This window comes from Camelus dromedarius, chromosome 12 (assembly GCF_036321535.1).
Source record: "Camelus dromedarius isolate mCamDro1 chromosome 12, mCamDro1.pat, whole genome shotgun sequence".
In the NCBI taxonomy this organism is placed as follows: Eukaryota; Metazoa; Chordata; class Mammalia; order Artiodactyla; family Camelidae; genus Camelus; species Camelus dromedarius.
Window position 1 is genome coordinate 61,965,440 of NC_087447.1, and position 988,803 is coordinate 62,954,242.

The 988,803-nt window shown below is 41.5% G+C and overlaps 2 protein-coding genes, 5 non-coding genes and 2 pseudogenes across 12 annotated transcripts; 4 read left to right on the top strand and 5 right to left on the bottom strand.

The window, feature by feature from the left end:
• The first annotated feature begins 240,767 nt into the window (after nt 1-240,767).
• Nucleotides 240,768-240,840, top strand: TRNAD-AUC (transfer RNA aspartic acid (anticodon AUC)). The gene has a single exon. It is a non-coding gene; the product is annotated as a tRNA-Asp (tRNA).
• Nucleotides 240,841-290,116: 49,276 nt separating this feature from the next.
• FAT3 (FAT atypical cadherin 3) lies at nt 290,117-904,036 on the top strand. Of its 6 annotated transcripts, XM_064492803.1 has the most exons (29): nt 291,805-292,077; nt 296,088-296,162; nt 419,284-422,592; nt 569,960-570,274; nt 725,759-725,820; nt 776,177-776,491; nt 778,735-778,945; nt 787,611-787,750; nt 803,630-803,905; nt 806,330-806,540; nt 811,287-815,360; nt 820,135-820,331; nt 821,354-821,507; nt 823,809-824,042; nt 845,721-846,110; nt 848,789-849,003; nt 850,135-850,272; nt 851,325-851,468; nt 854,474-854,671; nt 857,690-858,488; nt 869,491-869,625; nt 871,483-871,640; nt 878,826-879,294; nt 891,073-891,226; nt 893,128-893,783; nt 897,366-897,479; nt 899,543-899,602; nt 900,377-900,412; nt 901,041-904,036. In XM_064492803.1, exons 3-29 carry the CDS (start codon nt 419,301-419,303, stop codon nt 901,664-901,666), a joined length of 13,773 nt encoding a protein of 4,590 aa, XP_064348873.1. In that variant the 5' UTR covers nt 291,805-292,077; nt 296,088-296,162; nt 419,284-419,300; the 3' UTR covers nt 901,667-904,036. The 6 variants fall into 6 exon arrangements, with proteins under 6 accessions (XP_031316397.2, XP_064348872.1, XP_031316398.2 ...); XM_031460537.2 differs by lacking the exons at nt 291,805-292,077; nt 296,088-296,162 and adding an exon at nt 290,117-290,579; XM_064492802.1 differs by lacking the exons at nt 291,805-292,077; nt 296,088-296,162 and adding an exon at nt 290,736-291,168.
• On the bottom strand, nt 482,784-482,886 carry LOC116155545 (U6 spliceosomal RNA). The gene has a single exon (XR_004139429.1). It is a non-coding gene; the product is annotated as a U6 spliceosomal RNA (small nuclear RNA).
• On the bottom strand, nt 485,397-485,469 carry TRNAN-AUU (transfer RNA asparagine (anticodon AUU)). Its single transcript has one exon. It is a non-coding gene; the product is annotated as a tRNA-Asn (tRNA).
• On the bottom strand, nt 594,593-614,743 carry LOC116155434 (U6 snRNA-associated Sm-like protein LSm3; annotated as a pseudogene).
• Nucleotides 650,995-651,949, bottom strand: LOC135322560 (cytochrome c1, heme protein, mitochondrial-like; annotated as a pseudogene).
• TRNAA-UGC (transfer RNA alanine (anticodon UGC)) lies at nt 802,863-802,937 on the top strand. The gene has a single exon. It is a non-coding gene; the product is annotated as a tRNA-Ala (tRNA).
• Nucleotides 904,037-954,396: 50,360 nt separating the features above from the next.
• On the top strand, nt 954,397-972,399 carry MTNR1B (melatonin receptor 1B). Its single transcript, XM_031460539.2, has 3 exons — nt 954,397-954,619; nt 968,838-970,131; nt 971,842-972,399. The coding sequence occupies exons 1-2, from the start codon at nt 954,397-954,399 to the stop codon at nt 969,707-969,709; spliced, it is 1,095 nt and encodes a 364-aa protein (XP_031316399.2). The 3' UTR covers nt 969,710-970,131; nt 971,842-972,399.
• A 1,360-nt stretch (nt 972,400-973,759) lies between these two features.
• TRNAA-CGC (transfer RNA alanine (anticodon CGC)) lies at nt 973,760-973,832 on the bottom strand. Its single transcript has one exon. It is a non-coding gene; the product is annotated as a tRNA-Ala (tRNA).
• Between the last annotated feature and the right edge of the window lie 14,971 nt (nt 973,833-988,803).

Consider the following 988,803-nt stretch of genomic DNA (forward strand, 5'->3'; position numbering starts at 1 on the left):
AGCATCTGTTCATGTTAGAAAGAGAAAAACAAAATTCACTTACATGTGGAATCTAAAAAAATGAGAAAATGAACTTATTTGCAAAACAGAAACAGATTCACAGAAATAGATAACAAACTTATGGTTACCAAAGGGGAAAGGTGGGGGAAGGATATATTAGGAGTCTGGGATTAACAGATACAAAGTACTATATACAGAATAGATAAACAACAAGGTCCTCTGTATAGTACAGGGAACTATATTCAGTATCTTGGAATAGCCTATAATTAAAAGAATGTGTCTGTGTGTACACACACACACACACACACACACACACACCTGAATCACTATGCTCTATACCAGAAAATAACATTGTAAATTAACTATACTTCAATAAAAATTTTAAAAACAGTGATAGATTCAGCCACAAAGTGCCAAGGACTAATGACTCACATGTTCACAGTTTTGCCTCTTCTGGTCCCCATCTCTTTGGTTCGCCTTTTCCCTCAGTTGGGACCACTTAATTCTCACACACACACTCAGACCTGCTCCAGTTCCTAAGAGCATCCTGCTTTCCTGCCAGAGGGATGTAAACACTCCTCTCCTAACGAGGGGTTGAGGGAGGGAAGGAAAATAAATCATTCACAAATCCACCCATCCATCTATTCATGCCAGCATTCAGTAAACAAGTATCATGTGCCAGGCTCTGAGATAAGCACTTGAGACATGAAGACAAATGCTAAAATACTACTACTACTAACGATACATGGCCCACGCTCGCAAGGTGCTCACCACATGGCGAAGGAGACAGAAATACAAACAGACCCGGGCCACGCAGCACGATGACTGCAATGCAAGTGGCAGGAGAGAGCCACGGCGGACAGATGCTTGAACTGTGTCTGTGTCATAAAGAAAAAGATGCAGCTGACTAATCAGTCCCCATCTCGAGTGCTAGTTCTTGTTCCTGAGCTCTGACTTGTTAATAGGCTCTTGGCACCCCTGTGCCTCTGAAACAGCAGTCCTACTTGGCCCCAGTCAATGCATCTCCCAGAGAATGGAGTCTCTTCCTCATGTTCAATCCGATGATTAGAGCTCACACCATGCTAGTATGCTGCCCTGATGTTTTGACCCCTGCCTGCATTCTGAGACTGCCTCCCCAGCTGACCCGTCACAAGGCTGCAGAACTCACATCCAAGTTCTGCAGCTTTGTCGGAGTTACCCTGGAATAAGCACACATGCTCTCCTGCCAGAATAGAATTTCTATCAGTACCTAGAGTCGTCTCCTCCCTCCTCACCACCACCTCCAACTGCACCTTAAAAGCTTTTCCAGGTGACCCTTATGCACTCTGAAGTCTGAGGACCGCCTATAAAGAAGGTAAGGGTCATGCTGACTGAGAGCTGGGAAACAAAGGCTCTGTAGGATTCTTTCCTATAACTCTTCTTTCCCTATCTGGTGATAGAAAGCATTCAGGATCAATAATTGCTGAGTATTTGCTATATACCTGACACCGTGGGGAACACTGTGGGGGATAATGGTGGGGTGACTGCACAGCTCGAGGGACTCCCTGCCATCACGTCTGTGACTCATACCCTGAAACAGCCCTTCCCAGTTCTCAGAGTGTGAGGAGCAGCAGACATGGAGGGGGTGGCTGTCTCCAACGTCCCATGGCTCAGAAAAGTTGCTATTTTTGCAGAGGTCCCAGTATTTATGGCCATAAAATTAAATAAATATCAATAGTCAGGCAGGTTCCTTTACTCTCTTAACTCTCTGGGATTCTCACAGCGTCTTAGAAAAGACCTATATAAAACATAATTATACTTAAAAAAAACTTGCAAGGACAGTTGTGATAAGAGCTAAAAATAAAAAGTATCTACTGTATGCCAGACCTTGCACTACCTACAAATCCCAAGGAAAGGTGAATTAGACACAGTTTCTGCCCTAAGTAACTCACAGCAGAGAAAGAAAACACAATATAAAATTTGCCCTAAAATATACATTATAAAATGCACTATGTTCAAGAGATTGAGGCTACTTGAGATGGTGTGTGGAAGATTTTGCAGATGCCTGGAATCCAACCTTAAAAAAAATCAGTCCCACAATTTATATATTATTGAGGTAGACTCATAGACACCTAGTCACCTCCACCTCCACAGCAGATTAGCAACGTTTTTCAAGAAAAGTATATTTCAAGAGCTTCACACATCTGCTGGAAAGGAGATGAGTATGTAGCTGGATTGACCGGTGCTATCATGATGCTGAGCTTCATGCTAAGATTCTTACACACTGTGTTGCACCTAATTCTCACAACTGATCTGTAATGTTGGCATTATTATTATCCCTAGTTCTCAGATGAAGAAACTGAGTTTCAGAGACTTAATTGCCAGATCAATGCCAGGCAGTGACACAGCTGGGATTTGGACGTAGGTCTCTCTCACTCCAGAGTCCCAAATCTCTTCCACCATGTTTGGCCATCTTGAGTAACCTTCTTCTTTCCATCTCAGCTTGGTCTTTTCTTTTGTTTAGTTGAGTAGCTTTCAGGGGAGGAGTTTTTCTGGATCCTTTATGTTCACTTACTTGCACTTACTGCCAGGAGCTCTGCTGGGGATACTGATGAAAGCAAAACCTCCATCCTAGAGGAAGGCAATCTTTTATATCACCTCCCACCACTTCATGCTTAGAAAACATACTATTAATTATCAGGTGTTCCAGAGTCTTTCTTTCATAAAACTAAATAAAACCCAGAGGGAAAACCTACTTATACCAGGTACCAGGGGCACAGGCTCAATAATGGCCTTTGATCTCAAGGGGTCCACAGTCTAGCCTTGGAGGAACAGGATATTAAGCAAACAGAATCATTCATTTAATGACAGAAATGGATGGAGGTGTTGTGCAAAGTCAGGTGAGAGGCAGGAGCTGGAGAGGGCTTCTTGGAAGTAGGGGCACCTGTGTGGGATTCAGAAGGATGAGTAGAAACAGGGTATGGGGCGGGGGGGGGGGAGGTTGGAGAGACATCCAAGTCAGAAAGACAGCCATGTGTGAAGGCCTTGAAGGGAGAGTCTATTCCTAAAACAGATGGAGAAATACAGCTAGATTTTCATTTATTTTCCCAACACATTATACAAGCACAGAGCACAGGGTTAAGAATGCTGGTTCTGTCCATCAGTAGATGAATGGATAAAGAAGATATGGTGTGTGTGTGTGTGTGTGTGTGTGTGTGTGTGTGTATACACAATGGAACACTACTCGGTCATAAAAGAATAAAATAATGCCATTTGCAGCAACATAGATGGACCTGGAGATTGCCATACTAAACAAAGTAAGCCAGAAAGAGAAAGAAAAATACCATATGATATCACTTATATGTGGAATCTGAAAAAATGAGACAAATGAACTTATTTACAAAACAGAAACAGACTCACAGACATAGACAACAAACTTATGGTTACCACGGGGGAAAGGGGAGGGTGGAAGGATAAACTGGGAGTTTAGGACTTGCAGACACACAGTACTATATCTAAAATAGATAAACAATAAAGTCCTACTGTAAAGCACAGGCAACTATATTCAATACCTTGCAAAAGCTTATAATGGGAAAGAATATATATGTATAATTGAATGCTGTGCACCAGAAACTAAGACAACATTGTAAGTTGATTATACTTCAATTAAAAAAAAAGAAGGGGAAAAGAGAACATTGGCTCTAGCATTAGGCAGATGTGATTTCCAACTTGGCACTCGCCAAACCTCAATTCCCCCACCTATAAAATGGGGGTAACAGCGACTGCGAGGAAGGAATGAACCACGCACGGCCACAGAGCCTAGCCATGGTAAGCATCAGTCTCGTTGTTACTGGCACTTCTGTAGTTCACGGCGACAGAGGAGACCATTACCATCCGATTAGAGGCTTATATCATACATTGTTTCAAGTCATAAAATACTATTGCAGAATCCCCCCATAGTCTCAGAGGGAGGATATGGATCGGTGCTGTTTATGGTATGAGAGCCATAATTCTCCTGTGATCGAGCCAGACACATCCATGAACACCACGTACAGGGGAAGGCAGTAACTGACATTTGGTTTTGCTTTGTTTGCTGAAAATGGTAATGGCCTCAGCGTCCTTCCTTCCTCTAGTGAGCCTAAGCAGGACCAAAACAGAATTTATTCCACTGTACTGCCAACACTTCATTTCCCTGGAATAATTCTCTGGGTAGATCCCTGGTTGTCTCTTACTTGTCAGTCCTTTCCCAGTGCTGCTGAGAAGATCTTAGTGGAGAGATGCTGAATCAATATTGAAGCTTTATGTGGGCCCTGGAAAAGCCCTGAATACACAGCTGGGGCCCAAAGCTGCCTTGAATGCAGGCACCGTCCCACTGAGTTAGCTCCTGACATGGAAGTGAGGTCTGAGCTGCAAAGGCTACTTCCCTATGGTTTGCCGAGGTCTCCAAAGGGGCCCAAGATGCCTGGCATTCAGAGGTTATAAAATGTCTGTCTCATGTCTGCCACCACCACCGTTGTAAAATGTCTGTCTCATGTCTGCCACCACCACCACACCCCATGGAAACCAAAGTTGCCCTCTCACTCACTGGCTCTGAAGTGGGCATCAGTGGGCCTGAGTTCTGCTCTTCACTCTATTGTGTGACCTTAAGCAAATTATTGACTTCTTTGGTCCCAGTTTTCTTTCCTGAAAATGGACTGATGCAGCTAGTGAGTCTCCAAAGTGACTTCTAGTTCAGTGCTATTTCAAAAACCCAGCAGGCTCTCATTCAGTATTTTCACAGGAGTGCGTCATTCATTCAGTCCATCATTCATACATCCCACAAATGTTTATTGCACACTTAGTCATATCAGGCACTCTGGTGTAGGTACTATTGAACGCAAAATCAATTCATGGTCTTTACCTCTCTTGCTGTCTCATACAGGATACAGACACCAACCCAAATATGTAATTGCAAAAGTTATGAATTAATCAAAGGCAAGGGGGCAGTGAGAGACAGCTCCCCTCTGCCTTTCTTAAAACAGAGCAGGTTTGGAGGCTTGCAGAGTGTTGGGCACTTACTGTAAGGGCTCACAAAGGTGAAGTGGGATATGTTTAGATAAGAGGGGCCTGCAGGGAGTCATTGAGCTACTAAGGCGATCTGAAACAGGGCCACATAAAGAATGAAGGATGCAGAGCCAGGAAAGAGAAGATTGTTGGAAAGGAGTAGAAATTTACCCAAGGAAAAAGTGTTCTTCAAATAAGTGAAGGAATGTCATGTGGAAGAATGGTTTAACTTGTTCTAGATGGTCTCATGAGATAAAATTATGACCAGTGATTAGAAGTTGGAGGGAAATAGATTTTTTGGCTCGAAATAAGAAATCTCAGAAACTAAACACCCAACACAATAGGCTGCTAAAAGAGGGCAGTCAGTGCCCTGTCACTTCATGTGCTGAAACCACCGCGGCTAGAAGGATGACAGTACTTTAACTGCAGTGAGTATCTAGACAAAGGATTAGCAGTCGATGTGATCAATGAGTGACTGACTAAAGGAATGACTGTATTCTAGACCCAGAACATATATGAGACCTTTGCCTGTGGGGCTGGAAAAATTATCTAAAAAATTTCTCTCATTCCGAGAATCTAGAATTCTGTAGATCTATGAATCTGATTGAAGTGTGCTGGCTGAAGAGTGATTTCAGGAACACAAAGGAGGTTCCCATCATAAAAGATCTTGTCATCTGCTTGAAATTGCAAAAGACCTCAATTTCTCAATCTATAAAATGGGAATAATAATATTTATACCTTAAGGTATATATACATTTTTAGTGATTAAAAGAGATAATAGGTATGAAGTATTGTGGGCTTAAGTAACTTAATTCATGCAAAACATTTAGAATTGTACCCGGAGGACATTCAATGGTATCTTTGGGTAATAGGATTTGTTCCTTTTATATTCTGAAGCCTTCTTAGGTGAACAGCACATTAACATGATGTTTATAGAAACCCTAGGGGAGAAAGTTGTTCAGGGAGGGTGCAAAAGCTAGAATTCTTGAATCGACTGAACTATTGGAACACATCCAGACAAGAGAAGTGTCCATACATCAGACTCAAATGAAAATTTCAGGAACTTGGGCTTGGACAAGAAGAAATAGGAAAGAAAAAATCAAGGTAGTTCATCAAAGCAATCTTCAAATTTCAGACCATGTGTGGACTGACTCAACTAAACAAATAAACACATTCCTTGACTGTGCCTCAAAAATGGCTGTCAAATCTTGCTCTCCTCTCTACTTACAGGGCCACCATCACCAGGACAGAGAGAAATAGCATGGGTTAAAGTGCTGAAGCAGGTGCCAGAGAGAGAAGGCAGGGTCAAAACTAAAGGCAGAATCTGGGGGGATTTCCTGAGGGCTTAGAGTGTGTGTAACTGCAGATCTGTGTTGCTCCCTGTGGAAGGAAAAGGGAAGGGTGTTAAGCTGGTTCTAACTATTATAAAATCTTCTGTTTGGTGCCCCTTGTCTGCTTCAGCCTGTTCTGCCTGCTGCTAAGCAGAATGGTCTTGTAGGAAAACAAAGCTGATCATGTCTGCTCAGCAACTTCAGTGAGCTCACCATGGTGATGAGATACAGGACAGATGCCTTAGCTTGGGCCATATGGGTCCACCTCCTGGGCTTCAGCTCCTCCCCTTTATCTGTGTATCATCTCCTGTCACATGAGGCTTTCCACCATCCCCAGGGCTGTCAGATCCTTTCTGGTCTCCCTATCTTTACATGCCCTATACTCTCCACCCCACCCAGAACCATGCTCCTGTGCCACAGGAACATGCCCCACCCAAAACTTTCTTCCTCTTGATCTTCTTTCCTTAAGTTCTCACTATACCACCTAGAAAGGCTTTTCTCCAATAGCCCCAGCACCTGAGCCCAACTCCCCTCCTCAACTAGGGTTCTGTTTTTTCCTAGAGTACTTTTCCTCACATTTGAGAGTTTTTAGAGTGAAGTCATTCCTCCAATAGATAGGGGACAGCTACAAAGACAAGGGATTGTTCGTTATATCCCAAACGCCTAGTAAGCGCCTGGCATGTAGTAAGTATGCTATAAATATTTGTTAAACAAATGGCTGATCACACATTCAGCTCAAACTCCTTGGAAGCGAGACTCTTTATAAAGAAATCATAGCCTGCATATAGGCTATAATTCACAACCTTACTTTTATTGGCCCCTACCCGGTTCTCGCTCTACCTCTGTATGTTCTTTATACCTTTGTACATTAATTTGAGGCCCACTAGATGCTTATTCATCTCTTTTGATTTAATTTCTCCCTCTTAGATCTGCTGTGCGTGGACATCTCAGCTCCAGAGCCTACGTTCACAAGCATCTGCTGGATGGCTTTACTGCTCAGATGCCTTCAACATGCTAATGGATAATGTTTCAGAAGCCGGCTCGATTAAGTCGCATCATTTGCTCACACTCAACGGGACTGAGACGTGTCCAACAATAACAGCTCCCATTACATTAAAATATAGATTAAAACACATAAAAGTAAAATCAACTTCATTTAGACTGAATAAAATTTAATGCCTCTCTCAAGAGTGCAAACTCTTTTCAAAGGTGGACACTTTCAGAAAGAGCTTCCCTGACAAGAAAATGTCCCTCTGGAGGTTTGTTGTTGGGAGACTGGATCCATTAGTGGCTTTGTTCTCATCATCGCATGATTGAATGTGCTTAAACTGACAGCTTTATTTCTGGATGTTTCCAAAGGGCACCAGCATTTCCACCAAGGGAGGAAAAGGCACAGACATCCTCATCCTGAAACAGCGCTTGCGTCCTGAGAGCTCCGTGTCTTAACTGCAAGTTCATGTTAATGGGAGAAGCAGGACAGGCAAGTGGGTGTCGGTGTGGAAGAAAGGGGTGCTTGTACACCCTTCAGCCCAAACTCACTCTCACCTAATTGAGAAGCGGAGCTGTGTCTGGCTCTCCTAAGCACACAGCCCGGATGAGCTCACATGTGGATTCCCTATTAACTGGTGCTGCCTGTGATTTTCGTGATTTAAGAGAGGAGCCAACTATGTTTTTTACCACATTACTAGCCATGAAACGGATGAAGTGCTGCGATCTTTTCCAGGACTCGCTGCACTTCCCACCAGACTGTTGATGGGCAGCCTGGCTCGACTTGGTGGGATGCAAACAGGGTCTCTCCCCCATGCATGGTGAGTGTCGCATGGCCAGCTGCAAATGAGTGAAGCTTGTGTGAGTTTGTTTTATTTCCTTAAAGATGTGGACATCTGTGTATACTTGTGTGTGTGTGTGCGCACGTGTGTGTGTGTATGTATATGACTGTATACACGCACGTACACACATGCACTTGTGTGCACCTGCATATCTTTATCAGTGACAGCAAAGTCAAGCGTATTTCCAAACAGCTGTATCATGCTTCCTGAGCATATCTGGGAATTGGGAATACACTGTAGCATCATCTTTTGGAGATTACGATTAGAATTACACTGGAGCATCACTTTTGGGGGCTGGGATTGGGATTACATTGTAGCATCATCTTTTTGACCACAGCCTGGGTCTAATCAGGAGAAGCACTCAGACATTTAACATCCACAGACAACTCAGCTAGCTTACCATGCTTGTTGCTATAAACCCTGAATGCAGAGAGGTGGGCTCCGAGCCCAGCTCCTTGTATTTCTTGAACTTGGAGTTCCACGTAATGTGAAAGGTCGGGCTGAAGGCTCTAGAGAAAGGCAGGTGTATTGGTTTACTAGGGCTACCACAACAAAATACTACAGATAGAGAGGCATAAACACCGGAAATTTATTTTCTCACAGCTCTGATGGCTAGAAGGTCAAGATCAAGGTGTCAGTAGGCTTGGTGACTCTTGAGGCCTCTCGTGGCCCTAAAGATGGCCATCTTTTCACTGTGTCTTCAATGGCCTTTTCTCTCTGGATGTCCCTGCTTCTTCTTATAAGAACACCAGTCATATGGGACTGTAGGACCTCACCTTAAAGGTCTCATTTTAACTCTCTTTGGAGATCTCATCTCCAAATATGGTTACATGCTGAGGTACTGAGGGGTGGGACTTCTACATACAGATTTTGAGAAGACATAGTTCAACCAGTAACAGCAGGGTTTTTCAGTGGATATCACTACAATATCACCATTAAGGTTTTATTTGGGGCTGTTGACTTCTAGAAGCTCTGCATTTTGACAGTGAGAAGCTTATCTAAGTCATTCTACAGAGACCCAGTTTACAGCAACAGTCTCTGTCTCTTGTTCATGAACAAAGCAAAACAAAAGACCAGATCTGAAACTTAATTCACTGTACATTTCATATGGGGAAGATGCCAAGTGGCATCTTTTCTCATGAGACCATTTGGAGAGCATTGCATGTGACTAAAATAATAATTCAAGAAGAAATGCAGGTCGTCCCTAATCTAAAATCGGAGAAGCTCTCAGAGCTGCATTTTTTCTCACACACTGAGATTTCTTCATGTGTTATTTTGTCTGCTTCTTTACTCTCAACTCATCTGTGGAACTCTAGAAGATAAAATTTAAAAAAAATCCTTCTGCCCTTTGCCCAAGTTTCCCTCAGACATTCAAGGTGAGATAGAAATATAATTCTTAAATAAGTTACAAAAGAATTATTGGAATACTTCCTCACAATGAGACCCTTTCCGCCTCTGGGCTGCCTCAGTCATAATCATATTATATTATTATTGTTATAAAAATAAATGGGAAGCTGCTACTGTTGAATTGTGGGCATTTTGCTCAGAGCTTTATATTTATTATCCCAATTAATTCTAACAACAGCCCTATGCAATATGTACTATCATTAGTCTCATCAAGAAGATGAGAAAATTCAAGTTCTATTCATGGCCAAATTCTTGCCTAGTTTTCTGCTTGGTCCTCTATCTGTTCAACTCCTGATGGGCCAACCAGTCAGTCCTCCATCCCACTTGATTAGGTAGTTCTGGTGCTGAATCTCAACATGGTCTAGGTCTGGTTCACTCAGAATCTGACTCCACTAACCCAGTCAAGCCCAAATTCCAGGCTTGTCCTCTGGGCTGGCATCTTGTTAACCTTCCCCATCTTCATACTTAGGGATGTCTGAAGGCTTAAGACTTATGAGGGTCATTTTTAACAGCCCTGCACTAACTGCGTTCACAAGGAATCTTAGTAAATCAAGATATTTTTCACCATATATGTGAAAAATTGGAAACATTTTGCTATTAAGAAATGAAAAAGAGATGACTGATTAAATTGTATGTATTTCTTTTTTTTCCAAAAGCATCCAATTGGACTTATCCAAACGGAGTAAATTCTCACATCAATGCCCCAGTTAAAAAACAGAATAGAATCTCCTATGGGGCAGAATATCATCAGTAAAATAGAGACATGATCTATTATCTTAAGAGGCCACCAGGGCCTTTTTTGGTCAAAAGGAAATGTAGTTGGTATCCAAACCCTCAACAACTCTGATACTGTCATTCTTTGAAGATACCACCACTCTGCTGTCCAACCAGACCTAGACAGTTCCTACTGAGCACTAAGATCACTCTTTCAGGACAACTTGGTTGACACTTTGAACTCCTGTTTGTTTATTTCCTTTTTTGTTATTTTATTCATTTTTCCTTCTAACAGAAGTGATGCCACACTCATTCTGTATCCATCGCCTTGAACTGGGATAGTGAGGCTCTCTTAATTACATGAATATATGCAGAGGGGCTCATTATTGACCCAAATGCCCTACTTCCTAGTCTCACTGTCCAGTATATTAAAAAAAAAAAGTAGCTGAAAAAAATACATGGGAATTCATCGGATCATTGAGTAAATTCCAAAGCTGGAAGACTGTGTATGTAAATTGGCCATATTCAGTACCTTCATCTCAATGTTGACCAAAGTTGCCGGAGGAGAATAAATAAGAATTGTAAATAAATAGGTATTTATTAAAACAGTGGGAGGAGGAAGATAGCATAACATTTCTGTCAAGTAGGAACACTGTTCAGAAATTAAATATAGTGGTGTGTAACTTTACACAGACTTATACAAATGACTTAACTATATGTAATACAACAAGGTTTAGGCAAGCTCAGCCAACACCAGGTGCACGGCACATGGGAGAATATTCCATATTATGAGTAAATTCCAGCACATGCCTCCACTGGAAGAAGTAAAAATGCAGGCATCCTTATTAATAGAATTACTTTATGCCTCACATCAAAATATATATCTTGTTTTGCATTATCCCAGAGCTGACAGTCCTGGCATGCATATTTTTTCTCATTCAATGACAAGAGAATATAGATTCCCACATCTCTGAAATGTCCACTCACTCAGAGTTCAATTACTGGAATGCATTCGTCAGTACTCCAGTGGCTATGAATTAATGCTGAGCACCACAAACGAATATGTTTTGGGTCCAGAACATGCTGCTGCTGGAGTCTTTCTCTGCACACATAGCAGGGAGAGGAAAAGACTAGAAGGAAGCAGGCTAGAATTTCAGCTGATCAGAAATATCCCCACACTAGAAAAACAACACACGGACTATGTCAGAGACTCTTTACCAGGTGCTTCTGTTAATTTATTTAGTCCTTGCAACAACCCAAAGGAAGAGGAGTTATTGTTGCACCATGTTACAGACCAAGAAACCAAGGCACAGAGAGAACCAGTAACTGACCAGGGTTACCTCTAATGGCTGGTGGAGCTGGGGCTGAGCCAGGACAATCCAGCTTGCACACCCAGCTCCCACCCTGGAAAAATGGACACTGCACACTCACTCCTCATCTACTGGGGAGTGCTGTGCTAAGCAGGACATGAGAGAACCATTCTCACAGCAGAACACCTGAGCCATGTTCCCAAATCGATCACTAACTAAATGCAGGACCCTGGGAAATGCCTTTTCAGCTCTCTGGCAAGCAGTGTTGTGAGAGCACATAGTAGGTGTGAAACATACCTGAACCGCTTTAAACACTATGAAGATACTAGAGGGTCATGCTTGTTAGTGTTGTTTATAAAAGTATGGAGTGATGGGGAACATTTCACTCTGTATTTCCCAAACTTCATTTATTTATATAGCATTGTTTACTTTTAATAATATATACCTAACATTTCCCATAAGTTAGTGTCTTATATTTAATTACCTACTCAAGACCCACTATGTGGAAAAATCATCTAATCATCATTAAAATACACAATAAGTAAATTAAAAGCAGTTATCTGCATACCACCTAAAATCATCTCACACAGCACCAGGAATGGAAAAAAAAAAAAAAAAGATCTTCCTGAGAGTTTACCTAAGTGGAAAATTTCTTACTTCCTTTCTTTATTTATATTTCCTTTCTTTTCACCTTCTTTTTTCTCTTTCCTTCACAAATCCTTCGTAAGTGCATACTCTGTGTCAAGCAGTATTCTAGAAAGCTACAGAGAATACAAAGTTCCTATTTCCATAATGCTTTCTTCCCACCACAAAAGTTAGCATTAAGTATAACGTCAGGGGCTCTACAAAGAATAGACTCGCGTAAAGAGGCAGAGAGTGAAGTGGGTGTGGGGAGACGGTCTCTCTTCCCTCCAGACCCACTCTGAACCTTTTCCACATGCTTCGTCCTGCCAACGGAAGAGCTCTGGCAGGAGACGGGAGAGAAGAAGAGGGCCATGGGATTTTTTATTCCCCACTCGCTCTTTGTAGGTTCTTCGGGTTGGGGACCGGGCCTTGGCACTGTCCACTCAACCCTCTCTTTTCATTTTGGTCCCTAGGACCCTGACTGTAAGGAGAATGGAAGGCAATCTCAGACAGGATGGCCAGAAAAGTCCTCTCTGACATTTTTCCCTTGGAGCAAAGAGCATTAAAAGACAGAAAATAAGATGAACACCAACTTTTGGTAACCCACAATTCAAATCAGATTTTTTTTTTCCTTCAGAATCCCTTGGATACAAAAACCAGAGAAGAGCCATCAGGGACCCAAGACAGACAGCTGGACTCTGTGGATAAAAAGCAAAAAGAGGGACACTGGAGATGATAGAGACAGGAGAAGCAGCTCAGGGTGGAGGAAGAATGCAGAAAATGACGGAGCTGCTTCCAAACAGAAGTGCCACCGTCTTGGTGGCCCATGGCTGAATCCTCAACTCCCAAATGTATGAAGACCAAGGATTCCCAGGATCCAACGATCTGGTTTATCTGCACATAGGGTTACCATTTTGTTTCTCTCACATGAAGCTGTATTCTTATTTTCAGTTTTCTAAGAAATGCTACTTGAAACTAAAAAAAAAGTAGTTTAAATATTTTTGAGCTAAATATATTCTCCTTTTAATTCTCTTTGTTTTAGTTTCTCTTATTGCTGAATTTTTTATGGCTCGAAGAATGTAATGAATTCAACATGGTTGCTTAAAGAGACACTTTCCAGGTCCTTCAAGGCAGACTGTAGACATTTACTTGAAATTGGGTTAGGGAATAGAACCTCAAGGAAATAATTTTTTAAATTTGATATTAATTCATCTAGATTGTTTTACTTCTCTGAAAAGCACATACTAATGTTCTTAACCAGTGTGAAATATTTGTAGCATCTGGTATTTCTGGAATATCTTTTCCCCCCACAACTCTGTTTAGACAAGCACAAATTGGAGTTCAGCCTCCCAGTGTATTCCTCTGAAAATGTGCTCTTTTGGCAAGATTTTTTTTTTAAGCCTTGTGGACTTTACCCAAAGCATAGTAAATTGAACTTTCTACAATGAGAGAAAAATATATTTTTTTTTCATATGACTGTTAACAGAAACTTGCCTTTCAGGGAGCTCTTCACTCTAAAATTGGTCCTCACTCATTGACAAATCTTCTGTGGTTTATCTGAAATTTTAAAGTGTATGTTTTGCTGAATTTTGATATGGCTAGGGCTCTTTATTTTCCTTAAATAACTGCTTTGAAAGAATGACCAGCAATTTAAAAACGAGTATGTATTATTTCAGAACTTTCCAACATATGACTCATGGGCTGACGGTTGCCACTCGCCTGCTTTTGGCTAGGATGAACATGACCTCCTGAAAATCTCCAGAAATGTTTATACATGCTACGTTAACTGTGGGCTTTTCTGAGGATTGACTGGAAATTAAATAATTTATGCTTTTTTCCTTTTTAGTTTGGATTCCTATAAGTTAAAGCAAAAATAGAAATTGCATTTTTAGAGTAAACTAGAGTTTCCTTTAAGAAATGTACAACCACAAAAAAACATTTTGCCACATGTCACAACAAATAAAATATTGTTCACAAACCTGCCAGTGTTTCTCTGCGCAGTTGATATTTATTTGAGAGTTTTCCTTCAACTTAGTAATCATAGAAAATGTGTGTTTGTTTAGCTCAGACTTTGGAGCTGGAAGGGGCCTCAAAAATTATTTGCGTAAACTCTTCAGTTTATTAACAAAAATACCGTACAAAACTTGAAAAGAGAAGTGAGTCAGCCAAAAATGGCATAATCTCTTTTGAATTTATAGAGAGAGACCCAAAAGCCTCTCCCTGCCCTCCTTGGAGCTTTGTTGAGGATAACTGAGTTGGGTCAGGACAAGGAGAATCACTGGCAGGACCGGGGAGACTCTCAGAATCTCAACCTGGCACTTCAATACATAAGTCAGTGTGTGGTTTGCCCTCTACCAGGGTTTCCATACAGCTGTATTGAATGGTCATGGCACAAGAGTGTTCACCCACAGTGACAGACAGGGTGTGAAGCTTAACATCCCCATTCCCCGCTCCCTAAGCCATGCTCTGTGGCACAGAGACATGTTCAACCATGCATTGTAGACACCAAGCATGCACCCTAGCTCACCTACAGAAGTCATACGAGCTGCTGGAGTCTTGGATAGTCTACCATTTGGAATGTCTTTGGGGAAATCCACTTTTCAATTGAATAGCTGGGCTAAATGACCTTCATTAACAAAAACATTGACTTTTCCACTTATAGGAGTGAGGAGAATGTCTATCCCTCCTCCTTTATGCCAATTCTTCATAAAATTTCTAAAGGAAGATTTGGCCAGTTGGCAGGATGCACAAGGTCCTCCAATGCCATTATAAATAGTAACCCTTGAATTTATAACCAGGGGCCATTTTTCATATTCCAGGAACGATCAGTTCTATGAGATACATATACTGCGGCATTTTCTTAAAGACGGCACTTTTACGAATCCATGCCCTTGGATATGTTTTAATGCTTCAGTTGTGTTTTGACATTTTCATGTCTTCATTAGTGAATTCCTGCAAATCTCTTCTCCTTGAAACCACTGCCTGCCCTCACCAGCTCTCTCAGAGAGCCATTTGCTCACTGAAGGATTAGGGCAATTTTTATGACTCCCAACAATAAAATAATGTGATGTCTTTCTTTGCCTGAACTATGAGGGCATCCATTATTCTTATGTATCCTCCCATCATGTTGAAAATTCAAGTTGGCTTAATTTAATGCAATCCACTGAATCACAGAACGTTAACCCTGGAGCAAGAAATGTCTACAAAGCACCAACCAAACAGGCAGGACAGGTTGCTTTCCTCTGTGGCACTGGGTACATTACCAATTGTTCCTTCCTCTCCCTTCTGCTGAGGACTGTGTCTGCTGAATAACAGAATGAATGTATAAAATAATTACTTAAAAAAAAACCCAATTGTACCTTCAAGAGCCCCAGGATAAAACTGTTCTGTGAGTCCTTGATCCAATAAAACACAGCAGGGCCACAGGAAAGACTAGGAAGAATTCTGAGAGCCACATTCAGGTTGATCCCAAGCTCCTAAACCCCACATCTGGCTGCATACTGTTTCTGCAACTGACTAGGGAACCCTGGGAGTCTCCACTGTGAACACCTATCGCTAGTCCTAAGTATCCAAAACTCACTCCTTTTCATCTACCATTCTGCCCTTTCCCCATGATCTAACAAGCTTCATGAGTGGTCATTAACACCTGATCTCAACCTCGCCTTCCTCTATTTTCCTCCCTATCGAGGTCTCCAAGATCCTCACAGTCCAGGTTCTATTTATGATATATTGGATGAAAAATACATTCATGAGCAAAAGCACAGATCTCAAGTAGGTGAGTGAGGATGTTGGTAAGTCATGAGGTAGGGGAGAAGAAAATAATATGACAAAATTAACTCCAGGTTACCTTCGAGCATCCCTTGAACATCTTCTCTAAAACAGCAGTGAGATCCTGTAACACCTGAATTCCAATGCACTTCTTGACCACAGCTACTGAAGTCGTCTGCAAGTATCAAGTGCCCTGTGGACCTGAGGGAGCTGGTGCAGTGCCCACACCTGTCACCAGAAGCAGTGGAGGCTTTCTGAGGGGCTACCCGGCTCAACCAATTTTATTAATGATCGTGATGACTACTTAGTCTTAATTCCCCCCACACATATGTAAGACTTCTAAGGACATCTGTGGGGAAACAATTTCACAATGTTCTTTGGTAATCCCTTCCTCTAGTCATGTATCCAATGGAGTCAGGGAGCTTTTCCACATGTCTGAGATAAACCCACCCGCGGCAAGCTCAGCCCTGTCCAGAGATTCTATCCAGAGTGGAAATAAAGACCACATGTGCCCCTGTACTCCTTCACTTTCCCTCTCCCACATCAACTTAATAATCTGACTTATTATTCTGTTACTTTCACGGGCGTGTTGGGGCCTCCGAGCAAGCCTAAATAATTAATCACCCTTCTTCCTACTACCTGAGTTCTGGACAAACTGAGAAATGAGTGAAAGATGGCAGTTAAATATCCCTTAATGGCTAATAATGGCTGACGTAGAAGATGGAAGGTAGTATGAGAGCTCAGGCTTCCAAATACAGACCTCAGAATAAATCAGACTTGCTTCTCTCTACATCCCTCCTCCAAATCCCAGGCCCACGCAAGTCAGATTTGCAGGCCCAGGGGGCGATGAAGAAGCCCGGACCTCTGGGCACTTGTGCCCTAGAGGAGTTGATGAGCTGAGCTTTCTTCTCTCAGACTTCCTAATCAGATTAGGCACTGGTCCTCCCCAGGGCGCTGAGTGAATAAAGGGGTGGAGAACAGCCAGAAGTATTTAGGGAAAATCCCTTCTAATGTAAACCAGAGGCTGGAAGAGGCAACCTTTACTTAAAAATTGGCCGATGCTACAGACAGAAACTGAATCTCTCCCCAACTTTAAATGCTCAGCTAGAGTGACTGGGCTATTATTTTTTTTGGTCTACTTAGCCATTCCAGGAGCAGTTCCTGCCATTTCTGGGATGGGTGCAACCATGGGTTTTATTCCTCCTTCAATAATATTTACTTCTGAACATTCCCTGTGAATTATACAGTTTGGTCAACCAAACTGGGCTGGCCAAACCTCCGACAGGAGCCACTGCAAGAACTGCCCAGAGACTATTCACTTTTTAAGTTGATCCAGTCATGGCTCAGTCTTGTCCTTCTGGCTCATGGTACAGAACCCTGTTCAGACTGAGCAGTTAACTCGTCCAGAGCCATGCTGTTGCCTGAATTGCTACAGTGGCACTAATCTCACTCCTCAGTTTAGACAGCCAGTACATGGTGTCCTTCTGGGAACACCTCTCACCTCCACTGTCTTCCATGAAGCCCAACTGGATAGATGGTTGGGTCTTAGTGTTAAGTCCGTGGGAGTAAGGCAGTGTAAGGAAAAGTTAGACTGCTATCCTGATCGACAGGACAACTATAAGTGTGTCGTTAGCACAGCTTTTTGTGTTAACTACATTATGCATTTTCTAAGGGCAGGGAGGGATATTACCTTACTTCTCCACAGTTTCCTTAATGTGCCTTGAATGTTTCTTACAAGGGAAAGGACACGGTGTATACTGGAAGGAACATGCGCTTCAGGGTTAGGGGTGGGGTTCAGCTCTCTCAGTAGTTTAGGTGCCCCCCTCCACCTCTCTGAGCTTCAGCCTTCCCATCTGTAAGATGAACACATGATAATTACCCCCATGTGTTTATGGTGAGGATTGAATGAGTTTACTTATGCAAAGTACTTACCATACTACCTGGCACAGATGTTGATTAAACTAAATACATTCTATGATGACAATCTACCAAACAACAGAAAAAAGTAGCCTTCAGATTCACACTTTTGGTGTTTTATGAGCAAAAATTTTGACCAAGGAGCTTACCCTTCAAAGAAATGTAACTCTAAATGTCTGAGTTATAATTCATTCTGTGCCCCTGTTCTCTAGTCTTGACCTTTGTTTGATGGCACTAGCCTAGAATTGTCCTAATTTACATGAAATAGATGCCATGTCAAGGTGAGATTTCTAGGATAGAATGAGAGTGAACAGAACTGATAAAATTGTGTATCTTAAGAACCTACATGAGACAAGTGCTCACATCCACCCAATTAAACAGTCCAAGTTGTAATTTGAACCCATATCTGTCTGTTTCCCAAGCCCTCTACTTCTCACTGAACCATTCACCAGGCTGATTAGTAGGTGTCTGTTAAATAAACAAATATAGAGGAGAACGCCTAAGTTAATGATAAGTCTAAGCACTGAATGATAAGCTCTGACTTCAGTGATTTTTCTCTAGGTGGTAATTAAGGGGAGGTATTGGGAAAGTAGACTGACTACAAATTAATTTTACTTTTCCTATTTCTATCTCCTCAATATTTATTCCAACATTCTCATTCTCAACTGATCTCCCTGTCTCAACACTAGTACCCTCCCAGTCCATCTGAGTACTGCGTAATACCTGCTGTATTTTGATACACAGTAAGTGCTATGGAATTACTTGTAGAATAAAAATCTATCTATTGCTGTGGCCAAAATATTAAAAACTAAAACACTGCCTTTGATTTCTCCTTACAACACCTTGATGTATCTTCATTGCTTTTAGGTTGTTGAAACTCAAACGTATGACATACAAGAGGTTTCCTGATCTGGACTCTGTTTCTCTCTGTACCCTCATCTGTAATCATACCCTGTATGTTCAAGTCATACTGAGCTGTTTGCATATCCCCAAACAGATTCTTCCTAGACATCTTTGCACATGCCTATCCCTGGAATACTCTTCCTACATTCTCATTGTTTCTTGTTCATTTATTTTTCAGTTCTTTATACAGAAGAAAGCTTTCTCTGAACTCTCCTAAGATAAGACTATGTGTCTTCTTTGAGCTTCTTTGTTAACCTCTCTGATGGTATTTATCTACCTCCATCTTTATCTACCTATCTCCATTTAACTCGAAGTATTTTGAGAGCAGTTATTCTTTGTATCATATTGATTTTTGTATCTTGGGGTCTAGCATTAATGATTCGTTAAATGAACAAATAAATCAAGCAATCAATGAGCAGGGTCACAGGCATGAATACGAAAATGGTTGGGGTAAATTGGGGGGACAGTTTATGTGCATTAGAGTCCATGGTCCTGAAAGAATTGACGTTGGTAGTGCCCCTAAAGTCAATATCATTTCACACATGCATCTCCTAGGGAACTTTTAGACCATCTCTGTCAACAAGCAGTGAAATCAGCCAGTATGGAAATGAAACGTGTTTGTTGAATTAAATTTGAATTGAACATTTCTAAGTCATGGTCTTTATATTCAAACAGACAGATCACTTTACATCTAAACAATAAACTGGTAAAGATTATCTAGAAAGACATTCATTCTATAAAAATCAAGTGCTTGCTGTGTGCCGACAGAGTAGTAATCAATGAGGTTATAAAGGTGAATAACACTCACTAAAACCCCTTTGGGTCTCAGTTCCCTCACCCTAAAATGAAGATTTTAAAAGTACCTATCTCACAGAATTGTTGTGAGAATGAAATGAATTAATTCATATAATTACTTAGTGTAATGGCTGGCTCCTAGTAAGCACACAATAAACGTGAGGTGATGATGAAGATGATGGTGATGAAGATGATAATGATGAAGATGATGGTGAAATGATGGTAAAGACAATGATGAAGATGATGATGAAGGTGATGGTGACAAAGATGATGATGGTGATGAAGATGATGATGACGACAGTGATGATCAAGACACCACATGGAGCTTACAGTCACATAGAAACAAAACTGAATTACTGCTATACAGTGTGAAAAGGACCATAGAAGAGGAATCAAAGAGACAACTGTATAATGAAGAGAGGAATCAGCTCTGCCTAGGGGCTGCAAAAGATGGTGGAAACCATCATAAAAGCTTTAAGAAAGAAGAGAGAGAATTAGTAGGAGATTGCAGGCAGTTGAAAACCTTGTCTTAAGGCTCTTAAGGATCTCAATCCTGTTTTTAATTCCTCCTATGATTAAAAAGTATCCTTTCCATAAAGGAAGGTCTTAACAACTGGGCAACCTCATCAGGAGAAAACAAATAGAGAGGTACAGAAAATGCCTCCTTCCTCACTAAGGCTTATTTGTCTATGCCAGTTTTTCAGAAAAGAATTTTAAACTATTTCAATAAAATATGTTAATTAGGTTGCAGTCTGGATATATTTTAAATTTTAATTTTTTTAATGGCTCACCTATCAAAGGAGGATTATCTATCTAATTATTTTCATGGCACCTATCACAGGTACCTTCCTGCTTTGACAAATGCATTCACTTTCAGGCAAAACATATGTGCCAAGAAAATTACAGTGTCTGTCAAGTGTGGAGGAATCCAGAGTACATGCTTTGCTATGAAAATCACCGAACGTGGCGTTCTAAGATTGTGGCTACTGTCCTGGGCTGGAATTGTAGATCCTTATGGAAATTTTTTTTGAAAGGGCTCTTTTAACCTAGTATTCACTGGTATTAAAAATCCAATGAATACTCAGCCAAAGACGGCTCCTCACTTCATTTTGTTCTCTGTTTTTCTCCAAATGTAAGGATTATTATAACAATATTCATATCCCAGGAATGGTCTTTCTGCTGCTAAGACAAAAACTTATTACATCTTCAACAAACATGGAAAGTGTTACAATCTAAATAGGCTCCCTTTCCAGGTGTACAACTGCCCAAGAACTAGGCTTGTGATGTTATGTAGGTCTTGATTAGACTTTAGAATATTCACCTTTCATCTGGGTCTCCTCACCGTCTAAAGTTTGCTCTATCCCTTTTCCTCTTTTTTATTTTTATGATGCCAAGTCATTATACATCAACAGCCGATAAACTAGCCAGAGATTAATACCAATGGCAATGATATAACAACAGCAGACATAAAAAATACAGCAGGAATCCACCATAAACAGGCAAAACTGAGCTCCAAAGAGTGCCTCACTATTCAGTTCATAAAAGGCAGAATGCTGTCAACTCAGCCACAGGAGGACAATCAAACTGGCTTTCCTGGACAGGCACTGCAACTCATTGATCAACTCTGTCACTTCAGACAGAGTTAGCAAAGGGAAATAGATCTCTCTCCTTCTACTCTGGCAATAGGAAACCGGGGGAGGCAGGGAAAGAGAAGGGAGGAGGGCATGATGTGTAGATGTTAAGGCAAGCGGCCAGGCTTGGAGAAGACGGTAGGGAAATCTCAGATGAACTTGTGCTGGGATATTCAGCATAATCCATCACTCATCACATGGAACTACGCAGCGCTCTTAAAGCCTGTTTTGTAGGTGACTAAGTGATGCAGCTTAGTGATCATGAAAGTGAGGACCATATTTTTAAGTTGATAATCAAGTATAAAATATGTATTTACAGGAAGACTGGAAAACTTCCTGAAATAGGATTGTTTCAGAAAATCTAGATACTATGGTTGGCAAACCCATGAGATAACCAAATTTTCCAGTCAAGTAGATTATAGTATGTATATACTTGGCTGATTGTAGATGTTGATTTATTTCATTCATGGATCTATTTAATTTCTACACACACACACATACACACACACACACACACACACACACACACACAAAGCCTTTTTCTAGGTGCTGAGATTTGGGCTTCATATAAAAGTATACAGAAAGTGTAGCCATATAGAGATGACCAATCTGTTTTGAGATCAGTTCATGCAAGAAGCTTGAGCAGACTCTTGAAAGACAAGGCATTTAGGCTGGATCTTAAAGGGTAAGTGAGATTTCGACAGGCAAAGTAGAAGAACAGGATGTTTCAGAAGAAACACCATAAAGAATGGGACAGTGGTGTAAAAGTGCAGTCAAGTAAGAGTAGACCAGTAAGGATGGAACACTGGTATGTGGAAGGTAAAAACAGAAAAGTAAAGAGTGAGTACCAGGTTAGGACTTTGGAACTTACCCAACAAGCAGTGGACACAGTTGAAAGTTTGTGCAAGAGGACATGAGATGTTTTGCAACGGTAAGTATACATCAGTGTGAAGGGTCAGTTACAGGAGAGAGACTGAGGGCGGTAAGTGAGAAGTTCCTTAGTAACTTCTAAGTCTCACTTAGGTTACTGTAATATCACTGATAGACTAAAAGACAAAATAAACTGAATTAGTTATCCACTGGATATTGCATTTGAGGGAGAAGAAAGTTTTAGATCTATGTATCCCAAACTTTGATGTGCTTCTGAGTCATCTGTCTTATTAAAATGGAGATTCTGATTCAGTAGACCTAGGTGGAGACTAAGGTTGTATACTTCTAACAAACCACTGACCCATGAATCATATTTTGAGCAGCAAGATTGGGGACCAGTCCAGGTGTACCATCCTTGTGAGGCTAGCTGTATGATGTTTCATTACATGTAATAGGCTTGGATCAGGGGAAGATACTGAACTCCATTACTAGAAACATTTAGTTTGAGGCACTCCAGCCAAAAGTTAGAAATTGGATTATTGTTTTAGAAGTGAGGCTAAAGCTTGACCTAAAGAGTTGGAAATCACTAGACGAGAAGAAAAAGGCAAAAACTGAGTAGATAAGATTTCACAGGGAGAAAGAAAAAATGGTGGGAAAAGGGTTAAAAACAGTATATCATGGGAGATCTGGAAAACAAAGTGAATTACTTATGGATGGAACTAATGCATGTGCCCATATTCATGAAGAAAATGGGGGAGAAAAAAGGAGAAAGAACCATAACAAAAATTGAGTGGGGACAGTCAAGAAGACAAAGATAAGTAGGTCACAGAAGACAAAAGGACGGAAGCCTCCTGCTGATCAGGGGATGTTCAGGAATGCCACCTGTCACTGAGGGTTTGCATGGTCTCCCAGGACGTTGTAGTGGATGATGGGTGTGCCACCCAGACCCCGTCTCGATGGAAGCACTCATCCTCCCAGCGCCTAGGAGTGTTGGCTGTGCTGACTCTCAGCGAAGCCCTTTTCCAGGAATTACCTTCCTCAGAAAACAGCAGCCTCATCCAGGTTTATCGTTGCTCTCCAGAGGCAGCCCAAGTACTATCTATCACTGGTCCATGTGGGGGTTGTCTGACCCCCTGACTCAAAGCAGAACTCCTCTGATGGGGCCCCCAGCTCACGAGAACCCCCACAAGGATCAGCTGAGCTCCCTGTTGAAATGGCGTAACAGTTCAGCTCCTCCTTCTGTCCAATCCTGCCTCCTTTACCTGCTCACAGGTGCTGTGTCTGAGAGCGCTCCCCAGGAAAGTTTCATCTCACAGTCTGTTTCCCAGGAACCTGACCTAAGACAGATGTGGAGTGTATTCCTAGAGATTAAATTGCAAAGATCATTCAGATTCGAGGCTACACGTCCCTAGACCCTTTTCTGAACTGAGATCTCACTGGTCCACCTCACCTGCCCTTTACATATCTGCTTCTGAAATCGTACCATTAGGTGCTGCCACACCATCTGTGCAGAAGAGCTTGGCAAATCTGGAGGGGCGTCTGCTACAGTAAGGGCACATTCCCAGCTGTTGGGTCACATCTTCCACGTCTCTCATTCCCCCCTCGCCCTCACCCCAACTCCTTATTTTTCAGAGAGCTGCTTATGGCACAAGGTCCCTCTTTCCTTATTTCTCCTACCCACCTGCTGCTGCAGAGAACTGCTGTTATCTTATGTATTCTTTAAAATTGGAAGGACATGACGCCCACTAATTAAATCTGCAGATCAAGCTGAAATGGAAGGCATAACAATACCACTAAGGACAGGCAAGTAAGGAAAAGGGGTTGCAGAGCTTAGAAATATGGGCAGGAAATTGCCAAATGAGCCTCCGCATGGAGCCCTGAAAGCTAATACAGCTGGAGGAAAGGAACCTGAAACACAGCTATTTCAATTTCCAGGGAGAAACCTGGAAAGCAACAAGTCCAGCAAGAAAAAGAAAAAAAATTCAAAAAGCACAGGAAGGCAGTATTAGACACTTCAACAAAAGCTTATGGTGCAGGGAAGCAGAATGAAAAACAGGGTGCATTTCTTGGCTGTATTTTAAGTTGCATAGCCACACATGGCTGCAAGGTGATCCCTTTGTGGAGCTACCATGGGGTAAACTGAGTTGGGTTTTCAGGTGCTTGGGTAATAGAGCGAAACAGACAGACAAGGGGTGGGGGAAAATTGGAAGCCAGGGACAGAAACAATCCATGGATGGGAGTGTTTGAATTACAAGAAAGGGAGATGGGATTGCTGCTGGTAATCTCATCCGGTGCTGAGAGAGTGAGGATGAAGACGGGCATCGGAACGACGTCTGCTCTAAGGAGGAGATGCCTGGGCTGGGGTCCTGCTTGTCAACAGGGGACTGAGCCTGGGGAAGGGAAAGGCAGTCTTGAAAAAGTTGACAAGTACTTCCAAATGGGCAGCAACCATGGCACGGTCATCCAAAGGGAACTGCAAAAGCAGCATTGTTGCTGACGTAGACTAGACTACACACACAGGCCTTTGGAAGGTGGGTCTGAACCGGAGACCGGCTTCGCTATTCTGACAAGGTTGCATCATCAGTCCAGGTGCAGAGTCAGTTCAGATAACATCTGGTCTATTTTCACATTTTTTGTTTGTTTGCTTGCTCTTCCTTTTTTTTTTTTTAAATGAAGTGCAGTCGATTTACAATGTTGCATTAGTTTCTTCCTTATTTGTAACTGATTCAGGAAAAACGGTTTAACAAGTAGAATGTGTTTTGAAGCTGAGTTGATGTTTCCCTAGCCTGTAAACTCCTAGAGGGCTGGGACCTTGTCTTGTTCATCTCAGAATCCCAGGTGTCTAGTACAACAGATAGGCTTATTTAGTGTTTTCTTAACTAAGGAATGATGGAAGACAGGGAAAAAATATATTCTTGCAGTGAAGTTTCAGGCCACATTTTTGGCAGTCTGGAGGCTCAGTGCTTCCAAGACTCTTTGGGAACTTTTCCTGAAGGGTTTGTATTCCAGAAAGAGATTTGTGCTTCTCTGCCTGTCCTGGGCTCAGCGTATCTTTTATCAGGGAGAGAGAAACCCTCAGCATGGGGTTGGGCAGGCTCCCACAATGAAAAATTAGATAGCTTCTTTCTTTCCAAAGTCCAAGTGAGAAGCGGAAGAAGATTAATTTACAAACAAATGTTCAGATGCTTTATACTTGAGTGGTTAAGAGCATGGACTGAAGAGCCAGACAGCCAGATTTCACATTCTGGTCCCACTACTTCCTAATTAGGTCAATCTTTTGGCAAGTTACCTAACCTCACTGTGTTTCAGTTTCTTCATTTGTAAAACAAGGATAATCATCGTTCCTGATGAATGAGGTTGCTGTGAGGATTAAATGAAGTAGCCCATGAAAAGCATTTAGAGGGATGCTGATCAGTAAACCTCTCTGCGCTGGGTGTTTGTGTGTGTGCCTGTGTGTGCTGAGCCCATGCATGGGTTAGGCTCTCCTAATACCCTGGGGAGACGGTGGTAAGCCAGACAGGTAGGTATGAGATCCTCACTTCCCTTTAGAGAGTTAAACACTAAGCAAGGAAGTGAGGACATCAACACAGTAATTTCAGATGCAGATGAGTTCCGTGAAAAAAATAAAGTGACCTGATGTGGTAGAGAATGACTAAGGGAAGACCAGGATGGAGACACTGCATTAGAGTGGCTGTAGAAAGACCCTGGTAAAGTCAGGGCTGCTGTCTGAATGACCAGAAGGAGCCAACCATGGGAAAGTCTGGACCAGAGGGAACATGGGCAGATGTTGCCTTCAGGTGAAGCAAGCTTGTCATGTTCCAGGAAGGCAGAGTGACAAAGACTGGATGACAGGAGAAAGCAGAGATAGGTGAACTCTAAGACGTAAGCAGGGCCAGATCATGAAGAGCTTTGTTGCCCAAAGTAATAACTTAGGGGTTTGTTTCAATGCAATGGGAAAGCCACTGGAGACTTCTGAGCAGAAAGTGACATGATCTCGTTTCAAATTTTTCAAGGATCATTCTGGCTTCTATGTAGAGTGGACTATCTGCTTCAAGAGAAGAAGCAGAGGCACCAGGTAGAGGCTATTGGCTATTGCAGAATCCAGATGAGTTAATACCACTTAGGTCAAGGGTATAGCATTAGAAATGGAAAAAAAATGTGACGAGTTTAAATTACATTTTAGAGTAGAACTAACTAGACTTCCTGATGGATTTGGATACGGGGAAGTTGAAAATAGAAGAAATGGTTAACATCTTTAGTGTCCAGCACTTGATTAAGGCCTGAAAGGAAAAAAAAAAGTTTGGAAACACCAATTAAATGTAGTGCCTGCCTTTAAATGGCTTCCAAGCTACATTTTTGTCCGGATCCTGGTAGGAAACGGTTCCCTAGGCACTTATGAAGGGATCATCTATAGGGGTGTGAGCAAAAGGAAAGGAACCAGTAAGACGGGGAGAAATGAGTAACCAGCAAGGGTGAGACGTGAGAAGCCACCACCACATCTGTGTTTGCAAAGGCTGGGGGGGGGGGGAATGGTGTTAACAAGACTAGTGAAACCTGGAGCCCTGGAGCCTGGGAGCAGGGCCATCTGGCAGGAGGTGCAGTCCTAGAGGAACAAGTCGCTCCCACAAGATGTGGCCCAGCGCACAAGGGAAATGGAAGTAGGGAGTAAATACTTTGACTTCTCTCCTCTCACATGCCAATATATGACTACTGCCGTCCATAACCCCACTGAAATCTAGGCAGCAGAGGAGCCGGTGTGATGATCTGAAGTGGTGGTCTCGCCAGGACACAGAGGAGGATAAAGAAGAGCACAGGAGAGAACTGATATGTTAACAGCATAGAGCGAAAGGAAAATGAAAGCACACAAACATGCAAAATTGTTAAAGAAGAAAGAAAATGTAGTTTGGAACAAGTCTAATACCAACTTCAGGGTTTTCATACAGCCTCAGCCCAGAGTCAATATCCAATTCAAATTCTTTCCTGCAAAGGACCCAAGGATGCAACCGTTCTTCTCAATGTAGCCACTATCAACTCTATTCCTTTTTTCCCCTCAAGGATGGAGAGGGGAACCACACTTATAGGAGGTGATTTCATACCTTTGTTGCCTCTGAAGCAAAATATACACCTCTTCTTTGTTTTAAGAGTTTGATCACCAATGACTATTAAGAAATATATAGACGATGACACACAATGACTAGCATGGGGACATTCTAAAACTCATGCTTCTAACTGCCATGGCTGTGGTGCCTGAATCTCTCTGAGACTATAAATTACATGGAAGACCCACCCACATCTGTCTTCTGCTTTCGTTTTCTCCTTCCAATTCAACATAAAATCAGCTAAGCAGCCCGCCTCCCTTCCAGCATAGACAACACATAACTCCATGTTTCAATCAAACAATTTGACAAAAAACAACCACCTCTCCTGACCAAAAAGCTCCAGAAACCTCTTCCATACAACTGCTGATGGGAGTAAGTTTTCATGAGTCTCTCAGGGTCCTTATTCCTCTGCCAGGTATCACTGCCCATTCAAACCCACATTTCACCCGGCTGGCTGCCTAATCCAAACATCTGTGCAGGTGCAGATCCCAGCCTCAGAGGAGTTCCCGGGTTCCCATGGAATGTGATTTGCCCATCATCTTCCAGCCTGCCTCCACTTTGCTTTCTTATCATATCGGAAGCTTGGGACGCCTGTGTGCACAATAAATCAGTGGCATTTTAAGCTTTCCCTGTGGCTTCAATTACTGTGCATCCTGGTGAAGCTCGCTGCGCTGATCACGTTTATGACTTAACCTAAATTCTTAATGCTCCATCTCAGTGCAAAGAAATGAGATTTTTTATGAAAATGTAACTCTTAGCTTAGCCCACCAGACAACTGCCGATATTCCATGAAGTCCTATTAGAGTCTAACGCCTTGACTGTAAACCCAGTGAAGGCACAGATCACGTCTGCCTTGGATGTTACTGTATTCCCTGGAGACTATCAGCATACCTGGTATACAGTTAGTACTTAATAAGTACCTGATGAATACTGAGTAGCGAACTGTTTTGCAAATGGCATTTTCTAAGTGCCACTCTGGCCTGTACCACCCTAAGCATACACAAACACATACACATGCACTCTCTCTTTCTCCATATTCATATATATAAGATGTTCTCCATGCTACTTAAAGCCATGCTTAGCTTAAGGTGCCAAGAGAGTTTTCAGTGTAAGAAAGCAGAGAACATTTCTTTAGCAGGACAAGACAAGACATCTTTCCTTGGCAATGGTCCCGGGAATGGTACAGCCCCCATCTCTCCCTACCTCTGTCTCCGCCAATCTAGGGAGGCTGTGTACTGAGAGCCCTTGCCTCTTTGCTTCATCTCCACATTAAAGAGAGAAATTCAGTTCAATCTCTTCTTTCACTAGTAACCTTTGTTTCAATAGAGTAAGGCTTCTCCTGTCAAGGAATTTCTATTGACCATGCCAGACAAAGCATCTGTATGCCTTTATTCTAATCTTCCTCCCCAATTAAGCCTTTCCTGTATTTCTTCCTTAACCAAACACCAAGGGTCATTTTGTATTTCTTCTAACTACCCCCACCTCTAGCCCCATCTTCACCTCACACGTGGAACATAGGGCCCCTCTATGCTGAATACTTTTTTGCCTTGTTTAATTGCATGCTTGTTTCGTAACTAGACTATAAACATCTTGAGGAAATACCTTGCTTTTTCATCTCTTATATTCCCTCACATATATGCTGTCTGCAATCAGAAATACAGTCTTCCCTTTGGTCCCAGAGCTGCTGTTTCCTTCCAGCTTTGATCTGTCAAAGTAAACATTATTTGGGAGAAAAAAATCTAAAAATAGAAAAAAGCCCAAGATACTCAAGTTAAGCCCATGAAAGTAAAATGGTCTCTGAGAAGTACCCTTTCAGAGCTCCAGGTTAAATGCTACTTGAATCCTAGGAACTAGAAATCCTCTGAGAGTTCTTCCCCAACTCCCTCAGCATGACACATCTTGGCCCCACACGTTTGGTTTTGCAAAAGCAGCACAGTGCCTGTCCTCCAGCAGTACAAGCATGGCAGGGTAGTGGATGGGCGGAGATGGCAAAGATATAGTAACAGCTTTCTTATATGGTAGGCCATGGATACACCATTGTACATATCGGGTTGTGAAGAAGGCGTTTGGTACTATTTAGGGACAAAAGAAAGAAAGAGGGAGGAAGGGAGGAAGAATAGAGAAGACAGCCCTTACAGTTCTATGTGGCTTACCATCTATAAGAGTAATACATATCCACTCTTACAGCTGACCTTCACCATACTGCTGTGCAGTAGGCTGGTTAGTTACCATCTCCCATTTCACAGATGAGAACACTGAGGAGCCATACTTTCATTACTTGCCTGAGGTCACCTGGCTATAATGGTAGAGCCAAGTCTCAAGCCCAGGCCTCCTGACTTCTAGATCCAAAACTTCCACACAAGCTTCAAAACTTGGGAAAGATTTGAGGAAGCAAATGAGATTTCTCTAAAAAATCCTCTTTCCCAAGTGCTGCAAGTGGGCACGGAGAGGAGGGATCATAGAAATGGTCCTCCAGGGAAAAGGAGACAAAGTGACTTCTTCTCATGAATTCCAAGGTCAGGCCTCTGAGAGCCACATGTAGCTTTGCAGTGCCACTGAAAACCACAAGCATTTCCACCCAATTGCTTCCAAATGTCACCTGCACTGGGACTACTCTTGAGAAACAAAAGCTGCCCAGGAGCAATGGAAATATGTTCTGCCAGCAGCACCGGCTAAAGGAAAGAAGCCTTATTTTATCCCAGATCTCAGCAGCAGAGGCCACCAACCACTCTTTTATCTAGAATGCCCTGGTGCCGACACTTACCACTTCTATAAAGCAATTGGTAATTTATGCAGTTCCCGTATGTAAGATCTTAAAGAATTTCCAAGGGAAAACCTGGACATTTCCAGGCTTTGCTACTTAGGAATATAAATTATTTACTTGTTTGCCTTTGATATGTTGTTATTATATCTTGTTACCAACAATTGGGATTTCCTGGAAGAGAAACTTGTACATCTTTCCTATGAAGATACATTTTAATAAAGCATAAAAATTTTCAACCCTCAATTATTTATAGTTGTACAGGGAATACTTAAGATTCTATTCACCAGAAAGCAGCTATGCAGAGATTTATGCATGGACCGTGTTGCCCCGGGGCTTAGCACATCCAGGCTTCAGATTTGCATAGCCAGAGAGGTTGCTAGGTCTGAGACTTTAACCCTCTTCAAATCGTCTAAAATTTCTAGCATTTAAACGTAGTTGTCATGTGTACGGATCTGAGATGAAGATGACAAAATTCTGTATGGTGTCAGAAGAATGCTATTCACCAAAGACAAAACAACTGGCAGTTTCTTGGACAGAATTCACATTAATTCAGGTGATACAAAGTTAAAAGAAGAAGAAAACACAGGAAGAGACTTTAAGTTTAAAGCACTGGAGAGAAATTGGTAGAGGTTTGGGAGCTTGACTAGGACACCTTAAATTAATATTTAAACTGATTTCTGAATACCAACTAGCCAAGGAGAGAATGTACCATAATTCAAAAGTCTAAGGATGCAGAGTGATCTGGGATTTGAAATAGGCTATCTTGTGATTCTTCTGCCTTCACTCACTCACTTGTGAGCATCAGATGGAGAAGAAACAGGATAAATAAGTACTTGGGCATAGGAAAGCATACAAGTGTGCCCAAAAGTAAACTGTTACATTCGGGTGGAAAAGCTGAGTATCTTGAGGGAGGTGTGGAGTCCAGGCTGGACAGCTGGGGACTGGATTCGGGATCCCCAGGCCACCTTCAGGTTGAATGCTTTCCTAGAAGGACTAGCAGAACTCAGAAAAGTTGCCCAACTCTGGATTTCAGTTTATTACAAAAAAGGGTCCAGAGTAAGATCAGCAAAGGTAACCAGCGCACAGGGTGGAGTCCAGGAGAGCAAAACACAAACTTCCAGTTGTCCTCTCCCAGTGGAGTCCCAGGGAGAGCACTCAATTCCCCCAGCAGCAGCGTCTGACAGCAGGTAGGAGTACCACCACTAGGAGAGCTCACTCAAGCCTCCATGTCCATGGCTTTTACTGGAGGACATCACAGAGGCCGGGAGTGTCTGTCTGACTGACTCAGTCTGCAGCCCCTCCAGGAGTCAAACTGATACAGCATGACCCAAGGTACCCATCACAAATCATACTGTTAGCACAGACTATCTGTCCTGTCCCAAGGTCCCCAGGTATCCAAAAACAATCTTGTCAGGCAGGGTATTCCCAAGGCTTACAGGTTGTCTCCCAGACACTGTGAAGGGTCAGTACCTTATTTAGAATGTACAGCATTTGAGCACCTCTGGGCTGCCTATTTAACCCTTTACCATGCAGGGACGAAACCATGGAGGGCTTCAGGGGAAGCCTTGATCGGCAGAGAGGGAATAAACACCTTAATCCAGCAGCAGAGTTTACAAGGGTTAGAGGAGAAAAAGGAGGAAACTAGGGGACCAATTCCAAATTAGTAGTACTCATCCAAGTAAGATAAATGGTCCCCAAAAAGCATGAGGACGAAGGAACATTTTTAAGCAGGGGAATTATAGGATGAGATCTAGGTAAAGTTCAGTCGGGCAGCAGTGAGTAGAACTGCACTAAATTATCACAGACAGGAAAGCCTCAGTCTCGACAGAAAGACTCCTCAGCCAAGAACGCACGCACACTCCCACCACAGCCCATTACCCACGTGCAGAAATGATCCCAGTACCTGGAGAGCGCCTGTAATAGCTGAGCTCTTGGAATGATTTCTAACTCTACGCGTCTAAAATGATCTTCTACTAAAAATAAATGTTGGGGTAATATAATAATATAAAACTCACTAAATTTTTTTTTCTTTTTTTTTCCTATTTGGCCCTTCTCCCCACTCCAGCCAGTCAGGTTCTCTGTGCTCCAGGAATTAGGAAATGGATATGATAGTCCCAGAAAGAGAGAGAGGCAGTGTTGGTGGAGAGGGAAGAGTTCCTCCTTTTAGTTTTACGCATTAAAAGCTTAGGCATTTGGGAAAATATAAAGAACATACAGCTAAGATGACAAACTAGGCCAAAAAAATTGTAGGAACAAGTCAGCCGCCCCAGCCTTGACTCTCAAGGATATTCTGTTGAAAGGAGAAGGAAGGCAGGGATGAAAGGGCAGTCACAGGGATGATTTTGTGTGTCCCAAAGGGAGGATTCCAGGATGAGCTGTGGCAGGTGGCCTGTGCTGCAGAGAATCGGGCCCCCTATCCCGGGCTGACCTTCAGGGAGGAAGCCTGACTCTGGAGGAGAAATCACTCTGGATACCGAGACAGGGCTTGATAGACAGGACCTTAGAGGTCCTCACAGACCCTGAGCATGGTGCAGGGGAACGACGTGCAGGCCCCTCAACAATGGCTGAAATGTGGCACAGCCAGCGACTAGGCCGGAAGGCCCGTGCGGATGGAAACCAGGGACGTCTCCAGGGACTCTTTAATGGACTTCTGACCCAGCCCTCGTTGGAACGATTAGGGTCTTAGAGAGGATGCCTGCATTATCCCATGACAAAGAGGACCCAATGGGACCCAACCTTCTAATGTTTTGTTACAAAATAAATTTCCCTGGGATGTCATGAAATACAGGGAAAATTTTGTAGTGTGATTCCCAAATTAACTGAAATTAATCTTTCATCACCCGCCAGGAGAGTGGCACATAAAAAAAAAAAAAGGTCAAGCTGTAGGAAAAAGTTAAGCTATACTTCCCGCACATGATGTGGGTCTAGATCTATACCAGTTATGAGATTTTCTTATATCATGTAGGGAGTGTCTCAGCTAGCACCTCATGTCTCCTACTGGCCTGTGTCACATTGTATATAATAATTATTTATGCATCTATCTCACTGAGATGAACTTCCTAAGAGAAGAAGTGACATCTTACTGTCTTTATGTCTCCCATAGTGCCTACTGCCACAGTTATTGGGCACTCAAATGTCTTAGTATAAATTTGATAAATGAATAAATGTTATCTTAGAAAAACGGCAAGTATGGGAAACTGAAGTTGGTAAAAACAAACCACAATGCTACCCATTTTGCAAAAAGTTATACAATCAGGTTCTTGCCAAAATACCAGTCAGAATTTTTTAATGCAATATGACAGGTTTGGTTGGTGGACTGTATGAGTCAATGAGCTGTTCTAGATTTGTGTGCATGCGGTCAGGGAGCCAGTGACAAAGGAGGAATTTTTGTTTTTATGATGGGGGAGATACATGCTAGGAAGAAAAGGCCCTGTTTCCACTAGAGTGTATGGAAAATATCCTCTAGGCTGCCAGGAATCTCACTTTCGTCTCACCTTTCTCTCTTATATATGTTAGCCTCTCACAGTTTTCTAGTATGAAAGATTTCACGCACACACACACACACCCCAGTATTAAGACAGGAGCCTTACAGAACACACATTCATCAAAGAAGAAACATGGCAGAGGCCAAAGAAAGAAAATTAATGACCCAAATTTATAAAAACAAAGCAATGTTCATCCTACTTCTGAGAAGCAACTCTGATGTCATGGATATAACGCAATGCTTCTTTGCCATTTTGCAGATTGCTAAAAGGCAAATGTATCCTTCCAAAGTTAAATATTACACTTTTTCCCCTTTGAGTCTATATTTAACTTTAATTTCTGATCAAACTAACTGCTTGTGGAATGACAGAAATTCATTAACATGTGAAAAGCGTTTCTTTGGGTGGCATGTACCTGGATGGAAGAGGGAAAAAATAGAACCTCCGCATGAAAACCACAGGCTCAGGTTCATGGTGAGTTCTCTGTGCCTGTCACGGAGGTCTGTGATTTATTAATATATGCAAAACGCCTCCATAATTTGTTAGATGGATATTTAGCTGAAAAGATTAAATACTGCCACTGAGTGCCATTTAAGGAATGATCAAACCGGTTCTGATCGAGTAAGAATTGATGTGTGCACTTTGCGGAATTTTAAACAAAGTTTAAATCAGCCTTTTTCATCTCCCTCCTGCGACACAGTTTAAACACATCCTGAAGCTGTCCTTCCATGGCCACACACAGAGGTCCCTGTGAAGAGACGTGGATTCTCTCACCATTTCCCAAACCCTCTGGGCTCCAGAACCCTGTTTCAGAGATGGTTTCTCCAGAACAAGAAAAGGTGTATTGTAAAGTGCATCATCGTGACATTAGAGCATTGGAATTGACATGAAAGATGAGTTTGTTCAACCTCTTATCCGATACTGAAATACTTTCTTGGTTATCGTTGCCAAGTATCAAGTAGTTTCTGTTGTTGGGGCTCAGGGTGGGACCCCAAAATATGCCACTATAGCATATTGATTATGTCAAATTAAAGTTACTTAAGAAATGGTCAACACAAAAGGGATACCCTGACCCTCCTTTCTGTCTCCTTGAAAGCACGAAGTAACTCTCTCCTGTGAAAGCCACACTCCCTGCATCTGGAGGTAGAGAGATACCCTCATCGCCAAGATGGGGATTTGGGGCTGAAAAGGCTGTATGAACAAACCTGTTCCTTCCCTTAATTTACTACCCCAGGATCAGATTCTGTTCAAATTCCTCACTAATTCAGCACCCAAAATCTGAGTTTCTTTGTTCTGTTAATTCATCACAAATGTAGTTTGTTGGTCTAAAAAGTACAAAATCTGCCTCCTTTGGCCACTTCTTGGATCCACTTCTATAAGACCGCTGTACACATGAATTAAAATTTGTTTATTTTTCTCTTGTTAATTTGTCTGGTGTCAATTTTATTACCAGTCCAACCACAGGAACTCAAAAGGGGGAATTTCCCCCTTCTTGACACTGCCTGTGGATCACCTATCAGCTGAATAAGGAGTCTCTTCCACCTTTCGTAAGGGACCACTTTTCCTAACACCTAAGTTATGACACAAACATTCACTTTGCAGATTGCTACACTTGGGGAAATCAGCATCTGAATTTTACAGCAACAGCAACATTGGTATTCATTTAGTGCTTTCAGTGTGTCAGGCTCAATGCTTTTACAAATCCAAAATTAGGTACAAAGTCGGTATTTCTGTTAGAATGCAAAAAGAAACCACACACACACACACACACACACACACAAATCTACCAGTTTTGAAAAATCTACGAGTATCAAGGATATGAGAAAAATCCAGAAAACAGTATTTTTTTTAAATACTTTCATAACACATCTCCATAATACCTTTCTTTTTCTTTTTTTTTTTTTTGGCTGCATGCTCTTTGATCACTTATTCAAGTGACAATAATTTGGTAATACCAGTTTTGATGGTGACAATAGAGTGATAATTTAGTCATTCCTCTGGCACAGTTGATTCAAAGTTGTTTTTATTATTTATAAATTAGGAAACCTTTTTTACAGCTTCACAACTCATCAATGGCAATGTCAGCAAAATTTGTAGAATTGCTGTCACATTTGAGAAAACCTGGCTCCAGTTCCTTTAACGTCCAAGTGGTAAGATTCCAGTCTAACTTCTGTCTTCATACATTTCAAACACTGCTTCTTCTCCACAACCTACAAAAGTGGTGGAACCTTGCATATATATTGCTCAAGTCCTTCCCAGGGCAAGGTCTTAGAAGGAACTCTTGTAAATTAGCTTAATTAGCTTCAGTGTAAATTCACACTGCCTAGGATGTAGATGCTACATTTGATAACTCTACCCATGTTTCAGATGAGAAAAGTCAGGTTTAGCAAAGTTAAATATTTCATAAAGTCAGGATGTTAACCTGGGAAAACCCAGAGACTGCCTAAGCTCTGTGATGTTGTCCCTCAAAGAAAACCACTCGTAGTTTTCCAAAAACTCAAGCTCTCAGGTAACTTTGCAGCCATCCTTGCATTCTATTCCCCGCATCGCTCCCTGCTCCCCTAGCTTCTCCAACACATACACACACACACTCACACCAGACACGCACACAGACATGCACACATGCACAAGCAAATGCACACATGCATATGCACATACGTTTCGTCACCTAGAAAACTCTCCTAGCTATTTTTTCAAGTCTCAGCTTAAACATTTCCTGCACATTGATGATTTTCTTTTTTAAGCTATTAGAAATAAATATGGAATTGTATCTCATGCTTTTTCTGCATCTATTCAGATATTTATAAGATATGTGTCTTTTATTTAATTAATAAAATGTCTTAATTTGTTTTGATCCCTCCCAGGTTTATTGAGATGTAATTGACATAAAGTACTAAAGAAGTTTAAGCTGTACAGCATAATGATTTGACTTACATATATCATGAAATTATTTAAATTGATTGGTTTTTAAATGTCACCAACCTTGCTTTCCTGGAATAATTTCAAATTAGTCTTGAGGAATTTTTTTTTTTTTTATGTATAGCTGGACTCAGCATGCTAATACTTTGTTTAAAATTTTTACATCTATGTTTGCGAGACTGGCCTGTTACTTTTCTTTCTTATTGTGGCTTTGATTTGGCTATTGCTAAGGGTCTGAATGCTTGCGTCCCACAGCATTTATATGTTGAAAACCTAATGCCCAATGTAACACACCCAATCTGATATTAGTGCCTAATGCCCAGTGTGCTGTTACTGGGCAGGGCCTTTGGAGATGATTAGGTCATGAGAGATGAATGAGATTAATGCATTTACAAAAGAGACTCCAGTGAGTTCCCTTGCTCCCGATGAGCAGGTGAGAATGAAGGTAAAATTCCGTGATGGAGAAGAGGACCCTCAACCAACCATGCTGACATCCTGATCTCAATTTCAGTCTCCAGAAGGGTGAGAAATACATTTCTGTTGTTTATAAGCAATCCAGTTTGTCTCATTACAGCAGCTGAAACAGACAAAGACAGGTTTCAAAAGTATGCCAGCCTCCTAAAGCCAGGGGGGATGTTTCATTTTTTTCTACTCTTTGGAAAATTTTGTGTAAAATTAGCATTATTTCTTCCCTAAATGTTTGATAGAATTCACCAAGTGAACGACTGTGGACCTGGATTTTTGGGTGGAAAGATTTTAATTGTAAATTCGAGTTCTTTGAGCATTCTTAAGACTATTCAAGTTCTCTGTTTCTTCCTTTATCAACTTATAAAGCTATGCCTTCCTAGTAATTTATTCATTTTATCTACTTTTTACAAAATATGACATAATTTGTTCATAATAACTTCTTACTATGTAAATCTATAGTGATGTCTTTAATTACAGATATTGATTTTTTAGGGGCCTTTTCTTTATTTTGGGGTAGTCTCACCAAGAATTTACCAATTTTATGATTCTTTTCAAAGTATCAACCTCTGGTTTGCTAATCTTCATTATTATATGTTTTTTTCTGTTTATTCATCTTTACCCTTATTTTCGTATCTGCCTTTCTTCTTACCGTTATCTCCTATTCTTTTCCTTAAAATATTTTCCTGATATAGTATGCCCATCTTATTTTTAACTGTCCCACATCAGCTGCCATTGATGATGTCATTTCATTTAGGGCTTATTTAGTGTTAACAGCATGTGTTTGGATTTTGGGGGGCTTACAGCATTCTGTTGTTATTGAAGTGTAGCTGACTTACAACACTGTGAGATAGATAGATAGATAGATAGATAGATATATATATATATATATATATATATATATATATATATATAACAGTATTCTAAACATTATCCTGATTTTTATTTTTTCCTGAAGTATATCCTTTAGTGGGCTCTTTTGGTGAAGTTCATCGAATGATATATTTTCTTAATCATTTGTGTCTGCAAATATCTTTATTTCATCCTTTATTCTTTGGTTGTGCATGGAATCCAGATTGACAGTAATTTTTCCATCAGCCTGTGATGATATCACCCCCTGGTCTTCAAGCATCTGTTCTGCTATTGGAATTCAGGTCTCAGCTTCATTGTCATTGCTTTGTTACTTAACAGCTTTTTCTCTTCAATTGCTTAAACTATATTCTCTTTGTTTTGGTGTTCTACAGTTTCACTCCCTTGTTTTATTTATTTATTCCCTTCAGACTTTTATGGTTACGAATAGAAATATAGATAAAAAATTGAAAGATACATCAGACAAAAATTATGTATTAGTAATAACCACTGTATCTAAAGTCCTATGTTATTAGTCATAAAAATTAGGAGGTGGGTAGTGGAATGGTGACAAGAATATGATGCATTGACTTCCTCATTTTTATAGAGAAAAGTTAAATAGACCAGACCAATGCTTTTCAAAGTGTTCTGACTATAACCCCCAATAACATGCATCACAAACACATGTATCTTTTTTATCCAACATCTTAATATATTTGATTGTGAGGTAAAATGAGTTTTTTATGTGAGCCACAGCTAAAAAGACTTGAAATACACTGCACTAAACTGGTTCTTGATTTTTATATTTAAAATATGTTGGTTCAAGTGTTACTTTATAAACACACATTGAAGTAGAATTTTTTACACAGAGCCACAGTCTAAAATAAGTATTTAAGTAGAAGAAATGTATTAACAAGGACTCACACAAAAAAATGGAAATCATAAATCAAAATATAAAAATAAAACAACAGGTTAAACACCTTAACTATAAGACAAATAATCTGAAACTAGGTCCAAACAACCTGTTCATGTGCTGTTAATAACAATAACAAAAATCAACAAAAGTTTATAATGATAAGGTCTGGTAAAGACATATTAGAAAAACAAACAGAAAAATATGATTTAATATATCAAAATCAGTGCTACTAGAATTCCAGAGAAAATTCAGTTAAAAGGGGAAAAGATATTTTGTATAAAAAGTACAATTCAATGAGAAACTGATAAAACTTTTATAACATATATGATTAGTAAGAACTTTTTAATACTTGTATGTATCATTTGTATGAGATGCTTTCATAAATTAATATTGTGCTAGTTATCTATTGCTGCATAAATTCTTCTAAAACTTAGCAGCCTAAGCAACAAACTTTTATTATCTCAGTTTCCGTGGGTTAGGAATTCAGGAGCAGGTTAGCTGGGTGGCTCTGGCTCAAGGCCTCTCATGAGGTTGCAGGCAAGATGTTGGCTGGGGCTGCTGTCATGTGATGCCTTAACTGAAACTAAGAATTCACTTCTGAGATGGCTCATTCACATAGTTAACAGGAGGCCTCAGTCCCTTGCCATGAGAGCCTCTCTGGAGGGCTGCTTGAGTGTCCTCACAACATGGCAGCTGGCTGCCCCTAGAGAGAATGCTCTAAGACAGAGAGTGAGGCATAAGACCATGTTTCATAACCCAGCCTTGGAGTTCATATACAATCACTTCTACCATACCCTATCAATCACATAGAAAACCCCCGAAACAACGTAAAGTAGACTACATAAAGACATGGCTATTTGAAAGCAGGAATTATTGGAGCTCAACTTGGAGGCTAGCTACCACCTGTTTAAAACAAACAATGCCCAACATGCACAAAGGCTATAAATTTCAAATCACAAAGTAAAGCACACAAAAATTAAATAAACTTAAAAAAAAACCTCACTAATAATTTTTAAAAGAAAATACTATAAATAGTATCTGCCAGATTGTAAAAAAAAAAAAAAAAAAAAGTCTGAAAAGCCAAGTGTTGATGATAATTAGGAGCAATAGAACCCTTAAATTTCTGCTGGGAGTATAAATAATTTTGGTCACAATGGAAACCAGCATTATCTGGTAAAGTTCTGAATATTGTGACATCCAGCAATAACACCTCATAAAATTGCTTGCTTTACCCTAGAGAATTTCTTGCATATATACACCAGAAGACATGTCCAAGAAAGTTTTTAACCACACAATTTGTAATAGCAAAATAAAAAATAAACTAGAAAGAAGATAATTGGCATTTGTTTTGTTATCTCTCTGTTGAGTGGTGATTAAATTTTTCTTTTTCTAGTTCTTTATTTCTCAAATTTTATACTATGAGTTATTCAGTAGCAAAAATTCCAATGGCTGAAACAATATGAGTCTAGAAATAAGGTGTCTGAGAGGAAGAGAGAGCAGGAAATAAATTATTAATATCAACAATTTCAGATATGACACAGACAATGTTATCCTTTAGCTTTCTGATCACATGTTGAAACATAAGAAAAAAGGACCAGGTTTAAATCCAACTTAACATTGCTTTGGTGGCTACAGTGACTTCCCACAAGTGTCAGTTCTGGGTAATAAGAGGGCACAACTGAAATGCACTTTTGTGTTGACCTTGGGCCTAACGATAGGGTCAGTACTAAATAATGCAGCCTTTCCCAGAAGGCAGAGTATTTCCATATCCTATGGTTCTCAGGAGCTGCTTTCACTCAGACTTCCTGGAATCTAGAATACACACAGCCTTTATTCCAAAAATAGTTTTCAGTAGCTTCCTCCTTTCTCAGCAACCTCACTTTCTCTCACACACTCTCTGCCCAATGCCATCTTTCCCTTGCCAGGGGCCCAAGGAGACTCAGCCGGCACAGTCCTCCTGCTCTGACTGTCTCTGGACTGCTCATCCCTAACGCTCTTGGCACAGACCCACTAGCTCAAGAGCTCCAGCAGGCCTTGGGCGTGGCTTGGCATTGGAGCATGCCAGGCTCGGGTCCTCTCGCAGTCCCCACAGCCCTCCTCTGAGACAGGGGCTGCTTCTCCCTTTTGAAGAACAATGGACCTTGGTGTAGTGAACCTTGAAAGTTAACTTCCCTATAGTTTCTCTAGGGATGTAAATCTCATTGTGGATAGGTTCTTCAAAATAAATCAGCTTGGAGTCTAACACGAGAAATAAACTACCAAGCTCACAATTACAGTCCACTGTGGTGATCATTTAAAATAATACCTAACACTTCTACAGCATACGTCCCAGTCATTGTTATAAGGGCTCTACATGGGACATTAGTTCAGTAAAACTACACAAAAGTAGCCCATTTTATAGATGAGACACCTGAGGCAGAGAAAGGCCTAACTTCTGAGCCTTGGCCCTTACAAGCTGCTCGGTATTGCCATGAAGGCTGTGGAGGCACAGAGAAGGCACACTGACTAAAGTCAGAAGCTGGGAAGAAGAAAATGCAAGCAACGGAATCTGGACAGCATCATTCACCCCATAAAGCACCAGGGTTCATTCAGCTCTTCTGACTGGCTGGAAAGAAGCCCCTCCCTTCTCCCTCATCATCAGTGTCACTCCCCACTGATGCACTCTCAAAGAAAACAATCTTCCCTCAGATAAAAAGGCTGTTCTTATATCACAAAGGTGGGATAACCTGGTATGCCCTCCAAATTAGCCCTCCCATTGCCCATTTACAGAAAAATTGTGTGTTGGGTTTGGGGGACCTCTCAACACTAGGGAACCTACATGATAACAGCTCAAAAGCCTGTCTCAACACATCCTTTCTTTGTGCCTGGACTCAGCTCTCTCTCCATCTTGAACATTACCTATGAGGTTAACAACACGATATCAACAAGGACATCAGTAAACACCTTCTTCACTTATTGAGCACTTACTGTATGCCAAGTACCAAGCACTTTACATGAAGGATATCTATAAGTCCTCAAAACAATACAATAAAGAGGGCTTGGTTATTACAATCTTAGATGAAGAGTTTAAATATGAGAATAAACAATTTGCTTAAAATCACAAAGAGAGGAACTGGCAGACTTTCTATGTAGTATGAGTCCCATATCCAAAGCCTTTGCTCATAACTATTTAACACATTCCCTTCCTTTTCCCCTTCTGCCAACTCCATCACTCCTTGTTTGAGAATGTCATGCCTGGGGCCAGCCTCCAGCTCCAAAGAAGACCATCACTCTTGCATACAGGAACCCTGTGAGCCTCCCAGCAGCCAATTCTGATAAACTCAAATCCCAAATGAAGGCACAAATATATTTTGTGCAAATTGACTCCCTGGCATATCCCAAGTAGATGGTTACACTAATTTCACAATTTTTTGGTGGCTTTTCACATGGAGTTACCCCAGTTTTGGGGGTAAACAAATCATTCAAACGACCAAATAAATAGCTCAAAGGAAAAGAGTTAAATACACCTTCAGACACTGGTAATGGAAACGTGCGTAGCTCTGGATGTCTCTAAACCATGTCCCAAGGGCTTAGCACCAGTCTCTTCTAGTTCTACCTGTGGCCTTCAGGCCTGTGTTCCAGGAAGGCTGAGGTGTTCCCCACTCACCTCCAAAAGTGGGCATTTTCTATCTTCCCTAAGTTTTTCTTGCCGTGCCCTCTATCGGCAGTGTCTTTCTGCCTTTTCAGACATCTGTCTGCCTGAGCCAACTGATTTTTTAAAGCCCAGTTTCAATTCATCCTTCTCTATGGTGCCTATTCCAACCCATTTTGGAAATGATTGCTTTCTATTTCACATACCCATTGCATTCTGTTTAAGCTTTTTTTTACCCCTATAACACTGTGACATGGATACTGGTTTAGAGTTATTTACAAATATGCCTGTCTTAATGGATCTTAAGCTCCTTATATAAATTTCTATATATGTGTGTATGCATATATATATATACATATATATATGTATATGTATATATATATGTGTATAGATATATATATGCGTGTGTGTGTATGTGTGTGTGTGTATATATATATATATATATATGTATATATATATATACATGATTGTACCCCAGGACCTTCTCCTTCTACAGTTTGTAGCACACAGTAGAGGCTTAAAATAGATTTGCTGAACAAGAGAAGAGTGAATGAGTGAAATTTTCCCCCTAGTGACCCTTATTCAGGTTAAGAATATAAATCTTGCCTAAGGAATTGGCTAAAAGACCAAAAATTTTATCTGAAGTACACATTAAAAAATGCATATACACACACAAGGAGGGAGGGAGGGAAAGAGGGAAAGAGAAAGAGAAAAAGACAGAAAGAAAGAAGAGAGAGAGAAATACACCTATATGCTTTTTGATCAGATAATAATAACTAATAGCATATCCCAGGCACTGTTCTAAATACTCACCCATATTTAATCCTTACAAAACCCTAAAAGATAGATACTATTAATATGCATGTTGTACAGATGAGAAAACTGAGGTGCAAATAGGTTAGTAATTTTTTTCAAGACTTCAAAGCTAGGAAACTGTAGAATGAGTTGAAACCTGCATGTTATAGCCATTGTTAATCCCTAGAACACTAAATGTACAAGCCTTTAGCTAATGCACTAATGAACATAAGAGAAATACCAATTACAGTACATTTGATTTCTCATTCTTGTCACAGGACGCCTGCTAAAGGCCCTTGGCTCTCTTATTATTCTGTCACCTATCATCACCCAAAATGAAACATGATAAAGAGTTATTACAATACTATAACAGAGAAAAGTAACAGCAGAGCTGATAAAGAAGACACTTCAAGACACCTTTAGGTAAAACAGACTTGTGGGCTGGCCTCAGAGCCTACCATGTTTGAGTCAGCTTCACCGGAGTATGACTGAACTTAATCAATGGATGCAGATATTTGTTTAAAAGGAACAAATCTCTTTTTTTTCCAGGTTGAAAGGAGTTTTAAAAAAATTATCAGGCTTTCCTTTTGGATATTTTTAGAAATGTTACTTTTTAGGCCAGAAAAACCTGATTATTTAGGTCATGACCTCAGCTCCCTAGACAGAACTAGAAAATTTTAATTAAATGCTAAATTCAGAACAAAAGAATTATGAAGGTCCAATTCCATCAGTACTTATGAGAAGTCTCTTTTATTTTCCTGCATCTTTCTCTGGGTCCTTCTTTATCACTGTCACACACAATAGCCCTCAGACTTCCTTTCCACGTTTCGAGCTGAGGGACATTCTGCTCTAGGCACATTATGAATACACTGTGCAAAACAGGTTCTTATTTTACCACTGGCAGCCTGTTTCAAAGATGGTCCCCAGTGATCTCTGCCTCACAGTATTCTTGCTCTTGAGTAGTCATTCTCCTACACATTGAAAAGGGCTGATTTTGTAAATGTTAGAACACCATGGAAATGTGAAGAGTGTGACTTCTAAGGCTAGGTCATCAAAGACATTGTGGCTAGCATCTTCTTTCTTTTGAATCACTTCCTCTGGCAGAAGCCAGCTGCCATGTTGTGAGAACACTCAGGCAGCCCTCTGGAGAGGCCCAATTGGCAAGGAACTGAGGCCTCCTGCCAACAGCCAGTAAAGGAACTAAAGCCTTGTGCCAGTGGCCATGTGAGTGAACCATCTTGGAACTGGATTTTCCAGCCTTTGTCAAGTCTTCAGATGCCTGCAACCCTGGCCAACAGCATAACTGTAATCTCATTAAAGACCCAAACCAGAATTCTCCAGATAAGCTGTTCCTGAATTCCTGATCTACAGAAATTGTACAATATTAAATGTTCACAGTTTTAAGCCACTGAATTTTGAGATACTTTGTTACCCAGCAATAGATAACTAATATACAACTTCAAAATTGATGGTTGATTTTACCAATGCCTTTTTACCCATTATCACTTTTTGTCTTCTCAAGAAGTCTTGCTGAAAGTACTATTACAGTAGATTAAGGCTAAAAGTAATCGTATAGCTATTAAGTGCTTGAATTGTCCTCGAACCCAGATCTGTCTGCTTCTAAAGTTCAGTTTCTTAACCATTACACTGAAGTATCCAAGACTTTATTTTTGTTAAATCACCGAAGGAACTCTGCCAGAACAGATGCTTAGAAGTCTAGCTATTGGTCAACAAGGGTCTCCCGTACCAGGAAATAAAACCTCTCAGGCAGAGTGTTCAGTGTTTCAAAAGATCGCTTTTGTTTTTAACTAGCTTATTAAGTACTGTAAAAAAAAAAAAAAAAAAGTACTTAAAACAGCCAAAATAAAATTCACATGGTCTTGTTATGAGGTGAGTTAGCCAATAAACTTTTCTCTTGATAGTCATGACAGGGCTGCTATTTGAGGAAGTCATTATTCCAATACTTTACATTAAACTGGACTAGATTTATGAGTTGACATTTGGCTGCCAATAGGAGGGTTCTTTTCATCCCCATATTTTCTCTTATTTAAGCAAAAAGCAATACCAACTAGTAATTTGCACAAGCAATGTACAATCATCCCAGGTGAGAGAGACAGAGAATTATCTGGCAAAATAGAAAGATTGCCAAAAAGGATAACTTTGGTTTTGCATTTCTAGCTCACTGCCATCTGTGGATCGGGTTGAGAAGTCCCGGGAGGGGCTGGCTAATGGAGGAGCAATTTGTCACAAAGAGAGATGAGACAAAGGTGGTTTTAAAATAGTAAAAATCATGAGTAGCCCTTTTAATTTAAAAAAAAAATCTCTTTACATATGTCTTCTTTCAGGATTTGTAAAATTCTATAAGGAATTATGGCAATGTCAAAGATGATGACAATGTCAACTATAACTATCTCTATTTTACAGATGAGGAAATTGAGGCTCAGAGAAATCAGTCAACCACTCAAAAGTCATACTGCTCATAATAGGACCTGGAATTCAAATCCCAGGCTTGATTTCACACCCAGTGCTCTTTCCTGAACCTGACTCATGGATCAGACATCTTTGTACTTGCCACTCAGGGGGCACGCTGCCTTGCTGAGAGTAGACTCTCAATGTATCTTATTTAGTGCCACTGAAAATGGACTGGAGCTTATAGTGCGAATAGAGGAGGAAGGGGAACATGGGTTTTCAGGGGGGCAATCCTACTGCTTGCTTTATTTCTCTTTTCCTTCTGTGAATATCAAGCGAGCCACCAAAAGATGAGAAGCCAATGAAGTGTCTCTGAACTAGATTGCAGAATGATATCCCAAATGGAGACATTTTCTCCTCTACCTTGTTTCATTTTCCCTCCTTACAAATGGTGTGACTGTTTTCTGGAGACTTTTATGAATTCACTGAATCTTGTCTTCTAGGCATGATGGTCATCTGGATGCCCTTCCCCCCTCACTTCCTCGTACATCATCATTTGAATAATCAAAGTGAACTGTGGGGCTGTGGCAGCGTGGATTTGCACAGAATCCCTGGCTGGGTCTTTCCTTCTGACCATTCTCCTTTCAGTGCAGCATGCCGTAGGTAATAAACAGCTCACAAAAGTGGTTACTTCCACTCGATTCAACGATACCCAGGCTTATTAATTAAAGCCAGATTCCCAGATAATCTCACGATACCTGTGTGAGGTGTAGGTGAGAATTTTTTGAGGTAAATAGCAATTTCAGTGTAAGTGTGAGTCCCTGACTTTTCTCTGCTCCTCCGTCCCCCATCCTTTCCCCACCTCCCCCTCTCTCCCCAGAAGCAGCACAGACCTTGTAAAGCCTCGCTGCAAACTATACAACCATCCCATTCAGGGGGCTTGCCCTGTGCTTTTCTTGATCTTGTCAATCTGTTTACCTTGAGTAAAGGCTTTATGAAGAGTTAATAAACACTAACACCGTGTTCCTTTCGTTGAAAAGTAACATCTGAGTCTAAACACAGTGGCAGTCTCAGTTTTGTTTGTGTGAGTGTGTGTGTTGTGTTTCTTTGTGATGGCACCAAGGTTTGCATCTGTTTCATTCATAAGGTTACTTGGAGAGAGAGAGTTGTCTTTTTATGTTTTGTATTACTTTAGAAGGTAATATTGAAGTGCATGCTTTTTCTAAAAAAGAAAAAAAAATCACACTCTGAAAGAGATCTCTGATTTACATGACTTTGTGTGGGTGGAACCATAGGCTGATGAAGAAAAGGAAAAATCAAATCACATTTCCATGAAAATACAAGCTGGACTGAGTTGCTTAGCCTCACAGTTTCAACTTTATTTCTTATTGATCAGTGTGCTTTCGTTTTCGTTCTTTTTTTCTTTCTCCTTTTTTTTTTTTAACTCCTGGTAGCTTATTCACATGAAAATCAAATTATGCCTTTTCTCCAAGGGATTTAGAGTTTTAGAAGTATGTGTTCAAACTATTAATATCCAAAGGACTCGTGGTGACTCCACAACGGGCAGTTCTGTTGTAAATTATACTCTCCCTGTAAAAACATAGTCTTCAGCTACAAAGTACAATGGATGTGATTTCCGAGTGTGCGTCTAAAATGATTTAAATGCTTCCTAATATATAACTGAACTGAAATGAGTACACCTAAAATACTGCAAGCATATTCACTAATTACAGTAACCTTTACCCTTCTATTGTTAACTAGAACCCCATTTTGAAATTTGGCCTGAATTTTCCTTAGCTGATTATAGTCATTATAGCTTATCACTGAGGTGTGGTATGCCGGAATCCCATAAGCGCATACGAACCATACGGCCCTGATTTTCTCAAAGAAGGCCAGCCTCCCTTAGTATTTTGTACGTGTTTATACAGCCGTTATGAGAGCACAGTATTATTTTGAAATTGACAAACAGTTACTTGTTAACTATAGAACGAAAACAAGACTCTAATAAATGTGTTTTGTTTGCAGACACTGGAGTACATCCTGTCCTGATGGTAATGAATGTCAGATTATCACCACTAAAGTTAACTGGCATTTGTTAATTGCATCAAATGATGTTATAACTATGAAATATTCTCCCACCAAAAGTGGTATTTTCTTGTATTTCCATTGTGTGTCAACAAATATTCTTCCTTCCCAGGGTGACTGTGGGGTTTAAATGAGGTAGGGTGCACAAAGGCTCTAAGTAGAGTTCTTAACACATAGCAAAGAACAAACTAATAAAAATTATTATAATGGCAGCGTGTCTACTTACCAATTTACAAGTGGTCTAATCATTAACAAATAGTTAAATATGGACATTTCAATTTTATTTCATAAACAGCATCACTTCAAGTATCACACGATCTACCACAGAACTAGGAAAAGGTAGTATCTGACTCATGGAGTGGGTATCCAAAATACAAACTTAGAGGTCACTTTCTTAGTATAGAACACTGTATCTCTCTCCCTCACACACATACACATCCTCCTGAAAATGGTCGTTCCTAACTTCCTGTAAATGCCCAGCTATCCTCAGAAGAAAATGTGAAGAGCCTACAATCAGGGCCTGGTCAGGGGGCTCAAAACTATAGATTCTCCTCTGCTAATTCATGTTTCCTACCTGCTCAGTCTACAGCTCAGCTGACATAGCCCAGCCAGCAATGCTGTCTCCTCTACCCTAAGTTTCATCAGAACGCAAGAAGGTAGCTTGGGGTAATTTCCTACTGTCCTTGAATATGATAGTCTTCAGAGGCAGCCCTAACTTCTAATTGTAGTTCTTACACTAGCCTGATGTGACTTGGGCCAACTATTTAAACCACGGGGGCCTCTGTCATCTCACTCATAAATGGTAATAATATTTTAAAGGTTATTGTGAGAGTTAAAAGCAGCTTATTTTAAAATGTGCCCTAGTTCCAGGTATAGTAAATTACATTCTTTTTTTTTTTTTTTTTTAACCTGCAATGGCTTTGTTGTCTGTCAAATTGAGTAAGCTAAACTACACTCTCCAGAATCCCCCTTTCAGTGTGTTTCCAGATATGGTGAGCTACAAGAGAGACTTGTTCAGGAGAGTCAGAGAATGGAAGGTAGCAGCCATCGTGTAACATAATACATCCCTTCTCCCAGTAGTTTGATCAGATTCTTGGTGCTGTTGTTAGAGCAGGCAGGGAGCTAGATATGAGCAGAGAAAGGAGCGCTTGAGTCAAATGGCAGGAAACCACACATCTTGTGAACAATGCAGGTCCTTGGATGGACAGAGAAAAGCAGAAACCCCCAGACTGTAAGAAACCACATATTTTTCGGTTGACAAGTATCCTGGAGGTAGACAAAAAAGGTGGGATAAGGCAGGAATCTCCAGTGTCAGAATGTAACCTTTTATGCCCTCATCTGAATGCAACCGTTTGCTTATTATGCCCTCATTACAATAAAATTAGCCTTGCAGATAAGAAGTACCCATCGTGCACCGATGCCATGACATTTCCAATTGAGACTAAATAAAGACAAAAATCTCTCCTCTCCTGGTTCCCCAGGAGAAGATAGTGGAGTTGGGATGAAAATCAGGACATACGACCCAAAAGCCCTCCCTCCTTAAAGAATATTCCTCCCATTCATTTTTACACCCCATATAACCAGTTTGCCAAAGAAACTCTGCACAGCTGCTCACCTGAGTCTGCCTGCTCTCCCTTGAGATCATCCTATCACTTAATAAATCCTCACTTTACTGTCTTGATCTCCACATCTTGTCTCTGAATTCTTTCTGTGACGAGTTAGAACCTACTCTATGGTAACACTGCTGTGAATATATTTTAGTGATGTGATTAAAGTCCCTAATCAGCTGGCTTTAAATTAGACAGATTATCCTAGTGGACCTCACTGAAACAGTTGGAAGCCATTTAAAATAGTGTATTGCTCCCAGAGAGACAGACAGACAAAAAGACAGCTCCTACCAGTGGATAAAAAACTCAGTTTATATCTCTAGGGTTTTAGACTACTCATGATCTACCCTTCCTGATTGTTCTACAGACTTCAAACTTGCTTAGTCAATCCTCAAAATTGATTACATAAAACAGTGTATTGTTACATAGATGATAGATAGATAGATAGATAGATAGATAGATAGACAGACAGACAGATAGATAGATAGAGATACATACATACATACATACATACATACATGATAGATTCACTGTATATCTATATATAGATGTATGGGTTCTGTGTGTGTATATGTGTACACACTACTGGTTCTGCTTCTCTGGTTGAGCTTTGACTGATACAATAGCTAATTTGATGACTTTCTTTTTAATTTTATTTAGATCCTTTTCATATTTATTTAGATCCTGTTCCTGGAACACATGGGCAATGCTGAATAAAATAAAAAGCAACAGATTTAGATTTAAGACGACAGAATGTCCCAAGCCCACCCCTGTTTATCAGTATGTAAACATGGCCAATAATTCAATCTCCCATGTGCAAATATGAGTGAAATTGTCACTGTATTGTCTACTGCATAATATTCAGCAAATGTTACATCCCTTACCTTCTCTCCTTCTAGCTCACAAAATTTAAGACGAATAAAAAGAAATAAGGCATGCACTCTATTTTATTAATTTAAGAAATAACTTTTTAGAACTTATTCTGTACCAAGCTCTGTTAAAGTAACTTACAAACATTAACTCAGTTAATCCAGATCGCAGTCCTATAAAGGAGATAATATAATCACTTCCATTTTTAAAGATGAAAAAACTGAGCAAAGAGATCAGGTAACTTGCCTAAGGCCACACACGTGATAGATTTGAACCCAGGATGTCTGATTCAAGCTGATGTTTTAAGCCATTATCCTGTACTATGTATGCAAAAACAACATGAAATTTATAGAAATATGAATGCAATACAAATTTAAAATATTAAACTATTCATTTGCTAAGGCTACTATAACAAAATGCCATAGACTGACTGGGTAGCTTAAACAACAGAAACTTATTTTATCAGTTTTGGAAGCTAGAAATTCAAGATCTAGGTGCCAGCAGGTTCAGTTTCTCCTGAGGCCTCTGTCCTTGACTTGCAGATGTCCACCATCTCACTGTGTCTTTGCCTGGTCATTTCTCTGAGCGTGAGCACTCCAGTGTCTCTCTTGCGTTGCCCAATTTTCTGTTCTTATAAAGTCACCAGTCAGATTGAATTAAAGCCTGTGCTAACAGTGCCATTTTAAATTAATCGCCCCTTTAAAGGCTGTATCTCCAAACAGTCACATTCTGAAGCAATGAGAGTTAAATCTTCAACATATGAATTTTGGGGGAACACAATCCAGCCCATAACAATTCCTGCCGCTAGTACAGCCTCACTGCTCTAACAGCAACCTGCCAACACTAGGCATCGAGTAACTCTACTGTGAGAGCTCGAGTGAATGAGCAGAGAAATGTGGAACAGCTCATCCTGAACTGTGCTAGGACCTCTGATCATTCTTCTACGTTCTGAATTCTGGAAAATCACAGAGCATTTTATTATTTCCTACCTACTTAATTTCGTATCTTGTTAGGGAGGATTTAGGAAACTGATTATTCGTTTATTTGGCTTTACATTCTGCTGTGTTACTACCCAAAGTGCATTTTAATCCAAAGAAAATGGGCTCTGTGCCAACCCACAAGTTTCAAAGTTGTCTTAAGAGAAATCAGCGCCTTGAGGACCCTGAAAATTTTTCTCATAAGAAAGGGAGAAGTAAGGCAAAGAATAACTAAGAAGAAAGAGCACCCAGAGGGTTTTTTAAAATGTCTTTGAAGCCAGGACAATAGATTGGGGATATTCAGGGTAAGTTACAATTTCAATAACTAGAAGACTGTCCACATTTATAACTGCTTTAAAGAAAGGAGACTTTCCTCCAGCTTAGAGTTTCCAAGCCTTGTATTCAAAGGAAGGCACTAGCTAAATTCAGGAAAGGATCCTCTGTTTTGTAGATGAGCAGCACAAATGTGAGGACTGTTTTCTCCAAAATTCTAAGAGTTGTTTTGCTTAACATACAAAAGAGAAAACCTGAAGGATTATTTAAGTGCCTTTATGAAGCAGGAGAAGCTTCCATTTACTGAGCATCTCCTATGTGCTAATTGAAAAAGCTAATGTTTACTGCACATTTAATATTTTCCAGACCCCATGTTTTTCACGGGTCTGCTCATTCATCAGCACAAGAAGCTTATAAAGTAGGCGCTATTAAAAGTCTCATCCTATGGATGAGGAAAGGATTTTAGAGAAGTAACATATCTTGACCAGAGTATAATCAGGACTGGAGCCCATGGAGTTCACCTAACTCTAGAACCGCAGGACTTAAAGACCGTAGGACACATATCACCGTTTTCCTGCTTGACCCCCTCGACAACAGTGGGATGTACAAGTGTTACCCTATCACACCAATGAAGAAACTAAAACCAGGAAAGGCTTTATAAGCATTTGGATTAGGTCACACAGCTAGTAAATCACAGAGCCAGAAAGGAATTCCAGGTTTCCGTAACCCCAAAATCCTTTTCCAAGAACACCACACTGCCTTTCTTTATGGTTCTCTCAGGATGGGTGATAGAGGAAAATCACAGGAATATTAAAACATTATTTCATTCTTTGGCTAAGAACACACTGTACCCTAAATAAAAGGGTATTTCTGACTAGAATATTTATAAAGGTTAATGAGAAACAAAATGAACTGAAAACCAGCAGGGAAATATTCCCAGCTATAAATACCAATCTTATACATTTCTAATTATATGAGAAAATATGCCAAGCAGAAAGTAAAAAAAAAAATGTTTTTATCAGGTGCAGGTGAGTCGGCTGAGCAACATTTTTACCTTTTTCTATCTCTATGTTGGGGGTTAATGCCGACTGAACGCTGGCAACAGCACTCTACTCAATCAAATGTTGAATTACGATGTAGGCACTGAAAAGGGAAAGTGAGGACTGGACTACTACAGTGAGGAACTTCTACAAAATCAAAGAAGAGAATCTGTGGTTTCTCCCATCTTTCACCATGGAAATTATAAGGGTGTTTTATATTTTTATCAGAAGGTGGGAAAGGAGTAAAAAGCAATAGAGTGGGTTGTGCCTTTTCTTAATGGAAGTAGACTATTGCAAAGCTGACAGCATACATTTGGAAAGGTCTCCTTTTCCCCAAGTATTCATGATTCATAAGGCAGAGGCCCCAGTGGCATCTTTGAGCATCAGCTTGGGCAGCCTTGATGATCTCAGTGGCAGCAAAACTCTAAGTTCGGGGAAGGACCAGAGCCAGAGAACAGTGTTGATTAAAAATGAGTAGAGAATCCAGAGCAAATCCGCTTGGCCCAGGAGAAATCTCTCAACAAGTTCCAAAATTATATCATACCTGCCAGTTCATCAATCTGTTAACCTAGCTTTTACTAAAGCCAGTTCTCTCTTATACTAACAAGGAAAATGAAAACCAGAGGGGGTCAGATAACAACTTACCTTAGGTCACAGAGCTGGCACCTAACAGGATTCCTTGTCCATCAGACTAATGGCATCTTCTTCGCTGGCCTTATCCACCCTATTTTATTACAGTTCCCTCCTTACCAGACCCAAGGAGGTTTCAGTGTCCAAAAACACCTAAAAACACGGACATCCAATGTCATCATCTTTTCCCCTTCGCTTCCCCATTTCAGTTAATGTTACCAATTTTTCTTTCCAAGTCACTCAGGATCAAAACCAGTCATGTTAAACTCCTCTCTTTATCAAATCCCACTAATTTTGCTTCCACAATATCTCCAGAAGGACACTGTCACCTACCTCTCAATTAAACTGTAACAACGGCTTCCTAATCTCTCCCCTTTCTTCTAGTCACACTGCATTCTAATTCATCCTTTCTCAAGTCTATCCTCATACCACATCCAAATGAAGCTTCCTACCATGCCATCATGTCACTCCCCTACTCAGAAACCTCTTCTCACAAGCTGTCCCAAGTGATTTCTACTGTATCCTACTTCTTTTCAAACATATATCAGAGTCCATGAATATACTCCACAGCATACAAGTTGTGTGTGATCCTTTTAAATTCCTTAGCTTTTGTTTGTAACTTTTAGGTGGCACATTTTATTTCTCTTAATTTTCTTATCTCCCACTGGACTCTATAATTTTTCAAAGAACAGATACCACATTGCTTTTTCCCATCTTTTATAATTGCCAAGTAGCTAATCCAGAAATGTTCATTTCAGCTTGGCCCAACCTAATCAAATAGACTGGAATTAAAGTGTCAAGGCCTGCCTGGAGCTAAACCCTCAAGTCTAAGTGAAATAAAACAAATCCATAAGAACAGTAAGATACTATACATTACGGTGCCTCTATTAACTCCTAGGCACTGAGTTAGATGCTTAGGAAGAAGCAGGAGAGACTATACATAAATAAGTCCTTCTCTCAGCAGCATCCACTCTAAGAAGAAATAAGTGAAAAGATGACTGTTGGACAAGGTAGAAATGATAACTCACACTGGAGGAAAGAAAACTAAGATGGGCCAGAAGAGAGAGACAAATCAATGTCTTGGGACGGGCAATCTGACTTCCTTTAAGCCAGCTCCCTGGTGACCAGATGGTCTTATTATTTTTTAAGGACCTGGGAATAATCAGTACCAGATTTCTATCTGATATTCTCCTGTGATGAAGTACACACAGCCTATAACTTCTCTATTTGTTTCCTTCATGTGTACAGTATAAAACTGGCATCCCCACTATCATTCTGAGTAACATGCCTTTTTCACATGAGCTCTTGCAAAAGAAGTCACAGGTTTAGGGGGAGAAATAGTTTTCTAATGCAGGGAATTTCATCCTTAACTGCTTAATACAGTGAGAGCTTGTGGGAGAGGGGTAAGAAAGGAAGTACACTGCAAAAGCTACGGTATTGCAAGTAATTCAAATAGCTGTGTTAAAATGGAAATCACATAAATATTAGACTTGCGCTTTTCCGCGTAAAAGCTCTGCAGACCAAACTGCCAACAGGAATGAATTTTAATGACTAGTTTATAACCTCTGAGTTGCTTGAAAATCTAGCACAGTTGTAGTCAAAATGTAATACTATTATAGCATCACTGCAATTAACAATTCTGCAGGGAACATTCCCTGCTGAAAAATTTAAGTTTGCCTCACATTGGGAAATGAAGCTATTTCTGATCACCGAAGATGGAGTGGGTCTAATTTATTGATCTGTAAATGTTACCAAAATATCTGAGCCCCCAATATTGAATCACATTACTAAACAATTCAGTCCCTCCGTGGGATAAATGTAAATACCAACATAAAAACTGGCATTTATGCTGGTTTACAGTTTCCCATTTTTATGAATGCAGTCATTGCTTTTTAAATCACTTGGATCTGGAAAGCAGAGTAGGAAAACATTACAGACCCAAAATGCAGGTGCCAATAGCCATGTTAGGTCACAGAATGGCTGCTTTGTGGCCGAGAACACCTTCACTTTCCACGCTCTAATGTGTTGCTGTGAACTCCCTCGGCAGCACCTCCGTTAAAAAGTATGGTTTGGGCAGCGGTGTGCTTATTAGTAGGAGAGCAACTCCTGATACTATGAAGACTTATAAAGACTTAGTCATGACCGCTCACAGCTTTCACTAAGATCAAAAGCTCCATCTCATAAACCCTTGGACAACAGGGAGTGAAAAGGAAATGGCATTTAAATCCATCCCTCCAAATATCCTTTTCCTTTTCAGAGATCATGAAATCAGTGCTTCATATAATATCAAAACTAAATCTATCCCTTAGACCCAGGGCTCACATGCACAGAGGTAACATACAGAGCTGAACTCCCCAATTCCCACCATTCAGATTACCCCTCGGTTACAGAAGCATGTCTTCAAAAAGTCTCTCTTACAATTTTATGTTCCCTGGTGAGTCACCCTTCTCTCCATTAACATATTTTAATTTCCATTGGCTTCTCAGTGACTGTCTTACAAGAGAGGAGGGTTCTCAGAGAGTGGCCACAGAATAGGTACATTTTGTTCCAGGACAAAGAGGAAGAAGAAACGAGATGGAACATGGCATGGGGGCAGGCCCAGAAAAAGGGCAGTCAAAGATCAAGTTCAAGGGCAGATCAAAGTTCCAGGGTAGTCAAAGTTCAAGACTGACTTAACAATGTCAGTCTTGAACGTGGGGGATTGCCCAAGGAAAGGTGATTTCCACAGGAAGATGGGGTACCCAAACCAAATGTCTCCAATTTATAATATTGCCTAGAGGCCACCCTGCTAACAAGAGTAAGATTTACACAGAATATTATATGCACATATAGTAAAAAACAAAAAACAAAAAACAAACAAACAAAAAAACACATGCCCCAATTAAAACATCTGGCATTGTTCCTGGAAGCCAGTGTTGGGAAGGGCAATCTGCCATGAACCCTGAGCCCTGCACCACTTGCTGGATGTCCCCAGAATGCAAAGGCTAAATGCTGTCTACCCAGTCATTTCTGAGAGTTGTATGTGCAGTAAACAGTCTTGGAAGATGAAGGAATGACTCCCACTGGGACTAAACAAGTCCTTGTTTATTGTTCTACAAACAGTGAGTTCCCCAAATTTGGTGTTTCTTGGCTGCAATGAAACCTGACCATAACTCCAGCGTCTGTGTGGCCCTCAGCACATTGCCTCTATGAGACACCGTGTCGGGGATGAGGGGTGGTGAGGAGAACTGACACAGTTGCTGATGCTTATGATGCTTGCTGTACCATGAGCAATAACATGTCTCTTGTCTCTAATCCAGGAGCTTGTGTCTTCTCAGCACCCCTGGGACAGACTAAGCCATCAGCTAACAAGTAGGGTTAAATCCCAGACCTGACACTTTGGGAATTATTCAATAAAAGTAGCCATTATTATAATAAAAAGTATGCCTTCAACAACTCTACCAGAAACTACAATATGGAAGAACTAGGGATGTATTCCAAGATTTGAAATTACGGGTGAGGTTTTTAAAATACAGTCATGGCTCTATAGTAAAGTACAATTCAATCAAGCCATCGATGACTACAGATCATTCTTTCCTCTGGTCAGTCTAAAAGTACAAAATCAGGTTGCCTTGTAGAGTTAGCTTCATGTGTAGTCCTTATACAATTCAAGACTCTCTATTTCTCTAAAATTTTGCTTACGTAGGATTTTTTGCCTTTCCTACAAATAAAAATAAGAATAACAAACACTACTATGGCTCCCAATACTGTTCTAAGCAACTTATGTAAATATTAATACTTCAACCCATACAGTAGCTTTATGAAGTAGGTACTATTACCCTGCTTTACAGACAGAGAAACTGAAGCACAAAGAGGTTAAATAACTTATTCTAAGTACCCAGTTTGTAAATGGCAGATCAGGAATTTGAACTCAGGTTGTATACTCCAAAGACTGTGCCCTTGACCAGTTCATTGTAAGTTTTCCTAGAAAATAATGATTAATTAGGGGTTGAAAAAGAGGAAAACTAACGCTTTGAACCCCTCTTGTTGCCAGATGTTTTTGCAAAATGATTTCATATAATCTCCTTGCAGGGAAAATATTATCATCATTTTTACAGGTAAGGCAACTGAGGCTCAGGAAAGAGACATAATTTTGCTAAGATCACACAAGTAGGCTGTTGGAGAAACCAGAATTTGAATTGAGGTTTGACTGATTCCAACACTATGTTCTTTTTATCATTTTTCTTTCATCCTAATAGGTGCCTTTTTTTTTTAACTCTATACTTTAGTATCATACGGTTAGCACTGGACTGGATTCGATGACTAATCTCTACTAAATATCTAAATTAAATGGGGATCATTTAAAATGACAGAATAGGGAAGCTTGAAGAGACTCCTGAGCAATTTCATCTCCCTTTTTGAGGCAATTATGGCCCAGAAAGGAAGTTGTTCTGCCCAAGTTTATAGGGGGACTTAAAGGTCAGGCTGAGGCTGGGTCACTGGACCGGCATTTCTATACTTTTGCGAACCTGTAAAATTCTTTACCCACAAAAGTCTACACTCATAATAAAATAATCTCTCAAAATCTCAAAACAATGTCTTTTTTCCTTAACTTTTTTTAAAGTTTTCAAATCTGAAAAAAAAAAATAAAAAGCTTCGGGTAAGTATGGTCCTCAACTATCTGATGTTTAGGTGCACCAGCTGCTAACATCACCTGTGTGCTCACTTGCTTTTGCTTTATGGATGTGTATACAAGTGTGTGTGTACACCTATGTGTGTGTACATGCATGGGTGCATACACACACATGCATGTGCATGTGCGGTCGATTCACATTACTCCGGATGGCTAAGTTCTACAAAGTCACCGCCAACACTGAATACTGAACCATTGCTCCACGGGAAAACACAGGATTAGGTTCCTGTGAGCCCCTGGTAGTGATATTTCCATCAGCCAATCAATACATAACCTTATTTCATGTGTGTTTCTGTTTAAAGACACCTTATTTAATGTTCTTGCTAATTCAGTAACAGTGAAATAACAGCCAACAGCACTGTAACTCGTGCCTAAAGGGAGTTTATCGAACACAAGCATTTTCTCCAAAAGGCATATCATAGCCTGGCATTTAGAACATTAGACAGCACGCCAGTACTGTGCTGGGGGGCCATTTTAAATAGGGAAATCACCAACCAAAAGCACGAAAAACTACCTCTAAGTAGACCGCAAAAAAGACACTTGTTTACGATGTGAGAAATGAAAAAGTAAAGCAGAGAGATGCCTTGTTTGAGGTCAGCTGGGAGCACGCATGTCAGGCAACTTAAAGTTTTCGTCCCTCTGCACCTGACTTCTTCGAATAACCATGAAAGCACTGCGAGTATTGATCTGAGAGTTACAAATAAATGACCCGGCAGACGAATTTTCAAATACAGAATCCGTGAATAATGAGGCCTGGTTGTGGATATTTAAATTGAACCACTTAAGTAGCAAACCTCATGACATTTCACATGAAATTCGTCAAAGCTGGTGAATTCTGAGTACTCTGGAACTGAAGCAAAAGTAAGATCAACACACAAAAACATTTTGGAAATTTTTACAGCCCTGCATTCACCATCCTCCCATTTTGGGGAATCATACCCATCCTTTTTAGGCCGTCCTGATCTACCTAAACTGCAGCACATCATTCTCAAGTTCATGATCATCCTGATGGGTAAGGCCAACTGTAGAGCATCATCTCAGATACTCTTGGAATTACTGATAAAACAGTTGTGTCTCAATTATCTCTACACACATGTAGCAGAGTTATCCATCTGTCTATCTGTCAATGACCTTTTTATGTCAACTAGGGGTTTCAGCGTCTGATATACAGTATTTCCCTGAGCTAGTCCCCAGAGACCATGGACCTGACCTTTCTCCCAAATGCTCTATAGCGTGTTGCAAACATTGCAGCAATGCTGGGAGTCTGCAGTGAAGCAGAAAACAGGCACACTCTGTGCCTCAGCCTTGTGTTTCTATTTATTCTAAGCTGCCTCTGGGAACACATGTCTCAGAAGCTGCAGCCAAAAGCAGGCACAAAAATATCAACTTTAGCTTCTAATCAAGGCCATTCTTTCATTTATCAAGGACCATGCATCATCCCTGGTCTCCCCAGGTCTCTGTATTTCCTCCAGCCATCACGGTTGGGAATCAAGGATGCTGATGAATGGATGGGAATCAAATAAGGAGACGAAGCCCTGATCTTGAACTAGTAAAACACGTATTACTAAGAGAGAAAAAAAGAACTTTGGGGTTCTAGATGATCTGGGTTTGCTGTCAACTGTAACAAGAGTCTCGTCATTCTTATGTGCCATGCACTTGGTTTAGCTGGTTTGGAGGAAATTTCTAAGAGCCACTTGCACCATCAATAAAAGCTAATTTTCCCCAAAGACTTAAAGGAGAAAAACTTCCAATGAACCAACTAGCTGCCACCTCCTCCAGCCACATCTCCTGCAGTTCTCCCATCACACTCGTAGATGTGGACACACTGCAGTCCCCTTTACTTCAGGGGTCCTGACAGCCCTGAGCCCTCACACAAGCTGTTCTGTGGACTGCAAAGTCCTTCCTCTTTGTCCATCAACTGGCTACATCCGATTCCTCTTTCCAGTCCTGGTTCCCCTACCACTTTCTCATGAAAGACCTCTGAACTATTCCCCAGAATGATTTAACTTCCTCCCCCTGATGTTCAGTATTCCACGCCCCTGTGCTTCCCTCCGTCATAGCATCCTTCCCTCTATGTTCAATCACTTGCAATTCTGTCCCCCACACAAGACTCTGAGCTTTCTGACGCCTGACAAAGATTGTCCTGTATCTTGTCTGTCATTTCATCTTCTGTGGCTCACACAGTCCCTAGTAGGGTAAGAGTTTGAGGAATATTTGTTGCATAAAAGATTGAATAAAGAAATGAGTGAATTCGAATTTTTACTTGTTCTAATTAGAAGTACCATTTATCCCGTTGACATGCCTAACCCTTATTTTATACATTTGGAATTTCTATAATTAATTCATAAATGTGGTTTTCTTTAAATGCTTCTGTATTTTCCCTGTCTTCTTAGTTTTCCTCAGGACCCCTATTCAGGAAAGGGACTAGATATTAATTGAAGCCAATTTATTTTTAATTATCTGCCAAGTGCAACTTTTCCACAGTGTCACAATCCCCTTGTAGGGGAGAGATGCTGCTACAAGCACAGACCCTGAGGCGCACAGGAAAAAGGAGTTGGGGAACAGCTGCTAAGTAATTCGCGCAACCTCATCGCTCCTCGGCTGACTTGAAGGACAGAGTTCCATGCTGACTTCTCCTCCCAGGAGGTCCCATATGAATTCTCCATCCTCTGAGCATCTGAGTGCACGTGTGTCTCTTGGGGGAAGCTGACACAGGTCATAATGAATCAGTTTGAGTGAGTGAGGTCTGGGTCTCGTCAGTCGGCTTCAGCCACATTTCATCTTTTTGTGTCGCACATGAAAGCGACACCAGGCTAATTTTTTTTCCAAAGGAATGAAATGCTTTTAAACCATTCTGAACAAAAAGGTCTCACCAGGCTCCAAAGCGCTCAAACATTCAGCTCATTCTTTCATAATCTGTAATTAAACCCAAGACCTAGTTGGAATGACAGAGAATGAATTTGCACATGCTCAGCAGCATTAGCATGGGAAGAGTAAACAGGTAAATTGGATACAGCAAACTCAGCTTCTCAAGGTGAATAAACATCTGGAATGATTTTTTCAGGCCAAGCATTTGGAACCAAGGGCAGTTTAAAAAAAAAAAAACCAAGAACAACAACCCTCTGGTGACATTTGCCTGGTTTCTTGAAACTCTGAGGTGAGAATTAGATAGACTAAATAAAAATAATATTAAAAAATAAGTAAATTAGATTCAGCCAATAGCTTCTCCACCCTAGCTTACTCCATATATATTTTCACAGGGTTGGTTTCAATAAATAATTGATGATAGTCATCATCCACTAAAACTAACATTTATTCGGTGGCTTCCAAGTGTCTGGCACTACGCAAGGGAACTATAAATGCTGTCTCATGTGATCCTTAAAATAACTCTACAAAGTAGGTGTTGTTATTATTCTTATTTTACAAATGAAGAAACAAGCTCAGAAGGTAATTGACTTGCCTCTGATTAAAATCATCTGTATTGCTGTCATAACTTGCATGTAGTTTATCAATTCAGGTGGCAGATCATCGTATGATTTCTGAGGACAGGAAGAGAGTCTTTCGCAATAGGTAGACACTGAAATGAAGAGAGAACTGCCGGGAGATGCCGACACCTGAATGCATTAACATAGTAAGCTCACCCCTTCCCAAGCATCCACCAACACCTATCAACTACTCTTTCCTTGCCACCAGCTACATCTCCAGCTGAGTTCTAACTGCTGATAAAACACCTCTACTTGCATGTTTGCCCACTGCCTGGAGTCAGACATCCTCAATCAGGTGACCTTATATGTTATTGGAACCTCAAAGAGATCTTTGTACCCAAAAAAGTTAAGAAAAATTTTGTTTGCATTTTTCATCATCCACATCACTTAGCTGTTCTCTTTTTCATATCTGTCCACTTGTATTCTCTTTTAGACTGTAAATTCCTTAAGAGCAGAGACCATTTCTTTTGCTTTTTCACCATAGGCTATGAATTGCTTTGTGAAAGAAAAGCATTGTGTCTGTATCACAAGTACCTGGTAAATAGCAGGTGTTTTAGAAATGTTTGTGAATGAAGGCCTAAAAGAATGAATGCCACATCTCCTAACACAACAGTGTTCAACTACCTCCAGATGTTCTCTGAATATTCTAGATTGGACCTGGGATTTTTGAAAAGAATCACTAAGAAGTCAGCTTCTAAATTCCTAACATACCCCTGAGATATAGAAATACCTCATCATGTTTTGTGAAATTTGTCTACTACAGTTTAGCTTTGACATTTTGCCATGCTAGAAGTAATGCATTCACTTAATTTCCTGTTTCTAGAGCTCACACGGAAGCATCTTTGATACACTACTGATGGTTGCGTATTTGTCCCTCTCCCATCCTGCAGTGAAAGACCTTGGATGCAGAAGTGTGTAAACGAGGGATCTACAGTGATCACTCACCAAGGCCACCGGAAGAACAACCTGGAGGCGCAGCCCTAGAAGAAAGTCATCTTATCATGCAAGGCAGGTGGAACCAGGACTGCCTCACATTTATCTGGATCTGTTCCACTCTCTCACTGACAGGTTAAAATAATAATAATAATAACAATAATAATAATAATAATGTGGTTTTTCATTCTTATGTACATGTTCAATGGAAGACCAATTATCAGGCTTGCCCTTACAGCACCTTAAAGAGTTCTGGGCATCCATTAGCTTTGTTTTCAATATGGATGATGAACTGAATGGAATCGGGTTCCTTCACATTAGCAGTGTAGCTCTGTGCTAAGTACCCCATCCAGGGTTTTGAATTCTGCTCTCTCTTCACAGAGAACATTCAAGGCAGTGAACTCGTTTTAGTAGCAATTCTTTAAAAATGGTGTCTGTATGTTAACAAGTAGAGAGAATGGCTGAGTTTTGCTAAACACTTTTTCTCCTAACAATAGGAGCTGCTCTATTTTAGGTATCTAATATTAACATTCATTGAACACCAACAGTGAGCTGGAAACTATTGCACAGAGACAGGCTCTCCTCAGTTGCTGCACTATATTGGTCAACAATGGAATCATTAAGCAAGCGGCAGACTTGAAAACTGAATTATATAAAAAGACATAGACCTGGTTAAGCCTGGAAATACTGTAAAGGGGAAGCAAGCTGTCTAGCATCAAAATGCGCATGTTTGAGCACTGAACCTACACCTGGGAACCTCCTGAGATTGTTGTCTTTCTTTTCATCTGATTTTCAGCATCTGGTACTGGCTTTGTAGGGATCAGATGCCTCAATGCAATGTATGTTTATTGATGATGAACTCAAGTCTTGCCTATTATTTCAGACTGGCAACAAAAAACAACTATCATTACCATTAATGAACTTTGCGTTATACATATTCATATGTGTGTGTGTGTGTGTGTATTTTAAACCTGTCAACCCTCATTTGAGCTATGGATTATTACAGATGAGGAATCTGAGGTCCATTAAAAAGAGGTTACTTGCAGGGGAATCACACAAAAGCAGAAATGGAAATTCAAATTGGGTCTTATAAGTCCAAATCCTATCCAGTTTCTCCAACTTTAAGGAGTCTCAAGAAGCATATATTTGATTTGAGCTCTTGTATGAGCAAGTCACTGATCCTGTTGTTAGGAACAAAAAAGCATAAAATTGGGTAATAAATAATGGCTCCTTGCAGGAACCACAGAATTTAGTAGGAGTAGTAAGAGAAATTAGGCATGATTATAAATGTCCATGACACAAGGTAGTGTGGAATAAATGACACAAGAGCTATCCAAACCCGGCATCACGTGCATTCAGAAGAAGAAGGAGGTGCTTGGTAAAGGCTTCCCAGAGAAGGTGCTGGATAAACTGAACCATGTTCAGTAAATGCATAGACAAACAAGATGGGAATATAAAACAAATAAAGTAACAGAAATCTCAGAATAACGGAAATACTTTGCCAGCTACTGTGAAGAGATGTAAAAAAAAATGCATAAGGTGTAATCTCTGTGCTCAAGGACCTTACAATTAAACTGAGTAGAAAAGAACCTCACATTCAAAATAACTGAAGAACAATCTAGGGCATCACGCATAGTAATTGAATGTTGAAATGTGTGGCACAGGTAATAGAATACTGATGGTGCTCAGCGAACAAGCTTTGCAGGTCTTAAGTCAAGTTTGTCCACGAAGAGAAAAGGAATGAAGCAAATATTGCCAAAGGCAAAGAGAAGTGAGCATGAGAATAAGGACTGAAATGCTTTGGGGATTATTTGTTTGAATATTTATTGAGTTTCAGCATACTCAATGCACACAGGGCTAGGTATTCATTTAGAAGTCTCAGAGACAGTCATAAAAGTATGACTGAAGGGAAAAACAGCTAGGAAACCATGGTGACTGCTAGGGCTAGAAAAAGGAGCCCACACGTTCGAGCTGAACGGGGAAGCCCTGACGAGGAGGGAGAGGTCTACCACTAGCGGTGTGGCCTTGGGTAACTCATTTTATTTCTGGTTCTCAGTTTTATCATCTCTCAAATGGAGCTAATAACACCTCCCTTGCCTTGGTCACAAGTGTGTAATGAGACTAGCATGAGGCTTGCTGATTTCATCAATCGAGTGGCAAAAAACTTGAAGCACTGCCTACGTCGCAAACACAATGCCAAACACTGGGTGAAAATGCAGAGATGATAAAACACTACAATGCATGTGCACACAGTCTAGCCAGGTATTCCAATGCACCCAGTTATTTACCCAATCTTGTTTGAAAATCTACTAAATTCCAGATATCATGCTTTTCACTAGGGATCCTACGTCAAAAGAGACAAAGTTAGAAGAACACGTTAGTGTAAATCTTCATGACCTTGAATTGGCAATGATTTCTTAAATACAGCACCTAAAGTACAAGCATGGGATATGACAAAAAGTACAAGATAAATAAAGTGAACTTCTTCAAAGTTTAAAACTTTTGTTTTTCAAAGAATTCTATCATAAAATATGACAACCCAAAGAATGGAAGAAAATATTTGCAAATCATATATCTGATAAGTCCTAATATTCAAATACCTAATGAACTATTACAACTCAACAGTAAAATGACAAATGACTCAATTAAAAATGAGCAAAGAATTTGAATAGACATTTCTCCATAGAAGATATACAAATAGCCAATAGCATATGAAAAGATTCTCCACATTATTAGTCATTAAGGAAATGCGAATCAAACTTCAATGAGATACCACTTCATAACCACTAGGATAACTATAATCAAAAAGATGGACAGTAAAAATTATTGGCAAGTATGTGGAGAAATTAGAGCTATCATATTTGATGGTGGGAATACAAAATGATGCAGTCATTTTCGAAAAAATTTGGACAGTTCCTCAAAACATTAAACATAGGGTTATCATATGACCCAGCAGTACCATTTCTGAGCATATACCCAATAGAATTGAAAACGCATATTTACATGAAAACATGTACTCAAATGGTTCTTAGTAGCTTAGTACTTAGAACTAACTTAGTACTCTTAGTACTCAAATGTTCATAATAGTCAACAAGTGGGGAGAAAAATGCCTGCCAATCGATGAATAGATAAACAAAGCATGGATTATTATTTAGCCATTAAGAGGAATGAAGTACTTGATACATGGATGAACCTTGAAAATATTATGCTAAATAACAAAAGACTGTTACAAAGGGCTACTTATTGTGATTCCATTTATACGAAATATCCAGTATAGTCAAATCCACAGACACAGACTGTAGATGAGTTGTTGCCAGGGGCTGGAAGGAGGAAGAGGATGTGAAGGGACTATTAATAGACATAAGTTTCTGTTTGGGTGGCGAAAATGTTATGGAATTATACAGTAGTGAGGGCTGCATAACCTTGTGAACATGTTAAAAGCCACAAAAGTGTACATTTTAAAAGAATAAATTTTGTGGTATATAAATTATATCTCAATTTTTTTTACAAAGGCAGAATTCCTTCCAATCAAGGATTTTACAATATGGTGGGAAAGAAAAAGAGAAAAATCACTTATAGGGCAAACCAAACATATTCACTATTCTCTATAACAAGCATTGGTGAGTTGTTTCACACATAGAGAGAGATATGAAATGACAGTTAATATTTCTATATACCAGGTATTGTTCTAAGAATTTCACAGGGTAGCAGCTCATTTAATCCTCATGATAGGTATAATTACATCTCCGTTTTTCAGATAAGGAAACTAAGGCTCAGAGTGGTAAAGAAATTTGCTGAAAGTTATAGAACACGTAAACAACAGAGCTACGACTTAAACCCAAGAAGTCAGGCTATGGCATTTGTATTCTTAACCATGAGGCAATACCATTTCTATAGAAAATACAAGGTACAGAACACATGTAAAAATTATTATCAATAAGTCTTAGCCCATGGGAACATTGAATCTTTGAGTTAAAATTTATCTAGTTCCTCCTCCTAGTTCATGCCTGAAGTCCCTATACAATGCCTGCCCAAATTATATTGTACCCAGCCTATACTGTATGCATCACGAAGAGGAAACATTGATCCAGGCCATTTATTCCATCTTTAAATGGCCATGGCTATTTTGAAAGTTTCTCTTTGCATTAAGATTATATGATTCTTAGAGGAAGAAGCTCTTTGTTGGTCAGGTTGCCTAGAAGCAGAGGCCAAGATGGAGATTTAGCTAGATGTGATTAACAAAGTGCCCTTAAGGATGGAGGGAAGAGAATGGGATAAAAAAAAATTGGGAAGTTGTCCCAGTCAAGTACATGCTTGGTCCTATACATAGGGGCAAGGCTCTCCAGAACATAAACCTAAGCACAAAGTTGCTGCCTTGAAGTATCATCTGTCGTGAGCCACAGTGGTGGGGAAGGACACATTACCTTGGTGGGAATGGGGCAGGTGCAAGCCATTAGCAGCTCACACAGCAGCTAGGGGTACTGTGCACAGGCCTCGTACAGGGGATCTAGTGGATATCACAGCACCCCCCACCTTCCCACAGTGCCTAGCGAAGAGGCTGAGGGCAAGGGTACAGAGTAGAGCCAGTTTTAAAACCTAAATTTACTCTTAAGACTCTGTTGTTTACCACCCACCAGCTATGTGACTGAAGCCAAGTCACTTTTCATCATCTAAACCTGGTTCTTTACCTGTCAAATGGACACAATAATACAGGCAGAGCTTAGTGATAATACAGGTTTGGTTTCAGACAACTGCAATAAAAAGATTATAGTAATTAAGTGAATCACACAAATTTTTTGGTTTTCCAATGCATATAAAATTTATTTACACTATACTGTAATCTATTAAGTGTAATATATCGAGATAAACAATGTGCATAACTTAATTAGGTAATACTTTCTTGTTAAAAAACACTAACCATCACCTGAGCCTTCAGCAAGTTGTAATCTTTTTGCTGGTGGAAGGTCTTGCCTCAGCGTTGATGGCTGCTGACTGATCAGGGAGGTGGTTGCTAAGTTTGGGTTGACTGTGGCCATTTCTTAAAATAAGACAACAGTGGAGTTTGCCACATTCATTGACTCTCCTTTTCAAGAATGATTTCTCTATAGCATGTGATGCTGTTTGAATGCCCATTACTCACACGGAACTTCTTCCAAAATTGGAGTCAATCCTCTCAAAACCTGCTGCTGCTTTAGCAACTAAGTTTATGTAATATTCTCAGTTCTTCGTTGTCATTTCAACAGTCTTCACGACATCTTTTTTACTAAAGTAGTCGATTTACAATGCTGTGTTAATTTCTGGTGTACAGCATAGTGATTCAGTTGTACATATATATTCCTTTTCATATTCTTTTCCATTGTAGGTTATTACAAGTTATTGAATGTAGTTCCCTGTGCTATACTGTAGGACCTTGTTGTTAATCTATGTTACATATAGTAGTGTGTATCTGCTAATCCTGATCTTAACAGCATCTTCACCAGGAGTAGATTCTATCCCAAGAAACCACTTTCTTTGCTCATCCATTAAAGTTTTATCATGAGATTGCAGCAATTCAGTCACATCTTCAAGCTCCACTTCTAATCTTAGGTCTCTTGCTGTTTCCACCACATCTGCAGTTACTTCCTCCACTGAAGTCTCCAACCCCTCAAAGTCGCCCAGGAGGATTGTAATTAACTTCTTCCAAATGGCTGCTAATTTTGATATTTTGACCTTCTCCCATGAATCACGAATGTTCTTAGTGGCATCTAGAATGGTGAATCCCTTTCAGAAGATTTTCAATTGACTGTGCCTAGATCCACCAGAGGAATCACAATCTGTGGCAGTTATGGCCTTATGAAATGTCCTTCTTAAATAATGGTTTGAAAGTCGAAATTATCTCTTGATCCATGGGCTGCAGAAAGGATGCTGTGTTAGCAGGCATGAAACCAACATGAATATCACTGTACATCTTCATCAGAGCTCTCGGGTGACCAGGCACATTGTCATGAGTAGTGATATTTTTAAAGTAATCTTTTTTTTCTGAGTAGTAGTTCTTGAGAGTGGGCTTAAAATATTCAGTAAATCACGCTGTAAACAGATAGCCTGTCGTCCATGCCTTGTTCCATTTATAGAGCACAGGCAGAATAGATTTAGCATAATTCTTTAACGCTCCAGGATGTTCAGAATGGTAAAAATGAACATTGGCTTCAACTTCAAGTCACCAGCTGCATTAGCCCCTAATAGCAGAGTCACAGTTCTATGAATGTTTGAAACCAGGCATTGACTTCTCCTTTCTAGCTATGAGAGTCCCACACAGCATCTTCTCCCCATATAAGGCTGTTTTGTCTACATTGAAAATCTGAAGTTTAGTGAAGTCACCTCCATTCATTATGTTAGCTAGATCTTCCGGATAACTTGCTGCAGTTCTACATCAGCACTTGCTGCTTCACTTTGCCCTTCTATGTTGTAGAGATGACTTATTTTCTTAAACCTCGTGAGACAATTTCTGCTAGCTTCAAATTTTCTTCTGCAGCTTCCTCATCTCTCTTGGCTTTCATGGAAGTGAACAGAGTTAGGGCCTTGCTCCGGATTAAGCTTTGGCTTAAAGGAATGCTGTGGTTGGTTTGATCTTCTAGCCAGACCACTAAAACTTCCTCCATACCAGCAATAAGGCTGTTTTGCTTTCTTATCACTTGTGTGTTCAGTAGAGTAGTACTTGTAATTTCCTTGAAGAAGTTTTCATTTTCACTCACAATTTGGCTGTTTGGCACAAGAGGCCTAGTTTCAGCCTTTCTCAGCATTCAGTATAGCATTCAGTATGCCTTCCTCACTAAGTTTAATTATTTCTAGCTTTTGATTTAAAGTGAGAGACATGTGACTCTTCTTTTCACTTGAAGACTTAGAGGCCATTGTGGGGTTAGTAGCTGATCTAATTTCAAAAGCGTTGTGTCTCAGTGAACAGGGAGGCCCAAGGAGAGGGAAAGAAATGGGGGGATGGCTGGTTGGTCAGTGGAACAGTCAAAACATACAATATATTTATTGATGAACTTCACTATCTTATATGGACACCATCCTTGGTGCCCTAAAACAATAGTAACATCAAAGATCACTGATCACAGATCACCATAACAAATTGAATAATAATGAAAAAGTTTTAAATGTTGAGAGAATTACCAAAATGTGACACAGAGATACGAAGTGAACAGATGCTATTGGGAAAATGGTGATTAACTTGCCCCAGACAGGGCTGACACAAGCCTTCAATTTGTAATAAATGTAGTATCTGCAAAGTGCAATAAAGCGAAGCATAATAAAACTAGGTATGCCTGTACCAACTTCACAGAGGTGTAATGATAATGAAGAGACATGGCAAACAAAATGCATTTAGCACTATGCTTAGCACATAATTAACGTGCAAGCAACTATTATCACGGCAAGTACATATATCAAATACTTGTTGATAGGAAGTTTTGCCTATTTTCTTCCAAAGCGAAGTGGAAAAAGTTGAATTACTTGTTTCACCCACCCCCAATTTCAAACCTTAAAATTTCCAGCCCCTAGAATAGAACATCTTAGCACTGTCTCACCATAGTTTCAATTTGCACAGTGAAAATTTGAATTTTATCCTCTAGTCCTCCTCCTATTCACTGAAGACATCCCCTCCAGAGGAACAGTCTTTCTTTCAGCTCTGCCTTTTTGTCTTCTCTGAATTAAGTTCTTACTCTGGGCTATCATAAATCCGTCGGCATCTGATGTTTTCCTTTGTGCCAGTGAATACCAAAGCCTGACTATGAATCCGGGTCCTGCTGTAATGATTTCAAATGGATTCCAGTTTCCGGGGTTATTCTTGTTACAGGTCTCTCTTTTTTTCTTTTTTTTTTTTTTTAAAGAATCTGGTATTTGTCAAGAAAAGATCTGTGGTTCAACTGCCAAAATTCAAGGGCAAGTATCTGATAGAAAGCAGGGATGGGTCTGCTGACTGCCAGACTGGCAACTCCATCAATGACCGTGGAATTGGAAAGACTGAAACTGGACCATGAGCTGGGTAAAAAACAGATGCTGTATCACGACCAATACAGAGCACTCTGAAGAAAGCCTTCTCATCTACCAAGGGTAGAGCGGTCCATCCCAACCAGGAAGCAGCTGTGTTGTGCGCAGCATTGAGGGTACACGTTTCATTCATAAAGCTGCACTCTACAGAGATGATCTCTTGCAAGAAAGTCTTTCTGCCAAAACATGCTCTGGCACACCAAGGCATTTTTGGTGTGAATCAACTTGCCATCTTACTATCTTGTCATCCCCAGCATCTCTCCACTACATACATGTGCCAAGGCATACATTCTTCTCCAGTGTTCTTCCTACAGAAACCAGTCATGTTCTTTTACTCATGCATTCATTCATTCAGTTACCCATTAAGTGAATATTCATTGAGTGCTTAACAGGTAGTAGGGATGCCAAGGTGAATTTGGCTGCAGGATAAAGGAAACCAAAGGTAGGTGACTGAGTTTAACCCTTGCACACTGCAAACTCTGCTTCACTCTTGTGATGTATGACAATTTAAAAGGGAAATTCTGGAGAAAACGTTCCTTACTTCAAATACTAAATCCATAACGGTGGAAAGGTAGACACTGTTGCATCAAGAGACCACTGGGGACCCTCCTGATCCTTCTCAAATCATGCCACAAAAGCAGCTGGCTATTCAGCTAGAGAAAAGCTGGGCTTGCCTCTGCTCACACAATGTGGAAAGCAGCTTCAAATCCCAGTACCTTGAAAGAACACTTGATAGTTCCCATCTACATCCAAGTCACCCTGGGCAATCAGTGTTCTATGACTCCATTTTCCACTCTGTGAAATGGGGATGTTGTCTCACGCAAGACTGGCAGGCACCCAGGGAGCAGAACACACTGCTATTTGCGTATCTCATGGATTCCTTTCACACTGTTAGTTTTCTCTTGTAGGTTTGAAATACCCAGCTAATAATAATAAGATGGGATGCGACCATGAAAACTCCCTAATTGAGCAAGATTCATTTTGCAAAATCACCACAGAGCATCTGAATCACTGCCTAGCAGAGCAGAACAACATCTGGCAAACAAGTGGTGATATATTATAATGTTTTTAGCACCATATGGCAATATGTCCTCAAAGTCACCTGCAGATTGAAATGAAAACCCATTTGATAACTACCTCAGGAGAATGGGAGTCGAGGAATCAAGGGGTGCACTGGAATAATACTGTATGGTCACCAAAAGGATGCACTATTAAATATTAAAGTAAATATTGAAGTAGCAACACATTACTAAGATGCTAAGAATAGTAAGTTGTCCAAAGCCTTTAATTGCCATAAAATGTCACAAACCAAAGACTCATCTATTAAACCAAAGATAGTATTATCCAAGCCTAATTAAAAGTGATTAATAGTTATTGCAGTAGGCCTTAATTAGGATCCTTGCCTTTTAATTTGAGAAATGAAATCAAGAAGCTGGTGTCAAACAGAACCTTAAGTATTAGGTGAGGTTTTTTTTTTTCCTTCTCTTTATTAGTGAAATTGATTTAGCCAAGCTAACATTTTCTTTCCTTCTGATAATGAACTACCTTGCCCACTCTGTGGGATGGAGAAAACAGCTTGAAGGATCGGAGGGATCTCTCTGCCCCAGCTTTTCCCCAACCCTTTCCCCTGGGTGCTGCTATCTTCCCAGTCACAGTTCTGTTCCTCCCTCACTGTACCTATGTTACACTACACCACATCAGCCTAGGGGTTCGAGGGGCGGAGGGACAGAGGGAAAAGAGGCACAAAGCCATCACTAAATAGTAGTTTGCTGCCTCCTACCCCAGCATCCCCAAATTTCTCCTTGAAGTTCCCCCAGCCCCAGAGAGGTAACAGCCATGTCACTTCTCAAGTTCAGCACCCTGCCTTCCACCATTTTCCTCCCCAGCTCTTTTGAATCTCTGAAGTGAAGCTGCCATAGGACTAACCTGTGTCCATGACAATGGTGCCGCTGCATCACATCGTTTTCCTTGTTTCAAATGTGGTGTGTGTGACTGGTGGCTCTGACTACCGGGTGCCATGTTCAGTGGGCTCCAGTGGCCTTCATCCTTAAGTGTCCCACCTGTCTGTCCCATGGGCTGCAACACTGTGCTACCTGGTGCTCCTCGTGCACCTCGTGAATTCTCTCTTCTAATTTTCACCCACTGTATTTTGTCATGTCCCTCCCTAGGTCTCAAACACGACTCCATGGCGCTGTATTACCACCAGGAGATACAACTGCCAATTACCTCTGCACCTCGACCCTGGCCTACTGCCCTGAGACCAAGCATAAAAATAATGATAATAATAAAAGTAATAATAATAGTCATAATTTATTGAACTTGTGATAGTTGCCAGGCATTCTTTTAAGTACTTTAAATACATTACATTGATCATTATCTCAATCACTTAGAGAAACTGCACAGGTTATCAGGGTCAAGATGCAATTCCAGGTCTGACTCCAGAGTCTGTCCTCTTATCCACTGCACATACTGCTTTTCACACCTCAAGACTTTCTTCCTGTACAACTTCTTCTTTTCCAGCTAGTTCTTTAGGCACTCATAGAAATATATTTCAGGCACCAAAATATGGCAAGACATACATGACTGAATTCTGGTTAAGCAGCACAGCTTAGTTTCTCCGGCTGAGGCCCTCACAACAATGGGAATGATGATTTCATTTGTGTGTTTCTTTATACTTTATCATCTTATCGCATTTGCTCCTAACTCCAACTCTCTACTCTGGCTTATTCCTCCTTCCTAGAATGCTCCCTGTTCCACTGCAGACCCCAAATCCAAATCCCTCTTGCCATGAGTGAGGATCTTCTACTGTGTGAGGTTCCCCAACTCTACTTTTCAGGATGTTGTGTACACCCCTCAGGTAGTAATTCCAATTTTGGGGTCATTGCAGTTATTTGAATAGTTTTCTTATCATAGTCACCATTCTAGATTGTAAATTCCCTTAGTGGAAGATGACTTGGTCTTACCCCCGTCATACCTTGCAGCACATAAGAGAGTGCTCCATTCCCACAGAGGGCACTTATTAGCCATTTGTGGAATTAAAATAACCTTAATTTTTGCCCCTCTATTAACAAACTATATTTATGAGCAACTACTATCCACTTCTTTTCCACTTGCGAGTCTCCATATTTCCCCAGAAACAAGGGCATTTTGAAGTCATTCTAAGCTTTTAATTTGATCTTTCTTTAATGGAGTTTGCCTCCCAGTTGGTTCAATATATTCTCTAGCAGCGTATTTCCTTATGGATTTATAGACTTGAAAACCTTTTTTTTCCTACCTTAGAAATCTCCTGGATTATTTATTGGAGCTGATTCATATCTAGTGTATTTACATTGTTTTCTTATCAAAAGAGAATATCCTATTACATTACAGCCAAAATATCTCAGTTTTCCTCCAGCTCCAAGTGATTTATGGTATATAATATATATTGGGGGAAATTAAAGTTTTTTTTATAGATCAAACAAATACACTGGGCATGGCTCTTTCATAAGTCTTGCATGTGAGAATTTTTCCTGGTGAGTTCTGGCTTTCTGTGCCATGTGCAGTAGCAGCAGACTGTGGTTCATAGCCAGGGTTACTGAGGTAACTAATGGCAGATTCCAGCGCATACACTGTTTCACCGATGTCTCCATTTACTTATTCAGAGCTCTTGGCTTGCTAATACATCAAAAGAGTTTAGAGAAAAACTACATGGAGAAAAGCACAGCCTTTCAAAATCATATTGCCCGAGTATTTGTCTTTCTTTAATACTTTTGGCTTTTATTTACAAGTTAATTCATGCACATAGTAAATTACTGACACCAAAGGTGTACAAAGAAACACATGCTCTCCTCCCACCTAGTTCCCAGTCCAGTCCTCTAGAGAGCACCACTTGGTAGTGTCCTTTGCACATTCTAGACTAGGGGTTCTTAAGGAGAATGCAGAGGAATTACAATCACACTCAATAACAGTCAGTCAACAGTCTGCCCTGCGCATCTAACAGGCTTCCATCACTACGCTGGGTGCTGCGACGGCCCCTCCCAGCTTCACCAGGATTACAGCCATAGGCAGTGTAGCAAGCAGGGCTTCCATATGCACGGCAATCAGTGCTACAACTGTAGAAGTGCCAGGTGCTCCGGGAAACTGCAGACTCCCCAGAGGTGGTAAAAACCTTTATGAGGGCTGCAGTAGCGAGAATTTTGTCTGGCATAGAGAAAGAAAATAGTGATCTCTGAGACTAACCTGTGCCAGGCCAGGACATGTGAGAGAAGGCATGGCAAGTCTGACAAACTGAAACATGGTCACTTTGGTTTGAAGGAAGATGGGCCAACCAAGAGCCTAGGAAGGAAAAAGGCCACTCAGTGGCCACTGACGACTTTCCCACCGTGCCTGCTAGCATATTGTAAAAAGAATACTACGTATAAAATAATTTTAAAACCTAACTTTAAATGCTGGCTGATTACCTGAACACTTCAGTTGCCTCCTGTGTAAAGGAAGAGAAATCAAAGCCACCTCATAGGATTATTAAGAGAAATAAAGTCAATTATCTAAAGATGCCTATCATTTCCTCCAGGTATATGCCCAGGAGTGGGATTGCTGGATCATATGATAAGTCTGTTCTTAGTTTTTAAAGAATCTCCATATTGTTTTCCATAGTGGTTGCATCGAACTACATTCCTACCAACAGTATAGGAGGGTTCTCTTTTCTGCACACCCTCTCCAGCATTTATTGTTTATGGACTGATGGCCATAAACTGATGGCCATTCTGACCAGTGTGGAAAATTCTAATTTGAAAAGATATATGCACTCTCAATGTTCACAGCAGCACTATTTACAATAGCCAAGACATAGAAGCAACTTAAATGTCCATTGACAGATGACTGGATAAAGAAGTTGTGGTATATGTGTAAACACACATGCGCGCGCGCACATACACACACACATGCACACAATGGAATACTACTCAGCTATAAAAACACATAAAATAGTGCCATTTGCAGCAACATGGATGGACCTGGAGCTTGTCATATTAAGTGAAGTAACCCAGAAATAGAAAGAAAAATTCCATATGGTATCACTTATATGTGGAATCTTAAAAAATGGCACAAATGAACTTATTTACAAAACAGAATCAGACTCATGGTTACCAGGGGGAAAGGGGGTGGGGTAAAATAAACTGGGAGTTCAAGATTTGCAGATACTAACTACTGTATATAAAATAGGTAAACAACAAATTTCTACCATATAGCACAAGGAACTATACTCAATACCTTGTAATAGTATGAAAAGTATACACACACACACACACACACACACACACACACGTATAACTGAATCACTATGCTGTACACCAGAAATTAACATAGTATAAATAGACTACACTGCTATAAAAATAAAGATGCCTAGCAGAGTGCCAAGCAAATGCAAATAATAGAACACAACAAATGTCAAAAGCGAAAGAAAAAGTGTAATTATTCTAGGCCACTGGAATTTCTTCTGTACATCTTCAACTGGCCAAGACTCAGATGCAAGGTTCTAAAACCAAATCAAGAGGGAGAATGGTCCTCCCCACCCCACATCATGGGAAATCCCAGAGACCACATTCTCCTATCTCCCAGCCTGGTCGCACTTTGAAGACTGTGCCACTCAGAAGAATTTCCAAAGCATATTGTAAGTCAACACATCACCTGCCTCCTAAGACCTGATATTCCCTAAGATATTACTAATTGAACAAAAGAATACACTATTATACTTGCATGGTGGAAAATGTCTCTCTCACTTGGGAAGCAAATTCAGATCTTAGTCATTTATGTGAATCTCCTGCTTTTCAGGGTCAAGTTGTAAAACTAGCAAAGGAGTTACTTTTTGAAATTCTTGCTTACTTGCTTGCTTTTATAGCCATGGTTAAATTGAAGTCCTGGCAGAAAGGTTATATTAAAATGGGTCACCCTCAGAGTGACAGAGCACTCAGTCTTTGAATGGTGGTCCTTGGTTTGGCATCTTTACTGAGAATTTCTTTGCAGCAACTGGCATTGTGCAGAAGACTGAAGAATCATGTAGTTGTGTGTTTTCATCCCCTAATTACTATTTAATTTGCACTTCAGTGCTTACAAAACGAGTGTGAAAAATGAAAATTGAGTAATAATTAGAGGCTAAGAGACATAATTGTGTGATTTCTGACATCCAGCACGAAGTTTCAATAGTAAGGGCAAATTAACTACGACAGTTCAGGCAGCTGACCCACTTTGGGCCGATGGCTGGAGAACTTGAAATGCCAGGAGCCGTAGTTTTGAAAGAGTTGAAGAGATCAGACTTGACATGGGAATATATGAACTTATTGTCCAATCCATAGTCTTTCACTAGTAGAACTATGTAATTCCTTTCAAGGATTCTGTAGGCATTGTCCAGGCACACCAAGGAAAACACAGTCCTCTGTCTAACACAGTGTAGGATCCCCAACAGGCTAAAAGTCACTTAGTCATCAATCTTGGCCATGCTACAAATATGATCCATTTATTCATCCATCCATTCAATTTATAAGCAATTCTTGAGTACCTACTAACAAAATCTAGACCTTGGAGATTCCAAGATAAATAAGAAATAATCCCTGGCATCAAGTGTACCAAGTACAAGAGAAAATAATAATCATTATAGAAAATCATTTTGTTCTATAGAGCACGGGAGGGTTAAAAATTGATCTGCTCTCCATGTCAAATACTCTAGATATCTTATTGGTAGAGATATAAAACAAAACACGTAATTACATATGCCAACTCCTACAATAAATGTGTGGTTACTGTCACTGTGACTCCTCTAATTCAAAAATCAAGACCATTTCCCACCTAAATTGACCAACAGAAAAGAAACAGCTGATTGAGGTGGATTAAGTGTTTAATGATTGTTACAGGTTCAACAACAGATTGGATCTGAACTAGTCAAGGAAAAAACTGTATTTATTCTTTAGGAGAAAGTGTTTGGTGCTTAGGATCCAATATTCTACTATAGAGAATTGCTTCAACTGCAGTTCTTTTGATCTTTTGAGGAGCTCAAGGTTGCGTCCTCTGTACATATGGCCATTGCTGTGGGAGGAGGCTGCTGATTTTCAAAAGCTAAGATGAAAGGAGGTGAAGAGAGAGGACCTGTGCTGGATAAACACAGAGTTATTTGGGGAAAAAAAAAACAGTATGACCATAATGAATGTCATCACTTACTACTGAGCCCACTAACCTTTGGTCTTTCCTTGGAATCAGAAAAGTGTCTCTGACCACCAGTCCAAGTCATAGTCTGGTGAAACCCTAAATTATACTCTGTATAGCAGCACATCTTCCCTTAGATTAACAAGAGGGAAAAATCAATTGTTTCTTTCTGATTTATTTCTGCTTAATTTTCAGGGCACAGTTTGGATTCTAAACACCCCTTTGAAGCTCTTTAAGGGTCTCTTAAAGCTCTTTTTCCTACTTTGAATCAGAATATATCTTTTCCCAGGATGGAAGGAAAACTCCCACTTCAAAGATTTGAAGATTTAAATCTGACCCTCTTTCTAAAGGACAGCCTGGTTATAGGGATCTATCCATGATATGCATTAACCACGTGTAACTCATGAAGTAATCTAGAGATTTGAAGTTGTAAAAATTGTTTTCATTACCCTTTGTTACATCATTCTTTTGCACTTAATCTCCCAAGGTGATACTCAGATATTACTAAGTGTTTATTTTATGTATGTATGTACACAGATGCGTGGTCAGGGACACACAGACAAAAGAGACTGCAGAACAAAATATCCCTTGCGTGCAAAAACCACAGTGGAATTAGAAAAGTGAAATATACAGATGTGATGTGTGAAAGGATTAAAGACATCAGTGGCATATAGCCTTTTAACAGGAAGGTACCTTAGAGATTATACAGATCCCTCATTTTTAAAATAAAAGAATTTAAACCAAGGGAGGCAAAAAAATCAATATTTTGCCCAGGGCCACACATTTAGTTCATAACAGAGTAAAACTAGAGCAAGGGCTTCTGAATCTTTTCCCGGGATACTCTACCCTGCATTGTACTATATACTTAAAGAATAGTGATGGTTGGGGGATGATATGTTTCAAAGCTACCTCTAAAGTAACACACAAGGCTAAAAACCACACCCTAGCAATAAAGAAATTCAAAGAGAAGATCATTATTGATGATGCGGATAATAAAGCAAGATTATACAAAGAGATTATCTTTGAGATTAACCTTAAGAAAGCTATAAAATGTGTGCTAGTAAAATAGAGGGAGAGGAGTATTCTAGATAAGAACAGTTCAATTTCATTCAGCACACATTTTATCGAGTGCTTCTCATATGCCACGTAACATGCTGCAAGCTGCAAATACACAGTCAATTAAGACAAGATCTCTGCCTTCAAATAATCTAGCAAGTAAACACACGGTGGCTCAAAACTGTTGAGGGAAGGTGAGATGCAAGACTATTCAGGCTATTCTGGAAATACACGATGGGAAGAGGTAAATCAGATGGAGAATCAGAGAAGACATCACAGAGACAGTAATATCTGAACTAGGTTTTGAAGGACAAGTTGTCTTTAGCTGGACAGACAGTAAGAAGGGGATTCCAGGCAGAGGGGACACAAAGTGCACAAAGACACAACAAAAAAAAAAAAGCCACACATTATTGCAGAACTCCAAGAACCTCTGTATGACCAGAGCCAAGGGTCTGTGTGGAGTGGCCAGGAGGGGGGCAGAAGAGGGACCACAAATGTGGTGATCCACAACAGTGGAAGGGATGAGCTCCAGGAGCCAATCATCATTTGTTTGCAAATTTTTATCTACAAATTCTTCAGTGTCCTCAAATTCTTAGATGAGTCCAAGAACTAGAAAGGGTTAATACCAGTGGGGAAAGAGAAAGGTGGGGCCAGATCAGGATGAGATTTGTGCACTCCCATGCTTGGTTTGAACTGAATTCTGAAAAGTGTGAGAGTTACTGAAGCATTCACAGTGAGGAAATGGCATGATCGGATTTGTGTTTTAGAAGCATCAGCTTGGCAGAGCGTGGAAGATAAATTGGCAGGAAAACAGACAGGAAAAAGGGAATCTAATCTATAAACTGACAATAATCCAAGTTATCAGAGATTTAGACCCAAAGGAAAACAGTGGCAACACTACAGATTCAGGAGATAGACACTACAGGACTTGATGGCTAAGCAAACGTGGAGGATGAGAACGGATGAGGGAAAAGGAAAAGATGGCATCTTGTCTAACTTCCAATGGGAGGGTGGTGTTGTCATTAATTGTGAAATGAGAAGAACCTGTCAGCCTCTAGATGAGAGATGATGGCTCAGGAGTAGATGGGATCTTCCAAGGACCATGCTGAGTGAGATGAGAGCTCAGCGAGGTGCTCTTATGGAACTGGCTTTAAGAGACAGGGTGGAGGCTGTAAAGGGAATTAAAAAAATTTCTGGGAGGAAAACCAGAAACAAAATATAGAAAACATTATAGGGAGGAATGAGCAAAATGCGATGTGTAAAGGAATATTGTGAGAATAGCTTAGCTGGGGCAGAGTCCAGGTAAGGGATTTATAACAGTTCTTCATAAGGTTGAAGGAGAATTTGGAAGCCTGGATGAGGAGTTTGTGTTTGAGAAAGAGAGCATCGTGGTGCTAGTGAGTCCCTCAGTTTGGGGGTGATTTCTTTTTTCATTTTATTTATTTTTTTATTGAAGTATAGTCAGTTTACAATGTTGTGTAAATTTCTGATGTACAGCATAATGTTCTAGTCATACATACACATATATGTATTCTTTTCCAATCAATTTTATTAGCAGCAGTGATAATGTCTTTTTCTCATGCACTATACTATTTCTGAAGTTTTTTCATATTCATTAATATTCTTGTTTGGTACTCATCATCTCTTTGAGGGAGATAAGGCAGGACTAATTATCTCTACTTTACAGATAAGGAAACCAACTCCCACAAAAGGCTGAATGATTAGACCTCACTTACATAGCAATTAACAGCACAGCTAGGACTGGAATCCTGATTTCTTGTTCCTCCATCAAGGACTCTTTCTAATTTGCAATCCTGCCCAAGCTCAGGCCCTCTGAAGTTCAGTAGAATGTATGTGACTGGCTAGGGCCCCATGGAGAGGCACCTCCTCTCTGCCACTCTTCTGACTCTTCCACGGTGGTCAGAATTATGGGAGCCATAATCCCAGCTTGGCCTCTTTAGAGAAACCCAATGGAACCTCCAGCCTAACTCTGTGCTCCCCTCCAGCTGCTCTGGATGCCCTCCAGAAGGGTTGAGTTAGCAGCCACTGCTGCTGGTTTTCATATCCTGCCTTAGGAATAGCGAACAGCCACTAGACTAGACATGTGGTGATCAGGTCTGTTTTAGAGATCACTTCAGGCCGACTCACTATTCTGCCTAGTCCAATTAATAAGGTGAAAACAAAGCTCACAGCCCTGCCATGTGGCCACACTCTAAAGTCAAGTCAACCCCTTTCAATCAAATGAGCACCCCTGGTCAGAAAAGTTGATAGGTGAGGGACTGAGGGAAAGTTGTTACATGCGTGGAAATCGGTTCCTGCCACTATAAAAGAAAAGTACGTAACTTTTTTCAATTGTCAGAACTTTTGGAAGGAATCCAGATCTGTATACAGTCAAGTGTATGTATCTGGAGCTAAAGGCCCTGAACTGTGCCTTTTGTATGTTCAAACTACAATGAAGCAAGTCAAAACCCAGCCAAGAACACTCCAATGTTCTGGTTTCTACTGTGTATGATTCAAGGCCTGATATATCTGGAGACCCAAATAGAGTCCATTCCTGAATCTTCAATTAAAACTTTTAATGGCTTAAAAATATATGCACCAAATTACAGGTCAATTTAAAAAATAACCAATAAAATATAACCAAAGATTTATCTGTGAAAGTAAATGAAAAATATACAAATAATACCAGCTGGAGATGAAGCAATATTAATCTATGTCCTGCCTAACCAGAACTGGTCAGATAAAGAAAAGCTAGAATGTGGACAGTAGTCCCACTGAACGGGAAACATACAGCTCTTCTCTGAGACCTAGGAACTAGCAGGGGATTGACAGCCAGAGCAACAGGTGAGGCCTGAGTACAAGAAAATATAGGGAAGGGTCTGGTAGGAAAGTGAGGCTCATGCAGGTGTATTAGGAGTCCATTGGAACAGGGTAGCTGACATCTTCGCGTTTCTCAAAAGTCAAGGGTAACTGCTACCTATGGCCTTGGTTTCACTACGTTCCTGAAACAAACTTAACTAGAAAAACAGCATTTTAGAAGTATCAACCCTACAGCCAGGGGCGTCAGAAAGTAATCCTGCAGTTATAAACTCGCTGCTATGTGTCAGTCTGCCAGACAGTAAAACTAGAGCACACAATTGCTAATTCACAGCACTGACCAATTATTGCTGGATTGTCCTAGTGTATGTAACTGGGCTTCTAATTCAATTTCCTATTTCTGATTCCAGCTGTTATGGAGTAGGGGTCTGGAAACTATGGCCCCTGAGCTAAATCCTGTCCTCAACCGATCGTTGTAAATAGGGTTTTATAAGAGCCCAGTCACATCCATTTGCTTAGGTATTGCCTATGGCTGCTTCTGAGCTGTGATGAGAGTTAAACAGTTGTGATAAAGACCGTATGACCTGCAAAAATATAAAATATGTATTACCTGGCACTTTGCAGAAAGTTTGCCAGCCCCTGCTGTACTGACTAAAACTCTGTCCTAAATCCCAGAACACAGCATAAATGACCTAACACAGCAGGGATTGCTCTTAGATGCATTCCCCACCGGGAGCTGGTCCCGTTTCCTATCCCTGCAGCCTCTCTCTAGGTGACAGCACTAGATGAATAGATTGCTGAAGTCAGGTCTTAGATTTCATCCCTCTTAGAGAGCAAGTCTTGCCCAAACCAAGCTAGAATATACCACAAAGCATAGACTGAGCCTTCCCATATCCACAGCCCACCCAAGAAAGGCCCCTGGTGCTGCAAGATGCTGACAGGTATGGACTATACCAGTGAGGCCCTCTGTCTTTTAGTTCAGTTCAGCCTGTGAGGAGTACCTATAGGAGATCAAAGCAAGGGCTGAAGATGAGATGAGGGTATTTATTTTCCTGCTCTTACCAGTAGCCCTGGAATTTGGTTATGTCCCATAACCAAAGGTTCCAGATTCTGTTGAACAGTCTTCTCACTTAGAGTTTTTTGTCTTCAGTTTCTGCTGTACCCTGATAGCTTCGGGGCTAGAGATGGAAACAGCCCCCACTATTACTAGCTCTGTGAACTGCTTTTTCCCTTGTTATTGCCCTATAGTAGGCCCATATTTTTAACCAATAGTCTCTTTTAAAATCTTACCCAATTTTAAATAATTTATTTTAGGATGCCATTTTAAGGTGCTAATTGTGGGTTGCCATTTATCTCCCATTGGAATCCTAACTGGTGCAGTAACTGGGATCAGAATCCCATGAAACAGAGCCGAAATATGGTATTTTGAGATTGGATTGCTTACGTAATTGAGGATCACATAGGCAACATCCAGTTGTGGGAAAATGGGACTTGAGTAATTCATAATACTGGTGGCAATAAAATTACTCAAATTATCTGAAGTGGCAGCATGGAATGAAACGTAAGCAGAGGGAAACTTGGGGTATCAAGTGGCCTGTAACGCTTAGTGCTATGGTGATTACAGAGATTACGGAGTCACCTGTCTTCCTCTTATGGGCCTAGAGAACCAAAAGAATAGAGAGAGTAAGAAATGAAAAGCTATACAATTAAGAACACAGGGAAGAAAATAATAAAGCCTAATGGCAACATAGCAGGTATTCCCTCATCTCCTATATGTGGTCACAGAGCAGCTACTACTGATCCAGGGCCTAACTGTAAAAGATGCAAAAAAGCATTTCAATTTTGAGCTGAACTCCAACAAATCTCTTATACATTAGTTGAGAAAAAGTACAACCCAAAGGCTAAGAACTCTGAACTCCTAAATCTGCTTGAATTCATTTTATTAAGAAAAGAGACTCCCTCCCCCCATATCTTGAAGGACCCAGTTTCTTCTGCATAAAAGTTGTTCAATGATGAAAGCTGGGACAGTGTCTCACCAACCGAGGTCAATTTTTCTAAGGGCCCCTACACAGCATCCTTTATTACCTTCAGGTCCATATTTAAGGGCTAAATTTCAATAGAGTCCAGACTGAGCAATACCTGGCCTTCTCTGAGGTAAGATAGCCCATAAACAAAAATTTACAGAACCATGTCATTCTGTATCACTATAAGCCTGGAATTTATGGGAGTGGATACTAAGTTCATTAAATGACAGACAAATTAAAGTCATGATTAGCCCCAATTTACTGAGGTGTATTTATTCACCTAATGTTGGCTCAAAGGTATAGGACTGGCATTTGTTAACTTCTAGGTGGTCTACAATTAATGAGAACAAAATGCTAGAACTTTCCTGCTATATTGTAGAGGACAATGAATGCATTAATCACACTTTTTATTGTTCATATTTTTGATGCTTTGACATCTTAGAGCCTTGCAGAACCCAGGACCTATTGCCCTTCAAAAGGTTAAGTGATTCCTAGAAATAGCAAAAAAAAAAAAAAAAAAAAGTCATCAAGCATACCTTTGATATGCAAATAAACCAAGACAGAGGACCCCAACCACCTTCTTTAATCAAACTCTAATACACCCAATATTCCCCCTGCAGAAAATCACCTCAGACATAGGTACCTGATAACTGGGAACCACCCCAATAGTCCAGAGCCTGCAGAAAGTATGCAAACTCTCCAAGCCTAAGCTTACTCAGCATACTTACCCTACCCTGTTTATTTCTTCCCTCAAAAAGTACAATGAAGGCTCTGGATCAGGTTTTCCCTTTGCTCCTTCTGCCTCCTGACTGACCCAAGTGCTTCCTCATATGGTCCTACATGACATGGCATGCCCCATTCTCTTGGGAGCTGTGAATAACAACCCTTCTTTCAAAGCAGTTATCTTATGTCTGTCATCTTTTCATACTTGATTAAAGCAAAATCCCAGCTATATTTTAGAATAAACACTGAAGACTTAAGGAAAAAAGAGCAATGGAATGAATCAATTTTGTGCTCATCTACCCCTCAAACTACATTTCACTGGAAAATTGAAAAGATGCTTCTTTCCTTTTATGAAAAACATTATTGGTGGTAGGGGAGGGAGACTGCCAGTTTTCCTGAAGAGCTCCGTGGAGTGGTCCTCCGTAGACTGGAGATAATGGTGGAGACGGCTACATTGGATGGTCTCTGACTTCAAATGGAATAATGGATGCTAGCAACACTTAACTCTCAGAACAAAGGTGCATGTAATTGCCACAATAAGACACAGAGAACTGATCATCAGAGTGTTTTGACCTGTAGGGATCTATGGCAATAGTTAATTGATCACAAGTTTCCTAGAGATAAAGTAGTTAAGCAACCACTAAGATACAGCTTGACACATGGAAGTCCAGTGGACAAAAGTCTAATTTAAGCATCAGTAGTAAGGATGCATAGCTTATATAGCACAATTTCAGATCTAACCCAGTTTATACACCTGGGTCTATTCAACTAAGGGAAACCTGGCTACTTTATTCAAGAGATGTGCAATTACAGGTGTGCTTTTAAATGTAAAATTTTTAGTGAATAAATCAACACAGCCTTTGGAATTTCTGCACTTAGAAGTTGTACAGAATGAGCCAAATCACTTTTCTAGATAATATTCCTTCTAATGTATGAAGCTGGTCATCAGATCTTTTGCTGGTTACTCCTTCAACATTTCTTTTCTTTTACTTTTTCACAATCTAATTTCAAACTCCTCAACATCTTAGTCACTCTCCTCTAGGCACACTCTAAGATGCCAAGGTCCTTGGTAAATAAAAAAAAAAATTCATTCAACAAACATTTACTGATTACATACTACATGTCAGGCATTACATACTACATTTCTAGGCTCAGGTAAAAGCATAGGAAATTAAATGGATGGAGTCCTTTAACCTTGTGAATCTTATATTCTAGTGGGTAAGAGAAAGGGAGAGAGAGAGACAGTGAGAGTAAAAGAGACTGAAATATGAATGTATGTATCTTAGGGTAGATTCCTAAACGCAAAATTATTGGGTCAATCAGCAGGTTTTAAGTCTTTCAATACATTTTGCCGAACCGTCTTCCAGAATTTTTCCCAATTTCATTCTCCACCAACAACGTATGTGATTTGTAATATCCCACAACCCCAGCCTCCTACTTATCATTTTTAAATATCTCCAATTTAGTTGATGAATAATTATATCACGTTTTAGTTTGAAACTTATATTACCCGTGAGCCTAAACATTTTTGCATTTTTCATTATCTGCTTTTTTTATATCCTTTGCCCATTATTCTGAAAGTATTTTCTTTAGGTCAAATGCTTGTAAATACCCTGACACGTAATAAGGATATTAACTTTTTCTCTCTCCTATACGTTAAAAATAGTTTACCATCACTTCACAATTTTCTTAATGATATATTTTTGTCAAAAAGTTGCTTTTGAGCTTTAGTTCTTTAGTAGTCGAATCTTTCCATCATTTTCTTAATGCTTTCTGATTCTGGCTTTGATATAGTTCTTGGAAAATTCTTTTTCTTTGTCATATAAATCTTCATCTATAATGATATCTGGTCCTTCTGTGAATTTGAAAACTTAACAACATTTAGGTATCCATCATTTATTTTGGTGACTGGAGTAAGCTACGGATCTTCACTGTTTTCCCTTAGAAAAAATCCAGGCATATCACTGACATTGTATCTTCATTCGTTTTTAAATATCATTGATCCTTCTACCTATCATTCCATCTGAACAGATCACAGATAAATTCGTATTTTTTTTTAAAAGCATGAAGAACTGCCCATTCTAGGCTCTCATTCCTCAACAGCTTTCTTGGATAGTGGCTGCTTCTGTTAGAGAAAGCACAGCTCTCCAATTTTCCAAGTCCTTCTCTCACTGTGCACATCTACTTACCATTCTGACTCCATAGAGGCATACGAGTTTGGAATTCTGTCCTAGGATATTCTCCTAATACTTAAGACTGGGAACTCTATTAAATATCCACTTGGGCTCTTAACGAATGGTACACAAGATAGGTAAGTTTTACAGAGGAAACCAAACAAACAAAAAATAAAGTAAAACTGATTTGTACCCAGTGCTGATACCTGAGCATCAGAAGGACATCAGGGAAATGACGGACATGGCTAATGAAAGGGAAGGGGTGGACAAAAACAAGGATACCAAAAGCAAACTATGTAATATTATTTTTCCAGGAGCAGGGCATGAAGGTGGTAAATAAAAAGCTCAAATGCCTGGGAGGCAAGTACTACTGGACTGTGTCAGGGACCAGTGATAAAACTTATGTGAGTCACAGACCAGAAAATTCACAGATGTCTGGTCTTTGTTAGAGTGGGACCAGTGGACAAGAATGAGATTGCTAACAAAAAACTTGAGAGAGTGCTCAATCTTTATAAAATCTTATTTTTTAAAAAGTAGAAAAGAAAAATACAGGAAAAAGCCATGTTGGGGTCTTTGGAGGTCTGAAATTAGGGTAAAAAGATGGCTCTGTTATTTATCATCCATGTGACCAGGGGCAAATTACTTGTCTCATCTCTATAGGATAACTGGAAAATAATTCCAACGCAGATAAATAAGTATTATAAATTACATGAGCTAATCTAACACTGCACACTGTACATACAGCAAACATCAGATTCCTTCCTTTTGATCCTAACCCTAAAATAGATATCATGATATTTTCCTTTAGAAAATAGCTGGAACTAATTTTGAACTTACTTTCTCCTCCCCTAAGAACAAGTTCACTCTGAGCCTCTCAGAAATCAAATGACTGGCACATCCTGCACCACCTCAGGTGAGTAGTTTGGCATAGCCTCCAACCCCCTTGGTAGGGCACCAACACAACTCGCCGACAGAGGTTAGTTTATAAACATAAATCACTGTTATGCCTCCAGTTCCCTAGGTTTAAAAGCCCAAGAAGTTTCACGGTAACTGGCCCACATTTGTCACCCATATTTTGCAAGTTACCAAGGCCTGTGTTGCCCACATTGTCCCCTCTCTCTACCTCATTCCCAGATGAGTGCAGGCCTTCATGATCTTTTGTCTTGACTGTGGCTTCACACTCAGGCTCCTCGATCGACCTTTCTAAAGCATTGGTCAATAATGTCACTCTGCTGTTCAGTTTCCTCCTTGGCAAAATGGGGATAATATCAGTACCTACCTCATGGGGATTTTGTAAGGATTCATTGGGATAATATACATAAATATAATATATAAAGGTAATATATAAATGATACATCATATAATTATATGTTATATAAAATAAATATAATATATAGGTCATATATAAATATATATTATATAAAGGTAATATATAAGTAAATAATTATATATTATGTTACATAATATGTAAAGGTAATATATATTAACATATAACATAAAAGGATAATATATAATGGTTCTTAAAATAGTGCCTAGTTAGAACTCACGAGCTATGGACTCTCATATTTGTTGTGATTTGTATCATTATCATCATTGTCGTCATCATCATTATTGTTACTATAAAGCAAAGAGTAAAATAATGTAGTCTGCTATTTAAGGACCCCAAGGGCTAGTCTCAGCCTCTCTTCTCCCTTAGGAAACCCGAGGCAGGGACCTGCTTCCACACCCACTCCTGGGACTAGCATTTGATAGAGATATGCAGAGAAGTTTCCGGCACCTGGGGACACTGTTATCACAAGGGCTATTGGGAAAATCCTATGGAGAACTTACATTTGCTGTGACTCTGCAGGCTATGATCTAGGGTACAGGCTTGCATAAGGCAGCAAGAGTCAGTTTAAGGCCCCCACAGGCCACCTGGCTAAACAACATGGCTGCCAAGGCAGCAACGCCATGAAGTATACCATGAAGTAGCTTAGCTAAACTCTTGACACATTGTGAGCACACTTAATGTTTGGAAGCATAAATTCCTTACATTCAGGAATGGTGGGTCAAAGGCTGTATACATTTTAAAGCTTTTTCCTTAGCAGCCCTAGTGTCCACCAGAAGGGCTGTACCAATTCACACACCTGCCCAAGACAGCTGAGAACACCTGCTTCTTCGTTCCTTTGGCAAGACTGGACATCACTGGTTTTTAAATCTTTGCCAATTTGACAGGTAAATACAGCCTTCGTGTTTAGTTTGCATTTCTTTGATTACCTGTGGCTAAATATTTCTTCCTTTGTTTATTGGCCATTTACAATTTTTTTGTGAATTAAATGGATTCTATTCTTGGTGATACATGGCTGTAGTTCAACCCGGAATATTTTCTGGTGAAGTCTCTGACAGTGGAGACGTGCGGGTTTCCATCTCCATATTCTCATCCACATTCTCAGTGCTTTAGCACTGGCTTTCAGACTTGCAGAGTCTACTCATTCTAATCTCTCTTTTCATCAGCCATCGCTTCTGGCTCCTGTCTTTACACATCCCTAGCAGTTGCATTGTATTTACCTTCTTTGCATCTTACTTGTAATTTTCTGTGGGCTCAAATAAATAAATTGGAGAAAAATTGAAAAATATTCAAACTGGTTAGAACTTTGCCAAATAAGATGTAAAGTTAACTTGGAACTTTGCTCTGAGCGTTCATTTAACTGCTCAGAGAAGTCTGTGTTCTATTTCTGGGTTTGACTGTGCTACAGAGAATGGATCTTCCCCAGTAAATTCACCTGAATAACTAAGAATCTGTTGCATGGGCACTTTATTTACTGTGTTCATTTCAATGGGAGCCATCAGAGCTCTTGAGGACCACAGGACTCTGGGAAGTTTTGAGTCAACGATTGTTGGAAAACAGACCCAATTTGAACCAAGAAGTCTTGGGAATCCCCTGAGAGCTAGTCCATGACAACCATCTGGCCAAAACAGGGGAAATCAAAATAAGTCCTCTCTGCCTTCATTATGGTCCCAGATTAGCAAAGATGAGAAACCTTGCCTTCTCAGGAGGACTTACCACTTAACCAAATTTAGTCACTGACTTTCAGACACCTTCAGTGCATAAATAGGCTAAGACAGATTGTTGCTAGAGTTTCCGAAAAAGAAGGCCAGATAAACTGTAACAAATTCGAAAATGAGCCAAAATAATTAATAGAAACTGTTTCATTGCTGTCTTGTTTCTCTTCCTAATTAACATTTATGCACACACATTCCAGAGACATTGCTGTTTACTTAAGAATACAATATAGCAATATCGTTGGCTACAGTTTTTTTGGCAATAGAAATTCATTGAGTAGCCTAAAATTGACAGATTAATACCCTGGTAATTAAATGTCCTAAATAAGAGGAGCTATGTCTCTCTTCTTAAAAAAGAAACAAAATGATTACAGTAATAACTATATAGGTGGAGAAGCACCGAAGATCCTAAAATGGCAAGAGGAGTTTGGGGGATCAAAAGTGTACCAAGTTTCTCTCTTCAAAGAGCTGTCACAGGGTAAAGAATTAGATCACAGACTAATTCTAGGGGATGGGGCAGGTGTCTGTAGAAAGGCAAAAGTCTTTTGCAGAAGGCAGCATTTGTGTTAGTAGTAAATGCTGGATGTCTTTACAATGTTTTGACAGCTCTACACTGATAAATCACAACCAGTGCAGCCCCCAGTTGGGAAGTTTCATTTACACCAATGAGTCCTGTGAGCCCGACCCGGAAGCTGGCCAGTTTGAATGTGGTGGCTGAGAATCCAGAAGAACCAGGAGCGCCCCCTGGAGCTCAGTACCCCTAATTACAGCACAGTTAAGCTGCCCCTGAGCTCCTCAATGCCATGCCTAGCCACAGGCATGGGGAATCTAGTTGTGGTTGACAGCGAGGGTCCTAAAGTCACCCTAACTCTCCCCCAAGCATATAACCTTCCTAGCTTTCCACTGGCAGGCTAGATTTGGCTGCAATCCTGAACCAAATTCCAGCATTTTTATTTAACATTTGTATAAAACTTACTACCTTCCAAGTGCTTTGCAATCATTGATTAGTTATTAGCCAGCTCATGACGGATGAGTGTGCAGTTCCTAAATTATACTCTGCACCAAATGAATCAGTATATATCTCTCTCCCTCTGCCCCTTCTCCAGCCTTTTTATCCCTCCCTCCACTCTCCATTTCTCTCTATTTCTCTCTCTCTCTCCTTTCCTCTCTCCCCACCCCTCCTACTCTCCCCTCCTCAGATCCACTCTAATCAATACAGTCACGGTCTCACTCCATCCCGGCAAAGCTGGGGCTATCAGAGCTCTGACCACCTCCCTTCAGCTGCTCCCTGATGCTGCACAGTAAAGTCCCTTTTCATCACCATGTCTGTCAGTCACACTAAATCGGTGAATCATTTTTCTTGTCAGAGGTTTCAGCTTGGCCTCTTCTGCCCTCGCAGACTCTGATAGTTGGGAACAAATAGCACTCTAACCGCCTGTTTATTAATAAAACATTTGCCTCCCCTAACGCAAGCAGTAAGTAATCTGAAGTGACATTGCCGTTATGTTCACTGTTATTTTTTCAGTACCGCTGAGAAATGCATATGTTTATCTCTGTTTTAGGAAGCCCAAATTTACACCCTCAGTTTTTTGTTAAAGACACAGGTCTCCCCTTTGCAGTTTGCCTGCCTTTCTCAACTGCCAATTTGGGTTTGTGCTGTGTCTATAGGTACCAGTCACTAGGGAGACTTGAGGCAAGCCAAAGAGAGACATTGGGCATTTTGAAATCCTGCCAAAGGCACTGAACCATCTTTTGCTCCCTGTTCAAAGGGGATTCCTTAATCGTATAAAGATGCCAAATCCTAGTCAAGGTATTATTTTGTTCTGTACCCTGATGACCCTTGATCTAATTGTACTCTTTGCCTAAAAATAGATTTAGTACCGATTACAGTTGTTTGTAGCAGTATCCAGGGAGCCTACTGGCTCCAACCCCATCCTCAAGTCTCAGCATTCAGACTGGTCTTCCCAGCGGGTGAGGCAGCCCGCCTTTGTTCAACCATCACCTCTGGGGTTCCGACGCCACCTTCCCACCCAGCGAAGCTTAATACCAGAAGCGATTCTTTCTTTCACCGAATTGTCAGACTTTCATTTTTCCCTCTTGTGCTAGATTAACACCAACAGTTTAATTCAGGGAAGCATTCCTGCAGTATTCCCACAGACTCCAATTAATGTGCATCCATAAGGGGCTTATTTTCTGGCATTCTGACTAATTGCTTATACTCAGTCTCCATGTGAACGGGGGTTGGGGGGACTTTTCATAAGGAAAACTTCATCAGTGCTTTCCATTTGAATTTTTTAGCCTACTTGAAGTTTCTAAATGTTCTTTTCCCAGGATTCCAGACCAAAGGGATCATCCTTAAAGCAGAGATCAGCTGCATCCATAATATTCCCATAATACATGCGTTAGCAATGCTATCAACTAATTAGCCAGGGCTGTACAGCAAGAACACATCTTGTTGCTTCAACTGCACCCCCTGTAAGCATCTCTTACTCCTCTGGGAAAACTGATTAACCTTTATCCTCCAATTTAAGAGTCTGGAATGATGTTACAAACAATTACCTCTGGAATCAATCATCATTAGTCCATTTGTGTGCCGTGAAATAACACCTCCAAATTCTGGTATTTTAGCATTTATTAACTTGTCCAAAAATATCTATTGAATGCTCACCATTTGTCAGGAATGGATCAGATGCTGGAAATATCACAACACCTATGAAGCAAGGCTTGTATGTGATCTAGAGCAATAGATTTATGGAAACAGAACCAAAAGGAAGGGTGGTAGGTAGCATGATGCCCCTCAGATGTTTATGTCCTAACCCCAGGAACTTGTTAATATGTATGTTGCATGGCAAAGGTCATGGCCACTGCACATGTGCTTAAGTTGAGAAGTCTGAGATGCAGAGATTCTCCTAGGCCCAATCCTCTTACATAGATCCTTAAAATCTGAGAACTTTTCCCAGCTGTGGAGAGAAAGAGATGTGATCATGGAAGCCGAGGTGGGGGAGATTCCATATTGCTAGTTTTGAAGACAGAAAAAGAAGGCCACAGGTCAAGGAACCCAAGTGGCCTCTCAAAGCTGGAAAAGGCAAGGAAGCCAATTCTCCCTTAGAGACCAGGAAGGAAAGACACTCGGTGGACACCCTGGTTTTAGCCCGGTGGGACCAGGTTGGATTTCTGACCTATAGTTGTGTAAGATAATAAATGTTGTCATTTTAAGCCACTACGTTTGTGTGATTTGTTATGAGAGCCCTGGAAGCTCAAACAGGATTGTGTTAAAGTACGACTGTGCCACTCGTTAGTCACGTGATTTGAGCCATTTACTTTTCCTTCTCAGGGCCTCATTTCTTTATATGTAAACTGAAGATAAGAATACCTACTTTATAGGCTAGTAATGAAAAAAAAAAACCTAATAAGATGAAGTTGATGAAGCCTCTGGCATTATGCCCAAAGGCAATGGGTATTCAGTGAATAGTTGCTGAATATACTGTTGACACACAACTCTGAAAGTCATCTTGACCAAGTTATCAAAGGGTTTAATATAACATCCTGCTGAGTTCTTAGTCTTAAGAACCCCACCAAGTCCAGGTAAGCAGCAGAGATGTGAAGCTGCTACACCGAAGGGAGAAGAGGACCCTACCATGAGTCCAACACTTCAACATCCTGCCTGATTAAATCGTATTGTAGCTTTCCTCCTTTTACAGAGGGTTTTAGGGTGTTCTTCTGCCTGTGCCAGGAGCACGACTGCCCATCAGAGCTTACAGTTCATCTTCAGCTGTATCCCTGAGCACTCAGGATACTTAAAGTATACGTCTGGTTACATTGTAGTTGATGGTTTCTCTCCATTCACATTAATTCTAACCAACCATGGAGATGCAGTTGAGGAAACATCCCAGAGAATCCCATAGTAAAGACAGAGCTCTAGGCTCTTAGTAACATGTATGAGATCTGCTCACATAGCTAGAGCAGAGATCTGGCGACATCAGAGTTTAAGCATGCCCCCAGACTACAGGCTTCCAAATACCCAGAGAGCTTTTGAGCAGGCAGAGGCGTTCAAGGTCACTGAGTTTAACCTCCCATAAAAGAGGAGGGAGGTTCGTAGTTGTTCAGAGGAGACTACGGAGGCTCTAAAGGGGGCAAGACAGTGGCAAGATTACCAGGGACTTCTTCATGTGTAATTTGAAGGTTAATAGCTTAAACCTCAGGAAGTTCATAACTGGCAGGTACTGATGAAAGTGAAACTTACTAGAGTCATGCCAAATGGTATTATAAGGAGTAAGAAGTAGGACATTTAAACAGAAGATATATTAGAGATAATGCAGAAAAAGATTTCTGAATGGTTAAGGGAATCAGACCAGATGACATCTAAGATAACCTCCAGAGCTAAAATGTTATGTTATCCTTAATATTCTTCAGCCATTGGAGGCTCTATACCTAGAAGAAAGCCTATAAATTAACATAGCAGTGTAAACTGACTATGCTTCAATTAAAAAAAAAGTTTAACGTACTGAGATATTTTCTTAAGAAACAATATGGAACTTCACGTAGTCTTTGTAATTCTCTGTTGGTTTAATGTCAAATCCTAGAAGTTAAAGGTGGCTAACTTCCCAATGCTTTAGTGCATACAAGAATGCTAACACAAATATTTATTTCAAGCTCTGTTGGCAAGGAAGGAAAATAATCAATATTGGCCAAATAAAGCAGTACATACTTGCTGGAGAAATACCATTAACAGAAGCTAGAAGATAGACTGATTTGGGAATAGAGAACAGTTTTTGCTTTTTAAAAGTGATATTAATGTGCAGCTCAAATGTTTCAAGTATGTACCTTCTCTTTAGATAAAATATCTTTACAAACTGTCTTCTATGAGCTTCACAAAAAAGCTGCTCTGAAATCTCCTCTCCCAACAGTCCGTACTCCCCATGTAGAAATAATAGTCCTGTCCTTCCTTTTCTGCAGTCTCTTCCTCCCACTCCAAACTTCTTGTCAATTTCCCAATCTGGAAAATAATTTTTCCTAGTGGCAAGCTATTACAAATCTTTATGACCTTGCTTAAAATACTCCATATCCAAGATGAATATAAGATATATTATCTATATTTTATAACTGAATTATTCTTCTTAATTCTTTCTATAAATGTCAAAAATGTTCATTCAAAACAGCCTATAAATGAATCATATTTAGCAAATGTATAAGTCAACTTCCAAAAATAAGAGCTTCCACTGGCTTCCTGGCTGGTAATTAGACCCTTGTATATGTTCACAGTTTTGTCAATGATAGCCAGGGCACCATTTCCAGAAAAATGTCCCTGTGTTCTTTAAATCCAGATCTTCTCCCCTCCTTGATGGGCCATCATTGATTGCCTTCGCTGCCAACAACCTCTGCGGGCTCATTGCTTTCATGTGCACAGCTGTCCCTGCTGGTTACCATAGCTGAGATCACCACTGTAGTCTCAGGAGAGCCAGTGTAGCTATTCCTTTCTTATATTGTTCCAAGTATAGAAGATGTCCTTCCCCTTAATATCTCACAAAATTAAAAAAAAGATCATTCTATTACTCTTGACGAGTGTTACTAGATGGTTCAGGGATAATGGAAGGGCAACAAGCAAGACACAGAATGATTTACAACAAACTGAGGGAACCCAGACAACTGCCAATGTTCCTTTAAGGGCCACCTCCCTGCGCAACCTTGGTTGCCTCCCCGTAACCATGGCCAGAAAGGCTCCGGTCATCCCTATGACTCTGTCTCTAGACCAGAGACAAACTGTCTCTCAGCCCCAAGGAAAGAAAAAAAAAAAAACCTTTTCTCTTAATTCATCACAAAGTCTGTGTCCTCCGTCCTCTTTTCCACGCTAAAATTCACTTCCTTCTAGGATGATTAACATAGTTTGGTCCCTGGGAACCCTAAAGACAGTCATACAATAATACCAAATCTGTTCATTTAACAAGGTATTTGATATTATGCTTTAAATAATAAGGCTTAATAGGGGTCAGGCAGGAAGGTGCCCTAATATCAATCCAGGGTTTTTCACTCGCTTCTCATTACTGATTCAAACACTTTGGGCCTCGGATGTCATTCATATCACACAGGGTCATTGTGATGAATGAGTAAAGATCTGGGTGTGACACGAATTATCCTGAGTGTATGACGAAAAGGAGGGAGAAATCGTGTTGGGTTTCACAGTTCTGCCAATAAATGTATTTCTTTTAATAGTATTAAGAGAAATGCCAAATGATATAAAAGTATTCTCTTTCTACAATTCCATTTACAAGTACGGTTTTCATGCTAAAACTTTAAAGTACAGATTCAGAAATTACATGCATTGTTAGATCAACACAAATGACCAAAGTACAAGATAAACTTTTTTGGTCATAAGACTGAATAAGCTGGCTTCTAAAATCCAGCACATCTTTAAAGTCATTATTCAGTAGCATATATCAGAGGCAGAATGGAAAAGGGGAAAGGCAGTTAATATTTGATGACAGTCAAGGGTGAACATTTTTACACAGGCTACCTCATTTAATCATGACAAACACACCAAAAGGTGGGCAATGCTATTCCCATTTAATGAGTAAGAAAGATGAGATTCATAAGGAATATGCAACCTGAGTGATGTCGTGCAGCTAGTAAGCAGAAAAGTTGGGAATTTTATTCAGTTTCTTCCTGGGTACAGGGCCTGTGTTCTATCTTTAAAAATGGCTTAACAAAACCCTAGTAAGATGTGAACTTCAAATGAGATCTACAGCAGAGAGTAAAGAATTTAGACTTTTGCAAAATAAACCATTTTTGTTTTCCTTTAAGAGATGATCATTGCCAAGTTAGCCAGATAACTTAGGCCTCCACATGACTTGGTCAATATAAGACAGCTCTCTGGCTCCGACTACCCAAAGGGTGGTGAAGGCTCTCTCCTTAAGATAAGATGCAAAAATAATGTTTAATTGTTTGATAAATAAACTCTGATGAAAACTGAATCTTACTTCCAGGTTTCCTCACAGTTAAGTGAGTAGAATTTATAAAGAATTACAAATACCATACACTTGCTAGGAAGTCCAACCTTGGCTCATAAATCCTGCAAGGTCCATGTGGGACACATGAATGATATTTTTGATTTGAATTTTACAAGTGAGGAGTCTGTGGTTGAAAGACATTATATAGCTTGCAAGCAAGGATGCCAAGAATCAAATCCACATTTATCTGATTCCACGTTCAATGCACTTTCCAACATTTCCTACAGTATCAGAAATTTCAGGCACCATTTAAAATTTGGTATGACGGAGAACAGGAGCTGTGTAAATGTGTATCTGAGAGAAGAATTTAGTTGTGAAGCTGAATGATCAGTGGAGCAGCAGTGAGTCAATGTACCATAAATAATTTTTTCCAGGAACATTTCAGGACAGGAAGGTTTCCTGGTGTGTCAGCTGACGGACCCCTAGGGTCATTTTTCTCCTAGGAATGGGAGAAAATTCCAAAATGGATAGTATGTTAAGAAACCAGAGGCAAAAGAATTATCTTAAAATATGAAAAAAATATAAAATTAGAAACTCAAAACTTTTGGTTTTTAATGCCCCTTTGCAAAGAGACTTTGTGGGCAAATATACACAGTATTATAATATGAAATGATAAATACTAAATTCAAAAAGAGCAACATTCTTTCTAAATTTCCAAAAGGAACAGACCAACAACAACAAATAGATGTACTGTGCTATGAAAGTCATATTGAAAGTCAACTGCATAGTCAAGAATTGCTTGATTTAACATTCTAAAATAAACAGACATTTTTCTTTTTTCAGGCATTACTCTTCGAGGTCTGATTTAGAGAATTAAGTAGATGGATACTTCAAGTAACTTGTCAAAAAGAAGAACATTTTACAGTTGATTTGGAAAGTGATTTAGATGTTTTAAAATGTCTTTAGCTATATCCTTGATCTAATGGTAAAGGTAGACTAGAGTATATAAAGCAAAGAGAAAAAAAGCGAGTTCTATACCAGAGTGTATCCAGTGATTAACATTAAAGACAAATCAAAAGCAAAAATAAATATATATCATGAAGAAAAGCACTAAAGGGAACAAGCAAGAGGGGATAAGAGAGGGATTATTTAGTTCATACAGATTGTCAGTTCAAAAAGTTTAGTACAACATTTCTCTTTTCTCTTTTATTTTTTTTCCTTAACCATTCACAGTGAACAAAATAAAATAAATTTTCCAGTTAAAGGTGACAACACAGGCTGTCCACTCCCTGGTTTGATACTGACAGAGATGTGAAAATCTCCATCACAGAGTGGAGATGATTGTGTAATCTGGGAATAACAGAAAAAAGAATCTGAATTGGAAACAAAATTCATACCAACTATAAAAAAAATTCAGTCAGTCAATCACAGATACGTTCAAGCACTGATTGTGTGCTTTAGACCCACATCTTCAAACTAACGTGGAATTTTCTACCTTGCAACGCAAGGCTCACATATAACAAAGTGGCATGTACAGTGAATTTTAATAAAGCTTATGTATATTCCTATCATCAAAAATAGTACTCAGTTGAAGGATTCCTCCTTCCTGCTATGTTGGATTAATGGGTACTGGATTTACCTCCCTGCTATAAACAAACAAAAATAAAATATCTAAGGCTACTATTTTCAGGCACTGGATAGTAGGCAACACAGTATTTCAGTTCTTGAGAGAGGGCGAAGAAAAGGAGGTAAGCTCTGTGATTTACACTGCTCTCTGCCTTGGTATGTATTTTCCAACCACAGCTTGGAGAATTAGAACCCAAGCATAGCTCAGAGCTGAGGAGGCAAAGGTCCAAGTGCAGGGCTCCAGAAGCACCTGGAATTGTAACACAGATCAGGAGACAGGAGCAAGCTGTACAGTAGGAGGCAACAGAACACCACAGGTGGCTGAACAAGGGAGGGGGTTGTCTACAGATCCCTGGATGCGACCTAGCTTGTGCATGTTCAGTGTTAAGACTCTATGGTCTATCAGAGCGGCTGCTACAAGGCTGACAGTGGTATGGAGATTTTTTTCAGAATGATATGAAATACTGGCCCAGTGAGAGTGAAAAGACGTTGTTAATACTCTAAGCATGCAGCTGAAACGCCAGAATAAGCTACATCTCAGGAGTTTCTTAAGAACCAAGTCTTAGTGTAAAGCTACTCCAGACACACCCTTACAAACACTAAACAAGTTTCAATAAGATGAGGGGAACCTTCCAATAATCGATTGCCTGTCAGAACAAGCAAGACTCAATGTTCTTTTATAGAAAACAACATCACCGAAATCTATGATATATAATCCACAATGTCCAGCCTATAATGTAATAAAATTCTATGCATGCAAAGATTCAGGAAAAATATGATCCATGACCAAGAAAACTATCAGTCAAAGGGAAATGACCTAGCATTACAACTGGCAGACAGACTTTAAAGCAGCTGTTAAATAGGTGGACGGGTTTAAACAAAAATAGGTCTTAATAAGTGACATAATGGAAAATTTCATCCAAGAAATGGAAATTACTTTTTTTAAGATGAATAGAAATACTAACTCTGAAAATTACAACTTCTGAAATTTAAAAATAGGCTCCACTTGGCTTTAATAAAACATTGGAAATAGCAGTAGGAAGAGTCAATAAACTTTAAGACATTCATAGAAATTAATCACTCATTGAAAAACAGAGAATCAGGGTAGAAAAAAATAAGGCCTCACTGACCTGTGGGAAGACATTAAGAAATTTAATATATGTGTAAATAGAGTACCATAATAAGAGGAAAGAGAAAATGGGGCAGAAAAAAAAATTAATGGAGTTGTGACCAAATTTTTCCCAAATTTGGTGAAAAATATCAATGTTCAGACCCCAAAAGTTTGTCTAACTTCCAATAGGATAAATAAAAATAAAACCAAACTTATTCACATCACAATCATACTGCTGAAAATCAAAGATAAAGAGAAAAATCTCAGAAGCCCCCAGAAGAAAATGGTACATTATATACAAAAGAAAGAACAGTGATAACTGACTTCTCATTGGAAACAATGGAGGTCAGAAGACAAAGGAATGTCCATGTTTAACTGGAACTGGAATTTGGGGAAGGGGAGAGGGAATAGAGGGAGGACTGTCCACCCACAATTATATGTCCAGCGAACATATCCCACAAACTGAGAACAAAATAAATTCATTTTTACATGAATGAAAGCTGAAGAATATGTTAGCAACGTATCATAAGAAATGCTAAAGGAATTTAATTTTTCAGGCTGAAAGAAAATGCTACAGGATGGGAACTGATCTACATAAAGGAAAGAGGAGCTCAGGAAAAAGTAATCTGTGCCTAAATAAAAAAGAATAACATTTTTCTTATTTTAATTTCTTTAAAAGGAAAATGATGGTTTGAAATAAAAATAATAGCATTGAAATACCTACCTAGAATCTACAAAGAATTAAAATATATGGAAACTACAGCCCAAAGAACAGAGCAAATGAAATTAAACTATTACAAGATTTACATTTATACATTTGTGAAATATGATTTTTAAAGAGTGCCATGTAATATATTTCAATATAATTTCTAAGAAGACTATAATAATGTAAGATTTCATGTTGTAATCCCTAGAGAAACTAATTCAACATGAATGTAAAAAGCTAGAAACAATCCAAATATCCTTTCACAGGTGAAGAGAGAAACTATATAATTGAATGCTAGCTAGAAATTAAAAATAAATGAATTTCTGGTACACAAAGCAAACGGATAAATTTCACAGACATTGTTTTGACCCAAAGAAGCCAAACACATACTCTGTCAAGTCTGTGGTGATAGAAATCAGATCTGTGTTTCCTTGGGGCAGAGGGTGTAGTTCAACTCTAAAGGGACACAAGTGAGTATTATAGAATATTGTAAGAGTGATGTTTTCATGAGTTTATAGTTTCACGTAGTTTATTTATCAGAACTGATTGAACTGTGTACCTAAAATCTCTGCACTTCATTATATGTAAATTGTTTTTCAATAAAATCACTTTAAAAAATAATACCTTTTAAATGTAGAGGAATCTAAAAGAACCATAAAGGAAAAGGAAAAATTTCTCATAATGCCATCACCCACCAGTCATGATTTAAACTTTGGTGTGTATATATTTTTTGCACTATTTCTTTCCACAAATTTTTCACGCTATAAAAAACATTTCATGGCCTTCTTTTCTTCTTAAACTTTAACAGTGATAAAAGTGTTTCATGTCAGTAAGTGTTCTATTCTTATATTTTTTAAATGATTGCATAGTATAAATGTAGCTGGATTAAAGGTTTACAGAGATGTACAAAAATATTGAATATCACAATGAATGTCAAAAAGACTTATCTTCCATTGCAAATCTCTTTGCATTGTTGAGCTCTCATTCCCACTGAGGATTAAACATTAAATTTGCCAAGTGAAAGTATCCCTGTTGTCCTGTTTAAGAAACTCCCTTAAGGGTAATTTCTCTGTTTCTCAGAGTTTCTCTCCACCTTTCTTGGAATCTTCTACCCAAGATGATGTCTCAGTAAAATGACGGTCTTTTCACAGTATGACACGAGGGGCATCTGGGCCTCATTATGTCATTTGGGGTCCTTATTGTATTCAGTAGAGTGCATCTCAGCCAGAGTGGTCACTGGTTGCCCTTTGTCAGTGTCAGCTTGGAATGACTGGTACCATTTGGCCTTTTGGGAGCCATGCTATTACCTACTACAGTCTTCATGCTACAATGGTGACTGTAGACCTTGTCCTTAGCTCCACTCTCAACCACGTCATTATTTCCTTCTAGCCCTGAATCCCAAATGCTTGAATTCCATTGGTCCTCTTAGCATTTCTGAATCTTGCTTAGAGATCCTGAGAATTCGTAGCTATGAATTCTATGCTGGAGTGTTCAAGACCCTGAAATTTCTGCAGGCCTATATGCCCCAGCACCTCCCATGACCACTATTGTTTTATCATTCAGATAGATTGCTGGAAGAGGACTGTGTTGAACTGGGAATGCTTCTGAGAAGCTTGCGTCCTCCCCAGACTATGCCTAGAGATTTAGGGCACCAGCCCTAATGTTCTTTGAATTCTCTAGATCTCAAATCTTTCTTTCTCCACCACAAGAACTTAAGTGCAAAGAGGAAGCAATTATTTATTTATTTATTTATTTTTTTACCTTACCTCCTTCTGTCTCTTGGTTTTATCTTGCCCATTCACAGTTTAGGAAGGAATTTTCCCTTTAAAAAGCAGCAAAAATCTTCTTTATATCACATGCTCCTCTTGGTTATTCTTTGATTTTCTCTAGGCATTGGTTCTTCACATATAAAATCCTACCTATCTGACTTGAAAGTCTGGCTACTAGTTTTAAAGTGGAATTGTTTGAAACTCAAAGCAATGATGTCTGACGTCTCTATTTCCTTTCCTGGGACATACATGCTCAACCTGAAGGCCTAATAGTAATGGCAGAAGGGCAGGGGCAGAAACAACCAAGAAAAGGAAATGCATTCGGCCCGCGTCAAACAGCCTCTTGTTTCCACAGGATTTCACTGCATGAATGTGCCAAAATGTGTCTAATCTATTTCCTGCTGTTGAACATTCAGGTTACTACTCACTTTTTTCATTATTGTTTTTCTTAAATTCATAAAGGGAATTCTAAGAAGACTAGAGAATGGGGCTTACAGAGAGGGAAGACAAAGATTTGGGTAGAAGAAAAAGCCCATGTCCCTGCTCAGCCCCCTTTCTCCTCCAGATGACCTGCTGACCTTACTGGTGGAGCCTGTCTGCGGCACAATGACGATTTCAGGGTAGAAATGGGCTCATCCGGATTCCGTCATAACCACCTTTAATGAGCGCATCAGGCAGTGTGCCCCATGGGTAAGCCCACCTCCTCAGATACAGAGACAGAAATGTCTTGGCAGCTTTAGTCAGTAGTTTTCTACCTGGGGGAAAATGGATGTTATCCATGATGACTTCCTATTTTTAATCAACCAAATGTCAGGCATGGAACCAACAGACATCTTAGAAGGCATTTCAATCAGTTACCCTTTTATGGAAAACCTAATTTCTGTTGAACACACACTTCCTCTCAACACCACACCTAAGCCATCATCCAGTCCTCCAAGCTCTACTTCCAAACTCCTTCTCCAGCCTTGCCCACTGCTCTTCCTCCCCAGTTCCATTATGCTAATGTCAATCACATCCATTTCTTCCCTGAACTTTTGCAAAACCCAATAATAGTTTTTTTTTCTTACTCCCTGCAACCTTCCACATAGTGGCCAATCATCTTTTAAAATATAAAGTAGATGGCACCCCTCTTATGCGCAGACCTGTTGTACTCTGAGAAAAATCCAATCAGCTCACCACCTATAAGGCGGTAGGTGACCTGGCTCCTGCCTGTCTTACCTCATCTCATGTTCTCTTGGCACATACTAACCCCAAGCAAAGTAGGGTTCCTTCTGTTCCTTGAACAAGCCAGGCTCTTTCCTGCTTTGGGGACTTTATACTTACTTTCCCCTCTGCCTAGAAAACTCTTTTCTATGTTATCAATGTAGTAGATTCCTCCCTATCCTCAACCACACATCACCTCCTTGGAAATGCTTTTCCTCACCAATCGAATTAAAGACTTCTCATGAAGCTCTCTGTCTCATTACCCTCACACTGATCACCATCTGAGGTTATTCCTGTTGATTTTATTGTTTATTTATTGTTTTACATCTGTTTCCAGCAGAGATTTTTAGGGTATCCAAGGAAATAAACTTCGACTTGTTTACTCCTGTATCCCTAATGCTTATCTAGAACCTGACATATGAAGATACTTAATAAACATATGTTAACAAATGAACTTATTTACAAAACAGCAATGGACTCACAGACATAGAAAACAAATTTATGGTTACTGAAGGGGAAAGGGTGGCAAAAGGATAAATTAGGAGTATGGGATTAGCAGATACAAACTACTATATATAAGTAGATAAACAACAAGGATTTACCATATAGCACAGGGAACCATATTCAATAGCTTGTAATAACTTATAATAAAAAGAATATGGAAAAGAATATATATATAAATGTATAACTGAATCACTATGCCACATACAGAAACTAACACAAGATTGTAAATCAACAATACTTTAATAAAAATATAAAATACAATAAATAAGTGTGTGCTACATGAATATATGAATCACCTTGCTGTGAATTTCAACTGCCATGATGCTCACAGTAGATCCCTGACCAGCAGCATACCATTGCCTGGGAACATTCTGGTACAACCCAGCCATTTTTTTTTTCACAAGCCCTCCAATCACAAATGACCTTTTTCTATCATTCCCTGTTTTACAGATGGAGAAACAAAGAAAGGTTGAGCACTTTGCCCAAGTTAATAAATGAGAGATCTAGGTGTTGACTCTAAAGTCCTAGTCCTGAACCACGCTTCCCTAGGGGTGCAAGGAATTTAAATGCCAATAGAATAAAGTTTTGCCTTCAGGGTCAGTACAATGAGTCATATATTTGAATCAGTAATTGTATAACTGTGTGCACAAATGGCTAGTATGTGAGTTATGTATAAGATTCAAGGGAACATGGAGGCAAGATGCCAGCCTTCTGCCTGGAGTGAGAAGGGATAGCTTCTAAGCCAAGTTCCATTTCAGGTGTGCCTTGCATAGTACGTGAGAATGAGCTAAGACAGAAAGGAACAGCATGGGTGAATTTAGCTTCCTGGAAGTGGTGTTCGGAGTCAATGGGTGAGGGTGACGGAATACATTTGAAAGATGAAGGGAGTAGCCAGGCCCTGAATGGTCCTAATCGATATTAGTCAGTGTGGACTACCACACAAAATGTCACAAACTGGGTGACTAAAACAACAGAATTTTTTTCCTCACAGTTCTGGGAGCTGGAAGTCCAGGATTAGGGTGCAGCGTCACCCCTGAAGCATTCTGTGGTGGCTCTGCCCTCTGAAATTAAGAAGGAAACGCCCTTGCCACATGAGCCTTTGGTGGAAGTGGCAGCCTTGATGATGTCTGAATCAGCTTTGGAGTCCCTCCTCCCTTTCCTTGAAAAGCAGTGCATGCTCACCGTGGAACGGCCCTGTGGTCTATCCTGTGCAATCCAGGAAGTCTGACAGGTTTCCTTCATTCTGCCCTGCTTTCTCTGTACCCTCAATTCCATACCGGCAGTGTCTCTGCTGGTATATTTCCCCTTTTATTTCTGGCTCTGCTAAGATGGCTGACTAACGTCATGAGCAACCTCTTCATGGAGCAATTATCCAGCCACACCCCTGTTCTCTCCAGAACAAGCTTCTTCAGTTTTTCACAACATGGAGAGGCTGATAATTCTGCAAGTCTTTCAATTCTAGTCCTTTTTTGCTAAACAATTCCTTCTTCAGTTCATCTCTCTCCTCTCACATTTTACTACAAGCAGGCAGGAGAAGTCAAGCTGCCCCTTCAACACTTTGCTTAGAAATCTCCTCAGCTAAATACTAGATTTCATTGCTTGCAAGCTCTACCTTCCACAAAATACCAGAACACAATTCAACCAAGTTCTTTGCCACTTTATAATGAGAATTGCTTTTCCTCTACTTTCTAATGATCTATTCCACATTTCTGTCTGAGATCTCTCCATAATGGCCTTTAATAATCCATATTTATACAAACATTCTGTTCACAGCAAACTAGGCTTTTTCTAGCCTATATCTCAAAACTCCTCCAGCCTCTACCCATCACCTGGCCCCAAAGCCCTTTCTACATTTTCAGTTATTTGTCATAGCAGCCCTCACTTCTTGATACCAAAATCTGTATTAGTCTGCCAGGGCTGTCACAACAAAATATACCACAGGCTGGGTGGCTGAACTGAAATTCATTTCTTACAGTCCAGAAGCTGGGATGTCTAAGATCAAAGTGCGAGCAAAGTAGGTTTCATTTTGAGAGAGCTCTGGTGTCTCTTCTAATAAGGATACCAGTTTTACTAGATGAGGGTCCAACCCTTATGTCCTCATTTGATTTTAATTATCTCCTAAACATCCTATATCCAAATGTAGTCACACTGAGGGTTAGGGCTTCAACATATGGATTGTGGAGGAGACACTTTGGTCTACAGCATCTTGGCAAAGTGTCTGCCTTTTATCCTAAGGAATATAGGGAACTGTTGAAATGTTTTAATAAAAGGATAATGACCAACAATTCTCTTCCTTTTCCTTCCCTCCAAGGACGTAACATTTACCTATTTTAAAGAAGGGTTTAGTATAATGCTAAAAATGATAAGTCAACAATGCAATGAAGGGCACTTTTATCTAACCTTAGTGTGAAGTAAAATTCGCTCCGCAGCACCTGTCAGTGGCACTTCAGTCACCGGATTCTGCTCTGGCTCCTCTATTAATTTTTTATTGTGCCCTACTCCTAATTGGGATTTGTGTGGTGTCTGGGCCTTAAGCTTGAATTAAATATCATTTCACAAAAACTGACAACTGATGATAAAGGGAAAGGTACCATTCTAAATTACCTGGCACTTGTGCGGTAAGGCAGACACTGGGGGTGACTTTTCCAAGTGAGTTGGGTACGAGATTCAAAATTTTTGCCTTGTAGCCATGGAGTGATATTTTGAAATGCGTATGCATAAAGAATTACATGTCATTTGCAAATAATTTGACAGATATTTAAGTTTGCATAGTTAGCAAAACCTTTAAGTGCTTACTCCTAGTTTTTAATATTCTGTCTATGTAAGAAGCATCTCATTTGCGTAAGTTGTATGCTCTCCAAATTAAAGAAATATCACACTAACCAGAAAATGGCTTGCAAAGAATCTGGAAAAAGTCTATACACACAAAGGTTTTTAATATCAGCTCTTTCATACTTAACATTGTGTTCTTCATAGATCACAGATCTCTTTGATGTGCCATGATTGTGGGCCTATGCAAGATGAGAAAACGAATCACATCATTGGATAGGAGTATGCACATCTAATTTATGGAGATTCAATTTGGTTGCAAAGAGAAAGTGATGAAAGACATTAATGAGCTTTAGTAGTCAGGACTGCATTGCAAGCTGGAACACAACCCTGCAACTACCTAAAAATTAAACCAAGTAACTTCTACATGCTGTAAAATGTGGAGTTCATCAAGGGCCATTCTCTCCTAAGAAGTTCTTAGGTTCATACTAAGTTTCAATGAAAGCAGGCTCCCAAACTGAGTAGCACGAATTTAGAATCAGTTTGCACGTGGACCTTCTTGGGAATTTGCTGTGGGTAATTGCTAGTGTCCTGCATTGTTTTCCATGCTTTCTACACAACCTGGTACGTTGAGCAAATATAGACTCACTTAAAGACATTGTATACGCAAATTGCTAATTTTCAAATGTTTGCACATAACTAAGTGGGGATATACCAACTGAAAACAATTTTCTTTCCCTCTCTAAAGTTAAAATCAATGTAGTATTGGTTTAAAGAATTTTTTAAAAACCTGCTGAGACAGGCCTGAAAAACTCTGACCCAGGGCAGGAAATAAGGATACTACAAGCTGAAGAACAAACAGGTCTGCCTTTGGTTTCCTATCGGGTCTTTTCATCAGTCCTACAGCCTTATTTTTTTCTATCACCTTATCTTATTTTTTTCTATCACCTTATCTTATTTTTTTCTATCACCTTATCTTATTTTTTTCTGTCTCCATAAGTTTCTGAGAATAAGAGCCACAATATTCACATTATGAGTTAAAACTGAGTGAGAACTTGCTGTGTCAGACTCGGTCGTAAGCTCATTGAGTCCTTAACCCTAAGAAGTTGATGTTTATATTATGGTATTTAACTGAATCTGAGATACGACCTTAGATTAGGTGCCTCTACTGGACCCAGTTGCATTCTTCATCAGATTCACTCAGTCCCACATGCCTTCCAAGCCTAGGCTGCTTGTCCTGCTCTCAGCTTCAGTGACATCTCCAGCAGTCCCCTGGTTATAAAGACATGGCTCTGCAGGCCTAGGACGGCAGGCAGGCTAGAGAGTGGTCAGCCCTCCAACATGCGAATGCCCAGCTATGGCCTGGCCTCCATTGCATCCACTGGGGTAGGGGCCTCCCCAGCTCCAGTACTCAGGTCCAGTCCACCCAGACCCTTGCAGGATCTTTCCTCCCCAGTAGAGAGGTCAAAGAACATAACCTGGAAGTGGGAACAATTAAACCAAACTCTGACCAACGAGAGACAGGAGAGGTTATGGAAACTGTTCACCATTCCCCCATTTACATCAAAACGTTCTGAGATGCAGTGGTTCCATATGGCTTTCCTAGACATTCTTTCTGACCTAGAACTGGCTGGGTTTCTTGTGAAGCTGTGATCAGCTTGGTAAGGCATCCCCCATGTTTGGGGCTTCTCTCTGTTGCTGACTCACTTCCTTCTATCACTCTTTGGGGCTGCAATCTCCACCTCTCACCCTCGCCCTCCCCATAAACAAGCATTCATGTAAGATGTTGACTTCAGGCACTGTTTTCTAGGATACTGTAGTGAACAGAGCTGGAATATGTGGACATGTCATTCATTATAAGGTATATTCTGAGTTCAGAGATATTAACATGTGCTAATTATTTCACAGCTAATGCCAGGCACTGTTCTGAGCACCTTACATATAATTACTTGTTTTACTTCTCTTAGATTCCCTTTGAGGGAGGCACCATTATCCTATTTTATAGGTGAGGTAACTAATGCTCAGACAGTTTATGTAACTTTCCCAAGATCACAGAGTAAGAAATTGATGGAGCCAGATGGGAGCCCAGTTCTTCCTGATGCCAAAGCACAGGCTGTTAGGCTCTGTACTACCCTTTCTACACCTGCCTTTTTCCTCCACAAAGCCTCACTGGCCTTTCTCTATGAGAGAGCTTCAGTGTCTAGTCACTGGGGTCCTCACTTATTTTAAAGATGTATTAAAAAAAAGTACTGATATTGAGCTCATATTTCTCATCTTAAAGTCCCATATCTTTGAAAAACCTTTTCTCACGACTTCATTACACACAAACTTTCCCTTCTTAGCATTTTCAGTAATCACCACATATGGTTACATATTGTCCTTTAAAAGAGAGAAGAGATTTTAAATTCATCAAATGGCTACTAGATATCAGATACTGTGTGGGCATATAGACAATCATTACATGAATTCTAACAAAAATCTTATTTGGCATATGCTACTATTCCATTTCCAGATGAAGGAATTGGACTTTGGAGAGGTTAATAACTTGCTGGAGTCAGAGAGTTAATAAACACCAGCAACTTGGAATGGTCAGTATATCACTTTATCACTCTTCCTTTTTCCTTCCAGGGTATTAAAAACTAGGTTTTATACTTTTCTATATTCACCATCATAGTGTCTAGTGTGAAAACATACAACAAATAAGAGTGACAAATGAATTCACCGTCAGTATGTCATACAATACAGTAGTGAAGGGGGAAGAAACATTTTACTGCAATGGTGATTATCCTATTCACATATTTTTCTGAGGCTTTATTTCTTTAATTATCTAAATCTTGACTTCTATGGTCAGTTTTCTTGAATAAACAGAAATCAGCAGCTAACTACTTCATGATCTTTTACCCTCTTATGGAAAATTTGCCCAGAATTCTTAAACCTGGTGATATTATCCAGTCTTTCAGACTCTGGAGAACAATTTCTACATTTATTATTGCAAGTATACACACAAGAAAGGACCCAACAAAGAATAACTTGCCAGTAATTCATTATCATAACCAGTCTATGATGTCAGGGTACAGCTGACCAATGAATTACCTAGATTTTTTTAAATCAAATCAGAATTTGGGTTCTCAGCTTTTGAAATCCTGCCACTAATTCCTTAAGACAGACAAGGGCACGACATCAACCATTTTCAGACCCTTTGGTCTTGGCCACATACACAAAACCCTAAATCTACTTTACTCGCCAGCTGGCATTCAGATGTGTGTGCAACGCTGGTGGGCTTACATTAAGTTTCTGTTACAGAAATTGATCTGTTCTTACCCAGACTAAGGTGACTTCTTTACTTCTAATCAGTAGAGAAGTGGAAATTACTTACCCCAGAAAAGATTAATCTGCTTTTTGGTTCTTTCATTTTTGTTAGCCATTATGTCATTTCTATCCCAGTCAGTGACACACAGCGCTCTGGAATGAGACGTCTCAGAAATGAAACCCTGGAGTCCGCAGGCCTGTCTCCCACCAAACCAGCAACCCTCCCAACACTCCAGAAAAATCCAGGGAGGTAGGCTGCATAAACTGGGGAAAAGAGAATAGTAGGATAAGAATAATAGTTTTTTTTTTAAGATACTAGATTTATATCTCGAATAATGTGATATTTAACTTAGTCTCCTTAGCCAAAAATAGCATGACCTTATTTTTCTTGCCCATTACAAGTCCAAATCTAATTTATCATCTGCTAGCAAGACTCCAAGGTTTTTTTCACCATCAGTGCTTTCCAGGTTTTTCTAACCCATTTAATATCTGTATCTCACGTTATTTTGCCCTGGGTATATCAGGTTGCGTTTACCAGAAACTGAATCTTATTCTATCAGTTCCTACTCCTATTACTGACGTTTTCAGATTCTTTCATATGACTTTCCCAGATAGCGCCCCCACTGCATGTCTGCTCAAAGCCTCTGTCTTTTCTGATACACTGCAATAAGCCTGATGAACAGTGACACCGTATAATAGTAAGGATAATAGTCATTCAGCCTCCACACAGGCACCAAAATAATTCAGGTCTCTGCGCACACATCACACATACAGAAATCCATGCCAAGCTACTTCCTTCTGAAGGTATGCATGGGTATGCACCCTGGAGTGAATTCTCTGCCAAACCATGGGGATTATCAGAAATTGCAGTGTTCAGTAACAATCACTGACCTTGCAGACACATTAGACTGAAAAAATAAAATGACTTTATTATAAATTACCAAATCCTGAAATGAAATATTCTACAAGCCTTCCAACTCAGGTCTGAAGTATCAGTCCCAGTTGTAAGCTTGGGCACAAATAAGCATTAGCTTAAATATTTTCTTCCCAGCTCAAGGCAAACATTAACCATATAACCCAATATGAACCAGATGATATAGTGGCTACAGTAATCTGCAAGCTTAACAGAATGATTCAGGTGATCTGAAAGGCTCCCTGAATGCCCTGAACATACCGACTGATGCTGACTCTTCCATTTGTACAAATGTACATGTCTACTGTGAGTTGATTAATTTTCTAGTTATGATATTAAGTACAGCACATTTCATGAATAGTAGGTAGCTTGATGGATGGAGACTAAATACCAGCATTTAGGCAAAAAAGAACACCATTGGGATTCCAGAAATCTGGGATACATTCCCACCCCTGACATGAACCTACTATCTTGCTGGTCAAGTTAACACTTCTCTGGGCTATATTTTCACCAGTAACTACAAAGAGGGGCCAGATTATCATAAAAAACAGACAAGAGTGTGGCATCCTACAATGTATTTTCAATCTGCTGCTTTCCACAGCAAAACTCAGTAATACTGGATAATTAACTTATCATATACAGGACCAATGAGAAGCAAAAGTAATTGCAGAAATGTGGATCTATTATCCTTTTAAAAAGCTTTTTGGCTTTATTAATTAATCATATTTTATAATGATAAATAATATTAATCTTACAACCAAAGTGTGATGAGCCCTTATTACATAGAAATAAACCTTGAGTTTGAAATATTTCCACTAGGGAAACTTTTCAGGTAAAACTCTTACTAAAGTTGCTCTTACAGGGGGCACGTTCAACAGGAACCAAATGTGTGTCTGGTATATTTCAGTTAATGACAACAAAAATACTCTAATTATACTATCTGTGAGTTAAATAAAACAAAATCAATTAACCTATATGATTCACATGATATCCTCCAGCTCTAATATATTATACTAACAATTATAACCCTTCATGTTTCAAATTAAGCCATCGCATAGTCCCTTAAGAGAATAAACACTAAAAAAAAGAGAATATTTGGTAGAGAGACACAAAAACATCCTGCTGTTGTTCTAGATCGTCCAAATAGACTCAGTGGAGGCAGGTCAACTCAGACGTGATTCACAAGAACAGAGGAGGTCCAGGTCTTCCCATGCCTGTAACTGATCCAGGTCACTGGTTGGGAAGCTTTATGGTGGAGGATTTTCAGGCCCCCAACACTGATTACAGCACTTCTTTCCCGTCAATAAACTTCTCATTCTGCAGCCTTAAAGACCTAACCTAGATCATAATGATTAGAGAAGACTCTGCCGCTCTCAGTGCTCCCTGGTTTGTGTTGGGCTTGCCTTGAGTCTGTTTAGGGACGGGCGTGAGATGGGTTATGAGAAGTCCTGTGTGAAGTTTCAGCTCGCTTCCCAATTTCATCATTAAAAAATAAAGAAGAAATAATCAGAATTTTTAAGTCTATTACTTTTTTTCTTTAATAGATTTTATTTTTTAGAACTGCTTCAGGTTCACAGCAATGGAGCAGAAGGTAAAGAGAGTTCCCATATACCCACTGCCCCCACACATGCACAGCCTCCCCCGTAATCAACATGCCCCACCAGAGTGGTACCTTTGTTACAACTGGTAAGACTACATTGACACTTCATTCATCCAGAGTCCACAGGGTTCCCTCTTGCTGCTGTATGTGCTATGGGTTTGGACAAATGTATAATGACGTGTATCCACCATTATAATTTCATAGAGTAGTTTCACTGTCCTGTGCTGCAATGTTCATCCCTTCTTGCCCCCAAACCTTAGTAAGTACTGATCTTTTTGCTGTCTCCATAGTTTTGCCTTTTCCAGAATGGCATATAGCTGGAATCATACAGAATGGAGGCTTTTTGATTTACTTCTAATACTTAGTAATATACATTTAAGTTTCTTCCGTGTCTTGTCATGGCTTGATAGTTCATTTCTTCTTAGTATGGAATAATACACCACTGTCTGGATGTACCACAATTTATTTATCCACTCACCTACTAAAGGACATCTTCGTTGCTTCCAAGACTTGGCAACTAAGAATAAAGTTGCTATAAACATCTGTGTGCAGGGTTCTGTGTAAACATCACCAATTGCCCTTTTATAGCTAAGAAGTGGAAGGCTCAGAGATGGTAAATGACTTGTGTAAGGTCACCTGTGTCATAGACAGCAGGAGAAGAATCTGTACTGACATCTGACTCCAGACCTCTACTCAGTCAAATAACCACGTAAGAGGAGCTGTAATCTCCTCTTAGCTGTGTGATAATGGGCAAAAGAACAACAAATACTTTATAATACTCACCTACTTGCTTCCTGCAGGGCTTATTCCAAAACTTAACATGAAGAGTAGATTCTGAACTAAATCCAAACACCAGTCCAGAAGACTATCCTAAAAAATGTATGGGGCCCAAGTGTAGCAGAAACTGCTTGGATTAACACTGAGAGTCCCTGCACTGAAATTCCAGATCCATCAGATACTACTTTAATACTCTGAGCCCCTCAGTTTGCTCATCTGCAAAATGGGAATATTGTGAAAAGCACTGGGCATATGATTGGTCTTAAGTAGAATTTAACTTCATTCCATCCTGCATTTTTATCCAGATAGAATCTGCACAAGATGAAATTTGATGGGCTAATAATAGATTTTAACAGTAGTTCTCATCCTTGGCCACACATTAGAATCGCCGAGGGAGATTTTAAAAATTACTAATACCCAACATCAGAGATTCAGGGTGTGGGCTGGGCATGGGGGGTTTTAAAAAGTTCTCCAGGCAATTCCAAGTTGTAGCCAATGTTAAGACTGTAATATGTTAAAAGCTACTATCAATGAGCACTTATGGGTGTTACCTAAGCATTGCCATGTTGTTAAGCATTTAATCCTCTCCACTCTGCATGGCAAGCACTATTATTTCACTCCTGAAGAAATTGAGACTCAGAGAGATATGTAATTTTCCGGAGTCATACAGCTGTAGAATGGGATTGGAGAGATTTGAATTTGAATCTCTTGTCTTTTAAGCTCAAACTGGTAGCCAACCAGTTAATGCTGGGAAGGCACAAGGTCCACAGGTCATTTTTAATACATCATAGGGCACTTGCTTGCTCTTCTCTGAGTCACATTCGGTACTGTTTCTCTGACCTGTTAGCACTGCATTCACACTACAGTGTCAACAGTCATCCCATTTTGTTCCTAAAAGGAACTATGCCAGATAACAGAGATCAAAATCCCAGGGCAGCTAAAAGCTGGAGGCGGCAAAATTCTGAGCTACTTCACTGGCAGAGCCCCAAACAGAGCAGATTTCCTCCGACTCTTCTCAGACGCCACTTGCTCATCATCTTTGCCCACTAACCCATTCCTCCTTCAACATGTCACCAAAGGGATCAATGGGAAATCACCCCTTGGAATCACTCAATGTCATGCCACATGTACTTGGCAGGAGGGAGGGCAGAATGCATAAATTGGTGGCAAATGAGGTTGAATGACAGTCACCTTGTCAGAGAGATCAGAACCAGGAGGCAACTAATTAATGGCCAAATCTGGCAAGAGATGAGGGTAGAAGACATTTCCTGGCAGTATGCGATAGGTCTCCTTATTTCCATCAACCTGCCACTAAGCATCTAAGTTTCCTCTGGGTTCACTCTAGCTCCTGTTCGTTGTCTAAAACAGATACGGACAGGGGCAAATTTTTAAGGATTCAGCCACATTCAGAAAACCTTCTCTTTGAGCCTCCCCTTGGAAGGTTCTATCTGAATGTCTGTGTCATCAGTCTCCATCATAAGACTAAATTAAAAACTTGCTAAGAGACAAAGGGCTACGGCGACATCAGAAACCTCGGAGCAGCCAGGCAGGAGACTAAGCCCAGGCTTCCCTCTCGTTACCATGTGAATCCATCCCTGGAGGGAGGAGGAAGACCTGGATCCTTCAGACTAGTGAGTCCTTTGTCCTTCATCCTTCGGAAGACTGATCTTCCTTAGCAACTTTTATTGGGGATGGGAGTGTGATTTAGCGAAACCACCTCTACCTTTGTCACCAGGAAATGGCGGTGTGCGTTCCAGCTGACTATTTGTTAGTCCTGTGGGCTTGGGCAAGTCACTTAAACTTCCTGAGCCTCAGCTTCTTCATATCAATTGAAGATAAAATAGCTTCCTTACAGAGCTATGGGCAGGAGCAAATGGACTAACGTGTAAGAAGGTACTTGTAAAGCCGTTACCGTCGCAAAGATGAGTTGGCTATCTCCTGTTGTTACAGTGAATCATTACCTGTAGTTAAATTAAAAGTCTCTGCTGCTAGTCACCCTGGAGCCGGCAACACAGAGATGCCCCACTGAGAAGCAGCCGTGACACAAATCAATGCTGACTATTTAAAGCACCTACCCTAGTGACTTTGGCTTTAGGGCTCTGTTTGAAAGCACTATATGTTTTCTCACACATATGCCATGTCTCTCTGGGTCTGAAGTCCCATGGGCTTTTCACTTCTACTCAGTTTCAGCCACTCCAGAGAATGGCTCTTTGAGTTGCTCCCTGGGACTCCTCCAGAAATAAATCTTGCATTGTGCTACAAACTTTTTTAAAATTTGCATCATATAATTCCAACATACTATCAAAAAATGGTAAAAATTCATCCAGCCATCTCTTACATACTGTGGCAGTTGAAGATATCATAAAATTAATTTTAATTAATTTCAGTCAATTTGATGAACTTTGATTATCTAAACTGTGTCCAACATTGTGATACGAATTGAGCTAGGAATACAAGATACAATTTTCTTCCTCAGGGGTTCCCAACATAGTGGGGGGACACACACAAAGGGATAATTTTTGCACCATGGTATATTCTACATTGTTTGTTCAGGAAGCTATGGGATCATTCAGGTGAATAGAAGACATTGGGACAGTCAAGGAGCCGGCCTGAATTAATAAGGTTTTTTTTTGTATATATTTTTTATTGAAGTATAGTCAGTTTACAATGTTGTGTCAATTTCTGTGAATAAGTTTTGACTGAACTATTTTTGAATGCTAGAGTGAATCTAGTACAAAAAGTTAGGTACATCTAGAGTCTGGGGAAGTGATCTCTTTACACAATTTCACGCATTTCCTTGCAACTTTATTCATTCACTTAGTAAGTAATGCCAGGAACCATGCTAAGAATTAAAGATAAAGTGAAATGCAACATCTTCCTTGCCCTGGTAGGGATTACTGTCAAAGGATAGAGTCAAACATGTGGTGTGATAACTGAAATACAGTGTGATAAGTGAAATAATAGGGAAATATACGAAAGGCATAGGTGACCCAAAGAATTTTAAGAACAGGTCCAGTTTGACTGATCAGGAAATGTTTCCCTAAGGAACAGACATTCGATTTGATTCTCAGAGGTCAGGGGTCTGGGGTAAAGGATGGGGCACAAGGGACTCTTAAGTGCAAGGAACAGAAGCAAAGTCCCATAGCATTTCCCAGAAAATTAGAACCCACAATCCAACAGGGAAAGTTCTTTCATTCACTTTATACTTGTGAAGCCTGCTCTGCTTCTCCAGTCTGTGACAGTAGGTTCTTCCACAAAGCCCAGAAAAACGTGGCAAGCACTACATGTGAGATGGGTCCCTGCTTTGACCTGGTCAGTCACGTGCCTACGTAACTCTCTTTCTCCTTCTAAGCCTCAATGTGACTAATGACCCATGAGACATCTCTGACTTCTAAAGTGCTTAAAAAAATAGGTCAGAAAATTAAGCCCAGAGATAACTAAGTACACAGACAGTTAGTGACAGAAAGACTAGAATTCAAGCTTCCTGACCCGTAAACCAATAATCTCTTCACCGTTCTGAAGTGACCAAATTGGAGTACAAATATTCTGCTGGATACTCTCTGTTCCCCTTCATCCATCCTGCTCCACTCTGCTCTCTCCAGGGAGGCTGATTTCTATCAACCAGGCTCCCCTGATGCCAAGCTTCTGATTGGGTTCAATGGGCATCACAGAAAATGGATCAGAAGTTGAAAGGAGGCAGTGGCCAGGGTATTTACACCTTTGGCTTCTTTCCTGTTGGAATATTCCTCTACCTGATGCCACAGCACTCACCAAGTGGCTCTGCCACCTGGCTATAGCTGGAGCTGCAGCTACAGCCCAAGTGCTGGTAACCACCCTCTCCCCTGACGGTTCTGACCTAGTGAGGCTAATGGTTCCATAGCACAAAGGTGTCTATATTCCTCTCTTGTGGTTGTCCCAATATTACCATGGAATCGGGTGGCTTAACACAACAGAAATGTACTCTCTCTCAGTTTGAGAAGCCAGAGTCTGTCCAAAATCAAAGTGCCAGCAGGCTCTCGTGGAAATCCATTTTTTTGCCTTTTTGAGCTTTTGGTGGCTGTCCACATTCCTTGGCTTATGGCCCCACCCTTCCAATCTCTACCTCCATCTTCACATTGCCTCCTCCTCTTCTGTCTTATTTCCTTTTGTCTCTTTCTTGCAAGGACACTTGTGAAGGCATTTAGGGCCCAAATGAATAATCGTAGATAATTTCCTCATCTCAATATCCTTAACATAATCACATCCATTAGTTATACAGTAATATTCACTCTTCTGCTATGTAAGGCAATACTCACAGTTGCAGAGATTAGGATGTGGACATATAGTTTGGGGAGGCTACCATTCAACCCACTGCAGTAGCTCACTATTCTATGTTGGTTTCCCTTAACCCTGTGTGTCCTCATTTTAAATAGTGCCTTCATTGGACTTTCCTCAATTACTCTTCTTTTCTGTATCATCTTTTCCATCGGATCTACTACAAATGCCTTTTGGTTATTCTTGCAGCATACATGAGGGTACTGGTACAGGAAGCCACAAGACAAAAACAGTACATCAATTTTACTTAACTGCAAACAATTTAAAACATTACTTTTCCATTGTAAGAAAGAATGGAAATAATGCTCTACTCTACGGAGTAGAATGTGAGATTCACATGAATTTTTCAGACAAAACATATGATTTGAAGAATGTTTATTACCCACTGAAGGTCATTTCAGATTCACTCCCTGATTCTTTCATGCAGCCACTGGGATGCATTGAGCCCTCACTGCTGTAAGATGAAAGAGTTTTAGAATATTAACTGCCCTGCAATAGCTTGAATTCATCTTCTGTTTTCATTGATTAGCCTCCGGGCTTGAAGGATATTATTCATGAAAAGCAGAGGTTTTGTGCTGCTCTGACCCTATTCCTTTGGGAGCTCTGACTCTCATTTTACCTCTTTCTCCGGTTTACTGGCTGTGCGGTGGTAAGATGATCAGGTAGTGGGATGGCATCATGTTGGTCAGGTTAATGAGATTTGCAGTTTTGGACCAAGCCTACGCCTTCATTAGGGGAACTCTAGATAAGTTCTCCTTCTAATATTATAGTCAGATCTCTGGTCTCCAGTAGCGGCTCTGGGTGACAAGTGGAAGAAATTATAACGCAGCGGACTAGTGACAAACAAATGGTGTATCTCGGCAAAACCTGGCAAATCTATGTCAACAAAGCAAGACAAAAGAATCACGGACAGTGTGTTAGAACACTACCTCAGAGAAGCCTAGGGCCTAGTTTCATTATTCTTGACTCGTCTCTTTTCATCATTTTCACATGCAATTCATCAGCAAATCCTGCTACATCTACGTACAAAAATATACCCAGAATCCAGCCACTTCTCACTGACACCCTGAGCTGCAGCCATCCTGGCTGACTGCAGAGCCTCCTAACAAAACTCACGCTCCGCCCTGCCTTAACATAGCCTATTGTCAACACAGGTCTTCTTGTAATACATGGGTCAGATCCTATCATTCTGCTGATGAAAATCTCCCAAAGGCTTTGTGTATCACCCCCTAGTACATGCCGAAAACCCTTACAATGGCTTGCAAGGACTTCGGTCAGCGTTTCTCAGTGGGGGCATAAAGCAATGAAGCAGTTCTTTTGTAAAATTCTCCAGGGTGTTTTTGCTGTCACCCTGAGTGGCACTCTCCTCCACCCAAATGCGCAGGGCAGGGCTACCAGATGTTCTTCAATGCATGGGCGGCCCACCCAGTAAGAATCTCCTTGTCTCCTGTACGGCTTCTGGAGTTCTCTCTAGACATGATACATCACTTCCCCTGGAACTTGGTCAAGAATCATTCTTTTCACAAAGTCATGCCACTAATGACAATGTCACTCATGATATCTGAGTCACCATTAGATCACATCTGTATAAATCTACACTTTCATGTCATACCCAAGGATGTCCTGTTTTTGTTTATGGATGTTTACTGATATCCTGACTAATGGGGAAACACTGGACCAGTTCATTATATCTTCTGGTGTAACTGTACACTGTATATAAATTTCTTTTATATTTTACTATTAGGGAATTAAATAAGTTTTTTGAAATTATGTTTCTAAGTAGTTCATATTATCTATGAATTTAATTTCAGGAAAGAACAAGAGGCATTACAAAACATTTGCTATGGTATGAGCCTTTGGGTCTGACAAGTGTCCTTTACATGGTCTGGCCTGTGTCACCTTTGAGGCCTTCAAGGCTAAATCACCTTTATCCCAACAGCCTCATTGCCTAGCAATCCAAGCATGGTCTCAACCTCAGGGCCTTTGCACTAGCTTCTCCTTCTCCATGAAATGCTCTCCCCTCAGATCTACATGGCTCTGCATCTGAGTTACTTCAGATCTCTGCACAAATGTCACCAGAGCAGTAAGGACTTCCCTGACCACCCTTTATAAAAGAGCAACTCCTCATTCCTGGTGTTTCTCCCTGAACCTAACTTACCTCTCCAAGGCACTTTATCATCCAGCTGATGGCCTCTATGGTTTACTTGTAAATGTATCTTCTTATTATCTTTCTTTGCCAGTTGGAATGCAAGCTTCCACAGGGCAAGGACTTTCATTCCATCAAGGCTCAGACCAGTGCTAGGTAAATAATAAACACTCAATACATGTTTGTTGAGCAAATAAATGGCCCTTCTTTTAATTTAAAATGCTAATGTAAAACTTAAAACTTTTAATTTTTAGAAGTCCTTTTTTTGTTTGCTAAATGGTCTTTTTTTGGTATTATCTTATTCTTGTTTCATGAATACAATATATTTTTATGACTCTTCAAAGATATTAATGGTAATTTTTATTTGTTTTTTAATTCTATCACTCCAAATGTCCCTCTCATTTTCCATCTGTCCAGTTATTTATTTACTATCTCAATCTCCTTGTTTCACGTTAAAGGCTTCCTCAAATGTCAATGACTCTTGCTAGTCTACATTTTTCGAGGTCAAACACAAAAATGCTGACTGGAGGTCCTGAGGGGAGGGGGGAGGCAAGGTCTGTCAACCAATGTGTGATGATGACAAGTGGTCAGCTACCCTTCTCAATGAGTATGGCCAAAAGTTGGCACCTGCTAGTATTTTCTCTGTGGTGGTGCCAGTTTTCCAGGGACAGTTCCTCTCAACTCTTTCCTGAGAGTTATCAGCCTGGCTGCTAAGCTCTGGAATGCAGTCCTACTCAACAAGAAGACTTGTATTTAGTCCATCTTGCTGCCTCAGCTCCCCATTTCTCCACATCCGCCATTCCCTCTAGCTTCTCTGGTTCCATTCTACCAGAGTCACTAGCTTATTCTGGATAGAGAGTGAACAACTGTAGATGTACTGGCTCCTTAAAGACTTCAAGCAAATCCCCCATTGTCAGTAAGTCCTCCTTCAACTCCCTCACACACTTACATAGCCCATACTTTATCCATAACTTATGCTTGGTGCCTCCAGGTCCAGGGCCTTACTAACGTCTATGAGGTAGATCAGGAGTTTCTCATTGATGCCACAGCCTGTAGGCATTTAACTTTAATTTTCCTCTGTGCCATGGATTCACTCACCATTCTTCCATTTGTCACAGAGTCTCACTGAAGATGGTGTTTTTTAGTTTTAGTTCTCCTTGTTTTGGGGGTGATTTACAAGTAGAGAAAAAAGCGGAAAGGTCTATATTCCACCACTTTGAAATCATTTCTCATCTACAGTGCTTTATAGTGACACAAAAGGTTTTCTTGTTTGTTTTAATTTTTATTTAATCAAATCTCTATCTTCCCAAGTTTCTTCACTTGATCTAATAATTTTTCAGTATCCAACAGATAGCAATGATTAGACACTATGGTAGCAGCAGCAAGCCAGATGGACATGAGCTCTGCTCTCCTGTAACTTACAGTTACACATGGAGGATGTTAAGAAAGGAAATGTTCAGAATGCTGTGTAATCCCACCAAAAAAGGTATTTAACATTATATGAAGTATAAGAAGTGGAGGTTAAGCTGACTTAAATCAGGTTTAGGGATTGGGGAAGAGGGTAAGTGTGGAGAGGAGAAACAGACCATCCAGACAAAGTAATAGCAAAGTCAAGTCCAGCAGGCAGAAGAGAGTACAGCATATACAAGGAACCGAGAGAAATAACTAGAAAAGGAGCAGAGAGGGAGGTGGGAGAATGATGCTGGATAAGAATGGAAAATGAGGTAGAGAACAGAGAGTCTCTCAAGGTGTATTAAAAATTTTAGTCTGTGAACAAAAAGAAACCATCTCTCTAATCATAGAGCAAATATTTGGACATATGTGTGGTATATGTATGTATTTAATATTTGTGTATTTAATATTTAAGTCTTAATCTACAGGGATTATATTATTACATAGGATTTGGAAAGGAGATCTATGTTGATTTTATTTTCCAAATAGCCAACTTCCCAACACAATTTAACACTGAGTTCATTGTTTCTTTATTAATTTGTGACGCCTCCTTTATCATATATGAAGTTGTAGAAACTAAAGTTGCCTCTGTCTTGTCAATTCTATTTCATCATCTATCCAACTATTCTTTCACCAATATCACAAGGCTTGAATTGTTTTGGCTTTACAATATCTCTTCTTGTTGACAGAGCAAGTCCCCCTTAATTACTCTCTCATACAGCCTGGAATTGATTTAGAAAAGCCTAATTTGGAAAAAAATGTGAATGTTCATCTTATCACTAGAAAACCTTGAATCTAAATATAAGTGAAATTCTGTCAAAATCTATTCTATTACAGAAAATATAGGGACCAATACACTTTGGGAACTATCTCAGGTTTATCTAATAACAATAATAGCAAACACGTAACATCAGATAGTGTATCCTGTCCCCTTGTTGCTTGGCAACCCTTCATATGGTCCCAGTCGACTCCATCCACAAAGACAAGTACTATAATTATTCCCATTTTGCAGTTGAATAAACCAAGGTTTAGATAGATTAATTTATCTACTTACGGTCACCTGGTCAAGAAGAGATAGAGATGGATGATTTTTTTAAACATTTATTGAATATGCAACAACTATTAGTTGCCCTTACTCTACCTTCCATACCAATCTGTACAAACTTCTACCACGGCCCTGAGAGCACTCTCTTGTAATTGTATTGTCCATTTCTCCTGCCACATGTGAGAGGACAGGCCACTTCCAATTCATGTCTGTGCCCCACGGCCATACACAGGGTCACCAGTGTCAGTGGAATAAGTAAGCTCTGGTTGATCACACTAACTGTTTACCTTTGCTTAAACTGTATGGGAAGACTGAGAAAGTGGGAATGGAAGTCAAGAGCAGGTGTAATGGACGGCAAGTGCAAACAAAAGTTAGTATCTTCCACACAGTTTTACCATATGTAAGATTGATGGAACAAACACCAGCAATTCTGACCTCAGCCCCATATCCACATTATCTGATGAAAGTTAAGGAATAACATTAGACCCAGAAATAGAAGCTTCTTGTGGCCAGTACAGATGTGTCCCTAAGGGCCAAACCCTAGGAGCAAAAGGAGACCATGTGGGACAGCCCTGCTCCAACCAGTACCGGGAACGTTCTGTGATTGGCAGCTACTGACTTGGAGTTTATCTAAGTTTAAATCCTGGGTAACTATACACCCTTCATGAACTAGCTGGTGCCTTACACAGCTGTGACCCACCGTGAAAAAGGAACATATTATCTTCAGCTTAAATGTGTTGGTTTTATTCGTTTCAGTGGCCCTTTCTAAAGTTTCCATCACCTAGCAATCAATGACACTTTATCCTCTCCTCAGGGCCCATAACTGCCTTATTAAAACCAGTTATGAGTTTTAATATCCCAAGAAATCTCTATCAGCTCAATAAATGTTAAAGAGGAAACCCAAAGCTGACAGCGTATTTATTTATTTCTAAGAACAGTTCAGACCAGAAAAGCAACCTCTCAAGCTTTCTTCTGGAAGAGATCTCAATCTCTCATGTTACAAAGAAATGGGTGGACTCTTTATTACGTATTAAAAATGTACTGAGCATTTAGTAGGGTGCCAGTTAATGTATGATGGGTAATAAGGGATACGAAATGAAAACACACAAATCCTTCAGTTATAATGTGATTATAATTTTTTTAAAGGAATCAAATTTTGTAAGAGAACAGAGGAAGAAAAGATTCATACGGATTTGGTTGGAAGGAAGGAAGATTCATTCACAGAGACCTTCTGTGAGGTGTGTATAAAGGATGGCTAAAAGTTTGGTGGGCAGACATGAGGGGGAAATATGTGTTGAATATGTGGTTGAAACAGTGTTGAAGCACTAGCTTAACATAATAGCTAATTTTTATTGAAGAGATTCCATGTGCCATCCATCTATTGTATTAAGGGCTTTATATTATCTCATTCAACCCTCAAACCACCCTGTATGAAAAATACTTTGATTCATTTAATAAATGCCTTTGAATACATCCCATGGGCCATGTATTCTCATTATTGATATCACTGGTGGAGATGAAGAAGTTGAGCTCAGAGACTCTGTAGAGCTGGGATTTGAACCCACAAAATCCCTAGTCTGCCAGCAGAACACTGTATAACCTCCGCTGGTGAAGTGTTCTAGAGGTGGGCAGTCCAGCACAAGACCCAACAGCCACACGTGACCAATGAGCACTTGAGATCGGAAGTTTGTCTGAACTGAAATGTACCACAAGTGTAAAATACATAAGAGATGTTAAAGACGTTGTATTTTTTAAAATGTGATGCATCTCTAATAGTTTCTTATATCATTTACATATTAGCATCATAATAATTTGGGTGTACGAGTTTAAGTAAATATATTATTAAAATTAATGTCATCTGTTTTTCTATTTTTATTTCAATTAATGTGGCCACTAGAAAATGACAAATAACAAATGTGGCTGACATGATAGTCTTACGGGACTGCTCCAGAGATTACAAAGATTAGTACAGAGATGCCCTCAGGGTGACAGCACCACAATCTAGCGGGGAGATGGGTCTGTGTCCAAAACAGTACAATGCAAGGCATGTGGTAATTGCCAAAGGAAAACGCACAAATATGTACAATTACTTAACAGTTCACAGCAACCGGAAGTGTCTTCTGACTAGGATAATTGGATATCTCTATTGGATTGGTTACAACTGAATTTTCACAAAATTCCAAATCTGAGTATTTTTCTCTAATGCACAGGCTATCAGGGAAATACAAAGAGGTCGTGAAGCCCTAAGGAAAACCTCTAATTACGATTTCTGATGGCTTAATCAGCTACCAACGTAGGAAGTGAGAATAAAATGATTTAACAAACTTCATGGCGACTCTGGAACCCAATTAGTCCGGAATTGCTCGTAAGTAGCATATTTCGTTCACTTAGTCAATATGGCATAAGTGCCTTCCTAAGGTTGAGACCACGACAGGTATTAGATTACACTAATGGTTAACTTCCCAGGTCCCTTACAGAAGATAATGTTAGGCAAAGAACTGACCAAAAGGTAAACAATTGGGTGTAAGAGGGGAAAGCAAGGGTTCTAGAAAATCCACAAATTAGTAAGCAGCCTCTGAATAAAGAGAATTAATTCTATCAACATAGCTCCATTGGGATGCCACTGGTTTTTCATTTTGATTAATTTAAGGGATCTGAATCTAATTTATGAGCCAGCAGGATGTTTTGAAAAATAAACAAAGCTGCCTGCAATTTGAATTTCTCCTGGCTTTGTCCAGTTCGAATTTCACATTTACCTAATTTTCTCGATTGTTATGGACTACTTACTCCTTGACAACTCAAAGAACCAGATGTGCTTCAAACCGGGAGGCCAAATTCTTCTCCTGAGAATTCTCCTCCACGGGAATTCCTATAAAAAGTGCTATAAAAAGTGAATCTTCCTGGCAGCATTTTGAAGGCGAGCTCTTTGCTCTGCACGGCATCAAGTTACCTGGAGACCGTTCAGCATTTAGGGTTCCGGAGCTGTAACTTTCAAAAGTAAATGTGATACAAGCAAGACTACTTGAGACAGGAGAACATATTGAGATGTCATTGTAATTACAGAGGACGCAGACGGGGCCAGCAAGCCCGGACGCTGTGCGCGCAGGGGTGGTTTGCTGCAAGCCAGTTCTCTCTCTCCTCAACTCCCAGAGGCACAGCCCAAAATAGAGACAAACCAAAATGGTGTGAGCACCTTTCTGGAACTATAAACACTGACACCAAATCTCCATTGTGTGAGCCAGCTTTGAGTCTCTCCTATATACCAGACATGATACTGACTTCAGTTCTTATTAGAAATTATTTGTTCCTGTTTTAAAACTTAGGAAACTGCACTACAGAGTGATTAGCAACTAGAATCAAAAGCAGAAGAGTTGAGTTACTTCCAGAGGGACAAGGATTCAAAGACAGACTTATCTGAACCCAAGTACGTTCCCTAGAAATTCCACGACATAATTTCTACTACAATAGATTTTAATGTACAGATGCATCCTCTCGATTCTGAAAAGTATTTGATATAATTGGGCAAATCAAGACATAATTGTTACCCAGATTTTCTCATCCGTAAAATGGGTTCACAGTAACAGTCCTACTATAACAGCTGGTTGTTGAGCAGTCATATGTTTCTTTGTATGTTTTATTTTCTCTAATTATTTCCCACTGCAGTCCACAGAGAATCTGAATTGGCTTGACAAATTACCTAACTGCTCTAGGCTTCCATTTTCTCCATCTATAAATGGGGATAATAACACCAGCCCTGTGCTGACACCGGGTTGCCGGAATGAAATAATGGATCTGAAAACACTATTTATCGCTAGGCACTGCACCAATATGACTTTGCAAGTAGGCATTGCAGCTGAAGATGAGTTTAAGAGTCAAGAGTGTTATTCTATTTTTTCTCTTCACTCATGAGAGGGTATATATAGTAAGACAAATTAAAACACCCCATTCCTTTGTTTCTAACTTTCCGTTACCCCAAAACCTGGGATGTGCTTCTTTTAATCAGTTCATTGTGTTCCTAGTGCTCATAGCTTCAAGAGTCCAAGGAAAGATGGGAGCAGACTTCATTTCAGAACCTGCTACTCAGAAGAACATTTTGGGAGAGAGGAGTGAATACTGAGTGGTCAGCTAGGGGATACTTCATAGCAATCCCCAAGGTATCATTATCTGGACAGCTCCATCCTGTGAATAAGGTCAGAGAGTAAAGTGAAGCCCTCACAGGTAAATATTGAGCCAGGTGTTAAAACACCACCAGACACCGTATATAAATAGCAGCCGCTGGAAAGAATGTGGAGACCTCATCACCTGGCAACAGCTCCGATTAAGGGTTCCTCAAGAGAGATGGTGGGAGAAGGAGGGAGAAGGAAAATCAAACATCCATTGTGTGTGGCCAGGCCTCCATGTCTGCACACATTAAATTTTCCTCAAAAATGCAACAGATTACTTAGGGGCTGTTAGAAAGACCAGGGAAATGAATGGTGTGGTTCTTCCAGAACAGGAAGTGGGAATGGAGTCAGTCTAGACTCTTTTCTGCAATTCTGATCTTCCTATGATTGTCTGATGGTTCAGAGATGTCACCCGGGGAATTTTGTACTGACATGGCTCAGACTTTTATTTTGCAAAGTTTGTGCCAGCACCATACATATAGAAGAGAAGAGGAAGAAACTGGCACTTACTGAATATCAAGCATGTCCCGTGTCACGTGCTAAGTGGTTAGTTCCCATTGTCTCATTACACTCTCACAGGAGCTCCAAAACTACTCCCAATGTACTGAGCAGGAAACTGAGACTCAGAATGACGTCAGGTTATATAACTAGTAATTGATCAAATCAGGATTTAAATTCAGGTACCTGTTATTCCAAAATCTATACTCTTTCTACTTTATCACAATCCAACACTGTCTCAGCAGTAGTTTATTCCTAAATGAACTTTCCCCATTTCCACTCTTCCACCATGAAGCAGAGGATACTCCAATGAGACTCAGCTAGTTCAAATCCAATTAAGCCACAAACTCTGCTCCCTAAAAATTTTCCTTAGCGTTCCTCAAGTCTCTATTTAGTTTATTTTTTGTACCCAAATAGAATTTGAAGTGCAAGTTCTTATACATAAGCTTTGTGTGGACACAGATTAGTGCATGAAAGGGTTACAGAAAGCAAATGGTCCAAATCCTCTAATTTTACAGACTAGAAAACTGAGTCACTGAAGGGTTAAGAGCACCTGTTTAAGGACACACAGTTAGTAGTAAGGACAGTAACAGCCCAGGCCTGTGTCTGTCTCAGGGTATGCTGAGATTGTGGGTCCTCTAATCCACGAGCCATAGAAACAAATAGGAATGAGTGTGTGTGTGTGTGTGTGCGTGTGTTCCCAGTTATCTGGATTAAAACGTATCTTTGCTTGCTTTATGATCTTGAAAAATCTTATTCACCCCCTTGAAACTTTGGTTTTCTTATCTATAAAATGGAAATGTTAATCTCTTACCTTAGTTTTTGAGAATTTGATGAAGCGACATGGGTAAAATACCTAGTACAACCTGACACATAGTAGCTATGTCATAAAAATTAAACTTTCCCCCATACTTTTGACATATTTGAGAAAAGAACACAAAGGAGTAACAGCCCTGTTGCAGCATTTTGGGTTTCTTTCTCCTTTTTCTTTTTCCAGCACAGTTAAATTTTAGAACTGCGAATCAAACTTGATTGAAACAAGACTCAAGACATTAGTCTTGTAAACAAAAAAAGACAACCCAGTCACTACTCTAGCATGAAAATATCCACACAAAAACAGCCACAGTTATCACATAATTTATTCCTGGTGTCATCTGCCCATCAGCACCACGTTCCTGTCTGCTGCCCTAACTGTGCTCATCTCATACTCACAAGGCCAAGTTGTCCTCCGATCCAGTGATTGCCATTCTTCTGCCAGCAGCCTGGCCTCACATTCCATCTCATCTTTCTTACAACAAATTATACACAATATTATACCATATTCCCCGACTTTGGAAGACTTCCTAAAATTGGGTATATACTCAGTTATAGCAAAATTTAAAGTGCATTAATTAAAATGCAAATGTACCCTTATGATAGCAACCTGATTCATGGCTATGACCAGCCTGCTACAGGGCTCAGTCTGCTGCTGGGCTCCAAACAGATCAGAACTCTAAGTCTGCAGGTTCCTGCTCTTCCGCCCCACAATCTTCAATTCTGTCTGAGCCCCGCGTACTCGGGCTACAATCTAGGAAATGCACCCCTTTCTCATTTCCTACTTCCCTCCGAAGTGAGTAAGAATTTGTTGAATGATAAATCAGCCCTCCAAGAATGAAGCCTTTTTAGGACACATGTTAGGAATTAAGATTCAAGATTTGTTTTTTGATTATATGTGCTGTGTCTCTCATTTAGTACTGTCTTCTTCAATCAGAATCACTGCACTTGAATCATAGAGAGTGGCCACTTTCCATTCTAGGACATTAGCTCAAATCTGTCAGTGCTGATAATGACAGACAATTGTCTCCATCTGGGTGTGCTCTGTTGGTTTTAACTGAGTGTATACTGAACAAATATCCATTGTCAGTAAACTAACTCTGCTAGCTCTTTCTGGCATTTTCAGCAGGGAGAATGAAGACCAAAAAGGAAGAAGAGAGAGAGAGAGAGAGAGAGAGAGAGGGAGGAGAGATGACATGAAGCAAGGAAGGAAGGAAGGAAGCAAGAGGGAGGAAGGAAGAAAGAATTCCACATGCCAAGATCCACAAAATGCTGAGTGTCATCTGGAAGGCCAGTAGAAACAAAATGGAAGCCATGACCCCACATTTTTTATACAGGTGACTACAGGTCCCTTCACAGAGACTCTGCACCACCTGTGCCCACCCTCTTGGGGCCACTAGAGTCAATCCACAGAAGCTCCTGTCCAGTCACTGTGACTCCTCTAATCCTACATCTTAGTTCTAATTATTTGGCTTCGATTTCCCCCAGTGATGCAGCCTCATCCTTGCCTTCTAGTGCTAGAATTTGGATTCACATCACTTTCCACGGTTAAGGTTAAATTCCTGCTTCTGCCTTGATAATCACTCAGTACACCTATTTCTCTAGAACCAAATTGGGTTATTATAAATTAAACATCATGTGACCTAAACCTTCATATTTTATTTTAATCTTCACAAAAGCCACTTACATAGTATAATCCCCATATTATAGATAAGGAAACTGAGGCTTAGAAGGGTAACTGACCCAAGGTCATGCAGTAGTAAGGAGGGAATGAATTTGACATAGTTTTTCACTCCCAAACACTAAATGCCTCCCTTATCCCTGCCATGTAGGCATCATAATCTAACAGTGCATGGAGACAATAAAATGAATACAGTGGAACATGACACAAGCATGTTACATTAGCAGGGGAAGAAGCAATTCATTCTTCCTCGCTAAACTGTAAAAGGCTTTCTTTTCTTTTCTTTTCTTTACTCTTTTTTTGGGGGGAGGGTAATTAGGCTTATTTATTTATTTTTTAAGGAGGTACTGGGGATTGAACTCAGGACCTCATGCATGCTAAGCATGCACTCTACCACTTGAGCTATACCCTCCCTGCTAAGTTATTTTTTTAATTTTATTTATTTTGGAGGGGGGTAATTAGGTCTATTTACTTATTTTTAGAGAAGATACTGGGGATTGAACCAGGACCTCATGCATGCTATGCATGCACTCTACCACTCAAGCTATACCCTCCCCCCTATTCTCATGATGAGTCTAGAAAGAAGAGGAGGAGGAAACGGGAGGATGAGCCTTTGGAAAATGGAAATGCACAAATGGCCACTACACCTATGGCTGGGATCAACATGCTTGATAGAAATGTGGCAATGGAAGAAGCTACAAGGTTATCAGAGACCAATTCAAGAAGAATTTGAAGGCAAACCAACAAGTTACAACATTGTTCTGGTGCAAGGATAACTGTCAATAAAAATTACCTTTGTTCCCAGTTTGGAGAATGAGTGAGAGCAAAGAAAAACCAGCAGAGAGGCTATATATATATATAGTCCAGATTGATATGAAGGAGCCCAGTCCAGGTATGTTGTGGAGGTGGGAGAGGCAATTCGGAGGAAGTTTCAAGTTCTATAATTGGTGGGCAATTGGGTTATGAGGATTGAGAGGAAAGGATGAGTTAAAGATTAGACTTTAGGTGATAGTTCCAGAAATCTTACTGTCTTCATATCAAGCGATTCATCTTGAAGTATTAAAAAGTAAAATTAGAACAATGTGAGAAAGTTCTAAACTGCATAGCACACTTATAAAATGTGTAAGATCATGAGCAAGTAGTCTAAAAGAGTGCTTCTCAAATTTTAATGTGTATACAAATCACTTTGGAGTTTTATTAAAATGTGGATTCTGGTTGAGTAGGTCTGTTGTAAAGTCCAAGAACCTGCCTTTCTAACCAAGTCCCAGGGATGCTGAGGTTGGTCCACAGACCACACTTTGAGTAGCAAGGTTGTAAAATACAAAAGGAGACTTTCAAGACACTGTTTATTGTTTAGATGGCCATTATTTATTATTAAATATAGATCAATAAGGAAAACTGGCCATGGAAGTTTTGGCGGTGTGAGGGTAGAGGGGATAGAATATGCCTTATCTTTTGCAAGTGCTCCATGAAAGTCCCCCACACCTTCCACAAAGGGTCTTAGTGCTGCTTGTGGAGGCCAAGTGGACCGTGGATGTCTTGGCAGCTCTTCCTGGGAGGTCTTTTCAATATATGAGATGGAAAGAATGAGCCACAAGTTAACTGCAGAGTTACCTCCATCATAGCCAAGAACATTCACCTTCTATGGAGTAAATGTTCCCTTGGCTTCCTCCTTTGCCAAGACTTAAGACTCATGCTGGAGATGGAGCTGAAAACATTTCGCAATCAGCTCCCTTAAAGGTTGTTGAAAATACAAGCCAAGGATCTTTGTCCAAAAGTAAATAATTATTGTCTGGCAAGTGTTTAGAAAAGTGGACGGAATGATACATAAATCCTATTCTCTCCTTACCAACAACTACCTGCCTGCTTTAACTTGCAGGTGTGTTGTTGTAGCTTTTTTCTGTTTTAATCTAGCTTCATAATGAAAGTATTCAACAAGATTACATTTTAAGAAATGTATGCTAACTTCCACCCTTTAAATACACTGCAATTTCTGTAACATTAAAGACTCCAAGCTTTGAAAGGAAATTTAAAAGTCAGCTGAGACTACCAGTGATTCTACACTGATTTCCAACTAAATGATCAACTACTCTCTACTTGAATAGCTCCAGTGTCAGGCAGCTCACTACCCACTCAGAAATTTCAGCTAATTTCCTGGCAGCTCTGTTGCAAAATTCTAACCTAGGTCATCCCAAGCTGGCTTCATGACTCTTTTAATTTATTAGTCCTAGTCCTAGTCTGTGGAGTTACAAAGAAAAATGTAAGCTTTCTTTCAAATAATAGTTCTTCAAATGTTGAGCTACCATGGGCTGCTAGAATGCTCAGTTGCCCAGGTCATAAATTCTTAGTTCTTTGGTCTGTTCCTTATCTAAAATAAATCCAAATCTCTTTATCTGATTACATGTACTTTAGAATTAGTCCAGTTTTCCTCTTAAACTGTGGTGTTCTTAATCAAAGGGAAAACTCCAAATGGGACTCTGAATAGTTTAGATCAAAATGTTCCTGTTACACCCTTTATACTAGTTATTTTTTCCACCTTAATGCATCTTACAATCTCAATAATGAGGCAGGAAGAGTAAAGGAATGTGGATCTTGTGAAAGAAGGATTTGATATCACTAATCTTAGTTTCAACTCTTATTAGCTATGGGAACCACAGATTTCACCTCTCTGAACTTAAATTCTCAACTTATAAAATGGCAAAAGGCAACCTTTAAAATTAAAAATGAATATGGAATTTACAGACAAATGTTTGAAAAGTCCCTGATAATTCTTGGCACATAGTAGACATTCAATACACTATAACTGTTATTATAAATTTTCGTTATTTTTGTGAGGCATGTCAGTGGTTAATCTATTCCATTTAAAATCACCATAAAATCCTTAAATACTTTTATATATCACATTTCACCAGTACAATTATTTTATTGTGAAACCAGTGGCATAAATTCACCTTTTCCTATTTACTTTTATTTGTTTCACATGTTCACTATTATTTCAGTCACTTGAATTCTTTATGAATAACAATTCTAGAATCAAGTATTTTAACTACCCTTCTCAACTCTGAACCATATAAATTCTAGTCAGCAGGACATTATTTAAAATACCATATTTGAAAAGTATGTCATTGTTTAAATGTTTTCCAAAAAAATTAAGAAAAAAAGTATGCCATTGTTTAAAATGTTTTACAAAAAAAGTAAGAACTTGTTTAACAAAATACGACATTGCTTAAAATGTAGAAAAACAAAAACTGCACACACACACACACACACACACACACACACACACAGGGTTGAACAAAGAGTCTTATGCCTCTAAGAAATACCACCATTCAGAGAAATGTTGACCCTTTGAATCAAGCCCTTGGACTTCCTGTGAATTACTCTGTCTATACTAAATCATCCTCTTACTGTTCACCTATTCACCTGTTCAAAGATGTCACAGGGGACTCCAACATCATGTGTAAATTTAAACATGTACTGTACATACCTAACCCATCAAAGAAGGACTTGATTCTATTATGGATGATTTATTCTTGGTGAACTCATGAAGTTTAATAATCATCATTGCTCCCTTTTCTAAATGCTTACAATATCTATACTTTTTAAATATTATTTTTAGAGCAGATTTAGGTTCACGGAAAAATTAAGAAGAAAGCACAAATATTTCCCATGTACCCTCTACCCTCACACATGAATAGCTTCCCTCACTGTAAAGATCCCCTATCAAATATTTAAACAATTACATACATTTGTTTCAAAGGAGGAACCTATATTGACATCTCATTATCACCCAGAGTTCATAGTTTCCTTTAGCGTTCACTCTTGGTGGTATATATTCCACAGATTTGGGTAAACATATAATGACATGAATTCATTATTACGGTATCATACAGAGTATTTTCACCGTCTTAAAAACCTTCCATATTGCACCTATTCATCCCTTTCCTCTCCCAAGCCCTTGTCAACCACTAATCAAACTTACACTGTCTTCATAGATTTGCCTTTCCTGGAATGTCATACACTTGGAATTTAACAGGATGTAGCCTTTCAGATTGGCTTCTTTTACTTAGTAATATGCATTTAAGTTTCCTCCATGTCTTTTCATGTCTTGATAGCTCATTATTTTTAGCACTGAGTAATATTCCATTGTCTGGGTGTATCACACTTTATTTATCCATTCACCCAAATCATTCATTATTAATAATCTCTTCTCAGTTCTTGACCAGAAAAAAAAAAAAGTCTCTCTGTCATCAGTATGAAACTGAGAGGGTGAAAAAGAATTATATCACATAACTTTGAATGTCTGGTTAAAACAGGAGAGTACCTTTCTAACATATGTAACAAGAAAAAACTATTCCAGGAAGATGTCCCATTTAAAAGTTTGGGAACAAAATAAAAACATGAGAATGTCTTGGAGATTTTAAATTAAAGATAGCCTACTAAAGACTCAGAATTCTTATAAGAACATTTTTCTGAGTTTGTTGAAATTGGAAGTCCCTCAAAAAATCTGGTCACAAAATTCTTATTCTTAGGTCACACATGGAAACATCTTAAAGTTCTTCAAATCTAATTATTTTTACATATTGAGGAATAAACCTCCCTCATACAATAAAAAGTAATCATTTTAAGTATAGAGTTTGATTAGTTATGACAAATATATACACTCATGTGTAAGTACCACCATAAGAAAGAAAGAGAATATTTCTATTACCTAAAAAAGCTTTTCATGCCCCTTTAATGTTAATCCCTAACGACCTACAACTCCAGGCAACCACTGATTTGATTTCCCTTTTCTAGAATTTCATGTAAATGAAATCATACAGTATATAATCTTTTGCCTCTGGTGTCTTACACTCAGCATAATGTTTTCAAGATTCATTCACAATTTTATATGTATTGATAGTTCATTCCTTCATTTACTGCTGTATAGTATTCCATTATGTGTTATATCAGAATTTGTTTATCCATTCACCTCTTGATAAGGATTTGTTTTGTTTTCAGTTTGTAATTATTATTAATAAAGCTGCTATGTCCACTTATATATAAGACTTTGCAGAGACAGAGGCCTTCACTTTCTTGAGTAAATATGTATGAGTAGAATTACTGAGCCATATATTAGGTGTGTTTAACTTTATAAGAAACTCAAATTGTTTTCCAAAGTGGGTTGAACCATTTTATACTCCTTTACATTTTACACCCATGAATGTTCAAGTTGTTCCACATCTTTAACAACAGTTGATATGGACAGTCTTTTTAGTTTTTTGTAATTTTAGAGTTACATGTTATTCAAATTCTAAATATTTTGAGTATTTTCATGCATTGCTCTATTATTGATTCCTAATTTAATTCTATATTGGTGAGAAAGCAGATGTTGAAATTCAGGACTTTTTAATTAATTGAGACTTGTTGTATGGATTAGCATATAGTCTATCTTGGTGACTATTCCTTACATAATTGCCAAGGATGTGTATTCTGTTCAAGTTGGGGGAGAACTATAAGAGTCAAATACAGTTGATGAATAGTTCAAGTCTTATACATTCTTCCTGATTTTCTCTCTACTTTTTATTTATCAATTATTGGGAGAGGACTTTGAAATCTTTAAATATGTTGGCTTTAATTTATTTCATTTTTCAGCTCTTTCAATTTTTGCATCATGCATTTTGAAGTTCTATTACTAGGTGCATTGAAATTTGTTAGGTTTTCATAAAGATTTAACCTCTTGATCACTAGCAAAACTCCCTCATTCTCATGAGTAATATTTTCGATTTTGGAGAACACTTGGCCTGGTGGTAACATAGCTATTTCTACTTTCTGTTGACTCATGTTTGCATTAATTTACTTTTAACTTATCTTGGGATTCATATTTAATTGGATGGTTTTCTTTATTCCAGTCTGTTAATCTCTGTTTGCTTAGAGAATATATACTTATGCTTAGAGAATATATAGTTAATGTAATGCTTAGAGAATATATACTTAATGTAATTATCAATATAGTTGATTTCAATCTATAATACTGTTATTTGTTTTCCATTATCTCATCTATTTTTTTTAAATTTTCTGCCTTATTTTGGATTAAGTGAATTTTTAAATTCCATTTTATCAATGCTACTAGTTTATTAGCCATATGTCTTTTCTTTAAGCAGATGTTCTAGGGCTTACTTCCTAAACTTACCAAATACTCTGCCACTTCACATATAATATAAAGATATTCATTTCTCCCCTTCTGTTGTGTTACTGTTGCCGTATAATTTATTTCTACTTAAGTTATAAACCCTATGATATATGATTATATTTGCAGTAAACTATTTTTAAAGCAATGAATATCCCTAATACTTACCATTTCTACTTTCTTTTTTTTTTCTATAGATATACACTTCCATCTGGTATTGTTTTCCATCTGTCTGAAGAACTTCCTTTCATATTTTTAAAGCTACAGGTCTGCCAGCAATGGATTCTCTCAGGTTTGTTTGTCTGAAAAAGTTTTCATTTTGCCTTCACTTTTGAAATATCGTTTCATTGGATAAAGATTTTCTAGGGTTTTTTTTTTTTCCTTCAATCACTTTAAAAATGTCTTTCTGTCGTATTCTAGCTCCCCTGGTTTTGAATAGAGAGTCTGAAGACATTTTTATCTTTTTTTTTTTCCTTTACGTAATTTGTCTTTGTTTGCTTCTCTGGAGTATATCCTGCTTGTGATGCACTGAAATTCATAATTTGTGTACAGAAAACCATAAAAGTTTTCTTCAAATACAAAAAACTGTTAAACTAGTCTAATATTTCTTTCCTGCTTCCCTTTTCCTTGGATTTCAATTACACACTGGCAAAGTTAAATTCCCTGATACTGTCCACCAGTTTACTGGTGCTCTTACATTTTTTTCATTCTTTTTTCTCTCGATACTGCATTGTGTATGTTTTCTATTGGAATGATTTCCAGTTCAGCAATCTTTTCTTCAGTAGAATCTAACCTTCTATTAAATTCATCCAGTAAACTTTTATTTCACAACTCAGCAAGACACCATGCTCTGTCTGACTTCTCCCTCTCTACACCATGGCCCACAGACTGCCTCCAGGTAGAAAGCCAAAGCAATCGTAGGATACACCTCAGGTGTTCCCCTTCTCTCAGGAGTCAGCCTGCACAGCCTCTTTCTGGTCCAGTGTCTGAACATAATTGTTTCATGAATTTTGCACAGTGTGCTAGCTGTTCACAGTGGCATGGCAATTCCCGTATCACTTTTTCCTTTAATAGCGTGCAGCAAAAACCTCATCCTGCCTAATTTGGGGAAATGCTAGAGAATTTATACAGATACTTTAGACTTGTTTTTATATTTCTGAGTCATTACTTTCCAATAATTTATTAAGAGAATGATTGTTAATTCATAGCAATTTTTAAAATGAGGAGTCTCTTACTCAAATTGATACTTAATAGCCAGAAGACAAATTGCATGCATATTATTTGAGAAGGAAAAATCTTAAATTAAGTCAGAATATTCAAACTACAGTTGATATGGGACACATGATGAGTAACACAACATTGTGTTTAATTTATCAGAAAATTTTACTTGTATATTAAAGAAATGGTTCTTGCCTACTTTCCCAATTAAAACATTAAAATCAGGCATGAAAAAGATCATCCAATATTAAAAGCAAAGTGTGTATCATCTTTTGCAAACCTCACATTTTATAGCTTTAGAAGGGAGAGTTGGAGAAGTAACTTTTTCATTCTTCCAAGGCAACACTGCCTAGTATTGGAAGAGCTGATGTTACTGACTCCCAGTTCCATGTGTCATATTCTTGCTGTTCCCTCCTCCCTCAGAGTTCAGAGTGTAATGAAATATCATACAGTGCTGTGAAACTAATCAATATAAACAAATAAGATGTTATCTTTTGAAAAATTAGAACTATTTTTCAATTATCCTCATGCACTATTATCTATAAACTGTTAATTAAGTAAATAGTAGATTAAATTCTACTGCATATCATCCATATAATTATTGCTTTTATAAAAATTGAGAAGCCAAATAATGGTGCAAAAGAGCTACATCTTTCTTTTTCTTTTTTTAACATTTTTTATTGATTTATAATAATTCTACAATGTTGTGTCAAATTCCAGTGTAGAGCACAATTTTTCAGTTATACATGAACATATATATATTCATTGTCACATTTTATTCTCTGTGAGCTACCACAAGATCCTATATATATTTCCCTGTGCTATACAGTATAATCTTGTTTATCTATTCTACAGATATGTCTCTCTGAAATCAATTATTTTACCTGTCCAATCTTTAGCCTGCAGAATATTATATAGAGAAAAAATCTTAAAAAATAATTACTATTTGATCCCATGAAAATTTTGTAAAGAATTACATTCTTTATCAAGAATCTTAAGTCCTTATGAAATAGCTGATCCCTCCAAGAAGTCTCTTAAGGTTTTATTTTTACGTTTAAGCAAAGAAGTCATCTAAGTTGTCTATGTAGTTGAACTGAGTTTTTGGCAAGCTTGGGTTAGATTAAATGATGACCTGAATGAAGTTCAAACAATCCAGAGTTAGCGATCATAAAAGAAGTTTGTAATTCCCTTCATTTATTATTAACACTGTATTACCTCACTTGCTTGAAAAATGGACCTTGAATTCAGAGAAAGGAGGTGTCCTGGTAAGTGAAAGTTAAAATGTGACCCAAAGCTTTTGAACCCCAAACAGCTGCCCACTGGCTTTATCAATGCTATTTCTCTGTTTCATTCCAGTCCAAATTTACGTTGAAATACACATTTGAGACAAAACACGTTAGTTCAACTGAGTTACCAGTTGGAAAAAGCAGAGTGTTAAACTCTAAGGAAATGAGTTACCACGTATACATTTTACTAGGCAGATAATTATTGAGTACCTACCACACTCTAGACATTGTGCTAGGAAATACATTAATGCACCAAGCCATGGTGATAATTAGCAATCTGAATTATCTTGTCCTTTTGTCTACTTAGTTGTTGGCTGCTTCCTCCACTCTTTACCATCAGCAAACACTGGAATGGAAACTCCAGTAACACTCCATGTTCATCATTGAACACTTGTTCATCATTGTATCACTAGCTACTAGATGGGTTCCTGCCATATAGTAGCCACTCAGGCAATATTTGTTGATTGATTGAAAGAATGACACTTCATACCCTCATGAGAGTCTGATGTTAGGGAGATGGTTGGGAAAGTTGATAACAAAAGATGCAGTTCCAATGAGGAAGTGATTGGAAAATTTCAGAATGTTTTTACTGTGATCTATCAGTATTTTATGATCCTGAATCTTCTGGTTTTTCAGGTCAGCATTAAAAAAAAAGAATTATTTATTTATACATTACTAACAGTATATATTTTAGAGGTTTTCCATATTTATTTCTTTCACCTCATCCTCGTAGCAAAAAAATCAGAAAAACAGATATTAGAATCTCAGAATCTAATTAGAAGGGGAAGGGGAAAATCTAGTGCTATTTGGATGGCACAAGGCTCTTGGGCAATCTTCGATCTTATTCTGAGTACACCTTGAGGCCAAATCACCAGTGTGCTCCTCTTCCAAAAAAAAAAATCCAAATTCAAAGAATTGGTGAATAAACATAGAAAACAAATTTATGGTTACCAAGGGAAAAGACGGTGGAGAGGGATACATTGGGAGTTCGGGATCTGCAGATATAAACTACCATATATAAAATAGATAAAAAAATTAGGTCATACTGTACAGCATAGGGAACTATATTTAATATCTTGCAACAATCCCTATTGAAAAAGAATATGAAAAGGAATATATATGTACAACTGAATCACTATGCTGTACACAAGAAATTAATACAGCATTGTAAATCAACTATACTTCAATTTAAAAATAAGAGAATTGCTGAATAATATAGATAATTTGGGGAGATATTATAGGGTATTTCTTAAGAAGTCAAAAGAGAAATTTACACCACGCAGCAGAACTCCATCACCATTACCACTTAATACCTCTTCTTTCTCCCAAAGTACTCCCTCATCCAAGATACCATCTCCCTGACTGCACTCTTTTTCTCCCCTTCTTCGCTCTCTAGAATACCTGCCCTCTATTGCACCAAGCCATTCATTTCTCATCCACAATTTGCATGCCCCACTGAACAAAGCAGAAGTCACAAACATACATCAGTGTTCCCTGAGTATGCCCTTGGGGGCTTCCCAGTCACCCAGCCTCACAAGCATACACAGTGTGCACTTGGGCCAGAGTCTATGCATCTGGTTTTATATTTCTTTCTCTAAACAACATTGTGACATAATAAATATTATCTTTTTAGCTAAGGAAACTGAAGCTCAAACAGCATAGGTAACTTAGCCAAAATGGTACAACTGGCAAACAGCTGTAGAAATTCAAAATGAGATGCGCCTATCTCCCAATCTTATGCTATTTACTAGGTTCTGTATGTTTACTAATAGTAGATACTCAGTTAAATGCTTGCCCATGTGACGCATTGGGCCATGCACTTCACATATCATGTAATTTAGTCCTCACTGTGACCCAACCATGAGTAACGTTATCATCCCCATTTTACAAATGAGAAATCTAGGGGTCAGCAAAAATAAGGCACTTGCCTATGGTCATAGAGCAAGAAAATAGTAGAGGCAAGACAGAATCAGATCCATCTGGCTCCTTCCTCTAACACCTTCCACCCCATCACACCACTGAAAGGGAGCATATTGATGCCCCAACCCAACACTCTATATGGCTATAACAAGTCCCTTGGGAGGCATTAATAAAAGATGATTTTCTAGTTTCTCTTTAAACATTTTCAGTGACAGGGTGCTCACTACTCCATGATCTGGATCATGCCCAGGTTGGATACTCTGGTAATAAGAGATTTATTTGTTTTGAATCAAAGGCTGCCCTTCTTTAAACTTACCCTATGGCTTCTACTGTTCTGTCCTAAAAAGAAACAATTTTCTCTGGCTCCCTTACACAGCATAACTCTTCAAGTATTTTAATCATTTTCAACAGTGTAGAGTACACTTATTACACTCAATGCAGTGAGTTAGATGCTCAGACTGTAACAATGAAAACACAGTCACTGCCTCTTATAGCTTACTGGTTAGGAGAGAAGCTCATAAAATAAATTATACAAACTGATACATAACTAAAAATGTCATCAGTAACACTGAGGAAAAATATAAGAGAGTATTGGAAATATATTTCAAGGGGCTTTGGTCTGAATTGGGTTGAGATGGGTATTCTGGAAGGATTCTCTGAAAATGGGCTATTTTTAAAATAAGCAGGAGGTAACAAGACAAAATACGTAAGACAGTATCAGTGAAGATTTAGTAAAGAGAAAAAACAGTATGTGCAAGCCTTTGAGGCTGGAGGAAGCACAGGCCTTCCAGCAATGATAGGAAGGCCACTGAGGCTGAACCAAAGAGCAACTGAAAGGCTCAGTAAAGATCAAGTGGGAGAAAAACACAGGTTCCAGTTCATATGTGAAAGTCCACACATACCACGGTAATAAAAATTTTGATCTTCGGTAGCAGTAAGTACACTTAGCACACAAATCTAGGTTTCTAATATCATTCTCTAAAAAAAAGAGGAAACAGGGCTCCTTGGAGAAAGGAGTGGGATAGGAAATATACAAGGTGAACCTACAGAATAATGTAGTGTCTGAAAGTAAGAAAGCGCTCAAAAATACAAAACAAATTAAAAAATGATGGATGTACACCAGAAATTGACACAATATTGTAAACTGAGTGTACTTCATTTTTCTAAAAAAATGGAGCTGTCAAAGGGACACAGCAGCTAAGAGAGCTTCCAGAGGCCAAAGCTGGAAGAGTCTGAGCAGAACCATAATTAAGTGTCAAGGATTATAACACAAAGTATAAGATAAATATTCATGAGTCGAAGATGATATAAATGAATAATTCAATAAATAAATAAATAATTAAGAGACAGTAGACAAATCTCTGTACAGAAGAATTCCAAGGAACTTACATAGATGCTCTGCCTTCAAGGAGGAAGATCATAATTTCCAGTCCTTAAGAGTGAGCTGCCCACAAAGACTTCCTTCCAAAGAGTTCAGTACAGAAAGAGGGAAAGAAGAGGAACTTTAGAGACAGAAAGCTGGCAAACACCGCCCTCAGCTAGGTGAGCCACGTCGACACTGACAGAGATAAGTCAGGGTCAGCATGTGCCTTTGGGATGAAGTGATGAGAATGGCACTTGACTTCCATGATCTTCCTTGCAAAAACACATACTCCCACTCCAGTCATGAAAATAAAAGATCAGACAAATCCCAACAGAGGGACATTTTACAAAATACCTGAACAGCAGTGTCTTAAAAATGTGAGGGTCATTAAAAACAAAGGAAGTTAGAGAAACTGTCACAACCAAGAGGAACTTAAGGAGACAGGATAAGTAACAGTCATGTGAAATCTTACACAGAATCCTGGAGCAGAAAAAAAATGGCATAAGGGACAAAGGAAAACTGAATAAAGCGTGGACTTTAGTTAATAATAACACATCAGGACAGGTTCATTAATTGTGATAAATTTGTTATACTAATATAAGACATTAATATTAGGGGAAATTTCATGTGGGGTATATGGGTATAGTACTCTGTACTTTCTTTCCAACATTTCTGAAAATTTAAAACAATTAAAAATAAAATGTTTTCAAAAGAAAGAAAGGAAAAAATGGCCCATATCTGAAGTCACAGGCCATGTCTTAAGAATATTTCCACCAGCTCACTCTGCAATAGAAGATACCCATTTGTTTCTCTGTTTTGCTATCCCCTTGAGCAACCTCATCATCCCTGTAAATGATCCACTGAAGGCATCCTGGTCTCACAGTTCATAAACTTGCTGAACTTCAGAGATCTCCCCCTCTGCTTCTGGCTGGCCACTTACACATGGTCCTATCAGACAGGAAATACCTGCTTTAAATACCCCCAACCTCCTGTTCTCCTATTTGTTCTACTCCCTGAACCCAACCTTTGGGTTCCCTGTGATCCCAATGTATCAACTCTCTTTCTTACACTGTGCCTTTCAAGAGCTTGCCTGGGCCCCAGAACCCACAATTTTTGCATAAGTTTAGCATCACCCTAGATTCTCTCATGCCCTTTGCATTCAGCAACTGCTGCTCCCCCAGACCCCCAGGCAGCTGATCTTCCAGTCCTGCTCCCAGAATGCTCAGGGCTGTGGGCAAAAATCAAAGTACTGAGTAGACTGGCCCCAGAATAACAATATTCTGTCCTGGTTGGACTTCTAATGGAGTTCACTGATCCCTTTTCTTTTCCCTAAGCGCTCTTGTCCCAAGTGTTCTCAACAGCCTTCCAGGACTTTGTCCACCCAGTTTGAGTGCCTAGCTTACACCCTCCCTACTTCATTTCCTAAAGGAGAATTGCCTCCTGTCTGAGAAGATCATGCCCATCCAACTCTAACCTCTTTAGCTTCCTCTACCCTACCCTGGCAGGAACACCCTTTCCTACTCTCATCCTTCCCACCTCCTCAGCCTCACCTGACAGCACATTCCCCTCTCTCCACCATCTTCTCATCTTTCCTAAAGGAAAAACTGTCAGAGATCTTTACTGCTCTGCCCCTAACCACTGTTTAAAACCTCTCTCATTTCCTGAAGGGGGCCTGTCTCCTCAGTTGTCATTCTCTCTCTTCCTGTCTCATGATGTCATTGTCTTCTTCCCTGTTCACTTCTTCTCCTTGGCTTTCAAATGTCTCCCCAACCTACAAACAAGCTTTGCTTAACTGTACTTCTGATTGCCAGACAATGACACTGCATTCATTAATCATCTGTAAATGATTCTGTTTGATAGGCATTTTTTTTCCAAAATGTTAGCTGAAGGAAAGAAAAAAATATGATAATAAAATGCAATACTGGCAGTAAAAACCTGGGCATGACTAGTAAGGATGCTGTTTAGCTCCATCTCAGTCATGTTCTATGGTTCTCTAATTCATCTGCCATTCTTCTGTGTTTCCAGAGCTTCTGGATACGGATTCTGTGACAGAGCTTACCTTATCCTGTCTTCTGTTTCACTAGATTGTTGACGTGCCTAAAATGTTTTGAAGGAAGATTTCACATTTTATTTATCTCTAACATAGTGTTTTGTGAACCATAGCTATTAATTATTATTAAAAAGAATAAGTAGAGAACTGGCTTTTTTTTCCAGGCTCACTATTAATGTTAGTTCTTAAAAATAATTTTAATACTCTATTCCTAAAAGCATTTGAAGTTGCTATTTTCCTTGTTAAGAAGTACAAAGAAAGAGGGTGGTATATAGCTCAGTGGCAGAGAGTGTCCTTAGCATGTATGAGGTCCTGGGTTCAATCCCCAGCACCTCAAAAAAAAAAAAAAAAGGGGGGAGAAGTACAAAGAAAGAAAAATGAGGAACACAGCCTGAGGACCTAGATGATATGGAAAATCACACCTGCCATTCATTTGATATAGATTCTACATGCTGCCAAGGTAGGTCCTTGAGAGCAGAGTCCCATTTTGATGTATGCTTTGTATGGTGCCTAGGTCAATGGAAATCCATGGTGAATAAATTGAGGGTGGAAGCAATGTGACTGATGGATACAGCAAGGAACTCGAGTCCTAGCATCTATTTTCAGCTCTAGAATCACAGAGATAGCCTTTGGCCTCTAAAATGAGGTTCTGAAAGTTAAATTTTTCAGCCTTGGGATCAGAAATAATACCTGCACATCTAGCTGGTTTCAAAAAGGTTTTGCTTAATATAATAGCCACAAAAGAAGAAAGTATTGCTCTTTCCTGAGCAGAATAAATCAATAGCCCAGCATTCCAGAGAGGTCTGCATTAAAATGACAAAAACACATTCTACTCATTCTCCTAGGTTCTTTCCTTCCAAATAACTGTATTTGTAGTCCTCTTTAATTAGAGCTACTGGGTTTTCATAGTTGCTTAATTGAACTCGGGAAATATCAATTCTGTGATGCCTCTAGGAACGTGATTCCAATTATAGGGCCAATCTGTCAGTAAAAGTGAAGAGGCCAAAACATTTTAAAGGCAGAGTTACAGAGAACAAAGAATGAATATAATAAGTAGGAGGGAAACTTAGTAATTAGTCTTGCTATTAGTTAAGTCTCATAAAAGCTGCTCATAGACTTTGACTTTAAAATCTTGAAGGCAAGGCATGGGTTTGTAATTCAGCACTCTGAGCTCAGATGGCTCAAGCAGCTATTAGGGACATTGTCTCCTTTAGGGATGACACCATCCCGAAGTGTCAGCATGGCCTCTGCTGTGACAGATCCAGCACCAGCAGCAGCTGGATCAACTATAGTGAGAGGGAGCCCACAGTTTTGAGCTTCTGTGTGTTCTCCTTCTGTGCTACCATGACTCTTCTGTCATTGATCTACTCTGCATTCTGGGTGGCTGAGGACAGAAACTGGCTGGCATTATGTGGATGTCATCTACTTACCTGGTTTTTCAATGTTTCTTCTGTGATATATGTTCTTTGTATTAGTTACTCACTATTGTATAACAAATTACTCCCCAGATTAAGCAATTTAAAACAATACATGTGATTATTTCAGCTTCTGTAGGTTAGGTATCTGGGCACTGCTTCTATGGCTCCTCTGCTTCAAGTATCTCGCAAAACTGCAATGAGGTTTCTACCAGGGCTAGTATCCCTTCTCATCTGAAGGCTAAACTGGGGAAGGATCTGCTTCCAAGCTCAAGTGGTTGTTGGCAGGGTTCAGTTCCTTGCAGGCTGTTAGAGTGAGGGCCTCAGTTCTTTGCTGGCTATTGATCAGAGACTGCCTTCAAGCTCTTGCCACATGGGCCTCCTAACTATGGTGGTTTGCTTCTCCAAAGCCAGCAAGAGAGATAGAGACAGAAGCAGGGAGGAGAGAGTCTGCTAGAAAGACAGGAAAAATTGCCTTATGAAACAAAACCTGGAAGTAACATTGCATCATCTTTGCCACAAGATATTGGCTAGTTATAGGAGGTAAGTCAGCCCATGGTAAAGAGGAGGGGATTACACAGGGTGTGGACAACAGGAGACAAAGATTATTAGGACCATCTTAGCATCTGCCTGCCATAATGTCTGATGGGTATTGTCATGAGACACAGAAATTCACGCATTTTATGCCCTCTCCCATAGGTCTATCTACTTGCCTCTTCCTCAGGCTTGCTTTGCTCTTTTATCTTCTAGTATTGCTCCTTCCTGACTTCTAAACAACCAGCTGAGCCATTTGCCACTTCCCAGGAGTATGTGTATCATTATCCTTACCTCTGACCACCCTCCACAGAAAGCTGAAGATGAATTATCTCTGCCCACTAGGAAAATTTCCCTTCACCAAATTTTTCATCTCTGAGTTGGGACAGAACAATTTCTTTTCAGCTCATATTAACATATTAGGTAAGATAACTTATTCATGAACAAGGCTCAGGTTTTGTTTGGGGCTTTTTGATTTTTGTTTGTCTTAGTTTTAAAAGTACATTTATTGCTTTACTCTTGATTGCAAATAATGTCAATTACATGGAAAATAAGCCTAATACAAAGACGTTATTACTTCTAGAGATAATTACATCTGCTTATACATGCATGCAAATATATAAATACACATTCATATATGCAAATATGAAAATACACATACATACATTTCACATACATACTATTGGATCTGGTGTGTGATTTGGCTGCTGCTGCTATTTCATGGACAGGTAGAAGACACATATTCCCAGGACCAGAGACAAAGAACTTTACTACTCATAGCACAGCAAGCAGCATAAGCATCAAAATCTTCATATCAGTTCCCCTTGTCCCCAAGTCCTATGGGGATAATGTGTAAAGCCCAGAGTTTTAACTTTTCCATCAGGCCATAGAGAGCATGCCACCAGGCTATAGATGTGAGCTGATGGAGAGATGTCAGTGCAACAGGTGCAGGTAATTTGGGATTCTGGGCTACCTGTCCAGGTAAATGACCATGCCTTCCTGGCCTGCCGAAGTCTGATCCCTAATTCTCATCTCCATCACATAACGGATGGCTACTTTACCTTCCCAAACTTATGACTTGTTTGATCTGACAATATTCTCAACAGGCAGCTCCAGCTACATGGTCACTCAATGTCCCATGGTCAAGCACTTTGTCTCTATTAAGACCCAACAGCACAGCAGGAACTGCCTTTTGAGCAGTGATTAGCTCTTGCTGTGGATAACATGTCCTTGCTCTAGAACACAGCAGCATGTGCTATGACTTCCCACTCAGGCCTTGGAGAGATCCCACTCAGCTTTCTCATCTAAGTCGATACCTTCAGCATCTTGGACCTACCAGTTCTTGTGGTCCAAAAGGCAGAATTGCACTTAACCTGTTATAAAGCCATCTCTTGCTCTCTGGGTCTGATTCAAAATTTGCAGCCTTCTGAGTCATTTTATAAATAGATCGGAACAATATTTTAAAGTATGGCACATGTTCTTTCTAAAATAAAAACAACAACAACAACAAACAAACCCAAGACCACTAAAGTAATCTCCATTTCACTTCAAAACTCTTGTTCTTTATGCTTATAAATCCATTCCATATAGATCACCTGAAACCAAATTAAATCATTTTTAAAAAGATCTTTTTTAAAGTATGCCTACAACATACTTATTCTCCATATCAATGTTTTTCCTAAGCTGTATGTAACTGATCAAAGACCACCTCAGTAAAGCTTATGAAAGGGACCTTTGGTGTAATCAAACCTGACTCCACTCGTGAAACAGGATTCCTTTCTGTAACATCACTAAGTGGATATCTATCCATTGTTCCACTGTTCCAAGTGTTGGAGAATTCGTTTATTCCATTTGCAAAAAGTCCTCAGCAAAGCAAAATCTGAATCTAATCAAGTGCAATAAAAATGTTAGACCACATATTTTCATGTCATAAAGCACTATTGCATGATAAAATGAGACTAAAGAAATATTTAGGAAACGTCTGGGCGATAGTATTGTTTCTGAGCATGAAAATTTTGCCTTCCTTTCGTCATTACTAATATACGATCTAATGATTTCCCAACGAGAAAACATCCTGGGCTAGCAGACAGCTGGGGGACAGGTGAACGAGCCTGCAAAGACTTCAGTCTCTGTTGTGGCCTGTCTTGCATTTTGATGAGCTGGTGGGAGACAATATGAGCAACTGGAAAAAACAGAGTGTAGAGTTTAAAAACCATCTGGCTTCAAATCTCAGTTACACAACTTGTTCCAGGTCTCACTAGATATGTGAAGTTCAAGTAGAAGCGTAAGCTCTCCGAGTCTCTGTTTTCCTCATCTGGAAACTGAGAATAGTAATAACTACTTTGCAGAATTGTTAAGAGAAGCAGACGATTCAGATTAAGCTGATACAGGCAAATGTTCTTTATAAATAACAAGGTGCTACACAAATACAGGTATCATTAAGCCCTCCAGTACTTAAAGTGCATGAGTGAATGTAAAATAAGCTGGAGATGAGAGAGAAACTAAAAGCAAAGCAAGATACAAGAGGAATGAACAAAAAAGGGAATGAAAAAGGGAAAACACACACTGGGAGAGGAGAAAAATCTCTTCTGCCCCCTGCATTTATTACGAGTAACTTCTTTATATCCAACATTGTGCTACATGTTACCATTTTACATAGTAATAAGAAAGCAGGAGAAAAGATGATCCTGACTTCAGCAAGTATTTCCTATTACAGTTTAGAAGCAGAAGAGCCGGATTTATCATTTACTTGACTTCTTTGTGGTTTTGATTAAAGATATGGCCAATGTGAGCCTCATTTTCCCATCTGTAAAATGGGAATGATAAATCTCTCTCTCCCCAGATTGTTGATGAGAAATGATTGAAAAAGCATCTGGGAAAATATACTACGAACATGAGAGCTATCAGTGTGGTTCTGTTCACAAGTACAGATGGGCTGGTACAAATATTGAAAGGATAGCAATTTGATATTTGAAGCACGAGTCGGGGAGCAGCAGTGTAATAATCAGGATGAAGAATCTTTGGGAAACCATATTTATTTTCCTATAGAAATTACAATGAAGACTTTAGCTCAAGGAGAGAGAGTAAGATTCGATGCCATCAGGCTACGTTCCAGAGTTTCAGATTCTTCATACACGCTTGGAACTCATCATCTCTGTTTGACAGATAGGGCCATAAACCTGCAATAGGACAGTCAAACGTAATTAAAGACTAAACGACTGTTCTGTAATGAGAAACCAGTTTTCCTTTTTTAACTGCAACAGCCTCGAGTGTCACAGTCTGGCTCAATGAGACGAACAGAGGAATACAATTCAGGGAGAGAAACAGTGACTTAAATATCAGCTTTACCACTCTTCGTGGTTCTTTGGGCGTCTAATTGTTCGAACAGAGTTTCCCTCCCTGAATGGGTGATAACTGCAGATTCATAGTATTTGGACTCAGATTTGTTTGTCTGCTTGTTTGTTGTGTTTTCTGCATAGCAAGTTCCCTTTTTCTGGGAAGAGCACTCCTATTTCCTTTGGTAGAATGGGCTCTTTAACTCCGTGCAGTCTTGGTGGATCCTAAATAAAGATATTATTTCTCTCTTGAAGGGAAGGCTAGGGAATTCATGAATCAAGTTTGGCCACTATGACCTTGAGCATAAAGACAAAGGGCTTGAACAGGTGACTGGAGCTGACTCATCCTTAGTGTTAACTGATGAGAATGGGGTTAACTCATGCTACCTGATTTCCCAAGAGCTCCCTTGTTTCCAAACCCTTCCCACTATTCTTCCTCAAATGCTCCTTTGGTTCTGTGAGTCAATCTGTATGCTTTCATGAAGCAACCTTTGTTTAAATTAGACAGAACCAAAACCTAACGAACACCCCAAGACAACCAAAGTTGGGAAATGCAATGACATCCCAACCTTGCAATATTGTAATCATTTCAGTCAACTACAAGACTTGTGGGGACAAGCGTTATTCAGATGTATTTGCCCATTGTGCAGTTAACATAGGAGACGATGTGTAAGTAAATCTACCTGTCCTTACAAGGCACAAACCCCAGGTGTCGTTCAGTTTTACATAGGAAAGAGGAACCCTTAGTGGTATCTAGACCTGCCACGAGTAGAAGTTTTGATGTAGTCCAGTTTATTTTGTTATTGTTTTATTGCTGGTGCTTTTGATGCTACATCCAAGAAATCACTGCCAAATGCAATGTCATGAAGTTTTGCCCCTGTTTTCTTCTAGGAGTTTTGTAGTTTTAGGTCTTACATTTAGGTCTTACTGTGAATTAGTATTTTTATGTGATGTAAGTTCACAAATAGAAATTTAAACATCATTATTACCCTAGATATTCTGGCATCACTGACTGGAATTTCTAATAAAGGTGGTATATTGAGTCAGGATCCCTAAGAAGAAGAGGAGATGGGCAATTTCAGATAGTCCTTCAGGCAGTGTAAGGAAAACTGTGGTTTGGTAACGTGTGGTTTTAGTACCTTCCCGCATCCTTTATAACAGCCCTCTCTGCCCTTCCAGTGCTCAAGATCGATCCTCCTCCAGGTCCTTCAAGATCCTACTCTCTTTAGACTTCAACCAAACCACCACCAAGGAAAGTGCTGGGAAAACAGCTAGCCTTTGTGGAGCACCTGAAAAAGTTTGCTCACATCTGCTAAAGAAAGGCTCCATCTGCCCCATTCCTCAATTCCCATATGAGGAATTCAAAGACTAAACACCTTTCAAATCCAGTTATTCTTTCAGTCATTTATTCACTTATTCTTGTGTTTTCATCAGTAACTCTTGAGTACCAACTATGCGGCACACACCATGCTAAGATCTAGAAACATGAATCTCCAGCGTGGGAGGTAGAGATAATACAAGTGATTCATTAAATAATTCCAAAGAAATCACTGAGGATGGTAGGTTCCCAATTTGATATTTGGGAGCAAAGAAATCTTTGGCCAGGAAATCTTGGATTCATACCTCACAGGATCCAATGTTTGAGGTCAGCCCACATTCTGCTGAGATCTTTTATAATAGATATAATCAGATTTGAAGCCATAGTATTTGGAATTTTGATCTGATGAGAGACTAGACGGTATAAGAATAAGCAGGAGGAACGATACCACACTGTCCCTGGGGGGATCTAGCGACAAGTCAGTGCTAGCTCATTCTCACTAACTCTTTCTCATCAAAAGATGACTGCCCATTAAAATCCAATAAAAACAAATATGGAAGTCCATTTCTTTGCTAACTCCAAACAGAGCCACAGATGCAACTTGCATGGATGGCTAATAAAAAGCTGATTTTTCCAAGATTATGCTACTTTGACTTTGTCCACACACTTTTCAGTTGCAGTCTCAGGCACGGTAAGAATATATCCTTATCCCCCTATTTTGAAGCAGATGTAAATATATGATGTAGAACGCATATGGTTTCATGCAGATTTTTACCTGAGATAGAGGATGAAAATTGCCCTTTACAGAGGTTTTATTTGTTTTAATTGAGATTTGTTTTTGTTCTTATTCTTTTTTTTTTTTTTTTTTTGGTGGGGGGGGTTTGGCTTTGGTTTTGCTTTTGGTTTGGGTTTTCTGAGGATGAGGGTTTTTCCCTCAGGAATCTCACAGTCCGACTCCAGGAGGTGGCATCTTCCAGCAGTTCCCATAGAACCCAACTGTCAACTTAGAAAGGACAAAAAATTAAAACTGTACCAGATGACTCCTTTTTGTCAGAAAATGAGCTATACCTTAAGCCTAACTGCTCTGTAAGTCCACTGAGAAGGGGGAGGTAAAAGGTCTGGGATGAAAGGTTTCTTACAGACAATGAAAAGATCTCTAAACTGAATCAACAGGACAAACACACCCAAACCCCTTGTTTTCTGACACGAACAGATACTTCAGATGCACAATAGCTTGTATTCATGAGATGTCCAGCCATTGAAAGCTTTCTTCAGACTTTTTGAAATATCCCCCTAATGAGAAATTAAAGCTAAAAGAGTGATGGTATCAGAGAGATTTTTCCCCCTACTTTTAGATGGAGAAACAAAATCCCTGAATACTCTTTTGTGACTGGACTTACTGACTATTTCTGGAGGCTTGGAGGAATTATTTTCTGTGGCCATTTAGAAGACTCAGTTTAGGTGGGAAAGGTTCAGACCTGTCAGCTAACCCATCCTCCCTCGGGGAGAATTCATAAGAAAGAAGAGTTTGAACACTGATAGGCAGCACTTAGGAAGGGCTATTCATCTCAGCTCAGAGGTCACTTTACCTGGACAATATCCTATTTTCATTTATTGAGCAACTGCACTCCGCTAGGCACCTGATGAAGCATTGACCCAACTGAGATCTCAGCTCCTAAATTATAAAAAGGGAGGCAGAAAGCAAAGGCAGAGAAAGATGAGATGCAAATTCAGTGGACCTAATCGTGCAGGAATTCTGGGTGAGCCAAGGAGAACCGGGCTTCTGTCAGCTTCCTGAAGAAGCAAGAGGTATAGACAACCCAGTGTGGAAATCCAGCAACTCAAAATTCAGATGACGTTTCTTCCAACTGGGTAAGCTGGCTCCCAGGCAGCAGCATGATGGGTGGTAACCTACCAGATTAAAACTCAAATTTCATGGATGCTTTCAGAATACATTTAAGATTCTGAGGCCTCTTGTCTTAGAATCAGTGGTATGACTTAGTGTCTGGGGCCTGCTTTGTGACCAGCAGAGATTCTGACTGTCTCATTAATCATCGTGTCCCCAGACCTGGCACAGTGCCTGAAACACAGTAGACTATGAATAAACATGTGATGAATGAAGGAAAGAGAAAAGGAAAATAAAATAAAGTAAGCCCCAAATTATTATTAACATGTGCTGCAGATCACTTATTTCTATTTAATTAAGGTTCTAGTTGTTTCTTCCTGTTTTGACTTTCCATTTTGTCCAATTTGATAGACCAAAAGTTCCAATGTTAAGAGTTTTTTTCTCTGTTTGGATTTTTAGATTAAAGCTGAGGGGAGACACCATGAACGTGTTATTTTTGTCTCTCCTGCCATTAGCCTCCAGCAAGACTTCGGCTTTCTCTTTATTCCTTTACCCACATTATCTTCTCTCTCTGCCTCAAGGATGGGTGGGCCCACATTTCCGGGGGGGGGGGAACCTTATTTAGGAGCAGAGCGATCAGCCTTTATTGGGCACGCACCTCCATAGGCCAAAGCAGGAACAGAACACAAGGGATGCTCTGGCTGTCTCTTCTTCCCCTGCTTCTGCACTCTGGGGACTCCCCACTCACAAAACTCAAAGGAAGTAAGGCAGGTACCAGAGCCTGCTTCCCTCTTTCTCATTCCATATATCCTACCCTTCTCTTCCCTGCTCCACTTTTTTCATGCTGTCTTTACTTCTTTCTCATTCTTCCTCCTGGCCAGATTGAGTCTATCTGTCCTCCTATCCTCAGACACTCCTCTTCTCCCAGTAGGTGAGGGGGCACAGGCTGCTCCTTTCAAGATCTCTGTTGCTTACAATCCCTAAGTTGCTCAGCCCATTCAGGGCTAAGCATGGCTGAATTAGGTAGTTATCCTCAAGATGAACTTTAGATTCTCTCAAACCTCTTCACACAAACACACACACACACAAATCTCTGCCCATCGGGCTACCATATCAGGAGCGTGTCAGGAGCGTGCTTTCCTCCCATTCAGATCAATTTTCCATCATTCCTGCCCTGAAGCAGCAGTGTGGAAGATCATTACAGAAAGGTCCATGCTATCTGGGATGCAAAGATGAATCACTTAACAGATGGGTTCATTGTCAGTCAGTACACTATAGCAACGAATAGCATGGACTACGGTATCAGACTGCCTGTGTCTGAAATCTTAGGTCTTTATGTAATTAGCAAGAAGACTTTTGCATGTTCCTTCTCTCTGTTGAGAAACTGAGTAGTTCCACCATCTGCAAAATGGAGATAACTGTAATACCTATCCCAGAGTGTTGTGACTATTAAATTAGCATAGATAGATGCATTACTGGTAGATGGAGATAGATGACAGCTAGCTAGATAACTAAAAAAAAAAAAAGCAGTCCTTAACATGAGGAAGTTGGCGGGGTGCTCACAGCCATGACATGTTATTCTCCTTTTGACAAAAAACATCTCACTGGATACCAACCTCAGACCAAGTTACTCAGAGACCATGATAAAGACAAGGCAGAGCCATTTCACAATTTTGTCTAAGAACAGACAAAAACAAGGTCACTGTGCTGCCCATAAAATGTTAAACACCGCCCACCTTGGCTAACATGAGTAACTGCTTCTTCTCTACCAAGAACAGCTTTATTCTGGTTCCAATCTCCCCTCTCTATAGATAAGATTGAATGAGCTACTTGATCATAAAATTGCCCGTGCTTTTTGACAGCATCCAATTTAGAAGGAATTCCTGCTTTCTTAGACCTTCGCCCAAAATCCCTCAATTAGATCCTAAATCCTTTATTAAGTACTTTGTAACACCCTATTATTGAGACGCCCCACAGAGCCCTTCTCTTGTTCTCCTTGGTTCTCCCTCTGGGTGACTAATAATAAACTCGACCTGCTCAACTCCTGGGGTTCATGTGGTTTTTGGCTGAAGGGCACTGATGCTAGAGAGATTAGAGAGAGATGAGAGAGAGAGGAAAGAATAGTGCCTACTGGCACATAGTAAACGTTTGAAAAGTCTTTCCTCTCATTATTATTATACACACCTTGGGAGTCTTAAGTACAGGACAGGGAAATCATGTGAGACATAAGAACTGAGAAGAAAATCCAGAAGGTCAGACCTATCAATCAGATAATAAAACTAAAGTATGTGTCTCTGACAGAAAGTCAGTCCAGAAACAATGAGATAACTGGTCCTGAAGAGCTCATAGGGACGTGAGGTCAGTAAACAAGGCATATATATTAAAACGGTTAACACAACGTCTGGCACATACAAAGCATGCAAAAACACAGCTATTTTTTTTATCATCTTCATCAAATGCTCAGGAAGTCACCTGCCAGTAAGATGTTTGCTCTGTTTGTACACTGTGAGTCTAAGATGGACAAGCACACTTCTACTCTGAAATGGCACATGACAAAGCACTGGGAGGTTCTACTTTCAAACTCTTGGCTTTCTTGCCTGTAACTGGAAAGCACAAATATGTTTTAACACGGTCATCAAATCGCTATCATTTGGCACTCTGTGGCACGGCCCCACGACAGTCATTTGCAGTGTAAATTCAAGTCACATCGCAGCAATTTTGCTATCACTCTTACCGTAAAGTCACCTTGCAGGTTTCCTCTACGAGGCTGTGATTATTTTTCAACTTTACCGTTGAGCTGATTTGTTTTCCATTTGCTTATTGATGAATTTTGCTGTTAACCATTACTGTTTGTTCAGTAGCTAGTAGCAAGCCCAGGGACTCTGCACATGGCAAACCTTACAAGCTGGCGAGGAGAACAGGTAAAACTAATGCGGATCTAGCTCACATTGTTCATTCTGCAACCTGTGTTCCAGGCACTTATCGATTTATCCCACTGGTCAAAAGAGCACGCTTACAACAAAGTCATGGAGAGTGAAAAGCAGCATATCTGTGTCCATTATTTATTCATCCCCAAGTCATGTGGATGAAAAATACTAACCATTTGCACCAGAAGAGCAATCTTTTATGATAATCATGCCATTGCTTTCTTTACTGCTCACCTTCATGCAGTGCTACCTGCAGCAAACACAGGGGAGTCTGGTAATTCATCCTTAGTGACTCTTCTCCCAGAGCATAGGTGTGGGCATCAGAGCACGCAGTGTTAGGCTTCAGATGGTCGTCTTGTCACAGCCAAATATATGCACGGTGAAAATCAGTTCAAGCAAGTTGCCAGGGTTTTTAAAGTTTATGTATCATTCTAATGTGACATAACCATAGGGAAGAAATAATCAAAATAGAAAAAAAATAGTAAAATTTCTATTGTCTTCCATCTCTCCCCAAAAAGGCTCACTGTTAATAGATTAATGTATTTTAAGGCTTTTTTAAAATGTCCCGGGCATGTTCTATACATACACATATATATGTGTGTGGTATGTGTGCATATGTAGGTAGTTGTATTCATGTCATACATACTATTATAAGAAAAAAATTTTCTCCATCTAGCATATCCTGGTCATATCTTCCAATTGTTACCAGACACATGGGGAATATCCTTGCTCTATCCACATTTAAAACAAAAATTTTTGCTCTTTCTCAGTATGTTTATTCTTCTTATAGCATAAATAATGCAATCAAATTTTACTGTACCCCTTTACCATTACATTATGTTCCCCAAACACAGGTCATTTTGGTTCTTTTAAAAGTAAATATCATTCTCATATCAGTAATATAGCTTGTTTCTTAAAAAGTATTATTTAACAACATTGGGGGGTGGGTCATCCACATAATTTTCCTAATAGCAGTGGCAGCTGCAATACTGTAATTTTGCACTTCTCTGTGCCACTGTTTAAAGGTGGTGCATGTCAACTAACTCTCTGCATGGGTAGCCACTCCCAAGACCCCAGAGCTCCTGTGACAGTCATGTGGAGAATCACTTGTACCAGTAAGAGGGAGATGGCAGTGGGAGGTGACGCCCACAGAACAGGGGAGAGTGTGAGGAAGAAGGTATAACCAAAGAATAATTTCTCAAAAAGACATCCATCAACCCCAAGGAGCATGGTAGCTTGTTACACAGGTTCCCATGGCTGGAAAGGATTAAAAAAGTTTCTGTATAATGAGGAGGCAATTAGAGTGAGTTTAAAGTAGCCTTGTTATTTATGATGGAGCAAGGTCAACGTGATTAAATCTCTTCCATTATTTATAAGTTTGTATGTAATTACTATAAATTCTAGGTGTTTTGTATGTTATAATAGAACTCATGGTAATGTTATTTTAGGTCCTTGTGATGCGTGCATCTGTTTCCCCGCAAATTTCAGTCCTTAAACCAAAAACGACACAGTGTGCTCTGACAACAATCAAGAGAAAGAGGACAATAATTTCTGGCACAAGGAAATTTTTTGAAAAGAGCATAGGATGATGAAAAGCATAGTACTTTTATTCCCTAGCTTTTGCTTATGGAAAATAATTTTAAAAAGCAGTTTGTATCACACTCTCGGCTTGAATCTTTTTTTGAAACATCTCTTTTGGTGGCCACTTATAATTAAACACACAGCCCCTATGATTAATGGAATGTTTGTGGTTAAATGAGTCAATTGTTAAATCAGCTATAGCCCTGAAATGTAGGAATGAACAATGAGGAAGTGCTGGCCTCTAAATTTGCATGACTAACATTTCCACTTTGATGGGGGAGTGAGCATATAGCATCTGTTTCAGACACATGAAAATTCAATTAAACTATCAGCTATCAGAATTACCGTGGAGCAAATATCAACATAGGAAACCATGACCTAATTATATTATGAATTTTAAACCGGAGATAAAAGCTACATTCCAAGTTAGTCACGTTGACTGACTCATTTTCCAAAATGCTAAGAAATATTTTTTAAATAAGATATTCTCTGGAAATAAAGGCAAAGGAGAATCTTCTCTTATTTATTACTAGTTTTTGTCAGATCCTTCTAGAAAACAATTTAATGACAGCTCAGAATATAAGTTTTAGTAAAAAGAAGATGAGACATTGGAATAAGAGACAGAAGGTGACTTGGGAAGATAAGGCAGAAGTTTCTACAGTTCTGCCCTAGGAAATAAGCAGGAAGTTGAATCTAAAATTTCATAGCCTTGTAACTCTATTCCACTTTCTGTCTGGTGACCAAAGAAAGGAGGTATGCTATGTGAGTGGAGGGACAGAGCCAGGTCAAACAGCAGGTTCTGCCATGATGGAATCTACCTAGGCAGAGCTTACGCTAGACAGCCTGCGGGAAGCCAAGCCACCATGTGGGGAGCTTCTCCCATTGGAACTGGGCTAAAGATGTTAAAAAGAGGTCATCTGCCACTCTTCCTACTTAAATTAAACACGTAGTCACGGTCACAGAGGCATGTAGCAACACTGGGAGGTGGAAGATAGAGCCCAGAAGGCTGCTGCCATCCTTACAGAATATGCCCAGTTGGACCTCACTTCCCAAGTCTCAGGCATGGTGTCCTCTCATCCTACCTGTCCCATAGGACTTATGAATTCTATCTTTTTTGATGCTCAAAACTGATTAGTCTCTTCCTAAGCAAATGACTACAACAGTTAACCGAGGACAAAATGTTTTAAGGAGTAACAAGTCTCAACCAGAAGTGAGTCCTCATGAGTCTGTTCAGTATTTATTCAGCAACAAGATCACAAGTCTCACTGTTGTACATACTCATTTCACACACCCAATATTCCAGCCATACTGCACACATTACATTACTCAAGTGCATACGTACCTTTATACCTCCAAGCCTTTTGTTCATGGTGGCTGCTGGTCCTGTTTCCACATGTGCCACCACATCTCTTGTCCACCTGGCCAACTCTTAGTCTTGCTTTAAGATCTAGTTCAAATGTCTAACAGCAGATTGTTACCTCCTCTATACTCTCATAGCATGTTCACATACAAGCTCTATCCCAGCTCTTAACATATTGTGTTCTGACTTATATATGAATCCTATCCTCTTTTGATAATGAACTTGATGTCAAAAAAGACCTAGATACAAAGATTAATCAGAGACTGTAATTTGGTTCTCAACAGAAGTATCTTTAACTGCTCTGTTCTTTCGTTAGAGTAGGAGTAACTGGGGGAAGGAAAAGGACTTATTTCTAGGTCCTTGCCGAGATCCTTTTCTTGAGAATGAGTAGACCAAGCTCCCTTTCTAGTGTGGAATGGGAGTGAGTAACAGGATAGTCCACTAAACAGACTAGACACACCAGGGGGAGAAATGACAGTTAATACTCACAGAGGTACTCATGGGCTTAATTTACTTCTAAGAGCTCTATACAGTAGAAATAAGGACTGCAGACTAATTTGAGACCATTCGCTATGGGCAGATAATAGCTGTAAGAGATAGGGATTCATACCTACAATAATAATCTAAGGATGAAGCCCCAGTCCTGGGTCAAATAGAATCTGTAAACTTTGTGATCATAGCACAAAGGACTGGCTAATAAAAAAGTGCGCTATTTCAAAACTGCTGCAACACCTAATGAAAACTCAGAGCATTTTTCCAATCTTATAATAGTCCATAATGTCCTCGCTAAGCCCAATTAGCAAAGACAAGACTTTGATTTAATGCATAAGGCATTAAAGGAGCTGAACTGACAGAACAAAGCAGTTACCAGATTTCAATGGAAATAGACTAAGGAAACTGAGATACCTACCATCTTCATGAAGACACTTGATATTTTTTCTGCCTATATGTTCACAGCAAATGTCATTTAAAATAAAATCCTTGTAACCAGCAAACCTGTAGGTGGGTTGTAGTATTCTTAGCAATCATTAAAACCCATATGCTTTCTCACTGCTACTCACATACATTGTATTTTTGTTATAAGGGAATTTTTTTCATTGAAAAAAATGACTGGGGGTAGGTATAGCTCCATGGTAGAGCGCATGCTTAGCACAGGGTCCTGGGTTCAATCCTCAGTACCCGCCCCTTCAAAAAAAGAAAAAAGAAGAAAAAAAGAGAGTGACTCTAGTTCCATAGAATTCTGAATACATAAAAACTCAGAAAAGACCCATTCAGAATTGGGTCAAAATTCTTTTAAATATATGATATATGGACTATAGAAAGAGGTCCACATTCTCAATCTACAATTCCTTTTCTCCCAATCTCTCTTTAACCCACTCCACTCAGAATCTTGCTCTGTCCTCTATTCTTCTCAAAGTCACCAGTGACCGCCACATTGCTAACCTAATGGTCATTTCTCAGTCTTCATCTTATGGATCTACCAACAGTATTAACATTAAGCACAGATGACCACTTGCTCCTCCTAGATATACCTTCTTCACTTGGCTTCCTGGATGCCACTCTTACCTGGTGCTCCTTCTCTCTGGCTCGTCTCTCCTTCTCATTCTCTTTTGCTGGCTCCTCCTCTTCCCCCACCTTTAACATCAGATTGCCTCCAGCCCCATCCTTGCTTCCCTCCCCTTCTCCATCCGCACTCACTCCCTGGGTGACTTTACTTTAGTCTCAGAGATTAAAGTACCATTTGCACGCTTATGAGTCTCCAACATGTACAAACACTGTGCTCATGGCATATATTTCCTTCCCCAAGTCCAGACTCATCTATTCCCTGCCTACTCAACATCTCCACCTGCATGTATCTTAACATGACTGCAGCTGAATTTCTGATCTTCTCCCCAAAATCTATTTTATCTTCCCTTCTTTCTCTCCGTGGTAAGTAATGCCATCTGTCCATTTGCTCAGGCCAGAACTTACAGGCATCTTTGACGGATTTCTTTTTCTGACACCCACATTCAGTTAATAAGCCAATCCCTTTGGCTCCAATTTCCAAATATTAATCCAGAGAACCAACTATTCCTGAAATATCTATGGGTAAAAACACACAGTTCGCTATACTGAAATGTCACTTAAGCATCACTGCACACCCATTCTCACGTGGATTTCTGTGCCACATAACAAACCTATTAAGTAATCTGCATCTGCCATCTGAAATTGTTTTTGAGTTTCTTCTCTGAACAAACTAAACAGAACAAAATTAAGTTTTGGTTTAATTTCTGCTTTATTTTTTTCCAAAAATCTTTCTCCACAGATGCTAATGTCTCACAGTTAGTTCATTATTAGAAAGTGACTATTTTTTCCCAGAAGAGCATAATACTATTCAGTTGGCACTGCAGACAACGTATTAATACAATTTAAGGTATGTGAGTATAATCAAAGACGTAACATTTTTAGCTTAGTGTGCTCACATGGTAATTAGTAAGAAAGAAATCATTCCTTTGTTACCATCTCTTAATACGTACATACTTATCTTTCCTCTCTTTCTTGTTTCCTGCTTTCTCTGTGTGTATAAAACACATTTTACACTAGACAGGGGTAGAACATTGAAAACAATTTCTAGTGGCACATTTGCCTCCATGTTCTATAGAAAAAGAATGAAAGAATCTAGCAACATCCTTCATTTGTTGTGTCCACTAATACATTTAACAAATATATACAATATGCCAGACATTTTGCTAGGGACAGATGATTCAACAGTGGTCAAGACAGACGTAGTCTCTGTCCCTCCGTATGAGTTAGAGTCTAGGGACAGTTATGAACAAAGAAATTGGCTATTAAACTACAATGTTAAACCTGCCAAGATGGCTGAGGAACAGAGCATCATTAGAAACACTAAATTCAGGATGTCAGCAAGGGCCTCTTAGAGAAAGCAACTTGCAAGGTATGATCTGAAGGATGAGTAGGAAGAGCCAGCTTGCTGAAGAAAAGAGATTGGTGTTGTAAGGATAAAAAAATGTCATATGCAAAGACCCAGTGATGAAGGAATATCTAAAAAGTCTTAGAACTCAACACATTCAAAGAGGAAGGGAGCAGTGAGAAAATGACACTGAAGAGGTAAACTGGAGCCAGATCTAAGGGGTGGCAGAGAAACTTCAATTTATAGTAAAGGCAGCACAGGACAGTTCAGGCTGCTATAACAAAAATGATATAGACATAAACTGATGGCTTAAACCACATTTACTTCCCACAGTTCTAAAGGCTGGAAACAGATTTGGTGCTTGGTGAAGGCCCATTTCCTGTTTCAAAAATGACCATCTTCTCGCTGTAACCTCACATGGCAGAAGGAGTGAAGGAGCTCTCTGAAGGTCCCTTTTATAAGGGCACTAATCCCATTCATGATGTCTCCACCCTCATGCCCTCATCACCTCCCAGAGGCTCCAGTTCCAAACACCATCACATTGGGGTTAGGATTTCAACATATGAATGCAGGGCGGGATGGGGCTGGGAAAAACTTTCAGTCTATGGCAGAAACGTTAAGTTTGAAAGTGACAATCAAATGTATGTTTCAGAAAGAACACTCTGGTTGTATTATGGAAAAGACACTAACAGAGGGGCAAGTTCAGAAGCAGGAGAACAGTCAGGCAACAGCTGACATAATCTTGGAGAGCAGCGATAGTGATCTGAACCAAAAAAATGAGAGCAGGAATAAAGACAACAACTGTATTTGACTGTGTGCCAAATAAAATTTTGGCTGCACAAGGGATTTTAAATTCTAACACATTCACTTAACAGTACTTGTTGATCATCTTTTACAAAGAATTCAAACTATCACCTGAAAACTAGACCCAAAGAAATTAATTAAATGAATTAAGGTCACATTAGATAATTATTAACATAATTATGTCTAATATAGGTTGTCCAGTCCAGCATTTATTTCAATGTTTTACATGTAAAACATTACATGTTCCAGTTATCGCAATAAAATGAATTGATGTCCAACTACCTAAAATGCTACAAAAGTAAGGTTATGAACTACAGTGTTCAAAATGAGCTTAATTCCAATCCTTAAAATTCACATTTTAGAAATGTAATTTGGTTGAGCACCTTCCCCAAGTCCTTTTCAATTAGTCTGTATAGACCATTGTATCTCCAACCGAGAAGAAACTAATACTGTTTGCCAGAGACCGCCTCCAGCCATTCCAGTCAATTGTTAGAGCCATGAGCAGGGAAACTTATCATACACATTAACCTGCTGCCTTTGAATGGAAGGTTACTGGAAATAATGACTAGGAGTATCAAAATCATGAATGAAATATGGGAATCAGGATTGCACATTATAAAGTTCTCTTATCAAGTCTGCAGACCAAATGTGCTCTCAAAGGTGGTTCTCCCACCTTGGGTGACATAGATGAATGATGATGCTGATTAAAAAAAGGAGAGGAGAGCAGATTAGCACCTTGGGATGAATTCTGTTGGTACTGTTATCAGTTGGATCCAAATAAAACGTGTTACTTTTCCTGTGTTTTCTCAGAGTTCAGCTGTGAAAATGGAGGTGTCTCTTGGAGAAGAAGATAAGAAAAAAGTGCAGACAAAATAGGTCCTTTCAAGAGATAAAAGTATGGTAAGAGCAAAAGAAAACATTTTGATTAAAATCAAATTCTTCTCAGAACTATCATATATTCTTAGTTTGCTTAGAAAGAGTGAGGCATGGAAACTATGGGGTACTTCGTTGGGATATTATGTGGTGGGTGGAGGAAAAAATGGACTATTGACCTATAAAAGGTGGGAGTGGTGTTGAGTTTAAAATATAGAATATATGTTGACACTCCTGGGTTGAATTATCTAGGTAAGCCTTGATGAAGCTGTAAACATTTTCCAGTTCTGCGAAGTCTCTCCAAATTCAGTCATAATTTAAAAGCTAGAGAAACTAGCAATTTCAGCCAGGCTCCAAGTCTTACCCAAAAAGTTCAAAGTAAGGGGACACTGACCCTTGACCTTTGCTGAGTACCTCTCGTGGGTTTCATACACCAGAAGGTTTGCTTCAGATCAACCTGAGCTTCAGAGTAACTCAGACAGTCCCTGGTGCTTCAGCAAGTATCTGAGTCAATTTGTATTTACAGAGGAAGCAAAAATTCACTAATTCTTTGTTTTGAAAGTGGGATTATTCATCTTCGAATTGGTATCTTTGTATTTAGTGAAGAAAAGAATCAGGTGGGTAGAATCATCATATGCATAAGATAAGGAGGAAGAATTTTTTTTTATTTCTTTAGGGAACTAAGTGCTTGTAAGCACTTCAAAATCATCCATTTGTACATTCACATATGAATATCAGAGTGGTCTCAGTCAACCAAGGAGACTGTCCAGCCTTACTCCTCATTAGACTAACAGTAGACAGTAAAAGACTTGCTCCTTCTGACAGCTACATCAAAGGTTATAGATTAAGAAAATACAAGTCCTAGCTCCTCTTTTTAATCCAGCAGGAATTTATTTCATCCTTTTAGGAGTCTTATTATATTTTCACCTATAGCTTATCATTCAGCTATCTCATTTAATTTTACAACAACCCTAAGAAAAAGGGTTTACTTATTCTCAGGCTAGGAAACCAGATAGCTTCATCTGGGAACTTATTCATTCAACAACTATTTACCTATCTGATTTGTGGGAGTTCACACAGTGAATCATTGGTGGCACTAGACTTGTTGCCAGATCTGGTTTTGGAAGTTTTGGAGTCAGACAGACTCGTGTTAGAATCCCCGTCGTTTACTAACTCTGTGAATTGAGCACGTTTCCTAAATTCTTTGAAACTCAGTTTAATTATGTATAAAATGGATCTAATAATAAGACCCCACCACATATCTGGTGAGAAAAAAAGTGAAAGTGATTTTAGTAGTGACCTTCAGTGGGGATTCTACATGCCTTTCTCTTACTGCCTCACAGAGGAAGGAGAACACGAGTTAGGGCAGGTTTTACAACTTTTTTTTTGCACTGAGCCACTGAGTGCAGTTACTTAGTGGAATTAAATGATCCTTGTTCTTAGTTTGACCTCATTCTCTTTTTTTATTTTTTCCATGGTATCTGAGTGGGAGGAATACCCAGGGTTTATTAGCTTTTGTTCTTATTCATCCGTCTTTCTCTTCCTCCATTGCTCCTTCTTCTCTCTCTCTCCATCCATCTCTCTCTCTCCCTATCTCTCCATCTCTCTCCCCACCACCCCTGCTCAATGCTCCTGAATGCAAGGCAGGGGTGAGGGGATGGGCCTGGACCAGTTCAGCTCTACATACTAGAGAAGCCAACTCTCTCACCTGTCTCTAGCACCCCTTGCCGCCTCTGCCTAATTTGTTTCAGACGGCCTCTTCTCCCAGTAATAAGAAAGACAGAAAATTCTAGCTTGGGTTTGGGGAAGTAGCAAGAATAGGTCTTACTGTTTTCTTCCTGAGCAATTTAATCCTAAATAGCCTAGGAAAAATCAGCCTTCCTTATGGTCCAGCTTAACTTACTGGACCAAAGTCCTGAGTAATAGAGGGCTGTGTGGCCTGCTAGACTTCTTTGTGCATAGACCTCTCCCAGAGACCTCACACTGAGAAAGCAAGGCTAGACCAAGACTGAAGTCATGTAATCCTTAGTGTTTCACCAAGACCACCATAATTATTTCTTCTTATTATTTTAATGTCTGTTATCATTACGAATCAACTGTTTGCCCTTATTTTTAACTTCTATGAGGTGGGGGAAAACTCAGTAGCTTAGCTTACAATTTTAGTGACTGCTGCCACTTATACAGTCAGTGTTGCATAAAATCAAATTAATTTTAAATCCCTCTTTCTTATTACCAAATAATATGCTATGTAGAACATATCAAGGAAGCATTTTCTCTGTATAATTTAATGTCATTGGAAATAATAATCTTGTATTTTCATAATATATATTCAGACTTTTCACTAATTTACACAGACCTTTCCCCTAGTTAATCCTAAACAGTGTTGTATTGACCCTTGGGCTTTCCTTAACCTATACTCATTTTAATCTCAGCCTCAGTTTTTTTATCCCTAAAATAGGAATAATAAAACAACGCTTATTTCCCAGCACTTAGCATTCACTAAACTTAAAAAATTCTAGGTTTGAATAAGATGCTTTACAATAAGGGTTTAACGTAATTGAATGAAACAGGAAGAAAGAGTGGCACATGCAGGCATCGAGTAAACAAAATAATGCAGACATTTCAGTTAAAATCATCTGCTCATTAAAGAAACTCTGCTGACACAAGCTCTGTTTCAATTGTGGCAAACTTGATTTTATAATCAAGTATAGCCTTATGGGTTTTCCCAGAAAGCTGCAGGATTTCATAATATAACTTTCAGCTGTATAATCAAATGGCTATAACCCAAGACCATCAAGCAGTTTGAAATGGCATTCTTAATACCAAGTCTCTCTAAATTATTATTTTTTAATAAGATAACAGCTCTGGAAATGAAAGGAACTCAGGAGATAAGATCTAACTTGATGGTGAAGAGCTTAAACTGTCATCATAAAGATAAAGTCATTGAGGTGCTTGGCACATAGCAGTAGGGTTCCGAGACTGAGACATCCTTTAATTTAACCAGCATTTATTAAGTGCCTACAACATGGCAGGCCAGAACTGAGCTAGAGATACAAGAACAAATCTCCTGTGACTCCAGCCCTCAAGGATTCCCAGTCTGGTGGACAGAGTTAGATGTGTACAACACACTGGGATAGGGATAACCATTCATTCTCTACAGTTCACGAGGATATTTATACCTCTAGTCAAATATTTCCAAATGTGCTTTCCTGTGTAGCAAAAGAAATGATGTGAAACTGACTCATTGCCTGAGGTTTGGGGAGCTAACATTTATTTCGTTTATCTCATTTTTTAACATTTTATTTCGCTTTTTCCCCCTCTTTTTTATTGAAGTATAGTCAGTTTATAAGGTGTTGATTTCTGGTGTACAGCATAATGTTTCAGTTATACATATGTGTATTACTTTTCGTACTCTTTTCCATTATAAGTTATTACAAGATAAAGAATATTAGCTCCCTGTGCTGTACAGTAGGACCTTGTTGTTTACCTATTTTATATATAGTAGTTAATGACTGCAAATCTCAAAAGCCCAATTTATCCCTCCACCTTCCCTTTCCCCCTTGATAGCCATAAACTTATTTATAAAACAGAAATAGACTCAGAGACGTAGAAAATAAGCTCATCGTTTATCTCATTTAATCCTTCCCACTGACCTAAGAGGCAGTTGCCACCCGCTTTTATTGAGGATGTTATCGAATCTCTGTGGCTAAGGGATTGTCCTTCATTGCTGGCTAATACATGGCATATCTAAGATGCGTACTCAGACAGGTCTGATTTCTGTCGCACCACGTGGCTTAATAAGGATGTGAATATCCAACTGTGTCTGAACAGTATCTAAGCTTCTGGAAAGGGGAGCACTGACTCCTGCTTCAGAGGCTAGACATGGAAAGGTGATCAAATCGTCTGCAGCAGAAAAGACAGCCAAGTGATTCTGAGTGACTCAGTTACTTAGTAGAGGATCCTGCAATAGGAGGTGTATGAAAGAAATTGGCTTAAAACATGTGTGTACTGATTTGTTATCCCTCTCTGCCCAGGATGTTGTAACACACTAGAGTAACTCTAATGGTGCAAAGAAGTGGACCAATATAAAACCCTGTATGCCGAAGACTGTCCACCATATGAGTCACAACAGATAAAAGGTGGTGAAACACTGCATCTCAACTGATAGCCCCAGATACAAGCCTGGGTATATGCTCAGCACCTAACACAGTGTCTTTACAAAACAGAATCTCAAAGCTTGTTAAAGAAATGAATGAATGATTAAATGAATACATGAAAGGTAGCAACATACAAAACTCCATCTACCTCAATGCAAACTACAAGCCAGGTCTTTCTTTGTCAGTCTGATGATCTGAGGCCAGAGAGTGGAACTGAGAGTGAGCCCTGGCCTCTGATGGAGACACTCTTATTTACCTCCTGGGGACATCCACAGTCTTCTGGGTGAATTCAGTGTCTTCCTGTAATTTCCCTAGGGCTCAGCTGTAGCACCTGTTCAAAGGACAGCCTTGATGCCTGCCTCAGAATTTAAATGCCCAGTGGAGCTCGCTCTGCAAGCTCCTCTGGGTTTCATTACAAGGAGTCACTGCTTTCTCTCAACACACATCTAGTCGACAGATCAGCTGGATGAATCGATGATGTAGTGCATTAGTGCAGTGATTTGGAACCTCCACCAGCACACATTGTCTCTCATCAGTTTCTGTGAATCAATCTAATTACCATGGTGAAGGACTCATCATAACACTCACTCAAAGTAAAAGAGTTGGGGTGCAGAGGGGGGGAGCTGGCAGGCAGGGTGTGTATGTGCGGGGAGAAGTGTGTGGGCATTGGGGAGTGTGTGCCAGTCTCTACAGGGTTAAGAGAGGTAAAAATATAAAGATAAACATGTCAGGAAGGTAGTGTGATAGGGGAAGAGCATGGACCTTGGTGACCAATAAACTTAACTTTAAATCCTACCTCTAACATTTAGTCTGTCATGTGACCTCGGGCACATTACTTCACTTCTGGGTTTAAGTGAACTGACCAGTGAAACAGAACAATTGTGTGTACCTTCACGGGTTATGGTAAGATTTCATTGAGAGAACTATGCAGATCAAACGGCAAAGTACTTGGCCTATAGCTGGCACCTAATAAACATTACTGTCTTTTCTTTTTTCTCCCCTTCTGAAGGGGGAAACATCCCTTGCCAGTATGCTCCTTAATTTTGGAGCCTTCTCCTCATTCATCCAAAGCCATTCTTGCCATTATATAGTCATCAAGAACTACATTAACAACCCAAACAAGCAGGGAGACTTCTCTGGCTAGCAATTGAAAACATCACCATCCTGTCTTGATTGTATCTGAGATACAGACAAAGCCCCTACCATAAAGCAATGCCATTATCATTCAAGTGGTCAAATACCTTTGTGTGAAATTGATCGTGACAGTGCAGCTTCTGTGGATGGAGAACCAACTATGGAGATAGGATTTCATAGTAACTGGGAATACCAATATAAAATTTCACTCCACTACCTTCTAACTATATATGACACTGGGGAATTTATTATATCTCTTTAAGCTTTGGTTCAAATATCTGGACTATGGGAATAGTGGCAGTATCTATATTGCAGGGCAGTTGTGAAGGTTAAGTGAGACATTTATGTAAGACAGCAGTTAGAGTAATACCCGGCCTACAGTAAGCGCCCAACATGTGTCAATTCGTATTGTTATATATCTGATGTTATAAAGACTTTTTTTATATTGAAGTAGAGTTGATTTACAATATTGTGTTAGTCTCTGGTATACAGCAATGTGATTCAATGTGATATATATATATACACACATACATACTCTTTTTGACATTCTTTTCCATTATGGTTTATTATGGAGACTTTTCTAATTGAATCCTTTCAGCTCAGTGCAGTTGAGGCAACTGAAGTTCAGAGAACTGAAGGAATTGTCCTAGGTTCCCATGCTCTCCTGATTTCTTTATTGATTGTGCCTCCCTTCCAAAGGAATTTCTTCAAATCTGCCTGGAGCAGGCAGGCCCCTACAGGGTGGAAAGAAAGCTAGACTAGGAGCTGTGAAAGAAAGTTGTGAGAGGAAGTTTAAGCAGTGGTACTCCACTTATCAGCTGCATAAAGGGGTAATTCACTTCCCCACTCTGTAAATGAGAAGGTTTGACAAGGTGTTGGCTCAGGTCCCTCCGGGCTCTGACACATGGATGCCGTGTGACAGGCTAGGAGGCTTAGAGCAGCATGTGCATCTCATGAGACCTCACTGGGCCTGGCTGACAGTGATGACATTACTGGGATCGTCACCCTGCTTCCTTCGCTTTTCCACCCACAAGGATGGCCCTGTCATCCCTCTTCCCACAGGGAAGGGAATCAGGTTCTCTTTATCATTCAACTTCCTCATCTGGAAAAGCATATTTCCAAGCACCAATCATCTTTCCATATGTACAAACCATAACTCATTTCCTCTTTTTGTCCCTTCGATTTGTCATCTTCAGTCTGGGGTTGTCACAAGATAGACTTCCTCAGATATTTTCAGGCCATATCCACTAAAAATTATCACAAAAGCCAAGGATGTAAATAATGAAATCATAAATATTATATTGAATCCTAATTCTAAGGGCAGACTTGGGTTGCACTGATTCTGGGGAGGGGTTTCCACTTTTATACTGAAATAACATGTGTAAAGATAGTATTAGATAAATTCTGTTTAAATTAAAATGTTGATAATTCCATCACACTGCTACATCTATGTCTACTGCCTTGCAATATTTGATATGTACTGATGTCTCACTATGTGTCAGGTACTGGGCTAAGATCTTTATGGGACCTATCTAATTTAATTCTTTTTTTTAAATTTATTCTTGCTGCTTTTTGGCTTTTTGGGGTGGAAGGTAATTGGGTTATGTATGTATGTATGTATGTATGTACGCATTTATCTAATTATTTATTTTAGTGGAGGTACTGGGGATTGAACCCAGGACCTCGTGCATGCTAAGCACATGCTCTACTATTGATCATACCCCTCGCCTCTAATTTAATCCTTTAGAGCACCCTGAGGATTCTAGAACCAGAATTAATTCCATTTTACAAATGGAAAAACCCAGGCTTAGAATGGTTAAGAAAAAAAATCCCCAAGATCATACAGAGATAAGTTGGACCAAGTTTAGAACTCAGATCTGTCAGACTCTGAAGGCAAGGTCTGCATGGTATTCATATCTTTATATAGTTTCAACGACAGTGGACATCACCTTCTGCTCTTTCTGCTTAACACTTTGGTAAACATTTTCTGAAATCACTTGACATAGTATTTCAAAATAAAAGTAATAATCAACAGCAACTTTGCCAGGCACTGAATTAAGTACATTAGCATCACTTTTTTATTTGACTTTCAAAATCATCCTATAAGGTAAGGAATCACGAACATCTCCATTTTACCAACAAGGGAACAAGTTCAGGCAGGTTGAACAACTTGCCACGGTCCAGAGCCGAGACCTGGCAGAGCTATATTTTAATCTCAGATCTGCCTGAATGCAGAGCCCAAGCAATACACTGAGTAACATCCTGATAAACTAAAACACTCTCAATTTTCTAAAAAGTGCAGAGACAACAAGAAGTAGCAGGACTCCCTTTAGAACCAGTATTTCTTTCTATTTTCACCTGTCATTACTCAGGGACTCTGAGCTTTCAATAAAAGCCCAGGACCTCTGCAAAACTACAGATGAGACTGTAAGCAGCTCTGGTTGGAAAGGGGCTTGCAATGAAACCACCCACAGCACTGCTACAAACAGTGGCCACAATGACCATCCACATGGAAGCGTCTGGAAGGCACAGCAATCTGTGATTCAATGACATTATCTAACACAGGCCAGCAGCTGCCCCATGAATTTCCATGTGATCCTTCCACATGTACCAGTTCTCTCCATTGGCAGAGATGGCTTTCCAATCATTTTCACTAGCAGTTTGATAGAAGAAAAAGTCGACAGACATATCACCTCACACCTGTCAGAACGGCTATCATTGAAAAGAACATAAAATAAGAAATGTTGGTGAGGATGTGGAGAAAAGGGAACCCTCATATGTGGATGGTGGGAATATAAATTAGTGCAACCACTGTGGAAAACAGTGTGGAAGGTTCTCAAAAAACAAAAAATAGAACTGTATGACCCAGCAATTCTGCTCCTGTGTATATATCTGAAAGAAAAAAGAGAGAACACTTAATTTGAAAGGATACTTGCAACTCGATGTTCATGGCAGAACTATTTATAATGGCCAAGACATGGAAGCAACTTCAGTGTCCATCAACAAATAAATGGATAAAAAGGATGTTGTCTATATATATATACAACGGAATACTACTCAGCCATTAAAAGAATGAAAAATTTTTCCATTTGCAATAACATGGATGGACTTGGAGGCCATTTTGCTAAGTGAAATAAGTCAGACAGAGAAAGGCAAATACTGCATGATATCACTTATATGCGGAATCTAAAAAATAAAACAAATTAGTGAATATAACAAAAAGGAAACAGACTCACTGACATAGAGAACGAACTAGTAGATAAAAAAGAAGTCATCAAACACCCATTGGTAGAGTCTTGAGCTCCACAGTCAATGTTTGTGAAAGAGAAAGAGAAACTCATGATGTTATAGAGATAGTCTTCAGTATCTGCCACACCACTTTCTAGTTGTATCATTTCACCCCTTAACTATCAGGTTAGTCCTCTACAAATCAGGGCAATAATGAGCCTCTCAAAACTCTGTAGGGATTAATTGAGATAACCTACCCAAGACAGCTGGAAGATTCTTTGCCTGTAATACACAGAGAATACAAATTCTGGGCCTTCCTGCAATACTTACCATTCCTCATGGAAGATATTCTAGTCCAAAAGAGCACAAGAGCTGACTCACAGCCTTGAAAGCTACAGAGCTATCTAGTGGTGTTAGCCTGTCTCTACAATGTTATTGCAAGAAGCATGGCCATATTCTTTGTAAAATCACTGGTTTAGGGGACAGTATTGCTCACAGTGGTAGAGTGCATGCCTAGCATGCACAGGGTCCTGCATTCAATACCCAGTACCCGCACTTAAAAAAAAAAAAGGAAACAAAAATTTTTTAAAAAAATCATCAGTTTAGGGTCTCTTGTCCAGTTCCTACTAATTTTCTTGTGCAGACGATAAAACTTAACAGAAGGAAGCTCAGTAGAGCCGAGGCTTCAGAGAGCAAAAGCTGAAAGGCAAAATCCTCAGTTGAATTCGCTTACACACAGATTATGCTTAAACACTGGTCATTACACAGGCCTAGATGAGCTTTCCAGATGTGCACATTTGGGAGACCAATTCTGTGTGTGAAAAGACTGCAGTGAAGTGTGTTTTCACTGATGATGGATGATCTCTCCGCCCATGGAATATTTTTCGGGGAAGATAGGGACGAGCGTGTCTGGGCACCACTGGGCTAATCCCCAGTTTTCAGGCACACATGAGGCTCCTGTTCTGGCTAAGGCAAGACCCTCATCCATCAAGGATGGGAAATCTGTGCTCTTTGATACTTGAAGATACTTCCAAGGCTTGGAATGCAGACCTGATTAGTGGCATGCTAGAATTCTGCATTAGACACTAGTGTTCCCTCTCCTTATGCAGACTCTGACTCATTCAAGGAAAAAAACCACTACTTTTTATCTCCTCTGCTACTTTTTATCCCACCAATAAAACTGGAGTTGTAATAGTGATACACGTGTCTAATTATAGCAAGGGCGAGGATTATGTAGTACAGTTCAGCCAGGTTGGTGAAAGCACTTTTCAAAATATAATCCAGCCATCCTCTCAAGCTTTTTCCACTTTCATAAGCCAATTCCTGAATGCTAAAATCATTTTAACAGGCACAGAGCATGGTGCATTCATAAATGATCAAAGGGTGTGCTTTTTCTAATGTCCCTTTGGCCTCCATAAAGAAACTGATGAGCATTCCATTAACCACAACTCATGAAGTCATTTTTTTTTTTAACTTGAAATAGATTTTCCCCATCTCATGCTGGAGGTGGGTCACTAGGATTGCTTAGTTTATGCACTTGAAAACTGAATCCTTAAAGAACAAGGGTGAGATGGATTATTTATGAACATGCGTAAATTATGTAGTGATTTCATTGAGATTTTTGGGACACATATAAGGAAGGACGTCCCCTGCGGTGACCACATCTCATTTTATCCATCCATTTCATATTTTCCCCTACTTCAGAGACTTCCAATATTGTCAAGTTCACTTTGAAACAACAGCTCATTTTGAAATGTAATTTAGAAATATACTTATTACATGTTTCTGTGTAGCACAAAGTACTGTTTTATAAAAAAAAGAAAGGAATCAAGAGGACAGGCACAAACAAAAATGAAATTGCACCTAAGAGTCACCATCCATTCACACTAAGATGAGTGGGGCATTAACAATACCAAAAATATATCTATAATATGGAAAAACAATGTAAAAAATTAGAAAACAATAACCATGAAAGCAACATGTGGCTTCATTCTTCTCTGTTCTTTAATACACTCTCCCATCTTCCACAAAGATTAGAGGCAAGTGTTAACAGTTCTACTTTATTCGTAAAACATTAAGGGACATAAAGTCATGTGTCTTATCAATCCTACTTAAATGAATCACTTGCAAATCAGCACCAGAAATCGGCAAAAAATGTATCATTTTCATCTTAGCTACAGAATTGGAAGATATGAATGGGCTGTGACCCCTTTTTTTATCAGTGGTCTAAGAGACATATCCACATAAACAAAGGAACATTCTAAAATGTATCTGTATGGTTAAACTTTATACTTCCATATGTATATAAGTACTCGATCACACAAAGAATATCTCAACAGATGATACAGCAAAGATATGGGCATAAAATTTGTATCACAAATTTTAGAAAAAACTTTAATGTTTAATAATAAAGGATTATATCCATTCAATAAGATACTAAACAGAAATTTTAGCATAGCATTAGAGGGAAATCTTTACTGACATGGAAAAATGTTTTTCTTATACTGCTAAGAGAGAAATAAAACAGACCTCAAAACAGTGCTTAAATTGTGGTATTTTTATAAAGAAAAACTATGGAAAACCCTGGCAGACCATACATCAAATCTTAACAGTAGTTACTTTGGTGGTAGAATTGTAGCTGATTTTTGTTTTCTTTCTCTGTAAATTTTCTTGCTTTCTAGTATTACCATACTGAGCTTTCCTATAGTTGTAATTAGCGAAAAATTGTGAACCATCTTTTTTAAGTAAAAATTAAAAATACTTTATAAAGACTCCACACTCAATAGTATTTATTAAATTAATATATGGATTCTGAGGACTCTGTTCTAGAAATATAAAATTTTGCAACAGGTTAAATACATACTTTGATATCTCGATCATCAAGTTAAGAACAGAAAGATTAGCATCTAAAAATACCTCCTCTCAAAAATGTTCTCTTAGAACTGTCTACCCAAGCAATAGAAATAAAAGCAAGAATAAACAAATGGGACCTAATGAAAATTACAAGCTTCTGCACAGCAAAGGAAATCATAAGTAAAACAAAATGACAACCTACGGAATGGGAGAAAATTTTTGCAAATGAAACCAACAAAGGCTTGATCTCCAGAATATATAAGCAGTTCACATGATTTAATAAGAAAAAAACAAACAACCCAATCCAAAAATGGGCAGAAGACCTAAACAAGCAATTCTCCAAGGAAGAATTGCAAATGATCAACAGGCATATGAAAAAATTCTCAATATCACTAATTATCAGAGAAATACAAATCAAAACTATGATGAGGTATCACCTCACACCAGTCAGGATGGCCATCATTCAAAAGTCCACAAATGACAAATGCTGGAGAGGCTGTGGAGAAAAGGGAACCCTCCTACACTGCTAGTGGGAATGCAGTTTGGTGCAGCCACTGTGGAAAACAGTATGGAGATTCCTCAAAAGACTAGGAATTGACTTACCATATGACCCAGGAATCCCGCTCCTGGGCATATATCCAGAAGGGACCCTACTTCAAAATGACACCTGCACCCCAATGTTCATAGCAGCACTATTTACAATAGCCAAGACATGGAAACAGCCTAAATGTCCATCAACAGATGACTGGATAAAGAAGATGTGGTATATTTATACAGTGGAATACTATTCAGCCATAAAAACTGACAACATAACACCATTTGCAGCAACATGGATGCTCCTGGAGAATGTCATTCTAAGTGAAGTAAGCCAGAAAGAGAAAGAAAAATACCATATGAGATCGCTCATATGTGGAACCTAAAAAACAAAACAAAACAAACAAACAAATAAAAAACAAAAAAAACACAAAACAGAAACAGACTCATAGACACAGAATACAAACTTGTGGTTGCCAGGGGGACGGGGGGGTGGGAAGGGACTGGGATTTCAAAATGTAGAATAGATAAACAAGATTGTACTGTGTAGCACAGGGAAATATATACAGGATCTTGTGGTGGCTCACAGTGAAAGAGAATGTGACAATGAATGTATGTATGTTCATGTATAACTGAAAAATTGTGCTCTACACTGGAATTTGACAACATTGTAAAATCACTATAACTCAATAAAAAAAAAGTTTATATTTAAAAAAATACCAACAAAACAAAAAAATAAAATAAAAAAATAAAAATACCTCCTAATTTTCAAAATACACATAGAATCTAACATGAAGAAAATTTAATGGGGATTTATCTATGGTTCTATAACTTAAAACAGTTGGGTTCTGAAACATATGAGGAGATACAGCATAAGGTTTTGAAATTATTATCAATGTTTAAACTGAATCAGGAGTTCAGTTTAACCCAACCAATATTTATGGAATGCACAACATATGCCAGGCGCTCTGCTGAGTGAAAGGAAAACAACGATGAATGAGATATAGTCCTTGAAACTCAAAGTCCAAGGTGGGAGGCTGTGGGTGATGCAGGAAAGCACAGGACACTATGCTAAATCAGAGAATAAATAGCCAAATAATTCTAAGGATTGAGAAACAATGAAGATCCCTTGAAGGACATGATATTGGTAGGAATGTAATTTGGTGCAGTTACTATGGAAAACAGTCGGGAGATTCCTTAAAAACTAAAAACAGACTTATCATATGATCCAGCAAGCCTACTCCTGGGCATATATCCAAAGGGAACTCTAATTTGAAAAGATACATGCACCCCAATGTTTATAGCAGCACTATTTACAATAGCCAGGACATAGAAACAACCTAAATGTCCATCAACAGATGACTGGATAAAGAAGCTACAATAAATAGAATATTACTCAGCCACAGAAAATAATGAAATAATGCCGTTTGTAACAACATGGATAGACCTAGAAATTATTATACTAAATGAAGTAAGTCAGACAGGGAAAGACAAACATCACATGACATCCCTAATATGTGGAAGCTTAAAAAATGAGACAAATGAACTTATTTAAAAAATAGAAACAGACTCACACATATAGAAATTCTGGCCAGAGTATGTGGTTCAGTTATACCACTAGCTGAGCTAAGAATAACAGTAATAATAGCACACATTTCTTGAGATGTAAATATTTGCAGGGTCCTATATTAAACATGTTCACAGATCGACTCACTTAACCCTCACAAGAAGCCTAGGAGCCAGAGAGTGACACTGAGAAGTTAGAAGATACTGAATATAGGAATGTGAGGAGGCTGATGTCAGAGGAGCAGATCCTGAAATCAGTTTAAATACGCTGAATTCAGAGTAAATGTGGGAATTCCAGATGGATATTCATCATCAGGAAGGAGGTGGAGTCTTGAGAGGAGAAGTCAGGGGCAAAGATTTAGATTTGAGAATAATTCGTATGTAAGAATTATTTTCGAATCATGCTCAAGTTGTTGCTAATTAAGGCAAAATAAGCAGTGTGAAGAAAGGTGGATTACAGACAGAGCTTGGCGGGGGGTCGGGGCATCAACACAAGAGAGAAGCAGAGGAGTATTTTTGACATTGTAATGAAAGAGCTGGGGAGAAGGGAGAGAGAAGTTACCCCAAAAGCCAAGATCAAAAGAGTGCTAAGATTAGTACCAAGTGCCAATGGTGGCAAGAGGTCCAATAAGGTAAGGACCGAAATAACGCCCATTAAATTTGACAACATGAAGTCACTGTTGACTGCATTGTCAGTTCAATTAAGGATGAAAACCACACTGTTGATGACTGAGGATTCAAAAGGAAAGGAGGATGTGAAACTAAAAAGTATACAGAGACTCACATTGCTAAGATGCTTGATTAAGGAACCAGGAGTGGGATAAACTAGTAGAGATAGGTTAGTAGTAGTCAGGTTAAAGACACAGAGAGCAGCGGTTCGCTGGTTTGTTTCACTAAATGAGCAGAAAACTGAGAAGGTTATTGTTAGAGAGAAGGAGCTATTTTTTTATGCATAGGGTGGAAGCCAAAATGAGGTAATAATTTTAATAGACTTTATTTTTTAGAGCAGTTTGTTTCACAGCAATATTGAACAGAAGTACCCAGATTTCTCATATCCTCTCTGCCCCCAAGGTATACAAACCCTCACCCACTATCAAAATCCCAAACTGGAATGATTCATTTATTACAGTTGATGGCCCTACCCTGACACATTATCACCCAAAGTCTACAGTTACATTGGGGTTCACTCTTGTGTATTCTATAGGTTTTGACAAATGTTTAAGGATAGTATCCACCATCATAGTATCATGCCCAGTAATTTCATTCCCCTAAAAATCCTCTGTGCCTGCCAATTCATCACTGCCTCCCCTATAACTCCAGGTAACCATTGATGCTTTCACTTTCTCCACAGATTTCTCTTTTCCAGAATGTCATACAGTTGGATAGAGTATGCAAGCCTTTGCAGTTTCATTCTTTTGCTTAATAACATGCATTTAAGGTTCTTCTATTTCTTCTATATTTTTCATGGTTTGATAACTCATTTTTTTGGTGATGAATAATAGCCTGGATGTACCACAGTTTAATTATCCAGGTTGCTTCCAAATTTGGGCAATTATGACTAAAGCTACTATTGACATTCATGCACAGATTTTTGTGTGGATGTAAGTTTTTAACTTATTTGAATCGAGGAGTGCTCTTAGTGAATCATATGGTAAGAATATGTTTAGTTTCATAGGAAACTGCCAAACTGTCTTCTAAAGTAGTTGTACCATTTTGCTTTCCCACCAGCAATTAATAAGAGCTTCTAGGAAACACATTTTAGTGCAGTTCAGTGGCTTTAATTACATCCACAATGTTGTACAATCATCACCAACTATATTTACTTCCATTTTTTTTTTCACTTTATCACCCCAAATAGAACACTCTGTACTCATTAAGCAATAACTTTCCATTTCCCCTTCCCCCATTCCCTGGTAAATTCTAATTTACTTAATCTCTCTATGAATTTGCTTATTCTAGATATTTTATATCTAGAAATATACATATAACGTGTGTCTTTCTGTGACTAGCTTATTTTGCTTAGCATAATGTTTTTAAGTATCACTCATGCTGCATCATGTATCAGAACTTCATTCCGTTTTATGGCTGAATAATATTCTATTATACGTATATACTATATTTAGTTTGTCCATTCATCTGTTGATGGACACTTGGATTTTTTTCCACCTTTTCACTATTATGAATAATGCTGCAATGAACATTCCTGTGCAAGTATGTTTGAGTCCCAATTTTCCATTTTTCTGAGTATATACCTGGGAGTGGAATTGCTTGGTCACATGGTAATTCTACATTTAACTATCTGAGGACCCACAAAACTGTGTTCCATTGAGGCTGGAACATTTTACATTCCCACAAGGTGACTGAATTTTGAAATACAAGCAGGAATTATGCAGGTAAAGAGTGAGTGGGAGGACATTCATTGTAGATATAGATTTCAGTATAAAGCCACAAAGGTGAAAGAAAGTATGGAAATTCTTGCAAACACATAGAGTTCAATATAGACAATCACCACCAGGCACCATTTAAAGAATGGCTGTAGAGAAAGGCAACAAGCTTTCACAAACAGTTTTCTTACTAATGAGCTTAAATTCATTCCTCAGAGTAATAAGATATTTTCAAAGATGTATGCTTTAGAAGTATTATTTTTTCAATTTTGTAGAGATTAAATCGGAGGAAAATCTGGCATGTAGACAGGTAGACCTTTGTGAATATTTAGTGCAAAATCCAGAGTTGGTTAATGAAGCTTGATCTAAAGTGGTAAAGATGACCTAAAGTGGAAATGAAGATGGAAAGAAATGGATGTACTGGTTAACATTATACAAAATGAACAAAGGAAGAGAGAAAGATGAAATGGCCAACACAGTTCCTAAACATTCGGTAGTAGCCTTCATTAAGAGAAGGGAAACAAGATAAAGAGAAAAGCTGGAGGAGGAGTTAGACCAAGAACCAAGTATTGGTTCCTATATGAGGAGTTCCCATGCCTGCGTGTCATCTTATTGGAGATTTCCAATGAGAGCTATGCACAGCTAGGTTTTTAAAACTTTATGGAAGAAAGATACTGGAAGCCATCACAGTAGAGTAAGGTTAATTACTGTTGGTGAATCTATTACTAGGCTTTTAAATGGAAGAACCAGAATTCAGAGACAGATGGATTTGATTCCAAACGTTATATTCTTTCTTCCAAGCACTCTGGCTCCTAGTCATGCTATCATGACCAAGAGTATCTTTCAGCCTGATTAAGTCACTTAAGGATCATACATAAAAGGGAAACAAGAAAAGAAGACCTCAGTCAGAATCCTGGGGGACATCAATATTTAAGGCTCAGTAGAGAAAAGGAAGTACAGAAAAGATGACAAGGAAAATCAGGAAGAGATGCCTTCACAGTCACTGAGAGCTTAGGACTGCAGCATGAATTGTTGCCACAGAAGGTAGTACCATAAGGACTGAGAAGTCTCCACTGGATGGAGTAAACTGGAAACCATGGTGACATGGGAAGGGCCTTTCCCATGGGATGAAATGCAGATTGCCTGAGGCTGAAGAATAAGTATGTGAGAAAGAAAAGACCACTTAAAAGTGAAGGGAAAGGTAAAAGCTAAGAGATAGAAAATTAGTGCTCTGAGGTGAAGGAAGGACTTTCTTATGACTTTGTTCTATACTCATGGAAGGACATGAGTATTTTTTAGGCTAAGAGAAAAGAAGTGGCAGAGCTTGAAGAAACAGGACAGAGGAATAATTGAGTATCGGGGGAATAAGGTACCAAGGCACAGGTGGTGGATCAGCCTCTACCTCTTGGAGCCACCGCTCATTTAGCAAGATGAGAAAGAGATAAAGAAAGAGGAGGGGGCACATAAGACTCTTTCCCCATTTTACAAGTTAATTACCTCTAAATGCTACATGGATTACACTACACTCACCAGACCCTGTGGGCTTAAAAACTATTTTAAAAGAAAAGAGAAGAGACCTTAGCATTATATTTTTAAAGGCTTTAACGTGTTTAAATAAATTTGTTAAATTAGTCCCCCAACCACGGCATGTTATTTTAATTGCTAATAGTCTGAGGAAAGAATCAAGAAGTCAACAAGTCAACATATTGACTCTTTCATGAACCCTGCTGATCCTTATAAAACAGACATTTTTCTGAGGCCAAAACAATTATTAAAATCATAAATATGTATTGCTACATCAAGTCAAACAATTGGAAACTGCAAACTCATTAAGAATATTTTAATCATTGCATTACTTCCGTGGTATGGTTGTATATAAATAAATTTAATTGTCCTACAATTGAAGTAAAACATTTGAAAAGACACTTTTTTTTGGTGTCTTCTTTCCCCAAGGCAATATCTGAACTTGACTGAAGCTGGGGTACTTCCTATGGGAGAAACCTTTCAACAACGAAACAGGATATGGAAAGGCATATGGATCTGGTGACATTTTCATTTAATTATTGAGATGACTGTACAAACAAGTGTTGGGAATAACAAGTCTAAATCCAGGTTGCTGTAAACAGAGAAATGAAAAAATCTCACCCATAGATGATACAGCTCATACATGATGCTGAAAGCGGCCTTCTCAGAATTCACAATTAAACTGGTTAATGAAGATTCACTTACAGAAGACTCACGGGCCTCCAGGAAAGGGGCAGAAAATATACTCACGCATCCAAATTGCATCAGCAACCAAGGAAATGGATGGAGTCTGACAGACATCGCCCCTCTCTCCATCTCTCCCCTCCCTCCTCACTGCCCCACTCCGGGCTGCTTATCAGTCTGGCTTTCCAGCCTCAGCCATAGGGAAAAGGAGCAGCTTTCCAAAATGACAAGTAAATATTCACCCCAGAGGTTCAGGGTTTATTTAGCTCGGCATGGTGTGGCCTGATGTTGGACCACTGGCCTTCAGTCTGGTGTGACAAGAGTTCAGAGTTGGTGGGCAGCAGAGATACTGTGAACGAGGCTTTCCGTCACATTGACCAGAGAAACAAGCTAGATGACTCTCTTTGGTGAACCCAAAGGTGTCACTGCCACAAATCAGCAGAACTCTCAGTCCTTGCGGAGCCGGAGCCAGACATTCATTCACAGGAGACAAGTGGTTAATATTTCATTGTGCACATTGCAAACCTAGATGAAGGCTGTTTGCCCTCATTTATTTAAAAAAAAAATCCATTCTTTTCAGCAGCCCAAGGACCATTTAACAAATATGCATATCTTTAATCTGCTTTTTATAGACTTAGAAAATAAATCCTATGCACACTAAGAACATATTTGGCCATTCTACTGATCATGCCTATGATTTGTAAGCCAAAAGAAACACAAAGGCTAACCTAACTTCTGCCCACATTAGAGAAATTTCTTTTGCATAGAAAAATACGTTCAAGAATTAAGGATCACTGCTTGCTAGGGCGGAAAAAAAAAAACTGGTGAAGTAGGATTTTAGCTTCAAAAGTGGAAAAGAAGAGTGCCTGTGTCAGGTGGGGAGCAAAGGAACGATTTTTATTCCGTGGTCAAAGTCACTGGAGTGCCTTATGGTAAAGATGGCGGCTCTGCCTGTAAGACGATTTTAGGACCAATTTTAGTAGAAGGCTGGGCCCCTCTGCCCACTCTCTCCCAGGGCTATCTCACCCTCACTCCTACCATCAGAGGATGCTCACTGGTCAACCTTAGACAACTGGGCCAACAAGTGCTCATCGCTTCTGAGGCAGGTCACAATCACCATCTGTCCATCATTTTTTAGATCACCCAAGAAAATCCAGAGAAAACCTGAACTGTGCTTAACATTGGTTCATTCATTCAATCAGCCAGTCAGCAGACAAGCAGTCCGTGAGTATTTACCAAATACTTATGAGCTTGGTGCTTTGCTGAGAAGTGGTGAGAAAAATGGACACAACTGCCTCACTGATGGACACACAGTATAGTGGAATCAACAGGTACTAAACTAATAATCTCAATAAAATAATCCAGGGGCTTTGGGTGCTCAAGGCTGTGGGCTCTGCTTTAACCTGGGATGAGGTGGATGTGAGGGGTGTCAGTGCACATAGCTCTGCAAACACTAAATTTGAACTGAGATGTCAACAATGAACAGGAGGGGACTAGGATGAGTGTCCCAGGCAGAGGAAAGCAAATATGAAAAAGCCTTGAGACTGGAGGGAACATGAGACGGTCAAGGAACTGACCCTCGTAACCAGAGAGCAGAATATTTCTAATGAACAAACAATGGATGAGTGAACACCTAGGTGAATAGGTGTCTGGTTACACAACCATCCAGCATTCCAGCCATGCATGTAAGCCACACAAGGATACTCAATAAAATCCCACTTGTTTATTGCTTTTGGTTTCTCCCAACTTTTCATTCTAAAATTCAAGTTTAATAACACAAATGAAAAAAATAGAAGGGAAAAAAACCCCCAGAACCATCCTCTCCAATATCTTCAAACAGATCCAAACCTTCTTGAAGTGCTGCCTTCACAGTACAGGAGAAAAGTGCACCACTTTGTTAGGAAGTTCTAGACACATAAACTTGTTTAGTCTATACAACAGCCCTACAAGGGAGCTATTAGTATTTCCATTTTTCAGAAAAGGATTAGAAAAACTTAGCTATCTCCCCAAAGTCCTGCAACCTGGATCCTATCTAAGTCTGCGCTTTGAACTTTAGATCAGTGGTTCTCAGCCAGGGACAATTTTTCCCCCAGGGAAATATCAGATGCTATCTGGGGACACCTCTGGATGTCACAGTTGGAAGGGAACTATTGACATAGAGCGAGTAGAGGCCAGAGATACTTACAAACATCCTACAATGCTTAGGACATCCTCTTACAACAAAGGTTTATCAGGCCCCAAATACCAATAGCTGAAATTGAAAAACTCCACTTCACGTCAGTCTGCCTTTGAAAAATATATACTATTTTACATATCTATTGAAGCACTTATCAACATAGCCTGTGGGGAATTGTGAAACCACTGAATGGTGGTTTGATGCCAGACCTCTTACTCTCTCCAGGGAAAAATACAGTACACGGCACAAAGTAGACGCTCACTTATCACGTGTGCTTATTGCTATTGAAATTAGGTAGTGCAAACGCGATAAAAAGAATCAGTGACTTCCCAGTGGAGGAAAAATATGGGAAATAATTTCAAGGTTGAGTGGCACGCAGTAGCTCAAGGCTTTGTCTCATGCTCTGGCATAGGTCCTTTCTCAATATAATCGGACTGCCTATAAATGTTTATGAGGGGGACCCTGCCAAGGCAGGAGGAAGAGAGCCAGGATGGTGAGATTTAATATCCTCAAAATGTGATAGATTTAAAAAAAAAAATACAACTCTAGGACAACATGCTCTCCAGGGCAGAATAAACTTCATCCACACTGGAGATTAAAAAGACATTATGCATCTCTGTAAAATGGTGCAGCCACTTCAAAAACCAGTTTGTTAGTTTCTCAAAAAGTTAAACATAGAGTTATCATGTGACCCAGTAATTCCACTTCTTGGTATGTATTCAAGAGAATCGAAAACTTATGTCCACACAGATACCTGTAGCTAAGTGTCCAAAGCAGCACTATTCAAGTAGAAGGAAAAACACAGACTTCCATCAAATGATAAACAGATTTAAAATATGTATCAACAAAATGAAATATTTTTCAGCCATATAAAGGGAAAATGTACCATATATGCTACAAAATTGATGAACTTTGAAAACCTTATGCTAATTGAAAAATTCAGAAACAAAAGGCTATGTACTGTATGATCCCATTTATATGAAATGTCCAGAATAGGTAAATCCACAAGGAAAGTGGATTCACGGTTGCTGGTGGCAGACAAAATGAGGACTGACTGAAAAAGGGTATCTGTTCTTTTGGGTGTGATGTAAAGGTTCTAAAATTAGGTACTGATGATCGTTGAACAACTTAGAAAATACACCAAAATTCACTGAATTGTACATCTTAAAAGGGTGAATTTTGTTGTATATGAATTAAAGCTCATTAAAGCCATTATTTTTTCAAAAGACATTTATAAAGTGCTTTACTTTCTTCAGTGATGGGACCCACTAACTTTCTTATTCACATTATTTTTGATACTGTATCTTAAAAGCATTATTGTTTATCTTTGACTAGGTAATTGAATGATTACAATTTCATTTAGTTTTCATGAAAGTGACTTTGCCTCAGCCTTAGATTACAATTCCTTGCAGACTTCTCTCACTGCTGTTTACAGAATTAAGTATTCATTGGCTTTCTCTAGAGTCCACATCTTTGGTGATATTACTCGTTAAGAATTGGCCTGGGGATGGCACAGGATCAGATAAGACAGAAGATAAGGCCAAAACAGGAGCACCTTATGTTATCTGATCGAATATCTTTACATTTTGCGTGTAATTTTTCACCTACAATAAGAGTGCCTGTTTGCTTTTCTTGTGACATCAGTGCTCAAATCCTTTCAGGATTAAGAGGAAAATTGTATTTTGAGAAAAGGCACATCTTCTCCAAATTTCAAGCCAACTCTAATCTCTTGATGTTTCCATCTTGGTTTTCATTAACTCCACCAGTGGGGAGAGCTTTGCAGATTAAAATTTAAAGGACATTAGGATCCTTCCAACCTTTACTCTTTCTCAAGGACCAGAGTCCTCTTCATTCTCCACCTCACATCTTTGTCAGCTGGAACCTACCAGAAAGGGAAAAAAAGACTCTTTGACTTTCCCCAAAGTCCATTCCCAAGCCCAGAATGTTTGGTCCTTTTACCCATTCAGCAGAAAAGGAAAGACTAGCATAGAGAAGATAAGTGGATTTTGAGATTCTAAGTGACTTCCATAGCTAAAATAATGACCATACGTAGACATCTCGGGCAGTGGATTTTGCAGACCCTTGGGGAGCTCCAGGACATCACCTGCAGCTCCGGAGTCCTTATCACACCTGTGGGCTCAGTGATGTCTTGGAGATGTAGGGGCTCATGGGATTTGTGGTCATCTTTTCATGAAAATACAGAATCTTAGAGTTGAGAGAAAACTAAACATGAAGCTCCATTTCTCTCCTCCAAAAGTAATGACCATTTGCACACCACCATTCATGAGAAGCTCACTACATGGAAAATCATGACTTGAATTTTATTCCCTATTTCAGGATTAAAGCAACCAAAATGTAGAGTGTGTTTTGGTCTAGATTTTAATGGTAGTTTTATCTCTTATCAACTGTGTCATTAACATTATTATTGCTCTTATCCCCCATTCTCCCTTTCCATCATTATCTCCATCCTCCCTCTGAGCAAAGCATCAGGGACTAGATAGAAGAGACAGAAAGGGTGTGTTTGTTAGACTCTCTCATCACTTCAAGTCCGGAACTGATGTGCCCAAAGAACAGAGCAGAGCAGCTGATTAGCAAACACTAAAGAGCACTGTGCATCTGTGAGAAAAGCAAGCAGGGAGCTTGCTCCCATCTAAATGTATCCAAGAAAGAGAAGGCACCAGACTGTGATAGTTTGAGTGCCACTATTCAGAAGCTGGAATGCAATCTAGCCATTGCCCTTGAGAAACAGGCCTTAGGGCTTTAAGTGGATCTGATGCAGAGAGGACTTGAGAACACGGAGGAGGCCTCGAGCTATGATACCAACATAGAGTGCTGCGTTTCAAGATTTCATTCAGATTTTGGGAGATGGAGATTGTTTCTTCAATAATATATTATACTACATGGTACTAAAGCAGTCAAGTGGAGAAAAAGGAAAGAGAAATCAATCTCATTTTTTACTAAGAAACTATAATACCCCAGGCCCAGTGCCAGACACATCACTATTTAGTTCTCACAAAGGCAATAACTAAACCTACAGGGTGGAACTGAATCCTGGGCGTTGAGCCCAAACCCGAGAATCTGCTTAGTTACTGAAGTGCTCTCCAGTGCTCATCACCTCCAGAGGGACCAGTCAGGCCAACTGGTGTCAGCCACCCATAGCTCTCTCAAGGTTTCTGATTTTAAAGCCCGTTGCAAGCAAAACGACTTAGGTAAGCAACCTAACAAGAGCCCTCATTCTGAGATGAAGAAATCCAAGAGCAATTCCTTCCACTTGCTTATAGCACTGGAACGAAGCCCAGATCCCCCACATGAGCCACTTCTTGAATCCGGCAAAATGAGCACCGCGTTGAGAGTCACCTTTCTGTCCTTGAGACACTCTGTACTTTCTACGTAATTCAGCTGACATTTATGGAGACCTACTATGTGTCAGGCACTGTGATACAAATAGGCCATTTAATGACAAAAAAAAATGAGTCTGCCTCTTAAGGAATTCATACACTGAAGCAAGGTAGGAACATACAGCTAGCTGTGTATGTTGACAGGTTGCTGAGTGCTGTCATGGAATGAAATGAGGTGGTGTAGGGATGGATGAGATTAATTCTGTTGAAGTGGTCCAGAAAGGCTTCCCAGATCTGGCTAGTAAAAAGGCCAAAGATTTGAAAGCTGTGTCAGACATTCCATACGGAGAAAATAGCACAAGAAAGGCACGAAAGGACATAACATGTTTGGGGAATCACATGGATGACCTGATTATAAAGGGCACGTCATACTAAAATGTTTAGACTTGATTCATCAGGGAATGAAAACCAAACAAAGTTCTTGGGCAGTGTCTTCACATGATCAACACTATATTCAAAGAAGGGTAATGAGCTGGGAGAACCAGGAAAGGCTTAACAGACAAGGTGACATTTCAGTTGGGTCTTGAATACTACTTCAGAAAATAAGAATACTCATCAAAGGGAAGGCAAAGACCTTTCCTTCAAAAATAACTAAAGACACAAAGGCCCAGGGCACATTGTAACAACATCCCAGAATCTGGCTTATCCAGAAATTAGACAGTACAAATAATAAAAATGTTTAGAAGTAGATCATGCTACACCTTGAAAACAGAAACAAAGTTTTTTATTTAGAATTTCTCAAGAGATGCTGAGAAGCTATCAAGTTTTGGCTTGGATTTTGTTAATTCAGGTTGTGCTTAATGAGACTGAAACTGACAGCCAGAGAGAGGAGAGTTTAGAGATCAATGCAATATTATAATAAGAATAGCTAACTTTTCTTGAGCACATAACTACCTTTATTTCATTCAACCTTCACCTGTGAGGTCAAAGCTTATTTTATCTGAGTTGAGTAAACAGCATTTGAAAGATTAAATAATTTTTATTCCAGCTCATAGCTAGCAAATAGCAGAGCTGAGACACAATCCCGTTCCATCTGAAATTGTATCTCCAGTGCTGAGGATAGCTCCTGACGAATGGTAAGACTATAATATAAAAAATGCTTGAACTACTTTGTTGAACTATCTTAACACCAATGCCTAGATTCAATACCATCTATTCAAAAGAGTATTTTCCTGATATTTTCAGATCAAAAGTGATATAATTTCCTGCACCCCAAATTCTATGGATTATATTCATTTGGGAGCATGTCTGCTCCAGGCTTTGGGGGGAAGTGAGGAAATGCATCTCATTCATCTGGGTATTTCTCACAAGATGTCCAGCACAGCTTCTGCCACAGAGAGGAGGCTTGATAAATATAGGATGAACGACTGGATGAATAAATGAGTAATGTTTTCTAAGTGGCCTCTTCTCCATTTCAGCATAAGTAAATTTCAATGACTTTTCATGAAACACCCAAGGCATATAATTGACTCAGCATTCTCAGTCAGATAATTCCTCCCATTTTCTTTTCTGATGAGAAACTTTTATTGGCTGTGACTTAATTTAATCATTGCATTCATATTCTTTTTACGGAAGCCCAGGGGCTCTAAGGTGGTGGGTTCTGTTTAATTAAATTCAGTCAAATAATAATGATCTTTAATTTCCTAAAACCAAGATCATTGAGCATATGAGAGGCATTATTTAATGTACTTTTATAAGGTTCTTATTTCTGTGTTAACAGAAACATGGATGGACAAGGTATTCTCACTGTGACATTTAGTGGAACTGGAACATCTTCTTACTTAAAAATAACTCTCACACCAGCCCGTCCCACTCTCCAAAATTTCACAATCAATATTTCATTCCTTTGGGTCCACAAAGAATCCCTTTTTAAAAGCAAATAATCCATGGCAAGGAAAGTAAAACATCAGGTGATTCATTGCATCTCTTTCATATGCAGGGGAAAGGCAAATCAACATTTACTGAGCAACATCTACACTCTACACATTGTATTGGGCATTTTACACTCATTATTTCATTAATATTCACAAGTCTGTGAGGTATATCTTTATTTACAGATGAGAAACACCAAAACCCAAGAGATAAGTAATAGGACAAAATCACACAGGAAACAGCAGAGTTTAGTTTCTCTGATTCAGTTGCTCTTTCTACTTTTTCATGTAACTTCATCTTTGAGAGAATGGAGTTGTGAAAATAGAAGGTGTATGTAACACTGGAATATGAGAATGACATGGCGCACAAAAGTGTGGGTCAGGGGTTGTGATGGGAGACTCTGAACTGCCAGTGGGCAACTGGCAGGATTAAAGGGATTCTTAGAGAATGGGGCATGGATACAGGACTCACTGGCCATAGACTGCTCTACTGCAGCTGATGTTATAGGATGGCTGATGGAGAGTTAATTTTTACACATGCAATAGATCATAAATTGGAAAAAATACATATGGTAAGATACTATTTTCTTTTCATTTATCTTTTGTTTTTAAAACCATACATGGAGAGATTTTTCCAAAAATGTTAACATGTTTGGACATCCTCCATTATGAAGGAAGTGTTTACAGGGAAAAACTTGAGAGATCTACAGTATGGACTGCAAAGACATAATTGAAAGCTCTCCAGCCATGTGAAGAATTCACCATGCTCTTGACTTGACTCAGAATCATGATCCTCTTAACTTGTTTCTGAAAGATGTGTGACATTTGGTCTGAGTCTTACAGAGCAAACATGCCCCCCAAAAGACTGGCCTGGGTAGAGCTCACATGATGTGATAGCTCTGTGTTCAACTTTAAAGCCCTTTGAGAGATGAGTTAAATCAGCCTGCATTTCTGCCAATTGCAATTTCTTGGCGGCTTTTAACCTTTAATTTTAGACAAAGTCACTTAGGGAAAATCTGTGACTTTGTATTTTTCAGTGTAAATTAATTCTTCACTCTCAATTTTTATGCTCACCAATAATTGTTGTAGGAGCTTTTGGGAGGGAGGGATCATTAAGAAACTAGTGAAATCAGCAAATTTAAAAGAAAAGGAGAACCTAGTTAAAACAAAGTATAATTTCATCCTTGACTTACGTTTTACATCTGAATGGACTGCCTCAACCCCAGTCCTCCTACAACTTACCCCGCTGAGTGGGAGAGGGCTCTGCTGAAACACATACATCTTTTTGTGCCAAATGCACTGTGAGTTGTTGCTTATAGAGACACCACAGAATCAATATAGCAGGGCACCCCAGTGCACTGTATTATTGTTAACATCCTGCTGGTGAGAATTCAGACTTCCATTTAATTATGTTCTTCTTTAAAATGTCTGCTGCACCTGCAGCTGACTTGATCAGTATTAGCTATTTGACTAGTGTCAGGGACATTTATGAACAATGAAAACTTTAGAAAAAATGTCAGCAGAGAAGCATAGATCATAAATCACAAGATGATAATATCTCACATGAAAAAAAAAAAAAGGCTCTAAGAAAACAGCCCTGGTGATGTAAATATTGAGTTTACCAGCAATGCCATTTCCCTGTGGGGGCCGAACAATAGGCCATTTCTTAAATGGCAAAAGGGATGAGCTCTCCTCTTTATCTGTATTCACTTTTCCTTTTATTTCATGCCTGGGAAAGAGAAATGCCAAAGGAGAAGCTTAAAACAGATTAGACCGTGAGTACTGTATATAGCCTATTACATCATAACTGTCTTTGAAAACTCTCAAACAGCTGACCTGTTTATATTACAAGACAGGGTCAATTTCCATTCTAGCGACTCTTTTGATGTTTGTGAATACTAATGCTCTCCCCAGAATGCTGGCTTTAGAATAACAGCAATTGAACCATTCAGCCTTCTCTGATGCAATCTTTCTGCAGCTAGATAGGATTCTATACATGGATTTCATTGAGCCACACAGCTTGGCACGATCAAAAGCTTTGCTGGAGCCGTCAGTAAATGATGTTCTGAAGAATAGAGTCACGTTAATGCCTACCATTTCTACTTTAGTCACTGAGGCTATATGTACAAGTGTGTATGTGTATGTACGTATGTAACACAAAGCCACAGTTTTGCTTCCGTTGGAACTCAGAATGCTTAAACATCAAAATGAAACAACAGGGTCATTTTCACGGTAAATGTCTGATAAAACAAGAAAGGACTTGACATCCATATGGAATACTAACAAAACCTGAGGCTTTGCCATAAGCAAAGCACAGGTTTGACTTCCATTTCCACATCTTTCCAACTACAGGAACTCAATCACTTTACTTGACCTAGAGGCCTTTCTGCCTTATTTCTAAAGTGGGGATAACATCATCAATCTCACAAAGTTATAAGACAGAATAAATTTACATATAACAACAACAATAATAATAATTAACATTAATTGGGAAATGATTAAGTGCCAACTCTTTACATGCATTGTCTCAAACCAATCCTCACAATAGCCTTGCGAAGTACACAGCATATTTATTCCATTCTACATATAAAGAATCTAAGACTTATAAATAAGACTTTTAGGAATGAGTAAAAGTTCTTTATTACATACCAATTACCTTAAGACAAATTGAATGAGCAAGTCAGTTTTCTACTTAAACAGTTTCAAGCTAGTGTATATTTTTAATGGAAATATAGTCCCCATCAACATTTTATCTTTGAATACTGGCAATAGAAGAGAGCTTAAATTCTGTGCACTCCAACACCGCATTCCCCAAAGTAGGAATTCAGACATCGGCATCACTGTCACCATGATGGTCACCACCTTTAGCCCAAGGAGCCCCACTCTGCATACCAGCCTGTCCATGTTTGGACAACTCCTTGTTACAAAGAATTTTAACCTGCTTCCCTTTATAGTCTACCCATGGGTCCTGTCGACTGAAAAAAATGCAACAACCTAAAAAGCTGAGAGTTATGTTTCATTTGGTGGGCTTTCTGAGGACTCAAGACTGGGAGGCAGCCTCTCCGATCACTCTAAGAGACTGTTCCACCTAGGCAAGGGAGAAGCCACGATATATAGGAGTTTTTGTAACAAAGACCAGGTACTCGGAACTTCAAAAGATTACTGTTAATTAAAGAAAACCAGGTATCTCAAATTAAGGAATTTAGCACTTTTCTGTGTATGGGAAGGTGCAAAGGTCTGGGCTCACTGAAATCATTCCTTTGGATATGCAGCTAGCTGTCTAGCACCAGTATCCTGTTCTTCCACATCCCAAATTCCCTCAGGATGCACCTCTGTGGGTGGCAGCAGAGGCTAGGCTGCCTGCCTGTCTTCATTCGGAGTTCCCTCCACTCACTGTTGAGGGTGGCAGTAGTGGCTGATGACTTGCTAGCTACAGCATCCTTTCTTTACTGATATGGCTGGCAATATTTTTCATTCACAGCCTTCTGGAGGTAAACATTTACCCTTCAAACACTGAAAAACAGTTTTCTTATTTCCTCTGAGCCATCATCAGGCTGAGCATCACCAGCTCCTCAATGCTTTCTCTTACAACAGTGTCTTCACAATCCTAAAATGTGCTCTGGATTGTCAATATCCCACTGAAAATACAGTAACCAAATTCTAGTCTCAAAATAAACTACATTCTCTATGCACTTTAATTTATAAAGGAAAGATATCAATTCACCTTATCTGCCACAATCTATGTAGAAAATCAGATTCTGAGTATTCTTCCCTCCCTAACTCAGCCTACTATTGAAGGCTTCACGGCTAACTTCTTCTTCCACTTGCACTAGAGAAGCTCTGCTACTCAGAGGGAGGCAAATTATGAATTATTTACATTTTATTTAAATACCTTTCTGGAGTTTAATCTTCTTCAGCCAGCTGGGTACCAAATGCTTGATAGCTTCAGTGATGTACTGGCAGGTGAATCAAGCACAGTCTTCCAATGGAAATACTGACTCTAAAAGCTTAATGACTGAAATTATAATTTGCTACCTTTAGGGCAGAAAGGGGACTTGAATTAAAGACATTTCTTCTGCAAAGTAGGGGATTTTTTTTTTTTTATGGCAATGGTCCCAGGGTTCAAATTGATTAAAATGTTATGGTGTTTTTTCTTCCACTTTGATATAGTGCAAGAAGGTTCTAGCTGTATTGTTATCTGGCCAGATTACTTTGGACACCGCTGTGTGTCAATTCCTCATCTGTGAAATGGGTATAATACTTATATAACCAAGCACGCTCTGATGATTAAACAAAATATTGTATATGACAGCACAAATGTTTGAGCATAATACCACTGGAAAGGAGAAGGAGCCATGAGGTGGGAGAAAGAGGTGGCAAGAGGAAGAGGAAGAAATTAACACTCAGGAAAGGGAAAGCCAGATCTTTTCTTTGGGAAAAGTCATATAGTTAATTTCTTACTTAACAAGGAATTGTATTTGTAGAGTTGATTTGCTTTCACCTACACCTCTCATTGAACCTCAGAACAGTCCTGTGATGTATGTAAGTCAAGAGCCATTGTTACCACTCTTGACACATGAGGAAAGAGAGACTGAGAGAGGCTGGTACCAAACCTCCAAGATGACTCTACCCAATAAGACAAAGTCGGACTAAGGAAGCTTTCTGACTTCAGAAAGAGTCAATGCTGCAGAGCAGAAAGAGAAGTTCAGTCTACAGAGCTGGTCACATACCAGCTGTGTGTCCTGAGATAAGTTGCTTGCTAACTTTGTCTATTTTCCATAATATACTGATAATTACTATCTTTTCTAGTCAGGGTACTCCAGAGAAATACAACCAACAATATAACACAGCAGTGTGTGTGTGTGTGTGTGTGTGTGTGTGTGTGTGTGTGTGTGTGTTCCTTCACTGCCAAGAAACCTCAGTTTTGCTCTAAAATTGTTCAACTGATTGGCTGAGGTCCCCTCACACTGTCAAGGAAAATCTCCTCTACTTAAGTAAACGGATCCTAGATGTTCATCACGTCGACAATATACCTTCACAGCAACATCAGACTAGTATTTGACCCAACAGCCAGGCCCCATGTTCTAGCCAAGCTGACATGTAAAACTGACTATCATGCTACCTCACAGGGTTTTTAGTAAGCTTTAAAAGAAAAGCTATGTATCTGGTTCACAGTGGTGAGTTCTGGAGATCAGCCCAGGACTATTTGGAAATCAAGTGAGTGCTTAACTCGGGCTTAGGCTATCCGGACAGAACTCCCAAAAGAAGACGTGCTTTACCTGGTCTGCTCACCTCTCCCCAGTGTCCAGTTAGGAATGAATCCCGGTGTCTGAGGCCTGAAGCTTCTACAATTTGGGTGTCCTGATTTAATAAAAAGCACTCAAAATTAGGTATAAAAAAGAATATCTACAATGAGGAAAAATCTGAATTGTTACAAATTTAAAGCAAGTGAGAAATTACACACACTTGGGTCAACAGAGAAGCATAACTTCATTGTTGTTTTGTATTTACTTATTAAAGAATGGAGACAAATCAAATTAAAAGTTAATGAAATATGAAAGGAAAGCAAACAAGATAAGCCCTGAAATCAATAGAAACTGTTTTGACATGGAGAGGAAAACTGTAAAAATAATTTTGTCACATCATACCCAAGGCACTAATTTATTAAGAGGATGAGATGAATTTTGAAGAGCATTAATAAATAGACTTCAGGGTTGTTGGATAACCCAGTTAATGAAGAGGAACGAGTCATATGAAAACATGGGCAAAAGATTTTAATTTCTTCCTGACTTGATGCTTAAATAATAAAACTATTGCATTAGTTTTCTGGATTTTGTAACGCCAGAGCTATTTGTTGGCTTTTAATCATTTGTGTTTAAAACTGTATACACTGCATTTTTGAGAATTCTCCTGACAGGAGACGACTTCTCTTTTTTTTTTTTTTTAACTTGAACAACAATTTGAAATTTATTAATTAATCAAATTTATGAACTTATCTATTTACAAAAGAACATGTTTTAAAATGAAGCAACTAAATAGTTACACCTTCTAAGTTGTTTTTAGTTCTTTGTTTAAATTCCTGCCACCACAAATCCTCTCTAGAATGCAATGGAGTATAAAATAGTTTCATGTATATCCATATCTATAGCCAGATTGGTATCTATTTGAATAAATAAATTTGCTTCATGTATGTATTCTTCATTACCTGAAAAAAAGTCAGACTAACAGAGTATTATCCAAATATTAGATCCAGAGATATGAAGATGGAAAGATGTCTACCACATGTGACCTGCAAACACGATGCAGATCACAAAGCAGTCTATGCAATATGACTTTATTTACTAATAAGATCTTTTTTATTGAAGTATAGCCAGTTTACAATGTTTTGTCAATTTCTGGTTTACAGTATAATGTTGACTTCTCTTTTAATAAGGTATCATTGAGAATGGAATCCTCAGTTTACAATTTTATGTCTTATGTTTAGAAGAATTTTCCACGGACTAGTTCCTGGCTCCACGCACGTTAAACCTTGTTTTTCTTCCACTACCCAGGTACTTTCAGTGGTAGGTGCTGGCTGTAGAGGGTGTGCTCTGCTCACAAGACAGCTTCTAGTTCTGAACATTTGTTTCATGACACTGGTTGAGTCATAACAACCAGCAGCAGGTGTATTCCTGGAAACTGTTCTCACACCAGCATGACTAGCAATAACTTAACTCTACAGAGAATTAACTGATCCACATTCATATGACCCACTAAAGTCCAACCGAGAGTATCCTCAACTCAGCCTCCACTTTGCAGATACCGTAAATGTCATGAGGCCTCCAATACTCCCTGGAGGAGAAGAACAATGGAGGGGAAGCCTGAGGGGAAAGAAACAAGGATCATATGGAGGAAGAATGTTGCCTGCCAAATCTGTAAACAAAGGACATTGCAGTCTTCAAGCCATCAACCACTACAGCCTCTCCCATCAGTAAGCCCTGATGTAAACAAACAGGCTACTCACCACCAAGCCTTCAGCCACTGCAGACACCCCAACGGTGTACCCTGAGGGGACTCAGGATGGGAAAGCACAGGATACTGGCCCTACATAGTTAAGGTGCACATCAAAGAAATAATTTCAAGAACCCAGACTCTTGCGTCTTTCCATATATAGAAAAGTTCATTAAATTCATTAACTTGAGATGTCTGGTTTTCTTTAATTAACAGTAATATTTTGATGTTCCAGCTATGTGGTTATTGTTACAAAAACTCCCACATATCCTGGCTCCTCTCTTACCTCTTTGGGGCCATCCCTCAGAGCTATCTGAGATGCTTAGGTCCTCAAAAAGTTGCCCAAATAAAAAATAGTTTTCAACTTTTAGGTTGTGCACATTTTTTCAGTCAATAGTTTCAAATGTTTTCAGTTAAAATACCTTACTTTTGCAAATTTACTACATATATACACATATAAATGTACACACACACACACAAATGCTTTTTTCCAAAGAGAGAAGAGCTTTCAAAAAGTGTATGGCATCTCCGTGCCACGTGGTTCTTTTTTGTGTACTTGTAAGCCTCCCCTCCAAACTGGGCTTTAAGCTGCATGATGTCAGGGACTGGTTTTGCTTTCTTTTTACCCCTTGCAATTAGATCAGTTTGGGAAACCAGTCGGCACTCAATAAATATTTTATTTATTAACAAAATGCTTAAATTTAAAATGAAAGAGAACACCTTTAAAACAACGGCCACGACAGCCTTGTAATCAAAGCGCCTGGGGCTCCACAGGTGTTCCAGTTTTCAGAGCTGCAAACAAACTGTTAGCGCAGGCAGATAGCTAGATACGAGCAGAGAAAGGGGGACAGACCAAATGGGAGAAACTGGGCAGAAAGGAAGGGCACAGGCCAAATACAGGAAACCACACATCATATTAGCACCAGGTGTCCCTGGGCAGAGAAAGAAAAGCAGGAACCTCTGGGCTGACAAGTGGTCACATCTTTTGGCGTGATGAGTGGCCTGGAGGCTGACAAAGAAAGGTGGGAAAAGGCAGGAATCTCCAGTGTCTGAATGGAACCTCTTGCTCATTATGCCCTTATTACAATAAAATGAGCCTTGCAGATGAGAAGTGCCCACCATGCACCAACGCCATGACACTTTCAATCCAGACTAAATAAGGACAAAAATCCCTTCTCCCTTCAGAAAGGTGGAGTTGGGATGAAAATCAGGGAATACGACCCCAGACTTTTCCCTCCCCAACGAATATTCCGCCCATTCATTTTTACACCCTATGTAACCAACCTGCCAAAGAAACTCAAGGCTGCAGCTCACCTGAGCCTGCCCATCTCCCCTTGAGAATGTACTATCCATCCCTTAATAAATTCCCACTTTACTTTCTTAACCTCTGTATCTCGTCTCTGAATTCTTTATGTGACCAGACAAGAACCTGGGTGCTGGTTACATCTATCGGCAAAAAACTACCTCCAAAATTAGCAGCTTAAAGCACCAACAATTATTTATTTTCACTCACCCAGTTTCCATGAGCCAGGAATCTGGTGCAGATCAGCTGTGTGGTTCTGTTGACTCATGAGTTTGCAGTCAGTGATGGTGGCTGGGGCTGGGATCATCTCAAAGTCTCTCACATGTCCGGTGCCTGGACTGGAAGATTCCAGTAGCTGGGGCTGAAATAGCTGCAGCAACTGGGACATCTCTCTCTCTCTCTGTCTCTCTGCACATAATCTCTCCAGCAGGCAGCTTCTGGGGAACTGGACTTCGTAACGTTAGCTCAGGCTCTCAAGATGCACGTCCCAAGAGGGAGAGCCAGAATGGAGCTATTCTGCCTTTTATGAACCAGTCTTGGAAAACATGTAGCATCACTTCCGCTGTGTTCTATTTATTGGTTGAGGCAGTTATTAAGTCCACCCTCAGTTTTAAGGAGTAGGAACATAGACACTACCTCCTCATGGAGGTACACCAATGCTACGCTGTAAGTCTATCATCTGGGGTGAGATACACATTAGTGTGGCTATCTTACTATAGAAAACAGAGGTTTCTGAATGTATGAGCATTTTAAAATAATATAGAAGTTTTATGCTCTTACACAGTCTCCACCGCCAGCGGAGTCTTCTAGAGGCTGCTTCTGAGCAGCTCTGGGTCTTCCTCCGGGGCAGGCTGGACCCTCGCTGCCGCCTGGAGGGAGGGGTGAGGTGGTGGATTTTCTTTCTTTGCACCCCTTGCCCGAGGACTTCCGGAGCTCACAGACCGACTTTGGGCACTGCAGGTCCCGGGCCAGGTTCACAAGCAGGTTGTGGGAGATAGGGTCCACCAGACTGAAGAAGGCGACGTTACCGCAGATGTCTGTGAAGAGTGGCCCCGCGAGGCCCAGGTCCCAGTGCAGAAGGCGCAGCGTCCTGGGAGCCAGCGGGCCGCTCGCGGAGCGTGGCTGACATCTCGCGGAGCCTGCGCCAGGCGCTCATAGGGCGCCGCAGTCTCCCCTACTCCCGCCCCCCGCGCCCCGAGTCTGCTTCCGGTTCCGCCCGCCGCGCATCCAGTCACCCGCCCCCATGGCGGCCAGGCGGAGGGTGTCCAGTTTGTCTGGCTTATAAGCCACCCAGCTTCTCCTACAGTTATAGCAGCCTGAAGTATGACAAGCCTTATATTCTGTTTCACCCTCTCAGGATATGACAGGCACACTTTATGAACCTCCTCAGACTCCTGGACTCCTGGCTGCTTTGTCCTCACTTGGTACCTCCATAGCCAAGGTAACTGCACATCTGGACGGTTCTGCTTCCGCAGGCTGACTAGCCTCTTTCCTACAGTTGTGTTACTGGACAGTAGGTTCTTGTCTCATCACAGAGAGAATTCAGAGACTAGACATGGACGTCAAGAAAGTAAAGTGAGGACTTACTAAGTGATAATGCGCTCTCGAGGAGAAGGGCCAGACTTAGGTGAGTAGCTGTGCCGAGTTTCTCTCAAGCTGGGTTATAGAGGGTGTAAAAATGAATGGGCAGAGTATTTATTGGGGAGGGAGGTGTTTTGGGTCGTATTCCCTGATTTTCATCCCAGCTCCACCTTCCCAAGAGAAGGAGGGATTTTTGTCCTTACTTAGTCTAGATTGGAGGTGTCATGGTGTCTGTATGATGGGTACTTTTAATCTGGAAGACTAAATTTGTTATAATTAGGGCATAATGAGCAAAAAGTTACATTCAGAGGCCAGAGACTCCTGCCTTTTCCCTCCTTTCTTTGTCAGCATCCAGGACACTTACTACCCCAAAATGTGTAGTTTCTTATCAGTCTAGAGGTTCCTGTTTTTCTTTATCTGCCCAAGGACTCCCATTGTTTACAAGATGTATGGTTTCCTGCCATTTGGCCCGTGCCCCCTTTCTCTGCTCATATCTAGCTATCTGCTGGCTCTCACAGTTGCTAACTCCTCTTACCACTTTTACTTCCACACTCCGATACGCTGCCGTTCAACAGGATATGGGATCTGACTTTCTGAGCAGCTGCCAAAATTAATTCCCCGTGGGACAAATTGTGACCGACTGCAGGCCGGATACAACAGATAAATTCCCTCTCCCCTACTCTCACTGATGGCCAGTCTGGAAGCATAGTTTTGTTCATCTGGAGACATCCTGCAAGGCCAAACTGGTGCACCTGCCAAGTGGCTGGCTGTGTCTGTGTAGATCATGCCAGGGTGGCTGGCATACTACTGCATCCTGTAACTTTATTTAATTTCCCTTTCTTACCTGCTAAACTTTCTTTTTCACTTTCAATGCCCTGGGGAGGCATCTCCCAAATAAAACAAACACCAGCAATTAATCCTTTACTCAGGTTCTGGATTTTAGAGAACCTAGGCTAAGACCTAAACCATTCATATTATCATCAATTTTCCTCATCTTAAACTAAAATTCTAGTTCTCCAACGTCTCACAGCTTCATGAAAAAGTTAGGATTGGAAATAAGGATTTTTTTTTCTCAACTCCAAAGCCCACCTTTCTTCTCCTTCTCCACCGTGCTGTTTTCTCAGTATAGGACATAGGAAAGCTGGAAAACAGGGTTGTAGCCCTAACATTACCAGTGGATTAAATAAACACTGAAAGTTAAGTAATATAATAACAATACTAAAAATTACTAAATAATAATAATAGCTAACATTTGTTGAGTCCTTACCATGTGCCAGGCTCTGTTCAAAGTAATTTATATGTAATTTCTTTAATTATGTAAATTCCCTTATGATTTAAATGGTATCACCATCACTAATTTACAGATGAGAAAACTGAGCCACAAAAGATTTACTTCCAAAGGTTCCTCAGGGACAAAGTGGTAGAATCTTTACCTATTTCCTTGTCTCTTGAATGTAGGTATACCTCCTCCCATGCCTACTTCACAGCATTCTTGTAAAGATTGATAATGACACAGAATGCACAGAAAAGTGCAAATATGAAGTACCTTTACTATTCCACCTGTCTTTATGATAAATGGAGTGAAAACTAGACCAATTCACATGCAACACCAGAAAGTAGGTCCTAAAGAATGAGCCTCCAGCAAAGACAGCCTCTACCAACTAAAGCCATATCCCCAGGAAGGCCAGATGTCCATGCATGTCTGTTTTCATAGAGGAGGAAAGGTCCACTGCCCTTCTTCCCACCTTCAGCTCTCACACACTTGGACAGCAGAACTCATGAGCCTTCTGTTTCTTCTCTGAGTTCAGCATACCCATCTCCTGCTGATTTCTCCTTATTCTAAAGATTACACTATATCAATTAAGGTCATTTGAAAGAATGACAAATCACCCTCAATCCCACCACGACAGGAAACTAGCTAATCTCATAGGCCTGATTTCTCTTTCAGTCTTTTGTGCATGATTTTTTTTTTAACATAGTAACTATATGTTGGGGTTGGGGGAGTAGCTTTATTGTACTTGATATCATAGGATACATTTTTTAACATATTTCTAGATAATCACTGTTGCCAAGATTGAGCAGTTACTAGAATTTCATCATTAAATATAGTCAGTTTTCACTGTGAACCTGGCAATAGACAAATCAAGGCAATGGGCAATCCGTTTACCAATTCCTTTCCTAACTCCCCCTAATCTGACTTTACCATTATCCTGTTTTCTCAACATTGCAAGTTAATCACTGCCTAATCAATCTCACCCTAATTTCTGTGCGAGCAGGGACCATATCTGTCTTATTTCGTCTTACTCATCTATGCTTTCACAAATCAACTAAAAGTGTTTAACCCAAAAGATTGCTTCCATAAACCTCAGAAACCACTCAGAATCCCATTACACCATGTATTACATGAAATTTCCCTATCAGGTGCATCATCCACAGGTACACAGTACAATACATGATTCACATTAAAAATAAACATTGTGGGCTGATTATACAAGGAAAGAAATTAACTTGAAGTCACTGCTTAATTGTATCTCCAAGCCCATGATTTGGCTTTGGTGGCAGTTAGCTATAGTTTTCCTTCTAAAAATTGAAAATGTAGCATTCAATTCACGTGTAGGTTGTTAAGCTCTCTGAGAGCAGAGACTGTTTCTTTACTCTAAAATCTACTTTATCCGATATTAGAACCTCTCCTGCTTTTATTTTTTATCAGTTTGCATGGTGTAACTTTCTCCATTTCTCCATTCTTTCACTTTCAACCTACCGATGTTGCTATGTTTAAAGTGAACTTCTTGTAGATGGCATATTGTTAGATCTTGTTTTTTATCCACTCTGGCAATTTTTGTTGTTTAATTTAACTACTTTACACTATTTATGGTCACTATTGATATGACAGGGCTTAAGTCTTTATGTTGGTTTGTTTCTTTTGTCTGTTTCCTCTGTTCCTCATTACTGTTTTCTTTTTCTGCCTTCCTCTGGGTTATTCAGACATTTTTTGCATTACACTTTGATTTATTTTTAGCATTTTTGAGTATATAATTTTGTTTAGTTTTCTTAGTGGTTGTTCAAGGTATTTCAATACACATTTGTAATTTATTGTAGTCTGCGATAGTGGTATTGATGTTTTACCACTTCAAATAGAGTGTAGAAGTCTGTTTCCACATAGGTCTCTTTACATTTCCTACTTTTTAAATATAATTGCCTAAAGTATTTCCTCTACATACATTGAAAACCACAACAGATGTTTATAATTTTTGCTTCAATCATCAAATATTATTTAAGAAATTCTCATGAGAAGTAGGATAGTCTTATATTTTGTCTATTTGTACTCATTCCAATGTTCTTTTTTTCTTTCTGAGATTCTGAGCTTTCTTCTGCTATCGTTTTTCTCTTCAGAGAATTTTCTTTAACCATTCTTCAAAGAGAGGTTTTCTAGCAACAAATTCGCTGTTTTTCTTCATCTGAAAATGTCTTTTTTCCCCTTTATTCCTGAAGAATATTTGCACTGAACATAGAACTCACGTGTGAGGATTCTTTTCTATCAGTCCTGGAAGAATATTACACCACTTACTAATGGCCATCATGGTTCCAGATAAGAAATCAACTGTCATTCTAATTGGTGTTCCTCTAAAAAGTAATGTATCATTTCTTTATGATTGTTTTCACTTTTTTTCTTTAGTTTCAGATATGTTTTAATTATGATGTGCCTTTACATGTATCTTCTTTGGGTCTATCCTGTTTGGAGTTTGCTCACCTTCTTCAATCTGTAGGTTTTTGTGTCTTGACAAACTCAGGAAATTTTCAGCTTTATTTCTTTAAATACCTCTTTTGTACCACTCTTTCCTCTCCTGTGGATCTCCAATGATATGCATATTAGCAGTTACTGTCTCACAGGTCCCTGAGACTGTTAATTTCTTTTGTTCGGTCTATTTTCTCTCTTATATTCAGAATAAGTAAATTCTATTGATCTATCTTCAGCTACACTGATTCTACCCCTGTTATCTCCATTTTACTTTCTGAGCCCATCCAGGGAGGTTTCTTTTCTTTTTTTCAATTATTGTATATTTACTTAGATTCTTTTTTGTATCATTCATTTCTTTGCTGAGATTTTTCTGATTTTTATTCTGTTCCAAGATCATTGTTGAGTCATCTTTATGATAGCTGCTTTAAAATTCTTGTCAGATAATATCGGTGTTAGTTTCTGTTGAATGTCTTTTCTCATTCATGTTGTGGTTGTCTTGATTATTGATATGACAAGTGTTTTTTAATTGTATCCTGAATATATTAGATATTATAGTACGAGAATCTGGATCTTATTTAATGTTTTTCTTTTTTTAGTTGTTGGTCCTTCTGTTGAGGTTTAGCACAAGTGCCAGAAAGGGCCTATGAATACCATCCAGCAAAAGAGGAGCATTGACTCACACTGCCCATTGCAGATTGGTGGAGAAGACATTCAACTCCCCTCTCTGTTCCACTGACCCCTTTCCTTCAAACATGAGGCACCAATGGTCACACTGCTTTGTTGTCTTTAAGGAGTAAAGATTAGGTCCTGACCCTGGGCACTGCTGCCACCGAGTAGGGGACAAGCAGAGGGCTGACTCATAACACTTTGTTGCTGAAGAGCGGAAGTGGAGGCTTAGCCTCCCTATGGGGCCCACTAACATGGGCTGGTGGGTGGGAGAGAATAAAGAACTTACTACTCCCAACTTGCACCAGCTTGTCAGCCTCGCTGATACTAGATAGGGGTGGAGGCTCAGCTCACCAGTGGATGACAATGACACTAACCTGGTGGGGCAATCAAGTGCTGCCAGTCTGCTGGGCGGGAGATGGAAGACCAGCTGCCCACTCAGCCCATCGACATCATCTGGTGGAGAAGTTGGAGTATTGCCACCTGCTTCTGCAGGGAATGTAAGAGTAGGTCCCTACTCCACCCAGCTGACATCAGCCAGTGGCAAATTGGTGCACAACATCTGCTTCCACAGGGCAAGGGCTGAGGTGGTGGAGTGAAAGATCAGCTTCTCACTGGCCAGCTGAAATGCGGGCAGGTGTGATATGATTTTTCTGTTGGTGTCTGACTGGACTAGGGCAGATATTGCCACAAAGGTTTCCTGTTGTTTTAGGCTATTCTCTCTCTAGTCCTTTGGTAAAAGGGAATGGTTTTCTTGGAAAATTTTGTCTGTGCCTTTTGGTGTTTCTGGCATGGAGGCTTCTGCAAAACCCTGTTGAGAATATATTGGAGGCAATAAAGAAACCCAGGGAACTTACCACTATGCTGTCCTTCAAGTTCCAATGTCCCTAACTCACCTTCTTCTTTCCATCTCTCAGAGTCTTCCTGGCCTCTTTTGCTGTGTAATGACCAGGGTTTTCTAAGTTGTCAGAGGGAGGACCTGGAAGGAATGGGGTTATTTCATCTTGACAGAACCCTAAGGACTATTCCCTGTTCTGCAAGTTTCTGGCACACAGTAGACATTTCAATATTTAGTCTATGAATGAATGAGTCACTAATACAGAGATGAATATAGTACAATCCCTCCCTGAAGTAGTTCCATCTGGAGTCTCTCAGTCCTGAGTTCACGTTTTAGATATGCCACTTAGCAGCTTGGGCGAGGTCTTGAAGATTTGTTATCTCTAAATGGATATTCTAATTATTCCTGTTGGGAATAATTGGTCCCCCCAATTCTGATGTTTCCTTTCCATGACCAAGTGGTTCTATTAACATGTCAATCTTGGCCTCTCTGCCCAGCATCTTTCACTCTGTTCCAGGCAAATGGGGTGACACACCTGATTGGTGAGTTTGGAAGGAGGCACTGAGCATGTATTCTGAACTTCTGAATTGTTCAAATTTACCCACACAGGTACCAGCCGCACTGGATGGAAGCACATCTTCCCTGGAGGATCAGAGAGGAATTCATGTGTCTGTTGGGCATCTTACTTCCAAGGAGAGAAGGTAAGGGTAGACTCTACATGCCCAGTGTCGTGAAAGTAAGTAATAAACTTCTGTTTCTCCTATTTCACTGTAAGCTTCTTGTAACTAGCAAAGAAAAATCCAATAAATACTTCTTGAGCCCTGACCAAGGGCCAGATATTATGCCATTAAACAAAGATGAATGACTTACAGTGTCTGCCCTCAAGTAGCACATTGTCTACTTAAGGAATTGGAAATAAAAATAGCAACACACAAATAACCTTTTAGGTGCTGTAACAGAAATATAAAAAGTATAGTGAATTGAACAAAAATGTGGGATACATGTCAGGTTTCACAAACATTACTTAGTTCAATATAATGCCTGAATAAAAGCCCTTAGAAGTTAATCATAGTAGTAATCACAATAGTATTGATGAACACATACTGGACACTTACCATGATAAAGTGCTGAGCACTTTACAGGTATTATCTAGTTAATTATCACAGTAAACCTTGAAAGTTTGTACTTTCCTACTGTCATTTTATGATAGAAGAAACTAAACCTTAAAAGGGTGACTAGATTTCTCAGGATCATACAGGCAGTTAAAGATGCATCCACCTACCTCAGAGACTATAATTCTAATCACTAGGCAACACTGCACTGTGCAAATAAAGAAATTCAGGCTTAGTTTTATTTATTTTTGCATCCCTAGCATTTTGCCGCATGCATGGCAAATACCAAGCACTCCATAGCTACTATGGGATAAAATAAAAGTAAGAGAGAAGAAAGGAAGGGGTGGGAGAAAAGAGGCTCTTTGACTGAGAAAAAAATCATTAACTAGAAAAGCAGAATGATATATTCATGTGGCAGTGGTAGGACTGCTGTCACCAGGAAGCAGACACTGAAGAATAAAGATACTTGTAAATATCTAGAGTTCTGATTTATCTCAGCTGGAACAGACTGAATACAGAGCTGCATTCACTCCTGGATATTTCTTTAGTCTGTAAATAATATTGGTGTGATGATGTTCAGAAGCTACGCAGAGAAACCCCTCCTAGGTTACTTATCTCACAACACCCAAGCTTCTGAGACCAGGTCAACATCACAAGGCAGGGGCTTTCCACTCCAGCTGACTTTTGCCATGGAGTAAGAACAACATAGACACTTGTAAGAGGAATGACCAAAGAGTTGGAAAGTAGAAACAATAGTCAAATTTTGATTGTCATTTTAAAAAATATATTTTAGGACCCAGGATCAAGATAGTGGAGTAGGAAGACCCTGAACTCACCTCTTCCCATGGGCACACCAAAATTACAACTACTTACAGAGAATCTGTCTATCTAGGATAATAACTTGAAGACTAGCAAAAAAGATTTCCCACAGCTAAAGATACAAAGAAGTATCAATGAGATAAGTAGAAAGAACAGAGCTGCAGTCTATTCAGGATCCACACACCCAGGTTGGTGACCCACAAACATGCGGAATATCACAGCTGCAGAGGTCCTTCCCAGTAGCACAGTATGAGACCCACCTGGGGCTCACCAGCCTAGGATCTTGCACCAGGAAGATGAGCCCCCAGAAAGTCAGGCTCTGAAAACCAGTGGGGCTTATATTTGGGAAAGCTAAAGTGCTATAAGAAAAAGAGACTCCACTCTTCAAGTGGAAAAATATCACATGCCCAGAGTCCCAGCACAAAAAGCATTAGTTTGAAAGGTGCCTGGGTCAAACCCACTTGGAGATGTTGGAGAGCCTCCTGGAAAGGCAGGAGGCATCTGGGACTCCCTCTGGGGGCTAAGATGCTGGCAGCAGCTATTTTGGAGATCTTGTTCTACCATGCTGACACCAGCACTGGTGAGTGCCATTTTGGAATTCTCCCTCTAGATTATTAGCACAGGGGGTCTGCCCTGACCACCAGTGGGCCTCCCCTGACCACCAATGGGCTGTAGCTACCAAACACCACTAGGCAGCACAGCCAGTGAGGCAGGGAGCTAGCTCCTCTGACGGTGGACATGCAGTGGCCATGTGCAGCCAGAATGCACAACCAGTCTCACAGGGAGCAAAACTAACCCACCAGTGGGCCCATGGCAGCCACATGCAGCCGGGCTGTACTGCCAGCCAGGAGAGAAAGCAGCCCCACCTGCCAGTGCACCCATAGTAGTCTACCTGCCAAAACACACACAGCCCCCCCCAGCCCACACAGGAGACACCCCTGGAGTGTCTAGCTCTAGTGGCCAGAGGAGAGCATGCTGCTGGGCTCCATTAGATATCTCCTACATAGGCTACTTCTCCAGAACCAGGAGACAGACCTACATAATGCATAGAAATTAGCAAAGAAAATTAGGCAAAATAAGGAGACAAGAGGAATGTGTCCCAAACAAAGGAACAGGCAAAACCTTAAAAAAAAAAAAAAACTAAATGAAATGTAAATAAGCAATCTAGCTGATAAAGAATTCAGGGTAATGATCATAAAGATGCTCACCTACCACAGGAAAAGAATGGATGAACACAGTGAGAACTTGAACAAAGAGTTAGAAAATATTAAAAAAAAAACAATTAGAGAAAAAGAATAGAATAACTGAAATAAAAAAAATGCAATAGAGGGAATCAATAGTAAATTAGATGATGCAGAAAAACAAGTCAACAATTTTGAAGAGAGGGTACTGAAAATCAACCACACTGAACAGAAAAAAAGGAAAAAGAATTTTTAAAAATGAGGACAGTTTAAAAGATCTCTGGGACAATATCAAGTGTACTAACATTAACAGTATAAGGGTTGCAGAAGGAGAAGAGAGAGAGAAGGGGTACAGAAATTATTTGAGGAAAATATAACTGAAAGCTTCACTAACTGGAGAAGGAAATAGACATCCAGGTCCAGGAAACAGAGAGAGTCCCAAACAAGATGAACCCAAAGAGGTCCATAACAAGAAAGATTACAATTACACTGTCAAAGATTAAAAATAAAGAGTCTTAAAAGCAGCAAGAGAGAAACTACTAGTTATGAACAAGGGAAATACCATAAGGTTATTAGCTGACTTTTCAGCATAAACTTGTGGGCCAGTAGAGAGTGGCACCATATATTAAAATGCTAAAAGAAAAAACAAAATGCATGAATATTTTACCTGTCAGGGTTATCATTCAGAATTGAAGGAGAGATAAAGTGTTTTACAGACAAGCAAAAGTTGAAAGAGTTCATCATCACTAAATTGGCCTTATAAAAAAAATGTTAAGGGGACTTCTATAAGTAGAAAAGAAAAGGCCACAACTAGAAATAAAATTATAAAAGGAAAAACCTTACTAGTAAAGGTAAACATAGTAAAGGTAGTGAATCATTCACTTCTAAAGCTAGTAGGAAAGCTAAAAGAACAAAATAGTAATCTTTATTTCTACAATAAGTAGTTAAATGATACACTAAATAAAAAGATGTAAAATATGGTAGGGGGAGTAAAAATATAGGGCTATTAGAAAGTGTTTGTTTAAGAGATCATCATCTTAAAAAAATAAACAGTTATACATAAACATCATCAAACAAACCAAAACCAATAATAGATACATAAAAATTAAACAGAAATGAATCCAAACATAACACTAAAGCTAGTCAACAAGAGAAGAGAGCGAGCAAGAGAAGAAGGAACAAAAATCTACAGAAGCAGGCAGCATCACCCTGACTCCAAAACCGGACAAAGGCATTAGGAAAGAAAAGAAAATTACAGGCCAATATTGTTGATGAATATAGGTGTAAAAATCCTTAACAAAATAGTAGCAAACAGAATTTAACACTACATTAAAAGAATCATACATCATGATCAAGTGGGATTTGTGTAAGGGATGCAAGCATGGTTCAGTATCCACAAATCAGTTAATGTGATACAACACATTAACAAACTGAAGAATAAAAATCATGTGATTGTCTCAATAGAAGCAGAAAAAGCTTTTGCCAAAATTCAACATCCATTTACAATGATAACTCTCAACAGAGTGGGTACAGAGGGATCATACTTCCAGATGATAAAGGCCATATATGCAAGTCCACAGCCAACATCATACTCAATAGTAAAAAGCTGAAAGCATTTCCTCCAAGATCAGGAACAAGACAAGGAATGTTCACTCTCACCACTTTTATTCAAAATAATATTAAGCAGTCCAAGCAAAAACAATCAGATAGAAAGAAAGAAAGAGAAATCCAAATTGGAAAGGAAGAAGTAAAATTGTAAAAAATGTAGCAATATTTTGGTTATTTTTCATAATCTCCCTCTAGCATACGCTGTGTAAGGTTATTGTGATTTGTGCCTGTCTGATGTTCTGCATATATACACTTTGGGCAAAGGTGTGGGCTTTTGTAAAATTTTATTCATTTCTGCATGCCTACTTCCTTGCATAATGAGGATCTAAAATGACACTGAAAAGTTCTCAGTGACTGAGAAATTGATAAGTACTCTTTAAATCTTCCATGTTTCCTCCTGCTAACAGATCTCAAGTATTTAGAGATTGAGTGTTTTAGTCAGAAGAGAAACTGGTACCAGCTCCTCCCACCCCAGTTCATCCTATCTTCTCTGTTGACTTCATCTCCTTCAAAGAAGGAGGGTGGGCTACCTGTCTTCTAAAACTGTGCTTTCTAGTACCCTAGATTCTAGTCAAAATTGTCTATTTAAATTTAAACTAGTTAACATTAAAGTAAAACTTCAATGCCTTATTCCCACTTGCCACATTTCCAGTGATAGTGGGCCCCTATACTGGACAGCACAGATGAAGAACATTTCCATCCTCGCAGGAAGTGCTCTTGAACAGTGCTGTTTGAGAGTCCTCCTTCTGCCCTTACCTCTTAAGGTAATGATTTCCTCTGGAGTCTGATTCAAGCTTCCCTCCGAATGCATCTGTATTTTAAAATGCACAAACAGGACTACTGCAATTTTTCAAAATAATCTGGAGGCAGGCACGGGGCTGGTAGGAAATGTCTGGACTATTGTAGCAGGCGAGGACTGATGAAAGTGTCTGGAGAGTGGCTGTGCTCCACATGAGAATCAGCTTTCTGGGACCTGTGTTATTGGAGCAATTACATGTCCAGGGTTAGATGATTTGCATTCTGATGGGGTTGAGGGGTCAGGTCAAAGCACAGTGCATCTCTCCATTCTTCTTCTAGGATATGAGGGATTGTGTGTGAATCATTTATATACTGCCCATAAATATTCATGGAAGATAATGTATGTGTACAGATGTATGTATAAATTTATTCTAGGCGTATGGGTAAAATTCATCTCCATTAGATTCAAAAGACCTAATGTTTGCCATCCTAGAACAACTGTTACACAAGGAGAAATCACTTTGAAGAAAGGGGAGCAGGGTGGGGAGGCTGCCTTTGCTGAGGGAGAGCAGGGAGGGGTCGGTGCTTGTGAGCAATACCTTTCCCCAGCCCCATCCTGCGACTGCTGCTGTAGAGATTTATTGCTGTGACATTGTGAATCTGGCTGGGAACTCCATCGGGGTCTGTCTGATTGTCAGGCTGCTCCCTCCCACCCATCCCCATTGTGAAAATACACCACAGCACGTCGTTTTATTCACCCATTTAAATATTGGTGTAATGGAAAAAACATCTTTGTTGAAATGGGTTGTTTTCAGTATGCTTTTATCTGTCTCAAATTGAAACCTTGCTTCATTATTATTAATTTTTTGAATGCTTACTATATGCAAGTTCACTATATCCATTAGCTTATTTGATCATGACAATACCCTATGAGGGCAGTACCAGTAATAGACCCATTTTAGAGGTGAGGTTATTGAAGCTGAGATGAGTTATAGATACAAACTTAAGGCTACAGGGTTGGGGGGAGGCGAGAAGGGAGGGATAAATTGGGAGTTCAGGATTTGTAGATACTAACTACTATATATAAAATAGGTAAACAGCAAGGCCCTACTGTAGAGCACAGGGAACTCTATTCAATAGGTTGTAATGGCCTATAATGGATAAGAATATATGTGTGTGTGTGTGTGTGTGTGTGTGTGTGTGTGTGTGTGTGTGTGTGTGTGTGAATCACTATGCTATATACCAGAAGTTAACACAACATTGTAAATCGACTATACTTCATTTAAAAAAAAAGATCTTTCCCTAGATCACACAGCAGGTAAGTTTTAAGAATCTGATTCAATGTGAAATGCATCATTTCAAAGAAGCTGAAGGAGTGGGTGAATTAGGATGGAGAGAAGAGGCTCTGCTGTTGTATATCTTAGTGATTTATGTTTGCAACAGAATTGCCCTGTCTAGGGACACTTGCCTAATGTGGAAAGGCCATTCCTGCCTTAAACTTGACGCTCAGTAGTGTGCATGCCTGCTGTGTTATTTCCCTGTGGACATGTTCATTTTCCAACTAGTCTTCCTTCTCTGCTCTAAAACCACGACTGCATAGTAGCAGAGCAGGACACTAGGTGTTTAGATTGGTGAATTCCCTGTGCGTGTCCCTTAATTTCCTCAGCTTTCATTTCCACATCCCTGGAAAGAGGCACTGACAGATACCCAGACAGAGCAACCAAGAACAGGACCATCTCTGGTTTCAGATAAGATTATTCACAAAGACAAAAGCCTGGAACATTTAACAAATGCAAGTGCAAGCAGCCAGTTCAGCCTACCAGGGGCAGGGAAAATAGATTGCGGTGTCAACTTAATCAATGGTTCATCGCTGTACTTTTTCAGTGCTTGAACCTTATTAGGATTGAGGCTGCATTGCTCGGCTGAAAATCAATCTGGAATTTTTCAAACGGCTGCAGAATGCAGAAATAAAATTGCAAATAATTTGATGGATTTTCCACATGCCTTGGGAAAATCCACACAGAGCTAAGTGGGGCTGGGACAGGGTTGTGCCTCTGGCTGGGGCTCAGGGTCAAGAAAAGAGGATGAGGAGGACAGTGACATGGACGGTGCAGTTTCAAATCCAGGGCGAAATGAATGAACTTGCGTTGGAGGTCAGTTTTGAAGAGGCGGGAACTGAACACAGCGGTTTGAGAAGTAGGCTCTCTCATACAGAAGCTAACTTCAGGCTGAGGTTGGAATAACAGAGCCTATACAGGAATCATTGTGTTTCTCTTTGAGACTCAACCTAGTGTTTAGAAGTGGCTTCAGGGATGATATGGATTACCAAGACAAAGGGAGAGATGAGAAGGGACACTGACAAATAAGCAGACCTAAAGAAGGGGTGAAATGGAGCTTTGAAGAACGTGACCAGGTAACAGCATACCTGTGTCTGGCCTCAGTTAAGTTGTGGCTGAATACACGATAGCATACTTCTCAATGCAGACATTAGGAGAAGAGTTTTTAAAGTTTTTAGATACAGGGAATCCCAATATGGCTAATAGGCTCATGGATATTAAAAGAAGAAGAAGAAGAAATGTTTGCATTGTTGTTAAGAATATAGACTTACAAATCAGTAAGATCTTAGTTAACTCCTGACTCTGCCTTTAGTATGAGACTGGACATGAAGCATTCAACCTCCTTAACTCTCTCTCAGTTTGACAGCTTTAACAATACTAACACTTCCCATCTCTCAGGCTTGTTGAGAAGATAAGATGAAATAATTAAATAACTAGCAGCTTGATTGGTATGTAATTCATCATCCAAAAGGTAGAAGCTGCTACTCTTATTGTGAGGAAAAGAAACATAGGATTTTGGACTAGGTCATTTGTTCTGGGTTGAATTGTGTCCCTCCAAAATATATGTTGAAGTCCTAACCCCTGATCTCTGTGAATGTGCTCTTACTTGGAAATAGAGTCTTTGTGGATGTAATCAGGTGAACGTGAAGTCGTTAGGGTGGGCCCTAATCCAGTATAACTGGAGAATTTATAAGAAGAGAAGAAACACACAGATAACATGCACAGGAAGAAAATGATACAGAGACACACCCACAGAGGATGACCATGTGAAACTGGAGGCAGAGACTAGAGCTGTGAAGTCCCTGGGGATGCCAGAAGCTGAAAGAGGCAAGAAGGATCATCCCATAGTGGCTTCAGAGGGAGCATAGATCAGCTAACACCTTGATTTCAGACTTCGGGACTCAGAATTATGGGAGAGTAAGTTTCTATAATTTTAAGCCACCTACTCTGTGGTACTTTGTTACAGCAGCCGCAAGAAACTAATAGTCATGATTCTTACCTAAGTAGAGGCTCTCCATTTAGCTAGCACTTTCTTAACTGTCAGTCTTTAAAAAAAAAAAAATATATATATATATATAGAAGTATATTCAGTTTACAATGTTATGTTAATTTCTGGTGTACAGCATGTTTCAGTCATACAGGAACATATATATATATATATATATATATTCATTTTCATATTCTTTTCACTGTAAGTTACTACAAGATATTTACTATAGTTCCCTGTGCTATACAGTATAAACTTGTTGTTTTATCTGTTTTGTATATATTAGTATCTGCAAATCTCGAACTCCCAGTTTATCCCTTCCCACCCCTATCCCCCCTGGTAACGATAAGTTTTTTTCTATGTCTGTGAGTCTGTTTTTATTTTGTGAATAAGTTCATTTATCTTTCTTTTTTTTTTAGATTCCACATATCAGTGATATATATGGTATTTTTCTTTCTCTTTCTGGCTTACTTCACTTAGAATGATATTCTTCAGGTCCATCCATGTTGCTGCAAATGGCATTATTTTATTCTTTTTTACAGCTGAGCAGTATTCCATTACACACACACACACACACACACACACACACACACACATACATGTATATATTATATACCACAACTTCTTTATCCAATCTCTGTTGATGGACATTTAGGTTGCTTCCAAGTCTTGGCTATTGTAAATAGTGCTGATATGAACATTGGGGTGCATGTATCTTTTTGAATTAAGATTCCCTCTGGATATATGCCCAGGAGTGGGATTGCTGGATGATATGGTAGCTTTATTTTTAGTCTTTTGAGTAATCTCCATACTGTATACCATAATGGCTGCACCAAACTACATTTCCATCAACAGTGTAGGAGTGCTCCCTTTTCTCCACACCCTCTCCAGTATTTATCTTTTGTGAACTTTTGAATGATGACCTTTTTAACTGTGAGTCTTAACCAACTAGAGATGCTTTGTTTCACTAGGAAAGTTCCCAGAAATCCAGAAAGACTGCAAAGTTTTGAACATTGCAATTTTGTGAAGACTTTGATTTTCAGCATAGTGTTAAAAATATTGTTTAGTATTTTGTATTAGTCAGCTTAGGCTGCCAGAAAGAATAACACAGATTGGGTGGCTTAAAAAAACAGAATGTATTTTCTGACATTTCTGGAGACTGGAAGTCAGAGATTAGGGTTCCACAACGGTTGGGTCCTGGTGAAGACTCTAGGACTTGCAGATGTCTGGCTTCTTGTCTTCACAGGGCTTTTTCTTAGTGGAGAGAGAAAGAGAGAGAGAGAGAGAGAGAGAGAGAGAGAATGCTAGCTCTGTGGTCTCATCATACCAGGGCCCGTCCTCATGACCTTATCTCATCCTGATTGCCTTCAAAAGGTCCCATCTCCAAATACTATCACATTAGGGATTAGGGCTTCAATTTAGAAATTGGATGGGGGAGCATAAATCTTCAGTTCATAGCACATATATTAAACCAACAAGCTACACATTATTCACTTTCTCCTTGAGTATATATTTAGATCAGGTTAATGTGGTTCAAATAACTTTTGGGGGGCGGGGACAGGATGTGCCCAGTGATTAGTAACACATGGCTTCTGCCATCACGTATCTTGCAGACTGATGGAAGAGACACATTATTAACAGGACAGTACAGTGTAACATGGTAAGGGCATTGCTGGAGGTGAGCCTGAGGTGGGGCACCAGAAGATGTTCAGGGAAATCTTCCTTCAGGAGAACCCCGAGTCAGTGGGAAAGCTATGTCTCATTCGTTTTCGTCCATGAGAGAGACTAAGTTTCGACAGCTATAGTGTGTATTTGATAAATTCTTATTGAAGAAATTGATTAATGAATAAATGAAGCATGCTGCCACTAACAAGAACATCCAAATTCCTTATCATGGCCAAGGATTCTCTATGTTGGAACATTGTAATAAAAGTCTAAAATGTAAGTTGAGGTATTGTAAAGGAAAAAGCATTGAATTAGGAATTTAAAGAAAGGATTCTAGTCTGAACTGCCTTTAACTAGCCCTAGGACCTTGGGTAAGAGACTGAGGAAGAAGATATTTAAGGGCAGGGGTTGTCCAGCCCCTCTCAGGTCTAAAACTATAATTCTGGGATTCCCTCCTTGGATTTCGTGTAAGGGACGTTATTAGTAACATCTGGAGTGCTAAAAGGAACTCATTACTCTCTGTAAGGTAGTAAGCTCTGAAAAAGGGCCCAGTAATCCAAATAATAGCTGTGAAATGAACATTTGTTGAATTGAAGAAGTAAGTGTGTAATACAGTTCTAGTGGATTTCATTGATTCAGAAGTATTTATTCAACTACTACTAAATTTCAGGCTAGGGCCTCAAAATGATATATTATCTCAATAAGTATATATGTGTGTGTGTGTGTATACATATATATATATATATATATGTATACACACACATTTATATAAATTTTTAAACAGTAAAATCTGTTTCTTCCAAGCAACTTTCTAAAAGGCTTTTTAAACTTTTCAACCTAAGTGCTCTGTTGCCATAATCTCCTGTTAGTGATGCTCTGTGGAAAGAAATTCCCTCTAATGCTTTTAGTGCTTGGCTCTTATATCTGAACCATGTGGTTATTGCAGTTGACAAAAGTCAAAAATAGCCTTATAAAATGCAGCCTCTTTTATTCCCCTTAGAATTTGTAAAGTATTAATAAAGGTTATACTTCACTTCTTGTTTGAGGGGAAGTATATTTTGTAATTCTTCCTGAATTCAAGTCCATCCCTGTGTCATTCCAGGTCCCTTCCCCAGCCTTTCCTACATCCTAAACAAAGAATGGGGTTTCAGTTTATAAAGGAAATGTCAGTCCAAGCCTTGCCTCCTCTCTGCCCTAGCCTTAGTTTCCAAGGAATCGTAGACTGTTAGCCATAGAATAACCACAGGGCTGATTTAATCTAGCTCCTTCATTTTGCAAATAAAGAAGCAGGCTTAGAGGAATTAAGTGATTTACTCAAGGTCATTCAGCTAACTTCCAGTGCGGGTGAGACTGTCTTCTGACTTTAAGTTCACAGTCTGTCCACTAACCAACATAGCCCAATTGCCCATACCTTGGCTCAGAAACATGGACATTCTGAGATCTCCCTCATGCACCCAACTGGGTCATATATGTTTAGATCAGGGGCCAGCAGACCTTTTCTATAAACAGCCAGATAGCGAATCCTTAGGCTTTAAGGTCCATGTGGTCTCTATGGCAATTGCACAACTCTCCTTGTAGTATAAAAACATCCATAGGCAATATGTTAATAAATAAGTGTGCCTGTGTTCCAATAAAACTTTATTTACAAAATCAGATGGTGATCTGGATTTGACTAGTGGGCTGTCGTTTGCCAAGCCCTGGTCTAGATCTGATTTCACTGCTCTCGCTGCTAGGAGCCCTCTTCCTCTGGTTGTCAGGGTTGAAAATGAAAGAAACCATCTTTCTTCCCTCACTATAACAACAAGAGCTTATGAATTTTATACATTCATTCAACAGAAATCTATTGAATATTCACTTTATTGAAAAAGAACAAGGGGTAAAATATGCTGTAATAATAATAGTATGCTATGATATCTATGGAGCACTTGCTACATCCCGGTTAGCAGGCAAAGTACTTTTGTATATATGCTTCTCACTGTCCTTACGAAGTCTTATTACACAGCCAAGGAAAATAAGGACAAGCAGGAGTAGGAAAGTCGTCCAAGCTAGAAAGTTCTAGAAGTGAGATGTAGCTCCAGATATGCATGGCTCTTCTCACTGTCAGCTGCTGGCTTCCTGAGACCGTGGGGCATCTGGTCTCTTGTTAAAAAGGAAGTGTAGCTTTAGTTCTGGGTCCTGTTGCCTTCCATTGGTACCAGGGACCCTTCTGTCAGTCCCTTCACCTCTGCTTTCTTGTTTGACAATAACGTGTGTCCACATAGACAGCTGTGAATGATGTGAGTTATTGAATAAAAAAAAAAAACAGGAAATTACACTGATAGATTTAGTCTAGGTTTCCAAACAAGGTTAAAAGCCAACTTAAAGGCTTGAAGATAGACAGATGATAGATAGATAAGGATACAGATCTCAGTCCTTCAGTCTCTCCATGCATGTCACTGGCCCATTCTGTTCAGCATGGTGCTAGGCACTGCTGCTCACACAAACGATTTTGGAGCCCTGAGGTTGAGGGCTGACTCTTCAGCTACTTAGCTAAGAGAACTTGAGCCAACACCTCACACTGTGGTCCTTACATTGCCTTTTAAAAAAATAAAAGAGCTTTATTTAACACTCACCAAGTCTCCTTCTGGCTCTGATAGTCTAGTTAATGAGTCTGCAAGGCAGTAATGTGCCACATGAGCATCCCTCCTAGGGTTTGCAAGTTCTTTAAAGAACGACCCCTGCTCCATTAGGTTCATGAGAAGGACATTTCTAGGGATTGGAATTTAACTAGGAGCACCTGACTCTGAAGGAAAGACGTGCAACTGCATGGTATGATTACACATATGCCCATGTTAACCCAGCACTATAAAGAAATGGTTAAGAGTCCAGGCTTGGGTGTCAAACAATCCTGGGATCCCATCTTGATTTTACCACTTGTTAACTGCATGGCCTCCTACAAGGAGAGGGTGAAAGTAGACTCGACAGCAGGTAGGGAGAGAAAAAAAGGTGAAGACATTGGGAGTTCTGTGGAATAATAAATCAAAACACTGACAACCATGGCAGAGATATCAGATCCCAATAAATTAAAAAGATAATGCATTGAATAGGAAGGCAGTGAGCTCCTTGTCCAGTGAAAAATTGAAATAGCTGCTAGACAATTACCTTATTTTTATTATCACATAACATGCTAACCTCTAGAATATATTGTTAAATAATAAAAAAGGAAGGTAGAGGAAAGTATACCTAGTAAACTAACATTTATCTAAGAAAGGGGGTTACAAATAAATATACATATATAATTTTTTAAATGGAAAGTTAAATCAAAAATAATTTTTTCAAAGTTATCATTTGAGGGTAAGAATAGGATGGAAGCATCAAGGATAAAAGCTAGACTTCTCAAAATGCACCTTGTTTGGGTGATTTAACTTTGTAATCACATCATCACTTTACACAGTAATTAAACATTTTAAATTAAAAGCAGTTTTTAACACACAAAAGCAAAATTAAACAAATGAACCTAACTGCATATTGACTTAGCTGCGTAGTATACGGAGAAACTCATTCAAGTGATTTAAAGACAGTAGTTTTACAATAACTTTTGAAAAGTAAAAAAAGGGAATTCAGATCCCAGATAAGGGTATGGCAGAAAGCCTCCAAGATTCCTTCTGATTCTGAAATTCTGTGACCCTAGGAAATGTGAAATGGGTTTGTTTACCTGTCCTCTGTCAAGTGTAAAAGAGCCCGAAGATCCTTCGGGTTAAGTAAGCTCCTACGCTCTTGGAGTATCACAAAGAGCACTTAGCACAGCTCTTCAGCGTTCCCAAAGGGCATGTTCTTCCTTCCTTAGAACCTAGACTGCCCCTCAGGTCATTTATCTGCTCAGCATATGTGCAGCGAACTTGAACTCACTTTTTTTTTTTTTTTTTTTTTTTTTTTTTGAGGTAAGATAGATTTCCTGAGAGCTGCCCAGGTGAAACCATGGAGTTTCCACTTCCATGTTCCCTACTTTCATGGTCACAATCCCCCTTAGTTCCCAACATTAGGATTGTGACTGATCATACCTGGTATCTGGATCTCTGTGTAGGCCAGGCCAGGACTGAGGGGGTCATTCCTGAATGTGATGGAGAGAAGCATCTCTGCTGGAGCCAAGTGTGATGAGGTAAAGCAGGATGCAGTGTCAGCAGTAAAAGCCCACAAGATGATGTCCACTCCACCAGGTACATCTCTGTATCTGACGTTTTTAGCTGCTTTGAGAGGCTTAGCAATAAATTGCCCAAGAATGTCTGTGACCAGGCTTTTGGCATGTCTTCATTAAAGTCAACTATGTAAACTCTATTTTTGAGCTTTCTCGTTCCTCCCTGTAGATCATCCAACTAGACATATACCCAGAATTCTCTAGGGAGGCTCTGGTGCTCACCTCTAATTATCATATCCTCTGACTTACATCTAAGATTTCTTTTTACATGATTCCTGACAGATTAGAGCTGGAAGGGCAATCATAATAAAAGCACCAAAATAACTGTAGTGCATGTTGTCTTTTAATAGTCAACACCATCCCTGCATTTCTAAGCCCTCCTCTCCTGCAAGGACTGAAAGAACATACTATTTTTAATATTATTCTTCTCCAAGAGTTATACTTCACCAGTGAGGTACTTGGCCAAGATTTATAAAACATAAAAGGAAAAGAAAGTCATTATTTTCAGCTATGTGCAGGCATGTGGGCATTGAGAGATAGAGCGTTTTTCCAGAAACCTCCTGGCCAACACCTGATAGTCACCCACTTCCATGAGGCTGGCAGCTGAGACCACAGGTAGAGGCTTCTCTGTGATTCTTAAACATCAGTGTGTTCTGAAATTCAGCAGTGGCCTTCCAGATCTTCTTGCCCCAGGTCCTTCCAGGTTGTGAAAGCCTCACTTTGCGTCAAATTTCCTGCTTAAAATTCCTAAAGTGGTTTTCGTTCTCCTGACAGATCTGCATGGTGGGCTGTAATAACTAACTCACAAAAATAACTCCCATTCGTGAGTTCAGGCACCCTTCTAGATGTTCTATGAGTATGTTCTTGTTTGTTCTTCATAAACTATTAGTCCGACTTCTTAGATGAGGAAATTGGGAACAGTGATCTTAAATAACTTTCAGCAGGTCATATAGAAACTGAGTGGAAGAGCTGACTGGATGCAAAAGGTTTCTGAATCTGAGTGAGCTTATAGGAATGAGCCATCCATTGGAGAGGGTACTTGAAAGAAGTCCAGGCAGGCAGATAGGACACAGGATCCAGAAAAGTATAGTGTAGTGATAGGATGGTCCAGGAAGGGATATTATGTCCAGTTTCAGAGGAGGTAAAGTGGGAGATTCAGATAGACAAGGCAGTTTGCATCAGTATGGTCTGGTGACATGAAGCAGGACACCACTCTTGAAATAGTATTCAGATCCAGGACTGTAGATCCTGGCAAGGCTCATCTAAACAGGTCTGTCTTGAGGGAACTTAAGTACCAGGCAGGATAGCAAAGCAGGAACTCAAGGATGAGCAATAAGACAGTGATTTGAAGTGGTCAGAGCAGAACAATTCCCAATGGAAGGTAAGAAACCCTCAAAATGTGAAATGTGATGACATGCCTTAGCAGATTCTTACCTGGCTACCCTTGAACTATCCTGGAATTAACCCAGGATAGTTCTCAAAGACTAGTGAAAAAATAACCTGAGAGATGTGTATCAAGGGACCTCAATTTGAGAGTTTGTAAAAGTGAAAAAAGACAGACTTGGAAAATTTATCATTACCATATGATGCCTTATTTTTCCCCTTATATTTTAGCACAAAGTTTCCCCATTCTTTTGTACAAACAACCATGGCTACAAAAGAACTAAGGAGTGAAAGCTACAGGGTGTGTTAGGTAGGGTTCCTTAAAAATGTATTCAAGTGATTTAATCAAGAAGCATTCTCAAGATAAGGGGGGTGAGTGACATAGGACAAGGCAAGGGGGAGAAAACCAAATGGTGTCATCTAGAGATTAGCTTCATTCTGATGTCACAGGGAATTTCTGGAGAACAAATTGCACCATAAAATTAGTTTCACCTTGAGACATATAAATATCACTGTATCAGTGAGTCCTTTGTCCCAAAAGTGGGAAGGAGGGATAGTTTCCAAAATAAGGTGCTCCTTTTTAGTCTAGGGCAACTCTTTAAGAGGACAGCTGTGAACTGTTGTCAGCCAACACTCTCACGAGGTGGGTTATGAGCGCACTGGTTGATTAAAAATATGTGGGCGAGGCACCAACAGCATCCACTACCGTCCACCCCTTGCATCACTTATTCATGGGTTTCTTACCTTAAGTTTACTCCCTCTGAGAGCAGCTTCTCAGAATTCTCACTGGTCTCAGTTTCCTCGAGAACTTACAAGAGGATGGTTATTTGGGATGAACTACATCCCCTGCAGCTGCTGCTGAGGCATAACTGACCCTCATCACCCCTAACTTCTCATATCCATCTTTGAGTTCCCTCTCCTTGGGCCAGCACGTCTACTAGTCCTGGTGGCTTGTCTGATATGATGTCACAAACTCTTGACCCTAGAGAGTCTGAAGCCTTGGTTGCTATGTTATTACTAGACCACAGTTGCTCTGTTTGTCCATTTGAAACTACAAATGGGGGTGAAAGTACCAAGAGTTGCCTAAATGCATTTTCTCTATGTTAGACATATTTTTTCCTTGTCTTCATTATGTATGAGCAATCCTACCACTTCATAATCATCAGGGATCTCTACCTCCACCACTGTGGTGCCTCCTTCAACTGGCTGATGGTCGGCTGGCTTGAGGATCCCAAAGTGACCAGACGGCAGCCATAGCTTTAGATTAGCAGTACTCTTACTCTACCTACTGGTGGAAGCATCGCTTTCTGGAATCTAAAGCCTCTAAACCCACAGAGCCTAAATTTGTAGAAAAGGGTAGCAAAAATTGCATAAATAGGTTATAGGGAATCAAACTGAATGGTGCCGTTTCCACTTCCACACCTTGGTTCTCAGAGCCATGTATTCTACCTATTGGGGCTATAATGTACAATGCTTAATAGTTTAAGGTGAATAATGTTAGCACTCCATCTTTGCATGGTATCTTCTCAAACTAGTGCTTCAGCTGTGGCAACAAGAGTTTATTTTCCTTGCTCTGTTAGGCCATAAGCTTCTGGATGGGATGATATGGGGTAAGACCAGTGGATTCCATAGCCATGTGCTCCCAACCCCATCTTCTTTGCTGTAAAGTGGATCCAAGCAATGTTATATGGGATTTCAGTTGGTAGATCAGATACCTTGTGAGGTCTTGGCTAGTCGTACTGTCTAAGGCAGTGCAGAGAAGCAAAAGCAATCCCCATAACTAGATTACATGTCAAGCCCAGTAAACATGAATTACTGGCCTGTCCAAGATGAAAGAGGTCCAATCCATCAACTTGCCACTTGTTGGTCGCTTTTAAGGATGACACAGTCTCAGGGGCTCTGTTGCTGGCAGGTTGGTTATTCAGCAGGGGTAATGGCTAGATGCCTCTTGGTGAGCCCATGCAGAGCCTCCATCTCTGCCATCATGGCTGATCTGTTTACTGGGGTAGAGACTGGTTTACATCTACTGGCTGTGTTAGCTTGTCCACTTGAAAGTTTCATCCTTTTCTACCATGGGTGTTCTCTGAGGGGCAATGACATGTGATACAAGATCCTGACACATTTCCCTCACTTTCTTGGGACTATCCATATGGTTGTTTCCTAGGACTCTGTCCCCAGGTGTCCATCTTGCTCTTTCCAGAGTTCATCTCTGACCAACAAACTAAGCTATTCACTACTGCCCAGAGGTCTATGTATACCCTGGCTCCAAACTGTTTGTCTCTTCACACAAAATTGATAACCAGGTTCAAAGCCCAACACTCTGTCCATTGTCCCTGTGGGACAATAGTACTCTTGCACGTGTAGGCAATAGAAAGCAACTGGGAGGTCTGTCTAACTTTTCGGTGACATTTCAAGATTTTCATGTGTTTTCTCTCTGTCTCTGTGTGCATGTATCTGTTTATCTCTTTCGCTGCCTCTCTCTCTCTCCTTTTCCCTCTCTCTTTTTTCTTTCAAATATGATACATTGGAAGGATTTCCATGCACCAGTGTCTTTTAGGGGTATTCCTGAGTAAGGCTATAGTGAAGCAGTAATCACTGTACGGCTTGTTCTTAACATATACAAAGCCAACCACTCATGAACTGAACTCGGGCTTTTTCTTCCTTCATCAGCTGGCCCTGTGGAACCCTGATCACGAGGGCCTAGGTGTGAGCTGAGGAAAAGGTGACAGTGTAAGAAGTGACTTTTGGGTCTGGGCCTCCTGCTCTGTAGCTGACTTGCTCCCCACTCGGCCTTCTTAAGCCTGATCCTAGATGTACCGCTTCTTTGCAATGATGAATTGCTGGTGAAATTTCTCATCCTTATGCCTTGGTGGGTTTGACAGAACACATCACTTGATTGATAGTTCTGGACAAACTGTCAGTTTTGATAACCTGGAGTCAGAGGATCAATTTAAGTCAGGGTCCAGAAGCGTATCGGGAGAGGTTTTAGAATGGTATTTAGCATTCTGCAGCAGATGTAAGGCCTTGCTCCAGAACCACAAGATTCTGCTCTGTGGTTCTCCTTTTGGGTCTTACCAGAGACTCCACATGATGTTTTTCTCATCTCCATCCCCAGTCAAAGCTAGATGCCTTCTGCATCACCTGATAAATGGGTTGTAGCAGTGTTCCCATGTGTGGGACAGACTGGCTCCAAAATCTAAGAGTGCTATCAAGTGTTGTACTTCTTTCTTAGAAGGAGCAAGGTGAAATAATTTGTCCTTTACATTAAAAGAGAAGTCCTAGCACATCCCAGACCACATTGGGTCCCTAAATCTCCAATGTGGCAGGCCTTGAATCTTCGTAAGATTTATTACTGATCTCTTGTAGTGCATGTGTCTTTCCAAGGCATCCGAAGTACTTGCCACTTAATGTTTATCAGGTCAAATAACATGATGTCATCAATCTTGTAGGCTAATGTGGTGTTCTCAATTGTCCAGACAGTCGAGGCCCCTTTAGAATATATTATGACAGAGAACATGAGAGTTCACAGCTCTGTCACTAGACCACAAATGCGTATTGTTCTTTATCTCTTGTGAACGTGCACTGCTCTTAATCACACTTCTTGATGGGAATGGAAAATTAATTAATTAATAGCACCATTCCATGTACCTAAGTCTCTGTTAGTCAGCTCTAGTTAAACCAGCACATCAGTGTATAGTTGTATTTGGTAATGTTTGGGTGAGCCACTGTCATCCACCACAGTCCATTTGAATTTTGCAGGGTCCAGACTGATGAAGTAAATAGGGATATGATAGGGACCACTGATCCTGAGGGTGACATTACTTGCTGACATTACAGAATGTGTTCTTATTCTCATCTGCTCGATGGACAGTTTAGGGAGTTTCAGTTTGGCCTGTTTTACTATACAGAAGTAGAAACCAATGTAAAGGTTCTGTTCTTTGCCACGTATGTCTGTTACAAGCACACACTTGGGGAACAGGATCACGACCCCTGTAGTAACCCATCCCTTTGCCATATGTATTTTGACTCTGACCATAGTGAAAGGAAGTTCAGATTTGGGAAGAAAATTACAAGGAGAACAAGGAGGAGTGACCTCAGAGGACAAAAAAGTCCTACCGTATAGATAATATATTTCTCTGGAATCCAGTAAACCTCAGCTCCATGTCAACAGCTCAGGGAAAGAGGCAAAGGCACAGAGTACCTGTTACTCACAGAGCACCCTCACTTCACAATTCAGCGATGAGCATGGGCCTGACCTGCAGGGCATGCCCTTATGTGATTTTTATTATGACAGCATTGATTCACTCTATTGGGTAGACTCATAGAAGGGATTTTTATAGTGTATCTAAATGACTTCCTCATTTTACCAATTAACAAGCTGAAACCCGGAGCAGAGAAGTGTCTTGCTTGAGAGTGGCAGAGGTGAACCCAGCCTTAGATAATATTATGCAGAAGAGAAAGCAAAGATTCTCAAACCAGGTTGCCTGAGGCCACATCCTGACTCTGCCACTTACTTGCTGACCTGAAGTGAGTGAGGTAACCTCACAGTTTACTCACATGTAAAATAGGGATAATGTTATTGTGAACATAATGAGTTGGTGCTTGGAATTACTTAGCACAGGTCTGGTATATGGTGAAGGCTCAGTTAATGCTAATTCTATTATTGTCATCTGAACAAAAGCCACCTGACTCCAAATCTAGGGTTTTGTTCAATAAAAAGCGCAAGGTTCAAAGTCTGACTCTTTCGCCTACTAGATGGGGCACTTCGGACATGTGAGTTAATTTTTTTATCTGGAAGGTGAAGATGATGGTACCTACCTCATGGAATTGTGTGAGGATACAACAAAATAATGAGTGCATCATCCCACCTTCCACAACCCTTTCCTTAAAGGTCTTTGGTTTAGAACTTTATATTGTAACAGAAGAGGGTCAGTGGTGGAGAACTCACAGAAAATTAATGATATTATTTCAATACTGTGTATACACTTCTATCTATAGCATCTTCATTATCTTTAGTCCCAAACTGTCTACTATTAGCCCCATTGTACAGATGAGGAAAAGACAGTCAGGAAGATTGGGGACTTACTCAAGTCTGCAACGCTAACACACGTTAGAGTCAGGAGTCCCGGCTTAGAGTCAGGAGTCCCAGCAAGGTGCCAAGAAGCAGAGAACTGCTCTGCTCCTCCACACTCAGGCAGTGGGGAGCTACAGGTGGATGAAAAGGGGTGAGAGCTGTTATGTATTTATTGGGTGCTCCTGTATCCATACCTTACTGATGTTAACACATTTAGGAAGACATGACATCCTGTGAGCCTGGAAATCAGCTCAAGAAAGACAGTACTGTGTCTCATCGTTACGTCTTTCAATTCACCACTGTTTGATTTTTTTTTCTTTAAATTCTAAGGTAAACAACACTGGTGAAGGGGCTTCCAGGTCCGCTCACACAGGTGTTTACTCAGACACCATTCCTCAGACAGTTGCATGAAGTGAACTTCGAGTTGAGGAATGAACAGCCAAAATCAATTGCAGTTGCTGATTCCATATGGGTTATCTGTACAAATATCAAAATGCCTTCGATGAATTTAGAATTCCTTTCAAAAAGAGTGGGTCCGAAATTCACTGGCTGTCAGTCCAGAAGCCATAAGCTGAAAGCACCAACACCCACCCACACAGATCTGGCTGTGGACAATTTGAGCATCAAAAATCAACTTATCCGAGCTATGGAAATGTTGCTAACTTAGCCATTGCTTAAAGAAATCACAGTTGTTACAACTGTGATGGTTGGGCTGACATTCTCCTACTGAGCTCCTTTCATATCTGTGTTTACAGATTGCCAATATAGCATTGTAAAAGGCCAAAAATAAATACATCTACCCAGATCATTGGTGATTATTTTAGCTACACACATCCACATAACTTACTCATGACCATATTAATAGTAATTAGTACCTGCATGCTATTTTTCCAAAGGACATTAGAATGTCTCATTTTATTCTCAGAATTCTGGGAAGTGGGCTTGAATTATTATTCCCAATTTATAGACAAGGAAGTGAGAATGCAGAGAAATTCCCCAAGACTACACAGCTGAAAATTCAAACGTATCTAAGGTAGTCCTGAGTGATTTTACCTAAAAGCTAACCACAAGGCTAAGAAGCTAGATGTCAATGTTTAAACCTCAGTTTGCTCATCTGTAAAATTGGGAAATAAGAGTACCTAAATTGTAATACTGTAAGAACTAAATGAAATCATTAATATAAATCACATAGAATCATACCTGGTGTGTTGTAAAGACTCACTACATTTTAAATATATTATTACTATTTCATAGACATAGCAATGGACTAAAAAAGCACCAAGGTTCAATCTTGACCTAATACTTTCTAGCTGCATGAGTTTGGGTGTCTAAATAGAATATGTTAACTGAGATTAGGTTATTCTTACCCTATGAACCTCACAGGATGCATGACATAATGTAAGTGGAAATGCTTTGAAATCTGAAAAGTGCTATGAAAATATCAGAAGTTATTATGTTGGTGTAATACAAACTTTTTATTCTAGAAATAATCCTAGTTAACATAACATTGACCCCGTGTGTGCATACCAGACACAGTTTGCTCAGTGCTTTACATGCTGACTGCCATGTCATTCTCACTGTCCCCAGGGGTGGGGATTAATATCCCCATCCTATGGATGAACAAGCCAAGTCTCCAAGCAATGAGGTAATTTGCCCAAAGTCACTCAACTAATAAATGTTGGATGGAATGGAACCCAAAAGGAAATCCAGAGTTTGAGCTTAAGCTCTTGAGCACTACACTGTAAAGATGAGTTAGTAAATTTTATAACGGTGAAGAAGGGCCAAAAATAAATAGCATAGCATACATTTTTTTTAAATGCAAGGCTCATTTATTACATATGAATGAAACTGAGTAGATGGGCCTTGCCTGGCCTTGAATGCGTTATCAGAAAATAATAAGCTGCATTGAGCTAATCGTTTTGTCATCCTTATGTGTGAACACTGCCCCCATCTTGAGGTTTTACTGGGGAAGTCCAAAGTGATTTCTGATCAAACTACCTAAGTATTTGCATCTCTTGCAACTAGAACCCACCACTAGGAGAAAAAAAACCAAAGTGAGCACAAGAAACCTTCTAAAGACGGTTACCCCTCCTCACCCCAGAGTATTCTAGGGGAGGAAATTAAAATGCCATTTCAATGGAAAAATTTTTTGAATTTTTAATCTTGGGTATTTCAATCTGTTTTTCTGGAACTTGGCAGTGTTACAAATTTATTGGCATCTTTTTTAAGGAAAATACCGTGGGAAGTCCTATTGGATTTATTTTTACATAGCCATGCCCCTCCTGACCCTATTTAGAAGAGGCCAGTCTTGGGAGATACTTATTTTTTGTCACTTAAAAACAAATCAGAATAATTTTGCTTCCATTTTCCAAAAAACAAGTTTTTCAGTGCATTTTAATAAGGCTCAAACTGTCTCCCTGTGTGTCTTCCCTCAAGTTACCCATTTTTAATTGTTTTTGGCTCTTGGCATCTGGACGCCATGGAAAGGAACTGTGGTTCTGTTCTGCCAGTCTCTCCCACCCCTTCCTTGTAGGCTCCCTGAAATAGGCTTAGCAGCCATCTGTGTCTCCGTGTGGAGGCAGGCTGAATGTCAGCCCTCCCGTGGGCTCCACACAGAAGACCTACCGGTCTCACACCCAGTCAGCTGTGCCCTTGCCTCGCTGTCTTTTCCTATTAATATTGCAGCACTTGGGTTGCATGGGCTTGGGGAGCCTTTTGTCTCAGTAGGGAGGAGAAGACTAGCTCCATAAGGAGCCTTTTCCCCTGCAGACGGTTGAGATCTAGTGTTTATATCTGACGAAGGAGCACAGACTCCATGACCTGTTTTGGGGTAGGCGAGAGGGACTCGGTGTCTAAAACTTTGAGAGAGGCAGACGAGCAAAGTACAGGTTGGGCTGAATGTGGAGGGAAGGGTAGAGATGGTAGAGAAAGAGGCTAGGGGAAAGAAGTTTGAGAAAGAAGGAAGCACTTGAGGAAAGAAGAAAGCAGAAGAGAGCATAGGTCCTGTCCTTAGTGTTGAGGTTGCCATGATGATCTACCGGAGAAGGGAGGGATTGAGGAGGAGAGAGATGGAAGGAGGAGGAGAGAAATAAAGGTATCTGTGATGCTTACCATGTACCAAGTGTGTGTTTGGGGCTTTGATATCTGCTCTCATTTGATCTTTACCATAATCCTATATGGTAGGTGGAAAGAAAGTTAAGCTCAGAGTGATTTTGAAAGTTACCCAAATTTCAAAGCCAGTAATGCTCACAGGCCATTACATCATCAAGCAAGTATTCACTGAGCATCTTTTAAGAGGTGCCACATGTGGTGCCAGTTGTCCCAGTAAGTGATGTACAGTCTCCACTCTCCAGAACCCCAGAATAAATTATAACAGATTTGTTTGATAATAGGTGGGATGCTGGCTTCAGGCTGACATGGCAAGGCTAACAATCTGGAAAAGTCTATATACACTACAAAGAGGCTATACACTACAGCTACACATCACAACTCACATTAAGAATAAGAGTTCATTCTGGCTTGGCCAGAATGGCTTGCAACTCTTTAGACTATTAGTAGAAGTTGCTTGGATGGAGGGTTCATGTGTTACTCACTTTTCCCTCAAACTGAGGGATGTTCCTGAGGTGAATGTTTCCCACATATAGTAAGGTCAGTCTTGAGAAGACCTAGGACAGACATCAAAAAGATGGTGAGCTAGAAGATCCCAATGCTTGTCTCCCTCACAAAACAACAAAATCATTAAATAAACAACTATAAACTGATGAAAATAGCTGTGGGAAGGCTCTAGACTATGACACAGAAGCTGTAGAAATTCCACTGAGCTCAGAAACTGAGGATGGCTGCATAGAAAAGCATAGGAAAGATTTTATCAGTTTTACCCACCCCTGATCCAGAGCAGCTTGGCACCAAGAGGGATCCCCTCAGAGAGATTCCCTCCAGGGAAAAGGAGAGCAGGAGAACTGAGCGAGCCTCATCACGCCAGGGACGTTTGTAGCCTTTGCTAGTGAGGACTCCGTGAACACTGAACCCAAAGTGTGGAGCAGTCCAGAGATACCCCACCTCTGCATCTCCTCCCTGGGGCTGGATCTGTACCCCAGGGAAATGAGTAAGGGGCTCACAAATAAGCAGCAAAAAGGGAAATGGAAGGCGAGTTGAGAAGAGCACTGTCTAAGACATGGCTGTCATCCCCTGAAAGAAGTTTCAGTGGAGACCTGATATATTCCCTTTGGAGAGCCTGTTTCTATTAGAAAGCAGGGAATTTCTCTCCAGAGAGATTTACTGAGCACTTCCCATGTGCTTGTCATGAATCCTCAGTGTTGTATAGTATGATTTGCAAGCAGAAGACGGAAGTTTGGACCTTTCTGCCCTAAATTGCGTGGTGTCCTTAATGGGCATAAACTTATCATCTATAATCCAAAAATGCAGACTTGCAGGTATCGAAGGGCTTTAATCATGGCTTAAGTATCCATTCAACAATTACCTTTTTCAACCTCAAGCCCTGTATACTTACCTGGAGTTCAGCAGAAAGCAAGTTGGATTTTTTTCCTGCCTCTGACCTTAAGTGAAGATTTTGCAATTCAAACTCTGATGACAATTTAGTTGTTAGCATGGATGAGATAATGGATTCCTCCTCTCCTACTGCTCTATTGATGGAAGAAGAATACAGCTAACACCCAGAGCTTGCAGGAAGAAGACAAGAAGATGATGCAAGTCAATTTTATATCTCCCCCAGCTCTAAAGACACATTCAATCCCCAGCGTTGTCCATTCTGCCTGGTGCTGAGATTGTGGAGATGAATAAGACACATCCCCTGCCTTTGAAGGGCTGGACAAAATCCAAAGATAATAGAGAAATATGTAGTACCAGCAAACATCAATCTAAAATTATGTGAATCCATCCCCATTTCTCTTCCATCCTAAGAGAATTGCTCATTAGTGTTTACTCTCAGCAATACTGTGACAAAGATTCCTCATTCTCACTTTGTGATACCTCCTTCCTTCTCCACAGCCAGGGCTATTAGTGTATTTTAAAATCTCATTTCCTTAAATGAGCTTTTCAAGCTGACAATGCAAGAGCAAGAATAAGCCCCAGAACAATCCTAGCCTACCTTGAGACCCAACTCCATAAATAAACCTGGTTTCTAGGGCACCTCAGAATCAGAGAGTTTTCTGAGCATGTGCAGATCCTTCTCTTTTTGTTAGTTTCTGGACACACTTAGCTTCAAGGTAGACTTACACACGTGGGTGTTTCACTGCAATGAGGTGTGTCGACATCATTAGAAGGAAGGATGAGTCTGTTGCCTAGTGAGTAGAATTCTTTCAGGGAGAAACATGAGCCAACATTTGTCAAAACCGGAACATGAAGGGTCCTTCATCCCACAAACATTGTGGAGTTCTGTTAGTAACACTGGGGTGTGCCAGGGGCTGCCCCCGCTTCAGAATTCAGGCATACATAGTAGTGCTGCTCAGAGTATTGGCAACTGCATAAGTTTCCCAGGGCTGCTGTAACAAAGTACCACATCCTTAACACAAGTTTAAACAATAGAAATTGATTATCTCAAAGTTCTGGAGGCCAGAAGTCCACAATCAAAGTGTCAGCAGACTTAGTTCTTAGGGTTTGTGAAGGAGAAAGTCCATGCCTCTCACCTGCCTTCTGGTAGCCTCAAACATCCCTTGGTTTGTAGACAGCATTCTCCTGCATCTTCATATTGTCTTCCCTCTATACATGTCTGTTTCTGTCCAACTTTCCCCCTTCTTATAAGTACACGTCTTATCTGATTAGGACCCACCCTAATGACTTCATCTTCACTTGGTCATCTAGATCATCTGCAAAGAACCTATTTCCAAATAAGATCACATTCACAGATGTGAGAGGTTAGGACTTCAACACTTTTTGGAGGGACACAGTTCTACCCATAACAACCATTGAGAACTGGCAACGAAAACCCCTCTGAGATTGCCCTCAGCTCAAGAGAGCCACCTGTCCCAGTCATGTTCCTCCCATGACTGATCAATGAAGGGAGTATAAGGGCTGGGATCCCCTGCCCCAATTCAGGACAATTTGCAGAGTTATCCCAGATCCAGAATACCCTGTAGTATTGGCAGAGATCTCTGCCCAGACCTTCTTCCTTCCCTTCCCCCTACAGGCAGTAAACTGGAAAACATACCCCAATAAACTTCCTGCTTGCACAGCCCAATTGGAGTTCACTTCCCATACCCCTTGTAGCAGGGCTTCTCTGAGCCTGCCCAGTGTCAGATGCTGGGGAATCAAAGGCAACAATATGTTCCTACCCTCCAAGATTTTCTTCCATATCAGAAGATGTTATAAGGTGTAGAAAGACTTACCTCAAACATAGCCTGCCTCTGGGACCTTCGCTCTCTGTTTTATGATTTGTCTCTCTTACCTGCTCCATTCCCAAATCTCAGCCAATGATAATACTGTTCTTCTCCTCCTGAATTGAGCTTCTGGAAGGAAAAAGAGGAGCGATTGTTTATTAGGTAGGATTGTCAGCTAGACATTTTGCCTCTGTGGTCATATTTAATTCTCCCAACAACCCTACCACCTTTGTATTACAAATGGAGAAACTGGAATTCTCAGAGAACCGGAAAGGGCTCAGCTCATTTGGCTTATAGCAGATCCAACAAGGAAGCAAAGCCAGGGGCTACTACTTTCAAAGCCTGTGCTCAGACTTAACATTATGCAGGCCAGTAAGTTTAAGAACAAACAAAAATTTGGCAAACAGAAATAGAGATAGCAACTTTGGATTCTTCCAAAAACATCAAAAAATGTTTCCTATTATCACCATTTTGTAAGAAAAGGGACATCTCAACACAGAAAACGTTGCAAAGATTGAATCTCAACATAGAAGATCAGCACTTATCATTGAATGAATTTAACTTCATGGAAAATACGTTACATTTCCCTTCATTTTTTTTTTTTTCATTTTGCCAAAGATTGGTGAAAATTTTGTCAAGGGTTGGTACAGATCTTGGAGAAAAAAAGAAAAAGCTTGGCAATCACTTCCAATAGATCCAGATTTTATTCCCACTAAAATAAATGACCTCTTTAGGTTTTTCAGCAAAATGTTTTGAGTGTTTCAGAAGATGTATCTCAGTTAGCTTTGATGTGATCAAACATAACTGGGAACTACGTAGGAATGTTACATTTGAAGAAACAAAGTGAAAGCAAACAGAAATCATATTTTATATCTTGGCTATTTTTTCCTCTAAGTCTCAGATCTCTCTCCGAACTCAAGAGCTGGCAAGGAGCCAGGTTCCAATCAGAAGCTGTGGCTCTGGCCCTCTCCATTCACCTTTGAATGCTAAAGTCAAATCCAACCATTTTTATTCTGCCATCCATTACCTCTGGCAGGGAACAAGAGTTCAAATTCACATGCTAATAACTGAAAGCTTGTAAATTGCCAGCTCAGGGTTTGAAATAGATGCGCTCTATAATGTTTGCTGCACATGCGTTCTCATTATTGGGGGAAAGTCTGATAAACTGCAACGGCAAAAACACATCTTGTGCAACGACCTTTCATCCAGAGGGCTCTCACAGCCCATCAGAGATGGTGTCAGGAGCAGCCACCCACTCGCAAAGTGCATTTACCTCAGGGGCAAAAACCCCGGTGTCTGAGGTTTTAGCTGTGCAGAGAGCACACTGCAGCAGTACACGAGACAAAGCTCTAATTCCCTGAGTATTACAGGTTTAGAACTGACGTGAGGTATTTCGTTTGAAGAACAGAAGTATTTTAAGAAGGCTGAGTGCAATTTTGAAGTGGCAATCATTCCTTACAGGCAGCTTCTCAGAGTGGCAAGGATGAAACCTCAGGAGTTCATCAGAGCTAACTCTGATTCCCAGCTCCACTGTGTATCCAGGTGGGTGACCACGAAATACAGCCCAGTTCCTCTTTGTGAAAGCAGAGGTGATAATGGTGCCTCCCCACAAGCTCCCCAATGGTGCTGTAAAAATTGAACAAAAGGCTGCACCCAATAAATGATAGCAATTGCTATTATTTCATCTGTAAAATGGGGATAGCATGACTCTCAAAGTGTTGTGAGAATGGAAGTTATAACAAGGAGCACTTAGGGAGGAGTTACTGTGTGCTGGGAAGTATGCTCATTACTTTATCTCACTGAATCCTCGCAGTAAACACATCATTATACAGATGAAGAAACTGAGTCTCTGAGAGAGAGAACTCATCCAAGGTCACTATGCAGTTAATAAGGGACAGACAGTATCCAAATTTGTAGTGTTTAATTGTATAGTTGGGACCAAAAAACTGGTTTTTAGTTGATCTCTGTAGAGAACGACTTGGAAAGCCCATCTCATCTCCCTCCACCTATTTCATCTCTGGCAAATGCTTCTGAATGGACTCAAAGTGCAAGTTAACAGTGTTGTTTTTAATTTACCCTCTGCCAGAAAAACTCCTTTAGTTCCATTCAATGCATCAAACCATTGTGGAGCTCCTGCAGAGTGCAAACACTGTTCTAGGCACTGCAGGCATACACATATTTTCAAGATGTGGGTCCAGTCCTGTCCTGTAATAAGACCACAATCACAGCTAATGATCAAACAAGGTGAGACTGTGATAAGCATTATAAAAGAAGTATTAGCAATATTTTATGGATTTAAAAGACAAAGTCATTAATTCTGCTTGGAAGGAAAAGGCAGTCCACAGAGAGGAAAGGGCATTCGAGTGAGCCTCAGAGACAGCACCCTTTCTAAGCCATCCTTAACTGGTGTCATTGCTTTGGGCCAAGCCATGCCCTCCTCTAACACACAAACACTGGAAAGGAAGGTAATACATCTCTTACGCAGCCATTTTTTAGATCATTTCCAGCCATGTTTGACAGACTCTGAGAATGTCAGCACATGGAGCTGTCAGAGCAAAGAGACAGTAGGATGTGAAGGAAACAGGAAGTAGCACGTGAGCGAGAGGCACAGAGGATAAGCTTCAACTACTTGACCCACATGCGGGACTATTAGCATGAAGCAAGTTGACTGGCAAGAGCACAAAGGCTGGACCTAAAGGAATGGGCAGAAATGTCAGAGGCAGGAGCATATCTAGTTACGTGACAGGCCATTTCCAAACAGCGTGTAAGTTTTTGATTTAAGTCAGTTTACAAGAGATTAACTAGAGTCTTGATTTCTGCACAAGGTGCCAGAGGCTAGGGCAATGGATTTTTTGGCATCTTCTGAGCTCTTTGCTTCTTATTGCGTAAAGACTGCTTTCTAATAAATTCACTTCGATTCATATCCAAAATGTAACCAACATATAAAGAGGAAGGAAGATAGCTTTTTATTTAAAACTCCGCCTGAAGCTATAATGATGTCATAGAAAATATATGAGTTTGGAAGCCGGAAAAATATGGGAATCTGTTTTCTAAAGATTTCACAAATTCCTAGCTGTCTGACCTTTTACCAGCTCCAGTTTCTCATCTGTAAAATGGGAATTATATTGTCCACCTAGTAGAGTTGATGTAACATAACAGGCAGCACTAGAAGATAAGTCACCTGAGGGCAGCGACTCATTTTTTTTCATCTCCTGCACCTCCTGTGCCTAGAAGATTGCTTAGCATTTATCGAATGAAGAAATGAATGCATCAATCAACAATAATATTCACTCAAAGCCACTATGTGCTAGGTATTATTCTAGTCACTGGATTCCTGTAACTAATAAATAAGATCAAATCCACAAAGTGTTAAGTGCTACGTAAGGGCTATTTCTCTTTACAACATCTCAAACATGAACAGTGGATAAGGCGAGAGAGAATCAGTCCAAGCACAGCTAACTGCCTCTACCCTCTCGCTGGCGTTCTGACTTGATCTGAAGGAAACACTCTCATCCCAGTCCCTTCCATTTGATTTCACCAGCTGCCGTCCCTTTATCAACAGCCAACAATTTTTAGATCTTCCTGACTCAAGCCTTACCAAGCTTGCAAATCAAAGTCAGCCTTCCTCAAAGCAAATGCTAAACGTCTTTTCCATAAAAGGCTCACCCTGGAAATAGCACTGATTTTCTGCCAACGCATATTTTGAGCAGACATATATTTTAATCTCCTGAGGTACGTCTTTAAATCTCCAGTGTCCATGAAAGCATCCAGCAGTGTTTTGCCCACAGTAGGTGCTCAATGAGTGGAGTGTTTATCAATAGACAGGACAGAGGAAGAGGAGCATAAAAAGAGAAGGGGGAGATGATAAAGAAGGAAAGGCAGCCAGGAAGGCTGTTACGCTTGCTCTGTGTCGATCTGGTCTATTTCAGCACTCCTCAGGGCAGTGAATTTTGAACATCAGTGCACAGAAGAATCAGTTAGGGAATATGTTAAAATGCAGATTCCTGAACCCCTCCCGAAGATTCTTACGCAGTAGAGCCCTCAGAAGATGCATTTTAACAAATCTCCCCAGACACTTCTGATGCAAGTAGCCTAGTGATGCTCTGTTCAGAAACACTGCCCTACAGAAGATGGGATGAAGACTGCTCCATGGAAAGCAAGCAGTTCAGAAGAAGACTAGCCACAGGTTGAACTCAAAAACATTAGGAATAAGGAAAGGAGTGGTGATTTTCTTTGAAATCTTCCCACTGTAAAGAACAGAGTTAAAACATATTATTATTACCATGCTACACTCTTGCTAAACATTCTGAATAGTTCCCCACTGTCAGGAAGATAATTTTAGCAAGGCACTCCATAATCTGGTTCCCACTTACTTTACCAACTTGATCTCTTTCTTCATGCAACAACCCTTCATGCCAAGCAGAAGGTATATTATATAAACCTCATCTCTACATCTGTGGTGGAAGATAAAAATGTGTCAAATAATTTTCACCACTTGGAGTGATCTAACACTTATAATTTCTTCAAATCTCAGTGCTGATAGCATCCCAACCTTCTGAAAGTTTCCTGCAAGGCTGCTTTCTAAGCCCTTCCAAGCTTGGTGTCCCCACTTCTCCCAGGCAAAGTCTTAAGGCCTCCTGGCTATCAACTATACTTCAATTTTTAAAAGTAGGGGAAAAAAGAAATAAGCCCAAGATAACTTAAAAAAAAAAAAAAAAAAGACCTCTCGGCAAGTCTGTGTTCCTAAAAGTCTTCAAATAAATTATCTTTTGCTGCCCAAGTTGAGAACATTAATTGTTGACTTGAATCAAAGAACCCTAACTCATAGACATTCTTCCCTTTAGCCTTTATTTTCCCTACCTTTCACTGGGCACTTCCCGTATACTGCCTTATCCCATTAATTTTTCCCCAACCAAATGCAAGCTCTTTTGCTACAGACTGTGTCATAATTCTTTATGTGTCCCTCTGAAGGCCTAGGGTAGGTCTTGAATAAAACAGCTGTGGTGTGGTTGGGTAATTGGCTACTCCCAGAGGTTCAAAGTCACCTTTCTGGCTTCAGCATAAAGTGTTCCTAACACCCTGACATCAAACTAGTTCTGGAATTTTCCAAACCATTTAGAACTTCTTTGCAAAAGCAATCTAAACTGGGATGGACAGGAAGCGGTCCCGTCTGTAACGTTTCTGGTGCTAAGGTTTAACAAAGATTGCAGCCCTGTGAACATCAGCTTAAAAACAAAAACAAAATTCCTCTAGGGTCACTTGATTTCTGAAATTCATCAAGAAATATCTTGGACTGCAGAATGCATCAGAGCACTAGTGAGTCCCACACTGTAATTACAGAAAGCAGTTCTCTCTGTTTAGGGTGTTATAGGGTGGGCTTTGAGTCGCCCTCTCGGCAGCTCACCAGACTCCATTCCCTTGCCGCTTTCTTTCTAATTATCCAAAATACCTACTTTTCTGTACCAAGACTGCTTTTCATGAGTGAAAGAACATTGACAAATCAAATAAATTTACTGTGAATACTGCCTTTCTCATTTCCACATGGAAAACACAAAAAAAAAACCACACCATACAACAAAAATACTGTTCATTTGCCCTTTGCAGTATCATATTCGTTAGACAGTAATTTATATGTAACTTCATATATACTGAAAAAGTACCTATTCCTTAAAATTAACTGATATTTGGGGAGGAAATGATAAGAGGATTTAAGTATAAGCAGTTGTTTTGGGATCCTGCCCACGAAGCTGAAAGCTACGACCTCTGTTTGCAGAGACCCAGGGACACATAGGGCAGGTGCACAAGTAGTCATTCATGTACTCAGCCCTGGAAAATGCTAGCAACCAATTTTTAGTATTTTTCAATGTAAGAATGATCTTTCCTCCCACTTCTACTCACTTTGTCCTTTAGTGCCTAGGAACTGGAAAGAACAGGGTGTATATATGCAAATCCTGATAACCTTCAAGATTGGACTTAATTTTTTGACAAGAAAAATTGTGCTCAAGCCTGAAGCCATCTCAGGGATATTTTCTACATTCAGGTGACATTTCTCCTGTGATAACCTAAGAAATTCAGCCTGGGGTTACATGAAGAATAAACAAATTATCTTCTGAAGATCAGACAGTGAGTGACACAATTTCGACTTTATATGAAGTCTGTCTCCATCAAGAATTCCTTTAGACAACCAGGCACTACATTCAGAGCTCTTATTCTCTCCAACACAATTGAAAGTGTCACATGCACAAGAAAGCCAAAGTTTTTTTTTAATTCTAAGAAAACAATGTGACAGTGTCTCGCCTTCAACTTCTTCAGCTGAATCCCTCACTGCTTATTACTATTATTATTGATAATAAGCATTTCTGTGCCACTGAAATCTTCACAGGGTTCCTTGCAGTCATTCTCCCTGCAAGCTGCTTTTCAACCCCTGCATGAGGTGAACCAGTTATACCCTGATTTTATCAGCAGTAAAACAAAGACCTCAAGTAAATAAGTCACCTGCTCCTTCTGAAATTCTTTTACTTAACAGAAATCAGAATTCGTACTTTTTATCACACAACAACATTCTGAAACACTATGTGGATAAAAACACGCAAAAAAGAAATCCCGCCAATTACTGGGATAATGCTTTTTCTGCAGATATACTCAAAGGTAGTCCAGTGAGTCGACTTTATTTTCTCTGCCATCGTATCAAAGGAAACAAATATTAACCTTGTACTCAGCCTTAATTTAACCTGCTCCAAGCAACTGCCAAAAACTTCCTTGGAAATGCTGGGTCTTGTTCTAAGAATTATGATATCTGAAGTCAGGTGTGACAGAAACCTTGTTTTACTAAGAGCAAGGGAGCATTTTAGCTATGAAACTAACTGTCCTGCCAATTTATCACCAAAATACAGCCACCAGCCGCAAATGGCAAGTCAGCAATACATAAGGTGCAATTGTCAAACTAGGATATTTGTCAATTACATATTTCTAATATAGTCCTCAATGCTAAGAGCAGAACTACTGGGTTTTTGTTCCCTCTTCCATATATCAGCTCTTGGTTCTTTTAAACATTAAATTTTGAAAGAGAGAGGAAAAAAAGGAAGCAATCTTTGTTTTGGATATTTCCTGCAAAGATGGTGAACACCCTCCTCCAGCAAGATTGTGTTAAGCTCCTAGCATAGTTTAAGGCTTACAGATAGTGATGAATAGTTGATAGATAATTAAAATTAAGATGAAAAAGACAATGAACCCCTCCTCTGACAGGCATCTGGCTGATGTAAGTGAGATAGGCATTTATTCTTCTTGCCCTCTAAGTGGTTATTTCTAGTTGGAATCACAGAAGGAATAGTGTACCCAATTGAGTTATTTACAGACAGTCTACTTCTGTTGTCTCTAATTTACCTGTCTTTTTCAAACAATGTGAGCAGTGTATCAAGTATATGTTAAAAAGGGGGAAAGAGGTTCATTATTTGAAGCTGGGAGTAAAGAGGTGAGTTGTACCACCTCCATGGTTGCCATGTTTCTAGTCCTCTCACCAGCAGAGAAGATCAGGGCCACCGATGGCCACATCGCACAACTCCAGGAAACCCTCCAGTGGTCAGCACTGGGAATTGGTCCTTCCTGGAAGCTTGGCACGTGCTGACCCTATAAACCCTCCCTCTCACGCATGGGACCCTCAGTGTAGGTAGAGCTTAATGCAGATGCAGCTGTGATGACACCTTCTGGACTAGAGTTCAACTGTGCTTTCTGGCTTTTCCTGCCCTGGGGAGAAATAGAGATGTAGTATTGGGTCTCAAGGGACCATTTGAATGAATGTGGTGACAACTGTGGATGTCAGTCCCAGGCTGTGGCAAGGGCTTAGAGCTTCATAGAGTGCTCATTTATACTTCCTTCTCACCTCTTGGCTTAACTGGTACCCCTGCCCAAAGGCTATGTCCTCAGACTTGGGGGCTTTCTTTCCCCTTACTGTTGTCTCCTCTGAAACCTAGAGCAAAGGGTTGGTGTCTTACTACTACTGGCTCAGCTATTCTGTCTTAACTAGTGAACAGTAGTAAGCTAAAACATTGTTCTGACTGGGTCATGCTGACCAATATGGATAAATCTGGGTGACTATTTTGTTCTATTCATTTTTTGTATATATATTTTTCTTGAAGTATAGTCAGTTTACAATGTTGTGTCAATTTCTGGTGTACAGCATAATGTTTCAGTCATACATATATTCGTTTTCATATTATTTTTCACCATAAATTACTAAAACATATTGAATATAGTTCCCTGTGCTATACACTATAAACTTGTTGTTTATCTGTTGTATAGATATTAGTTGGTATCTGAAAATCTCAAACTCCCAAAGTATCCCTTCCCACTCCCTTCCCTCCCCACCGGTAACCATAAGTTTGTTTTTCTGTCTGTGAGTCTTCTGTTTCGTAAATAAGTTTGTCTTTTTTTTTTTTTTCAGATTCCACATATAAGTGATATCATATGGTGTTTTTCTTTCTCTTTCTGGCTTACTTCACTTGGAATGACAATCTCCAGGTCCATCCATATTGCTGCAAATGGCATTATTTTATTATTTTTTATAGCTGAGTAGTATTCCATTGTATATATATAACATACCTTCTCTATCCAATCATCTGTTAATGAACATTTAGATTGTTTCCATGTTTTGACTATTGTATATAGTGCTGCTATGAACATTAGGGTGCCTGTATGTTTTTGAATTAAGGTTCCCTCTGGATATATACCCAGGAGTGGGATTGCTGGATCATATAGTGAGTCTATTTTTAGTCTTTTGAAGAATCTCCATACTGTTTTCCATAACAGCTGCACCAAACTACATTTCCACCAGCAGTGTAGGAGGGTCCCCTTTTCTCCACACCCTCTCTAGTATTATCATTTGTGGGCTTTTGAATGATGGCCATTCTGACTGGTGTGAGGTGATACCTCATTGTAGTTTGATTTGTATTTCTGTGATAATTAACAATATTGAGCATTTTTTTTATGTGCCTGTTGGCCATTTGTATGTCTTCATTGGAGAATTGCTTGTTTAGATCTTCTGCCCATGTTTGGATTGGGTTGTTTGTTTTTTTCTTATTAAGTTGTATGAGCTGTTTATATATTCTGGAAATTAAGCCCTTGTCAGTCTCATCTTTTGCAAATATTTTTTCCCATTCCATAGATTGTCTTTTTGTTTTGGTTATGGTTTCCTTTGCTATGCAAAAGCTTATAAGTTTAATTAGGTCCTATTTGTTTATTTTTGCTCTTATTTCTATTGCCTGGGTAGACTGCCCTAGGAGAACATTGCTAAGATTTATGTCAGAGAATGTTTTGCCTATGTTTTCTTCTAAAAGGTTTATAGTGTCTTGTTTTATATTAAAGTCTTTAAGCCATTTTGAGTTTATTTTTGTATTTAGTGTGAGGGAGTATTCTAACTTCATTGATTTGCAAGCAGCTGTCCAGTTATCCCAACACCATTTGCTGAAGAGACTCTTTTTACTCCATTGTTATGTTCTTGTGCTCCTTTGCCCAAAAAATTGGCCAAAAGTTTGTGGGCTTATTTCTGGGCCCTTTTGTCTGTTCCATTGATCCATATATCTATTTTTGTGTTTTGTGCCAATTCCATGCTGTTTTGATTACTGTAGCTCTGTAGTATTGTCTGAAGTCTGGGAAGATTATTCTTCCAGCTTTGTTCTTTTTCTTCAGTATTGCTTTGGCAATTCTGGGTCTTTTGTGATTCCATACAAATTTTAGGATTATTTGTTCTAGTTATGTGAAAAATATCCTGGGTAATTGTCCTGGATCACTATTCATTTTAAGTCAAGTACACTCACTATCTGAATACTAAATACAGTTGTTATGACTTCTGTTACTCTTTGTTTCCAAGGGAAGAGCATAAGAATACCTTATAAGAAAATTCCTAGTATGCAGGCTGATAACCTGCATTGCTTTTTGTCATTCCCCAAGTTGAAATATTTCCAAACAGAACTTTAAAGACACCTAAGATGAATTTAGATAACATTATACAGAAAACATTTGTTTATTCAATAAATAATGCACACTTTTGTAAGTGCCAGAGAATAATGCTGAACAAGAGAGCCACAAGCCACTACTCTCAAGGAGATAATAGTTCGTCCCCAGATTCTTAAAAGGACTAAATGATTTTGCCAACCTGAATTCTTTCTACAAGGAAAACCCACCTCAACCAGTGTTAATCCCATAGTAGGAGATCAGCAGTGATAAATTGATGATGTAGAACAATCAGTCCCTCGTGAAACTGACTCTGTAATCCGGAAATGCCACTATTTAATTGTGGCCTAAATAAAGAAATACATAAAGAAAGAAATACATAGAGAAAGGAAGGGAGGGAGGTGGGAGGGAGGGAAGGAAGGAAGGAAGGAAGGAAGAAAGAAAGAAAGAAAGAATATTTTTCCTTCCCTTCTCACAAAAATGACACTGTCTCAGCCTGTAGGCTACAAGGCACACACAGGCACCTTCCTGAAAGTGTCAAAATGCACTGCTCAGTGCACTGAGGATGCCAGTGCTGACATTTATTTTGCCTGTTCTTTCAGTGTAGCATTACAGCCCCACAAACAAGAAGAAACAAAGAAGTCTAGGTTACATCACAGACACACATAAGCCTCAGCAACTGATCATCTATGTACTACATTAATCCCAGAACTGGAAGTTAGTTAAAAACTGGGGGCCTCCACTGGGCTCAACAGTGCAGGGCCTCAACAGTCTCAGGTCCCAGATGTTTCAGACTCAGATGTCTATGAAGGCTTAAGATATTTATCAATAAGTTATGACCTTATGTAGTGGAAATTTACTTAGTCCTTCCATAGGACTCCAGGAGCTGAAGTTGGTTGAGGCCCAACTGTCCAGTTAAAATTAGCTAGGGTGGACCTCTTTCTCTGGCTAAATACTCAGTATACCATTCTCTCTGGTACTTTTAGGACTCAATTGGAATTTATCAAACCCCATCCCATCCCTGAGCCCCATGAACACATGCACACATACACACACGCATACTTTTCTTCATATGAAAAAAATTTAATTACCCTTAAATGCCCAGACTAAATATCCATTTCCTGTGTCAGTGCCCTAGAGCAGGGCTCCCATAGCACACTGTTCATGATCTGATTTTGGAATTGAATGCACTATGTTGTAGGATATGTATTTACATCCAGGTTCCCCAACTACCCAATGGATTCCTCAAGGATGGGGATTGAAACCTATTTATATTTTATCCACAAAGCCTCACAGGGTGTTAGAACACAGTAAGTGCTTAATAAATACTGAATTAATAAAAACATTGTTGAATGGATCAAACCCACCCCATCCTAGATGATTCCATAACCCTACTGCCACAAGGGTTACCTGTCAGAACAGCTATTTTCAAGTAAAGCCCTTTGGATCTAAGGTTAATCCTTGGGGAGGAGGGTATAGCTCAGTGGTAGAGCACATCTTTATCATGCATGAGGTCCTGGGTTCAATCCCTAGTACCTCCACTGAAAAATAACAGAATAAAATAAAAAATAAAGTTAATCCTTAGAAGGATACTCAGAACTTATAGTCCTCTGTGAGGTATAGAGATGTTAGCAGAAGTCATTCTTTTTTTGAGCTACAGCTGAAATTATATAAATATTAATAGATATTCCAAGAAGCTCTGGAGGTTTGGGGAAAAAATACATGGATTTCAAGGAAAAGAAATATTCCATCTCTGTCATAACCTCAGGTACCAAGACCTGACTCTTCTTAATGAAGTGTTAATGAAATGTCAGCACAAACCAGACTGCTGCTGATTTGCATACTTCTTGGTTAATAGTGTTAAAATAGGATTGTGTGGATGTTAAGTCCTGTTTATGTTATAGAGCTACAATGGCTGTTAAGACTATTGATTCATTTTTGGAGACTGCATCCAGAGCAGTTTAGTAAATTAAAAGAGGATTTATTTGATTACTCTGGAGTGGCTACAATTCTAATTTTCAAACAGAACACATTTCTTTGTTGTATGCAGAAAATAAAAAGATGGAAAGTGTGAACTTTTACAGATAACCTCTTGTTCCTGAAAATTTGAAGATCTGTGTACTATATAGGAAGGGTCAATAATCACTGGGCTCAAAGTCACTAAACTCAACCATTCACTCCTGACAAAGAAGTACTGGAAGCAAGGCATAGTGCCAGTGACCAACTGCATCACTGTTTTTTTGGAATATAGACTAAGTACCTTCTAAAATATGCTCCATCAGCAAAGTAGCTTAAGAATAAATACAAATATGCAGATATGTATGTATATTAATATATAGAAATATATATGAGTAAGACATAAACGTATTTAATGTGTGAATATTTATATATAGTATATAAATCCATATTGTATTATAATGTATTCATTATTGATAATGTACAAGTATATAAATATTCATTTATTACATTAAAATGTTAAATTATATATTATACATATGTAAATATTTGTAATGTACAAGTATTTAATATATACATATATAAAACAACGTACAATGATGTTCTCTTGGCAAGTTCAAACTCTATACTGATGGTAAATACAAATTATACGCATTTAATTCCTCACCTATTAGTATTACACCCACACGTTCACTTGGGACTTATCTACTCAACAGTCACAAAACTGCACTTATCATCTTCTTTATGCTCTTGCTGTAGCCCTCTCCCTGTTCGTGTCAACATCTACCCATTGAGCTGGCAAAAGTCACCCTCATGTCTACCTTTCTCTCTCATCCCCACATTACAATGAATTAGTAATTCCAGTCTGACCTCCTAAATGTTTCCCAGAAGACATCCTTTTGTTCTATTCCTACAACTACTTCCTGGTTTAAAACCTTTATCATTACTCTTCTGGACCACCTCCTTATGGTCACTATATTCTCCCTAGAATTCATCCTCCAGCCAGTCACCACCATGGCTTATCTAAAATCCTAATATATTTCCTTAGCTTAAAACCTGCAGTAACTCCCCATTACTTATACTATAGGTTCAAGTGATAAAGAAGTGACCCTGCTAACCTTTCAGTCTCATCTCCAATAACTCCATGTCCTGCTTTTTACATTCCCAAACACCTAAATCGTTTTACTCCTTTACGTAGAACATGATGATCTTTGTTTGTTTTGTTTGGGGAATTTTTTTAAACCTCTCGGGTTTACCCAGTATTTTTTCCTCACCTTAGTCTTCAAGATTTTTAAGACTCAGATACCACCTTCTCTACTCTCTCATGTCTCAAGATGCAGTAAGTTCCTCTTCCATGTGTTCATTTATACTGATACAGAGTAAAACGTGTTATTATTCTTGCTACTTTCTCCTTGCTTTCTTATTTCCTTCCTTATTTTATTTTTTTGTTTGTTTTTGTCTTTTCATTACTAGACAATGCACTCCATGAAGGCTTAAACTATTTTTTTAATCCCCCAAACCTAACACATTGCCTGGGAAATAGTTATTGAATGAATGAATGAAGACATTGTTGTTCACTTTAACTTCTCTTAAAAAGAAATTTGTTCAATCCTCAGGCAGAAGTATCTGAGCTAAAGTTCTTTGACCTAGTCTTGCCTCATTCTTTTCTGCGCTGTTAACTTATTTTACCAATCCCCATAATTCAACGTTCCCCTCCCCTCTGTGTATGGTTTTTAAAACTAATTCCAGAAATGAACAATTTCAGGAGAGTCTCTGTTACCTCTATTTCTATAGCTCCAGACATGATTATACTTAATTTTCGAATGGATATGTCTGTGCAATGCAAGAACCTAAGGGTCAGGGGTCCAACACACATGTGGTGGAATGTGGAATTGCCTGCTCTAATTTTCTGTCTCTGCTCAATTATGGAAGAAGAAGAGCAGAAAACACATTCTTGGCTTCTTGATTTTCCTCATATAACCTCCAAGTTTAATACTACCTGAGAAATCTCCCCCACTGAGCAGAAATAATTGCCTCTACATTACTTCTTGTATTATGTTAATGTATGAGGAGCTAAAACACAACAATGAAGAGGATATAATCATGATTCAAGGGGTTTGTAGATTCGTGAAAAAATTAAGACAAGAAACCAGACAATGAAAATTCAGTTATGGAAAAATGTTACAATGCCCAACGGAGAGTTATTTTTGAATGAAGTTCCAAAGGATGGAGCTGAAGTGTAGGAAAACTGCCAGCCTCCCCTGAAGCAGCACCCCCACCACTTAAATGCTGCATTCTGCCTTGTGCCCAATACAGGGAACGCCCACCAGTGTCCTGGCAGTGATCGCAGGTATGCTTCAGCTCTTCAACCATAAAACAAAATAAGCTGGGTGCTGGTACTTCCTTCACAGGATTACCTGTTGTAAAAGGGTATTTCGTGCTTGAGATAGAATTTTGCAAATGGGAGGCACACTCTCAAATTCCTAAATGTACCAATGTAGAAGAGTGTCAGCTCAGTACTTAGCTCAGCTAAGTACTGAGCTGAACAATAGCTCCCCTCTCTAGAAAAGAGCAGGCTCACCTTCTTAAAACATGTTAACTTACTAGTGTTGACAGTTAACAAAACCCTGTAACCTTGAAGCTGGAGCTGAGATGCTATTGATGGGGACAGGAAATTTAGTAAACATTTATGTGTTTATGAATTTATTTATTTGATTGAGGTTTAAGCAGAAACCACTGCTTGTCAGGTAATGTGCTAGGACGTGGGGAGACACTTACCCTCAAAAGACTTACCATTACAAGAATTCAAGTAACCTGTAATTACAATAGTATGTTCTAGGTGCACAGGATACCGCAGAAAGGTGGGATGTGCAGTTAACCCAAGCCTGAGGGATCATGGAAAGCTTCTTGGTCAAGGCAATCTCTACAGTCAATCTTGAAGGAATCAGAAGAGTATTTAGGGACTCTACCTTGCATTTGCCCTTGATTAACTCAGACTTCCACTGCACATCTCTGTGCCTTTTGTACTGCAGGGGTCCTGGTAATCTTCTCCCGAGATAGATGGAGATGTGTTGCAGAGGCACAGAGCAGGAGTAGATGTAGTTAGTCACCTGTGTGCTTCAGTCTTGCTAAATGAACACCAGTCCTGGCTAAAGTGTTCACAGAGTAGGTAAAAATATGCAAATGATTCTTTCATGCAAGTTTATTAATGAAGATATTCTTCTAAGACCATAAGCCTATTCTCTAAACTTCTGAGGCATGAAAGTTGTTGTTTCACCCCTGGAATCTGCATCTGCTTGTGCCTGATTGAGTGAAACTGGAACAAGGAAGAATAAAATCCCTTCTCAATAACTTGACTTATTGGTTCTGGAATGGAGAGTTGTTGGAATGAAGATATTTCATGTCTTTCTATAGGAGGCTTTTAATATTTTTTATTTGCTTCCTTTTATTGGTTTTTAATCACAGCTTAAAAATCAGACATACACATCTATAAATATCTCACTAAACAGCTGTCATTGTTCCCAGTACAAAATCTTTTTTATGTTACCTACTGAGCCAATATATTTATGAACATATTCTTTTTGTGATCAACCCTTAAACTGAGACTTAGCGTTAATCAAAAAATTTCAAATATGATGCATATCAAAGTATTTTTTGATTACCCCCAAGGAAATAGTATTGGGGTACAAACTAGCTCCATATTTCACTTTGAGTATTTCAGAATGTGGAGTTTATTTTTTGTAATAAGAAAAAAACAATGAAGTTGGAGGCAATAACTGCCAAATATTAATTCTGTAATGAGACCCAAGATAACATGATATATTTCCCATGCCTGGGAAATTTTCTCTTATAAGACATATAATGATAAAGAAACACTTCATTAACTAGGAGTCCAGGTGCAACACTGGATTGAAAATTAAATTCATGTGTTACTGCCATAATCCCCCTCTGCTGTGGGTATCAGAGGTGTAACATATGGAAGCAGCAACATCATCAGTAAAAGAATCTTACAAATAAGTGAGCAGATATTGTACAAACATGACTTTAATCTCTCAAACTAATGCCACCTACACTGACATAATTCCCCTTGGAAAGCAAATATGTGAATGAGGTGGCTGCCTTTAAACTTCTAAAGCACATTCTGTCCTCCAGATCTTGGAATTATGGCCTCTTAAGAGAAGAATCATAAAGATACATGGAAATATTTGTAAGAGCAACATATATCATGTGAAGTAGATTTTTTAAAAACCAGGTCTACTCTACATGATGGGGCAGAATGATATGTTATACTGACATCAGGACAATTAGCTAAGTATGAGAAATCTCATCTGTGGAAACATACTTCCAAAGCAGGATTTTAGCACATGAAACACAATTATTGAGATTTTGATATGAAGTGGATTGAACCAGAAGGAATGGCAGAAGCAAGAAGCTAAAGTAGAATCATGATCAGTTTGAGGGGCAGGAGTATAGCTCAGTGGTAGAGAACATGCTTAATATGCATGAGGTCCTGGTTCAATCCCCAGCACCTCCATTTAAAAAAAAAAAAAAGAATCTTGATCAGGTTGTTTTCCTAGCTTAGGCAGTGCCTTCTACTATAAACAACTCTGGCCCAGGAAATCAGAGAAGGAAAGTTCTAGTAACACCTGTGCTTCTGACTGCAGCCTTAGGTAGACACTTTCCTGCAATATAAAGATGATACTTGTCCTTGGTGCATTCATTGTAAGGCACAGAACTTGAGGAATGCAAACCCTTGAGAAAAGTCAGAGCTCTTCTGTAAGGGAAACAGCAGCCTTACCTATAAATACTCCCAAGCCTTTACTGAAATGGGCTGGTCCTCTGACTTGGCAAAAATGTAAGTAAATCTCTTAATTTTCATAACATTATGGTAACTCTGCCTCCCTCGTGTCTGGTGTCTAAAGCATATAGCTTTCACATTAGCTGATAGTGTGAAATAGCTGCATCATGGGTAGTTGTTCAGTCAGGAATTGCCTGTGAGCCAGCACCTGCCAAGTGCTGGCTTAAGGCATGTCATATTTGAAAAAGCCAGTGTCATGGGCATGCTAAAGACCCTTTCTCCTAGATTCTCCAAGCTTGCTGCATTTTAAGTTGCATCATCAAGAATGTACTTGGACCAAATTATCTCAGTTCTCCATGGAAATGCCTTCACAGATTGATGATATAAGGTTTTGCCCTGAGCCTGTATAATAGGGTCAGTATGAAAGTTGTCTCATCAGTATTTCTGTTATTTTTGTAAAGCTGGAGCTAGGCAGGGTCTACTTTAATTGTAAATATCAGCTTTTAAAAGACTCACAGAAATTCACCTTATTTAACTTAATTTCAAGGAAAGGTTTGTTTCTTGCTTATAAATGTGTATGCTTTCTTTTTTCTGTAGTGAACATTAGGTAACTAATGAAGTTTCTTTTTAGATTTTAGGAAACTGCACTAAATCCGTACATACCTTAGAAATTAACTCACTTTAGGTTTGCGGCACTGTCTTTTTTTGGTGTTTTTTCTGTTTTGTTTTTAGATAGCGTTTCTTCTGTTCTAATCATCAACTATCCATATTACATGATGTTTAACTTGGTTGGAAGCTGTTTTTTGTTTTGGGTTTTTTTTTAAATTTTGGAGGCATATAGCTGATAGTAAGTAGAAAAATAACCAAAACTCACTAAATATTTACTTTGTTCCAGGGAGTTCATATTTATAACCATAGGAGTTATTCAATATTAACACTGTACTCTGTTTTAAGGATGAGGTTCAGGTATGTCAAATAACGTAATCAATGTTACAAAGTTAGTAAGAATCAGGGTCAGTATGTGAACCCAGATGTTTTTCTGTTTTTGTCCAAACAACATGCTCATGTTTGTGACTCAACTATGTATCTATTAAACATTCATTTTTATAATAAGCTTATTTTGAGCTTGATTATTAAGTTAATTAGTGAATTATATACCTGTTCCCCTTTGCAGGATTGTTGTGAAATAAAATTAAAAACATGAAAGTGCTTTGAAAGAATTTGAAAATGTAGTACAAATATGAGGTGTTTTATTACCTGTTACCGCTTTATACTGATCACTATAAGGTTTGAATGAGTATATTAAAATCTCATGGTTGTATGTGAGTATGTAATTCTAAATCTTAAGTGCTCTGTTATTCACTTATTAATACTCAACAATGATTTTTAATCAACTGGAAAGCTGAAAAGGGCCTCAGTAAACATCCCTCAGACGTAAAGTATTTTACTGAAGTTCATCAACAAATGACATTCTAAATTAAACTTCAGCTCATAAAATTCCTATTCTGATAAAGAAATTATTCTTATACCAAATGTATAGCCCCTTCCTGCAAGCCACGTGAAACCATCCATTTGAAAATCCTACAGTGATCCTCTGACCTACAGACAGGAATTTCAGAGAAGAGAGATAGAGAAGCTGTATCTTTCCTAGGTCCTGAGAAACAGCCTCAGACTTTATGAAATGATCCGCTGTCTCTACACACCGAGAGGAACAGTCCCTTCATTGCTCATCCCAGCCCAAATCCTCAGCCAATATTAAAATGCAGCCTCATCATGCTTGATCCTGTTTCATTAATGTTTCTCTCTTTCTTCTCATCCCAGCTATTTCTCCTTCCAGAAAAATGACTTTTACTATTTCAACTCTTGATACTAATTATATTTTTCATTTTGCATGTTAGCCCTACCACTTCATCTATTTTGTCAGTAAGAAAAAAATTTAAAACATATTGCCCTAGAAACCATGAATATTTTTTCTGGTTTTTGCAGTACCGCAAAATGAAGACATCCCTATAATGGAAAGGTTTTGGTGCTGCTTCATTATTAAGAAGGTAAACAACTCAGGAGGTAGATTGCAGGACTGGGTGCTATTTAAACACAGCTTAATTCTTTCTGAGCTTAATTCTTTCCATAGGACATTTAGCAAACTGTAGACAAAATGTTTTCTCTTTCTTATTCTTAATATAATGAATTGCAACAAATCCTCACCAAATTCTTGCCTATATTTTATCATCACTGGTGGTTGGGGTGAGTATTTTTATATTCCCAGAGGTCCTTGGACATTGGCTATATCATGCCTCATATAGTGATAAACGTCATGGCAGCTTTTGGAGCTCTATAAAATATTATAAATGCAGATGAAATAATATTAATCTGTGACCCTTGAACTTAGGGCAACAAAGACAGTTATGAGTAATAACTGTCACTCTATTAGAGAAGTGGTAGAAGGAAAAGTTGCAGTTGCAGAGATGATGAGCCCCATCCGTCTCTGAGAGGAGCATCTCTAATCCAAAAGACTAAGTGAGAAGGAACTGGCTATTGGGCAATGTTGGCACATCAGTCTGGGAAACTTAACGGCTCCCTTGAAGCCAATGCAAACACAGAAAAAGTAGCAGAAAAATAAAGAAGCATGTGAGTATACTTGTCAGTTTCCCTTGTCAGGAAGCAAAGCCTGAGGAGGAGATTTGGATGCAGTCTATAAGGGAGAGAAGGAAGCAGAATAGAAAATGAGAGAGAACCAAGCAAGGACATGGGAGTCACATGGAGCCTAGGGTTGGCCTCATGTGTTGGGAGTAAGTGAGACTCTAGAAAGAGTCAGCAGGCTTCATAGTCTCTCTTGCAACTTCTCGACTCTGCCACTGTAGCATATAAGCAGCCAAAGACAATAAAAATTGAGCCTGGCTTCGTTCCAATAAAATTTTATTTGTAAAGTCAGGGGGTCAAATTATTTAGCCCAGGGGCCATGGTTTGCTGAGACCGTCTCTAGAGTATAAATTACATTACAGAGTTGGTGCCTTCTCTCCACTCCAGAGGCAAGGAGTTTGGCCTTTTGGACCCTGTATCTGTCACTCATCAGCTGTGGATCTGGGGTCGGGTGGTGGCTAACCTCCAAGACAAAGTGTTTTCCATCAGCTAGGACAATAGTTCTCAAACTTCACTGTGAATCAGAATCACATGGAATTCTATGAACACAGATCATTGGGTACCACACCTAGAGTGTCTGATTCTGTATATCTGAAGTGGAACCTGAGAATTTGCATCTTAAGAAGTTTCCACATTAACACTGCTTTGGGGTATACACTTTTTGAGATCACTGAGCTCTGACAGTTCTCTGGAGAAGGGACTACAGTGAGCTCTTTGCAGCCAGCACTCATGACAGCTAGAGGCCTGATGTATGGCCTGCTGAAAGGTGTCTCAGTAGGTCTTCAATAGCACCCAGTACAATACTTCAGTGTTTGCAGCATGGAAAGATACAGACTTTTTTTTTTTAATTGAAGTATAGTCAATTTACAATCTTGTGTTAATTTCTGGTGTCCAGCATAATGATTCAGGTATACATATAGATAAAGAATATATATGTATGTACTTATCTATTCTTTCACGTTATGATCTCTTCCTCTTCTTCTTCCTCGCCCCACCTTCCTAACTTCATTTTTCTCCTCTTCATTATTCTTTTCTTCTTCTTTTCTTTTTATTGAAGTATAGTCAGTTTACAATGTTGTGTCAGTTTTCTGGTGTACAGCATAATGTTTCAGTCATATATATAATACAGATACTCCTTTTCTTATTCTTTTTCATTGTGGGTTACTACAAGATATTAAATATAGTTTCCTGTGCTATACAGTAGAAACTTGTTGCTTATCTACTTTATATATAGTAGTTAGTATCTGCAAATCCTGAACTCCCAATTTATCCCTTCCCACTACCTTTCTCCCCTGGTAACTGTATGGTTTTTTTCTAGGTCTGTAAGTCTGTCTCTGTTTTGTAAGTAAGTTCATTGGTGTCCTTTTTCTTTTTTTTCAGATTCCACATGTGATATCATATGGTATTTTTCTTTCTCTTCCTGGCTTACTTGTTACGATGATCTCCAGGTCCATTCATGTTGCTGCAAATGTCATTATTTTATTCTTTTCCATAGCTGAATAGTATTCCATTGTATATATACACCACAACTTCTTTGACCAATCATCTGTCGATAGACATTTAGACATACCTAGGAATGGGATTGCTGGATCATAGGGTAGGTCTATTATTAGTTTTTTAAGGATTGTCCATACTGTTTTCCATAATGGCTGCACCAAACTACATTCCCACCAACAGTGTAGGAGGGTTCTCTTTTCTCCACACCTTCTCCAGCATTTACCATTTGTGGACTTTTAATGATGGCCATTCTGACCAGTGAGAGGTGATACCTCATTGTAGATTAGATTTGCATTTCTCTGGTAATTAGCAATATTGAGCGTTTTTCATGTGTCTATTGGCTATTTGTATGTGTTCATTGGAGAAATGTTTGTTTAGGTCTTCTGCCCATCTTGGACAGATATTGTAAAATATACCTTTGGATAAGGAAATGTTTATTCATGCCACATTCTCTTTCTGATGATGCTTCTCATTCTTGAACTGTCCTTGCCTATCTTATTTAGACCCAGCTGTTCCTTCACACTGAGTTACATCCTTCTGAATATCTATATTTATTTATATGTTTTGTACCATGTGTTTATTGATGCAGTCACTGGTACTGGTTGGATACTAATTTTTGTTAAATTCTAGTCTCCTTGGGAGCACAAACCATGTTTCCTCTTAATTTTAAAAATATAAAGGGAAGAGAATTCTATGTACTTCATAGCTGCTTTGAATCAATATTTCCCTAGGGAAAATAAAACTCATATCGTATAGAAAATGAGAGTTTCTTTATTTAGTTCCTCCCATAACTTCTCTCTTTCTTTACCTATATTTATGTTAAAAATATATTCCCATACAGTTAACATTGCCAGCATAAACATTGAGTCTCTCACTAAATTTGTCCTTATACGTGTTATGGCCCAACTGTTAGTGCCTTCCCATGAGCACTCTAATTCTTGCTCAAAGAATCATTACAAGGAACCCAAAGCAGAAAGTAAAATCTTAATTTGTAATGTATGAAGCCAGTTCTCTGAGGTGCCTACAGTTTAAGGGAGGGGGAAAGGATACCTGTGTCCTAAGCTGTTTATCTAAATCTTGACTTTATCTTTCTTAATATCCTTGAAGACTAAGCAAGAAATGTGGCTTGGAGTTGTGACTAGTTAGCTACTTAAACTAGTTTCTATGGTGAAATTAAGTCTACCTAAAGGGTAATGATTGGTGGAGTTATTTCAACCTCAAGTATTCAGATAACAATACACATATGTGTGCACACACACACACACACAGACACACCCTCCCCAACGCACACAGTAGGCCAAGGAGTATACACTTAGGATGCTGGCTCAATTAGCCAGAGCTAGAGATGAGGGATTGAGGGCCTGAATAAAATGAGGGATATTATATTCTATAGATCAACACAATGCAAGCTACAGTAGCAAGCCTAAGCCAAAGTATTTTAGGAAACACTAAAAGACAAAAATCAAGAAAATAAAGTAATAACATCAAGACCGGAGAGCAAGAGCTGAATCGTAAGCCACAGGTCAATCCACGATCCATATAGAAAAACAGAAGGAATTAGAACTCAAGAGATCAGAAAGAAAGGAAGGATAGACAGAGGTGATGACCAAAAAAAGAGGACAAATATAAGTGATGTGTGTAGCTTTTCTTTACTGTTCAGAAGGAGTGGAGGCATAAGTTAAAAATCAAGAGCATTATTTTGTAAGGTTGAACATTAGTATACATATCTGACAATCCAGGAGCACCCCTTGTAGATGTTCCAGCTAGAGAAATTAGGAAAGCAGACTAACAGGTATGACTAAGAGTGTTCAAAGCAATGTTGTTTATAAAAATCCATTACTAGAAACAACTCAAATGCCTATTTACAGGAGAATGATAAATTAGGGCATATATGCATAGTAGAATATTATACTTCCTGTTATAAATGAACTGCAGCTACATGCAATAACATAAATGAGTCTTAAAAATACAATGCTGAAGAAAATAAGCCATATAAATCCTGCCTTCTCTAAAGCTATGGAAAGTGGCAAGAGACTATGGTTCCCATCCTAATAACAACAACAACCAGGTAATACACAAAATCATAACTTTTCTTGAGCCCATTAGGGAGCTGAGGTCATAAGGCATCTGTAAGAACTGAATTTCAAAACAAGGCAAGCCCCTCTAAAGAGAGACAAGACATGGAAATTATTTTACCTGTACCAGAGAACAAGAGAAACAGGCAGCCACTCCAGAAGAAGGTAAGAAATCAGCTAAGTTTTTAATGAATTCCTAAAGGCCAAATGTGGGCCAGCATACAAGTTTGGAATAACTAAGAGCCCAGACATAGGGTAGTTCTTACGCACACAGCAGCTCTTCTCCGGGGGCCCCAATAATGCTCTCAAGAAAGGTTGGGACAGGACAGGAGACCAGAGAGATCTGCCTTCAGTGGTGTAGCTATACAGGAGAACAGCTTCTGCTTGGAGTCAGGTAGAAACCATGACCCACTTCCCTGGATCCATCTCTCACCAAAAACAAAAGGCACTTGGGGAAGTGGGGAGAACCCCTAGCCTCGAAGGTCACTGGGGAAGAGATAGTAGCACAACCCATCAGCCTCTGGAGGAGGAGTATGACACTCCCCTTCCAGCCATCAGAAAACTTCTTGGGGAAGGGCAGAAACAACCATGTCTTCCCTAGGAGGGAGAAAGGAAAGTCTCTATGCCCCAGGGTCATGCATCAACACAGATTAGAAGTCTGCTATCTTTGGGGACGATCAGGAAACCCTCTGACTAGGACCTGCCACAAAGACAAGGCAGAGTTTGGTTGTCATGAGTGGAACTGATGGAAACACTGAGAATGCCCTTTACCCAAGGACCAGGGGCATAGGTGCTAACTAAAATTGAGATGACTTTTTTCTCATTTTTAATAATGTTAAAAGAAAATATGCCATCTAAAGCATAAAACAGTAACAATGTACTAGATGGTTTATCACATATGAGAATAAAATGTATGACAACATTCGTGCAAAGGATAGGAGAGAAAAAATGGAAATATTGTGTCACAAGGCTCACACAGTCCATATAAGGTGATCTAATATAATGTGAAGATAGACTATAATAAGTTAAAGACATATGTTGTCAACCTTAAAGCAATCACCAAAATATTATAAAGGAGATGTAACTAGAAAAACCAAATGGGGGTGAAATAGAATCCAAAAATACTCCATTCATCCAAAAGAAGTTAAGAAAAGCAGCAAAAAGGAATGAAGAACAAATCAGATAAACAGAAAGTAAGGTGGTATATTTAGATCAAACCATACCAAAATTATATAAAATGTAAATTGTCTGAATGCTGTAATTATACAAACTATAATTCTCAGAAACATAAGTACAATATGATAGCATTTTCACAAGCTTCAAAAATGAACAAAACTAGGCAATATGCTTCTTAAAGATGTCAGTCTATAGATGTACATGACTATTTAAAATATGAATGATAAAATTCACAATAGAGATCATTTCTAGATAGAGAAAAGAGCACAGCAGCCCCAGTGATTCTGTGAAATTCTGGTTCTTGAGTTTGGTGCTGAGTGTACACTGGATTACTCTGTTTTTATATATATGCATTACTTACATTCTGTCAGATATGTTAAATAAAATCCTTACAAAAAGAAGATTGTATAAACTATAGAAAAATACCTCAACATAAGCTAGACTGATTTTCAAAAAGCAAAAGGAGAAAGGGCATCCAGAACTATACTGAAGTGAGAGATTCCATAAAAATTCAGTTCTGCAAAAAATTTCTTGAACATATATTCCATGTGCAATATCCTGTGGATATCAAAATATAAATCAGACAGCCCTCCTGACTTTGGATAGCTTACAGCAGAGTGGAGGAGTTCGCTGTCAAATCTGTATCTGAAAATAATACACTGTGTGAATATGCTTTAAAATAACTGAATGGGGCACAACAAGGGAGTCAGTGGAGGGACATAAGAGACAAGATTGGTCATGTGTTGATAACTTTTGAAGCTTTGTGATGGGAGTGAGATGTTCATTATACTATTTTTCCATATCTGTAAAAGTTTCAAGTTTCTCCTAGTAAGAAGTGGGTTTTTTTTTGTTTTATTTACAGAAATTATCTGATTCAGTACTTTTAAATAAGAAATCAGATGAGGACTTGGTGAGCATTCTAATCAACAGAGAAAAAACTGGATTATAATTTCATTAGTCCAAAGTTCGTGACAAGCTAGAACAAAGAGCTAACTTAAAAAAGAAAACTGCACACTAGAGATGCAAGAAAAAGAAGGCATACACATTAGAAAGACATAAAACTGTCCCTACTTGCCAAAGACATAATTATCTAAATAGAAAATCTCAAAGATGCTTCAAAAAGCTATTAAAACTAATTAGTGAGGATCAAGGTTGAAGAATACAATGTCATATAAAAATTAATCATTTTTCTATTTATCAGCAATGAATAATCAGAAATTTAGATTTTTGGAAGTAACATTTTCAATAGCACCAAAAATATAATATTGTGTACAGATATTACAAAGTAAGTACAGGCTCTATGTGCTAAAACTATAAAATACTGATGAATGAAATCAGAGAGGGTCTAAATAAATAGAGTGTGATAATAGCTCAAAGACTGGAAAATTCAAAAGTGCAAAGCTGGAAGCTTCACATTACCTGATTTCCAAACTTAATATAAAACTGTAAAAGTTAAGACAGTCTGATGTTGGAGAGGGGAAATACATACAAATAAATGGAGCAGAACAGAAAGTCCAGAAATAGACACACACATATAGCATCCATTAATTTTTTATGAAGGTGCAAAGGTGATTCAATAGAGAAAGGAAAGTCAGTTCAACAAATGGTGCTGAGACACTTAGGTAATAATGAGGAAATTTTTTCCTTAAATGAACCTCAATTCAAACCTCTGTACAAAAATTAACTCAAAATAGAGCATAAATTAAATGTAAAGCCTAAAGCACTAAAACTTCTGAAAGAAAATGTTAAAAAAAATTGTTGTTCTTGAGTTAAACAGTGATTTCTTAGATACCTAACCCAAACCACAATCCATAAATAAAATACTTGATAAATTGAACTTCTTCAAAATTATGAACATCTACTCTTTGAAAGACAATGTCAGAATGAAAAGACTAGCCATATAAAGGAGAAAATATTTGCAAATCATGTTTCTAATAAAGAATTTATATCCAGATTATATATAGAACTCTCAAAATACAATAATAAAACAAGCAGCTTAAAATGAGGGATATACTTGAATAGACACTTCATCAAAGAAGATTTAAATATTGCAACTAAGTACATGAAAAAAATGCTCAGCATTAACAGTCGCTAGAGAAGTGCAAATTAAAACCACAATAAGATAAAATTATATACCTATTAGAATCAAATCTAATTTTAAAAAATCTGACAACATCAAGTGCTGATGAAGATTCAGATAACTGGAACTTTTATATATTGCTAAGAGGAATGCAAAATAGTACACTTTTGGGAAATATTTTGACAGTTCTTTATAAAGTTCAACATGCTCTTACCGTATAATTTAGAAATCCCACTACCAGATACTTACTCAAGTGAATTAATACCTATGCTTAAACAAAAATATGTGCACAAATGTTCAGAGAGTCTTTATCTGTATCTGCCAGAATGTAAAAACAGCTCAAGTATCTCTCAACTGGGGAATGGATAAACCTAATGCTACTATATCCATACAGTGGAATACTACTCAGCAGGAAAAAGAAACAAACACTTGATATGCACAATATAACTGCATCTCCAATGCATTCTACTAATGAAAGAATCCGTAGTCAAAGGCCTACATATTGTATGATTTCATTGAAATGACATTCCTGCAAAGGCAAAATTATAGGAACAGAAAACAGATCAGTGGTTGCCAGACATGAGAGTAGGAGACTGGTTGACTACAAAACTGCACTGGGGAATATTTTGCAGCAATAAAACTGTTCTTTATCTTGATTGTGGTAATAGTTACACAGCTGTATAAATAACTCATAGAACTGTACAGTTAAAAAAAAAAACAAATTTTACTGTATGCAAAATATACCAACATTTTAAAATGGAAAATATCCCCCTCCCAAAGTAGAATATGAATAACTATAAAAATATTTTATTTGGTTCACAAAATACATAAATACTAAATGAGGATGATATGATTCAATACGCACTCATGTAGAAGAAGTATGAGAAATAATTGTAAATTCAATATGAATAAACTCTTGGGCACGATTGACCAAAAAGTCAGCTCATTCTTAATAGATACACAGAATTCAAAAACAGGCAGGGAGTAGTCCCTGTTATTTTGTACTGCTGAGGTCACCTCTGGGGCAGTAATTTTGATCTGGGGCCAGGACGTAGGAGGGATATGAACCATGTACTACAGCCTACAATTAGAATCACTTTTTCCAGCCCGTGTGAATTCACCATCACTGAAAGTGTCCAGAGAACCCCAAGATCAATTTTGAAGTGACTTAATAAGTCAGGACTTCAGCATTTTTTTTTTCTCCTGCTAAATTATCAATAAAGCACCTGCTCTGGGCCAAGAACTGTATAGCAGTATTATAGTGAGTAGGTACTTGTGTTCCCAGCCTAAGAAAGACCTGGCTGAAATTATACAATGAAGCATTCTTTTCTCCGAACTACAAAACATATAGTTGGGAAAGTAGAAATACAGAGAGGAATACTTCCTGACTTATTTTACTTAATTATATCCAGGAAACCCTCAGGTAGCCATGATCATGAGAAATTAGCCAAATTCTAATTGACTGCCTATGCCTAGAAGTCAGTTCTGTTGTTTTGTTTTTGTATCTGGGATACTAAATCTGGACATCCTCAGCATGGGGTTCTTGTTACCTTGTTAAACCTCTCTCCAATTAGTATCTGAAATGACTTGAGTGCAAAGACCAGAGACAATCAGTTCATCACACACCTCTGTTTTTACTGAACATCATAGGCCCTCGATGGTTTATAAGACACAAACCTGATAATGGCCTGTCCTATAGCTTTGGCATTCTGTGTGGGAGCTGTTTGCACTCTGTGACACATTTGTCATATTGGATGTTATATGTTTTATTTATCAGGCCATGACTTTCCTTCTGCATAGGTGCACACTCTCCTTAAGTAATTCCTTAGTCACTTGCAGTTCACTCACTCATTTATTGACTAATTGCCTCACCAGCATTTACCAAGTGTCCACTGTGTATCACTCAACTTGCTAGGTGTTAAGAGGTACAAAAATGATTATTTATAATTATTTCACTACAATTTAATTTCATTTGATTTTTATAGCTCTCTCTGACCAAAGGAAACCATTGTTGATTTCTTTCTCAAGTGAGTAGCTTTCATTCGTGTAATTAATACATGTGCACTCACTGTACATAGACACACACACACACACACACGCCTGCGACTAAAATGGCTTGATCCTAATTTTTTGTCAAAAAATACCTTTATTTAAAACTGCCTCCTTCGTGAAGGTTTCTAATTCTCTTAGCTCAGAATGACCTCTCCCTCTAGTATTTCTCAAATGTATTTTACCATTTGTCTTTTAGTTTATACCACATCTCTTACTGAATTTCTTTGTGTGAACTTTTTGAAGGTTTTTATTTTATTCAGTGTCAAGATAATGTGAGTGTAAGATATAAGCATATAATAATGATGCAAAAGTCATACAGAGAGTCCTTGTGGAAGGCAACAGTCTCTGCCCCTCCTTATTTTGCTAGACCCATCCCCCCAAAAAACTGTCCCAAACCCTAAGAGTAATTGCTTTTTAACATTTGTATACTAGCATTTCTGGATATTAACTATTTCACTTTTTGAGTTATAAACTTGAGGCACTATATCTTGGTTCCTACCATGAAGGAATGTGTTTCAACTTAAATACCTTGTTTTCCATACTCTTAGCCCCTCGTAACTTTTTTGATTTTTGCTAATTTGTTTCATCAGCTTTGGAAAGTATACCTTGACTCTCAGTTATGTACAGTGAAGATATTAGTGCTCCTACCTGTAATTCCACCTCTCCTCCCTTCGAAGGAGAATGTGTCTACTATCAGATCAAATCAATTCTCTACTCTTTTACCCCAGTTATTGTTAATTTATGTAATACCTTTTATTTCCTTCATATTTGGACCACTACGACTGCCCTCAAAATAGCTTGGCTGGGAATGGAATACTAGATTTAAAATAGTTTTCCCTTAGAATAGTATTTAAGGCATCTTTCTGTTGTCATTTGTCTGCCAGTGTTGTTGAAGAGAATTTCTGCTAATTTGTCTCATTCCTTTATAGGTACCTGTTGTGTTTTTTTTTTTTTCCTTTCCAGAAGCTTTAAAGTCCTTTTCTTTTCCCTTGATATTTTGAAATTTCATGATGGTTTACCTAAGAAGATCCCCATAAGAACAGACAGCTGATGTGTGTAACCTGGGGAGTTCCCCCAGGTGAAACCTGAAACTGGCCCCTGAACACAGAGGGCAAGGAGAGACCAAAGAAAGAGGCAGATCACTCCAGATTAGTGGGTAGCAAGTTTGATAAGCAAGGGAACTTACATACAAGGCTTGTCTTGAGCAGCAACAAGACGTGTAGATTTCCCCATCACCCACCAGAATCTTTAAAGTTTATAGAGAGGCTTTAACTGGGTTCAGTCATGTACACTGTCCAGATGGTCTCAGCACCTAGCTAATTGCTGTCTCAAGACTGACTCCTTGAAATGACTCCAGCGATGGGGACAGTGGGCAGAGCATACATTCCAAGGACAGGGGAGGGGATGAGGAGCCTCCGGTTGCCTGAGTCCAGCCCTCCAGTCAACCTGCGATCATGGCTTCTCAATGACCTCTTCCAACAGTGGCCCACTCAAGTTAGTAAAAGTGTTGAGGAGGATTTAATATGGAGGATATTTACAAAGGAGTTGGGGGAGGGAGGTGCAGGAGAAGCACAAGGGATAAGGTCATGATTATCAATGACTCGGGATTAGTCATTGCAGAACTGTTACCACTCCTAAGCTCAAAGGACAGGGAAAGATGGGATGGCCGGGGGGGTCACATACAGAAGACCATCCTGATGGCAGCAGTGACATGTGTTTGAGGGACACAGTCAGCCTGAAGAGACTCCACAGAGAGGGACCCACTGGTAAACACCTTGAGCCCACTCTTCTGCTCCCTCCCATCTCTAACTAGGACTCACATTGGCCAAACCCACTCAAAGGCCCCAGGACTCGGGACCAGATGATAGCATGTTAGAATGTGGTAAATGGCGGAGAGCGAGTAGAGAAAGACAAAGGGCAGCCAGCTCACCGAGTAAGATGCTTTCCTTTTCACTTGCTCTGTACTGAGTGGGCTCTTTCAGTCAGAAGTCTCATCCTAACTGCACTTCGGGAAGTTTTGTTCTGTTTCTTTTACAGCGTCCTCTTCTCCTAATTTTCGCCCCTTGCTTTCTGAACTCTTCATTTTCTCTTTCTGCTGCACTTCACTTTTTGTTATCTTCAAATCATGGACTTCTTGACCACAGAATCTGCAGATTTCTTACTTTTTGTTTCCCACAGCACCTAGCCCAGTGGCTTGAACATGAATGTCGTAAGAAAATGAGTTCTAAGTTGAATTAAGTCTAAAAATTTTTCAAAAATGTTTACTCTAAGTGTTGGTTGCTGTATGATGTTTAAATCATGAGAACTTAGAAGAGAAAGGCTTTCAGTAGCATTTACTTTTCTTTTACTGACTGCAGTTTTGCTTTGATACTCACACTCATACAGAAAGAACTCCGAAGGATTTTAAGTTTTTGAATAAAGATGAGGAAGGAATGTATATTCTATTTTGACTTAAAATGTACAAAACATTAATCATTTAGCTCTTTAATAAAGAAATATTAGACAGTAATGGCCAACAAATTATTGGATTTACATTTAATTTTTAATACCCTGGAATTTTAAAAAAGATTTTACTGGTATTCTGTGTTACAATTTAAGTAACATGATGCAATTCATGGCACATACTTTATCATTACTTGTTGTTGTTGTTGTTGTTGTTGTTAAAATCTTCATTTTCTCAATGCCAAGAGATGTTTAGACAGCAATCAAGTTTTGTTTTGTTTTGTTTTATCAGAGGAAAGTGGACCATATAAATGCTCACACTCCTTAGCAGTAGGGAGACCAACTCTAAGCCAAAGTTTGCATTCTAACTCTATCACCCACCAGGTGATTGAATTTAGGATCAATACCTCTGAACCTCACTTTTCTCACCTGCAAAACCACACCTTAGATTATTACTATAATTAATTGACATAATTCTGAAAATACCTTGCTGAGTATCAGTCACCACTTCAGGAAGGCAATTCCCTATTGGGGAAGACTTGAGATAAACACTGACCTGAGTACATAAAATAATAACAGTTATTGGTTATTAAGGGTTAGCTCTGTGTCAAGCCCAGTGAGAAACACTTTATAAACAGGAACTCTTTTAATTCTCAAATCACCCTATGAATTAAGTATTACTGTCCGTACAGGATACATAAGGAAACCAAGGCTGAGAGAGGCTAAGCAGCTTTTCCAAGGACATAGCACTATGATACTATGTGTGGTTTCCCAAATACCTATATAATTAATCACATGTATTGGATGTCCTGCTGAAGTTCCCCATAAAGAACATTTTAAGATGTTGGTAGAGGGAAGACGTTGGATTCGTGGGACCCAAATGACAATCACAATCAAGGTTCTGGAGCTCATAGTACACAGGTCAGGTTAGAAGCACTGGTAACCAAAGAGTAACTCAATCTGGTCTACTCATATTTGTGGCACCGCATTGTAAAAGCGCTCTTATTTTTAGAAAAGAAACTGAGAGTATCTTTGCAAGTTATTCAGAAGTCTTATAACTCAGATCATCTAAGATATAACTTCAATATGAGCTAAATCACTAATAAGGAGGGTTTTTTTTACTTTTATGACATTATTTAACCCCTAGCCTCTTTTGTGGTTTAAGCAAAAGCCAATCTTAATAAGTAGGAAAAATTACATGCATGAAACTTATAAGCTTCCAATCATTGTATGCCAATAACCAGCGAGTCCTTGCAGAATTTCATAACATTGTGTATTTCCCATGGTTCTTTATGATTTGACAGAAACTTAATTTTTTCTTCTTTCTTCTCTCTAGTAGTTTCCAAGGCTCTTTTGTTTCTTGTATATCTTGTTGCCTCTAAGATGTATCCTTTAATTTGCTGTCAGATGATTTAAATTTATTTTTTATGTTAGTCACCAGAAAAGAAAGTAAGTAGAGAGATAAACCTCATCTTACCACAGTTTGAAGTACTGAATATGTTTAAATTGAAACAAACTAACAAACACCCTGAATCCTTGACCCTCCACTGCCAAGCAGTCCCCAATCCCTGAAGCCTGTCCGCCCCTCCTCTCCTCTCTGAACTGTGAATGGCTCCATCCACCTAGTTACTCAAACCCCTCCATCAAGTCACTTCCACATCCTGTCAATGGCAACACCAGAGGACATCTCAGATAACTCAACTTCCTTCTAGCATCCCAGAAACCACCCTGATCCAAATCACTAGCATATTCCCAACCTCCAGAGTGATCCCTTCACTTAGGTTCTTGCTCTCATCCTAGTCATTCTCCAAATAACAGCCACAGAGAGCTTTAAAAGATGTGAACTGCATTCCATTGCACTCCTATTAAAAACCTTCAAAGACTTCCCATTACACTGAGAATAAATAAAATCTAATCTTCTTAAAATGGTCTACAAAACCCTACATGGTCTTGTCTCTTCTATTCCTCCCAATCATATGCTGAACTTTCCACTTAGCTCTTATCCCAATTTCTAAGTATTTGTGTGTTTGGTGTAGTGTTTCTCTCCCCAACTAGACTCTTAGTTGCAGGAAGGGGGACCATAACAGTTTTATGCATCATTCATCGTTTGTCTGTACCAAAGCACCTGGCACATAGGTTCTCCATAAACTTTTGTTAAATGAATAAATGAGCTTAAGTAAAACTTACTGTAATCAGCAGGAAATATTCTGTATCATACACAGTCAGCAAAATGGAAATTACAAACACAATGGGGAAATGTATACATTATGTGGGGATAGCAAAATAGGAGCTGTTATATAAAAGAGTTGCACGTAACATTTACAATATGACTAACATAATATTTACAGTATATATAGGTTGTAGATATACAGAACATTTACAGTACAGCTGGGACAATTAGACCATAGAGTTGACTACGTACTTTTAAAAACCAATCCTGATTATAAAGAGAAGAAGACTTATTTGAAAAGTTATAAGCAGGATCTGACTTCTAGGGTGGAAAGTATTTTGCCTTTGGAGCAGATGATTGCTTTGTCTGTAAGGGAATGTTCTGGTGGACATTTTGGTGGACCTTTTAGTTACACAGAGTGAAGCAGAAGTCCTTCATTGAAATGGGAAAATACGTGGAGCTTAACTGCTCTGGGTTGCAGTGATTTTGTCTTCAATGCAGGCAGAAGTGCAGCGCCGTAGATTTTGTAGTTTTTGTTTCCTTTTTGAAAAACGTGCTGAGCCTCCCATTCCCTCCTTCTCCTTGGGTAGCAGTGATGGAGACAGTCTTTGAAAGAGCCTGGAATTTGAACTCTGTGTAGAAGCATGGGTTAGGGGATAATGCACTGAAGCCAGCTCATGATGGCTCCTAAGACTCAATTGTTAAATTTCAGGAATTTTGTGAGTTCATTGTTAAATGCAGATATTATTAAAAATTCATTATATAGTCTTAAAACTAAGTAAATTTTATGAAAAATAAAGTCAACAAAAACTCATCACTTCCTAATTTATTTTATTTTACTCTGACCCTTGGTCTTGAAGTTACTTATGTCCCCTGTATCTGTATAGTGGAAATATTGTGTCATGGAATGCTACTGCACAGCTCTCTCCAACTCCATGTTTGATGGCATCATGTTTGATGGCACCATGTTGACAGCATGAAGTCAGCCATGGTGGCTACATTTACACCACAGAAATCAGCAACTTCTACAAAATAAGGCTTGATTTATTGTTTTTTTGACTTTCTAGACAAAGTGATCCAGAAAATATTTTAAAAATTTAGACTAAACTTTAAATTATGTCATGTCTATAGCCATTCCATTGTGAATAACACAAAACATTTATGAGAAAGGAATGATTGAAGCTCAGGCATTGCTTTCATTGTTTCCTTTTTGCTATCTTCCTTAATATAAACCAAAATATCAACCAACATTTATGTCAGAAGTGTACTTGTCAATTGCAACCACATGTTGTCTATGGCACAAAAGTTCTGCAAAAATCAATGAAATAATTCTGTGAGAATCAATTGCTGTATGGAATTTGCTGTAAAATGCATATTTTAATATTATTGCAAATTGTGTATACATCCTTCATATCAGTAAAATTAATAATAAACTTATGTACATCTGTATGCATACATTTTTTTTTCCAGAGAGCAGTTGCTAAAGCAGCATATCACTGCATCTGGGCCACTTCTGTAGCAGAAGGGAATTTGAGGAACACTAAGCTTTCTTTGGGATACAGAGAAAATTTTGGGAAGGGAAACCTAAAAACAGACTGCTCTTCCTGCAGTATGATTGGATGAGAACTCCAGCTGTTGGTATTTGGGAACTAAAAATGAGAGTAATTCCTAAAATGTGAACTGTCAGTTACACTTATGTAAGATATTTACACATGTAGACAAGGACTAGGGAGTGATAACTGTCATAAAATAGAGAGTGGTGGATTTATGAGCCACTCTTTTTTCCTTTATATTAAAGATTCTTCATTATCTTGGAAATATATAGAACATAAAAACACATGATTTTAAAGAGAAGCAGTTGACTCAGAGATAAGAAGTATGCACATTGAGAAGGTTTTAAGTCTAGCTCTCAACTTGTAACCACATGGGTTAAATAGTTTGGCCTTACTGATTCTGTTTCTCATTTCCAAGGAGTGAAATAGTAACCTGCCTCACCAGGTACCCATGAGGAATAAGCAGTTTAGTAGCTTGTCACCATAGTTTCTTAAAAAGAGTGATAGATGGAGCAAAGGACATTCTGCATTATAAAAATACTAAAGATAAGGCTAAACTATACTTGAATATATTACACTTCTGGGTGGTCAGCTTTATCCTTTATCAAATTAGATGTTTTGAAATATCTGTAATCTGCCTTTGGACCTTCCTTCATTAATTCTCCTAGGTGTCATCTCTGCTGTTAACCAGGAAGGCTAAGAAATACATCCTAATGAGAGGATTAATTATAGAAAAGTGCTTCCTAACTTGGCAACCTTATAAATTAAATGCTTTGCCCTCTATAGGCACAGAGATGCAAAGTTGTTCTTTTTACAAGGCCAAGAGTAACAACCAAAATTTCCAGAAGTGCCACCAGGTGATGTGGGTCCTCAGACTGCCCCTGAATCTCTCCAATTATAACGACACAATTTTTTGTATACACACAATACACAATTTTATTTTTCATAAAATAAATCGATGATAATCTTTAAAGATAATTGCTGTGCTAAGGTGAAGATAGTGTCAAATTGACATTTCCTATAGGTAAAAGAAGGTTGCAATTCGTCAGAGAGAATGTTATTTCTTTAATAAGCAGCCTTTTACCCTCTCGTGTTTTTTTTTACCTCTAATTGGTGTCAAAATGAGATCGATATCCCATCCTTCCCTCTTGTGAGGACTCGTGAGGATTACGTGATATATGCAGGGCTTAGTACAGGCGCACAATACATGATATAGACATGTAGCTATTTTTTAAATTATTTTTGTTGTTGTTATTATATACATGAAAATGTAATGTCAGCTCTGTACCTACTCAGAGGTGTATTCCCAAGGTACATTTTCACTATCTCATCTCTCCCTGTTAGGCCATCTCCCTGAGCCATGCTCACTTCTCTTACTTCTTCCTTGTTGCTTCATCCAGATTACTCCAGGATTCTCTGGCCCCCTTATAGAAATTAGAGACAGGTATTCAACCCACGAGAGGTATCCAGGTAGCAGATCTCCTTCGATTTTGTGCAGTAAGATTTTTGTAGAGTCCCAAAAATAGATTGTGATGGTTTCTCAGGCTCCTATCTCATCGTCATGTTATTCCAGAGAATTTACTTTTCCTTTTTGTTTCTTTATTCGTGCTTCTTAATCCTAAACACACAATATTATTTTTTTCTTGGTGTATTTTTTAAACAAATGGTCAGTTGTTTTAGAATGATGGCATTAAAGAAATGGGAAAAACCTGAATATTTAGGAGGTCAAAGCTCTCATATAAGTTGTGTCTAATCTTACAAAGCTTCCATTCTGCATCTCGCCCGTCTCTTCACCACTTTACATCATTTACACTCGAGTGATGAGCTGTTTTTATCTGTCTACCCTTCCAGCCATAGGAGTGGTCAAGTGACGTAGCCTGGTCAGTGTATCTCATCGCTCTGGTCACTGTCATGGTCTGAGGGTGGACATGAGAAAGGTCACCCTCTCGTGTATAGGATCACGAGCAGTGAGGACAGTTCAAGTCTAGAGTCATCTTCATCACCAAGTGGAGAAAGCCTTTCCAGGGAATTCAGTAGCTTCTAATTAAACACAGTAATTAGCTTTTGTTGCATTCATAGGATATACTAGGCACTGTGCCTGGTACTTGAAACATACTATCTTATTCACTCTTTGTAATAATTTTTTTGAGGTGTGATTGTTTTCCCACTTGTGGATGAGAAATTTGAGGCTCAGAGAAGTTTGGTAACTTGCCCTTTGGGCCACATCATCAGTACTTGGCAGAGAAGGGATGAAAAGAACTATTTCCATCACACCACATGAAGATAAATCATCTCCATGGAAGTGAACATTGTCCAGTGGCTCCATCAACCTCCTTTCCCCCAACAGAAAAGATGGGTGTTCTGCAGTAAGAGCAGAGGTGGCTGGGGAGAGGCCAGGTCTAGGCCTGTCGCTACCTGGAAGAGATACACTACTACTCTGAAATGTGCCTACGGCATGGGTGTGATGAGAGGTGACACAGCCTTATTACTAGACTATGTCACCAGATACACACACAGGGGAAAGAGAGCCTGGATGTCGCAGATAAGGATTTAAAGCAAATTCACGGTGGTGAGTATTCCCTGTGTTTTTGGGCCTGTGCCCTCTGGAAGCTGCTGATTCAGACAGAGGTCAAGACAGTTGTGGGAATATAAACAAAAACAATAACGCAAGGAAACTGTGAGCGATGCTGTGATTGAGTTTCAACACGCTGTGGAGTGTCCCATGAAGCTGAGAAGAACTCGGCTCCTACTCTTCTGATTTCTAATGTCACTCTCCTGAGTTCATTTCTCTTGCCCTAGAATGACTGATTTTTTCAACAGACAGTTATAAAGCATTCTTCCCTCTAAAAAGACACATGCACACACACACACTCAGCTCTGTTTCTCCTGTCTTTTGTTCCCCTTTCTTTTCTTGGTAATAGAAATTCTTCCCAGACGTTGCTTTGTCTAAGATTCCACTTCATGGGCTCCCCTGCCTTCCTCAGAGCCTTGCAAAAGACACACAAATGGAATAAGCAACTAGAAACTTTTGCCGGATCCCCAGCCCCAGCCCTCAGGCAAACCCTAAGTGTGGTGGCAGTTTATGCCAGAGTTTTCCTTCCAAAGAGAAGGGAGAGAGCCATTTCCCCCCACCCCTCCCCAGTTCAGAGTGCTGCTTTTCTTATTCTGCCTTCTGTTTGTTGTGACACATTTTTATATTCTTTTTTAAATTCTCCCACTGTATTCTTTCCTGTTTACCCTTTAAATGTGAACATGTGTTTCTAAATACTTCTAAGAATATCTTCATATTTCTATTTCTTTCCCCCAAAACTTGAGGATCTTAGTATGTTTTATGTTTTAACTATTCATTGAAGATTTCTCAGCTCACCACTACTCACCTTCCTTATTTTAGCTACGTAGAGTTTTTGTTTCTATGTAACAAACTACAAAACCAAATTAGTTGTATCAAAATTTATAAATTTTCCAGTATTTATCAATTTCCATGCTTATCAGTTTTTCTTGGTTTTCATTTATTCCTTCAAATCTCCTTTCCTTCTTTCTGGAGTATCTTTTAGATGAGAGTTGGAGGGTAATAAACTCAAGTCTTTTTATGTCTGAACATAATCTCTTTTTTGCTGTTATTCTTACATGGGAGTTTATCTGGGTATGTAAACGAGGGTAGATAGTTATCTTCCTTTAGAACTCCAAGTTAATGTTCTGTTAGACTTCTGGCAAACAATTCAGCTTATGAAAAGTCTGATTTCAGTTTAGTTACTGTTCCCTTTAGGTAATCTGTCTTCTCTCTCTGAAAGGTTTAAAGATATTGTCTTCCTCCTTAAGGTTGTGCCTTATGCGTATTTTAATTTTTATTCATCCTTGTCATCATTCAAAGTATACTTCTAAACTGAGGGCTCTGATCATTTTTTCTGTTACAGAAAATTTCTACCCATCGTGTCTTCAAATAAAGCCTGTAAGGCCCCCCTCCAGGGGCCCCTCTCCTCCCTGGCTCCATCACACGGTGCGAATCTGTAACCTGCAGTTACAGAGCAAAGATTCATTTTCTTCCATTCTCTCTGGTCCCTTTTTCTGAAACTTCTATGACACGTATTTTGGAGTCTCCCAGTCTCTCTTCTATACCCCTTATGTGTTTTCTTTTGTTCATGTATAATTGTTATGAATACCGTACATACAAAAGAACATTACAGTGCGTGGAGAAGGGATTCTTTATTGGTATTCATGAGTTAAATAATCTGCTTGAGAAATAAGACCTTTAAAAGTCCTGTTGTAGCCTTTCCCAGTTGTATTTCCCTCCTACACAAGAAGTAACCAGTAGTTTGAACTTTGTGCATATGAGACCTTTGTTTTTCTTTATAGTTTTACTGCAGATGTGTGTACCCCTAAAGTAGTATAGTTATACACATTTCAAAACTACATATAAATGATGTACCCTATGTATTTGTCTGTAGCTTGCTTTTTTTCACTTAACAATTATTTGTGACATGTATTCACACTGATGAGTGTATCCTTAGTTCATTAGTTCTCACTGCTTTATAATATTTCATTATATAAATACATCACAATTAATCCATTTTCCCATCAGCGTACATTTGGCTCATGTGCTATTGCAAATAATGCTGCTGTAAGTATTACTGTAATACTATATATGTCTATGTATAATAGCACTGTGTTATTCACCTAGTGAACAAGTATAGGAGTTTCTCCTATGCATATACCTTAGAACTACCAGATTCACACCAGAAGTGGATGAGAATTCCAGTGATCTGTATCAAAACCCACACTTGGTATCATACGCCATTTTAATTTTTGCTAATGTTCTGGGTGTGAAATAATATATTTTGCATTTCTCTAATTACTAATGAGGTTGACGTCTTTTCATATGATGTTGTAATAAACTCACAGGTTTATTCTTCTGTGAAATGGCTTTTCATGTCTTTTGCCCATATTTCTGTCGCGTTGCTGAAGTTTCCTTATTGGTTTATAAGGCTTCTTTATACATTCTCAATTTTAGACCTTCTTGGATTTGTTGCAAGTACTTTCTCCCAGTTCTTGATTTGTCTTTTTGCTTTTTGACTGCTGTCTTTTGAATTTTAAAAATAAGTTTTAAACTCTGATCTTTTCTTTTTGACTCATGTTGCTGGCTACTCTCTCCTACTTAATGTTGAACAGAATACATGAAAGTACGATCTCTTCCTCATTCCATATTTTAAAAAGATTGCCCATAATATTGTACCATAAACTATGATATTTGCTGTAAATTTTTTATAGCCACTTATTTTGTTTTATTTCTACCTTGTTTTAAAAATATCTTCCTGAGCTTTTTCATAGGGATATTTATTCATTTGTTTCTTTAAAAATCATAAACATAACTATTATATAATGTATATTAAAATTATTCTGCTACTTTTGTTTATGCTGTTTATTATTTTAGTTTATTTATTCCTCATCCATTTGCAGACTTGTGGGATTTCCTGGTTAATAGTTCCTTTTATACAAAATGCACTTTGGAGTCTTGGATTTTGACATTGTGAATTTATCTGGGTAGAGAGGTGTCTGTTACTCTCCCCATCTCTTTCTCCCTCTCCTTCTAGTCCCTTTCCTGTTGTGGGGTTATCTTTTCATGTTAAACAGAGATTGATCTCAACCACTCTGGTCATAGAATTTTCATAGCAATTTCTTTCTGATTTTCAATTAAGGAAATTGAGTTTCTGTGTGCTGAAAATATACCTAGGACTAATATAGTCTAAACTGTAGTGAAAACTTATTTAATATGAAACTACATGTAAGTTTTTAAAGCACTTTTATGTTTTTCAGGTATACTAATTTAAATTTGGAATTTTATATTCACCGGACATAAGAGTTGCTTTGGACAAATATCTCAGCTTTTACAAGTTCTGTAATATTAATCACATTTTTTAAAAAGTACCCCTTCCTTCTTCTCTCTCTCCCCCTCTTCTCACCCCACTTTGTCCAACTTTTGAATTTGCTTTCACACAACCTTTTGCAGAAATGGTAGCCAACTTGGCTCAGTTCTTGGTCCTGAGGCTGGGACTGTGTCCTCCAGCTCCCACAGCTCTGCAGCTACATATGGACCCCAGCCTAGAGAGCAGTTGACAATATATTTTCCACATCATTTCAGCAGTGGGAGAGGCACCCCTACCCCAGGTTTCAAGCAGTAAGGCTGGCTCAGATCCCCCAGCCTCTTTGAGAGGCACTTTCAGCCCAGCTGTGCTGCATAAACTGACTCCAGTTGACTCTGCCTAATTTGTGAATAGGAGGCTGGCAGGACCACCCCTCCCCAAAGCCTTGCTCCCTACTTTGCATTTATATTTCATTTCTGCTCCACGGAGATACATCGTGTCTTATTTTAAAACACAAAAATCTCTTTAAAAATTTCTCATTATACTTTTTTTTCTACCTGGGTGAGAGGATGGTATTTAACTGCACAATTGACAACATTATCTGAACAGAAGTTCTCTTATCTTTGTATTCCTAGTAATGAGCACAGCTTGTCCACAAACAATTGATGAATCAATGCCGGCTCCGTTCAAGGAGAAAAGAATGCCTACCTTACAGGATTGTCTTGAGGCTTAAAGTAGTCGGGTCTGACTCTTGTCTTTAGTTTTTTAATTTTTCAGCTAGTTTTATACCATGTGAGTTAGTACCCTGAAGAATGTCTGATTGTTAGACAGGAGTTTGTGGGAGGAAGAAGATTGCAGAAAACCCTCTTAATCTGAGCTGGCTTCTGCCTGAGGGCAGATTTTTGGGAGCAGAGTCAAGCGACTTGATAATTGGAAGGGAGGCGTGAACACCAACCAGGTTTACGAAGGAAGCCACTTGGCTGTGGGATGGGAGATGGCAGTGTGGGCAGAGTAAAGTCAGAGCTTCTGGGCTAGAATAAAATGAGATGCACTGTGTAGAAGAATTCAAGAAAGTGTAACCCTAAACTTGTAATGTGGGGTTTAGCAACCAGGAGACTCACCCTGCCTGTGGTCTGGTCTCCCCATACACAAAGCAGGAGAAATCCGTTCCGTGCTTCCCACCACCCGCAGCACTTGTTAAAGGTTGGCTAAGAGTATTAGTGGAACGCTTTCTCCTTCCTGGAGGAAAAGGGCAGCACTGTGGAGGTACATTAATTTTTAAGTGTTTTTATATTAATGTTATTAGTGAAAGCTTCAAAATATTATTTTTATGAACCCTTCTGATTTAGAGGTGTTTATTAGACATGCTGTACAATTCTGTTATTTAGATTGCTTTTCTTTAATTTTATTTTTCTCTTATGTCATTTAAAGAATTTAATAGGAGACCTTGGTTAGGAAAGGCACTGAAACTCACGTTCTCTTTCTTACACACAGTAAAACTTAGACCTCTAGGGGTAAATATATTCTGGATATATTTGTACTCACCAGAGAGCAAAGCAGGGTCCCTGCTCACTCTTTGAGTCTGAGAAGAGTCCCCAGTGAGGAGGTGCCTTTGGGGTGGCCCTTCTGAGTAGGGGCTGACCCCAGGCTATAAGGACAGCTGAGCACCTGGCCATCTCTGGCAACCTGTTGCTGAATCTGTATTTGGCTGCCAGAAAGTCTCTTCTAATAAATAAAAAGAAATGAACCCATGAAGGAACCAGATGCTATGGAAATAATTTTGCTCAGTTTGAAAATGGTTTTCATGAAGTGCAATTTTCAAGAACAAAAATTTGCCTCTGAACAGGCTTTAGTAATGGAAATTGAAACAGTTCTAAAGAAAGGAAGGTTGGTGTGTTTGAATACTCATAGAAAGATGTATTTCCTAATGTGAGGTGACAGGTATGAAATGAGACCACAAAATTATTGGCATTTATAAATCTGTTATTTATATTCTTTCCTGAATCCAGGTAACATACTGTGATTTTTATCCAATGGTTAAAAACTCATGAACCCTGGTGAAATTTAACCAAGAATTATCATCCATATATTATTACAAAAAGGGACCCCTTTTATTGCTTGTGTTAAGGTCTGTCCATTTTAATTTTAACCTTGATTTCTGTAAGTTTTTCATCTATAAAACTGTATAAAGGGTTGAGCTTGACATAAATTCTACAGAATTGTAGGGTTTGGCCAATTTTTTTTTTTTTTTGGCCTTTAATCACTTTTACATTTTTTTACTGTGATTACCGCAGGATAAACTAGTGTGATGTGAAGATCAGAATGTTCTAATTGCTTGCTTTTGTCTCAGAAGAGGCAGCATTCTTGTTCTGGGTTGAATTATTAATTGATTAGGCCTAAAGCAGGGAAGCTGGCGTTTAAAAACACCTTCTAATGCTCCGATCTCTTTCAGATAGTGTGTATCATTTGATCTTTACAACAGCTTTATGAAGCAGAAAGCATCATCATCTCCATTTTTATAAGTGAGGAAACAAAGCCTCAGAGAGGTCAAAGAACTTGCTCGAGGTCACACTGTAGACACGTGGTACAAGGGAAATTCCAACCCCAGTCTTCCTGACTTCAAGACCCTGGTAGTTCCACATTCCTCCGCAAGATCTTTGTTCTCTAATATGGGGCTCCAAGAAGCATGTTTACACGGAGGGTTTCAACTTTCTTCATTGTTTTCTCTTCACTTATAAACTTCCAACAATAATAGATGCTAAGTGTATCAACTGGGATCGGAAGTGCACTTTTACTAACACCTTTGCTATGGGGAGAATTGGACTCTCTCTTGAGAAAGAGCTTAAGTCACCACCCTTTTTCTTCCTTTCTGTTCACATCTCCAGCCCCATGGAATGCCCTCTCCCCACAGACACCAGTGCCCTCTGGCCACCTCTCAAGCCTTTAACCCCAAAGGAAAGCCTCATTTGTAACATCTGGGGTCAGTCAGCAAGTATGTATCAAAGACCTTAATTAGCCAGAAACTCTAGAAGTGGAAGATGTAGGGAGAGATGAATAATACACAGATCCTGCCCTCCAGGGAGATGAATGCATCCACATAGGTAATGAACTACAGTAGGACAAATACCACAGGACAGTTGTAGAGCAAGAGAAGAAAGAACACAGCAGAGTGAGAAATGAACTAGCCCTGTGGTACTTGAATCAGGCTTCTCATAGAAGGTGAGCTTTCTGTTGGGTTTTGAAAGTTGAATAGGAAGCTGAATAGTTGAGGAAGAGAAAGAGGAGAATTCCAAAAGAGTGGAATTGTATATCTAAGGGCAGAAATGAACACACGGGTATGGCAGTGGCTATATGTGATTGAAGGAGCCAGTAAGAAGACTGGGGGAGTCCATTGGTTTCCTGGAGCTGCCCTAAGAAAGGACCAAACACTGGGTGGCTTAAAACAACAGAAATGTATTGTCTCACAGTTCTGGAGGCTGAAAGTCTGAAATCAAGGTGTTTCCAGGTCCTCACTCTCTCTGGCAGTGTTCTAGCTTCTGGTGGTTGCTGAAAACTCTCGTTGTTCCTTAGCTTATTGATGCCTCAGTCCATCCCTTGGCCATCTTCTCCCTTGTGTCTTCACATTGTCTTTTTTCTCTCTCTGTGTCTGCCTCAGTGTTCAAATTTCCCCTTTTCACAAGAACGTCAGTCATATTGGGTTAAGGTCCACCCTGATGATCTCATTTGAACTCAGTTGCTACTGTAAAGACCTTATTTCTAAATAAGTTTACATTCTGAGGCACTGGGGGCTAGAACTTCAACCTATCTTTTTGTGGGGAGGAGGGCTGAATTTAACCTATAACAGAGTTAAGGCTGAAATGGTTGGTTGGGAACTATTGTGAACAATCATTCATTCACAGACATTACCGATCACATAACAAGTGCCAAACACGCTGGAGAAAAAATGATTCCTGCTCACATGATCCTCAGTGTTTTCTGAGCTATGACCCAATGAATTTAGGATGGAAGGGTGGATAGAAGGTACATTGTATCACTCAGCTACTGCTCTGTAATTAATCACTCCAAACTTGGTGGCTTAAAATAACAATCATTAATTACTGATCATGCCTCTGTGGGTCAGTTGGGGGATAGCTGATCTAGCCTGTGCTTCTCCAAGGAGGCTCTGCTTCAAATATCTCTCATCTTGGATCAGTGGGCCAGTTGGGGCATGTTGTTATCATGACAATGACAGAGGAGAAGGAGGGCAATTGGAAATAAGCAAGGGCTGCCTTTTCTGTTCATGCATCATTATTCAAAGTAAGATTTATAGCCCAGTTCAAAGGTTAGAGGGAACAACTGTAAAGTCACGTGACAAGGAGAGAAAATATAGAAAGGGTAAACAACTGGGGGCAATCTTCCATAGGGACTTTGCAGTCAAATGGGACCTTGCAGTCAAATAGGCCTGAGGTTATATGTGATAGACAGACAGACAAACAGATAGATAGGTGATAGACAGACAGATTTAGAAATACATAAAAACAATTATTTTGGTAATACATAGTCCCTTGGCTCTCTTTAGAGTAGGCAATAGCTTGCTCCTATAGTCTCTGAAGTTAGACTCTCATTTTTCGACCTCTTGTCCTCTTAATCTGGTCTTAATTTGTTGTCAAAGATGGAAAAATCTGATACTCAATATAAAATGGTTAAGTCTTGATAATGGTATAATATAATGTCTTCCCAGGAAGACACTGAGGGACTCTGCCTAATCTGGTGGTGGACATTGCTTAGTCTATCACAATGAGGTAATAATGGAATTTCAGGCATCTGCAAAGGACTTGGGGATTAGGCACAATCTTCCCACTAGCCTACATAGGTAACCACCTATTTTACCGATATGTAAAGCAACTATGATGGTAAAGGCCCAGAAAAATCTCTGTACCTATTTCTCCTTATCAATCATCACCAATTGAGGGTGATGCTTAAGGGCTGTCAGGATGCCTTGTAGAAACGTAGATTAAATCCAGACTCTGGGACCATATCCACCTATGTACTTTGACAGCATCTTTATGCTGTCAGTACTCACTCAGTGCTTTTCCCCCATCAGTACTGTCATTAATACCATCCTCCCACTGGTAAATGTGTCGTCCACCTCACTGCCATGGCAGCTCCCACAGACCCAACCTAAGTGTGAAGCCATCTCTGGGCTCCTATTGGCAACCAAATTACAGCATAAACCATATCAACTCTTGATCTGTGGAGAAAAAAATAAAAAAAAGTGGGATGCCACAGTGCTTCCTCAGTCAGAAACACACATTTTTTTAAATTGAAGTATAGTTGATTTACAATGTTGTGTTAGTTTCAGGTATATAGCAAAGTGATTCAGATATATATATAGATATATATATATATGTATATATATACACACACACACATATGTGTCTGTGAGTCTATTTCTGGTTTGTAAATAAGTTCATTTGTATGGTTTTTTTTTTTAGATTCCACATATAAATGATGGAGAAAAAATCTTAAAAGAAGGAATAAATGATCCTTTGGGCTCACTTCCAATAATCAGATTTTTTTCCTCTAATTTTAAAAGTAGAGCATGGTCACACACAATAGGGAAAACTATAAAAAAGACTAAACTAATGAATAAATAATCAGCCCTAATACCAAGAGATAACCACAGTCCGCATGTTAAGTGTTTTTCTTTCGTATCATTCTTACAGATACATAAATACATATTTTACATAAAATTAGCACACAGAGAATAGATGGCTTACTTTTTATTCATCTTTAATATTGTGGGCATTAACCCAGGTCATTTTCACTACATATTCTTGAAGAACGTGATTTTTCTGCTTTTAGGGTAGTTCAACAAGTAGAATGGTATCTTTTCATGTCTACATTTCTCATTGTCACATTTGGTATCCATGAGTCAAAAAATAAAGACCTCATTTGAAGCATTGTCATTGCTGAGATACTGACCTTCCATTCTTAATATTAGTTATAAACTGAGTCCCCCAGAAAACAGAACCCGTGACAGATGGAACAGAAGGAAGAGGCTTTATCCCATGCACTCATCTCCCATGGGACAAAGATTCAGTCCACAGAGCATTAATTCTGCACTTTGGGGTTGCGCATGCATGGACCCCAGGTGAATCCTTGGTCATCAGCCTGAGGTGAGGCATGGTCAGCTGGGCTGCATGAAGTCCTGGGAGCTGGTGCTGAATGGAACAGAGACAGGCAGATGGAAAGTGGTACAAAAGAGTTGTCTGATATGGTGCCTTGTCCACTCTGCGTCTGCGACTTTATGGCTACTTAAAACACGAAACAAGACCAAAAAACAGTAAATGTTATTTAAAAGAACTACTAATTTGACAGTCTCACACTGTTAGGAGGCCAGGCGAGGTGTGAGGGGAGAAAACCCGGGGAGGAGGTTGCTGTGTTATGTCCTAGCAGGACAGTCACAGCCCCCTGCCACTCCTTCAGAATCCTCCTAAAAATAACTGCTCTGGAATGCCTTTCATTATTTATTCCTCCTGAACGAGCACCGTTTGCTTGCTTCTCCCTTGGCATTTTTGTGCTCTCTTCATTCTGCAGTCATGACAATACTGTAGGATGGATTCTCAGTTTAACAAGGTAGAAATTCCTAAGTATGACAGTTTAGCCTTTTCTAAAAATGCATGTCCTCAAAACTGTGTGGTAATCTAAAATAGAATTTTAGAGCTAGGAGCGCTTCATTTCAATACATAAATAATATCAAATCCCCATTCTGTAAATAGCAACATTTCAGGCAGTTCAGTGGACATGGAGATTAATTGGATATGGCAGTGGGGCTGAGAAGAAGGTAGCACAAGTATATAAGTGTTCTGTCCATCAGACACGCTCAATCACCCTCTCGTTCACAACAAGTATGGATAGACATACACAACAATCAGATACGGTCCTTTATTTCAAAGATTTTACAGTTGAAAAAAGAGCATTTTCTACCTTTGTTACAAGCTCGAAGTGCACTTTTCTGTATATATAAACTAGTTAGATGTTTGTAATAACCCTGAGGAATGAAGGTTAAACCTCGGGGCTCTGGGCTAAGAGAGATGTAGTTTCAGCTTTGGTTTTTCCACTAGTGGCAGTGGGGTTGACATGGGGACGGGCATTCCAAGCCTCAACTCACTCATGTATAAAAGAAGAATAAGGATAATACACACCTCATCCGGTCGCTGTGAGAATAAGCTAAGATAAGATATGTAAAGCACTTAGTGCATTACCAATCACACAGTAATTCAGTGAATGTTGCCTGTTTTTATATTGTTCTGATTTCACGGTGAATTGAAATGCATTGTTCACGTTCATATGCCACAGCCACGACTAGAACCCTTGTTTTCTGCCTCCCAGTCTAGTGGTAATTCCTTTGAGGTATAACCATGAGGAATACAGACTTTCCCAGACTTTTAGCCCTAACATCCAGCACATTCCTCATGTAACAGAGAGTCAGTAAATACTGTTGAATAACTCACTGGCAGCCGACTCCAAGTCAAATTATAGAGTTGCTAATGCAGAATAAAAATAAAATGTGTTTCAGTGCTTTGCTTGGCATTGCTTTGGAGGATATTAAATATATCAAACATAGTTTGTTCTTTTGGTCCACCAGCTGGCGAGAGAAACTGTAGGTGCTCAGATCATGGGCAGATCCTTTAAGGATACATTCTGCTTTAGCAGAGTTGGCCCGACCACAGAGCTGTTGAGACAATTCCAGTTCTCATCCTCTTGTCTGATGGAAAGCAGGAGCTGATGGGACAGGCTGAGAGAAGGAAATGCTTTTGGCATTGGGTTGAGGAGAGGCCTGTGGCAGACTCCATGGCCCAGGCATCCAGAGTGGGGTGGATCACTGGAGTCAGGCTCAGTGGGTCTGTGACAAGCATGGTAAACCCATGCAGGTGTGAACATTATTGAAGTCCAGCCAAATGGGAACAAAAGGATAGAGGCTTCTTTAAGAAAGAGCCAGTGGTGTGGAATTCATATTCTGAAATGTTTACCTGGCTTTGTTCTCTGGCAACCAATGGTTCTGGAAGAGTATCTTGTTAGAATATTTCTATTTCATTACCTGACTACAACTACTGTGAACTTTCTCTCTCTCTTTTTTTTTTTTTTTTTGTATATATATTTTTTATTGAAATATAATCAGTTTACAATGTTGTGTCAATTTCTGGTGTACAGCACAATGCTTCAGTTATACATGAACACACATATACTCGTTTCCATATTCTTTTTCACCATAGGTTACTACAGGATATTGAATATAGTTCCTTGTGCTATACAATATGAACTTGTTGTTTATCTATTTTATATATGTTAGTATCTGCACATCTTGAGCTCCCAATTTAACCCTTCCTATCCCCTTCCCCACCTGGTAACTAACCATAAGTTTGTTTTCTATGTGAGTCTGTTTCTGTTTCTGTTTTTTAAATAAGTTTGTCTTTTTTTGGATTCCATGTATAAGTGCTATCATATGGTATTTTTCCTTCTCTCTCAGGCTTACTTCACTTAGAATGACAATCTCCAGGTCCATCCATATTGTTGCAAATGGCATTATTTTATTCTTTTTTATGGCTGAGTAGTATTCCATTGTAAAAATATACCACAACGTCTTTATCCAACCATCTGTTGATGGACATTTAGGTTGTTTCCATGTCTTGGCTACTTTAAATAGTGCTGCTGTGAACATTGGGGTGCGTGTGTCTTTTTGAATTAAGGTTCCCTCTGGATACATGCCCAGGAGTGGGACTGCTGGATCATATGGTAGTCTATTTTTAGTTTTTTAAAGAATCTCCATATTGTTTTCCATAACGGCTGCACCAAACTGCATTCCCACCAGCAGTGTAGGAGGGTTCCCTTTCCTCAACACCCTCTCCAGCATTTATTGTTTGTGGAGTTTTTAATGATGGCCATACCATGAACTTTCTAGTTACCATTTATCAAGTACCTACTGTACCCCATGGACTGTATATGCATTACCTTATTCCATCCTCCCAGTTGCCCTACAGCAATGGAGAACTGGAGCTCAGGGTAGGGGATCTGTTCATGTTTCTCACCACTATATCCTCAGCGCCTGGCAGAGCAGGTTCTCAGGAGTTTGTGCTAAATGTCTGAAGAAGATAGAGGTTATTATCCAAACTGGAAACTCAGAAGGGTTTAGTGATTTGCACAAGCTAGGAAATGAAGGGCCTAAGACTGGAACCCAGATCCATCAAATCCCAAACGCCACCCTCTGGACCACTGCCCTCCTTACTCTCATTGGTTTATCTATCTCCAAGCTCTTCCCTTTTCAAAGCAGAGCACACAACACCAGCATTAGTGTCCTAAAACACGATCTTCATCTTACCATTTTCAACGACAGTTCTCAGTGTCTCTCAGCTGCCTTAAGGTGACATTTACCATCATCGATTCAAGGATGCCCTTGCCTAGAATCCCAGAATCTCTAAGATCTGGACTTCACATTATTTTCCACTAAAACACAGAAAAACTCTAGCTTAATACTCTAACTCTCCCTAGAATAGGTCTTATGCATTTCAGCCCTTCATAGTGATCCCTTTGCATATCACTTAAATTACCAATTCATTCTGCCTATCTCTCTGAATCCTCAAGGATTTGCCCATGTTGCACCTCTTCAGTGAAGCTTCTGACTACCTCAGCATGCAATAATTTCTCGTTTCCCATAAATTATGAGTGCCTTATTATGTGCCCTACTCTCTAGGCACTTAGATTACGGTCCTTATGATTGTTGGTCTTTGTTAAGAATCTAACATGTCTCAATAACTAGAGTGTAAACATACTGAGATCAAGGAATATGGCCAGAAGCAAAGGAAACAAATTATATAAGAATAATTGGTTGATGGTTAGTGCAACTAAGTATTTTAGGTTAAGCTAGCTAGATGGTATATATTAAAAATATATATAAGGTTATTGATTTAGAACAAAAAGGGACTGTAAAATGTCTCTACCCTTCCCTACTTCTCTGCCTCTTTGCTCTTTTTGGTTTGGAGGGTCCTTGTGTGTCTCTGTTACATGGCAGAGACTGCCAGTGCTGGGAGACAGCCAGAGTGAGACAGATGCAGGGTCGTATCAGCCTGGAGGCTGGGCGGGAGTTCAAAGATCCTGGCCAGGATTTCAGACTGGCTCCATTCAAGAGCTCTGGACTTCTGAATGGTACACTTTGCCATGAGATAACTGTGATGCATTTCTCAGTGTCTTCACCTGGGATGTGATGGAGTACCACCCACAATGCCGGGCCAAGTTAGGGAATGGCATGGTGAGTTAGGGAATGGCACCATGAAAAGCAAGAATTGAGAAAGATTGTTATTGTTCGACCCTTGTGGATGCAAAACCACAATGATACACTGTTTATACTTAGGATGAAAGGATCATTCAGACTAACTACTACTGTTCCTTCCAAGTCAATCAGTTGTTTCGGAAATGGGAATGAATTGGACCAAGTATGTGCCATCTTGGAGTGGAGGTAGGGAGAAGCTGTCTCCTTCCTATACTGGCATGTGCTACCATAATAAAGAAGAAGCTGCCTAAGTCCGTTCTCAGGCTATTTCTAACCCTTCTGGGGCAAGAGAATGATTCGTGCTGAGCAATCTCTCATCAGCAGTTGTTCCTACTCCCAGAAGAATCCAGTTGCTCCAAGAGAAAACACTACTGGAAACAATCCCCTGGGGACTGTTCAGGAACCAGTCTGGGGCCTCTACACCATGTAAAGCAGAGACACATCTGAGCTCCTAGTAGCTGCTCTGGAGATTTTTTTTTTTTAATAGTTGCTCACTTAAAAAAAAACTTTCCTTTTTTTCTGTACAATAAAAGCAAGTTGCGGACTTAGAAATATTCTGAAAGGGACAGGTACGCTGAAAAGGAAGCAAGTATACATATTATGCTAAATTAAAATTGCTGCTAACCTGTGTTCTAGGGCACAGTAAAGGTGAGTGGATACAATGAGAGTAGGATGCAAGCTCCTTGAGGCAGGAACTGTGTCATATTGACCCCTAGGCCCCCTGCTTCTGGAACAGAATAGACACTCAGGAGTGTGTACAGAATGCACTGATGCTTGTACAAGTAAATAAATGAGCTAATAAATGAATCAAAGGAGCAGTCTTTTTCTATCTTGGTTCTTACAGAGTATGTTAGTGTCACCTTAACCTTATCAAAATATTATTATAAATCCTCTACCAGAAGTAACACTCAAATTTACAGTAATTAAAGCCTAATGCTTCCTGAATTGTCTATAGCTTCCAAATATTCTAACCATAATGGGCTAAAGCATGCATGTTTACTTGGAGTTTAAAAAACAAGCAATACTCTGCCCCTACTTCAAAAAACACTAAACAAAAAATATGATGTGATCGACTAAATGTTATTTGTCAATATCAAGACTGGGCCAGCTTCCTTGCCTGGGACCACTATTAAAAACTCTCTGCACTACCTTCACGAACTGCAGGAAGCTCAACAGATTCATAGATTTCCACACCACTCTGGCTTCCCGACTAGCTTCCAGGAGCAGTGCTTCAATACCTTGTCATGCCATCACTGTCACTTCCAAACAAGCTCAGAAATGTGTGCTGAGAAATGAAATTTTCTTCAGACGTTACTTCACCTAAGCCTTCCAACTCAGAAAGATAGAAGGCTCTATCGAGCGAGTCAGTTTTGTCTTAAAGGTAAGTAAAAAGTTATTGTCACCAGGTTTCAAATATCATAGGGAAAGTAATACTTGTGGCCTGGCTTTAAAAAAAAAAAAAAAAAAAAAAGCACTGATTTTAGGCACGACTTGAAGAAAATGAAAATACTTTCCATGTAACTCCTTAAACAGTCTTTCATTTTTTTTTAGGTGCCTAATTCATGGAAGTAATCTGATTGCTTCTTAAAACCAACAAAGATTGCTTGTAATTACTTGCTTCAAAATTCCCATCTCAAGGTTTCTGAAATTATGTGCCCTTGTGACTATGACAGCAACAATGTTCATCAGGTGCACAAATTCGGGTTCACATCCATGCAAAACTGCATTTATCATTGTCAGGAAAACCAGAGCTGCTGAGGCAGCAGAAATGTCCCCAGTCCAGTCCACTTCCCTTATTTTGATTGTAATGATGGGGAGATGCACCCAAAGCGTACCTGATACTGTGTAGGAAAGTACTTCCTTCTATTACTCACCCTTGCGCCAGACCCTGGTGGCATAAAATTACATGAACCCTGGTGTAAAAGAAACTTGTAAACAGGGCCAAATAAATGCAGACATTGACTCTGTTTTCTCCCCACATAGTGAATTACCCCTCCCCAGCAGTGTCTAATTGGCTCCAACCTGAGGGCAGTAGGCCAGAACACTTTTAGGATACCGTGGATGGGTTTTGCCAACAGCTGTGCCGACCTAAGCAAAATGAGTTGGTTAATTGAAGCAATTACCTGGCAATTCAAGCCCAAACACCTCCCCATCTGGAGCAGAGAGAATAATTCAGAGATTTTGCCGAATTTATCAGGCTCACTGACTACAGCCTGTGCATCAGTTTTAAGGTTCTGTTAAAGGGGTGGGGCATGTTCATCCTTAAGGACGCAAGATCAGGCTTCGCCTGGACTTACGCTCAACTGTGAACACAGGTGTGTATGTTAAGAGTGATTGTCAAATTTTAACAAGCTTCAGAATCACCAGGAGTTTGTCGAATCTCAAATTGTGGGGCTCCACCTCCAGAATTTCTGGTTCTCTAGGTCTGGTGGGGGTCCTGGGAATGTGCAATTCTGACAAGTTCCTAACTGATGCAACTGTTCCTGGTCCAGGGAACACATTCTGAGAACCACTGATTTAGGCCCCTCTCTTTCCTTCTGGAACATGAACACAGTTTGAGACTTCCTATGGGAACTCCATGCTCTCCTACCTCTTGGAAACCCAAATGAATAAGGCTGAGATGCATTTATTCCTTCAACCTGCACACATTTTGCTGAGCCGCCCTCCATGTGATGCTCACCTTGGTGATACGGAGATAAAAACACCAGCCTTTATCCTCAAGAGGCTCCCATTCTGGTGGAGAGAGAAACACAAAACCAGATGAAGATGAGGATGCGGCAGTGTGCAAAGGATATCACAGAGGTGAAGACCAGGTACCACTGGGAACATAAAAACTCCACCGGGACCAGACGAAAAGGCCCGGACTTGGTGCTGTAGCAAAGCGCTGACAACAAAGGTATTAAGGTTGAGAGGTCGTTGACATCCATGAGTCAGTTTACTGAGTCCAGTGGCAGTGCTAGATTTGGGTGGTTGTCATGGGTAAGCTTCCTGATATCAGGGACAGTTTATGCCACAAAGATCTCAAACATCTGCTCCTCAACACATGGTGGATTGTCAGTGTATGAATGAATTGCTGTCAATTCTTAATAAATACTTGTATGATGACCTGATCTGCTCAATGGAAAATGTACTGAAAGAAGCAGCTTGTTTCAAATTGACTCCTGAATCGGAGTCAGAGGAAAAGAACATTTAATCACCACAAATCTGGTTTGAATTTGGACTGGCAGATTTTGGAAAAAAGAAAAAAAAAAAGAAAAGCCCTGAATCCTATTATCAACTCCTTGAACCTGCTACTTCCTCATAATCAGTAGGTTTTTTTTTTCACTTCGCTGAAAATCAACTGTATTTGGCAAGTAGTTATTTTCGGATGAACAAAGTTATCAGATACAAAAATAGATGATGTCCTCTCAGCTTCCTCTGACAACAGCCACAGACAGCAAGGTGCTGGTTCATGGTGACATTTTTGTTATGCAAATATCTGATGCAGTTCACTTTTGAAAAATTATGCTGACATTCGTAGCTAACATTTGGCCTAGTGAAATGAAATGAAATAGGTATTAATTTGTTGAGCTAAAGTATTCCAAAAATAAGTGTAAATAGACCTTTGCATGAATTCAAAATGAAAGGGGGTTCTCTGTTCCTTAATTTAAGGCAGTATGCCAACATTTATTTTTAATAATACTTTGCTGATTCAATTAAGATCATGTAAAAAAATCAGTCGCTGTAATTTGTTCACCAGCCTCTTGGAAAGGCTTTTTCCTTTGGTTTGGGGGCTACTTAGTTTAGATGGATTTCTTTTTAAGGTTCCTTTTTGCATTAGTTAGTGAATAAAGTAGATTGTGTATTTCTTCCTTTAGCAAGTAGACACAAGTCTTTGTTCTGTGCTGGGCTATTTTTTTGGAGATTAACTAGAGAAGTAAGTAAAAGCTGAAGCAGTAAGCAGCTATGACATGTAGGCAAATTAAAAGACACTGAGGTAGACAAATTCTGACTACTTCTTTTTCCCTATTTTCTTTTCTAACTCTAAGCTTTTATGGAACTTATAATACATGATTACCTCACTTTTATGTTACATAGCAACCTTCCTTTTGGTTCGTAAGGGAACATCTTAAATCCACAAACAAGCCACATTCCAAAAGTTTGTAAGCCAGTTGTTTTATACTTGGAATGCTTTCCCCCAGAAATACGTTATAAATTGTGATCTGACTGGATTAGCTCATATGAGCATATTTTATTCATGATATAACTTACCTATTGAAATGTAGGGGCAGACAATACAATATTTTACAAATAATTTTAAAAGCAGTGATTTTGAAGAAAAAACTCTGAAAGTTCCCCTCTAGATACTCTAAGAAAGGCAGGTTTAATTAGAGGTCAACAAGGTAGATGAAAACTTTTGATGAAGATGTTGAAGTGGGATCCTGAAACTAGTAATACCTTAGCATTTGATGACATTTGTCATTTGTAATACTACATCAAGACGTATATCACGTATAGCATTAAATACCCTGTTTGCTTATTAGCCATGCTTAGTGTTGAACTTGAGTTTATAAATACGGAAGAGGGATGGTGGTGATCATTAAACAAACAACTTGAAGCATTGATTTGTAGCTCTTCTCCCTGTTATATGTCTTGATATGATCATTTGAGAAATAATGACTTCTCCACGGGCCCAAAGATCCGAGAAAGCAGATATCTCATCAGCTTTTGCTAACCATTATTTCCCCAGCACTTAGCAGAGAACCAAGTATGAAGCTGCTTGAAAGGATTTTTTAAATAAATAAAAAAGAAAAAGAGGAGTGGTCTAAAGAATACAGAATTGTAGACTTGTTAAAAATGAGCATTTGTTTTCTATGTCCGTAGGACTATTTTTGGTTTGTAAATAAAATTTGCATCTTTTTTTAGATTCCACACATAAGTGATATCACACAGATACACACTACTATATATAAAATAGATAAACAACAAGGACGTACTATATAGCACAGGGAACTATGTTCAATTTCTTGTAATAAGCTATCATGGAAAAGAATCTGAAAATATGTGTGTGTATGTGTGTGTGTGAGAGATTCATGTATAACTGAATCACTTTGCTATACACCTGACACTACCACTGTAAATCAACTGCACTTCAATAAAGAATAAAATAAAATAAATGAGTATCTGAATTTATATGTGTTATTAGGCTCTGTGTGGCCAAAGCAGGTAGAGTTATAGCCAAAGACTGAGCTATAAAAAGAAACTTCCCCAAGGATAAGGACAATTGGTAAGATAATTTGCTTGGTGAAAACCAGGTGGTTAGATCCATTCAAGTTTTCTTTGGTTGTTGTTTCAAAAGAAGGGAGATTGGGATTAATCAACTATAGGATAGTTAAGTGGCAAAGGAGGACCCTTGTGAGAATCATCAGTGGCTTGTGTACAAAGGGTGGGGCAGTCAGAGAGGTCTGCCCAGTGTGCAGGTGATGGATTGGATAGAAGCACTATCTGTAGAGCATTTTCAAAGAAAATTTAAAAAGAAAAGTCAGACTGCTTTTTAGTATTACTACCTGCAACTCTAAAACCATCAGTGATAAAATATTCCTCTGTAACAAGGTCTTTTTTGGTCTAAGTTCTAAAAAATTCCTGCAGTTACTCTTGTTTTAATTACTGTTGAGTTTGAATTTGGAATTTGTAAACTCCAAATTAGCAAATTTTAGTTCCTTATCTTTTAATAAACTTTGTAGTCTAAGTGAAAATTAATTCCCAGAACTTCTGGCTGTGTAGAGGGTCCCCAGCATAGGTGGCCTTGGCTATGCATGTGTAAGAGAAAGTTCTTAAGACTTTGGAATTATCCAAGTTCATTTCAGGTACAGTTCTTGCCTCTAACCCCTCTAGTAGATTTGAAGATAGTACATATTCTTTCCAGTAGGTTTGAAAAAGCAATGCTAACACAGTAACAAAAACTTAAAGAGAACTTCAGTTTTGAACTACATTTTTTCATGCACAACCTTTTCCTTAATCTGGGTTCTATGGAGGGACTTTAGAGGGACTCTGAAATGACTGAAATAGAATGTAAAATATATGTGTGTGTGTGTATGTGTGTATTTTTAAAAACAGTTTCTGTAAGTGTAACCAGAGGTCTGTGATCACAGAATTATAAAGAGCCACTGGGATAAAGTGTATCCAAGGTCTCTTCTGTATTTTTTGATGTTTTGTAATACACAGAATCAAAAGGGGAAACAATTTTCTATGAAGATATTTTAATTATAATTATAGTCATATATGAAGTATATTATACATACACATTCTTAATTATAATATGTAATTTTACAAAAGGTGAATTTGAAATCTAAGGAGGTTTATTTATTAATGAAAAGCAAAAAGAATATAAATAAAGTTCCCATTCACTAGTGATCCTCTTACATATATATAAATTTTACAGATTGCATAATATTGACTATCTGGAACATCATTTGGCTATATTTAAATAAGTTTGGCCTTTAACAGCTCTGTGAACAACAAGATGTCATTTTAGATCTGAAGGTGGAATCACAGAATTTCAGCATGGTAGGGACAGAGTAGTGGAGTCTGAACTTTGTTCTGGCTTCTAGCACTGACTTTAAGCACAGATGATACAAATAGTTGCCTAATGATTTGTCTCTGAAAGAATACTAATCGCTAAAATTTGTTGGGTGCAAACTATATGCTTTTATGAATTATCTCATTCATTCTTATGATAATCTTATCATGATATAGCTCCTATATCAAAATCAAGGGAAATTAGGTAACTTATCCAAGATATAATACAGCTTGAAGATGGAAAGTGAGGATTCTAACTCAGTCTGCCTCCCTCCAGGGCCTGCTCACTGATCCACCACTTAAGCTGACTCCCTGCCATCATGTAACTTGACTTTATCTGTTTCCAAAACATCCTAGTACCAGAGTTTCTTGACAGATCCACTCCTATCCCAAGTGATAAACACCTATCCTTTGATTAAATATTTCCAGGGAGGAAGGTCCACCACTTTCCTCAATAGTCCATTGTGGTGACAAATTCTTCTTTAAAGGAAGCTATTCTTGAATGTTTATGGAAGGCTAACAATAAGGTAGGCACTGTCTCAAATGTCATACTAGATTAGTTCCTCTGTGATCATCAAGTTTATGGGCACAGAAGCAAAGTGAATGGGATTAATAAGAACAGACCTGGGGGAATATAATTGGTCACAATCAGAGGAGCCTCTGTATGTGTGTGTGTGTGTGTGTGTGCATGCGCGTGCATGCTATAGCACATTCTGAAAAATCATTTGTTCCTTCATGTAAATATTTAGGATTGCTGGTGGGTGTTTCATTTTAGCTGATCTTGCCATAAAGCAGAGCCTGATAACAAGGACTTACTGAAAGTCCTTTACTGGGGAGTGTGACCCCAGGGAGCACATGAGGGACAGAGGGAGAAAACCAGCAAAGGATGGAGAGACAGTACAAGGATGTATTATCAAGCTGGCCACTGCTTAGGGCGACTGTCTCCCCAGTGAGACCGCCTGAGGAGCTCATGGAACACACTTCAGAACCCTGAAGGATGGAAACGGGAGCATTTATCCATGGACTCCCGTTGGTCAAAGATTCACCACAGGGTGTTTAATCTCACACTTCTCGGGATTTCAGTCTACACTGAAACTTCAAACAAGAAGCCTCTGGGTGGGAGGAGAGATGTCAGAGAGGCCTAGGGTGAGACGCTGTCAGACTGAACTTGTGTGAAGCCGGTTGGAGCCCACTTAGAATTGATGGCTCCCACAGTGGTTAAAAAGAGACAGGTGGGGCCCAGAGAAATGGAAGTGGTACATGGGAAGTATGATCTAGCAAGTCACATTGCTTTATCAGTTTTTCCTTTTCTGGCCTCCTTTCCTATAAGGACTTCAATGTCCTACGTAGCATTCATTGGGTCCAATGGAAGATTCTCCAGTTTTCATTATCTGTTCATTCTTTGAATATTATTGGGTAGTTACTAATATTCACTGAGTGTATCAGGCCTTGTGTAGGGAACTGGGGCTAGAAATATAAATAAGATAAACAGATTCTCTGCTGTCATAAAGCTGGCTGGGTTATCAACTCTGTGCCTACCACAGTACTAGCACACAGTAGGCACTTGTGAATGAAACAAAATGGCCTTCTAAGAATGTGTATTAAGTGCTATGCAAATCGTTAAGTGACCAGAGGGGTGTCCCAGTAGATAAACTGTTTCATCATTCTTGCAGGAAGTCTCTCACCCCCCAAGCTGTAATGGTTTATGTCTGTCAAGGGAGTAAAGACTGTTTACTTTATTATCTGTGTACTGCCCAGGGATAGGGGAGGCTGAAATTTAGACAGATTTCTGTACTTATCTGTAAGGTGCCTCCGAGGCATAAGAGAACATTCTGAGGAGGAGCTGAAATCCAGGAGCAGCAGCAGCTGAAGCAGAGGCCACACCTACACTCATCTGGCAGTTTTCCCAGGCAGAAGGTGGAAGATGCCCTGTCTTCTTGCCAGCACTCTTTCCTTGAGCATCCCAGAGGCCAAACAACCACTAGCTGACTCTACCCAAACCACTTGGTTTCAGGAGCCAACTTGTTTCAGCACTTCCACAGAAGCACCTGGGTGGGAAATGCATTGATTCATTAAAATCTTTGATGCACAGTTGCATTCTGTGGGTCCCAAGGAAAATGCAATGCCAGGGGCATATCTATATGGTAAGAAACCTTTCAATGCCTTTGAAAGCTACTGAAATAAAAATAAAAGAATAAGATTATTAAAATGATAACATTTGGGAGGATGTGTAAGTCTTCGTAGCCCTGTGGGTGGTTTCCCTCACTCCAGGCCCATCTTCTGGCTTTCTGTGACAGTGAAGCCCTAGGTAACATCATGCTGATTACCTCTGAATTAGCTGATGTATGGGGAGCTGTCACTGTTCTTTACTATTCACATTAAACTCTCAGGGCAGAGTGACCAGAGCAGGCCTCTGCTTTATGGGGCAGTCAAGGCATGGAGGCTGCTGGGAGCTTTCAAGGGGAAATTTCCACTTGGGGGGAGTGGTGGGGCCTCGAGGGAGCTGCGGCAGGGCAGAGGCCTCAGGCTGGGAGCTGGGAGGACCGGAAGGTAAAGTCAGTAGACTCTTCAAAGGGCTCGCTCTAGTGAATGAGCACAGAGTCCCCAGTAACAACCCTTACCTCATTCCCCAAGGAGAATTTCATGATTCAAAAAAAGTAACGATTTCTTCTGGAGAATAGATCTGCTGGCCTGGGCGCCTCTCCCCTGGTGCCAACCACAGAGTTGGGGAGAATCGCCCTGGGAGAGAGCGTCCGAGGCAACGCGCCTGCTCGTGTGCTTGCTTAAGGAACAGATGTGCGTCGTTGGGTGTGGGTGTGGGGATGGGGGACGAAGGGGGTGTTAAGACTGCCACTCAGCTTTGAGGGGAAGAAAGACAGAAGTGAGAGGATACACAGAGCGCGGGATGTGTGGAGGCTCCGCAGCAGCAGCCGAGTGTGCCTGCGGGGGTGGGGTGGGGGTGTAGTCTGGGAATCCTAGGAGGGTTGTGGGTGCAGAAGTTACAGGAACAGGCGGACTGACAGGTTGAAGTTGCAAATAGTCAAGCCCCAAATCAGTCATTCAGAGTACCTCTCCTCCATTTCGACCAAAAACGTTTCTAACGACTGGGCGGCAGGGAAGGAGGGAAGGAAATGCGCCACGGCCACCTTCTTGGTTTAATACTTCCTTCTTCTCCACCGGGAAATCAGATGACCCCAGGATCCAAAATGCGTGGGAAAGTAGCAGGAGCCCCGTCTGGGAAGCACCTTTGAAGTCAAAAGGCACGACATTTGATGGTTTCATCTTCACGCTGCAAACTAATCTCGGGTTCTTACAGAAGCCATTTTAACCTCGATGTGCCTCAGTTTCTTCATCTGTCCTAAGACGGTAACACGCTCTCGACCTCTGCGAAGGGGTGTGGTAGGAATGAGACGGAAAGCGGTGTGTGGGAGTCCCCCGAAGCCGGCACCACGCTCTACCCGCCGCAGGAACCACGTTGGTGTGATCCTCAAGCCCCGAGAGACTGGTGGGGGAAGACACGAGCTCTAAAATTAGTCCGGCTTCCAGGCCCGGCGCCGGGAGCGCCCTCCAGCTCGCCGCACCTCCCCCCTCCCCACACCACTCCCCACCCGCCCCGTCTTCCCTGCGCAGCGCTCGGAGATCGCTGGTCAACCCGGACGCCGGTGCTTCTCTCCCCCTCACCCTTTGAGCTCGCGGTTTGGGAGGAGGAGACACAGAGAGAAGCGAGAGGGGGAGATGAGAGAGAGGGGCTTGGCCGTGCGTCGGCGTCTGCTGTGATGGGGAGCTGGAAGCAGCCAGGCGGAGAGCAGTAGCGGCGGCCGCGGCAGCTCGGAGCTGACACGAGAGCCGGCGCGCCTCCCCGCAGGCTGCGCTGTGATCAGAGCTGTGGATTGGGATCTCGCGCCCCAGTCCCCCTCCTCCCGCTGCCGTTCTCCTCCTCCCGGCTCCCCTCCACCGCCTGCGAACCCCCGCGGCGGCGGCAGCGTCCCGAGCGCCGAACGCCGAGCGCCTCTGCTCGTGGCTTCAGTCCCCGCGAGTGCGGGCGGGCACTGCGGCGGCAGCGGCCGGGTGGCCGGTTCGCCCTGAGCAGGAGCGCCCGGAGAGGAAGATCACGGGGTAAGTGCCTGGTGGAGCGGAGGATCGCGGGCGGAGGCAAGGGTGCTTGGGGATTTTTAACGTTATTATTTGGCTGCCCGGTGCACCGGCTGGAGCGCGCCTCCGGGAACACAGCTCCAGCTCCTGGGTGCAGACAGGCTGCGAGGTGGGCTCGGGAGGCGAGAGCCGGTGGAGCGCGTGGGGGAAACTTTTCACCTTGTAAAGTTCCTGCCTCAGCACGGTACCAAGCCGCTTTGGCCGCCGCCGCGAGATGGAGGGGAAGAAGGCTCGGATCGGTATCGCGGCAGTAGCCGGGTGGTTGGCATGGAGAGTTGGCCAAGTTTGGGGAGGGGGCTTGCGGATTGGTACACTCAAGCCGGGCCCCTCCGAGCCCCGGCAGCCGGCTGCAGGTGGATGAGAGGGTCAGGCGGCGAGCTTACTTGGTAGCTGGTGCCCGTCGGGCGCTGGGAGGACGTTCAGACGCCGATGGATGCACTTGAGGGACCCGGAGGCTCAAGTTGGGTCGTCGCTTGGCGAGGCTACGGGTGGAGCAGAGAGCCCAGACTCCACTTTCGCCAAGGAGAGGAAGGGGTTACTACACATTATGCAGGTCCACTGTACGCTTGACTCCGGTTTGCGGGGGGTCATGGGCAGGGTGGTATGGACTGAATGGCAGCGGCTCTTGGACTGGGGCGACAGCGTTTTATGGAGTGGCGGGGAGATGGGACTTTTCCCGCTATCCTGACAGGGAGAGGGAAACGGAATGCCTTGGTAGTGCACGGATTTTGGCGGGCGTGCTTGGAGGTTGCTTGTCTCTGAAAAGAAAGCCGCTCGGGTCTGACTGTCCTGGGGGTGCGTTCCAGCTCTCCCTGGGTTGGGGAATGCGAGGACGCGCCAGCTCCAGGCTCACGGCCCCTTCCCAGGCGAAGCCGGGGTATCCCCCATTGCTGGGACCAGTGTGGGTGCAGGGCCAGGATGGGAGTTTGAGGGGAGCGGGCCGGGAGGCGGCGGAGGTGGCCGGGACTGTCTTCGCGCAGCGCAAGGTGCGCGCCAGGATTCCGCCAGTGGGGGTCGCTGAGCTAAAGTGCATCTGGCCCCCGGGCTTGCGCGAGGCGGTGCGCCCGGGTATTTTTAGCAGCGCTGTGGTCTCTGCTCCTCCCTCCCCTCTCCTGCTGACTTTTGTCGCGTGTGCTTTCCTAGGTGGTTAAACGTTGACCACGATTAGGCTTCGCGGAGAGCAACTTTATTGTTCACTTTTCCCTATCCCGCTCTCATGGGCGGGGGCGCTCTTGGGGCAAGGATGCGGGGGTGGCGGGAGTTTGGCTGCGAGCTAAGAGAGCCTCTCCAGTAGCCTGCGCCAAGAGGAAAGGAGGGCGCTCCCGGGATGTGTGTGCATGTGTGTGCTGGCGGTGGCATCCTGCGGCTTCAGCTCCGTGTAATAATGCGGGCAAACCTGGCAATGGAAGGGAATCCCGGAAAGGATTTGAAGAAGGAGGGAACTCTGCAGGGACCAGGCGAGGTCGCCGGTTGGCGGGGGGTGGAGGGCGGGGGGAGGTGGGCAGGAGGGGCTCCCGGCAGCGTGAGGCGCCTGCGGCCTGGAGCGTGGGCGGTCGGTGGCTGTGGCTCGCGGCGTCTGGCAGGCTCAACCCGCTTCGGCCCCGAGCTCCGTCTCCCCACCGCCGCGCGCCGACCGGGACTCTGCTTCTGCTTCGGGCGAGCCTGCAGCTGCCCCGGCGGGACCCAGGGAGGGAAACGCGGATTGCGCCGCTGATGGAAGAGTCTTTTCTCCTCCTCTCCGGGTCTTCAGCTCTTCCCCGCCCCCAGACTTTGGCGCGTTTGTTTTCCAAGTTGGATCCCAGTTCCATTTACAAGTGTCAGACAAACCCGCGCGAACCTCCCCCACTCACCCCGGCCCCAGCCAGGCGGGAGAGGGGCGGGGGGCGAGCCGTCTGGGCAGCGCCTATGGCCGTGCGCCGCTCCCACGGGGAGCTTGACTAGCTCGGGTTCACATTTGTGGGTCCTTTATGTTTAAAAAGATATACAAACAAACAACGAAACCCAAACCGCTCCTGGCCACTTGTATTCCGCTGCTTTTCTCCTAGCCTCGGACATATTAATTTTCTGGCCCCAACGGTTGTCTTTTCAAAGGCAAGTCACGGGTGGTGGGAGGAAGGGGGCGGGGGAGCAGGCCGACCAGTTCATCACGGTAGATTTGTGCTCCTGGCTTTGTTGCTAGGATTAGATTCTCTGATTGCTCCCGGGCTGAGTTAAAATAAATGCAGAGAGACTGAGAACCGGCCAGAGGCTGCAGATGATTCTACCCCTGATCCAGGCGGCAAGTCCAGGTGGTGGATGGGAAAGCCCGCCATCTAGGAATTGAGGACTGAGGTGCCCTTTTCTCCGTATCGATCAAAGAGAGCCCAGATTTCACCTCTGCCGGTCGGCATGGAACTTCTCTTAACGTTTATCGAACGTTTGAATAATGTTCTGGTTTGTGACGTGGAGATTTGAATCTGAGAAAGAAAGGAAGAGAGGGGATGTTGGAGAGAAGGAGGGGAGAAGAGATGGAGAGGTTGAGATTCTGCAGGATCCTGGAAACTGCACAGAGCCAACGGCTCTTTTCTTTTTTTTTTTTTCTTTTCTTTTCTTTTCCTTTTCTTTATTCTTTTTTGAGTTCTTATTCCTAAATTGGAGCAGTTGAGCAGTGCGAGAATAAAGGACAGCCAAGAAAATCAGGGCACCAAGAGACAAAGACAAAAAATGCATAATAACTTCAGCGCTTTGATGTGCTTTTTTTCTCCTAGAGTTGGAGTTGGGGGGAGGGTGTTTAACGTGTTAACCAGGAGAAAAGTTGTGTCTTAGAATTCAATAGCATGCTGATATTTAATCATGAATCCTTGTTGTTGCCTTTTTGGAACTTTGACAATGAATGGTGCTGGGGCCAGTTTCTGTGCACAGTGAACTGGGATGAGAAAGTTCCCAGAACTGTCCAGTTATAATGTCTTCATATCAGAGCCACACAGAGAACTTCACATAAAAGGCAGCTGGCTCAGAGATCAGAAATCGGTCAGCTGCTGGGCTGGCTCCATGTCTTGTAGCTGCAGGATTTTCACAGTCAGTGTTTGTTGACCAGAGACTGGTTATCAAGCCCCCCACTTCCCCCACCCCCTACCCCCTTCTCCTTTTTCAAATGTATTTATTCTGGTTCCTGGCAGAGTCATTTTGGGGGATTTTTTTTTAATAGTCAGGACCCAGTCTGTCTGTTAACTAGCAATTACAGTTGTGCTGAGCTACTCAAAAATGAAATGAGTAGCAATAAACAGAGCAGCTGCCCACTGACCTGTATGCTATATGGTTATTTTGCCAGCTCACAGCTTTTTGTAAAGCAGCAGCTCTTCAGGCTGCTCACACAAGAACAGTTTTGATGTGTCAGGTTATGTTACCAGCCTTGCTTTCTTCATATGCTACAGGATGACCTGCTCTAATCTGGCTGATGAATTATGTTAAACAGAACAAAGTAGGCAATTACCACCAAGGAGAGGATATTTAGTCATTAGCAGCTAGTCTGAGGAGTGTTTCCCATGGCTGTTCTGCTGTTACGCTATAATTGTAGTTTGTAAGGGGCATAGGACCAGGGTGGCTTTATTTTACTGTGTGTGGAGTTGGGTGTGGCTTCTGTCCGGTTGACTGTGGGTTGGCTTTTTCCTGTGGGGCAAGAGGAAAAGATGATATTGGTGATGTCTGGTTTCTTACACTGTGGGTCATTCCTACTTTCTTTCCTTCTGCAAGAGCATTGAGTAGGGATCATCTGATTGGATCAGGTGGGGCCATCCATTTGGATTGATTTCCTTTGATTGCCGGGGAAGGACCATTGATGAATTGTGACATTTGCAGATTGTGACAAACACTGATAATTGAAAAGGAAGTGACCTGACAGACATAGAGGGAAAGACATGTCTCTTACCCAATCCCTTCCTGCAGATAAGAGAGCCCCTGATTTCCACAGATGTGCAGAGACTTAAAAAATTAAAGGAAGAAACACAAGCCCTGTGTAGGTTGCTTTACTTACTGATAAAATTTTCTGAGCTACATTTCAATCTTTAGTTGTTGAATATGTCATTATGAGCATCTTTTTACCCCATTGTGAGGGCTGGGTCTGTTTTTTAGTATGCCCTTTGAGGATGACCACAGTGCCTAATAGGCACCAAATAAATATTTGTGGCTTAGGTGACTTCCTCTGCAAAGACCCCCACAGTACTTATCTTTTCTGGGTTCCAGTCACTTTGATTCTACAGTCTTCTCAAGCTTACTGATTTTTCTGTCGATTGAAGCGTATCTACTCCTTTAATAAAATTTTTTCTGTCTTTGTTTACATTGCTCCTTTCCCCCACATTTCTTTCCAAGAATAACATTAGGAAAGCTTGCTTGCCTTAAAGAAATAAAACACAAAAGACTCAGTTTAATGCCATAGATTGAATTTATTGAGAATATATTTGACACTTGTCTAGTGGCTTTGAGCCCGTTTCTGGTCTACCAAAATAGGCTATCAATTACATGTAACAGTGACAAATGACCATTCTAGTACTTCTGGATTGGAATGACACTCCCCGGTTAGTCTTAATTTTCACAATTTTAGGATTGAGATATTCTTGTATTAAAGTAGAAGGGATGAAAATTTGAAAATGGATTTACTGGCATGATGATGATCAGGGAAAATGGAGAACAGATTTCAAAACTTAATGATGAAACTGTTCATATACTCAAAGTGTGTGACTTCCTCTGCTGAATAGATATGTATAAATATTCAGGCCTGAGAGTAGGTCTGGGGAGAGTTGGGAGATGGTCTTTCTTTAGAAAATGCTTTCTGAGAGTGTCGCCTTGCCTGGACAGAAAAGTCACACATGGCACCTTGAAAGGAATACTTGAGTGATTTTAGCGTTTCCCTGTTTCAGTCTTTCAGGGTTCCAGGATTGTGGATTATAGCCTCTAATTAATAAAGGAGATTTGTTTAGTTACCTCTCACCCGAGTAGATCTTAAATTTAACCTTTTGTTTTTATTCTGTTAGGTCGGAATTTAAAGTTGTTTCTGTTACTTTTTTCTTTAAAAAAAAGTAAAGCTTTTTTTTTTTAACCTAGTTTTTGTTTCTTTTATCTCTTTAAGAAATCCATTTCATTTGAATTTATTTTTAGTAATATTTACTCACCCTGCCTCCTTTTGCGAGGCAGTACACGGGATTCAGACACATCCTTTGTCAGACTAAAATATATCCTTTGCTTCTGTGTGCTCACTGTTTTGTTGGGAAGATGGGAGATACCCAAATGTGCAGACTAAAAGTCAACACATGTACTTACTTATTAATCAACAAAAGAATACCACTGAACAGGGTCCTAAAGGGGGAGGGAGAGATTAATAAGCTGAAGAAATCTTTTAGGAGGAGTATAAAGTGAATATAATACAATTGAGTCATTCTTAGTGAAACTAATATAGGCAAGACAGTACAAAATTAATCAATTCTTTCATTTCTTTAGGACAGTACTCCTTTTTGGAAGAACGTACTCATGGAACAGGCCAAATAGGCTGTTGGAATATTACTCAGTATTTTGGTAAGACACCAGAATTTATTCAGGCCCTTTTCTCCATTATCTTGTGTGGCTCCCCATCTCCCCCATCCCCAACTTCAAGGAGGAACTTTAAGCATCTTTAATGTGTCTGGGAGCCAGTATGCAGGTGCACAGACATAACCTCCTCCTTCCCCTGCATGCACACACTCTGACTTCCTGCTGGTAACATCATCAATCCTGGGGTTTTTTTTAGTGGACTGTTGGTAGTATTTAAAAAGTATTGGTGCAAGTGAGCTGCCTTTTAGGGGATCCTTTAAAGAATCATTCATTTTTGCTGTTTTGCATAAAATTTAATGGGTCATTTATGGCACTACCTGTTATTATTCAACAGTCAACTCTGAGCAGCTTCTCCCACCACCCAGAGCTCCTAAAAGTGATCCTCTAGTAGAAGTTCTCAACCTTGATGGCCCTTTAGCATCACCTAAAGGCTTTTAAAATAACTGATGCACAAGTTGCATTCAGACCATTTAAATCAGACTCCGTGAGGATAGAACCCAGGTGTTGTTGTCTTTTAAAGCCTCCCAGCAGGTATTGGTGGGTAGCCAAAGGCTGAGGAACACTGTTCCGAAGGCTGTCCTCAAATCTGGAGTTAGAGTTCACTCCTGTCCAGATCTCCCAGACCTCAGGGGATTTGAATGAAAATGAAGAATGAGTACTCTGCATTCTCCTGCTGTGAATGTGACCCCTGGGGCTCTGCAACTGAGTTGAAATTAAGCTGGACTGGCCCTGAAAGAGGTGGCAAGGAAGGTTCACCACTTGGCTTCCATATTCCTGCATTTCTTTGGTTCTCAGTTTTGCCAGTGGTTAACGTTACTTCTCTTGCCTTTTGTGGATTCATCCTCAGTTTGACTCTAGTTTGCCATGGTGCCTTCTCCAATAAGTAATCCTAGTATGGTTCAGGAGCTGGTAAATGAAATTTGGAAGATTTCAAACATCTTCAGGAACAGAAATTCTTCCCTTCTTTTATATTGTACTCTTGCTTTGGGGTCTTTTTTTTTTTTTTTTTTTTAATGTAATTCTGAATTCGGGGAATGAATTCCATGTAATCCATCAATATTTGCTCCATGTTCTTTTTATTTGTGATTTTGTTTTTTTAGAAATAAGTCTAATGCAGTGCTCAAAACAGTGAATCATGTCTTCAGGGAGCTTATAGTTGTGGCTAAAGATGTGTACACTTAAGGGAAAAAAAATCACAGCACTATTTCGTGTTGGAAGTTGAAGGAACCTATGAAATTTGGCAGGCTCCTTCTGTCATGTGTTAGGAAGAAACTTCATTCCCTGAGTCTGATGTCACTGGCGTATTCTTAGTTTCCTGCTTTCCTCTGACACTTAGGAATCTCAGAATTAGCTTCAGCAAACCTTGAGGTGTTCGGTCCTTTAGGAATTTGGCATTCAAGTAGGTTGCTTGCTGTTTAACATTCAAAAAAAGTCAAGTCAATAGTATGCCTAGTAACAGTAGCTTTCAGAATGTGGGTGAAAAGGTTAGAACTTTACCTTGGACATTCATCGTGACTTGCTGATGCTTGTACTTTGCAAAGCAGTTGCAAATGCTATTTCAGTTATTGTTTATTTCTTTTCTTTTCTGAGATGTCAGAGATAAGCCCAGCTGGTGAATGATGCATAGCTTTGAAAGGTTAACTGGAAGCTTCATTGTAACTTCAGGACTTAAACTAAATTACGTTCCAAACAATCTGATAAAAATTAGAGCCTTTACAGTACCATGGAAGGTTAAAAAGTGAGCAGGCTGGAGCAGCTATTACGTTTCACATTTTGAAATAAACTCCAAATTATTAGTGCTACTAAATATCATTGAACATTACTTAACACTTGTAAATATCTGAAAGCATGACAGATGATACAGATTAACTCTAGTGACAAATGTCCTTAATGACAGTATAAATGTTGTATTTTTTTCTATCAAATAAACAGTGAGTGTGTGTGTTTTCTTTAAGAGCAGAATGAGGCTATATCTTGGGAGAAGGCGTTGCTTGGTCTTTTTGGAAACTTAGAGCATCTATTACAAATTACATTTTGTTGATTCCTAAAAATCTAAGTATGTGATTAATATTTGGGGCATGTAAAATCTGTCTTAAAGACTGTGGTTAAACATTCTCTGGCTGTAGGTGGTGGCTGAGTGGTGGCCGTGGTGCCGTGATTGGTTGAGCTGTGCGTTGTGTACTCATGTGGTGGGATCCTGTGTCAGGCTGGAGCGTGCAGCTACAGTCCCGTCAGATTGGCCTGGCTGTAGAGAGCCTCACTATGAAGAGATGTGCACATGAAAGTGGGCCAAATGCAGACGACTTGAGTGTTGCTGGAGTAACAGAAAGTGGGGTGTGACTCCTCCCCACATTTCAAAACAGAAAATTTCATAATAACCACGTCAATCAGGTGAACCAGAATTCAGAAGTGGGTAGTCATCTCCCTTGAGAGTTTGGTACCTGCCTGACAGGACTGTAAAGGCATTTCAGAATGTCAGTTAAATGGAAAAATATGCCTGGAATTGAATATAATTAAGAGATGTTGAAGTCTGGTGTCTGTGTATTCAGACACTGTATTCGATGTTAATTAGTGAACCAGGATTTGGATTTATTGACAGAAGGTCTCTTTCTCATGGCATGTTTCACTCATTAAAAGCTCATAATGTCTTGGATCTTTTTAGGTGTTGGAACTTGACCATTTGCCATTTTGCACTTCTTGACTTGAGTGATGTGCGCTTTTTTTTTTCCCCTTTGACTTTGCACCTGATGAGGAGGATGCTTCTTCTTCCATGGATGCCTGGTCCCATGGAATGAGTCCATGATATTTCCTAAGATTATGAAGTGCCACCAAAACATCTCCCTACCACTGAAAAACAAGGATTGGGAAATAACATCATTACAGTGGAATTTTTGTTCTAGCAGTTATAAAGTAGTTTGAGATTAATTTCTTCTTAATACTATTAGCTCTGTAATATATTTACCTAATATTTAAATCTGCATTTCTCTGTGTCGTTTGCAGCTTTATGGCTGACCATCTAGTGATATAAATCCTTTTTACTCCAGATTGTGGGCATGGAAAATTTGGCAGTAGTACAGGAGATTGGGGAAATTCTTTTCTTTTTTAATAGCTTTATTGTGGAATATATTTCTTTTTGAACTCCATCCGATGGTTATAAATACTTGCAAATACTGCAGTTAGTAAAGAAATAACTTGGGAACGTTGACAACGAGTGAAGAAGAGGGAGAAACACGGTTCACCTAATCCTTGAGGGTTTGTCACTACCTGTTTAAAGTTTAAATTGTAGCTGCCTCCTGTACTGGTACGAATGTGAACAGCAAGTTTTAGATGATTTCTTAATTCCTCGTCTTCAGAGGTATGTTTTCCAACTAGGAGCAGTTAACTGTAATCTAGCATTGCATCTTTCCGGTAGACACAGCAGATCATTCACAGTCTGGGAGAACTAAGTACACATTATATTGTTAGTCTTTCTGATGGCCTGTGCTGGGTTTTTCAAATCCATGTCATTGTTGGCAAAAATGTATTAAGTGCTCTTATTACCTTGGGCCGATTTTGCATGGGGCTTACAAAACAAATGTGGTACCCAACCCTTCAGAAGTTTGCTTTCTCAATTGGCTAATGTTTACCTAGATAGGCCCCAAAATTGACCAAATGCACGTGTGACCCAAAGGCAGAAAGATGGCACTGACTTCTTTTGTTGAGTTGAAGTAACATCATCTACTCGGAAGTCCCTGCATTAACAGTGGGACAGCATGCCTTCCATTTATGTTCAGAAGACAGCGACAACTACAATGAGGACATTATGCCATCTGAACAGGTGACTGGGAAATGTAAGACAAAAAAACATACTCTTTCACCAAATCAGTCTCCTAGATCTCCTTGAATTATCCAGTAATTAGATAATCTTCTTTTACTTTGGAAGTGCACATTTTGTATGTGTCATTATTTGCGTTAATCACTTGATTCCCAAGTTGTGTTCAGCAGTACACACAGTCTGTTTAATTTATACTCTCCCTATTTCTGTTAAATCGGTAGGATTAATAACATATTATGCTTCCTCTCCAAAGAGAGAGAGGGAGATACAGGTTCATAAGACTTGCTACTTTTCTACAGCTCATCAGTAGTTATTATAATAAAGTGAATAAGCCTAGATTGCTCTTATACAGTAGATATGTTTTTAAATGTGAGTATAAATCTCATTTTTTAAAGCAAATCACATTTTTAACTGCATTCAATTAGGGAAATCTCACTATTTAAACAGATCCTGTGGCACCTTCTTTTATAAAGTAAAGAATACTATGTTTCTTCTTAATTTATCTGTTCTTCAACTTTAAATTTTTGTGTATCAGATTTCTTAAAGAGAGGCACAAGTGTACACATACGGGAAATATATTTCCTCTTAAATATGTGATGCCCTGGAGGTTAGGTTGGCCTGCTCCCTTAGCCCTGCTTTGAAGAGAAGAAGTTAAATGAGGGAGAGGGACCTGGAGTTAGGCTGTAACTGTCAAGGTCTTTTGTAGAGGATGAAGAAATGTTACAGCTTAAGGATTTCTGGGCCGTGGGGTCAGGCCATTCCAACCCAGATTACAGCGCTGATGATATTAGGTCCTTTGTGAAGACGCTGTGTGGGACCAGTCCTCTTCCCAGCCTTTGGAACATCCAGAGAAGTGTCACTTACCACACAAGGCTTCTTACCTGCAATCACTCCTCCTGCCTTTTTTGTTCTCCTTGTGCTTTTTGGCGCCTTTGTAACCCCCTACCTCCCAACTCCTGTAGTCACTGGTTGGATCACTCGGCCATCCTAAAGTTCTGCCTTCACGCCTACTGGCTGTATTATTTTTTCACATCTCTGCACCCTGTTGCCCACTAGAGTTTATGTTACTATATAGTACCTAATACCATCTGCCTTGTAATGAACTCACCTGTGTTGGTGTCTCTTACCCTCTATAGACCATCATTCCCTGGGCTCCGTGGCCTAACATCAATCTTTGATCCCCCACTCTTACCACTGCTGGATCTTACTAGTGTTTAATGGTTAAAACTGAATGACCCTATGTGTTGATGTTCAACTTGAATAAGATACCATCGACTTTGACAATGGACCATCTAAGACCAAACATTGCAGAGTATCCCTGAGTTGTTAAGACTTCCTTAAGCTTCTGGGACTGGTGGGATAGACAGTCAGCCCTCCATATCCATGGGTTCTGCATCTGTGGATTCAACCAACCACGGATCAAAAATTTAAAAAAATATATATATATATATATTTCAAAATGGTTTCAAAAAGCAAAATTTGAATTTGCCATGCTGGCAACTGTTTGCATGACATTTACGTTGCATGTAAAACCATTTACACAGCATTTACGTTGTATTAGGTGTTATGAGTAATCTAGAGAGGATTTAAAGAATTTGGGAGGATGCTGTGTAGGTGATATGCAAATACTACACCATTTTCTATAAGGGAGGTAAGCATCCTTGGGTCTTGGTATCCGAGGAGGAGGGCCCTGGAGCCAATCCCCTGCAGATACCAAGGGATGACTGTGGTATATTTGAGGTCCACATTTCCTAGTTGAAGGAAGGATCTTCCAGGCACATACATCCAGGTTCTTGGTTGGCTGATCTGTCAAAGCTGTGGATCTTTACTGGAAGTTCTCAGTGAGTGTGGTAAAGACACCAACAAGGCATGTTGGGTACATCCAAATGCTTGTCACCTTTCAGTAGCACTGCTTTATTTTCCAGGAGGTCCTGATAGAGGCATTACGTACCTAATGGTACATACACATGGAGTCTGATGTTTACAGGCAAAGGTGAAATCTCCTGGGAAGTGGGAGCACGTCTCAGTGCTGAGTATTTTCTTCCCAGGAAAGCATTAAATACATATGTAAGAATGTTCTGACAAGAAAATTTGAAGCCTTTTAAATTTATATTTTAAAATGAAATTATTTGTAAACACCTTTGCTGTAACTCTTATTACACTGAATTGCAGTCAGCACATTTTTCCAGTGGGTACTGAGACACGGAGGTTCCCAGGGGTACGGGCTTACCCAGTTCTGACCATTGTGGGCAAGAGAGTCCTGCCTTAAGGGCTGAATTTACAGTGTCTGGCACACAGTAGAGCTTGTGTGTGCATCAGTGAATGCACAGAGTTACCTGGCAGTCAGTAATAGAGCAGATTAAAAGCAAGTCTTACGAAGTGTCAAATACCTTTTTTGCAACTGCACCGCACAGAAGCATTATTTGAAGGGCAGGCAGGTAAAATCAGTGTGCGTCTTGGGAATGTCATATTACAAAAAATGTTCAATAACGATTTCTTGAATGAATGGAAATTGGAAAAGGCTGTGTCTGTCTTTTAGACACTTTGTCATTTGGTGAGCTTAACAAACAAAATCTCATTAACACTGAATCCATGGGAGCATGAGAAATGTGTAATGCTCTTAATTTCTTATTAAGTGATTTGTGTTTATTGAAAATTGGCTTGAAGGTACACTGAACATAATTCATAATATTGGATTTAGGTGAGTCTGATAGCTGAGTCTTTTCTGTTCTTAGAATGTGCTCTTAGTGCAGTATTGGAATAAGGGTGGGAAGACTGATATTTCTGGAAGGATTTACTGACATGAGGAGATAAGTTAGACTTTGGAGATCCTTTCCTTATGCTCCTGTGCCTTTTAGGTTTGTGTGATGGTTCAAGGCCTTTAATTCTTTAGGCATACTTCGTAAAGTCTATAAACAGACGGGAGGGAGTGAGGGTACTTAAGAGCTGGGAGAGGCAACTGTGAATCCCGTTTTTCCCTATTAGCTGGTGAGGCCTGCTGGGTAGCAGCAGACACTACCAGACGTTTAATTGTGTGCTAGGTAAGGCTGGCACAACTCCAGCATCATGGTGGGGTAAGAACTGCACTAATCAGCTGGGATATACTGCATATATTGATTAGAGTTGGATTTTGTTATGCAAAAAAAATCTTTATAAATAGTGGGAAAGTAATTGAGAGCAATTAAAAAGGCAGAGAGTTAATTCACAGTTCTTTAGATGAAAAGGCATTTTGATCCTTTGCTTCCATGCAGATTTCTGGGCAGGCTGAAGCAGTCTGTGAGTGCTGAGTCTGAATGGTGTGGTCGCTGTTACCACTGAACTGGACAGAGGGTAAACGGGCAGGCTGTGTAGACCAAGTACGGATGACCAGATCCCAGCAGTTTCTTCTTGGTGTTTGTTTCATCTGGAAGCCTTCTTTGGGGCTGAGGGCTTTTCATTTCTTTTTCTGGACCTCACTTGTAGCTTTTGGTTATTATTAATATCCCTGATTAGAACTAAATTGGGACCTCAGTATCCTAGTGAACACTGGTGAGAGCATTAAACTACACTGGAATTACCTGGGATCTCAGCATGCTTTGTCATTGCTTCCCTCCTTCCCCCAGCTGAGAAGCCATTTGATGGCATGAAAAATACTTCATCTCTGAAATGAGGACCTGGAATAGTATATTTGCACATGTTTCTTGCCTCCTGAGCCTTTTCAGTCACAGGCAGTGCCTGCCACAAGACAGATGCTTAGTGACTATTTGCTGGATGGATGAATGAATGCGATGTTGTATAGGTTTTGGATGCTAGAAAGATGTAGCATCTTGGAGAGAACTTATAGGTGTCATTTGGTGGAGTTCCAAGTGTCGTTATCTTCTGAGATCCTGAATAACAAGTAGGAAAAGGGGGATAGGGTGTGGGAGTGGAAAATGGCTAAGATTTATTGAGTGTCTACTGCGTCAGGCTCTTTGCATATACTTTTGTTCCAGCATCACTTGTGTTCTAGGAGCTGGCTGTGAGCGTCATTATTTCACAGGTGACAGTGACATGGTTAGGAATTGAACTGAGGTCACAGAGATGAATTGGCAGGATCAGCATTTGAACCTACAGCTCTTGTTGACAACCAGGGCTTCTCATGTAGCCACATGAGTCCCCAGACCAGAAGAGGAGGGTGGTCTCATACTATGAATGCTTAGTGGTACAGCCCACGGATAGGCCACAGCATCAGTCAGATTTCTTTGAAGGCTGGGTATTTTTCTACAAAAATAATTACATAAATTTTCCAATCTGTTCCATAATGCGTTTGGTTCCATGTGAGAAAAATATTTTACGTTACTTAGTTATTAAAGTACTTAAATTTTCTCCCTCCGATTTTTAATTAAAATTGACCTACCTAAAAGTTGCTCCAAGGGTATCCTCTGGGACTCCTCTGGAATTTCCATGAAGGAGAATCAGAGGTGGAAATTTGGTTGATAGAGAGACTGGGGAATTTATCTTGAAATTTTGATCCTATCTCAAGTGTAATTTTTTATTGAGATCGCATGCTTATTTGCAGCGGCCTGGGCTGTGAGAGATGGGGAAGGCGCCAGAACTCCCATGATTTCATCTTGTTTATCCAGGAGCTTTAAGTACCATTAATGTCACTGCTGTTAAACCAAGTTCAAGAAGCAGGCACAAAACCATACTTCCTTGCATTATTTGAATAATAATGATGATGACAATGACAATTACTATGCATATGATTAATGGGTTATTTCCACGTGGCATCTGATCCTAGTTTTACTGTGTGGATGATAACACTGATAAGAGAAACTTGACAAAAGGAAAATATGGATAAAGAATCCTTGAAAAGCAGAACACTCCCAAATGTCTCGCTGGCCCTCAGGCGTTGAATTGGTAGAAGACTATGAAAAAAGGAAATACTGATATTATAAATGATAGTAGCCTACATTTGTTTAGAACTTTACCATGTACAGTTTTTCACTCGTTTTTGCATTTGTTTCCAACAACTAACATTGATAAGAGATTTATGTATATTATCTCAGTTATCCCCAGCCTCTCTGTGAGGCGGGTACTGTTATTTTCTCCACTTTACAGATGAAGAAATTGAAGCCCAGAGCTGGTAAGTGCCTTGCTCAGGGTGTCACGCTTCAGGAGGTGTCAGGGTCGGGATTCCAACTCGGCTTGATCCCACTTTACAATCTGTGCTCCTTCCCCCTCTGCTCTGCCATCAGCTATTTCTCTCCTTAGTGGAGTTCTGAGTCCCTGGCCTGTCCTCAGCTTTACTCATAGTTACAGAGACCCTCTAGTGATCCGTGGAAGCTTCCTGGCTTCTCTAGACTACAGTATCCCTGAAAACACTTGCCAGTGCATGGCAAATCTGGTTTGGTTTTCTAAAACTTAAATATGCAACCCAGGTCAGTGGGAAGCAAATTGAGTACCTCCGGAGGGTCCTGGGGGAGAATACAGAGGTACCTTCCTGGAAATTACTTTTCCAGGCTAAGGCATCACAAAAGGAAAGAGAAAAAGTAACCAGTGCCCATCAATGTGGGTTATTGCCACCTTCATGGGTCATTTACCGCTTGCCAGAACTCACTTCAGAATTGTTGGGATGGTCTGAGTTCATGTCGTTTTACTCCAGGGAGTTGGGCTGTTGGATTCCCAGTGACTGTCCTGCAGTTATCTGTGACTGTACTTGCACAGGATAGGCTGGATCAAGGAGCTAGAACTAGGCTATTTTCTGATTGGGACTTCTCAGCTGAATGTAAATAAAAAGACAGAAGATAAAATGTAGGAAATTGCATTAGCTTGATGAGGGGTCTTATTTGCATAAAAGAGTCTTTGAATCACAATTACCCTCTGGCTTGGGACCCTGCTCTTCTTGCCTTTCTTATTATTCAGTCCAAAGTCATTACTAAAAGACTTCCTGTTTCATGGACGAAGACTCACTGAAATATTAATTTCATTGCCCGAAGTAGATTCCTATGGTCTGGTGAATAACTTGAGGTGCTGTCAAAAATCACAAAGTAAGAGAGTTGTTTTTTATGCCTTTGGAAATGTGGTTCGGGGATTTGAGGAATAGGCAGCTAAACTTCGCTTTCATTTTGCCTGAGTTTATGACAGAAGTGAGTACAAATCTTTATGTTCTTTGGTAATTACTGCCGTGAAACAATGGATCAGTCACATGTTTAAGGCATCGTGGAGGAGGTTTTTTGGTTTTATTTTCATTTAATTGCACTGTGACTGGTTTTGAATTTGCTACATAAGACAGAGAGAGAAACGAAGTTGTGACATTTGAAGTTTGGATTTTTTTTTTTAAGTATAGGTAGAGCTTGAATATTCAAGATTTTGTTGAATGCCTTTTTCCATTTGTAATGGCTTTAACACAAAAGCTTGATTTCAATGCTGGGTTTTTTGTGTTTGTTTTTTTTTTCCGTTGCTTCTTTTGCAGTCTTGGCTGTATATGTAATTTAATACAGTGTATTAAAAAGAAGTTGCATTCCTCAGTGGTAGACTAAAAAGCCCTCAATCTCCCTAAGTAGTAGCTAATGATAATAATACTTGCAAGCACAATTCCTTAAAACAAACTAAGACAAAACAAAAACAAACCCCAAACTGTAATTGAAGGTTTTTGCATCATTACAGGCAACAGCCTAAGGCTGTAACAGATACACTTGGAGAGAGTTTGGCTCATTTTATTGACATATTGTTTTGTCTGTTGTGAGTAGACATGCATTATTCTTGGCCCAAGTAACATAATATCAGTTGACAAAAGCCAGGTCTTACCTGGTTTGGAAATATCCCTGAAAGTTATTATTTTATTGTTCTTTTCAGCTGGTTTTGCTTACAGAGCGACTCAGTAGCTCTTTACGTAGCTGTTTTCCAGTCTGTTTCATAATCCATCCTTGCTCCCCTCCCCCCCCCAATCCCCAGCCTTGCATTGCTGGAATCATTTCTGTTTTACTTTAAAAAGCAGTTTGCTTAATGTCACAACAAAATAAAGCATGGATTAGAAACAGCATTGCGGTTTCAGACTTAATGCCTTTGTGACATCTCATTGCTATGCAAATGAGATTCAAGGAGGTCATCCCTTTAGCAGTTGCTCTAGCCCTGGTATCTACTTGATATTCCCTGGCCAAACTTACTAAGCATTCATTACTGAGCTAGCCTAGGTGTTTAACTCTTTGTTGGCTTTGAATCTGCTACTCCAGGCTGCTGAGTTCAACAGCGCCTTCTTTGGTGCACGTTTTCATTTTAGGGACCTCTTTGCATCCTCTCTCTGCTTCTCAGGCTGTGGGTCTCTCAGGAAATCCAGTACTCATATTTGCAGGAGACACTTATTTGTATGCCAAGACAGTATTGGGAAAGCTCATTTGTGATGTTTCCTTTGCTGTCTCAAGTATTTTTATCATTGCTAAATACTATATTTTTAGATGTTTTATTCACTTGCATCTGTGACAAGTTTTGGGTTTTTTTTTGGTTTTTTTTTGCAAATATTCCGTAGAAAAATGTGTGTCTGGGCTGGTAAATGTTCATATAATACTTATTTTAAAATTAGTCATCAGCAGTTCAAATTTGATCTAATCTGATTAATAGTTAAGTAGTTACCCAAAGTGGTGGAATCTGATTTTAATTCAGGAAGAATCAACTACCTTTAATAAGTGCGGATTATTGCTGGTGTTTCATTTGTTTGGTTAAAGGGTGTTTTTAATTCAGTAATATGCTAGGTTCTATTTAAAAATATGATTATAAAAGTATGATCCATTTCTCTTATAATTCCAGTTTTGAATGAGCCTTGTGCAGTTTGAGCAACTGTCGTATTTTAGGTGGTTGATTCGTTAAGTAATTTTTCTCTTCGTGATTGTTTCAGTGTAGTGGATTTTCTTTATACACAGCAGAGACGGAGCTGTCGAGACACAAAAGTAGTTCTGAGGTTTTGGCTAAAATAACTGCTAACTCCAAGAAAGCACACCTTACACTTGATGTAAGAAGGCTTAGGCACGGGGGAGAAGGATGTTCATCTTACACCAGGGTCCCCTACATTTTAGGAATTAGGGTGATGACACTGATGAGAGAGGTGATTTGAACAACTCTTGTGTTTTACATGGAGAATTCCAGAATGATGATTGTCCCTTTTCATGGATTAAAAAGGTGTCTTTAGCTTAAGGTATTGAATCAAATGCAAAAAAAAAAAAAAAAAAAAAAAAAAAGAAGCTACTTTGGCCTTTTATAAACAAGTACCTTTCAAAGTGTCATATCTGACTGCCTCCTGGCATGAAGGACTGACTGCTCAGACATCTAATAATGACAGGTTATCTTGAATTCTGCTGAGAGCAGCCTTATTCCTTCATGATTTTGATCAGGGACGGTAGAAAACTACTAGTAGTTAAAATAGTGAAACAGTATTTTAAGGGCCAGTCACTTGAGAGTGAAAGCTTAGAGCCACCCTTCTCCATGGTTTCCCACCTCTTCTCCTTTACTGGATCATATACATTCATGGCCACCCTGTTATACTGTGCATCTTGCTGGGAGCTTGGAGGGTCAAGAAGATAAATACAACAGTGTTCTTGACCTCAAGGAACTTAAGATATGGGGATAAGATGAGTCCTGCCAGTAACTGTCAAGGGACAGAGCCTGGTGTTGCTGCAGGGACTCGGCTCTACTGGTTCTGACGTGGAAGTATTTTCTCTGAACTCACCTGGAAGTTGGTTTCTGATCTGCATCTTATGGACACTCTGAAAGCAGGGCACCCCGTTCAGTGCTGGAACATCCTGATACAGGAGCTGAGGGTAGTCAGGTACCCAATAACTAACACTTGAGTCAAGTTCCTCAACCTGATGCTCCTGATCTGTCCCGGCAAATCTTATGTTTTCAAGGAATGACTAGAAGGAAGTCTTGCTTTATTTAGTAGTTGTGTTCTAAGAAACTGAGTATGTCATTTTCAGAGGTTTTTTTTTTTTTAATTGTGCTTAAATCTTTTCATGTAAAGAAGCCCTATAAGTTATTACTTTGTAAAGAAAGAAATAGAATTTGTGAGTTGTAAATTTGTTTTTTCTTTTTCTTTTTTTAATTGAAGTGTAGTCAGTTTACAATGTTGTGTCAGTTTCTGGTGTACAGCATAATGTTTCAGTCAGATATATACATATATATATTCGTTTTCATATTCTTTTTCATTATAGGTTACTAAAAGGTATTGAATGTAGTTCTCTGTACTATACAGTAGAAACTTGTTTATCTGGTTTTGTGAAGTTTCTCCTTGTATCTCAGATGTAGGAGATATTCTGCCAAAGTTCAGTAGGTATTTTGTGCGAATTGTTCTGTACGTAGATGTAGTTGTTGTTGTATTCATGGGAGAGGGTGAGCACCGTGTCCTCCTACTCCACCATTTTGGGGATCCCTGCCATGAGTTGTAAATTTTGATTTACGGAAACAATGCTACCAATTTGAAATCCAGGAATAATTACATTTGATTTGTAGATTATTTTGGTGCCTGGAAGCCACCCCTTTTCTATGGCCTTAATATTTCCACCTAAATCAGATGTTGAATGTGCAACCTGTTGAATTGAAATCAACCATTATTGGATAAAATAAAAAAAGGAGACAAAGTGAAGGAGAATGTAGCGCAAATGAGATAAAGTCTGAATATCGTTTGTCTCTGCTGTCATTGTTTTCATTAGCCCAGATGATTTAATGGGATGCTTTCAGGCCTGGGTGAATTATCATAACGGTAAATTTTCTTCTGGGGCTTTGGGAGAAAGTTTTAAAAATGAGTTTGCTCAGAGTTAGATGGAAATGTTCTTTGCTGGAAGCCCTGATTAAAAAAAAAAAAAATTTGCATGGCTGTGTTTTAAGAAATTGTCTTTTTTCCTAAGTAGAAAACTGTCAAAATTAAAAAAAAAATTAGTAGGTCAAATGTTTTGCATCCATTGTTTTAGAAATTAACTTTTTTTTTAACGAGAAAAACAAGGGGTTTTTATTTTCTTTTGTGCTGCTCTGAATTCTCCAAATTATCTTGTATTAAACATGTTAATGACATGGAAAAACACTTACAAAATTAAGGGAAAAGACCACATTAGAAAAATTACCCCCCAAAATCAGAAATCGACTTTCTTATTGCAAAGGATGCTGGTTAATAGAATGTTCCACACTCACTATTGTCATCTGTGTTTGCAAACCCAAAGTTAAAGAGTTCTTCCTGGATCCTGGGCATGCTAATAGGGTAAAATGCTACCAGATGAGCCACCAGGCTTTGGTTTGTGGTTTGAACTATAAGCCAAGGACTTTAATTTTAGATCCAGATTCCAAACCGTGAACTTTTCACTGGGTATCATTTTTTAAAACTATGGATCCAATCTTTATTAAAATGCCTTAAAATAGTAAATATCAACCATGTTACTGCTCATTATGTATAACGATTGATAAGGATCAGAGTTTAAAGAAATGAGCAGCCAAGTGTATATAATGCCTTTCTTATCATTCCCTTACGATTCATATGACAACATTTTCTTATGCACACCCGTGGTTAGACTGCTTCTCTCTGCCTTACAACTTTTCCCTCAACTCTGGGGTCAGAACCTCTTTGGGGGGATATTTAGAAGAGGCCTTTGAAGTAGCTTAGCCCAAAAAGACCTTGCAGCTATTAACTGACATAGGAAGAGGGGAGGGAGATTTTTGAAATGTGAGAGTTTGAGATAATCATATTGTTTTGTACTGTTTATATCATCGGCTCCCTGACTGAAATCTGTTCTACTCTTGGGTAAAAACGATTTCATATTCACTTTATAGCCCCTGTGCAGGATTGCTAGATGGAGTAAATAAAAATATAGATTACCAGTTAAATTTGAATTTCAATTTGAGTAACCCGCAAGTCTTTAGAATAAGTATATCCCAAATATCGCATGAAACATATTTTTATCTGTCCGCCCAACTCCCGCACAGATCACAGCTCATCCTATAGAAGGTATTGAGAAAAGGTTTGTTGAATGACTGAATGAGACTCCAGGAGGGAATATTTGGGAGTTCATTGAAAATACTTAGACACAGTAGAGCTTGATTCAAGAGTCACCACATGCATGGGTGGGACTTGAAGCCCTGGAGATTGCCCAGGGTCACTGTGTAGACCTAAGGTCCTTAAACTGTAGTAAGCATCAGAATCACTGGGAGGGTTTGTAGCACATAGATTCCTGTGCCCCACTCCACAATTTGTAGTTGCATAAGTTTGAGCTGGGGGCTCCAGGACCGTTTACCCAAGAAGTTTCCATTTACGTCAATGCTGCTCATCTGACACCACACTTTGGGAGCCACTGTGTGGACTCTCTAGAGAGGGATCTGTGAATGTTTTTGTAAAGGACCAGACAGTAGATATTTTAGGCTTTGTAGGCTGTCCTGTCTCTTAGGACAGCTCAACTTTGCCCTTGCAGCTTGAAAGCAGCCACAGGTGGTATGTAAATAAGTGGAGTTTGGCTATGTTTCAATAAAACATTATTTACAAAAACCAGGATACTGACCCAGTTTGGCCCATGGGCCAGCCTCAGTTTCCAGCTGCTGCTCTAGGGTGTAAAAAGATGAGAGTTGAGGCCATCCAGGTTTAAAAATTGGGCAGAAGAAAAGGAAGCAGAAGAAGAGTGATTTAGCAGTGGTGGAAGACCCAGGGGAGGAGGGTATCCCCCAAGCCAAAGAATCAGAGATTTTCAAGAATGAAAGCCAAATCACCCTCATCTATTGTCTCAGGGCAATTAAGGATGCCGGAGTGGATGAATGCTGAAAGAGGCCATTGGATTTGGCAGTTAGGATGTAATGACCACTGCTGACTGAGTAGTTTGAATAGAGTGGTGGGGAGGGATGCCTGCCAGCTGGCGGTGGGCTAAAACAAGGAAGAGGTGGAGGCAGCACATTTTGAATACTCTTTCAAGAAATTTGGCAGCAAAGGAAAGGAGGGGATTGGGGCTAAGCTTAAGGAGAAAATTGGGTCCAAGAGTTTTTTTAAAGATAAGAGGAAAACAAGTATGTTTATAGGCAGAGAGGAAAGGACCAGTAGAAACAGGAGCCTGGGCTGCAAATGTATGGTATCCTCAGAAAATGGTGCCCTGCAAGTTGTGCAGCAGGTACTGAAAAGGGAGCAGATGAAAATGTAAGACAGAAGAGATCATTAATGGAGAACATTTCTCAAAGGAAACAGAGTGGGATGGGATTCAGGCAGCCTGCAGGGATTGCCCTGGACTGGAGAAAGGAAATACTCCCTCTAAGACGAGATTAGTGAGGATCACTCCATCCCGAGAAGGGAAAGTAAGATACTTCCCAACCCATAGCCTTTGTTTCCTTGGAAAGATTGGAAGCCACGCTAGAGTGAAGAGATTGTGGGAAAAGTTGGGATTTTAAGGAAGTTGGCCATGGTTTGGAGTCAGCAGTGAGGCAGGGAGTATAGCAGAGGTAAGTAGCAAGTTTACAAAGCAGCACTGAGGACTCTGCTGAGGTGGACACTCATTCATGAGTGTGCACATGTCATCCTGTTATTTGGAACTTTCCTGTTGTCTATAGCAGCCTGGGAAATTTAGAAAATCTAAAGATGGGGGGTAATTCAGAATTGTAGGTGGGCAAGAGATATTGGTCAGAAAGGCATGAAGTGATAGGATTTAAGATGCCTGTAAATGGGATTATTAAGGAAAACGAAGTGGAGAAGGAAATGAGACCAAAAGTAATACCTTTGTCAGAGGTTGAAGTCTTGGTGAAGATAAAGAGCAAGTTCAGAGGGAAACGAAAGGGGGTTGAAGAGGATTGGAAATTATTAGAGACGTTGGGATTTCTTAGTGATTTCAGAGACGTGACAATTCCGGGGAATGATGGAAGCCTGGGGTGTGATTGTGGAATTATGTTCTGAAATAGAATTGAGGGATTGAGCAGAGTATGTTGGTTAGGTTAGTGGGGCTGACCTTGAAGTCACGTAAGGTGATGGGGGGAGAGGAGGAAGCTCTTGCCACAACAGGGAGACCTGCCTCCTCTTCCATGTGGCTGAGCCCTGAAATTGTCTTCCTTTGATCTTTGTGGGGCTCCCCAATTCTTACTTTTTTGTCTGCTTCTGCCCTCACCTGGCATGATGTCCCTCTTCTGTGACTGCGAAGGCAATTCACCACCCATTTTCACTCCTTATTTTTCCCCTCTGGCAGAAGCATAAAGAAAGGATACAGACACCTAGGGTACCTCTCTGTTGGTAGCTTGAGGTTCTCTGACCGTTCCTTGCAAATCAGAAGGGAGTGATTTTCCAGTTTCTTCTATAAAAGAGAACGCTTTCTCCCTACCAAGCATTACTAGTTGTTAGGCATCGGTGAACATTGGCTGGGAACTTGGAGTCTGTATTGTGGTTGACTTCTTTGAAGAAGCCTCTCTGTTGTAAAATACTTGGACTCTCTTGTCTTTTGTTTGTTTATTTATAACATATAAACATGTTAAGTTTCATTGTTTATTTTTGTATTGAAGTATAGTTGATTTACAATGTTGTGTTAGTTTCTGGTATACAGCATAGTGATTCAGTTTTATATATGTATATATACACATATATATAGAGAGACACACACACATATTCTTTTTCATTATAGGCTATTACAAGGTATTAAATATAGAGATGACTCTGGTATATAGTAGGACTTTGTTGTTTATCTGTTTTATGTATAGTAGGTTGTATCTGCTAAACCCAAACCCCTAATTTATCCCTCCCCCACCTTTCCCTTTTGGTAACCGTAAGTTTGTTTTCTGTGTCTGTGAGTCTGTTTCTGTTTTGTAAAAAGTTCATGTCTCATTTTTTTCAGATTCCACATATAAATGATATCATGTGATACTTGTCTTTCTCTGTCTGACTTCACTTAGTATGATAATTTCTAGGTCCACCCATGTTGCTGCAAATGACATTATTTCATTCTTTTTAATGACTGAGTAGTATTCCATTGTAAATATACATACATCACATCTTCTTTATCCAATCTCTGTCAATGGACATTTAGGTTACTTCCATGTCTTGGCTGTTGTAAATAGTGCTGCTATAAACATTGAGGTGCCTGTATCTTTTCAAATTAGAGTTTTCTCTAGATATATGCCCAGGAGTGAGATTGCTAGATCATATGGTAAGTCTATTTTTAGCTTTTTAGGGAAACTCTCCATACTGTTTTCCATAGTGGCTGCACCAAATTACATTCCCATCAGCAGTGCAGAAGGGCTCCCTGTAACACTCCACACCCTCTCCAGCATTTATCACTTGTCTTTTATATTCAAGCTTTTGGTTGCAGATTACCCTCTCAAAAGGAACTGGATCCCTTCCTATTAAAGAAAAAAAAATACAAGCTCATGTATGATAACTTAATAAACCAAATAAAAATAACACTTAAATGAAAATTTAAAAAGGGTTTCAATGAAATGGGGAAATGGTTTCACCACAGAGGATTCATACTTCAAAAGGAGTATCTCCACATTGTCCCAGTGCTTCCCTTTTATCCCCTCTTTTTCTATACAGCCATTTTCTTTGACTTACAGAAAAGAGGACTGCTTTTATTTTGTCTTTGTTTTTGAAGTTTTTCTTTCTTTATAGCAGTGGCTTGATTTATATCATACTCTCATGTATCAGTTGAAAAACCAGAGGAAATGAATTGAAAGAGTGTATCATTTTTTAGTATTTGAATCATCACATCTCACACTAGATTTCACATCGCATACAGATGTCATTACCCTTTGCATATTTTCCCTCCAGTTTGGAATCACCAAAGGAAAGATATGAATAGGAAAGGTAGTGAATGTTGGAGAAAGATGATTAGAGTAGCTGTCAGATGGTGTGAATACCCTATATTTTGCTGGAATGTATAAAAGTTTGCCCTTTGACTAAATCCGTGTGGAAAAATTTACCCTGTACTTGACACCCATCAGTATTTTCAGAACTAAAACATCAAAAACAAATTGAAAATTTTCTTTTAAAACTCTCCCCCAACTTTATTTGTATTGTTATGGTGGGAAATAAGAGCTATTGGAAAAAAGAGAAACTACGGTGATTGCACTAGGCAGACAAATATAGTATCTCAAGACTGACTGGATGACAGTGACATTTCCACGTAAATGTTGGTAAGGCATGTAGTTTGGTGTTTAAATAACGTTTATGAGATAGACAATTCTTGTGGAATAGAGTAAATTCTAACACCACAGCTCCATTAGTGAGCCAGAAAAGATGTAAAAATCATGGAGCATGAGGGCTGGAAGAAACTTGAGAGTGAATCTGATTTAATCTTCTTTCTTAACAGATCAACTGAGGTTCAGATGGGGCTACTGAATTTCACAGGATTGTGTACCTAATTAGGGACCTGGTGAGGGGCTGGACTCGAATATCCTAAAGTCCGAATTCTGTGCCACGTTGCGAATTGGCCATCTAGATTTAAGCACTTTAGCATTTTCAGGCTGAATTTCAAGGTGTGGTAGGCATTTTAGAGTACTTATTTATGATTTAAAAGCAAGTTACAGTACCTGCTGCATTTAGCTCAGGAAATATGGGAACGTTTTCACAGCTACATCATTCTGGAAAGAAACATCATCACCTTAGATGAACTTGCAGGGAAAAATTGAGATGAAAATGATGATCAGAGGGGGAATGGGAGGTTGGAACAAGGCAGCCTGTGTTTGTAAGTACAGACCCACCACCTGTGACTTAGGAGAAGTGAAAACGCAGAGACACGTGCAATCTGAAATGTGTCTCTCACTCATCAATCAGTGTTTATCAGAATTGGAGGTCTTCGTAAGTGAACTGAATGCTTTCAATCCAGACGTGTCAGTAATTGCCATCGACCAACCGGTCTGTCACACCTGCCTGCTTTTCTTTCTTTTTCTCTTTACTTCATTATATATTGATTGACTTCTTGGGTTTTACAAGTTCATAAATCACCCTCTTTTAAGAGGCTTCTTGGCTTTTGTGTGTGTAGACTGAGAGTAGTGGAAAAGATTGATACTTGAATCACAGCAACAAAGAACTTCATCTTCCCTCTTTCAGCTTCATATGCAAGAGAAAAAAGCATCAAAAGACAGTGTCATTATGATGAACCAGATTTAAAAGCAATGCAAACACCTTGTAAAAACCTGGCATGCTCGCAGCCAGTCCTCCTGGGTTTGATGGAAACTCCTTGCACACGAGGAAGTCATTAGAGCAGCTGGAGGGACTTCACAACCAAGAACAAGATTCAGTATTAATTATGTAATGAAATGCCACCCTTGCAATGACAACAGATATTCCCACCTGATTGCAAATCCATAATCCTGGTACAGGATAGAATAGATTTGCATCTGCCTTGGAGGGTTACCTTTTACATGTCTGCAGTAGAATAAGAGTTGATACCTGTGATCTCTTCTGCTCCTAAAATTTTCAAATTTATAAATCTTAGAAATTGAAGTTTAGTGTTATTAGTTCTTGAAAAAAAGTTCATTGTTCTCTCAGCAATGGACATTTTAAATTCCTGTTTTATGGATGAATCCTAAAACATCCATTTCTTATTGTTTCTGGCTACCAACTGATATTCAAATACTGTAAGAATTTTTTTTCTATTTTTAGCACCGAAGTGTTTTTGATTATAATATAAAGCAGTTATATGACATTCAAACTTCTTGTTTCACGGATGAGTCCTAAAATATTCATTTTTTTTTCTTATTTACTGATGCAAACTAGGATGTGAACCTTGAAGGGATAGCTTTCTATTTTTGGCGTCTAAGTGTTTTTTTATAATATAAACCAGTCAGGCGAGACTCTTCTAGAAAGGCCTGTGCAGTTGTACAATATTAACACCCATTGTCCTTTTAAATAATGAGGAATTCTACTTTGTAGGTTGGTAGTTCAGCATTAGCAACAACAAAAAAAAAATCGTATTCCAGGCATTCTTTAACAGCTGATTTAATTTGGAGGTATTCAGTCATTCCTTTCTGAATTAATTTAATTTCTGACAGCCAGTTTAATACATCAAAAGGGAAAAAAAGAAAGCAAAAACTGCAATTGAGGTTGTCTGTAATTAATAGAGCTGACTTCTGAAGAACTCCAGGCTGCTAAACCCTCACATTTGCGAAGAGGCTTATTCTGAAGGACAGTGCTTTGAAAGAGCGAAACAGTTGAGGCTTGAGAAGCGGGGCTGTGAACCAGTTTCCACTGTGGCGAGTCAGAGCCATTGCTGGTGTTTTCTCTGTGAGGATGAGGCAGGAGGAGGACATGGAATGTTCTGGGAATGGCTGTCTTTTCTTCACGGAGTTTGCAAACAGATCTCACAGGCATACGTGTGTCTTTTGCACTAGTTTAGGAAACTGACATTAATTCTCACAATGTTGCTACGGAAAGTCATATCAGTGAAGGGATGTGATAAAGATAGCCACATTTACTGTGGATTAGTCACGTTCTACAGTACATGGTGTTTTCTTGAGACCGTTTTAGTTAATATACAGATCCAGAGAAATTCCCCATAAACTAGAATCCTAAAAACCGAAATGAAATACATTTCAAGTAGTTGCGTAAAAATTAGCATCATTGTTAATCAAAAGCCGATACTGTATAGATAGTCTCATGTCAGCTTCCTCACCTCTGGCCTCTGGGGCCTTTGCTGTCTTTCATCTTTGTAGAGGAGGAACTGGAGCCTGAGGGAGGCTAACGTTGATGGTTCCACACATAGTAAGTAATGGAAACAAAGTATGTTGGTGATCACAGTTTTTTCTTTAAGAACTGTAGAATATACCATGTTATACTAATTGCATTTATCCAGTTATTCATCTTAATTTCATTAGGAACATTTAGAATTTACAATTTAGACAGACAAGCAGGTACTTAATTCTTAAAATAATAGGAAAGAATTAATGAAGTTACTGAAGTAAAATTACCTCGTGATGATCTGATGGTAGATTTTCCACAACCAGATATTTTTTCTGTCCTAGTTTTCTTACCTCTTACTTCTTGGGCGAGGTGCTTAAAGAATTCATATTTGAGTATTAATCAAAATAGAAATCTAACTTTAAAGAGATGAATCCGCAGGGGGCTGGTCCACAGATTATATTTTATAATTTAAAGTGGCTTTTTAATTTAATTTGTTGAATCAATACGAAATTTGAGTGCCTACTTTGCACCAGGCTTTCTGAAGCTGCCAGGGATACACGGGGAACAAGACAGGCAAGGTCTTACCCTCAGGACATTGATGGTTTTTTGAGAGGAAAAATATCTAATAACCAAGACTGACTGGATTTGCTTTTATCCATTTTGAATTGCCTATGAGCTGGAAAGATCGTATACACAAACACACTGATGTGCTCAAAGTGCTGTCAGTTTACTTTGGAAAACCTTCCCTCCTGTTTTGCTTTCACAAACTTGAAAGTCCCACCTAAGTAATTCACTGGTTACTTTTTAAAATGTGATTAGTTTATTTGGGTTGTATATGACTCCATTTTTAACAGTTATCACTTTATGAAATATCAGAAGCCACTTGGCTAGGTGGAGCTTCTGGAAGGCCCCTGTGGAATCGCTTATCTGTGGAAAGGAATAACATGCCAGAGAAAAGAATGCAGAAAAGAAATTTAGCTAGTTTGCCCAAGACCCACTTTTTGTGCAGTCCTTGGGTTTGAGAGCTCTCTCTCCTGAGTCATATGTGTGTCAGCGCTGGGTCGGTCACATGGAATCCAATCCAACTGCCCTCTGGGACCCTCTCAACCACACTACCCAACTGTATTGCTGCAAAGTGACACAGTTAAACAGCTGCAGGGCTCGGCCTAGAACTTGGTGACCATTTCTTTGGAATCCTGCACTTCTGGTTCTTCTTTGAGATGACATCAAGGGGAGAACAGCCTCCCTCTAAATCAAGTCACTGAACACCTCAAAGAATTTACTTGGCTGCAAGCACAGCTTTGGAACTGTGTGTCCTTTCCTTTCCTTTCACAGTTTCTAAGCTCCATACAGTTGAGACTCTCACAGTTGTGTGCTGGTATGAAAGTTGTTTCCTAAGCTTGGGATCCCAAATCTGGCTGGGCATTAGTGTCTCGGGGGGTCTACACTTCAGGTTCCTAGGTCCTGCTGACTTGGGCCATTTCCTTGGCAAAGAATAAACAAGTAACAGGGAAATCTTCCAGTAGCAGTAAGCAATTGTCTGTCTCTGAACCCCCACGAGGAATCTACTGGAAGGCATCTTTTCATCACCTCCCTCCTCCTCTCCTGTCCTAGAGAACTTTGAGGAGGGAGGAGAAAGTCACAAACATTCCATGTTTCTTTTTCCAGGGGATTCGACTGTCACTCTGGATCAGCACGTAAACCTAAGTACCTCCTGCTCTTCTAAAATGATTGCATATTTTCCTTCTACTGCTGCCTTCTTACTGGGATCAAGCAGTATTTTGCAGGCACCTGGACTTGTTGCACAGATTAAGTCACCCCTCCTCCACTGCCCAGGGAGCATCCTGGAGATGTGTCTTTTATCCCCTTTGGGCAGTGAGTGGCCCTGGGCAGGACCTTCACAAATATGGCCAAGTTTCTCCCTGTAATGCTGAAGCATCTCCTCCCAGTTCCATGTTGCTGAGCAGATCTGGGTAATACATCCATTCAGGGGGAGCAAAATTGGTCTATCACACCATGAAAGGGCTGTGCCCTTTCTTCCCCTCCCCCGTCTTCTGGAGGGCTTCCCGCTTCTGCTTCCCTTTTCCCCACCAATTCACTTCAGATTTGGTTCCTTCTCTTCTTGCAGGGCACTCTCTTCAGTGGATCTGCCCTCTCCTTGGTATATTTAAACCTGTCACATGAAACACTGACTTCATAGTTAACAGCATTGCCCTTCATTCTTACTGGTTTTCCCTGCTTATTTCCTTGGTTTCTGCTCAGAGTTTTTCTTCCATGTGATAGGACCTGGTGCTTTTGCTTGCCAAGAGCACCTAGGACGTATTTATTAGCTCTTTGGAAAGGAAACCAACTGGAAAGCTTAAGGGTAATTATTCAGGACTGGGGATTTATAGAGAACATTTCTTTATAGTAACTCAGTTTTCTTTTAATGTGAAGTAATACCGTTCTTAGACGGGAAGAACCACTAAATTGCAACTGTGATTTAGCCATATTTTTTCTTCCCAGTACTTTTTTTAAGAGACAGCTTTTAAGAAAGTCAGCCTTTGTGAGGCTTTTTTTTTTTTTTTTTTTTTACACTGCAGAAATGTCCAAGGTAAGTGGTCCAGGGTGACAACAGATTCATTGAGTTATAGAATCTCAAGTTGGAAGGGATTTATGAAAGATTGCCAGTCTTCAACTACTGATGAATTTGGGACTGAAGAGATCACATTGCAAATTCCTAGATCACTGTGAGATTTAATTCGTTTGGGTTTGGATACTTGAACTAATTCCAGTCGGGTGTTGGTAGGTTTCTAACCACGTAAAGCAGTGGCATCCTTTTTGGACACTGAAATCCTCCATGGATGCTCCAGATTTGAAGTAGATGAAAGCACAGTTCTCTGATTGCAGAGGAAGACGGCCCATACTTTGGGTGGGCTCTGGATTAAGGGTTCTTACATTATCCCTTGGTCCTTTCTCCCTAGTACGTGTGCTTTTTGCTGAGAGATGGAAAGTGGAGGCAAAATGGAAATCCAACAACTCTGCCTGCTCACTGTCATCTATTATAACTACACCATCTCTTCTGCACCAAGGGCCCCATTCTGCATCCAAATATGGGCAAGGGGACAAGATTTAAGAAATGTTGATATCCTGAGAAATCTCCCAGAAGGATCCAAGATCCTGAGTTAGACAGAGATCAGTTTTATTTTACTCACCAGACTGTTACTAAGATAAAACATTCTAATAATGCATTTTAGAAAGATTTTAAAGGACATAGTGTAAAAGGGAAGTTTCAAACAGTTGTGATCCCAATGGCTAGAAATATTTAACCCTGTTCACAGAGCAATTGAGAAAAACAGGGCATTGCAATATAAATATATTAAAGCAATATATCAAATCCTTACATAGGGAGGAGCCTTAGATAAACTCCAAACTAGTGGTGGATCCCAGGCTAGACAACAGAGAACTACTTGAGATTTTAGGGCTGGAAAAAGCATTTGATGACATGTTACCCTATTGAATTTTTATAGAAACTTATGCATACACAGACAGCCAGGGAGAGGTGGAAGGAAGGTTAACATTTTGAACCTTTATTTGCAGCCATCTTGTATTATTCAAAAAAAAAGCAATTGGCTGAACAGTTCCATGGGGCTGGAATCAGTAATCCAAATGTTGCAGAAACAAATCCAGTGGCCACTTTGCTTTTGTAGACGCTGCAGCTAAAGTTAGCTCAAGTTAGTGGCCCCATCAACCACATCAGAGATGTGTGTTCCCTGGTCCTCCAGACCAGGATGGGGCCCTCTGCTATATAGCCTTTCACAAGGTCCTCCCGGACTGGTAGCAATGTTCCCGGCTTTAATTAATTGCCTGCATAATTTTTAACTTTACGGCTTTCTTTGGTAATTGTATTCATTCTTTGGATAAATTTTAATATTAGGGTTTTTAAAATAAAAATTTCTCAGTAGCTGCCTTGTCGGCAGCTACAGTGTTTGTCTTCTTTATGACTGGAACCTCAACTATCTTGTACAGTCCCTGCCATTGGACAGAAACTTCATGAAAAGAGCATATTGAATGAATGAATGAATACTGAAAACATCAGATTTCTACATTTTTATCAGTGAAAAGGAGCTGTTGTGGGCATCTTGGATACCAAGGAGACAGTTTACTAGAGTAGTTACCAACATTGGTGCTCTGGATGGAGTCTGTCTCTGCCACTCCCAGCTCTTAGGACTTTGAGAATTTAATCTTTCTGTGCCTTAACGTCCTCCTCTGTAAACAGGCGATAGTAGTAGCATCCCCCACTTCCTAGAGTTTTATGACTATGGATGTGGGGCTGGACACATAGTGAATGCTCAAGAAGGGTGGGGTGAGTGTGAATGCAGGTGCTCTAAGACTAATGAGGGAGAAATTCCACTGCCATGTGTATCTCAAACTGTCGCTAGTTACAAACAAGGCCTTTACTATCACAACGATGTCAGGAGTGTGTGAGAAGGCGTCCATTGCCCAAGCAATTGAAGTATGGTGGTGACATCTACCCCATTACAGCAGAGAAAAACAAGTACAGTTGACCCTTGAACAGCTTGGGGGTCAGGGACACTCACACTGTGCGGTGGGAAATCCATGTATAACTCTTCTCTCTGTATATGTGGTGCCTACATTTCCTCTGTATCCGAGGTTCTGCATCCTCAGATTCAAACCACTGTGGCTCATGTAACTCTGTAATATTTACTATTGAAAAAAGTAAACAAGTGGACTCATGCAGTTCAAATCCATGTTGTTCAAAGGTCAACAGTAAAACTAGAATGTTGAGTGCTGATGTCAATACCCTTAACTTTTGTGAAAAACTGATCTACCAAATACAAAAACTTGTCTTTCTTGTCTGGATATGAAAGTGTGATAATGGGTAAATTTTGTCCCCGAGGCTCCATGATGCTGCATATCTTTGGCTGTTGTGTTTCGCTGTCATTTCACTCTCAGTTTCACTTTGAAAGGATGCGGCATCCAGGTGTCGGTGTGGCAGATAGCTCCTTCATGGAGCGGGGCACGTTGCTCCGGGAGGAAGGAGGGGCATCCAGAGGAGACCACCTGGGAAGGGTGCACGGTTAGTTCACACACACTGTTAAAACACTCGTGGTTTCCCCCAGCGCCAGAGGAATGCTTGAAACGTTTGGAATTTATAGTCAAGGAGTTTCCAACAGAGCAAGGTTGTAGGGACTCATTTGTAAAGATTATAAAACACGATCAGTCGTAAGATAAAGGAATCCCTCCAAACCTAAGATTGTTAATATCACAAACAAACAAGGAGATAAACAAATAAAAAGGAGATAGAGGATTAGAAACTCAAAGTGCAAACCAAAAGGAAAACCAGGTGTCACTTGGTATGTGTGAATCAAGCCTTTTCTAAGTGTAAGGTGCTGTGGGTCTTTTTGGGTTTCGTAGTAATTCATGTCTTTTATTATCAACATTTACGGTGGGTTTGCTCTGGGCCACAGGGTGTTTTGTGCTGAACATTTTTTTATGTGTTGTGTTAGGATCATCACAGTTCTCTGAGGTAGGTATTCTTATGCCTATTTTATAGTTAAGAAACAGAGGTTTAGGGCGTCACTTAATTTGTCTGCGATTATATAGTTAATCAATTGTGGAGCCAGGATTGGAACCCAGATCTGCCCTGTACCAGTGCTGTACTCGTGAGCACAGTTAAGCCGTTAATTATCTAATCGTAGCCCTTGGGAAACAGGTTTTTTGTAACACTAGCAGCAGGTGCTAGGTTTGCGAGCAAATTCTGCTTCTCTCTTTTACTAACTTTTTGAGTTTTAGAAAACTGTAGCCTGATTTTGACCATTCTGGTGTCGACTTAAAGTAAAATTCCAAATAAAAACCCCACGTCCTAGCTTCAGATTGTTGTCACTTCTCCTGAAAATGACAACAGCAAGAAATAAATTCCCATGTGTGGGGGCTTGCTGAGGAGAGCCACTAGGGTGAGATTAACTCAGAAATGCCTGAAAATCTGATAAGATCTTTCCCGTTTGTGCCTAGGATTGTTTTGCCCCCTTGCGAAGAGCAAGAGGTCCTGGTTTTTATAGCTGTTTGCAATTTCAACTCAGATCTCGTTATAAAGTTTACATTTTAAGCTTTGCAGTGGTACTAGGTTGGGGCTAAATTTGAAAGTGGCTGTTGGGGAGACAACTTTAGCATTTCCCCAGGGAAGTGGACTGGAAAATTGCTGGAGAGTGAACTGTGGGGAACGAGCTTGAATTGGTCTCTTGGGTTGGCCATAATTACCTAATGGATTTTCCATCTCTCTAAATTTTAAGAAGGAAAAAATTGACTTAAAACAAAAAAACCCCACACACAACAAAAGCGTGAAACCTGAACCTCTTCCATTTCCCTTCAGGACTGTAAACTCCCGCCCTCCTGTCTTGCCTTTGAAGAATGGGTGTGTGCTGGGACAGAGGCAAGCACGGGAAGACATGTGCAAGAGAAACCGGATTGAAGCATGATTGAAAACTCACGTATCCCGTAGCCTTGTTTCCTCTGTTGAATCACTGATGAATGCTGAGATTCTCCTCCATTTAAGATTGCTTTGAGTGTAGCTGGAACTATATTTTAATGACCAGTAGAATCTAATTATGATTGAGCACTTTGTTTTTCCATGGAATGTAGAGGTATTTGTTCAGTGGTTTAGCTATTTGCATACCGGGGTTTCTGGTCAAGGGGCCCATTGTGCAATCAGTTTTCACCCAGAACACCCTCCACCCCCTACCTCCATCTTGCTTAGAAATTTTATCCGGACTCAGGAACATTAAACTCAGTTTTCCCGCCTGCTGGATACATCCCCATAACTGTTCCATTTTAACATGTTTTATGATTATTCGGATTATCCCAGGATGACCAAGTGTCTCTCTCCTACCTCTCTAACTTTTACTTTTGGCCGATGTGTGTAAGACTGTGCTTGGCTTTGAGAATAAATATGCTCCAATAGAGGGAGTCAGGCTTTGTGATTCTCGAATACACTCATCGGAACAAGAAGTGTGAGTGCTTGCTCTGTGCCTAACGTGTTGCCGCCGATGGACCCACATGTGAAACAAACACTGACTCGCTGCTTTCGTGAGTGGGAGAAGTAAGTCATTTACAGAAGAAATGAAAATGCCAGGGATAGTATGGCGAGAGCTCTGAGGGATCAGAGTGCTGTGAGGTTCAGACAAGGGAGATGTCCCCCTGGCTTGAGATATCACGGGAGAGCTCATTTGAATTAGCTACAGTCTTGCCTGTGCTGAGAAGGGAGTTCCAGCTGGGTCCATCAGCATCAGCAGAGGCCCGGGACTGGGGAGCACAGCGGTGACTGGCCAGGGACTGTGCACACTTTCATTTGATTGGAGAGTTGGTTGTATGGAGGAGAGACATTCGGAGCCAGATTTTGAATAGTTGTGAACATTGGGGAAGGAGCTTGGACTTTATTCATTGGGCAGCCAGGCTTTGCTGTAAAAATAGGAGCATCTTGGCATCATTATGAGAACCATGGTGATGGTAGAGTTGTCTGGAGGCACTGTGGTGTGCAGAGTGGATTGGAGGCACGCGGGGCCAGAGAAAGAGACACAAACGAAGCAGGCGAGTTAGGATGAGGATGCTGGGGGATGGACCTAGATAGAGCAGGTGAGATGGAGATGGAGACCAGGGACCCAGAACTTGTGGAAGCAGAACCAGTACTTGAACCACTGATTCAGTGTAGCTGGAAGGATTTAGGGGAAGCTGAAGGATTAGTGTTTGGATGACAAAGAGAAAGATGGTGACATTAACAGAAATCAGTGGGAAAGGATTGTATGTGTATGTGTGTTGGGGGTTGTTGGGCAGGAAAGAGCAGTGGCCAGACTGGCCTTTTTTCAGATCCTGGTCTGATACTTCCTTAGCCCTGAAATCTTGTGCAGGCAGCTTTGCCCCTCTGAGCATGCTTCTGCATCTGTTAAAGATGGAGAAGTCTGTCTTTCTTATGGCTTATCATCCCAGATATTATTTGTTTAAGAAAAATAGAGAATGGAATGGTTCAAACCGTTCTCAGAAAGTAAGAACAGAGAAGAATAAGAAATGCAATAGGGAAATCTTCTGAACTGCTGCTTCCACATAAGATGTAGACTCTTGACATTTAAGGCAGAAAAATGCAATTTAAATGAATGACAGAAGAGTATGTTAATTAGCTCAGGAAGAGGAAGTTTCCCCCTTTGACACTTAAGATGGCAGTAATTTGAATAATTTGGGGTGCCACCTACACTGGCCACGTTGATAATCAAGGCTGATTGTGCAATGGGTAGTAAATAGGAGAGGGGTTGAAATGTCCAAAGAGACCCGTGCTAATGGACAAGTAATGAATATCACAAGCTAAAAAAGAACTGTACCTTCCAGTTCCTGTCTTGCTTTTTTATAAGACACAAAAAGAGTTCCACCTTGGATTGGTGGTGTAGGTGGGTGACTTCAGTGCTCAAAACTCAACCTTCAGCAAGAACTAGAGTCTTTCTGTGTGTCTAACAACTTGTAAATAATCTTACAGCTTCTGAGTTACTTGAAATTTTGTTGAGTTGAAATGAATTGGAAAGGAACCAGACCTGTCATTGAAAACTAATGGATTGAGCTTTCTTAAATGCTGGAGGGCACCTAAATGACCTCCCAAGGTTTTAAAGGAGAAAGTTTTCAACCTGCTTTCATCTCCTTTTCCTCTGGGGATTTTTCATGTAAGGGACGCTGAACAGAGACTTGGGTTAGGGTATTTTTAAGATGGGATTGGAGTTTGCCCTCCAGTCTTTCAAGGATAAGACAGTGATACTTCCCAGGGATGGGATCTATTACACCCTGAGCAACTGCTATTTTTGAGGCAGGAAAGTGAAGCTGGAGAGCTTTGTGCAGCTGTCATGCAGAATTCTAAGCACCCGTCTTACAAAACCTGTCAGTGTGACCCGGTTGCTTGGGCAGATGCAGCCTTTGGCTACAGCCTTTTTCCCTGTTAGACCTCTTCCTTCATCAGCTTTGTTTTTGTTTCCTGTTAGGAATGTTCCAGATTTAGCAGCTTATAAGTGGGACGTGTGTGTGTGTGTGTGTGTGTGTGTGTGTGTGTGTGTGTGTGTGTTAAGAGTATTCATTTTGTGTGCTTGAACTCAGACTCCTGTTTGTCTTCCAGGAGGGTCACATACAAAAAAATGTTTTGGCTCGGTGCTCTGAAAATTTTGCCCTATATGGAAAAGGAAAAGCAGAAATCCTTATCAGCTTTCTTATTTGGTTATTAAAGTGGTAAGGCATGAAATTGGAACAGAATGGCATCAAAATAGCTAGACTTACCTCACTCATGATCTAGACCAGGAAGCCTATTTTATGCGCCTCTAATAAATAGATTGTAAAGTCAATCTATCACCTGGTCCCTTGTCATCCGAAAGTTGAGGCAGTGTAGTTACCATTTTAGGTCGTACCTCAGGGGGTACGTGTAGTAGACAGCATGTCTTTGAAAAGTTAAAGTGGACATTAAAACATCCTTTAATAGAGGAGTTGAGAAGATCTTGAGAATTGCAAGCTGGGTATGCTGGGGTATTAGGACATCAGACAGACAGCAAAATAACTTAAGTAGTGGGTATCCTATTCGCTTTTTGTCTGTAGATATTAAGCAATATGAATAGCTGGGAAAACTGTTATATCATTATCTGTGGGTAGTGTGGTGATAGTTTATTATAGGGCAGAGTTACTGAAAAAGACAGAGCTGTATCATTATTCATATTAAAAAATGCTGTGACAGTGTACTACTTCAGATCAGTGTTGCTGCCATAAATCATCCCAAATCCCTCTACTCAGAGGATTTTTGAAAAGATAGTATTTTCAGAGGCAAAATTATTTCAGTGTCTTCATGGGAGGAATTTTAGAATGTAAGGACGAATTCATCCAAGCAAGAAAACCACTTACTGAGTTCATATCATTAAATGGGAAAGCTATGGAAGAATATGCCCAGTTTAAAAATATCTCAACATAACTCTCCCCAACCTGGGGTCTCAGACCTCTGGGGTCATTGCAGTGTGTGTCAGACCTGCACTTCCTGGAGACTTCATGAATTAAAACTAGATTCCTCTCTATTTTGGGGCGGGGTGTTAAAAGGACCTCATACTTACAAGGGTTGAGAATTGTGCTTTAAGGAGAGGTATTTGAAGAACAAAGCTTTAGTTTGCTTGCTCTCTCTGTGTTTTAATTTGAGTGCTTTCTTATTTATGGACATGTTAGCCCAGCTCAGAATAGAACAGCAAAATTGCAGCCACCAATTGGACCCAGTTCAGTACAATATCCAATCTAAAGGTCTTGTAGCTTCCAAACCTATGTGTTATTCCAACCCTTTGGTGGCTACATATCTTATGTATTAGTACTTGATTTTCCAAAAGATTTCCTTCTAAAAGCAGAATAATGCCACAACTGAGAGTTGAGGGCAGTGTACTTTACATCTCCAAAGCACTAGCTCTTTGACCTACTCCTGCTGGCTAGATGCCAAGGCATTTTAGCCCTCCCTTTCATTAAGCGTTCTCCAAATTAATGCCTTCTAATTAATTATCCAGTTAAACTTATTCTGTCCTCTTTCCCTTGAAGTCCCGATTTTCTTATTCCTGTATTGCTTCTCTTTATTATATATTTGCTTTTTTCTTTACTTTTTTCTTCTTTGTTTTATTTTGTTTATTTTTTATTGAAGTATCATCAGTTTACAGTGTTGTGTTAGTTTCTGGTGTACAGCATAGGGGTTCATATTCTTTTCATATTCTTTTTCACTATAGGCTATTACAAGATACTGAATATAGTTCCCTGTGCTATACAGTAGGACCTTGTTGTTTATCTATTTTATATATAGTAGTTAGTATCTGCAACTCCCAAACTCCCAATTTATCCCTCCACCCACCTCTTTCCTCCTTGGTAACCATGTTTGCTTTCTATGTCTGTGGGTCTGTTTTTGTTATGTAAATACATTCTTTGTGTCATTTTTTTGGATTCCACATATAAGTGATATCATATGCTTTAGTCTCTGTAAGAGTAAATGGACCCAGGCATTATTTTGCTTCCACGTGACCTAAAGAAACTTGCATAAAGGCTACCTTATTAGATTCGCTTTTGCTTACCAGAGGCATCTGAAACGACAGAATAATGATAAGAACATCCTAAGAAGGAACATTTAATTGGAAATTCCACTATTGAACAGATCAGAGAATAGGAGACCTCTTTAGTTGCCCTCAACTGGAAATAGCTGCTCATGGGTAGTTTTAATAGCCTTCAGAATTCCTCCTCTTTCCTTCTCCTATATTTTCTTGTCAGTAGGTGTCAAGAAGTAGTTTCAATGACTCTTTTGAGGACTGGATAGAAAGAGAAAGTCTATGTCCACTTTTACTGAGCTCAGAGGAGTCACTTGACAAACTCAGCTCCTTCCATCAGCTGAAGAAACCTTAGCTCAGAATTTGAAGGATTCAGACGCTGCACCGTTATGAGATACTTTTAAGGCATCATTGGCCTGGTCCTTCTTGTTGGAAATCAGAGAAGATCATCAGACCCTTTGATGACACATTCACAGCCTCAGGAAATTAGACAAATCCCTTTCCTCATCCAGTGGAACTTGCACTAGTCCTTCATAAATGGGCAGAGCATGATGCATTTCAAATAATTTAATGAAAGAATTGAAACAAGTTTTACTTTGATAATTACTTGAGAATTTATACACACCCTTCTTGAGAAAATTAGAAGGTTCCACATGGGACTGAGATAAGACTAAGGTTAGGAAATGTTCCCAGAAAAGGGGCCGGGTGGGTGGCAGTATCCATATTTCTGAATCTATAGCACCTGGCTGCAAAGCAAGTGATTGGATATGCTTCTGAAGGGCGATTGCCAGTTCTGTCCCAGAAAGAACAGAATAATCAAAACATAGAGAAGTACGGACAGTTACTCTGGTCAAAATAGCTACTGAAATACAGTATTCCTCTTTGGGCCTGTAGTGCCCTTACAATTATGTCTTTTATCTTCTTTTCCTTTTTTATTCCTTCTCGCTTTGTAGCTAGTTGCCATATCTTATGTTGATTCTTTCTAAAAAAAAAACTTAATTAAGCATCAGTTTTTGTTTGTTTGTTTTTTGGTGGGAAGAGGTAATTAGGTTTACTTATATATTTATTTTTAATGGAGGTACTGGGGATTAAACCCAGGACCTCTTGCATGCTAAGCATGTGCTGTACCACTGAGCTATTCCTCCCACCCCCATGTTGTTTCCTCTAATAATGTTGATCCTTGGTGGCTTTCCCAGCGGTGGCAGCGCAGTGCTGCAGAGCTGACAATTTGTGTGTGGTGGGGTAGCTCTGTGTTGGCCCTGCTGGCCTTCAGTGTGCCCCACATTTCTTGAGGCTCCGTCCATCATTTTCTTCTTTAATTCCTTTAACTTGGTTTTCCTCTGGGTTTTTGTGTCATATCACAGTCTGGAATTATATATATATAGAGAGAGCATTTACCATGATGTCACATTAGACAGTTGTAAATAGAAAATTGATTTCTTGAGAAAAATTTCATATCATCAATGCTGTGGGAGTAATAACCATCTCATTGCTTTATAAAGATTGGAAGGGTTTGCAAAACACTATTTATCCTTCCTCTAAAATCTTCCTCTTGTCTACACAATGTGTGAAGACTGGATCTGCTAGGTAAAATTAATTCTACTTATGCTAAAATGTGGTATGGTACGTGTGACATTCAAATGTAAGTCTTATGTGTGTTATAATTTTAATTTTTAATTCTAAATGCTTACAAATGAACAAATGATAAAATATTTCCTCAATTTATCATCTGCTAGCGTTGATCATATCCTACTTTGTATTGCTTTTAATCTTTTCTCTGTTTTTTCATCTTGACTTACTTTTCTAAGGCCCCCAGAGGCAGGGATCTGCATTTGGTATCAGTTCATAAAAGGAAAGAAAGCCAGCATATCCTGGACAGCCACTGTGTTCTGGGCACTGTCCTGGAGAGGCAGTGCTCAGAGAAGTTCTGCAAGGTGTGCATCATTGCCTCCGTTTTACAGACTGAGAAACTGAGCTGCAGAGTGGTTAAGTACTGTAGGTGCATAGTTACGTTTGAGCTGCTGACCAAGCACTGCCAAGACCACAGTCTCATTTAGACTTTACCGTTATGCCTTGTGTATTTTAAGGTGTCATTTTGTTGATTTTGGCTAGTTTAAGTATAGAAATGATAAATAATAGAAGCCAGGGTAACAGGACCTTTTCCTTGTCCCATGACACGCCAAGGGATGTTGCACTAATGCTAATATTTATTTTGGATTTGAATCTGGAACAACTGGAGACTCAAATTTTGTGCCTTGTTTCCTTGTGCTACCCATTTCAGGAGAGTGGGACTCATCGTGTTGGTTTTCACATATGAAGAACAAAACATGAAAATGGTTCTCTGTAGTGTAAGTAAATATGTATTGAAATAGTTAAATTGTAGAAACCAATCTTGGATTGTTCTAAGAACATTAAAGTCATCCCTGCCCCTTGTCCTGTAGAACAAACTATACATTTAGAGGGAGCTTAACTAGTAATTCAGAGTGACCACAGTCACATACCATACACTTATCATGGGTGAATCCAGGTTGCTATGACAAGAGAAATATTTTCATTTTCTTTTTTTTTTTTTGAGTATAAACACATGCAGCTTGAATATTGCTTAAGTTTGCATTTCATATTTTCTGACTTCATATTACAAAGACAAGGAAGTGAGGAAGACACTAGCCATATTTCTTCAGAGCTGTACAACTATTTCTCTCTTTCATTCCCAGCTCCTAGTGGGGGAGGTATTGGAACTCAGCTTGGCTGTCACTAGGCTATGCTGACATCTTTTCTTAAGGGCAACTATGAAGAGAGATTAGACATCTTTCCTTACTGTTCTCATTCAAAGATTAGCACGTATTTATTTCAACTTGGATTTGAAATCTAAATCTCTTTGGGTAAAGAGGATTCAGATTCAGATACCAGGGCACCCGTTTATAGATGGTAAGGACTTCATTCTGTGCATATTCTGTGGGGGACTTTCTTGGCATTCAGTAAAGAAAAAAACAGCAGAAGGGAAAAAACAAGACAATTGCGAAGCCAAGAGTCTAGAAATTACCATAGGCTCCCTGGGGCTTTTTTGTCTTGGGGTCCCTTCTTTGGGAACCACTTGGGGTCTTTAAGAGCACCACTAAAGAATCAAATAACTGTAGATGATTCAGCAATTTCTGAGCGATCTAGGCGCTGAAACCCTATATTTATTTGAAAGGTTGCAGACATACTAGCTTTTGCTCCACTAGGCTAACAATAAACATTGTTAAGAAGTTTTTTTTTTTTTTAAGGTTTTTAAAAGTACAACTCACTGCCTCGTGCTTTCATACATCCTCTCCTTACCTCCTCTCCATTCTTTTTTCCTCCTTCCTTCTCTACCCTCCTGCATCGACCAAGTGCCAGGCACTGTGTTGGGAGCTGCACATAAACCTGGGACAGACCTCTTTTTCTGTCTTCATAGAGCCCCAGCCTCATGGGAGAGACGGATGGGTAAGTAGGAGAAGACAACATGGTACCCCACATTCTCTGAGTGGGCAAGGCCTCTGGTGCTGGGAAGACTCCCTGGAGAGTGGCTCGTACTGGGGGAAGGGCAGCAGGCTCCCGGCTTATTTTTCCCTCTCCTCGCTTCTTCCTTCCCCTTTCCTGCCATCATTTCCTCTCATTTTTTCAGATTATCTTGAATATTTGTCCCAACTAAAATGATGGTTTCAATAACTACTTTTTTATTATTGAACATAAGACATGATCTATAATAGTTTCCTCCAAGTCTTGAGCCTGGAAGGAGATTGAGCTCAGGTTCTAAATGCTTCTTTAAAAAATAAAAAAAATAAAAAAATAAATATATATATATATATATGTGTGTGTGTGTGTGTGTGTGTGTGTGTGTATATACACGTTCGAGTTTTCATTAAGAGAAAGGGGGTAATAAATAAACTACATTTCTTTTCAAAATTCATCCATGTAGCTCTCTGAGCAATTCATGCTGTTCATTTCATCCTCTGGTTTGAGAACCTAGCCTCACAATGAAAAATTATGAGAAACTATATTTTCTCTCAGTATGGGCGGGAACTCAAGATCCAAAAATGTTATTTATTCCATGTTTGACACGTACAAATCCTGCTTAATAAAATGTCATTAGGGAGGTATATTGAGCTGTGTGGCCTCAGTTGATAGGTACTTTTCAGCTTTTATCACTGTCTGTGTCAGAAAATTAAGTGTAATCTAGGGTGCTTTCATGCCTTTATTAACTCTAGTGGGTATACTTTATATTAGGGAATTTATTACAACATTTCGCCTTGGAGAAATGCATGTCCCTTTCCACCCTGACAGCCTCAGCCTGCTCTGCCTGGAGGGTGGTGGCTGAGAAAACCTTTTCGCCCACCCTCTGGTTGAAAGCCCTCTGCTCAGGGGTAGCATGAATTGTTTGTAGAGACTCACTTCACTTGTAGTTCTGTTTTGTAGAGAGAGCGTATCTTTTATCTGTAGCGTGATGATTTGCCAGAGGTTTTATGGAAACCCCATGGGAAAATTCGGGTCTGCTCTTTGGGTACCTCTTCTGATTTCATCTGATGATTTCACTCTCTGTGACTCATGCCCCATGATTATTAGTTAACTCTGGCTTGTCCCCCATGGAGTTACAGTCCAGAAGCAAATGGCCCATTGGCTCGTGTCTGTGTGCTGCCTTGCACTGATGCTGAGAGAAATCTTCCAGAAGAACTTGGACTTGGCCACTGCTCCCCTCTCGTGTGGAAGGGCGTTGAAGGGCTGCCTGCCTGACAGTGTCTTTCTTGTCACCAGCCATGGCTCCCTAAGGTCCCATCAAGCCCGTGCTTTGTACCTCTTCATTTACTGAAGATGTTTACTGGAAAACAAACGTACTTGGCCTTCATGAATTTATCATATTACATGTTCAGGATGAGAGAAATGGGGCAGAAAACTCATTCTTTTTTGTATGTACCTACACTGTTTAAGATGAAAACAGTGCTTATTCTTTCATGTCTGTAAAGAATTTCTAAGTAAATGCTGAAAACTCCTACCAGAAATCTAATAAGTTAAGTCGTTCTAGTTAATCCTAAGTATAGGAAAAAATATGATGGATATGTTTGGTCAGGCTCAGGGAAAGGAGGACACAAAAGCTAAAAGTCCCCTTAGCAGCCTGAAGGTGGACAGAATTTAGGGCAGGTCCTTGAGTCAAGAGTGGGAGTTTAGGAGCAATTACTTTGAGGAAGGAGCAGCTGAAGGGCTTGGAAATATGGAAAAAAGCAATGATGGCGATGGCAAATGATCCCCCCAAAATAGATCTACCAATAATACTTCTCACCTCCTGTCTGTTTTTATATCCTTTGATTAAGTGGTTAAAATGTAGTTTTATCTGGAAGTATATTAAAAGGGAGGTAAACATGGAATGTTTAGTTCTGAAAGTTCTCAACAGAAGCTATTGGTTAACATTATTTATTTAGAGATAAAGTTGACCCTTGACTAACACAGTGAGAGTCCACTTACACTTGGATTTTTTTCAACAGTAAATACTGTTTTTTGCTCCATGATCTGCAAATGGTTGAATCTACCAATGCAGAACCACAGGTGTGGAGGAACCTCATATATGGAGGGCCAACTATAAGTTATGCATGGATTTTGGACTGTGCAGAGGTGCCCCAACTCCTTCATTGTTCAAGGGAATCGAATCCAACAATACATTAAAAGAATCATACCCCATGATCAAGTGGGATTTATCTCAGGGATGAAAGGATTTTTCAGTGTCCAAACATCAATCAGTGTGATACACCACATTAATAAATTGTAGGGTAAAATCCATTATGATCAGCTTAATAGATGCAGAAAAAGCTTTTGATAAAATTCAACATCCATTTATGATGAAAACTCTCCAGAAAGTGGACACAGAGGGAAAGTACCTCAACATAATAAAAGAATCTTGAAATTCTTCAGTGATGGAGTTTATGAAAATCTTTTAATGGGACTGTATAAGGGCACGTTCTTTGCATAATGACATAGATCAGCACTTATTTGTCAGGATTTGGGGAGCCGGTTCTTCAGATTGAATGAAGTAGCACTTCCTCATGAAGGTGCTTAAATTACTGAAAATTGAGGCCCTTCTTCCTTCAGTGTACATTCCTAACATTATAGGCTTTTAGAGCATTAAGGGAATTTAGTTATTTGCCCTAAGTCCTTCATTAAAGAAAAAAACAAAACAAAGCTCCTCAGTTCAGGGAAAACAAGGAAGGAGAACAAATCCTGGTACCAGCTCTGTGCTGATCACTTGAGATCACTAACTTATTTCATCTTAGCCTCAAGTGATAACTATTATCCCTATTTCACATATTGGGAAACTCATACTCAGAGAGGTTAAGGAGCTTGCCCAGGGAAACACAGCACAAGACAGAGATGAGAGAGATGAGTTTTGAATTTAGATCTGTCTAGTGTCAGGGCCTATGCTCTTTCTACTACCCCAAGTAAAGTCCATTCAACTAGTTAGTGATAAAGGGACTGGACTAAAACCCAGGTATCTTACTCCCCTAAACAGTGATCTTTCCAATATATTACACTACTTAACTTGGAAAAGTTTCAACACGTATGCCAGTTGTAAAAGAAATTAATGTAGAATTTCTCTTCTTAACATTTTAAAAAGTAAATTTTCCTTGAGACTATAATTTGACCATCCTCCCTCGCATTTTGTTAAAACTTTTTTTTTTTTTTCTGCATAGAAGCTAATTGAGCTTTCAGATGCTCTACTAACTTAATTTTAATCTCTGGTTGCTCTTCAGTATATATTTCTTTTCCGTTCAGATGATAAGTATACAATTGTGGTTACCCTGATTAATGTTTTACATATTTCCCCAGGCATCCATACAGAATTGAGTAAAATATAAGTTACCCTTGGCTTTAGAAAACTTCTGACATTTAGAAACATGCACAAAATATACCCCTTGGTAAGCAGTGTTCCAGCTTACAATTTTCTTCCTTTTAAGGAAGGGAGGAGAAAAAGAGACATTTTCAAGGGAGGTTTTGGTTACAGTAAAGAGACTCTGGTTTGAAACCAATATTTTTTTTTCCATTTCAGCCTTTTATTTGGCTTAGGAGAAATTAAAAAATGGATGTATTCAGGTGTTTTTAACGTGATGAGCTGGAATGGAATGCAAAATCAGCTCTTTTCTTCATATCAGAGCAAAAAATATCACCATATCTTAAATTGCTTTGGGTCAGAACATGGTTTGTTGAATTATTCAACAGTTTGAACTGGTAGAATTAGAGGATTCATTAAACTGAAGGTCAGAAGTTAAGTTTAAAACATTTCCTTATAGTTATGATATGACTCACAATGTTGACAGATTCCAGAAAGGCCACAGGAGCTGAGAGATGTGTGGTCTTAATGAGCTGGAGACACTCTTTTTGCTTGACCATTTAGCCCCTCGACCACTCAGAAGTACCCTGAATTCAAACCATTTAGGTCTGTGTTAGATCTGTAGGCAACTGTGTACGGGGTAAGACTCCCACTGGTTCTTCTCACAAGATATTTAGATGAAAGTGGAAATCATTCTGTTGATTTATTTTCATTATTCTGGTTTTTTCCACACCCCATGAAAAAAAAAAGAATCTGGGTCACATAACTTGAACAAACAGCACTTTCTGCTCTTCAGTTCATCTTTTGGTTATTTGTCGGAAGAGCCTATGGCTTGAAATCATAAGATGGAGACTCCATTAAGCAGATTTCTCATTAGAAATGATGGCAAAAGAAAGGATAGTAGCGATACTGTGCACGTGCAGAGTACCACGTGCTCTTGGGCAATAAAATATTTCTCTGCCGTCTTCCTAACTCATGTGTGTGTAGAGGGTACTTCATGTTAAGGGTCACCATTTTAAAAATGGGTAAGATGATTTGCAGAATCAAACCAAGAACTCTGTTCTCATGACACCAATCTTCCCACTATGCACCGCTTCCCCTTTCTATCTGACTGCTTTGGGAATTTGGAAAGTTAGGCTTTGGGAAGTGTTCTACCCTCTACCCTCTGGTGCAACCCAAGAATTCATTTTCTTGCTGTCGGCTGAAACTCACTTCTTTTCACATGCATTAAGTTATTAGTTTGGACATTTCAGAAATAATTGATGGTGAAGCCATCTGAGGAATAAGATGCTCACTTTCTACTTTGGCTGTGTCCACTCTCCCCTCCACTAAGGCTCTCTCTCTCCAGGTGATTGATGACATCTTGTTGATCTGTATTTTAAGATTCTAAGCTGCCAGAGGTGGTGAGATTTCTTAGCAGCATTTGGTGTAGATGACCACCTCCTTTGTCTTGAAAGACTTTCACTTCTGGTCTTCAGTAATACTACCCTGCCCTGGTTTTCCTCCCAGCTCATTGGCCATTCATTCTTGGTCTCTTTTATTGACCCTCCTGCCCACCTCTAAATATTGAGAGTGTTTCAGGGCTTGAACTTGGACCCTCTTCTCTCTTTATCTACATTGTCCTTCCTTACTTCTAGTGACATCATTTAGTCCATCAGTTTTAATACTATGTATAGGTTAATTACTCTTAAAAGTATATATCCAATTGAACTTGAACTTGGATATTTGAAGGACATCATATACATATGTGGCTACAGAGAACTGATGTTTTCCAATCCCCACCCTGAAAGATGCTTTTATCCACCTCCTCCTTTCTTTCAGCCTCCATAAATGGCACCATCATCCACCCATTTTTCTCAGGCTAAAAATCTAGGAATCATCCTCAGTTCCTCTCTTTCCCTTATTTCCCACATCTGTGCCATTAGCAAATCCTGTCTATGTTACTTCTAAAATAGACCCTGAACCTGACCACTTCTTACCGTCTTCATTGTTACAACCCTTGCTCAAGTGATCAGCATCTCTCCCGTGGACCACTGTAGCAGCTCCCTTCCAGGAATGGACTCCTGCCTCCAATCTCACACTCTGAAAATTCACCCTCCACACTGAGCCAAAGTGTTGATCAGGCCACATCACTATCTGACTTAAAGCCTTCCAGTGGCTTGCCGTTGATATCAGTATAAAATTAGACTCCTTATCATAGCCTCCAGGTTCCATGTGGCCTGGCTCCTGCCTTTCTCTCTGATTTCATTTCCCTCTGCTGTCTCTCTGATCATCAGGCCACACTAGCCTCTCTGGACCTTCAGCCTCCCAAATGCCCTGCCCCACCGCATTTGTCTCTGTTGCTCCTTCTGTTTCCATTCCCTCCAGGTCTTCCATCTTCTGCTTTTCTCATTTATGTCTTGACTCACCTCCTCCAAGCAGCCATGCCTGACCATCCTAGGTGAAGTAGTCCCTCCGCAGCCACTCCCTCCTCCGACAACCTTCTTTCATTTTCTTCACAAAACATTTTAGTACTTGAAATGATTGCGTATATATTCTGCTCTCTGTCTTCCACCACAAGAATGTCCTGTCCTTGGAGACCTTTCTGTTGGCTTCACTGTGGTTCCCTCAGCACCCAGAACTGTGGTTGGCACGTAATAGCTGCTCAGTAAACACTGGTTAACTATATTTGCTTCTTGGCTTCTGTAGTTCTTTTGATTTATCGTTTAAAGAGAGAGGTTACAATTGCCTTTGATATGCTGGCCTGAGTAAATTGGATTTGCCCCATTCATCTAAAGAAATTATCCTGCCAGATATAATCTTTTCTATAATCTTTTTAATGTGACTTGGCTTTTTTCTGTCTTCCTCTAAGTACCCTTTTTGGAGTGGATTTATTTATGTCGCAGAAGTGTTATCGCATTTTTTTAACCTGTGTGTGACAACTCTTGGAAGTAGACCCTGCTGATTCCTTTCCCTTCTCTTTTAGATCAGGAGTGGCTTGCCTTGAGATTGCATCTTTTTCCTTAGATAGCTGTCTATAATTTAGATCAGTTCTGTCTCTCTGATCATCTGATAACATCTGATAACATTTCAAGCAGTTATCATCCTCCACCCGACTTCTCCTGGGTTGTCGAAGGAAAAGACCTTGGCATGTTCATCAAAAAGAGCACTTTTATTGATTTAATTGTAATTTCCTGCACACGTCAGATGTAGAGGTGATGATAGGAAGGGACAGTGAAGCCACTGAAAGGCACTAGAGGGGAAACTGAGGAGGATGATAACCCTGTTCATTGTACCCCACTTCCATGGGAGTCCCACCTGGTTGCAGATCACCAAGCAGGATAGAAATCTGGCATGTGAGGCTGAGTGGCCTATGTCAATTTTCTGGCTAAGGATTCTCTGTTCTAGCCTATACTTTGCATTCCCATGGCACAATTCATCCACTTTCTGAGCTCCTCATACATGCATGACATTTTGTGAGTAGTGGTGGTGATGGTGGTTGGGAAGATGAATGAGACATGGATCACATGCTCAGGGAACTCTTCATGAATAAATAAGAAAATAACTAACAAAAAAGACAGTATTGGATTTAGGCCAGAAGAAAGAAAGAAGTAAAATGTGGTGGGTGTTTGAAAGGGGGGAAATCCCATGTAGGTTGGAGGAAGAGTAGGGGAGAATGAAGAGGGAAGGCTGCGTGGAGGAGGGGCCATTTGAGAAAGGCACGTGGTAAGGGGTGGGGCAGCTGGGCAAGGTGTGCCTTAGGTGACTGAAATGTTGAGGAAGAATAATCCTCAGGCTTCCTTCACCTCTGTTATTATCTGTGACCTTGGATAATGTTGTTAGAGAAAGGATCACCAAGGAAGCCTGCCAGACCTTTTGCGAAAAGTAAAATCTGTTGAGCCCAATAAACTGTTGATCTGCAAACCTGCCGTATAGCTTCAGATGGGGATCCGACCCTATGCCTTGTCAATATTGTATGTGTCAGGGAAACTGGGAGAAGCCTACTGGATGGACCCTGAGGTCTTTTTTTCCTTTTCTTTTTATTATAGAAAATCTTATTTACATTGATACTGAGTCATTTTACATTCCTTGATCAGATCTAGTGGATGCTTTATTTTAGTAAATTACGAAGGCAGACAAAAGGGAAACTCATCAGAAGTGTTCTCCATTAACCTATCCTACCACAGCACGAGGATCTGGAAATGCAATGGAACCCACACATCATACAAGCCAAGGCTGGAGAAACTCTGGCTTGGATGGTGGAGAACCTTCAACTACTGAGACTGTGCTTTCCTTTTCTGAACAAACATTTATACAGGAAAAGATGATGATTCTTAGCATTGAATAATTTAAACACACTTCTGAAAACAGAGATAACATGTGAGTGGTTTCCCCCAAGTCAGATTTTCATGCATCACCTTCTGTTGACCTGCCATTGATGGGTACCCCCTGTACCCCTACTTACTTTGTATTTTTCTTTAAATTGATCCTCTAGTTTACTCAAGTAACTCAAATCCCATCCTAAAGTGTACCTGTGAAATCATGAGTCAGATTTCCAGTTAAAATCATTTCATTTTTTAGGGAAAAATAAAATTACTTCCTCACCATCTTTGTAGCAGCCCCATTAAGTCCATCTCCTTCATCTCCCTCCACCCCACCTCCTGCCATCCTCCCCCTGCCCTTCCAAATTCTGTAACATTCTAAGCCTGCAGGGAGGGTAGAGGACATAATAAAAAAGATCTTGGGTATTTTAGGATGTGAAGTGCAATGAAAGGAAATTACCGACACTCTGAATCACCATTTAATGGGAGATAGTGATATCGATCTGGTAATGTTTCCTGCGGTCCTAGTTGTAATAACTGTATCATGCACTTTATCAAAATAATTTAAAAGTGGGCAAATGAAGTTGTTATGGAGCCTCTGTGTAAAATGAAATGAAAGTCAGAGGGTCTAGAAGATGGTGAAGGGGGAAGAACAGACTCCATTTAGTCGTATAGGACTAAATATTTAGGGGAAGACATAAAGCTGGAATAGATTTCTGAAAATCAAGTTTGTGCCAACATGGAACTCTGAGTCTCTGGGCCCCTGTTATTCTACAGAGAGTGAAAAATGATGCTCTCATCCCCTCATTTGTTTTAACCGTTATTATTCTTCCGAGCTGATGTAAGTTAGCATGCAAAGTTGCTTGATTTGTAGAATATGATTACATTTATTAGAACATTCCTGGTATAATAAACCGACTTTATGAGGGGCCTGCTATCAGCAGGTTGCAAGTTTAGTGCGTAGCTTAACACATCGGTTTTTATAGCGCATAATGAAATGTCTGCTGTTATCAAAAATTTAATGAAAATTATGATGGTATTTCTCAACTTCCTTATTAAAAAATCAGGTCTCAATATTTCTAGAATTTTAAATATTACTTTAATCAGTTTGTATTCCCATTATCTTTCTTGGGCACTAAAATTCTGGAAGTTTCACATTTTCGTCAGTATGTGTTTTTTCACTGTTTTCTTCACATGCATAATCTAGAACATGATTACAGAGGAATGATTGAGCATAATTAAGGGATATTTTTTCTTTCTTTCTTTCTTTCTTTCCTTCCTTCCTTTCTTTCTTTCTTCCCTTCCTTCCTTTCTTTCTTTCTTCCCTTCCTTCCTTCCTTTCTTTCTTTCTTTCTTTCTTTCTTTCTTTCTTTCTTTCTTTCTTTCTTTCTTTCTTTCTTTCCTTCCTTCCTTCCTTCCTTCCTTCCTTCCTTCCTTCCTTCCTTCTTTCTTCCTTCTTTCTTCCTTCCTTCCTTCCTTCCTTCCTTCCTTCCTTTCTTCCTTTCTTTCTTTCTTTCTTTCTTTCTTTCTTTCTTTCTTTCTTTCTTTCTTTCTTTCTTTCTTTCTTTCTTTTCTTTCCTTCCTTCCTTCCTTCCTTCCTTCCTTCCTTCCTTCCTTCTTTCTTCCTTCTTCCTTCCTTCCTTCCTTCCTTCCTTCCTTTCTTTCTTTCTTTCTTTCTTTCTTTCTTTCTTTCTTTCTTTCTTTCTTTCTTTCTTTCTTTCTTTCTTTCTTTCTTTTCTTTCTTTCTTTCTTTAAAATAAATTGGAAAAACACACTCCTGTGTTTCCCTTGACTCTCATGCTACTACTACACTTCACATTTGACACTAGATGTGTGAGTTTTGCACACATCCGGTCTTTCTGCAACACCACCTGGGTGACATACAAATTGATTCAGTTCTGATGCTGTCTACCTGGAGGTAGCATCTGATCCCTCAGGTGAAGGGTTCCATTTCATAAGACTGCCTCCATTCAGCACCTACTGCAAGTCTCAGGTTGTCACCTGTACTTCTGACCAACTGGCTGTAAATCAGGTTCGCATGACTCTCTCCTAGTGCTCCATAATTTGCTAAAAGAGCTCACATAAATCAGGGAAACAGTTACTTATATTTACCAGTTTATTACATAATAAAAGATACAGATGGCCAGCCTGATGGAACAGAGACATAGGTCAAAGTGTGTGGGAAGGAGTACGGGGGTTCCACGCCCTCTCCAGTCACACTAGTCTCCTAGCACCTCCATGTGTCCACCACCTTGGAAGCTGTCTGAGAACCATACTTGGAGGATTTTTATGGAGGCTTCATCACGTAGACATGCTTAATCATTAACCCAGTCTGTCGTCCATCTCCTCTTCCCAGAGGATGAGGGGGTGGGGCAGAAAGTTCCAAGCTTCTAATCATGGCTTAGTCTTTCTGGTGACCAGCCCCCATCCTGAAGCGCTACAGGAACTCACCAAAAGTCATCTCATTAGAACAAAAGACACCCGCATTGTCCAAGAAATTCCAAGGGATTTAGAAATTCTTTGTCAGGAACTGGAGTCAAAGACCAAATATTAGAAAAGTGTCATACTCCTAGTGCTGTTATCATTTAGGAAGTTACAAGGGTTTTAGGAGTTCTGTGCCAGGAACTGAGGGTAGATATAGATATAGATATAGATATATTTTTTCTATTATTTCACAAAACAGCTCTTTTTGTTATTGTAATAATACTGCAAGTCTTCTTGATTTGGTCTTCAGTTAAATTTTTCTGATTACTTGGAGTGTCACTAATGTTTGAGAATTATTGATAAAAAGAGGGTTTCATTAAAACAAATTAAATAGTATTGCAATTAATTGCAATTAAATAGATTCCAAATGTTAATTTTAAATTTAAAGTCCCAGATTTTTGAGCACTTTAGATACATGACTTTGCTTGAACACTACTGGTTTACTTTCAAATCTCAGCTTCTATGAATGTGATATGTCAGTTATAAATCATCTTTAAATAATTAGAACTATACAGGATTTCTTGAAAATATTGTGGCCAGGAGCGTATATACACTTCTAACTTTTAAAAATATTTTACGCTTAATGAAAAGATTTGTGTTATTTCATTATATTTCTGTGTTTTCCTTATCAGTTTAGGAATAGAACTGTAGCATATTGACCTTACTATCTTAATAGTTTCATTTTACCCATTTTTTTTTAAACCCATAGAAAAACAGAACACTGAATTCTTGACCTTTCCTATGATTCTGTGGTCACCCACATTTGTCTAACCTTTCCTATATGTTTCTTTTGTTGTCCTATTTGCTTTTATGAATGTTAACATAAAGAGCTTTCACAGCTGTTGAAAACCCTTAGAGTCATATGAAAGAACAGTGACTTTGTAAATGTTGATTGCTAGGAGACAGTCTTCAAATAAGGACGCATTTGTACACATACATGATGGTTACTTCCATATTTTAATTGCATATGTCAGGTATTTAATGCAATATGAATCAACACAGCCATAATAGCAGGAGACTTCTACTGCAAAATGAGCCATGAATTCTAAAGCCCTTGATTCACCAGTCTTCCCAGGCAGCACACTGAAAGCAGGAGCCTTCGCCATCTCTCTGTGAAGGGTGCTGTAATCCTAGGCTAGACCCTCATCTCCCTTATCTCATGCTGAACTAGGGCCATAGCCATGATGGGTCTCAATCTCTGTAATTATCTTAATTTTCTTTAAATACCAGTAGACCTCTCTGTTTATCTCTGCTTCCATTGATTGGTGAACATCCTGTGCTTCTTATTTCCATGGCATCAGTTATGATTCCCTTCCCCCAGCTTTTCTGGACTGTACCAAGTCTCCTTCATTTTGTCAAAACCTGTCTACCCTTTAAAGTCTATCTTGATTCTTACCTTCGTTATGTACCCAAATCACTGCTCTCCCTCACTTCAGAAGACAGCGTTTAAGTCTCTATCACTGATTTAACACTTAACTACCAATTGAATGGTTCCTGTTCAGGAAAACATGCATTATGTAAAATAAGAAACACCCTTTTTTAATTCACATATAGTCAATTTACAATGTTGTGTTAATTTTCTGTGTACAGCGTAGTGATTCATTTATACACACATATATGTATTTCTTTCCATATTCTTTTTCATTACAGGCCATTACAAGGTATTGAATATAGTTCCCTGTGCTGTACAGTAGAAGCTTGTTATTTATCTATTTAATATATAGTAGTTAGTGTCGAAACACCTTTTAAATGTTCATTTTGGTGATAAAGTCCCAGATTTGAGACTTCTGTACACTTATGCCCTCTTATTTTCAAATAGTCCAGTTTTCTGGAAACTTTTCTAACCTATAAAATGAGGAAGTTGAATTAGGTGTCTCATCTTTAGAATGTTTTCACCATTAAAATTAGAATCAAATTTAAGGGTGTATAGTTTATCATATGTTCATGATATTATATGTAGATGATACAAATAAAGTAAGAATTTTTTTAAAAGAATCTGATATCTCATTACATCAAGTTTTGAATGTGAAAAAGAGGCAGCTTGGCTGTCACATGATGGAACATTTTTTCTGTTAAATTGCAGTTCTCTGTACTTGAGTCTGCATGGCAACTAGACTTGAATAAAAATGTTTCCTTTAGCTCGAACTAATTAACAAAGCAATGCCTGAAACGTGAATTATTTCTATTATCAATCAGTCCAGCAATACATTTTAATCAAAGCAGTCAGAAAATTGTAACATCATGGTATGGTTAAACTAAAAGTGACTTTGAAAATCAATTTTAACCAGACTTTGACATATTCTAGATCACAAGTAAACCTTTTACTTTGGTCTGTATGGTAGATTAGATTATCCTTGAAAATACTCACTCTCTGTCTCCATGGGAGAAATGTATTTTTCACTCTGGAATCTTGGACTTCAGCCTATGACTTAATTTGCCCTCAAGTTTGGTGGAATCTGCTACCTGTCCCTTGATGACTGGTGTAGCCATGTGGCTCCCTTTGGCCTGTGATTATTAGCACTCATGAAACAAAAAGAGGTTTGAAAGGTGTCTTGTGCTTTGCCATTGCTGTGAGAAGAACTTCCCCCAGGTAATACCCCGTCAACCTGGGTGCCTGAATGTGTGTGTGTAGAGCAGCCCCAGCCCCATCTGCAGTGACGAATCAAGCTCTGCTGACACACAGCTTGAAGCAGAGATGCTGACCTGCCTACGTCACAGCTGACTTGGGGACCCATAAGCATGAGAATGAAAGTACATTACATGCCATTGAACTTGGGGAGCTCATTATGTAGCATTATCATAGCAATAGCTAATTGATAAAGTCTCATAGGACAACCATATTTGTTATTAAATAGTTTCCATTTCTGGTAGAAACTTTCATAACTAACCCACTTACTAAGTTACTTTCTGGACCCACAGACACTTCCTTCCCACTTTAATAAAACAGTCTGACCGATGCCCATGACTCACTGATTGCTGGCAGCTGGTAGCCTACTCTTCACCATGCCTGCATTCTTCCGCTCCCTATGCTTGTTAGATACTTACGAGAATAAGTTTTAGTTGCGCTCCTGTTATTGAGTCCAAATTCTTACTGCTCGCTGCTCGACAAGCCAATAAATCGGGAGATGAGGTGCTGGGGCAAGGAATAAAGACTTTATTTGGAAAGCCAGCAGACTGAGCAGATGGCAGACTAATGTCCTGGAGAATCATCTTATCCAAGTCAGAATTCAGGTCCTTTTATACTAAAAGAGGAGGGGGTGTGGTTGGTTGTTGCAAACTTCGTATCAGAATTCTTTGTTCTTGAGGTTGTCCATCTAGATCAGGTCATGATGTTCCTGTAAACCTTCAACAAGACAAATGTTATTTTCTATTCTGCAACTTTTTATCTCTATATGAATGGGAAAGTGTTCTGTCCTTAAAGGTCAGAGCCTTGAGAATAAGCTATCCTGTATATTTCAGGCTACAGGCAGCATTTTTTTTACAAAAGGTGCAGAACCAATATGACTAAGCTCAAGAAATAGAACACAGGGTTAGAGCTAAAGGAACAGATCTAATGTGGAGTCAGATTTGTTCTTCCCTGTTAAACTCTAACTTGCTGATACCAGTTGTAGTTATATGTTTTAAATAAATATTATGTAAATCAGTGAAATGTGTCTGTGTAAAGGTAGTTGCCACTGGGAAACCACATTCAATGCTGGTAGAAAGTTAGTTTCCAAAAAATTTCTGTTAAATAAGGCAGATGAGATAACTGTGTAAGAATGGGGAAAAAAAAGTAACATATAGAAGGTTGCTTTGGAAATATCCCTAAGTTATTCCTTTACTTTAAAGAATGCCTAACTAGAAACCACAGACCATGATCTGTGTGTGCCACTCACAGAAGACAGAGCTGAGAGAGGCCTTTAGCTTCTCAAATGATGGGTGAATGAACTTATGTTTAAGTATTTGATGGTAAAATTACATGTTTATGGCATGATTTACTACTTTAATCACCTTTCTTTGATTAATTGACAAGCTGTTAGATTGGAGAGCAGCTTTGTGAGGGCTATTTCATTCAAGTTTGCTCCCTGTAAAAAGAATTGTAGGCACACTGATGAAGTTTTTACTATTGGAGTAAACATTTCTTCATGTTTGTTCTTTCTTATAATATTTCTTCATATAGGTAGGCATGTATTTGGATGTTCTCCACATTTAGAATTTGCTGGGCCTCTTTGGAGTTCTCAGGTACAATTTTAAGGGTCACATTTTTGGGTTATTAAATCTAGATGTAATTTTAGATAATATATTCTAATGAAAACTGGAATCTGTGGTGAGTGAACAGTTATATATAAATGTTTTATATGTGTATCATTTATGAAATAATACATGTACACACATACATATGCATCATAGAATTGTAGTGTGTGTATTATATATATTTATTTATTTATTTATACTATTACTATATAAACAAGTTACAAGCAACTGTCAAAAAAATAGAATAAAAACAGGTTGTGATTCAAATCTTTAGCTTTGAATCCTATTTACATGAAATTAATTTACAAAATCTAGTGATTTAAGTTAGGTCCCCTTGCCATGAGTGCCAGTTAGAAAAGGTACAGTGATAGAGTGAGGAATGTTTCTCTGGAGACTAGCCCATCACAGGAGATGATCTACCTTGAGGATGACAAGTAATTAACACAGTGTTTGTTGATTGTGTGTCCTGTTTACCCCTGCATGTTTGCATCGTGGCTAGCTTCCTGTCCTCTGTGGTGGGCACTACTGGATTGTAAGGACCACAGGAATCTTAAGAGAAGAGGGAAGGGAAACAATAGCTCTGAACTGGGAAATGCCCATCCCAAGTGGCTGGAATTGTAGCATGAGCAGTGTAAAGATGAGTCCAAAGAAAAGTAGTATCATTGACAATCACACTACTATGTGTTTTATGTAAGAGTTTTTAAGTCTTTTATACTGTACATGAGATGACCTGAGGGTATGCAGGTTGGTCTGAATACCCATCAGGGCCCACCTGCCCCCCATCCTTGGTGTGGTCCACCCCAACAAATGGCTCAACCTCCCCTTCACTGACCATGGCTGAGGCCTTTGTCTCCTCCATGTGTACAAGGGGCCAGTGTAGGTCAGTTTGGAGACAGAACTCTAAGGTACTGAGGACATATCATCTTTTAGGAGTAAGGAGGAACATTGAATAAATGTCGACCAAGGGAAGGTTCTGGAGAGAATGTGAACAGTGAATTTGACAAGAGGGACTTGTAGATTCCCTCTAGAATTTCATCAATCCATGCCACCCTCTCTCTTAAATGAGAAGAGTCAACTACAGGTTTCCCAGCTAGGGGTGCTTTACTGTCTCTGAAATGAGTCACCAAATCTTACAAATTCAAGCAGCTTAATTAATATCCCTTGTTTATATCCCTTTATGTGCATCCTTGTTGCCTTGCTCCAGGCTGTTCTTTGCTCCTGGATTATTAACCTAGGTCTCCAGAGTGTCATTCCTCCTTCAGTGTACCTCCACCCCACCCCGCCAATCTGTCATTGCCACAGGTGTGGCCTCTAAATCACAAATGTGATCATGTTCCTCTTTTCCTTAAAATATTTCAGAGTTTCTCATAACTACTTCTGTGATGGAGTTCAATCCTTGTGGCTCAGCTCCCAAGACTACTTGTGTTTATGAGTTGGTCCTTGGCCATCTCTTAAGCTTCTTCTCCATTCAGCTACTCCCTCACCCCAACATACATACCCGTTTGATCTAGCCTTACCAAGTTCCTGGAAGTTGTCATGCTATTTCCTGTCCATGTACCTTCATAATACTATTCTTTGTATCAGAGTGGTCTTCCTTTCCTAGCACTTTATTTCTACTTGTTCTTCAAAATTCAAGCCTATTTAAAATATGTATCTTCTCTTTGACCTAATAATTCCACTTCTAAGAATTTCTTTTAATGAAACAAATATGTATGTACAAATGTTTATTGCTATGATTTATCATAGCAAAAATGCTGTATCTGAATCAACTTAAATATCCAGTAGTAGGGAAATGATTTAATAAATATTACTCAGTATTACATTTACATTGCAATAGATTTACATTTTCTTAGATTTTTTGATAACATTAGAGAACATCTATAAGATAAAATTAAATTAAAAGTGTATGAAACACAAACACATGTATATTTATTCTCATTTGTAGCTTTTATTCTCATTTGTGTGCCTGTTACTGTATTTAGTGAAGAGGGGAAGAGAGATTGGAAAATATCACTAGAAGAAAATGTCTTAAAATTGGTAGAAGCTCTTGGGGTGATAGAATTATAGGTGATTTTAATTTTTTATTTATATTATAATTTATTATGTTTTCCCAGTCTGCACAAATGTATGTGTATTTTATAATCAAGAAAACATTTCTAGTTAAACAATTGCAAATGAGTTCAAGGATCCACTTGCCGGTGAAGCCTTCCAGAAACTCCCCTACCAGTCGGGAGCCCTCTCTTCTGCATTTCTGCAGGCCCTGTGCTCAACCTCATTGTGCATCTGTGGCACTGGATGCTGATCATCAGTTTCTTTCATCTCTCCTCAGTCCTAGACTATGATATTCTTCAGAGCAGGCACACTTCTTAAATGACTTTTCCCCATGTTACCAAGTCCAAACTTGTTCTGTTTGCTGCACAACAGGCCAGTAAATTGGGAGATAAGGTATTGGGGCAAAGACTGAGAAGCCAGCAGACCGAGAAGATGACAGATTAATGTCCTGGAGTACCATCTTCTCCAAGTCAGAATTTATGCTCCTTTTATACTAAAATAGGGAAGGGGTGTGGTTGGTTATTGCAAACTTCTTGATGTTGGAATCCTTTGTTCTGGCAGCTGCCTGCATAGGTCCGTTCATGGTACTCCTGTAAACCTGCAACAGGACAAATATTATTTTGTGTTCTGCAACTTTTTATCTCTATATGAGTGGAAAAGTGTTAAACTCTTAAAGGCCAGTGCCTTGAGAATAAGCTACCCTGTATATTTCAGGCTATAGGCAACACTCTTTTACAAAGGTGCAGAACCAGCATGACTCAGCACAGGCAACTGAGCACAAAGGTTAGAGATAAAGGAATAGATCCAATATGGAGTCAGGTTTGTTCTTCTACACTACTATTCAAATCCCCATCGCCTGCCATCTGACCTATACAAACTATGTCCTTTCTTTCAGGTCTGTTTCAAATGGTATCCACTCCCTGAAGCTCTTCTTGATTGTCTTTAGTCTTATCAGAGGTTTGAAATCTCTTTATCAGGACTTCTTGTCTCCTGCTTTGTATTCATTATTTTTGTCTGCATCTTATTCTATTAGGAGACTTTAAGGACCCTCAAGGGTAAGAAGCATGTCCTGTTTAGATTTCAGGCCTTAACAGTGAGCACCTAATGACATTTTTGTCCATAGTTGGTGCTCAGTAAATGACTGTTTTCTTGAATCACTAATTCTGCCTGGTGATTTTTTTTACTTAGACCTTCTCTAACCAGGCAATCAAAAATTCAAAATTTTCTTTTTTGGCCCTGGAACTTCATACGTCTCTGATCTGGTTTTTATTTTATTTCATTTTGCCATATAGTAATTGTCACCCCAAACATATATAGTTTACTTCTTTATTTATCTGTAACCTCCAGTAGATAGTAGAGATGACTATTAGTCTTGTTCACAGCTGTGTCCCCAGAGCCTGTGACTGTCTGGTATGCAGAAGGTGTTTGGTAAATATTTGTGGAATCCACAGCAAAGGATTAATAAATTCAGTTCCTTTCCCTTCAACAAGGAGGTACAAAATGCCTGCAATCTGTAAAACACTTTGAAAAGAACAGTAGATAAATCACAGATGACAGAGCATGGCTTCTGGTCCACAGAATTATTTCCCAGCCTCATAAGAGATGCTGTATATAAGCATGATACAGCATGAACTTTGATAAGGGCAAGGACAAAAGTACTGACAGTGTCCAGGAGGAGTTTGAGGAATAGAAGACTTGATTTCCACTAGGTATATCTATGAAGGCTTTTTGGAGGAAGTGAAATATGAGCTGAGTCTTAAAACATGGGTAAGGTCTGGAGAATGGTATAGAAAATACTAGAAGGGGGAGGATGGCTGGAAGGCAAAACAAAAGTGGGAGGTGACAAAATGACTTTTGAGGACAATAAAGAGGTCATTTGTCTTAGTTTAAAAGAAAGGGATGACATTCAATGGCAAAGGAAGCTGTTTGGAATTTTACTTAAAGACATGAACATTCCCGTGAGTGTTGAGCAAGGCAATGCTGCAAAGTCTCGGGAAAGGTGATTTGTTGGAAGGAAGACCTGGAGTCAGGGAGGAGGTACAGAGAGCAGATAGATCAGCTGGGAGTCTACTGAAATCCACCTAATGTGAATTGATAAGGGGGCTGGGTTTGGGTGACAGGAGGTATTACATCCAAGGAGCTTGAGCGTTTACAATGTGAAGTGGAACAAAGAAACATTTGGGAGATAGAATCATTAGAGCTCAGCTTCCTACTCTGTTTCTTCATTTGTAGAACAAAAACTGTAATTCTCTTTGGGCTACTCTAAAGAGCTTGTTTAGGAAGTATAAATTAATCTTTCTTCAACATTAACTTTCTGTGCATGCAGAACATCTCAGCATTGGATGTGATTTCAGTTACCATCAGCTCTATCTTTTATCCATTGCTTTTACCTGACATTTACAATCTGATTTCATTTTTACAAAATAATCCCTTGAAGTAAGCATGCTTATCCTTGTTTTATAGAAAATTTGGGTATAGAGGTTGAATAATTTCTCCAGAGTCACAATTAAGTTATGGGGCTGGTCCTGGGACATGATCTTCAGAATTCTAGTCCTGTGCAAATCCTAGTTCAGTGCTCTGTCTACAGCCCAGACCAATTCTCTGGAAAATCTTCCTCCGTCATCTTGGTGTTATCTCCCCAGAAAAGATCATACCACTTACCATTTTATTCCCATTAAAACAAAATCCAGTCTGAGACTTATCTGTGGCAAGCTTTGCCCCTGAGTTGAGAGGCGTTCAGATTTTTTTACTTAACATGAGTTTGGAGTATTACAAAGTTCATCAGTCAAAATTTTTGACATTAAACTGCCACCTCAAGAATTAAACCTTAAGTCATTTTCTGAAGCATCCTAGATGCTGTGAGAGTCAGGTAAGCCTGGTTCTATCAAGACAGTGGCTCTGTAACACCTCCTGGATTCTCTCCTCATTAGTTTTCATAGTTTGGGTTTCAGAGACTTTTTAGCTAGCCGTTCAGTGAATGCCTCCCCAAAATTGTTGAATCCAGTTTCTTTTGCAACTTTTACAGTTAATGATGGCCTGTTCACTTAAAAAGCTTCTGGTCTCACCTTCAGTTCAAAAACAGCCAGCAATGTACTTCTCCTTCTCAGTGAGATTGGAGTCTGGGTGCTTTCTGGAAGTATCGTTAATGTGGCCTTGCACATAAAGTGAGAGCCACAGGGTGAGTTTGATATGTCATTCATTCATCCATGCATTTGTCCCTTTATTTCACAGACTCTTTGTTGGCCTAGTGCACCTTGAGGGAACAAACCAAACACTGGCCTTGCCCTAAAGTAACTTAAAGTCTAGAAAGGGTGTTAAGACCTTTCCCTAAAGCCAGTGCTGACCCACTGAAGCAGATGGTATTCTTTCTTTTGTGTGTTGGGACACAGAATTTTTCTTGAGACTTTATGAAATCTTGTATCCTATAGTATTGTATTTCTATGTGTACATGTCTCTGAGTTTTCAGAGGGCTTGGAGCAAATTCTGTTCATCCATCTCTACCTCCCTAGTACTGGGCATAGCACAGGATAGGTTTTTAATAAATGGGTGATGAATAAATAGACACATAAGAAAGTTAGGTGCAGAATAAATTCCACTGGGAAGATGGTAGAGGAGGTGACATCTGAGCTGGTTTTGAGGGATGGACATGAAGAAAAAGGGAGAAGGCATTACAGCAAATGACACAGCGTATTAAAGATATGGAAATAGGAAAGCATAAAGCCTCTGTGATTTCAGTAGTGATTCCTTTTGAATGGAATGCGGGATTCACAAAGGTAGGATAATAGAAATCATGTTGGAAAAGGAGCTTTGGGAGCTTTAAATTTTGCTGAGATGGAAATGAGTAGCCAGTAATGTTGCAGCTCACTGGCCTTTGCATCAATTCTGAAGACTCCATCTCTTAGGTTTTAAGGTAAGAGAAGGTGAGGGGTCAGAATGGGAATATCATGTTACGAGGATCAGAGCCTGGAAAATCCTTCAAGGAGCCCAGGACTGAGTAGGACTTAGCCAGGGTCCTTGGAACGGGCCAATCCCACCCTAGGGTACTTGGCGTATTGCTTTCATCTGTCAGTTTTGGGACACACTGTGCTTGAACAAACAAACCTGTGTTCATTTTTTTTTTTTTAAGATGAACTTTGCAGAGACTGAGTGCTAAGAGGACTTTATTGCTCTGCCCCTTAGCTCTTTGCACATGCTTCCAACACACTACCTTGAATATTATCCTAGGGATGTTTGCAAGTCAGTCTTCTCCACGGATGGCTGCAACTGGCTGAAGCTGCTTTGTTTCCCCAGATTGAGAGCAGTGCTAGCACATGGAATGTCCTCTATAAATATCATCAGAGAGGAACTGAATTGCTGAAATAGAGCCAAAGATAGTATTACTCACCTAGGGGCCATCAGAAACAGAAGTTTCCATCTAGATTGGAATGAGATGCTCATAGCTTATGGGTGATAGAATTTTCTGTTAGGAACATGACACTATAGGTATTATCTTCCTGGTTTTTTTCATGCAGTGGGAATGGGAGGGACCAGAAGCAGGAGGGCACAGTGGACTGTCATCAAATCATTGGTTATCTCTGGGACATGAATGAGGGGGAGTGGTTCAGGAAAGTTAAGGCAGCCTGGTGAAGTCACAGACTGATGTCTTTCATATATTTTTTTTTATTATTGAGGTATAGTTGATTTACAATGTTGTGCTAATTTCTGGTGTACAGCATAGTGATTCAGTTATACATATGTAAATATGTATATTATTTTTCATTGTCGGCTGTTACAAGGTATTGAATGTAGTTCCCTGTGCTGTTCATTAGGACCTTATTGTTTATCTGTTTTATATATAGTAGTGTGTATCTGCAAATCCTGAACTCCCACTTTATCCCTCCATCCCTCCTTCCCCCTTGGTAACCAAAAGTTTGTTTTCTATGTCTGTGAGTCTTCTCTGTTTTGTAAATAAGTTCATTTGTGTCCTTTTTTTTTTTTTTTTCAGATTCCACATGTAAGTGATATATATGATATTTTTCTTTCTCTTTCTGGCTTCCTTCACTTAGAATGATGATCTCTAGGTCCATCCATTTTGCTGCAAATGGCATTATTTTATTCTTTTATCACCAAGTAGTATTCCAATGTATACATATACCACAACTTCTTTTATCCAGTCATCTGTCAATGCACATTTAGGTTGTGTCCATATCTTGGCTCTTGTGAATAGTGCTGCTATGAACATTGGGGTATATGTGTCTTTTTGAATTAGAGTTCCTGCCAGATATATGACCAGGAGTGGGATTGCTAGATCATAGGGTAAATCTATTCTCAGTTTTTTTTTAAAGGAATCTCCATGCTCTTTTCCATAATGGCTACACCAAACTGCATTCCCACCCACAGTGTGGAATGGTTCACTGCTCTCCACACCCATCAGAATGGTCGTCATTAAAAAGTCCACAAACAATAAATGTCTTCTATTTTTAATAGGAGAGGAATGAGAGAGTGCAGAGGATTTAAGACAGCCACGTAGGTTCTGCTTATGAGTTGCACATGCACAGCTAAGATTACAACTTCTGAAAACATACCCAGTCTGTTTGTTTTTCCACTTAGGCACACACTTGTAGGCACATCCAGTTTTTAACTTGGAACAAACTGTTATATATTATCATGGTGTTATTATTATTGCAAATGGTTAGACTTTCTAGAACAGGTGTAAACTGAATATGCGGTAGAAATGTGGAAGAGTTGGGATGCTGGGCAGAGCTAATAGCACAGCTTGTGAAGTGCTGCACATGTTCTCTGTTCAGAGGGTCACCCCTTCGTGCAGCTCCAGTGCAGCGCACTTGAGGGGTCTACTCAAGTGGCTGTTTGATCATCTGTGCAACATCTGGGGACAGGAAGTTACATCTCCTCTTTTTTTATGAAATAATCAATCTTAGCCTAATTTGGAATTATTTCCTTTTTACTTAGGGAAAAGCAGTCATCTTGGCAGAAGAATCTTATGTCTGGTTCTGTTGTGCATGTCACTGTTCTGTCTTATAAGAGGCATGCGTATATTTTTAATTCTGTGCCAAAATTCAGAAAAATTCTCTTTAGTCACTTACGTGTTTGCGTATGTGTGTTGAATTGAGGGAGTAGGAAGGGGGATGGCAGCTCATTTGGGGGAATTCTGTGTGTTTTGTTTTCTAGAATCTTCCATGTTGCTTCCCTGCCCTTCCTCGGAGGGTGATGGATGTGGTGGGCAGAATGGCAGGCAGTGGGGAAACAGTTGGCAGCTCTCTCGAGTACCACTGCTCATGCTCTTCCCCAGGATGAGAGTGTTGGCAAAAACTGCTGCTTAACAACAGCGTGAGTCCCCTCCTCTCCCTGGAGACTGACTGCCTCCCTTTGCTGTTGGCTTGAGGCTTCAGATCAGGGAGGCTTCCTAATGGGAAACTCTCCCCAGTTTTGGCAGTGGGGATACACATTGCTGGTGATGCTTTGTCATTCCAGCAGCTGATTTATTGCAGCGATTCAGTATGTGGTGTCTGTGGATTGGAAAAATTCAGAGTTCAACTCTATTTTATCAACTTGTAGGCAGGCAATCACTGCCAGTGACAGGCTCAGCCCAGGGTTTTTGATTATTCTAAATTTCACGTCACAGAAGCTTGGATAATCCAGAGGCGAGGAAAGGACGCGAATGCCAGATTCTGGAAATAGCTTTGAGAAACCTTCCCTTATACACGTGGGAGGAAACTTATGTATGTTTCTTTATGTTATTGACAAATAGTTACTGACAAATGGATTCTGTTATTTAAATATAGAACGTGTTTTTAGTGTAGCTGTTTTCCTGAATGATCACACATGCAGCGGCCATAGTCTCTGATAACTGGTTCATTTTGAAAAGCCTCACAATTCCCTTGTTTTACTAATACATAAAGCACTTAGGGGCCTGATTATGAGCATTTTACTATAGTGATAGCATGGGAGAAAAAAACTCTAGCTGTTGCCAGCCATGTTTTGGTTATACACTAAGAGCTCATTTGCCTCTTGCTACTAAGGCTTGTGGCATGTGTTATAGAAAAGCTGCTCCCAGTGGTTTGGACTCCATCAGAGGGTGTAGCCTGAAGTATTCAATGAATCAAGCTGTGACTTCACATTGGCTTGTTATTCCCTCTTGAGCAAAAGACAATATGTGAAGAATTCTGATTATAGCTCAGATCTTCGGCTTTAAGAAGTTGCCCTTTGAGCCTGCTCTATAAATACTGATTAGTTGCAAACCTTCAATTTTGGTCCTTCACCACCCAGAATGGTGCCTGAGTATTGAAGAAAAGTGCCTTTCTCACTGCAGAAGCCCTTTAAACAGTAGATTCTTTTGCAGGGAGACGAAAATAGGTTTCCTATTGTTCCAATGGGTGTTTTAAGTGCTTTGCAGGTGTATCTTGGAGAATGGAGGTATTTATTTTTAATGAGAAGAACTGAAGAATAAAAACAATCGCAGCCTTGGAGAATTGCAGATCAAAGCTTTTTTCTTTTTAAAACAAATGAGGGCCCCCATCCTAGGAGCTAGTAAATTCATTAATTTTTAATAGAGAATAGGCTATAAATGGTAATTTAATTCTTCTGGGAAAAGATCGTTTAAGTGGTGTTTAAAAATCTACATACTTCGGTGGCTTGGAGTGAGAACCTGCTGTGATGTCTAAGGTGGTAAATGTATCGTACAGCTGAGAAACTTGTCAAAAGTACTGTGGGCTCTTTGTAACTGTTCCACCTCTATCCAATGTACAGTATAATGTTTTATACCATAGCTATATTTAGCTCTTATTTTGAACCTGGGCTTCCCATCTTGCTGTTTGAATCAGAAATTCCACTGTCAAGGGGTAGAATTATGTGCAGAAGTAATAAATAAATCCCACATCTTCCAAATCTTTGATTTCACATGTTTCCTCATTGGTGAAGGTCTCCCCTCTCCCTTCCAAATACATGTGCTTCCCTCTAAGGATCCCCATGGTTTCTTCCTTTTCGTCTTCAACTAACAGCCATGCTATGTATTCAAGAAGCAAGCTCTGCTCTCCATGAGTTGCTGTGTGGAGTTGGATTTTGAAGCTGCTGATTTTTGTGATCGGCTGCACTGTCCTCACAGCCTTGTCAACAGCCGTGACGTTGGCTTAGAAAGAGCCAGTCTATTTCAGAACGCCCGTGCACCAGAGGGCAGCTCTTCCAGAATGGGTCTGCTGTGAACTGAGCTTGTGGAATGGCCGTGGAACTGAGGGCTGCGGCATTTGTTCGAGTGGCCTGAGTTTGAAGCAGACAGGACAGTCGCAAAGCAGCTGGGTTATCTGTGGTGTAGGTGTTTGCATGGAGGCGTGTGTTTATAACACGGAAGTCACTGCTGGGCTGAGAAATACCTTTTGGGAAATAAAATGGGTTGTGAGGTCAAAAAAAAGTTTTAGGGGAGAGGAGGCCCTGAGATCGTCTGGTTCTATCCTCTGCCTTAGAGATGAGACAGCTGTGGCTCAGAGCAATTGAAGGATATCCTCGGAGCCTTGGAGATTCAGTACCTGAGTCGGCTGCTGTCTCTCCTGCCCTTTAGCTCCACAAGCTGACTTATTTACACATTTTCTGATTTCACATCTTTCCTGGAACAGGGCAGCACATCAGTAGTGAATGAATTTATGCATTCTGTGTTTTAACATGTGCCTGTTCATCATCTCTTTGTTTATCCCTATTGCAAATTTGCCTGTCTTGCTTGCCTTCCCTCCCCAACCCCTCAAATTTGGAGTTGCAGGAAAAGGACCTTGTTGAAATGAAAACATACCTACAGCATGTTAAAATTCCGTCATGTGCCCACCAGTATTAGAAAAAAATGTCCCCAAGGAATGAGCATCCTAAATTAAATGTTAGCTTTTTTGTTCTTTAATTTTCCTGGTTTGCTGGGACCACACGTGGTTAGCTCTTTGGTGAAAGGTCGTTAAACCTGATGTAGGAAAAGAAAGGTTTCCCGTGTTCCCACTTCCCTTTCTGTTCCTTGTGAATGTGCTGACAGCTCCATCTGGGAACTGCTGGAGCCTGACAGTAATCTGCTGTGAGCTCCCTGCCCAGTTTACAGGGCTCTGGAGTCAGGGGGCTGGGTCAGACCCCGAAGCCGAGAGGTGAGGGCTGTGAAAACAATCACAGATAACCCTTCAGGGGTCCATCCAAGAGCAGGTATTCTGTAAATTGCCTCTTTGGTGGTTTTAGTCACACACATTGGCTATCAGTCTGCAAACTTCCAATGTTTGAAGGGTTAATCCCTCAGGTCTGATGCTTGTCCAGGTGGGGACAGTTTTTCTGCCTCTTCCCTGTGTTTTAGCTCTAGGTTCAGGTTTGGGAGTCAATTTCAGAATGGAAATTCCTCCGGCACTGTCTCTCTCTCCTGAGTCATCCTCTGCTTCATTACTTTCCTTTTTTTTTTTTTGTATGTTTATATTTTTATTGAAGTATAGTCAGTTTACAATGTTGTGTCAGTTTCTGGTGTAAAGCAAAGTGCTTCGGTCTAGGAACATACATATATTTGTTTCCATATTGTTTTTCACCGTAATTTACTACAAGATACTGAATATAGTTCCCTGTGATATACAGCATGAACTTGTTGTTTATCTATTTTATATATATTAATTAGTATCTGCAAATCACAAACTCCCAATGGAGCACAGTGTAATCCCTCTCATCTTTAGGAAAAATCCTTCATTTGATTTCAGATCTCCCTGCAGACACTGTCCCATATTATGCTCTCCTTTCAGTTAAACTCCTTAACGAGTTGCTTATTCTTGTTTCTTTCACTTCCTTTCCATTTAATCCTCATTGCTCCACTGACACTGTTCTTGTCGGTGTCATCAGTGGTCCACTGGTCACTGTACCCAGTGGTCACTACTCGGCCCTCTTCTTGCTTGACCTCTCAGCAGCCAAACATTGCTGGGACCAGTTCTCTTCTCTTCTGAAACAAGATTCATTCCTTAGTCATCTCCAGTCTCATGGCTTTTAACACAATCTCTCCATCTTAAATGAAGAGCTCCAGCCTGACTCCCCTGCCTACTCCAGACTTGTCTATTCAGTGGTTCATTCAGCATCTGAACGGAATATTTAAAGGGCATTTGAAACTTCGTGTGTCCAGTATAGATCTCCAGGACTTTACCCCACACACTTGCTTCTTCTGCCATCTTCCTGTCTCATCTCAACAATGGCAGCACCATCATTCTTGCAGCTTGGAGCCTCCATAATATATATATCATATGATATATGATGTATATGTATGATATATGTATATATATGTATCTCATATATGTGTATATGAATGATATATACGCTATAGATTATGAGATCAATTTATACATTGCATTTACAAAGTATGTATTTCCATATTAAATATATTTACTATGTATTTTTAAAACTAATTATTTTAACTAAATATTTTCAGACTGACCGCTTTTCATTGCTCTCACTTTGGGTCAAGTTACCATGTTCTCCCTTTTGGATTATTGCAATAACCTCTTAACTGGTCTCCTTACTTCTACCCTTCTGTTTTCAGAAATACTGCAAAACACTCATCAGATCATCTCTCTCCTCTGCTCTAAACACTGATGGGTTCCTGTATGACTCAGAGTAACCTTGGCCAAGACTCTACAGAAGCTGGTCCTTGTTTCTCTCTGACTTGATCGTTCCCATTCTCTGCCTCACTGACTCTTGCATTTCTGTTCCTCCAGCGCAGCAGGCCTGCTCTCACCTGAGGGCCTTTACTTGTTCGGCATCCTCTCCCCTACACACCTACATAGCTCACTCCTGTACCTCCTTCACTTCTTCACATGTCCCTTTCTTGGTGACACCTTATCTGACAGCTCTAGTGAAAACTGTAACCAGCCTGCAATGCTGCCTGTCCCCCTTTCCTGCCTTCTTTCTCGCCATAGTCCTTAGCATCATATATTTTAGTTATTTCCTTCATTTCTCTTCCATCTCCCTCCACCAGAATGTAAACCCTTCTGGGGCACAGATTAGCGTCTGCTTTCTGTCTGGACCTGTATCACTAGCTCCTTAATGGTGCCTGATTCAGAATAAGCCATCAGTGCCTTGAGTAAATGAATGAATGCTTTCCAACAAAACCTGCCTTTTCATGGCTCAAAGGTCCTTGTTTTCTGTGGTGTTAATATTTAATAAGAGAGCTTCCAAGCTTGCCAGCAGAAGGAATGGGTTTAGTTTATATAATGCTTTCCTCAGCTGCACACCTTAGAACACCAGTGTGACTTCTCTCCTCTAACTAATCAGAGAATTTTCACATAATTATAGTGGTGATATTATAAATACTCACTTGAAAGGCTTAAACTTACAAAGAAATATGAGAAGCTAGATGCCCCCAACTGTCCTTCAAAGAGACCAACCATAGCAAAAACATCTTACACTTACTGAGCCTTTACTCTGGGTTGTACTCTGCTGAATGTGTTTTGTTAACATGCACGTGTGTGTGTTCACATGCATGTACCATATGAGGTAGGTGGGCATTGCTTCATTTTGCAAGTGAGGACCCTAAGGTTAAAGAACTAAAGTAACTTGTCAAGTTCAAAGGTGAGTGGATGGCCAAGTCAGGAGGTGTCTTACCCACTGTGCTCTGTTGGAGGGATTGACTGGGCTGGGCAGGTCTTTCCTTTCTCACCAGGCAGGTGCTTCTGCACTTGGTGGGAACCTGACACTCACACTCACGGAATCAGGTCCGGCCGGGAGAGGAGGGAGGGCAGGGTGAGGACAGTAGGCATCCCTTCCTCAAGGGTTGGGCTGGTATCTAGTCCATACCCTCAGCTTTGAGGCCGACTCTGTGCTTCAGGCTAATGTTAGCTCATTGGAAACTCAGTTGGAAAGAGGAGCCCAGACGTAGTGGCTGGACATAGTGCCTGCCTCCTACCTCCTTCTGGACAAAGCCATTTGGTCTAAATGTCTGTCCTGCTCTGGTGGCCAAACATTATTTCTCCTTTCCTAGGTCTCAGCCACAGTCTACTCCGATCACCCCAGTCAGAGGATGTCAGAGTTGGACTGCATTTTGGAGACTTCCCTTATCGTGTGTGCTCCAGCCATCAGGAGAAACACACAAATGCTCCAATGCATCTTTCTCTCCTCACCCTGGTCCTGCTCCTGCTCCTGCAAAATGTTCCCTCCATGTCCCTCTGGCGAACTCTGCTAGTGCTTTAGGACTCAGCCTAGGAGAGAGATCACAACTGAAAACTTGCAGGTATTTTTTTCAATACAAAATAAGGACAATTAGCAGTATCACAATTTACTTTTCATGTTTGTGGTTTATTCCCTGAAACAAAGTATTAATTTGTGTAGGCATCATATATGTGGATGCTAGCATCTGAAAGTCTGGTCAGTCTTTGAATACTTCTTGTCTATTACAAGGCAAAATTTAACCATGGATGTGAAACTCTTAGTGTATTTATTAGTGGAGATCGATGGCCTGTAATCAAGGCACAGCCTGTTGTTAAGGATCTTCTTAGATGAATGATAAACGAAAGAATCTTTTTAAAAATATGCTAAGGGTGTATCTTTAGCATGAGAGTGTGACTCCATTAAAGGTCGTTTATCATGACTGTCCTTAGGGAGAGAAGGGGCTAGGTTATTTTTTAATGAATCCAGATGTCCCGAACTATCTTTTTCCTCAAATTTAAACAGACCTCCATCAGTAGTTTCAAAGCTGGAGCTGTTGAACACGACCATGGGGATGGGAAGTGAGGTAAGACAGCTGCTTTTGTCTGTGAGGAAACTTAATTTGTGTGACACTAGCCTTCTGTCTTCCAGAAAATTAGCATGTGTTGTTTTAAACCACAGAATGGAGATGCTACCATGTTTATGAAGCAAATCCAATGTATGCTACTGCATATCTCTGTGACTATGTACAAAAAGCCTGGGACTGTATCACGTATATTAAATTTCTGTGCATCTGAAATGACACTTTTTATCCAAAAGGGGAGGTTTACGTGTGGGGCCCAGTTGGAGGAAAGGAAACTCTGACATTTATTTATTGAGAACCTTCTGTGTGCCTGGCAGTGGGCTCGAAGCATGCTTTGTGTGTAAGCTGGCATTTCCTGCTCAACTCTGAAAGCAGGGGTATTTGAAGAAGGGCAGAGAATTGGGGATGGACATCCTGAACATCCTGGAATAAAATCAGTTCTCAGTGACCTGAGCTGATGGAGAAGAGAAATTTAAGGGCTGTGGCAGGTGCGCTCTCAGGACCTCTCCAGTGTCCTGAGAGAGGGAAGCAGTGGAGGGGGCAGGTGGCTGGAGGAGGTGTGAGGCCTTCCGCTAGCCCCATGGCCCTTCTCTCCCCTGGTCCTGCGGAAGGAGGGGGCAGTAGAGAGGCTACTGGGAAGGATACCAGTCTTTTCTTTAGAAAAGTCAATCGCCTTTGCCCTGTGTGCTTTTTTCTTTAATTCAAGAGTAATTCAGTTATTTGTTGAAGATTTAGAGAAATGTACATGAATATAAAAAGGAAAATTGTCATCATGCCTGTAACCACCTGACCCTGATATAACCAGTTACCGTTTTGAAGTGGGACCTCAGATATTCTGTAAGTAGATTTTTCCTTATCCAATTAAACTATACAGTACATACCCTTTCAGTTAATGTGTTAGCCATCGGCTTTCTTAATTGAGCAATTAGGAAATAATGGCTGTGTGGGTGGGGCGAGGCCTCCAGGGGGGACCTGGAGCCCTTCCACCACTGATGGCCACTGGGGACCGATGGTCAGAGCACAGAGGAAAGAACCCCAGCTCTATTTGTACTAATAATGCCGCACAGCCTTGTATTCATAAAGCTGGTTAATTATTCAGAGTTTCTCTGATCCTTCTAGTGTCACTAAGAGTAGATAAAGTAGGTTTTATCCTGTCCAGATTAGAGGTGAGGAAACAAAATGTTGGGCTAATGTCATGTACTTTCAAGTACGCAGTTGGGTAGAGCTCCAGATTTCAAATGAAGTGGCTTTCTCAGCATATTATTAAGCACATCAGTTTCTTGTTTTCTCAGTCAGCTCAGGTTGCTGTACAGAATGCCATAGACTGGGTGGTTTAAGCCACAAAAATGTGTTTCCTCACAGTTCTGGAGGGTAGACGTCCAAGGTCTGGATGTCAGCTGATTCAGTTTCTGGTGAGGGCCGTATTCCTGGCTTCTCACCTTATCCTTCCGTGTCACTCATTGTGTGGTGAGTGCACACGGCGGGCAGGTAGTGGGGAGAAAGCGAGAGAGAGGCTGAGATCGAAAGTTCACCTAGGCTCTGGTGGCTCTTCCTCTAAGGGCACTGGTTCTATCAGACTGAGGTCCCATACTTATGACTTAATTTAACTTTAATTGTTTATTTAGAGGCCCCCATCTCCAAATAGAGCCACACTGGGGGTTAGGGCTTCAGTATATTGACTTGAGGGGACACAGTATTCAGTCCATAACACTATCCAACAAACATTATTAGGTACCCACTGCTGTTGTGCTGCCAAGGAGTCTCAGGGATGGAGACATATCCATGAGCAATTGCCCTATCAGGCTATAGTGGAATTAAGTGTGAACCCACAGAGGACTGTAAATTTGTGAGGGCATCCATTGGAAAGTGAGGTGTGAGTTACACCTTGAGAGATAAGCGGGTATCAGGCAGAAGAGAGAAGACAGCAATCAAGGGTTGACTCTCTACTGTTATCTACCTCTAGCACAAAAAATAGAACTTATTTTTGCCTTTTCTTTCTTATTCTATTTAGCATCATCTTGCTGGATTAAATATGATTTTGAAAGCCATGCAAATCCTTTACCCTATCCCTCTCTCTCTTTATTTATTTATTTATGAAAGATGGAATAGGAATAAAGAAAACGAAATGCAGAGCCTGGAGTCAGGCGGTTGTCATGATGTTAATTCTAGGCATGTGCTCCTCTCTGCTTCCCTCTTCTAAGTCTTGTCTTTTAAAAGAGATAGTTGAAAGATTTCATAGAGCTGCGTAATCTCTATCAGTCCCTATTGATCTCTCCTGGCACAGTTTGCTTGCTTTATTTAGTGGCCGTAGGCATGGTTTCTTCTCTCAAGGTCTTTCTAATCACTCCGTCAGGAGCAAACTTGAAATCTCAGTTTGCTAAGCAAAGGACATCAGAGTGCAGGAGATTTTCTATAAAATGCATTTCCCATGTCGCTGCCTCGTTTTTTCATTCAACTCACATTTACTGAGCATTTACTACTTGTCATAAACTCTTCTGGTGGAACTGGTGGGTGCAAAGCAGAATGAGATAATTCTTCACCCGGAGATGTGTGTAGGCTAGCACGGGGGTGGAAGATACTGTGCAGTTCATTCACAAGCTTGGCTCACAGCGGCTGCTAGGAGTACCTATGTTAAATATTTCCAGGGCTGTTTTCAGACTCGTCCAGGAAGCTCTACTGGACTGGTGGGGGCCATTCTGAGTAGTGTGCAGGGAAAGGAAAATAGTGACTTGCAGACTGCATATTTGCCATCCTGGCCTGGGCCATGTCTGAATACAATTCTTTCACTGAATTATGAATGGAGGGTCAAGAGATGCATCCTCTTACTTGGAAAAAAAAATAGTCTCTCATTATCATCATTTATGTTTAAACAGAAGCATATTTTAGTCTTCTGAAAAGTGTTTCCTTTGTTGCTTTTCTTCGCCTTCTCCTTCAATTTTAGATTAGAGTCAGGACACTCTCCCTCAAGGAGAGAGCAGTGCATCTTCAGCAGGGATATATGCCTGTGCTTCCACGAAAGCGTGAGTGAAGCCAGCTCTCTGTTGACTCCAGAAACAAGGGGCCTCAAACTTTTTTTCTTTTGGCACAATAATCGTCATTCTCAGATGCACAATAGAATCATGTTGGATGTTTTGAATACCCAGGTTCTGCTGCAGACCAGTGGAGTCTCTGGTGTGGTACCCAGGCATGAGGTTCCAGTGTGCAGCAAGGTGGAGAACTGCTGTCTTACTAGGTCAAGTTCTGCCTCTACCAGGTTTCAGTTGGTCGGATGGTTGATCACGTGCAGCTGCTCCTGGTAAATACTGGATACAGGACATGATGGGTAGAGGAAGGAAGCCACTTAGTGGTTTCTCCTGGTTCAGTGGTCATGGCCAAACTCAGGATGTATAACTGTAGATGAGATAGTTTTTCTAGGTCTAGATCCATTTTTTTAAACTAACATATAGCTGATTTATAATATTGTAAAAATGTACAATATTTATAATATTGTAAAAAATTGTAAAACATAGTAATTCATAATTTTAAAAATTTATATTCCATTTATAGTTATTATAACATATGGCTATATTCCCTGTGCTATACAACATATCCTTGTAGCTTATTTATTGTATATATAATACTTTGTGTCTCTTAATCCCCTGCCTCTATCTTGCCCCTCCACTTTTCCCTTTTTCCCCTTGTAACCATAAGTTTGTTTTCTACACCTGTGAGTTTGTTTTATTTTTGTGATATTCATTAGTATGTTTCATTTTTGAGATTCCACATATAAGTGATATCGTACAGTGTTTGTCTTTCTCTTGGACTCGGAGGGTATTATACTTACTGAAATAAGTCAGATAGAGATAGACCTACACTCTTCACCTACAGCTTCTCCTAGGCTGAAAACTCAGAATTCCACCTCTAATTTCCACAGACTTTCTGGGAAGCATTACAGTGTTGTGGCTGATAGCACATGATTAATGTCACAGGCTTTGAAGTTGGAAAGGACAGAATTCAAATCCTGGGTTTTACATTATCAGGTGTGGGTCTGGACCAGCTACTTTATGTTTTCATGGCTTAGTTCCATCTTTGGAAAATGATAGAATAATATATGCATTTAAGGGTTTTTAATGGTTAAATGAGACTGTGCACAGAGAGCAAGGACTTCATCCTACGACTACAGAGGGAGGCTTACTAGACATTGACTATCAAGGTAGCCGTGTATCTAGTATGAGGCTCCACCATAGATCTTGGGCTGTTTGTGCCTGTGCCAGTCACAGCACTAGGAATGCTGGGTACCATCATCTGACTGATGACCTTGGAGTGGAAAGTAGGCTCAGGAAGCTGTTAGTGGCTGAGTACTTATCAGGTCCAATTTGTCATGGCCCATCTGTTTCATGGGTTTTTGACAAATCAGTAGAATCAGTGGGTGAAATGTTTACTAGATGTTTTGAAGCCCAGAGTGAAATGGAGCTGAGCCAGTGGTTAGCCTGCCTCTTCCACCTGATCACCGACTCCCCTATTTGCCAGGACAGGACATGAAGGACGACTCCACTGCACATGCTTCCCAGAATCCTGACAGTCCCAATGCCCTAGTACTCTCCAGGCTCAGAATCTAGAAAGAAGGACCGATTTTTCCTGGATGTGAATGTGCCTCCTGTGCTATTTAGACCACTCAGTGCCCCAGAGCATTGAATACTAAGTGACCCTTATATTGCATTTTAGTAACGAGAACCTCTGTATGCAGCAAAATTACTCACACTTCAAATAAGCAACAAAATTAAAGCTTGAACTTTAGTTATCTTGCTTCTGCCCTGTCCTCTAGAAACAAGCAAAGCAAAATGTGACAGGAGGAAGAGGAGCTGGCCAAGAATTCGATGGTCCACAACACTGGAATCTTGTAGTTGACAGGATTTAGTTCATCATTGGTCAAGTCCTTCTCCTTCATGAAGCTGTCCTTGAATTCTTGTCCTCCTCCAGCCAGAGGCAAGGTTTTGTCTCTCCTGAATCCTCAAAGTAGTTCACTGACTTTTTAATGCTAAGTGTTTTTTATTACTGTTCATGCACATATTTCTATAAGCTGCTTATGGGGAAGGCCTTGTAATAATTATTTCTGTATCTCCCTAAACATCTAAGTCTTTTACGTAGTAAGTAGTCAACGTCTGTCTGCTGAATGGATACGTATTTTGAGCAAAATTTCAAGAAATGGACCTGCTCCATCAAGACTTACCACTGTCATCCTGGCCGTTGAATGACAGCTGTCATTTACTTTTCGGGTATTTAATTGCAACATCCATATTCAGACTGTGTAGTCCGTTTCAGAATTTCCTGATACCTTAATTTTTTTTAATGTCCATTCTGCAGACAAAACCGTGGCCGAAAGCAGTGGAGAGCTTTCACCATTAATATTTTAGCCTCTGAATTCACAACTCTTATGTAAGCATGCATTTGCAAACGTCCTGTTTTCTGTGTTCTGCTGGTGTCTGAGTGTAGTCATCATTTAGAATTCTCTCACCTGCTTCCAGATGTCAAGGGTGGGGGAGGGATTGTTCTTGAGAGCTCATCAATTCTGCTTCAGTGGACACCGGGAAGATGCATGATGTAAATTCTCTTTTGAAATCTAAAATTGTTCACAATCTGTGGCAACTCTTGCTTTATTTGAATATGTTGAAATGATGGGGTGGCAGTCATTTGAGTTAGAAATTCTGTCCAGCAGAAGCTGGACATAAAACAAAACAAAACAAACAAACAAAAAAACAAAACCTCAGCATTTTGCCTGCCTGGTGGTAAGCTCTTTGGGGAAGAATAAGCTTGTTTCTGTGTGCACAACAAGGAAATGGAGGTGGTGAAGACATCCAGGATAAGACAAGTGGTGATTGACAGCCCAGCTGGTGGAGATGGGTAATGGAAATTCATGGCACATAAATCTCCCAGTACTTATCTTGAAGCACAGGAAGAGAAGAGATCTGAGCAGGGGAACGTTTAACTCTTTCAAAGGGATCTAATAATGTAGCAAATCTTTAAGTTCTTTATTTTAACTTTAATTAAATTATGGTTTTCTGTCTTGGAGAGATAAATGTATTCTGCTTTAGGAAATGATTCTGTGCATAGTAAACGAAAATGTGCAGAACTACTGGAGAAGTTCTTCGTTTGTTAGTTTGCTTGGAATATGCAGTCCTTTCCCATGGGTCCCATTCCTTTAGAGATCAATTGTTGCCTCCCTCTTGATGGGTTTCTGATTTCTCTGTCTACAGTAATGTCTCCTTTATGTGTCTTTACTTTCTAATTTGCAAACTGGTGTTTTGTAAAATGAGGGGATATTAGATCACAAGCTTGAATTGAAAATAGCAGCAAAGTGGGAGGGACATTCGTTGTACATGTTAAAGTCTTGCGCTTTCTCTGATGATCAGAGTTTTAGTTCAGATCTTTGACCTGGACAGCTACCTTTCATTATCTTCCTTGTGATAACCCATCATGCTATTAAAGAAGGTCGTTAAGTTACTTCTAATTTTCCAAAATCTCTAAGCCAGACAACCCCCTACAGACTAGATTTTCAAAATTTCAATGAAGTAGAGTGTTTTGAACTTGTCAGAGGTGAGTGAGATTGGGAAACTCAGGGTCTCCAGTTTGCATCTGAACCTATCGCTGGAGCTCCCTGGTTCCTTTCCATAACTGGGATGGATCTCTTGATGGGGAATGGAGCTATTTTATCAGCTGAGGTTCCCCCATTTCTGCCTCTTTTTTGGTTGAAATTCAGACACTTATCTCATCTTAGTGCCTTGTGTGATCGAAGATGTGTGGCCACATCTGTGTTACTTCTGGCTGGCCAAATGTTGCATCTGTTGCCTTGTCAGAGTTCCTGCTTGTGAGCAGAGCTACACCACAGGGGGCCAGCTCTCTGTGGCTTCAGAGCTTCCATGAGTCTAATGCCCTGACATCTGGCTGAGGTCTGAAAAGGGAGTACAGCCTAGAGAGGTACACTGGGGTACAGAGACAGAAATGGGAGTAGTTATCATAGTGTGGCACAGGATGGATTAATTCATCTGAAGGAATACATTGAGCTTTGGAAGTGCTGAGCCCTTGCGTTAGGCATCTTTCAAAGTACCCAAGAAGGACAAGGGATAGTCCCTGATGACTTGAAGCCAGGAAACCCAGGATATCATCTGAGCTCTTCTAGGAACCAACCTAGTTACCTGGGTTGGACTAGATCTTTAAGACAAAATGAAAGGGTTGGACTAGATAATCAAGCACAGTAGAAACAAAAGTACCATAAACTTTGTTCCCCCTTTCCAGAGCCATTAAGACTCCTTTATGGTTCTGATGTGTGACGGATATATTATCTCACACAGTGCTCCTTGCTGTGCACAGAAGTGGAAGATAATAAATACATTGGGATTGACTGATTCAGTGTGGAGCCAGGTAACGGCAGAGCGGAGGGTCACAGGGAAGGGGTGAGAAGACATATATTTGACAACCACAGCAGGAAACCTTTAGTAGAAGAGATTATCAAGCTCTTAAAACCATGTTTCATATCTTAAAAAGCTCTGCAATTAATACATGTCTCTTCAGTGAAGGAAACAAAAAGCCACATCTTCATTTAAACAACAGCAGCAGAGGCAGCCGTCAGCACTACCAGCCTTGGCTTTGTAGAGGAGGGCTTCCAGGCTCACTGGTAGGTTGGGCTCACTTTCGTCATCCTTGAGGTTTCTTGTGAATTGCAGAACCTTTGATGGTCCTTGTACCTACAGAAAGAAGTCCAGCTCTTTCCAACCATCACTCTCCAACCTTCACCAACTGCTGTTAACCTGCCTTTTCACTCTGTATCCCATTCACTCAACAGACATTTAAATGATTCTATCTACGTGCCAGGCACTGTTAGATGATAAGGATTCAAAATGAGTAAGTTGGCTGTTGTCAAAGAATGGACATTCTAACAAGGGACAAGGCATGGAACCAACCCATACAATTAGGTGCTTAAATGTCTTAAGACTAATTTCTACAAACGGATACAAACGTCGTTCATACACATTGTTCTATGCTTTCATGCCACTCTTCCTTTGCTCATTATATTTCCTGGGTCCCGAATTTTCTTTTAGCCAATCTGGTAGCAAAATCCATCTCTTGCATCAAGGGTCCAAGGTCACTCTTTAGAAATTTTCATGGATTTTTCCCATTGGTGGGAGTTCGGGGTGCACCTACCATGTCACTGGGTCTGTGTTCCCCACTATGCCATGGGATCTTCAAAAGGAAAGTGTCCGTCTTTTTCATTTTTGTGAAAGGTGGGAGCTTCATGAGAGTTTACAGGCATGCAGGCAGGCTGCTACGGCAGGGACTTTGCCATTACTGTTCCTTCTTTCTAGAATACCTTTGTCCCAGATCTCTGAATTGCTGACTCAGTCTCAGAGAGGCCGTCCCTGATAACCTTATCTGAAACAGACCCTTCCCTTCAGGTTTCTTGTCATCACTTCATCAAGTTGTGTTGTCTTGGTAGCACACATCATTGTGTGACATTCTTTCTTACTTGCTTTTGTCTGTTGCTACTAACTGCCAGCTCTCTAAGAGTGGAGATCTTGTGTCTTGTTCAGTGCTGGATGACTTGCCCCTGGAACAGTGCCTGACCCGTAGAAAGCCTTCAGTATATATTTGTCTAATACCCGAAAGGCATTTGGTTCCCTTTTTACCTGGTTTGTATTTCTGGTGTAACACACTTTCTTTATTATTTAAAAATGAGCTCTTCACAAATTTTCAGGATGTTTTTCTTCTCTCTCTGGGCTGCTTGAAGTTTTCCTGGTACCTTGAAGATAAAGGCGACAGGATAGCATTTTTTCTTCTGCCACCTTTGGCTCCTTGCTGTTGACCTTTCATGAGGGTTCCTCGGCAGGTGCTGCACAGAAAATGAGTTCTTTCTGAATCACAGAGGCCCAGACGCTCCACTTGTGTGCTTGTGGGGACTGGCATCCCAGGGTCAGGGTTTGGCCTCTGATCTCTTTTGTCTTTCTCAGCTGTTTATCTCCATCAAATCAGCTGGCCACCCTGATGGATGAGTCGCATTTGAGAGGGAAGATGGTGAGTTTTTTCCTCCTTTCCTTAATGACTGCTGACTGTCCCAAAGGGAATAAGGACATGGAGTTGAAAGGAGAGGATAAGTAAGTGGAAAAGGAGAGAGTTACAGTGGATAAGCCTGTGACTGGGAAATCCTGCAGTTCCAGCCTTGAGCATCCTGAGTGCAGGGAGCCCTGCTCACTGGCTGGAGTGACTGGGGGAGCACTTCTCTACCTCCCCCTGCAGAATCTGCTTCTCCTGCCATAAGGACGGAGCAGAATAGGCACAGAATGCCCCAGTTCTTGGCCTGCAGCTCTCTGCCAACCAGTCCTCCTTACTTTAACCACCAATGTGGTCTAGAGGTGTGCAGTGAGGTAAGGTGTGTGGAACTAGCTTTGCTGGACGGCCAGCCCAGCACCCCTCTCCAGTGGGGCCAGTTTATCTCCTGTTCTCAGCCTTGGGACCCGGAACAGCCAGGTAAGCTATTACTATTGTTTCTCTCTTCCAAATGAGCTTGTAATTTGCCGCACAGTTATTACAGGGGAGCAGGGGGTCACAATGATTGAAACGTCAAGTATCATAACTGGATCGTCTTTGTATGCCTCATATTAGGTTTAGAGTGTGTGTGCATGTGCACATATGTGTTTTAGGTTAAGCTATCAGCACAAGAATCCACAAACTCTCTCACCTCTTTCCAAAGGGCCCCTAGAAGTCCTGAACCATGCAGTGCAGCCTAACTCTGCAGAACCGCCTAGAATTCCACTGACCCACTGTAATGAAATGTCAAGGGTTAACCCTCTAGTGGCTGCTTTCAGGATGGAGATGGACACGTGTGTGCACACACGCATACATATATGCACACACAGATACATAGCCAGCTGACCCTTGAACAAGTTGGGGGTTGGGGTGCTGACCTTCCTGAAAAAATTCCATGTATAAATGGACCCTTGCAGGTCAAACCCTTCTTGTTCAAGGGTCAGCTGTACACATACAGACCATAACTACCTCTACTGTAAGAGAGAACAGTTAACTTATAGTTGCCTCATATCTCATTCGTGATCAGTAGCTTAGGTGGTAGAGATTATCCAACAAAAGATGGAAGTATTTCTCTGTGAAGTGTTAAAATACTGTTGGATAATATTCAAACCTCCTGGTGCTTTTATGTCACAGAAACTGAAATTCTAAGGGAGAAAAATGGCCTTTGTCTGTAGCATGGCTACGTCATGAACTAGAATAGCATTTAGTCCGCTGAAAAACTCTGGCAGTTTATTGTGTAGATGTAAATTGTAATTATCTACCTAACCTTTTCTCACGTTAAGTTTGTTACTGAAAAGGTTGTTTTATTTCCTAAGTTTTTTTTTTTTTTCTTTCAGGCTTGGCACCATTTATGTATATGTTGAATTTAATTTAGGGAAAAGAAGGAAAAATTGCTAATACCAATTGGTAGAAATCACCCCTTTGTGGAATATTATCTCACCTCTCTAGCAGCATGGAAGGCACTGCATTTACAAACAGTCTCTACATTTATAAACATTTTTTCTCATGCTGGCAGGAAAATCCAAACAGAACTCGCAGACCTAGTTTGAATGAGAAATTGTCTCAAGTTGGAAATTGTTATTATAATCACTGTTTTTATTAATCATTTAACAATTGTATGGTGTTGATTAATTTTCTGGCAGTGTTATGTTAATAAGATTTTGAGGAAAGGAAAGAAGTCATTTTGTGTATGTGGGTTTAGTTTAATTTTATTCACCAATATGGTATTTACTTAATAACAACTATGGAAATAAGCACAGATTCAGGCTTTGTCATCTTCTATTTCAGTGCATAGCTAATGAATGGAGCGGGCGCTTGTGGAAAAATAGGCTGTGAGTCATCAGGGCACCCGACCTCACTAGAGTGTTTGCATTTTGGATCAGAGATGTTTAGCTCCGACCCTAGTGTGATGTGCCCATGAATACTTGGTCGGTGTGAATTAATGAGGAAAATTGTAACCCCCTGTATAATTTTCAGTTTGTGCTGATTCTTAATGCACAGATTTCCCTTTAAGTGGAAATCAATGCTCCAAGGAATTTATTTATAAAAATGTATTTTAAAATGAGGATTGGTCTGCTGGTGCTAGTTTTTAAATCCTGTTGGGTTGTTTTCTCTTCCATTTTCCTCTCCTTATTGCATGGTGATGGGGGTATGTACCCATTTGTCAAAACAGAGATCTCTGTCTCTTACACCAACCCATGTGGTTGTGTCTTGTGAGTATCTTCCAAAGGTTCACATCAGAGAGTAATCAGTTTTCTGGATCTTAAAAGTGCCATCTGGATATTTTAGTTAAAGGCGCTAACATGGTCTGGGTCACTCGAGGGTTTGAAGAACGGACTCTTTCACTTTGAACCAAGTGGTGAGCATAGCTTCAGGATTTGGCTCTTAGGGAGTTTAGACAGTCTGTGAAATTCTGGCCTTAAAAATGAATTTAAGAAGAAGAAATGTATTGTTTAGTTCAGTGTTCTAGTAACAGAGCTTAGGTGCTGAACTAGCTTTTTAATTTTTTTCCTTTAGGAAACATCTTTAGTTTGCAGTTGATCGTCAGGGAAGCCATGGTATCCTGGCAGGGAGTCGGTCAGATTCACCGCATCACATCATCGTTTCATTTTGGATGAAATTTAGCACCTGCTGTTGCAAAACTTGAGATAGTTTTGACAACCTATTAAAATGTTAACTTAGAGGGTTTTAGATTCCAATGATATAATAAATAAAGAAGCTTGTTTTAACAATTGCACGGTTTTGTAAAGATGTCGATGGAAAGCCCATGGGGTGGGACAAAATATTGTTTGGTGTTTTAGTGATTTTAAAGGGTGTTTGTAGAAGGGGTATCTGGAAAGTAAGGGAGCTTTGTGATGTGGTTTTCAAGCCACTCTCTAACCTTTTCCTCATAAGAGTTTTCCCTTCTTAATCCTCTCCAGGTGATTTTCCAGTCCTCCGAGGCGCACGGGCTTGAGGAGTGAGCCTCAGTACAGCTGTCCCTGGTGATCAGAAGGGGGTTTGGTAGCTCCTTTGCTGGCCCCTACCTATCTTCCTGCCTAATAAGACTAGGTTCTTCTGGGTCTAGATGTCAACTCCAGAGTGATTCCTCTGGGAAGTGACTGATCCGTTGTTTCATTTCTCAATCCCCTCCTTTCTCGTTCTGGAAGAATCTAAGCCCAAACCTCAGGGCCTGTACCTCTCCTTTCCAGATGCCGGGAGAGAGAACTGATGAGGACTTGTCCATTGGGTGAGAGAGTGCCCCGGTCTTGGTAACAGTATGGTCATCTCTTTCTAGAATGTATATCTACTCTTGCTCTCACAGAATTTCCTCTTGGCTGAGTTTATTTTTATTCATGTACATTGCATGACTGAAATTTCAGTCTAATAACTAGTATGTTAGACCAGCTCTGCTGTTGTCTCTCAGTTGTTTGTAGACATGACGAGTCGAAGATGGCTAGTATTCGGGTTGTGTCTTTGATCAGGACACACTGTGGTGGGAAAGATGAGGTCTGTCCTGTTCTAACTGGGAGGATATTATTTGAAGAATGAACGTTAAGAGGATGTCTTCAGCCTGGGACTCAGAGAAACTCAATCTTTCGTAGACCTGGAGGGGGTAAGTTGAGTCAGGTCCCAAAGGTAGCACAGACATGGAGATCAGGAGTGGATGGGGAGCTGTGGTCAGCAGACATGCGGTCTGGAATGTTGGCCGTCTTTTGGTTCCTTTGGGTCCTTTTGGCAGGACAGGTGCATATGCTGGGTGTGGGTGACATGACAACCAAATGTAGTGTGAATTGCTGAATCCAGTTCTGGCCCCGATAAAGGACATAAATGGGACATATTGGTTAAGTTTGCTTCATTGACATTTGTAAAAAAAAGAAGTTATCCATTTAGTTTAAAGTCCTCTCATTCTAAACCATAGTTGCAAATGGGCAACTGATTGCATTTTTCTGTCCTCTCCTTGCTTCTGCTCTCTCCTTCACTGTAGTGGAGCTGCTGAAAAAGATTGAAATGCCAGCAGAAGGTTGAGCAGGAAGGCTTCAGAGTTTTCACATCATCCAAATTCTGAGTGACACAGAGAGGTGCTATTTTATAGATAAACCAATTATGTTGGTTTTCAGGCAATTCACTTTTTATAATTGTTTCTTTTAAAAGTCCCTTTTCTAGAAGGGGTAGCTTTTCTTACAGTAGAATTTTAATTAATGAATGTAGAAGGAATAATAGAAACAGAAAAATCATCATTTGGCAAACACCACAGCAATAATTGTCACAGGCAAGAATCACCTGTGGGGGCTAAAATTAGGCATTAAAAGTATGAATAGAGACAGGCTATGTGCATAGTCCCAAAGTATCTCCTCATAAAATACGTACACATTTAAAGGGAAAAATAGTAATTCTGCTGTGGGGGAACCACCACCTTAACCAAATGATCAAAGTTAATATCACCAGTAATGAGGCCTGTCAGTATCGTGTACCTCCTCATATGATACAGGAGGAAGGAGAACATCACTTCTATGGTATTCCTCCCAAAAATACACACCCTGAGTTAATCATGAGGAGACATCAGGTAAACTCAGATTGAGAGACAGTCTACAAAATAATTAGCCAGTACTCTTCAAATGTCAGGGTCATGAAAGACAGAGTAAGGTTGAGGGTGTCATAGGTTAAAGGGGAAAGGGAAGTAAGGACACAGGACAACTGAATGCAGTGAGGGTTCCTGAGTTAGATTCTGGACCAGGCAAGGGACATACCTGTGACAATCAGTGGAAATTGAGTAGTCTGTTGATTAGTTCATAGTATAGCATCAGTGTTAGTTTCGTGCAACTGTTACATGTTTATATAAGGTGTGAGCATCTGGGAAAGCTGAGGAGCAGGTATCTGAGAATTCTTTGTGCTAATTTTTTGTAAATTTGAAATTAAAAAAAAAATCAAAACTCTTCTTTAGGAAATATGAAGCTTCTTTGAACTAATGGATTCATTAACCCCCGCATGTCCTGTCTGCATATACCTGGTCACCCTTCTAAGAAAGTAAAGGCATGTGGAGACTTTCTTTTGATGTTATCATTTAACTTGAATATTCAGGCTAAATGTTTTAGTTTCTCAAGGCTGCTCTCTCCTTTCATCACCACCAGTAAGAGAAGATACTCAAAGTTCTATTGAAGGCGGGAAAGACCTTCCAGCTTCTTCCCACCCTTAAGGTGTTCTTAAGGGAGGTCCCATTGATAGTAGAGGTGTATTTACCGGGAAATTATTGAAGCGTCAGCTTCAGAACCTTTCACTCTTAGGAGTCTCTTCCATAGCCCTCTAACCTAATTTTGAATTCATAGTTTTACTGTCTTTTCTTAAAGAGAGTCCTCCATATAGTATAAGCTTCAGACCCCTCCATATCTGAAACGCCCCTGCTTCCTGGGAGTGTGTTGCTTGAGGCAGTGCCATCCAAGACCAGACAGTCTGTTTACATCCTGGCTCACATTTCAAAACAGCAGAGGAGAAAATAACAGCAGGTGGAGGCTGAAATAGAAGATTTCAGAAGTTTTCCTTTGTTCGATTTGCTTCACTACCCAGCTGATGAGAATCAAATAAAACAAAAGCTAATGCAAGTGGAAAGCATCCTTGTCAGCAGTCAGAACCTGAGCACGTTTGGTCAGGAGATCAGCTTTGATGCTTCCAAAAGGTCACTGCCCAGAGGAGCACGCTTTGGACACTCAGAAGCAACACAGCTTCCACTGACTTGGAGTTGCAGCTAATACTTGGACCTCCACGCCGAGGCCGGCTTGTCCCACTTCATCATATCTCTCAGATAAGCTCACAGCCCAGAGTCTAAAGTATCAGACCTCACAAGAAGAGGCCAGTTATCCACATGCTGAAGTCTGTGTTAAATAAAATACAAGATCAAGCCAAGGAGCATGAAATTTGGAGCCAGTGTTGACAGCCCCTTATTCCTGTCACTTATTAATTTTATTTCCCTCCTCAGCTAGTATCATGGCCTAAAAGGTATTTAAGCACAGGTTTGCGTATTCTATGATTTAACTCTTTAAGATCTTTCATAACACATGGGAACAACTGATCTCTTTCTCCATGAACATTTTAAATTGGCTTATTCTTAATGGAAATTTGATCTTTAGTAATTTTATCAATGATTTTTTTTTTCCTGGGTGTAAACCTAGCTATTCTAACCCAAAATTTACCAAGGAAATTTTTTTTCTGGTCACACATTTCTGAAATCAGAAGATTAGAATTACAACACAAGACGTACGGCACTCATTCTGAAGTTGCCTTCTCCTCTTCTGGCTTTTGTAGTTTTGTGTGTGTGTATGTGTGTGTGTGTGTGTGTGTGATTTTCAGAAAGTTTTGCTGCCATCTTTTTCTCTTACAGGTTGGCTGACTATCTGTGTTTTCAGAGTAAGCAGAGGACAGAATGTAGAGTGATTGAAATCACAAATTCAACTAGTTTCTGCACTAGAAATAAAATATTGTTAAAGAAAGAACTGATGGAAAGGAACCCTCACTTGAGAATGGTTCCTTTTTTTTTTAATGAAATATTTATTTCCAGCAATGTTGTCCCTGGGCTTTGAAAAAAAAAATACCAGTTGCTAATCAAATGAAATCAGAACCAGAGAGAATACCATTTTTAAAGAAGACTTGCTGTAAAGGATATTTGAGGGAACCAAGTCAAGTTCTCTAAAATGCATGTGAGTGAACCATTCGCTGAAACACCAGAATTGCTCTGTGAAGAAGCCAGCAATCATGGGAGTCCCTTGTAAGTTAACGTTCAGGAAACCTCACATGTGAAACAGCCTGCTGGCCATTAGAGACCTGAGGATACAGCAGAGATGATTTCACTGGCCTCAAAACTCTATTAGAGTTAAGGTTCTTAAATATGTTCAACGAAGTCATCACTCCCTCTCTCTCCTGACTTAATGTCTGATACATGTGTGGCTCCCCTCTCCGCCACCCCCAATTTGGCTGTCACTCTACATAGGAAATAAAAAAGCAGCAGACCCAGTTTCCGGGCTGTTTTATTTTATGGAGATGCTAAAAGGCAGCTTATTTCATATTGATCATACCAGGGAGCTAGCCAAGTATGGTGTTAATTGGGTCCTCTGGAATTCTAAACCCTGGGGACTGAAAGCTTTCTAGTAAGGAGGGGGAGTGACCCACAGGCTGCATCAAAATGAAATCCAGGAGCCCCCAGTGGCCCAGTTTCTGGTGATTTGGCCAGCTCATTTTGTATCCAGTTGCTTATTTCAATTAGCTTGTTTTGTGTGATGTTTCCCCACACCCCCCCTTTCCTGCAAAGCTGTGAAGCCTTGTTTTGAAAACTGCTGCCCCAGAGTGCACCGGTCTGGCTGTCCTGTCCTCATTGTTCTAGTGCTCATTCCATATGTGGGTCACATCCTAGCGCTATCCCCCACCCCCAATCCCTTCAGTCGTCTCCCCTTCCCTGTCCAGGCATCCAGGCATCGGCATGCGCTAGCTAGCTAGCTCGTTCGCTAGCTCGCGCTCGCGCGCTCTCTCTCTCTCTCTCTCCCCCTCTCACACACACACACACACACACACACACACACACACACACACACACACCCCTTAAGAGGTAGAGGTAAGGGGCAGATTCTTTCAGGAGCTTGTAGGCAGAGCCATCTAAACTTAAAAAGCTGTTTGCTGTGGATTTAATGCGTGACAAATACCCCTTCACCTTCAGGGAAGTAATTATTCCATTTCTCTCCCCCTTTCCCGCTTCCCACCCCTTGCTCTTTTCCCTTCTCTTTTTCCAGGACAAAGGTCTTTCAGAAACTAAGATTGCTGCTTAGTTCAGCCCTTTCTTGTTACCCTGGTAGCGGGTGGGTCTCTCAGACAGTGAAGGATGGAGCAGGCAGGCGGAGTTTTTATGCAGCGTTCTTTGGGGGCTGCAGAAGGAGTCCACTGAGAACCTGGCATTGCAGGCTTGCCTGCTGAGTTTATTATGCTGGTTATCTGTCACTTATTCTGACTAAAAGGTAAGGGCTTCTGTTATTCGCTGCTGCAAAGAATCGGTGCATTGTTCTATTTCTAAGGCCTTCAACTAATTAGCTCTTGAGGGAAGATTGGAATGAGAATTTTTTCTTGACTTCTGTAGCTTATCCTGTTAGATCTTTCTGCTTTTTTTTTTTTGAATATCTGATGAAAAAACAATCTTGGCAATCTTATGGCCATTAGTGGAATGTCTATTTGCCTGTCTTCAAGGAAAACAAAAAACTTTTGATTCCATGATGTTTCTTTCTTTTCATCCAAAACTTTTTACTTACCAATGAAAAGGTGTGGGGTATGTGTAGCCACTGTCATCAATGATTTCTGTAAACCTTGGGAATAGGAGTTATAATCTTATCCAAAGATAAGAATATTTTAATTCAGCACATTGCATTTTTACCAATTAAGAATTACAGGGGGAAGAGCGTGTAGCTCAGTGGTAGAGTGTGGGTTTAGCATGCACGAGGTTCTGGGTTCAATCTCTAGTACCTCCATTAAATAAACAAACAAACAAACAAACCTAATTATACCACCCCCCCAAAAAAAATTAAGAATTACAGTGCATTTGAGTAGTCAGAGTGAGAATATTAGAGCCTATGTAAACACGTTTACACTGATTAGTTAGTTCCTCTAGCCTGAGTAAATACCTGTTAATAAATATAAATCACTAATTACGCCACTTGCTTTATGTGCATTTAGAGGAAGTTTTCCATTTCTTTCCAGAATTCAGATATGAATTGAACTATAGGCAAAAGAATCTTAGCAATAAGAACTATTATAAAAGTATATAGAGCTTAAACTTATGTTTCTCAAACTTACCTACTTTAAGTAATTGAAACTGGAATATCAAATGCTTGTTATCTCTGGGGAAAAAGAAAACTTACCCTTGGTTAAAGGAACATAATTTCAAAAACAGATTGCACTTCATTATGGAATTTGTACAGTTGGAAACCAACTGAGTTATATTAAAAAAATGATTATGCCTTACTTCCTTAAGCACAGATGATTTATGGAGACTCTTTGGTAGGAGTGTAGGGTGTATTTTACTGGAGATGGAGATCCCGTTAATGGTATTTTCTTTTACGGCCACTGCTCAGGGCACGTGATGTGAGTTGCAGTCTGGCTCTATTTATCAGTCTGTCCCATGAACCACAGGTAAAGGAAAGGCGTATGTTTGGATACTCAATTTAAGTCAACTTATTTTATTTATAACTTTATAAAATTTGGGCCAAAGAGCATGTGGGAAATGTTTCCTCCAACAGAACATATTGATGCTGGTACTTAAACAACCAAGTGATATTAGCAAAGTGAGCTGGATTTCTTTAGTGATTAGAATTTGAGAAGAAACAAGAAGTAATGTGTGTACTGAAGAGAAGATGCTGTCTATCAGGGGAAAAGTTTTATTTCCTTGACCCTGACTCACAGGTCCCTAGTGGGACTGCTGGAGATTGAGTAAATAGAGTAGGGCCCAGATTTTAGAGCCTGTTTCTCTCCCACAGCTGCCCCACACCACCCATCCCCACCCTGCCATTGCCCAGGGTCTGATCATTAAGTCCCTCTGGTTTCTTTAACATGTCAGTAGGATGGCTATACATCCCTTTCAGAATGAACAGGAGACGCCTCAGATCAGCACGTACTCATGGAGACCTTAAAAATCTTCCCTTCTATATTTTCTTCAAAACGTCTCTTTCTCAATACAAAGAAAAAGAAGGAGGAAAAAGAAGCCAGATGCTTGTTAATAAGAAAATTTTCTTCTCTTCCAAACATTTCATACTTTATTTTCTAAAATTTAAACTAGATTTGTCCTTTACATAAAATTACCTTTTCACGTACAAAATCAGTGACTCTCAGCCTGGGGGTGTTCATAGGACTTACCTGTGAAGTCTTCGAATGATGCCACCATCAGGAAGTTTGTTCTGGAAGTGTTACCCACCAGGTAGCAAGTTCATACTCTCGCAGGACTCCTTAATCATTAGAAATTGGTAAGAGGCCGCGAGAAATTCAAGCAAGGCTTTATTGGGACTTGTGCTGCCACAGGAAGGAAGGAAAGCAAGTCATAGTTTCCCTTGCTTGCTCATTGAGCAGGGATCCCTTAGGTGGGGTGACGGTGGGGTCATAAGGGTGGGTTGGGCTGGAGGGGTGGCTTTGGTGGTCTGATCACCCCCTCGGTGGTGCTGTTACCGAGTCCAAACTCATTCTGCTCTCCGCATAACAGGCCAATAAATTGGGAGATGAGGTGTTGGGGCAAGGAATAACTTTATTCGGAAAGCCGGCAGACTGAGCAGATGACAGACTAATGTCCTGAAGAATCATCTCCAAGTCAGAATTCAGGTCCTTTTACACTGAAAAGGGGAGGGGGTGTGGTTGGTTGTTGCAAACTTCTTGGTATGGAGTCCTTCGTTCTGGCAGCTGTCCAGGTAGGTCAGGTCATGGTGTCTCTGTAAACCTCCAACAAAACAAATGTTATTTTCTGTTCTGGAACTTTTTATCTCTATATGAATGGGAAAGTGTTACCCTTAAAGGTCAGAACCTTGAGAATAGGCTACCCTGTATATTTCAGGCTATAGTCAACAGTCTTTTACAAAAGGTGTAGAACCAGCATGACTAAGCCCAGAAAACAGAGCACAGGGTTAAAGCCTGGAGTCAAATTTGTCCTCTTCTATTACAGAGCTGTCTGCAGGGATTATGTCCAGTACCCTGCTTTTGTTCCTGACACCTTAAGAAGTGGCCGGGTGTTTGGTCTTTTGTATCTTGTTGTTCATAATTTGCCCCAACTGCACATGTATGCAGTTTTTAGTCCCTTATAGTTTCTTTGTATTCTGTTGCTCAAGGAGACAATTGTCTAGGTGCAATCACTGTAGTAAAAGGTCCCAGGTTGCAGGTCGTAGCCTGTCTTAGAAGTCTGCATCCATGCCTGGTACATGGTAGGTATTCAGTCATATTCACTGACTGTTAAATACTGAAATGTTTTAAAGTAGATTCTTAGATGGCACAATGAATAAAATTCATTGCAAAACCTTTTCCTCTTCCTCTTTAGTTGAATTTGGAGAAAGACATTTCCCAACTTCTGTGTTTCCTGCATAGACGCTGAAAAAAATAGGGCTTCTTTTGAAAGGATGAACTTCTTTGGTAGACTTTTTGAAGCCTCTGAAAGTAGGTGAATAAGGGCCCTCTAATCATTTTCCACCACACAAAACAAAGTTCCTTTATGACAATGATAATAATAGAAATTACTGTGACCCTAATCCGAGGACTTTCTCATGAACTCCAAATGATGCAGTAGAGAGAACCCAATGAGTTGAATACATTCTCTTTTCACATGTGTATTTTTGGGTATCTTCTCACTTGAACCAGCAGAAATGTGCTTCTTGGATAATAATCATTATGTGTTGCACAAATAATTCTTAAGGCAGCTAGGTAAACATTACATATGAGATGAGGCTCTGTATCTGTAGCCCTGGAGTTGGTATGTGACCTAAGTATCTGATGTTTCTCTTCTCCAGTATCTTGTCTACTTTAGACCAAGCCTGGAAACATGATGAGGGTACCTAGGCTATAGGGTACTTTAAAAATATTCAGAGATGCTAATATCTTAATATCATCTGTGATATGAGGGCTTGAATTATAATTGATGATCCTTAAATCATTCCCAGTTTTCTAATCTCTGAATTTTTGTCTTTTATACGTTGAATCAATTCTCCATTGTCATTGCTGCCATGACACTTGTTTTGAAAATGAAAATTTGTTGCAAAGCAATTGATATATTAGGGAACAGACATAAAACAAATGTTACATTTGTTTATGTGCAGTGTCCTCCTAGAGGAACACTAGGTGAAGGCAGAAAACTATAGCCAGCTGAACACCACATAGGATTACCTCCAAATATGCACACACATCTCAGTTATCGACATACTCGACATGATACTCCAAGTATCATGAGCCCCACCCTTCCACATTTGATGTTAAACAACCTTCCGTCCCATTTCAGATTGCCCTCCTGCCACGCTTCACAATAAATGCATCTCTTCCTGCACCCAATTCCGCAAACTCCATCTCTTTCTGCACCCAATTCCATGACACACTCTAGTTTTTTTTTAAATGAGGTAAAATGCCATATGTGTTATAGTTCTTATGTGTTTCTTAACCATCCAATGCATGTAAAACTTTGATGTTAAAGTCCTGCATTTTAAAAATGTTACTGATATCCTTTTAGAGTGCTGTACCCCTAACCCCATGTTCCCCGTAAGTCCTGTGGTTTTTATTGCATGATTTGCATGGTGTAACAATTTTAGGGAAGACTTCTGTTTTGTTATAGCACAACTGACTGTAATGGATCTTGGTGTGATAAAATTCTTGGAGGCAAGTGATGAAGATACTCAGCTTGTCCTAGCATTGTTTTCTGTGAATGTAATCAACTTAGCATGCTTTTTCCTGCCTTGCATTCCCCCCCACCCCCAGTGGCTTTATAGGATTGCTTCAGAATAATCATTTTCCAAAACTCCAAACCTCAGAGAAAGCTGTATGCCATTCTCAGAATTGAAGACCACTAAAAGATGATTAGATGCTTGGTCCAATCTTAGGAATAAGGAGAGTTTTGTGGTCTTGGCTAGTTAATAATGAAGGTTATTGGATATAATTTTAACTGATTCTAAGTTTCAGATTAAAACAGGGAGATGCTATATTTTGCAAGTATAAAATTTTATCAAATGAATCCAAATTTGATAACTTTTACACTTACCAAAAAATTGCTGAAATCCTCATTGTATGAAACAAAGAAGAATGCTGGTTTGGCTTGGTAGAAGGGAAAGGGGATTGTCACCTTCAGAAGTGATAGAGAGATAGTTAGACTGTAGGCTTGTTGGTTTGTTTCTCATGTCTGTGTATTATTAGCCTGGGAGTTGGAGTTTGAGTTTTTATTTCTGATTCTCTTAGGATTCTCCCTTTTGGACACAAGCAATTACAGCCTGATGCTGCCTGGGCCATCCACTTGCCACTTCCTGCTGGGTTAATCTTCATTTCACCACTGAACTTGCCTTCCAGAACTTTGCAGGACTTCTCCAGGGAATTGAACACGACTGGGCCATGGTTTGATGCTGCAACTGGGGCCCTTCAGTTGTCCTAGGGTCTCCCTGGTTTCTGTCTGTGGTGCCTGTCAGGCATGTAGCCGGGCTCTTTTGTCTTGAGCTGTGTAATGGAGCACCTCTCCCGCTCCTTCACTGGAACTTTTCCCTTCAAAGTACAACCATCTGAAAGCTTCCTGCATACCTCTGTGGTCCTTAGGTCAGATGACCACACTCAGAACTTACTCTCTTGGCTAGAGGGCTGGTGCCTTGAGCGTGATGTGTACTTAACCTATTTTTACTCTTAAACATCCTGTTAGGGATTGAACATTTGTGTACTCACCCCAAATTTATATGTTAAAGCCCTAATCCTCAGTGTAATTGTTTGTGGAGGTGGGGCCAATGAAATGATGATAAAGGTTAAATGAGGTCATAAGAATGGGGCCATGATCCATCCGATAGGGCTGGTACCCTTGTAGGAATACAGTACACCAGGGCTTTCTCTTTCCTCATGTGAGGACACAGTGAGAAGTGGTAGCTGTTTGTGAGCCAGGAAGCGAGCTCTCACAAGGAACTGAAACAGCCTTCACTTTGATCTTGGACATCTCAGTCTCCAGAACTGTGAGAAATCAATTTCTGTGGTTGAAGCCACCCAGCCTGTGGTATATTGTTATTGCAGCCAAAGCTGACTAATACACATACATGGTTTAATTTATAACGTTAATGAACTTCTGGTTGAAGAGAGGAAACAAGAAAATTGATGTCAAAATACAAATAAGTTGACAAGGAGCATAACAATTATAACCCTGCTTATTACCTCGAGATTATCCTGAGCAGATCTTCAAGCTGAGTTGATCAGGTTTCTCACATAGCGTGTCAGGGGTAAAAAATATAAAACACGGTGCCTGCTCCATCCACTTTGGCTCTTCATTTACTTAGATTAAAAATTATATCCACTCTTTCAAAAATGATATCCTCCCTACGGTTATTTATTAAGATGTGTGTATAAACAGAAACCTAAAACCATGAAAATTACCCCCAAAAAAAGTGGTTTAAGCATATAATGCAGATATTTCAACTGTCAGATCACGAAGTTAATTTTTTTAAACTCTTGACACAATATTGTGCAGTTAAGCCTCAATGTATGTGTTAATATGGGCTTGATCCTAAGATAAAGCCTGATACCATGTTCTTTGCAATTTAAATTGGGAACAAATGATTCTTTTTCTTACAAATTTAAAGTAGATGAAAACAGCATTTATTACTTATTAAATGGGGAAAAGTTGAAATTTGCCTCCATACATAATGAATATTATTAAAATTATATTAAATGAACTTTACGATAAAATTTTTAATTGATCTCAAGTGAAATGCTTTATTTTGAATCCTTTATCATATACCACACAAAAAAAGGATAAAATGATTAAAAGGTTTCCTAAGGGATTTCCAGTGATTTTACATTATGGTGAAAAAGGCTTCCCAGGTAAAAAGAGGAAGAGACTGTACTAGGCTGAAGATCCCCACAGACCTCTGTAGGGTCTACAGTTCTCTGATATGCCCAGGACAAAGCAGAATTAAGGATACAAAGGTGGGCAGGAAGAAGAGGTGACTTAGGAAATACAAAGAAGGCACTCCACTTGGAGCTCACTAAGTATAGAAGGTCGCCTTGAGCTGGAAAAAAGTGAGGTTTTAGTTCTTAGACACAGGCTGTACCCTAAGATAATATGCTTGTTGGCAGCAGTATAACTGTTGGTTGTTGAAGAAATATATACAAAATGCATGTTTATTTGTTGCTTTGCTTTAAAAAAATCAATTGAAATGCCTATTTTCCTGTTTACAGTGGTCCTTTTAATATCCTGCCAAAAATATGCCCCCAGCTATCCATGCTTAACAAGTTGAATTGGAGATGGTTTACCTCTTGAGTACTTCATAATTACCTGCTTCAGTTAGTCTTGGCAAGTGACATAACCAAATTGTTCATCTGTTTTCTAGTATCTCTGCAAAATTAAGCAGAAAAATGCATACAGGGTAAATTGCGGCTTGAATTGTAGGGCACCCACCTTCTCTTTGTGTTGAGGAAAACGTAGTGATTAGATCACACCATGGGCACATTCGACGTCAGTCAACTCTACTTTTGATCATGCGTCGAGGTTAGGGAAGGTCTGTGGGACCTCTGTGCTGCTGTGTGCTGAGCTGAGTACACTATTTAATAGCCTCTTTGAAGTGTCTTCTGACAAAAATGCACAACGTGAGAGTTGTGAGTTAAATTTTACTGGGGGCAAAATGAGGACTATAGCTTGGGAGAAGGCTTCTCAGATAGCTGTGAGGAGCTGCTCCAAAGAGGTTGCAGGGGAGGTCAGCATATACATGATTTTGGTGAAGGGGGTACCAGCAGCCAAGCACACATCTCAGTAGGAAGGTTGCTGCCAGTCACAAGGGGTAGGTGTCTTCGTTAATGATTTGAATGCTTTTCTAGATATGAGAAAATGCAAGAAATGAGGCTTATAAAATGTTCTCCTGAAAATACTTAACTCTCTGAAGGCCTGTTCTACCAGTTCTTCCCAGAGCACATCTTCACCCTAAACTCTTGTCGGGTTGTGTAGAAGGTCAGTGACTGCTGTGGCTAGCGACTTCCTGCTTATGAACCAGATGGCGAGGAACAATTTTTAGTCGGCAGGAGCTTTCAGGCAATGATTGCCCACATTCCACTCTTTCTCCAGTCTGGAGTCAGGTGCCTTGGGAAGAGGAGAACCCATGGTTTAATTTGAGCGAAGAAGGAATTAACCAGTCACACTTCTATGGTCCGAGGACATATGGACCATATTGGCTGTGCCACTAAGGAGGGGGTAGAGGAGGAAGTGAGACCTCAGGATTGATGATGCTGGACGGAAGAAGGAAGGGAGGGAAAAGGGAGGAAAAATGAAGGATGAAGAAACGAGAAACATGTACTTTAAAAATGTTTTCATCCTCTCCCTCCAAACACATGGACGTGGAGATTCACACACACCCTTCCTCAACTTCATTTGTATCATTTTATTGGTGGAATATAACATTTAATTGTTTTAGTGGAAGTTCTTTCTATTTTTGCCTTTTTATAGCTGAATGACCTCAGATGGGCAATTTTGTTTGGAAATCAAAGGACTTGATTGTTTGAAGAGTATTAGCATCAGAAAGGAAAGTTGGCCTGGTATGCCAGGGAAGGTAGCCTTACAGAAAGAGACAGAGGTGGTTGTGGGAAAAGAGATTGTTCTTCGGAATTCAGAGAGCCAGAGGGCCTTCTGAGCAGTCAGTCAAGAAAGCCCTGCTCTCAGATACTGCAAGTATCAGGTTCTCTTTGCCCAGTGGGGTATACAGCCTGTTGCAACTGCCTGTGGCTTCTTCCCAGTTGTAAGTAAGTGTATGCTTGAGGTTAACTAGTATGGCCTTATGTTTTTTTATTTCTTACACCTTTTTCAAAGGCTTTTCATATCTTCAGACTTCTAGAATTACAGGATACAGGGGACATGGTGGACAAGAGAATTCTGGCTGGAGTCAGGAGTGCCATCACTTCTCTTAACCAACTGCTGTTCCCTTTACCTAAGTGGCCTCAGCCTTATCTAGCTTTCAAATACGGGGCCTTGATTCTAATTGTCTTTATTTTTCTGTTTGCAGCATTTAATACAACAGTTCCTGCATGTGATCAAAGTTGGCCCAAGGTGATGGTGAGGGGGTGGGGGGAGTTATTTCAAAATTCCAAATCATCTGCCACTGATGGAGTGCTTTTTCTTTAACAGAAATTATCTGCCTTTACCTTGAAAATATTTTGTAAAGTGCTTTGCAGACTCCAGCTCACATAACATCCCGTGGTATAGAGGAAACACCGTATTGGGCACGGATTTCTAGAAATGGACAAACTGAGAGACAGGTGGTGTGGCAGCCTTGATATCCTATCTTAGATTTGGAAGTATTATGGGAATCTGCTTCTGAAAGTCATTTTAAAATTTTAATCAAGTACATATAAAAAAGATTCTGAGAATATGAAGGTTATAAAAACAGCATTTTCTTATGTTAGTGTTTTCTGAACTTTATTCAATGGAAAAATGTTAATAGTTGGGGTGGGAGGAGGAGGAGGGCAGAAGAAGTTCCCCTGGTCAAAGGAGTTTAGCAAACATTGGGCTAAAAAGAAGTAAGCAGGGTTTTCTTATGCATGCTTTTTTGTAAACTTTAATTTACTGATAGCAGTAGTTTCCAAGTCTGAAATCATAATGACAAATTCCTGGGCTTGCCATGTTACTGGAGAGTAGGTCCTTGTCGCAGGAAAGAATTCAAGAGCAAGCAAGTAAAGTGAAAGCAGGTTTATTTAGAGAGATACACATTCCATATAGAGAATGCAGTCCATCTCAGAAGGGAGAGAGCCCTGGGGTGTGACAGTGGTTACTTTTTATGGGCTGAGTAATTTCATATGGTAACGAGTGAGAGGATTATTCCAACTGTTTTGGGGGAAGGGGCAGGGATTTCCAGGAATTGGGCCCTCCCCCACCCATTTTTTGGCCATTTATGGTCAGCATGGGAAGTGCTGTGGTGCCTGTGGGTATATCATTTAGCAGGCTAATGCATTACAAGGGGCCTATAATGAAGCTCCAGGTCTGCTGGGAGTCTAATCTGCCATCTTGGACCTAGTTGGTTCTGAACAGCTTATGTGGTAGCCTCAATGGCGGTGTCATTCGTTTAATGGTTGTGCCCTGTGCTCTTCCCTCCTGTCTCACTTAACATAGACTCACTGAATCAAAATTTGGGGAGGTGGGAACTGAGGACTTCACTGAACACCTTTGGGGGACTACCTTTAGGCAGCCAATTAATCTATTTCAGCAGGGTCCAAAGCACCCCTGTCATGCAGAATGCAGCCCTCCCCTCCCTGAGACTTATTTAACACCAGAACTCCTGTTACCCAGAAATGCGTATTGACATTTATGGAGCTAACAGTTTAGAAAATGCTGATCCACGCATTCTTTTACTACAGGCTTAAAGAGAATAAAAAAATCATTAACAAGTATTGGTTTGGGACTTGACTCTGAGTTGTATATTTTGTGTGTGGTGGATTTTTAGGTAGCGCTAAAGATCACGCCCAGTTTTGAGCCCACATTGAGGTATTACTGTTTTTTAAGTGGTATTTGTTTCATTTGTATTAGCCTTAGACTTTTTTTTTCTTTTTTGCAGCAGACATTCCTAAGAGGTTGAATGTAATATGTAAACTGATTTGTTCTCTCACTTTGCTAGGGAACCATGCTTAAACTTGTTTGATTTATAAAACCCAAATCCCCAGAGATAGGAAATTTTGTAATTAAAACGAGTTTGGTAAGGTCTTGGTATGGAATAGATAAGTCTTCCAAGAGAAGAGAAAGTGAAGGATCTCATTTTTAAAAAAATCCTGATTGTTTCTAGGACTGCACTCTAGAGTATTAATTTGTTATGCTTGGGGGGAGGTTACGACAGTGGCTAAGTTAAAGTGATATCGTGATAAATATAATACAAAAAGTACTGGTCCTGAAAAGAAGATGATTTTTCTGACAAAAAAAAAATAAAAGGAATAACCTCTCCAAAGAGGTCTTTCTCCTCATAAATGCTCCGATGCCACATTTCTGAGCCAGGCTGTGGAACTTTGGGGTTCTGTGTGGACAGCCACAAAAGCATTGGGGGTGCAGCTGTTTTTTGAGTGGAGACAGTAAGTTCTCATGGAAACTCTTGTCACAGTCATTAGAATCAGATTGTAAATACAGCCTTCTTTTCATTTTGAATATCCTTCCGTGTGGAAAACTGTTTTCATAAACTCATATTTGAGTTTCCGCTCATTTACTTCTTTCTAAGACATTGCCAACCAGCTCCCCACTTCTTTTCTTGCTGAGGCTCTGTACCACGGACCTTTGAGATGACAGGTAGATGGAAGGGCTTTGAATATTTTTGCACAATCATCCAAAACCTTAACTGCTGATGTGCAGTCTCAGGTTCAAAGGGTGCCTTGTCTTAAGGACCAAGAAACCATGTGCATGTAAGATAACAAAGCATCATAACAGTACCTGCATGGTGGCCTCTGACCCATCTCATGATGGTAATAATTGAACTAAAGAGTCTCTGAAGAAAAGACCAATTATCGCTGACGTTCCTGCAAGCTGGGACTCCCTGTGGGTTAGACAGAGGCCCTCCCTGAAGACTGCCACTGGGAATTTGAAGGTGATTCTCACAGAGATATTCCAAGAACCAGGACCTTTAATCTGATAACATTTAAAACCCATTTCAAGCATGTTAGGTAAGTTACGTCAGGACTCTGGGGAGATAGCGCTGGAATCTTAACATTCTCTGGGGACTGTTGTTTGACATTTAGAGCAGGTGAGAGGCCTCCAGCTTGTGAAGTCATTAAGGTGCAGTTATGACAATCTTGACCTGATCCTTTCTGATGTGCCTGCCAGCCTTGACAGCTCCAAACAGTGGTGGGAGCCTGAAGACACTTCTTCTTGGTTCCTTGTAGCACAGTGAAAATATTTTGTTCCCTGTGGCTAGAGCTGCATGAAAGAAATTTTTGCTGAGGAAAGGTAGAAAGGCCCTCAGGTTGACGGTTGCTGTTAAGTTAGAATCCCTGGGCCTATTATGGATGACTCCCTAGGTGTTCAGAGTGGGTATAATTCCTCTTTTTTTCCCTCTGTTTTTACTTGTGCTTTAATTGAAGACAGACATTTCCTTATTCTGACAGGTGACTTTAGCTCTCATTTGACATGTGGCTAACTAAAAGGGTGGCTGTGCTTTTGGAATGTAGGACTGGGGCATGTCTACAGCAGCTTGAGTGACACAGATTAAGGGTCATTCTATTTGTGGGGATATGTGCATTTTTTATGCATGCCTAAGCCTTTGTAATTTAGGGTCTGGCTCCCAAGCTGAATCCATGTTGGTAAAATAGTTCAAAACAAGTGCTTCTTGAGGAGGCAACCTAATGTTCCTAAGCACTCTGAGCCCTGGGGTCACACAGCATCCATCCTGTACTGGCTATGTGCTTTAGAACCAGGAGTTTAGTTTCTAAGTCTCAGTTTCCCCAGCTGCCCATTTGTGAACTGTGGCTCATCAAACCTACCTCATACGGTCATCTTAAGGTGAAGTGAGACAGTGCATTTAAAACACTTAGCAGTGTCAGGGGCATAGTAAGTACTTCATAAATGGTACTGTAATTATTGTTTGGAATCCATTACAGTAACATAAAATATATGCATTTCTTAATCTTTTTTTCTTGACAGTCTAAGTGATAAATGATATGGATATGAATGTGGAATAGAATTTCTGAATTAATGCATCTCTGCTCTCAGGAAATTATCTTATGTTGGTGGCTGTGACTGAAAACAGAATGAAGAAATTGGCACTTATCGTATCAGCAAGCATTAGATTACTGGGATGGCTTATGTCCTTAAATCTTTGGTGCTCCTTAACTTCTTTTTCTCACTTTAGCTGTTTTTAGAGTTTTTTTCCCCCTTAGTTATGTGTAAATGTATTTTGTCTAACGCTGCATTTTGTAAGAAGTTGGAAAGTGTTTGTATGGTTTAGAAATGCATTTAGAAGCAAGAAGTAGAAAACCCAACTACAACAGCTTAAACAAATAGAATTTATCTTTCCAATTTAGCAAGTTGTGCAGAAGTGGGTGGTTGCTAGCTTGGGTTAAGGGCCTCAGCAATATTAGGATCAGTGATGATTCAATGATTCTTATAGACTTCCCTCATTTTTTCCCACTTGGTTGCAAAATGGCTACTGAATCCCAGACATCACATTCTGTCTCAGGTAGGAAGAAAGAAAGAAAGAAGGGACATGCCGCCTGTCCCCTAATATATGTTATTTCCACCAGTCTCATTGGCCTTAACTGAATCCCATCCTAGCTGCAAAAGAGATCAACTGTGATCATCACCTGGAGTTGGACATTTTTGCTCTCTAAGTGAATAAGGTATTAAACAACAGTAGGATGATGTATATTGAGGAGACAAAAATAGTCTCCCAGAGTACTGCAGACGGCTGCTTAGTTTTTGTGCAAGCTGTCTTCTGCATTAGAGGAGTTAAGTGCCAGGGGGACACAGTTAACCCTAATCCCTCTCACCCTCCTCCATGTGAACTGAACATGGTTGGTAATTATCTGTATTGTTTACGAGGCGCAGTGGCAAAGAAGGAAGCATTTGAACCAGCCAGTTGCCTACCCTAGTCTCCATCCTTTGCTTCAGGATGGCTTCTCTTCCCTTCCTTACATCCACAAGGATGGTTGTAATTTATGGTGGATAAAATGGATGTGATGTTGGACCATGTTTGACCATGACTGGGTACCCACCAAAAAACATCCAAACAGACAAGCATGAAGCCCGTTGCTCCTGATTCACCCTCTTGGGATCAGGTGCAGCCCCCAGCCCCTGGTATGTTCTCCTAGCACAGTCTGCATTCATCCAGGTGGGAGCCCACCCTTCCCCACGCCTGCCCTCACCACTACTACATCAAAAACTGGCAGCTAATTTCTTATTGGCTTATTAACTCCCAAGACTCACTTAGAAATAGGTGACTATATTGACTCAATTTCGTTATCTAGATAAATGAGTCAAAGTTGAATAATTCTGTGATAGTCCTAGGGACTCTTTCCTAAAATTAGCACTCAGTGTCCCAATGCAAAGTAGCTGCTTTCTTTCCCTCGTATTGCATTTGAAAACCAAACTTGAAGTTCCCTTTCCTTTCCTCTTTCATTCTCTCAAGGTGAATAGGCTTAAGCAGAGCTGTAAGACACCCCCTCTGCAGTCTAGATAGCTTTTCAATAATGTTTATGAAAAGATATGTAGTCACTTTTGCTTATCATGCAACTTGTTACTGACTTTTTCTTTTCTGCATAAAAAGGGAGAAAAAAAAAAAGACATCTATAGGCTTCCTATAAAAAGGCACCAGGGCTGAATGGACGGTCTCCTTTTATTAGTAGTATTTTTTTCTACTTGCAAAGCCAGGAGTCAGAACCCTGGAATCAGAGAATTCGAGTTTCTTTATAGTTCAAGCAGAGTGAGGCAGGGAATGGACAGAAATAGGTCCCATTGCATTTGAAAGATCAGGACAATGAGGAGTTTCTTGGAGTGCTCAGACTCTGATGGATTCTTATATTGGGGCAGAGCATTTCAAAAAAGTCAGAAGCCAAGATTTATAGTATCTGGGTAGCCTGTAGAACATCAAAAAAAAAAAAAATTTACTAGTCTGTGTGTTTTTTTCTAGTCAAAGGAATGTGGCAATTTTCTTTAATCATTTGTCAAGAAAAGACAAGTAGCTATTCCCAAGATAATTGGAAGATAAGCTGAATGTGTATTTTCTGTTGCATGTAGCCCTTGAATGATTTTCGGACATCACCAGCTCCCCCCATGGCTGGGTAACGGAGACAGCAGCGGTCCCCTTAGCTGAGATCCATGGGTCCCTGAGATCTATGGGTAACCTGAGAGCATCCTCAGCAATAAGACATTGGGTCTATTTGGTCTCTTCAGTTTCTAAAATCAGGGTGTTGCTCTCACTTTGGGGTGTGCAGGTTTAAGGTAATCTGGGAATTTCTGGATAATTGCTCTAAGCCTAAACAGATACTAAAACTGGGAAGAGAAGAGATGGAAGCTTCCACGAGCACCTCTATCTACCTTTATTTTCCTCTTTCCATGAGAGGACAGGGTTGCACCCGGAAAGGCTGTGATGCTCAGTCTTCCAGATTAACTCTGGATGTTGCTTGGACTCTGGTTCCTGTCTTGTTCTTACTGCCCCTCCATCTGAGATTTAGGGATATTGCCCCTCTCCCTTTCTTCTCAGTTCTGCCCCGAGATTGAGTGCTTTGGACTCTCATACCCTACCCATGCATGCCCTCCTGCTTCAAATGCCACTGCCAAACAACTATATCGCAAGAAATTGGACAACCTAGAAGAAACGGACAAGTTTCTGGAGACATATAGTCCATCAAAACTGAATCAAGAAGAAACAGATAATCTGAACAGACCAGTCACTAGAAGTGATATAAAATCAGCAATAAAAACCTCCCTGCCAAGGGGGTGGGGAGTGGGAAGGGACAGACTGGGATTTCAAAATGTGGAATAGATAAACAAGATTATACTGTATGGCACAGGGAAATATATACAAGATCTTGTGGTAGCTCACAGCAAAAAAGAACGTGACAATGAATATATATATGTTCATGTATAACTGCAAAATTGTGCTCTACACTGGAATTTGACACAACATTGTAAAATGATTATAAATCAATAAAAAAGTTAAAAAAAAAAACAAACCCCAAAACCTCCCTGCAAACAAAAGTCCAGGACCAGATGGCTTCACTGGGGAATTCTACCAAACATACAAAGAAGAACTCATACGGATCCTTCTCAAACTCTTCCAAAAAATTGAAAAGGATGGAGTGCCCCAAGATTCATTCTATGAAGCCACCATCACCCTGATACCAAAACCAGACAGACACTACCAAAAAAGAAAATTACAGGCCAATATCACTGATGAGCATAGATGCAAAAATCCTCAACAAATTATTAGCAAACAGAATCCAACGACACATAAACAAGATCATACACTATGATCAAGTTGCATTCATCCCAGGGACACAAGGATGGTTCTATATAACACAATTCTATAAACGTGATACACCGCATCAACAAGAGAAAGGGCAAAAACCATATGATCATCTCAATAGATGCAGAATAAGCATTTGGTAAAATTCAACACTAATTTATGATAAAAACTTACCAAAGTGGGTATAGAGGGAACATATCTCAACATAATAAAACCTATTTAAGACAAACCCACAGCCAGCATAATACTCAATGGTGAAAGGCTGAAAGCTTTCCCACTAAAATCTAGAACAAGACAAGGATGCCCATTTTCACCACTTCTATTCAACATAGCCTTGGAAGTCCTAGCCACAGCAATCAGGCAGAACACCACTCCCCTCTCCAGTCAGCTTCTCCATTCTCTGAACATTAAGCCAAACTCAGCTAGTTGCCAGATTATTTGATTATAGTGATGAGTATCAGGTTGTCAGATGATGCTGAACTTCAGCAAGGGGGTGTGCATTTTTAAAGAGCATCAAGTCTCCCTGAATCTCCAGTTTGTGGAATATGTGGAGGAGATAAGAGTTATACCTGTGTTTGATGCTTTATCCCATGCAAAGGCTTTCACATTGATCATCATATTTACCGTAATTCTCATACCAGGCAAATGAACTAAATAGTGATATCCTCCAGGATTTTATTTATTTCATTTGAGCAGCTGAGACACAGAGATAATTGAGCAGATAATGCTCAAGGTCAGCTGGCTAAAAAGTGAAAAACCAAGAACTTGCACCTAAGTCTTCCCATCCTGGCCTCTGGCTTCTGTAAGAGCCACCTCTTCGCTAGTTCCACTTCCTATTCCTCATCTTCTTTTCCCTGTTGAGTCAAGGACACTGGCCAAAGGGCCACCACATATTTAAGGGACATGCTGACTTCAGAAGATGACTTATAAATTAGATGGAGCTCAACTGTGCAGAGGCTCAGCTTTGCAGCCATAAAACATCCACCACCAGCTGCTTTTTTAGCTTTCCGCATCTTTTAAAAGTGGCCTCAGTGAAGACAGGTGCTGGATTGTGAGTTATGGTGAAGTGGGGATATTTTATACCATGACTTGGGCAGTTGTCCACCTGGTGACATTGCTTACTGTGACACGGTGAAGACAGTTCAGTGGGGTGGTTCAGGGCCACCGTCTGCTTTATTGCTTTAGAAGATTGTGTTTAAATCACCCAATTAAAAAATCACAATACTTTGTTCTTCAAATGGTGAGCTTTAGACAATTCTTCAAACAACAAAGAATATAAAATAAAATGTAAAATCTCCTACTCCATTCTATTCCCTCTTTTGGGTTATTTTTGAGTGTGTAATCTTCTAGAACTTTTTCTATACCGTATGATGTATAGATGTCTGTACATATTTAAAAAAATAAATCATAATTGCTTTAAAAAAATCCTTCTCTGTCCCTGTAAGTAAAGACTTACTTGAATCTTCTTAATGCATGCGTGATATTCTTCTGGATGGACTCACCAGAGGTATTTACCCTTACTCACTGAAGGAAATTTAGTCTGAATTTTGATCATCCCTGTGATAAACAATCTTGTAAAAAGTATTATGACACTATTTCTGTAGATAGAGTCAAAGAAGTGAAATTGTAGAGTCAAAGAATATTACATATAAAAACTTTAATAAGGGCTGCCTGTTGTCTTCCAGAGCTATCATCCCAAATTACCCCTCTGGTCGCAGTGTTTGAGTGTCCGCAATTCCCCACATAGTCACCAACACTGGGGAATATAACTCTGGTTTTGCCAACTTGGTAAACAAAAGTAGGCTCTGATTTTATTTCTCTTTCCTTGGTCATGTGAAGGTTGTACATCCTTTTCATAGGTTTTTTGCTATTTGCGTGTCTTTTGCTGTGAAGGGCTAGTTCATACCCTTGTTCCAAATTTAACAGCACAGCCCTCTCTCCCTCAGTACCCATGGCGGATTGGTTCCAGTCCCCTACCCCACCCCTTGGATACCAAAATCTTCTGATGCTCAAGACTCTTACATAAAGTGGCATGGTATTTGCGTATAACCTAGGCACTTCTTCCTGTATACTTTAAATTATCTCTAGATTACCTGTAAACTTAATACATTGGAGATGCCATGTAAATAGTTGTAAATACAATGTAAATGTTATGTAAATAGCACACAGCAAATTCAACTTTTGCTTTTTGGAACTTTCTGCAATTTATTCCAAGTATTTTTGATCCATGGTCGGTTGAATCCACGGATATGGAACCTGCGGATGTGGAGGGCTGATTGCGTTTGTTTTCTTCTGAGGAGGAGCTCTCTCTGGTCTGTCGTTAGTCTTTTGTTTATGGCGTTTTCTGCTGCTCAGATGTTTTTAATTTATATGCAGTCAAATCTGTTAGCCTTTTATTTTGATGGCTTCTAAGCATTGTGTCATCTTTAAGGAGGAATTCTCCCTGCCAAGATTTTGGAAATATTATAAAATATTTTTTCTAGTCCTTTTGAAGTTTTTTGTTTTTGTTTCTTTGTTTTAATATATAGATTTTCATTTATGACTGTAGGTAGACGTCTCATTTTACTATGGAGTCCTAAAAATTGACTATTATTTTTGAAGAGGAAATAAGATATAAAACTGCACCAAAAAATGAAATGAAGGCATAGTAATCCAGGATCTGGAGGACCATTCAGGGTGAAGTTGGTAATCCAAGTCACCCACAGGGTTCTGGGGTCCCTTGAAGCGGTCTCCCTACCATGATCTTAGAACCTGTAAACTATCGCATGCCCCTGCTTTAAATCCATCAAGGTGTGTTTCAGGACCAGTCAATTAGAATTTAGTGACTAATGCTAGATAATGAGTCAGTCACGTGAACTGGTTCCTTAGTAGACAGTGCAAAGGAATAAGCTGGATGACCAAGAAGATATAGAGGAAGCATCCTGAGATGAAAGGGAGGGTTTAATGGAGGATGCCAAAGACATACATTGATGCTAGATTGCAGAGTTCAGTATATTTCTTCTGGAAGAGAATCTCACCCATAAGCAGATGCATTGCTGTCACTGCAGACTGAGAAAATAGCAGAATTCATGAAAAATATCTTCAAATCATACTAGTGCACAAATGACTTCGGGAACATATATAGAAAATTGGCTTAGACGATTGCTTATAGAGGTCACAGGTCAGGAGAAAAATGCATGTGGAAGGACTTTATCCTCAGCAAGTCTTTCCTAGAAAAACAGAAACCAGATCTTAGGTTAGGAAGATGGTGGGCTGCAAGACAGTTGAAGATCACTTGTGAAATTTTCATCTAGTTTGAGCCCTTTTCTCTGAGCGGAAAAGGGAGCAGAAAAGGACAACAGGATGTGAAGGATGTGGTTAGCCTAAGGTCAGAGGTGAGAGCAGTGAGGGAACTGTGAACTTGGCCCAGACTGTGAGCCTGGGCCTGCTTCTGTCAGAGTGGAACAGACACACACAGGTGCAATGCCACGTCACAAAAGGATGTTTGAGATTTTTTTCAAGAGAAATCCCTGAAGATTAAATTTTCACTAAATCAATTATAACAAACTAAAACCTACGGAAGAGAAATAAACCCTCATCATGAACGAGTGCCGTCTTTTCTGACTTGAAGCCTAACTGAGGTTATTTTGTTTGGTGTCTTTAATCATCAAGGCCCCTGTGAACCCATACCCTGGAATGTTAGTCCTTGCTCTGGGCCTTAGGCGCTGATTGATTTTCCCAAATCCCTTAACCTCTCTGAGCCTCAGCTTCCCCACCTGTAAAATGAAAATGCCTGCTTCAAAGAGTTGCTGTGAAGAAAAAGCTAACTAGTCCATATAAAAATTACCTGAATAATTGGAAAACCTTGTACAGAGGGAGAGATAATAAAAGGTACTCATGCTATAAATGATTGTAAGCCTTTTTTGGACTTCTTTCTAGTATCGGTCAAGTCTCTTCTGATGCCAGGGAAGTTTTTATCTCCACTCATTATGCCCTGAAACATCTGGCATTTGAAATACATTTTAAAGAACTGTGACATTAGAAGGGAAATTTGAATTGTATTTTCCACACTGGAAAGGAGGAAGTGGTGAGTTAGGCTTTCTAAAGTGAAGATCACATTGTCTGCTTGTGTTTATCCCCTAGTGTCCAGCTGGCGTAGTGCTGTGCGTATAGGAGACGCTAAACAGAGATTGAGTGATGGTCATAGATCATCACTGAACCACGCTCTAAATTTACCAGCAATGTGGAGACTTGGGGTATATCGATGTCCCTGTTAGTGTCTCACAGTGCTTCTGTATTGTTTCTGCACCAGCTCAGATGAAAATGCTGCAGTTGCAGGTGGACTATGAAAAAGTCCCCCCATCTCTTGTTTTGGGGAGATGAAGGGCTGTTTAGAGACAGGCACTGGAGCATCCAGCCAGCCTTTGGCTGCATTCTCACTTACCTGCCACAAAGACCTGTGACTCCTCATTTGCTTTAGTGCTCACATTTCCAAAAACTAGACCTTAGAGAACTCCAGGGGAAATGGATCTTGGCAGGCAATTTCTGAACAGGCACTAGTCTTTCTGCTTTCTGCTTTCATAGATCCTTAAGAGTTGTTTGCACCTAATACAATCTTGTCAGTTAAAACCTCCAGCCAGCTGAGCCCTGGAGAATTCAGGGAGTTGCCGGGGTAAAAACTGCCTCTGTTTGCTAACTTGTTTTAACTTCAGCTTCTGAAAGATAGGGGCCAACTTAAATTCTTCCTGCTGTGCTTCCGTTGCTGGGCACCTATCTCTCTTTGTTTCTTGTGTCAGACAGTAAACAGAGGGTAACGGTTGCACAAGCATCCAGTTCTTTTGTGATAGCCTGGGAGCTTCATGCCAGGAGGTCTGAACAGGTTGCAAAGGGAGGCTATTGCTGAATGCAAAAAAGAAGGGAGGGAGGGAAGGAAGGAAGGAAGGAAGGAAGGAAGGAAGGAAGGAAGGAAGGAAGGAAGGAAGGAAGGAAAAGAAAGGAAAGAAAGAAAGTTCACACATACAACACCCCTAAAGAAACAAACAAAAAAACCTCTCCCTTTCTAGTTTGTTACCTTTTTCTAAGCCTTTGTGAGCCTTACCTCTCACTGAGTCAGTACCTTGACAGTTCTACAGTCTTAAAAAGTGCAGGGAAGGATTGAAACTTGTAGACTTGGTGATATCATAGGAGATTCTTGCCTGTGCTTAATAAACTTCAGCCTCATTTGAACATAATTTTCATAATCTCTAGAAATCGAGCATGTTCTTAAAGTCAAACATTAAAATGGCTTTGTACTTTAAATGTTTCAAAGCAAAAGTTGCAGATCCTTAGCATAAGAAGCAGACTGACAAACCCCAAAGCAGTTGCAGTGTAGTGGAAAGAGAATTGAAGGAAAAAGTAGACCTGAATTATTTTCCTAGAGACCATTGAAGACCTCAGTTGTGTCAGATATGGAAAGGCCGCAGTGTACTTCCCTTATGTAAATTCAAAGAAAATGCTGTTTAGGGAGGGGAAATGTCACAAGATTCCATGTATGTGGAAAGCAAAATGATGTATTTCTAGATTGTATGATTGCAAGTTAAGCATGAATTTATGGAAGCTGTCCTCTTCCTCTTTCTGCTTTGCCGATGCCCCAACAATTGTGACTCTGCCTGTTTGGGCCACTAACACAGCTGTCTCCTTTCTCTTATCCTTGGCTTTCTCCTCAGGACACTGAGAAACAGTTCATATGCTACATTTCAGGGTGCTTTCAACTGCATGGCTTCATAGTAGCTCTGCGGGCTGGGAGAGGTAGAGCAAGGAGCACACCTCATGTTCACTTTCCAAATCCAGTTTCTTCAGTCCCACAGCTTGGTTAAGGTTTACTTTAAAGGACCTGACATTGGGTAATGGACAAAAATATGCAAATAAGCGGAACACTTCATTGCTTCATTGTTATTTGAGTAAATATTCATTTAAATGTTGCTATTATGCCTCCAAAATGTGTAATTGTATTATCATTGAGGGCTTTAGCACTTTGGAAGAAGAGGCTTTAAATATGTGGTAAACATAGCAAATATTGAATAATGTGAAATATTCTAATGAGTTTCCATTGACTTCAAATTATGGTAATGGAGTCAAGGAAGGGATTTCTTCTTAGTGAAACTGACAGGAGTACTGTGTGTGTGTATGTCTGTGTGTGTGTCTGTGTGTGTGTATGTGTGTGCAAAACATCTACAACCACATTTGCAGCTTTTCAGATGCTGTTATTGAATCTATACACAGTTGTCTAAATAAATGTTAAGAAAATAAACCTGTAATAAAATACTGTATTATATTAAATAATATGTATACTTAGGAGGGCTGTTTGAGATAAGTTTTCAGCCTATCTCAAGATATAATAGATAAAGAGTAATTTAACATTATTTAGCACTCCTTTTGCACACTTAAACATTATCTATGAATGAATGGATAATGAAAGGCAGTGCACATAAGGTATGTTGTCTTTCTTCCATTTTTTTTCCTAAGTGTAGGTTCCGTCGAAACCTCTCTACGATATTAAAAGTCCTTCTCTGATCTGAGTAAATATTTTCTCTTCAGGCAGGTCATATATTCTAGTTTGTTTGACAAAATAAAAGCTTGTGGCTGAGGCACAGGAAATGCAGATCAGGTAAAATAGCCTTGGACACAGTCCCCCAGGGCAGGTGTGGGCTGTTATTTTAGTTGTGAACCCCTCCTTATGAAAGTCTCTGTCACAGGGCTTCAGGAGCAGCTGATGTCCTTTTGAACCAAAGTGGCTGTAACACCACATCTTGCCTTCTTTGCCTTGGTCGTGGGCTGAGATACGCCAGTATTGAGATGCTAACTTTCTTGTCTTTAGTTTTGTGAAATTCGTGGTACCATGAAACCTAACGTGAATGTAAAACTGAATTTGAACTTTGCCTTTAAAAAATAGTTTTCTATGGTATATTCTTGTGGCTCAATAATTTTTACTTTGTTGAATAAAGATATTATCGATATGTAACAAGGAGACTTTATAAGTGGAAAAATAATACATTAAATAATAATGCATGTACAAAATACTAAAGCGGAGATGAGTTAACTTGACTCAGGGCCAATATGTTTTCTTAAAAGATCACCTTTTCCTGGCTTAGTGTTCCTTATCACACTTGCCTGCCTCTTATCTTTTCTTTTAATTACATCCCGCACACATTAGCTACAGAACTATAATTTTCCTGAAGGAGCTCTTGCATCATGATGCTTCCCTGATCAACAAAAGTTAGGAAGAAGGTTCCACAATTGCCTCTAAGTTAAAGTTCATGGTCTTCAGTTTGATATTTACAGCTTGGAGGCTAACCTCTTGAGCTAATTATTCACCTCTTTCCCCATTGTGTCTTTTATCTCCTCTAGTCCCGCTAAACTGGGTTACTGGTTCTTTCATGGCTTTGCCCTTCCCACATCTGTGTTTTCACTTCCTTGCAGTTGGAACCAAAAAGATTCCAATCAATCACTAGAAATCTTTGTGACCCATCTCAGATGAGAGCCTGCTCTCCTGGTGGGTGAGAGCCTGGGCACTGAAGTCAGACACACTCAAGGTGGGATTGAAGTTCCAGCCTTAAACTCCACACCTCAGTGTCACCATCTGTAAAATGGAGATAGTGATACCTCATGAATGCATTGTGAGAATGTGATGAAATGATAAATGGGAGGCACATATGATCACAACGCCTGGCATTCAGTGGGCACTCAATAAAATGTTATTAAATGCCTTCTCTGTAGAGTTTCTCTGTTTTCCATCCCACACAGCGGTTAGCCTCCTGCTTGCATTCTCATAACACTTTGCATCTTTACCTTGTAGTATTGTCATGTTCTGTTAGCATTTTCCTCCCATTAAGCTCCTTGAAGTTTATCTCTGCTCACAAATGGTGTTTGGATTAAGTTGAGTTGCTGAATCAGTGTACTTAATAACAGTGGGGTTTGAATGATTTCATCGTAAAATAAATGGGACTTTTAGATAATTAATGTTTCCTAGGGCCTGCTAGGACCCAAGCATCATTTGTATTATGTAGCAACTGAAACTGAGCTGAAAGTAAGCGGCATTGAAGGCCAGGGACTTAAATTATAAATAGCTGGGGAGGACCAAGGGAGTCAAATGGCTGATGCAAGGTCATTCAACGTGGAACCATATCCAGGGTATTTGGACATTGGTACCAGTGATTAGATGTGCATTATTCATCAAGTTACAAATAGGGATTTCTCTGTATTTTAGATTCTCATTAAATCATATTAGCAATGCTAGCTTTATATTAATTCTAACTGACTTACCTGAACCACTGAAATTCTGGTGTAAGAGAGTCGGATAGTTAAGTGAAGTAGCAGCTGGTACCTCATCCTGTCACCAGGAGGGAAGTGCTCACTGTTTGGCTGTCCCACTGCACCCCTCTGCCTCCTCCTCTTCTCTGTATATCTATGCTTTGTCTCCAAATCTCCTTATCTGCTGGGGAGTTTGGAGCTGCAAGTCCTGGAATGTAATCAGAATTCTCCAGATACTCATTTGAAGTATCAAAGACAGGAAAAACTGTGAAAGTTTTTTTCCAACCTTTAATCATGTTCAAATTATCATCCTCCCTATATCTGCCTCATAAATGTAGGCTTTAATTTAAAAGTTTTTTTTTCTCCATTAAGGCAGCAGTAAGACGTTTTTGAAGAAAGGACAAGATGTTAGGGGCTCTCCCCAGTTATATCCCACATGCTTGAGCTGTGAAGCATTCATACTCTTCCTCAAGCATCTCTTTCATTATGATCCTCCCCTGACCCCCACCTCCACCCCCTAAAAAAATCAAAAAGGGTGAGGAAACTTTTCATTTTGCTCCCAGTTAGTAAGTGGATTACAAATGGTAAGGGATTGAGGGTGAAATTGAATTGCTAAGCAAAGGAGTTGACAGTATTCTGGTATTTCCATTTTGCCCATCTTCTCTTTTAGAGTGCCATCATGAAGGAAGGAGAGTCATAAGGAGAGTAACATCCTCTCTGTGGTAGACGTTGCAGCGTAGCTTCCTAATATCTTCTGACTTTTATCAGGATTCATTTTACACTCCCACATAAAAGGCTAATCTATAGTGTATGGTTTCCTTTCCTTCTTCGTGTTTTAATTTCAGCCACCTATAGCGGGATTCCAGAGAGTGCTGTTGAGAAAGGAGTGATGCCTTCCATGAGTTAGGAAGGCTTGTCCTACGTGCAAATAATGCCACTCACATCACGCTTATAATTCTTTCCCTGGTAAAGTATGAAAACACCACCTTGAGGAGAAAAGATAGCTGTTTCAATTATGGGAAGACACTGAAACAGCCCTGGGCCAGCATTTGGGAAACCTGTTCAGGGATGCTCTCTTCTGTCAGTGAAGAGCTGACTCAGATAAGAACTGGTCACAATTAAATTAGGCTGAAATGAGGGAGTGTTAGGCTGGATGGAATTCCCTGTATGTTCACCATTGATTAGACCTGTGGAAATTCTTAACCTGAAGGCACTATATGCCAGGATCTTGAGGAACTCTGCATATGTTAGAAAGGAGAAGAACTTGCTGCCTTAAATGTCTGATGATGCTGCAGCGGGAACACGAGGCTGGACACCATCTCTGTCATCTGCTTGCTCTGAGTATCCCCGGGAGTTACCTTCAGCCCATGTCCTCCCATCTTGTGTGTTGGATCTGTCTTCTGTTTGTCTACATGGGGAAACCTAAATACTTGTTTTTGTTTTTTTAAAAAAAGGCAAAAATTCCCCCAAATACTTTTCTCCCCGACTCAGACACAGAATGTATGCAAAATTCCAAATGACTTGAAATTGAAGGTTTCACTCCCTTGACTTTTTATTTAGGTTAAATGGTCGACTATGGCTTTCTTGTCAGGCAGGGGAGTTTTGCGATTGATCGGGTAGATGATGGACAGAGGTGATGTGTTAGAGTTATTGTGTACTTTCTGGGGTTTGAGTGAGGTGATTGTTTGCAATTATGTAATCTACAGTGACCAGTCCCTCTTTCCAAAAAAAATTGTGGCTCTTCTGAAAATCTCAGAGGTTTTGCATAGTATATCAGTATATAAATCTGATGTAAAAAAAGTAAAAGCACTGGCTTTGAGGAAGGCTGATTTTTTTTGTACTTTATTTAAATTGTGATTTAAAGCATATAACAAGATTTACCCCATCTTATCCATTTTTAAATGTACAGTTCAGTAATGTTAAGTGTATTCATATTGCATTCTATCTGTAGGCTATTGGTATAGAGGTGGTCATTGTCCAAAAATAAGTGGATTACAGTGTGACAAATAGATTGTGAACATGTTTAAAAAAATAAGAAGATTCTTGAACTGAAACTTAAACTGAATCAGTGGAAAAGGAAGAAAAGGCTAGATCAAGAAGGACATTACAAAATAGCCCCCAGATCAAACAGATAAACACAGTAAAGCCCGAAATTTCAAAAGCAGTTTGATATGTATTGAATCATCTGAGTATACATTTTATATAGTTAGTACGGGAAATGTGAACAGCAAAAGCGTACAAATGATTTATCTGTTGGCTTCACACTTACTTAGTGATGAGATCAACATGATGAGCATCTGGAACAGAACTGACTTTTTTTTGGCCATTATTTAATAACATTAAATGACTAGTAACTCTTTGATTGTAAACCCAAGTGATCTTGAACTACCAAATAATGTTTCTTGACTGTTTCTTAGGGACATGTTAACTCCAAGAAAACCTTGGAGTGGGAAAGATAGGATCATGGATGACATAGCTTTCATTTGTGGGTCTGTGAGAAGTATGGTAGGTAAACATTCTCTTTGTTCTTCTAGAAAATTATCTTAAAAGATAATAGTGTTATAACTGTTGGTTTTTGATCTGGAGTATGAGTTCTTATCCTGGCCCTGCCATCAGCTAGCCCGTGTGACCTGTCCTGAGTTCTGAGTGCCACCATCCCACCTCCATGGCAAGTTTGCTGCACCAAACTCCCTCTGAAGTTGCTTCCTCCTTAATCTCCCTGACTCTAGAGGCACCAGCCTTCAAATTATCTTAGGTAACATAGCAATGCACAGGCCTGGCCACGTGGTACGCACTCATTCTGTGTGAGCTGTTACTACTGCTTCCCAATTCAACAAATATTTATCCAATGGCTGGTATTTCATCTTGCAGCAGATATGTGGGACCAAGCGTAGTGATGCCTACAATTCTGTTCAGGGACATTTAACCTAAGTAATTTTTCACTAATATCATTTGTTCTCCCACTTAAGGGTATTACTATCCTTGTGAGGCTGAGAACTAGCATCTTTTTTTTTTTAATTTTATTTTTTATTGAAGTGCAGTTGATTTATAATGTTAGTTTCAGGTGTACAGCAAAGTGACTCAGTCATACATTTACATACATATTTGTATATATTTCAGTTAGCATCTTTCTTTTTGATTGGAAGATAGAGGTTTTTGAAAACAGTGTTGACTAGTGGATTCTTGAAGCTCAGAAACTTAAAGTGTTCGGCATACAGACTTTTCTGATGCTAAATTCTTTATTAAAATATTTCCTCTTGTCTATTCGCATTTACTAATAACATACGGACATCGAAAAGCAAATTTCCAGGCTTCTGTCTGTAATGGTTGGATGACATTTGCTCATAATGGTCAAACTACTAAGACTTCTTTCCTTAGTTTAAAAAAAAAAAAAAGGAAGTGGGAAAGGCATGTTAAACACAATAGAAATCTGTTCCAAAAGAAAATTCAGATCTGAACCCCTTAGGTGGCATGGTTTGGTAAAGGTTAAACAAACTTTCTCTCACTCTTGTGGGATTTTAAAGTAAATTTCATCTAAATTCTTGTCAGTGTCCCTGTACAGCTGTCCCTAAACATCTGCTGTGATTGCTCAGAATGGCTGCTTCCCCTTTCACAGTTTACATACGCTTGTGTAAACTATTTATTTATAATACAGAATTAGTGGCAAAGTATATACTTCATTTTTAACTACATATACTCAGGGGTGGAATGGAAGAAAACGCTATTTAACTTCAGGAAATGGGAGTACTTGAAGTGGTTGAAGGCTTGTTGAAGTAGCAAACCCATTTACTTTCCATCAGCTGTTGATATTAAGGGGTGTTTAAAGATCTGTTCAGGTTCTTGTGGCTTGGGGCCATTGTGGGAGTCGTGCTTGGTCTCTCCATTCAGGACTGGGATTGATAACTCTGCCTCGTACATAGGGCTGCAGAGTGAAATGATCCCCTCAAAGCCATGGAGAAGTGAGACTGCTCAAGTCCTGGGGAGGCTGTGTTGTCGTAGTCACGCAGAGAAAATCATGTAAACCTCCAGAGAGGTGGCCCTCCACTGACCTGGAAAGATCCATCTTCCAGGGTCTTGATTTTGTTGGCAGAATAAATGGTTCTGTAAAGAGTGAGCTCCGAGTCAGGTTGGTAGAAAACTGGAGAACATTAGTCCTTGGGAGCAAACGGAGAGTCTAGCTGTCAGGGTGACTGATGGCCTTGCCACACGTGAATACTTCCTGGAGAAACCACATCAAATGGTTCTACCGCCAAGAGGGGAAGGTTTCTTCATTATGTGCTATGGGCGAGGAGCTGAGGATCCAGCCCAGTTCACATCATGGGCAGGGGAGTCATCCCATCTGTAGCAAAGGGGAGCTCAGTTCTTGGTGCCAAATGCTCCGAGCTGCTCTCCCTGGGTCACTACCCTAGGAATACCTGAGGGGAACGTCTCTACTATCAACATTCTGTGCAGTATCTGCTATGAACCATTCTTCTTGCGAGTTGTTTTTTCCATATAATTGTTACCGAGTCCACGCTTGTACTGCTTGCTGTACAACAGACCATGAGGCACGAGTTGTTGGGGCAAGGAATAGCAACTTTATTCAGAAAGCCAGCAGACTGAGAAGATGGTGGACTAGTGTCTCAGAGAACTATCTTGCCTGAGTTAGAATTCACACTTCTTTTATACTAAAATGGGAGGGAGTAAAGTCAAACATTCCCCAGTTCCAGTCGGTCTCCGAGAGGATGTGTTAATGTCTTCCTTCCTGCAGTCGCTCACAGGTGGGCCTGGTCAGGATGTTTCCTGTGAGCTACACAAAGGTATTTTAGCCTAACACTCATTACCAGGAGGCAGGGTTCCCAGAGATGGGCCATTATGTATAATTTAAGCTTATAGGGGGCATCCCTTAAGTGATTAACTTGTAACAAAAGCAGTGGAATACGAAGATGAAAGTAAAAGAAACAGAACCAATATGGAGTCAGATTCATTTTTCCCCATCACATACTTACCTCTACACTTGTCAGTATAATTGCTCTTTTTCCCCCTAACCCAACCACAACCTCAGCATTAATTGACATTTTAGACCCGATGATTCTTCATTTGTCTTGGGTCCATGCCCACAAGTAGCACCTCTCTCCTCACTGTCACAACGAAAAATGTCTGCAGACACTGCCCAATGGACTCTGGGGACGAAATCATCCCTGGTTTAGAACCACTGCTCTTGTCCTGTGTTTTCAGAGGACATTTATAGTTTATCCAACAGCAGATGTCTGCTGGGCTTCTGTTACATGCCAGGCCGTAGGTTTGGTGTGGGGAACAGTGATGACGTAAGAGATAGTCCCTGCCTTCATATCGTTTATAGTCCAGTTGGGATAACAGATATTAATCAAGCAGACTTACTAAAATTTAATATTCAAAGTAATAATAACTGTTACGCAGGACTGTTCTGGATTATCTGAGGACCAATAACAAGAGGCCGTAGCTAGTCTTGGGGATCAGAGAAGTATGTCTGGAGGGTACGGATGCTACAGGAACTGTGCACATGGATGTGGAATCCAGGATGTGAACAGAGTTGAACTCAGGGGTGACAGCATGCACAAAGCACCGGGGGCAGGAGGGGCTCTGCCAGGAACAGAAAAAAGGTCCGTGCGGCTGTAGGCGGAGTAGTTAGAGGCGAGTCCAGAGAAGCAGCAGCGAGGGCCAGGTTCAGCTGAACCTTTCAGGCATGTTGGCAGTTTGGGTTTTTATTATCCTGCAAGCATAGAAAAGGTACTGAAGCGTTTCAGCAGAGGTGGGGTGGGTATGCTCAGGTTTTAGGTATGTGACTGGCTGGTTGTAGTAGGGACACTAAGGAGGGGCGAGAGTGATGTGTCAGGCTGGTCATGCAGTTGAGGCTGTGGGTGACTGTCATCTCTACACAGATGGCCAGCGCCTGGCCCTCAGCCACACCCTCCTTCTCATCAGCCACCAGTGAACTTAGAGCTGTTCCAGCTCCAAAGCCCTGGATGTGAACTCACTGCATTTTTGTAACATTCACTTTCTGTTTGAACCTACTCTGTCAGACCACTTTCTCACTTTTGGCTCTCGGATTCCAAAAGGATACCAGGGTCCCAAGAAGGCAGGTGAGGGGATGTCCCATGAAGCCACGCCATTAGCCACACCCACCACCCTGGGTCCTAATTCTTCTCAAATTGTGATGCACAGAAGGATTCATGACGACGTGGAGTGTGGTAGATGAGCATCTCTCAGGGTGAGCTCCACTAAGCAGCCTCGTCCTTGTGTGCTCAGTTGCTAATCTACAAAGACAGGACCTGCCCTTGGCTTTTTCGCTGCATTCTAGGGGGACAGAGTTCTTGTCAGGCCGGCTCTCAGGCGCTGAGTGTTCACACCTAGTCCATTTACAGCTGCTTTGGGATACTAACCCTGTCTTGGACCAAGTATGTTAGGCTAAGGCTGATTATGCTGAAAATTACTAAGTGCTTGGAGGTTCTTTGATGACTCTTTCAGTCTACATCTACAGAAATGTCTACAAACGCCTCACCCCTCTAAGGAAATAATGTTTTTTTTTTAGTGACCATGAGGACCCCACCGACACATGATTCTGCATCCTTGGGCTTTTCAGTAGAGATGGAGGGTCATTGGTGCTCAAGACTGTCCTTGTTGACCTGTTCTTAGGAAGACACTGGATGGTCCCCTGTGGGGATTGAACCTGTGACCCTGGTCTCATTAGCACTGGGTACTAATCCAAGCAATGTCGGCATAAACCCCTCAGTCGATAATAAATAACCTTAATGGGGAGCATGGGAGAGCTGAAGGAACTAAATTTACATTTTTGCCTTGTTTGCTAAGACACAGTTGTCAGTGATGGCAATGTGAGGAGACGGGACTGACAGGATTTCTGGATTGTCAGCAAACTCTAGACTGCATTTCTTGACCTGCATATGAGCTCTTTTAAATCCTGGACATGTTTTTTCCATTGCATATTCCCAAATAATCTTCTTTGCCTCCTCCTGTATTATAATTTCCACCTCTCTCCATAGTGTGCTCAACTTCCGTATGTTAAGTTATCTTGCCATCTCTTCCCCTTTATGAGTTTCTCAAGATTGCTGCCTGAGATACCTTATTTTGTAGAGTCTCACCAATTTCCTGATATACTGTTTAGGTATTTCTTGCACACGTACTCTTTTCAGCCCTCTCCATCTGACTGTTCCCCAGCCGGCATGAAGTGACATGTAGTGTTATCCCATTGTAGAGAGTTGAATGTGCATCTCTGTTCTTATTAGACTGACTTAGCAATGCTATATTGTGCATAGAACATAAGACTCAGTGCTGCTGCCTTATGTTCTGGGGGGGGGTGGCATTTAGCCAAACACAGAGGCCTTTCCAGAACCTCCTTCTGGAGCTTGTGGCTTGCTTTGTTCACAGTTAAGACTCAATCTCATGTGTAATTTGGAAAGATCTGGAATTGAATTCTCCCAGAAGTCTTCCATGGTCTTTAGGATATTTTATCACTTATCACATCTACCCTTGGTGATTCAGTTCTTTTGGACGAGGGAAACCTGACACCCCCATTACCTTGTTTAGGTCCTAGAGCTCTGTGTGCCTCACCCCTCCCCGGCCCTCCCAAGATGCACTGCCTTCCTAACATTACCATCACTTATCACAGCGCGAAAGGGAGTTGCTGAGGGATCCCCCCCCCCCATTCTGTTTTCCTGATTCCTGGTTTGACTATGCAGACTGCTCTTCCTTGAAGGAGACTTACTTTTAAAGGGGAACGGCAGTTGGAATGGCTAAAAGGATGTTGACTTTGGAAAACAGGACAGGCCACAGGGACTTAGCACAGCAGTCAGTACGGGCTTTGTCAGAAGATCAGTCTGGGAAGCGTGTTCCCACCTCTGAGGTTCCACTGGGTTGTTTTAACCTCAAACTGAAGAGTTGCATTTTTACCCACAGAAAGGACCTTTCAGGGTCTGCAAAGGTGAGTGTGACCAGCGGGAAAGAAAGCAGGTATGAACCGAGCAGAGGCATCATACAGATGCTGCCATCATTCCAAGCGGGAGCTAGGTCTAAGCCACGCACCTGCGGTTCACCTGCCTGCATGGACTTTTCACCCTGAATTATGTCCTGCTCGAATAAACTGGGTCCTAAACACTGAAAAAAAATAGGCTGGGTCAGAATGGAGTAAGCAGGGGGTTCAGAGACCGCTTTCCTCACAGCTGCATTTTGCCCCATTCATTGGAGTGAACACTAAAGGCATTCCATTCAGGCTCTTTTTTCTTTCAGGCAGTTATTTCAGAATAAATGCTGTTACTTGGAAATGGCATTTTTTTCCCCTTTGGCTTTTTTTTTTTTTTTTTTTTAAACTTGAGCAGAAGCAAATAGTGTTGTATTTACTCTTTGGTTTCTGTCAGCAAGGCCCACCAGAGAGAAACTGAAGTCATGCATTTTTCTGGAACATTCTCTCAGACAGCCAAGCATAGAAGCAAATTATATTCTCTCTGTCCATTTTTTTTTTTTTTTGCTCTTATCTAGTGATGAGTTTCTTTCTCCAGAGGGAGAAGTGATTTTTAAAAGGCTTGAACAACATGCTAATGTTTCCTTCTGATAGCCCTTGCTTGAATTACCCCTGAATTTGAAGCATTTACTGATGAAATGATACTTGACATTAACCACCGTTGTATGGAAATATTTCTAGCACCTGGGGAGAAGATAAAGGACAGTGTTCATAACACTGCCGCTGTGTGGCCGGATCTTCCATTTTTCTCAGAACCCAACTTGAATTACGCTTGCTTCATGCTGACTGACTTTTCTCCTGAGAGACCACTTTTAGACAATAGAAAGATTTGCACTACTGGGGAAAAAATTAGAATTTACAGTATTATTATAATGAAAAAGATTGAGTTTGGGTAACGGTCTGCTTGGTTGGTTGGCAGAACCAACTGGAGGCTTTGGGTTGGGATTTGGTCCTTGTTCAGAATGACAAAGGGTAATATCTTATCCTGGTCCATGAAATACTCTTTTGCTGATAAAACCCTGCTTAGACTTGGGGCTCAAGCAGAATTTTCCAGAGTTATGAAATACGAACATGGTTTTAGGTTTTGCATCTCCGAGTGTTTTTTGATTTGGCAAACGGCTTTTGACCATTGACTAAGTAAAAACAGTTAATAAAAATGATGAAAATATATTGATGATTATTTCGCATTAATAAGGTCCTTCCCCTCATGCCAGTCTTTGGAGCTCATAGGTCTGAAAATTCTCTATTTGCCTTTTCTTTTTAATGGGAAAAGAGTCATCTCATTGTTCAGTTGGAGCATAGAGGTGTGTTTATATGACAAGTATTGGAGCGGTTTCTTCAGGGATAAGTCAGCTTAGTTGAAATGAGAACTCACACCCTGTGATATAGTACAGAAAGAGTACTGAACCAGTCTCAAGAATCTTAAGAATCCTGGGATCAACCTGCATCTCCAAAGCTTTCCAGGCAGCTGTTTGACCTGTCTGAGCCACAATATCTAGCTTGGACTCAATCAGTGTTTCCCCAATTGTATTTTAAAAAATATTCTTTCTTTTTCTGCAGGTGGCTGGGTGGGCAAGGGGCAAGAATTGGGAGGAAATCCGTGATCAAATAGATTTTAGAGATTATGCACATAATATCCCTTGGAATCACAATTTACATAGTATATTTCTGCATGCAACAAGTATTTAATGAATCTTGACTATGTACCAGGGAACTTTACTCTTACTAGTGGAAATAGACAAGAAATGTAGATTGTGCTTTCATAGGGAGATTCCAAAGCAGGGCAGATTATTAGAGATTACTAAGAAAGAGAGATGGGAAAAGTTAGTTTTGTGTACTAAAGGTTCCAAGAAGTTCTAAATTAAGAAATCTGTTTACCTTTGTTCAACAAGCATTTCCTAAAAAGCTTTTTAGTTGCACACCTATTCACATGTTGTAGAACATTGTGTCAGGGGACCCAGTTTGGGAAATGGTGGGCTAGTTATTTCCCAGGGTCTCTAGGCTTGCTGATGATTATTCCTGATTTCTCCCGTGCTCATTTTCATCCTCTCCCCCGAGCATGTTGTGGAGTTACCATGTGGAGCTAGCTAGCCAAGTCTCACTCAACAAACACTGATGGAAATTTTGCCTTTTCAAGGCACTTTGTTAGATACTGTAGGAAGAAGCAAGAGCTACTGTTGAGTATGTAGTTTATAAATACATGTAAGTAACTTTAATACAAGGCAGACCGTGCTATCTGGGAGGTGCATATGGATAAAATACAGACAAAGTTTAGAGCAGTGGTGCTCAGAGCACTGGTCATCCCAAGACCTGCATCTCCTGGGAACTTGTTAGAATGAAATACTCACCCTTCCCAGACCCTAGACAGACTGATCGGGAAACTCTGGGGTGGAGCCCAGCCATGTGAGCTTCAGCAGGTCCTGCCATGATTCTGATATTTGCTGAAGTTTAAGAATCGCTGCTTTAGTTGTGGATCTCCCTTTTGGATGGGGTATCTCCAGGATTGCTTCATAGAGTTTGTGGCATTTTAGCTAGATCAAAGAAGATGAGTAAAATATGTAGACACGAATAAGTGGAAACCTGTATTATAAAGGAAGCAACAGCCATGAGACAAATTCACAGTAGAGATCTGAGGTCCAGTTTTAGCTTTTTCACTAGCGAGCTATGTGACCTTGTCCAAATCACTTAACCTCTCTCAGTGTATTTCTTCAACTCTAAAACCTAGGTGTTGGACGAGACAATTTTATGATCCTTTTGACTGTAAAACTCAGTGGGTTTACATGGTTCTGGTTCAGTACATCATAATATAATCTGAGTAAAGGTGTGACATGAGTTATTTGTGACCCAAAAGCCTAGTGTATTATCCTGTACGTTCTCTAGCTACAATGGTTTGTATTAAGAAAACTACACAGTAAACATTTTTTTCTTCTTTTCAGGGAGCCATTAGCATCAGCCAGAGAGTAAAACTTTATTCCCAAGGGGGTCATACAGACAGTTTATAACTGATTTTCAGGAGCAAGGACCCAGAACATAAAGTAGTGCCAGGAGGATGGTAATTTAAGCCATCTCAGAGTACACTGCTCTGGAAGATAGGGTTTAGCAGTATCTGGCTGTGCTGGGACTCGTCACTGCAAGGAGAAGTCCTGCTCGAACTTGTCAGGAATTAAATGCCGGGTCTGAGGAGTAGATCCCTAGTGCAGCTATAGTTTCATAAGTTTGAAAGTGGACACTCAGGAGTTAGAGTAAGTTACAGAGCAAGGGCAAGAGCCTGTAGCCCATGTCACCAGGCACAGGACCCCTCCCTGGCTCTGACTTTGACCCATGGCAAGACTCTAGGTCTATGGAAGGGTGACTTTTGTATTGTGGATGGACTACCCCGTGAGGAGGCTTCCTCTTGACCCTTTATCCTCAGCCCAATTTTCAGTTCTTTTCTACTTTGCATCTCTTCTTCTGAACACCTTAATCACGATAATGCCAGTTAATATTTGTGGAACATTTACTATGTGCCAGCCAGACATAGTTGTAGGCCTGTTTCATGAAAAGTGGGAACTCCTATAATCCCTTTTGTAAAGGTAAGGAAACTGAGACTTACATGCACAAGGTCTTGGGTTTAATCCCTAGTACCCCTGTTCAAACAAACAAACAAACAAGCAAACAAACAAATAAGCAAGCAAGCAAGCAAAAAAAAAAAAAAAACAACAAAAAAAAACCCTTAAACCCACCCCCCCTCCCCCAAAAAAGTCAGGTTTCTCTGACCTTTGGGTCTAATGTAGTGATCCTTTGCTTTTGATAAAGAGGGCATCCTTTCCTTTACCTTTGATGTGTCTTCTCGTGCTGGAAAAGAAAATGACGAGTAGGTTGTAAATTTCCTCCGTTATCCCTCTCTTGTGACTCACAGACTTTGTCCTCTCTAAAAGCTGCCTTCGTTAATGATATTAATAGCCAGCAATTGTATACTCATCACGTATCATGAACTGTTTGAGTGCTTTGTATTTACTAACTCAGATCTGATTTGGTAGGTGCCGTTATTCTCATTGTTACAGTAGAAGAACCTGAGACAGACAGGTTAAGTAACTTGCTCAAGATTACGCTGCGACAAAATTGCAGTGCTGGGATTCAGACCCACACAGTCCAGCCCCAAAGTGTGTGTTCTGGAACCACTGCACACACAGCGTTTGTGTAGGTTTCAGACTCAGTCACAATGCACACCTGAGTGGTGACTGATGTTCCCTTTGTGGTTCTAACATAAGGCATCTTCGTCAAGGATGCCAGGAAAGAGGATCCTGCAGATACTGACTGTGTTCTTTGTTTCACAGGCTATCATAGTACATTTCCCAAGCACCATCTCTTGTCTGGCTAAAAAAAACAAAATCCTTTCAAGATACATAAGAAAGGAAGAGATGGAGTGAAAATAGAACGTTTTCCTAAGATGCCGTCTCTGCTTAGGCCAATTTAATGATGGACAAAAACCAGCTTCCCCAGGTTACCAGCGGAAGCAGAGGCCCTCCGCTAGTCAGGGCACTCCCAGAGACGTGGCCTTTGTAAGAGCCGTTCGCTGCTCTGAGGTCTCTGGTATTTTTTCGTCGCCGGAAAGAAAATCCACCTGCCCTTCTGCGTCCCAGGCTAAGATTCACTCTGCATGAGAAGGCAGGGCAGGATGGAGAGGCACGCCGGGCTGCCTCTGGAACATAAATGTCTCCAAGATTGATGGCTTGATGATCTCTTTGGAGATTATATCAAAAATTATTGATTATGTTACTAAGTCGTAGAAAATAGGCTCCGAGGTTGGGAACTAAGTGCTTGCTTTAAAATAATCCAGAAGCAGTAAAATAAATCAATGTGCAGAGCTTCTAAAACACCATCGCTATCATATTGGCTTCAAAAATAGCTTGGCTTCAATGGAGAAGGCAGTACTCTTTTAAAAAAAATCTTAACAGTTGTCTTAACATGCTAAAAAGGAAAAAAAAAAGGAAGCCAAAATCTTATTCTAGTACTCATTTTGCAGAATTTTAAAGAATTTCTCACTTCTAGCACTTGCTTATTTTCTAAATTTATGGAGAAAACTGCAAGGTTTTTAATTAATTTGTGCCATATAGGACTTTTTTTTTTTTCTTTTTTGCGAAAATAAAGATACGAAAGCCTCGTGAGATTTTTGGTTTTAACAACCGAAGCTGACAGGCTCAGTCATCTGCATTTAAGACCATTGATTCTGTTTATAGGAAAAATATTCCAGCAGTGTATCTTCCTGAAAGAAAAACTCAGTATGCAAAAGTACCAATTTTCGAATAGTTAAAATGAATGATGTCTTTTCATATTATGACAGCGTTCTGTGCTTTGAAGGATTCACCAGAAGGGTTTGTAAAAAGTAACTGTCCCCCAGGGCACTTAAATGTTTACTTATAAACAGTTAACTACTTAGAGAAGGAAGTAACACCAGGGAGAGTAATAAGATGTCAGAAAACAAAGATCACTGCAAAATGATGATAAACCACAGCGCTAAAATTATTATGTAACTCAAAGGAAAATGAATTCAATTGACACACATTTCTATTTGGTATCCGCTCAAATCTCAGAGATCTGAGACCTCCATAGTAGGGGATTTCTTCATAATTATGGGCCTCAGTTTCCTTATCTGTAAACTCAGGGGATTGAACCAGATGATCTTTAAGGCTCTTCTGAATCTGTATAATTTCTTGATTCTGTTTCCCAAAGTAAGATGTGCTTAAGTTTAGGATTTGGAAGCTGAGTATGTTAAAGGCCTTTGGGCCTCTGTTTACTTCTGTACCTTAAAATTCTGTTCAGCAAACCAGGATCGTATGCCTCCTACGTGATACGTGGCTCGTGCTATGTGCCAGACTGGATGCTGGGACTGGAATGGTGCACAAATCTGGCTCATCTCATCATGTTTCCTTCAGTCTGGGCGTAAGGTTGGAGTTGGGGGACAAACTAAGAGAATTTCAATTGAACTGAATTTGCCATTGGGGTGGTCTTCTTTTCTGATGACCGGAGTCCAGACTCCTGGGTGAAGCATTGGTAAAACTTCAGGCAGCACCCTGGGCATGGAATAGCGAGTAAGAAATGAGGCAGAAACTGAATTGTATTTCCCTGGAGATGCTGGGAGTAACTCCAGTTTTCTACTTTGAGAGAGTACACACGCCTTTGGTCATCCCCTTATAAGAATCTTGTCTCATTCCACTGTGTTCGTAGTAAACCTAAAAATACCTCTTCTACTTTGGGGCCTTCTTGGATGATGAAATGCAGGAGTCTGTTGAGTCATACGGGTTATTATTAAAGCTTCTGCTGGTTTGTACCTGTGATCCCTACAGAGGGCTCTGTCACTCCCATATTTCAGCTGAGTGTGCTCCATGGAGAGACACCACCAGTCATGCTGGTCCCCTGGGGTTCACTCTCCTGGGTGCGACACTGGAACCATGTGCATCCAGGTTATTGCTTCACACGTAACTTAGCACATGGGCATTTCCTAAGGACAGCCAGCCAGAGGAACTGCATGTGACATTAACTTCTTTTATAAAAAGTTATCTATCTTTCTGCTTTTCAGTTTTATTATCTATTCTGCTTATAAAATCCCTATATTAATCTGTACTCTTTCCACCCACCTACTCAGTGTTTCCTAAGTACTTCAGCAGATGACAGCAGCAAGGCATAGCTCATCCTCAGTTGGAACCAAGTAAATACATGCCCAGAGTTTCACTTATGAGAGTCTCCTGTAAGGCAGAGTTGGAAAAAAAAAAAAAAGAGAGAGACAACCTTGTGAGAGCCTGAGATCTAATCCAGACTCTGCTACTGGGACAGTGAGGTTTGGTGTTTTCATCTACAGAAGGGTCTAATAACACATGCCTTGCCAACCTTGGATATTTTTAGACACTACAAAAAGAATTTGTAGATGCTAACATTTGAAGATACTAAACTTCCATAGGGGATTTTTCAGCTTGCAGCCAGTGCTTGCAACTAGTTTAAAACTGGAATGGAGATACTCCAATAGAGATGGTAGATGGGTTTTATGCTTTTCCATCAGTGATAAGTACTGACTAGTTCAATAGCATTAAATTGTGTTGTATGTGCTTCTAGGGAGCCTTGTTTATTTCATTCTTGCTTACAGATAATTTAGGAAGAATGATGGTGTGATGGGGAAAAGCATGGCTTTTAGAGCCAGAAAGACCCGGGTTTGAGATTCCGCTCTATCACTTACCAGTTGGGAGACACTGGTTGGACCAATGTTCCAATCAAATAATTAACTTCTCTAACTTTCAGTTTTCTAATGTGCATTTGGGTAAAAAATAGTACTTAGGGTTGTTGTGAGGATTAAAATATAACAAAATGGGGAAATTCTTGACACAATATTTAAGTAACAGTGTGCCTGCAAAAGGAGTCATTCCCTAAACTCCCTTCTCTCCCATTCTGTTTCCCATAGAAGTGACAGAAAGGAAATGTGAGAGGCCAGTGAATATGTCTTGGTGGAAGAACTTATCCATTTGGGCATTCTAAAAATCTAGGCTATTCAGAGTATAACTAGACTTAGCTGTTCCCTGTTAAATAGCACTTCTCCCCACCTGCCCGTTTTTAAAGCACTTGACTAATTTTATAGTTACAATAGGAAAATATTTTTATCTGTTAATCTACGTAGGCATAGAGCTGTGATGACTGTGGAAATGTAGTAGTGACTGGTAAAAATATAAAAATAATTGGAATTCCTTCAATTACTCTTGGGAAAATAAATCTCTTATAAGTCTTTAAATTTTTCTTGCACAAAATGTTTCTTACCTCCCTGGTTCTGAGTGGCACGGTACACTCATGGACATCACTTAGATCATGCAGCTCCTTAGGGATGGTCCTTCCTGCCTTGTTTATTGCATGATGTTTTATTCATCCTCATGGTATTGGATTATGCATAAATCTTGATCAGTTTAAAAGCAACACAACAGAAGATGGTAATACCTTGAATATGTTTCTGTAAAGATTATAATTACTAAAGTAATTACATAACCATTGATGAACACTGTTAATTGAAGAAATATTAGAAAATGCAAATGTGCCTCCTAAAACCACAGCACAGTTGATTCTTTTTAAATGTAAAAAGGTGGTTGTATACAAACAAGGTCCTACTGTATATTCAGTATCTTGTAATAGCCTTTAGAAAAACCTGAAAAAGAATATATACATATATATGTATAATGAATCACTTTGCTGTACACCTGAAACCAACACACATTGTATAGCAAGTATACTTGAATTTTAAAATGTAGTTGTATACATAAATGTTTAAATAATAATAGAAGCATATCACTAATACTATTTTATGATCTTTTTAACTTAGCATTATATCTTATTGCATCTGAAAATACACATCTTTTATCATGATTTTTAATACTGCATATATTTGATTTTATGAGCTATGCCACAATTAATTGATTCTCTATTGATAAGCAATTAGTACCTTTTCAATTTTTTTGTATTTTAAACTGTGCTATAAATATACACTTGTCTGATTATTTTCATAGGATAATTGCCTAGAAAGTAATTTTGTGTCAGAGGTAAATGCACTTTTTAAGGCTTGTAGTATATATTTCTAAATTGACCCTCAGAATGCAGGAAATCTTGTCCCAGTGAGCAATCCTATCAGCAGTATAAAAATATCACTTAAAATAAACAACAAGGTCCTACTGTATAGCACAGGGAACTATATTCAATAGCTTGTAATAACCTATAATAAAAAATATGAAAAAGAACATATGTATATATAACTGAATCACTATGCTATACACCAGAAACTAGCACAACATTGTAAATCAACTATATTTCAATAAAAAAATTTAAATTAAAAAAAATCAATCAAGATAAATTTAAATCCTAGTGATTTTGAATTCCCTGTCCTCTAACAGTAGTGAGGGTTCTAATTTTTTTTTCATATATTGATTTTTAAGAAAAAGACATCATATAATATAAATAAAATTTATAGAATTTTGTTTTAAAAAGTTTTTTAAAAGCACTGTTTCATTGGAGTTATTTCCTATTCCTCCTCCCACGTTCCTCTAGGTTAATTGATCTTTTCTCTCTCTTTTTATCTCCAGGATGGAAGTATGATGTGATGGATGTAACTATGGGATACTGTGTGGGTACCCGGCCTCCTCCTTCTTGCCTCATCCTCCTGCTTCTCAAGCTTTTGGCCACTGTCTCACAGGGGCTGCCAGGGACCGGGCCCCTGGGCTTCCACTTTACACATTCCATTTATAATGCTTCCGTGTATGAGAACTCAGCGGCGCGGACCTACGTCAACAGCCAGAGTAGAATGGGCATCACCTTAATAGACCTGTCCTGGGATATCAAATACAGAATAGTGTCTGGAGACGAGGAAGGCTTTTTCAAAGCGGAGGAAGTCATCATTGCCGATTTCTGTTTTCTCAGAATCAGAACTAAAGGTGGCAATTCTGCCATCTTGAATAGGGAAATTCAGGACAATTATTTATTGATAGTAAAAGGTTCCGTGAGGGGAGAGGATTTGGAAGCATGGACCAAAGTGAATATACAGGTTTTAGATATGAATGATCTGAGACCCTTATTTTCACCCACCACATACTCTGTTACAATAGCAGAAAGCACACCTTTAAGGACTAGTGTCGCCCAGGTGACAGCGACAGATGCGGATATTGGGTCCAATGGAGAGTTCTACTACTACTTTAAAAACAAAGTTGATCTCTTTTCAGTTCATCCTACCAGTGGTGTCATCTCTTTAAGTGGACGATTAAATTATGATGAAAAGAATAGATATGATCTGGAAATTCTGGCTGTGGACCGGGGCATGAAGCTGTATGGAAACAACGGAGTGAGCAGTACTGCCAAGCTTTACGTCCACATTGAGCGGATAAACGAGCACGCTCCGACTGTCCACGTGGTCTCCCACATCCCTTTCTCCCTGGACAAAGAGCCCGTGTATGCGGTGGTGACCGTCGATGACCTCGATGAGGGAGCCAATGGAGAGATTGAATCTGTTTCCATTGTGGCCGGGGATCCTTTAGATCAGTTCTTCCTGGCTAAGGAAGGGAAGTGGATGAATGAGTACAGGATCAAGGAGAGAAAGCAGGTGGACTGGGAGAGCTTCCCCTATGGCTACAACCTCACTCTTCAAGCCAAAGACAAGGGGTCACCTCAGAAATTTTCAGCAGTAAAGATAGTCCACATTGCCAACCCCAGAAGAGACACTGTCCCAGTTAAATTTGAAAAAGAAACGTATGATGTGAGCATTAGTGAATTCTCCCCTCCTGGTGTCGTGGTTGCTATAGTAAAATTAAATCCCGAACCGCTGGATGTGGAATACAAATTATCCCCTGGAGAGGATGCGCCGTACTTCAGAATTAATCCTCGGTCAGGTTTGATTGTCACAGCACAGCCACTGAATACCATTAAGAAGGAGGTTTATAAACTGGTGGTGACAAATAAGGAAGGAGATTTAAAAGCACAAGTCATCATCAGCATAGAGGATGCTAATGACCACACCCCAGAGTTTCAGCAGCCATTGTATGATGCTTCTGTGAATGAAAGTGTTCCAGTGGGAACAAGCGTCCTGATGGTCTCAGCTTCCGATAAGGATAAAGGAGAAAATGGGTACATCACCTATAGTATTGCCAGCTTGAATCTGTTGCCATTTGCCATTAACCAGTTTACAGGTGTTATTAGCACAACAGAAGAATTGGATTTTGAATCCTCTCCAGAAACATACAGGTTCATCGTCAGAGCCTCGGACTGGGGTTCGCCATACCGCCACGAAAGTGAGGTCAATGTGACTATTCGGATAGGAAATGTCAATGACAACAGCCCTCTCTTTGAAAAGGTGGCTTGCCAGGGAGTTATTTCATATGACTTTCCAGTTGGGGCTCACATCACAGCTGTCTCAGCCATCGATATTGATGAACTTGAGCTTGTAAAGTACAAAATCATCTCTGGAAATGAACTCGGTTTCTTTTATTTAAACCCAGACTCTGGTGTTTTGCAGCTTAAAAAGTCACTGATGAATTCTGGCATTAAAAATGGAAATTTTGCCCTCAGGATTACAGCCACTGATGGGGAGAATTTTGCGGACCCCATGTCTGTTAACATTTCAGTCCTGCATGGGAAGGTGTCTTCAAAGAGCTTCAGTTGCAGAGAAACTCGTGTGGCTCAGAAGCTGGCAGAGAAACTGCTGATTAAGGCAAAAGCAAACGGGAAACTAAATCTGGAAGATGGATTTCTTGACTTTTATTCAGTTAATAGGCAAGGACCACATTTTGACAAGTCATTTCCTTCTGATGTGGCTGTGAAGGAGAATCTGCCAGTGGGTGCTAACATCCTGAAGATTAAAGCCTATGATGCCGACTCTGGCTTCAATGGGAAGGTGCTATTTACAATATCGGATGGAAATACAGATAGTTGTTTTAATATCGATATGGAGACTGGGCAGCTTAAAGTCCTTCTGCCCATGGATCGAGAACACAGAGACCTCTATCTCCTTAACATCACCATCTATGACTTAGGTAATCCACAAAAGTCCTCATGGAGGTTGCTCACGGTCAATGTGGAGGATGCCAATGACAATAGCCCCATTTTTCTTCAAGACAGTTACTCAGTTAACATTCTAGAAAGTTCAAGTATTGGTACTGAGATTATTCAAGTGGAGGCCAGAGACAAAGACTTGGGTTCTAATGGTGAAGTGACTTACTCAGTCTTGACAGATACGCAGCAGTTTGCCATCAATAGCTCCACTGGGATCGTTTATGTAGCTGACCAATTGGACCGGGAATCCAAAGCAAATTACTCTTTAAAGATAGAAGCCAGAGACAAGGCAGAGAGTGGCCAGCAGCTGTTTTCGGTTGTCACCCTGAAGGTTTTCTTGGACGATGTCAATGACTGCTCCCCAGCTTTCATTCCCAGTAGCTACAATGTGAAGGTTCTTGAAGATCTTCCCGTTGGCACTGTCATTGCGTGGCTGGAGACCCATGATCCAGACCTTGGACTGGGGGGTCAAGTGCGCTATTCTTTGGTCAATGACTATAACGGGAGATTTGAAATAGATAAAGCAAGTGGTGCCATCCGACTGAGCAAAGAGCTAGACTATGAAAAGCAGCAGTTCTATAACCTCACGGTCCGCGCCAAAGACAAAGGGCGGCCCGTCTCTCTGTCATCTGTCTCCTTCGTGGAGGTGGAAGTGGTGGATGTTAATGAAAACCTCCATACTCCCTATTTCCCAGACTTTGCTGTTGTTGGATCTGTAAAAGAAAACTCACGTGTTGGGACAAGTGTGCTGCAGGTGACTGCCCACGATGAGGACCCCGGGAGGGATGGAGAGATCCAATACTCCATCAGGGACGGCAGCGGTCTTGGAAGGTTCAATATTGATGACGAGAGCGGTAAGTTTAATATTTCGAGCCGGAAGTGTCGTTTCCCTTCTTATGAGTTGTCACCATTGGAAAAGTGAGTCTATTCTTGTACTCAAATAGAATGACAAACGAGGTTGTGTTTGGTGTGGAGATGATGCAAGTGAACTCTTTTCCTTAGGAGGCAGTGATTTGTAAGAAGACCTGTTTATACGGCGATGGCCATGGTTTTCAGTGGGAGTCCCTGTTTCTTGTTTTTCTCGTTCAGCACTACTGCCACCAGGTTATCTTTTGATAAGCGTAAATAATTGTCATCTCTTTTGAGTGCTCTCCTAACCTTCACTAAATTAAGGGCCCTGATAAAGTAAGTTACATTTGAATTGGCTTTAAATTAGAAGTGTGAAATGGATTTTCAAATGGACCTTGTATACCAGTCTTCCACTTTACAGTCAGGCTTTGCTGAAGTGATATTGCATGCGTTCCTTGGTCTCTTGTGTTTCCCAGGCACATCTGGCCTTGAGTGACAGGCATTTGCACTGTATCGGCCTCATTAATATATGGCAGTCTCCTTCTGCAAATGTTTTCATGATATACCAGAGGAGGCATGCTGTGAATTTTACTTATAAAAAATGATTTTAAGATTTTACCTGTAAGAATTAATCTTTTATCAAAAGGCTTTAAAATAGGGACAAAATTGACCCAATATTTTCCTTATCCCCTATCTATTTAATTATGCTCCATCATAGGTACAGACAGAGATTTTATTTCTGTTCTTGTTCTTGTTATTATTTGTCTTTAAATGTACACATGCCTACACCCATGCACATATGTGTTTGTTCCTTGATGAACACAGTGCCTTTTTGTAGTCTTCTCTAGACTGTCGACATCTCAAGACAGGGGCTGTGTCTTCTCTACTCCTGTGTGAGTGGTAATATTAGCACTTTAAAGTTTGGGGGGCATCTCTGTATCTAGTAAATCATGTAAATCATTTTCTACAACACTCACAGGGTGTTTTGTTCCCAGTATTGATGATGATGATGATGATGATGGTGAAACAGGTGGTGGGAAGGTGACATTATGGGGATACTAGCGGATCCATACGTCCATAATACTAGAAAAAGGATTTGAGAAACTATATTAAATACTGGATGGGAATTACAAAAGTGTATGTAGCATCACAGATTTAAACTGTCATTTTTGTATACATGGGCTCTAATTATGGCCAGTGTAAATTGTAAAGTTGATCTCCATAGCAATAGTGAAGGAAAGGTCAATGTCAGGAAAACTGGGTTCTGATTCCACCATAGACCCTATCTTATTATATAGAACTTGTCATTCAATTAGAAAATATTTTCACCTTTGAAGTACAAAATGAGAAAGGAAAAGAAGTAACCCTTACTAAGTGTCTATTCTTCCCTAATAATTTCCTATTAATAACAGTGACTTCATTGAGTACTTGCAGTGGGCAACATACCATTTATAGCTGGGTCATATTTAATCCTCCCAACAGCCCCATGAGAACTAATAATCATCAGCTCGTGAACTGATGTTCAGAGAAGATAGATACCTTGGAGCCTAGTTTCACATTTAGCTCTGAGTAACTGCAGGACACCATCCTATCTCCCCTCTGAAGATAAGTGTGGGCGTCCTCGCATGTTCCTAGATACACTTGAATTTGGTGTTGACCTAAAATCTGTATGGCAATAAAGTGTTAGACAGGTTTTCAAAGTCCTTACAACCCTGGACTCACTGTCTTTTGGCACCAGCCGTTCATCACCCTTCCTTTTTCCTCGCAGCCCCATTGTTTGTGTGGCTCTCTGGTGCAAGAAGCTTACCTTTGGGACTCAGGTCGATGTGGGTAGGTGGGTCAGCAGGAAGGTGTCGGGCTGAATGATTAACCACTACATGACTCCATGAAGCCACGTTGAGTTGTTTTTATTAGGAAGTTCCGTCTTGGTGTAGCTTGAGGCAGGGAAGAGCAGGAGCAATTTGGTGAGAGTGGCCTAGATTTTTTCCCTGTTTGTGCTATGCTATTTTGTTCTCATCTTGGGTGTTATTTCAGAAAATGTGCGTATAGTCATCTGATGATATAGCTGCTTTTATAATTCTTTTAAATTTTTATTTATTTTATTTTTTGTTGAAGTAGAGTTGATTTACAATGTTGTGTTAGTTTCTTGTGTACAGCAAAGTGATTCATTATACATATAAATCTATTCTTTTTCAGATTCTTTTCCATTATGGGTTATTATAAGACACTGGATATAGTTCTGCTGTGCTATACAGCAGGACCTTGTTGTTTATCTATTTTATATACAGTAGTGTGTAATCTGTTAATCCCTTACTCCTAATTCATCCCTCCCCCACCGCTTTCCTCTTTCATAATCATAAGTTTGTTTTCTGTGAGTCTATTTCTGTTTTGTAAACAAGTTCATTTGCATCATATTTTATATTCCACAGATAAGTGATATCATATGATATTTGTCTTTCTCTAACTTATTACCTCACTTAGAGGATATTTTCCAGGTCCACCCATGTTTCTGCAGATGTCAATATTTCATTCTTTTTCTGGCTGAGTAATATTCCAATATATATGTATATATACACCCTATATTCTTAAACCAGTTATCTGTTGATGGATATTTGGGTTGTTTTGGCTTTTGTAAATTGTGCTGCTGTGAACATTGAGGCACATGTATCTTTTCAGATTAGGGTTTTTGACTCTGACAGTTTGATATCCTTTGCTTCTGTTGAAAAAACAATCTACTGCCATGTGTTTGTTCCATTATATTCTGGATCATATAAAATAAATTTTGCCATGGACGATAATAATACCACTTTCATTTTGACATTGCTTTGTGACTTAAAAATCTCTTGCCTTATAATTATACATTAACTCCTTTGGGTTAAAGAGTAGCTAAGTGTGTTGTGTAAAGTCACATACTCATTAGAGGAGTATAATGGCTCTAGAACCATCTCTCCTCAGCCCTACTTCAGTGCTCTTTTCTTTGCCTTCATCTCACATGTTTCTGATTTACTTTCCTAGAGAATTATTAATTTTTAAAACCATAGTAGCTATTTCTTCCCTCCCTCTTTTTGTTTCACTTTGTTTTCCTCTTTTAAGAGGAAGTAAAACTCTGTGTTTCTCTGTTACAGGAAAAAAAAATTTGGACTTGATGTTGACATTTTTTTATGAAGAATAGAATTTCCATTTGGTAATATTTTTAGCCATCTTTCTTCCCTCTCCCTTCTTATAGATTTTAACATCCCAGCCCAAGAAACTGATGGGCAGTGATTGCCTGGATTTGTGCCAGGGGGATGCTAGGGTTGAGGAGAAGTTTGGTGATGAATGCCCAAGGAGAGAAGCCATCACCATGGTGCTGTTGGGTTTGCACGACTGTTGAACAAGCCATCCGCTCTTTGCCTCCAAGTGCTAAAAAATCATGGCTTGGGCTGCTGGCAGAATAAATGGCTGTTGATCCCTGCAGCTGTTACTGGGTCTCAAGTCTGTTATTTCACTTAACCCCCTGAGCATAAAACAGGCTAAACTTATTTGGAGTTTTGTCTTTCAAGAACCTTTAAGTCAGCGGCCAAAGGTTATGTAATGGCCTGCGTTGTTTAATATGTCTCAGGCTTATGCTTGCACACCGATGAGCTGAAGTTTGTTAGCCATGCAGATCCCCAGGCCTGTTTCCCTCAAATTCTGACACAGTCGGTCTCGGGTGGGAGCCCAGGAATCTTCATTTAAGCCCTGCAAGCAGTCTGTGTGCCTGTGGTTCAGACACACACCCTAAATTGACCTGGGCTCCTTCCAGAGTGTCTACCAGAGTCTCTCTTTTCTGTGAAGTCCATTTCCTTATTCTTTTGAAAGGCAGTGCTCATATTTTAGAGAAATTTCTTTTCTAGTCAAGTTTTACAATCCAAATAAATTTTCTGTTATTCGTCAGTGGTGATAGTTTTCTGAATGCCTTCCCAGTGGATCAAAAATCTTTTTCTGTGCTTCAGTAATTGCAATGCTTCTGTTTTGTGAAACAGCATACACTGGGATTAGTTGATCCATTTAGAGTTTTATGTTCTTGACTTTCTGGGAGCTCAGTGAACAAAACCGTACCTTTGAAATTCTTTTCCATGCACAGGCATTTAATAAATGTTTAATAACATTCACGCTAAATGGATTAACTGGGGGGTCCCCAACTACAGTGGATTCGATCACCATTTAAATTACCAGTCTGGAGGATGCAATTTAATCATTTTTCTCCTGCACAAAGAATGCATTCTCATTCTTTGACATGACAGGAATTCATATTTGACTATTCTGAAGTTTTAGAAGGCTTCTTAGAAAGAATGTATTGTATATTTTAAACTGTGATTTTTCTGTTAGATTCTTTTGGAAGCTGCATACTTGAGCAATGATTTCACTATTTTATTTACCTGGGATTAAAGAAATATTTAATCCAGGTAAACAATTTCCAGTTCAGCACATTAATCATGAATAAGTAGGAAGATGTTTTCCCATTCATTATTACTAATTGTATGATATCTTCCATTTATCAAATACCTATTGTGTGCTAGGCACTGGGCTGGGTGCTTTGTGGGTACTTGCTAATTGTCACAGTAATCCAGCAAAGCACAGTTCAGTGAATCTTGTTCAGTCAGGGTCAGGCATCCGGAAATTGTCAGAACTGGGAACTGGCACTCTAGTGCAAAGGACTCCAACTCTCACGTTAGCCTCTCTCTGTTCCACTCCAGTGTGTCGTAATAACCTTGCTAAGTGTATGTATTAGTCAGATTTTTCTGTATTATTGCTACATAACAAACAGTCAAAATTTCAGTGGCTTATAAAAGCAGACACTATTTTCCTTGCTCCTAAGTCTGAGAGCAAGGAACATCTGAAGCAGCATTGTTGCAGGCTGTAGACTGAGTTACGATCCGTTCTATGTGTCTTTCACATTCCAATACTCAGGCTGAGGGGGATACTCACTGTCTGGGATGTAATGTTCTCAAAGTCAGGTCGGGAGTGCAAGGGGGCTGATGGAAATTTGCGATGCCTCTTGAAGCTTCTGCTCCAGACTGGCCCACACTCCATCGGCCAAAGAAGGTCTCAGGACCAAATTCAATATTGATGTGGGGCAGAGAGGAGCACTTCTCTCGTAATACAGCCTGACATAGCACATGACAGCTCTCACCGTTGTCTTCATAATCTGACATTAATTAGACAGTTTGTGGAAGACACTGGACCAGGCCAGGGGTGACACAGAGAGCTACAGGTGTCAGACCTGGCCTTCTGTCCTGGGACATTCTCTGGTCTGTCTGAGAGATCAGAACGCAGCTGCAGGCCATGATGCTGTTGTCAATGGCAGTGGATAGTTTCACTGAACACCATCTTGGTGTCCAGGTCTGTGCAGAATGCTTTATACAAATGGTCTCATTCATTGGTCCCATGACGTAGGGACAGTTGTTCCCTTGTTTTGACACATCTGGTCTTGTAAGAGAAAGAGCCCACAAGCACAACACACAGACATTCTTATTTACCTTTCTTTACATTGAGGTTCCAGCCAGCATTTCTCAACTTATGTGATTACAAAATGTTCTCATTCTTCCAAATGTTTTGATAGAATCAGCAGAGGCTTAGGAGACCTAGTGTGTACTTGGATTCAAATAGACACGCGAAAGAGGCCTCTCAGACTCATTAAGCACCCTAAAACTAATTACTATTTTTTGTAAACTGACGATTCCAACAATAAATCAATATGCTTTATAATGGTGGTGCTGGCTCCCTCCCACTTGCTTTTCCAGGTCCACTTTCCACCCGTTTTCTGCTTTGGGTCGGGGCCCTGAGCTCTTTGGCCGGTGGACCCCCTCGCCCCCTTGACATCTGTTGATTCTGCCAGTGCGAGCGTAGAGAGGATGAAAGAGAGTTAGATGTGGGTGTTATCCCTTTGACTCTTCGCACACTGGTGACTGTGGGCTGACTGCATCCCTCTGCTGATGGTGGAAATGTCTTCCTGCTATTACTAACCCTGAAGGACTGAATTATCTTTTTAAACTGCCCTAAACCCTGCCCACTCCTTTAGTAAATAGTCTTATTCGTTAAATGCTTCTCATTTACCCAGTTTGAATATGTCCTCTGTTTTCTGCCAGAACCCCACTGATAGAATATTTTTCTTACATAAATGTTTCTAAAACAGATTTTTAAGTTTAAACAGATTTTTAAGGCTGATGTTTTCCAGCAGTGCCTATTAACTACGGTTTCTATGATGCTCTGTGTGTTGGCACATTTCATTGGAGGCCCAGAGGAACAGTAGAGAGAGAATAATTATCCAATGCTTTCAATTTACAAGCAAAGAAAGGGAAGTCAGGACTTTGTCTCTCCATGGAGCTTATGCGTTCTCCATCTTTTCTATGACAGAAAGACAGATGTTGCTTTGCTGAAACCCTGTCCCACCAGACGTGGGAAGTAGAGGGTTTTGGCTGGATGATGTAGGACCAGGATTTTTCAGGCTCTCCAGTGTTGTGATGCTGTACTTGATCTTCTGCTGGGAGAAGGATTCATTTCAATTGGTAGCCAAGGAAAGAATAACGACATACAACTCTAGCTTTTATTCATTTAGTTCAACCGAAGAGCTGTTTAGTAGCTGCCAGTGCTGGGTCTAATGCTCTTCATCTGCAGTCTGCAATCATCACATAGTCAAGAGTGGGTGAAGGAAAACCGAGAAAGAGAAAATTCGTCTTGTTAGAAATTTGAGGAGCTTTGTGTCACTGCGGTAACCGTATGTCCCCAACCCAGATATTTAAAGAGGTGGGAAATTTCTATACGGTCATGTTTCTTGCATAGTATAATAAAATATAAGCTTTCCTTTTCTGATATTTAGAGGCAGTGGAAATCATAATCTAGCTTATGGATAGGATATTAATCTTTCCAGTTTCTTTTCCCCAGACTTGCCTATTAAATTCCACTCTGACAAACTGAGGAGTAAAACGAATGTTATTTGAAGACGGTGCAATTCCTGATAATTCCAGGCTAAATGGTGTACCCCATCCTCATCCTTTTTTCGAGAAGATATTTTTATCTCCATTCAGCTAAATCAAAAGAGACTCAGTGAATTTTGGCCCAAGTTTTCCCTTAAAATTTCTCCCTGGGATTAGAGCAAGCAAAAGAGAGGAATGAAATTATGATCAAGTGATAGCAGAAACTTTTCCTGGCTCTGGATTTTTTTAACCTTAGCTCTAGACTTTCTGATCATAATTATTTGAGAGAAATATAATGTTCCCTGGAGGAGCTCTGAACACTCCACAGCATTCAGATGAACTTGGTAGTTGTCATGTAAATCAGGTGGGAGAGAGCATTAGAAGCTTCTGGAAAATAATAAACAGCGTGTTTTTATTACTCTTTTCAGCAGGCTCCTTCTTCCTGACCTTTTCTTAACTGTTGGCTGAAGGCAATTGAGGTTTTAATAGAGGACTGTTAGTTCAAATATGTAATTATCATGCCTGCATTGTGTATCAAGTTTGAGCTGCTGTTGTCCCTGTGTAACTAGTAAATGATAAAAACAATGACCACTGTAAAGAGAAAATCCAAATAGGGTGGCAGGCCAACAACCAAACTGGTGTGGTCTTTCCTCTGAAATCAGTCTTCCTTTTGCATTTAATAATAGAAGTTTCCGGTGGCTTACCTGGCCCTTCCTGTCAGAATCATGATTTCCCCAGTGCCAAGTCATACTGAATTATATCTACTTCTTCAATTAACAAAGAATGAAATTTCAGTGGCCTCGTAAGCAGAGGTTACAAAACTGATCGAGTGATGACTTCATGTGTTAGTGGCTCTCCAGAAGGCAGTGGGATAAATTTATTGCCCTCTGTTGACTTTGGATAGCTTGCATCTCATTTCAGTCTTCTAAAAATGTTTTTTTTTTGCAGGTGTTTTATATGCATGTTGAAGGATACTTTCATTTATCATTACATTTGGAAGAATTATAGAGTTTGATAAATATTTATGCGATGCCACTACATTCGCAGTGTTTCATTGAAAAGAAAATGAAATGAAAATGAAAATGGGCTGTAGTCTGTATTTTTAGCTTGCCAGTTTTTATGAGAGCATGTCTTATCAACAGACAGAATCTACAAAGAGTTGTGTGTAGGATTCAATTCAATTTATATTAAATTCTGGGCACTAGTGTGTGAATTATTGAATATAATAGGACTCTCCAAATTTTCCCATTGGACATTGGAGGATTTAGTGGATCCTCTAGGGCCACTCTTTGTGATTAAATTCACAGATTTTCATTTGCATAACATAGTTACTATTCTAGTTGCTTTTTAAAAGCAGTATGCTGGTGAGAATACTACTGAGTGAAATAATATATTGAATATGAAATGTCTTGCGTCAAAAAGGGAATAAAAGTTGAAGGAATTAAGATAAAAATTTGAGATACACACACACACAGTATTATGGTAAAAACATAAAGGCTTTGTGGTTTAGCCCCAAGATGTATAAAATAGAGCTGAAACCATTTTCATAGTTTTTTCTCCACTTCCTTAAAAGGTTGCATCTTCTCTCTTGTTGCTTCCCTGCTCCCTTTTTTTCTCATCCTCCACCTCTTCTTTCCTTCACTGCCATTACAGTGCACGGATTCCGAGTAGGCACAATGCTCTGCACTGAAAAAGATTCACAGATGATGAAGTCAAGGACAATCAGTAGAGACAGAAAAGCATGTAATTGCAAACCTTGTGACATGTAAGTGACACAGTGTAAGTGAGTGCCTCGTGCTGGCCATTCATCATTTTCACTGTGGCCTGAGCATCACCCTTTGGCATCATGGGATGATTTTTACAAATTCCAATTGGAGACCAGACAGTCTGAGAGATAACTAGAACATTAAAGTCAGTTGATGATGATATATCAGCAAGGCTTAATTGTCAAGGAACGCATGGCCCCAGAAATGGGTCCAGGTTTTGTGACGCTTGAAGCCCATACAATTTTGGGTGCCTGCTTTGAGAAAAAGTATAAAAAATATGACTATGAAATTTTTGTATTTGTTTAGAATGAGGAAAGAAATCACAGGAACTCGTACGTTTGAAAGTCAACAAACACAAATATCACAGAGCTCAAGAAAAATATAGTATTTTGTTGGTTAAATGCCTGACACACTTCTCTTATACTTTTCTCCCCTATATTTTTGGTTGCATTTTTTTGTTTGATTGCCTCTTGTAGGATAATAATCTTGTGATTATTTTTCTAATTATTTCTATAAAAAGTGCAGGAAGATTATTTCATTTTCCTCTAATGTGGTTGATTGAGATCTTCTTTATTGAGACTTTAGAAATGTTTCTATAGAGTTGTAACTTGTTAATAGGTAATTATTTTCTCTGTTGATGTTAAAGCTGAAAAAAATCTCTATCAAGTTTCTTTCTCATATGAGCGGTTACAGATATACTTGCTGTTAATAATAACCAACTGCTACAGTTCTGTGCTCTGTAAAGAAAAACAGTCCAGTAATTTCCATTTCTGAGCAACTGAAGGAAAAAAATCAGGGTGTCCTTATAATTTGTATGCTGTATTCCAGGAGAAAACTTTGATGTTGACTCTATAGACAAGAACCAGATCTTCCAGTTACAGGTTTACATGTCTAATAATTGGGGAATTTTCCACAGACTGACTTCTGGCTGTTTACATTCCGTGCCTGGTTTCTCCTCCCCTGGGGCCTTAATTCTAGTACTGGCTACCAAAGGGTATGGTCATGCAGTGATAGAAGTCTGGCCCTTCACTTCCATGCTGTGATGCTGGGTGTCTCAGTGCAGTGGGTACTGGAGGTGTTTTTGGAAGCCATCCCTACACTGGGACAGCTAACAGCAGTGTGTCTACAGAATTGATGTTGAACCACATAAATATATGCCCCTAAATGTAAACTTAATGTTTCCTCAACTCATCCTCCCTTGGACAGGTCCCTCAGATGCCTATAGCCACTGTACCTGGTGATGCAGAATATAATATGGAGAAGTTGGGGGGAAAGAGAAAGACATTTTAAATTATTGTGGTTAAGGTCTGTTACTCTTGCAAAACTTACACAACTGTATAACCATGTGAATCATTACTAGGGTCCTCCCTGAGGTTTGGAAGCTTCAGCTTTGGTAGAGCTGCATGTTAAATCTACATCTGCCTAGCAGTGTTAGTCAATGAACATTTTTCTGGAAAAGGTTAAGTCTTCAAGGTCACTGGACAGAGTGACTGACCTGGGCCAGGCCACAAAGGCTAGTCCTGATTTGAAGACTAGTGACCCGTAGGCCAGGTTTAAGGTTTTTGGTCACTCCCAGATATTCCTGAATCAGCAGACAAAACAGCAAAACGGTGCAAAGGGCGTAAAGATCAAGGTTGCATGTGAAGTGGCTCTGACTCCCTGGTATCCCCAAGTATCTCGAGGAGATGCCCTGGAAGTTGTGTGACCAAAGCAGCCCTTGAAGAGCAAGAAGTTTGTAAGTTCACGGAATGGAGAATCTTGAGTCCACTCTCTTTTACAACACCTGTTTGGGAATTCACTAAGAATACACCAGGATCTGGAAGCACAGACAAAGGGTCTTTGAGAGCTGTCCTGCTGACTGTCACAGAGTTCTTTTCCTTGAACTCATTATCTGTATCCTAAAAGCATGACTTTGTGGTTTACATGAAATTATTAGGGGTTTCACTTAACCATAATTTCCATATTATTATTAGAATGTTTTTGATAATTCAGTTTATTACTATTATGTTGTACATATATCAGTAGCACATCTCACAATCAGTAATTTCCATCTCCATGGGCTGCTGGCATTGGTAAGATGTTTCTGATTTCATTGACTGGAACCTTGATAAAGCCCTGTTACTATTAAAAATAAACATTGACTTGCGGTCAGCTTTGATAGGGGATTCTGTACTTGGGATACCGTGTCCTACTTGACCCAGTGTGAGGCCCTGAGAGCTTGAATGAGGCTGTGGTGGTGGAAAGTAGGGTTAAGGTCTTCCCCGTATGTCCATCCCCTGCTCTCATGAATGTCACGCATCTCCCCCCAAACCTGGGTAGAGTCATGTATTTCTTTCTCGCTTCTTGAAGATACTTCTAAAGAACAGTTTACCACATGGTTAAACTGAGCCTTGAATGGAAAACACGGTGATTAAATTTTGGATCACAATTTCATAAAATATTGTCTAGTTGCTAAGAGTGCAAGTGTAGTCCATCTGTCTGTCTGGTAGTAGTTTTATCCTGGAAGGCAAAAAAAAAAAAAAATCAGAATTGGAATGAGTGAGAGTTCCATTTCTGGTCACTAAATTCTCGTGTTTCACAGCTGGGAGAGTGTAAGCACCCAAGGGTGGTAATGCAAAGCCAGAATTCTTTATTCCACAGTCACACAGCATGACTCAAAAACGTATCATTAGCTCATTTGGAACTTGATAATTTGGTAGAAGATGCTCTAGAGTGTAAGCAAAAATTGCTGTTGGGAGCCCTCTAAATAACCTTTAAAAAGAATTTGTTCTGATGCACATGAACTCGTGTTTTTACCTAGACCTGTTGACTTTTATTTTGCACACAACTCTAGTAAGCTGGACTTCTTGAGATTTAATCCTACAACAGCTTAGAAATTGCAGAGCAGAGATGTTGATGTAGATAGGCCTACTAACAACAGTGAGGAATCACCCTGTTAATCAGACGGCAAGAGAAGGAAATGGCTAAGCCCCATCTCCCCATTGCGTGTCTATTACGTGTCAAGCTTTCAAAAGTTTTAACTCATTTACTATTTCACAAAGATTCTATGAGGTGGGTGCTCTTATTATCCCCATCTCTGGATGAGGAAACAAAAGCTCAATTTTCAATTACCTGTCCAAGGTTTCCCAGCTAGTAGATCTGGGATTTGAATGAGGCCAGCCAGCACCAGTCTGAGGTCTTAATCACTCTACTTTAGACACTTTCTGAATCAGCAGCCCTAAGTGTCTCCTTAAGGGCTGACCCAGAGGGAGCTCAGTACTTCATTACTGTGCAGGAGAATAGTTGATCATTATCAAGAAGAGTCCCAATCACTGGAGAGGCCCGGATGCCCTAGAAGACAGAGCCCAAGGCAAAAGTTACGGTATAGGCGAATGTTTTATTAAGGGCATAATCCCAGGGGAACGAGAGGGAGGGGAAAAACGTAAGCCAGGCCTGGAGGAAGGGAGACCAGATAGAAATTGGGACGTTACTAAGTTGGTCGCAGCTTTACAAGAAAACCCAGCCTGTTTCTCAGCCTCCCTGCATGTCTCCAGGGAGGCCACAGACAAGCTCTGCCTCCTGGGCTCTTTAGCCTGGGGTTGGAGGGAAGGGAAGGCAGTTTTTCTCTTAACTCTTTTCCGGTTTTGACCTCTTATGGTCAGATCCGCCCCCTTGGGCATTAACTCCCCAGCAGTCCTGGGCTGCACTGAGTATGTCTGGGCATCTGGAAGCCAATACTCCAAGGGGGCCGGAGGTGTCGTCTAGTCAGTGTTCCTGGGTTACAGTCTCTTAGCAGCGGTGCTGTGGGGGAGCGCCTTCTCCTGCTGTAGGGGTGGGCGCTCCTCACAGGGAGGTGGTGGACAGTTGAGGCCTGGGGAGGGTGGTGGAGCAGGCTGGGCTGCGCACTTCTTGGAGGGTCCAGGCAGACTGGGTCCAGGCAGAGAACTGCAATGTGTTTGGGGAAGGATTTTTTTCAAAACAGACAAAAGATAAGCAGAGCAAAACACAACACATGAAATCAGGATGCCTACCTGAGCCGATGTTCAACTACTTAGAAAACTCAGTTACACAAAATGACACGTTTCCCAAAGGCTCTGATCTGCCAAGGTGTTACGATTTGTGTTTCTCTGGGCCCTGGACTGCTTAGAACTACCTGGGAAGAAGTGCCAGCACTTGGTATTTTTTGATTGATGTGGGCAAAACCTCTTTTTAACACCTCTCCTTTCTTGTGAGCGTCTGACATCTGAGTGCTATTCTGTCAGATGTTTGTGCATGAATTCATGGGCTCGAAGTGCAGAGGGAGGTAGAAGGGAGACTAGAGGCTGAGGATTTGGTGAGAGTTTTATCTGCCGAACTAACTTTCCCATCTTCCTTCCTTGTCACAATATAATCATCTTTGTCGTCCATCTCACCGGGCAGCATCACCGCCATCATCCAGCACTTACTGGAGAGCTAGTCATCTGCTAAATGCTCTGCAGAGTGTTCCCCCTACTTGAACCCATGCAGTCCTCATATTAAACTTATGTGCAGGGACTCTCATGACCCCAGACTTTTGGGTGTGGGAACTGAGGTTTAGAGAGGTTAAATAGCTTGCTTAATTGCACAAGCTGATAAGTTACAGAGCCAAGGCTTCCACTCAGGTCGTCTCACTCCACAGCTCTCGCTTTTGTTTGTTCTGTACACTGCTCCTGGGACCCACGTGTCTGCATCCTCTTAGAAAATGCCACCCCCCCACCCCACCCTGTGCATTGTATTTTCTCATGTGCCTTTGTGGCTAGGAGCTTAGAGGGAATATCTGCAATATTCAATGACTCATTATAGTATGCACTGCATATTATAGCATGTAATATATAATATAATGAACATATAAGCTAAATATAATGTGTATTAAATATAATAACATAAAATAGTATATAATAGAAACAGTTATCTAATATGAAATAATATAATATATAACATAATATACATCACATAGTGTTATATGGTGTATATCATATAGTGTTATATGATATACAAGTTATAATATATTGTATATTTGGTATTATCATATGTAGTATGTTATTATATGTTATATATATTGAGCATCTTCTATATGCCAAGCATTGTTCTAGACACCAAGTTAGACCAGTGAGTCAAATGCACAAGTATCCTTGCAACATTCTAATGAAGAAGTAGATAATAATCAAAATAAATCTAACATATAACATGTTAGAAGTAGTATGTTAGGTGGGTTTATGTGCTAAGCAGGAAAATCACGCAGGTAAGGGAGAAAGAAAGTGTACAGGTGGTGGAGGGTTCCAGAGAAGGCACTAAGAAGACGGCCTTTGCATTAAATTCTGAAGGAATTTTAGATGTGGAAACTTGTTATTTCAACTTGGAGGAAGGCAAGGAAGATGGGGCCCAAACTTGGTTGATTGCCATAAACTCTGATAACTCTGATAACAAAACCACCATGAACTGTAGAAAGGATTTACTTTAAAAGACACAGTTGTAAACGCAAATTTGTTCAAGAAAAGTATCCTGTTTTAAAGGATTTTCCAGGGAGTCAAAGTCTTGATATAAATCCAACTCAAATTTCCTCTAACTTCAGCATGACTGCGTCCTAAGAGGAAAAGCTATTTCCCTTGTTAATAACATGCATATTTCCCATCTTCCTTCTGGAGCCTGTTTCTCTGAACACTGTTCACAGCAGTTGTACTTTTATTATGATCAAATGTATAGTCAGATCCATCTATCAGATCGAACAGGTGCTGTGTCAGGTGTGATGTCCTAGCTGCTGGGTGTGGAGTTTGGGTCCCTGCTTGGAGAACTTCTACTCTCGTTTGGAGGATAAGGCCTGCCTGCAGGCAAAGTGGAAATGTGCTGTCCTGTTTAATAAAATAAACATATACACACTCTGTACCTAAATTAGTAGTCTTTAGAGAATTAGAGTAATTGAATACACTTTCTGCTAAAATTATCATTGAACTGGATTTTAAAAAATTCTTTGATGGTTCTTTGGAGCACTTTTAGCCCAGTGCCCTGCTCTGACATTTGAGGAAGATGAGACTTACTGAGATGAAGTGACTTCTCCATGGCCCCACAGCTTGTAAATTGGTACAGCGGAGCCTTTGAACCCAGGACTTGTAAGCGTGTACACTAGTTTGTTCAGAGCTATCTTGATTCCAAAGATGCTTTTGATGTCTTAGGTTGTCATCATTAATTGTGTTTCTTACTGAGACATGGAGTTACTGACTTGGCTGTTACTAGATGGCTGACACCAGCATTGACTGTGTGCACTTTCTACTTGTGAGGGTTTTTGGTGACCATCCTTTATGGTATTTTACAACTTAGTATTTCACATTCTGTTGTTTACTGACCTAAAAACATCATACCTAGCATTTGAAGCAAAGATGAAAGCACACTTTTTTAAATCATATGTCTTCAGTTTTTAGTCATAGAACTCTTTAAATTAAGTCATTTGCATATGCAAACACTCCTTTTCCCAAAGTGGTTTTATACTCTGCAATTATTATGTTGTTTGGGGTAAGATAAATAAGCCCAACATTAAAATACTACACATTAAAATGAGAAACAGTAGCATTGCCGTTATAAAATATTACGGCGCTATGAAACGCACACGCAAACACGAAGCATCCCCTTGTGGCTCATGGCAGTGCCTGTTAAACACAGTGATGTCCCCTGGTCCTCAGGCTTCCCTGGGTGAACACTGGGCCGTGGAAAATTCTCTGCTGGGAATGACTGGCCAGACTACTTGGCTGGGGGTAGGTAGGAGGGAGAGGCTGCTGACTTCTTTTGTTCTGATCAAACCAATGCAGTTTCTCCAGCTGGGAGGTCGAATTTCCAGCCCTTTAGTAAAATTAAATTGTCTGTTTTGTCTAATGCTAGTTCTGGTTTCAGGCAGACGGAACTACAGTGGGAAAGCAATTGTTTGGGGAGCACAAAGGTGGGATTGGCTCTTGGGCAAATAGTTAATCATCCTGGGGACCTCAGATGCTCAGTTAACGTGCAGAGCTTGGTACCCAGGTTTGAGTAGATGGCCCGTCACTCTCGAGAAGATTTCTCTCTGTTGCAGGGGAGTACTTCCTAGTCGGCACATGGGATTCTTAATAAAGATGTTGGAAACAGCAGCCCTGCTGTGTTTTGGCTTCTCACCAGAAGCTGCATAAAGATCAGTTCTCTGTCCGTCTCAAACAGATCCTAGCATCTCTTACTTCAGATAACAAGTGTGTTTTTTTCCCCTTGTGTGTTTGTTGTTACTGTTTTCTATCTTTTAGTGTTTGTGAGTCGCTCAGATTTGACAAATCTTGAACAGACATCTGAACCCTAAATAATTGTAGTGAGAAATGCAGACAATACTGAGCAGAAGGTTATTGGATTTCCTTCAGGAAGCAAATACATCCTAAGAGCTCATGGGTGAAAATTGCTTTTTATTTAATGAGTCATTTTTATTGGGAGGTAATGATTATGTCCAGGCTATAAATACAGTGTAAATTCCCTTCAGTGAACATTAAAAAGATGACTTTCAATTGCAAGCCACTTTAAAGGCTTAAGAATGTTGAGGTACAGATTTTCAAACCTGTGCATGCTGTACACATATGAATATAAAGAAATGAATGAAACCCAGGAAGAGCTCATGTGTAGAAACAGATGTTTCTGACCACCATCTGGGGTTGCATACAGCAACTTGAAGGAGGGTGAATAAAGGTATAAAACTAAAGAGTTTTAAAAGTACTGCTGCATGTGGCATTCCATTTTAACGTTACCGGCATCCTGTGAGATATCCTCTCTCCATTTTATAAATGAGAAAAATGAGGCACAAGGAGATTTGGTGACTAACCCAAATACCAAATACTTCCTCTTTCCAATGTATTGTATTGCCTCCCCTCATGTTTATGAACATGTAACGTTTAGGGCTAGCAATTTCAACAATCTGTCTTCAAAGTTTAATTATATTTTTCATCCAGGTACACTCAACCAAGAATATGAGTTATTGTGGGTAATTAAACTTAATCGTTTAAGGTAATTTTAAAAAATCCAACTGTGCTCCACATTTACCTAGGAAATAAAAACTATTGTCCAGTCATTTTAAATCATAGACTCTGTATTCTGTCTGTGTTAAGATTCTGTTCAGCTGCCCAGAAAGCAAGTCATAAAACTTTTCCAGAATTTTTCCAGCTGATATTCATACTACCAAGACAATGAGCTAGCTCTGTGAGATCAGCTGGTTTTGTTGGCATCGCCGAGCACAGCCAAGATTTGGGCATAGAGGCCAGCTTGAACCACACCCGCTGTCATAGTTCAGCATCAGTGGTGCATCTGTCTTATTCTTTCTGCTTGATTGTAAGCTCCCTGAAGGCAGGATTTCTTTCCTTTTCCTTTTTTTAAAAAAATATATTTTTTTAATTGTAGTTGATTTACAATAATGCATTAGTTTCAGCTATACAGCAAAATGATTCAGTTTTATATATATATATATAATTTTCAGATTATTTCCCATTATAGATTATTACGAGATATTGAATATAGTTTCCTGGTTATATAGTAAATCCTTGTTGCTTGTCTATTTTCTGTATAGTAGTTTGTATCTGTTAATCCCATACTCCTAATCTATCCCCTCTCCCCTTTCCTTTCCTCTTTGATAACCATAAGTGTGTTTTCTATGTCTGTGAGACTTATTTCTGTTTTGTATATAGATTCATTTGTATTATTTTTTAGATTCCACATATAAACGATATCATGTAATACTTGTCTTTGTTTGACTTACTTCACTTAGTTATTCTCTAGGTCCATCCATGTTGCTGCAAATGGCAATATTTCATTCTGTTTTATGACTAAGTACCATTCCATTGTGTGTGTGTTTACACATCTTCAGATAGCCAACAGACACATGAAAAGATGCTCACCACAGCTAATTATTAGAGAAATGCAAATCAAAAGCACAATGAAGTATCACCTCACACCAATCAGAATGGCTATCATCAAAAAGTCTACAAATAATAAATGCTGGAGAGGGTGTGGGGAAAAGGGAGACTTCCTACACTGTTGGTGGGAATGTAGTTTGGTGCAGCCACTGTGGAAAACAGTGTGGAAATTCCTCAAAAAACTAAAAATAGAGCTACCATCTGATCCAGCAACCCCACTCCTGGGCACATATCCAGAAAAGATGAAAACTCCAATTTGAAAAGATACATGCACACCAGTGTTCATAGCAGCAGTATTTACAATAGCCAACCCAAGAGCCCATCAACAGATCATCAGTTTGAGAAGATGTAAGATAGATATAGATAGATAAAGATATAGATATAGGTATGATTTATTTATTATGCATCATTGTGTCCTGTACTTTGCCCAGTCAGAGCTCGGCATATAATCACTGCTGAGTAGGAAGTTTTGGAAGGAAGGGAAGAGAAGGAAGAGGCTGGCTGTGTATATCCAAAGGCAGCTCTGTGTCTCTGGCTCGTTCCTTTCCAAAGGTTGGATTAGATGATTAGATGAAGGAGATGTGTTTTGTTTTCTGGCCATCAGCTTCACGTCTGAGCATGTGGGAATTTGTTCTAGTACCTTCTTTGTTCTTCTGTGGTTCAAAGCTTTGAATAACCAACATATAGACAAAATTGAGACCCGGATGATCTATGAAGAGCTTCCCTGTGAATACTGGGTTTGTGGCTTATTTGTTTTCCCAGCCATGGAAGGTAGAGACAAAAATAATGGTAATAGCTTACATTTTAAAGTAATTTGACTTTTTAATAATTTTCACTATGTCTCACTGACCCCACTAGGGTTTTTAGCTTAGATTTATGGCTTTTTTCTCCCTACCTAAACAGAGCCAACAAAATGTCCACAGAGCTGCCCATCACTTTCTTATAAATGCTTTCCTCTCAGATTTCCAGTACGTTCTTGCCTCCTGGCTTGTTCTTCTTTTATAATGTGTTTAATGCTCTCTTGGATGGTTCTTAGGCTGACTCTTTTTATTTCTGTTATCTGGAGGGCTTTATCCTCCACATGATTCTTTTATTATCTTTCTTCTCTCTCTTCTGTCTTTCAGTAAGGCCTCATGAACCTATTATTGGTAACTTCAGCTCACCAAGCCACTGCCCCTTCGCATCCCTGACTCCTTCAGCAGGTGCTCCCTCTCCTACCCTGGGTGGAATTTGGGGTTCATTTTAGGAGCACTTTTATATAAGATGTTCCATGCTTTTCCACTGTGCCAAGAACCTCCAATTTCACCACTCTTTTAAAGAGTCGTTTTTTTTTTTTTTTTTTTTTAATATTTTCATCCTCAAGTCCCTCAAGTTCTCCTTTTATGTATTAACTCCTTTTGGTATCTTTGCAAAAGTACTTTACTTCAGTCTTTGGCCTTGTCACCCCCTCCCCCCCCATCCATGTGCTTTCTGTCTGCAGCAATTTTCTGACTTATTTAAAACTTTTCTGCCCTCTCCTTCTTCAGTGAGAAATATTCTATTCTTCTTAGGAAAGCATAGTTTTAAGCTTGCTCCACAACTGATCTTGTATTATGTACTAAGTAAGTTATTTCATATATGGCACAGAGCCCAACTTCAGGATTACTTATGTATTTATCTTGTCCTTCCTCATTCCTAAGGAATGGAATGGGCATGACTAGTACTCAGTGGTACCTGCCAGACATTTACAAATTTGAAACTCAAAAGCATTCAATGATCAAATATTTCTGCATTTACACTTCTTTTCTTCTGGATAGTAGCATTACACCACTTTTGATGTACTTACCCTGTTTCATGGGACTAGGGAAATGGTCCCCACAGCAGGAAATCATCTCTTTTGTAGAAAGCAGGCAATTCTAAGTCTCTTTGGTGGTAACCCAGGCCAAGGCAGATTATTCTGCCAAAATCACTTGCTGGATAATAGATGAGAAAACAGCCGCATACTTTGGACTGGGACAATTCATTTTCTGATAGCTGGGAGACTCTTGTGAACAATGACAAAAAGGTTTGCAGGTCAGCCTTTGCCTTTGGCTTCCTCATCTGTTCATACCCAGGACCGAAACCTTCACAGATGTGATTAAAAACATCCTAAGTACTAGAAAAAAATCAATTAAGTGTTCTGCATTTGGGTTTGAACTTTAGGTTTGTCACTGTTTCAGAATTGCTAAAATGACTAGAATAGGGTCTTTGGAGCAGAAGAATGTGGGCTGAAGTTCTGTCTGTTTGAAGAAGGAAGGAACTGAACAAGGAGTCAGAACAGATTCTGAAAGATGGATGTCCCAGAATGAGGCTGTGAGGTTGTGTCAGGTTGAAGGCCAGCTTAAAGGGGCTGGTTCAATCATCACTGGAAGAACACTTGGAGGAAGTAACCATGAGAGATAGGATGGATAATACTGCTGCTTGATGATGCTGGTGGGTCAGAATGCCGTCATGTAATCAGATTCCCGTGTGTGTGTGTGTGTGTGTGTCTGTGTTCAAGGAAGCCAGGAACAAAATGGTACAGGTGAGGTTCTGTTCTCAAGATAATTGTTATTAAATTTTCTAACAGGGATTATATGTGGGGAAGGTTCAGTTTGCAAACAAATGTGAATACACCTGCCACATAGAGTGAGTATCTCTTATCTTCAAAATTCCCATTTGTGGTTGACCTTTGACACTTAACTGTGCCTCTTGCTAAGTTCTGGAGTGAACAGTTTGGAGCTGGTATGTGAACATTTCACTTGCTCTGTAGCCTTCAGCATTTTGTGGTCCTTAATCGGTTCTGCATGCTCCCTTCTTCCAGGAAGGCTTGGCTATCTGCTCCATGTGTCAACTGGAGTTACACAGCTGTTTCTTTTCTTTTTTGAGCATCATGTTGACTGTGCTCCATCATGGGAGGTGGTGCCCATGTGGCCGTCACAGCCACCCTGTGAGGCATAAATATCTACACTACAGAGATAAGGCTACACATGTAGCATCATTTAGCTCTCTTCCTAGAGCTAAACTCTGAGGCAAAAACGTAGATTCCTTCATTCTTAAGCCAACTCCCTTTTGGGAGAGAACTTTTTGGTAATGTGTCGATCTTTGTTTAGCAGCTAGAATTCTTTCATAGGTTGAAGATAAGGGGTCACATTTCCATCAGTGGCTGCCAGAATACAGGCTCCTACTCTGTACCCCATACTCCCAGCTGTTAATGGGATGATGTCCTTAGGAAAACGGCACCCTAAACAGGAAGAGGAGAGGCCAGCAACACCTTTTTCTGTCTACCATTTCTTTCCACCTCCACTTCACTGCACTGGCTACAGATTTCTTGTCCGGAGTCTTTGATAACCTGGAGTCACAACCAAGTGAATGTCAAAATAAAGGAGGAATTTGAAAGCGGAAAAAAAAATTTCCTGAAAAATTTCTTAAAGTTTTCCTGGTTTTGTTCTTGTTTTGGGTTTTATTGAGGTGAAATTCATGTAACATAAAATTAACCATATTAAAGTGTTCAGTTCGGTGGCATTCACTCTGTTGACAGCTAATATCTCTCTTAAGCTCCAAACCCAGTACCCATTCAGCAGAGACTCCCCAGTCCCCCTCTCCCCCGCACCTGGTGACCATCAGTCTGTTTTCTCTCTTCTGTCTTTGTTTTCCGTAGTGTGGAGCATAGCCACATTAAAGAGTGTGATGCCGCAGGATTCAGTCACCCCATTCTGAAAGAGAAGGTGGGATCTTAGGGCCTGGGATTTCTTTTATGTTATTATAAATCCAGGACGTGAGTTTCAAGAATAAAACCACATCTCGCTTTATCTTCCCTTTAGTAATAAAAGAAAGATGTTAATTTTCTGAAGCATCTTTGATCTGACTGTTAAGGAGTAAACCCATATATTTTTGTTCAAGCTGATGACCAGCTAGCTGAAAGATTAACTGATGAAATCTTTTTTTTTTTTCATTTTAAAATTGTATTTTTTTGTGTGAATCTGAGTAAGAGTCTAGAAATGTATAGATTAATCTCCTATTTTAAATGCCCCAATTCATGTTGTTTTCCTAAAAGGAAATATTTTTGAAACACTGAATATTCATTATGGGAAGACGAGTGTACCAGACATTACAAAGAGAATAAAAGAAACATGAGATGCTGTCTTTTTCTCAAACATTGGAGAGTAGTTGGTGTACTTTCAGCAGGACTTTTGCCTCAGGAGTTTTTGTGGCTTCTTCATTGCAGTATTAGTTTCAGAGGGCTGATCTCATAAAATGCCAGCATATGCATGAGAAAATTGCACTCTTTGGCTCAAATCAATTGTATATTATGTTAGAAGGCAGCAGACTTCATGAACATGCCTCATGTTAAGGGACAGGGGCTGGATTTTCCTTTGATTCCAGATTTTAATATCAACTTCCAGTATTTAATAGGAAAAAGACATGGTTTCATATGTGTTTGTTTCCTCAAGTTTGAAAGTTGCATGTGTCTTAAACTGACCCTTGGAAGTGCATTTCAGAGTTGCTATTTAAAATATAAAAATCACAGAGACTCCTAGTGGTGGGCGGGGGTCAGGTACAGGCAATGTTGACATTGTCCTTTGTTCAATAGTTTCTTCAGTTTTCATTTGGTAAATCCGGTTGTTATTAAAGTGACAAAGCTGATGGAATTACCCACTGAGATGCTGCCACCCGAGAAGGCACCTGGAACAGAACCTTTCGTTTACTGAGAGGAGATCCTTATAAGGTCCTGCCTCACAAGAGGGACCCCTGAGGGTTCCTTCATCCTACCTGAGTGTCATTTGGCTTTAATCCTTCTGCCACCACCTAGATGCTATCAGCCTCCAGTTTGAATTCCCTTTAAGATACTCCTTGGTCTTTCCCTGAACTAAACACAACAACAACAAACACCACTCTGGCATTTTTTCCCTTCTTCAGGTTTTGCTAATCTTGAGGTAGCCATAGTCTGATGGCCTTTTTCAGGTATGTGTCGGGAAGGACATTCATGGACACACCAAGCCATGGGTCAGGACCTACTCTTTCAAGTGACTGTGTTCTTGTTCAGTGTTTCTTTTCTTTTTATTTTTTTTTTTTAATTGAATGAAAGATTCTTTAAATTCTATAGTGCTTTACAGTTTTCAAAAGTTTCACACACGTGACTTCATATAATCCTGTAATAACCCTTTTTTCTTAATCTCCCACTTTTATACTGCCCCTCCACCCTCCCTTCTCCCCACTGGTAACCACTAGTTTGTTCTCTATATCTATGAGTCTGTTTCTTTTTGATTTATTTACTAATTTGTTGTATTTTTTAGATTCCATGTATAAGTGATATCATACAGTATTTGGCTTACTCTGTTTGACTTATTTCACTTAGCATAATGCCCTCCAAGTCCTTTCATGTTGCTGCAAATTACAAAATTTTGTTCTTTTTTATGGCTGGGTAGTATTCTATTTCATATATCCACTTCTTTATCCATTCATCTATTGATGGACACTTAGGTTGCTTCCATATGTTGGCAGTTGTAAATAATGCTGCTATGAACATTGGGGTGCATGTGTTTCTTAAAGAGTATCCACCATGAATCAGCAGGTGTGAAGTTGACCATGCATCTGCATTCTTAACTGAATGATTAATTTTAAATCAGATAATCCTGAATAGGTGATGAACAGACCACACTTGGAGGACCACCGTCCTAGCTGACTGAAGCCATCAGGGGCCTTGCTTTGTTTTCCAGCATATTTGTTGGCTCTTCTGGTTTCGAGTCATGAGAAAATTTGGTGGGAGTCCCATGACCTAATCCCAGTCGTTAGGAAAAATGCTGACGGATGCAAGACTGATTTCAGAGTCCCGAGGCAAGCCACAGGAGACACCTCTCTAGGTTGACACTGCCTTGTGTGTCCTGAAATTCAATCAGTATTAAACCCCCTTTCCCTGGTTTGTCATTTGGCCCACATTTTCCCTGTCGTGTCCTCTGGGATCTCACGAGAGATTTTGTCACATGCCCTGCTGACATCCAGCTATGCTAGATCTACAGAATTCTCCTGATCCACAGTTTAGCAAATGCAACTTTAAAAAGGGAAGAAGACAAAAGAAGGGCAAGTACAATTTTTAAAAAGTAAAAGAAAAATGAGATTAATTTGGCATGCTATCCCTTTTCCTGCTGATCCAGGCATATAAATTTGAACCAACAAATGTCTTTGGTTATTTCATCTGGAACGCTCAGCTTGTAAGGTATACTTCCCAGGAGTCACTGGAGCCCAACAAAGAAATCTACATGCATTTAACGGGGAGGTTTTGCCTCCCCCACAGGAACACGTACAGACATAAGAGTGATAAGTCATTAATACCAGCCTCCATTGTGTGATGGGAAGCAGGGGAGAGGGCCCAGTTTTAAACTCTGAGCAGTGATTTTTGGGGGAAGGGTTCAGAGATGAGCATTTCCCTGTAAAAAATCTCTGAATGCTTCACACTGGTCATCCCTCACTTTCTCATCATATGACCTCCCATTATTGCTAAATGGTCCTTATCCTTCATTTGTTTCTCTTGTGTATCAGGGAGGAAACAGGTAAAGGGTTGCTGCCCAAAGAGAAAGGGAAATTTCTGTAGCCCATTTGAATGACCAAAACTATATTTCTTAGAGGGTTTATTCCTAGAAAAAGGGAAAGAGAGAAATAGGAATATATGTGTCTCAGAATTCTGACCATGTAACTGCAGGAAAGAACTTTCACTCACAACTCATTTTAGCTCATTCCTCCCCCAGCCTCCCTACCCCATGATGTGGTGATTCATTGTGAAAGTCTGAAACAAACTGCATGAAAGCACATGCAGAAGCTAGAGTCCCAGGCAGCTGGGCATCACGCACCGCCGTCATCCCTCGAAAACTGACGGTTCAAAAGCACTGCCCTTCTGATGTACAGATTAGAAAAGTGGGGGAAGCAAATGAATGATGCTCAAAAGGAATTTAAAGTAGACTAAGCAGGGCAGTGGAAGAGACCAGGAGCTGTTTACAGATGTGCTGATGTAGAAAAATCAGTATTGGCTTTGTCTGGAGGAAGGAGTGGGGTTCTTCTGTAGCTAATTAAAACGGGCTTATCTGTAAATTTAGTTATGCATAAAGCTCGCTTCCACAGAGCTGCTGTTTTTTTCTGATAGTATGAGAAGGCTGGGTTTCTGTAAATGTGGGTCAGCCGTGTGATTGAGTGACCCAGATTTCTGCAGACACCCAGAAGACAGAGCGGAGAAAGGATCTGTCTGCTCTCTGCACAGCACAGCATCGGGGCACCCCTAGCGCCTCCTCCGCGTGCTGAGAGCAGAGGTTGAACTTGAATGTTTTCACTTGGATAGCATGGTATAGTTTTCTTCTAAGAAAACAGCACCTACCACTAGGTCTTCCTGTTTTCTCTTGATCAAATCTTTTTTTATATTCATGAAGAGATCTTCTAAGCTTTGAAATTACGGTAGCATCTTAATTGGCTCTGGGTCTGGCTGGGGTGGCTGGCAGCACAGGAAGCGGGCTAGTGTCCCCGAGTGTCCATCAGTGGAGAGTCTGGAAGTGAACTCATGCTGATTTTAGATAGCTCATCAAATTAGCATTTTATTATCTTTTATTATCTCTCTGCATATCTTCTTGTATAATGTAGCAACTGTTTTCACTGCATGATCAGCCAAATAATTTTTTGCCATTGCAAGTTATGTTCAAGATTACATGGCTCAATGTAGAAAAACTAGAAAACACAAATAAGCAAAAAAAAAAAAGGGGGGGGAGGGAATTAGAAAGTGAGAACAGAAGACTCTTAGTGTACTGCCACCACTCAGAGATAACCATTCTTACTCTTTTGAAACAATGAGCAAGAGATGGTTTTGTTTGGTGGATTAAAAAAAAAAAAAAAAAAGAAAGAAAGAAACAGCAGCAGCAGCAGCTCTGGAACCAGCTAACTGGATTGAAATCCCAGCTTTGCCACTTCTTGACTGTCGGATTTGGAAAAAATGATTGATCTCTCTGTATCTCAGTTTCTTCTTTGATAAAATAAGGATGCCTACCTCAGGAAAAACACCTTGATACACTTAAAAGACTTTGAACATAGTAAACATTCTATCAGTGTTTGTTGGAAAAGACACTGAATGAATGTTTAGGTGGAATGATTCCCATGTGGTATGAAGTTATGAGTCCGGTCCCTGGTCCATTACCTACAGCAGCACTAAAACGCATCGGCGCTCTCTTAGCTCAGTGCATGCGCAGTGAGTACTGTGTAAGTGTTAGTTATGATTTATGCCCGGCACATTAGTATTCATCAGATTTTTCTTGAATGAATAGATGTCAGTCACTGCCCTGGGGTAGTTTAAACTTGACACAGAAGGCAAGAGAAGATTCATGAAATAATAAGTAAGTTGTGAGCCACTTGGTGTCCATTTGAGGGGAGAACTCCCTGGAGGCTGTTTTATTTGGGAGGTTTCCTTGGTGTGTTCAGTTGATTAAATTCCTCCCATTACAGCGTGATTGTTACTGGGTGATAGATCTGGGACCAGATCATTCTGTCACAGAGGAAGAAAAATGCTATGGCCTTATTCAGTCAAGTTTTTCATTTTCTTTTTCAACCAACATTTCCTGAGTACTTACTGAGTAGCAGGGACTATGTCAGATTCTGGAGCTCCAAAGCCATTTATTTGCAAGGGAAATAGTCTTGTTAGGGAAACCTGTGACTCAAGGGGAATGATAATGTCCTGGGATGTAGGCTGAGAGCCAGCAATGCCCAGGGGCTGCGAGAGCTGGTGTGTATGTGCTGCATGCATGTGTGCATATGTGTGTTGGAGGCAGAGGGTATCAAAGCATCCTTTCCCCAAGGAGGTGCAACTGGAACACATCCCAGTAAAAGCCTAAGTATTAGCTTCACATGGTGGGTGGGACTCACTACAAACCAAAGGCACAAGAGGGGCATTTGCAGAGACTGAGGCAACTGAGCAAGGTGAACAATCATTCCTAGCTTAGCATAGCTAGAGGTCTGGGGCAGGGAGGAGTATGGGTCTTTTAAGTTTAATACAGGATGGGGCTGGTTGCCACTGAATGATTTTTAAGGCAGGGAGTGACACTACCAGAGCAGCGTTTTGAACAGCTAGTCAGTAGCTATGTGTATATGGAGTGGGGGGATGGATTGGCACCAGGACAACTAGTTGTAGAAAATCCAGAAACAAGTGGCTGGCAGAAGGGGCTGGGGCAGCAGGGATGAAGCAAAGGAACCGGTTTGCAAGATATCAAGGCGGGGTGTATTCCCAGAAGTGGGCAATTAATGGATGTGTCTGTGTTGGAAGGAAGGGTGGGTGGGGGGTGACTTAGAAGGAATTAATGATAGATCTCATGTGTGTGTGTGCGCGCATGAAACGGGGAGACCTCTTATCTAGATAAAAAATATGGGAGACAGTGTGTTGTGGACATTGGGGTATGTGTATCTTTTCTGATTAGAATTCCTCCAGATATATGCCCAGGGGTGAGTTTGCTCAATTAAAAAAATTAAATTAAACTTTAAAATATAGGAGAAAGGTCACTGTTAAAGTGAGAAGATAACGTACTGGTAGATCTTGATATCCTTGAACACCTCAGATGGGGCTTCTGAATAGGAGTGGCACCGAGGAGGCACCACTGTGGAGGCAGGGCTGGAAAGTATGGATTCCTTCATGGAGATGGTCTTCTTATTCTTGAATCAGTAGACACCTCTTGATTTTTCCTCATAAAGTAGTTTTGGGAGTTACCAGCTTACATTAAGTTCTGTCTTCTTAGAGTAGTTGTCCTGTCAATAAAGAACCACGGTCCACTGTTTTTTGTTTTTTTGTTTTTTTTAATACAATGCAAGGCTCTTTTCTGGTGAAGGGAATTAATCTGAACAACTAATTTCCATTTTGGAGCTTTGGCCAGGCTGTTTGGGGCCGCACTTAGAAGCAGAGAGAAGTAGATTAGCATTGACTAGTATTCGATGCTTTGGCTCCAAGCTGAGAAAGTAATGAAATTTTTATGATTTCAACCTGGTTTTGTGGATGTGTCATCATTGTTTACGTGTTTTTTCTCCTTGTGCATGGCTCTGCACTGATTTTTTTTAAATTTTATTTTTTATTGAAGTTTGATGTACAATGTTAGTTTCAGGTGTTCAGCAAAGTGCATACATATATATGTTTTTCAGATTATTTTCCATTATATGTTATTACAAGAAATTGAATCTAGTTCCCTGTACTGTGCAGTAGGTCCTTGTTGTTTATCTATTTTATATATATCTTAATGTGTATCTGTTAATCCCAAACTCCTAATTTATCCCTCCCCCACCGTGTCCCCTTTGGTAAGCATAGTTTGTGTTCTATGTCCATGAGTCTGTTTTTGCTTTGCAAATAAAATTTATCATTTTTTTAGCTTCCACATGTAAGTGATATCATATATTTGTCTTTCTCTGTCTGACTTACTTCCCTAAATCTGATCATCTCTAGATCTTAGAGATTATTTATGTGTTTTTTGAAAGTGAAAGAAACACTAGTTTTTAGAGGGAACTATGCCCTTATCTTGTGGCTAGGTCTGGGTCCGGGTCTGGTGCTGCCCTTGCCCTGCCCACACCCAGTCAGGTCACTGTAATCCACTTTTCAGCACAGATGCCTCCGGACCTCCTGACCATCACCGAGGACATGAAAGGTAATACTTCATAGTGCTCAATGCCTCAGGTCAAGATCGTTCCCGGAAAAGAAATGGCGAGGAAGCAATATTCAGAAAAATGAATACTTGGCTATAATTTATTTCTTAATTGTTCTCAAGTTACATATAGAGGCAAGATAGAGAATTGGGTTCATGTTCTAACAGCATTTACTTCGGACTTACTCTTGTGCATCAGATACGTTGGTAAGTTTCCTGGTCGGGTAACGAAGGGGCTGCATGTATAAAACAACAGGGCCTGGTGGTCCTGACCTGAAGAAGCTCATTAACTTCCTGGGGAAGATGGGCAGCCAAACAAATAAATGCAAAACAAGGAGAAAAGTACTGTAATCGAAGGGTATCCAAAAATACAACGGGGGTTCAGAGCATAACCGCCTGGAGAGAGTTAAGAAATTCTTTACAGCAGGAAGAATTTGGGCAGCCTGCATGCTTGTTTCCTTGTTTAAACTGGACGGCAGACTTGTTGAAGGTCGCGTCCTTTTCCCTGTACTGGACTTTCTTTACATTTTGTCTGTGCTTCTTTGTGTCGCAGTTTTTTAGGTAGGAGTCTTCTCCTGCCCTCTCCTGGAGCCTCTTCAGAGCCAGACTCCTGTCCATTCAACTCTTCTATCCCCTGCCATGCCCAGCAGGGCCCTAATAACACACAGGATTTCTCATTTTATGCTCAGAATAGCCCTGTGACACAGATGTTACTGTTAACTCCCATTTTTCACAGATCGGAAAACTAGAATTCAGAGCATTGAGAACTTTTCTTAAGGTGTCTTAGTTCCAGCCGCTTTAACAAAACACCAGCGACAACAGACGTTTATTCTCTCGTAGTTCTGGAAGCTGGAAGTCCGAGATGGGGTTGCCAGCATGGTCAGGTTCTGGGGAGAACTTTCTTCCTGGGTTGCAGCTAGGTGTCTTCTCTCTGCATCCTCACGTGGTGGGGGCGTGGGAGAGACAGAGAGGAAGCAGGCTGTCTCCCGTCTCTTACGAAGGCACAGAATCCCATCTTGAGGGCTCCACCCTCATGACTGAATTAATTACCTGCCAAGGGCCCCATCCCCAAATACCATCCCGTTGGGGATTAGGGTGTCTACATAAGAACTCTGAGGGGACTCAAGCATTCAGTTCGTAGCGCGGGGCACACGGCTAGTGGAGCGAAGGCCCAGAGCAAACCCAGATCTTCGCAGTTGGGCTCCTTTCAGGAAGCCACCGTAGTCACCAGTATCACCATACGTGGAGACAGACGAGGGGCCATCTCCCTGTGGAACCTCTGCGAACAGTGACCCGGGACAGGGGCCCCAACTTAGCTTGGGTTTCCCAGAACTTGAATTTAGGAAAGTGATCTGAGGGGAGCAAAGGGTGCTAGTGAGGGGATAGAAAGGAAGACAGCCAAGAAAGGAAGGTGGTTGGTTAATAAAGGACACTGACCGCCGTGAATAACTGGGGCTGATTCCAAGGAGAAACCTGGGAAATGGTGTAAAATATACTTTGGAATTATTCTGTTCATGGGGTGAGGGAGCTGAGATATTGAGGTGCCGTGTTCATTCAGTCGTTGGTTGGGGGCTGCTGAGGGGCAGGGGCGGTTCATTCCCTGGCCCGTTCAGCGTGCTGTGAAGTAGGCCAAGTAGTCTTGATTAGTTTAAAAAAGCTCTCAGACACAGAGGTGCAGCGGGAAATCACGCAGAGCGCCGCGCAATGGCAGAGTCACTAGGATATCAGCGGGGGCAGTGGCAGTGTCTTCCTTCCTTGCGTGGATTCGAGCTCGTAGATGAATTTCCTGAACATTTGTTTCTTGCCCATTAGGGATATAACAGTCATGGTTACTGTGTTCTGTCCTGGAATAAGACTAAATACTCATATGAATGCTTAACAATGTCACAAGGCACATTATTCTTGTTTTACAGTTGAGAAAATCGTGGACAAACTTAAAGTCTATTTGAGGAGAGAAAACTTACATGCAAGGGAAGTGAAATTAAAATAGATGTAAATAATCAATACTGCTGATATTGGATATACCTTAAGGTAGAACATAATCAATTGTCAAAGGCATGGTACGTAATAAAAACTCTCATTTATTGAGTGGCATGGATGTGACCACCTTGGTGAAGAGCTTAGAATAATCTTCACAGTAGCTGTTAGCAGCTAGCACTGTTACTTTTTCCTTTTGCAGATGATAAAATCAGCACAGAGAAGTTACTGATCACAACGAGTAAGGGTCAGAGCAGATGTCAGGTCTGGCCGTTTCCAGGGCCTATTCTCTTAAATACTGTGGAATTGTAGCGGTGGAACACCCTGACATACTCAACTTTGAGTTTTTCTTTTCTGCGCTGGTTTATATACCGTCTTTCTGATCAGCTGGGGGTCTTCACATTGCTTTGTGGAGAATGAGGGGCATTCTAGGCATTCCAGGCAGGGAGCAGGATACGCAGGAGGCATGTCCATAGAAAAGCAAAGAAAGCAAAGGAAAAGAAGCTAGGTATTTTTTTTTTAGCTTCCAAAATAGACTTTTGAAGTCCACATCAAAAATGGCAGTTTTAAAAGCGAAGTTTTTGATCTTAAGAGCTAAGTTTAGTTGGGAGAAGAAAAAGCCCTAGGAATAAAAAATGAAGGTCTCTGAAAAAGCTGGCCATAGAGCTGATGCCATAATAATACACTGGAAAGAGACTGGAAGAAGATTTGGAAGGTCCCTCTCTCTACCCGCTTCTCCCAAGACTAACTAAGGAGCCATGATCTAGCAGAGAAGGAGAGCGAGTTAGGACTTGAGCAAGGAGGAGAGGCCTGGGGCCTGCAGTGATGGGGCCGGACCGGGGCTAACCTTTAAGGAGAAATCAAAGCCAAATGTGAAGGGTGTGCCAAGCACCAGCCAGGGCCATGTCTGGGAGCCCAGCCAACACCGACTGCCCTTCACCTTTGGTATGGGCACTTGGCACCTCAAGGAGCCCTGGTGGTTGCTGACCTCTGCTTCCTAGGCCTTCCTTGATGGCTGTCTGCTCGCTGCTTATGACTCAGCCACGAGAACTGATACTTCCTCCCTGTAGCCTGAGATTCTGCTGAGCTTTGACGTGAAAGCTGCCCAGCTTGGGCCTTCCCCTTTGCATGACCCAGGCTACTCAAAGTCTTGCAAAGAAAGCTTAGGTCTTACCTGGGTAGGACAGACTGTATTTCAAAAGGAGAAGTAAAGATACTCTATGTTGGCTTCCAGGAGCAGGTGGGACCCAAGCAGAATCTTGAAGGATGGGTGGGACCCGGGAAGTGAGGGGTTAAGAGAAGCCTTCTAGGAGGGGGAGCCGAGTGCATGGTCTTGGAAAAGCTTAATTGGTGCAAGTACTTAAATCTTGTTACAGGTCAGGGCTAGAGTCTGGCATAGGGCGCCTTGAATGTGAGATTAGAGTTTAGACTTCAGTCTGCAGGCACTCGGGAGTCACTGAAGCTACCTTTTGTTTGTTTGTTGATTTTTATAATGGCTTGAGGAAATCCTCTGCTAAGCATTATGCACAGAAATATGTATGACTCACTTAAGATAAAAAAAAAAAAAAAAAAAAAACCCAGCTCTAGAGAGGCTAAGTAATGGGCCTGAGGCTAATAACTGGGAAGAGGTAGAACCCAGCAGATTTGAACTCTGGGTTTCTCTGCCTGAGACAAGATCTCGTGTTCTTCCGACTCTACCAAGTTGTCTCTCAGCCTGTAGTACAGATTGGGGCTAGAATCCTTGGTAACGCTTGGCTCAAGAGCAGCCAGACTCCAGACTCCCCCTCCAAGGGGATGGGCTGTTGACCATCCCTATGTGTTCCTGCAGCCTTGCAAAGGAGTGACACCCCTGTCCCCCAAAGGGTTTCCTAGCCTAGTCGCTCCCAGGTTGTGTGGCCCTTCGTTTTCCCAACTTCTGATTTGACTGAAAGTGAAATCAGTGTCAGTCCCCCATAAGCTCTGGCCGCTCGGCTGGAGCAAATGATTCTTTCTCTCTTCTTGAGCTCCTGGATCTGTGTTTTGTAAAAGAGCCCTGTGTCATTTTTCCCTTCTCACTTCTTCCAGAGTAGCTCAGTTCCTGTGCCGAGGGAGGACAGCTTGTACGCTTTACTATGAGTTCTTACTATTCATATGTGGTTTAGATTGGTATTCTGTCAGCTCATTAATTTGTCTGCATTTCATCCATTTAATGACAAATGTGGACTACGCAAATGTCTGATACTCAGAACAGTCAGCTCGACAGTTCTGTGCTTTTAGATCATTTACTCACTCCAACTTGGAGATTTACCGAAATTAGCATGATAGTGGCCATCCATCCACTTGCACATACTTCTACCTGTCCTTTCTGGAGTTTTTCTTGGCATTTCAGCATTATGGATGGGGCTCATTAATGTTAACTATTCTTTAAGAGAGACAGGACAAGTGCCCTGTTCACAGACGCAGCATCCACAGTACACAGAAGTTACCTGCTGTCCAGTGGAGGGGTGATGGCTGCTTGGACTGCTCAAGTTGTGTCTGTTCCATCAGCAGTCAGCATCATGGTCAGGTTGGAAGTAACTCAGACATCTACCATTAGATAATCTGCCTGTTCTCTCTCTCTCCCTCCCTCTTCATGTCTTCCTCTCTTTTTCTCTCACACACACATACACAACTAAGCATTCTAGTCCAGGAGATTGAACCATGTCAATTTTCCAGAATTCCATACGTTTTCTTACCTCCCAGCACCTGCACATGTTGCCATTGTTGTTATTAATAGCAACAGCAGTAGTAACGACAGTGAGGGCTGTTGATTATCGAGCCCCAGAGCCTTCCTCACACTCTCTCATTTAGTATTACCGTTTTCCCATGTAGTAGGTGACGAGGAAAGGCCTGGAGCATTTGATGCACCAGAACAAACTTCTGCCTGGCTCTGGGCTGCTCCCACTGCCTCTGCTGTGCTCCTCTCCAGCCACCTGGCTAACTGCGATTTCTCTTTGGGACTCTGAGTGCTGCCCGCCCCCGACCCTGCAGTGTCTCTGCTCCAGGCGATACCTGATTTTAAGCAGACTGCCCGCTGCATGGTGTTGGCCAGTTGATCTGGCTAACTTCTCTACTAGAGTCAGAGACCACCGTATCTGTGTTGTTTGGTACTGTGTTTGCAGACTGAGTGTAGTGCCTCTGCCCAGTCCAGGTGGAATGAATGATGGAAAGTGATGGGCAGCTATAGGAGGAGGGTGCTGCCGGTGCCCCTCAGTTGTCTTGAGGTTGTGACTCTCAAAGCCTCCTTTCCTTCAAGCCCATAGTGGGTGATCAGTACACATTTGTTGATCAGCTGAATGCGTCTGATGAAGACGAATCTGAGCACTTTATGACAGGGGCTTTCGGGACCTGGCAGTGCCTCAGGCTGCCAGGGAGGCCAGGGGGAGACCAGGGGGCTCAGATCCCATATCTGAGTTGCTAACAGGCCATCTTTCCTGTGACTGTGAGTTCAGTAGAAGGCCACTGGTGACTTCCTGTCCTCTGAGTGGAACCTCGCTGTCAGGGTTCTGTAAAGGAAGAACAAAATAGTTCTCCAGTTGCTCTTCCCTTTCCAGCTGGCTTTACACCATCCGAGACGGATGAAAGAGACCTGCAGAAGGCTGACCCCACCTGATTTTGTGTTTGACCCCGCCTCTGATTTTGTGCGCACGTGTGTGCATGTGTGGTGCACGTGCACATCTGTCTGTTCACTCTTCCGGGGGGATGGAGGAGGGGCTCTGTTTTGCCGCCAGCCTCTCGGGGAAAGGCGTTGCTGTCGTCACCGTGAAACATGTGGCATCAAAGCAGCAGCAGCAATCATGCCACCATTTGGATGTCTGTGCAATGGCAGCATCTGCTGATGCTTTGAGACTCTTCTGCCAGGATTTCGCCTGCCAAACCACCCAAACCATATGTTCTCATCAGCGCTAATACCCGTATCCTCAGGTCTTTGAGGGGTGAGGCAGCCGAGATCAACGGCCGGCATCTCGGGCGGGATAAGCACAGCTTGTCCTTGGCTTTGACAACTGAGGGGAAGGGATGGGACGCTTTGCAGTTCTGCTTTCAGAAGCAATAGGTATGAAAAATAATGTTGCATTTACTTCTGATCCACGGTAATCAACAATGTAATTAATGGCTTAATTAATTACAAAGAGCATGATATTTTTTTCCAAGGCTTAATCTACTGGCTTGTTGTTAGTGAGAAGCATCATTAAGCAGAATAGCATGAAGCAGTTGTTTTCCTAAGTGGCAGAACAGTTTCTTAACTTCTGCTTGGGGACGATGCTACTTTCCGTTGGCACTAACACACGAATTTTATATGCTTCTGACATGTTCCCTTGCAGTGGTATCTCAGGAATTGCTCTTGATTGTTTTCTAGTTGTTTCAGATGTATCTGTTTTATTTTCTACCCCTCTCTTCCTTCTAAAGAAGTGATAAGTCTGTTAAAAGTAGGAGCTACTTATTTTTCCCTTTTCCGTTCCTGGAAACCCACTACAGCATTGGGCACTGAGGGGGTATTCAATAAATGACTCAACAAAAGAATAACATTGACAAATAAGATTTATTGAGGAGACATCACAGTATGGTTAAGTCACCAACAGATGATAAAAATTTAAACTTTCATTGGATGATCTACATTCAAGAATTAAAGCAGATAACTCTTTTATCCTAAATTAGATTCACAATCTTTTCAGACTTTCTTACTATGCAATTAATAGAAAATTAATATTTTTCTTAATATATATGCCATAAAGTATTTGTACCTACCTACACACAGATGAATACTACTGGAATCTTTAAAAGAGATAGAAGTGTTTAATATTTTCCTACTTCTCTGTAATTTTCTAAATTATAACACATTAACTATACCCCTAGAATTCAGTGCCCATTAAGGTAGGGATGTTTGTCTGTTGTTTTTTTTCCTGCCCCATTCATTGGCTGGAAGGATCCCTGGCACATAGTAGGTCTTGAGTATTTGCTGAGTGAATGACTGAACCCCAAATCCTTTCTAACCCAGTTATGAGTGGTATAAATAACCTTTTTTTTTCCAGTTTAAGGCTATCAATTAAAATATTTTCGGTAGTACTAAACATTTTTTCTTTACAGTTTCCCTTGATATATCCCCTTTTGTCCTTTACCAATTTCTTGTTTTCTCTTTCTCGAAAGCAAAAAGACTTAGGGTTTAAATAGACACTTGAATTGTTCGATGGCATTGACATTATTCAGCACTTAGAGTCACGCCGATCCCTTAGTGGGTGCTCAGTAAATATTTGCTGAAACACTGCGCCCATCCGATCTACTAGCAGTCTCCTCCTGTAGATGGGCCCCTTTTTGCATGTTTATATTTACAAAAGCAGATGTATGCAGTTAGATCCAGATCTTTCATACTAGCCTTACTGCTTACCTTTGTCGAAGAGCCCTGCATTCCAGCTTCACCACGTTTCACCACATTTCTTGTGGTTCTACAAACACACACTATTTTTTTTTTCATGCCTTCTTTTTCCTTCTTACCTTTCGTCCTTATAACCTGGGTTCTGTGTCACCCTCTCTGCCCTTGGGCATCCCTGACTTCCGTTGCTCCTTCCGTGATAATATTTAACCACCTGTGTGGTGGTTTACACTCACCTGGGTGTCTCTCTCGAGGAGTGTGGAGCCTGCCCAGCCCAGGAAAACTAGCCTTTTCAGCCTCATGTCCTTCTCTGTCTCCCTTCCCTGACAGCCATCCCACCTGACACCTCCTCAGTCTCCTGAAATGTTTATAGCAGGACTGGGTGATAGCTTCCCTTTCGTCTAAGGTAAGTTTAAGTCAAAGATGCGTATAATAAATCTGAGGGACACAGAGCCCATCCAGGAGCCAGGCATTCTATGGTTACCATCTCATTTAATTCTCAAAAACTCTGTGAGATGAGGAGGATCAGAAATCCACTTTCTTCCTGAGGAACGAGAGATGTGGAGCCACTGAGTAGAGTGTTAAAGTGTGAGTGATCTGTGTACTTATCTAAGCCTTCGTGGCCCTACTTATTCTGCTGCCTGGCTGTCTCATGTGCAGGTATTCTGTAGGGTCCAATATTAATTCATTAATATTGACATACAGTCAGTTTACAATGCATCAGTTATTTTTGGCATACAGCATAATGTCTCAGTCATGCATATACATACCTATATTTGTTTTCAAATTCTTTTTCATTATATGTTACTGCAAGATATTGAATATAGTTCCCTGTGCTATACAGAAAAAACTTGTTTTTTTAATCTATTTTGTATATCCTAGTTAGGATTCACAAATCTCAAATTCCCAATTTATACCTTCCCACTCCCTTCCCCCTCCCCAGTAACCATGAGATTGTTTTCCATGTCGGAGAGTCTGTTTTTGTTTTGTAGATAAGTTCATTAGTGTCTTCTTTTTTTCTTTTTTTAGATTCCACAGATGAGTGATATCATACGGTATTTTTCTCTCTTCCTGGCTTACTTCACTTAGAACGATGATCTCCAGGTCTATCTATGTTGCTGCAAATGGCATTATTTTATTCTCTTTAATGGCTGAGTAGTATTCCATTGTATAAATATACCACATCTTCTTTATCCAGTCATCTATCGGTGGACATTTAGGTTGCTTCCATGTCTTGGCTATCGTTAATAGTGCTTCTCTGAACATTGGGGTGCATGTATCTTTTCAAATTCAAGTTCCCAGAGGAGCAGAATTTAAAGGTCTTTCTGCTTGCTCTTATCTAACCTTGGCAATGGGAGATCGGGTTTGTACGTAGGGATACCACTGTGGAGTGGTTTGCTGCCAGTGGGTATTGAGTACTGAGGTCTGTCTGAATTGGCTGCCTCTCCCAGCCTGAGTGAACAGCCAGAGGGCCCTGCAAGTTTTGTGACTGGATGGGAAACTGCAGCTCATGAGTAAATCATGCCAGGCTGCCCCATCTCATGTCCTGTTCTAGTAAGTCAGTGGGTTTCCTTTTGTTGTCTTTTTGACAGCTTTATTGGCTACATACATTTATACATAAATGAGATTTGGTAATAATGCAGTTTTTCTCCATTAGTGATACTATGACGATATATTATAGGAATTTTGTACCACTTAATGTGTGTCACAATGTTCATTACAAAAGCAAGGCTAAAACTATTTCCAAAGTGCTTTTTGGTTTGGCCTCTATTAAAAAAAAAAATTAACTGGAATTTGGGGGATTTGGGCATTAAGCAATACATTTACCCAGATGTTAAAAGTTAATTCCTAAGGGAGAGGGAGCTCTTGTTTATGGTATGTGAAGGAAGCTTAAAGGGAATTAGTTTAATTGTGTAAGAATATTAAGCAATCTTCTGCCGTCTGCTGTCAGTAGCGCCTAGGTCCCTTAAGGTCTGCTTTTCCATTACTCTGATTTTCGCCCTGTCTGGATGGAGTTCCCAACATCATTAACACACCTCACACAGTTTCTTTTGAAGCTTTGGCTGGGTTAAATCATTTTTATTTATGCAAAGTGGATCGGCTAAAACCTTTTCCCCAAATACCTGCCAAAAACCCCAGCTATGTTTGTCTTCTTCTGCAAGTGACACATGGCCAATTTCACTCCGTGTATTACCCCGGTCACCAGCTACGCTATCTAATTGGACCTCTCTCCCTGCCCATCTTCCCAGAAAAGCTCATTTTGTTTTGGAACCGCCCTCTATTCCCCACCTTGCAAGTGCTCCACCTCGCTCTTTTTTACCGCCAGAATATATGTATATACACATGCATAAATATATCCTCCTTTTTTTTACTGCCTCCTGTCTTAAGGGGATTTCAGTGACAGTATATTTGCCTGTGTAATGGCACACTGTCATGCAAACTTCTTTTGACCACAATCCACAGTGAGAATTAAATTTTACATCATGAACCGGAATACACATCCACACGCACGCCTGCACGCACTCCACAGAGGACCCCACAGAGGCTTCTGCTCAACAGTATTGTGTTAACTTCCTAGGCCTGCTGTGACCCAAAACTGGGTAGCTTAAAGTGACAGAAATTGATGGTTTCCCCGTTCTGGAGGCCAGAGCCGAAGGTAAAGGTCCCCTTGGGTTGTGTTCTCTTGGACGGCTCCAGGGAAGCATCCTCCCTTGCCTCTTCCTAACTACCAGGATTTTGTTGCAAACTTTGGTGTTCCTTGTCTTGTAGATGTATCACTCCAGTCACCTGGATGTCATCTCTCTGTGTCTTCACATCATCTTCCTTCTGTGTGTGTATATCCCTATGTCAAATTTCCCTTTTTTATTAGGACACCAGTCATATTGAATTAGAACTCACCCTCATAGTTTCACTCTAACTTGACTACATTCTATCGAAATAAGGTGACATTCTGAGGTACCAGACAGGGGATACCCCCAATTAGGATGTCATCATATCTTTTTTGGATGGATGCAATTCAGCCCATCCTGAACACTAACCTTTAAATAATGCCTTAATGTCTGTTCTATTCTCTTATTTAAAATGTTGCTAATTTCTCACTAAGTTAATTTCACATAGGTTTGAAATACTGTTTAGGATAGTGGTTCTGAGTTTGAAGCTGGCTTCTCTGATCTTCAGTTTCCGCTTATAAAAAATGGAGGTTATCATTCGCTTTTCTACAGGATTGTAGTGAAGATTAAGAATAAAATGTAAGGTACTTGGTAAATTAAATATAATAAAAATGATGTGCAAATGAGCAGGAAATCAGGAGCAATACCTTTTAATCTGCTCAATGACACTACATAGAATCCTTTATATATGATGTGATCAGGATCTGTCGTTGTTTATAAAAAATTCACTGAAAGCATGGGGCTGTTAACAATTATGTATAAGTATATACACATACCGTACGAGATATTAAATTATTCATTTATTCCCCAGTCTTTTAATGTTGGACCAAGGGTTGTGTTTGTTGCTGTTGTTGTTATTTTAAGAGTCCCAGAGTTGACCTTTCACATCATTTTTCTTGCATAAAGCCCATATCACTTATAGTTTCCTTCTGAAGTTTGTTTTTTTTTTAATAATAGAGTGAGAATTAAAACTAGAAAGTAATCTGAGTGTAGAATTCTGATTAGAGCTTTCTCTGCTGATGTAGAAAATAGCTAACTATTTCCTGGAAAGTTTCACAATGGTCTTGCTCACAGCTAACTTGATGGCTGATTTAACAAAAATCAATTCTCATTCAACTTAGTTTTCTTTTTATTCACATTCAGTTTATTAGCATATGCAGTATTTAGTTAAATTGTAAAACGCTGTTAACAAGTAAAACTGGCATCTATAGTTTAGGGCACAAACCCAGCTGATTCTCAGTGAGCCTAATAGCCCAGTTGGTTCATGCAGAAAGGGTGGTATCCTGGAGAAGTGCCTACTGGCCAAGAACCTTCAGTCCAGCCACAGATGTGGGTTCATAGCTTACAGGAGAAATCTAGACCAGTGGTGGATTTGGTGAGTTGGTTAAGTGGTGGTGGGTTAGGGAACTGCTACATTTGGATGACCACTTACACAAATCAGTTCTCTATTTAGGGAACTCTTGTCTAAACCTTCTGCAGCCCTCCTCATCTTTACATCTACCACAGACACAGGACTTGTGGTTGGGAAAGCAGAACCCGGCCAGTAGGAGATAAATTAAGTGAAACAATACAGAGAAAGAAAGAAGTCTGAGGGATGTATTCCTTTGTACCTGCTCCACTCCAAGGGTGCTCTTGTTATGGAATCCAGGCCCATACTGCTCACCACATGCTAGGCCAATAAATCAAGAGGTGAGTTGCTGGGGTAAGGAATACCGACTTTATTTGGAAAGCCAGCAGACTGAGAAGACGGTGGACGAGTGTCCCAAAGAATCATCTTACCTGAGTTAGAACTCAGGCTTCTTTTATTCTATGGCTGCGGGGTGTGGTTGGTTGCTGCACACTTCTTGGTGCTGGAATCCTTTGTTCTTGCAGTTGTCCACATAGATCCCCCATGACAATGTTCCTGTAAGCCTCCAATAAGACAGATGTTATTCTCTATTCTGCAAATTTTTCTCTCTCTATGAATGGACAGTGGTTATACCTTTAAAGGTGAGAGCTTTGAAAATGGACTGTCCTGTATATCTCAGGCTAGAGACGACATTCTTAACTTGTAGCAAAAGGAATAGAATCCAAAGGTTAAACAGATCCAATATGGAGTCAGATTTGTTCTTCCCTATGGCACTCTGGGCATGGACTTGGGATATATGCTCTTAGCTCAGTGCAGAGATTGTTGGCTCCTCCTGGCTCTAACTCGGCACTTCTGAGACTGCTCGGAAGAGAACACACACCTCCCAGTGAAAGAGCTTTCGCTGCTGATGTAGGCACCTTTTTGCCTGTGTCAGTATTTTTATGTAGCAAAATGGGTTTAAACTGAACTTTTAAAAAGGCAGATAATCTACCTTCACCAAGTATTTACTAGGAAATGTCAAGTGAGGTTTTATTAACTTGGTGAGATAATGCCAAAGAAATACATAGGAGGGCTGCAGCCTGGCTTGAAACAACTGAGAGACATTTTCTTTGTAACTGTCTTAGCCTTGGATCACTTATCCACACAAGGAATACACCTTGACTTTGATTGTGCTCTTTTAAGTGTGCTCTCTGCAGATCACAGCCCTCAACAAACAGGCCTAATGCTCAGAAGATAAGGTTGGTGAAAAATGGCAAACACTGTACATGAGCCAGAGCATGAAAGAATTTAAAATAAAGGCGTCTGGAATGAAAAGTAGCGTGGGTCATATTATCTTACATTCATGCATTGCTTATTCTTTTTCAGATGTGCATTTTCTTGCAAACATCTGTATTAGGAAAGTCCTTTCTATGCAGTTTTCTTCCTAAATAAACTGAGACTTGGACATTTAAAGGTTAGACAAATAACAATAGGATAAAACACGCAAAGAGGGGGAAGGTAAAAGTAGAAATTAAGTACAATGTGTGATAAAATGATGAATATTGATATCAACAAATAAGAAGAAACACAAATCAGTAATATTCAAAAGAATCCTTATTTACAGGGTTAGTAGACATTAAAAGGTTTATGGATGTGCATATACTAACAAAGAAAATGATGTGAACAACTAGATGCCAGTACTTTTAAAAATCTAAATGAAGTGCACAAAATCCTGGAAACTATACAGATGATTAAAATTGACCCAGAAAGAAATAGAAAACCTGAAAAGATAAAAAGGAGGCTTCTAGCTCCAGCTCTGACACATAAAGGGTTTGGGAATTGTTACTCCCAACAGTACGGCAAGAACAATAATAAATACCTCATTAAACTGAAAATTGACTTTTCTTGGGGTTTGGTTACCTGGAACAGAAACCAGCAGATGCTGTCAACTGGTTGGAACATTTTAATGGTAATTTTGATGAATTGCTGGAGGCTGAGTACAGACAAGTGGAAGATTGGAAAGCTCCTGGGAGCTGAGGTCTAAGTGGGTCACCACATTTTCACAGGCGTTACGTCCAGAACCTACCCAGTGCTCAGGGGAGAGCTGATGCAGGAAAGCTCCCCTCCGGGCCCCGGGAAGGGGAGGAGGGAAGTAGCCATGTCCATCTCTGAAAGGAAGCCCTCTCAGACTCTGCTCCTTAACAAAGGTCTAGTCTCCAGGGGGAAAGGCTTCTCCAGAGGGCAATTCTGAAACTTATCCCAGCTGAGGGAAGAGAACTGGCTCCACTCCAGCTGTTTCCAGGCTTCTTGTCCCACCTAGGGGAAAACTAAATAAATAAAAGCCAACAAGGGAGAGAGCTTTGAGGAAATAAACTGGGAATGTTTCAGCCATTATAGCCAAGGAGAGAGTTAGGGGGCAGGGGAGAAATAAGGCTCTGCTTCTGAAGAGGGACCAAACACTTCTGAAAGCCACACCCCTGAGACACAGCCTGCCTAAGATGGAGACTTAAGGGGCAGAGTTGAGAATACTTCTCTCTCCATATCATACCACCACACTCATAAGCCTCCAGTAACCATGATAGTGGGGTACAGCTGAAGAGGCTGTGAAACACAGACTCTCTCTGAGAATTAGTAAAAAGGGAAGCCCAAAAACCAAGAGAAGAGGAACAAAGAAGCCCACTATAGGACTTTGAAGCCTTGGGTACCAATAGCTGAAACAAGCATTAAACACAGCTTATCTCCTAACCAGATTAACTTAAATTCTGACCCTAAAGTCCTATTTGTTTCAGTACCTTTTATCCTGTACAACATGTCTTGCTTTCAGTAAGAAATTAGGTTATACCAAAAGTCAAGAAAAAATGATCTTTCTCTCTCTCTCTCTCATACACACACGCACACGCACACACACACAGTGTGAAGAGACAAAACAATCATCAGAACCAGACCCAGATATAACATGGGTTTTGTAACGATCAGACAGATTTTAAAATAATTATGGTTATTACGTTAAAGGCTCTAGATGAAAACAAACAGGCAAGATGCAGATCCTTGTGGTTAATGTCAAAAGATGGGTGAAACTCTAAGAAAGAATCAAAAGGAGATGATAGAAATAAAAAACACAGTAACAGAAACAGAGAATGCCTTTGATAGACTCATTGGTAGATTTAATGTGGCTGAGAAAAAAGAATAGGTGAACTTGAAGATAAGGCGATAAAACTTCTAAAACTGAAATGCAAAGAGAGAAAAGAATGGGGGAAAAAGACAAACAACAGCCAAGAACTGTGGGACAGTATAAAAGGTGCAATATATCTTTTATGAGAAGAAGAAGAAAGAACAGGGCAGAAGAAATATTTGAAGTAACAATGGTTGCACAGTTTCCAAAATTAATGACAGATGCAAAACCATAGATCCCAGAAGCTCGGAGAACACCAAGCAGGATAAATAGCAAACGATAAATCAACCAACCAAACAAATACCAAAAACCCATACCTATACACGTCATGTTCAAACTGCAGGAAACCAAAGACAAAGAAAGGATCTTAAAGCGGGGAAAGGTTGGGGGAACATGAGGAAGTGGAATCAGGAATCAGAACTCTTCCACTCTTCCCACTTCCACCCCATGCCTCCATCATCAACAGGATACCTGATCCATAAGATTTACATTAAGCTTACCTAACTTTCAAGAAGTACCTCATCTCTATTTTATAAAAAGTTCTCGAAAATTTTAAAAGGCAGGGACAGGATGTGAAGGAAATGGTACAATTTGTTTTCTAAGGCTAACCTTTTTACCAAAACTGGACAAGCCCAGGATAAGAAAACTGTAGGCAATTCCCACTTGCAAATACAAACGTGAAAATCTTTAGTACAACACTAGCAACTGAATCCAACAGAATAATCTAAAACAAAAATCCATTATGTCCAAGCAGGATTTCTCCTAGGCGAAAGAGTTCAGCATTAAGAAATTTGTCAACTGCAAAAACTGATAAACAGATTAAAGAAAAAGAGTTAGTTATGTAATTTGCTCAGTCATATAGCTATTAATGTGCAAGTATGATTTCAGCTTGCATAGTCCAGAGCTAAGCTCTTAAGTACTATACTGTCTCTGAAGAAAGACCAAAAACAAGTGAGGATGGAAGGATGAGGAGAACTGTAATGGCAACAGGTAGAAACAGACTGTGGCAGCTAAGCAAGATATCTCATTACACTGATCTTCTATTAGGGTTTTTGTTTCTTCTCAATTTTACCCAGTCTTCTAAGTCCCCACCCTCAGTGTCCCCTTAAATTGTTCCATTCCTAGGTTTCTCACTGACTAGCTGTGTGTCCTTGAGCCACTCTTCCTCCCACTTATTCCATCAAAAAGGAGGGTCGCCCTTTGGAACATAGTCTCCCAGAAAAAGCAAGTTAAATACAATTCATTGCACCATGTGATTAAGTGTCATGGGGATATTACAGACCACAAGTACAGTAGGAGTTCAGAGATGAAAGCTGGGGATATGGTCCAGGAAGGCAAAATGAAGGAGTTAGAACTGAATTAACCCTTAAAATTTGGGGTTGCCATTTTCAGAGGTAGAGAGGATTTAACAGGGCACTTGCTCTAGCCCAGGACAACAGCAGTGCTGAGGGGCTAGAGATGGGAATGTGTAGGTCAATGTAGGTCAGTCTGCTCCAGTGGGAAGGAAAAGTTCGTATTGAGGGGTTGTGGAAAAAAACTACGGGAAACGTTTGTTATGGAGTCTATCCTATAAAGAAAAACAAGTCAAGGTTTTGGGACTTTCATCTATGAACTGATTCATTTGTTCCTCCATTTAACAAATATTAAACATCTATTCTCTACCAATCTCTATGCTACTGTCCAGAGTCCAAGGTTTAAAAAGAATAAATCCTGCTTTCAAGGAGCTTTGCAACTAAAAAGACAGATGTGTCTGTAACTAAAATGCACTGAGACAGGTGCTGTACTGGTGGAATGTGTGACTGGGTTTAGGAGGCCCAGAAGAAGAATTGATTAACTCTGTCAGACAGGAGAAAGAATAACAAAGAGTTGGAAGAATCTAGTCCCAAGTCAGTGACCTGGGATAACTTTGAGTAGATGATCCATCTTTGTCAGATCTTCAGCGCTGTTTCTCACTGAGCATCAGTGGATGTTAGAGGCCTTCCTTCTGTGTTTGGTCCCAGCCTGACGCCGTTGTGTGTGGGTCATGGCCTCAGAGCCCAGTATGGCCAGTGGATGAAGCTGGTTGGTTGGCAGTTGCTCCAAAACAGCTCTTATTTACTGCTTTCCCTGTGTTCTTCATGGCCACTTCTTCCCCAGTGCTGTTCAATGGATCCTTTACTTCCAGGTGCAGGGGTCACTCTCCTTTCTCCGTGTATGCATGGATTACCGTGATCACGGAGGATTTCTTCCTGATGCCTTCCCATGATGCTCTGGAGAAGCAAAGGCATCATTGAGGTGCATCTGGGAGCTGTATGTGACATTCATTGTGGCTCAGCCCCTCAAGCCCTTGTTCAAACCAAAGAGGTTTTACTGTTTGGGAAGAACTTGCTGTATAACAGGATCTCACCAAGTCCTCTTTTGAGTGATACATGTAGATGGCATTAGAATCAGACTCCCGTCTATACATTATGATCCTTGAACCAACTGGGGAACTTTGAGAAAAGTATGTATTTGGTGGGTGTGGGGAGAGGGTAGAGAAAGTTGGGAATGGGAGTAGCTAGAAATTTTGTATCCTTAGGCAGTTTGCAAAAATTTGAACTTTTCAGTGACCAGTGACATTTTGCTTTCTTTTACCAAAATTGTTTTGTTTTGGACTTTTTCCAGTTTCCTAGTGAACCCATGAACATTTTGAAACTTAGATACTTTCAGGACATAATCTTGACATTTGAAATATGCCTTGTTATTATAAAAGCTTAAAAAAATGCTTCATCCTTGGTTCATGAGTGCATGTTGCTTGATTTATACGTGGCTGCTTGTGTATCCTTCCCAGTCTCCACTAGGAGTTCAATTTTTGCTTCTTAGTGTGGCAACAACAGAACTTTTAGAAGGATTCTCTTTTACCATTTGAGCCATACAGTCTGTGACTTTATCTTAAAGTTTCTATGGAGATTGTCTTGTTCTTTGAGAAATTGTTTTAGGAGCTAGTGGTCTAGAGGACTGCAGTTATTTTATTTCTTGTTCCTTGTGTTACCCGGGCCCCTGATAAAACCATATTTTCGTAGCCACTTCTACACTTCTTTTCTAATTGTATGTTGAGCACATAAGGGATCCTTAAAAATTCCTCCATAACGAATTGTTCCCTTTCTTAAATAAATGCTTCCTAAATTAGAGTAACCAAGGGAACAGCATCTCATTTCCCCAAACATAATCTGATTTCTTTGCCTCATGAACGTGATTAATTTGCTGGCCTGAAAGCTGTACAGACTGTGTGGACTTACAGAACTGTTTCCAAAGGGAAAGATAACTTATGTGGAATCCTTCCAATCATGTGCTCTGTGTGAGCCTGGCCTGGAGGAACACTGATTTCAATCCCTTTTTTGGGAACCAGTAACGGCCCATTCTGGCAGCTCCCCAATAGGCAGATTCCAGGTGCCTCTAGGATCCAGGTGGCTGTCTCCAATGTGGATTAGATGGATACATTGTTACAGGCAACGCCAGAGTCTCCAGGTGTGGGCCATTTTCCTGACCAGCTGAGGAATCTACCCTCCAGACCCTGGAGAGGCCTCTATTTCTTTTTCTTTCTTTTTTCCTTTCTTCCTTTCTTTTTCTTTCTTTCTTTTTTTTTTTTTTGAATGATCCTCTTCATTTTTTAAAATGTGTGCCTCTATTTTCATTTGTCTCATTTGTCCATTTTTAAAATGTTTGTTTTATTGAAGTATAGTCAGTTTACAATGTTGTGTCAATTTCTGGTGTACAGCATAATGTTTCAGTCATACAGATACATACATATATTCTCTTCATATTTTTTCATTATAGGTTACTACAAGATATTGAATATAGTTCCCTGTGCTATACAGTAGAAACTTACTGCTTACCTATTTTATATATAGTAGTTTGTATCTGCAAATCTCAAACTCCCAGTTTATCCCTTCCCACCTCCTTTCCTCTGAGTGACCATAAGTTTGTTTTCTATGTCTGTGAGTCTGTTTCTGTTTTTTAAATAAATTCACTTGTGTCTTTTTTTTTTTTAAGATTCCATATATAAGTGATACTCCACATATAAGTGATATCATATGGTGTTTTTCTTTCTCTTTCTGGCTTACTTCACTTAGTATGACAATCTCCAGGTCCATCCATGTTGCTGTAAGTGGCATTATTTTGTTCTTTTTTATGGCTGAGTGATACGCCATTGTGTGTGTGTGTGTGTGTGTGTGTGTGTGTGTGTGAGAGAGAGAGAGAGAGACAGAGAGAGAGAGACAGCTTCTTTATCCAATGATCTGTCGATGGACATTTAGGTTGCTTCATGCCTTGGCTATTGTAAATAGTGCTGCTGTGAACATTGGGGTACGTACATGTATCTTTTTGAATTAGGGCTTCCTCCAGATATATGCCCAGGAGTGGGATTGCTGGATCATATGGTTAAGTCTATTTTTAGTTTTTAAAGGAATTTTAAGTTTTTTCTTCATAACATTGTCAAGTTAGTGATTTTACAAAATTCCTCTTAATTTCTTAGAAGGCATGACTTGTGGAGACAACCAGAGAAAGGGACTCTGGAAGGCTAAACTTTTTTTGAAGATGAAAATATGCTAGCTGCCAGAGACCAGTCTCAAGGGAACTCTTTCTGCTCAGGCTTAAACCAGATGATTTTATTTGCTAGAAAAATTATTTAGGAGATGTTGCAAGAGGCTTGGAGGGGCAGACTGTTTAAGAGAGAGAAAGGTAAGGAGATGGAGATTGACTAGTAACACTGAAGGGATACTTCTTGAGAAAAGGGGTTTATTCATTCATTTGATGATGGGGCAGATACCAAGTGCTGGGGGCACAGTGGTGAGAAGAAAAGAAGGCAGAATTCTCCAGAGTATCTTAGAATTATGCTCACATGTTATTGCTTCATACATCTCCCAAACACCTGGAACTACTGCCTAGTGCAAGGTAGCTACTCAATAAATATTTGTTGAGGGAAAGCATGGATAAATAGTAAGAGTGAATTTGTCTGATATCAACCATGTGTTATTTTCTCAGTTTTTCAGTGCTTATACCTTGGCTTCAGTTCATTCATTTAGTGTAGTTTGCCTGCACAGCTCTAGATTGATTTGAGAGGAAACGCCCTTGATTACAGACATACAACTAGTCAGGACTGATCAGACTAAAATCTAATGTAGACTCCTAATTTAACGAGGAGAGAAAAAAATTACCCGAACAAGAGCATGGGTAATTATGCTAAATTTCATGACTTCTGGGTCATAAATGGATTTTTCTTGCTGTTCATCTGACACGAATTAATTCCAGTTGTAGCTGACTGTTAAGCAGCGGCTTGTAGGGTCCTTTATAACAAGAGGACATTAATTCCTGTTAAATTATGATGTGCCTCCTGCAGAATCATACATTTCATTCATATGGATGCAGCTAATAAGGAGACAATGAAAGACCGAGATTATCAGAAGGAGGCTTTTGCTGCAGAAATTGAGGGGGAATGAACCTTCACATCCCGTGAGGCCACGTGGCGAGGAAGAGCTTTAGTGCAAGTGTCTCAGTCAGCTTGGGCTGCCCTAACAAAATACCATGGACTGGGGGCACTCAACAGCAGCAGTTTATCTTCTCAGAGTTCTGGAGGCTAGGAAGTCTGAGAGCAAGCTTTGGGCAGGATTCAGTTTCTGGTGAGAGTTCTCTTCCCGGCTTGTTAGGTGGCCAAAGGACTTTTCCTGTGAGTTCATGCAGAGAGAGCGAGATGGAGAGGGGGCGGGATCTGGAGGGAGCAGGGGGAGGGAGAGAGGGCTCTCTGCTGCCTCATCTCATAAGGACACCAGTCCTAGCAGATCAGGGACCCATGCTCACGACCTCATTTGATTTTAACTACCCTCTACAGTCCCTGTCTCCAAATACAATCACACTGGTGGGTTGGGGCTTCAACATATGCATTTAGGGGGTACAGTTCAGTCCATAGCAGTGTGGTAGCTTCAAGTTTGAACTCCAGCTCTTTCTCTGGTTAGCTGTTTCAACTCTGGCTGGTTGCTTAGGCTCTCTGAGTCTTAACTCCTTTAACTACATATAACATGGGAGTAAGATCACAGCCTGAGTTGAGAGATTGCAGGAAACTAAATGTATGAGAGCCCTCGCCCAGGCTGGGGAACATGGCGGACCCTCCCCAAAGGCCAGCCCTCCCCCATCATGCCCACGTGGACCTTGTCCTTCTTTGCCCGTCCAGGCTGGGTTCCAGGTTCGCAGGCACATGTTTGGCGTTAATGCCCCTTTCAGTGATCAGTGGCTTATAGTCTAGGAGGGCAGAAACCTCTTCAGAAGCATGGATTAAACGTGGAACGTGTGACGACCTGAGTAAGTGGTGATGTTGAGAAAATGAGAGGATTAGCGAGCACATTAACGCCAGTGGAAATTATGGAATAGCGAGGCTAAGGAAGGCATTTTTAATGATTTGAGTAAATGAGAGAAGTGACTTTAATTCTGTTCTTTCAAGTTATGGGATTAGGCTAAGGCCTTTCTTTGATGGGAAAATAAAATGGAATAATTTTCAGTGGAATTCCATTTTAAAAGTATGCCTATCTTTAAATATTTTTCTTTAATAATCCCGTCAACTGTTAATGAATTAAACGTTATGTATAGAAGTGTCGTTTTTATTTCCTGCTCTACAGATAAGTCTCCTGAGAGAAGATTCTACATCTTCTCTGGGCTTTTCTTCTCGTGGTATTTGAAATTAAATTCCTCTGGCCAAGTGTTAATGTATAATTCTTATTCATGATTTTAGCACAGATGTTAATAAATGTCACCAGAGTATATTTGCTTTCTTTATTAACCTGAATTAATGAAGTTTTCTTAGATACATATAAATATAAATATATATAAACACATCAGTGCAACTGGAACCTTGATATTTTTAAAGAGAGAAGCATATCCTTTCCTCCCTTTCTTTGTACCGAAGAAAAAAATTTTGTCACATGTTATTCCAGCTGCTTCCCAGTACCTTTGTAGATTTTCGTTAAATATGCCGTTTGTGCCCGCGTATTAGCCCTCTAATGAGCTAATATCAGTTCTCTGCCACAGTTTATCGGTGTTATTTCCTCACTCAGCAAATGCATCTTCTTTCATTCATTCAGGCGGTGGAGTACTTGTCAGTTGGTTCTATTTAGTGTGACAGGAGGAAGGAAAATAAGCTGTGCTTGAAAGTGCTGTCAAATTACTATCTTTTATTATTTTTTTTTTTTTTTGATCCCAGTCCCTGTGTTTGCTATTCAAAAGAAACCCTTTATTTTAGGGCGTTGAGTACAAAATTAGATCAGTTCCATAAGATAATGACCATATCTCACAGTTACTAGCTGGTGTGATTGCAGGGTAATGCTTACAGCTTAGAGTCACTGCTTGTTGTGGTTCCTTGATGAAGTGGACTCGTTTTTTTTTCGCTTTTGCTTTTGTGTTTTGCCAGCATCAGAGAGCGTTCTGTACTGGCGGTTGGAATAACAGAGCTTTCATTTTCCTGAATGGAGTGGAGTGGAGTGGACATCATCTTTGTGACTGCTAAATTGTGCTGAGGCGTTGGTTTAACTACTCATTTGTAAGACTAGGTAACAAAAAGCATGCGATGTTTGATTCTAGGAAAAGAAAAAAAAATCTCATAGAATTAACATGGGCCACAACATAAGGAATCACAAAAAGTCCACTTTTAAGATTAGTTTTAATTTAGATTTATTGACGCTCTTTTGAGGGTTATGACTGTATCTGCTCTGTGTAGGGTAGTCTATGATTGTTTTGTTGTTGTTGTCATCAGAGCTACTGCAGCTTTGGGATTCCATGAATCCAGAAATCCCTTGTACTGCTTTCTGCTCTGACTTCCTCACCTGCAATGCTCATTGCATTCTGTGACCATTTAAAAGTTAACTGTACTTGGAATTTTTTATGGTGTGTGTGTGTATACACACTCTGGGACGAATTTAGCGGGAGAATAGAGCTTTACCCGTGTTTTTGAGACATCTGAGAGATTATGATACAATAGCCCTCTGCATGCCGGGTATACAATCTGATAAACACCTTTGTTGAGTCAAATTTGAATTAACTTGAAGCCCAAGAGGCAGTTCCCCAGTTTTTCAATTGGGGGGGTCCTTTTTTTTTTTTTCTGTTTTATAAATTCTTGTCTTTTTTGTTTGTTTGTTTTGTTCTCAGCCAAAAGTAAGCGTGGTAGCTGATGGGAGGGAGGGTGAGTTTATTGAATAACTTTCCAGATCAGTTTCTGGCCCAGACTTGAGCTGAAACCAGCATGATTTCAGACATGCCAGGTCCTCATTTGCTCATTGACCTCCCTGGCCTTCCTGCCAGAATCAGGCAAAATAAACAATAAATTAAAAATATGGCTCCTTTCCTGCCGTTTTCTTGGAATACAATCTTGGGGACATTAGCCAAAACTCTAATGAGAAAAAATAAACCTTATCAGAAGGAAATTTTCATAAATCACACTAGATTTTTTTCTTAATATTGAACATTAAGTACAGTTGTTACTGGTGACAATTTCACATACGTAGATCGGAAGGTCTTAAAACTGTGGAGTCACTTAGGCAGAGAAGCAAGATAAAGAAAACATGAGAAATGATAAATCCAGGAAAGCCTCTAGGCAAGTTAGAAAGACCCACTTTTAAAAAAATGTATTTAACTATAGTTGATTTACAATATTGTGTTAGTCTCAGGTGCACAGCTTCAGATTCTTTTCCATTGTAGGTTATTACAGGATATTGAATATAGTTCCCTGTGCCATACAGTAAATCCATGTTGTTTATCTATTTTATAGATAGTGGTGTATATCTACTGATCTCAAACTCCTAATTTATCCCTCCCCTGCTTTTCCCATTTGGTAAACATGTTTGTTTTCCATGTTTATGAGTCTGTTTCTGTTCTGTAAATAAGTTTTTTGTGTCATTTTTTAGATTTTATGTATAAATGATACCATAATATTTGTCTTTCTCTACCTGACTTACTTCACTTAGGATGATCATCTCTAGGTTCATCCGTGTTGGTGCAAATGGCAATATTTCACAGAAGGATTCACTTTTTAGGGAACAAGTTGAAGATGTTGTTTCATAAGCCTTGCAGGTCTTTGTGCTAAGCATTGCAGAAATTTCAAAGCTGAATCAGACCACAGTCAGTAGGAAAGCACATAAAATACTGTAAGAACATGGTATAAGAACAATGACGAATGCCCAGAGAATACAGATGTCTTTTTATGAGACATAAAGTAGGGAGAGATTGCTTCTAGCTCACTGCTTCTGAAAGTGTGTCTGCAGACCTGCTGCATGCTGGAAGTGTGATTTCCTAGGCCCCACCTGCCCTTATTCTGGGGGTAGGGCCTGGGAATCTGTGTTTTGATGAGCCCTCCAAGCTATACTGATGCTTGCTAAAATTTGAGAAATATTCAGTGTACGTCAAGAGTGAATCGGGGTTTCATGGGGGAGGTGGTATTTAAATTGAGCAAAAGGAACAGACAGAGCATGAACAGACACTTCAGGAAAGCAAGTTTGCAAAGTCCTTAAGCTGCCATCTATTTTAGTGCCTCCAACTCTTGGAGTGAAAGATTTATTTTGTATTTAATCTAAATGCGTCATGCTTTTCCATAGACTGTTTCCTCTGTTTTTCACCCTCAGTGGAATTGTGAATCATGGTGATCATATTTTGCATAATAGCCTTTGCTGTATTTCAAGAATAATATTAAGTTCCCCACTGTCTTCTCTTCCCTAGGCTAATTAATCCTCATTTGTCAGCCTTTTCTCCTACCTTCCAACCTTTTTATCATTTTCATTGCTCTTGTCTGGGCTTTCCCCGAATTTTCCGTATTCCTCCAAAGTTACAAAGACCCAAACTATACCTGGTGCTGGTTGAGGTCTTTGCCTCTTCAGGCAAAGTGGATGAATATCTTGGCCTCCACGTATTATTTTTCTTTGTGAGAATGTACCTCCCGAAGTAAGAGAATGTAAGGTAGTATTTTTAATGTGTTGTCCTTGGATTCATGGGGACCTGGAGTTTGGTCACGTGGGATTCTTAGATCCATTGAAGTTCTGGCCATTACCTGGAGACTCAGTAACTAGCAGGATGTCCACATAAATACGTTTCTTTTTTTCCTAACATATTTAGCTGTAATGGAGATGAGCAAAATTCAAAATCTGTTATTTTAATTTCTTATGCTTTCTTGACACAGGAGAAGTCGAGCTACCATGGAGGGAATGTATGCAATTTTTCACATCAGCAAAGGAACCCTTCTGGGTTTGAAAACCCATTTATTTATTGGGGCAATAGACCAGATAGCGGGCATGGTGGCCTGCTTTCATCTGTCCAGTCGGAAGAAAACTATCCACCCTTCATGATACCGTCATGAACCATGTACCGATAAAGTGGTTACTGTATGTGAACATAGTGGGTGGTTAACAGATGGCAGTTATTATTTATGCACATTGACTCTTGGGTCTGATATGTGCCTTTAAAGCCACTATCATCAACTGCTCATCTAGCCCTAGAATATTTAGATCTCATCTGTCAAATGTTGCCACATTTGTCTCCAACTCTGTCTCTGTTCTTATCGCTCCCTTGTGTTTCCTTTTCTGTGGGTGGGGCATGGAGAAAAGATTCTGTTTGGAGACTTTCCTCAGTTTGAGTTGGCCTTCCCTGTGCTGTTTCTTGCCATAAGAGGCCCCTTCCTACTGGATATCTAGAATTTCAGCATTTCCTGCTTGAACTAAAAGCCATCAAAGAGGAAATTGTATGGATAGGTTTGCCAAACAGCACAAAGTTGAACATGTAAGACACTTTCCTATATAGCTGTTTGAGTTTTCACCAAGAACATCATTTCCATATACAGTGACAGGCAGAAGAGGAAAATTTCAGACTCAGGAGTCTGTAAAGAGTTGAAGATGAAATAAATGTTCTTAGCAAAGCTGAGATGAAGGTGTGACTAGTCTCAATGGAGCCTTTCATGAAGGAGATGCAGTTTTCATGGCCTGATCTCTTTTAAACTCTGGGACCTGTGTGTATATCTTGGTGACGTTGGCCAAGGTTGTCCTTTCATTTGTTGCTGTGGAAATGGGTGATGCCCCACCTACCTTCTCTGTCTGCTTTGTGTTTTGTGTGAGGAGGTCTGAGAGTGCCCTTGTTTGCAAGCTTCTTTGATGGGTCATGGCTTAGTTAGTGATGCTCAGGTTTTTTTTTTTTTAATTAAAATTGTTTTTATTGAATTATAATCAGCTTACAATATTATGTCAGTTTCTGGTGTACAGCACACAGTGTTCATAGCAGCACTATTTACAATAACCAAAACATGGAAACAATCTAAATGTCCATCAACAGATGACTGGATGAAAAAGATGCTGTTTTTATAATGTATTCTTGTTCTACATGCTGGAATATCACTTCCTATCTTCGTCATTTCTATTTGTCTTCTATCCTTAGGCTTCGCTTTGAGTTATTTTGCTTACAGCAAAATTCACTTACCTAAAAACAAGCTGGGAGCAGACATCATCCCTCAGGTCCACAGTTCATAGGTAGGGAACTAAGAGCTCTTATGAAACCAGAATTGACCCAGAAACTAGTGAACAAGTGAGAGTCTGATGTTTGTGGGGAGAACCAGAAGAATTCTCCCTGGGTTGGTGTTCTGGCCAATGCAGGATACTTGATGTTGAATAGAAAGTTGGACCTCCTGGGTGATTTCCCTGGCACTCGTAGTTTTCCATCACCAATTAAAATGTAGTTAGCGTTCATAGAATTTTAACTTCAGCCTGTCCTTTCTTATTTTGCCTTTTTACAGCATTGCATCAGTTTGGTATTTCTCCACTACCTCTTTGCCTGCAAGAAACACAACACATGGGCTTAGATGATTTTCTTTCCTGGAACATGTTTGACAAAGCTGCATATAATAACAGCATAATTTTCTCAGCAGGAGAACACAATACACTACCCTCTCTCAACTGGGCTTAAAAAAAAAAAAACTCTAAAGAATATCCTTACTTAGATAAAGTTGGCTTGTATTTTAATATTTTTGCAGTGACATCTTTGCTTCAGAACGTTCCCAGTTGAAAAATATGAAACTTTCTTTCCTGATGTGCTGGGGGAAAGAAACTTGATTCTCCTGCCAATTTTAGCGTGAATAACCACGGTGCCTGTTTAACTTGTTCTCTGTAAGTTATAAACTTAGAATATTCCTGCCATTTCCCAATTTTAAAATGTGTTCTCATTTGATCTAATTTATTCAGCAATGAGGGCTGATGGCGTTCCACAGATTGATCAGCCTCTCGGTTTGTTACATGCCTTGGGTACTGCATTCCTGGATATTTGTGTGTTCTTGGCATGTCTAAATCAGGATGGGCACAGACTCAGAATCCTTGGAGTGGAAACAGATGCCCCAGGCCATTAGCTAAGCTGTCCTCCTGCATCACTGGAGCAGCACAATTGCATTTTATTCACCTCGTGTTGGCCATAGTTTCAGAAGAGTGGAGTCTCACTAGACCATCCTGTGCCTCCATGCTTCATTTATCAGTGGCTGTGGTTTGGAAAGACACTGCATTGCCATGGTTGAACAAAAGAGCAGCTCTAGTGTCAGAAAGGAGCCAACCTACCACGAGGCACAAAGCAGATGATTCAAAGCATCTGAAGTCTAGGACGAATTTTGGCGGTTTCTCTGTTACCATTGGCTTTGCAAGGTCTAAGTTGGTCCCTGAAATAGATTTTGTTATAGCCTCTACCTTTGTGAAGGCAAAAAAAAGTGTAAACAGCCATGTGGGTAAATGTATTTATCTTCCAGTATAAGATTTTTTGCTGTGTTTTAAACCCTATTCCTTACAGTTCAGAGCAGACCATCTTCACACAGGCTGAACTCCTTGAAACCTTTTTATCTTTCCATGTTAATAGTAATGATAATTAATTTATATGATGTGTGAAATAGTGTTTTTTAATACATTTTTCTTTCATCGAAATGATGAATATTCTGTGTTCTGTTAAGTATGTATGAGAAACCACTGACCAAGCCACCTGGATCAGATTGTTTATAAACTTTGTCAGTGCTTTGTCCAGGACACAGTGCTGACTTGGCTTAGGACATAAACAGTTCACCCAAAACGTCACCAGTCCCTTGAAAGCAATTAACTTTTTAGCAACCGTCCCCAGAAATTTTGCATGATGGATGAGATTTTCAATGAGGCGTGGGTTCACCTGCCAGATACCCTTGTTTAATGGGTCCTGGTTCAGAGGCAAATACACAGAAAGTGACGAGACCCTTTCTCCGTGGCTCCTCAAAGTCCTTCGCAGATGCAGATCTGTCCACATCCTGCTGAGAAAGATGCATGTGTCTGACGTTAAGTTGGGGCAGAGGATGGGTACCAGGACGGATGCTGGAGGTTAGGCAGTGGCCTGGGGAATTTAGCCAAGACAGCTTGGATGTGTGCCTTGGAAAACACCAGCCATGCAGAACAATCTTAGGGATGGAGCAAGGGAAAGGAGGATGAAAAGGGTATTGGGCAATTGTTGGATAGTATGAGCTCCTTTTTCAGGTTTAGAAATGAACTTCTAGTCAGCATTGCTTTCGTACAACCTGTTGTTTTGATAGTTCTTAAGAATTTGTGGTGATTCTTTTGTTGTGGTTGTTTAGTTCCTACTTTAAAAGTGCTAACCTACCGTGGAAGTTATTTCTGAATCACAGCTGTGGGGAAGAGTTTGTTGTCAGCTAACTAGCAGCAGGGTTGTGTTTCTCATTAGATAATTAAACCCATTTTAGGGATTTGATTTTGAATTGTACACTCTCGAATTCAACATTAAAAAAATACATAATAGATACCTTTTAGGTATTATGCTGGATCCTGGAAATACCAAACTGAGAAGAATGGACTCTGTTCTCCTAGAATGTGTCATATAGTAGGAAGACAGATACATAAACTAATAATTACCAAATAATGTGATAAACGCATGTAGCCCTAGAAATGCGAAGGTTAAAAAAATGAGCATGGACGAGGTCATGATTAACTTTCCAGGAGGAGTATCTGAATCCAGAGAGACTTCAGAGAGGAAATGACACCTGAAGCAATTTACCAGGTTGATAGAAATTTACCAGAAGGGGAAAAGACACAAGATGGAGAACTTGTACTGGGCAGAGCCACACGGCATGGTGGAGTGTGCATAGATGGGGTTTTTATGTACTGTAGTCTTAAACCACTCATGATGGGAAAGAATTGACTTTACAGAATCTTAAAAAATAAACTTAAAAAAAAAGAACTAAAGTAATGGATTCTGATTTTTCTAATAATGGCATACAGTATCATTGGTACTCCCTGTGTATATTTAAGTAATAGCTGTGAACTTAAGCTTAGATGAGAACCATCTTCCTTAAATTTAGGAGAGGAAATAGTAGCAGTAGGTTTAGAAGGTGCTTTTCTCTTAAACCAGCAGGTGCTTGGTGAAACCCATTGAGTGTGTGCCGGGGGGACTCTGAGGTGGGCATTCTGGCCTCCTTTCAGTCCATCGCTGAAGGAGGGTGTAGTGTCAGGCATGTCACTTAGCGGACTCTCACTTTCCTCTTGATCAAAATGAGCTGTTTGTATGTATAATATCTAAATTCTCCTTCCAACTCAGATTCCATTACCTATCAAAACACCTTTCAATAAATTTTGACACATAAAGGAGAATAATTCACATGTCTCGAAAATTCCCTCATACTGTATAGCAGAGGTCTTATTCCATATCACTTAGTAATTATCACTTAGTAAATGTATTTTGTGTAATGATGACCTTCCACTTGAAGCAGTCAGCTTCTACTAGGCTAGAGAAGAAGTTTTAAAAATACCATTTAGGTATGGAGGTTCCTTAAGAAACTAAAAATAGGGTTACCATACGATCCAGCAATCCCGCACCTGGATATGTATCCAGAGAAAACTATAATTCAAAAGACACATGCCCCCCAGTGTTCACAGCAGCATTATTTACAATAGCCAAGACATGGAAGCAACCTAAATGTCCATCAACAGATGACTGGATAAAGAAGAGGTGGTATATATACACAGTCAGCCATAAAATAGAATGAAATAATGCCATTTACAGCAACATGGATGAACCTAGAGATGATCATATTAAGTGAAGTAAGTCAGACAGAGAAAGACAAATATCATATGATATCATATATATGTGGAATCTAAAAAAGATACAAATTTTATTTACAGTCTATAATGGACTCCAGACATAGAAAACAAACTATGGTTACTAAAGGGAAAAGGGCAGGGGGAGGGATAAATTAGGAGTTTGGGATTAACAGATACACACTACTATATATAAAATAGATAAACGACAAGAACCTACTGTATAGTACAGGGAACTATATTCAATTTCTTATAATAAGCTATCATGGAAAAGAATCTGAAAATATATGTGTATACATACATATGTATGTATAACTGTATTGCTTTACTGTACACCTGAAACTAACATTGTCAATCAATTGCACTTAAATGTAAAATAAAATTTTAAATATTCTATTTAGGAATAATTATAACAACAAGAAACTTCAGTGAAAGAGTTAAACAACCTGCCTCTCTCCCCAAAAGAGAAAACAAACTTTTCCATTATAACCCCACCAGGCACTGTCAGACCTGCTGAGATCCTCACTGTCACCCTCCAAGCGTGAGCCTGCATGCCACGTCCTCAGGGGGCGATGAGCATCTTTGCAAAGAGTCGACTTCCAGCACATCTGCCTCACTGTGCCTGCAGGTCCCAGGAACCATCTGAAGGGCTTACTGACCCTGCTGTTCTGGGGACCACTCCAGCCAAGAGGGCTCATCCCTGCATGCAAGGACAGACGCATGATGCAGTTTGCTTTAGGGAATCTGTTTGGGTTCTTTCTCGAATCAAAGTTGGTTTTGTTTTTGTTTTTTCTAATTGATGTAACTTTGCTGGGAATTGCCTCTTAGGTGTGGATGACCAACAGGTACAACTTCTGCCCTCACAGTGCTTTCATTTCAGTCTTTGCAAAACACAGATGTGGCTATTGTCGCTTGTAGGAAATCACTGGGCCTGGGGAAGAAAACATTTTTATAATATCGTGACCTTCCTGCCAAACATCAGTCTAGTTTTTATGAGCAGAGCAAAGGAGTGTTCAGAAGAGGCTTTGGCCTTTGCTTGGTCCCCTGTTCACCAGGCTGCTGACACATTCGCTGAATCTGAAAGCCTTCCTGTTGCCCGACCCCCAAATTCGTGTTCTGTCTTAAATTATTAGTGCTCTTATAGAGATTCCTTTGGAAACCAGAACCATTATAACAACCTCTAGATTTTATTTTCCTTATGTAAGTATTTAATTATAAGACAGCTTTCGTGAAAGCTTAGCGTTTCTGTTGCTGTTAAATTTTCTTGTTTCATGGTGTCTACCTTGGGTGCTATTTTCATGTCTCTGCAGCATTCTTAAAAGTGGTTTCAGGGACTCTTCTGCATTTCTAAGTAGATCTGACTTCCAGGAAGATCTTGTATAGCAGCTGGTGGGTATTTCTGCTGACCTACAAAGATCCAGGAAATTCATGGGGCCCTAGTTTTTGTTAATCCTATTATAAGGGGTGCCTGAAGCGGAGAGTTTGGGGCTTGAAAAAAACTGAAGATCCCCATGGAGATTAATAATAAGCGATAAAGAGGTAGGAGGGTTAGGTTACAATTCTTTCAGACCTCAGATTTCTTTAATCCCTAGGTGTGCTGGGTTAGTGCTTATCTTCATGATTGGATTAGCAAAGGTAACAGGAGTTTGGAATTTCACTTTCTGCCTCTCTGCTTTATGTTTTTGACTGGTGTTCCTGTTGTATGTTTGTTGATCCCAGCGGTGTATCTGTCTCTAAAGCCCGGGCCCCTGACCAGGCTTAAATGAGATCAGTGACAGTCCGGAGCCAGTGAGTCAATTTCAGGTGTGCTCTTTGTAACTTGCTTGGAAGACTTCATGCCATCCCTCTGGCTAAATGACAAAATCACCAGTCGGCTCGAGGGGAATTTATCTTTCAAGGGTAGCCTCTGACAGACTTTAAAGAATGTGGGAAACTTGTTTTGTATGACAGATCAGTTCCTTAAAGAGAGACATGGAAAGTTCATTTAGATTTGAAGCCCATTCTGATTTCTGTAGCTGATTGTAGGAACAGGGGTCAGCAAAGCACAGCCTGGGCTGGTCGCTTGATGTTATAAAGTTTTAATGGGGCACAGCTTTTGCCATGCAAGGGCACAGTTGAATAGTTGCCACAGAAACCCTCTGAATCACAGAGTTTAAAATATTTACTATCTGACCCTTTACAGAGAAAGTTTGCAGAACCCTGCGTTAGAGTGTTACTGATGCTTAATGTTAAGTAGGTCAATTTAGCTGATCGTTGTAAGTTGTAAAAGGAAGGAGTCTTGTTAATCAGTTCCTACATTATCGTTTCTGCTTTCCCAAAAGTGAACTTTAAAAAAAATATGGCACACTTCACAAATTTGCATGTTATCCTTGCGCAGTGACCATGCTAAATCTTCCCTGTATCAAGTGAACACTCTTTGGACCTCACAGAAAGGATACAGTGATAGGAGAGGTGGAACCAAGATCGCATGTGGATGGCTTCACTCAGCCTTATTTCAGGGAGACCTCCTAGAGCCCCCGTTCTCATCTCCCACCCAATTTTATATCTGGTGGGATTTCACATTCAAGTTCTGGTCGCAAAGGATTCAGCAGTTCTGGAGGACGTTGCTACTATAAGCTCTGATCAGCCTTTCAACTCAGATGGGGCTTGAGGGACAGAGAGAATATTCATCATAACTACATCCTTACTAATAATTTAAATTCTATGAATTCCAAGACTTTGGCAGCTTGACTCAGTAAATCTTTCCTGTCTTTTTTTTAAACAAGGGAAAAATAAACAGATTAAAGTGCACTTACAAGCTCAGCTGGCTTGTTTTTAAGCTCCCAGAGGAGCACTTGACTCCCCATTCCACTATTTTTCCTTTTTATCAAATTGCTAAGAAACAGTAACTGAATTGATTTAAATGATTTCTATCACACATAGCCTTTAAGACAAGTAATCGGTTTATTATGCTCAGTCATAACGATGGCATTTTACTTCTATGAATTGTATTTTCAGCAGCGCTCATAAAATACCCAGTTTGACTTCGTTTATTAACTTCCCCATTTTTCCATTAACTGATGTTTTCCTGTCTCCGATAATTTTCCTGCCCGTTGATACTGCATAACTCGGTAGAAATGTGTCTTTAAAAAGAACAAACAAAACCTTCTTTGAGATTTGGGTAAGATGATTTTATCTGAATATATCTCAAAGAACAATTCTTCAGTTTTTGTTTTAGTCAGATTTCACCTTTAATGTTGTAATCTGAAGATCGCTTTGAATTTAATTACGTTAATTTTTGAGGCTTGCTATTTAGTAATCTCTTATTGCTGAGAGCCTAGACATTTAAAAAAATAGCATTTCATTTTCTACTTTTTAGATAAGAAGATATGATTCAGTTTTCATTTATTCAGCTCTTGTCTGCAAAATTAATTAGAAAAGATGTCTGGTCTTGTATTAATAAGTTTCAGTTTGGTGTTTTATTCACTGTTGAGTCTCTCAGTCTGTTGCAGAAGCCGTCTAAGCCTGCATGAAGCAGCCACATGATTTTTTTTAGCTTCCTCCTGTTTTATTGGCAAGTGACCATGTGTATGGTAATTGAGCAATTGTGTGCTTACATGGGTTTATGGAATTTGCATCCGCAACTTTTGGCGATCTTAAATTTTTGTCTCCAAACAGACTTGACAAGGAAGCTTTCTCAAATACTATCTTTTGGTTAAAAATGTATTTCTCATTTTATTGAGTGACGACTATCTCAAAATACTGAAGATGCATGTCCCTTTTCTCTTGGCCATCTCTTGGGTCTTTGCAATCTTGGAGACTGAGATAAGTTTCCATTTGTAAGGGGGAGAGTGAGATGTAAGGGAAAGGGGATGAAAGTTGACTGACCACAGGTGGGCCGAGGTCAGTGAGCTAAGTGTTCACATCCTTCATCAGAGCCTGTCTGGTCCATCATCCTCTGGTTTTTTCCCTCCCTGTTAGACAAATGCAGTCCCCATGTGGCAGAGCAGAGTTTGGAGCTACGCTTTGTTTTTTCTGTCCTGTTTTCTTTGGTTTCTCTGGTGAGATGGGATTGACTCTGCTGTCAAGGGAGACACCCAGTTCCCTTTCACAGCCGCTGCCCGCAATAGCATTTCCTCCTTTGTTTGAGTCCTGACCCATTCATTCCTTCCCGAACAGAACCATATTGCCCTGCCCCCTCTGCCTGACCCTTCCAACCCTCTGCCTGCCCCCATCTCCTACTGGTCCTTCCCTGACCCCACTTCACTTTTTCAGTTCCCGAGGGCAACTTTTTCCAGGGAAAGTGCTTGTGTTAAACCTGGGCCTCTCTGGCTTGAGACAAATCCCATCTCGAAGTTGTAGGGCTTGTTCAATGACTGACAAAGCCAGAAGGCCCTGGGAAGGGATGGAGTCTGAATGGGGCTTTGAGGAGAAGAAACTCGGTGGGGAGTGTGGAGTGGGGGAGGAAAGAGCAGAGGCTCAGTGCAGGATGTCTGTCGGGACCAGGTTACCTTGTGATGAGTGTGCTTGCATTGGGCACAGAAGGGTATGTGTGAGTTTGAAAGGAGGCTAAAGCTGGGCTCTGGAGCCCAAAATACACACGTGGAAACACTGCAGGTGGGGGCAGCTGGGACTTAGTGGCAGGGAAGACTGTACCTTGCCCTGTGCCTGGCACCAGCAGTCAGCCAATATTTATTGAATGGCCAAGGATGGGATCTGGGCTTTAAGGGTCCTCCTGGAAAGGAAATTAACTGGGCTGGAGGAGATTGAAACTAGAGGTAGCATAACCCAATAGGATGCAAGTATTATTTATTGTCCCCCTTCTCTGTGTGTTGGATTCACAGGAAACCGGAGATGCACTGAAAGATAACACTCCAGAATCATTTTCCTAGTTGATGTGTTTATTACCTCCCTCCCTTGGTGGGGTAATTAGGTTTATTTATTCATTCTTTTTTTTTGTTTTTAATGGAGGTACTGGGAATTGAACTCAGGGCCTTGTGCATAATAGGCCCACACTCTACCACTGAGCTATATCCTCCCCGCCATGTGTTTATGTTTACTGTTGCTTCATTTATATTTAGGAAAAATGATACCAAAGACTGCATGGAGTATAGACAAAGTAAAATCTTTCATACATAGGCCTCTCTCTTTCCAGCTCCCTGCCACCAGTGTGTCCCCAGGCAACTATGAGCACTGCATGTCAGCTGTCCCTGGATTCGTCTAAGCCAGTGCTCTTCAAACTGAGTTATGATCCCATCCGTGGATCATGCGATGAAATTAGTGGTTTGCGGAGAGCATTGGAAAGGACACATTGTAAAACATAAAATAGCCCACTGTATTGCACGCCATAAGGGTCAGTTCTGTTTTGTGACAGAAAATATATTTCTTATGGGGGGTCACTGAGAAGTTTGAAAAACAACATCGTAAGTGGAAAGAGCTCATTACTTAGGAATATCATAAATCTATCTTTAGCTCTGTGTGTAAAGAGATCATATGATTTATCATCCCAACCAGGACACGTTTCAGAGGGAAAGGGGAGGCTCTTAATTACATCACAACAACAGGTGTGAGTCGGGACTACCTCAAGCTAATTAAGAAATACAGTCACTCTGCCTGTGTTAGAGTTCTTCAGAGAAACATCTATGCACATCTAGATCTGTCGATCTCTGTATTTATGGGGGAGGGGGAGACAGAGACAAAGAGAGAGAGGGTAGGGGTTACTGAGGTTTATTTTAAGGTATTGGCTTATGTGCTCGTGCGATCTGGCAAGTCTGAAATGCATAAGACAGGCCAGCAGCAGCCTGGAAACTCAGCTAAAAATTGATGTTTCAGTCTTGAATCCAAATTCTGCTGCAGGGCAGCAGGCTGGAAACTCAGGCAGGGTTTCTATGGTGCAGTCTTGAGAATTCTTTCTTCCTTGGGAAACCTCAATCTTTGCTTTTAAGATCTTCAGTTGACTGGATGAAGCCCACATGTTATAGAAGATAATCTGCTTTACTCAAAGTCTATTGACTCAACTGTTTATCACATATACAAAAAATACCTTCACAGCAAAATCTAGGCTTGTCTTTGACCACACAATGGGGCACCATAGCCTAATTGTCAAATAAAATTAACCAGCACACTGTTTACTGAAGGAGGACAAATGGTGGATGAACATCACTACAAAGCTTTCTTTAGTGCCCCAAGGCTGTGCTGGGGCTGGACAATTTGTCAAGATGCTTATTGTGTTTTTGTATGTAGTTATTATCAGGAACTTACTGAATTTTGCCATTTTGACCTTGTGGCTTCTTAAAATAATTTTAAAAAATATTTTTAACATCTCACTTGGTAATTTAGATAGCCTTTTAACTACACATGAGTTATATGTCACTTTGTATTTGAAGCCGTTTTAATATTTTATAAAATGTTTTTGTGAAATATTTTATGAAATGTTTGGAGAAGAATGTTCCTGAATATCTTGGCTGCTTGGGACACACTATTTATCCTGTAGAAACTGCCACAAACATATCTTTGTAAGTATTTCAGCAACTTGTCATTTCTCTTGCTTCAGGATAAATTGTGAAGGCTCTGAACTGCCAAGAGAATCCGTGAAAAGTGGCAGGAACTAACCATGAGGCAGCTTTGCCCTGCAATAGACTGCCACAGAGTAGCTGGTAAACCCTTAGCAGAAACCTGGCCTTGCTAGGATCTTTGAAGAAGGAGAGAGAATTCTATTAAGTTCTATATTGAAAAACATCAAAGTGAAACTCTTCATCCTTCACCTCTGCTGACTTGATAGTCAACCTAGTGCTGAGTTCCTTAAGTTTTGCAACTTATATAGTTTTAGAAGGATTGTCTGGCATTCTAGAAAGTTCAGAAACTATTGAAGAAAAGGAGAAATTTAGACACAGACATGCACTTATTTCTCTAGAAAATGCGGGCAGGCAAGCTTGAGGTCACCCTGGAGAGGAATCCCCACTCCTGAAGCCCATGACTGTGACACAGAGTGGAGAGAACCCAAGAAGGACGTGGAGACTCGGAATCTCTCCTGCATCTGCCATTTGTAGCAACTTCACTTCATTCTAGAGTCTTTGATGTTGGTTCATAGCACTGGTTCTCAAGCTGGGTAGATCTTGACTGAAAAATCGGTCTCCACTGCTGATTAGCCGTGTGACACAAGCTACCTGTGTCTGCTCCTCTGCAGCATGGCTACGTCACATCTGCTTCTCAGACTTGTTTGGGGGGTTGGATAAACATGTACTTCTAGGACCGCACACATTACTTGTCCAGCATTCATTAATAGAGCTGTTTTTATTTTTGTGAATGGCTGTCCCAAATAATCTCTAAATCTTTGTCCTCATATATGACATTTCAGTGCCCCAGTGGGTGGCTTTTCCCCACTGTCTATACAGTGACGGGTACTAACTGGCATTAGAATAGCAAGAATCAGCCAAAGGAGGTAACAGGGCTCTTAAGGACTTTCTTATTTTTTTTTTAACTTTTATTCAAGTGTAGTTGATTTACAGTGTTAGTTTCACGTGTACAGCAAAGTGATTCAGTTATACATATACATACATATGTATATTTCAGATTCTTTTCCATTATATGTTATTAAAAGAAATAGAATATAGATCCCTGTGCTATACAGTAGATCCTTGTTGTGTATCTATTTTATATGTAGTAATATATAGTAGTCTGTATCTGTTAATCCCAAACTCGTAATTTATCCCTCCTCTCCCCCTTTCCCCTTTGGCAACCACAGTTTGTTTTCTCTGAAGGACTTTATTCTTAAGGATTCTCTCTTCCTTCCTATTTTCCCTATATTTTCATTATCTTACTGTGGTAAGTGCTGGGGATTTTAAGTTGAGTAAAACACCATTTCTGACCTTGCATCACCTTTGCAATCTAGTAGTTCCCAGATTTCTAACTTATAAATGCATGATTGAAAGTACCTCTGAGGATGTTTTCATCCCTCTGTGACACGTCCTGAGGAGTCTCAGGAGTGAAGGGCTTTTTATCCTCCTTTTCATTTGATACCAAATTATCTCTGCTTTGACAGGAATCTTTTCTGGAAGGAATGGGTTCCCACCTTTCAGAGTTCAGACACTGCCTGTCAGTTTAGCATAGCCTCACATATCTGGCTGGTCGTAGCCCAGGTCCTAGTGCTATCAGGTGCCACCCTACTTAGGGACAAAGATGGAAATCTGCTTCTCAGGGCCCGCAGCGAAGACCCAACAAGACAAGGCTCTGATTTGAGGCCCTGAGCCAACTCTGAGGTCCATCTGTTCCATTTTGGCCTCTGAGTTCCTGGTTTCTGACGGGTCCACACTGATATTCTGGTGCCTGTTCTGTGTTGTTTTGTTTCCTGAGCACAAGCCAAGAGAGTGTGGTGTGTTACACAGCAGCCCTCAAATGAAAAAAATCAAGAAAAGGCATATTTTTGCACTTGTCTTGGGAACCTCCAAAAGTTTCAGTCTTGCATGAAAAGTAGTTTTATAACAGTTGTTCTCCAATACTGTCTTGATTCCCATCTTTGAAGTTTTGGTTAATATTTATGCTGCCATTCTCATCAATGGATTGATCGCCAAGAAGTAGTAATAGCCATGACATTTATTCAGTGGGTTGTGATTTTTCACTCCTGTCTCCAGTGAACTTAGTGGACGAAATCTTATTTACCTAAGTAATGTCCGAGTAGGCAGTAAATAAATGTTCAGCCTTATTTTGAAGGATGCAAAGGCTTGAAAACTGAAACATGAAATATTTAAGAAACTCTTAAAATCTCATAGCGTATCAGAGTTGAAAATACCTTTACGGTTATCCAACTTCATGCATTTTAACAATGGGAAAGCTTAAAACCAAGTTAAAATATTTCCCCATGTTAATTACACAATGATTAATTGGAGGCAGAGAAACTGGGTTTGGATCCAGCTCTCCCTCTTATTAGCTGTGTGACCTTGAGCAAGTTATTTAACCTCCCCAAGCTTCAGTACCCTCATCTATATGAAGGAGGGACATTATTTCAATATGGCTCATAGGGCTGTTTTAAGTTAAATGAAATAAGCTGGCCACCCATTAGTGTAGTCCAGGAAACATTAGCTGTTATTGTGATGGAGGATGGAGAAGGGCAGGAACACATCCCTTCCAAGCTGTGCTGCAAAAAATACATTTTCAACAGGTGTTAGTGGTGGGTGTGGATATTTCAGGAAGGAAGGACACAAACAGAGGCAGGGAATTGAGTCTTAATGGGAACATTGGGAGTAATCCAGCTTGGCTCTGCTGTGTAATGCATGAATGCAAGAAGGGAGATGCAAACTCCAAAAAATAGTTGAAACTTCATCATGGCTGGTCTTGGACGCCTGAAATTTGAAGTCCATTCCTTAGTGTGTGTATGTGTGTGTGTGTGTGTGTGAAAGAGAGAGACAGAGAAACAGCAGATGGACAGAGAGGCAGACAGGCAGAAAGAGAGACCGAGAAATGATTAGACCCGGACTAAGGGAGAGTAATTGCGTGATGATGTACAGGAAGGGAGGCTTTCTTTTGATAAAGTGAAATTATAGATTGTAGCTTGACAGTGTATGTTAAAAACTTACAAATGTGCCTCCCCTTGGCCTGGCAATTCTGATTTTAGAAAAGTATGCAGAAACGATGGTTTATTTTCCCCCCCTTTTCTATTGAAGTATAGTTGATTTACAGTGTTCTGTTAGTTTCTTATGTACAGCACAGTGATTCAGTTATACACACACGCGTGCGTGCATGCGCGCATTTTCTTTTTCATTACAGGTTACTACGAGCCATTGAATATAGTTCCCTGGGCTGTATAGTAGGACTTCGTTGTTTATCTAGTCTGTGTATAGTAGTTTGTATCTGCCAATCCCAAACTCCCAATTTATCCCTCTCTAGCAACCTAAATATCTACTAATGAAGGCTTGGTTAAATGATGGCAAATCTATACAATTTAGTAATATCTAGGCATTTAAAAAGATGTTATTTATCAATGTAGATCATCAAGATAATGCTAAAATGATTTTGAAGGTATAAAATACGTTGGTGTGATCTTATTAAAAATATATGTGTTTGTGTGTGTATATATACACACATGTATATATACGCTGTCATTCATTAAACTCTATAAGGGATTAAAATCAAAATGTTAATCAGGGTTACCTTTGGGTAGCTGTGCCATAGATGACTTTTTAATTGAATTAAAACATAGTAACAAAATTTATTATTTAACCATTTTTAGGAGTACAGCTCTGGGGCATTAAATACATTCACATTATTCTGCAACATCTCCATTCTCCAGCTCTAGAATATAGGTGATTTTTTTTCTTTATCTTCATGCTTTTATTTATGGTTTGAAGTTTTAAATTTTATAACTGAAGCACAATTTGAGTTAAGAAATACAAAGCAAAATTTCGAGGCTTGCTGGGATGTGATTGCTGTGATGAGGGAAATCACGTCCTGGGCACAGTAGATTGTAGCACCATGAAAAGGGCAGCTCACCCACCAGATCTATGATCAAGCTGATGTGTGGGCAGTCCTACCATCTCCAGCTAACCAAGGGACCCACATCTGGTTAAAGCTGTGTATGTGAGGAAAACACAGATAGAAGCCCAAATCCTTGCTTTGGCACATGGATACTGGTGGGAGAGCTTGCCTTCCTTACAGCATCTAGAATTGCAACATCATCAATTTCAGGCTGCGTATAATCAGATTCTCTGATGCCCAGATTCCTTCACTTACAGGAGTCTTTGTTGCATCATTAACAAAAGATCTCAAAGTGCTAAGACTCAGGACGATACAAAATTGTTTTCTGCAACATGCAGGCTCCTGTACCTCTGATATAAAACAGGACTGAGAGCACTTTAGCACTTTTCTCTCATGTACTCTGTCTTATGAGGTGTGTTTATTACACAATGTGAAAGCCAGATCTCCCCATAAGATAGAAAAATAACTCCATAAGGGAACATCCTTCAATAAGAAACATATGGTTTTATTCAGGGACATTTCTAAAAAGTTCACCTTTTTTTCAGCACACATTGAACAAATGGCCTACCACATGGAAGCACAGTTGCTCTCGTGGAGGTGAGAATGAATATGGCAGGGTGTCTGCCCCCCGGGAGCTCATGAATTAGTCCGTGGATTGTAGTTGAAGTAAATACACTTGTAAACATCTTCACAGAGACACACAGTTCTCCAGATGGTGACAGTCTCCCTGGGTGACCAGCTATGGAGGATTGGTAGGGCTGAGCCTGACCTCCAGCCTTGAAGGGTGGGTAACTCAGACAAGGTGAAGATGCAGGAGAGATGTGTTCTGGATGGAGAGTCAGAAGTGCAGAATCTGAGATGTACAATGTGGTGTTTGGATGATGTCTTATTTTGGGTTTCCCCAGAGGCAGAATTGGAGGCAAGCACTTCAGTGCAAATCGTTTGTTAGGGGGTGATCTGGGAAACATTAGCAGGAGGTAAGGAGGTGAGGCTGGGAAGGGAAAAAAGCCAGTAAAAGGTATGAACCAGTGGGCACTTTGGGCCAGTGGAGTTCAGCCCCGCTGGGGAGCTCTGGGAAGTGGTTTGTAACACGTCTCAGATTTATCCAGGCTGAGGCCAAGTCGACCCCTGTCCACAGCCCTTGGACCTTTGTTGCCTGAGGACTGCTTCCAGGCCATGGGCGCTGGCCCTTACAGATTGCCCTGCACTGGTGGAGTGCGCTTCTGGGGTTGCCATCCAAAGCTCTCGGGCAGTGATGTCCTCTGGACATCAAACTTAAAAGAACTAAAGTAATGGATTCTGATTTTTCTAATAATGGCATACAGAGGTGTTTGTAACTAGAACCTTTAGCAGGTAAAGAAGAAAGAGACTAGAACGTTGAGGAACGTCCATTACATGAGTGGTCATGCTCGGGGGGGCTGTCCAATGAGGAAACTGACAATAGACACGGAGCTGGATGCATTGCAGTGTCTTAGGAGTCAGTGAGAAGGAGAGTTTCAGTAAGGAGGGAAAGTTGAAAGGAAAGTAATATTTTACCAAAAGCATAGTAATAATTGTGCTTTCAAACCCCAAACTATCCAAATATGTGTTCACCAAGTGGTAGAATGGACAAGGCTCGCTCTGAAGGTTGGTTCGAGTTCTGGCTCTGATGTTCGCTAGCTGCGTGACCTCAGGCACGTCTGTAACCTTTCTGGGTCTCAGGCTCCTGTTGTGTGAAGTGAGGTGGTTGTTTCCCATCTCTCCCAGTGCTGAGAGGCAGTTTGTGGATTCAAAGATGCTGTGTGACGCCCACCTCGCTCCTTCTCGTCTATTAAGTTCATAAGTGTATTGCATGTTAGACAGAGAAGTAATCTAATTTCACAGTTAAATAAAGAGCTAATTTAAATGACTGTAGAAATTAAAATGCGCATAGAATAAATTTGCTGGGTCTAATAAATGCACTCTCAAGCATCCCCCCTCCCCCGCCCGTCCTGTGAATCTACACAGTGTATCGTCTGTCTGCTCCTCTTTTTCCACTGCTGCTTGGACTCTAGAATTAGTTTTATTTCGTGTTGGTTTACTTTTATCTATGGCTGTTTTGGCAGCAGGAATTATATCCGTTTCCCTGACAGAGAGTTTTACATGGAGCATGTGTTTGAAAGATTAATATAAGCAGTTGCTTCTGAAACAATTTCATCTTGCTTGCCCATAGTAATGAAAAATGAATAATCAAAAGCAATAAATTGTGTCTGGAAGATAATAAATACTTCTTCAAGCATTTTAGCACTGATGGTGAATTACAGCTGACCCCCAAATCAGGAAGGATGAATATGACCAATGGGAACTCCACAGTGGGTGCCAGCCTTTAATATCGGTCTTTAGCTGCTTGATTGATTTCACTGTTTCCTATCAGAATCCGGAGGATCTGCAGTCTGTCCTGCTGATTTAAAACTAAAAATGGCATCTCGTGCCCATTAGGGAAGTCCGTGCTGAAACCGCCATAAAATAGCCTTTGTCTCTTTCTGTCCGTTAACCAACATTGCAGATCCAAGTGGAGCTCCATTGGGATTTAAAATAGAAATAGTAACAACTGAATAATTCTAGATGCAGCCACTGTTGAGAGGGAAGCTTCCAGGGATGTATTTTATCCAGAACCTCATCAATTTCCTGGGCATGACGGCTACTTGAGTAAACTCTAGAAAGATCCTTCAAAGACTTACTTTTACTTCCAACTGCCCACCTTCTACAGGCACATTCATGAGCCAGGGCTGACTTTAGACATGATATGTTTCGAAAAATGGTGCATCTCCATTCTGAGACATTCTGTGAGGTGTTGAAGCCCTGAAATAAGTGATTGGCTTTCTTTTGAGATGCAAAACCTAGGAAGTATATTTGAGCACCTGTGGTATTCAAAATGCTACGGGCAGCACCACCAATAATACATGCATATGTAAAACAAAGCTGTTCATACTCTCTCTGCAATGAAGAAACTTAAAAATTACTTGGCAGATGTAGACTGAGATGCACTATAGAAAGTAGTGGTCAGGCACCGACACCTAAAATTTCCTGCAAAGCTGATGGCAAAGAAAATCAAGACATGACCTTGTCCAGCTCTTTCACTATATGCAACTGCCTGCATTTAATGTATTTTTGGGGTTGGGGAGAGGGGGTTAGGCTTATTTATTTATTTATTTATTTATTTATTAAATGGACTTGCTGGGGATTCAACCCAGGACCTCGTGCATGCTAAGCATGCACTTTACCACTGAGCTATACCCTACCCTCCTAATGTGTTTTAATGTGTTTATATCTGCCTGCTGCTCTGGTACCCAGAGAAGCCATGTTCCCACACTAGTGAACCACAAAGCAAGATGTGTCCGCCTTCATTGATGAAGCTTGGTAGGTAATTATCCTGAATCCCAAACTACATCTTTAAAGACATGATGTTCATTTTTTTCCATGCTACCTGTTAGCTAAGATACTTGAGCTAAGGTATTTGAGCCTCAGCATCCTCTGAACCAGAATTCCCTTTTTTCTATTTCCCCAAATGTTTCTAATCACGAGTGAAACACTGTACAACACATGTAAGCTCTTTGAAAGCGCTCCAGTGATAGGCACACACAAATTGGAGGCTGTCTGCTGATTGACCTGCCAGCAGTTGATTTCCCTTCTGTATCTGTTTTGATTCTATTATAAATTATAAACATAACCATTTGAAAGGTTTCATCAAGGAATATTTCCGTGTCTTGTACATGTGCAAGAGCTTGTGTTTTCAAACCTAGAAATGTCATTCTGGAATCTCCTACATCAGTGAGAGAAAAATTAAGTCAGCAAACCAGTCTTTTGAGAGAGGAGAGGCTCTTCTAGTTTATTGTTTCTAAAAATAAGCTTTCCAAATTTGGCACAGCTGTTGGGGAACAGGGATGGGATGTCAGTAGTCGACAGTCCCCAAGTGCATGCCGTACTGTATTGTCAGACGCTTACAGAGCTACTGAGAAAATTCCTGGCATATGTGTTTCGTTCTAACAACTTAACACAGCCTGCTTTCTTTTTATTTTGTTTTTATAGAAATGTTCAGGTTCTCCTGGATTCTTTTGAACTGTTGCCAGTACGTGATTTAAGCCCTTGACTTGGCCCTGCGAACAGAAGTTGAAAACCAAAGATGAATCGCCATGTGGTCTCTTACACATGAGAATTGTCCAGTTAATATTTCAAGTCGCCAAGGCCAGTCTAGCAGGAAGCATGTATTTTATTTTTGTTCTAAGACATTATATTTTGAGCTATTTCCTGAAGGGCTTTTGCAAGAAACCAATTTATTCTTTGTGGGGAGATGACTATTTCTCAATGTGTTCTTCTCCTCTAATCCCTTGTTCCAAAGTGTCATGTTCTTGGTAGTGGTAATATAATAATAATAAGAAAAAGAAAATAAGAATTATGAGGAGGAGAAAGAGAAGTTAGGAAGAGGGGGAGAATGAAGATGAGGAAGAGGAAGAAATCTTAATGATGCCCTTCAAGTTGTTTATTCTTTTATAATTTACAAAGTGAGTAATTTACAAAATGACCTAGTTAATGTCACCGTGAGGAAACTTACATTTTTTGTGACATTATTTTCTATGTGTCATTCAGCTTAAGTGACAGAGCTAGAGCTTGAACTTCTGGTTCAAAGTCTGACATTTTTTTTCTATCAAAGTCCATATCTTCATACGTAGGGGTACATGTGAAATGTACAATATGGAGTTTATAATGTGAGCTAATCTGTTTGTATAAAAACGCTTGATCCGGTGTCTTGTACAGCAAGAGTGCTATATTGAACATTTGATAGAGAAATGAAATAAGAGTTGCATCATTCTAAGAAACCATGAGACATAGATAATTGTTAGAGTTCATCTTAGACAAAGGGGAAATGTCTACCACATTCCCAAGAAGAAAAATCCTTTAATGATATGAATGAATATTACTGGGAAAAATAATGTGGAATATAGTTTATATTATTTTCTTAGAAACACACTGATCTTTTAAGAATGAAATACCTGGTTTTACAAAAGTTAGGTAAGAGTGCTCAGTAGCCCTGATTGTGGCATCTGTCAACGCACAAGCCCTTTTCTTTCTCAAAGATACGTTGACAAGAAGTTAGCAGAAACGGCATCACTGAAATGTAATGACTATTCTCTTTCAGTGGCTTCTGTCTTGGAAGGAAAAGGTTCTATCATTTTGATAACACACAATGATTGAAAATCTACAAACTGTTATGGACTGAATTGTGCACCTCCCCTCCCCATTCATGTGTTGAAGTTCTAACTTTCAGTATCTCAGAATGTGATTGTATTTGGAAATAGTCTTTAAAGGGCTAATCAAATGAAAACCAGGCCATTCGGATGGCCCCTAATACAGTCTGACACAGACATACCAAGCAGGAAGAAAGCGTCAAGACACAGGAGAAGACGGCCATCTGCAAGCCAAGGAGAGAGGCTTCAAGAGAAAGCGACCCTGCTGACACCTTCATCCTGGACCTCCCAGCCATCAGAACAGTGAGAAAGTAAAAACTACTGTTTGTGCCACCCAGTCTGTGGCAGCCCTGGTAACTAAGATACCATTTTAAGTCAGTAGCTCTCAAACCTGGCTGTGGTTTAGAATCACATTCGAATTTTTTTTCCAGTCGATGCTCAGGGTTATAATGTCCCAGAACAGTGGAGTCATAATCACTGTGGACAGCGCCTGGGTGGCTGTGTTTTCCAAACTTCTCCAGGAGACTCTGATCCAGTTACTTTGGGAATCACTGATTTACACTGTCTTCCTAGAAGAGTTCCCACCTGGTTCCTTTCAGGGAGGGATAGCATCCAGGTCTGGGTTGCTGGATCTCATCACCCGCAGAGCAAAGGAAGACATCCCGCACGAGTCCCATAATGGTCCGGCCTGGCGGGAACTCAGAATCATCTCAATATCTGCTTAGAAATACAAATTCACAGAAATTCTGGCTTGTGAGTCTTTGGAATTTGGGACAGGGGGAGGAGTTTGTATGTTTAAGATAGTCTATAAGTGATTCTGATGATATTTTAGATTAAGAATGGCTGAACACTTATTTTTATGTATGTATGCATGTATATATTTATATATGTATGTGTGTATATATGTGTATATGTATGTATATGTGTATTGTCTTCAACAAGGAAAAATTATCTATAATTCCACCTACAAAGTAGCCCGGTCACAGCTCTCATCTGTGATTCTTTCCTCATATCTTTCTCATCATTAGACAGTTCAGTGATGAGAGCATTAAGGATGTGGGGAGTGATTTTCACAAGTAGATGTGGAATTTTACAGTTTGGTGTTTTGTAGTAATGACCTCAGGTTGATCAGTATCTTCTCTTTCTAAAACCTGCTGTTAGGGGAAAAAGTTCAATGGTAACAAATTATGTCCTTTACAACTGAAGTATAAATTGAACTTCTGATCCATTTGTTTGCTAATCATCCCTCCTTATGAATACACTAATCAACCTCTTTGGGGAATTTACCAGTCATGTATAGTCATATATACGTGCAACAACAGTTCCTTGACCTAAAGTCACTGACCCCAGCCAAATAAGTTAAGGTCAAGTTGGAAGCATAAAAAAAGGTCTATGGAAAGTCAAAGTCAATGTTGAAATAATAACTGACATGTGTCATGAATAATAGAGTAATAATATGTGTTATAATCTCAAAACAACACTGTGTGAGGTGCTGCTAGCCCCATTTTGCAGATGAGGACATTGAGGCCAGGAGAGATGTTAAGTAACTCACCTAAAGTCCTGGAGCTGGGATGTAACAGAGGCAGACTGGCTCCAGAGCGTAGGCTGCTCTTAACAGTTAGACCCTCTATGGACCCTAAACCTACCCATCAGCTCTTCCATGAGCCCTTTCCTCAGTCTCTTTTACTCTCTTTCTTATCTGATTTTAGCCAGTTTTGGACTTTAGGTTTTCTAATCAATATCAGGTTTAAAACCAGCTTCCCAATCAAAATACCAACACCAGAAAGTATGCAATAGATTTTTTTTAGAGTGGCTGGTCCCTTTACATGATTCCCTTATTTTCACTGACAAAAAAGTAATATACTATGATTTTCTTGAATATAATGTGCTTCTATAATAATTTTCTCACGTATTAAATTTTAGAGATATCCATATGTCTATAGGCTATATTTATAATCCCATATGAAAACTATTTTTGTTTTGTCTACTGTCTTCTAGTCTTCGACCTGTTGATATTTTTTGTATCATTGCAAATGGAGCATATATTTTTTTCATATTCAGTTTTTCACTTATTCAGGGAAATATTATGCAGTTTCAGATAGTTCCAGTTATTCATCAAAGTAAATCTCTGCAAATGGTCCTTTGAGTCAATGCCTCTGGATTTGTAGTCTTATGTCTTAGCATTTTCAACACTTTCTATCTCTTAAAATCATCTAGACTGTAAGCTTTTTGCGGTTAACCACCCTGTCCAAAACCCATCTCTGAATCTACAGAGCTTGGCATACTGCAGAACAAATTGGGTAGCAAATAAATGTTGATTGAATGTAGCCTGATAATTCTTATCAACATTTTCTCTAACTAACTGGAAATGCTATACACACATATAATACGTATTTTAGATATATGATGTAATATATTTACATCTACGTATATATGTAGTGCTTTCAAACACATAATTCAGGGTTAGACTGACTTGGGCTAATATCCTTGTTCTACTGTTCACTCCCCTGAGTCACTTTTGGGAAGCTACTTGATCTCTTCAAGTCTCAGTTTTCTCTTCTGTAAAGTGAGAACAGTAACATCTACTTACAGATAAAGACTAGGTGACAAAATAAAGATGGAGCTCTTCAAGAAGTACCAGCCTGGCCCACCAGCTGCCCAGTAACAGCTAAATAGTATTATAAGGAAAATGCCATTGACCCCCATGTGAAGTACAGTAACTGGACAGGTAACCAAAGTCACCAAGTCCAAGCTCATACAGCTTGCTGCAGGACAGGCCAATAAATCAAGTGCCAAGTTTTTGGGGCAAAGAATAGTGACTCTATTTGGAAAACCAGCAGACCAAGAAGATAGTGGACTGGTGTCCCAAAGAAAATTCTTACTCAAGTTAAAATTCAGGATTCTTTTATGCCAAAAGGGGAGGGGTTGTGGTTGGTTGCTGCAATCTTCTTGGTGCTGGAATCCTTTGTTCTTGAGCTGTCCACGTAGGTCTGGTCACAGTATTCCTATAAACCTCCAACAGGACAAATGTTATTTTCTGTTCTGTGACTTTTCATTGCTATATAGATGTAAAAGTGTTATACCTTTAAAGGTGAGAGCCTTGAGAATAGACTATCCTATATATCTCAGGCTAGATGCAACATTCTTAACTTGTAGCAAAAGGAATAGAATCCAAAGGTTAAAGTAAAAGAAACAGATCCAATATGGAGTCAGATTTGTTCTTCCCTATTACAGTAACACTTGTGTGTATATGTCCTATGAGATTAAGACACAGAGTAAAGTTTCTCTGGTCTTATTTGGAAATAGATAACACGCTTCTTTTGCTGAATCTGGACGAGATTTCCCTGGGTACCTTGCCAGAGCAAGCATCTTCATGTAAGCATGTCCATCTACTGCTGTGAGCCAGGGCCAATAGTCAGGGATGTGGAAACATTTCTGGAAGGAAAAGTGGAAAGAAAAGATTCTGAGTGGCTCCTTTTATCCAATGCTAATCCCATAAGCAGTTGGAGGGGAAGGTAGTAGGACCTGTCTTGAGCACTTGTACCTTTGCAGAGGGTGGATACTGAATAAAATCCTGCAAATACAGTGACAGTTCGGTAGGATCCAGAATGAGCTTCAAGTGAACTTGAAGTTTTAGAAGCTCATTCTAGAGCCAGAGGGAGGGCTTGTGGGAAATGGCTGAATGAACTCATTCTAGGACCAGATGGCCTGGGTTTGGCTCCTGGCTCAGCTACTTACTAGTTACATGACCCTGGACAAGTCTTTTTGCTTTACTGTGGCCAATTCCCTTAATTATAAAATGGGGTAAAAATACCACTGATCTTCAAAGTTTGCCGTGAAGACTAAGGAAATGAATTTATGAAAGTGCTTCGAACAATATGTGGCAAAAAGCAAGCATCCAATAAATGTCAGTATCATTATCTACCTACCCCCAGAGAGCTGAGTGCTCCGTTTTGCTCTCGCCAAGTTTCTTCCCCTTCTTTTTTTTCATGATTGTACTTGGATTTATGTGCATTTCCACTTAAGAGGTGACTCTTGAAGGTTTCTTATTTTCAGAGGGCAGATAAATGCATAGCATTATGAATTATAAGTCCTGGGCCTGTTCTGTTATTCAGTTAAAGTCATGGAAACAGTTACTTTTGATATTTAGAATTGTTCATCATCCTCACTAATCTTTAAGATGCAAAATCTGTACTCAGACAGGCGTGGGTAGCACAGAACACATTTGCAGGCAGAATAAAAACTAAACAGTTCCCACATTTCTGAGGTTACAACATGAACATATTTTTTTTAACTTGCATTGTTTTTTTATTGAATTATAGTCAGTTTACAATGTTGTGTCAATTTCTGGTGTACAGCACAATATTTCAGTCATATATATACATACATATATTCCTTTTCATATTATGAATTCGTTTTTAGCAAACATGTTTGACTCAGAATTCCAGTTTCTTTTCTCATTCTCTGTGATAAATTCCTCTAACCACAGCTGGAGTTTTTGGTAAGACTGGGCTCCCTCCACTTCATTAATTTATTGTCCTTGTGTCCTGCTGAAAGTGTGCTGGGAAAAACAGGATTCACACTTCTTTCTCCCGGCTCTTTTGCCTTCAGTCTTGGGAATATGACTTGTCACTAAACCCAGTTTAGAGCCACTGATCTCTGAATTCTGCTGTTACGCTTTTCATGCTGTTACTCCAAAACGGACTGCAAGGCTCACAGGTGTTGCTACCTAGGTAGTTCCCAAGGGCTCCGTGTGGCTGCTCAGGGGCCAGCCTCTGTCTTGAGTCTGGAGATGCTGGTGGCTGGTTGGCTTATGGGTGTGGGGCCTACTTGGGCCACTAGTTCAGCAGGGGGGTGCAAGATTACAATTCAGCCAACTTTTCATGAAGTCTGATTCTGAATGGGGCTCAAGGGTAGGTGGTTTCAGTTGCCTCCTCATTTACTCCTTACAACATCCTGACCCCTAGTCTGCAGATTGGTGATTGGTGGGGGTGCCTGAGGGAGACTAAGAAAGAGCATCATTCCTCTCAACCTGAGTTCTGAACATTTGAGAAAAAAGCTAAAGAGATGGAGGTCAGAATATCATCTTTATTGTAGAGATGCTAAATTGGCAGATGTAGGTTAGTGTCGGAGTCAAATGCGCTTGCAAAGAATGAATCCCAGAATTAGACAGATGTGCCCACCAGTCACAACAGCAGTGGAAGCTTCCTCGTCTGGTCCCCTGACCCTAGCAGCATCTGAGCCCTGAGATGGGCAGTTGAATTGGGCTTCCCTATGGGCAGCTCAATCCCAAGAGGGAAAAGAGTACGGCTGAGTGTAGGGCCCCTCGTTATTCTTTCCAAATGTGCTAAACCAATGAATCACTCCAACTGGAGATGAATGGAACGAGTCAAGTGTTGGAGAGCAGCCAGAGGAGTACGTTTAGGGGCCATATGTCCTCTTGACAGCAGTACAGGGTCAAGTTCAGATGAGGAACCTGAGGCACAGAGAAACTTGGTAACTTGCAAAAAAGGCTTCAACAGCTCCGTAGCAGTGGAATTTGAATACAGTTGTTCCATTCTTCCACCTCGGGCTAAGTTAGAGCTTTCCTCCAAATTGAAAAATTGGAATTTTGATGTAGGAAAAAGCTGTGAAAGCTCATTCATCCTCTAGAATTCAAAACAAGATTTTACATCAACTATCCAGGAAGGATAGACAGATATTTTCTCCTTTAGGTTTGCTTCTTCTACTTTTGCTGTGAACTCTCTGTTGAAAGTTGTAGTGGCCTTCTCTTCCCAAATGTAGATCACTTCCTTCTCATGAAGTTACCCTGGCCACTGGACTTCTTCTGAAACTGACTCTGACCTGATACCCCGAAATCCACGTCTGAGAAACCTGCTTTCAGACCACAGACTATTTGGAAACCGGCTTCCTTCCCCAGGTCTTGTCTTTCCCAGCAGTAACCACCTCCTTAGCCAGAGAGGAACGCTGCCTGAGCACCAAACATCTGTGACAATCATCAACTGTCTGTGCACAGCCTGCCTGAGCCGATTCTCTCAGAACTGGCAGGCCAGCTAAGAGCCCATTACGTGTCCCAAGGCCTTATTTTTTTTAATCCCCTTCTTTCAAATGTGATTATCATGGTGCTTACTATTTAAAATTTTAATTGCATTTTTAAACTTTTGGCATTGGATGGCTGAACAGCACCCTCTTTAAGGACGGCTTACACAGTTTCCTGCGGGGGTGGGACCTTGTTCCCAAATTGGATTCATGTCCAGAGTTTAGATTCCTCGTGGCTACATGGAAGGGGTGGGCTGGTGGCAGTGGGATTTATGGGTCCAGTCTCCACCAGGAGACGTCTTGGAAGATCTTTATGAATGAGCTTGATAAAGGGCCTGAAGGAGACATAGCATCACAGCCTCTGATTCCCGAAAGGCTTTATGAACGACACAGGGCTGGAAACAATTAGCAGCAGCAAGATTTGGGAAGGAGGAGGAAAGAGGTAAATCTTATACCCAGAGTTAGACACGGGAACTTGGAATTGTATCTCTTCCCGATGAATCAGAAGTTATAGTCCAGAAGCCATGAAATCCCAAAGTCTACTTACCTCTTGGTAATTTTAAAGAGCGTAAAATATCCTTTGCCTTTGTGGCAATGCTAAATGGAAAGGATGGATGTCTTATTGGCTATGTTTCCTTGAAATATTTTTACCCAGATAGATTTGCATTGCTTAGAAACTCATCCTTCAGTATGGTTCGCCTTAGTTGTAATATTGAACATCCTGTAAACTTGGGCTTCCAGGTACAGGTTCCTTAAGAAATCAAGATGTTTTCAAATAGAATCCTGATTCTTGCTAGTCAGTCACTTGAAATTTACTCTGGAGTTACTTTTCCCAAAAACTGCAAAACAGCTTTCATTTAAAATTTGACAAAGCACTTCCTTTCTTCCTTTCTCTCTTCCTTGTCCTCGCGGCTGAAACCTCAGTGGATAAGCAGGCAGGTTTAAGTGGTTTTGCGAAGGTAAGCACTTGCTTGTCTGAAAAAAGCTGCAGTGTTGAGGGACCCTGGAGAGAAAATTGCCCTCCCCTCATGGGCCAAGAAGTGTTTCCTATTTACAGCCAGGTTCACTGGCCGGTCACTGGTTGGGGGAGCTTGTCCTAAGCAATTTAATTTGGGTTGTGAAGCGAGTGAACCTTCAGCACATCTCCGTGGATAAGGTTGTAAACCAGCCTTCCATAGCAAGTCCTGTCTCTGATCCCCTTGAGCTCGGGTTATTCTTTGGGCTGTCAAACTGGCATCTTTGGATTATTTCTCTGACCTTGAAAATTAGAATAATTAAGTTTCCTCTGGCCCAGCGGGAGTTGATATGCATAACTAACAGCAGCCAACAGTCCCTGGAGAACAAATTTATGAAAGACATTAAAGGAGGAAAGAAGCAAAGCTTTTTGAATGAAAGGAAGTGAACGTTAGTTACGTGAGCCGGGCAGTGTTTGGATGTTCCTTATCATATACATGTAGATAGTTCTCTGAAATTTAATAATGCCTTTTCCTGTGATTTTTCCTGGTAGCACCCATCATGTGAAACAGAGAGAAGTGAATAATTGGCAACCAAATTAATGAACAGGGGCAAGAACTGAGAAACTTCTTTATAGGGGAGAAAAAAGTTAGGTGCAGGCTGCATTAAATTTTCTGCAACAAAAACAACTTTTAGGCCACAGTACTTGTATATGTGCACCTTCTTTCCCTAAGCTGTGACAGTGCCCAGCAGGAACTGGTCACAAGTACCTGCCTAAAAAATGTTCAAGGAACGTTTTTGAGCGCATGTCTTTTAAAACACTTCTCCCAGCAACTCTGATTCTTTATAGCACTATTTTCTCTGAAATTTTCTTTAAATGTATGTAGATGGACTGATGGACAGATGAGAGAGAGAGAAAACAATTCGTTGGGATACAGTTCTATCTATCTGTCTAATGACAGCTCTGAGTATGGGTGCTAGCTTTCAGCCAGTAGGAGTTAAAAGAGCAGATTGTAGGTATGCTCTCAGCCAATGAGCATTAGTGCTCCCTCCGTATGTTCTCTCTGCTGGCGAGCTCTTGTAGGTGGTGTGTTCTTCCTCTGGACTCATTCTGGCTTTTATTTCACGTTGTTGGAACAAATGCCAGAAAGTATGCAAGTGATAGTATCTGACTGTCCATAGAGCATCCTTCTAGCTGTAAAAACATGGACTTTACAGTGATGTCACACACCTTCAGGGAAATGATCCAAGCATCTAGTAGTTGCTACCAAGAGGCAATCAGAGATTAATGGAAGTCCTTTGTCACTGTGAAGCGCATCATAAACATCTTTGCCACTGAGGAGGGGTTGATCAATAACTGAGGAGTGGTAGTTGGTAAAGAACATGCAGAGAAGAGATTTTCTGCAAGGCAGGAAAGGGTTGCTAAAGTATTATGGTGGGAACATATACCCATTGGGACAGTGCTGTAATGACCTGTGTGCTGTGATTCAGTCAGTGCTCAATAGAACAAGCATATACTAGCTCTTTGATGGAAATGACTGAAAAGAGGGTGAGGGGATAACTGCGTATAAGCATCCTCATGGCAGCCCTAAGTTGATACCCCTGTCCTTGTTACTGATCTCTGCCGGCTGCTGCTCACAGCACTGCCGATTAGCTCCTATTCTTCACTCCCCCCAAAAAATCAGCTTTGAGAAGATTTGAATGTTAAGAAATTAATCAAAAGATGTTTTTAGGGCTTAGGTTCAGTAAGTGGGTCATAGTAAGACAGATTATTGCTTAAGTGCTGCTTTTCAAACTGTTCACCAATAAAACCAAATGCTATGGGTTAAGTATTTATCATATACTATTGTGTACTATGTACCATGTACATTGGGCCAGGCCAAATGGCCCTTTCCTCTTTCTTGGGCTCTTTTTATTGTGCTAGTCACACTCCAGTTTCTCTGGTCCCAAATAAAAGACTCATCTTTTTTACCTCTCCACATTCCAAATAAATATTAGAACCATTTCCCAAAACCTTTTCTGGAAAAAAAAAATTAGTCCCTTAAGGTGCTCAAAAAGTAATAATAAATTAAAAATGATGTCTGATCAAATGAGTCTGAGAAACACTGGCCACATACCTTTTTGGAGAATCAGATTCCATATAAAATAGAGAAGTAACTCTGAGAAGTCCTGGACTAAAGAAATTTGCTTTCCTTAAATTTAAGCTTTGACTCACTGTATTCAACATGATAAAAACTATACATATAAATAGTTAACATTTATTGAGGGGACTGTATTGTCCGAGACATTATTTTATTGCCCAGTCCGGTTTTGTTTTAACGTAACAACTATTAGCTGTCTAACTGACGTATGAAACCAACAAATGATTGGCCATTTAAGGAAAACAAAATGTTGTACACCCATGAATGATTGTGGACCTCGTGATAAAATCAGCACTAACATTATAAAATCCAATAGATAGATAATCCCATCACATATGTGATTTTAAATTTTCCAGTAAGAAGGGGAAAAAAGGTGAAAATAATGTTAGTAACATATTCTATTAACCCACTAGATACAAAATACAAGAGTTATATTAGAGTATCTTATCAAAGATACGTTGCATTTTTCCTATTTAATCTTCAAAGTCCAGGGCACATTTTGCATGGATGCATTCCTCAGTTCAGATTAGCTCCATTTCAAGAAGTAGCCACATGTGACCGGTGGCTGTTATTCTGGACAACGCAGGTTCATTCCAAGATGGGCGCCGTGGAAAAGTCTCCCCCACCCTTCCTTCCAGGAGGGCAGTGCTTCCAGTTCTCCTTTACCCACAACAACATCATCTGGAGTCAGGCCAGCCTCTGCAGATCAACTGGTAAAAGACATGTAGGCACACATTTCTCTTTCTTTGATGTTTCTGTTTCATTCAGCTCCAGTGTCAAGTTTCCCCAATGGAGAGGGGACGCAACTGGGGGACGCCTTTCTGATTTAATGAAAATCAGCAGGAAGGCATCCAGAAACCTCATTTAACCTTGTCAGGAGAACATTTAATTCTACTTAGGGTAGGCCCCTGAGTTGACTTTCTGTGTGTTGCAGCCCTGAGAGGCAAGTTGATGTGGATTAAAAAAATTATACTTAGCTAGAACATTGGACTGGTCTTTGGGGGCCAGAGAAATTTCAAATACAGTGTAATTTAAGTAGATATGTATGCATGTATTCATTAGGAAGTTGATTGTAATAGTAAACTTTTCCTTAGTGTTTTCCATGGGCCAAGCCCTATTAATGTGTATCATCTCTTCTAATCCTTACAATTCTATGAATTGCCTCATTGTGTAGATGAGGAAAATAAGGCTTAGGCAGTTTAGGAAATTTTGACGAAGCTTCCACCGTTGTCAGCTCTTTTAATGCTGGAGCCCACGCTCTTACAGAACATGGGATTCCCATGTGCTCTCCATTCAAGAATCCACAAATTAGGACCAAAGGGAAGCCGAGTCTGGGCACAGTCATGGTGTTGTGGGTGTAGACTAACCACTACAGGGAATGCGCTCTGGGGGAACATCTCTGAATATCCTTGACATGAGAATGGTGTTCAAGTACTTTCTTTGTTTCTGTGAATGTGAAGATTATAGCATTTCTATTTTAAAAGTCGAGATAGTTTGAACCTAGCCCTGGAGAGTCAAAATAATTCTCTGGGTATAGTTTCAGTTTATCCAAGCCTTGCCATTTCAACATGATGACTCTGTTCCCAGAAACTGTGGCTCCGACAAGCTCCTGCTGGAGTCACTTCATTAATCTTACTCTACCAGGACACCTGTTTACTACTGTGCAGTGTCAGCTGATATCATACGGTAATTATGTTGTTAATTCATGGGCTGTTGTTTTCCAGGCTGAAGCATGGCTTCCTGTAGGCAGTGATCTGGGAAATCAAATCAAGGAGGCAAGGAAAACATTGACAGTTGTCTGCTCCTGCTAGCTTGAGTGTATGACATGACTCTGGGTGGAAAGAATGCTATTTGGTGAATTTGGTCTTTTTCACTGGGCCACTACTTAGCAGAAATTCTGTTAACTGAATGGTGGTGTAAAACATGAATTCTTGAGTGAGATTTAACTGGACCTAAAACCTTAAATATAAAAGCTTCATTCCTTAGTTTAGGATCTTGAAGTTCCTGAACCTCTCAGAGTCTTTATCTGCATGATGGAATAATAATAGAGCTAGCATTATAAGATGCAAACTCTTAACCCAATAAATGCTCAGTAAATGTTAAGTTCTGTAATTATTATTTAGCAAATATGTATTAACCTACTGTTAACTTAGGAACATGGAAAGGCTTCCTGAAGGATATAAAGGCCTCCAGTTCAGCTACTTACAAATAGTGGAGATACGCTAGAAGGGTGTTACCGGTGGGGTAGCAAGTCTTTGTCAGCTCTGGTGTGGCCTGGGCGCTTGGGCTCTGAGAAGCTGCAAACAAGATTTTTGCCTTTCAGTTCTATGTGATGTCATGAAGGACTTGGACCAGAATCTTTTCTCTGCTACTGCTTAACTGAGTGACCTTGGGCAAGTTTCTCCACCATCTGGTCCCCTCATCTAAAAAGGTGCAGATAATGATAATACTCCACAGGGTCACTGCGAGTATTAAATATGTAAAGCATATCGAGTACCTAAAGCCGTACCTGTCTCATGGTAAATACTCAGGAGCAGTTAACTATTGTCTATAATAATAATATTATTACTTCTGGGGAGGCAGACCCAACATACGAAATAATAAGTAACCTATGATTCATTGCCACATGTGTGATGTTAACTTGTAATCGATGACAGTAATCTACAACCTTTTTACCCCAAATACCTCCTTGTCAGTCCCTGTTAAAACAAGCAAAACAACAGCACAAAAGCTTTTATTTTTTTTCTTCCTGTAAAAGCAATGAATGGACTTTCTAGACAAATTATAAAATATAAATAAGTAAAGTGAGGGAGAACATTAAAACCCATAATCACGCTGCTCAGAGATAAGCATAGTTAATACCTTGATGTATAGCTTTTCATATCTCCGTCTTTGTGCATGTATATATACATTTTCTAAAAATAGGATAACACTGTCCATACTGTTTGCAGTCTATTCTTGTCCTTAATCGGGAGTATTTTCATCTATTAATTACTGTTTCTCAACAACAAATGTTTTTTAATGGTTAAATACTGTTCCAGTGCAGGGATGCACTGTAATTCATTCAACCAGCCCACACTTCTGGACATTTAGGTGCTTGCTGCTGTGTGTGTGCCACGGTGAACAGCACCGTGATGAGACTATCTTGTATCGAAATGGCAGGCAGCTCCTTCCAGTATTTTGCTTGACCTAAACGTCTGAGTGGAGAGGATCGTCGTGGGTTTCATGGGTCTGTAGGCAGGAGGTAAGGCCAAGGTGGACCACTTCCCGGGCAGAGGAGGACACAGGAGCAAGGTGATCCCAAGCAGGGTATCTAAGAGTGAGGGCAGAGTATAGATAGAATATGGTAGAGGTGAGGTAAGGTGAGGCAAGCAAAACCGAGCCTGGAGGTCCCGTAGGTGAAGACTAGAAAGAACTTCCATTAGCAGGAGAGACCTTCTCTGGATTGCCTGCCCCTTCAGTCCCTTTCTCTTTGAGGGTATGAACTTATTCCCCAAGAGGTCAGAGAAAAGCCAGAAGCTCTGGGACCTGGGGCAGCTAGAAAACCTTCTCGAAGTAGATATTGTGGGTGAGAAATACAAGTAGATCAAGAGGAAATGTGAGAGTGTTTCGGATGGGAGAACAGCATGTGTGCTCTGCTGTGGCTTGGACCTGTGAGCTTTGAGAAGCTGTCAGTGCAATTTGGGGATTGTTATCACCCTGGGGAGCTTCTGGTAGCTGCCTGTGAATTGCTCTGCAGAGACGACCCTGGCCTTCCTCTCTTGCCCAGAGAAAGAGGGACAAATAGCTAAGCAATGAATATCAGTGGGTATCCTTGCTGCCAAAAAAAATTCATTAAAAATGACCATATCTAAATCAATCTAACCTCCCAGAATAAGACTAGTTAATATAATTATACATTGAAATAAACACACTGAAACACGTTAGACCACTGGGTCAGAATTAAACAAGCAGTTTGTCTGTCTCTCAGAGAGAAACTGGTAAGAAAAAAAAGCATTATTTTTCTCTTCAAAGCCTCCTACTTAAGACCAGAAGAAAATCTGTAGTTTTCCCCAACACACCACCTTTTGTCAAGTGGTGTCCGAATTTTTTCTTCTATGGTAGACAGTGCTATAACAAGACTGTGGCATTCCAGGTCAGTTGTTCTAAATATTTTAACTAATGGAATTTTATTGTATTTTCGCCCTGGGGACTTGAAGCAGTGGGTGGAACCATACAGGGCGAACTGATAAATAATAAATGTCATAATGCCCGTTAATCTATATCTGGAAGCAGCATTGCCCTTGCTCTTTCCAGGTTCTGACATTTACTTGTACACTTTGCCCCTGAGTAAGTTATGTAGCTGCATTTTCCATGCAGTCATTTTCTTTAAATTTCCAGAATCAGTAGCATATTTTTCTCACCACTTAACTCATAGGGAAGAATGTCCGTATGAGAGTTGAGGTCCAACTTGTTTTCTGTATTTTGCCATGAAAATTCAAGAAACCCAGCACTGCTATCTGCCACCCCTGCCCCTGCTTATTTCTGTCGACCCCCTTCCCAGCCTCAGCAAAGCACCTTTTTCTCATATGTGACCCTCACCCACCCGCTCAGTTTCCTAAGTGGTGTGGGCCCCTGTGACTGTCATTTAAAGGATCGATGGCTTTTCATTGGCTTTCCCAAAGATGTTTTGCATGGTGGGCGTCTATACAGTGTGATATACTATTAGGAGAACTGACAAGAGGCAACACCATTTTGCATGGTCTGAGGTCTGAGCAGGCTGCGAGGCAGAGCTGAGCCCAGTTCTAAGGATGACACAGGAATCCTTGCATTATGATTCCATCAGCGTTTAGCCCACGGCGTTTATTCAGCAAAATTCAGCAGCTAACACTGTGTGTGCCTTCTAGGGGCCAAGCACAGGCACTCGATAACAGTTTGCTAAATTTAAATTTAAAAAGCATTTGCAACTATTTATTATCATGTGTTAAGACAGTTGATTCCATTTCCCCATATCAAGAAGACATGACTGACAACTTTTAAATGCACTGTCCTGCATTGCTGTCCTGTGACCCTCACTGCATCAGGTGTGTTACAGCATAGGTCCATCCTCCCTGCAGCAGTTCAGGGACCCTGTTAGAGCCCAGCCCGGGAAGGACAGGTGCCTGGATGAGTGGTGCTGATGCCTGTGAGCGCAGGAGGATGGATGCTCAGCTTTCAGAGCCTGTAGCTTCAGAAACCATTTCAGATGCATGGAGGGTTCGGTGCATGCCCTCGCCCATGGGACCTTCCAGTTGGTCCTGACAGCTGCTCCCGTAATGCTCAGGAGGCAAAAAAGCCTGGAGTGATGGAAAGTGAAGAAGGGACTTGTGGTGCCCAGCTCTGCTCCTGGCCAGCTTTGCAGCTTGGGTAAATCTCAGACCATCTCCGAGCCTAAGAGTCCTCCTCCATGTTGCAGTGATAATACGCCGTGTGTGCCTACCTTCCCGATTATCATCAGGTTCCATTAAATAAGCACATCGTGTTCTTGGAAGCTCTCTCTAATGTCCCTCTCGATGCCTGGAGCAGAGGAGATACCTGGAGCATATTTGATGATGGTATGAATTCAAAGTACTACAGGGATAATCTTGGTCAAACCTCTTCAGATTCGAGCAGATGGGGTCTCATTCCCCTCCCACTCATTTGAGGGTAGAGCCAGTGCCTCACTTGCCTAATTGGGGAACCAGCCAACACTGGTTTGATGTCACCGTGCATCTCTCTGGCTCAACATCAAACCCACATTTCCCTGGGGATCAAGAATGGGCAGCTAGCTGTTGCAGGACATGATGTGTTTTTGCCATTGCTTCAAATGCTAGTTGATCTTGAACTTTGCATGCCTTGTCTGCAATCCTGGAGATCCTTCAACGTGTAATATTAAGCATGAGGCTCTATGGTTAGTGCAAGGCAAAGAAAAAAAATATATTTCCCTTTGTTTTGTCTTTAGCCCAGGGTTTATTGCTGCCAGAGACCTATTTATTAGCCTGCTTTCAAAAGCAGCTGTTCTCCGTCTTCTTTTTTCCTGCCATGATGCCTGCCTTGGATATTTGGGCACAGCTGAATTTTTGCAGTGCTTTGTAAAGTGAGTCCTGGGACATGGATTTCATATCTCTTTCAGAGATTAGAGAAATGGAAGCATAAATATTGAATCCACATATTAAAGAGAGGGTAGATAATTAAGCTCTTGTCTATTCCCCAGCAGCTTGTTGATGTGTTTTTATTTTCTAGTGAATGAGTGATGTTTTTCAAAGGGAGGTGCCATTTGGGAAATCAGATCTCTGCTGAAGCATAGCAGCGATCCCTGCACTGTCATGTTCTGCACGGGTCCGGCTCCAGCCCACAGGCAGGCGGCGGGGCTGGACTAATTACACAGCTGTCAGGATCACAAAAATGAATGGACGGGGAACGCTGCTTCCTTATCTGTGACGGTGTTTGTTGGTTTGGATTTCACTTTTTTAACGGTGGTCTTTTAGCAGGCAAGAGAGCATGCCTGTGAAATTGAAAACTCTCTGAAAGCAGTATTAGAAAGTATGCTGCGTGTACTCGGAGACCAGGGATACAGAGCGTGCTTGCTGCCAGTCCAAAGGCACCGTTGCTCGTCAGACAAACAGATGAAATATAGAATCATGCTGCAAGGCGGTGACCTTCACACTTGCAGAAACACACTCATTCACACGCACGACACACGCACCCAGTACCTCTACTTTCACTAGATGTGTCTTATGGACGTTGCGTCGCTAAAGTGTAATTATGTTGTAGGTAGATAGCAGAAGCTTTATGATACAGGATGTTTCTCTGTGAATAGGGGAGGGGGTGCCTCTCCTGATAAATCATCACCACTGCCCTACAGATATATTGTGAAGCCATCCAGAAACCAAACGTGAGATTCTTTTTGTTCTGAGCTGTAAGGACCAGGGAAATGTTGGAAGGGCAGTGCCAAGCCTCGCTGTATTGGAGCCTGTTTTTGTTAAAGAAAAAAAATCAGTAATACTGATCATGTCCTTATTTAAAGTTTTGGTGTTTTGTTTATCGTGGATTGCATTAATGTTGAGTTTTTAAGTGTTACTTTAGGATATTATATCTCTAGACTGTGGAGGTTTTAGGGGGGCACTCTCTTAAGTTTTGCACCTGGGCCAGGAACCTCACACGCCTTACCCTAGTCCTGGACCCTCGGAGAGTCCTTTGCATCCTTCTATAAGATCAGAGCACAGAGCTGTTCCTGAGATCACAGAGAGGCCCCTGTGCTGGCCCTGCTGCCTGGCAGTCTCTCCTCCCTCCCCGTGAGGCCTGGCTATGTGATAGTAACTCAATCAGACACAGTCCCCACATTTCGTGGAGTTAATGGTCTGGAAGTCATGACAGATAAAATCAGAGTAAACACATTTATAAAAATTAAAGTAAAAGCATTTATAATTTTTTTCTACAAAATGCAAAGTGCTGTTTTTAAAAAAAAACATGATGAAGTGACAAAGCCTGGGAGTTGTGATGATGGAGAACATTCCTTAGAGCAGAGTTAGAAACAGGCACACACGGAGGAGCTGGCGTTCAGATGGACACCTGATGAAAAGACAGTGAGGAGGGGTGGGGGCTCCAAGAGCAGGACACTGTATGATGAAGAGCCAACTAGGGGGAAAAGGGTGGCCTTTTCAGCAAATAAGTGACAAGTAGGGCAGGGGTGGAGTGAAGCAGGGGACATGCAAGAGAGGGGTCTGGGGTTGGAGGTGTGGGCCAGATGAGAGGCCTTTGAGGGTTAAGGCCAGTGGTCTAGGTAAGGGAGCACTGGAGTTTACAGGCCATCTCCGCTGAGAAACGCTCCCTCCCTCCCCTCCACCTCGGTGGGCCCACAGCTTCCTCAGCGTGGCACTTACCACAGTGTAGTGAGCGCTTGTTTAGGTATCGAATTCCCTTCTAGTCTGAAGACTCCCTAAGGACCAGGAATGTGGCTCGACTGTTCCAGGGTATTTCTTTTGTCAAGGGGCTCAGTCAACATGGTGACATGAACTAATCCTTCATGCCAGACATGCTGGGAGCCAGAGATCAACCTGGCTGAGAAAAGAACAGGGATGCCTTGACCTTGGGGGCCAAGGGGAGCAATCTGTCCACAGAAAGACCTGGGACTCAGGAAAGCTCTTTGCTGTCTCCACTGAGAGTCTCAGGACCAGAATCCCATACTCCAACTGCGTGAGTGTTTTTATATTGTGTATGTTTCCTTTCGTCCCTTCTCTTTCCTCTGGCTTACAAAGAAAATGTTCAGCTTTAAGAGTGTATCTGGGGGGCTCAGGCGGATTCACCTTCCTGCATTTAGAAATGGCAGGGAAGGCAAAGGCAGAACAGCGGACACCAGGGCGAAGAGTGAGCCCAGGGGAGCGTGGGGACCACGTGGGGAACTTCCACAGAGCACAGCCTCCCCCCTTGTTACTCTCTGAGAGAACTGAGGATGCTTTGTGCACGTTTTATCCAGAGTTACTCCTCTTTTCATGCTGGAGACTTAAAAAAATCTAAATTATTAATTAGCTTTCAAGTTTGAACATTTTGATGCAGTGACTGATTCTTCTTTGTTAATGCTTTTCGTTGAGAATTGTGTTTTAGAGCCAAGATGTGGAAACAACCTAATTGTCTGTGATGAGCAAAAAATAATGGATAAAGAAAGTGTAATATACATATGAATATTATTCCTGTATATAATATATATAGTATACTGGAATATTCTTCACCCATAAAAAAGAAGGAAATCCTGCCATTTACAACAACATGGATGAACCTTGAAAGCATTATGCGAAGTGAAATGAGTGAGACAGAGAAAGACTCGTTATTCTTACACAGGCTTTCTGGTACCCGTGTCTGTGCTGGAGTTTGTCAGTGACAGGACAGCAAAGGATAAATGTCTGGACTTTTAGAAGAACATGCATTTGAGCTGCCCTTCTCAACCCCTTCCTGTCTTTGAATGATTACCTAAATTCTCTGACCCTTTGTTTCCTAATTTATAAAATAGAGATAAGACTTTCTAGGCAGTTCATGAAAGCACGTGACTGTGATGACACAGTAAAGGTCGAATACTCAGCATATAGTAAGTGCTCAGTAATCGCAGCTGCTGGGCTCACGAATGTGTGCCACCCTCTGTGTTGGATGCTAGGGATATAAGAGAATGGTCACCTCCGTGTTTGCAGTCAGCAGTGTAAAGGATGACTGGTGCTTTCATTAAGAATAGCACCCAGTAGCTGGAAGGGCATTTAAAGACCACCTAGTCCCATCTGGCGGAGGGATGGTTAGCACTCCTTGGAAGTGATGGTAGTCTAAATGGCACACAGCCCTCATCAGTAGGTCTGACTCCGTATACATGCTATGGTCCTTGCATTTTGGTCCCTCTGGCTCTCTGCAGAGTAAGTCTCATCCTTGATGGAAGTTACCATCTTGAAATATCTGAAGGCACATGCCCCTGACTTTAATTTTCCAAGTCAACATCCCCACTACTTGAGTAGTTTCTCATATAGGATGATTTGAGGCTTTCCCTGTGCCTGCACTGGGCTCCCATTTGCTGGAATACCTTCAACCTTGAGGGAAGCTCAGAAAGCAGCTATCCTGGCATGAATGCCTCAACAAAAGTATATGTAAAGCCCTTTTAAAGGCCTATGTGGGAACTACTTCTCGTATGAAATAATATCATTATGTCTTATACTCATGGATTGACCAGTCATGCTGAGGCGGTTGGACTTGGTTATTGTGGGAGAACACCGAAAAGCTGACTAGGAAAAACAAGTGCTTCTAAAGATTTCTTAGACTATCCTGGGCCTTAACCTCAGGCTCCAGTTTCTGTTAAAGTGGTTTATTTGGAATGTTGAAATATCTGTAGCACATAAAGCTTGCCCGACTTGGCTCTGCTCATAACAAATAAAAATGCACTGGGACCTGTTTGAGAGGACGATGCCATTGAAACCCTGAGAGCTAATGAGAAGGCCAAAGCATACATTTGATAAGCTTTGTCATCTTTTTGTCTGCAGATCAGAGACCTTGCATTTTAATTTACTATACATAATGCCTTCTTAATGAGTTCCAGTGGATGGCCATTGAAACACTCTGGAGCAGCTGCAGACGTGATTATGGGCAGAGGGATAGGAGGGGAGCATTTATTTGATTTACGTGATATGCAGTTAGGGTAACTAATATTTGCAGCCAGGGTACAATAACAGCAAGGGAAAAAAAAAATCTTCAGTATTACTGTGGACAGGAGAAAGGTGCTAAATCAATTTATTTTTCCTGTACGTGTAAAAACTACTAATTGCAAGCTAATGGAATTGCCTTTTAAATGTCGAAAGTCTTGCTAGACTATGGCTTGCTTTATGCCAGAAAGTTCATATTAAGCCAATGCAATTATGAGAATTATTTTTAAAGTGAAAATTGAATTGAGGCTTCCTAGTACTGATTTTGGCTGTTACAAAGCACTGCCTTCAAAAATGAATTGCGGCTCGGCAGAAGAGAAGAGAAGAAGATACTGGAGATGATTCCTAACAGCAAAACACGAACAAAGTCACAGATGTCATTGCCGTGGTCACAGACACTAGTTACAGGGCCTTAGTGTTGATAAGTGTTGAAAAGCACTATTATGTATATCACCTCGTTCGATTCTGTTACCAGTTCTGTGCAGTAGGAGTTATTGTTCTCATCTTCCAGATGAGGAAACCGAGGCTTTAACAGCTTAATTAGTTTATCCGAGGTAGGAATGCTGAAACCGTAATTTGCACTCCGACGCTCTGACCCTCAGTTTCATTTTTAGGGATAAAGATACCTGTCCTTGGAATATTGTTATCTCAAAAAAATGTGTTATAAAAGTATTTATTAAATTATAGAGTGCTATCTATATGGGTAGACAGGATGATTATTACTGTTACCAATTATGCAGGTAAACCATAGGATGGGAACAGAAAATAGACAACAAGCAATCAAAAACCTAAAATAGAGGGGTGTACAGGCATACCTTGGCAATATCGCAAGTTCAGTTTCAGACCATCGCAATGAAGTGAATACCAAAATAAAGTGAATCCAAATTTTTTGGTTCCTCAGTGCATATAAAGTGTATGTTTACACTATACTGTTGTCTATTAAGTGTGCAATAGCACTATGTCTAAGCAATGTACAAACCTTAATTAAAAAATGCTTTATTGCTAAAAAATGCTAACCACCATCTGACAAAGAGGGTTGTCAATTTGTAAAAAATGCAATAAAGCAAAGTGCAATAAAGTAAGCTATGACTACATGTAAATAAGAAGAAAGTCATTTCTGAATATTGAGTTATTGGATTTTTACCTCTAGGTTCAAAATCTATCACTTCCGCACCCAGCATCTCTTACCTTGTCTCCGTCGTGCCTGTCCTGGCCAAGTTACCCCATCTGTGACTCCTTTCCTAATGTCTTTTGACATGTATAATAACTCTCTTCTTCTCTGTTGTGAACACACACTCAGAGACACTCGTGCACCTTGGGGACCTTTAGCTATTATCTTGCTTTTTCCATTAATCCTTCCCTTCTTTGGGTTAATGAGAAGAGTCATGATCCCAGCTTCAACTCCTACTCTACATAAAGAAGCAAACCCATGGTGACCTTGCTCAGCGTCCTCCATGCCCTTATCCCTTGGCCTACATCTCATTTAGTTAATCATGGCTGCGGATGTCCAGGGCTCGGTAGCAGTAGATTTGTTCCTTTTTGTTGGCCTGTCGCCCATTGTCCGTTCAGTCAGGCCCCGCCTGCATCATGTGCCCACAATGAACCTCACACTTGATGATGAATGCTGTCAAGGGCTGACCTTACTACAGTGCTCTCCAACCTGGAGGCAACTGCATCACCATTTTTGAACATCCAACCCTAGGGCTGCAGCATTAACTTCCTTCTTCTTCCATATTAAAAGAAAGAAAAAAAGAAATGTTCACACAGGTTTGTTGTCCCATATCCAAACCCTTGGGGCTGGGTGTGTTTCTGAATTCAGAATTCTGCAGAAATTTTGAAAGGCAATAGGAAAGGGGCATATCTGTAACATATACATGACATCCTCAGCAGGGTCTAGGGCAGTAGCCTGTAATCAAATACTTTACTATTTCAGCGGCAAAACACATGGAGATACACACTGGTGGGTTGAGTATAATAAGCCTTGTGTTGGGCCAGGTTGCATTTAATCATTAAATGGTGTTTGGTTAGATCAGGTTTTGCAGTTAAATGAGATTTCAGAGCTTTGGGGATTTTAGAATTGTGGATAGATCAGGGGTTTTAGCCCTGTACTAATAGAAGAATCACCATATAAAGTAACCCTCCGTGCTACGTTCCCTGTTACAGAAATTCCACTTTCTGTTCTTTTTTTTTTTTAATTAAAGTACAGTCAGTTACAATGTGTCAATTTCTGGTGTACAGCACAGTGTCCCAGTCACGCATATACATACATATATTCATTTTCATATTCGACTTTCTGTTCTTTAATTAGACAGCAATGCACATTTTCTTATAAGAAAATGCACCAGATTAGAATATGGTTGGCCTACCTGGGTGCTTTATAAACTTAATAGAAGCCTTGGAAAGTTCTTCTGCCACATATACCCTTTCTTACAGCATCTGTGATGCGCTGGCTGTCAGTATACTGGGAAGAGAGGTGTAGCATCATCTCCTCCTCCCCCCACCTCGCTTTTTCTCTCTGAGAAACTGAGGCAGGATCAGCACAAAGTCAAACAATGTTTGGAGTGCTTGGACAGTTTTAGAGGCTCTGTGCCAATCTTCATAAATTTTTTTTCCCTGATCATTTCTCTTACCTGGATATAAGGACATAGCCAAATCACCAAGGTGTCTTTTTATCCCAAAGTCATTTTCAAATGTATTCTGAGTTTTAAAGCTGAATAATAATTTCTCAGCATGGTCTCTCTGTCTATTAGGGTCAGAGCTTAATGAACCATAGGGCTGATCAAGGTCATTGTATATGTTAGTGATGATTAAAAGAGGCATGTGGGATCTTGACTGTTTCATTCAAAAACCCAAAATTGTTCCGGAACTCATAAATGAGCCCTGTTTAATGTTTATGAAGATAATTAGGGAAAGATTGCTTCAAAGTAATAACTGTTATAAAAATGAGACCTTTTAAAAACCCTGATTTATAAAGCACTTATTTGCTTTCAAGAATTTTGGGGGCTGATTTATAAGCCAATTCACCATCTGTCTCTTCCTGGCAAAACAAAGGAGAAATGGTTGGATACTATTTTAGGAGTGAGATTAAAATATTAATTGTATATTTTACATGAGCAAGAAACCAGCTAGTATTTGCCTTTGACTATGGGTATAAAGTTTACTTTTAAAAGATATAAAGTATCTTTTAAAGTGTTCTACCTTGTGATCATTTAAGATGAAAAATAAATATACTCTAAACAGAAAAAGTAAAGCTTGAAACCAAATGATGTTGCCAGTAAGCTTTTTAATCAAGGTTTTCAGTTTCATTTAGTTTAGATAGTGTAACAGTTAAGTATCTGAGGTATATTATCCAATGAGGCTCCAGTTCCATTTGCAGAAGAAACTACTGTATTCCTGGGATTCACATTGTCCCCTTTTTGAGTGCTTTCAACATGCCGCACATAGTCTTTATTTTCATTATTGCTAAAGGTCCACCAGCCATGTAAGGTTGATCCTGTGTTAATATCCCCATTCTTTATGATGAGGAAATTGAGCCTAAAGAGGTTGTGAAACATGCCCAGCGCTGCTCCTCCATCTGATTTTGAAGGTTGTGCTCCCTCTTCTTTTCCATGCTTGACCTTGATTCTTTCAAAATTCTGGATAATTATAAGCAAATGTTTTATAAGCTAAAGACAGTTATGCCAGTGGTTCAAACCATCAGACTTATGGTCAAGGTGTTTTTAAAATCAGTCTTCTCATTCTGAGTTGACGTTTTCTACCATCAGCTGCACAAAATGTACTTCTTATAACCCTCAGAATCCAGCTCTAGCTATATTTTCTGCTTAGATCTGGCTTGACTCTCCTTAAACTGTCCTCAGATATAAGCATAGACATGGAAACCATATGCCCACTCCATGACTGGGGTACAAATTGCCTTTCCCATCCCTTGTCTGTTTGTCTTAATTGTCTCATCTGTCTTACTTAGAGTGCAAATCCTGTGGGTAACACCGAGCCCTGCTGCACGTGGAACCCACAGAACTTCTTGGGTTATTATTTTCCATTAGGTGAGACAGCAGTGATCCAAGGGCGATCATTTTCTGTGGGTTTGGCTGAAATATCTTGTCTTGGGAACAGAAGTCGTGCATACACGTAAACCTGGTCTTGTTTGTACCTTTCAATGCTCTTTGCAATCTGGTGCTTTTCAAAATTCTGTCTCTTAGATTAAGTTTTCTCCTGGTAGCCCAATTCTGAAAGAGTCTCTCTGTTACATTTATATGCATAACTTAAAAAAAAAACTACTTTATATCCTTTATATAAATTTTTTTAAGTAAGAATAAAAGATTAAGAAAATATACTTATAATCCCATAAACTAGCAATGATTGCATGGTCATATTTTTCCTGGAGAATTTTTTCTGCTTTTCTTATTTAATATATTTTTAACATTCTTCAATACATTAAACATTCTTCTAAAAATGTCACTTTTAATGTCTGTATAGCAGTCTATTTTATGACTATGCCAATCCCTTTTTTTGTTGTTGAAGAATTTCATATTTTTATCGTTATTACTTAAGTATATTGCTTGTGGTTTTTGTTATACGAACAATGCTTTGATGAGCCTCTTTGAAGCCTAAGTCTGTTAACATGCTTTTATTACTTTCTTAGGTTTAATTCATTACATGTAGTTATTGGGTCAAAGGGTATGAGCACTTTTAAAGGCCTTAATATGTAGCAATAACTTGTTTTCTATAAAAATTTTAAACTAAGGATTAGTATCAACATGTAAAAAGAAATTCCACAAAAAAATAGTCCAAATGGAAAAATGGCCAAAGGTCTCAGCTAAGCATTTTACAGAACAGGAAGCCAAGTGGTCCGTCAACATGAAAAGATGCTCACTTTCACTGGTAATCAGGGAAACAAATTAAAATCGCAAGAAGCATTTCACACCTATCAGCTTGGCAAAAATTAAATTTCATTCTAACCAAGTGATTTTTGAGGCTGTGAAGCAGTAGAAACTCATGCACTGCTGTGGAGGGTGTAAATTGTTTCGACAACTTTGGAGAACAATTCGACAACATCTAGTAGAGGAGTTGAAAATGCACTGACGCTAATCAGTAGTGGGGGAGACTCCCCTAAAAGTGCATGGAAGCTTATTAGAGTGTTGCTTCTAATACCAAGAAAGTGGGAACATCTAAAATGTCCGTTTCTGGAAGAACAGATCAGCGTGGTGCCATGTCTTCATGCAGGTGAATCCTGCATAGATGTGAAATGAATAAGGCACAGATACATTTATCAGCACAGATAAACATCAGGAAATACATTCTTGAAAGAAAAGAGAGGATTCAAAAAAGGCAGCTTTTTGTATTTTACGTATATTATTTAAATAAAGTTAAACAAAATATTGTTCTATATTTAACATTTTAAAACAAATTTGTTTAAATATGTTTAAATTTAAATGTTTTGAAGCATGTTTTAAAACACATTTAAATTTAAGTATGTTTAAACAAAACATTATTATTTTTGGAGATATTCACATGGAGAAAATATATTAAAAAGCACATGTGGAAATGAAAAATTCATGGTAGTGATGTATGAAGGGAAATGGAGTGAGGTTTTAATTGTATCTGTGGAGTTTTAGCTCTTAAGCTAAATAAGCAGTATATACTGAATATTATATTATTCCTCTATGCTTTTTAGTGTTCTGAAATATAAATGAACAATTTTTACTTCTTCCAGTACTATACGTGATTATCCATTTTCCCTCACCCCTTGCCAACACTGACCAACACTATTTCTGATGGCACTTTGGTAATCTGGTCTCTGCAGCTCAATTCTGAATGCTTTTTCTACCAGTCCTGACAGATCTGACCTGACTAGATTCCCACGCTGTCTAGTCTGTCTGGTGATAACCAACAAGCATTTGAAGATACTGGCAAGAGTCAAGGATATTTTCTAAGGCAGTGGGACAGATGTTTCTCTGTTAAAAAACTACCTGGCCCTTGTTGGATTCCCAAGTTGTTTCCAGCTAAGCTAATAATTCAAGTCAACACACGTTTTTGAGTGTCTCCCACGTGCAGCGTACAGTGATGTGAGCCTCCCTTGCAACAGAATTTTCTGCATAAGAACTGAGCTACCAACACTCTTTCAGAGTCTTCAGTATAAACGCAAGGTCACTGTCATGGCCTCCAGACTGCCTGCCACCCCCACTTTGCTTCCCCTTTTTCCAGTGGCCAGAGGGGTCTCTGTAAAGCTCTTATCCAGCCCTGCCCCTGCTGCAGTGAAACCCTTCCAGAGACGCTAGGTGATGTTCATCTCCTTAGCTTGACGTTGAAGGCCCTCGGTGATCTAAGCTCTGCCACTCGCCCACCTAGCTCCCGCTCTGCTCGCTGTGTCATAGCTCTTAGCTCCCGCTCTGCTCGCTGTGTCACGGTTCTTAGGAGGCTGTTCACTCTTCTGTTCACCAGTCTCTTCTGGTTTGTTCTTTCTGCATCTTTGACATTTTCTTCACCCTTTATCTGCTTGGTAAACCTCGCATATTTCACATATCCTTTAAGATTTAGCCAATAATGAAAAAGAATATGAGAAGGAATATATATATATATTATATATACATATAAATTAATACAACATTGTAAACTGACTATACTTCAATAAAAAAATTCTTTTTAATATTTACCTTAAATGGAACTTGCTGGGGAAAGTCTTCTGATCTCTGGTCTCTCCCAAGTGCTCCTGAGTCCCTGTGTATCCCAGCATCCGCACACTTTGGTCCTCACTTGTGACTCTCGGCGTGTGTATCTATCTCCCTAATTAGGTTTATAAGCTTCTTTGAGTCAGAGACTATGTTCTTCACGTTTGTACACGTAACTGGTGCAGTACTTACCATTGAGCAGGTACTTAGTAAATGTTTGTTAACTTAATTGGAATTAGCAATAATCTCAGTTGTGTGTGAGAGAGGAGACTGTTCAGGGAGCGGAGTGGAGAGAGAGAGCAGATCCGTCAGCCACCGTCTCACGTTTTCACCCCTTCTGTCTTTGGCATTTCATCTGTTCCACTGGGATCCTTTTTTAGTTGATTGCAACAATTTTGAAGTTTCATCCAATCACTTATACTGCTGGGGTTGTTACCTACTTTAACTTCACCTCCACGTTTAGTAAGCGCACCTTTGATTCCTTCATCTTAGTCATCAGTACAGACAGGAACAGACTGCATTTTAGGACTTACGCCTGTGATGAAAATGTGCTGAATCTCTCCAAGAGCTTGTGGGACATTGGCTTTCATTGGTTCTGCAGTGACAAACACTAACTCTTAAAACCGGGTGTCCCAGTAACCTGATCGTGTATTTTATGCCTCATTCAGGAGATAAGAGGACTTGGATCAGCAGGCCCTCTCACAGAGAAGACACCGTGTGAACATAGGGACTAGCAAGAAACTCAGTCCTGCAGTCCTAGCCCAGGATGACTCGGGTTCTTTGGGGGCCTTATGTATAGACAGACTATTAAAGAAATGACCTCCTTGGGCATCTATAGGACTTTTTGTATCTCGTGCTGTCACTTAGGGCTCTTGTCAAGACACTTCTGCATCCTTGTGATGCTGGCAATCACAAACACCTCATGGATATTTTGTCTTTAGGTGATGTTAACTCGAGCTGGAGAACATGACATTTGATTGTCAGGAGTTAAAGGAGTGGTTTTCTTTTCCTTTGGAATGAGAGATTCTCCTGGACCACTCCAGTCGTCTCCAGTAAACCCTGCACTGAGCTCACTCCTCTGGTTGCTCCCCACACGAGTGCAGTGTCACTCTGTATAACGGGGGCTCCTCGACCAGCTAATAGGCTATCACAATTTTTCTTCTGATGACGCGCAGTTGTGCCAGTGACACATTTCTTTAGCAGAAATTTATTGCCAGGAGGAGATAAAATATCTGTATCTCTCTAGATACACCAATATGTTCCCTAAAAAGAGCATACATAAAATTTAAAGAAAAATGTGGAATAGGTTAACTCTTACGACAGCCTTGAGCTACTACAGTCAAACTGAGAGTAGTGGGGCAGCCACAGGTTCTGTGTTAATGGGTCAGAACGCAGGTAGTGAATGTGTTCTGCTGGGAATACGGGGATGAAGGGATAAATGTCATCCCTGCCCTCTGGGTGCTCAGAATGTGGGTGACAGAGGTAAGAGGCCTTTGATAAGGGGTCAAGGGGTGGAGAGTGTCTTAGTGGGAAGGGGAGACATCAGACGCCCAGACTAGGGATGACTACGGTGAACAAGGGGCCCTGGGAAAGCCTTTGGAGACAGAAATCAGAAATGGAAATGAAAACCTGAAATTATCAGAAGTAAAGAGTAGGGTGTTTCTTTTGATGTAGATCATGCCAAGGCAGAGACTGATACCAGATTACTCCTGGGCAGGTGACAAAAGAGAGATAAGAAGTCTGAAAGGTGGGGAACATACTGGAGATGCTTAAAAAGGTGCTTTGCTGTCTTTATAAGCCTGTTGTTCCTTAGTGTTCTATGACAAGCAGTGCACGATGACCTGCACATGGAAGGCCTCGTGGGAACGTTGCCTTCTCAGATGTCCACTGGTCTTAAATAGTTTTCCGTTCCCCATACCCCACCTGGTATGAATAGCTGTGTTAGGTATGAATGGCTGTGTGGGTCTTGATGAAATGTTTTTTTAACGTGTGGATCTCGCCATTTTCATGGCATGGTCCTTGAATGTGGAGAGTGTGTCGCTCCTCTAGTTTCTGGGATACCACTCTTCCTTCATCCGCCTGTCTCTTTGGAGATTGAGGGATTGTCTGCATCTTTTTTTTTTTTTTTTTTTTAAATCCTTGTGCTGTTTTCCGTGACCTCTCCCAAGCAGTGTCGCTCATCTCTGAGCAGAGAACTCCATGTACCAGTAGCTCTCTGCTGGCTATTTTGTTCGGGCTGTCTATTTATTGTCTTTGGGTCACTGGTGAACAATGGACATAGACGTGCCCTGGGCTGCTGCTCTGGACTGTTATTCATTGTGGGGAGCCCTGGGTCAGGGGGCAGGGGAAACATTTCAGAAAGAACCCATATATACATGTGAAAAGCTGGCTCTGTGCCCCCCCCCCACAGAGACAAAGACTACAATTCTCACTCTTACCAGTGGAATTCTTCAGTTTCTAACTTTACAAAGTACTCAATTCTTTGTTAGTTTTTCAGTGATTATTCCTTGACCAGAGGAAGGCAGAACAAAGAAACAAACAGAAAAACCTCAACAGAATGAGAAATATGTAAGAGAATATTCCAAATTGTTAAAAATTTATCATTCATTCACTTCTTTATGTATATGCATTTGGATATTTTAAATCTATCCATTATGGACTAGAATAATCATAGTCATATAAAATTGAAATTTATTTTTAGGGAGTCATCACCATACAAATCTATATAAAGAGGCTTTCTTGAGAGAGCAGGTCATAAAATCAAGTGAAAAGGAAGAAATTAAAGACCAAAGGTTAATGTGAGGCCAAGGAGGAAGGTTAAGTGATTTATGAGACAACTCAAGTGAGAGATCAGCTCCCTTTCAAGGCTCACATATCTAATGGAGGCACTGGGCTGGCCAGCAGTGAGGTAGTGAGCATGTGTGTACAAGTGCGGATGAGCACAGGGGTGTTGGGAGAGGAGCCCAGGACAGAGTGGGTGGGCAGGAAAGAGGTATCTACAAAACACAGAGAATATGACTGGAAGGCACATGTCAAGAGGGCAGCCTTTTGTTTAGCTTGGGCTTTGGCTAGATCACCGCCATCTTTTTGTTGAAGCCACCTGACCAGGTCAGCTCAGAGCAGTTGACCAAACGGCAATGTTGGAGTCACGTTGTCTCTCCTTTGGGCAATCCAGTTTCAAAACCATTGAGAGAAGCCATCTAAATACTTCTGGGTCATAAAAATCACCGCACAGTCTACTATCTCTTATTGTGGAGGCAGAAAGTGACTTTGGGATTTTATGGGCTTTATCAGCAGAGCAACATACACACCACACAGTCCATACACATCAGCACACGGGATGCACAAAATGAGGCAATAGCATGATCTTGCAGAAAGTGCGGAGGGGTTGATTCAGCAGCTCAACTGGAGCGGCGTGGAAGACATTGGATGGCACGGACTCTGTCAAAACACATTGAGTGGTCTGTGTGTTAGGTATTGAGTGAGCTCTGTGAGAATGAAAATCCCTGCCCTCCTGAAGCCCATAAGCTTTACAAAATAGGACACCCAGAGAATTTAGGGAGGGAGACACACAGATGGAGAAGGGTAACATGCATTTCCTAAAACGTGCCAGGTTAACGAGTATTCCACATTAAAGTGGAATCAAGTGGCACAGAAACTCATTAAATTTGTTCTATAAAATTGTAGGAAATTGCCCATATCAAGTATGTTTGCTATGACTTTCTTCTCTACTTGTTTATTTCTTCTACCACCTTGACCACCACCCAAGATGGCAGAAGAAATAAACGTTTTGTATAACCAGTTCTTTAATTCTGTTCAGACTGCCAGCATCCAAAAGCGGTAATGTAACATGTAAATTGTATCCTTTAATTGCATTGAAAACTTCTCCATATGCTGCCTTTTTTGTTTCTGAATACTTGACGGAAAGTTCATTGATGAACTTTATTAGTGAGTCCAAAGGGACCATAATTGGTCTTTCGTTTATTATTTTTAATTGAGACTGTCTGACAGCTTCATTTAAAATACTTTCCCACAGAAGAGAGTGGGGATTTCTATGGTAACATGAGACTGTTCTGTTTAGCAGATGACAATGGAGATTTCATTATTGGGGGTTTCTGGTGTGAACTGTTTTTGTCCATGGCCTCATACTCTATGTAGTTGGCAAATTCAGCATTCTAAAAATATAAACTGTCAGATTCCTACTTCAGGGAACTGAGTAAGTAGGTAAAAAATGAGATATGCAGCTCAACGCCTCAAATAAAATGGGCCTCTCCTCTCTTTTCTGGGTAATTCTTGTCCCTGTGGCTTGTAAGCACTTGTTCTTATTATAGGCAAGCCCTTACTTTAAGTGTTCCACCATGTTCTTTCCCAACCTTCTTTATTATCTCGCTGGAATCAATTGTGCTCTCATCCCTTATATCTCCATCTCCTCTAGCACATAATTTGTGTGAGAGTACTTACTTATTCTACTGTCCATGTTTGGGCTTGGCTGTGAGCTTCTCGAAGGCCAAAACTGTGTTACTCTGTGCTTTGTAGCCCTTAAACTTAACACAGCTGGTGCCTGACTCCGGAGCAGGTGCCCAGCCAGTGTATAGGGTTGAATCTGTTCAAGGTTCACTGAATTTTTCTCTGTCCGTATTAGAACGTGAGATCAGCTAGACAGCTCTGGGTATGCAAGTCATAATCAGCCTTGACCTTGGTTAACATACAAGAGCGTGCTCTGGGAGGTCTGTCAAAGTGGCAGCATGGCATGGGTCTGGGAAACCAGGTGGCTCATTAACAGTCAGTAACACTGTCCCTGGTAATAGCCTTCGGAGTAGAAGCCAGCAGTCCTTGTACGCTGAGTAGGCTAGGAAGGTGCGTTACTTTTCTGAAGTGTTCTTAGGGGAAAAATTACAGTGCAGGAAAGTTATTTAAGGCAGCCAGCTATTGGTTAAGCACTGGCTATGTGAGGCCAGACAAACATTTTCAAAATAAAGTGCTTTCCTAGGCCTGGAAAACACTAGTTTCAGTATTCAAGACATTTATTTCACAGAGAACATCTTGAGCTGGTAACGGAATTCATCACCTTGGCGTGCTCTCAACCAGCTTTACTCTTGACCCTAGATCTCTGCAGATAACGTCATTTTCCTAGTCCCCCCGACCCGACATTCTGGAAGCCATCTTTTCTTCTTTAAAAATGCCTTCCTGGACTTCCTTATTGAGTCAGATGCCAAATTTAGGTTTAACTTCAGCTCGATGCTTGGTGTCTATCTTTTTCTTCCAATTTTACTATCATTGTCCTTCAGTTCATTTAGTGAATCCCTCTGATTCCCTCCACCACGAAGCCCAGCCTCCTTGCTTGGGAGGTAGCTTGTCAATCTGGAACTTTTCTTTATACTAGCAGACCTGGATTTCACTCCAGCGTCGTCACTGGCTAGTGATGTAACTTTGGGCTGGTCATTTCTGAGCCTCTATTTCTTCATCTTATAAGCGAAATGATGAGTCCAGATGACTTCCACAGCTTCTTCCACCAAGAAGACAATTTGATTTGTGTAGAACTCTCTGAAAGACTGAGAATTTTTCATGATAATCTGTTACCTATAACAATTGGGAGAATTGATTTCTTATAGACTTTTCTGGATGTGCCAAATCCATTTTCATTGTTAAAAAAAACAAAGTCATCTCTTAATGCTGAAAATTCTCCTCTTACTGTGTGGGTGGTTGACATGGCTGCGCTAGCAGGAACCAGCTCTTTGGCAGGGAAGGGTGGAAAGGCCTGTGCAATCTGACCCACGAGCCCAGACCAAGTCTCCCTACTCTTCAAGGCAGATAGCACGGCAGCTCTGAGGCTTGGGGAGGGGAGACAGGGTGGAGGAGGGTGTAAGTAGACCCTCCCCACAATTGAAGAGGGATATGAGAGTCACAGTAATTTTGTTCTTTTAATCATGTGTCGTGCTTACAACTTCTAAGTGTGTGTTCACCGTTGTATCACATTCTATTCATTTATTCCACCCACAAACATTTGCTTGAGCACTTACTGTGTGCTAGGCCTTCAGGAGACATACCTCCAATGAACAACTTCACTTGAGCTGTAGAAGGAATTCAAAGCGCTTTGGAAGCTCATCTAGAGGATGTCTTTAGCTTCCGTCGCTCGTGCACAGAGGACAGAGGCTGTGGTGCCATTTTGGAAGAAGCCAGCATGCCCAGAATGTGAGGGCGATGGGTGTAAAGGGTGACAGGTCATCTGTGGAGGGCCTTTCAGGCCTTTTGAAGGCTTTGCGATGTTGTCCACATATGTTAATGATTTTATGCCCTCAAACAACCTCCTGAGAGAAACAGAAAAGAGACTACAATTCCCATTTTATAGACTTTATAAATGACTGCAGTGCAGCGAAGACATTCCGGGTCTTGCCCAAGGTCCCACTTGTAATAGTCGTTCTATTCACTCATTTAGGAAATATTTATGAGTGTTTACAATGTGCCTCTGGGATAAGGCCTAAAATTAAGGCTTGGCATTATGTGCAGCCCTAAGCATCTGGTAAACTCAGAAAAGCCTTCAACGGCCTAAGGTCCTCTCCCGACTCTGCTCCTGCAGGTAAAGTCCCCTGGTCAAATCTCCCCCCTTATCAAAGGGACCGGGCCCAGGTCCTGCTTATGCTGGCCAGCTTGCAGAGGGATTCAGACAAGCCAATCACTTCATCCTGTGAGAAGCAGGGGCCACGCCACGGTCTTGGGATCACAGAGCCTGCCTCCTCCCACAGCCTCTGGAATGTTCGCTTTGTTCCCAAGTGCAACCCCTGTGTGGTCCTGCCTGGCACTGCCCTCCCCTGGCCTGCAAGCGTTTGGGACTAATAAACTGCAGTTGACCCTCTCCGTCCAGTGTTGAGTGTCCCATGTTCAGCCATCCCCATGACTATAGGATGGGACTCCTTCCCTTAATAACCGGGTGAATAGAAGGCCCTGAAAATAGTGCCAGAAACGCAAATTTCAAGTAAGGTTTAAGTTCAAAGAATTGATGTATTTTTGGAGTCAGCTGCCTCTGCATACTTGCATTATGAAGCAAACTAATACTAGAACTTTTACTATCAAATTAAGGAAAGCATTCACATCAAAGGGCTCCCTATGCCCAAATGAGTGTGTTTTTGGAATGCAACCCGCAGGGTGAAAGGCAAGAGAACAACCGACCTTGTGTTCTGTTTCCCTGGTGAGTTTCCACGAAACAGATGTTCTAGTTCCCTCGAAGATTATCAGCAAAAGGTACCTAATCCTCCAGATGTCCCCTTTCAGTAGCATTATACAGTGTATATGGATTTTCCTGGGAGATCAGAAGGGCTCCAAGATGGTGTAAATGGAAGCGGTGCCCGTTGTATTGTGACTACAAGTGAATGCTAATGCTTGGTTATAAGCACAAGGGGAGTCAACCAGTTGCTGGTTTTGACTTTACTAAACATACTTTGATTGAATGCTGCATAGACAAATAAATACATAAATACATAAGTCATGTGGCGTGAAATGATGACAAGGCTGTAAGGGAAGATGTTTAAGGGAGTCCCTGCAAACATGGGTTGTGTGAACAGTGAAGCTTAGGACGCGACTAAGCTGCTATGGTCCAGTCCCTTCTGTTCATTCATATAAGCGACAAGATGTTGTTGCAATCTTGGGAGTTTCTTCCCTGAAGAAGATGAGTAAGAGTGCTTCATTTATAAGAGACTGAACTGATGATCAGGAAGGAAGACTTGGATTGTCAGTGTGATCTTCGCTTCATTTTAGCACTTGTTGACTTGATGAGTATTCATTGCAAGGCAAATACTCAGTTATTCCAGGCAGTTAAACTGGAATTATGCCGTTTCCACCCCTTGCTCATCCAAATAAAAGTATCTGGACAATGGTGATATTCAAATGATACACAGTTTGAAAAATTACGTTTGTGTAGAATATTTACCTCTTTGTATTATCTGTTGAGATCCTGGTGATGTTTATTTTTTTACTGAAGTATAGTTGATTTACAATGTTGTGTTGATTTCTGCTGTACAGCATAGTGATTCAGTTTTATGTATATATTTATTCTTTTCACATTCTTTTTCATTATAGGTGATCATAAGCTATTAAATGTATTTCCCTATGCTGTACAGTAGGACCTTATTGTTTATCTATTTTTTATATAGTAGTTTGTACCTGCTAATCCCAAACTCCTAATTTATCCCTCCCCACTCTTTCCTCTTTGGTAACTGTAAGTTTGTTTTCTATGTCTGTGAGTCTGTGAATAAGTTCATTTGTGTCAGTTTTTTAGATTCCACACATAAGTTATATCATATGATACTGGTGATGTTTTTAGCTTTACATTATTGCTTCTGAACTCAAATCCAAAAGCTTTGGGGGAAAAAAAAACAATCAGGGCATAAGCTATGAGGTTAGAGGAAACATAAATTCAAGGGAATAGTGTATTACCTATTTTAGTGCATTTGTGCATTAATCTAGTTTATTTTTGTTTAGAAATTTTTTGAAGCATGTTTTTAACTGAAGGTGGATCTAGATTTGTTCAGTTAGTATTATTTAGGGAAAGCTACAGCATATTGTTGAATTGGTTCTGATAATTTCTAAGGATTTTAAGAAGCAAATTGACTAATGAAATTAGAATTAAGAGTCAACGTCTAAAATATAAGTGTTTGTTGCTTCAACTCTTGTCTTCTAAATTACTGCACCTTTTTATTTCTCTCCTTTGTGAGATTTCAGGAGAGGGGTGGCTTTAAGTTGCCAACTAGGGAATAGAAAAACACCAGCTATGTAATTCTAGTGCCCACTGGGGACATCTTGTAGCAAATGGACTATTGGGAATAAGACTATTAAGAAAAAGCTCAACCATCTCAAAATCCTTGGAAACAATAGTAAAAATTTATGACTAAAAAATGGACACTTTTTTTGTTAAAACACAGAAATATACAAAGTATAATTTAGGAAATTTAAATCTTTAATTTCACTCCACAGAGATAACCACTGTTAATAACTTGATGCTTGTACTTTTCAGATTTTTTAAAAATGAATCTTACTTAGAGAAGTGGGCTGATACTGTACATATTATTGAATTTGATCTCTTTTTTAAAAAAATTAATTATACATTTAGGCATCTGCCATGTCAGTGCACAGAGAGAGATCTCATTCGTTTTAATATAGTAAGGATGTACTACACCACAAGCCCTACTTCTGTTGGTGAACATTTGGATTATGCTCCATTTTTCATCATTTTCAACACTATTACTATGGGTAGTGTTTTCCACTTATGAGAGCATTTCCATGAATTAAAATTTTTACAGAGGGGATCATAGATTTAATCGTAACAGCGGTTGCCGTTGGTAACTTTGGGGTCCTTACCACATGCCAGGTCTTCTGCTGAGAATAGCAGTTTTAAAGAAACCAAAAAGCTCCCCCAGAATCACGACTTCAACCCTGTTCTTTCTGATTTTCCAGTCCATCACTGTCCTTCTGGCCCCCATCACTACTTTCCCGCATCCTTTGTACCTGACCCTTCCTCAGCTCCGTATCAGCCCGCATTGCTGAGACTGCCCTGGTAGAAAGCGTAGCCTCCCTAGATCTGAGAGAAGGACAGCGAGAATTCCCTTTAGGTTTCCTGGATTTATAATGCCTTTGCTGTCAGCCAGCAGATTCCAGCTGACCAGCAGTCTCAGAAGCAGTCACCAAGAGCAGCTGTCATCATAAATCAGGGGGAAAAAAAGAAAGAAAAATGACCGCATGTGCAATACAGAAAGAGTCATGGATGCTCTTTGGTGCTTTGAATTACTAGGGCACAGCCAGGTATTGGGGAGCAGCCAAAGAAGTGAACTGGGGGATGTTGGCATGTCATTCGGTAAAACTCATACTGCGAAAATAACCACCTGCCGGTGCTGATGTATTAGATAAGGTCCGTGAACTACAGTGCAGAAGTAACACAGTACTTGAATCATCTCTGGGCGTCGTGTGGGAGGAGTCCATTTTTCTGTAAATTTTCTGTATGTCCATCATAACTCTTATCTTAGTCTTTCCCCACTTACCCCACTAAACACTTCATCTTATTTTATCTTCTATTGTTATTTCCAAAGTCGTTTTCTAACATTTATTTATGGGGTTAGACTGTGAAACTGTTGTGTGGGTAGGAATCCTATCCCATTTCTCTTTTATCCTCACCTATATCTTCCTCTACCCTTTTTTTCTTCCTTTCTTGCATCCAGGTTTATTAAGCACATCTTCTATGTCGAGCACTGCCAAGCGTGTACCCTCAAGGTACCGTGGTGTGTGTGGAAGATACAGTCTCTTCTGTCACCAGGCTCATAATCTAACACACAGAGCTGGAAATCCTAGACTCTGGCAAAGTATCTCACACAGAGAAGGCACTCCATAAACACTTACTTATTACATTTATTTGTTAAATTCTTACAGATAAGGAAACTGATGTTGAAGATTGTTAACTGACTTGTCCGCCCATTCACAGAACTCAGGTTGTGATCACCTGTTGCCGTGATGTAACTCGTCTGCCCAGTTAAGATAGTTCTTGTTACTGTTACACACTAAGGTGAGGGTGGTTACGTCCTGTGTCATAATCAGTGTTAATGATACTAAGAATTAGCATGTGAGACAGATAGGTGGTCAAGGACTGTCATCCCTTCCCTTTTTCAATATGACCTCTGCATGAATTTTCTAAAAGATCATCTGTCCCCAGGTCTGTCTTGGCATAGAGCCCAAAATTTGACCCTATGTCTATGCTACGTAAATTATAAAAATGGATGCTTGTGACTTCACAAGTTCCATTGTGATATTTCCTCATTTAGCAGTTTTAATTTTTATTGTTGTTTTATATTTTATTTACTGTCTTAAGCTAGTACTATTACCATAAAATAGATTCTAAGGTCGGGCAAATTTTACCCATTTTAGACTTTTCACTCATGTTTGACTAGTGTCAGAAAGAGAGAAACCTCTGGAAGATGCTGTTTAAAGACTGTTGTTGATATGGGTACCTGTTTGCACTGGGTGTATACATAGAGAGATAGTGCAGCTCAAAATGAAATATACCTGGGAAAGGGAGAAAATGGAAATTATTTGAGAACAATGGAATATTACCTTCATAAGGCGGCCTCACAGGAAGGAAAAACAGTGGTTTAAAATGTTGGAGGATGATAATAACAATGCATCAGTTTTATCTTATATAAGTGACTGAACTACAGAAAAAAAAAATCCCAAATCATTTAATCTAAAACCCAGTTTATTGTATGTAAATTAGATTAGGAGGACTGAGTGATTCTTGCCAGCTCTCTGCTGAGCAGTAACCGTGAATTTCACTCCATGCGTTCACCTCTACTTTGCATCTTCAGCTAATAACTGCCGTTAATAATATTCTGAAATTCTACACCCAGTTGCTAGATTGTAACTGTAGCTCGTCTGTAGGTGAAGAGAATTTATTTGTTCATAAAGAAGTTAATTAGACAAGTAATTTTTGAGAAGTGTCTATGAAAATGTGTGTGTGATGAAAGTAAATGAGGGAGCATTAATTTGTGTATTTATACAGCCTACTCAGTATACAAGTTTTGGAAAAAAAGATTCACAGGTTAAAGAATATACAAATATCATATGGTACCGCTTATATGTGGAATCTTAAAAAAAATGATACAAATTCTATTTACAAACCAAAAACAGACTCACAGACATAGAAAACAAACTATGGTTACCAAAGGAGAAAGGGCTGAGAGGTATAGATTAGGAGTTTGGGATTAACAGATACACAGTACTGTATATAAAACAGATAAACAAGAGGGATCTACTGTATAGCACAGGGAACTATATTCAATTTCTTGTAATAACATATAATGGAAAAAATCCGAAAAGAAAAAAGTATATATATGTATGTACATGTATAACTGAATCACTTTGCTGTATACCTGAAACTAACATAGTAAATCAACTACACTTCAATAAAAATTCTTTTAAAAAAGAAAAAAATATAGAAGAAAGCCCATAGGTGGGCTCCTCGAAGGAAAAAGCAGATCATATTTGATCTTAATTGACTGCAAATAGAACAGTTCTTCAAATTAAAGAGAAGCTTGCTTGCATCATGGCAGCCAATAATGTAATGAAAACAGACCATTCTAACTTCTTGGAATCCTAGTGTTGGGTTATATGTGTGTCTGCTACTTAACTCTCTGGAAACTGTGACGTATCATAGATAGCAAATGTATGTTGAAGAGTGAAAAAATTTGCTTGTCTTGTTTCCACCCTATCTGCTCATTAACTGATTGCATTTTGGAAGACATGAGGGAGCTTGGCATGTCCAAAGCGTCCTAGAGGAAGTCCAGAAAAGTGGTTTCTTAACTCATGCTTCTGTTGAGACAGAAAAGGACCAGACTAAAGCTGTGTTTAAACCATTGAAATAATTGGACCACATATTGATAGACTGGTTTATTTTAATCATCTTAATGAGAGCACCAACTCCAATAGATTGCACAGAAATGAAAGGCTCTAAACACCAAATTAGTGTCTGAAAAGCTAATTCTATGGTCATGTCTATATTATGTGATGAAAACATTTGTCCCCACCCTGCCCCCCTGCCCAACACAAGCATACAAATTCCTCTGTGCTAAACAACCACAGGTCCCGTGGGAATGCTTGCCAGCCGCCGGAGCAAACCAGAAAGGCACGGAAACAGTTCTCAGTGGCAAAGAATAAAGTACCAGCTTTTATGTACTTTAAGAATTCTACTGTTTTAAAATGATCTTAAATGATTTGATGAAAAGACTTCTGATTGGGTAACTGGCTAATTGCAACCTTAGCAAAACTCTGACTCTGTTCCCAGATTAATACTGCTTGTGAATAGTTAATTCTGAACGTGTTCTGCATGTAGGAAATAGAAAAAGGCAGAGTCCTGAGCTCAGATTTCCTACAGCATAGCTGCACTTGAACAAAGGGGATTTTAGGTTGACAGCATACACTGCAGGTAGGAGATACGGGAAAGATATGGATAATTTCCATGAATTCCTCTAAGGACTCATACGTGATTTAGAGGAAAGTCTGCTGGGGTTTTTTTTGTAGACTCATCTTTGTTTTGCTTTAATTTGTTCTCAGAATAAAACACTCCAGAATTGTCCTTTGGGGGGTTGTTACTACGGATTGGTTAGTTACTTTATTGACTGTGTATTAACATTCTCTGAACTACGTGTTCTGCCTGTTTCTTTACTAAATTATACTTTTCCAGCCTAGGCAGATGGCAGTGCCTGTTTCGGATGGACACTTTTGTGTGCTTTTTTTACGCATGAGTCTGCTATTTGTTGGAGCTGTGTCCATCTCTTCTTTCAGTAAAGAGGTCAAATTGCAAAGTACAGGGGGAAGAATACGGGATTTGATTTCCTTAAATTCATTTATTCTTTTGTTTAATCTGTAAGCATTTTTAAGCACTCCCTTTGTGCCAGATGCTGTAATCAAATGCCATTAAAAAAATCCCAGATACTCTGTCTTTCCTCTTTGCCTTCCTGAATGACATGACCCAGAACTCTGCAACCAGTAACTGTAAATTTGGTATCCTCCGAAAGTTTCCTCATGCTTTCCTCTGTTACACCCTTGTCTCTATTCTTGAAGGCTTTGTTTTACCTTTGCAAGGCTAAAAACCTGTTCAGGTGTTTTTCCTAAACAAAACAGCTTTCTTTACAGAAAGGTGAACTCTGATCTTTACCTTAATGAGCACAGAGAACTAGAGGAGGGTTTGAAATTAGTTATATAGTATATTCTACTAAGATCTTGCCCCAGTGTCCAATTCCCTTCTGATTGCTGCTAGCAGGCATTCTTTTAAATACAAATATTGGGAATATAGCCTTGATAGGAGAAGAGGGAAGGGACACGAGAGAACGCAGGAGAGAAAAGGGTGGGTTATAAAAGTCATCACCTCCTTCCAGAAGAAGTCATCACCTCTTTCTCCTCTTCCTGATCCCACGGCACAGTAAGATGTGGTCCCTGCCTCCAAGGAGGTTTTAGTCTAGTCAGGGAGATAGAAAAGTAAGTCCACAATTACAGTATTGTGTGATACGTGCATAACACACACTCTCATAGAATGAGACCCTCACTTGATAATGCTTTAGATACTTCCATCAGGGCGTTTCTACGACTTGTTTTAGTCTGTTTAAGGAGGCATGTATAGGAACTGAGTCCCTAGGGGGCACACAAAGCATTCGGGAGGTGTACCCGAAAGACCTTTTCCTAGCAAACAAAAGGAAGCTGGTGGGGCTTACTTTTAGCAACACAGAAGATTCAAACAAACAAACAAACTCATCATCTGGGTGTTGCTATTACCATTATAGGTAGCAGAGGAAAAAAAAATTCTGTAAAACAAGATTTTTCATCTATAACATTTGAATTTTAGAATCAGGAGCCTTATGTATTACATGGTCTAATCTCATTTTACAGAAGAAACTGAATCCCACAGCTGTTTTTAATAGAAGCCTGCATTTAGTTATTGAGCATGACCCTTGTGTCAGACATCCAGACATAGTTTATACTGATGATCACTTATCTCTCACAACCACCCTAAATTCCTTGGGAAGGCCATGACAGAGGTAAAGAAGCTAAAGCTGCTTGAGGTTAAGTAACTTGCACAAGGTCACACAATCCAGAAAGTGGCAAAGACTTAAACCTAGGTCTTAATGGCTCCAAAGCCCATGCTCATGACCACAACGCTAAACTACATAATCTAAGAAAGCTCCTACAGCTCCTAGTTCTTCTGGTCAAATCTTCTACATGTCCCTTAAATCTATAGTCTGGACCAGTGTTTGTTGTTGTTGTTCTTATTGGTTTTTTTGTGTTTATTTTTGCATTCTTTTTTGTTGAAATATAGTCAGTTTTACAATGTTGTGTCAGTTTCTGGTGTACAGCATAATGTTTCAGTCATACATATATATACACATATATTTGTTTTCATATTCTTTTTCATTATAGGGACCAGTGGTTCTTAACTTTTAGCATGCATCCCAGTCATCTGGAAGACTTTCTTAAATACAGAGTATAGGGTCTACAGTGGACAGACTGTGAGGTGGTCCTCTGCAAGTTCTGCCTCCTGGTGTTCATGCTTTGGTATAATCCTCTCTCTTTGTACAAGGGATCTGTGACTTGCTTTGGGCCAACAGCATCTGGCAAAGGTGATCAGTGTCACTCCCATGATTATGGTACATTGTAGAAGACTCTGTCTTGCTAACAGATTTACTCTAGAGACACTACTGGCTTGAGGAAGTAATCAGCCACATTGAGCAAACTCACGTGGCAGGGAACTGTGGGCAGCCTCCAGCACCCAAAAGCAGCCTCCAGATGACAGCTAGCAGGAAGCTATGGCCCTCAGTTCTGCAATCACAAGTACATTAATTCTGCCAACAATCTGAATAAGCTTGGAAGCAGATTTTCCCTAGTTGAGCCTCCAGATGAGAACACAGCCCAGCTGACCCCTGATGGCTACTTCATGAGACCCTGAGCAGGGGGCCCACCTAAGCCATGAAATAATAAGTATGAGCTGTTTTAAGCTGCTAACTTTGTGGTAATATTTTACACAACAATAGATAACTACTACATCCCCAGAGTTTCTGATGCAGTAGATCTGGAGTGGGTCCTAAGAATTTGAGTTTCTAAAGATGTCCCTGGGAATAGTAGTGCTTCTGGTCCAAAGACCACACTTTGAGAATCCCTGGCCTAAACCCTGGACAACTGCATTATATCCTGCTTGTCCTCCATACGCCCTCTGAACCTCTCTGCTCCATTTTCCACACTGCAGCCAGAGAATTTCTTAAAACACAAATAATATTACTACTTCCTGAAAGCCTTTCAGCAACTTCTGCCTGCTTTAAGATAAAGGTGCAAGTTCTTACCCTGATCTACGAGGTGCACGTTCTGCTGTTGCAGTTACTCAAGCCCCCTTCCCCGCCTCCCCTCACTCTGCCTTCCAGGCCACTTTCTATTCCGTGGTTTCCCACCTCTGCCTAGAAACACCCCTCCTCCCAGGTTCACTTCTGATCTCTCTTTAGATGAACCCATACTACCTTCCAGCTCAAGGATCACCTCCTCCACAAAGCCTTCCCTGACCTCAGCCTGGATGTGAGTCCTTGTTATATGCCAACTTGGAGGTTAGAAGTCTGGGCTGGGAAATCCACCTGTCCAGGTTTGAATCTTAGTTCGACCATTTAGTCTCTGGAAACTTGGACAAATGTGTTAACTTCTCTGTGTCTCCATTTTTTTTTTTTTTTTTTTTGGTGTTCAAGCGATGTGTGGAGGTTACTTCACCAATTAGTAAAATTAACATCTTCCACATTAAAATGAGGTGATGGTAAAATGGGGTTACTTCATCAAGTTGGAAGAATCAAGTGAGTTTAATGCATAGAACTATGCCCAGTAGACAGTGTGCTCTCAGTAAATGGTGGTGCGCTTCTTTCTGTGTTGTTACTGTCGTGATCTCCTGTAGACTCATATTCCCATACCTCACTGCTTGAAATTGTGCATTTGTTAACGTGAATGTCCATCTCCCCTTCTAGATTATAAGCTCTGTGAGAGTAGGAACCACGACTATCCTTGTTTCTCATCAGAGCCCCTGTGCTTCCTACAGTACCTGCAGGACAATCAGAAAAGTGCACATGTGATGTCAGAAGATAGAGTGCATATGTGATGAATGAATGAACGGTCACAGGGCCAGGACCCCAATCCAGGAGGCCTATTCGGAGATCCACATGTATTCTGTCCATGTGGGTGGAACGCAATTTCCTCTGTATTTCAGTCTCTGAATGTACCAGTCCTTGAGCTCCACTCTTTACCCATTAGCTTGTGGTGAGATCCTATGGAGAGTCTGTTATGTTTGTTCTTGATCATTGGTTCCAGCGAGTTCTGTACCATTGGCTATAATTTACTTCTGCCATAGAGCATAGAGGGGTAGTCCTGAATAACTATACTTAGGTCAAACATTTGAGCATTTTTGCATCTTAAGATTTTCCTTCTTCCTTTAATGTCTTTCCAAAGTTGTAACAACTACCAGATGCTAATGGGAGGTTATTGCTCTAAACCAAACTATATTAGCTTCTCTCTGAGATCAAGTACGGTGTGTCCAGAACTCGGCTACTTCTTCGCCAGGGCTGGTCAGAGTGCTGGAAAATACATTAGAACATAGGTCTCTTTGCAGTGTGCTGGAGAGTAGCTTAGTTCCAGTCTTGATTCCAAAAAGAGAAATGCATGTTGTAGAATTTTTTCCTTATCCTGAGAGCAACAAAAGAGCTGGCCCAGAAAGCTAGAGTCTGCAAGGTTCTCTGGAGATGTTTTCCCTCCCCACCCCATTTCATTAACCTTTCTTCTGAAAATACTTTTGAATGTCTGGGTTTAATTAAGAGTTTTTGCATGCAGTTATGGAAGGAGCCCATCTCTCCCCTTGGTTTATTCCTTCATCTGATTTGGGTTGAACATATACATATTTTGAGAATTAATTATAATTGCTTTTGACAAAAGAAATAGCTCTTTTTTTTATGTCTGCAAATCCTTAATGCTGGCTTATGTGCAACTAATGATGATAGCCACCGACATAATCGGTTATAACGGTCTCCACTGTCTACCTAGTTTTGCAGATAGGAAAGTAATTCAAATTTCAGAAGGACTGGGCTGAATGACTCTTTGTTCTATATTTAAAACGTGACTTCAGTGTTCACTGGAAAGAGATCTGTTCTTGCAAACTGGATTTGACTGTCCACCTTCCAGCTCTGAGAACATGAGGCGACTCTTCAGTTCTTTCAGGCTCTGCCCTCACCTTCCAGGTAACACCATCCTGAGCAAAGAGACCATCCAAAGAGACCATGAATGTGAAAGGAAGTGATTATTATTGCTAATTCACATCCTCCTCACAAGGATTTGTTTTTAATTTGTTTGAACGCTCCATTCAGGAAAGAAAGCTCAAGTTTTTTTTACTGATTTTTCAAAATCAGATGGTAACACCTTACAGTGGTTTAGCATTTACAATTTATAAAGCATTTTCTCACACATTAACCCATTCCTAACCAGGTGGAAGAGAGATATGATCTTGCTGAACATCTTGTAAGTATTTCACTTAACCCAGAAACCTTGTGAAAAAGCTAAAATCAGTTCCACTTTTAGGATAAATAAACTTAGGACAGGGTCCAAGAGCATACAGCTTGAATTTAGATCTTTATAATTCATCGTTCTCTTGTCCTTACTGGGACAGTTCTCATCTGTGAAGAAGATTGTAAATAATACAATATGGAGTCTTGAGTTTGCCAGAGTGGACCACTTGGCAAATTCTTCTTTTTACATCTCAGCCTTCACTTAGGAGAGAAACATGGAACTTAAAAGGATCTTTGATATTTTATTCCTCTGCTTAGATCTAAGATTCAGCCAGTATAACCCCAGTACAAACCTGGCACCGAAATACTCTAGCTCAGTCATTCTCAACTGGTAGAGATCCCTCCTCACTCAGCCCCACATTTAACTGTATCTGAAGACATCTTTTATTATTGCAACTGGACATGCGCGATTGACATCTAAATGGTTAGAGACCAGGGATACTGCCAAACGTCCTACAATGTACAGGGCAGCCCTACCCCTCACAACAAAGCATTATACAGCCCAAAATGTTAATAGTGCCGAGGTTGAGAAACTTTACTCAAGCTGGATGAATCAGGGAAGGCTTCCTGGAAGAAGAGACAACAGAACAAGGGTTTAAGAAACAACTAAAATTCTCCAGGCAGGCTAGGGAAGGAAAAGGCATTCCTGACAAAGGGTGTGGCATTGGCCAAAGTGCAGAGACCTGAAATCGTGCCTCATGTGTAAGAAATCCTGAGTTCTTTGGCATCATTGGAGCATTTCTGGGAGATACAGTGGGATGACACTAGAGCAATGTGTTAAGTTCCTTTTTTGTCCAGCAGTAATGCACATCAAGAGTTGGATTATAAATTCATTTTGTTCCTGGAGATAAATCATTCTTTCTGCCAGACAGCCTGTGAATATCATCACCAGTTCTTAAGAGGATCATGCAGAGACTACTCTGCAGTGACGATACAGGCAGATATTCAAGCCCAGCCTCAGGTCTTCACAGACCTGGGCTTGTCTCCCCTCAGTGGATGTGTCTAAGAGTTGAGCCACATGTAGGTGAACATTTGGACACATGAGCCGAATGCTTCTCTCCTAGCTTTTGTATCCATGGTCCCTGGTACAATGTAGCCTGCATAGTCTACGCTCCGGAGAAGTTTGACGGACCAGCAAGTGGAAGTTGTACCCAGAGGGCTTCTGCAGTAATACAGGCCTATGGATCTCCAGCCGGTGCCATCTGCCAGCCTTACGTGCTTCTGAACCAATTTATAATCATGTACGTACTCGTATCACAGAAGATTCCCCCCTTTGTATTATACCACAGCTTCAATTTGGTAAAAACCAATTCTGTTTAATGTATTCATCAACCCTGTGTACCTGTGCGTGCTGGCAAACCTGGGTTTGCATCCTGGCTTTGGCTTTTACTGGCTGTGTGACTTCAGGCGAATGCTTTCTCCTCCCTAAGCTTCAGTTTCCACATCTCTAAAATGGAGCTCATAACACTTAATGAGCAAGGATGTACTCAGAATTAGAGATAGTATGCAAAGAATCAAAAACAGTGGTGGCAGATATGCTGCATAAATATTAGCTTTATTATTACTGCTAATATGACCACAATGACATCAGTGTACGTGGCACTTTGATCTGTGCCTTGGAGGAAATGAAGGCTGATGAAGTGGGCTCCTGTCTCTTGGAGCTCACGCTGGGAGCTCCCCGCTTCAGCCCACCATGACAAGTGTTACTGCGTAGTCCCTCATCCCAATCTGGTACCAACCCTGTGGCAGCAGCCTGCGCTAAGCCTGTGCTTTGTGACCTTGGGTAAGTTCTTTAACTTCTCTGAGCATTAGCAGGTGATTTGCAAAGAACTAAATGAAATAAAACATTTAAAATTCTTGGCACACGGTAGATGCCGAATAAATGCTGGTTCCCTTCTCCCTGAGGCAGTTATCAGCAAGATGTTCTCTGGATTTTACTGCTGGCAAAAATAAATGAGGTTAAGTAAAAGTCAGGGATGAGAATAAGGGGAATGACAGAGTTTTTGTCTGGTTTGGCTTTTTCTTTGAGTTTTGCAGAAGATATGGAGATTCTTCACTCCCTCAAACTTCAGTGGATTTCATATGACTTGTTCTCCAGGTGAAATTTTTCTGCTTTGATCTCTAGAACATCTTGAGATATTTCTCATGGATGATTTTGACCTTGGACAGAGGTCTCCACCCTGTCTGCACCAATCTCCCAGCTGCATCCCCTCCAGTCCTGGCTTGAACTCCCAGAATTTCTTCTTTGGCTGAGTCACTTCTGTCATGGCCTCTGGGGGTCTGCTTGCTCTAGACCCCCCAGGAGGAGGACAGAATTTTCCTGTTTACACCCAGAGCTCCTGCCCTTTGGCTCCTGGCCATACTCTGAGCTGTAGATATTGCCCTGGCATTTTACTGATGGTGTGTAGTTTCCTGCCTCAAGTCCTTAGAGTCACTCTGTCCAGACTGAACCCCACCTGGAGTTCAGGTCTCTTAAGTAAGCTTCACCCCAATTGTCTGTTATTTCTTCAGACGCCTTACACGGCTTGCTATTCCTTGAATACGATAATGATCCTTTCACCCTGGTTGGATCGCATTCCACCCTCAAGGATGGGCAGGGCTGTTATTTCCAAGTCTCAGCCCAGAGTTTTTCTCCCTCTTCTCATCACATAGCATTTGTGATCATCTTTATTATAATACATACAATGTCTTGTTAGTTTCATGTGCATCCCCAGCAAGACTTTGAGTTCTTTGGGCAAAGGGGCTATGAAACATGAATCTTCACTGAATCCACAGCCACGGAATGACGTAAGTATAGAGCAGATGTGCCCCACTGCATGTGATTAAGGAGACAAGGAAGGCAGCCAAAAGGATTTACAGACCTGCTGAAGGATGACAGCAGGAATGGGGCTATGAGTCAACCTCTCAAGTGTCATTCTCTTGGTGCTACTGCGAACTGACCTTATGGGAAGTGAAGATACCCAGAAGTTCAGGAGTTTCAGAGGCTTGGCCAGCATCAGCAATGAGCTAGGAGAATGCGCTGCAGGAATCAGCAGGAGCTTCACAGACCTGGGGGCAAATCTTCCTTCCACCACTTAGTAGCTCTGCAGTCTCATGCAGAGTTTAAGTTCTCTGGTGCTAACTTGCATTTTTTGTAAAAACATGGTTAGTATCATCAGCTTAGAGATGCTGCATTTGCCCCATAGTCAATGAGATGTCCCTATTGTTAACATACCCAGCATGTGAGTGGCTTGAGGTTGTCCCTTGTGTGTATCTGCTGCCTGATGGGAGTTCACTGCATCTGCCGCATCATTCCCATTTTCAGGATCATTAATGAACGTTTAGAGTGGTGGGCACTTTCTAACATTTCCTTGTTTAATTTTCCCCCAGTAATTGTGTAAGATAGATAAGAGGTTCTGTTGTCAAACGTAATACACAGATGAGGAGATGGGACCAGAGAGGGTGAGTGACTTGCCCGATATCTCCCACAATGAGTGAGTGAGCGGGGTTTAAAGCCAACTGGCCCTTCTGCAGAGCCTGCACTCCTCTCCACCATCCTGCATGTTACTGCCGGGGCTATCAGGAAACCTCTGGGTGAAGCTGTCCCGAGTACTGTGGGAGCCTTAACAGAACGTGTGGAAAATGCAATTTCTATCTTAAAAAACATTGTATTTCAAGTTCCCAGATCTACCCAGGAGTGGACCAAAAGACCAAGTAAAACTAACACATTTATAGTCCTATACATAAGTTATGAGCTTAAATAATGAGACCACTGAGTATAGTCTAGAGGCAGCATGAGAACCGGTTTGGGAGACAGAATTTCAATCTTTCTTTAAAGGTTAATCTTTGAAAGAGACATATAATCTCTTAAATGTGGAACCAAAAAAAAAAAAAAAACTAGAAAAAAGAGGAATGGTGGTTATCAGGGGCTGAGGGTGGGGGATGGGAGAGAGGTTGTTTTAGGGAGCATACATGCAATGCTTGCAACTAGTACAGAAATAAGTCCTGGAGATCCAGTATGCAGTACAGTGACTGCAGACCACAAACTGTATTATAAGCATTAAGCTTGCTAGGAGACTAGATCTTAATTTTTCCCATCACTAGAAGAAACGATCATTATGTGACATGATAGAGGTGTTAACAGATGCTACAGTGGCAATTATTTTGCAATATAAATATATGAAATCAATATGTTGCACACCTTAAGCTTACACAATGTTATGTCAATTATATCTCAATAAAAAAGACATATAATTCTTTTTTAAAAAGTTCTCAGGTTAACAGAAATCTACAACAATCCAAACAATCTAGTATGTGTTTTTCTTCCCTGCTGGTCCATAACCTCCTTCAGGATAGGTAGCATCTTCCGTTGAACAGTGCATCATTTTGTTTGTCTAGCAAATTATACTTTCCAAAGTGCTTTTGTGAACTCATCTTATTTGCTCCTCATGGCAACCCTGGCGAGATAGGAGGGCACAGGACAGCCTTCTCCAAACCAGTGAGGTGGCTGAGGCCCTTCTAAAGGGTTGAGTTACCCATGGTCACAGGAGTGATTAGTGACAGCCTAAGCTAGAATCCCAGTCTCTCAGCTCAGCCTGTATCTTCTCCCAAATGCCTGTATCCATGGGGGTGGCCCTGGACAGCTGAACAGTTTGTGCACAGTAAGATCCTCAGCAGATGTCGACTGGCTGATGTGGCTCAAAACAATTTAACATTCTGTCTTTGTGATTTCCACTGTTTCTCTAAAGTAACTTAGAAGCACATTATCTCCAGTTTGCTCATGTGCAGGAAAGAAGCAGAAAGCAAACCACTGATCAGTCTTGAAGGTTGTTTCCTCAGACACGTAAAGTTTTCAGAGCAGGGAATTTCACTGTTTTGGTCAATGGCTAGGACACGCTCCCCTCTCCAGTCATCACTGGGAATTCTCTCCATGCAGCTGGTGGAATGGAGTCCAGCTTCGTCTTGGAGAGGACATCCACCCAACCCCCGTGACTTCTGAGACATAACATCCACCAGGAGGTCCTGAGAGAGTAATGAAACTATGTACACAGCTCACTCTTTTCTCAGACCCTTGATAGAGTAGTTTAATGGAGTTCTTTGTAGTACGAGCCACATGGGATGGGGATGATTTTGGTCATTAGCTCGTAGCTATTTGAATCCAAATCAGCTGGTTTAAATCAGAGTTGAAGAGACACTTCCAAGTTTAAGCTATGAATTTTGGTAATCTGTAAAATCTTCGTTAGACCTGCATTTTCTCTGGTGTTGATCCATCCAAAAGATGAGCGCTGGCTGACAATTTGCAGTGCAAAAATTGGAGGATGGTTGATTGACTACATCTGTTGTGCAGATACTGGGGGAAGACTTAGATAAGGGTCGCTTTGCCAACACATCACCATCCTTTCCACTGCCCCACCTACTGAATGGACATTTCATAAAAGCCAACGGATTGTACACTGTATGTAACCTTTTACTTGGAAAATATTGCAGCTGAATCGAGATTTTGCTCATGATTCTACCCCCAGTGCCTGGCACATAGCAGTCAGAAAGTATCTGTTGCATGAATGTAGTGTCATGGACCTTTGCCATATGCTCCCCCAGCCTCTCCACCTCACACCTGCTGCTGCCGCCCCGCCCCATTTCTAACCCTGGCGCCCTCCGTTAGAAGCAACATGCTTTCTACTGCTTCTTAGAAAACTTCTTCTCCCATAACCCCTCTCCTGCCTGATGATCATATTCATCCTGTGAACCCAGATCCCATGCTCTTCTGTGGGACCTTTTATGACACCTGCCCAGGTCAGAGTTCGCGGCATCCCCATCTTGTGTCTCTCTTTCCCCTGCACACACATCCGGGCTGTATCTGACACACACTCCGTGGCCATGTGTCTAAGTTCCTGTAGGTTAGACTCACGAGTGCAGGGCCTCTGCGCTACACACACCAGTGGTTCTGTCTCCCGGGGGGGGGGGGTGGACACACAGTAGACACTTGCCAGTCCCTTGTTGGGTTGAAAGAAGGAAGAAATTCAGAGCACAGCCCAAAGGTATTGAGCTTGCAAACCACTTTAGGAAGAGAGAGGGGGGCTTAAGTGTTACTTTCTGAGAGTAAAGCTTGAAGAGAACCTTCCATGCTGTTGGAGAGAGCCAGGAGAGAGGCTGCAGGCAACACTCTGGAGCCAAGAAGTGCTAAAAATTCTGCTTAGCATTCGCAGGGGTCAGTGAGCATCATAAGGTGATTCCCACGCACCCCATACTCTATTCCCTTTAATGTGATTACTTGAACACTGAACATGGCACGTGCTGGCCTCTGTTTAGCCTCCTCATTTGGGTGAATTGTGTCTGGCACTGAACTGTGGTAATGGAGTTTCAGGAACATTTATCTAGTGTTTATCTGGAAGTCTATAGCCCAGTTTATGTCTGTCTGTTACCTGTTTTTTTAGGTCCCTGGGCTTCCCTTTCTTTGTGAACTTCCTCACATTTCTCCACTCTGGTGGGTTTGGTTTCCATCCCCTTTTATTTTAGTCTTTTCACTCCATCAGAGAAGGGACCATGGCTGGCGTTCTGCTGTCTGGCACTGAAGGTCTGAGTGCATTTTTGTTTGATAAGTCAGTCTCAATTGGAAGGGCTATTTTTCATGAGAGGATTCAAATCAAAGTTAATGTCTGTGCATTTTAAATGTACCACCAGCAGCAGGTGCCTGGAGCAGAGCTTCTGGTTGGGAAAATATTACTTTGGCCCGGAAAATTGGAAACAAAGAGAAACTAAAGTGGATGCAGCTCCTACACATACGTTTCTGACTTCACTCTCCTGTGAGGTGGCTGCAAGTCTCATCTCGATTTTTTGAAGGAGGAAACCAAGGCTCTTGAGAAGTTTAATCGCTGGCTAGAGGTCACACTGCTGGTTAATGACAGAGTCAGACCTTGACCCAAGTCTGTCTCCAGATTTTATGATATGACATCATCTGGTAATTATCGAGGTGACACAGCTTAAATTGGTCAGAAACCATCGATCAATAGGACAAGGATGCTACATAAAGGAATGCAGCTTGTGGTCTTTTTGCTAAGGTCTTGCTTAAAAGCAGAGGTGGACTAAAGGGCTTCTCCCAGTGCCCTCTCTCCACACTGCTCGGTAGTTCCATGCAGCTTTGCGTGACTTGTAATCTTTAAACCAGGCGTACTTATAAAGGAGACCCTTCTACTGGTAAACCACACTGAAACACAAGACAGTCTGGTTTTGAGATCCTTTGTAATACTTTTAAGTTCATTCCACAACAGCATCTGAAGAGTCTTTGTGTGTTGGGCGTGGTGGTCCAGCCAGCCAGAAGGAAAAGACAGACCTGCTCCTGCCCTCAGAGCACTTACTCTTTAGCATTGGACTTCCTACATCTGAATATGTTGTTCTTCAAAAATAACTTTAAACCTCCCACGTTTGTAGAGTAGACATCTGTGCTATTTACTTTTATATTTATATTATATTCTTCTATTATGTGCTATTTTGGTGTCATTCATTTAGCAAACATTCATGGGAGACCTACTGTCGCCTTGATACAGAGGTGGCTACTATATGAGCTGTGACCTTGAATAGATTATGTTAAAAGGGAACATTGCTGTATGACATTTGAGAACTTTAGTAGTGCTTTATTACTCCAAATTTATTTTGGAAATCGAGTGGATGGAATGACTAATTCTGCTGGAGGGAGGCAGGAAAGGAATTGGGAAAGTCTCCATATGGTGTGAGCTGATCCAATCTGAGTGGTAGCTCGGAACCTTATATTTTACCACATTTTATAAAGTGCAACTGTCATTTACCATCCGAATGTTAACTATAAGTGCTATCCAAATGAAATCTTGCTAAACAGTACCCAGCAGAGTATACCTTTAGTATTCATGGATTTAACACCAACGGTTTTGATTATTCAAAACTACTCTGAAAGCCCCTGAGATGAATAATTCCCAATTTTGCTTAAAATCCATTTGTAATCACCTGGCTTTGGAATGCTGCATGGAAGCAGGGGATTTGCAGAGTGACTTCCCAGCAGTCACATCTGAACTTGGCTTTGGTGTTCTCCATGCAATCTTGAGTCATTGTGTACATGAGCAAAGTCTTGATTGCTTCATTGGAAATGAACGTCATTTGAAATGTTAAACCTTGAAAAACTTTGAAAGCCAGCTAGTTGTCTTGTGTTGGAAGAGAATGCACAAGAAATGTGACTTTTCTCAGAAAAGTGATAGCATAGACATAGAAGAACCTATATTGGCATCTGAGACGTGGAGTATTAATGCAGAATATCCATTCCGTTTATAATCATCAGAGGTCTAATAGATGCAGATTTCTTTTTTATTAAAGTAGAGTTGAGTTACAATGTTGTGTTAGTTTCTGGTGGACAGCATAGTGGTTCAGTTATACGTATATATATTCCTGTTCATATTGTTTTTCATTATAGGTTATTACAGGATATTGAATATAGTTCCCTGTGCTATACAGTAGGACCTTGTTGTTTATCTATTTTATATACAGTAGTTTGTATTTGTTAATTGCAACTCCTAAAATTATCTCCTTCCCCCTTTGATAACCATAAGTTTGTTTTCTATATCCGTGAGTCTTTTTCCGGTTTGTAAATAAGTTTGTTTGTATCTTTTTTTTTTTTAAAGATTCCACATATAAGTGATATCATGTGGAATTTGCCTTTCTCTTTCTGACTTACTTCACTTAGTGTGATCATCTCTAGGTCCATTTATGTTGCAACCAGTGGCATTATTTCACTCCTTTTTATGGCTGAGTAGTATTCCATTGTCTATATATACCACATACTCTTTATCCAGTCATCTGTCGATAGATATTTAGGTTGCTTTCATGTCCTGGCTATTGTAATGCTGTGATGAACATTGGGGTGCGTGTATCTTTTCAAATTAGTTTTCTCTGGATATGTGTCTCGGAGTGGGATTGCTGGATCACATGGTAACTCCATTTTTAGTTTTTTATGGAACCTCCATACTGTCCTCCATAGTGGCTGCACCAGACTACATTCCCACCAGCAGTGTAGGAGGGCTCCCTTTTCTCCACACCCTCTTGAGCATTTGTCATTTGTGGACTTTTTCATGGTGGCCATCCTGACTGGTGAGAGGTGATACCTCATTGTAGTTTTGATCTGTGGATGTAGAAGTTGTTGATGTTTGGATTGGGATTGTCCTGAGGCCTAAGCAGTGTGCTGGAAGAAGGTTGAGTAACGTTCAACTTCTAAGCCTCCTTGGGCTTTCATGCTGTGTCCACAAACTGAGAAAGTGTGTGTAATGTAGAGGTTTTCCATGCTCAATACGTATTTGTTAATTGGAGTTTAAAAGATTCATTGACACTAAAATGCTCAGGTTCATCACACACACGACGTTTATTTTTCCCTTTGAGGATCAGTTCTCAAAGATTTGTTTTGGGCCATATAGCCTTACTTTAGATTAAATTATATGTAATTTAGTCCAATTTAGATATCTTATTATCAATAAGGTACTTTTTTCTTCAAGAACAGATTTGTCTGGGAGATTAAAAATAGCCTGTATCTATTAGGATGACACTGATGCTCTGAAATGCTGGCCAATGTGATTAGGCTGATTGTAAAAGGAATTTGAAGAAGGAAAAAATAAGACGAGTTTGTTTTCCAATAATGACACCTGGTAACTCCCATTCAGTGACTAATGTGCATTTTTTTCTTTGTGTTTCTCTCTCTCCCAGAAAACATCCTTCTTGCAAGATTCCCCCTTATCAGAGTAGAACGAGGTAATTTTTTCAAGCCAAACCTGACAGAACACACATCAGCATTCAGGAATGAGGTTTTTGCAGTAGGTAATGGTGTAATCGGTTTGGCCAGAAGCAGAATGTACAATCCTGTTAGAGACAGGGAGAAGGAAAAGTATCACCTTAATTTACCTCCAGGCAGTAGAGCCATAACTTGGGGGTGCCTAGGGCTGCCTGTGTAAAGATACTTTAATCATATAGTAAAAACATTTTTAGTCTGCTGCCTGCTTTAGATGAGAAAAGATTCTCCTAAATTAATAAATGAGATTCATCCAGCATATAGTCTGGCAATGATGATATGCTGTTCTTAATCTTTGTCAACATTAAATCTGTTTAAGAAATTTAGCAGGCTACAGTGAGTTCAGTTACCCTCCGCCCTATTCCCTGTGTTCATTGTAGAAAAATTGGACTGTGGCCTTTGGATGAGGTTGATGCTACACAAGAAGGAATTACTCCAAAATTAAGGGATGTCAGAGTTTCATTCCACAACCTTCAGATAGAAGCTGCTTTCTATTGTCTTGTACCTTTGGTACTGAACTCATTATAGTAACCATCAGACGAGAAAGTCTTCGACTGGGGGTGTTTCTCGTGTTTGCTTTCTGGCTGTATGGGGAATGTGATCTTTAATTAGTTCAGGTTGTAAAATATTACAGAGAATTTCCCAGGCACACTTTGCTTTGTTGTCCAGGTCAGCAAATGCAATTCTGTTTTAATTGTGACTGAGCTATTGTCTTAGACTGGTATTCCTAGAGTGCCTTTTACCAATTAATGGTAACACACTACTGGGAAATCATGTTGCCTTGTGGAAACCCGTAAATAGCAAGGCCCTAATAGGCTGTCTATTAATAGTAATACAAAGTCAAGAATCTAATGCCATTAAATGGTGGTGTTCATGTGCGGAAGACTTCTAGTAACTAGTTCAAGGAATTTCAGCAGTCAGTTGTGCGAGTGTGTGTGTGTGTATGTGCGCGCGTGTGCGTGTATGCATGTATGTGTGCACGTTTTCTTCCTGTCTCTTTCTCTCTTCTTTGTCTTTCTGTTGGGCTCTTTTCTAACATGAATTTCCATTCTGTCAACTCTGTGATTGATGGGGTTCAGGGAGGCAACACGTGCCAGTCCTTGCCTTTGAACCTGAACTTCAGATGTATGGCGTTTTATTTCCTCTCCTGCCTCTTGGCTTATCATCAGTTCTAGCAGTGAATTTGACACGTGCAAATTAATAATCATTCAGTCAAAATGAATACGGTGACCTTTGTGCCCATGCGATGTAGTAAAAGGAGAGGGATGTAGCACTCATGAACTCGTGGAGTTTACAATGAGAGAAGCAAAAATGTAGGCTTTTGTGGATGTGTGTGTGTGTATATATATATATATATATATATATATTTCCATCTGCTCTTATAGTCTGTCAACTTATAACAGTTTAATGTAACCACATGCTTTTCACATTTACATGTGATATACCCCTGAGAATAAAAGTTAATTTTATGAAAGACAGAATTAAGAATTGAAGTGACCTCTCTTGGCCGGAAATCTGGGCCAAAAGCAAGTCAAAGAAATATTATAGGGATAAAAATAAAAGTTTCATTGAGGGTCAAAACTGTGTTTGTAGAAAGGCAAGGTAGAGAGATGGCCTGGCAGTTCATTTGAAAAAATACCTTGATATTTTAGGTAACCAAGCCTGGAGATGAAGCAGAGCTTGAGGTAGTTTGTTTCCAAGAAGCTTAACGCAGCCTCCAAGGACAGTGATACACAAGTGTGGGTTTTAAATGAACCAGTTCTCCAGGATCCTGGGCAGGCCACATGCATCAGGAGCATTACACTCAGGGATGTTTGCAGATGGACCATCATCTAGGAAAAGGTGAACAGCATGGGGGGAATGAGTGAGAGCCAGCTCACAGGAATGAAGTCCAAAGACAGCTTGGAATGTTGAGTCCAGAGAAGAAAAGACAGAGAAGAGATAGTCATTCATACTACAAAGTTATGTGCAATATGAGAGACTGAATATATATTCTGTACAGCTTCATAGGCGGAAAGTGCAGGCAGGCAAATACGTGGACCAGATATGACAAGAGCCTCCTAACAGTCACACTGGCCTGTTGGTGGAACAGGAAGGCTTGGGAAGTAGGGAGCTCATGAATAAACTGGGCCTTCAAATCCAGACCAAAAGGATGCAAACAGTTGAGGCCTGCCACAGGTGGAGGTTTGGATGTGATGATCATGATGTACTTACTGTGCTGAGGTTCCCAAGATGTGCCAAATGGGCATGAAGCAAAAGCCTGATTCTCTCACTTCCTAATAATGTGACCTTGGAAACATTATTGAATCTTTCAAACCCGTTTTCTTGTCTCTAAAATGGGTTTAATACAGTGCCTGTAAAAACAGTGCAGTAAGCACTTAATGAAAGGTATCTATCATTGCACTAGCCTTACACACCCTCTTCTTTTCCTTGCTCTAGTCTGAGAGGTGAGCTTAAGATCTGCTGGTGAAATGCTCATGTGGTACTCAGTTCACAGTTCCTAGGTATTGATAGCTAGGATTTAATTTTTCAGCTGAATGTCATGCAGTTTGAATCAGGAAGACAAAAAAGAGCTCCAGTTGACTTTGCTTAGTTACATCCATTGAACTTGAAAAGTAATATTTGATTCCTGCATTTTAAGCAGTACCTGATCATAATATACATATTGCTTTATAAAACAGTTGTAATAATTTAGGAATAATAATAGAAACAACAATCATCACTGGCATTTAAAGAGTGCTTATTGTGTGCCGGGCAGTGTGCTAGGCATTTTAAATAGTAAACAATCAGTGTTTCCTACCATCATATTATAATAGGAGAATTAAACACCTTATGTTCTTAAGACTTCAAATAACTTCATGAGATGCCATCCCTATTTTACAGATTAAGAAACAGGAAGGGAAGTCGCTACTTGCACGAGGGCACATCACTAATAAATGACAGAGGTACAATTAGGATTTTTCACCTGCATTTTCACTGTGCCTCCTGACTCCAGAATTAGAGTCATTGACAGTTTATCAGCCATTTTTCACCTTTTTTGGCCATGATCCCCATTAAAAAAATACATTTATATACATTTTTTATCCCAGCCCACTGTACTTTCTCTCTCTCTCTCTTTTCTCACATATACAAGTTTTACAAAGCACAATTTATCCTTACTGCACACAACACACTCTGATTTTTCCATTCTGATATATTTATTTTTAAAAAACACACAGATCGGACCTATTAAATTGTTTTCATTAGGTGAAATTATCATCTTACTAGGTCATCATTACTAATTATAATTAAAAAAATAAACCCCACTGTTCTTTCTCTTCCTGTAGGAATAAAAAATTCCACATTGGATAAATTATAGGATTCACATATGTAAAAGGATTCGCTTCTTACTCTTCCGAGGTGGTCCCTTGAAACGGTGTCATTTCATAACAGCAGAGGTTACGGTGAAGGAGAAGCACATTATATGAATCATGTTGTCCAAATGAATTACTGCTGTCGTCTAAATTAAAACAGATACATTGTTCCAAATCAGAGTCCTAAGTGACTCGAAGATTTCCATCAGAGATTGTGAATTATTATGTAATGGAAGCTAAAGAGTTGTAGTTTTTCATTTTAGAACAGCCAGAGCTGTCAGATCCAGATCATACACAAAAGCCAGTTGTGCCATGAAAAATACAATGTAGGAGCCAGAAGACCACATGGATTCCATGAACGAGCCAGACTTCTTGGGGGGTCGGTGCTCAGACCTGGGCATGGAGGGAGCAGGTCAAACTTATTTTAGTGATTTTTTTCTTCTCCCCACCCATCTCTTTTGGATGCTTCCCAGCAAATATGACTGCTTATTTAACGGGCATTTGAAACCTTTCTGGTCTCTGCTTAGGGCTTGGGCTTGATAGCGGAAACAGAAGTAAGGTATCCAAAGGTCCATTGGGTTGTGGACAACCGTAACTTGGGAGTTTAATACCGGTTCTCTGCAGGAAATCATGCCAATGGCTGATCAGTTCTAACCACTAAAAATAAAGCATTTTTATAGCTGATTTAAAAATCCTGTGTCAGCCATGTCTTTGAAGCATTTCTTGCACTGGTTATGAATAAATATATTACATGTTCGCCTCCCCTTCCTTGCTATAATTTCTCTTTCCGCAAGAACAGTTACCCTGTTATCCTGGACTTTACGATCTTCCCGACAAGATTTACCTGTTGGCACGGTCCCTAGCAGGACATTTCTGTGAAGGGCTGCAGCTTAGAAATGTGTTTCCCTTCACCCAGTTCACACTGGCTGAGTGATTATGTGTGTCAGGGACCGAGCTCCCGGAAGATGAATAAGGCATTGGCCGCCTTTAAGACACTCACTGAGGTGTCAGACATACAAAGAAGACTGCAAAATAGTGTATTAAATGCCACAGAAATGGCAGCTATAAATATAGTGGTAGAATAAGTGGCCAAGTCTGTTTTGGGGGTTAATGGCTTCACGAAGCAGAAAATGCTCAATTTGTGCCTGAGAGGTGTGGGAGGGTGGTTCTTCTGGGCAGAGGGAACAACATGAGCAATTCTGGGGTGCCTGGAGTGTCCAGGTGGATGGGACAAAGGGTGGAAAGAGATGAGGTCAGAGAGAGGGGTGGAAAGGTCTTTGAGATGGCCGTGTGTGCCTACTAGAGATGGTCCGGGTCCACTCGCTACCTCCTTTGAACCAGTTCGGGTGCTGGGGAGCCCACCCGGTCATGTATGGACCAGGTTTTTCTGAACAACGGCTCTTGGGTCTCTGCTGTAGAGAACGGCCCCGGCTGCAGCTCCCTCTGCAGCTGTTAGACCTGCCATGACTTTCTGTTGGAGACTGAACAGACATCGCACATGATTCATGACTTCGGGTGTCTGTTTACATGTCTGACCCCAGCTCCCGGTTGTGCGCCAGATGCATTTTGGAGGAGCTGAAGCTGAAAGTTCCATTGTGGTGCTGGTACGCGTTGCTGCCCTCTCTGGGGCTGTGTCTGCAGCAGGGCGAGGAAACCGATCCACAGTTACTGCAGCTTTACACGAGTTATGGGAAGACTGTGCCAACCTGTGAGAAGCTTAGATTTTCTCACCTGAGCTTCCTGCTATTTTAATTAAACTTTCCTTTTAGCAGCTCATCCTGTCTTCACTCTCCTGGGGCCAACTAGGTGCTTTTTTTTTTTTTTTTTCTGCTTTTTAACTCATTGCCATATGTTAGACACTTGTTAATGGATTTATAATAATTTTTGGCTGGGCTCTTCCTGCACGGTCATCAAAGCTCCATTGGAAGTAGAAACACCACTCATTCAACAAATATTTCATGTTTAGGTGCTGTGTGCACCTATCAGGGGCCCTGTAGGTGCTGGGGTCTGTGTTGAGTAAGACAGGCAGAATCCTCTCTGCCCTGGGGAATATTAGCGTCTAGAGGGGAGACAGACACTAACCCCAGAATTAAAGTCACATGCGATGAAACCCACTCCTCAGAAAGACTGGCCAACATAACTGTGCCTATAAAGTATGTCTAAGGCTTTGAGAAGATAGCTTAGTCTGAACTGATCCCAACACAGAAATTCCCCTAGCAGCCTGCAGTCCAAGGTGATCTCCTGAAACTCCAGGGCTATGCCTGAATTCTCTTTTAAAATCACATTTCCCATGCTGCTCTTTTCTGTTGCAACCTTCCATAGATGCCTTGGATTTCACTTCTGTTGGACCCTGAAGTGTAGGATTACCAAGGAGGAAAAGTGGGTGTAGCGATGGCCATGAGAACCCAGAGGCCTGCTTTCTGAACAGCCCTCTTCTCTTCTCTTTGATTCAAGTTGTGTCCATATTGTCTGACATGAAGTCATCCTAAGTTTAACCTAGAGCCATGTATGTTGAGTGATACCTCCCAAATACCAGTCTTACACATTTTAATTTCAGTGAATTAACTTTTCTTTGGATATTGGAAATGTATCAGTAATGTACATGTACTGTCTATATCTAGCATCAGAACCCTTTGTGGGAGCCATTCACATACAGGTTTTAATCAGTATGTTAATGTGATGTTATATTATAATTTTCCTATTATCTTGAATTTTCACAGTAATACAGAGATCACATTATTACTGTTTTATTTTTAGAGTTCCTAAAGTAGTTGTTTCCAATTCCATGCGTATTACTTGCTTCACATTATGGGCAGTGTCTAAATTAATGTGCTTACAAAGAGGAGAAAAATCAACATGATTTTTCATTTCTGGGTTGAGGAAACTGCATAGTAATTTGTTCACGAATCTCAATAATTTGTCCTAAAACCAACATTTACCTGCATTGCTATTTACACAGCTTAGACTCACTAAGCACTTTAAAACATAGAAATTTTGAAAGAGCTGTCCTATCTACAGCATAAAAATCAGCATTATAACAACAAACTAGTTTTAATAGCAACATTTTTGCCCTCTTCCTTTCCCTTCTCCCTGCAAGTCAATAGCTGCATATTTACCAAAGCTGCAAGCCTCATTCGTGCCTGCCTACACTGATTTGGAGGGCTGTAGCTAGAGGAAGGGTCTGCTTTTGTTTTCTCCTCCAAGGCTGGTCTGCCAGCGTGCGTATTTATCTGTGTCTTGTCAGCGCCTCTGGTATTGTGGACAGAACAAGTGTGCACATTTCATCTCGATTATGAATAGAAGATGAATCCAGGGTGGTGTGCGTGTGTCAGAGGTTAGAACCATTTAATGGGATGAAATGCGAATGAAAATTGGAAAACAATCCGAGGAATCTATAGAAGATGAGACCGGGAGAAACTCAATTAGAGACAACCAGACACTTTCCTCCTTCTGGGCCCTGGTTTCTTTGCACCATTGTAGTTGCTTATTTGGTTATAAATGGGAAAGTGAAGAGTTTATTGTTTCCATTGTGAGGAAAGGTAAGGTGGTTTCAAGGATTTCATTCATGTGCTCTACTGCACATGTCCCGTCCCTGTAACCTAATCAGCCTAACTTAATTACCTAAGTGTGGCATTGTCTGTGGGATTTTGACAACACTGGTCAAAGCAAAAGCAATTTAGTGAGATTTAACCTGAATGGATGAAAGAAGACAGAAGTTCTGTAGGGCGTGTTTCCTCTGGGTAAACTTTATAAACTTGTCGTAATGAAACTAGTTACAAGTTTTTCCATCACATGGAGGAAAAAACAACAACAGTCCTAAACTTAGACCCTGATCCAGCTTCCTGTGTTTGGTCTGTTTCACTTCCATCACCTAAAATGTGTTTTTGCCAAGGGAATAAATTCAGCTATTTGGATATCATATCTGTAGGTATCTGTGGAACCTCCGTAAAAATATTTTGGTAAACACCCATTTGGCTGCGAAAGTCATTATGCGTTCACTTGAGAAAAGAAAAAGTGAGCCGCATGCTTCATTATTTTATTAGAAAGTTACTGAAGCCTGTTGCTGCTTAGGGGGTGGTAAGCATGAGATCTGTATCTGGGTGGATGCTGCTTTGCTTAGTTTCCATATTCTGACAGGGGAGAAATTTAAAAAAAAGAAAAAAGAAAAGAAAAAGTGTTCCGTTTAACTTGGAGGAAAAGTTTTCAAAAGGAAAAAATTTCCAGAAAGTTCAAGTAGAGCAGTCTCATTTTTAGTGGACTTTGTACCACCCCGCATTGCTTACAGGGGAAGCACATGCGGTTTTGTGAGTGTGTCAGTGCGTGCACACACTCCAAGCGTTTGCTCAGTCATTCTGGTTCAGGGGGTCCTTCTTCAAGGCTAACTTCTTGAAAGCGAAAAGCCTTTTCTAAGCATAACTCAAATTCCCAGTCTCAGATTTTTTTCCTCATATCTGCATGAGATGGTGGCTGCTACCTAAACTTACCGCAGTAAACATTCCACAATCTTTGTAAGCCAGACATTATTCCATACACCTGAAACTTACACTGGGAGGTATGTCAGCTATCTCTCAATCAAACTGAGGAGTGGGGCGCAGAGAAAAAAGTCCCCATTCCAAATGAAGACTATAGCTGGTCTGCTCAGAGACCCCAGGTGCTCTTTGTGTTGAGTTAGAATTGGTATTAAATAAGTCTAAATATTGGATTAAAGTATGACTAATATCTTACAGCATGTTCACCTGAAAATGTTCTTACTCGAAGAGCTAAAGGTTATGCTCTGACATTTCATTTAAAAATCCCACAGTACTTTTCAGAGCTAAAGGATTGGGTTTTGTGGATAAATTTTAATTTAATTAAAGCTGTGCCTCATGGAAAGTCTTGCTTTTCAATAAAATTTTTAGCACCATCTCTCTGTCAATAATGTTTTCGCTCACCACAGGAACATGGCATTTTGTCATTAAATCAGATGGGTAAAATATAATGAGAAACGGTTTAAAGGTTTTTTTTTTTATAAGGTCAGCTGTTACCTGTATACGTGGTAGATTGCAGGATTTTTTTTTTATTTTGGGGGATTTTTTTTTTCCACCAACAGTAATATAGATCTTATAAAGATTTAGCCCAAAATGTGATCAGAAATTGCTGGTAAGGATAAATGAGTATTGCCTTTCTGGAAGACAGTTGATTCAAATGCATTTAAAAATGTACATACCCTTTGACTCATCAGTTCTACTTCTAGGAATTTATCCTAAAAAAAATAAATAAATAAAATTGAGAACTTACTTGTAAATTAGTTCTCAGAAGTATAAAATCACAGAGCTGGCTATGATTGATGTCTGTAATGACCTTTATTCTTCTTCTCTTTGAAGATGAGTTAAGAGTTGTTTTAAAATCAGAAGGAAAAGGAAATTTTAAATGATCTTGGTCATATTTATATAATAGAATTTGGAGTCTCATGGTACCTACCTCCATATTCCAAGACTTCTCTTTTATTTCCATTCAGAGAAAAGCACTGTTATTTATTAAGAGTCAAAAGTTTCCCTTTCCACACAGTAGCGTCCTATTCTTCATTTCTGAGACAGCTAAAGTTCAAAACTTAATCACTAATGCAGAATGTTGTTATAAAGGAAACTGGGCAGGAGAGGGCAGGAGTGTTTAGGCACCTTCTGTACTTTGCATTTAATTTTTCTGTAAACCTAAAAAAAATAGTCTATTAATTGTAAAAACAAAATGAAAAAAGAAATAGATACAAGGTTATTCATCTAAGCATGAGTTACAGTAGCGAAAAATAAAATACAACATAATACATGACCTAGCAAAAGGATTTTCATTAAATAAATGATAAACATCCTATGAGTACTTCAACAGATATTTATTGAGCTTCCATAGTGTAACTAGCCACTCCTCTGGGGTGCACAAAAGTGATGCGATGGAGAAAATTCTTGCATGCGGGGAGCTTACATTTTATTGTGGGCTAGTGGGCAGGATAAGCATTACTACACGGTCATTAAAGTAAAGCATATAGAACTTAGTTACCAATGTGGAAGGATGTTCAGTATGCCATGGTGCGTGAGGATCCACAATTACAGAGAAATATGCTGCTTGGAGGCAAAAAAATATAGAACAAAGGCAATATATCAAGGATGTTAACAGTTATTATCTCTGGGCCGTGAAATAATGAGTGTTTTTTAAACTTATTTATATTGCATATTTTCTTCTGCAGTGAAAGCTTAATTTTTTTTTTTGAAGACAAAGATTTACCTAGTAGCCAGTTTCAATGCTGCAAAAGCTTCTGCTAGGCAAAAGATTTCCTCTTTCTTTCTCCCCTTCTCCCTTTTCTTCCTTCTTTCCCTAATTTCTTTTTTAATTTATCATTCTTTCTTTCTTCCTTCCGTCTTTCTTTCCTTTTCCTTCCTTCCCTCCTTCCTTTCCCACTTCCTCTCTTCCTTCCCTCTTTCCTTCCTTCCTTCCCACCAATCAATGAAACATAGGAATAGACAGACTATAACTTCAGCTTCCCTGAGAGAACTGTTATTCCTTTGTTCGTCTCCTACCGCTATCAGAAAATATTTCCATGTATCTAACCAAAGTGCTTTGTGCTGAAGTTTATGCTCATTTCTTCTTCTAAAGGACTAGAATCCTGCTAATGACTGCCCTCCGTGAAATAACCTCCACGTTCTGAGACTCTTAACAAAACCAATTCTCGACTTTATTGTGTGAGAGCATTTTCTCCATTGCTTTAAATTTCAGCCTTACTTTCCACTGGGCTGTGCGGATCCAGACCCACACAAGGTATGGGGGATATGCAAAAAAATGTATAATACAAGCTGAATGTGTTGCTCACAGCCTGGTCCTCTGTCTGCTTCCCGTTTCCAGGCTGTTGGTGCCTGGTGCCAGCTGCACAGACCAGAATTACTATCAGGAGAGAACATGTGTACATTTTGAGTCCCTTGAAAATAGGTCCTGAAAAGTTTGTCTTTAAAAAAAATCAAATACTAAGTGTATGTTTCCTAAGTTTATGTTACTGAGCTCTTGAAACTTCGTGGGATACTTTCTAGGACGCAGCTAATTTTTAGAATTCCTGGGTCCCAAACAGACAAGGAGAGCTGTCCGTTTTCATTAACTCCAAATAAAAGCTTGAATTCAGCCTGCAGCCTTTTGCCTTAATCTAGTGTGCAGCTCTCCAGCTTTGAGCCTTGTGACATAACACAGAATGAAGGCAGCTTGCATTTCAGGACATAATTGTTCCCCACAACTGTGTTGTGGATTTTTCTTCTCCTGCAAAGATGAAAGATAGTCAGTAGGAGCTGGCATGAAGAGTAGGGAACAGAGTAGAACAAAAAGTGTGTCCCGGGAGGATGGGAGTCTGTGGATGAGAGGCTACAGCGAGAGCTCCTGGCTACTTCTCTCTGTGGAGGCCGAGGCTTTAATTCTGACTGCCCGTGGTGTGTGCCTGTGAGCAGTGCAAACTTCCAGAGCGGGATAAAATCAACTGACGTCTTCACTGGGCTGCATCTTAGAGCTCTTACCTTGACACCATCCACATTCTAGGTAGTAAGGGGACAACCCAGAACTGGATGTGGTTTTTAAGAAAATTGTATTATCAAATAGGACAATTCAGATGGAGAGTTGAATTTCAGAGCCCGTTAACTATCAATTCTGCATGTACAATTACAGAGGTCTACAATCGGTAAGAAACTCCATCTACCCATTTTGTTTTGCCTCTTGATCACAGGATAGCAGAATATCTAGATTACTCAAGTTTTGTTTTTTCTAATGTAATCATTCACCAGAATACTTGTCTATTATAAAGAGCCAGACATCCCACCTTGCCTGCATTTACCAAATGTTACGATGCTGTCATTCATTTATTTATTCAACATTTATAGTGGTCCAAATTTCTAGCCAGCAAACCTAGGAGAGAAAAAAACAAGACAGAAGGGCCTCTACTCATAGGGAGCTCATAGTGGTAGAGGGGCAAAAATAAAGTGCTAAGATAAAGCAGATGGGGGACACCCTTAGCCCTGGCTGGCTGGGTGAGGGGGCTTTCTGAATCTGAAACCTCCTTGAGGAACAGAGAAGGCGGTTTGGGGAGGAAGAGACTGAAGAAACATGTGCACACTCCTTTGCACAAAAGCAGAGGAGTGATGGGTGTTCACAGAAGACTTGGTTTTCTAATTCTGATCTCAAACCAATGCAACATCTGAGGATCTTCTGAGAAGACATAAAAACGGATTCAGAATATCTTGCAGCAACTTTTAAAAATGGAGGAACATAATGACACTATTGAATTTCCTATTACCAAAGAGCTGATACCAACCTACTGTGAGGAGCACAGGGGCATGGAATTGCCTTCTTTTTCATGATAATGGACACATGTGGACAGATCAGCGGGCAACTCCAGTAATGAAAAGAATGTGTACTCCTATTCATGGCTCCAGATTCCAGGCCTGACTTTGCCACTTGATTAGCTGGGTGATTCACTTAAAATTCCTAACTTAAAAAGTGCATTAAAGTATATATTTAAATATATTATGGATCAAATATATGCTGTACAAAGTATGTAGAAGTATACGTATATATAATATGCATGCACTAAAATCTATTTGAAGCCTTTGAAACATCTAAGATTCTTTGCGCCCGCAATTGCTCTGCGCATCTTGGCTTATCCCATTTCAGCTGATTTCAGTATGTTTCAGACTGGTAGCTGTTAGAGATGTGGCCATAGGCGTGTGTGGAGTGACCCTGGTTGGGCGTATGAGGCTAAAATCCCCATTCTTCCCTTAATTATTACCACACTCTGCTCAAAACAGTGATCCCTCTTAAGGCAGTAAGAGCTTTATACAAGTCCAGGGATGAATAGGAAAAGACAGAAAAATAGTATCTGTGTGATCTTGCTAAAGAAAGCCGAGCAAGGGTGGGCTAAGGTGATTATGGAGCCCATGAAAGAATTCCATGATCTCTCAGAAATAAATCTAGTAAGTGTTTGATCCTTGAAGAAAGAAGTAAAAATGCACTTAGAAGTTAACATTTGAGCAGGCTGGGTAAAGGTCCTGTAGGTGAACTCCTGTACATTTCTTTGCACCTTCCTGTGACTCTATAATTATTTCAAAATAAAAAGTTAATACAAATTTTAAATGTATGGGGAATTGGGAGTTAATATTTTGACTGATTAAGAATACGAATTAAATATATAAGCACACGTAAACAGAGTCTTTCAGAGGCATCTACAAAGAATATGCCACCAGGGTGTTTTTAAAGTTGTTATTTTATCTTTTTTTGTTGTTTTTAATTGCCTCAGAATCTATAATACTTACCTTGGCAGGGGGATTGTCATGTTATAAGCACATGGCGCCCAAGGCATCCCCTGAACCATTTGTTGACAGGTTGTTTTCGAGCTGTTGTGGGTGTTTGGGTGTCATTTTTTGGGACACAAGGTGTCATTTGAGACTCTGGATGCAGCAGATGCAGATATGGCTGGAAAATAGGTAAGTAACCCAGCCTGCAATTGTCATCTGATTTGAACAGCCCCATACATTTTTTTCCTTTCATCTCTAATATTTAGAGTTTATTTTATGAAAACAACATGTATATAGTTTTTCTAATATTTGTTTGTGAATAAGAAAGAACTATAATGGCTAACATGTGCTTCATACTGGGATCAACTAATTACATTTCAAGCTGTGCACAGTTCTAATGAATGAATGAATGAACAAATGAATAAATGCTGTTTGTGTATCTGCTTATACAATTAAATATTAAGTTACCCAAATACTTCAAGCTGGCTACTGCCTTTATTATACAGCAATTAACGAAGAAATAGGAAAAGAAAAAAAATTATAAAATTAAGCGTATCTCAAAAACAAAGAATATAAAAAATCCCAGCTGTCTTTCTAAAGAATTTTTTAAATGACATTTTTATAAATATCAGCATAAAATTTGGGCACCTCAGCTGAATCCATGTTGAGCATTTCTGTGACAGGTGAAAATGTGAGGGGTTAGGATGTATCTCTATCTGGGATATTCCACCTGAGTCCTGTCTACTGAGCAGCACTACCTAGAACTTGCTAGAAGCTCACTGTGGATGGTTGATTTTTTAAATAAGATTTATTCATCATTTATTCCTACCCCTACTCAGTCCATGTTTGTGAATAGACAGGGGCCATACCCTGTTGATTCAGAACAGAGATGAGGAAGAAGAGACTAACAGTCTGCATGGCACGTGAGGAAGGGATTCTTACTGGAGAAGAAATACCCTGGAAATAGAGGGTCATCTTCTGGTATTTGAAGAGCTATCACAGGTGAACGGTGGCTTGCACACTTGTTCTGTTTTATTCTGAAATGTGAGTTGGAGTTGCATCCAAATTTGAGAGACTGAAATTTTGCCTCAATGTGAAGAACTTTGCTTTAGCTGAAACTCACTAGTAAATAGTGAGGGCCTGTCACCAGACTCAGAGCAGAGGCTGGGTGCCGGGTCAGGCGGGACGCGGGCGGAATGCTTTCATTAGTGGATCAGTTAGTTATACCTAGTGATCTTTGAAGTCTCTTCCACGTCTGATTGAGTTAGGCTGACAAATCTCATCAGTGGTATAAACTAACCTACTGCTGATTCTGCGTGAGGAGTAAAATCCATTCATGAATACTTTTTAGTGTTGAGTGTCTGCTATATGCCAGGCACCGTTGTGTGCAGTGAGAGCATAGTGATTAAGCAGGCAGATAGAGACTCTCCTCATAGAATGCACTTTCTGTAACAGGCAGATAGAAGGAGAGTCCTTTCTGGAGATAAACACCCCAGGCTTGTGTCAGGTACTGGAGTACGAATATGTCACAAACATACATGTTCTGCATAGTTTTATAAATCCAAACAGACTGACTCTGTTTGCAGAGAATGAGTACTGTTGTGTTTGTGTTTTTATATTCTACAAAGATCTACCAAGAAGTACCTTTTTAAAGAATTCTAAGGTCAATATGGAGAAGTCAAATAGGAAAGTATCATATTAACTCAATACTGTTTGCCCGATTAATGACACTTCTCTATCAGAGGGGAAAAAAATAACTTCTTTGGACGTGAAATGCTACATGGGTCTGATGTGTATATGGATTAAGAAGACAATATAATGTTTTGGCTAACAACCAGTCCCAAGTTCAACAGACTAAGTTTTGAAAATGAGATCTGTTCTGTTTACTGTACTGGCTGAGTGATCATTCTCAAGTTACTTAACCTAAATTTCTGTTTCCTTACCTATAATATGGGGATAAAAATAGTAGCTACCTCATGAGTTCTTGGCACTAATAAATATTTACTGAATAGATGGGAGGTTTAGACAATTTAATGATGAATGCATTTATTCCATTATCATGGTACAAGGCACATGATGATTAAATAGTCATGCGTGTGGGGGTGATGATAGTGGTTGTAAATTGTCGCTTTTGGGAGATAATATAATCATCTATGTAGCAAACCCTATGGAATTTTACTTTAAACTCTATTATAACTAATAGTAAGGGTACCAAGGTTGCAAGGTACAAGGTCAATATACAAAAATCAGTTGTATTTTATATACTAACAACAAACAATTGAAATTGAAATTGAAATTAAAATAGTAATTCCATATGTCAGAAATATAAAATGCTTAGGGATAAATTTGACAAAAGTCATGCAAGATGAGTATACTGAAACTATAAAGCATTGCTTAGAGAAATAAAACAAAACATAAATAAATGGAGAGAAATACCATTTTCATGGATCAGAAGACTCAAATTTGTTAAGCCGTCTGTTCTTTCCAAAATGCTCTATGGAGTCAATACAATCCTAGTAAAAATACTAATAGGTTTTTCCAAATATCACATGGATTCTAAAGCTGATTTTACAGTTCACATGGAAACACAGAGGATCTGGAGCAGCCCACACAGCTTTAAAGAAGAGCAAAATTGCAAGACTTACACTTCCTGATTTGATTCAAGACTAATTATGAAGCTGTGTTAATTAATAAAGTGTGATGTTGATGTAAAAATAGACAAATAGACCAGTGAAACAAAATGGAGAGTCCAGACATACACATATGATCAACTGATTTTCGACAAAGATGCAAAAGCAATTCAGTGGAGAAAAGATAGTCTTTTCAGCAAATGGGGCTGGCACAATGAACATCTACATGTGAAAAAAAAAATGAACTGAGGTCTGTACCTTGCACCATATATAAACATTAACTCAAAATTGGTGATAGATATAAATATAAAACCTAAGACTACTAAACTTCCAGAAGAAAACACAGGAGAAAAATCTTTGTGACCTTGGGTTAGGCAAAGATTTCTTAGCTACACACTGAAAGCATGATTTATAAAAGAAAATTGATAATTTGGATATCACCAAAATTAAAAAGTTCTGTTCTTCAAAAGATACAAGTAGGAGAATGAAAAGACAAGCCACAAATTGGGAAGAAATATTTGCAATGTTTACTTTTATCCAGAATATATAAAGAAGTCTCAAGACTCAATAATAAGAAAACAAACAATCCATTATTTTAAACGGACAAAACAGTTGAATATTTAAAACAAAGAATATACAGAAATGGAAAATAAGCATTTCTAGAGATGCTCAACATAATCAGGAAGATGCAGGTTAAAACGAGGATATACCACTAATTGCCTATTAGAATGTCTGAGATTAAGGGAACTGATCATGCCAAGATGCCACAACTGGAATGCTCCACATTTACTGCTACTGGGAATGTACTACAGCCATTCTGCTCCTAGGCAATTACTCGAGTATTGAAAGTATTTCCACAGGAAACTTATATATGAATGTTCGTAGCAGCTTTATCTGTAATATCTAAAAACTGAAAACAGCCTAAATGTCCAGCAAGCCAATGGTTAAAAAAAATTGTGCTATTATACCATGCAGTGGAGTACTACTCAGAAATTAAAAGAATCCAGACAAAAAGAGCATATACTGTATCAACCCATTTCTGTAAAATTCTAGAAAATGCAAATTACCCTGTAGTGACTAAGCTAATCTGGTTGGCTGTGGGTAGGGGAAATTTGAGAGCATTTTATTTGGATTAAAAATGGGAAGGAGAAGGCTTTTGGAGATAGCGGTCGTGTTTGTCATCTGAATGGTGGTGATGGTTTTGTGAGTATCAAATCTTACAAATTGTTTCCTTTAAATGTGTATAGCTTATTATAGTATACCAGTTACACCTCAGTTGAAAAAAAAAAAGTAATAGAGAATGTGTGATTGCTGTCCCAAAGCTAAAGGCTTGTGACATACTGTTTTGGCAGTCTTTGAGCAACGTCAGAAGTGAGTTTTTGCTTGATAGAAAAGGTCATGTGGATTTACGTTTTTAATTGTGACCATGTGGATCATAATTACCTGTGAAGAAAGTGTGGAAGTGCTATCACTAGGCATTGGTTGCATTAATATGATTAATATGGAGCCTTGGGTGAATCTTATCATAATTGTCAACACATTTCAGAGTCATTCTTTTCATTTTGTCCTCAAATTTTTGGATCATGAGAGTGATGTCTGAACACTGTGTTCTATGATACTCATTTGCACTTCTAGTTAAGGAGTAAATATAGCTAAAGACATATTTTATCTTAATGAGAGAGAACTCTTAACTTCTAGAGGACATGTGTGATCTTTCATTAAACAACAGAGTGAAATTCCACCCATATATTTTAATTTGCTTTAGTGGATGCCTTTTATCCAAGGACTTCTCAAAAGCATTTGATGTGCAAAGCCTGTAATATACCATCTCCCAGTTTGACGGGTGCCAGAAAAGAGATTTAAGTGACTTCCAGGGATCACAGACCCATTCTGTGACTGCAAATCTGTGTATGTGCGTGCGCGCACACCTGCAGGCTTGCTTGTGCGTGCATGCGTGGTGGGTGATCAGGCAAGGTAGACAAAGCTGACCTAACTCCTTTGATTTTGGTGCTTATTGAGTTAAATTCTCTTTTTTAGTGGACTTACTTTGCTATTGCCCAAACAGGCCAGATATTTTCATGAAAAGATATCATGAGCAAGTCACAAAGACTACGCAAGAATGCCACATGACCTGAGAAGAAAAAAAATACCTAACAAGACATTCCATCCCAACTTCTCTCCTCTTAAGATTACCCCTTGCTTTAGGTGTGGTTACTATTTACAAGGCTTTTGGTATTGCTTTTTATTCATGTCGATTTAACATATACTCAGCATCTACTATTTTGCAAGCATTTTGCCAAATTCTTGGCATACATTTAATTACATGATTGCCACAGTACTGAGACATTGGTACTAAAACTAGGTTTGCTTGGTTTAAACACCTTGTCCAGGGTCAGAGAGGTAGTAAGTAATGGAAACTGGAACATTCGAGGCAGACAGACCTGGGTTCTATGACTCGCCCTGTGATCTTGGACAAGTTACCTACTCAGATTTATGACTTGATGCCCTCATTTATAAGAGAGAATAATAAAGCTTACATTATAGGGAAGTTGTGTTGCAAGCCTCAGAGCACATTAGAAACACTCGGTAAATACTTCTTTACCGGCCTCCCACCCACTTCTGGTACTAGGTTCTTCGCCCTTCCCACTACATCAGTCTGAACCAGAGGAGACTGAGTCCTCCTGGCTGTTGGCTGTGCAGTCATCCCTTCCGTGTGGATCTCCTCATTGGAGATCTGCCTTCTCAGCAAGCCTGTGAGTCCCTTGAAGACAGAGATCCCTTCTCCTTTATCTCTGTTCCTTCAAGGACCAGCATTGAGTCTAGTAGATGCTTTTTAGTGGAATTGACAGCTCCCGTGCAAGAGGTGTTTCCCAGAGCCTTTAGAACCTTTTTTGCCACCTGTATCTCACATCCCAGATCCTGCCTGCCTACTCTTTGTCTCCATTCCAGAGACAGCTGGATCTCCTGTCACTTGACCATCCTCTCACTTGAAGGCTACAGTTCTGTGAGGCAGCACCACATGTCTGCATGGTGGCTCATGGCTGTGACTCCTGTGAGTGTTCCACAAGACTGCCCATGGTGTCTTTGACAGGCCTGTGCCCTGTGCTCATAGATGGGCTCACACCTGGCCAGCTCTCCATCCCTCAGAGCCTTCTCTGGACCTTACAGCCATGTTGCCTTTCTACTCTGTCTCAACCCAGATAATAAGGCTGCCTGTTAATTCATTCAGACAGTGGACACATAGCATTATGTTTATAATCGTTATGTTTTACGCTTCCCTTTTTCCTTCCTGCCCTATTATCTGCTATTGACTCTTCTAATGCCACATGGGTATCAACTGTGAACCTACAGGCGCTCATTAGGTTTTACGCATTTCCATTCAGAAGATTTAAGATGATCTTTTGCTGCATGGCATAACATCGTGCAGGGCTTTTTGGTGGATAATGAGAGCTGAAACTTCAACACCAGTTGGGCTATCTCCCTTTGAATAGTATAGTTGTTCTGAATTTTAGGCAACTTGGATTACTCCAGCCTGACTGTTTCTGGACAGTTGCTCTCCTCCCTCCCAGGTGCAATACTTGGCAGTTTGCTTATGCAAGGTCTGTAGGCCAAATTATGTGCCGAATACAGTCCAAAGTCCAACAGGAGTACAGAGGATAGAGGATCTGGGCCAGACTTGGGGAACTGTTTCTTGACTCCTTCCATGGGTGTCTTTAGGGTGGAAAGATTTCCATGAATTGCATGCCTTCTTCCGTGGGTATCCTGACAACTTTTAGAGATTTTATAAGCTGAACCCCAGAGTTTTCCCATCACAGTGGAACGTGCTTACGAGTCCCTGTAGTAAGTTTCTATAGCCTGGTGACTGGGGTGAGGGCTGTAAAGATTAGAGCTCTGTGTTTTCTCTTTCGTTTTTCCAGCAGTTATCTAGTTTCCTGGTTGGTGCTTGTTTCAACCATGAAATGGGAAAGGTGGGAGGGAGCAGACTAGGCATTTTTCTGCTCCTAATTTAAAATGTTGTCCATGATTATTTCTGAAAGTGTTTCAGAGTTTATTTAGGGCCCTCTGTAGAGTTCTTGAGGGGGCTAGAGCTCGTTCAGAACGTACGCTGGTGTGGCTTATAGCTTCTTCTCTTGATTCTTTTGGAATAACTGTGACATTCGAAGTGTAGGGAGACACTATGACGGAGGCTTTTATCTCTGCATGCAAAATATTTTCCATCCCAACAGGCAAGAGAACATTTGAAAGGTCTTTTTCATTTTTGTGAATGGACAGATAAAATAATGTATCCTGGGAAAGCTTTTCGTTGCATTGGAAATCAATTCAATATCAGGTCAAATGGAAATGTTGATATGATAGTGTGCTGATTTCCCATGCATCATGGGAAGTGTTTTGACTGCTGGCCCACTCTCTTCCTGCTGCTCCCAATTGTCTCTTTGTGTATGTGTGTGTGTATTTGTGTGTGTTGAGATATGTCTGTCCCCAAAATTCAAATAAAGTGTTTGTGAATGTAATTATACTCCTCAATTGGTAGGACTAGTTAGTATGGTTTTGCAGAAAATACTGTTCTGATGTGGAGAGAAACATCTTAATTCAACTTTGAATGTTGGACTTTTTTTTCCCATATGCCAAGATCCTTAGCACAGCCCTTCTCAATTTGGGATAATTGATTGACTTCACGTCTTCCAGTTTTGCTACAGAAGTCACTCTCCCTGCTTTCTCTTAGGAGTCATCTCCACCGCCGACATTCTTGACCGAGAGACAACGGGGTCCTACTGGCTGACCGTGTACGCCACAGACCGGGGCGTGGTTCCGCTCTACTCCACTATCGAGGTCTACATTGAAATTGAAGACGTGAATGACAATGCCCCGCTGACCTCGGAGCCGATTTATTATCCCGCTGTCATGGAAAACTCTCCCAAGGATGTATCTGTCATTCAGATCCAGGCTGAGGACCCTGACTCCAGTTCCAATGAAAAACTGACATACAGGATTACGAGTGGGAATCCTCAAAACTTTTTCGCCATCAACATTAAAACAGGTAAGTGAATGCTCGTATGAGTATTTTTGTCATTAGTTCAGCTTATAAACTCATCAGTCTGACCATTGCTGTACCCTCTTATTTATTTTATTGTATGGAGACCAGCATCCTCCTTCTGGGGGTAGTTTCTGAAAAAATGAGCATTCTACCTGTCTGGTTGGTATGTTTTAATTTCAGCTAACACTGAGGTGATGTGATCTAATAGAAATTAGAGGCTTTCACAGGAAGCCTTAGATTTGCTTGACTTATAATAATAGAAAGTGGTTCCTAGGCCATTCAGAGACACAGCTGCCTCCATCCTCTTACTTGGGAGAGGGTAACCTGGGCCTGGCTGGGTTCTGTGGGTAGCTGGCTCTGTGACATCCTTACTTCTATGAACTTCTCCCTTGCTTGGCCTTAGTCCAGCTTGCTGTAAAGAAACACCTTAGAGACTTAACTTTAAGCCCCAGATTTTTTGCGATTTCCATACTACCCACCAATGAAGTATCAATGTTTAGAAGAACTTCTAGTAACTAAATCTTTACATCAAACATACAAAGTTTTAATTTTCTGGGGTTTTGCTTAAAAGGTTCCTAGAGATTTCACTGAAAACTTAATCTGTTGACTGAAGATCAGAAAAGGTAGGTGTGGAGTTTGGTTGAATGCATTCTGAGACAAGTACATACACTGGAAAAAAAGATATTTTGTAGAGTAAATCTCAGAAGGTCATCGCTTTCTTGTGATTTGCCTCTTTTAGATCTAACACTCAGTGAGAGCTGTGATGGACAGAGTTTTAATTAATTAAATCCAGAAGAATGTAAAAAAAGATGCTGTTGCTATTTCAAGCTGAGCAAGTGGGTTGATGCTGGTCAAAAGTTAGAACAGGTGATTGGTATTTGTTGATGGAGACCTGCCCAACTTTCCTAACAAAATCCTGATTGATTTGATGGTTATTTCTCCTGCCCGTGTTTGTTACTGTTGGAATAGACAATCGGCCCCAAGCATTTTGTAAATGCCGGATTCCCATTAACATAATTTGAAGAGAATGGCAAGTTTTGTGGGAAACTATTGACTTTTCTAATTATGATTGGGTCAGTCATTTTGTTAAGCAGAGTTTAATATTTGAACAGTGTTGAATCACAATCTGCCTCTCATATCATTAGAAGAATGTGGTGATCAGGTCTCAGGTGTCTGATTCAGGCCTACTTGACCCTGAAGGAGAAGACTCAGAGAACTGGAGCCCAGCCCATCCTTTCGGTGCCCCATGAAGGAGGGGAGGCTACCCATGAACTTGAGGGCCCCCTGAGCTGGGCTGGGCAGCCCCTCCTGCTTCACTTCTCACTATAGCCAAGAGCTCCATGTAGTGTGATGACAGAGAAATGACTTCATACACCTTAGTAAGTCAAGAGGGAGAAAGAACAAAGACAAAAAAAAGTCCCAGGGAGGAAGTTAAGGACACAGACATCCTCACGTTTCTCAGCACCTGCAGAATCTGAAACACCCCAGTCAGATCCCAGTCCTCCCTCTGGAGTCCGTTGGCACCCGCATCACTAAGAGTGAACACAGCGCTCTCTGTTTGGTAAGTTAAAAGTCACCATGCCAGCGTGATGTCAGCTGGCCTCTTCCTCCACTCATGGCTGAAATTAAAGAAAGAATAAATGTCACAGGGAAGAATTTGGGTTAATGGTGAAGACCATAGACTGCATGGTATTTACAGAGAAGAACATGTAGACTCGTGTAACTAAAGCTGTCTTTTATACAGCCTTGACACGTTTGCACATGAATTTTCAGAGACCCCTGTATATTGAAATTTGGCCTATACTGCATAATAAAAGCCTTAATCATATTTATAGGTTCTCTGCCCTTGCCATAGATTTTTTAAAAATGATTTATACCAGGAATAGCATTTTAGACCAACTTTTCTAATATAAAATTCTTCAAGGATACATAGCACATTTTATAATTCTCAGACACACGGTAAGATGACCCTGGATTTTGTTTATCCACTGAGTCACTCACCAAGCATTTATCATAGTTAGTAGCTTCCAAACAAGATCTAAGAAGTAGTTATAAACTTAAGAGATGGTGCAAGCCTCTCAGAGACCCAAAGTTATGTGAAATTAACAAAACAACAATATTTGTGATACAGTGAAAGAGTACAATAATTGATTGTGGTGGAGGAGTTTCACTCAATTTGGAGTTGGCGGGAGTGGTGGTCAGGGAGTGCTTCATGGAGGAGGTAACATTTGGGATTGGGAAACCTGGTTCTCAAATCCTTGCTCTGTACTTCGAATTGGGAAACACCATCAACCACAGCAGGGAAACACAGGCTAAATCAGACGTCCCTGAGCTTTGTCAGCTTGGGCAAGTTATTGAATGTCTCTGAAATTCAGTTGTTAGTGAGAAAGGATTGCTGCAAGGGATGTAGGGCTCCTTTTCACAGTGCCTAACACATTGAAACTCTGCAGAGGAAGTTGATACCCCATCCTGACTGCTGTGCCTCTGGTTACAGGCGCATCGTTTAATCTTCTTGGACCTCAGATTCTTATCTAGAAAATGAAAATGCCCTTGCTTACTTCATAGGGGTTGCTTTTGAAGACTGAATGTCGATGTGTTTGAAGGCTGTCGGTAAACTACAAAGCTCTGTAAGAACCATGGTGTTACTGTGGCCGTTTCTGTGGAGTTTGCAGAACCACGGCCTGGTGTTAATTCTTGTTAAGCTCGATGCTCTGCGTGTGCTGCTGCCAATGAAGCAACTTGCAGCCAACTCAACACACTCTCTAAAGAGATGCTTTAATTTTTGGCATTTCTTCCTGTCCCTCTAAAGTCCTTTGTCTGCAAGAGTTATGTTAATGTAACATTTTTCAGGAAGGAAGAGGGAGGCATACCTAACTGGTATATTTAGGTAAGATTTATGCTTTAGTTTTTCCAACTGGATGTGGACTCCAGTAAACTGACCTTTCATTCCTTCCTCTGCGGTAGAGCTGAAATTTGTAGAGTTTCGTTTTGCTTTGGCAATGTGCTACATAATAAATAAGGATTAAAATGATTAATGCAAACCTGAGTAATGTCAATACTTATGGGCCACGGCTTGCAGCAGATAACAGATGTCCTGGACCTAGAAGGGAGAGTAATTTCTCTATTGAACGCTCTGTTCTCTACCTAAAGAACTATTTGTGTTGTTTTTTTTTTCTACCAGACCTAAAATCACTTAGAGTCAGTAGTCTGTGGACTCTCTTCAGTAATTCCTGTGGTTTAAGAAGGAAAACAAAAGCTGTAATGCTCTGAGGTCCTTTCTAGCCTGTATGGGGGACCCTTGATTAATTCCAGGCTGAGCAGTTGATTTCAATCAAAAGCAGCTTCCTTGCCTGTGCCTGCCTTTGCTAGTCAGTAACTGGAGCCCTACCCACATGTTCTGAATGGGAGACACCCAGTGGGCTGGTGGTCACCTGTCTCTTTGGGTGAGCAGGAACTCAGATGCTTCCTTCCAGCACTTGGGATGAAACCCTAGCTGGCCGCTGATTGGCCATACAGGCTAAATTGGGGAACAGGTGTGGGAATTTCCTTTAGGATTTCAGAATGTTTATTTTAGTCATGTCTGCAGTATGGAAACCATTTAGCCCAGTGCCAGCATACCAGAATTTAGCAGAACACTCAATAAATGTTGTTGTTATTATTAATCATCCTGTATTCCCGACTAGAGTCAAGTTTGGGTAAGTTGAAAGCATACTGCTCCCCAACCTCACTGTCCTTTTCTTTTTTTTTTTTTGAACCGTAGTTGATGTCCAATGTTGTGTTAGTTTCAGGTGTACAGCAAAGTGATTCAGTTATAATATACATATATATATGTGTATGTGTATGTGTGTGTGTATATATATATATATATATATATATATATATATATATATATATATGTTCTCATGGGAAAAATTGGACCATCACACATATGATGTACTTTAGCAAAAGCGTAAGGCAGTTTATAAAAAAAAATAAAGGGTCAAACTCTGTGGAATATAAGCTACAAAGAGGGTAACATGTCTGAGCAGGGCAGAGTTCAGTGCCAGTGGGAGTAAGAGAGGATGGTGTGAGGAATTTGCAGGCCTGGAGTGGGCCCTGAAGCTTGGGTCAGTCTGCTAAGAGACAAGCGAGAGGATTACCCAGGGACTATAACACGTGAAGCTGACCTTGAAAGGCCATCCGTTGCTGCTTGAACTAGTTTGAGAGACTTTATATCCTTAGAAAAAAAATTTTTAAAGATTCATAAATGTCTGGAGTGTCGGAAGATTTTAGAAGTAGCAATTATGCACATTGCTTTTCTCTTTGATGATATTTAGATTTTTTAAAGCCTTGGGTTTTATATCTTCCTTCTGAGAGGCCTAGTAAAGTAATTTTTTTAGAGGAAAAAAAATACCTAAGAGAGATCCCTTTCTTCTTTCCTTTGCCTCTGTTAGACATAGATCCCAGATTAGCATATGCTGTGGTGAGAGCCTGTGTCTGTGAATGTGAACCTTCCTTAATCAAGATCTTTGGATGGTTGACTGTTCGGGGCATGGGCTTTCAGAAATTTGTCCTGCAGCTGTGATGTCGCTCTTTGGCCCATGGCCTGGCCGCAGGCATCTGCACCCGTGTGTGAGCGGAGGCGAGGCCCAGCTAGCACTCTTTCGCTTTCTGTGAGCGCCTTGGGATTAACCTGGCCGAAGTGTGCTTATGTGCAGAAAGTCCGGCTGCTCTCTCCTCTTCTCCGGGAAGTTGAAAAAAAAAAAAGAGATTCTCTTCAAAACCATGTCTGCTAGAGGACTACCTTGAATCTTACCCTTAACAATTGATTCCCCTGGATTTAGACACTTCTTCCTATTAAAACAGGAAGGATAATTATAAAATACTGGATATCATTAGGTTTTTAATCAACTCCAGATAGAACCATCTTGCCTCTTGGTATAAGGTATAAGACAAAGCTGGTAAGTGTCATGGGGTGGGGGGTGGTGACAGAGAACTCTAGAGCACACTGCCGGGGTCGGGAGGGTGGTGATAATCGCCTGGCAGGCTTGGGAGACTGCAGATTCCTGGCGTGGAGCTCAGCGGTTTGCATTTCTAACAAGTGTCTAGGTGGTGCTGACCTGGCTCCCCTGAATGCTTGGTTAGCAAGACTCTAGACTCCAGTATCCAAAGAGAAACAGAAGAGGGAGGTAACACGGTGCTTAGAGTTACACCTGAGGACAAGGTAGCCAACTTCATAGTTTATCCATACGCTCTTGCCTTACAGTGCTGGCATTTTGAGATCTGACTATAAATTCAAAGCACTCTCCATATCCACCCCCAAAATCAACTCTCCTATCCTTGCTCATACTTCCTGTTTTATGAAGTGGAGAAAGATGAAAATCCTATCTCTTAATCGTCCATGAGCAAAAACACCGTGCTTCCTAAGACTTGTGGTTAATAAAATCTGGGTTATAGTAGTGATTAGATACACTTTTATTATTTCCAAATGTGTAGAATTATGCAGAAATTGTTACTAAGTGGAATTCAGAACTACTTTAATGAAAAAGCAAACATTTGATACTAATTTATTGTTATGGAATAGAGCGATGGCTCCTAAAACGGTGGTGCTGAAAAATAATCGGGTATTTTAAGTAAACTAAGCCTTATGTTGATGCACAGCCCTGTTTGGGGATAATCTGCTTAGAGAAACAGCCTTTCCTGGAAAACAGAAGGAAACGTTGCTTTATGTTGTAAAAACAGAGATTAAAAAGAAAAAAAACACACAAGGTGAAGGACAAGGGTACAAATATTGATTCTGCTTCTTCCGAGTGAACATGGCAGAAATCTCTTGTTCCTTATTCCTTCCTAATGGAAAGCTAAATTCTCCTGAATGGGTAGAAATGACCGCTGGATGATGAGTTGATATTCGTAAGTACAGGCACAAAGCAGATAATGTAGCGAATGAGTATGTATGAAACTGTAAATCACCCTCGCTACTTCTTTCAGCCATGAAAGGAGCCCTTGTCCTATAGAACATTAAATTGTGTTCATTTAATCCAACAAGTCCAGTAGAACAAATCAGGCTCATGCAGATTTATCACAGGAGGTTATTTAAATTCAGCAGTGACCTTTGCATCCCTGTGAATGTGCTCCACATGAACAAGGACAAAGGGAACTTTTATGCACTGTCATTGTGTCTCTGGGGAGACTGTGCCTTTCCCCATTTGATCAACTCCCAACTGTGGGCTGGGGGGAGAGGGGCGGGGCTTCTGAGGGTGCAGGGGGCTTGGTGAAGAAGCCCATCGCAAGGGAGAGCGCGCTCTGTCCTGGTCAGGACTCTGGCTCTGCCTTCCTGTGGCTTTAGTTCATTTGCATACTGGCTGTGAATGGGCGTACTGACTTCAGGGTTTCTCAGTTTAAGTACTTTTGACATTTTGGACTGGATAAGTCTTTGTTGTAGGGGGGCTGTGCTATGCATTGTAAGATGTTCAGTGACATCTCTAGCTTCTACTAGATGCCAGTAGCGCCCCTTCCCCTAATTGTGACAGCCAGAATATCTCCAGACATTCCCTGGGGATAAAATTACCCCCACTGAGAATCATGGAACTGATGTGCAATATTTTCTGACTTCACTTCATATGGCCCAGAACAAAACACCCTGTACAAAGTGAATTACTAATTATAGAGATGTGATGGTATTATTAACATTTAAAAAGTCCTTGTGTGCATATATCTATATATAGATGTAGATGCAAATATATACGTAAGAATAATAGATAAAATAAAATAGAAAGAAGTCCAAAGCTGCCCTTTACTTCCCTCTGACTCCAGGTTCTTTGTATTTTAAAGGCGTTATGTATATTTGAAATCAAATCCATTAGCAAAAAAAGAACAAAATGGTAACAAAACTCCCAACAGAATGAAAGTGAATGAAGTTATCATTTCCTCAACTCTGAGTATTTGGAGAGGATTTGGGTGGTGACAAAATTCTCATCAAAGTCAGTTTTGAACAGCGTTCTTCAGAAAACAGCATCTCAAGAGGTATTTTGAGGGTGCCAGGGTTTATTCCCTTGAAAGGCTTCCTTCAGCAGTTCCAAATCCTGTTCCTGCTTAATGTCAGCCTTCTGATGGATAAATATGTGGATTGTTTCTTCCCTGGAATAAAGGTGGATGAAAACGGGGAAAAAAATCCTTTTGCCCTCAGTTGGGGATTCTGAACTCAAGCATCTAGATTAAGTCTCTCTGAGGTCTTTGGCATGCCTTGTATGTATTCCATGATCATTTACAAGCCCCAGGGAAGTGGTAGATTCGTGGGGACTTAGACTGGTGTCCCAAATCACCATCTTTGGTTATACTATAGGATCGTAAAGGCTTTGTTAAGTGAGAACTGGTGCCACCATCAGTAATAAGAAGGAAAACTTTGACCCCAACATTAAATCAAGGTTCGACGGATAGGGTTGCCAGTTAGGCAACGGCATTCGTGAGAAACAGATTCGGATCTTTGAGTTTTATTACTACTGTTACTTGGAAAAGGATTTTCAGGTGCTGACTTTTATAAAACTGAATTATAGGCAGATACGGGGAAGTTGGGTAAAAGGGAGAGAAGACTGAGCAGGCAGGAGCTGGCGAGGAGAAGGATGCTGCTGCTGCCTGGCTGGGAACCAGCCCTGAGCGCGCAGGTAGCTCAGAGGCACCTCCAGAAGGGATGGATGCTGCGCATTCTGTGTGGCTGGTGCTATTGCTGGCGCCTCCATGCTGTGCGTGTCCTCCAGCCCGCGGAGGAGGGCTGGGGAGGAGTGGGGGGAGGGGGTGTTCCCTGATACCCGGTAGGTACCCAGCCTGCCCTTGGGGCTCAGCTGCAGGCGTAGCCGCTGCTGGGAATTACTGAAAATTATTTGGGAGGGTGAGAGAGTCACATAAATAAAGCAGATGATGGAGGTATGTATATATATGAAAAAAAGAGATTGATTAAGCTCATAAATTTCTCTTTTATTTCCTCTATCTGGGCATTAATTCCACAGCAGTAATTTACTGCATTGGTTTATTACTTTCTTCTGTTCTGAGAGAAACAGTGAATTTTAATTGAAACCCCTGCCCGCCTCTCTTCATTGTTCCAGGACATTGTGAGGGAGACTCCAGGATTCTCTGTGGTGTGTGTCCCTCCCTCCCTCCCAAGGCTGCTGGGAAAGTGGGGAAAGGAACCTTAAGCCAGAGCGCAGGTCTGCTCTGTGCCCAGCCATGCTGGTGTTTTCACATATTAGCGACTTGAGCTGTCACCACAGTCTTGGGGAGAAACTGGGCCTCTGGGCACCTCGGTGACTTGCCCAAGGTCACCCAGCTGGTTAGTGCAGAGCTGGGGTTGGTCTGATTAATGGTCCCCAAAGCTGAAGACAGACACTATTGAATGTAAAACCCTGAGCAGCTCAATGAACATATTAATGACCCGCGGACCTGATGCTCAGAGAATTCTTTCAGGTGATGGTACGCGCACTCTCTGTTTTGCAGGTATTCAGAGGTTGAATTGTGTCCCCCCCAATAAGCATGTTGATGTCTTAATTTCCTTGTACCTATGGACTGACTTTATTTAGAAATAAGGTTTTTGTGGATGTCATCACATTAAAATGAGGTCTTATTGCATGAAGGTGGCCCGTAATTCAGTGCCTGTTGTCTTTATTAGAAGAGGGAAATTTGAACATGAAGACACAGACATGGAGGGAAGGCACTATGGGGAGATAGAGGCAGAGATTGAAGGTCTGCTGCTACAAGCCAAGGAGTGCTAAGGATTATTAGCATCCACCGGAAGCCAGGAAATGACAACGAAGGATACCCCCCTAGAGCCTTCAGAGGGGGCATGGCCTGGCTGACACCCTGGTTTTCAACCTCTGGCTTTCAGAACTGTGTGAGAATCAATTTCTGTCATGTTCAGCCACCCAGTTTGTGGTACTCTGTGATGGCAGCCCTCGGAAACAAATGCAGGCTGTGCTCAGGGTGCGGACTGGCAGGCTGAGCTGCCCTCGGAGACCAGTACGCGGCACAGTCCCCCGGGTACGGCTGGGAGGGTTCAGTTCTCCTAAGGGAGTAAAGGTAGTTGGCAGAACCAACGACTTGTAGTACAGTGCTCTTCTTACCAGGCCAAATGTAAAGAATTTAGCAGCTTTTGCACTAGTTAATCCTGGCTTTAGATAGCTCATTTTTGGTTTGTTTTGCAGTACTCATCATCTAGTTAAGTTGAACTGTCTGGGAAGTTCTAAAAGGGATGGGGGATTTGACAGAGACTTGTGTGACACGCAGTGGCTGTCATCATTTCAGGACTCCTGAAAACTCATCTGTGGATGATGCTCTCAGGTGAGAGGATTTTTACATCAGGCACAAGGCCACGTGGAAGGTACTATTGTGTGTCACTCAGTGTGCTTCATAAAGCAGGATCGCATCAGAGTCTCGTTTATTTTGTCATTTTTCAGTCCTTTAAATTCTCCGGAAGCACTTGTCTTTCAAAGCACTGAAAGTTTCTACCTGAAAAGTAACTACAGGAGGAAGTGTATAGTTTCACCATTGACCTTCAGAGCCCAAAGTCCACTGTAGTATTGTTACCACTTTATATTCTGGTCTTGGCATTCGCTGTCATCTTTAAAGGGCTTTGTTCCTAGCTTCTTGACGTTCTGGTGAAAATGTACAAATGTTTTAAAAATCTATTCTTTTTATTCCCATTGATGTTGATCATTGTAGGAAAGCATATGGAAATCTAATAGTAAAATTACAAAACTGGGGTAGAGGGTGGTATAGCTTAGTGACAGAGTATGTCCTTAGCATGCACGAGGTCCTGGGTTCAACCCCTAGTACCTCCATTAAAATAAATTTATTAAAAAAAATACAAAGACAACCTGTGGTTATTGATAGCAGTCTCATGACTTAGTAGGACAACAAGAAATGTTTGTTTAGCCCTTTGTCATTTATTGTCATAGTCAGGCTTCAGAGTAACACTGGGAGGAGAGAAGCCTCATGGAGCAGTGTTCAAAAGCTTGGACCCTGGAATCCGATGTCTTTGCATTTGAATCCCAGCTCTACCACTTCTTTGCTGTGTGGTGTTGGGTACTTTACTTAACCTCTCTGGGCTTCAGTTTACTTCTCTTTGAAAATGAGGATAATTACAGTAACTAATGAATTGGCTTGCCATCAAGATTAGATGAACTGACGTATATGCAAAGTACTTTAAAAAGTATTTAGCATTAGTAAACGCTCAATAAATGTAAAATGATACTGTCTTCATGTGTATGGAGTTTATTTTAGCTAATTTGGCATCCACATTGTACAATTAAGGCCTTAGGCTGTTGATGTTTTCAAACTACAGGTAAGTATAACACTTTACCAAGTAGGTTCATTAAGTTTCATCTCGTAAGATTGTGTCTGTCTGCTGTATTGACTTCCATACATATGGTCATTTAAATTAAGTTGTGGCTGAAAAGTGGACTGTGATGGAGCTGAAGAGGGAGTCCTCTTCTCAGGGTCCTAGAAACCTCTCTTCCCATGTTAGATATTTCTACTTCCCAGGAAGAAAAAATGCTTCAGGAAGAGCACTAGTGGTTGTAGTTGAGTTATTCAGATTTTAGTCCAGTCCTTGCCACTAACTACCCTTGTAACAGTGGACAGGTTTACCTCATGTCTATAGCCTTCAGGATAGGATTCTTACCTGTCAGTCAGAGTGAACAAAAATCAAAAACACCAGTACCTGCTGCTACTCCCTTTCCTGCTCCATGGCAGACATTATTAATCGCTTATAACAGCCTTTCATCACATTTGGCCTCCACTTCAGCCTAACTTGAGTGGGGAGCTGGTATAAAGAATTTTATTTGCCATTGAAGACCCTGAGACCATCTACCTCTAATAGTCTATAAATGACAATGACGCTGAAGGGAGGGGCAAAAGGGGACTGAAATACAACTACCCAGGACTTGGTGACTCTGAGAAGAGGTGAACAGGAGAGGTGAAGACAGTCTTTGGGGAATAATGAAATGGAGCATCAGGCCTGAAATCTCACAGAGAAGATACCTTGTTATGAATAACTTTTGAGGTATCTGCCCAGCCCACAACATCCCTTTTCTCTGAGTACTGGCCCCTAACCCTTCGCTCCTTGACCCTGGGACAAAGATTCTCTCTTCCAGGAATTTGATATTGGGATTCAGAGATAATCTCTGGCTGTTGTGGAACTGAGGAGTTATGACCTGACAACTGTGGGTGAAAGTTTGTGTCCTTCTAAAATTCATTTGTTGAAACCTAATGAAATTAGGTTTGATATGATATGATAGTATTTGAAGGTGGGGCCTTTGGAAATAATTAGATCATGATGGTGGGGCCCCTATGAATAGGATTTGTGCCCTTATAAGAGAAATCTCAGGGTGATCCCTCTCTCTTCCTGCCGTGTGAGGAGGCAGCTGGAAGATGCAGTCTGTCAACCAGGAGGTGACTTTTACACGACATCCATCTTGATCTTGGATTTGAGCACCCAGAACTGTGAGAAATAAATCTTTGTTGTTTATAAGATACCCAGGCGATGATATTTTGTTACAGCCATCCAAATGGACTAAGGCAGCAATTGTGGTCATGTAGCAGCTGAGAGACAGGTTTTGACTGGCTTCATCCTGAAGGCTTTTCAGTGGCTGGTCCAGGGGTTAGTGAAACTCAGCCGTACTCTTTGCCCTTAGATCCTCTAATGTACCCTGTAGTAATAATACATACTTTTTCCATCAGAATTTGAAATGGGAGTCTCTTTAATAATTGTAAGGGCCATAACTTGTTGCTGTGGAAACCAAGTCAGGAGAGGCTCAGGAAAGAAGAAATGTTCTCTAATGTCGGTTGTGCATGAAGGTTCTAGCCCAGAAGAAGCCTTTAGATTTGGTACTTAGGGGGGAAATCAGTGAAAGGCATCTGTCTTTAGAAGTCACATTATTGCTGGGATTTTTCAACCTCATTAGCTTGAATCTTGACCAACACTTTTCATCTATTATTTGTGAAATTCTGTAGGTCATGACCTAAAATATTTGTGGTCTCCAGCATATGCCTGGATTACGTCCTGTCTTTCTTTATAAATAGTTCTTAGATAGATGTTTACTGCTTTACATTTTGTCTGTAGTGTTTCATAGGAAGGTTCGCCAACAATTCAGTTAAAAGCCAATTAACCCTCTTTATCCTTAACCTTTTGAACAAGATGTGCGTGATAACCACCTGTCTTCTCAGACTTTCATACTCTGAAATCTACCAAGTACACCCAGGAGAAGCATGGATTCTTCCTGGATTGGTGCCCCATCTCGTTCACATGCTAGCCTTGTGGCAATAATCACATTTCTTAATTTCTTGTGGATCTGTTTCTCCATCAGTAAAATGAGGATACTAACTGAGTTGTTGCTAGGATTTAACTGACTAATGTTAAGGACTAATTTAACGGACTATTGTATCTTATAAAGGTTAGCCTGTACATATGAAGTGCTCAACAGATACTAACTATTGTAGTTATTGAATGCATTTGACATCCTTGTCTTTCGTCAGGATTTGCTTATAAAGAATACTTTCTTGAAAACTGACAAAGAATCAATCTGATTAAATGCCTTGAAGATCCCCGATATATACTACATGTTCGTTTTGTATGAGTGCCTACTGTATACTAGGTCAGTACTGTGCTAGGCATGGAGGGTCCAAGGATGTTAAAACAAGAACTCTACTCTTTTAAGATCTCATAGTGCAGGATTATTTCACCATCAACTGTCATTCATTGTTGCTGTCACACAGCTTTAAAATGAAGAGATTAAGTGCATAATATTAAAGGTTTTTATGGGACATTTTTTTCCTGGCAATAGTAAATGGTTATAATATTTATTGGTTATTTTCAGAGGGAAAACATCTCAGAACATGAATAAGGAGATGTAAAATAAATCCATCACATTAGACATAGACTATTATAGGTTGAAAATGCTGAGTCTTTTTGCTAGTGCACATTTTAAAATATGTGGCCATTACAGATACTCCTGTTAAGCAAGAGAAATTCAATTTTACCTCCTACCACTTAAGTTAATTTCTCTTCTCTGTAAAATTTCCTATTTTCTAAAGACATACTTCATCTTGGCTATGTACATACGAAATTGTTCATTTTTTACTTAGTTAAATTGTTTTCTGTCATAGTGAGAAATACTTTTCTCTGAAGAAATGATGTTCATGCACAGGAAATAGGATTATTTATTAAAATGGTATATTATGAAACTAGATTTAGACATATTTCTGTAATTTTGTATTTAAGTATTTTTAGTGCCCAATGAAATAACTTCCAGGGTAAAGTGGACTTTGATCATCAGTCTCCAAAGTCTCACTTTTATAGTTAATCAGATAGTCTTGGTGGATTTCTATTTATGTGCATATGTTTGGAAACATGAGCAATGGTTTCACGAGATCTCCATCAATGCTTTGCTGGGTTGTAATGATCAGTAAATGACTTAAGGTATTTTGGGTTTTCACTCCCCTCTGATTTAATGAGCCTTTATGGATTTTGGATTCTGTGCATAGGTGAAGGAACACAAAGAAATTGGAAATTTCTCAGCCCTAAAAGAACAAACAGGTTGTTTTCACAAGACGGGAACCCTTGAGAACAAAGGGAAAACCGTGTCTGAGGGTGAATCCTGAGCTTGTTATGAAAGCTGCAGGTTGGAATTTTAGTTGTGTCTTGTACCTCCCAAGACGGAGGAGTCATACATAAACGGTTTTCCCATAGAACTGAAGTTTAACCCTGTAAGTGCCAAAAGGCAAGAGAACACCTGTGTTTCTGGACTACTTTCTAAAGTGGGTTAAATATGACTTCCCATTTGCAAGCATCGTAGACTGAACATGATGATGCCAGCAGGTCTGGTTTCATGGGCCTACAACCTAGACAGTCACCTGGGCCCATGTTCAGAAGGGCCACTCGTGTGGTTTAATGCTCGACTGGCACTGTCTGAAAATTCTTAACAATTTCTGAACAAGGCGCTTGGTATTTTCATTTTGCATGGGGCCTCACAAGTCACGCAGCTTGTCACGGATAGAGGGTTTCCCTCTGGACTGTTCGTTGTTGTCTGGGGCCATCAAGTGTGCTACTGCTCGGGCCTCCTCACTGAGCGTGGCTTGCCAGCACTCGCCTCTGTCATCGGTCTGCCTCTTTTCCAGGGCGCTGCCTTCTAATTTGCTGCTTCTCATCTGCTGAGACATCATATAAAGAAGGGATTAGAATAGCAAGTAGGTTGAGAATCACCAGGCTCCGAAGGGTGAACTTGAAGCTGCCTCCTCCCGAGTAAAAGCGATGCAGCGTCAGTAGCCAGGCTTCAGGGCGTCTGTGTCAGAGATCAGAGGCTGTTTTTGCTCCTCTCCTGGACCAAGTGCTTTGGTGAAGAGGCTGCCTCTCTATAAAACCAGGTGGGACCATACAATTCTGGCCTGTTTCCATAAAAGGAAAATTGTTGGAAACAAACGATTTAGAAAGCCCACTTTTTATCAAAATGAATCATAGACAGTAAGAATTAGTTTCCTTCTGGTGTATTTTTCTGATTTCCAACATCCAAGCTCTCTGGCAAAAGCAAGCAAAACTATATAAATGTTATTTTTCAGACTGTTTATAGGGTAAGTTAATTGTGTTGGTATTTGTATGATAAGAAAAGATTTTTCAGAATGAGAAGGTCATTTCTTACTCATCATTTGTTTACTCATTGACTTATTCCACATTTAGTGTTGTTTATTGAGCACTTACTGTTTGTCAGACACTGTGGTAGGCACCAGGGTACAGTAGGAAATAAGACAGTTGTTATCCATTCCAAGGTAGTACTTCATACACGGCAGATGTTCTAAGGAAATGTGGAAGGAAATGAAGGAGGGAGGGAGGAAGGGAAGGAAGGAAAGGGAAGGAAGGAAGATACATGCTTTGGATCATATGTATCACTTATTAATATTGCACAGGGATTTCTGAACTCCTTTTGTAGCAAAAAGTGCTTATGCCTGTCTGAAATGCAACCATGGTTGAAATTCTCCTGACTAATTGCTTTTGTTTAAACTTCCCTTTGACATTTGAACTATTTTCAAAATGTCATCTCTGGATTCACTTGCCTCTGATGAATTGAAAGAAATTTTGTATTGACACAGTCGGCAAGTCATCAGAATGTACATAGTCCTGAGAATTTCATTAGTGTTCATAAAAGAAAATTAAGCGGTCATTAGTCTTTTTAAAAATCAGTTTATCCTAGGTTATCAAAGTACTTTGGGAATTGCAGCATCAATCTTGTGCCAGATTTTAACATTTACTGAAATGGTTAAAGGTGTGGGCGTGGTTAAAACAATGTCACAGTGCCCTTCTATCTCTGTGACACTGTCCTTTGAGTATGTTGGATTTTAATGTAATTTGTTCTGTGCGGGGAGAAGCAGGTAATTATTTGTGAAATGCCTTTTACTTTCATAAACAGGAGGAAAAATGGGAGTTGGTCTTTGCTAATAGATATCATAATAATAATTACAGTCATAATTGTAATTTGTATGATGCTTGACAGTATTAAAACTCTCACATATTTCATCCATGATAGGTTTAGAATAACCTCTTTTACAGGATGGAAGTCTGCCTAGACAACCTATAGAAAGGTTCTCTGGAATTAGAATTTTACCCCTCAGAGTCAAAAGCAGCAGACGCATCTCAGTTACTAAACCACCCTACTTGGATCCTTCAGATGCTTTATTTTTGAAGAAGGCCAACCATTATATTGAGAGTTAAAATAAAGAGGTTGCGGTACAAGTAAGGCCAGATGTCTAACAACCTCATTTTAAACAAAATTTTGGAAGCAGTTTGTCATGTACCTCTGGATTTGGTCAATGTCATATGCTTGTCGCAAATAAATATTCTCTAGCCGTCCGTGAGTTGATATTATTGTACCTTGACTTATATAATGATTATGAATTAATTAATCCCACAAACACATTTGAAAAACCTTCTCTGAGTCAGGCGCTGTGCTAGGCCCTGGGAGTATGAAGGAGTCACACGTCATCCCTCAAGGTAGGCAGGGTCCGTCTGTCACAGCTGTCTTCCCGGGGACCTTGGTTACAATTTTTGCAGTACTTGCTGTCATTTTTATTGATCCCCACTGAACAAAAAGCTCCTGACTCTAATTTCTAGCTCCAATTTCTCCGGCATCCTAGGTTCTTTGTCAGGACGAGAATGATTGTAAACCAATACTTCGATGCCCTGAGGAGCTACCGTGTGCATGAACCCCACTGTCAGCCCTCTCGTGGAAAGAAGAATCTGAGCTGGTCCTGGTTGGGGACCTCTGGGACTCAGCTAAACATTCAAATGAACACCTTTTGAAAAGCACGTGGGTGAGGAGAAGCTTGTACCTTCTCAGAAGGAAATGGAGGGCCACCAATCTGTTTTAACCGCAAATCACACATGCGCTAGTACAAACCATGATCGTCATCACCTGACCTGTCTCCTCCAACCCAGGAAATAAGTCACACTGTGAAAGCCAGGATTTTCACAGAGTCACCCTTAGCAGAGGTGCCCAGAGTCCTGTCCCCAACCAGAAAAGCTCTTAGGGTTGACCAAGACTCCTAGGGCTTCCAATGGGCAGTTCTCTCCTCTGGGGCAGAAAGGAGCAGCCAACTCAGCCCTCAGGGAGCTCCTGGAAGGGAGCGGGATGGCCATTCTTGTGGTCAGACCCTAAGGCAGTGAAGAGAATGACTAATTTTGAGATGAGATGTGCCAGACCCTGTGCCCAGGTCTCAAAGAGCTGTCCGAGGCACTTGCTGTGATTAATATTCACTGTTCCACAGATGCTGAAAAAAGTTCGGTCTCACTCACTCAAAACCCAAGTTCTTCCCTCGTCCTCTCCCGGCAGGTCTGATGGGTTCCCCTCTCTGCCCCTCCATGCCCCACCTCACTGCCCTCCTGATGTCACCTGAGCACTTGGCCACCCCCATGCCCTGGGGCCATGGCCCCCGCTGGTCCTGCTGCCCAGAATGCTCTTCCTTTTGATCCCCCCCACATTACTGGCTCACTGTGTCTCTTCCTCCGTGTCACCCTCTAACTTAGCCTTCCTCGCCACCCCCATCTAGTACTGCAGCTCCCCATGCTTCCTGTGCCCCTCCTTCCTTTATGTCTCTCATTAGCAGTTAACCCCTATTGAACAAAGTATATCTAACCTGTTTATTTTGCTCATTCTTTATTTTCTTGTGGGAATGGAAACTCCACGAGGACAGGGCTTTTGTCTGTCTGTTGACCATTGCCATCTTCTGCCGTGAACAGTGACTGGCAGGCAGTTGCTATTTAGTAAATGTTCGTTGACTGAATGTGAATGAATGGGTAAATGAGGGAGAGAATCGATTTGCCAGAATTCTTACTCTGAGAGATTACAGATAATGAGGTCCGAATTTGTACCCAGGCATCAACTTTCCAAGCCAAGCAGCCCGGGAGTGCAGACGACGTGAGCCTCACCTTTAAAACGTGCAGGCGTCGGCACGCGGGCCACGGAGAGAAAGGCCAGGTGAACGTGAGGGTGCGGAGGCAGAGGCGGCACCCGCTCCCCACGGCCTGGGTCTGCGTGGGAGCTTGCATTGCCGGGCATCTGTTTAAAGACAGCATTTCCCCCTGTGCAGCCGTGGGTCTTTCCTGCTGTATCCTGGAGCCGCTGCAGAGCCTCCCCTGGACGTGTTGTTGCTTAGCAAATAGCCTTGCCATCCTGGGAGGATCGCTGGTAGTAGATGTGACCGGGCATTTCTGAACTGAAGCTTTTGATCCTAGAAACATTCACAACTCTACTTAGAGAAACCGTCGTTTTTTTCCCTTCTTCCCTCTCTACGTGTTAGGTTTTCCATACGTTGTTTATCATAACTTTTCCCGGCGGTATGAGGAGAACAGATTTTTGCTTTTCATTCAAGAAACGTCATCTGCTGTAATGTTTTGCAACACGCTGCGTTCCAAGTTTCCAAGTGAGAGTGTGTTGTCTGATTGTGTTTTTGCATGTGAAACCGTAGAAATGGTGATAATAGTCCCAGAACAGCCGTGTGCAGCTTCCCTGCCCTTCCATCCTTGTCGGTGTGTTGAAGTGAATGTGAAGGATTTTTTTTTTTTGTCACTGTAATTTAAATTCAGAAGCAGTCTATTTGTATGGTAATCATAAGCTAAGGAAAACAGTGTTTCATTTCTCTCTGGGATTTGTTTTCTGACATCTTCACATTCTCTAGTACTTTAACCTGGCAACAGCATATTAACAGCAATTCATACTCTGTATTTTAACATGTAGAACAGTACCCAGAAGATTAATACATGATGAGGAGAGAAAACTAAGATGGGATGTGGAGGCCATAGTTAATTTTGCTTTCATACACCGTGTGCCGGTGCTTTCTGATCTCAGCTGAAATTGGAGTCACCATGGCGTTTTCAGTATTAAGAAAAAAATATTATCGTATGCCGTGAAGCATAAACATTGCCCTTCTTCTACAAATTAAGGTTCCAACACGAGGCTACAAATGATAGTCTTATTGTTTAGATTCATTATTTTTCAACAAGGCTTTTTAAGGGGGTAATTTGCTTCTGGGAGTGCAGTCAGGAAGGATCTCTTTCACTAACTGCTCATCTGGCGTGCCCTGAACCGAAGGAAGATGTAGTTAGAGAGACTTCTCTCTCAATTCAAGTGATTACTGTATGTTCTTGTCTTAAGTGAGAGAGCCGTGAGGCCAGGGGTTATATCTTCAATCACATCAAATGACACTTACTTGTTCACAAAACAAACTCAATTAGATTAATTTCCCCAGAAGATCCTATTAGGTGAGGTGATTTCGCTAACACCTTAAAGTTTCTTCAGATCAGGGGTCTTGTGCTCAGATGCCTACCCGGGCAGGTAGGCAACATAAGGGAGTGATGTGGGCCTGGTCAAACAACTACACAGAAAGCATTAGCTATGTTCTGGCGGGTTCAGCTGGAAGCTTTACCTTAAACCACTGAAGATGGCTGGACAGTCCCACCCTGTCTAAAGGGAGTTGTCCCTTCTTCATCCCAAAGGATGACTGAGTCCAGAATGTTGCGTTGGAGTGGATGGTCCTTTCTTCAAGAGATGCTACAAATCACTGTTTTCATGTGCAATCCCTCCATGTTTATACAGTGTTAGTTCAAATGGAAAAGAAGCAGTCGTAGGTGCCAGCTTAACAAAACATGCCTGTGGCCTTACCTTTCACAGGTCAGAGATCAAAAAGAGACCAAATTGAGATCCACATACCTCACTCTAGTATAAATATTTAAAGGTGATAAGTCAAGCTAGTGAAAATGTTAATGAAGTGTGGTCCATCCTCCAACTTTGACAAATACCCGAATCTGAGAGGCCGTGTTTGAAACTAGAGTTTTCCACATCCTGTGACTACCAGACACAGGGAGGGGGAGAGCAGGCCCTGCCAACCCCCTAGTCCCACCCAGCTTCTCTCTCATCCCTGACCCTGTTGCGGGTGCCCGTGCGTGGACACCCCAGGCCACACGGCCAAGCTCTGCTCGCTCACGCCCGACACCTGCCTGCTGTAAATGGCCGCCTCTTAACCAGTCTGCTGTCCCAGGCACCGTGGAGTCGTGGTCTGCACCAGGGAGGATGGACCCAGTGAAGAGACCCCCACAGGCCTGGAAACAGGCTCTAGGTGGTCATTGACTTAGAGAATTCCAGAATCCCTAAACCAGAGCTTGGTCTAGAGTCTGGAGTTTAGAATGTGTGTGGAGGGCCACACTCCGACCCCAAGAGGGCACATCTCCTTGGCTCCTCAGACTCTTGGTCTTGTGGGGGGAGGCATGGCTGACAGAGAACCAAGGGTGCCTTCTGTGTTGTAGGGACAGAGGCCTCAGTGGCTGGAATCTATGGGCAGTATAAGCCTTTGATTTATAGAATATTTGTTCCCAGTGAGATCTTAGAGATCATCTTATCAGTCCCAAGGTCTCCGTTTACAAAGGAGGATTCTGGCTAATGAGAGGCAGCAACCATTCCTGTAGAGTCACAGGCTTTTAATCAACTGTGTCTGACATATCTGAACCTGACCCTTGGTCTGATCACTTGTCAGATCAGTGACATGTTACCTGGTTTCCCTGAGCTTTGGTTTGCTCCTAACAAAAACGGAGATGAAATCAATTTTTTTTTCTAGCATATCAAGGGCTTTTCTAACCAGTTATGGCTGAGACCTTTGGACACCGTTCATCCTAACAGAACCTGCTCCCTAAGGAATGTCTGTTCCGTGGAACTTTCTCTTAGCCACAGTTGTTGCTTAGGCTCTTCTGGTTAAACACAAGGACAGTCTGAGGCTGCCTTCCTAGTCCTTGAATTATCTTTCTCTTCGCCATGAGGAAAGGAACAGAGAAAGGAAATTAACACGATGATGTTATTTAAACATGAGAAAGTGCACGTCTTTTCTCTGAATCTGATGGTGATAACTTTTCAATTTTTAGGGCCCTTACAACCATTTTCAAAGCTATGTCCAGTTCCTAAAATTAATTTTCTCATGGGACATGGTATGTAGATTCTGCCTAAGTTTCCCAAGAAAATCACACCCACATAGCTTTTATGAGTCACCTTAGTGAAGGATCATTTCAAAGACGGACTTTTGTTTTTGTTTTGGGAAGAAAGAGAAGAGAGGGAACGAGGGTTTCTTTACTAAGAAGACAATATTTTAAACAGAGTTTAAATCAAAGCTTTTCTTGAATCATAATCTAGTTATTTGGTGTGGAACTTAGAATTTAATACTGAAGTAAGAGAAGTTGGCATTTGTAGGTTCCATTTGCCACCAGCAATGACCATTGAGTGTTGGCATCAAGCTCATATTCTGTTTAGTAAATTAAGTCAGTTGTTTAAAAAAGAAAGTCTGGCTAATTAGCCTGCCAAGATCATAATAGTGTCTGGTTCTAAGGCTATGCAAGCTTGAAAACCCCATTACAGAGTACTTCTTTTATGTGCAGAATAGTTCCAAATGCCTCAAAATATCATAATTGCCTCTTCATATTGGAAAGATAATAGATATTATTGGATACCCACTTCCTCACAGACTCATTCACGTTTTTCTTATCTTAGAGGCATTCTCCCCACTATTAGGACATTTTTAGTGAGGACAAGCAATAACCTGCATTTTAGTACAAGCAGGAGATTGAGTTGTATTTAAGAATATTTCAAACCAAGAAGCCCGCTCAAAATGTTTTCTGCTGCTTTCATCATAACGTAGCCATTGCATTTTATTATGTTGGAGATTAAGAATTTATTTTTCACCCACCGTTAGCCTATTATTGAAATTCCCTTCTCGTCTCATTGGTTACATGGCCCCAAAGAGCTGGAAGAGGGATTATGTGGTGGATCCCAAATAATAGTAGAAAAAGACATATAAGAATGTTGTGATTTTGGCATTTAGTGAAAGTATAGGTTGACGATGATGATGATAACTTACACTGTGGTGTGTCTGCCAAGCATACTGAACAGTCATTATTTCATACTCGCAGTAATGCACTGAAGTTTGTAGTATCAGGATGATCGATCCCAGTTTATCACTGAAGAAAATGAAGTTCAGAATCTGACGTGCCAGAGTCACTCAACTAGTAAATAACAGAATCAGGACTCAAGGACAGATTCCCTGACCCAAGAGCCCGTGTTCTCGTCCACTACACCATGGATACAGAGAGAGAAATGAGAGCCAGCGTTTTTCAGTAGTAGAAACTGCCTTACACATATGCTCTCATTTCCTCTGGTGCTATCAAGCCAGAGCAGGGTATTGTGATTAGCTGCATTTTATAGATAAGGACACTGAGGATCGGAGAGTTTTTACAAATGTTCCCTAATCACACAGCTTGTAAATCCAAGCGTTGGGGTGGACTCCAGCCTCTGTAGTTCTGGGCCTTTGGACCAGAAAGGGGGAGAAACTTTCAGGAATGAAAAGCCATTTTTTTGTTTTAAATCATTTTCTATGGTATTTAGCAGATAACATGAGAATTAAGCCATAAAAGTGATGCCAAAGTGTCTGTATTTGAGTTCACCCAACGAATTTCCAAATGGCTCCTTTCCTCTGGTTGTGTGAGCTATTGTATGATGTCTCACCTCCCAGCTTATATGAATAGACTACCAGCCAAGTGAGAAGAGCCAACAGGCTTCAAGCTGTGGTTTTGTAAATGTTCAGTGATTAGAGTGGTTAATTGTTAATAATATTTTATGATTATTTTGCAGAGGACATTCATCTGCATATATATGTATAGACACAAATATATGTATATATATGTATATGTATATATTTGGCTAAAGATTCAGGAAGTTTTCTAGGGAGATTTTCATAGGTGTCCTCTTTCTCAAGTTGCTCTCTTGTGACTTGTCTGCATTAGGCAGCGATGACCCCTGCAAGTATTGGCCAAATCCACTTGCCTGCTGTCCTGAGTAGCCTCTCTGCAGAGTCCCTGCTAAGATAGAAATTCACAAACAATAGGTGGCCATTGCCAGCAATTTGAACACAGCAGTCCTGGTCCTTGGCCGCAGTAACCAGCAATTGGCAAGCTATTACCCGAATCCCCTGCCAAGGGAAAGCTAGGACTTTTGAAATTACCTTGTTTCTTCCACCTGGGTGCCACATATCTCTCTTTAAAAAAAAAAATAGGCTTTGTGTGTACAAGTATGTTACTTTATAGCCTTCATGCTGAAACTGTCCTTGGCATGAGTGTCTCTGGGTCTTTGCAGTTACTTTAGCAAATGAGTGCCCTTCCATATGGAAATGCATTTCTTTCCTTGGATACGGTGTTTGATTTGGGAGTCCTCTGCTTCTTGATAGCATATTGGCACCTTAATTGAAAATTGTAAGAAAGTAGATTGTATATGTGGATCTGTGCTGTATATCAGTGTGTTGAGTGGTAATTCACACTTGACTTTTCCTTTCAACACCAGCATAGAATCAAAGATGTTTGGAGCTTATGTAACCTAGCCTCCCCATTTTACAGAGAAGGAAACTAAGATACACAAAGTTTAGTTGATCCACCAAAGGTCATGAACCTAATTTGATTCACTGGATGTTTGTTGACCCCTTGCTGTATGTGGAAGAGGGTGGCATCGAGGCAATAAAAATTTTTAAATATTTTGTTTGGGGTTTACCTATATACATGCAGGACACGTCACAGAATCAGTCTGGGTGTAATTAGGAAATACAATATCGTCATGGGTAAGAGCTACTTTAGTTGAGAAAAGGAGAGCCCAGTGTTGTCTGAGAGATCACAAAATTCTAGACCCTGAAGTTGTTCACTCACTTATTAACTCAGCAAAGCTAATGCTCTGCTTACCATATAGTGTGTGCCTGGCACCTCCTAGAGTTTGGAGACAACCCAGCAAAGAAGGTGCACGTGGTTACTGCCATCCTGGGCCCCGAGGTCCAGTGGGGGACCATAGATACGGAGGAACAGCACAATGTGAGGATACTCTGATGAGACTGGGTTCCGTGGAAATTCAAGGTTGGGGAACACTGAACCCAGATTCCAAGGGTCTGGGGATGGGTTGTGTATAAACTCATAGATGGAGGTGTGATGCAGGGTGTTTCAGGAAGGAGCCAGCAAAAAGAGGATGAGAAAATGGAATGTCAGGAAAGAGCCATGTGCCAGATACTGTGCTAAACACTTCCTGTGCAGGGTCTGTTCTATTTCTCAGAACCCTGTGAAGTGGTATGCATATTATTAACTGAGGTCAACTGACTTGCCCAAGGTCACGGAGTCAGCAGATGGAGAAACAGGGTTCTAACTTAGGTCTACATCATGGAGAGCTGTACTCTTAAGAAACCACTGATGGGAAAGGATTTTAGCTAACATTTAAAACATGGTTTTATTTTAAACATGGCTTGATATGATTGTGTGTCTACATACGTGGATTTGTAGGGTATCCAGGGTGCTGGATGAGTCAGGAGACACTTGCCTTTTGGTCCCCACTGGAACATGCCCTGGGTCTTGTGGGTTTCCTTGTGTCCAGCAGCCTCTTGCTTGCCCCTCTGACCTCCCTCAGCAGCATTCGAGCTAAGCTGTCTTTTTTTTTAAATCAAAAAAAGAAACATCAAATTTAATTTAAAAAAATTATCTGAGAAAACCATGGAGCAAATCAGATCCTAAAAAGAATTCCGCATCTTGGTGATCACATTTATTGAAAGGGTTGGAGAAAAATTAAAATGCCATTTAGCTTGAGAATTTGTGAGTTATCTGCAAATCAACTTATTTCAGGAGTGGAAGAATCCTTGGTCATTTCTTCATATCAAAATGTACGCAGATTTTTCTTTTGAATATCTTCTACCTTTAAGGGGGCAATCATACAAAGTCTCCTGTTTTCCACACAGGGTAAATTCTTTGTTTCAGCCAACACTTAATGGCGGGGCAACTAACAAACACACCCACCTTCCCGGACAAAGAGCATCAGAATATTCCATTTTATTGATCTCTGTATCTCTTCATATGTTTTCCACGTCTCCCAATATCCTGTTTAAACGTTGATCGTAAGCCTGTAACCTGCCTCGAAGCTGCCGTTTCTCACTGTCATGTAGACTTGCCCAGCCAGGCTGAGTCTGATGAGACCCGGGGCTCTTCTGCCGTGTGGGTAGTCTGTTGCTGGTCCCTGTCGTCTGCCGCGTGTCAAACCCCCGGTGAGCTGCTGCTTGGGCTCTGAGGTCCCTGCCGTCCCCACTTGCAGCGTGCCACTTGCTCTGTGAGCCGGCGCTTTTCTTCTGCTCTTCTCCTGGCACCTGAACTATTGTTTGTATCTGACCTCAGGCACCCTCGTGGGAACTGCACCAGCCTCCGTCTTTGAGTGTGACCCAGCCTCCGGATTCCCAAAGTCTGTGGTCCAGACGAGGCTGAACCTCAGACAAAGTGCATTTACCTGTCCACCCATCATCCTCTATCTATATCGCTGATCTGAACCCTCCAGGGCAGGGCTAAGCCCCAGTGGTTTCTACAGACCAATTGGAGGATAGAAACTACCCTCAACTTCAGCAGATGTCTGGGTTCAGCCAGGGGGCCATTCTCTGAAAGAATCTGTGGTGGAAATATAAGGCTCAAATTTGCTTTCCTTGGGACGTTCTAAATCTCTCCTTTAGGGAAACTATTCTGTCAATATCAACCTGCTCGGCTAAATTTAAAACATGGAACTAATTCTCTCTTGCCTTTTATATTTAAAACAGGGAGACCTGTTCCTCAGCTTTCCTTCCACCTGACCTGTTTCATTATTGCAGCATTCTTAGGTGAATCTTTATCCTTTTCTTGTGAGTGTATATGTATGTTTGTGTGTTCTCAACAATTTTTCCTCTACTTCTAAAATTTGGATAAACATAATTTTCACAGACCCTAAAGTCCAGCCTTTCACATTTTCCCCCCCACATTTTACAGTAACTACCTGCTATTGCAGAAACAGGAGACAGGTCAGGATTTTTTTTTTTTTTGGTCTTTTTACAATTCTTTTTATGTTAGAATACTCAAGGAAATTGTTTCTTACTGAAACTGCTACACTTGGTCATGTTATTACAGGAAACACGTTATGGGTTTGTTGTTTCGACAGTGAAACATCTTTAGACGAAAACTTTAAATTACTCATCCAGCTAAGGTTTGTTGCTGTTCAGTAATACTTCTCTGGTATTACTTGTTTTAAATTTTAGGATTTGGGGGCTTTAAAAAAAAAACTCTATAAAGTAAAACTAGAATGTGACAAATTCAGTTAAGTATAAGATAAGCCTGTCTTTATGTTTCTCAGGGCAAATCATTTTGTCTTAGCACAGCCTTCTTGCCTTTGGTATGCTCAAAGAAATTAATTTGACTGTTTACGATGTTATTTAATTTTCAATAATTATTCAAGCGTATATAACCACAGACGTCTGTGTCGTAGGCAGATGGATTAGCAATTGTGCATGTAATTAGAAATAACCCTTGAAATACAAAAGTAGATTTTAATATTCAGCATCTAAAGAATTGCTAACATTACAAATTGCCCATACCCTGGGGTTGCAGCCAGTGATGTAAAAATTTAAATATAAGAGTTCAAATGAAAATTTCAGACTTCTCAGCACCAAGCAGTTATTGAATTACAGTAGAAAATCATGGCAAAATCACTTAAGGGGACCCTCTTTCTTTCTTTAACATAAAAACGTGGTGTGTTTGTAAGTAATTATAAGTTGAATAATTAAATTTGAAATAATTTAGTTTTGAGTGACTCTTTTTATAGCAAGTCACACACTCAAATGGAAAATCAGTCATATTTAAGAATCACATTAGTAAATACCAGCTGACATTAAGATGCTTACAGAGAGGAAAACAAAATATTCTATTTTTTGCTTTTAAAATGAAGGATAACACTCTTTTTGACTGTTGTCAGTAAACGTTAAGAAATGTACTTCATTTCCTGTTGAGAGAGAAGGAGAGGCAGAATCTTATGGTGAAATGAGTTCTGGATTCAAGTCCACGGTGTGCTATTTACAAGATAAATCACTTGAAGCAAGCTTCTCAATCTTAAAGTCTCAGTATTTGTTGGTATTTTTGCTGTAGTGGCTACTGTTTTCTTTTAACATGGCTCCTGACACCCTTGATAAAGTCTTAATAAGAAATTCACTGAAGAAAGAGAAAAGAAATTGGAGATGGGAGGAGGCATAAAAGAGAATAGAACCAGAAAAAGAAAGACGTCCTCAGTTTTCAAGGAATAATATTACTACCTTACAGCATTTGATGATATTATGGCTACAAATTAAACATCCCAGTTGTATTTTTTGCAACCGTGAGCATCGCCTCTTTATTCTTAGGTCTAAGGCTAGATCTTGTCCAAATATCAGATATTTTCCGCTTTTTCCTTTTGAAGTAATAATGATGTTTATGGAGCTTCTACTTTGTGCCAAGATAATGAGACAAAGTACTGGCTTCAAAGAACTTAGAGCTGGTAGAGGTTGTCTCTTCCAGAAAGAAGGAATCCACAGTGGGAATACTCTGACCCCGCAGTCACCAGGCGTCTGCTCCGTTTTAGAATGTGGGAAGGCTGATATTACACATAAAAACCAGAGGCTGATGTGCAAAACAGCGACTGAAGCTGGGCTTTTTGCCACACTAGGGGTGGATCTAAGCCCTAGAGCGGCAGTGATGGGAAAATTGAGGACATTAAGTTCTGGAATTCACTATTTCTTTATCATTGTGAGAGGCAGAGTGGAATAGGATTTAGTTCAGGGAAGAAAGGAAATAAAGGACTTGGCAGCATTGGTTGTGTATTTCAAACTCATAACTAGAGGAGATATAGCAGAAGTAGATGGCTTAGTGGATGACATCAATGCTTGTAACATCTACAACCTAACTCTAACCCCAATCTTTGATCTCATTTCCTCTGAACATATTATAAAAGTCAAGAATGAGTGTATGTATATGCATGACTGGGACACTATCTGTGCACCAGAAATTGACACATTGTAACTGACTTTACTTCAATTTAAAAAATAAGAGTCGAGAAGTATGTCCTTTTAAGCCCTACTTTTGTGCCAGGCCTGATATTTCCTATGACCCATGGGTGTTGGTTATAAGGTAGACAAGCCCCCTGCCCTTGAGAGGAACCGCTTGCTATGTGTGTCCTGGTGTGTAGAAGCCAGTCTGCTGGCTGCAAGCACTTTTGTGACTGGCATTGGATAAAATATGAAAAGTCCTCCCTGCACCTTCTGCTTCTGATGTGTCTGCTGCACAGAAGCTCATGATTTGAAGGACCATTGCCCCTGGGATTAGAGAGCTGGTAGCACTTTTTAATTCATTGATCTGATTGTGCTAATTCACTAGTATCTTAGAAAGAGAATACCTCATATTACAGAGGCATGTTTTTCAACCTTTTGGTCATAAAAGCTTAAAAGCTTTGAGACAAAAATTTTTTTTCATTCTGGTTTTTACCTATGATATCTAGAACTAGTTGGTGGTTTAAATTGAAACTTTGTAGAGATACCGCAAATCCAGCTACATTTTCCCTTCCTGGAAAACAAGATAGCTTGATGAGATGATTCTGAGATTCTGTGATTGTCACGGTCATGGTGTTTTAGGACAGTACTGCAGCATTCACAGTTTAAGTAGCTGAGTGTGAAATGAAAAAATATGTTTCCTTGGGTTGCGGTTAGGAATAATATTCTTATGTAACTTTACATTGGAAATAACTTGAACTGTGTGCCACAAAATTAGTTTTAAATGGAAATGGGAAGTTGTGGTTGTATGAAAATGGTTTCCTTTTTTATTAAACCAGGTGCCTTTCTGGGATAACAGTTTGTGTACCTTTAACTCCTGGGACAAATTTGGTTTTTTTTCTTTAAGACTTGTATTGCTTTGTTCATTCAGGCGTGTCTGGGCCATCTTCTGGTCAGTTCGCTCTGAACTGACGCCCACAGCCCAGCCAAGCAGGGAAGCTGCTCTTATCCTCTCGTGGCTGTTGTGCCTTTGTGCCTTGTGTTACTAGCAGAAAGGGAGAGCAGCAGCCTGGATTGACTAATCCTGGCAGCCACACATCCTCTTCACAGCTGGTCCAGAGCAAGACTCAGCTCAGCCATCAGCAGAATCAGCAGTATTCACAGATTCATTTTGAGAAGTTTATACCATTTTATGGTTTTAATCAAAAACACACAAACACACATAAATGATCACACTCACCCCCAAATCCTACATTCTGTCATCCCTTTCTGTAGCCTGTTAAGAATACGCACTGGCCATTGGCATCCTGGTTCTGCTCCTACTGGCTAATGATCAGGGAAGTTCAACAAAAATCCTGAAAGCCTCTGTCTGCTCATTTTTAAAAACGAGACTAATCATAGTACTGTTCATGCTGGGTTATGGTGAGGATTAAGTGAGGTAATAGACATGCCGTGATTAAATTGGCACCCAGGATATAAGAAGTACTAGACAAATGTTGGCTGTGACTGTTACTGTTTTTATGAGTTTACCCATAGCCAGCTCACTGTAGAGGGCTTCACTTTTCTGGAAACCATCTCAAGTAGAGGCCATTCTCCTATTCTGCATAACATGGAGAAGGAGGATTGAAGGTAACATGTTCAGTCTCTTGCCCTAAATTCTTTCCATTCTTTGAGCTCTTATCCACCAGCCACCCAGATGTTTTCCCATGAACTGTGCTCCGTATCTGGAGTACTGTCGTCTTCTCCATCCTTGCCCTCACCATTATCCTCAGGGCCTACAATGACTTCATGATGATTATCAGAAGTTTATCATTTCCAACAAAGTCAACTTCTCTCTACTCTGTAGGTCATTTACATGTCAAAGCCGGTATGTTTTCATCAAGCTCTACCCTTGACGCTGAATTCTCACAATCCCTTTGTCTTCTTTCTCTGTTCACATGCCTCCCTACTCAGTGAAGAGCCATGGGGATTTATTACTTAATTCATGGATTTGTCTTCTAATTCCCACCGCCTCCCACCAAAAATAAATAAATAAATATAATAAATCAAGACTCTTCACGGAGCCTGGTACTCTCCAAGGTGCTGAAACATAACACAGAACACACTGTTTCCACACCCAATTTATCAATCCTTTTCTCTGGGTCACTGATGTCTTCAGTTCTATCTGTTAATTTTAGGTTGCCAAGCCCCACTAGAGGAAAAAAATAAATAAATCACAGCTCCATTACAGATTATTATTCACAAATGCCCTGTGTTTGGCATAGTCACAGTACTCACCACACACTCGGTTGTAACTTCCTATTTACTTATCAGTCTCCCAGCTAAACTCTGAGCACCATACACTGTTTTATATGCCTCTGTGCCCTGATCCAAACTTGGCTTAGAGTAGGGATTCAATTAAAATTTATTGAATTTTTGTCAATTAGTGCATTACTTTCAACTTTGTAAGTAGACTCTAACTGCTGCTTGGCAAACCCATTTTTCATATTTTTAATCTCTCTTTTACTCTCTATCACATTCCTCCTGGTTTCTCTTTCAAGCCATTTCTCTGCACCCTCCACTTTTCCATCTTCACTTGCTGCAGAAGAATTTGGCTCATGTTTTAATCAAGGGTGTTGATACTCCTTATGTGAGTTCCTTTGCTTTCCCTATAAGTTGCTTCTACCTTCACTGTGCCCCACTACCACCTGTTATGGGAGGCAGTGGGATGGATGGTGGGGCTCCTCTTCCTCCCAAGACTCTCCTCCACCTTTGTTTTCTACTGTGGTTAGGTTGATGATCTGCAAAATAGCACAAGCTCAAAGGAAGTTTAAATTTAACTGTTAACTTCCTTCCCCAAAAACTATTCAGAGTACTGACTTTAAACCACTTAAAGTTCTTCTTGGCACTGTGGGTCCACCCTTTGTATCTCTGTGCCTTCACTGCCTGTTTTGGGCTTGTGGTCTGTGACCAACCCTCATGCCAGAAGCAGCCCCAGTTTCTCTCCTGTTTAACCCCAACCTCTATATCTCTGGAGCCCTGACCTTGCCAAGATGGGATTGCTCCATTCTTGATAAACTCCAGTGTTGATCAGGGCCTATCCAGAATGCAACTGTGGTCTGCTGACAACCTGCACTCTGTCCCAGGCAGACTACAGGGAGCCTTTGTAAATTCATGAGCAGTAGAAGGAGTGATAAACATGTGCTTTAGTAAGGCTGTCCTGGTTTGGAAGGAAGGAAAATAGAATCATAGCATGCCTTAAAATGTCTTGAAATCTTAGCCTCTGATGTGCTGAGAACCTAGAAATGCTCTGAATTTAATAAGAAAAATGAAAGAGCTCACCCTCTGTTCCTGAGGGGTGACTTATTTGGGGATAGAGATTCACCAGGGTTGCCTTTGACAAAATGTGAAAGTTTCATAGGCCTGAAGGCTCTTGCCATGTATTTTATGGACCTAATTTTGGAAAGGCTTTTCTTATTTGGCCAGGGTAGATGTCTCATGCTATCACATCAGGCGTTTGCTGCCAGCTTCTGGCTTGTGAGAAATGCTTTGAGAAATGAAGCATCGCATAAAGGGCCATCATTCTCTAGGACAGGTCTGGGCACGCAGCAGACTTGGATCTTTGGAAATGAAGGGGACATTTCTATCCTCTCGGAGGCACTGGCTGTCAGGGGCTTATTCCAGGGAGCATAACTACTAACCATTGATAGGAATGTATTTTTAATATCTCCAGAAAATGTTTGTTTAGGTAAGAGGGAATTTTCCTTTCCTGAAGATAAGCCCTTGCCTAACCAGCATTAAATTACATTTCAAACGGTCTCTCAGAAGCCAAAGCATGAGTGCAGGGTGTGATGTATTCATATGTGCTAGTGGGGTGTGTGTGTGTGTGTGTGTGTGTGTGTGTGTGTGTGTGTTGAAGCTGCTGAGTGCTTAAACCTGCTTTTGTATTTTGAGGGTTATTTCTGGTAGGAGATGAGCCTGTCCAATTTATCTCTGGCACCGAGTAAGCCCTATTTGTCTCTGGCATGAAACAGGCTTAGCTCATCTGGTGCTGTCTCTGGTTATCACACTACTCAGCAGGGGTAATTTGTTTTGTTTTATTTCTGTCCTGAAAGGTAATTAATAATATAGGGGAAAAACTGTTTGTGTGGTGTTTTTTTATTTTTGATTACCGAGAGAAAGAATTTTTCAGAAGCCTTTCCAAATAGCTGCTTTGCACCTGCCTGGAAAACAGCTTTCCTCGACGGCAAAGAGCTACCTTCCAGGGTCAATTCCTTCACCTTCACACGCCTCCAAGCCCCATTGAATGTGGGTCAAGGAGAACTTCAGAGGGCATTAAAACATAGATCAGTGAATAGCCTTTGGTGCATAGTCTGAGCCAGAGCCTTCATTTTCAGCACAATCTTCTGGCTTCTGCCAATGATTTAAAGAAACCCTTCAGAATGCTTCAACACGCGTGCTGGGGGCTGTGAGTGCTCTTTTCTCTCCATGCATCTTATTTAATATTCATAAAAACCAACAAAGTCACTGCTGTCACTCTCCATTCCGGAGGTGAAGAACTTGAGATTTGGTAGCGTAGTATTTGAAAGCTGCGTTTGGCATGTCAAGCGTAATTCTTACCCAACCCTAAGATCTTAATCGCTACGCCAGGACTGGCAAACTTGGTGGTCTAGGGGCCCAGACCTGCAGATTGGTGCTCTAGCTTACTGGCGGGCACTTGCTCCTCTTAAGGGAGCTGTGGGAGTCTGCACTTGCTGGTGGCTGCCAGGGGTAATGTGGACCACTGAAACCAGAGGATTCTGAGTTTTCAGTACAAACTGATAAGATGGCACTCGTCATTATAATTCTGTAAGTTTGATGTAATTGATACTCTTTCTTTTCAGAAGAGATAAACTGAGGTTTAAAGCGAGTAAGTGACTTTCTCCAAATCATTCAGTTAATAAGAATTGGAATTCAGATCTATGTTTATCAGCCTCAAAACCCATTATATACCAGTATTTCCTCCATTTCTGTGATGCCGTGTATATTTTTACCCTCAGCCCCAGCCCCTGGCAACCTCCAACCTATGTTTTTTGGCAGATGGGTGGGCAGTAAGAGATTTATTGAGATATAATTCACATACCACACAATTCACCTATTTAACATGCAAAGTTTTTGATATATTCATAGTTATACAACCATCACCACAGTCGGTTTTAGAACTTTTACACTCCTGTCCCCTTGTGCCCCAGCCCTACGTAGCAACTAACTTACTTTATGTATTTGATTATTCTAGACATTTCATATAAGTTACATCATATAATGTTTGTGACTGACTTCTTTCACTGAGCATGGAGTTTTCAAGGTTATTAATGTTGTCATATACATCGGAAATTAATTTCATTTTACTGGCGACTATTGCATATGTGTACTACATTTGGTTTATTCATTTACCAGTAGATGGACATTTGGGTTGTTTTGGCTGTTAGAAACAATGCTGCCATGAATGTCTATGTACAGGTTTTGTGTGAGTATATATTTTCACTCTTAGGAATACACCTAGGAGTGGAATTGCTAGGTCATATGGTTATTCTATATTTAATGTTTTGAGGAATTCCCTACTGTTTTCCAAAGTGGCTGTGCCATTTCACATTCCCACCAGCAGTGTGTAAAGTTTCCAGTTTCTCTGTATCTTCTCCAACACTTGTTATTATCTGACTCTGTTTTTAGCCATCCAACAGGGTATGAAGTGGTATCTCATGGTGCTTTTGATTTACATTTGCCTAAGGGATAGTAGAGTGGAGTATCTTCCTGTGTACTTCTTGCCTGTTTTTATATCTTCCTTATAGATATGCCTATTCTTTATAGAAGTGTCCATTCAAGTCCTTTGCCCACTTTTTAATTGGGTTATTTTTCTTTTTATCATTGATTTATTAGAGTTATCTATATAGTCTAGGGACAATCTCTTATCAGATATATATGATGTGCACATATTTTCTTCTATTCTGTGGATTGTCTTACACTTTTTTGGTAGTGTCCTTTGAACCACAAGTGTTTTACATTTTGAGGAAGTCCAGTGTATCTGCTCATTTCTTTCATTTCTTGTGCTTTTAGTGTCACATCTAAGAGCCCATTGTCAAATCTAAAGTCATAAAATTTTATCCCAATGCTTTCCTACTTAACTTTTATTGTTCTAAGGCATATTTCCTTTTTTACGGGTCTATTCCCTGGTTCTAGAGTATTGGAATTTGTTGAAAAACACTTCCTGCTATGTATGATGATAGAAACTTCCATCATCCAATTTTAGCCTTGGACTTTCCAAAGATTCCCTGCCTTCCAATCAGACATCATTTTTGTTCATTATAGGTGCTGGGCTACCTCTGGGGGGTGGAGGGGGAGCTTTCCTGTTGTTTATTGGTCAATTTGTGAAGGAGTTATGTATTTCAACTCCTGTGATTTATCTGTTGCTTACTTTTTTGCTATTACTCTGTCACTCTCACAATCAGCCTTCTGAACATTTCTGCGGGAATACGGGAGTATTTGCTGCAAAAACTTTTCATATTTTAGAAATTCTGAGAGAAGCTTTTAGAAAAGGAAGAGTACCTGTCAAGGCACTACCGTCTTATATTATCAACTTTCTTGACAGATTATTTAAAAGGTGATTTAAGACTGGTTAGGCAGCACTTATCAGTAGGAAAGAACATTTCTCTTTCAGTTACTTAATAGCCTATCTGAGGCACTTGCAAGGAAAATTCTCTAAATTTCACAGATGTTTTTGTCACTACAGCACCCTCGTGTATACAGCATGGCTGACACTTTTATGGCTGTTCTCCTTCAGTATTGACAGTCTTGCAGATTCCTCTACTCTGTGTGTGTGTGTGTTTACTCCAAATGGCTCCCTTATGACACTTTTATCTGCCTTATATATTAATGTTATCTGCCTTATGTTTTAATCATGCTCTGAGAGCTCTTTGAAAGAAAGTACAGCATTTACACAAAGAAAATTCAACTATTTATTTGTTTAATTTTCATAACATTTCCACCAAAATCCATGCAGTTGAAAGTACTCTCAGGTGTTGAACTGTATTTCTTTACATGTTGGAATATATCCAACTCCATAAAAGATCTTGTCTTCTGTAGTTCCCATGACTTTTGTCTTGTGTTTTCTCCGAGGGAACAGCAAATTTGTTTCCAGTTGGCGTCCAACATTTGATAATTTTAAATGCCTCTTGACCATGAAGAGGGGGTATTTGGGGATGCTGATTTTAATCATGTCTATTTCATTCACTAAGTTGGGTAAATTAAGTTTTCTGCCCAAGATAATTTTTTCCTTTTACTCCTCTGCCCTGTTATCTGCACACTTTCACCTCCCAACAGCAGTATTAACTGATCCCTTACCTGGCTCTGTTTAACTCTGATTATCACTTTTCAGCCTTTCACCAGTTAACATTAAGTTTTTTCATGTATGAGTCAGTACTTGGATATTTCCATTCATGTGTACATGGGGCTGCCTCCTATTAAAAAAAATAGGAACTTTTTAATGGAAACTATCCTGTCTATCTATCCATCTCTCTCTCGCTCCTCTTTCTGCATTTTACATATTCTGTAGAATAACCCCTTGTATACAGAAGACTGAGGTATACACTTATTATTTTAATTCATAGTCTCCCAGTTACTCTGATATAAATTACTTAATAGTTCTGAGCCTCAGTCATCTTACCTGTACAATGGATATAATATCTAACAGTGCTACAGTGAGTATGCATTGAGATAATTTTTATGAACACCTTTGGTTTTTGAACTGTATTTGGAAGGAACTGGAGAAGGAGCTTCTACCTCTTCTTTCTCTGCTGTCTTCCACCCATAGATTCTTCTCCCCTAAGTCCAGTATCATCTGTGGAGTAATTGCTTGGAAAACACTTTCTAATTAGTTTCTGGGGAACTTCTTTATCCTCTGAATATAGAAAGAATTCTCTGTTCATAATATTGGCTCGATAGAAGAGGCAGGAAATACCTGAGGAAGTAGGGGGGCTGTAAGTAATCATGGTGGTTTACTAACTAACACAGCGGTCTCCCAATTTTTGACCATGTGCTTCTATCAATACAACATTTTTGAACAGTCACCTCAATGTTTTGTGATCGATTGAAAAATAAACTTATGTCAACCAACTTCAAAACTAAAGTATCCAAATATATTGTTATTATTATTAACAGTAATTTAAAAAGTCTTAGTGTTCTTAATAACTTTTAACCAAGAGATATGAACCAATGATCAGCATTATGATAAAAGACTCATTTTAACTGAGAAATTCAATACATTCTTGAGACTGACTTTCCCTTAATCTAACCTGCTTTGAAACCCAGTTTAAAATTCACCCCTTTCAAGGGAAAGGGGATGGGGAAGGATAAATTAGGAGTTTGGGATTAGCAGATACAAACTATTGGATATAAAATAGATAAAAAACAAGGTACTACTGTATAGCACAGGGAACTATTCAATTTCTTACAATAACCTGTAATGGAAAAGAATCTGAAAAAAGAAAAAATGTATAACTATGTATAACTGAATCACTTCACTGTATACCTGAAACTAACACAACATTATAAATAAACTAAACTTCAATAAAAGAAAAAAATTCACCCCCTTCACCAGTGGGGAGGAGGGAGGGGAAATAAAGGGGGGGGGAGTGGGAGATACAAACTGTTGGGTGTTAAGACCAGCTCAAGGATCGGGTGTTAAGACCAGCTCAAGGATCGGGTGTTCAGCCAATATTTTGTGATAACTGTAAATAGAAAGTAACCTTTAAAATTAAAAAGAATAAAATAATGCCATTTGCAGCAACATGGATGGACCTGGAGATTGCCATACTAAGTGAAGTGAGCCAGAATGAGAAAGAAAAATAACATATGATATCACTTATATATGGAATCTAAAAAAATGACACAAATGAACCTATTTCCAAAACATAAACAGACTCACAGACATAGAAAACAAACTTGTGGTTACCTTGGGGGAAAGGGGTTGAAGGGTGGAGGGATAAATCAGGAGTTCAGGACTTGCATGTACACTCTACTATATCTAAAGTAGATAAACAATAAAGTCCTACTGTAGAGCACAGGGAACTATATTCACTATCTTGTAATAACCTTTAATGAAAAAGAATATGAAAATGAATATATGTATATATATGCATGACTGAGACATTGTGCTGTACACCAGAAATTGACACATAGTAACTGATTGTACTTCAATTTTTAAAAAAGATATATATCAAGAAACGTATAAAGAAATAGAAAAATTAAAAATTAAAGAAATGCACCCCTTTCAGTCAATACAAAGTATCATTGAATATCTGCTTACCTGGCCCTGTTCTAGGCACTGAGAATACAGTGAGAAACAAATTATGTGCTCTTTCCTTAGGCAAATCAATGTGTTAGTCATGGAGCAGAAGAGTGGGCACAGGCAAAATACATTTTGTAATTACTAAATATGTTTATTTTCACCTTCCCCCCAGACCAGAAGAATTTAAATTTTTACTAATATTTAATATGCAGATTAGCATTGACATCGCCCCTTATCCACGAGTCAGGTGGGGACCTGCCTGTTATAGTCACAGTGTCCTAAAGGCATCATCAGATGCTGGGGAAATAGCGATCAAGCAGTTTTTATATTGTGTGTGTGCTTTAGAGTGAGCCAGAAATTGTAGGTGGTGATGCTTTGTTGTGATTAGTGCCAGCAATGCAGAGAACAGGAGATGTGTTCCTATTAGGCCCAGGTACTCAAAACCGTAACAGAACCTCAGGCAACTGTTCGATCACTGTGGCTAGAGCGGTTATCAAGCAGTCCTTAAAACCCGTGAATGTCTCTCCATTGCTAACAGGATGAAGTCCATACTCGCTGGCCTGGCTCACAGAAAGCTTCACTCTGGCCCCTGCCTGCTTTTCAGTCTTGTGAACTTTTTTTTTTCCACATTTGCACATGCCTTGAATGTCATCCTCACCCTGTTTACCTGACGGCTTCCAACTTGTCCTTCAAAACTCTGCTGAAAGATCATCCCCTCTGTGAAGCCACCCCGGATATTTCCAGCCTGTGCTCTGACCTCTGGTGGCTCCTCCACCAGGTTGCCTGTTAACCGTCAGGTCGCTGTATTTTAATTACCTTTACCTTTCTCTTGCCCTGACTAAACTGTGAGCTAGGGACACCACCCAGTCCTCATGAAAACCAGTGGCTTTTCTTTGGAGGATATTCTAGATACAGCTTGATTTTCAGGGGTTGAAAGGTCTTCTTTTCCCTCACTGTGTCTACTCCCTCAGCTGTCACGTGATGGAAGTTCACTGAGCAGGCTGGCCAAGCCTTCTGTTTACACATAAAGTAGAAGCTTCTAATGATGCAGTATGGCCCAGGGGCGTGGGCGCCAGTCAGCCTGGAATCAGTTCCCTACTCTACCTCGCACTAGCTCTATGATCTTGTGGTACCTAACTGCTACGCACACCAGTTTCCTTTTCTGTAAAATGAAGATAACAAACATACCAATTTTATAGTGGTTATGAGGGAGGAGGCATGTGATAATAAAGGCACAAGTCTTAGAACACTGAATCAATGCAGCTACTGTTGTCAAAATGCAGACTGTGTGCAAGCACACATAAGTACACCTCGCCTTCGGTTAAAGTGTAAATGACAATATCGTATATGTCGTTAGTTCTTGCTTGTTTTGAATGTTTGACGTGGTGGGTGGAGGGAGGCAGTGCCAACCACGGGAAGAAAGGTGAAGAAAGATGAGACTGGGACACTGAAAGCACTCTTACCCCCCTTTCCCAAGACAAATTAGAAAGTTTGGTAGATTTCCTGTTGTACTGGTGGGAAACTGAGCAGAAACACTGCTGCTTATGCAATGTTTGTTGTCCTGGTCTTATTGTTGTCTTCCCCAAGAGAAATGTTGTTAACGGGGCTCCGCGTCTTACTGTATTCACGAGTTTAGTGGACACGTCCCCGCTCAATTAAAGCCCCTCCCTTTAATTTGATCATTTTGCACATTTAATAAAGCTAGGATGCTCGCTGCCTCGTTAGGAGACTGGCGTACGTGGTGAGAATTGCAAGCCTTTACCATCTCAGTGGCTCATCGCCATAATTGCTTGGAAAAGTGATTTCCAACAGCTCGTGCTATCCGGAGCAACAACTGAGCGCTTCATCTCACCGCAGGCCTCCTTGTCAGCCTGTGATGTGTTATTGCTCGCTTTTGTCTGACTATGTCTGTTCCTTTAATGTCTCTGACAGCAAGGTATCTGCAATCCACTATTTCAGCTGGTGATGAGAATTGCGGTCAGTGGGTCCTTAACAGTTGTGTTGGCACCATGTAGTAAAACTGGATTTTGGCTGTTGAGCGAAGGACATAATAAATAGACAGTAGTTGGCTAGAATGAAAAACTGTAATTGATGTAAGTCAAATTCACACTTTAGCTCTATATTTACTGGTAGCACTTTTCAGCTTCAGCCATGTAATAATAATAATAGATGCACATGTTGTATCTCTTGAGACTTTAAGCAAGGTATTGGATAATCATTAGTGATGCCTTGGGAAATTTTCATAATGTTTTGATTATGAAAATTGGTAAACATACATCAAAGGAAAGAGAACAGCATACCGAACTCCTATACACCCATCATCCAGCTCAACAGCCACCAACCTCGGCCACTCTTGTTTCATCTATAACCCGTAGCATCCCTTTCGCCCATCAAACTGTTGAAGAAAACAGAGAGGAAAGATTTTGACACCTGTGTGCAGGTAATTCAGTAAATTAAATAAATACACAGCTTATTTTGCATTGGCCACCTTCAAGGGATTTGCTAAGAGCAAGCTCTGCCTGGCATTTAATGCCACTGATTGACAGAGGCATGGTCCCTGTCTATTTAGACCCTGTTTTGACCACGCAGAACCAGTCTTCTCCAGGGTTTCTCCAGATTGTCATTGTTTAATAGCTGATGGAACTGACCTACCAGCAAGGTGTAATTTCAGTGTCAGAAACTTGTTAACTTGTTCGTTCGTTTATCCTCTGTGGATAAAATGCCTGTCCTCTGTTGTGTGTTCGGTAAAGGTTGCTGACCACCGTTTTATAATGATTCTATGCCAGGGACTGTACTGGGTGCTTGGATTAAAAATACAAAGAAGCTTCTTTTTAGCCCTTTCTAACACTCTCTAGCTGGAAACATTAGGATCTTTTAGATTCTGTCAAAAGAGCATGGAAGTGAAGAATGAAGGAAAGGGAACGAGGTGAGGAGCTGGGGCAGAGACAAGGCTCCTGGATGAGTAGACTAAGTGTGGTGGGATGGAAGCCCCAGAAGGCTCCTTCCCTTCTCCTTAGAGACACGTGTCCTGCTTCCAGCCTGTGCTGCTTGGTGCTGGGGCGCAGGGATTTGGGAGCGAGAGGGGAGGACGGACTCCAAGAGTTAGTAACTAGGGGCAGCCCCCGCCCCCAGAATCTGTACCCCAAACCTAACCGTCGACAGGCTCCTTCCTGCTGTGATGAGGCTCAGAGCAGCCTGTGGAGCTGAACTTAAAGGTTGCTCTTTCGTGGAGTGACTGTCACCACCTTCCCCACTGTCCAGGGGCACCTCGCTTGTCTTTGCAGGTTTCACCATGACTTAAATTTTTCAAAATGTTACTTCTGGCCTGAAATTTGAACATGTGATACTATTGACAACTCGCTTATGTGTCTTCTGCCAAGCCTGGTAAGACCAGGACAGCCACTGTCACTTTTGCTTTCTCTCTATCTCCTTTTTTCTCTCCCCTTCTCCTATGGGACTTAGCTCTTCTTTCTGGTCCATGGTTTTCTTTCTCTGTCCACATCTCACTTTCTTTTGTTGCTCCTTCCCCATTTTGATTCCCTTCCGCATTTGATTTCTTCCTTTGCTCTCACCATCTCTCCTCCTATTTTCTCCTGGCTTTATTCTTGGGTGACTATGCAAGATTATTCAGGGATGTAATTTTTTTTTTGCCTTTATTTTTTAATTTATTTTTTAAAAGTTGTATTTATTGAAGTATAGTTGATTTACAAAGTTGTGTTAGTTTCTGGCGTACAGCATAGTGATTCAGTTGTATATATATGTGTATATATATATTCTTTTTCATAATAGGTTATTACAAGATGTTGAATATGGGATGTAGCATTTTAGTATGTCTGAAAATGTGCGGAAATGTCAGCATTGCCTGTCCCATATTTGGGGGTGGAAGGAAAGCTTGAAGTCTCACCTGCAAATTGACATTTGGCTCTTACAGCCTTCCTGGGTACCTGACCATAAATCCCCTCGTTCACTTGGACAGTGTTGGCCGAGTGTCACCTGTGTTCTTGGCACTGGAAATTCGCATGAGCATAAAGGAGACACACCCTCAGGGGACTCACCACCCAGTGTGACTTATGGTGAGACATTGTGCCCCTAAGAGACATCATTTGTTATACAATTTAAATTAGAGGTCTACAGCTTTAAAGATGTTATTTACCTAAGTTACTGTATTCTTCTACCAACAAATTTCATAGGTAATGTTTATGCTCAAAAGCTGATAGATTCTGAAATGAGATTCAGCCTGAAGCCAGGCAGGATAAAATGATAACTCTGAGCATCCGAAGACGAAAATAAAATGAAATAAGCACTACAGATAGTTCAGCATTTTCTCATTCAGGCACTAAATGTCATGGGATATTTTAAAGGGTGTCACTCTCCGTGCTAGTCCAGCAGAGCATTAATAACTGACCATGGTTTTTAAAAAGCCATCAATATTGCAACCTTAATAATATAGTTAAATGAAAGGCAGCATGTGGCAATGTATCATTAGGGCCACTCGTGTGTCAGCAGAGGTATAAAACTGAAGACTTCCAGGAGTAAAAGAATTAAAATGACTGTATACATTGAGGTATTTTTAACTAGTTAACTAGTCATTGAAGTAGCTAATTGCTAAATGGGTGAGCCATCCTTGTTCAGCCTGTTCAGTCACCATGACAACAGCATCCTTCATCTTCTGTAATATACATTGAATTTTTACTACTTACAATGTAAGCATGTGATTTCCTCATGAGTTAACCGATAAGCAGGCAGTATCTTGCTAACCTAATTAAGAAACTGATGCTGTGTGAAGATGGTGCCTAGAATGCAAGTAAAAAAGAGAAGGTGGATTGTTAGAAATAGATTCATGTCAAAATCGAGAAACACTGTGGCTTGATTTAGACAACAGTGATGAGTTGTACAAAGGCAAAGCAATTTTAGCTTCTATCTTATATTACAGTTTCTTTAATTTTTTCCTCACCTTCCCTGTAGCTTAACTGTGTTAATTATTACATTCTGGGATCTATGCAGGTGCTAAGGCACAAAGATGAAAAGGGATGTTTCTGTTTCTCATAAGCCAGCAGACTCACAGGGAAGCGTCAGCTGAATTACTGTCTTGGGTCATAAATGCTTGCATAAATGTGCTGGGAAGATCCTAAAGTAATGGCTCATTTGGCCTCTCCTCTCTAACCCCCTAAGGGCACCTATGCTGGTGGGGAATAGAAATTTCCCCAAAAGATCAAACGTTACCCCAGCAGGAAGACTCTCCACGGCTCCTAGAAACGTAGTTATCAAACCAAACTTGGGTCCCCTCACCTGAGTGCAGCAAAGCCAATCTGCTGATACTGGGTTGTGGTGAAGGAGAGTGCAGCATTTATTGCAGGGCACCAAGCAAGGAGAATAGGTGGCTTATGCTCAAAAAACCGAAACTCCCTGATGAATTTCTGGAAGAAGTTTCTAAAGACAAAATTTGGGGTGAAGGCTCAGCAAAGCATTTTTAAAGGCAAAATGAGGGAGGGGAGCCCCAGATTCTCTGATTGGTTGATGGTGAGGTAACAGGGCCATCTTACAGGGAGTAACGTTATCAATCCTTAGGCACCAGGATATCTGGGGGCTGCAAGCTCTTGGTCATCAAGTAGTTAATTTCTTCCATTTGGTGGGGGTTTTAGCGTCTGTAAAACAACTCAGGAAATGTGCATCAGATACTGTTAGCTGGGTACTTCAGAGAGGAGCTACAGCAGAGGATATGGGGGAGGGTTGTGTACCAGGAAGGCCCCATAGGGTCCTGCTTGGTTACAGCATTCTTTTACTGTCTATTCCATTGGAAGTGAACACAGACAACCACAGTTACCTCTGGTCATAGTGGTTTGCAGAGTGGCCCCCAGAAGATGTGTCCAAGTACCCGTGAACATGACCTTATTTGGAAATAGGATCTTTGCCAATAGAGTTAAGGATTTTGAGATGAGGTTATCCTGGATTTAAAGTGGTCTCTAAGTCCAGTGGTGACTGTTCTTATAAGAGACAGAAAAGGAAAAGACACAGACATCCGGAGAAAAGAAGGCCCTGTGAAGACAGAGGAAGGGATTGAAGTTCAGAAGTTAATGCAGCTCCAAGGCAATGAAAGCCAAGGGTTGCCAGCAGCCCCTAGAAGCTAGGAGAGAGGCACAGAACAAATTCTTCCCCAAGCCTCCAAAGGAAACCAACCCTGCCCACACCTTGATTTTGGAACCCTAGCCTCCAGGACTGTAAGAGAATACTTTTCTGTTGCTTTGAGCCACTCAGTTTGTGGTGCTTTGTTAGAGCCACCCTGGGAAACTAACACATTGGTCAATTGAAAAAAGCTAATAAAGAAAATGGAAATAAAGAAAGAAAGTTGAAATCACCTCCAATAAAAGTTCTCCATTCAGCTACAACTTATAACTGGCACAGTCCACCGAAGGCGAGTTTAATAAAAGAGCAACCGTTCGTTTTCACAAGGCTGACATGCCTCCAAACATTCTCTGGGCCTTCAGAGGAGAGAGAAATGTGATTTATGCCTCCATGCTGGTTGAAAAGAATGTAGCAGTCAGTGAGGCTGGTTGCCACAGAACAGTGCCACACACCTGCTTTATGTATTATGGGCTCTGGCAGCCAAAGTTAGACACAAATGTCTGAGATGATACTGTATCAACAAAACAACAGGACATAAAACTCCTTCCCCAAACTCCCCATGCCCACATCTGACTTAGAATTTGAAGTGCGTTCATGGTGCGTGCCAGAGATGACAGAAGTGTCCGCTCCCGTGATGGCAGGCGACCCCCAAATCTCTCCAGGGACTCCAGATGCCTTCACCTGGCAGCAGACTTAGTGGGTCAAGCCCTGTGTCCTGTTCGGCCTCTCATTTGTGCCTCTGAGCCTGGAGTTGAACTTCGCAGGGCTTTGTTTCTTTGTCATTAAAATGAGGACAGTAATGCCACCACAGGAAGCCTTGTCACCAGCCTCCTTAACTGAAGGGGAAAAAGGTTATACTTCTCTTTAGCAGTTGCTTTGTTTTCTGCTAATACAACCTGTACATCTTGAAGTATATCTTTTTTTCTTCTTACTTCAATATGTTTGAGACTGAGCCAAATCCCGTGAGCTTCCAGTAAGTGTCCTGGGTCTTTGGCACACCTCTTCGAGTGCTTTGGATTGTGCCCTGTTTGATGGTTAATCCGTGTGGAGCCTTGCTTCATTTTAGTCACTGGGCCAGGTATTTAACACATATTCTTGATTTTATATCTTATATCAACCTTATGTGGGGGTAGTGATGCTCCCATGGTCATCTCCACTTTGCAGAAAAGGAAACGGAGGCTTTGAGTGTGTCTGTCATTGACTCAAGTTTCCAGTGCTATTAAGGGATGGAGTGGCTGGCTGACCTGCACTCGGATGTGGATCTGGTGGCTTCAGAGCCCCAGCTCCTGGCCACACAAAACAGATCGTTATTATTATGCCCATGATTTGCTTTTTAAAAACGGCCCCATCATTGCTCTCTCTTTACCCTGATTTTCTCATTTATTGATTATTCATGCTGTTGTTTTCCATGGATATCTTTTAGCTACTTCGTGAATTAGAGGGACAACATATGAGACGAATGCAGGTGATATGAGGGTAACCTGCGAGAATAAAGGTAAACTCTAACTCAGTTTCTGGCACATTAAATGCACAATAAATGCCATCACTCTGGCCTCCCTTTCCGTGTCTAGTACCATACCCATCCCCAGTGCAGTTTCTTCTGCTTCTTTCTGGTTCTCAGGCAACACCATAGATGGATTGCAAATGATAACAGAAGAAATCATCGTCGTCGTCATCATCATCATGGTAATAGTAATACATGGTGTGTGAGCCTGTAATTAGAGGTCCTAAAATGAATCAAAGTTGCATTTAAACACTATTTTTATGTTTTAGCTCTCATACTTTCAATTTAATTCTCCACATATAAAATATCTAAGGCCCTTCTACAGATCCTGTAAAAGAACTGGTTTTGGTTTTTGGTTTAATGGGAGGGTGGGTAGAGGTGTTCTCTTTTTGATAATAATATTTCTCTTCATTAAGCCTCAATTTCTTTATCTGTGAAATGGGGTTGATAATAGTTACTTCACAGACTTGTTGTTATAATTCAGTGATAAGAGCACATGCTGACCCCACACTTGGCTCTTCTAACTGGCAGAGTTTCACAGATAACATGAAAAAGTGTTACCTGATTCTCTCCCTTTCTTCTTCTTCTCCTTCTCCTTCTTCTTCTTCCTTCTTCTTCTTCCTTCTTCTTCTTCTTCTTCCTCCTCCTTGTTTTTTAATCCAAAGGTGTTAGTAGGCAGAAGGAAGAAGACTTTTCTTCAGGACGTTTATCCATTTTTTGAGACTAGAGATGGAGAGTTGGAGTTTGTAATAAAGCAGAGATACTTGAAAGTATCAGAGATCTTGCCTCTTAGGTTAGACTAAAATGTGCCACACTTGCTTTGAGGTTTACATACTAATTACTTTAGTCTAATAATTAGCTGTCATAAAGTGAGTCATAAATTGAGAGTTTAAAAATGTGTGCTGATCCTCAGTATTATCGCTGCCAGCGTAGGTAGGTAATTGCTTCAACCTGGGGCGGATTCTGCAGCATATGCAAATGATCGGAGTAGTTTTTCAAGGAAGGACCTGCTGTCCTTTAAGGGTGAAACTGAAGCGGCAGCAGATACCAGCTTTGTCCCAGAGCTGCATCCATTTTCTCTGGTGGTTGGGGGCTCCCTCAAGTTAATTCCTAGAGACTATTCAGTTACTTGGTTTGGTTTCAGTTACTTATTGGTCTCAATCTTAACACAGCCTTGCCTGTGTCATTAAATAGCACCTTGCGGTGAGGTTTTTAGGACATTTTTACAAACAGGTGGATTGTATCACAAGTAAATTTGTAAAGCTTGAGCTCAAGAGGAGAGTTCATATTTCTGTGTTACAGATCTTGTGTTCATTCCCCAGCAGGATGTGTAAGTTGTTCTTATTTTTCAGTGAGTACAGTCCGTGAATTGCTTTTATGCCATTGGGGTAATCCGTTCAAATTCTAACCTTTGTGATCAAATGCTAAAAATTGCAGATTAGGGCAAAACACATGAAGTTTGCATACTCTGAGGAATATCTCCTCTGAAAGTTGGCATTAACTTCCAGGCACAAGTTCCAATCAGTTGAGCCTTTATCACATGGGAGAAGGGTAGGAAGAACTCCAATGTTCCTACTAGTGGTAGAAGAATAGCTTAAGAAAAAAGAAAAAAAACACAACTTTCTTCTCTGACTTAGATTTTGCTTTTGATTACCACCAAGAAGAGGAAGAAGCAGTACATTTGCTGCAATAAAACTTTTAACCTCCTCAAGAAAGTAAAGATACTTTAAAAAATAATTACTACTGTGGCACTGAGACTCCTGCAGGCAGGACTGCCTGGAGCTCCACAGAGAAATTCACAGGGCATCGGCATGTTTGGGAGATAACAGCCATTTCCAAAGAAAAACGCAGATCTCCTTGTGATATAAATTTTTTTTTATTTTTTGTGGAAAAAAATTTTTTTTTAATTTTGTGATAAAATATTTGATTGTTTTATTTCCTTCAATTGTGTCCGGTGGAAAACCTAGGAGAGAAAGAAATTGAGATTCAGAGAGAAAAAGAGAAGGAGAGAGAAAGAGAAAACAGTGAACTGGAGAATACACACTCTGAAAAGCAAGCCCTCTGCAAGTGACGTACATGCATATTATAAATAAGCCAGCAGGTATTTATAGACTGCCCACCAAATGCTCAAGGTGATGGGACACAGAGCTTTTATGTAAACGCTAAGCTTCATTTTAAAAATTATGTTCAGGCTAATACATTATTGACTCAAAGAGACACTGAAATAGTTGCCAGAAAATAACTATTTGGTTATTAAATATTAAGGATAAGAAAAAAGAAAAGATAGTAATTTGACCAACACTGACTAATAGTGTTCAGAGGGTGACTCGGTTCTCTGTACTAACAGACTGTGAGTAGGCCAAGTCATTGTAAGTGATTATACCATGTATTGTAGATCCAGGGGTCTGAGGACAGTGTGCTCATTTGCAGTGGTAACTTCTGCACCCAGTTTGGAAGTGCTGTGGTGTACTCCCTGATTGACCCTGTGGGCCACTTATTGTTATCACAGCCATTTTGTAAAACAAAAGCCCAGAGAGCGTGTGTGATCTCCAGGAAGTCACTCATGGAAGAAGTCTCCAGACCTCAGGCCACGTGGGCTTTCCATTATGTGACGCTGCTGCCTGCAGCACAGTGACACGGTGTGGGAAATAGTTCCTATTTTGATAATGGACTGCAAATTTGAGAGAGTTATTCCCTGGTGCTATCTTCCAGCTGCCATTAGGCAGAAGAGAGCCGGGGACATGCACCCCAATTCTCACCCCTGTTTGAGCAGTCTCTCGAACCTTAACCATGTCCTCTTCCGAAGCCTCACTTTGCCTGTTTATAAAATAAGGAGGAAAAAAACCTTCTACCGCTCAGAGATGAGTGTTTTAAGGACACATTAGATCACTTATGAGAGAAGCTTTATGTTCTTTAGAAGAAAAGTACATGGCAAAGTAACATTTTTCACCATAATCGTCTAATATGTCATAAAAACCATTGCTGTGAAGATAATTAAGTATGTGGCTTTGACAGAAGAGTTGAAAGGAATGGGAAACTGATGAAAATAAAAATAGTCAGTTATCTTGGTGACTGCAATGGTATTACCTTATAAGGGCATTTCTGAGCCCGTGGTTCTATTAAGACAGTTCTTTATTAAAAACCAGATGAGTATCTATAGCCCCATTAATTGTGTTGTATGTTAAAATCCAGACTAATCCGGGAGTAAAATCTGTAACATAAAGATGAGTGGTCTGTTCTTACTAAATTGCTATGTCAGGACCCTATTACCAATGAAGTATTTGGAAAAGGTCACGAATGGATCAGTGAAAATGACTCAAGAATTAAGAAGCAGAACCTGTTGGGGAAAGATTGGAGGCAGAGAATAAAATAGAAGACAAGGCTGAAGGAGGAGAGAAATATGAGAGGTGGATGGCGACTGGAGGACAGAATGAAAAGAAATAGGTTTAAATTATGACCAGAGGATTACAGGCAGTGCCCAAGGGAGACCCTGATGCGTCTGAAGGTTGTAAGCTACTGGAATGCACTATTGATTGAATTTATGGAATCTCTTATTTTTTTTTCCAGAGATATATTTAATAATAGGCCACCTTTCCATCTCAGCAGATTGCTAGAGGCTGTAGATAAAAGGGTACATTCTATCGTATTGCGTGGCCATACCCTAAGATAATTAAATGTGGGGACAGGGTACTTCAGTGTGCGGCGGCTATCCCGGGGAGAGCTGCAGCACTTCAGGACCCTAATCAGACGCTACCTGGCATATTAATTAAAGACCTGTATTGTTAAGAAAAAATAATGCTGTTACTCCTTTTCATAGCTATGGAATTCTGACTACTTTAGCAATGGCGTCAGAAAAGTCTCCCCCTCGACCCCCATCAATACCTGTTATGAAGAGATACTGGAAGTTACAGGCATAGCCACGCTCTGTTACCTTAGGAGACACCTTTGTCCTCCAGATGGCGAAGAACATGGGATGTCCTCTTTGGAAATTATTAAAAGTCTATAAAAAGCAGTAATTATATAATCTCTGAATATTTCAAAATAATTAATATGCTTTAAACACCTCAGTAGTTAGGGTAAACAAACAATTTGGCATAGACTAGAATATTACATAAATACAATTATTCAGTTTACATTATATACCCAATAGCTGCTTGAATTGCTTAAGGCATATGAAACAGCCTGCGTTGTAATCTTGTTTTTGTTAAGTTAGCATAGACAAAAATTTTAAATAGAGCCTTTTTATTTGTGTTAAGTAGAAGATGAGGTCGGGAAGAATAATGACTCATATCTCTTACTGAGCTCCTTGTTTTCGCCTTAACTTCAGTTTTGTTTTTCCAGCCAATTCCAGCACAGCCTAACTTAGATGCCCCAGTTATGTCCTGGACTCATTGTTCCATTTCATCCAATGAGGCCACCATGATTGTTTGTCACCTTTGTTGGAGGTGTTCTTCTCCCAACACTACCTGCACCTGTTAATATCCTACTCATTCTTTAAGATTCAATTCAGAATTTTTTTTCTCCAGTTCCCTCCTCCTCACGCGCAATTTGGTAAGACAGTTTCCTGCCTTGGGCACATCCATGGTGCCTAGCTCTTGACCTTTCTTGGCTTTTCAGAATCTGGCTATTTATTGTTCTCTGTCTTAATCCTTCCCTCTGATCAGGAGCATTTGGAAGGCATTGATGTCCTTCTTTTCCCTGTCTTCTTTGCAATCTTGCACATACTGGATATTTACTAACTATCTGTTGAATCTGCTTCCCCTCCTGCCTCCTCTTTACCCACCATCCATTGTCTCGTTTCTTTATCCCTTTGAATTGAATGTCTTCCAGCCATGCTCACTTTTGCCATCTTGTTCTGGGCTTCCCTTGGTGATTTATAGCTGAATTCCTGCCCTGGGTACCTCGTGTGAGCCTGTTTGGATTCCTTCACTCTCACCCCCTCCTGCCAAGCTTTGGGAACCCATCAGAAGGCCACAGCTACAATTTAGTATAGCTCAGGGAACTCTTCCAACCACTGCCTCCTTCATTCCATTCCATCTTCCCATGTTTGCTTTGAGGTTCCTGGTTTCTAACTAGTTTCCATATGCTTGAGTTTTGCCTGTCTGGATCATTCCATCATGTCATTGCCCTCGCTGGACGGCTCTTGGCTTTGTTTTCCATTTCAGCTCTGCCCACGACCTGGTTCTTGGCTCTACTTTCCCTGTGTTTGTTTCAGCCCAAATGCAACACCATCAGCATTACCCGGGTCCTAGCAGGGACACAGAGGTTTGTTGTCCTCCTTGTAGGAAAGGGAATTATGGCCCCTATGGAGCTAAGTCAGCTCCTTATACCAGCATCAAAAACCCCGTGTAATCTGCCCTCATCCTCCGTAAGCAAGCTTCTTTGCCATGTCCCGTCAAATCCCCCTCCTCTCAGCTGGGCTGTTCTTGGTGACTCTTGAGGACCACGGGCTCTTGCTCCCTTGGGGAATTTGCTTATTCTCATTTCATAATAGTTCCTTTTGGATCCAATTCAAGATCTACCATCTCTGTGATTTTTTCGGTTCAACAATTCAGGCCATCTGATTTTTCCTGATCCTCACCCACACATTGCATTTATGATTTTGGCCTTGACTGAATTGTCATCCTATGATTGTTCCAGGAATGGGCATTGCATCTTACCAGCTAGCTTATAAAGTTCCCGGGGAGGGGGGGGGGGTGGTGATGCCATAGACTTCTCTCTTCTATTGCGCCTTCCTCAGAAAATATGATAGTAATTGTATATATGTATGTGTGTGTATACACACACACACACACACACACACACCCTGAACTACATGCTCTGCGTGAATTATTTAACTTAATCTACACAAGTAGGGTTGCCAGATAAAATACAATATGCAAGTATTGAGTCCTGTAATACTAAAGAATCACCCTAAATGTTATTCGTTGTTTATCTGATATTCAGATTTAACTGATAAGGATTTATTACCTTCATTATTTTATAAATAAGGCTGTTTTTGCCCAGAGCTAGATTTCAAATGAAATCTGTTGGCTGCAAAGGCATGTGTTCTAAGCTCTATTCTTAGCTTAGTAAATGTGAAATTATGTGAAGGCGAACAAAATGACATGACACCCTTCAAGAAAACCTAAATTTCACTTTGTCATAACGGAGGGAATCATATAAACCCTGGATCATCTTGAGATCTTCTGTTGCAAAGATAAAAGGTCTATTCAAGAGTTGGAAAATGTATTTCTCTAAATACTGTTTTAATGTGGGAATGGACCTGCTCTGAGTCCAAAGCAAAACCTAAATGCAAAACTTAGCCACAACAGGTACTGTAGAAAGCAGTGGAGATGAACCATATTGTACAGGATAAGGCACCTTTTAAATACTCTTTAACAATTTTGTGTTTCACTTAATATACTCCCCTGTAAATATTGGTTTCCTTTATTAGACTGTTATTACAGTGAAATCACATTAGCACTTTGCAGAATTTTTTTTTCACCCATCTCCTACAATTATGTTAAATTAAATTCAGGCTCCCTTGCCTAAAAGAAAATATCTTTGCATTTAGCGAATCTAATTAGCATTACACAGACCTTTCCCATTAAGGGAGGGGGCTTGGAATATTCCCCTTGAATAGAAAAACTCTTTTCTCTATTAATGGGAAAAAAAAAAAATCCAGGGGAAAAGTGTAGGAAGCTTTACAAGATAGCCTTCCCCTTTCTTTGTGTTTCTCTCCTTTCTGTTGGGTGAAGACATGAATTTGGTGGAAAGCTTTGCTCTGGGCTAGTCTGTGAAAACCAGCCAGGAAAATGGAGGTCTGTAGCCTCTCTGACTAAAGGACTAGTATATTAGCTCAGATGTGACCAACCTGGGATAACGTTCATCCGATACATAATCTGCCTTTAGGAACGTTAACAAAACTACCAAGTGTCTTGCCTCCCATTCTGAATCTCCTTTCTCTGCCCCTCTTTTTGCCAACAGTTCTGTTGACCCTTGATCTAGAAAGTTGCCCAACTTACCCAGTCCTATCTCTAAAAACTCCAAAAAGATCTCCTGTACTCTTTGACCTCAGGCCACAACCTCATTGTCACTGTTATCAACTCCATCTAAAGTCGATGTTCTGCTTAATTTTGTCTAAACTTTTAATTTTACGCAGCTCCAGGCAGCTCAGCAACTAGAGTCTTTCTCCCTCCCTCCCTCCCTCGTTCCCTCTCTGCCTCCCTTCCATTCTTCCTTCCTTCTTTCATTTTTAATTGGAAGGAATTAGAATTGAGGTTATCTGACTCTACTTGCCTACAGAAAATGATTTCAAACAGCATCCTGAAAACCGGAGAGACAGAGGATGAAATATTTTGATTGAGTCCTCAAGATTAAACAAAATTCTTATTGGTACTCAGCAAGGAAAGTGCAAATTCTTGCGGCAAGGCAAGGATCACCCTGAGAGAGCAAAGGGCTGGAATTCCAGCTCTGCCCCTTGCTATCTGGGTGACCTTGGGCAAGTTTCAGAAACTCTTTGGTTCTCATTTTCCTTGTCAAAAAAATTGTGATAAAATATAGCTGCTTGTCTGTATTTCTGAGAATATTAAAGGAAGTTCTGTGGCTTGGCTGGTTTTGAATCTCTGTAGATAATGGCTTTCATTGTCACCCTTGTTGGACATGGTGGTTGGGATCAGGTGTGCACTTCACCAGGCAGCCTCTTCCCCCAGCTGCCTAGGCTCCCTCCCAGGGCCCAGACTTCCCTTTCACAATGATGCTGCTGATCATAGCTGTGGGCCCTGGATTCTGCAAAGACCCAATCTTTGTATTTTCAGTCATTAAAAAAAATTGATTGAACTGAGATTCATGGAGTTTTTTGAAGTGGTTTTTATGGTACAGACAGCCTCTTTTTGCCACTTGATATTTAGCTAAGCCTGGTCCTGAAGGCTAAGCACACGTTTCAGGGAGCTTTCTTGCTTTTTCTTACTGCCCTTGTGCGCCTGTCTCAGTCTGTTCTGGCTGCTGTCACAAAACAACACAGGCTGGGTGACTTTTAAGCAACAGATATTTATTTCTCACGGTTTGAAGAAGATAAATATGGAAAGTCCAAGATCATGGCGCCTACAGATTCGGTGTCTAGTGAGGGCCCGCTTCCTTACAGAGAGCAGGCTTCTCCCTGTAACTTCACACAGTGGAGGGGTGAGGGATGCCACTCAGGCCTCTTCTTATTTTGCGTGTTTGCCTTTTTTTTTTTTTTTTCAATCTACAATGTTGTACTGGTTTCTGGTGTGCAGCATAGTGATTCAGTTATTTTTCATTACAAGTTACTACAAGACATTGAATATAGTTCCTTGTGCTATGCAGTAGGACCTTGTTGTTGATCTATTCTGCACACAGTAGCTTGTATCAGCCAATCCCAAACTCTCAGTTTATCCCTCCTTCCCCTCATCCCCCCGCCTCCCGCCACGGGTAACCATAAGTTTGTTTTCTATGTCTGTGAGTCTCTTTCTGTTTTGTAAATAACTTGTTTTGTGTCATTGTTTTAGATTCCAGATATAAGTGATACCATATGATGTTTGTCTTTGTCTGACTTACCTCACTTAGTGTGATCATCTCTAGGTCTTCTTCTTAGATCACTCAGCCCATTCTTGAGGTCTCTGCCTTCAAGCCTCAATCACCTTCCAAAGGCTCCAACTCTAAACACCATCACACTGAGAATTAGGTTTCAAAATATGAATCTGGGGGGAAACAAACATTCAGTAAATAGCAACTCCAGAACCCATTTGTAGAGCCAGAGGTGAGAGAGTGGGTTGAGTGAGGGCTTCACTTTGTGGCCATGTTAGTGCCATCGACTTTTGTCAATGTTATGTTATGTCAGGAACATGAGATAGAGGTTGAAATGGATCTTAGGCAGGCTCCTGACACGGTGGTGATGATAGTAAAAAGGGAAGTGTTACAAGAGGGAGAATGCATGTATTTTAATTCTTTCACAGTCTGTGATCCTCACAGAGATATGTGTGGTAACTATTTATAAATTAGAATATATTCACTTCATTTTCTAAATATGAGGAGGAACGTTTTCCATGGATTGAAAAAAATGCAAAAAAAAAAAAAGGACTGATTGGAAAATTAAGTCATTATCTCAGCTGGAGGGCAGTATTTTGTCTTGATATGTGTTTTGAATAGCCTGTGGAATTTACTTAGATTATTTGAGCTAGAGATTTATAATTTAAAATGATACCCTTTTGTATTCATGCAGAGACCTTCATTTTAGGAATGATAACAGCCAGAAAAATACCTTATCTAACACCCTGTGGGAAGAAAAATGATGGAAATGATAACAGCAGTCGTTGACAATGAAGTTACTGGGGCAGTAAATAATATTTGGAAGTCTTTGATAATCAGGATAACCCATTCTGTTCTTATGATGTGGACATTCTGTAGAAATGAGAGATTGGGGAACCAGGGAGGCGTCGGGGCTGGGTATGCTAATGAGTCTCCATTTTCAGTGTTTCAAATTCTGGTGAGTGTAACTTTAATTTTGCACTGTCTTTCGATAGTTTTCATCATCAGCATCCTTGCCAGGGCATCTTAAAATACAAAGCTCGGCTGAGCTCATTAAAATGATTGTCTCACAATTACATCTCTTATAGTATTACCTGGAGGAGAGAAATTACGCACTTCTATAGATAAATAATAAAATAGTTAGCATTCAGTTGTTCTTGCAAAGTTCCAGGTGCCTTTCTAAATGCTTTACATATGAGAACACATTAGTCCTGTAAGATAAGTACGTGATTCCTGATTTAAAGATGGGGAAGACAGGGGTGCAGAGCAGTAAAGTAAATTGCCCAAATTTTCACAGCTAGTAAGCAGCAGACTGAAGATTCAAACCCAAGTTTGATTCCAGAGCCCCTGCTTTTAGTCATTATTCTCTGCTGTCTCTTTTTTCTTCCACCTTTTTTCTTTTTTCCCCCCTTTGCCCTTTTTCTGATACTCATTAAATGCACTGTACCTACTGCAACCAAAAAAAATTTTTTTCATCTTTCCTTCCTTCCCCTTTCCCTCTCCTTTCTATTGCAGAAGAAAGAAGAAGAAAAAAAAAACAAAAAACAAAAAACAAACAGCCCAGGTGTAAGGGGATGACTGGGTGGAGTTGGGCCCACTGAGGTCAGAGATGGAGAGGAAAGTGCTGAGAAGATGAATGGCTGGTCCTGTCAGTAGATGAGACTGGTGACGAATTGCGTATTGAGCAAATAAGTAAATGGATAATGGAAGCCAGTTTTCATACTGTCAGAGGAGAAGGATGTAGCAGATGGGAGAAGAGGAAGGCTAGACTGACTTTGTGATGCTGAATTAGAATTAGAGGCATGGCCATGTTTTCAAGATATATAGTTAGCTACAGAAATAAATACAGATGCAAGGGCATGCGTGTGTGTACTGATAGACAGATATTTCTTAGCTCTGTTTAGTAGGGGCACCTCAGTATCAGTAAGCCCACCTGAGCCCAACCAGCGTCATCAAAAATGAGGAGCTCGTGAAAGTCAAGGACTGAAGAATGTCATCCTGATTGAAGAGGACGAAAGAGTCATGACCATCAAGTGCCACGTGTGATCCTGGATTGGATCCTTTTACTGTAAAGGACACTATCAGGACAACTGGTCAGAGTTAGATGGGGTCTCTGAGTGAAAGATGCAGGAGAGTTCTCTGAACTCTCCTTGCAGCTTTTCTGTAAATTTGAGGTTATTTTGAAATAAAAATTTCTAAGAAGAAATAATAATATTGGCCAGGAGAATAGTTGTCTTGTCACTTTCTAGTTCTTTTTGTCAGTAAATTTAAAATTTTGGAATTTAACCAAATCTCAAGAATCAGGGATTATTAAACTCCACTAACTGTGGATTAAAAAAGAGTTTCTGTTAATTGCAAATAATGAGTCTGAATAACGGCAATATTTTTATGTGCTTTCTTTTGAGTACGTACTCTGATTCACTGAAATACTATGCTTTTAAGAAATGGGCTGTGTTTCAGCAATCGCTTTCCCTGAACTGCTTTTGTACAATCATGTTTCTGAGTGATACTAACTGGAGAGTTTTTTTAGAACGTTGGCTCCAGCTATTTAAGGGAAAGATGTTTTCCTTGTCTTGGAATAATTTCAGATGTGAGAGGTGTAGCAGAAATGGAACGTACAAAAGCTACACAACTGATTTCCGGTTAGTATACATTTACCTGCAGTAGCAGCAATGAGAATCTTTTTACAGTTGACATTCTTCTCTTTACTTCACTTTCTTCCAGAGATGGGAAAATATCACGGTGATATTTTCTAAGGCTTTTTTATTTGATGTTAAAGAGGGCCCACTTTTACAATCCTCTTAAATTCAAATGAATTCATTAAATTATATTTAGGATCCTCAAGACAAGACCCTGATCTGCAGAATGTGGGATATTTAATTACACTAACTTGGTTATTAATGTAATTTTATTACAACAGATCCCATGTACCGCCTTTTCTTTTGTCTCTAATATCCAGAGTGAGGCTGTTTTTAATTTTTTACTATTAGTAAAAAGATGCTATGATCAACATCTTTGTAAACTGATTTGTTTTTGTTTCGCCCTTAGAAATTCCTGGAAGCAGACTTGCAGGTCAAAGAAATGCATATGTTTGAGACTTTTGATCAGTGTTGCCAAAATATTTGCCGACACACAAACTAAAAATGCCCCCCTCAAATGTTAACTGTTTAAGCTTTTTGTTAATAATTAAAACGCTAAACTATAGCATATTGATCTTAAATGTCACATTGTGTTCTTAAAATGGTGAGTCTGTTGACTTGGACCACATCATGGTACTGGAGAACAGAGAACTTGTCATTCCTAGGGAGGCGCATCAGAGAAGATGGGATTGTAAGCTTTGTCTAATGCCAAATCTCAGCAAGGAACGATTTGTTCATTTTCCCTCAGCAGTGATCTTGGAGCAAGGTTGGCCTGCAGCGCCAACTAACAACTCTCCATTTATTCAAAGTCTGTTGTAAAATCCCTCAGCACTTCTCTGAGTCACTGAAAACTTCCAAGACTTTGGGCCGTTGGTCTCCCACTTTGATCATACAGGGTCTAAGGATCTTTTCCAATAGATTTTTGCTCGAGACTTGGAGAGCATGCATGTTTTCAACAGTGATGTCTCCTTTCCCCCATTTACCTGGTCCGTTTATAGAGTAACAGTGTTTCTAGCAATGGCCTCTGTTACTCTTTGTTTTACATGTCATTTGGCTTGACTCACAGATTTTTCATGTGCTTTTTTGCAGTAAGATGCTGTTCCAGGGCAAAGATGGAATGTTTTCTTCTTCCAGTAACTTGCCAATGTGGTACATCCATTAAATCCAGTTACACATGTAACAGAATGTACTATTGTTATTGGCAGTGACCTCACTGATTAATTACATGCTGACCCTCTTGACAACTTCCTACTGATTTTACTTCCTGAGTGATTAGTTCCAATGTTGCTTAGTGCAGTTGGAGTAAAGGAGGCTTACATTAATAGTCCTGCTTTGGAGCACTCTCTGCTCTACTGATATTAATTAGCAAAATACACCACAGAAGACAATGGGTATTTATTGTCACAGATGGAAAGAGTTGAGACTTATTCCAGACCATTCAGCAAGTCACTGTTACCCATCAGATGAGGTGAGAAAGGAATCAGCCATTCTTTTTTTAGACACCAGACAGATGAGTTTGGGTGGAGCACAGGCAAACAAAGACCCCCCCCCCCAAGAGGTGCAAAAAGTATGTGGCACATTTCCCTCAAAATATGATCATCATAGCCTGGTCCCCATTCTGAACCTAGATGGAAAAGCTAAATGCAGCCACTTTCCAATAGTCCTGGGGCAATTTATATTAGAGAATTAATGAGGAATTATATTAGGATGAAAATGAAGCTGTCATAACAAAGAAACTTCCAAAGTACAGTGGCATAATGAAGATAGTTAATTTCTCTTTAATGTAACAAGTTTGAGGTGACAGTCCAGGTAGATGGGGTGGCTGTTTCATGTGGTCAATTTAAAGACTAGGGATTTTCCATCTTATGATCCCACCATCTCCTTGGGTCTGACTCATCTCTATGCTTGAAGCTGAGACACAGGCACATCCATGTTTTAGCTCACAGAAAAAGGAAAGAAAGGAACCCCAGGGCATATGGCTTGACCTCTGCGTAGGAGATGACCTGGAAGTTGCCTCCCGTCAGCCTGAGTTAGCCACACCAGCCGTAAAGGCGGGATGAGGGATGTATGTGGTTTCCAGCTGAGTGGTCCCGATTCTCCATTACTGTGACAGAAGAGAACAGATCGTGGTGGACAAGTGGCAGTTTCCTCCACCGATTTATTGGCTGTAGCACTTCTCATTTACTGGTGAAAGTTTTGTCAAACGGCATATAACTAGCACTTGCAGGCACTCGATATATTTTCATTGAATGAGTCGATTTGGGTAAGAAGAAGGATGACAAGTTCCAGTCTAAGGATACCGAATCCTGGCCCTCTCCCCATGTGCAGACACCACCATCTAGGCACAATTTCCTCCTCCTGAGGAAGTCATACTGCTATTTAAGCCAAAAATCGCTCACTTGTTCAGCAAAGTGGGTATATAATATTTGCCTGACTTGAGTAGGCTTATCTTTTGGAATGACGTTTGATGGTCTCTCTCTCTCTCTGGCCACGTAAATGACATTCCTTCCCCTCTGATCTCAATAACAGAGATGTAACACGTCTAACTGAGGCCTAATTGAGGCTATTCATATTGTGAGGCTGCTGTCTGCTTCTATATCAAGCACCGTTTGTCATAAAAGGATGCTTAAATACAGGAAATCAATCTTGTACCATCAGCAGGCACCTGGAATACCAGCCTGCTCCATCAGACCAATATAAATAGGTGCCTGGATGCTCATATTTACCCCAAATTAAATTTCAGTAGAATTTTCAGTTGGAACCAACTTCTCTCCCTGTAGAATCTCACCTTTTCCCCCATTGTTTACTTTTAGTATCATTTCAATAAATATTCTTTAAGGAGCTGCTATGATTCGAGTGCTGTGTATACGATTCAAGGGCTTAGTACATAGAGGCTGACACAGAGAGATTTTTCTTTTTTTTTTTTTAGTACCAGGAACTTGCTCATAAGTGGTATAATCGAGGTTTAAACAATGTACTGTAGGAGATTGGGGGAGCAACAGGTTAATACAAAATGAGAAGGTGGCAGAGGTTTCTTGGGAGAAGAAAGATTTGAACTTGGCCTTTAAACTTTAGATGGGTACATACGATAGGAAGGCTCTGCCTGGCAGGAGGAAGAGCTGAGCTCCAAGATGGAAAAGTTCAGAAAGAGAGCACACTGGTGTGTTTGGAGGGGGCTGGAGGATAAAGGAGAGAAACCACGTGGGTAGGTAGAGGCCAGATTGTGGATGGACACGCATCTGAGAAGTTGTGTGACAGAAGGTGGTGAGACTCACAAAATACAATGTCTCATCATAAAACCAAACTCAGATTTTAACTAGTTATCACTACTTCTGTTATACCCTAAAAATAGCTGACTTTATATAAAAAGGTTGAAGAAAAGAGCGCTCAAAAACTAACATTTGTTTATCTATGGAATAGTCCTCTGTTATACAGCAGTCTTCTTCTGGTTTGATCAGGAGCAGATGCTTCAAAAGCCTTTGTTTATTGAGTATTCGCTGTAATAGCTTATTAGCATTCACTATATATGCTGGGCTTGCGTGCTGATGTAGAGGTAAAAAACAAAGGAGATATTTGTTGCCTTTTTCCTACATCCATTCTTTTCCTTCATCTCTTAATAACAATTCCTCTATGTTTTTATATGGTCAGAGGAAGTATGATTTTGACAGAGTCTGACCTGTGCTGAGTTGGTTACAAGGGAGAAAGGCAGAGAATTTCTACTATTGGACGCGTAATTAACCATAACCCGATGAGGCTGACCTCTGTATGTGTTTAAATCAAATACAAAAGCAGGGAAGCCAATGGCCTGAATGTTTTCAAATTCAAGACCCTTTGGAATAGTTCTATCCCCAAGCCAAATGTAAATCTACCTGCCCTAGGAACAAAACAATAAAACCCACTTAAAGTACTTAGGCTGGCCCTCTGGCTTTGAAACGTGGCTACGGTGACCTCATATTCTCTAAAGTTAAAAGTTTATTATCCCTCATCTCTGAAATAAGTGCCAGAAGAGCCTATGGTTCCTAACGGGCCCCTGTGCTTCCCACAAACGGGCTCCTGCATTGGGTGTTTTCACAGTAGAGGTCTTATATGGACACCCGTAAGAGAGGACCATTCTGGGAGAGGATTTTAGAAGGATTCTGGAACACTGTGGAATGTACTCATGTATTTCTGTCAGTCCCAAGAATGCATTTGTTTACTGTAAACAACCGTATTACAACCACCAAATCATAGCAGCTAGGACTTCAGTGTGTTAATTACCTCACTCTTCATTGCCTTATTCTGCCTTGAACGTTATCTTCTCAGAAAGTTTTTTTTTTTGTTTGTTTTGTTTTTTTATCTAATACAGTTTCACCATTGCAGAGACTAGCAGGAAGCCCAAGTCAGTGTTTGCTGAACTGTAAGCATACCAGATGTTTTACAAAGCTCATGACAGGGACTTAAAATATTTTTACTCCTAAAAAGGCATGGAATTTTATCATTTTAGCTGCAGGCAGAATAGCAGGCATCCAGCTCCTGACATATGAATTGTTGCAAAGGAAAATGAACGTTTTCTATCTATTTATTTGGACCTGTCTCATTTCAACAGTAGTTAAACTGAAAGCGTGCCCTATCTGGCCATTTATTGGGTGTTTGTTCTTCAGCTTCGGGGATACAGAGTGAATATGACACAGCTCCTGCCCTCAAGTCCTTAGTCTTGTCATTAAGGAATGTGTGTCGGTTTTAAACTTGTCTAGTCACTAACTCTTTTGTAGACAACAACATTGCCCAATGATAGGTCAGGAATCTTCTGAATCTTCTAATTCGTTTTTTTAAAGAGTATGAACCATTTAGGGGGTAATGATTAAAACAAGCTATATTTAAGGTATCTATTACATTTATGGGACAATTGGACATTTGATTGCTGATGGATATTTGATGGTATTAAAGAATTCTATTTCTTTAGGTATTGTGGATATTTTGTTTGTTTGTTTCTGTGGACTTAAATTTTTTTAACTGTGGCAAAAGACAATAACATAAATGTCGCCATCCTAACATTTTCACATGTCCAGTTCAGTAGCCTTAAGGACATTTAAGTACATTGTTTAGTGGCTGATATCCAGAACTTTTTTCATCCTGAAAAACTGAAGCCCTATACCTAGTGAACAACTCCCCATCCGCCTCTCCCACAGGCTCTTGGCAACCACTTAATCAACTTTCTGTCTCTATGAAATTGCCTATTCTAGGTACCTCATGTAAGTGGAATTACACACTATTTGTCTTTTGAGACTGGCTCATTTCACATGGCATTGTGTTCTCAAAATTCATCCGTTTGTAGCATGTGTCAGCATTTCCTTCCTTTTTAAGGCTGAATAATATTCCATGGTATGTCTACAGCACATTTTGTTTATCAGTTCATCTGTGGATGGACACTTGGGCCACTTCCATCTTCTGGTTCTTGGGAGTGATGCTGCTGTGAACACAGGTGTACAAATAACTCTCTGAGACCTTGCTTTCAATGACTTTAGGTATATACCCATATGTGAGACTTCTGGATCATATGGTAATTCTTTTTAATTTTTTGAGAACCACCATACTGTTTTTATAGCAGCTGCACCATTTTACATTCCATTAACAATACAGAAGGGTTCCAGTTTCTCCACATCCTCACCAACAGTTATTACTTTCTGGATTTTTTAATAATAGCCATCCTGATGGGTGTAAGGTACTATAATTTGATTTTAATTAGCCATTTAGCAAATGTTTATGGAGTGCCTGCTGGAAAAAGACCCTGGGCTGGGTTGTGCTGAGCTCTGAGAGTGTTTCCCTTACAGTCGGCTACCTGATCAACAGTTACCTGGTGGCCTCAGCCATCAATCAGGTGCATTCTATCCCTTCCACATTCTACAAGGGTCACTAACATAAGGTTAAGGGTCTGCAACGCCGACCCTGTTGCAACATATAGCACCCTGTCTCAAGACTTCACCTAAAAGGAATCCTAAGGTTACAAGCAGATTGTATTTAAAATATATTTACTGATCTCTTATTAGAACACTTGCCATTATAACATGTGATTTGATTCCTGAGCTAGGTCAGGAAAGTCTGCGGAAGCAAAAAGTGATAACTGAGTAAGATGGGTTTAGTTATAAAGCATCATCTCAGTCATGTATGTTCCCACTTCCAGGTGGTGATGCCAGAGACACAACATCCCTACTCTGCATTGCATCCACGCCCTGAGCAAAAACAGGAGGAGCAGAGGCCCCTCCTCTCGGATTGATCCTCCTTTCATCCATTGATAAGCAGGGCATCCGTCACAGTGACAACTCAGTGCTAGAACCAGAAAGAATCAGAGGTGGGATCCAGGGAGCTGGGGGTGGGTGTGAATGGCAGGGACTTTTGGATACCAAATATTTAACTTGCACACCTGCACAAGAGAGTAAAAGAGTGATTTAATAGTCTTCCCTGAGCCCTAGGTGTTCAGAACCATGAAACCAAGACCTTTTTCACTTCTCTGTATGAACTCATTTTCCCTTAGTCAATGGGCCAGACTTGGACGGAACACATCTTTTCAATATGTAGTGGGTCAGGCACTGTGCTGGGCATGGGCACACGGTGGTGGAGAAGATGACTTAGTTTCTGAACTTGTAGATGACATTTAGGGTATTCCGTTAGTATTTATGGATTATTCATAAGGCAGAGGCTCTTAGTCGGAAGACTGCCTGTGCATTTTGCAGTAGTACCCCAGATTGCTTTACCATAAAACCCAGCCCCCCTTCCCCATCCTTGATATTTGCTGCCAAAATCCACAGTATGCTTCAGAAAGCTTTCTATTTTGGTAGTGCTTCTAAATGAGGGTGAGGTGGATTGCTTACAAGAAAAAAATATATATATAGTAGAGCTCGCTTAAAATAAAATACAGTGTTAGGAAAAGCATACGTGTTAAAGCATGCATTCACAGTTATAGTATTCCTTTGGAGCTAGGAGTAAGGAGCATCCTGATGTCCACGTGTACTCTGCATGCTCTTTAATTTCACTCCCCTTTTCCCTGGTGAGATGAACGCTGCTCTTGGGCAGGAAGGATGGGATTTTTTCAGGCATGTGACCCTCTTGAGTAAATCTGATTTTAATAACATGTGAGTTCAAAAGAGGGTGGTGGAGACAGAGTGCTGAGGGACCAGTGTCCCTGTCGAGGCTCCTCTGAGGCACCTCCCCTCCCCAGCCTGTGTGTCCTCTTTGGCTTCACCTTAGACTGCATTTCTGAGAAAGCTGGAATCTGTTGAATTGAGTATAGGGATGTGGGCAACTGAACAAAACGTGTTTTATTTATTTCCTGACAGGCTTTTAACAGGCTGTGGTTCTAATGGGAGAGAAATGCATTCTGTCCGCAACACAAATTGCTTTTCTTCCCGAACATGATGGTGGTACTTCCTGGCCCAGGATTTCCATGGTTGTTGAATTTGGTCTCTCTTTTGTTGGTCTGTGAATGAAGAAAGAAAAGAACAAGACCTTTGTAACCCAAATAACGAAGTAGTAATTAAGTCCTCTATAAAGGCAAGTTTATTCCCACATCTTATTCCAAGGTACAAGACATACTTTCTCATTAGGAACCGTTTCAAGTACTCCTTGGTTGTGGATCAGGCATTAGACGGAATAAATAAATATGACCTCATTCACGTGGAGCCTCACCCCTGAGACTGACACCTGATGTGCATACAAGCACGTTCTCAAATAGTGTTACTGTTACACAGCAACGGTGTTGGTCAGACTCCCAGACCAGCTCCCCACCCCCAACTATTGTGTTCTCATGCTTGACATCCAGATTCCTGGGGCCTAGAGGGGTAATGGACACCCACTTTTTTTTTTACTGATTAGCCTAGAACAAGGGAGAGCATTGGGCCATATTGGTGTGTGTGGCCCAGGACAGAAGGGGGATCAGGGTGGCGGAGAGCTTGCTCGTGCGCGAAGACTTATGAGAGTGGTGTTTGCCAGGTCATCCTTACCAATCACAGCTCTCATGGGGAACCGCTTTTTTGATAAGGAATTTACTACATTTTAACATGTGCTCTTTTTTAAAGGATTCGTGGGGAGAGCCTCACCATGTTGGGTCAGTACATGGTTCGTGACATCTTCCCCTCTGAGTAACCTGTGGAACCTAACTCCGCCACCTTCTCCTCACACCCTCCAAATCTCACTTTCTGAGACACTCTAACAGCAGCTGTAGAATTTCTGAATAGGATGGGTGAAGGGGGGCAACTAGTTTGGTGGGGGCTTCCTGGACTTGCTGGGGCCACGTTTTCAGAACCAGGACAATTTTTTGTTCAGATTGCATATATAGTCAAGGTGACCCATGGGGCTGGTGGTGGTTTGGGGTGCCATGCTTTGGTGACAAGCTCTTCTGATGGGTGGCCTGCAGGTGCCATGTTCCAGTGTGCAAGGTCACCACCCACTCTCTCTAATGACAGACAGAACCATCTTGCCATTGACACTCTGATGCACAGTGCAAGGGAGCGAGCCATGAGTACCGTGAAGATGGGCTTCCTTCTCTGTTCTGTTGAGTTGGATACCAGGCTCTTTGGTATCTGATTACAAGAACAACAGCTTGCATTCCTCCCAGCTTCCTAGTGGCCATGATTATCCAAAAGCTTTAACTAAACAACCTACATCAGGCTTTAGTCCTGTCAGACATCCCTCCGGTCGCAGTACCACCAGCTGCTGGTGCCCTCTTCCCCCAAGTAAGGCCACCTGAGTTCTCATGAACTTGTGCCCACCCTGTAGTCCTAAGATCTTGTGGTTCTTTTTCCCCATGTGCCTCCTCTTTATCACTTAAATGACAAACCTTGACGTTAGTGTGGATTTTGTTCCCTTCATTTTTAGTTTAACTCCTCTTTTCTTCTGTGTACCTGTTTCCTACTTGTACCTTTTACTACCTCTCACTCCCGCCCTCAATAGTCTTTCTCATTAAACCTATCTCACTGCATCCTCTTGGATGTACTAATGGCTTACAGGGTGTTTTCATAAATTCTCTCTATTTCTAAGGACTTGTCTGATGTCACATTAACTGCGTCATTTATGGGTGGATGTTCTGGATAGAAATGACTCTACAGAGGTCTTCTCTTATAGCTGCCTTAAGTTATAGCTTAACTGATAGCCTTTACATAATAATCCATCAAATCTTTTCAAAAGAAATGAATACATCTCCTTTTTTTGTTAACATTTTAATGAGCACCTACAAGTGACAGGCAATTTATAGGATGTCATTATTTCCGTTTTACAGGTAGGGAAACAGACTGAGTTTAAGTCTTTTCCCTAGACTCACATTGCTGAGGAAGGGATGGAGCGATGATTTAATCTCTGGTCTCTATGGCTTTAGCCAAGCCCGACCACGCATTATGGAGGCCCCTTCATGGATGGAGAGGTCCTAGTTTTGAGAAGCCCTTTGACCATTTCTCAAGCAATTTCTCCTTAGTTGCTTATTTGCATGGAGAATAGAAGTAAAAGGTTTAACGTATTTCTAGCCGCCCCTGGAGATTGCCAAAAATGTTGATTCAAGGTATATTCTGAAAAATGTAGAGTTTTCTTCTGAAGTAGGTCCTATTATATATTATGGATAACAGGATACAAAACTAAATGACCCAGGGGTGCGTGACTTGTCTCAAGTTTATAACCAAGTTCAACATGCCAGGCTGACGTGAATCAAAAGGAGAAAAAAGCCTTTGGGAAAATGTTTGAAATATGAGAGCAAATAAAATGCACCAGTAACCCACGGAACTACGAATAGCCTCATTCATTTAAAAGATCTGTATTTTATCCGGAGTTTCCTCAGAGCACAATCTCTGCAGGATAACTTTTTCTTAGAAGTTCATAGTCGGAGAACAATTTTGAAATCCGTGTTGAAATCCCTGATGTGGGGACAAGAAATATGTGAACTTGTCATGTAAAGGCCAGGTACATTTTTCTTTTGTAAATGGATTTCCTAGGCTTGAGGAAAAACATGAGTTTCTTTGCGTGTCATGTGAGTTCACATAGAAATCATCCACAAAGTCACATATGTAGGGCTTACCTTTTCGTGTCAGATAAAAGTTTCCACAGGAATTTGAGGGTGTCTCCACCTGAGCTCCATGCGACTCTGTGAGGGAGAGTATGGGTGTGTTTATTCCCATTTTATAGATGAGAAAGCTGAGGCCCAGAAAGTTTATGAGGTGTGTAAGACATCCAGCTAGAAAGCGGCAGGGAAAGTCTGGCTTTGAGGTTTGTCTCCTCTGTTTACTAGCTAGCTAACCTTAGTCCAGCACTAAGCTCTCTTTTCCTCAGTTTCGTCTTCTACATGATGATGACAATGATGATGATGGCAGTTGTGGTGGTAATAGAAAAGGTCTATAGAACTATTCTTTTTTTAAATTAAAGTATAGTCAATTACAGTGTGTCAATTTCTGGTGTACAGCATAATGTCCCAGTCATACATATATTCGTTTTCATATTCTTTTTCATTAAAGGTTACTGCAGTTCCCTGTGCTATACAGTTGAAATTTGTTTTCTATCTATTTTTATATATAGTAGTTAATATTTGCAAATCTCAAAATACCAAATTTATCCCTTCCCACTCCCTTTCCCCAGAACTGTTCTTAATATTAAGTGAGATAACAGTCAAAAAGTACTCAACATAGTTCCTAGAACAAAAGAAATAATAAATGTCAGCTCCTCTTGCAACAGTTTTGCCTCCTAGCCCTGTGCCCTTTCCTTCATACCATCCTGCACCTGCTGGCCATAGAAGCCGCTTCTGAGAAGAGGACACATCCCCTCTGGTCTGCGTCAAATCTGGGGATGAGAACAGCCCCCTGCTTCTTCCCACCTCCCTGCTTGGTGCTGCTATCCAGGGAGTTCATTTCTTGCTTAAGGGCAGGGTCTCAACATCCCAGGAAGAAACATGAGTGGAAAGTGCAGAAGTTCCAACCACCAAGCCCCATCGCTGTCCCAGCAAATATCAGATCCATTTGTTGTCCCTTAGCAACGTGAATTAGTGACTGCGGAGATTAAACTTCCCATGCTAGGCTGCTTCCCCAAGGAAAAAGTTCCATCAGTAAAAATTTTGTGCCCAGTCATGTGCTAAGCTTACAACAAGAATGCCTTATTTATCTGACCTCACTGGGGAAAGGTGCCCCAGCCAAAGAGGGAGAAGTTTTGACAACTGAAACCTATACCTTTAAGTGCTTATACCACAAAGGACTTCTTTTGATTGCAAACGTTTCTGTGATCCATCGTAATTTCCTGTGCCTTTTAAACTGATCACGAGTCACAGTACATCCAAGATCCCACGTGCTTCAGTGAAGCAGCTCTCATGGTTCTGAGGCAGGCAGGGTGTTGGACCTCACCGTGAAATGCCACCCCCCTCACACACGTGTGTGCCTTTTGACCTCTCATACCCACTTTTTTCTTGTATCACTGTCTTCCTTACCGCTTATTCTTAGCTGTCATTTCTTGTTGTCAGAATCTGCTTAGATGCCACAACAGGGCCTAAAATAAGAGTATGTAGACCCTTAGCGAGGCTCGAGCAGCCTCCCCTCGAAGTTAAGTGCATGAACCTCTGATTACTCCTGACTTGCAGCTTCACTGGGGATGGCCAAGGTTGCTGCTTTCAAAGAAGTTAGAAGCCAGTGGGGCAGAGAAGGCTTACATTTCTCCAGATGAAACAGGACAGGTATGTTTATGAGAAAGTGCTGAGCAGTGATACCAAATGCATGGGGACTTCAGACTAGATGAAGCCATTAGAGAAGACTTTGGAGAAAGAGAGACACTTAAGGCAGACCTCAAAGAACTACTTAAAGTTGTATATCCCCTCTCTCCCTCCCTCATTCGTGCATTGGTTCAGTAAGTATTTACAGAGGGCGATTATGGGCAAGGTTGTGTTGTAAGTGCAAGAGATACTGTACTAAGCCAAGCACGGTTTCTGTTCTCATGGAGCGTGTATGTGAGAGTGGAGAGACAGCAGACAAGTAAGTGAGAAAGGAACAAGGGCCATCAGAGGGTAATAATTGCTGGAAACAAAGAAGATAGAAAAATAAGCAAGAGAATGGCAGAGACTGAGTGGGTGAAGGCACCAGGGGCTGGTTTAGAGAAGGTGGCTGGGAACAGCCACAGGAGAGGTGAGGTTCTAGGTGGAACTTGGATGGAGAGAAAGATCTGGCCACAGGAAGAGTAGAGAAACAGAATTCCAGGAAGGGGAATCAAAACTCAAAGGCCTTGAGGCTGGAGCCAACGTAGCAGCGTCGAGGACCAGAGGAAAAGCTGCCGAGGCAGGAGCCGAGGGGTGGGGGTGGGGAAGTCACCAGAGAGGGAGGTGGGGTGGGAGCACCTGGGAGGTTAGAATTTATTATAAGCACAAGAAGCTAGAAGAAGGCTTTGAGTGGGGAGTGATGTGAAGCAACTGCTTTTTGAAAGGTCTCCTGGCTGCCATGAGGAGACGGTGGAGGTGGGGCAAGAGTGGAGATGAGCTGAAAGGCAGGCAAATAAGCAGAGAATGCAAGGTGGGAGAGAGAGAGACAGAGAGAGAGTGAGAGAGAGAGAGACAGAGAGATTGTGAGAGAGAGACAGAGAGAAAGAGAAAGAGAGAGAAGCGACGGGTCAGGGGTGGGAGTGGTGGCAAAGTGTCGAGAAACAGTCTGAGAAGAATGGCAAAGGATATAAAGTTGGAGGAGGGGCATAAGTGTGTGGAATCTTCAAATGGAATCTATCATATATGGAATAAACTTCTGTAGCTGAGAGGGCTACGTTTCTTTGTTTATCCTTCTGCAAAACAGCTTAGGGTTGGTATTCACACTGCTAGTGCCAAGACTTGATTGCCTTTGAGAGTTTACATCAAAGAAATTACACCGCACCCAGTTTCTTATTCCAAAATAGCTCGTCCTTCCATTCTGCGGGCATGTGCGCTCTGTGCATCTGGGGCTTTGGAAGACGAATCTGGGGCGATTCCAGCCAGGTATTTAGAACATACTTGGTTCTGCTTCTTTCTCAGTAAGAATAATAATAGCTGACATTTACTGAGTTCATACCATGTGCAAGGCACAGTCTTCCCTCCCTGCTCATGAGTATACCTTATTTAAAGTTCACATCCCTTTTTATCTCAATTTTGCAGATGGGGAGACAGGCACAATCGGCCAATTAGCTTGTTCAAGTTGACAGATAACTAGAGGTGGCAGCAGGATTTGAACCCAGGCAGCTTCTGAGCCCCTGCTGTTCACCCCTCTCCCTCCCCTCAGCCTTTATGGTCCTGCAAGGACTCATAGGGATACAAGTGTGTGTGGAACTCGCGGAAAATCCAAGAGGCACAGATGAGCTGCCACTTGGTGCCCTGGCTTGCTATGCAGCTCGACCCTCCTTGACTGGTCTTCTTCATTGGTAAACAGCTACTGTCACCCACTCCCACCCCAAAGCAGCTTCTTCCTTGATAGAAGGATAGTAGGTATTTATTGTTGGGCTTATTGAAAAAGAAGATGGCAAAGAACATAGTGAAAAGTTTCGGAGCCCTTGAACAAAAGATTCAGTGGACTCAGGACTGGTGGAGAATTTTCATTCCACTTATTTGTTGGCTTTGCCAGGCATCAGCCAGAAAAATAAAAATAATCATCCTGGCAGCTTCTGCATGCTTTTCAACAAAGATTTACTAACCCTGTGGTATAAGGAAGGTTCATGTTGCAAAGACGTCATTACTTTCAGCATGCGTACTGCGAGATAGGTTGATAAATCATTTAACCCAAACTTTACTAATCAGAATAAATGTAAAGAAGTCATACTGTGATGGCTTATGTTTTCTCAGTAATTCCCAAACTTTGGTAAGCTTTGCTGGGCTTCCAGGTCATTAGTGAGAACTGCAGGCTCGCTCCAGGTCTCTGCTGCTGCCCCATCTACACCCCTGTGGTAGCTATGTTCCATGCTGTCTTGGGAAAAGCATTTTCAGAATCGCGAAATACCACAGTAACTTCTGCTCCCTTCCTAGTGACTAGAATGTGTATAAATGAGTTAGGCCACAAGCCGTCAACTCACCAAAGTTTCAGTGACGGGAGAGTAATGAGCTGTGTTTGTCCATCTGCGGTTTTCAAGGTTAATCGCTTGGCCATTTCAAGAAAAGGATTTTGCTCTTCTATTAGAGCCCATGAAATAAAACTGGGCCACAATTTCAACAAGAGGTTGGAATTTCAGAAGTTTTACATTCCTCATGAAGGGAAAGATTCAGTTTAAATCATCAGATATTTGGGCCGCATGTTTTTTATTTTTCCTCTCAAACCCTTTCTGGGGTCTGCTTCTGTCCCAGGGATTTCTGTGCCCCGCAGGGTCTTGCCTCAGCTTTGGAATGTCACAACATCTGACACCAGGCTTTGTATGCAGTATGTGTCTACTGCATGTTTGTGAAATTGAACAGCTCTGAAAAGTCCACCAGATTTCACTGAAATAACTAGCATTGAAAATATCGTATCAAAAAGAAGCATAATTTATGCTTTTATAATACATTTTTCTTCCTGACTTTTAGCCATTCCAAGATCTGTTTTCACATGTACTGGATTCCTACAAGACCAGTGCTCTAACCCCTGAGCTATGGAGCCAGCTGCCTGGATTCTTATATTCTGCATCCTGATAAAAAACTAAGATACATATTTTATCTTGCCCTTAATGCTCAGTCTAAAATAGCCTTCCAACCACTTATATTTAAAATGCTGTGATATGCACCAGAATTTCCCTACATGAACACAGTTTTCATTTACAATGAAATGGATGTCACACACATATTTCCCTGAGGTCCCCCTCAACATTTATATATGTTCAAGGGTTCTGTTTTGTTCTTTGGATGTGCCCAGCAGCACAGTTGTTCAATGATCCCACCCAGAGGGCAAGATCGCAGGGCATGTATTCACGGTAGTGCTGCTGGACAGATAAGAAAATGTTCAAAAAAAAAAAGCTTTGTGAAAAAGCAAATGGTAATATACATGGGCCAATTTGCTGGTAAAGATTATTTTCTTCTTTTCATTATGAATTTGTGCTTGATGAGTGCAGAATAACCTTCTAAACTTAATTATATTTAATTATTTTTTAATATCTTCTTACATCCCAGCACTAAGCTGAGAATCGTGAAGAAATAAATGACACAAGAATTGTCCTTTTCTGGCAGGTAATCTAGTGTATAATCCTCCCTAGGTCCTCTCCAGTCCCGCAGTCTTTCCCCCAAGCCAAATCGTGCTAGACCTCATAACCATGTCACTATTCCAAGAGGACAGTTTCCTTCCACTACTAAAACTTTATGTAGAGATACTGGCATTCACTGCCCTTTAGTAATAGACCCCAGTATCCATCCTACATCATCTTACTCTGCTCCCAGCAGCAGTGTTCAACTCCAGGAGCGCTGGTCTCTGCACCCCTCACTGGCACGGCACCCCTCACTCCCCAGACAAGCCGGGAAAGTAGGAACATGCAGTAATGCTCGGAGCTGAGGAATCGGGGTCAGGCAGGTCTGCGTTCAAGTTTGGATTCTGCTATATCTGAGCCGAGTGCCCGTGAGCAAGTTATTTCAACATTTTGACCTTGTACTTCGTCCCCTGTTAATGTAGTCCCTCCTGCAAGATGTTTATGAAAATGGAAATGAGGCAAGTATGCAAAGCACCAGACACAGCGCCTGGCCCATGGAAGGCACTCGGGGCGTGGAGCTCCAACTGGGCGGCATCCCATGAAACTTACCCCAGTGCATCCAGCGTCATTCATATGCCCCCCTCCAGCTGCCTCCTGGACTCAGAGTCTGAGTCACAGACTTTCTGCAAGGCAAAGCCTGAACTGAGTCTCCTTTTGAATTCTCACACCCACCTCATCTGACAGACAAGAGGGGCTTGACAAATACCCATTGACTCTTGTCTAAGTGACAGAATTGAGCCTACCTCCTCCTCTGAGGGTTTAAATCCACAGCATGTGTGTCAAAGGAGGCCATCCTGGAGCACCTGAGACCATGCTTCTCTGACGTCCAGGGTGGGCTGGGCAGTGACTGGGGTCAGCGGGCGCTCATCCCACAGCACCTCATCCCAGGTGCCGACTCTTTGTCGTGGGCACGGCCCTGCAGAGCAGTGATGAACAAAACAAGCATGATCTCTGCCCTCAGACAGGTTTCATCTAGGGGAAAAGATGCTTCAGTAACCGAGCATTAGTGTGTACTGAGGGAAGGAGGAGGGTGCCTTGAGAAAGAATAAAGGGAGAGGGCACTTACTCGGTTCGGAAATTCATGGAAATCCCCTCTGAACGCACGAACACGTCATCATAATTGAAAAGACTTACAGGTTACTACTTTGCGTACTTTGTACACATTACAAAAATTAAACCTTACAAAAAATTTAATGTCAAAATAATGCAGTAAGATAGCTACTAGTATCCCCTTTTTACAAATGAGAAAACGGAAACTCACGGAGGGTAACTCTTACCGAAGTCAACTTGTATGAAATGGCAGAGACTGGACTGCCACCAAGGGTACCCACGGTCCTGGGCCCGTGATCAGTCTGTAACATTCCTTGCCAGGGCCCCTTCGCCAGATCGCCAGCGAACATCAGTTTTCGGAATGGGTGACCAGCCAGGGAAGCTTGCTAGCGCGGGGCAGACAGTAAATTCAGTAAACACAGAATGTCATCCTTTAACCAAAAACTCATGTTCTCTCCTCATTCACAAGCTGAATGAATTAGTCGTATGATAAAGCATCTGCTTTTTCCCTCATTAGGCCGTCAACAACTGGTGACTGATTCCCAGTCCTCAACTCCCTCCAGTTTTCTACTTATTTCAGGAAAGTCAAGAAAGCCTCACAGTGTTTTCTCAGTCAAACGAGTTATGAGCTTTCTCTTACTGCGGTGTTCGAGCCTCATAATTCTGTCCCAGGAGTTTCCTAATGAGATTTTATTTTTTTAAAAGTTACTAAGCAGAAAATTCTGTTCTCATTCTGGATGAAGCCACATCACACATCATGCCTTCCAGGCTCATGTAGTTTGCAGTCATCCCTCCTCCTGCGAGGACTGCGGTGCAGCCTGCGTGTACCCGAGAACAGACACTTTTCCAGGTCAGGGACCTGGTACCCTATTAGACCCTGGGCACTGCCTGGAACTCCAGCCTGCAGGAAAGATGGGCTGCTCTGGGCTGCTCCCGCCTCCTCTTTCCAGCTCACCAAGGAGCAAACATCTCCATTTGCTGAAGATGATAATGGCAATAATAAAGGCACTTTTCCTTTGTTAAGTGCCTTCGCTGAGCGCTGTGTTCTGCTAACTGCTTCATATGTGTGGTTTAATTTAATCTTCGCCACAATTTTCTAAGGTCACCATTATTAAATCACATTTTAGAGTTGAGGAAACTGAGACTCAGTATAGTCAACTGATTTGCTCACGGCTCTAGCTGAATCCCAGTCTGGTTCTTAATCAGTTCTTGCAGGCTTTGGAGCCCATGGGGGTGGGAAGTACTCATAGCTTACTTCAATTTCTTATCATTTGGTTCACTGTGGGTACCCCTTTCCAACTAAGACAGTGATATGGGGAAATGGAGGGTATCACAGTGACCCTAACATGTTGTTAGATGACACAGCATCTTGGCAACTTCCTGCGTCTTCATCCTCTCTGTTCCAAGCCACCTGCCATTAACAATGAAGAGGTGTGAACTAACCATCACATCCTATTGATGTCCTTAGTTTTCACCTGAGTAATCTATCTTAATGTTTGTATCTCTTGGCTGGGAACCCAGTTAGTATTTTTGGTAGATGTGAACTTTCTGTGATGCTTGGAAATTTTTGTTGCCCATCATTGAAAGTACTTGCTGGAATATACCTCAGGAGATTTTCCCATGGAGACCTACCATTTCTCTTCCCGGTACCCACCCCAGTAAGCAGGGTAGGGTGGCTGCTGACAGAAGAAAGGGAAGATGCCCCACTCCAACTGCCGTGGCTAGCTGCCTTCTTCTAGTCATCTATTTGATCAAAGAAACATGGCAGGAATTAGACTGATTTTTAAAATTAACTTCTAGAGACATTTTAATGTAACAATTGGTTAGTAACAGAAGATTTTGTCTCCTTAGGAAACTATATCTCTTTTCCTCCCACTGTTTTCAAACCAGCTTTGAAGCAAATGTTTAGGAATTTCTTGCATATATGAAGGGATAATTATTGTTTTGCTGTTCAGTCTTAAAACAAATTAACCAAGCAGAAATATATTTTAAACATGTATTTAACTCTCAGATAAACAATTCAAATGTTGAAACACCCTCTTGAAGACCATGTGATTAAAACAACCCCCATATTTCATGTATTATTATCAACTTTTCTTTGCACATGAGTCATATTAGGCCAGAATTGTTACTAATTTCTCATTTACGTTTTCTCATTTCACAGCTTTCCATTTTAAAGGTAATTTACTTTTCCTGCTGATTCACTTGTGAGGCAAGTTCTCTAGATAATACGAGCAAACATGAGTATACATTTGGTCACCCTTAATATTACTGGTTCCCACTGTCCATAGCCATGTGCAATTTCCTTTATCCTGATAAGAGACTTTGGACCAATATCTTTCATATCTACCTAAATTTCCTTAGATATGTGATCAAGTAAACAAAGAGTGCCTTCCATTTTTGAACAGTTTTTTTTTTTTTACCTTAAAATGAAATATCATAGCATCTGACTTTGCAGTTGAGGTTTTAAGTGTGTTCAGGAAATTAAAAGCCAGGATCCCTGCAGGAACCATAAGATAATGATACATGGATGATAAGTGTGACAAATTTCACATATATCGGAAAGAGCTGAGTCATCACTGCCTTTTTGCTGTGAACAAATACCAATTCCCTGACCCTAAAATCTTCAAATGTTAAGTTAATGCATTTTATTTCCATTTCCAGTGAGTTGTTTGAGGCAGTATTACACACGTGAGTTCTGATGGGTTTTATATTACCAGGATATTGATACTTGCCAACGCTCAGTTAATTTACTTTTCATTTTCAACTCTTTATGGAATGATATGCTGTTAGTTGTTACTTTTCAATCTGTGTTCATGCTTTCATATTGCAATTACTCAGCTTTTAATAGAAAACTAAATGGAAAAATCCTGCCTGGGTGTGAAATATGTGAATTTGCAGGTTACATATTTTCTGCCCGTTTCTTCTTTTTGCATCATACCTCAAAACTTCTCCAGCCTGCCTCCTCTCTCCCGACAGCATCATGAAACAAAAGATACAGCTTTTAGAATAGGCTGGCTGATTGCATAGTAGCATTCCTGGATGATTATGCCAGTAAGAATCAGAGAATTAAAAAAAAATCTGATAGTGAGATAACGTTCTTCATGAAAATACAGTCCTGAGTTCAGTAATTTAAAAAAAACAAAACAAAAAAAAAAAAAAAACAAAAAAACTCCTGTCTAATGCGGCCGTGTTCTAGGGCAGCAGTCAGTGCCTAGGGAGCAGCATCTCCGCTGGCAGGTGGGGGCGGAAGTAAGCACAGAGCGCCAGCCAGCCAGGGAACGCTCTGAGAACCTCCCCTTTGCAGGAGCTTTGGAAAGACTAGAAATAGACTGTTGCCATGGCCCGGGCATCTGGAGTCTACAGCTCTGTGGCACAGAGCAAGGAAGGGAAAGCGTTAAGATAGATAGAAACCATTCCCAGAGATACCTCCTAATTTTTCATGTTTATGTCTGAGGTTTATGCATGCTGCTGTTTTGTTTTGCATACGTTTTGAGCGATGTATCCTTGAGCACTTACTGAGCAAAAAGTTCCTTCCTTTCCCACTGATACTTATTCCTGATTGCTGAATAATTCACTGTGGATCGTTCAGTTCTCAGAACTCAAATGCACTGCGTACACCTCTTGCTCCGTGGTGTGCCTCCGCCACTCCCCTAGCAGAAATGAACTTACAAGCAATTCCTTGAGAATAGCAGTGCACTTGCCGAGGCACCAGGGTTGGACAGTTTCTAGTTCATAATTGACATAAATGAAAACTTGTTTGGAATTTGCAGGTGGCTCTATGTATTATTTGCTTTGTGCATGTGAGCATGTATGGTATGAAGCACATAGTCCCTGGTGGAATCTGAATTTGGATTTGCTGTGTGCATTCACAAAAAACAAGTGCACCAAAACCTCATTCTAGCTCAGGTACTGTCTGAGCTGAGTGAAGTGGTGGGAAAAACAAAGTATATTTTGATATCAAAGCTTGTTTGGAAATTTAAAAAAAAAACAAGCAAAACTAAAGAGCAGATATATAAATGAAAAGCAGCAATTACGAGAACTGCAGATAAAAGTTTGTTGATCTTGTGGATAAAAGAACAGACTGGATGGATGTTGTGTGTGTGTGTGCGTGGGTGGGTGGGTAGGTGTGTGTGCCTGTGTGCACATGGGTATGTCTACAATTTAAGCACATCGTTTCCTTGAGACGGTGTTTCAGTTCTGCTTTACAAATGGGCCTGGAAGCAGTATCATATATTATCAATTTGTGGATTCAGACATTGGCCCATTGACACTGAACTACCTAAAACCTGCAAACTAAAATTGCCTTTCTTTGTTAGTAAGTGAAACGAAGAATTGTTTATTAAGTTTGAAACTTAACAATCATTCTAGAAATGAATTTCTATTCAGCCTTTTTTCCACATTAACAATGTACGAAGCATTTTTAAGCAGATTCCTTTTGAAATTTTTCTTTACTTCAAATAAACTTTAGTAAGTCCATATTAAGTGATGATTTGAAATAATTTAGCTCGGATTGAGCTGACATGTTCTATTGCACTGGCATAAAGGATTGCTAACTAAATGAAAATATTACAATACATTAGCAGTAAAAGCCATACTAGAAGGGTTATTTCAGTCACCTTTACAGGAAGTATTTCACACATTTGCTCTCTGTGACCTTTAACAAGTTTTTTAACTTACTTCTACTTTAGTTTCCTCATCTCCAAGATGGGGGGGGAAATAATAGGACCTATTTCATAGAGTTGTTTAACTATTAAAAGAGGTAATACATGAAAAGTGCTTAATTAACACAGTACTGGGCACAATGGGGACACTCAATAAATATGAGCTATTTTGTTATTTTCCTCTAGTTAGAATTAACCCACAGTGAGAACATCTCCACATTTTTCTTTCCTTGTTTTACTTGTTACAGTGTTTCATACAAAACTGTTTCAATTTTATACTAAATGATTTTTTTCTCTTTGTCTCAGAATAACCATAGAAATAACATCCTACCCTCACAACAAGTCTCCATTTTGCAAATTAACTCAGGATACCTAATCATGAGAATGATAAGAAACCATTTTATCAGTTTTACCAATGGATTTTTTTTCTTGCAATTAGAGGAATGGGAGAAAGCGGGAGACTTTAACAGGGCTTTCAGTGCTGGTAATTGGGCAACATAGATAAACACAGCAGGATAAGAAAAACAGGAAGAAATAAGAGCAGGGACTTCACTTCTCTTATCTGAATTAAGCCAGGATTTAGATGCAGTTCCATCAGAAGACTTGTCTTGATATGGGGAAATGAATTCATAAAATTTGACTGTAGAGAAACGACATTGGTTGTGTCAGAGAGAAGTGATGGCGTTCTTTCCCATTTCACAAATACTTGAGAGCCTGCTCCAAACCAAACCCCTTGCTAACTTGGGAAGGGACACTTTAAGTATGTACTTTCTGCGACCCTAGATTAAGTAAGAGACGTTCAAAGGGAGTGCTGTGTGAAGTTCACAGGTGGGAGAGATGGCACTGATTGGAGAAATCAGGAGATGCTTCCTGAAAGATAGTGGTGTTGAGGATAAACTTTGAGTGATGGCTGAAGTTTTGATAGATGAAAATAAAACCCTGAGAGGGCACTACGGGCAGAGGGAAGAGTAGGAGCCAAGACACACAGGTGGGTAGATGTGTGAGAAATAGTGATGTTTCCATTAAGCCTCAATGTATACTACGCAGGTGTTGGGAGGGAGAGACTGAGTAACAAAGCTTACAAAGTAGAATGGGGTCATGGAATAAACCTTACTTACCATACTGAAAGTATCTCATAGATTTGGAGTCATTAAAGTTCTTTAAATGAAAATCATAGCTCTTATCAAACTCAAGGATCATCTTCTTCGATTCTAAGGCAAGAGTTTCCAGCAGCACATATTGGAGTATATAATAGGGTCTATATGTGCATCTTCTGTTTTGTTCATCTTCATTTTGTTTGTTTGTTTGTTTGTTTGTTTTTAGAATAATGTCTCTTGGCCTTCTTTGGTCAGGAAGACTTTGAAACTCACCAGACTAAGTCATTCACAGTTGTTACCTCTAACCTCTTCACTTTTCCTCATTTGTGGAATTTAGACATCATTTTAACTATCCTATTTAGAACTTAAGAAAACCAGCAAGTTCATTTAAAACACCTTTATTGAGGATGAACATATTGAGTGCCAAAGTAATTAAGTGTAAAAAGATTAACTGAGTTTTTAAATAATACAATTAACTTCTAAACCAACTTTAACTTGATCTAAAAGATAATGAAAAGATGGTTCTAACTCCTCTTTTAATAACTTTTTCAGTATTCATTTTTAAAAATCCCATGAGCGCATTATATACACATACACATACTCATAACTGATGACCCATTAACTCTCCTCTCTGCTTAACTACTTTGGGGTTACTCTCCAAACCTCACCTTTCAGCCTCTATTTAGAAACTGGCCAAGGAAAATGAAGCCGCTGACTCCCAAAGAACTTTTTTCATCAAAGTATCAGGCAGCTCAATAGAGAAGCTGATAATGATATTCTGGGTATAAGATGGGTGATGAAATATGCACTTTGCTTCTTTTTAAATTGTATGATTCAGTCATTTTAGTGTACTGACAGAGTTGTACACCCATCACCTCAACTAAGTTTAAAACATTTTCATCACTGCCCAAAAAAACCCTGCACTCGTTATCAATCATTCGCCATCTCCCTCAAATCCTCCCAGATGTTGACAACCGCAAAACCATTTTCTGTCTTTATACATTTGCCTACTCTGGACATTTCAAATAAATGGAATCATACAATATATAGTTTTTAATATCTGGCTTTTTTCACTTAGCATAATGTCTTCAAGGATCTTTGTGTTGTAGCATATATCAGTTCTTCATTTTTAATTGTAGAATAATATTCCATTGCATAGACTATTTTATATATTAAGTCTCCAGTTGACGGATTGTGGGATTTTTCTATTTTTGGTTATTATGAGTAATCCATGCAAAAGTTTTTGTGTGAGTATATGTTTTCACTTCTTTTAGAAATATATCTAGGAATAGATGTGGTCATATGGTTAATTTATGTTTAACATTTTGAGTAACTGCTAGACTGTTTTCTAAAGGTGCAATGCCATTTTACATTCCTACAAGCAGTGGATGAGCAATTTCCTTACATCCTCACCAGCATTTCTTTATCTGTTTATTTTGATTCTAGACATCCCACTGTGTTTGAAGCAGTGTCTCACTGTGGTTTTTATTTGCATTTCCCTAATGGCTAATGATGTTAAGTATCTTTCCATGTGATTATTAATGATATATATTTCTTTATTAGAGACATGTCCATTTAGATGCTTTTCCTTCTTTGCCAATTTTTAATTGGGTTGTTTATTGTTTTACTATTGAGTTGTCAGAGTTCTTTAGGTATCTGGATACAAGTTCTTTATCAAATATACGATTTTCAAATGCTACTCCTAATCAATGGATTATCTTTTCACTTCCTTGATTATGGCCGTAGAAAAACGAAAGTTTAAAATTTTTATGAACTCCACTTTATCTTCTTTCTTTTGTCATATGTACTCTTGGTGTCATATCTAAGAAGGCTTTCCCTAATCCAAGATCATGAATATTTAATCCTATATTTTCTCCTAAGAGTTACATAGTTTTAGCTCTTGCATTTAGGTCTATGATTCATTTGGAGACTTTTTTTTTTTTTTTTTTTTGGTATATTGTGAGTAGAGATCCAACTTTATTCATTTGCATGTGGATTCCGAGTTGTCCCAGTACCATTTGTTGTCTAAACTATTTTTTTCCTTTTACTTGTCTTGGCACCTTTATTGAAAATCATTTGATCAGAAATGGAAGTGTTTATTTCTGTACTTTCAATTCTATTCCATAGAACTATCCATCTATCTTAAGGCTAGGACCACATTGTTTTGATTACTGAAGGTATACAGCAAGCTTTGAAATCAGCAAGAGTGACTCATCCAAACTTTTTCTTCTTTTTCGAGATTGTTTGGCTGTTTTGTCCCTTGCATTTCCATGTGACTTTTTAATATCAGCTCATCAATTTCTTAAAAAAAGAAAAGCCAGCTGGGATTTTGTTGGGTATTGTGTCAATATTTGGGTCAATTTGGGGAGTATTGCCACCTTAATAATATTTCACCTTAAGATATATGAACAAGGAATATCTTTCCATTTATTTGTCTTCTTTAATTTCTTTCAGCAATATTTTGTAGTTTTCAAAGTACAAGTCATACACTTATTTGTTAAATTAATTTCTAAGGGTTTCATTCTTTTTTTAGCTATTGTAGATAGAATTACTTCCTTAACCTGATTTTGGATTGTTCATTGCTAACACATATAAATGCAATTGGTATTTTTTTATATTCATCTTGTATCCTACAGCCTTGCTGAACTCATTCTCTGATGTTTCTTTGTGGATTCCTTAGAGTTTTCTATATACAAGATCATGCAGTCTACAAATAGAGATAGTTTTACTTCTTCTGTTCCAACTCTGATGTCTTTTATTGCTTTTTTTTTTTTTTTTTTTGTCTTTTTCCCTGGCCAGAACCTGCAGTACAATGTTGAATTGAAGTGGCAAGAACACACATCTTTGTCTTGTTCCTCAGCTTAGAGAGAAAGCATCCATTTTTTCACCATTACATATTATGTTGTGGGGGTTTTTTTAAGATTTTTTTTATCAAGTTGAGTAAGTCCCCTTATATTACTAATTTGTTTAGTGTTTTAATCATGAAAGTGTTTGGATTGTCAGACACTTTCTCTGAGTCTATTAGCATAGTCATATGGTTTTTGTCCTTTAATCTATCGAAACAGAATATTATATTAATTGGTTATCAGATTTTTTTTTATGTTGAGAAACTTAATTTATTTCCATGATGGGCCCTGAACAATCTGGTGCTAGAACCATGTCTCCTGCCCCTTCCCCTCTTGTTCCAGAGGAAGAGGGGCTTGGCCAAGAGGTCCAGCTGAGGCCTGAACAGGCCCAGGGTGATTCCTTGGCTTGAGGACCTGTTCAGGCAGGACAGCAAGCAGACACTGGGCAGGGTCACTTGGGCAGTGGATATTCCAGCTTCTGGCCCTTGAGGACTGACCACTTAAGCTGCTTCGTGGCATAGACCAAGGGCAAAAGCAAGCCCATCATCATCAACACCTCGAATCCCATGCGTTTGCGATGACCATGCTCTGGCTCAGATGCCAGCACAGGAAGGTGCACACGTCCTTGGCTAGCTGGGACATAGTAGCTGGGCTGTCATCATCAAACTCCAGGACTTCGGGGTAGATGGGCGGGGCCATGGCAATGGCCTAGCCCGGAAAATAGGGGTTGAGGTAGGGGCCTTCTCGCCATAAGCCCTGAGCAGGGAGATGTCCTTACCGCTGTGCCTAGCTCGCACGAGGCAGCTGAGGGCAGGGGGCAGGGGCCATTATTCGCTGCTCGTGCAGCCTCAGGGTTGGGGTGCGGCTTGAGGAAGTAGTCAGACAGCTTTCCTGGCCACGTGAACATCTCCCCATCCTCACTGGGGCCGCCCTGAACCTCTGCCTCCTCAACCAGGGCCGCAGCTTCACCCTCTGTGTAGCGCACGCCTGCCAGGTGGCGGTGAGCCACGAAGTCCATGCTGTGGCAGGAGGAGCACACCTGCTTGTACACCTGGAAACCCCTCTGGATGCTGGTGTGGTCCAGGGACGAGAGGAGGCCATGGTGGGACCACGGACAGCTTGGGGCGTATGGCTGCAGGTCACTGGCACTCAGTGCAGAAAGCAGAGCCTCAGCCAGCCCTGCACCCCCTGTCGCCAGCATGCCCAGCGCTGGCCGGCTCGGGGCAGGCCTGACTTCGGCGACAGGGACAGTACCTGAGGTGTCCACAGTGGGAGCCGCCCGGGCCGCGCGCCGCGCAGCGGACCCCGCGCCTGGCGCCCGGCAGCCCCGCGCCCCGCGGGCCCAGCACCGCCGCGCAGAGCCGCGCTGCCGCCGTCTTGGCCGTGTTCAGCGCCGCCTCGGTCATCACATTTTAAACCAACCTTGTATTCCCGGGACAAATCCCAGCTGGGCATGCTGTATAATCCCTTTTATACTTTACTCGATCCAAGTATTTGGTTGAGGACGTTGTATATATATTCATAAGAGATATGGATGTGGTTTTCTTTCCTTTCGATAGTACTGACATCATGGTAATAACCTGATGAACTGGGAAGTGTTCCCTTCTCCCATATTTTTGAGAAGAGTTTGTGAAGAACTGGTATTAAGTCATGTTTAAATGTTTTGTAGAATTTACTAGTGAAACCACCTGAACTTGGGTTCTTATTTTGGGGAATAATTATTTTTATTATTTTTATTTTTTAAAAATTATTTTTATTATTAATTCAGTCTCTTTACTTATTTTAGGTCTGTTTTTAAAATTATTTTTATTATTAATTCAGTCTCTTTACTTATTTTAGGTCTGTTTTTTCCTATTTCACTAATTTCCACTATATTCTTTACTATTCCCTTCTTTCTACTTGCTTTAGGCTTAGTTTTTCTGTTCTTTTCTCAGCTCCGTAAAGTAGAAGTTTAGGTTATTGATTTGAAAGTTTTGTTCTTTTTAAATATAGTGATGTACAGCTATAAATTTCCCATTAAGCACTGCTTTGTCTGTATCTCGTAAGTTTTGCTATGTCACACCTTTGGTTTCATTTATCTCAAAGTATTTCTAATTTTCCTTGTCATTGACCCATGGGTTATTTGGGAATGTGTTGTTTCATTTCCACATACATAAGGTGTCCCCAAATTTCTGTTTATTATTGGTTTTTAATTTCATTTCACTGTGGTTAGAGAACACATTTTGCATGATTCTAATCTTTGAAATTTATTGAGTCTTTTTAATTGTCTGTCCTGTTCCATATGTTCTGAAGAATATATAACCTGTTACTAAGTGTTACTTCGATGTCTCTTGGGTCTAGTTGGTTTATAGTGCTGTTTAAGTCTTTTATTTCCTTGTTGATCTTTGACCTAGTTGTTCTATGGGGTACGTGCTTTGACATAGAAATCTCAATAGTATAGATTTTATATTGACTTAAGTCCCACGTTTAAATTTGTTTTCACCTTTCTCTTCCATAGCTTTCTATAGCAAAAATCTTAGTTTAGCTTTTTTAAAAACTGGTTTTCAGTCATACTATCTTCTAAGCTAATTAGGGGAAATTTTAGTTGGTTTCTTTTATTTACTACACCCTCACATACCTTTATTCTCCCATTATTTTTAAAATTCTTTTTGTAATTCACAATTTAATTGAAGTTTGAGTCCAGTGTTTATTTCCATAAAAGACTCTTTTATTTGACTTTCGTGTTCCATCTGTCACTGCCTTCATTATTTTAGGTTGCTGTAACAAAATACCGTAAACTTGATGGGTGAAACAACAAACATTAATTTCTCACAGTTCTGGAGGCTGGGAAGTCCAAGATCAAGGTTCTAACTGATCCAGTATCTAGTAAGAGCCCTCTTCTTAGTTTGCAGACAGCCGTCTTCTCATTATAGCCTCACATGGTGGAGAGCAGAAAGAGGAAGGAAGCTTTTTATTATAAGGATACTTACCTCATCATGAGGGCTCCACCCTCATGACCTAATTGCCTCCCAGGGGCCTCATCCCCAAATATCACATTGGCCATTACGGTTTCTACATATGAATTTGGGAGGGACACAAACATGTAGTCCATAACAAGTACCATCCTAAATTAAGGCTTGATCTGGAAAACTACTTCCTAATTTGATTACAAAATTTAATTCTGCCTTTAATCCCTGTCAGAATGTTTCTTCCTGGTAAATCAGGAAATGCATTTAAGTCTGCTCTAGGTTCATCGGGGAATCAAGAGTATCCAAATAAACAGAAATAGAGGGAGCAGACGAATTCTTTGTCTTGTGCAAAAAGTCAGGAGAAAAGAAAAATTAGTTTTAAGAGGAACTGTTTCCCAATGGATTAAATCATCAGCACTTCTTGCTTATCCTTAAGACTTATCTTTCATCCCCTAATCCTCCTCCTTGAAATGTTGGACCTCATTCAGCCAGATCAGTTCTTTTGGGGAGATGGAGAGAATCCACCACAAGACACCTGGCAGGAGCTTCACTGTCTGATCTGGCTCAGCCCTCCAGATGCCGCTGCAACACCATTCATTTCAACGGCACCTATAGCTCATGACTATCTTGTTTCTTCTACCATTAGCAGTCAGGATTGTTCTTCTACTTGTGTTTTGTTTTTTTTTTTTTAAACTTTAAAGGCTTATCTTGTAATCATGCTGTTCTTTGAATGTTTGTGATTTCTAAAGTCTGTTTTTTGAGTTGCTTGAGTTCATATGATAGAAATTACGTGGAAATTGTATGAGCCGGTAACAAAAGCCGACATGAATAAATATTCGCGGTGTTATCTCTCATGGCTCTGTCAGCAGAACCCCCTCTATCAGAAACCTCTGGGATTCCTGTTTAAAAATCAGATTTGGGCATGGTAGCTCTGAGTAGCAGCCCAGGAATCTGCATCTTAGCAACTCATGTAACTGTAATGTAATAAAGTTTTAGATCTGCGGCTCATTGTGTAGGTGCCCCATTGTAGATAAGAACTCTGCCCTTACCTTTAGCACCTAGTTAACTTCCCCCAGCACTTTAAAATTCTTGTAGAACACAGTTATGGTAGAGTTCCTGGGACTGCTCTCTCTTGTCAGTGCAGTTATTTTTATACTATATATTATTGGTTGATCATAGACAGTGTTCCCAATGATCCCTTGCTGAGCAATTCTTTGGAGACAGTAGCGTGCATACAACATCAACTGTTAACACAAGCAAACAGAGGGACAGACGGTGAGATCGTTATTGAGTGATTCTGTGAGTCCATCATTGCTGCTTCCTCAGCCTTGACTTCTGGGGAGCGTTCGAGGTGTTCCCTTGTGATGAGAAGCAGGCATGCTGTGTGTATTTCTGTATCAACCTTCAAGCAGAAGCATCACATATCAGAAGTCACATTGTGACCTGTTTTCATGAGGTTTTTAGGAAGAAGTAGTGGAAAATCAACTAAAAGGGGAGGATGGAGGGCCTCTTAAGTGCAGGGTCATGTTGAGTTCTTGTTTGAGCCCTGCTCGTTCCATAGGGAAGCCACAGAGGTTAATAAAAAGGAGTTTAAATCTTCTGCCTGAAATGATGCTCTTCTTTCCTGAGACTCCCTGTAAGAAACTTGGCTGCAAAAGCAGCCTCATGTCTGCCTCTGCCATGTGAACAAGCTTCTTCTTAAAGAATTACTGCCGTGTTCCTGGGTGGTTCCATGATGATATATCAGTCACTGACCGAGAGCTCCCCCAGGGTGGCCTCCCAGCAAATTCAGATTCAAGGCACCTCCCATAACAAAGCTGACCCCAGGGATGTCTTTGAACATCCTTCACTCCTTGCTCGTGAAAGCCTGGGTGTTCAGCCCTAAATTCTCCTTAAAACTTAGAAAAGAACCTGAAAACAAAACATTTCTGTCATGTCTGCTGTACACAGTTCCATGTAGCAGCTTAATTGAATATTGCAGAGAAGGAGGTACCTTCTCCCGCTAATCTGTGAGCTTACACAGAAGACAGGGACCTGGTCGTTCATTTTAGTGTCTTCAGTCTTCCCCATACCACCTGCCTTCCTCACTCCCACCCTTCAATGCCTTATTTAACGGACAGCAGATACAGAGGTACTCACGGTACTTTATGTGCTTGTTAGAAGAGCACTGAATTGACTTCAATCAGATTGGTCTTAATTAGTCTTAAATCAGATGGATTAGCAGAGGATGTGTGAATTTGTGTTTTTGGTTATGTGTACCAAAAAGAGACTGGGAATCTGCTGTATCCATGTTGTCTGAGGGCAAGCTAATCTATTACTTGCTCACTGCTTCATAAAGGAAACTAAATTGCGGAGGGAGAAGATACTGTGATAATTTTTAAATTATAGCATTTAGAGTGTTATAGAAATAGTATCACCTGCTTTTAAATATTGAAACATTTACCCTGTGCTACAGATATGTATGAAGTTCTCACTATGTGTCCAGCACTGTGCTAGACACAAAAACAAACGAGGCTACAAGGGCAAACAAGACAGGCCCCGCTTCCAAGTTATTCATGGGCAAGATGCTATTAGAGTGCAATCTAGCGAGTCTTTGGACAGAGCCAAACACAGAATCTGTGAAGAAGTTCAGGAAAGGAGCTCAGCCCACCTAAGATCCAAGGACACTTCCCAGAGAAGCCCTTGGAAGTGATGACACCTGGCTGTGGCTGGACAGTATTTTGCCAGGTGAAAAGCAAGGAGAAGGATGTTCTCAGCCGGGAAAATAACATCAACAAATGCATGGAGATGGGCAAGCCAGTCAGGCTGAGGAAACCAGAGAAGGCTGGAGCGTGGCGTTGAGGGAAGGGAAAAGAACAAGATAAAAGTCTAGGAGAAGCTGGCTGGGTCAGATCCTGAAGGGCCTGGGGCGTACAGGCCAATGATGCTCTCTCTACCCTGATGCCAGGAGGTAGATGGTGAAGGTTTAGAAGCAGATTTGCATTGTAGCAAGGCCACTTTGGTGACTATAAGAATTGGAGGATGGCAAGAATCGAGGTGAACCGACCTGCTGGAAGCCTCTGGTGGTGACCCATGTGAAAGATGGTGGTGCTCTGAACTAACGTCTAATGATGGGGTAGAGAAAAGTGAACGGATTCTGAAAATATTAAGTAGTGGAGTTAATGGAACCAAGCACTGCTTGGCTGTAGGTTAAGAGAGAGAGAGGAAATGTCTGGCGTGGCAGGAGTTTTCATTTGCTCAGGCTGCTGCTGTAAGAAGTACTACAAACTGCATGACTTAAACAGAAATCTACGGTCTAGGAGTTCTGGCGGCTCAAAGTCTGAAATCAAAGAGTTGGCAGAGCTGTTAGGGCAGAATCTGTTCAGAGCCTCTCTCCCTGGCTTGTAGATGGCCATCTTCTCTTCACATCTGTCTACCTCTGCTGTATCTCCAAGCCCACCCCCTTTTTAAGGACACCAGTGTTATGGGTTAGGGCCCACCCTAGTGACCTTGTTTTAACTTGATAACCTCTGCAAAGACCCTCTCTTTACATCAGGTCACACTCTGAGGTCCTGGGGGGATAGAACACCAACATATATATTTTTAGGGGGAAACACAGTTCAACCTGTAACAGTGCAAGTGGGGCCGTCCACTGAGCACACGGGCGGAGACTTGGTGGGCGCGGGGGCAAGAGAACGAGATTGGTTTCACACCGTGCTGCCCATGCGACGTTTTGCTTAAATATAGAGTGTTGCAGTCACATAGCTGCTTGCTTTTGTGACCTTTGTTTTACGCCTATGCAGCAGCTTTGTCTCTGTGTTTATCTCGCTTTTCTGGTTTAGTCTTCTGACAGCACCTAAGTGAGGGGTACTGGGGGGAACCGCAGGCTGTCCGGCTTATACATGGGCTGTCAGATTCTATGGCATTGAAGGCATTCTTCTTGGATGACATTAATCCAAGTTTCAGCTCCCCCCTCCTCAAGACAGTGGCTGCCATCCCTGGGAATGACACCTGAGGCCAGCAAAACCAGCCTCTAGAAACTCTCCACAATCATGTTGTCAGCTGGAGCCCCCAACAAAACTCAGACCGATAGCCCAGAGAACAAAGATGTCAAATTTAGCAGCTAAATCTACTCAGACACCACGCTGACTCTTTATTTTCCCCAAAGTTGTCATTGGCTATAGTCATTTGATGCTCTATGGGGCGAGGTAGGGTGAGTAGATTGTCAGCCCCTATGTCAATACACCAAGCATCTGTCCTTCACTTTTCTTTTTAAAGCAGATTAGTCGGTATTGCCCAAATCCCAAGACACACTTAGCTAACTCCATGCCAAAGACTCCTCACCTTTGTCCCTTTGCAACATTGGGTCCCACTGAAGGCAGAGATAAACTGTCATCCAGAGAGAAGAATCACATCAGGCAGAGGGACTTCCTGGGTTTAATTAAAGTGCTGAAATTGATGAGTATTTTAAGTGACTTTGCCAAATCGCCTGACAAAATCATTTCCACAGATAACTCCTTGTTTTCAGAAAAATGCAAGAAAGTAGCCAGATCTTTGAAGTGAACCAAACAAATGACATCCTAATGGAGGATTAGCTGGAAGATGCCTGAGGTTTGGAAAGTGACCAAGTGTTACCCTGGGAAACTCCTTGTATTATAGCCCTTGGAGCAGCCCCAAAGTCTGGCTTTGGATTTATCCAGAGTTGTTTTTCTCCCCAGCTGAAGAAAGACACTGGAATTATATTTGCCTAAATTATTGTTACTGCGAGTTAATTTTAAAGAAAGACAATTGAGACAATAGTTTCAAAAGTTAAGATTTAATTTGGTAATCTGATTTAATCAAAGAATTTAGAGAAATAGCATGCTGGGACTTTTTAGATTAGAGAGTTACAAAAAAAGAATTTATGTGCACCATTTTGTTGGCTAAGCAGAAAGATTTTTTTAGCTCATGAAAAAAGAAATTTGACATTGTCAAGGCATATTCCAATTTTTTTCGTTGTTGTTCTTTCAGAAAAGAACCTGATGCTTTCCTTACTGAGTTTATCGTCAGATGAATTGATGGCTTCTGTTTCTAATACTTGAAGCTAGGGTCCTTTTTTGGGGTCAAGTATTATATCCCAGAAGACTCTAAAGTTTCCATACGTGCCAGCTCCAGAATGAATGAGAAGTAGTTCTAGAACTTTGTCTTGATGGAGAAGTGATGTGAGTTTGTTACCAAGTCCAAATTCGTTCTGCTCACCACAACAAAGCAATAAATCTGGAGACGAGGTATTGCGGCAAGGAATAACGACTTTATTTGGAAAGCCAACAGACCGAGAAGATGGAAGACTAATGGCCTAGAGAACCATCTCACCCAAGTTAGAATTCAGGTCTTTTTATTCTAAAAGGGGGATGGAGTGTGGTTGGTTGTTGCAAACTTCTTGGTGTCAGAATCCTTTGTTCTTGCAGCTGTCCACCTAGGTCAGGTCATGATGTTCCTGTAAACCTCCAACAAGACAAACGTTATTCTCTGTTCTGCAACTTTCTGTCTCTATATGAATGGAAAAGTGTTGTACCCTTAAAGGTCAGAGCCTTGAGAATGGGCTAGCCTGTATACTGCAGGCTACAGGCAACATTCTTTTACAAAAGATGCGGAACAAGCTTGACTAAGCACAGGGTTAGAGCTAAAGGAACAGATCTAATGTGGAGTCAGATTTGTTCTTCCCCATTACAAGTTTTCACAAGGAACTGGGATTTGTGAAGAGGTTTGGATTTTCTCCCCAGTACAACAAAGAGTTAATGAGAGTGGGGAGTGAATGGGATGGCTGTCACAGGGCTGTCAAGGCAGATCTCCTCAGTTCCATTGGTTCTGCCAGCTATTAAAGTTTCTCATGTTACTCTAATGAACTATGTATGGTACTTGTTCTGATGTGGAGGGGGCCCCATCACTAACGCTCTTCATCCCAGTAAGAGCCATTTGATATAACTGCACTTTTAATTCACCCAGTGACATACACTTAAAGAAAAAAAAATGTGAGTGAATTTTACTAATGAAGCTGCAACAGTGTTGAAACAGGCATAGACTTCCCCACCCTGTGAATTTTAATCAGCCTGCACATCCCTGTTTATTACTGACGGGTAATCTATAGACGTCTTACTTTTTAAAGGTCTTCAGAGGAAATTGAATGTTGTCAGATCATCATGATCTTCTTTGTCACGCATGTAACTCCGGTTAACATTAATCAATGTTCCTTGCAGATTAATGGAAGAGACCTCTTTATATAAAGGTTAGTAAAGAAGACACAGGCAGTGATTTCAGTGGCCCTCTATGAGCAAATAAGGTCGCCGGCTTGATTCACAGGTGAAGGTTCTATTACATCAGAGGATGTACAACTTTGTGATGGGCTGGGGAGGGAACGGAAAAAGGCAAGGCAGCTCCTCTGAAGGTCCCCGTTACAGCAGTTAACAGAGCGAAAGGGAGTCCTTTTGGAAGCAAAGTCCTCTGGAGGTTTAAACTTTTATGAAAAATCTCCAGGGATTGATAGTTGGTAGAGGCAAAGCAGGGAGAAAGAAGAGGGGCTCAAGATGCCCACTTAGGAAAATAATTAATCAGCAGTAAATAACAAGGTTAGGTCGTGGGTGGTGGAGAGAAGCTGAAGTTCAAAAGCCAGGCAAGGCTGCAGTTCAGGTCTCACTTCTGTGGAAGGAGTTTGCTCCCTTTGGACTCTGGTTTCCTCAGCGAATAAAAAGAGATACTTGGTCAGGCTCTCTTGAAGTCTCCTTTTCCTCTAACAGTTGATGATTATAGTGTAGAGAGCAAAATGTGCATGCCATTGATAAACAGGGTGACGGCATTATAAGGATGAGTTGACATTAATCACGAAAGGATTACAGGAAAAGTTACGGCGTGAACAGCTTTGTAAGTGAGCAGCCTGTGCAGGGAGAGGACAGAGCCCCAAGAACAGTGTCAGGGGCTTTGGAGCCAGGAAACAGTTCTGAATCCCAGCATGATGCCTGCTGTGTGTCCTGGGGACTATTTGCTACTGTGGCCACCATTTGTCATGTGACACACAGAACGATATAGTGTTCCTCATTTGGATGTGGAATGAGGCAGTTCAGGTATTGGTGCCCAGGGTGTAGCAGGGGACTGCGCGTAGTGGGCCATTGGCACTGGGCCCTTTACTTCTGAGTAACACAGATGTGCACCGTGTTGTTGGCATGTTGAGCACATTATGCCCCAAAATTGTTTAAATAGCTCTCAGAATGTACATTTTATCATCCGTTCACTAAGGACCGTGCTGTTGCAAAGGAATCTAGCTTGTTTCTCTTCATAAGGAGATTTTTACAATGTTAATTACCTCCTCATAATGTATCTGGCTTATGAAGTTTGGCTTCTGTTCTTTGGTGTTTTCTTAAAGCAGAGCACACCTGAGCACTCGCTAGTATCTTGCTCAGCTCCCATTTGCCCGCTTTTGTGAGCAGCTGTGATGATATGTGATGACCGACTTCAAGAAAAATGCCTTTGCCCTCCTTTCTTGAAGCACGAAACTAGGGGAAACTTTTCTTCCAGCCGATTATTCTCATAGGTTGAATGGTCTTTAAATTGCAGTGGCCAGAGTGCTTAGTGAAACGCTGTATTTAGGAACCATTGTGTACCTATGTCTATTATCTGTGTTTCCTTTTCTCTTCCACGAGGTGGTGTTTCCGTGGAAAAAGCGCGTTTGTTGCTTAGGAGATTGCCCGCTCCTGTCTTCTTGCTTATCGTTCCCATTTAGTCCCAGACAGGTTTGTAATATCATTCACAGTTGCGGTGGAGACTATTATGATGTCATGTGTGTTGAGCTATTATTTAAAGTGGTGACTTAGCAGCCAGATGTCCTGAAACAAGAAGGGCACATGCACAGGCAGGGTGCGCCGCACCCAGCCAGCCACCCACCTACCCAGCCTGCAGTGCAGAAATTCTTCCTTGAAATGATCCCATCACAGACTTTTTGAAGGAAAAAGTGCATCCAGTTTTCTTTTCCTAATTTAGTCGAGCTTATATTCTGCTCTCATAGAGCCTGGATTCTCAGTCATTTCAGGATTAAAATAGCGACAAGAGGAAGGATGTACAACTTTTCTTACATAAGATACTGCCTAAAACTGTAACACTTGCTAACAGAGCCAATTAATGTGTGGCATGCACCCAGATCTCTTCCTCCAAGCTGGTCATTCTTTATTAATCAATGTAACTGGAAATGAATCAAGATACAGTAGCAGGGAGAGAATTCAATTACTCATAACTATGCTAGGAATTTCATTCTGCTAAAGGGCAAATGAAAGGAGAGAGGACTAACGTTTTGTTGAGTTCTTACTATGTGATAAGCAGTTAACCTCCCCAGGATCTTTTCTTCTGCCTCTTCTCTCTTGACACCCTGACCTCTCACTTGTCTCCCCCTGACACCAACCTGTAAATGTGCTCAATTCTCTCCCATCTTGATCCTTGCTTCCCACTCCCATCTAAATCAAACTCCTGCCCATCTCTCATTCCATTGTGTGCCAAGTGTCTTAAAAGAACAGTCTGCTGTTTGCAACCATCCTGTACATCAGAATCACGAGGGGAGCCTGATAAAACACAGGTTGCTAGGTTCCTCATCAGAGGTTTCGATTCAGATTGCAGCTCAGAGATTTTGTTTTTAGCATGCTCCCTGGGTGATTCTGGGGTGCTGTCAGGTGTTGGGACACTAATCTGTACTCATTGCCTCTTACTGCCTCTCTTCCTGTTCACTCACCACACTCTTCAATCTGGCTTTCACCTTTCTCATGCCAGTGAAATGCTCTCGCCAGGGTCACCGCGATCCTTCCTAACTGCTGAGTGCGGCGGTGCGTTGGCCCACTGTAGAGCTCTGCACATGGTGGGCCACTCTCATTTTGGAACTCTTTCCTCACTTGGCACCTGTGACACTGTGCTCTCCCAAGCGTCCCTCCTGCCCCTTTGACAGCTTCTTCTTGGTATTCCTTGTGGATTCTAATTTTTCATCCTCTCCTTAAGGGTTGGTTTTCCCCAGAATACCATCCTCAGCCTTCTAATCTTATTTCCCTACAGATACTGAGCAGTTTTATCCATTCATATAGTTTACCTCCCACAGATATGTTAATAAAACTCACATGTACTGACAACCCTGACCATCTCTTACCCAAGCTTCAGATTCATAGAAATCTCCATGCGCTGGACACGTGCCCCAATGCCCTGTAAGCACCTTAGGCTCAGCTTCTCCAAAAATTGTCTTCTGCCCTAAATCGCGCACAGTGTTTTCTCCCAGGACAGATCCCACTGTCACCCAAGCCAGAAACCTGAAGTCATCCTTGCCTAATTTTCCTCACCCTCAACATTAAACATTGCCACCTCCTTTCCATTTTTCTCCTGAGTATTTCTTCAATTGTATTTTCTCTTTTCTCAGCTTCAAGCCTTTATTACCCTTTGTGACAGTCTTTGAACAGGTTCCCCTAGATATCTGGCAGTAATTCATGCTCTCGCCTCTTCCGTTGGCTGGTTAGCTCTGTGAGGTTAGAAAATATGGCTGCTTCATGCTGTATTCTGAGCATCTAGCTGGATGCCTGGCAGGTGATCAGTACAGTTAGATGAATGAAAGTGTGAACCATCCAGCACACAGCTTCTTTGGAAATCCTTACTTACAGATCAAACATACAAAGTGATGAGCTTTAGGGCTAGAGTGTTTAAAATCCGAGTTGCCAGCAACCAGATTGGTATTGGTATTAAGTCAAGGATTTTTCAATTATTTCCCTCCTTCAGGTCCTTAGCACCAAACTAGGTCAGCTGGAATCTTCCCCTCACACTGTGAGAGCCAGCTATTTTGTTGAAAAGTGACCTTTCTCTAGTTTCATTGCCAAGAATCTCAACTTTACAGTGAGTTACTCAGACTTGTGTATTCTCTCCTGACCTAGTCAGATTAGCAGTGAATTACAGGCACGGTCAATGTGGCTTGAGTCTTCTCTGTCACAAAGGATCACCATGGCGGTCACCTCCCTGAGTCTCTGATTTCCCTGTTGGATCCGTCACAAAGTGGGAATCCTTGCTACAGTAAAGTATCATTGAAGAATTAAAACCTGTCCTTCTTTTTTATTCCCTAGACACAGGCAGAAAGTATAGCTCAGGGCAGCAAGCACTTGTCCAATCAGATGATGACTTGGGAGAATTGAAAGCTTCCATCTACTTCTTGGACGTTATGGAAGCCACTCAGACTCCCTCTGACTCTACATCTCCCTCTGCAAAATCTACTGGTTTTTCTGGCCCTTCCATGGATAACTGCACGGTGTATAAAGAGCATTTGTAGTTTCTTGGAGGAAATATGTCAACTTAAATGGGTGTTTATTAGTGTCACCATGGGTGATAGGTGACATTTGAAAGCCCATGTTTACACTTACTGTTTTTAGGATTATATTTGCAATGTTTTCCTTTGCTTCAGTCACTCTTTATGAAAGATCATCCACATAGAACACCTGCGGAGACTGGTAGGATTGTTTGCTGCATCACCTGCCATGTAGTAAACATAGCCATTCTAGCGAGACCAGGACTATCCATGCTAATGAGGACGAGGCGTGGTACGGATAATATAAATCTGCAGATAATAGAAGAGTCTTGAGTCACCCGGTATTATCTCTCTTTTCCTGCTGTCAAACCAGCAGTCATTTGAATTTCACATCCCTTTCCTTCCCCATTCGCTTTCATAAAAGGTGCTAATGAGAGGCGAAATGGCCAAGAGGCAGGCGGATTACTGGAGAAGGAGCTATAGCTCAGGGATGAGCTGAGGCAACAACTGGATAATCAGCTCCTGAAAAATGGTTTCAAAAAGCATTATTCAACTCGTCTTGACTGCTCCTTAAGGCTAGGCAGTCACTTCTGTTCTGCAGGCATTAAGTGAGACCTCCTTGGGGTCAGGTTCTGGGGGATGCAGCAGAAGTTGAGAAGGTAAACAGGACATGGTTGGTACACAAATTCCTAGAACAGAACACAGCGCCTGATCAGTGTCACCAGGGAAATTCCATGTGCTGGGGGTTCAGAGGCTGGAGGCAGAGAAGCACTGGAGAGGGGATCTCACCGTCTGGCCTGTGAATTTATTCTTGCAAATTTCACTGCAGATGTGTAATTGGAGGTTAATTTCTATTCTGAGCCTAAATTCAGAAAGGAGGTGCCTCTCTTCACTCCTCAGCCTTTGGAGAAACACGTTTTAGAGCAGGTGGGCACAGTGGGCTGGTAAGTGTGCATAGTTACTTTCACTGCCTCTGAAAATGTATCTGATGTTTGAGGGGACATTGCCACCTATGCTCATTGTCTACACGCTTTCCCTTATTTTGCACCTGCTACCTTCATTGACACTAATTAACGGAAATCTTGGTATTATAATTGGCTGTGTTTATTGGATAAATTAGTTGTACGTTCCTGGTTATTTTCCTTCATTCTCTGATACTTGCTGACACATTTGTGGGTTGACTAAATGTCGCTAACTCTATGCATAAGTAGCTTCACAAACAGAAGGAGCTTTCCCCACACAAGAGGATGACAATTTGAGGGGACTTTAATCCCTCTTGGGTCAATAGCTTTTAATAGAGAAAAGAGAGCTTTCCCAGGTTTGGCCTAAGGGAGCCCTGGCTCCACGTGGGCTCAGATAGCTATGTCTTGCCCCAAGACAGCAGTACATTGGATGATTACACTTTCTAGTCCAAAATAAGCCAAATGTGTTGTCAGAGAGTGACTTTAAAATAAAGGTGACTTGATTTGGAGTTTTTTTTTTTTTAAAAAAAAAAGAGTATTGTTTGTTGCCAACATCCTAAAAATCAAGATCATGGCCCTGCGAACTCTACAAATGCCAATGATCGAGTGGGGAGTCAGCACAGTCCAACAGACCACTGAGTAATCCAACAGTGTATTACTCATTCTCTGTCTTCAAACTCAGGAGACTGACTTGGTTTCAGAAAGGAGAACACAAAGTTCAGGCATAAGAGTGAAAGGCAGTGAACTCCCCCTTGTAGACGATATAGTGGTCAGCAAACCATGTTCTATCAGCCCCTTGCTCATCTTGCTGCTTATCAGCTTTGGAGGTGAAGGATGGGAGGCAATAGATCACTTGATAAATCTGAGTCTGATCACTGTTGATCTCCTTGCCAATGGTTTCTCCAGAGAGATCTTCAATAGGTGAGGTTAAAGATAAAGTGTAATTGAACCTGTCAGGGTTCAGTTGGGTTCATCATCTGCCTACAGGTGTCACTAGTTTTGCTCCAGAAAGGGAAAAATTTTTTGTCCTTGCCTACGTGTACTGAGTACTGTGCTAAATGCGATAGCTGTGCTGTGGCTATAGGCATTAAATGAACTACTTCTTCTCTGAGGGGCTTGGACTGAAACAGAGATGGGCACGTGAGCATATAATGATTGTGGTATAACATAACTTTTCATTCCTTATGCAAAGGAACTGAGGCCCTCTGTCCTCTGCTTGCTAGAGTATTGTGTTATAAACAGTCATCTTCTTGACCACAGCAGCCCTCCACAGTCCATGACAGATTTGGAAAGAAATGCAGAGAGTCCAACAGTAAAGTCTTGAATAGATAGCATTTCAGACACAAGAGAACTCTGGACAAAGGCTGTATGACTGACTCAGTGCTTTGTTTCGGACCTGCCACTATTTCTTCCTGCCGTTTTTGGCCCCTGTTTTTTTCTTTTTATTGAAGTATAATTGATTTATGATGTTGCATTAGTTTCCGGTGTACAGCAAACTTGTTGAGTTATATGTATGTGTGTATATGTGTGTGTGTGTGTGTGTGTGTATATATATATATTCTTTTTCATATTATTTTCCATCATGGTTTATTATAAGATACTGAATGCAGTTCCCTATGCTATATAGTAGGACCATGTTGTTTATTTTATACATGGTGGTGTGTATCTGTTAATCCCAGACTCCTAATTTATCCTTCCCCAACTCCTGTCCCCTTTGGTAACCATAAGTTTGTTTTCTGAGTCTGTGAGTCTGTTTCTGATTTGTAAATAAGCTCATTTGTATCATAATTTAGATTCTACATTTAAGTGATGCCATATGATGTTTGTCTTTCTCTTTCTGACTTTATTTATATGATAATCTATAGGTCCATCCGTGTCGCTGCAACTGGCATTATTTCGTTCTTTTTATGACTGAGTAATACTCCATTTTATATCACATCTTCTTTATCCAGTCATCTGTCAGTGGACATTTTGGTTGCTTCCATGTCTTCACTATTATAAATAGTGCTGCTATGAACATTGGGATGCGTGTATCTTATTGTATTATAGTTTCTCCAGATAGATGCTAAGGAATGGGATGGCTGGATCATATGGCAATCCTATTTTTAGTCTTTCAAGGAACCTCCATACCATTTTGCTTAGTGGCTGCACCAATTTATATCCCTACCAGCAGTGTAGGAGGGTTCCCTTCTCTCCACACCCTCTCCAGCATTTGTTATTTGTAGACTTTTAAATGATGGCCATTCTGACCAGTGTGAAGTTATCCCTCATTGTAGTTTTCATTTGCATTTCTCTGGTAATTAGAGACGTTGAACATCTTTTCTTGTGCCTTTTGGCCGTTTGTATGTCTTCCTTGGAGAAACTGGACCCCTATTTCTTACAGCTCCTGAGAGCCCAAGTCCCACTGTCATCTTTTGCCCTATTTTTCAGTTCTCATGGTCAGGCAACAGATTTGTACTGTCCAAGAATCCATCCATTATATCTCATTTAAATCTCTCCCCACATTCTGGCTGAGTCCTCTTTTCTCCTAATTAGCCGCCAGTAGCAACAGGGAACAGCTGGTCAGGATTCTGTGCATACTCTCTCCTCCTCTATTAAAGATTGTCAAGTCACCTCCATCATCTCTTCTCTCAGCTATGCAGTTCTTGTTCCTTTGACCTTTGCTCATCTATTTCAATTTCTAAACCTTGAAGCATGCGCTGCTCACATACTCCGAGGAGTAGAGTGCAGGGCTTCTCGTGGAGCCTCAGCAAGGAGAGGTGGTGAGACCCTTCCCAGGCTCCCCTCAGCTGGGGACAGTCACACACACTCTGAGGAGCTGGCACCCCACACAGAACAGAAGTGAAGTGAGCACAGGAATGAGAGGAGCAGAGTTGTGGACTGTATGTTTGTGTCCCACCCCACCCCCACCAACTCCTCTGCTGAAGCCCCAAATCTCCAGGGTGACTGTATTTGGAAATGGGGCCTCTGTGGAGGTAATTAAGGTTAAAGTCTTAAGGCTACAACCTGGTCTGATAGGACTAATAACCTTATCAAAGGAAACACCAGGAAGATTGCTCTCTCTCCACTCACTTGCACTGAGAAAAGGCCATGTAAAGACACAGCAAGAAGATGACCATCTGCAAGCCGAGAGGAGAGGCCTCACCAGAAACTGACCACACCAGGACCTTGATTTCAGACTTCCAGGCTCCAGAACTGTGACAAAGTGAAATTCTGTCGTTTAAGCCACCCAGTCTGTGGTCCTTTGTTGTGGCAGCCCGAGCAAACACAAGCAGTTCTTGGGTCATCCCTGGACCGTTCCTCCGTGCCTCTGTCCTCACAAGGTTTATTCCTGCGTGAGCCTGCTAGGATGCTGAGATTTTTCCCCCTGACCATTCTGACCTACTTCTCCAGCAGAATATTTAAAACAACATTTTCAGCAGGACATCTTCATATTCCTGATACTGAGGAATCCATTATGCAGAACAGCTCGTTGAACCAGGCTTTTACTGGGTACTGTAGATAGTTTTTCCACTGGAACTGATTTAATCTGTCGTATATTCAAATATACTTAATAATCAGCTATATCATGAGGGCATTCTACTTTATTATTAAAATATCAGGAATCATTGTCTGACGAGGTCTTCTGCATTATGTTTTAATTATATAGAGAGAAAAGGGGTTCTTAGGTTTCAAGTCAGGGTGTAATTTTTTAAAAATTATTTAAATTGACTTTGAAACACCTTCCAGTCATTTGTTCAACAGTTAAATTCCCCAGAATGCCTGCTGTTTTCTGGCTAATTTTTTTGACATTATTATCTTTCTGGAAACAGAGCTGCTATTTAACTCAGCTAGTACTGAGCAGAAACTGATTATTCCCTTTTGATGTTACTGGAGTGACTTAAACACTTACAGTCTTTTGTGTTAAGGAAAGATTAAAGCCAAGGAGAAAAGTGTTCTGTCTTACAATTCAAAATAAATATTTCAATATGAAGTGGCTATAATTTCTTTAGGAAAAGCATACTGGGTCATCGGGTGTTTGGTAACACAGCCTTAGAGAGAGATGTAAGTGGTTCCTACAGAGCACTTTCTTCTTAAAAGATGCAAAGACATTCTTTGACTTTGGTCATGATACATGACTGAGCTCTGGTAAGGCCAAATTATACCATGGACTCTTCTTTCTATAAATCAGAGACTTGTCATTAGCTTATCCATAATCCATATTCCTGTCAGAGTTCTTTATAAATTACAATTCCTTTCAGTCATTATATCTTCTTAAAGGACTTAATGCATCAGTATGGCTTGAGAGGTTTAGGAAGAATTTAGACAAATTGGGCAGCAAGTTTAGCAGCTCTCAAAAACATCCCTGGTCATCCACTAGTTTCTGAGAAACGAAGATCCAACAATAAAGGAGAAATCAATGTGTTATTAAAAAATAATAAAGTCAGCGAGATTCACAACAGCTAGGGAGCTTTCTATGGACAGCACAGTTTAGAATTCACTGAAGATCTTGCTCAAACTGGACTTCAGGCTTCAGGAGTCTTCCTTCTGTTTAAGTGAAGGTGCAAACTAGATTGCTCCGTCAGTCTCTTTCTGTCAGAAGCACCATGGTGACAGTCCAGCTGTGTCCTTTTCATTGTTAGCCACAGCTGTTTCATTCTTCAAGTGACTAATGACCAGTCCTAAGTAAAATTAAGTTATCTTGGCTCCAGATATCAGTCTCTCTCACCCAGGACTTCAGTGCTGGTCCTGTGCATCCTCTCTAATTGGGCACCTGTCACTACAGACTCAGGATGTACCAGTTTCTCATTTCTACTGTTCACCCTTTCTTCTCAGAGTAGTTTCTCCACCGTCCTCCAACTTGCCCATTTCTGTAAATATTCGAAGGCTCCCTCATTCAACTACAACAGACTTTTGCTGAGTAAAAATTCAGTGCCAGACGTTATGTTGGGAGAGTCAGGACCAGTGTGAGAAAGGGGGCAGGGTCCACAGTCCATATGAAAAGGAAAAGACAGCCCCTGCCTTCATGAAGCTGACAGCCTGTTGAGGTAGATGGTGTAAGGCATGGAACAAATGTCTGAAAAACCAATGTTCCAGCAAATATTGGTTTAAGAAAAAGTACCAAACTTCTCCTCCAAGCCCTGTCCTGTTATCTTAGAAGAGAGGATGGTTAGCAAGGAGAGCTCAGGAAGGATGCATCTTCTTTTTATACCATTTGTTTCACTTAATAACAAAGTCAAGACACTGTAACCTGTTACCTATCTTGGTGAAAAGGTTGTTATTTTCTCTCAATTTTGCAAGGAATCATTACAAAGACTAATGATCACCATATGATACCTCTGTCATCAGTGGCTTTGAAGTCACCAATGCCTTCTTCACAGCAGGGCTTGATAAATAGCAACACAATGTTCACTGTCACCGAGTATCCAAGTAACTCACAATCTGGCATCAACATACAGTGTCAGGAGCAGAAAGCGCTGTAGGCACTTCGTGAGTATTTACTTCCACGTGGTTTATGAAAATCTCCCAAGAAAACGGGAGCACGGTAACTGTCAATAATGGGGTTTATCTAACCTTGCTGAGCTTCTGAAGATTCTCTGTACAGTGGAAATAATTCTGACTGTCTGGATAATGATCTCCCCTCATTATATAGTATACATGGGGGGGTTGTTTTTAAAATAAATGAACTAGCAGGTCAGGCAGATGAAGCAACCAGAAATAAAGCTGACCCTTAGCAAAAGCTGCCTGTTGTGTGAATATTACTTTTTTACCTTATTATAGTGCACCTCACTCCTTCACGTAACAGGTACTATTGAGGTTTGGGAGCCCATGTACTCCATGTTGCGTGTGATACATCCACTGGCGTGGATCATGTGAAAATGTGAATCTCATCATATGGATTTTATTGACTTCAATTTGCAATAAATAGAGCTCACTATAAAACCTTTTAAAAAGGTTGAAAGGTACTCGTTGGACTGGGTGATAGGGTGACTATTTGCACATTAAACTTAAGCTACGTTAAATAATATGGAAAGCAAATGGGCTTTGTGAATGCAAGTTTATACATAACCTTGAACTCCTGTGTCTTTGCATGATCTACTGAACATGCTCTTGACGCAAGTACAGTAAAGTAGTTGGAGTCCTACTTTAGGACTTTTTTCTTGAGCATTCTTTACTCTTGTTTCCACATCAGTCGGCCTTGGCTCAGATCTCACGTGTATTCCATCTTGATGGTCAGTCGTGATAGCATCTCTCTGATTCTCCCTTTACCTCTAAATGAATTGAGTAAGCTATGCTGTATCATGAATTTGGACTGTATGGAGTCCAGACTGTATAAATGAGGAAAGCCATGTTGGGCACTGTGGTATTTAAATGAATATGAGTTCTGAAATGTGGTTTCTGCTGCTTCTTTCCACACATTTGGACCCACCTTGGATTTTTGCAACTGGATTGGAAACTTACTAGCATGCGTCACAGCCAATGTCAGTGTCAGTAATGGTTTTTGGAAGTCATGAAGACATCCTGATGTGAATTTTGCTTTTCTGGGTGGTGTACGTGCATGAAAGTGGACCCCTGGTGTGCTGCATACCTGGTTTCCAATACTCATCAATCCCTTCCTCCAAAGGTTCCACCTGATCCCGTAAAGGAACCTGATGATGGTTGGTCTGGTAGTGGTATTTGTCATCCTTCAGAACGTAATGGTGCTTGTTCACGGACTTGTTAACCTCCTAGAGCCCCTGCCTGCCGTGTCTAACTGAGAAAATGCTGATCCCTTAGTCCCGATTCCAGTCAGCATATTTCATTCCCTGTATACCCACATTTCTCCTGATTAATACATTAATTAGTTATTGTAATACGGTAAGTGTATGGATGCTAATAGCCTGAGGCACAGACACAGATGAATTAAGTCAGGCTGCCTTCCAGACCAAATCCCCTCTTGTCCCGGAAGCAACCCTCTAGCCCTTCCCTAATATGCGAATCAGCGTATGCACGTGGGAGGGGAGAAATAATCACCAACAACAGGGACATCCTGGGATCTCAGGGGCTTCAGATGTACTATCATCTGCCACTCTAGAGCCAGGTTCCCGAACACTGTCTTCAACATTTCCTTCATTTCCCTGACGTTGGGGAGTAAACAAAACCTGCCTTCTCCAGCCTAATAAATTACACTCTAAGGATCATGAATGCAGAGAGAGCTGAGTGCCTCTTCCTGCAGTTTGAGGAGCACTGCAGCATCCCGTAGTTAGCAAATCGCACTGCCGCGTGCTTGTGGAAAATTCAGGATCACACCTCCCTCTCCCTCTCTCTCCTCTCTCTCTCTTTCATCCCTAGCCCACCTGGCCTACCAACTCTGCTGGGAGCCATTCACTATCTGGGCATGGTGCTTGACGATATGTATACCCAAGTAGAGAAGTACCCCTGCGGCAGAAACGTCTGAGAGTTGTGTGAACCTCCTCAGCTGGTGAGGCGCACGCGTTTGAGGGCCTCTGGGGCCTTTGCTTCTGAATGTGCCATGCTCCCCAGTCCTCCACCAGCCAGCCGTGGTGTTTGTTTACAGGTCATCTCTGTTGCTGTTGAGAATTACCATTTTATCTTATGAACTACAGGGATTTGACTCACACGTAACCTCTTTACAAGTCCATTTTCTAGATTGGAAATTTATTTCATCATCTTGCAGGAAAGGGCTTGGGCTCTACTCAGATGCATGAGTTTGGCCTGGGAGGCGTCCGTGGTCAATGCCAGGACAGGTTCCCAAGTGAGCCTTCATGTTCCACCTCCCGATCCCGCCTCCCTGGAATGCCCTTTGCCCCACTACCCTTGTCCAAACCCTGCTCATCTTTTTAATACCTCCCAGTTCCTGGAAGTCTTCATTTTAGTACTGTGATCTTTTTTTCTTTTAGTGGGTTTTTGGTTTTTTTTGGTTTTTGTTTTTTGTTTTCCTGTCTTCAACTAAATTGGAACAGGGAGTTTGCAGAGGCCGTGTCAGGGTCCTGTCACTGACTGTGAGCACAGAGAGACTCCCACAACAGCTTTCAGGTCCTCCTGTTCCCAGGCCTCTCTGTGTACTTGTTGGGGTCAGGAGCTCTGGAGCCCAGCAGCCGACGGGCAGAGGCCCATCAGTCCTGCTTGTTGTAACGACCACCAGCTTGGATGAGTCACTTCACCTCCATGAACATGATGTTTGCTTCTTTATCTGAAAAACGGGTGTAAAGATACACTCCTCACAGGACTTCTATATGGATTCGTTAAAAAAAAAACAATGCTTGTAAATAATCTGGCCTGGTGCCTGAATCATAGCAAATGCTCAGTAAGCATTCACTATAACTCCTGTGACTATTACTTTATTATCTGAACCATTGTGACTATTATTATTTGTAGAACGGGTTAGAAACACAGCAGAAAGCTTTACTCCAAATGCATACATATAAAAATGAGGACATGAGATTACAAAATGCTTTATATGACCATTTCTCTCAGTGTCATGCTGTGTATCCCTTTAAATATTGAGCGTACTCTACCTTCGCATTTGAATATAGATTTTATTAATACAGTTAGCTCAAATTCTTTCAGGTACCCTAACCTTGTGTAGTATTTAATGATTCTTTCTGAGGAAGAGAGAACCCTGTCAGGTGTTCTTTCTACTCAATTCCCATTTTAAGAGCCCCAGTGTAATTATTTATTTCCCCCACATAAGACACAGTTGTTGAAGGCAGTTGGTCAACGGGTGACAATCTCTCTTGCTTTTTTGTAGCATCATGCAACCAGGGATGATGAAGGAATTTAGATCCCGTGTGATGAAACAACATGATCACCATATAATACATACACACACTGGAGAGAGAGAAACACAGATACAGATATGCAGATACACAGATCACATATATACATGTTATAAACGTACTGCATTAGTGTCCTAGGGATGCTTAACTAATTACCACAAACTTGATGACTTAAAAATAGCAAAAATTCGAGAGGCCAAAAGTCCAAAACCAAGGCGTGGCAGAGCCTTGTTCCCACTGAAGCCTCTGCGAGAGAATCTGTTCTTCCTCGGACTGCTGTGGCTCCAGGCATTCCTTGGCTTCTGGCAGCATAACTCCAGTTTCCACCTCCATCTTCATTTGGCCTTCCCCTCTGTGTTTCAAATCTTTCTCTGTCTTTCTGTCTTTTTCTTTTAAGGACACCTGTCACTGGGTTGAGAGCCTACTCAGATAATCCAGGATGATCTCATTTCAAGATCCTGAACTTAATTACATCTGCAAAGATTCCTTCTCCAAATCAGCTCCCATGGACAGGGTCTGAGGGTTAGGAGGACACAGACCTATATTCTGGGGGAGCCACCATTCAGCCCTCTACACACGTGTCTAACCATTCTGCATATCTGTTTTAACCATCTGTAACCCTGCCATTCGTGTTAAGCTTGGAAGTGAAGTCTATTCCTATAACTGTAAAACACAAACAAAAATAATAGCTGTTAGGCGAGCTGAAAAATTGTACCAACATACTGATTCCTGCTAAGATGCTGAGATGTGTAGAATGTGGGGTTGAAAGAGACCACAAAGCACCCTGGAGGAGTCCTTTGGGGAAGACTGAATTCTTAGGAAAGGCACTGGTCCAACCTGGACCACACGTCTGGCCCCCCCTGAAATGAGACCAGCTATAGTAAGTTATGAGATGCATGTCTTTGAAACAGGGGCCTGTGAATCTTCCTTTCTGCTTTGCCTTTGAGAGACCTGAGGAACTATTCAAGACAGTCACAGACAGAGGTAGAGAGAAGCACCTGCTAGAAATGCCTTGGCCTTCAGCCTCATCCTGCTTCCCATCTTCACCCGGTGCCATGAGTGCCTTTGGGTGCCCAAGTACCATGACTCAAAGATGCCGTCATGCAGGTACCTGGTCAACCTGCCCTATCAGTTGAGCAGGTTGACAGGGTGGGTCACCATCAGGACAAAGAGCTAACCCAGTTTGGACCATCAGCTCAGTTACTGTCCGGGCCTCACAAAACTGTTTGCCTGGCAAGATGCCCACTCTGCCAGACAGTTATTTGAAGGTAATTTGGATTTTATCCTAGCCAGAAAATTGAAAATATATTTAAATCAACAGGAAATGCCTATGATATTGCAGGATAGTTGCTATTATTTTTTTCCTTTAGTTTGCATCCATAAACAAGGGCACACCAGGAAGCACTACTGCCTATTTGAGGATTGGCCAAGCATATCTGGACAGCACTGGGGCGTGGCTTCTCCCCCTCCCCCCTGGGGAGACAGCAGACTGTGTCATTCCTGGCACTTCCCTCTGGCTTCCTTCCTGATGTTTATACAGAACTTTTCCTCAGTGCCTGGAGTTCTGGGGCATTCCCACAGTGGGAACTCTTAAAAACACTCTCCTCCCCGTTACAGAATGGACAGAGCCCACCGGGGAGTCTGACGGAAAGAGGAACACAACTAACCCTTGCTCTGTGCCAGGCTTTGCACCTGTGCATTATCCCCATCATCTCGTTCCGTGCTCCTGTGCCCCTGTGAGATGGTATGAATGAATAAATGAAGTAGCATACATGATGGCAGCCCCGGACGCTTTTGATTTACTAGTCATTGCAGCATACCCACAGGTATGATTACCAGTGAGGAAGCAAATTCTTAAAGAGGTTAAGTTACTTGATGAAGCAAACCCAGACCATGCTGAGACTGAACCTACGCTTGCCATCTGGAGCTCTTTGCCCTTTCTGCTGTATCCAGTGGCAGCTTAATGAATGCCGATGCCCTGGTCCTCCCCTGACTCACATTCCTTTGGGCTCTGGACCTGCAACCGCAGAAGCAAGAGGGACATTGGCAATGCCTAGCAGCTCTGGCACCCAAACTTTTGTTCAGAGGCTTCAGCAAAAGCCCCATGAGACGGGGCAGAGTCTGGAATGTCTGGGTTTGTCATGAGAAGACCTGGGTGTGAGTCTTGACTGGGCTTCTTACTTGCTGTCTGGCTTCAGGCATGTTCCTCAATGCCTCAGATCTGTCTTGTGCATCTGTAACAGAACAAAATACCACCTGTCATGCTTCCAACAAGAGAGGTGATGATGGTAAGGAGACACTAAAAATAGCTGTAGAAATGTTAAGATGCCATTTATAAGGAGATACACGAAATCAGAGCTAGACAGACAGTCCCTTACACGACTGATCTCCCAACTCAGAGGACCCAGCACCACTTGGGCACACACCCCGCGGGCCATCAGCACTTCCCTTGCACTTAGACTCTGCCACAATGCTGGGCTGCATCTCTAAGGCCTTTTAGGAGGGGAATCCGACGATAATACTTGTAAGGCCAGTGTCTTCACTGTCACCTGAACTTGCATAAATCGCCTCACACCGTGCGTAGTGTGAAGAAGGTAAGCACCTTGCTGATTAAATGGGAGAGTGCATGCATGCCTTCAAGATTCTTCCCAGCGGGCTGTGAGGTCCCTGCCGTCATTTCAGGGAATATGAAGCCTGGACCCGCAGCCATCCTTGTCAGTTGCAGGGCGCCTGCGCTGCTGCCTGCCAGGGCAGCCCGGGGCAGTCCCCAGGGTGGAGGGCCCAGGCGGCAGCCCCAGAACCATCCTTCTGTCGGGCAGGCCAGTGGGCCGTCTCTGAAGCCTGCATCAACACATCGGCACCCTATTTAATAGAAGCGCCTTCCCAGGGCCGAGCACCCTCCTCAGTTCTGGGTTATCATCTGGATTTTTCCTTCTGTCAGCTATTTCTGGATCTTTCCCTCTGGACCAGTAATCATGATGCTGACTTCTGAGATGTCAGCCAGGCAGTCTGAAGATTCTGGACCCTTCTCCCTGGGAGCTATTGCAGAAGAGGCAGTGATTCCTCATAACTTGTCACTGCCCATGTTTCGTTCTGTCAAGGAAGACACATGCCCCCCACCCCTCACCCCATAACCTCTAATCCTTGGCCTTGCACCTGAAATGGCACGGTTGCAACACAGCTCCCGCCTTACGTACTTCTCACTGGAGACAGACTTTGATGAACTCTCTATTATGAGTTCACTGGCACGCATGATTACGTCTGCCTCGCCTCGCGGTACAGAGATGTTGTTACCATGTGACTCGAATGTCCCGAGGCCAGAAATCCAATAAAGATGACATACCAGCCTCGTTATGCGTACTGCTGCTTTTCCATAGCTCATCGCCAGCCCAGGTGCTGTACTTTGGGGGCAGAGTCAGAAGTTAATTAAAATGGCTGCCACCTTGCATCTTACGGAGAATCCTTTCTCTAACATGCGTGACTGGTTCTGTCTCCACGTAGAAGTTCTTCGGTTTTGCTGTGCAAAGCGTAAGTGGAAATATAAAGTCTCAGAGAACAGGGACTTTATCCTTGATTGGAGGGAAAGCGTGGCAGAAACAGGACCCCGGTGGAGAAAGTGTTTCGGTGGTCGTCAGCACTTTCCTCTAACAGAATGATCCATTTTTTTAAGAGTTTTTTATAATCCTCCTGCACCTTTTTTGCTTCAGTTCACATTAAGAAGTTTTCTAAGTAGATGGCAAAGAACAGTTCTGAAAATATGTGAATACCAAATGTAAGATAAAAAACATAATTGCAGTTTAGACTTCAGATTTATTTGAAAAGGGGATAATGATAGTAATTACCCAGTTTGAGTTTTGTAGAAGGCTAATTAGATCCCCAAAGCATTTGTATGCACAAGGAAAACCATAAATACAAAAGACCATCTGGTCCTTATCAGCTTACAACACTAACACTGTCTGTAATTATTTTTTCTATATTGTTTTGATGTTGACATTTTATGGGGCAATACGTTCTACCCTGGTTAGGGACTAAACTACATTTCTGAAAACCTGGGGGTTTGCCCCTGGTTCTCCTAATAAAAGTTTTAGGGCGTCACGGGCAATAGGAGACGCTGCTTTTGAGAAATAGGTAAACATCCTTTCATTATACCTATTATTCCGGAAATGTGCTTTTATAAACTTCTTTGGCTTATCTGACTTGTCTTGTTGGTAACTTAGTCTTCCAGATACTTGGATTCAGTTACTTTTTTTTTCAGTTTTTTGTTTTTAGGCACAACTGAGAGAGAGCCATTGAGCTGCGCTGTAGTGCACAGAGTAGAGCCTTCCTCAGGCGCTTCTGCTGGTTAGCTCTGTGCCCGGCAATTTGGATATTACAAAATAACCTTATTTGTTTTCATCTTCATTGTCTGTCTCCCTCACTAGAATGTCAGCTTATAAGGGGCAGAAGTTTTGTCACATTCGTTTTGTTGTATCTCTAGCTCCTACCATGGTGCTTGGTACATGGTGGACACTCCATGGTTATTTGTTTTAGTGAATTCATAATGAAGTAGAATGCCTGATTTCAGCCTCAGGATGCTTATGATTTGCTATCAAATGTTCCATAATAAACCGCCCGCCTTCAAAATTAAGTGGCTTAAAACAAATGAGATCTCATTAGATCTCAAGATTTTGTTGGCTCAGCATTTGGGCAGGGCCCGACTGGCAGTTCTTTTGTTCTGTATGGTGTTGATGGAGATCACTTGGTGGTATTCAGCTGGCAGATGAACTGGTCTCAAGGGTCCAAGACACCTTCATCTTATCCTAGTCTTTGATGGGAGTGGATGGAAGGCTGGGCTCTACTGGAACTATTGATCAGACCACCTGTGTGGCCTGTCCATGTGGCCACAGTGTGACCACCCCAGGTTCCTAGAGGGCAAAACAGAAGTTGCCAGTTGTCTGAGAGGATAGGCCTGGAATAGGCCTAACATCGCTTCCACCATATTTTATTTATTTTTGTTTGTTTGTTGGTGGGGGAGGCAGTTAGGTGTGCCTATTTGTTCTTAGAAGAAGTACTGGGGATTGAACCCAGGGCCTCATGCATGCGAAGTATGCAGTCTACCACTTGAGCTATCCCATATTTTATGATTTAAGCAAGTCCTTAAGGTCCGCCAGATTCAATGGGAGGATGATTGGTTCCTCCTCTAGTAGCAAAAATTAACTGCAGGCCTCTTTAACCCACCGCACCATTGAATTGAAGAGAAAAGCATAACCCTGAAGCAATCTCTAGACAAGAATGATGAGTTCTCTATATGTGACTGTCATGCGTAGGCAGAGTAAGAAACCAGCATGATGAAGGAAGGCTTCATGGAGGCCACATGTGAGTCTTGACCTGAGCCTGGAAGAAAGGATAAGGTTTCAAAACTGGAAGATAATGGAGGAGGGTATTCCCACAGAAGGAACTTTTGCTTCAGTGTGGGTGTAGAACCAGGACTGTCAACATTAACAGCATTTCTTTATCTAGAAGCTCTTAGTTTACCATAAATTAGAGATAGAAGGACATAACCATCACTATTTTTGGAAAGGCACCATATATAATTTTTGACTACATTTTCTGTGAAACGCTGACAGTGTCCCTCCCTAGAGAATCCCCTGTGGAGAGTTCTCTTTCAGAATCATGCTAAGAATAGGCTTTGTTAGACCAGTTCTGCTTTATTCTTGCTGATAAGAACTAGGACAATTCCAGCTTTCTTTGTCCTATTGGCTTCTGGGAGGCTCAGACCTTAAATTGGAACTCTGGAAATTATGCAGAGCCTTCTGTTTGGCATTTTTGCAGCATCTCCTTTTCTTTGATACTAATGTTTTAATTCTCTTTCTGTTTTGCTAGTTCACTGTATGAATTTTTCCTTTAATCTGCCTCAAAAATTGTCCACAAAATAAATTGAGCAAACACCGAGTACTTAATGCTAATTGTTAGGGGAAAAAAGATATATAAATAATTAAAAGCAAATAATATAGTTCCTTATTTAAAGGGACTTATTTAAAGTATCATTTAGGTTGGGATCCATGTACAGGGGGATGCTAAGAACAGTGGCCAATTTGAGGAATGGACTTCAAATGAGGTAATTGCTAGAAATAAGATGAACAAGGTACGTTTTGATCACCTGATCGAGTCCTTGAATGCTTGAATAAAGAGCCTGCCTCAACTGGAAAACTGGGAAAGTCTGACATCAATGTGACAAGGTATATAGCGTGTATGTTTCTCAAGGAGTTGAATGTTTCATGGAGGTTTTCTTCTAAACTGTTTCCTCATTCAGAGAGTGGGTCAGAATTCTTACATTTTTCACTTCCTCTGCACTGAGGGCCAAAATGAGCAGAAGCCTCTGCTAGGGCATCTGGGAGATGTCAGGACCAGGAGGATGCATTTTGTACTTGCAGCACGTTTAGAGTCGAGTCAGAGAGACAACACTTTGATTTATCAGCACCCAGCAGCCTATCAAATAAGCTGTATGTCCCTTATCATATTTCTGGATCTTAATTTTTCAGGCTTTCTAAACAAGGAACATAGGAAATAGTAGACATTTGTCTTCTGGTTGATGGGACACATAGACTGCTCCGGAATGAGCAGAGTTTCTTAATAAATGTCAAATGTACAGAACAGGAAATCACTAAATGAAATGATAATATGCTTGTTTCCTGTGCTGTGTATTCACCCTGGGAAAAGCAGGCCTGGTCTCATTACACTGGGACTCGTGAATTTCAGGAAGTCACTGTCACCTCCCAGGGACAGAATGGCCGGATGGAGATTTCAGTAGAAATTCACCTGGCCATGTCCTGAGAAGAGGAAAATGGTCAAGAGACCAGGACTACTGGCGGTCAAGAAGGTGTTTTTCCTTCATTTTGATGGCTGGATCTGCCAGACTCTGTTCTGGGGCTGGAGTGGTGAGTGGAGGAGGGAAATGGTAAAGTTCTTTCTGGGTTGTAGAGTAAATGGCAGATGAATCAAGTTGCCATGTTTTTGTTTTGGAGGAATGAGACTTTCTGCAAAGAAGGTACATGAAGTGGCTACTTGAAGGGTGGCACCAGTCACTGACAGCACTGAAGACAGGACAAGGCATGTTAAGAGCTCCGTACGTGAGCGGCCTCTTTGACTGCTCTTCACTGTCTTGCAGCGGATGCTGTGGTGCGCTGCTCAGGCCCCTCAGGGCTGAGACACCATCTCCTGCCTCTGGGAGTGTTGACAGCTATGACTCTCGGTTGGTTCCATCTCTGGGAATAGTCTTAGCTGAAGAGAGCCCCCTGACCTTCTCCAGGTACAGTTTACATCCACAGATACACCACGGCCTCCTTCCCTCAAGGCAGGACAGCTCTGCAGGGTCATTCCGGTTCCAGGGCTCTCCTCGGATAGTCTGGGGCTTTTGTTCCATTTCGGTTTGTCCATCTGCTTCTGTCAGGGCCTCATGACTGTTGATCCCAGAGAGCTTCCCAGTAACCTGCCTGCACACCAGTCTTCATCTCAGTCTGCTTCCTGGGGGACCTGAGCCCAAAACATGGGCTGTTCTCAAAATTGTGTCCCAGGACCAGGATCCAACAAACGATTGGAATCACATACTTTTGACCAGGGACTCATAGCAGGCCCGAAGGTGCACACTTAAATAAGGCCTGTGATGACTCCCATGGTCTGCAGCTGTCAAGAAACAACAGGGATCACCCTGGAACGCTGCCCAGTATCCCGGGGTAACTGCAGTGGACCCTCCTTCACTTCTGCTTCCCATCCCTTCTCTCCGCAGGCCTGCTCTGAGTCCCTGTGCATCTGTTTGTCTTTATAATTCCCCTTCATGTACCTGCCCAGCGAGGCATAAAAGGTGCTATTTGTCTTTCACAGCTGGTGTGTGGGGAAGAGTGTCTGGGCACGTGATGGAACAGGTCTGACCCTGGGTTGTGATGAAGACCGGCATTTCTCACTAATTATGAAGAATGTAGGATCACTGGATCTATTGATTTCCATTAACTTGCGTAGAGTTATGAATCTTACAGTGGAAGTCCACAGCTATAGATACCTTAGGAGGGTGTTTTATAGCAAGCAGGGCTCTAGAGGGTACCATAAAAATCAGCCTCTGATGCTCGTCTAAGGGTTTATGACTTAAAAAATTGCTTGTGCTTTATCTGCAAATGTCTCCCAGCCATCCTTCAGAATACTGGCCTGGTTGAGGCGGGGGCTACGGCCGAGTTGTGCACGGAGCTCTAGAACTCATCTGAAATTGACTTTTCTTTCCTCAGTCTCTTCTTCTTTTATCCGTGGTGCAGGATATATCTCCTTGCCATATTGCCAGCAGGTGATCTGGTTGTCGATCATCCAGGTTTCGGGAAGGTCCTCTCCAAAGCTAAAGAAGAGGCCTCAGCCTCTTGGCCAAGTGCTCTGTTAGTCAGACTCTGATCTCAGAGGGCTTCCTGGATTTGCCAGGTAGGGCAAAGGATAGCAGATGAAGGGAAATGGGCCTTGTATCCCAGTGAAGCCAGGTCGGTCTGTTCTTAGGTAAGTTTTGATATCAGTGACCTAGATATGAGATGGTTAGCGATCAAGTGTTTTTTTATTACCTTTTCTCATTCATCAAGCATTGACTGAACACCCACTGTGTACCATCCTGTATATGCACCTCCTTTCCCTTTCTTGTCCTTTTCTTTCTCCCTTTTCACTTTATCTCTAGAGCAAATAAATGAAGGGGAAGTCAGGCCCTTCCGAGGAGACCGCTGGGTTCTTACCTTTGTGTGGAGAGCGGTTTCATCGGTCCTCCCAGGAGGATCAGGCATTGGAGAACGACTGACCAGGTCCACAGGGGCTGGCGGAAGTGCCATTTTCTGTCATCACAATGAGTGTGTACCTTTCTAACAGCCAGAAAGCTGGTGTCTGCTCTTCCTCCCACATATCAGAAGGCTGCCAGGAGTCAGAGCAGGGGCACAGGTGATCTTGAGAGAGACTTGTTCCAGCCTGTAGTGGAAACTCATAAACTATTCCTTTGCTTTACATGAACACAACTTTCTGGTGTCCTGGGGACTTCCTGACAAATCTTAATATTCGGTGTTCTTTTCAAGGCTCCCCACACACCTCGGTCCCTCTGCACACTGCCCTGGTCATGCCAACATGCAGGCATTGCTGAATCCATGTACTGTTGTTTACTGATTACATATGGAGTGGTGGTTGATTAGCACAGAGACTTTGGAATTAAGACAGCCCTGGATAGTGGACGTGCTGGTAAAAACTAGCACACACGCACGCACACACACACACACACACACACACACACACACACACACACACACACACACACACACACGTGCACGCAGCCCCAGTCTGCAGTGCTTACTGATTTCCATAGTGTAAATATTCCCACCACGGCCAGGTTCAAGCCACCCAAGTGAGATCTCTGTGCACAGAGTGAAGGAAGGATGACAGCACAGTGGGTTGTCACGTGCTGGTACCAGATACCATCGGCCCTAGGACTGAGTCCAGGATCCAGCCCTTGTCAGCCCTGGGGAACATTACTTAGCCTCTGCAAGTCTCAACTTCCTCGTGGGTCAGATGGGGTTAATGTGAAAATGATTGCTCCAAAGGGTTATGGTAAGGATTCGGTAGTATTTCATATATAGAATTTAGCTAAGCAGGAGGAATCTAGTAACCATTCAGTGAGGGACGCCTAGTTAGCTAGGAGTCCTAGACATTTTAATCTGATCAGTAATGCAGCTCTCTCTCTGGAGTGGGCATTACCTCTGGTGAACTTTCCAGCATAAACCACCCCACCTCACGATGTTGGTTTCAGTTGTGGAAAGAGACTGGCCTCTTTCAGCTTCAGGGACTCACATAAGAAGCAAAGTGGGGCTGGCAGCCCCTGTCATCTCTCGTAGCTCCATTATCCTAATTACTTGATAACTAATTATTGATTATTAAAAGGCAGCTGTTCTCAAAAGAGATACGGTGGGAAGAAACACTTAGCAGGTCTAGACCTCACTCAGGCAACTTACCATCCAGTGGAGGGAGACAGATGTGTACAAGTAACAGAATTGTGAAGCCAACAGGGCTGAAGGGAGCCAGGGCAGTACTATTGGTACTGCAGGATGGTTCCTCCCAAGAGGGCCGCTGGGCTTGGTCAGCACACCCAGCTTCAGGGACGGGCAAAACATGGGACATGCTTTCTTGGTGTGTGAACCCAGCCTCTCTTTGGGGTCAAAAAAGCCCACCCCTCTTCTAATCCCATCTGGGACTGTGCATTGCTTTAGACTAGAGTCTCAGTCAGGGAAACCTTGGTTTTAATGTGAGAGAAACATAATGTTTTAGTTCTCAGATACAGCCACGTGGCCCCTTTTCCACAGAGTTCCATCTCAACAGTCGGAGTCAAGAGGTGCACACTCAGTATCTTGAAATGAAGCTGATGATGAGAGCAGGTGCTTCTGCCAAAAGAGCAGGCGGCCTCCTGCACACTTTCAGGCTTCCCAGTTTGTCCTCCTGTCTGTTTCCCTCTTCCCTGGCGGTGCGGGGAATGAGCATCTTGCAGGTCAGCATTCGCCTGCCTTAGGCAATGCTAAAGCTTTCCTGGTCGAATCTTTCCTATCCAACCCCTGAATTTCTGCGAGTTTGAAAACTGACATCTAGGGGACACCTTGCTTTAAAAAAATGGAAATTGATGTGCTCATTTGCATAATATATTCATTTCAATTGTCTGCCTTCCTGTCTAGACTGTAAACACTTTGAGAGTAAGGGACTCACTCATATATGCCCTGACATTACTGACATTATTACAGACTCACTGTAGTCACCCCAGCGAGCCTGTGAGAGGGAGGTGCTGCTATGAGATGCCTTTAGCCTTTTACATACATATTAAAATACAGGGTTTCTTTTTGTTTTATTTTTTAAATATTTATTGAAGTATGGTTGATTTACAATGTTGTGTTAGTTTCCGATATACAGCAAAGTGATTCAGTTATACATATTCTTTTTCAGATTCTTTTCCATTATAGGTTATTGTAAGATACATAATATAGTTCCCAAAATACAGGGTTTCTGACCTCCCCAACACGCCACTGTTCGTCCTGGGTGAAACCAGGGCAGTCTAACTCCAAAGCCCTGCTCCCAAAGCTTGTGCTCTGATCACCTCCCACTCTTTGCCCCTGACAGCAAGGCAGTGCCTCTGGCCCCTCAGATCCAGCCCAAAAGGCGCTTGGTTCTCATCAAAGCCGTAAGCCATATACAGACATTTGCTTGTCTAGTTAAGGAGGCCAGATATTCAAATTAACATAATTTTTAAATATTTAATTTCGCTATGCCTTTAAAGCCATCAAACTGATTTTGCTTTCAAGAATTTACTAAGCCACTTTGAAGAGACAGACTTATGCAAAACTTTGGCCCACATTTTCCAATAAAACTGGTCCTGTGTTCCTCAGAGCTGCAAACAAGGCTTTGATTAAAACTCAGAAACGAGTAGCTTACCCAGAATAAAGAGCCTCCAAGCGCCGGGCTTCTCCTGTTCTCTCCCCGTTACCCAAAAGGCCAGCTTCTTCCTGTGAATGTCTCCCTTTGCTTTAATTGCTCCTGAGAAATAGAAGGGGAGAAAAAAGAGTCTGAAGGCTGGAAAACGATAGCCATCGGGTTGTATATGTGTGTGTTACTGAAACGATTTTGCATCTTCCATTTAAATACAGAAGTTGGGAAGATGCTCCCTGGAGTGCTACTGCCTCTCCTGGCTGTGGCTCCTGCCTCATCTCCTTTACTTCTGTCTTGTGTTTGGTTTAACATGCTGCTTAACATCCCTTTCTCTGCTTGTCATAAAGTGTGTGTGTGTGAGCATGCTCACGCGTCCTTCAATAACCACCTAAAACATCCCTCCTCGATGAAGCCTGTTTTCATCCTCGAGCCAGAATTCGCTGAAACTGCTTCTCTGTTTCTACCATTCCAGTGGCCCTCATCTGCTACCTGTGGTGTTGAAATGGGGGTGCACTGGACTTCCCAAACCCCACTCCAACTGATCGATTAGCTCCTTGGAAACAGGAGCCCTGAACCATCTATGCAGCCCACCTTCCCAGCAGCATGATGCTTTGTGTGTATTAGTACCCAGTAAACACTATCACAATCAGACCTCTGTTTTCCAGAAATGCATTAAATTATAAATGTGTTGGGGAACATCCAGAACTCTCTTTCCGAAAGCAATCAGTTGCTCCAGCCGTATTAAGAAACACTGCGTTCTGGTTCACAATAAATCTTAAATCATTGCATTGTTCACTGTTTCCATATATCGCAGTTGGAAAGTCCAGGTCCTTGTTACTCTTTCCCACTGTGAACCTAACAAATTACATCTTCTCGTCTTGGCTGCCAAAGTGTGGGCCTCATTAGCATTAATTCTTCAGTGAATTTTAAATATCTCCACTTTCCCTTTTTATTTTTCACTGGAATAGATGAGTTGTGCTGCCTCTAAAATGAGGCCTCTCGTGGTTCTAGAAAAATGACTCCTACGCATCTTGCCCACCACTTCCCAGAGCTCTCCGTAAGCCTCACGGGGGTCCTGCAGGATTTCCAAGCCTGATGATGTTTTGCCTTGAAACTTGCTGGTGAATTTCTAAATCAGTCCGTTTTAAGCTGTCACTCCTTTGTTTTCTTACGGGATATTTTTTTAATTAGTTTGGCCTCCCTTCTTGGTCAATGATGGCAGAAATCCACTTACTTAAGGCACTTTAAATATTGCATCCTCTTTAGCGTTCTGGAGCTAAATTGATGAGACAAATACTTTATACATTTCCTTCAGAATTCCCACCCATCCGGAGGGCAGCAAGAGTATCAGTTTCTTAAGGATCTAGGACAGTTCCTGGCACTCTGTAGAAACTTAGTGAATATTGGATGAATGGACGACTGATTGAATGAAGGAAGGAATATTGGCCCTGTCACTTTGTGTCCATGGATATATTGCTTAGTTCTCCTGCATTTGCTTCTTTATCTGTAAATGGGGTCTGTTGTCAGGACAAAATGTCATAGTTATAGAAACCTTTTAGCAAGATAAGTAACAATAAATATTTGTTACCACTGGTGTTATTTCTCTGTACTTTTTTGTCTCATCCTTTCATCTGGATCATTCAGGCTCAGCTCTCACCTAAGATGCTTAGCCAACCTACCTAGGCAGGAAGTGCCCTCTCCTGACTCCCCCCTCCCAGAGTGTCTGCTCTGAGCATGGCATTTACCCCTCTCGGCCTTGTGTGCAGCTATGTAACATTCTTTAAGTACCCAGGAGATACTGAGCTTTGTGCTGGATGCAAAGGTATTTGTTTTTGGAGATTGTTACTGGGTTATTTCTAAAGCTTGGTTGGGAGCTCCTTGCGAGTAGTTCTGTGTCTAGTTCAGCTTTGTAACCTCACATTGTGCAGCGTTACACCCTGCGTTTGGTCCTCATTTCACATATAGGAATGAATGAATGAAAGAGCGAATCACCTTAACTAAATCTTAAGCTACTAGATGCACTAAATCCATTCCATCCTGCCCATCACTGCATTTCTTGGGGACACAGGATGAACTGGGCTGTGAAATGCTTGAAAGCTTTGCCCACATACCGGCAAAGGCTCACAGACCTCTGAATTTGGGGTCTATGAATCCCTGGAATTGGGTTCCTTGACCCCACATTTGATTCAGACCATTGCCTCTGCTCCCTTTGACAAATGTTTCTCCTGGGAACTAAGAGTGCTAGGTCATCTTGGGTATAGAAACAAAATTGTATAACGGTCAGTGGAATGAAGATGGGGCTTGGTTGTTATATTTCCCTTTGTCTCAGCTGTAGAATACAGATAGCCAACAGGTGATGAATCTGCTTTGTTTCATTAAAATCCACCCAATAGCTCTGGTCTGGTGACCTGTTGGCTCAGAAGTGAGTTCTTACTCTGGGACGGGTTCATCGACCTCTAACATGGATATATAACATAGAGATGCCTACATTTCTGCTTTATTCTTTGCATCTACGTGCATGCACGTTTTGCTACACATTTGTTTTTAAAACTCAAGCCACCTGCTCATCGCATAGAGCCCATCTTGATGTAATGACACCCCTAAACCACCAGACACCAGCATGAATTTCCCACTGTGGTGGCTTAGACCACCATTAGTTCTGCTTTTTTGCCATCCCAATAATAGATTCTCAAGTTTAAATTTACTTTCTAATTCAGAGAAGCCATGGTTTTGCTAATTACTTTAAATGGTTTCTGTGTAAAAAAAAAAAAAACTTAGCAAATACGTAGCATTAATGGCATTCTTTGGATTTTTAAGAGTGAGTTACGGTCATTAATTAGCCAATTAATACAGCATCCCTGGGCAGAAGACTTTATCAGCCTGGATTCCATTTTATAGATGGGGAAACTGAAACACATCGACTCAGACTTGCCCCTTGGAGTTCTGTCTTATTTATTTCTCTGCCCCTTTCTCCACTGCTCATTTTACCACGTTTCCTCCCACTAAACACCTGGCTTATGGATTTCTCTGTGTGTGTGTGTGTGTGTGTGTGTGTGTGTGTGTGTGTGTGTGTGTACAGGCTCAGGGGGAAGGAGGGAAATAGCTAGCTATGGCACAAAGGAAAACTTGATAACTACCACCAAGAATTAAGCTAGAAAAGACCTCTACCCGAGGAGAAGAGAGGGTAGAGTTGAATCAAGAGCTTATATTTCCACTGGAAAGTCGCATTTTTCAGATCTCTTTGTATAAACATGCCTGCTGTCCAGTGGCATCGTCAAAGACTTACCCCCCACCTCCAGAACAGGGATTGAGCTGATTCCCTACTACGCCCTCCACCCAAATACATCTCCTGTAGGGATCTAATCATGTGCCCAGTAAACTAAGAAAGAGTAAATTTTGTTCAATAAAGATAATGGTGAAGAGGTAGATGTACCCATTTCTTGGGTGATATTTCTTGGGTAATAATTCTGATGGCAGAAGTTCAGTAGGAACCATTTGATTATTTTTTGCACTGTCGGCACACAGAAAGAACTAGGAGGTGCAGCCGTGGAGTGTGAGTTAGCCGAGTTCTCGGTGAGGGCTGTGAAGTCAGCATGTCGAGTACAGATGAGCCCCTTCCATGGGACTGTGGAGGGAGATATCCTCACTGTTACAAATGATGGCAGGAAGTTGGAGCGTGCTGTGGAATTCACACATCTTCTTTGAAGCCCTCCCAGCTGAATTCCACAGCATTTGGTCATTCGACCAAATCATAGAAGGCATATTTATCAAGTTTTCAGAGGACATAAGATAAAAGGGAAAGCAAATACTTTCAAATATTGCATCAGGGTTCAGGGAGACCTCAGAAAGCAGCAAGAGGCTGACGATATCTAAATTAAGTAGAAGCCAGATTCAAATTCAGCTCTGGGCTCCAAAGCCTGTGCCCTGTTGGATCTGGCAAGTCCATTACAAAGGATATGGTATTCCCAGCACATCTTCAGTGGTTGACAATATCTGAAACTTTATGTCCATTTCTGGGAGTGTACAGACTAGTGCTATTGAAAAGAAATAGATGAGCCACATTTGTCATTTAAATGTTTCTTCTACCTACATTAAAAAGGTAAAAATAAACAGACAAACTTAATTTCAATAATGTATTTAAATTCCTAGGCACAAAATAATTTTTATATTGATGAATATAAAAATATTAAGATATTTTCAATTATTTTTCATACTAAATTTTCAAAATCCAAAGTGCATTTTACACTAATGGTACATTTCAATTCCCGTGCAGTTTTCATCAGAAATACTTTGATTTAGGTTTCATAAAATTTACACTTGAACAGATAGAGTCACATATTCAAGTGGTTCCAAAGCTATTTTTAAATTTTCCAAAAATGAATCAAGTGTCAGTTTTCAAATTTAAATTTGAACTACTTAAAGTTAAGTGAAATGTAAAAGTCAGCTCCTCAGTTGCACTGGCCACAATTCGTGTGGTCCGTAGCCACGTGAGGATGGTGGTTAGTGTATCAGGCAGCGTGAGGCTAGATTCAGAATCATTCCCCACGTGGGCATTAGGATGAGGTAGGGTCTCAGTCAGGAAGAGGAGGCAGAGCAGAAGGACTTGCTTCGCATCCGTCGGCAACATGGTGGGGGGAAACCGGACTGAATGGCCTCTGCCTTGCTCTGAGTGCATCCAGTTTTGCAAAGCCCCAGTCCAGTGATCTTGCCATTTTGCCTGGCTGCCTTCCCAGAGCCCGTTGACACCGTGATTACTTAAAACGCATGGCCTGAGCATTCTTAGTCCTTGTAAAGTTATCATGCCACCTGTTTTCTCAAGTTCATCTCTACAAGTAGATACGCTTATAGCTCTTCAAGGACCCACTGCATTGTCTGAACAGATAAATGCTCTCTTGGAGAGATAGCTGGCTCAGCCTGCTCCATCAGCCTGGCCTACACCTGTTAAATGAGTTGCAAGTGCCTTACGGGTAAAGGGTCTAAAGCATAGTTCTTTTCCTCGTGGTCTTGGCCATTGTCAGCATCATCAGTGTTGTCATCATCCTTTCAGTCCATCAAACCCTCACTGTCCAACTGAAGCTCCCTTTTGGGTTGGGGAACCTAGATTCTCATGCTGTGTATCAAACTAAGGAGATTATGGAAAAGAGAAAAGAAGCTAAAAATGCCAGGCATTCTTACATAACCCTTGCAGAGGGTTCTAACAGTTGGGAACACTACAACTCACGGAGGTTAACTGGCTTGTCCAAGATCACACAGCAGAGCTCAGATATAAAACCAAGGCGGCCCGACTCCCAAGTCTGTGCCGTTTCTGCTGTTCACCTCTAGCAGAGGACAGAGCTCAGGGAATGTAGTAACCCAGCAAGTCCTCGGTGGAACATGACTGCAGTCCGTTGAGTTTCTACTCTCAAAGGAGGGTGCAATTGTCAGCCCAGAAAGCTGACGGGAAAACGACCTTCCTCCCTATTCGTTAAAAAGCCATGCCCGTGAGCCACAAAGAAGGGTTCCACTTGCACTTTCTCTTTCTAAGAATGCTCACAAATATTACCTTAACATTTTCCTCAACAGTTTCCTCATCATTATGCCCATTTTGCCAGTGGAAAAATTCTGAAAGGAAAAACAGTTAAGTGTTGGTTTCTAGAGAAATCATCTCTGGAGAGCTGCTGCCTCAGTCATACTCCCTCCTATGAAGCCTGCAGCATGAGAGGTTTTTTTTTTTTAAAAAAAGGTGTGAAGCTGAGGGTAGTAGATGGCCTTGTTCCCAAAACGTGAGTGATGAGTGATGATTGACAGTGAGGAAGACACACTGCAGGAAGTAGCCAGGCGGGAGGGAGGATGGAGCGCCTGCCAGGAGCATCTCCAGACGCCCAGATTGGACCTCCCGTTTGTGTGGACACCAGCCCTAGGCGTACGCTGCTCTTTCCTACATAGTAACTCTGAGAAACGTTGGTAAGGTGCTAGGAATGAAAATACAAAATGGGAACAGCAGCCAAGATTTAGTCTTTCTTGGGGCTCTCACTTAGCCACCTGTTGAGAATATGGTTGTCCTTCCCAGGCAGCATATAGAAAAATAGGAGAGGAAAACTAGGGAAGACAGTGCAGCACTGATGTGCACCACTTAGGACTTTTTTGTCTCAGTCTGAGAGACTGTACGGCACGCCACGTAAGTATGCATATAATGTAATAAAAACCCAAATATCTCGTTGGATTTCTACAGCTGTTTAAAATTGCAAACTGTTTTGTAATTGAAATATAGTTGGTTTACAATATTGTGTTAGTTTTAGTTGTACAGCAGAGCGATTCAAAATTTTTATAGATTATATTCCATTTAAAGTTATTATAAAATGTTGGCAGTATTCCCTGTGCCATACAATATACCCTTGTAGCTTACTTGTTATTTTATTTTATTATTCTTAACATAAAAACAATACACCTTTTTTATTGAGATATAGTTGATTTACAATATTATATTAGTTTTTGGTGTACAACAAAGTGATTCAAAATTTTTACAGATTACGGTCCATTTAGAGTTATTATACAGTATTGCCCATATTCCCTGTGCTGTACAATATATCTTTGTAGTTTATTTATTTTATACATAATAGTTCATTCCTCTTACTCCCCTTGTCCTATCTTGCCCCTCCACCCTTCCCTCTCCCCACTGGTAACCACTAGTTTGTCCTCTGTATCTGTGATTCTGTTTCTGTTTTGACATATTCATTCTTTTCTTTTATTTTTTTAGATTTCACATATTAGTGATAACATACCGTATTTTAGCATCTAACCTAAGAGTAAATTGATGATTTGCAATACATGAAATTTGTGCTGGGAGTCAGGGTGGAACAAGGTTTATAAAGGTGTCTTTAAATTCGTGAAAGAGATGATTTCCTAAATTAACATTAGAGTCCCGACTGAATAAAGACAGCAAGCATTTCATTTTCTTTGACATCTTACCATGTGGCGGGGGCAGGGTGGGGGTGGTCGCCACCAGCAGGGTCTGGGTCATAAGATATGTAGGCATCATCCTTTTGAGGGTCAGAGAAAGGTCTGTCCATCCACTGAGATGTCCAAAAGTGATGCCCAGTCCTGTAACAGAGAGCAGCCCTGCTTGCCCCAGACTGCATCCCACTTGCTAATGGAATTTTGTTTTAAGTATAGTGGCGAGGTCGCCCGCAGTGGTTACTTTGTGAGACCTGTGGTAATTACTGTCAGAGTTCGTGTTATACTGAGAGAACAGGGAGTGAGAAGTCTGGGTCTCGTGCCGTGATTTAAATTGTGCTCTTAGACTGTGGAATTAGCTTTTCCTTGCTCTGCTTTTCATGGCTTTGAGACGAAGTTAAATAACAGTGTCAGCCTTCCACTGACTTCACAAGCTGAAAGCCTTTCATCATACAACTTTCACCTAAATGTTTCTCCAAAATCGTAAGTGCATAAAATACGTCTTGTTCTAGATTATGTCTTAAACAGCAACAGCTGTCTTCACAGTGGGGATTCTTCAACATGTAGGTCCAACGGCAAAAAGAGTAGTATCAACAGACCTAGTAAAAGTTAATCTTTAAAAAAATATTATTCTACTTCTCTATCTGCACACATACAGATTTTTTAATCTGGGCACTTCATTTTGTAAGTACTTGATAATGAAGCAGAAATAGCTGTGGGATTGAGCCAAAGAAATGTGTTGAGTGGTGTTGGAAATGGCTCAGAACCCCAGAGGAGCCGGTGGAGTTGGGATGAGGGCAGGGATGAGTGAGTGGGGAGCAGGGGAGTGCCTGTGTGGTAACAAGCTAAGCAGATACAAATCGTCAGAGTTCACACATAACACACAGTTACATCGGAGTCAAGGGCATACAAAAATATTCATGGGGTAAATGTGATAAAATGTGGCCACACTGAGGGGACAGAGCAGTGTGTGGTCTTCTGAACCCTGGCCATGGTCCACCACGTGTCCGCAACTGCCCCGCAGTTCTGAGGGGAGATGCCATTACCATATGTGGCGAAGCCTTGAAATGGATTCAATTCCAAGGTCCACATCCTGCCTCCAAGGATCCCCTAGAGTCACAAAGACTGTTTCACATGTGGATTCTGAGGCGTAATGGATGGGCATTAAAGAGTGTGGTTGACAATGATCCTATGACGCACTGGTGTCTCTTTTTCTTCCTTCTTTTAGTGTGTTGACATGTGTCCACTAGCATAAATAAGCCTTCCCATCTCTACTGATCTGTTTAGACGCATCAATAAATTCATGTGGGCGAAAAACTCATTTATCTTTAGAAATGGAAAGAGCGAGTGTTTCAGAAAGAACTGGAGTCGGGGAAGAGGCGTTTTACAAATGATCGATAAATCAGCGTCTAATTTTTTACTAAAATAAGCACTGGCTATTTATACGGTCCGGGTAGAGATTGTGAGAAAGGAATTATAAGATGGAGAGACACAAAGGATCTTTGTAGTTTGTTTGACAGCCAGATCTTCAAGCAGATATAAGATGCATGCCTTCCACATCTGTGACTGTGGGTGATTGTTATACAAAAAAACCCAAAAAAACTGGCTTTCTTGATAGCCAAGTGGATGATCTGTGTTTCTTCTACGTCTCTATTAATATTATTACTACTATTACTGTAATTATTAGAATAGTATTAACATACCTGACCATTATAAATATAGAAGGAGCTGTATCTTATGAACAGAATCTAAGGACGTAGCCATTCATGTTGGCGCGCAGAATCTAAGTTGCTAATGCCTTGTCAACTAACGTGGAGTGAGAACAGGGCACCTTATGCCAGGAGCCATTAGCAGGAGGCGGCACCAGTGTGGTTCAGCCTTACAGACAGCAGAGACTAGAGGCAGAGGTTGGAGGCGGGGGAGCTTCTTTCTACTTGTTTCTGCATCTCTAAGTCTTGGGTGATGAGAGAATTTACAAAGAAGAAGAGGCTGCCTCGACTCTGAGGTCCGCCCCTCGTTAACCCGATTCCTTTCCAGAATAATTCCTTGATAATTAGAGGTAGTGTTATGTTGTTTTCCTGGAAAGACCTTAAACTGTTGACAGCTGAGGTCACAGCCTGAATTTAGCCACAGTTGGGGTCACAGATGCTTTTGTTTTCGCACAAGTGGCAATAATCATTTTTTTAAAAGTCTAATGAGTGCATAAACATGAAAACCTCACAGTTAAATTGCCAAGGAAAACACACTCCCCCTCTTCTTGGGCTCTGCGCGTGGAAGTCGGAATGCTCAGGCGTGGCAGGAAGGGTCACGGCGAGTAGAGAAGCCGGAAGAACACCAGGAAAGAAGGAAGGTCTAATCTTCGCAATTTTGTCAGTTCACTAAGTCATTTGTCATGTTTCATCGCATCATCCTGAATTCTCCATTCCCCACTGGGGCCCGAGTGATCAGCCCTGAAGCTTTTAGCTTCTCATATGATAGCAAGGCTCTGTTCCCAGGAGCAGAGCAAAGGACATTATATGCTCAAAACTCAAGGAGACTGCATTCCTTTATTTAGCACATCCTATGGGGATGGCCCTGCTCGGATAAACTCCCAGTTCAAGGTGGGAGAGTGACTTATGGAGACAGCGATGGGCCAGGCTGGAGGAGGCAAGACTGTGCCTCAGAGGTGTGAACTGCGTGTCCTGGGAGCCCAGAGGAAGGGCAGGTTTTTTATCATCGAGGGGTGCCATTGGGGGAACACTTTCTGGCTGCTACAGGATCTGGGATGAAACCTAAAATGGGTCAGATTTCAACCAGTGGTGGGAGCGTGGGCAGGAAGGGAATGCTAAGCTGGGGAGAGAGCAGTGAATACCTGAGGATGTGTCCAGGAAGCAGGGGGTGGTTTGCTTGGCTTGAGCATCTGGGATGAGGGAGAAAAGGCTGGAAAGGAAGGATGAGACTAGATCAGGCTGGTCTTTGACAGTGAGGATAAGGAGTCTGCACCTGATTCTATGGGCAGTGAAGGAACTAAAGGAAGTTCCTGCACGAGAGCGGCAGACCTACGGTTCAGGAAGAGGGGAGTTGCTGACCGACTCTCAGGGAGACCATCACAGACCCTGCCTTCTCTCCTGAGCTGGAGACCCAGATATCTAACCACCTCTTGTGTCACTCCGTCTGGATTTCTCGTGTCAAATCTTGCATCCAGAATGTCCAAAAGTTCTACCATAGTCTAAACTCATTCCTCCTTTTTGAGAAACAGCACATCCACTCACTCAGTTGGTCAGACTAAAAAAATAAAACCTGATCATCCTTAAGTGGCTCGTCTCTCACTTCCCACATCAAACCAGTCATCACATCTGCTAGATTCTCACTCCTACTTCATGAATCTGTTTATTTCCTCATATTCACGGCCATTCCACATCAGCTGATTCAATTTAATTCTATATTTTTCCTCCCTAGTCCAGCCTCCCTGTGGTTATTGTTAATGGCCACTGGTTATTGTTTGAAAACAGATAAGCTCATAGGACTTGGAGATTCTAAAGTCTCCATTGGCTCTCTGTTACAAAAGGATAAAACCACCTTTCTCTCCTTTCAATTCTAACGCCTCTACCCCAACGCCCTAACCCCCAACCCCCAATATACCACACAGCATGTATGGGCTTGTGTCTTCCAGTTATACATGCTCGGCATCATTCCCATGCTTCTACACAAAATGCTTGCTCAGCATGGCATGTCCTTTTCCTGCTTGGTGAACTCCTGTTCATCCTTCAAAACCCAGCTGGATTCTTCCCTTTGTTCCTCTTTGCAATGATCAATCAGTGCACTAATCTGTGCTCCAGTGGTGCTAGTGCATAGAATGAGCAGTTTGGCACTTTTAATCTGTTGCGTTGTAACAAGTGATTTTCCCATATTGGTCTCTCACCAGGAGAAAGCTGCTCGAAGGTAGTGACATAGTCTGATTGACATTAGTTGCCCTTCTGTCACCTGCTACTCAGGAGACACTAATCCATGTCTGCAGAATGAATGAAGGACGGAGATGACTACAATTAGATTTGTGGTGTATGGTGGATTACTGATGTACCATTTCTTAACCGAGCTCTCAGATCTCCTCTAAGTTTACTTTTTGTTCTTCTGTAAAATGAGTTAGTAAAGATAAAATATCTAACACATAGTCTTCACTTGGTGAATGTGTCATTCCTGCCAACACACACACACACACACACACACACACACACCCCTTTTAAGAGAAATTTTGTATCTCTTAAAAGAATAACAATATTACCAACACAGCTTCTGGAAGACAACATGAACTATGTAATGCTCTCATCCCAGAATTTTAAACATTAGATTAACTTCTGATCCTTTAGGAACCCATCTTCCTTCTATAAAATATTCCAATATTAGATTGTTTATTTATCCATTTACTATTTGAAATGGATACTTTTATAAATTTCTTTCCCCCCATTTAGTCTTTCCTCCCCCACCTTTGCTCTCAGCAAGACTAGCGTGGCTATTTATTTTGGGTTTTATTTGCAATATTAGATTTAATGAAGAAGGAACAGCTTTAATGTGGTCATATATTTGGTCTGAAATTCCTACCCTAAAATTCCCCAGCAAAGAGCATATTGGTCCCATTTGTCATCCTTAACAGCTGCCGTGCTGATTTGGGCTCAGACTCCTCCAAGAGCTTGTTAGATCATTTGCGACCCATAGTCAAGATCATTCTAATACTGTGAGGCAGAAGAGGTGGGAAGAGTCTCTGTTTGCCTCAAAACTAAATGAAGATTCCTCGAAAGCCTCCCACAAATGCATGTTGACATTCGGTTTGAATGCCATAGCCCCTCCCTCCCTGACCTTGCGTCATCTTTGCTGTGCTCTTGCTGGAGACGGATGGTTGTCCAGATGCATCTCACGACATGATCGAATGGTTGTCCAGATGCATCTCACAACGTGATGTTGTCAAGTACGGAAGAACGACCCCAGTAAAAATCACACATTTTTCAAAATGTAACAAATACCAACTGTAGCTATGTTCATCTGGTTTTACTGACAGCAAGATTTCTCTTTCTAATTAATAAAGAAAAAAAATGAAAGAAAATACTCAAGATCGGAAAGACTGGTGATAACAATGGATATATTTTTCAAAGAGCCCCCAAGAGAGCTCTTCTTGGGTTTCTGTAACTGTCCTTAACTGAATTGTAAAAGAAGTGGTATCACCTCAGTTACTGGTTGCTGAACCCCTAACATTTAACAGAATAACCGAGATCAGTCAAGTGGGAACTCAGTGTTCCCTACTTCCTGGTCTCAGCTTCAAACTCTGGAGGGGAATCGAGCCCTGTGTGCTGATTCTCCTTTCTGACTCATTATGGTCCTCGCCATCTCTGCTCTTCTCCACCAGCTGCCTTGGGAACCATTCCACATCTCCTTGTGTAGCCAGGGTCTTACAAGGATGCTGACTTTTCTGTGGTGGAGAGAGATGTCAATTGCTTTAATTGGGTCTTCCTTTTCTTCCATTTCAAAATCACTTGCACTACAAGCTTATCTTTTCCCTTTCAGCACTCTATTCTGAAACACCTTCTCTGCCTCATTTGATGCAAATTTTATGACATTGCCTGTTGGCAATTTGTCACTAAAAAGAGACTCAAAAAAGGGATGAGTTATGAATGTAGTAACAACGGTGAACTAGGAACATGAGGCTTGAGAGGAGTCTGGGTAAAACATTTGTGTTTGATGATTTAATTGATTAGATGTTAATTTGACAAGGAAACAGATAACACTTGATAGATTAATGTATCCAGATTTTTTATTTCTAAATCCATACTTAAGGATGGATTTGAAGGGTTTTTAAAAATATATCCTTAAGGAGCAGGTTACTGGTATAAATTGTTCTTAAAGGAGGAGGGAGAAGGTAGGAGAGCTGAACTGTAGTCCAGTCTTATCATTGAGTACAGTAAGCCAGCAGAAGGGAAAAGAGCATGAGGCCCAGAGCATGGAAGTTTACCCTGGGCCAGCATCCCATCTCCTCATATCCCATTGGCTGCAGTCAGTCACATGACCATGCCTAGCTGCAAGAGAACCTGGGCAGTCTGCACCAGCTGCATGCCCAGAAAGAAGAGGAAACCAGCTCCAGTGAAAACCAGCTCTGGTGAACAGCTAGCTAATGCAATCAGAGGACCAGGGCCAAGACACATCATCTCTGGGCCTGAGTTTACTACTGACCTGTAAGATGAAGGGATGATGCCTAAGATTCTGCTTGTAACTCTAACCTCTCTGATTCCAGATGGGCAGCAAATCACTCATCCGATTCTGCTACACCATTTGCAGTTAATTCTTTTTTTAAATTATAGTTGGTTTACAATATTGTTAGTTTCTGGTGTACAGCAAAGTGATTCAGTTTTATATATACATATCTGTGTACACACACACACACACACACACACACATATATTCCTTTTCAGATCCTTTTCCATTATAGTTTATTAGAAGATATTGAAAATAATTCCCTGTGCTCTACAGTAGGACCTTGTAGTTTATCCATTTTATCTATAGTAGTGTGTATCCATTTGCAGTTCATTCTTTAAGGAATTTTCCAACGATTAAAAATTCTTTTTAAAAAACTAGTAAGAAGTGGGCTTTAGCACTTGTGTTCAAAGGAAGTGTTTCCTCAGATTTCTTTCCTATTCCCATGACTTGGGATGAGACAGGTTTTTCTTTCCCCTCTCCCCAGCCCCTTATACCTTTTCTGGGAAATAAACACAAGAGAGATAAAACACCAAGAGAACATCACCACAGCCCCCTCCCCACTACAAGGTAATTTTGAACTCGAGCCAGCTCGCTATAGGATGGAGCCAGGCATTCTGGCACATCCCTTTGGAATTCTGAAGCAGGAGTCCTGACAGTTGAGACCGAGGCCGTGGTGAATGGGGCTGCGGATGGGGCCAGTGCTGATTAACGACTTACACACAAGCCGCCCAAAGAATGCTGGCTCTTGCTGGGGCGGTGATGTCATCCCTAGCAACAGGTGGCAGCCCTCTTTCTCCCAGCCCTGCTCCCGGAGGTCCTAGTGTTCCCAATCGTGAATGAGAAACAATAAGGCAACCACAAGGTTAACTGCCACTTTCACTCACTCTTTTGTGGAGCGGGGGGCCTTTCCCAGAGCCGTGTCACTGGCTTGAACCGGTTTCTTTTTTTCTGCTGCCCGAATGTCAGACTCTCATATAAAAGTGGATCTTGAGCAACTTTTGCCACCGAGACCCTTTCAAGAGCAGCTGGTGATATGTGTGCTTTCCTTGTGTAAACAGACGTGAACCTGCCTCAGGGAAAGGTGGTGGGATGGGGGTTCTGCCTGGGGATGCCCCTTAGGAAAGATCATCAGAGAAGCATGAAACCTGCACTGGCTGGGGGGTTGGACTTTCACCTGTTTGTCTCCTCTGGTTTGGGAGCTCAGTGTATCTTCAGGACTGGATGGCCAGACAACAAAGCCGTAAGAACTCGCTAGGAGTTCTCAGAGAGAGCGGCCAAGTGGAATTTCTCATAGTCGCTGTCCCAGGATTGAGGTTGGTTGCATGTGACCTCAATTTATCGCTCTCAATCCTGTTAACCAGGAAGGGAGCCTTTTACAAATGCACATCCTCAGTACCGTCTAAGAGCTCAGCCCGCAAAGTGGAAGACACAAAGGAGAAAATGTGATCCCTGCCTCCAGGAGGTCCGTTCAGTCTGTCAGAGTGGGCCCGGGAATCTCTGTGTTTGCAGGGATCCGGGTGGTTCGGATTCACTCTGGCCTCAAGCAGTGGGCCTGGCCTCTGGTGTAGAACTAGAGATGCAGGAAAGTGGGAGAAATAACCTGGACTTTGGGCTCATGCAGTGTCAGTTTGAATCTGGACTTTGCTGCCCTCAAGCTGTGTGACCTTGATCAAGCCATCTTGCTTTCCTGAGCCTGGCTCTCCAATAATCTGTAAACAAGGGAAACCACACCTTCCTCCAGGATCATTGTGAGGTTTAGAACAAATGTGTGTCAAGCTCCTAGCACAGCACTGGACATCAAATCAATTGCTTACTAATTTACATGAAGCCTCAATTTCTTCAATCTCTTATCAGTAAACTGAGATTTGGACTAGATGACTTTGAAGCACCTTCTAAGCTTTAATATTTCATGGTGCTCTTCTGGCATTGGGGTCCACTTTCAGAGTGGGTTGTGTCCAAGCAGCACGAGAGGTCCCCCACTGGGGAAGGAGCCCCTGGGCCCGGCTGAAGTGCAGAAGTTGTAAACCAAGCGAGACGCTTAGACGACAGTGCCAAAGGCTGCCCAGTGAGGACGTGGCTGTCTTCAGTGATTTTAATTTACAGGATTACCGGGGGTCCTGTAAAACATCCCTGGCTTTCCAAGTCACCTTTTATGGTTCCATCAACCATGATTTATCTAGATCCTTTTTCAGCTTTTTGATGGTTTCACACTATTCTATGCCCTAAGATAAAGCATCTAAGTTGACTTTTGCCATCTCAAGTAATTCTTTCTTGCACTTGTTGTAAACTAATTCTTTCACCCTTCAGAGCTTGGGCTTGGTTTCAGACAGACTGATCTCGGCCCCAGAGCTTTCTAGCTTTGTGATCTCGCACAGCCACTCAGTGCACCTGAGCCCCTAGAGCAGTGATCACAAAATGTATGTCGCACAGTTGTGCAAATGAAAATGAAATAATTCATGCCCCACCAGCAGTACCCTTCTGAATTTCACAGGCAAGCCCATGTTCATTGTGCCCATCCATGCCACTGTAAAAATACAGATTTTGACCATATGCCTTCTTTTGTCTGTTGCTCCCAGACCTGGTCTGTCCTACACAGAATCCATACTTTAGACATGTCAATTGCCAGTGTCTTAATACTTTGCCTGTCCCGGCTATGGCACATAGGAGCAAATGGCCCATCTTTCATATCTGGCTTAGGAAATTTGGCCAGCCTTCTCTTCCGGAGGCTGGTGGCAATATAACAACAGTGAGAGCGTATGTTTGGGGACAGGCAACCCTGGTTTCCAATTCCAGCTCCATCACTTACTGGCTACAGGCCCTCAGACAAATCATTTTGCTGTGTTCCTGATCCATAAAATGGGAATAATCATGCCAACCTCGCAGTGTGATTGTGATGATTATAGGAGAACATGTCAATGAACCACAAGGCAGCTAGCTAATACTGCTGTTGTTCCAAACAGGCAGCATGGGCTGCAGACAGAAAGTGGATCAGAAGTCAAAGAGCCAGTTTTGCCAACAACTGGCCAGATGACTACAGAGGAGCCATGTCTGTTTTCTTAGCTGTCAAAAGGCATATTTCTTCTATGGGTTCCATAGTGGTGCTTCCTGGCTGACAGGGGATAACAGGGAAGTTGCGTCCTTATTTTTATTAACATTCTAACTATTCTTTTTGGTGCTGCCCCAAGATGGCTTTCGTTCCTGATGACTTGGCATCTGCTTTCTAGACATGCTTTTGAGGCATAAGCAGCCTCTAGTTTATCTTCAGTGAATGTGCTTGTGATCAGGGTGTTTCATTCCCATTGGTTGGAATAACTGCTTTCCGTTCTGGAGTATTCCTTACGAGCAGACTTCCCGTTCGCCAATTTCAGTTGACCTGATAATGATCAGCACTAAAACTAGTGTCCCTCCCTGTCCAATTAGACAAAACCACTAGGCAGCCCTTTCTAGATACACATCTGCGACCGCATTACATGTTTCTTTATTAATGAAACACAGCAAATCACATCCTTTTAGAGGATTCTCGAATTACCTCTGGGAGGAAGTACTTTGTTAATGAGCTGAACTGCTGTGTTTAGGGGATGAGCTGTGTTGCTATATCAGGTGTCCTTTTGAGCCCGGTGCCCGAGTGCCTGGGAATTGGGGCCAAACAGTGTTTCATGACAGTTTCCTGAATTCCATGGTTTGAAATTTTTTGTAGCGAAGCGAGTGCTAGATTATTTACACAGTGATCACATCTGCAGAAGAGATGGCTTGAATTTCAAAAGAGAAAAAGCATTTTATAAATGGGTCACACCTGTGGCGGGGAAGCGAGACAGGTTAGGGTAGACAAATTGTCTGGACACAAAACCACTCCGTGTCTAGCCGGAGCTTACTCATAGGACAAGAAGAAGGCTCCGGAAGCCTCCAGTTCCCAAGCTGATAATCAGTCATGTCACTCCCTTCTTCAAAACCCTTAAGTAGCTTTCCATTGCTGTAAAAATAAATTTTTTCAAAAATCCTAAACCCAGCACGCAAAGCCCCTGCCTGCTCCTCTAGCCTCATCCCGCCCCATTGCTTCCTGGCCCACTCTTTATGAGCCATAGTGACCACCTTTCATTTGCACTGGTTCACGGAGCTCTTTTCCCACCACAGGTTGGTACTCCATGCTGGTTACTGCCGAGACGTTTCTCCCCTTCTCAGGCGGACCAAATTGTGCCCGTCCTCCAGGACTCATCTCTGAGGCTTCTTGCTCAAACTGACCTTTTCTGTACGCTCCAGTCTCAGTCTGGTCCCCTTTTATCCATTTCATTGTGCTCACTGGTTTTCCTTCCAAGCACTTACTGTAGTGTCCAATGCTATCTCCCTGTGCTTATTTGTCTAATAATTTGTAGGAAATTATTTGTTTAATGTGTGTCTTTCCTACTGGACTGTAAATTCTAAGAGGGCAAGGATTGTATCTGCTTTGCTCTTTGTTATATTCTATTTATGTCTGAGTAAAGGGCTTAGGCAATGATAGAGGCTTATTAGATAATTTCTAGAATAAATTGCTGAATGAATGAGGCCTTGGGCAGGGTTAATCATGAAGCAAAAAAGGACAAAATATACAGTGAGTACGCTGTCATCCCCAGACTCTCCATCTGCCTAACCGTGGTCCACTTGCCCCAGCATCCTAGTGTCATTATCCCACTGGAAAGACCCTTTCAGGGTTAAGCTCTCCATCCACATGGTCTGCAGGCTGCCCATTGCTGTATGGGCAGGAAAAGCTAAGAGAAGCATCTTTAGAGCAGAAATGAATTTTGCAATGTTTCCAAACATTGGAATAAATACTGCTGAAGACCCTACCCTTTATTTTAATTGCTGGTGATTTATGGTAGAACGTCTCTGGCAATGATACAGGTATTTAGTCCCTGGTGACAGAATGAAAGCAGGTCTTAGTACCAATTAGAATTGGAATTATGTATATATACATATATATACACACACACACACATATATATAATTATATATACATATATATACACACACACATATATATATAATTATATATACATATATATACGCACACACATATATATATATATAAATAATTAGAATTTCTATTAGAATATATATTATCCAGCACAGTTGTCCCAGCCTCTTTGTCTCTTTGTGATCTAACCAGATACACAGATTGGGTAGCTTGTTTCGAGGAGGGGGACTGTTGATGGAACATGATCTGAAATCCTTGAATCAGAAGAAGGAACTGGGATATGATGATTATACTCGGAAAACAAAGGAGCAATCCAGTGTTTTCCATTAAGTATTCTAAGAGGTACCATGCAGAACAGGAGAAGATTTTTCTGTGTTTTGCTGGAAGGCTAGACTAGGTGAGCTTTATAGGGATACACATTTTCATGACTACAAGGAGGAGCCTATGATCCCATTTTGGATTCAGAATTGAAGGGGGACCTGTCATGAAGCTGTAAGGAGAATTCAGGTAGAGTCTGGCAGACCATTTGGTAGGGATATTGTAAAAAGTATTCATGCATCGGTTCTGAAATGAGCTATAAAGTTCCTTCCAACTCTGGGAGTTAGTAATTCTATTCTGCTTGGGATTATTACTAAAAACCATTCATTAGTTTGATTTGGCTTTGGCTTTAGGCTACTTTCCTTGAGGCCTTGGGATCAGAAGGTCAGACTAGTTTTCTGAAGTGATTTAAAAGGGGAATTAAATTGAAATTAGATGACTTCCTCAATTTCACATGGCTAACTCATAACTCAGTACTTGGCAAAGAAGTCATAAACCAGAAAGCTTTTCCCAAGTGTCATTTTCATTTTTATTTTTACTGTTAAATATGCAGTTACGTTCAGTGTAACAAACACCAATGAACACATTACGTGTATTCACTCAGCAAGCCTTTACTGCGTGTTAACTGTGGGTCAGGCTATATTAGACACTGAGGACATAGACTTTGTCATTAGGAACTCATGGTCAAGTTCAGACAAGTGCATCAGCCATAACAATCCCAGTGGTATGGGATAGACATTAGCATATGACACTATGTGAGTGCATAGAAGACTGTAAGTCATTCTGGGGGAGAATAAGGGGTCAGGGCGTTCCAAGCGGAGGTTAACTTGTAGGCATCCAAAATGCAAAAAAAGGATGAGCTATGATTTCTGTCCTCCAAGAGTCTGCAGTTCACTTGCTCTTTTGGTGTCTAGAAGCTGCCTGCATATTCACAAGGTGCTATGTTAGTGCTTTATGTACTGGGCTATTATCTTTTTTCCTTAACTACAATGTGATCATTATAAATTACTTCTCAACCTAGTCTGGACTCAGATTTGCAATTAAAAAAAATTCTTAGGAGCCTGGAATGGAGATGGTTCCAGATCTGAAGACTGGTATGAAACCAGGTGAGTAAGGAGCCCGCCTTGAATTTTCCTGGGCTCTTCCACATTTGCCCCAGAAACACTTACTGTGGTCCAGACAAGGTGCTAGATGTGATGTGAGGAGCGATGAGGAATTTGGAGACGTAGTGAACAAAGTACCGTGACATCAGTGCCTTCAAGGACTGTGAGCTCCTGAGATTCAGGGCAAGGAGACGAAGAAATTGATAGGTGTGTGCTCTGGTGCACAGAGAAGTGTGGATCCTAGTGCAAAAACACCGAGAATCTAGGGTCAGTTATGTTGCTACTCCCTCTTCCTCCCCTACCTGCCCCAACCTGCCTCTTAGCTCTGAATTGTGTTTCTTCACTTGCTTCTTAAAGGCACAGAATAATCTAGAAATATATATATATATATGATTAGTGTTTTGGAAGGCACAGGATAAATAAGTTATGTTCATTAAGATGTTTTCGTAATTAGTACCTCCTCTGAGAATGAGATCTGCTAGGTTTTATTCCTTGTTCATCCTCTGAAATTGATCTCCCTCTGACTCAATTTTCTCATCATTTTAATGGGATAAGAATGCTCGTTACCCTCACAGTTTAAAAAGGCATCGTGAGAATTCACTTCTCCCGGCTTGAGCAGCTGGGAAATCTAATTCTCTAGCAGGAAGCCCGAGTGTTGCTCTCTTTGTGATCCTTGAGAAACATTTATCGTCCATTTGCTCTACTGAGCAGCAAGAAGAACTCATCTTCTTGGGTTCAGAAAGAAGCTCGTCTGCGCCATTGCAGGAAGAAAACAGTTCCTGAGAGCGCGGCTAGGTCATTTGAGAATCTGCTCTTTGCGTCTGATGGTGGTGAACTTCTCAGGATAGAAATAGGACCTAAAGTCCATCTCAACAGCACTTAAACTTAGAACTCAATGGATAGCAATTAGGAAAAATTTAAAGCACACCCGGGAGGCTGCAAAAGTAAATATTTCTCTGGGCAGATGTGTTATAGCTGAATTAACTGGGTGTTTGTGCAACTGCAATGAATCGGAGAGATAACAGTCTTTATTGCCTGTAGATGTAGCCTGTGATTTCAAAATACAAGTGGTGTTAACTGTTCCCAATAGAGGTTCAGGCAGTTTGCTGAGCAAAACCGTTGCGGCTGCTGGGTTGTAATCATACCGCCTTAGGTTATTTGTCCAATTCTAAGTAATGAGGTTCCCATCACCCTCCATTTGAGGTGTGTTTATCTTATGAGAACTTGGGTCAAATTGAACTTAAATTTCACTTGATCGTATTCTCCGCTAAGAATCATTCCTAGAGGAGTTAAACACAAGATTGATTTCTCTCACAGTAATCCTTGTTAAAAGTTTTTGCAGGAGAAAAACAAATGATCTCCCCTTTGCGGTTGATTGGGTAGTTTGTGGCGATGCTTCCAGCCTCTCACTTTCACAGGTGAGAAAGCTGTAAAAACAGGATGCTGCTGCCTGCATGCCTGGTCTTTTCTGTCTTCTTCCTGAGACCACTTAATGGGAGTAGCATACTGTGACATTCCTTACAGGACAGAGCCACAGGAGAGGGGGCGATGCGTGTAGAGGGGGAGGTTCCGAGGTCCAGAGGAAAGAAGCAGGTAGTGCCTGTAAAGCAGTGAGCAGCAGCTATCTGCTCTAGCTTCTGCTAACTGTTGTTGCCTTTGCGGTACTACAGTGCACTTCACCAGGATAAAGGCTCTACTGCCAATGGGAATGGTTTAGTTCTGGTCCAGCCAAGGCAGGGATAAGGCAGGTGTTCACATGGGCTCATCACCTGCTGTGCTCCAGTCTTCACACTACATGCTTTTATATGTATGATCATAATTTCTACTTACAGTCAGGTTGGAATTGTCCCGCACCTAACAGATGAGTAAAGAGAGTCCAGTATCACATAGAAAGTCAACAGCGAGGCTTGAGCTAGAATCCAGTCTGTTGGATTCTGGTCATTTTAACTTAGGTTTGGCTGAGGGCAGCATGATTGCCACAAAGGCAGTTCCCACCCAGGCACACGAACCGGGCAGGCATTTGGACCCAAATGATCACACCTGGAAAGTTCCTGAAGGAGGTAAGGGTCCCTGGTGCATAGCCTGAAAGCATTCAGTATATTTTCGTTGACTCAATAAATGAGATGAAAGTTAAACCGGGCTTTGAAGTTGATAAGGTTAAGGAGAAGTGGATCTTAGTCCAAGCATGACTTTAATTATGAGATGGCTGGACAGTCTCATTCATTGTTTATCCTTTTTTTTATCCACATCTCTGTATTGGGGTCCGAAATGTAAGGGACTTTAATCATTGTCCTATTTTGTGAAAGTAATGCTTTTTAATTTGAAATAAGTCTTTTCAAGTTGTCTTACTTGGATCCTCTCATTTTCATTCATTCTCTCAACTCATGGCTAGAAGTTGTTATGTGTAGGCACCGCACAAAGGAGGGTTAGGGCCAGAAAGAGAGGCTGGGATCTGATCACAAAAGGCCGTGAACATCAGGTGGGGCTAAGACTTTGTACTCAATAGACTGTGAAGATCTGGTGGCAGGGAAGTCACAGATGATGATAAATGGATGAGCTACGTGGTTGGAAGTTGTCATTATCCCTGTTAAGATGCAGACCCTGAATCAGAGCGGCTGTGTGACTTGCATAAAATCATAGGGCATCTAAGGGGAGAAACTAAGGTTTAGCCTTGTTCTCTGGGCTCTGGAGTTTTCTGCGCTCTCCTCCATTACAGTCTTTCTTACCAAAGGCCACTAATGCCTTAGCAAACAACAGGGGCAGAGTCAAACAAAAAAAAAAAGAGAGAGAGAGAGATCTGGAAACTTCCATCTATGGACTTGCACAGGAGAGCCATTTACTCAGGTGGAAGATTACAACTGAGCAAGAGGAATATGGACATAAGAGGTGCTTACCCAGAGGCCCAGAGAGCTGTTCTGATCATCTCATTTGCAGGAGATTAATATCTACTCCGAGATTTGAATTCAGTCCATTGACTCAAATGAGATTAGATGGCTTCACACTAACCTCTTTGGTCTCCTGGTAGAAGTTACATCTGTCTCCCTAGAGTTTCCCACCAGCAGGCTTTGCTAGGGCATCAGACTTGTAACTGATGTTTCCTGACAGGTGGCACATAAGGTTCCTGGGTTTTTGAAAGAGAATAGAGAATTCTAAGGTTTTCCTGAGCTTCCGTCTATTCCAAACTCTCTGTTTTCAAATTCATTATTTATTTGTTGAGTATGGACAGATAGGTAAAATTATTAAAGGTCAATGTACTTAATAACTACATAAGGAGAGAGTAAGGAACACATCAGTTGTTGCCTTGCAGGTGCTTTTGTCCACCTCATCTCATTTCAGAGTCACAGTGGTCCCACGAGGTAGACATGAGCATTCCCTTTTTATGGATGAGGAAAGAAATGGAAGCTCGAAGAGTTTGAGTTACTTGCTCAAGATCATTTAGCCTGGAAGTGGGGAAGCTTGGAACCAAACCTAGATCTTTCTTGACTCACATCCACTGCCCTTCGGGCCGGCTCCCAGATGGACAGCACCCACAAGCTTTTCGTCAAAAAACCCTTATTGAAAACATTCACCGTGAAAATGAAAGTGGAGGGAAAAGCATGCAAAATATTTAATGCCAGGGCAGGAGGGCTTCCGCGGTGTTCATGAATGTTTTGCATATAGGCATTCCTGCTTCTGGGCGACAGTCAGACGGTCATTTATTGAGGGGCTGCTACGTGCCGGGCACTCCTGCAGGGGCTGCAGATGAGGCAGTGCATAAGACAGAGACAGACGGAGCTCCTGCCTTTGTGAGGCTCCCATCCTAGAGAAGGAGTTAAGACAATAGATAAGGAAACAAGTAAACAGGATAATTTCAGACGGTAGGGTCAGAAGTAAATACAACAAGGAGGGGGAGACTTGAGGTGCAGAGGAGGACAGTATTTTCTCGAATGATGATATTTGAACTGTGGTCTGTGCGGTGAGGAAGGAATGAACCGTGCAGATATGGGGATGGAGGTGGGTGGGTGGGAGAAGTATTGCGGTCAAGGGCAGGGCAAGGACAAAGGCTTAACGCAGAAATAAGCTTTGCACGTTCAAGGAAAAGGAAGACTTGCCAAGTAGCTGGGATGTGACAATAAATTATCAATATTTTGGTGAATTGAATTGAATTTGTTAAGTATGAAGACTGCTTTCAAAAGAAAGTGATTAACAGGGAGACATGGAAGAGAGGACGTAACCTGAGAAGATAAACCCTCAGAGAAGATGCAGCTGAATCCAAATGATCAGGGCCCAGTCTTGGCAGAGTTCTTAAGAGAAGTGTGGTGTTTGAATCCCTGTTGGGTCTCCTTCAGTTAATGGGGAACCCCGATGGCACTTAATTGAATTGATCCTATAACAGCTCAGTGGCTTAAGACAAAAACACTGTCCACACACCAAATTTGCATTTTTCTGAAGCAGGATTTCAGTGGAAAGACTTGATGGGGCCCCCAACCCCCTGAGAACTGAAAAGCAAGTATAGACCCTTATCTGAAGATGCTTTTCCAGCAAATGAAATAATGAATGAGAGATAGACTAGAAGACAGAATAAATTAAATTCCTATAATGAAAAAGAATATGGAAAATATATATGTATAAGTGAATCACTTTGCAGTACACCAGAAACTAACGCAACATTGTAAATCAACTATAAATCTGTAAATTAAAAACAAATAACAAAATCATTTCTATGCTTTTTCAAATATTTTGGTTGAATAATGAAGTCATTTTACATGAAATAGTGGAAAATAAAATTGAACAGGAAGAGAAATCTTGTATCCTCGTGGTTAAGAAGAAGGATTCTGGAGTCAGACAACTGGATCAAGTTTGATATCCCTCACTAAGTGCGTAACCTAAGTTGCTTGGTCTTGCAAAGACTCGATTTCCTCCTCGGCAAAATGGGGATGACAGTGGTATTTAGCATTTTAGCAACAGAAATTTGAATTGCTAGGAGGATTAAATGAGCTGTTGCATGTTCAGTGTTCAGCATACCACTGGCCACATGGAGAATAATCAGAAAAGGGTACCAGTTGTCAGCTGTGTTAGGGAAATGCATAACTATGTGAGGAGGACAAAAAGCAGTCATAAAGCAGTTCTGAGTGTTTTTGAGCAGGGGCAGCACCTAGTCGGAGCTAAGCGCTGTGGAACCTGACAAGATGCTGTCCCTCTCCGAGCCTTAGTTTCCCACCTGCAAACCTAAGGGGATGTCAGGCCGGGTGGTAAACACCCTCAGACGTGTCACGCCTTGAAAATTTACCGTTTGGATAAGTTCATCACAAGAAACCTGGCATTCAGTTGCGATCTGAAACTCTGGTGATCAACCATCCTGATTTGCCCAAGACTGGGGGGTTTCTTGGGACACAGAGCTGGGACTTTCAGTCCTAAAACCGGCAAGGTTGCTCACTCCGCAAAAAGGGATGCTTCCAAGAGGAGGCAGAGGGAGTAGGAAGGAAGCTCTGTTTAAATGGTATCTGACTGGTGTTCTCCTAGCTTCCCCTACCTGTTCCTTTGTTGGGCTCAGGTACTTGCTTGTAACGTGGTCTTGGTCCCTTTTTTCTGAGCCTGAGAAGAATGGAGAGGGGAACTTTTCCCACTGTCACCTACGATGTTGTTTCTTGACATGTAAAACGCTTTCATGTTAAAAGTTAAGAGAGCACCTTAAAGGAGAAAGATATTATTTTCTTTCCATTTCCAACAATAGATAATACAGAATTCCAAGATTTCCCTAGGATGTCCTGAAGTAACTTTGGGACAGGACTGGGGTCCTTCTTGCCTGTGTGCTTTTGTTACTGACTTTAAGCTCATACTGCTACCACAAGACAGGCCATTAAATCAAGAGACAAGGTGTTGGGGCAAGGAATAGCGACTTTATTCAGAAAGCCAGCAGAAGATGGTGAACTAGTGTCCCAAAGAACCATCTTACCTGAGTTAGAATCCAGGCTTCTTTTATACTAAAAGGGGTGGGGGGTGTGGTTGGTTGTTGCAAACTTCTTGGTGTCAGAATGTAGCAGCTGTCCACGTCGGTCACAATGTTTCTGTAAACCTCCAGTAAGACAAATGTTATTCTCTGTTCTGTAACTTTTTGTCTTTCTATGAATAGGAAAGGATTATACCTTTAAAGGTGAGAGCCTTGAGAATAGACTATCTCCTATATCTCAGGCTAGAGGCAACATTCCTGACTTATAGCAAAAGCAATAGAATCCAAAGGTTAAAGTAAAAGAAACAGATCCAATATAGAGGCAGATTTGTTCTTCCCTTTTGCCCCTTTCCCTGTCCCATGAGAATGTGATGAAACGTTATCTCTTCCTCGTCTGGCTGACAAACTACTCATTTCAACCAAGCGACCCCATCATGAGAAGGCTTCCCTTGCACCCTCAGGTGGAGATCAAGGCTGACTCTTCTGTGCCCCCACGTTACCTTTCCGCATAATTCTAACTGAGCCTTTAACAGCTTAGCTATAATTATTTATCCACTGACAATATTGTCAGCATTCCCCGAAGGCAAGTATCCCAGTGCCAAGACTAGAACAGTAGTTTGTGTTATATTAAAAACCCAGAGCCCAGAATGACTGATGAGACCATGGAATGCATCCTGCCCTCTGTCCTGTCTGCTGCTTCAGTTGGTTAATGCAGAACCTTCTAGCAATTTTCTTTTCCATGGGAGAAATGAAACCCATTAATGTAATTTCAAACCTTAGTCTGTCTAGCTTGAGTTCCAGGTTTTCTAGTGCCAGGGCACCAGTGTGACTCGCAAGAATTAAAATTGCAGCAAAATTAAATAATCTTGTTGAATGGATGCTAAACCAGGTGCCAGTTCCATGACATGTAGCATCGACATGTACAGGTACTAATTATCCACTAATTACAACCACAGCAGAATTGAGCTCATTTTCACTGAGAAAGAAGGACTGACACAGTGTTGTGAATGCTTTAAAAATCCACTCTCAGCCCCTGTATGCCCAGCCATTTGTTCAAAAGATACTGAATTTCTCAGAGTGCCAACAAAGAGGGTGACATTTTCTTTTAACACGGAGTAGCATGTTTCTTCGGCTTGTTAGTTTGTAAATGGGTACCTCTTGGGTACTCACCCAGTACAAACTGTTAGCCTCAAAGAGGGGATGCTAAATTGCTGAAAATATAGAAGGAACATTTTGCAACCCTGTTTCTGGCCCCTCTGCTGGATTGCATGGGAGGGATGGAGGTCAACCTTGGGACAACAAGGAAAGGAGTGAGAAAGAGAGATGGAGAAACCTGAACACGGGTGCCCAGCTGACCCATGACCAGAGGCAGCTTTGAATTTCCAATTTGCCCCATTTCAGGTCTGCATCACTGTTCTCATCCCTGAAATAGGAAGAAAACCTAAACAAGCTTCTGCCACCTCTACCGTGGCAACCCGTAAAAGGAAAGCCAAACGAGTAATTATAGGATGCTAGCTGAAGACACAAATGCAGGAGTCAAACAGAGCTGGCTAGTAGTGATGCAACGCTCAATAAATGACATGCATTTATATTGCTTTTTTCCATAAATGTGGAATAATTAAGATCTAGAGACATGATACGGTGGTCTTCCAGGCTGCCCACCTTCCCCCAACTCCCCACACTGGCTCCACCCCCACAGCCAGGATTAGCTGCTCTCTGATTTTGCCTCAAGTTTTACTCTTTCAGTGATTCACTCACTTACTTGCCAGTTCTTTTGGTTTTGCTTTTGTTTTTCATTTTCTGAACAAGAAACTAAAATGGCATCTAGGTCAACCTTTCAGTAAGATATGCCTGAGATACCTCGCTAGTACACTCTGTTTTATGGATTTTTGGTTGCGTTTTAGAAAGATCAGTACATTAGCCCCCAGCCAGGAGTGTGATTCTGCAAGGCCCTTTGACTCATCTTCCATTTAGAGATTCACCATGGAGTGCTTGGAGGACCTAGAGAAATCAGAGGCTGGCTGCTTTTTGCAACCTCCTCCTTTCTGTTTTTCACACCCCGTCCCCCCAACACTGTTTTAATGTTCTTTGAGAAAGGAAACATGGCTGAATCCTCTCTGACAGGTTAGGAATCTGCTTCTATGTGACAGATTCTTGGATAAATAACATTACTTAGTTAAACAAAAAGTAAAGGCAAAAAAGAAATAAAATATATATTAGAAAGAATCAAGAAAAACTCATTAGCATGGGCAATCTGCCATCTCCCCCCTGCCCCATTAACCTCAATTAACCACCCAGACTGCAGACTCTGACCTATGATACCAAAAAATATGGCTTTATGAACTTGTAACATTGTACAGTAAAAATCCAAAATACTAATTATCTCAGCACATAATTCCATTTTGAATGTATTTGGAAGCTTTTCCCAAAAGGCATGGAAGCTTTTGCAAACCATAATGTAAAATGCTGAGTGGCATTCCCACATAAGTGGCCAATTACCTGCTTTGGGTGGTTCTGATCTCAGGTTTGTCATCTCTGATGTGGGGACAGTAATAACCCCCTCAGAGGTGTTTGGTCAGAAATGACCCAGAGGACGTGTTCCTGCAGCTGTGCTCTGCACACTTCCATGAACATTTTCGATAGTACAGTTTATTCACCCAATAGGCAAATACTTAATTGATTATCATCCATATGCCAGGCACTTTGAAAGATACAAAGATTAGCTTAGGCTCTTAAAACATGAATATTAAATGAATAAAAACATGGTTGCCCTGGAGAAGCCACAGTCTATTGAAGGAAACAAACACCCAAACAGAATACAAAGTGATAAAGCTATAACAGAACTGTTTAAAAATTTCTCTACAAAAGAGCAGAGGGAGTGTACAACTCCTCCCTGAATTGATACAGCATTTTTCCCAAGGAAAGGATTCTAACTCCTCGTTTACTTCCACTTATATTTATAAAGGAAAAAAAAAATGTATGTTACCCCTAGTGAGGAAGGGGTTAATTGCTCCCCCTTTAAATCATTGCTAAGTCACAGAGGAAGAAACTGAGGCACATACCATTTTTAAAGGCTTGCACAAAGTTGCTGCATTTGTTGTTGAATGATTAAGCACAAATTTCATCGTTCTTGCAAGAGATGGTACCTTTCCCCAAAGAAATACTGGAAAATTCCATGAATTCAAACTTTTTTTGAGGAGGATTCTACAGAATGTGGATTCTAAAATATTTCAGGAAACACTCATTTACAGCTTCCAAATAAACACATAAGGTTAATGCTACTATTAACAAAATGTTGCCAAACAAAAGACCTGCTTGTGCAGACTGGAATGAATAGTTACCTAGGTCGTTTGCAATTAGAACATCAAAATGGTGGTTGTTAAAATTGAAGTGCTTTGCAAATGGTTTGTCTGGAGTACATTAAATATTCCCCTGAGACCTTATTAATTTACCTATGTGGTACAAAGGTAAACTTCAACCAGCCACAGAATTATTACAAATTCTCAGATAGGTGGAATGAAAAATAATGAGGTTTTACAGTGTATATATAAATTTAGGACAAAAGAAATGATTGAATTATGTGAAAATTTACTGGAAAATGTGTGATATAAAAAACAAACAGTGTTGTCAGTCTTCTGATAACTTTCAAAGCTTTTCATAGCAAGTGATATTTTCCCCAGATTTGTTTTAATTGGGTTTCAAAGCATTGCTCCCGCCTACGACCTTGTATAAGTCATAGAGCAAAGATGATCTTCAAGAGCTGCATGCCTACAAAGCACGTGTGTGTTTTCAAGACTTTGCACATCCTCTGAGTAATTTACACTTTGTCCATCCTCCTGACTTTATCTGTCACGTGAAAACAGATGTAGAGAGAAATTATTTGCAGTGAAACCATTTCTAAGGGGAGTTCAGTGGTGGTTTTCACACCTCGGGAGTGTGGCAGGAATTAAAAAACTTCATGGTGTTCGTTTGATTAAGCAGAAGGAAACTTCAACTATTCGTTGCTTGGTTATTAAGTTCTCAAGACATTGTCAGAGGTAACCAGTCTAGAGACAGTAAGGTTTTCCTTTAGGATCTAATCAGAAATAGCATCCCATCGCTTTTAGGGTTTTTAATAAAAATAGAAGATAATGCACTGCCTTTTATAGATGCTGTTTCTATTTCTTAAAACAGTATCTGCTAAGTGCAGGGCACCACATTAAGCATGTCCTCTGGGTCGTTTCTAACCAAACGCCTATGAGGGGGTTATTACTGTCCCCATGTCAGAGATGACAAGCCTGAGATCAGAAAAGTGATGTAAGTTGTCATTGGTCACACCGCTGAGAAATAGCAGAGCCAAGATTTAAACCCAGATTTACCTTTTTTCATTAACCTCTGTCTCCTGATGCTCAGCTAAAGATTTGACATTTTAACTTTTTCCAACTTCTCTGGTAGAATCTTACTCACCATTAAAGGCCCTGGAAAAATTCAGCTTATGTTTTCCTGTCACACAATTCAGTGACAATCTTTCCTTCTACAGGGCACCCTGAGTTGTCCAGGGCATGTATCAGCTCACACTGTTAACTAGTCCAAACTCGTTCTGCTCCTCACACAACAAGCCAATAAATAGGGAGACAAGGTGTTGGGGCAAGGAGTAATGACTTTATTCAGAAAGCCAGCTGACTGAGATGGGGGACTAATGTCCTAGAGAGCCATCTTACCCAAGTCAGAACTCAGGTTCCTCTTATACTAAAAAAATGGGAGAGGTTGTGGTTGGTTGCTGCAAACTTCTTGGTGTCAGAATCCTTTGTTCTTGGAGCTGGCCACCCAGCTGGTCATGATGTTCCTGTAAATCTCCCAGACAAACGTTATTCTCTATTCTGCAACTTTTTATCTCTATAAATGGAAAAATGTTATACCCTTAAAGATCAGAGCCTTGACAATGGACTATCCTGTATATTTCAGGCTATAGGCAACATTCTTTCACAGAAGGTGCAGAACCAGCACAAGGAAGCACAGGAAGCAGAGCGCAGGGTTACAGGTAAAGGAACAGATCTAATGTGGAGTCAGATTTGTTCCTCCCTGTTACATCACTTCGTATCATAGTTATTTGCATACACGTCTGTCTCCCATCCTGGAATCTTAGTTCCACGAGAGCAAATATGGGACTTATTGTTGTATCCTCCTGGCTCGTGCGTACTGTGCCTTGTGTAAGAACATGTTTTTGTGGGGAAAGAGGTGGCATCACCATGGGGATGAGGTTTTCCCTCTCTGTGAGGATCCTAGGAACCACATGGGGCTGGGAACGGTGTAACACAACATAAGGAAGTGTGCCAAACTGTAGCTGAGATGATCCAGTGTATTAGGGGAAGACCAGGCCCATATCAGATCTAAAGTCAGAACAGACCTGACAACCATAGTTGAGTCCTTTTCTGGGTGGGCTCATAATAGAACCTGGCAGAATTCAGATGAAGGTACACAGGAGACTGTGCGTCACGTGCCTCATTTTACTGGTCTTTAAATTATTCTGTATTATAAAATTGAGTTGTTCATTGTGGGGAAGTAAGACCAATTAGATAAGCCATAACCCCATCATCCAGAGATAACAACTGTGTATACCCTGCCTGCCTAGTACCATCACCTGGTGCTTTTTAAAAATCCCTATGCCTAGACCTGAACCCGTACCAAATAATTCAGAATGTCTGGATGTGGGATGCTGCTCCCCAGGTGATTCCAGTGCACAGCCAAGTTTGCACAGCAATGGTCTAGAGCCAGGCTTCTCAGAATTGAGTACATACAAATCACCAAGGTCTGGGAGGAGCCTGTGGCATTTCTAACCAGCTCCCAGGCGGTGCTGATGCTGTTAATCCCTGCCACACCTTGAGGAGTAAGGATATGCACTCTCATCGCAATAAAATGGAACAATGCATGAATGAAGGATTTCTTTTTTTTTTTAATTTTTAATTGAAGTATAACGATTTACAATGTGTTAGTTACAGGTGTTCAGCAAAGTGATTCAGTTATACATACATATATATATTCTTTTCAGATTCTTTTCCATTATAGGTTATTACAAGATATTGAATATAGTTCCCTGTGCTGTACAGTAGGACCTTGTTGTTTATCTATTTTATATACAGGAGTGTATATCTGTTAATCCCAAACTCCTGAAGTATCAACTCCTTCCTCCTAATCACTAGCTCTTCATCAAGAAGCTCCAGGTTTTTTTGTTTTGTTTTGTTTTGTTTTTGTCTGGTTGGTTTTGTATACGTTAATTTTTTAATGACCAAAAGAATAAGAAAATATTCAGATATGCTACTTTCATCAAGTTATGAACCAGCTAGCATAAACAAAGACCTATATAGCTCAGAGCCAAACAATACCATGCAGAGAGCTATTTTTAATTTTTTATGTTGATTCCATTAGGTAACGTGCTTCTGAGCAATGAGGTCATTTTTGTCTTAACAACTTACAACATTCTAGAATAAAAATAGTTTAGGGAAGGGGAAGGGATTGTTGGTAGGGAGGGTGTCTATTAATTAATTGCTACTCTCAATTAATAATGCAGCCTGAATTATTTGCCAACACAGAAAACATGAGCAGGAGAACAGTATTTCTGGAAAGCACTGAAATTACTAATTTAGTCATTCATTCAGTATTACCGAATACCTACTCTTTGGTTAAAACTGCAATACACACCAACACGTATAAAAACCTACAGGATGGGAAAAGTGTGGATAAACACACCGCTGTGGAAAAGCAACTCCCATATATGTATTTATTGGTATCTTAAGCACAAAATACTATCAAACTAAACACAACAAGAGGCTATGTTTAAATCTAACCAGTGAGTTCTCACTATATGCGGATGACATGATACTGTGTATAGGATTTCTTATGAATAAATCTTTGAACAAGTTATTTAAACTGTGAACATTGGTTTCCTTATCTGTCAGATGACAAGGTAAGAAGTAGAAATTTTACAATTTTTGTTGCCCTGATCTTTGGACACAGGAGAGAAATCTCAAGATCAGAAGGAAACAAGTTTAGACCATTGAACACATATGGTACTCCAGGCATTATTTGTGGAGCTAATAATAAGAGTAATGTTTTCTGAGCATTTAATATGTGTCAGGAACCGAGCTAAGCATTTTAAATTGATTATTTAATTTAATAAATCTCATTTTGCTTAAAGAAAATAGAAAACTCGCCAAAGAACAGGCAGTTGCCTCAGCCTGGAACTGGGATGGGAAGCCAGGCGGTCAGATGCCAGCGGCTGAGCACTGGTTAGTGTACTGCTCATCAGTTCACCATAATGATCCTCAGGCTAGATAATCTTTGAAACCCATCTATAGGGTATAATTTAGATTGCCAGCCATTTCTTCCTAATTTTGACCATCCCATATTCAGAATTCTGTAAAAAAAAAAAAAAATCTTGGCAGAAAGAGGAAGGGGGAGACGTGCGCCATATTGCACATCTGAGCACACTCATCAGGGGCATGTTAATGGCACCTAAAATGGCATCATTTCACACGACATCCCTAATATTGGTTCGCCATCTGCAGCCTGATTTCTCTGAAGAAATCCAATATGGCATTCAAGGTTTAGCAAAATCGCCTAGAGACTTCTTCAGGTGCATAAATACTTCTTCATCTAGGCTGAATCAGAAGGCAGAGCCGGAGGGCTCTGTGAGATGGCGGGGAGAGAGCCATGAGGATTGATGATGAGGAGAGGAACTGAGGGAAGAACAGATGGGACTGGTAAGAATCCAGGTATTCCGGCAAAATTAGATGTGTACACAGCATCTCTGGTCCGAAGAGTGGATGTGTGTGTACGTGTATATGTGTATGTGAGTGGGTGTGGCAGGACCACCTGGTACAAGAGAGACTTATTCAGAGGAGGTGACCTTTGGAAATTTCCTCCACCAAACTTCCTCAACATTACTAGTCCCTTGTTAGCCACTGTCTTACCCTTCACTCTGATGACAAGTTGTCTTGACCCAGATCCCCTAATCGATTTCTTCTGTAATGAGTGGGTGGTACACATCGAGGGAGCAGGGTTTGCCTGAACCTCAGAACTCTCCCTCTAGGCTGCAGACAATTCCGTCTGTCAACTAGGCCTGAAGGGAAGGTGCAAGATGTATAAGATGTGTGCCAGCATCAACCTTTTCCACCTTTGCTTCTTGGAGCAGCTACAGAATCCTGTATCCAAAGGGGAAGGTATTTCTAGCAGAAGAGCACTGCCCACGGTTTCCCTGCTGCTAAGGCAGAATTGGGAAATGTCATCCGTTGCCTTGCCAAGGAAAACAAGTGAAACTTACCTGTTACAGAAAACCATCAGCTATGAACCATGTTTGACCCACAGGGTCTTTATACTTTGGCTTAAGATGCCGTCTCACATCGTTTTAAAAGTTCTATTAGCATCTTGGAAATCATGATTTATAAAGAAAAATCCAAGTTTCAGGCTTAAAGCTGCATCGGTGAATTCCCCTGTCAAAATTTCTTAAGGAAATTTAATAGCAGCCCTGTGCGCTCAATTGAGCAACTCCAAATCTTTACATCTGATGAAACAGCGCTTACTTAAGAAGCATTCCTGATGGGGCCAGTTTCCAGAATCCTTTTCTTTTTAACCCCCTCATAACTCATGTTATAGCTCTTGTATATATATTTTTTCTGGTTATTCTTTTCTTTTCAAAGAAACATCATGTAGTCTAAGAACACATATTATTTAGGTGCTTTTTAAACAAACATGTCTTCACTTTAACTTTAATTCTTCCTACAATCCTGAAATTTGTATTTACTGTGTCCATTTCATTTTTTCCAGTTTCAGCGCACAGCCTCATGTCCCTGTGTAAGTACTACAGGGAATATTTTAAGGCTTCTGAATGGGCTGAAATAAGAGGTGGAAATAGTTTCTAGAAGTTAGAATCTTGTGGAAGAGACAATAAATATGAGAAAAACTACTTTTTTTACCTGCTTAAAAACACACACTAATAGTTAACTGATGTTTTTACTTTGCCGCCTTTGAGAAATATGCATGTGAGTGTTTAAGTGTTGATTTCATGGGTGAGTGAAAACCGGAACCCGGCCCCTCTTGTTCCTGCCAGGGACCTGCCCAGGTCCTGCACAGCTGGACTGAGGTCCATGAAGAAGAAAGCGGGGTCAGGTGAGAGAGCAGGAAGAGCAGAATGATCCCTTCTGATGCTTCCATATCATTCCTAGATGAGGAAACAAGTTTAGAAAAGAAAGATGTGGTTGCTCTAGTCTCATAGCTAAGTATTGACAAAGCTGAAACAGGGGCCCAGGTCTCCTGGCTCCTGGGCAGGTGGCTTTGCCAAGGCTCTGCATCCCTGTCTGTTAGGAAGACAGTGCAGATGCTTCAGTTAGAGGCTCTGGATTTGAATCACGGCTCGGTCATGGCAAGTTATTTCACAGTTTCCTCCTATAAACAGAGTCAGAATAGTTCCTATTTCTCTAAACTCTTGTGAGGTTGAAAAACATTAACAGTCACGTATGTGAACTGTTTAGTATAGTGTTCAGCAAATAGGACTCAATACATGTTGGATAATAATATGCTATTATTTGCCCACCTTTCTCCATAGATTAGATACAAACCAGGATGTGAGAAAACCATGGAATGGGCACAAAGCCCCTGTGTCTACCATTAAAGATTAAAATCTTTACCTACCAGCGGAAAAATGGTGTGTGTGTGTGTGTGTGTGTGTATAATAAAAGGCTATCAGGAAGTGTTCTAATGACCACCGACTGTCAGCATGGAAGATGTCTAAAAACTAGGAAAACATTAAGATCATTCAAAGAAAAATAGCATACAAATAATTTTAACTCCCATGCTTTGGGGCCAACACTGAGAGTTCTGGGAGACTGTATCCACGTCACTCTCTTTCAGGCAGGTTTTCCTTGGTACCCACCATGTACCAGGTTCTATGTTAAATGCCAGGGACACAAGATGAATGAGACCTATTAAATACCTTTTAGCTTTTATCCTGTTAGGGAAGATTGACTCTTTAACAAATAATTAGAGACAACTACTAGGTGCCGTACTAGAGATACTTATATATTCAACAGATGTAATAGGCACTGACCTAGGTTCCTGAGCTCAGTTAATGAGCCACCCAAAGCCTCCCTGTGGTCTGGAGAGAGAGCCAGACAATAGATGAGTTACATGCAACATGCTAGAGGAGGAAAGGTCAGAGAAAGCCTTGCAGAGAAGGTGACAGTTAAACTGTCTGGAACAATGGTGAGGGGGTTTACCAGATAGCCGGGGTGGGCATGGGGAAACGGTAAGCAGAGGAAATGGGATATGGAAAAAGACAGAATAAGCACCAACTGTAGCTTACAGGGCTGATAATCCAGTTGTATTTGTAATACCAAACTCTGCTTCCAACAGTCCTGGAAAATTATGCTGAAACAGCTAAGATCTACATTGCTTCGAGTAGCACTTAAAGGAAATGTCAATGTCATGGCAATAGATTACACAGCTGCGACCCAGGACACCCACAGGGAGGAAAAGCAGGGAAAAGATGTCATCCTTGCAAGTATCACTTCTCTGACCATAACTGCTTAGAACATTTTGAGTTATCTTTTGAACAGGCAGCCACATTTTCATGTTCAGACTGTTTCTCAGAAAGGTTGTTAGATTCCCCCATTTCCACAACAACAACAAAAAATCAAAAGCAGCCCTTTTTACCATAATTGCATGGTTCCAGCCATATGCTCTCCCCTCTCCCTTTACTGAGTATCATTCACATAGGACTGGCGTAATCCCCCTTCTAAATTGGAGGTTTGCATATGTAATTATATCAAATGATGTGTTTGTTTATATCCCCAAACCACATTCCAAAGCTCGCCTATGATTTATCTTTGAAATTCAGTTTCATCATGTCAGTCCCCAATTTACTGTGCCCAGTGGGTCTACAGTTACACGTGTGATGTACACGCCTCTCTCTCGCAGAGATTACACGATGAGGTTGCCTTCCTCAGTGGTGAATCGGAGCAGAGGAAGAGGAAGGTTGCTCTGTTTCAGTCTCTGTCCTGTTCTAAGGCCAAACTGCATCCCACTACAGCAGAGTTGTTAGCAAGGGAGTTGCAGCTTTGGCAATTTTGACTAATTCCTCTGGACTCTGGAGGATGGCTCTCCTGGCTCCTGTCTGACTGTGAAACGTACCATTTCTCTAAAGCAACATAACTCATCCTATGAATATGTACCTTGAGAAGGAAGAAAGCTTTTTCCCCTTCTTGGTTTAGCTGGCCCTGTCTTGACAACAAGATTTATTTTCAGTGCAAATAACCACCAGTTGTGGTTTTAACCCAAAATGTTCTGTTCATTATTTTTATGTTCCAGACTCCCCATGGACAATGGCCCAATTCATTCCAACCCTTCTTTCTACCAGATTCCCAAACTAACTCAATCCTTGAAGCTTATTTTCTCCCTAATAGTTTGTCCCTCTTAACTCCCTACCCCTTTATTGCCCCTCCCTCCTCCCCTCTCCCCACTGGTAACCACACCTTTGTTCTCTCCATCTGTGAGTCTGCTGCTTTGTTGTTTTACTCACTAGTTTGTTGTATATTTTTAGATTCCACATATAAGTGACATCCTACAGTATTTGTCTTTCTCTGTCTGACTTATTTCACTTAGTCATTCAATCGTTTTAAGTATTTCTAAAAGTCTGTCTTCTCCAAACATGGAAGACTCGTTAAAATCTAAAAGGCAGAGTTTATGATCGCCTACTAATTTTTTTTTTTTGCCTACTGATTTTTAAACAGCTTCACTGATGCATAAGTTACATATAATAAGAATCACCCACTTAAAGTATGCAGTTCAGTGGGTTGCAGAACACTTATGGAATTGTGCAACTGTCACCATTATCTGTGACTTCAGAGCATTTTCATCACCTCCAAAAGAAACCTTGCCCCCCTTAGCAGCCTCTCCCTGTTCCTCCTACCCCATCTCATCCAATCTCCTCTTTTTCACTTTTGACTTAGATTTTTTTCCTGCCTTTTCCTTTAGATCTGTAAAACTAACGTTGATAGAAACCCAGAGAACGTGGACCTGCAGAGGTTTCCTCGCCTTTCCTCCAGGAACAGAAACTGCTTGGCTTTCTCACAGCTCCAGGCTCACTATTGTGTGTGGTTTTCAGACTTCTCAGGAAGCCACTCTCCTTCTGGTTGGCTGACAAATGTGTGAAAAGCACATCCTGGGGAAGCTTTGCACGTGGAAGGAAGCCTGGCTGTTCTCCTGCTTACACACATGCATTGTGAACAGAGGTGGCTTTCCGAGACAGTTGCCCTCAGGATAACCAGGATGTTGCCGAACACAAGTTCACATGCCCCATGCACAGTGAGGCCAAACTAACCGAAATGGTGAAGTTTGAGAAAGGTTACTTGCAGGGCCTAGCAAGGAAAATGGGTGGCTTGGGCCCCAGAATCCCTGAACACCCTGAAGGGTTTCAGCAAAGCATATTTAAAGGCCAGGTGACGGAGGGACGGGGTTGCAGGGTATGCAGTCAGTTCATGCACAGTTCCCAGATGGTCGATGTTGAGGTAACAGGGGATTAACATTATCAGGCCTTAGCGCCGTAGGTCTGGGGACTCATGGTCATCAGCTAGTTAATTTCTTCCATTTGGTGGTGGTTTTAGCATCTGTAAAACAGCTCAGGGAGTGTGCATCAGAGACACTATCATCTGGGTGCTTTAGAGAAAAGCTGCAGCCAGGCATATGGGGGAGGGGTGTGTCCCAGGAAGGCCCCGTCGGTCGAGTCGTGCTCGATTGCAAGGAGAGGAAGCTGGCACACTGTCACGCCACAGTGGGCTGCGGTTGCATGATCCATGTGAGGAGGACCTGAAATGACACTACAGCCCACTGGGGACCAGAGGGCAGAAGGATTCCTGCTCTTTTGTGCCGGGAAGAAGAGCAGACGAACAAGAGCTGACAGCCCTTTAACCTGTTCACGGCCTCCATAGAACAAGTATTTCTCATTCCCATGGCGACCTCTACCAGAGGCTGCCCCCCGAAGAGGTGGTGAGGTCCCTGAAAGCCTCCTGCCCCCTTCTGAGAACAGCTACTTCTCACTCAGGAAGAGCCTCCGCTACATATGACATTGTAGGATAGCACAGCCTGAAGTTGAAGGCGTCAGATTTGTGTGTTAGACGCCTCCTGGTGTGACCACGCTGACCCTTAGTCAATGTGACTCAGAGAGCAGGCTCCTGTTTATTCTTCCTTTATCACCTCACCCGCCAGTGCATTCACACATCTCCATCTCCCCCTCTCTCTCCCCCCTACACACACACACACACACACACACACGCACACACGTACACACACTCACACATGCACTGAGCCTAGGGTCTGATCCAGATGCTGAAGCCACTCAGTGTATTTCATTCTTCGATGGGCAGAAAACCTCACGGCAATAAAAAGTCAGAGTGAGATTCAACAAAGGATGCTAAAATTGCAGAGAGCCTTCTCTGAGACTCAGAGGACCATCTGAAGACTTCATCCCAAGAGATTCAGATACAGTAAATGAGGGGTGCAGTGGGGAAGAGGACCTACTTTTTGTGAGTTTCCTAGGAGGAGGTTCGTATGGGAAGGAAAGTCACTGATTCTCTCCCTTGAAACTCTTGATAGCAGCCTTCCCTCCAAAATCTCTGCTAGTAGTTCATCTTTGTATCCAGAGATGCCTAGCACTGCCATCCACAGAGAAGAACTCAGGAAATGGTTTTAAATGAATACGAAAGGCACACCGCCCCCCCCCGATACTCTCCCCACTCACAAAACTGCCCCCCTAAACAAACACACTGTGAGTCTGTCTGCAGCAGAACTGATATTAGAATATGAGTAATCTGTCTCTTCTGCAGCAACTTTTGTCTGCTGAGCACTAATGAATTTCCGGTTCTTTGTTTTAAGCCCGGGGCTTAGGTGGGCACCAGGGTTTCTGAATCAGAAAGCAGGCCTCTCCCATGAAATCACTCTGTCAGCCCGTCTGGTGGGAAATACAGACATGTGAGCAAAGGATTGTGGTCAAGGGCCAAAAGCGATACCGCGATGGAGTCGGCTCGTTCTGTTGGGACGTATCAGCAGGAACTGTAACCCTGGGACAGATGATCACCTCTCTTAACATCTGGGCTAACACTGGAACTAAATTTGAAAAATCTGCAGATGAAGCGGTAGGGTGGGCACATTCCAGAAAGTGCTCATGGAAAGGCAGATCACTTGTGCAGTGGGGAAACAGGGTTTCCCTCCCATGGGGAGTGTGGACAGATGAGAGTGGAGGGGAGTGGGGGCAGCTTGCAAACAGCCATGCTACCCCCAGTGGGATTTTATCTTGAAGGCCGTAGGGAGCCATTTAGCTTCCTGTAGCCTTCCTTGGCTTTCTCTGAAATCACGTACTCCCCGCCCAGCACCTCTGTGTGAAACAAAAACGTGGGCACCTCAGCAGATCTTGATAAAATCCTTTTTCTGTGCTTCCTGTATCTATCAGCTTAAGGGATGAGCCTTTCATGTAATTTCTCTCTTCTTTCCTGTCGATCAGCATTTGCCATGAAAAAAGCCCAAGCGGGAGTCTCCAGTCTTCAGGGACACTGTGGAATCAAGAAATGGAATGTAAATTTGACCTCCTAATTGCCATTTGACGATAATCATAATAAATCCTGCAGAAGACTAATTGGTGCAATAAACCGGGTTGCCTTGAAGATTTCGTCTTCTCCTTCGCTTTTCTTTGTCTTTGTACTCAGAGGGGTGATTCATTTATGAGAAAAGCCGTTCATAGGAAGGATAGAGAGATATTTTCCATGTGGAACTTATTTTGTGTAAATATTTAAACAAAGCGATAAAACTACAGTGTGAGATCTTCCGTATATGAGTTACTAAATTTGAAACAATTATGCATGCAAGTAGTTATTCCAGAAATAACCTTCTTTGTCAAGTACAACCAAAAAATTATCTAAGCATAAAAAAAGTTAAATAAGTAAGTGCTGTTACATAGCCTAAATCTAATCAGTATCAACAACCTAGTAATTGTTCAAGAATTCTACAATCTTTAATGAGGTTCCTGCTGTAGAATTCCAGTCATATGCAAATGAATCTTTGAAATTCCTCATTATCAGAAAAAACAATGGTTCTTTAGTGAGATTTTACGTCCCCCAAATGATTAAAATACATCAATGTGGTAAGCAGAACCGAGAAACCAGTTTTTCAGGTTTTCTTTGTAATTTTGATTTTGTGTGCAGAGCAGTTCTGAGACCATCTGACGGTCACTGAGGATTGGCGAGTTACTGTTCCCCGTCACTTTTGCTCTTCCTTTAACTGGACTTGTTTCCCACACTCAGGACGCTGCTTGCCCCAGATATTTAAAAGTCAAATATTCTCATTTCTACACAGGTCTGATTACAACAACGTCAAGGAAATTGGATCGAGAACAGCAGGCAGAACATTTTCTGGAGGTAAGTGCCTTGAGGGAGCTGGCATTCATTAAAACTGACTTCCCCTAAACTGCGTTAACCTTCCTCATGCACTGGAACTTGAATGTGGATGGTGGGTTGCAAATGCCGCGCTTTCTCTTGAGCTGGTGGGTTCTGAAGCTGGAGACTGCTGGTGCATGCGTCTGCGCGCGCTCCTGGGCCCGGAGGGTAGGTGGCGGGGCCTGGCCTCTCCTGAGAGCGAGCAGGTGCAGCGACGTCTCCGCCTTGACTTCAGGCCCCTTTGTCAACAATCGGAGAAGAAAGTAGAGGAGCAGAGCCCCATGAGCAGTTGTGGCCTCGGAGGTAGAGAGAGAGAGAGCGGAAAGGCCGCGGCCCCAGTGGAGGACCTCCCGTGTGCAGAAGGGCGCTGCTCGCTCCTCGTTTCTGCCATGGGGAGAGGGCTTGAGGGAGAGAGAGCTGCCGCTTGATTCACTGCCCGAGAGGGCTGTTTCTGAAACCATAAAATGTGCTCCTATAATTCATTAAGACAGAAACAGCAGCAATACAAACTCTAAGAGCATTATTTCTGCCGGAAAAAAAAAAGTACCATAAGGCAAGGGATGAGAATGTAATAGATGTGAGAGAACCTTGTGCAGCATTCTTTCCATACATATCGAGTGTCTTTATTGGGAAGCGCTAAGGCTGGGAAGGTGGTATGGACGATGTGGTGATTTAAGTGTGATGGGCTGATGCTGAAAGGATGGTGATGCTTAGAAGGTAGAGCTTTGTTAGGGCTTTATATTGTGTCCATGCTGCTAAAATGACCTGTTAGTTCTAAGAACCACTCACTGGAATCCATAGGTCACATCACACACACACACACACACACACACACACACACCCTCAAATCTCTTCTGATAGTCTCTTTGAGTCAGTTCACCAGTAACGGTTTATTTAAAGAACACTGCCCTAGGGATTGGTGCCTTGGGTCCTAGGGCTTCCCTCCACGATTAGCTTGGAGCCCTGGAAGCTGTTTAATTGCCCTGTACCTCAGTTACCCCCACTGTGAAACGTGACAAAGAATTGCGACTCCATATATCTCAAAGGATCGCTCTGAGAATCAAACCTGATATTTTACATCAAAGCATTCTTACAATTCTTAAAGCCTTAAACATAATAAAGGATTATTATTATTATGCCACACTATGCTAATCCTTTTAAAATATTGCTATCATCACATAAAAATGAAAGACTCTAGGCTGCCAAAAAAAAAGTATTATAATTTTTTTTGAAAATCATCCTTAATGGGCTACAGTACATACCTGGTCCAGAGTTACAGTACCTTTGCCAGAATAATAGCACCTTCGATTATGTTCATGGGCTTCTTTCCTTTGCAGCAGAGTCCAGGCGTCCTGGCGGGGCTGTGTTCTCAGGCAGCTGAACCCACCACCTCCCAGCAGGGAAAAGGGAGGGTGTCTCCTCAGCTGGGGAATCTGCCTGGGATGCCTCACTGCCTGGTCCCTGGGAAGGCGGTGTCCGGTATGGGGCGGTGTGACTACAGGGAAGAGAGGCGAGTGTTTTGCAGGCATTTGAATTCACTTCCCAAAAGAACCCTTCACACTTTCACATCCTGTCTAAACTTATGGGAATACTGCCCAAGCATTTTGGGCCTTTGGACGAACCCAGGTGCTCAGCAAAGTGTAGTAAGAATCCTTGTGGTTTTAATCATTACCATATGATGTCATAGTACCTGAACGCTCCAGTGTTCAGCTGCATCTCCACACTCCAGGACAGATAGCAGCTCCAGGCACCTCCCAGGCCGGAGGAGCCACAGGCAACAACCTCTGGGCTCAGCTCGTGTCCCCAGGTCTGTCCTGTGTGCCATGTCACAGAATGAACTGGAAGGATAGGGAGGCAGGTGATAAATGAGTAAGTGCATCACTTCAGACTCTCTTGAAGAAGCTCATCTCGTGAGCTCTCTTGAAGAAGGTTCCATGAGACTGCCCAAAAGTGAGGGGGTGGTAGGCACCAGTCAATGGGATGGTTAGGAGGGCCTCTTGGAGGAGGTGACATCTGGTGACATGAAATCATGATTCTATTGAAGAAACAGGATCAAGGCCAGTGTGATTAAGGGTATAAAGGTAGAGGGCGGTAGAGGTGGTAGGAAATCAAGTCGGAGAAGGCAAACAGGGCTGACATAAGGATTCTGACTTTTCTCCCGAGTACAGTGGAAACCATTAAGCAGGGCAGAGTGACTGGACCGCCAAGGTGAGAGAGCGCTAGCCCCACTGCGGGGCAGAGATGGGCCGGGGCAGGGCTCAAGCCGCAGGGAGACTGGGTGGGGAGGGGAGGGAGGGGGCTTTTAGAGGGACCCAGGTGGGAAAGGATGGTGATGTGGATGAGAGTCTAATACACATCCCATCATGATTCTGGCTAACGAGCAGCAAACGGCTTTTCTGCAGTTTCCAGAACCGAGATTTAAAAGCCTGTCGGTCCGTCCAGTGAATTCTGCTCTCTTGCCCTCGGGCTCTGCCCACCTGCTGGGATTTCCCCATCATAGTTGCGCTTTCCTTTGGTAAATGTTCTGCTAAAGTTTTCAAAAACCAGTTGAATCTCAATCTCCCTCTCTCTTTCCCTCTGTCTCCTCCTTCTCTTTCTCACATACACTCTCTAAATTGTACAATTCTTGGCCAGATTGGGTTTTTTCTATATAGTATTGCTGCGACCATTTGGCATTCATTTGTTTTTTTCTGAGTGGATCCCTGGAAAGAATATTGCTTTAACTTAGCCCTTCCCCCCCCCCCCAATGCACCAAATAATATCGTTCAGAGTGCAGAACAGAGTTCTCTGCTGCACACAAATTTTTGTAACTGCTGATATACTGTGTGAGTTGTAAATGCTGGGTGTGGGTAATTAACCTCCCGGAGAGTCTTTAATTGCCAAGATAGCCCTATGTTCCTCGTAAATTCATATTAATCTTCTGGCTCTATTTCACATCTCTCCTTCCCAATAAAATAAAATGGACTCTTCTTGAAAGGATCCTCTTAGAAGCTGATTTGGACAGGTACACTTCTGCATACGCAGCCAGGAGGACATTAGTGATTCGCTTATAGCTTGCTATCCCCACAATAGACGGCACTTTAATTCTGTACTGTTGGTATTCTGCCTGTACATTAATTGCAGATATTTAGCTTGACTGTGTGTGCACTCTAAGGGTTTTGGAGTCTGCAGAACATTCGCCTTAACTCTGTGTCTCTAAGAAGAGGTTGTCATTATCAGAATCTGAGGGGCTTGCTCAAGAAACAAGAGCAGCAAAGGACTAGAGAAAAACTCGCAAGTGCAGCTTATCCTTCTCTGGTGAATTCTAAGTGTTACCTCTTGCCTCATTTGGAAATCTTTTACGTGAAAATATTGGCCTGATCTTCTCTCCCTACCATGAAATGCAAAGATACGGAATTTTCAGCTCATTTATTCAAAGTCATATACATTCCTTGATAGCCAGTTATGACTGCATTGGAGGTAGAAGACTTATTCCAGCAAACAGATGCACAAAGTTGAAAATGATGCATAAACAGTGAATGAACACTTTAGCTTCATGGTTGTGACTTTTTAGCCCTGGTTACGTCATTGTCAGAGAAGGCAGCAGTAAAATAGGGGAAAAAATGCACTAATTTTTTCTTATATCATAGATTGTTTCCTCATCGACTAGATTTAAACTCCTTGTGGGCATGAAACTTGATTTATCAAGAGAGTGAATGGAAGTATTGTGGGAAAGCAAGGGTGTCCCATTCAGGCAGGCCTGAGATTATGTGTGAGGACAGCTCATAGTGCCTAGACAGGGTGTGGAACCTCTCTGGACCCCCTTGCCCTCACCTGTAAAGTAGGGGTAATGGTTTCTAACATAGGGTTGGCGTAAGTAGCATAGGAAATTGTCTCTTAGTACACGGTTGCCACAAGACAGGCCAGTGAATGATAAGTTGGGGCAAGGAATAGCAACTTTATTTGGAAAGCCAGAAGACCGAGAAGATGGCAGACTAGTGTCCCAAAGAATCATCTCACCCAAGTTAGCATTCAGTCTTCTTTTACACTAAAAGAGCGAGGGGTGTGGTTGGTTGTTGCAAAACTGCTCTGTGTCAGAATCCTTTGTTCTGGCAGCTATCCAGGTAGGTCACAATGTTCCTGTAAATCTCCAACAAGACAAATGTTATTCTCTGTTCTGCAACTTTTTCTCTCTCTATAAATGGAAAAGTTGTTATATCTGTAAAGATTAGAGCCTTGAGAATGGACTATCCTATATATCTCAGGCTAGAAGCAATATTCTTAACTTGTAACAAAAGGAATAGAATCCAGAGGTTAAAGTAAAAGAAACAGATCCCGTATGGAGACAGATTTGTTCTTCTCTATTGCAGAATGACAGGTGAAACGCACCCAGGTTGATGTCTGTTAGGCAGCGTGTTCCAGGAATGGTGGTGGGTGTTGGCGGCACCGCCTGTCTTACTTACCGCTGTATTCAGAACATCTAGCTCAGTACCTGGGAAACAAGGGGCTCTCAATAAATGGTGTGTGTGAATGAATGATTCCTCTGAAAGGAGGAATCCGCCTAGGTGAAATCACAGAGGGGGCGCATTAGCACACAGGAAAGTGCATAGGCTTGGAGACAGAAAGAATGAAATATTTTGCCTCTTTCCATCTGCCTTGCCAAATTAAATTAACTCTGATCCTCCATTTCCTCATCTATAAAACAGGATTACTAATTCCTACAACATCAATGAACCACACAGAGGGCCTGGCAGGTACAGAAACCCTTAAACCATTGTTTGCCCCCCTCTCTCTCTCCCCTCCCCACTCCCCGTGTCCTCAACAAGCACCTTGTCAGTTCTCTTTCTTTTTTCATTACCGGCCCCAGTGTTTGAATAGCTGATAGCAGTTTGATTATTCTTAAAAGATATACCCACTTAAATAATCCTGTAGTCCTGGCCTTAATTATGTGTGAATCTTTATCTTGCTTGCTAAAAGAGTATGATTTTGCCTCTCTTTTGATCTTGAAATGCTTCTCCGTTCAGGGCTGAATGGTTCTGATAAAAGTCTCCGGAAGAGAAGAGAGAGCGTATTTTATTTGCAAATCAAAAAAGATGACAAGGCCCAGTAACCAGTATAAAGACAGAGGATGAGAAATTACGTTGGGTGTGTAGGTATGACTTGAAGTAGCCCAGAGAATGTGGTGAGATTTTATAGTGCAGTCGGTATAAATAACAAAACCCATTACAGAGGAATATGCTAGATCTATAGGAGTGTAAATTATTTAGTATCTGTCTTCTTAGCATACTCATCCATCGTCTTCTATGAAGTGCGTCTCATGTGACTATTTTTTCTTCCTGTCTGAAGTTCTCATCCCTCTTTATAGTTTTATTTTCTGAAAGAAGGAAAAAAATATATTGCTTTTCGCTAAGTTTTTACAACATTTCCTCTTGCCTTAGGATGCAAATTGATTTCTTCAGTGAGTGCACATCCTTGGCGGTTTCTTACCTTGGTAAGCACCTGCTTTTGAGATGATGGTAATTTCTGGTGGTGGAGAGTTGCAGGGCTATTTCAACCCATTAAGCAGTCCCTAGTTTGATAATTGAACTCCAAGTGAAATGGAAGTTCCTCTCATTAGGCTCTTTTTCCTACCACCCTCGAAAAAACTTTGCAGGAAGTACCAGGAGGCCTTCAAAAACAAGCTGTGTATCCGTGCACAGACACAGCACCTGTAGCAGACACGGGCCTCTGAAGGAGAGCTGATCGTGACTTCTGTTTTCCGGAGCTCCCGAGAGAGCCCAGAACCTTCTCTCACTGTTCTCTCCTTCTAGGACTGTGCCTCCGCTAGTCTTAGTTGTTCCTGTTTGCATTGTTGTATCAGCTTCGACGACGTTAATGGAAACTCGCTGTTTTTTCTTCCTTTCTTCAGTGCTTATTCTGGGGCTGGTATTGGGCTAGGCACCAAGGTTCTGTTAATGGAGTTAGTGTGTTTTTGCCACTGGGTGTTTGTTTCTTTGCCTGTCTGTTAGGGACTAGTGTGCTGCTTATTCTTGAGCTATCACAGTTAGCTGCTGTCTTGGAAACCAGGGGCTGTTTTTCATTCATATCATCCAAACTGCTTCTCTCCCATTATATAGATGCAGAAACTGAGACCTAGTAGAGAGAAGAGACAGACCCCAGGACATACAATCACTTCACAGTAGTGTCCAGCTTAGGCCCTCCTCCCTTTATAGAGCAGATATGGCCCTACCCACCCACTGGTACATTAACATGTGGCAAACCGAATCTTTCCCCACTCTTGTTTCATGACAGATTTACCCAAGGGTCAGCTCAGCCCCCTCGAGAATCAGCATATACATGTAGGAAAAGAGGTGATGTTCCCTTCTGCCCTTTGGTTGTCTGTTCCCTCTCAGCTGCTGCTCAGAGTAGCAGGGCCAGCATCAGACAGGATCTCACTCTCATGCTGGGTCTGACCTGGAGTCCAGGATAAAGCCCCTCTGAGAGAAGGCTGCGCCCCTGCCGTGGGGTCCAGCAGGTGCTCCAGCGGAAGAGTGACTGTACATCAGGGCTGCATTGCTTCCCCTTCAAATCCACGTGTTGAAGCCTTAACCCCCGGAGCCTCAGAATGTGACTGTATTTGGAGTCTTTAAAGAGGTAATTAAATTAAGGGGCGGTCATGAGGATGGGCCCTGATCCAATATGACTGGTGTCTTTATAAGAAGAAAAAATTTGGGCACAGACACGTCCAGAGGGAAGACCGCGTGAAGACACAAGGAGAAGACGGCCGTCTCCAAGCCAATGAGAGAGGCCCCAGAAGGAAATAGCCCTGCTGACGCCCTCACCTCAGACTCCCAGCCTCCAGAACTGTGAGAAGATACATTTCTGTTGTGTAAGCCGCCCCGTCTGTGGTCCTTTCTTGCGGCAGCCTCAGCTGCCTGAAGTTGCAGGCCAGACTTCATTTACTGGCCTGCCCCTGCCCCTCCCACCACCTCGCAAAGGATCTACACGTGCACCAGACATTACTGAGGGTCCAGGGCAACTACACTTACAGTGCGGGAGGCTAAAACCTCCATCTGAAGATGAGCATCTCCATATTCCATGCTCCATACCCCAAATTTAAATCCTTCACAGAAGGCCCCTCCTGCTTCCCTGTAACTGACCAAACGTGGTAAAGTCAGTGTGGAGAAGGCAAGCGCAGCGTTTATTGCAGGGCACCAAGCAAGGAGAACAGGTAGCTAGGGTTCAAAAGGCCTGAACTCCCTGATGGTTTTCAGGGAAAGGTTTTTAAACACAGAGTGAGGGAAGGGGATCGTGGGATCTATGACCAGCTCGTGAACGTTCTTCTGATTGGCTGGTGGTGAGGCAGACAGTCAGGAGTCAGCAACATCATCAACCTTCTGGCTGCAGCTGGTCTGGGGTCTGTGTGCTTGTGGGCAGCGCACAGTTAACTTCTTCCGCCTGCTGGAGGTTTCAGTATAGCTCCAAGGATGTGGCTCAGAATACTATCAATAGCCCTTGAGGAGGAACTGAAGACCTTTAGCCTTGACTTTGTTTAATGACTAAACTGTTACTATTTTATCTTATTTGACTGTCTCCTCGTTTCTCTGATTAGATTGACTCTTTGGAACTCGGGGAGAGCCTAGGAGGCTAAAGCTTTTATACAGACAAGAGACAGGCGGGGGACATGGAGGGGCACTACCCAGAAGGCCCCATAGGGTCCTGCTCAATGGCATCTAGGCTCAAGCACCTGCCTTTCTGAGGGCTTGCTTCCTCCACTCTCCTCGATGAGGATTTCCAATCCATCTTTCCCAGAAATCGTGTTTCTTTACCTTCAGGAAATGTTCTTTCCGATCAGATTTTTCTGAATCAGCGTCATTCTTATGCCTTAAATGGGGGGAATTAGGCAGAGATGACCTCAGGGGGATGGGCAGAGATGGCCTCAGGCACCCGAGTTCCCAAAGGAGTACTGGTGGTGGTATTTGTGTCTATATGTGAGCGCACACATGCGTATAAGGTAAGAGCAAGGGTTGCCCTTCCACTTCTGCAGAGGAGTCCCAGTTCCTGCGGGTCCTTAAGAGTGGTCTTTCCCGAGAGCCTCCCAGCTGTGTGAATTGCAGACGTGCCACTCTACTTTCCCAGTTGACCAAAGAATAAACATTGAATCAGACACACACAAGCAAATTTTTCAAAGCAAATATTAATTCTAAGATAATTTCAAAACAGAGACTCCGAGAGGCCCGTAAGGCTGAGCAGGTAATACAAAGCAGCAGCATTCGTGCTGGTGGGGTGGAAGGAGGAAGCATGGTGGCTGCCACCTGCCCCTCCTAAAAAGGCTCAGCCAGTGGCAGATGTGGAAGCACACAGTTTCATTTTTTCAAAAAAAAAATCAAATTTACATGCCAAATCTCCCTATATTAAATTTGGCACCTCCATTTTTTTTTAACACTGTAAGCCAATGAGTCCCTGTTTTCCAACATTGGATGTAAAGGAAGATTTCTTTTCTTACTTGCCTCATGATACGTAACCCTCTCACAATGGAAGTAATTCACATGTATTGCAGAATGCAATTAATCTCTTGTCATCTCTTCACCCCCCATTTTTTTACAGTGTGACCCTCTGGACCCATAAAAAAAAATAAGAAATGAGCTCAGGGCTGAGTCTTAGAGAGCCTGTTGAGGTTGGAAATGATAGCACGGGAGCACTTGGTTAGGATCCCAGCTGAGAGCCATCTTCCCACTCAGCCTCCATCTGAATGGAGGAAGGGAGGGTTGCTTTGGGTCCTTGGATTACATAGAGTTGCATGGGCGTCATGTCTACTTTGTCTGGTGCTGCTTCACCTCTTAGCCTTCCCTGTCTGTGCCCCTCCCTGGTTAGCCTCCAAGTTCATGATCTGCAGGCAAACACTCATCTATGCTCGGAGAATTGACCGGAATACATCTTTGATTCCATAAATAACCACCTCTAATTTGCCTGTTTGTGAAAGGTTGCATTTGTTTTGTTTCCCCTGAAATCTGAAAGCTGATTTCGTAGAGCAACAGTAGATGAAACCTGTTCTCTTGGACCGGGAAGGTTCTTCCAGCCAGTGGCTCAGCCTGGAAACGGAAATGAGTGAACTTTTGCGCTCTGCTCACCGTTGTGCGCGGGCAGATAATTGCTCCGTGGGGCTACAGCTTGTTGAGCTGGGCACACAGGCTGCAGGGAGCCGAGGCTCTGCTTCTGTTTTTATTTATGTGTGGTTTCTGGATGTGGTGCCATGAGGCTGCTTCCCTCAAGCTTCCGGGGCTTGGGTACCATGGGTGGGTGGGAGACCGCTTACCCTGCAGGTCTACTATCACTCAAATGACTTATCCCTTTTTAGAGAAGAGGTTCAGATTTCCGTGCATGGCTCTGAACACTCATGAGAACTTCCAACAAATCATACAGCCCAGAAGCCCGGCCTGGCTTCTCCATAGTGTGGAGATGGCAGATTGACCTCTACCCTTCGCTTCCCTAGCTCCTCTTCCCTCCTTCTCCACTGTGTTGCTTTCCTAGTTTAATTTGTGCAGCACACTCTGTGAGCCAGGGAATCATCTGTCCAGTCTGATTCATTGGGACCCTTCAGAAGCCGTCCACATCTGTGCCGAGTAGCAAGTGTGTATGACGCAGGTGAGCACTTTAAGTCTGTTTGTGGGAAAATTAAAAATGGAATGATAGCAGGTTCGGAACTGAACCAACTGAAGTGCCTCTATTAAGAAAAAGGAAAACAGCTTTGGCTTGCTTCCTGCTTGCTGCAGACAGCTCGATTCAAATGAGCTGTTGTTTTGGGACCTTTCAAGTGACTTGCTTTTGTAGCAGATCAGGGGCTACCAGCCTCATCTATTTTGCAACAAGACCAGTTCAGCAAAATGCTGAGAGGGTTCCTGTATCAGCAGGATACAGATGACTGTAAGGAAGGTGAGTTAGGAGAGACCTGGATGTCAGAGCCAAGGAAAATGGGGCAAATACAGTTCCTTTAAAATTGAGAAACATCTGTAATAAATTTGGTTATTTTGCACAATTATTCAATCTGATTTAGTGACAGATAAAACATCTCTCATAACAATGTCCTAATTATAATAGTCCACTTAAAGTTTAAACTAATCTTGTGCTACAATTGTAGACAGAGGTTAAAGCATAGGATCTGGATGGAGGGAACTCTAATTTGGAAAGATACACACACCCCAATGTTCACAGCAGCACTCTTTACATTAGCCAAGACATGGAAACAACCTAAATGTCCATCAATAGATGACTGGATAAAGAAGATGTTGTGTATGTATATGTGTGTGTGTGTGTGTGTGTGTGTGTGTGTGTGTGTGTATGAATACTACTCAGCTATAAAAAAATAACAAAATAATGCCATTTGCAGCAACATGGATGGGCCTGGAGACTGTCATTCTAAGTGAAGTAAGCCAGAAAGAGAAAGAAAAATACCTTATGATATCACTTATATGTGGAATCTAAAAGCAAAAACACAAATGAACTTATTTACAAAACAGAAACAGACTCACAGATACAGAAAACAAACCTGTGGTTACCAGTGGGGAAAGAGGGTGGGAAGGGATAAACTGGGAGTTTGAGATGTGCGGATACTATATGTAAAATAGATAAACAGCAACAAGTTTATGCTGTATAGGACAGGGAAGTATATTCAATATCTTGTAGTAACCTATGATGAAAAAGAATATAAAAAGGAATATATGTGTGTATATGTATGACTGAAACATTTTGCTGTACACCAGAAATTCATACGCTGTAAACTGACTAGACTTCAACTGGAAAAAAAACCAATAATAGGATTTGGAGACAGGCCTAGCCACTCACTAGCTGCATAACCTTTTTAAATCTATCTAGCCTGTTCCCTCATCTGTAAAATTGGGATAATAATAATAATAATAATAATAATAATAATAATAATAATAATAATAATAATAATAATAATACCTTTATAGGATTTTGTGAGGGTTGGCACGGTGCATGTACATTGCACATACTAACTTTTTGTATGTGTTAGCTATTATGATTAGGATCTTAACATTTTTCCTTGTGATTCTTGAAGCAGTCTTGTGGCAGAATTCAGAACACTTAGTGCGTTATATTATGCATTGTGTTTATAGTTTGGCTTACAGCTGTTGAATATATTTATGGTACTTTAACAAGGTAGCATCTATGTATGTGCCTAGAGGGGATCCTGGCACATGGTATGCACTCAAAAGAGGATTAATTTCCTCCTTCCTTTTCTGAAGAAGAGCCCAAAGTTTCAGAGATTTATCATCTTCCATTTGCCAGCATCCATTTAAAAGGACTGTGACCATCTAAGTTGGAGCAGCTCATTCTCCTAAGATAGTCTGATAAGGGGTCAACCGTGGGTCTTCCCTGGCTATGAAGAAAGTCACTGGGGCTCTCCTGGAGGATCTGTGGTCTTCCTGGCTTTCTAAGTCAGAATCTGAGATGGAGACAAAGGCACCCAAGCCCAAATGGCAAAACAGGAGCATTTTCAAGAACCCAAGGATTCAATAAAGTAATTATTTTTGAGACTAACCTGGGACAGATGGCTAACTTCTGCAGGTTAGCCATCTCCAGGCCTACCTAGACTTGTCGCTGATTCCCAAGCCTTCCCCAGAATTATAGCCACAGTAAGTCCTTAAATTGTGTTTAATTGTTAATATTTAAACACAATGGGATTTTTTTCGCTTTTCATTCAGATGTCAAAACCTCCATTGTGTGGAAATAATAAACTGGTCATTACTAGTCAAAAGGTTCTCAGTGGAGGTAATCCACAGAGTGGTGAATACTCAGCGACAGATACCGTAATTCAAAATTCATCACCTGTAGTAGCTTCAAGCCCCACCTCCCCTTCAGGCCATCTCAGTATTGTTCGCAAGCTGCAGGATGGGCTCCCCAGACATTCTGCATCATCTCCTTTCCTGGCTCTAACTTTGACGGGGACCAGCAGTAAGATGGAGGCCAGAGCTGCCAAGTGCTCCTCATTGTGCGCCCAGCACCTGAGACAATACCTGGAACCTCATAGGCACCCAATGAATGTTGGTTGAACTTAAAGTTTAGGGCTCCAGGTTATCCACAGACCAGATAATCCATGCTTCCCGGGCTACAGTGATCTGTACTGCCCAGAAATCCACAGAAAGTAGGTGCCTAGGCAAGAGGTTGACAGGTCTCCAGTGGTGACAGCTGACATGCAGGAAGGGAAGAGGCTTCACCCCACTGATTCCCAGTCAGTACAGAGGCCCCTTGCCAGCTCCAGCGTACATATGGAGCCGAAAAGCAGTTCCTAAATCACATTTACCTACCGGAAATCTATCATCCTCAGGAGGTCATAAATATATAATTCAGAAAGAAGAATGTAGATTTTTCATGAGGTCCCTGTTATAACTCCTGGCATGCCATTATACATTTTTAAAGATGCTGATAAATCTTAAAATTGAACATAGCGCTAAGTTCCATGCTAAGGTATACTTGGCTAATATATAATTGACATAAAATCTACTTTTAGGATACTATTTCAAATAAAATAGAAGAAGTTCCGTTTTAAAAAAAATGTATAAGTACTCATTCATGGCCCTCCTAAGAAGTTTCACAAAGACATTTTCAATTAAGAAACTAGTACCCATGGGGGAGGGGGGCCCTGTGTTCTGAAAAAGCAGAATTTCTCCATTTTAGAGGGGTTTGATTTGCTCTTGTATTGTTTTTACACTGAGTGCTGTGAAAGCAACTTTTGGTATCCCATAGAATACCAAATGACTGATTTTTCCTCTTTATGATGTGGGAGCAGCCTCTTGGCCGTTGTGAATACATTTAGCAAAATCTCACCTTTACATGTTCCATCATTACCTTCCAAAGGCCTGAGTCCTCATTAGGTGAGGGAGTCAGAAATTCTGCAGTTAAGTTTAAAGCACATTAGAGCCTTGCCAGCAGGCAGACAGCACTGCAGTAGACACTCTTGTGGGTGAGGGAATTAGAGATGTGCTTTCAGCTAGAGAACATGATGGGGGATTTATACAGCATTTTTACAACAGGGGACGATGTTCTGTCTCTGCCATTGGTAGCCAGGACATGCTCCAGCTCAGGATGAAGAATTACGGATCTCTCTGTGCAAGGCTGTGACAGATCCATGATATGTGCTTTGATACATGCACAAAACCATTTACCCATCTTCCAAATTGATGCTTCCAGGAGCAACTCATTTAAAAGTTCCTGTCATATCACAAGGACATCAATGTGTAAGGAAGAGTGAACTCAATTTCTAATGGTTTCAAGCATGTGTCTGTACACTTGAGTGAAAGGGAGAAAATTAGAGTCTATTTCAAAACTCTTCTTTTAGAAATTACATGGTACCCATGGTAGGTTTTTTTTTTTTAAATACAGTTATTTCTAATTACAGAATAAGTAGAAACACATAACATGATATGTCAGAAACATGTAGTATATAATACATGTTCATTGTTTAAAAAAAAGAGAAAGATAAGCAAGAAAAGAAAAAATTAACACTCATTTCCTCATGAAACGATGATTACTTTATATTTTTTAGCATAATCTTTAAGAACTTTTTTTTCATCTATGTGTATAAGCTCATCTGTTACATATAATCCTACATAAAATTTGTCAAAAAGGTTGAAGTCATACTCTACCTATTGTTTTGTTACCTCCTTTTTGCATTTATCAATTTATTATGGGCATTTTTTAACATTAAAAAATCCACATTCAATATGGCTTTTTTTTTTGGTTGCATGAGATTGCATTAAGCAGCAGTATGTGGTAGGGTTTTTAATGACCCTCAGTAATGAACCCTCCGTCACTTATTCCAGAAGCCTGCATGGGTACAGCCTAGCCTCCTGGCTCTCTTGTTCACACTTCCGCAGTGTTGGTTTGGTGCCCACTTTCAAGCAGGCGTTCCCTTAACCTCCTGCCTACGGATCAACCAAAAGGAAGACCCGGGACGTGACCTAATATCACTTAGCAGATCGTTTCCGGCACTTGACCAGACTGCACACAAATATAAGCAAAAAATCCTTCCCTTGGCTGGAGTTGTGAGACTTGCCCTTATTCACTTATCAAAGGGAAAAGTACACAGCATAAGAAAATTTTACATAAATATCTGTGAAACACGAAAAAAAAAAAAAGGACTGCTGCATATTCACTTACGTCATTTGGAAAATTATAGCAGAAACCAGAACATGTAACCTAAATATGTAATGTTAGACTCCTAAACGTTTTACCCACAAATATGAACTACCCCCCTTCCACTGTAGATGAATATTCTACTTTGTAACATTTTCTCAACAAAGGCAAAATGATATATTTTCAGCATCTCTTCACAAAAGTGCAAATCCCACAGAATCATAAAATGTCAGCCCTGAACTGTACCTTAGAGATCAGCTAGTAGATGATGAACTGTTTAAATCCCAAATTAAAGATCTGAGTAAACATTTGCCAAATGTGGGCACGCAGGCGACATTCACATTTGGCACGGCTGTCCACATTCTCTCCTGGTGACAAATTGTGGTGTCAAAAGAGGGAAAAGATCCAAACCAAACTGTATCTGAGGCTTGACATGTCTTTGAGAGGGTGCATATGCCATCCCCTGCTTCAGAACAAAAAGCCATCAGACAGTGGAAGTAGGCCTGGTAGACACAAGGGCAGCCCGGAGGCCTTCACACAGGCCACAGCAGTTCCAACTTGGAGCTGGTAAGCAGAGGGACTTTGGAAAGACTCCGGTGTGATGCCGAGAATAAGTCATCTTTGCACCCAGAGAAAATCCCCTTTCAAACAACCTTGAAATGTGGTTTTTAGTGAGGGAGGGCAGGAAAAATAATATGCTTCTATGAAATATCCCTTCTTAAAGTAAAAATGGAAAGAAATATATCATTCATGAGTACGCGTCTGTTATGAGACCATAGATTTACAAGATCCTTAATGACAATCTCTATTTTTCTCCTGGCACTGAGGTTAAACTTGTTAGACTCAAAGAAACTATTGGCTGAATTAGATTGAAAAAACATTCTTTCCCCTTCCTCTTTATTGTGGTTAGGAGGAGGAAGGAGAAAGTGAATCTCAACTCAATTACAATTAGTTCTTATCCGGGAGGAGCTTTAGCTACACTGGCCTGTGCCCAGATATTTCCAATGAGATAAATATGTAACTTCAGCCATTTCACAAATGGCAAGGCCACTTCAGAAACCGTAGAAGGAAGCGCCATCTATGAGGTTGCCTGTTGGTGAGACAGATATATCTAGATTGTTGTCTCTACTGTTGAACTTCATTATATTGTCCACATTAGGGTCACTTGTTTGCAGAAGGACAGAACACACCAGACTCTGTGTTGTGTAATAAAGGTATTACTGAGAGATGCCATTTCCAAAAACCAGACCCAGCGTGCGCGGTTGAAATCAACCCTCTGACCCATGGACACGAGATACCATGCACTGCTTACTACTTCACACAGGTGTTCAGGCGTGAGCCTGACCAGAGTAAGGAGGCACGCTGGGTGGAAAGTACAGCTGCTGGGAGCGATCCGTAGGCCCAGACATGGACGCACAGGGTCAGGAGTGGTAGGTGAATCGTGGAGAAGAGAGTTGCCCGTGACGGCCACAACCAAGGTTTGGAGCAAGAGTTCAAAACCACAAAGAGCAATAAGCAAAGGAAAAGGATTGTTCCCGCTGCTGTTCTGTTCTCTCCTTGATTGTCATACATTTCAGTGGCATCCAGATGTTCCATTATTTTAGATACCAACTTGAGAAATTACATTATAGTTACTTTCAAAGTTGTCAGAACGCTGAACGCCACAATGACAGTTTATAACCCATTTTCTCTAAAGTGCTTAAGTTTTTTTTTTTCTTATAACCCTGATGGGCTGGCACTTAAATAAAGAAACTCAGGATTCTACAACACAATTAGTGTCTGTGTGCAGAGTTACTCTTTGGGTTCATCCACATGCATATTGGTTCTTGTAAATACCTATTGGGTATACAGTGCTTGAACTTTTCCTCTGTTTGTGTCTAGATTTGTTAAAAATGGGAAATTTGCTTCATGATTTGACTTTGAATATTTGAACTCTTTAATTTTTAGACTACTTAAATTCTTTTGACATTCAAATTCAAATTATGCATTTTTGGGAAATTGAATGCTAGTTAAAAAGAGCAATATTATTAATTTTGAAAATGCGTATTTCCCCCTTTGAATAAAAAACATAATGGTCTGTGTATCATATTTCACAACTGATTTATTTAAGATTTCCCAGAAAAATCCATTCGTGATTTCCAGTTGCAAGGGGATGAAGTTCTCCAGTTTAATGCTTACAGCATTCTTATGGTAATTTTGAAATTGGGAGACTTGGCCACATTCATAAATGGTAACTGTAGAAAATCGGCCACTTTCAATTCAAACAAAAGCATAGAAAACCTTGAGGATACTTCAGAAAAGACGAGATTTTCCCCTAACAAGTCTAGTTACACTGTCTGTTCCTACAGCAGATGAATGGGAGAGTTCTTCTAAGACTATTGCTGTCACTTTTTTCTGAATAGGCTGCTTGTATTATCTGTCTGTACAGTGCTTAGCACCCCGTTGAACTCAATAAATATGCAGTGGTAATAATATTATTGCTCAGAATTCATTTAGCACTTCCACATCTTTTGAGTGCTACAATGTTCTGCCCACGAGACGCAGGGAATTTTAATTTAATGCTCATTCTGAGGCTTAAAGCTTGGAAGTGTAATGACCCATGTGAGATAATCCTCCACTCCAGCAGGACAGTTTTGGAGCAAAGCCATTGGGTTGTCCACAAATTCATTAAAACGCAGAGGAACTTTACTTCCCACACTGAAATCCAGAGGCTCAGTATACTGCCTCTTCCAGTCTCTGTCTTCCAAGCCATCCACAACACCATCCCCTAGCACAGAAAAACAGGAGAGAAGCAGAGAAAATTCTGGTGGATCTGTGACAATTAAATAGCTCTGACCAGCCTCAGTCAACCTGTATCCACGGAAGAGGCTGAAATAGAAATCAAGTGGATCTGGAACAAGTTTCTTTCCTTTTTTTAAATCAGGACAGCCAAGTTGGTCCCTCACCCTAATTCAGCTATCATTGGACTTTGGAATATCTGACCATTTCCACATATTTTGTCCTATGAAATTGTATTTTCCTTTTGGCGTGATAGAAACTACCCACAGTAATTCTGATGCCAATTATGTCCTCAGTGCCTGACACAGTACCTGGCACCTGGTAAGTATTCTGGAATTATTTAGTTGAATGAATGTATGAATGAATAAATGAATGAATGAATGAATGAATTGTCTATGAGGGGAAATTCTCTATTGTTCTAGAACCCCTAGTCTTGGTTATTTTATTGTTTCTATTTTTTATTGAAGTATAGTTGATTTACAATGTTGTGTTAGTTTCTGGTGTACAGCATAGTGATTCAGTTGTATATATATTCTTTTTCATTACACGTTACTACAAGATATTGAATGTAGTTCCCTGGGCTATACAGTAGGACATTGTTATTTATCTATTTTACATATAGTAGTTTGTGTCTGCTAATCCCAAACTCCTAATTTATCCCTCCCCCCACCCTTTACCCTTTGGTAACCATAGGTTTGGTTTCTGCATCTGTGAGTCTTTTCTGTTTTGTAAATAAGGTCATTTGTAATCATTTTTTTTTTAGATTCCACATAATGAATGGTATCATATGATACTTGTCTTTCTCTGTCTAAGTTACTTCACTTAGTATAATAATCTCCAGGTACATCCATGTTGCTGCAGATGGCATTATTGCATTATTTTTATGACTGAGTAGTATTCCATTGTGTGTGTGTATATATATGTATGTATACCATATATACCACAATTTCCTTATCCATTCATCTGTCAGTGGACATTTAGGTTGCTTCCATGTCTTGGCTATTGTAAATAGTGCTGCTATGAACATTGGGGTGCATGTATCTTTTTAAAATAGTGTTTTCTCATATTGCTTCTTTAAAAGGAGAAAACTGTTGGGGTTATCTAAGAAGTCCTTAACTTTTCTTGTATCTCATTTGGGTCTTCTAGAGCAGCTAACCTACTTCTTAAAAATAAATAGTATCAAGAAGTGAAATACAGTGCTCTGGGAATATTTAAATTGACATTAAATTTATGAAAATTATCATTCATGGGAATATGCAAATATTTGATGTGAGATTTGGTTAACAGCCCATGGCTGACACAATAAATAAATAACTACAGACAGATGTATTTGTGTACACACACATATACACACATACATGTGAGTACTTCCAACACATAAAACGTGATCATTGCACCCAAGGTTACCCTAAAACAGCTGAGGACAACAAGATAACACAAGTGAAGTGATAATTAACTATAGGACAGTACATAATAAAATTATGCACTCAGTTGTGAGAAACAGTTTGTATGTCCTATAAGAGTTAAGGGCTGGACTTATCAGGGAGGACTTGATGGAAGACAAGACTAAGGTGCATTTCCTCCTCTATGAGATGAAGACTCTAGCCCTCTATTATGGAATGAACTGGGGTTTTTTTTTTTGAGTCCATACAAAACAGATTTAATTTATTATTGACCATTCAAGGAATGGTCAAGGTTACTGGCATTTGAATCATAATATAGTTTGCCCACGCTTTGTTTCCGTTTTCTAGTATCATTTACGTATATGGTGAGGCTTCTGTCCATCATTAAAATTCAAGAAGATGTGGAATGAACCGTTTGGTAGTAGCTTCCCTTCCCTTACATTTTCTCATATTACTATCCCACAGCCCCCAGTATATATACACCCATATACTGTATATACACATATATATACATACATATATAATTTTAATGATTATGTGTATATATACACCACACACTTTTCCTATTAAGTCTCCTCAAGCCTTCTTTGGACAATAGATATTAGTAAGTAAGAAATGGATGCTTACTCCTGAAATACATGGAAAAGCACAAAGAGGACTTGCCTCTGTCCTTTCTGTATTTAAGGCAAACCTGACGTGTGGGGGAAAAGCTGAGAGTCATGCTGTCAGGTTACTCCGGGGTTTGGGGGGCAGAGTGTTTTCCACCCTGTGTCTCCCATAGCACAGTTGAAGTGCTTGATACATGTTTGTTGTATGACTCTCCCTGGAGGTTTTTCCCGGGCTTCGTTAGTGTCATTATTTATGACCGGAATGTGTAGAATACAGGCATCTAGAATTTGAAATCCATCCACTGTACATCCCAGAGGATGTGTCTTACACAGAATAAGAGGTTGATGGTCATCTGTCTCCTCCCACTGCTAACCACAGCATCTAACTCTCAGGCACTGAAGGCTGTTGTGGAATAATTACTAGTTGATCTTTAGGAGCACTTTAATATCTCTGAAACTCTGGGATTGATGATCTTCTTTTACCTAGAGCTTGATACGCTGAAAATGAATCAGGAAGTCACTGCCAATATAGGTGTTTTAACCTATAATTGAAAATGCTTAAAAAATGTAATCCTGTTAACTTTTCTTTAGGATTTAGGAAATAGGTGAGCGATAGATAAGGTGAGAGCGATGGAGCTGTGGAGTTAGTTCCCTGCCATTTTTCTTTTTTACTATACAAATGGAGATATGTTTTTGTTAAAAATGTGTCTTGAAATACTAATCTGTGATGCATTTGGTGAAGGAGGGCCCTTTTTTGGCAGCATCGCACACTGGGTGAGAGTGCCCTGAGTGTTTTCTGACACTTCTAGAAGTCTGCACCATGTCTCAGCTTTCTTCTCCAGCCCATTTCTAGATTCCACACTCTAGCTTCTGGAATTTAACTCTCCTCTGTCTTAATAGCAACTTGAACTGTCCTAACAGCCGTCTAAATTTGCTTAATTTTTCTCCCTCAAAAAAAAATTACTAAACTTCACCAGGACTTCAAATTGAAAATCTGCTAAATAAGCTCTTATAATGCAAATGATATATGAACTCAGCATTTGTTATGCTCTTCAGATTTCTATGTGATGGTCCAGGATTCTATACGCCATAGCAAGGTTTTTAGTAACATGGCACACTGCATGTGTTATGCAGTATAGGATACTTGGGCTAATGCAAGAAATATATTACTACAAATTAAATGGGATGCCAGAGGTCCTTATCAGCTATCAGTAATAGAAAAATATGAAGCAAAAAGTTGTGACCCTTTTGGGGTGATGAAAAAGTTCTAAAATCAGAATTTGGTGATGATTGTACAGCTCTGTAAATATACTAAAAACCATTTAATTGCACACTTTAAACAGGGGAGCTTTATGGTATGTAAATTTTATCTCAGCAAAGCTCGTATTTTTTAAAAAGCTATGTCCTGGTGCAGAAATAAAATAATGGTTTAATTTACATATGCTTGTTTATTTTTTGTTGTTTTGGCGGGGGAGGTAATTAGGTTTTATTTTGTAACGTAGGTACTGGGGATTGAACCCAGGACTTCATGCATGCTATGCATGCACTTTACTGCTGAGCTATACCCTCCCCCTAATTTACATGTACTTATAAAGGCATCAGTGATGCTAATAAACCTTCAGTTGAAACAAATAGCAGTTGCAGATTAAAGGTGAAAACATCAACTGCCTAAGAAATTTTCTAAAAGCTGTGTGTTGTCTGCAACTGCGGCTGCATCTTATGAGATACAAATGCTGCATCCTTGACGCTCATGCCAGTCTTCAGGGCAGGGGTTTATTGAGTCCCAGTGTGATGCTGCTGCTGCCAGAAAGTCAAAGATACGAAAAATAAAACACATTTGCTTCAGTAACATTTTGCTGTGTAACAAAACTTAGTGACTTAAGACAACCATCATTCTGTTTTGCTCACAATGTTGGGGGTTGCTAGGTTGTTCTTATCTGGGCTGGCTTGGCTGATCTTGGGTGGACTTTTTCAAGAGTTTCTGTTCAGTGGACAAGAAGGCTGGTTGATCTGAGACAGACTCACACTGTCTGGCAACTGGTAGGCTGGCATCCAAGGTGCTCAGTTCTCCTCCATGTGGTCTCCATCCCCTAGCTTCAGACTTAGGATTGGAACTTGCACAATGTTACTCTCACTACATTTTGTTGGTCACAGCAAGTCACCAAATGTCTTAGTTTGAGCTGCTATTAAAAAGTGCCACAGACTGTTTATATAGCCCAAGATCAGAATGCCAGCATGGTCAGGGGCTGGTGAGAGCCCTCTTCTGGGTTGTAGACTGACAACTTCTTGCTATATCCCCACATGAAGGGAACAGAGCAAGCTCTCTGGTCTCTTCTTATAAGGGCACTAATCCCACTCGTGAGGACTCCACTCTCATGACCTCATGACCTCATGACCTCCCAAAGGCCGCATTGCCTAATACCATCACTGGCGATTAGATTTCAAAACATGAATTTGGAAGCAGGGGGAACACAAACATTCAGTCCAGAATGCCAGGCAGCCCAGATTGAAAAGGTAGGCACATAGAACTCACCTCTTGATATGAGGAGCTACAAAATTATGTGGCCATTTTTACAATCCACTGCCACAGACAATCTAGCTGAATCTGGTTTGGTGTTATTCAGTTTACCCCTTTACATTTTAATTAAAGTAAGTCTCATGATGAAGATGATTTGGCCCTGGGTGTTATTAAATAGGCAGTCATAATATTTACATGCATATTCAATTTTTTATTAATCCCCCACTGGAAGTGGCAGGGATAACAGCAGCTATTGCTGAAATTGTGTGAATTTTGCTTTTGAATTTTGCCACAGATGTACCTAGCATAACGATTTTTTTCATGTTCCTAAAGTGCACACCATCAAATAGAATCTTACATCCAGAGGAGCAGGGAGAGCCCAGGATGTTCTATAGATATAAAGGTCTAGCATCTTAAAAGGTATCATAAATGTCCATTTTCTTTCTATAATCTGTTGCATCAGATACAGTTGAGATTTTTTTAATGAAAGTACTAGGCAGATTTCTTAATAGCATGTCAATTTAGGATGATAAAGAGCTTTTTTTCCTTCCGAGATCCTTTTTCTTTGCTATAACCCTCAGGTTTATATTTATATAGAGGCTCCTTCTCAACATTTCTGTCTATTGTGTCAAGATTGGAAATCGTGGCAAAAACCTTGATTTTCCATCTCTCTATCTCTCCATTATCCCTCTACAAGTAGTTTATTTTTCTAATTTTTAAATTGGTTTTAATTTTTAAAATCTATAATTAATCACCAAAAAACTTTGCTACGCAGACCTTTAAGGCTCTTCATCAAATTTATTAAAACACCAACCATAAAGTTTACAGAACTTCACATTGGTTGGCATTGCTTTAAGAGCTTTGACAGTTTCTATGAAGTTCTAGTTCAGGTTTTTCTTTATTATCCAGCACTTTAGGGATATTTAATTTCTCGAAAACTAAGGGTCATGGGTAGTTTAATTTTCTTGTCAATATGTTGAATCTTCAGAAAAAAAATTTTTTTTCGCCAACAATCACACTTTCAGGATGACGCTAGTTTCCTGTGTATTCATCACAAATACAAATTTGCTGAGGAAAGATTGAGAGCAACCATATCAATAGGAAATGGTGAAAGTTTAGTTACTTGTTATTAGAAATATAAATCTTAACTGATATACCCTTAGAGTCATTGGTAAAAGAATGATTAAATGACAAAATTTAAAATATTTTTAATGACAAAGGATGGAAGATACTCAGATGCCCAAAACAACCCCTTCACACTTGATAGGATAAAATTTAATGAGTTGCCAGAAGCACCAAATTAAGGTTAATAAATCACTCTGGTTTAAAGTACAAAAATGGTTAAACTCTAACATAATAGAAGATGACATTCAAAAACAACTAAAGAAATCTGAGATGTCTAAAACCATTCCATCTCAAATGATAAACTCATTTGTTATTACCAAGCAACTGGGGTGCCTGATAAATGGGATATGTCACCTTGGCAGCAGTGGGCAGACAGATTCAGCGTAAACAGAACTGTCCAAAGCAGTAGACAGGAAATAGGATGGGACTACTCAAAAGATCAGGAAACTATCAAATTTATCTTAGTCTTAAATCTAGTTGGTAGAAATCTAAATCACTTTGATTCTTAACGCTCTCAGTACAATGAACGTTCACTAAAATGCTGCTCTTAAAACAAAACGAAAAAATAGTCATCTAACGCTTCTTTAAAATCTTCAAAAGCTATTAAAACCACCCATATAAAATGAATTTCTATGGACTTTGCAAACAGTTACAATAAAAAAAAATGTTTCGGTAAATTTAGCACATTGATTTTGGGCAAATTGTGCTTGGCAAACTGATCATTCTGTGTATTGTTTATTTCAGCAGATGATTTTTAGCAATTTGGCTTTCTTCTGAAATCTTGTGTCCTCAGAGGACAAACTAGATAATCAGAGACTCATTTTTTAAAAAAATAAATATTGAGTGCCAACAGTCACCAGCTAGGAACAGAAGCGTACAGTGAGTGGTGGCTGAGACAGACATTGCCCCTGAACCCATGGGAGTTACAGTCTGCTGCGGAAGACAGACATTAAATAAAGTTACACAGATAATTATTTAGCATGAGTTGCAATAAGTGCTTAAAAAAAAAAGTCATGGTGTGAAATAAGGGAGTCTGAAAGGAGGACCTGATAGCTAGAACTTTTTATTTTTAATTGACTAGAAATAGAAAATGCAGCATCTGCCTGCTGAAACAGACCAGGGGGATCGTGTCATCACCGCATCAGGTGCTGTGGGTGATGCAGTTGGGATGCTGGAGCAGGTGGGCGCTGATGAAGGACCAGGGGTTGGCTTTCTTTAGAGCCTCTGATGTTCATCTTGTGGAGGGGCTCTGTCTGTTTCCTCACACACCCTGAAGACGATCTTTGTCTTTAAGACGACACTCTAAATGCCCCACATGTTTCTGTCTTGTCTCAGTTGCAGGGTCCTAGCTTCTCTCTGCTGCTGCTGCTGCTCTGTGACTGTGCCCCCTTGTCCCCACTGATGCTGCCCCCCCATTTCCTTTCATCTTCTTCTCTTTATTTTTATTCTTGTAATTCTGTCACCTGCTGCTCCTCTCAGGGTTCCCGGGCTCTGAGAGAACATGCTGGCCAGGCACGGCATTCCCAGGTCTCTGTCCCGGAGGACTGAACGCCTGAAATTCATTAGATGTGGCCTTTGGGTCTCTGTCCCTTTCTAGGGAGTATTTTTATGTCGCTGTTATGTTTTAGAACTTTTGCTCCTGGGAAGTCTTTTTCTGGAACCCTAAGGATTATCAGAGTCTAGATTTGAGATCACTAGGGTCGTAACTAATTCCAGAAGACAAGTTATCCATAACATTAAGCGAGGTCTTGAATATTTAGAATTTCTTAACAAAGATAAATGAAATACCATAGATGAAACAGTATCTACAATGTGAGTAAGACATAACTATCCATATGTAATATGCAAATAGCTATGTCAAAAAAATCTCATAGTAAAAATCACTAAGAAAGGAAAAGTATTTTTATTGACTATAGAAATGCATATAAGGAAACCGATGGTTTGCTTTTCAGTTCTCAAACCTAGAAATACTTCCAAAGCACTGTTCTCAACGAGGCATAGATCCCTAGTTCTCAACTAGGGGCAACTTTACCCCCCGGGGACATTTAGTAATGTCTGGAAACATTTTTTCAGTTGTCCCAATGAGTGGTGGTGGCATCTACTGGGTTGAGGCGAGGAAACATCCCCAAATGCACAGGTGAGCCCCCCCACAACAAAGAATTAATATGACCCCAAACGTCAGTACTGCCCGTGTTAAGAAACACCAGCATAAATCAACAGCACCCATCTTTCAGCTCCATCTCACAGGTGTTCCCGGCTGTTTTCCCATTGAAAAGCACAGAAATGCAGGCTTTACAAAACATGCGTTTAAGCCAGGAGGTCCAGCAGCATTTAAACCGGGAGCATCATTCAGAAATCCAGATTTATTCTTACTTCTTCACTCTTACTTCTTCTCAGTAACTTTTGCCTAGAAAATGGCTTTCATATCATCTCAAACCTAGGGAATGAAAGTGGCTTGCTCTCTGATGGCTTAAGGATTTCTGTGAGGCCTTAGATTCATTCTTTTGGGGAAAAAAAAGCATTTGGGACAGTAAGAAGACCCTCAAGAGTACAGTTGGTTGTTCCTTCATCTGTATCCTCTGTATCTCTAATAATGTAGATTTGGATTTGTTTTTAATATAATTTAAGGGTGATGTTTTGTTTTGGTCTGCTCAGTAAAATTATGGCATAATGACACACAAAAATCACATAACAAATATTTGCTGAATGAATGACTTTAACTGTACTGTTAGAGTTTTATGTTCAAGTCATAGATCATAAATTCCAGTTGCCTATAGTTTCCCATCACCTTCCTTAGAATCACTCTGTCTTCTGATTTCAGCTTGACCTTTTCCATTGGTTTTCTTTTTGCCATCTGGGGATCTATTTTTCACCGAGTTAATTCATTCATCAATTTACTAATTGATGCTAGGTGCTCATAGCATTGCCAGAAAGATATAAGAGACTGTCTTGCAAGAATGAGGAGGCAAGACTTGAGTAAAAGAAAAATGGCAATATATAATTTAATTATAATACACAGAATGGCTGGATGCTATCAGAATCTATTCACAGAAATATCAAAATAGAATTTGAATGATAGAGAAGCCTTTGGAAGTGAAATGGCTCAATCTATGCTCCTAAAATAGGATGAGATTAGACAGTATTCTTTTGTCCATCACTAGCTCATTCAGGAGGCATATTTTGAGTGTCTGCTATGTGCCCAGAGATGACATAGTTCAATAAGAGATTGTTTCTTCCCGCAAAGAGATCATGACCTGGTGAGAAAAAAATGGACAGTAAACCTTCTAAGATAGTTTGATAAGTGCCCCATGAGCAATCAGAGAGAGATTTGCTAGAAAGGTGATGAAGGACAGCTTTCTGAGGAGAACACCACTGAATTTATTGTTGAAAATGGTTGAAGTTCATCCCAGGAGGAAACTGAACAGGATGTTCCAGACATAAAGACAGCAGGTTGGTTGAGGGGTAAGTGGTTGAGTGGGAGCAAGGGGAGAGGGGAGACGTAGAGTGAGGAAAGGGACAGGGAGGTGGGAACATAAGAGTAGCGAAGACTGAGAACAAGGCTGGATGGCAGCTGGCTTTATGCCTTAGGAGACAGTCTGTATACAAGTGGGAGCCACTGGGAGAACTCGAGTGCTTGGTCACCACATCATAGATGAATACAATAATCGCGTGTTCTGGAAGGGTTTGGGCGAAGACTCAAGTAAACTTGGCGTAAGCTGGGGTTACTAGTCGAGGCTTATGTTTGAAAGTTCAGGAAACCAATTTGAATAAGTAGAATGAGGCAAGACTATGATGGATCGTGGTCGTCTTGGTGATCTCTCATCTGCCAGTGATGTGCCAAACATGGTGCTTTAACACCAAGTGTACGATGTCCTAGATGAGGAAAAGACTTGAGTTTTGATACCAGGTATGAGATTGTTATTTAGTTATAGAACCATAGACCTGGCGTAGGGGAGAGCAGCAGAAACAGAAAGATGGACAGCAGTCTTCCGGAAGGAAGAACCAACAGTGCGAACGGGAGAGGGGAGAGCCTATCGCTAACTCTGTGAGCTGAGGGGGACGAGGGCACGGTGGCTCCAGGATGAAATAGGCAGATGTGGTTTGAGAGAGAAAATGGTGAGTTGAGTTTGGCACATGATATTTTAGATGCAAGGGAAGGAAGTCAAAAAAGTAGAACTTCCCTTTGGCACCTTGGGTATATGTGGGGAAAACTTGAACAAGAAATTGAAGCTGGAGGTACCCATATGGGAATCATCAAAACGTAGATGATTGTTCAAGAGTCAGTAAATGGTTCTTTGTGTTCTTTATGTCATTTTTTTAAAAGAAATTCTCCAGTGTTAATTAGTTGCTTTAGTCTGACATTTGATTAGCAGAGAGGCACTTCTAAGTATACTTTTTTTTGCTGAAAAGCATCTGTTTAATAAGTGCTTCCACTTAATAAGCCAGCATGTTCTGGGTCCTCAGTAACTCCCTTGTGATAAATTGGCACTTTTGGAAGCTGTGTGAAATTTTCCAACCTCCAAAGCACTCTATGAGTGTCTGGTGTTTTAATTCAGAGGGGACCACCACTAGTTTTATTATGGTGAGAGTTCTTAATAACCAGACCCTGTGATGGGAGTCTACCTACTTCTGCAAAAACGATAACATCTGGTGGGGAGAGAAGCAAGGTGAAGTTCAGTTTGGTGTCAGTTATGTGAGTGAGACCCCCATTTATTTGAGTGCCTAATGTGTGCCGGGCACTGGACTAAATACTAGGGACACTGCAAGTCTTCTTGGGGCAAGTCAAGCAAACGATCACAGCCAGCAGGGGTAAGGCTTACATAGAGGTCTGTACCAGAGGCTATAAAAGGAAACAGAGGCTGACTCCGCCCAGGGAAATAGAGTAGGAACCTCAGTCATTGGAATTGAACCCAAAAGGCTCAGCAATGTTGCTTTAGCCGTTAAGTGAGACAATGTCAGCTGGCACCATATGTGTATATTGAGCATCTAGTCTGTGCCCGGCACCGTTCAGCACTGAGGATAAAGCAGAGATGAAACACCCACAGTGCCTCTGCGCATTTAGCTTGTGTTGAAGTGGGGTGAGGTGGACAAGAAGTATGTTAACAAACCCAGTAATGTCATCAAGTGGGTGGCAGAGTTATTTAGCCAATGTAGGCAGCACGTGCCTTCTCCGAGGAGGTCCTATTTGAGTTAAGATCCAAATGGAAAGAAGAAGGTAGTTAGGGGATAAGATTTGCAAGCTGGAACAACAGCAAGTACAAAGGCCCCAAACAGTAATGAACTTGGTATGTTTCGGGGCAGCCACTCCTGAGAGGCTGGAGCTAACTAAAATGGGTAAGATTCCAGCAAGGAGTGGAGTTGAGGAAGCAATTAGAGGACTCAACAGCTTATGTAGGGGCCTTACAAGACATGGTTAAGAAAAACCCTGTATTGAAAAAAAAAATGACCTCTGTATTTTACTCCAGACATAATGGGAAGCCATTAGGATTTTACACCAGGAATTGGAGCCCCAGGAAAAGATCCAAATCTGGAGGTCTAAACTTGGGAGTCCTCACTGTATGCGTAGTTTTTGAAGCCGTGAGACAGAGCATGTAGCTAGACTAGAGGAAAGCGCTGAGAGCTTTGGGCAGTCCAGCATCTTAGTAAGACTGCAAAGGTGCAGGCAGTGAAGGTGGAAGGAAAGCAGGCAAGCAGTGGTGCTTTGGAAGCCCAGAGAAGATAATATTTCAAAATGGCTGTGGTTAGAGGTGGCGGAAGTGGTGAGAAGTCACGTAAGATGAAGCCAGAACGGACCATTGGCTGTGGCGAGTGGAGGGCATTGGTGACGTTGATAGATCTGTCTCAGTGGAACTGTGGAGGCACCAGCTCAGCTGAGTGGGGCGCGAGGGGGAGTCAGGAAGTGGAGCCGACTCTTTGGAGGGGTTTTGCAATGAAGAAAGATGGAAAAAATGAAGCAACAAAAGGCTTTGAGTTAAGGAAGGCTTTGTTTTGTTTTGTTGTAAGATGACGACTATGGAGGTGTGTTTGTGCTTCTAAGTAAATGAGCCGGTACTGAGGGAATCAGAAATGGTGGGACAGGGGAGAGAGGTGAAAAATTGCAAGAGCAAAGCCCTTGAGGAGGCTAGAGTGGAATCCAAGCTGAGTCAGGAAGAGGGGATGCAGCGTGTGGTGGAGAGTGAATCAATGGAAAGGCCAGAGGATATAGGGTCTCACATACAACAATGCTGTGTGAGCAGGTGTACTGGAGGACACAGGCTGGAAATGTGGGAGGTGATGTCACAGAGGGTCATATTTAAAACTGAGGGAAGGTGCAGCTTGGTGATAGAGTGCGTGCTTAGCGTGCATGAGGTCCTGGGTTCAATCTCCAGTATCTCCACTAAAAAATAATAAAAATAAACAAATAAATGAATGAAATTGAGAGATTCAGAGATGTTGCGGTTATTGGTGATGTCAAATCTAGGATGTACCTATTACAAATAATATCTAGATTATATATAAGCTGGTTTGCCTGGCTTAGTTGACGAACGATATTATGACTAACAAAATATTCATGAAGCACATACGTAGTTGTTGCCTTGCATGCAAATTTCTGAAAATCGTAGTAGTCACAGAGGTCCTAGCACAAGCACACCGACACCTGCTGTAAGAGAGTTCTGCAGGCATCACAAAGGTGGAACCACTAGAGGTGGTTTTCAGAAAAAGAGGAGGCAAACAACAATGACAGACACACTGCACACCGATCAGAATGACTGAAATTCAAAACACAAAGGTGTTTGCTGGCGAGGATGTGGAGCAGCAGGAACTCTGATCATCACTGGGAATGTGAAATGGTATGGTCACTTTGGAAGAGTTTAGATGTTTCTTCAAAATTGGACATAGGATCCAGCAATCATGCCCCTGAGTTTTTACCCAAATGAGTTGAAAATTTATGTTCCCACGAAAACCTGCATATGGATGTTTGTAAAGCTTTATTCATAATTGCCAAAACTTTGAAGTGATCTTTATGTCCTTCAATTTAAGTGAGCGGATAAACAAACTGTGGTACATACATACAGTGGAACATTATTCAATAATAAAAAGAAACGAGCTGTCAAGCCATGAAAAGATATGGAGGAATCTTGAAAGCACGTTGCCAAGTGAAAGGAGCCAGTCTGAAAAGGCTACGTACAACTCCAACTATATGATGTTCTAGAAAAAGGCAAACTTTGGAGACAGTAAAAAGTTCAGTGCTTGCCAGGATTTTGCTGGGAGTGAGAGAAGGATGACCAGGTAGAGGACAGCAGAGGACAGGGGACTTTAGGGCAGGGAAACTAATGTATATGACACTATAATGGTGGATATATGCCATTATTGATTTGTCCAAACCCATAGAATGTACAACACAAAGAATGAACCCTAATGTCAACCAGGGATGTTTGTTAATAATAATATATCAATATTGGTTCATCAGTTATAACAAATGACCATCGTAATATGAGATATAAACAACAGGAGAAATTGGGAAGAGGGGGCATATGAAAACTGCATTTCAGTGAACTTTTCTATAAACCTAACACTTCTCTTTAAAAAAAAAAAGGTCTTAAGTTTTTTAAAGCAGTGCACTTGTTTCCTTGGAACATTGTAAGTATTCAAAAATGAAAAAAGAAATGTTTGCCAGATAGACAAAGAGGAAAAGAATAAGGTATGCTTATCCCAGAAAGAGGGAGTAAGTTGTGTGCACAAAAACACAGAGAGAGGAAGAGTGGGAATGGTGTGCAGGTGTGTCGAGAGGTCGTGCTGAATCACATTTGCTTTGCAAAATGATCCCTGAGCCTGCAACGGGGAACATGGTTATTTATAGTCGGAGCAAGACCAAAATAAGAGGCAAGTCAGGAGGCTGTTGCCCTGGTCTAGAGGAGAATGGATGGGACTATGATAAGGGTGGAGAAGATGAGATGGAATGTGGAGAGATTTGGTTGGTAGAATTAACAAAACACTGTGGCTGATTGAATGAGTCAATAAACAAACAAGGGTTCCCAAGTGCCACCACCAGTGGAGTCTGAGCAACTCATATCTGACCCCTACTTATGCTGAATGATAAGTCTAATTTTTCCGGCACCAACAGTCTTCTTGTTTGTTTCTTGACACGTTGGGAGGTGGCATTAACACTTGCAGGTCACTAGGGGGCTAATCATAGACATTTTCATGATTGTAAAATTGAATTGCAGTTCAAAAAGAATTATCATTGCAATTTACATAGGGGTCTTTCCTGAAAGATTTCACCATCTTAGGACAAGGTCATTTGCATTAAGGCCATTCCATGAGGCTAGTGTCATGAAAATCATTATTTATACACCTTTTGCTCTCAAATTTTCAGCCACCCCCAGAAGTCCAAAAGTCCTTTGACCATTCCAAGTGTGTGTGTGTTAAACTGATGGACACAGATGTACATGAATGAATGATTATAAGGATAGATGGATGGACATAGACAGAGATAGACAGATGGATAGGTAGATAAATAGACAGGCAAACAGAAATTAATGATAACAGTTACTGCTCTGTTTCCAGGAGCATGGTAACAGTTTTAAAAGAAAATTATAAAAATCATAAATTTAAAAACAATTTAAAATAACTTTTTAAAATTTTTAAATTTTTAGTAAACAGCGAACTTACATTTATTGAACATCAGCTACCTGCAAGGTGCTGTTCTGGACGCATACATACTATTAGACTCAAAGCTCTTACACCAATTTACACTCCCACCAACAGTGCGCAAGGGTTCCCTTTTCTCCACGTCCTCACCATCACTGCATATCTCTTAAGTTTTTGATGGTAGCCATTCTAACAGGTATAAGGTGATAACTCATTGTGGGTTTGACTCTGATGATTAGTGAGCACATTTTTCATGTACCTATTGGACATTTGTCTGTCTTCTTGTATATAATACTTTATTATATACATAAAAGTTGCTAAGAGGATAAATCTTAAAATGTTCTCAGCGCAAATAAAGAAATGGTAATTATGCGATGCCATGGGGTGGTAAGCTACAGTGGTAATCATTTTTGCAGTGGGGAAAAAGAAACTCTTGCAAGACAATGGTGGAGGATCCTTTATCTTTGTATTCCCAGGGCAGGTAGGTGGTGCTCTAAAAATGTTTGCTGAATAATTCACATAACATTTCATTTAATTCCAGTAAAATCTCTGTGAGGTAGATATCACTCTCCTCACATAACAGGCTTGGGCAAGGAGGCATAATTTCAGTGACTTGCCAAAGGTTGATACAGCTCAGAAGCAGTGGAAAAACTAGAATTGAACACAAACCTCTGTGATCCAGAAGCACTATTTTTCTCTGGCTCTTTGAAGGTATTGCGTGACCCTCCTTGAGCACAGTTCTCTCTCTAGTGGGGAACTGAGTGACTCTTCCAGGGAAAAGTCTCATGATTGCAGCCGACCTGTTTGTGCTGACTCAGACATTTCATGTCTCCATCTGGAGCTGCTGTTTGAGAAGCCTCAGCGGAGAGCATCACCAGCATCGTGAAATGAACAAGATAACGACTTTCATGATCCCAGCCTCGCAGGATGCTCCCCCAGGCCCAGGTGTGCCCCCTCTGCAGAGGGCACTGTCATCCCTCACCTATAGGCCACCAGACCAGGTTCAGATAACCATGAAAATGATTCCTGTCAATTCAGTAGAACCCCATTACACTGCAAAAGAGTGAAATGGGGTAGCAGAATGGCATTTAGAGGCAGAATTAAATAAGAGAAAATAAATAATGTCGATTGACCCTTTAAATATTTGGCCACACCCACGTAAGACTGCTAAAAAAGGACAAATTCACTTAAAGATGCCTGCCTTCCCTCTGAATCCCTGCTGCCAAGAGGCTGTTAGCATTGTCCCACCAAAAGCCTCAGAAAGTCTCCACTGATATTGTAGAAATTTTGTCTCTGTGAAAGAAGGCCATAAATACAGCAACACCTATACCCTTTTAAAAAGGGAAGATTTCTGGTATTTGAGTCGGACAGTCAGAATCTGATCCACTTATTTAAAAGATCTGTCAATCAGATGCAATTTCAGTCACCTCCAGGGTGGTCTTTTATTTTGTTCCCCCTTTCATACATGTCAAAAGGAGATACGATCCTCCCACCTCTGCCCGTCTCACTGGTGTCTTTAGAAAGCTGGGACCAGTCTCTGATTACAGACCTTTGTTGCTTTAAAGAGACAACAGAATGCGGTTAAGGAGGAAGAAAGAGCCTTAACTATGAATTCTTTTCCTCTGATGGCTAATTTTTTCCTCTTATACCTTTCCAAAAAGGTGGCAAGGTGTCATCTACTTAGAGCATATTTAATTGCAACTTTCACAAGACTGCAGTGGTAATACCTCACAGAATTCTCAGTCACAGTTCAAAATGTTTGGAAAAGCACAAGATGAAGTGTACTGTCAGCAGCGGGGGAAGACACTGGAATTTCGAGTAATGTGCCTGGTCTACTGATTACACTCTGTAACAAAGAGGATATACCAGCCCTTGATTTTAGTCTCTGATTTCCATTCATCTGGGGTCCTTTCATTATGAACAGGGCTTCTCTCCGGGTAGCCACAGTACTTAGAGTCGAAAGAATAGCAAAGAGCATTTTGTTCTATTATGATGTGGTGATGTCAGATGCAAGTAACTTGATCCTGATCCCTACTTGCAGCTATCCAAAGTCAAGTTAAAGACCTCACCCAGAGCATCTTCCTAAACCATAGTTAGAGTCTGTGTATGTCTGCATTTCTGTGTATTTGTGTGCATGTGTGTGTATGAAAGTTTATTCATAAAGGAACACATGACAGTCATATGAGTAACTAAAATTGATGGCCTGGCCATTAGATAAGAATTTACCTAGTTAGTTTGATTCTCACATAGAATTACTAAAAACAAGCAGTCAGAATTCTCAAGATATTTCAGTGAACTTTTTAAAATTCAGTGGAATTAGTTACTGAAATTTGGGAAGAATAAACTCTTAAGTCAGAAAGTGCATTCCTCACATAACTCATACAACTAGAGTCCAGGAGCCACGCAGTGTTAAGAATTGCTCAGCTGTGTAACAACGCAAAGGAATCTAATTCTTCCTGCTGTCCTTGGTGTCAGGTCATCCGGAAGCCTTCTGGTTCTAAGAAGGCTACCAGAAATAACGAGGACTACATACTTCCTTGTTCACTTTGACGGAGGAATAGAGGGGCTAGGGGAGCTGAGAATCAGTGATAAATAACCTTGATGTCCTATAAAACCATAAAAGAGATGTGTAAAATCTATGATCTCCTCTTCTATAGCACTTTGTGAGAAGTACAGGTCTTAAGGACAAAAAGGACCTTGAGAAATCCTCTGGGCAGCCCTCCAAAACAACACAACTACATCATTCCAGATAGACTTAAAAACATCCCGTTTTACTGAGGAAGAACTCCATAACTACCTTATAAAAAGAGAAATCAACGATCCACATTTCTTTTCTGGGACTTTGATTTTCTAAAAGTAAAGAGTGTTCCTTTAAAACACCAGATTCCTCAGGACGCCCCAGGCACCAGTGTATTGATGGTGCCGTTAGGAATTTTTAGATGAACCACTTACATGTACAGCCCACATATAGAGCTTTTTTCTCTCTTCCATCATCCCTTCATTATTTGTAAACCTGCCCATTGTGTCTTCTAGGTGGCCTCACGTAGGGCAGAGACCGTGTTCTTGTTCATCTTCATAATCTCTCTCCTCAGCAGTACTTGCCCATTGCAGGTCCCTGAGAAATCATTATTGAACACAATCTGTATTTCAGATTGATAATGATGAATGCAAAGCCTCCTGATACGAATAATACAATGCTTTCATACATGAAAACATGATGCTCCCCTACTTTTAGTTGATTTTCCCTCAGGGTGTATGTGAGCTTGCGCTGGTGCCCTGTGAATCTGTGAGGGTGTCGTCACATCAGCCAGGATGTCCCCACGAGCTGGGCTGGGTGTGTCCATCTGCTATCAAATGGGATTAATATGGCTTGACCAGCTTGCCTAGTCAGTCATGGGGAGAACCAAAGGAGATGCGATGTGAAAGTGCTCTGAGGACGTGGCATGAATGAGGTGGCCTCAATCTTGTTATTGTAGTGACTTAGGGACCCAGAACCTGAAGGGTCCCTGTCACCCTAAGTTTTCAATACTAAATCACCCTGGCAACAGACCCACCAAACTCAAAAGCACCAAGAAAGAGTGCTGAGACTTGATCTGGCTCAGGGGTCCACAATGTGGGAGGGGAGCAGTTTTATGAGAGCACAGGCCCTCCCGCACTCAGCCTGCCCTGGACTGCAGTGATGTGGCCCAGGCCCCTGACTGTCAGACTGCAAACCGAAAGGACCAGAACCTGGATAACAGCCGTTCATCATTGCCAGGTAGCTTTCAGCTGCTGCTGACACAAGATCTTAATGCCTTGTGTGATCTTTCTGTTTGTGTCATTTCTGGAGATTTCCAAAGATGTCTCTGAGTTTCTATGTTATGGTAATGGGCTTATTCATTGGAGTTTGGAAACTGATAACTTTTTATGATCATTAGATCTTCCCATTGCCTTTAAGTCTGTTCAAGAATCAGTTTTATCATAAGCTTTCTGCTGAATGATTTATTCTAGTAAAAATCTAATCCATTTGGGAGCTTCAGAAGTTGGTTCCTCATACTGTCAAACTGCAAGGCTTCCTAGGACATTCTCCATATATATTTTACTATTATTATTATTATTGCATAGTCAGTTTACAATGTGTCAATTTCTGATGTATAGCACAATGCTTCAGTCATATATGAACATATATATTTGTTTTCATATTCTTTTTCATTATACATTACTAGGAAATATTGAATATAGTTCTCTGTGCTATACAGTAGAAACTTGTTGTTTCTCCATATATTTTATGAATTATTTTTTCTTGCATTGGTCAAATATCAGGATCTCTGAAACACTCCTTTGACAAAGCCACAGTTACATGTTTAAGTCCTGCAAGAGATTCTTCACAACAATTCACCAGCAAACGACTTGACCTTCCCCAAGTGTGCGCGGTGGTGTGAAATCTCACCCCACGCTTGGCAGCCTCCGTTGCCTCTCACACATTCTGAAATGTGGTTTGGGAATATTCTTCTCAGAGTGCTTTTGCCATAAAGTAAAAATAGTTTCAACTCCCCGCTAAGTAGAGTTCTTACAAAGAGACATTTCATTATTCATTACGCACTTTGCTCCAGCGCTGCCCACCAGGGATCTCCGAAGTTTTCACGCATGGGTCCTTGTGGGCCTGATCTTCTGAGAAGAAGGTCTGGGGAGGAAATAGGGGCAGTGGACCTGCCCCGGCAGTCATGCCCTGGGTCACAGAATGAACGGGGAGGGTGTATCTGTTAAGCACTGGGACGACTCTGGCCGGTTTGAATACGGTACATTCTAGGGGATCATATCTGATCATCATAATCTCATTCCCAGAATACAATTCAAGATTGTGAAGTATCACCTGTGAAAACTACAGTATCCTGTTTCCATGCAGCAGAGAAACTGAGTACTTCTTGGAGGCCCTTCGTTTCAAATGCCTCTTCAATATTTTTGACTGGGCAAAAAGACTGTTTTTGGAGTTTACAGAGGCACAGCTGACATACATTTTTAATTGACTTCTGGGTCCAGTATGACTCATTTATCTTCGATGATTTAACGTATTTAATCTATTTTGCTTTTGACGTGGGCAGAAAGTTCACAAGCCACTGTTTTTACATTACTTAGGCCTGGTGAGAAGGGCGGCCGAGGGCGCGATGGTGAATGTGCTTTTACTGAGCCCTCTGCCTCCCCTGCTGAAAAACTGAAAAGTGAAGAATTGTTTGAGGCTTTAAATGGAATTTAAATCAGTAGTTTCACTAGGAACAAAGTGGAAGTTTCAGGCTTTTTAAAAAAAATTATTCTTTCACATCATTGTTTATCTTCTTAAGTTACAGAATTTCTGAATCCAAAGATAATCTGTCTCTTTTCTTTCCCTTAAACCTGGGACAAGAGATTTCTTTTTTTTTAATGTAGATGCTTCAAAAGAAAACTGTTACAATCTTGATTTTGCAACAGTCATTCAAATTCGAATGTGATTCTTTTTTATATTCTCTAGGACAGTATTAATATTCCTACGCTTTTTGATGGATAGGTTTTCTATTTTATACTTGGGATGGATTTCATTTTCTGGATTCAGTGTGGAATTATTTCATTGCTAGTGTTTTTCATGTGTGTGCTTTCCTGTCTTCGGCAGTTTACTTTTCCATACGTTGCTGTCATTCTTCCTGCTCTAGGTGCTGAGAGTGGAAAGATGAAAGACACAGTTCCTGCCCTCAGGGAACTCACAGACAGACAGACTTCATGCAGGCTTGTATGTGGTTTGATAGAAAGAAGCATACGTTCTGAAGGAACCCAGAAAAGGGACATAGTTTAGACCTGGGACTGGCCGTGTGTGTCTTAACATTCTCCTGGAAGGTGAAAACTGTATGAATGTAAATGCGCATCTGATACATTTGCTGCATACAAATGTGTGATAAATACTTCCTAAATATTGCATATTGATCATAATGTTCACCGTTGAATTTATCTTTGGGAATCTATTCAAGTCTACTGAATTGATCTTTATTTAAAACTTGCGTATACTCCCTTGTGTCTTGTGAAAGTAATTAAGATATGTTAACCATCTAAGAGGCGCCATCTTTCTCTTTTAATAGCAGTATCCTGAATGTGTTTCCCCAGGGATTTTCCTTTTATTATGTATAAAGAACAAACCCTACCTGTTCTCTGATGAATACAAGAGTACACAGGATTCTTAATGGCTGTGTTAATGGAATAATGAATAATGTTTGATTCTAACCAACAGGATATCTACTAATTTATCCCAATTTATTAGCAATCTAAGATCCTTGCTAGGACTCAAAATTAAAATAACATGCCTTTAGAAGTCAGGAAATAAAACAGAGTAAATAATTCCTGTATCAATGCAGGGCTTTGTTCCTGATGCCTTTTATGAGAACCAGAAGAAACTGATGTTGGTTCAGCGTTTATTACATATCAGGACATCGAGCTGGATGCTGCCAATAGTGATTGATGTGGCATTGCCTTCATCCCCAGGGAGCTTACAAGCTAGTTTAATGCAAGGCTATTAAAGAGGACAGACGTGGAATAATTAGATATGTGATCAGCAACGTAATAGTACATGAATCAAGTCAAGTGACTCATGAAAAGGAGTAACTCCACCTGGACATGGTCTCTGAGAATGCTTCATAAAGGAACAGACATTTGCATTGGGGCTTGGAGGAGTTTCTAAGAATTACAAAAACAAGGGAGTGAAAGGGGATTCCGGGCAGTAGGAACCTCAGGAAAGCTGCAAGTGTGTTGAAGTACATGCTCCATCTTGGAAGAACAAGGAGACTGTGCTCCCGGTGGGAAAGGAACCTGTCTTGCTCACCATGCTATACCCCATGTCTAAAACCCTGCACATTGTAAGCGCTCTGCATATTTGTTGAATAAGTCATCTGATTGTGGGATTAAAATTTTAGAGGGGTTGAAACTAGAGGACGAGAATAGCCCAGTAGACAGGCTGTATCAATACTAATGAATCATAGTTTAGTGCTGAAGAGTATGGACTTTATCCTGTAATTCAGCATTTCCCCAAAGTATGTTACTTGAAATGTCAAATCTGAAGGTTGTAAATAAGCATCCCTCAGCCAAAGTATTCTGTTGTCAGATATGCTTGGAAAATACTGGTTTAAACCAAAGTTAAAGCAGTGTCTTTACTTAGACTTTCTCTGAGCCTTCCCTCTGCTTATGTGCATTGTGAAGCTTCAAGAAAAATCGATAATGTTCAGACTTCTAGAATCCCGACCCTTTTCACCCTGTGAGACTACCATTCTCCATGATACATTTTATGGAAATCTGTCCTAAGCGGTGGAGAGCCATTAAAGACCTTTCAGGAGGGGATTAACATTGTCTGGATTTCATTTTAGAAGATTCTCTGGTCTTCTAAAGGATGGATGTAGGTGAGGCAAGACCAGAGGAGGGAGACCAGGCTGAAGACAGGTGCAACGGTTCAGGCAAGAGAGATGAGAGCTTGACCCCAAGAAGAGAGAAGAAAGATCCAAGAGCGACAACTGACATTTCAGAAGTAGAACGTGTCAGGGGTGTCATGAGAATCACACAGATTGTGCCCTGCTCAGGGACACCTGGCCAAGGCGGTCCCCAGCCACTGACTCTGGCACACACTTTGTTACCAAGCTGTGCCTTCTAGTGCCAGGCTGCATCCATCCTGAGGAAGGACACCTTTTTCTCTTTCACAGCTGCAGGGTCCCTAATTAATGACGGATGAGATAAAAAGAGGAGGAAAACAAGAGAAAGTGTTCAAGATGGCTCATGTTTCTTGTTTAAATAATTGCATGGCTAAAGATGCCTTATTTTTTTTTTGCGAGCTTCTTTTAATTCTTCTAAAACCATAATATCTGAAGTCACAATATCTGGGGAAGGAATGATGAGAGGACAACTCTGTTGCTCTGAACAGGCTTTGCCAAGAGCTATGGTTTTCTTTCTACCATACATGAAAATATATCCATATCCTATCATTATGGAGAGATTTTTACCAAGACCTTGAACCAAGGATTACAAACTCGAATGTCTACAGAGCCCACTCGGCCATCATAAGTGAGAGAAGAATGTCTCAGGCTGAGTGTTTGCATGTTAAGTTTACAACAGTGTACTTCGTTTATGAAAATAAACAGGCTATCTTCCGTTTGTCTTTGAATATGCAGTCTTTTCCATCTATCTTTTATAGCCATTTTTGATAGGCTTATGTGTAGTGAGAAATATTTCTCTACTCCAAGGAAAACGTCTGCACAATATTGATGATGAATGACACCTGACATGGTGGCCGTTAAGAACACAACAGAGAGTGGTGGGGCCAGTTACTGCGATTTTCCAGGGGAAACTGGGTATTTGAATTTTTATGTGATAGCTCTCTAGTTTTTGATATGGACAGAAATGTTTACAATATGCTGTCTGAGCCAAAGAAAAGTATATCTCTTGTCCCCGGGGTCATGATCTCTCCCTTGGTCCAGATGTGCTGTCATACATACACATGGGCCTAATTTTTTTCAGGTGATAGATTTCAAATTCATATTTTTAGGAAGACAAGGTGTGAAATGACCTGCTAAGTTGCCCTGCAAGCCCATGTTGAATTGCTGAGTGAGAGGAGAAAAGCCATGCTTCCTGAGCTGGTAATTAGAGCAGCGTCCTTGTTTTTGCATTGAGTCTTTACTATGGAAAGTACGACCGAAGCTCTGGTGCCTGGTGGAAGTGTTAGAGCTTAAATCCAAATCTCATCATCGGTGGAGCTAAGGCGTGGCGTCTGCCAGGATAGAAGTAACATGAAGTGTGAGGTCCGGTGCTGTGAAATAGGAGGGAAGCTACTAACACACACTTCCCGTTGTGATTCATAGCTGGTGGATTCGGTTTCACAGAGAGGGGCATGTGGAATAGTATCCTGATTGACTAAGGCCTTGATGTCAGGGGAATTGGGAAATAGCGCAGGGGGATTTAGTCCTGGGGCCAAATGAAGTCACATCTTGGTTCACAGCAGAACTTTCTTAATGACCTGCACGTGAGCACACAGATTGGCCCCGTCTGTTTGAAAGGGGGAGTTAGCCCGTGTGTGATCATCACCAGCGTCCTAAAGAAACTTTGAGGAGGTGTTTAGTTCCTGCTGATCGCGAAGATTAGCATCAAGCAAGCTTTATGAATAGAAAGTGATGAGCAGATGAGCCTGGAAGGAAATGGAAATGTGATGAGATTAGTAGCCAATGTATATACCTCTCTGCAGGGGGAAAAAAAGCTTTAAGGGGTTTCAGGCTGGGAAATACTGTATTTCCTGAAGTGCAGAGAAGAGATTTGGATAAAGCCATACTATTAGCAGCCACCGCCAAAGTGAATTGAGGATCTTTCTAAAAAAGCTGCCATGTAGCGGTTGCTGGGTGTAAGCATGGCCAGGAAAGATGGCTTTGTAGTCCTGAGATACAAGGTTCAAACATGCATTTGACCAACAAATACTCACTGAGCACCATCTCTGCGCTGGCACCATGCTAGCTGCTGGAGTGGCTCACAGTCTTCTGGGGATCAACACCCCACAGAAGGCGGACCACAGGTGCTCGGCAGGGGTCTCTGGGTGGATTTTGAGCAAATTTTGTGTTAGGGCTCCCCCAAGAATGTGGCATCTTCGAGCAAAAAGAAAGATCACAGTAATGATGGGTGTGATTTCAGTGGCCCTAGGACCTAGGTTCCGTGGGTCCACGAATCACAGAGTACCTCTAGCTTGTGCCTTTTAAAAAACAGCTTTTTAGGAAAAACAAGCTTTCTGAAAGATGGTTTAGAGCACTCTAATCAGGTTTTTCTAATCTGTTCCCCCAAAGATTAGCAAGCATAGCATTTAGTGAATGAATTTTTTTTAATCAAAGTATAGTTGATTTACAGTGTTGTGTTAGTTTCATGTGTATAGCATAGTGATTCAGTTCATATATACATATATATATACACGCACGCACACACATATACGTATTTATGTTTTTATAGTTTGTATCTGCTAATCCCAAACTGCTAATTCATCCCTCCGCCGCCCTTTCCCCTGTGGTAACCATAAGTTTGTTTTCTACGTCTGTGAGTGTGTTTCTGTTTTGTAAATAAATTCATTTGTATTATCATTTTAGATTCCACATATAAGTAATATCATATACTTATTTGTCTTTGACTTACTTCACTTAGTATGACAATCTCCAGGTCCATCCATGTTGCTGCAAATTGCATTATTTCATTCTTTTATGGCTGAGTAGTATCCCATTGTATATATGTAGCATATTGTTTTATCCAAATGAACGGATTTTCCTGTTTCCATGACTTTGTCAATGGCTTTCTCTGCATGGAGGTAACGCACCCCATTCTCTGCTCCATTCCTTCCAGAGTCACCTCTCCTGAAAAGTTGCATCCTGCCTGCCTTTCTTATTTCCTTCTTCCCCTTCTTTCCTTCCCTACCTCAACCCATATATTCGTCTTTTCTTCCTCCTTTCCTTCTCCTTCCTCTCATCTCTTCCTTTCCTGCCTTTCTTTCCTTTCATTCCTCACTCTTCCCTTTCTTTAAAATTTCAGGTAGAGACTTTTCTCTTAGAAAATGAACCATTCTGTGAATTTCTTCATCCTCGTAAGTATACTCCTGAAATATCTGAGAATAGGTCCCTCAACTCTACCTAACAGATAGCAACACAGCATGGGGAAGGCAGGGTGGGAAGTGACCAGACCACCTTCCCATCTCCAGTTGGTTTCTTAATGCCTAATTATAGATCAGATACAAGAAATGGCATGTAGTAAATCCGAGGGCAGATGGTTCAAGGCTGGTTTTTTATTTCTCTTCCTCCATGGCAAATACAGGTGACAGTGCGGGTCAATTTCAGTTCAATGACTTCGCCTTTCGGAAAGTTTATCTTCCAAGAGTTTTGCTCCTCCTTTGAGACCTACCCTTTAATTTGCTCTTTGCTCATAGTTTTCTTTCTGGAATTGACAGGAAGCACTTGTCTTCCCAGCAATGCAGTAGTCTGAGCCCACAGGCAGACAGGTCTCAATTCCATCCCCCATCTTGATATCGGCCCCTGCGTATATTCCTTGAGAAGGTCATTCTCTGTTGCTCCACTTGTAAAGAAGAAATCAAGCTATTTTCAATCTCTCCGCTATCTTGGAAGGATTAATTGTTTAATGTTTGTGAAACATTTTAAAGATAAAGAGTAAACAGAACATCTGCTCTAAACACATTTCTTCTATTTTTTAAGAGTATAGTGCTCTGAAAACTACCTAAATTAAAATCTCTGCCATATTGAAATCACACAGTCATCTATATCTGAGAATTTATGAATGAATGTCTCATCTGAAGCCCAAAGGGCGACTTGGAATTGGGACCTAATCTCTTGGGAAGAGTGAGGTTATTTCCACTCATATGATGTTGGGTTAGGAAGCTCATTGATCTACCCGCATTTCCTCATCTGTAAAATGAGCAGATTAAACCAGAAATGGTGTCTAAACTCCACGCACTCTTGGGTTCTTTTAACTGCTAAGGACTGTGCTTTCCTGAACATAAAAGAGGTAAGGAAGGGCAGTTTCTCCTTACCCCGAGGTTCTGCAGTATGTGTGACAACATGGCAGGGGTGGAAAAAAAAAATACTCAACAATGGGTCCCTTCATCCGTTTGCCTACCTGTGTGGTAACCATGAATGGAGACACCCAAGCACATGTTAAGTGATGAAAACTGTCCACAGCTGGTCCTGGAGGAAAACAGTGAAAATAGATAGGCATCCTCGCTAGAACTAACTTTCAGCAGCTACAGCATCTAAGGTCCTGCCTGTCTGTGGACAGCGCGTCCTTTGGATCCAGGGACCTCTAGGTGTATTGTGTTGGAATACAGTCAGTTCCAAGAGAAAGGCGACAGGTTATTTGTGATTTATTATGGGGCTTTTTCCCTTTATGTTGCACATAGACGATAACATGCGTATGATACCTTTAGGTAAAGAGAGAGGCGGGCCCCAGTTGGAGGTGACTGGCCCTGAGAACCACTGGAAGGAGGTCACATGTACCTACCCAAGAGTTAGGAGTTTCAGTATTGCAGCAAATCTGACGCTTACTTGTCACATGTGGTTGGAAACTCTGCCTTAGTTTAAATGGCTTTATTTTTTGACTTTTTAGCAGGCAAGGGTAGAGCTCAGTGGTAGAGCACATGCTTAGCATGCACGAGGTTCTGCGTTCAATCCCCAGTACCTCCATTAAAGTGAATAAATAAACCTAATTACCTCTCCCTCCCCACCAAAAAATCACAAGAATATCTTTAGATTTTTCCCTTGTACAGAAGCTGTTAGCCAGGCCTTGAGACTTTTGACAGTGATAGCGGGGAGGGAAAACTAAATCTCTTTTAAGCTTTGTCTTCTGCTTTAGATAACTATCAGGTGCTAAAGTAGCTCATAGCAACTGGGAGACTCAGGAAAAGGGTGAAGAGTATTGGGCAGAAGAAGGGGTAATGCCAGATGGGCAGAAGGCATGCGGCAGCCAAGTCAGAATGCAGGGATATCTGGGATTTGGGGTGTGTTCAGCCTAGACAGTGGCAGATGGGTTGGCAGTAACAGCGCTCTGGGTAACTTTATCCTGGACGCGCGAGGCCGCAGCCCACCTGCGGCGTGAAGAGTGAACTGTCGCTGCCTCTGGATGGGGCAGCCAGGATGGAGCAGCCAAGGCCCATGTGCCCTAGCCCTGCCGGCCTTGCTCAGGACTGAAACTGCGGCCAGTGAAGGTGCTCCCACTGTAGTCGCAGGAAGGAGCTGGGGTGGGCATTCAGGTGATGGTCAGGGGCACAGACCCTGGGCCAAGTTGAAACCACTTTATTTCCCCTTTCTGTGCCTCTTTCTAGCCTGTCGTGTAGGGATAATCACCCCACCTTCCCCCGGGACGGATGTAAGGATAAATGAGTTGATATTTATTAAGTACATGCACAGAGTCAGCACGCTCCCTCCCATCACCCTTATCAGGGAGAAGGGCATTGCGACTTTTGTGAGTGGGAGCTGAAGATGTACATGAGTAACAAAACAGTAGGAGAAGACATAGTTGCACTAAAGAAGCCTTGGACAGCCACGACCCACGACCTGGTGGCAGTTTTTTTTTCCAGCAACTGAGGAGAACGGGAAGGGGGCCACAAGGCTGGAGACAAAGACGGTCCCAATTATCAAAGGAGGGAAAAGCTTGATACTAGAAGCACAGCTACAAGCTTGATGCTGATCCAAAGCCGCACTTGGGGATGGAGTTTTAAACAGATGGTTCACAGATGCTTCTGCACAGGCTGCGCAGCCTCGGGAAGGGAGCAGGAGCCGGGACGCCAAGCTGACTTGGGTGCGAACCTGCGTCCTGTCACTTGCTGGCCTTGCAAAAGTTACTCCACTTCTGAGTCTCATCGTCTCCAGCTGTAGCACAGAAACAGCGATGCCTGCAGGGGTCCTGTGAAAACAGGGACAATGTAAAGGATCCTGCAGAGGACTGAGCAAAGCAGGCGTGCAGTCAGCGCCGTGCAACCAAAGACACAGCAGAACGGGAGGTTTAGAACAGAGATCGGCCAGCTGTTTTGTAAAGGGTCAGATAATAAATATTTCAGGCTCTGTGGTTCACACGATCTCTGCTCCAAGTACCCAACCACACCTTGAAAGCAAGAAGGCAGTCATAGGGAATATGCTCACAGATGATACGAATGGGCCTGCCTCATCCCAATAAAACTTTTTTTTACAAAAACGAGTGGGCAGATTTGGCTGCAGTTTGCTGATCCCTGGGTTAAAACCAAACTGCCAGGATTAAAAGGAAACTTTGCCACTGTGAGCAGTGTGACCTTGGACAAGTTCATCAACTGAGTTGCGTTTTCTATCAAATGCGTGTAATAGTTAGTACCTATCTCATGAGAAACAGTTAAAACTACTAAAACATTAACAACTAAAGGAACAAGTCCATGGGCGGCGCCTCTTACAGTGAGTCCGTGATGCAGAGTAAGCTTTCGATACCTGTGACCTGGCATCATTGTGATGATCCTCGGGGTTGCACGGCAGTAGGTAACTGGGATGATGTGGAAGAGGAATTTGACTTTTTCTGTATCGTTACAAAGAGTAAAAGTAGTCTATAGAAAGACAGATTCAGGCTCAATAAGAAGGACTTGGGGAAGACTGATCCTATCAAACAACAAGTGGGCTGCTTCGTAAGGCATTAGTTGTTCTTACTGAAAATATTTAAACTAAGGACAGATGAGTGCAGGTCTGAAATATTGCAGAGGATTTGGGGCATGGGGTAGGGGTGAATTTGAAAGGAATCCATGCTTGTTTGTTGGTAAATTGGTTGGTTGCTTGATCTCCCAATTTGCCTGGAAAAGAGTTTCATAACTAGAACACACTGGGTGAATATTTCATTAATTCATTTAACAAATATTTATTGAATGCTTATTGTAGATGCTAAGCATGTATCTGTAAATAAAAGAGATGAAAATCCATGCTTTATGGACCTTATATTCTAACAGAGGCAGACATGCCGTAAACAAGCTTATATGCGAAATATATGTATCAGATGAAAATAAAGTGTCAAGGACAAATATAAAGTAGAGTAGGGTGGGAGGGGGAGATACGTAATCCCTGAATAGAGGTTTACAACTTTCAATACAGTGGCCTAGAAATAGCCGTTTTTGATACATTAAGGGTCAAGGAGAATGGCAGAATTGAACTCTCCGTCTTAGAAATACTGAATGTACTCTCAGATGCTCTTGTGTTCACTAGGGACAAGGCAGTGGACCCGACACAGGACCCCAGGTCTCAGGAAGCTTACATACTTACGTTCTACTGCAGGGAGAGAGAAAACAGAAATAAGTACATCAGGCAATTTCAGTGGTTGAGAAGTGTGGTCTTCCACCAACTGTTGTAACTCCAGAATTCTCAATGCCCACCCGTTTTTGGTCCGATAAAGTTCTTGCATCTTCCAGGGATAGACTTAAAAACAGGTTCCTCTTTTCAATTTTGTCATCGTGACATATTGGGCCGTGTTGATTGCCTTCTGGCTCTGCCTGGTATTCACAGATCACAAGGGTATCATAGAAAATTGAAACGGGCTGTGCTGTCCTTTCAGTGGTCCTGAACTATCTGCGGTTCCTTTTGTTAGCCGTAAAGAACTAAAGAAATTAATCTTTCAGGCTTTTGATTAATTGCCAAACCACCAATTATTGATTGATGATGAGAGCAGAAAATCTGGGTTAGGGCGGCGGAGCTAGGGGTCACATGGATAGTTTCTAAACAATGGCTAATTCCCTGCTTTGCTAATGAAAAATGATGCAGAGGAGGAGGTGATGGGGATTTATCTCAGTTAGTTTTGCTTCGATCTCTGGTGCTCCTGCTCCTTCCATGTAGGCTAATTCCACACGATGGACTGAGGCCTAGGGCAGCATGAAGTGTGAAGTCTGAGGATCTGATAGATCCTTGTCAATGATGAATATTCCAGGTACAAACATGGTTGGAAACATGAATGAGTCTGGAGAAATAATAATGGACATTAAGACTTTGAGGTTAGCAGCAATGTAGTTCAGTTGAACAAACACTTACCAAGCGTACACTAGGTTCCAGGAAAGAGAGGAAAAGACAGGGTTCTTGCCTTCGAGTGTCCTGAAGGAGCCAACAGGTGAATACATCATTTCAATAGATTGTCGACAAGTGAACACCGTGGCCAGCACGGTTTTGGAAACACAAATCTGATTGGCTACGAATTGTTATGAGTAATCATGGCATTGGCAGTGTTCTCAGTGGGGATGAACCCCGGAGTGCATGGTTAAAATTGTCTACCTCTACCTGACCTCCATGCAGAGAGTCATAAAGCAAGAAGCTCTTGGGAGATCTTACATTATCGGTGTCTTCATTTCTTACCGATAAAGAAGCAGAGACCCTTCTGTGGCTGAATGTTTTCTCCATTTATTGTCATAAGGAAGAGTTTGGAGAGGATTAACTCTTAATTTCATTCAACAACATTTATTTGGCACTTAATGCTGTACCAGGTGTCCGAACAGAACAATGAATGGGATGGTCCCTGGCCTCAATTTGCTCACGGTCTGGAAGGATTGAGTGCAGACCAACAAGCAAACAGACACTCCAAATTGCAGGAGGATAATTAGTGTCCTGGAACCATGCACGCAGTGGGATGGGAAGGCAGTGAGGATGTCTACAGCAGTCTGCAGGAGGCAGGAATGGCTTCGCAGAAGCAGCGTTTGAATTGAAGCTTCTAGTAAGAGTCAGGTGTATTCCCAAGAGAAGCCTTCCATGGAGACAAACAGCTGTGCAGGAGGTGTAAGAGCACGGCATACTCAGGACCTCCCTAGCTCACCACGTGACTGAGCACAGAGGGTGGGAGGGGGCAGAGAGCGCATGGTGAGAATCAGGACAGCCAGAATCTTGTCTTCAAGGAGCCCCTAAAGAATGTTCTGCAGGTCAGTGGCATATGATCAGATTTTTGAGGAAGAAATAACACTTTATAACAAAGATGCAGGCTGGAGGCAGGGAGGCCAGGAGGCCACTGTGGCAGTCAAGCAAGATGCAAATGGGGGGTGCACATGAGAGGGGCCTGCTGGCCTCCATGTTTGGTTGGATGTGGATAGTTAGAACTCAGATAGGTGGATGCCCAGGGTTCTGGTGCGGATCAGTATGTGAGTAGATAGGGGTGTCATTCATGGAAACGATGCAGACAGGAGAAAGAGGAGGTTGGAGGGTCATGATTTCAGTCTGTGACTTTGGGGATGTTGGGGTGCATATGAGAGATCCGGAGAGTAGATTCCTAGTAAACAGTTGAATGCGTTGGTTTGGAGATGGGGAACGAGGCTCAGGCACAAGAGTGTATGTTGGGGAATGATCGGCATGCAGGTGGTGGTTGAAGCCATGGATAAGGAAATGGAGGAGCCGTTGGCAGAGAGACGGCTTGGGGTGACTTTCAGCTTGGTGGAGAAACGTACATTTGATTAATTTCCCCAGCAGTGAGTAAGTGCTGCAGAAGAAAGTGTAGGGTAATTTAAGAGTACGTAATTCAGCAAAGGGATAGAGCAAAGGGCTAGCACTTGGTCTGTGGGGTTAGAGAAGGCACCCTCAGGGAAATGACATTTCCGATAGACCCAAAGGATGAGTAGACAAGATCCAGGTGAAGGGAGGGGCGAAGGCGGCATGTGCAAAGGCCCTGAGATGGAAGAGAGTGTGTCCGAGGACTTGAAGGATGCCTGCGTGGCCTGAGGGAGCATGAGCGCTGGTACCCAGGGTGAGGTAGTGATGGAGCTGAGCCTGCTCCCCACAGCGCCCCTGGGGCTGCTTCGTGAGCCTGCGCAGTGCCACCTTCCCTGCCTGTAAGTAGACACGTCAAGGACCTGGGTTTGTAAATCCAGGTCTACTCCAAAAGACAGCATTTTTCTAGCAGCAGGATCCTCAAGTGAGTGGTAAACTGCGTCCAGGAGGGTCTCTCCATTCCTTGGCAGCCACATGGCCCCAGAGCTCCACCTGGGAGCCCATTACGGGGCGGTTATTGACCAGCAATGAGGAGATGATTTTGTGCCCAGTAAAGACAGTGGGAGTTGTCTGGATTTGGAAAGAGGCCGTTCAGACAGAAAACAGAAGCATAGGAGCTGAGCAGCCAAGAAATCAATGTGTTTTGGTCAACACAGCTCACCTGGGAGTGTAACATTTTAGTTCAGCAGCAGCAGTGGAACGTGCCTCTTCAGAACTCAGCGTGTCCAGGAATCCGCTCAAGAATGAAAATCCAGCCTTGGCACGTATCAGCCCTGGCATGTTTCTTTTGTGAAACATAACAAACCAGTTGGGAAAATAACCCTGGAAGGAAACTTGATTGATTTTTCAAGGAAAGCAAGGACTCCTATGAAAATTTATCTGCAGTCTATTAAAGCCATCCTCCTAAAGAGCTTGACAAGAGAAACTAAACTAGATTGTGATTCTGCTTTGCAAAAAACCTTTAATTTGTTTTCCCACACTTTTGGCCTCTTTTTTTTTTTTTTCTATTATTCCTGTCAGGTTGCTTTATTAGGGTGAGAAACTGGATGGCCAGGTGCTGTAATTCATTGTTGTTTCTCTCCCATTGATGCCCAGTGCTTCTTTATGTTCCTTCCAGCCTCCAAATATATATTTTGAGGTAATAAGCTGTCTTATTCAAGGTCATGATTTAAAAGACTGAGTATAGGTTTCTCCAGGTTTTGTGATTAAACAGAACACCAAAAATTGCCAAAAGTTCAATATCCGAATTTAGCATTTAGTAACAATGGTACCTCAAGCCTCTCTTTCCTCATCTGCAAAATGGGGATAAATAAACCTGTTCCACTTACTGAAGAAAGTGTTTTTGGAAAGTGAATGAGATAATGCAGGGAAGAGACTGCTTCATAAACTGTGTCACCACTCACATGTTAAATATTAATATGATGGTAAATATCATCGCTATGACCAAGAAGATTATTCGCACTGAGACTCAAAGACATTTTTACATCTGCCATACAAATTCTTTGTGGACATATTCTTTTCTCTTCTCCCTCTCAATTTTCACAGCCAGACATAAGAATAGCATCTCAGAGGTATGGGAAAGACGTAGCCATCCCCCTTCATTTCCTAGAGAGGAAAATAAAGTATTTCGTGACTGTTAAAAACATATCTTAACTGTCAAATGTTCTTACAAGCAGCCATCAAAATTGTGTTCAGTGACAACGTAAAAATCACAAATTTTACATGAGGATGGAAAAGAAAAAAGAAAGGAACGTGAATACTGAAAGAATTTGGATGGGGATGGCACTGCCCAAGGGTAGATGAAAACACCCATGGATTAACCTAGAATGATGGTTATATTGTTTTTTGTGTCTGCTGAGGGGGACATATTTGAGGCCTACTGTGTCTTTGTTACTTGGCACATTTTATGAAGTCAATCCTATTTCTTCTCCCTCTCTGCTCCACACCGTGACAAGAGCCTTGCCTCCTTCCTGCCCTTTCAGCAATGATTTCCATTCCTGGATTTAGGACCCCCCTTGCTATTATGATTGAACTATGAAGAACTATGCATTTGACATGAACTCCAGGAATAAAAGAAATTGAGATGCCCTAAGACACAGAATACACCTTTCCTGGGGTGGCCCGGGGAGGATTGGCGAGAAAAGTTTTTCTCTTTTCTGGTCATAAGACTCTTTCTCTTTCAAACCTCAGGTGACCGTGACAGATGGCGGTTTCTCTCCAAAACAGTCGACCATTTGGGTAGTGGTTCAGGTTCTGGATGAAAATGACAACAAGCCCCAGTTCCCAGAAAAAGTCTACCAGATCAAGCTGCCTGAGCGTGACCGGAAGAAGAGGGGAGAACCCATTTACAGGGCTTTTGCATTTGACAGAGATGAGGGCCCCAACGCAGAAATCTCCTACAGTATCGTGGATGGGAACGATGATGGAAAGTTCTTCATTGACCCTAAAACCGGCATGGTTTCTTCTAGAAAGCAATTTACAGCAGGGAGTTACGACATTCTAACGGTAAGATGTTTCTGAACCTCAGTAACATTAATGTGGGGAGAAAGTTATTTTCTTATTCATGTATATTTTGTAAGCAATTGATCTCTAGAGTTAAAAAATGTAGCCGCACACAGTGGAAGGCTACTTTCTGTTTCGGTGATAATCCTAAATAATGAGATCGTTTCCTTTCGTTGTGTCCCATCAGCCAACCTCCCCATTCCCAGGACACATCCTGCTCCGTCATGTACTCAACCACATTTCCTGCAGCCCCAGATCATTTCAAGGTACTGAGCATAGACGTAAACTGAGGGGAGAGGAATAGCTAAGTGACTTATCCCACCTACCACTCAACATGTCCTGAAGACAGCCCAATGGAAACAACCCTTGTAACTGTTGACAGTGTGATAGAACACGAACATAACTGTATAAATTGTGAGACACAAACATAGCTAGGCTTATTCTGTAAAAAGGAAAAAAAAAAACTTAAGTAAAAAAATGACTAAAGGTTTCAGTGTTAGAAAATTAAAAATAAAAACAAACATGAGCACCATCTCAAATAGAGACTTAAACTCTCATGCCTAAGGTACCAGCCTGCTCCCTCAACCCCAACCACTTTAGACATGTAGTGCCTACGCCAGAAGGGGGACTGGTCAGCCTCCCAGGTGACGGTCACCTCCCCAGGTCCCAACAACCGTCAAGAGTCAGCACCACCTGTCATCCTTGTCTTAGTCTTCAGTCTTCTCCACTGCATATGGTCAATCCTTTATTATTTTAAAGGATGATCTGAGTACATTTATTTATCTTTTTACTCCTATGGCCTGGACTTAGGTCCCATTCCCTGCTGAGTAATGTATCCAGAAGAGTGGGCAGAGAAAAGAAAATTAAAAAAAAAAAAAAAAAAAAACCCAGCCCTGTTCCTACCATCAGCAGCTCGGCTGTAATATGTGCTATCGCAGTTGTGTGAGACTTGCTATTAGTGGGAATCTGAGGAACAGATGGATTGCAGTGGATACGGCTGGTGCCCTGCCCAGATCCCCTTTATCAGGCTGGTGCAGCTACCCTCCGATTGCTGTGAGCATTGGCTGCTGAGGGCTCACAGCTGCCCCCTCTTCCAGAGAGTCATCCTTGGCTGAGCTGCTCAGCCCAAGAGTTTCCATACTTCTACCCTCACTCAGCAGCCCACAGCCAATAGCTAACTGACATCAGATAGAAAAGTCCAACCTCCTTGCCTCCAGTGGACCCAACTCTGTGGTACAATGAATGATTCAGAGCTCCCTTTGGGATCAGGCTGAGGTTCAACTTCAGCTGCGACCACATCCCTGCTTAGCATCCTCCTCTGTCCCTCCTGCTTTCTTCACTCCCTTTCTCCTGGGAACACTTCTCCCTAAAATCATTTGTACTCAAATCCCCATCTCAGGCTCTGCTCCTAGGAAACCCAACCTAAGACATCTGTCTTCAAGTGTCCTTCATCTCACAGGAATTTTCTGGGGCAAAGTGATCCTCCATGAACACACAGCATCAGGAAGCTACGTGTTGTCACTATTTTAAAGGCTCTAACTATCAGCTACCCACTTGTAAATGTTATTTTTGATGTAGTATGTTTAAATTCTTTTTTTTTATTTTTATTTTTAAATTTTCTGTCACTGATGTCTACTTGTAGGATTTCCCTGCACCCACACACACATATTTAGGTCCAGAACACCACAGCAGTTAACTGCACATCTGGGCGAGGAAACACGCTTCTCTCAGCCCTTCTATCAGACCATAGGGAAGAGTCATTAACACCCTCTTCCCCACCCCACTGCCCCCAGGAGCCCATGTTTCCACCGAGAGGTCTCCTTCACCCTTCAGAGTCGGTGTAACTGAAGGGCCTCTGAGACAGTTTGAGCAAGGTTGTTCCCTTTCCTGCACCGTCACCAGAAGGATCAGGAATCAGATTAGCTGTTCCTACTCATGTAACTATCATTCACATCCATAGAAACACTAAAGTTTGTGCAGCATTTGTTTTTCAAGTTTTCCACATCAGTAAGACTGGTGGTGGTTCAGATCACCTTCTGGCAAGCATGGTATTGGGGCCTCCACATGACCGAGTGGTTTCCCCCAGTTCCTGAGCCCATTCTCCCCCGATATCCACTCTCTTCTTCCCCTTGCTGACTCTGTGATGAGGAGGGACTCTCAGCCCAACCACGTGAGAGTGACAGATCCGGGCTTCCATCAGGAGCCAGGCTCTAAGACATCTTTCTGTCCTCTCCGTGTATGAGTAGATAAAGGCAGTGGACAACGGACGGCCTCAGAAATCCTCCACGGCCCGCCTCCACATCGAATGGATTAAGAAACCACCTCCTTCACCTTTACCGTTGACCTTCGATGAGCCATTTTATAACTTCACAGTCATGGAAAGCGACAGAGTCACCGAGATTGTGGGGGTGGTATCTGTGCAACCGGCTAACACCCCTCTGTGGTTTGACATCGTTGGTAAGTTCGAGTCCTCCAGAGCAGTATTGGGCAACGTAATTGTTGACCGTTCAGAGCAACTAGCAAAAAGCAAAACAAACAACAAACAAAAACCACAAAAAACCACTAACGATTAGCGCTAAGATTAAAAGCTGCATAGTGCTGGAATGCAAAAGAGCCAGTAAAATGAATAATCGACCTGTGCTTTCGTTCCGACCTGTAGCTAAGCTGCACAGAAAGTGCTCTCTGGCTGGATTTTCCATAGTACGTTATTTACTGCGATCTTAATGTCTTTCTGTGTGTCATTTAAATTCTATTGTCACACTTGGCTAATCTCATTTCTAAATGTATTGATGGTACTAGACTTGCTGTCCTTCATTTCTCTCTTTTTCTTCACCTTTTTTCTGCATTCTGTTCTTTTTTTTTTTTCTGCTCCCGACTGCCCTGCTTCAAGGTGGCAAGCATGCTCGAGAGATGTTCTATATTCTACAGACAGCTTGTGGGCAGAACTGTTCAACAGAAGGTACCCTTAGTGCAAACACGTTTGCTAAAATACAGCTATCCAATCTGCCTTTTACGGGTTTTTTTTTTTAAGCAAATTAAATTACATCTTTCATAACTGCCTATGACAGGCTGAAGTGCAGCCCACAGATTTCATACATGCCTCTAACAGCTATTGCATTACTCATATCCAGTGACTCCTTTGTTTGAGGTTTGATGGGATTTGGATTTGGGTTGGGGAGGTGGTGGTGGGGGGTGTTTAGATTTCTTTAAAAAATATTTTTTCTTTGCTTTCGAGGTATGTGGGCTTTTCGTTTTGTTTTGATCTTTTTTGTAGGTTGGTTTAACTGGGCCTTTTCCACGTGAAAAATAAAGTAGATCCCAGCCCCTCAGTCTTGCAGCAGGAATGCCATTCGTAGACCAAAGAGCCCCACCAGGAGAGTCCCTGGCTGTGGTCCACAGCCGCAGGAAGGGCAGGAAACGGGACGCAGATATATAGCCGGGGAGGGTGCCCCGTGAGAGCCGAATAGGGAAAGCAGATGGACGCAGGCAGGATAGACAGACCTCTGAAGCCAACCTTTAAATTCCTTGAAAGAAAGCAAGCAAGCACGCCAGGCTGCAAAAAGAGAGGGCAAAGCAGCACTCCTGCCCTCCACAACCTGGCACGGAGAGGCGGTGGAGAGGAAATAAGTGCTGAGGACCTGGAAACCAAACGAGGGGAGAGGTGCGCCAGCCGGGATCCAGCGCTGGTGGAGCTGGAGCTGACTTCCCACAGTTCTCCGTGGGAGGCGGGGAGCCCAGAGAGCTGGTCTGGGGGAGTCATTTCCTTCCACATGTCACTGCCTGGATAGGATGGGCAGGAACCTGCCTCTCTTCCCAGGAACGGCTGGATCTGGGGAAAGCATTTAGAAAATTCCACATCTGTTTCAATGAGGCACAGCAAAAGAATGCCCATGGCCCCCCATCGAACTTCAGTAGATGGCCCTCTGAACTCCCCAAAAGAAAGGGCTTCTTTTCTTCATGTTTCATTGTATGGAATGCTGGTAGGACGTCTTTGTTTCTCCTTAATGGGCATTAATCACACCATCCCTGTATATGACCATCCTCATTCCAAGCTGTCAACTCCTTTGTTTTCACTTGATGCATTTAAAATGGAACTGCTTATGATCCGTGAAAGATGGCTCTGCTTCTCTACCTCCTCCGTCGCTTTCAGGTCGTGGAATTATTATCCGATGCAATGTCTTCTTTCTTGGTGAAACAGAGGTTCACATATAAGCATTGCCTAGGTGTCTGTACTGTCACCTTTGGTGATTCCTACACCACCACCCCCAGAGTCACAAAATATGCATCTCAGTGTCAACAGATGTCCCCCTGGTGCAATCGTGATTTCTTTTGAATAGCTCAAGGAAGGGTGCAGTGGAAAGCCACCCGGCCACAGGGCTTCTGCTGTGCGGTCCTGAGCAATGGGAGGAGTTGCTCTCTCCCATCACTCGCCAGTTCGTCTCCCTCCTTCCCCCGACACTCCAGTTTGCAAGCACCGCTAGAGCCTGACAGCACTGCTTCTCTCCCTTGCACGATCCATGCATATACCCTTCTGACATGCATGCATCCCTCCCACCCCACAATGCCCTCGTTTGCCCTCCTCTTCCAAAATCCCACAAGCACACCTTCCTCTGATGCTCAGTCTGCCCAGCCACCTGACCCCAGTTATCCAAGTCAGTTTTGCAGCTCCTCAGCATTCCTGCATGTGTGTATGGCTGTGCAGAGGTAAGCATGCCTAGTGGTGCTGCCTGTCACCTTACCTGCATGACTCCCCTACCAGCACTGTTAGTGCTAGTGTACATTTTCACTTGTGTTTCTCCTAGCTTCAGCCTTCAACCTCAAGTTCAAAGTCTTCACTGCCTCCTTCCTTCCTTCCGCCAATGCTTTTGTTGATGTCCACCCAGAGTGAGTGGGATAAACATGGCAATTGATGGAGATGCCCTCAGGCAGCCGATGTGTTACCCCTACTGATGCCTCCTGAGATCCCTCCAGAGTCAGTGTGACCTTCCACTGTAGTCCCAGCCTTAGCAACCACAGCACCTCTAACCAGATGAGAACTGGTCCAAGAAGAGAGGGGCAGACAACAGATGAAGGGTCCTCCCTGGAAGGAGTCCTGTGAGGCTGCTCCAGATATGAATCCAGGAATCATGATCAAAACCATGGCATCCATCTTCGTGTTTCTCCATCTTTGTTCCAAAATCTATACTTTGTTTATAGAACCTCTCAGTTTCATTGCACAAGTAGTTCTCTTAATGAAGACCTGCAGGGTTGGCCCTCTAGTCTAGATGCTTGAATCACAGATTTCTCTGTAGGTCTAGTAACATCTAGCTGAGCTTCTCTTGCAAATTGAACTTACTGGGCCAAACGCCCAAATAGAACATGATTTTATTTCCATCCCCACATCCAGCCAACATCTCGAAAGTTCAACTCTTTTTATTTCACGGTGAAAGTAGAATCTTTTCCCCAGGTGCTGGCTGCGTTCAGTATGGCTGTGGCCCCCCGTTCCACTAAATCCCCCTTTTGAAAATCCTTTCTAATCTAAGAGAGTCGTATTTTTTTTCAGTCTGCTGACATCTTTCTCCTTCTCTAAAAACCTATTGTTTCCTTTATCATATTCAGATGTTTCATTCTCATTTTCAGGATTTCTTGCTTCTTTATCCTTGGCCACCAAAACTCGCCGCTGTCTCTTCCCTTCTTCCTTGCCAAAGCATCTTCCCAGTCCAAGCTAACATAGAGAGGAGAGAGGGATCAGTGCTTCTCAGTGCTTAAGAAACAGCAGTACAACAGCTGGATGGACACCTATACAGACACTCAGGGTTCCAGAGAACACCACCTCCTGGCCTGGCACTTAGAACTTACATATGCTGTAACTAATAAATTCTCATTACATAAGCAGAAATAATGTTCCAGCATGCCTTTTCCCCTGAGAGTAGTCTCCCTGTTTCTGTCTTTCCAAACCTGCCCAACTCTTGTTTAACTGCATTTCTTTTCCTCCCACCATGATATGAGTTCACAAAAACTGTGTAGAGGGCAAGATTTTGTTCCCACGTCTGGACCCCTGCACCAGGGACCTGCCGGATACTTTCTTGTGCCTCCAAAGAGACCACTGCTTACGATGTTGTGGTGTTACAGAGTTCCATTTTCCGTAGCTAGAGTCTCCTCAGCTTCCAGAAACAGAAGCCCACTTGTAAGCGAGTTAAGAACGCTGTAATTAAAAGGAAACATAATAAAGTTCAGCTGTTCTGTGTTTAAACAGCCCAATGCACAGCATGTTCCTTCTCTGTGTTAAAAAGGAAAGAAAATGAAGGGAACAAAAATAACCCAGAATCCTTTGTGGCTTTATCACATATCTTCACACTTCTCAGGAGACCAGGATTTCAACTCAGCAGTTTCCAGATTTACATACTCTCTAATGTGCACGCAATCTGGTTCACAGTTCGGTCCCTGTATCTGCATTCCAATGGCAAATATTTGTATTGTAAAGACCACCGTTATTACACGCTTCAAACAATTCCTCTTTACCTACATTTTGATGGGGGTGGGGTGCTGCTGCCCGCTTTTCTACCTCTTCCCCGACTTAGACTAGAAAAATGTTTTTCTTATAAATAGTAAACACTGAAAATATCGCTATCTGCCTCACCTAACGTCTAGAGAGCAGAAAGGCTGTCCTTTGAAAATCATTCTGTGACGGTGCAATGTGCTGCAGGTACCTGAAGACCGCCTGGCCCTCAGTTCATCACAGGTTCCTGCGGAATCTCAGCTCTTGCCTGCTTCTGTCTCTAAGCTTACACCTGTCCTTCTTGAACCTTGTCCCCAGTGGAGCCATCCATCCCTTTTGAGGGTTTGATCAAATAGGCAAGTCAAGCTCTGACGGTGTGTGCAGCAGCCCTGCTTCTTGACGAGTATAGAGCATCTCTGGGTCTTTTCTAACCAAATGGCCAGGTTTCTTCATCACAAAACTCTCACCCATCCCTCCTGAGAGGAGCCATGTCTGTGTCCTATTTCTCATATAGCGCTTCCTCCCTCAGGAGGACACTTGCTCAGAGTCATTCAGTTGACATCAAACCCTTCATTTCTCCTAACTGGATCCCAGACAGGGCTCTCTTTTCTCCAAAGAAACAATGCAGCCCATAGGAGCACACCTGAAGAGACTTTAGGAAAATAATAGAAAACCTAAAACACCTTCGCTATTCATTGTTTTTAAGAAAAGGAATTTTATAAACCAGATTCTAGAAAAGATTTTCCTTCCTACCACTGTTTCCGACCTCCACGCCGCACCTCCGGCCTGCCGTGTAAATACTCGTTTTTAGCCCCGTACTGTGCTTGCTTCATTCCAAGGCAGAGAATTATTCACGATCAAACCATATAACTGGTGTTCAGCATTGTTCCTTAAGTTCGGTGTACGTGCTGAACTTGAATGAACAGCTTGTGAACGACTCCCTTAATTCATTGAGATTCAGCAGCTCAGTGTTTTGGAAGCTTCTCACAGAACTCGTCCCCCTCGGTGGCTACTAGATTTTGGTTGGTATTTTTACCATTGCACATAGATCGGATTTGAATCGTAGCTAGGGGAGAGGCCTGGAAGCCTCTCCAGAGGAAAAGCTGTATGATATTCAGCATTGGATCTCATTAGGGAGAGATGGTGACTCTTTAAAGAAAAACTGAACTAAATCATGCCCCAACACCCTACTGTCCGGCCCGTTCCAGCAGTTACTGCTGCCTGAAAGTATTTTCATTTCTGTCCCATTTTTAAAGCTTTTGGGGACATTCTGACTTGCGATGTTTACCTTTAGAATCCTGTAGAAATCCAACATGCCTCTTGTGCTCTCTGTTTACTCTCTAACACCCGTCTTGACCGAAAATGATCAAAGAGAAATGTCCCAGATGTGAATGATCTGTTATGTGGGCTGTTCACAACCTCGCTTTGAACCATCTCTGCCGCACGCCCCTGCAGCAACGCTCAGGCTGTGACTTCTCTAATTTCCCACTTTGTTGAAATCAGACCGGCTCGGCGGTGTCCTCCCTTCTCCCCACCCCTTTGTGGAGCCCAACGCTGCTGCACCAGCACACTCTGGCTTTGCATGTTGTGTTACTGGCTCTGAGGAAGCACATCTTCTTTAAACAGAATGCTGCTAGTGGAAGCAGACTCCTTCCATTCAAGAGTCGCACCCCAGATGAATTGGACATGGGTTCCTACAAAATGAAATCACCTTTCAGGCTAAAAGGGAGCCTGAAAAATGAGGCCTGGGGGAGAGAGACGGAGTCATTTATGAAATGGGAGGCTTAAGTGGTAGGTGATTAAATTGCGAGAGGTTTGATGGTGAACTGCTGGTCTGAATTCTGTGTCCCTTGTCAGAAATTAATTTTAAAACTTAGGAAGATTTGGGAAATCTTGTTTTCCATGAAATCTTGGTTTAACTAGGGGCGAACGCCCTAGAAGTGAGCACCAGGCTGCTAGCCGCACTGATGGACAGAGAGACACAGGCTTTCCCAAGCCCGCCTTGATCTGCTTTCTCTTTGTCTGTCTTCCCTGCTCCGTTAAAGCTTTCTGGTCTGGAGTATTTGAAACAATAAAAGTGAATGGGGGAGATACACACACACACACACAAATACACACACAAGAAGAGAGAGAACTATAAAAAATTACCACCATAAAAGTAGCCCAAAATGTTTTTTGATATAAAAAATGACTGATAAGAAAGCACACAATCTATATGCCATATGTAAAATATGCAAATTTGATGTCACTAAGCACATGAAATGATGCTGTGTTTCTGCATAGGGCCCCGAGGAAAATGTGAGTGACTCTCAGGCAGTGATACAAAAATGCCCCCACTGAAACAGTAACTGGATACTTTTGCTTGCATGTTCTCTAAATTTCATTTTTATTTATCTTTAAACTGGAGCAAACCAAAGTTTTATAATTCGCATAGTTTCTATTTCACCTTGACCTACAAATTTTCACTGTCTACATTAACTGACAGTAAAAGATGACCTCTTCCCCACCGCACCACCCAAAAATCATGGTCCTCAGATTTAAAAAAGTAAAACTTTTGGTTAGGAACACATTCTAGAGGTGATTTTAAACATGATTTAAGATATGATTTGAAGGGAAGGTGTATCTCAGTGATAGAGGGCATGCTTAGCATGCACAAGGTCTTGGGTTCAATCCTTAGTGCTTCCATTAAATAAATAAACAAACAAACAATCTTAATTCCCTCCCTCACCAAAAAAAAACAAAAAACAAACAAACAAAAAGTTAAAAAAAAAAAGAAGATACGATTTAATACCGACCAGAAATGGCTTGAGAAATTGTTTCCTCATCTTTCCTTCTGCACACTCAGGTGATTTTATGTCCTTTCTTTGAAAGTTTCCATGGCAAACTTTCTTTTTTTTTTTTTTTCCAGACTGTACCACTTGATAGCAAATGATTTTTCTTTGCTCATTAGGGCAGTTGCTGAAGACCCTTGAATCAGCCTCACATTTTCATTTCATGTGGTTATCAACATGAAACCTTCCCTTTGAAAGAGGCACGGTGACCTAAAGCTTGCTTCCATGTCAGCCGAGATTTCCTCCCCGTTCTCCTTATCGACTTCTTCAAAAGATTTTTTTTTTTGTAGTTAACATTTAGTGCCCCTCAGTAAATCAATTAAAGATATTAATTGGAAGATGAGTCTCTTTTTAGATGAAATTTTTGAAAAATACATCATCTCCAAGCAGTTCTCTGGTACCTCCATATCCCATAACTTTAATTAAATGTCAAGGACAATTATGTTCTCTCTAGTGATTAAATAATCTTAAGTGTATATGACAGCTGCAAGTCATAAGTATTTGAAATATATATGACCAGGTTTTTTTTTTAAGTACACCACATTACTTATTTCATGTCACTATACATCAAATTCTAGTAATTCAGGTAAAATTCTCCTTTCCCTTAATTCATTTGCCCATTTGTAATTGTAATATCCTTGAAATTCTATATATTATTGTTCATTGATCAGCAAAATGAAATGCAAAGAAAGAGAAGGCAAGATTTCTTTTCTAAAGTATAAAATTCAATAAATGCACTGGCCTGTGTGCTGTAATTAAATGAAATTACTGTCCAGGAACAAAATTCATTGACATTACAGAATTCCTGGCAAAAGTAAATAGAGCCTGTGAACATATACTGATATGTGATTAAAATCGTTCCAGCCTTTACACCAACATCTTGTCTCCCCCTTAAAAAACAAAAAACAAACAAACAAACAAAAAACCCTTTCATTTTGGGAAAGACCATAAACCACACTTTGGTTCACGGAGATGGAAACATCTACAGTAATTTCAGCAAAGTCTATGTTGTCTTAAGCACATTCGTCACAGATTGTGGATTATACCTGGTCCGGGGGGAAGAGGGTATAAAGTTTTCTAACCTTTTATATGGATTGTTTCCTAAATTGATATTACATAAGCTGGTGTTTCCTTTTCCTTCTTTCCAAATTTCATTTTGTAAATCTGACCATAAACTTTCCACTTTGAGGGGAGAAAAATAATTCACACTATCAAGATGGCAAAAAAATTTTTTTTCTATAAATATCCCAGCTTGCAGATACAGAATTTTTAATATGAAATTCAATCTTGCTGCTTTTTCCTGCTTTTCTAGTATTTATAATTTTATTTCTGACATCTAATTGAGGGCATCTGACCTCTACCAAATGTTTACCATCAATCCTGGAATAGATGTAAAAATGCCTACTTGTTTTTGTTAATAATAACTGGACTATTTGTTTACTTAGAATTTAATCTACTTTGGAAAGGCAAAGGGTCTACAAATTCCTAGCCCAGAAGCCACAAGGGGTTGAAGGGACTTTCTAAATATTTTATGGAATCGGTTTTTGCATCATTAGTCTAGCATTAGTGCTGAGGGGATTTTTTGCAATACAGTCTTTTTTTGTGACATTTGTTATGCATTGTAGAGGCTGTGTTTTGAAATATGAATTAAGTTAGAAATAAAGGGTCCCGTTTGAGATGTACCAAATTGAGCCATGGGGATGCCTGTCCAAAACCATTTTTATTTAAGAGCTCCCTTTAAAGCTATATGCTTCAGTACATGTAATAACTTCTCAGATATGCTAATTTCATGTTGTTTTTGTGAACTCGTCAGGGGGCAATTTTGACAGCTCTTTTGACGCAGAGAAGGGTGTTGGCACCATTGTCATTGCAAAACCTTTGGACGCAGAGCAGAGGTCCGTCTATAATATGACTGTGGAAGTCACTGATGGGACAAATGTTGCTGTCACTCAGGTAAGATGTCAAATTACTAACTAGCGGGAGTGCTGAGAAGTCTGCTAAAGTCAGATGTACAAGCAATTAAAATATGTGTTGAAAGTTGTAAATTATGTCCATGAATTTCGAGTGTTTAAAAAAAAAAGCATTTGAGAGAACAGCGTAGGCAAAGGATTCTATCAACAGTGTTATATAGCTTAGCTGCCTCTTGCAAGAAATCGTGATTGTTCTTGCGTGGGAGAGTGATACGTATTTGTTTCCTGATCATTTACTGTAGATTAATCTCTTTGACAACAAAGTCAGCTTTCCTTGAATTTACAAAAAGGAGAACATCTATATTGTCTGAGTTAACACACCATGATATTCTTCGCCATCTCACATTTCAGTCACAGATACAGAATACCTGCGTCCAAATCCAATTCACAAACTAACATAAACTATGTAATATATCCAGGGTCACTCAACTTAACAAACCGAGGACCAATAGCCGGGTGCCCTGACCCCCCTCTCCTGTCCTAGCCCCTGTGCCAGTGGTTCGTTGTCCTTGCTGCACAGTAGAATCCCCTGGTAGTGGACGTGGGGGTGTTAAAACCAGGGCAGCCTGGGCCCCACCCCAAGATGGCCCACATGATTCTAACATGCAGCCAAGGTTGAGGACCATCGCTCATTCTGTGCTACCTGAGTGCTTATGAAAAGGCACTGAGAGCAAGGAAGAGGAGAAAAATCTCTGGGTGAGACCAACACAGTGTTAGATGTCAGCATGGGGCGGATCTACCTACATGCCAGAATTTTTTGTCTAATGTTTTAGCACCAGAGACCTAAGCACCTGCAGCCTGCAGACTGGCACACACATGTAGCCCGTAACCCCTCCCACCCTCCCCACCTCTCTCTCCGTTCCCGTGATCCCAGAAGCCATCACTAATTGATGAGAGTGTCTTGGGTTTTTGTCATTCTTTTTTTCCCTGCTGAGGCCAGATGTGGCCTCAGAATCCTTCTCAACACAGTGCTTCAGTTAGCAAAGATGAAATATTCGCCGGCCCTTGAAGTAAGCAAGTGGTGACGTATGTAAAATATGATGCAAGCTTTTGTAACTACGTGGTTTGAAAAAGGGGAGAGGAGGAGGGTTTTCTGTGCTTGTCTACCCAGCTGCCTCGCGTTCGAAGCTCTTTGAGAGACATGATGAGACCTCCCTTTGAGTCTGTTTGTGATCATGAAGGGGTGGAATTTGAAGGAAAGAGTAGGGTTTGTTTCACTACAACCCTTTTACTTTTCATTCGAATAAACTGAAACCCAGAAAGGGGGAGCACATGCACTTGACAAGGCTGCCAGTGGGTTTCAACTCCTCACCCTTCAACCCACGCCCTTCCGGAGGACGACCACACCACCCTGTTTACCTGAGTGTATTTATCAGTGCCCTGGTGTATTTATCAGTAGTGTGCCATCCACTCTCGACGTTACCCCAGCTGGGACAATAAACATTACCCCAGACTACTTCAGGGTATTTTCAAGACTGAACTAGAGGGGTGGGGGGATAACTCAAGTGGAATAGTGCATGCTTGCATGAGGTCCTGGGTTCAAACCCCAGTGCCTCCATTAAAAGTAAGTAAGTAAATAAATAAGCAAAAAAACCTAATTACTCTCCCTAAAAAATTTAATTTAATTTAAAAATTGAAATAAAAGAGACTAACCTAGAGACACCTTGAAAGGACCCCAGGGTTGAAATCCTACGGGAATCACACAATCTAAAGGCAAACCCCGAAGACCAATACAAAACAACCCACTTGTAGTATTGCTAAATCTTTAGTGCTAATTCATTTTCAATGAGAACTTAAATTAGACTTTTTAAATTAGCCATGTGTTCGCATATCCAACTTCAGCTTTTTAGCACCGCTGAAAAACATAAGATGTATTTGAATACAATACAAATATAGCGTGGAACCCTGTTCATCTCATACTGTTCTTCAAGGTCTTATAACAGGTGAGTTAAATGGTGATTCATTGTGCCCAGAATGTTATAGATACATGTTAAATATTTTTAGAGTGAATGAATGAATCATAGATTCTACATTTTCAACAGGGTCTACAAGGCAGGGATGCTGAGTCTCCAAAACATACAACTGATTTATGTTAACTGAAAAAAAAATTACCTATGAAACCTTTATCTTAGAATTTCATTAGGACCAGATGGGAAATCATTTAACAGCATCTGTTCCACAAATATTTCTTGAGTTCATACCATGTGCAAGGAGCTGCACTAGTTGCCTGAGGTCACAGTGATTCCATTTTAAACTCAGATGACTGATATGCACCCACTTTTTTTCCTATTTTTTTTATTGAAGTATAGTTGATTTACAATCTTGTATTAGTTTCTGGTGTACAGCACAGTGATTCAGTCATATATATATATATATATATATGTATTCCTTTTCATATTCTTTTTTATTATAGGCTATTGCAAGGTATTGAATATAGTTCCCTGAGCTATACAGTAGGACCTTGCTGTGTATCTGTTTTATATTTAGCAGTTAGTATCTAAAATCCCAAACACTCAATTTATCCCTCCACAGCCCCCCCCGTAACCGAAAGTTTGTTTTCTGTGTCTGTGAATCTCTTTTTGTTTTGTAAATAAGTTCATTTGTCTCATTTTTTTTCTTTTGATTCCACATATAAGTGATATCATATGGTATTTGTCTTTCTCTTTCTGGATTACTTCACTTAGTATGACAATCTCCAGGTTGCTACAAATGGCATTATTTCCTTTTTACAGCTGAGTAGTATTCTATTGTGTGTGTGTGTGTGTGTGTGTGTGTGTGTCACAACTTCTTTATCCATTTCTGGATAAATGTCCATTCTGTCAATGGACATTTAGGTTGCTTCCATGTCTTGTCTATTGTAAATATTGCTGCTATGAACGTTGAGGTGTATGTATCATTTCAAATTAGAGTTTTATTAGAATTAGAATTATTAGAGCAAGGAGCTGCACTAGTTGCCTGAGGTCACAGTGATTCCGTTTTAAACCCAGAAGACTGATATGCACCCACTTTTTAAAAATTAATATAAAGCATATATTACAAGACTTTGAATATACACATGGTTCACATTTGCTTTTGTTGCTCTTACTTCAGACTCATGTATAATCAGCCTTATCTCCAGAGCAGTCCAGGAATTAGAGAACTGGGGCTCCCCTTGGGTAAGGCCAAGCTCAGTAGGTTAATAAAGAGCATCAAGAGATTTTCTTGTCAAAAGCTTCCAAGTCACTCCATGTCTCCAGGGCCATGACCTTCTCAAGAAGTGAGAACTAACAATTTCCAAAGCATAAACTTGTGTGTGGTCCTTACTACAATCAGAAAACCAATATTCTGTCTGTTCAGCTGTATTTGGGCCTGAAGACCCCGCCAACTGCTGCCCACCGGGCCTCTGCTCACATGTTCCATAGCTCCTCTGGCGGCATTGAAAGGAGCAGTTTCTGAATTAGTCAAAGCCCTCAATGTCAAGGACGTTTTTTTACAAAAGGATATTTGGGGAAAGGAAAGGCATTCTAGATTTCTTTTAAACCACTAACACAAGCTCCAGCCTATGACCCAAGGCAACTTAAATATTTACCATCAGACAGAGATTCTTCACCATGTAACTAAAATGTCCTGTAGCCCCAAAACACCTGTTCAGTTTCCTTTGGGGAACTTTTCTCTACTTTGTTCACTTGGAACCATGAAACATGGTATGACACGGGCTTCAAATCAACCATAAACAACCTGTTGAATTTCACTTCACAAATGTCAAATAAATCAGAGCCTCGGGGACCTCTGTGTCTACATGAGAACCCTTTTTTCATCTTCAGTTCTGTCCTGTTCTCCCAACGCATAGGGTCCTTGTGCCTCAGAGCTACAATATCTGGTGACGAATTTTTCTTCCCTGAGACTGTCTGGTACGAGTACAGAATGTAAAATGGTTCTTTGGATTTCAAGTCTTAAAGACTCAGGTACCAAGTGCAAGAACAAAGCATCCCAACATTTACAAAAGCCTCCTGGCAAGTTGGATAAGGGCCTCTGTATAAAGAAGTTGTTGACTTTATGAAGGATATTATTATACTTCGTATAACAAAGCCTCGTATTTGACAAAATGGGCTTTGTAGCAATAAATCTGTGTCCCAATCCCAACTCTTGCCCTTACTAGGTGAGTCACCTCCAGCTGGTGCAAGTCACTTAATTTCTCTGCACCCTAGTCCCTTCGTCTGTAAAATGGGGGTACCAACACCTGCATCATCAGAGTTGCTGTGAGGATTACATGAGTTTATATACACAGAGTATTAGCATGAGGTCGACGCGTAATAAGTACTCAGTAAATACTAGCTACTGCTATTATTATTGCTGTTATCTCTTAGTGTCTCTGAGCATTTGTATCGTGGGGATTCATTGAGGCACCATCAATGCTGATCAAATTATGCAGACGTTGTCAAGGGCTGTGTAGGCTCCCCAGACCCTGGGGATGTTAATGGGCTGTTCCTGGTTCCTGAGGACCCCTCCCAGGATGGCCACCTTTGATGGCTTTTTGACAGCCTTCTCTTTGCCTAAAACAAGCCAACATTTCTGAGTGCTTTCTGTGTTCCAAGAATTATCCCACATTTTTAAAAGCTGACTCCCAGCTTCTACACATACACTATCATGGAATGGTAGCAAATAACTCACAGTACACTTAAACAAATCTACAGAATGGCTCTTCCGAAAGACCAGTGGGTGAGAATACATAGTAATCTATAACACCCGTTATTTGCATAATAAGTCTTACCAAGTCTCATCTTCAGCTTCATGTCCCTGTCACCCTGGGAATAGTTAAATCAAGTTTTATCATTATACTCATTTTTCCAGTGAGAAGTTGAGGCACAGACGTGTTAGGTGGGTGCCCTAGGTGCACACAAGTCAAGAGATACAAACCCACTTCTTCCTTCTCAAAATCAGATACCATCTCAGGAACGTTCCCCTCCATATCTATATATACAACTGAATTCATTAGGAGAAGCATTTGGTCTCATGGAAGGAGCACCAACCCTGAATCAGGTGACCCGAGTTCAAGTCCGCACTGAACCAGTCGCTGTCTGTGTTACCGCAGAAGGTAGCTCTGTCTCTGTGAGACTCAGTTTCTTCTGCATAATAGGAATAAGATCTCACATACCTCAGGGGTTGTTGTAAGAATAAAAGAAGGTATTATGAGCTATCTTGAGATCTGCAACGTGTTAGACACACTCAGGTTTTATTATTGAAGTCTTTTCTCAACTGAAAATTGGAATAATAGACCTACCTACTAACTATAAAATACTATGTATGTGGCTTTTATTGTTATTTATGAAAGCAGCAGAGATGTTCACGCCCAAAGAATAATCTAAAAATCACACTGATTTGATTCAGGGACTTGTGATACGTGCTTTTGCGGTTTTAATAGAATTTTCTTATTCGGGTCCTGCTTTGATTTATAAAGATATGAAAATCAACTTGTATTTGTATGCTCCACAGCCAAACCTGAGATTAAAAATCTCTTTCAGGTAATCTCCACATTTCTTACACCCACAAAGGCAGTTAATTCAGATTGATCGCAAAGTCTTCCTGCCCACGGGTCTGCATTCTCTGGGGCCAGGAGGTCTGCAATGTGCATTCCGGGTGAGCCTGGCCCTCAATAGCCATTCCCTCCCTTTTTTATCTCTAAGTGATGCGTTGGGAGTTCCTAACTGGCCTCTTTCCTTAAAAAGCAGACTTTACCTTAAAGATTTGGACTTCGTCTTACCCTTTCCCTCCACCTTGCACCTGCTTAAAGAAGGATGGAGGGGAGAAACACGTCACTTTTGCTAATGCTGCTCCATGACCCCTAGGTCAAGGGACTCCCAAGGGACACTCTCACCTAGGGTTTTCTTTCATCGCCTTTAGCATCATCTCCCTGTTAGCAGGTGAAAAAGGCAGTGGCCCGAAGCTTCCTCGTGTATTTCAGTTAGGACAATGCTGAAACAAGAGCAATTATATAGATGAATTAAGGCAGCAGGCCAACTCTGCCGTGAGACTTTCTGTTAAAAAAAATGATAAGCTCTCACTGCATATAACACATCTGTGCCTGACAACTTATGAGTAAATCAATTTTTTTTAAATGGATTCCAGTTTTAAAGGCAGCAGGGAACTTTCCATTCAGAACAATATAATCCCATGACTAATGTTCCTGAAGTGCGAATGGTCATGTCTGTTAGCTGTTTTGCCAATTAGGATTTCTGCAGAGCACAGTACCTAATATTGGCACACATCTTTGGTGACATTTATGTTCTGTACATTTGTAGCTAACGTGTATATAATTCGAGTGCATGTGGAAATGGTGTAATGGAATGAATATAGGATTTGGCTCCGTGAGACCCAGGTCTGAACGTGACCTCGCCTTTGTGACTTTGGGCACATCCCTTAACTTCTCTGATTCTCATTTTCCTCGTTGGTAAACTAGAGATACTAAAGTGTAAGAAATGAATGTGAGACAGGTTTATAAGCTATAAAACAAGCACAGGCCGACATGGTTTTTCTCCTCATGTGTTCAAAAACAAAACACTTGTAAGCTTGAAGAGAATACACAGAGCGTCAACCTTAAAATCACAACTATAGAATGTTTTAAATATGGTTTTGAAGGGCCCACAGAGGCAGCGCAGAATTTCAGTAATTCAGGATTTAATTGGCTCTAATCAAAGACAGAGGCCTTACCCTCTCACTTACCCCATGGACACTTCATGCCTCGAGCCTTTGTAAAGCCAAGCTTGGCGTCTACCCAGACTTGGCTGAGACGAGCCTGCAAAACCCGAAGTGTTTGCGGTGCGCAGCATTGAAACCCGCCCTGAAGAGGCTTCCCACACTCAGGTTTCCTCCTGCTTTGAGTCCATTGTACCTCTTCAGGCCTTTCAATGACTGTTTTGAACACAACATCTTTGAGAGATACTTTGCTTTGTTTGCTAGTTCAGGAGCTCACAAATGGCCCCAACTGTGGGAAATAAAAAGCAAATGAGGAAAAGGAAGTCTTTTCCAGAGAAACACTTGTTCTGACTGTAGATCAGGCTCAGGACAAAGCAAGCAGAAAGAGGCAAGCTTTTCAAGAGCACATCAACTTTGAAACTTCAGGAAGGTCAGGGCAGGCTTGCTGGCTGGAAAGGCTTTTATCCCATTAATATAACTGCCTCTGTGAACACAAATATTTTAGCATCTTGACTAAGTTAACTTGAACTTTTTAAAGGAAAAGAATTGACAAAGACTCTAGTATGGCTTTCCAAATACAGCAGAGATAAAACAATACCAAAACTCTACAGGCACACTCCTCTAACCTTTTTCTACCGTAAACTACAAGCAAAGCTTTTTCCCAGGTCAGGCTCACTTGGCTGGCAAGGCTTCCTGGCACAGAGGTCATAGCTCTGCCCTTTTTCTCTCACTCAAAAAAAGCACATCTCTACCAAAGTGATGGATAACGTACAGTCATTTGTAAGAACAACCATGGTCTGACTAAATCTATTTCTAAAGGTAAATAATTTTTTTAGAATGCAGCCAAATGCCAGCATTTATTTAGTTAAGAATTACTAAAGGCTTTCTTATTAGTCAGGAATAAGACAAGAATATCTCTGTTTCCACTACCATTTAACATTGTGCTGTAACTATTAGCCAATGCAGTTAGCTAAGATAAAGCAATTTGTGTTGTAAGAATTGTAAAGAAAATGGCACACTGATCTCTATTTGCATGTAGTGTAATTATATACCTGAAAAGCTCAGAGGAATGAATGGAAAAACTGCTTCAAATGATAGGGAAAATTAGTAAAATGACAGGTAAAGTAAACTTAACATTCAAAACCAATAGCCTACATTTATAGCCCATCCCCCACCAAGAAGGAAACAAACAAAAAAACCCCAAAAACGGTGGAAATATATAATGAAAATGAAGCCCCATTGAGGATAGCACATATATATACTTTAAAAAGTGTTCAAAACCTACTTGAAGGAAACTAAAATTCCCTTGAAAAACAAAACAGATTTGAACAAATGGAAAAAGACAAACTATGTTCTTGAATGGGAAGACTCCATGGTAAAGAAATGAGTTCTCCCTTAACTAACCTCTACTTTTAGCATAATCCCAATTTAAAATGCTATCAAATTTTTGTCAAGTGCTATACAAGTTGACTGTAAATTCATTTAGAAGAACAACCAGCAAGAATAGCCAGAAGAATCCTGAAAAAGAACAAAAAGAAGGCCTAACTTTTCCAAACAATTAAAATGTACTAGAAAGGAAATACTGAATAACTGTGTCGTCCATCAGGAACTAACACAGTGTTCTAGGTCAGTTGTATTTCAAAAACAAACAACGAACTCATAGGAAAAGAGATCAGATGTGTGGCTACCAGAGGCGGGTGGTATGGGGAGGGGGAATTGGATAAAGGTAGTAAAAAGGTACAAACTTCCAGTTATAAGATACAGAGGTACTAGGGATGTGATGTGCAACATGACAGGTGAACACTGCTGGACGTTACACATGAAATTTGTTAGTAAATCCCAAGAGGACTCTTCACAAAGAAATTGTTTTCTATTCCTTTAATTTTATATCTATATAAGATGATGGATGTTCACTAAACTATTGTGATAATCACTTCATGATGTATGTTAAGTCAAACCATTATGCTGTATGCTTATACTTATACACGGTTTTATGTCAATTGTATCTCAGTAAAACTGGAAGAAAAAGCACTATAAAGCCCCTATAATGGAAATGTGTTGATGTTGATGTATGAAAAGACAGGTAAACCAATGGAACAAAATAGAAAAGCCAGACATATACCATTTGCATATGTAAAGTTTGTTAACAGTAAAAGTGGCTTCTCAAACCAGTGGGGAAGTGGTGATCTTCTACAAAGTGGCATTGAAATAAATGGAGAGCCATGTGGAAAAAAAAAATAAAACTGGACTCACTCCTCACATGATATACTAAGAAAAACTCCAAATGGATTAGAGATGTAAATGTAAGAAGAAAAACATTTAAATTCTATTTTTAAAAAAACAAGTGTGATCATCTATAACCTGGAATTATGGAAAATATTCCAAACGAAGACTTACCATCCAGAAACAGTAAAGGAAAAGATTGATGTCTTCAACTACATGAAAATTAAAATAAAAGGAAAAAAAAAACACCATGAGCAAAATAAATCACAAAATTGAAAACATTTGCAATTTATATCACCATGTTTTCAAAATAAAGGGAAAAAAAGGCCATTTAACCTATAGAAGAATAAGCCAATATAGTTTTAACGGAAAAAAGAAATGCAGATGGCTCTAAACATGTGAAAGACGCTCAACTTCACTTGTAATAAGAGAAAGGAAAATTAAAAATACACTGAGATACCATTTTTCATCTATCAGATTGGCCAAAAATCCAAAAGTTTTACTGCAGACTATGTTGCCAAGGCTGTGGGAAGACAGTCATTTTCATATATTACTATAGAAATGCAAAGTGATAAAACTAATGGCTGGAGAACATGGAAGTAGCTAACGAAACTGTATAAGCACTTCTCCTTTGATCCAGCGATCCCAATTTTAGGGACCCAAATACACATTAGCAAAAATATGAAAAGACATGGGCACAAGGCTCTCCATTGCACATTCATATTGAGACCGAAATTGGAAGCACCTTAAATGATCGTCAACAAAGGATTGATTGAGTTACCTGTGATACATCTATCCTACCTGCGGAAGAGTATCTCTGGACTGCTATGACGTGGTCTTCATGATATAGGGCTGTCCGGTGCATTGTAGGACGTTTAGCGGCTGCCCTGACCTCTACTCACTGTGATCTCGGAAACTCCCCTCACCTCCAAGTTGTGACAATCAGAAATATCTCCAGACATTGTGAAATGTCCCTAGGAGACAAAGTCATTCTCAACTGAGAACTATTGATACAATGTTAAGTGAAATCGCCAGTTGAGGGGAAGCGTATACACTATGTTTATATTAATAGAATAGATGGATAAAACATAACATTACTGGGGGGAGGGTATAGCTCAGTGATAGGGCGCATGCTTGGCATGCACGGGGTCATGGGTTCAATCCCTAGTACCGCCATTAAATAAATAAATACATAAATAAATAAACCTAATTACCTCCCCCTCCAAAACAAACAAACAAAAGCAAGTCTAAAATTTGAAAGTAAATGAAAATAAATGAATATATATATATATATATATATATATATATATATATATATATATATATATCTCCCATTGGGAGCATATCTATGCAGGGAATAACTATTCTAAGTAACTTTACACATACTAATTTGACTGTGTATCCCTAGTGGGATAAATCCTAAGGACAAAAATAATATTATTCTGAATGACCATAATTGTAATGTAATTATAATAACAATGTTGGTGTTATTTAGAGACATTTGTGCATGTATTTTAGATAAAGCAGTGAATAATTACGATGATGTCACTGAGCATGAGAAATTTCATCATGGGAGAAAGAAGATACACATGTAAAAAGAACGTGATTAAATAAAAACCTTGCTGGGCACCTTAATATTGTTTTTTGTTTCATTTTGTTTTGTTTTTTATTGCAGTAAAATTGGCCCACAATATTGTACTAGCTTCAGGTGCACGACATAGTGGCTTGACATTTTTATACATTACAAAATGGTCAACACAGCAAGTCTACTTAGCATTTGATACCATACGAAGTTACTATAATATTACCAGCTATATTTCCTTGGCTGTACGTTACATCCCTGTGACCTATTTATTTTATAACTGAAAGTTTGTACCTCTTAATCCCCTTAACCTATTTCATCTATCTCCCCACTTCTCTCCCCCTGGCAACCATCAGTTTGTTCTCTATATCTATGAGTCTGTTTCTGTTTTATGTTTGTTTTGTTTTTTCAGATTCTACATATTAGTGAAATCATACTGTATTCATCTTTCTCTGACTTATTTCACTTAGCATAATTCCCTCTATGTCCATCCATATTGTCACAAAAGGCAAGATTTCATTCTTTTTTGTGGCTGAGTAATATTCTTGTGTGTGTGCCCCATTGGGAGCATATCTACACAGGGAATAGCTATTCTAAGTAACTTTACATATATATATATGTCTCACACCTTCTGTATCCATTCATCTGTTGATGGACACTTAGGTTGCTTCCATAACTTGGCTATAGTAAATAATGCTGCAGTGAACATAGGTATGCATATGTCATCTGGAATTCGTGTTTTTGTTTTCTTCGGAAAAATACCCAGAAGTGGAATTGCTGGATCATGTTGTAGTTCTATTTTTAATTGTTTTAGGAACCTCCATACTGTCTTCCATAGCGGCTGCATCAATTTGCATTCCCATTAACAGTGCATAAGGGTTTCCTTTTCTCCATATCCTCACCAACATTTGTTATTTGTGATCTTTTTGATAATAACCATTCTGACAGATGCGAGGTGGTATCTCACTGTGGTTTTGATTTGCATTTCCCTAATTATTAGTGATGTTGAGTATCTTTTCATGTGTCTGTTGGCCATCTGTATGTCTTCTTTGGAAAAACATCTATTCAGTTTTTTTGCCCATTTTTAAATCAGGGTTTTTTTTTTTTTGATGTTGAGTTGTGTGAGTTCTTTATATATTTTGCTTATTAACCCCTTATCAAATATATCTTAGAAATTTCTTCTCCCATTCAGCGGGCTGCTTTTTTGTTTTGTTGATGATTTCCTTCACTGTGCAAATGTTTTTCAGTTTGATGTAGTCCCATTTGTTTTTGTTTTTGGCCTTTTTCGCTTTTGTTTCCCTAGCCTAAGGAGACATATTCAAAAAATATATTGCTAAGACCGATGTCAAAGAGTGTTCTGCCTGTGTTTTCTTTTAAGAGGTTTATAGTTTCAGGTCTTACATTTAAGGCTTTAACTCATTTTGAGTTTATTTTTGTATATAGTGTAAGAAAGTAGTTCAGTTTGATTCTTTTGCATATAGCTTCCCAGTTTCCCCAACACCATTTATTGAAGATGCTGACTTTTCCCCACTGTATATTCTTGCCTCCTTTGTCATAGATTAATGAGCCATATAAGTGTAGGTTTATTCCTGGGCTCTCTGTCCTGTTCCATTGATCTATGTCTCTGTTTTTGTGCCAGTATCACACTTCATTGATTACCGTAGCTTTGTAGGATAGTTTGAAATCAGGGAGGATGATGCCTTCAGCTTTGTTCGTCTTTCTCAAGATTGTTTTGACTAGCCAGGATCTTTTGTTGTTTCCACACAAATTTTAGAATTATTTGTTCTAGTTTTGTGAAAAATGCCAATAGTATTTTGATAGGGATTGCATTGAATTTGTAGATTGCCTCGGTTAGTATCATTTTAACAATATTAATTCTTCCAATCCAGAAACACGGTGTATGTTTCCATCTGTTTGTGTCGTCTTCAATTTCCTTCATCAGTGTCTTATAGTTTTGTGAGTACAGGTCTTCTGTTTCCTTGGTTAGATGTATTCCTAGGTATTTTATTCTTTTTGATACAAGTGTAAATGGGGTTGTTTTCTTAATTTCTCTTTCTGATAGTTCATTGTTAGTGTATATAAATGCAGCAGATTTCTGTATATTCATTTTGCATCCTGCAACTTTACTGAATTTTTTATCGGTTTCAGTAGTTTTCTGGTCGTGGTGTACTTTCTATATACAGTTTTGTGTCATCTTCAAACAGTGACAATTCTACTTCTTCTTTTCCAATTGAAAATTTTTATTCGTTCTCTGATTTCTGTGGCTAGATTTCTGACATTGTGTTGTGTCAGGATGGCAAGAGTGGGCATCTTTGTCTTGTTCCTCATCTTAAAGGAAATGCTTTCAGTTTTCCACCATTGAGTAAGATGTTGGCTCTGGATTTGTCAAATATGGCCTTTATTATGTTGAGGTGTGTTCCCTCTACACACACTATGCTGAGAATTTTTATCATTAATGGGTGTTGAATTTGTAAGAAGCTTTTTCTGCATCTACTGAGATGATCAAATGGTTTTTATTCTTCAGCTTGTTAAAATGGTGGATCATGTTGAATAATTTGCAGATACTGTACCATCCATCCTTCCATCCCTGGGATAAATCCCACTTGATCATGGTACATAATCCTTTTAATGAATTGTTGGATTCAGTTTGCTAATATTTTGTTGAAGATTTTTACATCTGTGTTCATCAGCAATATTGGCCTGTAATTTTCTTTTTGGGGAGGTGTCTTTGTCTGGTTTTGGTATCAAGGTTCTGCTGGCCTTGTAGAATGAGTTCAGTAGCATTCTTTCCTCTTCAATTTTTTGGAATATTTTGAGAAGCACAGATGTTGACTCTTTTTAAAATGTTTTGTGGAACTCACCTGCGAAGCTGTCTGTTCTGGACTTTTGTTTGTTGGGAGTTTTTTGATTACTGATTTGATTTCATTACTGGTAATCAGTTTGTTCATATTTTCTATTTTCCTGATACAGTCTTGAGAGATTATAAGTTTCTAGGGATTTATCTATTTCTTCTAGGTTGTCCATTTAATTCACATATAATTGTTCATGGTAATCTTTCATGACCCTTTGTATTTCTGTGGTGGTCAGTTGTAACATCTCCTCTTTCCTTTTAATTTTATTTATGTGGGCCTTTTTTTTACTTGATGAGTCTGACTAAAGGTTTTCTTAATTTCCTGATATAGGCTTATATTGCTATATACTTCCCTCTTCCAGTTGCTTTGGCTGTGTCCCATAGATTTTAGATCATTGTATTTCCATTTTTATTTGTCTCCACATAGTTTGTTATCCATAAGCTTCTGGTCAACAGCAGACGATTTCCACTTCTCTGTCTTCCAGTTCACTATTGATTCCTTCAGTAGCAAAGCTAACAACAGTAAGCATTCCTAGCACCAGATTGTGATCTCTAAATGCCACTTGTAACTAAAAACAAGCAAACACTTTTTTGAAGAAATGGACAATTTGAGACTGGGCAGAAAAATGTCCAAGATGACCCTGGAAAAATTACCAGTAGCAATTATTGAGAAGTAAGGAAGCTATCAGAGACTACTTGGGTTGTGTCAAAGCATTGTAAGAGCCAACTTGAAGAGGCTCTCCATGGCCATGGAAGGACCATTTGTGCATCTGTAAATAAAGTAACTGCAGTGGACAGAAACTCATCAGATGTGATTAAATCCATGAGCTCATCATGATGCTTGAAAAAAAAATACCTCATGATCACTTTAGCAGGAGCTGGAGAACTAACTTACTGTTTTGAAATGATAAATAAAGGAAAAGAATTATCCTTCCTTTTCTATATGGACTGCACTCCACAGTAACCAAATAATTGAACAGAAGTTTCTTTTTAGAACTATTCTAGCTAATAAGTGAGGAAGACATCATAGAATGAAAATATTACCATTTTGCATTTATAATGAATTAATGTTACCCAAGTCATAATCATCAACAGCTGCTAATATCACAGAGCAAGACAAAGAACCAGATATTATGTGTCTCCAGATGGAAGCACACCATATCGCTCATAATGGATTTTTATCAAAAAAAGAAGAAATCTAAATGTGAATTTTATCAAGCCTCCTACATAAAACTATTAATGTATAAGAAATACAGGGAACAGAGGAACATGTAGAACAAAACCATGGGGTACAATGAGCAAAATTCAGACTGTGGGAAATAAGAGGAAATGGCTCCATTTTTTGAATGCTAACAATAACAACGTAAAAATTGCGGGAAAATAGATGGAGATAGAGGGAGAACCTATAAATTAAACAAAAAAGAACTAAAGGAAATACCAGGTGAGTGCAATGTTTGTACCTTATTTGCATATCCTGATTAAAAAAACTATAAGAATATATGTACATATGTACACAAACACATATAACATGTTAGAAAACAATCACAGAAGTATGAGCACCAACTGAATGTTTATGACATTACAGAATTATTGTTTTCTCTGTTTAGAGGCAGTAATGATATTGTGTGTGTGTGTTTATTTTAAGAGTCCTTATCTTTTAGAGATGTACACCGAAATTATATGATGGCTGGGATTTGCTTCAGAATAATGAGGGCGTAGGAGGGGATGATTAAGCATATAAATGAAACAAGGTTAGCCGTGGTGGGGGGAGGGTGTAGCTCATAGTGGTAGAGCTCATGCTTTGCATGCATGAGGTCCTGGGTTCAATCCCCAGTGCCTCCTCTAAAAATAAATAAATAAATAAATCTAATTTACCCCTCTCAAAAAAAAGCAAAACAAGGATTAGCCATGAATTGATCATTGTCAAAGCTGAGTGATGAATACAGCACTCAAGGGTTCATTAAGCTATTAGTTTTCTATCTGCCTGAAAATTTTGAAACCAAATGCTTTATAAAAGGAAACAACTTGGGAACGTCATATCAGTAGTACCATGTTCTTCGCTAGATAGCCCTCATGTGAAAAAGAGCCACCTCCGTATTCACTCTTCCCGTTCCTCCGCCTCTTCTTTGTTACTTACCTTGTCACTGCCTACACTTTAAAGCCCACACTAAAGAGCACATAACAAGAAGGTAAGAGACTAGGAACTTCACAAATTAAGGTCACCTTGAGATCTCTTACATTATGCCTCAAGTAGCTTCGTGGAACTCTCACCCCCAGGGGCCGTCTCATCTGCTAAATTAATACTGAGAATATTGATCAGCTCATAGTTTATGCTCCTGCTAATGTGAACTACTGGTTTATTGTCAACCTCTAATTTCAGAACGTTTTCATAAGAATCTTCCTACGTGTTAGGATGGCTGCGAGAAGCTGGGATCCAAGGACACAGAGGGGAGAGGGAGGGAGGGAGGGGGCCTCCTTTATTAGCAATGAGTAAATCGGCATCCATCATCACTCTTGTCTTGTTTTAACTATAGGTATTTATCAAAGTGCTCGATAATAATGACAATGGCCCCGAATTCTCTCAGCCCCATTATGATGTGACAATCTCCGAGGATGTGCTTCCAGACACGGAGATACTGCAGATTGAAGCCACAGATAAAGATGAGAAGCACAAGCTGAGCTATACTGTCCACAGCAGCATCGACTCCGCCAGCATGAGAAAATTTCGGATCGACCCCAGCACCGGCGTGCTCTACACGGCCGAGAGGCTGGACCACGAGGCCCAGGACAAGCACATTCTCAACATCATGGTAGGGCCAACTACTTAGCACGCTCTCCTAGCAGAATCACTGACCATCCAAGGCACACACCTTAGCCTTCAGACATTCACAGCCCTTGAGTTTTGTAAGTAGTAGTAAATTTGGTCTTTTCCCGGCAGAGTTGCATTCATTCTTGCCTTTTGAGTTCAGTGAAGCATTACTATTGTTAGTGACTCCATATTTTTGCCCAACTGAGATATTAGATGAGTGATACAGACAGCGGCTGCTTAGTAAATGCTGCTGACGGCCTGATTTGAGAGAGAAGGAACGGGCGGAGTGTCCGTAAATCTCCCAGGCTGTAGTATTGGTTCGCATCCAGAAGATTTTGTGAGAAAGTTTAAAAGAAGTTCCTTGAGAAGTTCATCATGAAGGTAATCATTTATTCAACCTGTGCAGTGCTCAGCCCTTGGAAGCGTTTAGAGAACAGATTTATTACTTATTGTTCTGGCATTGGACCCAGTGGTAAATACTGGCCCACAGAAGAGCTCAAAACTCATGAAAGCCTGCAGAGACTAAGTCTGAATTTGGGTCCATGGGGCCTCCAAATTATGTACAAGCTGCTTTCATCTTAAAGTGAAGTTTGATGAGTTTACAGAATTGGGAAATAAAGATGAATAGGAAACACCCTTGGTTCATTTATGACATAAAACCTGTCCCTTTAACTGCCCAAGAAACCTTTGGGCAATTGAACAACCACTGCCTAACAGAGCCCCCCTGAGTATCTTAAGATCAGGTAGGATGACAGAGACTTAATCTTTGTACGGATTGGCTACCAATTCCCAAGCAGCTGAAAGTAACGTTCCACTAAGTGCTACTCTTCCTTTCCAAGTCTGGGAACCTTTCTGGGCAAGAGGAAACTTGAGTGTCACGCCTTCAGCTCTGGTTTCCAGATGAGACTCCAGGGAACAGAAGAGGGACTCACAGGGTTCATCAGATCCATCCTTCTGGCCATTCATCCATTCATTCAACAGATATTTCTCAAGCACATGCTGTGTGCTAAGTTCTAGGCACTGAAGATATAAAAGAGACAAAGTCCCTACACCCTGGAGCATTCGATTGGAACGGACCTAGATTTCAGAGAGTCCAGCTTGGTCCTTAGGTGGGATGGGTTGGCGTCCAGAGAGAAATTCAGTGCACTCACTGGCTAGATTTGTAGAGATGTCTTCAGGAGCAGAAATCTCCTGCCGGTGACTGACTCCATTCTCATGATTCTTCAAGTCATTTCTGTTCATGCTTACCTTAACAGACTCAGAATTCAGTTTGTTTGCCTTTCATCATTTATCATTTATGTAATTGGCTGTGTAGAGCAAACAACTCTTTTATGCTGCCTTTCTCCAAGCTCAGCCCTTTGAGTCATTTTGCTCAGTTCCTCCTCAGGACTATTTCTGAAAACCCCTTTCCCTTTGATAGCTTTTCCTGCTATATTTTCTAATTTCTTCACATCTCTCTGAAGTTAGGGGACCTAAAACCGAACAAGCAAAAAAGCACACATTGGATTAGCACCCCAGAGGATTATGGCAAAGTCATGTGTGAGAGGTGAAGAATTGATTAGTTGCAAGGTCCTGCCATATGCAAACCAGGGAAAACTTTAAAGTGGTCAGACAAGGTTCTTTGGTGATATTACAGATTTTAGAAATTAAGATTTGGGTCGTCTTCCCAGTGGTCAGGGTTCTCTCTTAGTTCTGGGCCTTTATTTATGTTGGTTCTTCCTGCCTGGAATACATGCCGCACACAACCACCCCTCCCCCAGCATTTTACTGCTTCTTGTTTTTGTTACATTTTCTGAGCTGGGCTGTGCTCTTCTTACTGCCTCCTCCTATTCCAGCGCTTACCTCTGGGCCTTGAATCTGTCTGCTCACTTGTGTGCCTTCCCCAGTCAACTATAAGGTTCTTGGGAGCAGGGACTGTATCTGATTCACTGAGGAACCAGCAGTCTTGACAGATAAGAGATGACAGTAAATATTTGTTGAATGAATGACTGGATGATAATACCTACTTTGCATTCATTAATTCCACGTTTTGGTTTCCCCTTTAGAAAAGCCTCCATCCACTTTTCCATTAGCAACTGTGTATACAGCTAACGGCGAGTAGTGACTGGGCGAGGGGGACCAAGGAAAGTGCTGTGGTTGTTCTATCCGGGCATCCCGGCACTTGTTTGTGAAACTGGACTGAACACAAGCCAGAGGCCAGGACTAGGGCTGAGCAGTAAAGACAGTGTGGCCCCAGCTCTCAACGTGCTCAGTCACTGCCCCCACTCAGTAACACCTCCATTTCTCGAGCACCTGCTCTGGGCCTGGGACCGGGTCAAGCATTTTGTGAGCATTATTTCGTTGTGTTTTTACCATAGGCACAGCCATGTGAATTCTTTGCAACCTAAAGCTTTTAGTCCTACTGCTTCTTGTATTTTGCCTCAAGGTCAGAGATCAGGAGTTTCCTTATCGAAGAAACTTGGCCCGAGTCATTGTGAATGTGGAAGATGCTAATGATCACAGTCCTTATTTTACCAACCCACTGTATGAAGCATCTGTGTTTGAATCGGCTGCTCTGGGATCAGCTGTTCTGCAAGTGACGGCTCTGGACAAAGACAAAGGGGAAAATGCAGAACTCATATATACCATAGAAGCAGGTGAGAGCTGGTGGACAGATTGCAGTGCAATGCATGGCATTTGACCCTTAGTGGTATTTATTACCGTGTAAAATTCACATAGTTACCCCTGGAATGTCACCAAATGAATTTTTTGGCCAAGCAACTACCATACTTGTATAAAGTTCTTGGCATTTCAGTAATATGTTTTCCATCATTGACAGCGAGGAAGGAGTTTCCTTTGACAGTGTTCAATCGCAGATTCTTCTGAAATGGGAAGGAGAGAAGAATGTGTAATAAACTCAGTGAATTTCACTTACGGGTCAACACGCCATGGCCTCAGACTAAAATAACCAAAGCCTCCCATCATTTGAGGGCTGCTAGACAGTTCTGTGAATTGAGTCTTCAAGATCTTTGTTTATTTGTCAGTAGGTGGGCTCTGGGCTTCAGAAATTCCTACACCCCACAGTTAGCACAAACTCCCTTCATCAGAGATGACTGAGTACCAAAGTAGTTGTCGCTACTGACCTGCCTGCTTAACCTGACAGATAAATAAATACAAGCTCTTATTTTGTTAAATTTGAGAGTTTTTTTTTAAAAATCAATTTTATGTAAATCAACTATACCTCAATAAAAATAATTAATTTTTTATATCAATTTTCATGTCTAGAAGGGAAGACCATAGTTCTCTGACGGTTTGAAGATGGACAGTTAGAAAACGTTTATGATAGAAGAGATGAACGTCCAAGTTAGGACAGGACTGTGAACCATAAAAAATGACAAATATCTTTTATCTGCTCTATTTTCCCTTCCCTTGTTCTGTCTTTTTTGAATCTTCAAGCCACGTGTTTCCAAAATGTTCTGCAACATTATGTCTGTCGTGCATAATGCCAAATGCCGTCTCCTTTCATGCCAGCCCTGGAAAGTTTTCTTTCCCTTGACTTAAATATGGAGCATTTTTGTGAGTGGTTGAATTAAAATATGAATGCTAGAATGACAGTTTTGGACTAAAAATATTGGGGGGAAAAAAGCCAACAACTTTCTTTTAAATAGCCCCTTTATTGAATGACAATCGAAAACTCCTATTATTAGGCACCTACCTTTTACGTGAGTCTGTACTAAACTCTAGAGAAAAAAAAAAAGAAAGAAAAAAAGAAAAAAAGACATTGGTTCATAACACCCAAGTACCCCAGGAGAATTCACCCATTTCTTTCCCAGATTTCCATGGAATTTCCTTTCAACCCACAGCCTGACAATACTTTTTTTAAAATGCTATTTTGCACCTCTTGTTTATCACAGGGCATTTTAATTATTTCATTATACAGTCCTTGTTCTTTTGGTTTCAAGAGTAATATAGGGAAACTTTTTAAAAGATGTATTTAAATAATGGCACAGAAAATGTCACCTAAACCCAAGAACTCCTGTTCTTTCTGTAGCATTCCCCTAATCTTACGTATTTTTCTTTTCTCCGTATTCATACACATTGTTTCTTGTCGTCGTAATCATTTAGCTATAGGGTTTTATTTCTCCTTTTCTTAACATTTTCTAAGCATTTGTCTATGTGTCTGCTTGCTTTTTATATTTATCATTCAGGGTACTACTTCTATTCCTCTCAGAGAGCCAGACAATTTGTAAACCAATTTGGAGGTTCACAAAGAATGATTTAGGGGTAATTTACCATGCAGCTGAAAATTCTAATCTTTTAACCCCCATAGACTGTAGCCTGGTGCTGAGCATAAAGATCTCAGTCATTTCTTCAACAGTTGCCTGAAACTAGAGAGAAAAGTTATTTCCTTAAAACATCTTTTATACGGAAAACTTGAATTTCCGGAAAACCCACAGGAATGATTGGTATCTCAAAAAATAATGTTGACTGAATGTGTAAAAAGCAAATGGGAATTACAGTGTGCATGATAAACCCCAAGTGGTCACCGGAGCCCTTGCCAGACAGACAGACCCACACTAGACCCGCGCGGGTTCTAGTTAAGTCAAGTGTTTCCCCAGATCGTGGTAGGAGAAGGTCAGATCACAGCTAGTTCAGGATTTTGAAGGAAATGACAAGTGGTTGGTATAAAGTGTGCATTTTATTTAAGTTCTCTCAAATAAGCAAGATTTACTCTGTTTACTGGTGGGGCAGCCGTTTCCTATTCCCTTCCTGGCCTAAAGTAACTTTTTACTTTGCCCTGAAGGACCGAGGTGGAATTCAAGTGCAGAACTTCAGGTCTTAGATTTAGTTCAGGTTTGACGTTTGGTGCCAACAGCGGCTCATGGCGGGGCTCTGAGACAGGGCAGTACAGGAGAGACCAGGACTAAAAATTGAGTTAGGACAGGGGCATATTGGATCCCAAGATGCATACAGAGAGAGAATTAGAAATTTTGGTTGGGTCTACCTCTCTTAATCATTCAACAGATATTTATTGAGCATCTTTTTTTTTTTTTTTTTTTTTGGTGCCAGGCACAATTCCATCTACTAGATAAATAATGATAAGTAAATAAGCACAGCTTTTGCCCAGTTATAAGAAGCCTAGCTTCCAAGAAAACAAGCAGAGGTTAGCGTCCAAGGATTCAAGTGTAGCAGAGGAGAACAAGCAGGAAGTGGATTCTAAGAAAGTGGGACAGTATGTTGAAGAGGGAAAGAGGCAAACAGCCCACTTGGACCTGGCGTATGAGCCCAGCATCCTGGAGCGATGTAACAAGCCGGTCAGCAGCCTTGGGACAGCAGGGTTGGGAAGCTGCCGTCAAGGTCAGAAGCTAGTCCTCCTTCATCCCTGCCATATGAATCTTGCTGTGTATGGACTAAGCCTAGAGTAAGGGAGGTCCTACCTGGAAGCTCCACAGGGGACCACTAGAATGAAGATGTTGCATCCATCATTCAGGGTTGCCTGTTGGTGCCCCTGCTGGAAGGTGACCATTACTCAGGTAGCTCCATATTTTCCTTCCCTGAGATGCTAAAGTGAAATGATTCCTGCCTTCTTGAGAGGATCTATGAATCAGATATTAGATCACACTCAATTCCGTGGTTCTGTTTATTCAAAATTTGCAAGCCTGTTCATGAGATCATTGAATTTCTTGTTGTCACAGCATGGTCACAGTTAGGTGGCAAAGTAAAAAAAACATCACAGTGACATCAAAGGTAATATTGCTTAATGTTCACATTGGGGCCCAAAATCAAATTCTTTATCTCTTTGTATATTTACATCCTCTTCAGAAATAAGCAAGTACCAGGGATGGGGGTAGAGCTCAGTGGTAGAGTGTGTGCTTAACATGCATGAGGTCCTGGGTTCAATCCCCAGTGCCCCCATTAAAAAAAGAAAGAAAGAAAGAAGCAAGGTATTTTATAGAAATAGATTTTATACAAGCATGACTTCTTTGTTTTCAGACATGGAAAAGTTTAGTTAATAAATACGTACTGAGAAGTATGTCAACAGCTGTATTTGTTGTCTATTTCAATAGACACACAGTATAGCTGCCCTCTCAGTCCTGAACCCTATCTAAATGTTAATGACATTTAAACTCTCTCTGTGTCTGCCATACTATTGCACTTCAAAAAGAAAGAAAAATTCAGATTTAGTTGAATAACCAAGGTTTTAAACTCTCGATGTAAAAGAATCTAGACCCATAGCAGGTACGGTCTTTGAGAAGTACAGACAGCCTTTTTAGAGATGCAAAAAGCAACACGGTAGATGATTCTGCTTCACACTGTCGACTACCTTTGGGCCACATTCTTCACATTCTTCACATTCTTCAAGTTTTGTGTGCCCCCTTCTTTCCTCCTCTTACCTTCCTCATCCTCGACAATTGCAGACTTCACAGCACTGCATGTTCCAGAGGCAGAGCTCTGAACTTGCACGGTGTCCTTGTCCACAGCCCTTGTCCACAGCCCTTCCCATTTCAGATGTGTCAAAGTTTCTCAGCTTCATAAGGGTTATGCCTCGAGTGCTCAGTTTGGATGCTGCTTCAGATTATTAATGGTTTCCTTCTTCACCGGAAACCTCTTAATAATTTAGCGAATAGAACAGTTACAGATTGGAACAACTGCCTTAGAATTTTTTGTGTGTCTACTTTGATGTCTGTGTGTGCATGTGTGTGTTTTGGGGTGTAGGTCGGTGAAGAGTAGAAGGGGAGCCAGGAAAAATCCTCATCACTTGCAAAGCAAATGGTGACTTGGGAAGAATTCTCCATGCCTGCACAAAACCCCCCTCAGCAAAGTAGTGTTTGCGATGAAGTTGGTTTTGATGAGATGAAACAATACCAATTCCATGTAGCAAAGCTTACCTTTGGGATCATCTTAAACCAAATGACTATGTGATAATGTTGTGAAGAGATTCCTACAACCCTCTTTCTCATAATCTAGAACATAGGATATGGCACTAGTTTGGGGATAAATACCTTTTTACCAGTGGCATTGGCACGTGCTAGCGCAATCTGTTTCTTTCTCACAAGGCTAGGAATAAGAAAGTCCTAAGCATTCTCCACAGGGAAGTCTTTCCTACAAACTCTTATTTCCCAGTTTGAAGGTTCACAGTGCTATGGTGTTGTTCTTGCTCTTATTAACCTGGATTAAGAAGATACTGATCAGAAATTCACAATTTACTAGAAAAACTCATTCAGTTGCTTTTGAATACCCCTAAAAGGGAAGTCTCTCATTTTATTTCAGAATGCGGTGGAATCAGTACAGATAATTGCTTTCTACTTGCCGTGTTGTGTAAAAGTAGCCTTAAGATGAAGAGTTAATCTTCAGAAAATGACCCACATGAACTCACTTCCCTGTTGATTTCTATATTGTAGGGAACACTGGGAACACATTTAAGATCGAACCAGTCCTGGGCATCATCACTGTTTCCAAAGAGCCAGACATGATGACAATGGGTCAGTTTGTCCTGTCAGTCAAAGTCACGGATCAGGGTTCCCCGCCAATGTCTGCCACCGCAATTGTACGCATTTCTGTCACCATGTCTGATAATTCTCACCCCAAGTTCACTCACAAAGACTACCAAGCAGAAGTAAATGAAAATGTTGATATTGGAACATCAGTCATTCTGATCTCTGCCATCAGTCAATCTACCCTCATCTATGATGTCAAAGATGGAAACTTTGGTGGGGCCTTCACCATAAATCCATATTCTGGAGTCATCACCACTCGGAAGGCACTGGATTACGAGCGTACTTCCTCTTACCAGCTCATTGTCCAGGCCACTAACATGGCAGGAATGGCGTCCAACGTCACAGTCAATATTCAGATTGTTGATGAAAATGATAATGCTCCAGTTTTTCTCTTTTCTCAATATTCGGGCAGCCTAAGTGAGGCGGCCCCAGTCAACAGCATCGTCAGGAGCTTGGATAACAGCCCGCTGGTGATTCGAGCCACCGATGCCGACAGCAACCGGAATGCTCTGCTCATGTATCAGATTGTGGAGTCCACGGCGAAGAAGTTCTTCACCGTGGACTCCAGCACGGGTGCAATCCGAACAATTGCCAACCTGGACCACGAGACCATCGCCCATTTCCACTTTCACGTGCACGTGAGAGACAGCGGTAGCCCCCAGCTGACCGCAGAGAGTCCCGTTGAAGTCAGCATAGAGGTGACAGATGTGAACGACAACCCGCCCGTTTTCACTCAGGCTGTGTTTGAGACTGTGCTGCTTCTCCCGACCTACGTGGGAGTGGAGGTTCTGAAAGTCAGCGCCACGGATCCCGACTCCGAGGTGCCCCCCGAACTGACGTACAGCCTAATGGAAGGCAGCTTGGATCATTTTTTAATTGACTCAAACAGTGGAGTGCTCACCATAAAGAACAACAACCTCTCCAAAGATCACTACATGCTGATAGTTAAAGTGTCTGACGGAAAGTTCTACAGTACCTCCATGGTCACCATCTTGGTTAAAGAAGCCATGGACAGCGGCCTCCACTTTACACAAAGCTTTTACTCCACCTCCATCTCAGAGAACAACACTAACATAACCAAAGTTGCTATTGTCAATGCAGTTGGAAATCGCCTTAATGAGCCCTTAAAATACAGCATCTTAAACCCAGGAAATAAGTTCAAGATAAAATCTACCTCAGGGGTCATTCAGACCACTGGAGTCCCCTTTGACCGTGAAGAGCAGGAGTTATATGAGCTCGTGGTGGAAGCCAGTCGTGAACTGGACCATCTGCGGGTGGCGAGGGTGGTGGTCAGGGTTAACATTGAAGACATAAACGACAATCCTCCAGTCTTTGTGGGCCTCCCTTACTATGCTGCTGTGCAAGTTGATGCCGAGCCTGGCACTCTGATTTACCGAGTGACGGCCATTGACAGAGACAAAGGTGCAAATGGAGAAGTGACCTACGTCCTGCAGGATGACTATGGCCACTTTGAAATTAACCCTAAGTCAGGGAATGTTATTTTAAAAGAAGCATTCAACTCCGACCTGTCCAACATCGAGTATGGAGTCACCATCCTAGCCAAAGATGGTGGGAAACCCTCTTTGTCCACATCCGTGGAACTTCCCATCACTATTGTCAACAAAGCCATGCCTGTGTTTGATAAGCCCTTTTATACAGCATCCATCAACGAAGACATCAGCATGGACACCCCCATTCTAAGCATCAATGCCACCAGCCCAGAAGGCCAAGGCATCATATATATCATTACTGATGGGGACCTTTATAAACAATTTAACATTGACTTTGATACCGGGGTCCTGAAAGTCATTAGCCCTCTGGATTATGAAGTTACGTCTGTTTACAAATTGACAGTAAGAGCCAGTGATGCCCTTACTGGTGCCAGGGCTGAAGTCACCGTTGACTTGCTAATTAATGATGTAAATGACAACCCCCCTATTTTTAATCAACCCACATACAATACAACATTATCAGAAGCATCTCTCATTGGGACACCTGTTTTACAAGTTGTCTCTACTGATGCAGACTCAGAAAACAATAAAATGGTACATTATCAGATTGTCCAAGATACTTACAACAGCACGGATTATTTTCACATAGACAGTGCCAGTGGCTTAATCCTGACAGCGCGGATGCTGGACCACGAGTTAGTGCAACACTGCACTTTGAAAGTCAGAGCAACAGATAATGGCTTCCCATCCCTGAGTAGCGAGGTCCTGGTTCATATCTACATCTCGGATGTAAATGACAACCCTCCAGTCTTTAATCAGCTCATTTACGAGTCATATGTAAGTGAATTAGCCCCCCGGGGCCATTTTGTAACCTGTGTCCAAGCCTCTGATGCAGACAGCTCTGATCTGGACCGTTTGGAATACAGCATTTTATCTGGGAATGACCGGACGAGCTTTCTGATGGACAGCAAGAGTGGCGTCATCACACTGTCCAACCACCGGAAGCAGCGGATGGAACCTCTGTATAGTCTCAATGTGTCCGTCTCCGATGGGCTGTTCACTAGCACTGCCCAGGTGCATATCAGGGTACTCGGGGCTAACTTGTACAGCCCTGCCTTTTCGCAAAGCACCTATGTAGCAGAGGTGAGAGAGAACGCAGCTGCTGGGACCAAGGTAATTCACGTTCGAGCCACAGATGGGGATCCAGGGACGTATGGGCAGATCAGCTATGCCATCATCAATGACTTTGCTAAGGATCGATTCCTCATAGATAGCAACGGACAGGTCATCACAACAGAAAGGCTCGATCGGGAAAACCCTCTGGAAGGAGACATCAGTATTTTTTTGAGGGCCCTTGATGGCGGAGGGAGAACAACATTCTGCACTGTCAGGGTGATTGTGGTGGATGAAAATGACAACGCCCCCCAGTTCATGACAGTAGAATACAGAGCCAGTGTCAGGGCAGACGTTGGACGGGGCCACCTGGTCACTCAGGTTCAAGCCATGGATCCAGATGATGGGGCAAACGCAAGGATTACTTACTCCCTCTACAGTGAAGCCTCTGTCTCAGTGGCTGACCTCCTGGAAATCGATCCTGACAATGGCTGGATGGTCACCAAGGGCCATTTTAACCAGCTGAAAAACACAGTGCTTTCCTTCTTTGTCAAAGCAGTGGATGGAGGCATCCCCGTGAAGCACTCCCTCATCCCTGTCTACATCCATGTCTTACCCCCTGAAACATTCTTGCCCTCATTCACCCAGTCTCAGTATTCCTTCACCGTTTCAGAAGATACAGCCATTGGGAGCACGGTGGACACCCTGAGGATTTTGCCCACTCAGAACGTCAGATTCAGCACGGTTAATGGGGAGCGGCCAGAAAACAACAAAGGGGGTGTCTTCGTCATAGAACAGGACACAGGCACCATCAAGCTGGACAAACGTCTGGACCATGAGATCAGCCCAGCTTTCCACTTCAAAGTAGCAGCCACTATACCCCTGGACAAGGTAGACATTGTGTTCACCGTGGACGTAGACATCAAGGTGCTGGATTTGAATGACAACAAGCCAGTCTTTGAAACGTCTAGCTATGAGGCAATCATAATGGAAGGGATGCCTGTGGGCACCAAACTCACACAGGTGAGAGCCATCGATGCGGACTGGGGAGCCAACGGGCAGGTTACGTACTTCCTCCACTCAGATTCCCAGCCCGAAAAGGTGATGGAAGCATTCAACATTGACAGCAACACAGGCTGGATCAGTACTTTGAAGGACCTGGATCACGAGACAGACCCCACGTTCACCTTCTCCGTGGTGGCCTCCGACCTTGGAGAAGCCTTCTCTCTTTCCTCCACAGCGTTGGTCTCTGTCAGGGTGACAGATATAAATGACAATGCTCCAGTCTTTGCCCACGAGGTGTACCGAGGGAATGTGAAGGAGAGCGACCCTCCGGGCGAGGTGGTAGCCGTCCTCAGCACCTGGGACAGGGACACCTCAGACATTAATCGCCAAGTGAGCTACCATATTACAGGTAAGTCTGCCACTCTAGTTTTCACTCTGTGCTCTGCCTTCTAAAGATGGAAGGTGGCAGGGGGTAAGAGTGGGAGAGAAGAAGGAAGATGGTATGAGGAATTGAGAGTAACGTAATCTCTTTGGGGCTAAGGAAGCGATCTCTGAGTAGCCTTGGTTTTTCAGTTGTTGGCTGTTGTTAACTCAGCCCAAATTAGGAGTTCTTTAGTTTGCCTCTGACAGATTACCCAGACCAGTACCTAGTCCTTGAGCCACTTTTTTTTTCTTTACTGAAGTATAATTGATATACAATGTTGTGTTAGTTTCAGGTGTGCAGCAGAGTGATTCAGTTATACATTTAAGTTTACATATTCTCTTTCAGATCCTTTTCCATTATAGGTTATTACAAGATACTGAATATAGTTTCCTGGGCTATACATTAGGACTTTGTCGTTTATTTTATATATAGTAGTGTGTTAGTGTGTATGTGTTAATCTCAAATTCTTAATTTATCCCTCCCCCAGTTCACCCTTTTGGTAACCATAAGTTTGTTTTCTATTTCTGTGAGTCTGTTTCTGTTTTGTAAATAAGTTAATTGATATCATTTTTATAATTTCCATGTATAAGTGATATCATATGATATCTGTCTTTCTCTTTCTGACTTACTTCACTTAGTATGGTAATCTCTAGGTCCATCTATGTTGCTACAAATGGTATTATTTCCTTCTTTTTTATGGCTGAGTAGTATTCCTGTGTGTGTGTGTGTGTGTGTGTGTGTGTGTGTGTTTGTGTGTATGTATGTGTATATATATATCATCTTCTTTATCCATTCGTCCATTCATAATGCTGTCACGAACATTGGGGTGCATTTATCTTTTCGAATTAGAGTTTTCATCTTTTCCAGATATATGCCCGGGATTGGGCATTGCTGGATCATATGGTAAGTCTATTTTTAGTTTTTTAAAGAACCTCTGCACTATTCTCCATAGTGGCTGCACCAGTTTACTTTCCCAACAACAGTGAAGGAGGGTTCCCTTTTCTCCACACCCTGTCTAGCATTTATTATTTGTAGACTTTGTGATGATGGCCATTCTGACCAGTGTGAGATTGAGTCACTTAATCATTTTTTTAAAAGTCCAGCGAAAGACTTCAGTTGAAGAAATAAAAAGAACAGCTCTTTGTAATGAGGGGATATATTTTTAACTCTATTCCTTCTTCCTACTTTTTGTAGCAGTAAGAAAAATAAATAGCTTGATCCCAGTAAGCGTTACTTACAAGTTTCTCCTGGTAGCAGAAACTCACATGTAAACTCACACACATATGCACAAATTAGAGGGCATTGTTTGACGTTTTGCTGGAAAATCTTCCATTATAACTCCAAGGCAAAAGGTATTTCTTCTAATATCATAATTTTCTTGGATCCCTTTTCTGCCTTTCCAAATAGTACATAGTGGTTCAACAGGAAAGCCAGGGTAGACAAACGAGGTCACACAGAGTGCACAAAAAGTGCCACCATTGCTCTAAGGGGCAGAGGATCTCTTGTCGGAGTGAAGAAGAGGTGTCACTGATCGGGGGTGGCATTCTGGGGGCGACTGGCCTTAAACTGCGAAGAAGAGAGGGTTGCTGGTGTGAGAGGCGTCTTCCTAAAAACGACTTGCGGGTTTTAAAGCTCTTATTTTGATGCTGTGACAGCCAAAGGTAGAACGTAAGCAAAGTGCCAGAAGATTTTAAAGAATCCATCAATACTTGTAGTCAGGTGGCTTCCCTTTAGAAAAACTACATTATGCAAAGTGAAAAATGAATTAATTAGAATGCCCTCAGGACACAGAATCTGCTTAAGTACGTTAGTGGGAAAGTTAATTAATCACTGCCGAATAAGATCCAGGGGAGAGTATGTGTGTCAGTGCTGGGAACCACCACACCTCCCTTCCACATGACTCTTCTTTTTCTTTATGGAACTGTTTTTTTTTGAGTGTGTGTGTGTGTGTGTGTGTGTGTGTGTTATCTTTTGTTTAAAGGTCTGTATGCATATCTGCCTTATCTAATACCTTCCGTTGCCTTTTTTTCATTAAAATGTGTATTTCTGCAATAAAGACATGAGTGATAGTGGTAAAGTAAGAAAGGTGAGTGAAGCATCACTTTGATTTATTTGCATTTAGCTTCAGACATAAAGCTTCTTAGGCATTCTGAGGGATGTGTTTCTATTTGGAAAAATTGTTCAACACTCAGCTTTAATTAATTATCTATTGTCTCTGAATTCTTAGTGGACTGTTTAAAGGGACCATCCCATCGACTTTACCAAAGTAATGGAAACAGAGTAGCTTAAAGCTACTGTTACTATTGGCCACGCCAACCACCAACTGATTTTAATTGTATTTAACTTTTGCTCTTGACTTAACACAGCTTGGCTGTGCTGCCACAGATTAACAAAGGACCGTTAATCATTGTATTTCACAAAAGAGCAGTGTGGGCCGGCACCGAAAGCATTTACTAGAGAGGTTAAATTTGTGCATGCTGAAATCATATTCAGCTGAAGCATAACTGAATCCCAGCCAGGGGTGGAGGACAGTGATATCCCAAGAAGGACCCCGAGCCTCACCAGAGTGCGTTTCTCAACCTCAACACTAGTGGCATTTGGGGCTGGGTAAGTCTCTATTGTGGTGGTTGTCCTCTGTTGTAGGTGACACAGTAGGACAATTGCCAGCATCTCTGGTCTTTACCCAGTAGATTCCAGTAGCACCACCAGCACTATAACCCTGGATGTGACATTCAGAAATGTCTCCAGACATTGACAAATGTTCCCCTGGAGATGGGGTGGGGGTTACACTCGCAACTGAGGACCACTGCCCTAGAGGAATGTGCAGCCCTCGCCTTCTCTGCTGTGTGCCCAGTAAAGTCCATGTATCCCGCGGTTACCCCGCACTGCTGGGCCCCAGGCTGCTCTGCCCCGGCCTTACATCCAGAGTACAGTCTGCCCCTCAGATCTCCGCTGCTTTTCACTCAGTCCCTCCAGCAGGACCAGGGATTTTTCTCTCTTTTCTTTTTTTTTTTTTTTTTTTAAATTGAAGTGTAGTTAATTTACAATGGTGTTAGTTTCTGATGTACAGCATAGTGATTCAGTTATACATATATATATTCTTTCTCATAGTTCTCTTTCCTTATAGGTTATTACAAGTATTGAATATAGTTCCCTGTGCTGTACAGTAGGACTGTGTTGTTTATCTATTCTGTATATAGTAGTTTGCATTTACTAATCCCAAACTCCCAATTCATCTCCCCCACCTTTCCCCTTTGGTAACCATAAGTTTGCTTTCTGTGTCTCTGAGTTTCTTTCTGTTTCGCAGGTAAGCTCACTTGTGTCATTGTTTTAGATTCCACAGATAGGTTATACAGTATTTGTCTTTCTCCGTCTGACTTATTTCACTTAGTATGATGATCTCCAGGTCCATTCGTGTTGCTGCAAATGGCATTATGTCAGTCCTTTTTATGGCTGAGTAGTATTCCTATGTATATACACACCACAGCTTCTTTATCCAGTCATCTGTTGATGGAGATTTAGGTTGCCTCCGTATCTTGGCTATTGTAAAGAGTGCTGCTATGAACATTGGGGTGCATGTATCTTTTTGAATTAGAGTTTCCTCAGGATATATGCCCAGGAGTGGGATTGCTGCATCATATGCCCTCTGTTCTTTGAACGATTTGTTGTAGGAAGGTGAGAGGGCTCCACTTTTTCAACCCAGTAGCCGCCAGTAGACGGCACGCTTTCCTTATTTATTTGTTTACTGTCAACTTTTCCCACTGGGGAAAAAAAAGCAGGCTCCACCACAAGAGCAGGGGTTTTTGTCAGTTCTGTCCACCGCTGTAGCCCTACTGCCTGGCACAGTGCCTGGCCCTGAGCAGGTGACAAATCCGAGTTGAATGCCCAAACAAACAAAACGGGGATGCTCTGACTGGATTCCGGGCTTCCTGCCAGCTGCCTCATCCAGTCTTCCTCCCTGTTTGAAGTGACATTATTTCCCACTTCAGGTTAAGAAGGCCAAGGTGGTTTTCTTCTTCCTTCCTCCAAGCTGCTTTTGTTTCTGTGTAATTCAGTGATGTGGGAAAGTAAAGTTGCAGGGACCACTTTCAATGTTCCAGCCTCGTCCAAAGCGGTTCTGCTCCAACTCCGCTGCTTTCCTGCCCCTTGCCCCAGCTCCCCTCTGATCAATCTAATCTACTTGCAGTGCTTATCTTTGAATGGCTCCTCCAACGACCCCCTCATCGGGGCTCTTTAGTCCTGATGGGTCTTCCTCTGTCACACAAACTTTTCTCCCCCGAATTCCACTCCTTACAAGAGAAGCCGCTGTATGATGAAGCCTTCATTAAAAGATTCCTTAATAGAACTGACTGCTTTCCTTGATTGCATAATCAACAGCTAATGAAACTGTCTTGGTAACAAGAGCTGTAGTGTATTACATTCTCTCTTGAGACAAAGTGGAAAGACAATTGCATCATCCCGAGAAGAAGATAGATTGTTCACAGTTTGAATTTGATTGTCCTTAAGGGGAACTAAACAAGAGATCATATCTAGCTTCTCTGAGTGCATTTTATTCTCTTGGAAAGTTACTGTTTTACTTTCCACACAAGCCAAGCATATAAATATCATGCTTTGTTGCAGGAGAATCAAAAGGAAGGAAGTGTCAGTTTTTTCCACTATAAATGATAGGGGCACGTGGATGACCTCGCATAGGCCTCTCCCTGTAGGTGGAGATCAAGGCTTTTCATTGCACATCTTCAAAAACTCTTTTTCACTGCAGGAGGGAACCCCCGAGGAAGGTTCGCCCTGGGCCTGGTGCAGAGCGAGTGGAAGGTCTATGTGAAGAGACCTCTAGACAGAGAAGAACAAGACATTTACTTCCTCAATATCACTGCCACCGACGGGCTCTTTGTCACACAGGCCATGGTGGAAGTGACTGTCAGTGACGTGAATGACAATAGCCCCGTGTGCGAGCAGGTAAGATTTGCGGATACGCCGGATACAACACTGCTTTTCGCTGTGCGTCTCTAGAATTAGGCCAAATCCCATTTCACTTTTCTCCTTAAGGCCAGGCTAATTTCTGCCCTTATCACCTTAACTAGGGAGCTCCAATTAGATATAAGAGGGTAGGAAGAGGACTCTAGGTAGAAATATGATAAACATGGAAAGAATATAGGTAACATCGTCGGGTACCTAATTCTGCCCTCCAAAAAACCAAACAGACAAAAAATAACACCATGAATCTTAAAATGAAATGTTGAAGGAATCATGAAGGACATGATGATTTTTTTCCGTCTGAACCACTGATTTCATAAAAGAAAAGTGGACCACTTGAAGGTATGAATCCTTTTTTTGTCTAAGTGGACACAGCTGGCTGGTAGTGATGTTGGGAATGAGGTTGGGGCTCTAGGCTCCTCATGCAGTGACCTTTCTACCACAGCTCAAAGCATGACAGCCAGTGCAAGGTGCCAGGACTCAATTTTATTTTGTTTCTTACCAAAGTTAAATCACCCTTCACTTACCTTTTCCTTACCGTGTGGACAGAGAGATAATACTGGTGTTCTGCAGCTCAGAAAAGCCTTGCAGATAGGTTTAATCTCTCAGATTCATGCTAAGCGTTATCAGTGGCTCTTTAAAGAGTTGAAGGGTCCCAAGGACTCACTGGTGCTTAACAGAAAAGAGGCACATGATCAATATGTGATGTGTGTCAGGTTTCCACCGGGGCAGGGATTTTTGTCTTTCTTCTTCAACATTGTACTCCTAGCATCTCAGTAGCCGGTGCTCAATCAGCATTTGTTAAATGAATGAGCGTGGGAGGGGCAGGGCAAGAGATAGTCTGTGTTTCATCACACAGTGTAAGGTGATTCTGTGCTAAAGGAAAAAAATAGCTGAAGGTAAATTATATGAATGCATTTCTATGGAAATCATTTATAATGCTCAGTATGACAATTGTTCCACAAATACCAATGATTTAATTACTTTACTTTACCTTTGCCTAGTTTGCATATACAGCATTGTTTCCCGAAGACATCCCATCAAACAAAATCATCCTGAAGGTCAGTGCCAAGGATGCCGATATTGGATCCAATGGAGAGATACGATACTCACTCTATGGATCTGGAAACAACGAATTTTTTCTAGATCCAGAAAGTGGTAAGGGAAAATTTATTCTTTGGGTAAATGCCATTGTTAATCCATGAGAGAAGTTAAACCCTCATCCGGTCTCATCACCAGGGGGCAGTTAGTATACAAGAATCCTCCTGCGATGCCCTGCTGCTGCCTTGGACTCTTAAGAAACACTAGTAGCACATGGTGTCTGCAGGACACAAGCTTCATTTGTCTTATAAATAAAACTTGCCCTGACTTTACCTGCATTTATTAGCACCAAGAAATCAGGCGTGTCTGTTTGCCCCTGTTCTTCCTCCCATCCATGAGTTAAAGCAGCTGCCCTATAAAGAGTGTAATTAGGGTTGTATCACAAATGCAGGTTCTCACACAAGCCAGACAGCAGTGCATAGTAGGAGAGTTGTGCCCTGTTGAAATCCCTTTTGGGTCCCTTCTCAATGCTTGTTAACACACTTGTCTGGTTTTTATTAAGCATTCCTGCCTAGTTTCTCCGAAGCTATGAGCCCCCAGATTTGCTTATATATGGAGGTAAAATGTATAAGGTGAAAGGTTATGTATACTAAAGGCAGATACCCGCGTGGAAGGCCAAAGCCAATGGAAAGACATTTTCTATGGAGGTAAATTAGTTCAGTGTTGTGTATTGGATGGTCCATCCACTGGCAATTTTTAAATGAAATGTGCAGATTGAATAACTTGCGTATTTCCAGCGTTGTGTTGGTCCTAATGAACAGTGACTAATTACTAGACTCCAGAAGGTGTTGACTCCTCCCCAGCCCTCTCCTGTGTCTGCTATATCTTACTGGGAGGCACTTAGCTACATAGCAATGTACTACTTGGCTATATAGGGCTGGACATTTTTTATTCACTAGCCAACTTTTACTGAGTAACTGCTAGACCTAAAGGCTCTCTATAGGATATTTGTGATGGACTCCGAGATGAACAAAACAAACCAGGCCCGAGGAATATTGTAACCTGGTGGAGAAGACAGAGCAGTAAGTCCGTAATAATAATCACAGAAATGACAATTATAACAATGAAAGGCAGAATGACATGAGTGCCTGGGAGAGATATCAGGAGAGTTCTGTCTGGGCACAGAGGAAGAAGGAGCTAATATTCTGATGAAAGGGAAGAGGAAACTGTCTTTAAAAACAACTGGTGTTTGAAGTGAGCCAGGATGCTAGTAGTTCAAGCAGGACTCTGCCAGACATGGGGGCCCCGTGGGCGGAGAACATGGCACATCCAGGGAACGCCAGGCCCAACACTGTCCCTGCTCAGATGTGCCACAGAACGGCCTGTGAAGGCTTGTGAGAAAGTGGAGGGAAAAATAGCTTTAGGTCAGATTGTGGAGGGCCTTGAATGCCCAAATGAAAAAAAATCACTGGATGTTTTTGAGGAGAGAGAACCGATCCAGCCTGTGTTTGAGAAAGGGCTGCAGTCAGGAAGCCCTAGGAGGAACCGCTTCCTAAGTAAAGATGGGTTCATCCCAATGACGTATCCAAATTTTACTGGAGAGTACATAATAATATTTCATGAGTCCTGCTTTTCACCAAACAATGTTTATTCAGGCCTGCCCCTGTGCTTATTACCATTAGCCTTTGAAATGTAAATAAACAACAACACAATCTCCAGGGAGGCTGACACCCAGGACCAGGACAGCCATTCCAGTGGTTAAAATACAGACATAATCTCCCTCCGTGTTGGCTGATAAATGTTGCTGCTCCCAGCTTCTCAAATATTCCTCCACCGGCACCCTCCTCCAGCAGACACAGAAAGGGGGGTCCACCCGTCACTGTGGGACTCCTTCGTGACCTCCATCTGCTGAAGCCAGCCTGTTTTGACTATTTGTTTTCCCCTTGAAGATGGAGTAAAAAGATATTAAGTATCTGGAAGGAGAGAGACGGCCCCTTCTGGGTCTACAGATGGTTGTCATGATGGAGCATCAGAGAACTAAGGATATTGGTCCATTCTCCACGCTTTTTCTGGAAAAACAGCAGAAATCCAGAAACACAGCCATCTCCAGAGCAGGTCTTGAGAGGTTTAACATGGTGTGGAGCTTTCTCCATGTTGCCAAAAGAAGGAATCCCCGATACAAGAGGCTTCACGGTGGGATTAATCCACTGGAAGTTCATGCAATTTGCTTTTTGTTGCATCCAGAATCCCATACATTTTCCCCTGATACTTAAAAAAATTGAACTTGCTCTGTTTTTCAAAGTTTGAGGCACTTGAGCCAAAAGTCAGCAGTCCTTCCTGTATTGGGGATCCTGTATGTCATTGATTCTCTGCTCATCAAAGATAGTCTTTGAAAAGCCAGGCCACTTATTTTCACAGGTGAGTTAAAAACCTTGGCTCTGCTGGACCGAGAGAGGGTCCCTGCGTACAGCCTCATTGCCAGGGCCACCGACGGGGGTGGCAGGTTCTGCCAGTCTGACATCCGCCTGATCCTGGAGGACGTGAACGATAACCCCCCGGTGTTTTCTTCCGGCCACTATCACGCCTGTGTCTATGAGAACACGGCCACCAAGGCTCTGTTGACCAGAGTTCAGGCAGTGGATCCCGATGTTGGTAAGTCAGGTACAAACATCCCTGTTTGTACAGTTGACACATCTTCAGGTGCTACTCATCCATTAGTTTCATCAGTTCACCGGGCCCTTTCCCATGGGAACCTGTCCATTAGTCCACGTTTCAGCTCTTCCGTTGAGTTTCAGATGCACAAGAGAACTCTGCAAGGCGTCTTCCCTCCTCTTTCTAGGGTTTGAAGAAGCGATGCTATGAATTCTTTGTCTTTTAATGAAGAGTTTTAGTTTGGGGGGGTGGGATTCAACCTTTGGAATAAAAATGATACCTTTCTTACTTGCCCATTCCCCCCGAACATAGTTAAAATGCTGTGCTGTGTGGCGGGGAGAATTCATTTCCATTTCTACAAAGAATTGCATCCCATGCTTCAGCTGAAATATGACTATCTCGATTTATGATAGTGCCCCACAGAGCAAAGACCAATTACTAAATATGCTGCCAGTCCAATGTGGATTTTTTTTTTAACTGCCATATTCTGGAGTATTTTGGTCCTATGAACTGATGTTACTAGGTGGGGTGGGGGGTGGTGGTGGGGAAGTGCTGGAATTAGAATCGAAAGTTGCTAATAAAGTTTGTGTTCAAATCCACTTTCCATAATGAGATGGTGAGTTAGAAAAGACCGGAGTTAATTGCTAGGTAGTCCTTCTGAGAATGCATAAGTTATTGAGGTGACTGTGTAATGGAATATAAATACGGAAGGGCACATAGACAGCCTCTTGGTCTTGCATTTTAAGAGCTGTAAATCAGAGGACTGGGGAACGATGGGGTGTGTCTGCTATGCTAAACAGGCCTTTATGTAATTCAGTGTCTTATTGCTTAATAATGAATTGAAAGAAAAATTATTGGACTAATGGAAAAGTAAATACATGGTAATTAGTTGAAAACAAACAGAGAGCTCTGGGTCTCTGCTTATTTCCCCTTAGAGAAATTAGTGGCTACACTTAGAATTATTACTCTTACCTCATTAGCATAATTTTTGAGGCTGAGAACCAACCCTTTAAAAGTTTGCATATTACAAAGCTTGGTAAAAAAAAAAATGGTAAACAAGAAAAGACTCTTTCATTGATTTATAATTATGTCATATGTACAAATATGCTTCTATCAAGGAAGATTAGAGAAAACATTTTCTGGACTCTTGTTAGCAGACTTTGGGGGAGAAGAGGACAGAAATCATGCAAACGAATTTAAATTTGACTTTGAGTATCTGTACTTGGGCCACAGATGAAATTTAAAGATTAAAAAAAAATTTTTATTAGAATTTCAATTTTCAAAAATTGGAATTTTTCTGCTCACTCCTTCCTGAAGGAATTGGGTGTGCTGTACCCACTAGAGCTTGAAGACATGAGTCTGATGCACGTGATATTTCAGACCAGGGAGGGTGGGGAGGTGTTACTGGCTCACGGATGTGGTGGGGGTGAAGAGTATGCAGTTAGCTCTGTCCCCCTGCTCACCTCTCCGAAGCTAGCGGTCCAGGTTGGGAGCTGGAGAAGAAGGGATGATTAGACTCTGGGTGTTAGCAGGGCAGCGACGATAAAGCCTTTAAAAGACCAAAGCAGAGTAACTTATCTTATCGTAAGTAAGCACCTCCCCCTGCTCATTTGCACTAATTAGCAAAAGGCTTACATTCAGAGCATCAAACAGACACAGAGGTGATGAGTGCTGCTCACGTGAAGCACGTTCACAGGGCCACGGTATCTGCCTTGGGAAACTCGAGCGTAGGGTACCTACCAGATTCTGGGTCATTGTCTCAGTTTTTGTAGAACTCAGTTAGCTTTAAAAAAAAAATAAAAGAAAAGAACTAAAATGGCTGAAGAAGAACAAATGAACACCTCTAAAAACCCAGACTGAGCAGCTACTGCAGCCTGGCACCAAGCTGAGGCGGTGGACATGGAGGTCTTGGTCAGAGCGTGCAGGGGGACTTCAGCAGCAGGGGCGTCAGTCTGAGCTGTGATCCAGCCCACGTCCTCCAGAGCCCCTGGGTGTCAGTGACCTGGGGCTTTCGTCGTTCTCATTAGTGGCCTGATCAGAACACTAATGTGTTCTCAGAAGAACCCACTTCTTGGTCTTCTGTAAGGCAGTACAGAGGACCCTGAGTCACGTCCTGAGACGACCAGGTTGTCAGTGGGCGATTCATCTGGGGACCAGATTCACCTCTGGCTTGAAGCAGAGTTTACACATGAATGGTTAAGACTGACTCCAGCCCTCCAGTATCTTTAGTTCGGCTTATATCCAGTGTTCAAAAAAGTTTGAATTAATTGTCAAGAAAAGTCGGGAGACATTTATTTGCGCTTTCAGTTTTTGGCCTTTTCTAAAAACAGCACTCAGAGACTCAGCAATAACAGACACACAGTCCCACAGTGGTAGAAGCTTAATAGCAGCTGCTCCTTGCTGGCAGCCTGTTCTCACGCCCCCAACCCCCAGCCATTTTTCTTACTTATGTTACCACCTGACTTCATAGTCCCTTTCTGTATAATGACAAGGAAATAACCTGATTTAAAAAAAAAAAAATTTATTTTGGAATTATCATAGGGCCACAGGAAGTTGCAGAAAAAAGTATAGGAGGTGGCATGTACCTTTCACACCCCGCATTTTATCCCAGTGATAACGTCTTGCATAACTGTGGTACACTCAGATTTTGGTGCATGTGTGCACACGCACGTGTCTGTGTGTAGTTCTGTGCAGTTTTATTTCCCGTGCAGCTTCATGTAGCTGCCACCACCTTCATTCATCCACCTGCTGCCCTTTCATAACCACACCCACCCTCCTCCCCGCACTTCCATCCCATCTCTAACCCTGGGCAACCAGTCATCTCCATATCTATAATTTTATTATTTCAAAAATGTTGCTTCCCTAGAATCACATGGTTTGTAACCTTTTGAAATTGGTTTCTTTCACTCAGCATCCTTCCCTTGAGAGCCATCCAAGTTGTCTAACTGGTTCTTCATCCTAGTGAGGAGCATTGGCTCCGTTTGTATCAGTGACAGGGCTTTTTGGTTCATGAAACTTCTTTTGTTAAACATATCCCTTTACCTAAAGTTACAAACGATTTTATCAGCATTTTGTTCCAGTGTATACTAAATCAGTATAAATTGTCAACAAAAGACAAAGATACATTAATCTGAAATCTGACTCCATCGCTTCTTAAATTCCAAACTCTTACAATGACTTGCTATCCTTTCATATCCTGGTTTTCTGATTTAAAAAAATATTATTGCTTTTAACAAAACAACTCTTCCCTATGCTGAATTCATAATTCATACTGAACCAACACTAATGTTAGAGTAACTGCCTAGATCAGGAATAAAATAAAAACAGAGGAGGGCAAGCTCATTTTAGCACCCATTTTATGAGTTCTAAGAAATAGTATCACAACTGTCCAGATTTTAGCATTAAATTCTTAGTTGTCCTGTAAAATGGGAACATCCCCAATCCCACGAATGAATGACATGACTTTATGACCTAACATTGATAAAAATGTAATCCTTTCAGTAAAGATGAGGAGACCTTTTGTTGCACCACCTCTTGGGGGTTAATGTTTTACTATTTATTCTACCTCTTAAGGTCAGATTTGTGTCCAGGTTCTCAATTTTGAGGATCTTTTTAAGCTGGAAAAGGGAATATGCCGGCATGAAGATCAGAGCTAAAATATGTGACCATTTTAGGCAAAAGGACATAGAAATAAAATGTAAACTTGCCCTGGAAAATATGCCAGAGCACATGATTTATTGAGAGGCCAATGTCCAGATATTTGAGATGTAAAAGGGCATACTTTTCCTCTTATGGATCAGGGACATAAAGCAGGGAAATGTTCTAATGAGCAACTCACTTGCTCCTTTCATGCAAAATATGTCCTGCAAGGTTTAGAGCTTCTTTCAGGGATTTCAGAGAAACTTGGAGGCTTGTAATACACATTAGTTATTTTCCATTCAATTTCCATTCCATTCAATTTCCACTCTATTTAGTGAGCAGCTAGGTGGCAGGCATTACAGAAGGAAGTGTATGAAGAGTGTGCGGCGACAGGCCCAGGTTCTCTGCAGTGGTGAAGGACAGGAATCAGGAGCACACAGACAGACCTTGCAGAAAAGGCAGAGCTCCCAGGATTAATGGGATCTCGTCCAGCAGAAGGAGGAAGGCATTCAGGAAGATGGGAACCAGAGGGATAAAGTCGCGAAGCTGGGAAAGTGTGGGCCCAACTGAACAGTTGGGAGAACGTTGCATGGTCACAAGGAGGAACATTGAGAGGACACAGAGGAGGTAGTGAGAGGAGAGAAGGCATCTGGGCCTGATCGTGGTGGTTCACCAAGCCAGGAATTGTGTGCTTAAACCAATGAGTGGAAAAGAACCACTGAGCACTCAGAAGAAAAGAAATTCACCAGGTCTGGGTTTTGGAAATGCTAATCTGTTGGGAGCCTCTAAAATCGGTGTGAGGAAAGCTCCCAGGAAGGTACTGAGAAAGACCATGAGGGCCAAAATTCACGCGGGAGCTTTAGGATTTAAAAGGAAGGAGCAGATGAGAGATTTTTAGATGTGAAATCTGTCCATTTTGGCAACTAAATGGATTAAAGGCAAGATAGACAGGCTAGACGAGGTTTCCAGCTCGGGTGCCGGGTGAAGGAGCTGCGGGAACAGAAGTAGCACCAGGGGCCTGAAGTCGGACCTGGTGTAGAAAGATGAAAAGCTGGAGATACGTAGGGAATTAAATACAGCCCTTCAGAAAAAAGTCAGAATAAAGATAGCAAGTTTGCTAATCATGACAAAGCAGGGAGGTTTTGCCTTCCAGGGGTTTACAGTCATTGTGAGAAACAGGCAAGCCCAAGTGAACATTCAGAGGAAGTTGTAATAAATGTAATAGAGTTGCAGGTGCAAAAGTAGGGATTTTGTAAGGATCAGTAAGCACGTGTGAATGCTAGCACGGCCTCTCTGGGAACGTGAAGACATGAACAATGAATTTCGAAGTGGGACACCTCAGGAAGAATTCACAAAGTGGTATTAGAATTTAAGTTGGGTTTTAAATGTTGGAGCTTGAACTTGGGTAGGCAAGAAGGGGGTAAAAGATCCAGTAGAGACATAGAGAGAGAGAGAGAGAGAGAGAGGGAGAGAGAGAGGGAGAGATGAGGATTGTATGAGCCAAGATAGGCTTCAATAGACCAAGGTAACTTTTGAAAAATCTCAGTGGCTTAGCACAGCCCAAGTTTAATTCTTGCCCATGTGAAGTGCGGGCCGGCATGAGTCCATTCAGTGATGTGGAGATCGGGCCCCTCCATCTCGTCAGCACCCTCTTGGTGACCTTTGGTGCCCGAAGTCACTGCAGCAGAAGAGAGGGATGGGGGAGGCCCACCGGGTCTTCCTGCCTCAGCCTGAGAGAGACCCACGTCACGCTGTCCACTGCCCAGAACCAGTCAGAGGAGCCTGGAGATGGAGGAGGGACTGTGGGCTATTTGGTGAGCTCTGCAGCGATGAAAGCAGGAGCAGACAACTGCCCCAGCAGGTCCCAAAGAGGCGGGAGGAGGTGGCATTACTAACATGGACAGGGAGGGTTCGCCTCAGCAAAACGGAGACCACCTGACCCTAGAAATGAAAGGAACGAGAGAAGCAGAAAGAAACCAAAAAAAACCTGACACTCAAAGGAAGAAACTCAGAGGGGGATGCTGAGGATAACCCACTGGGAGGCATACAGCGGCCCTCAGACCCTCCACATGGTGACACGTTCTGTCAACTAAGGAGGCTAACGTGGCGGCCTGGGCTGGGCCCGGCGCCCCGAGGTCCGCGCAGGGAGTTAGTTTCCGGGGCCAGAGGCAATGCGAGACGGAGTCACCCAGAGACGGGGAAGAGGGATCCCTCAGCCCTGCGGGCTCCGTAGGGGATGGGTTATAGAGATCAGTGATGTGCACTACATTCGGGGAAAATGTGAGAAATTCTCTCACAGTCGTCTAGAATGATAGCTGGATCCTCACATTAACAGAGAACAAGAAAGAGGCAGAGGAAACGTAGCTCTTGACAGAACTTTTCCGTGTTTACCCAAGTGTTGGTCTTCGAACGGCCCGCGGCTTCCTTAGTCTTGCACGGTCACTCGCTGTTGAATGGACTCTTGCTGTCCAGGTTGGGGATTCGTTTTCTGCGTCTTCTCATGAGGGAGATAGATGGCATCGTGACCCCCGTGCCGTGCTCTCATGGGGCAGAAGCTGGAATGAACTTGCCTTTCCAAATCACAGATCTTGTCAGAACACAGTGCTGGCCCAGTGTCTCGGAGCATTGTTTGCTCTGAGAGTGCAGCTTCTCATGAAGGAGCAGGAAATTATTTATCTGAGAGGAATTGTTCATGGAAATAACCACTGAGGGTTATTAAACAGAGATCTTTCTGACCAAACCACTTTAAATGACCCTCTCCAGTGGTTCCTTGCCTCTTCTGACATGTCCGAGCCTTGTGTGTCTGCCACTCGTTGGAGCCATGAAAAGAAAAGCTACGAGATGAGTTAAGTGCACAGTGAAGCACAGTGGACTTGATGCAGCTGCCGCCACCTGGCAAAGAAATGCTTGTCTATACCTGGAGTTCTTGCCTACCTTTGATTTGAAGGCCAGAGTTTCAACCCCTGTTTTGGTGTTCGAATTTAAGCATTCTCCTTCTCACCCTTCTGGTCTCATGGAGGTCCCTGTAATGAAGTTTGATTTTAAATCTTTCATCATCACTCTCTAGTCTCAGGGAGGAAAGCAGACATTCAGCATGTACCCTCAGAAGGATGTAGCTGAATATGTTACCTTTGCACTGGGCCCCAAAAGCAAAAGCAAAAAAACCAAAAAGTCATGCCTGACAGAGGAGGTAAATTCTGAAGCATCCCTTTGTCTCGGCCTTTGGTACCCGGGTGTGTGGGACAGAGAGGAGGGGCAGTCTGTGAAGTCTGGAGGAAGTCGGTTGTATCCGTATCCCACAGTGGAGCCATCCAAGGGGCCTGCCTTTTTTTTTTTTTTTTTTTTTTTTTTTGGACTTCCCAAGGAGACAGCTTCTTGGCAGCCTCATTCCCCAGCTCAGCCAGCCCCCCAGCCTCCTCTGGACCCTGCAGATCAGACCATGGGGATGTCCCTAAGAGACATATCTAGTAACCAGATTGATCCAGCAGTCACATGGGCATGAGGAAAGCCCTGGATGATTAGTGCCCTCTGTTGTGTGCAAGCGGTGTGACCTTGGGCCAGTCATTGGCCTCCCTCAGGCTGTTTTGTCTTCTCTAGTGTTTGATGAGAGCGATGCTTGCTTTGCCCACCACAAAGGGTCGGTGAGAGAGGCTCACCTTAGAGTGACTAGGAAGGCAGGAACTACGCTGGCCACATCTGCCTCCTGTGCAGCCAGGTCTCCTGCTCTAGCTCCTAGCAGCCGCTCAGGATTTTCCATCCGTGGAACTGTTTGTGTGTGTGTCTCTTCTCTCCTGTTCTTAAACCCTGCAAGACTGGGGCTTGGTAACCATGTTAAATGACAGTAACTGTAGTCTGGCTAATAACATTGACTTTTTGAGCCTCCGCTACATCCCAGGCACTGTGCCAAGTACCGCAGATACATTATTTCCACTTCTCACAACAACCCTGCAAGTTGGCAGGGTTTTTTTTATTGTTCTGTTTAACATATGAATAAACCCTGAAGGATTAACTTGCCCTGAAAGACAAACTACTTAGTGGCAGGGCCAAAGGAGGCTGGGTTAACAGGTCTCCAGCTAATAGTTACGTTTTTGTTGAGGGCGATGTTTCTCAAAACGTGGTCACTGGACTACACACTTTGAATGAGAGACTCTAGACACTGAACTCTAGACCTATCTTCTTTGAGAAGTGGTTCTCAGGCTTCAGTGTGCACCAGAGTCAGCTAGAGGACTGGTTAAAGTAGGAAGTTATACTTACCCCCGGAGTTTCTGATCAGGTCTGGGAGGAGACCTGCTCCTGGGCATTTCAGAGTAATTCCCAGGGGGTGTTCATGCTGTTGCTCCCAGGACCACACTCGGGAGAACCGCTTGCTTGGGAATTCCTAAGCTCTTTGTGTCACGAATACTTTAACAGTTTGGTGACACCTACAGATCGCTTCTCAGGATAATGCTTTACAATTGAGAAAAAAATCCAAAAGGTTACCAATGAAATGGGTGTCTCCAAATATTTTTTAAACTTGATACAGCATTGTAAACTGACTCTACGTCGGTAAAAAGTATATACATTAAAAAATAAAATAAAAATAAGACTGTATATTGGGGAAAAAAACCCTATATATTCATATGAATTTCTGCCATAGTACAGTAAATTACAAGATCTGGCACAGTAGATCCCACAACGTGTATCTTTTGCACAGAGGTAAGCAGGGGCATGCACCACAACTGTAAAATAGTGTGGAAACAGCTGCAGCTGCAGAATCACAGGTGCTGCCCATCCTATCGTGATCTGTTGCCTACATCTGTAACTGAATGTGATGTTCAATCCAGTTAGAGGTTAATGACAATTAAAATGTAAGTTTTTGATACAAACTACTATATACAGGATAGAAGAACAACAAAGTCCCAATATATAGCACAGGGAAGGATAATCACTAACATACAATAACCCATAATGAAAAAGAATCTGAAAAAGAATAGATGTATAGATGTATATATGTGTATAGCTGAATCACTGTGCTGTACACCTGAAACTAGCACAACATTGTAAATCAACTATATACTTCAATTTTTAAAAAGGCAGATTTTCCCCCTCTGTGGTAGGCAGCCACTAAGATGACCCCAATGACCCCCCACCTGTTGGTATTCACGTCTTTCTCCTAGAGAGTTGGCTGGACTTACCGACTCCTGACTCATTTCTGATGAATAGAATGTGGCCGAAGTGATGGCTGGTATCACTTCTGGGATTAGGTTACAGAGGGACTGTGACTCCCCTCTTGGGCATGCTCTCTGCATTACTCTGCTCGGACTGCCAGAACAAAATGCCATAGACTGAGTGGCTTGGACAACAGAAATTAACCTTCTCACAGTTCTGGAGGCTGGATGTCAGCTCAGGGTACTTATACGAGACCACATGTGCAGTGGAGAACGAAAGAGTTCTCTCTCTCTTCCTCCTCTTACAGGCCACCAGACTTGTTGGATTAGGACCCCCATCCTTATGACCTCTGTAACCTTACTGTCTCCTGAAGCCCTGTCTCTAAATACAGTCATCTTGGGGGTTAGGTCTTCAACACCTCGATTTCAGGGTTGGGGGGACACAGTTCAGTGCAAAGACCCCCCCCCCCTCACTCTCTCACCCTGGGGCAGAGAGCTAGGATATGGTGAGGCAGCCGTGGGGGAGGCCCACATGACGGGGGATCGAGGCCCACCATCAGCTGCACGAGTGAGCTTGAAAGCGGACCCCGCCCCCACCTCCCCTGGGGCCTTCAGATGTTGGGCACCCCTGCCCAACAGCTTGGCTGCAACCTCACGTATAACCTTGAGCCACAGACAGCCAGCTCAGCCAGGCCTGGGTTCTGCCCCAGAGAAACCTTGAGACCCTAAATATTTGTTGTTTTCTGCTGCTAAGCTCCAGGGGCATGTGGCGTGGCGCAATAGCAAGCTAGTGCCCCACGCAAGTTCATGGGCCTCCTGAATTCCACACGTGTAGCCTTGAGCTCCCCACTGCAGCCGTGATCCTTCCCCGGGCTCTGCTCTGTGAGGACGAAGGGCTCGTGTGGCTCAGTGGCAGTTAAGATGGGGCCTTCCCTCCGGGAGGAGCGGCTCAGCCGAGCTGGGGACACAGCTGCTGGGACGTGGGCAGGGGCTGAGCGAGGACCTAACAGCTGCTGACTGCTCTTCACCGCTGTTCTCGGGGCTCCATGGGTTCTCCCCGGGGTGCTAGGCCCCTCCCTCTGTGAACCGTGGTCCCTGAGGGTCTTGGGATGTTACACTGGAAAGGCTCTGAGACAAAATCCAGTGAAACCCCTCTTTTTCTAAGGAGGAAACTGAGGCCCCGCGATAAAGAGACTTACCCAAGATGACTTCGTCAGTGGCAGAGCTGGGTCTAAAAAGAGGCTATCCTGACACGTCCGTGTAACGCTCTCTTCTCTACTCTAGTAATTTCCATCCGAAGATGTTTTGAGGGGGACTCAATTCTGACATCACCTGTCTGCTCTTCAGTATTACCTGTTCTCTGTCTTTCCTCGCGCCTTCGAAATTGTTACCTCTAAGCTGCACTGATCAATGATTTAATGTTTTTTTTTCTTCCCCAAAGCTCTGTTATTTTCTGAAGTATTAAATTTTTGAAAGCAGCTGAAAGACTATTAAAATGTCCATAAAAACAAAATAATTCCCAAAAAAACAGAGACATGAGCCATTCTCTGGAGCACATTATGGCCGGAGCCCTTTGTCTATGGCAGATATCAAAAAAAGACAATCTTACGCTTGAAGGCTTTCTCCGGAGAGCCCCAAACCCTTACACATGTAATCTTGCTATGGCTAGAACAGACCTTGACACTTCCGCCTGCAGATGGAGAAACTGAGTTTTCAAAACGTTTTGGCAGCTCCTCCCAGGGCATCTGTAAAATGGATAGTGGCCCTGAGGAAAGGGCTCCAGGGCCCGGTAAGCCCCTCACTGATTCTTCACCTCCCACCAGCATCAGGACATCTTCTGCAGTTCATGCGGCGACATGGCAGACTGTGACGCCCCGTCACCTCTGGGTCACATCATCCTGTCCCTTTGGGAAGTGACATCACACAGTGGCTTTGGGATGAGACCAGATCCAGTCTCCCAGCTCCAACCCTTACTGTCTGTCTGACCTTAAATAAGCTCCCCAACCCCTCTGAACTCCTCTTCCCCTCAGGCAAAGTGAGGTATTAAAACCTTGTGTCCTCTCCAGACCATGAGCTCCTGGACGGTTGGCCCCTTCATCTCTGTGTCACCAGCCACCCACTATGTGCTTTCTGCAAGTTATTGGAAGAACTAATTAGACATTCCACCTTAATTCCTGACTGTCATGTCTAGGACATGTGTGGATTCCTTCCTCAGGGGTTTTCACACACACAACCCAGACTCCCTCGTGTTGGAATCCTCCTTAGAGGCTGGAAATCCCCGTCTCCAGTCCCCCTGGAGACCATGCAAATGACTTCTGTCACATGGGGCTGAATTTAGGAAAACAAAGTGACCTCCCCTATGTCCAAGAAAATAGGATGCCTTCAGTTGATTAGAGCCCTGGGAACCACTCCCTCTCAAATCCAGGATCAGCAGCAGAAATAAAATCATGCACAAAAATCAGACAAACTGGTTGTCAGCCCTGGCTGTACATCAGAATCCCCTTGGGAGCTTTTAAAAATAAACAGACAAAAATAAACCAACAAGCAAGGGATCCATCTCCAAAATCTGATTCAGAAAGTCTGGGAGAGAGCTGAATATATCTATATATATCTATCTATATATCTATCTATATATCTATATATATATAGATATATATATATATATATATCTATATATATATTTTTTTTTCCTCTAGTAGACCTTGCTGCCTTGTGTAGGACTCTTTGCATTGGACATACACAATTTGTTATTATTACTCTTTTTAAAATCCAGTTTCTTCCAAGCAGAGGGGTCAAAACACCAGTTGTCAAATGAAACAGCTAATTCCTTTCAGAAAGGGGCTATTTTAGTGAAGTGTTTCAGGAGGCGCCCGCAGGCAGGGAATTCTAACAGTTGATCGCAATAATTTATTCCCATGAGCTCCCCAGCTCACACACAGCCTCATCCAGAGATGCCACAGGTCAGTAACAGGCTTCTGAGCCGCTCAGTTGGATCACTCCTTATCCAACACGCAGCAATGCAGAGGATGGTTTAAGGGAGTGCTGGCGTGACTGGGGGAGTTTCCACCTACCCCTGAGCATCGCTTTGGACCCCCCAGCTTTGCCTTGATGCCTCTGCAGGGTGCGTTGAGGCTCAGTGGAGTGTGCTTATCAGCTTTGCTGCAGGATACACGCTATCATCTCTCCTTGTGAAGCCTCCTTGACAAGCACAATTAAGTTGTCCATCATCCATGGGGAGCTCTTGGAATAACTTCTCACATGTTATATAGTGATTCCCACCCATACGCCCTCTCCATCTCTCTCCTTCCAACCTTCCTTCTTCTCCCTTTGCTAATTTATCATAAACTTATGCCAGTTTTTCATTTACTCTGCCTGTAATTGTTTATAACAGCTCTGGTAACTTGCTAGTGGCTCCCAAAACAGACAGCTTCGGGACCTGCCATTCTAAACTTAGAATTCAGCGACACCGAACCCTGACCTTTTCTGAGGGCACCTTGCAATTCATCTTAACTTCACGTATGTTCACATGACCCAAAATGCCCTTTCTTCTTGTCACTTTCCCACTTTGGTGCTCCTGACGACGCCCGTCTTTCCTTCATGGCTCAATTCATTTGTTTCCTTCTCTGGAAAACTTCCCTTGGCCTCACTCTCCAATAATCAACTATATATAGGTTGTCTCCTGAGAAATGGGAGACACTTGAGGCTGTGATCCATTCTTCTTTGCATCCCCAATGCCTGCTGTATGGCAAAAGTCCTGTGAATATCTGTTGGATGGATGAATGAATTGATCCATCATAGTCAATGATGCACTCAAAAATATTTTTAGTGTTACTGTTGCTGCATGGAAGTTCTGTGCACCAACAGAGATGGAATTTTGAGTACTTGGTTGATGGACTCATTTACTTATACTTGACTACCCTAGACCTGGCAGAATGCCAAGCTATAGATGCTTGGAAGAGTTTATATCCTGATGAGTTACAGCTTTTGAGGGCTCACAGAAAGCAGCCACAGCAATGGAGCCGACTTTATCAGTGTGCAGCCTTTGCAGTTGTACAGGGCCCCCTGCTTAGAAGGGCCCCATGTTGGCTTAATGCTCCCCCATGGCTGCACTGGACTTCTTAACATTTTTTTATGGAAGTATAGTTGATTTACACATTGTGTTAGTTTCAGGTGTACAGCAAAGTGATTCAGTTATACATTTACACATATATTCTTTTTCAGATTACTTTCCATTATACTTTGTTACAAGATATTGAATATAGTTCCCTGTGCTATACAGTGGGTCCTCGTCCTTTATCTGTTTGATGTACAGCAGTGTGTATCTGCTAATCCCAAACTCCTAATTTATCCCTCCCCCTCTCCCCGCTTTAGGAATTGTGTTTGTTTTCTATGTCTGTGGATCTGTTTCTATGTTTTAAATAAGTTAACTTGTTAACTTTTTTTTAAACAAGGACCCTGCATTTTTATGTTCTGTGGGATCTCACATCATGTCACGGGCCCTAGCCAGGAGAGCTGGTGCCAGCCCAACTGCCAAGGCCCCAAGAAGTTTATGGTACCGTCAGGACCTCCCCGACTCTGACTGGGGCTGCCTTCTGTCTTTTCTTTTCTTTTCTGACTCTTCAGAAAGCCAAGGGACTAATGACCCCCAGAGTTGGTATCCTGCCCGTGGGAACATGCCAGGGTTAGTTATCACCCACTGAAAAAACTTTTAAAAGGCACTTAAAACAGACATAATTAGAGAGTCTATTTAAAAGTCATTTCTAACTCAGAAGTAATTGCAATTCCACTGACCTCCTCATGCCAGCTTTCTGTTTTATTTCCTATCATCTGAAGGCATATTTTAAAGAAAAGAGCAGTCAGTTTGAGCTTTTTCACTGTGATGGAATTTTACTTGCCTCCAATAGACGAGAGAAGTATTCAGGCTAGCAATTTTCTTCTACTGCTTGATTAAGTGTGAAAATTGTTTTTAAAATGTAGCCCTTGAAATAACTTTATAATGAGAACTTTGACAAAAGACAAAAAAAACTTTCTAAGTAAATTCAGTGTCTTTCTGAGCACAAACTAAAATGAAGAATGGAAATATCCAGAAAAAGAATCCTTATTCAACGCACGAGCATCTTTTTCTACAATTATTTCAAGTAGTCCGTATGTTAAGAATTTAACTGGCCTGGAAAATAACCTGAAAATTCAACTACTCTCCAAGATTGACACTAAAGAATTATTTCCTATATGCATGAGCTAGTTCTTTTACTTAATACAACCATGATCTGTGCCCACTGGGTAAAATCTGGAAGGGTAGGCAAAAAGGGAGGGAGGAAAAGTCAATTCTAACCACTGTTACCGTTTTGACAGAAGTCCCTTCTGCCTTTTCCACCTTTTTCTGTACAAACATGGGCCCCTAAACTAGATATTGTTTTATAACCTGCCTTTTTCGCTGGCTTGCAAACATATATCTGTGTCATTATATGTTCTTTTACACTTTTATGTGATGATATATATATAGTACTCTGTGATACGAATGTCCTATAACTTATTCAACCAGTCCTCATTCTTGGAAAATGGAGTAGCAACTAGTATTTTTCACAAATGCAAACATCTACTTAGCAATAGCTTTGTATGTATTGATGAATGTTTATGAACATCAACATTAAACATTCCTAACTTCCCCTCCTTGCATCCTTTTGAGTATCTCTAGTTATTTGGCCCATGCATTTGTGGAGGGCAAGTTAAGTGCAACATGCACAACACCCCTACCTCTTTTGTGTTAGCAGCCTCACACACCAGCTTTTGTCCCTTGGTTTTTTTATTCTGAAGTTCAACAACATTCATTGCTCTCCAGCTGTGTGCCAGGCCCTCTGCTCAGTACCAGGGTTCAAAGATAATAAGGTACAGTCCCTTGGCAGGGAGTAGGGGTGGGGAAAATTGGATGAAGGCCATCAAAAGGTACAAACTTCCAGTTATAAGATAAATAAGTACTAGGAATGTAATGTACAACGTGACGCATATAATTAACATTGCTGTACGTTAAATATAAAAGTTGTTAGGAGTTCACCCTGAGTTCTCATCACAAAGAAAACATTTTTTTCTTTTTCTTTAATTGTGTATCTATATAAGATGACAGATGTTTACTACACTTATTGTGATAATCACTTCATGATGTAAGTCCAGTCATTATGCTGTATGCTTAAACTTACACAGTGCTGTATGTCAGTGCTCTCGCAATATAACTTGGGGGGGGGGGGAATTAAGTGGAAAGGATTAAGAAAAAAAGACACAGTTCTTCTGCCTAAAAAATACACTAATCTAGTGGGAGAGAGGACCTAAATATAAGTAATGATAATGCAAAAATAACATTAAGGGAGCCCAGGGAAGAGAGTAACTGGGGAAATTAAGGAAGCAGATCCTGCAAAGAGTACGTAGGATTTTGACAAGGGAAGGAGGGAAGAGATTGTTCTGAGTAGAAAGGAAAGTGTGAGCGGAGCCTGCAGGAGTAAACGTGCTTGTGTCTTCAGGAGGGATGGAGTAGAAAAGTGGAGTAGGAAGACACGGGGTCGGGGGGGTGGGGGGGGACCCAGAATGTAGAGGACTCGGAAGCCATTCTCAAATGTTTCTACTTCTGACTAAGAAGTGGCAAGTCGGTGACTATCTTGAGCAGCGGGGGCAGGACTGGACCCAGAGTTTTAGGAACTTAACTCCGGTCGAGTTTAGCCGGGAGGGGATGGAGTCTGAGTTTGCCATCAGGAGTCTCTTGCAACAGTGTAGATGAGAGAGGACGGGAGCCCAGCTGGCTGTGAGACCTGGCCACAGACATTCAAGAGCTGTCTCAGAGGAAGAATCGGAAGCACCTGGCCTTCCAGTTCCAATAGGATAGGAAGAGGAAGACGGCCAGGAAACCCCAAACTAATGGTTTAGATATTAGTTTAATACATAGTTAATAGTTTAAGTAATTCCTTGGCAGGTTGCAAAGCTTCTAGAGTTGGGGAAGGTGTCTTTTGGTCTCCACTTCCTCTCAATGTGGTGCCTAGGACAGTGAAATAGGTGGCACTCAACAAATTCTTATTAAATGGGAGGGTCACGGCCAAGGTCTCCTGTGAGAAAGACAAAAACCGAAGTGCTTCTCAAAAGAACTATCTTTTAAGGATAAGGCCGTTGCAAAGGAATGCAGTGACATATTCAAGAGCCAAAGCTTTGTTTATCATTTTTCTTCGAGAGACAATCCTTAGAGCTTAAATAAGAATGTGCCTTAATCACCAAACCAGGGTCATAAAGACTGAAATCTAAATATATCTCTGGGATTTCAAGCACTGATGAACAGCATTAATGAAGACAGGAGAAAGTGCTGGTTCCAGAACAAGCTGCTAGATTGTCTAGGTCATGGGACTGGGGGACTGACAGCCACCGGACATGAAGGAACTTTAAGGGGCAATGGAAATGCTCTGTATCTTAGTGAGGACGGTGGTTCCATGGAGGTGTACATATGTCAGAAGTTATAAGCTAAACACTTAAAAGGTGTTCATGTTACTGTGAATAAATTAAGACACCTGAATACATCGATTGAGCTGGTAGGAAAATAAGTCATTAGGATCGAAATTAAAAGTGTTTCTAGAGTCTGATTGTTGAGATTGTTTCAAGTTATTTTTTTCCCCAGATATCTATGCTGTACAAATTCAAGTCTCTTTATAAAAGTCAATTTACAGCAATTGAGTCCAGCCCACATTGTGTGTGTGTGCTGCCTACAGACCAGACCCTGTTCAGTCAGCGTGAATGTCACAGACAAGGCTCTGCTCTGACAGTCACAGCAGCTGCCATCTTGAGACCCCACAGCAAGAACACAGCTCTCATAGGCTCCATAGCGCAGGGAGCTTGACCTCACCAGGAGGGGAGAAACATTTTTTAAAGACCAGGTTAAAAAAAGAAATCTCGGTGTACTTGCTGTGTTGGCTGCTCTGGCCATTTGGTTTTGGTGCTGATTTTAACACCTCTGATGATCTCAAATATGAAGCTGAGTTACTCTGACACTAGGTGAGATCCTTGGGGATGATCTAGCAGTGGGTGTTATCGCTCACTGACGTATAGAAGCCTTGCTGTGAACTCTGAACATGTAACTGAATGGTATGAGTCTGCTGTGTCAAGTTCTCTTCCCATCCTGAAGAGTCCAACAGCTCATCATCATCAGGTTTAAGGTGGACTTCTCCTTTGGTGACTCAGCCTACATATGCCCACAGGTCCAGTGGCTTAAGGGGCAGTTGGAGGAGAGGGTTAGTCCTTTGGAAATAAAAACGAAACCAGCTCCATTAGTGTAATTTGGAAATGAATCAGTGCTGGAACATCATCTTAGACCTCAACTGACCTGGGATCTAGCATTTGAAAAATGAAGACCCCTGACACCCAGTGAGATGAAGTGGCTTACCCAGGTACATGCTTAGAGCTTGGGTAGGCCATGAGCTACAAGCAAGGTCTCCTGTCTTCCAGGACTGGACCACATTGCCTTCATCTTAAAGCAATTAAAACTTGGACTTCTATGCACTTTTATGCCCCTAAATAATCTATCTTTCCATTTGGCCGAGTTGAGGAGAATCTAGTTTCCATTCAGAAACCTTCCAAGGGAGGAAATATAGATGCCCTTGGCAACCCACCCCAGGATGTCACAGCCTCCCCTCCTGGAAAGTCATACGTGCCATTTCTTTCCTCCAACCCCACTCTGCAAAAATGCCACTACCTATTACTTCCTTTGAGCAAATCGGGATTTTAAACATTCTCTTTTTACTCGCCTTCAATCCTCTGAAGGCCTGCCTGCTCCATTTGCCACAGTTAACGGGCAGAAACGTCACTTGCAATGAAAATCATACTTCTCTTGGTAGCCTGGCATTTCAGCATTTTGAGAAGCTAAGTAGCTCCGTCCTCATTAAATTAGGCACAAATTGGAGAAGAGAATTACGTACTTAAAAACACAGACGCAAAATGATGGATTACTGTTATACCTTAATAGAACACATCGTGACATGCAGGAAGAGCGTTAGACCAATTAGCAACCAAGTCTTCAGCCCGGGTTCGTCTTTTCTGCCAGATACGTAGTGAAAGGATGGTGATTTGAAGGATGGCATTTATCAAATGCCCTTGGATAAAAGTTTCCACTTTAGTGACAGGACCTGTGTTCGTTTAACAAAGACAGCCCCCCATCGTCTGGTAATACAACAGAAACCCAAGCACTACACCAAAAGTATTGTCAGCAAAGTGACATTTATGCAGCTGACTTTATTTCTAGAAATCACTGAAGTCCGTTGCAAATGTGTCCAAGTTGCAGTTTTCATACATTCTAAAAATGTGTCCTGCTTTTCTCTTGAGAGCCACCAAATCAGAAGTGAGACCACTTAACATGTTTGTCGGTTTGGGTGCCCCTTTCCCCCCGTATTTTCTGGTCTTGCTTCTTACTTTCATATCAGTCGGATTGGTAACAGAAAGGAGAGGTGAACAATAAATCTCCCTGTTCCTTCTGGTGTGAATGCCCAAGATACTGTCAGAAGCAAAATGTATGGGGTGGGGGGAGCTGGGGTCAGCAGCTTTTGGGGAAGGGGATGGTTTTCTGCTGCAGTAAAGCAGAAAAACCCTGTCACCAAGTTTTAAATGAACAGAACCTGCCCGGAGGGGAGCTGTGGTCTTTGTGTGGCTGATTAATGTCAGCCTTGTAAATGCAGTACTCCAACAACAAGGCTAGCCCACTGAGCTCGGAGCTCAGGGAACGTGGCATCTCCTACTTGGGGGTCTGAGCGGAGCCGAGGGCCTCCGGAGAGGGCTGGAAGAGAAATCTGCAGACCAGGAACACAGGTGATATTTTTAATTAGATTTTAGCTTTCAGTCACAGCGAAGGAAACACAGGCAGCCATGAAAAGCACCTCTCCTCGAGGCCTTGAGGCCACAGAGAGCGACAGTTTGCAAACCCGGTCTCTACCTCTCCTAACTCAACTGGTCCCGGCACCATGGCTTTCAGAACCACGAGTCAGACATTGCGTTCTACCTGCATGATCTTCAGGCCTGAGGAGGAACCATATCCAGGAGCAGATCTCCTGAAATCCTTAAGGGGACTGAGCAAGGAGCTTAGAGAAAACAGGACTTTGTCCCTCGTGCTTACCTAAAGATGCTAGCGGCACCAGACACAGCCTTCAGCCCTTGGTGTGAGCATCAGTGCAGCGGGGGGTGGTGTCACCAGATGCTCAGAGAAAGCCTCCTGCATCGATTTCCTGCCCCATCTTATGGTTGTTCAGAGTGGTGTTCCATGTGCCAGGGGTAGGAGTCAAATCCCCAAGGAACGTGTGTGATTTGAAAACCCATGCGGTGTATTTACTTCCGTTGCTAATGTGCTTCCGTAAATGCATGTTTGTGCCTTGGAGAGGCGTCCTGACATCATCCCATCAGCCAAGGCCGCTTCCAGGGCACAAGCAGCTCTGACACCCAGGCGGGATTACTGTTTTTCAGGTGTACATTTGATCACCTCCGAAATCTTCTGTGTATTCACTCTGGGAATTTATGCTGAAAATTTTAATCTTGTAGCCACTTCTAAGGATAAGCAGAAGGCATCCCTAAAACCTCTGCTCTAGGCAGCCTGATTTTAAGAGGCAGCAAGGGAAGAGGAAAGACTTCTTGTTTTTAATCCCAGCAACAATAAAAATCAGAGGTTGATGTTTATATATCACAGGGCGGTTGTTTTGAAAGAGAAATAAGAGTAAATGATGAAACTTTGGGAAAAAATGGACTCTCTGGAATGGAACCAAGAACAAGTTCTCAGTGTTGACCTTTTGGTTAAAGCCACATAATGCAATTTATGTCATTCCCTCCAGATATATTATTTTATTGGTTTGCTGGGAATTTTGGCTTAAGGGAAATTGAACATTAAGGGAGTAAAGTGTTTAACTCTTATTACTGCCAAAGGCCTGTCCCCCCATGGTGAGGTGTTATAATAGAAAACAACACACACGAAGGCCCTCTCTCTAAGAGCTTATATTCTAAGGGTTCGTGATTCACAAAAGACATCTTCAGGTTGTCTTCATAGCTGAAGTCATGACTAATGACTGTCTTCATTTAGAGCATTCAGGATCAACAGGATGCTTTCTCATCCTGTGAAGCTGTTATATTATGCTTCTTATAAACCATAACTCCTACTGAATTTGAGGCATATAAACCATTTTGAAGTGCTAAGATCCTCACATGAAAATAGTTGAATCAGCCATCAGAACCAGAAGTCAATTCAGTCATCATTCACTAATTTGTTGGTTGTTAATGGACATTTCCTGGTTGCTATGTTCTGGCTTTGGTATATAATAAGGTAAAATGGTATTTTGCTAAAACTCAGTGCCTTTCTTTAAGTCATGGGACTGGAGCTCACCCTGTGGCTAAATCCTGCCCCTGCTTTGATGGGGAGCTCCAGACTCCTTGGTCATTGGATTTCTTCTTTCTCTTTACCTTCACTTATGACCTGATGCGTTCTTATGGCTCTGCTGGCTGCCTGAATGCTGATGACCCTCAGATATATAACTCCTCCGATCTCCAGCCTCCTGTACTAACTTCCTACTTGATTCTCCACTGCAGTATAAAATGCCCACCTTAAACTTCATCTATCCAAAATCGGGCTCATAGTCTTTTGTCCAAGTCCTGGTCCTCCTCAAAGTCCTCTGCATCTCAGCCTCTTTTCAGTTGCTCGGGGCCAAAACCTAAGAGTCCTTCTGGAATGTTCTCTGTCATTTACATCCCACATCCTGCCAGCTCCACAAGGAGAAGGGGATCTTTCTTCACCACCTCCAAGTTCAGAAGACATCCAAGACCCCCTCACTTCTCCCACCTGCGTGCTCAGAATACATCTGGAACCCGACCACGTCTCACCCCTTCCAACACCACGGTCTGTTCAAGTTGCCGTTGTCTCAGGCTTGTGTCCCTGCAGGCGTCTGCCAGCCGGCGGGTCTCTGCTTCCTGTCTTGCTGTTCTGTACACAACCAGCAGCCTGAGTGATCCTGTTAAGATCCAAGTCGCATCACCTGACATCCCCTCCTCCAGTGCTCCCCACCTTGCCATGCAGTCTGCTCCCCGACCCTGATCTCGTCTCCTTTGGCTCTCTTCTCCACTCTGGTCACGCTGGTCGTCTCCCCTGCGCTCCTCAAGCACACCAGCTCGGCTCCCACCCTAGGACCCCTGCACCCGTGGGTCCCTCTGCCTGCTGTCTTCTTCCCCAGAAGTCTTCACTGTTCAGTCCCTCCCCGCCTTCCGGTCGTCACTCAGATGTCAAACTTCCAACCACCTGATTTAAAATGACCAGCCTTCCTCCAGCTCCCAGACTCTCTGCCTTGCGCCCGACACTCCCGATCCCCCATTATGGCTTCATTTTTCTCCCTTTTTACTCTCTAACATACCATTTTTTGTCCTGATTCCTTATTCTTGTTCATTTCTTATTTACTCTCACCAGAATGTAAATGTGTTCCTCAGAAAACATTCTAGTCTCATCCATTATGAGACTCTCCAGCACCTGGAATAGTGCCTGCTAGACTCTAGAGGAATACTTGTTGACGTAGTCGATTAATTTGTCTTTCTCTTTCTGTGGCACATCATGACCCATATTATCTATTGGCGGCGTCTTAGAGTTTTTCTTAAAGATGCGTGGGGTTCTTTAATATATTAAGAAAATCCAACTATTTCTGACATTAGTTGCCATAGTTTCCGTTTTTTTACCGTTTGGTTCAGTTGTCTTAATTTTTACAAACTGAAGTTGTCATCGGATCGTGGCTGTGGGTTTCTGGCATTGCTGTTTTTCTGTGTGTGGCCCTTAGGAAGTCAGCAGAGCCATAATGTTCTAGCGCCGAGCGTCCGGCTCCGTTTTTGTCTGCTCACGCACTTGTGTCTCCCGCAGGCATCAACAGGAAGGTGGTGTACTCCCTGGCCGATTCGGCCGACGGGTACTTCTCCATCGACAGCTCATCTGGCATCATCATGCTGGAGCAGCCGCTGGACCGAGAGCAGCAGTCATCCTACAACATCAGCGTGCAGGCCGCCGACCAGAGCCCCGGCCAGGCCCTGTCCTCCCTGGCCACCGTCACCATCACCGTCCTGGACATTAACGACAACCCCCCTGTGTTCGAGAGGAGGGACTACCTGGTGACGGTGCCCGAGGACACCTCCCCTGGCACCCAAGTCCTTGCTGTCTTTGCCACCAGCAAAGATATAGGCACGAATGCTGAGATTACGTATCTCATCCGGTCTGGAAATGAACAAGAAAAATTTAGGATCAACCCAAAGACAGGTGAGTAAACCGCAGCCTACTTAGAGGCCAAGGCTTCGCTATATCCTGGTTCTCCTCCCAACCCTCTCATCAACCACCCTTCTTGGTGGAACAGCTCTTCTCAGGGCAGCGCCTGCAGGCAGACCCCAGAGGGCCCTCTGGCACTCTGCTCCTAAAGATGCCCCAGCTGAGTTGAAGCTCCTTGTTGTGGGCTTGCTTAGGAAATACTTGGCCCCCGGGTTGACTCCAGGACTTTTCAGAGAGGAAAGGTCAAGAACAGTAACGTGGTTCAACGTGGGGCGAGGAGGTAGAATTTGCATAGTGAGCATATGAGTTTGTTTCTCTCTCATTCCTGCTTATAAACACCCTTTTTTAAAACACCCTTATTGTGGTATGGTTCCTGTACAGTAAACTACACCTATTTCAGATGTACAATTGGATGAATTTTGATAGCTGTAGACACCCATGAAACCACCACCACAATCAAGAGAGCTAACATTTCCATCACTCCCCAAAAGATGCAAATTTCAAATTCCCAATTACTTTTTTCTTTTTAACATGGATTTCACATATGTTGATGTGTTAGGCAGTGCTCCTGGAGATTAGCCTCCGCTTGCCACTGTCCACACTCAGGCTGCCCTCTCTGGTCACCTACTAAGACAGATGTTGATTAGTGATAGACAAGGTGACCCTCAAGCCTTCTGAACCCAGCAGCCAGCTGGCTGGAGCTGAAGTACTGGATTCCTGCTCACTGCTCCTGGTCAGGACACTGCCGTTTCCAGCTCTCGGGGAGATTGCGCCTTTCATGGGGAAAAGATGCCTAGAAAGAAACCAAGAAAACAAAAAGAGCACCCCAGGGCTTTCTCTTCATTAGGGCGTTAATAACTGTTGGGATGCTTTGAGTAAATAAAGATGGGAATTCAGAAAAAAGTGGGGCTACTCTTCGAAAAGTAAACATACTCACCTTTGTATTTTTATAGAGTGTGTTAGTATTTTCTAATCTCTTTTGTGGATATTCTCATTTGTTCTCCTATTTCCCCATGAATAGGCAAGGCAGCCCCATTTTGCAGGTAAGAAAGTTGAGTCTCACACCTTCTGGCCGTTGGACATAATTCCCTCATTGCTCAAGGAACAGGCACTTGTTGAGCAAGAGGGCAAAGGAGTCCATTCTCTGTTGGATAATCCAGTAAATATGAACAAGAAATATCATAATTAGTAATGTTTAGCATGGCAAATATGCCTGATTCCTGTTAAATCATTCATGACTTCTCCCATTTTCCACACGAGAAAAACAGCTGCAGAGAGGTTAAATTATTTCCCCGATGTGAGTACATGGGGCGGGGACGTGGATCCAGAATTTGAATTCGGGTCTTCCTGACTGTGGGATACGTGCTCTGATGTCCGGACAACACTGCTTATGCCATGGGGGTGCAAAAATTGGAGGCCATATAGTCCCTGCCCTCAGTACAGGAAGGTGGAAGTATCGATGGAGGGACTGCATTAGCAGCATCTCCCAGCAGTAGCTCTGTTTATTAAGGTCATTACTTTAAATTAAAATGTATGGGGACTTTCCTCATTTAAATATGTGTTAGCCTTAGCCTGTCTAGTTACGGCCATTGTATGTGAACACTGTGGGGAGATGGTTAAGTGCTGTGTACATTTGGCACTGGATAACGAGACCGGGTTGCAAAATAAAGCACTCGAGGAGGTAATTGCTAAGAAGACTTAATTATGGAGAGAAAGAGGCTCTTGTTCTAAGTGTGACTTCTGTTTCTCACCTCAAATAGAAGGGCAGCCTTAGCTCCTAGAGAACTTGCCTGTCTGGGAAGAGAACGGATGTGCTGTGGTCCCAGTGACTGTTTGCCAGGTGGGAGAGGGGTGAATGCCCTTGAGGTCTGCTCTGCAGGCCGTAGGATGACCAGCTACCCACTGCAGAACGCAGGAATGGGCCGCCCAGCAGGAAGGGCTGGGATGGGAGGGAAGGCGCACTCACGGAGCCCCTGGGGGTGCCGCCCAGCTAGCGGCTTTCATCTGTTCTGCTTGCTTAATTTGAATGACTCTGCGACACGGCCATTAGCTCTGCTCTGTAGTTGTAGACACTAAACTCGCTCTTACTCTTTGGCCACTGATTCCCAGGCATTTCTTTTCCATTAAGTCACTATATCTTGAACTTTCTGCAGTCTTTGCCTGTTTCTGCCCATAATCATTTTAGATAAGCATATTATAAAGGCACCTTAGCAGTTAATTCAATTCAGTTAACTCTGCAAGCACAGACTAACTGATGAGGGGTGGGGTCCTACAATCCCATCCACATGTCTTGGCTCATTCCCAGCCTGCCTAGGTCCACTTGAGGAATCATGGGGAGACATTGATCAGGGATGCTCCCTTCTGTCCCTCCCCCAGACTGCATGAGGGTGAATAATGCCAGAGATTTTCAGGCTGCTTGAGAGAAGTTCAGAAACTACTGCAGAAACACACAAAGACTTTAATTTCTTCAGTGTTGTGTCTGGTGGATAGCTATGTTTTAACTGACAGCATTAATCAGACTCTGGGATGTTCAGCAGGGCATTAAGTAAACAAATTCCTGAATATCTAAAATCCTTGGCGGGAGATGATGTTACAAACACAACCATGATTGTGGAGCTGCTGACATGTGTTTTTTCCGAATCAAATCTAAAGCTCTCCATTTTTCTTCCAAGGGGGTATTTCTGTATCTGAGGTCCTCGACTATGAATTATGCAGAAAGTTTTACCTGGTGGTGGAAGCGAAAGACGGGGGCACCCCCGCCCTCAGTGCCGTGGCCACGGTCAGCATCAACCTCACGGATGTGAATGACAACCCTCCCATGTTCAGCCAGGACGTCTACAGTGCTGTCATAAGTGAGGACGCCTTGGTTGGGGACTCCGTCATTTTGGTAGGTGCCTGTGGGAGGTCCAGATATCTGGGACTGACAGTCCTCACCAGGGTTAAAAAGTGAGCCACGTCTCCCTCGGATTCTCTTCACACTTTTTCCTTCTGGGGTCCTTTTGTTCCCAAGAACTCTAGTCAGCACCAGCCTTTCAGCTGCTCCTTCTCCACTCTGTCTATTAGAAAGGGTCTGATAACGCTCATTTATGTCAAGATGCAAGTGATCGCTAATCACTTTCCTCCCAGGAGTGTATGATTTTTGAGAAAACAAGACAGACCATGAATGAATTTCTAATGGCAGCTCCTACTAGTTTGTGACCTGGGATGACAAGTTAGTAGGTGGCTAAGGACAGAAAATCCTTCCAGCCCACCTCCTGCAGACACACACGCAGACACACAGACACACACAGTAGGGCAGTGGAATCAAGCTTAAGATTGATTGGTCACTCTTAGAGGAGCTCTTTCTGGAAGCCGTGTATTAGGAGAACACAGGTGCTGTTAGACTTACAAATTTCATCTGGGAACCAGTGAGTCCCAGCCTCAGCAGCCTCAGCAGCCCCACCATCCCCAGGTTGGAGAGGTCCCTTCCACCCATCCTCATCTCTGGCTCCCGCAGCACCGGGTTGTGGGTGGTCATTCCTTACACATCAAACGTGGACTTCCCAGGCCCTCTCTCCTGAGGCCTGGGGCTGTTATGAGACTATTTCCATACCTATAAACCCCAACATCACCAATGTGGAGCAGCAGACAGCGGGGAATTTCCTGGGGCTTCCTTAATGTGGAAATGCATAGGTTTAGAAAATGCCCCGCTCAGTGGCAGAGACCGTTGTTTTGCAGAATTGGGAAAGAATCACCGCAACAGCCCTATCAGTTAGTTTGGCATCTGTCCTTACAAGCATCAGGCTGTAGACAGATAAAAATGAACAGAAATAAAATGGCAGCTTCCGTAATGGTGCTTTCCCCCGTCAGCCAACCCAAAATCTCTCCCGCTGGGGCCTGGTCAGTGGCATTAGTGAACAGAGCGCCTAAAAAAACTGTCAGAGCTGTACCCATTTGTACAGGCCTGGGACCCTAAGAAGAAGCTTTTCTCTGTCACTTGTGTCATGTCTGTGCTTTGTTTTGCTTATAACCCATGAAGCTAATAGCAGAAGATGCAGACAGCCCGCCCAACGGACAGATTCGTTTTTCCATTGTGAGTGGAGATCGGGACAATGAATTTGCTGTGGATCCTCTCTTGGGTCTTGTGAAGGTTAAGAAGAAATTGGACCGGGAACGGGTAAGCTAGTTTGGGGCAGCTCCCTCCACCACCCACCCCTTCACTGAAATCAAGCATGGTTTCTGAAAATGTAAGCAGTCTCTCCATTTTAAACAATGGGAGTAAACATGGATGAACTAAAATGCAGCAGGAAGCATTTGGGTTAGACCTGTGAAAGAACAGGCTGCCAAAAGTTGCTGGTGGTTTCTAATTTAGGGAGGCTTTAAAGAAACAGCAAAAATATGTCTTTCTGGATGGTTTGAATTTTGTCTCTTCCAAAGCAAGAAGGCAGAAAAGTACGTTCAGCTTTGGGATCCTGTGGGCCTGGTTTCATGAGCAGCTTTGGCCCTGAGTGAGCAGATACAAAAGGATCACCTGAAGGTATCTAGCTCAGAAAGAACAATCCAGAAAATTTCCTCTGTCCGAGGTTAAACTAAGTTTCTAAACATTTTCTTTTTTGACCAAAATATGTCTTCAAAGTGAAATTAAATATTGAAAAAGATGCCACAGACATGATACTTAAAAGCAAAAAGACCTCGTGGGGTGATGGAGGCCCCGAACATAGTCCTGAAGTATCCAAACTGGTGCATAAGACAAATCAGTGCTGACAACTGTTGCAGTTTGCACAAAGGCCGAGAGCTGCAGTTCTAGCTGGCGGGGGTTTACCCCCAGGGGTCATCTGGCAATGTTTGGAGACATTTTTGGTAGTGACAAGTGGGCAGAAGCGATACTGGCTTCTAGTGGGTAGAGACCAGGGATGCTGCTAAACATACTGCAGTGCTCAGGTCAGCCCGACAACAAAGAATTAATCTGGCCCCAAATGTCAGTTGACGCTGAGGTTGAGAAACCCTGGTTTAAAGAATCAAAGTGAAGCAGGGGGAGGGTATAGCTCAGTTGTAGAGTGCATGCTTAGCATGCACGAGGCCCTGGGTTCAATCCCCAGTACCTCCGTTAAAAAAAAAATAAAGTAAGTATGTCTGGTCTTCAACAAGCACAGCGAGCCTGCAGCATCTGAGTGGGCCCAGAAGGAAGCAAGCGCCACAGTTCACTGTCGGCCCTTTGTGCTTTGGCAGGTGTCTGGATACTCCCTGATTGTCCAGGCTGTAGACAGTGGCATTCCGGCAATGTCATCGACGGCCACTGTCAACATCGATATTTCCGATGTGAACGACAACAGCCCTGTCTTTACACCTGCTAACTACACCGCCGTGATTCAGGTGAGCGGATCTTGCCTTGTGCACCCAGCCTCCTTCCTCTGCTGTGGTTCATCATGGTTTATTATCGGTTTTCCCTAATATCAACTCATCCTGTCATAGGGCTGGTATGAGAAGAGCCTGATTCAAGGTTTTCACCTTTGATAATATTCCTGATGTATCCCAAGAGACTGTGAAATTCAAAGCGGTTTAAAGGTTTTTTTTTCTTAAATTCATAAATGGTATGTTTCTGTGAACAGTATTAAAATATTTCCAGCTAAAAAAAAAAACCTGATTCAAAAAAAAAGAAAGGAAGAAAGAAAAGCAAAAAAGAACCTGATTCTTTTACTGCAAGTGATTAATAACAGTTGATAATCGCTGTCTCCAATAGGGTTCTTTGAAGTGCCGGGTGCTTTCTGTACACCGTCTGTCCCCACTGCATCCCCAGCCCCCACTTTATAGTGAAGGAAGTAAGGATCTGAGAGGTTACGTGACTTGCCCAAGATCGCGCAGCTGTTCAGTGGTAGGGTCAGCATTTGAACTCAGGTCTGTCTCCTGAAAGGACTATTCCCGTTCCATGACGGCAGGCTGCCTTTACGCCACTTTGTGCTGTTCTAGCAGGGGAAGGAGGTTGATGCGAACCAAACCGTTGTCAGAGGGAGACGACATCAGGCTAGCCCTGCTACTCATTAAAGCCAGTCTTCCATAAGCAATTTGTTTAGCACTTGAAATCCACCTGCTCTCTAAAGTTAGACTGCAGGATAGAGTGACTTACTGCTGGGTGTTCTGCTATCAGAGAGAATGGCTCTTCCTCCCATCTATTTTTTTTTTAATTCAAAAGATATTTCATGAGTACAGTACTAAGCACCAAGCTACTTCCACCTCCCAAGATTTCTAGAAGCTTCTGAAGCCCACCTTCAGGGGGATCAGGAAATCCAGTCCAGGAATACTGTCAGCGTGGAGGACTTATAGGAGACAGGGATTGATATATGCGCCTTGGGGGACCACAGATATGCTAGAGAACCAGCTCTTGCCTGATGCAGTTTGGCCGCAGAATCACCCGCGATGGGTTCCCAGGGCTTTGCGGGTAGAAGGTGAGATGAGAGGGAGCCAGGTCTTGAAGGCTCCTTTGGAATAACATCCAAGACTTAGCGGGGGCCATCCATAGCCACCCGCCCTGCACCGCTGAGCTCTCCGGGATCAGGTTCGAGGAGAGCAGCTCTCCGCTCCCTTCCCACCCCTTCGTCAGGGAAACCCGATTCCTTCTGCGGTGGTATTTCGGTTTTCCTCTCCTCCCTGATGCATTTTCCAGCAGCTGTGCGTTCCCACCCCTCCCCGACTTCCGCAGAGCTTCGTGCAGGCCCTGCGCCTCCCTCGGTGGCTCGCTCTCTGCGCTGGCTCTGCCCCACGCGGGTCCCCACCACGCGGGTCCCCACCACGCGGCTGCCCCGCGCCTTACGCTCCTGCCGCGCCCCCGCCTCGGTGCGCACGCCGCCAGCGCAAAGCCGCGCTGCCTGCTCCTCGTTCGGTTTTATGACGCGCATCAATCAGCTTGACAGACTGTTCTCACACGTGCTACAGAAGTCAGCAGGGAGCGAACAGAGGCTCCGAGCCCGTGAGCGGTGACCGTGGCTCCTGTCTGCAGCGCCGGGGCCTGTCTGTGTTATATTTCACCCTCCTTCCTCGGATGCGACCCCTCGGGCCCACATCCCCCCTCTCTCTCTTCTGCGGAGGAAATGGCCTTTATAGAGCGAGCAAACAAATTAATAAATCTTCTGTTTTGTGTGGTGCTGAGTATGCTGTCAGTGTGGACCAGTAAATCTCCGCTGGGCTGAGGCGGTTCCACCGCAGATTCCAGAGGGAGATGGTGTCTACTTCCCGATGACCAAAAGGCCTCTTGGGAGGAGAAGCAGAATAAGAGGTCTCTGAGGTTCCCTTCTCTTTCTCCTTCAAAAAACAGTTCCTCCCTTTGTTCACCCCAGAATCATTTCCTTATTCCAACACATGGTTCTTAGAAGACTAACTCAGCATGTAAAACTTGAGCGTGCCCGCCCGGTGCGTGACTCTGGTCCATGCAAAGTCTCATTGTCTCCATCTCTGTGACGCAAAGTCACTTAATCCAAAGTTGATGTCGTTAGAACGCCTGAACTAATGAAACCGACTTCAGGCCCTGGCCGCAGTAATGCCGATGTCTAACCAGTGGGACAAGGAGCCAGCCCCTGAGCCTCCAGGAGTGTAATTTGCATTTTCAGAGTGAGGACAACCTTTGACCCAAGAAGGAGTGACAGAGAGGCTTTGTATTTCCATGTGGGGGAGAAGGCAGAGGTTCTGCAAAATAATGCTGGCCAACAGCCGAGCTTCCAAAACTGCTGGAGTTATGGCTTTCCTTTGTCTTCATTCTCAAGCTGAGGAATATTCTATCCCCTTTCCCTTCTCTCCACAAACAGCAAAACTGTGTGTGGTGATGGGTGGAGGCGTAAAGCCCTGTGTTCCACCTGACATGTACCTTTGTATTTTTACTGGGAAGTTTCCAGGCTGTCCTTCTAAAAAGTCCAGTATTGTGACACTGTGTCATTATATTGGGCCTCGTGTAATTGTGCTGTGACAAGAGTGAGGAAATGCCTTCCCATCCCGAAGGGCTGATATTTTCTTGGCCTGAGAAGATTTCTGACATAGTCACAAAGGTTGGTGAGCACCATGTATTTCCAGAGCTGTTCAGGTGAATTCAAGGGCAAAGTATAGCCGGCACCATCCTTGGAGCCTACGAATCCGTTCAAGGCCAAGTCCTCATGTTCTCACCTGCAGCTCGTTGTCTCATGGGGCAGTTACGGGGAGGCAGCCAAGGATGGGAAGCATGACACTAACAGACGCCAGCACATTTTCAGAAGACAAGATAATATCACGGGGAATCCCTTCCACTAAAAGCCCTGTTTTCTGGCCCAGCACTCTCAGCCAGTAATGATGGGGTTTCTTAAAATGTGAAGAGAGGTGTAATTTTATCTTCCTTTTTAATATACTCTCTTATGCAGGAAAATAAGCCAGTAGGCACCAGCATTTTACAGCTGGTGGTGACAGACAGAGACTCCTTTCACAATGGGCCTCCCTTCTCCTTCTCTGTTTTGTCGGGAAACGAAGAGGAAGCATTCATGTTGGACTCGCATGGGATCCTGCGGTCAGCGGTGGTCTTCCGGCACACGGAGTCTCTGGAATACGTGCTGTGTGTCCAGGTACCACCTTGTTCTCTGCCTGCATCAGGCCAGCTTTCTCCCCGGCTACTTGCTGTGCCCGTTGGTTGGGTTTTCTTTGCTGAGCAAGTAGACATAATTCATTCCCGTGCAGGGATGTTCCCCTTTTCATCTCCAACTCAGTTTCACACCAGTAAAAGCGGCCTCTGTGTGTGAAATTGAACAGGAAGGAAGGGGAGCATCCTTGTTCAACAGGGACCTTCCTGGAGGATGTGCCAGGCTGACGGTCACTGTCCTCACATTTGCATTCTGAACATTCCTGGCGTTCCAGTTGACCCCTCAAGACAGCTAATCGGTCAAAGCTTACTGCTTTGTGGTGAGAAGTATTTCCCACATCGCCCACTTGGGGAAGTGACCAATCCTTGCCCTAACGTTATTGAGCCATTTCATGGTGTCTGCTTTGGAAGAGACCTCTGTTTGGTAAGTTTCCCCAGTGAGTAGGGAGGAGACGAGGGACTCAACTGGAAATGTCCTTCCAACATTTCAGCTTCCTCAAAGTCATTGTGTAAAATGACGTGAGACAAAGAGGCAAAAGTGGCAGTTTTGGAAAGGGTGTGGTTAGGAGCAGGTAATTCAAGAACACCAGAATGTTCCTGTGTGCACATTTTGCCTGTACCAAGATTTGATCCCTTCAGTGAAACTGAATGACTTTTTTTTTTTACCCATAATTGGCAAAGAGGGCAACCTAAACTCATTATTAATGGTGGGAATAACAGTCATAATATTTTTTTTGGTAGGGGAGAGGATTAGGTTTCTTTGTTTGTTTTAATGGAAGTACCGAGGATTAAACCTAGGACTTCGTGCATGCTAAACACGCACCCTACCACTGAGCTCTACCCTCACCCCAACAATCGTGATCTTTATATAGCATTTAATTGTATATGTTGTTATTTCTTTGGATAAGTTATGGTTTACTCCATGAAAGCTTCCACAGTAATGACATTGGCCCTGAGCACATCAGTGAACTCTTCAGTTGCCACCCACTCCTCCAACACTATTATGTGAACAACTTTATATCACAGTATAGGTCCCCAAGGGCAAGGAGAGGTTTTTAGTGCCTACTCACAGAAGCTAGCCCAGTTCTTTGCATAACTTCTCTGGTTGTTAGAGAGGAGATTTCACATCTCGGACTTTGGAAACCGCAGAGAGCTTTCTCTTCCTAGTTCTTTAAATTAAACGACCACCAAGTCCCAAGTGTCTGCCTTCAAAAGCTCCCAGTGTGCATCAGGTATATTCTCTTTGCCATCACCCTGCGTTATTCTGTATCGTCCTGCACTCATGTTATTGCAGAAACCTCCTGGGTGATTCCTCTGCTTCAGCCTCATTCTTTTCTGATCTATTTGTAACCCCTCCCAAGTTAATCATTCCGCTTCGATTATGTCATTTGCTAAACCAGAGGTCAGCAGACTACAGCCCCTGAACCACAACCTGTCCTCAACCTGTTTTTATAAATAAAGTTTTATTGGGACACAGCCTCACCCATTCATTTACATACGCTCTGTGGCTGCTTCCCTGCTGGACCGAGAGTTGAGTACTTGACACAGATCATATAACCCCCAAAGCCTCAGCTATTCCTTATCTAGCCTGTTACAGAAAAAGTATGCTGACCCCTAAACAAAAACCATCTGAGCTCCCTAGTGCCAGAAAACTTGTGAATTCTGCCTCCAGGCTCTTTTAGACTTTGAATTTCGGAGTCTCTAGGCAGACATGACTGTCCAGTCCTGGTCAGGCCGCGGGCCCATTAGTCTGTCACCTTACCCCAGTGGCTGCATGCCTGCCTTTCTGTCATCTTTCTAGCCCTTGGCATTTGAGTCAGCAACTTCTGGCCTATAAAGTCCTAACTTATCACTGTCCTTTGAGGCCCTACACAGTTTGACTTGAGGCTCAACCTAATTTGCTAAATTTATCTCCTACATGAATTTTCCATTCCAGCATCTCTGGTTCATATAGTCCTTTAAAAAGAAGCATATGCTGATGGTAATAATAAAAATAACAACCACCACATTAACTCTCACGTACTAAGTACTTCTATGGCTCAGACCTGTGCTAAGTCCTTTGCAACCATTGTCTCTCTTAATCCCCACAGTACAAGAGTCCGGTGAGATAGATACTATTTTACTCATTTTAAAGATGGAAAAATTGAAGCTCAGAGAAGTTGAGTGATTTATGCAAGGCCAGACACATAGTGAGAAGCAGAGCCAAGATTTGAACTCAGGTCTGTATGATGGCCAAGCTCCTGCTTTTCCACCACCTTCCACATGCAAGGACACATCTCCCCAGATGGCACCTGGCCTGCAAGGTCCACTGTGGCCCCACATCCTGAGATACCTGCCCCTGGGAATCTGACCTTCCCTGAAGCCCTCCTGACTGACTACGTCACATGGGGCAGGTGTTCGTAAAAATCTGTTGTCAGAGTACTGGTTCTGTCAATTCTCGTATAAAGAAGGAAGACAAGATGGTTTTATTCAAGCTACCTAGTTTTCCCTTCAGTGTACCATCTTTTATTCTAAGTCTTCATCTTGGGTAATTCTCCCTTTAAATAACGTTGTTTCTTAAATGAGCAGAAAAGTACTGTCTGGCCCGATCAAAAGGATAGACACCAAAGAGAACAAAGATTTCTCCTCCACGTGGGAACGCCACTTTATGAGGTTCTCCAGTGGCTTGTGTCCAAAGTGAAAACAAGGCCAGCTTGTTGTGGGCACGTTGGATCTCACTGCACCCTCTGTCTTTCTCCCAACTCACCCCCAATGGCTTTCTTGTGTGGGCACATTTTATTGTCCATAACAGAGTGTACATATGGGGACAGAAGGTGATAGATCACTCCTCTTATGTAAGTGCCCATCTTCTGAGTTTGACAGAAGAGTGGCAGGGGATGGAGGAAGAAGCAAATGTGGTTAAAGGAACAGACATCTTCTATCTGAGTTTTGTTGGTTTCTCTTTTTTTAATTATTATGGGTTTTTTTCTTACTTTCTTTCCTCTCCCCCTCTTGGTTGTCTTAGGCAAGAGACTCAGGCAAACCTCAGCAAGTTTCTCACTCCTACATCCGCGTGCGGGTCATCGAGGAAAGTATCCACAAGCCCACAGCCATCCCCCTGGAAATTTTCATTGTCACCATGGAGGACGACTTTCCTGGTGGGGTCATTGGGAAGATCCATGCCACAGACCAAGACGTGTATGATGTGCTCACATTTGCCCTGAAATCGGAGCAGAAAAGCTTGTTCAAGGTGAACAGTCATGATGGGAAAATCATCGCCCTGGGAGGCCTGGACAGCGGCAAGTACGTCCTAAACGTGTCGGTGAGTGACGGCCGGTTCCAGGTGCCCATCGACGTGGTGGTGCACGTGGAGCAGCTGGTGCACGAGATGCTGCAGAACACCGTCACCATCCGGTTTGAGAACGTGTCCCCTGAGGACTTCGTGGGGCTGCACATGCACGGGTTCCGGCGCACGCTGCGGAACGCGGTCCTCACCCAGAAGCAGGACAGCCTGCACATCATCAGCATCCAGCCCGTGGCAGGCACCAGCGAGCTGGACATGCTGTTCGCGGTGGAGACACACAACAGCGAGTTCTACAAGCCGGCCTACCTGATCCAGAAGCTGTCCAACGCCAGGAGACACCTGGAGAACGTCATGCGCATCTCAGCCATCCTGGAAAAGAACTGCTCGGGGCTGGACTGTCAGGAACAGCACTGCGAACAAGGCTTGTCGCTGGACTCCCACGCGCTCATGACCTACAGCACGGCTCGCATCAGCTTCGTGTGCCCGCGTTTCTACAGGAACGTGCGCTGCACCTGTAACGGTGAGTGCGGTTTGGAGAGCTCCCTCCCCCCATGCCCAGCTCTGAGAGGTGGCCTGAGTTACCATCCTGGCACACATGCATTTGTTCATTCGTTCACTGGGAGAAATATTTACTGACTGCCTCTGATGTGCCTCATTACCTTGAGAGGTGCTGGGACTACAGGGTAAACAAGACGGGCTCGCCCCTACTCCCGTGGATCATGTAGCTTATGGACGGCACAGGCATACAAACAGGCTGGCCTGAGCCACTTGATAAAGCATTGTTAGGGGAAGTACAGAGTTCTGTGGGAGGACCCTATCAAGAAAGAAGGTTTCCTAAAGGGAGTAGCCTCTAGGTTGAGGTAAAAGATAAGCAGGAATTAGTCTTTCGCTGTCTGACTTACTTCACTTAGTATGATCATCTCTAGGACCATCCATGTTGCTGTGAATGGCATTATTTTGTTCTTTTTTAAGACTGAGTAGCATTCCATTTTATATATATATGCATATATATACACACACACACGTGTGTGTGTGTGTGTGTGTGTATACACCCCACAACTTTATCCTGTCATCTGTTGATGGGCACTTAGGTTGCTTCCATGTCTTGGCTACTGGAAATAGTGCTGCTGTGAACACTGGGGTGCATGTATCTTTTCGAATTGGAGTTTTCATCTTTACTGGATAGATACCCAGGAGTGGGATTGCTGGACCATTTGGTAACTCTATTGTCAGTGTTTTAAGGGCCCTTCATCCTCTTCCCCATAGTGGCTGCACCAAATATCATACAATAGCTCTTTTATGTGGAATTGAAAAAAAATGAGACAAATGTGGAATCGAAAAAAATGAGACAAATTTCTGCAAAGCAGAAATAGACTCACAGACATAGAAAACAAACTTATGGTCACCAAAGGGGAGCAAGGGGGGAGATAAATTAGGAGTTTGGGATTAACAGTTATACACCATTATCTATAAAACAAATAAAAAACAGGGACCTACTGTATAGCACGAGGAACTATATTTAATATCTTGTAATAGCTTATAATTGAAAAGACTCTGGAAGGGAGTAGATATATATATATATATATATGTATATATAACTGAGTCCCTTTGCTGTACACCTGAAACTAACACAACTTGTAAATCAATTATATTTCAATTTTTTTAAAAAGATACGTAGGAATTAGATGTGTGACGACTGGTAGGGAGGGAGAGCGTTCCAGATGGAGAGGCTGTTTATACGAGGAAGGTTTAAGGGCAAGAGAGGGGGTGGAAAGAGATTTTCAGTGGTGACAAAAGAGACTTTTGAGCCCAGTGATCACACAAGAGCCACTGGCCAGGACGAGGGTCTAGAAATTACCCCAAAGCAATGGGAGCCATTGGCTGCTCTGAGGTGGAGAAGGGACACAGTCAGGTCTGTCTTTCCAAGAGCCTGCTGGCTGCCGAGGGGACCAGGTTAGACAGGGCAGGGCCAGTGGCAGGGAAGCAAGTTGGGAACCTATTGCAGAGGGTAAAGGCAGCTGGATTTGCTTGAGTGAAAAACAGGCCAGCTGTACGGGAGCACAGTGAAGAGGAGGATTCAGCCCTCAGAGCGGCAGAGATGGAGTGGTTCGTGTTTGTCGATGTAACTAGAGTCACTGAACCTTGACCTTCCCGGTCAGAGGCCGTAGCTGCACAGCGTCGCGTGGCCGCAGTGGTCAGCCAGAAGCATTTCTCTCTCCTTCTTTTTCTCTCTCTGACGTGTGATGCTATAAATTCACTGCCCTCTTCAAAGAAAATTGCACCCGGAGTTTTTCTAGCCTGTGTGAACTTGGCCCGAAGGGACTGTGGCCAGAAGAGAGGCCATTTATAAAGCATCCCTTTAGGTAATTGAGGACAGGCAGGGCCTCTGCCCTCTTCCCTTGTAGGAAGTTTTTAGTTGCAGCTTGGAAAATGAGTTCATCAGAGGAAGACCCCAGAGGTCACAGCTCCCTCCCAGAGACCTTTCGATGACCTCCAAGCAGCCTAGAAAAGTGCCAGCCGTTCACTCTGTGCTGCCCAGTGAATTCTGTTTGTGTTTTCATCAGGTAGATGCAGGGATGTCCAACCTGTTGAATATGTAAATTAGCTCCAATGTGACTCCAGGCATGCGTGCTGGGGGAAATGCGTTTCTGGCAGATGCCACCAACGTGCAGGATTTATGAATGCCAGCTGTCCGGGCCTTACCTAGATTTCCTTTGTAGACAAATTGATTTATGCACCAAAGCTCTGCTAGAGCCTTCCTGCAGTGATTCACAGCAGGGTTCAAAAGAGGTTCCCAACAAGACAGGGCAGACCCTGCAGGAGAAACTAAATCAGCTAATTAATCCTTTTGCTCTGAGAACTCATTTCACTCAGCAAAAATCTGGGGTGGCAGCAGTGTCCTAGGCACTGCAGATTCAAAGTGAAAAAAATGACAGTCCCTTAGGAGCTGGCTATTGTGAACTCAGCTTGCAAGTACTTGTTTGCAGTAAAGTGTTATAAGAAATGCAGGGGAGTAGAAAGGACAGAGTCCCTGCTGTGGCCAGAGGAAAGCTTTCTGTGACATTTAGACACCAGATGCCACCTCTGTGCTGTGTTTTGAGGGATGAGTATGAGTTCGTCAAGAAGAGACAGTGGGGCAGACTTGGCAGAATTTCTTTACAGCGGGGATTTAGAGGGGTGGTTTTGTTGAAGAGAGCGAGGCTGGCTCTGCATTTTGCATAAGACACTGATGTTTTTAAATGCAGTGAGTTTCAAGGTGATATCCTTGCCCAGGGCTCCTGTCCTTGTCCCCATAAACCTTTCTACTTCCAGTAAACCCAGAATGCTGGAAATTTTTGTGATTCAGCCCCTAGACATCCTAAGAGGAGGCTTTCTCAGTTTAAAAAGCGAGTGTTTCCGGAACGAGAACTCTGTGCAGACTCAGACCCACCTCCTGGCTCTCCTCCTTCAAGTCACTCTTGTAACTAAGCTATAAAATAAATTGCTGGATTTTTGTGGCAAAAGGACCTGAAAACATCATCTGGCCCAGTCCCTGTGTTCAGCAGGTGATATATGATCATCTCCATTTTATAAATGTGGCAGCGCCGTGCTGTGCCGGGACCATACAGCTGGTGAGAACGGTGTGCTGCTTCAAGAAAGGTTCATCTTGGGCCCCTGTTTTGTTACCTGCATCTTAAGAACGGGGACTCTTCCATTTTTATAGGACTCATAACCTCAGTGCTATCCACTCTGTAAGAATATTCAAACAAGCACATTTTCCCCGACAGACTGATCAGCAGCCTCCCAGACCCACTGTAGGACAGCAGAGGGTCTCAGTCTCCAGGACGCCTGTGGCTTCCTAGAAATGCCCGTCGCTGAGCCGCACACTCAGAGCCTGGGAGTCAGTATCTAGGCAGCCTGGGAGAGTCTGGTGCTGGCGGTCAGGACAGCAAACTCTTGAGAACTCTCACAGCACAGTAAGGGAGAAAAAAATGTCCTCTGGGTTCAGGAGGCAAGCTCTTAGTTACAGCAGTAATAGCTCTCTCACTTTTTCCTAAAGTATCCTCTTAAATAAACATAGTGAAGAACCATTAAGGAAAGCATTAAGCATTCTAGGCATTTTCTCGTTTATTGGAAAGGAGAGGTAATTGAAGTCAATAAATGCCCCTCTCACCCCTAGACACAGACAACACATGCACAACCAGTCTCGGCTGCTTATTTGTTTACCTGGAAGGCTGGCAGATACAATAAATGGGCTTTCCCACCACTTGGTTGAATAATTACGATGATAAATAGAGGTAGCTGCCCATTCTTGACTGTGTAGTAATATTTACACAATTTGGCCTCAATATTCTACCCTCCTCCCAGCTTCCGACTCATCTTTCTCTCATGCAGATTCTTTTGGGGGCAAGTTAACATCATTGGCATCTTGAATCAAAATACTAAGTTGCTTTGACAAAATGAAAGCAGGCTTGAGTTTTAGTGCCCAAGAGGCTCATTATATATTCCAGCCACCATCGATCGAGCATCACATTTGGACGGAAGTTTGACAGATAAAGCTCTGATGTCGTGAGCCGTCTCTTGGTAAACTTTAGACGTTCAGTGAACATCGGTACTTGGGTAGGAAAGCTTGACACAAATGATGGGGAAGAATGGAGGTCCTTCAGCCCCTAGAGGCGAAGCCAGAGGACAGAGCATCAAGGCAGCCTGGGGGGCTATGCTGATTGTCCACTTCGGAAAATCTTTATTGAGTTTTCAAAAGTCTGATCTAGAAATATATCAGAAAGGAGATGCTTGTCCAAGAGCATGGACTCGCCCCGAGACCATCAGAGTTGAAGACCAGTGTGTTTGGGAGAGTGTTGGTGGAGGTGGATGCCTGATTTGTCGAGTCCTGGTCCAGATATGGAACCCAGACTAGAACCTGGAGCTCCAGTGAAATGAGTGGTGTGTCTGCTACAGGCGAAGTGCTGGCAGAGGTGAGGGTAACAGCAGCTGTGCCCACAGCCACTGGGTTATGGCACTGTCGTAAGTGTTCGCAGGGAGGTAAGAGGAGCACTGAGGGCCATGCTCCCTGCGCTAGGTCTGAAAGGACGCCTAGAATTAAGTAGATGATGGGGATGGTGCACTCCAGGCTGAGGGGCCTTAGAGCCAAGGAATGGAGGTAAGAAACCTCGTGCAATTCAGTGCACAGATAAAGGCAGGGGCACACATAGCAACTAACATTTATTGCACCATGACCAGTTACTGTGCTGTTTTTCACACAGGTATAATTGCATTGAACCCTCACAATTACCCTAAAGGGTAGGTATCATCAACTTTCATCAAAAGTTAAGGAGATTTAGACTTAGAAAGGCCAACTGATGCACGCAAGGTCACAGAGCTAGTAAGTGGCCAAGCCAGGGTCCATACCTGGCAGCCCTAACCACTGTATCCTACCACCTCTGCACAGATTTGAAAGGAACTTGAAAGTCACCCAGCCCAACCTCCCACCGACTACAGATATTCTGTTCACTGGTACAGTAGTTCAGCCAAGGCTCGAGCCCTAGTCCAGGTGCTCACTATCTCGCAGGACAGACCTTACAGGGCACCAAAATCCACCTCCGTGTGATGGGAGCCAACTCCCCACTTTGGAGCCACGGAACCTGAGCCTTCTAACCCCTCCTGAACAAGCCGCCCTCCAGGTATCTAAGCGTCGTTGTTAGGACCCTTTGACTCTTCTTCTAGACAAACAGTGGAAGTTCCTTTTCTCTTGGCTGTAAAAAATAGGAGCTAGAAAGAGTTGAGGAGGTGTCACTGGGGCACAGAGCAAGGATAAAGGAAGAAGTCTTCTGTCCTACTTGGAGGAGTCCAGGAAGGGCGTTGGGAGCCATGAAGCTTGTCGTGGGAATGCATTTTAAGCAGAGAGAGCAGTGAAGAGAAAGGCCCAGGGGACTTGGGGGCCTCTTTCATGTCCTCATTCACTCAGCAGTGAATGAAATGCCTTTCCAGGCCTTGGGTGGGGGGCTGGAGATACAGTAGTGAGTGAGGCTGTCGTGGTCCCCACCCTGGTGACCCATGAACCAGCATCATGCGCTGGGCCAGCGGCAAGGAATGCAGTTAGACTGGATGATGGGGACAGTCATGGGAGGAGTGTGGTGGGACAGGTACATGGAGTCTGTGCCAGGCAGTTACAGAAGTGTGCTCCTAATAAACACAATCAAATAAAATGACGGCGGCTTCTGGGAGGCAGTGAGACATTTAAAACTTAACCTTGATGAGTTTTTTAAAAGCATAGAAAAATGTGAGGTTGGGTTCACACTTGGGCTGGGGATTGTTAATGCTCATCTCAGAGCAGAGAGCCCGTGGTCCTAACCCTCGGAGTTCTGAATAATCCAGTGTTGTCTCTGAATCTTAACCAGATTCCCCCTACAAAGTTGGAAGTTCATATGTTTCATTCATAACAGATATGTCTGCAGATCCTTAATCTCCAGCGTGCCTAAGTCCAAAAGTGCCAGGAGAGGTTTGGTGGGGTCCACTGCGGTGATGATACCAGCTTCTCAGCATGTGAATAGCCCCTTATATATTCCACCCACACGCAACTGCCCCAGAGAGGATGTCTTGATTGAAAATGCGCTCAGTCTTAGCAAAATCATCCAAGAAATACGGCTGAGCCAACCAAACACCAGTCTAGACGATTCTGTGCTTCTAGGAGAACCACAAGAGACCGCATCAAAGCCAAGAGACCTTAGGAGAATAGGTTTTAAAACTTCATGCAGGCTCGGAATTAAGAAGGAAGCTTATTGACTTCTGTGGCATTGGCTGAGACATGGCATCTTGGCAAAGCATGTGAATTCAGCGTGTAGGAAGTTTACCATTAGTTATTAGCTTCTCAGTATAATGAGGCTGCTATGAACCAGGAGGTTGAATGTGCTCAAAGTGGCAGCAATCGTAATCACCGTTAGATACTGAAGTGTGAGCTTAGAGGCATAGACTTAACCCTGGGGGCTGTGGGGGGGGGGAGATCAGGAGGGAAGGGTCACGCACGGGGCAGTGAGACCCTGCTAAAATCCACAAGGGGATCCCCTTTCTCCTCCCTGCAGGTTCCAAAGCTCTGAGCTTCTGCTCAAGTGAATTGTGTGTCTTCAGTTCCGCAGAAAGTGACCTGAATTTCCACTCAAGCCAAGGGGTGGGGAACCTTCTTTGGAAGAACAGCCACCTTGTGTGCCCACTTACCCTGGTGGAGAGGCTTTGTGGACAGAAAACTTCCACCCAAGACAAGGTCGCAAAGGGGCTGAGCCAGCTGCACGTGGCCTGTGACACTGATTAATAAAAAGCTCCTCCCAGGCACATAGTACTTCATGTCATCTGTCAATTGACAAATCATGAATTTGACCCGAAAGGACAGCAAGGAAAGGGTTACACTTGAGTTCAGGTCTCTGCCGTGTTGCTCAGTCAGGCTGGTGTCCCCAGTTTGGGGACCTTGCAGTGATTTACTTTCACTCTGAGTTTTTTTCCTTTACAAGTTGCTTTCAGCTATGTTAGTCCACGTAATGCTCACAACTCTGTGAAGAATCCTGATCCTCATTTTTCACAAAAGAGAAGCATGTCCCAAGGAAGTTAAGCAACTTGTTCCGAGCCAGACAGTCAATACGTTGAATAACTAGTCAGGGTCAGAATCCAAGGCTGCTGCTCGGTCAGTGCAGCACTCTTTCCGGTTTCCTGCCTTCCAGAAGGGCCCTAGGCATGGGGAACAGAGATTTCTGTGCTGTACTCTCTGATGCTTGCTAAGAACGTCTGATCCTTCTGTCCTGCCCTGACTTAGCACCAGTGGCATCAGTTGGTTTGGTAAAGTGGGACCCTTCTCCCTTCACGCTCACTCTGGCGCCAAATTGATGGATGCCTGGAGATACAGAGCAGGGAGGTCTAGCGCCCCAGCCCCCACGCTGTCACTGATCACAGCGCAAGTTAATTAAACCTGGATTATTTAATGATAGTTAATAAGATAAACTTCCTCCCAGAAGCTGGTGGGAGCTGACACTGTTGTCTGTTAACTGTTATTCGGGAGCTGATGAGGCACTTTCTTCCACCAGAGAGACGGCCTTTAAGGCTCCTAACGATCTTAGGTGTACGTGCTTCTCTGAAAAGCAGACGATAGAAGCATATGCCTTCTGAAAACAAGTTAACCCGTCAGCATCCGTTTAAAGCATACTGGGTCTTACGTTGCTGGAGAATTTAGCACTTTTGGCTGAGAAGAGGGCTGTTACCCCCAGGGAAGTATCCCCAGGACCCAAACCTGGGTACATCTGAAGTCGAAGGACACTCAGTGCGTTCAGGGTTGGCGTGTGAAGGTCACATCCCTCTGACAATAAATATTTCAGAAAGAACCTAATTTCTTACCATAGTTGACGGAAAGGGAAGAACTCCAGTACTGCACTTGGAGAGGATTTGGTTTGGGGAAGCCTGTTTTTCAGTAACCAGAAGTCTCCCTCCATTTGGAAAAGACTGCATTTTGTGCACCTGCTCACATCTGTCCCCAGCTAAGGAGGACATTACATTTACACTGACCTCCAGACTCTAATCTGCCTTCATCCTTCCTTGAGCCACCAGAGAGCAGACTCTGAGCAGAGGAAACTGACAGCAGCAGCTGGAGCCCGAATGTTTATGGCTACTCCTGTCCCGGGCGGGGACTCCGGGGGGAGAGGCCCCACAGGCTTTTTAAAGCATCAAGAGACGGTCCCTTGCCAAGAACTGTCCCTTCTGCTTTCAGAAACCTACTACAGAGAAAAAGAAGGAAAAATAATCTGTCAAAGTCAATGGCTGCTGGAATGAATAGAAATATACATGATCATGTGTCTAATATTTACATTAATATTAATTTTAGAATGCATGTATTATAATATTTATATTAATATATTTTCTATCTGTCCTCCAGCTAGGGTTTTTATAAGGGGGACTGGATCTAACATAATTCATTGATTTAATGGATTTAATTATATGGTTCTTTGGTTATGACATAAGAAAAACAAAACGAGCTGTGACTTTGAACTCCAGTTGCTGGTCTAAGTGACTTTGTGTTTTAATCCAATATAAGCGATTTGGGTGATAAAGTGAGAAGCCCTGTGCTAATTACCAGGGCGGGACTAGTGGTAAAAGAAAAGGTCAAAACACGTAAGTAAGAGGGAGAAATACTCAAATGCTGTATTTATTCTGAAATACAGTGTTTAGCTTTTATTATATGTACTTACGGCTATTTTTTTTTTTAAATGTCACTGTAACTCCTGAGAAGAGAAAACAGCTTGGATATCATGAGTCTGAAATTATCTAGGTCTCTTTTCTCTTTTGAAGAAGGGGCTTTTAAGCTGGATTTTTGATCATGCAGATTTTCTAAGCAATGGAGCCATTGCATTAGAGCCAAAAAGACTATGAATGCAGTATATATATATATATATATATATATATATATATATATATATATATATAGCTGTATCTCAGAAACACAGAAATTTATAGAAAAGTGAACCTTTGGCTGGCTAAACTAGGGCATGAGGAAAGGCATATTTATGGGATGGAAAGGAGCTGGCTTCTTGAATATGTAAATTACTGTTTCTGTGTCTAACTGGAAGCTAATGCCCAGGTAATCTAGACTTAGGTCTATTTTATGGGATGCATTTTGTGATTCATTTATGCTCATCGCCACCTCCATGTGGCTGAGGTGAGCACTGGGTTCAGTTTGCACTTGGAGCACGTGCTAACTAGTCAACACGTAGAACCTACCTAGAAGTATACAGGCCTGGAAACTGAAACCAAGCCACTCGTGGAGAGAGCAGAGTAGGCTGGTAGAGTTGTGAAAACACGGACGCATGCATGCAGTTAAGCCACCAACTACGATTGGTTCATTCCCATGAAACAGTTCTTCTTACTCAAAAGGTCTCATCCTTCAAGGCTGAGTTGAAAATGCTCTCTTCCTTTGCGAGGACGTCCGACATTCTCCCAGGAGACACGGCTGTTCCTTCTCCAGTGCTTCCTCTGCTCTCACGTATCCCTAGCAGAGCAGTTGCCTGATTGTGTTGCAATCACGTGTTTGGGTGCTGTTTCCTGGGGGAGCGGGAGAAGAGATGGGATCACTTTTTTTTCAGCTTTATATGTCCAGGCCTATCACCTCACTGGCCCTAAAAAATTACTTGTTTGATGAATGCACCAAAAATTCAAAAACTGGTTATCAAAAGCCTCTTAAAACAGATCAGAAGGTGGCTGAACAGCTGTTTTAAGTTCCATAAATATTGATAGATACGTGGCAGGAATAAAGACTCCTTGGAATGAAAATAGGAAGATGTATTTCAGGGCACTTATGTCTTTTAGAACCATTTGCAAAGATCAGTCCACATTTTCGGTTAAAAAATCCCTTCATCTTCGAAGACTTCATAAGCTGGATCATTGCCAAGATGATCTTTTATGGCTGAGCGCTAAACCAGTGGAAAAGAGGATTGATGAATTCCGAGTTTGCTGATGCTACTTATCTTGCTCCCTTCCAGGGTTACAGCTCTTACAGTGTTTATGTGTAGTTAGCATTCACTGTCTGCTTTCTCCTGGACAAAGAAATGACTGTACCACGGGACAATATGCTTAGTGAGGAGGAAAGAGTTTGGATGGGAAGGAGGAGGAGAGTGGGCCAGATCTCACTGAGGAAAGAAGCTGCTAGTGTCCGGTGTGTTCTTGGTTCACAGAGAAGAGGTGTTTCTTGAGACCACTGCTCACTCAGCTATGGGTTATTTGCAATTTGTGTCGCCTTTTCTACAGTCCTTTTACCACTTAAACTCTCGCCTGATTACATTTCAAATAACCAAGACCTTTGAAAAGTGCATTTCCTTCCGTGGACCCATATTTGCCATCCCCACATCTCTGAAAAAAACTCCCTTGGGTCCTGAATTCTGCCTTAATCGGTTAATGTGCTTTCCCGAATTTCCCTTCTGAGGAATTAACCTTTCATCTCACGGTGCTATAAACATCGAACAGGTGAAAAGGAAGCCTACCTCTGCCAAGAATAATTCTACTATTTTTGGTAGTCGGCAGGGCACATTTACAGCTAATCAATACGATCGCAGGTAGCAGAAGGGATTGGGACCCAGTGGGAGTGGTGCTTTCACAACATAGAATGAGTCCTACTTTTCTTTGGGAAAGCCTTTCCCCCCTCCCTCTGAAAACAACGGCTGACATCTTCTGAAGTCTGGCCCTAAGTTTTCCAGGATGGGAGAGGGACGTAGGAGAAATCTAAAGTCAAGTGATGCATTCCAATGGCCACTAGTGTGCAGGAACCCCGCTCCAGCAGAGCCCACGAGAGGCTGGGTAGCCTAAAAAGAGGAGCCCCACATGGACTCTTTGCCCCTCAGCTACTTCACTCTGGCAGTGAGCCTTTGCAGATGCAGGGATGTTCGATGGGAATCCACACCAGGTGAATCCCGTCCAGGCCTCCTCCTTGCAGGTGGCCACTTTGTCTCTCAGCCCAGAGCCTGTAGAGCCTGGTTGATTGCCTTTGTACTGATCATGCGCGTTTCCCTTTGTCACAGGAGGACTGTGCCCAGGGTCCAACGATCCTTGCATGGAGAAGCCGTGTCCGGGGGACATGCAGTGTGTTGGTTACGAAGCCAGCAGGAGACCGTTCCTCTGCCAGTGTCCACCGGGGAAGCTCGGAGAGTGCTCAGGTGCAGAGTGGGGTGGGGTGATAAGGGTCTAAATTCATATTCCTGAAGCCCTTGCCCTTGAGTAAATTCATCTTCCCGTAGCCCTTCCAGAAGACATTTCTATCTGCATGCAATGTTTTCCTTCAGAATGGACCACAGCTAGCATCCCCTCCCCGAATCCTTGGGAGTTATGACAGCTGCAGCCTGTGCTAAGGAAGCATACAAGGCCTGTGGGCTCCTTATGGAACAGGAGACCACAGCAGGTGTTTTCAGTCATGTCACTTGGACATTATGGGTGTGAAATTACAGAAAATAGAAGGCTGTTGGCTAGGCAGGAGGAGTTGGAGTATTTGTGGAATGGCCTTTGATGTTCAGAGGGCTACACAAACCTCTACCTTTTAATAGAAGGTAGAGCTGAGCCAGGCAAGTTGACCTTCCATCGAGTAAGCCCAGCCTACAGTCCCAAGTAAGCAGACTCTCCTCAGGAAATGTACTGCTAATTGCATGTTCCCAAGAGGAGAGGTGCTCACCTGTGTGTCCTAAAGAAAGAAAAAAATCAGTATTTATGTTATTTCAGTCTACATGATCCTCCATTTCTGATCATCACTCAGCTTCTGTGCTTCATTTGACTCCCATATTCTCTACAGCTTCTTTCCCCTAACAGGGGTGCTGTTCAGTTTTGGTGCCAAGAGAACCCTCTTTTTGGTAGAGGATGTGTTTAAAATACAGGCACACTGATACTAATTTTGGAATCCAAGAAATATTTATCGAGTGATGATTATAATAATAATATAATAGGAATAAAAAATAATTATTCCTAGTGTGTGCAAGGCACTTGCCAAGCACTGGGTTCTAGAAGCTCAGCCTTTGCAGAGACAAGCACTGTTCCTGAAAATAGAAGCCGAAGCTCTTTCACAGTTGATTTCAAGAACGGAGCTGCCCCTGAACTGAGGGGGTCACCAGCACATTTGCCTCTGAAGTCATCTAAGGCTTCGACTTAAAAGATAGTTATGCTGTCCCCACCCTAACACACACGCTGTGCACACAGCAGGTGTGCATGTGGGGTGACAATAAGGCCAAGCTGCCTAACTTCAGATATCTCTTTCTGCCCGTCTCTCTTCTCCTTTCCAACACTTCATTGTCCGTGATTATCATCCAGTTGGTTTACTTCCACACTTTCTACCTTTTACCCCAATGAGACAGCTTTTCAGCCCTTACTTTGCTTGTTAAAACAAAGTTAAGAATCAGGAAAAAAAAAAAAAAGAAGAGGGCAAACTCAGAATTGGCCGATGTGGGTAGGACTAAAGATTCTAGGCAGGGAGCCTTGAAATTAATGGTCCAAAGGTAGAATTGTGACTGCGCAAGACATGAACTTCCTTTACATCAGTTACCTTTTTTCAACATTAGTGCAAATGACCTCAGTTGGCTGTTTGGCATTATTATGCTTGAGGAATATGGATATTCTCTGAAAATGGTTTTGTCTTTCCTTTGTTTCATGGAATTGAAAGTTCTTGAGAGTCTGTGATGAGGGTGGGAGTAAAGGGGTATCTTTTAATGGTGCTAATTTTAGGAAGGAGGCATGGGGAACTTAGGGACACTCAGAAAATTCAAGTTAGAGAATTTACTAAGTTGCCTTTGACATGAGACAGTAAGTTTTTTGGCATCTGACTAGTTAATATTTTTTTCACTTTGAAATTAGAGAATGACCTGAAAAGGAGAAGCAGTTTTGAATCAAAAAAATGGTTTCTCCTCAATGCCTTCATTAACTTCCCATGGTCTTTAATCAACTTGCTTGGCAGTCGTTGGGTGAGTTCATGTGTCCCTGCTCGTTTCTGGGTGTTAAAAGTATATACTGTCTCCCCGTCATGGTCTTTTCAGGGCACACTTCTCTCAGCTTTGCTGGAAACAGTTACATCAAATACCGGCTTTCTGAAAATAGCAAAGAAGAGGACTTTAAGCTAGCTCTGCGCCTGCGAACGCTGCAAAGCAACGGGATTATAATGTACACCAGAGCAAACCCCTGCATAATTCTGAAGGTAATTAAAACAGGTTATCTTTTCCCGCAGTCAGTTCTCATGTTAGTATTTTGGCTCTTGGATTGGGGTCTGAAATCATTTCGTTCTTTTAAGTTCGGAAACCAGAAGCCGACTTTAGAGCAAAGGGGAGCAGCAGCAGAACTGGGAAGTGTGCCAACACCCCATTTGCTTTTGAACATTTCAGCCTGGAAATTGGCTCTTCGGAGACTGGGGCATCTCTCTCTAGAGTGGGTTCAAGGGTCGGCCTCCTTTGAGCTGTAATCACTCGACAGTTCATTAGAATGTGTTTCCTAATCAGTTCCACGGCAGGGGTGGTCCTTTACAAAGATTGACTGTATCCTCCTCTACCACATGGATCTGCCCACTGACCCCTGAAGGTCACTTCTGTTCTTGCTCAGGGAGGAAGTTGGAGATCTGGGGTATAGAAAATTCCATATGCCCTATCATGGCCCAAGTAGCTCAATTTTTAAATCACTCCTAGCCTCAGAAACCCTCGGAAGGCACCAGACTTCCTTTACAGCATGTCTGGCATTTGAATTCAGGTCAGAGCTTCTGGTGCCTTCATGAAAACAGTAACACTAATAAATAGCTTTACATGCCTCATTTGACTTTTGTTACGAAGTTAATCTAAAAATGTGTTTTATATATATGGTCATCCCCATTTGATCAAGGAGAGTATAGAAGTTCAGAGAGGTTAAATGATTTACCCAAGGTTGTCCAGCTACTAAGTGAGAGGCCTGGACCTGCCCTCCACTCTCTCTCACACCGTGCCCTTCATCTCCGTGCTCTCCCCAACTCTCAGCCTTGTGACTACAACTCATTTTATCCAAAATCACATCTGGGCATCTGTAGTCCGGATTAAGCCTTCCAAGATGGGAGGAGAGGGGAGAAGAAGGAGGGAGACACGTGTAATATAGAACGCTATTCTCACCAAGATGCTATGCCAGCCCACTGCCCACTGTAAGCGTGTTCAGAGGCGGGTGGAGCCTGTCCAGTAGGAGATGCCTAGCAAGTGGATATGGCTGTTGATTTTTTCCTTCCTAGTGTTCTGTCACTAGACTACTGGGATCATGGTGGGCCATTTTAGCTTCTGTTCTTTGACTGTTAGATCACATCCAAGTTGATTAGGTGGCCCAGGCTCTCATCCTGGAGGGAGGAAAGTGTGTAGAACATTAAATGCCAGTGGCCTCTCCTACCATGTAGGCTCGTATGTACCCCCTTCTGGTACTGCCAGGTATTACTTGGTGTCTAGAGAGAGTCAGCAGAGCTGGACTTTAAAGTTGGGCCTTACTCATTCAACTTAGAGAATAATTTCAGGTCTGGTAGGAAAGCAGTGTTTTTAAAAGAAGCACAAGAAGCACTCTGAATGCACAATTTAGAAGACAATGAATACAAATCAGATCTTCATAGTGGAAGAAGAAAAATTCAAAAACCTAAGTCCTGTCTTTTTAACCTCCTGTCCCTTGAAGCAATCTGCCTTGGATCCTTAGCTCACTTTCTATACAGCCCTGAGAAGTGAGGTTTTGTATGACTACTATGCAAGTGCTCTGCCCATCCAGAGGACCCAGCTCCCAAGGACTCTGCCTGGGTGTCGCTGACCTTCCACCTCGCCCCCTTCAGGCTCCTACAGGGCTGGTGGTTACAGAACATCCTTAGGAGGGATATACTTTCCATTTGCAAATCTCCTAGAAAGCATTAAATTTGAGAGAGAACAAAAATATTGGACCTGAATGGCTTGATCCTAAAATGAAGCTTGTCATTTGACACTTTGCTTGCAAATGTCTAAAATGTGCAGATCCCTGGGGATGGGAAAGAAGAATAATTAAACCTTTTAGGCAGCTCTAGCTCCTAAGGTATATTGTATTTCATGAAACAAGTGTGTTTCTGAAAGTTGTGTAAATTGAATCTCTATAAATGGAATTCTAATAAACTAAGGGTGGTTGCTATTTGAAGGAACCCCTCCATTAATCCCTTTGTGATGTGAATAATCACCCCCAATCTGTCTGCTCTCTACGTTTGCTTTTCATATGTTGGCTTTGCCCAAAGCAGGACACAGCTGTACTGAACTATTGCAGATATTCTCCTGGAGTCTCCAGGAATATCCACTTAGGGGATTTGGATCTGTTTGCTTAACATTTTCAGCCTCATGCAAGATTTAATTTCATTGGCTTTAGGTACAGTATGTGCCTTGTACTTTGGTTCCATGACCACGCTGAAATGCTTTGTTTAAATTGCACCTCTTGGTTGTTTATATTTTCCCAGTTGGAGCACATTCTCTAAAAAGTACTTAAGACAATCTGTGGGGTGAAGGGTACCCCCTTGAAGACAGTTGAAGAATTGCATGGAGACCTCGGGAGGTGAAAATTCTCATGGACAAGGAGCATGAGAATGCCCTGTCTTCTTCCAAAAGAGATTCTAGACTTACCATAAACACTCAAATGCAATAAAATCAAAGCACTATTAAGATGGAAACAAGGATAGGGGAAGGGGATTAGGAGATACAGATTTTCAGTTATAAAATAAATAAGTTATGAGGATGTGTAATGTACAGCATAGGGAATGCAGTCACTAATATTGTAATAATTTTGTATGGTGACAGATGGTAACTAGACTTACCATTGATGATCATTTTTTAATGTATAAAAATATTGATTCACTATGTGGCACACCTGAAACTAATATAATATTGTAAGTCAATTATACTTTATTTAAAAAAAAAAGATGATAACAAAAGATTAAGACCCAACCACTGAAACAAGGAATGGCAAAATATCATCGACAAATCTAGACCCAGGGGTTAGTTGAATGCAAACCATAACTCTGAATTTCCTGGCAGCCAAAGTCAGAATGAAATGGTGGGATGAGTTCAGTGGCTCTCCTTGAACCAATGAAAGAGAAGAAACATGCCAGATCAGCAGGAGAGATTTGCTAGATGCAAGTAACTTTTTCCCTATGACAGTCTTCTCAGGTCCAATATTATATAGCAAAAGCAAAAAAGTACATGCTTATTAATCTAGAAATACCACATTTTATTTTGGAGGAAAATTATGGACAAAACATGCTTCATTTTTTTTTATCGAAGTATAGTTGATTTACAATGTTGTGTTAGTTTCTGGTGTCCAGCATAGTGATTCAGTTATACATATATATATATATATATATATATATATATATATATATATATATTCTTTTTCGGATTCTTTCCCATTATAGGTTATCATAAGATACTGAATGTAGTTCCCTGTGCTACCGCCCCCTACAGGGCAGTGACAACCACAGAGCAAAAAGGAGGCTCCACCCAACATCCAGTGCAGGCGCTGGTCACCCAACATGGCTTCATGTTGGTGATTCTCAGACGTGGTTAATTTAAGACCCCAAGACTGAGAGGAAGATAGTTAGGGAAAGCTCATTTGGTCTGTAAAACAGTCCACTCGGAACAGCCATATCTGTCCAACACAGCTCTGAAGAGTAACAAGGAAGTGCCCACAGTATTCCAGAGATTCAAGGGTCTGTGAAAGAGTATCACTGACAAGTGAGTTAACTTACAATAATTACAGATTATAATAATAGGAAAATACTTAAGCGTTTACGAAGTGCTTTCACAAGCATGTATTTTTAGTCTCACTCTCCTGTGCACAGTTATGAGTGCCTGCCTTTTTTTGCCCATGAAGAAACAGGTTCAGAGAGAATCGGTGACTTGCCTAAGCTGGTCATTAGTGGACCTGGCCCTGCATCAGTGGCCGGCAGGTCAGGAGTACTACAGCATCTATCAAAAGAAGAGATTTGGAGGGCGGAGATTTATTCATTCATTTATTCATTCAGAGCGTATTTTTTGAGCATTTATTGTGTGCCAGATAGCTAGTAATGGCAGCCTTAAAAATAGGCTTTCAAAAAGTTCCGTGTTCAAAGAATATTTAATAACCCTCTTCAGAGTTCTATGATTACAGTGCATTTGCTAGAGCCACATCTCAAGGATCTGAAGGAGTAAGACTTTGTGCCACACTTTTTAACTCAAAATCCTACTTTCCTACCAGATGACTTCTTACAGTTCTGATATCTTGTCTCCCAAGCCCCAAGCCACTGAAGATCCGTGTTAAAACACATCACTGATTCACACAACCCCGAATACCTAAATATTTTGTGACATTAGGACCACACCCTGAATTCTGCGTTTCATTGAACGCATTGCCTGCCTGCTGCCGCTCCCCACCCCACAGCACATCGTTCCAAGGTCATGTTCTATAGACTCTTCTTACAGTTGTATGCACACCTCAGTTTGTGTTAAAATAGCTTGCCCTCCAATTTAAGAAAGCTCTGTCCTCTTAAAAGAAAGATCCTTTAAAACTGGGTAAACCCTATTCTGAAGGCAGAGAAAAGCTAAATATGATTAGAGTCTAGTTTTCCAGTATGAAAGGACTCAGATATGAAACTGTCCTCTCCTCTCCCTGACATAATATACTTAGCAAAGTATTAACTTTTTGCAAGGTAGCTTTTGGCATCAGCTTCCTGGATTGTCATCTAAACAAGACATATAGTTCTAAACGCCTAGAATTTTGAAGATAGGAGTCATTTTTGTTTTCAAAAGGCTAAGGCTCATGTAAGGTATCAGGTTTCTATTCCTTCAGCGGTGTTGCTGCTGGGTTTGTTTTGTTTTGTTTTTTTTCAACAGGAAAAAAAAAAAAGGAAACAACCATGCTCAGTGTTACCATGGGATAATTTTTGTTCCTTAGTTATAGAACTTTGATGGATGTGAGTACATCAGAGCCACATCAGTTCTCCTGGATGAATTTGTGACTTGCTTTTTATCCCGAGAGGTTGGGGTTAGGGTCGGGGAGGGGAATGGACCAAGTAATATATTAATTGAATGCATCCTTTTACAAAACCTTAGATGAATTGCACCCTCATCACAAGATTTTCCTTGATAGACTGGGGATCCCACTTGGTAGCCACTGAGCATAACAGCAGATGGACTGTGCCAGAGGAAGGTAGTCCCCGAAGTCTCATTTGATCATTTTATGACTTCCATTGAAATAAGAATATGGATATTATCCAGGAGTTGTCACTAAGGAAGTATTCTGGTATGATTTACAATATTCATTCAGTCCGTTTTGTTGAACCAAAAAAAAAAAAGTAAATGACGAAGGCAACAGCTTAGATTACACATGAAAGCTCTCTGAAAAGAACATAAGTATTTGTCTCCAGTCTTTTTACGTGCATACATTTGCATCGCAGAGTGGAGGAGGTACACACTAACTGTGTATGAGGCGGCTAAGCCTTCTGCAGTGGCCCCAGTCTCCTTGTAAAATAAGCCACAGCACTTATCTCTGCTTTCCATGCAAGGGGTCCCAAACCCACAGAGGCCAGCCAGTTCTCTCCAAGTCATCCGGATGATGACATGGCTAAGCCGGAATTAGATTTCTCATTCCTAAATTCCCAAGGCTCTGCCTGCTTCACAAAGCCCCTTGCCTTCCATATACACACACTGATGTGGGATAAACTTTATATGCAGAAGGAGAGGGTGCCAGAAAATCCCTAGAGCCACAGAGGCAGAAATGAGAGTCCCTGAGAAGCCGCTGTCTGCAGATCCCACTGAAGCACAGATGACAGAGAAATACTCCATTTGTGAGGATGGGGGATGTTGTGGTCGTCCCTAACAGGCTTATCGTGAGCCAAATGCATTTTGGAAAGTCTGGTCCGGTTGATTTCTATGAATTCACTTGACATTCCTACCTCCTTGGCTCTTAGTGCTCTGGAAGGTCTGTCTTCCTCCTCTGCCCTCCCTCTCTCCACAAGTTCATGTTCTCTAACCAGGATTTGGCGTAGGACTACACGTGTCAGCAGATCCTAAGCAAAGGCCAGCCGCCCTGCCATGACGTAGGTGCTGGACTCCCCAGGATCCTTCTTCTGCTAAATCATAGACAAAGAAGAGGAGAGGAGCTTCTGTTTCACGGTTTCTGGCTATGAATGCCTTCATGACCCAATAGCAATTTGTTGACTAGACAGGGATCTGGCCCTCATCCCCTGGATCCTCAAACCATCTTGTATTTCTGAGAAATGGAGATGAGGGTGGACAACAGAGGCTTCAAAAGGTCAGCCCGTCTCCTCAGCAGCAGTTGAACCTGGGTCTCCATGGAGGACCAGTACGTGCCCAGCAGCTCTGGGCCAGCCAGCCAGTATCCTTCTGCAGCACACTTTCTTCCTGAGTTTGATGCTCTGCTGGGGTTGGCTTCCTGGCGGGTTCAGGTGGGGATACTTGAATGTCCTCCCTGCACCAGTGCAATCAAAGAAGCAGGCAGGTCTCTGTTGTAGCTGACCCCAGGCCAGGGGCTGGGTGTATCCACAAGCTGTGAATAGTTAACCAGATCCTTCTGGAGTTCCAGATGTCATTAAATATATATACATTCTAAGCGAATGGCCAAGCCCCAAGCACTCTGTGAGATAATCTTAACCTAAATGATGAGCAGCAATCCTGAAGAACTGTTTTAAGAAGATGCTAATGTTTAATATGGGAGAGGTTTTAAATCTTAAATGTGTACAAAGCTGAGAAGTAGGAAGTCTTTGGTTTCTGCTTGGCCCCTTTCTGTCCCCTGCAGCACACACATAAACTGACTTGGGGAGTATGTATGCATTTCTGTGTTTATCTGATTTCTGGCCATCTCCCCGACTCAAACATCACCTCCAAGAGGGCAGAGATGATAACTCTTTTTGCTCACAGTGGTCACCCTAGCACCTAGCACACTGCTTAGCACACAGTAGGTGTTCGATAAATATTTGTAAATCAGTATTAATGAGTTCACAGAAATCATTCCTATCCTGGTAGTAACTAAGAAGGGTGCAGAAAATAAACAGACCCCCTCCTCAACAAGAAATTGCCGTGAATTTTTAAGGGATGAACAGAAAGAATAGGATCATTCTTAAACATAACTGTGGATTTCCGAAGCTCTGCTCTTATTGCTAATTACAAGAAGATTTGTGGAAGATCAGGCATATATTTGCATAGCACATAATGAGGGGGGAGAGTGATTATTAAAAATCAAACCAGGGCAGATTTATGACTGGATCAAACGCAGTGTCCATCCTAGAACCTTCTTGTGAAGAAGCCCTCAGGCTGGTGGGGAGCAGGGTGTCCAGGAACGTCCTGCCGGATGCATGTTTAAAAGCACTCGGGTGTTGGTTCCCGCACAGATCGTGGACGGCAAGCTGTGGTTCCAGCTGGACTGCGGCAACGGCCCCGGAATCTTGGGCATCTCGGGCCGCGCTGTCAACGACGGGAGCTGGCACTCGGTCTTCCTGGAGCTCAACCGCAATTTCACAAGCCTGGCCCTGGACGACAGCTACGTGGAGCGGCGCAGGGCGCCCCTCTACTTCCAGACGCTGAGCACCGAGAGTACCATCTACTTCGGGGCCCTGGTGCAGGCGGATAACATCCGCAGCCTGACCGACACTCGGGTCACACAGGTGCTGAGCGGCTTCCAGGGCTGCCTGGACTCGGTGATGCTGAATAACAACGAGCTGCCGCTGCAGAACAAGCGCAGCAGCTTCGCCGAGGTGGTAGGCCTGACTGAGCTGAAGCTGGGCTGCGTGCTCTACCCTGACGCCTGCGAGCGCAGCCCCTGCCAGCACGGAGGCAGCTGCGCCGGCCTGCCGTCCGGAGGTGAGTGAGCCTGCGCCCTCGGCACCCTGCCCCTGCCGGGTTTGGGGGGGAGGGGGGATGCGGGGCAGACCTGCAGGGGGCCTCGCTCTCACAAGCATAACCGACCCAAGTGCTCCCCCAGGGAGGCCGTCCATTTCCTAATCCCCTTTACCGAAGTCGCAGACCTTGATAATTACAGGAGTGTCCAGTTTAGCCAATCCATTTGCAGCGTCCCACAGGCGCAGTGCGCTGGCCTCAGGAATCCAGAGATGCTGTCACAGCCGCTGATTCCCTTGTCCTTCCACACTCTTCCGGGCCTCAGCAGCCTAGAGGAATAGGCTCTCCTTTTAAGTATTTGCCCCTTTGGGCCACTTGGATGTCACCGCAGAATGACTGGTAATGACCGTCTGAGTTATGACGTCCACCCACTGTCCTTTCCCGGGTAGATGTATACCTGTGTTAGAAGCTAACAGGGGCACAAGGTGAACCCATCACCCCAGGAATAGAAGTATAGTGGAGCATGCTTTTATAACGTGTGTATTAAATGTAAGCCCAGTGACAACTCTATAAAGGAGCAGAAAGTCAAGAATGAGAGGGCAATTTACATGAAGTGCCAGGACAAGCAGTTAATGAGGGCGTGATGCTTTACCCCAGTAAATTTTCCCCCAAAGATACATCATGAAGACAGAAGAAAGAATAGAGTAGGACAAAAGGGGGCGGGGCTGGGGGGAGTGTGGATTTATAGGGTTTCTGTTGTTCAAGGGAAAAGATGACTTAAGTGCCAGGAGTCTGAAGATGAAAGAATCCCTGGCTTTACCCAGATGCAGGATCTGTGTTCAAGCAAACTAGGTCAGGCGCTCTCCTGGTTCAAGGCTTTGCCACCTCAACGGCCCAACCACTGATTCCCCTTCATCCCCTCTGCAGAGTCTCTCCGTGGGAGTGTGACTAGCAAATTTAAACCTTCCCCGCAAATCACTTAGAGATTCTGCGTGTGCATTACCATCTACTGTTCGTGAAGCCCAACTCCAAATTTAGAGTCCATTTTATTATTAGAATGTTATAAACTGCCCATGAAATGATGCACTGCTGAAACGCAGACACCAAAGTTATTTAGACTTGCATATGTTACTGCCACAATGAGGGCCAAGGGCCCTGGGGGGGAAATTTCTGCCATCTCGATTTAAGAAATCTATTTGCTGTTTTTACTGTCTCAGCAGTATATGTAAATAAAGGGTTGTTATGGTACCATAATTCCCAAATGATGGGCAGTAAGTATACTTCAGTGGTTCTATAAACCAGCCCGTTATGACAAGTCATGGCCAGTTTTTCACCAGGCAAAACAATTCTGCTAGTGTGAGCCATCTACGATGTATAAAAGGAGCATATAATTAAATTGGGTTGAAATAGAACACCACTCCACGTCCAGTGCTGAATGCATAGCCACAAATTATAACATGCTTTTAACCATGGCAGGATGTTGTTTTTGCTGGCAAAGCTATGGGCTTCTACAGTGGGCTATCTTTAAAATAATAATAATCATCACTGTATTAAGGAAAAAGAGTAAGGAACCTTGTTTTCCCTCAGTATGCATTCTAATTTTTTTTAGTTTAACTGCCATGAAATCCTTGAGCAAAGTGTTGAGTGCAGGTATGTTAGTTAAATGACTATGACTCATTAGAAACAGCAGTTTTCCTCTATTTTTAAAATCTCATTTGAGTTAACCAAATTTCGAGACTGAGGACCACCTGCCATATACTTTTCACACGGTCTAAAGAATTTGTTTTCCCCTCCCCAGGGACCCAACTTTGCCCACGAGTTGCATCCTCTCTCCTACCCTTTGTCTCCTGCCCCCACCCCAACTTTCCCCGAAGATTGGGTTTGGGTTTGGGTTTGGGATTGGGACTCTGAAGCAGGTCCTCTTTCTTCCAAGGGAATAAAGCCTCTTATCAGTTCACATCTCTCCTTTGTACCAAGGAGATAATGTTTTCCTAAACCAAAGAAAGTGTCTTTCCTCACCTCCATCTAAACAACTCTCTCCTCTCAAGCCTACTACCTCTGTTTAGTTGAGAGGGCTGGATGGTCCTTATCTTAGTAGCCCCTCTGGCGTGGTCCGGATGGGGCAGCATTGTGGCCTCACGCACAGCAGTCCTGAGCCCAGGGCCAGCAAAGTCCTGGCCACTCAGCAGGAAATCAAAGAAGAGGGTTTCTGGGGAATCAAAGATACAGGATCCCTCTTCTGATGTGCAAGGAGGTGCCTGCCTGCTCCCTGGCTAGCAGGACCGGGGCCTTTGCTTCTAAAAAGAGAGATAATCCATTTTCTTGCCCCCATTATCTGTTCACATCAGAGGAATTTTTGCTAGGTCCCTGCATATTCCCTAAATTGCTGCCAAATACCAAAGGGAGGGGAGCAAGAAAAGGAAGAACCAACAATTTGGCCTTTTACTCATATTGATGAAACTATTTAGCTAATTATAAGGTTACTGAAAATAAAGGAGAAATCATCTTAGTTATGACTGATGGTTTAAAAAAAACAATCAGGTTGAGTCATTAACAAAAGAATATTCGTGCTTGGAAGAACTCTGTCTGCCTACCAGGGATGCCTAATCACAGGGAGAGAGTCTTGCTTCTCTAGATCAATGGCTAGGACGCATGGAATATTCAGAGAGGAAATTTGAGCTGGAGAAAGTTGAGCGAGGTCCTTAAAATAACTATATGCACATAAGACAGTTTTTTTTGGGGGGGGTAATTAGGTTTATTTATGTCTTTATTATAATTTTTTAATGGAGGTATTGGGGATTGAACCCAAGACATTGTGCATGCTAAGCATGTACTCTACCACTGAGCTCTGCCCTCCGCTAGAGAATGTTGATGACACAACTGAATTGTCTGAATATCTTACGCTGGGACACCCTGAGTTATGCATTGCTCTAAAATTCCAGGACATATACTTCCCCTTGCCCTAATCATCCCCTTGGCCACTCAAGAATGCTGGAGTATTGGCCATTGGCTCTCCAGGTGACAGACTCCACCCTCAAACTGTGACTGTCTAGCACCCCATCCTTGTTCCAGCGCATTCAGAGCTGGTAAAGCAGGCAGCCTGCAGCAAGAAGTATTTTCTTTCAGAGAAGCAGGATTCTGTGCCAGCCACCTCCAAACCCAACCAAACCCTTGGCGTGAGAGGCAACCCTTAGCTTGGAATGACATGGTCAGCAGCTCTGACCAGTGTTGTAAGTCTGGCTGTCCCAGGAGCAAGCCATGGGAACCCCAGGGGAGTCAGAGCCCAGAACGCTGACTTGTAATAAGAGGCTAAATATGACTCCGTTAATGAACCACAGAGGGAAGGCTCTTTCTTGGCAAAGCCTTAAAATTACATGTATTTCATAAATATGAACTGGAAATAGCAACCACCGTGGAAAAGAAATGGCCTGGTCCCATTGTGACCCCTGCGTTTCCAGACCCAGTGGGTAGGCGGCAGCCCAGCGAGCACCCACAATCTGAATAAGGAGGCGTCGGTCCCCCGTGCTTTATCCTGCTCAGCTCAAACCCATTACGGGAAAACCAAGTTAAGGCGAAGCTGCAATTTGGCAAAGCAATGTGGCAACTGATGACTGCCAGGCCAGAAATAGTCATTCCGACAGTTTTGCATGAGACTGGAAGCCCAGCTCTTAAAATGAGAAGTTGGTAACTTTTTCAATGGTAAAAAGTTCCACGTGTCAGTCTCTTCCTGGGCGCATGGTACTGTGATAAGAGCCTACCTTGCAAGTGCTTGTGCCCTGTGACACAATTCTTACCCCAGTACTCTGGACAAGTACTGTTCTTTCCTCCCCTCAACCCTCATTTTTTCAGATAAAGAAATAGGCCAGAGAGGTTAAGTTACTAGCCCAGCATCACACAGCTTGTAAAGTAGGCATGCCAGGATCCGATCCAGGTTTGTAGAACCCCCTCCCCCCACATCACCTGAGGGCCTGATTGAAACGGACCTTGTGATAGAAGACTCTCCAAGTTGTTAAGGGAAACGGAGAATCTATTGACTTGCCTCGTCGTGCCCTGTCCACGTCAGGGGAACCTTCCACTAGCTCACTGAGTCGTATTTGCAAATTCCTAAACTTAACAACCAAAAAAAGTTCTCAGTGAAAAATTTGGAATTAAAAACAGACCCAAACCTACGAATCAGGATCTCAGAATCTGTAAGGGTGGAATTCAGAATTTGAGCATCTCTGTTTTTAACAAGCCTCCAAGGTAGTTCTGTGCAATTCTGAGTTTGAGAACCACTGACATTTGGGAATCCCAGTGAACTCTGTATTTGCAAGAGTGTGGATCAGTGAGTTCCAGGAGACATAGGACAATGAGAAATTCAATGTCAGATGCACAACCTGCATTTTTTTAAATGATTGCTTTAGTGTGAAGATTGAACTTTGTTCCCCAGACGGTCAGAAGTCTGGGGTCACTCTGAGCTTTCCTTCAAAGATCAAAGTAATAGCGTGTACCTACTCCATCTGAGCAGGTTGAATGAAACAAGTTCTTAGATGTTACAAATAGTTGGACACAGAAACATTTTCAGCAGCAAAGCTACCTGTGCAACTTTGGGTGATGTTTTGCTAAGTATTTTGTGTCCCTAACTTGTAAGTGTCTAGATTACTTCAGATTACTTAGTCTATCAAACGGTCACCAAGTGCCCAATTTATGCCAAGCTTTGTGTTAAATTCTGGGGTCTTGTTGCCATCTCTGTGACCAATGGATTCACTCATGTGGCCTCTCTCCCCTCAATGCTGACTTAAGGAAATTGGACAGGGTTTGCTACTTGTGCTTAGCCTACTGGACCACTGAGCTCAGGGGGACAGAGAAGGGAGAAAGCAGCCTCCCAGAGAATATCCTGTGGACAAATTTGACTGAGCTTTGCAGCTTATGGGGAAAAAAAATTTTTTTTTTTTCCTGGGTGACTTTCTTCTAAATACTGAGTTAAACTTTTTTTTTTTTTTTTTGGTGCTTTGGAAAAACCTCATGGTATCAGCATTAATCATATAATATAGATACTAACAGAAAAACTCCAAACCCGAAATCAGTCAGGTTATGTGCAGACACAAAAGAACATGCCAGAGGGTGGAAATTTACTGTGCACCTAATGTTGTTAACACATGAAATGTTTCCAGATCCTCAAGGAAAGTATTGGAGGCTCAGCCCAATATACAATACGTGAAATGTGAACCAGCTTTCCTAGGGGAAGTTAGAGGTCTCGCCTTCAAAGGTTTTCATTTTACAAGGTCTGAAGGTACTGCAGGGACCCTGCTTGGTGAAAGAGGAAAGTCGAGGTGACTACAAGTTGCAAGAGTAAAGTAATTTAATGGCCAAGGCCACAATCTGCAGCTAAGCTCACTCCGGTTACGATTAGCATCTCATGTGAGAATGTGGCCACCAGTTTCCTCACACTCATGAGATTCATGTGGACTCGAAGTTTCAGTACTTCCCGACATTCAGCCTAAACGTCACAGTTTAAAAAAAAAAAAAAAAACCTGAAAAGCCTCCCATGGCTTTTTGTTGTTTGGTTTATGAGCAACCTACAAATGAAGCTGATTTCAGAATCCTTGGCAATTACAGTAATTACAACAATAAAGCACCTAATGTTTGTGGGCTGCATTGTGGTTGATGAATTCAGGAACCTTATTATCCTCTCTGAAGTGGGCATTAGTGAGGCTTAATTATCAGATACAAATAGGGAGGTTCTTAGAGGTCAGGCAGCTCAGCCGTGATCAAGCCCAGCCAGTGGGTAACGGCCAGAACTTAGACTTGTACCCAGGGCCTCACCACCACATCACAGCTGCCTCCTCAAATCATAAAGTTCTTGGAGTGTCTGCGTGAAATCCATAATTCAGCAGGCAGAGTGGTTGATGCTGACTTCAGATCCCAAGTGCTAGTTTTCCATTTGTCATTATTTCCACCTTTGTGCAGAAGACAGGTGTTTCCGTATCAAGGCTGCCAAATCCGACCAGAATGATGTTCACCTACACCGCACGAGCAGGGCCGAAGGTTGAAGCCATTACTTGGATGAATCAGGTCGGAAAGAGACTAGCAAGTCAAAGGAATGAGACATGAATTATCTTGATTATTTGCCTGCACAGCCCAAATTCACTCTGTAATTGCCAAAACCATTTCTGTTTTTGCACTTAATAGGTTTTGCAGTGTCCTCTTTGAGCAAGGAAAGGAGGGGGCATTTTAGGTTCGTCTGGGTGCAGATTTCACAACTGTCTGCATCCACTGTAACTAGGATTGTAAACAAGAGCATAGCTTCAAAGCAAGGCTTTAAAACACACTTCCCATTTTGCATGGATGTGAGAGGAGAGAAGCTGTGACATTGTTTTGTTGTTTTTTTTTTTAATGTGTATCTTAATGCTAGTGGGACAATGATCTTTTTTATGTCTGGGAAGTAGTGTGAAGTGGCATCTGCCGCTTACTGACTGTGTAACTCTGGGCAGAGCGTCTTATGTAAGCCTCAGTTCCCGTTTTGTACAATAATAGCACTTCCAGCATAGGGTGGTTGTCAGGAATTGTGAGATAACGCATGGAAAGAGCTTAGCATCTTTCCTAGCGCATAACAAACTGTTGTTCTTGCCAAGAGTTTCCTTACTCGACATTCTCCCCCAACCCAAGGGGAAAAAAAAAACCTACTCTTTTTTAATAAGCCACTGAGATTATCCACTACATTTTATTGTTTCTTTTATATTTACAAAAGTGTTAAAATATTATTGGTGATCAAATAAGGCCTGGCTATCTTTTGGAATTCCGTTCCCTCTGTTTGTGTTTTATACCAACATATGGGAATGCTTTGCAAGAACAGAAGCCTTATTATGCTATTATCTGTATTATTTAATAATTATTAGGCTCCCAGAAGGGGTGTCTGAAGCTCTCCATTTCATGCATCTCATTGGCTCCCTGGACAGTTGTAGGGAATAACTTCAAGCTCCTCCTTATTCCCAGTAAGTAGGGAGTTCTGGCTCACTGACAAGTTCCACTGCCAATACAGTTTCGTAGAAAGATTTGAGAATCTGAAAGCCTGGCTTCAAGTTCAGACTGGACCATTTACTAGCTGCGCGGACTTGAACAAGCCCGTGCTCTCTCCAGCACCCCCATGGAGTTGGGATGTTAATAGGGCCTCTTATTTCTCTTCCACAGGATGATTTTGAGCCTTCACAGAATGACTGAAAGTGATTTCAAGCCACTAAAGCATTAGATCACTAATATAATTATGGCAGACTTGCTGATATTATAAAAATGATTAACAACAGGGCCCAGGCCAGGCTAAGGAGATCATAAAAAATAACTTCATTACAATAGGTTGAATTTTCTCAACAAGCCTCTTTCACAAAGGCTGAATAATAGACATAACTATTTTTTCATTAAAAACAAAAAAAAAAATTTGACCTCCTTTTTAAAAAATCCAATTGCTTTCCCCTTTCATGTTAACATAAAAACCCCACCAGATTTAAAGTTCTAAAAGCAAGAATTCTTCCAAAGGGTCTCTGCCTCCCATGCCCCATGGGTTTGAGAGCATGAGAACAGGTCCTAGAAAGTTTGCTTCTCTTTTTAATAAACAGAGAACTCTAGATGGAAAGTGTAATGAAATGTGATTATTAAAAATACAATTTAGGATAATACCAAACGGCTTAGGACTCTGGAGCCAGACTGCTGGGGTTCAAATCCACACTAGCTTCACGACTGTGAAGAAGGAATCAATTTCTCTGCACCCCAGTTTCCTCATCTATAAAATGAGAGCAATAATAGTGCCTTTATAATAAGCTTGTTTTGGAAATTAAATGAGTTAATATATGTAAAGTGCACAGAACTGTTCTTGGACCATAATAAATGTCACATGTCACATAAGTGTCAGCTACCATCATCACCATCATCTTCAAAATAGAAAGTTAGCTTTCTTAGACAAGAGCAAGGCCTCTCAGTCGTGTATGGTTTATAGTGATCTCTGGCCTCACAGGTGGCGTTTTTCTGTCTTTGTATCCCCAGTCCCTGTTCCAGGGAAGTGCTGGTAAACCAACCCTCCAAAAATATGATCGGCAGCGTTTGTTGAATTCTGTAGTGTAAACACTCCCGTCCTGGCTGGCGTCAGGCTACCAGCGGTTTAATAACCCTCTGCCAAATTCCCCGAATACTTCACAGTCGGCGCCCCCGACCTCCCCCCAGGGTGAGATGACTCCAGCATACCGCTGCCCGTGGCTCAGACACTCTGTCAGTGAAGAGGTTCATCAGTCAGGCTGGCGGCTGCAGCAGGTAGCTCTAGATCTCCCACAAAAGATAATGAAAATGACAAAATGCAGAAAGAAATGTGTGGGAGTAAAATAGGCCACTAGAGGTAGTGCCTCATTTTAAATTCTGATTTTCCAAGGCATAGAGACACCAAATCAAAGAAATCAAACCCTCGACCCTTGACCCTCAACCCTTGACCCTCGACCCTCGACCCTCTTTAGAATCCAGTTTCCATGATAGTGATTCAAATGTCCCTTATTTCCAGACAGTCCCTCCTTGCCCCTCCCTGGCCCGTCGACTACTTCTGCTCTAGTTTTATTTGAGAAATGGCCAGAAGCTTGTCAAATTGGGTCTGGAGAGGGAGCGGTTTTACCTGAGCTGACCCTCCTTGCCTTAGATTTCCCCTTCCTGACTTCCCTCCCTCCTCATCATTGGAGCACTTTGCAGATTCCTCTACTGTGGTTGTCCCCCACTTCCCTTTAGTCGAAAAAGGAATCATACTCATCCTCACGAATCACCCTGCCTCTAAATGGCATGCCATCCTCACCAAGGACTAGCCAGGTGACATAAAGAAGCATTTTCCCAATCCCAACTGCTTTCAGTGATCCCCACTCCCATGTTTTTTAGATAGCATCACACTGTGAAGAGTAGGTTTTTATTAGTATTTTGTAAATTAATTGTGCTAACAGAAAGAAAACCTGCTCTTCAGTATTCTTCGTTTAAAAATACTTCTGTCATTTTTCTTCTTCTTTCAGCTTTTTTTTTTAAATTGAAGAATAGTTTATTTATAATGTGTTAATTTCTGGTATAGAGCACTGATTCAATTATACACATACATATATATATTCCTTTTCATATTCTTTTGCATTATAGGCTATTACAAGATATTGAATCTAGTTCCCTTTGCTATACAGTAGGACCTTGTTGTTTATCTGTTTTACCTATAATAGTATCTGCAAATCCAAAACTCCCATTTTATCCCTCCATCCCCCCTTCCTTCCTGGTAACCATAAGTTTGTTTTCTTTGAACTTGTTTACAGAACAGAAATAGACTTGTAGACATAGAAATCCACACTTCCAATTAGGTGAGCAGCTTCCCAAATTGGAAAAAAATTACCCCAAGTCAGCATAATTTGGACCAAGCAGACCTCAGGTTATTGCATCCTGCCCCTAGACTTCAACTAGCCATCTCTGGACGCAGTTTGCTTCTACAGTGGTCTTCCCTGATAAGTTAGTCCCCTGGTGTTTCACTGGTGTCGCATTCGAGGTGTTATATGTCTCTCTGAGCCTCAGTCTCTGGCCCTCTGTGGTTCTTAGCGCCAGGGAGGCTGGGGCCGCACAGTTCCCTCCTCTTGGGAATGTAAAGATTTCTCTCTTACCTCTTCCACCTGCCTCCTGAAGATGAATCTTTCTCTCTCCAAACCTATGAACACCCCCACACAGTCATAATGTTTTCCTGTACATGAGAGTTCTCTGGAGTGTGGATTCAGTAAAACATCCATGACAGCATACACTATTTCAATCTATACAGATTATTAACTATCTTACACCTATAAAGATCAATCTACACTATCCCAGCATCAGTCACTGACCCCTTGAGGGGCAGAAATTAGGCCAAGAACCCTTCAAATAAGAGTAAGGATGGTTATTGATGGAGTAAAGTAGATACAATGTGCTCATTGGTTGCTGAGACCCACAAACACCCTTCCTCTACATCAATCAATCTCCCCAGTGTTAGAAATGAGGCCTTTACCCCCCTCTAGGCGGGTGACAAGGGTCACTACTGGGGAATACATACAAGGGGAAATTGACCAACCCAAGGATACAGACACAGTATCATAGTTGACAAGTCCCACTGATGTGCTTAGAGTTTCCCATCAGATTTCTAGTTTTCCACCATGAAACTTTTCAATATTAGCTGAAAATCCAGAATTACCAGACAAGGAAGAAAATCCTCTCACTTGGAAGACAGGGACTGTATTAAGGTTCTCCTAAGAAACAGAAACAATTAGATATATACATACATACACACACACATAGACTGATTGATTGATTTTAAGAAATTTGTTCACAGGATTATGGGAGGTGGCAAGTTTGAAATGTATAGGGCAGACCAGCAGGCTAGAAATTCACGTAAGGGTTGATTTTGCAGTCTTTAATTATCTTTAATTTGAAAGCCTCAGAGCTGGAAACTCAGGCAAGATTTCTGTGTGGTAGTCTTGAAGCAAAATTCCTTTTACTTAAAGCCTTCTTTGGAATGGATAAGATCCACCCACATTATGTAGGGTAATCTGCTTTTACAGTCAACTGATTGTAAATGGTAAACACATCCACAAATACCCTCAGCAGCAACATCCAGGCTGGTTTTTGACCAGTAACTAGGCACCAAGCCTAGTCATTTCGACATATAAAATCTACCTTCACAGAGACCAAAATACAGAAATGGAGAAAAGCAACTTGGAGGAAACTATGCAAGGAGAAGGTTTCATTAACATATTATTAATATCTCCAGAGAATTAAGACAAGCTGTAACAACAAAACAGGAGCAGGATGCTATGTGTTTTAAGAAAATAAAGCCTCAGCAAACAAATTAAGAGCCTTGGAAAATGACAACATAGATGAAAATCTCAGTAAAAGTTTCAGAAGGTGAGAAACTCTCTCAGAAAGTAAAGCAAAAACCCACAGACGTGTAATATAAGAGAGAAAGATAAAACTAAGATCCAAAAGATCTGAGATCCAAACCTTAAAAGTTCCATGAAGACAGAACAGAGAAAACAAAGGGAAGAAAATCATCGATAAAGTAATTAAAGATTTCCCAAAGTTGTTAGAATTTCCAGATTGCAAGGGCCCACTGAATACCCAGTATTGGTTGAAAAAAACCCACACTTAAGTTCTTCTGAAAGCTCAGAAAACGGGGCAGAAGACTCTCCAAGTTGTTAGAGAGGAAAGGAAACCAGGTCACATGCAAACTTCAGGAACCAAAACAACTGTGGATTTCTTAAAAGTAACATAGGGGGAATTGCTTAGAATTCCATACTCAAATTATCAAAGAGGTGTAAGAGTGGAGTAAAAACACATTCAGCTATGCAAGGTGTCACAACACTGACTGCTTATAAACCCCTTCTCAGGAAGCTACTGTAAAATGTGTTCTAATGAAATGAGCATAGGACCTGTGATAAACTCCTGTGTGGAGACATCCTGCCTCTTAACAGGAGCAGTGTGGTGGGGAAGGCATCTTTCTCCCCATCCTGGTCTTTGTCGCTGGGATCTGTTCCCGGGATGTCTCTTACCATTCTCACTATCATTCATATATGTGGCTAATTAGATGAATTTTTGTGGACTATAGGAGTTCCAAACCGTTAACTTGGCATTTCTGTGGCAAGATGTCTTCCAAGTTCAAAATAACCAATTTGCTAATCTTCCTTGGAATTTGGTCCTGCCTAAGATTTGGTAGGGAGGAAGTAGGAGGCCACATTACGGTCGAGTCCGTGCACTCTGAGCATTACCAGTGGCATCGGTGGCTGACGAGCTCCTCTGTTTCCCCAGGCTATCAGTGTACCTGTCTCTCCCAGTTCACCGGGAGAAACTGTGAATCAGAGATCACAGCCTGCTTCCCAAACCCCTGCCGGAATGGAGGCTCCTGCGACCCCATAGGAAACACTTTTATCTGCAATTGCAAAGTGGGGCTCACTGGAGTCACGTAAGTGAGATTGTGCAATTAATCTTTCTCTACGCTGCTTTTTGTTGCTAAGAAGACAAAACAGTAGACAACAAACTGGGGTAAAATGTTCACCACTGTTAGGACAGGCAGAGGGTTAATATAGTTAGGTAAAGAGTGCTTACAAGTGACTAAAATGTTAGCAGGAATTATCTCTGGATAGGGAGGTTATGGGTAAATTATATATTTTACTTTATACTTCTCTATATTTTTTAAATTACATACAATTACCATGTGTTCTGTAATCAGGAGAACAATTTTTTTTAAAGAAAGTCGTCTATGCCCCCTAATATTTCCAGGATAATTCCGAGGCAGACATAACAGTCCATTTCCCCAGAACTCATTAACTGGACTCTGCTGCCTAGCATTTTATGATCATTCTCAGAAGCTGAAACTTACCTTTCCTTTGCAAATCTTTTCTTCCCTCCAAGAATGAGGGAAATTAAAGTGTTAGCCAAATGGAAAGGGAATGTTTTAAGTTCTTAGTAAAATGCCACTTTCAACCATCCTTGATGGTTTTAGAAGTATATATATATATATATACACACACATATATATGTAATCTCAAGCAAGTGATACTCTAATTACCGATCAGTCTTACATATTCATTAAAGCAAATCTCCTGAGGACTTTACCAGGAAGTACTTAGCTGACTTTGAATCGTTGGATGTAATTTAAAGTAATAAAGCTGCATTTATTTTTAAATACTTTGTGATTCTGACCAATTTCCAGCTGACCTGGCCTCAATCTGCTCAAATTAGGGACGTTTGACTACATTTTAAAAGGTAGATTACTAAAGATGTAGGTGACCGGGCCTTTTAAATGAACGTATCAGAACAACTGCGGAAGTAGAGGGCGGAGATGAAGGAGAGATCCATGTTCTCAAATAATGTTAAACTAAGAAAGAGTAAGACTTAAATTTTTGCCTCATAATTATACTCAAAGCAAGTCATGGATTGCTTTAACGAGAATAAAACTGATTTCATTTTTTCATTAGAATGCTTCCATCCTTTTTTCCTGATAATCTGCATTTAACATTAGCCTATAACATAAGCATGGAATCCAGAAGATACGTTGCCAGGTAGCCCCCCACCCATCACCTACATATGTATGCCCTATTACCCCAGCTTCTCAGAGAGACCAAAAATTATGGTATCCATTGGAGGAGAATTTCAGAACTAGATTATCTCCTCCCAGGAAACTCTACATAGGGTCTGTATGTTCACAGCTCTTGATCTGCAGTTCTGCAATCCCTGAAAGCGCTGAGAACTGAAAGGATTGCGGATAAATTGGTGGCAAACTAACTTGGTGGCAAAACCAGCCAAACCCATTCTGAGTCTATTTCTAGTCTTTATTTCTCTCATTTAGTGTGAATAGCCATATGTTTTACTGTAGAAACACTGGTATATTTGATTATGGGTCCCATGCCAGCAGCAGCCCCTGGGGTGGGTGGGTATTTTACATAATATGAAAGATGGACTGTATGTCATTTCTAAAACTGCAAAATTTTACATTCTGAAATTTATCTGGCTGCGAGGATTTGGAGACCAGTGCGTCTTCAACAGCATCTGTTGTTCCTTCTCTTCCTGTGCCTTCTCTTCTCTCCCACAACAGCCTCTTCCCTCCCCCCGACCCAGGGCGAGTCAGGATATCTGGGAGAGACTGCATTGGGAGAAGCACCCCCATGCAGGAGGCTGACTGGGGGCCACGGGTGGGCACGAAAATGCCCACCCACCTCCCCCACACGCTGCACCTCATCATTTTTTGACTTGCTTCAGGGACCCTTTAGGTGCTTTAGTTTCTTTTAAAGACGGCAGTTTAAAAATCAAGCGTCCGCAGGTCCTGATGCTTGAGAGGGGGCTTTCGTGTGTTTTGTCGCGAAGGTGCGAGGAGGACGTCAACGAGTGCGAGCGGGAGGAGTGTGAGAACGGCGGCGCCTGCGTGAACGTGTTCGGCTCCTTCCTCTGCAACTGCACGCCGGGCTACGTGGGCCAGTACTGCGGGCTGCGCCCGGTCGTGGTGCCCAACATCCAGGCCGGCCACCCCTACGTGGGCAAGGAGGAGCTCATCGGCATCGCCGTGGTCCTCTTCGTCATCTTCGTCCTCATCGTGCTCTTCATCGTCTTCCGCAAGAAGGTCTTCCGCAAGAACTACTCCCGCAACAACATCACGCTGGTGCAGGACCCCGCCACGGCCGCCCTGCTCAACAAGAGCAACGGCGTCCCGTTCCGGAACCTGCGGGGCGGCGGGGACGGCCGCAACGTCTACCAGGAGGTGGGGCCACCGCAGGTCCCCGTGCGCCCCATGGCCTACACCCCCTGCTTCCAGAGCGACTCCAGGAGCAACCTGGATAAGATCGTGGACGGGCTGGGCGGCGAGCACCAGGAGATGACCACGTTTCACCCCGAGTCCCCGCGCATCCTGACAGCCAGGCGCGGTGTGGTGGTGTGCAGTGTGGCCCCTAACCTCCCCGCCGTGTCCCCCTGCCGCTCCGACTGCGATTCCATCCGGAAGAACGGCTGGGATGCGGGAACGGAAAGTGAGTAGGGAACAGTAGTTCATCATTATTTCTGCCACTAGTGTTTACCAGAAGGGAATTCGGGAAGGGAGAGCAGCCCCATGGGGACAGCGCTCTCAGGAAGACATATTCTCGCTCTGAATGTTCACAGCGGCCCTGAAACATGGCTCTGCTTCTTATCCCCATTTACAGATGGGAAAAACGAGGCTCAGAGAACATGCACAAGGTGCCCAAGGTCACACAGCTAGTAAGAGGCAGCTGGTACTCCAATCCAGGGCTGCCAGCCTCTGAAACCCAAGTTCTAATAGTAGTGCACGTTGGCAGGACAACAAGCAGGGTAGCCACATAAGCGATGTACATGTGTGCTCTGACAGGTCAGAAGACAGTACTTCTAGGCTTAGTGTGAAGACTTGAGGGCAGCAGACGGACATTTGAGTTGGACCATGGTAGATTAAAGGTCTGGGGAAAGGAGGGTATTCCATGTAGAGGAAGAAAAGTCCTTCTATCTGGCTGGAATACAGAGTCCAGGAAACAAGAGAGTGAACCACAAGCAAGAAAAGTGGTCCAGGTCAGATGCTAGTGTTTCCCTCTCCTTTTAGCCTCATGCAGCAGAATTCTAGACAAGGAGAAGAGCCACAAGTGCAAAGGCCCTGAGGCAGGAAGGAGTTTGGTATGTTGAGGAACATAGACAAGGTCAACGTAGTTGGAACTCAGTGAGCAACAGGGGAGAGTGGATACATTTTAACAGCATTACTAGGGTAGATTTTTAAGCAGGTAAGTAGCATGAACTAATTTACATTTTTAAAAGATGCCTTTGGTTGATCTGTGGAGAAGAGACTAAACAGGACCAAAGAGGAAATAAAGCAGACTGAACATCTAGGTGAGAGACGGCCCTTGTTTTCCCTGCCCTAATGTCGCTCAGGATGAAATAAAGCAAGCTCTTTTGTATCCTGTGACTTTGCATCAGGACTAATGGCTTCATATTTGAGTAGCAGTGACACCCTGGCTAGCAAGAATTTCCAAAGCCTGGGGTTACGGTACTATGATATGTGTTGAGGTAGAGGGTGGCCGGGAGGCTGGTTTCCAATGGAGCTAAAAAGCATACGCAGCCAAGGAGATAAAGGGTGTCTCCATGGGAGAAGGCGGCATTCCTACTGGTGTCTTTAAGCATAAGTACGATTTGGTAGGAAACTACTGGAGAGGGCCTTCTGGAACAAGAAGCAGCTCAATTAGTGTAGGGGACGCATAAGGGTTCACCTGAGGGATGTCTGGCTCTGTTAGGTTTTTTGTTTGTTGGTTTTGGGATTTTCTGTTTTTGTTTTTAATGGAGGTACTGGCGATTGAACCTAGGGCCTCGTGCATGCTAAGCATGCACTTTACCACTGAGCCATGCCCAGCCCCCTTGCGCTAAGAGGAAGGAGAAGCTGGAGGTGAAAGTTTGGATGCCAGCTGCATGTAAGATGGTTGAATCTCTAAGATTGTGAGCTCACTGGGGGAGCAAAGCAGAGAGAGGATGGTCATTCTGGGCCTCTCAAATAATCTTGGAGATGCCCATATGTGGGAGGTGGGCAGAGGGTGGGGGCCAGGAAGGGAAACCAACACCCACCAACAGAGAGCGTGCAGGGAAAGTCGAAAGGGACATCTAAGCCGAAGCCTCTCAGAAAGGTCAGCAGGGCTGAGCACCATAAAACCTCAAGGAGGACACAGTCTTTTAAAAAAAGAAGAAGCAGAAGCACTTCTGTGCTTAATGCCTAGAAGTTTCTTGGCGATCTCAAGAATGTCTCAGTGAGTCCTCAAGATGGAGTCCAGAATGCAAGGGTTAAGGACAAAGAAGTGGTGAGAAACAGAAGCAGCAGATGAACACTAAAAGCCACCACTGCTGTGTGCTGAGTCATCTCCTTAAATCCTCACATCTGCCCCACACGCGCACCAGTGGGAGAAGGGGATGAGTGACTTGCCTAAGAGCAGTAACTCGGAAAGGGCAGGGTGAGGATTCAAACCTGGTAAAAGTCCAAAGCCTGGGCTTTTACCAGGACCACTCTTTGGAACTTTAACGGGGTGTGGCAGGGGGAGGGAGAGGGACAGGAGGGGAGAGGGTCTCCTGATGATGGAGGAGAGCCTCTATTCTATTCCAGTGTCGCCCCAACCACGCTCTCTGCTGACTCCGCCTTTGTGTAGACCACTTTAAGTCGCTGACTTTAGATTTTAACCATAAATATATTCCCTCTCAAATTATGTGTAGAGTTTGACTTTGCTACAGCCTTGCACATCCCCTGACTGATAGAAAGGCTCTTTCTATTTAGCAATGAAGAAAACCTTTGGAATGAATGGAGGAGTGGAGAAAGAGAGTTTTGTGCACAGCACTGTAGCCGCCAGATTGGATCATTCGACATTTCCTTCCATGTGTTCAGGGCTAAGCCTGGTGCCCACCTTTTGCTTTTCCGGGGCTCATCATGTTTTCGGTGCTGTTGCTGTTGGGAGGTGAATTTCTCCCCAGCGTCTCTCTCCACTTATCTCAGTTGTTCATCCAACTCATGGTTTTGCTGTGGCTCCAGCATCTGACAGCAGGTGCAGAGCTGCAGTGCCTGTTACCAGCATCACCCTTTGTGGAAGAAAGACCAATTTCTCTAGTCACGAAGCACAACTGTTCCCTTAATTGTAAGTCACCGTCTCTTCATACCATCACGTTATGTGATGATTTGAAGCTTTTCCTGGTGATCAGTTCCCTCCTCCCGCTTTGTAATGTGACAGCTTTATTTCCAGAATCCACCTAGGGCCAAAACTCACATGTCCCCCCAAAGTATTGTTGACTTTTTATCGAGTACATTTCCTTCTTTGTTAACCAAGGCAGAGCTAGCCAGCCGGCGAGACAATCTCTAGGCGACTGATTCATTTTTCACTTGACAACTGTGAAGATATGGGTTGTTTTTATTGCTTCCTTTAGTCCATCAGATCAGGAAGTAGCCCTTTAATGTGTGTGCATGTTGTTCAGGCTGTCTTTGTCCAGCAAAGAGGGAGGAAGTGTGTGGCTAAGGGCACATCCACACCGCCGACTGCCCTTCTACCAGTGCCGACTGCTGTTAATTCCCAAAAATGGTGTGACACTGCCCTCTGGAAGGCAAAGCTGAGTACTCCACGTGCTCCCCAGACACGGAAATTCGGAGAAGTGTAGTGGCATCCTTGCCTATAAAATATTTATACCCCTATTTTAAAAGTAATCTCATTTAACCTGGTGTTGACACCACATCGGTTCATGTAAATGATTTAAATTAACTCTGAATGGCAAAGAGCAACCCAGCCACTTGGTCCTCGCTTCACTCTTCACTGAGTCGCTTCCCACTGAGGAGGGAACACTGACTTCCGGCTGTCAGCTCTTTGGAAGCTCATTTACCATGGGTTAAGGGTTTCGAATCCATAATGTAAATCACTTGATTGACAGACCTTTGCCCCCGATGGCACAATCTATTTTCTCCTGTGGAGCTAAATTATTTTCTCTAAGCAAATGCAAGCGCCCCGAGAAGTGAACTCTGGCAGGGAACAGGGCTGGAAATATGCACAAGGTAAACGGTGTCATTTCTGCTTTCTCTCTGGCTGTCCCCGAAGACAAAGGGGATGATGACCCGGGAGAAGTGACCTGCTTTGCAGGCAGTAATAAAGGCAGCAACTCGGAAGTTCAGTCCCTGAGCTCCTTCCAGTCGGATTCTGGCGACGACAATGGTAAGAAGTCATCGGATTTGTTCCCGCGGGTGGGCTCTGTCTCCTGTGCTGGCGGTCACTGGTTGAGAGGAAGGTGATGGGACCTGTTTTGTTTCCTGACCTGATCATGGGCCTTTGCGCGTGCTCACAGCTTTTCGGGGGACTCCACTGGTGGCTGTCTTTACTGAAGAAGCAGCATTCAGTGAACTGAAGCTGTGAGCGGGCGGGGACCTGGGGTAGAGGTGGACGAGACTCCCTCAGACCTCCAGTAATGCGTCCTCTTTGATTTGGTTCATGATGGAACTACCTCATCCCAAATGATACTCCCTAGCAAACAGTGTGATTTATTTCCTTTTTTAATTTTAACTGATGACAGTCTCGCCACTCCACTATACACCCAGCCTCCCCATCATTAGAAGTAGTTCAGAGACAAGACCTGCTTCCCACAGGAGTGCTGCTGTCGTTCAGTTGAATCCCCCTTATAATCATTTGGGGTCATGGGTCTCTGGAGAAGCTATTAAAACATGATGGATCAGCTCTTTAGAAAAAAATGCACGTACACCCAAAGTGTGTGCAATTCCATGGGGTTCATGGACCTCACTGACATTCCAAAGCTGCTGCCTCTACCTCTTGTGAACCCATGTTTATGGAGAGGGTGCTAATGCTGGATTGGGTTTTCTGAGCTGAGGAACCAGCTTTGGAGGATGGTTTTGTCTGCCTAGAGCAAGGGAGGGGAGCAGAAATGGTCATAAAACAGTGAGAGTTTGCCTTAGGGTGGTGAGCCAAGAATAATTTCAAATACAGAGACAAGCAGCCTTCCCTTAGTCTATGCCTTATATCATTTTCCTATTTATCAGCAATTTATTAATGTATGTAATCATTCAGCCCCTAACCCCTTACTGAGTTTCTCCTGAGCACTGAATCCTATGCTGGGCATTTTGTACCCAGAAGTAAAAAATGAAAATGATGGAGTCTTTTCCCCCCAGGTAAGTATAGGAACAGGAGAGCCCCAAGGCCATAGAAGCCATCATGGAAGTCAAATAGTCTTCTTCCCCCGCCATCACCCCCAGATCTCTTCCGCCTTCTTCCCCGGTGCCCAGCACTCCTGAGAGGTGCAGAAACCTCAGTGAATCTGACGGCTGGATTAACAAACCATGTAACGGTGGATTTCTTCCCAGCGATCTTGGAAGGTCAAAGGCAAGCCTCCAGATCTGTTTGCCTTGGTGTTTACGGCCTTCCTCATCCCCAGAAGCAAAGCTGCTGCTGGTTTGCATTTTATATAGAAGCACCCGAGAGCACTGTGTTTCCAGACTCCCGGCAGCAGCCCCAGCGGTAGTGCCTGACGGACTGTCTCCCAGGCCCTGCATCGTCGCATTCTGGGCTGGTCCTGATGCAAGCAGGCTTCCTAAAGTGTTAGGGATTTTCAAAAAATTCGTTTGAAGCCTGATCACCTCTCCACAAGCTACTGATACAGGTGCTAAGGCAACCCACATGAGCACAGATATCTCCTTCCCAGATTCTGACTATTTCAGAGGCCAAATGCTGACTTCCATCTATGTTTTACCAGTACGAGCTGGGTCTCGGATCATTCTAGGTGATCAGTGGCATCATATGAGTGTGGAGCCATCAGTCCTGCAAAGATTATCCTTAATCACTGGCTCCTTCAGTGGCTCAGAGCAGCATGGCTGAAAGATGAGTAATTAGCCCTGGGAAGAGTGCGGTCTTCCTCAGAGAGGTGTTGGGAGTTACTAATGAGAAATTAGCATGAGCTTACTAGCCACTGCCTTCCTAGCTTGAGTCACTGGGCTATGAAGTATGAATTTACCCAGCAATTCCTGGCGATCATGCCTTTCAGGCGGACTGGGCTCGGATTTGGTGCCATTTCCCATCGATTCCAAGAATCCTCAGGCCCCCGAGATTAAAGTGTCCACTGGGGTCCAGTGGACGGACTGTGGGAAGCTTCGTTCGGGTGTTTGCATGCTGTGCCTTTGTTGTTGCTAAGACAAGTGAACGTATGTTTAAAATACATAACTAACCCGAAGCTGTCCTTCCCCTCCCTCCTGTCTTCTTTTCCTGGCCACAAGCATCCATAGTGACTGTCATTCAGCTTGTCAACAATGTAGTTGACACTATAGAGAATGAAGGTATTTACTGTTTTCTTCCATAGCATTTCTTTGTGCAGAGTTATCCTTTTAGAAATATTGCTTCCTTGTTAGTTTGAACTAGGGGTGATTTTATTTTTTTATTTCATTTTTTATTGAGATATAGTTGGTTTACAATATTATTATAAATTTCAGGTGTACAACATACTGATTCACAATTGTTGAAGGTTATACTCCATTTATCAATTATATAAAATGTTGGCTATATTCTCTGGGCTGTTCAGTATAGCCTGATAGTTTATTTATTTTATGATCTAGGGGTGATTTTAATCAGCTGGCAACAGAGGGGGCAGTAAGCAGGTGGTTTCAAATGAGACACTGGATGTCTCTCTCCAGAGTGAATTTTACAGTTTTGAAAAAAATAAAATAAAATCCAGTTCATAACTTTTTAAATAAATAAATATGTAGGGTACTTTTTAAATAAAATCCCTTTCAAGAGAAGAGTGCTTAATTGGTTAGAATCCAGATTAATACGAAATTCATTCTTATATTCAACTTGTATTGACCTACTGTGAGCTGGGAATATTTAAAAAAATCATTCCAAGCTACAATATTATGGAGATTGATTTCAATCAGGTAACTTTTATTAGTGATTTAATACTCTTAGGGCCTGGTATAGATGGGATTTATCTGTTCATTTCATAAATAACAACAGGGAGAAACAGGAGCTTTTTTAAAGTCATCTAAAATGTTCTATTGCACCCTCTTCACATGCCCTGGACTGTCAGTTTCATTTCTCGCTTTGTGTTTAAACAGTGTCTGTCATGGATCAAGGGCAGAACTACAACCGAGGTGACTCTGCTACGCCCCCAGCATAACATGCTACTCATGCGTTTGGAATTGCTGAGTTTGTTCTCACCCTGTCCCTCTCCCTGCATCCTTTCTGAGTTCCTTTGATCTGAATTTTGCATGTTCCAGGTGTCCTGTGTGCTTGGTACCGGAGGTGAACGCTCTGCCAGCACCCATCCCCCAGCCTCTCCCCTGCGTGAGCCAGTCATCCATTTGCGTGCACATCTCCCTGCCTCCTGTGGTCCACAGGACCACTGATGCATCTCTTCCACGAGCATGTTGCCAGCCTGGCTCTGCACTTAGCCCATGGCTGGGAAGAGGGGATGGGGGGAAGGGGTTCTAGAACCGTGTTTCCTCGGCATGCCCTCACTGGCCAACACTTAACGGCATGGCTGAGTTCTGCAGCAACCAGGCACCATCCTCACTCAGAGTTGCCATCACCTTGTACTCCCTGGGCCAGAGCATGGCTGGCCCCTACGAGCCCCTTGTAAAAAGCATGCAGGGAACCCTGGCTTCTCCTAGGGTCTCCTGGATGCTAAGAATTGCATGTCAGGTCCCTTGCCTGCTCCTTTCTGAGCCCCGCCCAACTCCATTCTAGAGGAAACTAACTGTCACGGCTTCTCTCACACAGCCTATCACTGGGACACCTCTGACTGGATGCCGGGGGCCCGCCTGTCAGACATAGAAGAGGTACCCAACTATGAGAACCAGGAGGGAGGCTCCGCACACCAGGGCAGCACCCGGGAGTTGGAGAGCGATTACTACCTGGGCGGCTATGACATCGACAGCGAGTACCCACCCCCTCACGAGGAGGAGTTCTTGAGTCAGGACCAGCTGCCCCCACCCCTGCCAGAGGACTTCCCGGACCAGTACGAGGCCCTGCCGCCCTCCCAGCCCGTCTCCCTGGCCAGCACGCTGAGCCCAGACTGCAGGAGAAGGCCCCAGTTCCATCCCAGCCAGTACCTCCCTCCCCACCCCTTCCCAAACGAAACGGATTTGGTGGGCCCGCCCGCCACCTGTGAATTCAGTACTTTTGCCGTGAGCGTGAACCAGGGCACAGAGACCGCAGCGGGCCCAGCAGACAGTGCGTCTCTCTCCTTGCACAATTCCAGGGGCACCTCGTCCTCGGATGTGTCAGCCAGCTGCGGCTTTGACGACTCCGAAGTAGCCATGAGTGACTATGAGAGCGTCGGGGAGCTCAGCCTCGCCAGCCTTCACATTCCCTTTGTGGAGACCCAGCACCAGACCCAAGTGTAGGGGATGCGCCTCGGCGCCTGCGCGCTGTGTGTTCGGGAACCGCGCGGAGGGTGGCTGGCTGGGCCCGCGTCTGCACCGAGGGTCCCGGGGTGAGCGAGCAGCAAACGCGGCATTTTCCGCTGAGAACCTCTCCCCGAGTCGTACTGTCACAAGAAAGCTCAGCCCCCGTGGGGTGAAAAGGAAAGGCTCAGAAATTGTTTCTGAGAGGTGACCGATCACCCTGGCAGTGGGTCCCTGCATTCTTGACCGAGAACACGCACCAAGTTTTTTTAACGGAGAGAAAAATTTCAGCAAGTTATACAGTCCACCTTGTACGGCTTTGTGCAGTATTGTGCCCTGGCAAGGGTTCCAGCGTCGGTCTTTGCAGTATTAATAACTGGCAACAAGCAAAGAGGCATTGTTGCATGTAATTTCGAGCCAGTGGGGGGGAAATGAAAATAGTAGTTATGATTGTTGGGAAAGTTAGTGTCTTAGGCAAAAGAAAAGAGGAACAAATATTATTAAACAAATAAGGAAATGGGCTGAAGCCTTTAAAATCAACTTAAAAAAAATAAGCTGCCCGGTTTTCAGCTATAAAATTAGGTTTGGGTAACATGTTTAGTATGCGCAGTTATTTTTGTTTGTTTGTTTGTTTGTGTTATGCATCCAATATAATATAGTTGGGTTTTATGATGTTTGAGAAAGATCAATGAAGAGGAATATGAGGATATTTGCGTTCCGTTCTATAGGTTGAGGAAAAAGTTAACATTGTGCAAACATTAGAGAGAATGTGATTATCTGTTTTTGTGTTTTCCAGTACGTATTCCTGGCTGTAACTACAATTTTAACATTGCTGCAGAAATTGGCCTCTGTTCTGAGAATCAGGAAATAAAAAGACAAAAAGAAGAGTATTTTGGTACATTGTTCTCTAGAACAAGACATATTGAGAGGTTTGATCAGAATTCACAAATGTGGGGAGAAAACAATAAGATATAATGCTTTCAAAGTTTTCAGCTGGATAATCACAATTCTTGATAATGCAGATAAAAGTTATGTGTTATTTTAAACTGGGAGCATCATCACTATAAATGCAATTAAGTTTGAAAGAAGGAGAAGAAAGTAGATTAGTTCTTGTGTATAAATTATATTAGTGTGTGTGTATGGGCCTATATACAAATATGTGCTTGCACTCCTAAGGCTGCTCTTGAGGAAAGCTGACGTGAAGGTTTCAGGGTAAGGACTCTGTTAAAAAATCCTGCCAGAGAGGCCAACCTTCCAATGTCTCTGATCTTGATGATATTACAGAAACACCAAACGCCATATATTATTCCAGTTCAGTTAACTTTATTTTGGTACTGCCATTTCTATTAACTTGAAGCAAAACTGTGCTTTTTTAGGGGGGAAAAAAAACCCCAGTATTTTGTTATAATTTTCCGGAACTAAACTCAGATTTGAAAAATGTGTCACATTTCATTTCCCCCTGGGGTTCTCCTCTCATCTGACATGTGGGCTTTGGCCCAGAGTTCCCACAACTGAGAGAATCATCCCACCGGGAATACAATAACCCGACACCCAAAGCTTAAAGTTGAAGAACTGAATGACTTTCCTCTTTTGTTTCAATCAGATCGTGGCCGCGTGCGCAGCGGCCATGGGAAATAAAAGCATATTTGCACTATCTGCATTTGAGCAAATCTCTGTGTCCACAGTTTCTGATAACATATGGCATTGGTGTGTCCACCATATCATCCACGCAGACATCTTTTTACTCGTTTCAGTTGTGTTCAGTCCACTTCTTTGTAGGAGTCAGTGTTTCCGAAGTTCATGGTAAACAACAAAAAAGATTCTTTTCATTCCCAAACTTCCTGAGTACACGCATACACTTCACGGATTTTTTTTTTCAGCTTTTCTCCTCTTCTTATGTCTTAGTCAGACCTACTCATGGAAGCATTATCCACACTGTGGTCTTGAAATAAATGAATTTCACTAAGGCTGCTTTGGAGAATAAAGTCTTTGGTATTTTTCTTATGTAAAAAATCCATTTGCAAGAATCACAGAGAAAATGACTAACTAATGGTCTAGAATAGAACCGCTGCTACACTTTCAATAATGCAATGACATAAAAACAATCAAAGTAAAACCAACAATTCATTCCTCACCCCCAGGAAACAGTAGAAGGAGATTAATGCCGATGAGTCACTCCTGCTTACACAGCATCCCCTCCAGGCAGAGTGCCTGACCTACACAGTAATGAAGGAATAAATAGATCCTAATGTGGTTGTGAAGTCACCCAAGAAAATTGTGCTCGCTCTTGGCTCTGACCTACATAAAATACCTCTTTCTTCAGGATATCTTCCCCTGATTTTTTGCAGAGCATCTCTGCAGCTAAATCTATACCAGATAAGCATGTGTTATTGTTTGATTCATTACCTTTAAATACATGAAATCTTTTTACTTTTTTGGATAATTAGATTTCCCAGTAGATTTTGAAATGGTTTGCAGTCAAGCCAAGATGGAACTAGGTGGGATGACCACTGATTTAAGAGCTGGAAGGTTCCTTAAGATCTGCTTGTCCAATCCCTTATTTTATAAAAAGAGGAAACATGCCCAGAGAGGGGAAGGGACTTGCCCAAGCTCACACAGGAAGTTAAGTAGCTGATAAGGGACTAGAATCCATCCATTGTGCCAGTATTCTTTCTATATAACTTTGTTCATCACTAAATTGCCTGGGGCATGGTTTCTGCCTGCTTCTGCTCGACCTTCTGACCTCTCACCATTCCTGCTTTGGAATATGCTAGAAGAGAAAGTTCATGGAGAATATTACTCTGGAAACCTCAAGATCTTAGGTTTCCATACAGCCCACCTAGGAGGGACACAGTTTCAGAATTCACTCATTTCCTTCTACATCTATCAAAATGCTGCTTTCGCCAAATGAATGTTTTCTAAACTGAGGAGGGAATGATCATTTCAGAATGGAACTCAGACCAGTCAGCAAATACAGTGAAACTTTGATTATGATATTACCTACCAGGTGCATTGATTTTTCTTTTTCCTTCCCCCCACCAGCCCTGTTTATTCCTGCCCCCACGCCACCATGATGAACGTGGAAAAGATTTAAGCCAATTGGTGTCTCCCGCCCTTTTTTCTAACATGTATGTGCTACCTCTGGAAGCCATTTCCATAGCCTGTTGTGGGCACTTTACTCGTATTGCACACATTCTGGTTAGGTTGAGAGAAGCTGGACTAGTCATGTTTGTCATACAGTAAACAGAAGCTATGGGGCTGTAAAAGATAAAGTAGGTGTTTAATTTATTTGTTTTCTTCTGTGAGTGTTTTGCTGCTGAGTTCCATGCCACGCCAGCTTTCCACGCATTCATATCCTGCCAGTTCGTGAGATGCCATGTAGAAGACTGAGTAATATGAACAAGTCAAGTCTATGCACTTGAGGTTTACCCTCTCAGACAATCAGGGAGAAGCCCTGGAAAGGGAATTGATGATGCATTCCTGGAACTTACCTGGAACCACCTTGGCACCCACTAGTACAGCCTGGAAAAAAACCAAGTAAAGATGTACACTATTGGTCAATTCCTGCTTACTTCCCTCCCTCTCCCACTCCACCCCCACTAGTTCTGAGTCTACATAATCAACGTCAGGGGAATTGAGAAAAGAGATTAGCAAAATAAATCAGTTAGGACCCAGAAAACACTTCGGCGTTTTCTGATTCAGGACGATCCGGTGTTCATTTTGCATGGTTTGCCCAGATGATTCCCTGATCTCTTCCCCCTGCTACCCTCCCAGAGCACAGAAATTGCTAAAGTGGTTAGGCTTTTATGTTTCCCATTTTTAGCTTCAAACCATGAGAAATGGAGATTTGAAGAGGCATTTCTTCAGCGTCATCATTTTGTGTGGTCTGTGCAAAAGCGGTTATGCATTGTGGCTGGGTTTTGTCCTGCGACGTTCAACTGCACGTTATTCTGGTGGAAATCCACACTGTCTTTAAGCTTCTGGTTGTACAATTCTAGGGTTTAAAGTCGCCATTTGTGGATTTGGCATCAGTTAATATTTAGCCAGCTGGCTAAGAGAGAGGAAAAGAATAAGATTTTCTTTCCTTATGTAATAATGAAAAGCAATAATTACAAGTAAGTAATATTACACAAAGGCCATAATTAGTCTCTTCCAGTGTTTAGGATGCACTAGAGAATCGCATAGTCATTTGGAGCGTGTTTGGACCCATTAGTATGTACTGTAGTACCCTTCCTGCAAGCAAATACCTGACTTGCTACAATTTACCAATTTTATGAGCCCATACTACTGCATTTCGGGAAGTGACAAATGTGTTCAAATGTGTTCAGAAATGGAAACAGTTTTTTTTAAGCACTGTATCAGAGAGATTGTCTTGTAAATTTACCTGTTACGAACAGGCTGGTTTGTAAAAGATGTATGTTTTGGTGTTTCAAATGTTTATAAAACTGTATATAATGGTTTCAGGATTTGTAGATACTGTATTTGATGCCTGTCAGGATGCTTTAATTTGGGGGGTCGAATATAGTCATCCAGGCTGTTGGTCTGCAAACTTTGGAGGTAACTACACACACACTCACACATAAAGGGTTTTAGATTTGAAAATGATGTTTTCTTCAATCATTTCAAAATGTACTGTAATGTTTCTTTGGTTCTACTGTTTTCATTTAACTTTCTCTGTTTCCAAGAAAATATTTTTATTGACGTTTTTAAAAACGAGTGTGTTTTGCCCTGTTACTAAGTACCTGATTTTTATGCCACTTCAGGTTCAGAATGAAGTATTTCATTTCTTCACACACTTGTGCACTCACTTAAACTCGCACACACATCACTCACCAAATCTTATGCAAAGGGAAAGCTAACACTTAAAGTGAATCTTGTCCCTTAAGGAAACAGATTGTTTCTGCATATATTACTGTTGGCAGTATTCAGTCTTGTGTTCTTTTTCTAAAAAATGAAAGAAAAACAAAAAGGAAAAAAAAAAAAGATGGCCAAAAAAGAAAAAATCCAACAGTGTACAGGTTTATAACTGCCAAAATTTGATGGTTAAAACAAGTTTTCAAGTAAAAAGAAAAAAAAAAGAATCTAGCAATTGTGTTGACTCTTTTTAATTAAGTGTTGCCTTTTATTTGTCTTTAGTAAATTGCTCACATGGTGCTTAAATTTGCAGGGATGGTGGTTTGTTTTAGACACTTCTTACCTCCAGAAAGACTTCCATTGGATCTGGTGCACATATGTTGAAATCTTAAATAACTTCTTACTGGGGACATACCGTGTAGGGTTTTTCCCTTATGAGATTACAAACAGTACTAGAGATTTGGATAAATAAGAGTCATTAGCCACACGTCTGTAGATATCTCTCCTAAACACACCCCTATGCCTTCTAGCCCACTTCTCCAGCATCCTTCTTCCAAAATAAATAAACCCAAACGTTTCAGGCACAGTTTGCACTTCAGTTTTCCTTCAAAGAACAGAGCTCTGGACATTTTTCTATACAGAGTGAAAGTCAAGATAAATGCAGGAGAAACTGGGGAGGAGAGACAAATTGATTTTTCGAAGAAGTGACATTGCAAGGAGTTAGCTTGAGACCAGGAAGGTCTCCAGAGGGGGAGGGCACCCGCCACCCAGCCTTGGTGAGGGAGGGCCAGGCCTGCTGGGAGAACAGCGCTGTCTGAGCATCAGCAGCAGAAAGGCCCCTCCTCAGGCCCTGGGCTGCCCCTGGAGTTGGAGCCAGGCACAAAACTCCACTTGCCCCACCCTGATGGGGATCCTGGAGCCACTTTCTTTACAGAATGGCCCCTGACGAGGCTTCTAATTTCTCTTTACTGTAAATCCTTACTGCGCGGGTGGAGCTGGAGGTGCTGTGACCTTCCAGTTGCTTGTCCATCCCCGCGTTGGTAGGCAGCTGAATGCTTGACAACTGGAGAAAAGAGGGGGGCACCGACTACCGCATCTGTCAGCTTCCATGATATAAACACTTGCACCATGGCTGGTTTCAAGCTACCAGGGCAATGTGCCCCAGCCCACAGGTTCTTGGGCGTCTAACACTCGCCTCTCGAAAGCCAGTACGAGCCATTGCCAGTGGACCGCCTCCAGGGGCTCCCCAACTAGACCAGAAACTACTCGAGGGCAGAGTTGAGCCTTCTCTGTCTTTGTCCCCCAGGTTCCCAGTGTGGTACTGACTCTCATTAGCCATTTTTTATTAAAAAGTTAAATCAGTGATGTCTCCAGCTAAATCCCCTTGATCTTATAAATCCTTCCTCATTTTGGTGAATTTAGTAACTGGTGAGAAGTATTTCAAGAGAGGCAAGTGTTGAGAATGCTCGAAGTCTCTCTGGCATTTCAACCCAGCAGCGCGGTGATGTGCTCATGAACTGACCAGCAGGAAAGCACTCCTGTCCACATCTCCCTGTGGCTGCCCTTAGCAGAAAGAGAACTCGTTTAAATCTCCACCCATTCCTCCAAATGGTGGGAACCCAACGTATGAGGACAGCCTTAGGCCTGCTAATGCCTCCATAGGCCCTCTGAAATTTCTACCAAATGGACATCCTGTTTCTCCAAACTGAGCAATTAACAATTTCCACTTTTTTAAAAAATGGAGGTACTAGGGATTGAACCCAGGACCTCACAGGCACTCTACCACTGAGCTATACCCTCCCCCTTGCTCTTCAAATCTTTACCTGCCCTTCTCTGTGGAAACAAAGGATTCAACCAATACAGTTCTGCCAAAACACCTGAGTGAATATAGCCGTGTTGCTCAATAGCCAAAAATTGTCATCTCTGGTCACTAGTTTCAGATAACTGCTAGTTTGGTGCACAACAGGGCAGCTCTCCAAACTAGATACTCATCTTGCAGCACTTTGGCCCATCTCTCAAAATTCTTCCATTTTCATCTCCATTCTTTTGCTTGTTTAAACTCCAGTTAATTCTCAGCCAGTTATGCCTGCTCCCATACTGTTTTTAATCAAGAAGATTTGGAACAACTTAGATACCTAACAACAAATGAGAACTTGGAACAAACTGGCCTCCAAATTAAAACAGCCCAACAAGCCAAGCAGGAACATGTGGCTTAAAGATAGAAAATTCTAAAGCATTTTTTTTAAAGTGTCCCTTTAATGTTTCACACTGCTCTTCCTTCCTCCCCTTTCCATCCCTCCCTCCCTCTTCATCCTTCCTTCCTTCCTTCCTTCCTTCCTTCCTTCCTTCCTTCCTTCCTTTCTTCTCCCATCTTCTTCTTACTTCCAAACCAGTGTGAGTTCATTACAAAATGAGAAAACAAAAACGGGCACAAGAAGGTTGTAAATAATCCCCATTTACATATGTCTCCAAAAATGATCATTTGTATATCAGAGTATATTCTTCCTAATATTCGATATATATTAACATATTTTAAAAGGAGACTATGAATATATTTTTGGGATTTTAAAAAATATTGCTCCAAGTAATAGAGGACTGCTTTCCCATGCAAAGACAGAAATAATACGAAGGCATGCAAAGCGAAGCATGAATAGTCCCCTGCACTTTTCAGTTGGTGTTCCCTCACAACCTCTACCTCCAAAACAAACAGGATCATTTCTCTTGAAATATAGGGAGCATTTTTTTAAATCCTGTATATTCAAATTATTCTCTATCAGATGCCTTTTTGTGATTTTTCTTGATGATTTCCTTTTCACATGTTCTCTGATCTATGAGCCTCTTACTGGCCCACTGAATTCCGCAAGATTCAAACAGTGCTCCCGTGTCCATTTCCCAAGCTTCCTGAAATCCTGCATCGTTCTCCAGATGTGCCCTGTCATCTGGCTGTCAGTCACATTGACTGGCCCTAAGTGTACAGCCAGCTAGAGCCAGCGCAGCACGGACCTTGACTCCAGGGCTAAGCAGAGAGCGATGTTGAAGTAGAAACTATTTTTACCAGATTTCAGTTCATTGGTGAATATGTTCTTAGCGTGAATACCTTTGCTTCCCCTCTCAACCTCCCAGCCGCAAGGGATCCAGATAGTGAAGACTCCCTCCATGTGCACAGACAACCATAACGTAGACGGGAGGGAGTTAACACAGTGGGATCCTGTTTTGTATATTGTCCTGAAACTTGCTGTGTTTGCCCCGCCGTCTGTCTTAGGCATCTTCGCAGGTCGGTGCTGTATTCTGCTTGATGGCTGCATTGCTTCCCATATCATGGTTATTCCATAATTTTATTTAATCATGGCTTTATTTTTTATTGAAGTATAGTTGACTTACAATATTATATTAGTTTCAGGTGCACAACACAGTGAGTGATGCAATACCTTTATAGGTTATACTCCATTTAAAGTTATCACAAAATGAGATCTTACTTCCCTGTGCTGAACAATATATCCTTGTTGTTTACCTGTTTTATGCATAGTAGTTTGTAGCTCTTAATTCCGTATCTCTACCTTAACCCTCTCCTTGCCCTCTCCCCACTGGTAACCACTAGTTTGTTCTCAGTATCTGTGAGTCTGTTTCCGTTTTGTTATATTCATTCATTTGGTTTATGTTTTAAATTCCACACTCCCTTCTTGCTGCACTGCTTTGATGTTTGTATATGATGGACAATGCTCCCATGAACACCCTTGTGTAAATACGCACACGGTGTTAGGATTTCTGAAGGACAGACTGCTGGAAGCAGAATTTTTAAGTCAAAGAATACACCCATTTATAAGTCTGAGCATTTCTCCATTTTAATTGCTTTCAAAATGGTTTCATCCAATAATAAACCCACCAACAGTTACACACAGTACGTAGCAACCTCTATAATGCAGTCTCTCCCCCAAGTGCACGGAGCTGGCCGCGTGCTCCAGAAGCCATGCTGCTGCTCCAGATTCTTGGGAGATCCCAGGCTGGGGACTGCTAGGTATGGCAACTTGCTGCCACCATGAGAATTGACCCATTAAGTCTAGACATCTATAAATATTGTCACGTGTCTGCCTGTCCAAAGCAGGCCCACAGAGGAGGGCCAGACAGCTGGCTGGTAGACCCATCGAGAACTCGCTCTCACTGAAACGCTGGATGCCTGGCTCTCACGCCATACATTTGGACAGAGGTGTCCAAGCAAGACAGATTTTGGCAAGAAAAATGTAAGCGGATTCTACAGAGCTTGGAGGCTGAGGTTCTCATGACATCAGGCCTGTGTCTGAATCATCGTTTTTCCACGACTTTTAACCTTGACATTGTTTATCTCTGTTATGTAGACAAACTCAAAGGAAGCCTTAAAACATGAATTTCCATATGGGCTTTCGTTTTGTTTTGGAAACAAAAAAGGACCATTGAGGGGAACTATAATGTATCACTTTATTTATTTATTTTGCTGTTTATGGTTTTAATGGAGGTACTGGAGATTGAACCCAGGACCTCATGCATGCTGAGCATGTGCTCCTCACACTGTGGTCCAGGGTCCAGCAGCATCAATCTCACCAGGGAATGTGTTACAACTCCAGAACCCCAGCCCCACTGAGTCAGAATCTGCAAGTTAACAAGTTCTCCAGGTGGCACAGATGTATGCCCATTAATGTCTAGGAAGCATGGCTGGATTTTTGAGTTGGACTTGGCTACATACCAGCTGTGTGAACTTGGGGGAGTTACTTAATCACTCTGTACTTCAGCTGCTTCATCTATAAGATAGGGGGTCCCAGGAAGACAATGATGCAATGCATACAGAGTGTATCTGACAAACAAGAAGCAATCAGACAGCAACCACGTATGATTTTTCCTAATTTTCATCCAGGTCCCACTGTGTAGAAGCAGCTTTCATCATTTCCAGGGGCCCCAGCTAGCCTGGCTGCTGGAGAAAGATTTCAGTTCATAATGATTAAAGCTAGTCATAAAAATAGAAAACTCTTTTGAGTTAAAGCTCAGGTGTTCTCTGGAGTCATGCTTTCTGAGGAAACTCTTTGGAGCATTATCCAGCATCTTATTTAAATAAATGTGTTTCGCACAGATAGGAGGTGCAGAGCTTTGATGCGGTTGCACATCCGTATTGAAACTCATCCTCTGTCACCCAGTCATTTTCTAATGAAGCCGGGTCCCTCATCAATTTCAGGAGCTCCTTCTCCAGGCAGAAATTTTAAAGCTGTATCATTCCTGTGACCCAGAAAAAAAACACCATTTAACTAGGTCACAGAGGAATTCAGTGACAGGTGACAAGATCTCGGAGTGCGGGAAGGCTAACGGTCTGGATGCTTGTTCTAAATGGTAGGAAATTGACTCTGAGTGGAATGAGATTAAAATGACCAAAAGGGCAGCAACTTCAGGGACAAAACTGAAATGCAGTGGTAAGATTTACTGTGTAAATAATTCACCTAGCACAGAAAAAATGCTTAGGATGGGCTCTGAGCACAAAGGGACTTTTTCATGTCTCAGAATATAATTAATTAAGAATTCAAGATACAAGGTAATTAGAGAAACCATAACCTGCAGGCATGCTGCTGAATTATTCTCATCATTTTTAACAATGAGAAAATTTAATTTTCCCATCATGTGGCATAGATTTTGAATTTGGATAATGTAAAAAGCAATGTTCATCCAGTGCAGTCAGCAAATTAAATTATTTCTTTTGATTTTGATTTTCCAGCAAAATTAAGATCAAATGATTGAATCTAAATCATGGAAATGATCATCAGAGCTGAAAAATACTTGATAGAAAAATGTACAAATTGCAACTGAATCTCTTGTCTTTAACACTAAGCTGCCCGTGTTGCTCCTTTTGTAATTACTCAGTGTTGTGTGTGTCTGTGTGTGTGTGTGTGTAAATCTATTTCATTACTTGCACTGGGACAAAGGGGATGAATAAATTATTCCACTATATAATGGAGGTGACTTGCTTTTCTCGACAGGGAAATAATGTCAACACTTTGTAGCCTCCAGTTAGTACCCATAGAGTTAAAAATTAAAAACGAAATTCACTTTTGGATGAACCCAGCATTCACAGAAGATGTGCTGCAATCTACTGTGCTTAAATTTCACATTTTTCACATTATTTCAGGTATTGCTTATTTAAATATTTCCAAGTGTACTTGTGATGCTTTTTATTAATACATCAATTATCCAACATGCATTTTTTCAAGACAGTGACAACGATGTTTTGAAATCTGTTGCCTCATTTTGCACCTATAAAATCTCTACTTTAATTGCACTATCAAGATTTCTGAGGGCCCCACCCAAGAGCATAGTTTTGGTTCCAGAGAGACCTGGGTTTGACATCCACAGCTGTGGGTTGAATTTTGTCCCCTGAAAAGAGGTTGAAGTCCTAGCTCCCAATGCATATGAATGTGACCTCATTTGGAAATAGGGTCATTGCAGATGTAAGCAAGTTAAAATGAGATCACACTGGATTAGGGTGGCCTCTATCCAGTATGACTGTTGTCCTTATAAGAAGACACACAGACACACACAGACACACACACACACACACACACACACACACACGGAGAACACCACGTGTAGATGGAGACAGAGACTGAAGTGACATGATTGCAAGCCAGGGGACACCAATGATTGTCATCAAACACCAGAAACTAGGAGAGAGGCTTAGAACAAATTCGCCCTCAGAAACTCCAGAAGAAAGTAACCCTGCTGACAGGTGGATTATGAAATCTGGTGTTAACAAATCGTATCTACCTTACAGAATTGGGGTTGTGGTTAAATGAGAAGCTGTTTATAGGGACAAACACTATAGGAGCTTGGCACACGCTAAGATTCTAGTTTCTAGTTCCAGGAGGCCTAGAGGTAAGAAATAAGCCCGGCAGAGATAAACAACCCTGTCCTCCTCAGGCAAAAGGGCCATCCTTCCATCATGATTGACACTTTTTGACTGACAAGCAACAAGAGCAATTCTAAATAAGCTTTCATTGTGGAGGAGAACTTGCCACACTTCTACCCCCCAACAATTTCTGTTCTCGTTTTCTATGATTACTTAACAGTCTTTCGTTCATTTGCATAATTTTCATAGTTGTATTCACAGTATAGACATCATTACATACTCTGTTTTTTCAGTCTGTATATTGAAACATTTTTCTTGCTCCTGCAAAGTCATCATAATTAAGTGTTAATGACCTACCTTCTTTATATTTGAGGGTCATGGATGAGTTCATGGAAGATGGAGCTTCCAAGCCAGGAAAGCTGAGGCTGGTGTCAGAAAGAAGGAGGCCCTGTTTCCTCTGAACATCCTTGGATCATGGGCCTGTCCACTGGAGTGGTGGTGGCGGCGAGGGCATCTTGTGTTGGAGAATGAGGCCCCTTGGAGACATGCTTCTGTGAGGCCTTGGGAGACCTTGAGGCCAAGGCCCAGTGCCCTGCTGGTCACAAGGAATGCATGCTTTCTAAAACCCCATGCCTTGTTCTCCAGAGGCAGTCCCCACCAGGTCCTATGAGGACTTTCTTGAAGCTGCTTTGCAGGGTAAGCACAGTCTTAGGTTTTGCATTTATTTGAGGTGGCTGAAAATGCTGGAGCCCTGCAACACCCCCGAACTCACCCCCTGGTGCTCCCACTGATCACGTATTTAGCCTTAAGGACTGCCTGGAGGGCCCACCCTCCCCGGGGAGAGTCACTGGTCCACTAAACCACATGCTCCTTGTATTGGTCAGGGTTATCCAGAAAAACAGAACCAACAGGAGTTATAGAGAGAGAATTTATTTCAAGAATTGCTTCAGTGTTTGTGGTGTTTTAATGGGTCCAAAATCTGATGGGGTAGGTGAGCAGTCAAGAGACTCAGGATAGAGTTAAGAGTTCAAGTCCAGAATTCCTTCTTGCTCTAGGGAGATCAGATGTTTGTTCTGATCTGATGAGGTCTTCAACTGATTAGATAAGACCCACCCATATTATGGTGGGTCATCTGCCTGACTCAACATCCACTGGTTTAATGTTCATCTCATCTAAGAAACACCTTCAAAGAATGTTTGACCAAAATAATGTTTAATACAACATTACAAATAATGTTTGACCAAATATCTGGACACTGTAACCCAGCCAAGCTGACACATAATGTTAACCTCCTTCAGGGCAGGAAGTCATGCCCTCTTAGTCATCTCTGAATGTCCAGTGTTCAGGGCTGATCAATATTATTCATCTGTTTTTATTTTAATTATAAAAGTAATCTACACACATTTTAAATGAGAAGACAAGTAAAGAAGAAAGCTAAAATCTTTCCTATTCCCAACTTACTCCCCTGAGGTACCCACATATAATAATTTGATTCGTATTCTCTGGTCTTTTTTCATAATGAAATGTAAATGTGTGAAATCTGTTCTACAAATATGGGACTGAATTGTACACACTGTTCTGAAACGTGCCCTTTTCACTTCACGGGAGTCCCTGGATATTTTCCTATAATGAGTACATTCTTTTAACAGCTGCATAATCTCCTGCTCCATGGATGCACCATAATGTGTTTAACAGTCCCCTTATTGATGGATATTTTGCATTGTTTCCAGGGGGGCACTGTCACAAACAACACTGCAGTGTATATCATTGAACATATTTTAACAATTCTGTGCAGGAATATTGTGTGATAAAGATCTAAGAGTGAAATTGTTAGATCAAAAGATATACTCATTTTAATATTTCTAACAAGGGAAGGGTACAGCTCGGTGGTAGAGTGTGTGCTTAACATGCATGGTTCAATCTTCAGTACCCACATTAGAAAAAAGAATTTTTTTAATGAATAAATGAAACCTAATTGCCTCCCCAAAAACAAATAAATAAAACTTATCTCAAAAAAAGAATACCCAAGTAAACAATTTTTAAATAAATAAATATTTCTAGATTTTTATCAAATTAACAAGTGCTTAAGGAGAGTTTGTTGAGTTGATATGAAAGGACTCAAGAGTTTGAAAACAAATTCAGTCAAGAAGGAAAGGAGAGAGAAAAGGAAGGGGAAGGAAGGAAGGGATATTAAGAAAGAGGCAAAGAATGTTTGGATACCAGTTTGCCTTTGGCTCTGCTGGTACTGTAGACAGTACATCGTATCCATGAGGTTGTGCAAAATGATGCCCATGAGGTCAGCTCCATGAAGGCCGGCTCTGTTTTGTCACTGGTCCAACCCAAGCTCTTAAAACAGAGCCTGATGAAAAAGACGATGCTGGATAGAGAAGTAGTTGTTGAATAAATAATACAAAGAAAACCAAGACCCACTGAGGTTAAGTTAAATAGGAAAAGAGATGAGTAATGTATTACATGTCGTATGCCCTCAGTACATGATAGCTGACTTTATAACAGCAGATATGAAACTGCGGTCATTAAGTACCAGGACCGTGAGTAAACCCCAGTTCGCTGCCTGCAAAGCCAGTGATTTGCCACTGCCCTATATGGGATCTCCTTGGCTGAGGAACATCTTCTATAAAAGTGGAATTTGGGTTCTATGCTTGGGTTAAATTCATGCAAGGACAAGGGAGAGGCCCTGGAGCAGCAGCACATCCTGGAGTAAGCAAGGCAGGGGGCCCTGAAAGGCTTAAGGATGGCCGCTGGCTCCATTTTTCACTCAGGCTCTGGTTGCTGGCTCTCTGAGGCACAGAAGGAAGGAACACAAATGTTTCCTTCTGGAGAACTTCCTCTTGCAAAGTACAGACCAGTTTTCATCACGGTATTGAAAGAAAGTGGTGCGGATGCTGTGTGGGTTCCGCCACGCACCCTGTAGCTGTGGCAATTACACCATTTTGGATAATTGTCTTATAATTGCTGCTGTGATTTAAAATCTAATGTTCTCCTCCAATTGTTCTGATGTCTTTTCATGAATAATGCAATCGTCCCGTGAGCCCTCTGCCAGTTTCTCATTTAGATTGGCCCTGTGTTTGAGTTATACACCATTGTCTTATGCACCATTGTCTCGCAAAACTAAGGCGGCAGACACAATACAGGGAATAATTAGGGCTTGGCTAATTACGGGAAATGGGAAAGTGAGGGAGTCAGGTATGAAGTTTTTCTCTGGAAATATTTCCAACCCCCAGTTGGCCACAGGTAAACAGGAGGTGGAGGGGGCAGACATTCCTTCAGAGCCTTGGTCTGCTGTTCTCTGGGAGCAGTGGACGTGTTTGTTCGGTCTGATGCGGTGGGATTTTTCTCTCCAGAACAGAAGGAAAACAGATTTTTCCATAGGGTGACTTATCTCAGTTGTGTTATGTTGTCATCATCAAATGCAAACAGCTCTGTAAACATGAGCGGGTGCGTCTCCCTCCAAGGCCATGATACCAATTGTTTATATGAAAGGGGAATGGCAGCTTGGATTTCTGTTTCTGGAATCTGCAGCTTGGTTTGGTGTAACAAGGAGAAATCAATTGTATTCAGACAAACGACAGCAGAGTCATTTTAGAATTCCAGTTGGGTGTCTACGCTGGGAAGGGACCACCTCAGTCTGGTAGAGTCTTGCTTCTTTATTTCCATGCCAGTGGCATGGATGTGCTCCCTACGAGGCCTCCTCAGACATGATGGAAGTGGGCGGGGGGTACCCTGACCCCCTAGCAACAGAGGGGAGCGTCAAGTCGGATCTAGTCACTGTGTTCTCGCTGCATTAGGGCCCAAGTTTCTGAGGCAGCTCAAAGCCCACACTGGTCGTTTAGAGCAAAGCTATTCCCCTGAGCACCCCGTGTCTTCTCACTGCCCTCACTGCCAAGTCCAGATGCCCCAGCTTGGCATCAAGGCCCTTCCAAGACCTGCCCCTTCTTGACCTTCACAATCTGCAGGCCGGCCATTCTGCCCTCCCGGCTCCAGCTCCCCTCTGGGCCTCTGTACTGTCTTTTTTTAAGAGATCTATATTCCCAAAAAGTTTTCTCCCATTCCTCAAGCTTTGTTGTTGCCCCTCCTATGTTGTCCATAACCTCCTGAGGTTAACCCTGTTCCAGCATTTCTTACATTGTATCATAATTTTCTCTTCACTTGTCTGTCTCCCCTGCCACACTGTGAAATCTAGGTGGGCAGGACGAAGGGCTCAATCTAGTTCAACCCCATGTGTCATCAGTGAGTATATGGCGAAGGAGGAGCTGAATGAATGAGTGCATGAACGAGTAAGTGACTTCGCGTCCTCCTGGGCTCAGTCAGGTGGAGAAAGCCGGGTGTCCCTGGTGGGTGCACAGGATCAGGGGCTTGCAGCCTGGAGGGCTGAGCACCCAGGACCCGGTGAGAGCTGTGAGCCAGCCCAGAACAAACACCCAGACCACCCCCACGGAGTAAGTTGGGAGCTGCAGAGCGTCCTTATTTGACCTGAGGAGTTGGATTTGCAGAAGACCTGACAGGAAGCTTTGTAGAGCCCTGGAATCTGACAGAGGGACAGACTGAAATCTGGGAGCCAGCGTGCTTCCTACCGGGTCTGAGATGAATGGGCAGCTATGGACACAGCAGGCTTCCCTGACAGGGAGGCCCAGGGACGGCCGGGGTGCCTCCTCCGCCTGGCCGCGGGCCTGGAGGGGCCCGAAAGCGAGTCGAGGCTCCCGGGAAGGGGGCGGGGGGGCTGGGTTGGAGCAGCACGACCTCCCAGGGGAGAGTGGGCTGAAGGGAGAGAGTTCTGACATGATACGTGGTCCTGGAGGGTAGTTTCATCTGGCACAGTAGAGGTGGTGGTTCCATATTTGAAGTGCCCTAACTGGGACCGTGCCCTCTAGAGATGGTGATTCAGGATCTGAAAGAATAATCAGAAGCCCCCGTGACCGCCGGGGTTGGGGGACAAGCCTCACCCATATTTGCCTCCAGTCAGCACCAGAGGGGCTGCTGTCTGTCATGATGGACATGAGTAAGGAGTTTTTACTGGTGAGACGAATCTTCCTGGATGAACAGGTGAAGCCAGCAGCCTCTGCCTTTTGAAGTGGTGGCCACGGCTTAAGGATTCCATCCTGTGTTGAGTCATTTTTCAAAAGGTTCTGTCCCCGACTAGAAGGCTTGCTGGGGGCAAGGTTATAGCTAAGTGCTAAAGTGTGTGCTTACATGTGCGTGTGCAAGGTCCTGGGTTTGATCCCCAGTACCTCCGTTAAAAAAATGAAATAAAATAGAAGGCTGGCTGAAGCCTACTGCTAGAATGCTGTCCTCTAACTGCCTGTAAGGCACTCATCAGAGACGGAAAGGTCCCTGGGGACTCAGACTGCAAAGACTTCATCAAACTTGGCAACAGATGTATGATTGCTTTATGCCGCTAATACAAGTGTGTGTGAGAGAATGCAGTCTGAGACGGGTTTCATCGCACCAGCTGGTCTCAGGGGTAGGCGTGAAATCTGACAAGTTGAGGCCTCCAATACCTGCCAACAAAGAACCTCATAACTGTCACTGACCAAGGTGCCTTAGATCCATTTGCGATGTTATGTTAAGGACTAAAGGAGGGGTTCCTGGACCAGCAGAAACTATTTCTCGGGTGAAATGCCAGAGCTCTCATTACTAATCCGAACTGCTGTAGTTGTGGTTCGGTGCCAAAACCTGGCTGATTCTGGTGGGTCTCTGCAGTGCTGCACAGACAGGCTCCTGGAGTTCCTAGTGAGATGAGATTCTCTTACTTACCAGCCACATTTGCTTCCATGCCAGGGAGGAATTACTGAGTAGAGGATATGGCCCTCAGAGGATTAACCGTGATGATTTTTACTTTTCTTTTGCAAGTGGAATTTAAGGCATCTTTGAGCAACAAGCATCAAAACCATGATTAATCTTGAGAATGAAGGGGAAATTGGCATTTAAACAAGTCATTCACTTATTTCAGCAAACATAGGTTGACATTCATTCATTAATCAACAGCTGTTTATTGAGTACGTATTAAGGATATGTCTAAGCTTGAAGTTTCGTTCCTCAATCATTCTAAGCAAAGCTGTGGTTATGGTTTTAAAAAGCCTAAATAAAGTCTTCTGAGGACAAAAAGGGCTAGCCATTCTGCATGGGCCCCAGGAGGCATGAGGAATCCAACGGGGAGCAATTTGCATGGTGTCCCAGCTACAGCTCCTGAACTGGCTTGGGTCTGGGTAGCTTTTGACACTGACAGGTCTGAGGCGCTGCAAAGCTGGTCCAGCCCTGTTAGGCAGATGCACGCTGACAACAGCTTCAGTCTGACAGGCTTCTCAGCACTGGAGACAGGTGAGCTTTTTGATATCTGGTGTGGTGACAGCTCTGGTTTGTCATTCTGCTATTATTTCTAGGTTTGTGCTGGGTCTGGGGTTTCCCTGGAGATTTGCACTTGAAAGGAAGCCAGCTTGACAGGCAGGAACAGGTAGTTGATCAATGAAAAAACTAGGCCACTGCACTCCTGGTCTAAATCTTGGGCATCAAAGTCCCAAAGTGACTGGAAATATCACTTCCTGCTCATAGAAAGGACTCCAACAGTCCTGAGGCCTTGACACATTTTAACACATTTTACTAACAATCTCAGTGTTTACAGATTAATGACTTTTCCAATACAGAACTGATTGCAATTGTCTTGCAGCTGATTAATTTCCTTCCAGGAGAGCAGGGTGTATGTGCGTGTCCTAGCACTCCAAGCCGATGCCCTGGGTGAGAGTTCACTTCCAGGTTTTAATTACTTCCCTGATTATCTCAGCCTGGACCTCTCCCCTCTCCATCAGCACCTCTTTTAGTTAGCAATCCACACCCACCTCTCATTATAGGCTCTCCATCCTTCTAGCCCCTCAGGCCAAGAACCTAGATGTCACCTTGAACCTCCTTTCCTCACACCTCACATCCAATTTTTAGAAATTTTTCAGTTTCTAAATATATTCAGAACTTCCCACTACTTGACTCCGTCAGGTCACCATCTTGCTCAGATGATTAGAAATCTCTGCTTTGCATCTTTCGTGCTCTCCTCCTCACCTCTACCATTCTCACTGTTCACTTTCTTCATGCCTTTATCACCACTAGCCTCTGACACAACAAATCTCTGCCAATATGTGATGGATGAATAAATGAACGCACCACAGGCAGGCCTTGGGGACCTGACTCCCAGCTGAATGGCCATATAATGTAGCTTATACGGCAACATGGCAACACGAAGCCTCAGCCTACTACATCCATTAATGGGAAAAAAATTTAAGGAACAAAGGTTACAAATTTCCACCCACTCCTCACCCTCTAGGCATATTAACCTCAACAGACAGACTGGGCAGCAGCTTGGGTTTCAAACTTCCATTTTTAGTTCCCTCTTCTGGCTGCGAGATCTTGGCATTTAATGCTCACCAGGGTTCTGGAATGCTAAAGCACCCACTGGCAGGAATCGTGAACATGGTAGGACTTGGCTGTTGGCACTGAGATCCTGCCCCACGCCATCGTGAATGTACTGTGTCACATCCACAAACAATGCTTCTTCCTAGCAGGGAGGACCAGCTGGAGGTGATTAGGTCTGAGGGAAACAGGAGAAGGATGAGGCAGAGGCCGGGGTAGGAGAAGGAGGCGAGACCCTGAGTCGTGTTCACAGCCCAGGGCATCAAACCACTTTGAAGCCTCTGGGCTTCAGTTGTTTATCTACCCGGAGATTCTTCATGCACCTCACACTGTCCTCCTTGGAAGAAACCAAGACAGCTTAGTTTATGTTTTATTATCAATTCTATTCAGTCAGTACACACAAGTATCTTATGTAGAGAGTGGAGCTCGCTGAGGAAACTTGGGGGACCCACCTCCGGGTGAGCCAGGAATTGACCGCTCCGGAGCCGGGGGAAGGAGAGCACCGCTGACCGAGGCTGAGGAGCCTTTCCTTCTGTGCCAGTTTCCAGGAATTTCATTCTTCCTCCCCACCTCCAGGCTGTTTCACTGTGCGGGACATGAGGCAAACGTGGCCGTCAGAGTCATCAAGGTGGAGGAGAGAAAGACAGCCACTGCAGCCAAGGTCACCAAGTCAGCGGTGAAGGCCAGCAAGAAGCCAAGTGATGTGGATGGTGGGCGACCACTACTCTAGACTTCCGGGGTTCCCCATCCCACTGAGACCCACCTCCTTGAGCACTGCCCATATCTCATTCTTAAACACCATTCCCATCTTCACCTCTAAATAACCAGAACACTAGACTGTCAGAGAAGTGAAGTTCTCAGGAAGTATCTGACCCTTCCCTGCCCCCATCTTAGAGAAGGATCAAAGGTCTAAAATGATAAAAAGATTGCCCAAAGTTCCTGAAACTCCTTGGTCCCCACTGTTAGTGTCTTTCCCTCGTTCAGTCACCTTCTAGAAGAGAAGAGGCAGAGCCTTCGAGCCCAATGATTCAGTCCACTAACAGCTAGGAGGGACCACTGCTTAGCTCTGCCCTCGCAGCGCTGGATGTAACGTGAGTGATGCCTCCCTCGTCTTTGAGGGGTTCACACTCTGGTAAGGGAGACAGAACCAGAGAAACTGTTTCAATGCAATGAGTCAGTCGTGAGGGGTGTGAGTGAGGCTCTTCTAGGGGGTTCCCAAGTGTGCGGGGTGATGAGGACTGCTTCATGGAGAAGTTTTAGCAAGTCTTCAAGACCAGGGGCATCTCAAGGCCCTCAGGGGAGGGAGGGGCTTGCCGGGCGGAATCCTCAGTGGAGCACAGTCTTACTCAGCTTGCCTGGAGGGCAGGGAGTGGATGGGAGAAAACAATGGCTAAAGAGACGAAGGGGGAGGATCTTTATGCATTAACTCCTCAGAGTTTAATTTTCCTAAACTGTAAATGTAATTATGTCATCCCCCTGCTTAAATCCCTTGATTACTCTTTATTGCCCTCAGGGGAAACATTACTCCATTCCTTCAGTGATGAGAAGCTCTGAGAGTCTGAGGCTGGAGGCAGGGATCCCCCTTAAGAAGCCACCACAGGAGTCCTGGAAGCCAAGGGGTGCAGCTGAAGTGTAATCCACGTAAATAGAGGGGGGATCAGAAGAGAAGGGAAGGGGGACCACGAGTGCTAACGGGAGTACTCGCCATCAAGATGAGGAGCACATGACCTTGTCAACATCTTCTCCCTCCTCCCAAGGTCAAGCTCAAGCCAAGTGCAGCCCCTAGAGGACTCTCCAGTGAAAACTAAAGGGTCAGAGTTTAGACCTTCCTGACTCTGCAGCCTCCCCCCCCCACCCCCTGCAGTGTAATTGAGCTGGTCACTCCCTGCTCTGCATCTGAATCCCTCAGGCTTACAATGAGACTGGAGTACCATCTCACTTAGGCCTCTTTGAAAGGCCACAAGTGCAAATTAAGTATGCAAAAACAATTCAGTTCTGAGTCAGATAGACCTGAGTCTAAATCCTGCCTCCTCTACTTACCAGCCATGTGAATTTACTATCTCTGAGTTCCAGTTTCCTTATCTGTAAAATGGGGATAATATTTACCTCCTGCTTTGCATGAGGATTGAACTAGATCACCCCGCACAGTGCCTCGCACGTGGCAAGTGATTAATAACCAGTACCTACCTTAGTCCTACCCTCCTCTCCCTGTCTTGTGTCGCCAGACCCCACTCACTGAGGGGTGAAGGGCTCACACACAGACCAAACCAGCAGGTGGGGAGTGTAGCGCAGTGGTAGAGCCATGCACTGAGTCCTGGGTCCAACCCCCAGTGCCTCTGTTAAGGGGAGGGTGGGAAGAAAACATGTAGACCAAACCATTTTCCCAAGGTCATGGACCAAATTAATGAAGAAACAGGATGACACCTTTCAATCTATGGGATTCCAGGCTTCTGCTGAGCCAGACTGTCTCCTCATTAAAAATTATTATTATTATACTTCTTCCATTTAAGCCATTTGCACAGTAGCTCTGTGGTCTCGGCTGACTCAGAACTGAAGGAATAATCAGAATTAAGAGGTTTTCTGACATTGAAATAAGCTGAAGGGTAAGTGCTCCTGATAGGATGGCTCTCCCTATCTGGTGTAATTGGCTGTTGCTAGGGAAATAGTCCCATCATTTACAAATTCGACGGGACCTGGCCATTTGTTATCATTTTATTAGAAATAGTATTTACAATGCATAAACATATAGTCATCAGAGTCTCTGGAATGGGTCGGGTAAGAATTAGAAGTGAATCTATAGTGACTGTAATGCAGGCTTCCGATGAGAGAGGACGAAATAAAGTCATTTAGAATGACAAGCACAATGCAGGGAGAAGTCTCAGATAAATGAAGTTATATGGTCAACATGTGCTTGTTGGGCACTGTGTAAATACAAGGAGGGGTGGTTTTGTAGAGAAAAGTTACCCCGGGGAGAGTCAATTCCTAAAAAAACTAGACAATGTCGCCAATATTAGCATATGAACTAAATACACCTATGAGTTCATTTATCTATCTAGGTAACTATTAACCAAGGCCCCTTGGTCTTTATATTCAGGAGCAGAGGTGTCGCTATGAGTTCCCCTTCAAGTTTCTAGACACAGAACCCACCGCATAGACTGAGTCTGCACGTCGGTACCAGTGTATTTTAAAAGAAGCCCACAAAATGAAACAAACTGGAGTTAGTGACGGGGACCTTTAAAGGTAAAGGCTCAACCCCTAACACTGAGAAATTAGAGGAGCCACAGCATTTTGCTTTTGTGGGGCCATGCAAGCAAACCTAATTTAAACCAAGTGCTGGCATTCCTGCCTTGCAGACCTGTCTTCTGTGTCCCTGTTGGGTGTGCACTTCCTCGCTGGAGCAGGATTATGAGTGTCTTCCAGGAGCGGTTAGGTTAAGATGGATACGGGGAAGATGCCTTCTCTGATCCCCTCCAATAGCCAAGCTTCTCATAGCCTAATCTATAACATGGAATTTTTCTTGTTTAAAAACGGTTTGACTTAGTTCAGCCCAATTTCAGGTGTATGCATGAGTTGTGAAACCCAGCTTCCCTAGGGTCTGATCACCTAAATAAGGAGATATCCAGTGTGCAGACCTGTCAAAAATAGGAAATCAAATCCTAAGTAGGAAGGAGTTATTTCTTTGCAAGAAATACTTACACAGTATCTTTCCCACCGCGATTTTGAAGCATGAGGAAGACCAGGGTAACTGACTCATCAGCTCAAGAGGGGAACAAGGCCAGGCTCACCCACACCACACCCCAGGGCCTGCAGTCCAAGCTCCAGGAGGAGGAGGAGACAAAGGACTCCCTGTTGGAGTGACTCTAAATTAGTGATCTATTCAAATAACTCTTACTCAGGTGGGGAACAGAGACAAAGGGAGAGGGTTCTTTCTTTTATGTTCCAGAGATTGACAACTTTAGGGGAAAGGGGTAATGTGGGAAGATCTGGTCAAGCTCCATTAAAATGGAAGGCTTTTCCTCTGAACTGTCTGAGCATCCTTCATTCAACAAGTATTTCTGGAGCACCACAAAGCTGTGGAGGGGCATTTTTGCCTAACCTCCACTTTACAAGTGGCTCAGAGCGGTAAAGCAAGGTGTCCAAACCATACAACTAGCATGTAGACAGAAGCGGAGGTGGAATTTTAATCAAGACATGTTCCTTTCCCAAAACAACATTCTTACCCCAGCCAGGACGTGCTCATTCCAGTGTAGCACCTGCATTTTGATGTGGAAACTGAAGCTCAAGTAACCCCTACTCAATTCAACTTGAATCCATAAACATTCATGTGTCAGGTGTAATTCCAGAAGGATCCGCACCTCTAGGATATCTCAGGATGTAACATACAGTCCCAGGCAGCTGGGGTGACACGCACACACCCACGCACAGCTGGCTGTTGTAGCACAGAGGTCTGCACACAGGCAGTGGGGCACAGCCCTCAGCAGACCCTGCTGATTGCCTTGACCACCGTGCCTCCACTGAGCATTCGTCCAATGAAGGAAGCCTCTGATAACGTTTATTTACTTAATTGCTTTCTTCCCCCAGTGCTCTAGAGGGGACATTTCTCTGCCAGGATGGCAGTTAATTTGAAGGCTCTCGATCTCTCCTCACTTTGGTTCACAGGCCAAATAGAAGAGTAAATCCATAAGCAAGTGAATTCTGAACTTCAGCCCAGAGTCAGGACAGGGCACAGGATGGAGACTGAAATTGTCAAGGCTGCCCCTTCGCCAGCCCCAGGTCCTGCTCAGAGAAGTGTCCCAGGGGAAGAATTGGGGCAAAGGAGGGGCTCCTTTCATCTGTGATTCAACAGGGATGGAGAAAGCAGTAGGATGAGGTGGTGAGGGGGAGGGAGGTGGTTAGAACAAGTGGTTAAGGATGCAATTAACGTCCCAGGGAATTTCCATTTGAAGACAGCAAGAGTCTGAGAAGTCAGCGGAGGATGTCAGTATAGAACTGCCCATTCATTCATTCATTCATTTATGTATCAGTGGGACAGTACATACTTCCAATTCTAACTTTTTTCATTGTGAAGCATATGATATAAGGGAAATCATTTTGTGGATACCCCGTATTTGTGAGCACTTTTCCCTCCCTTGATTCTGGAAATCAAATTGAGGTTCTGTCTCTCATTTATCATTGTGTGACTTTTAAAAAGCCTTTGATACTGTGAACGGCAGGGTCTCCATCTGTGGAATAGGACTGATGATCACTCCTGCCCTTTCCCTCCACCAGTCCTTAGGAGAATCAAACCAGGGGCTGCAAATGGAACTGTAGGCTCCATGAGGGAGCCACAGAGCAACTACACTCAAAGTGAGTAGAGATTAAGAACTTTAAACCGAATTCTGCAGTGCTGGCAAAAATAGATTTTACTTCCAGAGCACTGGAGGAGGAAAGTGGTCATGTAAATATCAGGACTTCCTCTGTCTGAGGGATGTTCGAGGAATTTAAATGGATTTACTCATTGCTGCCTCCAAGATGCCATTCACAGTGATTTGCATACAGTTCATTAATGAAGGACCAAATGAGGTGCTCAGATGTCTGTCGTGTCCAGACATGGGTTAATACTTAAAGCACCTTATCTATCTGAACTCATACTGTTAGCTCTTGAACACATGCATGTTTTATGAATACCTTTGGCTTGCTTTGGAAATCACTTCATTTGGTCTACTGAGAGATAGTAAGATACAGGAAAAAAAAAATTTGAGGGTAAACAAGTTTCGCCTTCCTCTGGGATGCTCTTAAGGCAAGCGCACTCTCTTCCTTGCCTCCCCAGATGCACATCTGTCCTAACCCAGATGTTACTGCTCCAGAGTTGACAGTACATCAGGTGAACAACTAAAATATTACCCTGAGAAATGTCAGATTCCACTGCATAGTGTTTAATTTAACTGTTATTTAGCAATTATGGATAACACACATACTTGCAAATTGTTTTACAATCATTTTATAGTTGCCTGTGAGAGATAATTAAAGCAAAGCCACTCTAAGCGAAGCTACTCAGAGGGACAAAGTTGTTGCGCCAATAATGTGCTAAATAAATGCAAATGATCAGGATTTGTATTATCATGAAAATGGCTTAAATCATTTTTCATGGGGCCAACATGTAACTATTCTAGTAATTCCCTGACTTATAGGGCATTTTCTCCCTAAATGATAAACATACCTAGCTATGCATTACTTAACAGAGCTTCCCAAATTCCAGGGATGACAAAATCCATTCATTTATTCATCCTTCCAATCAGATCTTACAACAATGCCCAGCCCATAATAAGTCCTTAATGGTTAACAAATGAATGATTGAGGAGTGCTTTTTTTGTTGTTGCATTTTTTGGTTCAATTTACAATGTTGTATTAGTTTCTGGTGTATAGCATAGTGATTCAGTTAGAGAAGTTATCTTAACGAGGCCATAAATGTCAGTAGCTTTCATGCAAAGAATAATGATGGCTGGGTGAGGGAGCAGGGAGATGGTCATGAGTAGAAAAGGTCAAGGTCGCAACCTCTGGTGAAGCCCTGAAGAAGTCAAACGACTTGGCAAGAACAGGAGAAAGATTAGGCAGGTGAACTGTGGCTAGCTATCGTGAACATATGGAAGAAATCTATTTTTCTAACCCTCAGACAATGAAGCTGAAAAGGAAGAAACGATAAGAAAATTCTCTAGTAATTGGTGAAGTTAATGTTCTGGAGAAGTAGCCCCAACTGAACAATAATCTGTACATTTTAAGCACCTAAGAAGCCAATAAAAATGTAATCTCAGGAGAATTGTGTCTTCATTAGCACAGATAAATCGGCAGCCTCATTGGGGTTAGAACAGAGCAGTCCATGCTTTAGATCTCCAGGAACCCCGTTTTATAGAAGAAAACTCATCTGAGAGCTCACTGCATAGATTTGACTGGGAAACTCTTTTTTCAGATGTACACTACTGACCACTCATGGGACTCATGCCCTGAGGAATACAATTTGGAAAACAGTGGTTCAGAGTGTAGAAAAATAGGAGAGAGGAGCGGCGCCCATGGAGGTCCTATTTCTTATAAAGAAAGAAATCACACTCCTGTTTATCTTTGGCACTTAACAATCACAAGAGATGTCCCCAAACCTTGAATCCCCAGATGGCTGAATACTACATATAACATGTGTGCATATAGGATCTAAGCGGGGAGGGTATGGCTCAATGGTAGAGTGTGCAGCTCAGTGGCACAGCGTGTGCTTAGCATGCATGAGGTCCTGGGTTCAATCCCCAGTACCTCCACTGGAAAAAAAAAAGATATACTTATCACTGCTTCTGTGTAATGTAGTATGAATAGAACTGGGAAATTAAAATGACCCCTTCAACCCATATAGATTCTGTAAATATGAGAATAAGGTGTTTGTTTGTTTGTTTGTTTTTATTAAAGCTATTGCTGTCATTTTTTCACATCATTAAAACCCAAAACAGTGCCTTGTCTCTGACCATTGGATCCTTATAGGTCCACATCTTGGGTCTGGACTGGGAAAATAAAAGACGTGTGCTTCTGGCTGATTTAGATGATGGTTGAACAAAGCAAGAGCTTACAAAGCTCAACACTAGTGTTGCCACCACAAAGACTGGATTACCTGCAAAATGGTGAGAACCACTAAGAGTGTTTTAGTGACCTCCTGACGGTTTTGAGAACTTTTCATGTGTTGCTTCATTTCATTCCCCACTTAACCCTCTGAGCTCGACACTATTACAGTCCCTGTTTTACAGCCAAGGCTACTGAGGTACAGAAAGCCCACAGGAACCTCGCTTCCCTGGTATAATTCAGATGTGTTTGGTTATTCTCAGGTCTTCATAGTAGAAGTGACATTTCACGTAGGTCTATGAGAGCAGAGTGGACATTTTCAATCATAATGAACCGACAGGTACCCTAAGCAAAAGGAGTTTTAAATGATCCCCTGAGCTTGAAATAGAAAGGTCACTAGGTCAACTTTTGAAACCTGCTGAATACTCTTCCCCCTTCCAATACCTGTATCAACTTGCGGCATAGCATTGATAAAATGATTTTAAGTTCAAGGTTGTAGTAAGCGACACGAAAGATGATGGTGATGGTGGAAGAAACAGGAATTTTAAAATAATATGTGAAGAAGAATATGAAAACGAATATCTGTATGTATACGCATAACAGGGACATTGTGCTGCACACCAGAAATTGACACATTGTAACCGACTGAACTTCAACTAAAGAAAAAAAGAATATGGAATGAAGTAACAATATAAAAATAACATAAAGGAAGGAGGTGAAGGGACTTAACCAAAAATATAAAGTCTATAAATCAATGGTGGAAAGAAGCTGGAGCGTACTTATGAGGCTGAGGGGCAGACTTGTTGGAAGTCTGCAGGAGGAGGCTCTGACGTCAGGCCACTTGGGTCAAACCTCTCTCTACTACTTCGTAGGTAAATGACTTTGAAGCAGTTAAATCTTCATAAGCCTTGGTTTGTCCCATGACATTGAAATCATGATATTTTGCTTTGATCCTCCCAAGGGAGAATCCACAGAACGGTGTATGTATTAAACCCTCAGTAACTGATGGTTTTCCTATGCCTCCCTTCCCAACAAATCTGTTTATACATCCAAAGCTGGTTCCTGCCAACTTTCCTCTGTTAAATAGGTCTTGAAAGAGAGAGAAACTCACCTTGGTGATGGAGGAACCGATCCCACTTTAAAATCACTTTACAAATGAGATAAGATGTGAAAAATCCCTTAGCACATTGTCAATTGAGTACAGAGTAAGTGCTCAGTAAATGAAAGGCGTTATCATGTGAATCATTATTTATAATGGCACAATGGATACGAACGGATAGAGGTAAAGTAGACCTTCCTTTCTCCCCAGGGCTTAACCGAATTACATGTCAAAAAAAAAAAAATTGCTAGACCCCTCATAACCCTTGCTCTGCAGAAACAGGGACAGGGCACATGTGACCTACGGCTGGGAGGATGCCGTGTGCTGAAAACCAGCCCAGGCCCCCCAGGGGTAGGCGGGCCACAGATCCTTTGATGGACAGGGTGGAGGGAAGGCAGCTGGTCAGACCCTCAGGAGGACAGGTCAGCAGGTGGGGCCTCCCTGCTGACGGTGGGGAGACACAGGCCGGACGCCACCTAATTGGGGGATCTCAGCATCTATCCAGGTGAAAGGAAAGGGCCATTCTCAGCACTACCTGTAATAGAAACAACGTCTGCTATTCCTTTAGAGCAGAGGTTGACAACCTATGGCCCTGGGGCCAGGTCTGGCCTGGCGCCAGCTTTTGTGTGGCCCCCGTGTGCAAAGAATGATGTTTACATTTTAAAATGATTGAATCAGATCAAAGGAAAAATGATAGTTCCTAGTATGTGAAAATGAGATGATATTCAAAGTTCAGTGTCTAGAAATAAAATGTATTTATTTCCTTTAAAAACATTTTTAAAGGAAGGAATTAGGTTTATTTATTTATTTTATTTTTTAATGGAATTACTGGGGATTGAAGCTAGGACCTCGTGCATGCTAAGCACGTGCTCAACCACTGCCCTCTACTCTCCTCAGAAATAAAATTTAGTTGGGACTCAGCCACACACCCATTTATTTTCCTACGTCAATGGCTACTTCAGGACTACACCAGCAGAGGGAGGGGCCGCAACAGGCCCACAAAGCCTGAACCATTAACTATCTAGACTTTAATAGATAAGTTTGCCCGACCCAGAGCGTTGTGCTTTTAGTGTTTTCTCATTCATTCATTCATTCATTCATTCATTCATCATCAAACATTTTTGAGCATCACTCTGTCCAGGCACTAAGGAGACTGAGATCTAGGGATATAGGAAAAAAAGATGAAACTCAGGCATCCACAGTACTTTAATGGAGAGCTAAGAAACTTCCAGGGGACTGCCAGGATGGAGGGGCCAACTGGAGGCCAGGGGGTGGGAGGGAGGGTTCAGTAAACCTTTCAGGAAAGAGATTCACCAGGTTCTCAAACGTGACAACCACACAATGACCAGACCATCCGCCCTCGCTGTTTTGCAGATGTAGGTACAGGAGTGCAGAGCGGCCAGTGGCTTGCTGGAGGTCAATTGGTAAATCAGGGTCAGGACGGGTCAGAAGCTACTTCCAGGCTTCTCAAACCCAGGCCCATGTGACCTACCTACCAAAGCAAGCTGTGTGACGACAAGGGAGGAACAGTCTGTGCAGAAGGGCGGGAGGCCAGGCGGAGGGGAGAGGCGCAGTGACTGCCTCAAGATCTGAGTCAGTCCTGGAGACAGCCAGGGCTTGCTGCTGCAGGACAATGTGCCTTCTGAGTGGCCATTTGAGAAGGGAGCCAATTTCTGGACGGAAAGTTACTCTCTTCTGAGAACCTTGTGCAGTTTGTATTTCAGGAAAACTGACGCCAAAGCCTGGATTTTCTCACCTGCTTTGAAATCACTGGGAATACCCCAAGTTTGCCGTCTGGTTTATTTCCATCACTCTGGTTTGGGACACATCCATGGAGACTTGGAAGGGGAGAGCCTTGTCCTTTGAAGTTTAGCCATTTTCCAACCATTTTTTTGTTTTGTTTTGTTTTGTTTTGTTCAGCGAATGTGTTACACATTTACCGTGAGTTAGGAACTTTCACATTACATCATTTCAAGAAACCATGGTTACTAGTAAGTGGCAACTGTGTTAAGCAAAGAAATGTTTTATTTCATTTTGTTCTCATAACAACCCTGTGAAATACAGGTTTGTAAATTTGGAATTGGACGATCAGAAACGGAGGGGAAAAGGAAAAGAGAATTGACAGGCGTTGAGTGCCAGGCACAGGATTCAAAAGGCGTTTTCCATTTTTTTGCTGTTAGGAATGACGCTGCAGGAATAAGGCTATAATAAAAACATTTTTGTCATGTAAAAATATTAATCTAAATTGTTGGTTAATATTGACACTATCTGAAAATGCCCTGTATTTCTCCAGGAGCAGGGCATATATCAATCTGATACAGAGTGTGGCCTTCGTAATGGCCTCATCTCCCCCCATACATGGGGGAGAACGTGAGCATTACTGAAAACACGTAGCTGGGGATGTAACACTCTGGAGGCTCCATAGCGTCGGGTCTACATCCAGGCCTTCCTCCCTTCTCTTTCTCCCGTCTGACTCCTCACGCTCCTTCCCTCACCTCCCTTTAGACTGCCCAGTGGAGGCGGGGTGGTCTTGGAGCTGCAACTGGTGATCCTATAGTCTGACGGCAGGAAGGGGATTCTGTGCTTTCCCTTTGGGATTTGGGCTCTCCCATTCTAGCAATAAATACCCACTCAGGTGGGACTAGAGCATTGGCAGGGAGTCAATATTTTCACTAATCAAAGTTTACAGCATGTGAAAAATTCACCTTTAAGGAACTCTGACTCCTGCCCCCACCCCCTCCCCGACCAGGCTCCTTAATGTCATGATTAGTAAATGAAAATCCAATAACTTTCTTTATTGAAAGTAAGTGAGGTGCTCTTTGTCTCGTGCCGGCACGCCTATACGGCTGCAAGAGGAGGCTGAAAGCAGACGTTGGGTGAAATGCTTCTCTGAGGGGTGTTTGTCCTCCTGGTGACCGGATTCCAAATTTAATCCCTTATCGTTTCTCACCCACTGCAAAGGAACTGTGGCCCTGACACCTTTAGATCCGGGCTTACATGCCAAGAGATCCCAGGGACGGATAATAATGGGAGGCACAGCCCACAGCACGACGTTCGCAGCTCTGGCTGCTGGGCCTTGGCTCTGGCTTTGCTACTTACTAGCGGTGTGACCTTGGGCAAGTCGCTGAACTTGCCTCAATCTTTCATTCTGTAAAACGAAGACGGCAACACTAGCTATTCCTTAGGGTTGTGAGTAATAAATGCATTAATCCAGGTAAAGAGCTTAAAATGGTAATGTTAGCTATTGTGGTTACTTACACTTGTCATTGAATCATGGAAAGGAAGCATCCACGTCAGAGCTGCCCCGAGGAAAAAAAAAATCCCTCACGCTCTGCAGACAGATTATACTCAGCTGCTGGATCTTCACTTTAAATAAATAAAATGCATTTGCTACCGAGGAGATTGATTTGCATGAACCATCCCTACGTTTTTCATCCAATCATTCCATGTGGTAGATGCTGAGATCCAGGGATAAAATCTATTCATTTAACAAATACTCCTTATCAGGTTCTGGGCTGGAATACAAATAGAAATCCACCCAGCGTGTGTCTATATATTTCATAGTTCTAAATCGAGGTAACAAATCATTACATAAAAGGGTTTATCCGTTTTGACAAATTCACTTTCAAGGTGACCTGGGAAGCCTGGTTTGAATTTAGAAATCTTGGAGCAAACAGAGGTCTGCGCCCAAATGTGGCCGTGCAAGGGCCGCCGACCTTGACCCTGCCCAGGGCCTGACACCTTCTTTTCCCACCACAGCTCAGCTGTGCACCTCACATCTTTCCTTGCCCACAGGCTTGTGGCTGCTCTAGCTTGCATGTTCCAACTGCGCGGGATAGCTTCCCCTGCCCTGGACCTCAGGGTGCATCATCCACCCTCATGAAGAGAGACCTGGGCCTTTGGGGTAAATAATTCCAGGGTCATGGGCATCTGGAAGGAGGACAGAGCCTTGAGTGGACAATTCCCTTGGTCCTCTAGACTCCTTAGCCCATGGGAAGAGGCACCACTGGAGGAGGGCAGGAGGACGAGCTAGGCAGGGGCCTTCTTGTTTGTATCCAAGGGCAGTACCACTTATTAAGCCTTTTCTTTGTTGCCTAAGCTCTCCTTGACATAAGAGACACCATGGTGAGAAGACAGGCATGATATGGAGCATATACTATGAACAAACATTAAACAGCTACTTAAACACTTGTGATGATGCCATGAAAGAGAAATCCAAGGTGTTGTGAGTATGTGGACAGAGAGCTCTGACCTCGTCTGGGATTTGAGGGAGATGTTCCTGGGAAAGCTACATGAGCTGAGACCTGGAAGGTGAAGAGGGCGTCAGAGAGTCTTCCAGGCTAAAGAAACACCATGTGCAAAAGCCCTGAGGTGGGAAGGAACCAAAGAAGTTTAACATGCCTGGAGTGCAGAGAAAGATGGAGAGGGTCTGGGGAAAGACTGGAGATGCAGGAAGGGGTGAGAAACTTCAGGGTATGATTGGAATTTTGTTTTGTAAGGATTGTGTTTTGAAGGATTTATCTAGGAGCAATGGGAAGGCAAGTCAAGATTTTAAATAGGGGAATGGTCTGATGAGATCTACATTTTTTAAAGATCTCTTTGTCTCAGATTATAGATGGGGAGGGATTTGGGGGCACAAGGGTGAGTCCAGCTGGGAGGCTAGTGCCAATGTAACTGAGCAGGACCCTACGGCCTTCAGGGGACAGACTCCCACCACCCCCTAGGCCACTGCATGTCCCCCATCTGCCCCTTGTCTGTAAAAAAAAACTTAAGCCAAATGATAAATTCAATCAGAGAAATGAGAAAATGCAGAGGCAAAGGAGAGCAGTCAAACAAGACAAAATAATATTTTAGCCATTAAACAAAGTCACAAACATTTAGTTAATTCCTCCTTGAGGGCTACAGATAATGTTCTGAACCATATGCTTTGAGCTATTTTGCAGATACTAAAAACCCCACTGGGTGGAAGAAGTCAACTACATGATGACCTGACTGTAGCCATGACAGAAACTGCTCCATCTCACACAATTCCAAGATCTGGCTTCAAGGAAATGGGAACAAACTGACCCTGGAACTGAAGATTAATGGTACTTAAAACAATCAAGATGATGCTAACCAGATCGCCACGTGACCAATTTCAAGCTGATTGCCAGAGCCGACTGTGCTGTTCTGCCTGGAGCCCCCTCCCTCTGCCTACACACCTCCGACCAGCAAAGGGCAATTGCCTTTTGGTCCACCTTCTCCCCAGGTTGCTGGCCTCCTGAGTAAAGCAACCTTTCCTTTCCTACCAATGCGTGTCTCTCAAGTATTGGCTTTCGAGAGCAGCGAGCAGCCGAACCTCAGTCCGGTAACACCAACGCGATGGTGGCTTAGAGAGGATGTGGAGAGAAGTGGATGACGCCGTGGTGGGGAACTAATGTTTGTGGAAGTAAAGGGGGCAAGCATCAAAGATGAATTTCCAAGTGTCTGTCTTAGCAACTGGGTGGGAGGTGGCATGTCTAGTAGGGGCAAGGCCTGCCGATTCGGAGGTGACTGTGAGAGGCCAGGTGGAAACACTGAGAGAGAGCTTAGAGAAGACACCTGGACTGGACCTTTCAGCAAGAAGAAGGCAACTGGAGCTATGGGGGGAGATGGGGTCACCGAAGTAGTAGGCTACAGGACCCTCTCCTTGGGGAGAAGACACAGAATGGCAGAGGGTGGGCAATGGTAGCGGGAATAGGTGGGGGAGCATGTTTGGTGGAGCCCAGATGAGGACGTCCCTGGTTATGACATAGACTAGATCAAAATAGATATGAGTGTGGACCGGGGTCTAAGTTCTGTAGACCTCAGTTTCCTTATATATTCAGAGAACACTGTCCATGATGTCTTTCTGCTTTTATATTCTGCATCTGTTGAACTCGGGCAGGTATTAGGTATCAGAACAATGATGCTGGCTCCCTAAAGTAGCTTATGTTGACTGAGAGGACCGCTTAGTCCCAGAGAGACACTCCATCAGACACAGGGCTTTTGTCCATCTTCCAGCCTCTCCAGGAAGCAACAGTGCATTATTTCATGAATAAGACGTACTCAGCCTGAGAAGCTCTGCTGTCTGTGTTTGGGACTACGTGTGGCATTGGCCTCCAGGGGCCCACTCCAGGGATTTGAGGCCTCGAGTGGAGGATAAATTACTGTAAAGGGCCCAGCCCTACTCCCAGAAGACCCTGTTGAAAACAGTGAAAATATTACTGGGTCTGGAGTCATCATCTGGATTCAAATCCCAGACCTTTCACCCGGGGAAGGGAAGTCATGCTGATGGAGCAGAACATCTCTGAGCCTGTTTCCCTAACTGGGGAGGACACTAACACGGCCAGTCAGCCACACACAGATACTTACTGGAATCCTTAACATTCTGTAAGTCAGCCACAGTTGTCTCTTTTTTAAAAAAAAATTTTGAGAGGGGAGGTAATTAGGTTTATTTATTTACTTTTAATTTTATTTTATTTATTTAAAAAATTTTATTTTGTTGGGGTTTTTTTTCCTTCTTTCTTTCTTCTTTTTTTTTTAATAGAAGTACTGGGGATTGAACCCAGGACCTCCTGCATGCTAAGCATGTTCTCCACCACTGAGCTATACCCTCCTGCTTCAGGTCTTTAGTTATTTATCTTCCCAACCCTCTGAGAGGACGCTATTTCCATCCTTCTCTGACAGATGAGGAAACTAAAGCTGAAAGATGTTAATTCAATGCCACATTAAACTTAGCTGAGAAACAGCCTGAGAGAAAAATGAGACTAAAAAAAAATCCCAAACACCTAACCCCTCTCTTTTTCTGAAAGCAGAAAATAAATTTACCGTGTGAAGGTGTCCTCCCTGCACCAGGAGGGTAGAAAGCATGTCCCTCAGCAGAATCAGGGATAAGAAAGCTGTGTAGACAAACTCAGTTGCTTTCTCGTTACTCTCCTACCTCAAGCACAAGCCCCTTTCTTTTGCTAAATCTTTACAGATAGTTTCTTTGTCCAAAATGAAACATAAACAGCTTGCTTTGGTCACTTCCTATTGCCTCATTTGTGTAAGACTTCCCTGCATATGAATTAAATGGGCAGATGACCTAAACAAACATTTCTCCAATGAAGACATACAAATGGCCAATAAGCACATGAAAAAATGCTCAATATTGCTAATTATCAGAGAAATGCAAATTTAAAAAACTAGGCCATCATTAAAGAATTAAAGAATGGCCATTATTAAAATGTCCACAAATGACAAATGCTGGAGAGGCTGTGGAGAAAAGGGAACCCTCCTACACTGCTGGTGGGAATGCAGTTTGGTGCAGCCATTATGGAAAGCAGTGTGGAGATTCCTTTAAAAACTAAAAATAGAGTTACTCTACGATCCAGCAGTCCCACTCCTGGGCATATATCCAGAAAAGACATGAACTCTAATTTGCTGACTGCTTGGATGTGAATACAGCTGCTCAGAACACAAGACGGGAGGCGGGGGTTTCATCGCTCCGCGTGTGCTGCTTTCATCCGCTGTGCACACGGCCGTGCAGCGTCGGTGGCGTCTCCGGGACTAGGGTGGCAGACGCCTCCTTCCCACCTCCTAGACTTCACTGCTTGTACTTTCCCTTCTCTACCACTGGGGGTCACAAGCGCCCACAATAACACTCTTTCTAAGACAGCAAAGGAGTTTGTTCTGAGGCAGCAAAATCGTTTTGCCCCTTTAGTGATGAAAAGGACAAGTGCAGAGACAGTGTGGGTGAGGAGGGGCAATAAGAGAGGACGGAGCTTGGGGCTGCAGGGCAGGAGAGCGGGGTCCTCCCAAGGGAACTGCCACCACCCTGCTGGTGACCTCCATGGGCTGGAGGTGGCAGGGGTTAAGTGGCTACTACAGCAAGTGTGGGGTGGCGGAGGAGCTGTCCCGTATTGACCCTATGTCCGCACACAGACTAAATAGCCTCCCAGTGTGCTGCTAATGGGGCTGCCGGGGTTAAGAACTGGTACAGGATGAGATCAGAGTTAGAGGCCATCAATTTACAGAGAAGTGTTAAATAAGATGTTTAGGTAACCTTAAGTTTCTTTCCTGTGACTGTGAGTCTGTTTCTGCTTTATATATAGATTAATTTGTATCAAGTTTTAGATTCCACATCTAAGTGATAAATGTATGGTTAGCAAAGAAGAAAGAGAACAGGGATGAACTAGGAGTATGGGATTAACAGGTACAGACCAGCTATACAGAGAAGAGATATGCAACAAAGACTTACCAGATGACACAGGGAACAGTATTCAGCATCTTATAATAACCTATAATGGAAAATAATCTGAAATATATATATGAAACGGAATCACTTTGCTGTATACCCAAAACTAACACAAAATTGTAACTCAACTACACTTCAATTAAAAACAAAAAAAAAGAAAGAACAGGTTTAGAAAGCTCATCCATATGGCCAGAAGAGTGAGTGACGAAGCTTGGGTAACAGTTATTTTATCGGTTCTTTCTCTTTCTCTAGGATGGCCACCTCCAGTTCTCAGTCTTTGTATTCCCAGTGCCTGGCGTAGCTCCCTGGGTGTGGTAGACTCACAGTAAGTGCTAGAAGGAAGTAGAGAGGGAATGAGGAAGGATGGAAAAGGAAGGAGAGAAAGGATGGAAGGTCCACGTGGGAAGATGGCGTACGTGGTGGACGGTCCCCAGTGAGTCTCCTCTTCCGGTGTCAGTGACCTTGTGTGAACCACCCCGCCCCCAGCCCAGAGGCCGGGCTAGTCCTAGTAACTCACTCCTAATAAATCCAATATGGCGAACGTGGTGGGGTGTCACTGCCAAGACGAGGTCACAGAAAGGCTGTAACTTCTGTCTTGGGCACCCTTTCTTGTTCTGTGACTCTTTCTTTGAGGGAAGCCAGCTGCCAAGTTGTGAGCTGCTTCATTGAGAGGGCCATGTGGCAAGCAACCAATGTCTCTCATCAACACCTCAAGAGGACCTGAGCTGTGCCAACAGCCACAGAGGGAGCTTGGAAGCAGGTCATCCCCCATGAGCCTTGACGTGATGGCAGCCTGGTGAGAAACTCTGAGTCAATTTCTCAAATGAAACGTCTCTTGCCAATTTCTCCCCTGTGGGATCTCGCCAGGCACATCTTCGCTTTCTTCACATGCACCCCCTCGTTTCCTCTTTTCCCACCTTCTTTCTGTCTTCTCTCCCTTTCTTCCCTTGGAGAGGAAGGGAGCTGAAATCCATCTGGCCTAATGAAACAGACATAATATCTAGGGTTAGGAAAGCAGTAGAGAACAAGACACCATCATACTCTGCTGTTGGAACAAAAAATTGGCATGGCCTTCTAAGAGCACCACATGGCTAAATTTCAAAATTTTTAAGTGCATACCCTTTGACCCCATAAAATTCATTTCCGGGAATTATCTCTACAAAAAGTACATGCATAGGTGTGTATTATGTAGAAAGAGAAATGATCATCCCAATGCTGTTTAAAATAGTGAAAAATTGGAAAGAATATAAACACCACTGCAGTGTTTGTCAGTCCACATCAGCAGCGATTCAAAGGAATTCAACAGATCTACATAGCTAGTGGCATGGAAAGAGCTCTAAGACATTATAAGCAAGAAAAAAAATTTATGTATTTATGTTGCTCATGGAATAAATATTTTTCGAGCACTTACATGTCAAGCGCTGGTGGAGGTGCAGCAATGAACGATTCAGGCTAAATCCCTGTCCTCAGAGAGGACGAACTCTTCTTCTAGTTGAAGATCGATACTTAAAGTGTGACCCCATTTAGGTTAAAAAGAACCATACATGGATATGTTTGTAAATGAGTAGGAAGTGACTTGAAGGACACGAGGATGAACCTGACATGAGCCCTGCTGTGGGCTTTCAGTGGGCAGGAAGGACGTTCGTGGCGACAGCATGAGCTCAGAGACAGGGACCCAGGTGGACGGGCACAGCCCGCGTGCCTGAGTCCCAGGAAGTGTGTTGGGACAGAAGGTAGAAATGTGAGCCAGGCAGCTGTAGGCTGGCAGAAAGAGTGCTCCGTGATTATTCTTCTATTTATACACATGGATTTTACATACAGATGATACACTATCATTGAAAAGATTCAATAACCCAAAGACCTCTGCAACCTCCTGGCCCCATCTCATGTGAAGGTGGCATTTGCTTCAAATGTCTTAAAGCTAAGGAAGCTTTAGGGCTCCAAGCCCAGATGCTTGCAGGAGCCTGGAAGACATGATGGAGAAGTGAATCAGCTTAGCTGGGGCTTGAGACACAGCCCTTTCTCAGAGGGCAGCTGTCACAAGGCTCAGCCCAGGGTGGCTGGGCTGGAAGACAGGCCCTGGACACCAGCTCTTTTAAGCCACATAGACTCTGGACATTTGTAAAAGTTGGCTCAGATTTTTTTTAACACTTCCGAAAATCGCAGCTGCCAATATCACCTGGCCTACAGCCTCCAGTCTGTGACCTGCTAGTCATCACTGCAGGTTCTTTGGAGGAGCCGTGAGAGAGCTGGCACAGCGTGTCACACAGCAAGCCTTCCTGAGGGCTTCGTAGACAGAGGTCCCAGCTGAGAGGTCCACACTCAGCCGCTGCGAGAACGCTCTCCCTCCCCGCCTCTTTCGGCCCTGCCAGCCCACCTGCAGGGAAGTGTGCCTCAGCTCTTACCCAGGCAGCTTTGCTAAAAGAACAAGCCCTCCTGGGATTCAAGTGAATTCAAGTGAAAATTTCTACCTCATTATAATTTAAAGAAACCAAGCCACAAAACAAGAATCCAGAAACAGTGAGAACAATGTAATATATTTTGTCTACTTCCCACCCTAACCCCAACAAACTTACATTTCTTCCCATTAACTCCTTCTTCTGTAGAGCACTGAATTCTTGTCCATGCTCTGTCACTTGCTAGCTGTTTAATTTGGAGTGTTTGAGTCTCAGTTTCTTCATCTGTAAAATGGGGAGAGTGATTTCTGCCTCAGAGGACTGTGCCAGGAGGAAAATGAAGCAGGGCGGTGTGGTGGTGCTCTGAGATAGTGGGGGGCCTCCTGTCTTAGGAAGGAGATCTCTGAAAGCGGAGTGAACATGGATCATTGCAGAAAGAGGGCACAGAGAGAGCAGAAACCCTGCCATGAGGAGGCCGGGAGGCTGGAATGAAGGGGCAGAAGGGAACACTGGTAGCAAGTGAGGTCAGATCATGCAGCTGTGGGAAGGAGCCTGGAGTTTTTATTCTAAGTGTGAAGGGAAACCACTGGAGGGTTCTGAGCTGGGGAGTTGGCTGATTTAGTTAAAAATAGTCCTAAGCAAAAACTAATGGGACCCAATTAAACTTATAAGCTTTTGCACAGCAAAGGAAACCATAATCAAATCAGAAAGACAACCTACGGAATGGTAGAAAATATTTGCAAATGATGTGACTGACAAGGGCTTAATTTCCAGAGTATATAAATGGCTCATAAACTTAATAATAAAAAAGTAAACAACCCAATCGAAAAATGGGCAAAAGATCTAAACAAGAAATTCTCTAATGAAGGCATATAAATGGCCAATAGGCACGTGAAAAAATGCTCAGTATTGCTAATTAGCAGAGAAGTGCAAATCAAAACTACAATGAGGTATCACCTCGCACAAATCAGAAGGACCATCATGAAAAAGTCCATGAACGATAAATGCTGGAGAGGGTGTGGAGAAAGGGAACACTCTTACACTGCATAGAGATTCCTCAAAAGACTGAAAATAGACTTACCATGTGATCCAGTAGTCCCACTCTTGGGCATATATCCAGAGGGAACTCTAATTCAAAGACACATGCACCTTAATATTCATAGCAACACTATTTACGGAAGACACAGAAACAACCTAAATGTCCACCAACAGATGACTGGATAAAGAAGTTGTGGTATATTTATAGAATGAAATACTACTCAGCCATAAAAAGTAATAAAATAATGACATTTGCAGCAACAAGGGAGACTGTCATACTGAGTGAAGTAAGACAGAAAAAGAAAGGAAAAAAACATATGATATCATTCATATGTGGAATCTAAAAAAAACCAAAAACCACAAATGACCTTATTTACAAAAGAGAAACAGACTCACAGGAAGAGAGAATAAACTTATAGTTACCAGGGGGAAAGGGGGTGGGGAGGGATAAACTGGGAGTCTGAGGTGTGCAGATACTAACTACTATGTACAAAATAAATAAATTTCTTCTGTACAGCACAGGCAACTGTATTCAATATCTTACCATAACCTATAATTAAAAAGAATATGAAAAGGAATATGTATGTATATATGTATGACTGAACTATGATGCTGCACACCAGAAATTGACACAACATTGTAAACTGACTATACTATAATAATAATAATAATAATAATAATAATAATAATAATAATAATAATAATAATAATAAGTCCTGGCTACCATATGGAAAATGGGTTGGAGGCAGGTGGGGTAGGAGTAGGGAGACTAACCAGGGGCTCCTGGAGTTGTCACCCTATTCCTGTGTCACTGAGCAGGACCCTGTGGTGCCTTTCTGGGATAGATCCCCACCATGTCCTCCACCTGCCTCTTGTTTGTAGAAAAACTTTAGCCTCCTAGGCTTCCCTGAGTTCCAAAATATAAATTTAATCATAGAAGTGAAAAAAAATGCAACATCAAAGGAAAATAGTCAACCAAGACAAAATAAAATAGTTCAGTCATTAAACAAAGTCAAAGACCTTTAGTTCTTTCTCAGGGGCTATAGGTAATTTTCTAAGCCTTATCCTTTGAGCTGTTGTGCAGATATTGGAACCCCCACCAGGTGGAAGAAGTTAACTACATGCTGACCACAGGAACGTAGCCCCAGACCAATTGGAACCAGAAAGTTGATGATGTTGACTCCCAGTTACTCACCGCTCACCAAGCTGAAGGATGTCCGTGAGTTGATCACGCACCTCACAACTCTCTCCTCAGCATGTAGTCCTTTTCTTCTTTTCCTTATATTATCTCTGAGCAAAACCTGGGGAGTGGGGAGCTGGTTCTTCTCCCCAGGACTGCTGGCTTCCTCAATAAAGCTGTCTTTCCTTTTAGCCAACACTTGTCTCTCAGTATTGGATTCTTGAGCGATGAGCAGCTGAACCCGAGTTTGGTAACACCTATAGGGTGCTGGCAGCAAGCGGCAAAAATTGGATGAGTGTGGGCGGTCTTACAAGGAGCTGAAAGAGGGCCAGCAGCTTTGGAGAGTGCTGTGATAATTTCATTTTTAAACATTCAAGATAAACCAGTGGACTGGTTTGAGGTGTGGTCTAGGGATATTTGAGGGCATCCACCAAAATATCTGGGTTGGTCCGGCAAGGTGGGCGCACAGAGTGAGGGGCCTGGTGTCCGGCTGGCTGCCCCTCCCAGGGAGCCCACACCCCCAGCTCACATCAGCATCATGATAATGATGCAGCGGTGCTCATCCATGCCCCACTTCCTCCAGGGAGGGAAGAACCCCGCTCTCTAAGGACAATCTGCCACAGCTACTGCCTTGGAGAAGGTCTTCCTTCTCAACTTGGGGGAAATAAATGCATCTTATGAGTCTTCTAGACTCACAATAAAAGGGACAGGAGTTGAAGTGGGAAAAATTGAAGGCAGATATAGTTCTGGCTTCTTCCTTCCAAAGTTCCCACTCCACTCATGTGTCCCTCAGCATTGAGGATGGAGCAGTGAGGACTAGCTGTGACAGGGGATATAATCAGGCAGGACCCCATGAGGCCTTTCTGGGACAGACCCTTCCCCCATGTCCTATGTTGTAGCTCCTCTCTGAAGTACCCAGATAATAGTCTCTCATGTTTATTTCCTGAGTTTTTCAGATGCTGAAAACCACCACCAAAGGGAAGAAATGAACTACTTGATGATCGAGAGCATGTGGCCCCCAGAATTGGTCCCCAGACCTTCTGGTGCCTAGGGGTTGATGGTGTTGACACTTTGTTACCCTGACATCAACCAATCAGAGAATTGTGCACGAGCTGATCACATACCCTGCAAATCACCCCCCTCCCCCAACTTGGCCTCTGACTATGCTTTGCCGAAATCCTTTGAGTGGTTTGGGGTTTCTTGGGCATGAGAAAAGGGTCCTCCTTGCTCAGCCCTGCAGTAAACCTTTCTCTGCTCCAAACTTTTGGTTTCTTTGGCCTCATTGTGCATCAGGCACACGGACTTGCATTCAGTAACAGGGACGGTGATGGAAGCTGTGTGGGAGAGCTTCTGCTCAAGAGAAAAACATTTTCATTCATTCAAGGAGCAGTTTTCAGCTTGCTGCATGTTGAGTACCACGACAGGAACTAACAGGGCTTAAAAAAAGGAAACAGAAGGTACACTCCATACTCGCCTGTTCTGGCCTAATGAGGGGCAGGGGATACATTTATTAGAAACCAACAGGGAGTCAAATGGAGTATAAAATAAAGGTGAAATAGACTAGAGAGAGAGTTTGGCATAAATAAGAAATGAAATCAACATTTTCCCAAGCACACTTGAGGAATATGTGTCTTATTTCCTCAGTCCTGACATCACCCCATCACCTTAGCCGCAGGATTCCCTGTCTTTTCCTAGGAAGCACCAATTTTAGTGGCAAAGGAGCTATATAGTTTTAACTATCTTATTTTCTAAAGCAAAAAATCTGGACAGGGAAGGTGATAATGAGTTTTTTCTCACGAATTCTTAAAATTATTTATATGAAAAGATTCATAAAGATGTAAGAATTAGATAACATTTGGTTATCCAATTAATACATTATCCTTATTGAAAAAGTTACAATTAGGGGTACTGGAAAGTCTAGAACGGATGTCCTGTAATATCATCTACTGCTTTGTCAGTGCCTTCCCTGCCCCTCCAGCCCCCACACCTTGGCCAATCCTTTCTGAGAAAGGGGACCTAAGCTGAGTGACTTAAAGATTATAAACCAATCTCTGGACTAAATTGGTTGATCGACAGAGCTGTGGGCTGTTTATATCTAATTTAGACTTGGCTTATAAAACTCAGTAATTAGGAACTCTTTGCCATGGTTTATTGCTGTAGTGATGCTAAGATATTTTTGAAATAGTTACCCTGTGGGAAGGGGCCAAGATGGCAGAGTAGAAGGATGCTTGTAGCTCACCCTCTCCCACAAATACACCAAAACTCACATCCATGGACCCACCCAGCCAACCAGAGCACCTGCTGAACTCCGACAGAACATCGCCCTCTTCAAAATAGTTACCCTGCTTGCATAGTCATTGGTGTTTCAGAAGATTTTCGACTAACTGGCCCAAAAGGGCCCTCTAAGTTTTGTCGAGGGGAGGGACCAAAGAGGGAGGGGCTGCTTCTCCTGGGAAGCAGCAGGGAAGAGGGAGGGAGAACACAGTAGAGCAGACATTAAACAGCCAGGCTTCCTGTGGGACTTAATGCATTTATCCCAATCCATCAGGGATTGTGGGATACCTGCCACACATCAGCACCAGCACCTCAAGACGCTAGGAAGAAACCACTCAGTAACATGGGCTCACAGCCTTTAGTGCTTACGGGGACCAGGCAGCTAAGACCCGTGAACTAGTGGGTAGGACCAAGGAGCCTGTAGCATCTGAGTCTCTTATTTACCTATGTTTGAAATTAATTTTCTATTTACTGTAAGGAAATATTGCAAGTTTGATAATAGATGACAACTGACTCTACTTTGAAATAGGGAGCGGTGGGGACTGTGGTGTCCTGCAGAATGTGGGCCCCATCTAAGGAAGGTGGGAGTGACAGCCCCAATTAAGCTCTGACTATCGTCAGGCCAGGCATCCCAACTCTCCCAATTCTTCCAGAGAAGCCAGACGTCAATACTTTTGTGTGAGATCTTCTTATTTCCAATTGCTGGCAGCTAGAAAATACCTTATGAGCCATAATTCTGTGGTCAAGCAAAATTGGTCTCATTCTCTAAAGAAATGGGTGATATCCTTAAGCAAGTTGCCGTATTCCTAGATGGATAACACATCTTAACTTGGACAGGAAACGAGACTATCTCTGGCACATAATGGCTGCATAATGTATGCTCAACCTCTTCTTCTCTTTCTCGTTATGAAACAATAATTGTAATAAAAAAAAATCAGTGACAGGTTTTCCATACCTTTCCTCCTCGTTTCTAAGAAGGGTGGATTCCCTTCCTCCGGCTGGACAAGGAAAGTGGGCGAGAAAGGAAACACTGAGTATTTTTGCTAATGAGGAGGACATGTGAGGAGGTTAGCAGAGGGCTGCATCTCTCCGCTCAGGAATGGACTCACGCCCAGAGAACCTAGGGAGGAAGAGAAAGGCTGGGGCAAAGCTGGGAGGAAAAGCAGCAGAGAGATTCAGGACAGCTGATGAAGGGGAAACAACCTGAGGAAGAGAGAAGGGGCAGCTGAAAGGGACCTCAACACATGTTCCATGTGGTATGTACACGACCCTGTACACCCAAGACGTTTAAAAATAACTTCCAAGCTCTTCAATGAGTTTGTAGTCCTGTTCGGGTTTGCTCTGATGAGAACGAGGTAGTGAGACTGTGCCACAAAGAGTGGTAAAGACTGAAGGTGATGAAGGCGTGCTGCCTGCATTTTCCATCTGAGAATGGGAGGGACCTAGGGTCTGACAACAGTGAAAAAGAGGAAGCGCTTTGAGAAGGGGAGACATGAGGGCAGAGGGCAGGGGAGGTGAGGGTGTGCCGGGTGCATCCTGAGGGTGCGGGTGAGCTATATGCTGAGAATACGTCTCCTTTTCACTTTGGGAGGGTGGGGGCTGAGTCTAGCTTTAATTCTGGCCAAGGCTACACGCTTGCTCCCCCATCCTCAGTGTGTCAAGGACTGCAGGTAAGACCCCCAGCATCACGTCCCTTAGAGAACAGACTGTCACATATAGTTGCTCTACGGTTTGGATTTTATTTATTTATTTATTTGTTTGTTTGTTTTAGTTTTCTTTTCGTTTTTTTTTTTAAGGTTTGGATTTGAGAACATTTGTGTGTGTGCAACAGGCTTTTGTAACTTCACTGATTCCACTTTTTCCTGCCTATAGAATCTCGGTTCCCAACATTCAGTGCAGGAGCCAGCCAGTTCCGCTCGGTCTGTTATCTGTGTGAGCCTGGCACACAGCAAACTCACAAGGATCCAGAGGAGATGGTTTCAAACCCAGGTGGCTTTCCTGTCCCAGCGGGCTCACAGGGTGAGGGGGAGAGGCGCAGGGCCCGGGAGTCTGACTCTGATCCCTGCTAGCAGCCATGTCCCGGGCAGACTAACCAACCTCCAGGACCTCAGTGTCAAGTGAGGACATTTCTGGATCTGTGTATGAAGATTTTTACATTTTACTTGATTTTACATTTTTATATTTTTCACATGAGAAAACTAAGGCCCAGAGAGGTTAGACAGCTTGCCTAGGGTCACACAGCTGAAAGTCTGACTCCAGGGCTAACTACCGCACTATGTATCTCAGAGATATTATTAATTGGGAAGACAGTCATGGTCAAGAGATTTGGAGTCACACAAACCTCGGCCTGCCAGTTCTTAGCTCTATGGCCTTGGGAAAATTAGTTAATGTCTCTGTGCCTCAGTTTGCTAACCTGTAAAATATGGTTAATAAACTCATCTACCTCAGAAGGTTGTTGTTCAGTAATGCATAGGAAGTGGCAACACATTAAGCATGCTCAATAAACAACTATTATGATTAGATGCAGTCCTCGCCAGGGAATGTGGGTGCAGAAGGAAAAAGGAGAAGTGGAGGAGTAGAGGGAAACAATGGGAGGCCTGGGGACATAGACCCCATAAGGAGACAGATTTTGTTTTGCTTTCTCCTAAAGGTGGAGGTAGGTCCTGGAGACCAGAAGGGTCCTGTGTACAGGAATGGAGCCGGGAACTGACAGCAGGGCCAGGTGTGTCCTGGGTGGAACAGTGGGCAGTGAATTCTCAAGAACTTCAGCCAAGTGCTGATCTACTCCCATGATACTGCAATAGGGAAGAACAAATCTGACTCCATATTAGATCTCTTCCTTTGGCTCTAACCCTGTGCTCTGTTTCCTGTGCTTAGTCAAACTGGTTCTGCACTTTTTGTAAAAGAATGTTGTCTATAGCCTGAAACATACAGGACAGCCCATTCTCAAGGCTCTGACCTTTAAGGATATAACAATTTTCCATTCATAGAGAGATAAAAAGTTGCAGAACAGAGAATAACATTTGTCTTGTTGGAGGTTTACAGAAACATCATGACCTGATCTAGGTGGACAGCTGCAAGAACAAAGGATTCTGTCACCAAGAAGTTTGCAGCAACCAACCACACCCCTTCCCATTTTTAGTATAAAAGGAACCTGAATTCTGACTTCGGAAGAAGGTTCTCCAGGACATTAGACCCCTAATCTCCTCGGGCTACTGGCTTTCCAAATAAAGTCATCATTCCTTGCACCCAACACCTCATCTCCCCATTTATTGGCCTGTCATGTGGCAAGCAGAACAAATTTCGACTCGGTAGCAGTGTTCCTGGGCACTGGATGAAGTATCCAGTCTTCTTGTAGGACAGGCCACTTTCTAGATCAAACCATCCATGCCCTCAACGGCAGATCAGAGGGAATCAACTTATCAGTCAGTGGGCGGCAGTGCTCTGCCTCATTTGAAAGCACAGACAATGACAGGCCCTTCCAAACAAGCTGGTTTTCCATGTTGAGTCCGTATCTTCTTAAATGACTGACCAGGCTTGCCTGGTGTAGGTGGCTTTTGGCAAAGCTACAGATATTCCAATGCATTATGGAGGGCTGCTTCTCCAAGCACAGGAGCAGACTCTAGTCTCTATAATAAAGAAGGCTTCAGCTGACTGTGGATATTAGTTTGGGAACTAGGCCAGGCCAATCCCTGGAAAATTAACTTCACTGGAAAAATATCAGCTCTAATTAAGCAGTCATGGGGAGAACCTAGAGCAAGTTATTTGTGTTTAAGTTTACTCCTGGCTGAGTGTCCCACTCACCAGTCTTGGAAGCAAAGATACAACAATATTAATCTATTAGCTGAGGCCTTTGGGGGCTGATAACAGCCAGTCTCTGGGGAAGAGGCCTGGTCTGCTACCAGCGTCTCTGCAGAGGCACTGGGTATTCTCCTAAAATAAACATGCCCCTGCAAGACAGGAGGGGGGTTACACACTCTATCCAGCGGAGGCACCAGGACGGTACATCAGCCCCCTCTGCCCCTGGAGAGGGAGGTCCACATTGGCCCCCGGACTGTACTATCCTTCTCGGGACTTCACTTCCCTAATAGCTTGTACCTTGACTGATTTCCCTGTGACTGGCTCCCCTTGTCCCCAAGGTTGTAAAAGCAAGCATTAAGTTTCCAAAATAAATTTCCTTCTGTAGAAGTCAAAACCATCACAACATTGGTGGATCCTTTCACTTGACTGTTTCTGCTTATGATTTTCAGCTTTAATTTATTTTTACTAGGAAAATAAACTGTTTTGGTAAACTGTAAACAAAAAAATCATCCTATAAAGGTAAAATTAAACAATTTAAATTAGATTTAAATAAATATATAAAGTACGTATCTGTATTTATCTATATCTGCTAAATAATCCATTCTAGACAGTGTAGGATAATACAGAAACACTGACCCGGAGTTCACTGGATTCCGAGGCAAGGGTCAGCCCCTTCTGTTTGAACATTGAGCTGTTAGATGAGATTTAAATCTGAAACAACGGGGACAGTAACTCTTGTGCTGATGTTTCCCCTGAAGGGAAAGAAAAAGTCAGAAAAGGTAAAGATCATGCAACCAGCAGTGGGGACAATTTGCTGCTCTGACCCTGCCTGGCCCAGCCAGGTCCCCCGATCACTCTTTTGGTCTCTGCCAAGGGCATGTGCTGCGTAACTGGAGGGAGACTGCCCAGAGGGGGGGTTTTTGTTGTTGTTGTTGTTTTCCAGGCTATGCTTCACTTCAGGAAGAGATTAGGGCAGCTTCACGATGCTAGGAGGTGGTATATCTCCTAAGTGATCTATATAAAAGTCATCTTTTTCAAAACTAAGAGAAGCTTTTTTTCTTTCTGGGTTCAACCTTCGCACCGTTGTTGAGCTCCCCTATCCTTCTCCTGAGGTGGCAAAGAGTCCAGAGGTTTTAGTATTCCCTGATACAAGAGCAACACTGCACCAGGTTTTGGAATTATCCTATCTCTGAGACCCACGAGCTGGGCAATCCGGGGCAGATTGCTCTGCCTCTCTGAATCTCAATTTCTTCACAGAAGATAGGAGTCATATCCATCTCATAGAGATGTGAAGGTTAAATGAAAGTATCCTCATGTCTCCGACGTCTAGCAGAGTAAACACTCAGTATTAGCTGCTTCTTAAAAGCAATTATCTTACTGCTTGTAGTATTACTAAAAAAGCAAGTGGCTCTTCCTCAGCCAGGTTGCAAACTGATTACCTAAAGAAAGTTTTGATTATGTGCTTTGTACAGTTCATACTGAGGGAGCAAAAGCCATTACACACTCAGCAAAAGAATTGAATTCTGTTAGACAGCTTGGTTACAGACTCATCTTGGCCACTCACCAGCCACCAACCTTGGCAAGTTATTTATCCCTGAGTGTCTGTTACCTTTTATTTCCAGCTGGAATCATACCTGCCTCCCAGGCCTCATAGAGCTGTTAAAAGGAGACATAAGATGGCCTGGGTAAAAGTGGTTTGGAAAAGGTTTCAAGTACTATGCAGCGTGAAATGTATTATTGTTGGATAGTGGGAAGCTGAGCTTCTGTGAGTGTATTTTGATTTGCATTTGAACTTGGGGGCAGCTGTAAGGAGTATGAATCCTGCTCATTTGTGTAGCCCTAGGATACTCCATAACTATTCAGAATGTTGATTTACTTTTTAAAGAAACCAGCTAGGAATCTTGAACCTCTCTCCTTTATCTCTCTCCCTTCCCTTCTCCAGGCTTTGATTTTTCCTCCTATGTAATGTCATTTCACTGTTGACAGCTGCTATTGGTTTTACCTATTGTGAAAAAAATCCTCTTATGGTAAGAGACCATCAGCCTGGGGCACTGGAAGCAATCACCACTGTGCCATTTGGATGCAAATGTGGGAATTGCTTTCTGTGGCAGACATCCTTTCCATGGCAGACATCCTCTCCACATTGGAAGGGAAGCCTGCAAAAGTGGGGCAGGGTGCAGATGCCTGGCCAAACCCTCCACAAATTCCGCTGTGCTTGGAGTCAAGTCCAGAGTCCTCAAGGTGAGTCCCCAGAGTCCCCAGACCAGTTCCTGCCCACTTCTCTAGCCCAATTGCTCAGCCCTGAGCTTACTTCTTCCCTGATGTCTTCTCAGTTCCTTGAATGTGATACCCTCTCTCTTAAATCTGGGCACCCCTCTCCATCACCTTGGGTATCATAGCTCCAACCTCCCCCTCATCATGACTTTTCTCCCTAGATCTGCTTTAGTTTGTGTTGTCGATAGTGGGGTGGATTCTTTTTCATCTGAAAATGTATGAATCACCCAAAAATCCATAATTTACATTAGGGCTCACTTTTGGTGTTGTAATTCTGTGGGTTTAGATACATGTAATGTGTCCACCATTGTAGTGCCATACAGCGTAGTTCCACTGCCCTAAAAATCCTCTGTGCTCTGCCTGTTCATCTCTCTTTCTCCCCTAACTCTTGCCAACACTGATCACTTTGCTGTCTCCATAGTTTTGCCTTTTCTGAAAGGTCATATATTTGGAACCTTATAGTATGTAGCCTTTTCAGACTGGCTTCTTTTACTCAGTAATACGCACTTAGGTTTTCTCTATGTCTTTTCATGGCTTAATACCTTATTTCTTTTTAGTGCTGAACAATAAAATAGTTCATTGTCTGAATGTACCACAGTTTATTTATCCAGTTGCTTACTAACAGACAGCTTGATAGTTTCCAATTTAGGGAAATTATAAATAAAGCTGCTACAAACATCCATGTGCAAGTTTTTGTGTGGAGATAAGTTTTAAACTTTTTGGATAAATACCAAGGAGTATGAGTCCTGCTCATTATTATAGCCCTAGGATACTCCATAAGTATTCAGAATGTTGATTTCCATTCAGCTGATGGATTGCATGGTAAGAGTGTGTTTAGTTTCATAAGAAACCACCAAACTGTCTTCCAAAGTGACTGTACCATCCCCCTGACCTTTTAAGGCACCACATGGATTTCTCAGGCGGTGGGTACCCCAATTCCTAATGCCCAGAGGTCCTGAGATGCCTGTTGTGGGTATGTGCATGATCACATTCCAGGGCAGCACAGGGTGGATATCCTATATATGTTTCATATTTAATTACCCAATTGTGTGTTACTGGTGTGTCTCAACTGGGGCCACGTATACTGTACCCAACTCATCTATTGCTGTGAGAGCCCCAACAGCCAGAGAAGTTCTACTGTATATACTATAGAAGTTCTACAAGTGCACTTGTAAGAACAGGGAAAGCATGGCTGTCCCCTTGACACTTCCCCCATCCAGCTGTGTCTCCTTCTCCTCATCCCTGTTGATCTCCTACCAACAGGCTGCTCATTCCTCCTCATTCATTAGAGATTCACCCCCTGAATCACAGCTTTCCTTTCCTCTCCCCACTGTAAAATCTACCCCCTGACCTCTCAGGTCCTTGACCTTCTCATTTCCAGCAAGCTTTTCCCTCGCCTTCCTCCAGCGACCCCCTTCCATCATCACCCTCGGAGCCTCACATCAATAGAATCGGCACTCCTCAGAAATCTCAATATCAGACCACTCTCTCAATACCGCGATCTTTTTTTTTTTTTTTCAAATTCACCCACCACAACTCTTTGAATTCGACCCCTCCCATCCCTTGAGCCCACCTCTTTCCCGTGACCCACCAGCCCCCTTTGCTTTCTCATCATCTCTCATTTAACGGCGATCCTAGGGTCCATCCTCCCATCATGCCCTCGCCCTTCCTTCTTTAATTGACTCTTCACTGGCAAATCGGAATCCTGAGTGATTCTCTGTGTCTGTCCTGAGCCCCTCCAAGTTGTGGCTTAGCAATGATCAACAAGGCTGACTGGCTTCATTTAAAGCCATCATCTTAAGCTGCACAGGGGCATTCACTCTCCTGACACACCTGCCATGCCTTCCTAGTTTAAGTTCCCACTTTCTGAAATGACATTTCATACCTTCTCCTGTCTTCAAATCTCCCACACTCTTTCCTCCTGAATCCCAGCTAATGAGGTAGTGTCAGGCTCCCTGAAAATACAGCAGCCAGAGCGGAACTCTCTCAGCCCCTCACACCAGTCTACAAACACTTCTGAATTTGCACCGGCTGCCGCTTAAAGGGAGAAAGCCTCTCTCTCCTAACAATATTCATCCTTCCTTGGACTCTGGATGGGCTCATATCTCAAGGAGTTTGTTCCTTTAATTATCATCTCCTTTTCCTGCATCAGCACACTGTTAGGGTCCCTGCCTCTCCACTGCAGTCTTCCTTTTTATTTTTGTTTGTTTTTGTTTTTGGAAGGGGGAAGGTAGGGTGGGAGGGAAGTGGGAGAGTATAATTTACATAAAATAACACACACAAATAACATCCCAGAAATTTGTTTCATACTCTGTTCCACTCAATCCTCGCCCCCACAGGAAACAATTGCCCTGATTATTACCACCATAGATGAATTTTTCCTGCTTTTGGACATCACAGAATTGGAATCGTATTGTATGTACCCTTTTGTATCTGGCTTCTTTTGCTTAATGTAATATTTTTGAGATTAATCCATCTCGTGTATATTAGCAGTTTTTAGTGCTGAGTGGTATTCAGCAATGATGTATGAATACACCACAACTGATTGACCCATTCATCTGTGGATGAACCTTTGGGCTGTTTTCAGGTTTGGGTTACTGTAAGTAAGGCTGCTCTGGACAATTTCTGCACAAGTCTTTTTGTAGACGTATGTTTCATTTCCATCTTATTTCTGGTCATAGGATGGTATGTATTTAATTCCGTAAGAAACTACCAAACAGCTCTTTAAAGCGTACCATTTTGCCTTCTCATAAAAGCAATGTATGAAAGTTCCAGGCACTTTATACCTCCTTGCCAAATAGAGGATTATCAGTCATTTTGATGTTAGTGATTCCACCGTGCTTGGCATAAAATTAGCCTCAAAAGAGATGAGCAATTGTTATTATCAGAGTAAGTGCTCAAACATTTTAGATAAAGGACACCTAAGTTCCTTCTTTCCTATAAACAGAGCACACTCTTTTCATTCTAACCCCTCCAAAAACCACATTATAATAACCCCCACTATTGACCATACAGCTACTTAAGTATTATCATGTTTGAACAGGTGTTTGTAAATCTATTAAAGGAGACTGGCTTGGCTTTATAGAGAGGACAGGGCAGAGACATCACCACTAACTCCCACGATAAACAGCAAGTGCTTGCAAACAGCTGTTTTGTCTTGCTCCTGCAGCTACCTAGAGTGGAACCCTCTCCCCAGTGTCTCCCCATAGCCCAGAGTTAATGTTCTCTTTGGGGCTGCACAGCCCTCTGGGGGGTCCTTGCCCTTCTGACAACCGATCAGTAGATCCCAAGGAACAGCAACTTCTCCAGTCCCTAAACGTAGATGTCCCTTCCTGGACAAGCTTCTCTGGGCGGGTGAGGCAGGGTAATCTGGAGTCTAGGACGTGGCAGTGCACTCAGGCACTGAGGCTTGAACCCGGCCAGGCACCAGGCACGTGCTGGGCTCAGGGCGCGGAGGACAGCTTCGCAGCTGCTCCTGAGTGAGCCGGGTAGGGACGCCCTCCTTTCGACAATGCCTGGACTCCTAGTGTCCTCATCGTATTTCTACATTTTCTCCGCCCCCTGCCCGCGCTTAATGATCTCCTCCAGGTCCCTCCTCCCTGGCCTCTCCTGTAGCCGCCCACGAAGCCTGAGCAGGGAAGGTGGGGCAGGAGCGTCCAGCTCGGCACTGCGCGCCCTGCCCGAGGAGAGACTGGGTGCCCAGTGGCTGGCGCGGCGCAGGAGGGTCCACGATGCCCGAGAACGGCTCCTTCGCCAACTGCTGCGAGGCGGGCGGCCGGGCGGTGCGCCCAGGCTGGGCAGGGGCAGGTGGCGCGCGGCCCTCCGGGACCCCCAGGCCTCCGTGGGTGGCGCCCGCGCTGTCCGCGGTGCTCATCGTCACCACCGCGGTGGACATCGTGGGCAACCTCCTGGTCATCCTCTCTGTGCTCGGGAACCGCAAGCTCCGGAACGCAGGTGAGCGCCGCGCCCGCTGCTGCTTAGAGCCCTTCCCTAGTGTCTGGTCTTGACCCTGATCCTGATCCCGAAATCCGCCTCCCTGTTCCTCCTCAGCCCCGCGCGCCACTTTCCCTTCTCTCTAACCAGTCCCCAAGTTTGGTCTTGAACTCAAAAGTTAGAGGGAGTTGCTGCCTTTCCCGAGACGTGCGCCTCTGGCGCCGCCTCTTGCAAATGGACCAGGAGGCACTCAGCGCATCAGTGCAAAGCTCTTCTCGCGCACTTTCTGGCCGAGACCAGCGCTTTGGGAACCCATGCGGCTGGAAGTCTTCGCTCTCCAAGGCGCTCCAATTTCTTCCCGTCCAGAGGGTGCTCCGCTCTGGCCACAGAAATCTGAGGATTTTTAACACCTCCTTCCTTCCCCTGCCAAGCACTGTGGTTCACGTGGTAGGTGCTTAGGAAGCATTTGCTGAGACAATGATTGGATTCACGGAAGCGCTCCAGTGACTTTTCTGTCCGAAACTTCTCTACAGATCATCTTGGTTCCAACCAAGAAAGTAAAAAGGCAGAAATCTGCAAGCTCTGCTTGGATAAAACTAAATTGCTTTGAGATAATGGTGTTCTTTACGGAAGACAGGGAATTCATAGGATCAAAGGAAGATTAAAACAATGATTTGGCAAAACAGTGTTGCAATCCTGAGCATATTTCCCCCCTTTTAATTTCCCCATACTCTGGTCTGTAAGGGAGTAAAAACAGAGAGAAAAGGTCTCTGAACTCTGGACCTGAGAGGGTCACTGGAGCAGGCTGACCGTTTCAACTTGGAAAGAATTTCAATGAACCTGCTTGTCAGTTTGTCATTTCCCAGTTGGGGCTTTAGGGGCAACTCAAATATTAGAGTGAATTAAAATGAAAAGATAGCAGGAAGCTGACTGTATAGCTTAAACATGCTTTTCTAAGGAGGCAGAGCAGTCAGGAAGGCTAGTTCTAGTAAGTCATTATATGTATTTTGTGTGGCCCAGTGGACTCCAGGATTTTTATCTAAAGAACAAACAAAAAATAAAAACGTGAGCTTCTATCCATAATGTGGGAAACTTCACATTATTAAGAAGTAATTGTATGGTGACAGAGGGTCACTAGTCATACCATTGTGATCATTTTGAAAAGTATAGAAATATCCAGTCACTGTGCTGTGCACTAGGACCCAATATAGCATTATAGGTCACTTCTACTTGAAAAGCAAACAAACAAACTAGTAGAAAAAGAGTTCAGATTTGTGATTACCAGAGACAGGAATTGCGGGGAGAGGGAACTGGATGACGGTACTCAAAGGTACAAACTTGCAGTTATAAGGTAAGTACCAGGGATGTGATGTACAGCATGATAAATATAACGAACGCTGCTGTACGTTATAGAGGAAAGTTGTTAAGAGAGTAAATCCTAAGAGTTCTCATCCCAAGGAAAAGGTTTGTTTTTTTCTGTTTCTTTCTGTGTCTGTATGAGATGACGGATGTTCACTAAACTTATTGTGATAATCGTTTCACAATGTGGATAAGTCTAATCATCACGCTGTATTCCTTAAACTTACACAGCGCTGTATGTCAATTACAGCACGATACAACTGGAAGGAAAAAAGAGACGTAAGCTTTCTAACTCAGTCACTTCACCACTGGTAGCTAGTATTATCTGGAATAATTTTTGCAAGATATTATTGTGTCCTCTGAGTAGAGGCTTATCTATTAGGAAAGAGCAGGTTACGATCAGAAAGCTGCATTTAATATTTCTGTTATATGGTCCTTTTGTAGAGGTGACAAGTGTTCATCTCCTGCATCGGGCAGCAGTGTGGAGGCAGGGCTTCTCTCCCTGGCTAATCGGGTGTTTAGAGGAAGCCTGGTGGGCTGCTGCCTACCGCGGGTGGGGAAGGGGGGGCAGAGGGGAGAGGGTGCTGCTTCCTTTCACTCGACAGAGACAAGCTCAGTCTCCCTTCCTCCATCCTGCTGAGAGCTGGCCTCTTCTGCTCTCCTAGTGGGATTCACGGAAACCTTACTGATTGGAGAACGTGGCTGAAGTGGTAAGTTGCTGGCCAAACCTCTGTTCCATTCTTCCTACCTCCCACTGAGTCTGCTACAGCCCAGCACCAAGAAAAAAAAAATTTTAACACTATATCTAAATGATGTTAGTTCCTGACACATGGGTGGCTGCTCCAGTTTTGACTTGACCCTTGGCTTTATTGACGATAGTCATGAAAAATCATGGTATCAACGTGAACTAAATAACTTTGGCAGGCTGAGATTTCAGAAGATGCCTAAAAACCTACAGCACTTTGAAGAGTTAGCACCCATTCCACTATTAATCAGGTCTTCTCTTACTGAAGAGTTTGGATTTACTTTAAGAAACATTTATCCTAGACCTTTCTGTAATTGAGCCTGGTTCCTTAACTCATGGGTATTAAGAAAATAGAACTGAGGATGAGGAAGGTATAGCTCAGTGGTAGAGCACGTGCTTAGCATGCACAAGGTCCTGGGTTCAATCTCCAGCACCTCCATTAAATAAACAAACAAACAAACAAACCTAATCCCCCTCCACCCCCAAAAAAAAGAGGGAAAAAAAAGAAAGTAGGACTGTGACAAGGAGAACATGTATATTTCCAATAACCAAGGCACACAGCCCATGATAAGCTCATGGCACCTTTCATAGTAGACGTTGATATCCTCTACTTGACTATTGCAAACCCAGTTTCTCTCTTTGGTAGACCCTTGTCATTCATAATAGGAATGCTCCTGATGCCAGGGTCGGTGATTAGATTAACTGTCCTTTCTGGGGGGAACTGCCCTGCAGCTTCTACTGCTCATGCATTGGGTTGACTTTTTCAGAGACGGCCCTAGAGAGAGGCAGACAAGGAGGGATGGAGGGAAGATGGGAGACAGATTCAGGGCACCGACCCAACGTAGAAGGAAAGGCTAGGTTTGTGTTACACTCTTTGCCATGTTCCCAGAGCCTTAAACATCATTGCACTGGTGGCATTTCACAATTCTCAGTGTGTGTTTCCTGGGGACCTGCCACATGTCGGGCTCTCCTGACAGTGTCTGAGGATTTTCCTTCTGCCACCACTGCCACTCATCCCCAGTCTAGACCTTGCCAATATTCATTTCTATATTTTTTCTCTCTTCCTCTCCTGCTCTACAGAATCTTCCTCCATCAAATTTGTTCCTCTCTTCTGTATTTTCAATTTCTGTCTCTTTCCCTTTAGCTCACCCCTCCCACACACATATACAAGGGTCTCCATCATTTAAAAGAAAAAATAATTTTCCTTGGTTTTATGTCTCCTTCTAACTTCATGACTACCTCCCTCCTCTTCTCAGCCAGACATCTTAATATAACAGTTTGCATCTGTTAATTACTTCATTGCTTCCCATTTCCTGCCCAGTCCTCTGGGGTCTGACCTTCTGGGAAGTGCCCTCTGTGGGGAGTGTGACACTGAGGGCCACTCCCTCCTTGGGACCTTCCATTCTCTTGACTGACTTGGTTCTAGTTTTTAGATTTCCTTCCTCTCTTCCTCTGCCTGACACCTAATCCCCAGGAATGATTCTTGGTTCCTTCATTCCCCAGATCTCATGATTTTTGTCTTATCGTGTCTTTCAATTGGCTACTTTCCTGCCCTCCCTACTCCAAATGCCCCAATTTAAACCCTCATCATCTCTTGAGCAAACCATGTCCATAGCCACCAGGCAGCTTTCCCTGCTCCTTCGCCCTCCCCGTTACCATGTCCAGAGTGACCTGCCTCCAGTGACCGCCCTCTACCTACAGGACAGTGTCCAGCCCCAGAGCAGGGCTGGCACAAGCCTCTGTGGCCAGCGTCTCCCACCTAACATCACAGCCCTGTCTCTCTGCTGTCGCTCGGGCCAGCATGAGCTGCTGCTCTTTGCACACAGCCTGTGTTCTCTGATGCTCTACCCTCATCTTGGGAAGCTCCCCTGGCTCTCTTCAAACTCCTTCCTCAGCTTCCCTGTGGGGTTGTTGGTTTTATCATTCACACCATGAAAGGCACGGCTACCGTCCTGGTCTTCCTCCTTGGTTGCCATGAGCCCCCATCCTGCACACCCTGCACCGTACTGCTCTTCGTTCTTCCCTGTCCCCGTGGGACTGTGAACTCGTCGAGAACAGAGACTTTTATTCCATTCCTATCCTCAGAGCTAGGCGCATAGTGAAAAACTGAATACAGCTGTGTTGAAACAAATTTGAAAGTGGACAGAATACCAGGAAAGCAGTGGAACCGAAGGTATTAATTTTTCTCTAGGAGGTGAGGTAGACTCAGTTACATACTCAGCACTGCTCACACCATCAGTACAGTTCTCCTGGAACGGAATTGCTTTAAGCACTAAAAGCCCAAAGTATACCCCACTCTTGTCCCCAAAACTGACTGGCACCTGCACTGGGTACCTGCTTTCTGGTGCTCCTGGGTGGCCACCAGGCTCCAGCTCCACCAGGGCTCCCTAAAATTGTGCCCCAGTGACCCCTTAGGGAGTTTGCTTGTTGCTGGTCTGGCCCGAGGCTGACCCCTTTAAGCTGCCTGTGAAATGTGAGCTTCCTGCCATCACCCGCACCACGCAGTCAGCCAGGCAGAAGAGGGCTGAGAGAACCATGTTCTTACTGTTATGTCGAGATAGTCTCCATTAACAAGGGGAAAACACAGTGGCATTGGTGGTTCCTGGCCCGTTGGCATGGCAACCCTAAACTCCCAGGCGAAGGTTAGGAGCCATGGTCTGACAGTGTTTTCTTGTACAGCAACTGGATAAGAGGCTGTCAGGGAGGTGTTAGTGAGCAGACACGTGGCCTTTCCTAGGACGTATCTGTGATTTGTAAGGAGGAAGGATGTGGAATCTCTGACACTGGGCTTATCCGGGAAAATGGGGAGTATCTGATTGTTGAACACCCAGGCCCTTGTCCAGGGTCCACTCTGTGCCCCGGGTGCCCGGAGATGCTCAGAATCTTCACCTTCTCTTATCCAGAACCAGTGACTGCATGGCAGACTTCCTGATGGGAATTTTCAGCCTGGCAGGTGTTGGCATCCCCAGTTAGATTAGAGCACAGCCTGTCATGTGGCCCCTTTTCCTTCCACTTGTTGATTGAGGAGGTAAATGATGAATGAATAAACAGGTCAGCCCTGGGCAAAAGCTCTTGAAAGGCCTGGAGGGAATATTTAGTAGACGCAGGGCCCCTGCCCTCCAGGTGTTACAAGGTAAGGTGGAGCCCACTTCATCCAGGCTTTACCCTCCACAGGACACTCCCTTGGTGACAAGTGTCTTTGACCTGCTGGGCTTTCGGGGTTTGAAGTTGCTTGTTATCAGCTGAAGACCAAACTGGGGTACCTTGGACGTCCCCCTCCTCTCCATCCCCCCTCAATGTTGCCTGAGCTTTCCAACTTCACGTTTTGGCTCTGAAAACTTTATTTTCTCTTTCCCAAGAGAAATGAACAGATTTTAAACCTCATAATTATGTCTTTAGCCACATAATCAGGAAAGTTCATAATCCTCAATTCCTCCCATGAAGTCCTCAGCAGCCTGGCGTGTGAACTCTTTTATGTTTGACTGCCTTTTTATCCCCCACAAAATTGGAGTTTGGATTTAGCAAGATATGTTGTAAAACTCAGGAGACACTCTTAGGTCTTATAATTTAAAATATTTATTAGAGAAAGAGGAAAAGTTAGGGATTTGGGAAATAAAGTCATAGTAAACTTACGGAGTTTACACTCTAGAGGCAATGTCTTAACTTCAGCATCCTCACCTTAATACCACTTCTCACATCTTACCTCCCAGGGGTCCCAGTCCAATGTTATGAGCCTCTTTCTTATTCTTTCTTTCTTTTTAAAAAAATTCTCATTTTTAAAATTTTAAATAAACTTTTATTTTTTTAATTGCTTCTTTTTTTGAGGGGAAAGTAATTAGGTTTATTTGTCTGTTTATTTATTTAATGGAGGCACCAGAGATTGAACCCAGGACCTCATGCCCTCCACCACTGACCTATACGCTCCCTCCTTTCTTGTTCTTTCTATGCAACTAATAATAATATAAAAACAACAATAACAAATAATAGCTAAGATTACCATGTGCTTTTTAAAACCGAAGTATAGTTGATATACAATGTTCTGTTAGTTTCAAGTGTACAGCATAGTGATTCAGTTATACTATATATATATACACACACATTCCTTTCAGATTCTTTTCCATTATAGGCTATTACAAGCTATTGAATATAGTTCCCTGTGCTGTACAGTAGGTCCTTGTTGTCTATTTTATATATAGCAGTGTGTATATGTTAATCCCAAACTCGTAATTTATCCCTCCCCCCTTCCTCCTTTGGTAACCATAGTTTTGTTTTTTATGTCTGTGAGTCTATTTCTGGTTTGTAAATATTCATTTGTATCATTTTTTTAGATTCCACATATAAGTGATATCATATGATATTTGTCTTTCTCTTCCTCACTTGCTTCATTTAATACGATCATCTCTAGGTGCTTATTTTGTATCGGATATAAGAATATATATGTATAACTGAATCACTTTGCTGTGCATATGAAACTAACATTGTAAATCAACTACGCATCAATAAAAACTAAGGGAAAATTTTAAAAAAGAAAGATAAAAGAACAAGAAAAAAGTCTTACACAATCTCCCCATCAAAGGATAGCCCTTTCCAAGTACAGGTTCATTTCTTGCCTTCTCTTGAAGGCAAAGCTGACTGAGAGGGCAACTTACAGTGCACGTTTATCCTCCAGACTCAGAATTTGCCCTTGCTGACATCACTGCTGACCTACTAACGGCCTGGGTATGTGGGCACTTTTCTGCTCTTTCCCACTCTTATGGATGACCAAAACCTCTACACCCTTAATCCCTTTGACATTTTTTTCCTGGTTTCCTCTTGTTTCTCTTCTTGTTTTTTCTTCTTTTCTCTCTGTTCACATATTCTGGGTGTTGATTTCTTGATCTGTAAAATGAAAATCACGGTTTTAACCTTAAAGGATTCTTTTGAGAAACAATTGAGTCAATTAATGTGAATACAAATTATAAACTTTAAGGTGCTATTCCAATTTGTTTTTGAATATAACTCAGTGCAATTAAAGTGATAAAATGCTTCCATGAGAGTTTCCAAGCAATGCCTTGGTGGTTATGGAGAAAGATTTTTGTAATGAGCATCTCAGTTAATTATTTAAATGGGTGCTTCAGCTCTAAAATGTATTTTATTCTTTTAAGTGGTTAGAATGCCCCCATTATATTTTTGTTCACACTATTAGCTTGCTTTTTTAATTCAAGTGAAGTTAGGTTACAATTTAGCCTTTGTGCGATTCATCCACACGCTTTAGAGTTTTCACAAATAATGTGATTTTGGAAGAAAACAGTCTCCACCCTCAAAGTTTGGGGAATCTAATTAGGAGCTATGTTAATATGAGAGTGCATTGTTTTCGTGTTTGTGAAGAAATCAAGTTTTTAACAAACCGTCTGTTCAATTATTTCAAATGCTTATCCCCAGAACATAACTAATAAGAATATCTCACATTCATTTGTTGCTGGTGGATGTAACCGGCGTTCCAGATTCTTGCCCCTTCCCAGAAAGAATTCAGAGACAAGACGTAGTGGTTAAAAAAGTAAAGTGAGAAGTTATTAATGTATGGATAGTACACTCAAGGGGAGACAGGCAGGCTCAGGTGGGCAGCTGCCCCGCGTTCATTTGGCAGGTTGGTTACATAGGGTGTAAAAATGAATGGGCGGAATATTCATTGGGGAGGCAAGGGTCTGGGGTCGAATTCCCTGACTTTCATCCCAACTCCACTTTCCCAAAGGGAGGAGGGGTTTTTGTCTTTATTTGGTCTGGATCAGAAGTGTCATGGCGTCGGTGCATGGTGGGCACTTCTGATCTGCAAGGCTCATTTTATTGTAATGAGGGCATCAAGAGCAAGAGGTTACATTCAGACACTGGAGATTCCTGCCTTTTCCCACCTTTCTTTGTTGGCCTCCAGGCCACTCATCACGCCAAAAGATGTGACCACTTGTCAGCCCAGAGCTTCCTGCTCTTTCTGTGCTCAGGTACACCTCGTGCTTACATGCTGTGTGGTTTCCTGCATCGGGCCTGTGCCCCTCCTTTCTGCCCAATTCCTGCCGTTTGACCTGTGCCCCCTTTCTCTGCTCATATCTAGCTATCTGCCTGCTCTAACAATTTGGACATTATTATTATTTCTTAAATCTTTTCCCATGCAAGATCCCATTGAGATGAACAGCCATCCTGGGGTGGAGACAGGCCTGTTGCAGGGCCTTCGTGATTATGTCCGGCCACTTGATGAATTGTCCTGCGGACCAGCCCCCGCTCCCTGCCAAGATGACTTAGTTCTTCCCTGCTGTTCCTACCACCTCATGCTGGCCTCCCACCCAGCTCTCACTGAAAAACCACTGTCTCTCAGTCTTTTTCCCCAACAGGACCGTTAGCATCTCAATGGCAGGGGCGTGCCTTTTACCCATCACTGTGCCCTACCCGCGCGCGGTACATGCTCCAGAAATACATTACATGTTTGAGTAAGTGGAGGATGGAAGGAGACCTCAAGGCACAGGAAGTTTAACCTTGTTAGAAATGATAGCTCCTCTGCTGACTTCCCTATCGTGATCCTTATCACATCTTGTTTTTATTTTAATTTTTTAAAAAATTTTAATGGAGGTACTGGGGATTGAACCCATGGCCTCCTGAATGCTAAGCATGCACTCTACCACTGCATCTTATTTTTATTTAGTTGTCTCCTCTATGAGACATTAAATAAAATGTCTCATGACCAGGAGCTTTGTAACGGGAGATGTGTCTGTCTTGCTCACCACGCTCCCATCAGCCCCCACGCAGGCAGAGCCAGTAACTAGCAGACACTCAGCAATGTTTGTTCAGTAAATGACTCAATGACTAGCTACTTTTCTATTGCCTATTTTGGCTCAATGACTAGAGACAATTTAAAACGAACAAATTCTTCTGGGAAAACAGGGTGGGCATGGGGAAGGGGAGCAAGGGATGGAGGTGGCTTTAGTTTCCAGCATTCTCCCATCTGACGAAGACTAGATAGCTCAACATGTGCTGGCTCTTTTCCCAGGTTACCAGATCCTCATTAAGGACTAGACTTCCCAAAAGGAAGGAGAGAGGAGGCAAGGAGGGAGGGGACTGCGGTGGTTATGTGGGTGGAGGGGTGTGCTCTGCATATGAATCCTGGAGGGGATTTCTGTATTAGTACAAAACTCTGATGGAGGTGGGGGGTGGGGGGGATAAGTCACACCAAGACTGGTGGTAAAAGTATTCATTAGAAGCCTGTGCACGGGCTGGACGGCGAGCAGGGCTGTGTGTCCTGGTTGATTCTCCCCTATCTGGGGTGGACAGTGAACAAGATCTCCCTTTGATTATCATCTAGACAGGGCCTGGCTTCTTACAGACGGGAGACACAACAAGAATTTGATGCGTTTAACTTGGAATTGTGTCAAGAAAGTTGGGAGACGGTATGATGTCTGGGCAGATGGATCTACAGCAGGAACTGGTTGATTTCAGCCTTTGAGGAACAGCCGGAGTAATGGGGGAGAGTAATTGAATCACTTTCCACGTGGAGTTGAATGTGTTCTTCACGCTATTTACAAGCTGTTTGCCAGCCTCTGGGGCATTATTAGGGGATGAGCCACATTAACACGGCAGAGCTTGACTTGCTTTCCTAGGAAACAGCTGGCTGAGCTGGCACCGGCTCCCAGCAGCTCTTGACTTTCTCTGCACGTGCTTGCAAGAGCCAAACGCTTCTTTGCCGCTCAGCCAGGAGGCCAGTGGGCCCTGCAGAGACCAATATTCCCACGCAGAAAAGAAGGGATATTTTTCACAGAAACAGCCATGTGGAGCGTGTGTGAGGAGGGGGAAGGAGGGCTCCAAAAGAAAAGGAGAAAAACCAAAGAAATAATGATCACAGAGAAACAAGTTCAGTAACTTGGTCCAGTTCAAAGTGACAGAACTGAGGTTACCCCAGGCCACTCCAACTTCCAGCACCACTCCCAAATGTCAAAAGGAGATTAAAAATTTTTTAAATATTATGACTGATTGATTTACTTTTTAAATGGAGGTACTGGGGGATTGAGCCCAGGACCTCGTGCAGGCTAAGCACACACTCTACCACTGAGCTATACCCACCCTGCTGAATGTTTTTTTGAGGAACCTCCATACTGCTTTCCACAGTGGCTGCATCAGTTTACATTCCTACCAACAGTGTATGAGGGCTCCCTTTTCTCCACATTCTCGTTTGTTATTTGTGTTGCTTTTGATGATGGCCATTCTGACAGGTGTCAAGTGATACCTCATTGTGGTTCTGATTTGCATTTCTCTGTTGATTAGCGATGCTGAGCATCTCTTCATGTGCCTGTTGGCCATCTGTATCTCTTCTTCGGAAAAATGTCTATTCAGGTCTTCTGCCCATTTTTAAATTGGGTTGTTTGTTTTCAGGGCTATTGAGTTGTATGAGCAGTTTATATATTTTGGATATTAACCCCTTATCGGACATATCATTTGTAAATATTTTTCTCCCATTCAGTAGGTTGTCCATATGATCCAACAATCCCACTCCTGGGTGTATATCTGAAAAAACAAAAACAAAAACAAAAACACTGATTTGAAAAGATATATGCACCCCAATGTTCCCAGCAGCATTATTTACAATTGCCAAGGTACAGAAGCAGCCTAAGTGTCTATGAACAGATGAATGGATAAAGAAGATGTGGTATAGACACACACACACACACACACACACACACACACACACACACACACACACACACACAATGGAATACTACTCAACCATAAAAAATAATGAAATTTTGCCATCTGCAACAACATGGATAGAACTGGAGGGCATTACGTTTAGTAAAATAAGTTAGACAGAGAAAGCCAAATACTGTATGTTATCACTTATATATGGAATCTAAAAAATAAAACAAACTAATGAATATAGCAAAAAAAAAAAAAAAAAAAAGAAACAGGCTCACAGATATAGAGAATAAACCAGTGGTTACCAGTGTGGGGGGAGCAATATAGGGGTAGGAGATTAAGAGGGACAAACTAATAGGTACAAAATAAATAAGATACAAGCATTGCACAGGGAATATAGCCAATATTTTATAACTTTAAAAGAAGTATAATTTATAAAAGTATTGAGTCACCATGTTGTATACCTGAAACTAATACAATATTGTAAATCAACTATAATTTAAAAAAAAAAAAAAGGACACAAAATTCTAGGAAGAGACAGGGGCTCCTGATTTAGCCAAAAACAAGAAATTTGGGAAAGGAAATCCCTCACTCTCTTAAGACCGAGTAACTGACATTTGGGGAATCAGAGACTGAAATCCTCCAGTGGAGACACAGAAAGAGGCTGAGAATTAAATGAAAAAGCAGGAGACTCCCCCACACCCCAAGCAGGTCCTGAGATGTGATTTCTTGTCTTATAGTACCAACCAGAAAGGATTTTTGGTACTATAAAAATTAAAGAGGGGGCTTTTCTCCCATTAAGTAAATAGATCCCTGAGATAGTAGAATGGGAAGGAATCTCACAGCTCAGTCTGAGGCAGAGCTTTCCTTTACTGTCCAACATCTACGTGAATGTCTCAAGAGACAGGGAAGCTCACTACCTGGAAAGCACTCTGTCCAAACGATCTCCTTTCTGTTTAGTTACATCCTGTCTCCCTCGGGCACTAACCTAGCTCTGGACCCCGCAGTAGGTGGCTCCTGAGAACTCCCAGGGAGCTAACGGACGTCTTTTCTGTCAGTTCTGCATGGAGTTAATTCCAAGCAAAAATAGGCACTTCAAGAAGGCTCCTCAGGGACCTGCCAGGTTCCCAAGTATGTGTCCCGCGGAGTCTTCCGTGAGGTGAGGTGAGAATGTGTGTTGGGACAGGGAGGGCTGGGGACAGCTCTCGCTCTGCCTTGTGGGTTTCCATGTAGCAGCAAGTACAGTCAGCTTCACCTGAGGGTCTGACCAGGGGGACTCGCAGCTGAGTGGCTCTGAGGCCCCCTTTTCCCAAACCCCCCGATGCCAGACCACAGCTCGGGCTTTCTGATTGCTGTGCCTTTTGGATCCTTTCCATCTGCCTGATGCTTTGGACCCCCGAGGCGGCACAGCAGTCTCTGCAGAATACCCGCAGACACATGGAGGCAGCAGAGCATCGGTGTCCTTGCCTCCTGGGAGAGTCCTTCCTGTGAGTCCGTCCCATCCACCCTCTGCGCTCAGCTGCTCTAAGGCTGGTAGTTTGCTCGCCGCCATGTGGCAAAAGACCAGAAAATTTGGAAGACCGCATCCGATGTCAGCTGCATTCCTGAAGGCGCCGGCTGGCAGGAGCGGGTATTACCTTCTGATCATACATATGATAGGGGCTCAAAAAAGTGCAACACGCGGTGCGTGAAACAAACGGCATTAGGGATGGAGCTTCTCCTGCCCTGAGCTGCATTTTGCTCGAACAGGTTCTTGGTACTTTATTCACGAGTCACTGTTGCTTTTAGAATGCAAGCACTTTAGGAACTGAGATTATGTTCTTTGGAATTAAGCCCCGTCTCCTTTCGAGGACGCCGGCCCAGAACACGTCTGCAGCGTATTAATCAATTGCTGTTGTGGTTTCCCGAGGCTGTCTCTGGCCAGCTGAGTTTGGTGATGCTGGGAAACGCTCCATTCAGCGCAGAGAGGCAGTTCAGGAAGCCAGGGAATGTGCAGGCATGGGGGGAGGCCCCCGGAGGCTGTGAGATGAGGAGCACCCGCTGCCCCTCCCCGCCCCGCAAGACCGGACTCTGAGCCGCCACGTCGCGCGCCAGCCACCGGGGCAACGTGGCTGTGCGTGGAGGCCCCAGACGAGGCGGACAGGAGCTACCAGAACACCGGGTTCCCACTCTCCAAGCCTTACTTCTGGTCCCCCTGCAAAATGCAACTCACATTTAGAAAAATGAATTAAAGTCACTTAGAAAACAGCCTGTTAACCAGTGGGTAAAAGATGCAAAAGGACACTGCCTAGTAGACAGGCGAGGAGATAGGCGTGCGGATGGATGGTGTGATGGTGATGATGAACCCACATTCCTGCTGCTCAGATTCTTCTCTGAAACCACTGAGCCTCCGTGCTGGTCATGAAAATAGTTAATATTGGTGAGAACCCGCTGTGTCCCCAGGCACTTTGAATCATTGTTTGATTCTCACAGCTATAGTATAAAGTGGGCGCCATTAGCCCCATTTTACAAATGAGAAAAATGAGGCACGGGGACCCTCAATAACCTGCCTCAGTCACAGGGTTCCTACACAGCAGAGATGCAGTTTGACCTCTAAAACCCACGTGGTTTCCATTCCCAATGCTAACAGTAAGTCTGTTACTTTTTTAAAAAATTATTGTTATTAAAGTATAGTTGATTCACAATGCTGTGTTAGTTTCTGGTATACAGCATAGTGATTCAGTTGTACGTATATATGTTCTTTTTATGTTCTTTTTCATTATAGGCTGTTACAAGCTATTGAATATAGTTCCCTGTGCTATACAGTGGGACCTTGTTGTTTATCTATTTTATATATAGCAGTCAGTATCCGCTAATTCCAAACTCCTAATTTATCCCTCCCCCTCTTCCCCTTTGGTAACCATAAGTTTGTTTTCCATGTCCATAAGTCTGTTTCTATTTTGTAATAAATAAGTTCATTTGTGTCTTTTTCTTAGATTCCACATATAAGTGACATCATTTGATATTTGTCTTTCTCTATCTGACTTACTTTATTTAGTATAATAATCTCTAGGTCCATCTGTGTTACCACAAATGGCATTATTTCATTCTTTTTTATGGCTGCGTAGTATTCCATTGTGTGTGTGTGTGTGTGTGTGTGTACCACATCTTCTTTATCCATTTACTTGTCAGTGGACACTTAGGTTGTTTCCATGTCTTGGCTATGGTAAATAGTGCTGCTATGAATGGTGGGGTGTATCTATCTTTGAATTTGTTTTCTCCAAATATATGCCCCAGAATGGGATTGCTGGATCACATAGTAAAAATATTTCTGTTTTTTTAAGGAATTTCCATATCATTTTCCATAGTGGCTACACCAAATTACATTCCCACCAGCAGTATAGGAGGGCTCCCTTTTAAACACCTGGACAAAGGAGAGAATATTCTACAGAATAGAAATAGTGAGGTCTTGTCCTGATTCTTGCTTCCTGTTTCCTGCTCCAGGTAATTTGTTCTTGGTGAGTCTGGCGTTGGCTGACCTGGTGGTGGCCTTGTACCCCTATCCACTAATCCTCATGGCCATCTTCCACGACGGCTGGCCCATGGGGGAGGTGCACTGCAAGGCCAGCGCCTTTGTGATGGGCCTTAGCGTCATCAGCTCCGTCTTCAACATCACTGCCATTGCCATTAACCGCTACTGCTACATCTGCCACAGCGTGGCCTACCACCGCATCTACCGTAACTGGCACACCCCCCTCTACATCGGCCTCGTCTGGCTCCTCACCCTGGTGGCCATAGTGCCCAACTTCTTTGTGGGGTCCCTGCAGTACGACCCGCGCATCTACTCCTGCACCTTCATCCAGACAGTCAGCGCCCAGTACACGGTGGCGGTGGTGGCCATCCACTTCCTCCTCCCCATCACCGTCGTGTGCTTCTGTTACCTGCGCATCTGGGTGCTGGTGCTCCGGGCCCGCAGCAAGGTCAAGTCGGAGAACAGGCTGTGCCCGAGGTCCAGCAACATCCGGAGCTTCCTGACCATGTTCGTGGTGTTTGTGATCTTTGCCATCTGCTGGGCGCCGCTGAACTTCATCGGACTCGCTGTGGCCATCGACCCAGAAGAAGTGGCTCCCCAGGTCCCAGAGGGGCTCTTTGTCGCTAGCTACTTCCTAGCTTATTTCAACAGCTGCCTTAATGCCATCATCTATGGGCTCCTGAACCAGAACTTCCGCAGGGAATACAAGAGGATCGTCTCTGCCCTCTGGAACCCGCGGCGCTGCTTGCAGGACTCCTCCAAGAGCAGCCAGGCTGAGGGGCCAGAGAGCCAAGCTCTCCCCGTTGTTCACACCCAGCCCCCCGTCCAGGCAGGTGCCCTCTAGCCTGATCCCCAGCCGGGCAGCCGACTGGTGAAATGGTGGGAGTGAGGCTGCTCCAGGGTGAGATCTGGCCTCCTGCTTGCATGACAGCACCTGGCTTGCAGAACTTCATCCTGTGGACAGGAAGCCTGGCAGCAGGCCTGGTTCAGGCTGGTCAGGGGTCGCCTGCAGTTACTGGGGGCCACGTCCCTGTCGGCACAGCTCTGGATCTAGTATTTGCACTCTCAGGGAGCACTGGGGGCTTGGTGTGTGCAAAGACCAAGGAAGGAACAGAATGAGGAAAGACCTGGGGTGGAAGAGGCCAATTCCTCCCCATGGACTGTCCCCCTGGTCCTCCTGCTTTCTCTCTATCCCCCGATTGGCAGCAGGAGTGGAGAGCTTCTCTGATAGCAAAGATGGAAGAGTGAGATCTGCAGTGCAGGAAGGTGGGTGGCTCTGCAGGGCCTCCAGGGGCTGGCGTGGTGCAGAGGAAAAGCATCCTGCACTCTCCCCCTGCACTGACCTTCCCTATACACGTGTGTGCAGACACACACCCACCACAGTACACACACATGCCCCCGCACTGCACCACACCACCTTGTATACGCTGTACATAGTGCCCCACGTCAGACTATACACACGCACACACACACACACCACTCCTCAGGTGTCTACAGCACAAAGTCTGCCTGGCTTCCTTCCCTGGTTCCACCCTGTGACTGAGTTGTGTGGCTTGGACAGGTCCCCTAACCTCTGTTTTCCTCAGTTTACTCCCCCTAAAACAGAGACCAGGCCACTGCCTGCCTCCCAGGGCTGGGTGAGGATTTGTTGCAATGATTCAGCTCAGGAGCTGAGGACAGTGGCTGGCACTCAGGAATCATTCCCTTTAATTATTATACTGACTACATGAAACAAAAGTGATCTTGAAAGAGAGAAGAAATGCCACACAAGACAGGGACGGAAGGGAATGGAAGGTGTGTGTGGAGGTGGAAGGGGCACCTGCCCCCCACTTCCGGTCTCAGGCTGTGCGTTTGTACACGCTTCAGGGTTCCTCATTCAGATTTAGCTTCTTTGTTCAATTCTACAACCTGAGTTGGGTGCCCTGTGCGGGCAGGCCCAGCGGGAGGCACAGGCATTGGTCCGCGTCTGTTAGCGCTTTGGTATCAGCAAATGTTCATGGGTGTTTGCCTGTATCAGGCCCTGTGCTCAGTGCTGGGGGTGCATTGTCTCACTTCATCCTAACAGAACCCTTGGAAAAGATGTCATCGTATTTATACTGAGAAGCCGAAACTCAAAGAAGTGAAGTGATTCCCCGAGGTCACAGAGCTGTTGGGTTCAGAGCTGGGTGTGGGGCCCAGTCTGTCCGGCAGCAGCACCCACTCTGCTGCCCACCGTAGACACACAGCTGGTGATGAGGGAGGAACAGGGCAGAGGGGGCACAGCACCCAAAGGCAGGAGGCCCCTGGGGGCTCCAGGGAGAGAGAAAAGTCACCTCAGCCAGCGCTGCCTTGCCAAGCGAGGAGCCCGGCGTGCTGACCTTGGTCTTAGGCCAGACACTCTCCACCCCTTGTAATGTGAGGAATTTGGGTGGAATCTTGTTAAACAGGCAGATGCTCTGGGCTCCACCGACAAGGTTGTGACTGTGGAGCTCTTGGGAGGGGTCTGGGAATCTGACTCTGGCTCTGGTTGTCTTCGACCAGACTCTTAGGAATGTAAGTGTTCTAGCCCCGGTTACCCAGATTGGGCTCCAGCTGCCAGGTGTGGGCAGTCCCGCCCAGGGAGGCCTCCCAGTCCAGACCTCAGGCTGACAGAGAAGCCCAAGAGACCTAGGTTTCCCCCGGGCTGCAGCTGCTTTTCTTGGCTCGGGGCGGGGAGCCTGGGTCAGGCATGTGTCTGGTCACTCTTCTCCCTGCCGCCTGCCCTCAGGCACCGTCTATAGGGGACGGCCCTTCACTCCTGACCTGGAGGCTACGGCGTGTCCCCTACCTGCTCCCCTTACCCTGTCGTTAAGCTCTGGACTGAGTGTGTGCCACAGGTTCAATAAACACAACAGAAGGAACAAAGCTCACTGCAGTTTGCTGGGCTCACACACGTCACCCCGGGTGCCAGGGCTTGGCACTGATAGTCCACTAACTGGATCTTTTTTGTTTCCATAGGTTTTGGTGATAATCCAGGAGCCGAAAGAATGGAGGTGCAGAGGGAAAACCCAAGGCATCGGGCATGTACATAATCACATGGGATGGTCTCATGCTGTGGACCCTGATTTTTAAATAGAGTCGATTTTGCTGCCGTAGTGTGGGAACTCTGTTCACCCTCTACCTCCCTGACTTTGGACAACCTGGTCAGGGTGCCGCCTTGCAGCCTTTCTCCGTGTTAGTTTGTTGGGGCTGGCATGAGAAAAGTACCACGCGGTGCGGTGAGTGGCTTCATCCCGAGAAAGCCTTCTTCCCTTCAAAATATTAGAGGTTACTGTTGAACAGAATCTCACTAAAGCTGCCACAGAGACGAGACCCAGGCAACTACAGGTTAGATTGAAGCAGACCACCTTCCCCGCTCTGGAAGCCGGACGGAACGGATATGCCCTTCGCTGAGGAGAAGTGATTTTTACTGTATTTTAACTCTTCTTTTCACAAAGTGGCTGGCATACCAAAAAAAAAAAAAAAATTATGAAAAGAGGGAAGGAAATTAGACCCCCAGACAAGAAAAGAATCATTCCTAGAAGGAGACCCAGAGATGGTGCCAGTGTTTGGATTAGAAGATAAGGCTTCAGGGGGGAGGGTACAGCTCAAGCAGTAAAGCACATGCTTAGCATGCATGAGGTCCTGGGTTCAATCCCAGGTACCTCCTCTAAAACTAAATAAATAATTACCTCCCCCCACCAAAAAAAAAAAAATGAAGATAAGAGCTTTAAAATAACCGTGAAAAATATGTTAAAAGATGTAGTAGAAAAGTGGACAACGTATCTGAAGGGGAATTTTAGTACAGAAATTAAGACTGTTTAAAAATGGGAATGTTGAAATAAAAAAATCTGAGGACAGACATGTAATGAGTACTTAAAGGGCTTCACAGAAAATCAGACAGAGCAAAGGAAACAAAGCAAAACTGATGAACAGAAAGGGGGTGTGGGAAAAGTTGGGAGGAAAACTGGTGCCAACTTCCAAGAGTCCTCCCCTAGCGGAGCCGCACAGGAAACCGTGATTTCAGCCACAAATCGTTATGACACACATGAAGTGTTGTCTCCCAGGGGACCCTGCCTGAGCCTAGGTGTTCAGGGTTTTTAGTGGAGCTCGGGCACGTATGCACCCTGTGCTTAGCGTGGACCAGAATTCCAGACTCCCCCAAAGGAAGCTGGTCTTCATCACAAGAAACATTATCTGTATAAACAATTTCGGTACAGCGAGCCACTCCTTCAGTTACAGAACGGTGAGAAGCCCCTCGAAATCCAAGTTCCCAGAGGAGTGCCAGGGGCCAACCTCACAGCGATACATACCTATTAGAATGATTAAACTAAAAAATAGTTAACACCAAATGTTGGTGAGTGTGCAGGGAAACTGGATCACTTACACATTGCTGGTGGGACTGTAAAATGATACCCTTACTCTGGAAAACAGTTTGCAGTTCCTTATAAACTCACCGTGCAATTGTCACATGACCCAGAGATTGTACTCCTGGGCATTTATTCCAGAGGAATGCAAATTAATGTTACAAAAAAAAAACAAAACTGAACACGAATGGTCATAGTAGATTTAGTCTTAAGAGTGAAAAACTAAACCCAACCTGAATGTCTCTCAGTGAATAAATAATTAAACAAACTGAAGTACATCTGTACCATGAAACACTACTCGACAGTAGACAGGAACGAACTGTAACACAAATAACCTGGGTAAATCTCCAGAGAATTATGCCAAGTGAAAAAGAAATCCTCCACAAAGATTACAAACTGTATGATTCCATTTCTGTAACACTTTTAAAAAGTGTTTACACTTGTTTATTTATTTATTTGTTTGGGTTTTTTTTTTAATTTATTTTCCAGGAGGAGGTAATTAGGTTTGCTCACTATTATTATTTTTTTAATGGAGGTACTGGGGATTGAACCCAGGACTTCGTGCATGCGAGGCACGCACTCTACCACTGAGCTATACCTTCCCCAAAACATTTTTTAAATGGCAAATTTTTATAAGTGGAGAACGGATGAGAGGTTGCAGAGTTTAGGGACAGGGTGAGAAGGGCTGGAGGGCGGTGGATGTGGTTACCCTTGTGATAATGGAACTGTTCTGTATCTTGTCTGTGATGGTGGATAAAGGAAACTACACATGTTATAAAATCATATGAAACTAAATATACACACACACAAATGAGTACACGTACAAGTGGGGAAATCGGAAGAGGACGGGAGTACTGTGACAACGTCAGCAGCAGGTTGCGGCAGTGTGCTGCAGTTTTGCAAGATGTTTCCATGTAGTGTACTGGGTAAAATGTCCTTGGGGTGTCTTTATCATTTCTTACAACTGCATTTAGATCTACAATTACCTGAAAGTAAGAAGTTTACTTAAAAGGTGGGTAAAAGATTTGAACAGCACTTCACAAAAGAAGATATATGAATGCCCTACAATAAGAAGAAACAATGTTCAGGAGCATTCATCATCATGGACGTGTAAATTTAAACCATAATTACTTCAAAGTTTATATGTTCTTGGGTGGCTAAAAAAAAAAAAAACAAAACAGAGACTATCTCATGCTGACAAGGAAGTGGAGCAAATGGAGCTCTCGCACATTGTGGGCTGGAGGGTAAGATGAAGTTTTGGAGAACTGTTTAACAGTTTCTTATAAACATACATTCGTGTAAATAGCTGAGTCTGACTACTCAGTCATTCCTCTCCTCGTTATTTATGTAAAAGAAGTGAAAACATATGTCTATACAAAGACCTGCACACACACGTTCACGCCAGCTTCATTTATACTGAAAACTTAACAACCCAAATGTTCGTTAACAGAAGAGCGAATGAGCAACTGACAAGTTTTATATTTTTCTAAATGGCTTCCCTGGGAAGGTACCTGTTTATTTGAACAATAAGATCCCATGGTTCAGAAACATGTTGGTGTTGCTTTGGGAAACCATAGCCCATGTGCCTGCGTGTGTGCACTGTCACACTTTACATTGCTGTCTTTTGATGACGCATTTAAAATTCGGAAACAGTCCAAAATCATTCAAAGAGAAATTAAGTGTATTTGTTTGCCAAAGAGAGAGGAGTAATTCTCAGTACTAGCCACAAATTAGAACACTGGAAAACTTTGAAATAATCAAGAATGCTCAGCTATTCTGACTTAATTGGTTTGAGGGGAGTAGCATGGGTCTTGGTTTAAAGCTCTCCATGTGAGTCTAAAGTGAGCCAGCATTGAAAACCACAGCTAGTAGCTGAGGTTGATTTTCTTGTGCAGTTTGTAGACTGACTTCTAAAAGTAGTTCCCGAAGAGGAATTTCCACAATACCCTGGGCCCACAGTTTTGTAGCAACAAGCATACAGTGTCTCAAAATGATTGTTGTGAAGATCAACACACATTTGGTTATACAAATTTTAATATGTTTTCAGATAAATATTTGCCTCCTTACTTTATAGACCCAATGGAGGGACAGCAAATGTAAAAGATTTATCGACTTACCTAATTAGCAGATAATTTCAAATGGCTAAATACAAAATTTTCAAAAATGTATTTCTGAACAGTATGGAGAGTCTTCAAAAAGCTAAAAATAGACTTACCATTTGAACCGGCAATCTCACTCCTGGATGTATATCCAGAGGGAACTCTAATTTGAAAAAATACATGCACCCCAATGTTCACAGCAGCACTATTTACAATAGACAAGACATGGAAGCAACCTAAATGCCCATCAATAGATGACTGGATAAAAAAGTTGTGGTGTATTTATACAATGGAATGCTACTCTGCCATAAAAAAGAATAAAATATTGCTATTTGCAGCAACATGTATGGACCTGGAGATTGTCATCCTAAGTGAAGTAAGCTGAAAGAGAAAGAAAAATACCATATGATATCACTCATATGTGGATCCTAAAGAGAAAAAAAAAGGACACTCTGAACTCATCAACAAAACAGAAACAGACTCTCAGACATAGTAAACAACCTTATGGTTACCAGGGAAAGGAGATGGGAGGGGATAAATTTGGGAGTTTGATATTTACAAATGTTAGCCACTATATATAAAAATAGATTTTAAAAAATATATTTCTGTATTTCTAAGGTACACTAAGTAACACTATACTTTGTTTTTTCAGTTTAGGGGAATGAAAAAAAAACGATAAATAATAATATGGTTCTCTGTTTCTTCTCTTTGGAAAATTCCATGCTGACAAGTTATGATCAGATCCAAGTACACTCATGAGCATCAGTGCAAGTTCTTTGATGGTAGTCAGGTAGGAGCTTGGAGGTCGACAAGCTGCCTGCAGTGCTCTCGGTTGACTTCCAAATCTGTGTGTCTGCAGATCCCACCCTGAAGCTAGGTCAACGGAGGGCCTGGTGAAATGAAGCAACCTGGCAATGACCTGCTTCAGGTGCCCAGGGTGCACTGCCAAACAACCGGCCAGGTCTGAGAGAGGGCTGGTGCCATTGACTGCCCGCATGCCAAGTCAGCTGCTCTCGGTGATTCTTTGGTGGACCGCCTTACCTGTGCTTGGCCCTGTTCAGCAGGGAGGAAGAGGTGCAGATGGGAGTCACACGTGGTCCCTTCCCTCTGAGCAGCTCACAGTCCTATAGGAGGGACTTCCAAAGCCAGGAGAAAAGTCTTCCAGGCTTTTCTTCTAGACCTCTGACTATTTGGCCTCCGCCATCTCTGTGGTAGACAGGGGCAGTGATGATGAGGGACAGGAGGGGGACCACAGCAGGAGGCATGAGTTCACATGGAAGAATGTGGGCCTCTCCCAAGCCTATCTCCCCATCTATAAACCAGAACAATCACCTCTGCCCACCCACACAGGAGTGCTGTAAGACTAGATGAGTAAGACTTGCGTCCATTCTGAGGTGGCATGCGACTGCTGAGAATAATATCCGTATCTTGGAAAGCCCCACCGTGTAAATATCTCATTAAGTACCTATTTTTTTGACAGGCACACTGACAATGGTATCAACTTAGATTATCCACAAGCAAGTATTTTTTTTTCTTCAAAGTGTTCTTAGCTTTGCTTCGTTATCCAGAGTATCTCAGAGGGGACTCGTTGTTCCCAATAGCCCCCTTCTCAGGGGATAACTGCTCTTTAATAGCTGTGGTAGCACATTTTTCTAATTGCATGTGGAAGTTAAAAAGAACAGAACCTTCTTAATATTGACCCAGTTGCAATTTCCAAGTCAAGCCCTGTACTGCCATCAGCCCACAGCTTGAGCCTGTGCATTGCCTTTGATGATGAATGCATTCTAAGGAAGGCTTTACTTTGGTGGGGAAATTCATCTTGATGTGGGGCATGAAAATTCCCCAGCCCTCATGTTGCTTTGGCTACGTGTTTTTCTTAGTATGGATCACAAGTTACATCATTTTCTTCTTCATCCTTCAAAGAGGAATTATAGCTCCTGGGCTGGAGTGACGCACCAGGTGTGGAGACAGCCACTGTGCACACATACCCAGCATCACTCATCTGAACAAAGGCTTGCCTGGGCCGGAAGAAGAAGAAGACGGTGGGATGAACCTGCCACCCACAAACATGCCGCCCCTGGGCAAGGCTCTCTGAGAGCAGCACGGGCTGACAGGCTGCAGTGAGCCCTTCAGCCTGCAAAACATGTGCTTTCTCCTTAGGGGCAGATCCCCATAGGATGACCAAATGCTTTTGGAAATGAAAGAATGAACTGGTAGTGATTCTGTAAAGACAGTATGTCCAAATTAGATTTGTAACGTGGAACCTATGGTCCCCCAGGTTTAGAGAAAATCCACTGGTACAAGTGAAAGCTGCAAGACAACAGATCTGTCAGAACCAGAAACAGTCATGTTAACTTCTGTCTACATGAAGTCAAACACTTGCAAGAAAAATGGAAGAACTCAATCCAATAATAGCTTAAACTAAAATACTTTTTCTATTGAAGTATAGTCAGTTTACAATTTTGTGTCAGTTTCTGGTGTACAGTATAATATTTCAGTCATACACATATGTACATATATTCATTTTCATATTCTTTTTCACCATAAATTACTGTAAAATATTGAATATAGTTCTGTGTGCTACACAGTAGAAACTTGTTTAGCTATTTTATACATTGTAGTTAGTATCTGCAAATCTTGAACTCCCAATTTATCCCTTCCTACCCCTTCCCCTCCTGTAACTATGTTTGTTTTCTATGTCTTGTGAGTCTGTTTCTGTTTTGTAAATAAGTTCATTTGTCTTTTTTTTTAGATTCCACATATAAGTGATATCATATGGTATTTTTCTTTCTCTTTCTGGCTTACTTCACTTAGAATGACAATCTCCATGTCCATCCACTTTGCTGCAAATGGTATTATTTGTTCTTTTTTACGGCAGAGTAGTATTCCATTGTATAAATATACTACAACTTCTTTATCCAGTCATCTATTGATGGACATTTAGGTTGCTTCCATGTCTTGGCTATTGTAAGTAGCGCTGCTGTGAACATTGAGGTGCATGTATCTTTTTGAATTAGAGTTCCCTCTGGATATATACCCAGAAGTCGGATTGCTGGATCATATGGTAAGTCTATTCTTAGTTTTTTGAGGAAGCTCCATACTGTTTTCCATAACGGCTGCACCAAACTACATTCCCAACAACAGTGTAGGAGAGTTCCCATTTCTCCACAGAGTCTTTAGTATTTATCGTTTGTGGACTTTTGAATGATGACCATTCTGACTGGTGTGAGGTGATACTTCATTGTAGTTTTGATTTGCATTTCTCTGATAATCAGCAATATTGAGCATTTTTTCATGTGCCTATTGGCCATTTGTATGTCTTCAGTGGAGACTTGCTTGTTTATACTTCTTTAAATGCCTCCACCTGCCCCATCTCCCTGCAAAGTTTGCTGAGAAGACTCAGCATAGATAGTAATGTTTGCAGAGTGCTTAGACAAGTCGGACCCAGAGAAAGTGCTCATTAGAGTAGCCAAGGGTGTTGGTGGAGGTAGAAGACGGAGGGAAGTGTCAGGGGGTGTGGTAGTAATAGTAAATAGCAGGACCTTTGTGCGGCAGAGAAGACGTTTGAGGGGACGGCCTTGCCAAGGGGCCATAGCTGGTCCATATCACCAACGAGTCCTTTGAGGAAGGGGCTGGAGGATGCGGGCAGGCTCTATGGAGTGGAGGTGGAGGTAGGACAGGAAGGAAGGGGGCAGGGCACAGCCATTCAAGGAATGACATAGCAATTAACACCACAATGGCAGAAAATTCAACTCCCAACAGACCTTGAAGCCCAAGATGGTGGGAATTTCAACTCCCAGTAGACATTGAGCTTCATTACATGCTCATTGTAATATATTAACTTGCTAAATGGCACTCCCATATGTGACAAGACCGTTCCAAGGCTGAACATAAAAAGTCAAAAAATGAGCAGTGGCCCAATTCCTGGGAATCCCAGCCCCTCCACCAAAATAGTTGGAATAATCCTCCCGCTGGTTAGCATGTGAAGTTACAGAGCCCATAAAAACCAACAACCCCGGCACCTCGTGGCTTTTCTCTTGCCTTCTAAGATGGCCTGCAGTCTGTCTATGGAGTATGTATCTCTCTGAATGTGTATGCTTTTACTCAACTGTGGCTCACTCTTGAATTCTTTCCTGTGTTAAGACAAGGACCCACACTTGGTGGGGAACATCCCAGGGACTCAACAGGGACCTGGGATACGGCCATCCTCTCACCCCGCATTTTCTTGTATCAGAGGTACTCTGGGACCCTTCACAGTTTGGGTTTGCATAGGGAGCCTCTGAAAGGCAGCGTGATCTGGGGATCAAACAGACCTGGAATTAAATACTAATCAGCTTCTCACCAGCAGTGGGAACCTAGCCTTATTGTCTAAATTCTCTGACCCCCCTCAGAGAGTCCTACGGCTCCTTAGCTGTGAAAGGTGGAAGATAGTAACCCCGTGCAATGCTCACTGAGAGGACTGAATGACTGCATGTAGTCAAGTGCTTGGCACAAAGTAGTTGTTCAGCAAAACAGTTGTCCCATCCCTAGAACTTCATCTGTAATGAGGTTGGCGAGAGAGAGAGAGAGAGAGATAGAGAGAGAGAGATAGAGAGAGAAAGAGAGAGAGAGAGAGAGAAAACTTACCTGCTTCACCCTTTTTCCTGAGCCTGGGGTATTATTTTATATTGAGCACACAGCATAGAAAACTTCCTAGTAGATAACCCCTCACTTACCAAGACCTGCTAATCCTAAACTATTATGTCACAAACCTTGTGACCCCAAATTAGCTCCCCATCTTGAAGAACTCACCCTAAACCACTTAAACCCAGACCCCCGCTCCCAACCTTACAAATACCCTCCCTGACCTCGAACTTCAGAGATCTATGTCTGTCAGTGTCTGTCAGCGTGGGGTTCTCCCTCCTGCCGCCGGCCTCCTGAACTTAACTTTGACCAAGAGGCTTCCTGTGATCTTCTGCAGAGTCCGTAAGCATCAAGCCAAACCCAGCCACCTGAGGTCCACAGCCATAATGATTCCCCGTGTCTTGTCAGCACTGCCAGCTCGAACGTTGCTTCTCTCGGAGACCATGATCACACCTGGTCGTGTGTGCTTCCCTCGAGCTGTGAGGCCCCTCCCTTCTCTGAACTGCCCCCCCCCCACCCCAGCCCGACACAGACACACACACACTCTTGGTGTTACTTCCTTCCCTTTGCCTCATTATTAGAGCTGTCTGTGCATTTGTTTTATTGCTGTTTGCTGTGCCACCTACACTTCAGTCGGAGATGCCCACTCTGGGACTTGCACATGACTAGGGTGCAAAGAGAATGTTCTAAAAGTGCTTTTCAGGATTTCCAAGACATTTAAGGAGAGTAAGTCAAAGGGAATATAAAATCCATGTTTTTTCCCTTTAGGCAAAAGTCTAAAAGTAAGATCTGTCATAATTTAGAATTGCATTTGGCTCTGCAAAATAGACCTCTTCCAGGTCTTTTCAAAGTCCTTGGTGATGCTTTTTTTAGTCTCTTTTGTACTCTTCACATACACACACGAAATCCACACACCAAAGAAGGTTAGGTATCCTTGAGCTGTCCTTTCCTGTTGTTACAGCTGTCTTTCTCTTTCTTTTCTTCGGTACCTTTGGTTTGGTGTGTTGAGATATTTGTCTACTTCTTCCCCTTATTGTAAATCCCCCCTAGAAACGTGTCCCAGGCACTGTGCTGTGTGCCTTATGCATGGAGTGGGGATCCTGCCTGCGTGGAGCTCAGGTTGCATGTGCTGCTGGGGCAAGACAGGGGACAGCACAACACCCGTATCTAGACACACTCCTTCTTTTGCACAGGGATACCCTGTTTCTAACGAAAGCTTAGGCATGAACAGATAAAGACTGACAACTGCTGGAGTGGTCAAGATGGAAGCAAGCTAGCATGAGGGGATGACAGAAACCTTGAGAGAAAACTCATCCAAAGTGAGTGAAAGGAGTCAGGCGCACTGGGGCACACTCCCCAAGAATGTCTGTGTGCTGGTAGCAGCCAGGGGATAGGAGCCAATCCTAGGTCTTCTTGGCTTCATCATGGAGGCAGGCTATGGATATCTTAAGATTTGAGCAAGGTGAAGTGAGTAGAAACAAACTCTTTTACCTTGCCACATGTCGCTCTGTCATCTGAATCTGCCCTCTCTACTCTCCTTCCTCCTCCTCCAAGCTGTCACCAAAACAGCAACATCTTATCTCAAGTGGCAGAGACATTGTCAGGAAAGACAGAGAAACAAGCCTACCCAGTGATGCCCATTGATTCAGCTTCAGATTTCCTCTCCAAGCCTCTTCCCCTGAGCTTTTAGTATCTTGAGATAGATGCTGTCTGCCCATAAATTACTGAAAACTCTCCAGCTGGAGGTTAGGACCAGGTCAGGGGTGTCTCTCTGATCCTCTGCAAATATTAACTGATCAATTGATACTAAATGAGTACAAAATATAAATGAATAAAGACAGAGGTGAACATTTCTAAGATAAAAGGAAATGCCTGTGTTCTTTCTCAGTCTGTAAGAAAAGGCAGAGAAACAGTGGGTTGTATCCCGGGTGTCAACTGGGGAAGAACTATTTTCTAAGCATAGTGGCTTCCAAAACTCTGCTATGTAAGTGGGGAACACCTCCCTACCCCCATGTGATGGGAGCCCCTCTCAAGAGCACTTGAAGAGCACTGCTTGCCTCAGCAGTTACCCCCGTCTCATAGTCAGAGTCATTGTTTGGAACTGGTTGGACCTAAGGTCATATTTTGAACCTCAAAAAGATGGATGTCCTCTCTCAAAATTTCAGCCACAGAGAAGATTAAGTTGGATGAAATTTAAAATGTAACCTGGGATTAAGTCTCCTTTATTTCCGTGATTCAGAAAAATCTTTCAAGGAGTTTATTGGTAGGCACCTTTTAATGCCCAAATTTCTGTTTATGTACATTCTCTGTTGCCTGCTTTACTTCATTACCAATAAAAATCTCTTAATATATTAGCATTGTATATGAGAATTAATTATTTTGCCTTTTAAAATGATGAATCACTATTAATGTCGCTTGAAGGGAAAACAATGTAGCTACTTAATCTATTCACTATGTGTGAACAACTGCCCCGTCTGCCCATATATACATATCACACTAGCCTGGAGGTTGCACCAACTTTTAAGTATTGCTGTGGCTCTAATCTCACTCTCTTCTGATCTGTCTTCCAGAACCCAACCAAAGTGATTTTTCCAAAATGAACAAATGGTTATTTCATCCTCCTCGGAAATTCACTCTTGCATCTCTTCACATGTATGAAATTTAAAAGCTTTTCATAATTTTGTCCTTGCTTTTCTCTCCAACTGCATCATCAGCTGCCCCACCAGCTCTCTCTCTTTTAAAGGTACATACTTAGCAATTTAATTTGTGGAACTCTTTGTGCCGTATCACCTCATTATTTGTAGTGCTGAAAAACTGGATTCAGTGTAAGCATATATTATCAGAATTATGGCTAAATAGAAAACAGTATATATAAACTGGGGACTACTATGTAGGTGTTCAAAGGTAGATTTATATACCAACATGGAATTGTGTCTATTATATAAGGTTTAACAAAAAAATCACCAAATTGAAGACAATCATGTGTAGTGTGGTATCATTTCCCCACCAAATTATATATATATATTAAATATATATATTTATGTGTGTTCATCTATTTATAATATGTATATACACAATTAAAAGTCTGGAGATGTATTTACCAAATTTTTACCTTTGGGGAGAAAGATGGACTGTGTTGAAGGAGAGAGACTCTCATTTTTCACTTTACTTCTTTTTTTTTTTTTTTTTTTTCTAATGTGAGGATGTCTTATTTAATAGTAAAGATTTAAAAAAAATTTTTTTAAGTGTATTTCCTAGCTAGGACTCTTGTCATCTATCATGATATCACTGGGCAAGGATGGCTTAACCACAGCAAAAGAGGGCAGACAGAGCAGCATCTGGATGAGCTCTCTGGGTCTACCTGTGCTACTGGAGGGATCAAGTAAGGGAGGTGTTGTTGCACTGATAAGACCAGGAAGAAGTTCATCCAACACCTAGACCCACGTATTCAGGGACAATGATGGGAGGTTACAGGTCAAGGCAAGCAGCCAGTGTCTGTGGTCCCAGAGATGTACAGGTGGCTGGCTAGGAGTGTGGGCTGGAATGTCTTGGCAGCAGCAATCAGAAGCCTAGCCAAAAGCCTCGAGTGCAGGGAATGGGGCTCAGCCCTTAGGGTGGAGCAGAGGGAGATGGCAAGTGCAGATGAGAATCTTCAGAGGATGCAGAAGCTTGAGTCGGAGAGAACGACAGGGCTACAGCTGTGGGCCTGTAAAGGAAAAGGCAGAGCCCAGTTTTAGAACAGAGATAGGAGATCCACTCACTTGTGACATGACTGCTGAGCAGCATGGGGGGCAGGACCAAGCCTCATTTGAGGGCCAAGTGTTCTGAGCTCCGAGTAAGAAGGCTGTAGGGAGGGAACATGGGAAGACATTGATGCATTGATGCCATTTGTGGTAACTGAGAAAATGCTGAAACCCTCTCCAAAGCTAAGAAATCAGAATGTGTTTGGTCTGTGGTGTGGATCAAAGGAAGGAACCCACGGTAACTAAGAAACATTAGAAATAGTACTGACTCAAAATGAAGGCTTCTAGAATTTCTGATAGCACTCCTCAGAATAGACTTCTTCTTTTGAGGGTCATTAGGAATTGAGAGTCTGATCACGGTAACACACACTTCCGCATTAAGTCCATCAATCTTGATGGGTTTGTCTCCTGAACTTTCCTGAAGCCAGTCTCTACTTGATGAAGTGGCCGGAAAAAGGAAGAGGCACAAACACAGTCTTAGATTTATGACCTCCTCTCTCACTCAAGGTAAAAACTCCAGAATTCAGAACATGACGTTTTTATCTGATGCATGGGACTAGATTAAATGTTGAACTACATGATAGATGAGGCTGGAATTAATTAATGTCAGCTCTCATATAAATTGCTTATGATGAGAAACAATGAAATTAAGGTAAGTAGATGTGATATATCATCATTTCTCTTCATTTAACCTCGCTTAGAGGTAGGCCAGGAGGAAGACACATTGCCTATGTGAGAAAAATGGGCAGAGTTCATGATACAGTCACATTCATTTCCTTTTCAGAGTAGTCAGGAGTTATTCCCATGAACCCAAAATTCATATTTAGTGTAAAAACTAGCTCCACACTTTCATTTAAAAGTAATCTGACATACTAACTCAGATACTAACTATATATAAAACAGATAAGCAGTTTCTTCTGTATAGCACAGGGAACTACATTCAACATCTTGTAGTAACCTATAATTAAAAAGAATATGAAAAAGAATATATGTATGTACATGGATGACTGAAACATTATGCTGTACACAGAAATTGATGCAACATTGTAAACTGACTATGCTTCAATAAAAATGTAAAATAAAATAAAAGCAATCTGGCTTGTTCTATCTGGCAATAATATAACCTTGTATTTAAACAATGAAAATTTGCCAGGAAAATTGGGAGAATTTTTCAATGGCTGAAATATTAAAGCTGCAACACCTTCTTAGTTAAGTCTTGGATGGGATGTGTTCCCTTGAAGCCTGGCGCACATGACCAAAGAAAGGATTTGATATTTTTTCAACTTTGCTTACATGCACTCGGTGGTCAAAGCCAGACCATCCCCAGGAAGTGCCAAGTCAGGCTTGGTGATTAACTCCACAGTCCTTTCCCAGGCACCGTCTTCCTGATCTCTGCAAGGAATGGGTGCTCAGTGGCAAAGAAGGGGCGAATCCTGACCCAGAGGGCCTCCGGTGTGACAGGGCCTAACCAAATATATCAGAGAGGAGAAAATACCTCAAATTACAAAACTCTAGCTTGCCAATTTTGTCACCAACTCATATGCAATCAAACTATTTTCAATGTTCATTGAACAAGTGCATATCTGTTAGGCCTGGTGTTGGGTGCTGAGGACATCGAGGTGATTAAGCCAAGATTCCTGTTCTGGAGAGATTAATAGTCAGGGACACGGACATCTAAATAAATAATGTGGAAGGTGCAATAACAGGAAAGACAGAAGCGCAGTCGGAGCATGGCGTATACTCTGGGGACTCATAGAGACTGGCCTTTGGGCAGTGCGCAGAGCAGATAGGTCACCGATCTGAGGGAGCTGCGTGTGTGAGGCAGAGGGAATTGCAAAAGCCAAGGCATAGAGGTCTGGCCTTTTACAGGGAAAAAAAAAAAAAAAAGGCATAGAGACCTGGAAGGTATAGTCTGATTTTTTACCTATCAGATTGTTCATGATTGAAAAATGTATGTGATACTGTGTGGACAGCCGGGCTGGAAACAAGTCCTCTCGTGTGTTACTGGTTGGAGCATAAGCTTGTCCGAGCCCTACTGAGGACAATTTGGCAGATGTCTCCTGATTACAGATGCACCTACACATAATCTAGCAATCTTCCTCTTTTAGGAAGTTGTCCTGGAGATACACTAGTCCTGCTGCAAAACATAATTCAGTTAGTTATTGCAACGTGGCTTGTGATAGCAAAAGACTGGAAACAACTTAAGTGTATGTCAGTGGGGACTGGGCAAAGAAACAATGGTGTTGTCCTACAGTGCAACACTGTGGTGCCAGAAAAGAATGGGAATTCTCCCTATAATTCGATATGAAATTGTCATTTGATATGGAATGATCTCCAAGATATAAAGGAAAAGCATGAGGTGCAGAACCTCAGGTAGGGAAGACAACTATTTGTGTAAATAAAGTGGACCAAATAGAATGAAGAATACATAGAAATATTCAGTAATGTATGCATAAGATGTCTCTGAAAAGGCACAAGAAACAAATGTGTTGAATCAGAGGCGGGAAACTGGGAGGTGGGGCACAGGAGTGGACAGGATGTTCACGTTGTATTTTTTTAATATATCTATATTACCTGTCAAACATTGTAAGATAAATTTTCCCCAGTTTTAACGGAAGTGTAATTGACAAAATTGTATATATTTAAGGTGTACAGTTTGGTATTTTGATATAGATATACATGGTGTGAAAATAACCACAGTCGAACTAAATAAAGTATCTACCATTTCTCACTGTTACCATTTTTATTTTTGCATCAAGGACACCTAAGGTGTACCCTCTTAACAAATGTCGTCTGCAATACGGTATTGATAACTACAGTCACCTAGCTCTACCTTGGATCTCCAGAATTTAGCCATCTTGCATAACTGAAACTTTGTATCTTGTGACCAACATCTCCCCATTCCTTCTTCCCTGTAATCCCTGGTAACCACCATTCTATTCTCCGCTCTGTGAATCTGACATTTAGATTAATCACACATAAGTGAGATCATGCAATATTGTCTTTCTGTGTCTGGCTTATTTCACTTAGCATAATGCCTTCCAGGTTCACCCCTGTTGTTGCAAATGGCAGGACTTCCTTCTTTTTAAGTGCTAGATAATATTCCACTGTGCATATATTCCACATTTTCCTTATCCATTCATCTGTCAGCAGACATTTAGGTTGTTTCCATATCTTGGCTATTGTGAATAATGATGCTATGAACATGGGAATTCAGATATCTCTTTGAGGTCCTCATTTCATTTCCTTTGGATATATACACCCTTCAATAACTTTAAAGTGTGCGGTGTGTTTGGAGAATCGTCTACAATGGCTGGAATTCAGGGTGTGTATGACTGTGTTGGGCAGGTGGAGGTACAGGAGATAAGCCCAAAAAAGGTTGGAGGTGAAGGGCTTTTTACCCCAATTTATGAAAAGAGGCGTAATGCTATTGGTGGTGTGATATACAGGGCATTGGCTATGGTTGCAAAGAGACCCTAGACTCCCACCTGACACTTCCTGGCTACCTGTGATCTTGAGCAAGTTATTAATGTCCTTCAGCCCACATCTCTCAGATGAGGTAGCTGGATGACGGTGCCTAGCCACAGGAGCCTCTGCAAACCCCTCTCCCTCCCTCCTTCCTTTTTCTTTCTTCTTCCTGGTGTTCTGGCTTCTCAGTTCCCATATTTATATGGATAGATCAGAGGGGAAAAAATATCTGAGCAGGTTGTTCTCCATTGTCCCAGCTCAGCTGAGTCAGGGCATTTTCACTGAGGCAGGCTTGAAGAGGGAGCATTTAACTCCATGCTGCCTGGTGCTTTTCCATATTCTTTTTCTATAATAAAAAAGGCAATTACAAAACGAGACCCATCATTTTAATTATTTTGTTCACCATGGGACTCATTACTATGGTTTTATGCAACACAGAGGGAGGTCTCATGAATCAACATGGCACGGAGAAAATGAATTGAAAATGGAATTGAATGTGAGAGGATCATCCTGAACACAGAAGTGCATTCAGATTAGCTCAGGCAATTCCGTTCACCATGGCTCTCAGCATTGGGAAAATATCATTACTCGGTACTTTACTTCCTTTCTGGAGTGACTAAGTGGTTGGGCAAGGCTCAAGATGCCGTGTGACTAGTTTATTGTCATGATAGAGAAAAGGGAGAGTGGGTTTAGAATGCAGTGTGCTTTCTAAGGAAGCAGGGAGGCTGGAGACTTGGACTGTCCAGATTCAGGGTCCTTGTGGCAGCAGGATCTGAGGATGGCCAGGACAGAAGCCCTGAAACTACTCTGAGAGGGGAATGGGAGGGGCTGAGAACCCCAGGGACCTGATCATTTATTTTGGTGGAAAGTGATATTTTTGGTTTCTACATTTTTATAAATTAGACAGTGCCTCTCTGCTTCTCCTGGTTTCTTTCCTTTTTTGCCTGGTTTTGCATTCAGTCATCATGTTTATAAGTGCCTGTTACTGTATTTGTCTCACATTGTGTGAAGCAATCAGAATACAAAGGGAAATAAGATGGAGTTTCTGTCCTCAAGGAGTTCCCTTCTTGGTGTGCCCCTTCATTTCTCCCCCAGTGAAATGGCACTCTTCAGTTCAAAGTCCATTAATATCAACATCAAACACCCTCCTCCCCACAACACACACACACTCACAGAGCTGGTTGTTGCTTAAAGATCAGTAGTGTAGAAATGAAACAGACCAGGACCCTGCAGAGCCTTCCTGGGGCAGATGCCCTCTCCTCCCTGTGTTCCCTGCCTCTTGTTTATAGAAAAGTCTTAGCCCCCAGGCCTTCCCCAAGTTCCAAAGAGCAAATTTAATCAGAGAAGTGAGAAAATGTAGAAACAAAGAAAAACAGTCAAGCAAGACAAAATAATAATAGCTTAGCCATCAAACAAAGTCAAGTTCATCCTCAGGGACTATAGATAATATCCTGAGCCACATCCTTGAGTTGCTTTGCAGATACTAAAACTCCCACCAGGTGGAAGAAGTTAACTGCTGACCACCAGCACATAGATCCCAGACCAGTTGGAACCAGAAGGTTGATAATTGAGATTCCCCAAACACCACCTGGTCACCTCACCACCAACCAATTAGAAGAATGTCCACGAGCTGATCAGGCA

What these genes read in the sequence shown, in the direction of transcription:
- FAT3 (XM_064492802.1), top strand. Translation starts at nt 291,045, where the DNA reads ATGGATGCACTTGAGGGACCCGGAGGCTCAAGTTGGGTCGTCGCTTGG. An exon ending in GAAGCTCGGAGAGTGCTCAG is followed by an intron (nt 869,626 to 871,482) that starts GTGCAGAGTGGG and finishes TGGTCTTTTCAG; the next exon opens with GGCACACTTCTCTCAGCTTT. An exon ending in GGATTCTGGCGACGACAATG is followed by an intron (nt 897,480 to 899,542) that starts GTAAGAAGTCAT and finishes CCTGGCCACAAG; the next exon opens with CATCCATAGTGACTGTCATT.
- MTNR1B (XM_031460539.2), top strand. Translation starts at nt 954,397, where the DNA reads ATGCCCGAGAACGGCTCCTTCGCCAACTGCTGCGAGGCGGGCGGCCGG. An exon ending in CCGCAAGCTCCGGAACGCAG is followed by an intron (nt 954,620 to 968,837) that starts GTGAGCGCCGCG and finishes TTCCTGCTCCAG; the next exon opens with GTAATTTGTTCTTGGTGAGT.